Source organism: Furipterus horrens, unplaced genomic scaffold (assembly GCF_987537825.1).
Source record: "Furipterus horrens unplaced genomic scaffold, mFurHor1.1.pri manual_scaffold_7, whole genome shotgun sequence".
NCBI classification, from domain to species: domain Eukaryota; kingdom Metazoa; phylum Chordata; class Mammalia; order Chiroptera; family Furipteridae; genus Furipterus; species Furipterus horrens.
Genome location: NW_028327177.1, coordinates 41,709,091 through 42,862,523, shown reverse-complemented (window position 1 = coordinate 42,862,523; position 1,153,433 = coordinate 41,709,091). Strand labels below are relative to the sequence as shown.

The 1,153,433-nt window shown below is 37.9% G+C and overlaps 6 protein-coding genes, 1 long non-coding RNA gene and 3 other non-coding genes across 18 annotated transcripts; 7 read left to right on the top strand and 3 right to left on the bottom strand.

Annotated features, from left to right (window-relative positions):
• Positions 1-192,927: 192,927 nt before the first annotated feature.
• On the bottom strand, positions 192,928-214,464 carry LOC150004351 (uncharacterized). 2 transcript variants are annotated; one of them, XR_016512285.1, is made up of 2 exons: positions 209,643-209,789; positions 192,928-193,253 (listed from the first exon to the last, which is right to left on the bottom strand). XR_016512285.1 is itself a non-coding variant. In XM_090282833.1 (2 exons), exons 1-2 carry the CDS (start codon positions 214,181-214,183, stop codon positions 193,022-193,024), a joined length of 450 nt encoding a protein of 149 aa, XP_090138959.1. In that variant the 5' UTR covers positions 214,184-214,464; the 3' UTR covers positions 192,928-193,021. The 2 variants fall into 2 exon arrangements, 1 of the variants encoding a protein (XP_090138959.1); XM_090282833.1 differs by lacking the exon at positions 209,643-209,789 and adding an exon at positions 213,966-214,464.
• On the top strand, positions 214,100-818,460 carry NKAIN3 (sodium/potassium transporting ATPase interacting 3). The gene is made up of 7 exons (XM_090282831.1): positions 214,100-214,205; positions 494,945-495,082; positions 502,083-502,163; positions 649,552-649,749; positions 778,526-778,586; positions 807,832-807,901; positions 818,224-818,460. Exons 1-7 carry the CDS (start codon positions 214,152-214,154, stop codon positions 818,231-818,233), a joined length of 612 nt encoding a protein of 203 aa, XP_090138957.1. The 5' UTR covers positions 214,100-214,151; the 3' UTR covers positions 818,234-818,460.
• LOC150004350 (U1 spliceosomal RNA) lies at positions 303,106-303,269 on the top strand. The gene has a single exon (XR_016512552.1). It is a non-coding gene; the product is annotated as a U1 spliceosomal RNA (small nuclear RNA).
• LOC150004349 (U6 spliceosomal RNA) lies at positions 488,898-489,004 on the top strand. Its single transcript, XR_016512589.1, has one exon. It is a non-coding gene; the product is annotated as a U6 spliceosomal RNA (small nuclear RNA).
• A 21,375-nt stretch (positions 818,461-839,835) lies between the features above and the next one.
• On the bottom strand, positions 839,836-868,907 carry GGH (gamma-glutamyl hydrolase). The gene is made up of 9 exons (XM_090283641.1): positions 868,659-868,907; positions 864,783-864,897; positions 860,054-860,104; positions 857,361-857,445; positions 854,478-854,616; positions 852,033-852,139; positions 846,152-846,242; positions 842,274-842,411; positions 839,836-840,199 (listed from the first exon to the last, which is right to left on the bottom strand). The coding sequence occupies exons 1-9, from the start codon at positions 868,765-868,767 to the stop codon at positions 840,078-840,080; spliced, it is 957 nt and encodes a 318-aa protein (XP_090139767.1). The 5' UTR covers positions 868,768-868,907; the 3' UTR covers positions 839,836-840,077.
• LOC150004346 (uncharacterized) lies at positions 868,846-869,805 on the top strand. Its single transcript, XR_016512384.1, has 2 exons — positions 868,846-869,195; positions 869,391-869,805. It is a non-coding gene; the product is annotated as an uncharacterized LOC150004346 (long non-coding RNA).
• An 11,468-nt stretch (positions 869,806-881,273) lies between these two features.
• Positions 881,274-902,989, bottom strand: TTPA (alpha tocopherol transfer protein). 2 transcript variants are annotated; one of them, XM_090282829.1, is made up of 5 exons: positions 902,760-902,989; positions 893,157-893,310; positions 887,218-887,411; positions 886,234-886,344; positions 881,274-883,393 (listed from the first exon to the last, which is right to left on the bottom strand). In XM_090282829.1, the coding sequence occupies exons 1-5, from the start codon at positions 902,967-902,969 to the stop codon at positions 883,223-883,225; spliced, it is 840 nt and encodes a 279-aa protein (XP_090138955.1). In that variant the 5' UTR covers positions 902,970-902,989; the 3' UTR covers positions 881,274-883,222. The 2 variants fall into 2 exon arrangements, with proteins under 2 accessions (XP_090138955.1, XP_090138956.1); XM_090282830.1 differs by lacking the exons at positions 886,234-886,344; positions 887,218-887,411 and having other exon boundaries at positions 883,236-883,393.
• Positions 902,990-942,129: 39,140 nt separating this feature from the next.
• On the top strand, positions 942,130-942,236 carry LOC150004344 (U6 spliceosomal RNA). Its single transcript, XR_016512464.1, has one exon. It is a non-coding gene; the product is annotated as a U6 spliceosomal RNA (small nuclear RNA).
• Positions 942,237-955,272: 13,036 nt separating this feature from the next.
• Positions 955,273-992,745, top strand: YTHDF3 (YTH N6-methyladenosine RNA binding protein F3). Of its 7 annotated transcripts, none has more exons than XM_090283634.1 (7): positions 955,273-955,545; positions 956,099-956,123; positions 959,302-959,446; positions 961,675-961,760; positions 963,387-963,431; positions 970,450-972,048; positions 972,255-973,386. In XM_090283634.1, exons 3-7 carry the CDS (start codon positions 959,389-959,391, stop codon positions 972,306-972,308), a joined length of 1,842 nt encoding a protein of 613 aa, XP_090139760.1. In that variant the 5' UTR covers positions 955,273-955,545; positions 956,099-956,123; positions 959,302-959,388; the 3' UTR covers positions 972,309-973,386. The 7 variants fall into 7 exon arrangements, with proteins under 7 accessions (XP_090139760.1, XP_090139759.1, XP_090139761.1 ...); XM_090283633.1 differs by having other exon boundaries at positions 955,273-955,635; XM_090283636.1 differs by lacking the exon at positions 972,255-973,386 and adding an exon at positions 989,655-992,745 and having other exon boundaries at positions 955,274-955,635.
• Positions 992,746-1,077,040: 84,295 nt separating this feature from the next.
• LOC150004342 (excitatory amino acid transporter 3-like) lies at positions 1,077,041-1,092,262 on the top strand. Its single transcript, XM_090284897.1, has 2 exons — positions 1,077,041-1,077,049; positions 1,090,543-1,092,262. The coding sequence occupies exons 1-2, from the start codon at positions 1,077,041-1,077,043 to the stop codon at positions 1,091,884-1,091,886; spliced, it is 1,353 nt and encodes a 450-aa protein (XP_090141023.1). The 3' UTR covers positions 1,091,887-1,092,262.
• The last annotated feature ends 61,171 nt before the right edge of the window (positions 1,092,263-1,153,433 follow it).

Below are 1,153,433 nucleotides of genomic sequence, written 5' to 3'. Positions count from 1 at the left end.
ATCTATTCATTTACTCCTGCATATCTTTCTAGCTATATCTTTTAGATTTATGAAATCTAGGCTTTAGCCCTGTTGATTTTTCCTTTTCCTCATAGCCCCACGATCTGTTTCATCTCTGAATCTTTACATAAGCTATTTTATTCTCTGCTTGAAACAGTCTTCCCTCTCCTTTCCCCTTTGTTGACTTCTACTCATTCTTCAGGTCTCAGCCTAAATATCACTTCAGGAAGCCCTTCCAAATCTTCCTTTTCTCTTATTCAGGAGGTCCCCTTTTCCGTGTATATCTGCTCTCATTGTTCTTAACCAGAGGGGCTAATTTCCCTTCTCCTTTGTGTGTAGGGGTGGGGTCTCTGTCTACCTTGCTCATCACTGCTTTCCTCAAAACCTGGCACAGTGGCTGACACATAGTATTACTAGAATATATGTTTAAAAACCAAAAACAAAGCCAACATCAAAACCTCACTTAAAAGTTATTTTCTGATAGCATGTCTCCAGAATTTCAGAACACTAATATGAATGAATGGTCTTGATTTTTTTTTTTTTTTTTAGATTATTTTGGACACTCTCCATAAAGAATTAGAGGAGTTGACATCTTCGTGACTTTGAAAATATTCAGCTCTAAGGTAGAATGTGTTATCACCCATTCAGAGAAATAGCACCACTGAGATATACATACAATTACTATTACATATTTCCAAGTTTTTCTGTTTTCTATTTTGAATGCTGGATTTGAAAATATGTAGAGTTGAAAACTAATTATCTTAAAGAAGTTTTTAAGAATGGGTTTTTACAGAGTATCCGAGATAACAAAGGATTAAATGGAAGATACACTAACCTCCTCCCAGGACCAATCTAGAATTACAACTAAATTGTAGAAAAGGCATCCTGAATATCTTACTGAAGAAGAGCTGGAGAGAAGCCTTATAACCAAGGACAGATAGAAGAACCACTTCATCACAACAAGGCTAGTAAAGAGTGCAGGGGAGGCACAAGAGGGCTGGCTGGGCTCCCATGGGTGGCAGCTGAAGTTCTGGAGGGGTATTTCAGTGGACAGGAAGTTCCCCCTGAGAAGTGTGGGGTCTAAACCCCAAGCTGGGCTCCCCAGCCTGTAGCACCAGAGGCAGAAAGGAACCCAGATAACATCCAGCTATGAAAAGCAACAGGGTTTCTGTCTACCAAGGAGAGATGGCTGAAGATGCAGAGAGAGAGCCTCTTAAAAAACCAAGGCACAACATTTTGTTTGCAGCCACTTACCCTGGGTTCTGGCAGAGGAAGGGCAGAGTGGACTAGAGCTGTTTAAGGAACATCTGGGTTTGGTAGCTCTGGGGAGAGAACTGAAGGAACAACCACTAAGATCCCTATATTGAGTCATTCCCCATACTGCAGGAGCTATCTGTCTCAGACAGAATACTCTCCTCCAAGTGGTATCAGCCTGAGGGGAAGCAATAGCCCCACCCATTGTAATTACTCTGCCCCAACTGCTGGAGCTTAAGTTGATTGCAACCTGATTAGTTTAACAACAAATCAACTTAACAAACTGATTAGTTTAACAACTAAGGTAGAAAATACAAAGAAGAAGCTAAAATGGGAAGGCAAGGAAACAGACTAAAAATGAAAGAACCAGAGAATTCTCCAGAAGAACTAGATGAAATGGAAGCAATTTATCAGCTAGAGATTTTAGAGTAATGATTATAAAGATACTCAAAATCATAAAAAAGACATAGAAACCATAAAAAAGGACCAGTCAGAAATAAAAAATGCAATATCTGAAATAAATAATACACTGGAAGGAATAAACAGTAGATTAGATAAAACCAAGGATTGAATCAATGATTTGGAAGACAACATAGGAAAAATTCAACCAGTGAGAGCAGCAAAAAGAAAAAAGAATTTTTAAAACTGAGGAGAGCTTAAGAATCATTTTGGACAACCTGAAGTAAAACAACATCTGTATCGTGGGAATACCAGAAGGAGAAGAGAGTAAGCAAGGGATCGAAAGTCTATTTGAAGAAATAATGACCAAAAACTTTCCTAATCTGGTAAAGAAAAAGGACACACATGTACAGGAAGCTCAGAGAGTCCCAAAGAAGTTGGACCCAAAGAGGCCTGCACTGAGACATATCATAATTAAAATGACAAGTCTTATATTTTTATTTTTATTTTTTTAATTTTATTTTTTGGTTTTTCAATTACAGTTGTCCCATTTTTTTCCCCAGTGCTCCCCCCCACCCAGCCCACCCCTTCTCCTACAATCATATCCCTCCCCGTTGTCCATGTCCATGAGTCATTTATACACATTCCTTGACTAAATCCTTCCCTTACTTATCCCCCTTCTCTCCCCCCCACCCCCTATTGACTGTTATTCTGCCTCTTGTTCTATTTAGTTCATTTGTTTCTGTTGTTCTTTAGTTTCCCGTATTAGGTGATATCATATGGTATTTTTCTTTCTTTGCCTGGCTTATTTAACTAAGCATAATTCTCTCTAGTTCCAAGTCTTAAAGACAAGGAGAGAATCCTAAATGCCACAAGAGAAAAGCAGATAGTTACCTACAAGGGAATAGCAATTAGACTGGCATCTGATTACTCAATCTAAGCATTTTAGGCCAGAAGGGAGTGGTGTGAAATATTCAAGGTGATGAAAAACAAGAGCCTAAAACCAAGGCTATTTTACCCAGCAAGGCTATCACTTAAAACAAAGGGGAAATAAGGAGCTTCCTAGATAAGAAAAAGCTAAGGGAATTTGTTAACACCAAACCATTACTGCAACAAATGTTAAAAGGCTTCCTTTAAGAAAAAGAAAAAGTGAAAGAAAAAAAAAGGAGGAAAATAGTCTAACAATAAAATAGCACTACATATGTATCTATCAATAATCACCTTAAATGCAAATGACTCAGATGTTCCAACCAAAAGACATAGGGTAGTTGAACTGATAAGAAAATAAGACCCATATATATGATGCCTCTAAGAGATTCATCTCAGATTGAAAAATACACAGACTAAAAGTAAAGGGATGGAAAAAGATATTGCATACAAATGGAAAAGAAAAAAAAGCTGGGTAGCAGTTCTTAGATACAACAAAATAGACTTTAAAACCAATACTATAGTAAGAGACAAAGAAAGGCATTGCCTAATGATAAAGGGGAAAATCCAACAAGAGGATATAACCCTACCAAACATTTATGCACCCAACATAGAAACACCTAAATATGTAAAGCAAATCCTGATGGACATAAAAGCAGAGATTGACAGAAATGCAGTCATAGTTGGGGATTTTAAGATCCCATTGACTTAATGGATAGATCTTCCAGGTAGAAAATCAACAAGGAGACAGCAACCTTAAATGATGTGCTAGATCAATTGGATTTAATTGATATCTTCAGAGTATTTCACCCCAAAGTAGCAGAATGCACACGCTTTTCAAGTGCACACGGAACGTTTTTAGGACCATGTTAGGACACAAAACAAATCTCAATAAATTTAAAAGGATTGAAATTATATCAAGCATCTTCTCCAATCACAATGCTGTGAAACTAGAAATGGATCACAAGAAGAACACTGAAAAATACAAAACAACACATGGGAGATGAATATCATGTTATTAAGCAATGAACGGGTCAACAACAAGATAAAGGAAGAAATCAAAATATACCTTAGAACAAATGAAAATGAGGATACAATAATCCAAAATCTGTGGGACACTGGGAAAGCGATCCTAAGAGGGAAATTCATAGCATTGCAGGCCTATCTCAAAAAAACAAGAAAAAGCTCAAATAAACAATCTAATTTCACACTTAAAGGAACTAGAAAAAGAACAACAAACAAAGCCCAAAGTGAGTAGAAGGAAGGATATAATAAATATTAGTGCAGAAATAAACAAAATAGAGTCTAAAAAATGATTCAGAAGATCAATCAATGCAAGAAATGGTTCTTTGAAAAGATAAACAAGATTGACAAACTTTTAACCAGACTCATGAAGAAAAAAAGAGAAAGGATCCAAATAAATAAAATCAGAAATGAAAGAAGAGAAATAACTGACACGAAAGATATACAAGGGATTGTAGGAAAATATTATAAACAACTATATGCAAACAACTGGACAACCAGGGAAAAATGGATAAAGTCCTAGAAACATACAATCTTCCAAACTAAATCAGGAAGAATCAGAGAATCTGAATAAATAAATTATATCTAGTGAAATTGAAACAGCAATAAAAAAACTCCCAAAAAACAAAATCCCTGGACGGGATGGATTCACAGGTGAATTTTACCAAACATTCTGAGAAGAAATAACACCTTTCTTTCTGAAACTATTTCATAAAATTAAAGGAGAGAGAAGGCTCCCAGACTCATCTTATAAGGCTGGCATTATCCTAATTCTCAAAAAACAGATAAAGACACTACAAAGAAAGAAAATTATAGGCCAATATACCTGATGAACATAGACGCTAAAATCCTCCACAAAATATTAGCAAACCAAATACAGCAAAGCATCAAAAAGATCATACACCATGATCAAGTGGGATTTATTCTGGTAATGCAAGGTTGATACAACATTTGAAAATCAATAAATGTGATTCACCACTTAAACAAAGTGAAGGATAAAAAAACCACATGATCAACTCAATAGATACAGAAAAAGCATTTGATAAAATCCAGCACCCATTTATGATGAAAACTTTCAGCAGAGTGGGAATAGAGGGAACATACATAAACATAATAAAAGGCATATATGACAAACTCACTGCCAGCATCATACTCAATGGGAAAAAACTACAAGCGTTCCCCTTAAGATCAGGTACAAGACAGGGATGTCCACTTTCACCTCTTATTCAACATAGTACTGGAAGTTCTAGCCACAGAAATCAGACAAGAAGAAGAAATAAAAGGCATCCAAATTGGAAAGGAAGAAGTAAAACCATCTTTATTTGCAGATGGCATGATATTATACATAGAGAACCCCAAAGATTCCACCAGGTAACTTCTAGAACTGACAAATGAATTCAGCAAAGTAGTAGGATACTAAATTAATATCCAGAAATAAGTTACATTTTTGTGTGTCAATAACAAACTAACAGAAAGGGAAATTAATATAACAATCCCAATTATAGTTACTTCAAAAAGAATAAAATACCTAAGAATAAAACTAACCAAGGATGTGAAAGACATATACACAAAAAATTATAAGACTCTGAAGAAAGAAATTAAAGAAAGATACAAATAAGATACATACTATGTTTATGGATAGGAAGAATTAACATCATTAAAATGTTCATACTATCCAAAGCAATCTCTAGATTCAATACAACTCCTATCAAGTTTCCGATGATATATTTCACAGAACAAGAACAAATATTTCAAAAATTTATATGGAATCACCAAAGGCCCCACATAGCAACAGCAATCCCAGACAGAAGGCCAAAGTTGGAGAAATCATGCTACCTAACATCAAACTATACTATAAGGCCACAGTAAATCAAACAGTATGGTACAGGCATAAAAACAGACACATAGATCAATGGAACAGAATAGAGCCCAGAAATAAACCCACACCTTCATAGTCAATTAATATTTGACAGAGGAAGCAAGCACATACAATGAGCTAAAGATAGTCTATTTAAAAATGGTGTTGGGAAAACTGGACAGATATGTGCAAAAAAATTAAATTAGACCACCTTCTTACACAACACGCAAAAGTAAATCCAAGGCCCTGGCTGCTGTGGCTCAGTGGATTGAGTGTCGGCCTGCGAGTCAAGTGTCACTGGTTCGATTCCTAGCCAGGGCACATGACTAGGTTGCACGTCAGGTCCCCAGTTGGGGGCACAAGTGAGAGGCAACCACACAGTGATGTTTCTCTCCCTCTCTTTCTCCTTTTCCCTCTCTCTAAAAACAAACAAATAAATAATTTAAAAATAAATTAATTAATTAATTAAAAATGGATCAAAGACTTAAATGTTAGACCAAAAACCATAAAACTCCTAGAGAAAAACATAGGCAGCAAAATCTCAGACATTGCTTGTAGCAATTCCTTATTGCATATATCTCTCCAGGCAAGGGAAACAAAAGAAAAAAATATACAAATGAGACTACATCAAACTAAAAAATTTTTGCACAGCAAATGAAAACATCAACAAAATAAAAAGACAACCCACAAAATGGGAGAAGATATTTGCCAATACATCTGATAAGGGGTTAATATCCAGCATTTATGAAGTACTTACAAAACTCAACATCAAAAAACCAAACAACCCAATTTAAAAAATGGGCAAGGGACATGAATAGACACTTCTCCAAAGAGGACATACAGATGACCAAGAGACATATGAAAAGATGCTCACTAGCCATCAGAGAAATGCAAATTAAAACCCCAATGAGCTATCACCTCACAACTGTCAGAGTGGCTATTATCAACAAATAAACAAACAAGTGCTGGCAAGGATGTGGAGAAAGGGGAACCCTTTTGCACTCTTGCTGGGAATGCAGATTGGTGCATCCACTGTGGAAAGCAGTATGGAGACACCTCAAAAAATTAAAACTGGATCTGCCTTTTGATTGAGCAATCCCACTTCTGGGAATATGTCCAAAGGAACCCAAAACAGTAATTCAGAAGAACATAATCACCACTATGTTCATTGCAGCATTATCTACAATTGCCAAGATATGGAAGCAGCTCAGGTGCCCATCAGTTGATAAGTGGATAAAACAACTATGGGACATTTACACAGTGGAATACTACTTAGCCATAAAAAGAAGAAAATTTTACCCTTTGCGACAGTATGGGTGGACCTGGCGAACATTATGCATAGTGAAATAATCCAGTCAGAGAAAGACAAGTACCATATGGTTTCACTCTTATGTGGAATCTAATCAACAAATGGAACTAACAGGTAAAACAGAGACAGACTTGTAGATGGAGAGCAATGACAGCTGGTGGTAGTGGGTAGATTAGGAGGGTGGTGGAATTAACCAAAAAGGAAAAAGGACTCATGGACAACAAACAGTGTGGTGTTTGCTGGGGGCAGAGGTGTATAAGAAGACTAAATGGTAATGGAAAAAAATACAATAAAGATTAATTTTTTAAAAAAGAATAGGTTCCACACCAAGTGAGTAAAGCACTTGGGGTGGTTGCCTGCCAGGGCGTGGGTCCATCCGCCCACCCTGCAGACCATGCGCACGCTGCCAGGAGTCACACTGCGTTCCTATAAGCTTATGTCTCTTAGTGTTAGTAGTCGTTGGTGTGTTTGATCATGCTTCTCTTCGGGTTTTTTAATTTTATGATTGGAACTGAATAGATTTAATCTACTATTGTTCTTCCTGAGAAGTTTTTGAGTGTCATAATTTTTGTTGATCTTGTTTTTGTGCTTCTTTTCTGCTTAATATGAGCACAAGCATTATTTATTTACATTTTGCATTTTGCTGCATTTGCAATTTACCATCCTTTGAACAGAGATTAATGATGGTGATTTATAGGGTTATGAGATGAACTGCAGGTTCATAAAAAGTGAGAATTTTTAAAATGTATTAAATTTCCAAAGATATCAAATGTCATAAAATCTAAGTATGCTGAAATGATACAGTTGTAACAATATACACATTCTAGTATAACTTTAGATTATAACTATTAGAAATACATACATTCACCTTCAGCATGGTGTACAATGGGGGGGACAACATTATATTCCCAGCAAGGAATTTTACATATCTAAGCATATTATCTCCTAGAATTGCTTTCTCTTTTGTATCTAAGCACTGCTGTTGGCAATTTTGGAAGTGAATGGGAAAGAAAAGACCAATGAGACAGATACAAAACCCACTCTATGCACTGTTATGCAGTTTGAAATGTAAATAGGTGTCTTATATATTATGAAGAGAGTTGCTTTCAGTCTCTGAAATTGTCCTCTAAGATTTATTTTATTTATTTCTCTGAATTTAGCTGGGCTGCAGACATTAAACTGTCTAGGAGACATACGACCAAAAAACGATCTGTCAGCCAACAATTTCTACATCTATTTCCCTTCCAGATGAGAAAAACGATTCTGACTCTGAATTTTAGGCCATTGCATGTACAAATAACTCTGTTGATACTGCTTTCTATGAGGAATAACTCAAATGAGTGTCCTCTTCATCTCCCAGATTAATTCCAGCTTCTAGAACATTTCAGTGGCAGTGTCTTCTGCGAGCCTATTCTCTCATCTCCCCTGGCAGATCTGCTCCAGAGAGCTGCTCCTGTGGCTCTTGGAAATGTGGGTCACAGCTTCTCACACCTCTCTGCCCCATTTAGAGTTGGAGTTCTTCAAGGGGACAGGACTGTATTTTGTTCCTCTTTGTAGCCATGGGTCGAGCATAGTGTCAGGCACTTTACAGGTTATGTATATATATATATGATGGTACAGAGAAGGAAAACTCTGACACCAAAAAACCTCCGCTGCCTTGCGGCATACCTCTTCAGGGGAAAGGCTAAGGGAGTAAACCCCGACAGAAAATCCGGAGCCGGAGTCCCTAAGGCGGTTTGATGTTGTAGTCAACACCGGCAACTCCTGCGGCGCACCTGAACCCAAGCTGTATCGACTCCGTCTTTCCCTTGGACCCTTCAGCTGCGAAGAGAGGGGGGGTCTGCTGCATGGGCAACAGCAGACCCTCCGTATTACCCTGCCCAGGCTCTGTAGCTTCAGCTTCACGGGAGAGGACACTCCAGCGTCATCGCAAGATGTCGATTCAACACGGGAGGAGACAGATACCGTGTCACTCCCGAGTCGGACTGCACAGCCATTCTCGGAGGTGCAGATAGACTCTTAAGAAGCTACACCATCGTCTCTCGAGACGAACGGCTGCCGACGATATATGATGGTAGATGATCATTTCAAAAGGCAGTTGACACTATTTACTGGAAAACCAAACACTGAGATCATTAGGGTGCTATAATAACATGTATTTTAAAATATACCCTAATATTAATCCGATTTGCCATTATTTTATCCATGTTATAGTTAGTTTTAATTGTTTGAAATATGTCTAACAGGTAAAATGATTCATTCCTAAAGATCTTTCCATTCATGTCAAAGTAATAATTTTTAAGAATTAATTATGAAACATGGAAAAGCTTTAGAGATCAATAACATCTTGGGAAAAAATAATGTTAATTTACTGGGTATATATAAATTAATTTTTGATAGATGAGAAATGTGATTATTGAAAATCATTTTGGTGTAACTTCACATGTAAAGTCTCAGTTAATGATGATTTGCATCACCAAATTGGTTTTATGGTCCCAAAATAGAAGTGCAGAATGGAAGTTCCAAGCAGACTAGGTGCTCTTGAAAACGCAGAATGAAGACCTTTAAAATTTATACAGAGTTTTTGGAAACTATTTAAAATAAACATCATAAAATCATTCAGAAAAAAAGGATCAATATTTAAAATTGATACATAGCCATTATTTTGCTTTTAGTAATGACTGAGTGTTATTTTCCAAAGTAGTTGCTCTTTCCAAAGCCCTGGCTATGACTCGCTTACTCTTTCAAAGGCCCCAAGAGCTATAAACTTGAACGTCTAGTAACTGGGATAGAATCAGAGAAATTGCCTGTCTGGGAATGCCATTAAGAAGGATTTAGCTGTTAAGTAGCCACATTCCAAACAAGGAAACAAACACAAAATAATTTCATGTCCTACTTGAAGACTGCTAAGCCTCCGTATTCCCTAATAAAGATAATGTTATAAAACATTGACACCTGTATCAATCAAGAGGAAACAGATGGCATACTGAAATTAAGATATGTTAAAAATGTTTCACTGACAAAGGAAATAATTACTAAGGTGGGGGGAGGAGTAGTGAACCACGCAGGTTAATGCAGGAATATGGAAAGCAGTGAACCTGTTGCCCTTGCACAGTATGCAAGAGGGAGAAATGGTTAACATAAGAGAAGAGTCCTGGAGTGAAGGTCAGACTGAGGAGCAGTAACCTTGGGGGCCACTTAGTCAGTGGGTGGTGAACTCATAAGATCTAGGTAGGAAGATAAATCCTCTCTCCTCACTCTACTTCTTCTCTTTGATCTATTGCCGGCTCCCCAGTAATCAAATTTAACCCAAAACCTGAGAACAAGTGGGCTCTTTTCTGTTCTTAAAATTTGAGGTGGATGTTAAAATTATGGGTGGAGAAATGTAGAGTGATCCTGGAAGGTGAATGGAGGATACCCAGCAAAAATGACTAAACAAATTGCTCTTTTTATTACATTAGAACAAAAGAGATCTAGAGACTATCACAACTTTTATGAGAGGAATAGTTCTGTCTTAATATAAGAGCAATCAGGAAAAAAAATTGCATCTTCCCAACAACAGACTTACTTCCCTGTATGCCCTGCACCTATAGTCTCTTCCCTCCCACTTTTCAAATATCCCTGTGCCTGGGTCCAATCCCTCAACTGTGCTTGAGGCTTCATTATACTGTATGGATTTTAAATTAATATATTGAATTCTCTCATACAGTCTTTTGTAGTAGAATTTACATCATGGCATAGTTTCCTTTTATTTAGAAAATCGGTGCATTAAAAAGTGTGTAAGTAAGTATTTCTCTAGTGCTTCTCAACCACACCATTATAAGCACAGTCTAGTGTATGAGAAAGGTCCTGCAGAATTCAATCAGTGTCAGTGAAGTCATGGACACCAACCAAAATGCTGTCCCATTTCCAAGATAGAAGGCCTAGTGCTGATTAGGGAATTTATTTCCCCAAAGTGGCGACAGATAGAGTTGGTAACAGAAACACAGAAGAAAAATCAGAGAATAAGAATAGGAATGTGTATCCTTGGAAATGATTACATTTTTAATTTCTAAAATATCAAAGTAAGAATAACAAAGATTTACTATATAATAAACTTTATCCTTCAAATCATGCTCACAGTAACCCTGTGAAGTATGAACCAATTTTTACAGAAGTGGAAGCCACAGCTCACTGAAGTTAATGACTTGCTCAGTCACCCAGGTAGCAGGCAGCAGAGTGAGGACTTGGAGTCAGGAGTAGCAGGCTCCTCAGCTGTGCTCTGGCCTTGCACGTGGTACCTCCATGCATATCATCCAGGAATCCTCTAGCAGCACCTTGCTCTGCCCCAGCAGCTGAGGGCCATTCTGCCTCAGGTGCTTGGCCTCCCATTGCAGAATGTGATAGAACATTCGTCCACTCACCCATAGGAAAAACCCGAGAGGAGTGCGTTTTAACTGAATTTGAGTAAAATTTCCATTCCAATAAAGGTAGGGATTTATTGTCACTTTCTTAATCCTTCAGGGCCATTGAAGTCGTATCTCATAATTACAGATTTTGCACCGGAATTGTATTAGTGGGTACTTTGCTCTTCAAACCACCTTTCAATCTAGCAGAATATGTTTTCAAACCCACAGAACTAAAAAAAGTAAAGCACTTCCAAATTTACATTGATATACCGGAAAGGAAGATGGTTCAACATTTAATAATGCATTTTGGGGGGACACTCATGTTTCTTAAGAATTCATTGGTAATAGGAACGTCATTAGGAAAAAGTATAATGATGTATTGTACTCTACACACATGTGTGTACAAACATACATATATATGAAATGCAAAAACAACTAAACAAATTTACATTTTAAGAAATTTATATGATGGCTTGTTTTTAAGAAAAGGAGCATCACCTGAAAGACCCTCAGATGAAAACATAACTGAGTGGAAATTATAAGCAGCCTTTCCAGCATTTTCTAAAAGTGGCCCTGTACTGGTCTCTTCAGTGTTCTGTGCTTCCCTATCCATGATTATAGAACTATGTTATATATTTGATGTATAATTTAAAGATGTAATTGTGACCTTATTTGCTGTCTTCTCTATGCCAACCACTTCATATGTCCCAGGATTATAAAGACAAAGAAGGCATTGAATTTGCTTGCAGAGCCCCACAGCTAGTCAGAGATAGTGATTTAACCTGAACTAGAGCAGAGCGACATCAGTGTCCCTGCACCGACAGGACAGAAAAAGTGGTCCTTGAGCAAGGTTTGGAAATATAAGAAATTAGGTATGAAAGACATGCATGTTATCTCTACATAAGCCAGCATTTCCCCTCTAAAAACACTTCTTAAAAGCAGATGATTTAACCAATTACTTACCAAAGTTGTTTGTATAAAGAATTTTAGAATATATGTTATTTCTAATAATTTTAAATATATCTTTTTTAAAAAGGATTAAGAAGGTTTGAGGAAGTGGAAATCTAAGCTTTGTTTGCTATCATTATAGGTGATTGGTACTGCTAAGTTTATTTGGAAAAATGGAATGGCATTTCCAATTGTCATTCCAAAACCATGCTGAGTTTTTACCTAATGTAATGCAAGCATCCTAGTAACATACAACCTGAAATTTGTCACGATAAAAAGCCCAACATGGAAAAATGAAAATGACAGCTGAGACAATTTAGAGCGAATTTGTCAGTCTTCAAAATAGTGTTTTAAAAGAAGACTAAAAATCCTCACTCCATTTATATGCCTTCTGTATTTTTGTTTTGTCTGCCCACTTACCTGGATGTATAATTCATCTCGCACAGTGTAATGTCAACTCTGATGATTTTTAAAAAATTTAATTGAATGTATTGGGGTGACATTGGTTAATAAAATTGCATATATTTCATGTGTACAATTCCATAATCCATCATCTGCATATTGTGTTGTGTGTTCACCACCCCAAGTCAAGTTTCCTTCTAGCACCGTTTATCTCCTTTTTATTCTCTTTTCCCTTCAATTGTTTAACTTGTTAGCATATAGCTGTTCATAATATATATATTTTACAATCTCTTGTATTTCTTTGGAGTCAGTTGTTTATTCCCCTCTTTCACTTTTGATTTATTTATTTGAGTCCCTCTCTCTTTTTTTCTTGATGAGTCTGGTTAAAGGTTTGTTAACCTTATCTTTTCAAAGAACAAGCTCTTGATTTCATCAATTTTTTTGTAGTGTTTTTTAGACTCTATTTCATTTGTTTCTGCTCTGGTCTTTATTATTTTCTTTCTTCTACTCACTATGGACTTTATTTGTTGATTTTTCTAGTTCCTTTAAGTGTACAGTTAGATTGTTTTTTGAGATTGTCTGGTTTCTTGATGCAGGCCGGCAATGATGTGAATTTTCTTCCTAGGACTGTTTTTGTTGCATTCTATAGATTTTGGGTTGTTTTGTTCTCTTTGACACTGGTTTCAAGATATCTTTTGATTTCTTTTTTGACCTTGTTCTTAACCTGTTTATTGTTTAGTAACATGTTATTCAACCTCCATGTCTTTGTGTGGTTTTCAGTGTTTTTTTTGTTTTTTTTTTCCTTGTGGTTGATTTCTAGTGTCATACCATTATGGTCAGAGAAGATGCTTGATGTGATTTTTATCTTCTTCAATTTATTAAGACTTGTTTTGTGTCCTAACATGTGGTCTATCCTAGAAAATGTTCCACATACACTTGAAAAGAATGTATATTCTGCTGGTGTGGAATAAAATGGTCTGAAGATGTCAATTAAATCTATCTGATCAAGTGTATCATTTAAAGCCACTGTCTCCTTCTTGATTTTGTGTCCAGAAGATCTAGATATTAATTTCAATGGGGTGTTAAAATTTCCTACTGTGACTGTCTTATTGTCAATCTCTCTTTTTATGTCCATTAAGATTTACTTTATATATTTAGATGCTTCTATTTTGGTTCCATAAATGTTTACTAGAGTTATATCCTCTTGTTGGATTGATACCTTTAGCATTTGTGTTTTGTTGTGGCCTCTGTTTGAAGTTTATTTTGTCAGATACAAGTATTACTACCCCAGGTTTTTTCTCATTTTCATTGCATGAAACATCTTTTCCTTCCCTTTACTTTTAGTCTGTGTGTATCTTTTGTTCTGAGGTGCGTTTCTTGTAGACAGCATAAGTATGGGTCATGTTTTTTTATTCAGTCAGTTATTTAATGTGTTTTCATCAGAGCTTTAAATTATTTACATTTAAGGTGATTATTGATAAGTATGTATTTATTATCACTTTATTTTTTATTTTTATTGCATTTACTGGAGTTACATTAATTAATAAAATTATATAGGTTTCAAGTGTACAATTCTATATATATTATCTGTATATTATATTGTGTTTACCACCCCAAGTCAAGTCTCCTTCCATCATGAGTCATTTTATTCTTATAACTATTTTCCTCTCTTTCTTCTCCTTCTCCTTTCCCTCCTTCCTCTCCTCCTTCCTCTCTTCTTCTCCTTCTCCTTCTCCTCCTTCTCTTCCTTCTCCTTTTTCTTTTTCTTCTCCTTCTCCTTGCCTTCTTTTTCTTCCTCTTATTTTTCTTAAGGAAGACCCTTTAACATTTCTTGTAATACCAGTTTGGTGGTAATAAACTTTTTTAGCTTTTTCTTATCTGGGAAGCTCTTTATTTTTCCATCAATTTTAAATGATAGTCTTGCTGGTTAAGGTCATCTTGTTTGGAGGCCCTTATTGTTCATTACTTTGAATATTCCATGCCAGTCTCTTCTGGCTTGAAATAGTCTGTTGAGTTATCAGCTAACCATCTTATGGGAGCTCCCTTGTGCTAATTAACTCCCATTGTCTTGCTACTTTTAAGATTCTCTATTTGTCTTTAAACTTTGCCATTTTAACTATGCTGTGTCTTGGTGTGGGCCCCTTTGGGTTCATCTTGCTTGGAACCTCTCTGCTTCACGAACTTGTGTGTCTTTTTCTTTCACCAGGTTAGAGAAGTTTTCAGTCATTACTTCTTCAAATAAGTTATTGCTCCCTTGCTGTATCTCTTCTCATTCTGGTATTCCTATGATGCATATGTTGTTACAGTTTATGTTGTCCCCAAAGTCTCTTGAACTGTTCTCATTTAATGTTTTTCTTTTTGCTTCTCTGATTGGGTTCTCTGCTATTTTGTCTTTCAAATCATTGATTCAATCCTCAGCTTCATTCAACTTACAGTTTATTCCTTCTAGAGTATTCTTCATTTATTACTGGTTATTTTTTGTTTTCTGTGCTTCTTTTTATGCTTTCTTTCCCTTGTTGACATTCTCACTAAGTTCTTTGAACATCCTTGTAACCATTTTTAACTCTATATGAGATAAATTTCTTACCTCCATTTCATTTAGCTATTTTTCTGGAGATTTCTCTTGTTCTTTCACTTGGAGCCTGTTTCTTTGTTTCCCCATGTTGGCTGCCTCTTTGTGCTCTTTTTCTATGTATTAGGTAGATCTGTTATGATTTCCAGTTTTGTTAGGGTTACTTTATGTATAGGTGTCCTGTGGGATTTAGTGATGCAGTCTCCTTGACTGCCTGAGCTGGGTGCTCCAGGAGTGTCCCTGTGTGAGTTATGTGGACCCTTCTGAGTCTTAATTTCTATTGTCCTATTTGTGTGTGAGGTAAACTTTTAGCCTGGCTGACTGTGAAGATCAACCCCAACCACAATGTATGAGCCACTGTGCAGATGTTGACAACATGAAGCAGAATTCACCTCAGCTGAATCTGGTGCCTGCCAAGATCTACATTTTGATACACTGCTTGTGAAGTTAATTAGATCCTTCTCTGATATTGCTTATAGTTGGCCACTGGGTGTGTTGATTCTGGAGACTTTTTGGAGGGATTCTGGTGTTGGCCAATCTCAGATGCTGCCTGTGACTGGCCTTGGGAAAATGGTTTGGAGGTACAAAGTGATCCACAGTGTGTGCCTGCCTCTGCTGTGCCTAGTGTGTGTGTGAGAAGGACCAAGCTGTGCACCAAGGCCAGCTTTTATGAGCACTGGGTCTCATAAAAGTCCCAAGTCACTTCAAGATCCACCACTACTTGCCTCTGTCTGTCAGCTATCTGTAGGTTCTGTCACTGAAAGAGCTTCTGGAGGCACTTGAGCTGCATTAGGTAGGTTCTCAATGAGTCACCAGGTAGGGATGACTGGTGTTCACTAGACTGATACAGTTTCAAACTCCTTGCCAATGCTGAGTCTGAGGCCACTCAGCAAATATCTGAGTGTACACCACATCTAGCTACCTTCTGGGTGCCAGCAGGCCTTTGTGGTGGGGCAAGGTCTCAGGGAGTAGTAAGAGTGAGGCCAGAAGTGTTTATGAGTCCCAAACAGACCAAGATTTGACTATACAATGGGAGGGTTCTGCACCAGTCAGGCCTATGAGGGAAAAATGGTCCTTGTCCTAGAGCCACACAACTCAGTCTGTCCAAGATTCTGCTGGGAGGCCAAGCTCAGCAGGGCCAGGCCTCTGGGAGTCAAGACAGTGGGGCTCTCCTGAGGGGAGGTGCTAGTCAGACTGGGAGAAGGTGAAAGTAGCCCCCAACCCAGAACCACACAACTCAGTCTGCCTCAGATTCTTCCTAGACCTTGGTAGGGTGGGGTTACCAGTATTTGGGAGGTTGAGGTTTCCAGGAGACCAGAGGATGGGCCTAGTGGATCTCCTGTGGGTGATAGGTGCAAGTCAGGTTCATGGGAAAGTGGGAGGAATGACTGCCAACCCAAAGCCACACCACTCAGTCACTGAAACCTGTTGATTCTGCCCAGACTTCTACATTCTGGCCCAAGCAGCTGACTCCTCAGCAGGGCGAAAGATCCACAGGGTTGGGTGAGAGAGAGTTCAGAGAGTGGGGCTATTGCATTCCCTCAGGCTGATGTAGTGTGGAGGGGAGTGCTCTACCCAAGAAAGATGGTGTTCGTGGTGTGGGAGAGGGGCTAAGCACAGGGTCCTGGCAGCTGTCCCTTCAGCTCTTTCCCCAGAGCCACAACCCCAGTCTCTCCTCACATGAGTCTAGTCTGCTCAGCCTTTCCTCTGCTGGAGCCCAAGGTGAGTAGCTGCAAATAAGATTTTGTTTATTGGCCCTTTAAGGGTGCACCTGTGTCTCTAGAAGACTTCTGTCGCTCCCTGGCAGACCGAATTCCTGGCAATTTTCACAGCCAGTTCTTTGTTATATGGGTGCCTCTTTCTGGCTCTGGAGTTCTGGGCCAGGGAGCCCAACTCCTCAGTGGGAACCTTTGCAGCTAACATATCCCTCTGGAATCGCAGCTGCTGCCCCTGGGAGTTGAGTCATCCCTATTTGAGTCTCTGACTTTTCTACAAGTCTCAATGTGGCTTCTTTTGTAAATCCTTGGTTAGAGACTTTTCTTCAGCTAGTCTTAAGATGGTAATTCAGGTTGATTCCTGAATTAGTAGCAATTCCAGTTTGGTCCTGGGAGGATGTGAGTGTAATATCCACCGACTCTGCTGCCGTCTTGGATCTCATCTGATGATTTGTTTTAAACAAATAATTGTGTTGTCTTGCAATAGCAAAAAAAAAAAAAAAGAAAGAAAGAAAGAAAGAAAGAAAGAAAGAAAGAAAGAAAGAAAGAAAGAAAGAAAGAAAGAAAGAAAAATCCTGAGTGAAGTCAGGATAGTGGTCTGATAATCATTTCTATTCATTAAGTACTTGTGTTTGATTTCTACCATCAAATCTATCACTTTACATTCTACTTTTGAAAATTGAGCTCAAAGATAAGAAAAGTAATTTATTAAAGTCTTCATTCTTTTCCCTTTTGATAAAAAATTTACAGGAAGAGAATGTTTGAAATAAATCATCAGAGTTGACACTAAACTGTATAAGACATAAGAAGCTATAAGTATCACCCTTCAGATAAAAGGATATATTTTATTGCTAAACAAAAAGGACATGTTCCCTGTTCTTATGCATAAAACAAAACATCAATTTTATTTTAGCTGATGACTATTGGTATATGCAATTTCAGTGTAGGAATTACAACAAACCTCTGGCTTGCCAGGTTTAAACCTGGGAATGTTAAAGAACTAATAACTTAATGTAAACTTATGTGACAATAATTTAGAAATATATATTAAGTTTATTTTTTCTAAAGCACAGAGGAATGATCAAATACAGACTACACCCTCATTACATTTGAATTATGGATGGAATCCTTGTATCATGAATACTCTTCAAGAAGCCACCATCCATCAGGATATCTTGGAGTTTACAATTTTTATTGAAAATACAGTATTTTTTAAAACTCAAGGAAAATATATATTTCTTTCTAACTTTACTACTGATTAAAATGATATTTAAATAGCTCATACTAATCGAAAACATGTATAGAAGTTCACTGTAGTTCTCAATTACATTAGCTTACTAATGTAAAGAAGTACTACAAACTTCATGGCTTAAAATAACAGAAAACAGTTACCTAATTCTGGAGGCCAACAAGTTCAAAATCCAGGTGTCTGCAGAGCTATGTTCATTCTAAAACCTGAAGGGGAGAAACTTTCTTCTTCCTGCCTCCTGGAAGAGGCTGACCATCCTTGGTGTCCCTTGGTTTGCAGCTGATGTGTGTCATCTTCTTAAAAGGACACCAGTCATATTGGATTAAGGGCTCACACTACTCTATGAGGACTTCATCTCACCTAATTACATCTGAAGGACCCTATTTCCAAGTAAGGTCATATTCTACAGTGCGTTAGGATGTCAACATATCTTTTGGGGAGCACAATGTAACTCAAAGCATCCATTGACCATTTATTCTGCCAAATTTTCTTTATTTTTACTTGTTGCATTGAAATAGTTTAGTATATGCAAATTTTCAAGATAATAGGGAAGATTCCCATACAGTTCCTACTAATATTCATAACTTTCATAACCATGGTACACTTTTCAAAACTAAAAAATTAACATTGGTAAAATTCTATTAATTATGCTAAAGACTTTATTTATTTTATTAATTTTTTCACTAATGCTTGTTTAAATTATTATTTTTTTGTTCCAAGATCCAACAAATGACATTAGTCTTCATTTATTTAACTTAGTCATGTCTTCAGTTTGTGACAGCTTTTTAGTATTCACTTAATTTTTGTGCACTTGACATAAAGAGTTTCGAAGAACACTCAATAAATATTTTGTAGAACATCCTACTTCTATAGAGTTGGTTTTCTGATGTTACTTTATAATTAGATTAGGATTATGAATTTTTAAGAAGGCTATCACAGAAGCAGTGTCCTGTGTATCATATCACACATAGGCAATCATATCAGGGTATATAATGCCAACGTGGCTTATTCTTAGTGATGCTAACCTGGGTTATGGGGTTATGTGCTGCCTGAAAGGATTCTCCACAGTAGTTATCATTTTACTCTTTCATGCTTTTCCTTGGAAGTCATTCGCTAATTACAGCCCACGCTGAAAAGAAGGAAAATAAAGCTTTACCTCCTGGAAGGAAGGGGAATAAAAAATAATTTGTAGATGAAAGTTAGCACCAACAGAGTAATTAGTAAATATTTGGGAGTCAATACTTTGAAGCTATGCAGACAGCCTGTTCCTCCTTAAAGTCTTGCCCATTTATTTTTATCATTCATTAGTGGATCTTGCCTGTAGCAATTATTATTTTGATATCCAAAAGGGAATTTTCTACAAGGCTTATGGCATATTTTTTTGAAAAGCAACTAAAAGGTAAGAATTCTGGTGCAAGATTAAAGTAATTATGTCCATCAGGTTAACTTAGGAATAAATAAAATGTTTTTATAGTGTTTTCTTTGAAATAACATCAGCTCCAAGACATACAGACCACCACCGTGCTTTCTCGGGGACACGTGCATTAGAGCGCTGAGGAATGCAGAGGTGCGATAGTTCCCAGAGAAGGTGCATCGCCCTTCTCTGACAGTGCTCATTTGCATACATGCGTTTAGTCCCGGCAGGATGTGTACACTTAGGGGTCTCCCAGAACATAGATGCAGACATCCTCAGGTAAAAGCAGCTCTTCATAAACTGTACTGCCTCATTTCCAAACTCCAGTTGTCAGTTTACAGCTTTCCAGATTGACATGTTAAATCAAGAAAATGTCACGTGCGCATAGTAACTGGCCTAATCTTTTCTGTAAATTGCTGCTTGTGATTTTGAGAAACCTAGTATACTGCTGGCAATTGACAGTAAGTCTCCCTGCACAGCTAACTTCACTTCTGCACAGTTAACAAATTGGTCTTAAATTATTTATCACATCACCCAGTGCACGGTTCACTACTCAATTAGGGCTTCTGCTGTCCTATGCTGCTCTGAAATAGGAGAGGTTGTTCTCTCTTAATGTTCCCTAATATTTCAGATAAAGAGGAAATCTTCTCTACTAATTTTGTAATTACAAGACACAATAAAATGATTAATTACATTAGAAACTAAAACATCATATGGCCCATTAAGAAATGGTACTATTACACTACTGCACATTTTCCTAGAAAACAAGACTAGATCACCTCACTCACCTCAAACAGCTCAAACAAAATTTTTGTTCATAAAATAAATTTAGGGACATAGTACTTTGTTTTGAAAAGACATCTTAACTTTTTTTTTTAACTCCAGCATTATACTTTCTTAAAACATATTTACCCCTTTTTGAAACTGTTTGAATAAGTATTGGTTCTAAGCTAAATAACACACTTGGGCATGAAGTAGTCTTCTATTTAAGAAGAATATTTGTCCATAATTGCTCAGGGAAGATAACTTCAGGGCACCTTGAAAGAAAACCCAGCAGGAAGGCGTGTCACAGTTGCTCTGATCTGTAAAATTGTAGTTCTGAAGTTGTGTTTAGAGTGTATTTCTACAAGGCCACCTTCTAAGGACAGTAATCCATGCTCTGATCCATGATGGTGTGTAATTTCAGGTACAAACTGCAGGTAAAATAAGAATCTGAAGAGAGAGTATGGGATGAAGATAGACAAATCAACACAAATTTACTGCAGAGGATAGAAATAAAAGCTGCTTTTCTCACATGTAGTCAATCATGAACATTGTCCTCATATCAGCATTAAGTATCAAGGATGTAGTCTCCTGGTTTTTTAATACAGGGTGGGGCAAAGGTAGGTTTACAGTTGTAATACAAATAAATAACACAATAATTCATAAATAATAATACAAGAATAAGCTGGGTTTTGCATACTCACAACTGTCAACCTACCTTTGCCCCACCCTGTACAGTAATGCATAAACCCATCACATTTTTCTTTGGGAGATCTTTGCTTATCCTACTCCATGTACTCAGAATTCTAAGAAAATTCACTTATTATAACACATTCACATTCTATTATTATTATTTATTAAATTGTCTATGTTTCCCATTATATAGAATATTTCATGAGAACAGAAGCTGCCTACCTTGTTTATTCTTCGGTTTCCATTGCCATGCTCATAAGTTCTAAATTAAAACGTGTGTATTGGTGTGTATTAGGTTGGGTTGTATACTACAGAAAAACTCCAAAACAATGGCTTAAAGGTATTCTCTCATATAAAATAGATCCAATACTAGGCAATCCATAGATGATATGACAGCTACACAAACAGACTGCCCCATGCTCTCCTTCTCTTTCTGTTGTGTTATCTGAATCAATAATGACTTATCTGCTCAAGGTGTTCTCATAGTCAAAACTGGCTGTTCAGGCTCCAGCCAATCCTTTTTGCCATCTTTCCCTATATTATTGATTTGATTTCTTCATCACTTCTTATAAACAATGTTCTCAACCATACTCTTTTCAATTGAGGGATCTAGAACTCTTGTGAGCATCCTGTGACTGCTTTACCAGCCAAATAACAGGCCAAATCACAGCAACTTTAGTGCCTCTCATGTTCAAGGCCACTCCATAGCCTTTACCTACAACTTCTCATGGAACAACAATAAACTTTCTCTGTGCAAAGATAAATTTTATTAGACATGCCTATAAGTGTGATTTTGTTTTGTCAAATGAGTTACAGAGGCAAATTTATATTGCAATGCAATTACTTCATTTTCCTTATAACATCTCAGAAAGTAGTATTGCATAATCATATTGTAAGCTCTGTTCTTGCAAGGCTTCTTAGCTAAATAGTCATCATTCACCATCTAATTTTGTGGTAGTATTCTTTGTTATTTTATAAAATTTCTCAAAGGCATAAATTGCTATTCCATTAAGAAAAACAATAAGCGACTTGCAAATAAACATGTTTATCAGTCTCTTTTTTATAATCTTATGAACCATTGTAAATGTCACTTAACATTCTTCATTTGAATTTTCTTCTTGATTGAAGTTTCTCAACCATGACATTGTATCCATTAAATACACAAATTAACTTCAGAGCAAGAGAATCCACAATGTTAATGGCATTTACTGATGTTCTGTTTGTTCTGCACACGTTTGTTCTACAATGATCTTATGTTCGATATTCTCCATCAAGAATTTCACCCATATTGCTTAAATTTTCTTTTAAAAGTTCAACAACACATTATACTAGATGTTATTAGAGTCATTTTCTCTGGAACACTATACTGCTTTCACTGAAATTTGGAGCTACAACCTACTCTCAGTGGTTTATTTTTTTGTAAACAATGGCCTAACTGACTCTCTTATACTGAAATAATTTAAGATTTATTTAAAAAGAAATGTTGCTTTTATGAATGCATGTAGAAGTGGATAAATTTGAAGACAATCACATCAGTAGAGTTCCAGAAATATCAGAGAGCTGAGTGAGAGTAGGATCACCTTCCCATCTCCCTCCAGCTCTGGGCTGACTGGGTAAGATGACCACCTGCTCCACCCTCTCCCTGTCCAAGCAGCAGGGTCTGGAAGAGAGATCATGGGTAGGGAAGGAAACCCTCCAGCCACAAGGCCTCAATATGGTTCTCTTGGCCAGGTAAGAAGATGTGAGACTGAGCTTTAACCACCAAGTTGAATAGCTGAAGTTGGTGCAGAATCTATGCATAGTGTTTTAAGAACTTGGAGAGGAGGATTTGGCTCAGAAGAGTTAGGGAGGGAGTTTTTGGGGAAAATATTATTATTTTATATTTACGTTCTTAAACTAAAACTATGAAATAAACTACAAGAAAATACTTCACTTATATTTAAAAATCATTCATATGTTGATTGGAGGGAGAATATAGTATAAATTAAAATGGCAGAGACTATACATTTCAGTGTGATTATTTAGTTAGATTTGCATAGACCTGTTCAATATAGTGACTTTAACATACAGCAATAAATGAAGCTACTGTAGATTTAAAAAAACCAACTGCTTAAAAACAAAAGAAATGAAACCTACTTGCAACCACTAAAGAGAGGCAGATCACTGCAAGTATTTCTGATGAACAACCACCAGTACAGCACCACTTAAAAGTTTAGATTATTTCTATTTGTTAGAATGTGTAACCTAGCAGTTAATGAAATTTCCCTGTTGTGTCTTCAGAAAATATTCCTAAATCTTTGTATTTGCATTAAATACCATAATAAAATACAATACAATACAGACTTCAACTTGCATACAGCTTTCTTTTATTGTGGAAATAATAGTGTATATCAGATCTACATTAAAAAATTATGATGATCTAAAAGTGTTAATGAATTTTTTAAAATGCCTATTTGACACTAATATTAGAATATTAATGAGAACATAATTCTTTTAGTTCCCAAAGAAAGCATAGCCTTTCTTGGATTTCTAGAATTCCATTTACATAAAGGCCTCTGGATCATTTTCTTGAGATATTATTGTTGAATATAGACATCACCAGCCTTCAGACTTCCAGATAAATTTCAAGATATCTTTTGTTATTTGCCCAAGTTGGGAAAAAAATCATCCACAGGAAAAGATAAAGTAAGTTTAAATTTTATTACTAGATTAAATAAATTGTATCTATTTAAATAAAAATCAAATATACAAAGCAGAGTTGCCTAAGTTTAGTTGACTGAAAAGGAAAAGGAAACTATGAGGCATAAAAACATTTGTAAAGTTTATTAAATACAATATATGGATTTTAGCTACTTGGAGGAAACTAAGATTTTGGTGTCCTGTGTTTAGAACTCTTATTGGCTCTTTAAAACATTTTCAACTCAAAATATTAAGGCAGTAAGAAGAGTCAAGTCTTGAGAGTTAGAAAGAAATTAAGTTTTGAGAAAACAAAATGTTTTCCCAGTCTTGTTTGGAGGCAGAATTTAAATTAGGTAATAAGAAAAACTTGAAAAAGAATTATTTTATTAATTCTACCTGGCTCCTCAAGTGAAATATACAGTTAAAAGTATTTAATAGGAAAAGAGAGCTCTCAAGGGCAATGATGTCCAGTTAGAACAGGATAACAAGGTTCCATTGTTGCCATCTTGAAAGATTGTTTAAGTTTCTTACAGAATCAAAATATTAGTGGATCAGGTCACGATAGAAAGAGATCACAAACATTGTACATAACTAAAAAAGATAAGTACATGCTTAAAAACCCACATTTGATAAAATGTATCGTTTGTGGACTAAATCTGCGTGGATGTCTATGTGATATATGAGGCACACAGATTTTGATTGCAAGATCTGGAAATAAAGCTCCCCTTCCTCACTTATTATATGTGTCTTCTTGGCACCTTCTTAGACGGTTGGACTTAAAGTTCCTCATAGAATAGGGAAAACAGTATTTGCCTCTAGTGGTTGTTGTAAGAATAAAATATAAATGTAAAATGATGTGTACAGGCTAGCAATTGGTAAATGTCAGCCATCTGTCTTACTGTTGCTTTTAAAGCCTTCTTATCAAAGTTCATGCTAACCTAACACAAATCTATAGAATTTCTTCACATTGACTGAATTTGTTTATGTATAATTATACTTTGAGAACATGACACATGGAAATTGTCTAGGATCGCTGAATTCCACACTTCTCAAGAAAAACAAATAAGAAAAGTAGTCCATAATTTTAGTTATCATCAAGATGGTACTACAATGTCAGACTAATTCCTCTGGAAAACACAAGTATGATTTAAATTTTTCTTGGTATCTTAAAAGTGCTAGATAAAATAAGATTCCGTACTTACACCCTCAGTGTATTACTTGGAAAGAAAATTACTCCAAGTTATGTTATTTCCAAGAAAGCAGCAATAACTTAGTTGTGCCCTTGCTGATCTTAAAATGTAGCATGAATAACAAATAGCCTTGGAGACTCCCAAAGATGCCTAAAATACCCCTACGGGGAGCAACACCTAGGGATACCAGGAGAATCTAGCTGCAAATGTGTTTATCAAAAAAGCAATTTGCATTTTAAGAGACAGGATTTAATTAATAGTGTTATAGCTGTGAAGCTAATGTCAATGCCATAATATGCTGTTTATTAGAAACAAGTCAATAAGTCTAGCCAACAATCAAGAGAAAGTGTCAAAGATTTTATGGACATATTTTAAAGTAATCACACTATTTTTTAGGGGATTTAGTAGAAATATATCAGGAGCCTTTAAATATACATTCTGTATAAGTTCATAATTTCAGTTCTGGAATTCTAATAGGTGAAATAAATGTGACTAAAACTAATGATTTTCATGATATCATTATTTATAATAGTAACTTCGGAAGCAACATAAGTGTTGAAAAATAGTGAAGTAATTAAGGAAATTATATATATTTGATTAATATTAGGTAATGATTAAACTAGTTTTAGAATAACAATATAAGAGTTGTTTGCATTATATAAAATGAAAAAATTCAGTATGTAAATTTTATCTACAATGTGATTACAGTAATCTAAGAATCTGATCATGCATGCTTCTGGCCATGCCATGTTAACTGGTATTAGAATTTTTCTCTAATAAAATAACAGTAAAACTAGAAAAATATATGAAGTAACTGTTTTTTGTCATTAAACATCAGGCAGCTCAGAAATGTGATTCTTGAAAAAAGGAAAATACACAATATGATACCCAAAATAGATCACCCTCTTTTTTTTTTTTTACTAGTGCCACTTTTCTGCTATGGACCAGTGTTCTTACTGAATGGAGGAAGAAAATTAAATATTTGAGTTGTTAAAATATTAGCAGTTTATGTAGCAGTACCTGAGAAAAGGGAAGGAGGGTGTGGGGTGGGAGGGAGGACAGAAGTTTCTGTCGGTATTCTCTGCAGATCAGTGGCCAAGAATTACAATGTACATGTGTAAGGCCACTCACCCTGAAATCTCACAGAGATCACCTGCTTTGGGGCTGAGAGAAGTGCTACTAGAGGTCAAGAGGGCCTGGGAGACTTATGGCTCTGATTTAGCCAGGATTAAGAGACTTAACTGGGTATCTTTAACATTCATTTGAAGCTCCAGAAAAAGCATGTCATAGAAGTAGAAAGCATGCCCTAGAGGAGTGATTTTGAACTTTTTTCATCTCATGGCACACATAAACTAATTACCAAAATTCTGCAGCATATCAAAAAATATTATATTTTTTGCCGATCTGACAAAAAAGTAGGTATAATTTTGATTTATTCACACCAGACAGGTATTGCTGTATTGGCTGTTGCCATTTTTAAAATTTGACAGTTGTAGAGAAAAGAGATCAGTGCCCCTGACTAAATAGCCAGATATTGCACATTTAAAAAATCTTTTTCATTTTAATTATGGTTTCTTTAGATGTGCAGAATTTTTTTATTTTTATATAGTCCCACTTGTTTATTTTTCCCCTTATTTCCTTTGCCCAAGGAGATATATTGGCAAAAATGTTTCTACTCAAGATATCTGAAACTTAACTGTCTATGTATCCCACTGTGACTTTTATGGTATCCTGACTTATATTTAAGTGTTTTATCCATTTTGAGTTTATGCTGGTATATGGTATAAGTTGGTGGTCTCGTTTTTTTGTTTGTTTTTTGTTTTGTTTTGTTTTTTGCATGTACCATCTAGTTTCATTTTTTTGCATGTCCCTGTCCAGTTCTTCCAATGCCATTTGTTGAAGGGGCTGTTTTTACTCCATTGTATGCTTGTGCTCCCTAAATCAAATATTAATTGACCATAGAGACCTGGGTTTATTTCTGGGCTCTCTATCCTGTTCCTTGATCTATGTGTCTATTTTTATGTCAGTACCAGACTTTTTTGATTACAGTGGCCTCGTGTATAGTTTGATGTCAGGTATTGTGGTCCCTCCAACTTTGTTCTTCTTACTTGCCAATGATACACTGAACAAGGGTTTAATCTCCAAAATATATAAAGAACTCATATGACTCAACACCAGGAAGACAGACAATCCAATTAAAAATATGGGCAAAGGACCTGAACAGACACTTCCCAAAGAGAACATACTGAAGGCCCATAGGCATATGAGAGGATGCTCAACATCACTAGCCATCAGAGAGTTGCAATTAAAACTACAATGAGATATCACCTCACCCCTGCCAAAATGGCCATCATTAATAAATCAACAAAAAACAAGTGCTGGCGAGGATGTGGAGAAAAGGGAAACTTAGTGCACTGTTGGTGGGAATGCAGACTGGTGCATCTGCTCTGGAAAATGGTATGGAGTTTCCTCAAAAAATTAAAATTGAAACTGTATTTTGACCCAGTGATTCCACTGCTGGGAATATACTCTAAGAATCATGAAACACCAATGTACAAAACTTACGCAAACTATATTTATAGCAGCACTATATATAATAGCCAAGATTTGGAAACAGCCTAACTACCTATAAGTAGATAAGTGTATCAAAAAACTGTGGTACATTTACACAATATAATACAGTGCAACAGAAAAAAAGGAAGAATTCCTGCTTTTTGCAGCAGCATGGATGGAAGTAGAGACTAGTATATTAAGTGAGATAAGTCAGTCAATGAAAGGTAAGTGTCATATAATATCACTTATAAGAGGAATCTAATGAACAAAATAGAACCAGAACCAGGGAATCATGGAATAGATTGACAGCTATAAGAAGGGAGAGAGAAGGAGGGCAATGATTGAAAGAAAGGGAAGACATTAGTCAAAGAACATGCATGAAGGACCCATGGACATGGACAATGGTGAGGGAATTGACTATGAAAGTGGGGACATGCTGGGAGGAGGGCAGAAAAGGGAGAAAAATGTGACATCTGTAATAACATAAATGATAAAACATCACAAATATCCTTGCAGCACACTGGTTGAAAACAACTGGCCTAGATTAAGGCCATGCCCCATGACTAAGATCTGCTCTAGCCAATAATAAAACCAAACTTCACAGAAACAGAAAGATAGGAGGATTTTCCAGCAACTAACTGCCCACCAAAACAAAACTCAGCACCAGGTAAAGAAAGGCAGCATAATCTAAAATCCTTGCAATGTATCATTAAGATTGTTATGCATAATAAAGTTACAAGTTACATAAATAAATGAAAAAATATGACCCACATCAAGAAAAGAAGAACTCAAGGTGACCCTGATGTTACAATTAGCAGACCAGGAATTTGCAATATTATTATGGATATGAAACCAAGTACACACTGAGAAATGCTGAAGGGGCACAACTAAAAAGTCACATACTGAATCCTTTGAAGAAGAAAAAAATTACCAGTGATGGTCAAGAATCACTGATGCCTAATGTTCAAGTCAAGTGCTTACCCATACTGTGCTATTCTGACATCTCTTTCTTTATCACAAGTTTTCAATAAGTTCTGCTGTACACAATAGTCCTGTGGTTGTGGTGTTTGAGAAAGTGAGTAGAAGAGGAACAATATAACTGGAAGTGACAATGAGGAACTTAGTTACAGCAGAAAACTGGGTTAATTATCCCCAGGACATACTTTCTTTAATTGACAATATATCTCAAATCAGGTTAAACAGAAGAAAATTCAAACTACAAGATGCAAAATGGATTGAAATAAAGCATAAAACTTAACTTACATAATTATTTTATTCACAAAATCTGAATTTATTTTATAACCTCTATATGAGGTAAGACAGTTTGGCAATTATTAAAATAGTAACACATTATTAAAGAGAAATATTAGCTTACATGTGTGGATGAAAAAGGGGCCACATACTAAACCTGACAAGCTCAGGGGAAGCCTGCATGGTGGCCTTACAAATTCAGAGACTGAAAGTGACCACATAGGATGGTCTGAACATAAAAATTCCTAGTTAAAAGTGAGTCATAACAGGTAGTCAAGTGCTCTGCCTGTAGCTTCATTGACAAAGATCAAAAGTTTAGGTGAGCCTGTCTATTGTCTTTTTGCATCTAAGATCACACACCTTTGAAATATCAGAGCAATTTTTTTCAGACCCCCAGGGCACACTCTTTAACCAGAGCAGGAGACCACAGAACCCCTCATTGTCTTCTTTTCCCCACATACCATCCTTATGTGCTGTAAATGTTAACTATCCTGTACCCACCCATGTAAAAGAAGCCTGTGTCTCTTCACTTGACTCTGTATCCAACCTCAGCGATTTCCCTGCTTTGCCTCTCCTACCACCCTAATCTACTACCAATGAATTTTATGTAACCTTCTTTATGTCTTGTCCTTTTATCCAAGTGTATAAAATAAGTTGTAAAACTGCCATTCTTCAGAATAGTTTCTCAATCCATTGAGATCTTGCTTCATGGGCATTGTTATCAGTTTAGTTCAAATAAACTCTTATAAGACTTGTTTTTATATCATAATTTTAATGGAATTTATTGGGGTGATATTGGTTAATAAAATTATATAGGACTCAGGGGTACAATTCTATAATACATCATCTGGGTATTGTATTGTGTGTTCACCACCCTAAGTCAAGTCTCCATCCTTCACCATTTATACCCTCTTTGCCCTCATCTACTTCCTCCCATCCCTCTGGTAATCATAATGTCGAGCCATAAGGATTTTTTTTTCTTAATCCCTTCACCATTTTTATCCTGCCCCACTCCCACCCCTCTGACAGCTGTCAGTCTGTTCTCTGTATCTATAAGTCTGTTTCTATTTTCTTTGTCATTTTGTTTTGTTCATTAGATTCCATATATGGTGAGATCATACAATATTTGTCTTTCTCTGACTGGCTTATTTCACTTAGCTTAATAATCTCCAGATCTATCCATGCTGTCACAAAAGGTAAGATTGCCTTCTTTTTTTACAGCTGAGTAGTATTTCATTGTGTAAATGTACCACAGGTTTTTTAATCCACTCATCTACTGATGGACACTTGGGTTGCTTCAAAATCTTGGCTATTATAAATAATGCTGCAATAAACATAAGGGTGCATATATTCTTTTGAGTTAATGTTTCAGGTTTCTTCAAATATACTCCCACGAGTGGAATCTCTGGTGATAAGGCAGGTCCATCTTTAATTTTTTGAGGTAACTCTATACTTTTTTCCATAGTGGCTGCACCAGTCTGCATTCCCACCAACAGTTCAAAAAGGTTCCCATTTCTCCACATCCTCATCAACAGTTATTGTTTTTTGATTTATCAATGATAGCCATTATGATAGGTATGAGGTAACATGTCATTGTGGTTTTAATTTGCATCTCTCTCACATTAGTGATATTGAGCATTTTTTCATATGTCTATAACATTTCTAGGGGGCCAAAGCAGAGCACCACCTAGGCTCTCTCTTGTTGCTTCTTCTACTGTAAGTCCTCTCTTTTTTCACTGACCCCAGCTTTAATAAATAGACTCTCATAGTCACCTGGACTTGTGTTGTGAAATCTTTCCTACCCAAGGTCAAGAAGCCACATACTACAGAGTAGCCTGAGGCAGACCTGTTCTAGACTGGTCCCTGTCTGGTAACACTTTCGGATCCAAATAGGTAAAAAAAATATTTTGGGTGATTCCAAGGGCAGTTCACACTATACACAAAATAAGAACAGAAGAAAATTATGGGGATGAAAGGCATACGTAAGAAACAGATCAATAATAAATATGTCAATAAGTTAAAATCTGGGAAAAATAACAGGGAACATTCGTAAACGTGTGTTATTTTTAAGGTCCTCTAAGATATTTCAAACATCAAAGTCCAGTGGTTTCTACCATTTTCAATACCTGCCAGCAAAATTAAATTTATTTTTAAAGTGCTTTGCTGGCCTGAAAATATAACTTTGTCCTGAATGCTGACTGATTACTATTTTGTGAGTAGATTCCTTTTGGAAATTTTCTGCAAGGCTACCCATAATATCAAAATAAATTATAGTAATAAACTGTCAGGACTAGAGATGGTAAACAACAGCACCTCTATAATTTTAATAGAAAGCTAGTTCAAAAAAGATATTTGGACTTAAGTAAGTAAAGTTTATTTTCTACTTTATAAAATTAGAAAATCTGTTTTCTATGGATCATGTGGTGAAAAATATGAACTAAGAAGGCTGTGGAACTTTAGCAAATTGAATTAGGATGAATAAATTAAAAGTAGATTTTCATATTGAAGGAAAGCCTTCCAATCAAATCCAGCAACCTGTAAATCTGTTGACTTCACAGATTAAGTGGTTTTTATTAATGACTTTTTAAATTCTAACATACTTTAATTAGTAAAGAGCTTTGGTTATCTTAATTTAACTGGTTAGCCCTAAATAGAGACCTTAGAGCTCAGCCAATTTTAGATTCAGATAAAGAAACTAAGTCCAAGAGCACTTAATTATGGAGCTTCTTGGATCACTGAGAATGATAATTTCCTCCTAAAAAGTCAGCATGATAAATACAATAGTTTTCCCACCAATTTTAATTGATCAGAAAAAGTCCATGAATTCTTGATGTCCCTAATTTTCACTATAGACAGGCTACTTATATTGTTTGTTTTCTATCAGTTATAAGAAATGACTTTTAAGTAATATAAAATTATTAAGAATATATTTGTTTTATTATATTTATCTCTTTAAGTTATTTTATAACCCACCTGTTTATAGAATTATGCATTTTGGGCAGTGTCTATTAATAGTCATGGCCATTATTAGAAATCTTATGATGTTTCTGGTGAAAATTAGGTCCTTCCATAAAGTCACAAGAAAAGCATTTTTGGGGACCCAGGCATGGGAGGATGAGGTATAGCAGAAATAAAAGACTGCCCCAGGTTCCTCGTGTCTCATCTCTGTCTGTTCCACTGTGGAAGAAGTCCAGTCTTGTCTTCATTAAGCCCAGAAGAAGAGCCAGGATCCAGAAATTTTGTGCCATTTCTACAGTCCACACCAAGTCTCTTTCTCCATCCAGCTTGCTTAGTCTCTGTTCCCAGCTGCGTTCCTGCTGGTGTTGCATTAATGTACCCATATTCACACTTGGAGCCATGCTTGGAGCCCATGCTTGGGCCTGTGCAGCTGCTCAGCTCACATGGCTGCTACAGAGAGAAAACACGGGAATGAACAGGTGAGCAAATGCATGTTACTGAGACAGAGCCTTCATTAAGTTTTGGTTATATTATCTCAGGCTTTCAAACTAACTAATCTCTTTCCCAATCCTTTGTGGGCTTGTGCTGGGCTCTCTCCCTAACCAACCCATTTCCTAGATATTCTAGGGTTCTGGGTCCCTTATCCAATCCTATCCTTTTCCCAAGCTGGAGACCTCCCTTTTATGGTTACCATCTTGACTCCTACAGCACATGTGCCTAGCAGAGAAATTTTCCCTCATCATCCTCCTGATAACCCACTACTGGGCTGGATGATGTTAAATCCCTTCAGGGGAAAATGTGGTGGTCTCTTGGGGTGTGTAAAGCTGCAGCTTCCTACCTAATTAAGCTTAGCCAGTTTTGCCCCCTTCTCTTTTGTTAATATCTAGCTACTAACGCTAACAATAGGCTCATCATAGTCACAAAATTTAATTTATAATCCACAAGTTTTTTGTCATTTATTTTTTTATGTGTAGGTTCTTAATTGGTTAAGTTTGACATGATATCACTTTTTTGCCTTTGAAGTTGAGGTTTTCCTTGTCCAACTTATTTTTAAGGGGCCATAAAACTATAAAACTGTCCTAGGCTCTTGACTTTGGAGATTTGATGAAGATGGATAATGTAAATAGTTTCAAATAGGTTGAGACAGTTTCCCAGTTCACCTTCTATAAACCAGTAAGGACACTTAAAGAATGATTTTGATGAATTGTTGGAGGATGAGTGTGAACCAGCATGAAAATTCTAAAGGGCAAGAGTTTTAGGGGATTCCCACATTTCCATGGACTTTTCCTCCAGGAAATCCTTGAGGTGGTCGTGTGAAGATCTGTGAATGAGCCCCATGGAGGGTAGGGAGTGGGGAGGAGTAACCACTGTGAAATAGTCCCAGAGCCCTCTCTGTCACAAAGCCTGCTGGAGAACAGGACTTGGAGAGGCCATTTTGGGGAAGAGGATACCTCCTCATTACAGCCCTCTCTCAAGTTCTAGTTTCAACAAAGGGAAAAAAATGAGCAGGATTACAGTTTCAAAAAATAGATAGAAAGGAGGGGAGGGAGTAGGCAATATAGAGAGGTTGGGGTAGACTGTACATCTGGAGAAATACTTGTGAGTCAGTCCTGAGTCACAGGCTCACTAAGAGACTGAAGCTTAATTGGAAGATTCTGAAACACTTCCCCTCCCCCAACACCTTACAGTGGATTATGATCGAAAGAGACACTGACTGTCCGAGATGAAATACAAAGAGGGTCAAGGCAAGAGGGGAGACACAAAGATGCTAAAGGAATTCAAAGTCTCTAGTAACTATAGTTATAACAAAGATTAAAAAGCTCTGCCAGATTAATATAAATCCTCACATCAAAGGTCTATTTACTTCAGTTCCTATTACTGAAAACAACCTGTTTAGCTTTAAAAAAAAAAAAAAATCACAAGGAATGCAACAGTCAAGAAAAACTACTCTCTGAAGAGACGTAGAAATCATCAGAACCAGACTCAGACATGACAAATCGATGTGGGAATTATCAAACAGAAAATACGAATAAAACATCAAAATTGGTGGGATACAGAAAGACCAGTGCTTATGTTACTGTAGGTAGTTAGCCATTGATTAATAAAGGAAGTAAGCAAAGGGAATCAGACATTGTATGTTTGTTTCACCAGGAAGTTAACAGTTTCACACACTTCCCAGAGGATTGCAGCATTGCCCTACAAAGGGGTTTAACAACCCTCCCTTTCCCATTACAGGGAGGAAGGACCAGCCTTTTAATCTCCTTGGTCCATTTGTCCATAATTATGGGTGTGGGGGGGTAAGCACATGTGCAGAGGGAGGTGCTTCACCATAAAGGCCTTTCAGTTTAACCCAAGGAAGGGATCAGTTGGCTACGAGGTGTACCCATCAGAAGCTTGCAAAAGCTTGGGAAATCGATTGGTTATTTTGAAGAAGTGCCTTTTCTGTCCCAAGCCAGAGATAATATAACCCAGTTTAATAAAGAAGTGCCCTCTTTCTCTCTCTGGCCCCATTTGTTAGCGTGTCCTCTCCATGGTAACCATGCAGGTCTGGCAGCCCCAAACCCAGCAGCTGGGCAGACTCTAAATGCAGGCCCCAGGCAGCAGCCTAGATGCAGCAGCACAGCCAGGAGCAGCACTAAGCTACCTGGATGGGGACTGAGGCTGCTTAGCAGTCACCTGTGAGCTCCAAAGGACCAGGTCTTAATATGAAACAGAAACTCTGGACACTGGCTTTTGTTTTGGCCTTGCTGAAGACACGGTTGGACTTTTTTGCACGGTGGGATGGATGGAGATGGGACACATGGACAGCCTTCTATTTCCACCCAAATAAAGCTTGCCACACCACAGTTTCTCGTGAGGGGGTCCACGGAATGCTTTTCTTGAAACCCTGTGAAAAAGCCTTACTTGCACCAGGAACACTTAGAAGGAACTTTATAATATTAAATGTATATATTGGAAAAGAAGAAAGATCTAAACCTAATAATCTAATCTTACCCCTTAGGAAACTAGGAAAAGAAGAATGACCAAAAGCTAAAGGAAACAGAGGAAAGGAAATAATTTTAAAAATACAGGATGAATCAACAAAATTGAAATAAAGGAAAAAAACAGGAAAATCAGTGAAACCAAAAACTGATTCTTTGGAAAGATCAATGCAATCGATTAATTTCTTGTCAGGACTACAATGAAAAAAGAGAAGACAAATTTATCTGCTGTTATCTTGGCATCCCTGGGAGGCTTTCTAACCCTAGTTTAGGTGTCACTGTCACCACTTCTAAGACATCTTTCCACCCAGCTCCTTTCTCCCTCTAGTAGGTCCTCAGTTAAATAAATGAAAACTACCTACTTCATGGCATGTTATAGAATAAAGCTGGTAAAATCTCCCTGACCAGATCCCTTTTGTCTAGTCAAATTATCCCATTGCATAATCATTTTGCACAATGCTCTGCCTTGTGGCCACATGTCATGGTTGCAATTTGACATTTATGGTAATGATTTTTTAGTGGAAGTATGTTCCCTGCCCCTCCCCCACCCTTAGTCTATTTGCCTAACTTAATATTGCCTTCTTTTTTAAAACTCACAATTGTATAGGCTATATAGTGCCTAGCATGTAGCAGGAATTCAATCCATATTTCTGAAATGAATAAATAAGAGAAGGAAGAAAGAGTAGAGGAGAGGAAAGGAGGGATGGGTGGAGGAAGAAGGTAAGGGGAAAGAAGATGGAGAATGTGTGAGAAGAGTTTGGTCATGTAGGTCTGTCAGGAAAGAGTATTGTGGACTTTTTATTTTTTAACTTTATCCTGCTGATAACAAAGAGACGATAACTAATTTTAGGCAAAGGACAGTGTGGTTTAGGAAACAAACAAAAAAAAAGTGGATTGTGGCTGGTAGGGGAGAACTGAGTACAAAGAGGAAATCATAGTCTAGGAAAGAAATTATAGAAACAAAAATCAAGGCAATAGTTGTGTAGATATTGTGAAGGGCTGCTATTTAGAGGGTAAAAGCAATAGGGCTTGAAAACAACACTGTCATATGTGTTCTCTCTCCAATAGAAGCAATTGGTTTCAGGGCCATCTGGCATTTGGTTACTGAGCAGAATACTGGCATCATGAAATAAAGTCACTGAGAAGGAAATGTGCTTTATGTTCCTGATAAACTACAACATATCAGAATTTAATAGTGGTTAGATCTTCCGAAAGGCATCAGCACACCGGCAGCTCTAATACCATGGGACGTCTATTCAGTAGATTATGCTGAATGTTTTAAAATACAGCTTTTGCAGAATTAAAAATAAGACAGGACCTACTTCACCCAGGAAACAAGCCAGTTGATGTCCAAGTCCTCAGTGTGTCCCACGGTGGGCGTTTTGAGCACAGAGACTATTCTGTTGTCCCAGTTATCTTTACCTCTAGGATGTGATAGAGAATAAGGTTTATTTTGAGTTTCAGAGAAGGAAGTTGTTGCTTTGGGAGAATTATTTGTAGCTTTATTTTTCAGAGATACATTTAAATCAACACTAACCACTGACATGTTTGGGGGAGAAAAATTATTCTATAAAACCATTTCAGTGCAGAGGAAAATAGTAATTATATAACTAAATTGAGCACTATATCTTTAAATAGATTTGTTGAGAATTTTGTCTTCACTTAGTTATAGCACTTGCTATTTTACATATTTTTTCACAAGTAATCTTAGATACTCTCTTTATAGAAAAGTTTAGTAAGTACTATAAATAACTTATTAAATGGTGGCTCATAGTATATGTTCTTTACATTGGCCTATGGTGGAGTATGGGTCAATCATATTTGGGAGAATAGAATACAGAGTTTTTGCATTTTCTTTTCCCCCCAAAATTAACCTAATGATTGAAAAAATGTTCAATAATATGTAAGGTTAGATTTATTATAGATGTATCAAAACTAAATTTAGTCTGTATTTATAATTTATTAAAACAATTATAAATTGAATTATATGTTGTTTCCAATCTTCAAATGGGAATAATTTTAATTAAGTTTTCAGGGCTTTGGCTGTTAACACTTATAGTTTACATTCTGATCAACAACATGTTCCTTTCTTTTTGCACAACCAGAATCTGTCCTCTGAGTCTAGTCAGACTCCATTTTAATTCTCTAGGAACAACTTGAACTTGAACATGTACGTTGTCAGACAAATTGGGAAACTTTATGTTTAATGTCCTGTTGTTTTGTTCTCACACAAAAACAATTTAGTATGTGCAATACATTGTCATCCTTCTGGCAATCTTTTCTTAATATTGATGTCTGAATTCGGGAACAATGACTCTGTAACAATAGGTCTAGGTGAATGATAAATTATTTCATTTATGCTCTTATAACAGTTTGATAGTGTTTTTATAAAGAGACAATGTAAGATTAAGATACTTCCAATTACTATGTGTTAAGAACTACCCTGAGTGGTTTTATTTTTTTTAAGTATATTTTATTATGTTGTTACAGTAGTCCCAATTTGTTTCCCCTTTGCTCCCCTCTTCCCAGTACCCCTTTCCCTCCAGCAATCCCACCCCCCTTAGTTCATGTTCATGGGTCGTGCATATAAGTTCTTTGGCTTAACCCTTTTCTATATTATTCTTAACTTCCTCCTGTCTATTTTGTACCAACCGATTATGCTTCTTAGTCCCTGCACCATTTCCCCATCTCTCCCCCTCCCCCCTCCCAACTGATAGCCCTCTAAATGATCCCCATACCTGTGATTCTGTTCCTTTTCTGGTTTGCTTAGTTGGATTTTGTTTTTATATTTTAGATTCAGTTGTTGATCCATGTGAGTTTGTTGTAATTTTAGTGTTCATAGTTTTGATCTTCTTTTTCTTAAGTAAGTCCCTTTGACATTTCATATAATAATGACTTAGTGATGATGACCTCCTTTAGCTTCACCTTGTCTGGGAAGCACTTCATCTGCCTTTCCATTCCAAATGATAGCTCTGCTGGATAGAGAAATCCTGGTTCAGGTTGCCTTTCATCACATTAAATACTGCTTGCCAGTCAATTCCTGCCTGCAAAGTGTCCTCTGAGAAATCAGCTGATAGTCCTATAGGCACCCCCCTGTAGGCAACTCTCTGCCTCTCTCTTTCTGTCCCCAGGACTCTGTCTTTATCTTTCACCTTTGGCATCTCAGTCATGATGAGTCCTAGTGTGGTCCCCTCTGGGTCTAGCTTGCCTGGGACCCTCTGTGCTTCCCAGACCTGTATGCCCATCTCTTTCACAAAATTTGGGAAGTTTTCCTCATTTTTTTCAATTCTTGCTTCCTCATTCTGCACTGGTTGACTGTTTTTTTCTTTCTTATGTTCCAAATCATTGATTTGAATCCCAGTTTCCTTCCCTTCACCATTGGTTTTGTGTGGATTTTCCTTCGTTTCACTTAGTGTAGCCTTCACTTCGTCTCTTATGCATTTACCATACTCAAGCATATCTGTCAAGCCTGTGAACATCTTTATCACCAATGTTTTGAATTCTGCATCTGTTAAGTCGTCTATCTCCTCGTCTATTAGGTTGGCTATCTCCTCATCTGTTAGGTTGGCTACCTCCTTGTCACTTAGTTCTCCCACTGGAACCTTGATTCGTTTCCCCTTTTGAGCCATACTTCTCCGTCTCCTCTTTCTGACAGACTCCTGTGCTTGTTTGCTCAGGTAGAGCTGTTGCTCCTGTTATGTTGTAAAGGGCAGAGCCTTAGGGATTCGTTAGTTCAGGGCAACCTGTTTCACCACGTTGTGATGCTGTATGTGGGGGAGGGGTCCGAGAGGGAACAATGCCACTTTCCCAGCACTCTTCCCCTTTCCGGGCACCTCTCCCACTTCTGCACTGGACTGGCGCCTTTCTTGCTGCTTCCCTGGCCGTCATTCCCAGAGTGGGTGGGTCTGCAGACATTCTAGGACTGTGTGGGCCCTTTAAACAAGCAGACTCTGCTGAGACTGGCAGTTTCTGCCTCTACCCCAACCCCCACTTGTCTGCACAGTCAGAAGCAATGAGGCTTGATTTTCCCTGGTGCTGGGACTCTGAGCTGTGAGGTCAGGTGATAAGTGGGGAACACTTCCCAGGGGTCCCTCTTGACTTTTTTAAATGTGTGACTGTGCTTTCCGCTGGCCCGCTGCTGCTGCCACAGCTGCTGCCACCACACCGAATCCTCTCTGCCCCAGCTCCGCCCCTCCTACCTGTCTGGATGAGTATTTCTTCTTTATATCTTTGTTTGCTGGACTTCCATGTAGTTTTGTTTTTCTGGAAATTCTGGTTGTTTCTAGTTTTGAGGTAGCTGTATTACTTCTTAGTTGTGGAGGGAGACACAGCATGTCTGTCTACACCTCCATCTTGGCTGGAAGTCTGAGCCCCTGAGTGGCTTTAAATAAACACATAAGCAATTATTAAATGTGGAAAATTATCAATAACAGGAGCCCAGTGAAAGTCAAGGAAATCAGAGATATATGTCTCTTAAAGAGGCTGAAAATTTCAATTAAAAAAAACAAACATGATAATCTAGTAGTGTTGAATTATCTGTACTCAACCTATTTTGATATTTCTTTCATAGTTAATGTGGCAGATTATACCTTCCAAAAATGACCACATGATATTTCTTGTCCTACGTGTTCTTCCAGAACCTTGAGACTCTCCCATCAAGAGGTGGAGTCAATTTCCCCTTCCCCTGAAATTAGACAGGGCTGTGGCTGCCTTGACAAGGAGAATGTAACAGAACTGATCCTTTAAAAATGCTGAGGTTAGATCATAGTAAGTTCTGTGACTTCTATCTGGCTCCTTCCAATCTTTGGATGTTTTTCCTTGGACTCAGACACAATGATGTGAAGAAGTCCAGGCCACATGGAAAGGCTGATCATAGGAGTTCTGATTGACAACACCAGCTAGGGTCCAGCCAACAGGTGGCCTCAGCTGCCAGCTGTGTGCGTTAATGAGCCTCCAAATGCCCTATTTTCCAGCCTTTGAGTCTTCCAGCTGAGGCCTCAGACATTATGGAGCAGAAGCAGAGCATCTCCATGGGGTCCTAACTGAATGTCTGACAACCAAATTTGTGAGCATAATAAATGGCTGCTTAAATTTTACAATCATAATAAGTGGAACAGCTAGTGAGGTCTGCATATTCAGTTTTATATTTTGGCATAATAATAATAAATTTTGTTACCAATTTCATATACTCTTTTATGCAACTGTTCTCAGGATGTGCCAAGTAGTTTGTGAAGATTATCATTTGAAATATAAAATAGATGTTTTAGCTACATGGAGAAATATATACTTAAGGCATTGTTCATATTAGCCAAATCTGGGAAGAAATTATTTAAATTTACTATCTTGATAAATATTGGCTCATTATACGTTCTGAACAATAATTTCAAGCTTACAATATCAGAAATAATACTAGGTGGAGAAAAATATTTCACATTATTGTCTCCTTATGTGTAAATACATACTGTCTTTTATTTTCTTTCCCTTAAAACTATGGCAATTTTGATGACAAGTCACCACTCATTAAAAACAAAGCTTCCTTATTACTTACTGTGTCCTCAAGCTCTAGTACAAACTGGAGGAAAGCAATCCTTTTAAAGCACATTTGCAGAGATCTAATCCTTAGGAGAAAATTTCTCTAAAATTAAGTAAAGATCTTTGGGAATAGTCAAATAAAAATGGCAGAGCCATGAGAGCCTTCAGGTATGTCAGTGTTAGTCCATTTTCATTATCTAAGTAACACTGGTAAACAATTGTGATATGTACTAAAATATGTACTTATATAAATTATGAAGATGCAACTGAATTTCATCAAGTTCAATGACTATCAAGATCATTATTATGTATTTTGCATTCTATAATGTTTACAGTCCCACCTTCTGTGTTAAAATACTAGCTGACATAATTCACGCATTTCCCTCCTCCATTAGATTTACATTGATGAAATAATAATTCAGACAAAATGAACCAATAATGAGTTATACTGAAAGACCTGGAAGCAACAGATTAGAAATGAAAATGGCACCTGAAGTGTATTGCTAGATATGCATGGCAGGTTTTTGAGTTGAATAACTGTAAGCTCCTCCTCCAGTAAACTCAGTCTATTATACTTTGGTTAAATGTCACCTTCAGTAAACTGAGGGAGAAGAGAAAAGAGCAAATGCCTGAAGAAGCCACAATAGAACCACATTCATTTGGTGGGTATTTCCTAATTATTAAGTGACTTGTCACCATCTCCTGCACCCATATCCAAAGCTGTATAGAAATGACCAAAGAGCAAAATGATCAGAGTAATGTTGATTAAAGGAAAGCCTTCCAATTCCCTGTGTGTCTCTGTTTGTGACCCTAGTCAGCTGCCAGGAACAACCCACGGGAAGTGCAGCCATTTATTTCTGGACCCATGTGTGGCTTGAAGGTGCACACACGGGTGCTGTGCTCAGAAAGAAAAGATCCCCAAAGAGCTGGGGCTGCAGGCAGTACAGGCAATAACACAGCATTATTTTAAAGCTGTCACATAAGACAAAACATTCAAGGTAAACTTTCAAACACATAAAAACACAATTTTGTGTGTCAGAATATGCATGGGTAAAATTCCATTTTATGTTATTAGACAAAAAATACATAATAAAGAGACTGTAAATAATGACATCTATTAGGATATCTGTCTTTTTTACTGAGGAAGGTTTTTATCTCTCACTCTCTCTTATCCATCAGTTTATTCCATGAATACCTCAAAAATACATCAGAGGTGCTTGTAATAAGAACACATAATAAAAAAGTTATGCATAGAAAGAGGCAAAATAATAAGAAATAAAGGAAGCAAATCATATCAAGAAGAAGCCTCACTGAGGAAAATCTATAAAAAGAGATACTATAAAATCTATTAAAAGGATATTTGGGCACCATATTTTAAGAAGCAAACTACCACCAACAAAAATGAAACAAGATTTTTAAAAAAACCCAAAACCTTTTAAAATCCTTTGGGTCATTTAGTCAAGTAATTTTTTAGCAAAGTTATCTTTATACTTCAAAACCTGTCTAAAGACTCCTTTTCATTTCATTGGAATAAGAAAAAAATCCTATTGCTCTGTTAGCTCAGAGAGAGCTTTAAATATATATTGGAAATATTTTTGTCAAGTGGTTACAATAAAAAGTAAAGTCAATGAGTAAGCTTAATTTACTGTTAAAACTAATTTATCAGCTGATTACATATGATCAATTATTCAATACTGATCTGTTCTATAAATTTCTTAGCAACAAATATTTCCAATGAACATGTATTTTCAAATTCTGACACAATATCACAAGAAAAACACAGAATATAAAAAGATCATAGACTGAAATAAAATGTTGCAAATTTAAAACAACTTAAGCCTACATCATTACTAGTTAAACATATATCTGTATGTACATTTTACATGTATATAAATTTGTATACATATATACATCTGTCTGTACATGTACAAGTCTTACAACCATCGCTGAAAAGAATAATTTCTAAAACCTTGGGACACTAAGGTTCTCCTAACTTTAAATGAATGTATTTCATGGATTTTAAAATTTCTTATGCTAAAAACTAAGATAAATAGTGAAAATCAGAGAAGAAAAGGCAAAGTCTGAAAAAAAAGAATTGAAATAGCTATAAATTTTGTGTCAATAAATACTAGAAGAAAAGTAAAACTCATGCTTTTTTGCAGAATCATTTCTTAGAATCATGAGTATATTTATGCCATGCATATGTAGCCAAACCACTTTTCCTGAGATGCATCTTAGTAAGATTTGGAAACTAACAAAAAACAATGAGGCTGTTAAGAGTGTATTGTTTCTTGCTCAAGAAAAATATAATAATATCCAGATTCTATCACATAAATTAAAGACCACTGATTAGTAACTTCCAGGTGTTTTATCTCTTGAATCCTTGAGATAAAATTGTGTTTGGATTCACAGGAGAGGAGAAATAATTAGGGTTTTGTATTTGAGATACACTGATTCTTTACCTTGATTTCTGCAGTATATTCATTCAAGATTAGTTGATTACAAGACCAGTTCAGAATGAGTTGGATAAAGTTTTAACATTTTGGAATCATCTTAAAAGAGGTGATACATTTGGAGGACAAAATAGGTTTTGTAACTTATTGGCTGTAAATAAGATAACTATAATATTGGCTAATGATGCCAAACATATTGCATAAATTAAAAAGTGTGGGAAACAGGTATTAATATATTGATTATAAGAAAATATGAACTCCAAAGACTTATTCAATCTCAGAAATGCTAATTAGAGTTTCCAGGTTAGTGTTCAAATTGAAAATAAGTATTTGTAAGTGATCCTTCCATGGCATTCTCCAAAACTTAGTATAGGACTTGAAAAGGTATGCTTTGGTAACAATAAAATGGATGATGAGTGCCTATTTCCAGAAGATAAATTTAATTTCATGACTGGAAAACAGAACAGACAGATGATGAGAACTGACTAGAGGAGCCCCAAAGAGTCCCAAATTCAAAATAGCAGGTACCACAGAGGCTGGTCATGAAAAGCCAGGCTGAAAACAGAAGACTAAATTAGCAGCCAGCCAAAGTCCCACGCCTCACCCTGTATGCAGAACCCAGCAGCCAGACCTCCTTTATCTACTTCCCATACTTCTCTCTCTGCGTCTCAAGGTCTTTCTATTTCTCTCTCTCTTTCAAACCTGAATGAGCTTTACGATGGGAACAATAAGGGCCAATGCAGATGATGGCATCTTTGAAGAAAACTCCCCTTGTTCCAAGATTTGAGCCCCTCACAGTAATGGCCATCGCAGTGCACATTCAGCTCTAAGCCCAGTGGGTTAGGTGACACTGCCTACGAGAGCTGAGTTCCCAGTTTATTTCTCAGATGCCCTGTGATGTAGTGGTGAACACACTGTCATGTCTCAATTGTCAACGGAAGAAGGCCTGAAGCACAGCAGAGTAGCAGAGCAGACCAAGTACATGAATAGAAAAATAGCTCTGGAAGCAGCAGAAAGGTCATGGAAGGTCATTTTTTTCCAGTATGTATATATTTTAATATAGTGCTAGAAAGCTATTTCATCCCTATAAGTATAATAGATTGTGTGAAAATGGAGACTTGGAGAATTTAAAAGGACCCAGGCACTAGAAATATAATGAAATAATTCAAAGGTTTGAGATTTAATATTTTGGGAATTATCATAAACACAAATTAACAAGGATTAAAATTTTAAGATAGCTGAGGAAAAACATAAGGCAACAAAGAATTCAATTTTATGCTAGGAGAAGTTCCAAAAAAGTAAAAGAGAAAAATAAAAGAGTAGAAAGCTTCATATGTTTAAAATAAAAAATGTTCTTGGAATATAAGGGACATTAGTCTTTGAATTTAAATATCCTACTGAATGGAGATTAGTCTGAATAAAAATGACCCACATGTAAATACGTCATTGTTTTATTCCAATACTCTTATTGTAAGAAGATTATAAAATTTTCCAAGAGGAGAAAGAAATATATTACACACAAAGACCTAAATTTAGACCAATATTAGACTTCTCTTTAGCACCATAAGCATCAGAATAAAATGGAGCAACATTGTCAGCATTCTGAGGAAAAATTATATTCAATCTAAAATTTGATAATTAGCTAAATTACCAATCAAATGATGAACACAGAATAAAGATATTTCAAATAAGAAAGGAATCAGAAAAAACTCTAATACCTTCTTCTTTGGTTTATTGCTTGAAAATATAGCAAAATAAGGGAGTAAATCAAGAAAGATGAAGATATGAGGTCTAAAAATAGGACAGAATAAAAGTCAGTCACTGACTGATGAATAGTAATTAAACCTAGTACGAAGCAACCAGCTCAGAGTAGAGTAGAAGAATGGAGGGATATTAGCAGGATGGCATTAGGTTTCTTATATATAGAAAATAATGTGATCATTGGCCATATCTGACCCATCGTCATTTTTTAATAAAGTTTTATTGAAAGACAGCCACACTAATTCATTTACATATTACCTATGGATGCTTTTGTGCTATAAATGGCCATGTTGAGTAGTTGCAACAGACTGAATGGCTTATAAAGTCTAAAAGTATTTACTCTTTGCCTTCTTTTCAGAAACAGTTTGCTATCCTTTGATGTGTGCAATTCAATAATTTGAGAATACAATGAAGTATTCCAATAACTTGGAAATTATTTATTTGGAGATGTGATGTCAGTCTAAATCTGGAAATCTGGAGAACCTTTTATGTAAGGGGTACACATAAATTCCATCAGGTACCCAGGTACTCTGGGCTACTTAGATTTTCTTTATATAATAAAGATAGTGATGGTATAAGGACTTTACAGATTCCATGATTTTGTATTCTTTTGCTTTGATTTAACTACAAAAGTTATGTCACTGGAAGACAAATGAAACATTGGGTAAAAGTAAATAAAGTAGATAAAGGGCAAAATAATTTAATGTATTACCTCTTTTTCCTGTTCTGTGACTTTTAGTATTAGCCTCAGTGATATGCTTATGAGTAAGTGAACATATGGAGGAGATAATTTTTTTAAATGCCAAATATAATCATATAGATTATCCTTCAAAAGAGCATTGAAGTAATTATTGTAGTATATTTGAAACAGGGTCCTGTAAGTTTTTTCTAAACCTTGAGTTCACATACCTTAGGGAGTTTTGGCATAGCCTGCTCTTGGAATTTGATCAATGACTCATAACAAATGTGTGAACAACATGCCCCTAGTAACAATTTTGGAACATGGAGAAAAGTTACATGAAGTGTTGCAAATACACTCTCTAAGGAAATAGGAATTGAGAAGCAGTTGTCCCATTGAAAACACATACTTAAATGTAAATTGATAAATTTACGGAGGTTGAAGAGTTTCAAAAGTGCACACAAATGGCATCTACATGCTACAAATGCACTCAGAAGGTTCCTTTAGAGCATGCTGTGAATTGACTCAGCAATCAACTAGTAGTGCAATAATGAAATTGTAGGAAACCGGTGACAACTATTTCACCAAATTCTCGATGTCAAGGAGTAAGCAAAAGTATTTAAGAAATGCTCTAAAGCCTGTAAGAATAGCCATACTATGGATAAGAAATTACTTAACACTTAAATTTTTTTGCATATGCTAATCTCAAATGATGCTAATAAAAATATGGAGTATGTTATGATTCTTATTGGATCTATGAGAAACATGAACAACCAGCTAATTAGTGACAGAGCTAAGAATATAAATTTCATTTTTAATCCTATTTTATTTCTAACATGCCCACTTGAAATCAGTCAGAAAAAGCTTTTGTTTAATGAAAGTAAATTTCAAAATAAAGTCTGTCACCAGAGATAGAAATAACACAAGAAGCATAATGGAGCTTTTCCTCTTTCAATCAATCCTCTCCACTTTCCCTCCCATTAGCACCTCAGTGGGGCAGTGCAAATCTCCCTGTCCTTCACAAGAGTAATATGGCACTTTTTAGAAACTTATCTGTGTAAGTTTGGTCAAGTAATAATCCCAGAGCTTTAGTTCCTTTGTCAAATATATATAACAGTAATCCTCGCCTTGCAGGTAGTTATTAGCAATTGAATCTGTAAAACACAGATGAAAATCAGTAAGGTGAAGATGTTATTTGTTGCCTGCTAAACCTAGAGATCCCTTTTGGATGGTACCAATGAAGATGTATATATGACCATAATCTGGAGGGCAGACTCAGAAAACATCTTTTCCTTAGAAGGCTTACCCCACCACCAGCAAAATCTATATCCTCCCCACTCCTCTCTCAACCCTAAAATATATATATATCTGCATTATTATCTTTTCCAGATTCAGTTGTCACCAAAACAGTCCTGAGTAGACTAACCCTTCACCATCCCTACCTCCACCTAAGACATTCATGTTAAAAGGAATCATTGTTTACTGAAAATTTACTTGATATAGCACTTTTCTGCAACATTTATTATATAGCAATAGTATTAGCATTTGATGTAAACAAATATAGAGCCAACACCACAAAAATATACTGTTTTAACAACATGACTTAAATGAAAGGGAAGATAAGCGTTTCCAGCACTCCATGTCTCTCAGTAATATACTTTTTAAAATGTCAATATTGTGAGTAAATCCTGACCCTTTGCTTAGAGAAAATTGCTTTCATGCCAGTAATGAAGAGAACCATTTGTGATATGCTGAGTAATTTTTAGTGATCAATAACAATACCTAGCACTTAAGTAGTAGTTTTCATCTTCAAACCACTTAACTGGCATTAAACAAATTCAGATGATGTCGTTTTCTCACAAGAAAATCCATGGGATGAAAAGTTGTCATTCCGGATTCCAGGATGTGAATGGCAGAGACACGTATTTCACATAAATCATGTGATGTTGGGTCATTTAAGCAATTAATGGCAATTGTATCAATTATAAACTGTATTGTTTGTATAAAAGTAGAAGATGTTTTTACTGTCAAAAATATGAGAATATGAAGTCTCAAAAGGAAAATAAAAGTCACCTAATTACTCCCAACTCCATTATACATAGACACTATTATTATGTTATAATACAATTTCATTCCATATTTAAATGTATATGTAGTACATATTTATGGCATGTAAGTTTATGGCATGTAGTTTGAATAGTCTTTGTAAATATGACCACAAGTATCCAGTTTGTTGCCTCAATTTTTCACTAATAGGCATAAACATTTAAAATTTTTCAGAAATGATTTTTAATGCTCATATGCATTAAGGTTGTATAAATGCATTAAAATTTACTGTGCCATTTTCACTTAAACATTGAAGTAGTTATCTTTTATTTTTTGCTACTATATATAATAGTAATGAATAGTTTTTCACACATATTTTCTACCTTATTTACTGATAATTTATGAATATCAATGTATCTGTTAGGACATAATTTCTCCTGCTCTCCACAATGTCCTCTTCATTCTGACTTGGGTTCAGTATTAGGAACTGATGGATCATGAATTGCAGTTTAAAGAACACTGGTACTTATACATGATTCTGTAAAGAGAGTTTGGTGGCCAAATGGAGAGTACTGTGGACTTTGTGAGTTTGTGACTTACAGTGCCAGGGAAGAAACTGCTAAAGGCATTTAACTAGGTGATGTCATAATCACAATTGTGCTTTAGAAAACCCACCTACAATAGTTTTGAAGGGTTTTGTTTTATTTTGATGCAGAAGGGTTTGCACTGGAATAGGAAATTGGCTGCATCTATTGTAATCATCCTTTAAAGAAGATGAGGGAATGACTGTACACAGTATCAAACACAGAAACCAATGATGGACATTCTCTATTCCCTGTTTAAGGACAACGGAAGCCTCAGGTGGATGGTCCACATGTGGATCATCACTTTGATAATGCCTCAAAGCTAGATGTTTTGAGCTTGCTCAGTATTAACACTACTTCTCCCCTTCTTTCAATATATTCATAGGAAGTTAAATGCATTTCAATCTCTTGATTGAATACAAATATACATAGAAAGATTTAAATAACTACTCACAAATAGGCATGAAAGATCATATTAGGAAACTTAATATTCAGGTTTAGGATTTAGAATTTTGGATTATGCCATTTCAAGATTATTTTAACCAAACAACATATTAAAGGTCTTTGCACCCTTGTTAAATGTAATTTATGATAACAACAACATTAAAAGAGCATAAACAAAATTAAAAAATACATCTTTATATATTGTGTCCATTAACATAAAGTTATAGTTATTGCTTTTTAAATCAGGTAGGATAATAAAAAAATTACAAACAAAAACATAAAATAATATTGTGGTTTATATTTATCAATGCCATCACTTTTACTGGAGCTTTTTTATTTCTTTGTGTGTTTTGGATTGTTGTGTTGTGGCCTTTCAATTTAGCCTAAAGAAATCTTTTTAACATTTCTTTTAGCCATGTCTGCTACTGAATAACTGTTTCATGCTTTTTATACAGAAATGTCTTAATTTTTCCTCCATCTTTAAAGGATACTTTTGCAGTATATAATTTTTTATTGACATTTTTTTCTACCACTATGAATATGTCTTCCTTCTGGATCCAACAATTTCTGATGGAAAACCAACTATTAATCTTATTGAAAATCTTTTGCATGTGATGAGTTGCTTCTCTTTTGCTGCTTTTAAGATTCTTTCTTCCTTATTGGCTTTCATAGTTTGATTATAATATGTCTTGGTGTATATCTCTTTGAATTTCTCCTGCTTGAAGTTCATTAAACTTTTTTGATATACTTATTAAATTTAGTAAATTTTCAACCATTATTTCTTCAAATAGTCCTTCACTTCTTTCTCTGTCTTCTCTTTCTGGGACACCCATTATGCTTACTTTGGTCTAATAGATGGTGTCCCATGTGTTTCTTATGCTTTATTGATTTTCCTTTATTATTTTCTCTGTTCCTCAGATAAGGTCATTTTAATTGACCTATTTTTAAGTTCACCAATTCATTGTTGTGCCAGTTTAAATATGTTACTGAGTTCCTCTAGTGAATTTCCACTTAGAAAGCCACACCCCTATATCCCAGGTTCACAGAATCTGCCTAAATTCTAGACTGAGCCACAAGACCAAAGAACCTTCACCCTACCCCAGCTATAATCCCAGAATCAAATAATAAGCATCAGCTAAGTATTTTCAAAGAAGTAGCAAGAGCATGGGGAGAACCCTTCTGTAGCATGGTTATCCATGGCCTGCTGAAAACTGAGGTTAGTGTAAGAGCAATAATAAATAACTTCAAGCACCCCCAGCCCCACACTAAGCTTAAGATAATAACTGAAAAAGTTAAAGGTTATGGTTCACTGAAGATAGCAATAGTAACAACAACACTGAAACACAGCTTAATTTTTGACCAAATAGATTCAACTTCTTAAACTAATGGCCTAGAAAAAGAAAAGGAATGTCCAGTTTCAGATGTAAGCATTGTTTACCTAAATCTTTTCTGTTCTTTTATATATTATGTCTATAATTCAATAAAAGTAACAAGACACACACACCAAAAAAGAAAAGAACATGTTGCCAAGACATAAAGCAATCAAAATAATCAGACTCAGATATGCCCCAGATGTTGTAATTATCAGATTTTAAAATAAACCATATATATGCCTGGTGGATCTAGTATATGAACAGATGAGAGATTTTTACAGAGGGATGAAAATGCTAAAAACCACTATTTAGTTCCTTTAACCATAGCTCGGTTGTTCCCCTGCTATAATACTTTATACAATATGCTATTTTACTAAATAATTAAATTGTCTATATGTGGTTGTGAGAAAAGGAACTTAATCTTATTCCTCCTTATATTCCCGTGTGTATACTTGTAGGTATACAAGTAAGTGACTAATAAACATTTGTGAGAACAAATGACTGAATATAAAAGTAATAAATATAATATTTCTTTCATATTACATTTCATTGTTTCAATTCAGATTCAGATATGTATTCCACATAAAATCTGGCTTATAATTATATGAAATCTAATTTCTAAAAGGTATGTAAAGGCAAATGACAAATATTTCAATTTTTTGGAAGAATGATATAGAGCATAAATAAAGAAAATTAAAACAAAAGGCACAGTACAGAATTATAAGAGAATATATTTATATAATTTCATATGACCTGATAGTTTAACCTAGATTATCACATTTTTTTCTACAATTCCAGGCTTCACAGCATCCAGAAACTATAATGACCTTTCTGCAACAAATGGTACAGTTATTTATACATCTGCAAGACCTACTTCGGATTCATATGCTATATACCAAAAACTAGAAGGCAGCCATACAAATGTCTAGGTTGACACATCTTCCCTGCTTTTCCACTAACAAGTTTGTCTTTAAAACCAAGGATGTTGTTTTTACCTTAAAAGTTTTCAGGGCATATCTCGTAGTAATTGACAAAGCACACGAAGACATTCTTCTTCTGGGTCATTGGTTCCAAACTGCATTGCTGCTCTAATTGTGGGTTATAACCCAGCAACATGAGCATCACCTGGGAACTTGTTACAGTTGCAGAATTCTGTACTCTAACTCAGGTTTACTGAATGAGAATCTGCATTTTAACAGGATCCCAGGTGATTTGTATACATATTAAAATTTGAAAAACACCATCATAGAGGACTCCTTTATTTTCATCACATACCACGTTGTATGGCAATTAAGGAAGCAACTCATGATTTTGCATTCTGAAGCCCAGCAGAGCTGAGGCCACGGAAGGATTTTGTCTGCTGATTATCAGAAAAGCAATTTTATTTCCCAACATACTTAAAATGTATTTATTTCAGTTCATGTCATCATTAAGCTCAGGGGCCATTTTAAGTAACCTTCATGGGGATTCCTCATATATTTTAAAACAGAAGTATTAGAATGTTTCTAGTCACTAAGATCAAAGAACATGGTCTTGTATTTGTCCTTATGATTAGATCACCAGACTGAGTTTTCCTTCTTGACTGTGTGTAGACTATGCACTTGAGTAGAAATGAATGAGCAGGCACGGCAAGAAGACCCTGCGAGTCCACTGAAGCCACCGTAAGTTGAAACTTCATTTTTACTAAATGTGAATGATATTCTTTGAACAATATCCTTTTCATTTAATTAGAATATTGCTTTTGAGAAACTCATGAAGAAGAAACATGCATGTGTGTATTCACATATATGTATACATTTATATTTACGTATATATACAAAAGAACACATTTAATATATATTATATGTACCACATGCTACTAGAAAGATGGAAATAGCTTAATCCTTTAATAACTGATCTGAAGGTAGAAATGAAGCTTATAATGAAGATCTCTCTAAGGTCAGGAATTACAACACCATGCTTCCAATATTTAAAAGTCCAGTTATCAATATAGCTCAGATAAAGTGCAGATCTCTAAGGACACTAGAAAGTCATTCAAATGTATTTGATTGTATCAATTGCTGATGTATTTTGGGGCACAGCTATAACTCAGTAACAACCTCACTCTTGTCTGCCTAACTCAAATGAATTCCTCAATCCAGCTTTAGCCCTCAGATAACAATGATGACCAAAGGGTAGCCTGTGACATTTGCTCAGCAGCCCCAGGTCACTACACACCCACATTTTCCCTGGCATCACACATCAGATAATAGAATATTTATTGTTCACGTAGAAGCATGAGCCACGTTGGCATAAATCCCATCATCCAATATTTACAGCTATAGTGGCTCCTGTACAGAATTTTGAGGATGGAATGTTAAGTGTACAGCAAGCCCTCAACATGCTTAAAATTTACACTTAAATAGAAGGAAATTGACAAGTATTTCACTTCAATAAATGCCAAAGAATTCTGGTCTCCGACGGCCACTGACTTGGAATTATGTAACTAGAGAAAAGACACAATTGGTGGACTTGCAGCTCAAGCAAAATCAGGCATAAATAAGTGAAAGCATTTATAGAGCCCAATCCTGCCTGCTTCACTTGCTGCTTCCGAGTTAAGGCATGAGTTCAACTATAAAACTGACTTTGCTTTTTGGAGGCAACCAGGGTTCTCTGCCAGCCTCTTCCAGCCTACCTCTGTTCAGATGCAGTGGCCAGAAAAACCTGGAATTGATTGTGAAGTAAAAGAAATTTCTTGAATATTCATTTGTGAGCTATAAGGTCTCATAGCTAATGTATTAATGGAAGATGTATAGCCAAGACAAGTCCTGGAAGCAATGCATATTGGGGAATGTTATTTTTCAAACACTATCCTTATGTCAGACATCCAGATGGATTTATATTAGAGATCAGCAAAATAGGGCTTATGAGCCTAATCCAATTCACTGTTTTATAAATATCACTTTCTCTGAGCACCACTATTGCCCATTCACTTGTATATTGTCTGTAGCTGCTCTGAGCTATGATGCGAGTTCAGTGCTTGCAACAGAGACTCATGTGTATGCAAATAAAACACTATGAACAACTTCTAAAGATATTATTTGAGCCCACTGATTTATTTAGATTCCTGCTTGAAATCCCACTAAAATAAAAATATTATAGGGATTAATAAAGGCATAAACCCACCAAAACAAAGAAAATATAAGTGAAGCAACCAAACTTTATAAGCAGGAAAGCAGAAGGACAAGCCGGAACTTATGTAACAGATCCAAAGAAACTGGAGTTAAAGCAGTGACTGGAGGAAGACCACAGTAACCTGATTGCATTGCAGAACCTCAGGAAGTGGCCCTCTCAGGTAACTCTGGGGAGGTGGGTTATGGTGGAGCATCAGGATGGTTGCAAAGAACATTGGAGAATCTTTTGACATTACCAAGTTTTGACAAGAATTAGAAGCAAAGGGACATTTATCTACTGCTAATGGAAGGGTACATCAATACTACCACTTTAGAAAAAAAGAGGATGAACATTTAGTAAAGGTACGAACACATATACTTTATGATCCAGAAATTCCATTCCTAAGTATATAACTCAGAAGAATTGTAAAATATACACACCTGAAGATATGAATAGAAATATTTACAGCAGTGCTGTTTATAAAGAAGACAACAACAACAACTGAAATGCCTATCAAGAATGAAGTGGATAAATGCATGGAATATTACACAAAAGGATAATATGAATTAACCAGGAAAAAAAAAGCAAACTAAAATGAAAGCAAGCAGATGCAAGGAAATAAAAGATTGGAGCATAAATAAACAGAATAAGAATAGAAAATTAATTACTCTAAAAAATAATACTGATTAAAGAGTTCCATGTTTAAACAAGAAACAGATATTTTATGTGTATTAGGTATGCATATGCAAGAAAATATAAAGTTCAACCATATAAAATTGCCAGTGGGTAAATAAAAATAGTTAAATGTCATAAATTTCATAAATTGTTTCTTATGGAAAGCAAGAAATGGGAGTAAATGTGGGCAAAAGACTGCTTGTTGTTACCAGCATTGTTAAAATGGTGATTTCTGAGACACATAAATGTTATTCTCTGATAAAAATTTTAGAAATTAATTAAATACCATACACTCCTCAAGAGTATATCATTGCTCCTCTCAAGGTAAAGCTGATTTAACATTTATAAACAGAAAATGCAGCCATTCAGCTATCTTTGCTTGTCTTTATTTTGAATGTGGTTGGCTGACTAAACAGTACATATGGGAATGAATCCTCCTGGGAGAGGTGGGCAGAAACAGTTTGCCCAGACACCATCATGTCATTCAGTCAGAAGACACGCCCATGTTTTATCATTTGTGCAGCATGTATCTCAGATCTTGGTGATTTTCCACAAGAGTCTATGACAGATAGCCAGTTTCATGTTGCAGGGGACCTGAAATAAATCACTACCCATGTTTCTGCTAGTTTTACAGTTCAACTTTTCAGATGTTTAAGGTATATCTGTTTCAATACTAAAATTTTGACTTCCCTGCTTTGATTTGAAATCAAATATCTAATATTTATTTTTTGTAACTCCTGTAAATTTCCCCATGATTATTCAATTATTCAAACAAAAAATTAATCCTCTTAATATTATTTTGTTGTGTGTTGTTGCTAAACTTCCTTCCTATCTAAAAGAACTTGCTGATCATTTAGGAGAGTTCAAAAACCATTGTGAAAATACAACACATATTTACTGTCAAAGAGAGTGTGGAATTAGTGTGTAGAGTGTATCAGCTTAAAAAATCAGGAGAACTAGAAGCCATATCAATATTGCTCACTCCTTCAACAAACATCTCTTAAATGCCTCCTCTGTCCCTAGGACTGCTTTAAGGGCTGGAGAGGAAGATCAAAAATCCCCATTTTAATGGAGGTTATAGTAAGTGCATAGTATTTCAGGTAGAATAAAGTGTAATATGGGGAAGGGAAGAAAGCTATCTTATATTTCATGACCCCTTAAATGAATTTGAATTAAGTTCTTTTTCCTCTCCTCTTTCTCCTTTCTTTCTTATTCTTGGTTCAAATTTTATAAACTAGAAGATGTAGAATTTCACTAGATAACAAAATATTATAAAGATTTTGTACAGAAGAATCTTGATGACAAAGGATAGAGAAATCATTAACTTCAACTGAACACTCAGGGTTAAAATTATATTCAGAGTTATAAATTATTCAAAATTAGTCAGTAGTAGAGACACCTGCTTACAATACCACAATGCAGAAATCCAACAAGAATCACTTCTGTGTCTGAAATGAATGTGAATTTTATGGCAATAACATTCATTCTGAAAATGCTTCTTTTTTGAACATCCGTTCTTACCCAACTTGGGGGTGGTTAAAATAAAAAGGAAAAGAGAAAAATATGCTATTTAACCTTCAGCAAGGACAATTATTGCAAAGTATGGGTTTACAGGTCATGTCAGAACTATTGTTTTCTGATGCTCCACTGGGTTAATTTCCTTCCCCTTCTCTCTGTGCTCAGACACCTGCTTTCTCTCAAGGGAAACAGCTCCTGGCAAAGACACCCGGCTCTGGGGAGGCTGGGCTGTAATCACAGTTGCCATCACTACAAAGTGCAGCACAAGAATAACACAGATCCCCAGATCGACCCTGAACTCAGCTTCTCTGAGGCTGTGTCAAGAAGTGAACATTTACATATTGTTTCACTTATACGTGGAATCTAAAAACAAAACAAATTCATGGAACAGAGAGCAAAATTACCAGAAGGGAGGGGGTGAGAGGATAAATGAAAATGGTAAAGGGTATATTGTAATTATTATTGTGATAAGTTTACACAGTGACGGATGATTAAAATTAGTGTGGTGATTACATTGTAAGGTATAAAAATGTCAAATCACTATATTGTATATCTGAAACTAATATAATCACTAGAAGATTGTATGACAACTATATTTAAATAAAAAAAATTTAAAAGGAGTTATGCTCATTTACAACGTTCACTCTCCTGGATAAGATTCTAAAAGCCCAATGGCAAGCAGAGCATTTGAAATAAGGCGATCTGATTACAGTGGCTCAGAAAAAGTGAGTCAACTTTAAAAGTCACCAGCTTCACTTGTTTGATGAAGCTTTTGTTTCTTTTCCACCAGAATTTATTTTCTGAGATTCCAGAAGAATTTATAATAGCCTCTGTGCAACTGCACATGAAATTTAAAGGGATTACTGATGGAGGGGCTGTTGTAGTAAAGATATAATATAAAAAGAGACAAAGCAACTATGGTTTTACTAAACATAATGAGATTCAATTAGATAGAAGTTGTGGGAGAAAATGAAATTAAACTAAGAAGGACCTTCCTGAGAAGACTGGAGAATTTGTTTCTTATTGGAAACATCGTGTCATCTAAGTTCTGGACAAAATTCTGAGCCTGTTTGTATCTTTTCATTGATACAAAGTGCTAGGAATGAGTGGTTTGGAGGAATCCTCTGTACCCCCAAAACTCTCCATCAATATCCCCAGCTCTCTCTCTCACACACACACACACACAAAATACAGATGACCCTTGCACAATGTGGGGGTCAGGGGCACTGAGCCTTGGGCAGTCAAAAATCTGCATATAACTTTGCTTCCCCCCAAATTAACGGCTAATAGCCTTCTATTGACCAGAAGCCTAAGCAGTCAATTAAATATGTTGTATGTTACATGTATTATAAACTGTATTCTTATAATAAAGTAAGAGTGTAAAAGTTTTAAGAAAATAAGAAAAAGAAAATACAGTATTCCCTCACTTATCACAGGTATTATGTTCTAGATGCCCCCGTGATAGGTGAAGATCTGCGAAGTAGGAACCTTACATTTATTTTAGTATTTATATATATTTTAAGGTTTTTAAACCCTTCCCACACACTTATAAACCATTCCCAGTCCCTTATTAACCTTTCTCACTCCCTTGTTAACCTTTTCCACACTTTTATAAACACTACTTATGTTCTTAAATATATTCTACACTCTTAAACCTATGTAACTTTAACAACACATGTATACAGTACTGCAAAATTCCACAATATAGCGAAAAATCTACGACAAATAATTAAATATAATATTTTTTAAAATCCCGCAATACAGTGAAGCTGCGATAAGTGAACCGCGATATAGAGAGGGACTACTGTACATTACTGTGTCTATCAAAAAGAATCTGCATATTAGTGGACCCACACATAAGTAGACTGAGCAGTTCAACGTGTGTTGTTCAAGAGTCAAATATACATATATATTTTCATACACTTTATATTATATATTATATATAAATATATTTATAGATAAATAATATTCTGTAAAGTATAAATAAAGTATCTTTAGAAAACATTGTAAGTATACTCTAAGTAAAAACAATACATTCATTGGAGAGGTCACTCAGCATTTCCTTGCAAACACATTGTTGTTTTAGGCTACACCCACTGCTGAAAAGACAGCTAATTTACAAAAGCAGCTCTTCTTAACCACTAGGATGTGTTTATATTTTGCAATTATTGGAAGTGTGCCCTTATCTAGATTACATTCTAAAGAAAAGTTAAAGGTAAAAGCCTTTCCTTCTCTTTTCTGAATTACTGTTCAACTTGCCATAAAAATCTAACACTAAATAATGCAGTGAGTATCTATGGGTAATTGTAGGTATCTGTGTTGGTTCCCTGCTCTGAATGTAGCAAAGTTAATAGAGATATTTAGTGATGCTGAGCAGAATTAACAGATCACAAGGTGTCTGCATGAGAGCCTGGTAGGTATCAGAAGTTAAACTAAAAAGTTTTGTTTGCGTTTCAGGTAACAAAAACTCTTGAACTAAGCCCTGATGCTATCATGGCTAACATCAATTTAAAGAAAAGTTGGGCAAGTTGCCTATCTGATATTCAACTGCCTCCTTTACCTAGTGAATACAATTCAGTTGACAAAAGGGAGGAGGTAAAGGGGAGATTAAAAAAAAGAAGAAGAAGAAGAAGAAGTGGGAAATACTGCAAGAGAGCTTGATACATTGTTCTGGAGAATTCTTTATGGCCACAGAAGCTTTTTTGGATACATGTTTTCCAGGCCTCCCTAAGATTGCTTACAGAGCTCCTTAGAAGCCAAAACACTAGGGAGAAAATCCAGGGAAAACAACTCATTGTTTTACTATTGCTACACACAATTTTTACCAAAAAATACAGTCAAAGCAAATATTATCCTGTAAGTTCTTTTTACTAGGTTCCATTGCTCACAATATAGAGATAGCTGTTTGAAAGAAGAAACTGTGTAGAACTATCAGTTTTCAGACAGTGACTGGCAGGACTCTCACACACAGTATTTAATAAATGTTACTGGGTATTATACCACTGATATGTTTTTCTGTAACCAAGACAGAAAGCAGCAATTGTTGCTGTACCTCTCTACTGGGGATAATGGCCTGTCATCATGACAGCTTCTCAGCTCTAATTTTTGAAGGTATTAAAACCAAAACTTTAGCTTTAAATGAGTCTTATCTTTAGAAATTACTTAAGGTTAGTTTTTTTAAATTATAAAAAATCTGTTTCCATGAACTCTAATCCTTGCACAAGAAAACTTAAATACTGAAGGAAAAAAAGGGTAGAGACATCACATGTACTTCAAAGACTTTATGGATTGCTTATTTGTCTACCAATTTGACTACCAATTCTGAATGCAACAGAGAAATCAGTGACTCTCTGAATATTGGTAGTAACTGCATGAAGGGGGTACCGTTTACGATTTTATAAATAATGCTACTTATCAGCAAAGTAGGCACACAAATGAAATGTAAACCTACATGTATATATACTCAGTGTGTGGAGTTGTTTCACTTACCTTAGTTTCACAAGTAGATGTTTATTAACTCTTCCTTTGTAAGCATCTATGTTACTTTTAGTTATTATAAAATCCATAAAGAAAGAAAACAATTGGGATGTTATTTAAAATCTTCCATGAAGAAAAGGGTCTTTTTCTAGTTCAAATATCTGTTTGGAAGGGAGACATAGATGATTGGCAGTCACAATTTGACTCTTGAAAAGATAGAGAATTGCTTCAATCAAAAGTCATTATGTAGAGAATGCTCTGAGTCATCAACAATGCCTTTTGAGGTTAAGGCTTCCTTTCCCATATAGCTCAAATGCTACTTACTCATTGAGGTTTTCATAATTTTTACTCTCATATCCAGTTCTATTCATTGTGACATACTCATCAGCTCCAAGATGTATATTATTTCTGATAATTAAAATTTTAAGTTGTGAAAGCTTGTACTCTAGTAGAGCAAATTCAAGATTATATCTGTGATCATATCCCTGTTTATCACTTGCTTCTATGTACTCTGTGGAGTTCCAGTTGACATGCCAGGGGTTGACTACAGCACGCAAAAGAAAGTGTGTTGCGTATTAAAATAATCTTCCAGGTATATTGATACACAGAAAACGTTGGGAACTGACCTAACTTACAAAAGGTCAATTTACCTAAAGGATCTTAAAATTGGCTATTCATTAAGGTTAAACTGAATGATTAACAAGATTAACTTACTAATAAAGGAGACATGGGTTGAACAAATAACTGAGACAAAAAGCTTTTGCAATGACTTATAAGCCAAATGGCTATAGGAACATTATCACACTTTAAAAGCTTCTGATGTAAATAACTCACACCGACTCAGAGCCTTTTGCTCTGTCCTGAGGAGCAAGAAACTGCTGTACAAAACAGAGGAGACATTGGTGCTTGCCTGTGGACTGCCTTCACAGCTTCACCAGGAGCAAGGAATCCTGCTGTTATCCTTTCCTCTAGTTATAAAACTGCTTCTTGTGCTGCATCCTCCCCCACTTCTGCTACTCCTCTATTATTTTGTAATTTCAATTTTAAAAGGTTATAATTCACCATTAAGTATGCCTCCTTGAATAAGCATCTGGAAAAATGTAATCAGCTCTAATTAGGAGGTTCTGCAGCACAATTCTTGGTACACAACTCCCTGTTAAAGCTAATCTGACTACATTTGATGGCTCATGGCAACAAGAATCAAGTTGTTGCTGATTTTTAAAATTGCATGAGAATTTATTTACTTTTTATTGGTTAATTCCCCCATCCAATCTCATGGGAGGAGCCTCTGCAAAGGATAAGATGACAGAACAATAAGTGATTAAGTGTGGGCTCTTTTCATAGACCCTTCAGTGAGAGTCACTCCTGAAGTGCAATTAATACATCTTTAATATGAGCATATATGTCACCGAATGAGAGACGCTGTTAAACCTGAGTAAATTACTCTTGAGGCCTATATTCATTCTCAAAATGTCAAGATGTACTCAAGTTGTGAGCACAGAATAACTAATCTTCAAATGAATTAGAGTGCTTTTAAGAATAAAGAGTTTAAATAAAAGAGAGTTTAATTATCACAGTACTAATTAAAACATTTGCAAAGAAAACAAACTTGAAAAGTTATTGATAACTAAAGTATGGAAATGTTATTAATTGAAGAATATCATTAAAATTATTAATGTAAAGGGGTAAAAGTGGTGAATTCAAGGCACATAATATTTTTCTTTCATTCCTGTTTGATCATCGATCCAGATTTAGTTATCACTGACGATTTCTCTTTGTGGATGTTTATTTTGTTAAATTAATCTCTAAATGAATCAAATCATTAATTCATAATTAGATCAAGTGATAGCATAAATCTTCATAATAAAAAATCTTGGAGATGACAGTGGAAATACTTAGAAATCAGGAAAAATAACATGTTTGCCTTTCACAGACAAAATACTTTATCCCCAATATAGCATCAGATCTTAATTGCTTTTAAATCATTCTGTGGTGAAAGTAAAGTGACAAGAATTTTATTAGGATAGATGCAGTCTGAGAAATTTCTTTTCTTTTAATTTCTTTTATTATTAATTTTTGGTATAGATGCAAAGGTACTGTTAAAGAATGGTGGGCTTTTCAATATTGCCAATATAAAATGTTTTAATCTGGGAATGTTATGTCAAGTTTATTAAAAAAAAAATAACACCTGTAAACTTAAGTTTAAAATAAGCCTTTAGAACTCTATCATCACTCTTGATTTCAAAGCTACACATGAGAAATTGCTTGAAGTTATTATAACACCTCATGCATGAAATACACAGCCAGATTTCTCTTTAATCTTCCAGTCTAAAGGGTTTGATGGAGTCTCGGTGCTATTGTTGTTAAACTGAAAATTCCTACATCTGGTTTTGTTCCACTCCAGCACATAAACATATAGAGTTAAAGCTACACATAGGGTTAAAAAGGCAAACCAGTTATTGGTACCTAATCTTTTCCCCTCTTCTGACATTCAGAGTCTCCATGTCCTTGAGACTACACAGTACTGTGGCTGGCACTCTGCACAATAAGTATGTGTCCTCACTAAAGTTTGGTTTGGATGTCAACAATGATTATGTCTCTCTCTCTCTCTCTCTCTCTTTCTCTTTCTCTCTCTCTCTCACACACACACACACACACACACACACACACACACACACACACCACCTCAAGAGGGTATGAAAAGATTTATTACTTACATAAGAAGCTTTCTAGCGAGATCAAGGCAGTCTTCTAAAGCTGGTCAGAAAATGGCTTGAGAGGGCAGGGGGGTGATTTTGGTTATTAGGTGGGGCTGATGTGAGGATTCCTGTCTGTGGCTGAGCAAAGACTTTTGGAGTTTTCTTATCAACTTTCCACAGTGGCTATACCAGTTTATATTCCTATCACCAGCATACAAGAGTTCCCTTTTCTTCATATCTTCACCAGATTTCATTATCTCTTATCTTGTTGATAATAGACAGCTTAACAGTTGTGCAGTGACACTTGCTTTGGGTTTGATTTAGATTTCCCTGGTGATTAGTGATGTTGAGCTCCTTTTCCTGTACCTGTTAGCTACTTGTTTGTCTTCTTTGGGAAAATGTCTTTTTAGGTCCTTTTCTTGTTGTTGTGGTTTTTGCTTTCAATGTCAAATCCAAAAATAATGTCAAAGAGTTTAGCCCCAATATACTCTTCTATAAGTTTTATGGATTCAGGCTTCATGTTCAAATCTGTAATTCATTTTGAGTTGATTTTTGTGTAAAATAAAGATAAAGGCATTGTTTCTTCCCTTTGGATATCTGGTTTTCTAACACCAAAGATTGAAGTGACTGTCCTTTCCCTATTGTATTTTTTGGCACAATTACTGAAAATTAATAGAGCATATCTGTATGATCATTTTTACCTTCATTTTCTATTCTGGTCCTTTGATCTATGTGTTATCTATGTGTGTGTATTTTTTGATGTCAATACCTTACTGTTTTGATTCTATAACTTTGTAATGTAGTTTGAAATCAGGAAATATGATAAATTCAACTTTGTTCTTTCTCTCAAGATTGCTTTGTCAATTAGGGGTCGTTTGTGGTTCCATACAAATTTTAGGATTGTTTTTCTTTAATAAATTTCATCTTATTAGTGTGAGCCTTTTGTACTGGTTGCTTATGATTTTTAATAGCTTTATTGAAGATTAATTAACATTGCATATACAAGTCTCTTATTTAAAATGTTCAATTCAATGGCTTTTGGTATATTTGTTATATTCATTGTATACTATATCCATCACCATAATAAATTTTAGAACATTTTCATTATCTTCCAAAGCAACCCCACACCCATTAGCTGTCATTCCAGCTGTAGGCAATCATTAATCTGCTTTCTGTTTCTATAGATTTGTCTTTTCGGATATTCCATATAATTAGAATCATAAAATATGTGGTCCTGTGTGACTGGCTTCTTTCACTTAGCTCATTTTTTTCAAGGCTCATTTGTATTATAAAGGTATTAGTACTTTATGCATTTTCTTCCCCAAGTAATATTTCATTATTCATATATATCACATCAGTGGATTGATATTTGGGTTGTTTTCACGATTTAGCCATTATGAATAATACTGCTATGAACATTTGGGTACAACTTTTTGTATGGGCATAAGTTTTTATTTCTCTTGGGTAATACCTAGAAGTAGAACATGGGAACTCTATGTGCAAACATTTGAGGAAATGCCAGACTGTTTTCCAAAGCAGCTGTGCCATTTTCCATTCCTAGTAACAGTGCATGAGAGTTCCAGTTGCTCCACACCCTTGCTCACTCTTGTTATGATGTTATGAGAGCTGTCCTAATGTGTGTAGAGTGGTATCTTAGTTTGGCTTTGATGTGCATTTCTCTGGTGGCTAACAATGTTGAGAACTTTTCATATGCTTATTGGCCATTTGTATATAGCATTATTATTTTTAAGTAATTTATTCATTGTTTTTTCTATTACAGTTGTCCTACTTTTCCCCCCATTGCTCCCCCCCACCTCACCTACCCCTTCTCCCACAGTCCATCCTGTTCCCCATTACCCTGTTACCCTGTTATTTATGTCCATGAGTCATTTATACTAGTTCCTTGACTAGACCCTTCTCCTTCTTTCCTTCCTTCTCCCCTCCCCCCTACCCCCTGGCCACTGTCAGTCTGCTCCTTGTTTACTTGCCTCTGGATCAATTTTCCTCATTTGTTTGTGTTGTTCATTAGTGTCATGTATTAGGTGAGCTCATATGGTATTTGTCTTTTGTTGCTTAGCTTATTCCGTTAAGCATAATTCTCTCTAGTTCCATCCATGTTGTCACAAATGGTAGGAGTTCTTTCTTTCTGCTGCATAGTATTGACTGTGGTATATTTACACAATGTTTTTCTATATTTGTGAAAAGTGCCATTGAGATTTAAATAGGAATTACATTGAATTTGTAGATTGCTTTGGGTAGTATGGAAATTTTAATAATATTAACTTTTCTAATTCATGAGCATAGAATATCTTCCATTTATTTGTGTCTTCTTTACATTTCTTTCATCAATGTTTTATACCAGCAGTCCCCAACCTTTCTGGCACCAGAGACCGGTTTTGAGGAAGACAATTTTTCCACAGACCAGGGGAATGGGAGGGATGGTTTCAGGATGATTCAAGCACATTATATTCAAGCTCACCTCCTGCTGTGCTGCCGGGTTCCTAACAGGCCCAGACAGTACTTTCACTTCCTTGGTTAAATTTATTCCTAAGTACTTTATTCTTTTGGATGCTATTGTTAATGGGATTGTTTTCTTAATTTCTCTTTATGACATTTTATTATTAGTGTTTAGAAATGCAATAGGTTTTTGTATATTGATTTTATATCTTGCAACTTTATTGAATTTGTTTATTAGTTCTAGTAGTTTTTTCACAGTCTTTAGGGTTTTTTATATATATCATGTCATCTGCAAAGAGAGAAAATTTTACTTCCTTTCTAGTTTGGATTCTTTTTTTCCTCTTGCCTACTTTACTCTGACTAAGACTTCCAGTACTGTGTTGAATAAAACTGGAGAGAATGGTCATCCTAGTCTTGTTCATGATTTTGAGGAAAACTTTCAGCTTTATACTGTTTCAGTTTCTTCTTCAACTCATTAGTTGTTCAGGACCATATTAATTAATCTTCTCATATTTGTGTTTTTCAGTTTCCTACTTGTAAATATAAAATGTAAGAAGTCTAAATTGGTATTTTTGCCTACTTACTCTGTGCTTAGCCAGAGGGTGTATTTACTGAGAATAATTCTGCTTCTGAATAGAACTGCCTCATTGTTTTCCCAAGGACCCATGAATGCTGACCCCATCAGCATCCAGAGTAGATGATTTAGGTGCCAGTCACTCAGATGGTAACTATAACAGCTGGGTTGCTAGAGAAGCTGAAGACTTATTTTGAGGGGGAGGGTGTCAAGCAAGCCCTCTGGCTCTTTTGGGCAGAATTCCACTCAGCTCTAAAATGCAGGCTGATTATAATCTGTACCCTCAGACAGCAGCTGGGAAAGTATGCAGTCACCAGTTTCACTGAATTATAATTCACATATCATATAACGCAACCATCAGAAGTGTACAGTTAAAGCGTTGTACAAGAGCATGTACAGAGTTGTGCAACCATTACCACAATCAATTTTATGTTTTTATCACGTCAATAAAAAAAAGTATACGCTTTAGTTATACCCTCTTATCCTTCCATTCTCCCCATACATAACCACTAATCTACCTTTTGTCTGTATAGATTTGCCTATTCTGAATAGTTTATTTAGTAAATCACAAAATATATATATTTGTGACTAGCTTCTTTCACCAGGCATATAACTTTCAAAAGTTATATTTTGCAACTTAGGTTCTGTTTTTATATAAGCAAATAATGAGTGTTCCATTGTATGAATATATGCATTTTGTTTACCTATTAATCAGTTTATGGACATTTGGATTGTTCCACCTTTTGGTTATCATGAACAATGCTGCTATAAATATTCACACACAAGTTTTTGTGTGGGCATATGTTTTTATTGTTCTTAAATATATTCCTATGAGTGCAATTGCTGGGTCATATTTAATTCTAAGTTTGTGATTTGAAAACTGCCAGACTGTTTTTCAAGGTGGCTGTACTGTTTTACATTCTGACCAACAAGATATGACAGTTCTATTTTCTTCACAATCCCACCAAAATTTGCACTTATCTCTTTTTGATTATAGCCATTCTAGTGTTTGTGATGCTCTATATCATTGTAATTTTGATTTGCATTTTTATTTGTAAGACTTCTTTATATATTTAAGATACAAATCCTTCACCAGATATGTGATTTGCAAGTCTTTTCTTCTATATTGTTGGTTAGTGTCCTTTGAAGCACAAATGTTATAAATTTTGATGAAGTCTAATTTATTTATTTTTTTCTTTTGTTGTTCATGCTTTAGGGCCATATCTAAGTATCTAGTTCCAAATTTGAGATTATGCATATTTCATCCTATGCTTTCTTCTCAGTGATAGTTTTATCTGTTACATTTAGGTATTTAATCCAGTTTAAGTTAATTTTTGTGTATGTGGTTGGGTAAGGATACAACTATAATGGAGAATGAATATACTATATTTAAATAAAGCTATCTACATTAATCTTAGTAAATATTAAACACAGCTTTTTGCTCTAACCTGATTTTTCTCTCAAAACTAGAGTTTCTATGTTAAATGTTTCTTTTCTAAGTATACTTCACTAGAATCAACAGGTTCAGCTCCTGTGTAAACCTAAGAAACAGTCTGACCTCAGAGTCCCGCCAACTCAAGGACGCTGACCGTAAAGAACTATATCAGGACTAGCAAGGACACTGCACATTCACAAACCCCTCCCCTGATCTCTTCTGCTTTCCCTCTCTTCCCTCCTCTTTAAAACCTCTGCATGTATTAAGATGTTAAGTTGTAAATCTCCCAGCTAGTAATCAAAGTTTTGTCAGCCCTCTGCTTCAGTTCTCTTTGCAGCTGCTCCCACAGGTCATAAACCAGGGCTGTCACAGGGAGGGCGGAATGCTAATGCAAATAGAGAGATAACACAGAAAGAAGAGCGTGAGCTTGGAAAGAAGCTGTGCATTCCCCTTTCCATCCACCCTTTTCTTTCTCCCAAGAGAAGTGGCACATTTGTGTTCGCCCTAGGAATTTTCTCTCTCTTGAATTCCCAGCAACTCTCTCTAAGAATCACTGGCTTGAGCAGAGAGGTTAAAGTGAGCTTCGACACATGAGTTTCCCACCTTTCAGGTGGCTGGCATCTGAATAAACCACTTTCCTTTACACCAGCACTGTTGAGTATTGGATTTGGGAGCAGCAGGCAGCCAGACCCATGTTTGGTTACACAACTTCATTATTTTATATGTGGATATTCACTTGTTTCAGGACTATTTATTGAAAAAGTCATAAATCATTATTATATATATATAATAATAAACAGATATGATCTATTAACATTTTGTAATAGAATTTTGCATCTTTGTCCTTGAGAGATACTGTCCATAGTTTTATTTACTTAAAATGTTCAGTGCTTTGATATCACAATAATGCTGTCTCCTTAAAAAGAATGAGTTAAAAAAATTTTTTTTTGAAATATTTTGTGTATAATGTATTATTTCTTTGAAATATTTACCAAAAAAAAAAAAAAAAAAAAGCCCTATCTGGCTTAAAAATTTCTGTATAGAATGTTTCTAATTATGAATTATTTTAAATAAATATTTGGTTATTAATATTTTTCTATTTCTGTTACAGAACCCCTGGGCTGCTCCAGTTGAAAACAAACCCACGGGCTCTTTAGTTAGGGGCCCGATTGCCCGCCGCCAAAATTATAACTCTCAATACCAGAGTTTGGTGAAAAGAAAAAGAATTGTTTATTTAACAGTTATATAGATTTAGTTATTTGCGGATTTCTGTTGTTAAGTCTTATGCTCTTTAAAATACCCACAAACACATATCCTTGTCTCCCCACCTTCCAGACCAGGCTAGTTTTAGGAAAGTCAGAGAAACCGTTTCCCTACTTTCCAAACACAGTTCAGCTTTACCAGCAGCTGCCAATCATTCAATCCTGATTGGGGAGGTCCTTTCTGTGCTGTGGTGCCCTCCAGCTCTCAATGCAGAACCACCTGGATTCTCAGCCTCCTTGCAAACTGCCTTCTTCCTGCAAACCGCGTGGATCTTCTCTCCTTCTCAAAACTGCATGGCGAGAGCCTCTTAAAGCAGCCTGGAGACCCCTTCTCCAAGCCACATGGAGAAGGCCCCTTCACCAAGCCATGTGGAGGGAGCACACAAGAGAGCGAGAGCGAGCGCGCCAGAGAGAGAGTCAGAGCGCCAGAGCGTGAGTGAGAACCCGAGTCAGAGAGGGAGAGAGAGTCAGAGTGAGAGCACTAGCAAGAGCCAGAGAGAGTCCAAGCTAAAATGTCTGCAGCTGCTTATATATCGCTGACTGCGTCATCTGACGCAGTGGGCGTTGCAAACAGTTCTGACCATTCACAGAACCTTACGTAGGCTCTGTGTTCTTTCCATACTCAGGACTCCTCCCATCTGCCTGAGGCTTTGGATGCATTAAAGCCATTTGCATAAGAAAGACAGTAGCCACCAGCCTCAGGCATGTGGAAGCATTTGAAAAGCTGCTTACTTCTCCCCATCCCCCAGCAGCAAACTCTGGGGATTTTTGGACTCCCATGTTTCTGTAACATTTCCACATCAATAAACATGAAAATGTATCTTTCTAATATTTATTTTATTTAAGTTGTTGAACTTAATGAAATAAAGTATAGTTCATAGTATTTTTTTAAATTTTATTTGATTTGAGATTTGTAATGTGTATTAACATCCTTTTTTACTCCTGGTATTAATTTTTTTTTTTTCAGTGTCGGCCTGCGAGCTAAGTGTCGCTGGTTCGATTCCCAGTCAGGGCACATTACTAGGTTGTACTTCAGGTCCCCTGTTGGGGCGCAAGTGAGAGGCAACCACACAGTGATGTTTCTCTCCCTCTCTTTCTCCTTTCCCCTCTCTCTAAAAATAAAATAAATAAACAAACAAAAAAAATATTTTTTTCCCCAGGGGACCTAATTTTAATAAGACCTATATAAGGAACATTGATTATGGACAATGCAGGTTTAAATTTTTTGTTTTATCATATTTTATTATTTATTTATATTTTTATGTGCCCATGTGGAGACCTCAGATTAAGGTAAGCAGCTAAGGCAATCATTGATTTATGCTCTTACTGAGGTCCAAAATTAAAATCTCTTTTCTGATGTAAATGGATCTCATTTACATAACTGGCTTTGTATACAGCACAGTCTCAGAGCTCTAAGAAGCACCTCTACCAACACCATGTTTCCCACCTCTACATGTTTAGCTCTGAAATGAAACACGCTAACATCTGTTAGATTGTACAAACTGGGGAGGGAAGGCCTGTAATGAATTAGACCACAAATTACAATACCTGTATAAGACTAAATTCATTAGCTTATTTTTTTAAAATCCTCACCACAGGACACTTTTTATTGCTTTCAGAGACAGGGAGGGAGAGAGAGCAACATGGAGAGAGAAGCACTGATTGTTTGCCTCCCATATGCCCTGACCAGAGATCAAACCTGAAACCTGCCCTGCCCTGGAATCCAACCTGCAACCTTTCTGTTACAGGAAGACACTTCAACCAACAAAGCCACACTGGGCAGGGCCATTAGCTTCTTTCTTCAGAGTAGGTTTGTGCAGAAGAATAATGAAGTAAAGATAGTAGCAGGGCAAAAGGCCTGGTTGGGGCTGGAGCAAGCCTGGATAAAGGCTAGAAAGTGATGTTACACAAGAGCAGAGAAATGCCATCTAGGGCACAATATTCTAGGACTGTTCCTGCTAGAAAAATGTTAACTATTAACTGTGGTAGGCAGAATAATGGCTGTCTGAAGTTGCTCAAATGCTAATACCCAAAGCCTGGTGAATACGTTATGTTACCTGACAAAGGGGAATTAAGGTTGCTACTCAGCTGACCTCAAGATAGGGATGTTATCTTTGATTGTACACTTGGGCCAAATGTAGTCACAAGGGTCCTTTAAAGTGGAAAAAGTGCAGGAGATCAGAGCAATGCAATGTGATAAAGGCTCAACCCATTGTTGTTGGCTTTGATAATTTTGGAAGAGGGGCATAAGCCAAGTATCATGGCCATTTTCTAGATGTTGAAAAAGGCAAGGAAACAGATTACCCTTAAAGCCTCCAGAAAAAATGTACCGCTACTTACTCCTTGATTTTAGCACAATGAGATCCATTTTGAACTTCTGATATCCAGAACTATTAGATAGTAAGTTTGGTGTTTAAATCAGTAATTTTGTGATTAACTGTTATAGCAAGCAATAGGAAATGAATATACTACCCAAAGTAGTTTAAAATACAGTTGGACTATCATTACTCTACATTTACATAGTTGGTTCTCATCAAAATAACTGTAAACTCATGGTTGTCCTTATTTTAATTATGAACTACCTAAAAACATAGAAAATAGAATGATTTGTTATTTTTTGACTTCTTATTGTAATACTTATTTATTTTTCTTTTTATTAACTTTATTGGAGTGACATTGGTTAAAAGATTATATAGCTTTCAAGTGTACATTTCAATGATACATGATCTTAATATTGTATTGTGTGCCCAACATCAATTTATCTTCCATCACCATGTATTCGACCCCTTTTACCCTCTAGTACCCACATACCCCCCTCCCTCAGGTAATCATCATACTCTTGTCTATGTCTATGAGTTTTTGTTTGTTTGTTTTTCTTATTTATTTCTTGCTTTCAGTTTTAAAATCTATGAGTAAAATCATACAGTTCTTAACATTTTTCTGACTTATTTTCTTTAACATGATATTCTTAAGGTCTATCTATGTTGTCTTAAACGACAGTATTGCATTTTGTCTTATGGCTGTGTAGTACTCTATTGTATATGTGTACACATCTTCTTTACCCAGTCATCTATTGAAGGACACTGCAGTTGTTTCTATGTATTGGCCACCATGAATAATGCTGCAATGAACATAGGGGTGCATATGTCTTTGTGAACAACAGCTCCAACAAGGAGTTAATATCCAAAATATATAAAGAACTCATACAACTCAACATCAAACAAACAATCCAATTAAAAAGTGAGCAGAGGACCTGAACAGACACCTCTCCCAAGAAGACATACAAATGGCAAAAAGACATCTGAAGAGATGTTCAACTTCGCTAGCTGTTAGGAAAATGCAAATGAAAACTACAAGGAGATACCACTTCACATCTGTTAGAATGGTATTATCAACAAGACAAGTAACAACAAGTGTTGGAGAGGTTGTGGGAAAAAAGGAACCCTTATTCAATGCTAGTAGGAATGTAAACTGGTACAACCATTATGGAAAACACTATGGAGGCTCCTCAAAAAATTAAGAATAAAGTTATATGAGCCAACAAACCCCTCTTCTAGGTATCTACCAGAAAAATTAGAATAATTTAATTACTGAGACTATTTTCACTCAGTAACTTTTAAATTTCACTTTTCTCTCTAAGATATGTTATTAAATGCCTATTATGTACGTGTATATTTAAAAATAGAATTCTATCTGTTAATAAATTATTTAATGTTTTTATTTATTTACCTCATGTATTTTATTCTAATCATGTATTTCAATTCCACTGCATCTCTCAATTGAAAGGTGGAATGTGCTGCACAATTAAAGGGATGATTTTATTTAGGTTAATGCAATAAAAAAAATATTCATTAATGCAAAATGTCTCAAAGAAAAAAGAGAAAACTTGGAGTATTATGAAGGCAACTAAATGATGCAGTTATGAAAAGGGGTGGGCAATGAGTCTTACAGAAGTCATAAGGGAGGGTGGAGGTGGGTCCTATCTCTGAATAAAAGAGTGGAAGGTGGTCCGTTGTGGTTAATTTCCAGGAACATAAAGGGGTAAAGAGATTTCTTTACCATTTCTGCTTCTAGGAGCACAGGGCTCAATTCAATACTTCACATACAAGATGGAATATTTCAGAGAACAAGAACTGTAGCATTGTCAATCAGTCGTTGGCAGAGTGTGCCCAATAATACAATCAATATGTTAGAGTAAAAGAAATACAAATGCTACTCATTAGTGCTGTCTGACCTCCTATTTCTATTTTACCTTAATTTACTCCATGGAAATATTTAAGCACAATTAAAAATCACCCTAAGTTATTATTCACAATGAATTAAAATATTCCAGTCAATCAATACTGACCACTTTAATTAATTAAAATTTTGTTAAATTCTTATTTGGAGCCTACGCATATAAAATGCTTAGACATTTTCCCTCCAAGAGCTCATATTTTAATGGATATACCTAACAAAACAATTTAATCTGCTAATAGAGGTGGATCTATGAGACAGAAGGAGATATAAGTAATTAGCATAAATTGAATAGGCCTGATTCTACCTCACCTCAGTATACAAATACATTACTTGAAAGATCTCTGTAGAAAATAACATGTACCTTTAGCTATATTCTAAAAGAGGAAAAGTGGTATCTTAAAAATACAGAAAAGAGAAATGCAAGTGGATGTACTACACCATGTCTTCTAGCCATGAGTGCACTAAAGCTAATTCACTTTAAATGCAAATATACTCTTTTCTTCCCTCTGATTTGATGCTATACAAACTAATGTGAGAGAATGCAATTTTGTAGATGTGTGAAAGAAATCTGCATTACAATTGGTTGCAACAAATTACTTAGTTTTTACTCTTAGGAAGGTATGAGGCATCTATTCACCATAATGCATTGTAATGTTTATACAGGGGTACAGAGGGATGCTCTTGCCCATGTGTACCAATGCTTTGACAAGAAAGGATTATTTTCCCATTAACTGTGTTGGGAAGGAAATATGCTATCCAAATAATTTTATTTAACATTTTGTGTATTTCCCCTAATGGCCTTCATGATGTCAAGAGAGGTCAGTGGTGTTATAAAGTCAGTTTCACACTGATATTTTATATATACCATGCTGCCAAAGCTTTACAAAAATGTACTTATTTCTATAATTCCTGGTAATGTACTAAGGGTTCAGAGAAAGTAAAAATAAAAATGATGATAAATAAAAGTTTTTTGATGAGAAAAAGGAAGTCAGGATAAGGTTATAACCAAGAATTAACTCAGATTTATGGGTGTTTGCACAAGTAGACTGCACAGGTGAGAGTCGCATCTGTAACTGAAGCAGTAGCTCAGATACAAAAGTTATGACTGAATGCACACAGGCTCTTTACTGCAAAGTATAGGTTTTAATGGAGAAACAACTTTGGCCTATTCTTGCAGTGTAACATCTAAACCCATACTACTGCTTAAAAGTGCCATTTTTCTTGTGCTTTCTAGACACAAAAAGTAAACAAGTGTAATAGAGGAATTTCAGAATAATGCGTGAGATTGAGAAGACTAAAAGGTACAAGTAAATACTAGCTTTGTTTCAGTAACCTATTGTTGTAAAACCACTACACAATGTAGTGCCCCTTAAAACAGCACCAAGCTATAATTTGTCATGATTTTACAAGGTGCATCATCTCAGATGTGTAGATCTTCATGTGCTGTAGGATAACATCATTCTTACTGGGAAGCCATCTGAGACAGACAGTCCAAAATGGTCACTCATCCTCCCATCTTCCATGTGGTGACCAATGACTAGTTTATATTAACTCTAATCCCACAAGGAAAATGTTTTTAGAGCCCCTAATCCAGGGAGAGGGACTGTTGCTTGATTAGGGTTAAGTCTGGTTCCTGACATTTGAGTTCCTCAGTTCTTGAATCCTCTTCTGGGCTGTTAAGCCCACTTTCATAATCATCATTCCTTTCCAGGATAAAATGAGCCATATCCTCAGTTAAATAATAATATCAGTGTACTTTCTGTTCTTAGAAATGCCAGGGTTTAGAAGCTTCTTATTATTTTGAACTTCCAACATTCCTTCTAGTTCAATTAGGTAAATTTTCATTAAATGTTTTAAGAAACTGTGGATCAAATCCTTTTAATAAAAAGGTTGGTGTGGTTCAATTGGTTGCACATTGTCCCACAGGGCAAAGGGTCGCCAGTTCAATTCCCCATCAGGGCACAGGCCTCAGTTAGTTGTGGGCCTGGCCTCCATTTGGGGTGAATGCGAGGGGTGACAGATTGATGCTTTCTCCCTCTCTTTCTCGCTACCTTCCCCTCTCTCTAAATAAATAAATAATATCTTTTAAAAAGCCATATACCTTATTCAAAAATTAACTTATAATACATTATAGATTTCAAAATAAGATGTAAAACTAAATATTTTTTTTAAAGAAAATAGGAGAAACTGTTTGAGATCTAGTGCTAAGCAAAATGTTTTGAAACTTGATACCTAAAACACAATTTATAAAAGGAAATATTGATAAAGTGAACTTTGTTGAAATTTGAAAAATATTCTCTGTGAAAGAATTATAGAGAAGATGAAAAGACAAGCTTCAGAATGGGAGAAAATATTTGAAAACTATATATCTGTCAAAGACTCATACCTAGAAAAATAGATACAGATACAAGAAAAAAATGACAAAAAAATCAACATGACCACTAATGGGATATGGAGATAGAAAATGAGAAGAAATTTCTATATGGTTCTAATGATGCTATTAAGGATGTAAAGTTTCAAGAAGAGAAAAAGACATTGGAGATAAGATAATGACACAGAACAGCCCCTACGAATTGAGTGCCACCATTTTTTAGGCAATGTATTAGGCATTTAATTCTCACCATAACTCTGTAAACTTGGGCATCTCCCCCCAAATTATAGCTGCATCATGTACCATGTGCTTTTCTGTTGGCACACAGTGAATAAGTGGCAAAGGCAAAACTTTAAGTCAGGGTTCTCTCAGTTCAAAGACTATGTTCTGTGCATTTTCCTCATCATCTGCTTTCATTATGAACACATTGAATTTAGGGATAAGAACAACATCTCTGTCCAACCAAGGGTTGCAAATATATATGTGGTGCCCAAGAGCAGAGCTAAGCTGGAAATACAAGGTTGGAATTATCTGCAGGGAGGTAGAGGTCAAAAGTGTGGTGGTGGCTGAAGTCACTAGGGTGAACAAGTGAGAAGACCAAGGGCGTGACCTTGAGAAAGTTACACCTACAAGGCAGGTGGAGAAAGAGTGGTCATAGCAGAGGCTAAGTAGTAACATGAGAATGAGGAGTTTAAAAAACAAGAGGCAGAAGGAATGGGTGGTCAGCAACGTCAAATACTGCAGCAGAAAGTTGCATGAGGGTGAGATCCATATCTGAAGGCACCTGGATTTTGCAAATAGGGATCTGTTAGTGGCTCCAAAAAGTGCAGCATCATTAGGGTATCAGAGATTGTTAAACTCAGGAGCAACTCTTCAGAGTATTGAGGGATGAAGAAGCACTATAGAACTGAAGGTTTTTTATTTGTGAATTTTGACAATAATAAAAAAAAAGAGAGGTGGAAAGAGGCTGAGGGTAAGGCACATGGCAATGAAGTTTTTTTTTATTGTTGATTATTTTGATTTTTTTTTCTTTTTTTAGTCACTAAAATGGAGAATTACTGAAGTGTAAAAAGGCAGGGGTGAGCAAAGCTATCAAAAGCAGGAAGGAGAGAGAGCAAGGAGGTGAGGGAAGATGTGACCCTGTGCTCTAACCACATGGCCTCTGATATGGGGGACTGCAGGCAGAGCTGGGTAGCAGTTGAACCACAAACTCAGCAAACTGGAACAACATTAATCCTCTTTACCTTAAACATCGTATCTACTGTAATTAAGTTTTCTGGCATGAAAATGTATCTACTGTGAAAAATGATGTATCCCAGATAAGACTCACCATTTAGTATATTTATAGTATGATAAAATATTAAAGATGTTTCCTCAAGCAGATGATTGCATTATGCACACATATAATAGCACTTATATGGATATCAAAAAGTAGAAATTGGTAGCATATATTGCTAAAGAATTCTCTCTATTTCACCTTTTAAATAAGTGTTCATAAATAACTACCTTGGCATTAGAAAAAGAATTGAGGACCAGAGAGTAAAATATAGTTTGATGTCAAAAGAAGAGCTACTATGACAGTTTGCAGTCAACAGCTTTGAAATCATGAGAAATTAAGAAAATAGAAAAGGAATTGAGTAAATAGGAAGCTTAGTACAATATTTTGTAGGGGAATTGAAAAGCGAATAAAAGACAGCAAAACAAACATGGCATCCCCAAAGAGAAGCCCCAAAGGATGAAAACCATTGTTGCATTCTAAATAAAAGATAGTGAAAGATTCCTAAGGTGAGATTGCTGTTTCACAGGGTCTGTGCTTCACTTCATAAGAAACCACGAAGTGTTTCTGAAGGGCCTGGACCATTTTGTATTCCCACCAGCACTGTGGTAGAGCTCTACTCACTCTGCACCCTCCCTGGTCTTGAAACGTGTAGGATTTTAAAAATGTGGCTATTCTAATATGTGTTCAGTGCATTCAATATTTTTAACAAAATAACATAATACTGGGTGATTTGAAGTTAATGAAAAATAAAGCAGGAATGAAATTCTTCACAATATCAGAATTCTAATCTATTTTAAAATGAAAGAAAACCCACGGCATTCATTCATGGGCATGAGTTAGCAACATAAAAGAACAACTTATATTTTTATCTGGTAGGTTGCTGTTATGTCCATTCCTAATTTTTCCTCAAAATTAAGTGCAATGTTTACCTTCCACTTACTTTATCATTAATTTAGGCATAACACATTATAACTGCTCCCTTGTGAGTCACCTTGATAAATGTCACATCTAGGATGCACATGATGCTCTAGCCATATTCTCTGAACTCATTTTTGTTTAAATTCTAAGTATTAGGAGATAGTAAATAATACCAAATGCAGACTGGGTTCATGAAAAGACACTCATTGTCTCGTCTTTTGTAATAGGTTGAGATATTGGACTACATTCTTCACCTCTCCCTGTCCCCACTCTTTGCCATGTCACTTTGCAGTCTGTCCATAAATATGAATGTCTTCTACTTGGACTTGTCCATGTGACTTACTCAGTATGTTGTGCAATGTGTTGTTTGCAGTTGTGATACAAGCAGAAGCTTGTAATGAGCTAACACAGTGTGGTTTGCTTCCTTGTACTTTTTTTCTGTTTTGTTTTATGAAAAAGATATGCCAGATAGCCTGATGGTCCTAGGGCCAAGATGGGAGAGAGTCAAAAGGACCAGCACTAGTGATCGTGGCCTGAAGTTGTTATTCCTGCAAATCCACTGCCTCAGGAGGGAAAAGCAAATATTTACCCTTGTATGCTTGAAGTTTTAAGGTTTTTGCTATGAAGCAGTAACTGACAGGTTCCATACATGATAAGGATAAGTTTACATGGAAACTACTGACACATTTAGGAAAAGGAATATAATGAAATCAAAAAGCTTTAATGTGCTCTGTGTGTGTGTGTGTGTGTGCATGTGTGTGTTTTGAAGAGTTCAAAATGGGGAAAGAACAGAGGAATTGAGAGCAAGTTGAAAAGTTTATATTTCAAAAGGGAATCTGTGAGGAAACAAAATAGAATGATAGAATACTCTGTTTAAAATGGAGTTGAGTAACATGAGATCAGAAACTACAGGCTTCAGAAATAAAGCATGTTTAAAGAATACTGCAATGCTCAGGAATAAGAATTACAATTCACTATTTTTCCTTTGGCAAATCACAAAGATCTTGCATTATGGCATGTACTCCATGTATGATTCTACAAACAACCTTGACTAAATGTTACTCTCATTCAATTGAATCCAAAGCCTAATAACTAACCAACATCCCTTAATAATGATGGTAGTTACAGTCATCATCATTAATATGTATTTATTAACTAGCACACTGGGTGTCAGCCATCATTCTAAAAACTAAATAAAAGTAACCAAGCAATGATAGAGAATTTAAATTGACCATGCCAAATAGAAGGCATTAGCCATTTACCATGTTAATCACATAACCACTTCAGGCAGTACGTGCCAAGAGTTACAAGGTTAGTATTAAGCCTTTGTAGATAATAACCCCAAACTGACTGAAAAGCTAGGCAGAACAGAAGTCCAAGGATGTCATCACATAGTCCTGAGTCCACAGTGGAGAACAGCTTGACTTAACTCAAATTCAAATTCATTTCTCAGAGTATCTTGATAGGAATGATATTTTACCTGGGTTAGATGTTTAGGATACTCTGCAAATTAGAAAAGGTCTCTTATAATAGGAATATAATTCCTGGACCAGGACTCTCCACTGGAAGTATGCAGGGTCTTAAGAGTTAAGAAGTGACCTTAGGATTAGCACAGGATTTTCCCCATAATGAGAGTCTGTTCTAATCAGGCTGCTGGAAGGGCTAGAGACAGACTCCTGTGATCTCTGTGAGGTTCTTGAGAAGAAATTCAGGGCGATCTTGTGGTGACTTCCCAAGTACCATGCATTCCACTGAGCATAATTTTGAGAAAAATCAATTCAATTATCTTTATTTCTCAAATAAATATAATATGCTATTTCACTACATATTACTAATACTTCAGTAAGAATGGAATACCTATGTTGGTTCACTCTTTAAAAATTGTGACCTTTTCTTCCTCAAATTGCATTTTATTAGTAATTAAAAGATGATTATATACATTAATATGTATCTACAGCATAGTAGATACAGATATATTATCTTATGACTGATATGTGTGGCTGTTTGACAATCATCACACAAACTACCATGTATGTATTTATTTATGTCTAGATATAAACATAGCTTACTATTTCTGTACCATGTATATTATGCTATACCGTACTTAGTATAGTACACACACATGCATACATTCACATACATAGTAGTTTTCTGTGTTAGTCAAACAACATTCCACGTTTTGAACTATTTCAAGGTCAAGAAGAAATAAGAATAAATTAATGTCTTTGAGCCCAAAACTAGAAGAAAAAGACTGCTTGGATTACTAACTCAGATGACAATGTTGTGATTAGGACAGTGTCTTTTTAAAAAAATAAGACTGTGAATGTCATTGCCTTCTTAACTATGAAACTTGTTAAGTATTCAAAAATGACATTATTGTCTAAAGCTCATACCCAATAAGCAGAACAGAGTCATTACACTGCCCTTATTAAGATACTAGGAAATTCTTTCCCGGGTAAGAGGCAAATAAAACATTTCTGGATAGGAAACTACCCAAAACAACGTAGAAAAATAAAGTTTCTGCCTCTAGAAAGAGGAGAAGCTTAAGTTAGTCTAATCTACTCTAATTTTGTTATCCACCATATTTTAACCCTGCTTCTTGGAAAGGGAATCTGATTTTAAATTTCTTTCAAATTTATAGTTGACACACAATACTATGTGAGTTTCATGGACACATCATAGTGATTCAATATTTATAAACCTTACAAAGTGATCAGCACAATAAGTCTAGTAACCATCTGTCACTGTACAGGGTTAGCATGATACCATCGACTGCATTCTCCATGTTGTACATTATATCCCTGTGACTAATTTTGTAACTAGAGGTTTGTATTTCTTAATTCTCCTCTCTCTTATCCACTTGACCCCTCCACCCCATTCTCCTCTAGTAATAATCAGTTTGTCCTCTGTATCTATGAGTTTGTTTCTGTTCTGTTGTTGGTTCATTTGTTTTGTTTTTTATATTCCTCATGTAAGTGAAATCATGTAGTACTAGTAGTCTCTCAAAGCCCTGGCTGGTTTGGCTCAGTGGATTGAGCGTCGGCCTGCGAGCTAAGTGTCGCTGGTTCGATCTTCCAGTCAGGGCACATCAGAGAAGGAAAACTCTGATTCCAAAAAACCTCCGCTGCCTTGCGGCATACCTCTTCAGGGGAAAGGCTAAGGGAGTAAACCCCGACAGAAAATCCGGAGCCGGAGTCCCTAAGGCGGTTTGACCTTGTAGTCAACACCGGCAACTCCTGCGGCGCACCTGAAGCCAAGCTGTATTGACTCCGTCTTTCCCTTGGACCCTTCAGTTGCGAAGAGAGGGGGGGTCTGCTGCATGGGCAACAGCAGACCCTCCATATCACCCTGCCCAGGCTCTGTAGCTTCAGCTTCACTGGAGAGGACACTCCAGCGTCATCGCAAGATGTCGATTCAACACGGGAGGAGACAGATACCGTGTCACTCCCGAGTCGGACTGCACAGCCATTCTCGGCGGTGCAGATAGACTCTTAAGAAGCTACACCATCGTCTCTCGAGACGGACGGCTGCCAACGAGTAGTCTCTCAGAACTCTTCCATATTTCCTGCCACAATCTCAACCTACTAATCATATCAGCTCAATCACGTTAACAAATTGAATACATGCATGCATAAACAAATTAATGACTAGTTCTAGCTTTGCATGTGGAATAAAGAGGCCTCCTGCTGAACTCATTGCAGACATTTTGTGCATTAACCAGAATCAGTGGGTAAGATGACAGGGAATGGCACTCCTTTCCATACAGCTGTGGCTGTGTTTTGCAAGAGCCTGGTCGCTCTCTCATGACCACACAAGGACACTCTGGCCATGCCTCAGTACTTAGTACTCTCAACATGATTTAGATAGAAACATAAAGGAGTTATTAATTGTAATACCATCTGCCCCCACCCCCACCCTAACCTGATTATGCTACAGTAAGAATGTCTGCTGTTTTTCATTCTGATGAGATGCAATTTAGTGATCTAGCTTAAAATAGCTATTTCATTAGGTACAGCTTCATGCTTTTTTGTCATTTCATTTATGTTTATATTTGTAAACAGCATATTATTAAAGCTGTTAAATTAATAGGGCATGATCTTTTTTATTCCCATTTTTTTTCTCTATTATAGTTATCCCATCATTCCCCCATTGCTCTCCCATAATGATGTTATTAAAGGCATGTAATCATATATTGTAGTCTACACATTAGGGCCACCTAAACCCTTCTGCCCAATTCCTGAGCTCCGGATTCCCCCATTAGTTTGTTTCTAAGGCCCAGGCACTGGCTGCCAATGCTGTGGAGTGAGCACCACTGGAAATCAACAGATCTGGGCCTCATTACTGTTAATAAGCACTGCTCTGTGAGCTTGGACAAGTTACCTAACCTTGCCGAATTTCAGTAACCCGATCCATACATTTGGACTCTTATTTAATAGAATTATTGAGAGCATTAAATAAAAGAAGGTACATAAATGTTATAAAACAACAAAATAAGTGATTAATAGATGCTACTAAAATAGTATGGATTAATTGAATCTTTCCATAGTTCAATCTTTTCATTTATAAATGAACAAGTTAGACTGGAAAATAAATTTAAGCTTTTCTACTCCTACAAGTTTATAAATTGGATATACTTCTTACTAGATTGTACACCAAGAATAGAAACAATTTCTACTTCTGTAATTTTATCAGGGATAGTATTGACTGAATTAATTTTATTACAAAGAAATACATAAAAACAAATGTCAATTGTTTACTGTCCAGAATATGTGCCTGTGTGATTCTCCAAACTCTCAGACTCAAATCTTACAAATCCCAAGACAATGATATTTTGAATATGCAGCTCATATTCTGTTGACCTTCATTTTTCTAAATTTCAGCTATACATTTCCCTTTTTTTTCATGGAATTGTGTCCATGTTGCTGTTACTTCATATAGTGACCAGTCTCATATGCTTGTATCATAGTAATTGCCTTTGATCATTTATTTTCAATTATTAATTCAACAAACATTTAATGAAAATTCCAATATCTTAGATGTAAATGGACCCAGGGGAGTGAAAAAGAAAACCCCCAGTATAGCATCAAGCAGACAATTTTAGCTACAGTTGCTATAGCTGGAGGACATTTTATATCAAGAAAGACAGAAAATATGGTAGAGTAAAGGGTTTCTGAGTAATAGGTAAAAGGTGTTTCTCTCTTCCTTCCTAAATTGCTACCAAAAAAGTCAATGAAAGTATTCTCTGTTACTAAGTACAATTTCAAAAGACATAACTGCAGATTAGTGGAACATTCTAATTAGGATATTTTCACAGATCTGTGAATTAACAAATAGGAATATTTGAAAATCTAGAGCAATATAATTATAGGTGGTATGTATTTATTTATTTAGCCTCATTATCAAGCTTAGATGGACCATTGCTGCAGAAATGAGCTGCCAAACTGAGCCCTGATCCAACTGCCACTTTACAGAATCATATTATCTTGTGGGACCTGGAATTAAGCAGCCACCTTGGGAACATGGAGAGGTGGCTGTGAAAGCTGGGTGCACGCCCTGTGAATATAGAGATACAACAGAAATATTCTGGGTCTTTGGTGACATAACTGAGCCACTGGATTACTGAACCTGAACCTGGGCAGTTAGATAAATTGGCTTCAATTGCTTTTTTTTTTTTTTTTTTTTTAATATATTGACATTTTTTTATTCATGTTTCAAAATCACAGAACACACAGGCCAGCTGGTTTGCTTTAGGCCACATGTTAAGGCCTAGACTTTTGGAAGACAGGTTATCTCAATTGACACTGCCACCACTCAGCATTAATTATCATTTGTCTTTACAAAGAGTAATTCCTCAAAAAGAAAGTGACAATAGAGATGCTTTAGCACAAGACAGGAAGGAGTGCAGATGTTTAGTTGTCACAAAACCAAGTGTTTATTATATGAAGAAGAAAGTCTAGTTCTTCCCCAAGTATATAGCTTTATATAAACTAAGCATTTGCATTAACCTTCAAAATTTAATTTTAAATTAAATCAAAGTTATGTTTTTATGCAGGGATCTAATGTATGAAAATAATATACCCTGGAACTACATATGTTTTATCTAGATTCTTTTTTTAATTGACTTTATTTGTGTGACATTGGTTAATAAAATTATAGAGGTTTCAGGTGTACAGTCCTATAATACATCATCTGTGTATTGTATTGTGTGTTCACCACCCCAAGTCAGGTCTCCTTTCATCAACATTTATTTCCTCTATACTCTCTTCATTTTTAAAGTACACGATTATCTTCATGCAAATCTCAATTTGAAAATATCAGTGTATTTTTGTCAAGTTATATCAGATCCATAAAACTCTTCTATCAAAGTTAATGGGTGATGTTTTTGATAGTATTCCTAATATCATAAATGAACTCCAATTAAATTAAGCTCACAAAATACTCTGCTAAAAACATATAAAAGCAAAGTTTTCAGATTTAAAGTGGCTAGTTTGATAGAAAAGAGGGTGTAGAGCTCCCTTTATTCCATTATTTTCTATATATTTTACTTATATCGGTAACTGAAAAGTGGTCAAAGATATAAACAGTAATAATTATGAAGTCTAGATGGTGAAGGATTAGGTCAGCAGATTTATAATATATTGTCCTATGAATTTGAAGAATGTAATATGAAATATTCCTCAGATATTTAACATCTCTCCTTTTTATTGTAACAAAATAGGCAGAGAATGGGTGACAGAAAATGATGAGGTTTCCTAAGAAAATCTGATGATTCCCCTAGTAAGAATAAAATCAATGAGGAAAAGGCTAGTGCACCAAGAAAACCTGGTGCCAACGGATTAACAATTCGCTGTAGAGGGTGCTCACTGTGGGTTAAGTTCTTCACATGCATTATCTCCTTTGATTCTTACAGCCTTCCATAAGACAAATTATTATCCCCAGTTTACTTAAAAAGATGTTAAAACTTGCAAGGACAGACAGCTAATAGTAATTCACAGAAGCAGGATTCCTCCCCAGGCCCATCTGCATGTAAGCCCTGTTCTTCCCATGACGATGTGCCTCCTCTGCACGGACACCAGCATTGTGACTTGATTGGCAGACTGAACCTTCCCTCAGCTTCTAGGATCACCTCATAAACATTTATGAACGTCTGTTATTTAGTGATTAAGCCCAGCACCACACAACTGAACTGCTGACTGTTGCTTATTTTTATTATCTTTCTTCACAGTCCCTCTCACTGTAACTTCTCGGGGCAGTTTCTGTAACTAACCTTTTATCTCATAGTTTTGTCTGGGTTTTTCCATCATTGCTTTCTCTACAAAGAAGAAAGATGTGGTAAAATCTCATTATTATTATTAATTCTTAAAACAATTTCAAGGTGATAGGAAGAAGGTTGATTATCTCCAATTATTAACAGTCTGATGGTGTAAATGTCCAGTCACCAAGCTAGACAACAGAGGAATTGGTCCTCGATCTCATATCTGCTTTTGCCGCCACCTCCTGATGGTGGTCACTGCTTTAATTACTCACTCAAGGCACCAGGTAATATTTATAAAGGGTAATGTTAAAGCTTCAATTTACAGTTTGACTCAGACAATAATTTTGGACCTGTTTTAAATTCAGCAAATTATATCCTCAGTTTATTGATTGCTTTTTGCTATTTCTTTGGTGAAAAGAATACATTTAAAATATACTAACTTCTGATACTTTAAAGAAGACTAAGTGCTTCATATTATTTTTCTTACTTGATATTCCATATAATCTATCTGTGTTATTTTGTTATAGCAGCCAAATGGGGACTAATGCAGTTCCCACATTTAGAAGGTTACTATTATAAGAAAAGCTAATGAGACAGGTTAAAATTTAGCTTTGCTGGTAAGTGGCAAAGCCACAGTATAACAAAAACATTTAATTGACTGAAGGGCTAATGTTCTCAGCCCTACTGGCCTTACTACCTCTCTGATCAATGGCACCTTATGTATATCTCTCTAAAAACTCAAGTCGTACAAAGATTCTGTCTTGCTATGGTAGTCTGCTGTTCTTGCATCTGCTAGTGGCAGTCCTTCCAGCTATTCTTGTATCTTGTATCTATTCCATTCTTCCATGTTAAGATAGGTCTATATTCTAAGAAGTTTTCCCAAAGGCTCTCAATAAATTTCAAAAAGATCACAACTCTTAGTAAATAGCATTCTTATGTCATTAACTCACATATTAAATCATTTATAATAAACATTATTGACTTAATGTGCCACACCCAAGTAAGCACTGAAATTACAGAGATGAGCAAGAAAGAATCTCTACTCTCAAAGAACTTGGTGTCTACTGAGTGTGTGCCGGACAGTTGACAATTATGCACAATGATTAACAAGTGTAATAATCATACACATATGTTAGAGGAGATTGGAGACAGGTGTTAGAGAATAATAATGCTTGAGGCCATCTACAAAAGCTTCTTTCATGGAAAGGTGTCATTTGAGCTTATCCTTATTTTTCATTTAGCTATGACTTTTAATTTATTTTATTTCTTAATTACAGTTCACATTGATTATTTTCATTTCAGATATATAGCATGGTGGTTAGACATTTACATAACCTGCAAAGTGATTTCCCCCAATAAGTCTAGTACGCACCTGACACCATACATAGTTATTACAATGTTATTGACTATAGTCTCCGTGCTGCATTTGAGTGTATCCTTGAAGGATGAAATATAATTAGGCAGGATAATGAAGGGATAACTTCAAATCATATAAAAGAAGATGTATTCTGAACAGTAAGTGCTCTTTGTCTATGAATGAAGGGAATAGTACATGACAAGATTTTTGGATAGCTCAGAGATGATGTCGTTGGACACTGGAGAGGTTGGGCTTACTCATGGATGGGTTGTTGCCAAATACTGAGATCACTGCATTAAATTCCAGCTAAAATGCTTTAAATTTTATAAAGTTTCAATTTAAAGATGCAACACTTATTCATAAAAGTAAAAATGAAAATTATCATGAAACATTACCAAGAATAAAGTAGACCAATAAATCCTTCATTGACCCAGTTATCTTCTTAGAAATCTAATAAGTTACAGAAGTGAAATTCTCACATTTATTAATGTTACCAAGACCCTCCAAAGGTTTACTGTTATTTGTTTGTTTGTTTCTTGTTTGTTTTGTCATTCTCCTGGTTTACCCCCCAGCTTTATCCCAAGAATTATATATGAATTAAGTGAAAACTTTACAGAGAGTGATGTGCTTCACATATCAAGAGCATGTGATTGGTTTACAAGATTTTTGGTAATAATAAATCTGAGAAAGTTATACATAAGAATAGCTTTAAAGTAAGCCATATCTCCCTAGCTTTTTGTAAGTTAGTGAATTATAAATGTATTTGGTAGTTATCACATCTGTAAATACAGATATCCTATCTTCTTTGGAAAAAGTCACCTTTAATGAGGCTAGTACAAAATACTCAAATAGTAATATAGCCACTAAGCCATGTGGAAATTTTACACTGATCCTTCATATTTGCAACAATATTTTAAATTAAAACAGAAAATACTGCTGTATCTTCTAAAAGTAAATGCCATCTTAAAAGTTTTTTTAAAGATGGATTTAGCTAATATAAATGTCCCTTAAGGAAATTAGTAGAACCATTGTACAACATATATGTTGCCTCAATGTGTAGCATCTCATCAAGTCTTCTCCCACCATGTCGTCCCTAAGTGGCCCATTGCTGTTCCTTATCTGTGGGAGTGACCCCCATAGTTCTGAGATTGTGCCATTTAAAAAAGAACCTTAGGCCTTTTCAATTCCTTAGCACAATCTATGTCACCCTGGTAGCTAAATGTATGTATCAGAAATTTCACTCTATAATCTCAAATGCTATAGCCCTGCCTCAATTACAGTACCCACTGTCAAGTGCTTTTCTGAAATGTAGGTACGTCCTCAGTGCAAGGGGAATAACTACTGCCTTTTAAGACATTTTAAATGGTTAAGCTCTTATTATAATTAATTACAGAGAATTCTCTTATCTGGTAGGGCCAGGGAATGGGGTACTATGGGTAATGGTTTAACTGAGAGAAAGAGAAAATAAAAGATGTTAGCACTCCTGAGATTCAGCCGGGTTTGTATGAGATGATTGGATTTTAGCAGAGTGCTCTCCCTCGTCTATTGTAGAAGACCATTATGTTGCACCAGCAGACATCTAAATAGCTCAAAGCATTTTCAGAATTGTTATCAACCCTGGTTTAAATGATGCCACACGTTCTTTCCCTCTTCCAATTTACAACCTTCCCTTAGAGAAAGGATGTGGGAATAAACTTGTTGGCATTCAGCATTTACTGAGCCTTGGGACAACATGAAGCAGTAATAGAAATAGCAGTGGAACTACCTGGGAAGATTAACAATGTCTTTCTCACTTCTCCAGCCATGCAGTCTAGGAAGTTTTCCCTGCATATTTGTCAAGCTGTAATAAGCTATATTGTTTTTTCTTCTCATTGTGTTTGGTCAAGAATTCCATGTCAAAAATCAAATATGTGATCAAGACACCCATTCTGGTTATAGTGAAAGAAGTAAAACTTGCTCCTGAGTTTAATTTGAACTTTATTTCAAGTTTCCTTGCTACCCTGTTCCAAATACCTAACACATTTTTTGATCATCATTTCCTTTTTGATTAAAATATCTACAAAAGTTTTTTAAAATGTAGTTTAAGCCCTGGGTGGTGTGGCTCAGTGGCTTGAGTGCCGGCCTGTGGACCAAAAGGTCGCCAGTTCGATTCCCAGTCAGGGCACATTCCTGGGTGGCAAACCAGGTCCGCAGCTGGGGGCATGTGAGAGGCAACCACACATTGATGTTTTTCTTCCTGTCTTTCTTCCACCCTTCCCCTCTCTCTAAAAATAAATAAATAATTTTTTTAAAAAATGTAATTTAAGAAACATTGTGGCCCTAAGCTAAGATACAATAAATTGCCTTCTTTACACGACTGTGTCATGGATCAAGGTACCAGCTCAGGGAAGCTGGATTTCCTCTTGATCTTGCTATTCACGTCCACTTCTTGAAACTCTTCCTGTAGCCTCCACTGTACCAATCTCACCTACTTGTCTGTCTCTCTGGCTTTCTTAGCCTCCTTCGCTTGTTCATTTTCCTTATCTTGCCTCTTCAATATTGTTGTCCTAAGACTTTGTCCTTAGCTCTTTCTTGTTTATATTCTGCTGTCTACTTGGGAGACATACTCTTTTCATATAGCTTCAATTATTGTATACTAAAAAATTCTCAAATCTAATCTGATTCAGATTTCTGATCTTTCTCCTTAGAGTCCCAAATACAAACACAAAATTTAGCTAAATTGCATAAACGTGAGGTTTTGTCCACTCTACACTCTGCACCTCTGCTTATATTTCATAAATCCATTAATGCATTATAATCATCTGGTCATTCAAGTTAGAAACATCCCCATATACTTCAAAACTGATTTGTTGCTAGTCTTGTCAGATCATCCTCCAAATTCCCTCTCTTACTTTCCAGTAATCATGACCCTAGCTTAAGTTTTGGTTTCTTCACTGTGAATTTTTTTCTAAGTTCTAAAAGCTAAAGCACAAACTCATCTCCCTGATTCCTAACTACTCTCTGGTTCCTATCCACCCTAAATTCTGCTCCCAGGATCATCTTTCTGTTACAAGATATTACTGTGACGGTAACCTGAGTTATTGGTTCTTCAGTCTCACAGAATAAAGTCCAATTTTTTTGGTGCAATATAAAAGGTTTTTAAAAATATGAGCCTAAAATACACACCAATTCTTTATTTCTTCTCTGGTAAAAACAGATTAAAATAACTTAACCCATTTGATATTATTAAGTCATACCTATAAGCTCTGTGAAGCTTCACAATGTCTTCTAAAAAATAAACTTTAAGAGATTGTGATTTAAAGTTAATTTTTGAGTCCTCACTATCACCGTTACCATTAGCTCTCTGCAGGGATTTTGCCATCACTATAAACCTGTGACAACAGAGCAAGCAACACGGAGGTACCTGGGTTGCACATGCTACACAGACAAAAGACGCAACCCAGAAACAGTCACAGCTTTGTCCACCCCTGCGAATTTTACACCCAGTAAAAATATCCTTCAAAGCTGGTGGTAAAATAAAGACATTGTCAGACAGGCAAGATATGAGATAATTGATAGCCCGCAGATCTGTCATGCAAAAAATGCTAAAAGAATATCTTTAGGTTGAAGAGTGATGTTGTATGGTAACCTATATCTCCAGGAAGGAGTAAGGAAAAGAGGAAAGAAGGAATTCAATAAATATAAAAGGTCTATTTGTAATGCCCTAATTTTCTTCATTTTAAAAATAATTTATTTAAAAGATTCACCCCTGCCCCCAAATCACCAATTTGCCAACCATCCACAGATTAGAACAGTTTTATAAGAGCTGTGGGGTCCAGATGAGAAATTACAGCACCGTAGTGGAACATAGAAAGAAGGAAAGATAAGTTGAGAAAGGTAAGAAGAACAGTTTTATTTTACTCACACCACTCCTCCCAGCCCAAAACATCACAGATCTGAGGTGGAGCATCTTGGCCAGAAAGTTCTCCCATGCTTTACACGAAGGGAGGAGAGTTCCTTTTTATTGCAGGGCAGAATTCCACGGTTGGAATGCATCACTGCTTGTTTAACCATTTGCTCTCTGAAGGACCTCAGGGTTCTTTCCAGCTTTGGACTCCCATGAATGAAGCTCCTAGGAACATTTGTGTACAGGTATTTGTGTAAACACATGTTTTCAACTATCATGATAGTTGTATATTAATTTTATAAGAAAGGGCAGCTCCATTTCCCAGGTGGCTGCACTATTTTACATTTCTCTCTACTGTGACGCAGGGCAGTTCATCTGCATCCCTGCCAGCATTTGAGGTTGTCACTACTTTCTTGTGTGTCAGTTCACATAATTACATCGTTTTTCTTTATCCTGCTACTATGATTTATTTTCAAATGTTGAACAATCCTGACATACCTGGAGTAAATTCCATTTGATCATGGTGTATAATTCATTTTATACATTGTGGGATTTATCTCACTGATATTTGTTGAGATTTTTCGTGTCTTACTTTACGAAATATAATGGTCTGTAGTTTTCTTTGTTGGTGGTGGTGAACTATCTTAGTCTTGGTTCGATATCAGATTAATACTTGCCTTATAAGTAAGTTGGGAAGTGCCTGTTCCTTTTTTTTTTTTCAAAAAGATTGTGTAAGGTTAATGTTAATTTTTAAAAAATGTTTTATAAAATTATCCAGTATAATCAGCCTGGCCTGGAGATTTTAGTGGTAACATCTTTCTTCTACTGCTTCTGTTCTGATAGTTCATGCACAAATATTGTCACTGGAATGTTTGCCCTTTTGATTGTATGTTGCAAAAAATACTAAAATTGTATTCTTACTTTCCCAAAACTTTTAATGTTTTCTATTTCTTTGCTGTTTTGTTTATACCTGCTTATTTACAGTTTGATTGATATATAATTCATACACCATACAATCCAACCATTTAAATGGTACAAGTCAATGATTTTTAGTACATTCACAGTATATGTATAACCATCACCACAGTAGATTTTAAAACATTTTTATCATCTCAAAAAGAAGCCCCACACTCTTTACTTATCACTCCATAAGCCTCCACTCTCTCCTGCAGCCCCAAGCATCTTAATCTACTTTTTGTCTCTCTATATTTCCCTATTCTTGACTTTGATATGCTTGAAGTCATGCAGTATGTGGTAGCTCTTTTTACTTAGCATAATGATTTCAAGGTTCATTTGTGTTGTAGCATCTACCTGCACTTCACTCCTTTTAATGATCTAATACTGCTCCATTGTATAAATATATCACAATTTTTCTCCATCTGTCTATTGATGGATATATAAGTTCTTTATATCCTTTCTTGATTATAATGAATAACCCTGCTATAAGTATTTATATATAAGGTTTCATGTGGACATATGTTTTCACTGCTCTTGGGTATAGACCCAGGATTAAAATAGTTGGATCAAATAAATGATAACTATATGTTTAATCTTTTGAGAAAGGCAAAAACTATTTTCTTAAATTAGCTGCACCACTTTATACTTCCACCAGCAACATAAAAGGGCTCCAATTTTTCCACATATTGTCAACACTTGTTATTATCTGACTTTTTGATAGTCTCCATCCTACTGGATATGAACTAATATTTCATTGTGGTTTTGATTTCTGTTTCCCTGAAGACTCATGATGTTGATAAGCTATTTATGTGCTTGTTTACCATTTTCATATTTTCCATGGAGAAATATCTATGATGTGACTTTTTTTCATTAGGATCATTTATTACTGTGGTCTTAGACTGCCCTTTCACTTACTGCCTCTAATATGATGTTATTTTGCATGGTTTTCCCCCTCAAAGATACATAGTTTTTGTGAGCTCTTCCTTCCTCAATCCTGATTCTTACGCAGCTATTTCTCTTGCAGGTCACAAGCGAATTTTAGATACAATAAAATCTTTTCGTCCAAAAAAGCCAGATTATTCTTCATATTTTTGTTATATTGTATTATACACAAACCACACTGAAACATATACTCCCTCTTTTTACCATTTCTTCTTGTCAGTGCTCATATTCCTTCAGTGCTGTAGAGTGCTTAATGCTGGTATTTTATACTTTTCCTGTTTAGACCTTTCTATTAAAATTTTCTTTAATCACATTTTTCTTTTTAGCTCATGAATACTAGTTCATTCCTCTTAACAGGATTCACATTAGGTAAAGAAACTTCAACAATTTTTCTTTGGTAGTAGCTCGGTTCCTGATTTACTAGAGAAGTTTTCTCCTTCTCCAGCTCCTATATGCCATTTCCCTTATCCCCTAATTTTGGACTACCCTCAGTTGGTTTTATAATTTTCTCCCTTTGCATAAATTACATCAGGTGTTACAACTATTCCCGATGCTTCTCACTGCTTTCCTGCATTTATTCATTTATCTCTTGTTCACCAATAGCTTCTGCTTCTTTGTGGTGCTCCCTGGAAGCTCAAGAAACACCCTTCTGGAGCTCTCACTGTTGCATAAGAATTCTACATCCTTGTCTGCATGTAATGCTGCTTCAAAAACCCAAATACTGGAGCTTTGGGAGTGTGGAAGTGACAGCCTGAAACTACCATTCACATTCACACGGAAATTGTTTCCGTGCCTCTGGGCCAATTAGTGAGCAATGGTGCCCTTGGACAGCAAAGAGATTTGTTCAAGGGCTGGTGGCAGGACGAAGTCTGAGGTCTCACTTTCAGGGGCCACAAAGAAGAAAGTCTCAGCACATGATGGGGCAAAGCAAAAGGGAGTTCTCAGGGCACATCCATCAGAGCCTGATTTATGGGAACTTAAAATAACAGCCTGTGCTGCTCTTTCCCTCACTTACCTCTGTGGTGGCCTACACAGAGACAGCCCACAGCTCCCCATTCATCCCATTCACCAGGCTACCTTTGTCACTGCCAGGGGAGCAGGGACATGCTATTGATGCTGTCCTTGTCTTAGAACCCTAAGTGTGAATGCCTCTGTGCAGGTGCATGCGTGCATGCGTGAGAGAGACAGAGACAGAGACAGAGAGAGGAAGAAAAAAGGAAAGAAAGAAAGAGAGAACGAGAGAGAGAGAGAGAGAGAGAGAGAGAGAGAGAGAGAGAGAGAGAGAGAGAGAGAGAGAGAGAGAGAGAGAGAGAGAGAGAGAGAGAGAAAGAAAGAAAGAAAGAAAGAAAGAAAGAAAGAAAGAAAGAAAGAAAGAAAGAAAAAAAGAAAGATAGAAAGAAAAAAGAAAGAAAGAAAGAAAGAGAGAGAGGGAGGGAGGGAGGGAGGGAGGAAGGAAGGAAGGAAGGAAGGAAGGAAGGAAGGAAGGAAGGAAGGAAGGAAGGAAGGAAGGAAGGAAGGAAGAAAATATGTCAATATCTGCCCATCCTTGCCCTCATTCCACTCCTGGCAAGGAGCCTGTATTTTTACCTGGCTCAGCTCCTGTGTATTTCTCCATGTGATTGATACTCTCTAACATTTTAACCAGCTGCTTCATCTGCAGGAACACTTCTTCCACTGAGTTTTCCCTCTGTCCAGGAGATCTGTAATTGTTTCCTCTGATTGTTCTTGAAACTTTCTTATGTTTCACCTCAGTCAAAGCTGCCTCTACATTTGTAGTTAAACCACATATCTTCCTATCCTAAAGTCACAGTGTATTCCCTTGTCTCTCATTCTCTCCTTTACAGCCATATCAATTTAGTTTAAAGTCCCCATGACCCCTGCAGAACGACAGGGAGAAGCTATATATTATTTATGAAAGAGGTGAAAGGAGACAGAGACACCAAAAAGAAAGTAACATATAAATTACCGAAAAGAAAAATGGGGAAATATTTTATGTACTCGTATATATTTTTTAAATTTTTATTTATTGATCTATATGTGACAGACTGAGAAAGAGATGTGTTGTTCCATTTATTTATACATTCATTTGTTGATTCCTTTCTTAAGATTTAATTAATTTATTTTTAGAGAGAAGGGAATGGAGGAAGAAAGAGAGGGAGAGAAACATTGATGTGAGAGAAAAACACTGATCAGTGTCTCTTGCACATACCTCAACCGGGGACCAGGCCCACAACCCACGCATGTGCCCTACCAGGAATCAAACTGGCAACACTTTGTGGAGTCAGGGCCATTGGTTGATTTCTGCATGTGCTCTGACAAGGGATCCAAGTTGCAACCTTGTCGTAGTGGGACAATGCTTTAACCATAAAATAACCAGGGCTATTTTATGTGTTTTTAGAACTACTATACATGCTAAACAACATGCACACTCATAGCCATGTTTAAAGACTAAAAGTACAGGAGTTGTTCAGTTCTTCTACCACACAAGCCTTCAAATGTGCAGACCCCTGTGTTCTAAAACCCATCTGAAAGAAAGGTTAAGTTATTCCCTTGATATTTTCTTATGTTTTCATAAACGTATTTCTCAGTGGCCCAATATTCATATGAAAGAAGTATTGTTGTACTGGTTTTAAACATTTAAGTTTTTTCATTTGCTCCTGGGATAGAGCAGCAAAAGGCTTTAAGTTGGTGCTAGCGAAAGTCAAACTGGTGAATTCATAACTGTAATCTGCAATGATAACAATAACAAATGCCTATGGACTCCCTACCATGTGCCAGGCACACTTCTAAGCACACTCATGTTTTATTTCATTTAAGTATGTCTCAGCTTTGTGAGCATGTACAGTATGTTATAGTTGAGTGACTTGAGGCAGAGAGTTGGAGTAATTTGTCATAGTTCCTCAGTAAAACACAGGGTGGAACCATGATTTGCCTTCAGGGAATCAAACCAGTGAACTATTGTTCTTGACCACACTTTTATGCAAATCTTGATAAAATACACCTACCATGAAATTTTCTACTTAAACCAACCTGAATTTACCCAGGACAAACATGTTGTACAATGCTAAGGAGCACCACACACATCAATACAATTGGAATTGTCACCTAGAAGATGGATGGCAATAGAGCAGCGATTTTTTTTCCTTTTTAAAAAAATTTTTATTAATTTTTTTTAGAGAGAGGAAATGAGAGAGAGGGAGAGTCAGAGAGACATCAACTTGTTGTTCCATTGATTTATGCATTCATTGGTTGTTCCTTGTGTGTGACCTGTCTGGAGATTGAACCCACAACCTTGGCATATTGAGAGGATGCTCTAACCAACTGAGCTACCAGGTCAGGGCTGAGCAGCAATTTTTCAACCAGTGTACTGCAAAAAATTTTAATACATGTAACAACTGACTATTTAGTCTGGGCCACTGACCTCTTTTCCTTTAGATTGTCAAATAAAACAAAGACAATAGCTAGCACAACAATAGCCGTAGGTATGAATCAAAATTATGCCAATTTCTGTCAGATCAGCAAAAATTTATTTTTTGATGCACTGCAGAATTTTAGTAATTACTTTGTATGCCATAAGATGAAAAAAAGGTTGAAAATTGCTGCCATAAGGCCTTCATTGTGGTGTGAAATTTCCATGGAATTATTCTCATTATCATAATACTTCTAAACCTCTAAAGCCTAATAAACAGGTAAAAGAAAACTAAACTTTTGTTAGATGACAAGATTCAGTGCAGTGCTTCTCTGCCACTAGTCAAACATTCAGATTTCTGAGTCCAACTCCCAGTGTTTCATTACAGTGGGAAAGTTAATGACGATTTCTAATACTATGGACACAGGCAGTCCCCTTAATGCATAAAAAACGCCGTGGTTTGTGGAGCAGAAGACAGGAGAGGGGAAAGATAAGCAGTGGTCATTTTGCCATTTCTGGTATTATTTCCCCCTTCCTTACCAATTCCATCATTATGAGGCTTAACAATGTGCCCTACTTTCCACTCTTGCTCTGCCACGGTCACTGGCTGTTGCAGTCTGGGCAGAAAGTAAATCAACAATTTCACCCCCATCAACTTAGCACCAACCAGCCTCCATGTCTGTCTGTTCAGGTCGGCTTCAGGGTTTATCATTAAGTTGGTGTTTCAGGGTTGTTCTCTGTCAAAGGACTGAGCTGTGGTATTTATTTCCTCTGAGTCAGCATTCTTTTATTCTACCCCCAGTACTTTGGGGTCATGACTTAAATTGCAGCCTACACAGAACCCTGACCAGTGGCTAATGGCTGAGGTTCTTATTTCCTGCCACCCTCTCCCCGTCTGCTGCAGAAAACCTCTCTGATGAAGACTGTGCCTAGTGATTTTCTTGCTTCCGTGTTTTGGATTGAGCGTCGGCCTGTGAGCTAAGTGTCGCTGGTTCGATCTTCCAGTCAGGGCACATCAGAGAAGGAAAACTCTGACTCCAAAAAACCTCCGCTGCCTTGCGGCATACCTCTTCAGGGGAAAGGCTAAGGGAGTAAACCCCGACAGAAAATCAGGAGCCGGAGTCCCTAAGGCGGTTTGACGTTGTAGTCAACACCAGCAACTCCTGCGGCGCACCTGAAGCCAAGCTGTATTGACTCCGTCTTTCCCTTGGATCCTTCAGCTGCGAAGAAAGGGGGGGTCTGCTGCATGGGCAACAGCAGACCCTCCATATCACCCTGCCCAGGCTCTGTAGCTTCAGCTTCACTGGAGAGGACACTCCAGCGTCATCACAAGATGTCGATTCAACACGGGAGGAGACAGATACCATGTCACTCCCGAGTCGGACTGCACAGCCATTCTCGGCGGTGCAGATAGACTCTTAAGAAGCTACACCATCGTCTCTCGAGACGGACGGCTGCCGACGACGACTATCCTTTCTAGACACCAGGTCTCCCTCTGATGCCTTGACTTGGTTTTTCTAGAAGATGGTCAGCCTCTAGAGCTAGTGTCTCTACCACCCAAGTGTGCCTAGAAGAGACAACACAGAATTAAAATACAATTTTACTTTATATTCTAATTTGTCATATTTTTTGTATGGATAGATGCAGGTTCCAAGGACATATTAAAGGACTTGGAGAAAAAATCTTTTAAAGACACTGCCTTTTAGAAAATGTTTTCTGACTTTAGAGAGAAAGATGGCTTTTAGAACAAAAAGATTGTTTCTTTATTCATCTATGAGGAATAAAACAGCATATTCCAAAGAGAAGACAAAAACACATGATTTCTAGTCCCAATAAACTGATGAGACTGACTGAGGCTATAACACTAAACTTACTTGAAAATAAGAGGTGACAAGTACAGATGCTGCGCATCACAGGATTTCAAAGAAGCTGGAAAAAACAAAACAGTGAAGTCCCAAAAGGATTTAGAAAGGAGACAAAATTGAGTTGAACTCTGAAGGATGAAAATAATTTGGAAAAAGAATCCCAAGATATTCTATTGCATTGTCATCTAATGAATATTTAGGAAAGTAGAAGAAAAATGATCAGAGAAATCTACCTGCCAAGTTAATAAAACTGTTGAAGCTTGTAAGTGCCAGTATAAATGTAAAAATAATAAACTTAATTTTACTGTCAAAGGACAATAGGAAGGCTTTTTCAGTAAATCCTTAAAATTTGACCCCTTTGAAGTTTTCAGTAGCAGTAAGAATAAATCTTATGCTATAGACCATCCTTAGAGAAGTCCTCCTCAGAGTTTATAGAGCTGTTTGCTTTGGCAATATTCAATTTTCGTTTTCCTTTTTATGCAGCTAAAAGAATGATAGTGAAGCCACCATTAGGAATATGAGAAAACATTTTCTGTTTTCTATCAGATAACTGAACATCTGAGTGGTGTAGGTGTCATGAGTGTAGGTTCGTGATACATGTAGTCTTTCCTATAAGTCAGCCAGGCACTGCTGAGCAGCCTGGCACCAACGAATACACAAGAGTCATACACAGTAACTATGCTATTCACTCAGCATTTATTGAATGCAGGTTCACTCAAAGTAGAACATCCACATACATTAACATCCTACTCACACTCTAACAATCTAAGGGAAATAGCGCGCGCACACACACACACACACACACACACACACACACCCGAGTCCCAGAGTCTCAGCCCTGCAGTTCCAGGAGACAGCACAGTGGGCAACGGAGTTGTCAGCATCTTCCAGGGATGGATCTTCAGAGCCAGGTGGCAGCAGGGCAGACAAAGTTTTCAGTCCAGCAGGGCAGAGCCTCCAGCAGCCAATGCAAAGGGAGAGCAGTGTGGGGTGGAGCAGCACTCTGGTGTGTGGATCTCAGCTGTCTCAGCAGTGGTCTGGATTCTGCCTCAGTTATATCTCAAAAGTGGTACATTCCACTCTTCTGGGTCTTTTGATAAGTGTCTTGGCACTCCTGATACCAAATGTAGAATTTTCCCAGGAGCCTGTCTATGGGTGGTCTTGCTCTTTAGTTATGGCTATTCCGATCACATGTGCAGATATCGTAGGTGTGTCTCCTTGCCAGATGTGTCTGCTCTGACTATGTGGGCAGATATCTTTTCTTTTTAGCTTTTTTAAAAATATGCTTTATTGATTATGCTGTTACAGTTGTCCCAATTTCTTTTCTTTTTGTTCCATTCAACCCAGTGACCCCTCTCCCTCCATTTGTCCCCCCACCTTAGTCCATGCTTATTGGTTGTGCATATAGTTCTTCTCAACATCTTCCTATCTACTCCACTCCCTTCTACTATGCTTCTTAATTCCTGTACCATCTCCCTCCCTTTCTCCCCTCTCCCCTCCTTGCTGACCTCCCCCCATAATGTTCCCCATACCTATAATTCTTTTCCCACTCTCGTTGCCTACTTAGTTTGCCTTTGTTTCAGTTCCCTAGCTTCTGTTGTTGGTTGTTGTGATACAGTTTTCATTTTAATGTTCGTAATTTTGATCCTCTTTCTCCTAAACAAGTCTTTTTAACATTTCATATAACAGTGGTTTGGATCTGATGAACTCCTTCAGTTTTACTTTGTCTTGGAAGCACTTTCTCTGCCCTTCTATTCTCAATGACAGCTTCGCTGGATAGAGTAATCATGGTTGTAGGTTTTTGCTATTCATTACTTTGAATATTTCTTGCCAGTCCCTTCTTGCTTATAGAGTTTCTTTTGAGAAATCAGCTGAGAGTCTTATTGGGACCCCTTTACACGTAATTCTCTTAGTCTCTCTTGCTGCTTTTAAGATTCTGTCTTTATCCTTAATTTTTGACATTTTGATTACAATGTGTCTTGGTGTGGTTCTCCCTGGGTCCAGTTTTTTTGGAACTCCCTGTGCTTCCTGGACCTGTAAGTCTATTTCCTTCCCCAAGTTAGGGAAGTTCTGCTTCATTATTTTTTCACATAATTTTTCAATTTCTAGTTCTTTTTCTTCACCTTCTGGCAACCCTATGATTCAGATGTTGTCCTGCTTATAGCTGTCCCATAGGTTTCTGAGCCCCTCATTTTCTTCACTTTTTGTTTCCTCTTTCTGCACTAGTTGACTGTTGTTCCTTCCCTATGTTCCGATTTGTTAATTTGACCCCTGGTTTTCTTCCCCTCACCACTAGTTCTTTTCCCATCTTGTTTAAGATCTGCTGTTAGGTCTGTAAGCATTCATATAACCAAAGCTCTGAACTGTGCCTCAGAAAGATATTTTATCTGATGCTTCGTTAGATTAGATATTTGCTGTCTGGTCAGCTGGGTCATTGGGATCTCTATCATGACCTGTGCCATCCTGACAGTTCTGTGTTTACCTTTGCTTCCTGGGTGGGGCTGTCACACCTCCTACGCTATGGAGGCGGAGCCCCATGCACTCATCACAACCAGGCGACCTTTCTCACCACGCTGTGGTATTTTCTGCAGGGGTGGGGGTCCAAGATGGATTCCTGCCATTCACCCTCTGCTGAGATACTGAGAACCTCCTCCTCCATCCCCACTCCCTCTGGGCCTCACAGTCCAAGGCAATGGGGGTCTGCCTTCCCCGCCATTGGAATCGCAAGCAGCCAGGAGTGTTCCCTAGGCACTTCTCACCTCCCCTTAAATATGGGTGTCTGTGCTTACTGCCGTCCCACTGCTGTCACCACTGCTGCTGCCACCAGCACAGCTTGACCTCTCCACCCTGGCTTCACCCCTCCTACCTGTCCAGATGAGCATCACTTATTTATAACTTCATACATTGGACTTTCACTTATTTTCTGGAACTTCTGGTTATTTCTGGTTATATGGTAGTTGTTTTCCTTCTTAGTTGTGGAGGGAGATGGAGCATGTCAGTCTAGGCCTTCACCTCAGCCGAAAGTCTCCACGTGGGCAGATATCTTAAGTGTATCTCCTTGCCAGATATGTCTAGAATGGCTTAGGTAGTTTCTCTCTTGAAACAAAGTGTCATGGCTGACTGGTAGTCATTTTGGTTAACATTAGTGACTCCACTTTGTTTTATATACTTTATGCTACCTTGATCAGACCAATGCCATTTTGTTGGTCCTGTTCTCCACAGTAGGGAGTATAATCACTGATGGAAAGATGGTTAAACAACCTGTACTTCAGTACTGATTAGAAATCCTTCTTTCAGTCTTCTCATATTCAGACCTTCCAGGAGTTAATGAACTGCTTTGTCATTGGGGAGATTAGGCAACACCATTCACAGATTTTGAATGGCTACAAGGTATTTAATTTGAACAATAGAAGAATTAAAGAGACGTCCTTAGCAAGAGTATCAGCAGATAGAGTATGCTTCCTAAGTGTTCTTATTCAATTTCAAAATGAATTGCCAGAAGATTTATGATGAGATTTTTTTTTAAATTAAGAGAATCTACATTGCAAATGCCAGCAAAGAAAGCCATTGCACTGTGATTTTGCATTAGAAAAGCTAATTCAGTGTTTCTGAACAGTGACAACACAAGAATGGGGATGAGTGATTTACAGCCACAAGGTAAGAATAGCCAGGTTTTGCTAAGTCTATGCAAGAGGAAGTGGCAATACCAACCAACCTACAAACAATTATCTTTACAAGTTGAAGACTATAGTCAGAATCTATTAATATGCACTAGAGTAGACTTTTTCCTTGCCTCTTCCTACCTTCTGGTGTTTGCTAGCAATCCTTGGCCTTCAGTGACTTGTGGCTGCATCATTCCTACTTCTGCCTCTTATCTTCATGTTCCCACTGTGTGTGGCTCTGTGTATGTCTCTGTGTGTCCTCTTCTCTTTTAAGGACACAAGTCATTGGGTTTAGGATCCATTCTAATCCAGTATGACAATATCTGAATTTAACTAATTAATCTGCAAAGATCAGATTTCCAAATAAGGTCACATGCTGAAGTTCTTGGTAGACATAGATTTAGAGTGATGACCTTCAACTCAACGTAATGTTGTTTAGTTTCTTAACTATGTAAACCTTACTGTTATGTTGTTTTATTCATGGCTTTTTTTAACCTTATAATTAACTTCTCTTAAATGAGGCAATTTGATATATGATGTAAAAATCATTTTCTTGGTGTTCCTAATGCACTTAGAATATGAGATCTTCTTGTTTTAAAGAGCATCACACACCAGTTCTTAGAGTTTGAGATTATTTTGTAAATTATGACATATTTCAAACATATAGAAAAGTATGAGAAAAAATAAAACATACACTTATCACTATCACCACAACTAAATAGATATTATCACTTTTAATTTTTTTATTAGTTTTAGAGAAGAAAAGGTAAGCCTGGCTTTCTTCCCCAAAGGGAACTACCATCCTGAAGCTAAAATAAATCATTCCTATGCACTTTTGTGCCTCTGTTTAATAAAAACTTTATCTATAAAAATTTAGTTATAAAAATTTATATCAACTATTTCTACCATGCCCATTATTTTGCAAATATTTTTCTGATTTTTCCTTGTTGTTGACCCTAGTGAATATAATTGTGCACAATATATGTATAAGAATTTTTACTACAGCACTTTATGTAAGGGCAGAAAATACTGCAAACAAGCTATCATATTTTTTGCACTATAAGATGCACCTGACCATAAGATGTACCTAGGTTTAGAGGAGGAAAACAAACAAACAAAAAATATTCTGAACCAAATGGTGTACTAAAATATGTAATAAAATATAACAGAATAATATTCAACCATGTAAATTGAACAGCAGTCAACAGTGGTATTATGAACCATCATCACTGTCATTAACAAATAAGGAGAGATTTTAAGGTTCAAGTGCTCTTCTAATGTTCTGGGAATCTCATGAACTCATCATCGCTAGTGTCAGAATTTATGGGGGCCTTTAATAACAGGCATTGAGGGAGTTTAAAGGTATCACTAGTTGTTAACAGTTATTGAGACTATCACTATCCTAGTTACAGGTTCTGGGGTACTATCCTCAGTGCCTGTTATGGCTAGTGATTCCCCTTAATCCCCTCAGTGCCTGTATTACTACTAGAATAGTGACCCCACCATAACTGCCTTTATATACTACAAACTTCAGCATTTATGGCTGCTCACCCAGTTACTGCTGGCCTCCTCACACAGAAATCTGGTGTGCACTGGAAACAGTATGGAGGTAGATGAGACAGCTGTAGCATCTAATGGAGCCAGTGGCCAGCCGAGAACATGTTTCTTCAGCTCTATCCATCTGCCTCTCATGATTGGCAGAGCTTAAGACACAGTGATTGGTGGTTGGAGGCAGTTCTACTGACACAGACCCCACCCAGTGTCAAAGACAATTGGCAGTTGGCACTGTACCTCATACCCATTATTAGCCTCAGTTGATTCGACAGGTCAGCAGTTGTAGCTGGGAGTGTCAGGTGGTTCTCTGTACTCTCACAAATCTCAGGTGATAGGTAGAGGTGGACAACAACTGACCAGATGCTCTGAGATTCAGCAGTAAAGTGGGACATTTAAGCATCCCCAGGGGTTTCTTGTGGGTCCACCACTTGCTCTTCTAACAGCTGTTGCCACCACTGACAGGTCAGGTAACACACATCACGGTCTGTGATGCAATATTTGCTCCCTAAGATACACAGATATTTCCCCCCGTTTTTTTTTGGGGGGGGGAGTGCATCTTATGGAGCAAAAAATATGGTAATTACCTGACATTAAGATTAATATAAATAAAATGTTTTATCAACTAAAATTACTATCTAGTAATAAAATAATTGGATAAGATGAACAGAATTTAAATTAAAAAAATAAAAGAGGGATATAAGTAAAATGATTGCTTAAAAATTCTGTTTTAAAATGCCGCTTCCTTAATAATATAAAATATTGTATAACTGTTCAAAAAAATCTCTTGGTGCTATCACTATTTTCTCCATGCAAAGCCTTCAGTTCACATGTAGACTATTCTATTAAAATCTGGTGAAGTATGCAGGATTTCAATATTGCAATAAGGCAACATGCTAGCAAAATCTCATCCAGCCCTTGTCATTGACTCTACCAAGAAAAGTAAAGATAAAATAACTTTTTGATTGTAATTTCCAAGAATTGTTTCCATATGCTACAGTTGCAAATAATAATCAAATAAGGGATGCTTTTTAGAAGCTTGGTCTCTTTCAGTATCTTTATTGATATATCAACTTAGTTCTGTAAAGGCTTTAGATAACTCATCTACATTACCAAATTTTCAGTCCTAGCTATTCCAGCATCTAAATTGCCATACACAAAAACAGTACATTATTTTCCCCATTATCTTCAGACTAGTGGTGTGATAGTAATGCATGTGTGCACATTGCTACTCTCAGTAGGTCCACAATCAATCAAACAACACTGTTTTAATAGAGCAGAGATCTAATAAGGTAATGACAGCTTGAAATACATTAATGAATAAAGATACCATAAATTTCACAAATGGAAGTAAGTACCTGTGTGATTCAGAGAATAAGTCAATGTGGCCTCCAATTCAAGGGATGGGACACTGCAGCCATCCTGAGACCTGCCAGCACAGGCCATGTCTGCCCCATTGCGCACTACTCTCCCTTGACAGAGCACATCACAAGGCAATTACACAGTTATTTGTATGATTACATGGTTAAGTTCTTCTTGCCTATCAGACACTCAGTTGGATGAAGTTAGGGACCATGCTCAAGATTTCCCAAATGTCAGGAAAGGGAAGCAAATGGATTAAATACATTATCTAAAACAATTCAAATCAATGGTGTCCATGAATATGCATAACAGATCAGATTTTTTTTGATATTTGCAAAGAGTTTATAATTGAAGAATAAGAAGTTATGCAAAAAGGCTGAAGACACTTGAAAGAGTCACTGACAACCATAATCTTGTCCAAAAATGGCCAACACATGGCACGTTCACAGCCATTTTCCCATGCTGTGACTACGGTAGGTGATGCTGAGTGATGGGTATTTTGCCATGGTGATCTGAGAGGTGGCCTCTGGCACATCCTCATCACAGTGCATCAGCTGCTTCCAGCCATGGTTTGGCACCCCAGACCTCAAAGAGCAAGACCTCTTTCCCCTAAAAGCTCAGTGGTAACTCTCATCACCACTCTCCCAGTTAGTATTTTGTTCTTTTTTGTGATCCGAATTTCCAGTTCTGTGCTTATTCAGTGAACTTTATATATAGTTAGAAGCATTCTCTAATTTCAGTAAGAGAAACATCAGTATATGACAATGGATGAATATAACAATTTTCCTAAAAGTCACCTAACTAGTTGTTAGTAAATGAAAACTCTAGTTAAATACTAAGGAGCTATGCTTGTGATTGTGAATAAATTAATTATGTAAACAAGTATGACAAAGAATGTGTTGGGTTAGTTGGTTTTTAAATGCCACTAAATTGGAGAAACACATTTGAGCACTGTCTTTTGTTGATGCTAAGAATGTTACTGAACTTAAAGCCTTAGTGCAAGCTACTATGAGCAGCTTTTAAGAGACATCTGGATAGCCCAAATAATTTTTACCAAACTCTTATAAATTTAAAGCAATAAAAATAACAGGTAATTACCATTAAATGCTGATTTTAGTTTCCTGGTTGAATTTGGATGAAATCTATTACAGAAAATTGTGGCTTTAATCAGGCACTTAATTTAAGCATTGACTCAACAAGGACTTGCAACGTTGCAATATTTCTGCACATTAAAATGCTTATAGGGATTCATAGAGGTTATAGTCTTGATTTTATAAGATTTTTATTCATGACTCTTATTATTTGTTATAAACTTGTTAGTCATAACTGCTTCGATTATTTTTCTATAAAAAAGTATGATCTACTGTGGTGCAGTTTCTAGATGTATATTGAAGTTGTACAAAGAGAATGCTGTCTGAATTTTTTGACTGTTTGGGGCTTGTGGATGGGTTGGAGCTGGAGTGAGGGCAGAGAGAAGGTCCTAAGATAAGAGACTTGAGCATATTTTGGAATGAACAATTTTGCCCTGGGCATAGCATTGAACACAGGAGCAGTAGTGTGGTCAGAGAGCCATGGAAGATTGTCCAGGACAAAGCTAAGAATTGGGTTGTTAATATAAATTTATTGGGAAGCCACAGTTGAGTTTTAAGTGGTGAAGTGACATGATATGATTTATCTTTTAAAGTGATTGTATCACTTTTAACTTTGAATTACTCTTATTTTAGTAAATAACTTCCACGCAAACTAGTCAGTAAATACCTCAAGGTCAGGAGGAGGTACTTTTGTTTTCTTTCCAGTTTTCTCTTTTTTCTGCTTTCATGATATATTAGAACTTCTTAATTTCTCTCTAATCTTTAAAATATGCATTATGTGATGAAATACCCAGAATTTACTTTGGTAGTATCTATATTATCTTTTCCTAATGTCATTTCTAAGAACAGACTCTCTGTCTGTTTGTCTTTCTGTCTCTTTCTGGGTGTGTGTTTGACAATTTTTGCCTAGCACCTAACACTGTATCTTAAACAAAAGGACAAAGGATGTTTAATAAGCCCTTTGATGGGGATTTTCAAGACTGGTGCCAAAAATATGTTTACAGTTTATTCTCAGCTTTCATGGAGAGTGAGCACAAATAACACAGAGATGCTTTTGAGATCAAATAAAAGAACTGGAAAAAAAAAGAATCCTTTGGTAGGAAGAGTTTTCTTGAACCAGCAGAACAACAATGAGGTTGATGGGATGGCAATCTCTCTGTCTGACAAACAAAAAATTATTGGGGCAACTAGAAAGAAGAAAAACAAGAGCAAATGATGGGAACAGGTTTTGATCAATCTCTGACTCTTCTACTCATAATTATTTTATGGTGGTTAATTTTATGTGTAAACTTGACTAGGCCACAGGATGCCCAGAAACTTAGCTAAACGTTATTTCCAAGTGTGTCTGTAAGAGTATTTCTGGGTGGGATTAACATTTAAATTGGTGGACTAAGTAAAACAGATTTTCCTACCCAATGTTAGTGAACCTCATCCATTCCACTGAAGGCCTGAACAGACTGAAAGTCTGAGTAAAAAAAACATCTTTCTCTCTGTTAAACTGTCTTTAACATAGGACATTTATTTTCTCCTGCCTTTGGACTCATACTAAGACTGAAACTCACACCATCAGTTCTCCTGGCTCTAGATCTTCAGACTTGGACTGGAACTCTTATCAGTGGCTCTTCTGGATGTGGACTTGGCTTCCATAATCCCATTGGCTAGTTCCACATTTTTACATATACAACACACACACACACACACACACACACACACACACACACACACACTATTACTTCTGTTTCTGTTTTTCTGGAGATCCCTAATACACTACTCATAACAGAATTATGACCAAGAATGAACATTCCTCAAATGTATGACAGAATGAATGGATTACTAAATAAATGAAGGAATATGAGGACAGAATTTGGATAGGACTGAAAACACATATTGGACTAATTCTGGGCACCTCTAAAATATGAATGGAAAAGAACAGGTTTTTATATTAATATGCATTTATGATGTGTTATTGGAGATATAATTAGTCCCTGAAATTATATTTTTCTAGAAATCTGTCTATTTCCTATTTCTTGTGTTAATTGTCTTGTTGATTTGCATGCATTTAAATAGAATAATTTGTTAAGTTACATCTTTACAGAGAGGTTATATTTTTGTAATTATATATTTGTAACATACATTTGTAAAATAAATATGATGATGTTATATAAGTAACAAAGATAGGATGGGGCAATTTAAACTTGGACTATTAAGTACTATTGACTTGAGCTCAAATATTTTCAAAAATAAAAGCTGCGGAATAGTAACTTCTTATTTAAATCTTTGAAATATTATATTTTACCCACCTAAATGTAATTCAAATGATTTTTTAAAACCTCCAAATTTCCTTTAAATGATTAAATTAGTATGTTAAAATATTTTCATTGCATTTCCAAAAGTAAGTAATAGCCTCAGAGAGCGTGTATAAAGGACTCATGGACATGGACAATGGGGAAGGATATGATTATGGGAGAAGGGGTGGGCTGGGTGGGGGGGGGAGAAATGGGGGAAAAATGGGACAACTGTAATTGAAACCCCCCCAAAATAATAATAATAATAGCCTCAGATATTTTTGTAAATTTTAATTTTTACTGTTTAATAATATTACTATAAATAATTACCAAATGTATTTCTGTTACAATGTGGCAATAATGTGTGTATTTAGGCATGAACTGTAGTTAACTACATTTTCCAAAGGTAGTTTCACCACATGCTCTTCTGCATGTGGCCTGGCCATTCCCCATCAAGAAGTAGAATCTATTCCTCCCTTCCCGTGAGCTTGGGCAGCCCTGTGACTGCTTAGACCAAAAGAGTATGAAGGAAGTGGTGCTGTACATCAGAAAAGGGCACTGACTTTTTCTAGCTTGGCAACTTCTGCTTCCTGCCTTTCGGAAGGCTTAGCTTTGGAATCCAGTCTCTTATTTTGAGTAATTTACTCCTTAGTGTTACAGTCTAATGAGTACCAATAGGGAAATAAGGGCAGGAACCTCACCAATGAAGCAAAGGAAGATGTGTCTCATCCACTGACCCAGTAATCCCGAGCCTGGTGATAGGGATGCCAGGTATTCTGAACAACACAAGTAAACTGTGATAGTGCAGGAATGGGGTAGCCCTTCAAAGTCTCTGTGTATCATCTCCACTATCTGGGAAAAGGAAAACCTTGAGACTGTGTATTCATCCCAAGGCCTGAAAGGGGAGAGGAACTACAGTGCTCAAAGAAAAAGCCCCTAAAACAATTTTGGTTAACTGCCCACCTCCCATCATGTATGCAAAATGAACAAATAGTCTAGAGCAAGATAAGAATTTGGGGCAACAGACACCCACTCATACCTACAATTAGGTAGTCGCATCTCCCCAGAAAAGCTGGCACCATCTTTACCCACAAATCAAAATGTAACTTCTTCACCACCACCACCCACCCACCCCCACCCCCACCCCCAACAAGCCAACTATATAAGTCCTCAGAACAAAGGACTCTCTCTTCTCTCTTGGCCCTTTTGCCACACAGGAGGCCCCTGGCCTCTCAGCCTTTGGCCACTTTCTCTCTTCTCTGGCCACCTGGGCTCTGGTCACATGGATGCTGGTCACCCTTTTGCCACCCTTGCTTTTGTCACTCTTGCTCTTGCTCTCCCATTTCCTCATAAACTTTGAGTGCATGTTAATAGGCTGCTGATCTGTAATTCTTTACTGTATCAGGTAGAATAACCAGGGTTTCTCCAGTAACATTAGCACTTATGATTGCCTTACAGATTACATATTTAAGCTATAGTAAGTTCACTTAATGTTTGATTCCCTCCAAAACAATGTAATCCACTTTTTACTGCCAAATCCCTAGTACATGGCAGGTACCAATAAATATTTGTTGAATCAAGAATGAAATGGTTGGAAAGGAAAAACCCCATCTAGGATTTCATGAAATGCCAGTTTACCTAGTCTGAAGGGCCAGACTCAGTGCAGGCTTCAGGCCCAGGTTAAACCACTGATTTCCTGCAGCATGACCCTTCAATAATAGATGAGATTAAGGCTCTCAAAAACCAACTTTCCAGGGGTGGATTCAGTTAGAACTCAACTTCTTTTCCTTTTACATTCAGTAGAGGGAAGGAGCTGAGCAAGGATTTGTTTTTCTCTTTGGCCTGACATCCTGACAGATATAAGCAATGTAACATTAATTAGAGGCAGGACTTGGTCAGTGTCTACAAAAATGTAAGCTTACCTGCAATGGTAACCTGACAATAAGTTCACCACCATTATGGTAATGACCTCTACTTTTTAACTGCATACACAACCTAAAAATATTTTGTATGTACAACAGAAAAGCCAACTTGCATTTTGGCCATGGTGGAGTAACTGGGATCAGACTTACCTTCCCACCCTAAATAACTATCGAGCGCTATTAAATATATAAAGCAACTATTTTCAGTGTTGGCCCACAGGCAGCACAGGACTGAGGCGTGGCAGAGGGGAACCCATGAAGGGAGTGTTCAGCTTTCTGCCTGGGTCTCCTGTGTAGCTCCCAGTGCAGGAAGATGGAAACTGGAGGAAAATGGTCTCACTGAAGTGATGCAGCAGAGATGCAGTTTAGGGGTACCCAGAAGGCTGTAATGTAGGCATTATGTTGGGGAAAGAGGGAGTTGTAGCTTGTTCATGGCCTAGCCTGGGCGTCACTTTCCATGTGATTTCTGCTGTAGTCAGAGGCCCGCCTTGATCTTAGGGAAGGAAACCCAAGATCCACCACTTGGTGGGACAATTGCTAATGCACATTGTAGCAAGAGCTTGTGTGATAAGGGAACCTGGTGTAGCCTTTTGGAAAATACAATTCTCCACCATATTAGAAATTACTTTACATGGATATGAACTAAGTATTTTGTCTTAGGTCTGGTTCCCCAGGAAATTTTACATAAAAATAAAAAAACACTTAATAAACATGTTCTGAATTTAGGACATTAATCTCACCTTTAGAGTTTCTAGAGTTCATTGAAAATAGCAGAAAGTAGCAGAAAATGATGGAGCTTCTCTTCCATAGTCCCAGGTACCCCTTGTGAGTGGGGCCAACAGTACACACTCAACACATGAGACAGACTGTAAGTCTTCATTAAATTGATAAATGCTGGATTTTGCTCTCATATTCTGGCAGCCGTATAAATTAGATTCCTAGGTTTTAAGGTGAAACTGTCAGGATCTAATGTTTTTGCTAACCCAGTTCCTTTTTAGTTGGCGTTTTCTTATTTTATAATTTTTTATTACTATAATTTTAATTTCTTTGTCATAAAGTTGGCTATATTATTCAACAGGACCGATTTTTTGTATACTTTGCCTTTGGATACAGATATCTGAAAGGCAGTATTCTTTCCTTGCCATAGGATTGTCCCCTGTTCTCTTTAATCAGTATACTTAACCTTCAGGCATAGTGCTCTTTAATAATCACACTTAAATCTTCAGAGAGTTGTATTTTTCATGTCCTTGGAGAAAAGTCATGTGAAAGGGAAAGTGCCAGCATTACTTGAGTCATAAAGGGCTTTGTCAATTCATTTGTGCACACTTTCCAATAGAATTTACATTTTCATGAATATTTAACTATAAAGGCCAGAAAGTACAGATATTATAAATATGATAAAGCTATTAGTTTAATATTTAAATAATAATTTTATGACATACAAGAGGACAAGACCAGAGGACGTAAAATTTGGTTTTAGCTTGGCACTTAGTAGTCATGAGACTCTGGGTAGGTCACGCCACCTCCCTGAATGGACAGCTACTTATATGTAAAGGAAGGACTGAAAAATAGAGATACTCATGGTAGGATATAATTGCTACTAAAACACCACATGGACTTAAGAAGTCACCAGGAACGTAAATGCAAAAAATACTGTAATTAAAATTACATTAATTAGGATGTCCCAGATATCCTGTTTTAAAAGACTTTGATACCCATTAATTTCCACTTTCAGATGCACTCAGCCAAAGTCATGTGACTGCATTACTGACATGTGGCAGTCCCAGCATTGAAGGACCATGTGTGCAGTGTTGAAGACTTGCCTTGTGATTCATGAGGAAAATGAGTAACTTTAATGTGGCTCATTAGAAGTTTGAATAAGCATAAATTTAGTTCATTCCCACAACACATCAACGTATAACATCAGCAAGAATTAAATGGGCTTGGAGGTGGGGCTAATGTGAAGGTAATTTTCTAACTTAAATTATAAATGTATTTTCTAGGTGTTTTTAATGCTTAAAAATTACTCAGAACATAATCTGCCACTATAAATCATTGCACATGACCTGAAGGAGAGACAAAAGAAACTTTAATATGTATTAAAGCTTATTGTTACTTTTATGATATAACTATGAAAGAAAGCAGCGCTGTAGCTGCAGCTAACACAAATGGGCAATTCTGACCTAAAACCTGTAGCATAAGGCTGTGTGGAGAAACAGATCATTCTCACAGTTCTAAGTGCTCCGTGGGCATTAAATATTTTATATCCTCCTTATTTCTTAATCTTGCCAGTCAAACACAGATATAAATTTGAGTGTAGCAGGTTAACTGGAGAAATGCTTCAGGAAATCAGACCTGTATTCAATGGACTATAGATAAAGCAAACATCTTCTAAACTGGTTTTCATTCACCTATTTTTCAAATATATTCTTTTTTAAAATAATTTGATAGCTATTGCTTTTTTCAAAATGTATCTTCATTATAGAAATTCAAACATGATAGAAAAATATAAAATACATAAAGTACAAAGTATAAGATTCCTTTGACTAGCCACCCCTTTCTCCCAGCCAGAAAAATTGGTAACAGTTTGGTATATACTGAGTTTTTAAGCATATATTCATATAAATATAAATGTAAAATATATATATATGTATACATATATAAGTAAATTTGTCCATGTACATGTTTTAATAGTAAATTTGTCCATGTACATATTTTAATAGTAGACTTTATTTTTAGAGCAATGTAAAGTTCACAGCAAAATTGAGTGGACGATACAGAGGTTCCCTACCTTCCCCCTGCCTCCACACATGCAGAGCCTCCCCGATTATCAACATCCACCACCAGAGTGCTACATTTGCTGTAATTGATGAGCCTGCATTGACACATAACCATCACCCAGAGCTCATACTTTACATTAGGATTTACTCTTGTTCTACCGTCTGTGGATTTGTACAAACGTATGACGCGTATCCACCATAGCAGTAGCATACACAATAATTTCACTGTCCTAAAAATTCTCCATGCTCTTCCTATCACTCTCTCCCTCCTAGTCCCTGGCAAACACAGATTTTTTAGTCGCCATAGTTTTGCATTTTCCAGAATACCGTATAGTTGGAATCATAAAGTATGTAGCATTTTCAGATTGGTTTCTTTCACTTAGTAATATGCATTTAAGCTTCTTCCATATGTTTTCATGGCTTGATACCTTATTTCTTCTCAACATTAAAAATATCCAATTGTTTGGATGTCCCATGGTTATATATGTGATTTTTTAAAGAATCATATTATGAATTCTACTTTGGAAAAAATTTTAAATTTAATTATCTCTTTATTTAATGTATTATATAGCTTCCTATGTTAGGGCCAAAAGATCTATCTCTAATATATTAAATTTTATTTTGAAATAATTTTAGAATTACATTAAAGTTGCAAATAGCACAGAAACTCCGTGTATAATCCTTTACCCAGTTTCCTCTGTTAATTACTTACATGGTCATAGTCTAATTATCAAAATAATAAATTAATGTTGGTATAATATTATTACTTTGCTATAGGCAACTTTTACATTTAATCCGACTTTTTTCTCCTAATGTCCTTTTTTTTTTTTCTCTTCATGAATCCAATCCAGGATCACAGAATGGATAAAATTGTTGTGTCTCCTTAGTCTTCTCCAGTCTGTTACAGTTCCTCATTCTTTCCTTGTCTTTCATGACTTTGACACTTTCTTATGTTATTGGTCACGTGTTTTATATAATTTTTTCTCAGGTTAGATCTGTCTGATATTTCTCATAATTAGACTGAGGGTTATGTATTTTGTCAGTAATACCACAGAAATGATGTTTTCCCTCTTACTGCATCAGATCAGATGGTTCATAATGTTAATACGACTCAGCTCAGTGATGATGTTGGCCTTAGTCACTTGAAAAAGGAGGTGTCTGCTGGGTTTCTCTACTATAAATTTACTATTTTTTTAACTAATAAATATATGGAGGAATAATTTTCTCTAAATAATTTAACCCCAAGATCCATGTATGGACCTGTTCTGTAAAATCATTACTTTGGTGATTTCTTCATTTTGTATTTTATAATTTTGTACTTTGTTCTTTTCTTCTACATCTATTAATTGGAATTCTTTTGTAAGTAAGAACAGTCTCTTCTCTATCATTCAGTCATTCACTCATTTATATATAACTTTGGACTCATGGATATTGATTTGGTTCTCTTGGTTAATATACAGTGCTATCAATATTTTGTTTATTGGATTCTTCAAATTTTGACAAATGGTAACTCTTTCCATTTGGCTTCTATGTACTTTTCACCTGCCATTATGTTTTCTTAAGTACTTGCTTATTTTTTGGCATCATAAGATGTTCCAGGTTTATCTTGTATTTCTCTGCCCTGGTCCTGGAAGCAATCAGGTCTTCAAGTAGCACAACTTCCTTTCATTGGATAATGGAATTTAGAAACCAAGATCTGGGCAGTTATATGCATTCAGAAGGAGTGGCATTTTTCACAGGCCCTCTCAGTGATCAGAACAAGGGAGTATATGCAAGCATAATAACCTCCATGCATGTGTGCACACCCATAACAATATGTATATGCATATACATGTACTTTATACATGTACTATACACATGTATGTATGTGTGTACACACACATACACAATGATGGAAATGGGAATGTATTTATAAAAATTGTGTATTTATTCTTACATTTTAAACTTCAGTCACCTTCAAAGTACTCTCCATTTGATGCAATACACCTATCGAGACTTTTTTCCACTGCTCCAAACAGTTTTTGAAATTGTTGTTGAGGACTTTTTTCATCCTGGTAAACAGAAGAAGTTGCTCGGAGTGAGATGAGGTGGTTAGGGAGTGTAGGGCATGAGGGTCATGCCATTTTGGATAAAAAACTGCTGAACATTCAGCTCAGTGTGGACAGGCACACTTGTAAATCACCTATCATGAAATGGGCAAACATGTTAAGAGCCTTCAGAAAAAATTGACTGAAGTCAAATGCAGCCTCTCACAACAATGCCAGCTGGTACACTGGTACAGTTGGGTTCCTAGAACACTCACCTTGTGGGGAAGCCTGTACCCCAGGGGACCCGTCCTCCAGAAGATAATTCTCTTTTGGAGGGTGCTCCCCTTAATATATGTATATGAGTGTATGTATATTTGATGAATTGGAGGTTATCGATATTAAGTAATGACCATGTGTGTGTATTAATATAACAATATTGATACCTCTGGTTTAAATCAAATAATGCAAAATTTATTCTAGATTCTTTCCCCGTTCTTTTATTTCTAATTTCTTTGCAACAACCTGGCTCTCATTATCTGTTATATATATTCACTTATGTTTCATGCTAGTAAACAAAGTAGTTACAAAGTTGCTAATAAATACTTCTGTGGTCAGATATTTCAAGTGCAATACTTCTGTACAACTTTTTTTTTTGTCTTTGGCCTCACAAAACCCAATTAAAATACTGTTTTTCAAACTTAAGTAGGTTCATTATTTTCTTTGCCATACTCTTCAGTGTGATTATGGTATTTGTTTCCAAATAAGTGGGTTCATTTGTTACTATTGGTGCTATATAATTTTGTTAGTTATTCTGAAATTTCCTTGAAGAAGGACTGTGCATTTGCATTTTCATTCTTATTGAGTGATAATGCCTGCTCCTCAGAACCTTGCCCTGTTGAATGTGTTGTTCACTTTATAATCTTTGCTAGTCTGATAAGTGAAACTAGCATCACCATGTTGTTTTAACATTTTGGATTTCCCCATATCCTGTTTTATTTAATTAATTATCAGTTTATTTATGGACACATTTTTGTATTTAATTATGGTTGGGTGTATGTGAAACATTACTGTTTCTAATGACTAAACGATACAAAAAGATGTGCTCTGAGAACTGTCATCCTCTTGTCATTTCTACTAATTCATTTTCATTCCCCTTTTCTTTCCTACCCACACTTTTATGCAACCAAGATTTATCCTCCAGGATTTCTTTGGATAAATAAACACACATATTAATATTTTTATTATATATCCATTTCTCTTAGAGAAGGAAAACTCTGACTCCAAAAAACCTCCGCTGCCTTGCGGCATACCTCTTCAGGGGAAAGGCTAAGGGAGTAAACCCCGACAGAAAATCCGGAGCCGGAGTCCCTAAGGCGGTCTGACGTTGTAGTCAACACCGGCAACTCCTGCGGCGCACCTGAAGCCAAGCTGTATTGACTCCGTCTTTCCCTTGGACCCTTCAGCTGCGAAGAGGGGGGGGGTCTGCTGCATGGGCAACAGCAGACCCTCCATATCACCCTGCCCAGGCTCTGTAGCTTCAGCTTCGCTGGAGAGGACACTCCAGCGTCATCGTAAGAGGTCGATTCAACACGGGAGGAGACAGATACCGTTTCACTCCCGAGTCGGACTGCACAACCATTCTCGGCGGTGCAGATAGACTCTTAAGAAGCTACACCATCGTCTCTCGAGACGGACGGCTGCCGACGATCCATTTCTCTTACATGAAAGGTAACATGCTACAGATATTTTTCTCTCACTTGTTCTCATTCGACAAATTATCTAAAAATTAGTCTATATCAGTTAATAGAGATCTTCCTCATTCTTTTTTTATACAACTGCATTGTATTCCAATGGATGTACATATTATAGTTTATTCAACCATTCTAATGTACAAACATTAAGGTTGCTTCTAATATTTTGTATCCACAAAAATGTTGCAATGGATAACATTGTTCTAATATATGTTTATAATAATGGAGAAATATCTTTAGAGAAGATTCCTGCAAGTGGAATTGCTAGATAAAAGGTAATAGCATATGTAATTTTGTTAGGTATTGCCAAATTTCCTTGCAGAAGGATTGTACATTTGCATTACCATGTTGAATATGTTGTCATCGTTTATAATTTTTGCTATAGTTGAAGCTAGTATCTCCGTGTTGTTTTAACTTACATATCTCTAATTATGAGTGAATTTCAACAATTTTATATGCTTAGGGGTATTTTAATGATTTTTTGAATTTCCTTATTATGACTGGTTTAAGACCATTTTTATATCATTTGTTGTGAATTTCTGTTCCCCATTTTTCTATAGGGTTATTGATTCTATATTCTCTAAATTTTAAGAGGTTGTCTTAATATACATTAGCTATAGTAGTCTCTTGTTTCATATATATTGTAAGTAATTCAGCCCAGGTTGTAAGCTATTCTTTGATTACTTAAAAAAATTTATATATCAAATTTATCAATCTTTCTAAAGTTAGTTCTAAATAGTCAGTCTTGGTAAAAAGGTTTTCTTTACTTCAAGGTTAAAGAGGAATTCAGATATTGTTTTCTATTGCTTGAATAGCTTCATTTACCATTAAAGGTGTGCAAATTAAAAATACATGTATATTGGTTCAATAGTATTAACTAAACAATAGATTTTTATATTCAGTTTTTTCATTAATGTCTTTTTTTTCCATTTCAGGATATAATCTGGGTTCTTCATTGTATTTAATCTTCATGTCTCGTTAGTCTATTTTTGACTGACAATTTCTCCATCTTTTTGTCATTATACTTTCTTTTACTTAAAAAAATATACTTCAGTTCTTTAAAAATATTGATAATAGATGTTTAGCAGTCTTTGTCTACTAAATCCAACATCTGAGATCTCTCAAAAACAGTTTCTGCTTAATGCTTCTCCTCTCTTCTCTTCTCCTCTCTTCTCTTCTTTTCTCTTCTTTCTCTTTGCTGTACTTCTTTCTTTCTTTGCCTGTCTCATTTTTTCTTGAGAATCAGACATGAAATATAAATAATGTATTGTGGCAACACTAGGTCTTTCTGATTTCCTACTCCTGTAACTTCACTTACGTTGATTTTGCTTTTTACTTCTTTATTTAAAAACTTGCCTGGACTATAATATGTCTCTATAGTGGTTCTCCACAGAGTTATTTTTATTTTTGTTATTGTGTTAAAGCCTAGATCCCTAGATATTACCCTTGGATTAAATGGCTTAGTGATTAGACAATGATTGATCAAAGTTTTTACTTAAAACATCTTCAATCAGTAAGAATTCCACCCTTTGCTTATGGCTCTGTGTTTGATTAAGGAGCACATTGAAAGTGTAGGCAGTTTACAAGACTGCTCCAACTTTTATGTGTGCTTATACAAGGTCTCATATTCAGTCCATGGTGAGTAGATAGCTGGGTTCTCTTGTCTTTCCTGAGCATGCACTCAGCATTCCTAACCACCAAAAATGTCCTGAAGTTTCTCAAGTCTCACAGTAGCTGTCTGATTTCCCAATTTCCCTATTGCATTTCTGACTGATGTGTCTTTACCTTAACCAAAGTTGAAACTTCAGGCAGCCTTAATGTTGGCCTTCCTCAGTTGTTTGCCATGCAAATTGCTATTGTTTTTGGCAACATTCCTGTGTATGTAGTTTTTCCTCACTCCTTCAAATTAAGCTGGTTCCCTCAACTGCAGAACTGCCATTCTCATAGCCTGTTCCACCAAAGAGCTCAGGAGGACAGGAACTGCCCGGGGCAATCCACCACAGATCTTGTATTATGTACAGAAGTTCAGTTTTTCTTGAATAAACAGTTCTCACATTGTTATATTTCCTTGGCCCTTTTCAGAGCTCTGGTATAGTTGATTTTGACTTTATTTTTATTTATTTTTTATTGGTTTTGTGGGGAGAGAATTTTCAAAGCTCCACACTCTGAAATTCTGTAAATCCTATTTTGGTGGGTTATTAAAAAATTTCTCATTAGCTTTTATTCTCTACAGTCTGATTTCTCAAGGAATGATTTTCTCTTTTTTTGTTGACACTATTACAGATGTCTTCTATTTCCCCCTACTCTTTTCCCTCTTCACCCAGAGGCCCCCACCCCTTACCTTCACCACATTGTTCTCTTTCTCCATTGGCTATGCTTATATGCATATATGTTCTTTGGCTAATCTCCCCTCTGAGATCAGAGACATGGCTTTCTTCATATAGTCTGCATGAGCTTTGCTGAGCTTTTGGGTTATCTGTGCTATTGTCCTTCATCAGTTTTGGCCATTATATTTTTACCTCATTCTTCTGCCCTCTTTTCTAGATCTTCTTTTGGGACTTAAATTTTAAGCATGATAGATCATAAATTTCAAGCATGGTAGATCACATGATATTGTATCACATATTTCTGTTGTTCTGCTATTTTTTGTAGTCATTTGAGTTTTCCTTTTTGCTTCTCTTTTTATGTGTTTCAAAAGTTTGTCTTCAAGTTTATGTTTCTTTTCTATGTCCAATATGTTGTTAAGCTCACAGATAAATTCTTCATCTCAGATATCATCTTTTTCAATGTTGTAATTTTTCTGCTGTAATTTCCATTTATTTAATGTTCTTAGTATAACATTTTTCTTTAACATACTTTGAAGTAGTTACTTTAATGTTTGTTTTTGTTAAAACCAAGATGTGGTTCTATCTTTGTGTAATTCTTTTCCTTAATTTTTAAATATACTTTTCTGATTTTGTGTCTTATTCTGTTTTTGCAATCCATGTAATGCCTTATTGTATTAAAATATTTTTTAATTAAAGACATTAGTTACATGACTATAAAAAATAGTAGGTGAGAAATCAATGATATTTAATTTCTTTATTTAAAAAATAGTAGGCAAAAAATCAGTGATACTTAATTTTAAAGCAAAACATAGCCCTTTCTTTGTGAGAGCTGATCTAAGCCCTTACTGAACTAGATTTGTTATGGGTTGGAGCTTTTGTTCATCTGAGTTTGCTCCTGCTTCAAATACATATTTTGGGGGTAAGATCAAGACTCTGCATCTTGGAAGAACTTGGGACCTAGGGATTGTGAGACTCATGAGATCCTATTATGATTTACAGGCAGCTTTTGGGCTATTCATGAGTTCTCCAACCATATCTTGTCCTGCATGATGCCCTCAGGTGGTGGCACTCTGACTTCTTGTTTTGGTCTCAGTGTTTAACATGTTTCCACATGTGTAGGTCCCCTATTTGGAATCACTTTGTGGATGGCTGAAGAAATACTTTCCTTCTGGCACTTTTTGGAATCTAATCTTTCTTTCCATCCCACATGTTCCATTAGGAATTTGGATGGTTTGTTCTTACCCATGGAACATCCTTTGCCTATGGAGGGTTTTATCCTGTCACTCTACCCGAGGCATAAACATAACCAAGAATTTCTTTTTTCCTAGGAAGTACTCATATCTCTCTGGAGTTTAGTTCATTTAGAATTCTGTACATGTTCGGATTTCTAATGGCTTTTTTAAAAGACAGTGGCTTTTTTAAACATCCAATTTTTAAAATTATTATATTAGGAGTTACAGCCACTTGTAATCCTTTAACTACTAACCAGAAGTAGAAGTTTGATCCCAGCTCTCTTGATGGGAAAAGAGAAGGATAATATGTCATATAGAGAGGAATTGGTGGTATCAAGGGGAAAATTATCTCTCTATATATCTATCTATATATATAGATAGATAGATAGACTTAATCTGATGAACTGAAGAATAGATATATATTAAAGTATGTATTTTATGTATATATAATGTATATGTTTAATCTGAAACACACATATATCAGACTAAACATAAAAATGTTGTCGGAACAAAAGTGTTTTTAGTGCAGGAAAGGAAATATCCTTACTCTAGACAGGTATATTCCCAGATGTCAGTGATAAACAAAATTGTTTCTCTGTTGATTGCACCCCATTTTCAATGGCAATGGTTGCTCTATGCAAATTGACTGAGAAAACTATGACACAAAAATGTTTGATAACATCTGTCTGAAATGTTAGGAGCATTCAAATTGGAATCACTGTGGGTAAGAACAAGGGTAAATATCTGATTTTACTGGAGGAGTGTGGAAACTGCCAGTCTGGCATAGGGTTATAATACTAGGGAGACAATCTGTGTATGGAATGTTCTCTCCCCACCCCCAGGGAGAATGCAGCCTGCAAAGATCTTTGAGAGAAATGTTTGTTAGCCATGCAGTGGTGCTTGTGTTTTAATGTGGACTTTTTATTTTATCTATAAATATTGTTAAGTTTGGTCTTAATAATATTAATGGAGAAGTTGGAACTGCATGTTAATTGTCCGAATAATCTTTCAAAATGTACCACCTCTGTTATTACTAGGTTTATGAATAGTACATTGTACATGTGTGAGTCTTCCCTGTAAAAAGGGAATGCATTTTAGAAAACAGTGGGTCTTGAATAAAAACCTGTATATCCTTTGCCAGCTAGTTGAGTTGAACCATATGCACATTAGAAGAGATCTTAAAATCAAAACCTTTCCAGAGCACCCTATTGAGAATCTTTAACATGTTCCACAAGATTGCATCTCTCTCTCTCCAGTCTAATTTGGGTTACACAACAGCTTAATTTTTATAGCATGGACATATTAGCCTTCTTTCAGTTCCCCAAACTTTAATGCTTCTCTAGCATTTGAATAGTAGAACACCTTGGAAATACCAAGTAGCAACACTTGGAGAACAGACATTGGTCTCACAATGGCCGTGGCCATCTATGGCAGCAGAGGAACTTCTGATACTGGCTTTGTAGAAAACTTAATCAGTGTGAGACACAGAGGAGAGGGAGAGTGTGCAGTGTTGGGCAAAAGTAGGTGTGCACTTGAGAGTACACAAAACACAGTTTATTCTTGCATTATTATTTATTAATTACTGTATTATTTTCCATCCAAACAACTGTGAACCTGCATTTGCCCCACCCGGTGGGTGTTTTGAGGTGACTTTGACTAATATCAGCTTTGGAAGCTCAGAGAATTTCAAATAACTTATGTACTTGTGTACATGGAAAGATACAGATGGGTGCTAATAGAACTGTAACTTGATATAAACATTATCATCAATCTGTTTGAGATCACAAAGGATATTTATTGAATACCAACGTTCCAGGGATGAATGGATTGTTAAAAGTTGAAGTAAAATAAGCCATTGATTCCTGTTCTTACATGTAAAAATACTAGAAGTCATCACTCTGTCTCTACACAAGACAAAGAGGACAAATAATTTTAAATACATATACACCTAACAGCAGAATGTCAAAATACCTGAGGCTACAATTGACAGGACTACAAGAAAAAAATGTATAATTTGACTATTCCAGTTGAAGATTTCAATGCAATCCTTTCTGTATTGATAAGATAAAGCAGACAGGAAATATCTAAGGATATAATTGACCTGAAAAACAATATCAATCAACTGGATCTAATTGGCATTAATATATAATTGCCTTGAAAACAGCAGAATAAACATTTTTTTTAAGCTTAAATGGAACACTTATCAAGATGGGGCTCATTCTTAGCCATGAAAAAACATGTGTAACATTTAAAACAGTAGAAATAATACAAAATATGTTTGAGATCACAACAGAATTAAACTAGAGGTCAATAATGGCAAAACAGGTGGAGCAGCCCCAAATATTTGGAAATTACAAAGTGTACCTAAAACACATGGGTCAAAGAAGTCTCAAGAGTAACTTTAAAATATTTCAAACTAAATAAAAATGAAAATACAACTTGTCAAAATTTGAGTGATGAATTGAAAGCAATGTTTTGAGGGAAATTTACACCATTTTTATTTCATCAATATATTAAAAAAGAAGAAATATGTAAAACCAATAATTATATTATACCTTAGAACACTGGAGAAAGAAAAGTAATTTATATCTAAAGCAAGTAGTAGAAAATAAATGATAAAAATTAGAGCAGAAGTCAATGAAAATGAAAATACGAAAACATTAGAAAAACAAAAATCAATTAACTCAAAGCTGGTTCTTTTAAAAGAAAACTAGAGTCTCTAACTAGATTACCAAGAAAAAATGGAGAATACATTAATAACTAATACCAAAAATGTAAGCGGGTTCATCACTACTGACCCCATTGACATTAAAAGAATAATAAAGGGGTAATATCAAGAACTTTATGCCCACAAATTTAATAACATAAATGAAATGAACTAATGGCTTGAAAGCACACTACCAAAACTCACACAAGGATAAATAGATAATCTGAATAGATTTATTACTGTTAAAGTAAATGAAACAATAATTTAAAACCTTCTAAAAAAAAAAAAAAAGAAGAAGAAGCACCAAGCTCAGATGGTTTTACAGGTAAATTCTACCAAATAGTTAAAAAAGAAGAATTAATACAAATTCTCCACAATCTCATCCAGATAATAGAAGTAATGTGAACATTTCTGAATTTATTCTATCCAGTATTAATCTAATACTAAAACCAGATAACAACATTAAAAGAAGTAAAATTTCAGACCGATATCTTTAATGAATATAGATGCAAAAATCTTCAACAAAACATTGGCTAGTTGATTTCAACAATGTATGAAAATAATTATGTATTATAACCAACTGAGATTTATTCCAATTATGTGAGGCTGATTCAACATTTGAAAATTAATCTATGGAATACACCTATTAACCATCTTAAAAGAAAAATTATATGATTGTATTATTTGATAGAGAAAAAAGATATAACATTTAAAATCTTCTCATGATAAAAGATCTCAGAAAACTAAGATTAGAGGAAAACTTCCTCAATTTGAAAAACTTACAGCTTACATCATATTTTAAAGTGACAACCTGAACATTACCTTTGTACAATCATGGACAAAACAATGATGTTTTCTCTCTGCACTTTCATTCAGCATTGTTCTGGAAGTATAAACTACTTCAATAAGACAAGACAAGTTTTTGGAATGGGAAAAAAGAAATAAAACTGTCTTTATCCACTGATGACATGATTCTTTATTATAAAATCCCCCCAAATAGACAAAAGAAAATTTTCTGGCTCTAAAAGCAAGCATAGAAATATTATTTCTCCAAATATATTTTGGCTTTCCTTTATTTTGGATACTCTAATTAAACATATGTTTGATTCCTTTATATTTTCCCGCAGGTTGTTGAGCCCTTGTTTAATTTTTAAAGGTTTTTTCTCTCTGTGCTTCTTATCTATTTATTGATTTTTGCTATGTTTTCAAGTTTACTGAATAGTTTTATAAATATCTAATAATCTGTTAAGCCTCTAAAAGAATATTTTAATTTCCATATTTATTTTTCTTGTCTAAAAGAAATATTTGGTTTGTTTTTATAAGTTCTATTTCTCTTGCCTTTACATTCTTAAAAAAAAAAACACTCTTAATTATGTTTGAAATTTTGTTAAAGTTCTGTTCTACTGATTCCATTATCTCTGTCATATTTGGTTGTTTCTATGGTATTAATTTTCTTACTATTCAGGGTAACATTTTCCTGCTCTTTTGTATTCTAGTACATTGTAATTGGGTACTGGTTATTCTGCTTGTATTTTTGTCTGGAGTGTTTTGTTATTCTTTAAAAATATTGAAGTTAGTTTTAATAGTCAAGCTATTTGTAGAGCAGCTTAATCTCTTGAGGCTTCTTTTGGAAGCTTTTCAGGTGGGTCTGAACTAGGTTTACTGTAGGTACAGATTAACCTTGGTACTGAGATGTTATCCTCCTGATTCTCTACTGAACATCCGGATTGTTCAGTGAGGCACCTCTGCTATTGCAGGTCATAACTCCAACATATTATAGCTCTGGGTACTCTCTGGGATTGTTTATCTTACAATAAAAAGCATGTCTTTACCTGGCTTCAGGGTATTTATGCTACACAAGTTAACATTCAGCAACAAACTCAAGTGCAATGTATGCAGATTTCTGGAGCTCTGCTCTCTGCATAGCTTCCTCATCTCCGATACTCTCTCCTAGGGCCTCATCAAAACACAACTTCTGTCTCTTCAGTTTCACGAAATCCCCAGAGTCTGCTCTTATACTCTGATTCTGAAAGGGCCTCTATGAGAAATCTCAGGGGATAAGCTTCTTTGTTTGTTTTAATTTTTCAGGGCTGACAGTTCTGCACTGCTTGTTGTACAATGTGTAAAACCAACTGTTTCATATATTGCGCTCAATTGTTTTTCAACTTGTTTATACCATAAAGCAAGATTTGATACTTGTTACTCCAAAATGGCTTACTGTGATTTTACAGCTTTTCTGCTTATTCGCCTTGTTACAATCAGTAAAACAGTCTCCTGAGCCCTTTTGCCTTCTAGCTAGATGTAGAATCAGAAATACAGTATTTGTAAACATTTTTAAAAAGATGTTATTTATTCATTTTTAGAGAGGTGGAAGTAGAGAGGAAAGAAAGGAAGAGAAATATGGATGTGTGAGAAAAACATCGATCAGTTGCCTCTCCCACACACCCCAACCTGGGACCAGCCTGAAACTCAGCCATGTGCGCTGACCAGAAATTGAACCAGCAACTTTTCAATTTGTAGGATGATGCTCAACCAACTGAGCCACACCAGTCAGGGCAATATTTGTAAACTCTGGCAAATACAAAAGGTTTTATTAAGTCATAAATTAAGTATTTTTCCACTTAGGTCTACCATTCTATTGGAAGAATGGTGAGTGGACTCCTGCATGTCTTTGAGTGAAGGGTTTAATTCTTCATCTCAATATGTACCAAGTCATCAAATGAGACTCACAGTATACAGCAGTGGTTAGTACTGACTCCTGATCAAACACAAAAACACTGAAGAGATAAGTGTCCCAAGGAAGTCTAAAATACATTGTAGAATGCTAGATAGCAAGGTTAAGGGACATAATACTCATTACTTCTTAAAGTCATTGCTGCATGCTCACATTGAGACATCGCTAATCTTTGGCAATGATATAAAAAGCATATTCAAATCATATGGTCTAGAACAAGCAGGTAATTTTTTAAGTGCAATACATTTCAGATAAGCAATTCCCTGGGAAAAAAAAAAGCAAAGATGACATGACAAAATATAATATATGATATTCATTTTCTTTTCAACCAAGAAAAGTCATTTGCACAAGTAATGGTTACTGTAGAAATGCACCTCCCCACTCCCCCTGCATCACCAGTTCTAACTTGCAGCTTTCCTATAGTATTGCTTCAGCCCAGAACCTTTCAGCAACACACAGAACACCTTGCTAATGCACATGTCTTTCCCAGTTTACTCTGAAGCAAATGTCCTTAATTCACATCAGTCTCACAGACAGTATTCTGGGTGACAACCCTCTCTTTTTACATAGCCATCTACTAAAATAATTCTGTAGAAGTGGGTAATTAAAAATATACTCCCAATTTTTTTGTTGTTGTTTAAGGATTTCAAAATCCTTTAAAAAATCCTAAGGGTGATAAGTGATGGTGGGAAAAATGCAATAAAAATGTATAAACCTTTACCTAAAAATAAAAACCCTTGACTGAGTTTTTCCTTTACTAGGAAGATAAGACTGAGTTGGAAAATTAAATAAAATGTCTAGAATGATACATATCCAGTAGTTGGTGAAGATTTCAGACTTGCAAACAACCATTATAAAGATCCTGTTTTCCCTGAGCATCTTTGCAAGGTCAGAGACCTTCTCCGCAGTGCAGTGGGTTATTGAAGGCCATTGGCCATCTTCTAAGGAGAAATAATGTAATGGGAAAATAAAGAGAAATTATCAAACTAGAGAACAAACTTAAGGGAACTAAGTAAGGCAATGTAACTGTTTTTCAATGTTTTGTATTTCTTATTTCTTTCTCTTGCATAAATTATCTGTCATATATCAAACAACCTATGGTGAGTTAGCAATATTTTATTTATACTTTAATTGGATGAGTACAGGCCTTGGGACAAGTTAATTAACTTTCCTTTTTTATAAGCCTCTTTCATTTGTTCTCAGAGGATCTGAAAATGATAATTAAGGATCCTCTAAGGCACTTTCACAGTCTTTATTACCACTGATTGCTAATAAGACAGCAGGAAGTAATTCACCTTTTTCTCAGGTGAACAGAATATTTTTTGAAAAGTCCTTGTTATTTTGGGTATGATAAAATCAATTACTACATCAATAATGCTTTCAGATTCAAGCTGAAGTTAGAGCAAACACAGAGAAGCCATTGGTTCTCTTTTCTTATATTTGAATCTATCTGTCAACATGTTATATATAAAGGGTGGGCTAAAAGTAGATTTAAAGCTTATTGTTGTATTATTATTTATTTATTAATTGTCATATTCCAAACTGGATACAACTGTAAACCTACTTTTGTCCCCCCTGTACATGAAATTAAGAGTGTTTCCTCGCCACCATTCACATTTCAGAACTCACAAGTTTAAATACAATACTGGTTATTATAAGTTTTATGTCTTAATATATTCAACACAAATTAGTTCAGCATGAGCTCCAGGCATATAAGAGAATATGGTTGCCACAGGAAAAATAAAAAAGGTGTTATTAATATTTTTATTTTGAGTTATGTACAAGCTACATTTAACTGCAGGAGTGAACTATTTGATTCATTTATATTAATTCACATTCCTATTTTGAATAAGCATTCTAGCTGGTTGAGTAAAAATGTCATCATATTTAGAAGATTTTTTAATAATTAGAAACCCAAAAAAAACCATTTAGAGTGAGTAGAAAATGCCACTTTAGCTGTCTCCAAACCAAATCAAGAAAAGCCTTTAAATTCCCCATTTTTAATTTTTTATTTAACCTGGCAATTCCTATACTTGAATACAACCATGCACTTAGTCATTTAACAGGCACTTGTCTAGAGTAATCTGTCCTTCCCTAGGAATTTTTGATAAAGAAATTTGACACATATCAGGAAACCACTGCCCAGCTTTTAAATGCTGTGCATCAGAAGCAGAAGGTACACTTTTCACCCCAAAGAAGAGAAGTGAAGCAAACAACTCGAGAACTACTTCCCACAAAGTCAGGGTCCTGGTCCATGCTGCTGTAGTGGCTGCATCATGTGCTCCACATCCCAGCTGCTCCTCCGCTTGGCAGGCCTTCATCAGTCTCTCTGCTCCACATTGCATCTGCCTGGTGAGCACATCCATCATTCAAGACTGGGATCAAGCTCTCACCATTCAGTAAATCCTTCCTGAACATCCCTAATCTCAGTGCAGAAAGCCATTCTATTGGTGTTGTTGTTTGATCTGCATAGTAAGAACTTGGACTATGTCTCTGACTAATCAAATAAATTCATATATTTTCATTTATATAAATATACATATGAAACAGAAATATAAATTCCCACTCATCACCACTCTTCATAGTGGTGCAGACATACAAGTTATAATTTCTTTAACTCCATGGTGCCTCCATTTTCCTTTTAGAAATTGGGGGTAATTGCAGTTATTTTAGAAATTGGCGATAGTAGTAGCTATTATAAGGTAACTGTAAACATTAAATTATATAAATATAAAGTACACATGAGCTATTAATACACATGAGCTATTAAGCAAAGAAATTTTGCAGCTCCATGTCCACAGGCAAATTCAGAAAGAGGAAAAGGCAACCCTGGAGAGAAAGTCCTTTGGGACTTGTGTCAGTTGCTTTAAAAAATTAAAGTCTGCCTCAAAACAGATGGGGCAATGGTATCCAAATAGGCTACTTTTTCAAAGAACAAAACCGTGAAACATCAGATTCTTTTCTGGCACCAATGCAGCACAATGTATTTAAAGTTTAATTAAGCAATTGGAATTTGAGAGGGTACCAGGAAACAGATCCACTCATACACATTAAAAAAATTTAAGTTGGTACAAACATTTTTGATAATGGTTTGGCAATATGTGTCACTGTCTTTGAAGATTTGCAAACATACACTTTACCAAGAATTTGCACTTTTAGAACTATACCTTAATAAAAATCATCAATCATGTATGCAAGTATATATAAAAAAATACTAGAGATTTATTTGTATAAAGAAAGAAATAACACTATACAATGTCATACAATAAGGTTAATATGCAAATTTTCCAACAAGAGGGATATTTTGTTTCCATAAAACAGAATATTACATAATCAATACAATTATAATGCAGAATAATTAAAAATAACAAAGATGTTTATAAAATATTATGGCATAGTCATATTTTACATTTATTTCATATACATAAACTAAAAATCTATCTAGATCATAAATTTACATACACTCACATACTTCAAAGGGGTCTGGACAGATCTGTAACAAAAACTACTATTAACAGTGATTATCAGTAGGTAGTGTTATTAGGTTTATCTATATTTTCTATATTTCTTACAATAAATTTATATAACTTTTGTGACAAAAACAATTGAGTAACACTTGGAATATGACCTGTGCTTCCTTTCTTTTCAGTAATGTTGTGTAAGTCATGATCTTAATACTTTTAAAGAGACTCACATCCTTTATTGCTCAACTCTCATTAGGGAGCCATCTTAACTTTGCAAGAGAGGAAATTTAATTTTTTAGAGAGATTCCCATTTGTTTGAGTCCTTTGTGGAGTAGGAGTCAAGGATTCTGAGGGAGTGAGTCTTACAAGAATAGTTATCTCTCCTCTTGCAAATACTAACCTGGCTAAGTAGACGCCAGGTGAATGCTCATAGGCACAAACAAACTGACAACGGCCTGCCTGGGGCCAGGGAGATGGGAGAAAGGTCCACTTTAGAGGAGAGGTAACTCTTAGCTATCTGGCTGCTTTGGGTTATGACCTCTAACTCTCAATGCTAAGTTTGTTAGCCATATAGACAGGGAATTCTTGCTAAGGGCACATTCACTATGATTTAATACTTGTGTTTGCAATCAGAAGTAAATTGTTTTAAGAAAGCATTTAGCTATGGGTATAAACCAAAGAGAATATCAACACTTTTCTGCAAAGGAATAATAGAAAAACTTTCTACTCTAAAAAGTCTCACATCTATAAAACTCTATAGGTAAATAAGACTGAACATATTCATCTAATGAAATAATAAAATTTGCCCTTTGAGTTTTATTCTATAGTCTCTAATCTCTGTGAAACAAAAAAGGTCACTGCACAAAATAATATCCTAGCAAATTTTAATTAAAGACTTCACTGTAAATTATATCAATTATAAAGTAAAACCATGAATGATGAATATAAGATTAACTATCATTTATTGCTTAGCTACTTGTGTCAGATACTTTATATGATATCCATTCATTCATCCTACAGGTATATATTGAGCATCTAATAAGGTGATGCCATTAACAATACAGAAATAACTCCTGCCCTCATAAGCAGACTAATGAGGGGAAGAAACATTAAACAATAATCACCATTAATTAATTTCCATTGTGATCAAAACCATAAAAATAAGTTCAGAGGATAAGTGAAGACTTTGTTGAAGAAGTGGTATTAAAACTGTGAACTATCAAATTTCAGGTGAGGGACAGAGAGATATTCCAGGTAAAGACTATGATACATGGTGCATTGCCCATATCTTTGCATTCCATTCTCTCCATTATGTCAGCCAAGCCTTTGCCTCTCAACATCATTAAAGATAGACCATCCCAGAGTCCAAGTTTTAGTCATATAATTGTGTGAACTTCCAAAATTGCTAGTAAGTGCACCCATATCATTAATTTTAGTCTGATCCACAGTTATATTGCATTATCCTTTTTCTAATACCCTGGTATCAGTTTCCAGGCATATTTTCCCATGGTTTTGCAATGCTTCTGTTGTATTATCTATTTCCTCATGATTTAGACTTTGTACTTGTTCTTCTGGGGCATTCTGAAAAGACACCAGCATCAGCCCAACATGATCCACTGCTTAGTCATAAGGGTCCCAGAATAAAGGTCTCCTCCTCCTGGCTCAGGAACACCTGAATGAGTCTAATAGAGTCAACCCCCCTCTCAGAGGTCTGCGTTTTAGCTTGGTGGGGTTAATTTCCCAAGCTTCTAGCATTTAAGCATTACAACTTTCCCTTCAATTTACCTTTCCCTGTAGCAGTAGATATTTCCTATAGATAAGAATCGATATATAATATACCTAATATCAGATATATTGCCATGATACTTTAATATATTTTTTGTATTTTGTTACCTAAATTTAACAATTCTGTATTCCAAGTTAGCAATTCCTCATGTTAAATTCTCTTTTAAAATAACTACTGTAATTTCTGTTTCCTGAGTAGACCCTGCTAATATAAACGTTTTTATCAGGAGCGGTCCTAGGAAATGGCCCCTCAAAGACGGGGTTTGGGAGTTGGCCTGTTTATGTCTCAGAGCTTGAGCACAATCCCAGATTCCTTTCCTATGGGAAATGGGATGCTAGTTAGTCATAGCATACTGTAGAATTAAGTGTAATCACCTGTGGTTGATTTTGATGCAGTGTCTTCTCAAGCAAGTGTCTTGGGGACCATGGATTTCTACAGTGAATTGTTCAGTAATGTTAATTACAAAAACAGTGACATGAAATTAGTGTTGGGTTGTTAAATGTTTAAAAAATAATTCTCAAAAAAATCTTATTTGTAATCATAACCAGTTTCCTTGGTGTAAATTTTACCACCATGGCCAGCATCAAACTATTAATGTGGTGTCACTGAACATGGAGTTGAGAAGAGATGCACACATCTTTCACTAGCTGGTATGAGCCAGCTGCAACATACGGCTTCATGGGATGGATTTCTCTGAATGCTTTGGGATTCTTACAAAAACTATGACAAATCAAGCCTGTAATCTCTCAGATCAAGTCATGATCAGAGAACCAGTCACAGAAGTAACCCTAGAAGAATTCTTTATTTATAAAGCCATAAGGAAAATTTTTTTGAAGAACAAACACAAGACTTGAGTTGTGAAAGTTGCAGAACTGCAACATAAGCTGGGTTCACAGTCTTGTCAAGCCTTTCATGTAAAACTGAGGGTTATCACTGGGATAGTGTGGGACTGTTACAGAAACAGGGGAGTTCAAAAATCCCCAGAGTTTGCAGCTGGGGAATGGGGAGAAGGAAGCAGCTTTCAGAATGTCTCCACATGCCTGAGGCTGGTGGCTGGTGTCTTTCATTATGCAAAATTGCTTGGATGCTTCCAAGGCCTCAGGTGGATGGGAGGAGTCTTGAACCAGGGGACGGTATGGAAAGCACACAGAGCCTACGTGAGGTTCTGTGAATGGTCAGAACTGTTGGCAACACCCATTGCATCAGAAGACGCAGTCAGGGATATATAGGCAGCTACGAACACTTTAGAGGGAGGGCGCGCTCTGGGGCTGTCTCCCTCGCTGGCGGGTGTTCGCAGGGGTGCTCTGGAGAAGGAGAGGAGATCCACGTGGTTTACAGAAAGAAGACAGTTTGAAAGGAGGCTGAGAATCCCGGTGGTTTTGTATTGAGAGCTGAAGGGCACCACAGCACAGAAAGGACCTCCCCAATCAGATTGAATGATTGACAGCCGCTGGTAAAGCTGAACTGTGTTTGGGAAGTAGGGAAACGGTGTTTCTGACCTTCCTAAAACTGGCTAGGTTTGGTAGGGGGGAGGCAAGGATATGTGTAACTGTTAAATAAACAATTTTCTTTTCACTCAACTGAAGTATTAAGAGTTGTAATTCTGGCGGCGGGATATCAGACCCCTAACTAAAGAGCCCGTGGGTTTGTTTTCAATTGGAGCAGCCCAGGGGTTCTGTAACAGGACCCTGAGACTTAGAACAGGAACATCTGAGTAGACTAGATGGAACTGAGGCCCCCTGGTCACTCGAATTCTCCTTTGCCAGTGAGAATAACTGCTCTCTTGTTTCTGAGAAAATTCTCCTTGTTTGAATATCTTGTCTTAATAAAATAATCATGAATATTATCTCCTTTGTTCTGACTTCCTCCATTATGTTTCTTGAAACATGGTGGTGGTATAACTGAAGTAGTTTCTTTTTCTCCTTAGAAGAAAGAATGTTTTACACAATTATTCTCAAAGTATGTTTGTAGGAACAGCAGCATCTGCATCACCAGAATACTTGTTAGAAATGTGAATTATTGGGTCTCACACTAGGCCTGTTGCATCAGAAACTCTGAGGATGGGTTCAGCAATTTGTTTTAATCTCTTCCAGATATTTTGATTCATGCCAAATTTTAAGAACTACAACTTAAATTCTACCTGAGTAACTTACATTTTTATTTTCTTAGATTAAGAAAAAAAGTTGTTAGCATCAAATAAATGTTAAGTTTTTAAAAAGATATATAGAGTTCTTTTTAGCTCACATACACCGTTCATATATTATAGTAACATGTGATCTTTAGTGAGGAGTATTATTCTCTTTTGTCATTAAAATACATATGAAATTTATTTAAATATTTGCCATATTAATTCAAGAGGTAAATATGGGATACTTAGCATGTACTTAAGTATTAGGTGCCAAGGGACAGAACAGATTTTTTCTAAAAAAGACATCAAAATGACAATTCATTTATCATTTATTGTGATTAAGATAAATCTTTTTAGTTAAACTCCAGCAAGCTCTGTTGATTGATTGAATATCTCACAATCTTATTGAGGAAATGAGGCTTATAAAGTAGAAACAATTAGTAATTCATACAAAATAATTTCCAGTCAAGTGACATCTTGTACGGTATAAATTATCAATGCTTCATTTGTTACAACAGAGAAACTGTTGTGAGTTAAAAGAGTAGGAATGCTTCATTGGAAACACTTGAAATGAGCCTTAAACATGAACAAAACTGTTAGGTAGAAAGAAGAGGTGGGTTTAGCTAAGGAAGAGAATATAAGTATAATGGTATGAAGATGGAGATGAGCATATGCACAAGGGAGCAAGATGGATATTTAGTTGAAGAAATAGTGAGTCAAATAAGGGTTTAATTATGTTAAATATTAATATAATTTAGGTATATTTATATTAGCAATTTAACTGCATTGACTGAAATGATCACATTTGCTAATTACTCTGAGGCTGGTGAAGAGCAGAGGAGTCTGGCTAAGGAATTGGAACAAGACAAAAGAAAATCTTGAGCTCATATTACACAAATGTAGTATTTGAACCTTGATTTGACCAACAAGAGGTAAATCTGAAACATCAGAATAACTTTAGAAAAGAACAAGACAGTATGGCAAACTGCATACTCTGGAACCAGAAAAAAAATCAAATTATCATCATCACATGTATTTTTGCCATTTGACCATCAAGAGTAGGCTAGCCTTCCCTGTTTGGTTTTGTTTTTTCTCTTTACCCATCATATGCATTCTTTTGAATTTTATGTTGCAGATTGAAGATGAGATGGGGGTAGTAAAAAAAAAAAAGGATGGGTGGATTGGAGTAGGGGACAAATTTGGGAATAATAAGCCATGAAGTATAAGAGATTTATATGACTAAGAAAAGGAAGGAAGCTAAGAATATCATCAGTTATGTATACCACAACTAGCAAATGGCATAGGTAGGATTTACCCATAAAACTATCTATTATAGATTTATTGCCCTGAATATTAAAATAAAACTTAACTGATGAACTGCCCATCTTAAAATTCTCAGATATTGCTGGTTGTCAAAATCAAGACTTGCTATTAGCATCTAATGGATTGGGGCCACAGATGTAGCTAAACATTCTCTAAAGCATAGGACCCTCCCCCACAACAACTAATTATCCAGATCAAATATCAATAGTGCCGAGATTTTCCTTGTAATAAAGTAATAGAATCTATTGAATTTATTATTTACTGATTTTTCTCCTTCTTTCACCTTCTGCATTTAAACTAACAGAGGGCTCCAGGATTCTGTTTCCCAAATCAGATCCTGAACCCTACCAATTATCCCTCTGAACCTTAGGCCACGCCATCATAATTTCTGCTTCCATTCTCACTCCTCCTCTCACCTACATTGCATTAGTAGCCCCATAATTTTTCTAAATAAAAACATTGCCCTCCTCTGCTCCAAATCTTCCAGTGGCTCACTTCAGAGCTTATAATCAAATTCAAATTTCAATATGCTGCAGGATTTGCACCATTCTTATTGCCCACAATGCTTTATTTTTCACTAGTTTCCAGGGACACTGGTCCTTACATTGTGCCATGGACCACCCAAGCTTATCCACACCCTAGGGCCCTGCACTTGTATTCCCTCTGACTAGAAAGCTCTTTCTCCTGAGTTTGACATGACTTTTCTTTTTCATTCTTTAGGACCCAGCTTCAAAGAAATTTTCTCCAAGAAGCCTTATCCCTGATCCATGATTGATTTTCCTAATAGTATTTTATCACCTTCTGGAATGATTTTGCATCTTTATGTCTCAATTGTTTATATTAATCACAAGTGTGTAAGCCTCAGATGGAAAGGACTTTGTGTTCCATCGCTATTGCATCTCCCATGTCTAGAAGAATGCTTGACATATAATAGATGATCAATCAATATTTGTTGAATAATTAGTGAATAATTGTAAGAATGAATGAAATCTAAAAGTTAGCAACTTGCTCAATGTCACGGATTTCATAAGTTAAACACAGTACCTATCCTACAATCTTAGGATGCGGCCACTTTTCTCCTCAGGGAACTAATGCGTAAAATGACACTCAAAGGACAAGAAGAAATTATCCAGGTGGAGAGTGAAGCAAAGAGCTTTTCATGTAGATGGACCTGAACCACTGAGGCGCAGAGTTAAGAGCAAGCTGAAGCATTTGAAGGCCCTGAAAAAGGAGCAGCAGGGCTGTTCTGATGACAAGCAGCGAGGAACCAGAGTTGAATCCAGAGAGTGGAAAGGCAGATCGCAGGGCCATGCAGGCTTTGTTAAGAGATAGACTTCATCATGAGGGACTAGAGGATTCTAGAAGGGTTTTAAATCAGTAGATAATGCGATCATATTACATGTTGTTCAAAGAATGGAAACTGAATTAATCAAGACTGCAACTAAGCCACATTTGCATAAACAGTGAGTCATAATTTAGGTAAATAGAAGAGTTGGTGGTGAATGGAAGGCTCCTGCTAAAGTTTATAATCCACCTTTCAGGGCTCACACTTAGTGAATGACAAAATGGCTGTGTGCCAGTCAGAGAAGGTCTGGGTCGAATGAAACTCTCTTCTGCAATATACTGAAAATTTTACTAATTTCAGGAGACATATTTTTTGACTAGTGAGATTACTTTGGTTGCGAACTCTTTCAAAATTTTCCATTTTAAATAAATTGATTTAATTTTTCCTCTTCTGTTCATGTGCAGATATGCTAAATTACAGTTCATGAAGAGAAAAATGATCAGATTCAATCAGACCATTCATTCATACATGCCAGGGATCTCAGTAATTACTTTTTATCTGAGATCATTTTAATTTGCCTTCCATTTACAAAATGAAATCACTTTGTATCACTTTACCAAGATCTCAGGAGGAATATTTTACAATTCAATGTTCAGTGTTTATTAATTGTATATTTTATTTGTTTGACAATATCTATATATTTCCCACTATATGCCAGGTACGGTTGCTGTAGGCACATCAAGCAGCAAGATAATGCTTGTTTGTAAAACATATACTAAATAATGGACTGGCTGGTTTGGCTCAGTGGATTGAGCGTAGGCCTGCGAGCTAAGTGTCGCTGGTTCGATCTTCCAGTCAGGGCACATCAGAGAAGGAAAACTCTGACTCCAAAAAACCTCCGCTGCCTTGCGGCATACCTCTTCAGGGGAAAGGCTAAGGGAGTAAACCCCGACAGAAAATCCGGAGCCGGAGTCCCTAAGGCGGTTTGACGTTGTAGTCAACACCGGCAACTCCTGCGGCGCACCTGAAGCCAAGCTGTATTGACTCCGTCTTTCCCTTGGACCCTTCAGCTGCGAAGAGAGGGGGGGTCTGCTGCATGGGCAACAGCAGACCCTCCATATCACCCTGCCCAGGCTCTGTAGCTTCAGCTTCACTGGAGAGGACACTCCAGCGTCATCGCAAGATGTCGATTCAACACAGGAGGAGACAGATACCGTGTCACTCCCGAGTTGGACTGCACAGCCATTCTCGGCGGTGCAGATAGACTCTTAAGAAGCTACACCATCGTCTCTCGAGACGGACGACTGCCGACGACGACTAAATAATGACTCCGATGTCTGTTGAAAAATAATGCAGATGATTCAGGGTCCAATTTAATTTACGGGAGAAGGTGTAAACAGGTTTGACCACCTTCACAAAATTATTAATAAATAATTGTATGCTCATTGTTTAATTTGTAGGCCAAAATTAATTTAACAATTATTTTGTATGTGTGGTTTTAGAAATGATTTAAACTTAGAACATTTCATTACTGTCACTATAGTTGTTTTATAATCAGACATTGAATCTCACCTTTATCTCTTCTATATCTAGCACAGCGCTGGGCACAGAATAGATGCAAAATATATTTTTTAAATAGAATGGAGTAGAAATAATGTCTTTCCTGCAAGTCATTGGTTGTTAAATTTGATAGTTGAGCTATTTATTTAGATGTCTATGAAATCTCATATTGAAAATTGATTTCACCTTAGTGATGTCCTCATTTCAGTTAGCAACACTTGAGTACTTACAAAACCAAGTGTACTGTCATTTTTTCCCATGGAATTTGTGCCCTATTCAGTCATTTTCATCACATGAAAACCTATCATTCCCCAAAGATTAACTTTGGCAATGGCGTGAATGCTTCGTTTGTATAATTGTATTTTCACATCTTGTTCCATCTATTTTACTGGTGAAATGTGGACAATTTAAGGCATTTCATTGTTAATATTAAAATAATGCTAAGCTAAGATAAAAGTTTGTTTTGCATTAATGAATCCCTTAGGCAAACTATTTTTCTATTGTCAAATTAGTAATGCAGAAATGTAAATATTGTTCTATAAGGATTCATAAACTTGAAAACGAACATATGGCAATGTCAACATTTGGTAGCTGATAAACTTCTGCTGAAAATATGTACTTAACAAATTTTTAAACAATGATGTAAGATTTAGATTTTAGAGTAAACAGATATAAAAAATAAATCAGTCAGATTGAAAGAGAAAATAAAATAAAAACTTCTAAATTTCAAACTCAGCAAAATGCTTATGTATTTTCTTCATTTATTTCTCCAAATAATTGAATAACTAATAACTTATTGGAAGCTATATTTAAAGAATTATAGATATGTATATATAATATATTTATATTATAATATGTTACTATTTAAAATTATTATTGAATTTCATAAACATATTTACAAAAGTAATAAATTGTCAAGTTTCATTTTTCTCAGCATCCATGGGACATGTGCAAAATCAATCATTTATATACAAAGACACATAAGGCAATGATACATATGACTGCATTAAACAAAAAAAAATTCAGTAACTAATTTAGTTGCAAAATGTTAGATTTCTAAAGTGACAACTATCAAGAACATATAAGCACATTCTGATACTTAGGGGTGAAGCTTTTTCTTTCTTCATCATCTAAATATTTCAAATATTTAAATAATTCTTAATATTTAACTCTTATTTAAATACTTTCCTAATACTTAAGTATTTCTTTTTTTTTTCCAATTTGAATTGGTCCCTTACCTGTATTTTCTATTCTCCCTTTCTTTGCCCTTATACACATTTAAAACTTTCTTAAGGCTAGTACTACTCTTTTTTGCCCAAAACTCTGTGTGACTTTAGTGCTAATGAGATGACCCATCCTATCTGTGCCTCCCTGTCCTGACTCTAGAGCAACCACCCAATTTCCTCCTTCTCACCTGGGAAAGCCTAGACATCTGCAGATTACTGTAGCGCCTTCATGTTCGCAGGCTTTAAGTAGAATATTGACATTCCCTGGCAATATTGTTACATTTCCCAGTCCATTCTATATCCACATTCCTATAGTAATTATTCAAGTCACTATCAGCAAAGACCTAATTCACAGAAAAATATAGAACCACAATACAGAAAGTCTCTCAACCAATGGCTGCCAACTGTCACTAATTGTGGTCTGTGCTGTATCCTTTACTCTTGATAGAATTGAAGATTCTTCTTTGTTATCTCTGAATTAATCCACTCTGTCAGAGAAGGAAAACTCTGACTCCAAAAAACCTCCGCTGCCTTGCGGCGTACCTCTTCAGGGGAAAGGCTAAGGGAGTAAACCCCGACAGAAAATCCGGAGCCGGAGTCCCTAAGGCGGTTTGACGTTGTAGTCAACACCGGCAACTCCTGCGGCGCACCTGAAGCCAAGCTGTATTGACTCTGTCTTTCCCTTGGACCCTTCAGCTGCGAAGAGAGGGGGGGTCTGCTGCATGGGCAACAGCAGACCCTCCATATCACCCTGCCCAGGCTCTGTAGCTTCAGCTTCACTGGAGAGGACACTCCAGCGTCATCGCAAGATGTCGATTCAACATGGGAGGAGACAGATACCGTGTCACTCCCGAGTCGGACTGCACAACCATTCTCGGCGGTGCAGATAGACTCTTAAGAAGCTACACCATCGTCTCTCGAGACGGACGGCTGCCGACGAATCCACTCTGCTCCAGGCTGCTTCTTCTCCTGCTTTCTCAGAAGCCTCCCCATCCTTTATCCTTCACTCTTTCCTGGTTATGGATCATATTTTTGTGCCTCCTTGGATGGTTAGTCTTTTTTTACTTAATTACTTAAATTTGAGAATGACATGTTGTTGAAGGTTTGGTCTTCCTTTAAAGAATTTTGGACTTTGTTTTGACAGAGTTACTTATGAGTCTCCTTCGATCATTAAAGCCTGTCTTCTAAACCTTTGTTAGTGTGAATCAGAGTCAGCTTCAGGGGCTGGTTGTTAATGTGGAGAGAGCAAGAGCAGTATCAGTCATTCCACCTTGGCCAGAATGGAAACTCTGACATTGTTTACCACCTTTTACATATGCTAAGGTGTCTCCTATATTGAAAACATTTCTCCTTTTCTACTTACCTAAACATTAACCATCATCTCAGTTCAGTAAAACCATGGGATTAAATATCAGAGATCATTAGTGAAACCTAATAAACTTTCTTTTATCCACTTTGATACTATTACCAGCAACTCCTGTTGAATCTGCTTCCAAACACATTTCTCATTTATCTACTTTCTATCTCAAATCCACTGCCAACTCATTATTATCTCTTATATGACAGTGACCTCCAAACTGGCTTCTGTAGTTTCAACCTTGTCCCATTCTTCACAAACTAGATAGTGCAGCTATTTAATAGATTAGATTAGATCACATCCCTCTAGCTAACACTTTCCAATGGCTTCCTTATCTCATTTAGAATAAAATGCAGATCTTGACCTTACACAATCTCATCTCTGCAACCTCTCTAAATGACTCTATTTATTTTTCCTTTATATAAAGGACACCCTGGCCACAGTGGCCTTCATTCTTTTTTTTTTTTTCAACTTTACTTAAATATAATTAACAAATAGTAATTGTATGTACTTAAGGCATACAACTTAATGTTTGATTACAGCAGTCAAGCTAATTACCATATCCATCACCTCACATTCTGTCCTTCTCTGCACCCCTCTTCTCTTTCTCTCATGAGAACACTAGATTTACCTTCTTTCTGTTCTTCTAACACAGGAGGCACTTTTAGCCCTGGGCTTCTCTTGTTTAGCAGATATTCCTTCGAATCAGCACATGGTGTCCACTAGCAATCATAACAGTTGAATTAATACTATATTTTAATTTTAAAAACCAAAGAAAAATGTAAGAATATGAATTAAGAAAAGAAAATTATGGAATTTCTGGTTTTAGACAAGTATAAGTTTGAATCCATGCTCAGGTACTGTGGTGACAATACCGTCCTTAATCATTCTGAGTTTCAGTTTCCTCAACTATTTGGATATAATCTCTCCTTCACAGGCATAATACATTAAGGACACATTATTGAGGTTTAACATATAGTAGGCAGTTAATGACTGGTAGCTCTTAGTATAATAAAATGAAACAAAACAGCAAGTGTGATTCTACACACACAGATGCGTATACACTTGAATCATTATTTACATTCACATATATGCCATTTGAATTTTAATTACTAACGTTAATCCTTTAAAAGAGTTTAATCTTGGGATCACTTTTTGAACTGTAGAACATGGAGTTTTCTTTCAACATAAGCATTCCTTAGGTCACTACAAGGTTAGCTTATTTTTCCACTAAATATGCAGCCCTTTTAGTGTACATTATTTGTGAAAATATATATGTTAATTAACATACCATTTCATACTTAAATGTAGTGTTGGGATTCTAATTATATAGAGAGGAGCCTAATGAGATTCAGGGTAAGTTCATTCAAATATAACCCCTCCAGCCTCTGGCTTCCTCAAGCTCTTCATTCAGGGACCCCAGTGAGAGGATTCTGAAGACAGAACTGAGAGATTCTGCATAGGAGCCTTTTGTACAGGTATGACAGGTATGGTTACCTGAGCATCCAAGTGATCGTGCCCAGAGAAAGCATCATGACACCTTTGATATCCTTATAATCAGATCTGCTAGATATAACTCTTGAAATGACAAAGTAAATCCTAACAATGGCCTGTGGAAGTACATTTCTGTTTCCTTTCAATAATGGGCACTAGTAACATTTTCACCAAAAGCACAAAGATAGCAAGTGTGCCATTCCACCAGAAAATTAGCCAAATGTATCTAAACTGGGTAATATTATGAAATTTAACTATTTATTTTTTACTGATGTTTCTCACTCCTTGTGACCTTACCATAATTAAAATGAGATCTTAAACTGAGCCTTATTATCTCAGAGGAACTGAAAATATAAAATAAAAAGTGAAAATTTGGCTTTGATCTATAAAATAGGCCTTTAAATTATATCAGATAAAATTTAAAGCATTGATCTTAATAGCTTAATAATTAGGCTTTTCTCAGAAAAATATTTCTGAAACTCCAAAAGCTAAGGACATCAATAAAGGAGAACATACATTTGAGAAGAATGCATGGTGCTATGAGAATGAACTTTCTCCAGAGCTGACACTCAGGGAGGGAGATCAGGAGAGCAAGAGTCAGGGCATCCTTTCCCCTACTCTGGGCAAAGCCCCAATGGATGGGTAACAGAATAAAGGGGCCCTTAGATATATTTTAGAGGTGAACAGGATCTGGATCCCATTTCCTTAGTGAAGTCTAAAGATGCAGTGGGAAGGATGGCAGCAGACAAACAGAAAGGGTGGCAGCTATGGCCACGCCAAAGGGACATATGCCAGGCTCCTCAATCCTCTGAGTTCACCAGAAGTAAAACTATAGTCTAGGGCAGTCTCCAATGATTCTACAGGGATTTAGGTGTGGCACTGACCTAGTGAACTATCTTCAACAATAAGATTGATAAAGGAAAGACCCGTACATGCAAAGTATGCCTTACTGCAGGGCTTCTCAAAGTGTGGTCCCTAACTAGCAGAATCAGCATCAATTGGCACTTTGTGAGGGCAGATCCTTCTCTAGGCATACTGAATCAGGAATGCTGGGTAAAGGAGAGGCAGTCTATATTCTAACAAGCCCCCCAGAAGATTCTGATAGAGATCCCAGATTCAAGTTTGAGGGTCACTGGTAGTGGGTATCTGCAGAGGACTGTTGACCAGGAGCCAAGAATCCAGAGGTGTGGTGTTTGGGCAGAACTTTAAAGTGATTGAGTTTAAAACTGAATTGACTGAGGAATTACTGAATTTGAGAACATCAATCTGTGACATTAATTTCTCTGCCTCATAAAAAAGAGAACTTAAACTTCAGAATAATAAGACAAAATTTTACATTTCTTGCTTACCTTAAGGGTAACATTGGAAACCCATACACACCACACATATAATATCTTTATCTCAATGCCTTACACATACACATACACATTTAAATTTTTTACCACTGTCTCTGTAACACCTGTAAATAGGGAATATCTATACCCATATTTATATGTTATATATGTAATTTATATCTAAGTAATACTTATTTACATATTTATTTCTCTCTCTTTCTCCTCCCTCCCTACTTTCTTTCTTTTCTAAGTTTCCCAAGTTTCTAAAAACTTTTAAAGTTATGTTTCTGTTAAGAATATTGTAAATAACCACTGACTTCTGATTTATTCTCACGTGTGTGTGTGTACGCTTCTGTCTGTGGCTGCGTGCATGTGCTCATGTGTAGGTTTTCTTGGCCACACAGAGACCTCCATGTTCAGCGGTCTGCCAGGTTACTGCGGCATGCATGCCTTATGGCCTCCTGTGATCACTTGTTTTTGTAGGGACTTCCTTTACCAACTTTCCTGATACAAAAATTGGAAATCATAAATTCCACCACTATTATGAAAATTGTAAGATAACATTAGAAAGAAATTTTTTCCTAGCCAAAAATAAAGACAGAAAGACAAAGAGAGAAAGCTAAAAGAAGAAAGAAGGGAGGTAGGAATGTAAGGAAGAAAGGAAGGGAGAAGACCCTCAAACTCAAATTATTCACAGGATAATTTGTCTTAAATTCCATCTGTGAAATATGGAATTATATTTCAGACATTTTGATCCCTCAGAAATCATTAAGAGTGCATTATTTACATGTGTCTTATTTACTAGCTAATATTGTTTTTCGTACAATTTTTCCAAGCACAACCTCTTTGAAGCAGCATATAGGAGTCTGTCTCTACCTTGAAAAATCTGTTTCTATCCTGTTCATTCACTTGAGCTTTTATGCTGATACCCCAGCATCTCTGCACTTGCTATCAGGATGGAGAGGTGTGGAACTTGTATCCTCTAGTGTTGAAGTTCAAGAGACTATAGTGCTGAATATGAAATCATCCATAACTTCAAGTCCTAGAATTTACTGGGTATATGGTTATAAAACATTCATTTAATTTAAGAAAATGGTTTGTCTATTACAGTTGTCCCATTTTTCCCCCTTTGCTCTTTCCTGCTCGCCCACCTCCCCCCTGTCCCACAGTCAGTCCCCATTTAGTTGTCCATGTCCATGGATCATTTATACTAGTTCCTTGGCTAGACCCTTCCCCCTCTTTCCCCACTTTTCCCCCTCCCCTCTATCCTTTCCCCTCTGGCCACTGTCAATCTGTTCCTTTAATTTAATTCTGATCAGCATCATTTAAAGAACACAGCCACACATGAATTTTAATGAATAAAAATGGAAAGGCAATTCCAAAATGCTCTTCTCCATTCACCCTGACAAACAGATGCAGAACTTGACAGTTAATCTCCTTAGGTTTTCTTGTTTTCTTGTCAGTTTTCCACTCTTGTGTCTAACCTAGTCCTGGCTGAACAATTAATTTTCATACCATACTGGATTCTCATTTAATGCTACAATAATTATAATACATTTGTGATTATTTTACATAACAAAATGATCCAATAAGTAAAATAACTTTTTAAGTTAATATGCTCACAAGCTCCCAAAACAATTAAAACATTTCATATTTCCATTAATATTATTATGAAAAGTGCATTCTAAATTCTCTCTGTAAACTAGCACTCTAACTCTAAAAATAAGCTTTAATCCACTGAATGAATCTCCTTGATAATGTATGCACTTTAAAAATTGGTATAAATTTTCACTTATAAAATGCAAAAGGTCTGAGAATTTAATGTATAACATCATAATGATAGTTGATAACACTGTAGTATATAATTGATATTTGCTAAGAGAGTAGAAATAAAATGTTCTCAGCAAAACTAAGGTAAATTTGTGAGGTGATGAATGTATATGTTAACTTGGGGGTGACTCCTTTCCAATGTATACCTCAAATCATCTCATTGTACACTTTAAATATCTTATAATTTTATTTGCCAATTATACCTCAATAAAGCTGTATAAAAGTTTTTAAAAATTATACTGTTGACAATATTCACTTACAATGAGGAAGATATTTATTTCTATGTTTAAATTACATATTTATTTCATTTAAAGTTTAACTATTTGTCATATTTAAAATATTCAGCAAAAACAACATTATTAAATTATAGATGCTCCACAAAGCTTCTCAAAGCTTTCCCCATTAAAAAACTGAAATAGTATGTCAGGTCATGATTATTAAACTTGCTGTTCTTTGTTTCTCCAAAATAATTTTGTAGAGTTTCTCATTCAGTCTATTAAGTGCTTTATTTAAATACAAAGAAAAAGTCATAAATTAATTAGTTATATATGTCTTAGAGCTGTTAGCCAGAATAAGCCAGATAACTATAATAGATAATTTAATGAAAATATATTTGGAACAAATAATTTTCTCACTATATATATATATATTTCCCAATTAACTCTAACATTACTTTTTATCTGAGTTGTACTTTTTAAAATACAGATAATAATCATTTTGCAAGGCTCTTATAATAATCAGAAATCTTGCATGAAATATGCATTGCAGAGTGTTTATTTTTATTTTTTATTGAATTTATTGGGATGATACTGTTTCACAAAACTATACGAGCTCTTAGAGTACAATTCAACAAAGCATCATCTGCACACTGCATCATGCACCCATCGCCCAAAGCAAGTCTCTTTCCATCCTCATTTATGCCCACTTCACACACTCCACCTACCCCCACCCCCCTTTTCCTCTGGCTATCATCACACTGTTGTCTATATACACATATATTCACAAACACACATATGTATACACATATGGTATATGTATATATGTATATGTATACATATGTATATTATATGTACATTTATATTAGGGTTTTTTTTTTGCTTAATTTCTTCATTTTCTTACATCCAGCCACTAAACCCCCCTCTCCTCTGACAGCTGTCACTCTGTTCCATGTATCCATGTCTGTTTCTACTTTATCAATTTTATTAGATTCCTCATATAAGTGAGGTCATATAGAATTTGTCTTTGTCTGACTGGCTTATTTCACTCAACATAATAATCCCTAGGTCCATGCTGTTGCAAAAGGTAAAATCTTCTCTCCCCTTCTCTTTTCTTCTTTTCTTCTTTCCTCGTTTGTGCCTGCCTGCCTTCCTTCCTTCCTTCCTTCCTTCTTTCCTTCCTTCCTTCCTTCCTTCATTCCTTCCTTTTACAGCTAAATATTATTTCATTGTGTAAATCCATCACAGTTTATTTTTTATCCATTGATCTACCAATGGGCACTTCTACTGTTTTCAGATCTTGGCTATTGTAATTAATGCTGCAATGATAATAGGGTGCACATATTCTCTTGAATTAGTATTTGGGATTTCTTTGGATATATTCCCAGAAGTGGGACCCCTGGGTCAAAAGGCAGATCCACTTTTAATTTTTTGAGGAAATTCTATATTGTTTTCCACAGTGGCTGAACCAGTCTGCATTTCTACCAACAATACATGAGAGTTCCCCTTTCTCCACATCCTCGCCAACACTTGCTGTTAGTTGATTTATTGCTAATAGCCCTTCTGACAGGTGTGAAGTGATAGCTCATTGTGGTTTTATTTTTTTTATTTTTATTTTTATTTATTTATTTTTATTTTGGTTTTTCAATTACAGTTGTCCCCTTTTCCCCTAATTTCTCTCCCCCACCCAACCCACCCCCTCTCCCGCAATCATATCCCTCCCCGTTGTCCATGTCCATGAGTCTTTTATACGGGTTCTTTGACTAATCCCTTCCCTTACTTATCCCCCTTCTCTCCCTCTCCCCTCCCCCCTATTGACTACTATTATGCTCTTTGTTCTATTTAGTTCCTTTGTTTGTGTTGTTCTTTAGTTTCCTGTATTAGGTGATATCATATGGTATTTTTCTTTCTTTGCCTGGCTTATTTCACTAAGCATAATTCTCTCTAGTTCCATCCATGTTGTTGCAAATGGCAGGAGTTCCTTCTTTCTTTCTGCTGCATAGTATTCCATTGTGTAAATGTACCACAGTTTTTTGATCCACTCATCTACAGATGGGCACTTAGGTTGTTTCCAGCACTTAGCTATTGTAAACAGTGCTGCAATGAACATAGGGGTGCATAAGTTCTTTTGAATTGGTGTTTCAAGATTCTTCGGGTATAATCCTAGTAGTGGAGTCGCTGGTTCAAAAGGCAGTTCCATTTTTAATCTTTTGAGGTAATTCCATACTGTTCTCCATAGTGGCTGCACCAGTCTGCATTCCCACCAACAGTGCAGTAGGGTTCCCGTTTCTCCACATCCTCGCCAGCACTTGTTGCTTGTTGATTTGTTGATGATGGCCGTTCTGACTGGTGTAAAATGGTATCTCATTGTGGTTTTAATTTGCATCTCTCTGATGATTAGTGACATTGAGCATTTTTTCATATGTCTATTGGCCATCTTTCTATATGTCCTCTTTGGAGAAGTGTCTATTTAGGTCCTTCACCCATTTTTTAATCGGGTTGTTTGTCTTCTTGGTGTTGAGTTGTATAAATTCTTTATGTATTTTGAAAATTAATCTCTTGTCAGATCTATCATTGGCAAATATGTTCTCCTATTTGGTGGGTTTCTTTTTTTGCTAATCATTTCTTTTGCTGTGCAAAACCTTTTTAGTTTGATATAGTCCCACTTTTTTTTTTTTCTCTGTTGCCTTTGCCCTAGGAGATATGTCTGCCAAAATAGTACTATGAGAGACATCCAAAATTTTACTCTCCATGTCTTTTTTTCTAGGATCTTTATGGTTTCACAACTTACATTTAAGTCTTTAGTTCATTTTGAGTTTATTGTGGTATATGGTGTAAGTTGGTTGTCTATTTTCATTTTTGTATGCATCTGTCCAATTTTCCCAACACTATTTACTGAAGAGACTATTTTCACTCCATTGTGTGTTTTTGCCTCCTTTGTCTAATATTACTTGACCATAAAACCGTGGGTTTATATTTGGGCTCTCTATTCTGTTCAATTGACTTATACGCCTGTTCTTTTGCCAATACCATGCTGTTTCGACTACTATAACCTTGTAGTAGTGTGATTTCTCCAACTTTCTTTTTTTTCTCAAGATTACTGAGTCTATTTGGGGTCTTTTGAGGTGCCACATAAAATTTTGGAATATTTTTTCTAGATCTGCATTGAGTCTGTAGACTTCTTTGGGTAGGATGGACATTTTAATTATGTTAATTTTTCCTATCCATGAAGATGGTGTATGCTTCCATTTAATTGTATTTTTACTCATTTTCTTTAATATCTTATAATTTTTCAAGTACAAGTCTTTTACCTCCTTGGTTAAATTTATTCCTAGGTACCTTATTTTTTAGCTTTTGTTGAAATAGTAAATGAGATTATTTTCTTAATTTCTCTATTTGATAGTTCATTATTAGTGTATAAAAACACCACCTGTTTCTGAATATTAATTTTGTATTCTGTTGCTTTGCTAAATTTATTAATTATATCTAGTAGTTTTATGATTAAGTCTTTAGGGTTTTCTATATACATGAAATATGCATTGCAGAGTGTTTAAAAGATATTGTTTTTTATTTGAGTATCCAGATTTTTTTCATTCAGTTTTATTTTAGTTTTATTAATGGGCCACAGATGTTCCCCTATCCCACAAGTACCGGGCTCTCTGACAATCCTGAATTACACTTGCCTCTTTAGATGTAAGTGGAGAAGTCACGGCAGGGTGGACTGCTCTCTGAGAGGGTCACTGCTACGGGAAGGAAGTTTTCTCCTTGAGGACACCATGAAACTGAAAGCCTTTAAAGACTCCTTACCTGATGAAATATCTACTGACACAATGTTTTTTCTCTCATAATCAATTATCTTAAATATATTACTGTGTACTGCCAGTAAAGGTACTTTCAAAATTCTATTTCTTTCTCATTTTATATTCAAAATAATTGTATAAATTAAAGTTCTTTTTCCTTTCATTTATGGGTAGGAAAATAAGCTCCGTATTTGCCTGCATAGATGATTACTTCAACTCATTTCACATATTTCCAGAGCAACCTGTTGTATACCCAGATATACCAGCTTTCTTTCAAAGCTAAGCATCACATGGCAAAGGGTTTGGTTAAAAAAAATGCTTAGGGTTTTAGTAAAGCTAGAGTACTCCTTTGGGGAGTTGTCAATTTGAGACATTGTTTCTCAAATTTCATTCCTTCACTCGCTGTCTCTTTGACTTAGCCCATGTCACATCTAGGGAACACCTTTGATTGATGCTGTCTGTCAGATGGATCAACACAGCTGTGCTGCCTTTAGCCCCCTCTAAGCCTTAGTACTAGTAAATTGTGTATTAGATTCTAGTTACAAATATATAAAACATAAAAGTTAATAGATTTTAAAAGTCTGGTGTGATCAAAAATTAGTTGATGTACCCACAGTGGTCTCTTTATCATCTTTGAGAAAAAACTAGCCACAGTGACAGCATGGCCCACTCCTCCCTCCCATCACAGCTCCTAACCGACCACATATTGGATGGCTCTGGGCATTTGAGCCCAGTATCTTCCTCAGCTTCACAACTGTACTTTCAATGCAGGCCTGACATCTCTGTCTGGTCCAGATTACTTCTGCCCACACACCATACCCAGTCAATCCCTGAAATTTGCTACTGAAGTCACATACCTAGCATTTTATTTATTTTTTAAACTTTAAAGAAATTACAGTTCTTTTCTTTTCCCTCCTTTCTACAATGAAATTTTTGATCCTTATTTCTTACACCTTTTGCAAGAATTTGCCCATTATCTGACTTTCTTTTTCTGGGACAGACACTTCAACATTTGGAAACATTTTCTCTCCAATTACTAAGCTTTCTCACCCATTATACCAATACTCTGAAAAAGTCTGCTGCCTATATAAAAGCTCAAATTGTTCAAAAAAGACCAGTAAGCTATTCCTATTTCACACAATCTAGAAAATTCTAATTTTCTCACTGACTACTTGAATCTATCCTGCTTTGTATAAAAACATTTAACATTTTATATACAAATACCAACATTTTATTCCGTTAAACAATGGATTATAGTCTTTATTCTGTCACATTGTTCAATAATTTCAGACTACAGTTATATGTTTTAAGTTTTCTCATATAAGAAATTTATTAAAATATAATTCACACACTTAAAGTGTGCAATTCAGTGTTTTTGAGTATATTCACGGAATAGTGAAACCATTAACACAATCAATTTCAAAACATTTTCATCACCCTAAAAAGAAACTTTATACCAAATCGCAGTCACTGCCCACTCTTCGCTAAGTACCTGCTCAATGCAGCAACTAATTAACTTCCTTTCTAGATAGATTTTCCTATTCTGGATATTTCATATAAATAAAATAATATATGTGGTCTTTGTGACTGGCTTCTTTCACTTAGCATAATGTTTAAAAAGGTTTATTCATGTTTATCATGTATTGATACTTTATTTTTTTAATTGCTGAATAATATTCTATTGTTGGATATATCACATTTCATTTATCCATTAATCAATTGATAGACATTTTGGTTACTTCCACATTTTAGAATCATGAATAATATTTCTATATATTTTTCTGCACATGTTTTCTTGTTGACCCATGTTTTCATTTATCTTGGATATATATCTAGGAGAGAAATTACTGGGTCATATGGAAACTATTTTTAAACTTTAGAGTTTATTTCTGGATTTTTAATTCTATACCATTGACCTTTATTTATGCCAGTACCACACTGTCTGGACCACTGTAACTTTGTAGTTAGTATTAACACCAAGAATTATGATAGAACTTCTTGATGTGTGAGATCAATTCAGTACAACTTTGTTCTTTTTAAAAATTGTTTTGACTCATCTGAGTCCCTTGCATTTTTATATACATTTTAGGGTCAGCTGGCTGATTTCCACAAAGAAACAATTGTATTTTTGACAAAAGTTGTATTAAATCTCTATATCAGTTTGGGTAGTAATATCATGTTAAGAATATTAAGCTTTTATGTAATCCTTTATATTTTCCACAATATGCTGTAGTTTTCAAGCATAAGTTTTGTAGTGCTTTTGTTAAATTTATCTGTAAGTATTTTATTCTTTTTGTTGCTACTGTAAATGGAATTGTTTTTTAAATATTATTTTTCAACTGTTTATTAAAAGTGTGGCAAACATTGATTTTAGTATATTGATGTTATTTCCTACAACATTGCTGTACTTATGTAGTAGTTCTAATTTTTACCCAGTGGATTCCTTATGATTTTCTGTATACAAGATCATGTCATCTGCAAATAAAGGTTGTTTTATTTCTTCCTTTTCAATATGGGAAATGTGTGGTCAATTAGCACAAAGAAAACTTATGTGGATTTTTTTAACATTAAAACTCTGATTACAATAATTTGAATAGCTCTCTGTTTCTACAACATTGAATAAAAAATAAATAAATAAAAATCCTAAAGTTTTCTGGGCTTCTTTTGTGAATCCTTGCAATATTTTCCTGAGGTAGTTGTAAATAAATACCTTTATTACAGGTGCTCAGACTGTTCACTGTGCTGAATTATATACTGAGAAGCACACATTATATTTCTTGATTGACACATGTGCTCATGTGCCCTGATCTGTGTCAGGATGGTCTTAAGTGAGTGCCTATCTCCTATGGCACAGTGACTGCACTTTCCACAGCCTTTCAGAGCACCTGCCAGTGCTAACCAAACAAATGCTGGTGTAATTAGGCAGTTCTAATGTAAATGTGTAATAGAGGCATGGGATTCTCCTCTGATTACTTTGCTGCTACAGAGAAATAGGACCTAATTTAACAGTAAGCCTGTAATTAGCTGAGTTCTTGTTGGGGTAAACTAAACCCCTTGCATTTTGACAATAGCTTGTGCTTAGAGATTAAATTAAAATAACCTAGATAATGATGGCCCTAATTGAACACACCGACTTTGTCAATCTCATTTAAGCAGCTTTGAACAGCTAAATTCAAAATTACTATTTTCTTTAGTAGATTTTCCTAAAAGCTATTATTTTCTTTATTTATTTTTAGTAACTAGGAATCTCTACTCCTTCCATAATTCGTATTTTTCTTTTTCTTTTCAATGCCTTCGGGGTGCATGTCTGTGTTTTAGAAAGTTTATGGGTTTTAAAGTTCACATTAAAACAGCACAGGTGTAAGTGCTACACATAGTCTTAACACACATCTTATGTTTCAATAGGGGGAGTATTTTGGGCAAGTATGAATTTTCAGTGTCTTAAGAAGTTTAGTCTTGGCTTTTATTGAATAAGTTTCTGTTAGTGACCAGGGCAGCTGATCGCCTTTATATTTGGTGCCACAGATTAGCATATAAGTCAAGGCTGTCATTTGTTCTACAGATATTGATAATGACAAGATCTTGGGTGTGGTTATAAGAGTGAGTGTCTGAGAATAGACTCATTGTAGAAAGGATATCAAGCAACTAAAAGGCAGAGTATAAGAAGGATTAGCTACTTGTATACTGAAATTGCCAAGAATTAGAGTAAGAGAAAGTCTCCTGTTTCATTAAAGAAATGATAGGATCTAGGATCTCGAATCAATAGAAATGAATAAAAATAAGAAAAAAGAGTTATAAAAAGATTATCATATATGAGATTCATAGCTTGATGGGTCTTTAGAAGGAAGGGAAGAATAGTTTGAAAAATAACAAGGAAGAGCAAATCAACCATTTGCCCTCCTTTCTAGGACAACAAAGTGAAAAAAAAATAAAGCTGCCATTTGAGAGGGTGAAGAGGAAAGAAGGTCCTCAAGGGTGAGTCAGGTTTGGTTACACCAAGAACATAAAAGCAACATTTAGAGAAGAGACTGAGAATGCAGGGAGATTTGCTGCTGATAGAAGGTGAGGCCAGAGGGCACATTGGAAGGTTTTCAGAAATTAGAGAGAGATAGAAAAGTGGAAAAGAAAAGGAAAGGACAGAGCCTTTTGGTGATAAAACACTGGTGGAATACTGTCTTGGGCTTCCTGTGACTGAAGACAGAAGTATTAAGTTGACCAAAGTCAGTTCCTATTGGTTCAAAAGAGGAAGTGGTGGAAAGGCTGAGAGTCTGGAGAAAGAAGAGAACTGGCTCCCTGGGTCTCTCTCTTCACCTCTGATAAGGGTACAGAAACTTTAGAAGCAGTACATTGTTATCCCAGCATTCAACCAACTCTGATCCCTGCTGAGAGGGGAGAGGGGGAAATGCTCTTGGAGTATGTGAGCTTTTGTTGCACTTTCATTGATGAAACTGAGAATTCTGAAGAAACCTGTTGTTATACCAATTGAGTAAGCCCAAATTTTACTTATGAAGGTGAAGGCCTAAGGAGGCATGACTTTGGTCTCCATGCCCTGGTCCACTCTAGATAATGTGACACTATTCGGTTTTGCCTTCACCCTCCAGAAAATGGGGAATTCCTCAAATTTTTCAATGGTCTATACTTCAATTTGAAGTATTAAAAAAATCTAAGAAATATTCAAATCTAATCCTCTTCATTTTACAAACGAGAAAGTTGATACTGAAAAGGATTAAGTATCTTGTGTAACACCTTACTGGAAGTTAATGGACAAATCAGAATTACAATTCAGAAATCTTAATTCCCAATATTTCAATTTTAACCTTGAAGAACCTTCTATTGGTTTCTTAATTATTATGGTTTTCATCACTTTTAAATAATATTTTCAGGTAAAAAAATATACAGGTTATTTAATTCATGAACTAAAATTTTTAAAGTGGAGTGTTTTGATATGGGAATATAGAATATATCTATATTTCAAGCATTGTTCACAAAATTCTTAATGCTATTATGTAAGCAATATTAACATGTGGACAAAATGATGTTTTGGGGTACCTAAATGCTTATAAGTGGTGTCAAATTTGGAAAATTGGAGTCATTATAGGAACTGTAGGAAGAAAGTCTTCTGAATTCTCTCTTTAATCTCCCTGGCAGTTAAAAACACATTAGAGAGTCAGCACTCCTGCATTGGAGATTGCATATCTTTAGTAGGGAGGTTTTGAGCTTCTTTTATAAAGGACTTTTCTCATGGCGACATTGGGCACTGATCCATATTTTTAAATGACTAACATAAAGCCCTTGGCTGCTATGTTATCATACAATTGGGGTATCAAGGTGATTACATTGTTAAAGTTCATCATTTGTTATGGTTTCCTTGTTGCAGAAATTCCATAATTTCTGTGATAGGATATTTTGCTTAAAATGCTATATTTTATACTGGTCTTTCTGTGTTTCTTTTTTTTTTTCTTTCTTTCTTTGCTGACAGAATTCAAACATAGAGGGCAAACTGAGTACAGTTTGGAAAAGAATAAAATAATTATGAATTAGGTAGAAGAATGTATGTATATTACATTAATGACCTGTGACTTTTCATTTTTCTATAATAAAAAACAAAAGATACTATTTAGTTTGAATTTTAACCCTAAGTATACAACTCCCAAGATAGAATAGTGTGCAAATTCAATACAACATAACTTTATAGATGATTAAAGCATAAATATACCAGTTCTAATGTCTCCTGAATCTCCTAAGTAATTTTAAGCAGTTAAAAGTCAAAATACCAATACAAAATGAATAAGAAATATCTGATTCATCAGGTTATTACATTGTGAACTTTAAGTATTAAAATATAACTTTTCTGTATTATTAATTTTCTGTAAAGAATTTGTTTCTACAAAAGCAGCTTTTAGAAACTATCTAAACACAAAAATTTAGAGAAACAAGTTAACATTTATATATACTTAAAAATTTCACAGGAAATTAAGGATCTAAAATGGTAAATTGAAGTTAAGAAAGGACTCACTATATTACTCTCAGTTCCTTAAATATTTCTGTTGATGGTCACCTTGCTTCATATCCTTCATATTTTATAAACAAAATTTAAAAAATAAATGATCTATTCTCTCTCTTTCCTCAAAATCCTGTACATTTTTTACTCCAACATACTATATAATTTTTTTTTTAATTTTAGTTAAAGCAAAATAAGTGATTGAGAAAACATTATACTGAAGAGGAACAAAAGATGTACAAGATATTTTTTAAGTTATTTAATGATATCAAAGAGCTGTCAAGCTTATGGGGAATCAAGGGAATAATATCTAACAAAATAAAAACACCTCAAAGGTGATTCTGGATTTTAGGAGGAACGATTTTTTTTTTTTTTTTTTTTTTAGATCCTGATAGTCTAAGAGATTGAAAATATCTTGAATTTGTTCCAAGTGTATGAATAAAAATTGGAATTCAAGGTCCATTAAGGTTCCTAGTAAGTGTCCAGGACTCACTCTGAAAGTCTATACCTTAAAAGACAAGCTCTACTGGAAAAAGATCATTCTTACCAGTGGAAATCATCTCCCTTTCCAATTGGATTGAGATCATGTGGGATTTCTTTTGTCATTAAGCTTCTGTCAGGAATCAATGTAAGTCCTCTTTAGAGAGAGATACACCGTTACAAGCTCCAGTGATCTTTCCAGTTCTGTATTTAGTAGTCAGTAAATATAAATCAGTGCATAAATAGCACTGCATATCGGGAAACATGATCCATAACCAAGAAGTACAGTAAGCAATTGAAACTAATCAATGAGAGATACAGATAATAAAGTTACCAAAGTTACTATTATTTCTATTTACATGGGAAATAAAACAGAAGATTTAGAATTTAGCTGAATAATTATAAAAAAGACCAAATAGGAATTCTAAAATGAAAACATACAATAACTGAAAATAGAAATGTAATTAATAACTTATAAAAACAAATTAGACATGGCCATAGAGAGAATTAATAAACAAAATATTCGTCGTCGTCGGCAGCCGTCCGTCTCGAGAGACGATGGTGTAGCTTCTTAAGAGTCTATCTGCACCGCCGAGAATGGTTGTGCAGTCCGACTCGGGAGTGACACGGTATCTGTCTCCTCCCGTGTTGAATCGACATCTTGCGATGACGCTGGAGTGTCCTCTCCAGTGGAGCTGAAGCTACAGAGCCTGGGCAGGGTGATATGGAGGGTCTGCTGTTGCCCATGCAGCAGACCCCCCCTCTCTTCGCAGCTGAGGGATCCAAGGGAAAGACGGAGTCAATACAGCTTGGCTTCAGGTGCGCCGCAGGAGTTGCCGGTGTTGACTACAACGTCAAACCGCCTTAGGGACTCCGGCTCCGGATTTTCTGTCGGGGTTTACTCCCTTAGCCTTTCCCCTGAAGAGGTATGCCGCAAGGCAGCGGAGGTTTTTTGGAATCAGAGTTTTCCTTCTCTGATGTGCCCTGACTGGAAGATCGAACCAGCGACACTTAGCTCGCAGGCTGACGCTCAATCCACTGAGCCAAACCAGCCAGGGAAACAAAATATTATATCAGAAATATATATATAAAACATAGCATAGTCACAAAATGCATGAAGCAAAAATTTTCATTAAAAAATAAAAATAGACAAATTCACAATTATAATGCATGTGAAATATGTACAAAACTTTGGTATACCTTGGGCAATCTCTCAAATGACTCATATAAACAATTTATTTGACCACATAGAGGTAACCAGAAATTGCCATTATTTGGAACTTAAGTAACATAATCACTAGCTCTTGAACTAAAGAAAAATTACAATGTAGATTAAAAATAATTTGAACTGAATGATATTACATTATGAGAATTGTAGTATGTAGCTAAAGTCATGCTTAGAGAGAGATTTATGGTTGTATATGAATATTCTAGAAATAGTAGGAAGGCTTAAATATATAAGCTAAGTATTGTTCTCAAGAATTTATAAATTCTATTAAAATAAATTTAAAGTTAACTAAATTTAAAATTCAATGAACATGTTAGTAATATTATAGACTAGATATAACTGAAAGAAAATCAATGGGAGATCAGAAAATCAAGACAGATAAGACATTATCATCCAGAATAAAGAATAGAGACAAAATGATGGAAAATAGAAACAAGGTTAAGAAGCTAATAAAAGAGAGGAAGGGCCCTGACCAGGTAGCTCAGTTGATTAGACCATTGTCCCAATACAACAAGGTTGCAGGTTTAATCCTCTGTCAAAGCACATACAAAAATTGACCAATGAATGCATAAATACATGGAACAACAAATGGATGTTTTCTGTCTCTCTCAAATCAATAAATAAAACTTTTTAAAAAGAGAGGAAAGAGAAGGATCTAAACATGAGCTTCTGAAGGGGAGAGAAAAACAAATAAGACAGAAGCAATATTTCAAAGGATAATGGCTTAAAATGTTCCCAAACTAATGAAAGATCTCAATCCTCACATTCAAACTCCCAATAAACCCCAAGAAGCTTAAATAAAAAGAACTACATGCCAAGAATCATTATAGTGAAACTGGAAAATCAAAGAAAAAAGTCCCAGTAGCAGCCTTTAGACTGACAAGTGACTTCTCTAAGGCATAAATGTCAGCTAGAAGACAAAAGAATATCTCTGATTTCCTAAAAGAAAATGATGCCTAATCTTGAATCAAACCAAAATAAGCATTTTTTCAAATAAACAAAACCCAAAAATGTTTACTTTTTAAGGCCTGTTCACTTTTGCATCAATTAAATTGCATAATTAAATTAAGATGGAGAGAAATTATCCTCCTAAATCTTTTACGTTCATGATGGTCACCCTACTTCTTGCTCTTGCACCTAGTGAGATAGAAGACTGAGACTCAAGGTATGTTTCTTGGCTGGGAGAGAGCCCCAGGACCTGCCACTTGACCCTATGTCACCACTGGTTTTCGTTGCTGAGTGGAGCCATCAAGGTAGGGATGCTGACTGCTTATAAAAGTGTTCGTCCAAACTATACACTTAGGAACTGTTAACATAACCATAAAATGGGGTTGAGGTTATGTACTGTTTCTACAGGATAATATGAAAACTCCACTGTTCTGTAGCCCATGAGGTCCATATACAACTGGGGATACAGAGCAGTGTTTTGGGGTTTCAGGAATTAGCTCAGAAAGAACCTGATAATCCTTGAAAGACTTGGGATTTTCATTTCATTGAAAAATTACCCTGGCAAATAGCTTTATGACCCTTTGATTATGGTTAGGAAAAAATTCACAGGATACACATAATAGATATATTGCAAGATTCATTCTGAAGTTCACCTTGCCTTCTTTTATTGAGGAAGCTTTTTTCTGTAAAGTGTTTCAGGTCTGGGAATTGAGAGAGGACCTAAAGTATTTATTATTATGGTTCCAGACAGACTTTTGTTCCCCAGACCTGAATTTTTATTTTCAGTTTTCATTTGCTTTCAGGAAACTCATGTTTGATTGGCCATGGCAATATTGTGAGTTGAGACGTGTTTATTGCGCCAGTGCTGCTGCTGCTTATGAGAACCATGTTTGCCTCTGACACTGCTGCAGCTTGCTGCTCGTTACCCTGTGGTCTGGAAAATCGCTTATTTTTTTTCAGTAGAAGCAGTGCAAGCTCCCAAAACCCTGCCATAAATAGGAATTTGATTTTGGATGAGCACAGGTGTTAGGTTTTTTTTTTTTTAATTGAATTTATTGGGGTCGCATTGGTTAATAAAGTTATATAGGTTTCATGTATACAATTCTATAGTACACCTTCTATATATTGTATTCTGTGTTTACCACCCAAAGTCAAGTTTGCTTCCATCACCGTTTATCCTCCTTTTACCCTCTTCTACCTCTTCCTATCCTCCTTTCCCTCTGGTGGTCACCATACTATACCTATGTCTATGAGGGTTTTTATTTTTTATTTTTGTTTAATCTCTCCATCTTTTTCACCCAGCTCCCCAACCCCAGTCCCCTCTGACAGATGTCAGACTGTTCTTTGTATCTATGAGTCTGTTTCTATATTGTTTGTTAGTTTATTTTATTCATTATTTTCCACTACTTGTCTTTCTCTGACTGACTTATTTCACTTAGCACAATAATCTCCAGATTGTTTCATGATGTTTCAAAAGGTAAGATTTCCTTCATTTTTTACAGCTGAGTAGTATTTAATTGTGTATCACAATTTTTTTGTTCACTCATCTACTGATGGGCACTTGGGGTGCTTCCAAATCTTGGCTATTGTAAATAACACTGCAATGAACATAGGGGTACGTATTCTTTCAAATCAGTGTTTCAGGTTTCTTTGGATAAATTCCCAGAAATGGAATTCCGGGTCATAAGGCAGTTCCATTTTTTATTGGTTGAGGTAACTCCCTACTGCTTTCCACAGTGGCTGCACCAATCTTCATTCCCGCCAACAGTGCAAAAGGGTTCCCTTTTTCGACATCTTTGCTATCACTTGTTGTTTGTGACTTATTGATGATAGCCATTCTGGTCAGTATGAGGTGATATCTCATTGTGGTTTTAATTTGCATTTCTCTGATGATTAGTGAATTGAGCATCTTTTCATACACCTGTTGGCCATCTGTATGTCCTTTTTGAAGAAGTGTTTATTTAGGTAGGTCCTCTGCCCATTTTTAAATTGGGTTTTTTTGTGTGTGTTGAGTTGCATAAGTTCTTTATAAATTTTGGGTATTAACCCCTTATCATTTGTGAATATGTTCTCCCATTCCCTGAGTTATCTTTTCACTTTGTTGATGGTTTCCTTTGCTATACAAAACCTTTTTAGTTTAAGGTACTAGTCCCATTTGCCTAAATTTTCTTTTGTTTCCCTTGCTTGGGGAAATATATCAGAAAAATTATTGCTACAAAAAATGTCTGAGATTGTACTGCTTATGTTTTCTTTTAAGATTTTTATGGTTTTAAGTCTAACATTTTAGTCTTTACTTTATTTTATGTTTATTCCTGTGCATGGTGTTAAAAGGTGGTCTAGTTTCATTTTTGCATATATCTGTCCAATTTCCCAACAGCATTTATTGAATAGACTATCTTTACCTTATTGATTTTCTTGCCTCCTTTGTCAAATATGAATTGACCATAATGGCATGGGTTTATTCTTTGAGTTGTTATTGTTTAATATTTGTTTTTGTTACTTATATCCGAAAACCCTAATTAACCCAGGTTAGTAATAGTATGGGTAACAAGCAGAGCTGGAATTGGTTGTAGACAAAATAGGCAGGCAGCAGAGACAATTCCTATCCATAAACCCAAAGAAGAATGTAGCACTCCGTGAAATAAAGTGGAAAAACTTCTAGAATTCAAATATATATACAGCATGCAACACTGGCAATGGCTCCATTAAAAAATTTGCAAAGTTTTATTGTAATTTTATTTTAACAACATTTCTAAAAGTATTTTTAATCCAAATATTTCCATCTCTACACTAAAAGACAAAGAGAAAGTAAGTAAATGAGAATCGTGCCATTTTAAGACTAATAATAATTGTTACCTCTAAGTATGCCTTATTTAATAAGCTTATAAATATGTCCAAGGTAAGAAACTAAGTGATAATTGAAACATTAGCTACCGTGACTTCTGCTGAAAAATCAACCCAGTAGGATATGTCTTGTCAAGAGTAACAAGTTCCTGGTTTAGGAAGCAAATGTCTTTATTAGTTTGGTAATAAGAATCAAAGTTGAGTTAGTCAAGATCTAAAGCAAGGCAATTACCACTGGGAAAACTTTTATAAACTGACTGTAGTCAGGATCAAAGGAAGTATGACATGCAAAAAAATTTAAAAAGTAATGCAAATTTGGGGTATTAAGACAAAGCATGTAAGGGCAAAGGAAACCAGAAGAGCTAAATGTTCCAGATCTTAAGAAAAGTAAGCAAATAACTTACAATTCTCCTTTATCTGTGAAGAACGTATCACTTGAAATCATGGATAAAAACTGATCTCAGGCGGATAACTTCATATGGTGAGACACTGCTTAAAGCTTCAGAGGGTTTCTGCTACCAGAGAAAAGAGGGAAACACTTGAGTAGGTTGAATTTAATGAGCTATATTTAGAAATGTCTCGTAAATTGCTGATAATTACTAAGAGAGTCTCAGCTGATTGGAGAAAAGTCAGACAACTCTGAAATAGACTGGATTAATAAAGAATAAATTCTTTCTCTGGCCCTTTTTGCTGCACCCTTTGAGTGAGTAAACACAACTTGTCCGCCAACTTCAGAGCAGAGCCCACATCTCAGCAATGACAGCGGCTTAAAAGCCAAAGATGGTCTTCCCGCCTCTGTAAAGTAGACTTGTAGCCAGTGGCATGGTTGCAAAGGCTGAAATTCAGCTGGATAAACTGATTCAGACTAACTCCATGATCCTAAAAGTAGTCTGGCTCAGGTTTTTCTTCTACCAATCTCTGAACTCCTTCTGGACTGATGCTTCTGGGCTCAATATTGACTCACAATAAAGATTATTGTCATGTATTTCTTTTAAAACAATTTATTTTGGTCTAATATTTCAGACTCCATACTTATTTGCTGTTAACACTAGAGGTCAGGCTAAGAATAGTCCTATTTGCTATTGTGAGCCATGTCAGATATTCTAGGTACTTTAGCTATTTAGATTTTTTAAACTACCATCTTCTGAATTTCCATTATACTATACTGATAGATCACTCATTCATACTTTTTCAATAAAAGATAGTAAGAAAGCTAAATAAGAGATTTTTCCTACAGACTAAAAAGATAAGGAATTAAAAAATACTTTTAATGTTTTTAAAGCCTATATTACAAATTGAAGTTCAACAGATGTTTTGAAAGTAAATCTTACAGCCAAATAGTAACAATTAGCAATCTACATTACCTTTACCTAAATTTACCATTTTTAGGTACATTTTTCTAACCCTTCCTTGATTCTTCCTCCTTTTCTTTTTTCTCCCCTGTGGAATTACAAGTACTATGACAAAAACAACAATTTGTCATAAACTCAAAATCACCTTGCAAATCAAACAAATGCGATCATAAAAATGGGCAATTAATAGCATCTACTTAATGTCTTTAAGGCTCAAGTATTCCCAGTGCAACAGGTATATACAGAAATAGTCACAATATAATTTTACATAAAATTCATAAATCATTTTACCTCACACCAGTAATCCAAAATAGAGTAGGGAAGGGAGTGAAGATGTGCTTAAAGCTCAAAAGAGCAGGTTAGAGAACATTAAGCTTCATGGCTATAAAAATAGAACTGGTCTTTAAGAAAATATAAACAGATAAATTGCATTCTATAACCCCTATAGGAAAAAAAAAAATCTGTGTGTGTGTGTGTCTCGTTTGTTCATTTAGTTCATATGTGCCTCAATGATAGCAACCACCTTTTTATTTTTGCTCATATAAGAGCCTGCCTGTGGATCTTTAAGACATTTGTATCCCTTGAAAGAAAAGGTTCTTCAAGAAATTATTCTCTTTTCAAAACAACAAGGTAATCGGCCATCTGTATGGGACAGTTTTCATCTGAAGGGAAGATCTTCCTCAGTGAGGTTCTTGTGGTTGAGACAAGTACACTGAACTCAAGGTAGACGGACTGTTTTCCTCTCAGTCATTCCAAGTGTTCCCTGACCCAGTGTGCTTTGTAACTGCCTCTGCTCTTTCCCAACTCTCAGGGGCTAGAAGCTCTGGCTGCCAGACTGTCTGGATTAATTGACCTTTTATGTGTTTTTATTGTTTTCGCTGCCCTTTAAATTCCCCATCAGTGTTTTGTTCTCTACAGAGCATCTTTTTAGACCTAGATAGGTAGGCTGCTTCTTTCTATACGGAAAATGATGACTTCTCACAGATACAGCTGGGAGGTGAAGGGCTCAGAACAGAACAGACATTCCCTCTCTTGTTCTGATGTTACTGATAAAACAGAAAACCTCTACATTCATCTAATCTTTGTGACAGAATGCCTCTGCCTTCTCTCCTAATGGCAAGGTTAGAAAGGTACCAGAATTTTTTTTTTTAAACTCAAGAGTGCACTTCTCAGAATCACTTCCACTTTCATTTACCAACTGCACCTTAACCAGGTGCGGGCATTTTTCCATTCCCATTGACTTGATCCTGAGCTACCCTTATCCCAGGCTTTCTACACCATGGGATGGTCACACTGTTTTCTCTCAATCTCAACAGCCTGGTCCATCTGGTCCGAGGAAGAGGAGCCACCTTGTGCCCTGACACTTATCATTACCTGGAGAACATCAAATCAGCTTGTGGACATTCATAAATTTTAACATATACAAATACAAGCCAAGGAAGAAGACAAGTTAACTTTAGACTTTACCTATCCCACTCCTGATTATAATTGAGAACATATAATTGGTAACAGATAATAAAATACTTTAGCATGATTTAGGATAGCTGACATTATATATATTCTTTATATGTTTATAAATCTTAATTGCTTTGCTCTCCCTTTTTATATATATAGTCATTAAAAGTCTCGGGAATTACTAATAAAGACAAATGTATTACAGTGACTTACTATTTAAGAAGGTCTTGCTATGGATCTGTTTAGTGAAGTGAACAATCCTTTCTTATTTTTTTATTCTGTGTAATTTGTATCAGTATGTGGGTTTTGATACATTTATATAATAAATTACATAAATACACAGAGTGTTTTGTGTTAATAAGAGAGACAAAGAAAAGAATAAAGGTACAGTTGATTGACTACTGCCGTGTACTGGGTATCAAGCCAAGCATATCATCTCATCTCATTAACTTTTCCCAATAAAGCAAAAAATAAAAGAAAGGTTATTCTATGATCCATACTTTATAGGTAGTAAAACTGATACAGTCACAAACAGTATACTAGGCAGAGCTATGACATGGAAACTATTTCCTCTTGACTCCCATGATTTAAACCTCTGGTCCTTTCTGGTTGAAGAAAGGCCTTTTCAAAATGCTAATGTCAGTTGCTATGTAGAGACTCTCAGTCTTTCGCCTTCATGCTTATCATGATTTCTTTCCTGAAGATTCCTCCATTTAGTTCTTGCTTGGCTCATTCTCTAGAAGATTCTTCAAGGAGAGCTTGAGAGTGCAGTATAATCTGAGTTCTTGCATGTTTAAAACCATTTTTCTATGGCCTTGGTAATTAAATGGCAGTTTTTCTGAGTATAAAACCTTTGATTCATTTTTTCCTTTGGAAATGCTGCTCTATTGTTTTACTTTTTATGTTGCTTTTAAGAAATCTGAGGTCAATCTAATCCTTTTGTCCTTTTAAATTATTGATCTTGTTGTCTATAAGTCAAAAGGATTTGCCTCTAAGTTCTAAAGATTTTTTAATCATTAAAGTCTTGTGGATTTATTAACATACATTGTAGAGTTCAGTGTTGTTGAGGTCCAACCAAGCCAACTCTCTTGACTTTAGAGGTATCATATGTCAAAACCACCTCACCTCACCACAGCCAGTGGGTGCAAGTAATTCAAAGTTTCCTTAGTCAGGCAAGTTCAAAGACAGAGAAGTCCCTTGTCTGGGACATTCCAGCCTACAGGCCCAGGGAGGAAGACCTGAGTTCCTGGTTATATATATACATGTGACAAGAGCTCACGAGGGATTTTTGAATAAGGCTGAGAGTGAACAAATTTCTAGCAGTAGTTTTAGTGTGGGAGAAGGGAGATAAGGAAGTCCAGAAGTACTGTGTAGGCCTGAGGTGTCTGCTGCTCACTCCTGTAGGTATTAGCAATTTAGCTGTCATTTTGCTAGAGTTACTTATTGCTTCCAACTTTATTTCTCCACAGTCATTCCAAGAAAACTTCTCAGTTACTATTGGGTGTCTTCTACATTTAGAAAGAGTCCTTTATTTATTTCCAGGAATTTTTATATTAAAGAATTAAATACTAGTTCTGTTTTCTCACTTTGTTTTCATTGTAAGAGACTCCATATTATATGATTTAAGAATGTGTACTTGTTTGTCTTTAATTTTAAACACTTTTCTCCTAACGCTTTTTAGTCATTGTAATTCATTTCTTTTGGTAAATTTCCCACCTTTCCCCAAAGTCCCTTATTACATTTTTGTTTAAGCCTGTGGTACTTTGTAATTTATTCATTACTGCTGTTATGATTTTCTCCTCATTCTTCTTTGCTGAGTTCAGTTACCTTTCCATTTTTTTTCCTCTTAATATGTACAGTTCTAATTCTGATTGTATGTCCACAATCACGGTCACCTGAAGATATTTAATTCAGTTTGGAATGTTGTCTTGAGAGTTTTCTTCTGTTTTGTGGCGAGTTTCCTGAGAGACCATTTGCACCAGTTAAAAAGTCTTATTCCCACTCTCTATTTCCCCCTGTGGTGGTGGTGTGTAGAGATACAACTTACATCGATGTGATTTGTGGACAGGGTGCTGGTAGGATGGGTTCAAGTCACCATTTTCAAGAATAGGAAATTCTTGGTGTGCTTGGTTTGTTCATTTGGTTACTGTGAGAAGATACTGTATGCCTTGATTTTGTATTTTATTCTCTTTTTTTGTGGCAGAATCATGATTTTCACCTTCTTGCTTCTTTTTTCCCTTCACTTCCTGTCCTCAAATGATGCCACTCTTTCTTGTACCTTCAGCCTTAGAAACATTGCCTCTCAGTCTTGTCACCATGAGCTTCACACACTGTTACGTCTACTTTATGATATGGGAAATATCAAAATATGTTTGTATGTAATAGGAGCAATTTAGTGATTCAAAACACAAAATAAAAATTGTGTGGAAAGTAGGGGATCAAACCCATCTTGCAGGAGAAGTTGGCTTATTGTAGCTATATCATGTACAACTTAAAAACTGATTATAGTTATGTTTCTGATATTTTACTATATATTCTGTTATTTTCTATATTATATACAAGATGATTACTTTAATTAAGGAAATTGCATCCATGTATTGGATAATTTTTACTTTATAAAATAGAATATCTTAATTTTAAAAATAAGAAAATAAAGGTCTTTGCATATATAGAGAGAAAAAACATCCTGTGCTGTGCTCATTAGCTTTCTGTTATGAGGGTAGGCCATGGTACTGTGCTACTAAATCCTAGAATATTATTGCATCATTTAACTCTTTGTGCTTCATTTACTTTTACTCTTGAATCTAGTCTTTTGAATAATATTCATTTTGCATTATTAAAAAAATTATTTATTTATTTTAGAGAAAAGGGAAGGTAGGGAGGAAGAGAGGGTGAGGAATGTTGATGTGAGAGACAAACATCGATCATTTGCTTTTCATATGTGCCATGACTGGGGACCAGACCCTCAAACCCAGGCATGTGCTCTGACCAGGAATGAAACCGGCGACCTCCTGCTTTGCGGGCTGATGCCCAACCAACTGAGCCACACTGGTCAGGGTATCATTTTATATTTTTTATCAGATCATAGTGTTTTCTTTTTTTTTTTAACTGTAAGCATTTGTTAAGTTTTCTAATGTATATTTTCAACATTTGAAATTGTCTTGATATTTTTTTACATTTTATTTCTTGTTTATTTTAGAAAGTTTTAAGTTCTTTTGAATTTTTAAAACTTCTCTTTTATCTTTTTTGTTTTTACTGTTGTCTTTAATTTCTTTAATATTTTTATTATTGTATTTATTTTTAGCTTTCCTTAATTTGGTTAATCAAAAATATGTTAGGAGTATTTCAACAAATGCCCTAGATTGAACCTTTTTATTCCTTCATGTAGCCTTTAATGGAATTTTTGCCCTTTGCAACTCTTTTTGTAACAAAGTACATAATCTAAAAGCCATGGTCTTTGCTTATGCAATCATGAGTCATAAGAGAAGTCATGCAATGTGTGGCTGTTTAACAGAAGACAGAGGTCAACTGGTAATTCTATTCCAGGAAGGTGCCTCCCTCCTCCATTAATTTAACCAAACAATAAATGTTCACAAGATTTGGGCTTGTTTTTTTTTTTTTTTACACTGCTATATACTAAGGAGAGGTTGGTTAAGACCAAAGTTTCTCATTATATAATTTTGTAATGAAGACACTTTCTTCTTTGTGAGATAATTTAATACCCCCATTACTACCACCACCACCCCCTCCAAAAAAGAAAAGGAAGCATGACCTTGTCTAATATTTCAGAGTGAAAAGAATCCTGGTCTCATCTCTTAAACAGCTGTCCTAGAAGAAGGGTAGGTGTCTTCAGAGTTATGCAGTGATTTTAGAAAAAAACAACCTTCTTTTTTTTTTTTTTTTTTTTTTTTTTTTACACAAGACTTCTAAGTCAGCCAGATAGCACGCAGGAGACAGGTCACAGTGACCCAGCATTGATAACACATTATCATCTCAGGCTGGGTCTTAGTCTAAGGGAAATCTCTTTCCCCCAGTCAGTTCTGCCCAGTTTCCTCCCTCATCACAGAATGATATTTTCCACTCTGTCTTACAATATAATTGTACCTCTAAATGCCCCTCTCCTGAAGGACTATAGACTCTTAGTTATCAGCATTCAGTATCAGTCATGCAAGTCTGTGAGCTGTATTTGGTACTTCTCCTCAGCTGATTTCCTTCTCAGTTTGCCATGCACCCTCACATAAAATCTTGTCTAGAGCTATGTTCTTTTTCCACCCAAAGAATTTGATAAATGTGAGATAACTCAACCTGTACTGTGCCTTCCTACTCAGCAATGTCAGCCATAGTTTCATACTTTCACTTTCCAGTTATCTCTAAAGTGAGAGGTTATTTTTATATGAGAGAGACTCTCAGGTTATACTTCCCAGTAACTAACATTATAATACAGTAATCCTTATCTTTTAACTTTCCTCTTTAACCCTAATATTTTTACACCCTAATATGCCTAGATATTAAAAAAGAAATTGTCTTTCTTTAAGGTTTATGGCTCTTTCCTCTTTGGCTAAAAAGGAAAAAATACAGGCGAGATGAGATGCCTGGCAGGTATGTGTGTGTGTGTGGGGGGGGTGTAACAGATTCTCACTGACATTATGGGCTCAGGTCAACATGTTATATTTTTCCCTTTTTGATTCTGACACTCCTGCCAAAATTGTCCAGTATCTTGCATTCACAAAGAAAGCTTCTGTCTGTGGTATCATCTATATTCTGACAACTGGTATAATTATTTCCCAAGATCAGAGCCCCAGACTTGGCAATGGCATTATTAAAGATTTATGATTGTCAGTCTAGACCTGGAAGGTTGTTTCCCATGACCTGCTCACTTCCTGATAGCTTGCAAGGCCATGGGAAACACACCTGACCGGGACCATTGAGTTTAATCATAATGTCAAAGAAAAAACTCATCACTCAGAATCTAAACCAGAAATGTAAATTCGTTGCTTTTTAAAAAAATTAGAAATTGTGGTTTCAGGGTGCAATCTTCCTGAATAAAGCAAACTGATGTTCTTATGTAAGATTCCAAGAAGACTGGAGCTCAGGATGGGTGATGTGCAGAAGTAAAACATTTTAGAGACCCATGATTGTTAGCTGTGGAGGGTTGGTTACTGTAGTGTAGCTATTGCTGACACTTTCAGAAGCATGAGGCTGTCACAAAATGCCTGGCATCCAGAAGTGTGATTTCCAATGCAAATTTGTCATTGATCACATGGGATTGTTTAATACCAGTTCTGGGAGTTAGTTGTTACCATGACCAAAAAACAATCAGGCTTTTTCTGTGAAAATTAAAATGTTTTGTGTTAATAGAATGTTGTTACATATTGTTTGGTACTGTAGTTTATATGCTCATGTTTCAGCTACTTGATTATGGCTTAGCTCGTTGAGGGCTCTTGTCTTATAGTACCCTGCATAGTGTTTTATAGTAGCAAGTCCTCAGTGGATTGAAACATGTTGCATGGCCAACCAACCTCTTCAGGAACCTCGCAGTAGTGCTCTCAGAGCCAGCTGGTTCAAAAAAATATGAATGAGGCAATAAGCCAATTTCAGAGAGAGGTTGCTATGGTCGTATCAGACAATAAATTCCCTAGTATATAGAAAGAAAAGGAAGAGCTAGATGAAGCCAAAAGCAGAACCAAAGACACACTTTCACAGGCCCTTTCATGCCTCTCTGGCTTCTCAAAACTACTTCTTTGTGATCTCACCTGCAAGTCTGGCCCAGCTCCTTAGCCAATACTGACCTCCTCATTTTTTTCTGCCCCACCTCTCCCCAGTTCAGCAATGATTCAACACAATTAAGACCTGAACCCTAGATGAGAACACCTAATCCTAGCCACTAGACAACCTGGGAATAAAACCCAGTTGAGATGTGGTCTTTTCCCGAACACAGGGCTTTCTGTTTTTCTCCACCAGGTGCACAGGACTGAGCACTCTGCTCCCACATCTGCAGTCCTTGAGGCGAGCACACCTCCTCTGCCTACTGATGATCATTTAAAAGATTAGGTGTCTGCCAGGGCTCCAGGCCTATCTACGGGCCCAGAGACTCATCTTAATATTCTAGACTCACCTTGTGCTCCAGAAATAGGCCTGGAATTGTGGGGGCCCCTTGAATATCTTAAGAATGCCCAGTGGTCTGCTCAAAAACCAGATCAGCTCATCTCAGATCTTCAACTCTGGGAGTGCAAACTCTAGGGGTCCCAGGGTTTCTTTCCTCATGCTGACTGTATTTCTGAGCTTCCTTTTTATCTCTACCTCAAACAATCACAAGATATAACTAGTATTTAAATATTTAAAAGTAGGTGAGAAGGATACAAAAGCAGTTTGGGGTGTTAGGAGTCTTGCTATGACAACACAATTTCTAGTACTATGTAACCATGTGAGTATTGCTGTTGGGAACATCAGTTATAAATTCAATAATTAGTAAGATAAGGAATTAATACTATCACTGGTTAATGTTAACATGAAAACACATGGGTAGAAGTCTTAGTAGATACTGTCAAATACTTATTTTCATATAAAATATATAAAGATGATGATATTAATAATCTGATTTGAGACTAGAGTATAAGAAAAGGGCCTAAGTTTTCTTTAGGACCCTCTCATACTTTGTGGCAGATGATGAGTAATGAAAACCAAACCCAAGGTGGATCAGAGCAATAAAACACCATTGGTTACATACTAAGGACCCCTGAGATCCCTCAGAAATTCCAAGCAGTAGGAACACACCAGAGAGGCAGGCAGGATTCCAGCAAGTTTCTAGGGCTCACCTTGATGAATATCTATTTTTCTGATGTACACAAGAATAAATAAATGAAATATATTCTAAGACATGTTTCTTTTTGACAGTGAAAAAAGAATATGCCAAACTGTTGTCATGATGCAGAATAGGTCAATACTAGGGAAGTTTTGCAAGTGGGAGAGAAATTAATAGGGAAAGGTTATTTTGAAGATCCGTAAAAAGATGAGAGAGATAAAATCACTGCAGGTCCATAATTCTAAGAGTTTATAAACCAAACACAGTTGTTTAAGAAATATGGATGAGGGTCTTTGCACTAAGGGTAGAGAGCTTTTAGGAAGCAAAGGCAGGTGTAGTCAAAACAATAATTTTTGCATATAAGCATGTGTCTAAAAATCAGATTTTAGGGGTTTATCTTTACCAATATCTCCACTTATATAATGGATATTTGTTGAGCCATAACTTTATACTAGATCTAAAACCAAAGGAAGGCTATAATGTTTGTGATGGAAAATAAGCATGGAAAGTATAAGGATTTGGCTATAAAATTGGAGAGCCAGAAAATGAATGTGTGTAAAAGCAACTATGATGATAAGGTCAGGGGAAGGTATAGTGAAACAAGATCACTCATTTATCAATGGTGGAAGAGAACAAGTCGTAAGTGTTGCCAGATTTCCTGGCACTATGTAACTGGGGTTCCCTTTCCTTCAGTTCTAGTAATGTGCTTCTCATGAACAACTTCCTCAAGGCTCCTCCAGCTCTGACTACCAGTTTTCTTGAGGCCACTCTAGCTTCTTTCTGCTTGGTCTCAACGTCACTGGCTTCAGATTTTGTTTGGCAGTACCTCATGCGGGGCAACATTACTCTGCAACCAAGTACCCAAACTTGAGGGCTTGAGATAACAACCATTTACTGATCCTTCACAATTTTCTGGATCAGGGATTTGGGCAGGGCTCAGCTAGGTGATTTTTCTGCTCTATGGGGTGCCAACTGGGACCACACAGCAGTATTTAACCATTGGGGAGATTTATCTGGAGGGTCCAAGTTCAGCTTCATTCACATACTGAGAACCTCGGAGGGGATGTTGGGAACATTGGGCTCACTTGATCCCCTCTTCCCCACTACGTGACCTCAGAGCCTCCCCCCACATTTTTAATAGCACAGCCATTAGATTTCTTAATATGGTGGCTTAGGAATTTAAGGTAAAAGGCATAAAGGGCCAGTTTTCTTAAAGGATTACCCCAAATGGTCATAGCATCACTTTAACTTTATTAGTTAAATAGTCGCAGGTGAGCCCAGATTCAAAAGGAAAGGAAATAGAGCTGATGGGAGGATTGTGAAAGATTTTACAACTCCTGATCTTATTCTTCCCCAAATGTTTACTTGCATAATGGGATGTCAAGTGATGAATCAGGCATATGAATTTCCAAAAGGTATGCACCTCAAGGTCCTGGCAGCCTCTATTTTAGAAGTATCCTCATCCAGTATTTTTATGTATAATACGCTTCATGCTGTCTCATGCTCCTCTATCCTGCATAATTAGTCCATCTTTTTTTTTATGTATAAATCATTTTTTTTTCTTCTTCCCAATATACCCTAGCTAACTCAAGAAAATCTATCCAACTGTCTCCCCCTCTTCTCTCTTTTCTGCCTTTGTCTTTTATCTATATGCTAAATAAAATATTCTGCTAAATACTGCTTTCAGGGCCTACACTCCAGCCCCATCCCATGCAACTTCCACTTTTCCCTCTAAATTCCCACCACACCTTTTTATGCCTGGGAGGCCTTTCTACCTAACACATAAATGTGCATTTGAAGCAGTCCCTGTTATGATTATCTCATTACCACGTCTCTTCTAGTATATTGTAAGATCCATGAAGACAAGGGCTTCATCTTCTGGATCACTGCTATGTGCCAGAAGCCAGAGAGTGCCTTATACATATTCATTTAATAAATAAATGGAAATATGAATGCCATGAAACTTAAGTGAAAAATTAGCAATAATGATATATTTATCAACAGGGAAAAATAAGTCAAAGTATTAATGAAATTATAAATGTACCAAGTACCAAAGCCTATGAAAATGCAGAGAAATTCTTTGTGGTATTACTACACAAATATCCTTCAATCTTCTCTAATTTTAATACTCAAGATGAAGAAATGGGACACAATACATCTATTTCCAACTCATTTTTTTTATTATTATTAAGAGTAAATTACCATTACTTTTATTCATTAGGCTAAATAACCCTTTGGAAGCTAAACACATAAATCAATGTTGTTCATCAACAAAAATGCACTCTCACTTCCCAAAGCCCAAATATTTGAGGCACAACCATGCTAAATGGAATACTGCCTAAATTATCTATGAATATGAAAAAAAAATTTAAGTACCATTTTAAAACGGCATAGTACAACCTTTGAGAGTGATTTATACCTTCAGTTTATTTTATAATATGAATGCAGGTACAACATTTGGAAGGTTTCAAACCACACTCCTGTTTACTAAATGTAGACAGTAAATTAATGTATTTTTGGAATACTTTCTGCAATTTTACTACATGAGTTTTAAGTGCTGCATTAAAAACTGTGGATCTCCCCCCACCCAAGATTGTAGTCTGACTGCCATGTTTGCAATCAATGATACTTGGTAAATATCTTCTAAGGCAATTCTATTTGTTTAGTACACTATAAATACTTATTATTGCCTTTAGAATGTTTCATGTTTGCTTTCTTCACACACTAAGATATAATTTTTCTCAACACAGATCATTGATTGTAAAGCATTAATCAAAGTAAAGGACCTTGAGAAGTCATCTATTCCACACCTTTGCTTTCATATAGGCCCACTGTAGCCCACACTGGATAATGTTCATTGATCTCACTTTTAAAGACCTTTTCAGGAAAAGGGTCCTTCAATTGTTTTCTGTAGCACATTTCAGTGTTTAAGAACCCTTAAGGCACTTAGGAAATTCCTCCTTATATCCATCCTAAATAGCCAATGGCACATGGGTTTAGAATCCAATCCTAAGTAACTGGAATAAATTACCTGTGTTATGGAAACAGACATCCATTCTGAATTTGAAAAAGTGATGTCTGTGTGAAATAAACTGAAAACATTACTTTTCAGGGATACAATGAGTAATTTTAAATCAAGTGCTCCCCACCTCCACAAAATGCTGCCATAAGCTGGATGACTGTCATCAAATGGTCTTGCCAAAGCCCTCCAGGATGGATGCCTCTGAGTCTTGTAAGCAGCAGGGCCAAAACTGAAATCGAAAGATGAATCTTTGTGAGAAGGTGTCAGACAAATTGTGGTCAAGCTGTGTGGGTGATGGGTTAAGTACACGAATAGGCATTTCAGGCTGACCTCAGCAAACACACTGTGTCTGAGCAGATAAGAACAAGCTGAGCAGAGTTTCCTGTGCATGTTGGTCTCTTGTGAACAAGAGGGGGCTTCACCAACAGAGACTCTTTACAGGAGTTTGTGATTTTTCTCATAATACTACTGTGTTATTTGTGATTACACAATTTATGTATTTCCAGGTAGTCTTCCTTTTTTGCTTGTCCTCTCAATTCTTTTTGCTTAATGTTTGACCTTGGCATTTCTGCTAAGTTCTGAGGTTGGAAGGTCAAGAGTTTATGTGAACGGGCAGCATATTTTATGGACTGAAGAAAATGGTGGGTTAAAAGGTAGCTACTAGAGTTGGCTAGTTATGGATCAGAGTCCTTATTAGTTGTATAACTTTGAGTAAGTTGCTTAAGCTTTTTAAAGCTAAGTTTTTTCAACAGTAAAATAAAGATAACCATATCTACAAGCCTGCATGAGGATTAAGTGACATATGTAATGAGAAAAGCTTAGTACTTTTAGCTGTTATTGGATGCAAGCATAAATATGCTAACATTAAAGTAATATAATGTTATTTATTTTTAATTAAGTAGCATATACCTATCATCTACATAAGTACAAGACCATGATTCAGACCCTTTGATAGACTCAAGAATAAATTAGAGAAAGTTCCTAATTTTAATTGTTTTAAGACAGAGTGCAAGGCCTGTCTAGCACAATGTAGGTAACCCAGTAAGAATTTATCAACCAACACTGATCTCAAAACATGAAAAAATATATGTATAATAAAATATATTGACAGAGTGACACTGAGAAAAGTAGAGATAAAGGGTCATGTAGTTTTTGGAGAGAAGTAGAAAATTTCCAGATGGGTAGATCACAAAGTTATGATGAAAGTGAGCACTGAAAATTTATGTGGTTTCTGGACTAACACAGATATCATTTGTACTGTTTGTCTTCTGAACAAATCATTAGCACTTCTCAATATCTTATTTTTCTGGTTGAAGCTGTCTACTTAAAAAAAAAAAAGGACACCAAGCCTTTTATGTTGAAACATCTCCACAGATGAGTGGTAGAATCTTGTCTCCTAAGAGGGAGGAGACACTGAAAGTAGCAGCTGTGGCAAGGGCGCCCCCTGGAGGCAGGCATTTTTCCAGGAATGGCCAACACCTAATGAAAGTTTAATCTTCACCAGACACTACTAGGTGTTATGCATTCATTAAATCATTTAATAATTATAACAACATTACAAGATGGGTACAATTATTATTCTTATTTTACCAATGATAAAGTTGAAGAACAAAGAGATTAGGGAACTTGCCCAAGCTAGTAGGTGCCAGAGCTGGGATCTAACCCAAGTTAATCATATTCCAGAACCCATGCTGTCAGTCTCTATGTTGCACTGCCTCTCACACTAAATTAGGGTAGCAAGTATTTTTAATGAAAGTTCTAAATAGTTTCCACTCAAGTCATGGACCTCTGGCCAACAGGATAAGTGGGGGACAGATCAATGTATTCTCATTTATAGTTACTGCCTATAGAATAGTGATGATCAATTCAGTAAAAAATAAATAAATAAAAATAAAAGCAGAAATAATAAAGAGTCATTTTCAATTTGATAGAAAAATAATAACGTCTTGTATTTGTTTATCAATATATGCCATCTCACTTAATTTTTGCAAACATCCTGACATCAAACAGGAATTATTATATCCATTTTAGAGATGAAAAACAAAAACCAAGTTCCTGTGAGGCTGTAATTTGCACAGGGATATTATTTCTATAAAATAAAGGAGAAGTTCTCAACAATAGGTCTTTCATCAAGTCATGTTCTTTCATTCTGCCATGTAGAAAGTTAACATCTGTTGAAAAAATATCAATGAGCTTATATAGAATTTCCTATACCTGAAGTAAATAGCATGACTATGACTAGAAAAGCCATTGGTGACAAGAAATATGGAGGTGACTCCTTCCCAGAGTTGCTTTTCCCTACTTGCTCTCCTGGAACATTTCCCTTGTGGAGCAGTGAAAACTAAACTTTATGATAACAGATAATTTCACTGGCTTCCTGCTTTCCGAAACCTCTGGTCTATAAAAGTTAAAAATAAAAGAAAGTGGGACTCCTAAGTTTCCCTAACCTCTCCTTTTTCTGTCAAAATCCTCTGGCTTTCCTGGAATACATTTATTATCCTGTGATTTCAGGACTGGTATTTAAAATTTCAAATAAGTGGTATGACTCTGGTACCCACACAGTCTGGCTGTGAAACCAGGAGTTACTCCTTCGGTTGTTGGGTCATGGTTGGAAACATACCAGGAATCTGGGGGATGGATGGGATGGAAGGGAGAGCTCCTGAATAGCTTGGGACAATGGACGTTTAATTCTTGGAAAAAATATTTCAATATTTTTAACATTAGCATGGGTCTACCAGTATGAATTAGCTAAATATTAACACTTGTTGGATTCCTTGAGAGTAGAAACTCTGTTCTATTTTTTATTTAACACCACAGGTCCATAAGCCTTTACCTGTAATTCTAAAATCCAAAAATCTGTAAAAAATAAAAATTGTCTCTGTAACTCATTTGGCTTCAAAACCTTATCTATCTTGATGTGAGACTTTTAAACTTCATTATTCCTAAGTAAATAGTCATGTTTTCACTTCTGACACATTAATGTGTTTGATTATAGGAAACTGCTAGGGGTTTGCCTGGGAGTATTTTTTAATAGAACATGAATGCACTGTTTTACTTTCCTAAAATTTTAAAAATCTTGCCTTTGGAATCACATCTGGTCCCAAGGGTTTGAATTAAGGGCTATGTACAGATACCGTCTAGCACAACATATGCTCGGAGACAGAGTGGCATTCAACAACACATTCTACGCTGTTGAATAAATATGTCTATGTGGCTTTCACAATCTTGCTTTGATGAGGAAAAAAAATGGAAAAAAGAGTAGAAAAGCCAGTTTCTGTTCAGACTCAGTTTTGTATACTTCATTCTAAAGGCAAAGGCAATAAGTGGGATTTTAATCACCCACTGTTTTCTCCATGAGGGCAGGACTAATCATTTACATATAGACTATTTCCAAATGCAGATCCTAAACAACAGGTCTACATGACTAAGTCTGCACATACATAATTTCTTGTGGTCACATGTTTAACTCCATGTATAGAAGATATTCACAATACTTTATATTAGTAATAATTTTAAAAGGAACATCAATGTCAGTTTAGACAACAAAACACTTCACTTTGCACAGAACTGTTCCCAGTGTTCAAAATACTCTGACAATACATTGTGAATAGTCAAATTGTCTTTTATACACTTAAAGTGATTAAAAATATATAAAATGTTAGACCTTAAAAGTACCAGAAATTGTCTAATTGGAATAATGTGAAAGAAATATCATTAAAGATTTAAGACAGAGAGAGGAGAAATTCAGAATTTAAAAATTGACATGAATATTTCTGCAAGAGGAATTAGCTTGAATCCACTATAAATGAAGGGTTCTCATCAAATCATAATCACATAATTTGGACAGGAAATAACAAAGTCCAGAATGGTAGGATAACAGAAAAGGCAAAGGAATTCAAACCCAGATGGCCTTGAAATCTAGAGAGAATGGTGGAAGAATGAGGGGCAGAAGATAGTCCCTATAAATGAGGGGTGAGGTGGTAGTGGGGTAGAATGGATCAACAACCCAAATGGCCTGGAAACCCTGGGCAGTGAGAGAGCAGAGTGCAGGCCTGAAGTACTATCTGGGGCATGTGAAGAGCAGATTCAGCTGGAAGGCCATTGCAATAAATCGGGTTAGGTATGGTAAGAAACTGAACCAAAGAAGTGATAGTGAGGATGGAAAAATATAAATATAAATAGGAAATACAGAATAGATTCAATTTCTCATGTTGCCCTTTCTACTTAGATCTTAGGAACACACTAATAACTCTGGGCTGATGGGTTAGAGGCTGATAGATCTCACCTCTTTTAGCATATCTCTGCATTTTTATGAAGAGGGAAAACTGAAGATGAGTATTCATACAGCAATGGTTAGAAATGTTTTGTGAATGTTTCATAGGAACTTTAAACACATAACTGTCCCTGCACAATTGTCATAATCTGATGTATTTTACCATTGTTTTCTGTCATGTTTATGGGGGAAAGGGCAAAAGAAAGGCATTCAGAGCTGCCTTTGGTGAGGTCTGACTATAGCAGGGTGATTTTTTTAAAAGTTCGACATCACTATTCTTCATGATAAACTCAGAGAATAATGGAAACTCCATTGAGGGAGTGAGATTACCATTCTATGAGGTCACTTTTGGCTTTGCTGCAAACAAGTAAAAAATAGCATTTCATAGAAATCATTTGCACTATACCATAATGCATTAGGTTACTAAACATTTCTTTGAGAATAAAATTCTAAGGATATCAATCTTTATAAAATCAAGTTCTTCAGCCTTGAGGAAAGCTGAAAACATTTATCAAGAGGATTTTTATGCTTGTCTTAAGCCTGGAAGAAAAAAACAGCTCAGATTTCTGTCTATCAACTTTTAATTAACAGAATGACTATTATTTTTGAATGAAATGCCAGTTCACTGGGCCTCTCCAAAGCAGCAGGCCCACCCTCCCAGTACCTGGTGCATGGTGCCAGGGTAGCACTGGGACTCACCCCAAAATAGTAACCCACTGGGGTAGCCAGCCCATCCCACAGCACACCCTCCTATAACAGGAGGGTACACACAGCCCACAAAGGGACACTTCTGGAGCACCTGGATCTGCTGACCAGCATGGACTCTACCACTGGGCCCCATAGGACACCTTCTCCAAAAGGCCACTCTTTCAGCATTTCAGAATTACTTACAATAGCCAAGTTATGGAAGCAACCTAAGTTTCCATTAACAGACAAATGGATAAAGAAGAAGTCGATTATATACAATAGACTATTGCTCAGCCATAAACAAAAATGAATCTTTCCATGTTTGAAAATATTGATAAACCTAGAGGGTATTATGCTAAGTTTTAATATGTCAGACAGAGAAAAACAAATACCATATGATTCACTGATATATAGAATCTAAAATCAAGTCAAATAAATAAAAGCCCACAGAAACAGACTCATAGAGGACAAACTGATGGTTGCCAGAGGAGAGGAGGGTGAGATAATGGGTAAAAAAGGTGAAGAGGAATAAGAGGTACAAATATCTAGTTATATAATAAATATGTCAGTCATGGGGATGTAATGTTCAGCACAGGGAACATGATCATTAATAATGTAGTACCTTTGTATGGTGACAGATGGTTACTAGATTTATCATGCTGATCACTTCATAAGGTATATAAATATTGAATAACTATGTTGTACATTTGAAACTAACATGATATTATATGTAGACTATACTTTAATACAAAATATAAAATAAAAAAATAAAAACCTGTTTCTCAATACACTAACAAAATAAATAAATAAATGAAATACCCCTTCAATTAGGTTATTTTATTTATTTTATCTCTTCTAGGAAGTGCTTATTAGAGTTTTTTTCACTTAAATAATTTCATGAAATATCAAGAAGTGCATAAGTAGCTGCCTCTTTATCCCCCTAAAAATTCCCCTTATTATCTGGTATAATGCATTGATATTGAGGTGTTGCTCCATTATGTTTTATAGTGAGTCTTATAAATAACTTGTTTAATATTATTGATGATGTAGAAATAAAAACCATTATTTCTGACATATACTTTGTGAAAAATGAGTGTTCATATTTGAATAGTGGATGAATTTATTGCTTAGAGTAATATGGGAGCTTCATGTTCTGATACTTTGGGCATTTCACTTTATAACTAGGCCTCAATATTTTATGTCAGTAAAGTTAAGAACAAATAACTAAAATATCAATAATAAGTTTTGTTAGGAATACAGAGGTATCCATTTATGATATAGGCAATTAAAATATGTTTTAAAGAGTATTCTTTTATTAATTTTTCTGGGGTTTATCCACAGTAAATTGACTATGTACTACAGTAGTCCCTTTCTATATCACGGTTCACTTATTGCGGTCTCACTGTATTGCAGGATTTTAAAAAATATTATATTTAATTATTTATCATGAATTTTTCACTATATCGCGGGATTTTGAGGTACTGTATACATATGTTGTTAAAGTTACATAGGTTTAAGATTGTAGAATATGTTTAAGAACATAAGTAGTATTTATAAAAGTGTAGAAAAGGTTAATAAGGGAGTGGAAATGGTTAATAAGGGACTGGGAACAGTTTTATAAGTGTGTGGGAAGGGTTTATAAAGCCTTAAAATATACATAAATACTAAAATAAATGAAAGGCTCCTACTTCGCAGATTTTCACCTATTGCAGGGGGTCTACAACGTAATGCCCGTGATAAATGAGGGAATATTGTATTACTTAACTCCCCTTGGACAAGAACAATGAACAAAACCTAAGGAAAAAGTATTAACACAGTGATATCTTTTACAGTTGAGAAATCTAGCATCACAGATACATATATTTTCTAATAAACTAATAAGTGATTCAGGAAATGCAGGCAGATTTTGTTAGGAATTTTTCAGTTTCTATTAGAAATTCCTTTAAGCCTCTGATTCAATGATGAAAATGTGAACTCAAGATTTCACTGTCAACCTTGAATCATGAAATTCTGACCACTGGGCAATTGCTGGAGAAGCTTATCCAAGGGAGAACTAGTTCAGCAATGCACTACAGAAGATGGTCATTACATGTGCTTTGTTACAGTGACTTTACGCACTTTAAGGTGATGGAATTTAAATCAGTCCTTGAAATGCTTCCTTAATATCTTCTATTAATCTTTTGAGATAAAAGAAACTTATGAGGTAGACATGTGTAAAGATAACCACTGCCCTATACTTGTTTCCATTTTAAGTTAGAGAAATCACCGAGATGCTGAGCTTTCTCTGATATGTCTTTTCTTAACTCAAATTGCCACTACTGGGATTTCTTTGAAAAACACAGAATATTAACCCCTAGTCTGCCTATCCATTCTTATTCCTGTAGTATTTTTTGAGCTATATATATATTGTCTTGTCATATAAGCTACTCTTATTTAAGCTCATTTATTTGCCCTTACATATTTGAGGATCCCATTTCATACTTCCTGAAGCATATTTCATTTTTTTAGACCTTAAACATCTTTTTGAGGTCTCTGAATCAAACAACTTTTTGAATTTTCAAGAAATAATATTTTAGTTTCAATATAGGACTACCTTTATCCTGGGTTAGAACCAATTTGATTCAATGTTTATTTAATGAGCATCTTCTCTAAATCCAGTATTGTGTTAGGCTCTTGTATGAGACCAAAAAAAGAAGAAACTTGGGCCTCCTCACAAGTCTCAGTCTGGGGTATATTTTCTCTGCAGCTTCCTTTTGCCCAACTGAGTTCAAAGAAGTCCTCTATCTGTATATTTTCTCTTACCTCAATTCTCAAGTCAAATTTCATATATAGAGCAAAAGTATCAATACCTTCGCAAGGAACATATTCTTACTATTAAACCGTGATACTCAAAAGTCAGATTCAGTAGTCTGATTTCAGTGGGGTCAGGAGTCTGTTCCTTCCCACATGACATCAAATACAGGCTACTACTAATCAGAGGCAAGAACTGGAGCAGAAGTGATACCACCCGTGGTCTTTGAAGCCAAACACCAGCTCCTTCCCAGGAGCTGCCTGGTAAACTACCACATAACTAAATGTCCTGTACCATAACTCCTTTTGTCTTTATCCCTGTACATGGTATAGCTTCTGCTAGATAAGCTCTCATTATCAGTCTTCCATTTGATTTGGAAGGTGTTTGCATTATCCAGGTAACAATCATCTAATTCCAGCCTCCAATGTATTTGACTCATTATGTTGAATCGAGTCACAGGAATTATTTAATTTTGTTCCTGGGGTTCCCAATCATCCCTGGAATCAGATTTTTTGAATACTACTCACTGAGCCATTTTCTGGTTATCAATGGAGATTTATGACTTTAGATTTTTCTATAACATAGGGAGAAAAAATATTTTCCAAATTGAAATCAAACCCACCCAACAGAGCTAATTTCTGAAATGGGGGTGTGATGGTTACCTTTAAAACATTATCTTCGTTTAAAAATCAGTTATCTCTTTCAACAAATGTCACCCTTTAATAACATCATCATTCTTCCAGTCACCCAGAATTCAAAGTCATCTTTGGCTCATCTTATTCTTTCTTGTCATGTACCTACTTTCTGACATCTAATTTTCTATGCTTGTCATTCCCACTGCATAATTATTGTGTAGCTTCCCTCACCTTCCATGTCATATATCATTCTTCTAATTGTTCAGCTAAACTTTGTTTCCTGCTCCAATGTATTCTGCACACTACACTTAGTCTTTATTAAGTATCAATTTAATAATATTAATTTTTGGTTTAGACAATTCCAATGGTTTTATTTTTCCTGAAAATTTTATGATTAAGCTAGTTTTAGATACTGTGACCTTACTGACCACAGTCTCACTCTGTATATTCTCCCTTATTTCTCAGTCATCAACATTACACCTTCTTTTCCTTCGAGCTGGCCTCTTCACTGCCCTAAGAATTTGCTAATTCATTCTCATGAGTCTTCACTCACTGTATTAGGGTCTGTGCATGAAATGGATGGCAAATTCAAATGAGATAATTGGAGAGATTTTAATATAGGAATCTTACCAAAGCATAAACACAATTAAGGAAACCACCAAATAATGTAGTGTCCTAGGGCTAGTTAACAGTGGGAATTGTCACCATCTCTAGATCAAAAGGGTTTAGAGGAAGAAGTAAGTGCTAAAAAGAAGGGGAGATTCGTGGTGATAGAGACGTCCTGGAGAAGGGTGGAAGATCACAGCCAGTATGAGGCAATTCCCAAAATAGGAGCAGGAGAATCAATACCTTGACTTCGCCTTCCTCCCTTCTCTAATCTCATCATGGGGAACCTCAACCACACACAAAACTAATGGTAAGGGAACATGTTGAAGTAGCCTAGAAAGGCCAGCCTGCTGTCTGTCATTCAGAGGGGTGTGCAGAAGTCAGGGTGATTTTTAGCAAAAAACAAGAGATATTCAACATATTTATTTTATTTTTCTTGAATTTTTTAACTTTATACCTTCCTACCCACTTTCTTTATATTTTTTATATTTATATGCAATGCATACACTCTTACTGGTGCAAGGTTTTATGAGTTTTGACAACTGCACAGAGCTGTGCAATTACTATCACAATCAAGATACCCAACATTTCATCAGCCCCCCAAAATTTTCTTATGCATTCACTGTGCAAACAACTCTCACAGAATCCTACCAATTGTAAGAGATTTGAACAAAATATTGGCAATCTAAGACAAGTAGGTAATTGGGATAAAAATTAACAAGTAAGGGCGTATAAGTTTTAACATATAACAAAGGATGAATCTGAATAAATTTTATTAAAATGAAATAATACAACAACATACTCTGATCATGGCACATCAAACTAGAAGTTAATTTTTAAAGAGGGTGGAAATCTTTACAACCGGTATTTTAAAGGTTACTTATCTGTTGAATCAAAGGGAAAAACAAACTAAAATTGAAGAATTTCTTTTAGAAACCATTAAAAATGTACAAAAGGTAATCTGTAGAGTATAATTAAAACAATGTTCAGAGGAAAATTCATGGCCCTTAATATAAATAATAAAAATGGAAAGAGGATCCACATCATAAAGCAAGTAAAAGAACAAAATAAATATGAACAAAGCAGAAATAATAAAGAGAAAAGCAAAACTTAACTAATTAGAAAATAAGAAAATATAACTAACCTAACAGACACACCAGTGGCTAACATAATCAAGAAAAAAAGAAAGAAAGCATGAATACATAAAATAAAAAATGACAGGAAAAATGCCTTTTGAAATTACAAGAATTTTAAAACATTCCTAAGAGCAGATTTTACACAATTCTTTGAAACTTAGATTAAAAAGGTAAATTTCTAGGCGAACAAAATTTCCCCAAGTTGCTCACAAGAAGAAAAGTTTGAATTTCACTGTCAAATAGAGAATTATATCAAAGTGCTATATCCTACAAAGGGATCCACTCATGTGTACCAAAGTACAGACTAACATTGCAGAGATAGATAAAAAGTTATAAATAAATAACTAGCAAATACAATCTAACAATACCATAAAAAAGATGAACCATGACAAAATGGGGTTTATTCCAGGAAAATAAAGACAAAACAACATCACCATCTTAATTAACAAGAAAATATTTTTCCCATTCTTGCTAAAATCATGAACAAGGCAAGAATTACTATAATATCCATTACTACTTATTATGAGATAATCCTTCAGACAAGGTCAATAATTTGAGGCACAACAATTAAAGAGAAGAAAGATTATTTTTATTTGTAGGCTATTATACTATACCTTGAAAACTAAATGCAATCAGTGAAAAAATAATACAAACAATAAGATAATCAGTAATTTATCAAGTTATGAAGTTAAAATGCAAAAATCAATAGCCCTTTTCTAGACCAAAAATAAAAATGTATAAAATATGTTGGAAGGGAGTATCACCATTCATTATAGCAATAACAAGAGCAAAAAAAATCCAGAAATACTTTTAATGAGACACATGCAAAGTCTAAGTAACAAAAACATCTAAATACCACTGAAAAGCAGAGGAGGTAAGCTTAATCAAATGGGCCATCTATGATTTTGAAAAGAATAACTCAATCAAAAGATATCATTATGTCCCAAGTTAATGTATAAGTTTAAAATGATAACACAATCCAACAAATTTTATTCTATTTTCCTGGTCTGGAGCTGTCCAAGCTGATTGTAAAATTAATAAAATTAAAAAATAAGTAAACAAAAACTGTCCAGAAAACCCTAAAAAATGAGAATGATTGAGTTGCAGGAAACTAGCCATTTAAAAACACAATATAAAGTGTCCATAATTAAAAGAATGTAGTAGTAGCTCATAATAGATTCATATGCCAGAAACAGAATGGAGTTTGAAAACAACTAAAATATATGTGGAAAACTTTTAAATTGATAAAGGTGCAATCTCAAGTACCTGACAAGAAGATGGGATTTTTAATCACTAGTTTAGAACTCCTAAAGAGCCATTTAGAATGAGGTAATTTAGAAATTACATTTCACACAACCACTTCAATAAATTAATGACTGGAGATCTCAGTGTAAAAATTTAATCATACAAGTACTAGGGAAAAAAGAGTGAATTATTTTATAACACAGAGTAAAGAATGCTTTTCCAACTAAGACTCGAAATCCAATAAGGGTGAAATAATTAAGTCAGGCATGTGTCACTATATTTTAGAATTTCATGCCAAAACAATAAACCACAAGTGATATAAAAAGACAGATGACAGGCTGGAAAAAAAAATCAAAACACTTGCAACTAATACTGCAGTTAGAAATATCAATTCTGTTATGTGTTAATAGGTCTAAAACGTCAAGAAAAAAGATGAGCTCCAGGAGGGCAGGTGAGGACTGCCACAGACTCATTCTCCAGCTACACAACCATAACTGGTGACTATTAATTTAAGAAAAAAAAGTAAAGCCTCTGGAAATTGTGCTAAGGGTATACAGAAAATTTATGTCACTTGACCACAACCTGCCCCCCTTCTCCCCACTCAGCTCAGACGGAAGCTCCACTCCTCAGGTAAATGTGGTTAAGAATTGGGCTCGTTCTCCTCACAGCTCCTACCAATGGCTATGGTATATTTCCAGAAGGAACAGATGCCAGGATTTCTTATTGTCTCCCAGCTCCATGTTGCAGAGACTGAATTCCAAGTGAGCCTACGATGTTGGGGCTCTTCCTTCTGCAGCAGCAACTTTCAGGGCAGAATCTCTACTCTGGGAAAGGCAGGTCCTAATCACCTTCACCCTAGATCGCTCACACATGGAGGTTCAAAGCTGAATTGAGTGTGGCTATACTCAAGCCTAAGATTGCTTTTAAAAGCAATGGAGGTTTTTGTGGAAAGGTATCAAGATGAGGTTGGTAGGTTCATGAGAAAAGCTAGCTAAATGGCCAGCTACTTTTTCAGAGACTGCCAAAGAAAAAGGAAAAAAAAAAAATCATCTAGACTAGAACAAAACCCATACTGACCTCAAAAAAATATCCCTGCAAAGGCTATCAGACCTTTGAGAAATTTATGTCCCAGGACATTATTGCAAACAGTAGAGCAATCAAGCAGCTATCAGAGCAGCCTCAAAGGAGGGAGGCAGCTTAACAGAGAAATCAGAGAAAGAGATACAGCCAAGGAGAACTCTGCTGACACAACTTCATCCCTGGATGACATGTGTGTGCCCTGGGCTGCACTCTTAGAGGAGCTTTAAATGCGAGGTGTAAGGTGACGATCATGAGAAAGAGGCCAAGGGGACATGCAGACACTGGCTGGGGCATCCCAGCGCTGTTGGAACAAAGCTGGCAGGCACCTACATGCATACTTCTTGAGATGTGAAGAAAACAAATCCCAACTTGAGTATGCTTTTTTAATCAGGCAGCCTACAAGTTGCTACTGACCATGCGGAGATCAGAAGTACAATGTGCAGAATGGTTGTTTCTAGAAACTTCCTAGGACTCAGTTGGTAAGTTACATGCTGATTGAGGGGGGTGGGGAGTGAGTAGAGTTTCTTTAGAAATATAAATACCTGTACTCTACCCTAGAACATTCTGATTCAGTGGTCATGGATGAGGTCCAGAAACCTGTAATTTTAGTAAGCATCCCAGGGATTTTTGAGAAAATGACACTTATGTATCAGTGTTTTTAGTTTCAAATTTTATGGAAACTTCCTCTATATAAATGTACTTTTCTGCTAAATTTTCATTAGAAAATTTTTAAATATTGAGAAAAAATTTTTTCCCTCAGGGCTATAGCTCTGCCTAGAATTTCAGGAATTATGTGTATGTGAAAAGATAATTTTAAATAATTTAATTAATGGCTTCATTTGGTCACATTTCAAAGGAAATTTTGTAATATATAAAAAAATGATTTCCTTACACTCACATTCTGCATAAACTAAAAGCTATTCAACTCAGTAGCATAATAAAGGAACACTAGGGGATTTGGATTACTAGGGGACACGCCAGTGATATCATTTCTACTCACTGCCGCTATCTGTCAATCACCTCTAGTTTGCACCTCCTCTTTTGTCTGTTCAAAATAAGTAAGGATTATTAACTATTCTTTTACTTCTTCAGCAATGTTTTTGTGAGTCTTTGTAACCTCAGTGGTCGATTGAGTGCAACAAAACACCCTTCACACTCCAGAGCTAGAAGCCCAAGCCTTCCATTCAAAGAACTCATTGATGTCCTTTGCTTCTGGAACACAGCAAGAAAGAGCACCCAGACAATGTTAACCTCTTGGGTGACCCATCAGTCCAATTTGAATTCTTCAAACTTAAACAGCCAAACAAAATATTCCTGAACTCAAGAACTACTGAATTCCAGTTTTTATTTTTGACTGTTACATTATTCAGTGTCATTTTTAACCTATTTTGTGTGTGTGTGTGTATGTGTGTAGAAAAATGAGGGTACTATCACATATTTCAAAAACATGATTAGGGGATATATAAGATTTCAGTAAATTATTTGGGACTGGAAACTTCTAAGTGCTAAGTGTTATTTTAACTACTGTGCCTCAGAGAGCATCCATCAGCATTCCCCAGGCTTCACTTTGGGATCTGGGAGTTCAGTGAAGGCTCGTCATCCCATTTAGCTTCTTCATGACTCATTGATCTAAGCTTTTAGACACTGCTTGAACTTCATGTTTCTCAGAAAGTGGTTAGAGCTAGTAGCAGAGTGCTCACCAGGGACAACTTGGAATGCCCCAACACAATATTAATGATAGCTTGAACTGGATATGTAAGGGAATTCGAAAGGTAAAATATTATAGGTCTATAAGGTATACTCCCTCCAATGCTTCCAATTTTGCTCTGGGGTGAATTTTCTCTAAAAATATGTTATCTGAGTCACTTAAAAATTCCAGCAGCAATAATTCATCTGGCTGTGACTGTGGGTTTTCAGCATCTCCACCAAGTTTTATGGTAAGAATCCTGCAAAGCATTAGAAATGTGAAGTCTGGCTCATTCTCCTTTCGGGCTGTAAATAATAAATATTCCTTATCCAATATCCAATCCAGCTATTCTTCCAGCAGGAGTGCACCTATCTTTCCTAAAGCAGAAAACATGAAGTTTTTGGAGACATTTTGTGTATTTTAGTTTGATTTCCCCTGAAAGTAAAGCTTGAGAAGGGGTTTCAGGGCAGGTGACTTGTATGAGAGATGCACTCAGCAAGTGGAAGAGGGGAAGGGGAGAAGACAGAAAGACACAGAAAGAGAAGCCCATATAAATGTGCATTACTATTTCCACTGCTGAAGGTCATTAGATAATTCATTTAGAACCTCCAAGAAATGAACAAAATCTACTTCCCAGAAATCTCCTCATGACAGTCAGTGGGCTGAAGCCTTCATCCACTGCCACACATGTTCCACTGGCTGAAGGTCACTGTCAAGAATATTAGCTTCAGGCCATGCCTACAAGTAGGCCAAGCAAGTTCTTTTGGCATCTCAGAGAGCCCTGGAACATGATGCATTGATTCAGCCCACACTTGTCTGAATACAGCAAGGTAACCCAGAGCTCATATGCCACTATCCACCACAGATGAGTCTCAAAATGGCATCTGCTGTGGTCCAACTACTGCACTCTTCACATTATGTCATAGCTCCAAGTTCACTCTGTCACTACATCTCCAGTATAAAGAGTGAAACCATTTCTGTCGAACAGTTTATACAAGCAGGTCCTCCCTGCTGCAACCACCCTGAAGACCACAACTGAAAGTTAGCATCTTCTTCCACAACCACCCCTTGTAGATTTCCCTCACCCTTGCCCTGAGCTGCTGTAGAATTAAAGTGCTTACCTGAAAGAGTGACACAGACCTTCATCTCAGAGGGATCTGCATTCTTGATTGCCTTGCCCTTTTTGTGCAGTGGTTGCTACAATTGTCTATTCATTCATCGTCAGGCACAGAAGCACCAAAAAACCCCTGGGGACCCCCAAGTCACAGCCATACTCCCTTCTTGGCTCCTGAAGGTAATCAGAGTTACTTACACTAGAAAATACAATAATTCCTCTTTATGCCAAAATAAGCAGTCCAAAATAACCAATCAGAGCTACAGTTTCACAGAAATGGTTCCTTACTGTCCTTTGGTGGAATATGGTGTTTGTTATTGTTTCTCCTAGACATTAACCTAGTGGGGCCTAAGATCTATGTCACACACATGCTGCAGGTGTATTGTGGGAAGTGACAGAGAACCAGGCAATTCTGTTTAGACCTTTGTTGGATGAAGACATTTAACAGTCCTCATCGTAGGCCTCAAGATGTCATTATTTCCTTTAGCAGAGGATACCTTTTAAGGTTATACATTCAGTCTCTATTGTCTGTGTAATCTAATTCTGGGCTGCATTTTTAGCACATTTTGCCCTATGGCTGCAGGAGATATTTAACTGTTGCCATGATTCCCTCTGGTTGCCATGGAGTGCCCTGAGCTGATAGTTGACTAACCTGAGCCTAGATTCTCTTACAAGGCTTCTAAGGCACTTAGCAAAGGTCAGCCAACTCCATAAACTTTGTACTTATCATTGCCCCATACTATTCAAGTGCAGAACTATGGCATAACCCAATGCTTGCCCTTCTCTCCTGTGCCCCATCGCAGTCTCACTGCTCATGTGATTTAGTGATCGCAATGCTAGGCACCTCAGGGATCATTGCCCCTCTCCAATCATCAGAAATGCGGTGATGATCTCTTATAGACCCAATTCCAGAATCCCATCCTGACTCCTCTCTAGGATCGGAAGCAAGAAAATTAAGATGAGGAAAGATGAAAAGTCAATATCAGGACACATTATCTAGGATGCTACTCTAATCAACAGTAGCTCCATTCTGCCATGACTATTAAGAGGCAGAGCGGATGCCCCCAGAATTATCCAATGGCTTTCTTCCACTAATGGAGCTGCTAAATTTTCTGCACTTCTAAGCTGCTTATGAGCATAGGGTGAAATGAGATCCCACTAAGTTGGATAAGGTCTTAATGAGAGAATGGCAAAAAGAGGCAAGATGCTCAATTAGTTGGGATGCTGGCATCATAAAAGCAGGCTGAGCTTCATTGGCATGCTCCACTGCAGTTAAAACTGAAATCGTAAGTAGACCAAGTTGTGAAAGGATCATGTGATGTGTCCACTACAATGTGGCATTTGGGGGAATGAGTAATCTCATCACCTGACCTAACGCACACCCACCCTTTGCTGAACCTTGTTCTGCTAGCCACTCACACCAAATACCTGCCCTCAATGAGGTGTCTTTTAGTCCTTGGAGAGCAGCCAGAGACCCCCAGCATATTCTCCTGCACTTGCAGGGGCCTCCCTGCAGATGATGCCACTGCACATAAAAAAGGCCTACAGGTCTTTTTGCAAACTGGGACCTTGCATTGCATAATGGGTAACCCTGTCTCCCAGGAGTTCTCAAAGTCTGGCTACGGTGAACTTGAAATTCTTCCCTAAAGTCAGGAAGCAGGGGGCTGGGGTTAGCTCAGGGCTTGAGGGTGATAGACCTGTGTTTAGATCCTGGCCCTTAACCAATGATGAATTATTTGTTAAGTTACACTGCTTATGCTTGAGCTACCTTGTCCTCAACAAGGGAAAACCATCTCTTTCACAGATTTATGTGAAGGATGACATTTTGGTTTTATGTGTTTATATACATATAGTATGCAATGTGCTTAATATACTGCCTGGTATATAATAAATGCCCTGGAAGTATCCTAGAGGACCATAGCTTTTAGAGTACAGGGTTTCTGCCTGGGCTTCTCTATCTTCCCTTTGAAATATTCTTTGATGGACTCAGTCAGAGTTAGCTATCATATAATGCACAATAAAATTCAGAGACCAAATGTAGCCTTACACGAGACACTGTCAGAGGCCTTGTGAAAATACAAATGTCTTTTGCATTCCCCTTCCGCCTCGTATTCCTCTAGCAACCATATTAAAAAGAAAATTATTTAAATATTACATGACTTACAGTTAGAAAATCCTTGCTGTATTTCTTTAACTCTAAACATACATTTTGATAAATCCCTCTTGTCTCTTCCATAGGTAGAATCTGTAGTTTTTAGAATGAAAGCCTGGCCATCTATAGTTGGTAGATGCAAGCTTATGGTACTTCAGGTCCTTAAAAGAGCAGTTACCCAGGCAGGGTTAACCACATAGGTGATTTATTGAGGAAATGTCATGAATGGTGAAGAGGGAGAGAATAGGAATAGGAGAAAAGAGCTTTTAGACAGTCGTGCAGGGATGGTACCCGTGAGAGGAGAAGGGAATGAAAGGATTGGGTGGGGAGGACCTTAGACCCCTGTGCAATCCTGAGATAGTGTTACCAGGCTGATAGGATATCCCCAAGCAAAGATCGCCTGTTATAGGAGACCCATATTAGTCACCCGTGGCCTACTCTTGGAGTCCTGCAATGCTCAGTCAATGAGGAAGCAGCTGAAGAACCAGGACCTCAGCATGGGTACCTGTGCCCACTCAGGGTGAGGAGCTGGAGGCTCTTAGTCCTTTCTGTGGTCATCACAAATTTATCTCTTTCAATGCAGCACTATCCCATTTTAAATCTTTGAGCATATATAATTTCTTACCCAAATTCTCTCAATAGCTTGGAGTAAAATTTGTCAAGACCAGCAGATTTGGACTCATTTAGAGCAAAGTGTGTAAGCTTACACATCTAGATCCCATACAAAGTCCTAAATGCTCTGAACAAGGCTTAATCTGCAAAGACATCTGGAGTCAGGCAGGAAGGTATAATTGTTTTGGTATTCAGCACTCAGAATCTTGCTCATGAATGTCATTTGGCTCAACCATTCAGTCTTGCCCTGCCCCAGATATGCAGAAGTTTTAACAGCAGTTAGCTAAGTTTTGGGTATGCTCAATGTTGATCTCTTCTGAGCAGCTGATTGTAGAATTTTATGCTTTGGCATCTAATCAACCCCAGGCAGTTCAGGCTATGTGTTTGACTGATCTGGAGCTTTCTGCCTCATGCAGTGAATCGCTCCTTCATTTTTCCATCCCTCGCACATTTCTTGTTAAGAGATGTTCATGTTAGCTGCAGTTGGCAGGTTGAGTGGAGAGCTTCATACTGCTCTTCTAACAGAGAGCTTTGTCTCTGTCCTGTGGTTTATCAAACAGCTTCACTGGCACTATAATGAGATTTTCAAGCTCATCTTTTGTCTCTATTGATGAGCATTTGGCTGTAATTCTTTTTCCAGGAGAGATTCTTTCTCTGTCTACAGATCAATTTGGATTTGACATTTAAAGCTAAGACTTTAATGACTTTAAGACGTTTTTCCTTCTATTTCTGAGCAGTTTTGTTGATACCACTTTCTACACTCTGTCAGCTCCAATACTATCTATATCTTTTCCAATTTAGCATTAAGAGCGCTGAAGAAAACAAAAACAACCTGGCACTTTTGAGACTTCTGGCACTCTAGTATTAGTCAGTTGCTATTTATCTGTTTGTTCTTTTTGATAACCAAGGAGCCAGGCAGGTTTCCTCTCTCCAACAACCTATACTATGACAAACAGGATGCTATGAGTTTTCTCCTCCAGATGGGGTGACATAGTTAACTAATTTACACTTTTTGGAGTGAGGATGCACAAACGACTCTTGATTCTATCTCTCGAGGGAGAGTCAATGGTGGCAGCTTTGCTCTGATAGTGAGATCAAGTACTCAGTGTCTGAGAGTTGCTGTGAGTAACTCTGCACTGCTTCCCAAGAGATAAGATCCAAATATAAAAACATCATCCCAGTCTAGGCAGCCAAAGTCTCAGAAAGGATGTCACTGGATAAAACCTGCTCACATGGAACAGACTGACAGATCTCAGAGGGGAGGAGGTGGAGGGAACTGGAAGAGATTAGACAAAGAACATATATGTGTATATTCATAGCCCATGACACAGACAACAATGTGGTGAAGGGAGGGGTGCTGGGTGGAGGGGAGCAAAGGTGGGGGAATTAGGGGACATCTGTATTACGATTGGTTTATCCATTCAAAAAATAAACTCTTCAGCTCTCGAAAGAATACTTCCTCCACTGTCCATCATCTGCCTTCTTATTACAATTATTATTTAAAGATACAAGTGCTGCACAAACAGCAGTTAAATCTTTCTCAAATCAATCTGTGAGGTAGAAAAGGAAATGGAAGCTTAAAGGCATAATCTCTGCAAAGTCTGAGGTGGTGATTTAAAGCAATTATTGGTGCACTTCGACTTCCACCAAGTAGTTTGATCATTCTACTTAAAATTTGTCTTCACCTTTCTTTTTATAAACACTTACTTTTAATGAGGTACCAATTGCCTGGTGTATAGAATCAAAGAGAAGTGTTTCACTAACAAAATTATGTGGCTAATAAGCCGCACATTACAGAGTGTCTTCCATTGTGTGTGTACTTTTTTCTGCTGCCTATTTTATTTTACTTTACTTTATTTATGACAAGAGAAAAGAGCTTTCTTTCCTTTTCTTTGTGCAAATTTTATATTTGTTCTATTGCATGTTCTGCCTGCTTTTCCCTGGGATGTCTGCTGTTTTATATCTTTGTTTCTTGTCTTCCATCAGGGTAGCCACTCAGCACACTGGCACATTTCAAGATGGGAAGAAACACAAAAGCGGTCTTTCTCCTCTCTCTGACCTTGAGACCTGATTTTTAAGGGAGCTTCTTGTACTGTGTCCCTGCATGACAACGAAAATGCTCTGAATGCCTCAGAACCACTTTCAATTTCATTAAGGAAAAATTTATGGAAAGTAGTTCCATGGAATTACAGGGACACACTTTTATGATTATTATTATTGATTGCAATAGGCTTCAGTTCCATTCTAAACCTGGTTTCCAGGGTCCATGGTGAGGATGGAGCAGGCACCTGTGACCTATTTGTTGTCATATCATCTGTCCTTGAAGTGAGAGCTGAGGAAAGTCTCTTCTAACTATTTTTATACACTGAAGTGGATTTTAATTTTTCATGGTGGTTTTACTTCCTAAAAATTATACTTTTTAGAATCAATCTTCTTTAGATTATATTCTTAATGCACTAGAGTTTAAACTGGGAGCAGGTTTGAAAGGCACACACTGAATTCGGACATCACAAGTACTGGCTCAGACAAAGAGCTGCAGAGACAACATTTTCAGGCTGAAGGCTTTTATGAAAACATTCCAGAAGAAGAGAGGAAATAATCAGAGTTTATTTATTTCCAGTTTGTGATAGAATAATTCTTTTTCAGATCAAAAACAAAGATTACAATAATGCTTTTGCGAAGACAAACATTCTAAAATGTCATCCCTTGAAGTAGAGTAAAACACTGAATGGGAACAATGAAAAATAATAGCTGATGTCCCACAAGATCCTAAAAGAGGAAAATTAGTGTGGCTAGGCCCTTTAACAGACACATTACACTGGTGAGAACACCTGCGGGCCAGGGGCTACTTGGGTCATCACAATGGTTTCAGTGATGGAAGGTAGAAGAGTGTAGCAGTAACACAGCAGACAATTAGCAGAGGAGGGAAGTGCCAGGCCATGGAGCAGGTTGTCTGGGTTTGCACCTGCTTCAGGGGCAGTTGACAGCTGATGGAAGTGTGGAGGAGCAGGTTCCTGCACTGAGTGACCCTGATAGAGTGGAAAAGAGTATCCTGGCTGGGTTACTGAGCTCATGAAAATGTCAAAATGAAGAAATCACCTCTATTTGCACCATTGTTCTTGTTGCTAGTTGTCTGGGACCTGAGACTGCACTGTGATTCCAGTATAAAGTCAGCCCCATTGCCAGATTCCATATGTTACTTCTTTTGCAGGTGGTACTAGAAGAGAGTTTAGTCAGGGTCCCCTTTGGAAAGTATCGAGACTTGGAGATCTGCACAGGCCAGGCAAAGAAAACAAAGCCTATAAGACCTGACTGGAAAACCAGGAAAGCTGGGTGCATACGTGCCTCAATGCTATAGCCAATGGGCCCCGGTGGGAATCAGGCCATGACAAAATGCTTTATGTCCTTTGGAGCTTGCCCTGCTCTTTTACCTTGCTTGATCGTTTTATCATACCAGCAGCAGAGGTTTTAACTTTAATTCAAAATGAACTTACCTTCCCTATTTTATGGCCATCTGAAGTTTTTATGTCCAAAACACCCTGAGCTGAGGGAGATCTCAATGTTCCTTCAATTGTTATCCCTGAACAATATCTGTTCCCTATAATCAGCACCGTTTATCATTGATTGATGAGCTTTACTTGCATGCTATATGCCCTTAAGCTTACTGCACTCAGTAAAAGACCTTGGAGGAAGACAATTGAGGCATTTGTCTCTCAGACATTTGCCGACCGTCTCTCCCCTAGCACAAGCTGCCTGGGAAGTCTTCATTTAATCCGCAACACCAAGGGATCTCTGCAGGTCAGGGGTCCCCAACAGTGTCACACTTCAAATCCTCTGTCTCTACCCCAAAGTGCACCAGCACCTGCACCTGCATCAGATCTGGTGACTCACCTTTCCTGCTTCCATGACTGTGCACCCCTCACCCATCTATGCACTGCCTTATATTGAGATGGAGAATGAGTGAGAGGACACCAGAAGAGTTCACACTGGGAAATGAAAGAAATGGACAGCGGTGCAGAGAAGTGGCCATGACCCTAAACATAATGAGAGACCACTTTTTCCCCTGCTTCTTGACTTGCAAAAGCCTTTTCATGAGGATATATGTATTGTTTATAATTTTTTAAAATATAATAATGTCTGGGCATCTTAAAAACCTTTCTGGCTCAGAGAGACTGCCTCTCCTGGAGCCTTTGATATGCAGACTAACTAATCCAGAGTCTGACCTCCTCTTTCAGTCATGAATCACAAGTGACTATATACTTCTGCTTTAATCATCCAAAGCCAGTTATCGAGCAGCTAGGGACCACCCTTATAGCTAGAGACCCACCGAAATTATTCCAACTAGACAATCTTAAACTGTCTGCCTACCCTACCCTGCCTTGCTTTTCCATTGGAACCTCCAAAAGAGGATCTAGCTTCAGCTTTCTCTGGATGTCTGCTTTCTGCCTCCTCATTACCTAAGTCTTTGCCAGGTGGCCCTGCCTGGTGTGCTGGGACCTGTGAGCATAATAAATATTTTTGTTCCCAATCTCTCTTGTGCCCCCTGAGCACAGCTAACTGACTTTCACATAAAAGAACACAGAACAATATGAAATATTTTAAGTGTGCTCTGGACTATTTATAAATATCCAGGAATTCAATAACAAGAGATACAAAATGAGGATTTTCTTTGAATATAAGAATCCTCTAACTTTTTTTCCCATTTTATTGGCTCAGATATCAGGCACTGTCCTTGGCCCTGGGGGATAAAATGACAGAGAAGTCAGGGCTCTGTCCCTCCAGGAGGCACAATTAACTGGATCTGATACATAGAAATAAAGAAACATCCTTTGCGTATTTTGTATGAGAGGTGGAAAACTTGGAGACTGAAGAAGGGAGGGGTTGTGTCCCCTTGAATATCAAGGGAAGTTGTCTGGAAGATGAGATCCTTGTTTAGTTGCCAAATACTTTACTTTTTTAACCCATTGTGTAGATGTAGTTTTGATGGAGGTCCAAGACAAGAGATTGTATGTATGAATTTCCAGGAAAAGTCAAGCATTTTGAAGAAGTTTCTTGAAGAAACAATTTCTTAAGCTAAAGGATTTCAGAACTGATGATGCTTGAGTAGTAAACCTGGGTGCTGACTAAAAGGCTTAAAAACTCTAATTTCTCATTAGATATAAAGCTTCAGAAATTCCAGATGTTTAATTACAGATCACTTCTTTAGGTTTTATTCAATTCTTATAGAAAACATTCAGCTTAATGAAGAAAAATAATTACTGTCCTTATCTTTACACAATAATTTCATTCATTTTGGATTCTAATTTCTGATTAATGTTGTGTGGTTAAAAAAGAGAGAGAAAGAAAGAAGTAACAATTGTTAACTATATTATACTGAAAAGTTTCAATAAATATATTTTTGATCATTGAGTCTCTGGTAGTGTCAAGGCATTATTGATCTTGTAATTTTTAGAACATCTAGTACACGCAAAATATAAGACTTTTTTTTATTATTTGATTCATGAAAATGAAGCTCATTGCTTTATAATCCTTTTACATACATAAAGAGTAAGGTAATGAGTCCTTTCTAACTCCATCTCCTCGGAAAGTGCTTTCTGAACTGCATGGACCAGGTGAGGAGGGTGCTGCTGCTTAGCTAAAGTCATGTTGAAAAGAACACAGAATGTGTGTGGCATCTGGAAGGAGAGATGATGCTCAGGCTGGATAAACAGACGCTTCATTTCATTCTCTCCCCTTTTCATCTGTCTGTAACACAACAAAGGAAATTTAAATCAGTGATCGATTGTGTTTGAGTGCATTATCATTGAGACTGAATTCATAAACAATGCACCAAATGAGAAGCTATTCAATCACATTCTTCTCTTCTGTATATCTAGCTCAGTACAGCATGGACCAAGTAACTGACATTTATTTTATTCAAAAGAGGAAAGGAAATTTATTTATTCCTTTTGAGTGTCTCTCTGGTGTTAATAAGACATTCTATTTTCCTTGAAAAAAATGTTTTTATGAAAATATACAAAAATTTCTATTAAATGGAAATCATTATTTTATAACCCCTTTGATAACACAACTATTTCAGTTTTTCACTGAACTGTTAGCAGTTAATTTTAGTTCATAGAAATCTTGGGTATAAATTATTACATTTTAAATATGTTAGGTAATTAATTTTCTTCATTAGAAATGGCAAAAGAATGCTATTCCTTTTATTGAATCAGATTAAACTAGTACACTAACTTTATTCAGGAGTTTGATAATCCTAACATAAACAAAATATTCTGTCAATCTTTAAACATTTTTTTCTGTTAAATTACTTATTTATTTTTAAGGATCATCTCTATATAATAAATTCCATATTTTGTAGTGCATATCTTGTAAATATTCAGTTTTCTGGCTTGCATTTAACATTTTTTTAGGATACCTAGAAATTTTATTTTTCACAGAGTCCAATTTACCATGTTTTTATACTTCATGTTTCCATATATTTGCTTAATAATCCCTTCCTTACAACAAAATCATTAGTTTCCTATATGGTGTCAGTGCTGGGTCTGAGGCCACTCAATGAAAGTCTCAGGGTACACCAAGTTTAGCTGCTGCCTGCTGGGTTCCCTCAGACTTTTGTGGTGGAGCAGGGTCTCAGGAAGTTTTCAGGGTGAGGCCAGAAGAGTTTATAAGGCTCAAGCAGACCAAGATTTGGCAGGATAATTGTACATTTATAGATTGTCATCTTTATCATTCTGTGCCTTTCTATCCATGAATATGGTACACTCATTTTAAATTTAGGTATATATGTGTGTTCATGTCACTCAGTACATTAAATAAAAAGTCTTATACATGTACTCTGTATTAATTCTTAGGTCCATTAATGTTTTATGCTATTATAAATAATATTTTTTTAAAATAATATTTTTAATTGGTTGCTGATATTTTATAACAGTTTTTCACTTTGACACTATATCTAAAAATCTTGCTGATTTAAATAGTGTCATCTATAGACTTTCCTGATTTTACCATAGGTAATTTTAAAATCTCCAAACAATGACACTTTGTGTCTTTTTTTCTGTTTTTAATCTTATAAAATTTGTCTCGTCTTACTACATTGGCCAGGAGCTCCAAGACAATGATAAGTACAACTAGTGCCAGCAGATATCTCTTTCCTTTTTCTACCTTTTATAGAAAATACTGATTGTGTTTCAACATTATATAGGATAGTGTTGATAGTCTTGTTACAAACAGATCAAGATAAGAAAGTTGTCTTCTATTTCTAGTTTGTTAAAGTTTTTAATATACATGATTATTGCATTTATCTTATTTTTTTTCTTGCATCTTCTCAGATAATCCTCCCTCTACGTATTAATTTGGTGAATAACATTGAGACTTTCTATTGTTAAAGCATTTCTGCACGAGTAGATAAAACCGATGTTACAGGGTCTTAATATCTGAGAGGGGGGGATAGTTATTTTTTACAAACCAGGGGTATGGACTTGGGGGGGGATTGCTAGGGGAGGGAGATGCTGGGTGGAGGGGAGTAAAGGGGAGAAAATTGGAACTGTTGTAACAATATAATCAATAAAACACATAAAAAAAAAGAAACTGAAAAAAAAACCAATGTTATAGTTGTGAACTCGTGATGGATTTTTAAATATACTGGTTGGCTTAGTTTTCTAACATTTTTGGGAAAATTTTGTGTCTATACTCTTAAGGAAATTGGCATATCATTTCTATGTATTCTATTTATGGGAGGAATTGATAGAAAATCATACAGCTGGAGAGAGAGGAGAAGTGATATGACTCTCTTTTTGCTTCCAGTTTCTGAAGTTTTCTCCAGTGGTAGCTGCAGCAATAATGATGCAATGGCAACAATTCTGGAAGTATTAAGAACATTGATTTCAGAAGCAGCAGAAGCATTGAGAGATTATCTATGGTGAAGGCAATGGGGCAGCAATAGGAATAATCCAGAAAGTAATGCCAGTATTGATTGCAACTGTAGCCACTGATGTGAGAGCTCTCATGGTGGCAGCTTCATGGACAGCAGTAATGACCTAGCCTGGAAGTGCAACTTCCCAGGCTTCTGCTTAAGACGATGAACTTGGCATCTGAAGCCTTGTGGAACCTGCCACTGACCTCTGGGCAAGATTTTTACCCCTCCAACTTAGAAAAAGTAGAGATTCCTTGCAGTTACTATTTCTTGAACAAGCCAAACTTTTTAACTTTTTCTTCACACATCCTTGTAACTGATGTTTCTATGAGATATGCTAAATATGATGCATTTGTTTTATTAGCCTTTAAAGTGTTTTAATTTTTAAATTAATTGCAATTATGGAAAAATTGGAAGAGATCACACAAAAATCCAGTTTGCAACCTTCTCTTGATAATCTTTAGAGCTGCCAGTGCTGATTCAGCCCCTTACAAGACAACAGTTGACTGATGCTGTGAAATGGCTTCCCCTTGAAACAAGACTGTCCTCTCCAGTTCACCAATTCCCCATCCAGACTGCTTCTACTATCACACCTTCTGCCTGGCCCTACACATGTTTATATTTGCACATCTACTGTAAATGGTCAGCAAACATAACAGAGTTTCAAGAATATTATTTGTTTTCTTCACTTACCAATACATGTTAGATCTTATAAGTTACATAAAGACAATTGATTTATGCTTGAATAGTAACATTGGGAACCACTTATAATATTAAATGAAAAATAAATAGACTAATTGGATAAATACAGTTTTCAAATTAATTGTTTGGAAACATCAGGGGCTTTTGGTTGTTGTTGTCTTTTGCTCTATTGCTTTTTAAGCTTTAAGTAAAATATGACTTTATTTGTGCCAGATTCTCAACTCTTTGTAGCTTTGGATTCTTTTTTTCTTCCACGTATATGAATTCTTTGAAGTCTACCAGGACTGACTGCAGAGAGCCCTTTGCACAATCCAATCGGGCTAATTTCAATTTTAAGAGCAGGAGACCGGCATGCTTTTCATCACCTCCTTTGTGAAGCTATGATGGATTGGCTGGTGTTGAGTTAGTAAGATTTCCAGGAAATGACAGTACAAATGCTGTCCTAAGCAGCTTGCTAATAAATAGACCACCAGTTTTAAAATCTTCCACTTGCTATTTTATTTTATGAGTAAATCTCCCCTATAGTGCAGAATACATTTCATGTTTCATTTTCATTTGAAAAGCTACTTGTATTTACATTCCCACATGATTCTAGTAAGAAGTACAAGTAAGGAATCCCTGTCTAAAATAATACAGGGACTAGGAAGAGCAAGCACTGGCAAGTAAAAGAAGCAGAGTTTCATGTTAATTTCAATATACTCTCCAAACATATTACTATTTTGCCGTACCTGTTTAAAAATGCTTTATAGAAAACTCTTTTCCAAGAATAAGGAATAGAATATAATGAGATAAGCTCTTAAATAACTAAATTATGCTTAAATGATTATTGTGTGTTTGTGTGTGAATTCTTAAGTATAGAAAAATCAAATCATAATTTGAAAAGCATGATTAAGAAAATTAAAGTGTTTCCTAATAGTTTCCTTTAATTTACTTTTTACTGTTTGGAATCTCCCAAAAGAAAGAGAAAAACAAGAGTATAAAATAATGAACAAAACCAAAGAAAAGCCAAAATTGAGTATGCAATTAAATTCAACATCAATTTTCAATTAAAATCAAGAGAATTTTAAAAATTGAAATAATCAAAATAATACCAACCTATTACTGAAGATTCCTTATGAGTCTGGGATAGTTCCTACAGCTTTATATTAATTTACTCACTTAAGTCCCATAATACTTTTGTGTTAATACCTTTGTCATGCTCCTCATTTTACAGAGAAGAAAACAGAAATAATGTAAATTTCTCAACACAATGGAACTAATCCCTGGTAGAGCAGGATTTGAGCTCAGGTTTTTGGGGCCTAGAGATTTTACCACAACATGTCTCTGGCTCTCTTTTGCCAGATACATATGTTTACATATTGATTTACAGTCAAACTCGGCTTATGCTTTCTCCACTAACCATGGACATTAGACATGTCTTTTGGGGGTTTCGGGGCTCATTAGTTCTATCTAATTCCATCTCATTCTGCCCTCCATTTTGTCTTTGGTTTGACCGAATTGCTCTGGGAATATCAGGATGGAAGGAGGAGTTTGGTAAAGTTTGGAGAGAGGAGGAGCACTTGGATAAGACTTTATAGAGCAGTGACATTCAGTTGATGCTTTAATTTGATTATGAAATCTCCAGGTAGAGGTGGAGAGGACGTATGCAATGTGGCCATGTGGAGCTCAGTTTTGGAGGGGAATTTTGTTGGACATTAAATCATGCCAGGAAGGAATAGGAGAGGAAGATGGATAGAAGGAGTTTTTTCAACCATCTGTATCGCCTCACCCCACACCTGGACCACAGTTCAGCCAGCCATGCTGCAACCAAATCTTTCCATGGGCTATGGGACACTTAGGGAAGTCCTATATAGACCAGAACCTGATACCATCTCAGACATACAGTCAATTCTAGCAATAAGGTAATGTTACTATCAAATGTAGTAACCTTTCCTGGCTGGCATAATTCCTTCCATTCTTCTCATCTTAGCAATTCTTGGGCCTGAACCAGAAGTCAGGTCTCTCTGACCACATCTTATGGCTCTATTCTTCCACCCTTTGACATGTTCTCAAATACTGCCTCTCTTTATCCTCACCCATGAGCCCAATGGAAGCTAACATTATTGTGAATGAGTCATATTTTCAGCATCTTCATAGTACTCTCCTATCACATCCTTGCATTCCCAAGAGGATGAAGATTTCCTGAAAGATAGCACTTGCTTCCCTTGACCCATCCCACACCACCATGTTGTTGCTGATTTCTGAACCTGGAGCAATCTGCTCTAAGTCTTTACAGATAATTAGTTTCATTCTTAAATAAAAATGTATTAAAGTCCACAGCATCAGGCTATACTACCACCTTTTGTCCACTTCTATATGATCTTCAGTCTCTGGATAATTTTTCTACACTAAGGAAGAGTTTTAGTGCTTGTTGGTTGCATAGATTTTTTTCCCCATCTCAATTTATGCCATTTTCAGGGAGGCAGAGTTCTCTGACTGCTTGATGTCTATTTTACTTTCAAACAACATTTTTTTCTACTCCCTCCTATAACTGTGATCTGGACCTTCATATTAGCCAGCATTCCTTCATCTTTGAAATCTCAAACTCCTATAAGCTGCCCTCTGAATCTAATGCTTAATGGAAATAGATCTTGTAAAGGATGCTCTCTAGTCTTCTTCAGACTGAAATATTGGCCATTCTGTCTCACTTTGCCAGCAGGTCACTCATTTCTGAAGCCTTTTTTTGGGGACCTCTCTGACTCCATTTCTTGGGGATTGTGGTCTTGTTTTTCATATAGACTCCAGAAAACAGCAATGGGTTTTCATAATGCAATACTAATAGAAATTGCACACCACAGGATAAATACCTTATGAAATTGCCAGTAGGATAATGGCTTAGGATGGTGACATTGTAAAGCATGTACTATGGGAAGTAACAACAGGTGAAAGTTCAGAATGCTTCTCTGGTTAGCCTATATTAATTTTTTAAATTCAAAAATATGTTTATTTTGACTTCTAAGTCAATTGAACATGGAAAGAATTCGAATTGTCTACACAACTCATTATAATCTATCCTTCTGTGCCTAGCTGATAAAAATTTTACTGATGAGGTTTTGTGTTTTCCTTTTTAAACACTTCGTTTAACATATATTGTTGATTCATTAACCATAGTTAACGGCACTATAACTCATGTCTCAACACAGCTTATTTTAACACACACATGCTTCCTCCGTAAGGCACATCACAGCCCTCTGTGCTTAGGAACACTTTAGCACTACACTTTGGGGCCACTTAAAACAGCAAAATCTCCAAGATAAATCATAGAAATGTAGAAAATATGGCAATAAATAGTTTGCAAAAGACAAAAAAAGAAAAAAACTTGTTAATAGTAAGAGAACCTTGCTTGACTTCAGTTGAGAACCTGCCCTTCAGGCACTCAAATTTTTTCTCTGCTCTGCATGTGTCCACCAATGACTGCAAAAGTACTGTGAGTATTGATTGGAGTGTTACAAATAGATTTTAACTAGTAGGTGAATTTGTAAATACAGATTCTGTGAATAATGAGGATTGGCTCTGTATGTGTGTACAAGTACGTGTATGTATATTCATTAGTGTACTCTAGTTTTTTTAGTGATGATACCCAACAAAGCACATGTAGATAGAACTGACCTAGACAACAAAGCTTAAGCTATTCATGCAACATTCCAGAACTTTAATCATCTAGTCTGTTACTACTAATCATCTACTACTACTACTATGTTGTGAGGTTTGCAATTATTTCTTTGCAATCTTATTTCTCCCTTTAGACAGTAAACTCTTTAAGGGCAGGGCAAGATTTTATCCCCAACATCTACTACAGTGCCTGGGTCAATAAAGTCTCAGTAAATCTTGGACCTACTATTGTTTTAATTACCTTGTTTTTATTAAAACTGCATTGGATCATACGAGAAAAGAATGTTCTGACAGGCAGGAGAAGAGAAGAGCATGGGAGCAGTGGATTCAGAAGAAACAGGAACCAAGAAAAACAATAGGATTTGAAGATGGCTGTCACTATCATTCAAGGGGTCCTCACATAGCCAGTCAGTGGAAGAAAGGAATCAAACTCAGATGTGTCTGCAAAGCTCATGATCTTTTCCCTTAAGTCATATCATCTCCATTTCAGAAAGAGGCATGGAAGAAGAGGAAGCTAGATTTGCAATAGCTTTTGGTGTTTTATATTAGAAAGAGTTGTAGTTAAGCTTGGGCAAGTGTCCTGAAAGACCTTGGACTCCAAAGGAGGTCCCTAAGATAATGTTTCTATTACCCTATATAGGGTAGGGAAAGTTCAACCAGGCCTGCTCTGGTGAAACATGTCCCTGGGTTGAGAAGCTCTGTGACAACTTTGGACTAGTGAACAAAAGCCAGGCTCTCTTTAACCAAATGTTTTAGAAATAGACCATCTTCTGGGTAGAGCTACTGGATATCATTAGCCAGGATTTTGCTCTAGGCATTAAAAAATAATTAGGAACATTAAGACTGAGGTCAAGCTTGCACTTAGATCCTAGCTTAGAGTACCCAGAGTTCTCCTTTCTCATTTAAGATCAAAATTAGTATTACTATGTGCTTTCTAATATGAAGATTAAGCATTTCCTTTTTTATGATTCTCTAATGATGTTTAGTCTTAAAGTGATGCTGATGTGCTGTAGAATATTTGTTGTATTTACTTTTATTCTCATCCTATGACTTAGACTCAATGAGAAGAAATTATTTCTGAATTCCTGTGCCTTAGGCCAAGTAATAATGAGCAAAAAAAAAATGACTGTCTTCTTTTGGTTAAGCTCAGAGGATTCACCTCCTTTTTTCTGCAGAATAAGTTAAACTTTACACAGATTAATAGCAGGTTCATATATTAGTTATGATAAGAAGATGGTGCTTCTACTGCACTCTCCTTTTTGCAGAGCATTTAGATAAAATTCTTCCTCGCAGTTTGCTTACAAATACTAAGTGACTTAATCATTTTACATAAACTGCTTCAATTTCAATAAAGAATATTATTTCCTAGCATTAGATACATGAATTTAAAATTAGCTCATCTTTATGTCTGTCTTTTCAAGGATATACTGGAAATAGGACTTGCTAAAAATACCCATGATACTATAAAATATTCAATGGCATCCATTCAAAAGAAAACAACAAAGTCTTCTGAAGCACTTGTATCAGAAACAGGGTCAGCCAGCTTTTGGAAGTGACAAGCTGACCCAGAAGATTTATCTGCATGAGCATCTCAACAAGCCCCAGGCAGTCGGTTGGAGCATGAAACCCTCCTTGGATAGGGACAAAGGTCAAAATTTCTAGTAGCAAGGGCTTGTTTAACCACATGCATAGCTTTGGGGATTAGACTCCTCAATGATTCCCATTTTTGCTCAGCAGAAAACCCCCCACCCCAGCCCCGTCCATCTGCCCATCCATTTATTCAATGAATGTTTATAAAATTAGGAACTACCCTAGGAGCAGAGCAAGCACAAAGAATGACCAGGACTGCTGCCTGTGACAAACTTAGAAGGACTCCTGAAGGGTTCTGACATAAAATGCCTGTCCTTTGGGGTTATAATTCTGTATCTGAAATAAAGGTCATTGTCAACTATCTTTTGAAAGTATTCTAATCTCCCTACCTAATGTGATTCATAGATGTGACAAATTTTCCAGTGTTCTTATGACTGTCCCCTTTTCCTTTTATATTAGAATAGAAGGAAATAAGGCATGATATTTATAGAGTTAAATACATTTGTTCTCCTTACACTTTCCCTACTCTGCCAAAGAAACAGCAATGGTCAAATTCCTTTGTTACTTATTAAACTATAAGATATAAGAACAGCTATCATGGAGTCAGGTTCTTTTATGCCTATTGCATATCCTTAATTCATGAACAGAGACCTTGTATCACTGGAGAAATGATATGTGGTGATATTAGTAGGGCTACAAAAGGGGTATAAAATTAATTTAACATCGTTTTTTATAGTTTACTTTTATTGTTTATTCTATTATAGATGTTCCTGCTTCTCCTCCCTTTCCGCACCCTACCATCTCCCCTTCCTAAGTTAATCCCCATATTGTTTTCCATGTCCATGGGTTACAAATACTCCAAAAATTTATATGGAACCAAAAAAGACCCTGAATAGCCTCAGCAATCTTGTGAAAGGAGAACAAAGCTGGAGGTATCGCAACTCCTAACTATACTATAAGCCACTGTAATAAAAACAGTCTGACACTGGCATAAGAGCAGATGTATAGATCAATGGAACAGAACAGAGAACCCAGGAATCAACCCACACCTATATAATCAATTGATATTTGACAAAGGTGGCAGGAGGATACAATGGAGCAAAGACAGTTTTTTCAATAAATTGGGTGTTGGGAAAACTGGACTGCTACATGCAAAAAATATGAAACTAGACCACCAACTTACACCATACACAAAAATAAACTCAAAATGGATAAAGGACTTAAATGTAAGTTGCAAAACCATTAAAAATCCTAGAAGAAAACATAGGCAGTAAAATCTCAGATATCCCATGTAACAATATTTTTGACGATATACAGTAGTTCCTCTATATCACGGTTCACTTATCATGGCCTCACTGCATCATGAGATTTTTAAAAATATTATATTTAATTATTTATCACGGATTTTTTGCTATATTGCAGGATTTTTAGGTACTGTGTACATATGTTGTTAAAGTTACATAGGTATAAGACTGTAGCATATGTTTAAGAATATAAGTGGTGTTCCTGCTTCAGATTCCCCAAAGGCTGGAGCATTTTCCCCCCACAGACAAGCTGGTGACATTCAGCAGCTTGGCCCCTTTGTCCTGTATTTCGTGCTTGTTGTATTGTTGACCTGGTGGCTTGTAATTCTGAACAAAGTATAATAAATTTTGTATTAATTGGAAAAAAAAAAAGAATATAAGTGATGTTTATAAAAGTGTGGAAAAGGTTAACAAGGGAGTGGGAAAGGTTAATAAGGGACTGGGAACTGTTTATAAGTGTGTGGGAAGGGTTTGTAAAGCCTTAAAGTATATATAAATCTAAAATAAATGTAAGGTTCCTACTTCGCAGATTTTCACCTATCGCGGGGGTGTCTAGAACATAATACCCGCGATAAGTGAGGGAACACTATCTCCTAAGGTGCTTTAATACCTTTAAAAAAATGGCCAACAATAACATCCTACATATCAGACATGTGGGGGGGGGAGTCTTGTAGACATATGAAATAGTGATTATACCTTATCTCTCATTCCTATAGACTATATGCAGAATATAATTATTTTACCTTTAAATTATATTACCTAATGATTAGAGAGAATAAATTGATTGTATAATATTTGGTAATCTGGCTCATTTTAAATATTAATAATGTGATGAAACAATGAATTCTGGTTGAAATAAAAATATTAGACCAACCTGTATCCTAAAGAGGCTTCTATAACACTACCACCCACATTGAGGTTGAAACGGGACATCAGTACTCATGGCCAGGCTTCTTCTGCATCCCAATGCCCCTGCAGCCAGGTTAATGTTCAAATGCCACTGGGGAACTGCTGGGAATCTATCTAAAGTTATGTGCCCTGGAATGTGATTGGGGAAATGGCTGATCTGTGCCATGTGCTTAAACATTAGTTTCCTCCTATCGAGTAGGGGACTAGTGTGTACCATAGTTTCCTTTGGGGTTGGCTGAACATCCACAAAAAAAAAAAAAAAAAAAAAAGTACAGATGTCTAGACCCTGTCCCAACCAATTACAAAATAATCAGGGTGGGCAGGTTTATGAGTCAGCTTTATTTTCAGTAATGCTGTGTAACAAATACTGCTGAAAACCTCAGTGACTTACAAATATTTATTTCTTGTTCACAGGTGTACAAGTCGGTTGTGGCTCAGATAGGCTGGGTTGGGCTTGGGTTCAGGTCTGCTCCTCATGTCTCCATTCTATGCCACAGTAAAGGAATAGCAGCCATCTGGGGCCACTCTTTTCATGGCATATGGCAGAAGCATAAGGTGAACAAAAACACGTGATGCTCCTTAAAATCCCTGTCTCAAACTGACCCATTTTCAGCCCACATTCCATTATTCAAAGCACATCACATGTCCAACCAAGCCCAAGGTCAGTAATATTGGACTGTAGTCTGCCCCAAGGGGAAAGGGAGGAGGCAGGATCATTTGGCAGTTGGTGCTGAGGGACTAGACTAGGTGTAACAAACTTTGCAGGTGATTCTTGTGATGTCAGTCCAGCACCTGTTGGAGGATTGCCATGTTGGTGTCACCAGAGAGTATAAGAGGAAAGATTGGCCCCATCGTTTAGTAGCTCCACAAATAGGTACTGTCATTATTATGCATTATTCAAATATATAAAGTGATAGGAGAGCTTTTGTAACTCAATAACAGAGGATAACTAAGAGTGGAAAGGAAACAAAAAATGAGGGGCATCTTATACAAATTCAGGATGGAAATAAACACATCAAGGGAGACTTCTCAGAGGAAACAACATCTGAGCTCAGCTACCATGATAGATAAATATTATCTAGAGGAGGGAAATGCACAGAGAAGGGAGAGTATTCTAGGTGGAGAACATTACAGGACAAAATGACAAGTTTAGAAGCAGCATATCACATTTGACAGAGTGCCATCCAAATCCTATTTTTCTTCTTGGTCCTAGGCTAGATCACCTTTTGTAGCCTCCTTTGCACTTGGCTATGACCATGTGGAAGAATGTGGGCCAAAGAATAACCCCAGAATGACATGTTGTCTTCAAGTCTGGCCCTTAAAAACCTCCCACATGCAAACCTAAATTATCTCACCTTTTCCTCTTCAAACTACCGAATGGGAGGAAGAAGGAGCTAAGTTGCTGGCTGATCATGTGGAATCTTTTCCCATCAACTAGGAATGCTTTTGTGAGGGAGAGATAAATTTTATTGCATAAAGCCACTAAGATTTAGGATTTTTTTGTTACAGCAGCTAATGTTACTACTTGCCTTAACTAATATAGTTTACATGCATTTTGCTGATGGTAGGCAATGGCTATGGGACAGAAAAAGAGATAACAGTCACTGACTAGCTGAGTGAGTCACTTATTCTAGATACCTCTGTGGTTATTTTTGAAACTAACTGAATTAAAAGCTAAAATTGCAACTTAGAACTATAAATCTGGGCCGAGCATTAATGGTAAGGGGTGGTTTATGCTGCAAAGATGGTCTGCCAACCACAGTCATTTATAGCAGGAATTAATGGCAAAAGGACTGTGGCAGCTTTCTGGTTTCTAATGTGCTTTGATATGTGTTCCCACAGGTTCAAGTTTAACTGTAACTGAGACGAGCCTCTCTCTATGTCTTTCAACCTTGGAAACATCTGTCATTCAAGGAGAGTTAAGGAAGGGAACCCAAGTCATTAATCAGTGTGTCATCACATGACTGGAATTAAACAGTAAAGCAGTAAAAACCTCTGGGTTGACCCGATAGCAAGTATCACAGGTGTCAGTTTCTGTTTCCATTTCAAAGTAAGACACCATCTGGAAATTGTTCTTCCTGCCAAAGGGAGTAGAGATATGAGGGCTCCCCTTTCCTTTTCAAAATGAGGACTCAGACAGAGCACTGGGTTCTGCAAACAGAGAAATGAGCCGTCACTGGCAATACAAGGAGCTGATGAGGGGCTAGCTGGAGAAAACCCTTGTTGGGAGGAATTTTTTCTGAATATAAGAATAACTTTGTACTGAAAATCGATTTTGAGCTACATGTAAGCAGAGACTGAGGGTATTTGACATACAGTGAGAGTAAGGCTCAATGCAGGGGCAGGCCTTCCTCGCTGGAGACCCTCACTAATACAGACTCTTTCCAAGTAAGCGTGGCAGAATCTATCAATGCTGACAAAGAAAGACAGACATGATCAAAACAGACTTAGTTCTACTACCCAACTTTTGCCAGGAGTGTTCCTAATCTTTAGTGAGCAGGAAATGGGAAATTTCACATCAGCCCTCCTACTGTGTTAAATCTCTAATACATAGTGTATTGTAATGTTTGGGTTAGTGGTCATGAATTACATGCAGTTTTGATCCTATGCTGTGGGCTAGGTCATATCTGTTAATCTCTTCATGATCTTTATAAAATCTGGATTTAAAGACTCCTTCAAGTTGTTTTCATGCATAAAAAAATGGGATAAAATCCTACTGATTATTTATTCAAGATGCTGGAACAGACTGGAAGACCAGGTGAGAATAACCCTGTCTTAGTTTGGGCTTTTGTGCAAACATACCCTGAGGCAGGGGTTCGAGGAAGCAGTTGGCTTGGGGGATGACCTGGAAGCTGCAGCAGAGGGGTGTGGCCATGAAAAGAATGAAGGTGAAGGGCCACAAAAAGGTGGATTATGAGACAAGTTACTCTAGTGGCCCACCAAAGCTGTGCACTCTGAAAATGGATGGAATAGGCACCTCTGAGTCATCGTCTTTAGAGTCCAAGCAGCTGAGGCATTTATACAGCAATTCCTTTGAGCCGGGATTCCAGAGTTGCTCTTGGGCTGTGGGTAATTCTTCAGAACTGCAACCTGGCCTGCATGTGAAATGCAGGTGCTGCCAGCAGAAAGGTGGACCCATGTGCACTGAAAAGATACAGGCAATGGGATGTGAATGGGACAGCCGGAGCCTCTACATTTTTAAAAAGATTCCCCCTAAATCACAGGCTCACAAAGGGCTAAAGCTGCTTTGACTGTCCTACGTGTGATGCAGTATAGAAAGTCATCCTGGTCTCTTAGTTTAATAAACACTGACATAACACGGACAAAAACACAGCTTTCTGGAATATTGACTACAAACCCCGTTGGATGCTGTCTTAACAAGGACTTCCCTAGACTGGACGTGCTGCTGGGGAAAGCTACCTCTGTGTGTTTCTCACTGTCTAGGCACCAGTGATGTGGCTACACACCTGAGGGCCTGATGTGGCTACAGCACCTGTTTAGAGGCCCTCAGGGGTGTTTATAACAAAAAGTTGGACTTCTGTGCCTTTTCCTTTTTATTTTAATGAACTTATTTTTAAATGTGACGCATTAAAAAGTGAGCTACATTTACAACTATATTCAGAATCTGTCAGTGCCCTACCACTGTTCACTGTACGCATCCTATGGACACCATATAGACAACCTAAGAGAAAAGGTCATTGCATGACACCATGTGCTCTCCTGTGGTGAGCAGCATCTTTTCCAGGGGAGACCATGGCCTTACCAAGGGCACATTTGGGATCTAGGAAATGCAAAGGGAATCTATGGCTTTTGGCCTCAAGTGCCGCTTCTAATTTTCAAGAGTGCCTCAGGACACTTAGAAATGTGATGCTTAGAAATGACTGCTCATCTTCTCTCACTAGCAATTTCATTTTCTTATTTTCCCATTCAAAAATATAAAGGGAAATTATATGGTTGTACTATCTTTAATGGTTGTTTAAACTCCTGTAGATTTCTGGAATAGATGCATAGGAAAAAGCAGCGGCATGTTCACTGTGAAACGTAAGCTTGTGTCACTAATTTTAAAAATAAAACACATGTATATTTATGCGAGTTGGTATAATTTGGGAAGATTTTCTATGCATATTAAAATACCACTGACAAATAAAAAGTATCCATCATTTATATATGACAAAAAAGTAGTTTACTCCATGTTATCCTGAGCTAATGTACTTTATGTTAGGTTTTACATTTCCTATGGCAGCCTGGTCAGTACTGCATACATTAATTTTAACTACTTATTTTAAAGTAAATTTAAGACTTAAGAAAAGTGCCAAGGTGAATTACAGAGATCCGATATTCCCTCCATATGTTAACATCTTACGTAAGCATTATATAATAATGAAGGACTGATCCATGAGCCAGACAGATGTGAGGAAATCTGATGCAAAAGTACATCATCTAGAGATATTCTCTCTGTGAATGGTACTGTAGTGGATAAAAACTAAAAAAAAAAGAAAAATTTTTTTTGGTTTAAAAATGGGAGAAAAAAAAAGTCTTCTCTTTACTTTGGAACACTTAATGATATTCAATAGTCAGGTACATAGATAGATGGATGCAAAAACCATGTTGGCAGCTTCAGAATTTCCTAAGACTTTGTATTAATTTTTTTTTTCACTTTCAGTCACACTACCTTCTCTCTTTCTCTGTTACTGCCAGTTATTAGGGGTCCAGCCAAGCCATGGGGCAGAGGAGCCTGATCTGATCGTCTGGATTGTTGAGAAAAGCAGAGGGCAGGGGAGCAAATGTGACTGGTGGTAAGGACATATGTGTGTCTCCAATATAAAGACTCTGACATAGGCGGTGTTCAGTAATATTTCTTGCATAAAAATCGCCAATGGTTACTAACACTTGGCAGTAAATTTTGTGGTGAGAAATGCTTGAACTTGTCTGTGTCCGTTGGGGCTGCTTAGTACATGACATTAGAAAAACTCCAAATGCATATCGTTATAATACTAATTATGATAATAGTAACAAAATCAGAGCTGTTAGACCACTGAAGAGTATGATAGGTAACACCAATTAAGGCTTATTTTTACCACAAACAGAAATAAAAATGATGGTGCTTCTTTGAATTTTAAAACTACTTATTATTAACATTTCTTGAAACAGAATATACCAAAGAAATTCTCACATTCTTTCTCTTTTTATAATGGTCACATCCTCCAGGTTTTCCAGTGTCCTTAAAATCCCTTTCACACCACATAGCCATCATCTACTTCTTTCTCACCTTATCTCCCAATAAAACAGCCCTGGGACAGAGGAGTGGTGTTGGTGTCACTTTTAAATGCTATGATATAAAGTGCTTCTAGTAGCAAGAGGTGTCTCTCATAGAGTAAGAAAATATTGAATTATAACTGCCATCTCCTCCCCATGCCCCCAACATTCTGGGACATTTATTGCTAGGAATAACAAATGAATCAGTTCTCACCAGAAGTATGATCTCAACAGGCATTGGGCAGCACACTAATGTACTGCAGCCTTCACACCACGTGTCAAACTCTCCATGTGCATGTCTCCAAATTTTATTCCAGTGGAAACCTTATTTTTGCTCCAGCTTAGCAGCCGTACTGTTATCACAATGTTTGTCAGATAATCATGAAGTTAAGCCAGTTGGAGGGGGAGGTGTAGAGGATTAGAATTTGCTTATTACAAAAAAAAAGGGGGGGGGGTCCTTACATCAAGGCAGTAGCAGAGAAAAAGTACACACTTAATGGCACATTTAGGAAATTTTCTCAATGGGGATGGAAGGATACTTGATCAGTACCCTATTTCACTCAAACAAAAATGCCAAACTGGAATTTTTTTTGTTAAATGACATAATTAAGGAGGAAACTGAATTCTTTCAAGCTGTTGTCGAACTACTAGTGACTCAAAGTCTGCACTTCCGGGTCTGGACTCCAGGTGTGCTGTCTTCCTCCTAGTTATCCTTAGTCTTGGTCTATAGGTCAGCGATTTTCAACCACGAGGCCACAATAATTTTTAAAACATGCAAAACCTGACTATTTAGTCAGAAGTACTGACCTTTTTTCCCTTAGATTGTGAAATAAGAAAAATGGCCGGTTCGATTCCCAGTCAGGGCACATGACTAGGTTGCATGTCAGGTCCCCAGTTGGGGGCACGAGTAAGAGGCAACCAGTGATGTTTCTCTCCTTCTCTTTCTCCATTCCCCTCTCTAAAAATAAATAAACAAACAAACAAACAAATTAATTAATTAATTTAAAAAAAAAAGAAAAATGGCAACAGCAAACACAACAATAGCTATCCAGTGTGAATGCCCTGTGTCCTGAACCATAAATATGTGTCATATAATATAGTTGCATCTTACTGGTCATGTCTTATAATAAGGTTGCATCTGATTGGTTAGTTCTTGGTACCAGAAATCCCTGTATACAAGTATAGGCACCTACTTTTTTAAAAAGTCTCTTTAGAGTAAAAAAAATATATAACTACAATTATTATTATTATTTTGTCAGTCAATCAAAAATAGACCTATATTTTTTGTCAGTTCAGCAGAATATATATTTTTGTTGTGCCACACAATTTTAGTAATTAGTTTATGTGGCCATGAGATGATGAAGGTTGAAAATTGCTGGTACAGATAGTTTGCTTCTCCCTCAACTTTAAGGAAGACAGAATTGGAGTTTCTCAAAAGGAATTTTACCAAGAAACTGGTAAATAAGAAGAGATAAAAGGAAAGCAGCATGGACCTGAATGCCATTAGGGTCCGTGTGCATGTGTGTACATACATACATGCTTAATAATTACTATATACTACATATATGTGTACTCATATATATCAACACTATGTGTGAAGTATTATGCTAAAATATGCACACATCACCATTCTTCATTCAATAAATATTGAGTATGTTAAGTGGGGAGACATGAGATTATAAAGTAAACAAATCAATGTTTTGAATGAAAATACAATAGAATGACTGGAGTCTTTCAGATGTTGTGTCCAGTGAAGGCCTCTATGGCACATGACATGAGGCTGAGACCTGCATGAAGTTAGGGTGCAAGACACATGTAGATCGGGGAAAAAGAACAAATGTTAGGCTTAGTCCTATGGATCAAGTCATATAATCAGATTCACTTCAGTTAATAGAAAAAGGACTCACAGGGAAGCAAAGTGACTTGTCTGAGATTCTACAGCTAGGAAGTGGCATAACCCACCATATATCAGATTGGCTGTTCTACTTAGGTTACTATTTCTTCCTTAAACAACTTTTCCAAACCTTTGCCTGACACCACCCTTTCTGTAATTTTCTACTTTTCCTCCCCTTCTCTCCCCAAGAGACAGGTAATCCTCTTTTAAACCTTCCCTCACCCTCACAGGGAGGTATATCAATGACAATACTTAGTGCCAATCTCTTTTGGAGTTGCTTTTACTTCATTGATGTATCTGGTCTCCCTTCCCACCTCCAAGCCCTTGAAGTGAAGGGAAGAAGTCACTCATTTACCTTTGCAAACCTGGCAACCAGCATAGCCCTTAACATAATAAAGAAATGAAGAAAGTAAGAAATATTTGATGGTGGGATAGAGGGAGGAAGCGAACAAAGAAGCAATGAAGATTTTTAGTTCCAGATGTAGTCTAACTTAGAAAATGAGAATACGAGATTGCAGAAACAAATAAAGGTAGTTTCGTACAATGTCCAGATTTGTTACTAGCATTGCGTTATCTTTGCTTCTTCCCTCTTCCTCGCTCTGAAAGTTAAATGCATTCTCAACCGACTTAAAATTATACAAGGAAGAAACTGCAATCTGAGTCTATCAGTAGAGGGGGCAGTGAGAAAGGGAAGGAGAGCAGAGTACTTTCCTCAATCCCTGAAATCACAACATAGAGTGGCTCTGGAGGAGGGATCAAGGCAAATTACTACCCACTTCCCTTTGGAGCGGTTAGGTGGAGAGCAGGTGTTACTGGTATCCTAAATTGGAGAGGCAGAATGGTGAATGGGTGGATCAAGGAGCCCTTAAGTCAGATTACCTGGCTTTGCATTCCTCTTCACCCATTTAATAGACATTGAATCTCTGTTTCCATTTCCACATCTTTTCACTATCGATGCTCACAACACTCGGTTTATAGGCTCTTGTAGGATTAAATAAAGTGAATATGCATAAAGCACTTAGACTGATGTCTGGCAAAAACCCAATGCATGTTAGCTGCAAAATTTGGTATTCCTTAAGTAAATATATAAAACAATGAAAGAAAAAAATATATCGGGGTAAGCACATATAAAGTAGAGGGAAGGATCATTATGTTCATCATTGTAATTTATCACCAGTTCTGCAGATGAACAGGCTGCACTAATTTTTGGAAGGTGTAGATAGTCTTGTTCATGTCCTCTCCCTCTTCAGCTTTCAGAGGGGTCCATGGCCTGAAACTTTCTGCACTGTCCTTTTCTATATGCTTTTTCCCCCTTTAATTTGTCAGGGTCCATGTTTTCCTATTGCTTTCATCCATCATGAATGGAGATGGTTATGTTCTCAGTGTAGAAGAAGCATGTCCTCATAATCATTGGTCACTGATTCTTTAAAGGCTGGGTTTAAAAAAGAAAAGGCTTCTCCATTTTTTCCTTTCTCCAAAGTAATGAACAGAGGAAGAACCTAAACAATGAATGTTGTTGACCCTTTTATTGACTTAAAGCCTGAGATTATTTGCATCTCTACCAGGATTTCAAATATACCATGCAAGGGTTTTCCCGAGAATTCTGTTTTATGTTATAAACGTAAGTCCTGAAGAAACAATTCAGAAAAAGCTAGTTAATTGCAAAAATAAAATAAAAACAGAACCCCCTTTAATTCCTGAAGAATGGTTTGAGTAGAGTTTCCAGGTATGGAGAGACTGTTTTAAAAACGTAAAGATCTCTCACCTTTTCTTACTAACGTACCACTAAGGACCCAGGAGGGCAGCAGTGGGTTAGAAACGGGGTTTCTGTGCCAAGTTATTAAGAACCCTCTTTTGAGGCAAATGGCCAGGAGACTTGTCCCTGCTCTTCTGGCGTGCTGGAGCTACCTGCTTAGTTCCACCAAGTACAGAAAATGAACCTAGGAAATCTGACATTGAGCCCTGATGAGATGTCATCACTGCAGAGCTCCTCCACTGTTCTTCATTATCTGGGACCAGCTCTTATTTTCAAGATCTTTTTAAACAATTTAATTCCCCTTGGGAAGAAATCGTATTTATCTTCATACCGGAAACATTTTCAAGTCGTAGTGAAAGCCACGAATCCTCTTCTTTCTCGGCTTTTCTTTTTTCACGCCTGGTGTCAATTTCAAAAGGTTCCGTGGGCCGTCCCTGTTTTCCTGCCGCACTCTGAGCCGGCGCATCACTTCGCCCCATCTCCTCTCCAAACCAGCTGGGAACAACTTTCCCTCCCAGACTCCAGCGGGGACGCCCTCTGGGCAGCCGACTGTGGTAGGAGCGACCCTGTCCGCAAGGTCCCAGGGCTGAGCGCCCGGCGCTGGCCGTCCCTCTCAGGCCGCCAGCGCTAGCAGCCCCGCCTGTGCTCCGCCAGCGCTCCACCGCGCTCGCCCACCCGGGGCTGCTAGTCTCTGGGCGCTTAGTCCCCGGACACCAAGCCATCTCAACTCCCAGCCTCTCCAGCAACGGGGCAGCTCACCAAAATCCTGCCCCCTCCTTTGAACACTCCTTCGATCACCCTCCCAACACCCAGAACACCCCAAGCGAGAAAGCTCAGCCCGTCTCCCCAGTTTCGTGGGCCGCCCACGATTGCCATCACCACCAGATGCCCTACTTCACGCTCATTCATATTCATTTCCTTTTTTAAAATTGACTTTATTGGGGTGATATTGGTTAATAAAATTATATAGGTTCAGGTGTACAATTTTATAATACATCATCTGTATACTCTGTTGTGCGCTCACCACCCCAAGTCAAGTCTTCCATCACCATTTATTTCCCCTTTATCCTCTTCTACCCCTTACTCCACCCCCTTTCACTCTGGTGATCACCCTACTGTTGTCTGTGTCTGTGAGGGTTTTTTGTTTTTTTTTCCCCCCTTCTTTCTTCTTAATCCCTTCACTCTCTCTCTCCAGAGACTCTTTACGATACAGACCGATCCTTTTCAGCGGCACTCCTTTCATTCACACACACGCGCGCGCACACACACACTCCCCTATGCAGACAGCCCACTGCACTTTTTCTGACGCCCACCTCCTACATACTCCCCTCCCCTAAACAGACTTCCACCCACTCACCATCTGTAGCCTCCCTTCCGTCCCCCGCCCTGCCCGCCCGGCTCCCCCTCCCCAAGAAGCGGACCCGCACAGTGGGAGGCAGGGACCACAGCCAGACGCTCCGGTCCCACACGCTGTACTGACCTCTGTCCGCCCGGGAAACTAACAAAGGCGCCGAGCGAGCCCAGACCCGAGAGCGGCAAGCGGCGGCCGCGGAAAGGGCGAGCCTGGGCCGGACCGGCGAGCCCCGAGCGGGGGCTGCTCTGGAGTCGGCGGCGCCGGAAGACGCGGATCTCTGGCCGCGCGCGCCACTCGGACGCCGGGGGCATCATGGGCTGCTGCACCGGGCGCTGCTCGCTCATCTGCCTCTGCGCGTTGCAGCTGGTGAGTGCCCCGCGAGCCCCAACCCCTGCCCGCCCTGGCCCTGGGACCGGCCTCCCCGGCTCCTTCCGCGGAGCCGCAGCTCCGGGCGCGGGGCGGGCCGGCTAGCCTGGCGCCCCCGCCGGCTTCCAGCCTCACCGCCGCTCCGACTAGCACTGCCCTCCTGCCGCGGGCACTCACGGGGTCCTGCGTGCCCCGAGGGAGGGCGCGGTTGCCTTTGTGGTCCCGCGCGCTGGGGTTCATCGCGACCCCGCCGGGTGTCGCCACGAAGTCCTGTGGCTGCTGCCGAAGCGCCAGGGGATAAGCGATTTTCCTGCTCCGGGGTTGCACAGCTGGCGTTAGCACCCTCCGCATCCCAGCTGAAGTTTCACGGGGACTCTTGGGCTCTTTCTTCTTGGGATATTCCCAGTAACGTTGTTTAATGGGAAGCTGCCTGGGAATGGCCAGGTTTTGAAGCCACAGAAGCAGTTTCAGCTCTTAATTCAGAATGAGGTGGTTCTTCCCTCATCAGGTTGGAAAGTGGTGCTTGAGGACTCTGATCTCCAAGAAGGAGGTCTGGCTGTGCGTTTTTAAGCAAAGTATTTCAATACCTGCCCTTACAATTTATTTCGCTTTAAATTTTGTTGAAATGCTGCATGTTCAGAGGGAGACAGACTGACGGCTATCACTAGGGAGAGAACCGACTGAAAGGCTCTGGTCGCGAGGGGTGGCTAGTGGAGAGTAAAAAGGGCTTTCAGTGGAAAGTGAATGCTTTTCTTAACAGATGTCCTAGTGGGCCTTAGGCTGGCCCTATGGTCTATTGCATTGTCATTTCAGGTCAAGGCCACAGACCTTTTGTGTCAGACTTTTGTGTGTGAGAGATTAATAGACATTTCCCTATTATTAAACTTAAGACAGACTCTGTAGATGCTCTGCCAAGCTTTCTTCAAAGTGTTGTTTGTTTTTTAATGTCACAAACCTTAACTAGCATATTTTGACTAGCAAGAGGAAAACGCTTTTCAATGAACTTTAATGAGTAATGCCAACCCTTGCAAGACTCATTACCTGAGGGTTAAATTGTGCTCTTTCTTTAATAGTTAGTTCTTGTTCCCATAGATGTTGTAAAGGGTTTCACCTTTCCCTTGCCTCAGTGTTCCATTCTTATGTAAAAACTTCAAATTAGATGTGCTCTTCACTGTTTACTTAATAAGTGCATAATTTATGTATTTATAGATTTGAAATCAATGGCTACTTTTCTTAAAATCTAAAGGACAATTCCTTCTGTCCTGTTAAATAGGACATATTTTATAGTGTTTTCTTGAAAAATAATTTTAAAATTCACTTGAACATCTTTTCTGTAAAAAAAAAAAAAAAAGGCCCAGATGATAATTTATACTTTAGTTATTAGAAATGGACATGGTTTATAAGTTGTAAAAACTGAATATTTAGTCAACCTTTAAATATGGAAGACTGTAGGTAGACACATTGGATTGTATAACCTCTAATGACATAATTCTTTCCATTTTACATGGATGGTAAGCATTTTTGGCACAGGGGATTTATCAATCCAGTCATGATTTCCTTAGTTGGTAATGTAATATTTGTGGTGATAATGTGTTTGGTGTTTCATTTCTCATCCTGAAATGCCCCTGCTTTCTACATACACCTTCTCAGGTGCTACAGATGCATCTTACTCTTCAAAGCTTATTTCAAAATTCCAGTTTATCTATGAAATCTTCCCTGGTGCTCCAGCCAAAATCAATCACTTCTTTTTCTTAAATCGCATAGCATTTTGCTTTTACCTCTGTTGGAACACATTTCACTCCCTTGAATTGTTTTGTTATAGAACATGTATCTCTCATCACTAGTCTGTAAGTACCCTGAGGATAAGGATCAAACATTATTCATCTTTGCAAACCCAGCTAGTCCTTAGGAAAGCTTGTATTAGGAGGTGAAACATATTTGCTGAATATATGTTATTAATTAACATTTGCAATCCATATAAGGTTTTTCCATAAGCACTACTTTATTTTATTCCTAAAATTATCATCTGAGAAGGCCCCCATTTCACTAATTGGCAGATGAGGAAGGTGATACTCATAGTTAAAAACTTTTCAAAATCAATAGTTTTTGTATGGTAGAGACAGTAAACTCTTAATAATTGGATATCAAACAAAACATGTATACATATATTACATTATAATACATAGGATGTATAGCACTCATTTGACAAATAATGATAAAATATGTAATTCTCTTAATTGTAAATCCTATGTAGCCAGTTAATTCTATCAGAATCCTTTTGCTGAATTTGATGAGCTCTTGGTTCTCTAGTTCTGACATGAATGCTCGTTAATACGTTTATTTACTTTGAGGAGTAACAGGGAAGCCAACATTGGAACTTCACTCTATCAATGACATGATGATTGTTTACAACCTTGGGGACTTCCCCTGGTAAAATTTGAAACTGGGCCTCTTCACAGAGGGCAAGGTTACGTGGAAGGCAGAGGCAGACCACTCAGATTGGCGGTGGCAGGTTCACTAAGCAAGGGACCTTCCACAGAAGCTTGTCTTGGGCAGCTGCAAGATGAGTTGGTTTCTCTACCTCCCTTCCCCTGCAGGGATCTAAAGTTTATATAGAGGCCTTAATGGGTTTGAGTCATATATAGCATCCAGATGGTCTCAACAACACATTGCTTTCTCAATGGATTGTCCTTGAAATGGCTCCTACTGTGAAAACAGTGGGCAGAATGTACATTCCAAGGATCGGAGAGGGCAAGGAGCCTCTGATTGTCTGGGTGCTGCTTAGGGGTCAGCTGGAGGTCATGTCCTCCTGATGACCTTCTTCCATACCTGAGCAGATTCTTTGCTGAATTGAGTAAGTTTTCAAATACTGGAAAATTATTTACTCATTTTTTATGTGCTATTGACAATAACAGCATGACACATTTAAGTTTAATATGAATTATTAGAAAAAAATTCTCCATTGCTTTCTTAATTCTAGACTATCAGCAAAACAATGTTACACCTTGATTTTTAGCATTTGCCAGTTTCTTGTTGTAAATACTCCCATGTTGGCCAAGCTGAAGTACACCATTATTCCATTACATACTATTTCCATCATACAGATAGAATAGGCATAAATAATCTCAAAAGCATAAAACACAATAAAATAATCAGAAAAGGATATGCTTTTAATATTTAGTACCTCTGTTTTTAATGTGATTTACTTGTATTTAGGTTTATAATGTTTAAATTTTAATAATGGATGCGTTTATCTACTGGCTTACAAATTCCTACAAATTTAGCTGACTCCCTGAGCCAATAGAGCATGCTCCAGCTTACCACAGGGTAGGGCTCACAGATCTGGTGTTCCTTCTGTTGAAACCAGCAGTCGTTTTTCCCCTTTCATGGTTTTGATGCTCCCACAAACTATTGGAAAAAGGAGGTTATGAAGAAGTAAATAAGTGTGGGTGGTGAGAGAGGAATAGAATTCACAGAACACATTTGCTGAATAGAATACATGCTAAAGACAGGAAATGACTGTTCAGGTCATTAAAAGATGACATATTAGATTCTTCTCAAAGTTAAAGAAACAAACAAAAGGTTTTTATTATCTCATTCACATTTTGTCCAAACCACCCTCCAGAGTGAAACATCAGATTGGCGAATGTAATTGTAGAGAATTTACCAATTTTAGGGTAATGTATCTGGATGAGCTTTGGTTTATAATCTCAATCTTCTTTCCACATTCTTTATTCCACTGCTCTGGCCAACACTACATTTTCTCCATGCTTCTACCCTTAGGCAAATTTGTGTTTCCCAGAGATTTTACATTTGCATTTTTAATTTAAAGAGAAAGTGAAAAAACATGAATGCATGCCCATGGAAAACTGTGCAAAGTAAATCTTTTTGATAAGTATTTCATCACTGTGTAACAGATTCATCAAGTCACCTAAGAACTTCTAAATATGTTTTTGTAGGGATACTTTTGGTTTTACTTGTTTTTGAATAACGTGTATTCAATTATCATATATGTGTAATCTAGAAATAAAAAGTGACACCTGATCATATGCTTTTAGTAAATTAGTTTTAGTTGCCACATTTAAATAAGTTTTGACTACATGTTTTTAAGGCCTCAAATTTACTCCAATGTCATTTAAGACTCATTTTCTTTCAGTGGTCTCAGCGAAGTATTGAACTAAGGTTACTTCCCACAGAACTTTAGACATCTTCTTGACATCACACAGGTCAGACTCCAGGACCCATACAACAAAACTTTGTCCCTGGATATTGTTTTTTCCAGGGAGCTTTATTTAACCTTGCATCACTTCATGGAAAGGTGACAGCCATATTCCTGTTAGCACTAATAATCAGTGAAACAAAATTAAAACCTTTCACTTTGCATTCTATAGTAACAGAAACCTTTAAAGGATTTATAGAAAACAAGCATCTTTTAGTATATTGATGTGCTCTATGTTTTTAGCTGAGAGAACATACTCTCAAATAAAGAAAACTAGTACTAGTTTTCTTCTCACAGGGAAAATCAAGTTGACTCAACTTTCTCTCTATACCATATTCAAGCCATCTTGTGAGCCCCTGTGTTGGGAGGTGAGGGAATGATGGTAGTGTAGTTGTGTTGACATGTTTTTAAACTAAGTTTTATGAAATGTACCATTGACCTGACATAGATATTTGGCAGTGGATACCAAAATACATTTCTCTTACTGTAGATATATTGATACTTTTGCTTCAACGTGTTTTTTTATTTTAATAGCTTTTACCCTTCTCCTGTGCATTATAGTCCTAAATCATTTTGTTTCCATTCTTTTTCTAGTATATTAAAATGCTCTAGTTCATCTCATGAAACTAAGAAAAGGTTAAGGAAATTAAAATTCTGGCTAATAATGAGGCTTAGTTATAATGTAATAGGCATTGAAATCCTTATAATATCCTACAAATCTATTAAGTGTACAGAGTATTGAATTTGCACAGGGATTATTATATTCTTATGGTCTTATTACAGGTTGATTGTGTCCCCTCTCCCCAAATTCTTATGTTGATGTACTAACTGCTACTAACTCAGAATCTGACTTTATTTGGGAAAAGGGTCATTGCAGATATAATTGGTTAGGTTAAGATGAGGTCATATTGGAGTAAGATGGGCCCTTAATTCGGTATGACTGGTGTCCTTATATGAAGGGGAAATTTAGATACACAGGTATGCACACAGAAAAAACATGGTGAGAAGATGAAGGCAGAGATCAAGGCAAACCAAAGATTGCCAGTAAACCACTGGTAGATTGAACAGATTCTCTCTCACAGCCCTAGGAAGGAACCAACCCTGCCAACACTTTGCTGTTAGACTTCCGGTCTCCAGAACCACAAGACGATACATTTCTGTGGTTTAAGCCACTTAATTTGTGGTACATTATTATGATAGCCTTAGTAAGCTAATAAAGATCTTGGATTTTTTATTTTATTTTATAGGACAGTAATCACATACTTCTTTGTGTTTGTGCTACTTATTTCTTTTACTGGATTTTAAGTCCACAAAGGGCAAAGACTCTGATTTGCTCATGGAATCTTCCACTATACCCTGCAAAGGGTAAGCACTTAATGAATAGTAGGAAAATAATGCATAAATTAATAGGTAAACTGGGATTGTTTTTATATGCCAGTCATTGTACTAGGTACTTTAATGTTTATGAAATCAAGTAGTTCTTACTACCTCTCATTTTAGAGATTCAGAAATCAAGGTAAAGAGAGTTTAATATAATGTCTGAGATCATACAGCTGGGAAATGCTGGAACCAAGGTTCAGATTTGTGTCTGTACTCTCTTTACTGTGTTCTGTGATTCCTGTACTTGAAATAAAAAACAACATTCATTAAATATTCACAGAGTCCCTGAACACTGGGTGTATAGGTGTGAACTACTCAGATGCAGACCTGCTCTTACATAGTTTATATCTAAGGGCAGAAGGGCTGTCAATAAATATGTAAACAAAGATTATCTAATTACAAATACTGTTAAGTGCCACTAAAAAGATGAAAGTACAACACACTCAAAAAACTTGGGAGGGATCTTTTTAGATGGGGTGATCAGGAAGACTTTCCAGAAATTGGAAGCTTGGACTGAAAGGACAGCCAGGAGTCAGCATGCAAAGAAAGAAAGGGGCACCATTCTAAGCAAGAGACACCAAATGTGCACAGCTTCCAGTTCTTTTTTATTTAAAGTATATCTTATTGATTATGTTGTTATAGTAGTTCCAATTTTTTTCCTCTTTGCTCCCCTCTGCCAGTACCCCCCCCTCCCTCCAGCAATCCCACCCCCCTTAGTGCATATCCATGAGTCGTGCGTATAGTTCTTTGGCTTCACCTTTTCTTATATTACTCTTAACTTCCACCTGTCTATTTTGAACTAATCAATTATGCTTCTTAATCCCTACACCATTTCCCCATTTCTCCCCCTTCCCACTCCCAGCTGATAACCCTCCAAATGATCCCCATACCTATGATTCTGTTCCTATTCTGGTTTGCTTAGTTGGATTTTGTTTTTATTTATTAGATTCAGTTGTTGATAGTTGTTTGTTGTCATTTTACTATTCATAGTTTTGATCTTCTTTTTCTTAAGTAAGTCCCTTTGACATTTCATATAATATTGTCTTGGTGATGATGAACTCCTTTAGCTTCACCTTGTCTGGGAAGCACTTTATCTGCCCTTCCATTCCAAATGATAACTTTGCTGGATAGAGTAATCCTGGTTGCAGGTTGCCTTTCATCACATTGAATACTGCTTGCCAGTCCCTTCCTGCCTGCAAAGTGTCCTCTGAGAAATCAGCTGATAGTCCTATAGGCACCCCCTGCAGGCAACTCTCTGCCTCTCTTTCTGCCCCCAGGACTGTCTCTTTATCTTTCATCTTTGACATCTCAATCATGATGCATCCTGGTGTTGTCCCCTCTGGGTCCAGCTCGCCCAGGATCCTTCGTCCTTCCCGGACCTGTATGTCCATCTCCTTCGCAAAATTTGGGAAGTTTTCCTCATTTTTTTCAATTCTTGCTTCCTCATTCTGCATTGGTTGACTGTGTTTTTTTTTTTTTTTTTCCTTATGTTCCAAATCATTGATCTGAACACCAGTTTTCTTCCTTTCACCATTGGTTTTGTGTGGATTTTCCTTCGTTTCACTTCTCATAGCCCTCACTTCTTCTCTTATGCATTTGCCATACTCAAGCATATCTGTCAAGCCTGTGAGCATCTTTATCACCAGTGTTTTGAATTCTGCATTTGTTAGGTTGACTATCTCCTCATCTGTTAGGTTGGCTATCTCTTCATTGCTTAGTTTTCCCACTGGAACCTTGATCCGTTCCTCCTTTCTGGCCATACTTCTTTGTCTCCTCATTCTTACAGGCTCCTGTGTTTGTTTGCCTCTGCATCCCAGGTAGAGCTGTTGCTCCTGTTGTGTTATAAGGGGCAGAGCCTTAGGGATTAATCAGTACAGGTGACCTGTTTCACCATGTTGTGGTGCTATATGTTGGGGAGAGGTCTGAGAGGGAACAGTGCCACCTTCCCAGCACTCGCCCCCCTTCCAGGCACCTCTCCCACCTCTGCATTGGACCGGCGCCCCTCTAGCTGCTGCCCTGGCCGTTGTTCCCAGAGTTGGTGGGTCTGCGATACTCCAGGACCATGGGGGCCCTCCAAACAAGGGCACTCTGCTGAGAGACCAGCAGTCCCAACCTCCATTGGTCTGCACAGTCAGAAGCAATGAGGCTTGATTTTCCCCAGTGCTGGTGAGGAGCTGGAAACGCTCCCCAGGTGTCCCTCTTGACTTCAAAATGTGTGACTGCGCTCTCCACCGGCCCACCACCACCACCACTGCCACTACCACACCACATCCTCTCCACCCCGGATCTGCCCCTCCTACCTGTCTGGATGAGTACCTCTTTTTCATATCTTTGTCTGCTAGACTTCCATGCAGTCTGACTCTCTGGAACTTCTGGTTGTCTCCAGCTTTGAGGTAGTTGTATTTCTTCCTAGTTGTGGAGGGAGACGCAGCATGTCCATCCACGCCTCCATCCTGGCGGGAAGAAAAGCTTCCAGTTTTGAGAGAGCTTGGAATGTTCTAGATGTGACAGGAGTCTGGGGTGGCTAACGTGCAGTCTGAGACATACATGCAATGGGATGGCCTCGGACATTTGCAGTGACACCAGATTTTGTTTAAAGAGCAAAGTAAACCCACTTGAACATTTCGAACAGTCATGGCATCATCTGACTTGTGTTTCAAGGTACTGTCATTGCTAAAGAGAATAGATGAGAGGGAAACTAGAGGACATGGGAGACAGGATGCTCTTCTGTTATTATGAACAAGAGATAATACAACTCAGACACATATAATAACAACAAGTAGGAGAAGGGATAAACTTGAGACATGACTAAGGAGCAGAAATCCTAGGACTGGCTCAGAGGTTGACCTACACATCTATAACAGAATGTGATTGTGGTGCTTTTTACTGAAAGTGGAAAAATTGGGTGTTGTGGGTATGGCAGTGGAGCAGGAGTGTTTGTTTGGAGACATGAAGGTTCTGTTTTAGACACTTGAAGATTCTGATACATGTGGCCAAGTTGCTGTCAGGTATATGAGTTTGGAACTCAGAGGACACTTGAACTAAATATTCAGAATTGGGAATCATGAGCAGTATTGGTATTTAAAGCCCTGGATGAGGTAATCTCAAGAGAGAGTATAAAGATAGACAAGAATAGTACTGAAAACAGGACCCAACGTTTTAAATGTCAGTTTTAGAGAGACTATTTGGCAAATGATTGATAAAGTTGATAAAGTGAAAGTGGATCTTCTTTCCAAGGTGCATCAAAAATGCATGCTTTTAACCCCCATCAACACTAATTGGTGTTAATATGTGTAATTTGTCATGAGTTTACAACAGAATATGACATTGACTAAAAGGTAAGATTTTATCAATGATTAGTATTCAAAATGCCAGTTAAATGGGAGTGTAAGCCAATGACACATAACACAAACTGTCCGATTTACATTTATGATTTGATATATTTTGCAAATATACTAAAACAAAATGGGAGATAACACTAAATGCTCTATAAAGGAACATTCTTATCTTAGGGCTAGGTAAAACATTGGAGAACAGATATTTTAAGAAGGGTATATTAAAAATTTCTGGTGAAAGTATTGAATCTTACTCAATGACATCAATTTGGAAAGGTGAAACATTTGAACTAGTCAATTGCTATTCTGTTTGACTTGGCCAGAGAATCACCAGTTCCTTGATTTGGAAGATAAGCATCTGTCTATTGGGAAAGGGAGGCAAAGGCGAAGGCTTGGGCAGCAGAGGCTGGAAGTACTGAGAAGGGCTCCGCTTGTAAAAATTAGATGGTCCATTGTTAAGAAAAGCAAGGGCAAGATCATGGCAATGTTCATGATTTTGTTTTTTTTTCCTAGGCTTTTTGGTCTTTTGCTCTTGGAGAAACACTAGGATGCCTTTCCTGATTAATTATATTCCTGAATTATTAAGTAGAATTAAATGTTTGAATTTCTTTTATCCATTCCTTCAACAGCATTATGAATGCTTTCATATAGATGTCCAGTTCCGTTATTAAGAAGGTATTGAAATAGAATTTTAGCTATCGCTTTCTCATAAGAGGTATGAGCTCAGTGGATGTGATGATAAGTCATAAATATATTTCTGACAGTTTTTCTCTATTCCAGTAATTGGAAACATGGTTATACTTTGGTATTGATTAATATGTAGTATAATAAGTGCCTGTGTGTGGGAAGCCCCAGAGGTTGACTGGTTAACTCAGTTAATTAAGGGACAAAGAAATGCTCTAACTCCAGTTATGTTCCCTGTAGTGGTTGGTAACTAGCTGTAACTAATCATAATGAAGATAATGGCAAATATAAAATTCTCATTGATGACAATTCTTTATCAATTTGCATTTAAAATATAAATCCTTGTTAAGGGAGCACTTTCAAATTATAGCTTATGAAAGGTAACAAAGTTGGGATTTGAGGGGTCCTTGAGAAATTATCTAGACCTGTCTTTAGTGCCATGGCAGGACTTCGTGAATCTTCAATGCCAAAGACCCTCCTGTTGACTCTTAAATACCTCTGAGAATGGAAATTTTCAGTTAGTAAAGTCCCTTATGTTCAAATAAAATGTCTCATGCTTTGATTTTTATCCTACCCTGTATGTATTTGCCTTTTATCTGGGTGATGAGTAGCAGATGGAGGCAGTGATGTACTGGAGCCAGCTCTTACCATCTGGGGAGACTTCACTGTTACATTTACAGAAATTCTATGAGACAGTCCTTAAGCACAGCCTGTATTAAAAATTAATTATATACATTTTAAATTACATTAAGAACAAAGGTAATAAATATCTGAAGCTCAGCCCTTCCTAATCATTTTTACTTCATTGTACTACACTTCATCTACATTCCAGGGGTTATTTTATATCTATTGTGCCTGTATGGTAGAAATTGTATGTAACTGTACTGTTGAGCATCTCTTTCCAACTATGTATCTTGTGACATCACATTTGTAGATAAAACTCTGATAGAGTGGAAGTATTTACATCATTAAAACACAATAACACCACAAATCAGGCCTTTCTCCTACTCCCCTCATAGTCAGTTACTAAACATTTACTAGTGAGACCCTGGTTTTTGGATTCAAAGTTCCAACTTTATTTCTTTTTATTTGTAGCTGTAGGATCTCTCTAAACATAGTAGTTGGTAACTGATTTGTGACTAAATGGTCCAGAATTGATAGTGGTTCATAGGTTTCACTTCTAGGTGATTGATGAGACACTAGAATCCCTCACTGTGAGGGAAAGTCATTTCTTCCTAATGGGTGTTGATTGATTCCCATGAATGAGAGAGGACTTCATCCAATGCCCAGCTCCTGCACCTGTCTACATTATTGGTCCTAATTAGCTCCTTCCACAGGGATGTCAAGTAATCAATGGCAAATAGATCAAAACATCTTCCTACACCATGGCTGGTTCTTCCAGGCTTCCAGGCTTCAATTTTCCATTGTTCCTACATGAAATACTAAATATTCAATCTTTAAGGAAGCTATGAGATTATTTACTTGAGAACACACTAAAAGATATTCGGCTCACAAAATATATTTTCTGAATTTAAAAATGTAACCCTTGTTACAATATGCAATAAAATTCTACAGCACCTCGGTACCCTTGTTGTATTCTTATAACATCTCCATGAGGCAGATGTTAATATATTCCTATTTACAGATGAGAAAACTGAAATGTGGAAAAGTAGACAGTGTATTGAAATCATGTTATGATATGACTTAAGCCCCCAGAATTGGAGAAATGTTGATAACAGAATTTTGTGTGCTACCTTATGACTGGATTAAAAGAGAGTCTTTTTCCTCTGGGCTGAGGCCAAACCAGTTGGAAAGAGTAATTATTTAAGCAAGCAAATCCGCTGTATAAAATGTAATTTTAAAATTATGAGCCAGGTGACTTGAGTAATAAGAAGAGGTATTGTAACTCTGGAACAGCTCTTTTCCTTCCATTTCTGTTAGGAGAAGATAGCTTTCCTCATGATTGATATCTATTTTTAGAGTCCCTCAGGAGGCACCCCAATCTACCCTGAAACAAAAGCATGAAGTGCAAGCATTTTGCAGATCAAATATTCTGCATTTTTGCATGCTCTATTTTCTTCAATAGATGAACCACTTCTGACAGCGCTTTTGCTGTCCATATATAATCTTCTAATACCTGCTCACAAATATCCTCTCTCTCCATAAAACTTTAAACCTCAAATTCTTTTTGCTGTCTAATGGGAACTCTACCTTGGCCTTTGAGTGTATGATTGTTAAAGATCTGAAAATGGCAGCCATACCATTAACTGAGGGCCAATTAGAGGAAAGCATTAGGTGAACCTCTGAACCATTAGGAAGCCTGCAAAGATCCCCTAGCAGTCTTTTCTCCTAAAGGAGAGTTGTGGTTGGAAATACACAGATGTCATTATCCTCATGGCTCTGTCCTTCACACGTGGTTCTCTGGAAGCATTTCACAAGGAGGAGACTTAATGTTTTGTAACATCTCACAGACTACAGCATACAGAGGAGTATTAGCCATCTATTATTAATATGTCTGTTTGACTTTTTAACTCCTTCACTACTGATGATACTTTTATTGGAGGGCAGAGGTTCTGAGGAATTTGACTGGATATATAAGTAATGGCTCAATTTCCTTTCAAGAAAACACGAAGTACAGACTATTGATTTTTGTAGTACATTTTTTTCTCATTGGTGAAAAATTGGTTATCTAGTTGAAAAAATATGCATCTAATTCAAGATGCTTTATTTTTATACTATTATATTGAGGAAATAATATTTTCATATTTTAGAGGACCATACTGAAGTTGAAGGGGTACTTATATTTAAGACACTTAAAGTTTATATTTCTTATATCTTTAGTTATCATAAAATTTAACTTGATTTTGAAATGTTAGTTAATTGCCATTCTACCAATGAAAGGTTTAAAGTACCCTTAGAACAATGGTACTTAAAAGTTTATAAATAGAAATACACTTCTGCAGCCAATATGTCTGTAACATATTTAATTAAGAGGTCATCTGAAATTTAGGTTTGGGTCAAGCATCACCTGCAATGGCAATGTGCTTTTCATGACCTAGGATGAAGGAAAAGTCAGAGAGAACCATTATCCCAGAGGCATCAGAATGAAGCTGATGGATTGTTAGCTGCTGTATAGCCATGGTTTTCTACAAAGTGAGTACTGGAGGCTTACTTCATTGGGGGACTCATGACTAGAAGTCACGGTTAGTGCTATAAAAGAAACATTTCATGTGATATAACTTAAACCAGCATACCAGCAGAAAGTCAGATGAGATTAGTAATAGGTTGCCCAGATTGAAATAAATGTGTGTGAAAAAAGATGGTGCAGGAAATCATAGCAAATTTTATAAGATTCACCTATATGCCTAAGAAATAAGACCATCAAACATTTCTGGGAGTTCCTGGTATATTGAGTTATTTTCTTCTATTACAGTCAAGTGTAGGGGAAAGAATGTTTTGGCAGGATTAAACTACTGATTCCTGTATGAACTACATTATGTGAAATGATAACAATTTGCAGGAAAAAGTCTGGAGATAAAAGATTTGAACAGTAATAAACCACAGACAAAAGATGAATCATCAGTGTCATGTTCTTTAAGTAGTGAATATTGGAATGCATAAATAGAGGCATGATATGTAGTAATCCACTCTTGTCAGCATTGATCAGATATATTCCAACAAAGGAATGTAATAGTTTCATCTTTCTCTTAGTGAAGTATTTTGTGAAATGTACGATCAAACTTAAAGGCAATGCTAATTTGGAAATAGTTCAGAAGGAAAAATTAAGAGATTCAGATTGGTTAGCCTTAATGGTATATTATTAGTATCACAGGAGCTATCTCAGAATGTTGAAAGGAAAATATCCTCCCCTCACCCCCACCCTGCTTCTTTATTCCTAAAATCATGTTCTGGCCCACCCAAGTTACTGAGCCAATACTGACCAAGTCAGGATGGTATATATATCATTATCTGCAGCTCCTCAATTGGTAAGACTTTAAATCAAATACTTAGGAAAGAATTAAAGGCAACAATATATTAAAATGGCTTACTAGATAAACTTGGACACCTTACAAAAGTGGTCCCTTGTGACTCCTTATTCACTCAGTTGCCAAGCTTTCTTGGTGGTTCCCAATGTCTGATAATTGCTGACTCATGATTCTACCCTGTGTTATTGGAGTGGGCCTACCATATGTTTAAGATGCAGTTGATATTAATGTAGCACTATGTTTAGCTACATCTATTACTTGTGCTGCTCACATCAGTCTTTTACTACTGGAAAAGGTGCAGACACAGGTTTATAGACTGATTGCATTATAGAGCACTCTCATCCCGCCAACTCCAGCTGCATCCCGATCTGGTCAGCTGTCCATTGTGGTTGTAAAATTGCAAAATGAAAGTGCCTGTGCTGCAGCTCTTGTAATGGCCACAGTACATCTGTGTCATGCCATGAACTATCTTTGCAGTTGTATTTTTGTGAGTGTGACACTCTTACGGAGACTCTCCAAGACCACCTGGAGCAGTGTGTTTTCTGATCTGGCCTTTTCCACCCATATGGCTGAGGAAGGAGCAATGCAACATTCCCAACACAGCCACTTTCTTGATGTAAGAGAAAAGTGACATCAGAAACCTGCACCAAATGGCAGCACAGGGTGGATGAAACAGGTGCGTAAAAGGGGCCATTACAGAAAATGAGTTCGATGTTAATTTAGGTGTGTCCATCATCAATTCTTAAGTGTTGATTTCTCAAATCATTGTTTGAAATTACTACCTGGAGCTTGAGAGTAGATGCATGTTTCTTTGTACTACTTCATTTTCTTTTTTCTCCATAGTAAACTCGGGCAGTGACTGCTGTATTATTATTCTTTTCTGCAAAATGGTGGGTATGGTCAAATTCCATAAACACTTTGTCTGAACAAGATGTGTTGTGAAGTTTCTAGAAGGTTTTTGAAATTATTGCTATGAAGATTTGAAGAACAGACTAGATCAGGGCTACTTTTGTCTAAAATGATAGATATAGCCTCTATTAACCAGTGTTCTTCAGAGGAACAGAATATGTATCAGGAGATTTATTATAGGAATGGCTTACATGACAATGGAGGCTCAGAAGCCTGACTGTCTGCTGTCTACAAGCTGGAGAACCAGGAGAGCTGGTGGTGTAGTGCAATCTGAGTCTGAGGGTCTATGAACCAGAAGAGGTGATGTCCAAGGGCAGGAGAAGACAAATGCTCCAGCTCAAATAGAAAGAGCAAATTCTCCCTTCCTCTGCCCTTGCATTCTGTTAAGGTCATCCACGGAACGGGTGATGCCACCAGCATTCCTAAAGGTGATCAGTCTGCTGGTCCAAATGCTAAACTCTTCCCAGGGACACCCTCATAGGCATATTGTAATGTTTTATCAACTATCGGGGCATTCCTTGGCCCAGTCAAGTTGACATGTAAAATTAACCATCACACAGCCATCATTGCAGGCAGATAAGTGAACCATACAGCTTTCAGCAAACATTTACAGACATTCATTAGGTACTATACATGCCACTTGTAAACATTTTTGGCATTGGTTTATTTTTAAAACTGTAAATTTGAAATACTGTAATTCAATTTAAATATGATATAAAACATTTTCTATTCTAATCATGTCTTTGAGCCTGTTCCCTTTTCTTTTTAGTCACAGTTTATTTATTTATTTATTTTATCTTCGCCCAAGGACATGATTACTGATTTTAGAGAAGGGGAAGGAAAGGAGAGAGAGAAAGAGAGACAGAGAGAGAAACATCAGTCAGTTGACTCTCCTACACGCTCTGACTGGGGACGGAACCCACAATCTAGGCATATACCCTGACTGGAAATCAAACCTACAAACTTCCAGTTTATGGTACAACACTCCAACCAACTGAGCCACACCAGCCAGGGCCACACTTAAATTTCTGACACCTTAATTTAGAGTCTCTGGGAAGCTGTACATTGGTGAAACTACTTTGATTACATTTTTCCAGTACATATTTTCACTTTATATGTGGCATCAAAACTGTAAGGAGGTGGCTTCAGATTTGGAGGCACGAGGAAGCTTAAAAAAATTACAAAGTTTTAATATTGTAAGATGTTGTCCTCCCAATTTGTTTGGCTTGAGATTTTAAGTACCTGAAAATCAATGGATTTAAATATGTAATGTGATTTTTGCATATATCATTTATGACCACTGTGAAAGTAAATAGGACCCTGGGGACATATTTCACAACATATTTTATGCCCCACGCAACTGATTTAAATTGAGTTTTCTTTCACGTCAAAGGAAACTCATTCTTTCTTTCCCTCCTTTCATCATCCACTCCTCTCTCTTCCTGTCCTTCCTTCTGCCTTTCCTGTCTACCTACCTTCTATTAACTTTGTGTATAGAAAAGTGAGTTTGTGAGGTTAATAATATATTGTATAGTTGCACATGTATTTCCTGAGTGCTGGTTCATTTGAGATACTTGTACCACTTAAAAATAACTCACTTGCACCACCATGATTATTAGTGAGGCTTTTTAAAGCCTCATCTATGGAATTACAACAGAGAATTGTGATTAGATAGTGGTGAACTAAATTTCAGAAACCATTTCTTTCATTCATTCATTTATCCACTCACCCATCCATCTGTTCATTTATCTATGAATTCATTCAGTGGTATTAACTGAGGGCTAATCATGTGCCCTGTACAGTGCCAGACCCTGGCTGAATAGGGTGCACAGTGTGATCTGTATGAAAACAAAATGTAGTTTAGTCACAATAAATCTCTGAAGTACAGTAACTGTTACAGTATATGTCTGAGGGTGTGTGTGTGTGGCTAATGCTAGTAGTAGGATTGTGTTTAATTATTAACATTACCTAACAAAGTGTTTAAAATAATTTTTCTCTGTTACTTTCCATTCTTTATTTATGATTACCTGTGAGATGAATTAAAAAGTATCCTTGTCCTGAGGAGGGTATGGTCTTCTGGCTGGACACAGTTGGGTGAATAAATAATGTCAGTGTAATGTGCTATAACACAGAACTGAGCCTCATAACCTCTGGGGTTCTGAGTGGACATTTAATCCAGCCCAAAAGCAGGGGACTCATGGAGTCTTCCAGGAGGAAGTCATGCTGGAACAAAGTGTGAAGGATGGTGGCCAGTGTCAACCAATTTGGGTATGATTAACTGACCCATATAATCATGAGTAAATAACTTATGCATAGTATCACAGTGAATACAATGGAAGGTTACACCAGCAATATTTAAAATAATGAGAAATGTCAATAAGAAATAGTTTCCTGGTGGTAAAACAATCTACGCCACCTTGTTCAGTAGAGGGAATGACAGATGTGAGCATGACAAAATGTGTCACTGCAGCAATGTGCCCCTGTCACATATGTGATAAGATGTCCTCAGGAGCCAGTGAGTCTGTGCCGCTGGGCTCCTTGGAGGGAGCAACAAGGGAACCCAAACTAGGGCCCTGCACTTCACTCCTGATCCTACTCAGCAGGCAGCGAAGGCTCAGAGCACTTTCAGCAGAACACCCAAGAGTATATGAAGTTTTATCAAACTTCAAACTTATTCAAAGGGGGGGACAAAGCATGAAAATATTAATTTTACTTAGTGTGTCTTTTAAGGGAACTCTTGAGAATTGTAATACGTACATGTCCCATTTAAGAGTTGAAGTAGGCTGCATCCTTCATTGCCATTGCATAATAATTATATTTAAAACAAATATATTTTTTACTCTATTGTATTGTTTTCAAAAGTATAACAACTCTGATTTTTGCATTATAAAAAGAATACGTAAAACTTTATCATTATGTTCCATAGTTGAAATTTTGGGTTATTTAGATGTGCTTCAAAATTGTAGCCATAGAGAAAAATCACTGAAATCAAATTCCTGCTCAGCATTTCTCCTTACATGGAAGACTTACCCATTTGTTTCCTTTTTAATAGATTCCTAAGTCAGTAAGCCCCAGTGAAAGTTCAATGACCCTTCAGTGTTTTTAGGTCAGACATCAGCAATTTTCTTATATGTCAAGATTCTATTGGTGGGTAATATATGACATTAACATGAATTTATTTTTTTAAATCCTCACCCTAAGATATATTTTTATTGATTTTTTTAGAGAGAGAAGAAGGGTGGAAGGAGGAAAGGAGGGAGGGGGAGAGAGAGAGAGGGAGAGAAGTATTGATGATGTTGATGTGAGAGAGAAACATGACATTGATGTGACAGAGAAACATTGATCAGTTGCCTCCCATACATGCGCCAACCAGGGATAAAGCCCACACCCTAGGTATGTTTCCTAACCAGGGATCGAACCCATAGCCTTCTGGTGCAAAGATGATGCTCTAACTAACCGAGCCATCTGGCCAGTGTTATTTTCTGTGACTTATGATTATGTACTAGTGTTCCATATTGTTATTACTTTTTATTTTATATTTGTGTATATTTTCCCTTTATTTTAGGGATGAAAAGGTTCTTGCCTTACTCATTTATGTATTCCCCACAGGGTCTGTACCCTGATTTACACATAGGAGTTGCCCAATAGATATATATTGAATTTTGGATAAATGAGTGATTATGTCCCCTGTATTATTCAGCTGTGTTGGTTGCAAGATGCAAAACACTTAGGTTAAAGTATGTTAAATCAGTGCTATTCAAAATGTGATCCACAGACTGATATCAGTACACAGGTTTATTTCTGCTCTGTAAGGAGCTAAGTAATTAAGTAAACACTTAAAAACATTTATAGCAATTTGACTTCATCCTGACATTCAAGACCATAATATTGGGAATTTGTGTTTGTTGTATTCTACAGACGTTTTTGTCCACAACTTATTGAAAATTTAAAAAAAAACAAAAACAAAAAACAGTTCCTTTATTACAGTGTTTGAGAAGCTCAAGTTCAGACACTAAATGTTTATTAATAAATATCACATAACAAGAAATTGAGAGAAAATAGTTGCTAGGGTTGGATTACAGTCTAACAATATTAGGACTCTAGGTTGGTGTTTGTGGAATTCTGTTGTTCTTTCACCGTAGTTACAATATGCCTTTAGCAGGTCCAAGCCTCATGTTTTCAGATGAAAATATTCAACTCTGGCTCTCTTTTCATCTGGACAGAAAGTCGTTTTCAGATTTCTCCCTATATTCAATTGACCAGTATTGGGTAACCTGTCCTGCCTGGACCCGTCCCTGCAGAACTATCTAGGCCTCGTCCAGCATGACTCATCCTCTGGGCAGGACACCTAAAGGCATGAACAGTGCCAGGGTTCTATTAGCAAGAAGGCCTAGAGAATGGATGTTCTGCACATTTCTCTAACGACCTCAAATTATCAGGAATTGACATTACCACTAAGAAAGATTCAGTAAGTGGGGGCAGGTAAAATAGTAGCTCAATCTCATAGAAAATCTGTTATACTATGGATTTTACATAATGCTTCCTATTTCATACAATTACTCTACACAAAGCCAATGTTACCCCTTACAGACTGGGAAAATGAGACATAGGTGTAGTATCTTGTTCAAGGTCACATCACTGGGCAGTAAAGCAGAGCTGGCTATCTAGACCCAGGATCTCTCTACTATGCTACAAAGACGATTTTTGTTTGATGCCCATTGGGTGACCAGATGGTATACATGATGCCAGAAACCTGGAAAGGTCTGACCCAGGGAGACTGACTTGAGTGATACCCTCTTTTAAATAGTTAATGTGAAATATCTTAACATTTCTAAGTATTGGATTTCTGTCACATGAGTCTTCATGATTATTTGTCTCTGGTCACTAAACTGTGAGCCCTCTCTGCTACTATCTGAAAGGCACCCACTTACACAACATTTTTCACTGTCATCACCACGCCAGTGGAAAAAAACCCATCTCTTATTATTGGGTGGGACCAAATATGTAGACAGATATATTCTCTATAAATCAACAATCTAGAAGACTGTTGTTCAATAAAACCCCTGTGCATGGTGGATAAGTAGAGCTTGAAACTTCACTAATATGGCAATATGTATATCAACAGCACTGTGGCTTATCTTTGCTTTTGTGGGCTTCCCAAAACCCTTTTGAACTAAAAAGAGTGCCAAACCAACTTTCAAACACTTATTTGCATAAGAGCCTTTTGATAAACTGAAAATGCTCAGTTTATGAGCTTCTCTCTTGATTCTGTAGTTTTTCATATTCCAATTCCCAGAAAATTGCTTTTGAAAAAGGTTAGACAATATCTCTTGAGCAGTTCATTTTTTTTTTCGTTCTACTGCTGAGCAGGGAACACATAATTATCTTTGACCATGTTACCTTCTGCAGGTGATAGTGTGTTCTAGTTAATGTATGTAGCATAGCAAAATTTGAAGGGCTATGAAAGTAAGTTTGGGACATTCGTCTTTAATGCCCAGATATGTAAATTTTAGTTTCACAATTCTGGAAATTTTAGCCCTTATCTAGGTCTACTGATGTACCTTAAGATATGTTTTTCCTGTCATAGCCATATATTGTCAGTTATACTCAATTGTACTTCAGGTCAGCAATTTGACCTGTATGGCATTGGATGTTGCTGACATTGCCTTTGGATAGAAAACCCTAGCATGTACCTAATGCATAATCATGCATTCTCATCAGAGTTGCCATTTAATGAAAATTAATTAAAACTTGGTTAGAAACAAGGTCACCTATCTTCTAAAAATTTTCATATACTTTAGGTCAAGTAAAATAAAAGTAATACTTTATGATGAAGTACAAATAATGCAAAACAATATAATAAATCTTATTTTAACTCATGTGGTGGTCTTCATGCTTTTTAAAAAAATCCTCATCCAAGGATATGTTTATTAATCTTATAGAGAAAGGAACGGGGGGAGGGGGGTGGAGAGAGAGAGAAAGAGAAAAGGGGAGAGAAAGAGAAACATCATTGTGAGAGAGAAACATGATCAGTTGCCTCCCATACACACCCTGACTGGGGATCAAACCCACAACCTAGGTATTTGCCCTGACCAGGGATCAAAACCTGCAACCTTTTGGTAGGAAATGATGCTCCAACCAACTGAGTCACCCAGCCAGGGCTATTCCCACCTATTTTCTTGTAACCTAAATATTAAATGTTTACTGGGAGAACATACTGCAGCATAAGTATTACAATATCGATGGATGGCAACATTGAACTTAGGGTGCTTTGTGAAATAATTTATTTTTACTGTTCTTTTGAAAATTTGTGAAAAGATTAAAAACTGGCATTAAAAACATAACTAATATATTTAGATTTCATTCATAAGAGCACACATATTCTATTTTCTTAGCATCAAACATGAAACACATTCAGAGTATTCTCTCTGAAATTTTTCAAAGTATTTAATTTTTCACTTTCCACTACAGTTGACATACTTACATTAATTTCAGGTGTACACCCCAGTGATTAGACATTATATAACTTAAGTGATGAATCTGATAAATTTCATGCCCATCTGACACTATACACAGTTATTAGAATATTAATGACTGTATTCACTATGCTGTACTTCATATCCCCATGACTATTTTGTAAACTACCAATTTGTACTTCTTAATCCTTTCAGCTTTTTAATCCCTCCCTCCCATCTGGCAATCATCAAAATATTCTCTGTATCTATGAGTCTGTTTCTGTTCTGCTGATTAATTAATTTATTTTATTCATTTTAGATTTAATTGTTTATATATATGTATTGCCATTTTATTGTTTATATTTTTTATCTTTTTTTTCTTCTTCATAAAGAAGATGCTTTAGCAATTAGTGTATTACTGGTTTGGTAGTGATGAACTCCTTCAGGTTTTTCTTCTCTGGGAAGCTCTTTTTATGTGCTTCAGTTCTAAGTGATAGCTTTGCTGGGTAGAGTATTCTTGGTTGTAGCTCCTTGCATGTTATCACTTTGAACATTTCCTGCTGCTGCCTTTCGGCCTCCAAAGTTCCTATTGAGAATCAGCTGACAGTCTCATGAGAGATTATAGGTAACTAACTGCTTTTCTCTTGCTGCTTTTAAGATTCCCTCTTTGTCTTTAACCTTTTACATTTTAATTATGATGTATTTCAGTATGGGCCTCTTTGGGTTCATCTTGTTTGGGACTCTGTGCTTCTTGGACTTGTATGTCTGTTTCCTTCACCACATTAGAGAAGTTTTCCATTATTATTTTTTCAAATATGTTTTCAATTTCTTGCTTTCTTTTCCTTCTGGAACCCCCAGGATGTGAATGTTGGAATTCTTGATGTTGTGCCAGAGGCTTCTTCCAGTATCCTCATTTTTTGGAATAATTTTCCTTTTTGCTATTCTGATTGAGTGTTTGTTGCTTCCTTATATTCCAATATGCTGTTTTGATTCTCAGCTTCATGTACTCTGCTGTTGATTCCCTGTACATTATTTTTCATTTCAGTTAGTGTATCCTTTATTCCTGGCTGTTTTCTTCTTCTTTTTTTTAATGGCTTATGTCCTTTTTCATACTGTTGAAGTTCTCTCTCAGAGTTCATCTACTCCTCCAAGTTCATCGAGCATCCTTGTGACCAGCATTTTGAACTCTGCATATAGTAGATTGCTTGTCTCCATTTTGTTTATTTATTTTTCTGGAGTTTTGTTCTGTTCTTTCATTTAGAACATGTTTCTGTGTCTCCTTATTTTGGTAGTCTCCCTGTGTTTGTTTCCATGTACTATGTAGAGTTGTTGCATCTCCCAGGCTTGGAAGAGTAGTCTAATGTTGTATGTGTCCTGTAGGGTCCAATGGCCCAGTCTCCTCGTTCACCTGAGCTGACACTCCAGTTGTGCCCCTCTTGTGTGGGCTGTGTACACCCTCCTAATATAGTTGAGCCTAGATTTCTGTTCACACATCAATAGGAGTGATTTAGCCCCAGGTCAGTCAGTTGCAAGGACTGGCTGTGACCACCATGGAGGATCAGGTGTGCAGGGGTCCACCCTACAAAGCAGGATTTATTTCAATGGGACTGTGGTGCCTGCTGAGTCCACCTTTTGGGCGTGTCACTTGTGGAGGTGGTTGAGTGGTGATGCTTCCGCATGAGCTGAAGATTTCCAACCAGTGTGCTTTCTCTGGGGCCTCCTGGGAAGTGTAGGCCAAGGAGAGCTGCCACCTGTGGCCTACCTGGGATTACCCAACATGAGCTACAAAGTGATCTGAAGATGGCTACTACTTGTGTTAGGCTTGGAGGTAGCTAGGTGAGGCCAAGCTGCAAACCAAGACCAGCTACCCCTAGTGCTGGGCCTGGGGCCAGTTAACAAGAGGTATGGTGCTTGCCAAAAATCAGATGCTGCTTGTTTGAGAGATTTTAGGGAAGTCTGAAGCATGAGCCAAGACAGGGCATTTGTATGGTAAAGCCACTGGAAACAAGTTGAGTGGCTGGCAAGTTGGATTGGTCAGGGCCTCAGAGAATCACCAGAGCAGAGCTAGCAGTGATAGCCAAGTTGATGGAGTCTCAGATATGGTGCCCACCTGCTGGCTCTGAGGGGGAGGGATCAGAAAAGGAACATTGGCCTCTGCCAGCACTTCTGTCTGGGAGGAAGGTGCCCCTCCAGCTCTCACTAGATGCCAGACAGTTCATTCCTCCCTGTTTGTCCCTGCTGCCTTTTCAGCTACTGCCCTTAGTGCTGGACCTCAAAGCGAGTGAGTTGGAATAAGTCTGTGCTTACCCTTTAAGAGGAACTGCCTAGGACTCCAGATGCCTTTTCCCTCCCTCAGCGTCAATCCTTGCTGGTTTTTACAGCCAGAAGGTATGGGGATTTCTCTTCCTGGCACTGGAACTCTGGGCTGGGGGGCCTGGTATAAGGCTGGGACCCATCACTCTTCAGGAGAGACCTCCGCAGCAGAAATATCCTTCCTGATTTTTATCCACCACATGTGTATGTGGGACTAGCCAATTCTGTTTTTCTGTCTCTCCTACCAGTCTCAACATGGCTTCTTCTTTATATCCTTAGTTGTAGGACTTTCATTCTGCTAGGTTTCATGCAGTTCTTAATGATGATGGTTCTATAGCTTAGTTGTAATTTTGATGTGGTTGTGGGAGGATGTGAGTACTGCATTCACCTAAGCCATCTTGACTGGAAGCCCTTTTCAAAGGATTTTTACAGACTGCCTTAGTTTTAGTTAGAAAGAATACAGATGATCAAAGACTGAAATTACAAGTCTAAGTGGATTTTTTTCTGCCATGGTTGAAATGTGGAATGAACTAGATTTACTGTGACGTAAACTTTTAACAGAATAGTTCATGACAGTAAGATAGGGCCACAAATGAGAATTTTTATTTCAATGAACTCTTTCACTCCTCTGTTCTCACTATTGTCTTTAAGCCCTAAATTAGTGGCAGGTCCAGAAATGGGGGATTTTAGAAGGAAAGTTTTACATGCAACTGACTCAGGGAGAGAATTGAGAATAGCTTGGTTTTGTTGCCTGTGATCATGGTGTGCCTAAGAGCTGATGTGTGTGAAATTAAGTATGTAAATAAGGCTGGACTGGCAGTATTAGGAGGTTTACAGGGCAGTGTGAGCTAAGAATTTCAATTATACCGTATCCCAGCCATTAATGTCATGTTTTCTCAATGCTATATATCCCATGTAGTTGAGTTGCCAAGAGTTGTATTTTAATTCTTTCACAATTCTAAGGGTTCCGTTCATGTAATAATGCTGGAAAGGACTTAGGATCTTGTCTGTTTTCATTATGATTTAGAGATCATTACCATAATTCCTTTCTTCATAGGAGAGTGAGAATTGATTTCAGCTCTCCTCTTTCTTCAAAAGGTGAGCTCAATGCTGAAGTCCTGTGGTTCTTCAGCTTTGTTCTCCACAACAGTTAGAAAGTCTACAAGGATCTTCTGTGACGCAGAGGCAGTTTGCTTCCCTGCTGCAGTTAGAGGCAGGCTTGTTGGATGGAAGTGCTTCTCTGCGTGCATAACTCAGCTGAGTGATTCGTAAAAAGAGTGGCGAGTAAGGCAGGAACTGGTGGTTAAACTACAAGGAATTGGAATTTCTGTGTTAAAACTACATGGATTTACTAACTGGCAAATTGGAGATCAGCCCTAATCCTGCCACAGAGGCTGGGAGACAGGGGCCCTATCTTCCAGGTGTTAGATGGAACAAACAGTAAACTCTTTCACAGCCTTGAGTTTTATCAGGCAGGAATTTTAAAGAGGGGGTAGGGTCATCTGAGGGGTGCAGTCTTGAGTTGTTAAAAACTATATTAGTGTTTGTTTAAGTCTTTATAGGCCAAGGGTGATGGGCCTATTCAAGAAGCAGTCTCAGAGGAGCCTGGCTAGTTTTCAAAGAGAAACTCTTTGTCAGTGCCTTTCACTAATCATTAGTGCACTTCGGTACTGTGTGTGATCTGATTCCTATGAGTGAGCTGCGGGCATATAATCCTTTGGAATTCTGCACTATGATAAAATTCAGTTGGACCTGAGATTTCCTCTGAGTTTTTTCTGCTATTTCCCCCCAAGTTGTAAGTCTACTATTACTTCATTGTTTTTAAATTACATAAATCCTGTCTTTTTTTTTTTTTAAAGACCAGTTTAGATGAAGAACTATTAGTAAATTTGAAAGCTGTGAAACACGGTCAGATATAAATTATGTTTAAGGTGCAGGAGAATCTTTTGTAATTTATATTTAAAGTATTTAGTGTGATTTTGTGAATCACAATGTACTTTTTGGTAATACACAATTTTTCTAATATAATTCTATTATCAGAAAATTATTTCTATTAATATTACCTTAATGTGAACATTTTAACAATTTGAGTGCTGAAATGGAGAAACAATAATGAACAATATTCTGAATTTGAAGCTTACCATTCATTTTTTTTCTTGGCACTTCCCATGAATTTTTAGATGCTGAAGAAAGATAAATTATTTGAAGCTATACCTTAGTTGTGCAGAAACTCAGAATGTCCTTTTCTTTGGTTTAAAGAAATCCCAATACTTTTGAAAATGTAGGGAAAAAAATTCATATTTGAGAGCAAGGTGGGTTACTAGTGTAGGTCTATTATACCAGTTCTGATTATTATTTTTGAAATTAGTAATTGGGGAGAAGCATTTTAAAGTGGTGACAAAGCTCTGCATTGCTAGGCAACATCACTGGATTTAAGAAGAGAAATTAGAGAAAACCAATTATTGTGCTTCTAATGACCTCAAGTTCTATCCTAATGACCAGTTATAAAAATGAAAAATTTGAGATAAAATATGCATACACTTCATATTAATTTTGAATTTACCTACACTTTCAGATTTGTCTATTAAAATTACTTTTTCTGGTATTAGCTTGGCAATCCCAACTTATTAGTTCATCTGCTTTTTCAGGCAGTATTCAGTAGAGTGCTAGGAATGGTTAAGATTAAAAGGCCAGGAATTTGTAATTATTAGCCATCATGTTTAAGTTAATGAGGATGGCAATTTTCAAAGCGTTTTTTTTCAGTTGGAATACTTTCAACTTGTGTAAGTCAATCATAATAAAATAATTACTTTGACTCTTTCTAGAATTCAACTAATATTTCTATGCTCTATTTTCAATGGTGAATAAAATGCATATTCTCATTTTTCTGATTTTTCTTTTTCCTAGAATATGCCATACTTTTGTCACATAAGGTTCTATTCTTTTGATCTTTGACTTGTGTAGTTTTTCTTTTGATTTGTATGATTTAATTATTAATAGTACTTAAATTTTATTGATCAAAAAATTTCAATTTTATTAATTGTATATACAGTGCCCTTTTCAGAAAATGCTTAAAAACAAACTACTTTTGAAAGTAACTTTGTTATTAAAGAACAAGTATATGTCAGTAACTTTTTAATCAATCTGTCAAAAGCGTTATTGTATAGAAAAGTATATAAACAAAATACCTCTTTCTTTGGGTATTTTCTGAGTCTGTGTAATTACTAGTTTGTAACTGGATGGAAAGAAGTTGCATTTTAGAGCATCTGGTTTTCTCCACAGTAAACTGGGCAGCTTTGGAGGGGGTACATGGAGCTATAAGTAGACAGGATTTATTGATGACTGCTAATGTCAGTCACTCACAGTCTTGACCCTCTGGAGTGCACAATATTGTAAACTCTCCTGTGTGCTGTGGGCTGTGAGTGATAAAAGACCTTTCATCTGAAAGGAAGATGAATCATTGTCCACTATGAAGCATAGCTTATGTGGTATTAAAGTTTATCACCTTCTCTGAAACTAAGATACAGTCATCTTTAAACTTTACGATGAAATTTATTTATATAAAGCTGTTTTTCCAATTAGAAATCCAAAACAAGGGGATTTTAAAACATTTTGTTTTACAAAAAGGATTAAGATAAATTAACATGGATTTAGGATATGTCTTTAAATAAATTTCACTTTATTTGTTTTTAAAATCTTCCCTTAATTACCTTTACAATTCTGCTTCTGGCAGATGAAGTGACTGGTATTGCATTTACTCTTTTGACATAAAGAGCTCTAATACTGGATGAAATAGATGAGCAGTATTTTCAGGCATGGGACAACAGGCAGTGGAAGTCTATGACCTTGAGAGAAGACACTAAAGTGTGCTTTCTGAATGTGAAGCGGGGGTCCGGAGCGGACCCAGAGACCAGCGGTCTTGCTAATATGAGAAGGCAGGTATTGGAGGTCAGAATTGAAATTTGTTGAGCAAGTAACCGAGAGGGAGTTTCATGGTGGGGAATAAGGAGTTGATGTGGATATATCTCAAGCCATTGGCTGTGACCTGGGACACAGGTGCTCTGAGTGAGACTGTGAAGTCCAGCACAGTGACACTGATGCAGCACTGAAAGATGGACATAGAGATGAAGGTCATGCAGTTCTCGGAGCCATTGGATTTCTGGCGAAGCAGAGTCGAAAAGGCCTCACTGAATACCCAAACAGCCAGTACCAGAAAAAGCCATAGTTATTATCTTGTCATTAGTCCTATATAAGCCCTGGCTGGTTTAGCTCAGTGGATTGAGCGTCGGCCTGTGAGCTAAGTGTCGCTGGTTCGATCTTCCAGTCAGGGTACATCAGAGAAGGAAAACTCTGATTCCAAAAAACCTCCGCTGCCTTGCGGCATACCTCTTCAGGGGAAAGGCTAAGGGAGTAAACCCCGACAGAAAATCCGGAGCCGGAGTCCCTAAGGCGGTTTGACGTTGTAGTCAACACCGGCAACTCCTGCGGCGCACCTGAAGCCAAGCTGTATTGACTCCGTCTTTCCCTTGGACCCTTCAGCTGCGAAGAGAGGGGGGGTCTGCTGCATGGGCAACAGCAGACCCTCCATATCACCCTGCCCAGGCTCTGTAGCTTCAGCGTCATCGCAAGATGTCGATTCAACACGGGAGGAGACAGATACTACCATGTCACTCCCGAGTCGGACTGCACAGCCATTCTCGGCGGTGCAGATGGACTCTTAAGAAGCTACACCATCGTCTCTCAAGACGGACGGCTGCCGACGACGAGTCCTATATAAGAGTCATTGTACCTTAGAGTAAGGGTCAGATGCTAGAATTTAGTAAAACAAAATAGATCTACTATGTAAAGCATAAAACCATGCCTGGCAGAGTATGGAGATACTGCTGCCAGTATAATGGGCTGCTGAAACAAATAAGGATGTTCTTTAAAGGAGGATGATATGTCAGACTCAACATGATTACACTGGGTGATGTCAAGAATAAAATTTAAAATGACTAGATATGCAGAGAACCAGCACATCAAATAAATGAGTGATATTTAATTAAAGGAAATGTAGTCAAGAGAAACAGACTTCAAGATGATCAAGATATTAGGATGAATAGACAGGGTTTTTAAAACCCTATTATAAATATATTCAGGGATTTAAGGAAAATATCTAAATGATGCATGAATAGAGAGGGAAACTCAGTAAGAGAAATTGAAAGCCAAAAAAGAACCAAAGAGAAATTTTAAAACTTAAAATTGCTATATGGAAGTGAAAAATTTTTATAATGGGCTTACCAGAAAATTGAATATTGAAGAAAAAAAAGCCAATGAACTTAAAGACATCAAAAATTTAAAAGAGAGAGCAAACTTTTTTTAAATGAAGAGAATTTCAATGATCTGTGGAGCAATATGAAATGGATGTGTTAAAGAAATAATATTTTAAAAAATAATGGCAGAAAATTTCACAATGTCATGAAGAAAAATCGCCTTATAAATTCAAGAAATTAGTAAACCTGAAGTAAGATAAATACAAAAGAAAAAACACCACACAGTATAATCAAACTGCTGATTACTTAACATAAAGTTTCCAAAGTTGTCAGAAAAAAGACACATCACATATAGCATTTCATAAGTAACAGTGGAGGCCAGAAAGACAATGGATGTTATCTTTAAATTTTTGGAAGGAAAAAAAAGTCATGTGATAGTTTAGCACACTATACCACATTAAAAATATTCCCCATAAGTCATGATACGATAAAGACAATTTTCATATAAAATCTAAAAGAATCTTTTGCTAGCAGAACTACACCTCAATACATGCTAAAGAAAGCTTTTCAAGCTTGATAGAAATGATAATAGAGAGAAAATCAGATTGAAAAATAGCAGGACAAGCACCAGAAATTTAAAATATTTGAATAAATATTTTTTATTTCTTTAAAAGACAATAAAAATAAAATAATAGCATTATATTATGAGTATTATATCACATGTAGATGTAAAATATATGAAAAAGGGATGACATGAATAAATATTGCTGTAAGATTCTTATATTTTTCATGAAGTTGTACAATATTAATTTTCAAGTAGCCTGTGATAAGTAAAGGATGTATATTATAATTCCTATAGAAGGCATTAGACAGTTCAAGGAGGTGCAGCTTTGAAGCCAATTGATAAAATAAAATTAAAAATAATTATAATGATTAAAGGAAACAAGAGAGGAGGGACAATTATATAAAAATCATAACTGACAAATCAGCAAATATACTGTGATGTTGTAGAAAACTCCAAACAAATCAATAATTGCACCAACTATAAATGGATTAAATACTCCAATGAAAAGATGTGTATTGTCAGACTAGATAAAAAAAATCAAAAGTATGATATATACTATTAAAAATAAAAATGGGAATATATATACTATGCCAACAGCAAGCATCAAGAACTAGTGTATTTATGAATGTTAGACAAAATCGAAATGAGAACAAAAGTATTGCAGTTGCCAAAGGGGAAATTATTTTTATCATGATAAAAGGGTCAATTTAAAAAATCCTAATGTGCTCTCAACTATCTTAAAAGTTTCAAAATATGTTAAGCAAAACTGACAGAACTAAAGAGAAAACATAGATAAAATTACACTCAGCAATTTTAACAGCTCTCAGTAAGAAAATCAAACAAACAAAAAAATCTAAGGATGTATAACATTTAAACCAGACTTTAAACCAAATAGACATAACTGATATTTATAAAAGAGTACACTCAAAAACTGCAGAATGTAGAATCAACACAATCCCAATAAGAAATCTTCAAATGTTTTATTTTTTCATAAATTGAGAAGTTATTCTATAATGTATATGGAATTTATAGAACCCAGAATATCCAAAGCAATCTTGGTAAAGAAGAACAAAGTTGGAGAACACATACTACATGATTTCAAGATTTACTATAAACCTTCAATAATCAAGATGATGTGGCTTGGCATAAATATAGACACAGATTAAAGAAACATAAAGAGTGCAGTAATAGACCCACATGTATTTGGTCTATTAATTTTTGACAAAGGCACCAAGACTGTTTAAGGGAATAAAGAAAATCTTTTCAACAGATGGTGCTGGAACACTGGATAGACATATGGGAAAAATATGAAGTTTGACTCCTATTTCATTCCATTAACAAAAGTTAATTTAAGATGTATCATAGGCATAAATATAAAAGCTGGGCTCATAACTCTTTAAAAGAAAACATGGGAGAATAGTATTGCAACCGCGAAACAGGCAAAGACAGTATACAAAAGCACCAACCTTAAAGAAAATAATGATAAACTGTACTTCATGAAATGAAAACCTTGTGTTCATCAACAGCCAAACTTTGCAAGTGAAAAGACAAGACACACATTGCAGAAAATATTGTACAACACTTTTCCTGACAAGGGAGTTGAGTTTAGAATATTTAAAGAACTAATACAAGCCAATAACTAAAAGACAAATAATCTAATTTAAAAAATGGAAAAAGGACTTGAAGAGACACATAAGAATGGATACAGATGACAGTAAGCATATGAAAAATATTCTCACCATTATTGTTCATCAGGAAAATGCAAGTTGAAATCACAATGAAAAATTTTGTCCTACCCTTTAGAATAGCTAACATTGAAAGACTGACAACACACCTAGTGGTGAGGATGTGGAGCAACTGGAACACTTCTACGTTGTTGGTAGAATGCAAAATGATATGAACACTTTGAAAAACTTTTTGGCAGTTTCTCAGAAATTTAAAAATATCCTTAAATCAACAAAAATTCTACTCCCAGATATTTACACAAGAAAAATGAAAATATATGTCAAAGCAAAAACTTGTAGAGAAGTTTTATAGTAGCTTTATTCACACTATCCCCAAACTGGAAGCAACCCAAATGCCCATTAATAGAGGAATAAACAAATTGTGGTTCCACTCACCAAAGAGAAACAATGAACTGCTGATACATGCAATAACATGAATAAGTTTCAAATATTATATTGACAGAAAGAAGCCAACATAAAATTCTACAAGAAAACAGAGAGGTTCTTGCTGTATAATGTATTTATTTGAAGTTTGAGACCTTTTATGTGATAGAAATCAGGATGGTGGTTCCTTATGGATAAGGTGGGAGAGAAGTGAACTGCAAGGTGGCAGATGGGAACTTTCTGGAGCAGTGAAAGTGTTCTGTATCTCCGTGGCATCCTTGACTAAGTGAGCACATGTATTTGTCAAAACTCAGTGAATTGTATAAATAATATCTTGGTATTTCACTGTGTGTAAATGTTTCTTCAGTAAAAAATATTTTAAAGTAGTTAGTTTTAAATTCCCTTTAAATACTCTAAAGGTCTGGAATTTTTTGGTGTTTCATATTTAATAAAAATCATTTTTAAGTATTGCAGAGCTACCTGTTACTTAGCTTTTCTAGTGTCTCATTTTGAAAATGACTACACTCGTTAATTATGCTGTCAGTAGCCCTAAGTCAGTTCTGCATTCTGTACTTTCACTAAGAGGCTCGCTAGTGCAGAGGCCATTTCTTCCATCCTGTTAATTGTGGTGTCCATTCCCTGTAATGACCAACTAGTGGTTAATACATTTCTCACAGGCTCCTGGAAAAAAGGTAATTAGACTATTTTCCTTCCAAGGTCTAATGACCTTTCTTCGTTCTGAGGATTCTGCTCTGAGGGTTTTTGACTATAGGGAACACACATATATACACAGAACCCCTGTCAGAGTTTCAGATAATTTGTTTATTAGGCAGATCATATAACAGAGTAGTCATGGGCTTAGACCTGCTTCGGGATGATGCCTGGGTGCCTACTCGCTGTGCATACTGCAAGGAAGAAAGGAGACTGATAACGGAGCACAGAGCACAGGCGCCGAAACTATACCAAACAGATGCCCTACTGATTAAATACCTCTCTAAAACCAATAATCTGTAATACTTTTGTTTACAGGCATTTTCAAATAAAAAGGACAATATTTATGATTAACACTTGCAAGCTTGGTTGTAAATTAGAAAGTACTTAATTTCAAACATGATTTATAATAGTCGACATCTTAGGTAATACATGAACAAGCACTTTAAAACTTTTGTATTTTACATACTTTAGAAAAAAAATTAACAAGCCCATGAAACTTTTTGATTTTTTTGGCGGTGCATTTATTAATTTTTTTCTAATGTGTTGATTTGATGAGAAATCATACAATAGGCAGCACAAAAGTGACAATGGTTATGAAGGTGATTTGTGAAAATTAAAGTTTGAAACTACTATTCCTGTACATGGAAAAACTGAAATGCTCACGTATCTGCCTACTATGAACTCCTTCTTTCACTTTGTTTTTCTTAGATCTTGCAGCCACACAGCCCAGAATGCAACCTTGTTCCACACAGGACAGGGTATAAGTGGAACATCTCCATGCAGTGCCGTGCACCGATCGTGCTTGCTGGCTCAGAAAATTGTCTGTGGAACTCTAGGAGTTTGGTCATCATAACCCCTGTGACCAGGACTCTGGGGAAGAAAGTGGCAGTCATTCAGTCTTCTTCTCCTTGCTTTGGTGCTGCCTGTTTGTTCTAGTTAAGATGATAGACTCTGATGCTTAGTTCAGAGTGTAGGGCTCATTCAAGGTCCAGCAGTCATGAGCACAGTGGGTAGACTTTCAACAGGAAGAAAGGGGTAAGACATGAATGTGGTATAAATGAGATGCAAAAACAAACTCCAAAAGTAGAAAATTCCACACAGGCAATTGCCTAGATATGAGCCAATAAGAATTCCTAGTTACAGGAAACTAAAGAACAACACAAACAAACGAACTAAGTAGGACAAAGAGCAGAATAGCAGTCAATAGTGGGGAGGGGGAGGGAGAGAAGGGGGATAAGTAGGGGAAGGGTTTAGTCAAAGAACGTGTATAAATGACTCATGGACATGGACAACGGGGAGGGATATGATTGTGGGAGAAGGGGTGGGCTGGGTGGGGGGGAGCAATGGGGAAAAAATGGGACAACTGTAATTGAAAAACCAAAAAAAAAGAAAAAACAAAACAAAACAATTCCTAGTTAAGTGTGATTCAGATGGCCTCAGTGACGTCAGAGTTCAGTGGTTTAGACATGCATCTGTGAGCAAGCTGGTGGGGAAAACTGACCCTTTAGTTTTCAGATTCTTTTTACTGAAAGGCGTTATTGTAAGGTATTGGTCCAGGAATGTACTAAAATGACTATAATTTCAAGTGTATTACTATTTCTGGAAAATAAAGAGCACCATCCTAGGTCCTTCAATACTCATCATAAAACCTCTCCTTTAATCCTTCTCCTGAGATATTCCAGGTTTCACAAATGCCCTCAAAATACAGGTATTCATAATGACTATAAAATCAAGAATGTTTGCCTTCTCTGCCATTGATCTAATGTTGCCAGCTATAAACTCTTTGCAAAATAATTCTCTTGCTGACTTGTATGTTTTATGATGAAGAAAAGTTGAGAGAATACACAGATGTATATTGTGCTCACCTACAAAGATAGCATCTGCTTCCTTTTGGAAATTCTGGCTTTGGTGTATTATCAGGAGCTAAGATGTTCTTTTTAAGGTGTCCATGGCATGAGAATTACAGATAAGAGAATGAACCTAAAACCAACCAAAGCCGGAACAGGTTATATGGAGCTGTGCATCGGAGGTTCCCTGAGCTGGGCTTCATCAGCTACTCTGGCCTCTTCTCTGCTGTTCTTGGTTGACCTCTGCCTTAGGATTTTGGATTCTCCTCAGAGTGCCTCTCAGAGGTCTCTGTGTGGGACACAACTCTTATTGACCCCACTACCCGTTCTTGATGCCACCTTCTGGATTTTGGATGAAACTGGAGACCCAAGGACCTTCATATTTCAATCTCCGCCTAGTGCCTTTTCCTCTGGAGTTGAAAATCTACGGTAACACATATTCCTATGGAAAAATCAGAAAGCCTGCAACACTTGTAGTGTTTCTTTAGGATTTTATATGATTTACTGACTCTTTACTTATATATTGAAAAAAAGGAAAGGCTAAATGGGATGCAACTTCTCTCCTAGAAAATTAAATTTGTGTGTAATGCATGTGGGCATTTTATTTATGATGTACATTCTTCCATTTATTGGACTTGTGGTGGCTCACATATTTTTTTAAAGTGCAAGATAAGAGATTTATATCTGCATCCCAAATATCTAGCCAAGCATTTGGTATATTGTAGATACTCAATAAATATTTGTTATATCCAACTGAGTTTAAAATAGAGCCAAGATTTTTAAAGGAAAGAAGCTTTCATACCAGACATCTGAATGCAACAGAATATCATCGTTTTGCCATTAATTTGACTCAGAGCTTCCTAAATTTAGCACACTATTCCCTTTGTAAACAATTGTTCAGGATCTAGTTTCTGCAAAAAAGCGTATAAACCTTACCTTGAAAGTAAAATAATATAATATTGATCTTAGCAGGCCTCATATAAAAAGGTGATGAGACACAGTGATTAGTATTCTAGACTATGTGTTTTTATTTATAAAAAAGAAGAGGCATAAATATTGTTAAATGAACAGTTATATCTCTACTCTCAGAGGTAGATGGCAAAAACACACTATAATTTCTGTGATGGCACTCTCTATAGACCAGAGATAATACTGTCTAGGAATTCTCTATTTATATTCCAATTTAATATACTACAACTTGTATAATTTAAATGAATGAATTCCTATTTAACTATCAGTTTCAAATATTATTAACAAGTACCAGTCAGTTTGTGATTCTCTAACAAGTACGTGAAGCCCAGCTAATATTTTTTTCTGATTAAAGAAACAATCTGTAGTGAAGAGGCAAAGTTGGAGTTCATTGGTAGGTGGGTTAGGAGCCTAACTTTATTCTTACCTGGACAGAAGCCAGTTTATTTCGGTACAAGATTGACATGCAAGGGAGCATTCATGAAGAAGCTAATGGAAACAGGTCAATGACTGTCTGCAGTTAGACTGTTGATATTTGGAAAGACATTTACTATTGTTTGGTTTCCTTTTAGAAATTTTATTGGGGACTATTTCTAAGTTGTTTGCAGATCTCTTTTCAGAAAAGTGATTATTATTTTTAAAATTAAAAAATTATTCAACTATAGTTGACATATAATATTGTATTAATTTCAGGTGTGCATGATTCAATGTATATACCTTACAATGTAATGCCATGATAATTCTAGTAATCATCTCTCACTGTACAAAGTTATTAAGATATTAGTGACTAAAACATCATTTAAAAGAATGAAAGGGCAGTCTCAATTTATTGTAAGGGGGACACATAAATTCCTGGGTTATTCCCTCCTGACCTGTGTTTTTTTGGTGGGTCTCCATAACTAAAGAGCAAGTGTGCATTATTAGTATAGTCATTCCACAATCTGATTTTACCCTTGCTATCTCTGTCTTCCTCTACCTCCCCTCCCCATCGCCGCTACCTCCCTGCCCACCTCCTGCTGTGAATCACACACTGCACGCTTGCTGTTTGAGATCCTCAACATTGGCTGTCTCAGCCTTGGCATGCCTTGTACTTTCTAGTCTCCATGTGTTCTTTCATTGAATGACTTCCTTCTCTTCTGTCCATCCTTACCTGCCAGTAGCCTATCAAGATCCCCAGTCCCAGTTTATGTACTTCTCTTCAATAAAATCTCTGAGGAAAATAGATCTTTCCACTTGCTTTCTGATTCCACAGTGCTTTTGGCAGTATCATATTCTGCTTTGAGCTGTATATTCCTGTCTATACCCTAGATTATAAGCTCCAAAGAATATTTATTTATTCTACTTTTACTATTCATAGCCCTGTTCCTTGCCCACAGTAGACACTCAGAAAATATTTATTGAGGTGAATTTATTTGAAGAGCTTTAACAGATAGTATCTCTTCTTCATATTCAGCATGTCTTATTGAATTACACAAAATATATTATACTCAAATTTTATGAACATTAAACACCCTGATCATTTGGAGTTTATTAACAGATGTGTCCTTTCTATTCTGAAATTCTCCTATAGAAATTGAGTCAAAGTAATTTATGAATTGCATCAGATTCTACAGAGGACTCAAAGCTTCTGCCCTTCCTAAAACATACAGACATGTACCTCTTAGGTTCTTTTTTTCTTTGAGGTCATGTTCCAATATTTGTGTCATCTTGTTGAGGGTGCATGGATCTTTGGGTCACTTTTCTCTTTTGGAAATCCATTTGACCTCTTTTCCTCCTCAGATTTTAGGAAGCCTAGCAAGGCCAGGTTTGGTTTGAAGGGAAAAGAGACAAAAACTTAAATATGGTTCATCCTTGAATCTTTGTTGTGTCTCATCTAAATATCAATATGGTAGGCCCTTGAAGACCAAACTAGGACATGGATATAGAGCAATATCATCTCATCTGCAACATGGAAGTTGTAGTAGATCTGTGGTTCCTATAGGCTGTCCAAAGGTAAGAGTAAGATTAATCTCCGATGCTTATAAGGTTTAAGTTCTAGTATCCAGTAAAAAAAAAAAAAAAAAAATTAATGAAGCTGATAGGTGTGTCAAACAAATTATCCTAATGATTGTAGGCTCGCTATGACTCTGTGGCAGTGACATGTGCTTTGGAATTAGGTTGACTTAGGTTTAAATCCTGGTTCATTGACTAGCCACACAATAGGACAACACAATGACTTCTGAGCTTCAGCACTGTGATCTATAAAAAACAAGAATATTAACACCTATCTCTGAGGATGTATATGCTTCTAGTTCATAACTTTTTAAAGTCATTCTTGAATGTTTCTTCCATATAAAGTTTAAGATCACTTTATACACTAAGAAAAAACTTGACTAGTAATTTCTAATAAAAACTAGAATAACTTTTGTATTAGTCTTACAACACTTGTGTGTGTATACATATGTGTATTATTAAATCTTTCTGTCCAAGAAAAATTAGGTCTTTTGATTGGTTCCTGTCAATAAGATTTTTTTGCATATAATCCATTTCTTTCTTTTAATATATTTTTAACATTTGTCTCTCTGTTTTTTAACAGTTGAAAATGGAAAATATTCTGATTTGCATTTCAAGTAGATACGGTGAAAAGAGAAAAATTATTTATTTTGATCTTGCATCCCACCATCTTGCCAAAATTGTGTATTAATTCTACCAGTTTTTTTATATTAGAATACATTCTATTTCCTAATCCTGTCAGCAAAAGCGATAACTTTATATTTTCTTTTAAAAAATACTTGTATATATTACTTCATTTCTATGTTTTATTTCATTCTGTAGTTCCTCTAAAAGAATGTGAATAACAATGGAATAGTAGTCATTGCTGTTAAATATCTGATTTCAAATAAGATAAAATATAATATTGAGTTAAATTTGAGTATAATGTATTCTCTTGGTTTTGCCTGATATTCTTTTTCTATTTTATGTAGTAGTTTCATTAGGATTAAATGCTTACTTGTTTTTTTAAGGGCTAAAAAGCATGATGTGACATCTGAGTTTCCCTCCCTAAATTGGTAGGTATAATGGATTTTGGTGGCAGATTTTTTGGCTGTTTACTCAACAGCTGTTCCTTCTTCTACCATTTTCTCCTGCAAACAGAAAATTAATTTATACCTAACTCTCAAAAAGGGCAGCCTCCCCCATTCCCAGAGATGGTACTACCCCTGGAATTTTCATAACTGACATTCTTTTATTTTGTCACTGTTTTCCAAATCTTAGGCATGTGACTTGGTCAAATCAATGAAACTTAAGGAGACTCCTTTTTCCTGGATTGGAAAAAAAAATCTTCAGGAAAAGAAAGCTTTTACTCCTCCACTTTTATTCCTGCTTGGTCTCTTGTGTAAGGACATGATTGCAGGAGGTGTAGCAACCCAATTCCAACTGTGTGGCAACAATTGAGAATGAAGAGTCAGATGGTAGAAAAGGGTAGAAAAAACTTGACAGAGATTCCGAACCACTGAACCTTATGACTTCTTGTTTTGTAAGAAAATGCTCTATTTGTTCAAAATCCCAAATCCTGCATGATCCCGTCCTTGACTTATCTCTCATTGTCACTGTGCTCCAGCAACACCAAGCTTCTTGCTGTTCCTCACACACAGCAAGGACAGCTCCAATTCAGAACATTTACTCTCTTTTCCTTTTGCCTTGTTAAATTTCTCAAGATATGGCTTGCTCCCTCATTCTATTCAGGTCTCTGCTCTGTTGTTGCTTCAGCAGAGTATTTGTAATAGTATCTCCCATCATGTTCTATTTCCTTATTCAATTGTATTTTTTCATACATTTATTACTATATGAATATACATTATGTATATATTTTAATTATATAAACTCCATGAGGACAAACATCTTTGTGGCTTTATTTATTGTATCTTAGAGTACTTGGAAAAGTACCTTGCACACAGTAGGCATTCAATAAATAGTTGTTGAATAAATGAAAATATTTTTATAAAATGATCTTTTCCTTTAAATGCCCTCTTTATGATATCATTCAAATTGCTTTTACTTCTCAAGTTTTCTCTACCCCATATACACCAGCCTTCCTACCCTTAATAATTCTAGAGTTTACTGAAATAGTTTTGTACCTCTAACTCTAGTCTTTATTAAATGATTTTCCCTTATAGGGTGTCTCCTCGATTTCAAGGTTTCTTATCACACCTTTTTATTACAGATTCCCAGTCAGCTTATCTTTAGCCTTTTGTTTTAGGCAAAGTTTGTTGCTCACCACTATTTCCTCTCCTTTTTACCATCAATATCAGTGTCTTTCAGCTGAAGACCAGTGGGTGTACGTACATTTGTAGTTCAGCAAGTTAGGTTTATCACTTGTTTAATGAGGCAGAACACAGACAAAAAGATACCATGGGGTGCCTTAGTAAGAGGGTGTTAGAAAGGACTTATACAATTCTGACTTATGTTCAGTGGTTTGGGAAATGGTTTAAGGAATGGATTGGATGCTTTAAGACAGCAGGTGTAATTATATTATTGGATATTTATCTATCTGTCTATTTTTATATTTTATTTTTCAATTAGAGTTTACATTCAATATTATTTTCTATTAGTTTCAGGTGTATAGCATAGTGGTTAGATAACCATATACTTTACAGAGTGTTCCCCCGATATTTCCAGTACTCACCTGGCTCCATACATAGTTATTAAAATATTATTGACTGTATTCCCTGTGCTGTACCATACACCCCTATGACTTTTTTTGTAGCTTCCAATTGTACTTCTTAATCCCTTCACATTTTTCATAAAATCCCTGACCCTCTCCCCTCTGGCAACCATGAGTCTGTTTCAATTTTGTTTGTTTGTTTTGTTCTTTTGATTCCACATGTAAGTGAAATCACATAGTATTTGTCTTTCTCTGACTTATTTCACTTAGCATAATACATGCTAAGTCCATCCATGTTGTCACAAATGATAAAGTTTCATTCTTGCTGTTGTTGGTATGGCTCATTTGGTTGGATGGAAGGCTTGTGGGTTTCATTCTTGGTCTGGGCACATACCCAGGTTGCAGGTTTGATCCCCAGTTGATGTGCGTATGAGAGGGCACCCAATAAGTGTTTCTCTATCTCTTCCTCCCTCCCTCTCTCGCTCCCTCTCTCTCTCTCTCTCTTCCTCTCTCTCTCTCTCTCTCTCTCTCTCTCTCTCTCTCTCTCTCTCTCTCTCTGCCTCTCTCTCTTTCTCTTTGAAAGCAATGAGAAAAAAAATGCCCTTGGGTGAGGATTAAAAAGTAGATTCCATTCTTTTTAATGCCAAGTAATATTTCATTATATATATGTGCCACTGTTTTCTTAATTTTAATTTTAATTTTTTAAGTATAATTTATTGATTATATTGTTATAATAGTTCTAATTTTTCCCCTTTACTCCCCTCCACCCAGCACCACCCCTCCCCCAGCAATGCCCCCCCAAGTCCATGCCCATGGGTCATACATACAAGCTCTCCCACTTCACCCTTTCATATATTCTTCTTCTTTTTTTAAAATAAATAAATGATTAATTATTTTAACAATAAAAAATAACAATCCCTCCCTCTCAGACTTAAGACCCTTTATAATCTTATAAAGGACAATGGGCAAAGGTCTCGAGCTCCTCTAACTGCTTCAAGCTGGACATGGTCATCGTTTTACCTACCCTTGGGTCCAGAAATCCCTAATAAGAATGGGGGTGTGGAGGGGAGGGTGGCCTTCCCACATGGGGAAGGATCGTGCAGACTCCAGGTCAGTTGGCTGTCCCCGGACAACGATGTGCTTGGTTTAACAGGCTGGCATCCTTGTTGTATTCTGGGGGCAACAGATTTGACAACAGGGTTAAAGGACATCATTCAATCCATAACCACTAGATAACAGAAGGCAGGTATTAATTTTTCAATGTCCCACATTAGGGAAAAGAAGGGCTTCTTTGGAGGAAGGTGTGCCAGGCACATCTCACCTGTCCAAAACCCTTTTGCCCATTATACTTAGTTTGGGCTGAGGGAAATATTTTAGGTTTTCCCCATCTCAGACCTCTGGGCCCCTTCTGTCCAAGCCATTAGGATAAAAAAGAGAAACCGGTTTTGTTAAGTGAACCCCACAGACCACCCCATACTTCACCAACCCAGCCACTTAGTTCAGTCAAACCATTGAGTCTCAGGAGGAAGCGCTGCAGACAGGATTAAGTGAGGCTATACATACAGACAATCACTCAGGTAATGAGATCATAGGCTTATGCCCTTTGAAAACAGAAAACACATGTTAATTTATGTAACATAACCCACAAAGAAGTCTCTAAATCTGTAAGACTGTCTTATTGGAAAGACATCCAGTTGCAAGGCATTTAACATTCTTCTTGCCTGTAAATTAAACATCCTTGATGATACCAGAGACATAGTTAAACTTTCAAATGAAAGCATATTTTAAATGAAAACAAAGTTTAAAGATGGTTAGCTGCACTACTTTATAGTCTACCACTGATCATTGTGATTTTCCTTGAATAACGATTTTTCTCCCTAAGATTACCCTCCTCGTCATTAAAGGGACTGCATTAAGTCCATTTTTAATTTATTCTGTTCATTTGCATAAACACAACAAGAGCAGCAAATGATCACTTATGATCTTTAGTTCTGCTTTGCTGGAACTTGAGCAAGGAACTTTTATGGTGACCTTCAGTCTACCCTTCAAGGCAAAGAAGCTGAGCCACATACCTGGCATTCGGCCTTGCCTGTACACACCTGTTTTTTCCAAGTCCTTCTGGTTTTCCATTGTGCCTTAAAGTCCCTTCTAGCCATCTTTCAGGAAAACAACCTTCATTCCTTCCCTGGAAAGATTGCCATGGACCGCGCATCCATCCAAGGTACCAGGCCTTTTATCTCGTGGGCTTTTATTACCTTTGAAAGTCAGTCTCAGTTCCTCATGGCTTTTTGGTAACAACTAGAGCCCAAGCATGTCTCCTTCAGGCATGACATTCCAGTCAACGTCTTGGTCAAAAAAAACCCTCTATTAACAACTGGTCTTATTAGTTTTATGCAAAAAAAAAACTTACATCATTATTTACTTCTTTTAAATGCCAAACTCTGGTGGGATCAGGTAGAGAGAAAAATATACAGTGTGAAGGAGAATCCTTGTCCTTCTAATATTCACTGAACTGGCATTTCCATTCCTCATATTTTCATTTTTCCCCCACTAAAAACTTTTTTGTTTGTTTTTCCATTACAGTTGTCCCACTTTTTTCACCCTCTTGCTTCCCTGCACCCTGTCCCTCCCTTCCCCCACATTCAGTTCCCACTCAGTTGTCCATGTCCGAGGGTCATTTATACATGTTCTTTGACTAGACCCTTCCCTTTCTTACCCCCTTCTCTCCCTCCCGCCTCCCCCCTTGTTACTGTTAGTCTACTCCTTATTTACATACCCCTGGTTCAATTTTGCTCATTTGTTTGTGTTGTTCATTAGTTTCCTGTAATAGGTGACAGCATAAGGTATTTTATTTTTTTTGTTGCCTGGCTTATTTCGCTAAGCATAATTCTCTCTAGTTCCATCCATGTTGTTGCAAATGGTAGAAGTTCCTTCTTTCTTTCTGCTACATAGTACTCCATTGTGTAAATGTACCACAGTTTTTTGATCCACTCATCTGTAGATGGGCACTGAGGTTGTTTCCAGTACTTGGCTATTGTAAATAGTGCTGCTATGAACATAGGGGTGCAAAGGTTCTTTTGAATTGGTGTTTCAGAATTTTTCGGATATAATCCTAGTAATGGAATTGCTGGTTCAAAAGGCAGTTCCATTTTTAGTTTTCTGAGGAAATTCCAAACTGTTTTCCATAGTGGCTGCACCAGTCTGCATTCCCACCAACAATGCACCAGGGTTCCCATTTCTCCGCATCCTCTCCAGCACTTGTTGTTTGTTGATTTGTTGATGATGGCCATTCTGACTGGTGTGAGGTGTTATCTTATTGTGGTTTTTATTTGCATCTCTCTGATGGCTAGTGATGTTGAGCATTCTTTCATATGTCTATGGACCCTCTGTATGTCCTTTTTGGAGAAGTGCTTGTTCAGGTTCTTTGCCCATTTTTGAATTGGGTTGTCTGTCTTCTAGGTGTTGAGTCATATGAGTTCTTTATATATTTTGGAGATCAATTCCTTGTCTGAGATATTATTGACAAATATATTTCCCCATATGGTTGGTTTCCTTTTCATCCTGCTGATGTTTTCTTTAGCTGAGCAGAAACTTTTTAGTTTGATGTAGTGCTTTTTGTGTATTCTTTTCTTTATTTCCCTTGCCTTAGGAGATATATCAGTGAAAATGTTGCTACGTGGCATATCAGAAATTTTTCTGCCTATTTTTTCCTCTAGGACTGTTATGGTGTCACGGCTTACATTTAAGTCTTTGATCCATTTTGAGTTTATTCTAGTGTGTGCTGTAAGTTGGTGGTCTAGTTTCATTTTTTTTGCATGTCCCTGTCCAGTTCTCCCAACACCATTTGTTGAAGAGGCTCTTTTTACTCCATTTGATATTTATTCTCCCTTTGTCAAATATTAGTTGACCATATAGACCTGGGTTTATTTCTGGGCTCTCTATTCTGCTCCATTGATCTATACGTCTCTTCTTATGCCAGTACCAGACTGTTTTGATTACCGTGGCCTTGTAGTATAGTTTGATATCAGGTATTGTGATTCCTCCTACTGTGTTCTTCTTCCTCAAAATTGCTGTTTCTATTCGGCTCTTTTTTGGTTCCATATACATTTTTGAAGTATTTGTTCTAGGTCTGTGAAAAATATCATTGGTATTTTAATAGGGATTGCCGTGAATCTATAAATTGCTTTGGTTAGTATGGACATTTTAATGATGTTGATTCTTCCCATCCATGAACATGGTATATGTGTCCATTTATTTGTATCTTCCTTAATTTCTTTCTTCAGTGTTATGTAGTTTTCTGAGTACATGTGTTTTACATCCTTGGTTAAGATTATTCCTAGGTACTTTATTTTTCTTGTTGCTATGGTAAATGGAATTTTTCTTTTAGTTTCTATCTCTGAGATTTTATTGTTGGTGTACAGAAAAGCCTTTGATTTCTGCATATTGACTTTGTACCCCGATATTTTGCTGAATTCACTTATTAGGTCGAGTAGTTTTTTTGTGGAGTCTATAGGGTTTTCTATCATCTCATCTGCAAATAATGACAGTTTTACTTCCTCTTTTCCAATTTGGATGCCTTTTATTTCTCTTTCTTGTCTGATTGCTGTGGCTAGAACTTCCAAGACTATGTTGAATAGGAGTGGAGAGAGTGGACATCCTTGTCTTTTTCCTGACCTCAGGCGGAATGCTCTCAGGTTTTGCCCATTGAGTATGATGTTAGCTTCAGGTTTCTCATACATGGCCTTTATTATGTTGAGGTATGCTCCTTTTATTCCCATTATGCTGAGAGTTTTCATCATAAATGGGTGTTGTACTTTATCAAATGCTTTTTCTGGATTATTGATATGATGATGTGGTTTTTGTCTTTCATTTTGTTTATGTGGTGTATTATGTTTATTGATTTGTGACTATTAAACCATCCTTGGATCCCTGGGATGAATCCCACTTTATAATGGTGTATGATCTTTCTAATGTGTTGCTGGGTTCGTTTGCCAATATTTTGTTGAGGATTTTAGTATCTATGTTCATCAGCGATATTGGCCTTTAGTTTTCTCTCTTTGTCGTGTCTTGACCTGGTTTTGGAATTAGGGTAATAATGGCTTCCTAGAATGAGTTTGGGAGTCTTCCCTCTTCTTGGATCTTTTGGAATAGTCTGAGGAGGATAGGAGTTAGTTCTTTCCTAAATGTTTTGTAGAATTCACCTGTGAAGCCATCCGGTCTAGGGCTTTTGTGTGCTGGGAGTTTTTTGATTACTGCTTCAATATCACTACTTGTTATTGGTCTATTCAGGCTTTCTGCTTCTTCTTAATTCAGTTTTGGAAGACTATATGTTTCCAGGAATTCGTCCATTTCCTCTAGGTTGTCAAATTTTTTGCCACACAGTTGTTCGTAATAATTTCTTACAATCCTTTGTATTTCTGTGGTATCGGTTGTGATTTCTCCTCTTTCGTTTCTGATTTTATTCGAGTCCTCTCTCTTTTTTTCTTGATGAGCCTGGTTAAAGGATTGTTAATTTTGTTTATCTTTTCAAAGAACCAGCTCCTACTTATGTTGATCTTTTGAATTGTTAATTTAGTCTCTATGTCATTTAATTGTGCTCTGATCTTGATGATTTTCTTTCTTGTACTTGATCTGGGCTTTGCTTGTTTTTCTTCCTCTAGTTCTTGTAGCTGTAGGTTTAAATTTTTTATTAGAGATTCTTCTGGTTTTTTAGGTAGGCCTGTATTGCTATGAACTTTCCTCCCAGGACTGCTTTCGCTGTATCCCATAGGTTTTGGGTTGTTGTGTGTTCATTACCATTAGTTTCCAGAAACTTTTTGATTTCTTCCTTAATGTCATTGCTAATCCATTTATTATTTGATAGCATGTTATTCATTCTCCATGAGTTTGAGTGTTTTTGAGTTTTTTCCTTGAGGTTGATTTCCAATTTTAAGCCATTGTGATCTGAGAAGATGCTTGATATGATTTCAACTTTCTTGAATTTGTGGAGGCTTGTTTTGTGTCCTACCATGTGGTCTATCTTTGAAAATGTTCCATGTGCACTTGAGAAGAATGTATATTTTGCTTCTTTGGGGTGAAAAGTTCTATATATATCGACTAATTCCATTTGATTTAGAGTGTTGTTCAGTGCCTCAATATCTTTGGTGTTTCTTTGCTTCGAAGATCTGTCCGTTGTTGACAATGGGGTGCTAAAGTTCCCTACTATGTGTGCGTTGCTGTCTATATCTTTCTTGGAGTCTTTCAAAATTTTCCTTACATATTTGGGTGCTCCTAAGTTGGATGAATATATATTTATAAGGGTTAAATCTTCTTGATGGATTTTTCCCTTAAGTATTATGAAATGTCCTTTTTTGTCTCTTTTTATGGCCTTTGCTGTGAAATCTGTTTTGTCTGATATAAGTATTGCTACCCCAGCTTTTTTTCCATGTCCATTTGCTTGAAATACCTTTTTCCACCCCTTCGCTTTCAGTCTGTGTAGATCTTTTGTTCTAAGGTGGATCTCTTGTAGACAGCATATATGTGGGTCATTCTTTCTAATCCATTCAGCTACCCTATGTCTTTTGATTGGAGCACTTAATCCATTTACATTTAAGGTTATTACTGATAAGTACTTATTCATTGTCATTTCCTCCCTTTGTACTCATGTTCCTCTCTGTCTCTCTGTTTCTTCATCTTCTTAAAGCAGACCCTTTAGCATCTCTTGCAATGCTGGTTTGGTGGGGATGTATTCTTTTAGCCTTCTTTTGTCTTGGAAACTCCTTATTTCACCTTCCATTTTGAATGAGAGCCTTGCTGGGTAGAGTATTCTTGGTTGTAGGCCTTTGTTTTTCATTGCTTGGAATATTTTTTGCCATTCCCTTCTGACTTGTAGTGTTTCTGCTGAGAACTCTGATAATAGCCTTATTGGAGCTTCCTTGTATGTTATTAGTTGTTTCTCTCTTGCTGCTTTTAGGATTCTCTCTTTGTCTTTGAATGTTGCCATTTTAATTATGATGTGTCTTGAGGTGGGCCTGTTGGGGTTCATCTTCATTGGGACCCTCTGTGCTTCCTAGACTTGTGTATCTCTTTCTCTCCTCATGTTAGGAAAGTTTTCTGTCATTGGTTTTTCAAGAGGTTTTCTATCATTTTCTCTTCTTCTTCTCCTTCTGGAATTCCTATGATATGGATATTATTACGTTTCATGTTGTCCTGCAGCTGTCTTAGAACCTTTTCAGTCTTGTTCAGTCTTTTTTCATTTTGTTGCACTGTCTGGGAGTTTTTGTCTACATTGTCCTCCAGCTCGCTGATCCGATCTTGTGCTTCCTCTAGCCTGCTTTTAATTCCTTCTACTGTGTTCTTCAATTCAGAGATCATATTCTTCATTTCCTCCTGGCTCTTATTGATATCTTCCATGTCTTTTTTCATGCTGGTGTAATTCTCAGTAAGTTCTTTGTAGTTTTTCTGGAGTTCCTTGTAGTTTCTGCTGAGCTCATTGAGCTTCTCCATCATCCATTTTTTGAATTCCGTATCTGAGAGTTTGCTCCCCTCTATTTCATTTAGTACTCTTTCTGGGGATTCTACCTTTCCTTTCGATGGGGGGTTGTTTCTCTGTCTCCCCATTTTTGTGATTTCTATTGTTTGTTGGTTCTTCTTAGAATGATCTGCACTTCCTGGATCTGCCTCTGGTGGTGTCAGATCATGTACCAGTCTGGGCCTAGGCAGCCTTTTGGAGACTTCCAGGGATCTACTGCCTTTATCTGACTTCTTTAGTTGTTAATCTATTCAATCTGCGATATACCGTCAGGCTTAAAGACCGTGGGTGTGGCAGCTTAATTCCTGTAGGGTGGGCTTTTGCTTCCCCTCGGGCTGACGCCACTTGTAGGGGAATGGTCTGCCAGAAGTACTGGGGATGAGTCAGCACTGGGACCTGGTCAGCTGCTTCCCCAATTCTCCCCTCAAAGCCACCGCGCAAAAATCTCCCCAAGTGTCTCCAGTCCTCTCTGCCTTCCCTCTGCTTGAGCCAAGGGTAAGTGGGAGCCAAAATATTTTTGCATTTGATCCACTTAAGAGCTCTTTTGCTCCCACTGTTTCTCTCTGGCTAGCAAGAAACTCTGTGGCTTTTTGCTTTTCACAGCTGGATACTATTTTACTTTCCACTCTGTCGCTGTAGGCTGGGAAGCCCCTTTGGGGGTTTAGACCCTGCCCTTCTCAGGGGGAACCCCCAGCTGCTGAGCTGTTTCTCAGTCCCTTCAGCTGCTACTTGTGGTAGCCCAGCCAGCCCTTCCCCGTCTCCGCACTCCCTACCGGTCATGTTGTGATGTAGCAGTGTTTTCTGTCTATCCGTGGTTATAAGACTTTTCTCCAGCTAGTGTTCGGTTGGTAATTCCAGATGATTTCTCCAAAATTAAGTTGTAAATCCAGATTGATCCTGTTACAGAAACTCTGGGCTGCTCCAATTGAAAACACACCCACGGGCTCTTTAGTTAGGGGCCTCATTGCCCGCAACCAGAATTATAATTCTTAATACCAGAGTTTAGTGAAAAGAAAAAGAAGTGTTTATTTAACAGTTATATAGATTTATATTATTTGCGGATTTCTGCTCTTAAGTCTTATGTTCTTTAAAACACCCATAAACACATATCCTTGCCTCCCCCCTACCAAACCTGGCCAGTCTTAGGAAGGCCAGAAACACCATTTTCCTACTTTCCAAACATAGTTTAGCTTTACCAGCAGCTGCCAATCACTCAATTCTGATTGGGGAGGTCCTTTCTGTGCTGTGGTGCCCTCCAGCTCTCAATGCAGGACCACCTGGATTCTCAGTCTCCTTGTAAACTGCCTTCTTCCTGCAAACTGCATGGATCTCCTCTCATTCTCAAAACTGCATGGTGAGAGCCTCTTAAAGCGGCCTGGAGACCCTTCTCCAAGCCACATGGAGGGAGCACATGAGAGCAAGAGAGAGCTAAAATGTCCGCAGCTGCTTATATATCCCTGACTGATGCAGTGGGTGTTGCAAATAGTTCTGACCATTCACAGAACCTTACGTAGGCTCTGTCTGCTTTTTCCATACCATCCCCTGGTTCAAGACCTCTCCCATCTACTTGAGGCCTTGGAAACATCCAAGCCATTTTGCATAAGAAAGACACTAGCCACCAGCCTCAGGCATGTGGAGGCATTCTGAAAGCTGCTTCCTTCTTCCCACCCCCCAGCCGCAAAATCTGGGAATTTTTGAACTCCCTTGTTTCTGTAACAGTCCTGGGAGGTTAGTGTAGCTTCCACTTACTCCTCCACCATCTTTGGTCTCTGTTGTGCCACTGTTTTTTAATCTACCTGTTTATTGATGGGCACTTGGGTTGCTTCCATAGCTTGGCTATTGTAAAAAACACTGCAATGAACATAAGGGTGTACATATTGTTTTCAAATTAGTGGTTTGGGTTTCTTCAGGTATATACCCATAAGTGGAATTACTGGTTCATAAAGCAGGTCCATTTTTATTTATTAATTATTTTGAGGAACTTCCGTACTATTTTCCACAGGGGCTATACCAATCTACCTTCTGACTTGACATCTTAATAAATCCTATCTACAGTGAGGGCAGACTAGGGTTAAGCTATAGCTGTAATTGGTAAAGGAGCAGCAGTCACTTTTGTTCACTGGGAGAGAAACAAGTCTGGTATTATGTGGTTTGGACAACATTCGTGTTTTTGTCTGAGGTTGGACATGACCATAGTATGGTCTTGTTTTTGTCTTGACCATCAGAGACAGAGTACCCTTGTCTTATATTGATGTGCTGTGAGGTTGTTTATATTCAATGAGAGAAGGCCAAGGCCAGGAGCTTCTCCCCTTTCTATTCTTCCATCTCTGTATTTTTATTTTCATTAATTTGCTCTTCATTTAAATGAACTTAACATATTTTTCTCTTGGAAAGAACTTGGATGGTGAACTACCTTAATTTTACATGTTCTCAAATTTCTTCCTTCCACTCTTATAGATAAATGGTATAGGATTTTGAGTTTTATTCTTTCTTTTTAGTAGATAGGAGATGATATTCCACTGAGTTCTAGATTATTAGTTGAAACTGAAGATACTTTTGAGGGTCATATTTTGCTCCAAACATACACATTTAGAGAGTTATTTAAGGAAACTTTTCCCCTGCTTTTCTTTTAATTAAATGTAGCTTTATGTAAAATAGAATAGAGCACTATGAAATGAACCCAGAGAGCTAGTGTGCTCAAGCTAAGAGACCAGAAGTCAGTTTAATTGTGAAGCACAAGCATTAAAAAAAATGTTTTGTAATAACCTGAAACATAATTGTATTATTTTAATTCAAAATAGACAAGAAGAGCCCTTTTGAAACAGATGTATAAACAAAATTAAATTATAGGAGAAGCGGCAAATGAAATATTAATCCTACTGATAGACCACTTATTTCTATCTGGAGAACATAATTACATAAAAGTAGGCATGGATCTCAATGAGATAATCCACTCAAAGGGAAAAGCAAATGTAGACTTTAGTAAACAGTTTAATCTTTAATTATAAAAAGATAAAAATAACAGTTTTAACCTAGTAATGCCATCTTTAAAATATATAGTTCTAAAAAGCACTCATAGACAAGGACAACAGTGTGGTGATTGCCGGGGGAAGGGGGATCTAAAGGGGACAAATGGTCATGGAAAAAAATACAATTAAAAATTAATACCAAAAAATTTTTAAAAATACCATTATTACAAGTAAAATTAGCAATGCCTACTAAGTGTTAAAAATATATATTCTAAAGCCCTGGTTGCTGTGACTCAGTGGATTGATCATCAGTCTGCGAGCCAAGTGTCGCTGGTTCGATTCCCAGTCAGGGCACATGACTAGGTTGCACGTCAGGTCCCCAGTTGGGGGCATGAGTGAGAGGCAACCACACAGTGATGTTTCTCTCCCTCTCTTTCTCCTTTCCCCTCCCTCTAAAAATAAATAAATAAACAAATACATAATAATAAAAAATATATATATTCTAGTAATTAAAAATAAATCAGTCATGCATAATATTTCAGGTGGGATAAATAAAGCAGAGTAACTTAAAAATTATCCTATTTAGTTAAAATAATTCTTTACTATAATTTCTAGAGTTTATCTTAAATTTCAGTGTTTGACATATAATGGGAAAAATGAAAAAAACACATTTTAATATAAATAACTTTAAAGGTTTAGAGAAGTCATTGTCAGCTAGCAAAGAAAGAAAAAAAATTGCTGGAGCAGAGTGTGTGAAGTCAGAAAGCACTCTGAGCATTTTTGGTGCATGGAGTCATTTAACATTTTCCTTAAATGTATTTTATTTTCTGCTTAGCTGGATTTTGAAGCTCATTTAATGTAGGCATCATTGTGAAGTATAAATTACAATGAAAAAGAAAGCATATTAAAAGGAAATAAAATATATATTATAGTAGCGATAAACTCAGCAGAAATGGTGTAGGCGTAGCAACAGAAGACTGTCAAATATTATAAAGAATAAAGATTTTAGTACATGAATAAACTGGTCTATTTTGAAAATATTAAATGTATAAAAGTATATATTCCCTGCAATTCAATTCATACATTTAATGAAATTAAATTAAAATTAAGCAGAAAATTTTGAAAATGTAAATAATTTTTTTCTAAAGTTCACTTGAAGTAAACAGTAGTAAAATCAAAAATTTAAAATCTTTAAGGAGACTTTATCTATAGCTACTATATACTTATAAACAAACACATTAATTTAAAACAAGGTTTTCTGGTTTGGGCACAAAAATAGAGCACTAAGACAGAACAAGTTTTCTAGAAATATTTCTTTATATTTGACAACTGAATAAATATTGAAGAAAACATTGCAAAACAATGAAGGTATAGCAGAATTACTGAATAAGTGCAGTAACTTATCAGAAATTTATGGAAAGATGAACATAAAACCTCAGCTTCAGCTGTCAGTTTTTACAGGAGGATGATTCTATATTTTTTAAGATTGAGAAATCATGAAAAGATCTATGATCACATAGAGAGTAAAAAATGTGTAGCAACGCCTTAGGCAAGAAAAAGATTAAAGATATATTTGCAAAAATTTTTATAAGTTCATAAAATTAATAAGAGAATTATTAAAGCCTAACAAATTAATGCCAAAAGCTGTTTGTTATATTCCTAAAAAGTGGAAATAAGACAACTATCCAGCAATAAGAAGGATATTAAAATAAATTATGGAATATCATCTTGAGAGAGAAATAGGAGGCCCTTTAAAATAATGGTAAAGATAATTTGGTAGCCACAAAAAAAAATAAAAAAATGCTTGAGGCACTGTGATAAATGAAAATGTGACACAAATTGTATGCACTGTTATAATGAAGTTAAAAAAGTGTCTGAAAACACAAGGGAATATACACACATTATAAAAGTTGTGTAAAGACAACAGGATGTTTTATTTTTACTTCATATGAAAATCATTGTCATCATTTTATAGTTTAAAAATAAATATTAGTAAAAGTTTATGTACTTTAAAAGTAATAAGCAAAGAAAAAAGTAAAAAATTTATAACTATTTTTATTATAGAAAACTTTATACATAAATACATTTTTCTTTTGAATATTATATTAAATATCAATTATAATAGATATTTTTATTGTGCAAGAAAATACAGGAGATATCTTTAGGAATGGATCGTTAAATTGTTAAATATATATTTAGCACTAAGAGGATAATTACTTTGTGTTTCATTTGAACTAATTTTCTATGGCATTATATGAATGGATTATTTTATTTAGGATTTTCTTGTAAGGTGCCATTGGTGTAAAACCTGGTTATTGTAGGTGTTCGGTGTTCCTACTTGTCTTTTTACAGACCTAGCATGTTCCTCTCAGAGACAGCTCCCGGTGTAGACCCATCTGATTACGCTCTATGTGAGGACCCACCCCACAGTCTGGTTTTGGCTTTCTTGTTCTATGCCCTATATCTTGTGTTGTTCAGCTGGTCTGAACAGGAGAGAATCATAGAACTGAAACCTGGCTGCACCAATTCTATATTTCTTTCCTCTTCTTTATGTTCTTCACATGTCCTGGGGTCCCTCAGGGTGCTGGGTGATAGGTGCTGGTTGGTGTCTACAGGACCAAAAAATTGGGCTGAGCTTCTCTGCAATACAGATTAATCCAGAAACTAAGTAAGGGAGCCAGAGTGGCAAATGAGGGAGAGGCTAAATCCAGGAGGGAGTTTGGGAGGTAGAGAAGACTGACTTCAGTTTAGGGAGCTAGGAATTAAGATTATATAAAAACAGGTTCTAATCAAATGGGAGGATAGGGCTAGAGGGCTCAAGAGGCAGAATAAAGAGTGAAGACATTTGACTTATATTTTTATTTATTTCACAAGTATTTTCTGATTGCCTAGTTTGGACATACCTGCAACAGAATTGGGGATAGCATGATGGCCCTAAAGTGATGGAGTGTGAAAGCTTGAAAAGGATGTGTGCGTTGAATGCACAGGTCGTTAAATGAGCTGCTTCAGATACGATGTGTGCATGTGGTCAATGGGACTGGGCACGTGTGTGGGGGTTAGCTCTCCCTCTCAAGAAAGGTTCAGACCACACTAAAAGTACTCATCATGGCTTCAGGAATGGTGACAAAGATTTCTTTTTCTGTGTGTGGCAGTATTAAAATTATATTTTCAAATGCCACCTGATAAACCATCTCGTAGAATAACATGTACAATATGATATAATCTGTAGTTTCCTCAAATGTTCTATACACACAAGATGTTCAAAAGATACACAATAGCACATATCAATATACAAATCAACTGACACGCTTCCTTCAGGGAGGCATGAAAGGATAGAGAACTTCAGTATTATCCATAATATTTACATTTTTCAAACAGAATATACATATTTGTATTATTTGTAACATTAGAAATTACTGTTTAAAATATCTTTTAATGGTGAAATCTTAGTAATAGTTAAAATATGAAATAAATGATTATACTAGGTAATTTTAAGATCACTTCCATTCTAAGATTAAATAATTTTATATTCTGAGGGGAATTTAAAAAGAATCCAGTTAGTAGAATTAACAAAATTAACTGTTTCTTTTCGTTTGGGAGATATATGTTTGGAATCTATATATATTAATGATATAATTACCATTATTTTCTGATAATGTTCAATGTACTGCAGTGTGTACATTTACATATACATTGTTGCAAATAGACCTTTTCTTTTTTTTTTTTTTTTATCACTGTGTGATTGCCTCTCACTCGTGCCCCCAACTGGGGACCAGAAGTGCAACCTAGTCATGTGCCCTGACTGGGAATCGAACCAGCGACACTTGGCTCGCAGGCCGACGCTCAATCCACTGAGCCACAGCAGCCAGGGCCCAAATAGACCTTTTCAATAGCTAACTTACAAAAAATTGTGTTTCCTTTTCTTTTAATAGACATTTCTCAGGAAAGAAGTGGTGTGTGTCAAAGGTATTTTCCTTTAGTATGTTTTGCAATGAGATATGCTGATCAAATGGCAAGGAGAATTGTGATTCATGATTTTTGGTATCACTTACATCTGTCCTCAGTGACAGATTATCCAAAACAATACAGGCTGAAAGGGAAAATTTGAACTCACAAACTGACATTAGTTTAAAGAGGTGGACTGGATATTGAGATGTATAAAAGTTTTGATGCTCCACATGAGTTAGGCTTGAGTCTATAGGGATATGAAGTTAGGCTACTATTCTTCATTTTTGGTGACTTGGCCACTTGAAATACTCACTGGTGCACTTGGAGAATAATTAAGAATTATAGCTTCTTAAAGTGCTGCTCACTTTGATACTATTCTCCTTGTCCCACTGTAGTTAGTCTGAGCACTTTACCTGACTGCTTAGGATTTATGTTTTTTTTTAAACATGTTAGCTATAACTCTAGGTTCTGACTAATCATAATGACAATGATGATGGTGACAATAATAACTATGACCACATTTCTTCAGAACTTATTTCTCCAGTAGGAGCATTTCAGCTTAAGCCTACCTGTCACTTTCCCACTGAGCGTAGGGGAGGACAGATGGCCTGAGGCTTGCTATTTGGGAACAGTGTGTGAATTGCAGTAGAAATGAGTTTTTATTGCTTGATAGATATTTGGTAAATTCAGAGCTTAACTACCATATCTTCCAGGAAGTAAAAGTGAGGATTAGTCTGTAATGTGAAAATTATCCTTTATGAAAAAAATTTTAACAAGATATAACAAATTAGTAATAACATAGTGGACATATAACAATAAGAGCTTTTATGTGCTTTTTGAGTTTATCTTATTGAGTTCGTTCTTCCAAGTCCTGTGGAGAAGATATAAATGTCTCATAAATTAATTGTTCTAATTGAAGGTGGGGGAACCAAAATGTAGATTGTCTAAGTGACTTTCCTGGCATAGGGAACCAGGCAGAAAGACCTTCATGCAGGGGGCCCCAGGGTAGCATGTGTAAATCATATTAAAGATAAAATACAATAAAACAAAAAAAGAAACTAAAAGAATAAAAAATATCTAGTTTTCAAGTTACTCTCTCAATGTCCCTTTTGTTTCATTAAGTCTGTAATACAAGTCTTGAATACCCATTCTCCAAGGACTAACTGCACTTCCCACGGTCATTTTAGCTCTAACCACATTCTGAGTGTTGCTGGGACCTGTCCAGCCTCTAAAGTCTTGTTCTCTTAAACTTAACTCCCACCACACCTGCCTCTCAACCTCACTGAAATATCCATGACATACCTCTGAGATCTTCTCATCCCTTTCTTCTTTCAATTTATTTACTCATCTTGGAATATTTTTCTTTTCTACATTTTCTGGGAATCCATAGCTCAACTATTTTTTTGTCAGTTATTTCAATGCCTTTTTTATCAATCTACAACAGCTATCCAACAAATTATTAACTCTGAATCAGGATAGATGGAAGGCTCCCTCACCTGATTCTTTCTAGCTGTTAATCTGTTTCCTTAACTCTCTCTCCATTTGCCATCCCTGTTTTCTTCATTCTAATTTACTTTTCAAATAAATGCAATCTTCTTTTACCCTCCACATTCATCCAAAGCTTGTCTTAACAAAGACTTCCATACTGACAACTGCCATACACAGATACTTTTAGATTTCATTTTTCTTTGGGTCTGATTAGAACTTCCCAGACAGATGTGCTGTTCCAGGCGCATGGAACTTAACCTAATGGAATTTATGGTCAAGTGGTGAGAATTGACCCTGGAGAAGTGGAATGTGATTGAGGATGCAGAGAGAGACATCAAAGCTTTGTGAGAATATGTAGGTCTCAGACTGGTTTGGAAGGTTGTAGGGGATGAGGAAGGCTTTCCCATGGAAATGACCTTTATGCTGAGCCCTGAAGGGAGGACAGCAGGGCTGCAATCAATCTACCACACTTTATAAAACTAAAATTATAAATTGTAAGCCTGTTTCCTCTCTGCTGACGAGAGTTCACTGAACATAGACTTGCTTATTCCTTTTTGTATTGCTCATCCCTGGTGCCATGGCTCACCCATGGCATAAGAATAATAAATCAATGAATAACCAAATTAATGCATAAGTGATGCTTATTTTTAATAATATCAGATATATGTAATTCTTGCCTTTTGTATCATGAGCTGTATGAAATTTTGTATGACCCTAATATCTACAAAACACTTTTGAAGACACAAAGGTTGAAAATGTTCATGAACACCACCCTCTAACTATTTTGATGAGATCCATTGAAATCTTTTCTGCATAGCACTTGGCTTTAATTTTCTCCATGTAAAAGTAATTTAGTAGGTCACTGCCCTTTGGCTCTAGAGCCTGGCCATTTGGTCTAGGGCAGTAATCATCCCAAGGGAATAACCTCAGGCCACTGGACAGTGGATACTCAGGCACAAAACATGATTCCCCTGACATATTTCTCCTCCATTGTCCTCAAACATCTTATAAACAACATCCTATACACATTATGTGCCTTCTTTGTACCAGACACTATAAAAGTGTTTTGTTCATGTTATCTATTCTAAAAGCTCAAGTAGTTCTATAAAATAAGCATTTTATAGATTAGTAGAATGAGACACAGAGAAGTTAAGTAAATAATAGCAGACTCATGGCTAGTGGCAGTGGGAAATTTGAGCTAATATGTCTCTGACTCGAGTCTTATCACTCTATCTCTTCAAACTCTGCACTGCTCTTTCCTCTGAGATTTAGCTCAACTTGGCTTTCTAAGGTTTTGTTTACTGTGTGGGACACTAAGTGTTCAGGAGGAGCTCAATATGATTTAATTTTCATTCATCCATTCATTTCACAAAATGTTTTATGTGCATATGTCATGCCATGTATCAAGGTTCTATAAAGATAAGTATCACACAGCCCTCATCTTCCATGAACTCACAAGTGATAGGGAAGAGATGTCAGTAAACAATTTGTTGCATTCAAGGAGATAAGGACCACCACCAAGACACATACAGGGTGAAGTGAAACAGTAGTGAGTGGGACTTCTTCTTGGCAGTAGGCATTTGGTAGGTTCCTTATACTCACTGGCCCATGGACCTGTAATGAGAGCCCCAATGTGCTGGGCCATGCAGCTAGACTTGTCAGACCAAAAGGCAGTTGGCTGAAGTGCCAAGGAGTTACAGTTCCTCCTGCAGTGGTTAGAATTCTTAGGGCCTCACTATATAGATTTGTGATTCTAGCTTCTCCCCCGGTAGGATGAGCAAGGTAGTCAGCATGCTGTAAAGTGCACACTGCTGTTTGTACTCGCTATATCTGCCCTTTTCTCTAGTGTTTGGGCACGTGTCCAACAGCCAGAGCCAACCAAGCTGGGTGTGGCATGAATGCTGTCCTCAGGAGGGGACACACCCCCATCACCTGATGGCTGTGTGGGTACCTTTCCTGGGAAATCTAGGGCTTCGTAAGATTAACGACCTCTCAGTAAGTTCCCATGCCACTGGACCGTGGATACTCAAACACAAACATGTGTCTGAATTGGGATTTAGTCACCTCATTAGAACATATCATGCCCCCTTATATTTGAAATTAGAACTGACACTCTTCAACTTGGTCAGGGACATGGAAGCATACCCAGAGTTTCCTATTTCAAACCAATTCCTCCTCACCTGTCTCTTTCTCATCTTTCATTTCTCTCTCCCTCTTTTGCCCTCCTTCCCTCCCTCTCTCTCCCCATCTACCTCTCACACACACTATACACACACACATTTAAGCTCTGTGGTTGCTAGTGACCTTAATATGGCAAAAACAACAACAAAAAACCCGCTAAAATTAGCTTCCGATTTGAGTCAGTATTTTGGGGTAGCATATAGAAGAACAGTAGAAGTAAATGTGAGCGTTACCTTGCATATAACCAAAGTTGAGATCAAACCAGGGATGTCAATACAGCCTTAAACTTTGGATTTCACCCTGGGAAATTCTTGGTTTTCAGGAGTTAACACCATAGGCTATATTAAAAATAGCCTAAATGCCTCTCCTTACTCAGTCTGGGTGTTCTCACTTCCCTAATTACCCTACAAGGCTTCCAAGATGAATAGAAACATGTTGATCTAGAACTGCCCCCTTGACATGCTCGGAATTCTCAAATGAAGCTATTCATTGAGGCAAGACTTGGCAGTATTTTCCATTTCAGTTTTGCCAAATGGGTAAACCGAGGGCATTCATGTAGGTTACCTATTCATTAGAAAGAAAGCATTTCTCCATTCTGGCTCATTAGTCTCTTCTACTTCCCCAAAGCACTTGAATAAAAGGCATTTTTTTCTTTTTACCTCAGCTGGGTTCCCAGTTGTAGTCCTTTTATCAAAGGGAAATTTACAGGTCAGTATTTCAAAGAGCAGGCATTATTTCTAGGTGCTGTGCAGAAAAATAATTAAAGTTTATTACTCAAAAGCTATTTTCCTTTAGCTTCACTTCAGATTCTGTATCATTAACAAGTGTAAACATTAATTTAAAAATACATTAACTAACCTTATGCTTTGTTAAAGACTAACCCAATTTAGTGACCATAAGAGATGTCACTATGTCCGTTGAAAGTTTGATAGTGATTTCTGGCTTTTGTCATAATGTCAGGGACATAGAAAGTACTCAATGGGTATTTACTGCATAAAGGTGTAAATCTTTTCCCCTCCATTGTTTCAGAGCTGAGAAAAGCTAACAGTAGATTTCTAGACAATATGTTACAGAGTGTATTTCTTCTTAGTTAATAAAGGCTGGTGGAGTTTAATATGATGTTAACAAAATATTATTTAGGACATTTGTGTCGAAAGATTACTGTTTTACGTGGCTCACCATCTCTGGGGTTTCTTTTACAACAGCGATATTACATAGAGGTTTAGGCTATTAACTCCTTCCGTTAGTACCTCCTAAGAATACAGTGGCATCTTGAAAGGTTCACATAGCAGATAACTTGAGCTGCCTGCCTGAACTCTAAATGGGTGAAACGAGTGTAGAATGAAGATGTTTTGTTCCCTGGTCATGGTATTGGGCTCCCTGGGACTCTTAAAGAAAAGGACACAGGATTCAAACAAGGCAAAGGCCATTGGGAAAATGTGTTCTCCAATGGTTGATATACTGTTGACTTTGAAAACAGCTTTGCTCTTTGGTTAATAATTCTGGGAAAATGAAAATGAAATATGTGAACTGATGAGTGATCCTTGGATAAGCCTAATAACCGTGGAAGTGCTCCACTGTATGAGCAAAGCTCCCTGTTCTAATTTGCTGAAGTTATCACAGGACTCTTGAAAAATAGCCAATGACTGAATATCCAATTTTTAATCTACTCATTTCCTACCTTATGTATTTTTTATATGACTTTCCCCCAAAAGGTGTTTGTGATTACCTAACTATACTTTAAGTTACCCAAGTGAGTTTTATCCAGACCAGATAATCCTAATTGCAGACTATATTACCTAAAGGTGAGGACTTTTGGGGAAATTGTATATGGTGAAGGGATTTGCATACATAATTTGGAATCTATGAGAAAATATAGTTGATTTACTAAAGAACAGCACTGATGGACACTCAATTGCTTTCTTTCAAATTGTATATAATACATCTTAAGTAAGAATCAATTATTTTTCAAAAGTTTTAACTGGAAAATAAGATAACTTCAAACTCTAAGTTGTTGGGAGAGCAGAACATTTAAAAAATACTTACTGAAAATATTGCCTGATTAATAAGAGAAATACAGTACCTAAAACTCAAAACCTCATATCTTCATTGTAGTATTATGGAATTATAAATGCATAAATAAAAATAACTAAGATAGATCGCAAATTTGTTACGATTCTATACATTTAATTTCCAAGGAAGTATTTAATAATCTGTTTGTAATTTCCTTTTTTAAAATAGTAAAATGTGATTAGAGCTTTCTTTTTAAGACTTTCCCAGAAACAGGGAAATAGAAAAGGAACAGACTTCCTCTGATCCCTAACCAGCCACGGGATCCTGGGAAAATCACTGTTTCTGTGTTTAAATTGGAAGATCCCAGGCTAGTCATCTACAGAAATACATCCTCGCTGATGGGGGAAACGCATTGCTGAACCAGTATGTATCTGTCCAAATCCTTCTGCTTAAGCATGTTGTTCAGATGGAAGGCAACATCTGAGAAGCTATCAGGGCTCTGCCAGGCCCAATCACTGGGCAGAAGAAGGTGGTGTACTTGATGCAGGTCCAGTTCACTTTGTTCTAGTGCCATGCCTAAGAAGCTGTCTTGAGATGCATAACTCATTCTTCACAGCTGATTTACCTAGCATGGTTGGCACTTAACAAGTATTTGCTGAAATATAAATTTGTGAACAGAATAAAGAAGTAACAAGGAATTGTTGTGAGCCAGCAATTATAAGAGACTAGTCTCATTCTGTTGCTAATTGACCTGTATTCTGGGATAGTTACTTAAACACTCCAAGACTAACATTCTATGATTTAATTGTTTCACATATCATAATTGTAAGCATGGCTGGATGCCATAGAAAAGCATTTCCCTCTGTTCTAACTGGACTAGAGTGACAGCTTCCTGCTGTGACTGTGTCCCTGCATATGGGTGTCCAGGGCAAAATTCATAGGTCAGAAGAAGCTACTCAGAAGCCACAGGAAAATCCATTTTTGGGTGGAACAAACACTTCTTTGAAAGTTGTAGTTAGACTACAAAGAGCAAGAAATGTGGGAGGAAAAAGTGATCAAATGTCAGTTGCAAGCCTCGTTAGCTAGGTGACCTTGGGTCAGTCAGTTCCCTTATCCATGGAGTAAGGAGTTATGGGTTGTTTCAGGGACCAAAGAAAGTATGCAATGAAAATAGCATGTTGTCTGGCAGAGAATTGCTTTTTCATAAACAGGGACTATTCTTCCTCCTATATTTACTGTCACATGTGCATTACCCTTGATGATAGAAAATTGAAAAACGTATTTTCTTATCTTTCAACTCTCAGAGTTACATGATCATTTTAGTTGTTGTTTAAATTGTTGATAACTGTTTTAAAAACAAATATTTTTTATTAAATATGAACTTAAAGTTTTAATGTTTATAGATCATTCAGCAGAAATTAGATTTTAGGAGAAAATACAATTTGACTTAGGGAATTTCATAATGTACACAGATATAATGCTGATAGGAGGATATTGCAAAACTACAATAACCTTAAACACTATCTTAATGTAGAATATGGTTAATAATTTGAATAAACATGTACCAGTAAACTTCTCAAAGTGCCCACTGATGTTTCCCACTGACAAAGGGACTCCTAGAGGCCACTATTTTTTAAAGGGCAAGTCTTGATTTCCTTTCTAGAGACTATCAAAGCCAGTCCTTTTTCCCTGCATGTCCCTTAAAAATGCCTGTACAGCATACTATTGTATACCTGTCCCCAAGGGCTAAGCATGATGGTGTTGGTAGGCCCTTTTTCTTGGTCAGTGGGTACTAACATGTATGTTGTCATGGTTGAAAAGGAATGAAAAGCTGGTCTCTACTGGCCCTGTCCATCTGGGTTCTGAGAATTTATGGTCCTTGAATATATTTTTGGTTTGAGAACCCTGACTCATTCTCACCTGTCAAGTTGGCAAATGGGGAACTTGGCCTCTGAGCCCTGAGCTCTGTCCTCGGCTGTCCCAGCCATTTCCCTGAGTTCTGGAGAAGCTCAGGGAAACACATAGAAATGTGGTGGGGATGGCAACACTCTAACCTAGTGCCTCCAATGTATTTGTCTTTCTTCAACTCATACTGTCCTTTATGGAACTTTGGTTGGTAATCAGATATTTTAATGGAACTTCCTTTTCATTTATTAGTTTTATGTTTCAGTGTTAAAAGATTTGGTTTATATTTACCATTAATTCAATTCTGCCTGTACTTTTTTCTTTGTATTTGTTAAATTTTATATTATTTTAAGTGCTGATAATTGTTTCTTACTATTTGTATTGCTGAATTGTAATATTTGGGGAGAGAACCAAATTTATACGTTTTTGTCAAGGAGTTCCTTTTCGTTGAGATATAATTAACATATACTACTTATTAGTTTCATGTGTACAACATGATCTGATATATGTATTTACTGTGACATGATCACCACAGTAAGTCTAGTTAGCATCCATCACCACACATAGTAACAAATTTGTCTTCCTGTGATGAGATCTTTTAAGATCTACTCTCTTAGCAACTTTCCAATATAGAATACAGTATTAACTATGGTCGCTATGCTCTATCTTACATCCCCAGAACTGATGTACTTTCTAATTGGAAGTTTGTACCTTTTGACCATGTTCAAAGTTCTTGGAGGAATCATTGAAAGGAGAACTTTTTGCCTAACATATATGGTAGATGAGCAATAATTTGGTATCTCCCAAGGATTTAAAATTAAGAGCAATGAAACAGCTCAGAAAGTTAAACTATTAAAGCAGAATGCAATACCTAAGAACAGAGCTTCGAAAACCTTAATGAGAGTTTTTCCCAGCTAGAGAAATACCCGATTGAATATATTCATAAAATAAAGGCTGTACTGGTCACTAGAAGGCAGTGTAGGAGCAGGGAGGGGAGAGGGAGCAAAATTGGTATCCATCAACAATAGAACATAGAAAAGGAAGAGTCAAAGTGTCACATTTTCATGATGATCATTCAACAACTGATAGTTTTAGTGGAGTGACAGGTCTGGCCAAATAACCAGATAATGGAATCTCATATTCAGGATGAATGACCACTGAGCTGATAGACAGAGTAAACCATCCTAGCCTAATGCTATTACCTTTTTAAATCATGTAACGAACTTTCCTGGTTCTGATCCCAGTGCTGACCGAGAAATATTAACTTTAATATTTGACACCCCATGCAGACGTATCCACAGGGAGAATGTGTGCTGGTCATGACCTCATCAGGTCTGAAAACAGTTTTATTTCTTGGTATACATTAAAAGAGTCAAGTTGCATTCCAGTTCCACCGCTTTGATTTTGGTGAGCTTTGTAATTTGAATACACTCCTGAGAACTGGTTCACTTGCTGTAGTGGGCTCACATTTCTGAACCTGTGGCACCAAGGGGGCTGTCATTGTCCATCTGCTGCCAACCTATGAGGCTTTTCCTGGTGACACAATCACCACCTGCATGTGATTCCATTTTAAGTGCCATCTTACCTAATCATTTCAAAAGAAATAAACAGCTCTTTTTTTCCTTATGGTTTAATTCCCTGTCTTCTATTAAAAATGCTGCACAAATAACTTTATTGTTCTGAAATTCAGTGGAGATCCACAAGCCAAAGTCTTACATATAAATATTTTCTCTCTTTTGCCCCTTCCCTTTCCTTCCCTTCCCTTCCCTCCCCTCCCCTCCCCTTCCCTTCCCTTTGTTTTCCTTTCCTTTCCTTTCCTTTTCTTTCCTTTCCTTTTCTTTCTCTCTTTCTTCCTCTCTTATCTTTATAAATTCAACTGTAGAGATATGTATGTATTATGCTTCTCTTATATGAAAGCACTATTTGGGGTTTTGTGGAAGATGCAAAAAGTATAAGGCTTGGCTTCGAGTTACTGTAATATTAAATGTGTAGGAAATGTAAGAAAAACAACTCTAGGCAGAATGTGAAAAATCTTGTGTGAATTGTACAAAGTGTTTTTATAGGCAAGAAGACATAGCACTTCTAGCTGAAATATTCTGGGATAAGGTGAGTGGTATTAGGTTATGCAGCAGGACTATATGAACTGAATTTAAATTGCTCGGAGAGTTAAAGCAGGGAACTGGGCTTAAAGAAGGGCTGTGGGGGAGAGAGCGTAAGCAAATAGAGCTGGTCAGAGCTGTGTGGGGTGCTCAAGCTTAGAGATAACATTTCCTCAAGTGCAGGACAGTGCACACGCCAAGGTCTAGAGGACCTAGCACTGAGTTAAGGGCTGTGGTCTAGAGTGAAATGCTAAGGCTGGCTTGGCTTAGAGCTAGGTTGAAGCCAGAGCCAAAAGCAGTTTCCTCAGGTAGCTATGCAAGAATATAGTTATTCCCAAAATCATCCTAAGAAAATTATACCTTTTTAATTTTCATTTCTTTTCTGGACACAGCCCTGAGGGTCCTAGTCAGCTGTAACTCAGAGTTTGGTTCACTTGATGGAGCCCTCAGCCTTCCAGCTCTCCTCACTTTGCATGCCTGAGGATAATCTGGTAACTTCAGGAGTTGGTATTTGTGAGGAATGGCATGTACTTCATTTAAGCTAGTGCATGGGGTAAGTGTGGTTGTTAAGATTGCAGAGTCAGGGACTAGTGAAAGTTTTAATTCGAGTTAAGGAATTAGAAGTTAATTCATATGACAATGTGAAGAGTTGAAGGTTGGTCAGGGAAGGCCATGATCAAAGCTGTATTGTATAAAGATTATTTTTACAACAGCATATCTGGATACAGGAGAACATTTGGGGGTACGTTGCAACATCTTTGAAGGAGGTATGAGAAAGATCAGCTCGGATAATTGTACTCAGCGTGAAAGGTCATCCTCATGGGTCATGGTGGCAATAAAGCTAACAACTTGGCAATCACTTGACTGTGGACAACAAATGGGAAGCAAGAGGCATGTAATTCAAAGAGCTTGAGTCTAGGCGATAAGTCAACATCTTTTAAGAAAAAATTGAAGGTGCCATTAACAGCAGAGAAATAAGCAAGTGCATGGGAGATTTGGAGATAAAATTTTTAGATCTGAGCAGTCTTGCATTTCACAGCTGAAAGTCAACCTGCATAGCCCATTGGCCAATGGGAGGAATTACTTGCTTTACCTTTATAATAAAATATATGTTATTTTCCCTCACTCTTGGAAAAATGAGTCACCTACTCAACTATATACTGGAATTTGAAAGGAAGTTGTTATTTGCCCCAGGTTATCTTGGAAGTTAGTGAGATTCAGACTAGATAGAAAACATCCTGTGTTTTAGCTAAAAAAAAATGCATAATTTTAAAACTCAAAATACCCATCCATTATGAAGCTGTGCTCAAGCCATATACCAAAAGTTGCTCTGTTTTATAAAAATGGGGTTAATTTTAATTTGGAGTTTGAATTTTAAAAACATAACAGTATTTCCATATCTGTTACACATCCAAATTGAAATGCATGTTTAATTGTGAATTAAGAAGTTACAAGTATAACAATAAAAATATTTAAGTTACTGAAAAAATTTTCATTTTCCTTTTTAAATCATATATTTTTCTAAGAAGCATCTTATGTTTATTGAGAAAAAAAACTGCCCTGCCCAAATACATCCTATTTTGATAATGTATATACAAGTCACATTCAGAGGATTTGAAAAGCAAAGAACTACAGATCCAATAAATCCTAGTCCAAGGCAGAAGATGAAAGCATCCCTCACCTTGTTTGGGGCATGCTTCATGGAGTTGGTAGTTAACAGATTCTACATTATATCTATCTTAACAGAAAAATAAAAGACTTGTTTGCAATATGAATGCTAATCCTGGACCTGTAATCTCCCAAATTCCTTAGTCTGTTACTTACAGAGAATCCAGGCCTGGATCTTGAGACCCTTCTAGTTATGTATTTGCATGATTTTTAACTGAATGTAGATAAGTGTGATCACTCATATTTTTAAGTTTGTCTGAAATAGGAATATGTTCTGCATCATAATTCAGCAGGAAGGCAAAAAACAAAACAAATAAAAAACACTCTTGGTTCTTTGAAGAAGCCTCAGTAGTTTATAATGAAACTTCTGACATATCAGAAGATCTCCAAAAATCCCAAGTAATGCTTAGACTACAAATCCTAACACAGACCACATGGGATATCCCTGAAACTTGTCTGCTTCCCAGCATTCCACTAGGAAGTATATATCTTGGTTTGTGCCTCAATTATAAAATTATTTTATAATTGCTGATACAGGAAGAAAATTCTGAGGTACTATTTTATGAAATAAAAAATGATTAGTGATGCATTGTCAGCTTCATGACCCAGGAGTATAACTTGCTTCTCGTATTCAGGAAATAAAATAGGCTGCACATTTTCAGATGACCTTCTTTATTCTGAGTCTTATAAAATGCTTTAGTGTGAGGGGCAGTTACATGCTAAAAGAAATGGGAAATTTTAAGTGAGAATTTAACTAAAAACAATTATACTTAAAGGCTTAAAGAAGAGAGGAGATGGGGTTGAATTTTTTACCATGTAAATGGAAGCAAATTTTGGTATTGAAACTCAGCATGGTCTCTTAATGTCACTTAATTAGGAACTGAGCTAGAGATCAGGGGAGGGTAGAAGGGGTCAAAGGAAGCAGGGTGTTGTGTGAACTGTGCTAGGCATTTCAACAATGTATTGCCTCACTTAATCCTCACAAAAGGTAGGTGTGATTAGCCTCATCTAAGACCATTCTGATAACAGGTGGCAGGTCTGTGCTTTCAGCTCATGTCTTTCTGACTGCCAACTCCATGATCATTTCAGCACCTGAGACAGCATTCCACGGGGAGGTCAAGAAGTGGGCTAGGAGCACACCACTCCATGAATCTGTCTCGATGACTTATGGGCCAATGGGGCAAGGAGGCGTACATGTAGGAGCCAGGCCTAAAAAGTTGCACTCATCTAGGTTTTTATCTATGGCATTTTTCAGAGAGACTCAAGGCCATGTGAGAGTCTTGGTGCCAGTGAGTTTTTAGCTTTGTGGTTTTCGTATGGGGATGTGTGGCTACCCAGGGCATGTGAAGACCTCCCAAGCTGCATTTGTGCATGAAGACTTTCAGGAGGGTCAGGTTCCAGATCCTCGACTTCCATACAGTCTTCCTTAAAATTGATCTGTGGTTCCCCACATCCCCATTCTCAAATTCCATTCTCCCATTCTGCAAAATAAGGGCTTACGTTACCCACCCCTAATTTTACTGTGGTATGTAATTGTAAGGAGTAAAAACCACTGGCACACCAAAGACTATTATTGATTGAAGAGATAATGGAGACTTCCCTTCAGGAAATCATTTCTGCAGATTTAATGAACTTAACTCACTGCTCTAAATCATTTAAACAATGAAAGTTCTGATATATAGTGATAGAAGATTTGACTTTTAGTGGTAGGTACACAATGATGATGTATCATGGAATTGTACACTTGAAGCCTACATAATTTTATTAACCAATGTCACACCAGTAAAGTTAATTTAAAAATAAAAAATGTTTTTAAGGAAAAAAATATCTACTTAAAAAAAAAAAACAATGAAACTTGTGTCTTTGAAATACCAATACATTATCTTTTTTTTTTTCAGAATTTTATTTAGCATTCTGATGTTTCTTTTCTCTATTCTGAAAGTGGGAAAGAAATGATAGTGCAGGTATTGATAACACAACCAGCATATAGACTTCCCTGTGATGTGAGTTATACTATTTCTTTGGAAAAGCGAGTGCTCAGGGTATAAATGTCAGCAATTTTGAAAAAGCTAGTATTAATTATAAGGATCTCAAGGGGGAATGGTAGCTATTACCGATGGGAATAATAGACTCAAAGGGCTGAATGCATGAAAGGGTTTGGGTCTATCGGGGGGAATTTCTACACATTTCTCTAACAGGTTCCAAAAAGCATAAAAGTCTGTCCTTTCAAAAACTGTGATAAGAATTCCAGCATAAAGCTATTTATGGTTATGAATTCTCATACTTATTTCATTTATTTATTTATCTGTTCACAAAACTGTTATCGAGGATACCATGTACAAAGCACTGGGGACATTGCAGCCAATAAGATAAGCCCCATCCACAGATCACAGGAGAGACATAGCACTCTTTCCAGTTTAATAGAATTGCTATAAAATGTATCTGTGCATTTTTATCAGAATTAATTTAGCTAATTGCCTCTTTATATTAGACCAATTACAAGCATCCTTTAGTGTGTGAATCTATCTTCTGAATAACTGTCTATATCTCAAGTTCCTACCCAGGCACTCAGAATAAGGCCATAATAAGTTAAGGAAAGATTTTAAATATTTTGCATTTCATACAACATTGAATTAGTGTATAATTCATCTAGTTGGATGACAAATGTTAAATTCCTAAATTACCAGGCAAATATTGCCTCTTTTGCCCCTGGCTGGTTTGGCTCAGTGGATTGAGCGTCGGCCTGCGAGCTAAGTGTCGCTGGTTCGATCTTCCAGTCAGGGCACATCAGAGAAGGAAAACTCTGACTCCAAAAAAACCTCCGCTGCCTTGCGGCATACCTCTTCAGGGGAAAGGCTAAGGGAGTAAACCCCGACAGAAAATCCGGAGCCGGAGTCCCTAAGGTGGTTTGACGTTGTAGTCAACACCGGCAACTCCTGCGGCGCACCTGAAGCCAAGCTGTATTGACTCCGTCTTTCCCTTGGACCCTTCAGCTGCGAAGAGAGGGGGGGTCTGCTGCATGGGCAACAGCAGACCCTCCATATCACCCTGCCCAGGCTCTGTAGCTTCAGCTTCACTGGAGAGGACACTCCAGCGTCATCGCAAGATGTCGATTTAACACGGGAGGAGACAGATACCGTGTCACTCCCGAGTCGGACTGCACAGCCATTCTCGGCAGTGCAGATAGACTCTTAAGAAGCTACACCATCGTCTCTCGAGACAGACGGCTGCCGATGATGATTGCCTCTTTCACTATTTAATAGCATCCCAGGTATTATATTCAACTGTCTTTCTGCTGACATAGTGTGGCTGTGGTGGCAGTCAGTGTCACTTGGCTGTGTCACTGTCCAAGCCTCTGGTTGGGTCTTACTCTTTGTTCCCACTGCATTGTACAATTGCAAAGGCCCTCTCTTGCTATAATGAGAGCTTCAAGACTTGTGAAGAAACCACACTCCTGATGTTGACTTTGGGTTGATGGTTCTCTGATAGAGCAGACTTCATTCTATTGATAGGGAGCTGCTCTTTCCACATGAAAGGGATTCTCCATTCAATGACTGTTACCTGGCTCCCATTGCAGTGTCAGCCTGCCCCACAGAGAAGCAGGATCTAAGCATTGAACCCCCTCACTTGTGTTACATTAGGATTTGAAACTTTCTCTGGTAGGCAGTCTTTAGTTGAAGAGAATCTTGTCCATGTGAAGTGCCCTTATGAAAACTATGAATTGACAAATCCCATATTCTCCAATAGTCAAAACCCCGCTTTCTTTGCAGCAGATTGTTTAATATGCACTTTACCCTTTAATTAATGCTAGCAATTGCTTATGTGACAAGGACCTACAGTCATGAACATTGCACACAATTCATTTGTGAAAAAATCTTTATTTCAGTAGGCTAAATCTTGAGAGAGCTCTAATTTGTGTAAGTTGAAGGTGAGATGATTGGCCAACCTCACCTGTTTCACTTGCTGTGTTCAGCTTGTAGGACTTCATTGGGGATAGAATATTGTTGTGTCAGGGTGACCATAGCCAGGATCCTCACCTCCATGTGCATGTACTTTCATTTGCTCAGGTCACCCTTATCTAAAGATAATTTCTTATTATGTAAGTGTTATGCCATCACACAGCTCAGGCTGGCCAGGTGCCACCTTTGTTAACTTTGTGTATATATATACGTGGCCCCTGCTGTTCAAGGGGTGCAGATGAACTTGGCTTCCTAAATCCTTACCGACTGCTGCAGGACAAGAGAGAAGGTGGATGACCCTGTGGCTCCCCTGTTCTCACTCTCCACCACGAGAATGGTAAGGCAAATCCTGTTACTGTCCTTGACTGCAGGAGCGAGATTAAACTAGTATGATTTCCTCCTCCAGTGCTCCACTGTCATTTTTCAGTCTCCACGAATCTAAAGTAAACTTAGCTGGAGTTGAACTCCTGTGATGACACAAATAACCTGTTGTTTGGTGTAAATAGATCACAGAGGAAGACTTAACAGATTTTTAAGACACAGTCATTATATAGGACACATGTCCTGGTTTTCTGACAAGAATGAAAGATTATTTTATCACATGTCATCTCAGTAACAACTGTGGCTTAACTGTATATTACAGTTGTTTAAAAGGACACTAGAAAGGAAAGTACAGTCTAAAATGGAATTCATAGGAAACTCTTACATGCTCAGTTCCCAGAGTTCAAATATACAAATATGAAGTATAATATAAACATAATGCCATGAACAATATCATTTCATAGACTCTTGTTACACTCAGAGGACTTTCAGCCCTGGACCCGTCTATGAAATGTCTTGACCTCAATTTCCAGGGTAGCCTCAAGAATTCTTTAGGATTTTTTGCAGATGCTAAGAATAGGTTATCTTTGATTCCATTGGAGTCACCCAATTGTCCAAAATACTTTAGTGGAATTGATTTAACAAGGGAATTATTTTTAAAATGTTGTTTATCTTGCACAATAGTAATGAGAGGGTAACCCTGCTCCTGATTTCTAAAATGTAAATGTATTTGAAAGAAGCAGGCATGATTAGCTTGGGGAAGGGCATGAGTCAGCACTATGGTCTTCTTGTCCTGGTTATGATGAGTTTTCTTACCTGAAATGCGAGTAACACTTGGTGAAACAAGTGGCAGTCTTGCAAGCTGATTGATATACTTTCATCAAGCTTCCCTTTGGTCTATGCAAACTTAAATATTTTGGGGGGGTATATTAGCATTTATTTTCAATGACTACTACAGAATATTTGAAAATGGGCCTGCACAAAACAAATTAAACACATTTTATTGAGGAGTCACATTAAATGGGCATCTTCAATCACTTGCTGAATAAACACTATGTGAGGGACCTATTTTAAGTTTTAAAGGTTATATAAAGATCAAAAACAAATTAGTTACACAACTAAAAAAGGGTCATATCATACATGGAGAGAAAATATTCACACAAAAATATCACCCGTATTTGATAAAAGATTGATATCCAAAATATACAAAGAACTCTTTAAATTCAATACTAAGAAAGCCAAAGGTCCATTTTAAAAATGGGCAAAAGATTTAAATAGATATTTCACCAAAGATGATATACAGATGACAAATGATCAGTAAGCATATGGAATGTGTTCAACATCATATATATCATCAGGAAATTGCAAATTAAAACTGCATGCCTGTTAAAATGGGCAGTATTCAGAACAATGACAACACAAAATGCTGGTGAGGATGTAGAAGAACCAGAACTGTCATTATTGCTGGAGAGAATGCAAAATAGTATAGATACTTCGGCAGTTTCCTAGAAGACTAAACATACTCTTATTATATAACCCAGCAATCATGCTCCTTGTTATTTACTTGAATGAGTTAAAAACTTATGTCCATACAAAAACTTGCACACAAATGTTTATAGCAGCTTTATTCATAATTAACAAAACTTGGAAGTAACCAAAATGTCTTTGAATAGGTGAATGGATACACAGACTGTGGTACATCTGTACAATGGAATATTATTCAGAATTAAAAAGAAGATCTATCAAGCCACTAAAAGACATGAGGGAACCTTAAATGCATATTGCTAAGTGAAAGAGGCCAATCTGAAAAAGACTGCCAACTATGTGATTCCAACTATGTGACATTTGGACAAGTCAAAATTATGGACACAGTGAAAGATCAGTAGTGGCCGGAGAGTGGGGGGAAGGGATGGGTAAGTGGAGCACAGGGGGATTTCAGGGCAGTGAAACTATTCTGCATGATGCTAAAATGAATGTCATTACACATTTGTCAAAACTTAGATGGCGCAATCCCAAGAGTGAACTCTACTGTAAACTATAGACTTTGGTTAACAAGAAAGTATCACTATAGATTCATCAATTGTAACAAGTGTACTACATTGGTGCAGGAAACTGAGGGGTGGTATCTGTGGGGTACTCTGTAATTTTTGCTCTTATTTCTGTAAATCTAAAACTGCTCCAAAATAGTCTATTTTTTTAAAGGGACCATAAACTTCTATTAAACAGACTCAGCCGGGTCTCTAAATGGAAACTTTCACAATCTAAACTTTTGCTGTCTAAAAAATATACTTGTAAGTAATAAAATTACATTTAAAAACCTTACTGCATAATTTCCTTTTCTCACTAATTTAAACTTACCTTTCTACCAATAATTCAAAACTGAGGTTGATTTGATAATAGTGTGTTGAATTAATAACGTATATATTGGAGTAGTTTATCAATTGTTATATTGTGCATATTTTAAAAAAAAACTCATTACAAAATAGAGATAAAACTGAAGTGCCAGTCTCCTTTAAATGGCCATAAGTTAAAAAAAAAAAAAAAAGAAAATGCCTGAGAAGCATAAAGAAAGCACTAAATTTCCAACAAGTCAACAGAACAGCCAGGCACATTTAAACCATTTTGACTGCTTACCAGTAAAGGAGTGGGATCTCTGAAGATTAACAATTTGATAAGTCACAGCATCCCATCTGGGGAAATGAAATGTAGCTTTCTATTTTGCTGAGAGTCCAAAGTACTAAATTGGTTATTCTCTCTCTTGGCTGCAAGCTTGGGTATCTTGGACCTTTACGTCCTTTACTAGTCCAGAGAAAATGAGACAAAATAAAAAGGAAATGTCCTCTTGCAGTGTTTCTCCCCTGCACCAACCTCCTCATTATTGAAGTATATAGAATATAGTAATGGGTATGTTCAACTTTGTCATTAAAGTGAATTCAGCTGTAGTTGGTTCAAAGAAACTAAATGGATGTACTTTTTAATATTTTGAAAAAGACTGTTGCCACATTGCTCATTCTAAATAATGTAGTATCTAAATAATTTTCCTCTGTAACACTTGTTTATTAAATAAATATAGCATCATAGTGCTATTAATGCACTTACATCTGATAAGATAGTTTGGGAATTTTAGCCTTCACCTTATGATAACTATAATTTGTTTAAAAAATAATGTAAGCTCCATGAGAACCAGTACATTGCAGGTGCTGAAAAAATGCTTGTTGAATGAATGAGTGAAAATTTAATCAGTTATGTGAATAATAACATACAATAAACCTCTAATTTTAACCAGTTTTATGTTCATTTAAATTCTTATTTTGAAATTATTGTAGATTCACATGCAGTTGTAAGAAGTAATACAGAGAGAGCCCATGTGTAGTTTATCCAGTTTCCTCCAATGGTATAATATTAACTTACAAAACTATAGTACAATATCACATTCAGGATATTGACATTGGAAGAGTCAAGATACAGGCACTTCCATAACCACAGAGATCCCACCTGTTGTCTTTCTTTCTAGGTATTTTTAATTTTTTTCCAATTTTTAAAATTATAGTAAAATACACATAAGATTAGCCATCTTAATCAGTTTTAGGTATATAGTTCATTGATATCAAATACATTTATATTGTTGTATAGCCATCACACCATCCATCTCCAGAACTCTTTCATTTTGCAAACCTGAAACTCTGTACCCGTTAAACAGCTACACCCCAGTCCCCTCCCCAGCATTCTACAATTTTTTTCTCTACAATTTTGACTATTCTAGTCAACTCTTATAAGTGGCATAGTATTTGCCTTTTTGTGACTGGCTTAGCATAACGTCTTCAAGGCTTATCCATGTAGTAGCACGTATCAGAGTCTTTCCTTTTAAAGTCTGGTTAATATTCCATTGTATGTATATACCACATTTTGCTCAAATGGACACATGGGTTGCTTCTGTGTTTTCCTGTTGTGAGTAATGCTGCTGTAAACATAGGTGTAGAGATATTCCTTGAAATCTGGCTTTCACTTGTTTGGGGTATATAATGAGAACTGGAATTGCTGGATCATATATAAATATATCTTTAATTTTTTGAAGAATGACTACACTACTTTCCACAGGAGTTATTCCATTTTATATTCCCACCAATAGTCCACAGGTTTTCAATTTCTCCAAATCCTGGACAATGCCTGTTATTTTCTTTGTGGGTTTAAAAAAAATTTTTTTTATAGTAATCATCCTAATGGGTGAGTGATATCTCATTATGGTTTTGATTTGCATTTCCCTAATTATTGGTGAGGTTGAACATATTTTCATGTGCTTATTGGCTTTTGTAGATCTTCTTTGGAGAAATATCTATTTAAATTATTTGTTGAATCTTGAATTGGGTTTGATTTTATTGTTGAGTTTTAGGAGTTCTCTATATATTCTGGACATTAATCCCTTATCAGATATTTGATATGCAAATATTATGTCAGCTATATGGATTACCTTTCACTCTGTTGATAGTGTTCATTTTAAATGTTCCTGAAGCACAATTTTTCTTTTTTCTGGTTTCCAATGTCTTTGGTAACATGTCTAAGAAATCATTGCCAAATCCAATGTCATAAAATGTTGCCTCATGCTTTTCTTCAAAAGTTTTGTAATTTCAGCTTTTACATTTAAATCTTTGATCCATTTTTGAGTTAACTTCTGTATATAATCTTAGGTGAGAGTCCAACTTCATTGTTTTGCGTGTGGATATTGTTTTCCCAGCACCATTTGGAGACTGTCTTTTTCCTCATTCAGTGCTCTTACCTCTCTTATTGAAAATTATTTGACCGTATATGTGAGGGTTTATATTTGGACTCTCTATTTGCTTCTGTTGCATCACAACTGCATCACAGTTTTGATTACTGTAACTTTGTAGTACATTTTGAAATCAGGACATAAGAGCCTTCCAACTTTGTTCTTTTTCATTAATGTTGTTGTTGTTGTTTGGCTATTCAAGGTGCTTTGAGATTCCCTGTAAACTTTAGTGTGGAATTTCTACTTCTGCAAAAAATGTCATTGGGATTTTGGTAAGGGTTGCATTGCTTTGTGTAGGATGGCCATTTTAACAATATTAAGTCTTTCAATCTATGAACATGGGATGCCTTTCCATTTATTTGTCCTTTTTAAATTCTTTCAGCAATGTTACATAGTTTCCCATGTACCACTCTCCTTTTTAAATATTATTATTTTAAAGCAATTACCTTAATAATGATTTTTTTATTGATTCAGTCCTTAGCACATTACCATCACATTACAATGTTGTACTGTATTGATCCATTTATTGTGCCAGTTTTTTATCTATAGGCAGGTAGAGAAATGTTATCAATTTCACCTATAGTCCAAAGATTAATTAAAATAGTTAAATGACATTCAATGCACTATAGTTAGAAAACAATATAGTATAACTAGGAGACCAACCTATTATTAAAATAATTTAGTTTTTGAATTATATCTTATGAAGATCGGCATTACCTCCAACAGAATTCACAAGTCTAATGAAAGGCAAATAGTTTAATATCCTTTGCATTGTTTATGGTTCTCATTTTCTTGCTTAATGGACCTGCTATTTCAGACATTGTTTTCCTTTACCTTTTAATCGCCTTAAATGTATCAAAATACCCATAATGAGACAAGTCCTGTGGCAAGGAAAGCATGAAAATCTATGGGTAGCAATTTATTTTCAAGACATAAAGAGATGTGGATATTATTTCACAGAGCTTTCCTGTCTGCTCAGCCTTCTGGGAATAAATAACCATATGCCATTAAAACAGTTTCACTGTACTGGGTATGCAAAAGAAGACAGTAACATCACAGAGAATATGGTATTCCCTTTTTTAGCAGATCTTTCAAAGAAAGAAAGTTCATCTTTTATATTAGCCCCAAACTTTGCATAAACTTATTTAATTTTTATTCATTCATTTATTCACTCATGGATTAACTCCTTCTAAGATATCTGTTAGTATCACTTACAGGCTAATTGTACTGCTGTGCACTGGGGACTGGGAGATCCAGCCTCCAAGATGGTCCCTGATGATTCCTGCCTCCTGCTGCTCACACTCTTGTGCAGTCCCGTTCCACAGTGCATGTCAGAAGTTATGACATGTCACTTCTGAGGTTAGGTGGTAAAGTTCTGTGGCTTCCATCTTGGGCTTTATATCTCATGGATTCCTCTCTCTGGGGAAACCATGTGGTCTGTGGAGTGGCCATGTAGTGAGGAACTGTTGCCTCCTACCAACATCCGTGTGAAAGCTGGTAAGTGGATCCTGTCCACCCAGCCAGCTTTCATCCTGTCGAACAGCTGCACTGTAGCTTCCTGGGAGGCCTGAAGGCAGCACCAGTGACAGAATCTGCTCCAGGACTTCTGGCTCAGAAGTGGTGAGAAAAGTGTTTTTTCTTTCACCCTATGTTTTTGAAACAATTTTTTTATACTGCGATAGGTAAACTAATACAGAGGCATATAGATGAAGAAAACACTGTCCCTGTCTTCAAGAAGCTTCTAGTTCAAAAAGGATGGTGATTTAGCCCTGACTGGTGTGGCTCAGTGGATTGAGCACCAGCCTGTGAACCAAAGGGTCACTGGTTGGATTCCCAGTCAAGGCACATGTCTGGGTTACAGACCAGGTCCCCAGCTGGGGGCGCACAAAAGGCAACCACACATTGATGTTTCTCTCCTTCTCTTTCTCCCTCCCTTCCTTTGTCTCTAAAAGTAAATAAATAAAATCTTAAAAAAAAAAAAAAGATGATGATTTACTGTAGGGCCAAAAGGACTCATACAATGAGAGCACACAGAAGCAGCACCCGGCAGTGTTGGAGGCCAGGAACAGCTGAAGAAACAGTGCCAAATCTCAGGCTCAAAGCGTGAAGATGAGGAGGTGGCCAGAGGGAAGCTTAGAGCAGGAAAGGCACCATGTGCCAGGTAGAAGGACGAGGGTGAGCTGAGCAAAGACCCAGGGCAGGTAGAAGCAAGCACAACAGTTCCAAGGACAGGGCTCATGTGGGCAGTAGGGAGCACTTGAGAAGGCATGCAGATGTCATGGGAAGAAGTTTGATGTTTGTTCTGAAGTTTAGGACAATAACTGGAGAGCTTTGGGCAGCAACATGGCTACAGTCAGAGCACAGGCAAGTAATACATCCAGAGACAAGGTGGGGCTGGCATTGTGACAGGGAAGAGTGTGGGGAGCTGGATAGATGCGGGAGATGAGAGGAGGGTGTGTTCGAGGCATATTAACAGGTTAGAATTGGCAGAATTTGACACTGACATGTATTATTAGGCACACTCAACTTTCATGTTCTGTAGTAAGAACCCAGGAAAGCTAACTCATCCTGCCCTTTCTCCAGTCCAACCGTATCAGTGACAGACAGTGCTGACAGTGTACTTGCTCAAGGTAGAAACCTGAAACTTGTTGGAAAGAGCCCCCTTTCCTGACAACTGCACCCAATTAGTGACCAGACTGTATTTGCTTCTAAGGCCTTTTTTATAGTTTGTCCTTTCTCTTTCCCCACTAAATTGGTGTAAAGTAGACCCTTTTTACTTCTTCCCTCAGTTATTATTGGCTTCCTAACAGTTCTACTCTTAGTCGTACTTACTGTAATTCTCTGTACTCCTGCTAGGGCTGTAAATATACACACGTGAGCACTCACACCCTGCTCACATATGTTTCTGGTTCCCTGTATCACTGAGTACACAGTCCAGGTTCTGGTTAGGCACAAATCCCTTTGGTCACTTCTCTAACCTCCTCTTGTTCCCCTCTCTATCCCTTTCCAAAGCCTGATGCATAGCTGTATTAAATTTCCAGGGTCATTTATACACCTTCAAACCTGCTCTCTCCTCTGATTGGACCCCACTCTGTCCTTTCCCCAACTCATTCTTTCACATGCCTGTGAAGACTCAGCCTCTGTGTCATGCTTCTTGGACACATAAGTTGGTATCTGATTCCCATCCATACACACTCCCACTTCACTATAAAATAATTTGCAATTCACAGGACAGTCTCTCCTGCAAGTTGGTGAACTCTGTAAAGGCAGCAGCCATCCCTCATGGGCCTGGTACTGTCAGCACAATGTCTGGCATAAAATAGACCATGGGATTTGTGCCCAGTGCAAAAGAGCAGAGTGGCTAGAAGGAACATGGGATTCAAACATCCCACTGTTCTTCTGAAGAATACAATCCAGAGAAGAAAGTCCTGAGCATAAGAAGCCTTTGTTCTCTGAGAGCTGGGAAAGCTTCAGTAATTCTCTCTTATCAGCTGTAGGAAGGAGTCTGATTTTTATCCTGGATGAACTGGAAAATGTATTAATTAACATAAAGGGCAAACATCTCCCAACTGAACTTTTGACAACTAAATTATAGCTCTAGCACCAGTAGGTCATTGTGTGCAGTAGGCCCTACTCATCTGCGTTTTACTTCCCATGGTTTTATGTACCTGAAGTCAACAGTGGTCTAAAAATATTGAAAGGAAAATTCCAGAAATAACAGTTTCTTGTTTTATTTTTTTTTACTTACCTTTTTTTTAAACTTAATCCTCAACCAAGGACAGGTTTACTGAATTTAGAGAGTGAGGAAGGGGGAGAAAGAGAGAGGAAAAGATCAATTAGTTGCCTCCTGTGTATGTCCTGACAAGAGATCGAACCCACAACCTAGCTATGTGCCCTGACCGGGGATCAAACCTGCAGCCTTTTGGTGAATGGGACAATGCTCCAATGGACTGAGCCATGAGACCAGGACAATGATTCTTAAGTTTTATTTTATTAGTTATTTATTTTTTAAATAAATTTTAGTTACAGTTGTCCCAATTTTCCCCTTTGTCCTCCTCCACCCAGTACCCCCATTCCCTTCAGCAATACCCTCCCCTTAGTTCATGTCCATGGGTCATGCATACAAGTTCTTTGGCTACTCCATTTTCTGTACTGCTCTTAACACCCCCCCTGTCTATTGTGTAGCTACCAATTTGAGTTTTTAATCCCTATACCTTTTTCCCTATTCTCCCTCTTCCTCCTCTGAACTGATATCCATCCAAATGATGTCCGTATCTATTATTCTGCTTCTGTTCTGCTTGTTTGCTTGTTTGTTTCTTAGATTCAATTGTTGATTGTTGTGAATTTCTTACTATTTTAATGTTCATAGTCTTGATCTTCTTTTTCTTAAATAAGTCCCTTTAACGTTTCATATAATAATAGCTTGGTGATGATGAACTCCTTTAGCTTTATCTTGTCTGGGAAGCACTTTATCTGCCCTTCCATTCTAAATGATATCTTTGCTAGATAGAGTAATCTAGGTTGTAGGTTCTTGCTTTTCATCACTTTAAATACTTCTTGCCAGTCTCTTCTTGCCTGTAGAGGATCTTTTGAGAAATCAGCTGACAGTCTTATGGGAGCTCCTTTGTAGGTAACTCTCCGCTTTTCTCTCTTTATCTTTAACCTCTGGCTTTTTAATTTTGATGTGTCTTGGTGTGGTCCTCTTTGGGTCCAACTTGTTGGGAATCTGTATGCTTCCTGGACTTGTATGTCTATTTCCTTTACCAAATTAGGGAAGTTTTCTTTCATTAACTTTTCAAATCAGTTTTCAATTTCTTGCTCTTTCTCTTCTCCTTCTGGAACCTTATGATTTAGATGTCAATACATTTGGAGATGTTTCAGAAGCACTTATACTATTCTCATTTTTTTTAAATTCTTTTTTCTTCTTGCTGTTCTGGTTGAATGCTTATTTCTTCCTTATGTTCCAAATTGTTGATATGAATCCTGACTTTATCTCGTCCATTGTTGGTTCCCTGTTGATTTTTATTTCTTTCACTTAGTATAACCTTCATTTCTTCATCAGTCTTTTTTATTTTGAACTCAGTCAGTTCTTTGAGCATCTTGATCATCAGTGTTTTGAACTTTACATGTAGTAGGTTGGTTAGCTCCATTTCATTTAGTTCTTTTTATGGGATTTAGTTCTGTTTTTTTATTTGGGCCATATTTCTTTGTCTCCTCATTTTGGCAGCCTCCCTCTGTTTGTTTCTATGTATTAGTTAGAGCTTCTTTGACTCTCTTAGTATCATAGCCTATTGTAGAAAAGTGCACCTATAAGTTGGATAGGTAATCATCAGGGTGGGACAATCTGTGTGAACCAGTTTGATGGAGTCTCTGATATGGTGTCGCACTCTGTGGCTTTGAGTAGGTGAGGGTTCAAAAAGAGGACAGTGCTGCTGCCTGGCCTCTGAAGTTTTACTTGGGAGGAAGCTGTCCCCCGGCACTTTCCCTGATATCAGATACTTCAGTTTCCCCCTTTATGCTACTAGTGCCTTTTCAGCTGCTGCCCCAGTGCTGGAGCTCAGAGGAAGGGAGTCTGTATAAGTCCTAAGTTCATTGCAGGCCCTTTAAGGGGAGACTCCTGTGAATCTCACAGTTTTTTTCTGCCACCCCAACCCCCACTGGTTTTCACAGCTAGAAGATATGGGTACTTATTTTCCTGGCAGTGGAACCCTGGGCTGGGTGGTCTAGCGTGGGGCTGGCATCCCTCACTCCCGAGGTATCCTTCCCAATTTTTATCCACCACACATGGGTGTGGGACCACCTGTTCTGCATCTCTGGGTGTCTGCGCCTCCTACCTGTTTGGATGAATGTAATTTCTTTAATTCCTTGGTTGTTCAACTACCATATAGCTCAATTTTCTGACGATTCTGGGTGATAGTTGTTTTCTAGTCTATTTGTAATTTTTGTAGTGGTTGTGCAAGGAGGCGAGCCATATTTAACTATATCTCCTTTTTGACCAGACTAAAAGCTTTTCTCAACAATTCTTAAACTTTAAATTGCACACCACTCAGTAGTGAGATGAAACCTTGCTCTCTCCCACTCCAGCTCGTCATGAGTATGAACTGTCCCTTTAGTCCATCATCCCCACACTGTGTATGCTCCCTTCCCATTAGCCGCCACCTGTGAGTCACTTAGTAGCCCTCTTGGTTAAATGATAAGATCAGTTATTAGAGAGACCACATTCATATAACTTTTATTATAGTATTCGAGATCTGTCCTGAAGATATCTAGTAATGTAATATGAAAAATAGAGACATTTATTGAAGAAGATACAAGATACCAGAAACATTGTACATAGGACAATGATGCCTCAGTCCCCTTCAAAGTAGGCACCTTGGGATCTCACACATTTCTCCTAGTCACCATCAGCTGTTCCTCCATATTTTCCTGAATCTCATCAATGGTCTGAAATCTCTCCTCTTTCAAAGATGATTTTAGTTTTGGGAAAATCCAGGAGTCAAAGGGTGTCAAATCTGGGCTTTAGCAGGACTGAGTCACTAGGGTGATTTGATGTTTCACAAAAAAAACTCTGCACAAGATATGGTGCATGAGTTGGCATGTTGTCATGATGAAGCTGCCAATCACCAATTGCCCGTAGCTGTGGCCTTCTGAATCAACTGAATAGTTCCTACAGAGGAATGGTCAAGTTTAACACAAAATCGGTTGCGGATTTGTTGCTCTACTTGCTCAGTCTTTTTTAATGTAACAGCCACACAGTACACATACTCATCTACTGTCCCCACTGACTAGTAGTAAAGTGATCGTTCATATATGCGCATTCTAGTCCACTCTCTTAGTTGCGAGGTTATATCAACGTAGTGCAAACCATTTTTACTATATTATCAATGGCTGTACCTTTTCCAGAATGACCTTCATATTGTTATACGTCGTCAGCAGCCGTCCGTCTCGAGAGACGATGGCGTAGCTTCTTGAGAGTCTATCTGCACCGCCGAGAATGGCTGTGCAGTCCGATTCGGGAGTGACAATCCCTGCCGCACTTGGTACAGGTGAAGGCAGATGGCCGTTGTTGCTGCTGTTGACGCTGCTTCCGCCTCGATCTTTTCTGGACCGCCTCCTCGTTGCGCGCAGCCTCTGCGCGTGACGCACCTTGCCTGACCGCGAGCCTCCAGGCTAGGCAGTCGTCTGCTTGAACTTCCCACGTGTTGAGATTGATGGAGCATTGTGTCATGTCCTTTTTGCAGATGTCTTTGAACCGCAGTTTTGGGCGCCCTGTCATCCTCTTGCCTTCTGCTAGCTCGCCGTAGAGGAGGTCTTTGGGGATACGGCCTGCATCCATTCTTTTGACATGGCCGAGCCACCTGAGGCGTCTCTCGCTAAGAACTGCATGCAAACTGCTCATATTGGCTCGCTTCAGCACCTCGGTGTTGGGGACCTTATCCTGCCAGGCGACATGCAGGACGCGTCGCAGGCACCTCATGTGGAAGCTGTTGAGTTTCCTTTCGTGCCTTGCGTAGGTGGTCCACGTCTCGCTGCCATAGAGGAGAGTGCTGAGTACGCAGGCTTGGTAGATGCGCAGTCTGGTTTTCTCAGTGAGGCTGGAATTGTTCCACGCTCGCCGGTTCAGTCTGGCCATAACTGTGGCTGCCCTGGCGATTCTCCGGTTGACCTCCAAGTCGACTGACAGAGAGCTCGAGATGGTGGACCCGAGGTAAGTGAAGTCGTTGACAACCTCCAGGGTGTATCCATCGATGGTGATGCATGGGGGAGTCCCCTTGCCTTGAGCCATAACATTCGTCTTCGTCAGGCTGATGGCTAGTCCGAACTCCTTGCATGCGTGGGAAAGGCAAGTGACTAGCTGCTGGAGTCCCTCTTCGGAGTGTGATGTCAAAGCTGCGTCGTCGGCGAAGAGCATCTCACGGATGAGCACCTCTTTGACTTTGGTCTTGGCTCGTAGACGGGCCAGGTTGTAGAGCTTGCCATCGGATCTGGTGTGAATGAAGACACCCTCGCTGCAGTCCTTAAAGGCGTATTGGAGGAGCATGGAGAAGAAGATTCCGAACAGCGTAGGCGCGAGGACGCAGCCCTGCTTTACTCCGCTGCTGACTGGGAAGGCCTCAGAGGTTGCGCCGTTGTAGGACACCGTGCTGTGCATGTTGTCGTGAAAGGACATGACCACAGCAAGCAGATGTGGTGGACAGCCAATCTTCCGTAGCAAGCTGAAGAGTCCGCTTCGACTGACCAGATCAAACGCCTTCGTGAGGTCAATAAAGGCGAGGTAGAGTGGTTTATGCTGCTCGTGACACTTCTCCTGCAGCTGGCGTAGGGAGAAGATCATGTCCACTGTTGATCGGCCAGCTCTGAAGCCACACTGGGACTCTGGGTAGACGCGGGAAGCAAGGGTCTGCAGGCGGGCAAGAGCAACCCGGGCGAATACTTTGCCGACGACGCTGAGGAGAGAGATGCCCCGGTAGTTGTTGCAGTCGCTGCGGTCTCCTTTGTTCTTGTACATGGTGATAATGTTGGCATCTCTCATATCCTGGGGGATGTAACCCTCCTTCCAGCAGAGACAGAGTAGATGGTGGAGCCATATTGTTATAATTGTTCCATTTTATTATCAATTATTGTTGTTGATCTCCTACTGTGCCTAATTTATAAATTAAACTTTATCAGAGGTATGTATGTCTAGGGACAAACATAGCATATAGAGGATTCGATACTATCCAAGCTTTCAGACATCCACTGGGGGTGATGGAACATATCCCATATGAATAAGGGTGGGGGGCTACTGTATCTTTGCCTTTGTGAAAGCCCAATTAAATAGTGCTTAGTAAGAGAATGCTTAGAATGATAATTTTTTTTTTTTCATGTTCATCTGTGTCTTCAGATATGATTCAACTGGTGTCTTCTGTGAGGGGAGATTTCTTTGAAATTCAGGGAACTCCCCAGTTGGATGACTGGGGCAGGAACATGCTCTGACTGATCATGATATGAATGTGAAGGAACAATTAAGGCGCTATTTCCATTTTGATTCTACTAGTAAGCCTTTTTACTTGAATGCCTTTTAACCTGTCTATATTCCAGCTGAAACTTCAATGAAGCCTTATGTCAGAGCTGTTAAAAGGTCTTTAAAAAGGGAGCATGTTCAATGATAAATGCTCCAGAAATAAGAAAATGTTTCTTCCATTATATTCTTAACCCCTTGTTTCTGCTTAACAGGCTTTGTTAAAGGTCAGTAAGAATGTTTCAACAGTCTATGCTTTAGTCTTCCAGGTGAAAATATTTTTTCTATTCTAAATATCCAGTGTCAATAAGTGACTGGTTTGGTATATTCTGAGTTTATATTTTGAGCAAAAACAAAAACTCATCATCAGAAAGAATTAAGCATAAACCAAATTGAAACCTAAATTTCAAAGCCTCAAGTTAGAAATAATGCACATGAAAATTTGTAATTTGGGGTTACTTTCCCCATTAGACTAATGAATAACATTGTATCTGCATAACATTCTGTAACTTAAAAGGAAAATTTCTGTACACTTTTCTCATTTTTCATCCTAATGATTTCTTACCATAGGTTATACAATGGTTTAAATCTACATATAAGGAGACAAAAGTCTGGGAAGATTACATGACTTAAGGAACCCCAGTAAGCTGTGAATGAGTGACCATGTGAACTTAGATTACAATCATAAATCTCTGTTCCTTTTATTTGCTATGACACAATGATTGTTTGTGTTTTTGTTATTTTCTTCATAAAAAGTTTTTCTAGCATGATTTACAAGATGGTCTTTGAAAATGCAAGAGCTAATGCTGTCACTGGACAGGGAGCCTGGTGCTGAGCTGCCTGGGGCCAGCCAGCAGTGTGTGGGTTCTCGGCCTCGTGTGGGAAAGATTTCACAATATGAGTCCATAAAGATGAGGGTATGTTTATTAAAGCTGGAGGCAATGAGACAAAGAAGAGCTTAGCATAGAAGAAGCAACAGGAGAGCCTAGGCTGGGCTGCCTTAGCTCACTGGGAAGTGAGAGAAAAGGGGTCCTTGGGGACACGTTGATGGGATTAGCCTGGGACAAGCTCCCAGCTGCCCATTGCCTTAGAATTTAGGAGACCATGCCTGTGGGAAAAGAAGTGGGGGAAGAAGAGGGGAAAGGGAATGGTGTGGACTACTTCCCAGAGGGAGAGAGCTTGCTGAGTCCTTTGTCTTGAGGCTTTTATCTCTTTCTTCCAGACCTAGGAATCTTAGGGGAGGCCTCAGGGGAGGGTTTCAGCAGAATATTCATCAATTCTCCAGGTGTGCCCTTTCAGAGTCTTGGTATCTGCTGATTGGTCAGTGGTGAGGTAGGGGTTCCTTAGTCATTGCAGTTAGTTCTGGCTTCGGCCAACTGGTTTTGCTGCTTTTCTGGGCCTGTAGCTGAAATACTGACTGAGGCCTAGATGTTATCTCTAGAGAGGTAACCTTCTGTATCTGGCTATAAATTTCTTGGCCATTGTGTCAAGCTATTGGCTTGGTTTCTCTATTCAACTTGCCAAGGAGTTTTCCTAGCTTCTTAGTATCTAGGCTCAATAGTGTTAAATATATTTTCAGATTCCCTATTACACTAGTATAGAAATATGTCATTTTACTATCAAATTTCCCCTGAGCAACTAAATTTTTTACTGTATAAAAAAGCTAGAGTTACCTGTTTCAAAAAAATAGTTTTGTCAGGTACTTATTGGCATTTTTGAATTTGTGGTTCATTTCATCTTTTTATGACTCCAGAAATTAAAATGAGTTTGGCTGTACATCAAAAGATTATCATGTAGTTATTATTTATTTTTATAGCTCAGATGAATCTGGTACTAGCTCATTATAGTGCATGTCCCACAGCCAAATGAATACAACCTGGGAATACAAAGTACATTTTAAATAATAATAATGCAATAATGCTGCATTTTGAATAGGGGTACCAGGGGCTACCTAAGTGAGGTTTAATGTCAATTAAGAAATATTGCAATGCTTTTATTGAAATCCTGTGATCATCACATTTATCTGATCTTTTCCTGAATCCAGGTATAAACAACCATTTTAGAAGAGGATTTACTAAGTAGTCACTTGATGTATCATTTTTTTCACCACACATATTATCATATAGTAAAAACAAGCAGCATAGTCTTTTCTTCTGTTTTTAGAGTGATAAGCATTCTGAAGTATTGATACAGACACAGATGCACAACATTAAATGTTTTACTTATGGTTTTGGGCCCAAGTGTCATCATCTGAAAGTATTTAGAGTGAAAAACTAAAAAGCATAGCAAATTTTCAAAAGCCATGTAAGAGAGTAATCACGGTTATCCATCACCACACTGCTGGCAAATAATGGTATTGCCTCATTGGATTTTTATCCCTTTTTACCATTCTGGCCCTTCCTCAGGTGTGGCCCATAAGTCATTAAGTGGATCTGAAGGCCCTGGAGGCATGAAGTCTCAGAATATTCTACCCTCCGGACTTTAAGAATCAGCATGAAAAAGAACACTGGCATAATATGGGGAACCAGCCAAAATATTTAGAATTTGTATGTGTCGGGCCTTGTGAAGATTACTACCCAGTATTCATAATATTCCAAAAGATGTGTTATATATTATCAGTAGTGTCTGTAATAGAAATTCTACTCTACACCATGTCCTGTAGGAGACTATATTAGTCACCTAGGGCTGCAGTAACAAACTATCACAAACCAGGTGTCTAAAAATAACAGATGTTTATTTTCTCACAAGTCTGGAGCTTAGAAGTCCAAAATCAAGCTGTTGGCAGGGCCATGCTCTCCCTGAAGGCTCTAAGGGAGGATTTCTCCTTTGCTTCTGGTGGTTGCAAGCAATCCTTGGCATTCCCTGGTTTAGAGACACATGGCACGAGTCTCTGCCTCCATCTTCACACGGCCTCTCTCCTGTGGGTCTGTGCCCAGATTTCACCCTTCTTATAAGGACACCAGGCGTTGGATTCAGGCCCACCCTAATTTTGTATGATTCACCTAAATTTGATTGCGTCTGCAAAGACCTTACTTCTAAACAAGTTTAGACTCACAAGTTCTGGGAGTTAGGACTTCAACATATATTTTTGGGAGACAATTCAACTCATAACAGAAACTGTACTTTTTAAACTGATTGGCTTTGGAGAATAGACATGTTGAAAATATAATTGTGTATTTTTAGTACCAGTATGAAAATATATGTTTATTACCTATTACTGAATAACAAATCACTCCAAAACCTAGTGTTTTAAATCAACAATCATTTTGTTATTACTTAAGATTTTGTGGGGCAAAACTTGGACAGGGTTTGTCTGGGACATTTTTTTCCATGTGGCATCTGCGATGGAATTTAGCTAGTGGCTCTGCTGGAGTGTCAGAGGTGGCTCCACAAAAGCAAACTGAGATTTGAAAACTGTGGACTCAGAATCTTCACTTGCTCTCTTGAGCAGAGTCATCGGAGATCTAACAGCAGTTCATGGCTCCAAGAGTAAGTAGCCCAAGAGTCAGGAACTAGGAACTTTCAATCTTTTAAGGGCCAGAATAAAAAATCGGTACAGTATAGCTTCCACCAGATTCTATTGGTCAGTATAGACACAGAGCACACATAGGTTTAAGGGGAGACAAATAATTCTCTCTTGGAGGACTGTTGTTCATCTTCTGGCCACAAATTACTTATATTCCTTTCATAGTAAAAAATCTTACTCTGTTGTAATATTGCCTTGAATTGAAAAAGCTGATGATGTAAATCAAGACTATGTATGGAGGAGAGTCCTTGAGTGTGGTTCCTTTCAATCTGAAGATCTGTAAACTATCAGGAAAGTTTCTCTCTCTCCTAACATTTAATGACCAAACAGGGAACAGATTACCTCTTCAAAAGGAGAAAACAGGACTAGCCGTTCCTGTTCTACACCGATTCTGAAGCCCAACCAGATACTTGTCACCAGTTCCCTGATTAGAGTCTAGTCCTGTTCCCTAGACATGCCTGCAGTGTCTCTTGGTTATGCTTCCTGAGTCATCCCTCCTTTTCTATAAAGATCTTTATAGGGTTCCTGTGTATCAATGATAACCCAATTCATTAAGTAAAAGTGACATGTGCATTCGTTTGTGATGTATCCTTTTTTTCGTTTGGGCTGAGATTTGGGTCGTTCTGGGAAAATTATACAAAGAAGACTTTGTCGGGTTGAAAGGGTTTAATTACCAAGCATATTCCAAGATTCATAGAGGCCCTTTTTGCTGGCAGAGAAAGACTAAGATGTACAATCCTTAAGATGCTATTTTTTAAATGTTATTGTTCGGTTACAGTTGTCTCAATTTTTCCCGTTGCTCTCCCTTTTAGAAGCCCTATTAAGCTTGCCCTCAAATCTTTTTGAGATCTCCACAAAGGAATTAAGATTATTTACCCCACAACCAGCTTTACAGGTGCTAGCTCAGATTTAACCTTTGTCCTGGGGCCATTTCTGACATTGCAGGTCTTTTGCTGGGAGAGGCTGGATGACAAAGTTTGATTTTCATACCCACCCTGCTCTGGCTACTTTATATTTCCTGGAAATCCTGCTCAGAAACCCAACAGTCTTTTTCTCTAGTTCATCTCTCTTCTCATATTTTATCCTCAGCAGTGAGAAGCCAGTTGGGGCTTTCTCTCTTTTGTCTGTTAATCCTTTTTTTATTTATTTTTTGCCAGATTCACCCATTCATTAGGTTCCTTTCCATTTTCTTCATTACCACAGGCAACACTAATATCAAATTTTTTTTGCCAATACAGAAAGAGTATGCCACGTTCCCCAGCCTCCAGGAACATATTTTCACTGTCCCTCAAAGCTTCACCAAGAGTCTTTTCAGGTTCTTGCTGCTTTTACTAACAGTCTCTGTTTTTCCACTAACAGTCACCATGAGGCCCTTTGAGCTCCTGTCCGTGCCTGGTTCCAAAGTGCTTGACGCATATCACAGGTTTTATATAATACCACCACACGTCTGGGTAATAAATAACCTTCAGTTTCCTACTGTTGCATAAAAATCTACCCTAAAACAAGTGGCTTAAAACGATGACTATTGTATTATGTGTCACAATTTTTATAGATTAGAAATATAGGCAGAACTTGGATGAGAGATTCTTCTGCTCTATGTATTGTTATCTGTGGTCATTTGGAGGTGTCTGGGATGGTTTAGAAAAGGGGTCACTGACTTTCTTGGTTAAGGGTCAAATCGTAAATATTTCAGACTTCGTGGGACATAGTGTCTATCACTGCTGCTCAGCCCTGCTGTTGTAATGTGAAAAGAACTACTGACAATATGTAAATAAAATAACTGTGGTTATTATTTCCAAAATCAGGCAGCTACCCTGTAGGCCATAGTTTGCCAGTGCCTGGTTTAGGGTTTATAAGACCAAGAAGGCCATCTTTAATCCAACATAACGCTTGACCTTAATTCAATTCATTTATGAGTAAGACATTTTTCTACCCTCAAGGATCTTCCATTATAATTTGAACCAGATATGAAAGCAATGATCTAAAATACAAGGTAGAATGAAATGTATCAAAGACAGGAACAAATAAAATGTGTGAGGACTTTAGGGAAAAAATAAATTCTTGACCTTCTCAGAGTCAGTCTTTGGCTGGTTCTGAAATTAAACTGACAGAGACAGATTAAAAGGAGAAAAACATGCAGATTTATTTAATATGAATTTTATGTGACACATACTTGCCTGGCAGGGGAGATGCCATGATCACAAAGGTGGTTTTCCCAGGGCGAGGCTTATCCATTGCACTCCAGATGTGCTGACCACTGCAATTTCCCCAAATGTGGGAAACTCGGCCGCATAATTTGTGGTTGCGGGAGACTGTGTTTGCGCTCTCCCCTAGGGAAAGAAAAATTTATGTGACACAAGAGCCTTCATAAGGAAATGAAGACCTGAAGAAAGAGTTAGACCTGAGTATTTTTATGCTAGGTGTTATGAAGACTTGACAGTCATTTCAAAATATAATAGGCCAGAAAGTGTGAGGTTGCTGTAGTAAAGGGGGGGAAATTCAGCAAGGCCTGCTTGTTAGGTTAAAGATGCTCCTTTCTTCTGGGTATAAGGAGAGCACCTCTCACATGAAGGTTTTAGGACCCATTTCAGGGGAGAAAAAGGGTGGGGGGAAGGTCAGAGTGACCTTTCTGCTTCTGCTGTGTTTGCAAATTCCTTCAGCTTCATATGCCAAGATGCCACATTTTGGGGCAAAGAATCCTGGACCCCATTAGTACCCTGATAGGGGTATAACAGATCTAGATATATGCACATGTTTTACAAGTAGTTACTAGCTCTTCTTTCTACCTCTTTTACTGTCAAGTTTATGGTTTTCAAGTTATTTTTAACTGAAACCTATGATTTACATTGGGACCCAGGATAAGCGTGCACAACACACACACACACTTTCAAACACATAACTAAAACAAATTTCTTCAAATAGCTGTTGTCCCTGATCTGTGCAATGTACTTTGATATTTCCCATTCTTTTTTCTATTGTATTTAATTTTTAGAATTTCCAGTGATTGTCCACTGAATTGATTTTACAACTGCAGTTTATGACAATAGCCGTCTCTAAGAAGCAGAGAAGAACAAGTCTTGTGGTTCACAGTTCCACAATAATTTATTGTTAAAATGTAATATTTACAGGAAGAGTAGGGAATTGATTTAATAGAGGAATATGAAAGAACTTTTCACACCAACTCTGCCCAGTGGCTTCTTTGACTAAGCATATACCCAGTGCCTTTTGATATATATTTGTTTCTCTGTCAATGATGTGTCTGCTAATTTTGAGCTGCTCTGATATTAGTTTGAAGGAGCCATAAAAATCTTGTTGACATTAGTAGGTTTTGAATATACCATTATGTCCTTTCAGAAGTCATCATATTTTTTCTGATAAGAAAAGTTTATAATTTGTCTCACTTGTTTAGAAATATCATATTCATGCTGAGGATTTTAAATAGGAAATAATATGGGAAAAAGGACCATGAAATTTGATGATAGTGCTACCATGATGATAATAAAATGTACAGTTATTCTTTAGTTATCCACTAAACATGGTCTACTTCAGGCTTGAAATGCAGCAATAAATAAGGCAACACAAATTCGTCATCATGAAACTTACACTGTGCAATGCCAGACAGAAGAAAACAAATGGACAAAATAATTGTGAGTTTTGAGGAATGTTCTGAAAGAAACAAACATGAGCTGAGATACAAAATATTGGAATCAGCTCTTGACCAAGAGTGGTTGGGGAGGGACTTCCTTAATAGGTGGCAGTTGAGATGAAAGAATGAGAAGGAAAAGAGCTGGCCATAATTAGACCAGTGGCAAGAGCAGACCTGAGCATGTGTAGAGGCTCCAAGGTCAGGATGTGGTTGCTGCGTTTAGGGAACTAAAACTCCAGAGTAAGTGAAGCCGAGCAAGTTAGGTTAGAGAGTCATATGAGATGAGGGCGTGGGGAGGTGTGCAGGAAGCCATCTAGCAAGGCCTCAAAGAACACAGGAAAGGAGGTATATTTCTTTTTTCCTTAGCCCCCAAAAAAGCTATTCAGGTGTCTGTTCAGAAGAGGGCATGGCCAAATTTATGTTTTAAGGAGCTCAATTTAACTGCTGTATACGAATAGAACTGGAGTGGAACAAAATTGAAATGAGAACACTAACCTTATTCCTTCCAAACTGTGGGGGAGGATAAATAATTTTTCCTCTACCTTTCCAGGTTCTTGGCGGAGACTCCCTCCACCCCATAATAAAAGGCAGATGAACAGGAGAAAAACAAACAAAAGTTTAATAACATGTATACCTCTTGTACACATGGGAGATACCCAGAAAAATTGAATAACCCCCTGAAATGGCCCAAGCCATCAACATAAATACCATCTTCAGCTAAAGACAAAAGAAAAATGTTGAGGGTGGGGATAGCCAGTTACAGGAAGTTTTCAGGCAAAGCACAGTACAGGCATACCTTGGAGAGATATTAGGGATTCATTTTAGAACATCACAATAGAGCGAATATTGCAATAAAGGGAGTCACACTAATTTTTTGTTTTCCTGGTGCATATAAAATTTATGTTTATACTATACTGTAATCTAAGTATGTAATAGTATGTCTAAAAACATCAATGTACATACCTTAATAAAAATACTTTATTGTTGAACAATATTAACCATCATCTGAGCCTTTAGCGAGTTCTAATCTTTTTGCTGGTGGAAGATCTTGCTTTCAATTTGTAAAAACATGCAATATCTGTATAGTGCAATAAAGCAAAAAATTATGCCTGTAAATGAGAGTATAGTTGATATGCAGATTAAAGTTGCTGTCTTCTCCATTAGTAAGAGGCTCTAGAGATTGTCATCTCCTCTTTCTTGGAGAGAGAGAGAGAGAGACCCTTAAAATTGATATTTCCCTTAAAATGTCTTTTACAAAAGGGTTACATTTCAGTTTTTAGAGCTGTTTCTTAAAAACAACTGAGCTCAAAATAATCAATATGCCAAAGAGGCATAGAGTGGCATATTCTTCTCCTCTTCACTCCCCTTGATTACATCTTTACTTATCTAGAAATTGTAGGGTGTACTTTGGTGCTATTAGATTACCCCTGGAACTACTGTTGGCTACAGAAAGACTTCTGTGCTGTTTATTTTAGTATTCATTAGATATACAGACAACTCAATTAAGCTGAGGCTTTTAAACACAAGGTATAAATGTGGCAGTGAGGACTTTGAAGTATTTGTATTCACTTGTTAATTCAACAGGTATTGTTTTTCAGGTACTGTGGAAGACCCTGTGTCTTACTTGAAGCATATAATTTGTTTTCAAACATACTTATAATGTTAATTTTATTTTATTTTTTAAAAGGTGATGAGAATCCCCACAGTGTGGGCCTGTGGGCTTGGATGGCATGTTAACAACAATAGAAAGTCTAAATGAAATTAATCCTAGAAATAATATTACTTGTAAGTTAGAAGGAACTTTGAAGTTCACTTAATCAAAATCCCTGTTTCACCGACTAAGAGACAAGAGATGTCATGGAGCTACTTGGTGACTCCTTCTGTCAAGGTGAAGTATTAAAGGCAATTAGTTGAACTACGGTGGATTGACTCTCCAAAGAAATTACCTTTGCTCAAGTACAATGCAATACAATACCATCAACTTTTATTCTAGACTTTTGCTTTTTAAGAGGAGTGGTCTACCTTGATGCCTTTTTATTTTATTTATTTATTTATTTTTTCCTCTTTTATTTTTTGATTTTTCAATTACAGTTGTCCCATTTTTCCCCCATTGCTCTCCCCCACCCCGCCCACCCCTTCTCCCACAATCACATCCCTCCTCGTTGTCCATGAGTCAACCATACATGTTCCTTGACTAAACTCCTCCCCCCATCCACCCTCTCTCCCTTCCCCCTCACCCCTATTGGTTGCCATTCTGCTCCTTGTCCTATTTAGTTCATTTGTTTATGTTGTTCTTTAGTTTCCTGTATTAGGTGATATCATATGGTATTTTGCTTTCTTTGCCTGGCTTATTTCACTAAGCCTAATTCTCTCTAGTTCCATCCATGTTGTCACAAATGGCAGGAGTTCCTTCTTTCTTTCTCCTGCATAGTATTCCATTGAGTAAATGTACCTCAGTTTTTTGATCCACTCATCTACAGATGGGCACTTAGGTTGTTTCCAGCACTTAGCTATTGTAAACAGGGCTGCTATGAACATAGCAGTGCATAGGTTCTTTTGAGTTAGGGTTTTAGGATTTTTCTGGTATAATCCTAGCAGTGGAATCGCTGTTCAAAAGGCAGTTCCATTTTTAGTTTTTTGAGGTAATTCCATACTGTTTTCCATAGTGGCTGCACCAGTCTGCATTCCCACCAACAGTGCAGTAGGGTTCCCATTTCTCCACATCCTCGCCAGCACTTGTTTGTTGATTTGTTGATGATGGCCATTCTGACTGGTGTAAAGTGGTATCTCATTGTGGTTTTTATTTGCATCTCTCCGATGGCTAGTAATGTTGAGCATTTTTTCATGTGTCTATGGACCTTCTGTATGTCCTCTTCAGAGAAGTGCTTGTTCAGGTCCTTTGCCCATTTTTTAATTGGGTTGTTTGTTTTCTTGATGTTGAGTCGTATAAGTTCTTTATATATTTTGGAGAAAGACCCACAAGGAAGATATTTTTCTAAAATTTAGAGCCAGGATACAAAACAAAAAACAAACTGTTTGTTTTACTGAGAACTAGTGGATTATCTTTAACAAAAGTGAAGCTTATAAGGTTCATCATCTTTCCCTTTTTCATTTTGTGTTCAGGTTCCTCAGAATTAGGTGAAAGGGGTTAAGGAAATTTTCTCCCTTTTTTACTCTGTATGTTGTTTCTGAGTCTCCCTTTAATTCTCTGATGGTCTTTTCTATGCAAGTTTTTATTGCAAGTCACTCTGTAAACTTCTGAAAGCTATTGAACTACAAACTATTCAGAAATAAGTGAGTAGGGACTAAGTCAACACTATAATTCAAGTCTTCCAACTCTCCATCTAAATTTCAATTCATTCCGTTATTATTGGGAAACCATTTATATCTCTATTTTTCCCATTAGAGAAAGATAGTTGTGGACTTCCGGCCAAGATGGAGGCTTAGACGGACACGCTAGGTCTCCCTCTACAACTACAGTGGAATACAACTACTTCAAAACAAAGGATAACTAGAAATTCCAGAAAATAAAGCTACACGGAAGCCCAACATATGAAGTTATAAACCAGCGGTGCCATTTGGGCAGGTAAGAGTTAAAGAAGGCAAAGCTGTTTGCGGAGCGGCGGGCGGGGCGGCGAAAAATCCTGGAGGCAATCAAGCCCCTGGCGTGCGCGACTCCAATCAAGCCCCTGGCGTGCCCGACTCCGGCGCTGGGGAGCAGCCGCAGCATCGCCTTGAACAGTGAGGCCCAGGGGGGCGGGAGGACGGATCCCGGTCTCCTAGCTGAATAACTGTGTGAATCCATCTTGGACCCCCGCCCCCACAGAAAGCACCACAGGGCTGCGAAATAGGTCGCGGACGGGCAGGCGCCGGCGGTCGCTGATTTGTGACGCGTACGCAGGCACTGCCCCCTGCCCCCGACAGCCGGCCCAGGAAAACAAAACGCATCTGTCAAAATGTGGCAGACAAATATAGAGATCCCGGTAACACAACTCACCAGACAGCAGATAGAGAACCTGACAGATGAACAGATAAGAAACCTGTCAGAGGCTCAGTTCTGGGCCATTGTTATCAGGTGGCTTACAGAATTCACAAAAGAGCAGGAAAAAGATATGAAAGAAGCGAAAAACTTTCATAACGAAAGGAACAAAACCACATACGAGACAGATGGTGAGGAATCCAGAGTCCATTTCAACAAACTGGAATATGGAGAAGGAACAAGCAGTCAACCAATGCAGCGAGAGGAAATGGCAAGCAACAATGAGAGGATCAGAAACCTCTGGGACAGCTATAAAAGGCCCAACATAAGAATCATTGGTTTGCCAGAGAATGAGGAAGATGAACTAGAACTTGAAAAATTGAGTGAAAATATAATAAAGGAGAACTTCCCAGACTTGGGGAAGGGAATAGACTTGCAGGTCCAGGAAGCAAGGAGAGTTCCCAAGAGACTGGACCCAGGGAGAACCACTCCAAGACACATTATAATCAAAATGTCAAAAATTAAAGATAAAGAGAGAATCTTAAAAGCAGCAAGAGAGAAGAAAAGAATTATGTACAAAGGGGTCCCAATTAGACTATCAGCTGACTTCTCAAGGGAAACCCTACAGACAAGAAGGGACTGGCAAGAAATATTCAAAGTAATGAAAATCCAAAACCTACAACCACGAATACTCTATCCAGCGAAATTGTCATTCAGAATAGAAGGACAGAGAAAGTGTTTCCAGGACAAAATAAAACTGAAAGAGTTCATTAGATCCAAACCACTGTTATATGAGAAGTTAAAGGGACTGGTTTAAAAAACAGAAGCTAGGGAGATGAAACAAAGGCAAACGAAACAGGCAACGAGAGTGGAAAAGGAACTGTGGGTAAGGGAAACATAGTGGAGGGAGGCCAACAGGGAGGGGGAGTGGGGAGAGGGAGGGAGATGATATAGGAATTGGGGATCATGGTAGGAGGGAATGGAATAGACGGAGAGAGGTTGGGAGGAACTGTAAGCACAACTAATGGACATAATCTAAAAGGGGGGGACAACTGGAGGGAGGGGGCCACCGGGTGGAGGGGAGCAGAGGGAAGGGAAAGTGGCACAAATGTAATATTTTAATCAATAAAACACATTAAATCTGTAAAAAAAAAAAAAAAAAAAAAGAAAGATAGTTGTTTGCAATACATGGAGTTGTATAAAAGGGGGATATGAAGCAAAAGAAATATCTACAACTCTATAGCTTTGGCTCAGGTTTCAAAACTTAACCATACCTTTCAACTCTTAAATAAAAAAGTTTCCATTTTCCTTGAAAACTTGTACTTATATTATTTTATTGGCACTCAGAACTGTTCACAGTATTATACGAATGCCTGTATATTCACAATGACATTTGAGACAGATTTAGGTATTCTTTTGAATGCAGACTATATCCACAAAGACCAATGCAGTAAAAACCTTTTAAATCAAGCTTTACCTCTGTAACAAAGTGTTTGATTTCTTGCTGCCTGAATATCACCCGGCCACATACTGCTGGGCCTCAGCTTGCCTTCCCAGTGGGGAAGCCTGAGACTTCTGCACGAAGAAACTCTGCACTCTTGATGTTTCTCACCTGGGGACACAGAATTCCAGGCCTGCTCTCTCATTGATGTGCTGAATGGAAGAAGGTTATCACAGCAGCCACAGCCAGTGTGACACAGCTGCCCACACACTTCAGAATGCTTTCTGAAAATAATATATTAATGCTGTCAAAAGTTGGGTTAGACTATCAGTCATAGAAAGAGCTGCCCTTGAAATGTTAAGATTTGCTTTCTTAGAATCTAGTGGGAGTCATGGTAGACCTTGGGGTTACAAACCGAGAATATACTTATTGAAAGCACATCTGATGAGAAGAACTCAGGGTGGAAAATACAAACATAGAATGTAATTTTTTTATTTCTAGCTGTTATATATTACACTTCCTTTGTTGCTATTGCGGAGTATAAGCAAATAACATTAGTTATTATTATTAATGCTTTAGAAAATCACTTTGCAGTCCAACAGGCTACACCCAAATCCTGGAATTGTGACAGAACTGGCCTATCCTGACCAAGTTAACCTCAATTTTCTTCACATCTCCATCTGTAAAATGGGGTTAGTAATAGTGCCTGCTGTATTGGATTGATATGAGCATTGATAAGGCTAATATTTGTAAATCCCACAGAACACTGCCTGGTATAGAGTCAGTACTATTTGAGTAATTATTTTTACATTAATAATCCTGTTCAATCAGGTGACAAATTTTTTTCCTGATAAAATATTATTCTCTCATATATATATAACTACTATCACAAAACTTTTCTTTTTTCTCCTGGGACCCAAGTCCATCCAGCTCTATCCTTTGTCCTGGGAGCGTGGGTAGGAATGAGGACCACCTAGGAATAGACTACAGCCATAATGAGTGGTCAAAAATCTAGTCGCTTGGGTCCTGGCACCTCCCAAAGAATTCTCTCATTGTTACAGAACCCCTGGGCTGTTCCACTTGAAAACAAACCCACGGGCTCTTTAGTTAGGGGTCCGATTGCCCGCCGCCAGAATTACAACTCTGAATATTATAGTTGAGTGAAAAGAAAATTGTTTATTTAACAGTTACATATATCCTTGCCTCCCCTCTACCAAACCTAGCCAGTTTTAGGGAGGTCAGAAACACCGTTTCCCTACTTCCTAGGCACAGTTCAGCTTTACCAGCGGCTGCCAATCATTCAATCTGATTGGGGAGGTCCTTTCTGTGCTGTGGTGCCCTTCAGCTCTCAATGCAGGACCACCTGGATTCTCAGCCTCCTTACAAACTGTCTTCTTTCTGTAAACTGCGTGGATCTCCTCTCCTTCTCCAGAGCACCCCTGCGAACACCCACCAGCGAGGGAGACAGCCCCTGAGCGTGCACCCCCTAAAGTGTTCGCAGCTGCCTATATATCCCTGACTGCATCCTCTGATGCAGTGGTTGTTGCCAATAGTTCTGACCATTCACAGAACCCCACGTAGGCTGTGTGTGCTTTCCATACCGTCCCCTGGTTCAAGACTCCTCCCACCCACCTGAGGCCTTGGAAGCATCCAAGCAATTTTGCATAATGAAAGACACCAGCCACCAGCCTCAGGCGTGTGGAGACATTCTGAAAGCTGCTTCCTTCTCCCCATCCCCCAGCCACAAACTCCGGGGACTTTTGGACTTCCCTGTTTCTGTAACATCATTTTTCTCTTTTACAAAAACCGCTTCCTCTCAGAGGGTAACAGTCTCTCCAGTTATATGCTCATTCCACACCATGTACCAGTTTCTTGGCCTTTTTTGTCCAAGGACTGAATTGACAATTTGTTGAAGCCTACGAGTTGCTTCTCAGAATATTATTTTAAATGCATAGAATAAAACATAATAGATTACAAAGACGAAGTTACTAAAATGCAATTATCAAAATGTTTTTAAAATGTGATATAGGAACATGTGTGCTTCTTTATTAATGTATTAAACAACAAGATTAGAAGGTCTGGTAACTTTTACAATTTCCAAGTCATGATGAGTGTGAACAATATTTGAGATATATGCAATAATTACAATGTGAAATTAAATTACAATATATATGATTAAGTGAAAAGTGCTGCTAATACTACTTTAGTTTGCTGCCAACATTTATTAATTGAAGGTCATGTTAAATTTCAATAACATGTTAGTGAAAATAAAAATATATTATTTCCCCATTTAAGTTGACAGACTCCCAGAACTGCATCCAAACCCTGTAGCGGACTCCTTTCTAATCCCGTATTGACTAGTACTCACCCCTTTCTGGTCTCAGAGAAGGAAGGAAAGAAGGGCTTTCTAAGTCAACATCCTCAACCCAGGCTGCCCCTATTCCTATATCAATGCAAAGTCCTTGAGCTTCATCATCTTAGTATACTTTCTCTGCTTTTCCACTCGAGGTTACTTTTAGAACCTTGGCTTTCTATCATTAGTTTTATTCTGTCTTTCTTTTTTATTTAGACACAACTGACATGAAATTATATAAGTTTAAGGAGTAAAGTGTGTTGATATGAAACACATATATTGCATTATGATTACCACCATAGCATTACCTAACACCTCCATCATGTCACATAATTATTATCCTTTTTCGTGGGGAGAACATTTAAGATCTAGTCTCTTAGCCACTTCCAAGTATATAATACAGGATTGTTGACTACAATCACAGTTAGATCCCCAGAGCTTATTCATCTTCCAACTGCAAGCTGGTGCCCTTTGATCAACATCTTCCTAATTCCCCCATTCTCCAGCCCCTCATAACCACCGTTCTACTCTGTTACTACAAGTTCACTTTTTTTTTTATAGATGCCATATATAAGTAATATCTACAGCATTTATCTTTTGCTCTCTGACTTACCTTGCTTGGCATTTGCCCTCAGGGTCCATCCACATTGTTACAAACATCAGAATTTCCTGCCTTCTCTTGGCTGAATAATATTCCATTGTAGATATATCACATCTTCTTTATTCATTCCCCTTTTGATAGGTTATTTCCATATCTTTTCTAGTGTGAATAATATTGCAATAAACATGGGATTACAGATACCTTTTTTGATATCCTGTTTTTATTTTCTTTGGATATATACTGAGAAGTTAGATGGCTGTATCATGTGTAATTCCAATTTAAATTTTTTGAAGAACAACCATACTATTTTCCCTAGTGGCTGCATTGATTTACATTCCCACCAACAGTGCACAAGGGGTTCCTTTTTCTGCACATTCTTATTAACACTTGTTATCTCTTGTCTTCTTAATCATAGCATTCTAACAGGTATGGAGTAGATATCTCATTGTGGTTTTGATTTGCATTCTCTGGTGATCAGCGATGTTGAACATCTTTTCATGTACCTGTTGGCCATTTGGATGTCTTCTTTGAGAAAATGTGTATTCAATTGCTCTGCTCATTTTAAAACCAGTTCAAAGAGTTTTTTCCCTATGTTTATTCCAGGAGCTTTATGGTTTCAGGTCTTATGTTTAAATCTGTAATGCAATTTGAGTTAATTTTTTTAACTTGTGTAAACTGGGTTACAAATTTTATTCTTTTTTCATATGAATATTCAGTTGCCCAACATCATTTATTGAAGAGACTAGCCTTTCCCCATGGAGTATTTACAGGTCCCTTGTAAAGTATTAGTTGAATGTGTATGTGAGGGTATATTTTTGAGCTCTTAATTCTATTCCATTGATTCTGTTTTTATGCCAGTACCATACTCTTTTGATCACTATAGTTTTGCAATATAGTTTGAAATCAAGAAAAATATGCCTTCAGCTTTGTTCTTTTTCTAGGATTGCTTTGGCTACTTGGATTCTTTTGTGTTTCCATACAGATTTTAGAATAGTTATTTTATTTCTATAAATAAGGCCATTAGAATTTTGATAGGGTTTGTTTTGAATCTATAGATAGCTTTGTATAGCATTTTAGAAATATTAATTCTTCTGATTCATAAATATAAGATTTCTTTCCATTTGTTTGTGTCTTCTTCAACTTCTTGCATCAAATCTTATAGATTTTTAACCTCCTTGGTTAAATTTCTTCTCAAGTATTTTATTGTTTTTACTCCAGTTTTGTTGTTATAGTTAATATATAACAGTATTTCATTGTTCATGATGATATTGTAAATGGTATTGTTTTATTTCCTTTCAGATATTCTGTTCTTAGTGTATAGAACTATAAGTGATTTCTACATGTTGATTAGTGAATTCATTTGCTACTTCTAACAGTTTTTTTTTTTTTGTTTTGTTTTGTTTTTTTGCTGGTCTTTAAGATCTTCTTTACATAAGATCATATCATGTGCAAAGAGAGACAATTTTGTTTCCAATTCAGATGGCCTCTATTTTTCTTGTCTAATTGTTCCAGCTAGCCTCCAGTACTAGGTTAAATAAGAATGATGATAGTAGGTACACTTGTCTTATTCCTACTCTTAAAGGAAAAGCTTTCAACCTTTCACGGCTGGGTATGATGTTAGCTGTGAACTTATCATACATGTCCTTTATTATGTTGAAGTACATTCCTCTATAGAGGATTTGTTGAGGGCTTTTACCATGAAAGGATGTTTAATTTTATCAAATGTCTTTCTCTGCCTCAACTGAGATTACCATATAATTTTTATCTTTCATTCTATTAATGTGGTGTATCACATTGATTGATTTGAGCATCCTTGCATCCCAGGCACTTGATCATGGTGTATGATCCTTTTAATGTGCTTTTGAATTTAATTTAATGGTATCTGTTGAGAATTTTTGCATCTATATTCATCAGGGATTTTGGCTGGCAGTTATCTTTTCTTGTAGTATCCTTATCTGGTTTCATACCAGGGTAATGCTAGTCTCATAAAAAGAGTTTGGGGATATCTTATCAATCATTTTCAATTTTTTGGAAGAGTCTGAGAAGCATTAATTCTTTAAATGTTTCATCAAATTCCCCTGTGAATCCATCTGGACCCAGGCTTGTCCATGTTGGAGGTTTTTGATTACTAATTCAATCTCTTTACTTAGTATTTATCTGTCCAGATTTTCTATTTTTTCATGATTCAGTATTGTTAAATTGTATGTTTTTAGGAATTTTTTAATTCTTCTAGGTTGTCCAGTTTGTTGGCATATAATTGTTTGTAGTAGTCTCTTTTAATCTTTTATGATATCAATTGTAATATGTCTCCTCTTTAATATCTAATTTTATTTGAGACTGCTTTCTTTTTTTCTTAGCTAGTCTAGCTACAGGTTAGTCAATTTTATTTATCTTTCCAAATAACCAGCTCTTAATTTTGTCGACGCTTTTGTTGTTTTTCTGGTCTTTATTTCTGATTTTTGTTGTTTTCTTTCTTCTGATAACTTTCTGATTAGTTTGTTACTCTTTTTTCTAGTTCCTTGAGGTAAAGAGTTAGGTTGTTCATTTCAGATATTTTTTTTCTTATTATAGTCATGTACCACATAACAATGTTTTGGTCAAAAATGGACTGCATATATATATATGTGATAGTGGTATATCATATAGCCTAGACGTGTAGTAGGCTATACCATCAAGATTTGTGTAAGTACACTATGTCATGTTGACAGAATGACAAAATTACCTAATGCTACATTTCTCAGAACATATTCTAGTCATTAAATGGCACATGTGTTTATCACTACAAACTTTTCTTTATGAACTGCTTTTGCAATATCCCATACATTTGGTATGTTGTATTTCCAATTTCATTTGTTTCACAAAGTTTTTAATTTTCATTTTGATTTCTTTTTTTTTTACCTAATGATTGTTTGAGAGTGTATTGTTTAGTTTCCATATATTTACACATTTTCCAGCTTTCCTCTTCTTAATTTTTAGTTTCATACCATTGTGGTCAGTAAAGATTTTTGGTGTGATTTTAACCCTAAATTTGTTAAGACTTGTTTTGTGGCCTGTCACATGATCTATCTTATGGAATATTCCATATGGACTTGAGAAGAATTTGTGTTCTGTTGCTGTTGATTGAAATGTCCTATATATGTCTGTTAGGTTCATTTGATATAAAGTATGTTTCAAATCCAAAAATAACAGTCTTGTTATTTTTCTATCTGGATCATCTATTCCATGCCAAAGTTCCAAACTGTTGTGTTTTTGTTGATTTTTCCCTTTAGATCTCCCAGTATTTTGCTTAACATATTTAGGTGCTTGAATGCGGTGTGTATATATTTTTACAGTAGTTATATTTGCTTGATGAATTGATGCTTTTTTTACTATATAATGACCTTTTCTCATGTTACCTTTTTTGGCTTAAAGTCTTTTTAGTCTAATATAACTGTAGCCACCCCCTCCCACTCTCTTTGGTTTTCCACTTGCATGGAATCTTTTTTCATCCCTTTACTTTGAGCATATGCATGTCTTTAAAGATTAAGTGAGTCTCTTATAGACAATACATAGTTGGATGTTTTATTTATTTTTTTCATTCAGCCACTCTGTGACCTTTGATTGGAGAATTCATCCCAATTTACACTTAGACTAATCACTGATATGTGAGGACTTACTGATGCCATGTTCTTAATTGCTTTCTGGCTGCTTTGTAGTTTCATTTTTACTTTTCTTTTCTCTTGTTGCATACCATTGTGGGTTTGGTGATTTTCCATGGTCTGATTCCCCTTTTATTTTTTCATAAAACTTCTATAATTACTTCTGGTATCAATTGAACATTCCCATTCCCTTTTTAATTTTTAAACAAATGCTTTAAAACCTATATTTAGTGTGCTATTTACAAGAACTAGCTTTTTGAAAGTGAATGCAGAATTGCTGTAATATAGACGCCACATTTTGATTCTTTATAGATGATCATGGGAGTCATTGTAGTCAATGTATAATTAGTATCCAAGTGTGGCTTAATATTTTTTAAGTTAATATTATTAATTTGGGGAATTCTAAAAAAAAGTTTAAGGAAAAAAAACTTATAAAGGCTTTTCCCTTTGACATAAAAGTATGGATTTATTTTTGAAATTCAGAAATACATTTGACAGCCAGGCTGGTGGGCAGAGTCTGTAGTAATGGCTTCTGGGGCATCATTGTTCTTGAGCTAGGATTTGATGGATTCCTCGAAAAACCAAATAAATAAAGCATGTTTTGAGGTGAGTTAGAGGAACATTAAATATCAAGTAACCCAGTCTCTATGACTTCTATTTAAAACAGTCGATGTAAATGGCAGATCTACTGTTCATAAGCACCTTATGTACTTAAGCACATTATGTACATGTATGACATAAGATGCATGTGTGTACTATATTTTTAGATGTATATATTTTGAATTATTGTTATCACAACAGTACTCATGTTTGGGACATTTCAAAGTTGTATTCATAATGAGGAAGAGTCATTAAAAAACATTTTAAAATGAGAACATTAGCTTGTCCTCAGCTTTAGAAATTTTTTCAAACAGAAAGTTTAACATTTATATGTAGGTTTTTCAATTGAGAATGGTGCATTATATTTTATCTTTACATTTTGCTTTTCTTTATGAGTTGGCAGTTGGAATGCATGAACTGGATGATCTAATGAGCATTTTATAACTTTAATGGCTACATTTTTTATCCTACAACTCAGTTACCTGTATGTGTTGACTGAAGTCAGTTTTCCAGTTTGCTAAACAGGTGGTATACTAAGAAATTTGGAATTGTGTAGTATATGATATTAGGCAATAAAATATGAAGTTTTAATGATTTGTAAATGTAATTCAACTATTAAACTAAGCAAGTCCTATTTTATTTAATTAAAATGGTCTTGAAAATAATCATGTGTACATTACAAAGGCTTTAAAATTATACACATAAAGAAGTGAGTGATTCTTGTGTGAAGGGGATGATTAGCCCTCTTATTTTGAAGGTCTGAAATCAGTCCCTATCACTTTAAAAAGTAAGGAAATGGCAAGACTTGGCTATTGCTGAGTCTGCCAGAGGCTTCTACTTTAATGTTACATGTTCTACATGCCACAGAGAGGGTGATTTGAATCATGTTGTGCTACATTGGCAGTTCACTATGGACTCATCAGGACCAGTGTAGACCATGAGACTTAGACTGAGTTCTCCATGACTCAGGGGAATAACCGGGTACAGTACTTCAGTGACCAGCCACACAGTATTTCACATGGGCACAATAATTGTTCATAGCCTTATTCCAGGAGCAAATGAATGATATACAATAATATCCCATTTTATTGTGGTCCAGCTAAAAATTCTAACAATGAGGGATAACATAAACTAGGAGAACAAAGGACATTGAGACAAGTGACAATTGCACCCATTCTTGAGCCAAATAATATCTGCTGTGGAGACATGTACTTACAACTGATGCTTTCCATAATGAATGCTAAGTTGGTTCTGGAAGATAAGGTAGTAATTGAGGATTTTTATGTGAAGACATATACAGTAAATTAAGTTCTCTAAAAGCAGAGTACTTGGCTTATCTATGTCCTGCATAACTTTTTTTTAAGTATATTTTATTGATTATGTTGTTACAGTAGTTCCAATTTTTTTCCCCTTTGCTCCCCTCTGCCCAGTACCCCCCTTCCCTACAGCAATCCCCCCCCCCTTAGTTCATGTCCATGGGTCATGCATATAAGTTCTTTGGCTTCACCCTTTCCTATATTATTCTTAACTTCCCCCTGTCTATTTTGTACCAACCAATTATGCTTCTTAATCCCTGCACCATTTTCCCATTTCTCCCCCTCCACCCTCCCAACTGATAGCCCTCCAAATGATCCCCATACCTATGATTCTGTTCCTATTCTGGTTTGCTTAGTTGGATTTTGTTTTTATTTTTTAGATTCAGCTGTTGATCCATGTGATTTTGTTGTCATTTTAGTGTTCATAGTTTTGATCTTCTTTTTCTTAAGTAAGTCCCTTTGACATATCATATAATATTGTCTTGGTGATGATGAGCTCCTTTAGCTTTACCTTGTCTGGGAAGCACTTCATCTGCCCTTCCATTCCAAATGATAGCTTTGCTGGATAGAGTGATACTGGTTGCAGGTTGCCTTTCATCACATTGAATACTGCTTGCCAGTCCCTTACTGCCTGCAAAGTTTCTTTTGAAAAATCAGCTGATAGTCCTATAGGCACTCCCCTGTAGGCAACTCTCCGCCTCTCTCTTGCTGCCCCCAGTACTCTCTCTTTATCTTTCACCTTTGGCATCTCAGTCATGATATGTCCTGGTGTTGTCCCCTCTGAGTCCAGCTTGCCCGGGATCTTCCGTGCTTCCCAGACCTGTATATCCATCTCCTTCGCAAAATTTGTGAAGTTTTCCTCATTTTTTTCAATTCTTACTTCCTCATTCTGCACTCGTTGAATGTTTTTTTTCTTCCTTATGTTCCAAATCATTGATTTGAACCCCAGTTTCCTTCCCTTCACCATTGGTTTTGTGTGGATTTTCCTTCATTTCACTTAGCATAGCCTTCACTTCCCTTATGCATTTGCCTTATTCAAGCATATCTGTCAAGCCTGTGAGCATCTTTATCACCAGTGTTTTGAATTCTGCATCTGTTAGGTTGTCTCTCTCCTAGTCACTTAGTTCTCCCACTGGAACCTTGATCCATTCTCCCTTTTGGGCTATACTTCTCTGTCTCCTCATTCTGACAGGCTCCTGTATTTGTTTGCCTCCTCATCCCAGGTAGAGCTGTCACTCCTGTTATGTTGTAAGGGACGGAGCCTTAGGGATTCATCAGTACAGGGCGAACTGTTTCACCATGTTGTGGTGCTGTATGTGGGGGAGGGATTTGAGAGGGAACAATGCTTCTTGCCCAGCACTCGCCCCTTTTCCAGGTACTTCTCCCACTTCTGTATGGGACTGGCACCTCTCTAGCTGTTGCCGTGGCCATTGTTCCCAGAGTGGATGGGTCCATGGATGCTCCAGGACTGTGGGGGCCCTTTAAACAAGTGGACTCTGCTGAGAGACCAGCAGTTTCTGTCTCCACCCCATCCCCCCCCCCCCTGGTCTGCACAATTAGAAGCAATGAGGCTTGATTTTCCCCAGTGCTGGGACCATGAGCTGCTAGATCAGGTGAGGACCTGGTAACATTCCCCAGGTGTCCCTCCTGACTTTTTAAAACGTGTGACTGTGCTTTCTGCTGGCCTGCCGCTGCCGCCACCACACCACATCCTCTCCGCCTCGGCTCCTCTCCTTCTTCCTGTCTGGATGAGTATTTCTTCTTTATATTTTTTGTTTGTTGGACTTCCATGCAGTTTGATTTTCTGGAACTTCTGGTTGTTTCTAGTTTTGAGGTAGTTGTATTCCTTCTTAGTTGTGGAGGGAGGCACAGCATGTTTGTCTATGCCTTCATCTTGGCTGGAAGTCTCTGTCTTGCATAACTTAAAATGACATTCCTATGAAGGAAGATAAGAGCTTTTGTTGAATTGGTTATTTAAAGAGGAAAATACATTGGTGACTTAGATCTTGTGGGATGGTTAGGAGTTTCTGATGCTATCAACCTGGAAGTCATACTTGAAAGAAAACGCAAATTCTGGGCATCTCCAGATGAGTCCTGGCTCTTTTAAATAACACAACAGCAAAATTTAGAAAATACAGATTTATTTTTATGTTCAAAGATTCTAAAAAGAGAGGTTATCTGAGAATGGTTAGGAAACTTTCAAAAAACAAATCCTGACTAATTACAAATGATTCCAATAAAGATCAAAAAGTAAAAGTTTTGTGGGAATACAAGTATATTTCTAATAAATCAACCTTTTGAAAAGAGATGTGTATAAAAAGATCAAAGGAAAGATGCATAACTAAGGATTCAGAGAAAATAATAAACATATATAAATAATGGCAGTCTAATACCTAGAACAGGGTGATGTTTTGAAAAATGCTACAAGGTTTAAGAAGTATTTTTGCAAAGCTAGTTGGAGCAAGAATAACAAAGTTGTGATAAGCTCATTTCTGGAATAGATAAGCATGAGCTTACAAACAAGAACCTCCTCTTTATTTCTCCTATTTTATTAAACTTTAAATTGGAAGGAGGAGACTCTTTCTCATTCACCCAGGGTTTAGACAGTGAGAAAGCACTTGTTTGTTTGTTTATTTGTTTTTAATTGAATTTATGGGGGTTACATTGGTTAATAAAATTATATAGGTTTTAAGTGTACAATTCTATAGCACATCATCAGTATATCGTTTTGTGTGCTCATCACCACAAGTCAAGTCTTCTTCCATCACCATTTAGCCCCCTCTATACCCTCTTCTCCCTCCTCCCACACCTTTCCCTCTGGTACTCACCATGCTGTTGTCTGTATCTATGAGTTTTTTTTTTAATCCCTTCTTATTTCACTCAGTTCCCAATCCCCATCCCCTCTAACTGCTGTCAGTCTGTTATCTGTATCTATGAGTCTGTTTCTATTTGTTTGATTATTTATTTTGCTCATTAGAGTACACATATAAGTGAAATCATATGTTAGTTGTCTTTCTCTGACTGACTTATTTCACTTAGCATAATAATTTCCAGGTCCATGATGTTGCAAAAGGTAAGATTTCCTTCTTTTTTACAACTAAGTAGTATGCTATTGTATAAATGTACCACAGCTTTTTTATCCATTCATACTGATGTGTACTTAGACTGCTTCCAAATCATGGCTATTATAAATATCACTGCAATGAACATAGCACTTGCTTGTTTAAATCAGTCAAATCTCTATCAGAAGAATTTTTAAGTCTTAAACAAGTTCGAGGATATTTTAGATTTGTTGTCAGTATTTGTTTTAGAAATCTCATTGCCCATGAACATACTAGGCTGTTAGAGACAGGAGATCTTGATCCTAATTTCCAAAACTGAGAAAAAAATAAATTTAAGCAACTATAGTTATTATAGTTTTAATCTCCACCAAAGGGCTACTAAACAGGGAACATAAAATGAATGCTTTGTAAAGAATGTAGTAATCACTAGAACACCTCACTATGTTTACTAAAAAAAGAGCGATCCAACTTAAATGATTTTCTCTCTTTTAGGGTTACTAACCTCCGAAAGTATGCTTGCCATGTTTGTATATTATACGGCCTTTTAGGCACTGCAGGTACATTTAATGACATTAACAAAATTGAAGAATATTTCTGTTGGCATGCATAATGGAAAGAAGCAGAGAAGATGATATATTTTTAAGTCAACCTCCCAAGCACAGGATGAGAGAATTATACATTTATGAACATTAACGTACAAATAGCCAAACATATTAACTGCTCACAGTTTGTATGAGGGCCACTGTGTCCTGGGTCCTAAAGACAGCAAACACAATCTTAGTTCGCTCTGTAGGCATGCAGTGTTTAACTTACCAGAACTGCCCACTGAGCAGTCCTCATCTGGAAGACATAGCTTGCTGTGGGCCGTGTATTTCAAGATAGACCCTAATAAACTAGAATTTCTTCATCTGAGGAGACTGAAAACTATGTTTGAGAAACTTGAAATAGTTGGAGATATTAGTCTCGAAATAGTGAAGTATGATGATTGTATTCAAATACATGAAAAATGACTTGGTTTACTTATTGCTCATCCAAAAAGTAGAACTGACCAAGAAATATCAGCCAAAACCCATTTGTCCCATTCAACGTACTTTTAGATAATTCCTCTCTATTTTCAGATTTTCTATTTTAGTTTAGTAGAAGTGATGTCCTCTTCTACTTTGGAGGCTATGTAGTCCTTGAATGGGCTATGACTCAAACACACCTAACCTAGAATGTATATAATTCTAGCAATAATCATTTTATAAGTAACTCCATAGGGACAAAGTTGGGGTCTGAGTATTCCCTGAGCCTCATATTATTTCTCATTTTATCTCTCAAAATTCAACATTATCGTATTTCTTTTGCCATACTTAATTGTGCATCTGAAACTGTGTGTACAAGGTGGGTCTAAGTGCTTTGATATAGAAGGGCAGCAATGGGGTTGTAAAAAAAGACTTTATTTCATTAGTGTTGGAGCAGGCTTCCCTGCTTAGACAGACAGGAAATCAAGACTTGGGGAACTGGAACAGGGAATGGGTTCAGGAAAGGTAATGCCGAGGTTTGGGCAAAAACCTAACCAGTTAAGTAAAGATTACAACTGAGCACAGATGTCAGAGAAGACAGACTACAGTTTGTTCAACTGGTAGAAATCAGTGCACATTTAGTGAATAAAGCTGACTCTAAACATAGATTTAGGAGAGGCTGAGAAAAAGAGGAAACTTTAGGAAAAATGTGATTGGAAAAGCAGAGGCTGAAACTTGGTGTGGGCACAAACACTAAAAAGCTAAATATGTGATTGGCAGGGTCCCAGCAGGATCAAACAAAGGGAAACTGGGTAAGGTTTACCTAGGAGAGAAAGCAGACTCAGTGACCGGTTTATTGAAGTCCCTGCCATTCTTCTGAGCAGGAGCTGAAGGGAATGTGGCTCTCAGAAGACGACTGTTCAACCCATCCCAGTCTCAAAGAGTGAAGCCAGATCTATCAGGACCCTTTCCAGGTGACTCTATATCCCATGCCTACCTGCCACTTCTCCCAGGACCTGAAGAGACGCTAGCCCTCAATGTTCTTACTCCCTTGAGGTTTGCAGCTGTGTTCTCATATAAAAACAACTTTTCTTGACACATTAATATTCACATTTAATTTGGTGTGGCCAAAATATGTTGACTTATAGAACTCCTGATCAGAGCTAGTGGATATGTAAAATAGTCTAGCCACAGTGGAAAACAATATGGCACTTATTCAAAAAATGTAAAGACTGCATTGCTATATAGCAATTCCACTTCTGGATATATAGCAAAAGAATTGAAAGCATGATATTAAAGAGATATTTATACACCTATGTTCATAGCAACATTATTCACAATAGTCAAAAGATCAAAACAACCCAAAACTCATAAACAAATGTGACATATGAATACAATGGAATATTATTAAATATTTTTTAAAGAAGAAAGAAATTCTAACAAATGCTACAACATGGGTGAATCTTGAAATGTTAAATACATTATATGCAAAAGGAAAAAAATCATATGATTTAACTTATATAAGATACTTAGAGTAATCAAATTCACAGAGACAGAAAAGGAAGTAGAATGTTGGTTTCCAGGAATTGAGTAGAGAGGGGAGAATTTTAAGTTATTGTTCAGTGGGTACAGAGTTTCTGTTTGGAAAAATGCAAACATTCTGGAGATGGACAGCGATGATAATTGCACAATTGAATGTACTTAATGACACTTAGTTGCACACTTTAAAATGCTAAATTTTATGTCTGTGTCAATTTTGTGTTATTTAAAGACTATTTTTAGGGAGCAGTTTTAGATTTACAACAAAATTAAGAGGAGAATATAGAAATTTCCCATATGTCCCTTGCCCCCACACAAGCATAGATAGCCTCACCCATTATCAACATTACTTATCAGAATGGTGGATTTTTCTTTTTACCAAGGATAAACCTACATTGTCACATCATTATCACCCAAAGTCTATAGTTTACCTTAGGGTTCACTCTTGGTGTTATATATTCTATGGGCTTGGATAAATGTATAATGACACGTGTTCATTATTATAATGTACAGAGTATTTATGCTCCAAAAATCATATCTGCTCTGAATATTCATCTCTCCACTCCCCACTGTGGGAAACCACTAAATCTTTTTATTGACTCCATAGTTTTGCCTTTTCCAGAATGTCATATAGTTGGAATCATGTATCAGGCCTTTTCAGATTGACTTTTTTTTTTTTTTTTCACTTACCAATATGCATTTAAGATTTCTCCATGTCTTTTTATGGCTTGGTAGCTCATTTCTTTCTAGCACTGCATATATAATGGATATTTTAATCATAATAAAAGTATCAAAATGTTGTTTTAGAAAATAGCAAGCTTTTCATCACTGACAGTCATCAAGCAGAAACAAGATATATAGATATATAGATATGCAGATATGTAGATAGAGGCAAATTTAGTGGCAGATAGAGGTTTTTGAGAAATACCTTTTATCTAGAGAGACTAGAAGTGGAATCCTGGCTCAGTCACTTGCTAGCTTTATGACTTTGGGCAAGTTATAACTTCTCCTCCTGAGGTATCTGATTTATGAAATATAAACTATAGTTCCTAAACTGAAAAGATGTTAGAACAACCAAATTATATGGTAAATATGAAATTTCCCAGATTAGTTTGTGTGTTTTACAAAATACATATTAAATATCCATTTCTATTGTACTTAACATAGTAGAAAGTACCTTTCAACTCTTCAGAATTTCTGGTTTTAAGAGAAGGTAGCATCATCAAAAAGTAATGACATGTTTCTTGTGAGATATTATGTGGATAGTGTGGACGCTATGGAAGAAGCAGGGTTGCAGAAGTCATGTGTCAGGATGGAGACAGAGATATCCCTCCTGGGCTGGGTCAGTACATGTAATGGGTGAATAATTAAGTATAAAGTTGGTGGGTTGGTCAAAGACACCTACCTGACAGGGAGATGGACTGAAACTACAGAATAACCTACAAATTAGAGAAAGGCCATATTAGGAAGAAAGAATTATGCTACTGGGACAAGTCAGACTTGATATCAGAGCAGGGATGTTTAAGGAAGTCAAGTAAGGGTGGGGCCTAGGTGCAGAGATACCTCTATTTCACACCTTTGTGCTGCCAAGCTTTAGCTCCTGTTTCTCATCTCCTCATCAGCATCCACTCTTCTCTCATTGTTCTAATCAAGATCTTCTCTAAGGCCTTTCCAATGGCCCCTGAGAGAAATGTCACCTCCCTTCAGCAACCTACACACATTTCTCTCATAACATTAGACCATTTATGCACTTATGCTGATTCTGACTTGTTTATCAAACTAGAAGGGCTTCATAGGAAGAAGCAACATCTTTGCCTCCCCAGGAGTTAGGGAGTAAATGAATGCACTAACAAGGACGAGCAGGAAAAGAGGCTGAGAAATGGGTGAGCCAGTCAGATGCTCTGGAGGAGTCTCTGAGGGAAAAATGTTAAGGTGAACATCATCCTCTTCAATGGCCTTAACCCTCACCCCCACCCCAAATGTTAAACATACTGGCATTTGATCTAGGTCTTGAAGAAGCAGATAGGAAACAGTTGCTTCTTCTCTCACACTGTCTAAATCTTAACTAAACTCCTAGCTGCCATGAGGACATCGCATGCCATGGTCCTAGTGACGATGCCTTTCTCCCTTCTGCACATAGGCACATTCCTCAGGCCCACAAGGGTCTGCATTTCCACCACTTCCCTTCTAAGGCAGTGGCACCTGTAGTGTAGGCACCATGTTAGTAACTGTAGACAGACTCAATTAATGATGAAAATCTCAAGGATTTAGACCCTTACCAAGACCCAGTGTGTAATAATAACTCTATTCTAGCTTCAAGGACCCAGACTTCCCATCCTCAGGACAGCGAGGCAGATTGATAATTTGGAGGTCTGTACCATAAGAAAGAACAAGAGTCCATCTGTTTTCTTATGACTTGATCAGCATTCAAATCAGATCAATAGCCTAATCCCTGGATGGAGTATAGTCTGTGTCTTTGGGATCAAAACCACAAAGTCACCTCCGTGTGCAGTCCAGTCCAGGCAGGCCTGTGGCATCAGTCTAGGAGACCTTGGGCAAGGGTTAATCATGCATTGGCATAGATCCTTGGGTGAATGCCTGCTCTGAAAAAGGGGGGCGGGGGGACGTCAGTCCTATGACAGGGTTAGTTTAAATATAGTTTAATAGTTTCTATGTGCATCCTTAGTAAGAAGTAATAGCCCAGGGATTTTAATGCAATTAGAATTTAAATTCTACTTTCTGCAGAGAAATGAGTTTTCATTAGCACTACTGATCTGAAATGGTTTCAGAAATCCCCAGGCTGCCAAGGCATATATTTGATGCACAGCCTGGATTCTTCACAGCTTGCAGACTTGTATTTATTCATTTAATATCCACGTATTCATTCATTCAACTGTTATTCAAAAAGTTTTGTTAATGTCTGAATGGTATATCTTCTGTTTTCTAAGAAAGTTAAGGCTATAGGGTATATAACACTATATTATAGACTCCTCTATTTTATTGGGCACTTTCTGAAGGCAATAGTCATGTTTTATTAATTTTTATATTATAACATTGTGACAGTTTCTGGAACATAGTAGCAATTCAATAAATACTTATTAATGAATGAATAAATTTCCTACTCTTATAAAGGAAATTTTGTCAAATGTGAGTGAATGCTTTTTCTTCTCAAAAGTGGAGAGTAACATTTTATTGTGTCTAACATCATCAGAGTAGAAGCAGCCACAAAAACAACATTTAGATATACAAGTAGACCAACTGGTTTATGGTTTCATAGGAATGGTGTTAATAGGCATTTTCAGATGCTATGAGAAACCTCAAAACTAAAGCTACAATTAAATGACTTCTTAAAGGAAGTGAGTGTGCATGAAGGATTTGAGAGATTGATTACAGCCCAATCCAATATACTGAAGAGCTGAAGTTTTAACTGAATAAAGCCAGTTGTCCAGGTCCTTGTTTTTGTTTTTGTTTTTGGGTGAGGAAACAAAATTCAAAGCATTTGATGTGAAATTCTTGTGGAAAAACAACTAAGAATTTTTAAATAATCAAAACATAAAACATAAGCACCATTTTCCCAAGGCTTTTCATAACCCTATTATAATTTATATGTACTCATCAAGCCAGAAAGAGAACGAATGATCATTTATCCCCCCAGCTCTTTTATTCTAGACAAGTAAAGGAGGGAATGCAGAAAGTTTCAGGGATTCTGATAAGTTTGAGATTTCACCCTACTTACAAATGAGCAGGTTAGCTTCTCACAGCGTCATTGATACTGGTAGAAGACCCAGGCTCCTGGGTAAGAAGTTAAAGACAGTGTATTACACACAAGAATGACAGTAGCCAATATGTTAGCATCTGCGCACCCAACCCCCAGGCTCAGTTCCCAGCAGGGAACACAGAGACCGCTGTCAAACACATACACATGCAGTGGGATGCATTACAGGCAAAATTGCAGGAGAGGAGCCAGAGCTTAGGGACTCTGTATCTTCTCCAATGGGCAAAAAGCACACCTGACCTTCCCTCTGCAAGGAAATTCATCTTTATTATACTGGGGAGTAAATATACCTACCCTTTTCTCTGGAGAGAGGCACCGTCTCCATCTTCCAAGGTTATTTGCTATCAAACATCTTTGAAGACACAGTCGAGAATAAGTGGCAGTCAGTACCTCACTGCCAAGGTGTATAGAAATGCGAGAGACCCATGAAGAATTCTCTCCCAACAGGGACAAGTCTCTTGTAGAAAACCACGCAGTTCTTGTCAAGCCTGTGGCTCTTTTCACACTGCCACACTATTTCTCTACAAACACCCCAGGCCGCAGCAGCATTTTTATGACATATAGCTTTTCATTTTCTGGAAACCTTGTTCCTCCTGATTGAAGAAGCCGAGTTTGAATCCTTCATGATAAGATTTAGAATCAGATTGTATATGTCATTCCTAATTCCACTGCCTCCCTTGCTTCCAAGGTCGTCCTTGGCTTCCCAATTTCAGCTTTGAGAGGATTTGATCAGTCATCTCCTGAGTCAATGAAAACAGTGGTGGCAACGAAAAATGGGACTGGATCCAGACATCAAAAAAAGCCTGAATAGAAGGAAACTTGGCATGAAGGATAATTCTCTCACTTTCTCAATAAGAAGAACTACTATTTTGGCCAGTCTACACATGTAACTTAGAGATGTAGGTGAAAGTCTAAAGCTTATTCATAATACCAGTTTATAATTGTAATTACTCATGCATATTTCAAATCACATATGCAATTATATAGTATATTAGTAAAACTGCTTTTTCTCAGATTTCACGAAACAATTTAATTCAAGTATTATATGTTCAACATCTAGAGCCATTTTGGGGTTATCCAATGCAGTTTTTTAGAACTGTTATTTGTACATTCAAGTAAGTTCTTTAAAATTCAGTAGTTTTTCTTTTTGTGTATGATGTTGCTACTACAAATTTTATCTTAAGTCATAAATATATAAGGAAAGTTCCTTCTAAAACTTTGAGAACATTAACTTCTAACAGTGGCAGGTATATAGACCTAAGAATTAATCCTAAATCCTGGTTATATTTCTTGGCCCTTCTTTCTATCAATTCATTCAATGGAGCTCCAGAAGCCTCTCAACTAGAATTCGTTGAGAACATTTCAACCTTATTGGAATTTCTTCAAAAGGACAGTTATAGAGTTCCTGAACCATGAGAGATTTTCTAAGAACTTGAATATAGGAAAATTACCTTTTTACTGAGAGTGATTTGAGAGGTGGAGGGGAATCTTCACATTATTATACATGTGGTATTACTTGAGTAATTTAAAATCCTGATCGCATTCTTCTCATCATTAAAATAAGAAAAAATATGTACTTTGCTTATGTTTTAAAGTTGCTATCAGTTTTGGATAAAATAATGAGTGTGAAAGAACTTCATAAGCTGTAACTTACATGTGTTTGTATATTTGTTTATAATTTCTTTTTCCCATTATTCTCTATCCTGCTATTCTCTATCTTGTTGGCACATATATTCACCCAGTCACCTAAACTTCAAATTTGGGAGGTAGATTGATCTATTCACTTATCACAATAATTGCTAAATCCTGCCAAATCTTTCTCTTAGATGTAAAATCTTTCTACCTCTCTTTTCCTGACTTCAATTGCCCCATTCTGGCCTTAATCGTCTTGTCTGGATAGACTCCAGGATAACTAAGCCTCTTTCGCACAGCCTCTAGAGTAATCTATCTTACATGCAATCAAACCATATCACACCTAAGATTGAAATCTCTAAATATCTTCCATTTGCCTAAGCATGCTTAAAGTATTTAATACATTTTGTGACACCAAGTTCTATAAATAAATGTTCTCTTAAAAAAGCATTTGATAGTAAAAAAAAAAAAAGAGAAAGAGAAATTCTGTAGAATATATTCAAAATTATTGGTGCTGAAAAATACTCACTTGCATATTAAAGGCTCTTAGAAGTCCTAGAATACAGACATCTCTGTTTTTCCAAGTAATATTATATTCCCAAATTATTCGATAATAAAATTCTTTTTTTCCATCAAGCTATTCAGTGCAATGTTTTTTATTAATTATTTTTTTGTTCTATTACATTGTCCCAATTTTTTCACCATTGCTCTCCATTGCCACCCCCTACCATTCCCAGTCAGTCCCCACCCTGTTGTTCATGTCCATGGGTCATTTACGTTAGTTCCTTGACTAGACCCTTCCCCTTCTTTCCCCCTTTTCCCCTTCCCCCCCGTCCCCTTGGTCACTGTCAGTATATTCCTTGTTTCCATGCCTCTGGTTCTATTTTGCTCATTTGTTTGTTTTGTTGATTAGGTTCCTATATTAGGTGAGATCACATGGTATTTGCCTTTCACCATTTGGCTTAATTATAAAATTCTTTTGATTGGCAAAACATTTTTTACTGCTCCAAGAAAGGCACATAAGACAATACAAGCCTGTAAAATAAAGTCCAAACCCCTAAACATGGTACAGGGCCTCCTCTGTTTTCTCCATCCTCACCTCTCACCTGTCCTGGACCCCTTGTGCCTGCCCCCCGAACTCTAGTAATTGTCAGCAGAGTTTACAAGAAAAAGAGAGGGGTTTGATTTCCTCAGAAATTGAAGTACAGTCTACACTCTTAAAATGCTAATAAGTGTATTATTTGTTAGTTCTGTGTAGTTACACCTATTTGTAGATGATAACATCACCCACTATTTTTCTTTGATATGTTCAGATGTCATCAGACATTTGTTCATTGAAGGTAGCACACATATTTTAAAGGACTGGTTAAATACTAGGTTTCTAATATTTGTTGTTGTTCTAAGAGTAAACATATTGAAATACATTGTGGATTTATACTATGAAGATAACAAATGAAAAAGCAACCAAAGTATATCCAACTTTTTAAGCCTAGATATTAACATCGCAGGCTCACATATGGAGGAAAGGCTGGAATATGTCATTGCTAGTTTTGCAAGAAAAGTACATAAGTTTATAAGATTGAGAGTTGAAGCTTATTAATATTCTTTGCCTTTTTTTTTAAATACTCAAAGGACTTTAAGTTAGTAGTTTGATAATTAGGCTGTCATTTATTTTCAGACAGAAATTAGACATGATTAGGAATGCTGAAGTACTGGGCAGGTCAATTGTGCATCATTATTATAGACACTTAATGCATTTTAATGGTCGTTGATAAGGTACAAAATGCTATGTAAGCCAGAAGAAGGAGTTTTATTCCATTTTACATTACACATAGATATAAATGAGTTCACATTTGCATTTTTATGCATTAACTCAAAACATTAAGCATTTTCTTTTAGATATGAGTACTGGAATATATAATTTGTGAGAGATGAGCACTGCTGAGGCCAGCACCTCTTCCCCAGTGCACCTGAGGATCCGCAGATACAAATTGTCCTTCAACTGAAAACTGAGAAAAAAAATGTCAGCAGCATTTGTGCTGCTGAAGAATCATGCTTTAAAGTATAAGATTGGTTGCTGGTATAAAAGTTCATTTCACTCATCGTCTTGCATTTATTAGTAAATATAAAATAATTTACATGTTATTATAATATTTACATCAGGCTTACAGATTTCATTGATGCATATAGGTTAAAAAAAATGTTCATTACAGCATTATTTACAGTTGCGAAGATATGGAAGTAGTCCAAATATCCATAGTTGATGAGTGGATAAAACAGCTATGGGACATTTATACAGTGGAGTACTACTCACCATAAAAAAGAAGAAAATTTTATCCTTTGCGACATTATGGGTGGACCTGGAGAACATTATGCGTAGTGAAATAAGCCAGTCAGAGAAAGACAAATACCATATGATTTCACTCATATATGCAATCTAATGAACAAACTGAACTAACTAGGAAAATAGAGACAAACTCATATAGAGAGAGCAGAATGACGGTTAGAGGACAGGGGGAGGTTAGAGGGTGGAAGGCCTGAGCAAAAAGGGAAAAGGACTCGTGGACATGGACGACAGTGTGGTGATTGTGGTGGCATGAGGAGTATAAAAGGACTAAATGGTAATGGGAAAAGTACAATGAAAAAAGGAACATAAAAAAAAAAAAAACTATCCAAAAAAATAGTGCTAAGACAATTCCTATGGGAGATTAAATTTGCTAGTTCCCATATATTTTAGATAAGATTTTTAAACTACTTAATAAAAGAAAGAACTAAGTGTTGGGATTGGAGGAGATGAATAAATATCATCCTTTTTATCTTTTCTATTTATTTGGTTTAGAAACAATTGAGACATAGGCATAGATAGATGGAGATCAAAATAGCGCTTTTTGTTTTTTAACTGATAGAGAGAAGGTTATTAGAGCATGTAGGTTATATCTGTCAGCCAGTTAAGTGAGCATACCAATGCTTCCTGATCCCCAGGCTAGACCATGGGCCACTGTATCAGAGGGAAAACTTGGATCGGCAAAGCTGAGACACACCCCAGACTTGCTGCCTCCCTTTGGTTGAGGGAAGAAGGACATACAGAGAAAAGATTCTCCATGCTCCACCAAATCAAGAGGACCAATGACTGTCATGTGCCAACTGCTCCCTCCACAACTTCCATGCTACGGAGGGTAGTAAGGATGAGGCAAGGGCCCAAACAAGTCTTCCATGGAACATCTGTGTGTCTGCACATGGCAACTCCACAGGGACAGACTTGTTACTAGTGGAAGTTCCCAAGCAGCTTGTGCTTAACCCCCTGTTCATTTCATGTCAAAGAAAATTGCTGTCAGGAGAAAACCAGGAAAGACTGTTTAAAAGAAAACCAGCATTTTACAATTGGGAGCAGGAAATAGCTCTTTCATGATAGCTATTGTTAGAGTAGGAAGGCAGAAATAGTTTATAAACCTCATGATAGTTCTGAACATCAAGGGTCTTCACTGTTCTCTTAATAGATTATAATGCAGATGCTAACATGTTTAGAATGGATAAGGCACTGCTCTAAGAGCTTAACATGAATTGACTCATTTAACATGAATTAACATATTGTTCCTCAAAACAACACAATAAGTTTGTTTCAACATTATTATCATTTATACCTTCATATTATAAACAAAAGAATGCAATTCTTGTAAGGTTAAATAACCTGCTGAAACCCATCCAGTTAGAAAATGGCAGAACAAGGATTAGAGCCAGGATCTACACCTGCGCAGAACCCCTATAAGAAGCTACTTCTCACCGATGTACTATAATCATTTGTCATCCATAATAAATTGTGTCCAACTGTAGCAAATGAATCTGTGACTTGTGTTTATTTAGTATGTTGTAAAGAAAACATAACTAATGCCATTTATTAGAAAGAAGTTTTAGTGTTTGGTTCAATTTCTACAGCATTTTTAGTAAATGAACTTTTTTATGTGACTTGATCTTAGGTTATGGATCATTTGCTCAGCTTTGCCTTTAATGGTGATATTTGGAGTGCTTCATGATTTATTTAGTTGTTCACTTGTTTAAGTGTTGGTTTTTTCTTTCCTCTATCACATAGTAAGCATCATCAGAGAAGTCTTAGCAATAGTAGGAACTCATTAAATATTTGCACAATAGTCAAATGAATGAAAGAAGTTAAAAAGTTATTCATTTAACCTACAGTGGCACATTTTCTTTCTCACTACTCTTTTAAACAGAGAATAACTGTTAATAACTCAAAATTTTTAGGGAAATGAGATACATGAATTATCAAAAATCCTTGAAGGACCATGATCTTATTAAATGTTGTACTTAATGACTCATATTCTTAATAGAAGTGTGTGCTTAATGATTTGTATTCTTAAAATAAGTATGTACTTATTATTTTTAATTGGTGTAAAGTGGAGTGAGCAGTGAAGAGTTAAGTGTTTTAAAATAAAATTTCTCTTTCCATTCCATGCTAAAACACACAGGCAGTCTCGTGCATGTTTCTTTCTACCTCTACACTTTGTATGTGTGGTTTTCTGTACTTGTATTGTTTACTTCCTACCCTTTAACCTTGTTAACTCCTAGTCTTCTTTTATGTCTTAGCTTCCCTGTCTCTTCCTCTAGGAGGCATTCCTAGGCCCTCCAAGATTGGTCAAGTACACATTCTCTACTATCCTCTCAGGCCCCTTTCATAATGTGCTATACCTTATTCATTGTTTGGTCTGTTTTCCCAAATTAGGCCATCTAGTTCTTGATGATTGAGATTCTCTCTAGCAGCTAGTGTAAGGTCTGATAGAGCAAATAATTTCAAAAATATTGAGTGAGTGAATGAATGAGTGAATGAATGAGTGAATGAATGAGCACCAAGGGCTAAGCAAGACGGCATGCTATAAGAATTACTCTCAAGTAATAGGACATTAATTAGCTTGGCAAATAGAATCAAAGCACGAGGCAGGAATCAGAGGGACAGACTCAGATTGTTCAACTTAACTCAAATATCTGTTATGGTTCCTGGCTTTTAAAGAGCTGGGCATGTATCTATCAACTCATGCCAGATAATTCCCAGCCGTCTATGTTAATTGCAGAAGCTAGGAGAATGGAGCAGAGCACCAGGAAAAATGAGCACAGACAACACATGGTGAGGAACAGCAGCTACAGAGAGAGCCTTGTATGTCTCCCTCAGGAACAGCCTCCCAGTTGGAAGAAAAAGCCCAGGAGGCATTGGAAACACCAGAATGGCAGGCAGGAGAAACTGCACAACTAAAGAGAAACTGTACAGTACAGAAAAAGAAGAAGTGAAGGACGCCATAAGGTACAGTTGGTTAGAGGAACAGTGTAGGAAGAGGGCAGGAATGAAAGAGTATGAATAAAGATACAGAGAGAGGGCAGTAAAGCTTGGAAAGAAACAGTCCTAACTGAACTCTTTTTCTGAAGACAGGGAAGTGATCGGCAGCTTGTGTTTGGTGGCACTACCCATACATCTCTTGTGATGCCTCTGTGCACACCTGAGGCGTCTTTTGGGACTTTCAATTCTCTTGACTGTGAATCAGCATGATAATGACCAGGGTCTTACTTCTGGAGGTCACTTTCTTAAATGTGCTTTCTCTGGCTTTGTTACCCACTGTTCTGAGTTCCTCTTGCCAGAGCCCTTTTATAGTGGGAATAGTGGGCAGCCAACTAACTGCCCTTCACCAGGAACATTCAGTGTTTTTCCTTAACACAGGGGGCCCTAATATTGTGTTGTAGCTGTTCTTATCCCTGAAAAGTTGGGTGAAGCTGCAGTACTGCCTCATCAAAGGAACATGTCATCAGCTAACAATATTCTAAAGTACTACTCAAATGTTAATGATTGTTAGTGAGGTAGAGAAAATATATTATTCAGATATTACAATACAAAACTGTATGTTGCAAGTGCCTTAACTTGTCAGAGATAGAAGAACTCATTTATGCCTGGAATGATCAAAGGAAAATGCCAGGGATTAAAGAAAATTATTTTGTGTTTGTCCCACAATCTCAGCCCTGGGCAAGCCCACATTTATCAAAAATTCTTTTGATAAATGTATGGTCTCAAAAACTAGTTCTTTTTGAAAGAAAGAGATGGTTTCTTTTTCAAGCAGAAGGAATGAATTGCTAGTTTGAAATTAGAGAGGTGTTTAATCAGTTCTCATTCTCTTTCTATTTTCAGTGCAGATTAATAATAATAATAATAATAATAAAAACCTATGGAGAAATATACATTGAACCATAATGGGGACAAGTTACCCAGAGGATATTTCTCATTGCTTTTCTTTCTCTGTAGAGGTTTGTGTGAGAATAAAATTGTTCATGTATCCTTTTCTTTAAAACCCACTGGAGTAGAAAGAAAAGTGGATGTTTATTAAGCATGTTAATGAGGGGATGAATAGTTTTCTATATGTGCTCTGTTGTAGTTCCATTATATGAAAGCACTAAAACACATTAAGACATTACTTAATGCATATGTTAATAGATTCAAGCCTATTAACATACAAAAAGTCATTAGCAAATTAAGACTTATAGCAATATCTTAAAGGTGATTGTAAAACTTGTATAAAAGATTTTTCTCAACTCATTCAACTTCTGTCACTTAACAAACTTTATAAAATTATGGAATATATCAAGAAGACTTTAGCAAAGCCAGTGGTCTTCTTTACTGTATTAATCTGTCCTAAACCTAGGCCCTTGTAATTTTAGAGACTGAATGGAATCCTGTGTTTGGATTTTATTTATTTTTAAAGGCAGAAGCTTTCATGACAGACTCCATTTTCACACAGTGGTTTCTCTCTTCCTTGGAATCTCAAAATCACTACAGAAAATTCTGTGCTTCCATTCTTTCCATTCTAATCAGTTTTATTATCTATGGGACATTTAAATTACAGAATTCACTTAAGTTTTTCTTGCTTCAATCAAGTAAAATATACATGTGTTAAAAACCTTTATTTGCAGAATCATTATCTAGGCTGACCTTCAAGACAAATCTGTAGAGCTTAAAGGTGATTTGTTAAAAGATCACATCTAACAAAGAACTGATTTGCAACACTCTATATAAAGGTATCAGAGAGTGAAGAATTAAATAGATGGCTCCTAAAAATTGGTCAACATCTAGAAATTTTGTTTTTCAAACCACCTTCCTTCATTTTATAATTGAAAGCATTGTTTAAATTAAAAATATGTGATTTTATGGTAGTGCATTGTTATTATTTTGATATATTCCAAGCATAGAGAAGAGTGTAGGGGAAAAAAACCCAAACACTTGTGTTTCTCTTGTCCATCCCTTTCCCTTGTGTCCTCCACATGGCAGCCTTTGGTGTTTATTTTCCCCAATAATCATTTATTACATTATATTTATGGACCCATAAGCAATATAGTATTGCTTTGTATGTTTAAGCTTTATTTAAATATTAGTACATAAAATTTAAATATATGCAGTACAAACTATTATTGCTCTTTCTGCTGACGACAGTAATTTTGAGATTTATCGATTCTGACACGTGAAGTTCTGGTTCACTTTTTATATGGTATTTTATATAGAAGAATGGACATTTATATTGTTTCCAACTTTATTCTTACAAGTTCTGTTCACAGTGAGCCATTATATATATATATATCCTTGTACACATGCTATAAGAATTTCTCTAAGTCTATAGGAGTTAAGTGGATAAATTATAGCATAAATACAAATTGTCAGCTTTAACAAGTCCCAATGTCACAATTTGCATTCCTTCCTCCAGGAAACCAGAGTGCATGTTGCTATACCATCACTCTACTTTCTGGCTATAGGTTTTTGCCTGTCTTTTGAATATGAAGTGGTATCTTATTGTTGATTTAACTTGCACTTATCTGAGTTGTATGAGCTTGAGCATCTGGATTTTTGCTTTATGTATTTTTCAAGAATATTTAATTAAAATATACTCACTTAAAAATTAGTAGAAGAGGACTTCCGGCCAAGATGGAGGCTTAGACTGACTTGCTCAGTCTCCCTCTACAAGAAAGAAATACAACTACCTCAAAACAAAAGATAACTAGAAATTCCAGAAAATAAAACTACACAGAAGCCCAACATATGAAGTTATAAACCAGCAGTGCTCATCGGACAGGTAGGAAGAGCGGAAATCAGGTGGTGCTGTTTGCGGTCGCACCAGGGACGGCGGCAAGGAGAGCAATCCCAGCTGCAGTCGACTCCCGGCAGCTCCCAACCCCAATGCTGGGAAAGGCAGTACCCACATTGCCTCCGAGGGCGAGACCCAGAGGGCAGGAGGATGGATCCTGGTCTCCCAACAGAGAATAATGGCAGGAATCCATCTTGGACCCCTGCCCCCACACAAAGCTCCACAGCTCCGCGAAAAAAAGTTGTGGATCACCACTGGGTCACTGAGTAGTGATGACAAAGCGCCACAGCGTGGCAAAAAAGGTTGCGGATTGCCTCCGGTCACCAGGTTGTGACAAGGACACAGGCTCCGCCCCCTATAGCCTGCTCAAGAAGCAAAGCAAAACACAGATCTGTCAAAATGAGGCAGACAACTATAGAAATCCCAGTGACGCAGCTCACCAGGCAACAGATGAAGAGTTTGACAGACAAACAAATAAACCTTTCAGAGGCTCAATTCAGAGCTATAGTCATTAGGCGGCTTACAGAATTAACAAAAGATCTGGAACAAGACGAGAAAGGATTGAAAGCCACTCATACTGAAAAGAACGAAAACACATACAAGACAAATGGTGAGGAAATAAAACCCAGAGATCAAATCAACAAACTGGAACAGAGGGAAGGAACAAACAGTCAACCAGTGGGGAAAGAGGGAACATAAAGCAAGGAAAGTGAGGTGAGGATCAGAAACCTCTGGGACAGCTATAAGAGATCGAACATACAGATTATAGGATCACCAGAAGGTGAAGAAGAAGAACTAGAAATTGAAAAAATATGTCAAAAAGTAATGAAGCAGAACTTCCCAAACTTGGGGAAGGAAGTAGACTTACAGGTCCAGGAAGCACAGAGTGTTCCAGAAAAATTGGATCAGGGAGAAACACTCCAAGACATATTATAATCAAATTGTCAAAAATTAAAGATAAAGAGAGAATCTTAAAAGCAGCAAGAGAGAAGAAAAGAATCATGTACAAAGGGCTCCCAATTAGACTATCAGCTGACTTCTCAAGGGAGATCCTGCAGGCAAGAAAGGATTGGCAAGAAATATTCAAAGTAATGAAAACCCAAAACCTACAGCCACGAATACTCTATCCAGTGAGATTGTCATTCAGAATAGAAGGGCAGAGAAAGTGCTTCCAGGACAAAATAAAACTGAAAGAGTTCATTAGATCCAAACCACTGTTATATGAGATGTTAAAGGGAATGGTTTAGAGAAAGGAGGATCAAAACTATGAACATTAAAATGACAATTGCATCACAAGAACCAACAACAGAAGCTAGGGAATTGAAACAAAGGCAAACTAAATAGGCAATGAGAGTGGAAAAAGAACTATAGGTATGGGGAACATACTGGGGGGAGGTCAGCGGGGAGGGGGAAGAGAGAGAGTACAAGAATTAAGAAGCATAGTAGGAGGGAATGGAATAGACAGCAAGAGGTCAAGAAGAACTATATACACAACCAATGAACATGTACTAAAAGGGGGGGACAACTGGAGGGAAGGGGGCCACCGGGTGGAGGGGAGAAGAGGGAAGGGAAATTGGGACAACTGTAACAGTATAATCAGTAAAACATATTTTTAAAAATTGGTAGAAGAAAACTCAGGAAGGAAAAGATAGCCTGTAGGTTTAATATTTATAAATAACTGCTCTTAGTATTTTGCATTTTAATGATTTTCTTGCTATCTTACTTTTCTTTGAATACCATTATTCATGTTTATGACTACATATCATATATTGATTTTAAACAGAATTAATTCAGTAACATTCACATGTTCTATATGGAAGATAAGAAGTTACAAAATATTTGTTTTAGGATGAATTATTATTCCTCATATAAAAGAAAAATGACATATGCCATTCAATAGGCTTCAGATTTGAACACAAATTATTTCTTAAGTACTGACAGTGATTACTGTAACAATTTGGCTCTTATAAAAGGAAAAGAATAGGCAGCTTTTTGATTAGCAATTCCCCTAGCACCTTGTCCAGTATTGTTTAGTTAAGGAACATTACCAAGACTGGAACATCCAACACTACCTATTGTATTAAACAATAATTAAAAGTACAAAACATTCTATTTCAACAATGGGCAAGAATGTATTTAAGAAACTCATTTCCTGGAAGTGGGTGAGGAGCAGGTCCAGGAGAGAAGCTGCGGGAATTCTGCAAAGACCAGCCACCCCTGGCTGCACAAAACACTACCGAGTCCCTTCCTGTGAGATTTAAACCCAGTAAAGGTAGATTCACCAATCTAGTCTTGTCTGAGCCCTGAGTAGTGAATTTACTTCTATTCAGGATTGGCTGTACTAAACCTTAAAGAACATTTGTAAACATGAGCACATACATGTGGTATGTCCTGAGCCACAGCATACCTTGGGCTTACCCTTGTGTTGCTTTAACACGCCAGTGACAATGGCACAGACATCTCACATGCCATCTTATCCGCCAAAGACCTGTCAACATTATGCTTCTGTCCTCTTGATTTTAATGCCCCAGGAAAGCCAAATCCAGATAACAATTTTGTTGTTGTTCTTGTTATTTTGAAGGCAGCCTGTTTTTTAGTTCTCTTCCTCCTTCCCTTCCTCTTCCTCTCTCTCCTTCCCTCCTCTTCCTGTTGTCTTTCTTTGTATTTTATTTACTTCCTTTTACTTTGCTTGTCATTTAAAAATCCATCTACATATAGTTGACATTCTTCTGTTTTTCAACTGGAATGAAATTAGTACTTTTACACATAGTCAGAACATTTAAAAATTCCTTAAATATAAATTTAGTTTCATTTTCTTTTATTATGACTTCTCCTTCAGTTAATGCTTTTTCTTCAGGGACAATGCAACACCACAGGTCAGCTGACTCTGTTCTGCCCTTCATATTTATCATGAGTTCCTTGTTTTAATTACCTTCAGCTTCTCTTCCAAATTCTGGGAGAGCTTTCCATGTGCTCCAGGCTCTTGATTTTATTTTCTGCAATGTAAATTCTGCAACTTGACTTTTTGTTCTCCAATGTGGATTTTAATTTTCCTTCTGCATTTTGTAGTAACTTTAACACTTGAATTCATTTCTTATGTCACAGATCTCCATTTTATTGCTTGCTGTTGTCTTTAACTTCAGCCTCTTCATCTTTCTCGGCAACCAGTAAGAATGCTAAAGAAGTTTGGGACATTTCCTCCTGATCTTTATGGTGAATCATCTTCAGTGATTTACCTCTACTTTCTTTCTTGCAGACCAGGTGTTATCAAAATGTCATTGCTTTTCTGTTTTACTTTTTCCCCATTCTAGTGTCTGATGCCAGAAACATGTATCAGTGGTATAATTTAGTTTTAATTTAACCAATCATCATAAAATGGCTTACCTTTAATTAGATTTTCTTGAATTGAAAAATATCATATTGATTAGCTGTGGGACCCAGGGGATTATAACAAGGAATTTATGAAGACTGTAGATACACACATAAGTCTTTTGCCTCTATGTATATGAGCATTTGCTTAAAGAAGAAAAAGAAAAAAAGAATTTTAGGTTATACACATATATTTACTTAAACTAATATTTAGTTATATACAGAAGACACATTATTAATTTTTACTCTTATTTCTCTGAAAACATATGAGTAGCATATTGTTTTCTCTTAATGGTGTTCTTTTTTAATGGGTAGAGGATTAGTTCATTATTTTCTCTCAACTTTGTGCTACTGTATTTCCATTTCATATTTCAACAAAATACATGGTTTTCTGCTTGAAGGAGGAGAAAGCTGTTGTCAGCTGAATATCTTTAGACATTTATCTGGGTTTCACATCACACATTTTGTTTCAATATTAAGTAGTTGAAGCAATAGGTGTTGTTAGGAATGTACTTTCTTATAGTTTTTATAGATATAAATTGTTTTATATTATTATTTTTATATCATTTGTTTAAAAATATAAACATTCTTATACCTGCCATAGAGCAAGTGAATTCTAGAAAGCAGTTTAGCAAAACATTTATTAAAAACTGCAGAATTCATGTACTTCCTTTGACTAAGAAATTCTGCTTCTAGAAAATTAAGAAAATAACTCTGGCTTGTTCTAAAATATCACTAGAAAGAGAGCCAGATTGAAACTATTTATGACAGTTCAACACCAAGATTTGTGTGAGGTGCTGAGTGTCATCCCAAATATTATCCATTTTTGGTCCATAAAAATAGAGATTACTGTAAGAGACTATCATATTTTAGATGATTTTTGAAAAATAAAAATAAAGTTTTATGTTGAATAATGTAATATGGTTTGAAAATTTTCTTGGCCAGATTTCCTCTTAAGATTTCTATACAAAATTCTCCTATTTTTATTTTAAAAGTCAATGTGATTTTGTGAGAGTTCATAGAATTCTTAGAGTAAATATTAGAAATCTTGCCTACCTACCAATATTTTTGGGTCCCCTTATTCCCATTGAGAAGAGAGATCATCCTAAATTGCTTTGCTCCCATCTATCACTTTGTTCTGCCAGTTTGAAAACTTAGAACCCTTCTAGACCAAGTCTTTTGAATACATTATTTCAGATTTACAGTTTAGTTTCCAGGCAGCCCTTTACAGTTTTGAAATAATGGTTCATTTTATGTAAGGTTGCAAGGCAACCAAAGCAAATAAAAAAACTTACGTGAAGATTTAAGTTATTGTATATTGTATTGCACTGAGGAAATGAGATGTCATTAATTGCAACCTTCCAGCTACAAAGTCACTTTCTTATCACAGAGGTGTCCATTGTCACTTCAATAATTTGTAGACTTGACTCTTCCTGCCCTCTGTAGAAATTATACTTCTTGACCTAAGAAAGCCAACCTTAAAATACAGTACTCTATTATTGATCATCTTTGGAATAAAATTATGTTTGGCTAGTGCTATTCACAAATATTCCACCTAAAATATATTCATTACTAGACCACAGACCATCTGCAGAGTCTGAGTATAATACATTAGTATTGACAATTGCAGCCTAACTCTAGTTAGCCTAAATTGACAGATAAAGTTGAATTGTGCTCTGGTTTCCCCAGGAGTAGGGCAATATCTCTGGTGCCTGAGAATTCAGGATTTCAGGCTAAAAAGGATTGTTTATCAGTGTTAAGCGAAATCAAGGATGTTCTTTCCCACCCCCAGGCAGATTGCTGATAGTTTTTCACTGTGAGTTGGAACTATGGATGGAAGACTTCTTAGTGGCAAGTTACACACTGATGCAGTCAGCTTCCAAGGTTTTACTTTATAGCTTCAGTTTCAGCTCATGAGGAAAATTTTGACAAATTAAACAATCCTAGAGGTGGGGGTGGGTGTAGATTGGAGAGTTGAAGGGAATCTGGCAAAGCCTGAGTTACTGGACCCTCAAGCAAATGTGTGCGAAAATTAAAAGTTTTAACCTATCTTTAGTCAGTGATGTTACAGCATTACTATCTGTTTAATGATTTATCTGGAGTGACTGGATTATTTGAACACAGGACATTGACCATCAGGAGAGATAATCACCACCAGCACCTACATGCTCATAAAGAGAGATGCATAGTTTTGTGGCAGCATTTATACAATTTTTGCTTCCTTTCTGTGGGTTATTAATCCTATGAGTATTCCATTTTCAGTGTTTCTTATGTGTAAATACTCTGTTCTCCACACCCCATTTTAAATAATCCATGCTCCTTTAACTGACACATTATTTGAAACAATTGATGATTCTCCATGTTGACTTCAAAGTCAATCTTATATGTTTTAAATGAACCAAACTGGCTTTTTCACCCACCAGCTGCTTGATCAGAAGCAAGTCATTTCAGCTCTGATATTTAAATCACTCACCGGTAAAATCGGAGCAATGTGGTCAGGCCTATGTTCCTCAGACATTGTGAAGATCAATTATATCAGGTCTATGAACACTATGAAGTACAGTACAAATGCTGTATGTAAGTACTGCTAAGTGCTGCTGCTTTTTCCTTTGAAAACACGTTTGAAACCCACAGCTGGGACGCCCTGAAAATGAGCAGGTGTGAACTGCACGCCATCACAATGACTCCAGGCAGCATGATGTGGAGAGAGCTCGGACTTGGGGTCAGAGTGAGTCAGACATTGTCCAGGCGACTGAGCAGCCTTGAGCCCACAAGTCATTTATTCTGCCATTCTGAACTTCAGTTATTTTTTGATCCTTAGAATATATAACAGTGTTCTGTTCAGGACTGTTAAAAGTCAATCCTACTACCTGATTTACAGATTAAAGAGCCCAAGGGTAGAATTTTATAAGCAAAGTCCATTCAGAACATATTCAACTGCCTGGACAAGCACTTGGAGTATAGACCAACAGTTTTAGAAAGAGTTTTTAATAATGTTATAATGCTTAATTCACATGCTGTCTTAAAAATGCCAAAGAGAAAACAATATTTAATAACGACAAATTCTCAGCATTTGTTTTTATCTTAGTGCTGCTATCTGTGTCATTTTTGTATGCAGCAGTCCTGATCTACCCTCTCTTTGACATCATATTTGCGTAAGTCCATGCACCAAGTTCCTGCTTCGTGTGGAGCACGTTAGGTGCTGCGAACAAAGCAAAGAGCAACAGACGCAATGCCTGCCCTCGTGGCGCTGACATTCAACCACTAATAAAACTCACTTAAATAAAATGCAAACATCACTCCCAAAGAACCACAGTCGTGTGGAGAGCTGTGGAGGAGCAGGACACTGGGCATTGAGAACTTCCCTGACAAAGAAGAAGTGACAGAAGCAGGCAGTGCTGTCACTTCATTCTTGAATACAAATATCTGCTCTAGGTTCATAGACACTCGATGCATGTGAAATACAGTGGGGTATAAATGGGATTTTAACAACTAACTCTAACGTGGAATTTAGAAAACATCCATCTCTGTAGAAAGGCCTAACTCCTTTAGTCTTTTTGTTGTGAACACATCTTTTTAATGGGGGCTCCCTAAAAGTTCAGGCCTGACTTGTACATCTGCATCTAGTTCACTCCTGGCTTGTCACGCCTTAATGCTGCCTCTAGTCCATCTGTGTTCCCAGATGCAGCAGGTCCTCAAAGAATGTCATTCTGTTATAACATTGATGAGATGCCCTAGGAACTTATCAATTGTTTAAATCAATTAGCTTATGGGAAAATTATTTCATTATAGGTCCTCTCACTTGAAATCACTGAACCTATCAAGGGCGTTAAGTGAGGATTTACTGTACTAGAATCTCCACCCTTGCAAACCAGGTTTTCTGTGATAGAGACTCCCAAGTAATAATTTTCTTAAAATTTGCAGGTGCCTGCTATTGTCCGAGCGCCCTACCCCCTCCCCGCCCTGCGTCTTGACCCATCTGTGATGCCCCCATGTTTTCCCTGCAGACTGAGCTAGGTGCAGACCCATGTTTAAAATGAAAAGCTGCATAACTGCCTCTTAAGTCTTGCTCCTATACTTGTGTCCAGCCTAGGATTCCCGTGGACAGACTAACGGAAGGATTCCGATGTAGTGTTGTACTGCTAACCCAGACCTGGTAGTGACAGTTCCTTCATGAAGAGTCAGTACAGTCAGTGGACATGTTGGAGAGGCTCAGATGGTCACCTGCATGAGGGAGCTGGTATTTGAGTTCATCCTTAAAAACAGATTGAATTGAAATGGGCAAAGAAAAAGTTTGACAAAATCTTCAGAGCATAAATGTTGGAGGTGAAAGACCCCAGTTGTACTGGAAGATAATGAATAACCCTGTGTGACCTGTTTGGTTCTCGACATATTTATCAAGTAGCAACCATGAACCAAGCTCTTGCTAGGTGTTGGAAATATAAGGATGACTAAAATTCTTAATTCTTCAGAAGCCGAAAGGCAGGTCAAATTATATATGAAAGGATAAGAGAGACCATATTATGGTGCTTTTAAAAGCTAATATGTTTAGATTTTATTTTTTAGGTTAAGGAGCTTTTTTTTAATGAGGTTCTAGGATAATTTACATAGAAAATGTAAAACATTTATCTTTAGATACTGGTAAATTTACATCTAGTCTTAGTCTCTTAACTAGACTGGTATCTTTATGGAAGTTACTCAGATACTTAAGTCACAGTAGCTACTTTTGTACTTAATTATTTTATTTTATGCATATTTGAATTTTGTATAGAGCACAAAATAATAACTCTGTAGAAAGACCTACATTTTATGTAGATAAAGCATTCTAAACTGTTTTCATGAAGTTTTATCATTCAAAAACTTTAGTGTATAAACATAAGTTTTGATGAGAAGGTTAATGTAATGGAAAATTAACAGTAAAATAAAACCATATTTTACTACCAAATGAGCATTTAATTAGGACGGAATTTTTATTTTTATCATTGAAAAATATTGATTGCCGAAAACCTGCACACTCTTCTTTAAAAAAAAAAAAACAAAACTTCTCTTTGTCTGTCTCTTCATCTCTCATGCCAGCCCTTTACACACAGATGCATAGTTTCCTACTCAGAAACATTTTCTCTACTCTTTATTCTCCCTTCAAAATGACCCTTCCAAATTCCCTTTGTTATGCTTTTAAAAATTATTAAAGACTTATTTTTTAATGCTTTGTTTCTCAGAATCATCTTCAGAGTAACAGCTGTTTCCTTTAAAATTTCTGTTCAATTATTAAACACATCCTAGTTTTAATTTTTAATGGGCTCTGACATACATATGCAATAGAAGGGATCAGAAAGGAAAAGCTGAAAATGGCGGCATTTTCAAGCCCATGCTGGCTACTCTGTACTACTGCCTTTGTGGAGTAGGAAATATAAAGTAATGGTCTCTGACCACATCATGGGTAGAGATAACCTGTATTTCTCTACTAGGAACTCTTATATGGGTTATATCTTCCAGCAGACAACCCCATGTTACAGATGGAGGTAGTTAGATGCAGACTGGGCTCATTAGTTGATTTAGTCTATATTGCTAGGACTTGAGTCTGTATAGATCTCCCAGCCATTATATCTCACTGTGTGAGGCAATTGATTATATTTAGGAAAAAAAAATGCTTGGCAGCTAAGGTTGTTAAATAGTAATAGGAATTGGTAAAGCAATGTGGTAACTAGCATCTTAACATGGTTTAAAGACACAATAAAATATTTTTATTTGAAAAATTAGGTAGACTTCTGTCTGAAAAATGAAAAACAGACAATATAATCTTTAATATGAGCTAGGATGTTATGAGATTTTAAATTAATAAATATTTTGCATTTTCAAAAGATAATAATGAACTCAGTCTCATGCCTCAAGGGGTTAACCAGGTTGGCCACTTGAACCTCTAGACTTTCTTTTTTGCCCTAAGTCTAGTTGTTTCTATTTCTCTTGGTTACCACTTTCAATAATGAGCTTTTTCATTTCTTCCTCCTATCCGATGACAATGGGAATATGGGCCAGAACATTCTAGGGGTGTCAGCATCTTCTGACTTATCAGACAGTCCAGCAGGTGGATGCCCCACTTGCCAGCACTAGTCTTCAGCATCCAAGGCACTCACAACCCCAGCTGCAGAGCATGAGTCTGTGTTGGGGCTCGGACAGAGGTGACAGTGTGCAGGGCTGAGTAGCTCCTGTGCTAGTTCTTAGCAAAGCCTTGTCACAAGAAATGGGTAGGAAAAGCAGTCTGAAATCCTGTGAGATAAGCAAGCTTCCACTATCAACCTCAGCATTTCCAAATCTGAGTAAATTCTGTTTGATGTTCAAGTGAGATGAAGTGAGAGCAAAACAAAGGGAAAGCTCCCTCAGTTATTTTAAAACATTGCAAAAGCCGTAGTTTTGGCAGTCTATAGCTGCTACTGAGAATGTGGACACTTAAACAGATCACAACAGGTGAGCTCAATCAGATGTTCATGTGTGAAACATAAGCTCAGCTGTAAGGTGTTCTGAAGAACTATTATGCTAATAAAGAGCGAAGGAGAATGAACTTTTCTTTTTCCTATAAGGCACCAATGGGAGCTTTATAATTTACTGCTTATGAAGCCAATTCAAAAACCTATTGTGATCTACTCTTGAGTATCCCTGTATTTTAAAATATCAATTACTTACTTTTGCAATTAAAAACATAAATTATGCTTTATTTCATATTACATTTTCTAGAATCATAAAGGTGAATGGAGTACTATTTCCATATTTTCTAAGACCCCTGATTATTTCTGAATATTTAGAACTTTAATTAGTTTGCTTTTTCTTCCTGTTGGCATTGACAATTATTCCTGTGGTTAAAATTTTTACCTACTTTTTCTTTGTATGAGAACCTTTAAGCATACTGAGAATCAGGTATTTTCCCCCCATTCATGAAGACATTTTTATCTTGCCAGTCAAATTCAAGCAAGATTTTGCTCTTTACCTAAAGTTTCAAGATGTGGGAGACCACGTTACACAAGAATACTCTTTTACTATTTCATTCTCTACCCCCAGGAGTCAAATACAGAATCTTTTAAGTTTAGAAAGGGCTGTTTTACTAGGATGGCATTTTATTTATATTTAAAAAACATTATAAATAGAACAAGAAAAATGGTGTCATTTTCCAATATAAAGGTATGTTGTTCCTCTTTGACTGCCCCAAAGTAGGTAAAATGGCACTTATATAAATAGCTGAATAAAATGGACTCACTCCAGCCTAGGGCTCTTATAATATAGGGAAACGAGACTTTGATCTACCACCAGGAATAGAGCTCAGTTCTCCTGAATCCTAGCTTAGTGCTCTTTCTAATATATTTGGTTAATGTAAATGAATATATATACACACACACACACACATAATAATGAGTTCTCTCTAAATCATGAATATTTTTACAAAATTTTTACCAACTGCACGTGCAGGTTGTTGATCTTTACCTCTTCAGATTTCTGGTTAAAATTTATCAATTCTAATCTAAATAGCTCTTCTGTTAGAGAGGATGCAGAAGTTGGAGATCCCTTCTTGCCCTCACCAGTGAAGGAGTTCCCTCTATCTCTAGGGACTATACTGCCTTCAGGGATGACTCAGCCATGCTAAGTATTTTGATCATTAATCATTTAATGGTAGATGGTTTTTCTGATTCTAAGGATTTGATGTAGACAAGGAAACCAAAATGAAATAAATAGCTTTCACTAAAGTGTCATAATTAGAAATGCAAAGACTACAGAATTCCACAAAGCTTTAAGGCTCAGAAGTTAAAGATCCCAAAGTATAATCTCAGAGGCAACCAGTAGGGTTACAAGGGAATGTCCTACATCAAGGATGAGATAGAGATCTATAAAATATCATTGTAATTTGTTATAAGAGACTTTTAGAAATTATAAATGCAGATGGAAGCCTCTGTTGAAAATCTCCATGGGATATAGAGTCTTATAGGAGGATATAGGACAGTGTGTATTTAGAATCAGACCTCTGAGAATCCTACTGGTTTTCTAGAGGCATAAATTCTCCCCAAATAGTGCTCCTCTAATGGAGATCTTTACTTTCATCATCATTTTAGTGATCATTAGCATGAGCATCTCACCATCACCATTTCCCTTTATTGAGTACTTACTTTGTGCCAGTCCCTCTACAGACATTATCTCATTTGACTCTCAGCCATACCTCTGGAGAGTATTACTGCTTCATTTCGTGGCTGAAACATGGAAGTCTAAGATGGGTATTATTATTTCCACTTATGTGTTATATAAATCAAGGCTTAGAGACATGATATTTGCTTAAATCACTCAGATAATAAATGCAGATCCAGAACCTAAATAATGCCGGCCCTTCTAACTTTAATTCCACCAATTCAGCAGTTAACAAGGAGGAGGTGGTGGTGTTTTTAAAATTTTGTTTTAGTTTACATGCAATAAAATTCACCCACTTTTGTTTACAGTTCTGTGAATTTTGACAAATGCATGTCTCATATTGCCAAAACCACAATAAATATACAGCATAATTCCATTATTCCCTCAAATCCCTCTTGTGGTTTCTTTGTTGTCAAACCTTTTCCTACCCTAACCTCTGCAAACAACTGGTATGTTCTCTGTCTCTGTACCCTTTTCTAGAATGGCTTATAAATGGAATTTATAGCATGGAGCATTTTGGGTCTGGCTTCTTTCACTTAGCATAATACATTTGAGACTCATACATGTTGCTATGTGTATCAACATGGATGAAATACATTTGTACATTTACTATAGTTTGTTTATCCATTCAATAGTCCAGGATGACCTTGTCCTAGGACTAGCAGTTACAGGTTATGGGCCAATGGGCCTCAGTTCTCTTCCAGATGACTCTCCAGCAGTAGCTTGGACTCATTCATATGAAGGTCTCAGTGATCCAAATAGTGCTTGTGCACTGGGACTTCCTTTCTCTTGTTTGAGTAACCATTTTTCCATCTTCTTCTGACATCTAATTTGCTACAGTTCTATGGACCAAAGAAAGTCACTTGGCCAAGCCCAAGACTTATAGGTACAAAGAGATAAATTCTATTATACTTAAGGGTGCATGACAAAGTCATGTTGAAAATTGCATAAAGTTGGATAACTTGCTTATTACTCATCCCAAATCTCAGTTTACTCATTTGTAAGGTAATTGTAATAATGGTTATCTCATGGGATTATTTTTTGAAAATTAAAAAAAAATCTTTTTAAATGGAAATCTCCTAATAAAGCACTATCAATGATAAATAGTAGTTATGATTACACATTGGGTATCTGGAAAGGTTACTGATAGGCAAAAAACACAAAAATGTAAAAATACATGATCTCTCCTAATAAGCAATTTCAGTTCTGATTATTCTACCACATCATAGTGGGATTTTTAAGTGAATTGCTTGATTTGTCTAACTTTTAAATAAATGATAAATGCAATAATAAAAATGTTAAATAGATGAATGAATTTACAATATGTTAATTCTTGCTTTCTAACCAAACATGGTGATTGGGGCAACAAGTTAAAAGCATTACTAGGGTGTACAGTGCAGAATGGCTAATGTGGTAGGGCAGGCTGGTATAGTCTAAAAGTTCAAATCCTATTGGCTCTCACTGTGGGCTTTATTTGGATGAAGAGACTGAAGACTCTCAAGGCAGTAAGTGATGTATTGGGTTGGCCAAAATGTCCATATTTTTTCCATAAAATAGACACATTTTTCATTTTCACCAATAACTTTATCGATTTGGGTATTTTGAATATGCCAGCTATCTCCCATAGTATAACGTTGATTGTACTCAGTTAATGTCTTGCTTTGATCACTATCAACTTCCAACTGGTCTACCCAACTGTGGAGCATCTTCCAGAAAGAAATCTCCAGCACAAAACTTCACAAACCACTTTTGACACATTTGATCAGTCACAGTGCCTTCTCCATACCCTGCACAAATCTTTTTTTTTTTACGTTTTAGTTGCATTTTTTACCTTTCTTGAAATAATAAATCATAATAAGCCAAAAATATTTTCTCCCATCTTAAGTATTAAAACGGGTCCCCAAAAATTCACCAATTTTGATATTTGTTTTTTTTAAATGCGCATGCTATGACAGCTGTCACAATACAATCTAACAAAATTGTTTCAAGTGAAGTTAAAGACCACTAAGTACTACCAGAGCCATCTTATGGAAACAAACAAACTTCTTGGCCAACCTAGTATCTGAGTGAAATTACAACATCTCTGATTTCATGTACTCTCCATATCTAGAGTGCAAGCATTTTGAACTGATCAACTAATGCACACACTTTCACACAGAACATGAAATAATATCACTACAGATTAATCTCATTTCTACTAAAAAGTTCCTTGTGATTTCTACAGTCTATTCTGACTATGTTAGCCTTACCTACCTGTCTGTTCTGCAAGAATCTAAGACAAATTTTTTGTTTACTCCCGGAACAAGATCCTCATTTCTTTTGCCCCTGTGACTTTTCTTGTGTTGATTACCATTGGGAAAATTTTCCCATCTATACTTCAGAGAACCTTCTTAATGTGACTTTGTTTCCTGAACACCAGGTTGCAGTGACTTCCTTTGGCATTTGCTGTGCTGGGTGACAGTGATGCTTAAACTGCTTTAACCTCAGTTTATCATCCTGGAGAGAAGAGGGAGTCCTTGAACAGGAAGTGATAGTTTTTTGCCATGTGAACATGTGCACAACAGATGTTTACCAAATAGTTTGTATATTGTGATATTTGGGATATTCTAGGCTCAGAAATGACATTTCTGTTATCAGAAGTGTCCTTCACAGTCTTTAACATTTTGAAGTTTCACAGAGATGCCATTGACCTTGGTGCTCTAAAAATCCTGATCCTTGCTACTACCATTCTGATATTTGATTAGAGTAGAAAAGAAACCTTATCATCTCATCTGTGTCTTTAACCACTTATTTCCTTAAAAAAAAAAAAAAAAAAAAAAAAAAGCCTTACGCTTCTAAAATTCACATTTCGCTGTTTTGCAGAATGATGATATGATAGTATTGGAGTTGTTTATTTTGTTTAAATTACAGTGTTTTTAACTTGAAGTGTGGACTTTTTTCCTCAGGAGTGCAAACTATTCTACAGGCAATAACTCATTTAGATCTTCAAATTCTGTGAGGGGTTGTAGGTGATAAGCAGTGTATCCAATTTACAGGGAGGACAATTGAAACAGAGTGATGTGGCGAATTGCTCTGAGTCACGAGCACAGCTGTAATGGAACTCAGAATGGAATCAGGGTCTCTTGACTCCCAATTAGTTCTCCACCCACAAGGACATGCCACCCGCCCCATCAGTTCTTGGCAAATAAATGATAAATTTTATATGAAGCTAACTCTCAGTTACCTACAATTTATAATGTGCATCTACAGATCCTGGTTTACAGTCATATCATTACTCTCTAGTTGGTTATGAGGTGTCCACCAGCATTCTTCATGTCACCTGTCTCGTTGTGGCTATGGCAAAGGCAGAATGAATGGCAAACAGGAAGACAGTGATGGAAAGAAAAGGATCTTGTGTGTGAGAAATAAATAACCTGGAAAGTTTTCGGAATCAGAATTATAGTCACTGAGTTGGATGGAAAAGAGGACACTGTCCTCTTTTTGTGCAGATGGATGGCAATTGATATGACATTCCTTCTTTCTCTGTCATTTTCACATATAAACATGGAAATTGAGTAAACAATGGGCAAATGTAAACTGCAACATAAGCAAGGACTGTTTGAAGCCAGAGCTCTCACAATTCCACACGGTTACAATGCACAGGCAGATTTCATGTAAATCATTGAATCTCTGATACCAGGTCATGAGAGCACTGAGGGTATATGATAGTAATTGATTGTTTGCTAATCAGGAATGGTGGCAGTTAGAACAGATATATCACAGGATTCAACAGGGGGATCATTTTAAATTCTTAAATTTTATATGAGTATTGGTTTGGTCATGGTGCCTTGGAAGAATAAAACTGAAGCATGTTCCCAGTGAGCAGAATGAAATGTTTCCATGCTGTCTTCTTTATTATTATCTTTATTTTGATTTCTCAATGATTTCTAACATATCTTCTTAAAGATTAGAGTTGGTTGTGCTGTTTAATATAAGAAATTGTAGTCAAGTTATATGGGATAAAGCTACTCAACTTTATTGTTTGTCCCTCTTGTCTGGAAATATTTCAATTGTTTTTTCAGAAGATAAGATGAACTTATGATATGATATATTCATTTATAAGATTTATTAGGCAACTGATAATTGTATGAAAAATGATACTGGAGAATTTAGTATGTCTTGAAGAAAATTTAAATGACTTCTGGGATCTCTGAAAGAGATTTCTCCTAATATTCTAGATGACTGGGAATGTGTTCTCATTACAATATTCCAGCATCTGGAACAGGGCCTCATGCATAGTCAGCTGTCAGTCAGATTTCACTGACTTGCAGAATGCAAGGGGGATGAAAAAATAGAAAAAGTAAGAATAGAAACATTATTTAATGTGTTTCAAGTACAAAGAACTGTCTCTTAGATGCAAGGCCTATTTTAGCATTGTTACAAGCTGAGAAAAAGGGTCTAACAGAGCAGAGCCAGTGGATGATAGCAGAGGGAGAGAGGATATCAAGAAGAACAAGGTTCTTGAATAGGTCAAAAGGGATGGGACCCGAAGCAGATGTAGCAGGATAGTCTTGGATGAAAGGAGCAAGATTCATTCTGTTCACTCATGAATGAAGGGAAAAGGTGGGGTGATAATTAAGACTGGTCAGTCAAGAAAATTCCTGTATGGTGGATGCAATATTTTCTGTAAATTAGCTATTCTGTGGAAAGTGATTAGAAGTATTAAGGGTAGAGATGTGGAGAAAGCATGGATAAGAGGAGTGTGATGTAATAGGCAAGGAAGAGAACAATGGAGTCCACTTGAAGAAGTAATGCATGAGTTCATGGGACAGAATCAGCAGAGATGGGGATTACCATCTGCCATTACAGTGGGAGGGGCCTGGGAGTAGAGAAGGAGATGAAGAGGTCAGTCCAGAAATGGTCCATGGAACCACAACATCAAGTGAGCCATTCCACAGTCACTGAAGCCATCCAGGTGATGGTGATGCAGGGCTGGAGACTTCTGGGAAGAGCCCAGTCAGCCATTCCGTGTCTTTATGTGGGCTTTCAGTTTCCAATAATTGCATCGGGGATTGTGTCTTTTAGTCTCCTAGTGTATTACATGAATGTATAATGAGGCTAGGGTAGTCAAAAGGTGAAATTCGTCACCATGTGGCACTGGAGCTGGTCTTCCGCCAGTTCTAAGCTGTAAATCCATTAAGGGTTGGTTGGTCTTATTATCTCCTCAACAGTCCCTGTAGCCCCTGTTGGTTGTAGCTGTTTGGCAAATGCCCTATCTCAATGGCATGGCTTGGGTGAAGAGGAGGACTGGAAGCCGGAGCAGAGTCTTCAATGAATGAAGAAAATGACAGGGAGGGTACATAAAGATAAGGACAGTGGCATAGCCATGTAGCATAAATTGCATCCAGACTCAAACTAGTTAAATATTCAGACAAGATGAGATTACGAACTAATAAAAACATTAACTAAGCTGACAACTGTAATAAACCTGGTTTTATATTGTCTTGATTATAGATGTTTGTCATGTTAGTCCAGTGCTGCATGTGTAAAGACAGATATATGAGAAAAAATACCACAGATTTATCAAGGGTACAACAGTATGCTCTCAGCTTAGAAAGAGGATCTAAGCTAGTTATTTGCACAAATTCAAAGTAAAGTTTTAAGAGTATACATTGGTTAATGTAAGCAGTAATTACATTTCTGTTTATGTTCTATTTATACGAAAAAAATTCTTTTACATATGCACCCTGAGTATTGTGCCAGAATCCACATTTCATTACATATCTAAAGCCCTTCGTGAAATGCAATAATAAATCTTGTTATTTTGGTTACTCTCTTCTTAATAACCCTAGAATATTATCTTTGTAAATAAAGCTTCAACTTGGTTATTTCTTTTTCAATTATTTAGGGAAGTAAAAGAAGAAAAATTTATTTATATTTTCTATATATTCAAGTGTGATTTAATTAATTTTCACAGCTGCTTAACCAGGAACAGAATGATTACTTTAAAGTTTATAAATCTGCTGGGTCAGTATATTTAACAAAAGTTTCACAGGAGTCCCAGAAATGGTACCTATACTATAGTGAATGCAAGTTCTTGAATCCTTGAATCTGGTTCTTTAACCAGATTTGCATTTCTGCATTGCTGATTTTGTTAATGTGAAAATACTTTGCATTGATTAGGATTTTTATTAATGCAAAATAGACTTCTGCCCTAGTTTTACATTACTTTAACATTAATTACTATATGCCTAAGATTATGCCAAACTTCTATGTCTGTAAAATTGGTGGGTGCAACAGAATGTGAATAAATTGTTCACATACAAATAGAACATTATTGTTTTACAAAAATTGGTCATTGGATTATCACAGGTACCTGTGAGATAAACACGAGCTCAAAAGGATACGTCTGCAAAGGAACAAGGACACAAAAGTTGACTTGGCATGTATTACACATTGCTGACTTGTATGTGGGGGTATCTTTAATATGGAACCCATTTGCAATGGTAAATTTCATCAACATTTAAATAAATAAATTACAAATAGTAAAGTCTAACAGCCAAATGCCAGATTTTATCCCCCTGTATTCTATTCAGTAAATGTTCACTCAATGCCTACTCTATGCCAGGCACTGGGCAAAGTGCTGATATTACAAATGAGTGTGAGACCCAGCTGCTGGCTGCAATGTTGAGATTACAAGTCTCTGCTCCCTAACACACACACACACACACACACACACACACACACACACACACACACACACACATTATATCTCAGTACATTTGGTTTACAAAATTAAACATGAAGAATCAAATTGCTTAAGTAGTATACTTGTAAACATGGGCAAAAGTGATTGTAAACACTTTCCAAAAAAATATGAGTTACCAGGATCAATTGTTTACAGATTCTCAAGTCTTAGTTTTGATTTTATTCTGAAATAACAGTGATCTCCCTGCTTGATATGCCTATGACCACAACACTGTACATGGTAAGATTTCCCTGAGTACCTGTAAAAGAATCAGGAAAAAAGTGAGTGAACAAACATTATATATTTGTATTTTATAATGTTCATTTCAGAGAAATACATGCAAAGAGAAGATAAAGTTAAAAATAATCTAAGCAGATAAGAAAACCCAGGAATAAAATATCACTCATGCATACCCTGGCTGGAAGGAATGGGTAGTCTGGCAGAACCATGCCAGGGTTCTCTCCTGAAATACAATTTAGCATGTCTGAATTATATCCCCCCTAATAAAACGGGGAAAGTAATACTCAGCCCTTTTAATAGATGCAGAATATAACATTTGGGACTAATTCATAACCAAACTAGTCTTTAACACAAAAAAGTACTTCCGAGCTTTGTGAAAAGAAGATAAAAAATATATACACACACAGGGTTGGACAGAAGTAGGTTTACAGTTGTTTGTATGGAAACAACTAATAAATAATAATGCAAGAATAAATTGTGTTTTGCATACTCACAACTGTAAACCTACTTTTTCCCCACACTGTATATGTAAAGAATGATCACCACTGGACTCGCCACTCAGCTCCCTGACTAGCATTGAGTCATGGTGTCAATCATTCAGGGGAGTGATAATACTGTGAGTCTTGAACATAGTATTTTGCATATTCATAGGAATCTGCCACTCACCACTAACTCTTCTTACCCTAATTCATAGCACTACTCCCATGAGATTATATTTTTAATTTTTATTAAAATGTAGCTTAGCTGTAGTTGGCTGGGTTCAGGTTCCAATCTTTATCACTTTTCTATTTAAAACCTGTCTGGAGTTCTCTATTTCCTCATAAGAAAGTCCATACTCTTAACAAGAATTGTATGGCTGGTGGTCTACCCTCCAGCCTCAACTCTGTCCCCAGAACAGTCAATCAGCTGCTTCAAACAGGCTCTGCTCCCACTTGAGTCTGGACCTTAGTGTCTCTTGTCCATCTTTGTGGAAAACTTTATTCCACACTCTCCTCCTGGCTGACTTCTGCCTGTGCTTCACACTTCAGTTTATACTTTATTCTCTGACGGAGAAATTAAGTAGATCCTGGGATTTGAGAACAGATATTGTGTCTTCTTATTTCCTCCTGAATCCCAGCCACTGACTCTGTTACTGTCCTGTATTATACATTCATTCATTCATTCATTCATTCATTCACTAACCTTGTCAACAATTATTTATTGAGCATCAATATAATATGCATTGCTTTAAGAGTGAACAGTACAGTAGTAAATTAAAGTCCCTTCCTAATAATGTCATAAGGAAGATTGACAGTCAAGACAAAAGATATTTTCAAAAAGCGATAAATGCTGTCAAGAAAATAAATCAAGAATGGGGTAGGATAAACACAGATTTTAATTTGAGCTGATAATATAAAGGAGATAGCCATGTGATGCTCTAAAGATAGAGCATTCCAGTCAATGGTAATTCCATGTGCAAAGTCTGAGACAAATGAGCTAAGCATAGTCAAAGGACAAAAACAAGCCACTGAGGCTGGAGCAGAGGGACCAAAGTGTGGAATGATATAGGTCATGAGGACTGACAGTGGGCAGGAGACAGATCAGTGGACTATTGTAGATCATGGTGTACAGTGTTTCAATTCCATGTGAATTGCTTTCAGAAACGCTTGGAGAATTTTGAGCATGATCTGATTTATGCTTTAATAAAATGACTTGTTATTACTTAAAGAATGAAAAATAGGGAAGTAAAAAAGGAAGCAGAGAAGGTGGGAAGAAGGCTGTTAACAACAGTCCAGGCAAGAGGTGGTGAGGCTTGGACTAGGATTTAGCAATGAGAAATTATTGGATTCAGGATCTCTTTGGGGAGATAAAGTTGCCGCACTTACTAATAATCAACTGACAGTAAATTATGATAGAAGAAAGGATTCTATGAGCTCTTTGTTTAACTAAATTTTGCTGTTTAAATGGAAGTATCATGCCAAAAGAAAAATTTTAGTTTTAGAACTTTGCAAAGGTATATCACTTATAATAATTGTTTGCATTCATTATAAGGGAGATGTTAATACTTGAAACTTTCAGGTACACATTATATAAATTTCTCATAAAACTTACTAATGTACAGCTCTTCCTGTGGGAAATCTCTCTAGAATCATCTTCAGTCTATTAATATTTATTACTATTTGTTAAGAACAAGGACTCTCTAATTAAACTGCCTAGGTTTGTATCCTGGCTCTACCCTTTGTAGTTTTGTCAGCTTAGGCAAATTATATAACATTTCTTTGCCTTTTTTCCTCATCTGTAAAATGTAGATAATGGCAGAAACTTTTTTCTTATGTTATTGTGAGAATCAAATAAGTTCCTACATGCACATCACTAGGAATCCTGGCATATAATTAGCATTTAAAATGTTAGTTATTTTATTATTATCTACCTTGGGCAGAACTCTGCTGAACTGTAGTAAGATGTTTTGTGACCTTTATAAAATCAAGATCTATACTTACAAAACGTTGGTACCATAAGAGCCGGTTTCATTACCATTCTTTTATGTCAGGATCTATCAGTCACTGGTAGGATGTTTTTTTTCTCAGTAGCTTCTCCATCCTGTCTCCTAATGAGGGGAACTTGTCTGCATAGCCTCATTCCCCTTCCCTTTTCAACATGGAAATAGCCCTGCAATGGAGTGGGATGAGAAAGAAACTTAAGAGCGGCTACAAATACATTCTAGGGGAAGATGGAAATTCTGTGCAAGTCTTCAGTGATTAGGGTTTTGAAGAAACCAGTGACAATGATTATAATGCCTTAACTTTACTTCTGGCAAATACCACAGTGAAAACTAGAGGATGTGTCCTTTTACCTTACCGATGTCATAAGCCACATGGCCCTGTGCCAAACAAGTGCTTCTGATGAAATTACACAATCCCACCGCCACTTAGAGAATGACAAAATAATGTCTTTTAAATTATATATTCCTTTTCTTTCTTATCTGAGTTCCTCTGACAGTGTACCTCACATCTCTCCCCCTTCTTCCTTCCCCCCACAAATAACCTCTTTTCCAATCCATTTCTATATGGTTCTTGTTCTTCATTCTGTCCTTCTTTCTTCTTGATTCTGAATACAAACTCCAATAGAATAATTCCAATAATGGTAACTTTTCCCAGAAGTTAGGAAAGAAGAAGAAACTAAAGCCATGTTCCTCTTCAATAGACAAGAAGAGGGAAACAAAAATGTAAGAACTTTCCAAACAACCTTTTTCTTCCTTTCTTCCCTAAAGTTATTCCCAAATCTTAGATCTGGCTTTCTTTGTTTATTGCCGATGCTATTGCCTTGGTTATTTCTCTAAGTCAGTTTCATTTCTCTGGTCAGGTTACCTATGACTTTTCCCACCCCCAGGTGAATTTCTTCATGGCTGCATCCAGATCACATTTGCATATTCCCTCTGGATTCTAAAGTAATAATGTAGATTAGATTGCTTATATATTTAGCTAAAATGTGCTAATAAAATACACTACTCTTGTTATAACTTTCATATGTTATTCTAAGTTATGGAGCACCCAAATTTACCTTTCTTCCGCATGTCCTGGCCATCCCATCTCCATGCCATTTTTTTTGTTGTTGTTCTTACCTATAACCCTGTCCTTCTCTCACTACCTTAATCTTGCTTGTGTTTAAAATTGAAGTTCAAGTGTTCTTCATGGGTCTTTTTCCCTTCATAAGCTCACTAATTTTTCTGGTCTCTTAGCTAATAAAGTATAATACTGATTATTTACACCATGCAAGTTATCACTTGACTGTAAATTATTTTGAACCAGTATCCAATTGTGCGAAATTTATGAGCCTCTTTTCTCCAATAAATTCTTTGATCAATATTGCTCACTACAGTATAACCAAGGGTAATTTATCTTAGTCACCACAAGTGTTTAATGAAATATTGTTTGAAAGTCTTTCTTGGGAAAGTCACTCATACCTTATATTTAGTCTCTATCCTCAGTACCTAATACATGACTGAGTAGATACAAGATATGCAATAAATACTTGTTGACTTGTTATGGGAAATGATTAAGTATTTAAGGCATATAAATAATTTCATTAAATATATTTTAACCATCATAAAATAGAGAAGGCTGAACCTCACTAAGAATTAGTGTCTGCTGTAATACATGAACCATGTGTGTGAGCTCTTAAAATAAACCCTAGATAGATTTAAGAAATACATAAAATTTTTATGATGCCTAAGATTTGTTTTCCAAACACAGGAAAATAAGATTCTAACTTGCTCAGGATATAAAGTATAAAGCAAAACTTCTCTCAGAAAAATAAAATTGGGATACTAGTCTCTCTTACCATAAAATAATATTAATTTACATTCTAAAGCTGTTGTTCTCTAATTTCTGGGCTGTAAACTTGGCTTGAACACTGGCCCTGTGATAAAACCTTTAATTATAATGTTAAAGCATTTACTTAACAATATATTTTTACACATTGAGATACCATTTTAATAAAAAGCTTCTGCACAGCAAAAGAAACCATTAACAAAATGAAAAAGGAATCCACTGACTTGGAAAACATATTCAACAATGATATATCTGATAAAGGGTTAATTTCCAAAATATATAAATAACTTATACAACTCAACCCTAGGAAGACAAGCAATCCAATTAAAAAATGGGCAAAGGACCTGAATAGACACTTCTCCAAAGAGGACATACAGATGGCCATTAGATATATGAAAAAATACTCCACATCAGTAGCCATCAGGGAGATGCAAAATAAAACCACAATGAGTTACCTTTAACAACTCCCCCACTAAAAAACAAACCAAAAAAAAAAAAAAATCCTTTGGAAAAATTAACAGAGGTACTAATGTGTATTTCACAGAAGAAACTATATAAATGTGTGAAAAAATATCAACCACAGCAGTAATAAAACACATTGCAAATTTAAGATCCTCTGCATAGCAGAGTGAGATAGACCTTTTCCCAAAATTATTTTCTAGTTTTTGTTTTGTTTTTTTAGTTGGTCTAGAATGGACCAGAATAAATACTGTCTCTTCCAATTCTCTAACAATGAGGTTTGGTCAGGTGATTAAGTTCTGATTAATGGGATATGTACAGAAGTTTTATAAGCCAACTCTACATCGTGCCATTAACTCTGCATGTTCTTTTCACTTGCCTCTGTTATGCTGTTGGAAGACCGTAGTCATGGTGATGTGCTATCTCAAACCAAGTAGGTGGGAACAAAATGCTGTGTTGGAGAAACACGATTACAGCAGCAACTGTCTTTGGACAACACTGTGGAGAAGAGCACTCCTACCTGACATGAACCTGTTTTGCTTACATCTGGACCAATAAATAAAAAATATCAACTTCTATCTTCACTAAACCACAGGGTTTGGTGGGGATTTTTTTTGAGACTCTGACAATGCAACTAAAACTTAACTAATGCTCAATGAGAAAACATGTTTATTTCCATCTTTTGTTGTGTCAGTGATTCTAAAAGTGATTATATTTAATATTAGTGACAATAAATGAGATGGCTTAGCTCTTACTATACAGGTGGGAGGAATCACTAGTTTAGTCATGTAATTTGTACACTGCACAACTCCAGAGATCATTATTAACACATGTGCACAAATATAGTTATTGGCTCTGGATAGATGCATAAACTTGTGCAACCTTTAAAAATATATTTTGAAAGTGCTGATCGAGAGTCTTAGGAGATCGTGCTTGCACTGCAGAAATCTGCTGTGTTGAATAATGTGACAAATATCTAGAGCTATATTCAAAATCTTGTGTCCGAAGTTTTATTATGTATGTAAAAATGGTAATAAAATATCTAAAAATATCATAAACTATGGTACATAAATATAAGACTATAATGTAGCCACTACACTTTACATTTTTTAAAACTATGTCATATAATAAATTCAATGCAATGTTAATTATTTTAAAAAAGAACTCTTTATGTAGCATGATTCCTATCTTTTTCCAGATATATCAGAAAAAATATTTCTATGTGAGATATCTGAAATTTTACTAAATTCTCCTCTAAGATTTTGTGGTATAATGATTAATATTTAAGTCCTTTATACATTTTGACTTTCTTCTGATGTATTGTGTAATATGATGGCCTAGTTTCTTTTTTTCTTTTTTTTTTGCATCTATCAGTCCAGTTCTTCCAACACCATTTATTGAAGATACTATACTGTGTTTACTCCATTGTATGCTTGTGCCTCCTTTGTCAAATATTAATTTACCATAAAGACATAGGATTATTTCTGGGCTCTTTATTCTCTTCCATTGATCTGTGTGTCTGTTCTTATGCCAGTACCAGGCTGATTCAATTACAGCAGTTTGATATCAGGTACTGTATTGTGATTCCTCCAACATTGTTCTTCTTTCTCAAGATTGCTGTGGCTATATGGAGTCTTTTGTGGTTCCATGTAAATTTTTGAAATATTTGTTCTAGATCTGTGAAATATGCCATTGGTATCTTAGTAGGAATTTTGTTGAATCTATAGATTGCTTTGGGTAGTATGGACATTTTAATGATGTTAATTCTTTTACTCTATGAACATAATATATGCTTCCATTTATTTATATCTTAATTTCTTCAGTGTCCTGTAGTTTTCTGAGTACAGGTCTTTTACCTTCTTGGTTAAGTTTATTTCTAGGTACTTTTTTGTTGTTGTTGTTGCAATAGTAAATGGGATTGTTTTCTTAGTTTATCTTTCTGATAGTTCCTTATTGGTATATATGATAAAAAATGCCATCAATTTTTGCATATTGACTTTGAATCCCGCTAGGTTGCTGAATTCATTTTTTTTGGATGCATAGTTTTTTGGTGGAGCCTGTAGGGTTTTCTTTGTACACTATTATGTCATCTGAGAATAATGACAGTTTTACTTCCTCTTTTCCAGTTTTGATGCCTTTAATTTCTTCTTCTTGTCTGATCGCTGTGGCTAGAACTTGCAGTACTATGTTGAGTAAGAGTGGTGAAAGTGGACACCCCTGTCTTGTTCCTGATCTTAAGAGAAATGCTTTTAATTTTTGTCCATTGAGTATGATGTTGGCAAATTTTTCATGTATGGCCTTTATTATGTTAAAGTATGCTCCCTCTAGTCCCACTTTGGTGAGTTTTTTTTTTTTATGATAAATGCATGCTGGATTTTATCAAATGCTTTTTCTGCATCTATTGATATGATCATGTGATTTTTGTCTTTCATTTTGTTTATGGGATGTGTCACATTTATTGATTTGAAGATATTGTACCATTGTTGTGTCCCTGGAATAACAAATGAGATTTACTCCAGAGATTCAAGGATGGTCAAACTTTTAAACAGCAAATTTACTTTTGATTAAGATTACATTAAAATGTTAAGCTAACTTGGAAGAATTGGTTGATTTGTAAAATTGAACCTTTTTATTTATGAGCGAGGGTCTATATTCTATTAAAATATTCTTTAATGTCTTAGTAAAGTCTTATGGTTCTTTAAGTGTAAATAATGAACATTTATTTTATAGTAATTTTTAGTATTTTATATTTTTGTTACTTTAGGGAATCAAATGTTTCTTCAAATATAACTCTAGCTAGAAATGCTATTGGTCAGTATGTGTTCATTTTTTACCTGACACATTACTGAAACATCCTATTAATTAAAATAGTTTCTCAATCAATTATCTTGATTACACATTTTATCTTTTCTTTAAAAGAAACTTGATCTCTTATTTCTGTTACATGCTTTAAATCTTTGGCCAGAACTTCCAGAAAGGTGATAAATAATAGTGGCAATACCATCTTGCAAATTTGTTCATAGTTTTAATGGGAATCCCTCTAATATTTTACAGATTGCTGGACACCATCCCCAGAGTTCTGATTCAGTAGATTTTGTGTGTATACAAAGGTGGTAAAAAGAAACTAGATAATGTAGAAAGGAAAAAATCCATTGGATTGATTAATCACTCTAATTCACTAACTAGTGTTTATAAATCTAAAAAGAATGTTTTTGCAATTTTGGAACAAAGGTTTCCAATTTGCTGTCAACAAAAGCCTTGAAAGTTTTCAAAATAATTTTATTTTACAATGCAAGGCAAGAAGAATGAGAAGTTTTGATAAGCTGTATTAAATATTAAAAATGTATTTAATGTTTGGAATTAGAATTTACAAGGTGGATATATTCCAGATTCATGCAAATTGATAAGCAGTTAGTTTCACTCAAAGGATGTTGTTCATATACATAGTCTTCAAAACAAGGAAAATATGGTGTGAAAATAGCTTTTTTTATGTTTAAATTCATAAATGTTCCAATAATGTAGTGTTTTAATAACCCTCTGTTCTTATTTTTAAAAATTAGTCATGTAAAGATTTAAAATATTAAAAAATAAAAATGTCCTTGACTGCCTTTTCTGGTTATACTGAGAGTTATAAAATATACAGCTATTTCTCAGTCTTAAGTGTATGAGCATTTTTCAAATATAGAGTGTTCACTGATTAATTAATTCTAAAGCATCATTTTAAAATGATGTTCCACCAATTAACTTGTAGTCAACATAAGCTAAACAAATTGAAACTAATGTTAAAAGTTGGTTTTTAAAAAATATCTAAACACATTAAAGGAGAAAATTGAAGTATAAATTTTAAATCAAGACTTTAAGGAGTTTGGGCTATGTTTATTTTTCTTGATGAAATAAAATATGTAGCTATCTCAGAGTAAATGTACATTTTATTAAATGAAAATATGCCATAGTATAGGAATCATTTTCTATTACTTTAGTATAGTACTTACTTTAAATAAATGCTAAAACAGGAGATGGTATAATATCTTATGCATTATTAATAATTTACAACTTGTTATTCTAATAAACTTAGAAATCACTAGTTTTGTTGATAGAGATGTATACAGAAAACCTTATGTATTTTTGTTCTTATTCTTTTCTTCAACAATATTAGACATAATAGGAATTTATGTATGTCATCATATATAGGTGGTAAATTATTGATTTGTCATTGAGTAAATAAATCAGTAATGAGCAAAAACTCAAGAAATATTCATACGTTTTAGAAGTATCTTTTTATACTTAAATTAGTATATAGATGTCTCTGATTTGGGACCTTATAAAATTAAGCCAACTGAATACCATTTAAGATAAATAGACATTGCATTTTCCTGATCCCCTTTTCCCCACATTTCCTGACTTCAGCGCAGACCATATTCAAAATATATTGCTTTATTTTAAACTACAGCATGGTTTCCTTTTTTAAATATATTACTTCTGTTTTAATAGACTTTTCTGCATACTGCTTAAGCAGAGCAAGTTGCATTGTCAATGAAGCAAATACAATACATCATTGTCAAGGTATTTTAAATGAAGCGTCGATTTATTTTCCAGATGTTTTGCTACTTAAATTGAGAAATGGGGAGGGTGGGAAAATTATTCAGTGCTATTGCTCTTATGATGCTTTGTTCCAGGGTATAATCACTTCTCAAAATGTGTGATACAGCTATTAGCACAATTCTACGTTCATGACAGGAACTCTGAAGATTTGATAAGAGCAATCAAAGAAACATGAACAATAATTCAACTCCTCTAGTCATTTTCACCAAACTGGATTCAATTAAGCATAATAAATACGTCTTTAAATGGTCTTACAAAGCCTTCACAGGATGTGGACATGGCTGAAAAGAACTGTTATTTCCTTGTTTAGTGGTATTCCATACTTTTCTCTCCTGTTTCCTTTTTTCTTTCTTTTTTTTTTTTTTTTAATGTTTCAGTTTTAGGGTTTTTATGTGTGGTTATCATGAAGTTTATGAAAAAATAGTTTCATATATACAGTAATTCTTTATCTTTTGAATGCATTTATCTCCTTCCCCCTTTGCAAATTCAGATCTCTACCTCTCCTCTTTTATGTTTTTGTTGTCACAAATTATCCCTATTTACACTGAGTTTGTTGGTGATTTTACTCTTAGTTTTGTGACCTTTTGGTATTCCAGTAGAATAACTCCCTTGAGTAAGAACTGTTATTTCCTTAAATCTCTGATTGTTCATTTTGGTTGAGGACCTTAGCCAGCAGAGGCATTAACTGCTTTCAGTTACAGGTAGTATGAAAAAGCTGGGATGTTAGGAAACAGATTCTAGACAGATAGTATTTTTAGCATTAATGACTTGTAACTGTAATCAGAGTGGAAATTTGCAGACTGACAAGAGTGTTTACGAGAACATTTTCAGGTCAACTATGTGGTGTGTAGTGCTTATATGAGGTATAGCGGTGAGGATCCAATGTTCTACATCTCACAGATTTTGACTTGAATCTCCTCTAATGTCTCTAGATCACTCTGCTGTGAGTTAGAAATTATTTAGAAATATTACCTACTTCTACTTCTTTGGCTTGTAAAACTTGAGATAATAGATGAGCATGTGTGTGTGTGTGTGTGTGAGAGAGAGAGAGAGAGAGAATGAAAGAGGGAGAAAGAAGGAGAATTATTAGAAATGTCTGGATCATAAGAACTCAAAACAAATGGTATTTCTTTATTTTTATCATCAACATCATCATCATCAACTTTATACAGTCATAAGGGAACTGAACCCCTTGGCCAGGCATGTTTTTATTTTGTAACATAGTGATTGATGATACACAGAAAGATGATAACAATAGTCTAATATAAACTATATCTAGAGCCTACTCTTAAAACTCCTTTCATTTTTTATTATAGTTTATATTACAGATGATTCACACCTCATTTTGTGTTGAGGCATTTGTTGATGTTTAAGTTTGTTCCTCAAGGACTTTTCTGATTATAATCTATAAACTATAGAAACACCCGTTTTTGTTTGGCTAGTATAAACAGGGGGAAGTCTTTTTAGAAAAAGGCAGAGGGGAAAGAATCATGGAATGCATGGAAGTCCACATGGATATTGAATAATTGATGGGGTTCTTGTTGATGGGGCAAGCCCCGCAGGTTTAGGGCACGAAATGAGTTTACACGGCTTCATGAAGCTGGTTTACTGAGAAATGACACAGCAACATGATTTAGGAGAAAAAAAATGTGTAAGGAAGATAGTGAGACAAGCACTCTTAACATTTTACAAATATGTTTGTGACTTTGCATTTTCTATTAATGTCCCTTGGAAACCATTCTCCTTTCCATTAGATGAGCCTTCTTATGTCACATCCAAAGACAATCTGAATCAAAGAGTGATTCCTGGTTTTGTACTTTAATTCTAGCCATTCATCAGGCTGTAGTCTTTAAAATGGGGGTTCTAAAAAATGAAAACTAAAATTTTTAAAGTATTTTAAAAAACATAAAAACTAAGATGCAACTGATAAATTGTTCAGCTACAGCTCTACTTTTTTAGTTAAACTAGCTTATATTCAAAATAAACATATGAATAATATTTTGGTTCTGTGTTCCTGTTTTTTATTTGCCTAGTGCTCTGCCAGAATTGATTTGTATTAAATTGATTAAGATACATGACCTACAATAAACCAATATTATATTTGAAATTGTTAATTCAGGAAGGTGAATGGTAGACAATGATAATTTCAGGTGAAAATTTCTTTTAACAAATGAACTAAATTATTTTAAAGTGAAACAGATTACATCTTTGTGTTTGTTCTTACCTAATGCTTGTACCTGAGAAGGATTATTACTATAGAAATTGATTTTCTTGTATTCTAAAATAACAAAGCATTTTTTTAAATGTTTTCAGGTGACCTAAAAAAAGGGTGACTTATTTTCTGCTAAGTCTTGTTAGCAATCAATGGTAACAAGGACTGTAAAAGTGCCTTGGAGAATGCTTAATTATCTGCCTGAGATACTCTAAGACTAACCAAAAGAAAGGCATATAAAAAGGAAAAAGTTAATTAACTTGCTCTAACAACTATAGCCACCAAATTAAACTATAACTGTCCTATATTTGTTCCATATCATAACCCTTTAGATATTTTAAGTACATGAGAGAGAATAATTTTAACAACAGAAATAAAATGAGTAATAGGAAAGTAATGGAGAACCAAAAAGTTGACCACATGGGTTTTTCCTCAGAAAGCTTCTCATTTGATTTCATTCCTCTTTATATCTTCTCAATTTGCTCATCCCTAAAAGATAGCCAATTTACTCAAAATAACCCATAGGAATGCACAAAGAAGGTCTCTGATGTAAAAATGCTAAGGGAAAATGGGATATTATGCTGTTTCTTTGCAAGTCTGAAATCACCAGAGATTGGAAATCCTGGAAGAAGTGGTTTTATTTAATTTCCCAGTGGCACTCTGCCTTTCCAGTCAAGAATGGACTTAGCCTAAGAGCACTTTTATCACTTGGAGGAACTTCAAGAAATAGGAAAATTATTTCCTGACAACTAGACAATCATTTTAATGAACTACTTCAATATTAGAACTGAGGACTGCAGAACCCTTTTAGATTTGTGACCCAGAAAACCCTCTCTGATATTGATGTAACCTAAGGGCTTATGCATCAAACTAATCTGTGACAAAAATGGTACCTTAGCATGATATTCGATGTCTGTCATAACATTGCACATTATCTTTTTTCATGCTGTCTTTGATCTTTTATGAGGACTGTGTCAAGGGAAATAGCATATCAGAGGAATAATGAGCTATTGAAGAGAGAATGCATCCCAGATTAAACCCCTTTGCCTGGACCATGTAAATTGAATTGTGAACATAGATTTCATATTTGCTCCAAGCATTTGCTTATCTCTCAACCTACAGTCATGAGTCTAAGAACCAGACTGTTTTGTCCCTTGGTTTTTGACTTGCCATTAAGAAAATCACAATGCATTTCATACTACCTTCGTTCTATTGATCCCAAAGCAGTGCTTTTATATTTGATTTGCACTCAGCAGTATCAGTTATGCCCGAGGTCTGCTGTGACTTGGTACATTTTAAACCAAGACATGAATCTGTCTCAAACTGAGTCATGTGATAACCCACTAACCAACCAGAGTAGTCTGTTGCTCTCTCAATCCCAAATAGAATAACCCTTAATTAATTACTTTGACAGAGTATTTTGTATCTGTGAAAGTTTAGCAAATGCTGTGGCCCCTTTGAAAGTAAGTAATTTAACTATGCTGACACTTACATTCAAATAAAATTTTAATGATTTCAGTTCAATACAATTGAAAATGTAGTGTCATTAAAGGGCATTTCCTGTTAAATTTCAAATCACAAATTTTGGGCTATCTTTGAGCAGAAGCATCAATTCCTACTAAATACTCAGTTTATTAAGTCAGGTTATTGACAATCTCTTGGTAGGCAGTGAGAAACAATAATGATCATCTCATAGAATTTAGTTAAGAAAGGGGAAAATTAAGTTTATCAGTTGTAACAAATGTCTCAGTCTGATAGGGCAGGAGTCTCCAGCCTCCAGGCTGTGGACCCTGGCTTTCGGAACCAGGCCTCACAGCAGGAGGTGATTTTGAAGCTAATCAGCTTGAATCATTCCAAAACCATCCCCCACCCTGCCCCAGTACATGGAAAAATTATTTCCACAAAACCAGCCCCTGGTGCAAAAAAGGTTGGGGACCACTGTGAAAGGGTATGTTGACAATGGGAGAAGCTATGCAAGTGTGGGGGCAGGGACATATGTGAACTCTGCACCTTCCTCTCAATTTTTGCTGCCCTAAAAAAAATAAAATCTTTAAACAATGCAAGTGACCAAGTAGTTACAGACATTAGTAAAATTAACTACAACCCCAAATACCCATCTCTCAAATTCCTAGAAAAAAAAATATCAGCAAAGTTACAGCAAATACAATCTTCAAATATTTGTTTAACTTTATTTGCATTTTATAGTGATTTCTTAAACCTTATCTCCAAGTGAAACCATTTTTAAAAAGCTCTATGAGAAATGGAAATTTAGATATCTATTATAAATGTTTTTTTTAAAGAGGATAGGGATTTTTTTCTAAGCAAGTCCTAAATTTCTGGGTTATTGCTTTAAATTTCATTTGAGATTGAATTTGATTAATTAAATTAATTGAATTAATAGGAGTTAAAAAGCTTCCTTGGCAGAAATATCTATAGCTTCTCCCTTTTGTGGCTTTTAAACTAAGTCTTTAATGAATATGAAAGTCAGGCAAGCGCACGGAGTCATTGTCTTTAGTCTATTATCATCCTTGCCCCTGGCTGGTTTGGCTCAGTGGATTGAGCGTCGGCCTGCGAGCTAAGTGTCGCTGGTTCGATCTTCCAGTCAGGGCACATCAGAGAAGGAGAACTCTGACTCCAAAAAACCTCCGCTGCCTTGCGGCATACCTCTTCAGGGGAAAGGCTAAGGGAGTAAACCCCGACAGAAAATCCGGAGCCGGAGTCCCTAAGGCGGTTTGACGTTGTAGTCAACACCGGCAACTCCTGCGGCGCACCTGAAGCCAAGCTGTATTGACTCCGTCTTTCCCTTGGATCCTTCAGCTGCGAAGAGAGGGGGGGGTGTGCTGCATGGGCAACAGCAGACCCTCCATATCACCCTGCCCAGGCTCTGTAGCTTCAGCTTCACTGGAGAGGACACTCCAGCGTCATCGCAAGATGTCGATTCAACACGGGAGGAGACAGATACCGTGTCACTCCCGAGTCGGACTGCACAGCCATTCTCGGCTGTGCAGATAGACTCTTAAGAAGCTACACTATCGTCTCTCGAGACGGACGGCTGCCGACGATTATCATCCTGTTGTGTCTCTGATTTTCATCCCTCAGTTCATGCATGCAGCATATCTTTATTAAGGACTCACCACTTGTGGGACTCTCTGCAGAGTCCAGAGAATACAAGTAAGAGCAGGACAGATGGATGCACTGTCTGTTCTCAGGGAGCTTATAGTCTGTGTGAGCGTGATGCTGAGCATACAATGTGAATAGGACAAGATCTAGTGAAGAAAATGCACATAAATAATTACAGCCTGGGACAAGTACTCTGTTACAGATTCAGGTTGACATTATAGGAGAAGAGCTTTACTCTTTCTTAAGGAAGTCAGAGAAGTTGTCCTTCAGCAGATGACATTAGAGCTGAGTCTCACAATGGGGCAGGAGTTTTTGACCCTGTTGCTATCATCGAATCATGGATGTCTCAACTCTATTTCCTCTTATATTTTATTCATTCAATAATACTCATGAGGAATGAAAGACATAAAAGACATTTTACAGGATGCTGTGGGTGCTACAGCGGCGAGTCAGTCAAGGATTCTGTTCTCAAACCTCAGGGTGAGAGAGAGTATGGTGAAACCAGGAAAAAAGTGATGGGCAATATGTGGGAGGAAAATGCAAAAGATTGGGATGCTGCTTCCCTGGGGAGCAATCAGGGAAACAATTGCTGGGTGCAGTGACATTGGAGGTAGCTAGCAATGTGGCTACTAGCTTTTCAGTCCTGAGTAGGTCTTACTAGTTAGTAAGAGTGCTCTGCTCTATCAGAACCAGAATTTTCCTTAGGATAAAGACCCAGTGATGCACATTTGAGGAAAATTTTAGGATAAGACCACTTCTGCCATAAGTCTCTGCCCCTGCACCTGATACAGGTAATGAAAAAAATACATAAAATATATCACAATCAAATCATATATTTATATAATATTCAAACTCTACCTAAAAGGAAGTACTACTAGACTTAGGGTAGGATATTGAAAGATGTCTTTAGAAAGCATGAGTCCTGGATATTTTTTGTGATTAAAAGATTTCAAGATGATTAAATTAGAGAAGGATTCAGTCTATACACCTCTCTTGGAAATTAACTATATTGTACACATGTATATTAACAAGCTTAGAAATCCTGTGGTTGAAAAATCAGTGAGCTGACCATCAAACATCTCTCTTCCCTGATTTTTATAGAACTTCTTTTAACAGTGAAGGAGCTTTAAGGTAAACATTCTTATGCATAAAGATAGGCTCCTTTTCCAATGGCATATCTTAGCCAGGAGAGTGCTTGAAGGCACTGAGCTCTGAGCGGTAGATGGGAGGATGGAGGATGGGGACAGGGAGGGAGAGGGAACAAGAGGAAAAGTAATGAGAATAAAGTGGCAATTTTTGATAAAATGACAAAATTCTGGACATCCCTAATACCTCTAGCTGCTGAGGAAGATAATTCAGGCTTTGGCATACTGCCTTACGCTTTGTTGTCCTTTGTGGCCACAGTCAGCTATTGAAAGTGTGTGGACGTTATTGGACCTCAGGGCAAGGATTCCTGATAGTTAAAGGGAACTTCTCCTGGGGGCCTAATAACTTAGTTTCTGATTCACAGACATCAGAGTCTGAAACTAAAGGTTGCAGACAAAATAAAATCTCCGCAACACAAGTTTTCTTTATTTGTACCCTTACCAAAAACCACCTGCTGACAGACTTACGATGTCAGGGCCATGGGATTAGATTGCTGGGCAAATGAATCACATAAAAAATAAAAATAGTCAACTTGAGTAGACATATAAAGTCAAAAATAATTTTAATCCCTTACAAACTCTATTAAAAAGGAGTTGATAAAAACAACTATGCTAATTTTTAATTAGTAGTGTCCATGTATTTAAATACATGTAAGTGGCTAAAAGGTAAAGTGTACTTTTTTAACCCCTTAAAATGCTTAGAAATCAGTATATGTTGTTACAAAATTAAAAAGTAATACATGTTCATTAGAGGTGCTGAAAATATTAAAACTGTCAAAACCCACCTTTTTGGTCTTAATTAATGATATTTGATGTGTAGCATTTCAGGAGTTCTAAGATATACATCTAAGCAATACAAGTTTTCAAAACATTATACAACAAAATTGTTTTGTAGGTCTTTTTTACTTAAAAATGTAATGATATTACTTTCCTTGGTTATTAAATATTCTACATAGTATACCTTTATATGAACATAGTGTAATTAATATATATAATAGTCTTCTATTTTATTCCCAATATTTTAATATCATAATGAAATATTGAAATAAATATATTTAGATGTAAATCTTTTTGCTTCTCTTTTCATAAATGCAAATGACTGGGTGAGAATATATGAACAGTTTTTAAACTATAATATAACAGATTGTTAAATTGCCCATCAGATATTATGTATCTCACAGGTCCACCAGAAGAACTAGTATCTCCTATCCAAATTAATAAATCCAGATTTTAAAGTGCCAAAGAGTTTTTAATGCCTTTTTCACTCATGTTTTACCTCAGGTCTTACTGGCTGTACTATAATAAGACAATCAGGTGAAGTTTTTCTTGCTTGAGGGCTGAGAATTTTACAATGAGGTATTTTCTGAGTCTAAACTTTTATTTATTTAAACAGTATTTAATGTGGAGTTTTCAAATGAGGTATAATAAAGCCATTACATTCCTTCTTGTCAGATTAAGTGGTTATAAAACAGCTGTGAGCACCAGCTTAATGAATATAGAAATTTTACTTAACTCTCAAAAGATTTCAATCTTTACCCTTTTCATTATTAGGTGTTAAATGCACAATATAGCAGTTATTAACACACAGAAATTGAAGACAGTCTTCTTTTTCAGAATTCTAAGTTTTGTTCACTTAATTAGGAGTTCTCACATGTTGACCAGTTTCTTAAAATAACAATGATATAAATGTTAAGGAGCTTTTCATAAACATAGGGTAGAATCAGAATTCTGCCTTGTTGTGGAGCGAATGGTGAGGTCACAGCAGACATCGTTTGACTTGGCAGTCAGCATTTCTCACGCATCTCAGAAGTACCAGACTTTGTGCAAGAAGAAGTAAGGGACTAAGATCCCTGCAAAGTGAAAAAAATAATGTAAGTTTGATGGGTAGAACACATCAAAAAGAGGGATGATTATTAAGATCAATTAATAATTTTTTTTAAATCTAAATAAAATGTGCCAAAGTCAATGAACCATTATGTTAGATTCTTCTCTATATTGCTTTTCTAATCATGTTATTTCGTTCCATGAGGTTAAAATAGAGGCAAATGAGTTAGAAAGGAAAGATGTATAATTACAAATTGCTATTATTATATGTGAAATTTTCAAAATTATTAGCATGGACAAAAGTAGAGTAGGTTTCTTTTGGCATAGAGAGGCCTCAGGCATTTGAAAAACCTTGAGACCTTAAATGTCTATAGTATCACACAACATAACCATAGAGACAAGAAAATAGGTATGACCAACTTGTCTGAACTCTCCTCAAGGAGTCATCATAAAATTTCTCTTGAGCGGGAACTAAGCTTTAACACGCTTAGTTAAAAGGAAGAACAGTTAAATTTGCTTTGCTAAATAAACTCCCCCAGGCTTACAGATATACACAGACTGCAGAGTATTGAGATGTTTTACTTAGCCACAGTCTGCATTTTAGCTGTGAAGGTGGACGTCCTGAAGCATTGACTGATGACTGGGAAGTGATTTTCTGTCACATGTAGCAGTGGCTTCAAATGACTATGTATGTTGCAGGGTAAGTCCTTCTGTCTCCTCGCAGGTAAGGAAGGGGCTGTGAAATTCTAAGTTATGGGGGCCCTGGAGAACATTAAAGACAGCATTTTGGAAGTCCTCAGGTGGTGCTTACAACATGAACTCAGAAATATAGAATGGCAAAAATGATTGTCACACTGAGGATCTGTACATAGCAAAAATTGGAAGGTAATTTAATATCTATCTAAATTTGGAACTTACATAATTATATGATGGCCCATCTTCCCAATGGAATCAATATAGTTATTTAAATTGAACTCTAGTTAAAAATCATGATAGCTTGGGAAACTGATGTGAAAGGAGTAAATTGTCAACTATGTGAAAACCTAAAAGTAATTCTAAAAGCTACATCTCTCAAAAAGGCTGAAAGAAGACACAGCACGGATTTAACATTACTTTATTTGCTCTGCTTGGACCGTGGGTGATTCTTTATTATCTTTCTATATTTCTAATTTTCCAAATGTTCTCTAAACATATACTAATTATTTTATAATATAACACTACCTTGTTTGAAAATAGTATATTGTGAATCGCACAAGCAGGTGTGTTGTGGGGGGAAGATTCGGTGCCTCTCACATGAGCCTGAGCTGCGTTTGGCTGCCTGCTCCTTCCTTCTGTTGCTCTGTCCTCTCGAGGCCACCCCCTCCCTCCCTTTCAGCTCCCTTCTCTGTGCTACTTTCAGCAAGTTTCACATACCCCGACTTACAGTGGGGGTATGTACTGATAAGTCCATCGTAGGTTAAAAATATCCAAAGTCGAAAATGCGTTAACTACGCCTAACCCTCCGAGATCATATAGCCTAGCCGAGCCTACCAAAAACATGCTCAGAGCACTTACATTAGCCTTCTGTTGGGCAATTATCTTGAATTTCCTCTTGACCGTACTTGCTGTCCTCTTCTTCTTACCAGAAGCAGGAGACACATATGGGTGTTTTGTAGACACAATATTCAAAAACTGCTGGCAGTACAGTATACTGTATAGTTTCGGCTATTTATTCCCGTGATCGTGTGGCCGACAGGGAGCTGTGGCTGCCTCGTGTCATGAGAGTATCACATTACATATCACTAGCCTGGGAAAAGATCAACAATCAGCATCCCAAAGCATGATTTCTACTGAACGCATACCTCTTTTCCACCATTGTAAAGTCAAAAAATCGTAAGTCAAACCATCATAAGTTGGGGACTGTCTGTATCTATTTCCACAAGTAATGGTCTCATCCTTATTTGAAGAAAAGAATAAAATCAGTTTTTGTTTTCACTTCCTCTTACTATACTTTGTATGGGTAATCAGTGTGCTAAAATTAAAGGCAAGCTGTGTTTACGAATGGGGTATTGTTTACATTATGCTCAGTTACAATTGTTGTGAGCCCCTCTGCCCCCTCTCTGGGGCTCACAGTGAGTCTCTTATCTTCTAGATCAGTCTGTCACCCAGGATCACCTCAGGTTACCTAGCATATTACTATCTCCTTGGCTCCCACTTACAAAAGGTGCTCTTGAGACCAGTGTCAGAAGTGCCACCATTAAAATGTCAGTACTGCCCTGGCTAGTGTGGCTCAGTGCACTGAACCAAAGGGTAGCTGGTTTGATTCCCAGTCAGAGCACATGCCTGGGTTATGGGCCAGGTCTCCAGTTGGGGGTGTGCGAGAGGCAACCGCACATTGATGTTTCTCTCCCTCTCTTTCTCCCTCACTTCCTGTCTCTCTATAAATAAACAAATAAGTAAATGAATAAATCTTTTAAAAAATATATCAGTACAGTATTTGCATTCAGGGGTGTTGATATCCCCAAATTTGCTGACGCTTTGGTGCTAGAGCAATGCTGGTATTGAGAATGACAGACCTGGGTGGCAGAGCTAAACAGCAAGCAAGGGCATGGCACAGGTTGAGACTGGAGAGAGAGGTGGGGCCAGTCACGTAGAATTTCAGATGCTAAACTACTTAAGGATGTTAGGGTGTATCCAAGGGCAGCGGGTAGCTCTGTTTTAGCAGGAGAGTAGGATGTGATCTGATGTGACAAATAAATGATGATTCTGGCCCTGGTCCACGTTTGCACAGCTGATGGGTGATGCTCCAGTGTGAGAGCCCAGGTCCTCAGGATATGAAACATAGACCCTTTCCACACTGCAAAGAAGGATCTGTTGACTGCAACTGGTAGTTCACAAACTGTAAGGGAGCTACCACATTTTGGGAGACTGTTAGAACAATTGCCAAGCATCCCCAGCTTATCTGTTAGAGTAATTTTGATCCCAGCCAATTCTTTAGATCAACTTAGCAAGTACTTGAGGCTAGAAGCGAGAAAGCAAATTAAATATACCAGCATCATTTTGGCATTATCCTGAGGGGGAAAAAAAAGTTAAAACAAAAAGTATGCAAACTATGCAACACACAGATTGTTTCTCTAGGTGTCAAACTTGGCGATCTTAATACTCCAATCTAATGCCAAATCATTAACATTAGCCACATGGATTCAAATGCCTAGTGTTCGGAACATTTGCAGACAGATGTTATCAAAGATGTTCGCTTTTCACAGTTTCCTTAGTTCATTTGCATAGAAGAGCCATTGCCATGGAACATGAGGTGCAGTAAACACAGAAGCATTTTTGTTTATTTGCTGTTATATGAGCATGTGCTTATATACAGGAAGCATTTTACTTTCTTGCATCAAATTTACTTTTGTTCCAATTATGGTTTGTTGTTGTTTTACTTATCTGTTGGGGAGCAGATATTAATATTAAGATAAATGCTTTTTTTGCTTGCATTTCGGTGTTTACTTTAATGGAAAGACATTCAGGATCCACTTTTTTTTATTGAATTCTGTCTTCTTCTTTTTAACCAAGTTTGGATGCCCTCCCCTTACTAAAAATGTGCGTTTAATGTACTCCTTTATACATTTCCAAGGTCAGGGCAGTTCTTGAATTAGGAAAACATCATTATCTCTAATATTGATTTGTCAGACTCTTTTTATTTACCTTCCATAGTGAACACTCAAAGGACCCAGAAGACAAATACTGGAAGAAAATCCAACCCAAACAAAAAGTGCCCTTCAGGTGTGAATTTTATGACTTCTTTGGTCTTGTTCAGAAATTGATGCCAATAAATGATCCTTGTCCAACCTTCACTGGGGATGAAAAGTTGTCGAGATTCAGACAAAATTTGCAGTTGTCAAGGCAGCAATTTTGTCAGTAGATATGGAAGGAATCAATTTAGCCAATATATTGACAAGTGTGTCACTTTCATTCAGCCTTTCTTAGCATGTTTCCCCCTCCTGCTCTAGGGCATCCTCCGTAACGCTGCTCTTCATCCAGTCATTTTCCATCTTTTCTTTGCCATTGTCTTCTTCATCTGCAAACTTCTCTGCTGACCTGCAACCTAAATGCAGGTTCATGCTCAAGTTTTTGTTATATTTATTTTTTAAAAATCTCTCCTACTATTCAGTAATAATGACTATACTCTTTCCTCCTCTCCTTTTTTTTTTTTTTTTCCTCTTTTATGAAGAGTGAGCAAAGGACTGTGAAATAAAGATGGTAGTGAAAGAGCTTTACCCTCAGGTGTTTTTATTATTCTAATGTGCAGTGCTCCAGAAAATTAATCTTTCCATGGGGAGCCAGAGGCAGGCAGGTCAGTTTTGTGGCTATTGCAAGAGTTTATTAAGTGTATGGTGATAAATGTTTATGCAAAACTTCTGTTTCCAGTATCCTGACTTATTTCAAAACTCCCATGACTTTTTCAAATTTACTTTCAAAATCATCCTCAGTGCTGAGCCTGTTTCATGCTGCCTGATCTCCTCCTCTATTTTCTAAGGCTTCATCTAGTGGTGATGTCAACACTCAACACACAAAACTTGGCTTGTTTCCTATTCTGTTTCTACTCTGTATTGAACCTCTTGCTTGTCATTATATTTACAGATTTGAGTACAGATATTCTCTAGGTTTAGATGTCACTGATTCAAGCAAAGTACTAAGCTTTTTATTATTTTTTTAAAGAAGTCTCATAATAATGTTAATGATTTGGGGAGATAATTCAGCCTGAATTTTTTAATACTACAGCTGTGATATTATGTTTTGTTTTATTATTGTTTTCTTTATTTATTTTGGTGTGTCTGATTAGTGACTCACTTCCCCCAAGTCTTCGTGATAAATGTGTTTGAGAAGAATTAACATCTTTACAATGCTATCTATCAATGAACAGAGTGTAATTCTCCATTTAGTCAGGACTTTATCTCTGATTTTAAGGTCTTAATATCTAAAACTTTCTAATGTCTTATTCTTTTAGGTGTCTAAATTGATAGACATATGGATACACAAAATATTATTTTAAGCTGACATATGCGGAGATATTTCTCATCTTACATTGTATAATTTGTTTACTTACACCTTTTCACCTCCCATCTACATTAAAAAAAAAGTACTAAAAGAAGTTTGTCTAACTTTTGATGTTTTCAAATAATCAATTTTGGTTTGTTCATCTTTTTGAATTGTTAGTGTTTCTTTTTATTTCACCAATTATTCCCTTTAATTTTATTTCCTTTTTATTTTTACTTGGTTATGTTTTCCTTTTCTTGTTTCTTCTCTAATTTGTTTTTAGTTTCCCTTGTTTTCCAATACATACATTTAAAGCTGTAATTTTTATATAGACCCCTGTTAGCTGAGTCCCACAATTATTAATATATAGTTTTTAAAATTGTCATTCAGCTCTAAACTCTTCCTATTACCATTCTATTGCCATTTTATTTAGTCATAAGTCTTTTAGTTTACAGATATATGCACTTTGGTTATCCTTTTTATTGATTTCAGGTTATTTTGCATATGGTCAGTGAACATGATACATATGATATTGATTCTTTGACATTTATTGCAGTTTCCTTTGACAGTTAATTCATCCTTGACTTTTGTATATGTTCCTTGTATATTTACAATGTCTATTTTGTTTGTTGTAAAATTATGTCTGTATCTATTAACTTAAGTAATCCTATTCAAAAGTTTTAGATGTTTTCTTATTCTTTCATCTTTATGTATCAGTTTTTGAAAGCATTGCTTAATAAATCTTAATCACAATTATTCATTAATCTATTTTTAATAAATTGGTAGTTGCTGTATTTTTAATTTCAAGTATAGATAAGATGGCATTCATATTTATAATTATTGTGACTTTTCACTTGTTATTCTTTTTAGTACTATATGTTGTCTTTCACTGTTGCTTTGATTTACTTTTTGTCTCATAATATATTTTGTGTGGTATTTCAGGTACGATGAAAATTGTCAATTAAGGTATTTTCTTATTTTCGCAGTTTTTCTCCTCTCATCACTGAATTTTACATTTTTGCATCTCTTGTCATAATTATCTCTCAAAAGTAATATAAAATTGCTGAATCAATTTTTGAACATCCTAAGAGTCACTATTAGTTTATCCATTTATATTTATTGCAAATAGAGTTATAATTTTTTTCTGCCATCTTATATCAGATTTTTACTTTATGGAAAATTATTTTTCTTTTATTACCTGAGAGAGAATAGGTATTTTGATAGTAGAAATAATATATTTGACTTTCACTTATCTGTTAATTAGCCTAAATATAATACACTTACAGTTTTTTAAATGATCTCCTGAATAAGATATGTACCCTGAAACATTGTCATCTTCTTCTGTTCACCCTGCTGTCCCTAATCACCATGTTGCATATCATCTGTAACAACATTGTTAAACAGAACTTTCTGTGGTGATGAAAACATTCTATAGTTCTGATATCCAGGAATCAGTCCCCACTAGCCACACATCTGTTGAACGCTTAAAGTGTGGCCACTGTGACTGAGGAAACTGTTCTTTAATTTAAATTAATTTTAATTTTAATATCCAAATGTGCCAGTGGCTATGGTATTGGATAACATAAAATAACATATTTATTTTGGTGTATTTGTGGATATAATTTTCTTCTTTGATGGATGGAGCAAATTTTTATTTAGACAACAATGAACTTTAGTTATTCAGTCATTCTTACTTTCCATATTTTGTAGTACCTTTTAAAATGCATTTCCCTTCTTGTTGGCTTACCTTCTTCGAGAGTGTTTTCAAAGGATATCGTGTGGGAGAAATGCTCAGATTTGGTACACGTGAGAATGACTCCTTTTAACCCCATAGGTTTTATGCTTAAGTTCCATTATCATAGAAATCAGAAAAACTTGTCTAATTTGAGTTTTGCCAGTTATTAGCAGGATATATGACTTCAATCTCTCTGAACATTAGTGCATAGGAATAGTGCTTGTCCAGTGTCTCTATATTAATCTCACATAAGTAAACCTCAGATAAGATAATATCCAATTATTGCATTTTCAAAACTACAAAAACATTCAAAGGTAAGGAGTTAGTGGATCTTATTGCAAATAGGGCTTATCACAACACTCTAAAAAAAGATTGGTTATTGGTATCTTTTTTACCACCTATTTAATCATGGAATCATATGTCTACTAGGTCACATCTGAACTCTCAACAACACATGTCTTAATTATCTATGTCATAGTACTTAAAGCTCATGGAAGAGCTTACTAAAATTTTGTTTTATTAGAGATCCCATTTCTCAACCAAAGTGCTTAGGGTGAGATGTGTTTCTAAAATTTTCAGGGTTTAGAAATATCGTCGGCAGCCGTCCATCTCGAGAGACGATGGTGTAGCTTCTTAAGAGTCTATCTGCACCGCCGAGAATGGCTGTGCAGTCCAACTCGGGAGTGACACGGTATATGTCTCCTCCCGTGTTGAATCGACATCTTGCGATGACGCTGGAGTGTCCTCTCCAGTGAAGCTGAAGCTACAGAGCCTGGGCAGGGTGATATGGAGGGTCTGCTGTTGCCCATGCAGCACACCCCCCCTCTCTTCGCAGCTGAAGGGTCCAAGGGAAAGACGGAGTCAATACAGCTTGGCTTCAGGTGCGCCGCAGGAGTTGCCGGTGTTGACTACAACGTCAAACCGCCTTAGGGACTCCGGCTCCGGATTTTCTGTCGGGGTTTACTCCCTTAGCCTTTCCCCTGAAGAGGTATGCCGCAAGGCAGCGAAGGTTTTTTGGAATCAGAGTTTTCCTTCTCTGATGTGCCCTGACTGGAAGATCGAACCAGCGACACTTAGCTCGCAGGCCGACGCTCAATCCACTGAGCCAAACCAGCCAGGGTTACAATCAAATACCATTCTGAAAATAAGTAGTTATTGACAGGGAATAATTAAATCAAAGGAAAGAAAAATGACCATCATACTCCATCTAAAACATCGGTGCAAAAATAATGTCCAAAACTTACGAAATAACTAGAATGTATCCTATCAAGAAGCTCAGTGAAAAAAAGTTCAAATCTCAAACATACAGGAAAAGGATTAAATCCGGACATAGAAAGCATACTTCCAAAGCATAGAAAAGGAAGCCATTCACTAGTGTACAACTCAATGAAACCATTCTACATTTTGCCAAAGTACAGATTATTAAAATAATAATTGCACTGAAGGAATAAAATTTTACATCAAAATTAAAAATCAACACAAAAGATTCTGTGAAAGTAAGTCAAATTTCTACCTTAGGCCACTTGGGATTGAGAAGTCGAGCCTTGATTGCATCATCCAGGGCCTTGTCATATTGCTGGATTTTCATATAAGCTGCCGATCTATTGCTGTACAGGATGCAATTCTGAGGGTCAACAGCCAGAGCTTCATTGTACAGGACAATAGCTGTATGGAAATCTCCATCATGGCAGGCCTGGTTACTCTGACGAACTTTTTCAACAAATTCAGCTTTGCTCAGCACTGGACCATCAGGACTTCTCTGGCCAATAGCCTTAGCACCAAAGAGAGGAATTTAAGGGTAGTTCTGTGCAAGGCAGTTACAGACATGAGCGGAGCAAGGACGATGGGCCAGGTACAGAAGGTCACCAGGGTGGAAAGCGAAAGGATCAGTAGTGTAACTTCAGGCAAATTCCTCTCTGCCTCCGTTTTCTCACCAGCCATTCGAGGTTTAGAAATATAACATGATGCATACACTATAAGTGTTATAAAAACCCCAGTGGAGTCTGGGACAGAACTCCATCATCAAGGCTCATTAATGTCCCTGTAGAGGAACAGGACAGAAGTCCCCCAGGGAAGAGGAGGGCTGGCCACAGTTTCTTGCCACATCAGGTCAAATTATTCTGCCAAGTGAAAGAATATTAAAATTATGAAAACACTCTGTTTTCAGAGATTTTTGGTTTCACATATGTAGATAAAAGTAATATTGATACATTTTAGAAGTTTTAGAAAATGCAGAAGAATACGAAGAAGAAAAGCCACTCACATTTGAGAGAATGTCTTCCATCTTGTCTGTGTCTGTGCTTTTGCACAACTGAGATTGCATGATGCAGATAGATGGTCTTGTGTGTTATTCTCTTACTGTCGTGAATATTCTCAAGGGTACTTTTGTTACAAACACATTAGAACAACTGAAGAAAAAAGATAGCGGAGCTAAAAGAGGCAGCACTGCCAGTCACTGACAAGATATGGAAGGCGATTTTTATAAGAATCTCTATTTTTGTAAAGAATAGCCATTGAACTTCAGTCTAGGTCAGTTTCTAAGGTTATAAAGGATATGATGTAGTATGGCTTTTTTAAATGCACAGAAAATTCTTGAATGCCAATTTAATCAGTCTTTCTAGCTTCCTTCTCCTTTGATGCTGTGGCCAATGAGAATACAGTTTCTAGTTTTTGTCATCTTAACCAATGCCTATTAAAAAGGTGGAGGTTATTTTAAGACGTACAGACTTGTTTATCTTTTCTTCTTTTATAGAGTTTATGTTTGCTAATTCAGTGGCTTGTTATGCAAAGATGTTTGTAATGTGACCTTTGAAAGAAATTCTTAATATTTAAAGAACACCAGAAATCTCAACAGGCTTTTCTTCTCTGGAGTTAAACAGCTTCATTTAAGTGAAAAACACCCAGTCTGTAGAAGTGATGCTTAAAACGTTATGGGGCCCACGATTAAGGGAACTTTTCCTGGGTTGCACAGTGTTGTGGTTACAAATACTTCCTGAGATTCTAAGTAAATGAAAACAAACTTAATTTTCAAAGCCAAACTCATTCTATCTATAGTCTATTACATCTGTGTCCGACCTCTGAACCGATAACTTGTGTATTCCACTCTAAATCTGGATTTGACTGGGAGCGTTGACAAATGGGGAAGGCATAAAATATTTAGAACATATGAAGCACTCAGGACTGTCAAAGTGATCTATTTCTTACATGGCCTTATGCTGGGGATTTTAGGGCAGATTTGTCCATTGATGTAAAATATAGCTACAGTTGCTGCTCTCCTGGAATTCATTGAGTTCTATCATAAAAGTAACAATAAACTTTGAAATACGCTTGAAGTTCTGTTTCTTTTTCTTTCTCTTCCAGCCTTTGGGTCATGCACACGTGATTGAGAGAGGTAGAATATGTCTTCAGAATGAGTGAGTTTTAGATTAAAAACTGAAAGGCATGTTTATGGTTTAGAAAGAGAATAACTCCCTAGGGTCCCCCGCCTCTTCCTTGTACTTTTTGTTAAGTTTATGCCTTATTGAGTTGTCAGGAAGTTTGCCTTTATTGAAATTTAATAAGGCACTTTAAAGCATGACATGGCACAGACCACAAGGGACATTGCCACTTGTTGTCCTTCCTCACTCTGTTTTCTATCAGTAGTGGATGTAAATGCCTTTGACTGAAGTGAATCTTAGCAAGAAGGTAAATATGTATTCACTCTATCAATGGCCTGAGCCTGAAGGAGAAGCAAATAATGTGTTTTAAATTTCAATGTTCTTTGTATTCGGGTGACTAGTGAGTTTTAATGCTTATCTATTGTTCCCTATAACTTTGCAGAGGCTAATTATTTTGTGCCTTTGGTGACTGACTTGTGCTCAGTCTTTTATTCAGTCATTTGTAGCCCTCCACCTGGCCATCCTTTGTTAAACCATAATGTTATCACCTTACAAATCAAAAACTGATGCTAAAATGTACTTTAGTGTATCAAATTGTACTTTGAAAACTCCACTAAATCTGCAAAGTCACTGTCTTCATAAATTGGATAACCGAGGTATATTGTTATTATCAATTCCACTGTAGTCCTTAGTTTGAATCAAGTTCTTTTTACTGCTATTATGACTGAGAGAGCTGATGAAAGTTTAGCTTGCCTTCGCTATTTTCTAGAACCTTATTTAAGGACTGGGAAAAGTACAAGAAGAAAAGAAAATCATTTAGATTTATTAAAGTCATCAGAATGATGTTTGACTTAACATGAATCTTAATCTCCAACATTCAAAAGAGTCAGCTACTTATTTTTTATGTGGTCTTAACATCTACATTGTTTCAAAAAGTTTCACTAATGGGGACTGAGTATATCTTGTGTCAGGGCACAAGTAGGGTAGGCAAGGAGGAGAAGGGCAAAAGTATGACTTTCACAGACCCAGAAGAAGAGGAGGGACAAGTGCTGGAATTCGGCTTCCATTACACTTCACAACTGTTCAATATTTTACAAGGGGGACAATAGTTGCCTTAGGCCTGATGCCCCGAAACAAATGCCTCATAATCAATATAATGATAATACTTGCTATGTATATAAGGGCTTGCTATATGCAGGCATTTCATTAAGCACTTTCAGTAATGATCCATTTAACTTTTAAAACAGACCAATGAGGAAATGATGTTATTATCCACACTTCACAGGTAAAGAACTGAGGTTCAGAAAGATTAAGTAACCTGTCCAGGTAGGAGATGGAGCCCAGGCATTGCGGCTGCAGTCTTGGCTACTTTTACCTCTGCCAACTTTCTTCTCATATATCCACAACATAGCTCATGATTAGAAACTAGAACCTTGAATCCCTGCAGAAGGAATTTTGATCCAATTCTTAAATAAGTAAAGCTATTTGGAAGAATGTATTATATTATTTGGGTGTTATATACTTTGAAAGCATATAACTACAACTTGTATTAAGAATGAGGTAGAAGGCCCTGGCTGCTGTGGCTCAGTGGATTGAGCATTATTCTGTGAACCAAGGGTCACTGGTTTGATTCCCAGTCAGGGCACATGACTAGGTTGCACGTCAGGTCCCTAGTTGGGGGTGCATGAGAGGCAACCACACAGTGATGTTTCTCTCCCTCTCTTTCTCCTTTCCCCTCTCTCTAAAAATAAATAAATAAATAAATAGTTAAAATATTTTTTAAAAAAAGAAGAAAGAAATGCAAAACTGTCATTAAAAAAAAAAAAATGAGATAGAGATGATCAGTCCACTCTGTAGATGAGGAAATAGGAAACAGTGAAAGATACAGTCATTTCCCCAAAGGTTGTATAAATGGTATTTCTACAATGTAGAGTGGCTAAGTTATATTTTGACAGCAGTTTTGAAAATATTATATGAAACTATGATTATATATTTCTTTAAGTTATCTTGGGTTGCATTTTTGGAAGGGAAAAGCTCTGTCATTCATGTGATTTCAATAATTTAAAGGCCTTACGAGCTTAAAAATCTCCTGGCCAATCAAACACTGATATCAAAGTAAGTAATGTGGTGAGCCTCAGAGGATTCTTCAAGTCAATCTGTAACTATTTAGATGATTATCCAAAGCATGCATAGTGTATGATTATAGATTTATAGATTAGATAGATATATAGATAATTTGCATAGAAATTAGTCAAATTCTCGGGACATGTTTTCTTATGAGATTTTTAGAAAACAAGCAAATCAAAATTTGCAATACATTTTCTAAATAACATATTCTACTAGTGTCTGAGGGAAATTAATGTTTCTAAATGGTGTTTGAGAGAGACATTGAGTTCTCTGTATTTCCCTCACCAATCTCATCCTGAGTTATATATTCATACACATTATAAATACATTCTCGCTCATATGTATGTATGTATATGTGTGTGTGTGCATATGAATGACCTTAGCAATTTCCTTTTTTTCCAAAGTGGTAGGTATTCCACTGACCTTGGCCAGGTAGGTCACTACTTATATCTGATAACTTGCAAAGAAAAGTAAAAGTACTGAGGCTAGCAATGAAGCTAAGTAGAAGTTACTGAGTGTGCAAAACAAAATTGGGTTCAAACAAATGTCGAAGTAATGTATGATGAAGCCCCAATGTTCATGCTATCTGCTATTTTTCTGCATTATTGTTACTCTCAGGGCATTTTGAGCAACAGTTAACTTAGCTGTCTGGACAGCTGCTCATCCAGAAAAGTAATCAGTGCCATGTGAGCAAACTGTTCTAGACTCATGCTATTTGGTGGATATTTAATGGAAAGATATCTGCTCAAATCTACTATAAAAACATTTTGTAGAATTCTAAGAACTGAATGTTTCAAACAGTGAAAATAGATTACTTAACATCATTCATAGTCAAGTACTCTTTAGGCTTTAAAAATATTATAGTTTATATTTTGATTAGTCTCCTAATTACCCAAAGGTTCTTTTCCATACTTTGTGGAAAGGGCGATAGGAAATTAATCTAAACTTAATTAAACAGTATTCAGATTGATAGGACATTAAAGCTGGAAGCAACCCAAATCTTCAGAATAGACCTCTCATTTGCTCAGCAAAATATTTGAGTTCAGAAAAGCTACCATGAAGGTTATACAGCTGCTTAGTAGAACCCTACCTGTTATGCATACTATATCTTGCCTACTTTATTTTTTAGGATACCTTAATTAGTAGTTAAGAATGTTTAAACTCCACAGTATGGTCCACTCTATAGAATAATGCAGCCCATTCATCATGCTCAGGGAAGTACAGCAAAAACACACAAAAGATGAGGTCTCTGTCTGGGCAGGTTGAAGTTGGGAGAGAGTTGGAAGAAATTCTGGGGGATGTCACTAGGGAATATGATTATACTTGGCAGAAATCTTCATGTTGATTTAAAATTGCTAGCTTGTTAGCAGCAAATAGTTTAATTCGCAGATTTTATTTTGGCTGTTCTACATTGTTTTTAATATATGGAGAATCTAAAGAACTGGCAGTGGAGCTAACCTTTCCCTGTCTGTGTGAGGGCCCTGTTCCTGATGGGCCCCTTGGTCATCTGATCTGGGTGCTAACTAATTGAACAAGAGGCTTCCTTTGGAATTTCCTTAGGATAGTTTGTGCTGTCACCTGGGGCAGCATGGTATAGTTACAGGAGTCAGAGGTTGCTGTAAACTGTATATCCAGTTTTGGGGTTAGCTCAATCTTAGTATGAGTATTTTCAGCTCTGTGTCATGATTTCTGAATTATCGTAATCTTGACCAAATTAAAAGGATCATAGGTTAACCAGGTGATCAATTATCCTAATGCACCTTGGCTTCATTGAAACACTTCCTGGAGTTTTACATACAGATCTAGGCACTTTGTAAGAACTGGATAGTGCCCATGACCTTGCCTTTCATAGCAATTGCTGCATTTTTAATTATCTTGCTTAAAACACTTGCCTTTTTCTTAGTAGACCCTAAGCTCCATGAGTGCAGGTGCTGTGTTGTCCTATCCATCAGCATATCCTATGCTTGGCATGTAGTGGGTTCTCAGTTAACATATATTAAATGAATAAATACGGAACCCAAAATGATGAAAGTTGGGGAAATCATGCACATGACTGAATTGGGACTGATTATGAAGACAGGACTACATTAGGAAGAGTTGGAAAGTCATTTTCAAATATTTGGAAGGTTTTTGAATGGAACAGGTACTTTTTAAATTTTGTGTTATTCCAATGGGCAATATGGAGATCTGGTGCTGAGTTAAAGGTACAGATTAAATTAAAATAGAATGTTCACACCTGAGCAGAGAGAGCTGCCTTGCAAAGTAACAAGTTCTCTGCTGCTACTAGTGTTCAGAGTTGAGATAATCCATGTGCAGTAATGGATGATTGAGTAGATTCTTTCTATCTGTGGGGAGGTGGGCATGCTACTTTGAAGTCCTCTTCAACTGTTATTATGACTTTTTGGTGGTGTGGGATGGTGTATCTGAAATTCCTTTCTTATTTCAGCTTTATTGAGGATGTGATTGTCTGGCTTTAATGTAATTAAGCACACAGCGATTTCCACTTGTGGTTTGTAACTTATTTTTCTTTTTAAGACACTTCGTAATTTCGTGTGGAAATCTATTTTCTCATTTTTTATCTGTAAGTTCTTTTTTCTAGGTATATAATGACTAATTTAAAATATTGAGTAAAACATTATTTAAGCACAATTTACCATTGATTCAGATTTATACCAACAGTTCTTAGTGTATTAAATTCTTTCTGATTAGTGTAATCAAAAACAATTTGGGTCTGTTATGTATCATAAACTGCTTTTTCTTACCATGGTCATTTATACCTGCTTATACTCAATTAATTTTCATTCATGGAGGATTTTCCAGTCTTTTTCAGGTGGATAAAATAGGCATGTGGACAAATTACTGAAGCCACTACACTAGGATAGGCTCAGTATGGATTACTTACAGATTTTCTGTCTCTTTGTTTGGATTGTGTCTATATGTAGGTCCCAGGCAGAATGGTTAGTGTATTAGTCCAGTTTGACCTGGTAATCAAATGCTCTAGTTTTACATGAAACAAAAATAACTGCCCTATAATAGATGCCTCAAAATGTATCATCTTCTTGTCCAAGTGTCTGCAAATCTGTCAGAATTAATCTCTCTTTGTTCTTCAGCTTTTTGTTGAGGCTCTGTTTCTGAAAGAGCCCACTTCTTAAATTCAACCCTTTGACTTTATTGATTACTCCTAGTGCTATGGCTACAAAGACTTCTTTGCCAAACCTAAGGGGTAAGAAAAATTATAGCGAGGGCTTGTAAGTGATTATGTTAAGTGAATTAATATTTATACAAAAAAGAATAAGGCATTTAAAAAAATACAAACATGTCAAAACATACCTGCCCAAAGAAACCAGACTGGGGCATGATGTGTGGTTGGGTTTGGAGGTCATCGACCCAACCCTTTGACCATGTGAATAATGGCTGTTGGTGCCTGAGTTCTAGACCCCGAAGCAGCTGACACTGTGAAGGATGAGAAAAAAGCATGTCCTGCTGGTCATCTTGATTTGGAAAAGCAGCTGAGGCAGACAGTTTTCCAAGTCTTTCCCTTTGTAGAACAATATTGTTTGTCAGATGGAAGGTCTTTCTGATATTTCTAAGCCATTAACTATACATCTGACAACTTGCCTCATCACAGGGCATATGCAGTACATATGCTAGATTTGCAAACCTTGGGTCATACCATTTTCTTTTTATAGAATGACCTTCTCTCATATCCCTGAGTGCCCAAAACATTCCCGTCAGTCACTCCCGTATTCTAAATGCTGCTTCTTCCAGGCACATGTGTTCTCAGGGTTCCTCCCCTACCCCCATTTTTTGGCTCGAATCTTGTAGCACTTCTCATATTCAGCTTTTTATTAAATCTTCTTTGTTCTTCCTTTCTGTCTCTCATTTTAGTTGAGCTCATTAAAGGGCGAGCTGGAATTTTTTTTCATCTTTATACTTCTACCCAGAGCTAGTAAATGTTTCAGTATAAGAAGGAACAACAAAATGTGCAATGAAAGTAAGTTTGTCCATTAAAATTCTGTTTTCCAGTAATCCAGCAAATTTTGAATTTATTTTAGGCATAGTACAAAGCTTATTAGCAATTAGCATTGATGTTGCCTTGAAAAATGTTGAAAATCAATGCAATTTACCTTGCAACCCTAGCTTCTTTGCAGAAATTCAAAATCCCTATTATGTTCTATATTATAATATTGTTAATACAGTGCTTTTAAAGTCCTGTAAGGCAAGATAGCAGACATGTTCTAAATGCACCTACGGTCTGCTGAATGCAACTTTGCTGTTAAAACTTGTGCCCTCGGACTGAATTTTGTGGTATCTAAAAACTATGTCACAACTGGACAACTGTATTAACTCTTAATATATTATTTGCTCATTATCTTTGCCTCTAAAGCTGAATCTTTGTCCCTAAATGCTTTCATTTTTAGGTAATCTCTCCCTTGTTTTGTGTGTTAGTCTGTCTATCTATCCATCTATCATTTGCCTATCTATTTTCATATCCCAGAACAAAGAGTAAGATGTTAACTTCGAGGGAAACTGAGTGAGGGGTATGAGAGGACTCACTTTACTGCTTTTGTAACCTTTTTGTAAGTCTTCAATTATTCCAAAATACATTTTATACAAAAATAAATAAATGAAAGGTGCAAGTGTTTCAGAGAATATTCTCAAAACTCAGGAAACTGGTATGTCCTGCAACTTTTCTTAGATTATGAAGTCTGAAAAATTACTTTTGATAATGGCATATTTTATTAAGTAATTATTAATGTATAATCTCTCTAGGCATTCCTATACATGTATGTGTGTATTTGGATTCACATAGAAGGAACATAAAAAGAGTAATATTATTTGATTTATAAAATTATATTTTTAAAAATTATCCTTTTTATTGTTTTTTTAGCAACATTTTAATGCTTGTTAGAGCTCTAATGCTAAAAATTATGTCTTAAACACTAGTTACAGTGTTCTATTTGATGATGTTCACAGGTATATTCTAATGATTATGTACATCTTCTAATATAAGGAAAGTGTCCCACTATGGGTCAAGAGGATCTTCAAGTATAACTATTTTTGAAATACAAAATAGTTGTTTATTGTCAACTAAACATTCCAGTTATTGCTGACTCTGAAAAGTGTCAGAAGTGGAATCTTTTTTGAAATCAATGACATTTTACATGCATAAATATATAATTTAGTTATTTGCAACTTGAAACAGGGATATATCTGTGAATTACCTATCGTATGGCTATTTAACAGTGCAACTTACAATTTTTTTGCAAAAATACATGGGGCTATAATTCATATGTGATGATGGAATGGGTATTTCAATATACTGAGTTTAGTACATAGAATGAATTTCTGTTTTATAAAGCAGTTTCTTAAATGGCTTTCTGCCTATTTAGAAAACAATTTTAAAAACCAATACAATATAGCATTTTTAACTATAAAATGGGTAGGTATCAATTTACAGCTTTCTTTTTCTAGAATATTTAAACTCAAACATTTTTGTAGGCTAATTGCTTAAGTCAATAGTATCCAGAATTCTAAGTTTACATCTTTCTTAAACTGCCATTATCATATGCATTGCAAGTAATATACCATCATCAGATTTATACTTTAATTGTAAATTGCAAATGTATAATTACTAGAATTTAACCTCTCCAAATTGATGTAATTCAACCTAATTACCCTAGCTATATAAATGCATGCTATTCAACAAGAAAAGACTTAAATAAAGCAAGAATGTTAGCACAACAACAACTACAGAATAAACAAACTTTTAAAGGAGGAAAAAATTCAAGGACTAATTATATCTCCAACAATAAATCTTAAAGGGATGCTATATTAAAGTCTTTTTCCTGTCCACTCAGGCTTTGATATGGCCAGAATTGTTTTATTTACCCTGTGTTTTTAACTCTATCCAGTCCTTTTCCTATATTCATTTCTTCATTCAATAAGCCATAAAATCTTATTTATTTAGTAAACATTTATCCTCATCCTGTTAGGAATGGACAATGTGCAGGTGTCAGAGATCTATCAGAATGAGTCCCTGTCCTGAGTCTACTTAAGTTATACTTCAGTAACACTAATTCAAAGAAAAAAAGATAACCACTTTTAAAGGTTAATCAGATCATGCATTTGCCTGCCTAAATCCCTCGAATGACTTCCCATGGTGCTTAAATTCAAATCCAACTCCTAACCATAATCTACAAAAACCTGCATGACCTGGCTCTGCTCTCTCCCCTAGATCACTTCCCTGCTCTCCAGGTCTACTCTGCAGCAACCATAGAGGTGCATCTTTATTCCTAAAAGGTGCCACACTGCTTCCTGCCACGGACTCCTTCTGTCTGGAAATCTGACTCTTGCTCCCTCAACGCACCCTGCCCAGCCTTAAGGAAGTCAAAGATTCTAGGCAGCACCTTCTTCATATGACTTCTTTGTATGTCTTAAGAACTATATCAAAATAAATAGATCATACACTTCCATAGGAAAAAGAAGAGAGAGAATTCCTAACCAAGAAATCACAGCCATGATCAGCAATCTTACAAAAATAAAAGTACAAACACTCTAAAAACCTCTGTAACCAGTTTAAATTATCCTGAAACCTTACAAATTTGGTGCTTCTTTCTGATCAGTGTATGTAGTAAGTACTTGATACAAAGTACAATTGTCTCTGCCATAAATTCAGCTGAAGTCAGTATGGAAGCATTAAGTAGTAAAGCATTGCTCATTTCATTAACTATTACTTCTGTTTAGAATGTACAATAGTTTGGATGGTCCAGATCTCTCTCTCAGAGGCTACAAAAGGAGCTTGTGTTTACATCTTCTTTGTATCTCCATGACTTTCTTTACATCAAGGAGAGTCACCATAATGCTCGAGTATTATGTCCCTTCCATTGAAAGGAGGTGTATTTTTTGTTTGTTTGTTTGTTTTTTTGTTTAGTCAACATTTTCCCATTCATTTTTTTTTTTACATGGTCAAGGGATTCAGCCCCAAGTACCTAGTATTTGCCCAGAGTCCTGAGTCTATGAACAAGTAGTCATGTTACTTCAAGAATGTTCATTTTGCCAAAATGTATTTTGTGTAACAGTGATGTTCATTGAGTAGAAATATAAATGAAATTGAGAACCAGGAAAAGGGAAGGAGATATCATCAGGCCAAGTGCAATAGGGGGCTCTGAGCTTTGAAGAAGAAGGTGGATTCATTTCAGAGGCCTCAGTTTCCAAATTTAAATACTAAGGGGTTAACCTGGATCATAGAAGGCAAGTACGTCCTCTCTTTTGTGCCAAATGAGTTTGGTTAGATGAGGCTGCTGTGTGCACTGTAGTAAGGAGTATCTTAATTCCATATGTGGGCTCACTAGGGAAGAATGCAGAGATTATTCCTTGAGGTTGGTCAAGGGCATGGAATTTAGAAATGGCAGCACACATGCCATGTATTGGCAATTACTGAACAGTATTCCAGTTGTCAGTGATTCTTTTTAAGTTTTTTCACTCTTTTTGCACAATTTCTTGCTCTGTGATGATAACTATTTGCCAAATATGAAAAATAACCTAAATCTACTATTTATCCACATTGATTCCTATTTTGTTGTGGTTTAATTGCAATAAATCTATACTAACATGAGGCCACTACTACCCTTCCCTGATGTCCTTAATAGTTCTGCTTAATGTCATATTTATGGCTTTGGATAAGCCTTTCTATAGTAATTGCCACCACCAGAATGAATTTCCCAACTCCTCACTTGCTTCCTCTCTCATTACCAGTTTCTCAAAATTGGACCACCTAATTCTGAGTAAACTAGCCCTAATCCCAAGACCTAGTGTAGATCTGTTGAATTTCTTCTTTTTTCCCAATTATCAAGCTAATCCTCATTAAACACAGTGTTCTGTTGCTTTTCTTCAAACCCAAAGGCCTAGAACTTCATCACCCTCTACCAGCCCATCATTACGGTGTTGGCCTGGACCATAAATCTGGGTCATTTTCTGAAATATACTAGTGATTTCATCTGGAACTTCACATCTCTGAGACTGGAATCCCGTTCTAAACCAGTACCAAGCTTACTTCTTATCAACCTTCATTCCTTAGGAATGGATTCTAATCTCGATTAATAATGGTAATAATAGAAAACATGTTTTCAACAAGTACTATATGCTAAGCAATATCTGGATTATTTCATTCTTAAGAACAGTTTATGAAACTATTATCCATCTCCTAAGAGATACCTAACTCATTTCTGCCTCAGAGAATGAGGGATGGGAAAATGGAGACTTAGGAAAGTTAAGTAGCTTGCTCAAAGTTACACAGCAAGTGAATAATGCAGTGGACTATGAACCAAGTGTTCTATTGCTTCCCTGGAATTACTTACAGCCCCTGATGGATGTGATCACAGGTGGGTGGAGACACAGAGAAGGCTTGCCTTGTCATGACTGGTATCCAATAAAACCTTTACATTGACACTCTCTCCCTCATGTCCCTTTAACTATTTTTCACTATTATTAAATTTGTTCAAGGAGTTTTGTTTGGGAATGGGGATATGTAACAGAGAAGACAGGCACTGTCCCTTCCATTGAGCTTAGTGTCTGGCAGAGGAAAGAAGCCTAATCACATAATTTTATAAAAATTACATATTAAGTGTGATGAGCTCACTACGGAAGATTGCAGAGTACAAGAAAAGCCTGCAGCAGGATGACTTGACCTATTCTGGTGGGTAGGAGAATTGCTGCTTCATCTCACCAACTTGGTTGAATGGCTCAGTACTCTCTATCTCATTCACACACTTTCCTTCCAGGTTCAACCACAATAAAGTTCAGCAGAATTCCAGCTCTGAGCAGTATAAGTCCCAGCATGCTTTGCAGTTCTCCCAGTTCACAACTGCCTCATCTTCAGTAATAGAGGTTTTACTAAATGTATTTATTAGCATATTTCAGGCTACCATTACGTTATCAGACCTCTGCTTTGCTGGAATACTAAGCAATATAGTTTTATTGATTGGGTACCTACTGACAGTAGCAATATGCACATATACATTATTCTCATACCACTATAGCTTTAATAGGCTGGAGGTAATATTGAAAGTAATTTACTGTCATCTATATATGGCAGTTAGAATGCTGTGGTAGTTAGAACTGCCAATTTGGAAATTCTGATCTGCATACAAATGAGTTATCTAAAGTCTTTTTCAGCACTAACTTGATAAACTAGATACCAAGAGAGGCCACACCTCTGAAAAACATCACTGATCTGATTGCCTTACACAAATATAGTAAATGGGAATGATTTCTGAAGAATGGAAGATAGACATATCTTCCTTTATGTCTATCTTCCTTTATCTTGTGTTTTTTAATCAAGTTAATGACAGGGACTGAATGGGTGTTGGTTAATACATTGACTTAATTTAGTGTCAAAATTCTACACATCTTTTATCTGCATTGCAGGAATGAACATGTGAGCTGATGATAGAGCAGAGGTTGAGATAAAGAAAATACTAAAACACAGGCTTTTTTTTTTTCCACCAGTGATAACTCTAAGAATTTTTCTGTCCTAAATCATTTAATATTTTTATTATCAAGGGATCAATCTTAAAAAGCCGCAAACAAAAACCTGCTATTGTAAAAACTCACTTTATATTCATTGCTTTCCTGGGCTTAAATGCATTTTTTAAGAAAAGCAACTTAAGTTCTATAAATATGTGTGGATGTTGTTGATCCATTTTAACTGCTGGATGGCATGGGCAGCATTCCATTACATAAATCACGTTTATGTAAACATTGCACAGCAGAGGAACAATTAGGTTGTTTTCATGTTTTGTTTTACTAGAATACAGTGATTCAATGAAAATCTTTGTACATACTTCCTTGAGCTCATCTCATTTCTTTAGGCTAGACACTCATAAAAAGTAAAAGAAAAACAAGTTGTAAAAAGGTATGTGTAGTAGGATTCCAATTATATAAATCTTTAAAACTCACAACCGTATTGTTTATGGATGTATTTATTAGTATTCCAGAAATTCAAAAACATACATGGAAATTATCCATACCACCTGCAAAGGAGTAGATACTTCTAGAAAGGAAGAGGTAAGGGGTAGAATTAGCATTTTAACAATATCTTTAACATTATAGTTCTTTAAAAATGATCTGGTGCAAATGACAATATGTTAGCATCTGTTCAATCTTGGTTACAATTTTGCAGATGTATTCTGATACTTTTAAATACACGTGGAATGTTTCATAAGTTCTGTTAAAATTAAGGTCTATGAGAAGTTGAAGGATATTATTTAGGAGAAAAATCTTGTGTGTACTGTGAAAGCATTAGAGTTATTGGTAAAAAATCTTATACGCATGTACTCAGCTGCCTCCTGTGGGAAGAGGTACATGAGTTGCAAAACTGGCTGTGAAAAATATTCAAACCCCACATAGCAGAAGGATTCATGTGGCAATGAACCTAAATAGCACTTTCTTCTTTAACTCATTGCGGGTGAGGGTTGAAGCTAGGGGAGCTCCTCAAAATCTTGGGCAGTCGGGAATCTGACCCATACATGACCTGATAAGGACTACTCAACTTCATGCCTGGGGTGGAGTGGACTTAGTTACAGAAAGGACTCAACCACATCCCCCGACTATTTTGTAACCACCGATTTGTGCTTCTTGGTTCCTTCACCTCTTTCACCCAAGTCCATAGGGAATAGAATCAGTAATGCCGTGATAACTGTGTGTGGTGCCAGGTGGGTACGGGAGAGAATGAGGTCAACACTATGTGAAGTTGTAATTGTATAACCACTAAGCTGTATACCTGAAACCAATACAAAATAAAATTGGGGAAAAAAACTCTGAGGGACAATGTCTTTTTAAAAAAGTTTTGCAGAAGATTCAGAAATGTTCTCCATGTGGTTGTTTCTCATTCTTCAATAGCCATATTAATAAAATAAATAATAACCAAGAAATGAATTTTAAAAAAATAAAAAGAGAAAGAAAAGAAATGACTCAACCTTTGGGTGGGAAGGAAGTTATAAGGGCCCTTAATGTCAGAATTGAATTAAGGATAAGCTACAAAGAAAACCAGAGCTGAAGAATCTTAAAGCAAGGTCGTGGGGTGATAACTGTGTGCTAGGGTGAGAGAAAGCCCACGAAGTTAGAGGCAGCCCTCCTGAATCTGAATGATGAGCAAGATCGTAAAGCTTTTCGAGATTTAGTTTCTTTATCTTAAAAATAGGAGTAATCCTACTGTGATGATATTCTTTGTAATAATTAACGAAATAACACATGAAAGTTCCTAGCACCTCAAGTTTTCTTTCCTCCCCACTCATCATGTGTAATCGGGGTTGAATAGGGAGGAGATAGAAGCAGGCAGGAGACGGCAGCTGAAGTTACCTGAAGTGCTCTCTCAGAAGGGATCTAAGAAAAAAAATCCCGTCTCTGCTGCCACTTCAGAAACACCTGGGAGTAGGATTGGGATGAGGCTTAGACTGCACAGAAAACAGTTGTTAAGAACGGAGTCGTTCAGAAGGCCATCAAGACATAGTGAGCAGAAAGAAAGTTTATTGGAAGGGAGCCGTGCTGCGCGTGGCTCCGACTCCGAACTCCTAGGAGTTGCGGGGAGGGAGTTGCTTTATAGGGGGAAGAAAACAGGACCTATTGAGTTCAGTTTATTTCGCAGCTTTAAGTCTGACGGGCTGATCAAGGCCAAACGCGGTTCGGTTTGATGCACCCAGCTATTGCAGGAAACTCGCGACCTAAAACATCGCTATCTCCCAGACAGCGGCAAGCGGGGGGTGGAGGTGGGGGTGGGGCATGGGAACCGAGGCTGTCAAGTTGCAAATCAATGATGGGGGGGGGGGGTGTACTTATTAGACTGCAGGTGTATTCAATATATTTCTCAAATTAGGATGCAGCAGTCATTTGATACAGTTACACATGTTACAGGAATCTGGCTGTCCTGACCATGATGTTAAGCACTGAGGATCCTTGTTCATTTTCATGTTCATGGTCAGAGGTACAGGGAAGGTGCTTAGAGAGGAAAGGTCAATCTCTGCTGGGAAAGCTGCACCAACACAAACTCACATTCACGGCTCACATCACACTGTCTGCCATGCAAGGCTGTCTTAACACTAAAACGTTCACCCCAATAATAAATTTCCAGTGGATGATTTTGAAATCAACTAGGAATCTTTAATACGGGCACTCTGTATCTGCTACCACTCTTGCTCACTGCTGCTTTTTAATTCTCCTTTTATTCACATTAAATACCTTACAGTCTTTCAGAAATTCTGCCTTCTGTTGCCACATCTTTCCACTATCAGAGCAGTTAATTAGCTCTTGGCAGGTCTGAGATTCTGAAGAGCTTGAAAGGATGATTTGTAATTGTGCACTGAAGTACAGCAAGTTGCTTCACATAAACATGGTTAAGAGTCTGTTTGGCATTTGTCGATTTCTGCACAATCTAGATTTTCATTTATTTGGCACAAATAGAAAATCTTATTTGTTTCACGTTCCTGAAGGCAGAGCCATCATCATTTCTTACACCTGAACAAAGCAAGACTGTAAATGCCTACGCAAAAGCATAAAAAGGAAAATGGGATCTTATTGAAGCAAAAAGCCCTTTAAAATCTGAAAAGGGCTTTGCTATAGAGGACCCATACCATAAAATTGATTCTCATTGCTACTGTTACCTTTAAAGAGGTCAAAAATGAGAGACGTCCAATGAATCTTTCTTATTCATCTTTGCCAGCAAAATAGAGTCCATTCTTCTTACACTGGCATTCAGAATTCTCAGGGGTTTTGAACTTGACACATTTCTCTGATCCTTTCTCCTACTACTTATCTGCATACACATTGTGTGGTGGTTTTTGAACATCTCAGCCCTCCTTAACAACCTGATTCATTTTTTTCCTGCTTCCAGAGCCTTTTCCTCACTAGTGCACCCTTCCTTCTAGTGACAAATTTATGAAAAATATAGGGTGTCCAGTTAAATTTGAATATCAGATCAAGGAGCGATATTTTCCAATATAATGCTATCCCATGGAACATTTAGGATATACTTTTACTAAAACATATATTCCTCGTATATCTGAAATTCAAGATCAGTTGGATGTCCTGGATCATGTCTGGCAACTCTATCTCCTCCTCTGAACTTTTAGGAGATTGACTGTCCTTATGCTTTACTCCATCATCTGCCATTTCCATGCTAGTTCTGTTGTGTTTTCAGTCAGATTTTAAGCTCCTTGGAAACAGAGGAGTTCCACTTTCACTTTGGCTACAGAAGGACGTGCAAGACCTCCATTCATGTGATAAAAATCAGAAATCGCCTGGCAAATATACAAAGGAAAACCATTGTAATTTTCTTAAAGGCATTGAAAAATGGTGGGCACAAAGACTTTTTAGAGAAATAACACCAAAGGGAGAAGCTAATGGAGGTGAGACCAGTTCTGAGGCTATGGTCACAGACGGTGAAGAAAGCCAGCAGCCAGAGAAGCACTGTCTTTGCTCTGACCAGCAGAAGCCTGCAAATCCTGGGCAAATTTGTTGCCTGGAACATTATGATGGATCTGATGGAAGCCCCAAACATAGGCAATCCTCTCTGCCTAGTAATTTCCTCTCCTAGTAATTTCCCTAAGTAAGCAGAGGCTGGGAGCTGGATGGAAGGTGGAAAAAGACCTTATGGTCTCGCTGCTGCAGGGGAATAATAATAAGTATGATATTACAAGAAACAATGGAAAGAAAGGGAAGACTTAGCTAGAGGGTGTAGTGAGAGTACTTGAATCTCTAAGTCTCTTTGTTATAGGAACACGCAATAGTGCACCCATCTTTTATTTTTATCACAACTTCTTAAAGAAAAATATTCACTTTTTTAATTTTAAATACTGAGGGCTTGATATTGTCCAATGATAAATTCTTTAGAGATAGATGGCTCATCACCCTATGGCATTTCTAGGTCAAATAAATACATTTCTCCAAGCCTTTACTTTCTCTTGGTGAAAAGAAAAAGTGATACCTAGTATGAATAGTCCACAGGAGTGAGTGCTTTCCTTTGTTTCAAAATAACCTCTCACTATAGCATGATTATTGTGCAAAAAGGCATACTAAGAGAGAATTGTTTTGAAAATCACAGTTCCTAAGAGTAAGGCTGTTCATTTCAGAAGGGAAATTTAAAGTAGTGTAGGTCATTGATTCTATCAAGAAAAGTGAAGGTATGAAAAAATAAATGGAAATATGTTATTAGTATTTATTTTGAAGAAACTTTAGACATTGTTGGCTATAAAGAAATATTTAACATTTTTCCTTAGGTAAGAAGATTGTTATTGAAGGTCTTATTTGACTTTTATTTATTTTGCTTTAAACATATCGTCTAAGTATATTTATTCTAGTTTGTAATTTGGTGGTAGCCATATTATTGAATTACATAACTTTAGCAAAGGTAGCAAAATTAGAAAACATTTTGCACTTTGTGATTTTAAGTAGGAATCTGTTTCAGCAATCAAAATGCAGAAAACTTAATTTTAACCACCTTTATCTAAAGACTGGGCTGATTGATTTTCACTAAGACCAAGTTTACTCTTTATCATTTCTCTACTCCTCATGTGGTTTTATCACACTTTACAAGATGGAAAAATATGGGGTTTGAAATAATCATAGATATATTATATGTCTTTTCCTTGGATATAAACCCCCTTAAATCATCTCACAGAATGAGTTCTGTATATTTTAATCTAATTTTTATATCTTAGTTACCTGAAAATGTATAAAATTTAACAATAAGCTATCTTTTATTAACCATTAAAAATTTAAAAAGAAACAATGTAGACAAAAAGAAAATAGAAAAAATCTTTGAAATACTAAAACACAAAAAGTAAACAATACTGTCAACTGTAGAATTCTTTATATGGTAAAAATGTATTTCAAAAATTACGTTTATTGGAATTATTGTAACAATATAACCAATAAAATATAATTTTAAAACTTTCATTTGACAACAAAAAAAATTACATTTAAATAAAAATATTTCCAGGTACACAAAAGATAACAGAAATGGTTGCCAGCAGGTTCACATTAAAAAATGCTAAAGAGAGTTTTTAGCCTGAAGGGAGAGTAGCAGATGAAAATTTATATCTACAATAAAGAACTTTCATAAGGGTAAATATATGATTATTTTCTCTTAAATTTTTTAAAAGTCAGTTTAAAATGCCTTACATTATATATAAAAACATTAATTCATGGTTGATCAGAGTATATTAACAATACTTATTTTAATCATAGAGCCAATTTATACTATGTATTATTAAAATAGTAAGAGGCATAACTAAAAAGCCAGTAGAAGAGACAGATGAAAACATTCTCATTTACACAGCCCGCTCCAGAAAATGAAGTACAAAATGGAAGGAAGGAAAAAGGAATAGAAAGGACCAGGAAGAGAAGGGACAACATACTCCCTCTGTAGATCTCTATCTTATCGTAAGCTAGAGAAAGGATCTGCTCCAGCTCCAGCCATGCCATCTGGGAGGCCTCCTGGAAGTCTGTTGTCAGAGGGACTTGCTGGCAAGGCTGTGCCTCTGTGGTTGTTTTTGCTCATAACGTTTTTTCAGCAGCCTTATTTGAGATACAATCATACTCCAGATAACTCACCCATTTAAAGGATACAATTCAATGCTTTTTAGTTTATTTGAAGAATTTTGCAAGCATCACAATTACCTAATTTAAACTATTGCATCAGCCTCCCCAAAATCGTGTACCTATCAGCCCTTTTCTTTTATCCACTCTGTCTGTTAAATGTTGAAACCAGTGTGTGCTGATATACTCAGATACCCACATGTGTAACAAGCTCCTACAGGTGACTTCAGAGAGCACTAGAGTTTGACAGCCACACCAGTAACCATTCTCTCTTCTAGCCAAATCTATTTTGCTTTGCCTCTTTATTAAATATATGAAATTCACAAAGGCTTCATTATTGGATGGTGAGCATAACCTCATAGAAATGAATAGTTTGCCCAGGGTTCTGGCCTTGCTCAACTCCAGAGGCCACCTTACCTTGCATTGTTTATGATGGGCTCCCAGGAGCGGTGCAATCTAAGAGCCCTATGAAAATTCACAGTGGTTTAAAATGAACAATTCTTGCTAAAGAACATGAACAAACATTTTAATGAATTAATATAAAGCATTATAGACAGTAGTGGTTAAGAACGAGAACACTAAAGCGTGACCAGGTCAACTCCTGGGTTTCTATCTTTGAGAACTTGAGCAAGTTACTCAAACTCACAGAACCTCAAGTCCCCTCTGTAATAAACATTCTTCATGTGGTTGTGATGAGAATAAAATGAAACAAAAGAAGTCAATTATTGGAAACAGTGCCTGGTACATGGTGTGTGACTTAAGAATTTCAGGTTAGGTTTGTACGAGGGCATTTGAAGCATTTGGCTGCTCTATTTCACAGTCAAGTCAGAGACTTAGAATTTTATAACTGTGGCACTTATTTCCTGGGAATGTTGTCATGGAGAAATAGAGATCTGCAAACACAGAGGGAAGTGGCAGGGTAATAAATTGCTCATTTTATTCTGATGGAATTTAGGAAAGTTGAGTTTTTCAAGGTTCTTTATTCTTTATTGTAGATCTGAATTTCCATCTGCTACTCTCCCTTCAGCCTAAAAATTCTTTAGTATTTTTTAGTGTGAATCTTCTGGCAACCATTACTCTCATCTTTTGTGTAGCTGAAAATATTTTTATTTAACCATAATTTTTAAAATATGTTGGAAACTATTACTATGGAAGCATAAACTACCACCTGGTATTGTTCACTGGTAAAGGATTCCTAGAATCACATACATGTTGTATAGTTAGTATCTGTTTGTTTCTTTAGTAATTCAAAAACCATTCACCCCCCCCCCCCACACACACACACATATGCATTTTTGGGGTACATTTTAAAAAATTTGTTTATCCCTTTGTCTTGTTTTATACATAATATAGTGTTTTTTCTCTAACACTCTAAAGCACTCACAGGAATTTTAAAATAGATTGCTACATCAAGACAAAGGGAAACAAGAGAAGAGGGAGCATAGTGACTCGACTGTAAATGTAGAAGCAGCTTTGATTGGGGGAAACATAGGAAAGATACAAGAGCAATCAGAGGAAACTGGTACAGATCTCCTGGGCAGAGAGGTAAAAGTCAGTGCAGGACATATTCATGTGGGGAGGAAACAGCAGGTTAAAAATGTTAAAAATGTTGAGTATCAATCATGTGAGGAAATACACATGGAGCTGAGCAGCATGAGAACACAGTCTCCTTCAGGACTGTAATGAGGGCAAGGAAGGCCTAATATTTACACACACACACACACACACACACACACACACATGCTTCAGCATCTTTTGGAGTTCTTGGCCAAGGACAGTGACAATAGCACATCCTTTTCCAGGGTCCGTGAGAAACGCGTGCCTGGTGATGGGATTCATGGGGAGTCGTGGGCTCTCTAAGAGCAGCAGCACAGCTCTTATTTTTCATTGATGTCCTGGTTCTCAGACAGCACCGCTGCTCTTTCCTCCCAACCTGGCTGCAGTGCCAAGTAACAGTTCCCCTCACAGGATGTTCTTACGGCTCTCCCCTTTATACTTAGATATATGGAACTTCCTGGGGTGAGAGAAATAGTATTTCTAGGAGATAGAGGTGCTTACTTCTCGTGTGAAGTGGGCTTCTGGGAGGTATATATTTTAGGAGCTAGAAAGTTTCACAGAGAAAGAATATGGAAAAGAGGGATTCAGCAGTAAAACAAACAACAGTTGTGATTCCCTTTGAAATATAATCAATAAAGCAAGAACTCATGTGGGCGCAGGCTTGAAGTTGAGGGAAAGAGGAACAACTGTGAGAACTGAGGCCGCAGAACAGGCCTAACGGCGGACTAAGGAAATACTAGAAAAAAGATATATTAAGTAGTTTTCAGAACCTATTTTGTACCTAGGAAACTAACTCCTATGAGCTAAAATTAATACATGAATTATAGATTGTTTTTATAACAGAAACATCTAAGAAGGAAAACTCTAAAAAGCAATCAGCCTTATACATTTTATTGCACCAACAAAATCTGAAAATTGATCAGCAGAAAAGGTAAATTGTGAATGTCATGTGTTCTGTTGTACTTTGTGGGTAATATAATAAGAAAAAGGATGGGAAATAACCAGGGTTTTGTGATCATCCTACTTTATACCTAAGGTGCTCATGAGACTTGAAACAAAAATTGTTCCATAGAAAAAAGATTGGTAAAAAAGAAAAGAAAAAAAAAAAAGCATCATAAAATGAATCCATATACTGTGTGCTTTGGGGGAAGCAAAAAAATGCCTACATAAAAAGTGAAGTCCAACAGGGACAGTGGGTGAAAGGACAGCAAACATCAGAGTAAGTTACCACAAGGGAAAGGAAATGCCACTTCAAATAAACGACAGAAAAAGTACTGAGGAGTTTGAAAAGAGAGTTCCAGATTCATTCCCGTAAGTAATCCAATTAAAGATGCAAACATGGCAGAGCCAGATATTTGCAATTTTTGAGAGTATCATGTACAGGAAAATATAACCTGAAAACAGAACAAATTAAAGACATCAAGATTACAGAAATGTTGAGTTTCTGAGTGTGTACCTTTATAATACTATAGCACTATATGATACCAAATTCAGTAGGATAAAATCTGTTCACGGTGTTTGATTATGGTGTGGAGGGGAGTGTTTTTTATTTTTCTTTTTCATGATAAGCAGGCAGTTTTTTGGCCTATAAATAATAATTCATAAATGAAAGCAGGATAAAACTAAGAAAAATGGATTACTGGTCCAAGATTTCCAGTTCTGACAGACCCTATCTTAATCAAAGGATATCTTCACTAAATTAACTCTCATTATTGTGAAAATTATGAAATCAAGGCTGGGGGCAGGGGCAGGTAACCTAATTCTCTAGAGAATTATGAACTCTAAAGCTCTCAGATATAGGAGAAATCATCTGGAATAACCAACCAAACACCAGCTGGAGAGAAGTCTTATAACCACGGAGAGACAGAAAAGGCCGCTACATCACAACGTGACCGGTAGGGAGTGAGGAGATGCGGAAGGGCTGGCTGGGCTCACACGGGTGGCAGCTGAAGGGACTGAGAAACAGCTCAGCAGCCGGGGATTCCCCCTGAGAAGGGCAGGGTCTAAACCCCCAGCTGGGCTTCCCAGCCTACAGCAATAGAGTGGAAAGTAAAATAGTATCCAGCTGAGAAAAGCAAAAAGCCACAGGGTTTCTTGCTAGCCGGAGAGAAACAGCTGGAAAAAAAGAGCTCTTAAGCGGATCACATACAAAAATATTTTGGCCCCCACTTACCCTGGGCACAAGCAGAGGGAAGACAGAGAGGACTGGAAATGCTTGGGGAGAGTTTGGTGTGGTGGCTTTGAGGGGAGAGCTGGGGAAGCGGCCGGCTGGGTCCCAGTGCTGACTCATCCCCACACTGCAGGTAGACCATTCCCGGCCAAGTGGCATCAGCCTGAGGGGAAACAAAGTCCCTGCCTACAGGAATTAAGCTGCCACACCCATGGTCCTTAAGCCTGACAGCTAATCACAGATTGAATAGATTAACAAGAAGCCAGACAAAGGCAATAGATCCCTGAAAGTCTCCAACAGGCTGCCTAGGCCCAGACTGGTACAGGATCTGACGCCACCAGGGGCAGATCCAGGAAGTGCAGATCATTCTAAGAAGTACCAACAAACAATAGGAGTCACAAAAATGGGGAGACAGAGAAACAACCCCCCATCAAAAGGAAAGATAGAGTCCCCAGAAAGAATGCTAAATGAAATAGAGGGGAGCCAACTATCAGATATGGAATTGAAAGCATGTATTATGGAGAAGCTCAATGAGCTCAGCGGAAACTACAAAGAACTCCAGAAAAACCACAGTGAACTCCAGAAGAACTATAAGGAACTTACTGAGAATTATACCAGCATCAAAAAGGACATGGAAGCTATCAATAAGAGCCAGGAGGAAATGAAGAATACGATCTCTGAATTGAAGAACACAGTAGAAGGAATTAAAAACAGGCTAGAGGAAGCAGAAAATCAGATCAGCGAGCTGGAGGACAATGTAGACAAAAACTCACAGACAGTGCAACAAAATGAAAAAAGGCTGAACAAGACTGAAGAGGCTCTAAGACAGCTGCAGGACAACATGAAACGTAATAATATCCATATCATAGGAATTCCAGAAGGAGAAGAAGAAGAGCAAGGAATAGAAAACCTCTTTGAAAAACTAATGACAGAAAACTTCCCTAACATGAAGAGAGAAAGAATCATGCAAGTCCAGGAAGCACAGAGGGTCCCAATGAAGATGAACCCCAACAGGCCCACTTCAAGACACATCATAATTAAAATGCCAACATTCAAAGACAAAGAGAGAATCCTAAAAGCAGCAAGAGAGAAACAACTAACAACATACAAGGGAGCTCCAATAAGGCTATCATCAGATTTCTCAGCAGAAACACTACAAGCCAGAAGGGAATGGCAAAATATATTCCAAGTAATGAAAAACAAAGGCCTACAACCAAGAATACTCTACCCAGCAAGACTCTCATTCAAAATGGAAGGTGAAATAAGGAGTTTCCAAGACAAAAGAAGGCTAAAAGAATACATCTCCACCAAACCAGTATTGCAAGAGATGCTAAAGGGTCTGCTTTAAGAAGATGAAGAAACAGAGAGAGACAGAGAGGAACATGAGTACGAAGGGGGAAAATGACAATGAATAAGTACTGAAAGAAAGAAGGAACTTCTACCATTTGCAACAACATGATTGGAACTAGAGAGAATTACGCTTAGCGAAATAAGCCAGGCAACAAAAGAAAATTACCTTATGATATCACCTGTTAAAGGAAACTAATGAACAACACAAACAAATGAGCAAAATAGAACCAGAGGTATGTAAACGAGGAATACACTAACAGTAACAAAAGGGGAGATGGGAGGGAGAGAAGTGGTAAGAAGGGGAAGGGTCTAGTCAAAGAACATGTATAAATGACCCATCGACATGGACAACTGGGTGGGGACTGAATGTGGGAGAAGGGAGGGACAGGGTGCAGAGAAGCAAGAGGGGGAAAAAAGTGAGACAACTGTAATGGAAAAACAAACAAACAGAAAAAATTTTAGTGGGGGGAAAAAATAAAAATAAAAAGAATAGAAATGCAAGTTCAGTGAATATTAGAAGGACAAGGATTTTCCTTCACACTGTATATATTTTCTCCCTGTCTGATCCCTCCAGAATTTGGCATTCTAAAGAAGTAAGTAATGACCTAAGTTTCTTTGCATGAAACTAATAAGACCAGTTGTTAATAACGATTTTTTTGACTAAGACTTTGACTGGAATGTCATGCCTAAAGGAGACATGCTTGGGCTTTGGTTGTTACCAAAAAGCCCTGAGCAACTGGGACTGACCTTCAAAGGTAATAAAAGTCCATGAGATAAAAGGCCTGGTACCTTGGATGGATGAGCGGTCCATAGCAATCTTTCCAGGGAAGGAACGAAGGTTGTTTTCCTGAAAGATGGCTAGAAGGGACCTTTAAGGCACAATGGAAAACCAGAAGGACCTGGAAAAGACAGGTGTTTACAGGCAAGGCTGAATGCCAGGTATGTGGCTCAGCTTCTGTGCCCTCAAGGGCAGACTGAAGGTCACCCTAAATGTTCCTTGCGTAAGTTCCAGCAAAGCAGAACTAAAGATCATAAGTGATCATTTTCTGCTCTTGTTGTGTTTATGCAAATGAACAGGATAAATTAAAAATGAACTTAATGCAGTCCCCTTAATGACAAGGAGGGTAATCTTAGGGAGAAAAATCAAGATTCAAGGAAGAACACAATGCCCAGTGGTAGACTATAAAGTAGTGCAGCTAACCGTCTTTAAAGTTTCTTTTCATTTAAAATTTGTTTTCATTTGAAAGTTAAACTATGTCTGTGGCATTATCAAAGATGTTTAATTTACAGGCAAGAAGAATGTCAAATGCCTTGCAACTGGATGTCTTTCCAATAAGACAATCCTACAGATCTATAAACTTGTGTGTGGGTTATGTTACATAAATTAACATGTGTTTTCTGTTTTCAAAGGGCATAAGCCTACGATCTCATTACCTGAGTGATTGTCTGTACGTATAGGCCTCACTTAATCCTGTCTGCATTGCTGCCTCCTGAGACTCAATGGTTTGGCTGAACTAAGTGGCTGGGTTGGTGAAGAATGGGGTGGTCTGTGGGCTTCACTTTAAAACTGGTTTCTCTTTTCTATCCTAATGGCTTGGACAGAAAGAGCCCAGAGGCCTGAGAGGGGGGATACCTAAAATATTTCCCTCAGTCCAAACTAAGTATAATGGGCAAAAGGGTTTTGGACAGGTGAGATGTACCTGCCATACCTTCCTCCAAAGAAACCCTTCTTTTCCCTAATGTGGGACATTAAAATATTAATACCTGTCTTTTGTCATCTAGTGGTTACGGATTGAATGATTTCCTTTAACCCTGTTGCCCCCAGAATACAACAAGGATGCCAGCCTGTTAAACCAAGCATGCCGTTGTCCAGAGACAGCCAACCAACCTGGAGTCTGCACGATCCTTCCCCTTGTGGGAAGGCCACCCTCCCCTCCACACCCCCACTCTTATTAGAGATTTCTTGACCCAAGGGTAGGTAGGATGATGACCATGCTCAGCTTGAAGCAGCTAGAGGAGCTCGAGACCTTCGTCCATTGTCCTTTATAAGATTGTAAAGGGTCTCAAGTCTGAGAGGGAGGGATTGTTTTTTTAATTGTTAAAATATTTAACTAATTAATTAATTATTTTTTTAAAAAAAAGAAGAAGAATATATGAAAGGGTGAGCCATGGGCATGGACTTGGGGAGGAGCTTGTCGGGGAAGGGGGGTGCTGGGCGGAGGGGAGCAAAGGGGAAAAAATTGGAACTATTGTAACAATATAATCAATAAAATATACTTAAAAAAATAAATAAATAAAGCTCTCAGATATAAAAAGGTAAATGAAAACTGCATTAGATTAATTAGAAGACAAGTAAAATATATAGTTAGTTTGTCACTAAAACTTCCAAAACCAGGTTTGGTTTGGTTTTTTAAAGAGGGAGCCAAGGCCATATTTTTCTTGTTTGTCTATTACTTCCATTCTTGGGTTGCTCTCCAGTAGAGGAGTATCTATTTTTAATACTGGTTTCATCTTCACTATGATTAAAAAGTCATATTCTTGTTAGTTTTCCATTCTATGGATTTTCCCACAGTGTTTTTACTCTTGACAGAAAAAGCACATGTGGTCCTTTTACCCTAAGGTTTTTTAAAAATGTGTTTTTACTTTTTCTTTCATTCTTTGTTCATAAGCTTACATATTCTGACACAATAATAACCATAGAATAGATTAAAAATATATATATCCTACCTACAGCCTGGGTCCTGACGTTCTAGATTTACTGTCGTTGCATAGATGTCTTCACACTCAGCCCCTGCAGCGCCCTCCACCCTGTCTAGCAAAACAGGATTTCCATCCGATGCCTTCTTTACTCTCTTAAGTGTTTTCCATCTCATTTCCTCTTCAAATTTAAAGAAACTTTAAAATACCTCCTTTTCTCTCTTTCTTTATAATTAAAATATTATTATTAAAAATTATTCTGGACTATATTCTACTTTCTGAATGTTCTTTATGTGGGTATTAATGCCACTTTTGGAAGGACCATTTTCCCTCGAGTGGAACATGATATAACCTTGGTTTTCACCCACTGCATATGAGTTGGGCTCCCTCTTTCCTTGTGACAAATAAAAATGTCCACATACATTCCAAAATTCTATTTAGAAGATAGTACCACCCCCACTGAGAGCAACTAATACATGTAATTCACTCTTTGTGCTAAAGATTCAGAGTCAAATTGCCACCAACATAGCATGATCTAAGAAATACAAAGACTGTCTGGAAAAAGTCCAGCCATTGTTAATATTATGAGAACAGTTTGTGAGACATTGGTATAACCTGGCAGCCAACAAGAATGGATGGGAATGCTCATATGTGAACAATGATGACTTCACTATACTAGTCAATGGGGGCAACAGATGCTGTTGAGTGAGCATGTGTGCTATGTGGCCGTTGCATTCAAAATGACTGAGCGGGTAGAGCTATGAATCTGCATCAAATTATGCATTAAGCTTGAACATTCCTTCACAGAAACTATTCGAATGATTCAGAAGGCCACAGCTATAGGCAACTGGTGATTGACAGCTTCATCATGACAACACGCCCACTCATGCATCACATCCAAGCAAAAGTTTTTGGTGAAACATCAAATACCCAGGTGACTCAGTTACCCTACAGCCCAGATTTGGCACTCTGCAACTTCTGACTTTTCCCAAAACTAATATCACCTTTGAAAGGGGAGGTATTTCAGACCATTGCTGAGAGTCAGGAAAATACAATGGGGCAGCTGATGCCTACTTTGAAGGGGACTGAGGTGTCATAGTCCCATGTACAATATTTCTTGTATCTTGTATCTTCTTCAATAAATATCTTTATTTTTCATATTACATGGCTGGATACCTTCTGAACAGACCTCATATGGCAAAGAGCTGACAATCTGAAAGTGTCTCCCTGACAGGCTTTCATGATTCCCAAATTCCCACCATTGTTCATTGCCTCAATTAGGTATATAATAATAACAAATACTTAATATAGCTCTTACCATTTGCCAAACTGTTCTAAGCAATATATATGAGGAACCTAAGGAACAAAATAATAAAGTAAATGGTAACTGGTACAGTCAGGCATTCATCTGGTTAGTGGTAGGGCCAATATTTGAGCCAAGACTATCTAGGTCCAGAGTCCCTGCATGCTTTTAACCACTCTTCTATGATGCCTTTATACAAATCCAAGGCCACTGCTAAAATAACTGTGCATTCACTTGGAAGAAAGTAAAGTCATGCACTATGCTCATACCCTAAGGATGGCCCATCAAATATAAAATTAACACAAGTGACATCTGTGATACTAATTAAAATTATAAGCATGGAGTTGGATTTGGGAAAATTGTAACAGTGGGAGATTGTAACCCACCCCATCATTCTTATGACATTGTTTCTGTAAGTGCTGGTCCTGACTAATGTAGCTTGTAGATAAACAGCGTAAGACTCCTAGGAACTAGCTTCAAAAGATACAGACTCTGGCCTTCAAGCATCCCAGCTCTAGGAGATTTGCTAACCTTCAACCATGAAACGAGGATGATGTGAAATCAGGGTGAGGTGAAGCCAGGATGACTAAACCAGGATGATGCACACAGGACCACCGCTTGTCTTATTGAAATGGACTGTGCTAGTCTGCACAGAGAGAACTTTGCAATCCCCTTCCTTGATCTCTTTGTTCTGTTTCCCTCTCCTTCCATATAAAAACCTCTGCTTCCACTGAGATGTGGAAATAGGCTTTGAGATACAGGTTCTCTATATTCTCAGGAGATGGGCTTTGTGACATGGGTCCCCCATCTTCCATATGGCCAGCATCTGCAAATAAACCACTTTCCTTTACATCAGCACCTACCTCTTGAGTATTGGCTTTCATAGTGACAGTCAGCCAGACATAGGGGTTCAGTTGCAAAGTCATTCAGACCCAGATTCCTATTCTGAATCTACCACCTACGAGTTTTGTGGCCATGCACTTAGCACAGTAAATAGCACAAAATAAACCTGTAATACATATTGGTACTGGTGTTATCATCATCATTGTTAATTATCTTTATTGTTAATATAAGTCAGTAGTACTGTCCCACAGTGCTTCTCAACCCGGTAATCATTTAAAATTGACCAGAAATGACTTATTTGCTGGGCATACCAAATAAACCAGAATGTCAGGAGTGGAGGAGCGAGCATGGGGTTGCTCGTCGGTATTTTTGTAAAGTTCACAAATAATTTCAAAGTGCAACCAGAATTAAGACTAGAGTTGGCCATCTAATATGCATGTGCCCTCCAAGGACGTGGCGTGCGCTGGATGTGGGGTGTGCTCGGCACCAGGGAGGTTCTCAGGGAGCTGAGATATACTACATGGGCTTGCATCAGGCAGGTCTCAGACAGGGCCCTTCATCGTCTAGACTTCCATGTCTGTTTTCTCACTGTGTATCTTGTGTAGTCTGCAGGTGTTGTTCGTTGGGGTCATAAGAGACCATAAGACATGTTGGACTTGATGTGTTACTTGGGCTAATTACTCACTGAAACAGAGCAGTCCAATAATTACTTACAACATGTGAGTGTTTTAGCAGAAAGTGACTTCACTCTTTTTTGGATTAATTTTGTTATTATTACCATTCTTATTTGGACTATGATTTATTAATAATTTATTCCATTCCAGATTCTATAAACATATATTGTCTCACTTAATTCTCAAAACAACCCTGCAGGACAGGTTTTATTATCCAAATTCTGCAGGTAAAGAGAGTGATGCAGAAAGAAATCAAATTGCCCAAATTTATGCATCTTCAAAGTGGTGAAGTCTGCATTTGAACCCAGATCCTCACTCCAAAGTCCCCACTCTCTGCACCATGTTGCTACTGTCTTAGCTGCAACTGCATGAGCCACCGTTATGGCTAGCAGCGTCCTCAAGTCTGGACTCCAAATTTCCCTTAGTCTTGAGAATGCTAGATTAATTTTAGTTCCTAAGGGGAGGGGAGTGCCAGGTAGGGGCTGAGATGGTTCTGGAAACACAATGTATTCAACAGAAACCTCATTCAAATGTGAGGGAGGAAACAAAATGTGTCGACTGTCTCTTTGATGCTGAGGTTTATGACTTTTAGGAGAAGAGATAAGATAATGAAAATTCTATTCCTTAGGGGCCCAGAGTATATTTTCAGATAAACACAAACCTTAGAAATCTTATTTAACAAGCTTCATTTGGTGCAGTTTTGATCAGCGCATTTCTGTCCCTCTTACCCCCAGTGGAATTCTAAATAATAAGGAAACAAGGGAGAAAAATAAAGGAAAAAGGAATGAAGAAAGACAACGAAGAAGACCCTGGCATCTTCCCAGAATGTTCTAATATTTAGCTTGATTTTTTTGAATCACAGGGGGTTTTTGTTTGTTTGTTTGTTTGTTTAAAGCAACACTTGTTTTTTTATAACGTATCTCCTTTCAGAGGAATTCAATTACATAGTTTGCATGGTATAGTTCTTGTTTTCAGTGCAAAGTTTGAGAAAGAGTAATTAAATTATCATTCCTGTTTGGATATAAAAATTAGAGGGCATAGAGTTGGGATTTTCCAAAGACTCCAAAAGAGAGAAAAGGTCAGCACAAGACACTTTCAAAATGTTCCCAGGGGAGGGAAGCCTCGGGATTGTTAAGAAAAGCCCTCGGCTTCTCTTTAAAGGATAGCCTGAACTGTATCCTAAAAATAATTTCTTGAATAATTTTGGACCTTTCTTTGAAGCTACACACCAAAATTGTATTTATGGAAGCCACTGAATACTGAGAGCTAATAGACCTCAGTAGGGGAAGAAATGAGGGCTAGCAAGGCTTCTTCTCAGTGTGTATAGGGTGGAGAATTTACAGAGGCAAATTGAAAAGTGATCAGAATGGAATGATTCCCCAGGGATCTGAAAAGAGGCAGGAGGGAGGATCCAGACAGGGACGTTACTAATCCTGAGAAAATCTAAACAGTCCCACCTTCCTGGACTGGCAGTTACTATAAGATCTGGATGAATGAGCATAATCATGTAAAAACCCAACATCTTTCATGCTCTTCATATTTATAATCATGATGTCATTGTCATTTCAAAGTCATTGATGTATTTGGTGACAGGTAAGGTTAAACTCTCCCTTGATTTAGATATTCATGTTCAGTTTTAATTTCTTCTTACTGATTGATTTAATAATTGTGCAAAACATCCTCCACTGCCTTTCCTCCTCTCATACTCAATGGTCCAGCAACACCTAATTGCTTGTAATTCCTTGCATATAAGGCACTTGCTACTTCTGCACCCCCTCCCCCGTGCTCTGTTTCCCTACTCCCTTTGTCTAGCCACCCCTTACTCATCCATTACACCACTTCCAAGGTGACTCTTTCTCTAAGAAGGCCCCAGTTCGGGTGATGTATCTGTCCCATATATACATAAATATTCCTGTGCATGACTTTGTCATTGGGCTTAACCCATTAATTATCTATTTATTTCTGTCACCCCAACTTGAACTGTGAACTGCTTCTTGAGAGCCATGATAGGTCTTGCCCATTTATCCTTCACCTTGCAGACAAAGCCACTAGAAAGCAAACCTGTTAATGGACACACAAAGTGAAGGGATGGTACAGGAACAGAAAGAGAAAATGGCAAGGACAGAGTCCTAGAGGGACATCAACATTTAATGGGCAAAATAAAATGAGCCAACAAAGGGGACTGAGAAAGTCAGATAAGTAGGGAATTAGATAAGACTGATAGATGTATAGCAGGAGAGAAGTTTCAAGAAGAGGAGAACTTTGAACTCAAGAAGAAAGGGGAACTCAGTAAGTCTGCATCTATTTCAAAGATAAAAAGTTGAATAAGAACTTAATTCATTGCATGCTTAGTCCATGGTCAGGGATTCTTTTTCCTCTTTCCCTTCTTCCTCCTTCATCCTCTGTTTCTTCTTCTTAATTTTCTTTGTGTAATTCTTTCATCTGAATATTTGGTGCTCAAACAGTTAATGTATTAGATATTTGGGACATTTCCTCAAGGTAATTTGAAATGCCACTCAGATTAAACATGAGGGCAAGTTCCTTTATTACAGCTTCACAGTCACACAGAGAGAAAACTTCTGATGCACACCATGGATTGGAAAAGTGAGAAAGATATTATTAATCTTCCCAGAGCAATTCTGCTGTTATTACTCCTTGTGATCATCTTAAGGCTCAATAAATGGTGACGGGCAACTTCATTCCCTGTCCTTTTTCTGAGGAAAGGCTGTAAAGAAGAATGAGAAGAGTGGGGAGGGGGAGCATTTACAATAGGGCAGATAACAGCTTTGGAAGTTTCCTAGCTGCTGTTTAGAAACACAATGGTACAAAGATAAGGAGGCAAGCAGGCTGATGAAATCACTCATCTCGTGCAAAGTCAGCCTGAATTGTACCAGCATCATTTTCACACCTTTACTTCCTCTCTCTCTCTCCGTTGGGCCATTATTAACTAGAACAGCTGATGCTCAGAGCATGCCAGATCAGAGAGTTCACCATAAACAAAATAACAGGCTAACCATTGGAAATATCACAGACTGTACTAACTAGCCTCTGAGGTTCCCACACAGTTCAGACTGTCAGTTGGTCATGGTCATTGATGAGCTTGAGAAGGCGGAGTTGGGCATTTGTCTGTTTGCTTGCTTTTTTTCCATAGGGTTGTTCCTTCATAGGAAGGACAATCAGAAAAAAATTTTATTTATATAAAACTTACAAAAAATCTTAATCTCTTTTGCACATGGGGAATATTGGCAGTCTGATGAACCTCAGGATTGTTTTTAAATGCATAAAATAAAATACATATGATGACAAAGAAAACTGATAGAATTGAAACACAATTATCAAAATATTTTCAAAAAATTTGTGATACAGACTATATGTGCTTCTTTAACATTATATGAAATAAGATCTAGTGACAGTTCTAATAACTTGGTTAATTTCAAAGACAAGGTAAGCATAAACAGTGTTTTGAGATTTCTGCAACTATCATGTCATATGAAAATAACCCTGATTTTTATTGCAGACAATGTCATGGGTGCTACTGTCACTGCATTTACAATGGACAGAAATGTTAAATTTCAAGTAGATGCTAATCAAAGTAGGGGTACAATTTTTTTCTGGTCTCAGGTGAAGAACTGAACATAGATTGTACTTAGTATTAACTTTATGATTAACCTTTTCAGAGTGGGTTTTTGACATGCTGGATTTAGTTTCCAAAATGGCACAGGTTGTGCTAATTAATTGAAAGAATATATGCTTCTATCGTAATCATCACAAACCCAGGATTATGGGGGTTGCTCAGTGGCAGAAGGATAGCAGTGTGCTGCTCATGGACCCGGAATTTGGCAAAGCCCCAAAGGAGTATTGATACTACATGCAGGCAGACAGGTACGGGGAATGTGGACATGGGCATTTTTTAGGGGGTAGAGAATTGATTTCTAAAAGAAAAACTCACTCTGCCTTTTTTATATGAATCTCAGGGAAATGGTTTATTTTTAGAGGTGAAGACGGTATTTCCTGCTGTAATTCCAATAGTGATGCTGTCATGAAGAGACAGGAATGGATTTTCATGTTGGCTCTGGCTACTTTACTACCTCAATGTTTTAGTGATATTTTCATTTGAAATTGTATTTTTTCCAAGAGCTTTGAATATCTGCATTGTCACATATGATCACAAAATACATGTGACAACTCAACCAGTTATGACTAGGTAAAAGAGGATTATTCTGAAGCTATTAATAGTAGTGTCAGTCAATCCCATTATCACTGCACATCTTGTAAACCTGTCACATTCTCTTGAAATATGCCCTTTGTCATTTCTTGTAACAGCTGCAGTTACACAAGCTCCATTGTCAGCTACCAATTACATGTGAGAACAGAGTTAGGGGGAGTACTCCAGAAAAATGACAAATGTCTGTAAATTTCTTGAGGTGTCAGAATGTCAATAAATGTGAGAACTTCACTTTTGTAGTTTATTCGATTTCTAAGAAGGCAACTGGACCACTGTGGGATCTATTGGTCCATTTCATGTTGCAATGTTTTATCTTAAGTTCAATTTTTTATGAGCTTAAGTATAGCATTTTAAACTGAAATTTGTGAAGTTACAGTTCTTTGGCTGAATGATGTCCAGCGCTGCAATAAATTTGGCAATAACCCAACCAAGTTTTACCCCAGCCTCCTTATATCCCAAAGACATTGCCTCTGTAACTGCTTTCTCTTGCTCACCCACAGAGAACATCTTCATGGTCTGGAAACCTTTCAGATTCTGCTTTATCTTGCTGTACTGTACATACTGCTCTATGTGTACTGAAGGCATCCCTGCTTTCCTCTTCCTAATTCTCACCTGTCCTCCAAGGATGAGCTAGGTGTTAACTTCCCTGTGATTTCACAGCACCCAGATGCCTCTTTATCATGATGCTTGACTGATCATTTTATGTAATTGTTACATTGCCCATCCCAACAGACGAGTCCTTTAAGAGCAGAAATGTTTTTATTTTTCTCCTCTACCATTGCATACCTGAATGGGTAGTGAAGTAATGACTAATGATGTTATTACATACTGGGAGTCCTTTTCTATTCATTTTATGGAAGGCTTGTGGTAAAAGTTAGCAGTGTGTAGGCTTCTTATTAGCCTGGAGTAATGGGGTCAGGAGGAGGAGCCTGGGATACCTGCAGGAGCTGCTACTAATAGGAAAAAAAAAAAAAACAATAGGCTAGTGAGAGCCACATGACATTTTTGTAAAGCTTGAGATTTTGAGGAATATCTATGTGTAAGTTTTATTAATAAGAGAGGTAGTTAGCTAGTGGGGCTAAGAACTGAGGGCCTGGAGTTAGAATGGTTCAAACTGTGGCTCTGCCATTATCAGCTGTGTATCCTTAAACTCTCTTGTAACTATAGCTGCCACCAAAGTTTACTGGGAGGATTAAGTGATATTGTATAATAAAATATTTTAGCAAAATGGCAGACATGCTAATAGTTCAATAAATACTAGCTACTGTTATTATATTGATCACATGACTTAATCATCAGTTTATTTGATTTGAAATTTGAAAGATGAAATAATCATTTGTATAAGTTTAAATTGAATTATGACTTCATAGCATTAAATTAAAATAGATCCTGAAATCTTTAAAATTATGTAAACCCTTAAAATATTAAAACATAACCTCATCAATTATTTGTTATATGTTATATAGGAAGGTGTCTGAGAGTGAATGAAAACATGAAAGAGCTCTGAGAGTCTACGTAGGTTCCTCTGTGTCTTGCTTTTAATATCTGAATAACAGAGATTTGTAAAAAATCAAACTCTACTATAGGTAGGCTCTAAGAAATAACAAGCTTGAAAATTAATATAAAACATTTAGCATAATCAAAAGAGCTGGAAGTTTACATTTTATTTTATTATGTTCTTTGCTAATAACAGGTGCCAGTGTGGAAAGCAATAAACCAAGTACATGATACACTAAATTTAAAATAATTTATAAGTGTTGTATGAAACAAAACTTTCCTACCCTGCTAACATTGTCTGTTTCCTCTGGTGAATAATTGGAATAGTGATCAACATCAAGGTGTACCAAGAGTAGCCCATGACACCAAAGGCTGGCTTCAGGTTCTACATTGTTTTCTCATGTGTGACCCTAGAAAAATTAAAGTTATCAGAGCCTCACTTTTCTCTTTTATAATTTGGACACAATAAACCCTGATCCAGTTTTCTCAAAGTTGTTTTGATGATCACATGATAAATAGCTTGAAAACATGTAAAGTACAATAGTATAATAAGTATTATTTATTCATATTAAAAGTACTAATAGTAGCTATGATTGTCTTTCAATGGATCTAGTCCCTAGTTACTCAAATACTGACCTTGGTATTACTGGGATAGTGTTTTGTAGATGTAATTAGTCCATAATCAGCTGACTTTAAGTAAGAGAGAGTATCTTAGATAATCTGATTGAGCCTGATTCAATCAGTTGAAGGGTCTTAGAAGCATAACTAGGCTTCCCTGAGAAGAAATTCTACTTGTGCCCTGCTCATGGGTTCTAAGCTGTCCTCTTCTATGGCCTGTCCTATGAATTTCAGATTTGCTTATCTGGCCTCACAATTGTATAGGCCAATTATTTCTACTAAGTCTCTTAATATATATCTCCTACTGGTTCAACTTCTCTGGTTGATATAGTAGCAATTTACATGCCTAACCTCTTTGAGAAGAAGGAATGGTAGGAAATAAAGGAGATAATCAGAAATGAAGCAATCATATTATATACCTCAAGAATTCATAATGATAATAAAAACCTTCTTTAGAAGGCCATGTGGGAAGGTGGACCATCGAAGTAATAAGTATTCATTCAGAAGTTTAATAACCATTAACTCACTAAAACACAGAAATCCATGAATGTTTAAGTGCTTCATGGGTACAAAAGGAAGCCCATCGATCAAATCACAATGCTGTTATCAATGGAGAGGCAGTATATCGAGACAGAGTGGAAAGAACAAGGGCTTTGGAGTCAAACAGACTGGGAATAAAATCATACCTTGCTGAATCATTGCTAGTTGCCTGACCTGGACTAGTTATTTAACCTCTATGAAGTTCACTTATATTACTTTTTAATGTAAATGTGGGACAATAATACCTTTATCTGAGGGATTTTATAAAAACCAAGAGATAATGCATAGGTAGGGCCAGCATAAAATAAACAATGAATAGTAGCTAATAGCATCCCCTTGAGAGTCTCTGTCCTTTCTCATTTCCTGAACTTTATACTAAGAACTAACACTGATGAACAAGCACCTCTAGTGGGTAATTTTTTACTGTTTAAGAGCATTTAGATATTCCCTACTTATTGTGCCACAAGGGGGAATCACTAGTAAATATCCAAAGAAAAGTCATCAGATCATGCTTCCAAAATCATGTATAAAGATTTATTATAAATTTCACTGTACTTTCTTCTAAGAAATTGAACCTTGAGCATATGTACTCGCAACGCATGGTTTCCTCCACATCATTACCAGACAATTAAAACTGTAGGCTCACCACAGACATATCCTACAGGCCATTGTCAACTTTTGTTCTAGCTTTTGACCATGCAGTCTCTCCTTTGTTATTATGCCTAGATCACTATTTTATTCTACATGTTTATACATTAGATGTTTTGGAAGTAGCTGAGTATAGGAGCTTCCCTTGCTCTCACAAATTAACTGCCACATATGAATTGTCTTTTGAAAGACACATTCTAGAGTTTTCTTATTTTCTATGGGGCAAAACACAAATAATGGCCTCTAGATATTTAATGAAACAGGCTAATATTAGCAGTTTACGATAGCCTAGACAAAAATATTTGAAAAGCATTGAAATCATATAAGTATAGGAGAAAGAGCAGGTGTCATGTGTGGGAGGATGGGGATGGTGGAGATAATTCCATCTTGGACATCGAATCCTATTTGAGTGACTATGGGAAATAGAAGTCTAGGCTAATGAGAACAATATGAGCATTATCACCATACCCTTCATTAGTTAGGAAAAGCATCTAGAGTGACAATAGAAGGGGATTGAGACTAGAACCCTGAAGAATACCAAATATTAAGCTGCAGGAAGAGAAAGAGAAATCCAGGGAGGACAAAAGAAGAGAAAAAGAACGTGATGTTTTAAAGAGGGTGTAGTCAGTGATGTCAGTTACCTTTGAAGGGAGAAGCCAAGAAAATTTGGCACTAAAAGCACTCATTAGATTTATTCATTAAGGGGGTCCTGATGACCTTAATGAGGACAATTTAATTAGAGTTGTGAATGCAGAAGCTGAATTACAGTAGCTTGAGTCAAAAATGATAGATGAAGAGAGCAGACAGAAAATTTTAGAAAGCTTCTCAAGAAGTCCAGCTAGGAAGGAAGGAGTGAAGAGGTCGTGTCAGAGATTTTATTAGATCTTAGTGGTCTATGATAGTGTTCAACAAAAAAATGTGATGCAGTTTCTTCTCTCCAGGAGTAAATAGTATAGTACTTGTTAAGTAAGTATAATGTTGGGATTTGGTGCCATTTGATCTTGCTGCTATACCTGAATTATCTGTGGAACTGTTAATATAGATGCCCAATCCCCACCCCAGGTCCATAAACCAATATCTCAGGGATTAAGTTAGTCTTCTTGGAGCATAGTTTTCTTCTTATCTGACCAGGTACTGTATATATGACCCATGCGCTACCATATTGGATTCTCTCCTTTATATTAGAGCTAACATACCCATTTCACATTGTTTCCCAACTCTATCTGCAGTTATTCAAATTTTAGTCATGGCACATACCTTTCAACTGTTATTCTATTACAGTAGCTAATTCAAATGTTCTGTCTTCTTACTTCACAAACCTGTGAAAATATCACAAGTAAAATTTTTTACCAAGTTAGAAATTAACACTTTTTGAAGTTGCATGTGGGTAACAGAAAATGCTATCAGTAATTTAATTGGTAGCAATTTTGGAGGGAAAGAGCAATGTCTGGTCTAGGAGATACCTGGAAATCTCTCCACCCATTATCAGAAACTCTTTCCACTACGGTTACTTCCTATCGCTCTCTATGCAGTATCTTATTGTACAATGGCAGCTGGAGTCAAAACTCTTTTCTTGCTGCACTGCAGTTTTGCTGTAATCATTTCATGCCCAATTACATGTAGGTTATGTAAATCCTTATTAAATATTTTTGAATTGAAAATTAAGAATAGATTTCAATGAGACATTGAAATTAATAGAACAAGAGTGTGGTTATATAGTCAGAAAAATAGGCACTATTCCAGCAAATGGAAATTAAATTTATAGCTGAGAACTAAAGATAGGGAGATAGACAGATAGATAGATAGATAAATAGATTCAGAATATGAAATAAAAGTTAAAAACTGGTGCTATGTTTGAGAATTACTTGGGTATATTTCTTTAGTGCTAAAAAGAATTTAAAATGAATTAATTTGACAATGATACAAGTGTTATAGAGTATACAAAAGAAGAACTGACGTCTGCTCTTTGGGAACAATTAAACAGAGAACATAAAATATATTAAAATATATTCTTATGGGATAAGGGGTCTGGTTTTAGTTTTTTTTAATAAATGAGAAAAAGAAAGAAAACTGAACTATAGAGAGTTAGCTGAAGCACTCAAAATAGATATTTTTTAGCTATCATTTCTGTTGTACTCTGCTAAACTATTTACACTTATTATCTAATTTAATATCTCAACAGCTCTGTAAACTAAGAATCCTAACTTATGGATAAGAGAACAGAGAATCATAAGAGTTAGGTGATTTGTCTAAGGTCACAGCTAATAATCTAAGCCAAGGGCTAACTTCCAAGCCTGCCCTTGGCCTTTGGAAAGCTCTTTAGTGATGGAGCCCCAGCTGTGCTGACTTCCAGCCCAGGGTTCACTCCACAGCACAGTTCATTTAAAACTTGCCCATTAAATTGGTCTAAGGAAGGAATTTTGAGTCTAATAACTGGGCACTGAGTTTGGAGATACCTTTTATTTTTAAGTATAATTAGTGATTATATGTTTTTATTAAAATCATCATACCCTATTAATTAAACATCTTTTAATCAGGTACTTACTGCTAGTAATATGTAGACATAAAAGGAAAAGCAGAGACTTGTAAATACACACAAGAAGAAGTAAGCTACTATAAACTTGACTACTTTTTATATTGCCTCCCAATTGGCATTTAGAAACCTGTTATAACCACCATTCTTACCATAGCTTCATTCACCATATGGGGAAAGTTCATGTTTTAATAACTCCAATGACTTTCTCATCTTTACCCAAGTTCTGTCTAAATGGTATTGAAAGCTCTGAGTACCCAGGTTTATCCACAGTGTCTTTGATGGGTGATCAGAGAATGATAGAGCTACTATAGAGAAAGGAATTCTGTAGATCACCATCTTGCCCACTGATTCTGGTTGACACATAAAATAGCCTGAATAAGTGTAAAGGAAATCACTCTAGAGTTGCCTGTTCAAAGCTTTTATTCATCTCTTCATTCATTTATTTCGCATATGCATTTGTTCAACAGTCCTCATGATAGAGGTAACATGAAGAATAGATTTCAATCATGTCAGAGAATATGGGAAGAGTTCTGAATGGCTACTAGAAACCCCTCTACAAGTAGAACTGCAATGGGTATGTGACATGATTAGAGTAGGTTGCACTGACTTTAACTCCTCTTTGGGGAGCAGAAGTTTCATTTGCTTTCTATTGCTTAGGTAATTAGGTTCTTAGTGGAAATGTTTTAATTTCGGTTGGTGGCCCCCTATTTTCCTGCCTCCTTACTGGTGCAGTGAGTCCTGGTACCTAAATAACTACTGTGGGTGTGCTTTGCTTAATGGGTATGAGCTTTAGCAAATAATGTCATTTCTGAACACTTAATGAGTTTCACAATTAAGAAAGCATTGATGTTCAGGGTTTTAAAAGAAAGACATTTTCCTAATGATACAGCTGCCAACTAAAAACTGGATAATCGACAAGAGGGATTGTTTTTCTGCTTTTTTTTTTTTATGTTTGTTTTTCAATTACAGTTGTCCCCTTTTCCCCCAATTTCTCTCTCCCACCCAACCCACCCCCTCTCCCGCAATCATATCCCTCCCCGTTGTCCATGTCCGTGAGTCATTTATATATGTTCTTTGACTAAACCCTTCCCTTACTTATCCCCCTTCTCTCCCTGTCCCCTCTCCTCTATTGACTGCTATTCTGCTCTTTGTTCTATTTAGTTCCTTTGTTTGTGTTGTTCTTTAGTTTCCTGTATTAGGTGATATCATATGGTATTTTTCTTTCTTTGCCTGGCTTATTCCACTAAGCATAATTCTCTCTAGTTCCATCCATGTTGTTGCAAATGGCAGGAGTTCCTTCTTTCTTTCTGCTACATAGTATTCCATTGTGTAAATGTACCTCAGTTTTTTGATCCACTCATCTACAGATGGGCACTTAGGTTGTTTCCAGCACTTAGCTATTGTAAACAGTGCTGCAGTGAACATAGGGGTGCATAAGTTCTTTTGAATTGGTGTTTCAAGATTCTTCGGGTATAATCCTAGTAGTGGAGTCGCTGGTTCAAAAGGCAGTTCCATTTTTAATCTTTTGAGGTAATTCCATACTGTTCTCCATAGTGGCTGCACCAGTCTGTATTCCCACCAACAGTGCAGTAGGGTTCCCGTTTCTCCACATCCTCGCCAGCACTTGTTGTTTGTTGATTTGTTGATGATGGCCATTCTGACTGGTGTAAAATGGTATCTCATTGTGGTTTTTATTTGCATCTCCCTGATGGCTAATGTTGTTGAGCATTTTTTCATGGGTCTATGGACCTTCTGTATGTCCTCTTCGGAGAAGTGTTTGTTCAGGTCCTTTGCCCATTTTTTAATTGGGTTGTTTGTTTTCTTGATGTTGAGTCATATCAGCTCTTTATATATTTTGGAAATCAGTCCCCTGTCTGTGATGTCATTGGCAAATATGTTTTCCCATATGGTTGGTTTCCTTTTCATCTTGCTGATGTTTTCTTTTGCTGAGCAGAAACTCTTTAGTTTGATGTAATCCCATTTATTTATTTTTTCCTTTATTTCTCTTGCTTTAGGAGATGTATCCATGAAGAGATTGTTACATGAGATATCTGATATTTTCTTGTCTATGTTTTCCTCTAGGACTTTTATGGTGTCACGGCTTACATTTAAGTCTTTGATCCATCTTGAGTTTATTCTCGTGTGTGGTGTAAGTTGGTGGTCTAGTTTCATTTTTTTGCAGGTCCCTATCCAGTTCTCCCAGCACCATTTGTTAAAGAGGCTCTTCTCACTCCATTTTATGTTCCTTCATCCTTTATCAAATATTAGTTGACCATAGAGGCCTGGGTTTATTTCTGGACTCTCTATTCTGTTCCACTGATTTATATGTCTGTTCTTATGCCAGTACCAGACTGTTTTGATTATAGTGGCTTTGTAGTATTGTTTGAAATCTGGTGTTGTGATTCCTCCTGCTGTGTTCTTCTGTCTCAAGATTGCTTTTGCTGTTCGGGGGTCTTTTTTCGTTCCATATGAATTTATGGAGTATTTGTTCTAGGTCTGTGAAATATGTCATTGGTATTTTAATAGGGATTGCATTGAATCTGTAAATTGCTTTGGGTAGTATGGCCATTTTGATGATGTTGATTCTTCCCATCCAAGAACATGGTATTTGCTTCCATTTATTTGTATCTTAATTTCTCTCTTCAATGTTATGTAATTTTCAGAGTACAGGTCTTTTATCTCTTTGGTTAAGTTTACTCCTAGGTACTTTATTTTTCTTGTTGCTATAGTAAATGGTATTATCTTTTTTGTCTCTGTCTCTGTTATTTTATTGTTGGTGTACAGAAATGCCTTATATTTTTGTATATTTATTTTGTACCCTGCGCTTTTGCCAAATTCACTTATTATATCGAGTAGTCTTTTAGTGGAGTTTATAGGATTATCTAGGTATACTATCATGTCATCTGCATATAATGAAAGTTTTACTTCCTCTTTCCCAATTTGGATGCCTTTTATTTCTTTTTCTTGTCTGATTGCTGTGGCTAGGACTTCCAACACTATGTTGAAAAGGAGTGGAGAGAGTGGACAACCTTGTCTAGTTCCTGAATTCAGGGGGAATGCTTTCAGTTTTTGTCCATTGAGTATGATGTTGGCCTCAGGCTTCTCATATATAGCTATTCCCATTTTGCTGAGTGTTTTCATCATAAATGGGTGTTGTACTTTATCAAATGCTTTTTCTGCATCTATTGATATGATCATGTGATTTTTGTCTTTCATTCTGTTTAGGTGATATATTATATTTATTGATTTGCGAATATTAAACCATCGTTGCATCCCTGGAATGAAGCCCACTTGATCATGATGTATGATCTTTTTGATGTATTGCTGGATCCTGTTTGCCAATATTTTGTTGAGGATTTTAGCATCTATGTTCATCAGTGATATTGACCTGTAGTTTTCTTTCTTTGTTGTTTCTTGACCTGGTTTGGGGATTAGGATAATACTGGCTTCATAGAAAGAGTTTGCGATTTTCCCGTCTTCTTGGATTTTTTGGAACAGTTTGAGGAGGATAGGAGTTAGTTCTTCCCTGAATGTTTTGTAGAATTCGTCTGTGAAGCCATCCGATCCAGGGCTTTTGTGTGCAGGGAGATTGTGGATTACTGTTTCAATTTCCTTCTTTGTTATTGGTCTGTTGAGACTTTCCACTTCTTCTTGATTCAGTTTTGGAAGGTTGTATGTTTCTAGAAATTTGTCCATTTGTTCTAGATTGTCAAGTTTCTTGTCATACAGTTGTCTGTAGTAATTTCTAACTATCATTTGTATTTCTAAGGTATCAGTCGTGATTTCTCCTCTTTCATTTCTGATTTTGTTTATTTGGGTCTTGTCTCTTTTTTTCTTGATTAGACTGGCTAGAGGCTTGTCGATTTTGTTTATTTTTTCAAAGAACCAGCTCCTAGTTTTGTTGATCTTTTGGATTGTTTGTTTAGTCTCTATGTCATTTAGTTCTGCTCTGATCTTGATGATTTCGTTCCTTCTTCTTGCCCTAAGCTTTGTTTGTTGTTGTTGTTCTAGTTCTTGTAGCTTTATGGTTAGGTTTTTTATTTGAGATTCTTCTATCCTTTTCAGATATGCCTGTATTGCTATGAACTTCCCTCTCAGGACTGCTTTTGCTGTGTCCCACAGGTTTTGGGTTGTTGTGTGCTCATTATCATTAGTTTCTAGAAATTTCTTGATTTCTTCTTTCATGTCATTGTTAACCCATTCATTATTTAATAGCATGTTATTCAATCTCCATGAGTTTGGGTGTCTTTGATTTTTTTCTCTGAGGTTGATTTCTAGTTTCAAGGTATTGTGATCTGAAAAGATGCTTGATATGATTTCAATGTTCTTGAATTTGTTGAGGCTTGTTTTGTGTCCTATCATGTGGTCTATCTTTGAAAATGTCCCATGTGCATTTGAAAATAATGTATATTTTGCTTCTTTGGGGTGGAAAGTTCTGTATATATCAGTTAGGTCCATGTGGTTTAGTGTGTTGTTCAATGCCTGTATATCCTTGGTGTTTCTTTGCTTTGATGATCTGTCTATTGTTGATAATGGAGTGTTGAAGTCCCCTACTATCAGTGTGTTGTTGTTGATATCCTTCTTGCAGTCTTCTAGTATTTGCTTTATGTATTTGGGTGCTCCTATGTTGGGTGCATATATGTTTATCAGTGTTATATCTTCTTGATGGATTGTTCCTTTAAGTATTATGAAATGTCCTTCTTTGTCTCTTTTTATTGCCCTTGCTTTGAAATCCGTTTTGTCTGATATGAGGACTACTACCCCGGCTTTTTTTTCCAGTCCGTTTGCTTGGAATATTTTTTTTATATCCCTTTACTTTCAGTCTATTTAAATCTTTTGTTTTGAGGTGTGTTTCTTCTAGACAGCAAATATGTGGGTCCTGTTTTCTTATCCATTCCGTTACCCTGTGTCTTTTAATGGGAGCATTTAATCCATTTACATTTAAGTTTATTATTGACGTGTATTTACTCATTGCCCTTTGTACCTCTGTTCCTCTCCTCTCTTGTTCTTTTCTCCTTTTTTCTTAGAACATTCCCTTTAGCATCTCTTGCAATGCTGGTTTGGTGGAGATGTATTCTTTTAGTCTTCCTTTGTCTGAGAAACTCCTTATTTCACCTTCTATTTTGAATGAGAGCCTTGCTGGGTAGAGTATTCTTGGTTGTAGGCCTTTGTTTTTCATTGCTTGAAATATTTTTGACCATTCCCTTCTGGCTTGTAATGTTTCTGTTGAGAAATCAGTTGATAGCCTTATCGGAGCTCCCTTGTATGTTATTTGCTGTTTTTCTATTGCTGCTTTTAGGATTCTCTCTTTGTCTTGGAATGTTGCCATTTTAATTATGATGTGCCTTGGAGTGGGTTTTGGGGTTTCCTCTTCATTGGAACTCTCTGTGCTTCCTGAACTTGTATAACTTTTTCTCTTGTCAGGTTTGGAAATTTTTCTGTCACTATTTCTCCTATCAGTTTTTCAATTCCATGCTCCTTTTCTTCTCCCTCTCTAATTCCAATGGTCCTGGTATTATTTCTTCTCATGCTATCCTGTAATTCCCTTACATCTTGTTCATATTTTTTCAATCTTTTTTCATCTTGCTGTATTGTCTGGGAGTTTTTCTCTACATTATCTTCTAACTCACTAATCCGATCCTCTGCTTCATTTAGTCTGCTTTTGACTGATTCTACTGTGTTTTTCAGTTCAGAGATTGAATTCTTCAGTTCTTCCTGGTTCTTGTTAACAGTTTCTATGTCTTTTTTTATGCTGGTGTAGTTCTCTGCAAGTTCCCTGTAATTCTCTTGGAGCTGCTGGTAACTTCCTTGGAGGTTGTCATAGCTGATTTTAAGGATGTCGAGTATATTGAGCTTCTTTACTGCCATTGTTTTGAATTCCATGTCTGACATTTGGGCTATGTCTATTTCATCTATCTCTCTTTCTGAGGATTCCTCTTTTCTCTTCATTGAGGGGTTATTTTTGCGTCTTACCATGTTGGATTCTTTTTGTTTTTATTTATTTGTTTATTTGTTTGTTTGTTTTTGGGGGGTGGTCTTCTTTGACTTCCCTTCTTTGTGGTGTGAGATTCTTTATCAGAGATCTGGGGGTTTCAGTGGTGCAGTCTCTTTGATATCCTGAGCCTGATGTTCTTGAGTTACCCTTTATGTCGTTTGTTTATGCTGTTTGGTTATATTTCAGATGTTCTTTGGTAGGCTCTTCCTTCTGGCTAGTTGGTTAAGAGTCACTCTATCCACTTTGTCTTGCGTTCTTTTGTGGATATGCTGTTAAAAATATAAACACACAGCCCAGGCAGGAGACCCACACCCTCAAAAAGTATCCCCCACTCTCCATCCCACTATCGTCAGCCAACGAGCCTGTATTAATGTAAATGTAAAGAGATTAGAGCTTTTATACTATAAGAAGAATAAATAAGAGTTGTTCTGGGGGAGGAAAAATATAATTTTTGATAGAGGGGGTGATAGATTAATAATAGTTGAGACTGTGCAAGCCAGTAGGTAATATTTACATTCTATGTTAATAAAAATAGAAGAAAAGGATGGAAAAATGCATAATATAGTAAGAAAGTGGGATTGTATTGTATTTGGTTTATATAGTAATTATATTCTATTATTTAGAGTGATAGGGGGGCTAAACTAGACACACAAACAAATAAACAACGATTAAAGAGAAAGGATGAGAAGGAGAGGTTATATGCAACACGTTAGAGATGAAGTTTGTTGTTCTTTTTGGAAGGGGAGAAACCCCCCCCCCAAAAAAAATAAAACCCAAGAAAAGAGAAGAAAGAAAAGAAGAAAGGAAAGAAAGAAGAGAGAAAAAAATTGAAAAAAGAACCAAAAAATACCCAAGAAAAGAAAAGAAAGAAAGAAAGAAGAAAGAAGAAAGAAAGAAGAAAGAAAAAAATTGAAAAAACAAACAAACAAAAAATACCCAAGAAAAGAGAAGAAAGAAAAGAATAAAGAAAGAAAGAAAGAAAAGAAAGAGTAAAGAAGAAAGAAAGAAAGAAGAAAGAGAGAAAAAGAATTGAAAAAAAAAAAAAACGCCATGTTTTTACTCCGTTTTAGCCTTGGTGAGTCGCCTTCTTTTTCTGTGTCCGCAGCTGGTCTAGTGTGGCGGTTCAGAGGTTCTTGTTCCTTGCAGCACTGGTGTTCACCCACGGTTGCTGGCACGGTGCTCTCCCTTGCTGCCCGCTGGAGCCAGTTGAGGTGTCCTTGCGCGCGCGCCCCTGCACGCGCGCGGGTAGCCCGAGAACTTGCCCAGCGATTGTCACCTATTGTCCCCGGGCTGAGGCGTTTTCATGCTTGCATGCCCGTGTCCTTAGTCCCGCTGAGCCGAGCTCCGGGAGTTGGTCTCTTGCCTCTTAGGGCAGGGCCGCGGACACTTGTGCTCAGTGGAAGTGAGTGTCTGTGAGTCGCTGCTGCCCCCTGTTCCAGCACCGCAGCAGACTGCCTTCCCTCACCTGGCCAGCACAAACAGAGCCTGAGCTAGTGGTCTGCTTTCCGGCCTGGGGCCCGACGCCCACGGGAGCTGGCTAGGGGTATCTGCGCACGGTCCTCTGTGTGTTCGGTGGGCCTTTCCTGTGCCCGTTGGGGCACTGATCTTATGTCCATTGGGGAGTGTCCGGGGGACGCCTGGACTCACGGCCCTGTGCACCTAGGCCAGTGAGTGAGAGCACTTCCCTATGCGCGCCCCCGGGACCCAAGGGTAGGTTTGGGGAGTGGATGAGCGCGCCACTGCGCCTGCGCTCCTCAAGAATGGCCTACCACCCCCAAACATTCCTCCCCTCTCCACCATCCACTAGAGAAAAATATAAAGGAGAATTATGTTCTCACTTGCCCAGCAGCATGCTGTCTCCTGTCCTTCAGCGCCAATGCCACTTGGTCGAGTCCCGTCTCTGCCAGTGGGCAGAGATCCGCTCTCCTCCCAACTCCTCTCTGGGGCAGCCTGTGGTCACCAAAAAGCCTTTGTGTACTTCCAGCCGCAGCTCGGGCAGCCACTCCAGTCAGGAATCCTGTTTCATCCCCTTTTCCTCCGCTATCCTCACTAAACAGGTTGTTCCCAGATGGATTTTCTCTAATCCAGCAGTGCATGGCTCGACTCCTGCCAGTGTCCAGCTGCTCACTGAGATGTTCTGTCTGCAATTAGCCCAAACTGCAGATGGGTCTCGGGAGCCTGAAACCGCAGCCTCTCCTCACTCCTCCACCATCTTGAGAATCTAGACCTCTTTTTCTGCTTTAAGGCTAAAATAAATTCTATATTTCTTACCTTGACAAAATTCAAAGTGTTTAAAATGGTTTTTGACTACTTTTACAAAAAGAAAAATAAACTATCAAAATGCATAATTCAATAGTTTTTATTTATAAAAATTAGGATTTGAGAACAATAAAGAAAATAACAAATTATAGAAAAATGCACTACTAAACATAAAATGCCTGTCCCAACTGTGGAGTTGAAAATTAAGTAATAGTGAAATAGGATATATATTCTGTTTTAGCAATAAAAACAGAATGATAATTGAAGCAATGTTTGATATAGTATGAGACAGGTGGACAGTAACTTCTAGATATATTCTGAATTTTCTATCAAGGTCCTCATAGAAGATGTAAAGGTGTCCATTGCCTTGCAGGCAGTTTAACTTAGAATAAATTCTTGCTATGGGAATAGAAAATGATCTGCTAATCCTACCATTCACTTCCTACCTATAAATCCCTGCTTGGGTTCAGACCTATTCCCAATGGAGACATGCCAGAGACTTTCATGCTGTTTCAGAGAGACCAATTAGTAGAGGACACCTAAATATCTAGTAAAGGCCCCAAATATGCTGGATACAATGCACTGAGAGCCAAATATGAACTTGATGTTGAAGTCCAGAAGACTTGTGCTGGGCAACTGGGGCTCTGATTTTAATGCCTTTGGACATTTATTTTTCTCTGGGTTCCGAGCCTCAGGGAACTTAGTTTATTAATTTTTGCAGCCCAATTTTCTGGCATTGCCAGCTTGGGCTTATTATCTACAAAAATCTTAGGATTAATATCAGTAAGCCTTCTGGCACTCCCAATAAACTGGCTGAGTGACTACAGGCACGGTAGCAAAGCCACTTTACTTGACATTCATGAATTCAAATCCTCTTGTTGCTTAGTTTCTTCTTTTTGGTTTTTTAAAACATTGCCAAATGTGTGTGTGTGTGTGTGTGTGTGTGTGTGTGTGTGTGTGTGGCATACATTGATTCTGACCATCACAGTAAGGAAGGTTGGTAATCATCAAGCCTTTGGATTGGATCGAGAATAATATTTACCCATAGTTATTATCCAGCACATTGTAAAACAAGGTTCCCGGCTGCTTTGTCAAAGAATGTGACTAAGTAGCAGAGTGCAGCCCTTGCCACTGAGCAAGGCAGAATTGCTCTACAGAATGCTTTATTTTCTAGTCTCTAGTTTCTGATTAATTTACTCAACTGCATTATAAACATTTTATACTATAATTGCTTTTCAGATTCCCTGTTGAAATGAAAACTTTTACAGCTGATTAAAAAGACTGTCCCTCAACTGCTCTCTCGTCATTTCATTCCTACCTCCAAATCCACTAACACATACAGCATTATACTGCTTCAACTTTGCTGTGTTACTCTGCCAACTACCTCTTCATCTCCCGCACTCATATGCACCCTGCTGAGTATTCCTTGTGGTGTTGGCAGAAGCATAGGGACAAGGCAAGCACATTTCAGGCTTCTGCTTAGAACACATCCCCTATAACTTCATTGGCCAAAGCAAATCACGTGGCTTGGGCTGCCATAACAAAATACTATAGACTGCGTGGCTTAAGTGACAGACACTTATTTCTCACAGTCCTAGATGCTAGGAAGTCTAAGGATCAAGGTGCAGGCAAATTTGATTCCTGGGGAGAGCTGCCTTCTCACTGTGTGCTCAAGTGGCCTTTTCTCCATGCTATGCCTTTTCCTATAAGGGCACTAGGCCCATCATGAGGGTCTCATCTCCACGACATAATCTAAACTAATTGCCTACCAAAGACCCCACTTTCAAATACCATCACATTGAGGGTTCAGGTATCTACATATGAGTTTGGCAAAAGGCACAAACATTCAGTTTATAACAGAGTGGTAAAGAACACTGTACCGTTTTAGGGAGAAACTGAAAAATCACATGTATTTTCCTTCATTCAACTTATATTACTGTATAGTGGGAGTTGGAGTGGTAGCTGTGAGTAAGACAGTCTCAGAGTTGATGGATTTTACCTTGCAGTGTGGATGACTGACATGGAGCCATATTTAACTTTGCATTACTCACAGTATCTTAAACTTATTCAGAGGTGTTTTACTTAAAGTCTCCAAGCAAATTTAAATTTTATTTATGTTAATTAGAAAATATGATGTTGAAGGTACCAGTGTGGAGGAGAAATAAAGCGGTGAAGGAATACAGCATCACATGTTCCAAGGGGTTAAAAATAATTAGAAATACAAGCTTTTAGTTAATGACAAGGTTAAGTCTTACACATTTCTCTTTAACAATTTAGGCTTTATATTTTTAAGAATGCAAGCTGGCTAGCCCACTAATAAAGCCTTGAAACCTAAGACAAACGAGGACTGCAAAAAATGCAGTGGACAGGATTTCTTTTCTGTGTATGGGTGTGTGTGTGTGTGTGTGTGTGTGTGTGTGTGTGTGTGTGTGTGTCCTTGTCACTGCAAGGATTTTTCAGTTCACCAATTAATCTTCTTTTTTATTATGTCTTGTCATGGTTGAAGCATCTTCAAAGAACTGATCACAGGAGGGGAGACGTGATGATTTATTTCAAGAGGTAGATGAAACCTAACATTTTAAGGTTGACACCAACTTCTGAGAACACTTCACATAAATGTGTTTGAATGGGTCTGAGTGTGTGTGTCACCTGTCAATGAGCAAGTTCACAGGGTCTTAGATTGCAGAGTGCCAGAGAACTCTATCATCTGTAACCCCGTATTCTGTCTATGAAAAACCTGAAGCCCAGTGAAGTTCTTGTGTTTTAGAAAGTACTGTGAATCGGTGTCAGAGTCTGGATTTGAACCCAAATATTCTGTCTCTAATCCTGTGCTCTTGGAATCTTGTCAGCTTTCTTGAAGATTTATTTCAGCAGTTGAAAGCTTTAGATAATGGCATTTATCATGTCTGCCTTAACCAAGGACAAAAGCCACATGGGTTTAAAACCCAGGAGAAAATTGTCAGACTTTATTATAAAAAGGAAGAAATGACCAGAAAACAATTAGATGTTACCTCTGTGGTACAATGTACCAGTGGGAAGTACTGAAAAGAGGGGCACAGCGGGAGGGAGAAGCTGGTAAAGGAAATGATACTGTTGCAAGACTTTGACCAGGAAGGGAACATGGCAGGCTCATCATTCATCCTGGGCTGAGTGAGGATGACTCATTGACTCATAGGTCATCATAAGGGAAGACCTGGGGTTTGCTGTGCCAAATGTGATTGATCAACAAAAGCAAAACTGTCCAGTTTCTCAGATAATCTGACAATATACCAATCATTCTTTGTTATGCTAATATGTCCATATTCTTACACATATTGCTTTTTACTAGTTATTCCATGTATATAAAACTTTCCAACTAGGTTGAGTTGAGACTTTGGGGAAGGCAAAGAAATTTTATAACATATTTGCATTATCCCCAAATATCCTAGTGTTATTCTATGAATACAGTCTGAAAACATTGAATTTATGAAAGAACAGGACATTAAGGCCAGAACCATACCCTGACTCTCCATGAGAAGTGGCCGTTGGAGGTCTTATCCCCATCTCCACTCTACAATCCTAGTAAATCTTCCCATGTCTCTTTTCTCTTTTTAAAATCATTTTTCTAGTACAGAGTAATCTAGGAGGCAATGTTGATTTTGTTCCTTTGGGGCTTCCTCTTTAGGGCTGGCATGCTTCTTCTTTTTTTTTTTTTTTCTATTACAGTTGTTCCATTTGTTCCCCCATTGCTCTCCCCTGTTCCCTCTCCCACAGTCAATCCCACCTTGTTGTCCATATCCATGGGTCATTTATACTAGTTCCTTGATTAGATCTTTCCCCTTTCCCCTTTTTTTCCCCCTCCCCTCTGGTCACTGTCAGTCTGCCCCTTGTTCCCATGCCTCTGGTCCTATTTTGCTCATTTGTTTGTTTTGTTCATTAGTTTCCTGTATTAGATGAGATCATACAGTATTTGTCTTTCTCTGCCTGGCTTATTTCTCTAAGCACATTGCTACCTTTCATTTGTCAATTCCCTCCAAGTTATAAAACTTTTCATTTACTCATGTCTTCTCCAAGTTTCCTCATTTCGCATGTTTATTGCTATTCCAAAGCTTCTATTGCTCTTGTAGCTTCCATTTTGGAGTCAAACTCTGTTCTGTTCTCTCCTCCCTTAATGTCTAGCCATTACGCAAGGTGTACTTTATTGTGCTATTGTGTATTCTATACAACATGGGCTAGACCTCTGCAGATATTCTTCCTATATTACTCTGAATGTTTGTTCTATGCTTACCCACTTAAAAGATGAAATTGATTTCTATAGCAAACATAAACCACTGGACTCATATATTTACTGTTTGTAAGTATTCTAATCACTGCAACTATATATATGCAAAATGAAATCATAAACTTGAGTGACTGTCCTTGGTATTTACTAACATTATAGCTATGCTAAGTGATGAGTCATGTCTAGGGTACAGCATTTTCCTCAGTGGATGCATTTTAAATACCAATATACTTTAGCTGGATATGATGTTTCAGTTAAAGAGGGAATGGTCCCAGTTTTCTAGGTGTGCCATGGAGCTGCCCACAGCTCTGCAGCCATCCTTTAACAAGCCATGCAGTCACAACAGATGGCCCTCAAAGGGATGTGGCCCTTGCACTGACACCAAATAATCTACCAAGACAGTGACAAAAATCTTTGTCACATATTCATATTCTTTTCTCTGCACTGCCTTCTTATTCCCAAGCAGGCCTTTTATAGACATTAAAATATATTTTTTAAAACTTTACTTTTTTCTTGTCTTTACATCCTCTGTCCTATCTTTAGTCTTGCCATCATTGCTAAATATCATGAGGAACAGACTTCATTTCTTCACTATTCCTTACCACCCAACACTATGCTCTTGCTTCTGGGCTCTATGAATACCTGATGGTTGAAATGATGCTGCCTTTTTAGAATCCCAAACAGATTTTCTAAATTTTTTGAATTTTCAAAATCCAGAGGCCTTCCTGGTTCTCACTCTTATGAAATTTTTCCAGTTTATTTCAACTGACCGCCATTCCTTCTTGACAAGCCCCCTCTTCACTTTGGTGGCACTGTGCTCTCCTTCATTTCTTACTTCTTCTACTTCATCTCAGCTTCCCTTTCTGACCTTTCAGTGTAACATTCTTGGTCTTCTCTGTTCCCACGTGTCCCCCCTCAATTATCTCAGACACTTCCCCAGCCACCATCTACCTTCAGATAACCTGAAATCTGTGTACACCAGTTACATTTCTTGACACCACATGCACATTTACAACAGCTTGCTGGGCATGGCTGGTCTTCTGGTTTTCCACATTCAATGTGTCCAACATGAAACTGGACTGTGAGGAATAGCATAAAGAGCATGACCTTGTACTTGAGCAGACCAGGGTTAGATTTCTGGCTTTTAATTGCTAAAGGACCTTGGAGAAGATATTGAAATTTTTTGTACAGCTATAAGATGAAGGTTATAAAATCTGCTTTGCAGAACAGCTATGAATATAAGATATATGAAACAAAACGTGGCAAATGGTTGTCATTCAATACATAAGGGATATTCTACATTATTACCTTCTCTTCAATGCCTCCTTCTACTGTATTCCTATTGCTTTTAATAAAAATGTCATATTATCATAGTCATTTCCTCTTCCTTCCTATTCCAGTCCTCATCCAATCACATGTCATGTCATGTTGATTCTAATTCTATAGGTCCTCTTGAATTCATCCCCAACTGTCTATGTTTTGATCCTTATTATTTGTTCCCTGGATTATTTCAATAACATTCAAATTGATGTCTCTGCTTTCAGTTTTTCATTCCTCCAAACCATCATTATATTGTCCTCAGCATTTAGTTTTGTCTTATTTTCCTGACACACTGCAATAAAATTTTAGTCTTCTCAAAACTCTTTTGTAGTTAAACTCTATTTTGTTCAGTAGCTCTTTGTTGTGTATTATCTAATGTTGTCAGTCCTTAGTTGATCTATCATTGTCCTACTATCTTTCCCAGATATTTCTCCCACTACCTGATGCTCTAGCAACACTAGATTATTCAATGTCCTCAAGCAGGTCATCAGGGTTAATGACATCCATCAACTTTGGAATGTCCTTTTTCCCTGAACAAAAGTCAGTTACTTTTAGCCCTTTTTACTTTTGGTTCCTGTAACATTTTCAGTATCTGGTTAATGACTTTTTATTCTATTGTAATTAGCATGCAAGTGTTCTCTTTTCCCACAAGCTGAGTTCTTTGAGAACACGAAAGACAAATACAATAACACTAGAAAAAAGAAATTAAAAATGGTAAAGGAAGAACCAAGAAGAGCAATGCCTATAATAAAATCAATATAACAATAAAGGCAATTACTGTAGCTGTGCACAAAACCTTGCTCTTAACCACTTATCAACCAAGCTTTAGTCATAAATTTATTCAGTTCACAAATAATTGTGGGTGAATCCCTTATGCCCAGCACTAAGTTTTGAAAGACAACTAATAACAAGAGAGATCTGGCTTCTACTCACAAAGAATTGCTAGGAATAAATTGCATACTTGAAATATTCATCATAAGGAACAAAATATCTCCTGGTTTTAAACTTTAAGAGAATTTTTAAAGATTGTATTTGTTTATTTTTAGAGAGAGGGGAAGGGAGGGAGAAAGAGAGAGAGAAACATCAATGGTGAGAGAAACATTGGTTGGTTGCCTCTCACATGCTCCCAACCAGGGACCTGGCTGGTAACCTGGGCATGTGCTCTGGTGAGGAATCTAACTGGTGACCTTTTGGTCTGCAGGACGTTGCCCAACCCACTGAGCCACACCAGTAAGGGCCAAGAGAAATTTTTCATTTGGGACATTACATAGCATGTATTGAATGCAATAATGGTTAAGACCCTCAATAATGGTTTCATAATCCTTAACAGCCATGGGTATGACTGTTAATTAAGGCATAATATTGAAAATCAATTAATATCTCCTAGTATATAGTCCTAAGTGGTTGTTAAACTCAGTGTTATCTGATTTTGTCAGTTCTTTTACCAAATATTGCCACACCATATTAATAGTATCATTGACATCTTAGTCAAAATAGTTCTGTGTATTTATTTGAGATATTGCTACCAAAAACCTTTATCTGCCAACCCTCATGTATTAGTTTCCTATTGTTGCTGTAAGAAACTACAACAAAATAAGTGGCTTAAAACAACCAAATTTACTGCCTTACAGTTAGGGAGGTTGAAAGTCCCCAAGAGTTCTCACTGGACTACAGTCAAGGCTGTGACAGGGCTGGGTTTCTTTGAGACTCTAGGGTAGAATCTGTTCCATTATCTTTTCCAGCTTTCAGAGGGCACCCCCCCATTCCTTGGCTTGTGCCCCACATCTTTAAACCCAGTGACATTTCATCTCTCTGGTCATTATTACAGAATCATGTCTCCCTCTGACTACACCTGAAAAAGATCCCATATGCCTTTCAGGACCCATGTGATTAGATTGGGCATACCTGGATAATATAAAATAAGCTCCTCATTTTAAGGTCTTTAATTTAATCACATCCATAAAGTCACTTTCGTCATATAAGGTAATATATCCAACGAATTTTAAGGATGATGACATTTTTGGGGAAGGGGGGATTATTCTGCTTGCTATACCATTTTACCTGCATATTCTAATTTGCAATGGAGATTGTGATGTCCCAACCACCTGTTAGAAGGAGCAAATTGCATGATGTGATTCTGCACCTTTCCCTAAAACAACAACAAACGTTACATTTCCTTAGAATTCATGAATAATTCTGTAAAGATGTATGTGCTTCTGTGATTTAGGACAAGGCTAGAAATTAGAAGAGGGTTTCTGAATCTGTTTCCTTTACAAGGAACGTTGGAGGTGCCCCCCTTCCCCCACATCTCTTTCCAAATCTTTGCATTTCCCTACTCTACACCTGATGTAGAACTGATAATGTTAAGGTTAAAAAGCATCTATTCAATTTCTTTGATAGAAACAAAATGAAGCAATAAAAATATCTACCAACCCTGAAAAGCTCTTGCAGAAGTGATTGGTGTTTATTGCTAATGTAAAATGTTTTTGATTGTGAATATGTTGCTTATGTGATCTTCTGAATAAAGATAATTTTGCACTACATGAATAATTTCCCATTGTTTTCTAAAATGTGTGAGTGGCTAGAAAAAATAGTTCTATTTTATGTTTGTCAGTTGCACTTTACAATCTTGGATATTGTGGATACAACCAGATGGAAGAAGATTTCTGATTTGAATCTGGAATGTGAACAAAGCATAAAATGCTGCTGTGGACTCTGTGAGTAACTACCTGGGATTTATCTAAAACCAAAGAAATCAGTACCTTAACAACTCCCTAGTTCTGCACACAGTAGACACTCAATAAATACTTATTATTTAAATATGAGAATCATATTCCACTTTCTGTCTACCCCCAGTCAATAGTTGATTGTCTTCTTCCCAGTCAATCTGATTTGAACCAGGTAGAAAAGACTGACATGACTCTCAGATTAGTGCCTCATTATACAGTGTCCACGCCATGCATCAATTTGATGTTCACTCTCAAGTCCTTATAAGACTTTCTGCTGAATGCTATGACCTTCCCAAAAATGTTAAAATTATATTCTACTACTTGAGAACCACAGAACTGTCATAATTTTTTCTGTCTTTTTATAAAATAGTGTCCCAAGATGGATTGAGGAGACATTATTAATATGAATATTTCTGTTACAAACCTGCTTCCACATCCCACAGTTGGAACAAATTATTCAGAAGATTAAAAGCTGTTCTGTGTGGTATCTGTACCAGGCTGCCCAATGGCAAGGGCCAGTGGGAGAGTAAGGGCTTTCAGAAAGGACACATAAAAAGAGATGGGGGCTAAATGATCTCAGGTTACCTTTGGAGAGATTCCACTACCTCATGCATTGGTGCCTGAAAGTAACATGTTTTAGTTCCACAATATAAAGTGCTAAAAATCATCTTGGTGTGTTGTCTTTCCAGCTTGGCTGAGATAGACCTGTGGCATAACTTAGTGATTGGGCTTCTATAGGAAGGTGGTACGTTATTGCTTCTAGGAAATAAATCCGTATGTGCCTTGTTCCCTAGATAGTCACTGAAAGTCTTGCGCGGGGGCAGGGGAGAAAGCAGGTCTGTGAAAACCTAGGGATGTTTTGATTGAAGAGCAGTGAGGCCTCCCCACAAATGCAAAGGGAAGCACAGGGAAAGGGAAGGTAATCTGTCAGAGGAACCAGAACAGTTCCAGGCCGTGCCTTCTCAACCCAAGGACATTTTTTTGCTCCATTATAGCACACTCCCTGTTTTCAACCCTTTGCTTTAGACTCACTTTTGCCCGTCCTCCCTCCATCTTGGGCATCACTTTTTGGATCTTCCTTTACTTTCTAGCTCACTCAAGGCAAGTCACAACCACCAGTTTTCCTTTGCTGTACATCATGAATATCCTGTCACTGACACATTAGGCTGTGGTTCCTGCAACAACAGCAGAGCCACACACTAGGACCCTCATTTGATGGGAACCAGTTAGACATGACTACTTCCTGAGTTTGGGGAGGGGCCCAGAAAAAAATAACGTGTTTCAAAATGATTGGCCAGCTCCAAAGCGTGCTTCCAAGATGACAGAGTCAATATTTTATGATGGTGATAATTGAGTCCCTCACTGTCTCTCCTCTCAGCCAGACTTGTGTTCATGTGAGTTTTATTTGGGGTTGTCTTTCAGAATGAAGCTATTTCAGCACAACTTTTTCAGTATGTTTTCTCTAAGTTAAAAGTTTATTGTGGTATAACATATATACAGAAATATACACTCATTGTGCATGTATAATGAAATGAATGTTCACAAAGTAAACACACTCATGTAATTAACACCCAGTAAAAGAGAGACAGCATTATCATTATTGGTCCCCCAATGTCCCCCTCATGCCCCTTCATAATTCAATAGGTTTTTAAAGAATGGTCTTTTTGGAATGTATTCACTTCCTTTCTCCAGAATCATATGTGGTTCCCTCAGCATATGCACAGTTCTGTACTGTCTTTAGGGGGTCTAGCTTTTAACCTTGTCGGGAGAGCAAAAATACATAGAACAAGGGCAGGACAACTAAAGGATTCTGCTGAAATGTGCACTAGGTCAGCATAACTGCATCTGTGAGGACTAAGACATCAATCAAAGGGAGAGGGGAGGGGTGTGCACTGGGATTTTTGTCAAGGAAAGCTTTGTCAAAGGCTGAGAAAGGCATTTATAGACACATCTCTTTTTCTTGTCCTCCTCATATCTACCACAGACCCTATTTTACTGTCTCAGAATAACTGACCAACCCACTATGCCACCTGTCCAGGTGAAGAGCCCCATCCAATAAGATTTGTGGCCCATGTTCTTTACATCCTTTCTCTGTCACTTTCACTTATGTCTGTACTCTATATACTCCCTTCTTTTATTGCCAATATTGTGTGTCCCTGCCATAACAAAAACAGCCTTGGGTTTGGTATTCCTGATCTATGGGCTCTTAATGAAATGCAGCAGTGGTTGCTTTCTTATCTCTAAGCACCATAAGCCTCCAAGTGCCAGAGTATACTATGATCACTAAATTGCTATGAGATGCAAGCCCACAATTTCAATAATATGTCATTTGCAATGAAGCTGTGTCTGAAATTGCTATTAACTGTTTTCCCTGACTCTGATTATCCCACTAGAAATTTTCTTTCTGATCATAACTCTCCAAAATATTGCATTGTCCACACACTTCAATTACTAGCTTCATTTATTGTAAGAATTTTTAAACATTTTATTATTCGGGATCTACTGTGGATAAAACATTGTATTAAGTGCTGGGAGGTTAAATTAGTTTGGGCTGGGATCTTGCGTTGAGCAAATTAAGGTATAGCAAGGAACATAGTACCTGTGCATTAATATCTATATTTTAAGTGTCAAAGAAATTTCGCAGAAGGGCAATAGATGGTTGAGGGATGGAAATGGGGGAGTAATTCCTTAGGACTAGGAAAAAAAAGGGAAAACCATGTGATGGAAAAGGATTTGAGAGTAGTTTTGGTTTGGGATAGATGAAGATTTGATAAAGAATCTCCTGACAGAAGAACCAGAAGGAGTAAAGGAAAAGCGTACACAAAATGGAGTTTGCAGAAGGGAATAAGTGGGCGTTCTATCTGTTAGAAATGCTTTCACATGGAAGGGGCACCAACAAGGGCACAGCTAAACCTGAGCCAACTGGAAGGACATGAGTGGCATTCTACCAGAAGCCTGGAGGTAGTCAGTCCCGGGATCCATTCAGGGACAGCTGTGTCACAAGGACCTGGCCTCCTCTTCTCTCGCTCCATCACCTTCAGCACATTGCCTCTTTCATCCAGGTTCCCCTGACAACTCCTGTTAGTACCAGTCTCACATCCATCTCTAGGCCAGTCTCACACACACACACACACACACACACAATGGATTGGCTGTGATTGTCTTAGACCAGTTTTGTCCCTTACAAAGACAAGGCTTGATAGCAAAGAGGAGGAGGGAGAAAAGGGGAGGAGGAGATGGAAGAGAAGAAGAAAAAGAAAAACGAGAATGAGGAAGAGAGAGAAAAACGGCTTTATTAGAAGTTGAGTTTTAGTAGCATAGTGAGAGATCAGTTTGGGAAATATTTGCATCCATCTTATAGATATAATCCCATGTTGCTAAAATTCATAGTCAGTGCTTAGTTTTCTTACTCGAGCCCTTCCTTCTTGGCATTTGACTTTTGACTCGCCCTCCATCTCTGTGTCACACTTTCTCCTGGGTGTTCATCATACAGCTCTGGCTGCTTGCTGTCAGTGCAGTTTCCAGGTACCCACTGCCTGTTGACCACATCAGCAGCAATGCTCCAAGGTTTCTGTTCAGTTTCTCTCGTCACGCCTCTAAAGCAACCCACGTCAACTTGCCAGCTTTACACTTAGTGCTTGCAAACCTCCAGCACAATCTTTTGACTGTTCTTTTTCCCCTTAGTCTGGCTCCCCACACACACCCCAGCCTGTGTCTCCCCTCGTGCTTTCCACATGCCCTGGAATACCATATCCTCACTTAAGTTTTATTCAACAAAGAATTTCTTGCTTATGACTTCACTTAAGAGACATTGCTTTCTGGACACTTTGCTCCAGTCTAATTCCCATGACACTCCTTTGGGTTCCTATTCCCTCCACCCACATTCTACAGTGTTCTTCTTACTATATTTAGTCATTGATTCAGTGACATGCATTTCTGCATCTCAGCAGGCCACCATCAGCTCCCACCCATGTCCCTGGAAAAGTTGTACCTGTTTGTTCTCCAAACCATGTTTTAGGCTGCGGCAAAATGACTCTTCCCAAATAAAAATAGTATGCTGACTATTATCTTGTTATTCTCAGCAGATAGACAAAGGTCCTTACATTTCATAGGAAGCCCTACAAGGGGCCTCTCTCTTCTACCTGATGCATATTATCTCCCTCTTGCTTCCTTTACCAAAACTCCAGTGGTTCTCCCTCATTTACTCAAAAATGCCGTCATCACCTTCCTTCAAAGAACCCTTACAAGTGTTCTTTCCTTTGCTTGGAATGTGATCTTCTCCAGCTTAACCAAACTAACTTCTGCTCAAGAACTACTTCCCTGAGGAACCCTTTCTTAATATTCGGGTCCATGTGTTTTGAGAGCCTTGTTTCACTCTTTCATTGAGCTTAACTTTACTTATGACCATGGAATTGTTTTTATGATTATTTAATTAGTACCTCTTTCCCTGTCTTACTAGCTATTTCTATGAAAGTATCAGTTGGGTCTATTTTGCTCATGCCTATGTTCCCAGTGGTACCTAGCATGTAGTAGATAATATCATTCTTTTAGCAAAAATGAATGGGTGAATTGACATGCTGTTTTATAACATGAAATTCTGGAGAACTGAGACAATCATGATTTAACATGATATTTCCAGGACCTTAAAGAGTTCTTATCCATGAACGTTACTAAAGTCATTGATGAATAATTTAGTAAATGATAAATGAACGATTGTGAATATCAGGCTAAAGAATCTGTGGCTTTGTGAGGAGTTTGTTGCCCTAGTCAGCAAATCCCTGCTATTCCCAACTAGCACTTTTCTCTAATGCTCCTAAACCACGACATTTTTTCCCCCAAACTTCTTTTAAAATAAATAACCAGGGCCTGGAAACACGCTCTCATCTCTTCTGCCTGTTGTGATCAGACTAAAAAAACAAAACCCTTCCAATATATGACCATGTTTTCCCTGGTTTTAAAGGATTTGGTGTTAGATCCCTCTGACTTCTTTTCCAACTTTAGTCAGTTCTGTTTCGGAGTGGTATTTATCTTGCTTTTTAATCCTCTGAACAGCTTCCTTGAACTCAAATTCCACTCTTATACTTGCTCATCTTTTTATCTAGAAGCTCCATTGAGGAAACAGGCACTTCGCAGGACTCCCACAGACCTGGGTCCTAGAGGGCCATGTTCATACCACAGTCACTGACCCTGGGGAATCTCCTTCATTTACAATGAACAAACTGCATCTTAGGCTGTTTGTATCTGAGCTGCTGCCACAAATAAAACTATGCCTCTCACCTGGGGAGTCCATTATGTAACTGTGTATTTAAATCCTCAGTTTCAGCCTCATCTTGGCTTTCCTTTCTGATCAGGAAAACTTATTTATCACGTTGTTCATTTTCTCTGAACAGATGGTACATTACCGGCAAGTGAAAAATAACTATCTTCCCAACAAGTATTTAGAAACAAATGAAATTAACCACAAAAATATATGGCAGCAGGGGCTGTGAGAAACTCACTAAATAAATGAGTTTATCACACTATTTGCTTTCCTACTGGCATCATAAGATCCATTTTCGGAAAAAAAAATATATTGTCAGAAGAAACTGTATTGGACAGCTCAGTTAGCATCATGTACATTTCCCTTGCAACACAGTTATTAGGAAAAATAAATAATCTCTTGTCAAAGCATTTGTATTTCTAGAAGACAGAGGTCTTGTTTAGTCTCATGATGTAAATAGTGGAAATGCATTATAATAAATAGATGCCTTATACCTTGCTAGGAAAAAAATAACTAACGCCAATTACTTCCGTGAAATGTAATGCGGGATTCAGGCAACACATTTGCAATTCTGCATTCTATCACATCAGCTCACGCTTGGCATCAGACTCTTCCCTCTGATTTTCTAGAGGTAAGGCCAGGTAGTTATGGAAGGTACAGCAGTACACAGCCATTTATGTTTCTTTATTCTAAATTTATACGTATTGCTTGTCTAACCCAAATTTCCCTGTTGGAATATAGCTATGCTACAGATAGGTTTCTTTATTATTTCATCAGTAATTGTGTTTGTGCAGTGAGGGCTACGCATATAGACTCGGATATGCTCCATTGGATTAAGTATAACAAATTATATGCCAGTTCAGAGATTTACTAGTAATAGTGGCTTGATTCTTTTTTTTTATTTTTTATTTTTACATAGAATATCCTTGAATTGTGTCCTGGAATACGAACATACCATTGCAATATTGTTTTTATCTGTGCATGTTTTCAAGAAAACAAAATTATACTAAATTTATAAAAAACAAAATTGTGCCAAAGGGCCATTCTGATTCTTAACATTCTTTTAATTCAACACTGTTTTGAAAATTGATGCAAGTTATTATATGTGCCCCAATATATTTCTAAGTTCCATAGCATATACCTTCTCCTAAATTGCCTCTATCTCTCCCATGCTATGAACAAACAATGTTGTGATGAGTATTTCTATGCATATTCCCTTTTGTCATGAGAGAAATGTGTGCATATATATACTCTCCATCAGAAGGAGTGGTTCTGTTGTGTAATAGGTAACATGAATAATCAATTGTAGCAGACTGTTTTCCAGAAAGGGTATGTTAATTTATACACTCGCCAACACTCCACATGGGTTTCCTTTTCCCCACATCTTCAACAACATTCTATATTATATTATTTGGGCTTTAAGATGTTTGTCAGTCAGATAGAAATAAAATCATGCCTTGTTTTAATTTGCATTTATTAGACTGCCAATGAAATTGAACAGTTCTTTGTGTACATATTAGCTGTTTGGATTACACTATGAATTGCCTATTTATATCATTTCCTTGCTTTTCTATTTAGTTAGCTATCTTGTTGATTTATAGAAATTTCCTTATATTTTAAGGATATTACCCCTTATTTATTTGAGACATTGTACATCTTTCCCAGTCTATGAACTGTCTGTCAACTTTGTCTAAGGTACATCCTGTTGAGCAAAAAAAGTCAAAATGTAGATGTACTGAGGTCCTTCAATACTTTGGGCATATAGTTTGTATATTTGGGAGTCTCAAAATGTTCGTCTATATATTCCTGTGTTAACCTTATTGTTCCACCTTCACAACCCATTTCTAATCATAGTCATCTTTCTAATTCATTTTAATCCCCCCTCTGTGTGGTATAAGGTTAGGATTCAGAGTGTTGTTTTTTTTTTTCTTTAATTGGTAAGCAAGTTTTCTCCCCAAACCTTCTACTAAACATCCCACCATTTCCCCACTGACTAATGGTGCCGGCATGATTGTACATGAGGTTAACATAGTTAAGCAGTGTTTTTGGAGCTCTCTATCTTGCATCATCACCATACATCTGTTTATTACTAGAAATTTGAAACATCTTCATATATGACAAAGCAAGATCTTTGTTTTTTCTCTTCTTTTCCAAATAACCTAAGCTTTGCATTACTTTCAAATAAGTTTTCCAAGGCCCTCAAAAAGCCTTTTCTGCAAATTTAATTAACATTGTATCAAATTTACAGATAAACTTGAGTAAAATAAAGATCTTTAAAGTGTAAAACCATCCAGCCATTAACAAAGTATATTTCTCTTTTATTTACATATGGTAACATCCCCTGACAGAGTTTTAAAAATACACTCTGTAACAATCTATGGGCTCTTGATTCAGTTAATTCATATATACTTACTAATTTTATTGCTATTATTAATCTATATCAGTGTCCAAATCTTTCTTCTTTCTTTTGAGAATCTTCCCTGTATATGTACCAAACTGCCAACTTGATATTTCCATTTTGAAATCTCTTATTATCTAAAATTTTATGTGTGCCTGCCTGAGAATTTGATCCCCACCTCACACCCAAAATACTTCCAGCCTCAGTCTACATTTTAGTGGTTGGCGGCACTCTCAGCTCCTTCCAAACATCTAGTCATAAATTCTTTACTGGTCTCTTACATACACTATTGTCCTCCTCATCTTATTTAATTCATCATCAAGGTTTATTTTAATGACAAAATTATGAGTATTGTTTTTCAAGATGAGTACATAAATATTGATTGAATAAATGAGTCAATTGTTGTCATTTCTTTCCTCTGATTACACAGTTTGCTTATGGCTTTTAGATCATGGCAGTAATCTTTTTCTTGCTTAAGCACAGAATAAAATAATGCTCTGTTCCAAGAACAATTGTTTTTTTTAATAAGCTTATACTTGAAAACTACAGTGGGTATTAATTAAGAATAATCTAAGGTACACTGTAGTAAAAAATATTCCCAAATTCTGAAGGTTTATTTCTCATTAAGCAAAGTCTGCTAATCTGGGACAGTGGTTCTCTATCTAGTTTGTGGTGCTACAGAAAAATGGAGTCTTCACTGTCCTATAGCCACATAATCTGAAACTCACAGCTTTTGATTAACATTGAAGGGGCAGAGAATATTGCATTGGCCTTTTATCAGTAATCAGAAGCTTTGGGTAGAAGTCAGTCATCGACCATTGTCCAGAATTGGTACCTGACTACAAAGAGGCAGGGAAGTTTAATCCCCCATGAGGAATGGGATGTAGGCAATATATAACCAGGAAAGTAAAGGCAAATATCCTCACCCATGACCTAATATTCTTCATGTTTGCTTCCAGCATTAGCATCTTGTGATGTTTACCCTTTGTACTCTCAGGACCATGGATTTTCAGTTCTGTGGTCAACGGGTCAACAGTTTGTTTACAATGGGTCTATTCCTTTAATTCTGGCTTTGCAAAATTTCACTAGAAAAAAGCACCATCCAGGAAAACTATATCTATTATCTATATCTATATATGTCTATGTCTCCCACTTCAAATGGCCTGAGGGTCAAAACATGAGCTCACCTGATTGATTGGTCATATTCAGCCAAATGAGCTGATTGGGAGAGCAGGTGTTGAAGACTTAAATATAACTCAGCACCTGTGGATGCCCAATAGATTCCATCATTGCAAGAGATTCATGTTTTACTTTGGGCTGATAAGGTAGCCTCTCTGTGTATCAGTTTCCTCATTGACTCCTGGGAGGAGTCACTGCGATCATGCATGTCAAGTATTTGCCACAGTTTCTGCTCTCTCGGTGATGCTGGGCATTAGGACATATGAATTCACTGTGTATTAAACATTTGGTTATAATTTTTGGCATTAAGAACATTAGACATCAAAATAGTTTAAATTTTTTTTTCTAAAAGCACAGTAAAAATTACTTTTTTTGTACCATGATTCTTTGAAGTTAAAAGGAGACCAAAAAGTAGATTTCAAAATATTCTGTCTGTGGATTTGAGTTGTTCATAAATGTCCACCTAAATAATCTTGTTGTTGCTAGGACAGTATAAAGGAGGAAATCTTTTTGTGACCTGGATTCTAGCTGCAGTTTCCTGCTAACAAGCTACCGGATTTAGAAGTGACATTAATGCCTGGGTCCTAGCCTCATCAGTTTTACAATGAAGAGATTTACTAGGCAATCTCTGAGAGTTGTTTTAGCATTCAAATTTAGTAACAGCGTTAACAATGTGTGAGCTGTACATATTTTTCCTAAGGGGGGGGGGGGCACACCATAGCTCATGGAGACATTTTTTTTAAATTTATGAATCATTACAAAAGTATTTTATTTTTCAATTACAGTTGACGTTAATATTATTTTATATTAGTTTTAGGTGTACAGCATTGTGGTTCAACATTTATATAGTTTACAAAGTAATTTTTCCAATCTGTCTAGTACCCCCCGGCACCATACATAACTGTTACAATATTGACTATATTCCCTATACTGTGCTTTATACCCACATGACTATTCTGTTACTACCAATCTGTATGTCTCAGTTACATAGACCTTTGCACCAGATTGCACACACAGCAAGATTTAAGACACACCAAAGAAGTTGGTAACACAGCCCTTGCCCTCCGCATGCTTCTAATATCAGTGTGGTCACATCGCCGGCAGTGTTAGCATGTTAAAAACAGATGAAATAACAAAAGGTTAGTATTTCAAAGTGTCAAGGAAAAGTTGGAGGGAAAAGTCGATTTGCTAAAGTTCTCATGAAGATTCATTAAACGTTCAAGAAGCAGAAATCTCATGCCTTCTGTTTTAATCCTCCTGGGTGCTTCCTGTCAGAACAGGCCAGATTCACTTTCCTGACCCTTAAAACAGTGCTGTCATGAGTTCACATCACATCAGAGAAAAGCTGTGATCATTTCACGTTTTACTTTCTTAGATTAAAATCCATGAGAACATATACAATATTAATACCTGCAATCACATGGGTACACACATCACGTGTTCTTTTGATACCATTCAAAGGCACCTGAAGGAGGTTCAAAGAGGACATAAAAAGCTGCTTTTAACTTAAGGTGACAGCAATGAACAGCGACCCCGCAGATCAGCATTCTGTGGGTATCTCTGCATGATCATTTCTCCTCCTGGACAACTGGAACTGGCCAAGGCCTCTTTTCTCAGTTCTAACCCATGAAGTACCACTTTAAAAATTTATTTCCAAGTCATACTGCTGCTAATATTTTCTTAGCCAGTTGCATTCAAAATAGCTTTCTAATTTTTCAAATTGCTAGGACCTCTGACCTCTGCAGATTTGTCCTTAGACTACAAGTCTCAAGCCACAAGCTAGTTCACAGACATCACACCACATGTAGCGCAGCCCACCCCTCTGCAGAAGGGCTCGTCTGAGAACTTCCCAACCAGCCAGACGTACTGAGGACATGTAAAATTCCTTTGTCTGCATTTTTCCTTAGGTTGTTTTTGCAGACTTCCACTTCACATCTATCATATGCAAAACTTGAAACAAACAAAAACAAAAAACCCTTAAAATTAACTTGTATACCTTAGGTTCATATCCCTGCGCCATAGATTTGTAACTAGCAAATCCTCTTCCTTGAGCAGCTTATGATCATTACCTTGTGACACAACATTTCAAACCCCACTGCTCTGACTTCCTTCATTTCCTGTATCAGCCTTTTAATGCTCTGTCAGAATTATGATGCTTATGAGGGGAAATATTTATAATAAGAGATAGAATTTCCATTACAGGATTCTTTTTTAGGATTGTGATTATTTACATTAAACATAGTAAAAAAGGAAAGTTAATTTTGGTATCATGTCTTACTTAACCCCGTGTCTCAGTCAGCTCTGTGTCATAACAAAATACTGTGTACTGCGTGGCTTAAACAACAGACATTTATTTCTCACAGTTTTGGAGGCTGGGAATTCCCAGGACAGGGTGCCAGCATGGTCTTCCTGGTGACAACCCCACCCTCATGACCTAATTACCCCTCAAAGGTCTCACATCCAAATATTATTAGGGCTTCAACATGTGAATTGGAAGTGGGGGGGCAGGACACAAACCTTCATTCCATAGCATCCAGTGTATACAAAATATTATAAGTTCAATGTGTAATCAATATAAAATATTGAGATACTTAAATTTTTCTTTTTATATTAAGCCTTCAACATCCTCTGTGTATTATAAACTGAAATACATATCAAAGTGTGTGCTAAGTTTCATCAGCAACACTCGAACATTATATGTCATAAAATTTACATTTGAATATATAAATTCACAAACCCAGGCTGCCCTAAACATACTTAAAATCCCCCAAACACTATAGCAAACACCAATCTATAGATCTAAACTTGAATAAAATTAAATCAAATTTAAAATTCAGTTTCTCAGTCACACTAGCCACATCACAAGTACACCTGTGGCCAGTGGCTGCCGTACTGGGCAGCACGGAGACTTTTTTACTTTATTCTAATCTGGTTAGAGTTTACTGGATTCTTACATCTGGATTTAAGAGCTAAGAATAGACTGTAACAAATGTTATTTTAATATTTTTAAAGTTTCGGGGAAATCTGATCCACAAGGAAGGAGGCAACTTTCATTTTCGTTCGTGTGGAGGGTGTGATACGGAATTGTTAGAAGCCCTTTCCCATCACCAACAACAGTTGATATGATGGATAGACTTCAGCTCCAAATGGAGACATTGCTCAGCTGTAAGAAAGGCTTTCTCTCTGTTCAGAATAGGAAGTCATGAGAGCTCTGTCCATGGAGCTTATTAAAATTGGGGCAAATGTGGGATGATCAAGTTGCAGGCTTCCTGAAGAACTGGGGGATTACATCAGTGTTCTCTCTTCCTGCTATGGTTCTACGATCCTGGGCTAACCTGCGGATAGAAAGGCTACCTGCAGCTGTTTTCAGATGCCGTTGTTGGAAGAGCAATTGATCTTTGGATTCCATGACTGGTTCTACACAGTAGTCTTACCTTTTTTTTCCTTTCCTGGGAGTGTGTTGATAACTGAGCACGTGCTTAGTTATGAAAGCAGGGAAGTTCTGGAGTGGTGGAGGAACCCCTTCTGTGGCCATGGGTGTGATCATGGTCAATGCACAGGAAATCCCACATACATCCCATGTAAATTGTCTGCGGAAGATTGCAGAGGCCAGGCATATGAATCCATGTTGAATTCAAATCAGGGAGACAGCCTGCTGGCCCTACTTGCAGATGACCTTGGGTTGCTTTAATTGTTGACAATGTAGCTGAGTCATGGGCAAAAAAGAGCATCTTGGGCCTGGATCTGAATTGTAGCCTCCAGTTTTCCATATTGTCAGTTCTAATTTATCTCAGAAGACTCATTAATGCAGAACACTCAAGTGTTGTCAATTCAAGAAAGAATGTGTCTAGAAACTGGAAAACATCTCTTTTGCTGCCATCAAAATCTTTTTTCCTGGATAAGATTTAGTTAAGATTTTCCTAAATTGCTTTACTTCTTATTCTGGCGAAGTCTGAATTCTTAAATGTTATAATTGCTTTTAAACCATTTTGAATGTGAGACTAGAAGTTCTCAAGGTTTTAACTGAGTTTGGGCATGGTTCTTGGGACCAGCTAGTTGTTAGGGAGCAGTGGTAGCATTGACACACCGGTGACATGGCTACCCTAGTCCTCCTGTGAGCCTGAGAGTGAATAAAAAGCAAAGAGCCTAAAAAGACAGCAGTCTAGGATTTTCTCTCAGGTTAGATTTCATCATATTCACACATGAAACATGTACTCATTTAAATACTGTGTTTGGTGAGAGAGCACTGGGGAACATTGGTTCTTGGATCACAAAAACGCAGTGACCACGTTTCTCAGTATTGACCGTGTTCCTCAGTAGTCATTAGACTTACCTAAACAGATATGCTAAGGCAGTTTGGTGAGAAGGGAAGAGCTGGGCACACTAGTATCCCCTGGTGCATGCCAGAAATCAAAATGTGAGGGGCTGGGAAATATTTTCCTAGTATAGGGGAAGGGAGGTGGAAAGGTCCACAGTGTAGGTGTACAGCTTTCCCGTGAGCTAGCCCAGTGGGGGAGTCACTGGGTTTTCTTATGACTACAAAGGTATCAGGCTTCTGAGTATTAGAAGACTGTAAGGACTTAATACATCACGACCAGGTTTGTTTCACACTCAGCTGTACTTAGGAGTGTGCAGTGGAGCAGGATAAGAAGAAGCAATGAGTTCTGACTCTGATGCCAGTAGCCACACACTGAAGGCCAGGACTTCTTCAAGCTGCCCAGCGGAGAGGATGAATTAGAAATCCAGCTGGTTTATCCAGCCTGATTATTTTATAGTCCATTATTTTGTAGAGTTTTAGCATAGCCACAAGGAATTTCTCCTGTGTGGTTTGGTCCTCAAGCATAGTTGTATGGCCTTACAGTAACAAGCATTGCCTTCATATCATAATCCCCGTAACACAGAGCTGACGATAAGGCTTTTTATGTCAGTGACATTAATAAATCCACTACTTTGGAACAGTCAATGTGAATGTTGATAAAAAGCAAGAATGAACAAAATAAGAATTAAGTTCATCACATTAAGCCCATCAAAAAAATCTAGCTAATATATCTTGAACAAGATTTTAAGCCAATTAGTTTTAAGAATAATAAACATGCTATAGCTCTGGTTTGTCTATAGATTCATATTGTAATTTTCAAAGTTTTCCAGTACAGAGATTTATGCTGTCAATGGATCTAATTATAAATTAGCGATTGATTCATTTAGGGAATAAGTCAACCAAATGGCAGAGAGTTGAAAAATGAGCAGGCTCTGAAGGGACACATTGGCAGCAATAACTAATTCTGTTTGCTTATGGGAATCGGCATTGGCTACTCAGAAAAGGGCCCTGGACAAAACAAATTATTCACCTTCAATCAACAGTGAGTGGTTTCCTCAGCCTTGCACTATGACATCAATTAACCCTCATGGCATTCTTCAATTATTTGAAATCTCCAGGCACACCCAATCCTTCAAGGTAGCTATCCAGAACTTTTCTAATTTGTTTTGCCTTTTTCTTTCTTTCTTTCTTTCTTTCTTTTTCTTTTTCTTTCTTTCTTTTTTTTTTTTTTTTTTTGCAAAGATTTTAAATTGAGTGTTGTGTTATTTTCACTCTTTATTCTTATGGGTACTCTGTCCATCTCATGTTGGTTATTTGTTTACTCTCACTAATGAGTATATCTTGAGATTTTATAAAATGAATGCAGGCCTTCAAAGAATTCCTGAGATACTCTGGTTTAATACCTCATTAGTTTGGTGATGGTTATGGTCATATTAAAGATGTATTAATTACACATAAGGATTGATTTTCCTGAAGGTCCATAGAAAAGAGCCCACACAGAACCATCTAATGCTCTGCCTCTGCATATCCTTTGCAGAGGCTATGCCTGTGGGTATTGGTGTGGGGAGACCCTCAAAGGGTAAATGATTTCATATAAATTTCTTCAATTAGCAGCAGCTTTATAACTCCTGCTGTGAGCCATCAACTGCACTCAGATTAGCCACAGAACCCCCTAATGAGAGCTGATTACAAATTTTTGAAATGCTTACTCAGGGATGCATCCTTAAGAGTGAATTGTAACCTTTTCAAAATTGACATTTCAGAAGAAACAAATATTGAGCAGAAGGAGGAGGCGGAGGCAGTAGAAGAGGCAATTTCATAGCTAGAGAAAAGGATAACATCAGAAGGAGCCCCTGTTCCTGGTAAACCTGCCAAGGCTTTCCATGGGCCCATCCCCTCCTTCTCTTGTTTTGTACAGCTTCTTGTTCCTCTTTGAAATGAGTGAGGATTTAGTGCTAATCAGAGGGGTTTACATCAGAACTTCCATTGGAAGAATTCCTAGAGTTCCTCTTGTCTTTGACTTTATAAATAATTAAGTTATATTTAATTGAATTTATTTTTCCAGCCCTTATTTTCTCTATTAAAAATGTAATTACTTACCTTACCATTAAACTTAACCTGAGTGAATGTTTTCAAGACTCTTCAAGTAAGTGCTTCTATTTAAGTTAGGTCAGTTTTTAACGTTTTCTCCATGGATTACGCAAGGAAGATGGTTTACCATGGTTCGAATTCTCTTGCTAAGGGTGTGACCACACTGATCATAATCACCAATCTTCTCTGTCTTTGTCTCAAATAGCAACCTAGTGAGGTTCCTTTTATTTGCCAGGGCTAGTTTGCCAAAGCACATATTATCTGTATTGACATGGGGGTCAGGAAGAATGAATGAGCACATCTTACTCAGAGCTGGGAAGGAGGAATGAAGGGGAGGTAAATGAAAGTAGATTCATTGCCCATGGTGCAGTGGGGGAATGTAGGGATAACCAGAACCTGGGGCTTCTTCATTCTCTCTGCAGCAGGAGATGTAGTCCTCCCCTGAATGGGGACGATGGATTGTGGGAGAGGCTCCTGTGGGGAGCAGGAGAGGTAATAGCTGAACTGGTGCTTGTGGATGGCCCCCAGACAGCCTTATGGATAAGGTGGGGAGGTAGAGCTGTGTGAAGCAGGAGACAGCTGTCCAAGAGGTATTTAGAGAATATTAATCTGGCAGCAGTGGGCAGCAAGGATGATGACAGGATTGGGAGATACGATTAGAAGAATCGATGAAGAAGAGATCACAGTGGTCTAAGAATGGGATGAAAGAACTGTAAGAAACAGTGGTTGTACGAGAATGGAAGACAGGTCCCACAAAACAATGCAAAAGAAGAATCAATTTTACTGGTAACAAAATATGTAGGGTGAGGTGGTGAAAGAATCAAAGATGATTGTTTAAACTTCTTAGAGGGCAGGGATTGTGCCCTCATTTTGTAGTCTAGCATTGAACATAGGGTGTGTATCACATCTAGATACATACGATGTATGCTAAATAATCAATTCACATTTGAAATGAGATTGAGAAAAACTTCATATTTCTATATTAAAAATAATGTTTTATGGGTGAGAGTGAGAGAAGACAGATGGGGGTTATGAAGGTGGAATTCCCCCTTCTCCACCATCTTATCACTAATAATAATGTGTATAATTATCTTTATCGTGAAAAATAACCAATAAAACTTTCTGATGTGATATCAGGAAGAGGCTATTTTGTGAGGAAGATATTGGGTTTTATTTTAGAGTTTGAGTCAGCTATAGGTTAGTTATTGGAAATGTGCAGAAGGTAGTTTAAACAAGACCAGAGCTTCTGATAGAGACTGTACTCAAAGATGGTGATAAAGATATATTTAGCTGCTCGCTTTTTCTTTGTTTCATTCATCGTTTTATTCTTACACATTTCATTTCATTTCAAAAGAAATTTGAATTGAGACAGCTCATAAAAATACTAATATTATTGCTGTTACGAAACAGCAGTTGGGATTTCAGAGGCTAAGGTTTGGTAATAAAAGGAGTCTTTATTCAAAAGCAGTCACTTAAGCCTATCAAGTCACAGTTTTAATCACTTAAACCTATCAATTAAGGCTAAACTCTAACACCTGGGTTCTCCTAACATTTCCCCCCCCAACCCCATTAATTTTAATTATCTTATTTCTATAGGATTAGTTTACAAACTAAAACAACACAAGATGCAAAAGCTACACAATTTTGGAAAAATGGCAGGCTCCTGCCTCAGAGCCCGTCCCCTCTAGACCACTCGAAGAATAAACCAGCCACCCTGTGTCAGGCTAGCCCAGTCCTAGGCTGTGCCCGGAGTTCCTTCCCATCCAAAATGCATCCATTGGGAAATGCAGGCAGCTGTAGCATGATCATCCAGGCATCCTCAGGGAAGAAGAAAGCCCAAGAGCCTAAGCGAGCCTCTTATATTTCAAATCTTCTAGCCTATAATTCCATGTGCTCTGGAGGCATGCAGGTTCTCAGCCAATCCTGCCCTAGACGGTTTACCATTGCCTCCTCCTGCAGCTCCTCCCTTCCTCTCCTCCCCAGTAATCTGATCAGATCTCTCTGTATCATCTTCTTTACATGAAGTAAATTCATTGGAATATTTGGTTGAAAAGAGGACATGAGCAGGAAAAGAAAACAGTGTGAAGCTCAAGTTTATTGTGCTGTTCTGTTTTGCATTGTTGTCAAGGGTGGATCACATATTTCGTTGTGTGGTCAAAGCTTCCAGTGGTCAAAGCAAAGGGAAAATATCAATAGTTATAAAATGCACAGAGTATGGAGGATAAAATAAAACCAGATGATAAGAAGTACAGTTTTCTACAGTCACCACAAATGAATTTTTCCCATAGCATCTACCAAGGAGCCATTATGTAATAATAAAATGGACACTAAATACAAGAGCATTTCTTCCTGTACTAACTATAGTGGAAAGTGTCATAAAACCTTTTCTTATAATGTTCCTCGGAGCATACATTTGACCAAATAGTACCTTAGAGTTTGAACTTATCTTTTTAAAGTATTTTTTATTTATCTCTTTAAACTAGCCCATAGGTTTTATTGGACATATTAGGCATTTTAATTTTTGTTCAACAAAAGGAAAAATTAGTCTTATCTTCATATAGAACAGTATTTTTTTCTTCTTGAACATAAATGTAATATTTGGAGAGCAATTTGGAAATACCTTGAGAGCAGAATACATGTGTACAGCCTTACTTCACAATTCCACTTTGAAGAGCAGACCCTATGAAGACTGTCATATACCTAGGAGATATATATATATATATATATATATATATATATATATATATATATATATACACACACACATATAAAGTTTCTTACTGCAGCATTGGCTGGTAAACACTCAACTGACCTTTTCATAAGAAGTTTGCTAATTAAACTGGATGATTATTTAGAGATTTACCAGATACAGCAAAATGAATGAGCTAGATATACATGTATCAATGTAAATAAAACTAGAAATAATCCTGAATGAGAAAAAAAGTTGCAGAAAGATACATATAGCATGATACCATTTATATAAATGTTTAAAACTTTAAAATAGAATTATTTATGGCTTTCATATACATGAATATAGAGTAAAAATATAAAATACACATAGGAATGATGGACACCAACTTCACATAGTGTTTACCTTCCAGAGGACAAATAGAGATGGGACTGTGAAGGAGACATTAGCTGAATCCACAATGCTTTGTGCCTCAAAAATATAAGTAAATAAAATGAATTCTGGTGCAAATATAGCAGTGAGTGCATTATATATATTTGAAATAACTCATAAGTAAAGCAAAAATAGAAAAAGCAAGATGAGATCATTTAGATATTAATAACTTTTCTCCAAATATTCACTTTAGATTTCATCACATGGTCTCATAAAGGTTAAATCAACTGTATAAAGCTTATGAAGCAATTAAAATCTACAAATATTAAAACAGTTCTAGGTGTTCATAAGATTATTTCTCTTGATCTTATCTAGTTTCAAAATTCTGAGTCAATTATTCGACAGAACCCCAATTAGGTGGTCTTTTCTATGAATTCAGAGATATCTAAGGAATCTAACTCTGGTCTGACAGAGGGAAAAGGCATGCTGCTTATCTATAATTAGTGAAATGTATATGTCTTATATTAAACTTTTGAATAGGAAGCAAACAGCAGTTCACATTAAATAACGGGGGATTTTAATAGATCTCAAGTTACAGTGTGACTTTTAAAAGACATAACATTGCCTAGTTTAGTGCTCAGTTGTAGGTCATACCCAGGTTTATGAGGCCTTACCCCATCTGGAAGATTGTGTCTGGCACATTTTATGAGAGGCATTGATCATTTACAGTGGATCAGAGGGAGCAACCTGCAGGATGAAAGGCTTGAGAACTGTGGAATGAGAGAAGGGCTAAAGGAATAAGAATTAGAACGAATGACAAGGGAATGGCTAGGAGGGACATAACAGTAACCTAATGCAATGTACAATACAAATATAAATATGAGAAGCTTTACTACAAAGAACAGTTGAGGAAAAAAGTTTGAATTTAACAAACCAAAGTTCAACTCAAATACATAAGTACCTTCTAACTTAGAGTGCTCCAAAATTGGAATAGGCCCCTATAGCAAATTTGCCATCATAGTAAGAAGCTGACTATTGCTTAATCAAGAGCATTAAAAAAAGAATGGATCAATTTGATTATCTCTGAACATTACATATCTATTCACATATAGGGTAATACTTGATTCTTCGTTATACTTAATATACACTCCTCAGAAACCAGATCAATTTCTAAGATTTTTTTTAAGTGTTTAGTGTTGTAAGAAACCTCAAAACCTTACTTGATGAGGGAAACCAAAACACCCTGATCCTGTGTACCTATAGAACCAAGGAACATCGATCTAAAATATTTGAGTTCATTTCGGAAATGAGAAGCAAAGCTCAGATTTTTTCAGCCTTTCCCTAAACTTTAGGGTTAGTATCAGGCAGAGCACTGCCTTTGATTACCACTCTTTGTTTGTCTCCACCCACTTGGTTGAGATTCAGCTCACAGTTACCTGTGGTTCAACAACCATAACAACAATGAAAGTTCCGATGCCACCCTCCTGCACTCACCCACAACCCACGCTATCTCTGACATGCACCCTCTAGATGAAACAGCACTGGGAGTCCTGCATCTGCATCAAACATTAATCCCCAGTTTTTCCTCCATCCACATTGCCCCTTCTGGCCTTTCCATGTGTGTCTCCAAGAGGTAAACCTCAGTGTTTTCAGTCCCCAGGCTGAAATCCCATTATGGTCCCCAATCCAGAGAGAGGGGAGCTCATGACTGGCTACCTGACAATCCTGTCCAACCAGACTCCCATCCCGGGCTGAGGTGAAAACCAGAATCTCCCATCCCAGTTTCAGCCAATGACTCAGCAGCCAAATGACTCAGTAGCCAGCTGACGCAGCAGCCAGACGACTGAGCAGTCAGATGACTGGAGCCTTGATTGTAGTTAACCAATGAAGCAGTTAGATCCACTTCCTTGAGTATTACCATGAGGGTTACTGTTTCTTCTGTTGTTGAAAATGACAAAAGTTATCTTACTTAGAGTCTAAGTTTGACATATATTAACTCATCATTAACTAAAATTGAGTCTATCAAAACTTCTTCATCAATAAAAACAAACCAGGAACCATATCTTTACAAAATAACAATGAGGATAAAGCATTTAATCTGAAACAGCAAGCTAAGATTTTTGAATTTGTGACTATTTTAAAAGTTAAGGACACAGAATTCTTATATAATTAGCAGACCATTTACTATACTCATATATTTGGGAGTTAATTCACTGCACCTCAGTTTTTTCCTATATTTCAGGTGTGAAAAGTATTGGCTTTTTAATAAATATTATGACCAGATGAAGAATTAATGTTTTAGAAAATTTGTTAGTATGTCTGCCTCTCCAGTGTGAAACATTGATCAGAAGTGTTCATCACGCTTTATGCATAAAACTGTTTCCGAAATGTCAACAATGTAATGGATCCTCATGATTCTTGATAGGTCTGATTTTTAACTTGATAATATCAATATGAAGTTGGTTGCCCATGAGGGACTTTCTTTTTCCTTTTTAAGTATATTTTATTGATTATGCTGTTATAATTGTCCCAATTTTTTCTCCTTTTGCCCCCACTCCCTTCCCTCCATTCATCCCTCCCCACTTAGTTCATGACCATGGCTTGTGCATGTGTGTTCTTTGGCTTCACTCTTTCCTATACTCTTCTTAACATCCCCCTGTCTATTTTGTTCCCACCAATTATGCTTCTTGACCCCTGTACCTTTTCTCCTTTTCTCCCCCTTCCACCTCCCAGCTGACAACCGTACAACTGATCCCCATAACTATGATTCTGTTCTTGTTCTGGTAGTTTGCTTGTTTTTTTTTGTTGTTGTTTGTTTGTTTTTTTAATTTTTAGATTCAGCTGCTGATAGTTGTGAGTTTGTTATCATTTTAATGTTCATAGTTTTGGTCCTCTTTTTCTTAAATAAGTCCCTTTAACATTTCATATAATAATGGCTTGGTGATGATGTACTTCTTTAACTTTGCCTTGTCTGGGGAGCACTTTATCTGCCTTTCCATTCTAAATGATAGCTTTGCTGGATAGAGTAATCTTGGTTGTAGGTCCTTGCTTTTCATCACTTTGAATATTTCTTGTCAGCCCCTTCTTGCCTGCAAAGTTTCTTTTGAGAAATAAGCTGATAGTCTTATGGGAATTCCTTTGTAGGTAACTCTCTTCTTTTCTCTTGCTGCTTTTAAGATTCTCTCTTTATCTTTCACCTTTGGCATTTTAATTATGATGTGTCTTGGTGTGGTCCTCTTTGGGTCCAACTTGTTTGTGATTCTCTGTGCTTCCTGGACTTGTATGTCTATTTCCTTCACCAAATTATGGAAGTTTTCTTTCATTATTTTTTCAAATCAGTTTTCAGTTTCTTGTTCTTCCTCTTCTCCTTCTGGCACCACTATGAGTCAGATGTAGGTACATTTAAAGTTGTCCCAGCAGTTCCTAATTCTCTCCTTGTTTTTTTTTTTTTTTTTTTCAATTCTCGCATCTCCTTTCTGTTCCAGGTGAATGTTTATTTCTTCCTTTTGTTCCAAATTATTGATTTGAATCCCAGCTTCCTTCCCATGACTGTTGGTTTCCTGTATATTTTTCTTTATTTCACTTTGTATAACCTTCTCTAACTCCTTTATTTTCTGGCTGTATTCAGTCACTTCTCTGAGCATCCTGATCACCAGTGTTTTGAACTCTGCATCTTATAGGTTGGCTATCTCAATTTCATTTAGTTATTTTTATCTTGGCCATATTTCTTTATTCCTCATTTGGGCAGCCTCCCTGTGTTTGTTTCTGTGTAGAGCTGCTTTGACTCTGTGTCTTGGTGGTGTGGTCGAATGTAGTAGATGTCCTGTAGGGTCCAGTGGCACAGCCACCTCTATCACCAAGGCTGGGTACTGGAAGTGTGTCCTTTATGTGGGCTGAGTACACCCTCCTCTTGTGAGCCTTAATTGCTGTCGACAGATCAATGGGAATGATTTTCCTAGTCCAGTCAGCTGCAAGGACTGGCTGTGACCACTGACTATCACCCTCCACCCTCCATGAAGGATCAGCTGTATGAGGACAAAGTAGTGGTGATCCAACATGGTCTGTAGCTATCCACTGTGTGTGCTGGCCCAGGGGTGTCCCAGGTGGTGCAGATGAAGGTCTGCCCCCACCTATGTTTTGTCCAGGGCGCACTACCTGAGCTATAAAGCAATGTGAGATGACTACTACTTGTGCTGGGCTTGGAGATTCCCAGGCGAAGCCAAGCTGTAAATCTACAGTGTCTGCTGGTAGTACTGGGCTTGGAGCTTACTGAGGCCAGCTGTTGCTTATTTGAAGCATGAACCAAGATGAACCATTCATATATATGGAAAAGCAGCTTAGGCAGGCCCATAAGGTGGGAGGGTCAAACAGTGTTAGCCAGGTTGATGGAGTCTCAGATATGGCACCAGCTTGCCAGCTCTGTGGGAGGCAGGTTTAGAAAAGAGACAATGGTCTCTGATCACCTCGATGCCAGACACATCAGTTCCTCCCTGTATACCACTGGTGCCTTTCAAGGTGCTACCACAGTGCTGGAGCTAAAAAGGAGTGATCTGAGTGGGTGAGTCCACATGTGGGTTCTTTAAGAGGAACTTCTTGGGGATCCAGCAGCTTCTTCCACCAATTCAATTCTGGCTGGGTTTTGCAGCCAGAAGTTGTGGGGACTTAACTTCCTGGCACTGAAACCCAGGGCTGAGGGGCCTCGTGTGGGGCTAGGACTCCTAGCTCCAGAGATATTCCTCCCAAATTTTTATCCACCACATGTGGGTAAGGGACCAGCCCATTCTGTATCTATGCCCCTCCTACCTGTCTCAATGGATGTGGTTTCTTTAATTTCATAGTTGTCAGACTTCTGTTCAACTCGATTTCTAGTGGTTCTGCATAATGATTGTCCTACATTTTAGTTGTAATTTTAGTGTGGTTGTGCAAATAGGTGAGATACCATGTCTGCCTATGCTGCCATCTTGACTGGATCCCCCTGGCCACTCTCATGAGGGATTTAATAAAGGGATTTTTGGTGTTGTCTTTAGTGTGTATGTGTTGATGGGGTAAATATATATAGCTCTTTCTTGGCCATTGCATCTATCTGTGTGATTCTGTGAAAGAATAAAACTACTGGATGCATTCTAAAGAGAAGATAAGTACTATCCTTGACTACCAGACTCCCAGTTCAAGAGGTATGGGACTGTGTCAGAATGTGTAGACCTTGATCTATGTTTTTCCCTCTATCTCCTCATAGTAAAATCTTCTCTCCTAATATACAGAGGACCCCCAATTTAGGATGGGTTGACTTATGATTTTCAGATTGTATGATGGTGTGAAAGCAATCTGCATAATAAATTATATGAGAGTCAATACTTTATTATAAAACAGATTTTGTATTAGATGATTCACCCAACTGTAGGCTTAACGTAAGTGTTCTTAGCATGTTTAAGGTAGGCTAGGCCAAGCTATGATGTTTGGTAGGTTAGATGTATTAAATGCATTTTTGATTTACAGTATTTTCAACTTATGAGGGGCTTATTAGCATGTAATCTCATTGTAAGTTGAGAAGCATCTATGTATACGTTGGTGGTGAAATAGCACGAAGTGTTAGACCTCACTTCAGCAAACTCAGTCCTTGAGTTCTGACTATAAAAAAATTCAGAACCAAGAGTCCTTGGTTATACAGGCATGAGCAGAGCGTCACCAGGGCAGAAGCCCTGGGTGCCTAGCAATGGGCAAAACTACAAGCCCTTGCATGACCAATCCCTTAAGCATTAATCCCTGGAGATGACATCTGGGCTTCAGGTGTGTTTCTACTCCAAACCCAGAGGAGGAAAAAATCAGGTGGAGAGACACAATGGCTGACATCAGAACCAGCTGCCTTGACTAGTAACCTCCCTCCCTGATATTCACAAGTCAGTGGGGACAATGACCCTGAGGGGGCACACCTGGAAAGCTGATGAATAGTCTGTTGAGTTCCTCCCCTGAGACTTCCAGATAAAAGCCCTTAAGACAGAGACCCTGCTTGTGCTGGCTCTCTCTTTTTTCAGAGCACACCCTCACCTTTCCTCCCTTTTTTGTATCTCAAGTGTGTATCTCTCTTTCCTAAGCTCCAAGAGTCCTTCTTTTGCCTTCTTAACTAGTTTTCTGAGCCCATTTTTCTATGGTTCACTTCCTCTGCCCCTGTGACTTTCTAAATAAGAGAAAGCTCTTATAATCTGAGTCTTGGGCCTGAATTTTTTCTTAGCCAGAACTCAAGTACTGAAGTTACTGAACCAAATTCTAACACCTGGTGCCATTTTGCTGCTATATATATGAAACTTTCATGTGTATAAGTTTTGTGAAATGTTACTTTTTGTATTTTTTATAATAAATGTAATATAAAATGTTTCACAGGACTTTAAATGCCAATTTGCCACTGCAGTGGACTTTGTGTTTGCCTTCCTAGCATCTGATCTACAGCATACTCTCCCTTTGTGTAGCATTCATACTGTTTGAGTGACATTGACTCTCTCTTGCTCTCTCTCGCTCACTGTCTTTCTTTCTCTCCTGTGATCTAGTCTCCAGTAAATGACAACACCTCTGAATCTTGACCTACATAATTTTTCATTTATATAGCCAGAACATTCCATGTGGTCTCTGCCAGCTTGAGTTGATTTTTCTGTTATCTGCAAGCTAAAGCTTCCTAACTTGTATAGTAAGTATTCGGAACACCTGGGGAAGGAAGAACTAAGTCATATATTGAGTATTTATACTTTATGTCATTTTATCCCACTAAATGGTAGGTACCATTTTTCTACTTTTACACATCAGAAAACCAAGGTGCATAGAATCTAAGTAACTTGACCAAAGTCATAATGGAAAAAGCAGAATTATAATCAGGACCATCTGACACAAACACCCATTTTCATTCTGCTAGACCAGCAATTTCAATCAATTTCCCCTTTATTATACATAGCATGAGGAACACATCCTAACACACTCCCATGCTCATACCTAAAGTTGAATGCACTTCTTGGCCTCTTCCCATAATTTAACCTTTTTCTCTGCTATTCAGGAAAGCAAATCAGGTTTGATTCCCAGTTGCAGTGCATACCTAGGTTATGGTTTCAACTCCTGGTCAGGTTTTCATACCAGTAGGCAACCAATTGATATTTCTCTCTGACATCAATGTCTCTCTCTCCTTCTCTTTCCTCTTCCTCCAAAATCAATAAACATATTTTTAAAAAATAAAGCAAATCAGGATGCAAGTCAGAGTAGCATTCTTATAGTCTTGTAATGTCTTTAATTTAAGAAGGGAAAAAATTACTGGAAACCCACTGAGGTTTAGTGTAATTTAACTTTGAATTATTCTCATTGAATTTTGCTGACTGATTGCTCCTTCCTTTCTCCCACCATTCTTAAAAAGTAAATGTGCCCTCTTGCATGCTGGTGGCGATGAGTTATGAACCATGTGTACAATGAGTTCTGGAGGTTAGAAGTGTCAGGCTGAGCACCTGATATCTTTATACAGAGCAAAAACATCCCACAATATCTTTGATAGTGGTGCTGGAGGCTTCCTGACTATGTCCAGCACCAGCCAATTCACATTTCATTTGGTTTGGCTGTCTGTACTGCTCTGTTGACATTGCACTAATGAGTTTGTTTTTATTAAATGTGTTTACTCACCACATTCAAAAAGGCTTGAGACAGCTTATCATAAAGTCATAGAACTTGTCATTGAAAAAAAATGGAATAATAATAGGAAGTTAAGAATTGAGGTATGAAGTAGGGGAAGGAATAATTATGCACCTTGAAGAGAGTCCTTTACAGTCAGGACAGAAGGTGACTCTCAAATGTGACTCAAATACTAGAGTCATTTTCTGGTTCCACCTCACAGTCTCAAACTTTAGCAAGTTACTGTAGTAAATATATTTCATACACAATCTCCATTAAACATGCTGGAGCACCAAGCCTCCATCACAACTCATGCTTAAATAACTTTAAAATTAGGTCTTTATCCTATGACTTTAAGAACTGATATATTGGCTCTGGATGTGGCTCAGTCAGTTGGACTGTCATCTGGGTTTGATTTCTGGTCATGGAATCTACCTAGGTTGTGGGTTCAATCCCTGCTTTGGCCACATATGGGAGGCAACTGATCAATGTTTCTCACATCAATGTTTCTCTCTTTCTCTCTCTCTTAAAAAAAAAATCAATAAACATATCCTCAGGTAAGGATTTTTTTTAAAGAGCTGATATTATCTTGGCAGTTGTCTGGAGACCCATGTGAATTCAGACTGGAATATGATATTCATTGATTCTACCACTGTTAGTGCTTAAAAGTGCTCATTGAAGCAACTTAGAAAATTGTTTTCCTCTGCAAATAACTTCACATGTAAGTGAATGCAAAAAATATTGCATTCTGCTTTCTTCCCAATTCTTCATTTTATGGTTTTGAGTTTTTGTTTAAATTCAATCTTTCACTACCTAAGAGCAATCCGTTCATTTTATTAAGGAACTGCACTTCAGGGATCCAGGTTGGCATCCCCTTCACATGTTCTCTGTCTCATCAGCCTTCCTCACTGATGGTGTAGTTATAAATATTGGAGTCAGGAGGACAAAGACAAGAAGTTCCTGAACCTAAAAGAGAATGTGGATCACTCTGTGGGATGCAGTAACAAATACACCTGGCCACATCCACAGCTCCCCAGAGCCCAGATGCCACCTCGCGCCTTTTTAGGCAATCATCAATATTAGGTGATTATGAACATTAGCAGCCTCTTGTTTTCATTCTCTTCCAGCTGTATACAGCAGACCACAGTCTACTGAGTCCTCATCTAACTTGTCTCATAGGCTGGTACTAGCTTATCTACCCTTAAATCATCAGCTAAATTCTGCCTATGTTTCCTAAGTTATTTCCTTCTAATCATAGATTGTATTTGTTGTTCCCTCCATGTACTCCCAGCTCACTGGGTTTTTGTTACTTTGTTTTGATCTGTTTTTATCACAATGACAACACTCTCACTTTGCTTTGTAAGGATTGAATCACATGTCTCTGTTCCCAGCTAGGCTGGGCTCTTCAAGCACAGGGATCATGACCTCTTGTATCTCCAGCCCACTGTCCAGTGCAGAGTAGATGACCTATTTTTTCTGAGTAAAGGAGTGAAGGAATAAGTTGACTCACAATGTAATTTAAGATGCATCAACATAGAGGTGATCTACAATAAGTAACTGGCTGGTGGGTGTTTTCTCCCAGCCCCCTGCTCAATGGTGCCTGCTCCGACTGGAGAAGAATAGACAGATGGAAGAGCAATCACCAGACTCTGTGCAGCTGCACAGCAACTCTGCCTGCCTTCCTGGGGTGAATGTCACTCTCAGCTGCACAAAATCACGCGCCTTCCTGGGGAAGGAGAAGTCTGGATCATCCCATATGTCCAGCTGCCTGCCAAGTGTTATCATGACCATTCAGTTTCCTCAGCTGACAGTAATGAAGTCGGGACTTAATACTCCTTCCTTCAGTGTGTCTGGGGAAACACGTTGTCATTTAGAATCTCCTTGTGAGCCCCAACAGACCTGTTCTTTTGACTAATGTGGGCATCTGTTCTTTGGTTAAAGCTCCTGGTTTGATGCTTTCTTGAACGCAGCTCTGTTTAGCCAGGTGCTCTATCAAACTATTGTTTATCAGTGGTATTCATGAGAAATGAGATGTACATCCAAATGTGCCATATCATCACACTGATCATGACTGTTAGCTGAAGGTTAAGGCCAGCCCTATGGTAACAGGAGACAGCATCAGAGCCTGGCAGAGATACAAAGTCCCTCGTCCATTGGGTCCCACTGAGCAAGCCCTGCTCAACCCCCAAACTGTAGCTTTGTGCTTTCATGATCCAATCCAAAATATAACATCTCTATTTGTACTGAAGCCCCAAGAGGGGGAAGAACTGCATTATAATGAATGTGTACTTTGCTAGCTACAGCATAATAAACATGATGCTATAATTATCTATGTTGTCACAGAGTTAGGAAGCTAATCTCCTTAAGAATTAGTGTCCCTAGCAGACAGGCTCAGCATTTTGTGTCTGTTTTGTGATGATGCACAGCTTTGTAGTGTGTTTGTTTGTGTCAGCATTTCAGCCGTATCTGGATGAAGACCCTATTGGAAATAATTTTGTATGTGAGTGGGATTAGAAGTCAGGATCATAAGGTAGTTCCATTTTTAATTTTTTTAGATATCTCCATACTGCTTTCCACAGTGGCTGCACCAGTCTGCATTCCCACCAACAGTGCAGGAGGGTTCCTTCTTCTCCACATCCTCACCAGTACTTGTTGTTTGTTGATTTGTTGATGATAACTATTCAGACCAGTGTAAGATGATATCTCATTGTGGTTTTAATTTGCATTTCTCTGATGAGTAGTGATGTTGAGCATCTTTTAATATATCTATTGGCCGTTTGTATGTCCTCTTTGGAGAAGTGTCTATTCAGGCCCTTTGCCCATTTTTTAATTGGACTGTTTGGGTTTTTTTGGTGTTGAGTTTTATAAATTCTTTGTAAATTTTGGATACTAACTCCTTATCAGATGTTTCAGTGAATATGTTCTCCCATTCATTGGGTTGTCTTTACTTCTTTGATGGATGACTTTGTGGAAATTTATGCAAAAAAATTTGAAACACTAATTCAAAAGAACATAAACACCCATGTGTTCATTGCAGTGTTGTTTACAATCACCGAGATATGGAAGCAACCCAAGTGTCCATCAGCAAATGAGTGAATAAAACAGCTGTGATACATTTACACAATGGAATACTACATAGCCATAAAAAAGAAGCAAAATTTAGCCTTTACAACAGCATGGATGGGCCTGAAGAACATTATGCTAAGTGAAATAAGCCAGTCAGAGAAAGGCAAATACCATATGATTTCATTCATATGTAGAATCTAATTAACAAACTGAACTAATAAGCAAAATAGAAACAGATTCATAGGTAGAAAGCAGACTGACAGCCCTGGGGGGAGCTGGTTACGGGGTGACGGGATTGAGCAAAAAGGAAAAGGACTCATTGACATGGACAACAGTGTGGTGATTGGGCATTGGGGGTAAGGTATAAGGGGGATAAATGGTAATGAAAAAGTACAATAAAAAATATATATATATATATTTTAAAAGTCAGTATGGTTATAATCTCTTTGTGATGTGGCTCTGCTATGAGGAAGTTTATTAAGGTAACTGAAGACAATCATATAACTCTGCCCCACAGCTTCTGGTGTCCTTCCCATTCTAGGTAAAGTGTGGAAACTGATTGAAGTAGTAAGATTTGAGACTTTTTGGACAAATTCTACTCCATGTCCCATATCATTGTTGGGTTTGATGCATTACATTGCAGCATCGGTGAGTCAATTTTGGATCTAGAAGTTACTATCTCCCAGAATTTCATTCATTTGACAAACCTTTCAGAGTCTCAGCTGTATCACTCACTTTTGTGGGCTCTAAGGATACAACAGTTGGTCAAACAAAAATCTCTGACAGAGACCAAAAATAAATCAAATAAATGCATAGAATGTATAATTTTAGAATGACAATATGTACCATAGAGGAGAAAGAAAAGAGTAAATAAAGAGAGAGATTGAGAAAGGAGCTGTAATTTATAGTTTGATCAGGAAAGTAACTGTTAAAGTATGATTATCTCAAGTGAAAAAAGATATAAAGATGGAATTTTAGCAGTAATGACTAAAACTGCTAACAGTTGATACCTTCTAGGAAATTACCTTACAACATGGCTCAACTGAAGTTTAACAAGTTGGAGAAATTAGATTGGGACTCCATAAGGTGACATCATAAAGAATTCTCCTATTTTATAATTTGTCTTGGAGTGCTCTTGGCCCCAAGTCTGTGGGGCCCGTATGGGGTCACCTTCTGATTCCACCTCCCTGACCAGTGTCTTGGGAGGCTCGGATGGGCAGAATCATTCTTTGAAGATCATTAATTACATTTGGGGGGCAGAATTTCTCCATTTTGAAAGCCAGTAAAGATTTCCCTCTTATCTCTACTTCTCCTTTCCTTTGTAGATGGTTTTTAGAAGTTTTCTTTGTTTTGTTGATCATTAGATGCACAGAGAGAAAAATATCCATGTGTATAAATGGGTAGTTCATGTTGTTATATTCACAGAAATGGTAATTACGCCTAGACTTTGTTAAGTCTCTCTGGACTCTGAGTAGATAGAACTCCCCTACCACAGAATTATAGAAAGCGAAGTTATGACAATAGTTATTCTGCAATGTCATCTAAACTTGCAAATTGTTAGACATGAAAGAAAGGCAGTAGATTGAAATGACCTGGAGCACACTGGATAATGTGGAGTCCACAGAGGGACCTACACATCCTTATGGGGGATGAGAGCTGGAGGGGTGATTATCCTTGACTTCGGGTGCATCATCATCCCCATGCCAACATCATGAAAATGAGAAGAGTGAGCTGAGCTTTGTCCAGCTACTGAGTTTTCTGAGGCTGTCTGTATTCGCTGATGATTTTCTCTCCTTGCATCTGCCATTCTTTATTAAGTACCGTGATCATGAAGTGAAAGTTTTTCCCCTGAGTAGCTCGTACTGATGGGTGTGCACAGCAAATCTGACTGAGATGAACAGAAAACTCATAGGGGAAGAGTTGAAGGTTAGTGAGAACCAGGCTAAGTGTGATGCAACACCTAGATGTGTCTGAAGGTAATACCAGCCAACAGGGGTCCTTAATAGACAACCTCATTTCTGGGCTGACTCTGGTATGTGATTTCTCTTAGGCAGTGCTGATACTACTGAAGTAGAAAACACCCTAACCCACAGTTCATTTGGTAGTTGGAAATTATATAACTTTGATCATAGTTAAATGTATTTTTTACCCCAAAACACCAACATAAGCTGAGTCTCACATGTGACCTATAAAAGTTAGCAGCTATTTTTTAAATTACTGACAGTCTAACACCAAAACTCAGTGCTGCTCCCCCCACCCCACCCCCCACAACTCTTCTATAAAGCTGTGATGAGGCCCAGGAGTGTGTTTCTAATGTCATTGAGAAGAATTTGCATTTATTGATGCTGCTGCTCGTGGACCACACTTTGAGAACCACTCCCTGTCAGGCAAATGCTTTTTTCTTCATTGCTGAAATGTAACAACATTTCATTTATTGTTTTTTTTTTTCTCTTTGTATATTTTCTGAGTTTCCGAGATGGTCTGAAATGTTCCCAAAGGAAGTGTTCATAAGCAGCTCCTTGTGAAACACAGCTATACAAATATCACTATACCCAATTATAGATGTACATTGAAATTCAAATCATTGAGTGTGTATGCTTTGTTTATGAGTAGAATTATTTATAAAACTGGAAATTGGGCTCTCTTTATGGAGTCATTACCACCATTTAGTTCACTTAGCAGTGATTCCTCTTAGCATCCAAAATTAATAGAGCTAACAGATGAGCACTGAGTTAAATGCATATAATCTTCATCTCATTAAAATACTAGCAGCATATTTCACAGTGCATGTGCTGCCTCAGTCATATACATGTACACACCATATGATATATGTCATATGTGTATGTACATATACAAAAGACACACACATATGTATCTTATAATGCAAGTCCCCTTGGACATGAATTAAAAATTTCAAGAAAATGTCTCTAAGTATTTTTGGAGTATTACTATCAGTGAAGAAATCTCTTGAGACATAGATAAATAATTTTTAATAACATTTTAGGAGTAAAATTCATTTAAAAATAAATGTGTCATAATAATGCCTTCAGAAAACAAGGCTGCAAACTTCAATGATGCTAGCCCTCTGGCTGAAGAAGAAAAAGTTGCTTTCTCTATTAGATCAGGAAAAAAATATTTTTAGGGCATAAGCAGACAGAAGTTATTAAATGCCTAAATACCTATAATGTGCATGTCAGTCATTAATTTAACAGTGATGTTAACATGTCTTTTTTCTCTAGGGAGATAGAATCTACTCAATTGATTTACTGAATTGCATTTGCTCTTAGTAAAGTCTCTGCAGAAATGGGGTGGGGGAACAGTAGAACAGTGGGGTTTATTTCCAGGGTGTGCCAAGTGATGGGTCCACATATCTAGGAAGGCCTGGAGAAACGGGACAGGAACAGGTGCTCTGACAATGTAACTCTCTGGAAGAACCTATGAAACCCTCTTGAACAGTTGCTACTTTTTTTTTCTCTCCTGGATTAAATACTTTTGACAAAGGAAGCAGTTAGAGTTTAAAGAGATTTCTTGCTCAAATTCTCTTAAATTGTATTGAAATTTTGGCAATAAACCTCCATTCATTTCTTCTAAACTGAAATGCATTTTTCTCTAGTCCAGAGCATCTTCAGCCTAAGTTTCAGCAATACCCAACACTCAGGAAGAGAGAATGGTGATCTCATTTCAGTGTTTTCCCATCAGGAGAGAGACCATCCCAAAGACAGCAGTAATCATCAGAACCAAGGCCCATCTCATTAGGTAGCAAGGACACTCATACGTGGACCACATACTACTCATGTGCTGTTTTTTGCCATGAGCACTATCTCATTTCAGGAAAGAGAAAGAAAGGTGAATAGTTATTTCATGCCTTTACTTTGGAATATATTCTGGGTAGGGCACTTTTCAAATGAGGACAAAGTGTTGATGTGTCCTGGCAATCAGACTTAGGAAGAACTCTTGGAATTGGTGGTTTAACCAAGCAGGATTAAACACTGTATTGGTGGGGCTCAGGGACAACAATCTAGTTGGAAGGAATTGCTAAGGTACTTGTTTTGAAGCTGTTTGACAAGCAAGTGCACTGGTATTACTTAGGAAATACCAGCAAAGTTTTTAAAAAGATGAATTTATTTTTATTTTATGTAATTCTTTTCTTCTTATTTATTTCTCCATTTATGGTGATTGGAGAGTTTCGAAACAAATCAGTTATTGCAGTGCTACAGCATTTGACTCTAGTCCTGGCTGGGTGGCACAGTAGGAGTGTCATCATGTACACCAAAAGGTTTCAGGTGTGATCCCCTATCAGGGCACATACCTCCGTTGTGGCTTTGATCCCCAGTCGGGGCATGTATGGGAGGCAACCAATCAATATTTCCCACATCAGAGTCTATCTCTCTTTCCCTTCTTCTCTCTAAAAATCAGTAAACATCACATGTCCTTGGGTGATTATATATATATATATATATATATATATATATATATATATATAATTTTTTAAAATAAATAATAAAACATCTCACCCTTGGCACGGCCACTATTGTAAAGCGATCAGCATCTTTTTAAGATGCCACAGTGATAAAAATGTCTTCGGTTAGAAACAAATTTTTCTCTAGTGTCACTTCTCAGAAGATTCTCCTTTTCTTAGTGTGAGTTCCTTACTACTGGCCACAGCTCCCTAATTGCACCTTGTTATATCTACCAGTGCTCTAATTGATTTCCCTCTTCTGTCTTTATATTTTTCATCCAACAGCTCTCAATCAGGAATGCCTCTGAGCATTAAAGCCTAACTTTCTTAGAGACCAATTTGACTTCCTTAGGATTCTCAGAAAGTAAATGCTGTCTGAGAATGTGCAGGAGCCTAGTCATGCACAAAGTGGAGCTGGCAAATTTTAAACTTGACTTTCACTTTCTAGGGCACTTTAATCAGGTCATTTGTGAAAGATACATCTGCTCATCACTACCTTTATAGAACCTTGCACAGGTTGATGTTGGCTTTGTGACACAGCCCTAGAGAAGCCGAGGTCAAGGACCATGCTGTGTCATCTTTGTGCTGTTCCTTGTAGGGGCTGCAACTGTGATTACAGCACAGCCTCCAAGAGTCCAGCGTCTATGCTGGGAGTTGCTCCCTGACAGAGAGCAGGTGTCCAGCACAGGGAGCAAGGACAGGGAAACAGGGGGCATGGGGACCTTTGGGAAATTACAGGTCTGGTTTGATCTTTAAACATATCTTTTGGGAAGGTAGTTCTTATTACAAAGTAGCATTTTAGTTGTCTATTTTCCCCTACAAGAGAAATCTCAAACAGAGTTCCAGAAGAAAGTAGTTTCGGGGTGTTTATGGCCATAAAATTCACATCACCTATTTTCAGCCACAAAACTGATTCTGTTGCAGTTTATATTATAGGAGGATTTTTCTACTGCTGACAAATTTCTGATATTCCATAGCACTGAATATACTCTCAGCCCCTGTGGTGTCAGTTAAAATTACTGTTGATTTCTGTATTCTCGTGCCATTGACTGTTCCTCTGCATTACAGAGCTCTGAGTTTGTCCTACTACCTTAAATCCTAGTGGGTCTCTACTCACACTGATTTTGAGAACTTGAACTGATACAAGTTCATTTACGTAGATAATGAAACAGTAACATCCCCCTTATTGCTTTATCCCCTTACCCTCTTTCATTTTCCTCTGTGCTGTCATACTTATTAAATGCTTGTTTGTCTGGGTTTTGTTTGTTTGTTTGTTTGTTTCTCTATTGCCACAATCTTCCAAGCACCTAGAACAGTGCAGGGCCCGTGAGAGGATGTGTGGGCTCTTGGTTGGGGAAGAGTCTCTTTTATCTGGAAACTTCTGTTCCTGAGTTCTGAAAAATTGTGTTAAATTACTTTTCTTTTTTTCCTTTTTTATTTTTATTTTTTCCTGTTGCTTCTTTGGGAACTCCAGTTATTTAGATATTGCATCTCTCATCCTCTTATTCCTATTGTCCTCTTTTTAATTCTATTTTCTAAGATATTTTATCAAATTTATCCTACTAAATGAGTTTTCTATTACTGCTATATGTTTAAATTTCCAAATTTTTTTTTTGTTTGTTTCTAGCTTTTCCTCCTTATAGCATCCTATTCTTACTTTATACATGTGATCTTACATTATGTCTTTAAGGATATAAATGACAGTTTGGGGGTTGTTTCATATTCTTGCTGTGGATTTTTCTTCTCTCTGCACAGCCTTTCTTCTGGGCTGCTTTTAAAATATCTTGGATGGCTTTTATGTTATAGGTATGTTAGGTCCTTGACTGCCTGCTCACATTTAAGGATGAGCTAACATGAAGTTCCATGCCTGTGGGCAGCGCTTGCTACCTGTGGGTGTTACTGTGAATTAATCTGGTTGCTGCCCTGAGAGAAGACCCAGTTGGCTTTTTCCCAGAGAATAAAGGCCCGCTTCCCAGGGTTCTCAGCCCCTACTTAGGAGGGGAACTGGGGAAGTAGTTGTTTGTAATATCAAGTTTGTAGATTTGCAGGCCACCCTCTGGCTTTCTTTATAGGAGCCTTGCCCCTAATCAGGCTTTGCATTGCTCAGCCTCAGCTTTCTCTGTATCACCATCTCCACTGCGTAAACATTTCATCTTCTGCCATAATTAAGGAGAAGCAGTCACTCTGCTGCTTGGAGTGAGTTAGAGGATCCAGGATCTAACTGCTCTAACTTGTAGTTATTATCACAATATTTAAAGCTCATGGAAATGTGTTAAAAATGACATTGTGTATACCCATATACCCACTACCAAACTTTAGAAAGAACTTTCGATGCCCCGTAAAATGTTCCTCATGTGTACTTCCGTGATCATTTATGCTTTTCTATTTATTTTTACTACATGTGTATACACCTGAGCCACATATAACATTTTGCATGTTGTTAAACATGCAAGTATTTTTTATCGATGTTCACAGTCTCTCTGTGAGCTGACTCGTACTTGAAGCGGTGATCTCTTGAGCAAAGACACACATCAGAGGATAGTGCGTTTACGTATGGCTGTCGGCCTACTTGCTTCTGTGAGTGAGCTGTCCTTGCCTGAGACTGCTGGTGATGCTGCGAGTTCCACACCGGCATCGTTCTTCGGGACCAGTTTGTCACCCACTGCTTTTCCTGGTATTCCGGGCTGCGAGGCTTCCTTTGCTTTGTCCTGATATTAGATGCCCCATGCGGTTTCTATGTGAGTAGTGGTGCACGCGCGGCACTGGGTTGCTCAATAGCTTCAATGTAACCTCTGCGAGGGCCCCATAGTAGACATAGTCAGTCTCATTGCAGAACCCCAGCAGGATTAGTGGAAGCATAGAAGGAATTGGAGTATGGATGCCCTCAGATGCCCTGAATTGTCTAGAATGTGCGAGCTCTTGGGCACCATACTCTTAGCTCCCAGAAAAATGCTAATCTCTTATCTGCTATAACACAGCCTCATTAATTGTTGGATAGTTTGGCAAAATCCTTGCCAATATCTTTTAGGTGCTTGGTAATATGTAACTTTTTAACATACATCTCTTAAGGTTTATAAGATTTTCATGTATTTTTTGTTTTTATTTTGTTATCTGTGCAAAAGTATAACTTCTAGAAAACAATTTAAATGCAATGAATTGAAGAAACACCAGAGTGTCATTAACCCAAGGAAAACAATGTTAATATTTGTGTAATTTTTTCAAGTTATTTTTCTTCCTCACTAGGATGATAGAAACAAAATTGGCATGCTAAATTTAAAATACTATTTTTGTGATTACAATGGTAATATGTGTTCTCTGTAGAAAATTTAGAAAATGCAGAAATGTGTTAGAAATTTAAATGCAGAATCTGACCATTCAGATATAACCACTTTAAACTATATAATTATATACTTCTTTAAGTCTTAAGTTTTTATTTTTAATCTAAAAGTACTGTTTATATAGAACTATAGATAACATAGTTATCATCGTCGGCAGCCGTCCGTCTCGAGAGACGATGGTGTAGCTTCTTAAGAGTCTATCTGCACCGCCGAGAATGGCTGTGCAGTCCGACTCGGGAGTGACACGGTATCTGTCTCCTCCCGTGTTGAATCGACATCTTGCGATGACGCTGGAGTGTCCTCTCCAGTGAAGCTGAAGCTACAGAGCCTGGGCAGGGTGATATGGAGGGTCTGCTGTTGCCCATGCAGCACACCCCCCCCTCTCTTCGCAGCTGAAGGATCCAAGGGAAAGACGGAGTCAATACAGCTTGGCTTCAGGTGCGCCGCAGGAGTTGCCGGTGTTGACTACAACGTCAAACCGCCTTAGGGACTCCGGCTCTGGATTTTCTGTCGGGGTTTACTCCCTTAGCCTTTCCCCTGAAGAGGTAAGCCGCAAGGCAGTGGAGGTTTTTTGGAATCAGAGTTTTCCTTCTCTGATGTGCCCTGACTGGAAGATCAAACCAGCGACACTTAGCTCGCAGGCCGACGCTCAATCCACTGAGCCAAACCAGCCAGGGGTATAACATAGTTATAGAGCATAAATAATTAGGTTTCACTTTTCAGCTTCATTTTGCCTTAAAATTCTTTAAAGTTTAGCTTCTTTCAAGTTTGTTGTATATTTTCCCAGACCACTGCCTGTGCATTTATGTCACTTAAAATATTTATATAAATTATACATTTTCTAAGATCCAAGGATACAATGTATACTATACACACTTACATAAATAAGTATACACATCACCTCTAAGGTTTCTCACATAAAATTATAACATACTATTTCTCAACTTGCTTTTTAAATTGCTCATTTACAATGAGCACAACTTCTGTATCAGTGAATATAGATCTATCTTATTCTTTCTAATGACCTCATGAGATTGATATAAAATAATTTATGTAAAAACTCTCCAGACACTTAACATTGTTTCTAGGTTTTTACTATTACGACCACACTGTTGTGCATATTTTTGTACATAAACCATTTTGCATATTTGTGCAAAATACCTTTTTAGTCAGACAAATTTCTAGACGTAGAATTATTCAATCAAAGGCTATATGAAGATTCACTATTAATGGAAAATCCAGTTGCCTTCCAAAAAGGCAGTATAAGTTACACTAAAAACATATAAACATGCCTATTTCTTCACACCCTAACCAACGCTGATTATGTCAATCTTTAAATATTTTACCAATATGAACAATATAAAATTACTAATTTTTATACTGGTATATATTTACTTGAGTTTGAGCATTCATCTAAACATGTTTGTTTGCAAGTAGATAGGCTGTTTGCTTCTGGCTGCCTAACAGTCTATGTAGAAAAACTACATTCCCCGGGATGCATTGCTTCCAAGGGGCGCCCTGTTCCTACTTCTCTGTACAATAGGTTAATGCATTAACCTATTGCATGCCCATATCCCATCTCAGAATTAAAGGATAAAATTATCAGACTGCTTATATTGCACTCCTAGTCATTTTCAGGATATCATAGCTTGAATGAATGTAGGAAAAAGCATTTATGAGGGCAAAATTGAGGCTTTAGGTTTGTTACCTAAAAAAAGCAGAAGCTAGTTTCAGGGTTGCTGTGAATCTTGCGTTTCTGATCTCTGAAGTACACAATGAGATACTGAAGTGATGGGAGGCATGGCATCTATCTATAAGCACAAACTGAAACTAGTTGTGCATTCTGGTCCAGTTATGTTAGTGCTTATTTCTCCCAGATTCTGCATTGGCCCTTTGTGTTGCACTGCTCTAAATTTTCTGTTTTGATTTCTTCATCATTATCACTGTGAGAATTTGGGAAGGCCATGTCACAGGAATGAGCCAGACACTATGTTATTATTTTTTAAATCCTCACCCAAGAACATGTTTATTGATTTTAGAATGAGAGGAACAGGGAGGGGTGAGAGAGAGAGGAAGAGGGAGAGAGAGGAAGACATTGATCAGTTACCTCCTGTATCCATCCTGACCAGGGATCGAACCTGAAACATTTTGGTGCATGGGACGACACTCCAACCAAATGAGCCAGTCAGCCAGGGCCAGACACTATTTTAAATTAGAAGTCTCTGCATTGCCTTTGGATGAAATGTTTTATATAATTTTACTCTATTTCAACATGAGCTTATGAAATGTTGGAAAATGTAACAAAAGGAAAGGCAATAGTAGATGTTTAAGTCTTGCCATTATACTTAGCATGCCATCCCTAGGATTCTGACAGAGGGTGTCAGAGGACCCACCACGTCTTTAAATATTGAACGATGGGATTTGTGCCAAAGCAGCATATGGTTTTATGTGAATGATGAATATTCTATTATCTGATGCCTGATGCCAGAGAGAAAAGTGGATCTGTGAAGACCTGGTGCAGCTGAGGCTACATCAGAGACAACCCTTTTCATCAATAGTGTCTATGGTCTAAAGATGGATTGAGGGACTCACTTAAAGAAGTCAGACAAAGGTGAAGTTATTAATGAGTTACAGCTGTGCCCAAAAACATCACCAGCAATTGCTACAATCAAATACATTTTGAATGACTTGACAGTGTCCCTAGTGATCTGCATTTCATCCAAGCTGCCTGAATTTCCTTGCATCAGTAGCATTTTAATTTCATCCCTGTTCTTAGAGAGGCCTCCATTGCTACATCTCTCTCATATAATTTCAAGGTCATTACTTAAAATGTCCTCTGGTGACCAGCTCAGTGATAGTCTAAACATGTGATAAAACTGCTCCAATCACAAGCAAAAAAGTACAGTATAAAGGGTCAGCTTTTACTGGGCTTCAAGCTGTGAGGAGAGTCCAGGTTGACTGCTTGTATTGCCACATGGACCATCACACACCATGGCACGCAGTCATGGTAAGGCTGTCCTCTAAGGCACTGCTTCTCAAACTCGACTGCACATTCATGTCCCCTGGAAATGATGTTCAAGTGTCATTTCAAATTCTGTAGGTCTCTGTGGGGGCCCAGGATTCTGCATTTCTCACAAGGTCCCAAGTGTTCCTCATGAAATAATAGTTGTGACAATTATAACGTGAAAGTTTTGTCATATGCAAAGTGAAAAAAAGTTGACTGTAACAGTACATTTTTGTGTGTTTACAATTTTCTTATATAAAATAATGAACAAATAATGAAAAGGAATATGGGAAAATAAGACAGAAGGCTAGTCAAGATATAGATTATGAATGATTTAACTTCCTCTTAAAAATATTCCTGTTTCATATTACAGTTTTCAATGAATTATCATCATGAGTATTGTTTTACTATCATTAGATATCATTCTTGCTTCCCTTGATCTAGTTAATTACAAAAGCCCACTCTACCTAAGACTCCCTTTAGAGAAATTAAAGACAGATTTTGAAAACATTTAATTAATTTAAAAGGTGAATAAATTGTTATAGATTGTGTTAATGCTTTTATTTTTTAAGTCTTTATAGGATTCCCTAAAATTTTATGAAACTCACAGGGCCCTTAAGGGAGGTCTCTTGACCTGTTCATTTCATTCTTTCCTCATCCAGACGTTAGTAAAATGAAAAATAGGCTGCTAGGCATTCACATTATCAAATGGAATAGCAAAACTCTCATATCTTTAAACCTGATTACGTAGCATTTTTCCAACTACACTGCTTTTCTTTTGGCCACTGTACTACTAAGGTGATTTTTTTTTTCTGATTTAAAATTGTCTTTGTTTTCATCTAGCGTAAAATTTCACTTTAGTAACAAATAAGTCCCTTCATCTTTCTGCCTACAACTTTTAAATTTGAAAATGATATTATTAGGTAAAACCAGCTACAGGCTAATAAGGCCACTTTAACTTTTTGTATTTTTACCTGAGTAGTAAACAAAATCTGCTTAGAAATTTGGCAATATAAATCCTGTTGATATAGTTTGACTAATAGCAGAAGACAGATTCTCTTTTTCTTAGACTAGTCTACTGATTCCTTTCTCTGATCCAGATGAACACCCTTCTTGTCAGTCTTTCCGATGCTCTGCCTACCAGCTCCCCCCCCCCCCCGCCCACTCTCTCCTTTAAATGATTATCTGGACTTTTAGGTAAATGTCTTAGAATTAATTTTTATTGAACCATTTGAGAGGTTATATTTACATGTACAAATGGATACATACACTCACACTGTACACACCTGCCATGGTCCTCTTATGCTTGTAGAGATGCAACATTCGTGAGAAAAAAAAGTGAATCTTCCTCTGCTCACTACTGCTCACTTTGTACCTCTAGAGCCTAGCAGATCACTCAATATGTTTACAGTATTCCCTCACTTATTGCTGGTATTACGTTCTAGACCCCCCCCCCCAGCAAAGTAGGAACCTTATATTTATTCTACATTCTTAAACCTACGTAACTTTAACAACATACAGGTACAGGACTGCAAAATCCCGCGATATAGCAAAAAATCAAGACGCTATAGTTCCATCTCCTCCTCTGAAGTAGGACAGCAGTTGGTTTACACCTCCCTTTGGTCATTTATCTCATTCTGCTTTGTTGTTTGGGAACTTGACTTATTACTTCTATTACATTTTAAAGTCCTTTTAGGAAAATAATTATTTCTTTCCATTAAAAAAAAAATTCTGATATTGCCAAGACTGGTTTCTAGAACACCATTTACATTGGCTGAGTTGAACTTAGAATTTGGGAGGTTCTCAAGGAAAAAGTCATATTTATTAAAATTTTCTGAGGCAAAACTGAACCGTTGCATTTTCTAAAAATAAAAAGACTTTGGTGCTTTTAGTATGTTCCTATAAAATTAGATGTGCTTCACAATGTAAGGGATTTTTACAGATTCTCAGAAAAGGCTTTCCTTGGTATAGGAGATAGGAGGGAAGTAACTGTGTGCACAATTATGTCCTTGGTGCAAGGAGAACTATGTAAACTTTTTTATTTAATTCATAAATCCTGACTCCGTTGTCCCAGAAGCATGTTGAATCTACCCATTACCTGCCAGAGGTCCCAATGCTATCTCTGCCACTCTCTTACTCCTGCCTTTCTCTGGTCCACAGTATTTTATGATTGCTTTATTTGCCCATCTCCTCAATTTGACTGCGAGCTTTGGGTGAACGCTGGCCTCATACTCAGTCCTTGATACAGAGGAGAGGACTAAGCATCTCTATACTGATTATTTATGAAAACTCTGTAGTTAATAATGATTAGAAGAAAACGCCTGTCAGTGGCTATTCTGGAATGTATGGATATAATTTCATCATCTGTCTTAGTATTTTTTAGATGGTGTTCTTTCCTAGTGAATAGGGTGAATGGTGTGGGGAGTGGAAGGAAAGGGCAGAGGTTGAGTCTTTGGGCTCCTGAACTTCACCTTTTATTATCCCTTTGTTATGATGTCTGTAACTTGAACAGGGAGTTATGTGACCGTATCACTTTTGTTTCTTTTTTCTTTTTTAACTACTGCCTAGTTTGAAATAGTGCAACTGGGCAATGGAAACATGATGAAGAGGGAAATCAAAGGAGCTGTGGGAATGATGCCTATCTGTGTCTCAGTAATTATTCTAAAAAAGAAAAATAAAGAAGAATCTTAAAAACTAAGAGTACTTAGTATAGCATTGTTTGGGTGTTTGATGTTGGGATAGACCTTGCTCCTGACTTATAAACTTTTAACTCAGTCCACAAAGGTGAGAGAGGAAGAAAAGCTATTATGTTTGAACAGGTGTTTGGAGACCTTTGGAAGATGAGTTTGTAATTTGAGTTTGTAATTCAGGGACAACAGGGGTATATCATTGAAAATTATACTGGTCACATTGCTTCAACAAGAAAACTTTTGGATGCAGAAGTCAGAGAGGAAATAGTTAAAACATGCTTATTTTTCAAATATTGGTTGATAGATCTTGATAGCACCGATATTGCCGGTCACGTACATTTTATTTAATTCTGTATTTTTTTGGCTTGAACAAGCTCTCTTGGAGATACTTACTATATCTTTACTGTACTGGGGTGGAAAAACTATTGTTTTGATCACATTTCTTTGTAAATGGTTTTGATCAAGTCTTACTACACGCAAAATACCGAAGTAGTTGATGCACTTGGTCTTTCTATTGAGTTTCTTATGTGTTGTTCCAGGATGTAATTTATTTACTCAACATACCACTATTGAATTCAACATGTACTAAATATTGTAGTGCAACAGAAATATAATTGTTGAGGAAATATGGAGGGAGGACCTTTTTGAACATTGAGCTACATTTCTAATATTTCCTATGTTTTACTTTCTAAATGTTGCTTTGATCTCTCATTTATTTGGAGACTTATTCTGATAAACTTAGTAGTTATTAGAATAAAAATAGTATGCTGATAGTATATCTCCACTGAAAAAAAATCAGTTCATAATTTTGCCAAATGTTTACAACATGAATCTGATAATGTTATTAAAAAACATTTTTGTATTTTTTCCATTACCATTTAGTCCCCTTATCTTGTTGGAGAGTTTAAGGATATCTTTGTATCGGCAATCTGTCATAATGAAATACCTGCAAGTTCTTCTTTGTTGGACCATGAAGACAAAAGAAAGCCCAATCTTGACAAGCAATTCATTCACATTTTCAGTTGCTGTGGATTTCACTACTGAATGACTGAAGAAGCATCCAGTTCTCATTAAACTGTATCCTGAATGACACTATGTGGAGCAAGTGAAAAAGAACTATGCCATTCTTTGACCTTGATACCAGCTCCCCTGCCTCTCTTTTGTCTGGTTTGATATTTTGAAATCTCAGTTAATGCTGCTTACAACTATGTACACTTTCAGTTGCCAGCCAGGTCTTGACGTTCACAAAAGAACTGCTGGAGAAGTTTTGGCCCTGAGACAGCTACTAGGGTAAAAGGCTCCTTTCACTAAAAAATTCCACCTCTTCCCTTTGTGTGGTGTGCCCTAAAATGTAGCAACACAGCCACTGGAAGGTGGCTCTGTAAGCAAGGTAAAAAAAAATTGCAGGATACATGGTTGGCAGTACAGGGTTACATAAAGTTGGCCATACAATTGCAATCACACTGGGAAATCAATAACGTGCTGCCTTGGTGAAATGACTAAAAGGGGAAAAGCAGATGGTGGCACTTGTGTTGGACACAAAGAAATAAACGCTCCAAATCTCCTTCTGTGTAAAGTTATATAGAATTCAACAATTCAGGAAAGAATGTTATGTGTATACTTAGAAGGCTTATTACCATTTTTACCACATTAATGCAAAAATATACCATTAAAGTCGTCACATTACCTACTGAATTCTCAGGTCAGGAGTTACCTCGCCCACTTCACTTGTCAAACCATTTCTCTTATTCTGTTCAACTCATGTAAGTACTCACTTTTTACTAAATCACTTGTGATTTAAAGCCAGATTGCCCACCAAATATTGTCACTGCAAGTTCCCTCTCTCTCAAAAAAAATTATTCTCTTTCCCTAAAGAAGAGTGAATGTTACTTGACAAATATGTATTGTACAGTCACAGTAAGTATAACACTGCTATATTCCTTGTATGTATGCTATCTGATAAAATATAAGCTGACCCAGGTCCTGGTTTATTAAAGCTTTATTATCTTACGCCGCAAGCAGTTTGTCCTCTATTGTTTATATGGTGAGAATTGAACCTGCAGTATTTCTTCTACTTCCACAGTCTGTTCCATGAGGTTCTAAAACTGCATAGCTTGTGAAAACTTCACATAGCTTTGAAACTTCAAGAACAAAATTTTAAAATCTGTTGAGAGGGGCAGCGTATGACACAGTGCTTTGGGAGGAAATGATTAAAAAATAGCTCAATTCTTACTAGAGCCATTGGAATTCAGGACATTTTTTTTTAATGTGCAGAAAGTAAAATATGCTTAATGGAAAATGTTTTTAGTATTTGAGAGATACTTTCAAGTGAAGAATAATGGAAAGTGTTTGCCACCAACAGGCTCTCGTTTAACAAATTTGAATAAATATTCATTAGAAAGAATGGAGTTTTCACAGAGAAAAAGTCTGAAAGACAAAAAGAAATGATGAGGAAGAAGGTGGTTAAATCAGATACAGACATTGACTGAATAAAAAATAACGATGTCAGGATATAAAACTGTACAGAAAAAATACCTTTTGGAAATAATAAGATACTAAAGTCATTGTATTGTTTGGGAAGAAGGAAAAGATAATTATTAACTTTATTAATAACTTATGTACAGACTAACAAATCTAAGGCAATTGTTTAAATAAAAGAAGTAACGCCTATATACTTGAAACTAATAAAAGGAAAACATGGAAAGGGAAAAGCTGATCATTTCAAAAGAAGGAAGATAGAAAAAAAAAGCCTAGAAATGGCAAGAAAAAGAAATCTAAAACTAGGATAATAGAAACAAATTCAAACATATCGTTAATCACAATAAATATTAGTGGACAAAATACTTGATTTAAAAGACAGAGATTCTCAGGCTGAAATGAAAAAGAAAAATTCCAGTCATATTCTTATGTTATTTATATGAAGGAAGTTTCTCATAGACAGCATACATACTAGTTATATTTTTAAATCCACTCTGCCAGTTTCTGTCTTGGATGTACTTAAACCATTTACATGTAATGTGCTTGATATAGTAATGATTAAAATTCTAACATTTTGTTTTGTATTTTCTATTTGTTCTCAATTTTCTTCCATTTTTTTCCCTGCCTTCCTGTGGGTTACTTGAACGTTTTTCAGAATTATATTTGATTTATCCATAGTGTTTTTGAGTATATCTCAATATATAGTTTTTAGTGGTTTCTCTTGTAGTGACAAAACATCACAGTCTATTGGTGTCATCATTTTACCAATTAGAGTGCACTATAGAAACCTGACCTCACTTTAGGTCCTTTTACCTTACCCCTTATATAATATAATTGTTTTAAGTATTTCTTTCACATGTATATGGAACCACAACACATAGTGTTATAAATTTTGCTTCAACCATCAAATATAATTTAGAAAGCTTGAGAGAAGAAAGCCTACTGTATCTACTGACTTTTTTGCTTCCATGTTATTTCTTCTATCCTGATGTTCCAGGACTCCTTAATTGGTCATTTCCTTTCTGTTTAGAGAGCTCTCTTTAGTCTTTTTTTTTTTTTTTTTTTTTTTTTTTTAGGGTAAGTCTGCTGGTGACAAATTTTCTCACTTTTTCTTTATCTGAGAATATCTTTGTTTCCACAGATTCTTGACGGATATTTGTTTTAGGTATGAGATTCTCAATGGACAGTTCTTTTTCTTTGACTGCTTGAAAAGCATGATGCCACTTTGTTCTGGTCCATGGTTTCTGGTGATGAATTACTTATTAAAATTATTTTCCCCTATAACTAAGGTGTTATTTTTTCTGGCTATTGTCAAGATAATTTGTCTTTAGTTTAAAAAAATTCAATTATGATGCATTTTGTCACTCAAACTGAGGTTCACTCAACCTGTTCAGTCTGTAAGTTTCTTTTGTCAAATTTGGGAAATTTCCAGCCATATTTTTCAAGTTCTTTTCTTGGTTGCACTTTCTTTCTCCTTTCCTCCCAGAATGATAAAAATATTAGATATTTTGTTATAGCCTCACAGGTTCTTGAGTCTCTGTTCACATTTTTTTCCAATCTATTTTCTCTATGTTATTCAGATTGGGTAATATTTATTGTTCTATCCTTTGCTTTCCTATTTTTTCCTCTGTTTCCTCCTTTCTGTTGTTGAGCCTATCCACTGAACTTTTTGTTCTGATTATTGTATTTTGACTCCTAAAGTTTTCATTTGGTTCTTTACAACTCCCATTTCTTTGTAGAGACTTTTTATTCTTTGCTGAGACTTTCTAATTATTCAGTTCATTTCAAGTATTCTTGTAATTGTTTGTTGAATCATTTGTATCACTGATGCTTTAAAATCTTTAACAGATAATTTTAACATCTCTTTCCTCCTAGTTTTGGCATCTATTGCTTGTCTTTATCATTCATTTGGAGATCTTTTTGGTTCTTGGTAAGACAAGTGATTTTGATTGAAACCTAAACATTTTTTGCTTCATGTTTTGAGACTCTGGATCTCATTTAAACCTTCCGCTTTTACTGTATTTTTTCTGACACTAATCCAGCAGGGGAAGGGGATGAGTCACCTTGCTACTGGCAGGTGGAGGTAGAAGTACTGATGCCCCATTTATACTCCACTGATACCTGAGGTAGGAGGCACCTCATTATTTACTGCTGGGTGACAATGGGAGTTTCATGTCTCCACATGGCCTCCAATGACACAATGGTGGGAAGAACCTCATTAACTCTAGGTGATGGTAAAAGTCTTAACTCTCTATGTCTTCATCTTACCCCACCTTAGTGGTGAAAGGGAGTGATGCCTCATTACTGCCAGGTGAGAGTGGAAGGTCAGCCTCCCCACGTGGTCTCTGCAGTCACTACTGGGGAGAAGGGGACTCATTATTGGCTGGCAGAGATGAAAACCTCAGCTCACTATTCAGACTTCTCTGACAGCACTCTTGCCTTGTGACATCCTCACTGGGGTAGATGGAATTCAGGCCTCCCCTTTGTCCTTTCATTGCATTAGTAAGGGGATGTTTCCTCCCCCACCCACCTGCCAAGGTATTTGACTGGAGTAGAGTGATTATTGCCTAAAAGTTTTTCTCTTGCTAGGCTGCCTTTTTCTAGTCCTCTAGCTAGACAGGATGGGTTTGGGGGGGCTCTTTTTTTTTTTTTGTCTGCACCAATGGGCATTTCCGAGTTACCAGTTTTATCACTTTCAAGTCTGGAGTATAGCCAGCAAAAAAAAAGAAAAAGAAAAAAGAAAAGAAAAGAAAGAAAGAAAAGGAAAGAAAACCTAGGGAAATAACCACCTCCTCATTCCTCAGGTTGCTAGCTGCTCTGGCCTCTTCTCTCCACCTTTCAGATTCTTCTTGTGTTTGTTTTACATTTTGTTGTCCAAGGTTTTTAGATGTACTTAGCAGGAAAAATAGAAAAAAAGTTGTTTCCATCTTCCTGCAGGTAAATGTCCTCTCTGTAATTTATTGAATTTATTCCTATAACCATAGGTCAGGAAATAAACTCAAGAATGAGGCACACATGTGAAGATGTCTATAAAGCACTATACAAACTGTACATATATTTTAATGAAATATTTAAGCAATTAGGAATTAATCTAAACCTACTATGGTATAAGAAATTGACTTATGGAGCTTGACTGAGCTAGGTTCTGATGCTGGTTCTAACACTCACTAGCTATGTTTCTTGATTGTGCTGGGTGCCTTTTAAACCTCTGTTAAATGAGGATAAAAATACCCACTGTGTAGGGTTTTTTAATTAAAATTTAATTAGAGTCTATATGTAATACATGCCACACAATAGGTAATGAGCAAATATCAGCTCCCTGTTCTTCCCCTGAATTTATAAGAAATGGAAAAATATTTGGAAAAAACATTAGTCTTTTTTTTTTTTTTTTACTTTAAAATATGAGGCTCTCTGAAATGTAGGTCAAAACATCATAAATATGTTCTTCTGTGATACTAACAGTATTTTAGACTGCCATATTGAACAGTAAGTGTACTTACTACACATGAAAATATGGGGAAAAGCATTATCCCTATAAAGAAATGTACAAATATCGACCCTCACTAGAAGCAAGGGAATGAGTGTGCCTGAGAGAAAAGCTTAGGGTGTTGACAGTATATCTCATTATGAAGGGAGTAGCTGTATCAGAGTTCATAAAAATTGACACTTCTTCAACCCCTGTCACTAGAAGAGAGTGCAGAAGACAGATCATATGATAGGCACTGCTTTATTTGGTCTGTTTGTACACTGAGAGTCCAAAAACCTGGAAACTAAGAGGCTGATTGAACTTCATTGGTCATTTGAGAAACATTTTAATGTCCAAAAAGTAGTAGCATGATTAAAAAGTGGTTAATTCAATTTCTTCCTTGAGACCCTGAAGATTGAAGATATTCATATCAAGCAGATGAAGACCATTTCACCAAATTAGGCCATAGCCATTTGTTAGTGATAAATGAAGAAGAAAATAAAGTGCAAGTTTAGACTAGAAATACCCAATCTTTGTCGAAGGCTTTCACTAGCCCTACTGTCAGGGGCATGTTCCAGAGCCAGAGGTTTGCTATGTGGCCCTTCCCAGGGCATGGACAGCTACAGGCTACTCAAGTGACTGCTACATAGTGGACTTAAGGTAGCAAGAGGAAGATAAAAATAATCATCAAAAGAAAAATACCCTACTTTAGCATCATCAATTGTTAATTACTTAAGACTTTAAGTTTTAGTCTGTATTATTTTCTAAAGTAGAAGCATTTACTTCCTTTTCCAAATGAAACAAAAGTCTAGTTCTTGCTGAATATGTATATTTTAAAGGAATTCTTTAAAGAAGGAATTCTTGCAGGTAGTCTCAATGACAAATAAAAAATAAAGAAACTTTCGGTCCATAATCCTCTCTTTTCTCTTCTCTTGCTGGGTTGCCATTAAGTCAAATCTCCATGGGAGTCTTAAATGCCACGGCAGGCATGTTCCTGCCAGCTGTTTGTGGAATTGTATAGGTCACCCAGCCTCAGGGTTCAGCTTTAGTGTTCTTGGATCAGTTATGGCTCCACTGGAGGGTTGAAATTCAATCTTCAATCACTGTTCTGTAACAAATTGCTACTTTGGGCTTTTGCTAAAATTGTTGCCTTATTCCTGGCTTAAGCCATTCATGGATGGTAGGTGCATTTTTTAAGGTTGGCTTCTGCTTGGCAACGTGGGAGGAGCTGGGTCGTGGAATCATTTCTGGCAGGGGAAGGAGATTTAGAAGCCAAATCGTAGGATGAAATCACCCTGTTTAGAGACCAAGGGACATCCTCAAACAAATACTAACAGACCCTTTACTTCTGCCTAACTTTTGTGAAATGCTTACCCAGAGTAACACTGACCTAGTATGAAAGAAGGAAAGAGTATTCACCACCACCCCCACCCCTAGTTTCTGTAGGGCATTTTTTTAAACGTTTACTTTGATGTTTGTAGTGCTAGAAAACAAATGTGAAAACCCCTTCTTGACAAAACCTATTGGTAAATTATAAGTTTGCTTAAAAATGTTTGCTGCCGTGCTCGCTTCGGCAGCACATATACTAAAATTGGAACGATACAGAGAAGATTAGCATGGCCCCTGCGCAAGGATGACACGCAAATTCGTGAAGCGTTCCATATTTTTCTTCTTACAAAGAAGCCTTTTTTTTTTTTTCCTAATATGGAACATTGAAAAATTAATCCCTGACTTATGTCATCTAGTAGTTATGGATTGAATGATGTCTTTTAACCCTTTTCGCCAAATCTGTTGCCCTCAGAACACAACAAGGACACCAGCCTGTTAAACCAAGCACACCGTTGACCGGAGACAGCCAACTGACCTGGAGTCTGCACGACCCTTCCCCATGTGGGAAGGCCACCCTCCCCTCCACACCCCCACTCTTATTAGGGTTTTCTGGACCCAAGGGTAGGTAGGACGATGACCATGTCCAGCTTGAAGCAGCTAGAGGAGCTTGAGACCTTCGCCCATTGTCCTTTACAAGATTACAAAGGGTCCTAATATTTGAGGGGGGGGGGATAGTTAATTTTTATGAACCAGGGGTATGGACTTGGGGGGATTGCTGGGGGAGGGGGGTGCTGGGTGGAGGGGAACAAGGGGGAGAAAATTGGAACTGTTGTAACAATATAATCAATAAAAAACATTAAAAAAATGATAAAATAGTAAAAAAAAAAAAAAATGTTTGCTGCCAAAGGAAATATTTTAAAAGTTTACTTAATTATAAGAACTTCATTTCCCCTGATTAAACCCCACAGCTGGAAACTTTGCATATTGAGTTAAGCTGAGTTGATATGAGAAGAGTAATGATTAAAATAATTCCTAACAGTGAATAAACTAAAAGTATTTTTAGTCAGTTTTAGGTTTGCCCATAGCATGTTTTGTGCTCAGTTCTTACCTATTATTTCAGTTATCCTAATTATATTTGGCTTAACCTGACTTGAAAATCACTTGACTTTGTGTGTACATGTTGACAGAAAAAGAGGAGTGGGTCTCTTTAACTGTATTGAGTTCAACAGAGATGCTCACAGATCCTTACTTCGAGACATTAGCAAGGCACACAGTCCAGAGGTGTCCACACTAGGTTTTAACTTGCATTTTTATGAAAAGGATAGGGAAAGCCCACAATTGGAATAGAGAATCTGATGGTGTGTCAGATCTATAAGGAATTCCAACACGTTAGCTTCAAAACTAATTTTCCTCCTCACTTTCAACAATTTTAACAGTACCCATCCAGCAACTTTACTTTGGTCAGAGTGAAAATTTAAGCCAAAATGACCTGGTTTATCCTTCACCTCTCACATATAATTGACCCTTCAATTTTGGTTCTTGAATATTTCCTCATGGTCCCTTTTCTAAATTCTCTCAGCCACTGTGTTAAATCAGGTTCCCATCCTCTCTCCCCTGATGATTGCGAAAGCTTCCAACATGTGCCCCACCTGCAGCCCCGCCTTACCTTCCTACTCCCATTACAAACCCAGATCAAAACACTCCCAGGCCTGTGGCTGAGGGGTTTTCTAAGCTCTAAAGCATGGTGCTGAGTATGAAACTTCTTTATGCATGAGATAAAGCTTTAATGGCCTCCCAACACTGCACAGGAAATCCCAAACCCTTTAACCAGACACACCTTGCTCTCCTCGTCCCCGATGGGACACCTCCCAAAGCATCTGCTCTACACCAGTGTTTTGCAAACTATAATTGTTGATCCACTGGAAGGCTGGAAATTAGTATAGCTGATCTAGACCAGCACTATTAATGATATAGAATAGAACAGAACAGTGATTTTCAACCAGTGTGCTGCAAGAATTTTTAAAACATGCAATAATTGACTATTTCGTCAGGTGCCCTGACCTCTTTTCACTTAGGTTGTCAAATTAAAAAAATGACAACAGCCAACACAACCATAGCCATCCAGTGTGAATGAATCAAAATTCTATCTGTTTTTTGTCAGATAAGCAAAAAAAAAATTTTTTTGTGTGTGTGCCACAGAATTTTAGTAATTAGGTTTTGTGTGCCATGAGATGAAAAAGGTTGAAATCACTAGACTAGACTGTGGCACATATAAGACAACTAACCATTATCTGCGAGATTAGTTATTACAGTAAGTGAAGAAACTGAAGCCTGGCTAAGCCAGCAAAGCTGGTTAGTTTCTGAAATGTACAGCTTGCCTCTTCTGAAGAGCAGAGGAAGGGGTTTGCCTCATAGAAATGGGTGGGACAGGAGGAAAGAGGACTAATCCACTATGCTTCTTGTGTTTCTTGTGACATAGCTTACTCCAGAATTTAACCTCATTAAACAATGCATGTTTTATGGGCGATTTCAGAGTAGTATGGAATAAAGAGTAGAGGATCAGGACATAAACATTCTAGTCTCATCTCTGATATTAATTAGCTGATTATTCTGAGTTTTCTTTATTTATATAATAGGGGCAGTAATACTTATACTATTTTGTTAGCATCAAATTAGATTAATTGATATTAAAGTGTTAAATAGTGTCATACCATTAGTATTACTGCCCATTCAAGCTTTAGAGCACTTTTTAAATACATTGTTTCTGAAATATTGAGAAATTAGTGAAAGAGATATCACTCTACCAATTGATGTGCTAAGCTAGTGCACAAAATATACTGAATAACTTTCCTGAGTGAATCTGTGGTACGTAAGTGCCCTCCATGTGCATTCTTTTGACTCATCATCCTCCATAAATCTATTTGCAGTGTAACATCTCTTTATCTTTTAACAGGAAACTTTCTTTGATATGTTACCCATGACCTTATTTCTTCTTGACCCTACAGTAAGAATTGTTAAAACTCACTCCTCTCCCCTTGCCATATAGCCACAGGACATTCAGCTTCTCTCAACCTGAGTTAGATACATTGTACTTTATACAGTCAAATGACACTTTACATTTTGTTCATAATGATAATGAAGACTTTGAAGCTTTCTGCGATTTGATTCTGAAAGTTACAATCCAATAAGCAACATTTACAGCATAGCAAGTGCGGCATATTGGGCTCGATCCCCACTCAGGGCACAAACTAGGTTGTGACAATGTATCTCTCTCTCTCTCTCTCTCTCTCTCTCTCTCTCTCTCTCTCTCTCTCTCTCTCTCTCTCTCCCCCTCTCCCTCTACCTCTCCCTTTCATCAATAAACATATCCTCGGGTCAGGATTTAAAAAAAAAAGAAGAAATGATTTTATACTTACGTCACTGCTTCTTATTTTAAACTGGTGATTGGTTGGTTTTGCTTTCTCTGGGATGTCTTGTTATCTTTATATTTTCTTGAATTCTCTACTTTATTTAAACTTCAAGTTCCTCAAATGTCTCATCCATTCTTTTCTTTGCTATGGCATCTGTGCAGCTACCCTCTCTGATCCCTCCACCCGTCCACTCTGGTTGACTGGTTGCCTTTCTTCAGTGCTGTAGTATGTGTTTGATCATTTCCTCTCACTGCTCTCCTGTCTCAGAACCACTGTTTTTCAGATACCATATTCAGTGGTATGGAGTAAATGTATAGCTCTCATAACACACAAAAAAAACCCTTATTTTTAGCCTTTCCCAATGCCCATATTATAAATATGCCCATAGTAGCTGATGTCAGGTTCCCAACTTGAGGTCACTGACCTTGGAGTTGGGAAGAGATGCATGTGGATCCACGGTCCCAGGCTGTGCCATCAGCTTCAGCACACCATTGATGAGAACCATTTTGAGAGATTTCTAAAATATATTCATACTTCTTCTGAGTTAAAAAAAACAATCAGGATATCACTTAATGTCATTTAGTGGCTCTGGGCCATTATTATTAATGCCAAGCTCTAAGGCAAAAACTGGTGTCTCTAGGGTTATAATATTTAGAGAAAAGATATTTGCTTATAAACTAAATGTCTAAATAGCTTAACATAAAATTTAGATTAAAAATTAAGTAAAAATTGCAGTGGTTTTTGTTTCTTTTTGAAGGGCTTTTTGTTGTTGTCATTAGTTGACTTTTTAAAATACAATACTCAGCCATGGCTAGGTGGCTCAGTTTGTTGGAGTGTTGTGCCATACACCAAAAGGTTGTGGGTTCAATTCCCAGACAGGGCACATACATAGGTTGCAGGCTTGATCCCCCGTCAAGACACATATTGGAGACAACCAATCTGTTTCTCTCTCACATTGATGTTTCTCTCTCTCTCTCTCCCCTCCCTCCCTCCATCCCTTACTCTCTCTTTAAAGTCAATAAACATCCTCAGGTGAAGATTTTTAAAAATAAGTAAATAAAAAATAAAATACAATATTCAAATCTAATATTCATGGTTTATATAGTTGTTATAGCTGCCTCTCACCTGATCCTTGATATGATCCCCCCATTTGATTTTCTTAATGGGCTTGTCTTTGTGCCCTTATTTAAAGCCACCATAAGTCCATTTTTAAGTAAGTTATCAGAGAGAAAACATTAATAAACAGACATAGTCCCTTCAATAAATAATGTAGATTTTCTGATAACTGGCTTATTTCTGTTAATTTGGCTTATATCTCATCATGCATGCTTTCTTTACTATCATAAAAGAGAATTCTATTCATAAATTTTCTGACAGAAAATAAAAAAAGGATTTTTCTCTCTTTGAAAAGTTCACTTGAAAGGTTTTTGTGATGCACAACAGCTTTAAAATAGGGTTGTTTTTGAAAACAAATTGCCTGCAGCCACTGCTGCATTTTAGGGAAAGGTTCCTGGGACCAAATTAGAGTCACAAGCAGAGACAGACGAGATTGAAAACACAATGGGTGCTGCTCCTTCTCATGCTCTGAGTATTGTCTTTAGCCATTCCTGTGCGTCTTCCCGTTTGTGAAGGCAGGGATGGTGACAAATCACTTGACGATCAGGAAATATCCATGAAATGAATGTGGTTCTGGTTGGCTGTCTGTAACATTTGCTCTTTTCTCTTCTCTTCCACAGCTTACTGAAGGTGAATCTTAACCCAGGTAGATTCAGCTTACTGGATAGTGGACATATTTTTATGTCCAAGGAAATTAAAGCTGTTCAGGCATACACCTGCCACATAACTACCAAAATACCTAGGGTACCATTTTCATTTAAAATCTGCAGTTCCTAGTGCCATAGTATGGCTAATGGATGGATCATTTTATTAGGATTACCATTGTATCAAAGTAAATCTAGGAAAATGCTTGAAATGTGTAAGATTAGTGTCCAAATGCAGCAGGTGGGATCATAAATTTTTTGATATAAAATACGATAAGCATCATGTGTACATGATAATGACATTGTTGGCATTCACTGGACTATACAAAATTCACTTCTTCCATCATAGGTGCTTTCAGTGTGTATTTTAAATACATTTTGGAATTATTTAAAAATTTAGTTGTGTATCATGCAAATACAATAAACTGTGACATGTCTAAAATTGTTATGGCCCCATAATATTTTTTTGGATATTCAAAAATGATTTTACCTAATCTCAGATGAATTTTCATGAAGGCATCCGATCTCCAAAAAATATGATTCAAAGGGATTCTTTCATTTTTTCATGAGGGCCTTGAGCTCAGAGTAAAAAACTAAATAAGCTTCATTTTGAAAAAATAGTCATGTCATTGTCATTGATGACAGTCTAATGAAAGGAAAAAGACAGAGGAAGGCAGGGATGATAAGGATGTTTTTCTTTTTTTAATACTATTTTTAGCACTGCCAGTCTGGAATTATTGTTTTAAATATGTTACACTAAGCCAATCATTTTACTAAAAATAATGATGAATTACTATCATAAAATATAGTATAATAAAATATCTGTCTAGATTTTGTACTATAAAAAGTGATTTAAGAAATAAAGCTCTCCAGCTATGTTTAAAATCCATTTATACTTGAAGTCATAACGCCCAAAGTTATCTTAGTATATTTTTGGAGAAAAGCTGTATAAAACAGTACCTGAAATAGGTATCACAACTCTAGTGATAATGCTGTCCATTACAATGATTGAAAAAGGACATGCAGACTCCTCTAACTGTAAAATGAAGATGAAAATGGAATGAGATGCTTGGGTGAAATGCTCACGGCCTCCTCTTGCTTTGTTTTAGCTTTCAGCCTTGGAAAGGCAGATCTTTGACTTCCTTGGCTTCCAGTGGGCGCCTATTCTTGGAAATTTTCTACATATAATAGTTGTCATATTGGGTTTGTTCGGAACGATTCAGTACAGACCCCGATACATCGTGGTGGTAAGTCTTACTTTTATCACATCCTTTCTTATAAATACTACAAAACTGCTATGAGGAGGTGAATAACTGAAGTTGCTCCCTCAGCTATGATGCAGCATTGCTGTTCTAGACCTCACATACTGAATTCTGTTAAGAGATGGTTGTCTGTGGAAAAGATGACACTGAATGTTTACAATTACAGCAAAGCAGCATGACTGTAAATTTGAGACTCGCAGTGTTAACTAAATTCAAGTATCACAAGGAATTATTTTTTTAATTTGAAGTGGGGTTTGGGTAGATAGAGGAAAAGGTTCATTGAGGTCTTGATGTTATAATGAGATGTAAATATACATTAACTGTCACTCCAATTGACATGTATCACCCTACAAAGTTAATCTACCTAGCTGTAACTGTTTGCTAACTGAAAACAATAATGTAATATAATTTTAATTGATCTAGTACATTACAAATGCATGTACTAAAGGTTATTTAGTACACACCTCTGATGTATTTTTATGGTGTATTATTGAACATTTCTCCGTTTTGTGAAGAGAAATTTAGAACATGAATCCATACTCCAAACTACGTCAGACAGGGTTAGCACACTCTCCTTTGTAAGACAGTTGAACAAGGTGTAAGTGGTGATCCACAGTAAAATGGAAGTTATTCACAGTAATTAGTTTTTTATAAAAGGAAGGTAATATTTTAGGCTACATGTATAACAAGGTTGTAAGAAACAACAAGCATCAATAAATAATTGTAAATAGAAGTGACATGCTCTAAAATGCTCAGTGAGCCTGAATTAATATACAGTATTCAATAGAATTACTAAATCTTTCCTTGTAATATAGTAATATTGCCTCATTAGAAGAAAACCTAGACTTTAAAATATGCCATCTTTCCATTTTGACTTAATCCAATCACATTTATAGGAAAGAATAAAGTTAAAAATTGTTCTGTAAATGCATTAGTTCTGTATTTTGAATCTCAAAATTGGCTTTTTGGTATCTTCCATCATGTCCCAGAGGTGAGGTCGGTGGCCCACAGCATGGACTCTGTACTCAAAATGGCTGCCCTGGGGTGCAAGGCAGTGACTGATGTCACTCAGCTGGCAGGAGCTAACAATGCTTGCTCTAGATTTCTTATCTGGGTGGTAGACTCTGATAAGCCATGGTATAATATCTAGAAAGGTGTTTCATGGAGTTGGACTTGCAATATAAGATGCTTTGCTATGCACAATATCAAATATTATCGGATTTTATGTTCTTGTTTGTTGCTATGAACACAGAGCACTCTTACTATTATGAACTTTTTATTTTATGGTGTTGGTGTTCTGCTGAAGCACAAAATGCCAGTTGGCTATGAAGCTGATGGCTTCTATGGAATGAAGTTGTTGGTATACATTAGTGACATTAACTAGTCCTATTGCTTTTACCCTCTAAACCTTAGTTCCTCATACTCTTCACACAACTGTCTATGCTGAGGCATCTACATGCTCTTTCCTACATATGGACTTCTTGCTTCCATTCAACCTTCCTCCCTTCCAATGTGTCCTTTGCACTTTTCCCGAGCTATTGGCTTAAGCCTTCACTAACTCTCAACAGGATAAAATATAAGAAAAACCCCGGTTGACCAGCCTGACCAAACTCAGGTCTCACAATCAGGTTTTCCTCCTTCCTCCTTTATTCTTTTATTCCTTTCTTCTCCCTTTCCTCTCATCCTTCTTCCCTTTTTTCTTTAATTTCCCTCCTTTCTTTTTATTTATCTATTCATGTAAATCTTATACGTTGAGTTTTTGCTATGTATTTGGCATTGTTTTAGGTGTGGGGTATATTGGTGAGCAAACACAAACAAATATTCTGTCTTCCTGGGTTCTTAAGTCGAGTGTGGGGAAGTGGGCCTTTATCAAATAATCATCCACATAAATGATAAATTATAACTGGGACAAGGAGCACATGTGCCATAAGATGTATAATGTGAACATCCATCTGACCCTGCAGAAGTGAATGCAGTATGAGTTTAAGTTCTCCAAGGAAGAAGGGACTGGAGGGATTCTGGGCAGGGAGGACTACAAGGCACATAGTAGGATGTCAATGGCACTAGTTCCCATTCATTCATTAAGCATTTATTGAGAACCTACTATGCTTTGATAGGGTTGGATAAATAGAAAAGAATGTAAATTATAGCATCCCTGCTCTCCAGGAGCTTATTAAGAATAACCTCAGCATTCTGGACCCTCCATTTCTACCTGCTCTCCAGCCTCTCACATGTGTAGCCTTTCTGGGTGTTTGTGCCCAGCTCTAGCAACATTTTTTCCTTCACATGCACACTTCTTCCCACACACTACCTCGTGCCAACCACACTGAATGATTTGTGCTTTCCTGAGACCATAAGCTGTTGTTCGCCTTCTCAGTTTGTACATGCCTGGAACGCCATATGCTCCTTACCTACTTGGGCAGTGGGATAAGTGTCCCTTCCTCTCTGCTTCTTTAGATCCTGCTGACTCTTTCTGTCCTAGCTCTCTATACAGTCCCCATCCTTGCCTCCAGCCCATCTCACCCCATTCAACAGTGTTCTCGCGCCACACAGAACATGCCTATCTATTGCTCTATTCCATGTCTATCCCAGTATGCTTAAGAGTTGATTGAACAAATAACAAATGAATTAAAAGTTATTGGATGAAGTGATTTTTCAGGGTGAACTAGTAAGTGATTTCCAATTCAAGAACATGCCTGAGTTCAACAAGAAAAACTGACCTTCCTGCCTTGCTTATCTCAATCTGATTGTGGATTCAGATGAAAAAATAATATGTGCTACTCTGCCTGCACATATCTCAACTTACTTTTTTCCAAACATTATAAGATCTTAGGCTCCTGCCACTGTAATTAAGGAGGTCCCACAGTACAAACTTATCAGAAAAACTCACCTAAATTACAAAATGAAAGAGTAATAATGCCCCTTAAATACCATAACTACTGAAAAGGTATAATTTACTAGTTCTATATGTATTTTTAGAATGCACAAAAAAGTTTGTTTTATAGTACTCTTTTACTGATTAAAATTTATTTTAGCTATGATGCAAGGTAGGATATATACATGAGGGAATACTAAGTTTAATTGAAGAGTTTGAATGCACCTTTTGTGTTTCTTTAGCTAGAGACAAAATGAAACCTATTTAGCAGTCATAATTTACTGTTCTAGACTCAGCCGTTTACTCCTATGTCAGATATTTGAAAATAGTACTTATTATTTCCAAAATATTTAAATAAATATTATTTCATGGGCAATAAATTAATTCAATCAAGCAGTTTTAGATCAATTTAAATGTAGAAACTTAGCTAATTTAACATTTTTTTAAATAAAGATTAACTTTGAAGTTAAAACTAACTGAAAATTGCCTTTAAAATTTTAAAGAGAGCCAAGTAAATTTTCTAGGACCACCATTGATTTATTTGGACTTCTATGCCAATGTTCATGTGCAAAGGATAGCAACTGGCTTTAATTTAAATTGTTATGGAGGAAAATTTCCCTACTATGTCATTATACATCTTCTTCCTGAGCTACTGCTCAATATAATAGTTATGAGTGTTAGGTTCCCATTTAATTGGTGCCAGATTTAAATCCTCCTCCACCAATTATTGGCTTTGGATACTTGGAACATTTGTTTGCTTTCTTTGTACAATAGTTTATTTGTAAAAACCTGATTCATAGCTGTTTTTAAGAATTATGTAAAGTTTGTGACTTGCTTAGCATAACCTAATAAAGTAAGTGCTTAATAAATAATTGAGCTGTTTAATGTTTAATGTCTTCTTTTCTTTCTAACCTATTGTACATAGTATTTTATCTGATTGATATACATATGAATGAATGAATGGGCTTTCTGGTAATTGGAAAGCAAACAAGGTCAGGAAGTAAAAATAAATCATGTTATAGACTAATTGCTTGTTGACAAAGAAGCAGACCGCAAGACTTCTAAAGTTCATTTCAATTTTTAAGATGCAAAAAAAATCCTCATAAAACTGGGAAGTATTTACAAAGCCACATAGAACATATGAACTTAAAAAATCTTTATAGTTTTTGTCTGTGTGAATTAGGATTTAAATTATGTATGCTAAACTTAAAGTAGGATAAGTAAATAGGTAGATAAATGATAGATAATTATAGAGTGACTTTGCTTTTGTTTTCTGTGTTTGTCTTTTACATTGAGAAGTTAAGTGCTCTATCCTGCAAGTGCATTTATCTAGATATACGATATGTAGGCATGCCCCATGCTAATCAAAGAGTACTTGTTAGAAATAGAGCTTTGTCTCTTTTTGTATTCTTCTTTCAATTGGATTATAAATAAAATAACCCACATCAAAAAAGAATATATATGTTGTCCTAACACTTCTTGCCTAAGTAAAAATATTTATGGATGTGTTTGTATTGCTAAGGATTTCTTTCTCTTTACTCCATGTAAAGACTTGTGTCTCAGGTGCACAGTGAGGTATATAGTTTTCATCTCATGACAATCCAGAAGTTAATCATACAAATTATCTTTGTATTAGGAGAAAGAAACTTACATTGTTGCTTTAAAAATTGATGTTCATATCATGCAAACACATTAATCACAAAATACAAAAGAAACCTTCATTCCCAAAACATTGACAGTTATAGAATACATGTGAATGAAGTCAATTTTTGGTAAGCTAGCAATTGAGTGAATTGATCATTTGATAAATTGCAAAATTTGGTGAAGTGTTAACTCTCAAACTAATCTAGAGTCCTTTTCTTAACATTCTTAAAAATAAAGCCTACCATGCAATCCTTAAGCACCCCAGCTCTGGAGTCAAACTGTTCAAGTTTCTCTCCCAATGGTGACATGAAGTAATAAAGTGATCCCCTCTCTACCTCCGTTTTAATATGATGACTGAATGGATTGATCTATGTGAAGTGCTTAGCACAGTACCAGGAACACAGAAAGCATCATAGTATTCACTCTTGTTACTAACAATTTAGCAGCTGGTAGTTGAAATATGTTCACACTGGGACTTTTATCTCTGAAAGTTCAGAAGTGGCATCAATAGTACAGCTGGTGAGAGATCCTACACTTCAATCACTACACTGGTGCTCTGATTTTTAAATATAGTTTTATAATGCAATTGTTATAACTATGAGTTGATTGACATTCCTAAAAATATACTTACAGGTTAGGTTTGTAGTCCTAAAAATTAAAGATCATATGACTTTGCAATTAATTCAGTTTATTTCTTCCTTTAGTCTTGATTTAGTTTATGTCCTTTCTTAACTTTATTAGTGGCTTTTTTTATTATTTAGTGGTGTGCAATCTCTTTCATTCTAATATACTCATAATTAGATTTATTTAGAATGAAAAATATCAGATACCAGATCCCATCTTATTAGCAACAGTTTTAAAATGGTTATGGTTACTGTGACTTGATCAGTTTGCAGAGTATCCATTGCAGAAGTAATTTAGCTATTTTCAATATTCATGGGAACATTTTTTAGTTCAAAAAAGTGTTTCAATACAGTTGGCACATTTTTAAAATGTCTAAGTTCACTCATACTAAGAAGATACTACTAATAGAAGATATCAACAGAGAATCAATATTCTGCAAATACTAAAAGCTTCAATATATTGTTTAACTTATTTTAACTTTTTAACATATTTTCAACTTCTCTAAATTTCCAGTGATTTTGAGACCTTAACTCATTATTTTAATTGCATTATTTAAAAAGAAAACAAGTAAAACTTGTTCTCCATAAAGAAAGTAGATGAGATATCAAATGTACACAATTATAGAACTATACAACTACATGTGATTATTTTGAAAGCCTTTTAAAAATCATAAATAACAGAAAGACTCAATGTGTAAATTAAATTCTATAAATAGCTTAAAGCCTCTGACAAGATTTATAATTGGAACATGGCTATTTTATACAGGGTTTAAAATTTATAATTATATTATTTGACACAGCATAGAATAAGCTAATGAAATTATTTCTATATTTATTTTAATTTGACATACCATGTGATGATTATAATCACTGATAGGAAGCAATAATTTAATTAGTATGCTCCTTTAAGAAATTAAGAATTGATAGATTTTTGTGGTCAATTAAAATGAATGAGCAAACCATTGTATCTGATCTGTTAATAGTGTTCCCATGGTAAGGACCATTCTCAGTCATCTAAGCTGACTTATATGTCAGTTTTCTGGGCCTTAGTTTCTCCATCTACATACATAAATGACTGGATGAATAGAGCCCTTTGACCTCTTCCATTAATTAAAACTGACTAATATACTCAAGGATGGCATTTCCTAGTATATACTACATTAACAAAACTAATTAATCAGTAAGGCTAGCATATTTAGAGTTTGTTCGTTGTGATTATTATTAAATCTGTTATTCATTTGCTCATTTTTAATCCTATTTATTATTTCTGTGCTTTTAAAAGATATTTTACATGATTATATTATATTGTAAGATTATATTAGAGGTATACATTTCACTCTTAATAAAATATCATAGTATAACAGGTGAAAGTTTGTTAATTTTACTCCACACATCCATTTTCAAACATGAGTCTCATTTAAGGAGATGGAAGTGATAGATTTTGCCTAATATTTCTAAAATCTTGACAATTTAATATTATAACTAAAAACTGGATGAATAGACAGCCACCAAAACTTTGCATATTTGCATTTCCTGGAAAAACTATTACCCAGAAAACAAAAATCAAGTCAATGCTTGGATTTAACCTGTATCTGCAAGCCAGCAAAACACTTTAAAAATAAATCTAGCTTTATTGGCATCTACTAAAAGCAGTAGAAACTATTGGATTTTTAATTTCTAGAGATCTTAGGGGACCTCATAAGGAGCACTCTTTTCTGAGCATGCCCTGTTTCTTCCCAGAAGACAGACTTATTGACATTTTGTTACTGATTTATTTAGTATACATGCCTTTCATCTCCGCATTTTTCTTCTTTTTTCCCCCACCCTCTCGCTCTCTCTCTAGTATACAGTATGGACTGCCCTCTGGGTCACCTGGAATGTGTTCATTATCTGCTTTTATTTGGAAGTAGGTGGGCTCTCTAAGGTAAGTTTATCATGCTTTTAAAATACACTTTAGAAAGAGTACACTAATAAATAATTATCATGACTATGTATTATTATATATATAAGTAGAATAATCTAAGTAACATTACACATGGAATAATAATAATAAATGAGTCTGGATACCATTCAGGAAGGAGTGATCTTGGGAGAGTGTTAATATAATGGAACTCCCAAACAATGGCCTGATGTTTAGTTTGGTAAGCTGTAGTGGAACTCAGCCTCCAACATATCCTCATGTCTACTTTAAAAGGCCTAGCATGGCAATGTCCACAGCACCAAATGTTAAGTGAAAAAATGGTTTTGAATATTCTTCTTTTTGAACTTGGAAAATAAATTAAGACATCAATGTAACAAATATGAATAGCAAGGCTCTACCTTTGCTTCAATACTAATTCTAAAAAAAAAAAAAAAAAACTGTGACAAAGAATGACATCTATAGATATTTAAGTGGAGCATGCATTAACTAACAAATGTGGTGATCCCTATTTTGAAACACTGATCAAACAGAAGAGTTGTCTTAAAGATCATGATATGAATATTATTTCTGTCTGTCTCGAACCAATAGCAGCAGACCACACAATTTTTATTATGACTCTGCACAACTGTCTTTAGATTGCCACCCAAACGTAAAGCGTCTTGGAGTGTTTCTAGTTTTGTTTCTTAAGCATATTTCTCACAAACCAGAACAATTTTCACTTGTAGGAATTGAAGAAGCTCAGCAGTATAACAACAAAAGAATAAGAAAGCTATAATTATTTTTTTAGATTTTTCTTATCAACTCTATTTATGCTCATTCTATAGTCTCAACTTTTCTAAGTAACACAATGGTCTTCTACTAGCATTTGTGGTTTCGAGCTTAGAATATCTGCCTTGCCCAACACAGATGTCTTTAGAATTGTTAGGCTCTGTTGAAGTCCATGTGGAAACAAAGAATTTTTTATTGAGCCAAGCAGCAAAAATCCCTAAAGGATTTTCTCCAGAACCTCCAAAGGTGGTTACCCTTTGTTCTACATTATAATAACTTTATAATTAGAACTTGTCATCATTTTCTCATATTGGAAAATGTACCAGGAACCAGAAATGACATTTCTAATACTGAGTTCATACAAATTCCTAATTCTACCTTAAATATTTATGCCATTAATCACCTTTCACAACTAATTTCTAAGACAGAAAAAAAAAACTTAAATCAATGCCCAGTTATCATCCATAACATGCAGATTAGAAAGCAATTTTTAAATGCAAATCTTATGAATAATATAATTATAAATAATAAGCATAGCATTTTCAACACATAGCATTTTGTATCTTGTGATTGGAATAGTCATTTTCAATCATAATTCATTTCACTGCATAGAAATTCTCTTTTATTTTCTTCCATATAAATCAATTTAGAATATATTAGAGGAATTTTTATCCTGTGGCATTGGCATCATAATGTGTTGAAAGAAGACTGAATTTCAAATCATAAGTCTTGTTCAAATCTTGTCATTAGCCCTTATTAACTATGGGCCCTTAGGCAAATCACTTAACCCCACTGAGTCTCTGTGAAATGTAAAAACAGGACCAGCTTTGCCAATAGTGGTAGTAAATATAATTGTTGGATTTTTAGCATTATTTTAAGTGTTTCACATGTGGTAACTCAGGTAAGCTTCCAAACAACCCTGTGACGTTATAAAAAATAATAATAATAATAATGACATTCATTTGCTCCACACAAGTCTGATTTTTTCCTCTTCTCCAAATTACTTTCAGAAACTTTTTCTAATATCAGTGTGCATGTGAGGGTTTTTTTTTCATATTTCTTTGGGTACAAAATTATTAAAAATGGATGTAACAGTATTGGTTACTTGTTTTATTACCTATTAAAATACTGTTAAGCCATCAGTCAAGTATGCCAGGCATTAAAAGGAAAGATAACTCCAAAAGGAGCATCGTAAAGATTTTCTGTTGGTCTCTTTACCACCTCAAAGGCTGGTGACATTTCCTTGGTTAGCCAGTTTAGCCTCAATTCCAATTTGTAGGAAGTCTATTCTGGAAAACAGAGCAAAGTTAAGGGCTGCAGACCCTCTGCCAGGTTGGGCTTCATAAGAAATTCCTCATCCATATGTGCTGGTTCATCTAACTTTTCAGAGCTCGCCATCTCCTGTTTGTTCATGAAGACATTTCTTGTAACTACCCACTTGGATATATTAATAGAAGCCTCCTTATACCTTGATTTTGGCCCAAAATATTTATTCAAAAATAGTGAATCTTCCTCCAAACACTGGATTCAGATTAATTTCCATAAAAATTCATTTGGGTGTTACTCCAATGACAAGCATTACCAAACCCTTCTTATTAACTAGAAGTATACATTCCTGTGGGCACGAGCAGTCATACATCTGGCCTGTTGTGGGGATTCTTGAGCATAGTCTCCAGATTTTCCCTTTGTTGTTATCTCACCTGCCAGCCAGCTCTTCATTGTGTTTGTTCCTGTGATCTTGGGGGAAATGATTCATTTTCAGAACTTGAAGAAAATAAGTGTAATATTATTTTCAGAAATATGTACATGTTTGGCGGGGTCAGGATGACTATGGGTAGCTAACCAAAGATTCCTGACATAATCTACTGGGGCCTCAGTTTCCTTTTCTGCAAAAGGAGAAAAACCACAGCACTAATTTTACTGAATTGATGAAAGAATTACATAACTCATACAAGTGACTTCAGATCTTGGCATATTGTGAGGTTTCAGTAAATGGTAGTTCTTATAATTACCATCAACATCATCATCTTTATTATTAATGAAAAAATTAACAGGCTTCATCCTGAAGTCCTTTGAGACATATGTTAATTCGCAAGAGCTGTAAAAGGAGATAATGTGGGACTGAGTGACTTGCTTAAAAAATAAGTAACAGCCCCTTGTGATAGCACCTCAGATCTTCATATTAACTTCACAACTGTAACACTATTAATTAAATCTTTTCTTTCAACATGTAAATAGCTTTTTTGAAATACTTCTAAAGCTAGATTCCCCTAGTGTCCCGACTGCTCTCCCTGGGAGAACTTTATGCATCTTTAGAAGTCTCCAAGGCTGTTTTTCTCGCCACACTTGAAGATCACCAAGGGCACAATTAATAAGTTATTGCTGCTTCTTTGGAAGTTGCAAGACTTGAAATCATTTTTTCTTCTCCCTAGGAATACATTCAGAATGTAAATATATGAAAACCCAACTCATTGGCTACGTTTAAAGATACTGAAAAGTAAGTTATGTTGAGAATTCAAGTTGTACTTTTTAATTCCAAAGAACTTAGTCTGTTGCCTTATGGCATCTTTTATTTTTCTCCAAATTGTAAAAACTTGAGGCTAATATTTCTCCTAATTGATTTTTGTGGAAAGATGTGTTGATCTTACACATTAGTGATCCTACAGAATATTCAGTATGTCACATACACATAGAATTCAGCATGTGTATAGCCGTACATGAGCATAACTGAGACATAAAAAAAAATGTAAAGAAATCCTAGGAAGATTTATCTTATATTAATCATGAACTTTGATTAAAGGCCTTCTAACAACTCACAGGCAGGGAACAGGGAAGGAGATGGACTCTTACTGACTTCCTACTCTGTCCAGCTGCTTTACCTTGCCTTCACACAAAAGGAAAACCTACCTACATTTGTTTCTCTTTGTCATGTTTTAACGATTGTATTTTTTCCATACTGACCTGATTTGTGGGTATTTTGACTCTTAAATAGAGTTAAACCATTTCCCCCAAATGGCAATAATATGTCTTCTTTTGGCTCACATTGACACCATTGTTCATGAGGGTGCTCTTCTCTTGCAAGAATCTTCAGTTGACTATTACACCTGCAAAGCCAGACAGGGCGAGATTATTTTTGCAAGGTTTATTCTTATTATCTAGCCAGAATTATTCCTCTATACTTACTGGGAAAATTCTCTTCCCTGATCAACAGTCATCTTCCTTCAAGGTTAGATTCTTCCACCATCTTTGGCTTTGGGCATTTCCTTTCAAGTAGGAAAATTTCAGACCGTCAATTCAGTTCTCTACAGAACAATTGCATAGGAAGCAGAACTCTCAGGTCCCCTGAGCTGTGCACTATCCATCTATTATTTTTATAAACATTCTAACTAGTTTTGTGTCTCAAAAATTCTTTTTCTGATGGCAGTTTCAAACAAAATCAATGATGTATAGTATATTTCTTTTATTTAAATAAAACTTGCTGAATCTAGTAATGAGTTTTAAACTTAAATTTATCTCTTTCTTTGGATGATTTCTTCCTGTATGGATGTTTTTCAAAAGGAACCTTGAAATTTGATGTTTAGAGAGGGCTGAAGCTATGTGCAAAGCACCTTTATTCAAGAATAATGTATCAGCAAATGACTGAGAAATAGCATCCTAGAAACCCAGCAGAAGTATGCCTACATTCAAAACTCAAGAATGATATCCTATTTACTATATCATGAAGTAAATGGCATATTTATATCAATGAGACACTTTGGAAAATGCATAAATTCTCTCAGTTTACTAGAATAACAAAATACTACAGATTCTGAACATATTAGTACATATTTATCCTTTTATCCAGAATGAATGTTTTTGTAACATTGACTGAGGGGTGGTGGAGGTGGGAGTGGTATCTATTCAGTTACTAATGATTTGTAAAGGAGGGACCATCATTATCTGCTTCCAGGTCTTAAATCTAAATGAGACCCCAAAACTTATAAAAATGTATGTTTGGGAGTGGCAGGGGGAGGTGGGCACAGGTGGGGGGGGGGGGAGACCAGGACATCTTTAATAGTGTAAACAATAAACTTTAAAAAATTATGTTTGGTTCCTACACAATTCTTTTCCAAAATGATGCAATTTTGGTCTTTAAAAAAATAACAGGGCAGCATAAATATGGTTATGCATTTCTTACTCCAAACAACAAGTTATACCTTTCCTTTGGCATGGGCTACATGAACACAATTTATGAAAATAGTATCCTCAGTAACCTTTCCTGAATGTGAGACCTTTGTTTTCCCCTGTAGCTTCTATTCCATAGCAACAAAAATTACAAGCAAGTTTAAATTTAGTGTTATGTTTCTCATAAATTTCATCAAATATATTTTGAACACCTTTGCTCCAAAAATATAATTTGCTGCTTCATTACAGTCCAATGACACATAGAAACCACAGTATACCACTAAGTAAGTGCTGCAATGTAGGTGGCATTAGGAAAGTTTTAATCAGAAATTAGTGATAATCTTACAGCTTTCTGTAGGGATTCAAATAGTTTTCAAAAGAGCCTATAGATATATTACTCTGTCAACAATAAGACCTGCCTATGCACATATAATTGAATAGAGAGAGAAACATTGTTGCTATTGATATTTTATAGTTTACTTCTTTAATGAAAACATGCCTGATTTCTTTTTTGCCTTCCAACACATTTAAAATTGATATACATCATATAAAGCTTATGTCACTTCCACCTCATAAGGTGAACCACTTTCCACTCCAGGTCCCCTTCTATGCCCTAGTGGGGTGGGTGTGCATGCGACCATCACACCTGCATACTGTGAAATTGCTGCCCGTACAGCAAAGCTTCCAGGAGCCCCTGCACCTTGCCACAGAAGCTCTGCAGTGCACGGCCTGTCCTTGTAATTCCTCCACCTCCTGCTCCAGGGCAGAGGACCTCTCTGGGACACCTCTCTGCTCAGGGCCTAGGCCTCCTCCGGAACTTGCTCCCTGTCCCCACTTCCTGTAATCTCGTGCCCTGTCCAGAGAGGCCTGGTCCTCGGGCAAGTTCTTCAGTACATGTCCTTCCCGTGATGCCAAGTTAACAAGCAGATTTTCAACATTTGATATTCTTCTTCAAATACTGAGTGAATCCTTTAGTTTGGACACTTCTTTAGAGAGTTTTTGTTCCATTCCCTGCTTATGTTAAAATATATTTTTGTAAATTTAAGCTCTGTCAAATTCTGTCAAAGCTTTATCTATGAGTTTAATTTCTATGGACAGCTCTTCCAACTTCTAGTCATTCTACTATTCTAAGGCACAGCGTCCTTTGCTCCCTCTGAGAGAACCCTCCAGAAGAAAAAGGCTCCCCAAGTAACATGCCACCAGGACATCAGGCTAAAGTTGGCCCAAGGCCAAAGGTCTTCAGGCCATGGCCCCACCAGCAACTTGGCACAGTGACTCATCAAAGGGGACTGTGCTCTGAATGTCTCCAATCACTGGCAAGGCCCCAGCACCAGGCTACGAACCTCTGACATTTCGGAGCCCACCTCTGACAGAGGGAGCAACCTCAACCTTCACAGACAGCCCCTGGCCTGGCCCCTGTACTGGAAGACAGATTTCCACTGGGCTTGTGGCCTCAGCTTTCTCAAGTCTACATCAAGATGCCCCCTCCTCCTTTTGGGTTGAGGCTGTTCTTCCTGCCCTGTTTCCTGGTAAGGTGAAAAGGGCCACCAGGACTGGTTCTTCCCTTTCTGGCAGTCGGGACACCACCTGGGAGCCAGGGACATGGCCAGGAACAAGGCTTCTAGGAGTCATTGGGGGCTTGTGAGGTCATTCTTCTCACTCTTTGCAACTTCTGGGTTCAGATTCTCTGAGGACGCCCTGGTAATGAGGGTTGGTATGAGATATTTTGCTTCTACCAGGTAGCAACCTCTTCCAGTCACCTCACCTCATGCCCATAGGCAGATGACAAGTCAGGGATCGTCTGGGGACATCTTGGGCCTGGACACCTGGTATGCATATAGGTGGAGTCCTGGAGGTCTGGGAGGGTCCTTTGCTGCTTGGAAGTTCAGAGCTGCAGAGCGTGGATAAAGGGTCTTTGCAGGGGCATGGAAATGCATGTGGCTCTCCCTATGGGTTAGAGGTTTCCCTTGGCTGAGCAAGGAATCCAGTTTCGAAATCACGGAATGAGAGAATAAAGGTGGGCCAGCATACAAGGCTCTCTGAAGGCAGGCTGGGGATTTCTCCTTATGGAATGTGCAGTCAGGTGCAGGAATCTGGCATGGAAAGTGTGCAGGTACACATGGGGGTATGGGGCTCAAATGACCACACTGATTTGACTCTTTTTTCAGAGGTGATATTACTGGGGAGATCTGGGATAGAGAGTGTGCAGGCAGACTGCAAGGGCATGGAAGGGAGGTTCTGACTGGAGATTGGCTGTTGCTGTCTCCTGACAGGGGGATCAACAGCAGAGACCCTGCCTTTAGTGTCCACAGGTAACAGGGGTTTGTGGGCCTCTGATTGCTGGTCCTAGGCTTCCCTTGGCTGAGTGAAGACTTGTCTGTAGACAGCTTGGATGGATGCAGGTTGGTGTCCCAGGTACTCTGCCAGAGGCTGCCCTTTGCCAAGTGGAGAGACCAAAGCAGAGCCCTTGGATTTCAGTTCTGCAAGTTGAGAGACAGCCAGGGTGCTGGTGGATGGTAGTCACTTTGCTCAGTAGGGCATCCAAGGTGAGTAGCTTGGATGAAGGACCCACAGTTGTGTGGACAACCATGAGATACTGATTGTTAGCTGGTGCCTGCTCTTTTTTTAGAGTAGATTCAAGTGCAATAAGATTAAATGTAGGGTCCCCAGTCTGGGCTGGAGCCACAGGAATCTCAGCATGACTGTTCCCTGCTTAAAGTACAAGGGTTAGATCTTGGTTTTAAGGACCCTAGGTAAACCAGAGCACTAGGTACACTGGCTACTGGTCTGTGGTTGCCCTTGACTATGTAGAGTCTATTGAGAGCTTGTATGGAGGTGGGCAGAGGTCGAGGGCACTCTCTGTGTAAGTCAGTAGCTGCCCTCTGTGGAGCAAGTAGTCCAAGGTGGAGACCTCGGGTCTGGGGTCCAGCAGTGGTCCAAGGTTGCCAGGTGTCTGAGTAGGGGCTGGCGGCTGCCCTCTTCTGAACGGGGAGCTAGAGGCAGGACCCTGGGTCAGAGGTCTCAAGGTTGACTGGGTGTCCAGGGACTCTGCCAACCTAGGCGGAACCAGGTTGTGATGCCGAGGTCTGCTTGGGGCCCCTCCCTGGCTGGGTGAGGGTCCCTTGAGCTTGGATTGTGGGTTTCCGACTGCCCCTGGAGAGTGGGCTGAGCAGCCCAGCCAGCCTGACTGCAGGGTGCTGTTGCAGAAGGCAGCAGGTGTCTGTGCACGGACTGGAGAAACAGCAGAGGAGCGTGGAGGCGGACGCCCACACAAAGGTGGCACGCAGGCCCTGGTTGAAGGTCCCAGGGCAGGGTAGAGGGCCACAGGTACTACAAGCACAAGCAAGAAAAGAAGAATGCAAGGCACCGCGGCCCAGCAAGAGTTTCCAAAGGAAAGCCATCTCTCTGCTAAATACTGTTCCTGGACAGCAGCTGGCTTTTATCACCAGCCAGTGTCCAACGGCCTGTAGCAACTAACCGCCCTCTCACACCTCACCCCAGAGCCGCTAGCCAGTCACCAGGCGGCTCTCACTGGGGCCTCTGGACGTCACCAACAATGCTCTCTCTTGTCCCCTACTTGGTGAACGCTGCCCATGCCTTGCCCCTTACAGAGCCTGGCTCCCTCTCCCCTGGCACTGTACCTTTATTTCACAGGCATTAACAACTGGTGTGGGAGGGGGTTCCTGAGAGCAGGCTGTTCCTCACTGGTGTGGGTCGTCCCTAAGGCCCCGCCCCTTTCCAAAGCTCCCCACGGGGAATTCCCTGAGTAGCCTATGATAACCTGACCCTGACGCTTTAAGTGCCCCTTTGCTGCCAGCTTTTCCCATCTGATAGCTGGTTCTATGGGCTGGACCTCAGGGAGAGAGATCAAATGCAAGGTGGGCAGGCTACAAGTGGCCTGGGGCAAGGACAGTGGAGGTAAAACTGCAAGAAGAGGAAGGGTCATCACACCCGAAGGTCCTGAGCAACAGAGAGAGTAGGCTGCCCATCTGAAAACATGGAAGTGCTGTACCTAGACAGCACCCATCCCTTCTATGCAAGTGTCTGCCTCTGCCCCGTGACTGTGGTCATCACTGAAGATTTTAATCCTGCTCACTGCTGTCACCATCCTGTCATCATCCCTGTTGTCATTTTTAATAACTTCTGCATCCCTTCTATACCTGAACTTTCGGTCCTTGACCTCCTTGAGTCCTGTTGCAAACATTGTTGGTATTTTCCCCAGCAGCAATTTTTTAAAATGACAGCTGACATACAATATTATATTAGTTTCAAGTGTACATCATAGTGATTAGATATTTACATAACTTACAAAATGATCATCCTTGATAAATCTAGTACCTATCTGACACCATACGTAGTTATTAAAATATTATTGACTATATTCCTTATGCTGTACTTTACATTCCTATGACTATTTTTATAGCTGGCAATTTGTACTCCCTAATCTCTTCACCCTTTGCACTTGTCCTACCAACCCCCCCCCCATTTGGCAACTATCAGTTTGTTCTTTGTATCTCTGAGTTTGTTTGTTTTGTTTGTTCATTTATTTTGTTTTTTTAGATTCTATATTTACTTTACTTAACATAGTTCCTTTCTTTTTCTCTTGCTCTCTTGTATGTTTATGATTCTCTATAGTGTTGTATTTGGATTTCTTTCTCATTATTTCTTATATATCTCTTGCAGTTTGGTTTGTGGTTGCCATGTACTTCATATATACCAACCTATGGTAATAGTAGTCTACTTTAAGTTGATGGTTGCTTAAGTTTGAACACATTCTAAAATCACTACAATTTTTATTTACAACCTCCATATTTGGTGTTTTATTTTTTATTACTTCTTTTGTATGTGCATCCTTTCATTTATATTTGTAATTACACATGATATTTCTACTTTTTTAACCTTTGTACTAGTTTTATAGTTGGTTGAACCACTGCTTTTACTAAATGTTTGCCTTTGTCATGGAACACTTTTCTTTTCCTGTATTTTCTTTATCATAGTTTTTTATCTTTTTTTTTTAAAGAAGTACCTTTAACATTTCTTGTAATACTGCTTTAGAAGAGGTGAATGCCTTTAGCTAGTCTAGGAAACTCTTTATCTGTCCTTAGCTTCTCAACGATAGCCTTTCTGGACAGAGTAATCCTGGTTTGTAGGTCCTTGCTTTTTATCACTTTGAATATTTTGTCCCAATCCTTCTGGCCTGCAAAGTTACTGTGGAGAAATCAGATGACAGTCTTTGGGGAGTTCCCTTGTACATAACTAACTACTTTTTTTTCTTATTGCTTTTAAGATTCTCCCTTTTTTTTAACCTTTGACATTTTAATTATGATGTGCTTTGGTGTGGGCCTCTTTGGGTTCATCTTGTTTGAGACTGTGCACTTCCTGGATGTGTATGTCTAATTCCATCACCATGTTAGGAAAGTTTTTACTCATTATTTCTTCAAATAGATTTCAATCCCTTACTCTCGCTGTTCTTCTGATAACCCTGAGATATAAATGCTGTTATACTTGACATTGTTCCCAAGGTTCCTTAAACTATCCTCAATTTTTTAATTCTTTTTCTTTTTGCTGTTCCTATGGGTGTTTTCCACTACCTGTCTACAGATAGCTGATGTGATTCTCTGTTTCATCTAATTTGTTGTTGATTCCCTCTAATATAGTCTTTATTTCAGTTACTGTATTCTTAATTTCTGACTGGTTCTTTTTAAGTTACCTCTTTGTTGAAGTTCTCACAAAATTCATTGAGCATCCTTATAACCAGTGTTTTGTACTCTGTATCTTGTAGATTGCTTATCTTCATTTTGTCTTGTTCTTTTTCTGGAGTTTTATTCTGTTTTTGTCATTTGGCACCTGTTTTGTTTTGTTTTTGTTTTTTTGGTCTAACTTTGGCCACATCTCTGTACTTGTTTCTCTGTACTAGGTAGATCTGCTACATATTCCAATATTGGCAGAGTGGCCTATAGGGCCTAGTGGTATAATCTCCCTGGTCACCTGAGGCAGGTGCCAGAGGGGTGTTTGTTGTGTAAGTTGTGTGTGCCCTCCTGTGTAGTTGAACCTTGATTGCCATTGTTACATCAGTAGGTGGGATTGACCTTCCGGCTGCCTGGGTGTGAGGACTGACTGTGACTACAGCGAATGATTTTTTGTGTAGGAGCTGATCCTACAGAGGGAGAGTCACTTTAGTGGGAATCTAGTACTAACTGAGTCCAACCTTCAGGTGTGTCATTTGTTGAGCTGGGTAAGTGATGATCTGGTGTGGACTGAAGTTGGTCACCAGGTGTGTCAGTTCAGGTACCACTTGGGAAAGACTCTCATGCATGCCAAGATCAGTTGCCATTTGTGCCCAGCTTGGAGCTACAAAATGATCTGGAGTTGGTTGCTGCCGTGCTGGGCTTAGAGACACTTGAGAGAAGCTATACTGTGGACCAAGGTAAGTTTACACTAATGTTGGGCTTGGGACCCACTGTGGGTATCACGGTGTGAGCTGAGGGCAGCTGCCACTTGTGTCAGGATTGTGGCCACTTAGTGAAAGGTACATTTCAAGACAAGACTGCCGCTTATGCCAGGTTTAGGTTGGGAATTATAGTGCAAGTTGAGATGACCAGTTGCTGCTTGTGCTAGACTTGGGGCAACTTAGCAAGAGGAACAAGGCATGCTGAAGCCAGTTGCTGCTTGTCTGGTGTTTTCAGACCTTTGAGAGATTTTAGGAAAGTCTGAAGCATGAGGTGAGAGAGGCCGCTTAAGTGAAAAAGCCACTGGAAGATGTTCAGACTGGGTGTGCCAGAAGGGGGACTAGGGCAGGGTCTCAGGAAACCACCAGGGTAGGGTGAAGAGGGTTAGTGAGGTTAAAGGTGAGCACAACTTTGGTGGCTACGTGCACCTGCCAGTTGGGTGGGAAGAAAGTTTAACAAAGGAACAATGGCATCTGTCAGTACTTCTGTCCTGGAGAGAGGTGTCCCTTCAGCCCTTACCCTGAAGCTAGTTAATTTAGTTCTTCCCCATATATTTCTGGCACTTTTTGTGCTGCTATGCCTGTGCTGGAGCATAGAATGAATGAGTGTGAGCAAGTGAATGTATGCTTGGGGCCTTTAAGACGATGCATCAGTGTCCAGCAGCCTTCTGCCTCACTCAGATGCAATCCTGTTGGTTTTCACAGCTAGATGTTATAGGGACTTTTCCTTCTACCACTGGTGCCCTGAGCTAGGGAGTCAGATGTGGCTTCTTCTTGATTTCCTTAGTTATAAGACTTTGTCCAGCTAGTCCTCAGGTAGTTTTCAGTAATGATTGTACTATAATTTAGTTTTAATGTGGCTGTGGGAGGAGCCCAGCACAGTTTGCCTACCCCACCATCTTGACTGAAAGTCTTTCCTGAGATCAATTTTTAGAGAAAAGTAAACATTTAACTTATATATCTAATTTATTGTCTCAGTTCATTAGAATGAATTTTATTACTCTGAATAATCTTTCTTCTAACTATTTTGTCTCAAACCCTCTACCCATTTGCTATTGCATTGTGTACAGATTCGGTAACACCTTTGGTCATTAAAAATTAGTCTTAGGTCTGATTCAAATCTGTTCCTCCTCACCAAATCTGACCATAGTTAAGAACTTTACATGCCTCTCTAGCCTCCCTTCTCCACTCCTCTGGGAAAGGAAACAGGAATCAATCAGCTTCTCACATAGCCAGTCTTAAGCTGATGGTGGAGGTAACAAGGATCATGAACTCATGTTGACCTTGGTCTTTTCCAGCTACTACTGGTAGCCTCTGCTGATGTAACAATCTCCAACTATGGCTAATTCTTTCACTAAATTTGATATAACAGTATTTATTTTCATTAGTTCAATAGATGGAAGTTTGTGAAGCCACTGCTTACATAAATTAAGCCTTTCAGAGCTGCTGTATTTCTATGTAAGCATTAATTTCAATAAAATTTTGTTGTTGCAGAGGATCCACACTTTTATAGAGTTTATTCTAATGCTTTGCAATATTTTTAAAGACAATTGAAACATGCTACTAAAGAATTTTTAATGCAGTCAGTTAACATAAGATCATTTCAGAAGAACAATGTGTATGTAGAACAAATTGAACATGAGTAGATGCCATTAAGATTTTGGATTTTCTTGTGATGTTAATTATTTTCTTCTAAAGATACAATGTCTTTGTCGTGAAACATCAATTAAGAGTTCAATCTTGGTGATGAAGAATCTCAATGACATTTGCAATGGTTCTCAGATTGTAAAAGAACCTAGTAAACATGTTTAATTGCATTATTTTAAAACTGGAATAGCAACATATAGCACTGTGTAGCCTTATAAAACAAAATGACATCAAATTATAATGGATGAAGGGCCCTGCAGGAACAGAGGAGTCTGCAATAACAATTATTCAACAACACTGTCAGATAGAAGCAAGCACAACTCATTTAAATGCTTTGTATCAAAATTTCCTATGTAGCCTGTGGGAGGGGGATCACAAATAACAATAATCATATCTTAAAGTTCGCCTTGCAGAGAAGATTTCTTTCTGAGCCCCACCATGTTTTCACAGTGTGAAAAACTATGGGCCTGAGACTTTTGACTGATGTAGTTTAAAGTCTTGAATGTAGGCGGCCCTTTGTATCCAATTGTGATTTGGTTCATTACTGCAGCCACTAGATGCCAAGTGTTGTAATATTAGTTTCGTTAGCATAAGAATTCTGGATCTCTGGCTCAGGGTAAGCTCAAGAAAGCAGGGCAAGCAGAATGATAAGGAAATCAAGTGAGATTTATAAGGAAAGATGTGAAAATTGAAAATGATTAAACTGAAGTTGAATGTCAAAGGTGAGAGGTGGGAAGGGGGATATGTTTTGCTTTCTCTTGATGCAGGGAGGTGCTAACAGAATGACATTTCTGAACTCTTCATGGTGAGATGCCCTTTGGAATGAAATTTTTTATAAGTCATGTCTACCCACGAGCAGGGCTGTCTAGGACCTGAATGTTGACAGAGAGGAAAACACAGAAAAAGTGCCTGGGGCAAAGATTGCCCAGAAGATGGGGCAGAACTGGTTGGTGCCAACATAGATCACAGCAGAGGTGACAGAATGAAAAAGGAAAGAGGCATGGAATAACCATGTGTCTGGTCAAGGATGAGCTTGTATTTCCTCTGCCCTTGGAAGCCCTCAGCATTGACCCCCCTTAACCTGTTTTCTGACTCAGGAATAACAAGAGAAGTACAGTATTCAGTTGTGTTTAAAGGAATAACCAGTTTACTTACATGTTAAAATCAGAACATTGAAACATCCAGCTGTTTAGACTCCATGAAAGGTTGGCTTCTTTTTCTGGAAAATTTTAATCTGCTGCAGAAACCAGATGTGATATCTCACAATCAAATAACAAGTAAAACTGAAGAAGGAAATGAAAGCATTGAAAAAATAATTCTACTTTTATTCTTATAGTAGCTGGTTTGACCCAAGTTCTCTGAGATGTAATTTATGGAATCTGATTATTAGTAGGTCTTAATTTCCTAAAAGTATAAACTCTTTAAAAGCATAAGTTTCCAAAGTTAAAATTAGATTGATAGGGACAAAAGTGGAATGAAATTTAACTAACTTAAAAGAAAAAGGGAGGATATTCATGTGCTAAATTAATTTACAAATGGGAAATATCACTTTCTGTATAACTTTTCTAATTTTCTAGGTGCTCAATTACATACATCTAATCATTCTTTTATTAAACAAGTGGTGACAGAAGTTTATGGTTATCTATTCCCCCTTTCTCTGGTCAAGAGTCATGGAAAACCCTGCTTTTATTTGATGTGTAAGTGCTAAAAAGTTATATTCTTTTGCCTCTATATGAGTAGGTATGATCATCTAAGGTCTAGTCATTGAAAGACAAGCAGAAGAATCGTGAAGGACTTCTGGAAAGGCTGCTTAAAAGCTACTTCAGTTTAGAAGCAGGCCCAAACTTAGTGACTTAAAGAATATACTTCATCTGTAAGTCAGAAATCAAGCCTCAGTGGACTAAAATTAAAGTGCTAGCTACTATGGGAAAAAATATAGAGGTTCCTCAAAATATTAAAAATAGAACTACCATATGATCTAGTATTTATGTGAAAGAAATGAAACCACTATCTTGAAAAGATATCTGTACCCCCATGTTCATTGCAGCATTATTTATAATAGCCAAGACATGGAAACAATCTGAGTGTCCACTGACAGATGAAAGGATAAATAAAATGTACATGTATATAATGAAACATTATTCAGCCATTAAAAAGAAGGGAATCCTGCCATTCACGACAACATGGATGGAACTTGAGGACATTAGGCTAAGCAAAGTTAATCAGAGAAAGGCAAATACTGTGTGATAGCGCTTAATATGAGTAAATAAAAAATAACTCATAGATACAGAGAACATACTGGTGGTTGCCAGAGATGGGGTCACAGATAGAGGGCAAGGCAGGTGAAGAAGGTAAAAAGGTACAAACTTCCAGTTATAAAATGAACAAGTCCTGGGGATGTAATGTACAGCATGTTAACATATGATCTTGTATATTTGAAAGTTTCTGAGAGAGAAGATATTAAATGTTCTCATCACAAGAGAAAAAGATTTGTAACTGTGAAGTGATGAATGGTAGCTAAACTTATTGTGGTGATTTTCACAGTGCATACATGAATGAAATCATCATGTTGTGCACCTAAATATTATACAATGTTATATGTCAGTTATAACTCAATAACTGAAAAAATGAAATAAATTAAAATACAATCAAACTGTTCTATTCTGGAGGATCTAAAGGAAAATCTGTTTTCTTCCCTTTTCCAGCTTCTAGAGACCAGCCATATTCCTTTCTCCATTTACAAATCCATCAATGTCAGGCAAATCCTTTTCATACCATCATCCCAAGAAAGGCTCTCTGCTCTAAGGACTTATGTGATTCGATTAGGCCCACTTGCATTATACCAGTTAATCTCAGCATATCAAGATCCTTCACTTTAATCACATCTATAAAGTCCCTTTTGCCAAGTAAACTGGTATATTTACAGATTCTGAGGATTAGGGCATGAACATCTTCAGAACCATAATTTTGCTACCAGAGTGGTGCAGCGATCTTTGACAATGAAGTGGCCTTCAGGATGTGAAATTGCATGAGAAGACTAGAGGAAAAGAAAAAAGGAGACTGGTACCCTCATATGCCTGTGGAGCTTTCATATCAGCCCTGAGCTGCCCACAACAAATTTATTTTATATTTGGAAATATTTTTAAGCCACTGTTTGGGGTTCAAGTATGTAGCTGAAAATAATGCCTAACTACTCATACATAATTCTATAGACAATTTTACTTAGCATTTACTTGGTTCAAAGCACTGTGCCAGGCACTAAGGCTGTATTCACTTCCTGAACTCATAAAATGCTCTGTATCATATGAAAGAAAGACAGCAATGACTAATGACAAGAACATGTGATCAGTTGCATGATGATGAAGAAAAAGGAACTCTAGTACCACAGAGCAGGGAACATAGTCTGCACTGGAATCAAGAAGATAGGATAAGGAGTAACTAAATAACCATGCTGACCTTCACAAACACAGATGCTATTACTGACCTGCCAGCAGTGAGAAAAAAGTGCTTTGAATGGGTACATTTAAAGAAATTTCTATAATGAATTTGCATTGATCCACCCACCTCCATCCCATTCTCTTCCCAGACACTCTTCTGGCTGGCATACAGCACAGAGGGCACTCCTTGGGTTTACATGCATCAGAGCCAAGGTCACTACCCTTGGCAGGTGGTCCTGTAGTGACAATCTCTATATAGGGAGCTATCAAGTTACAGACCATGACTACCAGTGGCCTAGAAATATCTGTTCAGACACAAGAGAAAATGACAGAATACTGAGCATCCTTTGGAAGTAATCCGGAGTTAATTTTCCTGAACATATATAGACAAATGTGCTTCTTAACGATAAGACTGTCTTACTGCACATCTTAAAGCTAGTACTGATTCAAAAGGTATTTCAAAGAAGAATAAATATTCTTCCTGAAAAATCCCATGTATGCTGCTGAAAGAAAAATGGTGATCAGAAGTCCTTTCAGAACAAACACTCTAAACTCAACACTTACTTTAGCAACAAAAACTGAACTTGGTTGAGCTATCTTGTGAGTTGATTTGACCCTGTTTCTAGAACAATGAGCAATGGTTTGATAGTGTAATTTCTAAATGGGCCATCTGGTGTTATAATTTGTACATATAATTCATCATTTTATTCTTGTCCTGTAATTACAGAATTAATAGAGAAAACATTTCCTCTGTAAATTTTAAGTGTCAGGGGGCATTAAGGCTGTTTTAGGTATTTAGCATAAGAGAACAGAAGCACTGATCATGTAATAAGTTGTTCTCACCATTAACTGAGATACTGAGACAAAGAGCATAGGTATTATTTTTTGCATACAATTAATCTTGCATGCTGAGAGCATGATACAAATTTACCTTAGTATACCATGCTAGCAGGCTACTGGTCCCTGAAATCAATGACAGTCAGAAGAGCCTAGACATTGGGTGATGTGATGAATAATTTAAGACCAATTTGTTAACTGTGCAGAAGTGAAGTTAGCCATGCAGGGAGACACATTGTCAATTGCCAGTAATTTACTATGATTTTGAAAACCACCAGCAGCAATTTACAGAAAAGATTAGGCCAGTTACTGTACACGTGTGTCATTTTTTTGATTTAAGGTGTCGTCCTGAAAGCTGTTAACTGACAACTGGATTTCAGAATGAGGTTGTAAGGTTTAGCAAAGAACTGCTTTTACCTGAGGATGTCTGCATTTCTGCTTGGGGGAGACCCCTGAGTGTGTACCTCCTGCTGGGAATAAATGCATGCATGCAAATGAGCACTGTCAGAGAAGGGTGATGCACCTTCTCTGGGAACCATTAACACCTCTGCATTACTCAGTGCTCTAATGCATGTGTCCATAAGAAAGCATGGTGACAGCTTGTATTTCCTGCAGAAGGAATCATTGTCCATGTGTCTTTAGTCCTTTGCCAGATTGGAGGTGGGGAAAGCGGTGGTAATCTCTTTTATCCTGCAGGAGTTTACTTTACAGTTCTTCATAAGAAGCTGATTAAAGGAAAATCCCATTTTTATTAGTGTAATTTCTTTCCAGTTCTTTCTCTATTGGTATTAAGTCAGTAACAATAATTTTTTCATTTTTGAATTTGTGAAAAACTGAAATGAAGATAGTCTGAACCCCCAGTGGAATTGCAACTCTAAGCTATCCTGAAGGATGACCTCTATAGAGCATCTCATAATTTAAACACAATAAAATATAACCTATGATTGATCATTTTTGCAGCTCTACCAAAAAAAAGGGCTTTTGATATATTTTGAAATTTATTTTTAATACTTCCATTAATTTATGAACTTCTTCAAGGAGCCCTACCAAGCTTAAACCTTGCAAATCAAAGTTGTAATTTTAATTCCTATTCTGGACTCACATATGCCAGTAATAATTTTTTTAATGAGTATATAGCTTTCCATCTGAGAAACAAGACTTCCTATGTGTGTCATTGTTAGTAATAAAATTAATCTGCAAACTAAGACAAATACCTTCTTTTTTCTTTTCACTCTTTTTCTATTTACCCATCTTTCTGGGTCTGTAAGCTCCTCTTTATAAATTGATGGTGGATCTTGCATTTTAGTTCAATAATTTTTTGCCTGAAAATCAGAAAAACAAAGATGACAGTCTGATAAATTAATTTCTTAGCTGCTATGTCAAATATTAAAGGCAAAATACAAAATGCTATAAATATATCATAAGAGCCAAAAATCGACCTGTTTAATAGATAGGAATTCATATTAGACCATAATTCTGGCTTTAACCAGAGGTTTTAGGGTTTTTCTAATATTAAAAAATTAATAAAATGGAAGTGCACGAGTGAACTACTTTTAAAACATTACGTTGAAGACTGACACAGCTCTAAAGTGGCTCAGTAGACTCATTGTTTTGCCATGTAAGGAAGAAGAAAAACACTCTCCACAATACATGTTATTTTACCTGATAGTTTTAGAAACATGGTTTTGGAATGGCAATAGACAATTTCATTCAACTCTCTCTTTTATGTAGTACCAGTATCTATAATAAAGCATGTAAACTTAGAATGTAATTTCCTTAAACCTTCTTATAGTAAAAGTAATGTATATTCATAATTATTACAGAAAGAAAGTTCTAATTACACAATCTTGGTTTTCGGTGGATCTGACCTATTAACTCATATAGTTTTATTGTTCATTCTTTGTCTATGGTATTTTTAATGTAAAATAAAAAAAGACATACTTCCAGAAGGGAAAAAAAATGTTGGCTTATTTAGAGATAGCTGTATTATAGACAATAAAATCAAGGTTTTATCTGTTTCAGTAAAGATTAGATTGGGGCATAATAATGGTGGCAATCTAACAGAATGCTTGAATATAGGAGGCTTTCATCTTTGCTGAAAACATTAGAAAGTGAATTTCTAAGGCCTAAATTGTGATAAGTGTACACACTAAGGCCCCTTGCCGTTTGGATCAGACTATAATGACTATGACTTGATTTATTTCTTTACCTTTAGAAACTCCCTACTTTATTTTTCACCGAACCATCGGAAGCCCCATGTACTTTATTATAAAAGGTGGTTTGTGATTAGTTTGCATTTATATTGTATTTTCCTCCAAGTAGCTCTAGGGGCTTTATAAAACATGACATCAGTCATCAACACACTTTGTCAGGTGTGTATGGCAAGAAATAATTCTGGTATAAATGTGACAAAGGCATGGCACTTACTGCAAAATGTTCATTCTACATATTTTTAGAGATAATTTTTAGAGATTATTTTCAAACTAAGTTCTAACAGTTGTAACCATTTTCTTTTATCAGCTTTGGTTTCATACACATTTACTCAACAAATTCATTGGGTATCTACTTTGTGCTAAGGTATTGCAGGATTATGAAAAGAACTTGTTCTCTTGAAGCTTTTATTCTAATAGGAAAGATATATATAAATAAATACATGATATAATATCATGTTGTGTTAAGTGATGTCAAGATAAAGGAATACAGAGTGACTTCATGGGAATGGATTTAGCTAAGAGGCCAAGTGGCAGAAGGGAGCCATGCAAGGAAATGGGGGACTGCCAGGCCCCCAAGATCAGAGCATGCTGGCATGCACAAAAACAGCAGGGATGCTGTATTTTGTCCCCACCATGTCATGAACAGGGTGAGGTGGGCAGGCCATGAGTCTGGAGAGCTGAGCTATTGCAACATTCTGTAGGAACCTCTGGTAGGCCATGGTCAGAATTTGAGTTTTGGTCAAAATGTAATGGGAACCCAATGGAAGGTTAAGCACGGGAGAGTAACAGGATCAAAAATTGGTGGGACTGTTGTAAGGAACAAGACTGGAAGCAAGAGGACCCATAGAGAGATGATTGTGCTGGTTCAGGTGAGAAATAAAGGTGACTTTGACTATAGTGGTGGTAGTGGCTGAGGGGAGAGTAATCAGATTTGAAATGTAGTCCCCTTATCCACAGTTTTGCTTTCTGTGGTTTTAGTTATGCACAATCAACTGCAGTCCAAAAATATTAAATGGAAAATTGCAGAAATAAACATTTCATACGTTGCACACCATTCTAACTTCATACCATACTTCTTGCTCCTGCCCTGGATGTGAATCATCCCTTAGTCCAGCATTCCCACGCTGTAGACACTCCCCACCCTCCAGCCACTTAGTAGTCTCTGGGTTGTCAGATCAACTGTCTTGGTATTACAGTGCTTGTGTTCAAGTAATTCTTATTTCACACACTAATGGCCCCAAAATCATGCACATAACTTTTATTACAATATATTGTTATCATTGTTCTATTTTATTATCTGTTCTTGTTGCTAATCTCTTATAGTGCCTAATTTATAAGCTAAAATTTATCATAGGCATGTATGTATAGGAAAATACACAGTATATTATACTGTCCACAGTTTCAGGCATCCACTGGGGTCCTAGAAAATATCCCCCATGAATAAGGGAGGCTACTGTATAGTTAGAAGGCAGAACTGGCAGAATTTAGTAATGGATGAGAGGTGGTGTTTGAAAGAGCTGTCTCCGCTACATGTGCTGTTGTCTGGGAGCTGTAGTTTTCTCACCTGTAATAGAGCAACAATTACATCAGAGTGTAGCAGAGAAGATTGACGCCTCCTTTGAAAGCACACTTTCCATGCTTTCAAAGAGCCTCCTTTCCCCTCCCCAACTAGCCCTTCTTTCTTATTTTATGTTCTCTTTTCCTTCACATCCTTACTCCTCTTCCTTTCATTTCTTGCTTCTCCTTTATTGTATTGAATATTATCCTTCTTCACCAACTGTCTTATTCAGGATGCCAAGCTTTTGCCAGCTGGTCTATCTTCCATCAATAAGGAGTCTATTCAAGTGAGAAGTCCTGAAACTAGCTTTCTTAGTTTCATGGTGAATCCACTCTGCATTTTTAATACTCTAGTCAAAATCTTTGCCTTAATAGTTGATGTACTTCTAATAGATATGTCTGAAACTTCTGTGGAGAAAAATGAACACACAAGATGTGGCATATTTGTTTACTCTCTTTTTCTTTTCTTTTTCTTACTAAGTCATTTTTTATTGTTATTTGGTGAAAAACAAATACCATATGAACCCACCCATAAGAGGAATCTAATGAACAAAATAAACTAGCAAACAAAATAGAATCACAGGCATGGAAAACATGGAAAAGACTGACAGCTGTCAGAGGGGAGAGGTGAGGGGGATAATGGGGAAAGAAGGGAAAGGACTAGACAAAGACCTTGTATGTTTCCTCTCTTTCAACAAAGACAGACTTCAGTACTGAAAGCAAAAAAGGAAATGCTTTTGAAACTGAGAATCAATTAGAAAGTAGTTTGTTCTACCAAGTTGTATATGTTTACCTTGAAATCTATTTTCAATGGAAATTCGTCATATTTAAATGCACATTTTGGTCCTTTGGGCAGTTCTATTTTTTCTGACACTAATTAATTATTTCATTTTCTAACACCAACTGCATGTCTAATTATTCAGTTCAATTCTGACACTAACTACCCAGAGTCATCACAGACCCTACATGTCAAGGGCTCAATCCCACAGACGGCCCCCATTTTACACACCAGCTGTAAATGGGATTTCCAGGTTACTTCCAATTATGAGCAGACTACTACAAATTCAGCAGTGTCTATAACTCCCCCTCAGTTTTAATAGCTCATAGAATTCAGGGAAGCACTGTAATTAAGATTATTGGTTTATATAAAAGATACAGATGGAACAGCCAAGGGGAAGAGGTGAATAGGGCAAAGTATGGAGCTGGAACAGGGGACATAGAGCCTTCATGCCCTCTCCAGATGTGCCGCCCTCCCTGCATTTTGATGTGTTGCCATGTTTACCAACCTAGAAGCACTTCCTGAGCCTGGATGCTCAGGTGTATTTAAGGAAGTTTTTTATTATGTAGGCATGGTTGATTAAATCATCAGCCATAGATGACTGAACTCAACTTTTAGCCCCTCTCTAGATATAGTGGGGCTGAAAGTTCCAGCCCTCTATTCATGTGTTTGGTTCCTCTAGCAACCAGCTCCCATCAGAAAGCTATATAGAGTCCTGTGCCCTTAAGAGTCATATAAACTCAGATAAGGTGATTAAGGGCTTCTTATAAATAGCAAAAGTCTCTCCTATCACTGAAGAAATGCCAAAGGTTTTAGAAGCTCTGCGCCAGGAGCTGACAAACACAAAACACAATTTTTTTATTATACCACATTAATCATGGCCTCTTTAATTACTATCACACTGAGGAAAGATGATCTTGAAGGACGGTGACACTAGGTGCCAAAGTTTGACTACAAGGAGAAAAACACTGTCTCTGAGTAGAAAGGGTATAAAGCTGATAAAACAGAGGAAGGGTCTGAAAGTCAGTGGGTTATCAGAGAAGTTCACAGAGGCAGCTCATTTCACCCTGACATCAGTCTTTCAGAGAAAGTGGCCTTTCCCCTTACATACATAAGAAAATGGGAGGTTTACATTTATACAGTGGAATACTACACAAATGTAAAAAAGAAGGAAATCTTACCTTTTGCAACAGCATGGACGGACCTGGAGAGTATCATGCTAAGTGAAATAAGCCAGTCAAAGAAAGACAAATACCTTACTTATATGTGAAATCTAATGAACAAAATAAACTGATGAATAAAATGGAAACAGAGACATGGATACATGGAATAGACTGACAGCTGTCAGAGGGAAGTGGGGAGAAGGGGACCAGATGAAAGAAGGTGAAATGATGAGCCAAAGAACATGTATGCATAACTCATAGACACAGACAACAGTGTGGTGATGACCAGAGGGAAGAGGTGATAGGGGTTGGGTGGAGGTGGGCAAAAGAGGGGAAAATGGGGACACCTGGCATAGTGCCAACAATAAAAATATAGTTTAAAAATTTTTCAAAATATATATTTTAAAAAAGAAAGGAAACAGGAGGTTCATAGATGGTAAATAATTTACCCTTGATCAGGCAACTGATATCTGGCAAATGTGGTTTTTAATCCTGGACTGCTGTCTCCAAGACTAAGAGCATATATCCATTATTGACAGTTGCCTTGGGTATATAAGAGAACAGACAATGGAAGAAAAAAAGGAAAACCAGAGCAAACATATTACTGTATTCATACCTTCTTCTCCTTCCCTACCACTAAGGAGTGTTCTCTCTTATCTAAGCAGCCTGAGAGCCTGCACATGGGAGGTTTATGAATAAAAGAAACTGTCTGAATAGCTGACACCAGAGCTACCTAACAGAAAATGATAAGAAGACTTAGCAAAGTAATCTTGTGAATTTAGTCATCAAAGATTATAAATTAAAATTTGTATTTTCAGCTTTCTTAAAGGTTTTGGCTCTGAATAATCTGAGAAATAATATTCTCACAGATCAATAATTAGGATCTGGAATGTGGCCACCCCACTTGCTGCCTTTCTTGGTTATTCTCATCGGAACATCTGCTATGGAAATTGGTGATTTATAGCAGCTCTACCTGCTTCGTTTAGTCCTGCCCATACCCTTCATCTCGTTCTGCAGATGAAAATATCATTTCTCTGAAAAGTTACAATCTCTAGTGAATACACATGAAAGGAGTGGCTAAACGGAGAGTCAAATTGAGAACATCAGGCACAATCCATGGATGTTTTCAGGGATGTGATTCAGGTTTGGGGCTGGGAACATCTAACTGATTTATCAGTAACATCCAGTAGCAGCCTCCGCAGTCCAGTGGTGAGCTGAGCCATGAGCCAGCTGAGGAGGGTATATGTGAAAGTTGAGAACATTCAAAGCCACTGTCTCCTCCACCATGTCTACAAACAGGTGTAGTTCCTTAGGAATGCTTCCCTTGCAGTGGATAATCAGTTGTGGTGGCTTTGCTTTTCTGTTTTTCCCACTTTACTTTATAATCCTTCTCACTTCATAAAAAAAAATAAGAAATAAAATTAAAATCCTATGCTTTTTTCTACAGTGGTGGGTGCTGGTGAGCTAATAAATTAAGCAGGAAAATGTAACCAATGACTTCATGTACAGATGATGCTGTGGAGGACAGATGTACAGACTCATCCTTACCTCTCTGTCACAGTGCACTCATATGATGCAGGCATTTACAGTATTTCCCTTAGCTGAATTCAACCTGACAATTCCCATACCAGGTCACTTATTTTGTCAGTGGAATGGAGGCATTCAAGTCTGAAACAGCCAATACCTGTTGGTCAAACCTACTGACAGAACATACCAATTGTTTTGAGAGGGGTCTTCCTCACTATTGACAAATTATGAAATGCTTGTTTAAAATATGCCAAAAACACAGTCAACAACTTCCTGGGAAGGAAAAATAATTAATGAAGGGCTAGCCTAAAAGGAAGAGTTACAGGGATATGTTATATACAAAGATGTGTCAGCAATGTCCTTCCTGGACAATTTAAAGGATGCCAGTGTGATTTTGGAATATATTAGAATTGACTTGATTTAAACCCAGATCTTCCCATAAGAGGCAACTGCATTTTGCCTGAAAGTGTCAGTTCTTGGAAACCTGCTAGCCATCATTTTTGCTACATTGAATTCAAGAAGAAAGGTAGTGAGGGAAGATCTCCAAATCTCTCCTAGAAATAAGGAGAGTTTTATTCATTCACCCCCAGCTTCCTACCCCTTTTTCAATTACGTGTTTTTTTCAGCAAAAGAAGATGTTAATGGTCTTATTAACATATTGAACAATAGCATAGGAAAGGCTGACATTTCCCAAAGCTTTTGGTCAATGACAAAAGTAATGGAAGTTGCCAGTTATTCCGGCCAAGCCTATAAAGGCCTTAAATTCACTCACTGCCTGAAAGGTCAGATAAATTAAAGGAAAATATAGGGCTGGCCTTGAAGGCTCTACATGCGATGATCTAAGTGCTTTTAAAAGCGGCTGAAACTGAGAGGCCTGGCATTAATTCTAGCCAGCTTCCTGGTATTGATTAAGAAGTAATCGCCAAGTGCTCATCTGTGGGCAAATTAAGAGGCAAGTCCTTTTCAGAAGGTCATTTACATGTCTTCTTTTTAATTAATATTACTGACTTGAAGATATGCAGTTAAATTATCCCATTAATTATAAAAGTCATCAGTTTGGAGAGTAGGAACAGATCATTTGTTGAATATCAGATTCATGTTTTCAATAAATCACCATTTCTCCTGACACCCTAGTGGAAAAGGTCTGAACTTTTGAAGGATGAGTCATAAGGGTGGTCATGGCCTCAGATGTTTTGTGTTGTGGTTCCTGATTATAAGTTTAATACATTAACATTTTTAGAAAACTGAAAAATATATTAAATTATAATGAAGAAAAAGGTTTTACCTTCCCTCCCTCTACCACTCATTGTATTTTAACATTCCTATTTGTTAAAGAGTGCCATACACGCATATTTATAGATTGTGTGTCGTGTGCACATGTAGAGAGAGTTTATACATAGGTCAGCATATATAAATAGATATATACACTCTTTAAGGTTGTCATTAATTAAAATATATTTTCACATTTTGCTTTTATACATGTTATAATAAGAGTATTTTCCTGTGCAATAAATATCCTTTGAAAACCATGTGTTTTTTAAAAAGTATATTTTATTGATTATGTTGTTATAGTAGTTTCAATTTTTCCCCCTTTTTTCCCCTCTGCCCAGTACCCCCCTTCCCTCCAGCAATCCCACCCCTCTTAGTTCATGTCCATAGGTCGTGCATGTAAGTTCTTTGGCTTCACCCTTTCCTATATTATTCTTAACTTCCTCTTGTCTATTTTGTACCAACCAGTTATGCTTCTTAGTCCCTGTACCATTTCCCCATTTCTCCCCTTCCCACCTGATAACCCTCCAAATGATCCCCCTACCTATGATTCTGTTCCTATTCTGGTTTGCTTCGTTGGATTTTGTTTTTATTTTTTAGATTCAGTTGTTGATCCATGTGAGTTTGTTTTCATTTCAGTGTTCATAGTTTTGATCTTTTTCTTAAGTAAGTCCCTTTGACATTTCATATAATAATGACTTAGTGATGATGAACTCCTTCAGCTTCACCTTGTCTGGGAAGCATTTCATCTGCCCTTCCATTCCCAATGATAGCCTTGCTGGATAGAGCAATCCTGGTTGCAGGTTGCCTTTCATCACACTGAATACTGCTTGCCAGACCCTTCCTGCCTGCAAAGTGTCTTCTGAGAATCAGCTGATAGTCCTATAAGCACCTCCTGTAGGCAACTCTCCGCCTCTCTCTTGCTGTCCCCAGGACTCTCTCTTTATCTTTCACCTTTGGCATCTCTCTCATGATGCATCCTGGTGTGGTCCCCTCTGGGTACAGCTCACCCAGGACCCTCCATGCTTCCCGAACCTGTATGGCCATCTCCTTCACAAAATTTGGGAAGTTTTCCTCATTTTTAAAATTCTTGCTTCCTCATTCTGCACTGGTTGACTGTTTTTTCTTCCTAACGTTCCAAATCATTGGTCTGCACCCCGGTTTCCTTCCCTTCACCATTGGTTTTGTGTGGATTTTCCTTTATTTCACTTAGCACAGCTTTCACTTCCTCTCTTATGTGTTTGCATATCTGTCAAGCCTGTGAGCATCTTTATCACCAGTGTTTTGAATTCTGCATCTGTTAGGTTGTCTATCTCTTCATCTGTAAGGTTGACTATCTCTTTGTCACTTAGTTCTCCCACTGGAACCTTAATCTGTTTCCTGTTTGGGGCCATACTTCTCTGTCTCCTCATTCTGACAGACTCCTGTGTTTATTTGCCTTCACGTCCCAGATATAGCTGCCGCTCCTGTTATGTTGTAAGGGGCGGAGCCTTAGGGATTCGTCAGTACAGAGCGACCTGTTTCACTATGTTGTGGCACTGTGTGGGGGGGAGGGGTCCAAGAGGGAACAATGATGTCTCCCCAGCACTTGCCCCTTTTCTAAGCACCTCTCCCACTTCTGCACCAGACTGGCATACCTCTAGCTGCTGCCCTGGCTGTCGTTCCCAGAGTGGGTGGGTCTGCGGATGCCCTAGGACCATGGGGTCCCTTAAAAAAAGTGGACTCTGCTGAGACTGGCAGTTTCTGCCTCCACTCCAACCCCCACTGGTCTGCACAGTCAAAAGCAATGAGGCTTGATTTTGCCCACTGCTGGGACTGTGAGCCGCAAGGTTCGGTGAGGAGCTGGTAATGCTCCCCACATGTCCCTCCTGACATTTTAAAACATGTGACTGCACTTTCTGCCTGCCTGCCACTACCACTGCTGTCGCCGCCACTATACCGCATCCTCTCCGCACTGGCTCTGTCCCTCCTACCTATCTGGATGAGTATTTCTTCTTTATATCTTTGTTTGCTGGACTTCCATGCAGTTTGATTTTCTGGAAATTCTGGTTCTTTCTAGTTTTGAGGTAGTTTTATTCCTTCTTAGTTGTGGAGGGAGATTCAGCATGTCTGTGCACACCTCCATCTTGGCCGGAAGTCTGAAGACCATGTTTTAATTAAATCTTATTTAACTAAATTCAATTGTAGATTCACATGCAGTTGTAAGAAACAATGCAGAGATAGCCTGTATTTCCTTTGTTCAATTTCCCACAATGGTACCATCTTGCAAAACTATAATAAAATATCACAATCAGGATATTTACATTGATACACTCAAGATATGGAACATCTCCATCACCACCGGATTCCTTGTTTTACCCTTTTGTAGACAAACATAGTTCCCTCTTGTACTTAATCTCTAGAAACCATTCTCCTTTCTTCATATTTATAATGTTCCCATTTTAAGAGTGTTATGTAAATTTAATCATAACCTTTAGAGTTTAGTACTTTTCATTTAGCATGATTCTCTGGAGATTCATTCAAGTTATTACATGTATCAATAATTCATTCCTTTTTATTATAGAATATTCATTCTATGATAAGGATGTGCCACAGTTTGTTTAAGTATTCACCCATTGAAGGATATCTGCTTTTTTATAACTCTTGGCTACTGTAAATGTAGCTGCTATGAACATTTTTATACAGAATTTGTGGGAATAGAAGTTGTCTTTTCTCTGAGATAAATGCCCAAGTGTGTGATTGCTGGATCCTTTGGTAGTTGCATGTTTAGTTTCATAGAAAACTATTAAAATGTTTTCTAGAATCACTGGACCACTTTACATCACCCCTATTGATATATGAATGCTCTATTTTCTCTGCATCCTCACCAGCATTTGGTCTCATCACTGTTACTTATTTTTGCCATTCTGATATATATATATATATTTAGCAATATCTCATTGTGATATTTTTTTAATTTTATTTTTTGGTTTTTCAATTATAGTTGTCCCATTTTTCCCCATTGCTCCCCCCCACCCAGCCCACCCCTTCTCCCACAATCATATCCCTCCCCGTTGTCCATGTCCGTGAGTCATTTATACACGTTCCTTGACTAAACCCTTCCCTTACTTATCCCCCTTCTCTCCCTCCCCCCTCCCCACTATTGACTGTTATTCTGCTCCTTGTTCTATTTAGTTCATTTGTTTCTGTTGTTCTTTAGTCTCCTGTATTAGGTAATATCATATTGTATTTTTCTTTCTTTGCCTTTTTAATTTGCATTTTCTTAATGGCTAATGATGTTGAATATCTGTCCATGAGCTTATTTGCCATTGGTGAAATGTCTCTTCCTGTTAAGTTTGAGACTTCTTTATATATTCTAGATACTAGTACTTTGTCAGATATGCAGTTTGCAAATATTTTATCCTAGTGCGTACCTTGTCTTTTCATCTTCTTAACATACTCTGTAACAGAGCAAAAATTTTTAATTTTGGTGAAATCCAATTTATCAATTTTTCTTTTTTATGAATAATACTTTTGGTGTGAAGTCTAAGAACACTTCGCCTAGCCCTAGATCCTGAAGATTGTCTTACTTTTAATGTTTCATAGTGTTATGTTTTATAGTTAAGTCTGTGGTCCATTTTTAATTTATTGATTTAGCTCTGATTATATTACTTATATAGAACTGAATTAATTAATATTTTCACACTGGAAGAACATCTTTTTTTTTTTTTTTTGAGTGATAACTCAAGAAATTCCTGGATAAAGTGAGGCTAAGAAAATATAATAAATGAATATTAACTGAGTATAAGCTCAGCCCATTTGAACTAGCTTAAGACAAGAAATCGTAAATTGATGCCCTTTCCCAGCATCCTGTTTTTTCCAAGCCTCTAAAGTCTAGTCCAGAATTCGAATGTACCTCCTCTTCCCTCATTCCTACTTCGGAGCTATTGAGATCTTTGATCCACTAAACACGCTTGACTTCCCCCTTTTTCTTTCTTTCTCCTTGTTATTTCTCTTTCTGGTTATAAGGAATATCAATTTAATGCAACTATTGCTGGCTGCATTCAAATATCAAGTGACCTGCAATGAGAAATCCCTTCCCTATAAATAAAATTTGTATATATAACCACTATGGCATTTTTCTCCCTAATTAAATAGAAGACAGGCTTAAGTAAAACAGTATTTGTATATTTGTTTATAAACCAGATATATTTAACATAGATGTATAGATTAGGAGGGAGATAGTCTCTAAGAATGTCATTTAGGTTACCAAGCTATGAACCAGGAACAAAAGGCTCAAGATAGAAAAGTGTCAGAGAAGAGAAACGGGGAAAATTCATGGATCTGGGTTCACAGGACTTATAAGCACACTCCTTTTTATTACTGACCTCAAAATTGTTATTATCAATGTGATATGGGGCTAATGGAATTTTCTCAGAGTCAATATTTCTTTTTTTTTAACTTAACATATTTAACAGAATGATTAAAATTGAGGAAACATATTTGTTGTCTGCAAGCTATGCAAAGGGTCAAAGGGCTCCAGCAGAGAAAGAGAAAGAAAAGGTGTCTTTCTGGAGACAGAGAGATAGAAGAAAGAGAAAGTCAAGTACCTAAGGCCTTTAGCTTTAGAAAAAGAAAAGTTCCATATTTCTGTCTGGATAATAGCCATGGAATGTCCCTCAAAACTACCAACAATGAGGAAACCTCTGGGCAGGAACCAAGTCATAAGGTGTTCATTTTGTCACAGGCCTGGCAGGTGATTTAAGAGGTTCTTATTCTCCTATGAGATTGATGATCCCAGAAGAAAAGTTATACCACTTTATATGGATGGACAACATGTGCCAAATGATGGGGCACTTATTTGAAGAACAATAGTCATAATAAAAATGTTATGGAGTATAAATAGTTGATAGAAGATTTTTCAGTAAAGTAATGAATAGGTATTCTAGATAATGTAACTATAAATGGATATTAGGGAAAAAGATCCATGCATTTGTACAGACATTGTTAAGTACCTAGAAATGTTAATCAGTATAGCCATTTATAAAGTTTATAGCAATGTCTAACATATATTTGTATGATTTCTTCTAGGTTCATTACTTTATGCTTAGACTGTCCAGTAGAGAACATACTTATGTTAAAATAACAGTACTAACCATTGTCTGAACAACTGATGTATAACACTGCTTTGATGTGATATTTCAAAGCATAATGTTCTCAGACCAACTTAATTCTTCATGTCTTATTTGTCTATTTGTTCATCCATCCATCAGTACCCATGATATGCTGGACATTATGCTAGAGATACAAAGCTGGTATCAAGGTCTAATAGTGGTAAATAATTTTAATAAAAGATTCAATTAAGGTCCTACTTGTTCTCTGTAAGTGCTATTTCATTTAATTCCCACAAGAGCCCCAAGAGATAGATACCATTATTCACATCAGGAAACTAGAATTTTCCCAAGGTCTTATGGCTAATAAATGGGGAAACCTTGACTCCCACTCAGATTTTTCTGACTCAAAAACTAATTAATTACTACATTGCTACATTTAATTATGTAAAACTAATGACTTATGTGGGCTGCATTCGAATCGTGTCTCCACCACCTACCACCTTAGTGGCTCAGGAAGATTGTTTACATCAAACCTCAGTTTTCTTATCTGAAAATGAGGACAATAATACACTGTATCCTGAAACTTGTCATTAATTCATTCCAACAAGTGGTGAGCAAATGCTGAGAGCTGAAACATTTTTCTCAAAATGTGATGAGTACCAGGTTTGACGAGTTCTGAAGCTAATGAGTACCAATGTATGACTGTAGTTCCTGACTCATTGGGCTGTGAAAAATGTGACACCCAATGTTTCATGCTCTCGGCTGAAAAATTTCCATGAATAGGAAGGGTGAATTCAGATCAATGAAGTCCCAGAGACTGATCTTACTGAGCAAACACATCACGTGGACTTGGGCACAGATGCTGAGAAAGCATTAGAAGCATGAGGTCATGGCTGTCTTCAGTCTATCTGGACACAGCTGCCAGTAGACTCATTCAACACCAACCTCTGCAGGACTCTCAAGGATGAAGGGGGAAGACTTATGAGGGGGCACCAGGTCTAAAGTCAGGAGTTCTGTGGTCACACTTTCTGTGCTTGCTAGCTCTTAGGCAAGTTACCTAGCTATGCCTCAGGGTTCTCATCTCTAAAATGCATGTAGTAATAGCAAGTTCATCTTAGTGTGATCATATGTATTCAATGACAGTGTGTGTGAAGTGCCAAAAAGAGGGCCCACCACATGTTGAATGAAACAATAAAAAAAAAAACTGCACTTTTGCTGAAAGCATCTTTCCATAGGTCATAAGCAGCAATTTCAGACAGTAAGCCATCCAGTCTTGCCTCAACATTGTCAAATTTAATTATTAACTCTGTTTAGTGAAATAGAGTAGCACGTTTTCGAAGGTGTGGGCCAAATCGCTGACAGCATGATTTGTACCTATTGAGACTCAAAGAAAGGATGCTGGTGGCCAGAACTAGGACAGAGCCAAGGGAGAAATTTATCCTCTTCAAAGGAAACCAGTGTCCCTGAGCAGCCTTGAGAGATAATGCACCGAACATGCAATCACGAATGAGAGGTTCTGCCTTCAGGTTGTGGCTCTGCCACTTAGCAGCAAAATGACTCTGCCAATTGCAATCTCTAAAATTTAGTTTTCCTATTAGATAGATATGGATAACAGCATCTCAAAGAATTAAATATGCTCTAAATGTCTTTGTGAGAGACGGTGCTCTGTGCAAATGTAGTTATTATTACTACATTGGTTCAGTGATGAAAATGCCTGTGTCCGAGGAGGGCTGGGTTGATCTAGTAGTTATTTGGAGGCTATTGTGAATTACTTCAAGAGGCAATCAGTCTGCTTTTCCTTAGACGTGGCTGGGATCAGGGATTCTGGATGACATCCACTTTCCCTGTGCCGAGGAGAAGGTAATGGGAAAAGCAATATTTCCTGGAGCATGGAGCACTCAGGAGATAAGGTAGAAGGGGTGCAGAGAGAAAGATGGTAGAATTCTACAAGTTTCACATGCTTTGAACTGAAGCTGCTTCAGACTTCCCATCTAGATCATGACATGGCAGTGAAAGCAGTGATTATAATAATCTGCCTTTTCACAGCCCTTTCCAAGTTTAAAAAGCTCCTTATCTCATGAAAAAATCACAACTCTATGACAAAATAGAAGACTGGAAAGAGTGTGTCTTTTGTCATCTTTAGGTTGCCAGTTTCATGGAGGTTTGAAGGAAAGACCAATTTGCAGGATGTAACAGGGCCCAGAGGACCGAACGGGGACTCTGGAGGCAGAAGGGTCATTCCTGGTTCAACCTTTATTTGACAAGCTCCTGAATACCATATTAAGAACAGTAACATCTGGGGGATATAAAGTACAACATAGGAAATACAGTCAATAATATTTTAATAACTATGTATGGTTTTGGGTGGGTACTGGAAATTTTGAGGGGAATACTTTGTAGATTACATAATTGTCTAACCACTATACTGTACACCTGAAACTAATGCAAAATAATATTGAATGTAAACTGTAATTGAACAAGAAAGAAAAAGAACAATAACACAATGATCTTCTGGGCTGTAATATGATAAAATAAGACCTTGCAAGCCCTGATCGGTGTGGTTCAGTTGGTTGGACATTGTCTACAAACCAAAATGTCACTGGTTCCATTCCTGCACAGGGCACATGCATGGGTGGTGGGTTAGGTCCCCGTTGGAAGGCGTGTTCAGAAGGCAACCAGTTGATGTTTCTCTCTAGTAGTGATGTTTCTCTCCCTTTCTTCCTCCCTTCCTTCCCCTCTCATAAATAAATAAATAAATAAATAAATAGATAGATAGATAGATAGATAAATAAATAAATAAATAAGAGCCCATGAACAACACACCTTCCACAGGGCACTCAGTAAACAGGGTCCATCATTATCACAGCCTCGGGCATCTGTAAAAGCATCTTGCACTCTGAAATACAGTGCAATATCTATGAATGCTAGTTATTGTCCCCTTCACTGTGAGTTAGATCATTACCCTGCTTCACAGATGGGGATGCTAAAGCCCACAAAGGTCAAAGGGCCTAATCAAAACTATCAAGCTATCTCAAGCATCAGCTTTGGGAAACATCTCACGAATCACAGGGCCTATAAAGAAGACTGGGCCTAAATCCAAGCTTATGTCAGTGAGATGTTAAAATGTCATTATCTGAAGGCAGAATTAAGTGCTTGTATATGTTGCTGCACAACAAAATACATTATTGATGTGCTAATGTTTTCCCACTGGGTTTATGCGTGGTTTGCATAGCAAATTTCACACATTTTGTCATCACTTCTATTTGAAAATAACATGTTTCTTGATGAATTAGTCCATTATCTAACCAATTTTATTATTACCTGTTTTTTCATTTCCAATCTAAATATTTCATATTTGGATTGTATAATGTTACTTCTTATTCTAAAATGCTAAAAAGTTTAAAGTAAGTGTTCTAGTCCAATTCAGTTGTTCTGTTTTAAATATTACTAAGTAGTTATCCTTTCATCTGTGTTACTTATCTCCAATCTATACATATGCTATGTTCTTAATGTTTTTACATAAATCATAACTTTGATCACTGCAGTTTGTGTTTCAGTTTATCCAGAAGTTTTTACAGATTTCACATGCATAACTCATGGGTTTAAACAACTTCCTATTCAAGACTATAAAAAGACAAGACATATATTGGTGTCCCTCTCCTTCTCTAGAATGACAGCTTCTATGAGGACAGGGATTGTCTTTTTTTGTTTGTCTTCAACACTTTATTCCAAACATCTATCAGCATAATGAATATTGAATATGTGACTTAAATTCATTTTACTGTTATGAAAGCAAATAATTCATTAAGCTCTCAAAAACATCTGTTTGAAAACATTTTCTTCACTCAACATATTGGTGTACTACTTAATTTATGTAAGACACTGGCCCAGGGACTGGTGGTAGAGGAATGAATGAGGCCTTGCTTGATCAGGAGGGGAAGACATGAAAGTGAAGAGAGAATACTAGTTAATGTTGACACGTAACCTGGACAGTGTTACTGTGTGCCAGGCTCTGTTCTAACAATTCACATATATGAATACATTTCATCCTCCACTACCTTATTTTAAGTACTTTCTTATAGTTGCTCATTTAATTTGCATTCCAGCCTATGGAGTAAGCCAAGTTATTTAGCGTCTTTATGATTCAGCTTTCTTATCTGTCAAATGGAGTTTTATTTATTGAACAAATATATTTTGCATGCATGCCTACTGTGTGCCAGACACTGTTGTAGGAAGTAGGGATATAGCAGCAGACACAATGATAAAATATCCTTGCCCTCATGGTCTTGCATTGATAAAAGTATTTACCTCACAGGGTCGCTAGGATTCTTAAATGAGATGTTAAGAGTAAAATCACCTAGGAAAAATTCTGTCACACAGAAGGCTTTCAATAATTATTAGACATTATCATGACACATTAGATAAATGTTTACCATTGATTAAGAGGAAATTGAGAAAGAAAAAATAATTCAGTATAAACTCATCATCACTAAAAAAAAATATATCAAGTGTTGAATGGTGATAGATCCAGGAATTTTGGAGTAATATATGATGATCTTTTGGACTGGAAAATAATAATTAAAGTATTTCAAGTTTACTCCTTTTTAGTAGACATATGAGTTTATGAAGTTTATATATGAATCTGTACCCAAGAGTTGGATTCATTTTGGATTTTTTAAAGGATATGTACTAATAATTTTAATGTAATTACTTTTAAAAATTGCTTAAGCAAAGGATAGAATCTGAACTATAAAAACATACCGTAAAATGGAGCCTTTCTTCCATCTGAATATAAATAATATTCTACAGTAAAATGAGATATAAGCCATACAGCAGACAATTATAATGGGGCTTAATCTAATTAGAGAGCTGAGACTCCTCATTAAAAGTAGCACTTCACAATCAAGTAATCATGAAGCTTTGGTTCTTAAAGGCTGATGGGAGATTGACCCCCATCCCCACAACAAAAAATGTTTCTAGATTCTCCAAATATATTCAGCAAGTCAACCAAAATTGTATCCAAACCATGATGAGGTGTATTCAGGGCACCACACATCTTCCATCCCAGGCTTCTATCTCTGTTACTTTGCTCAAGTTACTGGCAGGACCCTCATCACCACCCAGCTTTGCAGATGACACTGCTTGTTATTTCAGAACAAAATAGAGGCAAACAGTTGTGACTTCCCTCCACTTACCTTCTTTCTTTCTGTAAGCGCTTCTCTGTGACTCAGAGAAATAGATGCACTGCCACCTTTAAAACCTATTCTTTTAGAAATGACATCTTTTTTTTTTTTTATTCTACCCCCTGCTGGATCTTTCTTTTCACCATATAAACAAGCTCAGGCCTCCCCTTCAATACTAAGAAAAAGGTAACTTTCATCTAGATCCTGCCCTGTAGTACTCTTTACACAGCCAAGTCACTAGAAATTATGCAAGCATTCCAGGGATCCAGGAACTCAGGGTTCGCAACCCACTGTTTGTTTTGGCTTCATGCAGGAAAGAATTCAAAGACAAGCCAGCATAGAGTTTAAAGTGAAAGTGAGTTTATTAGTGAAGCAGTGAGGCAGAGAGTGGGCTACTCCATGGACAGGTTCATTTAATCAGTGTGAGGGCAGAGTATTCAGTAAAGGGAAGAGTCAAGATCTTCCAAAGGAGAGAATAGAGATTTTTTCAGAAGAGATCCATCAGCCATTTTGTGTCCTTATATGGACTTTCTGTTTCCAGTCATGACAGCCTGGAGTGTATCACTTAGCATGCTAATGTATTACAGTGATTGTATAATGAGACTAAGGGTTACTGTTAGGTGAAATTAGTCACCATGTTGGTTTTAAGCCATAAATCTGGTGGGGGTGGTCTTACTTCTTTGGCGATTGTTCTTGTAGCTTTTACTGATTGCAGCAGTTTTGCCACATACCCTGTCTCAGAAGGACAAATATGCCTTATGGTCTCCACTTAAAAACCTCCCATTTACTCCCTTGCCTTTCCAATGAAACTGCTCTCTAAGAGGACACAAATGACCTCTCCTTGCAAATTCACATCGGTATCTATCGGGTCCCTTTTTGCTAGAATTTTCTGTAGCATTGGAAACTTTTCACAACACTCTGTTCAAATCTCTTTAAAATCTATGGCCCCAAAGGGACCTCTTTCCTGACCCACACAGATACCCCTCGCCCTGCCTGGGCATTTCCTCCTCAATGGCAGCTCTATGATGTGTCACATGTTAGAAGTTGACCTTGCATACCCCAAGGAGTGTCACCCTTCACCCAAACCTAATCCACAGACATGGAAATTATGCTATACTCTCCTCATTCTTCCATGCCAACAATGTCCTGGTGCCAGAATAATCTGTTATTTGTAACTTTTCAGTGTCTCCCCCCCCCCACAGCTTTTAGAATGCCAAAACATTAAAGAAGATGCTCTTGAGTCCCTCTTGAACTAACCTTTGCTAAATTTTCCACTTTTTCCTCTTGACCTTCTTCCACAAGTATTTTTCACTACATTTATTCCAAACTAATTTGTTAGTGGCCAGAGACTTCTCTGTCCTCTCACATCTCTTAAAACAATCATAATCCCTTTGATGCCTACCTTACCCCTGATCCTCAAAATCTACCTCCCTTGGAAACCTTTCTGCTGAAGATTTCTCTCCTTCAAGCTCCCAGTCCCCTCTTCTACTGTCTTAACACCTGTTAAGATCACATGGCTGGTTTGAACATCTCTCTAACTAGGTTTTAAATCACCTAAGGGTGAGTATAATGTCTTATCTATGTTTTCACCATGGTGCCTATCTCAATGTCTAGTTAGGCATCAGATGCTATTATATACTGAAATTGTAATACAATGGCAATGACTGGGTGAATACTGAAAAGACAAACATGATGCCACTTGTAAATACTGCGAAAGTACTGATGTGTAACACCCAGGAGGACCCTGGTGCTAGCCTGGGGTGGGGGTGCAGGTGTCTCAGTGGCTGACTCCTTTTCTTAGCTATGACTCTCCTTTTCTTACTTTAGTTCATCACACAAATAAGAGAAACCATTTACACTCACTTACCAGTTTCTTACATATATATTTTATTTTTCAATATAACATATATTCTCAATATAATATGCTAATGTGATATTTTTAATTTATTTTTATTTTTTAAAGCTTTAATTTATTTTTTTTAGAGAGAGGGAAAGGGAGGTAGAAAGAGAGGGAGAGAAACATTGATGTGAGAGGGAAATATTGATTGGTTGCCTCTCTTATGTGCCCCAACTGGGAACCAAACATGTAACCCAGGCATGTACCAAACCGGGAATCAAACAGGTGACCTTTCAGTTTGCAGGATGACGCTCAAATCACTGAGCTACACCAGTCAGGGCCTGACTGTTTTTTTAACTAAAGCACCTATTAACCCTCAGGAATGTATTTGAGGAGTCCTAGACCAGGATATGAAATGAAAATACCAAGATACCTGTTATAAATATCAACAGGAACTTTAAATTATTTTCTCCTTCCACTTCTAGGCAGGAAACTGAAAGATTTAGTGTGGGTGAAGTAGAAAATATGTTTGAATAATATGCTGTACAACAGTTGATATTCAAGTATCTTTAAGTAGGAGTTATATTTATATGCCTCAAACAGATATTTTCTCCCAAGGGGCAGTGCTCCACTTCCACCTTATTTTGCAGTGGTTGCCCCAGGAATGGAGGCATAACTGCCCTCTCTCTGCACAGCACATATGGGTAGATTTATATTTGGAAATAGTCTAGGAAAATAGCATCACATTCTCACATCATAATCTTTCAGTGATAATATGTTAGCAGAAGCCATACTGTTATTTGGGAAAATACAATAAAAATTATGTGAGAGATGACAGTCCTATTTACAGAATATAGGCCAGCACCCAAGTGATCTGCAAACACAAGGTGTCTGCACCACGACCAGAATCAAGCCGTGTGGTTAGAAACTCAAATCAAAGTGGTACAAGTTGGAGATGATTCTAGATGGCAATAAAAAATAAGACATACTTATGACTGATTTTATTCCTTTTTACACTTCCAGAAATAGATTTAAAATGAGAGTTGTGGTTGGGAAAGCCAAATTCCCAATCCTATTAGTAATTCACTTATCTACAGTAGTCATTTTCTAATCTGTGTTGCAGCAATTCTCAAAATAGTCGATATCAAAGTCTCATGATTCAAGAAGCAGAAATTTTCACTTTTGCAGCTTCTAGAAATTATGGAAATGGCTTAACCTGTGAAGACACACACACACACATACACATCATGTACAGCAATAGCTCCTGTCCTAATTTTTCTAGCTCATTTTATTCAGAACAGTTTGAAATGGACACTAAGTAAGCTTCTCCTTGTACTCTCAAAAGATGAAATCTACCATAGTAAATAGCATATTTTAAAATATGAATCTCTGAGCAATGTTAAACTTGAAAATTCATATTTGTGGCAGTTCCAAGAAAAAGAAGTTTCAGTCTGAACATGAAGTTCTCTACTTTGAGGCTAATCATAAGCATGAATTGCAACTATGTCTATGATAACGTATTAGTGGGTGGGCATACTTTCACTGATGAAACTTTTATCTCTCTTTAGGACTTTTCCTAATAATTAGAGAACTGAATTGATTATATTGATATCCTAAACAAAAGGAAACCATGTCACTAGTATAAAATTTTGCTACAAAGGTCCTCATTAGAGTACTCAGAAATCTCCATTAATCTTATATTCATGCACTATAATGAGTGTAATTACCTATGATAAATTGATTTTTGAAAATACAGCATAGTTAGCAGTTCTCGTTTCATCATGATGAACTTTCAACTGTACTCTTCTGCTTATAATTTTTTTGAAGTTGAATTTTTTGTTTATTTGTAGTGAATTAATGTCCATATTTTACCTAAAAAATATATATTTTAATTTTGTTCACATATCAATAGCTATCAGTATTCTCTAAAAAATAAGACGTTAGTATGTCTTAGAAAGTATGGTTTCAAGTTTATGACTCTAGTACAGACATTTTTAAATGGCAAGGCATGAAACAACTGTTTTTCTCTAATTAATACAGTTCGATATTTATCTGAAAGACCCTTTCTTCCTTTTCATTGCCTGGAGTCTTTGCAGAGCACCCCTGAGGCTGCTCAGAGTTCACAGCAGTATTCCTTTGTTACAGCAACCAGGGAAGCTGTGGAAGAAACACAGCACCTGTGCAGTCAGATGTACATGCAGATAAGCTCCCCATCTCTGCAGATCCTGCTGGACCAGGGGGTTTCTGCACATCTCTTGCCCCACAGGGAAACTCCAGTATGCAGACACTAATCAGATTACTTCTGAGAAATGAGAAGCTCTCTCAGCCTGGGGTTTCCTGCGCAGATTAAAAAATAAATAAATAAAACCAAGCAATTAGCAGTCTTCTCCAGGGAATAGTTTCTGCATTTAGTGCTCCATTGCAAGGAATCCTCAGCCCTTCGGAACCACTGTTCGATGAGCCTAAATGGACTTCCAGGCCAGCTCTGTCCTGCAGAGGGGAAGCTCTGTAAGTCTGGGCATTTGTCATTAATTTATTCTAGAGAAGCAAGATGCATCAAGACAGTGCAAACAGACCTCCCAGCAGTTGGCTGGGTGCTTCCAGTGTCAGCGGTCTGGAGGTGAGTCCCTTCTGTTTTGCCCAAGAGAGTAAGGACCAATAAGGGGGGATGAGGAACAAGAAAACACAGGAAAATGTAAGGTCAGGTTTCCATGATGTGAAATATGCCACTTGTTTTATGTTGACTCCATCCTAGAAAGGTATGGAAATGTAACTATGGCAATTACTTCTTCAGTCCAAAAGGAACAGCTAGTAGAATCATTAACTTTGGGGTTTCAATTAGTATTCTAAAGTTAGGATAGCTCACAGTATACTAATATCATGTTCTACTTAATGGACATATGTAAAAATCTTGGAAATATAGCTTTGTCAAAATATGAGTATTCCTAAAGTGTTGACTCCTAGTCAAAGACCCTACAGAAAGGTGAATGACTAACCCATCCTAATGAGTTCTGCAACCTCCTTATTCAAACTTTTATTTAAAAAGTGGTGGTTCAGAAAGATTGATTTTGAATAAAAACTCATCTTCGTATTCTTTTTACAGTTATAATTTAAAAATTCTTCATTCTTTATTCTTCCTATTAAACCTTGGCCACAGACCAGATCTTCCACATTTGAAAGTTACATGATATACAGGTGCTGGTGGTGGGGAGCACTGTGTAATGGGAAATGAGAGACTCAGAGTAGCAAGTAAATCTAGAGACCGGCTATGATGTGTATCAGCAACACATGAATTACATCCACCTTTCCAGATCTTCTGTAGCCATGTTAGCCATCCTCTAAGTTGCCAAGATGACTTTATGATCTGGAGGTCTATGGGCCCTTGAAGGAGTAGATTTGGCAAAATAAAAGCCATGTTAGTGGGCAGAGCAAAATGAAGTTCCCAGGACTTAAAAGGGAGGAATCTCACACAGTAGGTGGACTAGGAGAAGGTGAAAAGGGAATGACTCACTTCAAAAAGTTATACTGAAGGTGCGCTGGAAAATGAGGCAGTGATCAGAAAAAGAACATTTGGTATCAATGGAGTTTTTGTTTTTGTTTTTTGTTTTTTGAATCTAGGTAATATTAAGGTATATTTGCAAGTCAGTGTTAATGGTACAATCCTATTTGAAATGAAGGAAATGGCCTCACAAAGGAGAGAGGGGATATTGAAAATATGCTTGAGTGGATTAGAGGTCATAACAGTTGCAAGTAGCAAGGTTGGGCCCAGGTAGGGGCAGGTCTGTGCACAGAGAGGAAAGATGGGGAATACGGGAGCAGGGAGAGTACATTTGAGTTGATTTGGTGATAGGGAAGTGAATTGATTCTTTTCTGATTAATTTTCTTTTTATCAATAAAAAATGAGGGAGATCATAGCTGAGAATGAAAGAAAGGGCTTTGGACCTGGTGGAAAAAAAAAACCTAAGTCAATAATCATCTCAGAGAATTTAAGCACAAATGCACTAGGTAATTACAGTAGTATTCCTTGGCTTCACTGAGTAGCCATTTAAATTTGTAGTCATAACTTTGACCTTTTTCTCTAATTTGGCATTTAGCATATATTGCATTACATTATTATTAACTATGTCGCATGTGAAAATCATATTCATTTTCCCAAATTTCATACAAGTTTTTCAAAAGAGTAATTCCAAGGTTATAGTATAAGACTTGTTATCTTCTTCAGGGCACACTTTAGTGTCCTGGCAAGTAGGTAACCTTGTAAACATTTGTGGAATTTAAGATTGAATTAGCTGGAGAAAACACTTCAGGGAATGTTTCTAGTACTTCTTCCTTCCTTTGCCCTGTACCTTAACAGGTGTTTATATAAATCTTGCACACACTGAGCCTTGGCAAACACAGACTCTGGCTTAACCCTCATATCTCTGAAGGTATCCAAGGGAACCCCCTCTGACCACCCCAGAGTGGGTCCAATTCCACAGATTTAGATATGTCCTCTGCTCATCAATCTGGTTTGGAGCTGGAGGAAACACCAGTGTAAAATGTCTGCTACTAGTTTCTTTCTTTGCAGTTGGAATCTAGGGCCAGACCCTTTGAGTCACATTCTGGTGCTCAAATTCTTTAATCGCAACAATGTCTGACCCTCAGCATAAGGTAGCAAAAGTCACAGACTGTGCCTTAGGAATAAAAAAGAAATACCTCATTTATTTTATTTATTTTTTTTTATTTTGCTTTTTCAATTACAGTTGTCCCCTTTTCCCCCAATTTCTCTCCCCCACCCAGCCCACCCCCTCTCCCGCAATCATATCCCTCCCCGTTGTCTATGTCCATGAGTCTTTTATACAGGCTCTTTAATTAAACCCTTCCCTTACTTATCCCCCTTCTCTCCCTCTCCCTTCCCCCCTATTGACTGCTATTCTGCTCTTTGTTCTATTTAGTTCCTTTGTTTGTGTTGTTCTTTAGTTTCCTGTATTAGGTGATATCATATGGTATTTTTCTTTCTTTGCCTGGCTTATTTCACTAAGCATAATTCTCTCTAGTTCCATCCATGTTGTTGCAAATGGTAGGAGTTCCTTCTTTCTTTCTGCTACATAGTATTCCATTGTGTAAATTTACCACAGTTTTTTGATCCACTCATCTACAGATGGGCACTTAGGTTGTTTCCAGCACTTAGCTATTGTAAACAGTGCTGCTATGAACATAGGAGTGCATAAGTTCTTTTGAATTGGTGTTTCAAGATTCTTCGGGTATAATCCTAGTAGTGGAGTCGCTGGTTCAAAAGGCAGTTCCATTTTTAATCTTTTGAGGTAATTCCATACTGTTCTCCATAGTGGCTGCACCAGTCTGCATTCCCACCAACAGTGCAGTAGGGTTCCCGTTTCTCCACATCCTCGCCAGCACTTGTTGCTTGTTGATTTGTTGATGATGGCCATTCTGACTGGTGTAAGGTGGTATCTCATTGTGGTTTTTATTTGCATCTCCCTGATGGCTAATGATGTTGAGCATTTTTTCATGTGTCTATGGACCTTCTGTATGTCCTCTTCGGAGAAGTGTTTGTTCAGGTCCCTTGCCCATTTTTTAATTGGGTTGTTTGTTTTCTTGATGTTGAGTCGTATCAGCTCTTTATATATTTTGGAAATCAGTCCCCTGTCTGTGATGTCATTGGCAAATATGTTTTCCCATATGGTTGGTTTCCTTTTCATTTTGCTGATGTTTTCTTTTGCTGAGCAGAAACTCTTCAGTTTGATGTAATCCCATTTATTTATTTTTTCCTTTATTTCTCTTGCTTTAGGAGATGTATCCGTGAAGAGATTGTTACGTGAGATATCTGCTATTTTCTTGCCTATATTTTCCTCTAGGACTTTTATGGTGTCACGGCTTACATTTAAGACTTTGATCCATCTTGAGTTTATTCTCGTGTGTGGTGTAAGTTGGTGGTCTAGTTTCATTTTTTGGCAGGTCCCTATCCAGTTCTCCCAGCACCATTTGTTAAAGAGGCTCTTCTCACTCCATTTTATGTTCCTTCCTCCTTTATCAAAGATTAGTTGACCATAGAGGCCTGGGTTTATTTCTGGACTCTCTATTCTGTTCCACTGATCTATATGTCTGTTCTTATGCCAGTACCATATTGTTTTGATTACAGTGGCTTTGTAGTATTGTTTGATATCTGGTGTTGTGATTCCTCCTGCTGTGTTCTTCTGTCTCAAGATTGCTTTTGCTATTCGGGGTCTTTTTTGGTTCCATATGAATTTATGGAGTATTTGTTCTAGGTCTGTGAAATATGTCATTGGTATTTTAATAGGGATTGCATTGAATTTGTAAATTGCTTTGGGTAGTATGGCCATTTTGATGATGTTGATTCTTCCCATCCAAGAACATGGTATTTGCTTCCATTTATTTGTTTCTTCCTTAATTTCTTTCTTCAATGTTATGTAATTTTCAGAGTACAGGTCTTTTATCTCTTTGGTTAAGTTTACTCCTAGGTACTTTATTTTTCTTGTTGCTATAGTAAATGGTATTTTCTTTTTTGTCTCTGTCTCTGCTATTTTATTGTTGGTGTACAGAAATGCCTTAGATTTCTGTATATTTATTTTGTACCCTGCGATTTTGCCAAATTCACTTATTATATTGAGTAGTCTTTTAGTGGAGTTTATAGGATTTTCTAGGTATACTATCATATCATCTGCATATAATGAAAGTTTCACTTCCTCTTTCCCAATTTGGATTCCTTTTATTTCTTTTTCTTGTCTGATTGCTGTGGCTAGGACTTCCAACACTATGTTGAAAAGGAGTGGAGAGAGTGGACAACCTTGTCTCGTTCCTGAGTTCAGGGGGAATGCTTTCAGTTTTTGTCCATTGAGTATGATGTTTGCCTCAGGCTTCTCATATATAGCCTTAACTATGTTAAGATATGCTCCCTTTATTCCCATTTTGCTGAGTGTTTTCATCATAAATGGGTGTTGAACTTTATCAAATGCTTTTTCTGCATCTATTGATATGATCATGTGATTTTTGTCTTTCATTCTGTTTAGGTGATGTATTATATTTATTGATTTGCGAATATTAAACCATCCTTGCATCCCTGGAATGAAGCCCACTTGATCATGATGTATGATCTTTTTGATGTGTTGCTGGATCCTGTTTGCCAATATTTTATTGAGGATTTTAGCATCGATGTTCATCAGTGATATTGGCCTGTAGTTTTCTTTCTTTGTTGTGTCTTGACCTGGTTTGGGGATTAGGATAATACTGGCTTCATAGAAAGAGTTTGGGATTTTCCCTTCTTCTTGGATTTTTTGGAACAGTTTGAGGAGGATAGGAGTTAGTTCTTCCCTGAATGTTTTGTAGAATTCGCCTGTGAAGCCATCCGGTCCAGGGCTTTTGTGTGCCGGGAGATTTTGGATTACTGTTTCAATTTCCTTCTTTGTTATTGGTCTGTTGAGACTTTCCACTTCTTCTTGATTCAGTTTTGGAAGGTTGTATGTTTCTAGAAATTTGTCCATTTCTTCTAGATTGTCAAATTTCTTGTCATACAGTTGTCTGAAGTAATTTCTAACTATCATTTGTATTTCTGAGGTATCAGTCGTGATTTCTCCTCTTTCATTTCTGATTTTGTTTATTTGTGTCTTCTCTCTTTTTTTCTTGATTAGACTGGCTAGAGGCTTGTCGATTTTGTTGATTTTTTCGAAGAACCAGCTCCTAGTTTCGTTGATCTTTTGGATTGTTTGTTTAGTCTCTATGTCATTTAGTTCTGCTCTGATCTTGATGATTTCGTTCCTTCTTCTTGCCCTAGGCTTTGTTTGTTGTTGTTGTTCTAGTTCTTGTAGCATTGTGGTTAGGTTTTTTATTTGAGATTCTTCTAGCCTTTTCAGATATGCCTGTATTGCTATAAACTTCCCTCTCAGGACTGCTTTTGCTGTGTCCCACAGGTTTTGGGTTGTTGTGTGCTCATTATCATTAGTTTCTAGAAATTTCTTGATTGCTTCTTTGATGTCATTGTTAACCCATTCATGAGTTTGGGTGTCTTTGATTTTTTCCTCTGAGGTTGATTTCTAGTTTCAAGGCATTGTGATCTGAAAAGATGCTTGATATGATTTCAATTTTCTTGAATTTGTTGAGGCTTGTTTTGTGACCTATCATGTGGTCTATCTTTGAAAATGTCCCATGTGCACTTGAAAAGAATGTATATTTTGCTTCTTTGGGGTGAAGAGTTCTATATATATCAGTTAGATCCATGTGGTTTAGTGTGTTGTTCAATGCCTGTATATCCTTGGTGTTTCTTTGCTTTGATGATCTGTCTATTGTTGATAATGGAGTGTTGAAGTCCCCTACTATGAGTGTGTTGTTGTTGATATCCTTTTTGTGGTCTTCTAGTATTTGCTTTATGTATTTGGGTGCTCCTATGTTGGGTGCATATATGTTTATCAAAGTCATATCTTCTTGATGGATTGTTCCTTTAAGTATTATGAAATGTCCTTCTTTGTCTCTTTTTATTGTCCTTGCTTTGAAATCCATTTTGTCTGATATGAGAACTGCTACCCCGGCTTTTTTTTCCGGTCCGTTTGCTTGGAATATTTTTTTATATCCTTTTACTTTCAGTCTGTGTAAATCTTTTGTTTTGAGGTGTGTTTCTTGTAGACAGCAAATATGTGGGTCCTGTTTTCTTATCCATTCCGTTACCCTATGTCTTTTAATTGGAGCATTTAATCCATTTACATTTAAGGTTATTATTGACGTGTATTTATTCATTTCCCTTTGTACCTCTGTTCCTCTCCTCTCTTGTTTTTTCCTTCTTTTTTCTTAGAACAGTCCCTTTAGCATCTCCTGCAATGCTGGTTTGGTGGAGATGTATTCTTTCAGTCTTCCTTTGTCTGAGAAACTCCTTATTTCACCTTCTATTTTGAATGAGAGCCTTGCTGGGTAGAGTATTCTTGGTTGTAGGCCTTTGTTTTTCATTGCTTGAAATATTTTTGACCATTCCCTTCTGGCTTGTAATGTTTCTGTTGAGAAATCAGTTGATAGCCTTATCGGAGCTCCCTTGTATGTTATTTGCTGCTTTTCTCTTGCTGCTTTTAGGATTCTCTCTTTGTCTTGGAATGTTGCCATTTTAACTATGATGTGCCTTGGAGTGGGTTTTTGGGGGTTCCTCTTGATTGGAACTCTCAGTGCTTCTTGGACTTGCATAGCTTTTCCTCTCATCAGGTTCGGAAAATTTTCTGTCACTATTTCTCCTATCAGATTTTCAATTCCATGTTCCTTTTCTTCTTCCTCTCGTATTCCGATGATCCTTAAATTATTTTTCCTAATGCTATCCTGTAATTCCCTTACATCTTGTTCATATTTTTTCAATCGTTTTTCATTTTGCTGTATTGTCTGGGAGTTTTTCTCTACATTATCTTCTAACTCACTAATCTGATCCTCTGCTTCGTTTAGTCTGCTTTTGACTGATTCTACTGTGTTTTTCAGTTCAGAGATTGTATTCTTAAGTTCTTCCTGGTTCTTGTTAACGATTTCTATGTCTTTTTTTATGCTGGTGTAGTTCTCTGCAAGTTCCCTGTAATTTTCTTGGAGCTGCTGGTAACTTCCTTGAAGGTTGTCATAGTTGATTTTAAGGATGTCGAGTATATTGAGCTTCTTTACCACCATTGTTTTGAATTCCATGTCTGACATTTGGGCTATGTCTATTTCGTCTATCTCTCTTTCTGAGGATTCCTCTTTTCTTTTCATTGAGGGGTTATTTTTGCGTCTTACCATGTTGGATTCTTTTTGTTTTTATTTATTTATTTATTTATTTATTTATTTATTTGTTGGGGTGGGTAGTCTGCTTTGACTTCCCTCCTTTGTGGTGTAATATTCTTTATCGAAGGTCTGGGAGTTTCAGTGGTGCAGTCTCTTTGATATCCTGAGCCTGATGGTCTTGAGTTACCCTTTATGTCGTTTGTTTATGCTGTCTGGTTATATTTCAGAAGTTCTTTGATAGGATCTTCCTTCTGGCTACTTGGTTGAGAGTCACTCTATCTGCTTTGTCTTGAGTTCTTTTGTGGATATGCTGTTAAAGACATAAACACACAGCCCAGGCAGGAGACCCACACCCTCAGAAAGTATCCCCCACTCTATCCTGCTATCGTTAGCCAACTAGCCCGTATTAATATAAATGTAAAGAGATTTGAGCTTTTATACTATAAGAAGAATAGATACGAGTTGTTTTTGGGGAGGAAAAATATAATTTTTGATAGAGGGGTTGATAGATTAATAATAGTTGAGACTGTGCAAGCCAGTTAGTAATATTTACATTGTATGTTAAGAAAAATAGAAGAAAAGGATAGAAAAATACTTAGTATAGTAAGAAAGTGGGATTGTATTGTATTTGGGTTTATATAGTAATTATATTGTATTATTTAAAGTAATAGGGGGGCTAAGCTAGACACACAAACGAATAAACCACTATTAAAGAGAAAGGATGAGAAGGAGAGGTTATATGCAACACGTTAGAGATAAAGTTTGTTATTATTGGAAGAGGTGGAGGAAAAACACCCCCCAAAAAAATCCCCAAGAAAATAGAAGAAAGAAAAGAAGAAAGAGAGAAAGAGAAGAAAATAAAAAATTTACCACAACCCCCCCAAAAAACCCCAAAAGGTAAGCAAGAAAGGAGCAAAGAAAGATAGAAAAGAAAGAATACAGAAGAAAGAAAGAAAAAAGAGAGAGAAAAAAAAAATTGAACCAAAAAAAAACATATATATATATATATACATATATATATACCCCCCAAAAATCCCCCCAAAAAAACCCCAGGAAAAGAATAAAGAAAGAAGGAAAGAAAAGAAATTATTAAGAAGAAAGAAAGAACAAGGGAGAAAAAATTTGGAAAGAAAAAAAAAAAAACGATGTTTTTACTCCGTTTTAGCCTTGGTGTGTTGCCTTCTTTTTCTGGGTCCGCAGCTGGTCTAGTGTGGCAGGTCAGAGGTTCTTGTTCTTTTGCCGGACTGGTGTGCGCACCCGGTTGCCGCTATGGTGCGCGCCCGCGGTTGCCGGCACAGCGCTACCTTGCTGCCCCCTGCAGCCAGTTGAGGTGCCCTTGCGCGCAAGCCCCTGCGCGCTCGGACAGCCCGAGAGTTTGCCCCGCGGTTGGAGCCCACTGCTGCCGGGCCGCGGTGGTTCCCCGTTCGTGCCAAGGTGTCTCTGTCCGCGTGGGCGGCCCGAGCGCTTTCCCCGGGTTTGGCTCCTGCTTTCGCTGGGCCGTGGGGGTTCCCCTTTCGCGCCGAGGTGACCCTGCCCGCGAGGGCGGCCCGATCGCTTTTCCCGGGATTGGCTCCTGCTTTCGCTGGGCCGTGGGGGTTCCCCTTTCGCGCCGAGGTGACCCTGCCCGCGCGGGCGGCCCGAGCGCTTTCCCCGGGATTGGCTCCTGCTTTCGCTGGGCCGTGGGGGTTCCCCTTTCGCGCCGAGGTGACCCTGCCCGCGCGGGCGGCCCGAGCGCTTTCCCCGGGATTGGCTCCTGCTTTCGCTGGGCCGCGGCGGTTCCCCGTTTGCGCCAAGGTGACCCTGCCCGCACAGGCGGCCCGAGAGCTCCCACTGACCCCGGGCTGAGGTGCTTTCGCGCTCGCGCGCTGCCCCGTGCCCTCAGTCCCGCTGAGCCGAGCTCCGGGAGTTGGTCTCTCGCCTCTTAGGGCAGGGCCAGGGACACTTGTGCTCAGTGGAATCGAGCGTCCGTGGGTCGCCGCCTCTCGCTGTTCCCGTGCTGCAGCCGCCCCGTTCCCTCACCCATCTGGGTGGGCACAAACAGAGCCTGCGCTAGTGGTCTGCTTTCCGGCCTAGGGCCCTGCGCCCACGGGAGCTGTCTAGGGGTGTCTGTGCACAGTCCTCTGCGTGTTCAGTGGGCCCTCCCTGTGCCCGTTGGGGCACTGATCTTATGTCCGTTGGGGAGTGTCTGAGGGACGCCTGGACTCACGGCCCCGCGCACCTGGGCCAGTGAATGAGAGCACTTCCCTATGTGCGCCCCCGCGACCCAATGGTAGGGTTGAGGAGTGGATTAGCGCGCCCCTGCGCCTGGGCTCCTCCAGAACGGCCTACCACACCCAAACTTTCCTCCCGTCTCCACCATCCACTAGAGAAAAATATAAAGGAGAATTATGTTCTCACTTGCCCGGCAGCACGCTGTCTCCTGTCCTTCAGCGCCAATGCCACTTGGTCGAGTCCCGTCTCTGCCAGCGGGCAGAGATCCGCTCTCCGCCTGACTCCTCTCTGGGGTAGCCTGTGGTCGCCAAAAATCCTTTGTGTGCTTCCCGCCACAGCTCGGGCAGCCGCCCCAGTCAGGAATCCCGTTTTGTCCCCTTTTTCTCCGCTATCCTCACTAAACAGGTTGTTCCCAGATGGATTTTCTCTAATCCAGCAGTGCCTTGGCTCAACTCCCGCCAATGTCCAGCTGCTCACTGAGATGTTCTGTCTGCAATTAGACCAAACTGCAGACGGGTCTCCGGAGCCTAAAACCGCAACCTCTCCTCACTCCTCCGCCATCTTACCTCTATTTATTTTTTTAAATACTCACTTCTCTAAGTGTGATCCTCACACTAGCAGCATCATTATCTGAGAGCTTATTAGAAATGCAGAGTCTTGGGGGTCAGCCCAAACCTACTGAATTGGAATCTGCACTTTAACAAGGAACTCAGGTGATTCCTCAGCCACCAAAGTTTGATTAATATTCTTCTGCTGAGAAGCTCCCAAACAAGGTTGTATAATTGTGCTAACAGAAAGCTTTGCAAAATATATGAAAATTTTTTAAATCGCAGGGATTTTGGTTCATAAATAAGGTACACAATACTGCTCTATTTCTGTGGGTAGATAAGGAACAGGAAGGTTTTCTGATCATTGTTGGGAAAGCAGAACTCTGTTTAATATAGGCTGACTCTTCTATGTAAAATGCAGCTAAGAAATTGGACATGAAATACCTAATCACAATAACAAAAATCCTCTCAATAATCTATTTTTACTTTGTAGCACATTCAGTCATTAGGCTTTAGGTAAGTGACAGGGAGGACAACTGGCATCAGGACAGCTGCATCCATGTTATTCAAAAGCCTAATCCTAATCAGGCTTTAAATTCCTGCAGAAGGCAAATGTTTGTTGGGCAGTAAAATACTACTTAGCAAGTTCAATACTTCATTGATAAAGAAAGATGCAAGTCCAGGAAGCGGTTAATTACCTGCATCTCCTACTGTTGAATATGGAAACCACAGAATTATTTTCAGGAAAAGGTGTAAGAGGACAAATAATTGGAATTTTTAGATACAGCCTTCTTTTATGCTGCAAATCTTAGAAGTGTTTTCAGAGTCTTCTCTCTACAGAGTTATTTTCCACTTAATTCTCTTGTGCATCTGGCTTAGATAAATTTGAAAAATTCTATCTATATTTTTAATCCCATGTGGAAATGAATAGTAGACATAGTGGAAGTTGTTAATGAATGTCCAGAAGAAAGGCCAGTATCAGGTAATGTGTTCTGAGGGTGTTAGGAGGAAGCCTGCCAGGAGAGATGTGGATGAAGCAAATCAGACCAGTAGCCACATTGTTCTTGGTTGGTGTGGGGCGCCATGATACCTTTGTTGTAATAAAGATAATACATGTTGATTATTGCAAATTTGAGAGTTTTGAAAATAAACAATTATTTATACACCCACCCATATACCCTTAAATAACCACTTCCAACCTGTTGAAATAGAAACCAGTTTTCTTATACTCGTCTGGAAAAAGTCCAGCCAATGTTAATGTAATGAGATGACTTGCACAACATTGATATAACCAAGCAGTCAAGGAGAGTGGACTGGAATGCACATATGTGAACAATGACAACTTCACTGTACTAGTCAGTGGGGCGGTAGATACCATACAGTAAGCATGTGTACTATGTGGCTGTTGCATTCAAAATGACTGCAAGAGCAGAGCAATGAATCTGCATCAAATTTTGTGTTAAGCTTGAATATTCCTCCATGGAAACTATTCAGATAATTCAGAAGGCTTTTGGGGATGATGTAATGAATGAAGTGCAAATAAAGGAGTGGCACAAATGCTTCAAAGATGGTCAAGAATCTGTCATAAGTGATCAATGTTCTGGAAGGCCTCCAAAAAGCAGGACTCCTAATAATGTTGAACATGTATGGGTTGCAATCAACAAAGATCAGCGACTGACAGAATGAGAACTAGAAGCTGATGTGGGAATTCCAAAACCTGTGTCCAAGATTTTGATGCAGGATCTTGGCATAAAATGTGTCATGGTAAAATTCATTCCACAGCTTCTGCTACCAGAGCAGAAGGAACATCATACTGCAGTTGCTAATGACTTGATTCAAACCTCTACTGATGAATTACATTTCCTCAGGAAGGTCAGAACTTTGAAGGGGACTGAGGCATCATAGTCCTATGTACAATGTTTCTTGAATCTTATATCTTCTTCAATAAATGTCTCTATTTTTCACAGTACATGGCTGGATACTTTTTGGACAGACTTCATCATATTTGTTTGTATACCTATATCCCAGATTCCCTAGAAGTTCAGAATTATGACTTTTAGGAACCTTTTAAAAATTAATTGAATCAATTTCACATAATGAAATCTGGAAGGGACAGCTATAGATCAGCTATTTTGGGTTATGACTGAAAGTTAAGTAATGGCTGGGTATTGATTATAAGTATTGATTTTGGCATTTTCTTTCTGAATATTTTTGGCCTTTAAAGTGGTTCCTCAGAAATTAAAATGCATTCGGAAGGTCTTTATTCTAATCATCCACAGCACTGAGCACAAAACAGAGAAGTACTAACTGATTGCTGATTAATTTGTTTGCAAAATTAATTGTTTATGTAGTTATCTGCATTCAGCTGTGAGTTTTGCATGCAGTCGGCCATCCATAGCTATATTATTGCTGGGAAATATGAATGTTGTTGCATTTTGCACTAGGTAGGTTAAAAGAGCACCCAGAGGGGGATTGTGTAACAAATATTATTTGTTGGAAAGGTCTTCAACTTTGCCTGATGAGGCTATCGTTCACATAGGCAAATCATAGCAGTCTCTTGATGGCTGATTCCAGTGGTAATTAGCACTCCAGGCAGGTAGCGTGGGTGACTACTAAACAGTGAGCAGCTTCTCAGTGGTTTCAGGTCACAGAGTTGGATAGCACACAAATCAGGACAATTCTGAGGTGAAGCTGAATCTGCAGTTCTTTAAAGATTTTACATGTTTATAGTTTTGGCAAATTTAACTACTTGTCTAAAATTTTTGTTCTGTAGTTTTTCAGTTTTTAAGGAGAGAAAAATCCTACTAGGTGATAATATATGAATGACAGTATTTATTTATCTCCTTGTAACAAATGTAATGAAATCATACTATTTTTGGAAAGGAGTAACAACAGGGAGAGTACTTTATTTTTCCAAGGTTTTATTTAAATATGAATGAGGATAAATATCCTTAAAATAATCAAGAGGTAAAGAGATGGTCTACACAACCCCAAACACACAAAAAATTTTAAATGCCCTCCTTTTTAAATCAAATATCACATTAGATTGAAGATGAAAGAATGTACCAAATTGATATGAAGAGATGGATTCTCTGAATGCTCAAAGACCCACATTTCTAAAGTAGCATTTTTCTGGGTTTTGATGTAAAAGGTATCATTACTGCTGAGCACCAGCTTTGCTTCAGACAATTAGAGATATTCTGCTCTTGTCATTAGTGTGATTTTGTGATGCAAATCACCTGAGGCTCAAGTTCTTAATTGTTCAGCCCCCAAAACAATTTTCAAAAGTATTTCCTAGTCAATCTGAGGACCCATTTACATGAAAAACATTCTACTTCCCTAAAACAGTACAGGTCCCTAAAGCTGTTCTCTGTTTTATAATTAAATCTGGAAACTTATTGCTTTGAAAAACATACCAAAAGCTTCTGAAATGATGCATCTGAGATAGATAGATGATAGATAGAAAGATGATAGATAATAGATTGACCAGTCAGTTGCAATGCCTAAAGATCAAAGGATATTTTTTCCAATCTGTTATGAAAGTAGATGAAGACATGTTGGCTGAAAAGGCGCTGTTGGTCACACAACTACCAAACAGCTTTATTTTCCCAACCCCCATACTGAACTTAATTCATAGGTTTAAATAAAATAAGGCTTAGAGTGTGATTTTTTAGAGACCCAATCCTCCTACTAATAATGTGTGAGCCATTCACTTATAAACAAAACTGCAGAACAGTGCAGTGTCAGGTTTTGAATCTGTGTTTGTGGAGCCTTTTCATTCACTCACCCAACTCCAAATAAATAAATTAAGATACTGAAGAAAACTAGTGTAGAAGATAATATGCTTAGACATAAAAATGTCCTTATTGAGCCTATAATAGCTTGTTCTGAACATAAAACTTAAATGTGGAGGTTAATTTCTATGTCCCTAATGTTTATAATAAGCCATTGTATTTATCCATTTTGAACAGGCTTAGCTTTTACATAACATTGATTTCTTTGGAAATCTATTTCATTTTAAAATTCCATTTATAATATGAACCCATATTATATTTTATAACCCTAAAAACTGCCATCAGCAACTTCTGTTCAGCAGATAATAAACTGCAAACAGAACAAAAAGCAATGCACATGTGCCTGAAAAGTAGCAGAGAATAAAATAAAAACACACACAAGTAAAACATATGAAAAAAATATTTAAAGGTACAATAGATTAAGACAGTCACAAAAACTCCAAGATAGAGAGCCAGGGGTGAAAAACAGCAATGACTTTTAACTCAAAAATAAATGAATAGAAAGGTGACGTTGCCCCAGCTCCCGGCACATGGTACCTGACAAGCAGTGCCCATGATGTTTAATTTATTCACTTGCTAGGAAATCTATTCTTAAAGACTGTTTTTTTTTTTAACTCTGTAAGACAGAAAAGGGATAAATATTGAAATACACAATAACAATTTTATTCACATCTATGAGGTATTATTTCTTAGAACTAGTCAATGGCATCTTCTACCTTAGAGCACATGTGCTAAAATTCTTTCTAAAACCATGACTTGGGATTCTGTAAGGAAAGCTGTTAAAAGAGCCTCTAAAGGCAAGACTGAACACAACAGTTGTCTAAAATTCTGAGGAGAAAACATTGGCTGTTCTGCAGCTTGACACAAAATAAAAAGAAAGGTGACATTCCCTCACTTATCGCAGGTATTACGTTCTAGACTCCCCTCCCCCATGAAGTAGGAACCTTAGATTTATTCTACACTCTTAAACCTACATAACTTTAACAACATAAGTATACAGTACCTCAAATTCCCATGATATAGTGAAAAATCCATGATAAATCCTTAAATATAATATTTTTTAAAATCCCACGATACAGTGAGGCCGCAATAACTGAACCGTGATATAGAGAGGGACTACATACCTGTAACATTATTTATACATTAGGAGTATTAACTTAGTCACTGGGCCAGGTTCTGAGGAAAGCAATTCTGAGCAAGGCTGACCCAGCCCTGTAAGTGCTAGGGGAGCACACGTGCAGCTGCATTGGGACCTTTGGCAGTAGGCACAGACCTAGACTGGGAACAAGGGTGGAGATCAAGAAGGGCTTCCTGGAAGAAGTGATATCTCAGCTGAGATCTGAGGATGAGTAGAAGTTAGCTAGATGAAGAGGAGACTTAAGACTGTTCTAAGCAGAGAAAATGATTTATGTGAAGACTCAGATGTGAGAGAGAACATGGAATCATGAGAAGATAAAAATTCAATAGGACTGAAGACTAAATCCCCTAGATTGCTGAGAGGCAAAAAATGAACCTGGAGAAAAGGGGAGGATATAGGGCATAACAGTGAGAATAAGCTTCAATAAGGAAGCTTTACCTAAAATAACAGAAAGCCTTTGAAATCAGTGTTTTAAAGGGACTCAGAGGCTACTTGTATTCATCTTATAACTAGAAGTTTGTGCTTTGACCAACATCTTCCAATTTCCTCCACCCCTAGCCCCAGTAATCACTCTGTAATATATAAGGGTATCAAATCAACACATTGTGCACCTTAAACTCACACAATGTTATATGTCAACTATGTCTCGATAAAATTGGAAAAAAATAAAATATAAAAAAACATACTCTGTAGAAAGGGGCTGGGGGGTTCCAGACAAGGTAGGAAAATGGCTCAGAGAGGTTACGTGTGATAATGTAGATGGAATAAAGTTGGTGACATTGAAGTATGTATAAAAGAAAACTGTCAGTAGTGAGTAGTAAGAGAGAGGGAGACATCAAGGTGATTCCAGGTTTCTGATTTAGGCAACTGTGTTCGTTGCAGTGACATTCACTAAGAAAGGAAACAAGGGTGCAGCAGTTTGGGTTCTGCACATGGATCAGTGTGGAGCATGCTGAGTTGGAAATCCCTGTGGGCCTTCCAAGCAGGGATGCCCAGTAGGAGCTGGAATTTGGGAGAGGAGTCTGGGATTGAGATGGAGATCTAGGAGTCATCAGATTATAAACAGAGATTGAAACAGTGGGAGTGGGGTATTTCACCAGAAGAATGTGTGATAAGAAGAGAAGTGACCTAGGAAGAACCCTAAGGAGCACCATCAATGTACATTGATCAGAGAAAGACAGTCCTGTGTCCTAGCCATGCTTCCCTAAAAAGCAAAGCCCAAAGTAAAGCTACATGCTAATCCTTTACTGGGGGAGACGGTGCCACAGAAGGGCAGTAGGAATAAGAAAAATAGCAGTGAACCAAGGAAGGCAGGAAAGCAAAGACATGGTAGTGCTTTACCTAGTTAGCAGCAGAAGCAACAGCCTAGCTCTCAGTCATGGGAGACATCTCCAGAGAGACATCCGGAGTTACTCCCCTCCCTATGAGTTTATAAGGCTAAGAAAGAGCAAGCCACTTGTCTTTTAGCCCCTTCCATTTCTTGTGTCTCATTGATCAAGATTTGCCTCTTAGAATACTACATTCCCCAGCATTTCTAGGCAACCCCTGGGAAAGCCAGAATCTCCATGAGCCTAATGCAATCAAGCTTCAATGCCAGAGCTTATGGTGCTTTCCCAGAAATGGACAACACAATGGAGCTTGGCCACAGCTTATTCACTACCCCTTGGAGAGACTGAGACAGGGAGTATTCCTAGGAAAGGAAGCCATGGCCTTAGCAGTGGCAATTTTGTGCATGATAGAATGGCATGAGTGCATTCTCTTCAGTTGGGAACCAGAGCAAACAACCGATGGCCTGAAACAATTTGATATGGTACATAACCTGAGTCAGGTATATCCTGTGAAGAAGCCTGAGAAGGAGTAATAGAAGTGAAAGAAAACAAAGTCAAAAATAACAAGAAAAGGCCTTATTCTAGAATGGGTCATCAGTGTCAAATGTTTCTGTCAAGTCAAATAAAATAAATGCTAAAGTGGAAATGTGTGAATTGTCTGTGTCTCTGGTAATGTACTTTAGTTTCCCTGTGGGAACCATGCCTCTCCTACTGTTGATTCATTTGGTTTGGGTTTTGTGAGCCCACCAAATGGTTCCCCAGTGCAAAGAGTCCGTGTGTAACCTCTCTGAGCACAGGGAGGGCCTCTGAGCTGACCAGGCCAATGGGACTTCATGCTGGGAATTCACTGGGACAACTTTTAAATTTTGTGAGAAATAAATGCTTTTTTTATGTCAGTCTGAGTTGCTTTTCTGCCATTTTTAACCAAAAGACATTGGATTACTAAGGAAGCAGAAAAGTATCCATTAGATTTAATGACAAAGGTTGTTGGTGCCTTCAGTGGGAATGGTTTCAGTGTAGTGGTGCTGGCAGACATTGGGGACATGCTTACTGCCTCTTTATCCTCTTCCCTCTGTCCTTAAAATGCAGTTTCACTTACTTGTGAAAGGACAGAGACAGTTAAGCTAGATGTTCAGAGAATCAGTGGGAGAAAGCAGAAATGACACCTGCAAACAATATTGGCACTTTGGAGCCATGATGCTCTGTACTTCATCTCTAGGGAACAGGTAGGTATGCTGCATCACGTGGGCTCCTCAGTGTGCTGGAATCTGGATAAACCTTCATCCATGTAAAGAATTATCAAGTCTCCATGATAATAAATAGATTTGATCTTGATTTTCTGTCTTTCCCAAATACTTAACCTTGTATCAGCTACATAGTGGACTTTTATTAAGTATAGGCCCATTGAGGATGCCCAACCTACCTGAGCAAGGAACAGCCCACAGGGATCATTCAGTCTGGAGTTTTACAGGAGACAGTGTCCTGTCGTTCTGATAGCTGAATAAAATTACAGCATTATTTCAATGCCTGGTCATCCTGGTGACTATAAAATGGAAAGTATTTATATAAATTTTATATAATTCTTCACTGCACCAGTCTTATTTTTCCAAGGACTTGTAACGAATCTGTCAACCCAGTCTCAATTTTCTTTCACAACATTTCCCATATCCCCTCTTTTTTCCTATTCAAAATATATTACAAAGTTCAGATGCTCACTACCTCTGGCTTAGAACAGAATAACAACACCCTAATTGATTTTGTGCCTTCAGTCACTGTTTACTCCAATCCATCATCATATATCCAACCACCAGGTGAATAAACCCTAAATTAATCAAATGTCCCACTGTCAGTTAAATTCATACATTAAAAGACCACATCCCTAAATATCTGTAGAGAATTTTATTTATGTATTTTTAAGAGACTACATGCTCTTAAAAATGCCAATCTTATATTTTCTACATCTCTAAAATATGTTTAAAACAGAGTCATCAGGACTGACATTGATTTCCATGAAATAAGAAGAATAAGCAAAGCATCTGACCATAGTTCATGGTTAATGTCTACACACCGTACTTTAGTCTTTAATTGGTGATAATTGGAAACACAGAACTCAATACCGCATGCTGTACATTGGTGTGCAATTAGTTACAGAGAATTTATTTTCATTTAATTTATGTTACCCATGAGATGAGACCTGCTGAAAACATCCCAACCTCAAGGAATTAATAATAAAATCAGGAAGAATATGAGATAAAAAGCAGAAATGTATTCAATCGATAGTAACCAGGCAGCACAATGCCTCCAGCTTTATTCTATTTTCTCAAGATTGCCTTGGCTATTTGGATCTTTTGTGGTTCCATATACATTTTAGGATTATATGTTTTAATATTGAGAAGAATGCCACTGGTATTTTGATAGGTATGTCATTGAGTCTGTAGGTTGCTTTGTGTAGTAGGGACATTTTAATGATATTAACAATTCCAATACATGAACATGCTATATCTTTCCATTTATTTGTATCATCTTTCAATTTCTTTCATCACTCTCTTATATTTTTTAGTGTACAAGTATTTCATCTCCTTGTTTAAATTTATTACTAGGTATTTTTTTAAATTCAGTTGTAAATGGCATTGTTTTCTTAAGTACTCTTTCTGATATTTTGTTGTTAGTGTTTAAAAACACGCACTTGTTCTTGTATATTTGTATATTGATTTTGTATACTACAAATTAACAGAATGCATTTATTATTTCTAAAAGATTCTTGGGAGAGTGTTTAGGGATTTCTATACATAAACTCATGTCATCTACAAATAGTGATAGTTTTACTACTATCTTTCCAATTCAGATATATTTTATTTCTTTTTCTTCCTTGTTGCTCTGACTGTAACTTTCAATACTAGGTTGACTAAAAGTGGGAAAAGCAATCATTCTTGTCTTATTCCTGATCTTAGGGGAAACACTTTCATCTTTTCGCTATTATGATGTTAGTTGTGAGTTTGTCATATATGGCATATATTGTGTTGAGGTACATCCCCTTTACATTCACTTTGTTGAGAGTTTTTATCATAAATGATGATGAATTTTGTCAATGTCTTTTCTGTATCTATTGAGATGATCAATTATTTTCATACTTTATTGTATTAATGTGGTATATTACATTGATTGATTGATTTGTGGATGTTGAACCATCCTTGCATCCCTGGAATAAATCCCATTTTATTTTAGTGTATGATCCTTTTAATGTGTTGAATTTGATTGGCTAATGTTGAGGATTTTTTGCATCTATGTTTATCAGGGATATTGGCCTGTAATTTTATTTTCTTGCAATGCCCTTGTCTGATTCTAGTATCAGAGTAATGTTGGCTTGTATAATCTTAATTTTTGGAAAAATTTGAAAATGAGTGCTATGGATTTTCTTAAATATTTGGTAGAATTTACCAGTGAAGCTACCTGGTCCTAACAAAAATGTTTTTGTTTTACTTTTTGAAAGTTCTTAGCTAAACTTTTCAAACTGTTTTTACAAATTCAAAGAATACCTAAAAGATGTGTATTTTTGGTTAACCTTCACTTGAATATAGTTCTGATTTCCCAAAAGTGCTTGCAAAGAGGAAAACATCATTTTGAAAGGAAAAGAGAATGTATTTGCAAGATTATTCCCCCCTGAGAAAGTGATTTTTTTTTTCAGAGTACCTCTGATACATTTTCTTTTACTTCAACTCATAATTTAATTTTTATTCACATTTCATGTTCATATTTGCATGATAAAAAGGTGCCACGTCTTCTCTTTAAGACCCAAGGAATCCAAGAGGAGTAACCATTTTCAAGTCTCATAATGAAGCAATTTGCATAATTCTAACATTCATCTCATTAAGTCTCATTGGCAAATGATTGCCTCCCTTATGGAAGGTTTGAGATGAATATTACTCAGCAACTTTGGTGGCAGCTCAGTAATATCATTCAATACTTTATATGGAATTATCTCCATCTAGAAATTTTGGCCTTCAATATTAAAGAAATTGTCCAAAAAGTCTCTTAAGAGAAGTTAGAATTTAGATCAATTAACATACTACCCAATGGCTCTCTTCACATTAGCTGTCCTGAAGCTTAGCAGAAACACTGCAGGCAAATGGTGCAAATCATTTGTTCTCAGAAGAAATATAACATTTTTTAGAAGAATAAGGAAAGATTCTCATTCTCCAAATGTTAGGCAAAAACAAAGCATGAAAAATATCCAGTCTCCTTTTCAGTTAGACAATTAGCAAAAATGTTTCTGATGATGTTCTAAAGAGGCTGATTATTTGGGTAAATCAGGAATAGTCTCATATATGCCAAGTCACGGATCATTGGTTAAAATTCTTATGACATGTTGGTTGAGTATTACAAGTACCATTTTTTTTTAGAAAATAATTTCTGCCAGAGCTCTTATAAGCAATGGGTCTTTAATTCTCCAAACAACTCTTTGAAGTAGACACAATTATTTAACATCTTTTATAGAAAAGGAAACAGCCACAGATAAATTATGAATGTACTCATAGTCCTACCACTCATAAATGTCTGAGTCGGGTCTGATACAGAAACCATGCTCTGAACTACTGTGCATTTATAAAGAGATGCTATAGAAACACAACACAGGAAAGCAGGAATGTGATATTCTTCTTTTGGCCACATTGAACCAAATTCCCTGCTGCCATTATGAATTTTTACCTAAGGCAGTAGCCCCATCTGGGTTTATTCAGGACTGTTATGGGACTCTTTGTTTTGTTAGGTACCCTATTATTCATCTCAGTCTGCCATAACAAAGTACCACATACTGGGGTGGGTTAATCAACAGAACTTTATTTTCTCACAGTTCTGGAAGCTGGTAGCCTGAGATCCTGGTGCCAACATGGTTGATTATAATGAAAGCTCTCATTCTGACTTACAGATGGCCTTTTTGTGCTGATCTCACATGACAGAGAGGGAGAGAACAAGCTCTCTGGGGCCTATTCTTACAAATGCACAAATCCCACAATGGAGCCCCCATCTCATGATCACATCTATACCAAATATCTCCTGAAGGCCCCATGTCTAAATACCACCACATTGAGGGTCAGAGCTTTAATGCATGATCTTTGGAGGAGATACAATTCGATCCAGAGCTGGTACTAATTCAAGTTTGGGGGTTTAAAATTTTAAAAAGACCTGGCTCTTTCAAGAAATAAAAATTGAAGGGGATATTTAAGCAAGTTATTACAACCTGATAGGTTCTAAATAAAGAACTCTACCAGGTGAACAGAAAGCACCAAGGAGGATGCAATTAATTGTGTCTGGGTCTGAGAGTCTGGTTGGCATCAGAGCAGGTTTACAAAGAAGAGACTTTGCATTGAATCTGGAAGTATGAGTGTGGTTAGTAGTGCAGAGAGTTCCCTCAGCCCTGCTGTTCCATTGGAATAGGATAGAATTTGATTTGTTGACTATATGATCAGGACATACACTTAGTTCAGTGTGGGTTTTTGTTGTTTTTTGTTGTTGTTGTTGTTTTTTTTTTTAGAAAAGAAACCTTATGATATTCTGGGTTTAGAACACATACACACCAAATCACCTTAAAGAGAAGCTCAAAAATTGAAATGGACTCAGTGGTTCCAATCATTGTTTTAATCTCTCACTCATAATCATGAACAGATATCCAAGAGATTGCAGTTACCTAAAGAAAGCTTTAAAGTGAGGAATAGTGACCAACACAAAGCAGAAATAAAACAACCTTAGAGAAACATAGACTATGCAAAAAGAGGGGATCTATTATTAACATCCTAAGATAAATAAGGAAAAATTTGTAAAATCAAAACAAGAACAAGATACTTAAAATATTGCAAAAAGCAAACCTGAGTTTTTGGAAATTAAAAAGATTATAGCAGAAATAAAGAGCCCAATAAGAGTTTATAAAATTTCCCATAAAGAAGAATTGAAAGCAAAAGAAAAGGAAAATATATAAGATGAAGTTAGAAAAATAATTAAGGAAGTCCAATTCCAAAACCCAAATAATAGAAGTTCTACAAAAAAGGGGAGGGGCATCAATGAAATAATTCAAGAAAATTTCCTAGAATAGAAGGACGTGAGTTTTCAGACTGAAAAGCAACAATGAACTTAATACATTCACAGTAAGTCACATCACTAAAATTTCAGAGCAATTGTGACAATTAGAAGATGCTGCAAGATTCTAGAGAAAGAAAAGCACAGGTCAAATACAAAAGATCAAAGATTGGAATGACTTTATATTACTTTAGGCACAGGAAGCTAGAGGACAAAGGAGAAAAAAGCTCCTGAAATTAAAAATTAGAGGGAAAATTTTACCCTATTTAAAATATAGACTAAGCTGAACTACCAACAGAGTGAAGGTATAATAAAGACATTTTTAGACAAGCAAGATATGCAAATGTGTATCACACTTATACACACATTCACTTTTCCTCATGAAACATTGGCATCTTTGTTTCAACAAACAAGAAAACAAACAAAAAGCAAGCAAATGAAAAAAAGGAACTCATAAGAAATAGGAGATCTCTAACAGGAGAAAGTTAATGGGATTCCCAAGCTATGAAGGGAGATCCCAGGATTATTGCTACTCATAGTCCAGATTGAAGCAAGGGTGAAAGCTTATGACCATGGACAGCTATATTCTATACTCTATTCATAGTTACACTTTTCTTCAAAGTTCAGATATGGCACAAACACACTTGGAAATGCAGGTGCTAGTGGTAGGGAGAGATGATAAGAATCAGTATGAAGAGATAAACAGAAGACTGTAAGGTTATGATGACAAGTCAGCTGTTTTCAAACTCTGTGGTGTGTGTCAGGAGGGGAGGGAAGCCTGAGCCACAACAGGATTCACCTCCAATGCTTCAGCCAAAACAAGTCCACTTCCACCTCCTGAATATACTTTACATATGGAAGAATGAAATTTGCTGGCAAAAATATTGAAGATCATGACTCTATCATAGGTCATCATTGAAGTGTTCTGGGCAGAAGGGTGATATAATGAGATCTCATTTTAGAAATAGAACTTTGGCTTCAGTATGGAGGGAACTAAGTTGAGGAGAGGAAACTATTCACAAGGCTGCAGTAGTACAAGCAAGGTATTTAAAATAGTGACAGTAAGGGTGGACAAAGAGAACAGAATATATCCATATAAAAACTAAGTAGAATCAATATAGAATTTGGTGAGTCGAGGTGAGAGAGAATGATCATAGCTCCCAGATTCATGGTTTCGACAATTGTGTTGATGGTAATCTGTCTGCCAAAGTGCAAAGGAGATGCAGGAGAAATCATTAATTGGTGGTGGAAGATGGAAATGTCCATTTTGGACATGAAGCATCCAGGTGCAGGTGTCCATCCTGTAGGCAGTAGGGTATATGGTTTGGAGTACTGTAGGGAGACAGGGGTGTTTATTTTGGATTCCTAAACAATAGGTCATTATAAACATGGATATGAAAAGAATACATAAAGTTAAAGAACAAAGGGACATAGAATTGTGGCAGATCATGAGCAAATATTGGGTGTGTGAAGTGAGAAACACTGAAATAATTGCTATCTTCGAAAGATTGTGCTGTGAATAAAACAAGCGTCATTTCCTTTGAATCTACAACTAAAAGAAAAAGTATTTGCTCTGGCCAAACTTCAGACCCTGTCTCCCAGAGACACCAGAAGAAACGCTTCAGGAAGAGGACCTCAGGGAGAAGGTTGCAGGTGAGAGAATACCCAATGAGGCTGCCTTCCGTAATGGTGGCCTCACCATCATAAAAAGCAGGAGCACCTATGTGGAGCTGACTTTGCAGTCTCTGAACCATGGCCGCAATTGATTCCCCATCACATTCCCTGGTTTCCAATTTAGAAAATCTGGTTCAGCAACTGGTTCTGGCCTCAGCCTTGAAAATCAGGGCATAGATATATTAAGCTTGACATTATTTTTGTGGCTTGCAGAATTTCAGCAGCTATTATTTCATACACCAGGAAATGCTGAGCAAATTGTGGAAACAAAATAAGTGAGGTGGATAGAATTACAGAATCCTAGGTTTGGGTTGTTCTGTGGCTTACATCAACCAGACTCATAAATTAGAGCTTCATTTGGTAAATTGTATTTATACTTAAAAATAAAAAATAAAAATCATACTTCACAAAAGCATGAGTTGTTTTAGGCTTTGAATTTGTGAATTGGAATAAGAGTGTTTTTCATGGTTACTCTAAATGTCTAATCCCAATTATTCCCCTAATCCTCAAACTATCAGCTCTATTGTAACCACAGCCCCCACAGCTTGTCTTATTTTAAAGAGAAGTCTATAATGGTGTTCTGTATTTCTGAGGTTGCCTCCAGCTAAGACTGTTCAGGGCAGATAAACCTACAGAAAAGGAAAGACAATGGAAGTGACAAACAAATCAACAGGTTACCAAATCATTGAAGATTTTATTAAAAACCTGACTTGTTTTTGAATAAAAGGGTTTTCTTTGTGTTTCCTATATTCAAGCATTAGGGGGAAAAAGGACCATTTATAAAGCTATATTGCAGTTAATTCTGTTTATAACTTTTATTGTTTTGGCTATTTTGTCCAGGCTAGAAACAGTATCTAAAACATTTCAAGTTTCATAGGCAGTTTAAAAGGTCTGCCTATATATGGAATTCTTTTTTTCAAAATAGCTACCTAAGCATGTCTGAAATTTGCTATTATTTATCAGCTACTCAGACAGTTTTGTAAATATTTCATAGGTGTACAATGAAACCTCTTAAGTTGTCAGAATCCATTTTGGAAACTGAAATAATGTAGTATTACATATATTCAATAATATTCACTTTAATAGACTGGCTGGTCAATATTGTACATTTAATTATATTCATTTGAGTTCATTTTACATATGCATTATGCAAGAAGCAAAGCATATCACATGGTGTGCTCACAGCTAAATCTCAGTAACAGGAAACCAAGACTCTCACAAATAAGCAAGTATACTCTTTTTATCATCTTTTGTGTTCAAAATCTGTACCCTAATTGTTGATTTCTCCTATGGCTATAAAGTGGAAAGAAGAAAAAGAACAAACCTTTGTGGTTTACACGTTGTATTATCAATCCCTTCCTATCGCAGAGACAGGAACTTTTTGTTGCCCATCATTCTATCTGCAGTACCTAAAATAGCCCCATGCACACAATGAGGGATGATGCCAACCATTGGTGCATTCTGTGAAAATGCCATAGAGACGGCAATAAAAAGAGCCCTGCATGGGGAAACAGGAGCGCTCAAATCTGCTGTTTTCTGGGGTGACCTTAGCCAAGTCTGTATCTCAGAGTTTGAGGTTCCTCATTTCAGGAATGGGGATAAAGCTATCTAATCTGCCCTGTTTGTCAGCAGGCATTCGGGGGAACAAACAAGCAGAGAAAGTTCTGCAAACATCCCAACAACCAAAAGAACAAAAGAAAACAGAATGACTGAAGAGAATGCAGATCTCTTGGTTTATCTCTGCAGTCCAGTGTCCCTCTGTTTACAGTCAGCTTTTAATTATTTGCATTAATGAAGGGCAGCCAAGGCATGAATAGTAATCCTAAGCACTATGTTTGGCTTTGGAGTTAAATTTGAATTTAATTGCTTTGTGTAATATACCAAAAGTAAATTCCCCCAAAATCATGAAATCACAGTCTCAAGATCCAGTTCCATGACAATGGCTTGGGGAAAATGTATGACAATCTAGCTTCTTGTGCATTAAAAGATGCTGATTAGAAGCCCAGCCCCAAGACAGCTGTGAGGTAAGCATCATAAACAACACACACCATCCTTTGGCAAAACTGAGTTTGGCAGGGAGGATACAATATTCTTCAGTGGACTTTGGAAACAGTTGTTCTGCTTATTTGATTGCTTTATCCAAATAAATTAGTTGAGTTTATCATTAGGGAATTGAGGCAGTAGATGTTCAGCATTCTAATTTATCACTGCTTGGCATATTATATGTAAATGAGGCTTACCCAGTCAGATAAGTTGGCAGTGCACTTTTGAATAAATGAATATATCACACCATGAAGATATTGAGTACAGGATGCATAGCTCCCCTTCCATTCAGTGATTTATCATTGAGGAAACATAGGATTTTGGAAGACTGTTGACATAATTTATTTGTTTTCTAGTCTATGCATTTGGGATTTGGTTAGGAATTGTATCCTTGTACCGCTATTGGCTGGTAAACAGTTCCTTGGAACTTCAGGAAGTGAAGTATTACCTATTCATTTCTGTCCCCCATGCTCCCAAGCTACACTGTAATTTTAACCTGTCCTACTTGGCTCTGAACATATTTTTAAGTGTCAGAATCTTCTACACATTTACAATGGAGTGTATTCTGGAATGCAGGGGTTATTCGAAGCTCTTAAAATGGAGCAGAGATGAGGAAAAGAGTGATAAAATGTGCGAGGCCCAAATCACTTGAAATACATGCTCCTGTAACCTTCTTCTTTATGGAATTCATGATTTTCCACCCTCCAGTTATTTTTTCATTCAGAAATTATGTGTATCTCTGTGGCATCACTTTGACACTGGGCTTGACTATGCCAAGGTCACAAAGTTAAATTAGTGCTACAGCCAACAGGTAACACAGAGGACATTAATTCCAATCCATCTCCTGGTCCCACTGAGCTGGCTTCAGAGATGACTTACTTGGCTTTTTCTCCCTTGTTCCCATCAGTAGCCATGACCCGTCCTTTAAGGACTCACCTTCATGCTGCCTTCTGCTCTAAAGTGGAGGCTGACGTTAGTCTGGAGTTCAGATCCTGGCTCTGGCACTTACAGGTAATGTTAGGGTTATTTTATGCACCTCTTGACCTTTTGTAAGGGTTAAATGGGATGACACATGAGAAACACCTTAGGACAGTGGTCTCCAACCTTTTTGGCACCAGGGACCAGTTTCGTGGAAGACAGTTTTTCTAAGGACTGAGGTGGGGAGTGGCTGTGGATTTAGGAAGACTCAAGTGCATTACATTTATTATGCACTTTATTTCTATTATTATTACATTGTAATGTATAATGAAATAATTATACAAATCATCATAATGCAGAATCAGTGGGAGCCCTGAGTTTGTTTTACTGCAACTAGATGGTCCCATGTGGGGATGATGGGACACAGTGACACCCAAGGTGTGTTGCTTATGTCCAGTCTACTCCATAATCTCGTTCTGGTTACTGTCACTGCAGAAATCCCTGCTTCAGTGCTTTCGTGGCAATCTCAGGATATACGGAGATTTGAAGTTGTCTCAAACATACTTTTAAAGCCACTGTCATTTGCAGTCTCGAGCAGTTGATCCTCTTCTAACACAGACTAAGTCGATTCACCTGGCTTATTCACATATGGGTCATGGATCCATTCCTTCCCCAATCGGGGGTCTTTTGTGGTTGGGAAGGAATGCTGAAACTCTTCTGAAAGCTGAGACAGGTGATCATGCACCAGCTGGGAGAAAGAAGGCCCTGGCTCAGTTCTTTCAAAATCTCTACTAATGTTACAAGTGTGTCAAAAATTCCAATGTTCACATGTCACCCCCAGAATTCCAGTTTGGCTTTGAATGCAGCCACTTTATATGCTGACTTGAATGCAGCTGTCATTCTCCCCTGAAGTGACAGATTGAGTTCATTGAGCAGGTTGAATATGTCACACAAGTAAGCAAGTTTTGCCACCCATTCTATGTCACTGAAATGTGCTGCCAGTGGTGACTCTTTTTCTAAAAGAAATCCCTAGAGCAGCTCTCATAACTCAAAAACTCTGACCAGTTACCTACCTTCAGAAAGCCATCTCTCTTCTGTGTATAAGAGAAGGTGTGTGTGCTCTGTGTCCTCCTCACAGAGCTGCACAGTCATGCGTTAAGGGCATGTACTTTAACGTGGTAGATAATTTTAATCACATTCTGCAAAATGTTGTTAAGTTCAGGTAACATTTTTCAGCTAGCCAGTGTTTCTCTATGTGTGATAGTACATAGACTCACATTCAGAAGGAACCTCTTTGACCCAAGTAGTGAAATCAGAAAGCTGTTCAGTCATGGCAGACGCTCTGTCTGTACATATACTAACACAAAATGACCAATTCAGTTTTCCTGATATGTAATCATTCAAAGACTTGAATAGTTCTGCAGTTGTAGTGTTGGTTGGCAACAAAAGTGTACTTAACATATCCTCATGCACATCCTTCTGAAAAACATATTGCACAAAACCAAGTACTGTTGTCTTGTTGTCAACATCAGTAGATGCATCAACCTGGATTGCCTACCATGGGGCTCACTAATCCTCTCTAAAATTTGTGCCTCAGTACCCTCTGCTATTTCATCAATTCATCTAGTTATGGTGCGAGCCAAAAGAGGAACACATGCCACATTTTGAACTGCAGCCTCTCCTAAAAGTTCATGACAAATATCCTTAGCAGCAGGCAAGATCAACTCTTCATCAATAGTAAAGGGCCTCTTAGCTTTAGCAATGTGGTTAGCCACTAAGAATGATACACTCAGTACAGACACATTTAATGAAGTGGTGGCCTTCAATAATTGCTTCTGTTCTTTGTGTTCACATTTTTTTCTTTTGAAAAACTATGAAGGCTTGTCTTTTAACATGTTGCATTCAGATGGCGAGAATTCTCGTCATTTGATCGTGTAATTTTAAACAATTAAGTAAGATTATTTAGACATGCAGTAGTAATTTTTTATTTGCTTTTTTTATTAATTAAGGATAGTAGTAGCTTAATTGTTAATTTCGTGAAGTCATTTCATTAATATTAGCCATATAACCATATTTAAATCTTAAAACTTGCCGGAACAGAGGATTAAAAGGCATTTAAATACCCCGGTACGCAACGTGTTAATGCAGGGTGCTTGGTCTCCATGTGTCGAAGCAGTTTTGAAGAGTTCTTGGCTTCATTGGCTAGCTGATCACCATGTATTATACAAATGTGAATCACCTGTTGGAATGAACCCATAATTTAAGTAGGACTTTTGGTATTTTCTTTTAAATGCCATTTTCTTTTTGTTGGCAGTCTTAGGGTCTTCTGCTGTCTCATTATTGGTTCTTTCCCCCTGTGCAAAGAAGCTCTCCAGTGATGTTTGCTTTTTACTCACTTTGGCCAGGTTTAGCTTGTGGGCTTACCAAAACTGTAACTGAAACAAGTGTGCAGTGCAGGAAATGGGCATGGACAGAAGTGGTAAATAAAATAATGGGTGGGCTACGCATGGACTAAAATAAGTGTTGGATTCTGACTTAAAGCCTGCTACTAGATGCAGCTATACAACTGAAGTACATCAACTCACTTGCCACTATAAAGCCTGCCACAAGATGCAGCTTGATTATCACTGTTAGGGTTTTGATATGAGTCTGCAAGCAATTGATTTATTATGGTCTCTGTGCAGTCAAATCTCTCTGCTAATGATAATCTGTGTTTACAGCCCCAGTGCTAGCATCACCTCCTCAGCTCCCCCTCAGATCATCAGGCATTGGATTCCCATTCTAAATCCCTCACATGCTCAGTCCACAGTAGGGTTCTCATTCCCATCAGAATCTAATGCCACTGCTGATCTGGCAGAAGGCGGAGCTCAGACAGTAATGTGAGCAATGAGGAGCAGCTATAAATACAGATGAAGCTTCTCTCCCTTGTGCACTATTCATTTCCTTCTGTGTGACCCGGGCATTGGGGACCCCTGCCTTAGGGCCTTATACATATTAAATTCTGAATTTTTAATAGATTTATGTGACTAACAGGTATATTACACCTCTGCTTGTGCTGTCATTGTGACACAAAGGGTTTATAAGACCAAGGAGCTCCAGCATGCACTGTCACACTGGATGGAGATGGGATGGTGCTTCTTTGCTGTCCTGTGATCTATGCAGTCTGTGCAGCTTTCTGATAGGTTAGGAGTAGATTTAGCCATGCGGTGGGCTGCCTCCTCTCTGGCTAGCTGAATGCCTCATGGGGAGGTCTGCCTGCTTAGCCCAACTGGAGTCACTGCTGAGGCAGTGTCATGGGTTGGGGGCAACAGGTTTCCTAGACTGAACGTGGGAGCAAGAATCATAAGACCTGGGCTTTAGGTCGGGTCCCTGTGCAAATTTGCTTGGGCAAACCACTTCTCATTTTGTCTTTCTATTAAAGGGAAATAATCAATCTTTTTGGCCTCACAAAGTTGTAGTAAAGATTAGGTTAGAATATCTGGAGCAAATAAGAGGGAAGCACCACAGAACACAGAATTAGTTTTATATCTATAATTAAGTATATGGATAGTGAGAAATTATCCACATGGAAATTATACATTTAAGAACTAGACCTTGCTTTTTTTTCTTTTTAGGAAAAGTAAAGAATCCAATAATGGTTGGTCTTACATTAATAGAGATGATGACCTGGAAAACTCCACAGATTGCATTATGGACGTTTAAACTGCATCAGGTGACTATGATACCAAAGCTGTTAGTGGAATTATCAAAGGTAGATCAGATAGTCCAGGATGAAAGGAAAAATATGATCAATGGTTCCTGTTTTACTGAGAAAATAAATTTATCAAAGGTAGTTTGAGATTAAAGAATTAGGGTCCTGATCCAGTTCTTGATGTGGTCATGTTATGGACAATGCCCTGGCTGGTTTAGTTCAGTGGATTGAGCGTCGGCCTGCGAGCTAAGTGTCGCTGGTTCGATCTTCCAGTCAGGGCACATCAGAGAAGGAAAACTCTGACTCCAAAAAACCTCCGCTGCCTTGCGGCATACCTCTTCAGGGGAAAGGCTAAGGGAGTAAACCCCGACAGAAAATCCGGAGCCGGAGTCCCTAAGGCGGTTTGACGTTGTAGTCAACACCGGCAACTCCTGCGGCGCACCTGAAGCCAAGCTGTATTGACTCCGTCTTTCCCTTGGACCCTTCAGCTGCGAAGAGAGGGGGGGTCTGCTGCATGGGCAACAGCAGACCCTCCATATCACCCTGCCCAGGCTCTGTAGCTTCAGCGTCATCGCAAGATGTCGATTCAACACGGGAGGAGACAGATACCGTGTCACTCCCGAGTCGGACTGCACAGCCATTCTCGGCGGTGCAGATAGACTCTTAAGAAGCTACACCATCGTCTCTCGAGACGGACGGCTGCCGACGACGACGACGACGATGACGACGACATGTTATGGACAGTAGTGGCCATTCAAACACTCTACAGAACTGTCTCTTAAAGTTTTCTTCCATGGCCTCCATGTCTACATTCCTTAGCCAAAGGAAGAAGCGGGGTGACTGACAGAGTGAGAACAGCTGCCTGGCTGGTCAGCTAGGGTGGGGAGCTGCCAGCTGGGCCCCTCTGGGCATCAAGAGACTACTCCCTGCTCTGTGAACTCTCCCCACCACATTCTACCAATAGAACACCCTTGCTCTACACTTAAGAATGGCAGTATTTCTACCACTTCCCAGCATGTCTCTAGATATTCAGCTCAAGCACGTTAGAAAAGTTAGAGCTCCAAATTTTAGAATTTTCACAGAAACACCCTTACATTAGGCAGTTAGTTGAAAGCAGATTTAAAGTACACATACCATTCTTCCAGGTCGGTTAGCTTTATACTCTGGGTCAGCAAGCTCATACTGTGTCTGGATATTCTTCAGGTCCAGACGGGCCTGGCCTCCACGTCTTCCCAGTCAGTCATTGGCCGTCATGACTGTTGAGGACTGGAGGTCCTTTTCTCTCTGAGCCACAGGCCACCACTTGTTTTCTGGCTAAAGGATCTTCTCATAGCCCCTTCATCTCCAAGTTGACAGATTGCAATTTAGCACTCTGGGTTCATAAAAACGAATAAAATGGCAACTTTTCATTTTTTCTGGCTGATCTCCTCTTCACCAGCCTCCACTTTCTTGGGCTGGGGCCAAAAGTGTGGAGGATGAACATGTAACAGACCCACAGTCTATTGTTTCAGTGAGACCATGCCTGTCGTGCAAATAGTGCATAGATGTCATCCTAGCAGAAATATTTCTCCTCACTTTCCCTGCCTCTTCCCCAGATGGCTGCTGGCAGAAGGGGAAGCTTCCTGTCCTCCGTCCTGATGGCAGGATGGGGGAAGGGCCTGTACCAGCTTTTTGGCCCTGGCTGTCCTCTGGCTGGTCTTTGCTGAGATGAGATGGAACGTGTCTTAACTATGGGGTCCCACCTGTGTGTTCTTTTCAGCCCTGGCTGGTGTAATTCCCAGTACATTCACTCAATCAGAGCAGACTCCTGGGGAGCCCAGCACCCCACTACTGAGCACGCTCCTATCCAGCTCTGACTTGTATATTTTGCCTGCAGCCCTTGGACTCAGGGTCATTTAGCCTGTGCCAAAACTAGCCTTGTAAGGCTCCCCAGCCCTCATAACTGTCCCTTCCCTCACAGGAAACAGAATTTCTATTCCTTTCTATGCTACACAAGAGCCCAGACTGGCTAAAGAGTGCAAATCCAGCCCCTCCCTGCCCAGGCTCATGGAGCTGCCACAGTTACTTGCTGTGGTTTCTACAGATCACAGCCTTGCCTCTCAGTCGCTCCAGACAATCCAAAACAAGGGTGAGCAAAAACATCTCAGCTTAAATCTTCTGTCAACATTCTCATCATGCGCTTCTCCCAGGGATGATGTCACAGCATCTTTCTCAGCTTCTTTTGAATGTGTATTTCTCCTGACTGACCCAACCATTGCTAATCCAGCTATGACAGACTCCACAATTCTACTGTTTTCTACTCTTTTTGTTTGGAAGTTATTCTTGTTTTATTATTTTCCCCTTAACCATCAGATGGGCCCAATATATATTGATCCTTAGACTCATTTGAATTATTTATACAAGTTTTTGTTTACTTGAGCTTTGTTCTTGATTCTGGGAATAAAAATTAATAGAAGGTTCTGCCCTTGCAGCACTTACAATTTGGTGAATATCCAAAAATTGTTTTTATTCCACTTTTTATGAAATACTTAATAGATTAGTACATTGAAGCATTCATGCAAAATTCTTTGGACACCTACTACGTTCAAAGCACTTTGGGAGACATTGTATAAATGTGTTTGGGAGACTATTCAGTGATGAATAAACTGTTCCTCTCTGAAAAGAAATGATAACCAAGTATGGCAAATGAACATAGAAAGCATATATCTGCTACATAAGACATTAATAAGTACTGTAATGGTTGCATAAGTGAATTTTTATGGAGATGTAGAAAAAAAGAATAATTCATTATGACATGAAATATTCCAGGAGGCTTTCCCAGGAATATAGAGTTTTTGATGAATCTTTGAAGTGATTTGAAAGGCCAAGATAAGTACTATATTTCAGACTTGAAAAACAGAGTAGGAGAAGTGAAAAAGACAGGAAGTGCATAAGAAGGCACAAGAAAGGTCATGAGGGGAAAGCAGCCCTGTATGGTTCCAGCAAAGGGTGACTTGATGGATGGAAGAAGGAATGAAGTTGAAATGTCAGAGATGGAGGCTCCAAATATCATCTTCAGTTCAGGCTTTCTTTAAATGGCAGCTTTCAAGAAGAAGAGTGGCAGACTTGGCCTGTGATTTAGGGAACAGAGTAAGGAGTGGTTGGGAGCAGCAGAGAGACCAATTAACTGCCTATTGTAGCAATTCAGGCAATGAATTCTAAGAGGCTAAGATGTAGAGATAGGTATAGAAATGAAAATGAGGGTTCAGGGGCAAGAGCCATTAAGAGAATTTCAAATGATGGTGTGGGATTGGCTAGTTTATTGAGCAGCTTAAGGAGGGGTCAGGATTGTCTATAATTTTCCCAACCAGACTGTCTGGGAGTTAGATGGTGCTGGGACAAGGGAGATTATGAAACATATGACTACCTCAAAATATCCCATTTACAGAATATCATATACAGCTAACAATTCAAGGGTTATTCACCCATACAGGAAAGGGTTTGCTACAATTCTACATTGATACTAGAACTCAGGCTCCCATAGGGTCTTCTATGTGATATTATCTGCTCACTCTTTTCCAATAAACTCACAAAATAGCTTCAGTTAGTGTGATGGAACATTCATAGAAAAGAAAAAAAAAGGCTCTCTGGATAAATCCAGTCAACCACGTGAGAATCTCTGTAGTTGTATGGAGCTGCATGCATGGCCCTAAGGAGTATGGCAGAGGGTGGGAAAACGAGGTTTTGGTGAGGACACCTGCCCTTGGCTGATATTTTTACTGTTCTCTCCATGTGTCTGGGCCTTAAACCTAAGCCCATGTGTTCTACTTCCCTGTTGCATGTTCCACGCTCTTCTGTAAGGCCAGCTCCTCTGTCTCCTGGTAGATCCCATTCCTTTTATCCTAGCAGAAGCTTTTACTTTTAAGATTGTCACTTGTTTGCTTCAGAATCCTCAATTTTTCCTCTGACTAGATCATTTTGTTGAGCATACAAAATAAAGCTACAAGAGCTCTTATATTTTAACAAGAAATTTTCCCAACCCCTTCTTGTTTGGGGTACAGCTGAAACCCATTTCTTTACTCTATAAGAGTGTTTATACCCAGCATCCAAACATCCTTACATTCTATTCTTTCCTGAACCCACTCATCTCAAACCTTCTATCTCCCTCTCTGAAACTGCTCTTGTCAAGGTCAACACAAGCTGTCTTGTGGGAGTACAGGACAGTTATTCAGTAGTCTGCCCTCATTTGATTTGATATCTTAACTTTTCTTATACTTGAGCACTCGTTAACTTTTGATACATTTTTCTTACTGGGTTTCCATGAAGTCAGTCTCCTGACATTACTCTAACTTCTCAGCAAGTCAATCTCAGTCTACTGTGATGAATCATTTCTCCTTTTCCTATACTTTAAGTCAGCTTTTCTCAACCAGAGCACAAAGCCCTGATGGTCAAAGGCATCCACTGAGGCTGCATCTCCCTTACACATCTATGGTAGAATGGATTAGTGAGGTGCATCCTTGGGATGGAGAAAATAACCATTGAGATCCTCTTCGGTGTTCTGTGGGTTAGATGAGGAACTCCAGTTGAGAAAAGCTGCTCTAAATGTCAATGGGCCCTCAAGTCCAGTTCCAGGCCCTTTTCTCATCTCTGACTGCCCTGACCACTAAGATGATATCATGCTGACGACACCCCAAATCTCTATCTTTAAACCCCAGCGCTTTGTTTCATTTTAAAGACTTGAGATCACCATTTGAACTACTACTAAGTTCTTATGACTCAAAATGTGAACTTAAGGCATGAGGAAAACTTAGGAACTTGTTAGAAATGCAGAACCTTGGGTTTTGCTACAGAAATATTCGGTCAAATAATGACTCTTGACTAAGAGAGGATTTACCTATTCCTCTTTTCCTCTTTATTGAAAGGGGAAAAGAAGCTTAATTGCAAGGATCCCCTCACTGCACAGGCCTCTTCTAAGGGGCTGGTCTTGGCAATGTGTTCACAGGATGTTTTAGTAAAATTTGCCAAAGTGTTTGTTCAAATTGTTTAATACAACTGTCTAGTTTTACTTCCAATTTGGTCAAACTCCTGGGTGACAAGAGGGTATTGAAGTAGACGTGGGCATTTTGGTCATTTGGCTATAGAAAAATTAAGTTGAGAATACATTATTTTAATTTAATGGAGTATATTTATGTGTTGCATAGATCATTCTTTGTGTAGCCTTCCCAGTGTAGGAATGGCTCGCAAGGATGCTTGGCTGGGTCACTGTGTCTTTTCCCCCAACATCTTAACCTAACACAGAGGGGCAGGGCCAGGGCTGTATCATGACACAAAGGTATCTCTGTGCCCAACACTAAATGAGTACAAGCAGAGGATGAATAATAGTGTTTGAATTGTACAGAGCCCAAAGCTAGTCTTCTGAAATTGTTTCAATCATTAAAACAGGATTTTTTATAAAAAATGGCATGAAATAGAATTAATCAGAATTCTGTGTTTGTAGGGCATAATTTTCACAAGAGTGAATACATCTGTGTGAGAAGATACATGTTCTGTGCATCCCAAGTATAAACTTTTATCATCCATGTCAGAGTAAAAACAATTATCTTTCTATACCCTATATTTTAAAATGATGTACTTTTTGTTTTGTGTTAATGAAATCAAAGTCTATATACAACCTAACAAAATGTAGGGAAAATTATTACAGAGTGGTGGCAGGCGATCAATTTATTTTAAAATATTGTTATCTGTGTATATTTTGTGATGTTTGGGGTTTTATCAGCTTTAAATATTTACCATTTTGTGAACCTTTGTCTCATACTAAATAACTTCTTATTCTAATTTTGCTATTAGTAATCATTTGTCCCTTACCTTGAAGAAGGCCTCCTAAGTTTTTTAAGCTTCAGGTCACAAGAAAGCTGGTTGTCTTTCAAGGTTATTGTTCTGTTGCAAGTCCCACCACTCTCTCCATTTGCCTTTCTCAGAAAAGCGACTTTTACATTATGATGTCAAATAGGACTTGTAATGCTACCAAGTTCCTTGAGAAACCCTTATCTAAAGATTATGTGAACTCATGCTGTTATATTATACCAAAGAATAGGAAGGAACTTACTTCCTCATTAAACCCACACAAAAAGCACCATTGGATTTAATTTGATGTCCTCGCTGCCAATCATTTTCATCCTAAGAGGGGTTATTGGGAAGATCAGAAAGCCCCTCCTCTGATGTAAATGCTGAATTATGGTCTAAATCCCCCGTGTCCATCTCTCCAAAAAGGGATCCAGTCAAATACATAAAAAATTTAATTTGTATGAAGAGTCTATTGCTGTGTTGTTAATGAGTAAAGAATAAAGTAGTGAGTGAAAAATAAAGGACAGCATACCCCTTTCAATGTCCTGAAATTTCCACTCATTGTGTATGTTCATAGAACCAAAAAATTAAGCCTAGCCCACAGAAGGCAATCACCCTTGATTTTTGTCAAATTCTTGGTACCATATTTGAGCTCCACACTTAAGCAATAGCTCTGGTTAGAAGTCATTCCTGATCCCTCTCTTATCCTCACACCCAACATCCAATCCATCAACAATTCAAGACAACTCTACCTTCAAAGGGCATTCTGAAGCAGACCACCTGCTACTTCTAATACCTAACCCTCCTTCATTGCTCACCCAGGCTAATGTGTTATCTTCTGGCTTCCATTCTCACCACCCTATTGGTACTTTCCCCTCAGAGGCCAGAGTGATCTATGCAAAAGCTACATCAGATCAACTCATCCTGCCTAAAAGCATTTGGGACTTCCCTTCAAGATGAGAATGAAATTCTAAGAAATTCCTTACCTTGTCTTTACCTTTTTCAAGATCTGCCTTTCCTACCCCACCTCACCTCCCTAACTCTTTCACAGCTCATTCCTACCCTAGAGTTTTAGTCTTGCTGTTGTTTCTGTCTGTCCCTTACATGTAATCTGCATTTGTGCTCCAACATTTTGGTTAGAAGAAGATGGTCTTGACCACCCTGTGTAAAATTTTTATGTCAGGACTTCCACCCCTCACACACATGTGCACAGTCATCCTGCATTCTCTGTCCCCTTAGTGTGCTCCATCTTTGCTCACACACACACACACACACACACATATATATATCACATATTATATTTGTGTTTCCTTGATGACTGTTTGTTTCTACAACTAGAGCATAAACTCCAAGAGGATACAAACTTTGTTTTGTTTCCCCAAGGCCTTGGACTGTTCCTAGCATGGATTCTGCACTCAGTACTTATTTGTTGAATGACTGGAAGGATATCCTCACAGACTTTTAAAAATTTTGACATTGTCTGTTATAATACTGATAAGATAAAACCCAAAATGGAATTATTAGTAGAAAGTAAATTGTTTTTTGGAAGTTAGGATTTAAGTATTAAGTGGCCATAGAGAAGAATTAAAGACCAGAGCTCAAATCTTCTCACTTCCGGCCAGTGTTACCTTTATTACACTATACATGCTGTATTCCTAGATGATATTGTAGGTAAAAATACATTTATTCAAGATTTCACACATTAGTTTAATAATCTGTAATAAGATATCTAAAACAAAACTACTAAATCAATACCAGAGAGCACTGACTATTGATATACTTAAGCAATTTACTTAAAAATAAACCTGTGAAAGGGCAGGTAAGGAAAGGAGAGATTATCAGGTTATACGTTTTAATTTCTTATTTATTTGTATTCCTTGATTCTTAAAAAATGTTTGCCATTGGCTGAGTATTTGTGTCCTTCCACCTCCACAATTCATGTGTTGAAGCCTAAATCCCCAATGTGATGGTTGGGAGGTAGGGCTTTTAGGAGGTAATTAGGTCATGAGAAAGGATCCTCATGAATGGGATTTGCACTCTTATAAGAAGAGACATGAGAGAGGTGATCTTTCTGCTCTTTGCCATTGTGAGGATACAACAAGAAGACAGCCAACTACCGACCAGGAAGAGCATCCTCACCAGACATAGGACCTGCTGGTACCTCGAACTTGTACTTCCCAGTCTCCAGAACTATGAGAATTACATGTTTGTTGTTTGAGGCACCAAGTCTACTACATTCTGTTACAGCAGCCCAAATGATGACAATGTTTTTGTCACTTTTTTATTGGTTTACAACAAATCCTAAATGCTTTCCTTTAATAGACTAATTGTTATAATTAAATGTTATGTCTTCACTCCCTCTGCCTACAAATTTAGGAGTGAGCTCCTGATAGTAGTTATAAAAATGGCAAAGTAAATAGATGACACATTCTTTAACTTTAATCCCTGGAACTAAAGCTGTACCTAATTCAAGACTAACCATTTCCTATTCATGGCAGTCAGAATGGTCTACCACTTGGAATTCCCTTCAAGAAGGCACCTGCTGTTTATCTGCAAGAAGTACTGTTAGCTAACAGTCCTCTGCAAGATTTGCTTCATCTTTAGGGCCAAGTTCTCACTCACCCTCACCCCAGAAGCCTCCTGCCAATTAATGAGCATGATTGGAATAATAACAATGGTATTTTCTCCCCTGTGCAGAGCACAGTAGATAAGTCTTGCTTCAGAACTCCCTGTTTGGTTGACCTGGGCTTTATGAGTTCTGCATTTCATCCTGAAGGTTTTCCCCGCTAACTCCTCCTTCCTCTCTCTTTTATCTCCACAGACATTAACTCCTAATAAACTTCTTGCCCCCTTAACATTGTTTTAGAATCTATTTCCAAGAGGACCAAAATGATACATTTTTTAAATTCCTTTTTCCTTCTATTTTAGGGAAGTGTATTTCTTTTTTTTTAAGTATATTTTATTGATTATATTGTTACAATAGTTCCAATTTTCCCCTTTACTCCCCTCCACCCAACACCCCTCTCCCCCAGCAATCCCCCCCTCAAGTCCATGCCCATGGTTTGTACATACAAGCTCTCCCGCTTCACTCTTTCATATATTCTTCTTTTTTTTATAATAAATACATGATTAATTATTTTAACAATAAAAAATAAAAACCCCTCCCTCTCAGATATTAAGACCCTTTATAATCTTATAAAGGACAATGGGCGAAGGTCTCAAGCTCCTCTAGCTGCTTCAAGCTGGACATGGTCATTGTTCTACCTACCCTTGGGTCCAGAAATCCCTAATAAGAGTGGGGGTGTGGAGGGGAGGGTGGCCTTCCCACATGGGGAAGGATCGTGCAGACTCCAGGTCAGTTGGCTGTCCCCAGACAACGATGTGCTTGGTTTAACAGGCTGGCATCCTTGTTGTATTCTGGGGGCAACAGATTTGGCAACAGGGTTAAAAGACATCATTCAATCCATAACTACTAGATGACAAAAGGCAGGGATTAATGTTTCAATGTCCCACATTAGGGGGAAAAAGGGGGCTTCTTTGGAGGAAGGTGTGCCAGGAACATCTCACCTATCCAAAACCCTTTTGCCCATTATACTTAGTTTGGGCCGAGGGAAATATTTTAGGCTTTCCCCCTCCCAGACTTCTGGGCCCTTTCAGTCCAAGCCATTAGGATAGAAAAGAGAAACCTGTTTTAAAGTGAAGCCCACAGACCACCCCATTCTTCACCAACCCAGCCACTTAGTTTAGCCAAACTGTTGAGTCTCAGGAGGCAGCGCTGCAGACAGGATTAAGTGATGCCGATACATACAGACAATCACTCAGGTAATAAAATCACAGGCTTATGCCCTTTGAAAACAGAAAACACATGTTAATTTATGTAACATAACCCACAAACAAGTCTCTAAATCTGTAAGACTGTCTTATTGGAAAGACAGCCAGTTGCAAGACATTTGACATTCTTCTTGCCTGTAAATTAAACATCTTTGATGATACCACAGACATAGTTTAACTTTCAAGTGAAAACATATTTTAAATAAAAAGAAACTTTAAAGATGGTTACCTGTACTACTTTATAATCTACCACTGATCGTTGTGATTTTCCTTGAATCATGATTTTTCTCCCTAAGATTACCCTCCTTGTCATTAAAGGGACTGCATTAAGTCCATTTTTAATTTATCCTGTTCATTTGCATAAACACAACAAGAGCAGCAAATGATCACTTATAATCTTTAGTTCTGCTTTGCTGAAACTTACGCAAGGAACATTTAGGGTGACCTTCAGTCTGCCCTTCAGGGCACAGAAGCTGATCCACATACCTGGCATTCAGCCTTGCCTGTAAATACCTGTCTTTTCTAAGTCCTTCTGGTTTTCCATTGTGCCTTAAGGTTCCTTCTAGCCATCTTTCAGGAAAACAACCTTCATTCCTTCCCAGGAGAGATTGCTGTGGACCGCACAACCAACCATGGTACCAGGCCTTTTATCTCATGGGCTTTTATTACCTTCGAAAGTCATTCCCAGTTCCTCAGGGCTTTTTGGTAACAACCAGAGCCCAAGCATGTCTCCTTTAGGCATGACATTCCAGTCAATGTCTTGGTCAACAAAACCTCTATTAACAACTGGTCTTACTAGTTTTATGCAAAGAACCTTATGTCATTACTTACTTCTTTAGAATGCCAAACTCTGGAGGGATCAGATAGGGAGAAAAATATACAGTGTGAAGGAAAATCCTTGTCCTTCTAATATTCACTGAACTGGCATTTCCATTCTTCATGTTTTCGTTTTTTTCCCCCACTAAAAATTTTTTTGTTTGTTTTTCCATTACAGTTGTCTCACTTTTTTTCCCTCTCTTGCTTCCCTGCACCCTGTCCCCTCCTTCTCCAACATTTAGTCCCCACTCAGTTGTCCATGTCCGTGGGTCATTTATACATGTTCTTTGACTAGACCCTTCCCCTTCTTACCCCCTTCTCTCCCTCCTGCCTCCCCTCTTGTTACTGTTAGTTTATTCCTTGTTTACATACCTCTGGTTCAATTTTGCTCATTTGTTTGTATTGTTCATCAGATGAAGTTACACATAGTGTATAATCATGCTGGCATGTACAGTCATGGCTACAGAACAAAGGGAAAGGAGAACAAACAGCACATACTGCAAAGTCATATCAGAGGATTTAAGTGGTTTCACCATCTATTCACCTTTCCTTCTCTTTGGCTCATTAGAATGGCTGTGCATTGGTGACACAGTGAGAGTTGGATTGTGATGGATGGGACTGTCAGAAACTCAGAGTATTTAGATACGGCATTAATGCCTTACATTTACAAATAGCTACATTAAAGGAGTGTGTGATTGCCTCTTCCTCTTTGTACTCTTCTGCATAAAAGAAAATCAGCCACTGGAGAGTCACTTCACAAAAAAAAAAAAGGTGTTATATGTTCCTTTCCTCATTGTATTACCAGTTTTGTGCGGCTCAACTATAATGGAAATAAACTCCCAGTGCTTTTGTTCACAAAAGTTTTAATCTAAATAAAATCTTTGTTTTTCATCTAGCCTTAAATAACCCAAACTAGCAAAAACAACACAACTAGAATCAGATTCTCTACTATACATAGAAAAAACAAACTACCTTTGCTGAGGACAGACAAAGAGAAAGAAGACTTGCAAAAACACTCTACCCAATTTCTTGCTCAGGATTAAAAAAGTCAGGCCATCTCTTTTAGGAGAGCCATTCTTTATGATGTGTGTGTAATTTTAGGGGCTCAGTCTTTTTAAAGGACTTCCACAGGCATTTTCCTCCATCCACAAAAGAAAGAACATCTCACATAGACATTTCCCATGAGGAATTGCTTCTGTTTAATCTTTGCACCTTGATGAGTGTTGTCATTTTGTCATCAAGATATATATTACTAGACCCAATCCTTTAGAATTCTAGCACAAAGCACTTACTATGCTATTAACTACTTCAGCGTTCTATGTCTGAGGCTGGAATTTGCCTCAAGATCCCTATATTTGTAGATGCTGCAGTAAAAATGTGTGCTGCATTCGTTGGCCATGAGTTAATGACTTCCTAACAATGCCCCAATTTTCTTTCAGAAATGAATCTTTCTGACATTGTGTATGGTCCTCTTAGGAGGGCGATTGCAGGAGCTCACCACTCGCTAGCAAGTGTGTGACCAAAGGAATTCTCTCTTCACAAGCAAGTGAAGCCTTAACAGAGGGGATGCAGATATTCTAGTCCCAGTGGTGGGGGCCTGGACAGATTAAAATATAGGAACTGTAGTTCCTGCTCCCTGGGTTTTGTCCCTCCATAGCTCCCTTTGTTTCCCATTTCTAAAACTGGTCCCTAGTCTCCAGCCATTTCTGTGAGGCCCCATGTCTGTTCATGCACATACATATCCTAATATCCTTCCAAATAAATCTTTTTTACTCAAGTAGCTAGAGTTGCTTTCTCATGCTTATCACCAAGAATCTTAATTATGGTGATACCATGATTCTTAATCTCATGTTTTTTTAAAAATGTAGATAAGCAAAACTCTGGTGAGGTATGTATTTGTCTCAGTTCCTAAATGTTGAACAGTTACAATTATTTGTGTGAAGAGTGGCATAATAGATGTTTTCATGAAAAAGGGAGCTATATTTAGTGACTTTCAATAATTCATGTTGTTTTCTTCTAGACTTTCATCTCTCTTAGAATGTTTTCATACGCCGCCTCATTCTCACACACTTGAAACTTTTAAGTCTGTGTGGGAGAAGGGTCACCCAGGAGGACACTGATGAGAATGCTTCTTACATCTCTTATGACTTGAGATTTTTGAGGGCCTATTTGGCAACTTTTTCTTAAATACATATTCAGGTCCAAGAACATTCTATTATATCCTTCAAGTTCTCTTGACAATAGTTTAAGACTTAGCTGCTGAAAACTGAAAATTCAGTGCCAAGATTTTATTGGCTTTGGAATATAAATAAGTCCCTGAAACATCTCTTCTTAATGGCATCAGAAAGTCACTTAAGAATGGAAGAATCATTTGAAATCAAGAAAATATTAATTTTTCTGTGAAATATTAATACCAAGAAGTTATTTGGTTTATTATTTTATGTATTCTTTCCAGAATTTTTATTTTAATAATTGAGAAAATACAAATTACTTATGATGGTCAGGGATTCTGAGATTTCAACATGAGCTAGAAAGGCAATGAACTGGGGCAGTAGCTTTTATCCCCTCCCTTGCTCATCAAAGTGTACATCTGAACCTTAAGATCACAAAGCAAAAATGTGCTGCTAGGGCAGGAAGTATCACTGGCCTGATCGGAAGTTCCCATGGAAGCCAGGGGACATGTCATCTTAGGCTCATCGAATCCTCCTGCCATGGTACATAGACCATACTAAAGTCAACCATGTCTTGTGGTGTTAACATATGGACTCTGTTATTTTGAGTTTATTTTTAAGTTAGAAAAGAGAGGATTTATTTGGTATTGCTTTTCCTATTAGTCTGTATATTAGCTTTATTTACTTAAGGTACCTACCCACAAAGAATGCATTTCCTGCTATTCTATTGCAATTTTTCTTTAAAGAAGACTACAAGTGAGAGAGGAAGTTTTCAGATACTATCCTCATGGGAACAGAAAGAGGAACTAACATTCATAAATTGCCTTTTCCATGGCTGCCATAACACTAGGTTTATACATGGAGGGTATTAATTTAGTGGTCACCAATATTCTTGTGAGGTAGGTAGGTAACATGATTCCTACTTTACAGAAGCTCTTAAGAGACTAAGTCACTTGTGCAAGGCTTTATCATTAGTAAGAGGACAGGAATTTATACCCAGGTCTGTCTTACTGCAATGAACATGCCTGTTAGATTAGAATAGAATAGATACTTAAACATATACAATCTTGTGGGCCCGATGAGGTTATCAAAAGGTTTTAAAAGCTGGTAATATCTCTAACTTTATGACAGAGTTGCACATGGTTTATACATCTATAACCCAATTATGGGGTAATTCAGTGTATAATGGCCTTTAAGTATGGTGCACAGCTGACAAGTACTGTAGCTGTTATATTTTTGGCTTTCTGGTTCATTGGTTTGTTTGTTTCTTATTTTTCAAATATTCAATAAGTAGGATTCCCCAGGAAACATCTCTGAGATGGATGTTATGAGATGGAGGACTGCTCTTGGAATGTGTAAAAAGGGCAAGAAGCAGGCCTTGCAGAGGGATATTCAGAGGAGATACAGGTGCAATAGAGGCCTTGCAGCATTCAGAGTGGAAAGCTCCTGGGAGAGGGACAAAATGAGAGCCATCTGGCTCAGCAAAGACAAGTTCACCCCAGTTACTAAGGAGGACCTGGGCAGCACACTGAAGCATGTATGATGGTCCCCTCTTGTGGGACTAGTGTTTTCCATACAAGTACCTAGGAGCCTGGAAATATTATACTAAACCCACAAATACTACTTCAGAAGTGTCTTTCTGATGCATAAAAAATGATGATGAATCATTCAATAAAACTGTATGAAGACACCAACATTATTTCTTACATTTTTAGTTTTATTCATTCATTCATTCATTTTGGGATGAGTGCTTAGAACATGCGGGACACTGTCCTAGATAATGAGGTTTCATGTTGAAAAAAATTAAACAAGGTTTCTCAAATAAAGACTACTTTCTAGTGTCAGAAGATTCATTTAATCATCTTGGCAACCAACTAGAAAATATCAAATTGTAAATGAACATCCTGTGGAGAAATAAAACAGGGAGGCACCAAATGATAATACTGCATTTATTAAACCATTACTGGTCATTTATTAAGCAACCATCATGAGGATGTAAAATGAAAAAAATTACACACTCTTCCTCCAAGGAGCGCAGAAGCTAGTATTAACTGTGTTGTGAGACAGTGTGTAATGGATCTAGGAAAAATACAGAAAAAGTTAAAATGATCAAATGTAAACAAAAAATGACTTCCAGGTAGGAGGAAAAGGTAAGTAGTCTAGCTGGGTGGGAAGAGAGGGCTTGCAAAGATAACTGGGGGGCAATACAGGAGGACGGTGGGTTTAACAGCCAGGGTAAGGATCAGACTATTCAGGAAATACTAAATAGTTCTGACGCGGTGAGTGACAGGTTCTGACGCGGTGAGTGACAGGTTCGGAGCTGTGCTATGAGGAGTGTAAGTGGCAGTCGGGAGTTTTAGAAAGGTAAACACTAAAGACAAGATGCCACCTGGGAGGTTATTACAATGACACAGGCATAAGGAAAGGGTGCTTATCTGGGATGATGATGGTGGGAAAGGAAGATGAGAATGGCCAACATTTTGTTTTCTACTATTGGTGGATAAAATTTCATGAGTGCATGTGCGCAGGGTGGGGAGGGGAGAAGAGAAGGTCGATAAGACTAGGTAATAGAAACCAGGATGAGAATGACTAGTTGACAGAGACTTAAATGACAGAGGTTAAAGCTATAACATGAGAACTCTCATGTCTCTGTGCCTAGGTTTTCATTTCTTCATTTGATAGACAACTGCTGGTTTCACCTTCCTGCTGAGTCCAAATGTATCAAGATTCAAATCAAATGAGAGGTTCAATACAGTCAATAATATTTATTAAATGCCTATCCTCGGCTAGGTACTATATGTGTTTCTCAATGGTAGTCATTTTTTCTCTTCTAAGTATCTTTAATGCTTCATCTGTGCCTTTGCAAGGATCTTTATTACTTTCTACCTTGAATTCCAGGAACTAAAGTACTTGCTACTTTCTCTAATAGGCTGTAAGTGCCTTGAGGAAAGAATCCATGTCTGTCTCATTTGTATTGCAGTGAAATGCACTCAGTAGACATAAAATAAATATTTGTAATTTGAGCTGATGAAGTCATGTAATATTTGAAATAGCCAAGTAATAGTTTTTATAGTAACCTCTCAATTCTACCCAATACCCACGGTTAGATCCCAAGTGCATAATAACCAATTACCAAGTAGCTTATTAGATTACTACAATATTAATACAGTTCATTTAGTTAAAAGACTAAAATTACCAGGATGAATATTTTATAGCCCTGTCATATCAGGCATATTAACCATATCAGTGTAACTACATCATAATTCAATAATTATCAAAAATGTCTAGAAAATAATTAACCCAGGCTGTATAAATGTTTTTTTATTAAGCTAGGTATATAGATTTTTTAAAATAATTTTATTTGTGTTGTGATTTACCACATAACACATGGGTACTAGCTCAAGCCATAACTAATAAATGCATCATATTTCTAGTGAATAAATGCTGGAACACTACATTTTAGTAACATTTCATATCTCATGATAGCTATTAGTAAATTTTAAAAAAAGGGAGCAACAGTGCTCATGGTTAAGGATGAGTAACTCAGGTAAGAACCAGAGAAATTATGGAAAGACTTGAGACCTTCCAAAAAGATATATTTGGAAATCCCAATGGGATTGACAACTTTGGAAGCCATGCTGACCAGTCAGGACCAGTCACAGGACATAGAAAATCAGATATTACAACATCCAGGCAAAGACCAGGAAAGAGATTACTTGTCAGAATTGAAGGAGCAGGATAAAGCTGGCAGAAGACTAGATTTGAGGACTCAGGAAGAATGGGGATCTCGGAAACAGGCCAAGTCTGAGAAGAATTACTGTATGCTTCCTATACAGAAGTAAGTTAGGGGATACATCCAGAGTGTGTATGTGGATACTTCTGGTAGGAGTGAGGCATGCATAGTAGGATTGAGCTATGGCCAACTCTTAATAGGAAAGTCAGCAGACTAGAACCAAAAGATGTCCAGACCATAATTTTAATTTTTAAGACCTGTAAATATATTACCTTACATAGTAATAGGGATTTTGCAGATGTAATAAAGGTTAAAGGCCTTAAAATAGGTTGATTATCCTGGTGGGCCTTAGTTAACCACATGAGCCCTTAAAAGCTGAGGGCTGTCTTCAACTGGGAAGAGAGGTCAATAAAATAAGACAGAAGGGGAGGTCAGAGAGATTCAAAGCATGGGAAGGACTTGATTCCCCATTGCTGACTTGGAAGATGAAGGAGACCACAAGCCAGAGGATATAGCAGCTTCTATAAGGTGAGAATCACTCCAGGCCATCAACCAGCAAGGAAACCTGGACCTCAGTCCTACCACCACATGGAACTGAATTTGGCCACCAACTTGAATGAGTTTGGAAGTGGATTCTTCTCAGAACCTCTGATAAGGAGTGCAGCCCTAATGATACTTTAATATCCGCCTTGTCAATCTCTAAGCTGAGTTCCCAGCTGAGTCCATCTGCTCTTCTGACCTACAAAGTTGTGAGACAATAAGTTTGTGTTGTTTTAAGCCACTCAAATTATAGTAATTTGTTATGGGAGACATAGGAAACTAATACAGATATCAAAAGACACCCTATAATTGTCAAGAGACAAATGATTTGGAAAGATTTTGGCTATTTTTTTTCCTTCACTTCCATATGGAGACAAAAAATAATAATAATAATAAAATTCTCAAGATGCTGGTGAATTCAGCATATCCAATACCTGAGGTGGGTCAAATGTGATTTTATTATTTCATTGGGCATGTTCTGTAGGACTCTGTTATTTTGTGATAGGATTTTCTGATCTCTTGAATCCTGAAATTCAGTAAAGTAACATATAATGTGTGATTTGAACTAAAATTTGTGATGGCTGCATTTTTTGCATGTCTTACTGTCTCTTTGCGAAAATGCTTCACCATACAGGGTGGGGCAAAGTAGGTATACAATTGTTTGTATGGAAAATAATACAATAATTAATAAATAATAATACAAGAATAAACTATGTTTCACATACTCACAACTGTAAACCTACTTTTGCCCCATCCTGTATTTTAATATCAAATTATTCCACGTAAATAATGATCCACTTAATTATGTAAATTTTTCTTGCTATTTTTCACTGTACTATAACTAATTTTGGTCTCCAATTATAGTAATTAGGACTTTAGAGAAAACTTAGAAAGTCAAGTAAATGTTTTTAATGAGTTGAATAATACCATATATATGGTAGATATATCCTAAGCTTTTTTTGAAACTGTAGTAATTTAACATGAACTTATCAAATACAAAGTTAGAATTAGAATGATTTCAATAAAGAAGAAAAGCTTTTCTTTCTTTTTTTAATATGCTTTATTGTTTATGCTATTACAGTTGTCCCAATTTCTTTTCCCTTTGTTCCCCTCCACCCAGTGACTCCCCTACTTTCAGTTGCCCCCCCTTAGTCCATGCCCATTGGTTGTGCATATAATTCTTCTCAACATCTTTCTATCTACTCCACTCCCTTCTACTATGCTTCTTAATTCCTGTACGATCTCCCTCCCTTTCCTCCCTTCCCCCTTCCCACTGACCTCCCCCCAAAATGTTCCCCATACCTATAATTCTTTTCTCACTCTCGTTGCCTACTTGGTCTGCCTTTGTTTCAGTTCCCTAGCTTCTGTTGTTTGTTGTGATACATTTTTCATTTTAATGTTCATAGTTTTGATCCACCTTCTCCTAAACAAGTCCCTTTAACATTTCATATAACAATAGTTTGGATCTGATGAACTCCTTCAGTTTTACTTTGTCCTGGGAGCACTTTTTCTTCCCTTCTATTCTGAATGACAGCTTTGCTGGATGGAGTAATCGTGGTTGTAGGTTTTTGCTTTTCATTACTTTGAATATTTCTTGCCAGTCCCTTCTTGCTTGCAGAGTTTCTTTTGAGAAATCAGCTGAGAGTCTTATTGGGACCCCTTTGTATGTAATTCTCTTCTCTTTCTTGCTGCTTTTAAGATTCTCTCTTTATCCTGAATTTTTGACATTTTGATTATAATGTGTCTTGGTGTGGTTATCTCTGGGTCCAGTTTATTTGGAACTCTCTGTGCTTCCTGGACCTATAAGTCTATTTCCTTCCCCAGGTTAGGGAAGTTCTGCTTCATTATTTTTTCACATAATTTTTCAATTTCCAGTTCTTCTTCACTTTCTGTCAGCCCTATGATTCAGATGTTGACCCGTTTATAGCTGTTCGATAAGTTTCTGAGCCTCTCCTTATTTTCCTCACTTCTCGTTTCCTCTTTCTGCACTGGTTGACTGTTTGTTCCTTCCCTATGTTCTGATTTGTTGATTTGATCCCTAGTTTTCTTGCCCTCACCACTAGTTTTGTATGTGTTTTCATTCATTTTAGCAGGACTAGCCTTGATTCCTTCCCCATCTTGTTTAAGATCTGCTGTTAGGTCTGTAAGCATTTTTATAACCAAAGCTCTGAATTGAGCCTCAGAAAGATTTTCTATCTGCTGAACCGTTAGATTAGATATTTGCTTTCTGGTCAGTTGCATCACCAGGATCTCTATCATGATCTGTGCCATCTTGAACAGTTTTGTGTTTACCTTTGCTTCCTGGGCAGGGCTGTCAAACCTCCCATGCTATAGGGGGTGGAGCCCTGTGTACTCGTCACAACCGGTGACCCATCTCACCATGTGGTGTTTTCTGCAGGGGTGGGGGTCCAAGATAGATTCCTGTTGTTCACTCTCTACTGAGAGACCAGGACCCTCCTCCTCTGTCCCCACCCTCTCCAGGCCTCACAGTCCAAGGCAATGGAGGTCTGGCTTCCCTGGCTTTGGAATCGCAAGCTGATGGGTCTGGTCTGCAGCCGAGGGTGCTTCCCAGCCGCTTCTCACCTCCCCTTCAACATGGGTGTCTGTGCTTACCACTGTCCTGCCTCTGTTGCTGCTGCTGCCGAAGACAGCATAGCTTGAACTCTCCTCCCCGACTTCACCCCTCCTACCTGTTTAGACGAACACCACTTCTTTATAACTTCATACACTGGACTTCCATTTATTTTCTGAAACTTCTGGTTATTTCTGGTTTTGCAGTAGTTGTATTCTTTCTTAGTTGTGGAGGAAGATGGAGCATGTCAGTCTAGGCCTCCATCTTGGCTGTAAGTCTCCTGTGTGTGTCAGAGAAAAGCTTTTCTGATGACTATGTACCCCCTGGCTGGTTTGGCTCAGTGGATTGAGCGTCGGCCTGCGAGCTAAGTGTCGCTGGTTCGATCTTCCAGTCAGGGCACATCAGAGAAGGAAAACTCTGACTCCAAAAAACCTCCGCTGCCTTGCGGCATACCTCTTCAGGGGAAAGGCTAAGGGAGTAAACCCCGACAGAAAATCCGGAGCCGGAGTCCCTAAAGCGGTTTGATGTTGTAGTCAACACCGGCAACTCCTGCGGCACACCTGAAGCCAAGCTGTATTGACTCCGTCTTTCCTTGGACACTTCAGCTGCGAAGAGAGGGGGGGGTCTGCTGCATGGGCAACAGCAGACCCTCCATATCACCCTGCCCAGGCTCTGTAGCTTCAGCTTCACTGGAGAGGACACTCCAGCGTCATCGCAAGATGTCGATTCAACACGGGAGGAGACAGATACCGTGTCACTCCCGAGTCGGACTGCACAGCCATTCTCGGCGGTGCAGATAGACTCTTAAGAAGCTACACCATCGTCTCTCGAGACGGACGGCTGCTGACGGTCTTGAAACATGACATGCTACACTTGAATCATCTTGCTTGGCAAGAACAGTTGTTCAAGATACTCAATGCAGACCCTTTCCCAATGAGCCATACTTTCTCTGAATGCCCATTTAAAAAGTGAACAAAATGCTGATGCCTTCAAAATTGCATTTTCTTTTTTGATTTAATCTTTACTGTATTTTTTTTTCCATTACCAGTATTACTAAATGATGTTTCAACTGGATCAGCTGTATTTTGAGAAGAACTTTCAGATTCCCCTTCCCTTACCAAGGAAAAAGTTTGAATTCATGTAGTTGGACTTCCTTTAAGGTCTATGGTCTCCTGTAAGATGGTCTAGACATAGAATTTATATTCATTTAATTTATCTTTGATTTATATAGCCATGGATTTTCATTTTAATTTCTTTCACCTTTCCAGTAGTGTTTTGTAATTAAAACTATTTTGGAATAATGTAAAGAAAAATAGATTATATGTAAAACAACTTTTTGTTTCTATTTTTCACTGTAAGTAATGAGGAGAGTTGAAGTTGGAGAAAATAAGCTTTCAAAAAACAGTATTAGAACATCTATCTTTACATATTTGTTCTATAAATAAGTTTACTCTTGTAAGATACCAAAGGGAAGATCAAAGATTCTTCTATATCATTAGAATATGATTTTAAGTCACTTTCTGGATGACATGTTTGAATTATGGTTATATGGCTTAATAATTCTATGATCTTGAAAAATTGTTTAAATTTATCTTGGTCTTTATAATGAAGAACATCAACCCACTTCATGGTTTGTTGTGAGGATTAAAAGAAATAATGTTAGATAAGGTACTGAAGGATTCGGACTGTAGTTAGCTCCTCAAAAAATATTAGCAATTTTTATTAAAAATGGCAATTAATAAGGAGAAGAAAAGCAAACAAACATTAGGAATCCACACAAGAAAATGCTGGGTTATGTAGAAGTTTGCAGAGAAGAAGGGAGAATTTCTGTCCCCACTGGGAGTGATGGAAAACCACTAAGCAGTACATTTGATTCCCCAAGGATAACCTCAAGACATAGATGGTGGTGCTTACAAATATTCTCCCAATTGCTTTGTTGTGGCTGAAGTTTTTTCCAACCACTTTTATATGGTAGCAGTACCATGGAGAGTCTTCTTAGGTTTAGCTGAGCAGTTAGACTCAAGATCCTCATAGATCACACTGGGCAATAGCACTCAGAAGGATGTGGACAGGAACCAGAGTTTGCCAACAGGGCAGCACCAGGCATTTTTCCTCCTTGAGGTTTTGAAACAATCCATACAGCAGGTCAGGTCTTAGATGAGTTTTACATCAGACAAATCCAGGAGGTGCACATACATCAAAGAGCCTACATCTTTTTAGCACCCCCACAGGCATAGCTTCTAGAATCTCCAAAAAGAATATGGTACTTACTCAGAAAAGATAAAAATCATGGATTCTTATCAGCATTTACAATAGATAATGACTATCCAGAGGTACTTTTCCAATCATGGGTCACTTTTTATCATACTCAGTGTGGCTTTATAATATAGTTTGTATATATGATCTTTACCAAGTTACCAGGATAACACACACACAGAGAGAGAGAGAGAGAGAGAGAGAGAGAGTTGGCAAAGGTCATATTCTCATGCAACAGGACAATTAGTATCATTAACCCTTAATCTACAATGAGTAACTAGTTCATTAAGAAATAATGTGTTGGGGTATAAAAATAAACTGATATTTGTCAGTAACTGTTCCAAGTAGGCTCTACTGAATCTTCCTTTTGTTACTTACTGGTCAAGCTTTCATAATAAAATCATAGCTAGAATCCTTAACTTTTCACTTTTATTCACTAATTAAATATCACTTAGAATTCTTAAAAGCCAGAGTCTCATGAATATTTCATAACTATTTTATCCATTCTGTCCTGCCCTCCAGAACATGAAGGGGATAGGATTTTTGTCTGGCTCTCACAAGACTCTCTCCTGTATGTATTACATAGGTGCTGACATAGGGAGAAGAGATGCAGCAAAAAGGGCTTATTTTGGATCGTCACACTGCTGACATTGCTTGTGCATGGTTTTTGACAAGGATGGATGGTGTGTTACCAGCTGGCCTCACTGATAAGAGTCTCACTCATTAGTGGCTCCCCTCAGCATTGAACATGTGAGATGTGGCCACATCTCCTGACCAACCCCCACAGGCAACCTTACTCTATGTTCCTCTTTAATACAGTAGGTAATCCCCAATCTCATCTACCATCTATTATCAACATTAGGCCCACAGGAATGTTCAGGATCTATTTGGATTTTCAAGAACTAGAGACTCAAGGGTGGTCAAGGGGCAAGAGGAAGAAGGAGGATCATGGTCCGGGACCCATCTCCCCTTACAGGACCTACCTGCCTTCTCTCCCCAGTGTTTTTAGCAAAGAAAGAATGTTTAATCTTGTCTTCTTCTAGGCACATTCATCTTTAATGAGCTATTTCCTTGAAACTTTCCTTTCTTAAATTTAGGAAAGCAAAGTACCCCCTTTCCCACCTCTCCCAATTCTGCTCTCCTAAAAAAGTAATTATTCTTTCTCCATTTCATCTTATTAATATGGGTATGGGGGAGGCACAGTTAGTGGTAGAAGTATAAAGCTAATGCTGAGGATCCAGCACCTTTCAGCAAAACTGGATGGGGGTAGCTGGTCCCACAGCAAGCAGTTCTATGTAGAGCTACCTGTCAACATCTTTGTTCTCAGGTGTGGGTCAGGAAGACAACATCCTGCTCTGCCTTTAACATGCTCATGTTCAAATGTTCTAGAAAGACTGTGTGGTAGGTGGAGCAGTAAGTGGAAGCTACACTAACCTCCTCCCATGACCAATTTGGAATTACAAGTAAATTGTAGAGAAATCATCTTGAAAAACCAGTTGAGCACTAGTTGGAGAGAAGAATTATAACCATGGACAAACAGAAGAAATCACTTCACCACAGTGAGACTGGCCCAGCAGAGGGAGCCACACACTGTGGATTGCCAATAATTCCAAACAAATACCAACAGCCAAAATGGGAAGTCAAAGAAAAGGACCACAAATGAAAGGACAAGAGAATTCTCCAGAAGAGGAGCTAGATAAAATGGAGGCAAGCAATTTATCAGGTAGAGAGTTTAGAGTAATTATTATAAGGATACTCAACACAATGAAAAAAGACATAGAGACCATAAAAAAGGACCAGTCAGAAATAAAGAATGTAATATCTGAAATAAGTAATATACTGGGAGGAATAAAAAGTAAGTTAGATGAAGCATAAAATTGAATCAGTAATTTGGAAGACAAGGTAGAAAAAACACCCAGGCAGAGTAGCAAAAATAAAAAAGAATTATAAAAAATGAGGAGAGCTTAAGAAACATTTTGGACAACATAAAGCATAACAACACCTGCATCATGGGAATACCAGAAGGAGAAGAGAACAAGCAACAAATCAAGAATCTATTTGAAGAAATAATGACCAAAAGCTTCCCTAATCTAGTGAAGGGAAAAAACACCCAAGTCCAGCAAGCTCAGAGAGTTCCAAACAAGATGGACCTAAAGAGACCTACACCAAGACACATTATAATTAAAATGACAAGGCTTAAATATAAGGAGAGAATTCTAAAAGCTGCAAGAGAAAAGGAGGTAGTTACATACAAGGGAGCACCAATTAGACTGCCATCTGATTTCTCAACAGGAACATTTTAAGCCAAAGGGAGTGGCATGAAATACAACCAAGGCTACTTTACCCAGCAAAGCTATCATTTAAAATGGAAGGAGAAATAAGGAACTTTCCAGACAAGAAAAAGCTAAAGGAGTTTGTTAACAACAAACCAGTACTAAAACAAATGTTAAAGGACTTGTTTTAAGAAGAAGAAAAAGAGAAAGAAAAAATAAAAAAACAGAAGAAAATAATCTAACAATAAAATGACACTAAATACTTATCAATAACCACTTTAAATGCAGATGGCTTAAATGCTGAATTGATAAGAAAACAAGAACCATATATATGCTGCCTCCAACTGACACACATTGGATCAAAAGATACACGCAGACTAAAAGTAAAGGGATGGGGAAAGATATTTCATGCAAATGGGAAGGAACAAAAAGGCTGGGGTAGCAGTACTTATATCTGACAAAATAGACTTTAAAACCAAGGCTATATAAGGGAAGGGCAAAGGTGGACACCACATAATGATAAAGGGAATAATCCAACAAGAGGATATAACTCTAGTAAACATTTATGCACCCAACATAGGAACACCTAAATATGGGATGCAAATCTTGATGGACAGAAAGGGAGAGGCTGACAGAAATACAGTCATAGTTGGGGATTTCAACACCCCATTGACTTCAATGTACAGATTTTTCAGGCAGAAAATCAACAATTAGACAGCAGCTTTAAATGGCACACTAGATCAAATGGATTTAATTGATATTTTCAGAGCATTTCACCCCAAAGCAGCAGAATACACATTCTTCTCAAGTGCACATAGAATGTTTCCTAGGATAGACCACATGTTAGGACACAAAACAAACCTCAATAAAATTAAGAAGACTGAAACTATATCAGGCATCTTCTCTGACCACAATACAATGGAAGTAGAAATCAATCACAAGAAGAACACTGAAAAAAATGCAAAGACATGGAAGCTAAGTTACATGTTATTAAATAATGAAAAGTCAACAACAAGATCAAGGAAGAAATCAAAAGATACTTTGAAACAAATGATAATGAGGACACTACAACCCAAAATCTGTGGGACACTAGGAAAGCAATCCTAAGAGGGAAATTCATAGCATTATAGGCCTATCTCAAAAAAAAAAAGAAAGAAAGAAAGAAAGAAAAAGCTCAAATAAACAACAACAAACTAAGTCCAAAGTGAATAGAAGGAAGGAAATAATAAAGATCAGAGCAGAAATAAGCAAAACAGAGTCTAAAGAAATAATACCAAATGTCAATGAAACCAAAAGCTGATTGTTTGAAAAGATAAACAAGACTGACAAATCTTTAACCAGACACATCAAGAAAAAAGAGAGAGGACTCCAATAAATAAAATCAGAATTTAAAGAGGAGAAATAATAACTGACACCAAAGAGATACAAAGGAGGGTAAGAAAATATTATGAACAACAATATAGCAACATACTGGACAACCTGGATAAAGTGGACAAATTCTTAGAAACATATAATCTTCCAAAACTAAATCAGGAAGAATCAGAGAATTTGAATAGACAGATTACACCTAATGAAATTGAAACAGTAATAAAAAATACTTCAAACAAACAAAAGCCTGTACTGGATGACTTCACAGGTGAATTTTACCAAATATTCCAAGACGAACTAGCACCTCTCCTTCTCAAACTATTTTATGAAATTCACAATGAGGGAAGGCTTCCAAACTCATTTTATAAGGCCAGTATTACCCTAATTCCAAAACCAAATAAAGACACTATAAAGAAAGAAAAACATAAGCCAATATCCCTGATGAACATAGATGCTAAAATCATCAACAAAATAACAAACCAAATACAATAATGCATCAAAAAATCATACACCATGATCAAGTGAGATTTATTCTGGGAATGCAAGGTTGGTACAACTTTTGAAAATCAATAAATGTGATTCGCCACATGAACAAAATGAAGAATAAAAACCACATGATGATATAAATAAATGAAGGAAAATGCATTTGATAAAATATAGCACCCATTTATGATAAAAACTCTCAACAATGTGGGATTAGAAGGAACATACCTAAACATAACAAAGGCAATATATGAGCAACCCACTGCCAGCATTGTATTCAATGGGCAAAAACTACAAGTGTTCTCCATCAGATCAAGATAGGGATATCCACTTTCACCTTTCTTATTCAACATAATATGGAAATTCCTAGCCACAGCAGTCAGACAAGAAGAAGAAATAAAAGGCATCCAAATTGGAAAGGAAGAAGTAAAATGGCCTTATTTGCAGACAATATGATACTGTACATAGAACCCCAAAGATTCCACCAAGAAACTACTAGAACTGATTGTTGAATCCAGCAAAGTAGCAGGATACAAAATTAATATCCAGAAATCAGTTACATTTTGTATGTTAGTTAAGAACTAACATACAAACTAAGAAAGGGAAATCAAGAAAACAATCCCATTCATATTTGCTAAAAACAAAGAATAAAACACCTAGGAATAAACTGAACCAATGAAGTAAAAGATCTGTACTTGGAAAATTATAAGACACTGAAGAGAGAAATTGAAGAAGATACAAATAAGTGGAAGCACATACCATGTTCATTGATAGGAAGAGAAAACATCATTAAAATGTCTATACCACCCAAAGCAATCTATAGATTCAACAAAATTCCTATAAGATTCCAGTGACATATTTCACAGAACTAGAACAAATATTTCAAAAGTTTATATGGAACCACAAAAGACCCTGCATAGCAACAGCAGTCCTGAGAAAGAAGAATGAAGCTGGAAGAATCATACTACCTAATATTAAAATATACTGTAAGGCCATAGTAATCAAAACAGTATGGTATTGGCATAAAAAAAACAGACACATAGATCATTGGAACAGAATAGAGAGCCCAGAAATAAACCCACACCTTAATAGTCAATTAATATTTGAGAGAGGAGGCAAGCACATACAATGGGCTAAAGATAGTTTATTCAATAAATGGTGTTGGGAAAACTGGACAGATATGAGCAGAAAAATGAAACTAGACCACCTTCTTACACCACACACAAGAATAAATTCAAAATGGATCAAAGGCTTAAATGTTAGACCCAAAACCATAAGCATCCTAGAAGAAAACATAGACAGCAATATCTCAGACATTGCTTGTACCAATATTTTTAGCAGATATAGCTCTTCTGGCAAGGGAAACAAAAGAAAAACAAATAAATAGGACTACATCACACTAAAAAGTTTTTGCACAGCAAAGGAACTCATCAACAAAATAAAAAGACAACCCATAGATACATCTGATAAGGAGTTAATATCCAAAATTTATAAAGAACTTACAAAACTCAACACTAAAAACAACCAAAAAACCCAATTAAAAAGTGGACAAAACTCCTGAATAGACACTTATCTGAAGAGGACACACAGATGGCCAATAGATATATGAAATGATGCTCAACATCACTAATGATCAGAGAAATGCAAATTAAAACCACAATGAGATGTCATCTCACACCTGTCAGAATAACTGTCATCAATAAATCAAAAAACACTGGCGAGGATGTGGAGGAAGGGGAACCCTTTTGCACTGTTGGTGGGAATGCAGACTGGTGCAGCCACTGTGGAAAGCAGTATGGAAATACCTCAGAAAGTTAAAAATGGATCTACCTTTTGATCCAGCTATCCCACTTCTGGGAATATATCCAGAGGAACCAAAAACACTAATTCAAAAGAATATAAGCATCCCTGTGTTCATTGCAGCATCATTTATAATCACCAAAATATGGAAGCAGCCCAAGTGTCGTAGATGAGTGGATAAAACAAGTATGGGACATTTAACAGTGGAATACTACTTGGCTGTAAAAAAAGAAGAAAATTTTAGCCTTGGTGACAGCATGGATGGACCTGGAGAATATTATGCTAAGTGAAATAAGCCAGTCAGAGAAAGACAAATACCATATGATTTCACTCATGTGTGGAATCTAATGAACAAACTGTACTAACAAGGAAAATGGGGACAGACTCATAGATGGAGAGCAGATGACAGCTTGGTGAAGGAGGTTGGGGGTGGCGGGATTGAGCAAAAAGGAAAAAGAACTCATGGAAATGGACAACTGTGTGGTGATTGCTGGGGAGGGGAGTATAAGGGAACTAAATGGTAATGGAAAAAAATACAATAAAAGTTAAATTTAAAAAAAAGAGACTGTGTGGTGAGCTATTGTAAAGACTTTTGCCTCCAGTGATGGTCTTCCTTCCAGGCAGGCTTAGGTCGATCACTGGTAAGATTTAGGACAAGACAACAGGTGAGAAAGGTTTTTTATATCCTGTCTGTCTGGGGAATATGTGGCTTCCAATCAGCAAAGCTCAAGGAAGCAAACTGGACTCACAAAGACTGGGAAACACGTGAGAGTTTCTAGCCAGTCTCTATTATTATGCTGTTTGGTTTAGACAAAAATCATATTAAAAGTCTTCAGTCCTCATTTACTGTCACTGACTTGTACAGCACTCTCCTTTTTATTCAGTTTCATTAACTTTTTGCTCCTTATAACTGAGGAAATTGAATTTAATAAGCTATAATTCTTTACTTCGAAAGCACTTCCTTGGCTCATTCACTTTTGAAAATTAATAACAATTATTTTAAGTAAATCACTAAGATTTCATCTTTCCTTTTAGCTAAGCAAGTTTAAGGGCATTAATTTTTCTTTGTTTATTTTTTGAATCAAATGGAGAATTTGATATTTTCTAAGCTTCATTGCTAATTATGATCAGAGTGGCATTCAAACACGTGCCCCGAGAGGTTTAATTGGGATGCTAAAAGTCTCTATATGAAGGATGTCTGAAAACTGTATATGTGAAGTTTTAAGGTCCCCTATCTAGTGAAGAGAGGAGGATGACTCACTCCCACAGTGTGACTGTTCAACCTTTAAAATAAAGTGTTCTCAGGTGATTGGTTGGTCATTTAGGCCAAGCATTTCTTGTCTATACCATAACCCATCACCTTTTCTATATTTTTCTCTCCAATGTTCTCCCACGAACCTCTTCCATATCCATATTCATACAATTCTAAAAATAAATTACATTCTAAAATATGAACAGTGGTGATTGTGGGAGCCATAGTGGTGTGCCTCTCAGATCTCCTTTCAAGACAAAGTCCACTTTAAAAAAAATAAATTCTTACCCAAGGGTATGTTTTTATTGATTTCAGGGAGAAAGGGAGAGAGAAATAAACAAACAGACAGAGAGACCGAGATAGAGAGGAGCATTGATGTGAGAGAGAAACAGTGGTTGGCTCCACCCTCCTATATGCATCCTGACCAGGGATTGAACCAAAACCTAGGTATGTGCCTGGTCCAGGCATAAACCTGCACCCTTTTAGTGTACAGGTCAACACTTCAACCAACTGAGCCACCCAGCCAAGGCAAGAGAAAGTCTACTTTAAATAAGCCAGTTAGCTGACAGCTTCCAGATGTCCACTAGGGTCCACCATGGCTCTCTGGTCAAGACCACACTCTCCTGAGGCTGCTCCCAGCTGCTCACTAAGCACAGAGAGGTACTGGAGCTGAGCCGTTTCTGCCAAAGTACTGCTTTAACAGCCTTCAGTTTGGGGCTCCTTCTCAGCCTCTATTGAGAACTGCACTGTAACATGCATTGTGGACTGAAAGCTCATCCTGCCTATTCCTGCTCTCTCTTCACCTTATCCTTCACAAGTATGCCCCCATTAAGTCTCTGGCACTTTGGGTGTCTTCCATGAAGGACCCTGACTGACAGGACAAACTCTGTACAACCTACATAAAAAATGTGTTATTCAAGAAAGGAATAGAGATGTTATCTACCACCTCTCCTACTTCACAGAACATTATCTCTGCTAGAAAGCAGAACAGTGTGATTTTATATAAGGCTCTAAACCTAGAGAGTGTATATGTTCTATTTACTATATGGATAGTAAATATAACATATCCTCTTTGGATTTTATATATTAGATATATATCTTTATTACATATATCTACATAAGACTAGGAGAACTAATGGAAAATCTATGAAAACAGTCTCTCAAACACAGTAACGCTGTTAAAGTGTGAATTCCATCACAAAATCGCATTTGAATTATTCAGAACACACATTAAACTTCTCATTGGAAGGATGTGTGTGTGTGTGTTTCATTTCAGCTAGGTAAATGCAGGAGAAAAACACAGGAATGACAAGGGATTCAAAAGAAATCTTCAGTCTTTGGTTTGGTAAGTCTTTGGGGTTCAGAGCAAATCCTTAGGCCCCCTACTCTGCTGTCCTTGTTCCTGTAAAGTTCCTTTCCCAGAGCAGTTGCTGAGCTTGGGGACTCTCCTGTAGGACCAAGGCCCTGGGTCAATCGTGTTCCTTTCATTCTGGAGTCACTTGGTGCTCTCACTGGCTATATATGCCTAGTACCCCTTTCAGACAACACCTGCCTGGGTTCTTCTATCTCCCGAGGGTTTTACCTGAAAACAGGTATGGTCTATTGTGTTCTCAAGCTCCTCACACCCTTTCTGGGGTAGTTCTACTCTCACCTGGCTCTACCCAAAAAGGGTACTTAAGGGTATCTCTTTCTTTGAAGCATTAGCACCTTGATTATCATTAAGTGCTCTATACTTCATCTAATTTCAGTTCACCAATTTAGATTATCTCTTTCAAACAGGTAGGGAACCATGTTCTCCTTTTTGATCTTTTTCTCAAACATTTTGTCTGTGCCCCTGAGCTCTCAGCTTCCCCTGAGCTCTCAGCTTCCCCTGAAGATTTAGGTTTCTGAAACAGAACAGCCAAAAGACAGTGGACTTCTGACTGTTTTTCTGTGCATTCTCCTCCTGGGGCAACAGGCCCAATAGCAACCATCTGCTTGAAGAGGAAAAGAGAAAGGAGGAAGTACCCAGAGAGGGAAGGAACCTTATTCTGCCAGCTTCTGCATATGGCTAGACAGTAAATTAAAGTTTTAGCATTAAAAGGAACATTAGAGGTTTTCTAATTCATCCTTCTTTCCCATCTTCTCTATTTATGTTCCTGTTATGGTCAAGCAGACTCCATAATTCCAGTGATAGATAATTTAGTTCCTCACAAGACAGTGCATTCCCAAATGTCAGACTTCTTAGGAAGTCGATCTTATACTGAGTTGGCATCTGATTCCACAATGGGCAGCAGGGAATGGCCATCACTGTCCAGAAAACTGTGGCCGTGAACCTAAACAAACAGAGATGGTACAGATAGTCTCTGTGAGCTTCAGCTGCTTCATCTGTGGAGTGGAGCTGGTTAAATCTATCAGAGTTACAGGGACGATTAAATGAAATAAATACCTGGTATAGTATTTGTCATTATAAATGTTTGCTTTTTCTTTTTTCATTCATTCATTCACTCATGAAATATTGATTTAGCATTTATCTTGTTCCAAATCTTGAAATAAACCCTGGTGATCTAGTAGAGAATGAAACAAATGCGTGCCTTGTCTTAAGGAGATGCAGTGAATCCAAAAGGAGCGTTGAATTACAAATATTAGAAGTGCTATGAAAGATAACACCAGGGTCCTCAGAGAGCTCATATAAAGGGAATCATAAAGACAAGTCCACTTTCTGTCACACATGCACACACACACAAACAAGCATATGTGCACATGTGCGCTAAGCACAATGTAATCATCTCTCCCTACAAAGTCTCCTTATCTCAAGAATAAACATTCCTATGCTTTCATGCTTTCTTCAGATAGTATGGTTATGGATGCCTTAGTTTTCCCTGTTAAAATATGGAATATTGAAGAGATTTAAGTAACTTCTAGGTTAATAATAAAGAGTTTACATTACTTAAAATTCTTTTTCATGTCTTTAAGTTCCTTTCAACATGTAAAATAACTGCAAGTGTGCATTCCTTTTATAGTTCAAACATTCTATGTACGAATGTTAATTTGCTATTATATTTGCTTATGTAATAATGAGAGGAAAATAAGTCTTAACAGAAACTACAATCCATTTCCTTCTGGGAACTTATTTAAAGTTACTTATAAGATAGCTAGATAGAGTTTCTAAATTTGTACTTGTCCCTAGACCTACTGTTATTGTGAATTAACCAAAAGTGTGTATCTTTATCTTGTAAGAAGATGCCTGAAGTAAAGCTGTTAGTCTCATGGATATTCTGTCTAGCTGACCTGGTACTTCTGATCATAAAACACAGTACCCAGAAACCAGTTCCCTTTTGTCCTTCCTCCCATACACTCCAGTATTTAATTCATCAGTCTGACTTCATCTCACATCATTCATTTTCTTCTGGTTTTAAGGAGAATTTACACTTGGACATTGCCTGTACATTTTGCTTTTTGGGCAAGCATGGATTTGACCCCATTAGAAGTTCCTAAACAATTACTTCAGTCCATTTTCCCTGTTAAGGTACATTCAACAACCAGTGTCGTCCCAATAAATCTGGTTTTAGAATCTTCCAAGATTATGTGCTTGTTTGTAAAAGACTCTTTCTCTGTCTTTATAAAAGGGACCTCTTTGGAGCTCACGATACCTTTATATCAGAAGAGCACATTTTGAAGAGCATTCAGCTGTTTCTAGCAACCCCTCAGGTGGCCAGAACTCCTATGCCCCTATGAGAATGTCCTTTGTGTGTTTATGTCTCTTTGAACCTGAAATTATATGTTTGAATATAGATGTGAGATTTGATCATGAAGTAGGATGACTAACCCAGTAAAGAGATTGAGTTCCACAGTATCTATATACCCCCCAAGGAAAATTACAATACATTATATTTCAATTTCCTCCTACCAAAAGAAGCTCATTAGCATCTGGCTACCTGGCCACCACACTGAAAAACAAACAAGCAAATAAAAACAGAAAAAGAAAAACAGGCACTCCGAGTTGTTGAGAGAGATAGAAGTGAAACAAGCTCTTTGACCTTGCTGCATGAATCCCGTGGTCTCCCGTCCAGACCTGCCCACCCAGCCTAAGCAGCCTCTTTTGAAGGAGCTGGCAGGGCTGTGGCACCGATCCCGGGGCTCCCCTCAGCAGGGCTTGTGCACCAAGTGGGCACTTCCTGACTCCACACATTCACCAGCAGCTACAATGATGGGGGCAGAGCATAACAAGGCAGACACTTGTCCCTGAAAGAAGGAAGAAATGTCACTGTCCCTCTGTGAATAGAAGTGGTTGTTCTCCCTGTCTCCTTTGAAAGCCTCATTCTCTGAAGTACAAGCTATTATGCTAAGGCAGATGTACAGTCTGGGATGTTTTCCAAATTTGTCACTGAAAAGCACGAGGTATTCAGCCTCAGTGCCTCCACGGAAGCTTCTGTCTCTGTCTCCGTCTGCCTGGCTGGCAGCCCTGAAGAGTAGACAGTTGTCCAGATGCTGGGTGGGTAGGAAGCTGAGCATGGTGACGGAGGACTCTCGGCCAGTTTCTCAGTTTGCAAAGCTGATAAGGTTTCCCCTGACAGATGCACACATTTCAGACAAGCAAAATGTTCCACTGATGAGGCAGCAGCCTGAGTTTGTCTAAATAAGCTACACTCTGGGTGATGTGCAAAGTCATGAACCGCATTGCACAGCATCTAAGGGGGAAGATGTAAAAGCAATTATTGTTGTTATTGCTTCGCACAGGTGGAAGGAGACACTGTTTGTTAACTACTTCACCAGTTTCCATTGTCTTCCCTGATACTTTGGATCCTAACAAAAAGCCATGAAATATATTACAAAGATAACAATTTGTTGCCCTGTTGTCATGCAGGAGCCTATCAGACTCCTGATCCTTGCCATCCATAATATAGGATCAAGTTGTTCAACTCCCAGAGGCCTTTAAAAACGCTCACATCTCTTAGAGCTCCACAGTTTCCAGTAACTAGTTCAATGTTGTTTTTTTTATAACAAGTGCTTGAAGCTAAGTAGCAACCTGTGCTTTCTCATCTCCCATTACCCATTATCTCCTCCTCCGTTGAAGTGCTTTCCAAAGCAGGTGCTATTGTACAGAGGCTGACTCGGATGAACCTGGGAGGGTCTTAAGGGCCTCCATTCTGGAATGTGACCTGAGAAAGAGTCATTCCATTGTCTCTGATTCTAAGTGCTGTTCAAGATGCGTGGCTTATGTGACAAGAAGAGTGGCACTAGCTGAGGCAGAGTACAATGGTGGGTGTTCTCTCAGTGTGCTGCCCAAGTTAAAGCAAACTAAGGGCTCTAGAATGTTTTCACATAGATTTCCAATTGTCCCTGGATTTCAGAACGTTGCAACTTTAAACATAATTTTTAAAAATCTCCAAGGGAGAAAAAATGTGGTACATTTGAGACTGTTAAATTTAAAGTCCTCAACACCCTGCCTGTTCTGGGTCCTGTGCTTTTCTCTATTGCCTCATCTTAGACCACTCACCTCTACAAAAGGGAAGAGACTACTTTGCATTGTTTCTTATTTTGTTTTCCTAGCAAGATTCATCAAGGCAGAGTTCATGGAATCTGATGAGCTATGAGTTAGACTTCTGAATCAGCTAGCTTTGCTGCATAACAGGCCACATGAGTCTAAAAGTCAATTATTATTTCCTAATATGTTACTAGTACTGAATATGTCATTAGAATGCTCCATTTATTTGCTGTGGCTGTGGTTCCTTGGGTTCTTTGAGTTACGTAAGAAGGACAGAGATAATTCAGCTCACCTAATTTTTTAAAAATATATTTTATTGATTATGCTCTTACAGTTGTCCCAATTTCTTTTCCCTTTGTTCCCCTCCACCCAGTGACCCCCTCCCTCCAGTTGTCTCCACCCCCCTTACTCCATGCCCATTGGTTGTGCATATAGTTCTTCTCAACATCTTCCTGTCTACATCACTCCCTCCTACTATGCTTCTTAATTCCTGTACCATCTCCCTCCCTTTCCCCCCTTCCCCGCTGACCTTCCCCCCAATGTTCCCCATACCTATAATTCTTTTCCCACTCTCGTTGCCTACTTGATCTGCCTTTGTTTCAGTTCCCTAGCTTCTGTTGTTGTTTGTTGTGATACATTTTTCATTTTAATGTTCATAGTTTTGATCCGCCTTCTCCTAAACAAGTCCCTTTAACATTTCATATAACAATGGTTTGGATCTGATGAACTCCTTCAGTTTTACTTTGTCCTGGGAGCACTTTTTCTTCCCTTCTATTCTGAATGACAGCTTTGCTGGATGGAGTAATCGTGGTTGTAGGTTTTTGCTTTTCATTACTTTGAATATTTCTTGCCAGTCCCTTCTTGCTTGCAGAGTTTCTTTTGAGAAATCAGCTGAGAGTCTTATTGGGACCCCTTTGTATGTAATTCTCTTCTCTCTCTTGCTGCTTTTAAGATTTTTGACATTTTGATTATAATGTGTCTTGGTGTGGTTATCCCTGGGTCCAGTTTATTTGGAACTCTCTGTGCTTCCTGGACCTATAAGTCTATTTCCTTCCCCAAGTTAAGGAAGTTCTGCTTCATTATTTTTTCACATGATTTTTCAATTTCCAGTTCTTCTTCACCTTCTGGCGGCCCTGTGATTCGGATGTTGGCCCGCTTATAGCTGTCCGATAAATTTCTGAGCCTCTCCTCATTTTCCTCACTTTTCATTTCCTCTTTTTTCAATGGTTGACTGTTTGTTCCTTCCCTATGTTCTGATTTGTTGATTTGATCCCTAGTTTTCTTGCCCTCACCACTAGTTTCGTATGTGTTTTTGTTCATTTCAGCAGGACTAGACTTCATTCCTTCCCCATCTTGTTTAAGATCTGATGTTAGATCTGTAAGCATTTTTATAACCAAAGCTCTGAACTGAGACTCAGAAAGATTTCCTAACTGCTGCTTCGTTAGATTAGATATTTGTTGTCTGGTCAGTTGCGTCACAGGGATCTCTATCATGATCTGTGCCATCCTGACAGTTTTGTGTTTACCATTGCTTCCTGGGAGAGGCTGTTGCACTTCCTACACTATAGGAGGTGGAGTCCCATGCCCTTGTTCCTACTCAGCGCCCCTTCTCACCATGCTGTGGCATTTTCTGTGGGGGTGGACATCCAAGATGGATTCCTGCCACTCACTCTCTGCTGAGAGACTGGGAGCCTCCTCCTCCATCCCCACCTGCTCAGTGTTCACAGTGCAGGGCAATGAGGGTATGCCTTCCCCAGCATTGGAATCGCAAGCTGACAGGTCCAGTCTGCAGCTGGGGGTGCTTCCCAGGTACTTCTTGCCTCCCCTTAAATACGGGTGTCTCTGCTTACTGCCATCCCACTGCCATCACCACTGCTGCCACCACCATCACCCTTCCTACCCATCCAGATGAGCACCACTTCTTTATAAATTCATACGTTGGACTTCCATTTATTTTCTGGAACTTTGGTTATTTCTTGTTTTGCAGTAATTGTATTCCTTCTTAGTTGGGGAGGGAAATGGAGTGTGTCAGTCTGGGCCTCCATCTTGGCCAGAAATCCAAGCTCACCAAATTTTAACTGAAAGATGATTTCACTGATATCATAATGGTATCTTGACCAAGTCATATTTAAGTAAAACATTTTATATCTCCATGAAGCATCCTATAATATGTTCCCCACAACCTAAGAATTTGTGCCCATTAAAAGAGGCAGTTTTCTTACCTGGAACCATTGGAAAGAGGAAGTTGTTCAATGTGACTTTTAACCTTTATATACCGTTGGCCCTAGAAATGTCATCATCATGTTACTTGCAGTCATATGACATATAGTATTACTCCATGGTCATAGTAAAGGCTCAGACCAGCCTTTGTCTACATGTTGGCATAAAATGGATTGGGCTGTTCCTCCAAGTCTGATGTCAATACTAAGTGAATACTAAAATGCATATGACTTACCCACTTCCTTGAGTGAAAATTGTTTGAACATCTTTCTTCAGACAAAATCTTATGTGGAACCTCACACAAATAAAACAAAAACAGAACTGGATTGGTTGAAGTATGGGGTGGAGGTATGAGAAATTGCCCTTTGCTCTCCCATCCATTCTTTCAAAGCACCTCTTGTAAGAACCCTGAATCACCCCCAAGCTATTCTTAAGGCCCTGAAGAACCCAATTTAAAAGTGATGATCCAAGGGGAAGCATGGGACATAAATAACCTAGGAAAAGAGCATCTCTCATTTACAAGGAAATACACAATGACCTGGGCCATATCTGATCAATCCTAGAAAACAAAAAAGAAAAAGTTGCATTAATTAAACTTTGACCAAGTAAATGAAGAAACAGAAGAGCGACCTCAATTCCAAAAAAGCCTCCATGTTACAGACTCTAGAATGGGGCCATCCCTTGCCATTTTCCCCCTGACCTGGACTGACTTAACCATTTCTTCCCTGGACTCCTGCAAGACTAATTGGTCTCCTTTCTGACCCTTCCTCACACATCCAGTAAATGAGTAGAACACTTTCTAGAGCCAACTTCCCAAAACCAGATATTATTCGATTACCCATTATCTATGTAATATGGAATACAGTCGCATAGTCTTCCACATGAAACTCACCCTGAAGTCTCTGTTTTCAATTCTCCTTATTTTTTTAAATGCACATTCTATGCGTTAGCATTACTGGAAAAGTTAGAGCTCTTCAAACTTACTCTATTTCATATCGCCATGTCTCTGCAAATATTGTTCTCTCTGCTTAGAATTAGCATTTCCCTAGTGTCTGCCTGGCGGAACCCCACCTGTCCCTCAACACACATTTCATATCACCTTCTCCTATCCAAGACTTTCCTAATCACCTAAGGCAGTCTTGATCCTTTCCTCCTTTGGCCATGGCACTTTGTACATGCTCATAATGATTCACTAATTATACTGGATTATAATCGTTTAATTGCATGTCTCTCTGTCAAGCTTAATTGCAATTTCCACAAGTGAAAGGGCCAAGTCTTACATGCCTCCCCATCGCCAGCACCTAACACAGTCCATGCATCTGGCTGTGTTCTGTGATACTTGATAAACAAACAGTAGGAGTAAAGCTTTAGGGAAATAAGGACAGGAACAATATGGAGAATGAATTAGAGAGGAAAGCCTATGCAAGAAACGGCCAGTTAGGAGGGTACTGGGATTATCTAGATCTAGGCTGGTGATAATAATAATAAAATAAAGCAAGAAATTGTCAGTGGACGTAGAACAAAGGAGAATATTGGACATCTCTGAAAATAGAATGCACAGTACTCAATGAGGGCTTGAAAGGGCAGAGGAGTAATGGACAATAAATACAAAATTGAGCCTGGAGCTAAGAATGAATGGTTTTAATAACAAGCCTGGGGAATAAAGGAGCAAAGATGAAGAACTCCGTTTACATATGGTCAACACATGGACCCGATGTTGTACACAGTGTTAGCCATTGTTGATGTGTGTGGTTTGGGGTTTTTTTTTTTTTACTTTTCTCAGTTTCAAAACCTGAACTCAGTGGACAGCGAGCGCTTAGGGATTGCTGACTGTATGACCCTGTCTAGGACACAGAATGATCATGGTCAATGCTGCCATTTCTGCCATCACTCCTCTGAAATTGAGACCACATGAGATTTGAATTTTCAAAAATTACGTAGTTTGTTTCTTAGCTCCCAATGCACACACACTTGCATCATGTTTAAACTGGGGAACTAAGCTATTAATTTTGAATTTTTAATGGTCCTCAAGTAAATTTTCTATCAGATAAATATGTAATTTTAACACTATAATTTAATACCTGAAGTATATTTTACAAGGGAATTTATGTTAGCTATATTGAACTGTTCTGTTAAACTTTTTAAAAATTACTGTCATGATTTTTTCTTTATAGATCACTCATTGTAATAGATTAAGAATGGATCTAAATCTGGATTAAAAGCTTTTGATGAATTCTGGGTGTTTTTTTCCCTTGACTCAGAGTTAATGACTTAATGCTTCCTGAGGAGTTCATATCTATAGGCAAGATACACCATCTTGCTGAGTTAAAATCCTAGTAAGGGTTTGGATTAATTCTTCATTTCTAATGACAAGAGCATAATACCAACAATGATTCTAATTATATCTTGGACTTACAGAGTTCATTCTTCCTAGAAGCTAAAAGAAGGGTCTGCATCTGTTCCTTTAATTCATACATAGAGATGAAATGATGTGACAAAGATTACACAGGACGCCAGTGTGATTAGAATACCATGTGATTAGAAATCTGGAGTTTAGATTCTACATTTGATATTCTTTGTTCTAAGTTTCCATTTAAATAAATAAACTAAAGAAGAATAAATTGTAATTTAGAGAATGAAAAATTCCAATAGAGACATCTGTGAAGCATTGGAGTTTGGATTATAAGGAGCTGTTAAATTTATTTTACCAAAAGTGTTCTAACATAAAACAGATTCATATATGTCTGAAATCACTTATTGGAATACTACCTGACTGAAGCAAGGTGGGATAGATTATTTCTCAAAGTTTCTTCCAGGAATATATTTCAATGATTTCTCTGTGATATGCCCTGTTACATTTTTTCTTAGTAAAACTAATAAAGTATATAATAAATAGAAAATGATACTGTTAAATGGCTTCCTTTTTACTTTACCATGGAATAAAAGGATGAGACTTGACTTGAATGTCTTTACACTTGCCCCTCTGCAGTGTATTTTTAAAACTATAGCAAGAGTGATGTTTTTAAAACATAGGGAAGACCATAGCAGCCCCCTGTTTAATACTCTGCATGGGTCCTTATTACACTTGGAGTAAAAGCCAAGTTTTACAGCAGCCTACAAGCACTACATGATCTATAGAAACATTCCTCCCAACTTCCCTATTACCACTTTATCCTCATCCTCTATTCTACTATTTGCCTACCCGGCTTTGGCCACACTAGCCTCCTTCTGCTGGAAAAATGGCTGCCTCAGGGGCTTTGCATATGCTGTTTCCTCTGCTTGGTATTCTCTTCCATGACTTATTCTCATGGCTCTCTGCCTCATCTTCTTTAAGACTTTTCTCATTTATCACTTTCTCAAAAAGTCTATCCTTGTTACCCCTATTTAAAATTGCAAACTTCCTGCACTTCTAATGAACTCTGTTATATTGTCTCTTTTTAAAACAGAATCTGTCACCTTCTAACATACTTAATAATTTACTTATTTATTATATTAACTTTTTGTTGTTTGTCTCTCCCCTCCTCCCAACCTCTAGCACCTCCCACATACTAGAACATATGGTCCTTAAGGGCAAGGATCCTTGTCTGTTTTGTTCACTGATTCATCTCAACACCCAAAATCATGTAATAAAACTAATGATAATTTGGATCTAAAAACAGATCAAGTCAATGAAAACTGCGTAATGCAAAGAAAATGGAAAGGACAAAGTAAAAATGGTGCAAAAAAAGTTTTCATTTTCCACAGATGGAGTCAATAGAATATATATTGTTTTGGTGTGATGATGTCTACATTTACTTACTTGTACATAAACCTTGCTTCTAAATAATAGGCTTAAAATGCTTGAAAATTGTTTTCATGCTCCATTCAAGTGCTTGGCCTATTTTGAAAGGGTGAATACTGAGTTGTTGCACATATGGCATAGTTTGAACTTGCCCATCATCTGAGTGCCTTCTACCTCCTCCTGAGAGGAATACCCAGAATTGATTGGTCCCTGCAGCACAAGGCAGAGCGCAACCACCCTCTCACTTCCAGATATTTTGCTTTTATTAATTCAGCCTAAGGTGTTTCTTTTTTAAAGACTATATTAATAATTCATGTGGAGTTTCTATTAAATTTAATTCCAAAACTAGTAGGCTACATATTCCCCACCATATACAACCAAGTGTGGGACCTTATAGTTTTCCAGTTAAACTGCAATTTGGTAGATTTTAGCCCATGACTACATCGTGTCAAGATAGTTTTGATTTCAGCATATTTATTAATCATACAGTGAATTACTAATCAAGAGAGTATGCATTTTATTTCTTTATTTAAGAAATGTAAGTCATTGGAAAAATACTGAAGAGGACAGATGAAGAGATAGACTCTGAACCTCTTCCTTGTGACAGATATCAACTTGTTAGTAAGCACCATTGAGGTACAGTTTTGTAAGTAGTTAGTAAGTCAGTTATCTGTCATTCAAACTTTGTATTTTGCTACCTTAAGGATATTGCCTAAGTTTTTGCCAATTTAAGAACTAGTCCTGAATGACTATTTCTCTGCATCCGCTATCTGCTAACCCAACCCTACCATAGAAATAAATATTGTATGTTATTGTCATTAGACACACGCTGGATTCCTTGGGACCTTCCTCAGGATAGTTATACATCATTTCTTATTAATTTATACTGAAATCTATTTCAAGGTACTACCAATCATATGCATCATTTCACTTTCTACTTTTTGAGAATGAAATAATTAATTTGATATTATAACCCCCCCAAAAAAAAGCTGTTTTAAAAAGGTGAAACTTCTAGGGCAAGGGAAATACAGGAAAGAATAAACAAATGGGACTACAACAAAATAAAAAGCTTCTGCATGGCTAAAGAAAACATTATCAAAATGAAAAGGGAACCAATCATACAGGAAATCTATTTGCCAATGATATCCCAGACAAGGATTTTATCTCCAAAATATATAAATAACTCATACGACTCAACACCAATAAGTCAAACAATCCAATTAAAAATGGGCAAAGGACCTGAACAGACACTTCTCCAAGGAGGATATACAGAGAGTCCATAGGCATATGAAAGAATGTTCAACATTACTAGCCATCAGAGAGATGCAAATAAAAACCACACAATGAGATACCACTTTACACCTGTCAGGATGGCCATCATCAACAAATCAACAAACAATAGGTGCTAGCGAGGATGTGGAGAAACGGGAACCCTACTGCACTGTTGTTGGGAATGCAGACTGGTGCAGCCACTGTAGAAACAGGATGGAATTTCCTAAAAAACTAAAATGGAACTGCCTTTTGATCCAGCAATTCCACTGCTGTGAGTATACCCTAAAATTCCTGAAACACCAATTCAAAAGAATCTATGCACCCCTATGTTCATAGTAGTGTTACTTACAATAGCCAAGTGCTGGAAACAGCCGATGTGCCCATCAGTAATGAGTGGGAATACTATGCAGCAGAAAGAAAGAAGGAAGTCCTACCTTCCAGGAAAACATGGATGGAACTAGGGATTATTATGCTAAGTGAAATAAGCCAGGCAGTGTAAGACAAATACCATATAATTCCACCTAATACAGGAACCTAATGAATAAAACAAATGAGTAAAATAGAACAAGAGGCATGGAAACAAAGAACAGACTGACAGTGGCCAGACGGGAGAGGGAAGAGGATAAGGGGTGGGGAAAGAAGGGGATAAAGGGGAAAAGAAGGTGAAGGGTCTAGTCAAGGAACTGGTATGAATGACCCAATAGACATGGACAGCAGGGTGGGGACTGACTGTGGGAGGGGGGATGGTTGGCAGGGCAGGGAAGAGCAATGGAGGGAAAATTGGGACAACTGTCAAGAGTACAGCAATAAAAAAAGAAAAAGAAATAGAAAAGAAAAGAAGTTCAAACAAGTTCAAGGAAATTAGAATGACATGCTGCATTATTATAAAGCACATTGCTAGGTTTCTCTATAAATATACTTCTAATTCTAAATCTGTTACATTGAGAATCTATATTAAATTATGAATGATGAACAGTTAAAAACATCTTTAATTGGTATTGCCCTTCAAAATGCAATTGGTGCTAATGAAATAAACTGCTTTTAATTTGTGGAAATTCTGATTAAATTATTGCCGCTGTAACAAATTAGAAAACTCTATATTGAATGCTTCTAAATATCTGCTTTTCTTCCTTCTTCTCTACACTTTGTGAGAGGGGGCAGGGAACAGGGAGAGGAGGTATCTGTTAGTTGAACATAAGATCTTCAGAAGCCTCACCTTCCTTTTCCATGATTTAGTCATCCTTTTCCTGTCATTTGCTGTTGCTAAAGGAAGGTCTTTAAACTGTTCTCTGTGATTAACTTTCCTGAAATTATGGTTAGTTAGTCAGGAACTGTGGTCCTTGTGGTAGAATACCACAGAAAGCTAACTCACAGTACTTTATGCTCCTCACACTTACCCACCATGCAGAGTGGGAAAATAGATAACCTATGAATTATTACTTAGACTCTTAATATTTTTAGAATAAGATTGGTTTTAAATGAAGTCATTTAATTTCTTGGTGATGACTTTGAAATGCAGAAAGACTTTAGGTTAGTTCAGGATACTTCTCTACAAAAACAATCAACTTGAGGAAGTTGAGGGAAAGAAGAAGAAATCTCTGAAGCAAAATTTTTGGTTTGAATTTCCTTAATAATTTAGAGAAGCTGCACAGGGAAGCTTCACCAGTAAGGGAACCTGAACACCAAGCTGATCCCAGGTCTACAGCTGAAGCGCTGGTGCTATGGGTCAGCTTGTCACAACCCTGCATTGCAGGTTTCTAAGCTGACAAATGGAGAAATGGTATTTTCCAGCATTGCCCCAGGATAATTTCACTCAAATGTGAGAGTGTTTTATGAACTATGAAATACTGCACAGATGTCCAGAAAAAAAGTATCTTTTCCTCTTCATCCCCTAATTCAATCAGGGTGGTCAATTGAATGGACATGTATTATTTAAACCTTGAGTCACTTATTAATCATCACATTTGGCAAAGACACTGGAGGTGCAAAGATAATGAGTTCTATATAAAAAGCTCAAATACATGATCTGAGGCATATTTTTTGTTTACCCAGTTTTTTTCTAAATAAATATATCGTAGCACATTTTTCAAACAGTACAATCAATTAAATTTTTGTGTTGTTTAGTTGATTTTCAATAAATATAGTTTGAAAATGGTACACTCTGAGTCATAGACAAAATAAATCATCATCAGATCATATTATTTAAACTGAAGAAAATATTACATTTTTATACCACTGTCTCTCATCCATTTACTTTATAGACTCTAACAGTTCCATGGTGTCCTTGGCCAGGAACAATTTATTTCTAAATATTAACATTTGCATGTTGATCCTGTATCTTAGCTGTAAAATTATACACAGCTAGTCTTTTCTCCTATAAACCCATCTGTGGTTGCTAAAAAGTAAAATATTTCATTAAAAGTCAGTATTAAATCCAGCCAGATTTACCTTTTATTAATCCCCATGTGTTGCTTAGATTGTAAACTTTTCATCCCTGTACTAGAACCACTTTTTGGTCCCAGAATCTTTTCTCTCAATTGCCACACGGTGCAGAGATGTTCAAATTTGGCCATGAGGGCATTTGAAAACATGGCCTTAGACTAGTGGAGTCTCAGTTTGGTGCAGTGTCTGATGTCCACCTCTTTATTATATAGCCAGCCATTTGTCAAAAATGCACAGCCTGTATCCAACAGTTTATTGGGGCCACGTATGCTTCAGTCACACTTTCTAACTTTCAGTTAGAAAAATCTCAAATTTAGTCATTACATGTTTTATGGCTTGTGGAAACACAGGGGGTCCTTCAAATGGACAGACAGCTGAAAAACCTGGAGGGCAGTTAAATGCCGATCAAGTGATACTCCCCACAGGTCAGTGATTTTCTATCATGTCTGTGCTCAGTCTCTGTTGGAAGAAAAGTGAAATCCTATTTTCAGCATTGAGGCAATGGGGGACGCTAAACTTGCTGAGTCACAGGCAGCAGGGTCCTGTGTGGGAAATTGACATGAAAGTTACAATCACCTTAGCTGTTCAAGTTACCTTTCTTCAAAATGAGTCTCTGGATCCTTGTTTCATCATTTGGAAATGGGCCAGAATGAAAAACAGACCATACTTTCCAGGCACCTCTACTCACTTAGATGCTGTTCAGTCTTCCAAATCCAAAATACCACCTCTTCCTGGAAGCCTTCCTGGAAGCTTGCCCATTTGGAACTGAATTTTCTGTTGCAGTTCCAAAGCACTAGCTTACAACTTGTCCCTGTGCACAGGGTACACAGAGCTGCAGCCATCCACAGGTGCATCTTTTTCTTCAGCTTCCACTAAGGCACCCAATGGGCTAACAGTGGCCAAGGATGCTCGTGGGTCTGGTGAGCACGTTCTTCATTTCTGTGTTTGATTATCTGGTTCTTTATATACCTGCCCTCAGGTCTAGATTATCAGCCATCTTCAGGTCAGTGGCCATATCTTACTTTTCTGGGTGGTCCTCACAATGTCTTTGCACTTGAAGCCTTACCACGGAGAATGTTGAAAGTCGAGTGAATGTAGAATATCCAGTAAAACTATGCAATTTTCAGTTCTGCCATGGCTACATATGCTCACTTTACATTTAAAAATGTCAACTATGTATTATATTTGACATAAAAATAAAATTAAACCAATATTAATAGTATCATTCCATTCAGAAACTATTCAGTTTAAGACATTAGAGTATACAGATATAATGTATTTTTAAAATGACGAGTGTCAAATGCATTGGGAAAATATTTTAATATGGAAATTATGGAGGTTCATTAAATTTTTTTTGTTGTTATGATCTTGAAAGTTAAATTCTATTTTTAATTTTATTATTTAATTTGTTGTGGTGACATTGGTTAATAAAATTATATAGGTTTCAGGTGTAATATTCTATAATGCATCATTTGTATATTGCATCATGTGTTCACCACCCCAAGTCAACTCTCCTTCCATCACCATTTATCCCCCTTTACCCTCTCCTGCGTCCTCTGGCCTCATTCGCCTCTGGTAATCAAAATACTATTTGTGTATATAGGTTTTGATTCTTTCTTTCTTTTTTTTGGGGGGGGGCTTAATCCATTCACCTTTTTCACCCAGCCCCCCAAACCACTCGCCTCTGACATCTGTCAGTCTGTTCTCTGTATCTATGAGTCTGTTTCTATTTTGTTTTTTAGTTTATTATGTTTATTATATTTCACATATAAGTGAAGTCATACGGTATTTGTCTTACTCTGAATGACTTATTTCACTTAGCCTAATATTTGGCAGGTCCATCGATGCTGTTGCAAAAGGTAAGATTTCCTGCAAGTACCACAGTTTTTTATCCACTCATTTATTCTTGGGCACTTGGGCTGCTTCCAGATCTTGGCTATTGTAAATAACACTCCAATGAACATAGGGGAGCACATATTCTTTCAAATTAGTGTTTTGGATTTCTTGGGATATATTTCCATAAGTGGAATTGCTGGGCCATAAGGTAATTCCATTTTTTAATTTTTAGGTAACTGTACACTGTTTTCCACAGTGGCTGCACCAGTCTGCATTCCCATCAACTATGCACGAGGGGTCCCTTTTCTCCACATCCTCAGAAACACTTATTTTTTGTTAATTTATTGATGACAGACATTCTGACAGGCATCAGGTGATATCTAAATGTGGTTTTAATTTGCATTTCTCTCATGATTAGTGACATTGAGCATCTTTTAATATGTCTATTGGCCATCTGTGTGTTCTCTTTGGAAAAAGACCTACTCATGTTCTTTGCCCTTTTTTTTTTAATTGAATTGTTTGTTTCTTTGGTATTGAGTTGTATAAGTTCTTCATAAACTTTGGATATAATCACTGGCTAATATGTTCTCCCATTAAGGGCATTTTCTTTTCATTTGTTGGTTTCTTTTGCTGTACAAAACTTTTTTAGTTTGATATAGTCCCCTTTCTTTACTTTTTCTTTTGTTTCCCTTGCTCAGGGTGATATATCAAATATATATATATGTATTTCTGAGAAATGTCTGAGATTTTACCATCTTTGTTTTTTTCTAGGATTGTTATGGTTTTGAATCTAACATTTAAATTTTTAATTCATTTTAAGTTCATTCATGTGTATGGTCTAAGAAGATGGTCTAGTTTCATTTTTTGCATATATCTGTCCAATTTCCCCAACACCATTTATGAATAGACTGTCTTTACCTTGTTGATATATTTGCCTCCTTTTTCAAATATTAATTAACCATAAAGATATGAGTTTATTTCTTGGCTCTCTATTCTGTTCCATTGATCTATATGTCTGATTTTATGCCAGTACCATGATGTTTTGATTAATATGGCTTTATAGTATAGTTTGATATTAGGTAGCATAATTCTTCCAACTTTGTTCTTCTTTCTCAAGATTACTGTGACTATTTGGGGTCTTTTGTAGTCCTATATAAATTTTTGGAATATTGGTTCTAGTTCTGTAAAATATGCCATTGGTATCTTGATAGGAACTGCATTGAATCTATAGATTACTTTGGGTAGTATGAACATTTTAATGATGTTAATTATTCCAATCCATGGAACATGGTATATTCTTCCACTTGTTTGTATCTTCCTCAGTTTCTTTCTTCAGAGTCTTATAGTTTTCCAAGTACCTCTTTTGTTATATTTATTCCTTGGAACCTTTATTTTTTCTTGCAATAGTAAATAGGATTGTTTTCTTATTTTCTCTTTCTGATATTTCATTATTGGTGTATAAAAATGGCACCAATTTCTGCTATTAATTTTGTATCCTGCTACTTTGACAAATTCATTTATTAGTTCTAGTAGTTTTTTGGTGGAGTCTTTAGTGTTTTCTATGTGCAATATCAGGTCATCTGTGATTAATGACAGTTTTACTTACTCCTTTCCCATTTGGATGCATTTTATTTCTTCTTTTCTTATCACTGTGTCTAGGACTTCCAGTACTATGTTGAGTAAGAGTGGTGAAAGCGGACATCCTATCTTGTTCCTGATCTTAAGAAAAATACTTTTAGTTTTTGTCCACTGAGAATGATGTCAGCTGTAGATTTGTCATATGTGAGTGGCCTTCATTGTGTTGAGATTTTCTACCTGGAAGATATATCCATTAATGTCAATAGTGTGTTAAAATCCACTGTGACTGTATTACTGTCACTTTCTTGCATTATGTTCATCAAGATTTGCTTTACATACTTAGGTGCTCCTATGTCAGGTGCATAAATGTTTACAAGGGTTACATCCTCTTGTTGGATAGTTCCCTTTATCATTATTAGTGTCCCTCTTTGTGTCTTACTATAGCCTTTGTTTTAAAGTCTATTTTGTCAAATATTAGTTTGCTACCACAGCTTTTTTTTTCCATTTCTATTTGCATGACATATCTTTTTCCATCCCTTTATTTTTAGTCTGGGCATATCTTTTTCTCCTGAGGTAGGTCTCTTGTAGACTGCATTTATATGGGTCTTCTGTTTTTATCCATTTAGCTACCCTATGCCTTTTGATTCAGGTATTGAAGCAATTTATATTTAAAGTTATTATTGATAGGTACACATTTATTGACATTTTATTCTTTTAACTATGTTCCTCTGTTTTTCTCCCTCCTCCTGCTCCTCCTCTGCCTCCTCCTCCATGTTCTTATGGTTTTTTAACCTTTTTTAATGCTTATTATCTCTTTATTGAAGTTCTCACTAAGTTCCTTGAGCACCATTATAATCTTTTTTTTTTTTTTACTCTATATCTGGTAAATTGCTTGCCTCCATTTCATTTAGCATTATTTTCTTGAGATATCTCCTGTTTTGTTTTTGTTTTTGTTTTTGTTTTTCAACTTGGGGCATGTTTTTTGTCTTCCCATTTTGGCCCCCTCTTTATGTTCGTTTCTGTATATTAAGTAGATCTTCCATGATTCCCAGTCTTTGTAGGGTTGCTTTATATAGTGGGTGTCCTGTAGGACCCAGTGTCTCAGTCTCTTTGATCACCTGAGCTGGGTGCTCCATGAATGCCTCTTGTGTTATGTGGACCATCCTATTGTAATTGAGTGTTGATATCTATTAAATCATTCATCTATGGGGTTGATGCTCAAGCTGGCTGACTGTGAGGATCAGCCTGTACCACGGTGTAAAAGCTGCTGTGCAGGTGCTGACCACACAAAATGGAATTCACCTCACCAGGATCTGGTGCCTGCCAAGATCTACCTTTGGATATGCCACTTGTGAAGCTAACTTAATCATGTTCTGATATTGTCTGAAGCTGGTCACTTATTGTGTTGATTTTGAGGTTCCTTGGGAGGGACTCCAGTGAAGACCAATGTCAGAAGCTGCTGTGACTGGTCCTGGACAAGCTCTCTGGAGCTCAAAGTGATCTACCATTTTTTGCTGACTCTGCTGGGCCTGGATATGCATGGCAAAGGCCAAGCTGTGCACCAAGGCGGGCTTTTACAAGCACTGGGCCCAGGGGCAAGTCAGCAAAAGTTCCAAGGCATGCTGAGATCTACTACTGCCTGCTTCCACCTACAGGCTACCTGTTAAGTTCAGTCACTGAAAGAGCCCTGGTGGTACTCAAGTTTCATGAAGTAGGATCTCAGTGAGTCAGCAGGTAGAGGCAAGTATTGTTTATCAGATTGATACATGTTTAAACTCCTTGCCAATGCTGAGTCTAAGGCTACTCAGCAAATGTTCCAGGGTATACAAAGTCTTGCTGCCACCCACTGGGTGCCCACACATCTTTGTGGTGGGGTGGGGTCTCATAGAATAGTCAGGGTAAGGCCAGCAGAGTTTTCATGCACAAGCAGACCAGGATTGACCATGCAAAGGGTGAGCTCTACACCATCAGTCATGCGAAAGAAAATTGGCCCCCATCCTAGAGACACATAACTCAGCCTGTCCCAGATTTTGTCAGGAGACTGATCTCAGAAGGGCATGACCACCAGGATTTGGAAGGATAGGGCTAGTGTATCTCCTGTGAGGGGGAAGTGCTATCAGGCTGAGGGAAGGTGGGAGGAGTGGCTTCCACCCCAGAATCTCACAAATCAGTCTGTCTGGGATTCTGCCCAAACCTTGACAGGGTGCGGCCACCAGAAGTCAGGAGGACAGGATTGTCTGGAGCCTGGAGAGTGGGGCAAGCTGATCTCCCATAAGGAAGAGGCACCAGTCAGATTCACAGAAAAGTAGGGAAAATGGCCACTACCCCAACACCACACAACTCAGGCATTGACACCTGCTGAGTCTGCCCAGACCTCTGCACCGTCGGCGGCGGCGGCGGCAGCAGCCGTCCGTCTCGAGAGACGATGGCGTAGCTTCTTGAGAGTCTATCTGCACCGCCGAGAATGGCTGTGCAGTCCGACTCGGGAGTGACAATCCCTGCCGCACTTGTTACAGGTGAAGGCAGATGGCTGTTGTTGCTGCTGTTGACGCTGCTTCCGCCTCGATCTTTTCTGGACCGCCTCCTCGTTGCAAGCTGATCTCCCATAAGGAAGAGGCACCAGTCAGATTCACAGAAAAGTAGGGAAAATGGCCACTACCCCAACACCACACAACTCAGGCATTGACACCTGCTGAGTCTCCCCAGACCTCTGCACCTCAGCTCAGGTATCTGACTTCCTAGCAGGGTACATGCTGGCTCCCCTGGCTTGGACAAGAGGGAGTCCAAAGGGTGAAGCTATAGCATTTCTTCAGGCTGATACCTTATGGAGGGGTGTGCTCCACCCAAGAAAGATGGCATTGGCAGTGTGGGAAAGAGAATCAGCACAGGAATCCTGGTAGCTGTCCCTTTAGCTTTCTTCCCAGAGCAATAAACCCCAGTCTCTTCTTGCATGACTCTAGTCCGCTCCACCCTCCTTCTGCTGGAGCCCAGGGTAAATAGCTGTGAATGAGATTTTTGTACATTGACCCTTTAAGAGGGTCCTTATATTGCTAACAGACTCCTGTCTCTCCCTGCTGGGCAGAATCCCTCCTGATTTTCATAGCCAGATATTATGTGGGCATCTCTTCCTGGCTCTGGCACTTTGGGCAGGGGACACCAGCATGGAGTTGGGACCCCACACTCCTCAGGAAGAACCTTTGTAGCTAAGATATCTCTGGAATCCCAGTCTCCCAATGGGAGCAGAAGCCAGCCCTCTTTGTGTCTCTGCCCTTCCTACCAGTCTTGATATAGCTTCTTTGTAAGTTCTTGCTTATGACACTTCTCTCTAGCTAGACTTCAGTTTGTTATTCAGGCTGATTGTCTATATTTCAGCTGTAATTAAAGTTTGGTCCTGGGTAGAGGTAAGTATAACATCTACCTACTTTGATTTTAAATTTATCTCTTAAATAGTTCTGTCATTTGAGAAGCTACCTAGCAATATTTAAGACTTTTTTTCCACAATTTTGTTCTGGGAAATTTTGGCTAGTTGTTTTATTTTTCTTCCTAAATCCCATTTAAGACAAATTAAGACCCCACAACATATCAATGTAAACTTCAGTGGAGTCATATAATAGCGGAAGAATTAAAAAATAAAAAAGCACAGGGAATCATACTGCACTGAATCAAATTGTCAGCATTAATGATTGCCTCCATATTCACCAATGTTTCATTCTGTAGCATCGTGGCAATGAGCACCATTAGGATAATATATTCCACAGGAGCTCATTATTTCCGGGGCCTAGAGCACAGGAGTATTGTTCCATGACAGAGCTACTAAGTTTAATTGCCTCTACCTTGCAAGCAGTGCATACATTCATTGCCTTAATTTGTTAAAAATATATTACCTGAAATCACAGTTAACCAAGTCATACAATTGCTTAATCTCATAATATCCACCATTTTAGTCGTTTTTCACTAGGTAGTCTCTGAAGCAAGTTCTTATTTTCATTTTAATATCATTTTATAATTTGGCTTTTTAAGATCAACAGACCATTTCAACAAAAGAAACATTCAATTATAGGATTCTACATCTATTCTTGCAAATTAACACGATGAATTTTGTTATATTTTACCTTAATTTACTCTTATTATTCAATGTTTACTTTATAATGACTATAAAAATGGTATTAATAGCTAAGAGTTGGTAAAGTGCAGATACTTTTTCTTTCCAGAGCAACTTTTAAACTTCTTTAGTGTTTCTGATTGTCTTTGGTTGCTGAATTTTCCTTGTGTTTACTATTAAATTATTCCCAAACTCTTCTCAAATTGTCTGAATAACATTTCAACATATGTAGAAACATTAGCTATTTAACCCATTTTTACTCAACCACTAATTGATTAATTAGAAAATAATTCTCAATTTTATTTCCTCAGAATCTTCTCCTCTAATCTTTGGGTGTAATTCAATCTGGATATGTTAACTATGCCCAGTTCTTCATGATAGGACTTCCCTTCAAAAGTATGTTTCAGATTGCCTTAGGTTCTCTTTTGTGAAACCCTCATCTCCCTCTCTTTCTTCTTTCACTCTCTCATTTCAGTGAGATGAGCACATTTTGATTAGCACATCTACAAGTATATTGAGTAAATGTGTACAGAACTCTCTTTTCTGAAATATCTTATTCAAATTTTGCATTTGATCTATGATTTGTCTGGATATAAAATTCTAGAGAGGAAATTACATTTCTTTTATATTCTTTCCCATGTTCTTCATCACACAGTTGCTGATGAGAAGGCCAAAGCCATTTTTTATCACAATCTTTTTATTTGACTGGTCTCTTCACCCTGGAAGTCTGTAGCATCTTCTGTTTGTTCATAAATTCTGAAGTCTGGATTTGATTTAATACTGGTCCTTTTTCATGCACTTTGCTCGATACTTGGTAGACTCCTTCAATATGGAAGCTCATGTTCTTCCATTTGAGAAATGTTCTTACATGAATTTGTTTTTCATTTGCCATTAATTCTCCTCAACTGTATTTCAGGAACACTGATATTTGGGCACCCATCTTACTGATTGGGTCTCTAATTTCCTTATCTTTTCCTAACTTTCACTTTTAAAAATATGTCTTTTGGAAGATTTCTTTATTTTTTAACATTTCTAAATGAGTCTTTTGTTTACACCATAATATTTTAATACCTCAAAGATTATTTCCTCCCGATTTTCCCTTTTTATGAAATCTTAATCTTACTTCATAGTTTCAATATTTTCTTTTTGTTTTCTGTATATGTGAATGATAGTAGAGTTGTCTTTGACATTGGGTATCTGTTTCTTCCTTTGTTTTTCTCTGATTGCTGTGGTTTCTGTCCCCCATCTTAGTGGCTTGGTTCAAATACCTAATAAGTCTTATTTGTAGGCTCATATTTAATAGGTAGAGCATGTGATTTCTCACACACTCCTTCCTTCCTCTCAGGGTGATAGATAAGTCTTGGCTCTCCAGCTGTCAGATTTCCCAGAAAGAGTGTTCAACTTCCCACCTAAAAGGCAAAGCCTGGCTTCACCTTGCACATTTACACACTTTTCTTAGAACTCTTCCTGATATTTTAATGAGATTCAGAAAGGAAACTAAAATATATATGTTTGTTTAAATGACCATCTTGATCAAGAATTTATTTCTCTACCATATTAAGAGCTAAAGCGTAACTTGCATTAGTAGGCATTAATTGATTGTTGAATTGTTGAATAAATGGATGATAAATGGAAAGAAGTTAAACAGTGATTATCCTGGCTCCTCTTTTTTAATGTTTTGTTTAGGAAAGATTATATTTTGAGTTCAAAGTTAAAGGATCTGAAAGTCTAAAGAACTTGTTCTCTGGCTCACTTGTTGCTGAGAACAATGATTTGGTCAAATAGAATAAAAGGCTTTAAGAATTATTTATTTTTCATTGGCAACACCTGGTGTAATTCAGAACCATGAAAAACCTTTTTTTTTTTTTTAATAGAAGTTAATAACCCAGGAGGATGATGAATGTTCTAAAGGTTGTATAAATATGACATTATGGTCAAATACCCCCTCCTGCTTTTTATAATGCTTATTAAATATGATACTCTCTAGGGAGTTTTCTTATACTGAATTATTATTTTTAATTAAACTATCATCCAGAGTTCCAGAGTTTTTCATATTTAAAGGCACTGAGTTAAATAATGCTCTAGCTTGAGAGATACTAAGAGCCCTTTTGGGTGTCACAGAACCAACAATGGATGAGCTCTGGGAAACATGAGCAGACCTCTCCTTCTGGTAACTTAAGACTTATATTCTGGGGAAATGTTCCTGAAATATTTGTCGATTTTCTCCCCTCCACATTCTGTGTTTTCCATTTTTTTGTGGGAAAATTCCATTCTCAATCATTGGGTGTTCTGGACTAGTCTTCTAAGGTTCTTAACCTTTCTCTATTTTCTATTTCTTTGTCTATTTTTTTATCCTACTTCTAGGAAAATTTCTTACAACTTTATCTTTAAACCTTCCTATTGAATTTTCATGTGTGTTATTATGTTTTTAATTTCAAATGCCGTTTTTTTTCTTTTTTAAGTGTTCTGCATTAATAGCATACTATTTTAGGTCTGTAGATGTTCTTAATAGTTTGGGTTTTTGTCTTTCAAGTTTTTATCCTCCCTGTATAATCTGTCTCCTTGAATTTTTAATTTTTTTTCTACATGTCAGTTTGCATCTTTATCTGTGAACCTTTCCTCAAATTTTCCTCATCTTTGGCTTTCTGTACATGATTGTGAATGAGGGCATTAAAACTGGACTGACCCTGCTGAGCACATCATGGGGTTTTTCAACTATGAATTAACCCATGTGGACAATTTGTTGGGGAATTCCAAGTGTCAGGTGTCTTTGACTTTTCTGCTTTCGTGTAAGTTAAATCCCCAGAAAATAATCTTCCAATTTCTACTGGGGGTGCCAAGGGTGGATCTGGGAGCCAGCATGCTGAGAACCATTTAGGGGCAGAGATGGGGGTCTTTGCATTCATTATTTGGTATGCATCGGTCATTTATTCCCATGTTGTCAGCACAGTGCATACCACCTCAGCTGAGTACAGCATTTGCCAGCTCAGGTCCTCTGTTTTCTCACTCTAATGTGTACATCTTCAGACTTTTGGGGAAGCGGGGAACATAGTAGTGAGGAGTCAAAGGTATCAGAGATCTGATTTGTTCTCAGACAGATTCTACTTAGGATACCTAATTTTAGAACCACCCTTATCACCTCCATTTCAGAAGCAACTAATGCTTTTTATGATTCTGAAAATGTAATTTGGGTCTGTCCCCCTTTCCCTAACTGACATCTATTCTCTCTCATCCATTTACTTTCATCTTTCAAAATTGAGTGCCTTTTCCTCCTCTCATTTTTTTGTGTGTTATGTCTTTAAATTTATATACCTTTGTATAGTTTTTGTAAATGTGTTTTTAGTACCCTATCTTAATAAGAAACTAAAATAGTATAATTTACATCTTGACCCTCTCATAACATAAAACAATGGCTTGTTAAACTGGTATTTGTAAAATTGAATATATGAATACTTTAAACAATCCAAAACAAAAGTACTAAAGAATTTTCACATAGTACAGATTTAGGTATTTGAAAAATTAATAAAACTAAATATCTCTTCTCCCCTCCAATAATGCAATATATATAAAACCCTATAAGTAAAAAATCTACATTTGAACAAGTTAACAAAACTTTGAATGGGCACTTTATTTACTCCTGTATTTTATCTCTTTTTTGATTTATTGATTTGGGAGAGACAGACACACAGACAGAGAGAAATAGAGAGAGACACATTTGTTACTTCACTTATTTATGCATTCATTGGTTCATTTTTGTAGCTGCCCTAACCGGGGATTGAACCCACAACCTTGGTATATCAGGACAATACTCTAATCAACTGAGCTACATGGCCAGGGCCTAAGTTTTATCTATTTTAAAAATATTTATTGAGAAGCCACAATGTCACTAGTATTCACTGAGATTAATGTTTGCATTTTGTTACATAGCATGTCTATTACAAGTGGGACACCATTTAACTAGTAGAAATGTCCTCCAAATGAATTTCTATAGGTTAAAATTTGTTAACCACCAAATCAAATATTTACTCCCAAATATTGGAGTAAATATTTCAATGATTTGTGTTAATAAATATAATTTTGATATATAGAAGCCCTCATTCTATTACTAAGTTTAATAATGCAAATGGAGATTTAGTTTATTACTTCTATATAAAGCTCCAGCCCATTCTGAGAGGGTTGGAAAACTAATTGTAAATGTATTTAGAAGTTTTTTGGAGTCAGGTTGCTTTTATTAATATTTCCTTCAACCAGAATTATACTTAAATCACTAGACTTGGAAAGATCAGTGTTTTAGTTTATCCAGATAGTACAATATTTTCTTATGGGTATAGGATTAGATGTTTAATTTTTGAACTTGGATATTTGATCTATACAAGTTTATGGATCAGCAAGCAATATAATTTGCCAGACATGTCTCCATTTTTTATTTTAGAAATACTAGTGCATTAGTATGGACTCTCTTGTGTAACAGTTTGCACAGACTGTAATTGATTTTCATTTATAAGCAGAAAAAATTGAAGTTTGTATTCAAACTGGTTTATTGAGGAGTAAATCTTTACATAGAAGATGACAGTACTATTTTTTAATGTGTAGGATTTTTTTAAAGGAAAATCACATATTAAGATAGCTTTAACTCAAAATAGAAAGAACTGATTTTCTTTGGTTATAGCCTGTAGCATTTATTTTACCTTTTACATCATATGTAGATTATCTCAATTGAAATAAAAATTAATTAGAAAGAATATATGAAATATCTATTGAATATTTTCTATATGTCAGGTAATGTGCTAAATGCTTTATATAGCTTTTATTTAATCCTCATAATCATACAAGTTTATTGTAATCACACTTTATAGATTAGAAAAAAATACCAAAACTTGATCATAAAATATAATAAAATAATAATAGTATTGGTAATTAAAAAATCACTAATATTCACTAAATATTAGTGAGTACAAGCTATACTCACTAATGATTTCTGCCTATTAATACTGATATCATTTCTTAAGGTATATAAATATCTACTCACTATGTTGTACATCTGACACTCTTTTAAGAGTTTTGTGTGTATTATATCATCTGACTCATCACAGATATGAAGTGGGTGCCATTGTCATTCCTGTTTTACAAATGAAAAAGTAATTGACCTCAAATCATGAGGCCAAAACTCAAAACAAGTAGTCAAATCCATAGATGGTACTAAAACATGACTCTAGAATAACGGGGAATTTTATGCTGCAGTGAAAGAACTGACTCCAAGTACTGCAGACATTAAGGACACTTAGAATCTCACATCACAAAGCTAAAAGCAGGTTTCAAGGTTGCTTGATGCAGTGATGTCATCAAGGACCCAAGTCATTACCATGTCTCTATTTTGCCACATCAGCCTGGTTTCTAAAATCAGATATACTCCTATTGGCTATTGATTAAAACAAGTTACTTAACTTCTCTCGGCACAGGTATATTCAATGTGACTGAGAATGACACCTCACAGTGTGGACTTAGGAGTGGGAGCAGGAAGATTGCAGCTTCATGTATCAGTACCCACTTCCTCATCTACAAGCCAGGAGAATGATAACCTCTACTCCAGGGGTGGTTGCAAGGACAAAGGCAGTTAAAACACATACAGTGCTAAGAATCATGGCTGGCACATTGTAAGTGCTACATATGTGTTAGATACCATTGTTGTTTCTCTTGTTATGCAGTTGTGACAATGCCCAGAATAAGAAATTATGGTGCCATCTTAGATATGAAAATATTTAGTCCTTTCAGCACGTTTTCTTACATACTTGCTCTGTGGGAGTTGGGTTTGAGGCCCTTTCCTGAAACAACCACCAGATAACATAGCAGGTTTACCCTTCAACTAATAGTCAGGACAGCCTGGAACTGAGGGCACAGGGCCATGCCAGGATGGAGATAGGGGAACAAGCCTCAATAACCGCTTTCATCTACCATGAAGGTGACGTAGAAGCTGTCAGCATTGGGAGACCTAAAGAACTTGGCAGAAGCCATAATGGAAAAGGCAAAGAGCTGCCCTGGTCAGGTGGCTTTGTTGGTTGGAGCATTGCCCCATACACCAAAAGGTTTGGGGTCTGATTCCTGGTCAGGGGACATACCCTAGGTTGCTGGTTCAATATCCAGTTGGGGCATATGGGAAGCAACCAACTGATATTTTCTCTCTCACATTAATATTTCCCTCTATCTCTCTCTCTCTCTTTCCACCCTCCTTCCTCACTCTCTCTAAAGAAATCAATAAAAATATCTTTGGGTGAGGATTAATTTTAAAAAGAAATGAAAAGAAAAGGAGCAAAGTAGCCTGAGTTTACTTCCTTCCTCTGCCACATAAATGCCTTTTGATCAAAACACTCACTTCTCCCCCCAAAATCCCGAGTAGGTCACCAGGGCCATTTTGACTAACTGGGTATCAGTTCTCTTCCTCCCTCATGGCCCAGAAAGGTGCACAGTTGACTTTCCCAATAGGATACTTCCTCCCACAGCCTTTTTGGTCAATAATACACAAGATCCTGTGCTTCCTGCCAGGCCCTTCAAACAAATGAGAATAGTACAAATACTCCTGACTTTAGAGTATGGTTTTAAAAATTAAATATGATAGTGTGTGAAAATGCTCTGTAAATCTGCAATAAAGGATGGGGGTTAATTTACCCCTACAGGACTTCTGATCCATTTGCTAAGGTGATAGATTAGTCCCTTCCTGATAATGGATTAATGGCAGATGTACAGCATTAGAAGCTATGTGGCTCATTAACCCATGACACTAGAATCTTAGTTATAAAAGTGAACAACTTTATAGAACACATATTAGCAAGAACATTAACAAAATGATCAGGATTTAATGTTTCCTAATGGGCCATTATATCCTTTTTGTTCTTGAAGTAGATTTTAAAAAACACATGAATCTGTGACATAGAGATTAATATCATTCTAAAGAACTGGCATCAGAACACTAGTAAACATGTGGGGATTTGCTCCCTTGGGCCTAGAAACTGGAATTCCCAGGGGAAAAACACAAACAAACAAAAACTTAGAGAATGGCAGTTTTTAGGAGCCCAAGCAAAATTTACCTGGAAATTAACACCTGCTACTGGAGCTATAGCTGATACACAAAATTAACAAGGAGGCTATACCCACAGTTAAGTTATCATCGTTTCAATTCTACTTTAAAAATTGCCTAGCAAAAGGATATTTGATCAAGAGAGAGCCCTGAACTTTACTATAAATGGGGGTTTGACTATAGCTGAGAGTAGTTTCATACCCAGAACGTGAAAGGTGAAGACACCACAGTTCATTCATCCTGTGCCTTGTATTGCTAAACGGTCTTACTTATGTATGGAAAGAATATTCATTTTCTAGCTGAAGTATTTTATTACACTTTGTATACACTTCACTCAGTCTTTTTCCTAGAGCAATAGAATATTCTATAACACATTAAACTTCTCAAACTTGGAAGCTGATTTTTTTAAATATATATCTGCCTATGCTTTACTCTTTGCTTCATCAATTAATGATTTCTGCCTATTAATACTAATATCAGTTCTTTTTTTTTTTTGTTTGTTTGTTTTTTTTTGTTTTTGTTTTTGTGTTTTTTTTAATGTGTTTTATTGATTATAATATTACATTTGTGCCAATTTCCCTTCCCTCTGCTCCCCTCCACCCGGTGGCCCCCCTCCCTCCAGTTGTCCCCCCCTTTTAGATCATGTCCATTAGTTGTGCATACAGTTCTTCTCAACCTCTCTCTGTCTATTCCATTCCCTCCTACCATGATCCTTAATTCCTATATCGTCTCCCTCCCTCTCCCCATTCCCCCTCCCTGTTGACCTCCCCCCAATATGTTCCCCGTACCTATAGTTCTTTTTCCACTCTCGTTGCCTGTTTAGTTTTGCCTTTGTTTCAATTCCCTAGCTTCTGTTGTTTCTTGTGATGCAGTTTTCATTTTAGATTTCATTGTCTTGATCCTCCTTTTTCTAAACCAGTCCCTTTAACATCTCATATAACAGTGGTTTGGATCTAATGAACTCTTTCAGTTTTATTTTGTCCTGGAAACACTTTCTCTGTCCTTCTATTCTGAATGACAATTTCGCTGGATAGAGTATTCGTGGTTGTAGGTTTTGGATTTTCATTACTTTGAATATTTCTTGGCAGTCCCTTCTTGCCTGCAGGGTCTCCCTTGAGAAGTCAGCTGATAGTCTAATTGGGACCCCTTTGTACATAATTCTTTTCTTCTCTCTTGCTGCTTTTAAGATTCTCTCTTTATCTTTAATTTTTGACATTTTGATTATAATGTGTCTTGGAGTGGTTCTCCCTGGGTCCAGTTTTTTTGGAACTCTCTGTGCTTCCTGGACCTGTAAGTCTATTTCCTTCCCCAAGTCTGGGAAGTTCTCCTTTATTATATTTTCACTCAATTTTTCAAGTTCTAGTTCATCTTCCTCGCTCTCTGGCAAACCAATGATTCTTATGTTGGGCCTTTTATAGCTGTCCCAGAGGTTTCTGATCCTCTCATCGTTGCTTCCCATTTCCTCTCTCTGCATTGGTTGACTTCTTGTTCCTTCTCCATATTCCAGTTTGTTGAAATGAACTCTGGATTTTTTTTCCTCACCATCTGTCTCGTATGTGGTTTTGTTCCTTTCGTTATGAGTGTTTTTCGCTTCTTTCTCATCTTTTTCCAGATCTTTTGTGAATTCTGTAAGCCACCTGATAACAATGGCCCAGAACTGAGCATCTGACAGGTTTCTTATCTGTTCATCTGTCAGGTTTTCCATCTGTTGCCTGGTGAGCTGTGCCACCGGGATTTCTATAGTTGTCTGCCTCATTTTGACAGATGCGTTTTGTTTTCTTGGGCCGGCTGTAGGGGGCAGTGCCTGTGTACTCGTAATGACCCAGCGACTGGCGCCGTTCGGCAACCTTTCTTGCTGTGCCGTGGTGCTTTGTCGTCACAATCCAGTGACCGGTGCCTGTCCGCGACCTATTTCGCAGCCCTGTGGCGCTTTCTTTGGGGGCGGGAGTCCAAGATGGATTCACACAGTTATTCCGCTAGGAGACCGGGATCCGTCCTCCCGCCCCCCTGGGCCTCACTATTCAAGGCGATGTGGTGGCTGCTTTCCCCAGCGTTGGGGTCGCGAGCTGCCGGGGGTTCGACTGCAGCCGGGATTGTTCTCCCCGCCGCTGTCCCAGGTGCGACCGCAAACAGCGCCGCCCCCTTTCACTCTTACCTGCCCAAAAGGCGCCGCTGGTTTATAACTTCATATGTTGGGCTTCCGTGTAGTTTTATTTTCTGGAATTTCTAGTTATCCTTTGTTTTGAAGTAGTTGTATTCCTCTCTAGTTGTAGAGGGAGACCTAGCGCGTCCGTCTAAGCCTCCATCTTGGCCGAAAGTCCCACTAATATCATTTCTTAAGGTATATAAATATCTACTCACTATGTTTTACATCTGAAACTAATATAATATTGTGTCAACTGCAATTTAAAAATAACTTTAAAATACTGTCATTGTAATGCAAGTCTTTTAATAAGACCAAAATTGTGGGGGGGGGGGGGGTTTCTTGTTGTTGTTACATGCTTTATTATAATTCACATTGTATCTTTACAATATCAAATAATGAAAAATCATCATCCAGCTGATCCGATCAAGTGCTAAGTTGATCAAATTACTTTTAAGTGTCCAATGTTTATATACATAGATTGATATTCTTATTAAAGAATAAAGAGTTTTGGTAATTTGTGATAAGTTTACATTTGTGTATAAGAAGTTTTGTGAGTGAAATTTCAAACCTTTTAAATTTACTAGAGAAATAATTATTAACTTCCCTGCCCCCAATTTTTTTTTTTTTTTTTTTTTTTGTGATGGTGAATCAGATGGCAATAATTCTAGGTGTAAGAATAAAGTTTATGACATTTTCAGAACATGACCTTTTCTGATTTTTTCTTAGGCTTCTTAACTTAAATTGTGGAATTTCTTAGTCAGTATGGACATAATGCTTGTAAAACAATCTCAGCCAAAAAGGCTGTGGTAAATAGAAGGGTTATTATTTGTGATATCCTTTGTGGAGTTGTAAAATTGTACATATTTTAAAACTAAGCAATTCCTTAGTATATTAATTCTGGCATCACACATAAGGGACTCCAGGTTGATTGACTAAACTCTGAAAAATACAGTCAAACCAATTATTCATCAATATATTTTTAAAGGACATTTTAATACATCTTGTTTAATTCATGTAGCATTTTCCTTAATAAATTAAACCAATTCATCTTTGCAAACACTGTTATTTACATGAACATTGTTCATTACATTTGGTTGACAATATTCAATTGTGATAAAAATCATTTTTCAGAGTAGCTTAGCATAGTGTAGTAGGAGGCAGTCAACTCTTTATTTCAATACTAATTCTCCTTCTCATTAGCTGTCATTTAGAACAAATTTATCATGTCTATTACAACCATTTTCTTTGTTTTCTTTCTTTACTATTTCTGTTTATATAGAACCTCCTGATGCTAATATAAATGTTTTGTTGCCTCTAATTCTTTTATAATCTATGTTACATTTAATTCTTTAATACATTTGGAACTGACCATTTGATTTTAAAGTGGGCATGCTATTTTATATTAAAAGCAATAATTCATTTGATAAACATTACATACCCACTATATGTTTGGCTCTGTGCTGGGCACTGTGTACACAGAATAAATCCATGCCAGCTCTTGAGAAAAATAAATTTAGTGGCAAGACAAGTTGTAAAAAGATATGGTACGCCACAGGGTAGAAAGGGCCAAAGAATTAAAGGTGACAGCTATGTCAATAGTGGTAGTTTCTCCGTTGACTAGATTTCTGCTCCTTGTTGCACAGGATGCTGAGTTCATGGGGTACTCTCATTACAAAGCTGGCATCACATTAGTAGAAAAAAAGCAGATGTACTATTGACTATGGACTGACTCAGTCTAAGGCTGGACAAAGACAGTAGACAAATGTAATTGGGTAAGCGCTGCTGCTGCTACTCCTATCTCATTAGTCCAGAAAGATCAGAATATAATGAGTGATATTCAGGTAAACATTAGGTGTAGAATGGCCCTCAACATTTTTGCAACGCTGTGATTACCCTGTGTATGATGTGGAAATTTAGATCAGAGAAGGCTTGTTTGGAATCCTTCTCTCCTTCCTCTTTTCTACATAAGTTGAGCTCCTTACAATCTTCTCCACATCATTCTTCTCGTTCTAGTTGTGGGACAAGAGGCAAGTGTGGATGGTGGTTGGAGTGGGGAGCATGGATGAGGAAGAGATTCTCAGAAGGCCTGCCATCACTTCATTAAGAATCTAAAAACAGCGGAAGCAAATAGCCTACTAAGCATGGATCACATTCTTGATCCTAAAGTTCTTAAATTCTGTTCATTGTCAACTCCTTTCATTGACTATGAGCCTGGTGAAATTCTCTTGGGAACCAGCCTTTAAGACATTAGTTCACAATGAGAAGCTATAAAAATTTTTAGGATGAGCTAGTCCTATGAATCATTGTCCTACAGTTAGCTGAAATTCTTTTCTCCTCTGAGCATCTGGCTTTGTTCTCAATTGATTCTCAGCCAAATGTCCACAAATCTATTTGTCTTATGTTTTGGCTGAGAAATTAAGTTTGAGCATCATTAACACTGTGCTGTAGGTTGGTTGACATTCTCTCTAATCCTCTGCATACATTTCTATCAGATGCAAGAACTGACCTGGCAAAAAGTTACAGTTCACACAGAACAATAAACCAAAGGCTTTGTTTTATGTATAATTATGACCAGATTGAGTATTTACCAGACGAAGAAGCTGTATTTATATATCCCCAAAGTACAACTTTTTTTCAATACTGAGAATCATATAAATGACCTAGCATGTTTTCCAGAACAATCCCTGGTATTTTATGATGAGACAATAGCCCTAACATATTTATGCATTTACATTAAATTACAGGCACATCTTTATTTCTAAATGTTAATAAATAAATATGCAGTATGCATTGTGTGTGATAGCTATCTGAAATTGAGAACAGTACTCACAGTTGTGAGAAAAATAAATGACCAAAGAACACCGTGAATTATTACATAGCAATAAAAATTCTCAATGGAATTATTACTTGTAATTTAAATTCTACCTTTAATTAATTGTACATAATTTAATGGATCTGACCTGTACATTCCACGCTAACTGAATGTCCCCATAAAATTCTCTTTTCTCCTGGGCCCAGGCAGTCAATTTTTCTCTGACAATGGCAGCCTTCATTTCACATCACAGTTATGTGATACCAATCCATCCTTACCCTAAATGCATTAGTATACACTATGCATCTATCTTACCCCTTCTCTTCTTCATGGACCTTTACTTAGCACCATGTAATAGCACATACTGGTCTTTGATACAATGAGATTATAGGGAGGGAGGATCAGGAAGATGTCTGCCCTCATAGAATTTATTTCACACATATTCTCCAATTCCAGTGCCTTTCTGCATGGCCTCATCTGTCCTGGAGTAATATTCCTCTTCTAAGAATCACATCTAAAAACTGGAAATTTAAATATAACTTTCCCCAAAAGAGGTAGATGTACCAGATAGCATAATCTTTTGCTGAAGAATGTTTAAATTTTAAAACACCAGAGAACTGCCTGGACTTCTAAATTGAAACTTAAATCTTATATAATTTACCTAAAGTATGACAGTACTGCCAGTTGGCACATGGCCTAAAATTGGAGAATGTTAATCAAGTAAGTGAAAATAAACTCCTTAAGAATATGGGAGAGTGCCAGTGCCAGGTCCACTATTTCATTTCTCATTTAATTAAAGGTTTTAAAAAAAATCAGCCAATAGCCTACCCAAATTGAGATTTTTTTTTCTTAACAGTGAGACTATGATTAGAATCTGAGGCAAACTGCACATTTTCAGCCTGATTTACCAGGCTCTGCTGCAGCTACTGCTTTTCAGGGCTACAGGTTCTTCTTCCTCAGCCATACAGGACCCTGAAAAACATAGCCTTTCACTGAAAAAAAAAATAGATCTTTCAAAGAATAAAAGTTTTAAGAAGAGGGAAAAATCCCAAAATCTTCCTATGAAGCCAGTAGTACCCTAATCTCAAAACCAGGTCAAGACACAACAAAAAAAGAAAATTGTAGGCCAATATCACTGATGAACATAGATACTAAAATCCTCAACAAAATATTGGCAAACAGGATCCAGCAATACATCAAAAAGATCATACACCACGATCAAGTGGGATTCATCCCAAGAATGCAAGGATGGCTTAATATTTGCAAATCAATAAATATAATACATCACCTAAACAAAATGAAAGACAAAAATCACACGATCATATCAGTAGATGCAGAAAAAGCATTTGATAAAGTAAAACACCCATTTATGATGAAAACACTCAGCAAAATGGGAGTGGAGGGAGTATACCTTAATATAATTAAGCCTATATATGAGAAGCCTGAAGCCAACATCATACTCAATGGACAAAAACTAAAAGCATTCCCCCTGAAATCAGGAACTAGACCAGGCTGTCCACTCTCTCCACTCCTATTCAACGTAGTGTTGGAAGTCCTAGCCACAGCAATCAGACAAGAAAAAGAAATAAAAGGCATCCAAATTAGGAAAGAAGAAGTAAAACTACCATTATATGCAGATGACATGATAGTAAAGCTAGAAAACCCTATAAACTTCACTAAAAGACTACTCAATATAATAAGTGAATTTGGCAAAATAGCAGGGTACAAAATAAATATACAGAAATCTAAGGCATTTCTGTACACCAACAATAAAATATCAGAGACAGAGACAAAAAGGAAAATATCATTTACTATAGCAAAAAGAAAAATAAAGTACCTAGGAGTAAACTTAACCAAAGAGATAAAAGACCTGCACTCTGAAAATTACATAACATTGAAGAAAGAAATTAAGGAAGATAAAATAAATGGAAGCAAATACCATGTTCTTGGATGGGAAGAATCAATATCATCAAAATGGCCATACTACCCAAAGCAATTTACAGATTCAGTGCAATCCCTTTTAAAATACCAATGACACATTTCACAGACCTAGAACAAATACTCCAAAAATTCATATGGAACCAAAAAAGACCCCCGAACAGCAAAAGCAATCTTGAGACAGAAGAACACAGCAGGAGGAATCACAACACCAGATATCAAACAATACTACAAAGCCACTGTGATCAAAACAGTCTGGTACTGGCATAAGAACAGACATATAAATCAGTGGAACAGAATAGAGAGTCCAGAAATAAACCCAGGCCTCTATGGTCAACTAATCTTTGATAAAGGAGGAAGGAACATAAAATGGAGTGAGAAGAGCCTCTTTAACAAATGGTGCTGGGAGAACTGGACAGGGATGTGCAAAAAAATGAAACTAGACCACCAACTTACACCACACACAAGAATAAACTCAAGGTGGATCAAAGACTTAAATGTAAGCCGTGATACCATAAAAGTCCTAGAGGAAAACACAGGCAGGAAAATATCAGATATCTCACGTAACAATTTCTTCATGGATACATCTCCTAAAGCAAGAGAAATAAATGAAAAAATAAACAAATGGGATTACATCAAACTAAAGAGTTTCTGCTCAGCAAAAGAAAACATCAGCAAGATGAAAAGGAAACCAACCATATGGGAAAACATATTTGCCAATGACATCACAGACAGGGGACTGATTTCCAAAATATATAAAGAGCTGATATGACTCAACATCAAGAAAACAAACAACCCAGTTAAAAAATGGGCAAAGGACCTGAACAAACACTTCTCCGAAGAGGACATACAGAAGGTCCATAGACACATGAAAAAATGCTCAACATCATTAGCCATCAGGGAGATGCAAATAAAAACCACAATGAGATTCCATTTTACACCAGTCAGAATGTCCATCATCAACAAATCAACAAACAACAAGTGCTGGCGAGGGTGTGGAGAAACAGGAACCCTACTGCACTGTTGGTGGGAATGCAGACTGGTGCAGCCACCATGGAGAACAGTATGGAATTACCTCAAAAGATTAAAAACGGAACTGCCTTTTGAACCAGTGACTCCACTACTAGGATTATACCCGAAGAATCTTGAAACACCAATTCAAAAGAACTTATGCACCCCTATGTTCACTGCAGCACTGTTTACAATAGCTAAGTGCTGGAAACAACCTAAGTGCCCATCTGTAGATGAGTGGATCAAAAAACTGTGGTACATTTACAAAATGGAATACTATGTAGCAGAAAGAAAGAACTCCTGCCATTTACAACAACATGGATGGAACTAGAGAGAATTATGCTTAGTGAAATAAGCCAGGGAAAGAAAGAAAAATACCATATGATATCACCTAATACAGGAAACTAAAGAACAACACAAACAAATGAACTAAATAGGACAAAGAGCAGAATAGCAGTCAATAGGGGGGAGGGGGAGGGAAAGAAGGGGGATAAGTAAGGGAAGGGTTTAGTCAAAGGACGTGTATAAATGACTCATGGACATGGACAACGGAGAGGGATATGATTGTGGGAGAAGGGGTGGGCTGGGTGGGAGAGAGCAATGGGGGAAAAATGGGACAACTGTAATTGAAAAACCAAAAAATAAAAATAAAAATAAATAATTTTTAAAAAATGAAAGTTTTGACAATAAAAGGAAAAAATCATCTTCTGCTTGATCTATTTCTGGAAAGTCTCTAGACTAACAAATAAAGTGCTAGACTTCCTCAAAAACTGTATATTTCATTCCCAGACTCAGAGAGAAAGAGTTGGACCCATGACTAGTGAGATGTGGTATCATATTCTGGTTACTGACTGAACCACCCTCCACTTCGCCTACATTTGGCCCACACACACACCAGGTTTTTGAGTGTGCACAGAGCTCCTGGTGAACAATATTAGTTTCAAATAAAAATAAAATGCCACCAGACCTCATCGCTGGTTAACAAGATGTTCAGAGCATCACTCTTATAGGAAAACTATATCAGACTGTATGAGTCACTTTCTATGTAGAATGTAAATGACTCTGAATTAAAGTAGTTCTAAATACCTTTGTTCTTCATTCACCATTATATTTCAATCTATATATACTACAGATTTTTAGGTTATAAAGCACTAATTAAGAAATTAAAAACTTTTACTGTGATGAATAGAGAATAATGACTGTAAACAGTTTTCCTATTAAAAAGATGAGCAAGAAAAAACTTATGCACTCATTTTCAGAAACAAATTGGCACCTAATAAGATTTTTTAATTTATAATGATCTCAATGTATAGTGAGATTATTCTATTCATAAGGAGGAAACCTGTACTGTTTGGGTACTCCTTTGTTTAGACAGAAGGAAAATAGGACAGAACATAGATAGGCACTTGTGCCTTCATCCTGCCACCACTCAGACACTGCAAAGATGTAGCTATAAGAAACTACCCAATGTCCCTTGAAGGTTCCAGCAAGCAAAATCTCCACATCAAAATAGTTGCAGCTCATGGTGGGGGGATTGTTTGGAGGCTAGAGGTGGATCTGTGAAAGTGAGGGTTTTTTCCACCTTGTATAATAGTATCTATTCATCTAGGAGCTTATGGAAAGTCTAGCTATGCGTGCTTTTGGACAAGTTGGGTGTTTTGATTTAAGAGTAGCCACTGACCAATGATCCATGAAAAGAAATGGGATCTTCATGAGTTGCCAATTGAAAAGGATTCAGGTATTGTTTAGAAAATTTCAAATTCAACTTTAATCGAGGAAGAGATAAAAGTGGCCTTTACTTCACTAAGGGAAATTAAAATTATTTGCATTAATCATTCCTAATAAGAATAAAATCATTTAATTTCTAATATGAATTACTTTATAGCTTAGAAGCTCCCTGAGCTCCTTACAACACTATGAAAGATAACCCCATGACTCAGCCATAGGAGTTAAAAAAAAAAAAAAAAAGAAAATGACCCTCACTATCATTCTCCAAAAATAAAATTAAATAGTAATCAAATAAAACAATGTTCATTGTTAGGTAATTCCTTCATGGCCCCTGGACTTCACACACTATGAAATAGCTGGCTAGTGATAACTTAATTTTGTTTAGAGGAAGAGTATAGAGCAATATTTGCAAAAAGCATTGACAAATTTGGTATGATTACTTATAGTCATATCATGGGATCCTCAAAGAGAGACAATAGTCTCAAAGTGAATACAGATAGCTACCCTGGGCAGATGTGGGCTCGTATTTTCAGATCAGCTCCTCCTTACAGCAAAATGAATAGCACCCACATACACACTTATATATACATGCTGAAATTTGTATAGAACCCTAGAGACACTAATGAGGAGTCAATCAATGAGAATGAGCTAATACACACCCCACTGCTATGATGAAAATCCACCCAGAGAGTTGTATTTGAGTCATCGTCTCTGAAACTTCCAGATCCCAAGATGCTGCCTCCTGAAAGCCATCCAATTTGAGATTGATGGTGATACATGAGAACCTCCCAGAGAGGTTTTGCCCACATCCAAGTCTGCAGTTAATCAGACCTCTTTCCAGCCTTCACAATTATTTTAGCAAAGGAAGCAATTAAGAACAATAGTCTTCTTCTGCAGTGTTAAACCACCCCAGCAGCCACATCCATAGGTCAAAAAGACCAGCATTGCTTTATTTATCCAATTACCTTTCAGAAAAGGAACAGCTAAAAGAATTATATGGCTTTTCCTTTTTCGTAAAGCATTATATCCTGTTAAAACCAATTTTTTTTGGTCAAACAAGGAATCTTTTTCTACCAAAACTGGGGGCAAAAGAGTCAAGGTAATTCCTTCCAAGTGGTAAACTTAGCAAAAAAATAAATAGATAAAGATAAAAAACAGACAATAGAACATTTTCTGTTGTGCAAATGAAGTAAAATGTGTGCTTACATGCATATGCATGCATGACTTATGAATACACCAAACTATAAATACAACCCATTAGTGCCAGTAAGAAGCACAAAGGTAGCATATTTTTATGGTCTCAAAATTCTAATTAGCATAAAAGGCATAACATTGTAATTAAATAATTATTGATTAACACAAAGACAGAGAAGCCAGATGTGTTGAATGGGCTTGGTAATTAACTAAGTAAACTACAGGTGTTTAAAATGCATAGAATACAAATGAAATGTATACTAATTTTTTAAAAATCATCTGTAGGCAAATCTTAGTGTATTCAGGTACTGTGTACCATAAATGTCAATATCTGTGAATGTACGTTATACTTTCACAAATAATATTTGAGGTGTCACTGGCATGAAATGATTTCAATGCTCAAACACTCAGCATTTAGAAGCCTGTTGTCCCAGGTACATTTCTGATTCTGCCCTTTGAACCTGATAAACATCAAAAGGAGACAGACCAGCATAAAAAGAGGCATGGCTAATGAATGGACAACTGAAAAATAAATACAGATAAGAGAAGGGAAGCTTGTCCTGTACAAGAAAAAAACGTTTTTCTAGATATTGAAGGTTTTTGTTAACTTCTCACTGCGCTTGCTTTCTCCATCCACCTTCAAGGTGGCCCTTCAGCAAAAGTGGGCTTCATTTACATTGTTGGCTTTAATGGGACTAAGCATTTCTCTAGAGCCATTATTAGGAAGCTGGGAATTTTTGTTTGGTTCCTTCCAACAGGTGTTTTAAAAAATGCACAAGTGATATTAAGATTTGATTTCCTAACTGGACTTTGAGTAAAATCCAGACTCTTTTTTTTTTTTTTAAATAATTTATTAATTTGTTTGTTTTATTTTTAGAGAAAGGGGAAAGGAGAAATAGAGGGAGAGAAACATCACTGTGTGGTTGCCTCTCACTCATGCCCGCAACTGGGGACCTGACATGCAACCTAGGCATGTGCCCTGACTGGGAATCGAACCAGCGACACTTGGCTCACAGGCTGATGCTCAATCCACTGAGCCACAGCAGCCAGGGCTTAAAATCCAGACTCTTTAGTGTGCCTTGTTTCCCATGTCTCCAACGTGTTTTTACATGACTCCTGCCCTCACTTCAGTCAGCTTCACTTCGCTTTATGGACCTTCAGTCATTCCCTGGAATATATAGACCTATGTGCTGTCTCATGATCTTTCTTCTTGTAGTGTGTTTGCACGTAACCTTTTTTTCCCTAGTCTTCATATGTCTACTTCTTGCTCATCTAACAGGTCTCAGCCATTAGAGAAGGCTTCTTTGACCACTCTTCATCACCTCATTTTCTTTATGTTAGTTTTTGCAATGTATAATTATTTTTTTCTTTTTACTTCATTACCTGTCTTCTCCACTAGAATACATGTTTCGTGAGGGATGGGTTAATATTTTATGTTCATTCTTAAATCCCAATGCATAGCTCATATCAGAAACTCCATAAGTATCTGTTGAATAGATAGATGAGACTTTGTTCCTTTTTTGAAGTGGTACAATGTAGGGAATTAAGCCCCAGAATGAAGATAAAAAGCTTGATTATTTTTAGCTCTGCCTCTGGCCTATGATCAATGGTAGAAGATTGAAAAATCCCAGCAAGATCTAGTCGTAAAGATGAAAAACAAGAAACCAAAATCGTAAGTGGCCACTCCTCCCTCAGGCTGCTCTCTATTTGTAGGAACTTTCATGGCCTTAAGAAAGCAAAAGCAAATGACAAATGCTTCCTAGTGGAAGCTTGTCTTCCTTTTATGCTTATCTGTAAATGCTGCTTTTAATGTAGGAAAATAACATTAAATTGTTGATATATTTGAACCAGTGCTAAATCTTTGTATTATGGGTTCTAAACACTTAAACCTCATTATGAAGTATTGTGTTTGTCCTTCAGTATATAAATCTGCAATGTTTTCTGAAATGTTTAGTGAAAGAAAACAATTAGAAATGTAAGAAGGTTGTTTTAACTTTTCTGATTCATATTCTGAGATAGCCAAGTATTTCAAAAGAAGTTTAAACTGGCATAAATTCTATTGTATAAATATAAACCCAAAGCTAACTCTAAAATTAAGCAAAATCTATTTTCTTAAATACCTGTGGACTTCTCTTCACAGTCACATTTTCACTTCCAGGTGGGCTGGCTTATGATAAAAGAGAGTGATAAGACAAAGGAAGTAGATAATCGTATAAAAGCAAATTCAAGTTTTTGAGCCAAACTAAAAAGAAAGGAAAAAGGTGAATATTATGGATAGGTAGTACTCCACTTCTAGAAGTAAGAAGGATTAGCTAAAGTTAAATTAGGTACATACCCCAAAATGCAGATGATTAAAATAACAACAACAAAAAGAATAAGACAGTAGCTTCTTGATTAATGATGAATTATATAGTGGTATACTATAAAAGAACTGAATATTCAAATTTTTAAAGATGTGAGCTGATTCCAATACCGTGGCTGCTCCCTATGAGTAGAATATGGGCAGGCATGTCTACATAGATAGTCAATGAACAGCATTTCAAAAAATTCTGGAAATTCTTGTTTTTAAGTTCAAACATTTAAATAAAATAGGAACAAGTTTGTGACTTATACTAATGAGACGGAAGAACACTTATACACTTACTATTTACTGGAATAGATATTAGGAGCAAAGCAGATATGCTGGAATAATTTTTTGTTAAGTCCGAGCTTGGTGAATGTGAGCAGACATAGCCAACATCTGCTTCTCCATGTGCTGACTCTTGTTCTCCTTGACCACCCTGGAAGCCACCCTCCTGTGTTCTCACTATGTTGACTCCAAAAGTTCATGAAAAAACTATCCTGTCTTCTGTTTCCTCAATTTCTTATAATCCAGTTTTTCATTCCCAATACTCTCCTGACAGTGCATTTTGTGAGGTCCTTCTCCCCTACTGATCAGCAAATTCAATGGTCTTTTATTGGAGGCTTTGAGTCTATGGCATTACTATCCTCCCTGAAATTCTTCTGTTGGCCTTGACATGCTCTCTCTCTCTCCAGGCTGCCCTCACACCTCTAAATCCTTCTGCTTTTGTTTCGTGCTTCTCTTCTCTCTCCTTGCTTTCTTCTTCCTTCTTCTACAAACTGTTCCCTTAGTAATTGCATATGCTTGCATAAGTACAAATTCCATTGTTTATATCACTTAAATTGTAAAGGAAATGGCAGGGACAGCAGTTGTCAATTCCTTCACCATGGCATGCTTGAATCATCTTATAATAGTCTAATTCCAAGAAGTGTAAGAGAAATGACATTTGAGCTACCCAAAATTATTTTAAGCTTATTTTGTTGATTTATGGTTAAATGTTAACCTATATATTTCCAAACTACCTGCTTTTATCTGGTAATGAAAAGCTCCCACAAAATAAGTAATCTGTATTTGTTTTCTTTATAAAAATTGGTTGTAGTTTTCTGCGTTGCATTTCCTCTGATGTGCCTCATATATGAAACTCAGTTATCATATGTCAAGGTTTGTTTTTTTTAATGTTTGAAGGGGATAGAAATGAGACCCAAATTTATGATATAATTACATGACAAATTTAAGTGAGATGATTGAACTTTAAGTAAACTGGATGCTATTGCAGGGATGGGAAAATCCTCCCCACCACCACCACCCACAACCCCTGCTTGGTTCTTTTGGCTGATCTAATCAAACTGACACAAGACAGATGAACAGGACTGAAGAAAAGAATTTTAATTCATACATATGGAGGCCTCACAGAAATGGGACCTAAATAAGTCCCCAAAGCAGGCATCTTTTATACTTTTTAGATAAGAAACAATAAATTTATGAGGAACTGATAGGGCAAAGAAACTTAGGCTGAAGTGCTTAACTAGTGTAGTATCTAAGCAGAGTTTGAGCTTAAGGTACTAAGTTAGTAAAGAAGAGCCAGGTTTGTTTACATAGGCTCTGGGCCCTTGATTCCCAATCTCTGGTGATAAGAAAGTCTCTGTACCTCCTGGTACATGGGGTAGGGTTCCTTTCACATGGCGGGTTTATGTCCTGCATTCAGGGGACAGAGAGAAAGGTCAGAGTGTTCTTCTTGCACTAATTGTTACTCAAGTAACTTTAATTCAATTTTGCCACTTTGTCATATTTTTGGGTGGCCTGCCCTTAACCCCAACATAATATTGTTCTAATTCAAATTTTTATAGAATCATTGCAAAAAATAGTGCAGTTAACAAATATGTTATAGTGCCAACAAATTAAGTGAGAACCACACTGAGAGATTTTATGAGTGTAACAAATACATATTATTAGTTCACAAATTTCACTTTTGTTTTATTTGCATAATTTAAATTTTCATCCAAGTCATGTTGAAAAGAACTTAAAGTTCTGAAGTAGAAATTATTATAAATTTTGAGATTATACTAGTTCATCCTGAACCTAATGAATTCTATTATAACAGTTCTTCGGCAGTCATCAAGACTAACTGTAAGATTAAACTTGATGGCCAGGAAAGGGAGCAGTCAGTGTACAGTTTGCCTGCAGGTAAATTGCCTTGTGTTAAACTTAACTCACTAACTAAAGCAATTATTTTTCTATAATATTTTCCCTTTAGAGGGTTCCTACAAATGACTCATGTAGCAAGCCAACAACCAAAAAAATGATGTAGAATATTTTACTACTAATAAAGTGCTGTAATTGTGAAGGTAACTGAATGACATGTATAGCAAACCAACAATCAAAAAAAAATAAAGTAAGAAAGAAAGAGGTAAAGTTTTTTATTATTGATGTAATTGAGGCATAATGATCTTTTGAATCCCTGAGTTGAGAGAAATCTAAAACTGTAGAGTAACTGCTACTGGCGTGAACTGGAAATATCTCTAACCTCGTGATTCATGTCCATATAAAGCAGAGAATGACAGGAGAGGGTTTCCCCACTGTCCTTGCTCAGAGAATTCTCATTCTGGTTGTTTTCGGTCCTGGCAGAAAACTTGTAAGTTCAAGGGCTTTGCATTTCATACCAGCTTCCCCTATGTTTTCAGAGTTTCAAACTCAATTCTGGCACTTAGAAGCATCCTATGCACTGGGATCGAGACAGCCCTCTCCCTACTGAGGTGCATAAGCATCATTTGCATTGCACTATCATTGGGCAGCCCCTGGGCCTCTCAGCAAAAACCATACATGGTGCCCACTCCAGCATGTCCCTCTGGCACTAGTGACAACAGAGCATGCTTGAAGTGGTGGCTGGGAAATCAACGTAAGCGGACCCTGCCCCTGTGTTCACAGTCTCCCTGCAGGTCCAGTGTCCTGGTTCTCGGGTCTCCTTGCTTTGTCTCCATCATCACATCGCCTCCTCATGCTCTACACAAGCTTCAGGGAGCAGTAATCTTTAGTTTATTTGGGAGGCTAGAGCCTAGTTGCATATCTATTCTTTTCAGTCAATTATTGTGACAAAATCATTATGATCTCAGTCTTTCATAGCTGACACTCCACAAATACTAAAGGCCATCTCTTAAGGATGGACTGTTGTCTCTGCTAAGAACTCTGAAAGGTTATTTTGATATGTATACATACATGTTGAGGATCGCCTTCTTCATTCTCTTGCTGTGGCTATGATGGAATTTTCTGGCAACAACTAAGGAGGAAAGATCTAACTCCCTTCAGAGTATGAAGAATTGTAAGGGTTTGGGGGAGTACACAGTAAGCAATGGGGGAGTACCAGGTTATACCAAAACGTACAGACTGCATAGGCTCAAGTTCTGGGCCAGTCACTAAACAAGCAATTTATTTAATTATTCATTAACTAAATTGGGCACTTTATTTTTACCTTTTTGTGACTTAGTTTTCTCATATGGATTAATTTCTTATGACTTCTCTATAACAAATCACCACAAACCTGATGTCTTAACAGAGATTTATTTTCTCACAGTTCTGGGGGCCAGAAGTCTGAAATCAATTTCACTGGCTGAGATCAAAGTGTTGGTAGGGCCACGCTCCCTCTAGAGCTTTAGGGGAGAATCCTTTCTTATCTTTTCCAGCTTCTCGTGACTGCCAACATTCCTGGACTTGCGGCTGTATCAGTCTACACTGCCTTCTCCTCTTCTTTCTTGTATCTAATCTCCCTCTTGTAAGGGTAGATGTGATTTCATTTAGGCCCTACTCAGATAACCCAAAATAATCCCCTCATGTCATGATCTTTAAAACTCAATGACAAAGGACTCATGGACATGGACAACAGTGTGGTGATTGCAAGGGAAAGGTGGACATAAGGGGGTTAAATGGTAATTGAAAAATGCAATTTAAAAAAACCCTCAACATCTGCAAAGTACTCCCATAGGAGGTAAAATTTATAGGCTCCAGGGAGTAGGACTTACATGCCTATTGGGAGAACATAAAAGTTAAAGAATATAATATATGAAAAATGCTTAGAAAAATGTCTACATACAATAAAACACTAAATAAATGTTAGCATATGATAGTGATATTGAAAATGAAACAACAAAATGCAAACAAAAAGCTTCAAATGAATAAATAATTTTTTAAATGAACATATGTAGAGGGGTGTCATCTCTGGATTGTTGATGTCTACTAACTTTAAACTGTTATTATTCAAAACGTTGTATTTCTACATTGAACAGTTATCACCCCAGTTTAGGCATATGATACATATAGCCATTTCTTGTTTTGTCTTTGTTACTTTTTACTTGAAATTTAAATTATCTTTTCAACTGTTTCATCCATCCTGAATTCTCCCGAAGGTAAAAATCAAAGATATGATGTGACATGATTGCTTTCTTTTGATTTCTTGTCTCCTGCCCACCTAGGATACAGATCTAATGACATTCAACATTTCTGTACACCGGTCATGGTGGCGAGAACACGGGCCCGGTTGTGTCCGAAGAGTTCTGCCTCCATCAGCCCATGGCATGATGGACGATTACACGTACGTCTCCGTCACAGGCTGCATCGTCGACTTCCAGTACCTGGAGGTCATCCACAGTGCCATCCAGATACTGCTTTCTGTAAGTGTCACATTTGTGTCATTGTCTGATCAGGAATCTCCATTACTGGCCTTTTATGACTAAACCTTCTGTCACCAACCACCTGGTGGATGATGCTATCAATAAGCACAGAGAACATCCTTTAAGCAATGGAAATAGCAGCAATTATGCTAAAACTAGTTACACTTAATGGCAGGTGACATCTTTTCTAATTGGTATCCAGACACTTTGTCTTTAGAACCAGTTAGTTGCTGTAGTTTCTCACTTGAGATACAATCCCGCCACTCCATGAAACAGTATCACTGTTTCCCAGGAGTGGTGTGTTAGCCACCCACTGCCTCAGGCTTTTCTACTTCTGCTCTACTACAGCTACTCCTTCTTATGCATTCTTTTACTAATGCACATTAGTTCCGGAAAAAGATGATGGAAACACACCCAATGGTTTGTTCAGTCTAATCGTATTTTCTAAAAAAAATTTTCCTTAAGAAAACAAATTCTTCCAGAGACTCTTACACATTGTAGTTCCTAACTTTTGGGGTTAAGATGAAATTTCATGTAGAGCAACACAGAAAGGAAATGGCTTGATTGGACTCCAGAAGAATAATGTGCTTGAAATTTCTTAATTTTTTTCTACCATACCATCCCACCCACTGTTTGATCACAGTGTGGAGTGAAATTAATTTAAGATACATACCATCATCAAGAATGCTATTTCTTTGAAATCCAGCAAGTACTTGGCATTTTGTTTATGTCAATACACTATAAAGCCATTCTTAACTATACTTTTCACATAAACTAACCGCCTCAATCCTGTCCATCTGGTTACAGTCAGAATGAACAATATAGGCTCAATAATAAATTAATAGATAACATAAATATAGGAGGTATATATCAGTGAAGAATGTATCTTGGAATTATTTCTGGAAAGAATTTCGAAAAATCCTTGATATCATTTAATGTATTTGCTATCTACTGCTGTGTAACAAAACACTCCAAAATGTAACTGCTTAAAACAAACCAGTTTATTTCTTAAAGTCCTATGGTCATGAAATTGGGCAAGGCTCAGAGAAGTAGTTCTGTTCTATATGATATTGGCTAGTGTCACTCATGTGAACCTTTCGACCAGAAGCTCTTCTGGAATAGAGCATCCAAAAAGACCTCGCTTGGATGTTTGGTGCTGGCTACTGGAAAAATTCTCTTCCACGTGGCTTCTCTTTTTGTAGAAAATTTGACAGGCTTTCTTATTGCAAGGCACCTGAGTTCTGAGAGTAGCCCAGCATGCAAGCATTTTTCAAGTCTCTACAGACATATCTCATTTTATTGCACTCCACTTTATTGTATTTTGCAGGTATCTTATTTGACTCATTGAAAGTTGTGGCAGTCTTGCATCGAGCAAATCTATTGGCATCCTTTTTCCAGAAGGCTCAAATATTAGTTAGCATTTTTTAATAGTAAAATATTTTAATTAAGGTATATACATTGTCTTTTTAAACAGAATTCTATTGCGTGCCTAATAGATAACAATATAGTGTAAAGATAACTTTTGTAAGTACTAGGAAACCAAAAATTATGTGACTTGCTTTATTGTAGTATTTGCTTTGTTGCAGTGGTCTGGGCTGAATCCCCAGTATCTCTGATGTATGTCTATATCTGAGTAATGCTAATTATTATCATTTAGCTACAAGCCCTCATGTGATTGATATGACCAAGCCCAGAGTCATTTTGGAAGGGGGTTATGGAAAGGTGAGACTATTAGGAAACATGATTCATTTGGAGTCACCTTTGTAGTGGTCTTACCTCATTTATTTACTCTATTAAGTGTTGTTTTATAACTTGCATGTATCAAGTTTTCAGATAGTGTTTTTAGAACACATTTTAATTAGAATTTTTTTGGAAAGACTAACAATTCAAATTTTTTAAAAAATTAAAGCCCTTTTAGTGTTTTTGTTCAATAAAAACCAAATTTGACTCTGAATTCAAACAAAGAGGTTGTACCTCACTGCTAACAAATTTTCATTCAGACCTATAACAGGAAATCTTCTTATTCTTAGTTTCTATAGTCATTTTAAAAATATAATGTACTGTCACTTGTCAATATATGTTTATCAATTTTTTTTCCTATTCTCTGGTCTTTCTTTAATCCTAGATAGATAGATTGGGCAAAAGCAGGTTTACAATTGTTCATATGGAAAAAGACATGCAGGTTATGATTATTACAATAGTTTTATTAACTCACAATGGTAAACCTACCTTTGCCCACCTTGTGTGTGTGTGTGTGTGTGTGTGTGTGTAATATATAGTATTTTTAAATGTGGAGGCAAATTTTTTCTTAAATTTTTAGTCTATTTTATGGTAAAAGAGCACTCTATTATCATATGCTAAATTCTAAAGGTTCTTATAGAAGCATTTTTCTAGAATCTTTCATATGTAGACAGGTCCTCCTACTTTTAAAAATTATCCATATTAAATTGCTAAACCATTTCAAGGAATGATGGCATGATGTCTAAATCTTTATAATGCAGCAGACTACTGTGATATCAAAAAGTCATTTACCCATAGTAACTCCAATTCACTTGAATAGCAAGGTGGACGTATTTATTTGATAAGGAGCTCAACTGTCACATAAAAACCTATACTAGAGAAATACCAAATTAAGTGTATGTTGCCACCTAAAAGTTCTTGTCAACACTCAAAACTGTCTACCTATATACATAGCCAGGATTATGTTGTTCAGCTTTCTGACCAGAAAAGGATTTGTTGCTAAGGTCTGACTTTTCTTGTGTAATATACCTACTAGACAAGATGTCCAATACATTTTTATATTAAAATTAAACATATCCTGAATGTCTGACAACTTCCAAATGATGTGTTGTCTTTGATTTTATATGGTTTCTTATATTTTCCACTTATTTCATATGAATATATTTACAATTATTAGAATTGTGTTTTTTAAATCTTATAAGGGAATACTTCGTGTATGAGTTGCCTTATATGGGATGAGATGTCAACTTTATTACTGAAAAACATGGATGATGATTGCAATAGTTAACAGTCTGTGCTGCATGGGAAACAACTTAGCAAATAGACAAAGGGCTTTGAGATAGGCAGGTCCCAGGTGCCATGCTGCACCAGCGGGGTGCCCTTCATTGCTAGAGGACCAGGGATATCCAGATCATAAAGAAGGGAGCGAAGGATGTGGCCAGGATAGTTAGTGGAGGGGGCCCCTCCGGGTTTCAGGGCAGCAGTTGTCTAGCACAAGAAGAGAAGTGTTTGAGGGACTTGCCGCGGATGCAGCTGTGCTGGTGAATACCGCCTGTACAGTTGTCCCGGATTAGAGGAAAGCTGGAACTTGAACTGAAAGAAACGTAACCCCGTTACAGGCCTTCTATAGGAACTGTGTACAAGCCTGATGGAAATGGGGGAGGGGACAGAACTCAGAAAGGAGACGATGGGTCCCACTCAATGCGCTCCAGCACAGGAGCCCTGGCCTCCTCCCAGAGCACCCATTCCTGCCCAGTAGCAATATGTCTTGAGCTTCCTTCACAGAAGCTCATGCTGAGAGAGAGTGGAATGCAGAGAAGGTTCCTGTTGCCTTCATTGTCAGCAGTTGGTTTTTGTTGGCCTGAAAATTGTCATCAACACTCAGTTGAAGATCAGAATGGAATCCAAAAGAAAGGCTGTGGACTGAGGGGACGAAGAAAATTTAACCCAAGGATATGAGAAGTCATAGACGGCAGCCAGTAGTAAGCTGTGGGATGATATCAGGAGGAGGCGGTCCAGAAAAGATCGAGGCGGAAGCAGCGTCAGCAGCAGCAACAACAGCCATCTGCCTTCACCTGTACCAAGTGCGGCAGGGATTGTCACTCCCGAATCGGACTGCACAGCCATTCTCGGCGGTGCAGATAGACTCTCAGGAAGCTACGCCATCGTCTCTCGAGACGGACGGCTGCCGACGACGATATCAGGACCTCCTCTCATCCTCAGCTGCTCATTTCTCACCAGAAGGATGGCCAATAATCTCCTAACCAGTCTTCCCCGCCCCAGCTCTGCAGGCACTTGCTCCTTGGGGCGATGATTACAAAGTGCACAGCTGATCTCCCCCTTTCCTCTCATCACTCTTCCGTGGTTCCCATCACCTTCAAGTTGAAATCCAAATTCATCACGTGAGGCCCTCATGAACTGCTCCCTGCCTGACTCCCCACCCTCATCTCCTGACACTGCTCCATATGAGTCCATCCGCGGACCCCACAGAACATGGCATGTTCCAGAAGCACGCCAGGTGTTCCAATCTCTATGCTTGGAATGGGTTCTCAGATTCACCTCTTCTCCAGCTTCGCCGTTCTCAGTTCTTCATCCACCTGGCTATTATTCTCTTAGGAACTTTCAAATATTTAATACAGTATTGTTAACCATAGTCACCATACTTACATTATAACTGGAAGTTTGTCCTTTTTGACCCCTTTTATCCATTTCATCATCAACTGTGCTCCAGCTCCAAACCACCAATCTGTCTCTATCTCTTAGCTTCGTTTTGGTTTTTTGTCTGTTTGTTTGTCTGTTTGTATTTGTTTGTTTTTAGATTTCACACATAAGTGAGATCATACAATATTTGTCTTTCTCTGTCTGACCTATTTCAGCTAACATAATGCCCTCAGTGTCCATCCATGTCACAAATAACAAGATTTCACTGTTTATGGCTGAATAATATTAACTGTTAAATAGATAATATGTTCACCTAGTTCAAAAACATAAAAAAAGTATTGAGTGAAAATTTCCCACCCACCCTTGCATGTGATTCCCTCATCTCTGAGCCCCAGAAGGCAACCAGTTTAGCTTTGTTTGTCCATCAGTGTTACATGTATGACTACAAAGTATCCTCATGCTAATACAAGAAAATATGACTCTATTGTTATTTGCCCCAACAAAAGATAGCATATAATATACACATATCTAAAAACTTCCTTTCTTACTTATATATTTTGGAACTATTTTCCTATCAGTATCTCAAGGTTTCATTGTTTATTAATGACCCCTTATTGATGAATATTTGGACTGTTAGCACCATCCAAATATAACAATGACTTTGCGTGTGTGTGTGTTGTATAACATAATCTATAACACATAATGTAATATGATATTGTATCAATTATGTAGTATAATTATATATTATATACTATTATGCACAACATTTAATCATTGAGCCTCTGTTCTATCTACCAGAATGAAATCTCCTTGAAGGCTGGAACTGTTTTGTTATCGTGGTGGTTATTTGTTCATTTCTGTAGCCTCAGTAACTAGCACATAAAATTTGTTGAATGAATAAATGACCAGGAAACAAGGGATTCCAAAGTCTGAAGTGGATAAAAACAAAAGAACAAATCCATTGATCAAGAACTAGCAGGAGTAGATGCACAGACCAACCAGAGAGAAAATACCCTTCGTCTGGGAAATAAAGAGACTGTAGGTAAAAGTTCTGCACAATGTGCAGCACAGAAACACTCAATAGCTGTGTATTGCTAGTATAATAGTAGTTCTTTATCCGTGGTTTTACTTCTATGGTTTCAGTTACCTGCAGCCAACCAAAGTCTGAAAATATTAAATGGATAATTCCAGAAATAAGTAATTCATAAGTTTTACATTGCACACCATTCTGAGTAACATGATGAAATCTCTTTCCACCTGGCTTGAGATATGAATCATCCCTTAGTCCAGTGTTCCCATGCTGTAGACACTCACCATCTCCCATCACTTAGTAACCATCTGGGTTGTCAGATTGACTGCCTGGGTGTCACACTGCTTATGTTAAAGCCACCCTTATTTTATTTACCAGTGGCACCAAAGTGCAAGAGAAGTGATGCTGCCAATAACATGCCAAAGAAAAGCTGCAGATTGCTTCCTTTAAGTGAAAAAGTGAAAGTTTTTGACTTAATAAGGAAATAAATTTATTGTATGATGAGGTTGCTAAGATCTATGGTAAGAACAAATCCTGTGTATGTGAAATTGTGAAGAAGAAGAGATTTGTGCTAGTTTTGCTGTTGCACCTCAAAGAACAAAAGTTAGGGCACCAGTGCATTGATAAATGCTTAGTTAAGATGAAAAGACATTAATTTGAGGGTGGAAGATTTTAACAAAAAGCATGATCCGATTGACCACACATGTGTCACCTGAAAGCATTGAGCCTATAGAAGAATTCAGCAGGGATCCCCTGAAAGAAGTGACACCAAGCCATTCACTGCAAGTTAGAGATGGTGACACAGATTTAGGTATGATTTGGCATTTTGTCATCTCACATCATCACAAAAAGGGAAAGTACAGTACAATAAAATATTTTGAGTGACAGAGAACATATTTACATAAGTTGTATTACAGTATATTTCCCCTGGCTGGTTTGGCTCAGTGGATTGAGCGTCGGCCTGCGAGCTAAGTGTCGCTGGTTCGATCTTCCAGTCAGGGCACATCAGAGAAGGAAAACTCTGACTCCAAAAAACCTCCGCTGCCTTGCGGCATACCTCTTCAGGGGAAAGGCTAAGGGAGTAAACCCCGACAGAAAATCCGGAGCCGGAGTCCCTAAGGCGGTTCGACGTTGTAGTCAACACCGGCAACTCCTGCGGCGCACCTGAAGCCAAGCTGTATTGACTCCGTCTTTCCCTTGGACACTTCGGCTGCGAAGAGGGGGGGGGGGGGGGTCTGCTGCATGGGCAACAGCAGACCCTCCATATCACCCTGCCCAGGCTCTGTAGCTTCAGCTTCACTGGAGAGGACACTCCAGCGTCATCACAAGATGTCGATTCAACACGGGAGGAGACAGATACCGTGTCACTCCCGAGTTGGACTGCACAGCCATTCTCGGCGGTGCAGATAGACTCTTAAGAAGCTACACCATCGTCTCTCGAGACGGATGGCTGCCGACGATTACAGTATATTATTATACTTTTTATATTTTATTATGAGTTGTTAATCTCTTACTGTGTCTAATTTATAAACTAAATTTTGTCATAGGCATGTGTAGGAAAAAAACACAGTATAAATAGGATCTGCTACTATTCGCTGTTTCAGGCATCCACTGGGGATCTTGGAACACATCCCCTGAGAATAAGGAGGGACTACTGTACTGTTGTTATTACTACAACTGCTCTCTGCCTGTCTCTCCTCCTGGGCTTGTCCTTCTTCAAAGGCCAAAGGGCTCCATCAAGGTGGCACTCCATCTAGTGAGCTCTTAGTATTTAATAAGGCACCCAACACCCACTTCCTGAATGAAAAATACAATTTTATGATCTTCATAGGACATGTAATCATAAATCTCTATTCTGAAAGCCTAACTTTTATTTAATATGTATCTATTTTTCTCATTCTGGCTTACTAGAATTCTTTCCTATATTTGCCTTTCAAGCACATTCAACTAACTGAATATATTTTATATTTTCATGAAAATGTGCAGAATTACTACATGGAAACAAGGATTGAAGTAGCTGGTTAAAAGCCAGTAGGAAACTACTGAGGGCTATGACTAGGAATTCTATTTACCCCTTGTCCCCACTGCCAAGGGCTGTGCTTAACTCAGAGTGGCCACTCACTCAGAGCTTTTGAGTAAATTGCTGTGTAAATTTTCTGGATTTTAGATTTACAAACACAAAGAGCATAATTTTTAAATGCTGCATGTAATTTTATAAGACTCTGAATTGATTTTGTTTCATACCCTTTGGTAAAGACAACCTATCTAGAGTACATGCTTCCAAATTATTTCTGGTGCAGATGCTGTTTCTTTGAATCAGTGAGGGTACCCAGGTGCAGGGAAAAGGAAAGTCAGTCTTCTTTAAGATTTCCACTCTATCTCTGAATTTCTTCTTGCATATCCATAGAGTGTTTATTTTGAGAATGACCCCACAAGTTTATCTTAATTGCTAAGACTTGCTCCCATTATGGGAAGTATTAAAGCAGTTTCTGGTAAAAATGTAAAACTATTGTCCACTTAAATTCCAAGCACTATGCTGAACATATTTTCAAATCAAATACTTACTCTGGAAATTTAACACCACAGATTTAAAGAAACATATGTTGAAATAAATGCTACAACCCGAAGTAGAGCATGTTCTTATTCTATAGATTGTGTGAATTAAATATTTCTAATGCAAAGAATCTCTTTGTCTTTTAATCTCATCCTACTTTCCTATATTTTACTCATTTAATTCCCAAACATCTGAACGTGAAATCTTACAAAACTAAAATAAGTCACTAAAAGTTGTATTAACATCAAATATTGCAGACAAATACTCATTATCCATAACACATGATAAAATCATTTAAGTAAATAATAACATGAAAATTTGATAATTAAATCAATGAAAAATATGAACAAATGTAATCACATAAGAGAAAATCCAAATTGTAAACAAAGGTATGAAAGATGATTATCCTTGACAGTAACTTGATATGTGCACATTAAACATAAAAAAATATTTTTATTAATTGAACAACTTTTTAAATAATAGGAAACAAACAAATCAACAAACAACAAGTGCTGACAAGGATGTGGAGAAAAGGGAACTGTTGGTGGGAATGCAGACTGGTGCAGCCACTGCAGAAAACAGTACGGAATTTCCTCAAAAAACTAAAAATGGAACTGCCTTTTGAACCACCAATTCCATTGCTAGGACTATACCTGAAGAATCCTGAAACACCAATTCAAAAGAACCTATGCACCCCTATGTTCATAGCAGCATTAGTTACAATAGCCAAGTGCTGGAAACAACCTAAGTGCCCATCTGTAGATGAGTGGATCAAAAAACTGTGGTACGTTTATACAATGAAATACTTATGCAGCAGAAAGCAAGAAGAAACTCCTACCTTTTGCAACAACATGGATGGAACTGGAGAGTGTTATGCTAAGTGAAATAAGGCAGGCAATAAAAGACAAATACCACATGATCTCACCTAATACAGGAACCTAATGAATTAAACAAACAAATAAGCAAAACAGAACCAGAGGCATGGAAACAAGGAACGGACTGACAGTGACAAGGGGAAAAGTAGGGAAAGAAGGGGAAGGGTCTAGTCAAGGAACTAGTATAAATGACCCATGGACATGGACAACAGTGTGGGGATTGACAGTGGGGGGGGGGGGCGGGGACAGGGAAGAGCAATGGGAAAATAGGACAACTGTAATAGAACAACAAAAGAGAAATTTAAAAAATAATAGCAAATAACATTGATAGTAAATTGTTACTAAGTTATTGGTAAAAAGCATTCTTTATTGCAAGGACCATTCAAAATGTTTGTACCTTGTGGTCCTGTAACCCTACTCAGTGGAATATCTCCCAAGAAAATGTTTCACTAGGAACAAAGAACTACATGAATGATGTTCATGTTTATTATAATAGCAAACCTAACTATATTTAAAACATCCTATTAAACACATGGTATAACAATTTATAATATACCAACATGATCCTTATTAGATAGCAATAACTGTTAATTTTTAAGACCATATATAAAACATAGAAAGCAATTTAATTTAAAGAAGCACTCAAGAAAGAGAGATAAAATGCCAAAAGGTGTAGAATTATGTGTACATGTTTTTCCCAAAAAAAGGTTTTTAAATATTATATCACATTTTAATAATACCATTTAATCATCATATGATTTGTATAGAAGAGTGGAAGAGATGTTATCATTGTTTTTCTTAGATTATTATACATTCCCAAATTTCATAATATTTATTTGATCATTGGAGGCACTCTTTTTTTTTTTTTTTTTTTTTTTTTTTTAAGATTTAATGTGTTTTATTGATTAAAATATTACATTTGTGCCACTTTCCCTTCCCTCTGCTCCCCTCCACCCGGTGGCCCCCTCCCTCCAGTTGTCCCCCCCTTTTAGATTATGTCCATTAGTTGTGCTTACAGTTTCTCCCAACCTCTCTCCGTCTTTTCCATTCCCTCCTACCATGATCTCCAATTCCTATATCATCTCCCTCCCTCTCCCCACTCTCCCTCCCTGTTGACCTCCCCCCACTATATTTCCCTTACCCACAGTTCCTTTTCCACTCTCGTTGCCTGTTTCGTTTGCCTTTGTTTCAATTCCCTAGCTTCTGTTTTTTAAACCAGTCCCTTTAACTTCTCATATAACAGTGGTTTGGATCTAATGAACTCTTTCAGTTTTATTTTGTCCTGGAAACACTTTCTCTGTCCTTCTATTCTGAATGACAATTTCGCTGGATAGAGTATTCGTGGTTGTAGGTTTTGGATTTTCATTACTTTGAATATTTCTTGCCAGTTCCTTCTTGTCTGTAGGGTTTCCCTTGAGAAGTCAGCTGATAGTCTAATTGGGACCCCTTTGTACATAATTCTTTTCTTCTCTCTTGCTGCTTTTAAGATTCTCTCTTTATCTTTAATTTTTGACATTTTGATTATAATGTGTCTTGGAGTGGTTCTCCCTGGGTCCAGTCTCTTGGGAACTCTCCTTGCTTCTTGGACCTGCAAGTCTATTCCCTTCCCCAAGTCTGGGAAGTTCTCCTTTATTATATTTTCACTCAATTTTTCAAGTTCTAGTTCATCTTCCTCATTCTCTGGCAAACCAATGATTCTTATGTTGGGCCTTTTATAGCTGTCCCAGAGGTTTCTGATCCTCTCATTGTTGCTTGCCATTTCCTCTCGCTGCATTGGTTGACTGCTAGTTCCTTCTCCATATTCCAGTTTGTTGAAATGGACTCTGGATTCCTCACCATCTGTCTCATATGTGGTTTTGTTCCTTTCGTTATGAAAGTTTTTCGCTTCTTTCATATCTTTTTCCTGCTCTTTTGTGAATTCTGTAAGCCACCTGATAACAATGGCCCAGAACTGAGCCTCTGACAGGTTTCTTATCTGTTCATCTGTCAGGTTCTCTATCTGCTGTCTGGTGAGCTGCACCACCGGGATCTCTATATTTGTCTGCCACATTTTGACAGATGCGTTTTGTTTTCCTGGGCTGGCTGTCGGGAGCAGGGGGCAGTGCCTGCGTACGCGTCACAAATCAGCGACCGGCAGGCGCGCGACCTATTTCGCAGCCCTGTGGTGCTTTCTGTGGGGGCGGGGGTCCAAGATGGATTCACACAGTTATTCAGCTAGGAGACCGGGATCCGTCCTCCCGCCTCCCTGGGCCTCACTGTTCAAGGCGATGCTGCGGCTGCTCCCCAGCGCCGGAGTCGCGCAGGAGTCGCGCAGGCCAGGGGCTTGATTGGAGTCGCGCACGCCAGGGGCTTGAATGCCTCCAGGATTTTTCGCCGCCCCGCCCCGCCGCTCCGCCCCGCCGCTCCGCAAGCAGCTTTGCCTTCTTTAACTCTTACCTGCCCAAATGGCACCGCTGGTTTATAACTTCATATGTTGGGCTTCCGTGTAGCTTTATTTTCTGGAATTTCTAGTTATCCTTTGTTTTGAAGTAGTTGTATTCCATTATAGTTGTAGAGGGAGACCTAGCGTGTCCGTCTAAGCCTCCATCTTGGCCGGAAGCTCCATTGGAGGCACTCTTAAATCTTAGTTATTACTAGATATTCCATTTTAGTGGACTGCCAGTTCTGAGATTAATAGGTAAATAATGAATAGGTATTTTATGGCCCTTTTTAATTTTTCAGGATTAGCTATTTGTGGGTAAACAGATCCATATTCTCATGTTAACTGTTAAACAACATACATATATTTTAAAGGAACTCATTTTTATAACTAGCTGACAAATTCTAGTCTCTAAACCTGGAAGAGACCTTTACAACTCATTTTACCTGTTTTGGAGCTAATTTTACATATATATTATCTTGAATCCTCACTGTCAAGTTACTCTCCTTCATATCTGATAGGTGACAAGTCTTATTTAATGTCTTTGGAGGTTGTCATCATAGTCAGAGCTGAAAATCAGAGCACTCAGAGAATTAGTTTCCTCTCATCCCATATTTTTTGAATTTCATTTATCTAGTCACATCAATATTCACTGATTTTGTTTTCTCTCTTTCGTATCAGACACATTCAACTTAAAGATAAATTAAATCTCATCAGAAAAGGGTGAAAAGTAACATTAGAGCTCAAGGTATCCTGTGGAATCTTTATCCAAAATGGGTATCTGTTCATTTGTTTATGGGAGCAGATAATACTACTGCTGATTAAGTAACAGATGCTCACACAGTGTAAGAATGCAAGTCAAAGGTAAGATTTTAAAATAAATTCTAATGTTATCAATTGTACCCCTCCAAAAATGTAAATATAATTAAAAGTGGTGTTTAGGAAGAGTTGATTTTTGTGTAAATATTTGCATTTATTTAACAAACTATTAGTATGTGCTTGCAGCCACTCTGAGTGCTTTGCAAATACGAACTCATTTAATCCTCAGAATGATCCAAGAAGTAGGAATTATTTTATTTATTATATTATAAATGTGAAAACTAGGACACACAGAAAGGTGAAATAATTTGCCCAAGGTCTCACAGCTTGTGAGTGAATGAAGCTGGATCTCAAAGCTAGGCAGATGGACTCCAGAGGACATGATCTTAAGCACTTCATTGAATTTCCTTTTGACGTCAGAAAGAGAACCTCTGGTCTCTTTGCAGCTCTTTGCTGAAATCAGTGATAAACCCTCTCAGAACTGTAAAACTGCCAATCTACCACTGTGTTGATGGGGCTTATTTGGCAGCTCCAGTTTTGAAAGTCATAGAGAGCAGTTGATAGTTTAAAGATCGGTGGAGTGAACAGTTCAAAGTATTTTCTTCCACCCTTGAAAAATGCCCTAACCACCTTTTAGTTGTTAAAACAGAGATTTCAACACTTGTAAAGTGCTGAGTTTATCAAATTTATTTATTTTTCTTGCTTGTTTACTGGCGATTTCTAGTTGCTAGTAAGAGGAAAGAATCATGGTCAACCACACTTCCCCTAAATTCTTCCCCGTATCATCATTTTCCCAGAGAATTGATATATGAAATAGATTATTTCTCCCTACACCCAATTTTGAGAGATTTCTAAGTACTACTTAGGAGTCTTAAGTATTTAGATCAGTTACTTCATATAAACCATCTTTGGTCTCTGTATTCAATTCCATCATAAGAAAACTGATCAACAGATTATCTCAGGTTCCATAAAAGAATCATTTATTAAACCATCAAAATATTCAGATGAGACTGTGGTTGTGGGGGAAGAATTGCCATGTCAATAATATTGCTAAGCCTTTGGCACAGATATTTGTGTTCAGGAACCAAAGCATACCTGGTCAGTACAATTGTTTGGGTTTGAAAGTGTTTGGTGAACTCTGATTTTAAGTCATTTCTTCCTCCAGTCATGTCTATGCAGTGTGCTCTTTCTTTGAAACGTGCATACATTTTTAAAGGCTTCATTGAGACACAATTCAGACACCATATAATTCATCCAGTTAAAGTGTACAATTCGATAGTTTTCAGTATATTCACAGATATGTACAACCATTACCACAGTCAATTTCAGAATCTATTCTTCACCTTAAAAAGCAACTTAAACCCTTTAGCTATCATTACTTAACCCCCTTCCTCCCCAACCTAAGCAACAACTAATCTGCTTTCTGTCTCTATAGAATTGCCTATTCTGGACATTCCATAAAGAAGAAGTCATAGAATATGTAGGATTTTTGTATCTGGCTTTTTTTATTTAGCATGTTTTAAAGGTTCACTCATGTAGCATGTATCAGGATTGTGTTCTTCTTTATGACTAACATTTTATCATATATGTACTTTTAATACTTTTGTGTGTTATAGATACATATACAAAATGTAGGAAGAATTTTAGGACTACAATTCAAATGTATAAAGCCCTTAGCCACTAATAAAACCCTAAGTGGAACTTAGATAATCCACTATATATTTTCTCTATATATAGATCCATGTTTTGGGAACATGAGTTATGGATAGCAATTCTCAGCTCTTATATAGGTCTTTGGTCTTATGCAAATGTGGTACTAATGTATGTCACTTGTACACAGCATCTATGGGTTTTAATAACTTAAAGCATCTGTGCATTTAAAATTCATATTCCTCTTATACCATAACATTCTCTTTAATAGTATGTATATCAATGAATTATATTCTGTACATTAATTAGTTATCATAGACATTTGTGTCTCAAACTACAAATTTCATACCATTTCCAAACAACAGAATTAAGTCTTCTAAGGCCTAAATGCTCATAATCATCCCACACATGTTTGCAAGTCTTCACAAATTATTGCTGCCCTGCTAGTTTAAAATAATCTTCTAAACATTGACTATGTGATGCAAAAGTGAGGTATGACATTTGGTAGACATAAATACAATTTCATCAGAGAAAAGCAAAGCTTAATTTGAAATCATATCTAACACAAAAACTATTAATATAGAAAATATAAGAAATGTTTACTAATTAATCAAGACAAACATTGTGACTGTAGGCTTATGAAGATATTAAAAGCAAGAAAGTTTAAATTAACGTTCAATAAATTTTGATGCTTTATTTAGAGTAATTTAAAGTCATTCAGATGCTGGCAGACATTTTATCTTTAACCCTAGGTAGGAATAATTATTAGTTTGGAAAAATAGTAGTTTTTATAACAACAAGAATTAATTCAAAAACATTTACACTCTCCCTTTGACCAAATTCTGTATAAATTCCATAAAGAAAATCTTATGTCATTTCCGTGTTCTTGTTAAATGAAAACAAGCAGATTATTATTCATTCAGAAAAACATACTCAGTAAGTCCCCACTGTGTACAAAGCATTGTGCTAGGAGCTTTTGGGATGAGAGGATGGAATTAATCTAAACAAAGTTGAATTTGACTGATCCACCCCATGGTTTCTTTCAGTCTACTAGGAGAGATAAGACAGGCCATCAAAGTGCCACAGGATGGACAGGAAATGAGAGTTCCATAATTAAAATTCCAGTGCCTGTGAGGCTCACAGGAGAATGTAGGATTCACAGAAGCTGTGATGTTTAACCTAGGCCAAAAGAGTTTACTCTGGAAAGTGTACTTCTTGTTAAAGGACCAAACTTTAACATTTCAAGGACATCCCGAATGAGTTACTGGTGGGATTATAGAAGCTTACATTCATGCTGGTACAATGAGAATGAAGAATTCTATAAGTCAAAGCACTTACCTCTTTAGGTATATAAATACAATATATTAAAGTATATCACAAAAGGCAAAAAAAGAAGGCATTCAGCAGAGCAAAAATAAGCAACAGGATGATTGTCCTAACAACAGGACAGAGAAATTCTTTCTGGATGGAGTTCACTGTCCCAGAAAAAAAGAGCTGCTTTGGCCATAAAGAAGTCCAGACATGGGTTTTGATAAGACTCATACAACTAGTCAAAGACAAGCTCAAAGAAAATTGAGGTTCAAATTTCCCATGGCTGCAACTGGATCTTGTAACAAAGAGAACCTTTGGTTACTTCTCACATGTGTTCCATACAGAAATAACAGCCCAAGCAGAGAAACAAAAATAAACCAGGGAAGAGTGAGCAGTTCACATTGGCTTAAGCAAAGAATATATGCAAAGACATAGTGATTGAAGATGGAAAGAAAGGTAATGGAAGCACTTGAATGCCAAGTTAAGGCTTTGGGCCTTTACCCTCAAGGAAATAAAGGCCTATTTTCAGTTTATAAGCAAGAAGATGGCATGCACAGAATTCTAAATTCAGGAGCCTATTCTGATTGGTGTGTGCAAGATGGATCAGATAAGGAAGAAATGCTATCAGGATATTCTTATAATAGTCTGGGCTCTATGCCCCAGAGTGTCCTCGGAATGCCTATCCTACAAATTAAACCTCAAGAAGGATTCCATGGTGGCATAAGTTTGACTGATGTCATGTTATATTCACCCCTTGGAGTTTCCGCATGTGAATTAGCATATTAAAGTTTCTGAAAAATCTCACTGTTAAAAAAAATCTAACCAAAAATAAAGACCGAGGGACTCATTCAGATTAAAGGAGACTGAAAAAATATGACAACTAAATGAAACACATAATACTGGACCAAAGAAAACAGGCAATTATGGAATAGTTGTTGAAAACTGAATAAAGTCTATGGACTAGATAACATTATTGTACCAATGTTAATTTCCTGGGTTTTATCATTGTACTGTGGCAATGTAAGGTGCTAACATTTCAGGAAACTGTATGAAAGATATACAAGAATTTTTCAAACTATTTTTTTCAAATTTTCTGTAAGTCTGAAGTTATTTCAAAATGAAACTTTAAAAAATATTTTCAATGGAAAAGTAATTTCAGCATTAAGAATGTAAAGCAGAGAATAGACCCCCCCCCCCCAAAAAAAAAGCATTACTGAGATTTGACTGTGAGGGGAGGTGACGGAGGTAAGAGTTCCCTTCAGCCCACAGGCCAAGGAGGGCAGAGGGGTCTATTGTCTATATCCATACAACTGCTAAGGGAAAGACCTGGGTGGACAGAGAGACAAAAATGAGTTTAGATTCGGACCCATAATGAGTCTTGACTCCATTATTGCTCTTACATTTTTTAGTTGCATATTATTTTTTAAACCTAATTACCTGTTTGTGATGAAGAACTATCCTCTTTTGCTCTTTTAATCAGTATAGCCTCCCCAGTGCAATAACCAGATGAGAAAGGGAAGTTTGAGACAAAATTAATGTAAATAGCTCTTTCATTTAAAATTTGTTTACATAAAATTCCACCAAATCCTTGCAAAAAAAGCAGGAAGTCATGCAGATAATGAAACATGAATAAATAAAGTGTCTAGGATATATAAAAACTTTTCATTAGTTGGCTAAAGTAATCCAAATAAATAGAAAACTTTGTTGTAAGGATTGGCTGTAAATGACTTTAGAGCCAATGATAATAATTTTTAATATTATAATTCACATTTACTGGGTGTAGACTATATGGCCAGCATGTTCCTTTAAAGTCCTTAATGAAGGCTAGGCTTTATTAATCTAATACATATATGAAGAAGCTGGAACATAAAGTAAATATCTTGTCCAAGGTCCTGTCGTCAATGATCAGGAAGGGGCATCAAACTTGGTCTGCTGGATGGATCCCAAAACTACTGTGCCTATTGAGGATACTTTGTTAACGCATAGACAAAAAGTGAGATAGATATAAATGTGCCTTTTTGTGTATGTTTTGGAAAGATATTGGAGTTTAAGGAGTCAATTTGCAAATTTTATTCCATGTAAATCAAAATCTTCAAATGTGAGATTTCTGTGTCCCACATGAACCGAACAGGGGAAACAAATTCTATTCCAAATTATTCCCATAAATGGAGTGAATCATCAGAACAAATCCAAATTTCTAGATAATTATTTTAGGCAGGGTTTTAGAAGAACTTTCTATGATCACACATGAACGTGAAACTATGCCAGGGCTGGGACTGCATGAAAACAAATAGGGAAATCAGAGAATGAGGATTCAGTTTATAGAAAGACTTCAATCTCTTCACTTGGAACCCTTCTCAAGCCGCCACACAGATTTCAAGATTAAAGTTCTTGATGCCTGTTTTTTACAATAAAATAAAATTCAAATATTTCAAGATAAAAAGTCATTGTTTAAAAATTATTATTGTCAGTGATTTTAACATATTCAAAGTATTTTTATTGAAAAGATGTGGGAAACCTTGGTAAATTGTCATTTTAATTGAAATTTCTTTTAATTCAGGATGTTGACACTTTTGAAAACAAAAACATTATCTATCTGTCCAAAACTGACACTTTTTATATTTCTTATTGTTTCATCATTAAACTCTAGAATCCACATTTTAGTCTAGTGATTGATTAGAAATTTTTCTTGTCTAGGGAAAGTTAAGTAAGACAAGGTAATGCCAAGCAGTAATTAGAGCAATCAGATCTGTGGACACAATAATATGCCCTGATTATCCAGACAGTAATAAATTTAATAAGTAATAAATTGTGTGATGATGAAATGTAATTCCAAATATCAATAAATGCTAAGGCATTTCAGTGCCCTTTAAGTTTCCATATTTGTCCTGTTTCAGTTCCTATGAGTATCCACATGATGCCCAAAACATTCTGTCTACATGATGCCTAAAATATTCAGTTAGTTCAATTTACTCAACCCAGCTAATCCAAGTTAAAAAAAAAAAATCACCAACAAATTGAAAAGCTAATTTTTCCAAAATAATTAGTCAAAACAGTTCAGCCTAAGAAAGTTTTATAAATAATCTAAAAAGCCAGTGCTTCCATCTTATCTCATGTTTCCTTCAGTAAGTTGTTGTATTGCTTTCTTCCACTTAAAAAACAATCACCTTCAGCATCCTATAGTTTCCCTCTTACCCTGGTGCAATGAATCTTATCTATGTCATCAAATCCAAATTTCTAAAATATTATTGTCTCCAGCCAAGTGAATTAAAGAGTTTAAGTCATTCTTCTAAAAAATTTAGAGATCAGTCATCCTCTAAAAATCCTACTAATTTACACCACAAAGCCAGTAAGCACAGGTCCCCAGTGACCTTTCTTTATGTGATAGATAAATCCTAAGGAACTCCCTATAATTCTTTTCCTCTAGTATTTATGCTCTTACATAATTCCCTCCCCTTGAGTATGGGCAACACTGGGACCTGCTTCTAACAACGAAACATGACAAAGATGATGAGATGTCAGTTTTGTGATACATTATATTCTATAACAAAAGTGATGAAATGTCACTCCTGTGGTTATTTTATGTTACATAAAACCAGGTGGCTGCACATGTGCAGGAGAGAATCAAGGTGCACAAGCTCTCTAAACATCCCTGGCTGGCTAGGTGGCTTCACATATTTGAAGGGGAAGATCGGAGGGCACAGAAGAAAGTAAAAGTCTGGAAAAATTTGAAAATTGCCTGAATTTTGAATGGACTCCACAATTCATACACAGATGCATCAACAGAGGGTAGAAGTTTACTAGTGTAAAGTACTTAAGGAAACGTCTAGCTAATCATTGACCGACCACTAGGCTATGCATATGTAGTGGGGTACTCTAGGATCCCAGAACAAGAAATAAAACAGAATTTTAAAAGCTGAGCAGAGGCTTTAAAAGCCACATATTCAGATTAATTTCAGACAAGTTAGTTAAAACAAACAAACAAACAAAAAACCCTCAGGTGGAAATAAGAGTGTCTATGATATATCATGTAAAATGTCCAGTTTTCAAAAAAATAAAAAATTAAGAAATTCAAAGAAACAGAAAAATGTGACCCAAACTCCAGGGGAAATTGTCTCCGAGTGGGTTCAGATGTACTTTGCAGTCAAAGACGTCAAAGCACTAATTGAAAAAATGTTCAAAATTAAAATAAATCATGTTCATATCATTAAAAAAGATATGGTGGCAATAATTCAACAAGAAGAACGTTCAAGGAAACAGATTATAAGAAGAATTAAATAATTATTCAATAATTGAAAATTACAATAATGAATTAAAAATTCACTAAATGTGCTTAATCAGAGATTTGCAATGTCAGAGGAAGGAATAATTAAGCTTGAATAAACAAATAGCAATCATCCAATCTGATGAACAGAGGGGGCAAATTTGGAGAAAAATGGGCAGAACTGCCGAGATCCAGACATAACATAACAATATAAATGTTACTAGAGAGTCCTAAAAGGAAAAATGAGAGAAATAGTGGCAAAACTTTTTTTGAAAAAATTATGACCCACAACTTCTCAAGTTAAATTTTAAAACTTGATCTACAGATTCAAGAAGCTGAACAAACTGCCAGTAGGATAAGCAATAAACATAAGAAGATCCACACCTAGATGCATCATAGTCAAACTGCTGAAGTTCAAAGACAAAGTCCTGAAAGCAGTAAAAGAGAAACAACTCATCACATACAAAGAAATAAATAAAAAATTAACAGCTGACCTCCCATCAGAAGCAATGGAAGCTAGAAGGCAATGTTTAAAGTGCTAAAAGAGCTATGACCATCATGGATCAGTTTGTTGGGTGTCATCCCACAAAGCAATAGATCACCCATGTGATTCCTGGTCAGGGCATATGCCTGAATTGCGAGTTTGGTTCCTAATCCAGGGTGTGTACAAGAGGCAACCGATCTATATTTCTCTTTCACATTGATATTCCTCTTCTTCTGTTTCTCCCTACCTTCCCCTCTCTCTAAAAATTAAATAAATAAAAGGTTGTTTTAAAAAATAAAGTGCTAAAAGAAAAAAATGTCAACTAAGAATTCTATTTCCAACAAAATGAAGGTGAAAATGAAAATGAAAGAAAGGCATTCTCAAATAAAGACTAAGAAAATTTGTTGCTAGCAGACATGCCTTACAAGAGATACTGAAGAAAATTCTTCAGACTGAAAGAAAATAACACCAGAAAGTAACTTGAATTTAAAGGAAGAAATGAAGAGCACTGGAAATGATAAATATGTGGATAAATGTAAAAGACTGCCTAAGTGTATTTCTTCTTTTTTCTCCTCCTAATTTATTTTCAAAAACATAAGATTGAATAAAATAATTATTATAATATTATATTATCAGGTGTCTAAGATATGTCCATGTATAATGTATGATAATAATAGCAGAAAAGAGGAAAAAGGAAAGAAAGCTATATGGGAGCAAAGTTTCTATAGTTTACCAGAATTAAGCCAAAATTAACCTAAAGGCTAATAAATAAATATGAACATTGTAATTCTTAAAAAAAAACACAAACACAATTACTTTCAAAGCATAGTCAAAAAGTCAACAGAAAAAATTTGGATAATACAACAACTATGAACAAAGAAAGTATTTGTTTAAGACAGAAGGAGTTCATAAGCAGGAAAAAAGAAACAAAATCACATTAAAAATATGAAAAAATGGGAAAATTGGATATGTAAATCCAAATATGTGAATAATTATAGTAAATGCTAATGGGCAAAACACCAATCAGTCTGATCAATAGAGTAAGTTTTTTCATAAAGGAACAAGATTCAACTGTATGCTATCTTGGACACACTTCAGATAAAAGACAAATTAGTTGAAAGTAATAAGAGAAAATGATAGTTCATACAAATAGTAACAATAATAGAGCTATAATTAATATCAGAAAGGAAAAGACTTTAAGAAATGCAGTTAGTATGAAGGGATTTCATAATAATAAAGAGATCGCTAAATCAAGACAACATATGCACATCTAACAATAGAATGCAAAAGACATATGTAAAAACAAAGAATTGAAAAGATAAATAGAAAATCTGAAAACAAAATTGGATATTTTAATACCTTATTCAAAACTAATTGTCAAACAAATAAACAGAGAATTAGCAAGTGTCTAGAAGACCAGCACAACTTTACCTAATTGACATTTATAGAGCACTCCACCTAACAGCAGTATACACATTCTTTTTAAGAGAGCATGAAACATTTTTCAGGACAGACCATATGCTAGACCATAAAACAAATCTCAATTGAAATTTTTCTAAGTGTGTTCTCTGATCTTCAGATAATTTAACTAAATGGAAACAAATATATTACAAATCATAAATTATAGTACACAGCCAACAGTTTTTAGAGGGAAGTTTATAGCTACAAATGGACACATCAAAAAATTAAGAATATTTTTAAACAAATAATTTAAGTGTTCACCTTAAGAAACTAGAAAAGGAAGAGAAAACAACCCCAAAGCAAGCAAAAGTAAGGCAATAACAAAGAGCAAAGCATAAAAGAAGAAAAACTAATAGAAAAACAATAGAGAAAATCAATATAACCCAAGGTTGGTACTTCAAAAAAATCTACAAAATTGATAAACCATTAGCTATATTGACTAAGAAAAAAAATAAAAGAATGTGTAAATTACCAAAATCAGAAATTAAAAAAAAAAAGAGCGATATCCCTTTTGACCTTAAACTAAAAGGATTGAAAGAGAACACTATGAGTAACTTTATGGAACCAATTTAGATAACTTACATAAAATGTACAAAATACCAAAACTGACTCAAGAAGAAATATAAAATCTGAACAGACCAACCAAGAAGGAATTTTTAAAAAATTAGTAATTAAAAATCTCCAATCTGGGATTAGGCCTAGACAGCCTCACTGGTAAATTCTATCAAATATTTTTTTAATATATAATACCAATCTTCAAAAATTTTTTCAGAAAATAGAACAAGAAAGAGCACCCCCTTTCCTGTTCTATTACTTTATTACTACAACACCAAAACCACACAAAGATATCATAAAAAAAAAAAAAAAAAAAAGACTGGTGACCAATATCTCCTGTGAACAGTCACATAAATCCTTAATTAGATATTGGCATGCTGAATCCAGCAACATATAAAAGTATTATTTTCAAGTGAAAAGCACAATGAGATATGCACTTCACATCTAATGTGGTTATATGATTACTTTAAAAGACACAATAATAAACATTGGTGAAGATGTGAAGAAACTGGAACCCTCATACGTGCTGGTAGAAATGCAAATGGTGCAGCTGCTTGAAAATTAGTCAGATAGTTTCTCATACAATAAAATATAAAGATTCTATATAAGCCTACAATTTTCATTTTAGGTATATATCCAAAAATAATACATACATCCACATAAAACTTGTACACAAATGTTCATAGCAGCTTACTTATAAAAGCCGAAGAGTAGAAACAACTATAATATCCACCAACTGATGAATTTTATACAATACAGTGGAATGTTATTCAGCCATAAAAAGGAATGAAGTAATGGCACATGCTACAATGTGGACAAATCTCAAAAACATTATGCTAAGTTTAAGAAGCAAGTCACAAAAGATCATATATTATATGATTTTATTTATATAAATTGTCCATCATAGACAGAATTAAAGAGATAGAAAGTAGATTAGTGGTCAGTTAGGCTATGGGAGGATGAAAAGAGAAGGAGTGGAAGTGATTATTAATGAAATAAAGTGAATATTCTAAAATTAGATTGTGGTGATGTTTGCACAGCTCCGTAGTCACATACTAAAAATCACTGAATTGTACACTTTAAATGGGGGAGTTTTATGCTATGTGAATTATGTCTCAATACAGCCATTTTTTTATTAAAAGTAGTATGTTATACTATAACCAAGCTGGGTTTATCCCAAGAATGCAAAGTTAGTTAATATTCAAAAATTTACTCTTTCCCCACTTTTTTCTGCTAGAATTATCTACAATAGAGATAATATCATTTTAGACAATTCTTGAGAGACAATACATTATTTCCCTCCTTCCTTTTTGAATTTAAAATCAAACAAGAAAATGATACAGAAAACAGATGAATGCAAATCAGAATGGAAGATTCACTTTTATAAATCCATACGAATTAACTCAAAATTCACAAGATGTATAGAACCCCCCCTCAGAAAAGTGCTACATAAATGTAGACATTACATATAATATTATTATACATGTATCATCAAAGGCACTGCCTGTCCCTGGCAACAAAAATAATAATAATTAGCTACAGATTTTAAAGAAAATATTTCCTTTTATATTAAAAATATCAGGAGATTAACAGAATAATGTATGTCCCAGTACTTATGAATAGCTAACATATTTTTCCAAGCAAATGTTTGCAAAAGTTAAAAAAAAAAAAAAAAAAAACAGCATCATGGGTGATCCAGGGAACAGTAATGGAAGAGCACAATAAAGTGAATTGGTTGTGTGATTTCATTGTGTCCAGCAGTTAGATAAGCAGCCAGCAGTTTTGCATTAGAATGCATTTGGTTATTCCATTTACAATGGACTGGTAATCCTATAAATATTTATTGCCAAACTAAAGAAAGCAGCACAGGCTCTTACCCTTTGAGAAAGGTCTGTAACCCAATGAAGAATGATACCCTGATGATTTGGTTACTTCTTAATATGTTAAAGATAGACTGCCCTTGGCATATGGGCATACTGAATGCAGTTCAGTCCGGAGACACGCTCCCAGAGGGCAATTGTGAACATATGCTTCAGGCAGCAAGCTTTCAGTCCCACAGCTGCTCTCTACCCCAACCTGAGGCAGGACAATGTGAAAGCCACGGGTTAGCAGATTTAACCTGGAACTGTTGGGAGTAAAGATCAATCCCCTATGAATAGACCGAACCTAAGAACAAAAGAAGAAAGAAGCGGGGATGGGGCCCTTTGCTTGAAATGATTCTGTATGTCTGTTCATTACATATTGTTAATCCTCCACTGTGGCTTGAAGGAAGTAAACTGACACTTTCTTTGAAAGGGACAGCATCATTTATGCAATAAATTAATTTTATTTCTAATTCTATATGCTGTAATTGTTGAATAAACAGAAATAAAAATATATCACTGATGGGTTTGCAGATCTCTTTATATCCTGTCTACGCCCCAGAAAATTTAGGCTTCTAATAATAAAGCACAAAAATAAAAAGACCAAATCTATGATAACTAAACATGATAATTATGAACTTCTTTTGCAACCAGAGCAAAGAGGAAAACCCATGAATAGATATTACTGCCCTCTTATTTTAAAAAGTTATGGTACCCTCTTAGAACTGAAGGTCAATACACCATTTGTTTCTCTTGCCCTGTTTGGTGGAATGAGTACCAACAGACAGTGAAAATGAGTTCACTGTCCTCATGTGTGTGTGAGCATGTGTAGTGTGTATATGTGTAGTATATGAATAATTTTATTAACAGTTGAAGTGAAAACTCGGAAGCTACTTATGAATTTGAAGATTGAGATTTTTAATGAAGGAATTCTATAAAAGGGAAATAATTCTCTCTTAAACATCTGCTCTATGTCTGGTACCTTTCCAGACACTGAGGATACTCAGAGAATAAGACACAAGCTATTGTGAAAGTCATAGTTTTGAAGAAGTAATTGCAACTCTGATGAATGTTACCTAACATGATGGATGCATAGTCCTGTCACCAAGGGCAAAGAGATTCTACCTGTCCCTGGTTAACCAGAACATTGATTTCTGCCTAAGTGTGTTGTAGTTAAGAGAGCAGGTTCTGTATCAAAATGCCTGGGTTTGAATCCTAGGCAACAATTAGCCTATATGACCAATAGTTAGCTCTATAGCCTCAGCCAAGTTACTTAGCTCTCTATGTTCCAGGTTCCTCATCATTAAAGTAGGGATAATAGTACCTACCTCCTAAGTTGTTGGCAGCCGTCCGTCTCGAGAGACGATGGTGTAGCTTCTTAAGAGTCTATCTGCACCGCCGAGAATGGCTGTGCAGTCCAACTCGGGAGTGACACGGTATCTGTCTCCTCCCGTGTTGAATCGACATCTTGCGATGACGCTGGAGTGTCCTCTCCAGTGAAGCTGAAGCTACAGAGCCTGGGCAGGGTGATATGGAGGGTCTGCTGTTGCCCATGCAGCAGACCCCCCCTCTCTTCGCAGCTGAAGGGTCCAAGGGAAAGACGGAGTCAATACAGCTTGGCTTCAGGTGCGCCGCAGGAGTTGCCGGTGTTGACTACAACGTCGAACCGCCTTAGGGACTCCGGCTCCGGATTTTCTGTCGGGGTTTACTCCCTTAGCCTTTCCCCTGAAGAGGTATGCCGCAAGGCAGCGGAGGTTTTTTGGAGTCAGAGTTTTCCTTCTCTGATGTGCCCTGACTGGAAGATCGAACCAGCGACACTTAGCTCGCAGGCCGACGCTCAATCCACTGAGCCAAACCAGCCAGGGCCAGAACAGAAAGAACACACACATGTTTATTCACACAACACAATTTACAAACCAATTTCTAAATTTGCAAGATTGTCTTATTGGGAAGACATCCAGTTGCAAGGCATTTGATATTCTTCTTGCCTGTAAATTAAGCATTGTTGATATCACAGACCTGGTTTAACTTTTGAATGAAAACAAACTTTTAATTAAAATAAACTTTATAGACACAGCTGCACTAGTTTATAGTCTACCACTGATCATTGTGATTTTCCTCAAATCACGATTTTTCTCCCTAAGATTACCCTCCTTGTTATTAAAGGGACTGCATTACGTCCAGTTTTAATTTAGCCTGTTCATTTGCATAAATACAACAAGAGCAGCCATTGATAGCATAAATCTTTTAAGTCTGCTTTGCTGGAACTTACACAAGGAACCTTCAGGATTACCTTTAGTCTGCCCTCTGGGCACAGAAGCTGAGCCACATACCTGCCATCTGGCCTTGCCTGTAAAACCCATGCTTTTTACAAATTCTTCAAGCTTTCCATTGTGCCTTAAGTTTCTTCCTAGCCATTTATTAGGGAAGCAATCTTCGTTTTTTTCCCTAGAAAGATTGCCATGGACCGCACAACCAGCCAAGGTGCCAGGCCTTTCCCTCATGGGCTTTCATTAGCCTAAGCATGCCTCCTTCAGGCATGACATTGCAGTCAAAGCCTCGGCTGACATAACCACCATTAACAACTGTCTTTTTAGTTTTATGCAAAGAAACCTAATGTAATTACTTACCTCTTTAAATTGCCAAGTTCTGGAGGGATCAGGTAGGGAGAAAAATATACAGTGTGAAGGAAAATTCTTGTCCTTCTAATATTTCCTAAAATTGCATTTCCATGCCTTATACTTTCTTTTGTTCACTTTCCTACATGTGAAGTTTTTTTAATTTTCTCTGGGAAACCTCAATTTTCCTTTTAGATTATATGGCCAGTACCAATACAGAGAATTCCAAACCCTTCCTAGGCCTTAGGGAATTCTAGGTCTCCAACAGCTAAATGCCAAACCAATACAGGGAATTCCAAATGACCTTTCATAGGTCCCCAATGGCTTAATGCCAATACAGAGGTACAGTAACCATACAATTAGACCACAAGTAGTTGAGGTTTCCCTTTTCCCAGGTTTAAAAACTTTCACAACCTTTCTATACATTTTTATGACTTTCCACAGACTTTCTGCAACATTCACAAACTTTCTAAATACCCTTTACTGCTTTAGATTTAACCATAACATGCTTCCAATCCTTGTTCTTTTCCACACGGTGAAGGACAGTACTCAAACTCAGTATTTGGCAGCTAAAAGTTCCTAGATTTGTAGATATTCTGCAGTTTTCTGAATCTTAGACCTTGCAAACACCTGTCATGCAGCAATGACTTGAATGTTTAGACATATACCATTTTGCAAACAAAGCACATCACCTTAAGAGCATATTTAACCCACCATTTTGCCCACTTCAAAGATGGCGGCAGCATTACATGCAGCATCTTTGAAGACGGTGGCACCCATAAGTACCACCCACAAGATGGTGGCAAACCCACGTGACTTATCCACCATGGTGGAGCACTCACGTGGCTTACCCTAAATGTCAGTATACCTATGAGGCTTAGTGTCCAAATCACAACCTTCATGCAGGCTCTGGAGGGAGAGACCCATTTCTCCTCCTGCAGAGGTGGAGTCATTGGCTTTGCAGTCACTTCAGAGGCCATAACCAAAAGGCGTGCTGAGAGGGAAGTCCCTTGAATCTGCAGACAGGTGGGCACTGCAGAAGCCACGCTCACCTGCAGAGGGGGCTGCGCCCCAGGAGCCTCCGATGCTGCCGCGGGAACCGCCCCCACCTGGGGAAAGGGCTGTGCCGCGGGAGACGCCCCTACCTGCGGAAGGGGTGGTGCCATGGGAGGCGCCTTTACCTGGGCGCAGTTTGGCGCCAAAACAGTTCCTTTGTCTCCCGCATTTAGAGAGTTAAAGAGGGCTACTTCCTCATTCTTCTCCTCTCTTCTAACATACACTTTCTGAGCTTCCCTGAAGAGTTTTTCAGTTGCTTTAATTGGCCCATTCACTTACTTTTTGCAATTTCTTACAAATATTTGGCCAGTTTCTGTTACAATGGTGACTTTTAAGAGTCCCTGTCCCACAGCATTCTCTGGATTTAGACCAGAATACTTCATTTTGTCCCTGAGCTTCTGCAGGGATCTGATGGAGCTGTATTTCGAATGCCTTGGAGACATTCTGTGCATGGGGAATGGACGGACAGTACAGACAGAAGAGGCCAGGAACACCTAGCAGATACCCCACCAGTATCCGCCCCCATGACACCTACGGCGCTGGTGGCAACTTATCTAAATTAAGAAAGGAATTGAAACAATGTAAGCAAGACCTAAAGAACTTCCCCATTCCCTCAGAGCAGCCGGTTTCCCCTTAGGGAAGTCTCCAGGGGTCCAGGACATATTAGATATGTCAAATGCTCCTTCAACAAGCACTGAAGTTAGAAACTTAAAATGCAATATGAAGCGCTTGGTAAAGGACCCCCTTGGACTGGCAGAATAATTAGATCAGTTCCCTGGACCCAGCATATACATGTGGACAGAATTAATGTCTATACTAGACATCTTCAGTGGGGAAGAGAAGGGAGTAATCAGATGGGCTGCTATGAGGATATGGGAAAGGGAACATCCCCCCGGTCAGGAAATTGTCCCGGCCTAACAGAAGTTTACCAGTATAGACCCTGATTGGGATAACAAGCCAGAGGCTAGGGCTCAAATGAAAGACCTTAGGAGCTTCATCATCAGGGAAATCAAGGAGACCTCCTAAGTAATTATGCTATTATGAGGATTAAAATGGGGATTCTTCTCAAAGCAGTCACATGCTAGCAAAAACTGTAAGGTCTCTTGAGTCCTACTCTTAGAAACTTTTGACACTTCACTTCTGCAGCATTCCACTGATCAAAGCTGGTCACAACAACAAACCAGAGCCAAGGGATGGAGAAATAGATTCCACTTCTCAATAAAAAGAGATGCAAAGTACTGTGGCCATTTTTACAAATTTCCACATAATAGACGGGGTGAAAAGACCACTTAGAATGTAGAATGAATAGATCTAAGTGTTTGTTTGCATGTAGGAAAGGAAAAACAGAAAGGAACCAACAGTGACACTGGATTTTCTGTCCTCAGCCACTAGCTGGATATTTTTGCAAATCACTTGGTACTTAATTGAGAATCAGCCCACAATTTCTACTGTAGTCTTAAAAGTGCAGGATTTTTCAAAGGTATTAACCAAAGACTCAAGTTGTTTTGAGAACCATAATCCTTGATGTTATTTAAATATTGTCAAATTTGCTTTGACTCTGTACCTCAGGGCTAAAACAATATTCTTCAGTGTGCAGACTAAGACCTATTATTTGTACTAGGTCCATTAGAATGAGCCTCACATGTACCCTGATTTATACCAATTATTTTTGTTGTTTATGAACAAAACATGAATGTTTGATTTTCTAGAAATAGATACAACAAAACTATATCTAAATGAATGATTTTTAGTACTCTCCATATGTCCCCAGTTTCCTAGAAATTGCAGTGGAAAAATCTGTTGACATCTTCTCTTAATGGAGCACCCCTAACAGTGTAAAGAGCGCATTCCTCTTGTGTGAGAATTATCTCATTCTAAGTAGGTGTTCTAAATTCCACTTATATAAGGATTGACAGATTCTCTGTGAAAAAACTGATGTCCATACTCATAACACAAATTCAAAAAAATATTAAGATCATTACCTTATCAAATGGCTTAGAAAGTAAATATTATTGAATATATATATCTATGTAAAAATTTGGTGGCTTTACTGTAACTATTTCTAAATATCTCTCACTGTCTGCCTTTCTCCATCTTCACAGCCACTGACTTAATTTAGACTCTGAACAGTTTCTTAACAGGCCTTCCTGCCAATAGTGTCTCCCTCTGGGCTATTCTCTACATGTTTTTAATGCAAATTGTATTATTAATTTCTCAACTTGAAAAATGTCACTGTCTCTACAGAGTCCACAGTGTCCATTTCAAACCAATATTTTCAATAGATTTCAGATTAAATTAACAAGTTAATTTATTTTTATTTTTATTAAAGTATAGTTGACAAACAATATCATATTAGTACAATATAGTGATTCAAGATCATATTTGTGGCCTTGGCCAGGTGGCTCAGTTGGTTGGAGCACTGTCCCATATACCAAGAAGGTTGCGGGTTGGATTCCTGGTCAGGGCAGATACCTAGGTTACACATTTTATCCCCAGTTGGGGCACATGCAGGAGTCAACTGATTGATGTTTCTCTCTCACAGCAATATTTCTCTCTCTCCCCTTTCTTGTCCCTCTAAAAAATTAATAAAAACATATCCTTGGATGATAATTAAAGTAAAAAATGATAATAAAAAATTTTAAATAGGGACTTCCGGCCAAGATGGAGGCTTAGACGGACACGCTAGGTCTCCCTCTACAACTAGAGAGAAATACAACTACTTCAAAACAAAGGATAACTAGAAATTCCAGAAAATAAAACTACACGGAAGTCCAACATATGAAGTTATAAACCAGCGGTGCCATTTGGGCAGGTAAGAGTTAAAGAGGGCAGTGCTGTTTGCGGTCGCACCCGGAGCGGCGGGCAGCGAGGAATCCTGGCTGCGCAAGCCCCTGGCGGTGCCCGACCCCGGCGAGGAGTCCCGGCTGCGGCCAAGCCCCTGCCGGTGCGCGACTCCGGCGCTGGGGAGAGCGGCCGCCGCATCGCCTTGAACAGTGAGACCCAGGGGGGCGGGAGGATGGATCCCGGTCTCCTAGCTGAATAACTGTGTGAATCCATTTTGGACCCCCGCCCCCAAAGAAAGCACCACAGGGCTGCGAAATAGGTCGCGGACAGGCAGGCGCCGGCCGGTCGCTGATTTGTGACGCGTACACAGGCACTGCCCCCGACAGCCAGCCCAAGAAAACAAAACGCATCTGTCAAAATGAGGCAGACAACTATAGAAATCCTGGTGGCGCAGCTCACCAGACAGCAGATAGAGAACCTGACAGATGAACAGATAAGAAACCTGTCAGAGGCTCAGTTCTGGGCCATTGTTATCAGGTGGCTTACAGAATTCACAAAAGAGCAGGAAAAAGATATGAAAGAAGCAAAAAACTTTCATAACGAAAGGAACAAAACCGCATACGAGACAGAAGGAAAGGAAATAAAATCCAGAGTTCATTTCAACAAACTGGAATATGGAGAAGGAACAAGCAGTCAACCAATGCAGTGAGAGGAAATGGGAAGCAACAATGAGAGGATCAGAAACCTCTGGGACAGCTATAAAAGGCCCAACATAAGAATCATTGGTTTGCCAGAGAATGAGGAAGATGAACTAGAACTTGAAAAATTGAGTGAAAATATAATAAAGGAGAACTTCCCAGACTTGGGGAAGGGAATAGACTTGCAGGTCCAGGAAGCAAGGAGAGTTCCCAAGAGACTGGACCCAGGGAGAACCACTCCAAGACACATTATAATCAAAATGTCAAAAATTAAAGATAAAGAGAGAATCTTAAAAGCAGCAAGAGAGAAGAAAAGAATTATGTACAAAGGGGTCCCAATTAGACTATCAGCTGACTTCTCAAGGGAAACCCTACAGGCAAGAAGAGACTGGCAAGAAATATTCAAAGTAATGAAAATCCAAAACCTACAACCACGAATACTCTACCCAGCGAAATTGTCATTCAGAATAGAAGGACAGAGAAAGTGTTTCCAGGACAAAATAAAACTGAAAGAGTTCATTAGATCCAAACCACTGTTATATGAGATGTTAAAGGGACTGGTTTAAAAAAAAACAGAAGCTAGGGAGATGAAACAAAGGCAAACTAAATAGGCAACGAGAGTGGAAAAGGAACTGTGGGTACGGGAAGCATATTGGGGGGAGGTCAACAGAGAGGGGGAATGGGGAAAGGGAGGGAGATGATATAGGAATTGGGGATCAAGGTAGGAGGGAATGGAATAGACGGAGAGAGGTTGGGAGGAACTGTATGCACAACTAATGGACATAATCTAAAAGGGGGGGACAACTGGAGGGAGGGGGGCCACTGGGTGGAGGGGAGCAGAGGGAAGGGAAATTGGCACAAATGTAATATTTTAATCAATAAAACACATTAAATCTGAAAAAAAAATTTTTTTAATAGTTTTAAAAAATTATATTCCTTTCAATGTGTTTACCAAAATAAATGACTATTGACTATTTTCCCTATGCTATATATTATATCCCTGTGACTTATTTATTTTAAAAATAACAGATACTAACCCTATAAGAGGAACCTAATGAACAAAAGAAACAAATGAGTTAAATAGAAACAGAGACATGGAAACAAGGAACAGATTGACAGTGACCAGAAGGGAGGGGGAGGGGATAAGTGAGGGAAAAAGAGAAAGGCTGTAGTCAAGGAATATGTATAAATGATCCATGGACATGGACTAGAGGGTGGGGATTGACTTGCGGGGGGGCAGGACATGGGAGAGCAATGGGGAGAAATTGGGACAACTGTAAAAGAACAACAATAAAATAAATAAAATTAACCATCAATCAATCAATCAATCACTAGAATTAACAGATTAATTTAAACTATTTGGAGTAGAAGGAAGGATACATTTAAAAGAAAACTGAGTTTTACTCCAAAGGCCAATCTATTCATTTTCTTGGCTATAATTTAAGCAGCATATTCAACAACTATCTGAGTGGAAGTATTGGATATAGGTTGTGTTTAGTGTCTTAAATTTCAAAGTACTGGGGTTTTCTATATTTTTTCTGAGCTATTTCATTCCATATGTAAGTGGTGGGTAATAATATATGTGATGTTACCACATGATGAGTGTCTTTCAAATTTTGAATTTTTGCAGTGTTTGGGATCATATTCTAAAATTCAAGGTATCTTAGATTAATTAAAAGCAAACATCCACCAGAGATGGAGAGAATTAAAACCATGGTCCTTGCTCTCAAGGACCTCATGGCATTCAGGTAGCCTTTTAGACAGACATTAACAAGTAAGAGTAACTTAGTGTGGTACATGCTAAAATAAAGTAAGAGGATTATATAGCAAAGAAACTTGGAATGAAGAGGCTACTGGTTGAATCTGGTGAAATCAGGGAACATTTCACAAATGAGCTCTCATTTGAAATAAATCTTGAAAAATAAATAGAAATTTAGATAGGTAAGTTAGGGACTAGCACCCTGGTCAGAGAGAAGAGCATACAGGATTTTAGGGAGACATGAAACAGCAGGCTTTAGGGAAATATAATGATACAGCTAAGCTTTTTATTTGGTTACTTTTGAATAATCTTATAAAATGTATGCTATATTTTCATTATAAATTTCAATAATCTGTATGTATTACCTTAAATAATGTTAGTTTGCCTTATTTACTGCTAATTTGGAAAAATACAATTCAACAGGGAAAATGGCAATGGTGAGGAACCAAACGGTGGTGGCCCCCGAGTCCATGCACACCCCTGATGGCACACACAGGGCACAGTAGCAGGTTGAACCACAGGAAACTGATATTTCTGTAGATCAAAAGAACCAAATTGTGGAATTTCAGAGATTCAAACTACTAAAATTCATCTGTGGATTTTTTTTTAATAATCTTATTTCTTTATTTTAAGTATATTTTATTGATTATATTGTTACAATAGTTCCAATTTTTTCCCCTTTGCTCCCCTTCTCCCAGCACCCCCCTCAGCAATAACACCCCCAAGTCCATGCCCATGGGTCATACATACAAGCTCTCCTGCTTCATACTTTCATATATTCTTCTTCTTCTTCTCTTTTTTTTAAAATAATTAATTAATTAATTAATTAATTAATTTAACAATAAAAAATAACAAATCCCTCCCTCTCAGACTGAAGACATTTTATAATCTTATAAAGGGCAATGGGCGAAGGTCTCCAGCTCCTCTAGCTGCTTCAAGCTGGACATGGTCGTCATCCTACCTACCCTTGGGTCCAGAAATCCCTAATAAGAGTGGGGGTGTGGAGGGGAGGGTGGCCTTCCCACATGGGGAAGGATCGTGCAGACTCCAGGTCAGCTAGCTGTCCCCAGACAATAGCATGCTTGGTTTAACAGGCTGGCATCCTTATCATATTCTGGGGAAAACAGATTTGGCAACAGGGTTAAAAGGCATCATTCAATCTATAACCACTAGGTGAAAAAAGGCAGGTATTAATTTTTCAATGTCCCACATTAGGGAAAAAGAGGGGCTTCTTTGGAGGAAGGTGTGCCAGGTACATCTCACCTGTCCTAAACCCTTTTGCCCATTATACTTAGTTTGGGCTGAGGGAAATAGTTTAGGTTTCCCCCCTCTCAGACCTCTGGGTCCTTTCTGTCCAAGCCATTAGGATAGAAAAGAGAAACCAGTTTTAACGTGAACCCCACAGACCACCCCATACTTCACCAACCCAGCCACTTAGTTCAGCCAAACTGTTGAGTCTCAGGAGGCAGCGCTGCAGACAGGATTAAGTGAGGCCTATACATCCAGATATTACCCTGGCTGGTTTGGCTCAGTGGATTGAGCGTCAGCCTGCGAGCTAAGTGTCGCTGGTTCGATCTTCCAGTCAGGGCACATCAGAGAAGGAAAACTCTGACTCCAAAAAACCTCCACTGCCTTGCGGCATACCTCTTCAGGGGAAAGGCTAAGGGAGTAAACCCCGACAGAAAATCCGGAGCCGGAGTCCCTAAGGCGGTTTGACGTTGTTGTCAACACCGGCAACTCCTGCGGCGCACCTGAAACCAAGCTGTATTGACTCCGTCTTTCCCTTGGATCCTTCAGCTGCGAAGAGAGGGGGGGTCTGCTGCATGGGCAACAGCAGACCCTCCATATCACCCTGCCCAGGCTCTATAGCTTCAGCTTCACTGGAGAGGACACTCCAGCGTCATCGCAAGATGTCGATTCAACACGGGAGGAGACAGATACCGTGTCACTCCCGAGTCGGACTGCACAGCCATTCTCGGCGGTGCAGATAGACTCTTAAGAAGCTACACCATCGTCTCTCGAGACGGACGGCTGCCGACGATGAGGGGATACATCCAGATAATCACTCAGGTAATGAGATCATAGGCTTATGCCCGTTGAAAACAGAAAACACATCTTAATTTCTGTAACATAACCCACAAACAAGTCTCTAAATCTGTAGGACTGTCTTATCAGAAAGACATCCAGTTGCAAGGCATTTGACATTCTTCTTGCCTGTAAATTAAACATCTTGGATGATACCACAGTCATAGTTTTACTTTCAAATGAAAACAAATTTTAAATGAAAAGAAACTTTAAAGATGGTTAGCTGCAGTACCTTATAATCTATCACTGAATGTTGTGATTTTCCTTGAATCATGATTTTCCTCCCTAAGATTACCTTCCTTGTCATTAAAGGGACTGCATTAAGTCCATTTTTAACTTATCCTGTTCATTTGCATAAACAGAAAAAGAGCAGCAAATGATCACTTATAATCTTTAGTTCTGCTTTGCTGGAACTTACACAAGGAACATTTAGGGTGACCTTCAGTCTGCCCTTGAGGGCACAGAAGCTGAGCCACATACCTGGCATTCAGCCTTGCCTATAAACACCTGTCTTTTCTAAGTCCTTCTGATTTTCCATTGTGCCTTAAGGTTCCTTCTAGCCATCTTTCAGGAAAACAACCTTCATTCCTTCCCTAGAAAGATTGCCGTGGACTGCACAACCAATCAAGGTACCAGGCCTTTTATATCATGGGCTTTTATTACCTTCAAAAGTCATTCCCAGTTCCTCAGGGCTTTTTGGTAACAACCAGACCCCAAGCATGTCTCCTTTAGGCATGACATTTCAGTCAAAGTCTTGGTCAAAAAAAAAACCTCTATTAACAACTGGTCTTATTAGTTTTATGCAAAGAACCTTATGTCATTACTTATTTCTTTAGAATGCCAAACTCTGGAGGGATCAGATAGGGAGAAAAATATACAGTGTGAGGGAAAATGTTTGTCCTTCTAATATTCACTAAACTTGCATTTCCATTCTTTATATTTTCATTTTTTCCCCCACTAAAAACTTTTTGGTTGTTTTTCCATTACAGTTGTCCCACTTTTTTCCCCCTCTTGCTTCCCCGCACCCTGCCCCCACTTCTCCCACAGTCAGTCCCCACTCAGTTGTCCATGTCCATGGGTCATTTATACATGTTCTTTGACTAGACCCTACCCCTTCTTACTCCCTTCTCTCCCTCCTGCCTCCCCTCTTGTTACTGTTAGTTTATTCCTTGTTTACATACCTCTGGTTCAATTTTGCTCATTTGTTTGTGTTGTTCATTAGTTTCCTGTAATGGGTGATAGCATAAGGTATTTTTTTTGTTGTTGCCTGGCTTATTTCACTAAGCATAATTCTCTCTAGTTCCATCCATGTTGTTGCAAATGGCAGGAGTTCCTTCTTTCTTTCTGCTACATAGTACTCCATTGTGTAAATGTATCACAGTTTTTTGATCCACTCATCTACGGATGGGCACTTAGGTTGTTTCCAGCACTTTGCTATTGTAAATAGTGCTGCTATGAACATAGAGGTGCATAGGTTCTTTTGAATTGGTATTTCAGGATTCTTCGGATATAATCCTCGCAATGGAATTGCTGATTCAAAAGGTAGTTCCATTTTTAGTTTTCTGAGGTAATTCCATACTGTTTTCCATAGTGGCTGTACCAGTCTGCACTCCCACAAGCAATGCACCAGGGTTCCCATTTCTCCTCATCCTCGCCCGCACAAGTTGTTTGTTCATTTGTTGATGATGGCCATTCTGACTGGTGTGAGGTGGTATCTCATTGTGGTTTTTATTTGCATCTCTCTGATGGCTAGTGATGTTGAGCATTCTTTCATATGTCTATGGGCCCTCTGTATGTCTTCTTTGGAGAAGTGTTTGTTCAGGTCCTTTGCCCATTTTTTAATTGGGTTGTCTGTCTTCTTGGTGTTGAGTCGTATAAGTTCTTTATATACTTTGGAGATCAATCCCTTGTCTGAGGTATCATTGGCAAATATATTTTCCCATATGGTTGGTTCCCTTTTCATCTTGCTGATGTTTTCTTTTGCTGAACAGAAACTCTTTAGTTTGATGTAGTCCCATTTGTTTATTCTTTCCTTTATTTCCCTTGCCTTAGGAGATATAGCAGTGAAAATGTTGCTATGTGGGATATCTGAAATTTTCCTGCCTATGTTTTCCTCTAAGACTTTTATGGTGCCACAGCTTACATTTAAGTCTTTGATCCATCTTGAGTTTATTCTGGTGTATGGTGTAAGTTGGTGGTCTAGTTTCATTTTTTTGCATGTTCCTGTCCAGTTCTCCCAACACCATTTGTTGAAGAGGCTCTTTTCACTCCATTTGATGTTCTTTCTCCCTTTGTCAAATATTAGTTGACCATATAGACCTGGGTTTATTTCTGGACTCTCTATTCTGTTCCATTGATCTATATGTCTGTTCTTATGCCAGTACCAGACTGTTTTGATTACTGTGGCCTTGTAATATAGTTTGATATCAGGTATTGTGATTCCCCCTACTGCGTTCTTCCTCAAAATTGCTATGCCTTTTCGGGCTCTTTTTTGGTTCCATATAAATTTTTGAAGTATTTGTTCTAGGTCTGTGAAATATGTCATTGGTATTTTGATAGGGATTTCATTGAATCTATAAATTGTTTTGGGTAGTATGGACATTTTAATGATGTTGATTCTTCCCATCCATGAACATGGTATATGCTTCCATTTATTTTTATCTTCCTTAATTTCTTTCTTCTGTGTTATGTAGTTTTCTGAGTACAGGTCTTTTACCTCCTTGGTTAAGTTTATTCCTAGGTACTTTATTTTCCTTGTTGCTATGGTAAATGGAATTTTTCTTTTAATTTCTATCTCTGAGATTTTATTGTTGGTGTACAAAAATGCCTTCAATTTCTGAATATTGACTTTGTACCCTGATATTTTGCCGAATTCACTTATTAGGTGGAGTAGTTTTTTTGTGAAGTCTATAGGGTTTTCTGTGTACACTATCATGTCATCTGCAAATAATCACAGTTTTACTTCCTCTTTTCCAATTTGGATGCCTTTCATTTCTCTTTCTTGTCTGATTGCGGTGGCTAGAACTTCCAAGACTATGTTGAATAGGAGTGGAGAGAGTGGACATCCTTGTCTTGTTCCTGATCTTAGGGAGAATGTTTTCAGTTTTTGCCCATTGAGTATGATGTTGGCTTCAGGTTTCTCATATATGGCCTTTATTATGTTGAGGTATGCTTTCTCTATTCCCATTTTGCTGAGAGTTTTCATCATAAATGGGTGTTGTACTTTATCAAATGCTTTTTCTGCATCTATTGATATGATCATGTGGTTTTTGTCTTTCATTTTGTTTATGTGGTGTATTACGTTTATTGATTTATGAATATTAAATCATCCTTGCATCCCTGGGATGAATCCCACTTGATTGTGGTATATGATCTTTCTAAAGTGTTGGTGGATCCGGTTTGCCAATATTTTGTTGAGGATTTTAGCATCTATGTTCATCAGCAATATTGGCCTATAGTTTTCTTTCTTTGTTGTGTCTTGACCTGGTTTTGGAATTAGGGTAATACTGGCTTCATAGAATGAGTTTGGGAGTCTTCCCTATTCTTGAATTTTTTGGAATAGTCTGAGGAGGATAGGAGTTAGTTCTTTCCTAAATGTTTTGTAGAATTCACCTGTGAAGCCATCCGGTCCAGGGCTTTTGTGTGCCGGGAGTTTTTTGATTACTGCTTCAATTTCACTAGTTGTTATTGGTCTATTCAGGCTTTCTGCTTCTTCTTGATTCAGTTTTGGAAGATTATATATTTCCAGAAATTTGTCCATTTCCTCTAGGTTGTCAAATTTCTTGCCATACAGTTGTTCGTAATAATTTCTTACAATTCTTTGTATTTCTGTAGTATCAGTTGTGATTCCCCCTCTTTCATTTCTGATTTTATTTATTTGGGTCCTCTTTTTTTCTTGATGAGTCTGGTTAAAGCCTTGTCAATTTTCTTTATCTTTTCAACATCTGTGGATTCTTAAGCTAACTTCAGCTCTGGCATTTTGAAGTGAGTTTGTCTAACCTGACATATTTGCTTGGGAGAAAAAGAAGCCTGCCTAACATTTTTCAGATAAAGGATGGTTTACTGAAGGCAAATGAAAATAGCTCTCCCATTAGTCCAAGAGCGAGATCTGGACCCAGCTGAACATAATGGACAGTAAATAGAAATGGGCTCCACTCTGCCCTCACCATGGCATTTTTTCTGTTGATCTATTCCACTTCTCCCTTTCTATTGGTTGACTTCCTTGCCTTCCTCATGTTATCTGCTCCTTCACGCCTTCAACTTACTACAGATAAGGCATCCCCAGCCCTTTTCCAAAACATGATCCTTTGGCCTCAGCTTTCTCCATCAACTGAGAATGTGCATACCTGTCTTGAAATCCTATAATGGTCAATCTTATTGGCCCAGCTCATCTTTGGGTGCTAGGCTGTAGGTCACAGACCAGTTTATAAGCTGATCATCTCTCTTTGGGTGCACTATTCACCACCAGGTCGGTTATCTGTGATATAGGAATAGCATGGCTACTTAGTGGTGAGAAGTGTGGGTGAGGCCACTTCCATCAGAAGGTGTGGCAGGCAGGCTCTCACCCCCCAGTAAGGTTAGGAAAAGAGCCTCTGAGTGGGTTCTGGAGGTCTGAGAGATCCTAATCTATAACATTTCATGTTCAGCTCTAAGATCATCTAAGAAATGTGTGCTTAATATCATCACCCAGAATACCCATAATCCTCACCAAACCTGACATTTCTGATTTAAGTAATTCCTATCATTGCTCGACTTTGAATCCAAAGGAGGGGGGGGAAAGTCACTAATTAGCTAGCAACAGCATGATACCCTGTCTTACTATATGTATCCATATGGGGCATACTCAAATACCTGCTTTTGGGTTTGTAAAATAAAAAGTCTCTCTTACAATGCCAGTAGCTACTAGAAAAACAAGTGAGCTGCAGAGCTGGCAGTAGCTTTTCCTTATTATCTTTATGTCACTTTTTGCCACCATTAGTAGCCTTTGCACACGAAGCATTTTATTTCTCTACAGGATGTAAGGTGGCTTGACTAGCAGTAAGTGGCCTCGTAATGAAGTGATTATGTTAACATGTGTAGATTCTAGTCTGGCTCCAATAACTCTCAAATAGAGCATGAGACAAATGTCATAGCAAATTTTTTTCACTTCCTATATGGTGTATAAGTACAAGAAAAATCCATTCAACAGTCACTAATAAATGCTCTTAATAAATGAAATGTCATCAAGCAAAATCGGAACTTGGTATCAGTTTTTACAAAGTAGTCCTCAAGCCTGGAGCTACTCTCAGAAAAATCTAGTCTCCTCCCTTGCCAATGCTACCTAAAATACCATTCTTACATCTATTAAATTGTTCTTTGAACTGAGGAGCTGGGAAAGGAAGTTGGAAGGTAGAGAGGAGAACTGGAGGTCTCTTAGCCTCATTTTCTTTCCTCTTCATGTGAGACTTCCTGACAGTTGCATACATCCCTAAGATATTGTATATAATGTGTCTCTCCAGCCTTAAAGAAGAGTCTAATTTTGTGGAAATGCAGACTAGGTCCCAAATACAGTGGTGTCTGACCTTCAGAATATAGCTGAGGCCAGAAGTTCCACTCATTGTCTCTTAGCACCTGCTTCTTTTTTCTGTCCTTTTCCTTCTATTTCATTCATTCAAGTATCTATCCATCCATCATCCATCCCATTCAGAGCACTTATTGTGTACCTTCTGTGTGTATATCATGGTGCAGAAGACAAGAATTCCTAGAGAGCAAAGTTCAGGAATTTGTATATTTAGCAAACTCAAAGATATTTCTAAGTCTTTGACATGTATGAGTACACCTTACTTAGAGGTTACAAATATGTATAACCTGGATTCCTACCACCAAGGATATCATCCATTTCCTTTTCCCTATTCACTATTTAAATCTTACCCCTATTCTCTTACCTCAAAGTGTAAAACCAAACCAAAACAAGAGACAATACTTCTAAGGTTTATTTCTAACATTTATAATTATAATGCTATAATTCAGTTAAGGGTTAATGAAAAGAATGATGTAATATTGCCAGTCTGTTCATGGACTCCTGAACTCCATCCACAAGCCCTGTGGTTATATTAGTACCTCATATTGAAAAGACCTGTAAGCATGGGCTTTAAAACAGTGCTATGTAATGGAAAAGGCACCTAACCATTTTATAATCAAACTGTGTTAAGTTGGGATCTCACTCCAGAATCCAATAGCTTTAGAACCCTCAGCTAGAAGTTTCTTAACTCCTCTAAGTCTTAGTTTTTTTCAGCTCTCAAAATCATTTAAAATGTAATTAATAATTTATAATAGTAGTTCAAGCTTTTAAAATTTAATTAGATAACATAGACAGTCTGGGACATTGCAGATATTCAAAATATGTTCAGTGTATATTTGTCAACCTGCCCAATGTTTTAGGTGGTTACCTAAAACATCCTGAGGCCCAAAAAATATACTATATGAGCTCATTTTAACCACATCAGCAAGTCCTGAGTTTGGTTGAAATTTATGTTTATTAGTTGCATTTTAAAATATGTGTGCATGCTATGTGTGTGTATGAGCCCAACCCTGAAATGCATGATTCTTTATAAATCCACCAAATGTCCAGTTCTCAAGCAAGTCTCCCAATTCTTCAAAGACCATTTCAAAAGTGTATTAATCTGAGCAACAAGATGGCAGTCTTTAATTCTTCACCTTTAGCTTGAGGCTCACCAAATTAGAAGTTCCTGGTGATTTTAAAGTCAGCAGTGGATGACAGATACTGCCTCCATTTCCTGCAAAGAGGAAAGAACTGCGTGATTTGACTAGGTTTCACTGTACAAACACACAGGATGCTTGGCATTTATCGAACAGCAGACAGCCCATCTGAATTCCTCACATGGAAGCTAATGATGCCTAATGTATCCAGGGGTCTGGACTTGCAGAGAATGTTTTCTCTTACCACTTGTAAATCTCAAAAGGTTAGTTGAACCAGGGCCCCAGCCCCGGTCTATCTTGTACTGTGCAGAGAAACCAATATGTTTAGGTTACTGAGCACTATGTAATTTAATTTAGTAGAAAGGAAGCATAATTTTTATGAGTGAAAATTAGTTCTTTTTTCACACATATATATGCATGCATGCACATGCACACACTAGCACACACACTGAACCTAACAAAAACAAAAAGACATTGCTCTGGAGAGGCTGTCGTTCTGAAAGCAATCCATTAGCACTTTAAGTGTCACTTTATCCTGACATGCTGGTCCTCCCAATGAAGAATTTACCTCAAAAGTTCACTTAAGTTTCTTTAAAAAAAGAATACAGTACTCTCCAATGCAATTTGTTTAGAGAGAGGAAGCTCCACACTGGTGTAATGGGAGTTGAATGAAAATATCTTCTACCTATTATTTTTTCTATATTTTTCATTTGACTTCCTTTTTAACTTATTATCTAGAATAGGCACAATGTTTTCTTTCACAGAATACCTCCTCAGGAGGCTTAAAACTCTTTCCTTTTCAAAAGTCACTTTCATAGCCAACAATAGCATGCTAAAATTCTAAATGGATTTTCTAGGCCCCAAAACTTAAATGAATAAGCCCTCTTGTCAGGAAAATACAGTTTACAAATAACAAATGGTGAAATCAGTATAATAGACTCCTTGGTCAAAAGTAAATTTAGTAACAGGCACTTTAAAGACATTTGTAGACATGTAAGTTAGATGACAAATGGTTCTATCAAAATCTAGCAGGTTATGACCAGTTAAAACAGTTGGGCAAAGGACCTGAATAGACAATTCTCCAAAGAGAACACACAGATAGCCAACAGACATATGAAAAGATGCTCAACATCACTAATCATCAGAGAAATACAAATTACAACCACAGTGAGGTATCATCTCCACCTGTCTGAATGGCCACCATCAACAAATCAACAAACAGTAAGTGCTGGCAAGAATGTGGAGAAAGGAGAATCCTTTGCACTATTGGTGGGAATGTAGATTGGTATAGTCACTGTGGAAAGCAGTATGGAGATACCTCAAAAAATTAAAAATGGAACTGCTTTCTGACCTAGCAATTCCACTTCTGGGAATTTATCCAAAGCACCCCTATGTTCATTGAAGCATTATTTGTAATTGCCAAGATTTGGAAGCCGCCCAAGTGTCCATCAGTAGGTGAGTGGATAAAACATCTATGGGACATTTACACAGTGGAATACTACTCAGCCATAAAAAAGAAGAAGACAATTTTAGCAGTTGTGACAGTGTGAATGGGCCTGGAGAACATTATGTTACGTGAAATAAGCCAGTCAGAGAAAGATAAATACCATATGATTTCATTCACATGTGGAATCTAATGAACAAACTGAACTAACAAGCAAATAGACAGACTCATAGATAGAGAGCAAGCAGATAGCTCTGGTGGGGAGATTAGGGGGTGGAGGGATCGAGCAAAAAGGAAAAAGGCCCCACGGACATGGACAACAGGGGAGGAAGGGGAGAATAAGGGGGATAAATGGTAATGGAAAATAATACAATTAAAAAATGAAATAAAATAAGTAAAACCCAAGAAAAAGAAAGATAAAGAGAAGAAAACAAAGGCTATGAATATAGGTGAAACATGCAAGAACTGCTTGAGGAATCTAACAAGAAACAATAATCAATACTCAAAATGGGGACCGCAATACACGTCCAGTAGGAATAAATCACCCCTGCTCTTTAACTACCATTGCACTCAGCAGCTGTATCTCACTTCTGAATCTTTGCCTAACCCATCCCTGTGCAAGAATAGTCTCCCTTCTCCATTAGAATGTGAGACTTCTTTGTTACTCAATTTTGGCTTCAAGTTCTTTTGTCCTAAATCATCTTCATTAATCAACCATATCAGTCTAATGTTTGACCAAATCTCTTTAACAATAAAATAATTTTGCAATTATTTTTTTTTTAATTCTTGGTAAAACAGGGTCATCCTTTTTAAATTCCCAATGGAGAATCCAAACTGAGCTCATCTGTGGTTCACCTGCACCTCCTGACAACAGTGAGTTTCTTCATTCTCGTTGCCTGGTTTCTTCTAATGCCTGGCAGAGTGTCTGACATATGATTAGCTTTCAATAAATATCCATCGAGTGAATAAATAAAAGATGAATTTTAAAAGTTTTAAATGAGTAACAGTGTCCCAACAGTTAAAGAAGCCATAGTGCTACGAGTTGAGCTGTGTCCTCCAAAACTTCATGTTGAAATCCTAACCTCCAGGACCTCAGAATGTGACCTTATTTGGAAAGAGGGCCATGCAGATATAATTAGTTATAATGAGGTAAAACTGGAGTAACATGAGCCTGTGACATCATATAACTGGTGTTATTATTAAAAAGGGGGAAATTTGGAGTCAGACCAGTACATAAGAAGAACGTCACATGAAGAATGGAGTCCCACAAACCAAGGACCTAGCAGAAGGTAGGAGAGCTCTACAACAGAATCTTCCCAAGTACCTTTGGAGGGAGCATGGCCCTATAGTCCCCTTGATCTCAGACTTCTAGCCTCCAGAACTTAGAGACAATAAATTGTCCCAGCCATTCAGATTGTGGTACTTTGTTACAGCCGCCCTAGGAAGCTAATACACATAGCTGTTGAAAAATGGAAGTAAGAAGAGTCCCAAGAGTGTTAAAAGAAAACATCAAGAAGACATGTCTACCAGAGAGAGTGCCCCAACCACTAACTGGGGTAAAGAACTGAACTCTAATGCCTTGGAAGAGATGGGCAGGACCCCTGGCCTAGGAGACAAGGCTGGGGACCAGATGGGAACTCAGGAAGAAGACCAGGCAGCTGCCAATGGTGGCTGGAGATCCAGCAGAACATGAGGGCCTAGTTAGCAGAACTGCTTCAAGATCAAAGTTAGAGCTGATGAAATTTTGCTTTTATCAAGTTTAACTTGGTGTGGGGACAGGGTGGGGCAGAACCAATGTAAGGATCTAGAGGACAGGATATGGTATGGAGGAGGAATGCAATAACAGAATACTGGTGGACCCAAATAATGTCAGTCTGTGGCATGCTTTCTACTTAAGTTAAATTGACTATGCATATAACTAGATTAGTATTTGGTATACACCAGTAATTGATTTTTGCAATTACACATCTGCATACAGGAGGGAAGTTGTGTGAGGTCCTCTGCTAGGTTCTATTTGTAATATGCAGGAGTCTAGTCCAGTGGTTAAAATAGCTAGGTCTATGAAATAAGATCAAACTTCACTCAACAAAGACTAAGCCTATGATCCTGCCACTGAAGCAGTGTGATAGATTTCTACTTTAGTGTCAAATTTTATTGTATAATCTCAGGTCTGTTCCTTAAAAAATTCCTAGTAAACTGAAGTGAAAATTATGAGTTCAATCAAAAGACATGTAGTGTTGGGCCTTCCAAGGATTTTCTCCACCATCAATTCACTCTAGAGAATTCCTGGAAAAGTGTCCTAATTCTTTCAGAAATCACCAGAAACCAATGTCTTGCTTATTTCCAATTGTCCGTGCTGGACCAAACAGAAGTTGCTCTGGGGGCTACTGCCTGGCCTCTGAAAGATGAGGGAATGATGCAGAATGGAGGGTTGGTGATAAGCAAAATGGCACAGATTATGCTATGTGAACTTACCACTAGAACTTCCCCCAAAGCACCTATTCTACTTTCACTCTTCTATAATTCTAGTATTTATTTTGTTTAACTTTTTTACAACAAAGAAGAGATTTTCTTTTTGTTAATTTGTACACACATGGCCTTATGAACATTTACAGTTTTTGGATTTTTAGTCATATATTTCAAATTAACAGAAAAAAATATAACAGATACCCTTGTATCAAGATAGGACAAATCGATTACAGTTTGATTTTATTTTCTAAGATTTTTTTATTGTTTTTTTCTCAGTTTCTAGCTTATTGCCATGTATTCCAAACAAACTGTCAATTTTTTCCTATTCAAATTTCAGATTAAATGCGCAACAGTTCTCAAAACTTGTTTAATGAAGGTCATTAAAAACTGAGTAGTAACATTGAAAAAAAGATAGGACAAATCAACATTTTGTCATTTTTGTTACAGGTATTTTTTTTAAATATTTTTATTTATTTTTAGAGAGAGGGGAAGGGAGGGAGAAAGAGAGGAACAGAAACATCAATCAGTTGCCTCTTGCACACCCCCAGCTGGGACCTGGCCTGCAACCCAGGCATGTGCCCTGACAAGAAAATGAACCATTAACCTTTTCATTTGTGGGATGACGCCCAACTCACTAAGCCACACCAGTCAGTGCATCAGGTATTTTTAAAGAAAACTTTATTGACATCACTAAAACACCCTTGCACCATGCTTTCTTCATCCTTCCTCAGAAGTGGTCATTATCCTAATGTTGATAAGCATCCTTTCCCTCATGTCCTTATCTAATCAATGAATATGGAATTACAACATAAAGATGATAGATTTTTTTAATTTCTTCTACTTACCACAATTTTCCTTTCTTACCATCTTCTCCTTATCTGCTTTCTGTGAAATTCATTCATTTTCTTTATTCTCTTTATTTTCCTTCTGCTAGTAAAGGATTATGTATCTATTTCTGGTCTTTTAGTAGTTACCCTTAAAGTTTTATATATGTACTTGATTTTTAAAATCCAAACCTCATTTAGATTTTTATCTTTCTTTCAGACACAAAAAGGTCATAAAGTCCTTTACACTTTAATTAAAATCATTCCTTTCCCATTTTCCATATAATTTTGTCTAATATTTTAAGTCCACTTTTTTTATAATGACCACAACTTAGTAACTAGTATTTTTTTTTTTAGCAACTGTTTATTTTGATAACCTACTTATCATTTTTTGTTTTGTTTTGTTTTGTTTTCCCACTATTGATTCTTGCATAGCACTCACTTGGTTCAATTACCTGTTTTTGAAGCGTATGCTTTAGTAGGTCTTTCATGGTCTTCCATGGAACTTCTGCACAATGAACTCTGTGTTTGTTGATTTGAATGTGTATTTCTTTTTGTTTGTTTGTTGTTAATTGACACCTGAGTATATGTTATTTGATTTTGAGAAAGAGAGACAGAGAAAGACATTGATGTGACAGAGAAATATCAATCACTTGCCTCTCATCATACACACCCTGACCACGACCATGGATAAAAGCTACCACCTTGTGATGTACGTGGACAACAATGTTCTAACCAACTGAACTACCTGGCCAGGGCCTGAATGTCTTTATTTCTTCTCATTCTATAGTAGTAGTACTTTGGTTTGACAGTTATTCTAGGTCAACAGCTCTTTTGCTCAGCATATCATCTCCTGGCATCTATTAAAACTGTCAGATGTTATTAATCACACTAATTAGGTAAGCATTCCCAGAAACATGTACCTGCAAAGAAAAACACTTGACTTGATATTTTCATGGGAAAATGATTTTATAGTAATCAAGTAGTTCCACTACTGCTACATTTATCTTTTCAAAATAATACAAATTAAAAATTTTTTATGTATTAAATGCTTATTGAAGGTCACAGGCTTTCACATCTCATTGAATCTCACAGTCTTAGAAAATTTTAATAGCTCCACATTTTACAGATAAAGAAATAATTTCCTCTTGAATGCACAGCTAAGAAATGGCAATTATGGGATACAAACCTTGGTCTTCTGATGCCAAACCTGTCTAGTTGCCTCTGGAATTAATTATATTTATTTATATCTCTTCATTTATTGTTAAGACAGTGAAAGAAACTGAATACAGACATACCTTGGAGATATTGAGAGTGTGGTCCCAGACCACCACATTAAAGTGAATATCACAATAAAGCAAGTCACACGAATTTTTTGGTTTCCCAATGTTTATAAAAATTATGTTTACACTATACTTAGTCTATTAAGTGTGCAATAGCATTATGTATTTTTTTTTAAAGTACATACCTTAATTCAACAACACCTTATTACTGAAAACTACTAACCATTGTATAAACCATAAATCTGCTGTAATCCTTTTACTGGTGGGGGACCCTGCCTTGAGGTTGAGGGCTGCTGACGGACCAGGGTAGTGGTTGATGAAAAGTATTGAGGCTGGGGCAATTTCTTATAAGACAACAGTGAAGATGGCTGCAATTGACTCTTTCATGAAAAATTTCTCAAAAATCAATGAGCACAGATCACCATAACAAAAATCATAATAATGAAAACGTTTGAAATAGTTCAATTACCAAAACGTGACACAGAGACATGAAAAAGCAATTTCTGAAGTACAATAAAATGAGGTATGCCTATTATACTAATTAAAATGCAGGTCCCTTGGTCACTCTTATTTAATGATCACATAATTTATGATGTTGTTGTCCTCTTCAGGGATCCAAGGTGGAAGTCAGTTCTAGGATCAGACACCACCAGCCTGCCCCTGAGGGTTGGAGAAGCCACTTTGCTTTAGAAGGCTGAAAGTCAGGAACTTTCTGCTTGCTTGAGTAATCATGGACCAGTTTTAGATTCAGGATAGGTTCCCTCCGCCACATGTTAAGAAATTGAAAAGTGGCAAAATTGAAAAATAAATGACCTTTGAAATACTGAAGAGCCTTTACTCTAGAGAAAAATGTAATTCTATTTTCAGGCACATTTCACTTCTTTTATGATTTGAGGATATCACAAGTCATGCCAGTGAGTCTACTGGGATATATCTGGTGGAGTAGTTCATTTCTGGAGTAAAATGTTTTGTTTTTTCTTTTATTTACAATATGTGAGCATGGGAATTAGGGGGACTGGGTTTCAGTCTGAACCCTGGATCCAATTTGCTTTAGAACACCCACCAGCCATTTAGGCTCTGTGAGCTTCAGTTTTCTCCTTTATAAAATGTGAAATATGAAGTAGCTGTCTGTCTGTCCTTTAATATGTGAGCTGAATACATTTCTATTTATTGGGAAAACTTTGATTTTTGATTTTATATTTTTATTCACCATAGTATGTGTGTATGCATGTATGTATGTAGATGTGTATATATATATGAAGGCAGGCATTTGTTTTTGCTTTCTTTTTTCCTGACTTCCATTAAATTGATAAAATTTTAAATATTCTTGGTCATATACATGTATTTACTGCTTACTTGGAAATTGCACATATATTTTCTTCTATTAAATATTACCATTGGGATTTCTTCAACTTTTTTAATTAAACTTTTTATTTTAAGATAAGTATAGGTTTACATACATTTATAAGAAATCATAAAGAGAGAACCTATATAACTTTACCAGTTTTCCCCAATGGTAACAATATCTTGCAAAACTATATAGCACAGAATCTCAACCAGGATATTGACATTGTTACAATCAAGATACAGAGCAATTCCATCACTATAAGGATGCCTTCTATTGCTCTTTTATAAACCACACCCACTTTCCTCTCCCCATATCCCTCTCCCCTACCTCATCCCTGATCTCTGACAATCACTAATCTGTTCTCCATTTACATAATGTTGTTATTTCGAAATGTTCTATAAACAGACTCATGTAGTATGTAAAGGTTTGGGACTGACTTCCTTTTACTGGGCATAATTTCCCATACTTGGCATCATCCAGTATTTGTTTAACCATTTACTTGTGGAAGAACATGTGGGTTGTTTGCAGTTTTGGGCTATTACAAATAAAGCTATTATGAACATTTGTACAGTTTTTTATAACTTTATTTTTATTGTTGACACTATTACAGATGTCCCATCCCCCCCCCTCATTTGTCCACCTCCACCAACCCCCATCCTCCTTCCCTCTGGTACCACCACACTGTCTGTGTCTATGGGGTGGACATATGTGTTCTTTGGCTAATCCCTTCACCTTCTTTGATCCAGTCCCCCACCCCCTCCACTCTGACAGCTGTCAGTCTGTTCCATGTATCCATGCTTCTGTTTCTATTTTGTTCATCAGTTTATTTTGTTCATTAGCTTCCACATATAAGTGAGATCATATGGTATTTATCTTTTTCTGACTGGCTTATTTCACTTAGCATGGTAATCTTCAGGTCCATCCATGCTGTCACGAAAGTTGAGTTTCTTTTTCTTATGGCCAAGTAGTATTCTATAGTGTAAATGTACCACAGCTGTTTTATCTGCTCATCTACTGATGAGCACTTAGGCTATTTCCAAATCTTAGCTACTGTAAATAGCACTGTTATGAACATAGTGGTGCATATATTCTTTCAAATTGGTGTTTCAGGATTCTTAGGATATATTCCCAGAAGTGGGATTGCTGGGTCAAAAGGAAGTTCTATTTTCAAATTTTTAAGGAAAATTTACTGTTTTCCACAGTGGCTACACCAATCTGCATTCCCACCAAGAATGCATGAGGATTCCCTTTTCTCCACACCCTCACCAGCACTTGTTGTTTGTTGATTTATTGATGACAGCAATTCTGACAGATGTAAGATGATACTTCGTTACGGTTTCAATTTGCATCTGTCTGGTGATTAGTGACATTAAGTATCTTTTCATATGTGTATTAGCCATGCATATGCCCTCTATGGAAAGATGTCTATTCATGTCCTTTGCCCATTTTTTAATTGGATTGTCTTCTAACTGTTGAGTTGTATAAGTTCTTTATATATTTTGGAAATTAACCCATTATCAGATGTATCATTGACAAATATGGGTTCCCTTTTCTTCTTTTTTTATAATTTTTTTGTTTTTTGTTTTAGTCCTGTTTGTTTATTTTTTCCTTTGTTTCCCTTGCCCTAGGAGGTATATGGGCAAAAACATTGCTACAAGAGATGTCTGAGATTTTACTGCCTATGTTTTATTCTAGGATTTTTATGGTTTCACGACTTACATTTAAGTCAATTATCCATTTTGAGTTTTTCTTGTGTATAGTGTAAGTTGCTGGTCTAGTTTCATTTTTTTGCTTGTACCCGTCCAATTTTCCCAGCACCATTTGTTGAAGACTCTATTCCATTGCATACTCTTGCCTCCTTTGTTAAATATGAATTGACCATAAAGGCATGCATTTATTTCTGGGCTCTCTGTTCTGTTCCATTAATTTATATGCCTGTACTTATGCCAGTACCAGGCTGTTTTGATTACAGTGGACTTGTGGTATAGTCTGATATCAGGTATTGTGATCCCTCCTACTGTGTTCTTCTGTCTCAAGATTGCTGAGGCTATTCAGGGTTATTTCTGATTCCATATAAATTTTTGGAATATTTGTTCTAGATCTGTGAAATGTGTCATTGGTATCTTAATAGAAATGGCACTGAAGCTATAGATTGCTTTGGGTAGTATTGACATTTTGATGATGTTAATTCCTCTAATACATGAATACCGTATATGCTTCCATTTATTTGTGTCTTCCTCAATTTCTTTCTTCAATGTCCTATAGTTTTCAAAATATTGATACAGGTCTTTTACCTCCTTGGTTAAATTTATTCCTAGGTACCTTATTTTTTTATTGCAGTAGAAAATAAGATTGTTTTATTAGTTTCTCTTTTTGATAGTTTTTTATTGGTGTATAAAAATGCAACCAATTTATGAATATTAATTTTGTATACTAATACTTGCCAAATTTATTTATTCTAGTAGTTTTTTGGTGGAGTCCTCAGGGTTTTTTATGTACAATATCACATCATCTGTGAGTAACAACAGTTTTGCTTCCTCCTTTCCAATTTGGGTGCCTTTTATTTCTTCTTGTCTGATCGCTATGAGAACATCCAGTACTATGTTGATTAAGAGTGGTAAAAGTGAACATCCCTGTCTTTTTCTGATCTTAAGGGAAACACTTTTAGTTTTTGCACATTTTGAGTATAATGTTGGCTGTCGGCTTTTCATATATGACCTTCATTATGTTAAGGTATGATTCCTCTATTCTCATTTTGCTGAAAGTTTTTATCATGAATCGGTGCTAGATTTTATCAAATGATTTTTCTGCATCTGTTGATATGATCATGTGATTTTTATCCTTCATTTTGTTTATGTGGTGTATCACATTATCAATTTGCAAATATTGTACCAACTTTGCATCCCCAGAATAATTCCCTATTGATTATGTTGTATGATTTTTTTAATATAGTTCTGGATCCAGTTTGCTAAATTTTTGTTGAGAATTTTAGCATCTATGTTCATCAGGGGTATTGGCCTATAATTTTCTTTCTTTGTAGAGTCGTTATCTGATTTTAGAGTTAGGATAATGCTGGCCTCATAAAAAGAGCTTGGAAGTCTTCCCCCCTCTTGAACTTTTTGGAATTGTTTGAGGAGGAGAGATGTTATTTTTTCTTTGAATGTTTGGTAAAATTTGCTTGTGAAGCTATCCAGTCCAGGACTTTAGTTTGCTGAGATTTTTTCTTATTACTGCTTCAATTTTATTAGTTGTATACAGTATCTTCGGGTTTTCTGATTCTTCCTGATTGAGATTTGGAAAATTGTATGTTATAAGAAGTTGTTAATTTCACCCAGTTTGTCCAATTTATTGGAGCATAGTTGTTCATAGTTTGTTTTTTACAATCCTTTATATTTCTGTGATGTTAGTTGTTACTTCTCTTTCATTTCTGATTTTATGTATTTGGGTTCTCTAGCTAGCTAGCTATTTTTTCTTGATGAGTCCATCTAAGGGTTGTCAATCTTTGTTATCTTTTCAAATAATCTGCTGTTGATTTCATTGATCTTTTGTGTTGCTTTTTAATCTCTATGTCATTTATTCTGCTCTGATCTTTATTATTTCCTTCTTTCTACTTACTCTGGGCTTTGCTTGTTCTTTTTTCTAGTTCTTTTAAGTGCAGTTCTAGATTGTTTATTTGAGATTTTTCTTGCTTCTTAAGGTAGGCTTGTAATGCTATAAACTTCTCTCTCAGGACTGCTTTCACTGTTTGCCATAGATTTTTGGTTGTTGTGTGTTGATTTTTATTTGTCTCCATATAATTTTTTATTTCTTCCTTGATCTCATTGTTAACTCATTCACTGTTTAATAAAATGCTATTTAGTTTCCATGTATTCAACTGTTTTTATTTTATTTTTTATTGTTCAATTATAGCTGTCCCAATTTTTCTCCTGTTGCTCTCCCTTGCCTCACACTGTTTGAATACTTTTGAGGGTTTTTTTTTTTTAAATTATAGTTGATGTCTAGTTTCATGTAAAGGTTTTTATATAAACATAGTTTTTATTTCTCTGGGATAATTGCTCAACAGTGTAATTGCTGGGTGTGTGGCAGTTTCATATATGGTATTAAATGAAACTACCCAACTGTTTTCCAGATTGACTAAACCATTGTACCTTCCCACCAGCAATGTATGCATGATCTATTTTCTCTGCATCCTCACCAGCATTTGGTGTGATCACTATTTTTTATTTTACCATTCTTATTGTGGTTTTAGTTTGCATGTGCCCCATGACAAACGATGTTGAATAGTTTTTGTGGGTGCATTTGCCATCAACATATCTTCTGCAATGAAATGTCTGTTCTTGTCTTTTTTCCTTTTTTTAACTGGATTGTTTGCTTTTTTTAACTGTTGAATTTTGATAGTTCTTTATATATTCTAGATACAGTTTCTTTGTTGAATATTTAGCTTGCAAATATTTTCTCCAAGTCTTGTCGTTGTCGGCAGCCGTCCGTCTCGAGAGACGATGGTGTAGCTTCTTCAGAGTCTATCTGCACCGCCAAGAATGGCTGTGCAGTCCGACTCGGGAGTGACATGGTATCTGTCTCCTCCCGTGTTGAATCGACATCTTGCGATGACGCTGAAGCTACAGAGCCTGGGCAGGGTAATATGGAGGGTCTGCTGTTGCCCATGCAGCAGACCCCCCCTCTCTTCGCAGCTGAAGGGTCCAAGGGAAAGACGGAGTCGATACAGCTTGGGTTCAGGTGCGCCGCAGGAGTTGCCGGTGTTGACTACAACGTCAAACCGCCTTAGGGACTCCGGCTCCGGATTTTCTGTCGGGGTTTACTCCCTTAGCCTTTCCCCTGAAGAGGTATGCCGCAAGGCAGCGGAGGTTTTTTGGAGTCAGAGTTTTCCTTCTCTGATGTACCCTGACTGGAAGATCGAACCAGCGACACTTAGCTCGCAGGCCGACGCTCAATCCACTGAGCTAAACCAGCCAGGGCTTCTCCAAGTCTATAACTTACCTTTTCATTGTCTTAACATGGTCTTTCACAGAGCAAAGCTGTTGATGTTCATAAGATTCAGTTTATCAATTTTTCCTATTATGAATCATGCATTTGATGTCAAGTCTAAGAAGTATTTGCCTAACTGTAAATTCCAAAGATATTTTCCTGTGCTTTTTTTCTAAAAGTTTTACATTTTACATTAGAGTTCATGATCCACGTTGAGTCAATTTTTGAATGAGGTATAAGATTTAGGTCAAAGTTCATTTTTTTCCCTATGAATGTTCAATAATAGCTCTAGCAACATTTGTACAAAGGCTGTCTTTCTCCATTGAATTGATTTCAAACCTTTGCCAAAAATCACTTGAGCATATGAGTGTGGGCCTATTTCTGGATTATTTAATCTTTTTCACTGATCTATGTAACAATCTCTCCACCAGTAACTACCACACTGTCTTGATTACTATAGCTACATATAACTTAACACAGTGATTCTTCTCTTTGGGGGATTATTTTACCTGTTCTGGGGCCTGTGTATTTCTGTATAAATTTTAGTGTAAGTTGTCTATCTGAAGAATAATTGCTAGGATCTTTTTAGGAATTACATTAAATTTACATGTCAATTTAGGGAAAAATATCTTAGTTGAATCTTCCAATGGTGTATATGTATAAACATGGTATGTGTCTTCATTTATTTAGTTTCTTTGACTTCTTTCCTCAGCATCTTTAATTTGCTGCATACAGATCACTGTGCTTGTTTTGTTAAGTTTATACTGAAGTATTTTATTTTCCTTGCGATGCTTATACACACACACAGACACATAAATACATATATCTATATATATATGTGTGTGTATATGTGTGTATATATATATATTATATATATTATATATATATATATAGTGCTTTCAAATTTTGGTTTTCACATGTTCATTATTAGTATATAAAAACATGATTGATTTTTGTGCATAGTATCTGAACTTGCTGCTCCCTTGTTAGTTCTAAGAGGAGTTATTTATTTTTGTTTTCTTTTGTGATACATTCACTGGGATGTTTTTAATGTAGACAAGTATGTGAATTGCAGATGGAGGCAGCTTTATTTCTTCCTTTCTAATCCATATGCTTTTGATTACCCTTAATTTTTGATATATACATATGTATAACTTTGCATTTTTAACAGTCCTAGTTTATTTAATATATCCATTCTTCTCATGCAAGAATTAGGTAGTTTGGGGAAGAAACAAATGATACACCCTATAAAGAATGGAAAGTATTAACTAAATTTTACTTCATCTCTTTTCCTAGTGATTGTATTTCTATGCCAACTTTTCTTTCCAAGTTTGACCTATCTTCTCTATTATTTAATTTACTAATTCAGTAAGTAAAAATTTATGAAGCACCATTTATGTGCCATGTATGAATTTAAGCCCTGAGAATACAAAATGAATAAGCTAGCATTCCTGTCTTCAAGGGTCATCTAATCTGTTGGAAAATAAAGGCCTGTAAACAACCATAAAAGAACCTGATTATATCATTAACTAAATGCAGCAGGGACACAGCAATGGAAAAATTTTGTCTTTGGGGATCAGTGACAGCATTTTGGAGTGAACATATAAGCTCAATTTTAAAAAATAAGTAGAGATTTTTCAGAATGTAGAAAATTCCATAGGATAAATGGCCTAATTTCTTCAACCAATAGATGGTATAAACAGAAAGGGAATTGGGTGAATTGTTATAAGTTAAAAGATACCAAATAAAATATATCAGACCTCATTTGAATAGAACAACTGTAAAAATATGTATGAGATAATCAAAGAAATTTGAAAACAGATTGTATGGGATAGAAAGGAATTGCTGTTAATGATTTAATAATAAATGGATATGGATAAAGATATAATGTATTAATAATAATGGTAGCTAAGGAATTGTTGTTAATTTTGTTTGGTAATATAATGATATTGTTATTAAGCTGAAAATAATTCTTTATTTCAGAGTTACAATCTGAATGAAGTATTCACAAATAAAATGGTGTAATTAGTGGGATTTGCCTTAACATACTTCAGAAAAATAAAATTGTGAGTGATAGATGACAGATGATTGACAAAAACATACTAATTGTTGAAGCTGATTGATGGGTGAATGGGAATTCATTTATACTATTCTCTCTATACAGATTCTATACCTGATAACCCCCATAATAAAAAGTAAAATATATTTCTTAATTATCAAAAATTTACCTGACAGCTTCAGAACGTTTAACACCAAATCTTTATTTAATTTATTCTGAATTATAGCAAGCACTAATTAATAGTTAGTCATATTAGTAATATTTTCTTTTTCTGAGTCATAGTCTTCTGTATTCTAATTCGGTACCAGCCATGGCACCGGGGAGAAAAAGAATTTATTGGAGCTATTTATGTTTCCTCTGTGAACTGGATGAAGATAGAAGTTTTTCTGAGAGAAAAATACTGGGGGAAAGATCTCTTTGTCTCCATTAATATTGTACTTACAAATTATTTTTATCAGTTCTGAAATTGTAAGTCCACACTTTTGACTCTGAAAATAAGCACATAGGGTTCTACCAAAAAGCTTACAAAAGTAAAGCATAATTTATATAATAAACTTCAAATAGTCTTAGTAAACAAATTTTATTCTTAAAAGCTGCTAAATAAAGGAAGAAAAGAAAGTCATACAAGAATAGTATTAAGGAAGAAAAAAAAAAGCTTATGTTTAAGAAATATTGGCTGGACCCAAGAGTAGGCTGGAATCGGAAGTGAGTGGGGATATGAAGCTGAAAAATAGTAACAAGTTTTTCCTAACCTACAAACTTTTATTTAATCCTATAGACAAAAAAAGAACCAATGCAGGTATGAAATGGGAAAAGAACAGAATTGTATCTGTTTTCCAGGCATCTCAGATAGTGACATAGAATATGGATAAAGGGGGAATGATCTGGCAACAGGAATATCAAAACAAAGAAGCTTCTGAAATGGTCCAGTCAAGAGATGATGAGAGCCTGCTCTGAACTGTAATGTTGGGAATGGAAGGAAATTCTCTGAGACAGACTTAAGACTTGGAAGCTCAGTGGAAGAAAAGGAAGAACAATTCCATTCATATTCACATCATTAGCCAATGTTGAGAATACAACACTTAGAGCAGGTTTGGGGAAGACAGACATAATGAATACATTATGGCATGTTCAGTTTGATGGTCCACGGAAATCCAGGCAGAGCAGTAGATGACAATTTAGGATTAGAGTTTAATGCTCCTTTATTGAAGTAAAAGGTATTGACCAGGGAAAACATTGTAAACAAGAGGACAAGATCAAATGCAGAACTCTGGTAAAACCACCAACTAATATGTTAATAAAGGAGGTACTGGTTAAAGAGCCATGGACACATGAAGAGAGCATTCAGGACATATTACCAACTTCTAAAAAGCTTCTGAGAATAGTTGAAATTTGCAGAAATACTTGATTATGGAAGAATACCATATTGGGGAGCTATAACAATCCATGAGGAAGAAACTCTAAGTAAACAAACATAAATATAAATGTGCATATTTAGCTAAATAATTGAAGCAATCTGAGTCTACAAATCCTTTATTTTTTTTTGTTTAATTATATTTGCAGTATTTGTTTTATAGTAGTTTTTGTTCTCCTGAACTCATCATAGGCATGATTATAAGCAGGAGTATGTTAATTAATGTAGATTGCATTTTTACCTGAGACACCTGCAAAATTCAAAGGCTAAATTATCTTTTGTAATAATGAGCTACAGATTTGGAGCTTTGATTTCTATAAAAATGATACTTGAGGTAGGAATGATGACAATTATTGCCTAGTAGAATATCTGTCCCCTCTTTAATGACAGGAAATGTTTCCTTTTATTTTGTACTGGCAGAGTCAGCTCTCTGGTATCTAACTGCCAAACAGGTGATAATCTGAGGCAGTTTTACACTTTACAGTCAATTAGGATAGAGACAGGGCAGTGGTGATTATTATTTTCTCTTTTGCTTATTTTTTGTTTATTTCCTCCTTTACTATGCCAAGATTAAGGTCTAGTCTCCATACCAAAGTTCAACTTTAATACTCAATTAAATGTCTTTCTCATCACTAGAAAAGTTTCTGTCCAGAAAGATTGTAACCTTAGAGGGAAAAGGAGCAGGTGATTACTAACTTTGACTTCCATCAATGTAATAGGTAATTTCAAGTGGAATAAGGACTTTTGGGGCAAGAAACAGAATTGGAGAGATAATACTGCTTCCTATCTCATTTTGAAGCATGTCATTATGTTTGAAGTGGTCATGCATTTCTAAATCATATATTAAAGTGAAGGACACATACCTATGTCCTGACCCACATCCTCAGCACATAAACTTAAATGTTAGTTGAGATTATAAAAGATAATATATTACTCCTGAGCTCCCATATTCATTTCCTTTGGAGGACACCACATGTGCCCATAAAGGTGTTTTACTATGTGACACGATGTCATTGAAAAGGGAAAGCTGGGATATTACTAAAATTCTTATTTGTTGCACATTAGAAAAGGAACCCACAGAAGCTCTACTTTTTGATACAATATATCTATAGCTGGGCTATTGAAAAGCCATTATACAGAGGCTGATGGCCAAAGGAACAGATTAGGGCTGGAAAAAAATTCCCTCCAGGATGCAACTGTGAAAACCCCAGTTTCTCATTACTAGTTTATGACCCTCTGTGAAGTTTTAAATTGGGTTGAGCAAGGTGGCTAAATTCTTCTGTTATCAAAATGAAGCATATTGTCGAAAGAAAAAGGTTCCAACTGATCTATAGTGGTTGTCCTATTGCTGATATTATCTTGTGGATTGTAGGGCATTTTTATTTCCTCACACTGGAGTGGGATATTTGAAACATTCTGGGTAAAAGGCATCAAAGAGAATATTCTATTAATAAAAGCACAAAATTAGAAAACATTTAAAAGATTTTTAATATGATAGATGTTCAATAAAAGCATTAATATAGGGTAAAGTCTATGCTAATCAATCTTTAAAGCATGTGTCCTTAATACTTGACTTGTGGGTGCATAACATACATACTAGTTTTGTGTGGTTTAATATTATAAGAAAAGGCTCACAAATGCCTATATGCTGAAATTAACACATCTAGGGAAATCTAAGGAAGATGTGTTAGAACCAAATTTGAGAAATGATTCTCAACTATCATTTTCTTTTTTCTTTTTTGCCTTTTTTTATTGTTGTTCTTTTACAGTTGTCCCAGTTTTCCCCTCATTGTTCTCCCCTGCTCCACCCCACCCCCACTCCAACAGTTCATCCCCACCCTGTTGTCCATGTCCCTGGGTCATTTATACATGTTCCTTGACTAGACTCATCATTTTCTGCACAAACATGGGTGGGTGCTGGTGTTATATTACACTTGCCACCCTTGGGCTAATTGTTCAACTTACATACAATGTAATATATAGCCTGAGAAGTCCCATAGACCATATTTAGGACACTTTACCTTCTGCTAAAGATAATTTTATGAACAAATAAAGATGAAAAATCATAGATTATTCTCTTCCCGTTGACACTGTGATGCTAAATATAGATAAACTGCATATAACACTAAACAGGAAATTCACAGGGATATAATCCAAGGGTGTTAGGGAGTTGAAGCCTGAAAGCAAAGCACATATAGCATCTATGGAAAGAATCATTTCTTAAGTTTGATTTAAATCTAATATCGCACTAAGGCCATTGAACTTCCACAAAAATGAGAGTGCAGCTTTTGAAAGATAAAATCCTCAGATTGATTAGTAAAGCCCTTCCTAACCTAACACAGATCTACCTTTCCACATTAGGTTGCCATTTTCCATCATATAGCTCAATTGCTAAGCACTGCTCAACTGGGAAAGTGCCTTCCACCTCTAGAATCATTGTAGGTTTGTATATTTTGGACAATAATACTCTTAACAGATGAGTAAGGTCAACTTCTTCTAATTCCCATCAAGGTGTCAGTTGGGCTCAAGGCCAAGCTTGTTTCAACCTTCACCTCTATTGTGTCCAAAATTAAACTCCCACACCAGCTGTCTTAGATTGGATTTTGCAAGAAACTGACTCTGAAGTGGAAATTTAAATACCAGAATTGTATGCCCTTCAGATAAACACCAGGAAGAAGTGAAGGAAGTGGGATTGAGCAAAGGAGAGAGTGAAGTGCAATGCACACTCAGCGAAGATATTAAGCTATTCCACATGGAGCACTTGAGCTGGGATAGCTCTTCCAAACTGTTTGCATTGAGGGAAAAAGATTTAGAGTCTATACTCCTGTACTGACTAGACATTGGATATAGACCCCTCCTGGGTAGGGAACCTGACCTAAGGTGAGATAGCTTTCTTTAGCCAAGAGCCATCGCCAGAAAGTGACTAAGTAGAAAGCCATCAATCATCAACACTCCCTATAGCTGAAGGGGTGTGGACTTGGTCCCTCATGGGTGACTTGAGTGAAGTGCCACTACATTTACTGCACCAGCCTGACCTCCCCTGTATTCTCATTGTTTCCCTTATCCATTAGTGAAAGAGGTATTTATTAGGTACTTAGTCTCCTGGATACAAGATATCTGCTAGGTCTTGGCAACATAAAGGTAAATGGGAAATTATCCTGCAGTCAGTCTAAGAGTGAAAAAACATGGGGGAAAAATAGTATTAAGTGCCATAATTTAATGGCCACTGCAACGTGCTTTGGGAATACAGAAGAGGAAGTTTTACTTTATGGGGAGATTCAGTCTGTCTTTTGTGGGGGGTGTAAAGCTTGGCCTAATGCATGTGTATTCTAACTTCCATACTTATCTCTTGCCGAGAAAGCCCCCTTCATTTCTTTTCCCCATTTAAATTCCCTTCTTTATGGCCCAGTTCTAACTTTACCACTAGGTCATTCTCTATAAACCCACCCTGTGTATGATCTTAGAGACTTCTGCTCTGCACTATACCAGCTAGTTCCTATGCCACAAGTCATTTACCATTTCATGGAGTCGTCCTGTCACCTACCTATTTGTTAAACGCCAATAAGAAAGTGGCCAACACATACTAGCAGCTACTTTGTAGATGATTATCATCATAGAACAGAGAACCCAAAGGGACATTAGAGACTATCTTGACCAAGCATCCTAAATGGTGGCAGTGGGGGACAAGAAAGGAAATTGTGACTTTCTTGAGATCTCACAGCTTTCAAGGCAAAGACAGTGGACTTCTATCTCCTCTCTTACACTGAATAAAACAATTCATGAGTCTCAATCTTAGCAAACTTAAGGAAACTTTGAAGTACACATTAAGAAGTAAGTTTTTCCCCAAAATAATAGGCACAATTTATCAAGCTTTGTGATCCTACTTATAATTCCTATGCCTCATTCACTTTTACTAGATGTAAGTGTCTTTTATTATAGATTCAAAAGAGGGTTGGAGAAAATCCATAATAACATTGTGCATATCCAATTGAGCTGTTATGGTGAAATAGGAATATTTTTATCTCTCCGATATCTGCAGTCTGCCTCCAAAAGTGCCCAGGTGCTATGCTAGCATGAAATAAAAGCCACTAGATTAAACTCCCAGCCAAGATGGAGGCATAGGTAGACAGACTACATCTCCCTCCACAACTAAGAAGGAATACAACTACGTCAAAACTAGAGACAACCAGAAGTTCCAGAAAATCAAGCTGCATGGAAGTCCAACAAACAAAGATATAAAGAAGAAATACTCATCCAGACAGGTAGGAGGGGCAGAGCCAGGGTGGAGAGGACGTGGTGTAGTGGTGGCAGAAGCAGTGGCAGTGGCTGGCCAGCATAAAGCACAGTCACATGTTTTTAAAAGTGGGGAGGGACACCCAGAAAGCACTCCCAGCACCAGACCAGATGACACAGCTCATGGTTTCAGCACTGGGGAAAATAAAGCCTCATTGTTTCTGGCTGTCCAAACCAGTGGGGGTTGGGGCAGAGGAAGAAACTTCTGGTCTCTCAGTAAAGTCCACTTTTTTTAAGGGCCCCCACAGTCCTAGAACATCTGCAGATCCTCCCACTCTGGGAATGACGGCCAGGGCAACAGCTAGAGGGGTACCAGTCCCATATGGAAGTTGGAGAAGTGCCTGGAAAAGGTGAAAGTGCTGAGAAAGCAGCATTATTCCCTCTCAGACCCCTACCCAACATACAGCACCACAACATGGTGAAACAGGTCACCCTGTACTGATGAATACCTAAGGCTGCGCCCCTTATAACATAACAGGTGAGACAGCTTTACCTAAGACACAGAAGCAAACAAACACAGGAGCCTGTGAAGATGAGACAGAGAGGTATGGCCCAAAAGAGGGAAAGGATCAAGGTTCCAGTGGGAGAACTAAGCGATGAGGAGATAGCCAACCTAACAAACCTAGAGTTCAAAACACTGATGATAAAGATGCTCACAGGCTTGACAGATATGCTTAAGTACAGCAAAGGCATAAGGGAAAGAAGTGAAGACTATGCTAAATGAAACGAAGGAAAATCCATACAAAACCAATGGTGAAAGGAAGGAAACCAGTGTTCAAATCAATGATTTGAAACATAAGGAAGAAATAAATAGTCAACCAGTACAGAATGAGGAAACAAGAATTGAAAAAAATGAGAAGAAGCTTAGGAACCTCTGGGACAACTTTAAACATACCAACAGCCAAATCATAGGGGTGCCAGAAGGAGAAGAGGAAGAGCAAGAAATTGAAAGCTTATGTGAAAAAATAATGAAGGAAAACTTCCCAAATTTGGTGAAGGAAATAGACATACAAGTCCAGGAAGCACAGAGTCCCAAACAAACTAGACCCAAGAAGGACCACATTAAGACACATCATCATTAAAATGCCAAAGGTTGAAGATAAAGAGAGAATCTTAAAAGCAGCAAGAGAAAAGCAGAGTTACCTACAAAGGGGTGCCTATAAGACTATAAGCTGATTTCTCAAAAGAAACTTTGCAGGCAAGAAGAGACAGACAAGGAGTATTTAATGAGATGAAAACCAAGATTACTCTTATCCAGCAAAGCTATCATTTAAAATGGAAGGACAGATGAAGTGCTTCTCAGACAAGGTAAAGCTAAAGGAGTTCATCATCACCAAGCCATTATTATATGAAATGTCAAAGGGACTTACTTAAGAAAAAGATCAAAATTTTGAACATTAAAATGACAACAAACTCACACCTATCAACAGCTCAATCTAAAAAATAAAAACAAAACCCAACTAAACAAACCAGTATAGGAACAGAATCATAGGTATAGGGATCATTTGGAGGGTTATCAGCTGGGAGGGGGAGGGGGAGAAATGGGGATATGGGGCAGGGATTAAGAAGCATAATTGGTTGGTACAAAATAGACAGGGGGGAGTTAAGAATAATATAAGAAAGGGTGAAGCCAAAGAATTTATATGCACTACCCATGGACAATAACTAAGGGGGGTGGGATTGCTGGGGGGAAGGGGGTACTAGGCAGAGGGGAGCAAAGGGGAAAAAATTGGGACTACTATAGCAACATAATCAATAAAATATACTTTAAAAAAAACACTAGATTAAGTGTGTGTGTGTGTGCATGTATGTGTACATTCCTCTATTAGACTCAGTTAAACCAACTGAGTAAAACACTGGGCTGACACTCAGAATTACTCTGGGATGTTGTTAAGGAGTCCTGAGTCCCACTGTCTGGAGATCTTCAGTGCCTGGTTATGCAATAGGTTCAGAGAGCTACCTATGAAAAGGTCCCCAGGTAATCCTCATGTGCAGCCAGGTTTGGAAACCATATTGCAAAATGTGAGGTGATGGAGCTCGGTCACTCCATGATACTAGCACAGAGGATAATGTGCCTACAGGCTAGAGTCTGGCCCCTGACTGCCGGTCGGTTTCAGGCAGCCCCATCAGTCACAGAGAGGCCTGGAGTAAAAGAATGGAGGACAAGCCAGCAGCCATGCTTCAAAAAACAGCAAGAAACACATTTTTCATGCCAGATCATTGACCTTACTGAGGGTGAGTTATAACAAATGCTTTACCCTATATATTAATAAATACTGCTCTTGGTTTGGGCGTCGCCCTCCCCGGTCATCACCATGCCACCAACTCAAACCCCTCCTCTGTTCATCTCTTATCATCAGGCTAAAATTACCTAGATACTGCATGTCAGTGATCTATGTTACTTTAGCCTCATTTCCTAACTTAAGAATACAATAAATCTTGAAGGTGACCTGAGGCCACAAGGGCATAAATAAAATAGGTATTGCAGTAAGAGTTTATTTATCTCTAACAAGTGTGTGTGTGTGTGTGTGTGTATGTGTATGAACTCAAAAATCCAGTTTAAGAATACAGTGAATAAACTTTTATTAATTTAAACTTGCTTGAGTAAGACTCAATATTTATGACAACAGCAGACAAAGACATACTCAGAAATGTGATCAGCATTTCTACTGACTTCTCTATTCTATTTATTCAGAATTATTAAGTTCTCTAAGGCAGTACACATTTAAATTTCCTTAGAGCAAGTGTCCTTTCCCTCTAACTTTGTTACATAAGATTTCCTGTGTAGAAGAATTCTATCCATTCCATAGTAACAAGGTTGATTTTAAATGGATGGACCCAGAGAAATTGAGTTCCATTCCCTAAGCACTCCATAATTGCCAAGTAACATGAACTGATTGCTCCAAGGCAAAAACCCGATCTCATTAGTACCTGCTGTTCTGGGAGACAGAAGACAATTATATGTGAAGGGTTCTATGCATTTGGAAATGCTAATTAATTATACATTATTTATTGGAACTACAATGCTCTTCTTGTACTGTAGCTAGGAAAATAGAGGAAGTGAGAACTTAAATAGCTGAGACATGCTAAATTGTAATGAACTAGAGTCATTTGTTTCAAATCTGGTTCCTGGATGGCTTGGAGACACCTTTATATTCCAAAACTCAGTCTTCCCTCTTTACCTCTGATGGACCATCAAGATCCAGGAGTGTAGAAGGGAAAGAACTCTGTCATCTGGCAGGTTTAAGCCAAGATAAGCTGGTCTGGGTGGCTTAATTTTTCTTTTACAGAGGTTAGGTAATAAATAAATAACAGTAAATAGTAAATAAATAATTTTCCAACCCAAACCAAGGAGCCAGTGACAATAAGGACGTAGCAAGTTGTCATTTGCTGTTTTCATTAGTTCACAATTGTACCCACAATGAAGCTATTAACCATTGTTTTTCTACGATTTGCTGATGTTGGTAACAAAAGGCTAAGAAGAAAAAGGACCTTTTCCACACAAGGCAAGGAGAGTGAGGACATGCAGCTCTCACGAGCTCTTGATAAATGCCACAATATAGGTGAACCTCGAAAACATTGTAAGAATCCAGTCTCAAAAGGTAACATACTCTGTAGTTCCATTTATTTGACATTCTCAGAAAGAGGAAACTATTGTCATGGAAAATCAATCTGTGTTTGTCATGAGTTATGGGCCAAGTAAGGGTGTGATTATAAAGGGACTGCACAAGAGATGCTTTTTGAGGTGCTAACTGTTCTGTATCCCAGTTGCAGCTGGGACTATGCTATAGGCCTGACCCTTCAGTCATTGCTTTACTGAAGAGTTTTTTAATGTGTCAACCTTGAAACCTCATCAGAATGGTCTGAAGTGTCGTGACCCCTTGCCAAAGCTAATGAGTAAAAATCTCTTGAAGTGGGGATTCAGAAACCCACCTATTAACAAGCTACCCATGTAATTCTTGTGTATCCCAAGCTTTGACCCCCAGGATTTAACTGAAAGGTTAATTGGAAACAGCTGAACCACGGACTCTGCAAGACAGTCTCATCAGGTGCACCTATAGGGAGTGCACCCTCCAATCATGCCCGTGGGGGTGTTCTGGACCACCTGCATGAAGATGGGTGCTGCCAGCCTCCTGGCCATGTTCGCCAGGTTAAAGTGCATAGGTACCACCAGCAGAACCTGAAAACATCTGACACTCCACCAAAGCCTGGAGAACACAAAATTGAGCTTCTGGGTCTCTGAGCAGGTGGCTCAGTTGGTTTGAGCATTTTCTGTAACCAAAAGTTTGCAGGTTTGATCTCAGGTCAGGGCACGTAACTAGATTGCAGGTCAATCCCCAATCAAAACACATACCTAAGGCAACCGATTGATCTCTCTCTCTCTCTCTCTCTCTCTCTCTCTCTCTCTCTCTCTCTCTCTCTCTCTTTCTCTCTCTCCCTCCTTCCCTCCCCTCCTCTCTCTCTCTCAAGTCAATAAATATATCCTCATGTGAGGATTTAAAAAAAACAAAAAAAACAGAACTTGGGGAATGAACTGGAAACAGCACAAACCTCACATTTCTCATCAGTAGGTACCTCAAAATACAACTCTGTTTATAATATTATGTCTTAAATATATAGTTTTGAAATGTATTGAGTCAAATTACCTATCCTAAGCACCTGATATAGTGCTAACTACAAGAGGCGATGATCAATAGACTTTAACTGATGCATTGAGACTTATTTATTGTTTGATAAATGTGTCAGTGTTTATGTCATCAGCTTCTTAAATGTGGTGTGATAGTTATTTAGTTGTTAATATTGTGTGAGATAGAGTATTTGCAATGATTCCTGCCCTTCTTGACTGTTTCTCTGAATAAGCTTGACTATAATAGAAAATGGGAGCTGTAGATTAACTATAATAAAAGTGACATAAAAAAAGAAAGAAAGAAAATAGCTAGATTAGGGAGGTGATGTCAAATGCCACTTATTAGAAAAGATAAAGAAATTCATGAAGAAAAAAATGCTCCAAGCAAACCAGGTAGAGAGAGGTTTCTGGAGTAAGCTTGTTCTACAAGAGAAAATAGAGTACTGTAGAGCACGGATTCCAAATGCACATAAAATCAAATGGTGATAACCCCAGGTGTATTGCAGAGAACGGGTAGGAACACTGACATTTATCACATAGTTGTGTCATGTTCATAGGGTATTTAAAGCCTATAGTTGTATGATTTTTGACAAATTAAGAATGACTTAACATGGCAAAGTAACAAGACTAATTTTTTTTTGTTCTTTGTTCTATAGTTTAGTGTTTACACATAGGTAATATATTAAAAACATTATATAACACGGGAACAATTTTTAACATAATTCCTGTTGAGTTTGATTTTTCAGCTGTTTTAGACTTAAATAGGCATGCTGATTTCAAAACTGCCGTTAAGTTTTCTTCTATCATGTCAAGTTTTTTCTGTATAGTTTATCTTAATGTGACCACTCTAGGCTGGATTGAGCCTGGATCGAGGGAAGCACTAGTGCTCTCCTACTGGCTGAGAGCAAACCTCCATTGAGTGGCGAGGGGGAGGGGATAACCTTGGAGACCAGCGACAGGTTCATACTTGTCTATGCTATTCAGTTACACATGAGACAGAGTGGTGAGATGTTGTGTGCCGCTCTATATAGTGAATCATATTCCAAAGTGTAGTCTGAGTTCTTGTCTGTATACAAGGAGTTAGCAGAATTTATTTTTTTATTTACATATGTACTCATTTCCTTTCCTTCAGATCATGTCTGCCTCTGCTATTTCTCACCATAAGTGCCTAAAAAACCCTGATTTGTTTTGTTATATCTGTGGTAGTTTCACCATTCCCAGTCAAAGGACAAACATCAGTGCATTTGTCAGGCAAGCCTATTTTGCATATTTTAAAGTAAAACTTGGTAATCAAGATAAGTCTTGGGCCCCTCACAAGGTGTGCAAGCAGTGTGTCAAGAGTTTACAGATGTGGACGAAGGGAACACGTGATAAATTGTCATTTGGTATAACTATGGTTTGGCGAGAGCCCAGAGATCATTCAAGTGACTGTTACTTTTGTATAGTGAAAACATCAGGATATAACAAGAAAAATAAATGTAAAATAGAGTATCCTAGTCTATCATTAGCTATACACCCAGTGCCTCATTCAGCTGAAATCCCAGTGCCAGTTTTCATTGAACTACCCTCTTTCAAAAAACAGTAGTATGGTGAAGAATTAAGTGACAGCAATGATGAAGATTTTGAAATTGAAGATGACTCAGTTCATAAAGGATTTTATCAGCATGAGTTGAATGATTTGGCATGAGATTTGGGATGGCCCAAGAAGGTTTCAGAACTCCTAGCATCAAGACTGCACAAGAAAAACTTGCTCGAAAAAGGAGCAAAGGTATCCTACTTTTGATCAAGAGAAAGTGCATTTCTGCAATACTTTCAAAGTTATGGTGGCTTTGTATATTGCCATAACATACATGGTTTAATGGAGGAATTGGGAATTGCAATCTATAACACAACTGAATGGTGACTGTTCATTGATAGCTCAAAGTGGAGCTTAAAGTGTGTCCTTCTCCACAATGGCAATTTATTTAGTGCAGTTCCAGTTGGCCATTCGGTTCATTTTCATGAAGAATATAAAGACATAAAGTGAGTCATTAATCTGTTGCAATATCACAGGCACAATTAGATCATCTGTGCTGACCTTAAAATGGTCTGCTTCCTTCTTGGTCAGCAACGTGAATACACCAAGTATCCCTGTTTTCTGTGTATGTGGGACAGCAGAGCTTGTGAGAAGCATTGGGTGGAGTCGAATTGGCCTCCAATATCTGACCTCAAACCTGGTGATTCAAACATTCTACACGAGCCACTTGTTGACAGAAAGAACATTATATTCTCACCTCTGCACATAAAACTGGGTCTCATGAAGCAATTTGTTAAAGCTTTGCCAACTGAAGGAGACTGTTTCAAGTATCTCATTCTGGCATTTCCTAATCTGTCGTTTGAACAGATAAAATACCTTAATATATATGTTTGGTAGCAGAACTTTATTACTTGTACACAATTTGACTTACAGTAACAATCGTCGTCAGCAGCCGTCCGCCTCGAGAGACGATGGTGTAGCTTCTTAAGAGTCTATCTGCACCGCCGAGAATGGCTGTGCAGTCCGACTCGGGAGTGACACGGTATCTGTCTCCTCCCGTGTTGAATCGACATCTTGCGATGACGCTGGAGTGTCCTCTCCAGTGAAGCTGAAGCTACAGAGCCTGGGCAGGGTGATATGGAGGGTCTGCTGTTGCCCATGCAGCAGACCCCCCCTCTCTTCGCAGCTGAAGGGTCCAAGGGAAAGACGGAGTCAATACAGCTTGGCTTCAGGTGCGCCGCAGGAGTTGCCGGTGTTGACTACAACGTCAAACCGCCTTAGGGACTCCGGCTCCGGATTTTCTGTCGGGGTTTACTCCCTTAGCCTTTCCCCTGAAGAGGTATGCCGCAAGGCAGCGGAGGTTTTTTGGAGTCAGAGTTTTCCTTCTCTGATGTGCCCTGACTGGAAGATCGAACCAGCGACACTTAGCTCACAGGCCGACGCTCAATCCACTGAGCCAAACCAGCCAGGGGTAACAGTAACAATATATAGACTTTATATGAATAAAATAACTCTAAGCAGTTTATTTAGGTATTTTTTTCTTTATTTTCCTTTGTATGTACATTTTGTTTGATTTTTTAGACAAAGGGAGGGTATCCTGTACCTTAAAAAACTGACATGATAGAGAAAAACTGGGTCATTTTTTGATTCAGATGCCAAAAGTTAGTCAAAACCAAGTGTCAGATCTAACTCAACGAAAATTGTGTTTCCCAGTATAATTTATGTATTTATAAGTTATAACCAGCTGTGACTGGTATGGCTCAGTGGGTTGGGCATCATTCCTCAAACCAAAAGGTTGCTAGTTCGATTTCCAGTCAGGGCACATGTCTGGGTTGTTGGCTAGGTCCCTGTGTGGGGACATGTGACAGGCAACTGATCGATGTTTTTCTCACACATCAATGTTTCCCTTCCTCTCTTTATCTCTCTCTCTTCCCCTGTCTCTAAAAATAAATAAATAAAATTTTTTTATAAAACAAAACTGAAAACTTTAACCACCTTAGTTTATTTTGCAAATAGTAATTTCTCGTTGATTCAAGCTATTTGTACCAAAAGTAAACTTCTAGAAGATATGCTTCCCACTTTCAATCATAAAACGAAAGCTAGAGACAGAGATTTTTTAAATTGCTACATCTGCTTCAAATTGGCTTTCGAAATGAGGTGAAAAATGAACGAATTGAGGAAATTGTCATTGTGTTCCAATTAAAGCAAAGCATCTATCAAAGAAGGAGCCAGATTTTTATTGCAGGCATATATTTCAACTTCAAGATACTCAAAGTCAGTTTCAACAGACCGAATTGGAATGGATCTAAGATTCATGACAGAGAAGATCTAAAGATAAATTTATAAACCAGTATTTTTCTTGTTTTCTGTTTTTGCATTTATTTATTCGGTTATCTATTAATTGATTGATTGCCATGGCTATAACTTACCTAGCATAACATTTTCAGTAGCTGAATGACCTTTTGGCTACTCCTTATCAGGTAGCATCTAAGATTCATATTTATTACTCATTTCTCCCATGAAGAAATAAATAAATCCAAAATTTTCCTCTGTACTTAATAAATTAAAATCTGTATACTAGAATTCAATCTGAGTTTTAGTATTAAACTCTAGGGTTAATGTAAACAGTAAATAGCATTAACCAAGATATCGTATAATCAAAAAGTAATGTGACCACGCTCAATATAATAAAACCTTGATTAATTAATTTGCCTTAAATCCTTCTAAAGTTAATTATTTTTGCTTATTACAGTCTCCATTATTAATTTTTTCTGATTTTTTAATGTAACTTCACCTTCATAGCTTAATACAACCATAAAAGTAACAGTACATACAACTATAAAAGTATTGCTGAAAATATTGTGCTAGAAAAATAAAACATAAAATTTCTACTCAATCCCCATCTCTAAAATAAATGTTTTAATATCACATATTCTTTTGCTTTAGATTTCTAAGATAATACATAATGCCCTGGATGGTAAAATATAAGAAATATGTAGCAAATTTAAGTATCATACTATCTTTCACCCATAAGTGTCAGAACTTTGAGCCATATAATGTAAGTGTGGCCTTCTCTGACTCTTTCCAAGATTCCCTTTTGGTAAAATGAAAATACAAAGCAGCAGCTGCTTTTGTCAAATACCTAGAATTCCATTGATTTTTCTGACAGCAATGAGAGCAGAGAGCAAAGTCCCCAGCATGGATCCAGGACAGCGCAACAGGCAGACCATGCTCACAGATGGAGTGGGCAGGACCTCTCCCTGTGTCCCCCTCCTATTCTTTAGCTGTGATAGCTTCCAGATCTCCATGGTAACGTCCCTGTTGAAGAAGATTGGCAGGAGGCAGTGTCCAGAGGTCATTAAGAAACAGAACTCAGAGGGTAGCATAGGAACTTAAATAGCATTTAGTCAGTTCAAGGAGTTAAAGACACAAATACCTGTATGAGGAGTCAAGCAGAAAGTGAAATCTAAACCTTTTAACAAAAAAATAAGTTTCCCTGGAAAGTTAAAATGTGGTAGGTACATTTATCACTAAGGGGAGTAAATGTGATTTCTATTAAATTCATTCACAGAGAAGTCTAGACTCATAGTCTTGCCTCTGTTTGAAATTCGTGCAAGATTCCACTCTTTGTTTTCTAAGAAAATATTAACAAGGAGTAACCAGCTGGCCCAGTGTAAGGACCTTGTAAATGATGTTATATATAATGAACTGACATTTATTTTTAATGAATGTTATCTTCTTTCTGTCTTCATAAACTTGTAATTTATTGAGATATTTGAAGTCAATTGAGTCTATACATCTTTATCATGTAGAAAAGAAAACACCATCTCAATTTAAGGTTAAAACATCACTTAATAATATTTTACAATCAGAGATTAATAATGTAATAATGATCGCAACTGCTGAACTAAGCACTGGAAATGCAGTCACACAATTGCAGAAAAAAGATCCTCACAATTAGTGTCAGACAATAAAAAGAATCCCCTCCTTGTGACTGAAAATGCCAATAAGATTTTAGAGTTATGTTAAAGTGATATTTAATTATTCCGTGGAGAATTTTTAATTCTGGGTATGAAAATGGTGTATGTGGCTTTGTATTATAATAGTCAGACATAACCGGTGTTTTTAGTGGCCAAAGAATTATATTTCTGTTTCAGCGCGATAGCTCAGGATTGTGCCCCTGCCATCCTTCTACTGATTTGTAACAGAATAACTTTTGGGGTAGGTGGATTTGACAGGCTGATGCACTATCAAATAATATTCATACTAGGTTTCTAAATTCAATATGCTTTGAGGTTAATGAGAAACAAAAGACACTGAGCTAGTTCACTTTTTCTTTTGAGCCAAAAACAATTTGAAATCATAAAAGCAATTTACCTTACACAGGAACCAATATGTCCTCCCACCAGATGGAATCGTGTTATGGGGACCTGCATGATGCTTGGAGGGTTGATGTCAGTAGAGACCTTGAACTTAGATTTTTAAAAAGTGGTTTGGCTATGTACTCTGAGTGTTTATTAAATGTCTACTATTTGTAAAGTATACAATAAGAGCTAATGAGAGCAATAAAAGTGACAATAAATTATCTTGATTCTTAAAATTTTGTTAGGAAAATAAAATGTATATGGAAGAAATAGTTAAACTCTAGTTTTTCAAATGTGTGATGATATCAAAATGTGCGGAAGGCACTGCTGAGAATGCTTCTCTGAACACCAGAGGAGACAGCTGGGACATTTAGAAAGAGACTTGTATATCTGATGAAAAATTAGTAAGAAACGTAAGATGCAATCAAGTAAAGTTATGTAGCTAAAATATCCCTCCAGTTATTCCATAATTGTCATATTAGGTGTTTAAATGTTATTTTGCCCCCAAGTAGGGTCTGCATAAGTTTTAACCAGAGAAAATCCATCTTTCAGATCCAGCAGATGGGGTTATTGGTTGGTGGGGGAGCTATTGACTATATATACAGAAGATTTTGCATTTATTAGATACAATCAGGTATGAGAACTGGAAGCGCCATCTCATATTTATTTTAATTACACGAATAATCAGGACCATATCCATGAGAATAAGCTTCTTAGCATTTGAGATACCAGTTTCTAATCATTTGAGTAAAATGTAAATATACATTTTAAGTCCTTCAAATACAAATGCTATTTGTGTTCCTGGGGTTACCAGGACAACTTGGACTCTTCTAATGGGAAAGAGACAAGTGATTTTTATTAACATCCTCAAGTTTGGATAACTAGGGGAGAGATTTCAATGTGCACTGGGGGCATCTTTTTGCTCCTGACTGCAAAGGGTATACAGATTTGGCTTCACACCTGAGCACCACACAATGTAGATGTTTCTGACATAATTTCACCTCCTTCTAAAGCATATTCACACCCATCTTTCTAACAGGCAGAAACCCAACAGTGAAACATTTCTGTATCACATGGTTTTTCAACTCCACTTCTTTCCTCCTCCTGAATGCTTAACAACAGGAATTCTTCATCTATCATTAACTTTATCTCCCTTAGTTATGCACACTCAATTTCCCTTTTTTAACTAACCTAAAATATGCTAAGCCTGACAGCCTATCTTATTTAAAGATTTTAGGGTTCTTTGCCTCTATTAAAAAAATAAACTTTCACACCACCACAGCGTGATATATATGGTCTTACAGCTCTATCAAATGGTTTTGGCTTTCCTGAAAAATCTCTTGCAAATTAGTAGAAAAAAACAAAAGATATTTGTATCCAAAGTGGTGATGTTTTAGGCTATTAAGATTATAAATAAAAGGAAATAAATATTTTTAGAGACTTCCTTTTTATGTCTTGGTATGGACCAGATAAATGAAATCAGAAGTAGGTTTCAAACTGTAGGAGAGCAAAAACATGAAATGTCTTCACTGCACCCAGGACTCAAGTGACAGTATAATCTTGCTAGATTGTAACCTAGATAGAAGATGGGGTGGATTTTATTTTCACACTCATATACTCACAACCACATACATCCTCCTCCCTCACAGCATTGCTCTTAGTATGCATTTAATAAGTATTTTTGAATGAATGAATGGCTTTTATAAATGTAAGCCAAGCATTACTTTTATGATAGGATGGGGGTGGGGCAGGACTGTTTCTGGCATACAGCTTCCCTAAGTCACATTATCCTTCACTTGCTCATTCCATATGAAAAAAAGAGATTTCAAAGGAATGTTGACTTATTTAGTGGCCTGGTTATATGCTTAAAGTTTATAATGCATATACTACTGTTTCATATAATCTGTTCAGTTCTGCCATAGACATATTCATCAGGCTCTCTAAGAAATTAATTTTTCATTGTGAAACATAGTTTTACCTTGTCTCTAGGGCTTGCTTTATTGAAATCTGGAGGGTCATGAAAAAAAGCAGTCAAAGAGAAAGTAAGATTTTCTTTCCTCTGGCTCTTGTCCTTTTACCCTGCTCTCTGCATTTTTTAGTGTAAAAAAAAAGAAAAAAAGTGTTTCTGTGCTAATGCCTCCAAAAGGCCAGGTTGTCTGAGCAGGTCAAATGGATGGTAGTTTTACTGCCCTAACCAATGCTGATTGAGTTTCCAGGATGAAAGAAGTTCCACCAATGAACTGCACAATTCTAAGCAAGGGAAATACTACCAGAGAGAGTTCTTCAACCATATTGGAGTTAACAATATTACATACTTTTTCAGTCCTCAGTTGGGAAGTCGACCGACATAGAGGACAAATATAACTGACAAAAGAAGGAAAGAAAAAAAGTCTGTGGTGAATGTATGTTAGTGAGGATATTTGAGAAAGAAAAATCACCTGAACAGGTATGAACAGCAGCATCTCATTATCATAGCACTTGGGGGAATGCTCTGCATGTGCTTTCTTGGGTTCCACTCCTGCATTTATTTCTCCCAGGGATCTTCAAACCAAAGAGGCAGCCAGAGAGTTCAGATGTTGCTGCAGCCAGGTGTTTGTGGAAAGGAACATCATGGCTCCCCCAGTTGTGCATGCCCTAATCCCAGCATCCTGCTAATATGGTACCTCACATGGCACAAGGGGTTTTGCAGATGCCTATAAGATTAAGGACCTGGTGATGAGGAGATTGTCCTGGATTATGCAGCTAAGCCCAATATAAAAGAAGGGTAGAAGAGAGGAACAGAAGAATGACCCAGAAATATGAGCTGTAAGAATTCAGCTCATCGTTAATGGCTTTGAACATGGAAGGGAGCTCCGAGTCAAGGAATATGAGCAGCTTGAAGCTGGAAAAGGTGAGAAAGTGAATTTTCCCCTAGAGCCTCCAGAAAGAAGTGCAGCTAACACTGGGGTTAACCCAGGAGACTCATCTTGGACTTTTGACTTCCAGAACGGTAGAATAATAAATGTGTGTGGCTTTAAGTGACAGACTATGAGAATTTGCTGCAGCAGCAATAGGGGACTAATAGAGTATTTTTCAGGATTTTTTCTGACCTGTGTCTTCTGAAACAGCCTGGGCTGCAAAGGAGCAGTCAGCACCATGACCTCCCCTCTCCTTTGCTGCTGTTGACTCTTAATTCACAACCTTTCGGACCGAAGGAAATGCTAAGCAAGAAGTGAGGAAGCTTGGAACCATCTCATTACTTGTTAGGGGTCTAAACCTTTATGGAAAAGGCTCTAAAACCTATAACTAAGAAGTGGTTTGAGGCATGATGCAACTTCATAATAAAAGACTATTTGTATGCTAAATTAATAGTGTCCAGCAGGAACTTCCAGGGCAAAGGCTGAAAAATGAGCGTCAGTGCCCCAAATTTGCTGATCATTGGCCTGGCGGATATTCCAGTAGGTCTAAGACCTGAAAAACTTTTTTTTTTTTGCAACTCAACTTATTTACATTATTTATAGACGGTGTGATAGGGGAGCTTTCCAGGGTTACTGATTGTAAACTTGTGTAGAAAGTGAGTGCATCCACAGAATGAAATAGCTCCTTAGAAACTGTCAGTTCTCATGTCCAAGAAGGATCATTTATTTCTGGGGATAGTAAGGATTTCAGATTCCTTTCAGAAAACCTACATTTGGGAGACTTACTTAAGTGCTAGGTTAGTACTTACAACAAAATGTGAAATCAAGGTGAAGGAAAGTTTAATTTTTAATCCATGAATAAAGTACAGGACCTTTCACTTCATAAGAAGCTCCTCAAACCATTGCACTCGCCAGATACTGTTTTAATTCCCTTTGACTTCAGTATTATCAGGCATGCATAGTTGAGCCTTAATGGGAACACTTTGTTTTCTTGTTCTATGTTAGTGTTATCAATACTAAATGCTGGTGCATTAGAATTGAATGTGGTCTTCTTGAAGCCCAAGTTAAAGAGAGATTTTTTTTTTTAAAGGACAAGAATGAGAAAGAACTACCAGTGAAAGGTCCCTGCCTGGTCTGTCAGGAGACAGAAGCATTGGGCTGGGAAGTTGATGAATTACAGTGGCCCTGACATGCTCCAAGTCACCCTACCATTAACCCACCAAGTGACATGATACAAAAAGGTTGTGTGGTGCTCTACATCTTTCAGGGCAGGGCCACTTACTTTCATGTTCCACATCTGAAAGGAATTTTGGATAAAATAAGGCCAGCTTTATCCACAAAGTACATTGTACATAACCATAAATCATCCAAGAACAGCTGTTCAGACCTAGAACATGTTTGGATCTGATTAGAAATTTTAAAGAAAAATTGTTATGTGCTGGAGTTTTTAAGAATTAATATAAAGGCAGATGTTCAACATTAGGGATGCCTTCTGTGCTTACATGTTTTTAATTCTCTTTTCCCCACACTGGTTACATGTTTTACAAATCCTCATAATACAGATTTGTAGACCTGCTGCTTAAGTGATAAATACAATCCTATACCTAATAGAGCTGACTTATTGTCCTATATTTATTTACTTCCTCTACCCCAAGCCCTATCACTCTCCCCCCCACCCCCAATAAGAAGTCCAACAAGAGAGATTCAGGGATTCTTTAGATTCCCATCCCACGAGGCCTGAATCTGAGTCCCGCCCGGAAGAAATGAAGCACTGGACAGGGACACAGTGAATAATAGGATAAAAAACTTTCTAAGTAAATTATGTGGCATTTATATTTAATGCCTTTGCTTATCATGGTTATCCCAGAAGATGAGGAATAAAGTCAGATAAAAGGATGTTTTAAACAGACATTCACATAATAAGCCACACAGATGTGTGTACTGGTTGGGCACAATATCTTTGCAGGTAGGCTTGGAAGTAAGAGGAAACTGGGATGATTTTAAAAAGAATTGGACAATATGTTTTTTTTTTAAAGTCACCCAGGGAAAACACAGGTTTTGTTTACTATACATCTAACATGCAACCAGATTCAATTTAATTTTTCTAAATACAATTTTCACCCTGTTTTCTGTACTGAATTATTTTATTTAATGAAAATACACCTGCTTTGTGATTCTTATCAACACACAATTCACCAGAGCCTCCAGTCCTTTCAGAAGATATAGGGTGAATTCAGAATGTCAAAATTTTAAGGCTTGATTGTAACACAAAAGCTAGAAAAATCTCACTCAGTACCAGAGTATTTAAAAATCTATACATAATCAATCACACAGCTATCAAAGAAGAATAAAGATCAGAAACACTAAAGTGATGTATAAAGGGCAAGGAGAGACTGTGTGTTTTCAGTCTAGTAAATGATGAATGTGTAAGAGAGGCATGAACTAAAACAGCTTTGACAAATGAATGTTCTTAGAAATCAATAACTAGACAACCAGGGCAAGATTAACCAAAGCATAAGTGACAAGTGGTTCAGCTTTTTTATTTGTAAAAATGAAGAGTTGATTTAATTCACGTTACATTCACATTTTTAAAAATAGTATCAGTCGTAACACCATTTCTTTAGTACTCATGGTACAATTTAATAATGTTTTAGTGTGCATAGTTTAGGAAATAATGGCACCAATGATAAAGTGCAAATTTCATATTAAAAAAATAAAACATTATTTGCTTGCTTTTTCCTAGGTTAAATGGAAATTTAGTTCCCTTTTAAAGTAGCAAGATTTTCTCATTCCAGTTAACTTTTACATATTCTTGCTTCAAGTAAAATAATACTTAATGGGAGGAATCTAGTTATACTTAACCAAAATCAACTAAATATATCCATATAAGTTTAAACTGTTTTCTAAGATAATGAGCTCTTGTTTCCCTATTCCTGCCCCAATCTTTATAAATAATAACACAGGATTTACTAGATCTCGCCTACAAACCCCTGCTACTAAACAGGCTATTTATGGGTCTCACTCTGGTTGGATTCACGTGTACACAGGCAGTGCTGTGTCGCAGGTAGTGGAAGTACATGCTGCTTTGGATCGTGTAATTTCAGGAGTAAGGAGGCTACAGCCAGTAAATGGAAGGGCAGAAGAGAATGAAATTTTTAATAGTTTTGCTCTCTTGATGCTTTGTCTGAAAAAAAAATCACTGTTGCACTTGACATTTGTTGCCATTTTGCTTTTTCATTTTGAATCACGGAGCCATACTCGTCTGTCTGTTGAAGGGAGGAAGAAAGTGGACCTCAGAAATGTCAGAATTATTATGAACAGCAGGTTATAAGTTTGGACAGGTGGATGATAGTGTTTCATCAGTCTGTTCTAACTCTGGGTGGGGACCTGAGACAATAAGAAGTTTTTAAATTTTGCAAGAAACAAAAGATGTGGTTCCTTTTCCAGCATAGGCCATGTGGTGTGGCAACAGGTGCCACATGAAATATGGAGGAACGCCGGACAGACCTAAATGTGATCTCATGTCCCCCTTCCCATAATGACCTCAGACAGGGTACACAGTCCCTCTAAGCTCAATTTTTTGTCATTTTTAAAATAAAATCACACCACCTACCTCATAGGGCCATTGAGACTTACTCAAGCTCTAATATAGGCAAAGCAAATAGGTTTCATGTTGCGTGACAACTCATCTAGTGGTAGTGACTGCCTAGCAGCTGTGCAAGGACTTCCAAAGCATCTTTTGAGCTCAGCATAAACATGTATTTTGGTCACTGAGGACGTCTGCGTGGATACTGGAGAGGGTTGTTGGGGCACACATGTCAGAGTTGGAAACCATGACCTGGGAACCCTCAAAATGCTTCTTTTGTGCAATATGGTCATAGACTATTATTCAACAGATGGCCATATCCACACACACACAACACTGTCATGACTGAATCATTCATGCTCGAGTAATTCAATCATGACAGTGATATCTCTGTGAACCCAACATCCAAAGACAGTCTCAGTCTATGGTCAGTCCTGGAAGCGGTTCCAAACCCACTATAATTTTGAATATCACCAAGGATATGCATTCCTAGATACTACCTGATCCCTCACAACCTTTAATCCCAGGGATGCAGGGGCTTATCCAGAATCACATAAAATCACCAAAAGCCAAGGTTAGCTTCACCATCACTTTCAGCAGCTTCCTTCAGCAAGCATACAGACTGGAGTACAAAAGAAAACGAAATGTACCATTTCTAACACAGAAATCAAAGGTCTCTAAAATATATTCAGGTGTTCCAAAATCCTGCATGCCTTCTATTCCTCTGCTTGATCTATTGATCTACAGCCAGGCACATGCATTCTTGATCAATCAATGATGGCATCCCATGGAGAATTTATTGAAAGCTATCTCCAGAAAGGTCCCATCTGTCCATCTTGTGGCTCTCCTGCTCATCAAGAGGAGAAGCGAGGATGCACATATGTGCAGTGAGCACCAGGTGTTAAATAAAACCATTACATAGAGTCAATGCTTTCCCATTGACTCCTGGCTTATTGCATTAGCACAGGTGAACCACAGCTTATACCAAACAGGGATTGCTGAGAACATATAATGAGTTCTAATCATGAAAAAAAAATTAAAGCCTTTATTTGACTTATTATGGCCATTTTGAATATTCATTAAAGCCAGGGAACAAACACTTATGGATGATGCAAACAGACTAACAGTGAATGGTAGGGAAGTCCTTGAGAAAGGACACTAGATGTGGTTGTTCATTTCACGTCTATGTTGGACTACCTGGCTACAAAACTGGTAGGAGGTCAACTTCATCAAACTTTCAAGGGTTTTCAAAAATTGTCTATCTAAATACAAAATCCAGCTGCCAGGTAACCTCGCAGTCCCCTTCAGGTATTCTATGTCTTCTTTTGTAGCACAGAAGTGCATATAGAGCTTTCCACTCAATCCACATAAACAACACAGAGAAGGCAGGTTATTTGGGGCTCTGAAGAATAGCATAGATTGTTATGTTATCCAATGTAGCATGCACACACACACACACACACACACACACACACACACACCTCACCCTGCCATGGAAGGCCCAAATAACATAACCTAGTCACAGACACAGACACAAAGATGACAGCATATCCCTGACACTGCGGAACTAGATCAACTCTGATAGATACTAGGGTAGGTTCAGTTGGGTCAATCTTTGGGATGCCTCCAAAGAGGAGAAACTTGCTTTAGATCTTGTTCTGAGCTTCATTCTCTCTCACAGCTTACCTTGGACTTCAGCCCTCTTGCATCCTTATCCTTCCTCCTTTGCTGGACCAAAGCTAATGTCCCAGCTTCTTCTTTGCTGGAGCTTTGTACTCTGCTCTGGCCCCCAACAGTGTAGACTGTATCTTACCCTCTACCCTTGCCAGAAACTCTCTCTCCCCACTATATCTTATTGATTCTGTCAAAGCTCCATTTTAACAATCAGTCTATTGGAATTCAGTTCCCCTTGCCTCACTATAGACTCAAATCCCTTGCCCTTCTACTCCACCTCAAACTGTACCTGCCTTGGTAAGATCAGATGAACCAGCAGTAAGAGCACAGAAAGGGGCATTCCCCTTTGTTATCACCCCACAAGAAGTTTACCCATGTCTGTTAGCATAAGAACAACCTCATACAAGCTTTCAATTTACATCATTTTCAAAATATTGTAAGAATTTATTGTTTATTTAGAAGGGGTTGACTTAGTACCTCAGAAAAATATAGTATATTTATTCTTTCCAACTAGTATAATTTTAATGCTATTTTGTAATTTTTATTATATTAGGGTATTAGCATATTTGTTACTTACAAACTATATTGCTATTTTTATTAGTAGTTCAGCATTTAATCAATTTTTGATATTGTGAATGATTTTAGGATTATACCATGGACAGGTATGAATAAGCAGCCTTATTTTTATGTTCTAAAATAACTTCAAATGAATGAAAGAATAAAGAAGGTGGATTCATCTCAATGCAATGCAAAGGAGCTGACACGGGAGTTCCTTCATCTTTCCCTGGTATTACTTGTGAAACAAATTGACTCTCTTGATACCCACATGGTGTGTTTAGGAATCTAGCGGTTTTCTTGCCTTATAAGGTTGTGTTTGTCTTAATGATAGTATACATTTACCATATTATATTTATTACAATCTATTTAATTTGCCGTTCAGTTTGTCTATTGATATTGATTGTGCAAAAGTGAATTTACCACCAGGAATTCAATTACAAAAACAATATTAATAAAACTAGACAGCTGCCCTCCTATATTTTAAAGCAGTAAAAATGATTTGACTTCCAATTTATAAGGCAGATCCGATGCATCATGTAAAATATAGTCAAAGGGAAGAAGAAACTGCTCATGTAGGTGACAGGGTATAAAGCAGTTCCTTTTCAGAAGGAAAGTAGTGAGTAATTTGGAAATAAAACATATAATATGGAACTAATGAATACAATCATAAAGGCACATAGAAAATCATGATTCTTTGTAGTTAAGAAAAAATTAAAATATTTAATGTTAAAGTTAGAGAGATTAAAGAGAACTGATCTAATGAACAAAATGAACTAACAAGCAAAATATAGACAGACTCATAGAACAGGTGGGCAGCTCTGGGGTGGAGGGGCGGGGGGTGAAGGGACTGAGCAAAAAGGAAAAAGGATTCATGGACATGGACAACAACGGGGTGATTGCGGGGACTAAGGGACATAAAGGGGATAAGTGGTAATGGAAATAATACAATTTAAAATTTAATTTAATTTAAAAAGAAAAAACTAGTTAATTGAAAAAAGCATCAGATATTAAAAACCTGAAATAAAAGATGCAATTAAAAAAATAATTTAAAACATTTTTAAAGAAAAAAGAAGGAAATTTTTTTTATTTATTATAATATTTGAGTTTCCTTTTTTCATACAAAAGGGTACTGAAAATTATGAAAAATTCTTAGTTCTAAATAAAATTCACTCAAGATTTATAAAGGTCAATGAAAATAATTTTGGAATTAGAGAAAATAGTATTGGTGATTTATAGCTCTTGGGAGAGAAAAGATACAAGTCAATGTCTTGAAGAAATAGAAAGAGTAAAGACACAGAAATAACACAGAGGCCAGAATATTCCAAGAGAGTTAGATAATACAAGTGCAGCTTTGGGGTCTCAGAGCAGGCAGAAAGGCAGTTATTCTTTTCCATAAACTGTAAAAAGAGATTTAAAGTGGTTTACTTTTCCATCCCACAATGCAGGAGTAATAAATCTGGTTCTAAGTGTCTGTTTTGTGTGTATGTGCATGGGGGGGGCATGTGTTTTGCACATGTGTGTAGATGTGTGTCCACAGGTGTGCCTGCAAGCAAATGCTCGTGTATGCATGTATATGTATATGTATGCAAGACCCTGCCAAATCCAGATACTTCAATCCTTCATAGCATACAGCTCTGAAGTTAAGGAAGGGGTGAAGCAAAGAAAGAGTAAATAACAAAGCCTTTTTTGTTGTTTGCTTACTTAGAAAGGAGGGAGAAGAGTCTGATGGTTAAAAACATGACCTTCTCAGAGACCAGGAGTAGGAGCTGCCATAATAAATTTTATACAAAAGCGCACTACCTGGGAGCAATGGAGGGAAAATGGGACAACTGTAATTGAAAAACCAAAAAAGAAAATTTAAAAAAGAAAGAAAGAAATATTAGTTGAGGATGATGAATCCAATACCCTAGCTTATAATTTAGATATTTAAAGTAGCTTGTTACCTCCTTTTAGTAACTGCTCACTAGCAGTCTAAAAACACAATAAAATCCTCCCTTTGAGCCACTTCCCAAAATAAAATACAACATTTGGTTTTTTATATATGAGTATATTTACACTGAAAATATATACATATATTCACAAACGTGTGCACAGAGAAATGTAGTACATCCAGCTGTGTAAGAATAAGATGGCTTTAAGACATAGCAAACCAGGAACTAAATCATCTAACTGACAAGAAACCATGTACACAATTTTAATGTTATTCAGAAATGAATATACTGGATCTGACAGGAATGCATTAAGAGGCCAGGGTGTCTGGAGTTTGAAAAACATCTTTAAATGAAAAACAAGAGAAGTATGATTGTCAGAAAAGGAAGCAGATGTTCTCACTAGAATAAAAAAACTGAATTAACAAACACTTGAGCTTTATAACCATTTTAAATAACCCTCTATGGTGCAGCATAAGAATTTTAAACTTTAATGAAACCAAAAAATCATTTTATCATACTAATGATACAGTATTTTACTTTTTATGTTTCCTTTACATTCTTTCTTGGTTGATTTTCATTTTTCCTCATGACCTGGTATTTGCTTCTATTATAAGCTAAGACTATACTAGCAAAGGAAACTGGAACAAGGAGGCCTTTATCTCAATAACTCAGGCAGAAATGATTTATACCTGAAGTAGTGAGATGTTTTAGATAGAAGAGAATTTTTGCTTGGATTAACTCCAGACCTGGTTTTATGTCAGACATAAAATCATGTATTAATGATAGCACAGGGCTGTAACTTTGATCCATTCTATGCACTGAGTCCTACCTATGCTTTGGGACCCTTTTGTGATAATGGTGGTGTTATCATTTCTGTGAATGTTTACTTGTGAACACAAATACTCAACTCTTATATTCTGAAAAAAGTAAAGGAAACTATATGCATTCAACATGTATAAAGGCTGATAAGCTCAGCTTCCAAATACTTGAGTGAGTGTTGAATAGGAAGGCTGTCATCGGATGTGCTGCCTTATGATAACATCGTGTGTAACATTTCTATAACCTGCCAGTGGACTTCAAGCAATGGATCTACACCTGGATAAAGACATCACCTGTGTTAGTATTCAGACCTTTCCCACTGTTGCTCACAGAAGAGACAAGGGAGAAAAGTAAATAGAATGAAGCAAAAAAGTAAAAAGAACTAAAAGATTAGATCAGCCTTTGTCCCAGTTGTATTCTGACAACAGACTTTATTGATGAGAATGGAGCGTGAGAAAGAAATGAGTGAGGACAAGAGAAGTAAAAAGCTGATCATGGAAACATGGAGGGGAGAGTGGTGTATCTCTGTCTTCATGGCCTCTGAAATGGCCTTGGCTAAAAATATGGAAAAGGGATGTCAGTTCTAAGGAGAAGACATGTTTAACTTCTTATTAAAATATTTTAGATGAAATATCAGAGGAAAAAATTATTAGTTTGTGGTGTTTCCCCACTGAGAAAATTAATTTTGAAGGAAGATTAATGATAACTGTACTGAGGAATAAACTAAGAATTCATTGATGGAACTGAAATTAAACAGAATCCTTTGGATTTAAAAGGGATAAAGGAAAAGTGGTGAATTTTATTTTAAGATAATAAGGTAACAGTGATGCAAAATTTAAATAGGATTTTAAAAAGAAGTCACTGTTCACTTGAGATCAGAAAGAATAGAAATCACTGGATGATACCATCTACTGTTTCTGTTTAGCTTTGGAAAAGAGGTTACAGGAATAGGTTGGTTTTTAGATATAACTTCTGTAGGACAACAAAAATCATACTGGAAAAACTGGAGTCAAAGACTGGCTTTCATTTTGAACAGTCATCCACAAAGAGAATATCCCCAGTATAGCTCTCTGCTTTGGAATGATTTTATACACAGGCAACAGAAGACACTTTACCTGACTGGCATGCTATCTACTTTGTCTCTTTCAAGCGGAGTTCAGCAAATAAACATAATTAGATGGAGAAATGTCTTTCCCCAGACCTCATGGTAAAAGGAATGCACAGACTGGGGCAGGGCTACTCTGTTGGCGCTGCTGGAGTAAGGACATGGGCTGTCCTTTCCAGGACCAAGCCCTGGAGAAAGTATGCCTGGAGAGCTGCAGGGCTATTGGAAGAAAGCAGGATGTGGGAATGGCTGGAAGGCTCAGGATAGGACCTTTCCCTGTAACTCTTCATGCCTTCAGTAAAATGATCATTTTCACCAGTTTCCTTGTGGAAAATAATGAGGAATCAGAGATCTGCATCTATCATCTATCTAGAATACTTCTGCTGTGCTTTATCCAAGAGGCAAATTATTTTAGAAGGGAAATTAATAACATCTAACTAGAAAAATATAAGTAGAACACACTTAGGGATTTGAAATAGAGCAAAAATTGTACCTGCCAGCACAGGACAGAGAGCTCTGAGTGTGAAATGTAGGCCAAGGAATATATGTCAATCACACAAGGACTTCGGGCTTGGAGTGGCTTTGAGCCTAGTATCCTGAATCTCTGAGAGGCAAAGAGACCCCAGTAACTGCTGGGATATATGAGGCACAACAACCCAGGGTCTCTTCACACCAGCATGGCTGAAAATGAAAACATAGGAACGTCCAGATGACACTCAGGTTCAGGTCCCCTTCCTGCCCAAGCTTTAGAAGTAGACCTGACAGCTAGGTTTGAACATGTGCAATCACATTGTGTGTGTTTGTTTCTTAAGTGGGTAAGAAAGGAATAACCCTGCCAAATGGCGTTATGAACAGAAGGCATTTCTCCGAGGGAAAGGGGTGAACACTATGAGTCCATATGTGCTCCCTGTCAAGAAACAATGAGAGCTGAGCAGCCAGGTGTCCAAGTGGTAGATTAGACAAGGAGCCAAAATGAAAGTAACAGTCAAGACTTTATTCAGTTACTGTGATGGTACAAACTAGAGTCCAGAAAGAAGGTGCTGGCTCCTCCAGTGTTCCATTTTATCAATTATTTATCTTTGATGTTGTATCAAAAGAGATATTACCATATCCACAGTCACCCAGATTTTCTTCTATGTTATCTTCTAGGATAATAATTTTGTATTTTACACTGAGGTCTATGATCTATTTTGAGTTAATTTTTGTGAAAGATGCATTAATTCTTTTGCATGTGGTTGGCTGGTTATTCCAGCACCATTTTGAAAATATTATTGTTGGTCCATCGTGTCACCTTTGCTTCTTTGTCAAAGATCAGTTGAGGACATTGGTCAAGATGGAGGCATAGGTAAACATGCTTCACCTCCTCACACAACTACAGAAAAAAGTTACAGCTAGAGCTCAAAACAAATATTATCCAGAACCATTAGAAAATCAAGCTGTATGGAAGTCCGACAACGAAGGATTTAAAGAAGCCACATTCATCCAGACAGGTACGAGGAGCAGAGACATGGAAATGAGCAGAGAGGCCTAGAGAAGCAGAGGAATGGGTGGTCCCACATTCATGTGTGGTGGAGAAGAATTGGGAAGGATACCTCAGGAGCAAGGGATCCCAGCCCTGGGCCAGACCACATAGCCCAGGGTTCCAGCACTAGGAAGATAAATTCCCATAACTTCTGACTATAAAAACCAGTGAGAGTTAGAGCAGTGGAAGAAACTGCCAGATTTTCAGAACACTTCTCTTAAGGATCCCACAAAGGGCTTAGAACTTATGCAGATATACCCCTCTATGGGACTCAGCACCAGGGCAACAACTGAAAGGGCACCAGTTGCATATAGGGAGAAAATGAATTGACTAGAAATAAGGCAAGTACCAGCAAACCTCCAGAAGACAGGCAGCAGCATTGTCCCCACTCGAAACCCTCCCCCAACACAGAGCCACAAAGTGGTGAAGCAGGTTCCCCCCCACTGGCAATTCCCTAAGGCTCTGCCCCACAGAATTTACAGATGTCTTTTCTACAGTAGATGATGCTACTAAGACACGGAGTCAAAGCATCTCTACCTAATATACAGAAACAAACATGGTGAGGCTGCTAAACTGAGGAGACAAATATGGCCCAAAGGAATGAACAGAAAAAAAAAAAAAGAAAAAGAACTAAACAAAATGGAGAGAACTAACCTATCAAATGCAGAGTTTGAAACAATGGTGGCCAGGATGCTCAAAGAACTCACTGAGTATGACAACAGTATAAAAAAGACCCAGGACTACTGTCCAAGATGGAGGCATAGACAGACACACTGCCTCTCCCTCCACAACTAAGAAGAAATACAACTACCTCAAAACTATAAACAACCAGAAGTTCCAGAAAATCAAACTGCATGGAAGTCCAGCAAATAAAGATATAAAGAAGAAATACTCATCCAGATAGGTAGGAGGGGCGGAGCTGGGGTGGAAAGGATGCATGTGGTAGCGGCAGTGGCAGGCCAGCAGAAAATGTAGTCACACATTTTAAAAAGTCAGGAGGGATACCTGGGAAGCATTCCAAGCTCCTCACTAGACCTCACAGCTCATGGTCCCAGCACCGGGGAAAATCAAGCCTCATTGCTTCTGACTGTGAAGATTAGTGGGGGTTGGTTGGAGGCAGAAACTGCCAGTCTCTCAGCAGAGTCTGCTTGTTTAAAGGGCCCCCACAGTCCTAGAACATCCGCAGACCCACCCACTCTGGGAATGATGGCCAGGGCAGCAACTAGAGAGGTGCCAGTCTGGTGCGGAAGTGGGAGAGGTGCCTGGAAAAGGGGCGAGTGCTGGGCAGGTGGCATTGTTCCCTCTCGGACCCCTCCCCCACATATAGCACCACAACGTGGTGAAACAGGTCGCCCTGTACTGACAGATCCCTAAGACTCCACCCCTTACAACATAACAGGAGCGACAGCTCTACCTGGGACGCAGAGGCAAACAAAAACAGGAGACTGTCAGAATGAGGAAACAGAGAAGTATGGCCCAAAACGGGAAATGGATCAAGGTTCCAATGGGAAAACTAAGTGACGAGGAGATAGCCAACCTAACAGATGAGGAGACAGACAAACTAACAGATGCAGAATTCAAAACACTAGTGATAAAGATGCTCACAGTCTTGACAGATATGCTTGAATATGGCAAATGCATAAGAGAAGAAGTGAGGGCTATGCTTAGTGAAACGAAGGAAAAGCCACGCAAAACCAATGGTGAAGGGAAGGAAACCAGTGTTCAAATCAATGATTTGGAACATAAGGAAGAAAAAAAACAGTCAACCAGTGCAGAATGAGGAAGCAAGAATTGGAAAAAATGAGGAAAACTTCCCAAATTTTGTGAAGGAGATGGACATACAGGTCCAGGAAGCATGGAGTGTCCCGGGCGAGCTGGATTCAGAGGGGACCACACCAGGACGCATCATGACTGAGATGCCAAAGGTGAAAGATAAAGAGAGAGTCCTGGGGGCAGCAAGAAAGAGGGGAAGAGTTGCCTACAGGGGGCTGCCTATAGGACTATCAGCTGATTTCTTAGAGGACACTTTGCAGGCAGGAAGGTACTGGCAAGCAGTATTCAATGTGATGAAAAGCAACCTACAACCAAGATTACTCTGTCCAGCAAAGCTATCATTTGGAATGGAAGGGCAGATGAAATGCTTCCCAGACAAGGTGAAGCTAAAGGAGTTCATCATCACTGTTATGGAGCCTTTATGAGCAAAGAGGACACGAGGCAATTTAGAAACAAATTTATGGTGTTTATTTACCTGGCCAGGGACGGTTCTTCCCACTTTCAGAAGCAGAAAATGGGAGAGCCGCCCCGCCTTACAGTATAAAAGGTTTTTAAAGGCAAAAAACTGTACCCATGTCCTTGCAGCTGCCAGATAATAGCAGCAGGTGGGAAAAACTACACAGGCGGGAGAAACTACACATAAACACACACACTCTCTATTTTAAGAGGGGCTTCAGCTGATAAACACTTGGCGCACCTGGGGTTGAGATAACAGCCAGGGTGAGCTAGCAAAGGGGGACTCACGTTTGCTGGAATGAGTGAGCAAAAAAAATAACCTGCCACTGGAGTAAAAAGCAAAAATGGCAAAAATAGCAAAAAGAATTAAAAAATGACCTATCACATTTCCCACTGGTTTTTGTGGCTAATTCAAATCCTTGAATCGTGAGTATTTAATCTATCGTACTGGCTATGGAGAACTAGTAGCTTCACTGCTTGAATTCTTCGTTTGATATACTTTACTGGGCAGTTAATAATGCAAGGTCCCACTGTTAACGTTAAAAGGAGAAGGGCAAGTGGTCCAGTTAAGGCTGTTAAAAGAGTTGTTGCCCAAAGGAACATAGAGAACAATCGTTCATACCAATTTTCATTTCTTTTCCTGGCCTCTTCCCTATCCTGTAGCCTCTTACGAAGTTGGCTAAGGCTGTCTTTTATAACTCCAGAGTGGTTAGTATAAAAACAGCAAGTTTCTCCAAGAGCTAAGCATAATCCTCCCTGTTTAAGAAAAAGCAGGTTTAGACCTCTTCTATTCTGTAACACTACTTCTGCTAGAGAACTGAGTGAATCTTCTAACTTACTGACACTTTCTTCTAACATCCCTAAATCCTGATCTATTTGAGTACTTAAATCCTTAAAGTTCTTGTCTCCAGCTAGTAAGGCCGAGGTTCCTATGGCAGCAGATCCTGCTATTCCAAGGCCAATGAGCACCGGGACTAGTACTGGAGCTCTCTTATATCGGTGTAAACCCTCTAACCTTAGGTGCTCTCGACCTTGACTCCCAGAATAATAGTATACTTGGGGAAGGATATGAGCTAAAATACATAATTCAGGAAAACTGGGGTCTAGTGCAGAGGAAGAAATGCAGGGAGTTAATCCACTTGTACATGCAAACCAGGTACCTGAAGGAGCAACTAAGACAAATTCGGCTGCACCTCTGGGGGGTAGGGTAGTCATATGGGCGCAGGAGCTACTGTACGGGGAAGTGGTGAGGGCAAAACTGGAGGAGAGAACACAAGCTCCTTGGCCTTCAAAAGACCCTAAAGTTAGTTTAGGAGCATGCCCCCACCAGCAGTCTTGGGGTCTTTTGGCTAACTGGGATAGAGTTAAGTTCTGTATATTCTCATTCTGGTTACCAAAACTGCGGTTGGCACCTATGCCAATGTAATATGGAGGCTCTGGGTTAAGGCACAGCCAGCAGTCTTTAGTCATGTTAGGCTGCGTCTTGTTTAGATATTGAAAGACAGTGCTCAGGGTCCTGAATATAGGCTGGGTCTCCGGCTTCGAGGTAGTAAGTGAAACTGGTCTGAGGGTGACTGCCCTAGTGCTTCGGGGGCCGGGTTTCCTAGAAGGGGACGGTGAAGCTCTGGGCGGGGGGGGCACCTTGGGCTTCGCAGGTAACCCAAAACCTGCAAGGGGACTGACTGGGAGGCTAGGCTGGGGGATACGACGCTTCTGGATGGTAAGGAGAATTCCAGGATCCCGACCAACTGCAACAAGTCTCAGCCCCCAGGTTTTTCCACTCTCCCACTGCTTGTCCCAGGGTTCAAGAGGCCACATTGAGACAGGATTACAGGTGCGCAAGGTTTCACATGTCACTGGACCCTTAGGCCGGCTCTTGGAGAGGGATGTATCAGAGCTGGCTTGCTGGCTTATAGTAACGCAAGACCATTGGGGACAGTAAAACTCTGTGGGTTTGTTACACGGTGGGGATTCTGAGAGGGGGCACATATAAAATTGAATAGATTGTAGCTGTTTTTCTCCTGGTAGGGTACCGCACCCAGGCCCAGTTAAAGCCTTATTAAAGGCCCCAGTACCTAGCTGGGTGCCTAATGGCCCTGGAGGGCGTCTTGGGGTCCACTCTTGTCCCCATCCTCCAGGGTAAAAATGATTACCGAGAAGGGCACAAAGGTCAAAAGTAAAGACTGGGGCTCCAGGAGTGCTAACCTGGCTGACGATCTTTCCGTCTCCAGTTCGGGAGAGATGCCAGGTGTAATTAATCAAGCGGTGGGGGTTTTCTGCAACTATAGCTAGGAGGGGGAAGGGGGAGAGGAAGAGGAAGAGTGCCGCCACAGCCGCACCCACAGGGGGTGCTCTGTTCACTCGACTGTCCATTTCTCAAGGTCCTTGTCCGATAGTTCTGCCGGCTTGACCTGGGAGCAGTGGATCCAGTACCTTTTCCTGGCGACTTTAACTGCAGTGGGGGTACTGAAGATCACCTGGTGTGGTCCAGTCCACCTCGGTCCGAGCTTGTTCAGATTCCACTTCTTTAGCCACACGAGGTCTCCCAGTTCCGCCAGTGGTTGTCCGGAGTTGTCACTTGGAGTGGGCCGGTACTCTCAGACATAGGCGTGCAGTTCTCGGGTGCTTGCTGAAAAAGCCTGCAGGGCCTTAAGAAGTTCTTGATTAGTTATAACAGCTGTAAAATCGGCCCTGAGCTTGGGGAGGAAGGGCGGTGGCCTCCCAAACATGATTTCATAGGGGGTATACTTCTGAAAATAAGGAGTACAGTGGGCTCTTAACAGGGCAAAGGGAAGGAGGCTTAGCCAGTCATCGCCAGTTTCTAGCTTTAATTTAGTCAAAGTCTCTTTTAGGGTTCTAGTCATTCTTTCTACCTGACCTGAACTCTGGGGTCTATATATGCAGTGGAGTTTCCACTTGGTGCCTAAAGCTTTGCTTAATTGTTGGGTTATTCGGCTAATGAAAGCCGGGCCATTGTCGGACCCCATAGCTAGGGGGAGGCCAAATCGAGGGATGATATCCTGTAACAACTTTTTAGCTACTATTAGGGCCATTTCTGACCGAGTGGGGAAAGCCTCAACCCAGCCCGAGAAGGTATCTACAAGGACTAGAAGGTATTTGAAACCACCTCGAGCCGCGGGCATCTCTGTGAAGTCAACTTCCCATAGTTCTCCTGGTGTGAATCCACACTTACGGTGATGAGCTGCTAATGGGTCTTTGGAAACTGGAGCTGGGTTAACAGCAGCACACTGGGGGCACCAGCGACTAACACTCTTTGCCTCTTGCTTTAGTCCCAGGATATAATAGGCTGTCTGCAGGAGTTCTGCTAATCTCGTTCCCCCTAAGTGTGTGCTTTGATGTACTTGCCTGATGAGCTCCCTCCCTAAAGCCTCTGGAACTAAGAGGCGGCCGTCCTTGAGGCACTTCCATCCATCCTGGGTCTCCTGGGCTTTTAGTCTGATAGCTAAGCGCCTGATCTTTCTCTGAGTATACAGGAGGCTCTTGGAGAACTGGAGGCGGGATAAGCGGCAAAAGAGTGAGCGGTTCCACTGGTTGCAGGGCAACCTTCCGGGCCTCCTGATCGGCAAAGGCATTCCCTTGGGCCTCTGGTGTCTGGATAGCCTGATGCCCTTTACAGTGAATTACAGCAACCTGCTTTGGGAGCCAGATAGCGGCAAGGAGTTAGGATTTCCTGAACATTTTTTATATGCTTTCCTTCTGATGTTAAGAGTCCCCTTTCCTAGGAACAAAACCACATACGAGACAGATGGTGAGGAATCCAGAGTTCATTTCAACAAACTGGAATATGGAGAAGGAACAAGCAGTCAACCAATGCAGCGAGAGGAAATAGGAAGCAACAATGAGAGGATCAGAAACCTCTGGGACAGCTATAAAAGGCCCAACATAAGAATCATTGGTTTGCCAGAGAATGAGGAAGATGAACTAGAACTTGAAAAATTGAGTGAAAATATAATAAAGGAGAACTTCCCAGACTTGGGGAAGGGAATAGACATGCAGGTCCAGGAAGCAAGGAGAGTTCCCAAGAGACTGGACCCAGGGAGAACCACTCCAAGACACATTATAATCAAAATGTCAAAAATTAAAGATAAAGAGAGAATCTTAAAAGCAGCAAGAGAGAAGAAAAGAATTATGTACAAAGGGGTCCCAATTAGACTATCAGCTGACTTCTCAAGGGAAACACTACAGGCAAGAAGGGACTGGCAAGAAATATTCAAAGTAATGAAAATCCAAAACCTACAACCATGAATACTCTATCCAGCGAAATTGTCATTCAGAATAGAAGGACAGAGAAAGTGTTTCCAGGACAAAATAAAACTGAAAGAGTTCATTAGATCCAAACCACTGTTATATGAGATGTTAAAGGGACTGGTTTAAAAAACAGAAGCTAGGGAGATGAAACAAAGGCAAACGAAACAGGCAACGAGAGTGGAAAAGGAACTGTGGGTAAGGGAAGCATAGTGGGGGGAGGTCAACAGGGAGGGGGAGTGGGGAGAGGGAGGGAGATGATATAGGAATTGGGGATCATGGTAGGAGGGAATGGAATAGACGGAGAGAGATTGGGAGGAACTGTAAGTACAACTAATGGACATAATCTAAAAGGGGGGGACAACTGGAGGGAGGGGGGCCACCGGGTGGAGGGGAGCAGAGGGAAGGGAAATTGGCACAAATGTAATATTTTAATCAATAAAACACATTAAATCTGAAAAAAAAAAAAAAACATATCTGAGCAGGGGATAAAAAAAAAAAAAAAAAAAAAAAGAGTCCCCTTTCCTGATAGATGCTACCATGAACATGTACAGTAGCGAAAGCATACCGACTATCTATATAGATGTTTACCTGCTTCCCCTTTGACCAGCGCAGTGCTTGTATCAAGGCTATCAGTTCCGCCTTCTGGGCGGATGACCCAGGTCCTAAAGTCTGCGCCCAGATGACAGTGTCCATGGTTACAACAGCTGCCCCAGCATACCAGATCCCTTCCTTGACAAAGCTGCTGCCATCGGTGTACAGGACGGCATCAGGATCTGTCAGGGAAATATCTGTTAGGTCTTCCTGGTAATTGGTGAGGGCGGTGAGCACACTGAGACAGTCATGAAGTGGCTGGCTGGGATCATCGTCCAGGAGGAGAATAGCTGGATTGAGGGCTGCAGACTGGAGAAACTTTTCACGGTCTGGATCTAGAAGTAAAACTTGATACTGTACAATACGTGCATTGGAGAGCCATCTATGGGGGGGGGCTCTTAGCAGAGTCTCTACTGCATGGGCAGTGATAACTTGTAGTTCTTGATCGAAAGTTAACTTTGTGGCTTCCTTCACTAGTTGTGCAGTAGCAGCTATAGCTCGCAAGCAGTTCAGCCATCCTGCAGCAATGGGATCTAATCGCTTTGATAGATATGCTACGGGCCTCCTCCAGGGACCTAGTTGTTGTGTGAGCTCCCACTTGGCGATTCCTTTGTTTTCTGCTACATAAAGTTGAAAGGGCCTATCAAGTTTGGGTAGGGCTAAGGTGGGGGCAGTTACTAAAGCCTTCTTAAGTGCCTGGAATGCCTCCTCCTCTGTTTCAGTCCATTTTAGTGCCCCCCCCCCCCCCCGCAGGCATAGAGAGGCTTAGCTAGTTCTACAAATCCCAAGATCCATAAGCGACAATAACCAATCGCCCGAGGAATTCTCGGACTTGGCGTCTGGTGGTGGGAGCTGGGATTTGCAAGATAGCCTGAATTCTTCTTTGAGACAGCATCCGGTTGCCTCCCTTCAAATTGTATCCTAAGTAAGTGACTTCCTCCCTGCATAGCTGGGCCTTTTTTGCTGACACCCGATATCCTAAACGGCTAGTAGTTGCAACAGTGTCTCAGTAACTTCCTTGCAACTGTCTAAGTCTTTGGCCGCTAGCAGGATGTCATCTACATACTGTAGGTTAGTGACACCAGGGTAATCCGCTCAGAAAGGGGCAAGGTCCCGGCTGAGTGCCTCATCGAAAAGAGTTGGGAGTTCTTAAATCCCTGGGGCAACCGGGTCCACGTTAGTTGCCCTGACTCCCAGTATCTGGGTCTGTCGATTCAAAGGCAAAAATAAGCTGACTGGTGCCAACGGTATGGAGAATAAGGCGTCCTTCAACTCCAATACTGAATACGCCGTATGATCAGGAGGCAAGAGACTGAGAAGAGTGTAGGGATTGGGCACCGTAGGGTGAATGGTCTCAACCCTCTTATTCACCTCTCTTAAGTCCTGTACTGGGCAGTAGTCCTCCATGCCTGGTTTTTGAACTGGGAGGAGAGGAGTGTTCCATGCTGATTTGCAAGCCCGTAAAATACCGGCCTCTCGCAGATGCTGGATATGGACTGCGATCCCTCGCTGAGCTTTCAGGGGCATAGGATATTGTCTCTGTTGGCATGGAACTGCATTGCTCAAGAGAGTAACAACCACAGGAGGTACGTGGGAAGCAATGCCAGGAGGGTTGTTTTCAGCCCAAACAGTTGGGATGGCTGGTTGTCATTGAACCAGAAGGTCAGAAAGCTGAGTGGTGGTTGAATCTGCTAGGAGGAGGTATTCTTCCTCAAGCGGGCAAGCGATAAACACCATGGCAGGTGCTAATCTCAAGGACACTTCTGGTTCCTCCTGGCGGAATGAGATTGTTGCCCCCAACTTATGGAGAAGATCTCGACCCAGGAGAGGAAACTGGCAGTCAGGCATGACTAAAAAGGAATGCGTGACTGTGCAGCCACCAAGGTCTGTGATTCTGGCCTCAGTCCAGGGGTACAACTTAGCCTTGCCTATAGCCCCTTGTGTAAGAGTCTTTTCCTGGCTGATTGGCCCACGGGCTTCCTGAAGAACTGAGAAAGTTGCGCCTGTGTCCACTAAGAAATTGATAGGTTGGCCCCCCACTTGGAGACAGACCCTGGGCTCTTTGGGGGCATAAAGTAGAGAACCCCGGCCCCATCAGTCCCGAGCTTCCTGTACCAAGACTGGCTGACAGGGCATATGAGCCTTGTGCCTGGGGCACTCATTTTTCCAATGTCCTTCCTGTTTACAGTAAGCGCACTGGTTTCTGCCAAGGGGGTTCTTTTCCTGTCTCATATTCCTTGGTCCTTTAAGCAGTCATTTGTCCCTCCGTGGGGGATCTCCTGCCATAGTTAGAAGAACTCGAGCCATTTTCTTATTCAAGTTCCTAGGATCCTCTCGGTTGTTAAAGACGCGCTGGGCGATCTCTACCAACTCGGTCAGGGGCTTTCCCTCAAAGCCCTCTAGTTTCTGCAACTTCTTTCTAATATCAGGGGCTGACTGGGATGCAAAGCTATATTTAGAGCCCTCTGGTTCTTGGGTGCTTCAGGATCAATGGGAGTATAAAGGTGATAAGCCTCCTGCATTCACTCAAGAAACACGGCTGGCGACTCATCAGGGCCCTGACTTACCTCAGTGACCTTTGACAGATTAGTTGGTTGGCGAGCCGCAGCGTGGAGGGCGCGGAGGAGAATCTGGTGATACCGATCTAATGCCTCCCACCTCGTTCGCTGCTCAGGTCCCAAGTTGGGCGCGTTAAGGGGAAGACAGGCTCTTTTCTCACCAGGTCCGCAGGCGGTTGCCCGTCTGGCCCGAGGACGAGCTTCTGCCCTTCCCCTCTTATGCACTCTCGCTCCTCCAAAGTGAAGAGGGTATGGAGCAACTGCTGACAGTCATCCCAGGTTGGCTGGTGAGTAAAGAAAATAGACTCTAAAAGGGAGATAAGTCCAGTGGGATTCGGTGAAAAAAAAACGGGTTCTGATTCTTTCAGCTCTATAAGTCGCTTGTAGAGAAAGGGACATACACCATAAAGGGTCAACCTGAGGGCTCAGCGGGGGCTGAGGCCTCTCACAGCGGGAGAAGGGGAGCTGGCTCTATGGTCAAGTCAGGGGGAATGTAATCCTGGCCTGAACAGGTGTGGGAAGGACTGAAAGGAGGATTGCAGCCTGCTGCATCCCCCTCATCAGAAGGCTCCAAAACTGGTCGGATGTAGGGAGGGGGTCTCACAGGAAGGGGACTTTCCTGTGAGGCTGGGAGGACCGGAGGGGTACCCTTAAAAGGGCTACCCTTCGGTTTAGATGTAAGCAAAATAGTTGCATTTTTCTTCTGACATTTTTGTAGCCATTTGGGCTTTTCTTCCAAAATTTCAATCCAAATTTGAATATAAGGAATTTGGTCGGGGTGGCCAGGCTTCCCGGCCCAGACCCGGCAGACCCCCTAGGCCGTCTGAAGGTCAAAAGACCCCTCAGATGGCCAGGAGGCCTCTGAGAATGTAGGCCATTCCAATTCACAGAGAGTCCCTAGTCGTCTAGGGGACACCTTCTCCCCAAAGAGGCTATAAGCCTTTCGTTTAAAATCAGAAAAAATCTTGAGAAAACATTCCAAAGGAGAACAAGATGAACATGAAGAGGACTGGCCTATTTCAGCGAAAAACAGACCAAGACTGAGACAGACAGCAAACAGAACAGTAAACAGAAAACCTGAGGTTTGAACCCACTGTCGTGCAGTTCGACCTAGTCCAGGGAGTAAGACTGCGTCCAGTCCTCCACCGGATGTCATGTGGTTCGACCTAGTCCGGGGAGTAAGACTGTGTCCAGTCCTCCACCGGACCCCCTGGGTGCACCGATTCCAGACCAGTCCAAATACACCTTTCCCTCGGTGTATTTGGCAATACCTGATGGGGGAACGCCAAACAGTCGATCAAGAATACGATAGTGGTATGGCTTGGACTGCAGAGTCGGGGCCGAGAAAAATTTCTCGGAGATCTCACCCTTACTCTCGTCCGGTGGCCATCCAGCCTGAACCTCCTTTCCCAACAAAGGTTGGGGATCTCGCTGGGGCCTCCAAATGTTATGGAGCATTTACGAGCAAAGAGAACACGAGGCAATTTAGAAACAAATTTATGGCGTTTATTTACCTGGCCAGGGACGGTTCTTCCCACTTTCAGAAGCAGAAAATGGGAGAGCCGCCCGCCTTACAGTATAAAAGGTTCTTAAAGGCAAAAAACTGTACCCATGTCCTTGCAGCTGCCAGATAATAGCGGCAAGTGGGAAAAAACTACACAGGCGGGAGAAACTACACATACACACACACTTTCTATTTTAAGAGGGGCTTCAGCTGATAAACACTTGGCACACCTGAGGTTGAGATAACAGCCAGGGTGAGCTAGCAAAGGGGGCCTCATGGTTGCTGGAATGAGTGAGCAAAAAAAAATAACCTGCCACTGGAGTAAAAAGCGAAAATGGCAAAAATAGCAAAAAGGGTTAAAAAATGACCTATCACAATCACCAAGCCACTATTATATGAAATGTCAAAGGGACTTACTTAAGAAAAAGATAAAAACTATAAACACTGAAATTACAGCAAACTCACAACTATCAACAACTGAATCTAAAAAATAAAAAAAAAAATTCAACTAAACAAACCAGAATAGGAACTGAATCATAGGTATGGGGATCATTTGGAGGGCTATCAGCTGGGAGGGGGGAGGGGGAGAGATGGGGAAATGGTGCAGGGATTAAGAAGCATAATCGGTTGGTACAAAATAGACAGGGGGAAGTTAAGAATGATATAGGAAAGGGTGAAGACAAAGAACTTATATGCATGACCCATGGACATGAACTAAGGGGGGTGAGATTGCTGGATGGAAGCGGGATACTGGGCAGAGGGGAGAAAAGGGGGGGGAAATGGAACTACTGTAACAACATAATCAATAAAATATACTTTTTAAAAAAAGACCCAGGAAGCAATGAAGCTTATACTAAGTGAAATAAAAGAAAATCTACAGGGAATCAACAGTGAAGGGAAGGAAGCCAGGATTCAAATCAACAATTTGTAACATAAGGAAGAAATAAGCATTCAAGCAGAACAGCAAGAAGAAAAAGAATTAAAAAAATAAGGATAGAATAAGGAGCCTCTGGGACATCTCCAAACTTACCAACATCCGAATCATAGGGATGCCAGAAGAAGAGGAAGAACAAGAAATTGAAAACTTATTTGAAAAAATAATGAAAGAATACTTCCCTAATTTGGTGAAGGAAATAAACACACAAGTCCAGGAAGCACAGAAAGTTTCAAACAAGTTGGACACAAGGAGGACCACACCAAGATACATCATAATTGAAATGCCTACGGTAAAAGATAAAGAGAGACTCTTAAAAGCAGCAAGAGAAAAGAAGAGAGTTACCTACAAAGGTGTTCCCATAAGATTGTCAGTTGATTTCTCAAAAGAAACTGTTACAGAGCCCCTGGGCTGCTCCAATTGAAAACAAGCCCACGGGCTCTTTAGTTAGGGGTCCGGTTGCCCACCGCCAGAATTATAACTCTCAATACCAGAGTTTAGTGAAAAGGAAAAGAATTGTTTATTTAACAGTTATATAGATTTAGTTATTTGCGGATTCCTGTTGTTAAGTCTTATATTCTTTAAAACACCCATAAACACATATCCTTGCCTCCCCCCTACCAAACCAGGCTAGTCTTAGAAAAGTTAGAGAAACCGTTTCCCTACTTCCCAAACACAGTTCAGCTTTACCAGTAGCTGCCAATCATTCAATTCTGATTGGGGAGACCTCGTCTGTGTTATGGGGTCCACCAGCTTTTAATCCAGAACCTCGTGGATTCTCAGCCTCCGTGTAAACCATATGGTTAGTCCTTTGTAATCCACATAGTCAGTCTGTTCCTTTTCAAAGCAGCAAGGTATGTCCCATCCTTAAAACTGCATCATCAGTCCCCAGTTAAATCCGCACAGTCAGCCTCAGCCTCAGTTAAAATGCCGCTTATTTTTAAATCCCTGACTACATCCTCTGATGCAGTGGGTGTGGTAACCAGTTCTGACTATTCACAGAACCTCACGCAGGCTCTGTCTGCTTTCTCCATACAATCCTCTGGTCCAAGACCCCTCCCATCTACCTGAGGCTTTGGATGCATTAAAGCCATTTTGCATAAGAAAGACACTAGCCACCAGCCTCAGGCATGTGGAAGCATTCTGAAAGCTGCTTCCTTCTCCCCATCCCCCAGCCACAAACTCTGGGGTTTTTTAGAACACCCCTGTTTCTGTAACAAAACTGCAGTCAAGAAGGGAATGGCAAAAGTATTCAAGGTGATGAAAAGCAAGGATCTGCAACCTAGATTACTCTATCCAGCAAAGCTGTCATTTAGAATGGAAGGACAGATAAAGTGCTTCCCAGACAATGTAAAGATGAAGGAGTTCATCATCACTAAGCCATTTTTACATGAAATGGTAAAGGGACTTATTTAAGAAAAAGAAGAGCAGAACTATGAACTTTAAATGGCAACCAGTTCACAACTATCAACAACTCAATCTAAAAAACAAACAATGCAACAACCAGAACAGGAACAGAATCATAGATATGGAAATCATTTGGAGGGTTATCGGCTGGAAGGGGGGAGGGAAAGAATGGGGGGAAAGGTGCAGGGATTAACAGCATAAATTGGTAGATACAAAATATACAGGGACATATTAAGAATAGTATAGAAAATAGAGAAGCCAAAGAACTTATATGCACTACCCATGGACATGAAGTAAGTGGGGATTACTGGAGGGAATGGAGTACTGGGCAGAAGGGGCAAAGGGAAAAATTGGGACAACTGTAATAGCATAATCAATAAAATATATATTTTTGAAAGATCAATTAACTATTGCCCCGGTTGTGTATCTTTGTTGGAGCATCATCCCATAGACCAAAAGGTTGTGAGTTCAGTATCCTGTCAGGACATTATGGGAGGCAACCAATCAAAGTTTCTCTCTCACATCAAAGTTTCTCTTTCTTTCTCTCTTTCTCCCTTCCTCTCTCTAAAATCTCTAAAGTCCAGGTGAGAATTAAAGAAAAATCAATTGACTATATTTCTATGGGTCTATTTCTAGGCCCTCTATCTGTTCCATTGGTCTAGTTGTCTATTCTTTTATCTACTCTTCTAAGTGGTTTTTAAAACTACATTCAATTTTTTAGCATGAGTTTGTTAAACAAATGCTGTCTAGGCCCAATATTACCAAGAAAAATTTTTTAAAAAGAAGTGACTGTAAAATAAAAAAATTAAAATCCTTTGAATTTTAGAAGCAATCCTTCAAAAGACCACCATAATAATGCAGTGGCAATAAACTAGGGAGCAAAACAGTAAATCCTGTGGTTCTATCTAGGAAAAAGCCGTTACTTTTTACTGATAAAAAAATTTCTAACCATTATTGAACTCTGTTATGCATTAATGTGTAAATATCCTTTTTATGATTAAAAAGGAAGCAAAGAAGAGATGGAATTTGTTCTGGTTCCTGAACATTAAGAAAAACAAAAAAGGTGATATGTCATTTAGAGACTGTGATATTGTGATTTATAAAATATATATATGCTCTCCATCTCCATTGCTGGCACAGAGTTCTTAACCCCTGGAACTTCCTAGTGGTGAAAAAGATTAAAGTATCTTTTGTTATATAAGTGGGTGACTTTTAGGCCTCACCTAAGGATGAGGGCTGGTTGCTAGGGGAGCCAACCATATGACTAGGGGGGGTTGGGACTTTCAGTCCTACCTCTGCACCTCCTACTTATTGACCAATCATTTAATCAAATGTGCTTATACAATGAAGCCTTCATAAAACCTTAAAATAATGGAGTTTGAAGAGCTTTCAGGTTTTGAACATGTAGAGATTGAAGAGAGTGGTGCGCTCTGAAAGGGTCTGGAACCTCTGCCCCCTTCCCCCACCCCTTGCCCCATGCACCTCTTCCATCCAGCTGTACCTGGGTTATATCCTTTTATATTAATCCAGTAATCTAGGAGGCAAAATGTTTCTCTGAGTTCTGTGAGCCACTGTAGCAAATTAACCTGGACTTGCAATTGACATCTAAAGGGAAGGTGGGGGCACTCTTTGGGGACTGGACCCTTAATGTGTGGGGTCTAATGCTGTTTCCAGGTAGAGATGTCAGAGTTGGGTTGAATTGTAAGACGCCCAGCTTGTGTCATATAATTGCTTGGTGGTGTGGGAGAAAACCTCCACATATTGGAATTGGTACCAGAATTCTTAGAGACAAAACAGACATGACATGGAATTTCAGGGAAGTCCAAAGTGGGTTTAGTGCCTTCTTCCAGCAGAGCAGTTGGGATAGACCTTGAGCAATGACCAGAATTCAGAGAGGAGAAGTTGATGAGCAAAGACCTGGCATTGCTATGAGTATGGTGTGATTTTTTTAATTGGGTTTTGATTTGAAAAGAGAGAAAAATGCATCTTATTAATATTTCTAGTTTTGTGCTGAGAAACCACAATGGAGTAGCATAATGAAAATTCAAGTAAACATAGTTTCTTTCAGTAGGACTTTGGTTGAAAATTAGTATTAATATGCAATATATATTCGCCTTCCCAATTAAAGTGTGGTATGTTTCAGTGACTATGAGAATAACTTATTTTAAACATGTTCTTCAGTTGAATAGGTCTTTCAGCTTAGCCGACAGTTCCAGCCATTGTAATCCACATTACCCTTCTTGAGACAGTTGGTCTGAAGCAGCATTAAAATGTTTTAATAAGGCACTTTGGAAAGATAGCAGGCCCACAGTTACTAAACTTTTAAAAACACTGCCCTTCAGAGGGGATTACTGAAACACTTTAATGCTCTTACAGCAAATAAGTATACTGACCACCAAACAGATCTTTGGCAAATGAGCATTGATAGTTGTGTCTTTGTTCCTAAATTTCTTTTTGTTAGCTTATTTGAACAACGATGAAAGAATATGTCATGTAGGTGGTTTCCTCATTCAAACCCTATATGGATGAGGCAGGTAAAAACTTACTATTTAGGCCAGCTAGTTCCATGAGCCATTTTCTAATTTATTGAAAGGTAATTTGTCTGCCCACAGATAAAGTATTTAATCTCTCATATGCCCCTTGTACAATAGTATAGAAGAAACAACCAGGTATAAAATATACTCAAACATGAATAATTATCATTCCAAACTCATTAGTTGAGTTTATTCTTTTACTCTAACTGGAGTGCCCTCTGGGGTCTGTGCTCTCAGCATGTATGGGCTTGCACACTCATCTACATCCTCTCACCAACAAGTGAGACAGGATTCGGGGTTTCCCTCCCAGAAGGAGAGTGGGTGCCACCTTCTTTGGGTGTGCTGCCTGTCATTCACACCACTTCTGTAATCACTAGATAAAGTTCTTCCCCACTCATTAGTTCACGTGCCATATCACAACCTCCATTCCTTTAAGAGGGCTTTATCCTTTCAATATTTTATCCTTTGAAGACTACCAGGTGGCTGTGATTTTACTCTTTAATGCCAATGAGACCTCTGAGAATGTCTAAAAGGAGCAATATGGAGGAATAAGGCAACATGGACCCCTCTGGAGGACAATAAGCAGAGGAGAGAGTGGAGTGAGGGAGAAACAGTGCCAGTTCGACTTCACCATTAGCTATTGAAACACTATTCCTAATTAGCCTTTGAGCAGAGACAAAATTTATTCCTTCTTTAGCAATTTATATGATGACCATTCTTTCTAAAATGCAGATAAAATTCTTACAAAGCCCTGTGATATGGTTCCAACCTTAAGCATATGACTAGCTCTCTCTTTCTCTAGATCTCGCTCTTCCTCATCTCCTTCCTCTTCCTCTTCCTCTTCCTCTTCTTCTTCCTCTTCCTTCCCTCTCCCTTCCCCTTCCATTTCACACACATAAATATTATTAACTGAATGAAATGAGCAGAGAAAGAACGTCAGGAAAGTCCCTGCTGAAAATTATTTGAGATAATCAGTAAGTGGAATAAACTTTAAATTTCTTCTCTTCACAGGATTAAAACTGGTAGCAAAAACAAAAAATAGCAAGGCCAAGACTGATGAATATGTATGAGATCAAGGTTACAATAGATTTCATAGGTTGCTGTACCCATTATAGCAAGGATTAACTGTATTTTAATAGTTTTTTGTTACACAATCATTTAATTACTTGTTTTTTGAGAAAAGACATCTGTAGATATCATGTGAGGTAAAACCTTTCAAAAACTTTTTTTTTTAAAGAAAGGAAACTGCACAGTACTCAAGATAACATTATCATAGTCAAAGCCTGACATGGAAAGGTTAACAGTCCAAATGACATCTGCTAAATCTTTTTTCTAAATCTGCTTCCAGACTAGTCTTACATTAATTTCACTTCACATTAACACCATGGGGGGAAAAGGCAGATATTTTTAAGAATCTCATAATATTAACTGGATGTGAAAAAATGTTTCTTAACCTAATGAAGTGTGAATAAGATTTATCTTTACACTTTCCAGACTGTGTTTATTAGCCTCTCTAGTGAAATGCTCAAATTGTATGTTTGAAAATATAGATACAAATGTACTGCCAAAGAAAATAAATAAACAAAATTTGTCCATCACTGTAATTCAAGTGAAAATAAGTGCAAATATAAAGAGAAAGAAATCTTAAGTATAAAGATTGAGATGTGAGCTTTTGCATAGACACCTGCGTACACACAATGATATATACCGCCAGGGAAGTTAAAAAGGCAAGCAGTCATCCAAACACTAGAAAGATCCATGATCAAGTGTTGGAATGATGAGAAAGTATGAAATTTGGGGGTGAAAAAGGTGGAATTTTTCCTAGCTAGAGGAGAAAGAAGACTGAATTTATAGTAAAACAAAGCCTTGAAGGCAAGTGGGGATGTTTGTGTAAGTGAAAAATTCTTAAACAATGTTGATTAACTGCATTTTGATCAGACATAATGATATATGCCACTTAGGTTATTTGCCATAAATGGCACTACCAATGAAAAGTTAACATCTCATTAAATAGATTAAATTGTATCAGGCCCAACAAACAAAGACACGTATTCCAAAAGACGTTTTTTTCTTAGCCACTTACTCATTATCAATTATAAATATGAATTTAAAATATTGAAAATCTGATTTCAGTGGTGAAAATGCTGGTGTTTTAATTATTTGGATAGCTATCCTGATGTAAAATTCTGCAAAAGGCAAGGTAGAAAATCAGAGTTGAGTTAAATGTCAATTATGCATGCTAATTCCATTTATGTACAAATATCTGATGAAATTCATTCAATGCAGCTGGATCCATTTTCATCTTTAATGAAAAGAAAAGATCACTCAAAGGATGGGAAAACAGGGATTGAAAATTATAGTAGTTTTTTTCCATGAACACTCAGAAGAACACAAGGTTTTCATAATACTATTGTTTCTGTTTCACTTGTTTGCTTTTTTTGTTTCTGTTTTTGTTGTTTGTTTTTATTGTCACTTGTGACTGTTGTGACTCTTAGATTGGAACTCCAAAAAGGACAGGACGAAATACTATAAAATTTAAATTTGCTTCCTAGTCCCCAAACCAAGGTATATTATCAGCTCCTCTCCCCAAAGGCAACAGCTGACATCAGTTCAGCAGATAAACTCCCCAAAATATTATGTGCATATAATACTAGTTAGTAATTGAATTTAGCTACATAGTATAAAACAATTAGCAGTTATTTAGAAGGTGGAAATTTAGTTTGCTCTCATCTAGGAGGGATCTGGAGGCAGGCACTGCAGACCTATAATGGTGACTCCATGGTCATCAGAGACTCAGGCTCTTTTAAGCTTTCTTCCTCATTAGTCTTGGGACACAGTTTTCATTCTTAAAGTCACTTTGTGATCATAATATGGTAGCTAGATTGAAATCTATGACATCAACATTCCAGCCAAGAAGAAAGAGAAACAAAAGTGTGTGCCTCCCAGAAGTGAGCTCCCTTTGAAGAGCTTTCCTGAAAGCCCCATACCACATCGACTTGGCTAGCCCTCTATAAGGGGATAAACTTTAAGATGGGTAGTTTGCCACTCCCAAACACAGGGCTTTTGTTGGTTAAAAAAAATTAAAAAGGAAGAATGGATGATGAATAGACAACTAGGCAACTAGCAATCTGGTACAACATACTTGTATGTGTGTTCCTTTCCCCACATACTGAAACAAATGGTGGCATACTAAACATAGTCATATTTCTTTTGACTCTATTCACCACATTCATTAAATTGTATTAGGACCAAAGCCCAAGGACCAAACCTTAGGCTGATTTCTCTAAAACATAAGTTCCTCCCTACTCCAGGTGCTAATTGCTACCTGAACACCTTGCTGCTCAAAAAGCAGCACCAGCCATTTCACTGGGAACTTGCTAGAAATGCAGAATCCAGACCCCACATGAAATCTATTTAATCAGAATGTTCACTTTAACAAGGTCCCAGATAATGAGCATGTGCATTTGAATTTGAGAAGCAGTGCACCCTCAGCCCTTCTAAGGTCCCAGCTTAGTGACAGCCACACCTGGTATTGTATTTGGAGCCATCTCTCAACTAGCTATTAGGGTGGGGAAGTATTTCCGTGACATAGATGGGTTCTGTGAGAAACCTGGTGTGAACAAGGGCCAGTGTGAGCATCAAGCTGTATAGTCACTAATCTATTCCTAGTTGTACCATCAGTCAGCAGTTCTGGTCCTTTTGCCCTAATTTCTTAGGCTGCATTTCTTCCTCTTATCCCCATGCCCTTTCTCCTAAGCTGGAAGGAGGGTAGGTAGCTTTCCACTTCAGCTGTCTCTGTCCCTGATTTCTATACCACCTTAACTCACAGAGCTGTCCTTGCCTCCAGTTTCCTTAACTCTTCTTAAATGGGCCCCCCTTCTTAAATAATCTTTAAAACCAGGAACTCTGAGAATGTATCACTATCTTAAAGTCTGGAACTGGCTTTCTTTGCTTTCATGAGTCAGGAAAACCTGACCACAGCCAGGATCAGAACTGACTTGAATACTCTCCTAGGGTTTGTTTTGGAATTGGTCCTTACTCTGAAGATCCCAGGCAGATCTTTCCCACTCTAAGTTTGTGCCAAGCCTGGATTGTCCTTGCTTGTTCTCTTTTACTCAGATAGAAATCAATATAATGCCAACATAAGACGATGCTGCTCATGTCAAAAAGAGACTTATTGAGCCCCAACATTGACCTATAGTCTTTCAGTCCACTGTAACCATAGCAAGATTCACTTCTAGGTGCTGGGACCAGGCTGACGCACAGAAATAGAATAAGTGGCCTGAGAGGGATGGACAGGTGGGAGCCTGGCAGAACCTAACATGGTCTAGTTAGAATGTAATGTCAATACTGTGTGAATTTAGATGGATAAAATGGCCATTACATTTGACAAAATGCAGGCTGTTAACCTTTAAAAGAGCAATCTCAGCAGAAAAGTAGAGCCAGAAGCCAATTTGCCATGAATTAAAGAAGGAATGAAAAGCAGAGGAAAGGAGGCAGCTGATAACAACATTATTTCAGACATTTGTGAGCAGAAGGAAGAAGCTGTGAGACATAACAGAATTCAGTGACATCTTTGTAAGTTAAGGGAGAATTAAACATTTTGGAAAGCAGAGAAAAAAGAGTCTGAAAATTTAGAGACAGACTCAAAAGAGCAAAAGAAAGATCTTTGAAAATCAAGATAAGAAAAAACATTGAAGAGAGAGGGATTATCTTTAAAAAGGAAAGACTCCTTACCTCAGACACATCAAGAAAGAATGAAGAAATAAATGTAGAAAGAAAATACAGTTAAGTATTCTGTGTATATATATTTGGTTCACAATAGTCTTACAGAGAATAAAGTAATAGGTAAGGATAAGGAATGTGTTGTTTTGGGTTTGGGACTTCCATAGTCAAAGCTTTGTTTTTCTTTAAGAATATTTTACTGATTATGTTGTTACAGTGGTCCCAATATTTTCCCTTTGCTCCCCTCTGTCCAGTATCCCCTTTCCCCCATCAATCCCATCCCCCTTAGTTCAAGTCCATGGGTTGTGCATATAAGTTCTTTGTCTTCACCCTTTCCTATATTACAGTATTCTTAACTTCCCCCTGTCTATTTTGTACCAACCAATTATGCTTCTTAATCCCTGAACCATTTCCCCATTTCCCCCCTTTTCCCCTCCCAGTTGATAACCCTCCAAATGATCCCTATACCTATCATTCTGTTCCTATTCTGGTTTTCTTAGTTGGATTTTGTTTTTATTTTTTAGATTCAGTTGTTGATAGTTGTGAGTTTGTTGTCATTTTAGTGTTCATAGTTTTGATCTTCTTTTGCTTAAATAAGTCTCTTTAACATTTCATATAGTAATGGCTTGGTGATAATGAACTTTTTTAGCTTTACCTTGTCTGGGAAGCATTTCATCTGCCCTTCCATTCTAAATGATAGCTTTGCTGGATAAGAGTAATCTTGGTTGTAGGTCCTTGCTTTTCATCGCATTGAATATTTCTTGCCACTCTCTTCTTGCCTGCGAAGTTTCTTTTGAGAAATCAGTGATAGTCTTATAGGCACCCCTTTGTAGGTAACTCTCTGCTTTTCTCTTGCTGCTTTTAAGATTCTCTCTTTATCTTCAAACTTTGGCACTTTAATTATGATCTGTCTTGGTGTGGTCCTCTTTGGGTCTAGCTTGTTTGGGACTCTCTGTGCTTCCTGGACTTGTATGTCTACTTCCTTTGCCAAATTTGGGAAGTTTTCCTTCATTATTTTTTCACATAAGCTTTAATTTCTTGCTCTTCCTCTTCTCCTTCTAGCACCCCTATGATTCGGATGTTGAAATGTTTAAAGTTGTCCCAGAGGTTCCTAAGCCTCTCCTAATTTTTTTCAATTCTTGTTTCCTCATTCTGTACTGGTTGACTGTTTTTTTTTTCTTCTTTATATTCCAAATCATTGATTTGAACACTGGTTTCCTTCCTTTCACCACTGGTTTTGTGTGGATTTTCCTTCCTTTCAATTAGCATAGCCTTCACTTCTTCCCTTATGCCTCTGCTGTACTCAAGCATATCTATCAAGCCTGTGAGCATTTTTGTCACCATTGTTTTGAATTCTGTGTCTGTTAGGTTGGCTATCTCCTCATCGCTTAATTCTCCCACTGAAATTTTGATCCATTTCCCCTTTTGGGCCATACTTCTCTGTGTCCTCATCTTGACAGGCTCCTGTGTTTGTTTGCTTCTGTGTCTTAGGTAGAACTGTTACACCTGTTGTAAGGGGTGGAGCCTTAGGGATTCATCAGTACAGGGCGAACGATTTTATACCTTGTGGCACTGTATGTGGGGGAGGAGTCAGAAAGGGAACAAAGCCGCTTGCTCAGCACTTGCTTCTTTTCCAGGCACTTCTCCCACTTTCGTATGGGACTAGTGCCTCTCTAGCTGTTGCCCAGAGTGGATGGGTCTGTGGATGTTTTAGGACCACTTAAACTAGTGGACTCTGCTGAGAGACTGGCAATTTCTTCCCCCACCCCAACCCCCACTGATTTGCAGAGTCAGAAGCAATGAAGCTTGATTTTCCCTGGCGCTGAGACCGTGAGCTGCGCGGTCTGGTCAGGAGCTGGGAACACTCCCCAAGTGTCCCTCCCCACTTTTTAAAACGTGTGACTGTGCTTTCTGCTGGCCTGCCGCTGCTGCCGCTGCCACTGCTGCCACTGCCACCACCACCACACTGTGTCCTCTCTGCCTGGGCTCCACACCTCCTACATGTCTGGATGAGTATTTCCTTTTTATATTTTTGTTTGTTTGGACTTCCATGCAGCTTGATTTTCTGGAACTTCTGGTTGTCTCTAGGTTTGAGGTAGTTGTATTCCTTCTTAGTTGTAGAGGGAGACACAGTGTGTCTGTCTAGGACTCCATCTTGGCCAGAAGTGAGATTGAGTCAAAGATTTTTATTGTAGGAAAGGCTTATAAAAATAACCTATTAATATATTCTCTTCACTTGAAGAGATGTCAAATGGTGAATGAATGAGGTAGTCTGATTTGCCAAGATGGGTTTAAAGGAATCCAGTGGCTGTCAGGACTTGATACTATCTAGAAGAATCCCTGAAGATCATAACTGAGACATTAAGACAGAATTTTCCAAGTATCAGAAATGAAGCTAAAGCAAAGGTTGAGGCCAATGGTAAGCTTGAGAATAGAGACAAAGGCCAACATTGAAAATAAAAAAGTTAAATTTAATTTGGTGTTTGTAGAGCCTGAGAATTATATTTCTACTCTACCTTATGACCCAAGAGCAGGGGCAAATAAATGAGAAGCAGGAGTGATACAGGGTTGGGCCCATCAATGAGCAAGAATAAATGGGAGCCTAGGGCTGTAGAGAGGGCATGATGCCTCAGTCAATGGGACATCTCTAATATAACCAACTTCTTACCTTCTTAGATCCTGCCCAGTGAATGTAGAGACAGTTTGAAGTGTGTCTAAGTCATAGATCTTTGTAAACTAAATATTTATGGTTGAGTCCTCATTCCACTACTAACTAGCTATGTAATCAGAAACAAGTTAATCTGACCCTTGGTTTCCTCACCCATGAGAGAGGTAATACTCATTTCACAAATATGTTGTGAAAAGTAAAGTGCCCAGAATTTAGCACTAAGTAACTAGCCTGACATAAATATTCAAAATATAGCTGCAAATGGTTATATACATAGGTCTCTTTTTCTCATGAGATATAAATATACATCATAATGTATAAGGAGATATAATCTGTCTCAAAGTATCAGATTATTACTATAAAAAATAGAAGTTTAATATGTGCTCATTAAGACCTTCTCTAAATTTTCTATAATGAATCAGAGTATTCTCTCAACTCAGCTCCCACCATGTAGAAACGTAGAAAATTATCAGACTTGAAAAGCAACAGATCCTTTCTGTCAATGATTCTGAGGTGAAAAGCCTTGAATACCATTTTTAGATGCCATATTTTTAAAGTTCATTGAACACCGTTCTCTCCTACTGAGTTTACATGGCACCAGAACATCTTCCCTCACAGTTTCCACCTCCCAGAGCAGAGCAGGAAGACCCAGCTCCAACTAACACTGAGCCAGCCCTCTTGCCTTTCTTCTGCATTGTCCAGACAACAGAACAGTTTGAGTCTAATTACCTATAAATTGGAACTGAAACAAGAAACTAATAGTCAGACCATTGTCAGTTTTTCTCATTTTTAAAGACCTGAATTAGAAGCAGAGGTGACATTTATTTTTACTCACACTAGATAAAAAATAACCTATTATTTAGGATTTGTATGGGTCAAGGATATCTACAAAGATTTTTTAATTAAAGTATAAGTTAGATCTTTAAGATGTCTGTAACTTTCACTGGTTCCTGAAGTAAAATATTTAACCCAAAAAAATTAATTGAAAAAAAAGTTTTTAAACTTCTTCTCATCAACCTGACCCTCCTTAACCATCTTGGATATCTTTTCTGAGTAAGGCTTCAACCCCCAAATTCCTTCTGGAGTACATTTCTGAAATTTCATCAGATGTGAACATTCTTCACTTTGATGGACATTGGCAACTGGGCCTGTGATGTCTACCTTGAAAGGGCTACCTTGAGACAACCAAGGTTGCTGAGAGCAGGCTCTGGCACTCAGAAACCAAGCTGATTCTGCACTGAAGTACTTGGCTCTATTTGAGATTTTTAGATTGTAACAGTGTTGTTTTGACTTGTACAACCCAGAGCTCATCCCTGTCTTTCATGAGTCATACAACTTGCTACCAAGGTGGTTCCTTCAGTTTCTTTCCTGGACCTGGGCAACTGTCCCCATTTTTCCAAACTATCGAGCAGCAAACAACACTATCCCTCCACCATCCCAAAATATAATTGATTATTAAACACATTATATAAGGACTCTAAGTAACAAATATGATAGAACCCCTGGAGGTCAACATAGACTCTAAGAATAAGTCATAGCAAATTAACCTCACTTTATTTTTGGTCATGATTACTAGACTATGTGTAGATCCAAATACATGGTGCACTTGAATTTCAACAAAGCCTTTAGCAATCATTTAAACTCCAATAATAATGAATTTTTCTGGACCCAGAAAGGCACTAGTATTTGAAAGGAAATATCACAGCCATAAAGTTCTGGCATCATTCCAAAGACATGTTGAAAGGGAGCACTCAGTTTGGGTATCATTAGTGAAAACTCCTCCTTTTACTGATTGCAATGTATTATTAGGAATAATGATGCTTGTTGCCCATTGGATTGAAAAATTATCCAATAAAATCAAAGGTAAAATATAAAAACTACAGAGTATTAGACACAAGCATTCTGGAGCTATTTCATGTTTTTGACTCAAATTTTGTACTTTTCACGCTATTAAAATGTTAAACCATTATTTTGAAAGTATGCAGTATGTGGTGAGTCATGCATTCAGTGGATAGGTGAATAGCACTTAATTCTGTGTAAAGATTACTATGAAAAATTATACTATCTTCTTGGGAAATTATAATAAAGGAGTTCAAAATTGTTTTGTGAAGTAAATGCAATTGTAGAATAACTACATATGGAGTGGCAGTAAAGAGATAGGTTAACATGATAGAATAAAGAGCAAGAGTGTCAATTCCTACCTAAATGATTTGGGGACAAGTTAATTAAACTCTGTGTCTCAATTTCTCACCCATAGAACTTAGCTCTAGCAATATAATGACTAGAGGAATTAATGGATGTACAGTGCCAGAATACTGACCAGCAAAGCCCTGTGCTAAGCACTAGATATTTATTATCTCAGTGATCCTCACAATGATCAATGAAGTAATATGATCATTTTCTCCATTTTACAGATGAGGCTCAGAGATTAAATACTTTGCTCAAGGTCACTTAGATAGTGTTGGCAAATCCAAAATTTGAACTGAAATCTCCATGCATGAAGCTGGACTCTTGACCACCATAACAATTAGCTGTAAGGTAGGCACTGGATTCCAGAAAGAAAGCTGGCACCATTCTGAGACCTGTGTACATCAGAGCAATGCTAGCAGCAAGAGTGGCCTCATGTTGCTTCCCCGGGTGTTAGATGGAACTCCTTGAATATCTGATGCTGTGAACATCATTGGTCCCCAGGACCAAAGTGAAGTTGTTTCATCAGTCGGAAGAGCAGAGATATAGAGGCTCATAATCAAGGAGCAGACAGGAACACCACACAGACAAAGCGGTGCTGCTTAGTATTGATTTTACCTTGACCTTAACGAAAGGTCAGGTGGTCCCTGACTTGATATCCTCCCACCCTTAAGTGTGAGGGAGGGTCAGTGATCTGCTGCAGCAATGATAAAATATTGACAGGTCTCAGGCTATGTATCTGGCTTCACTCAAAGGTCCATTAGTTATAAAGGGCTGGAACACTTTGTTACTGTGGCCAGTTTTTCACGTAGAATCCCCCAGGTTCTTCTCAGACCTGGGTCACAGTATCATCATTCTCATTCTGATTCTTGTTTAATCAGTGGAGTTAGGTGGAATTGACTTCATCTGCTAATCCAACCAAGATTATAGCATCTGCCATATTTCACTAGGTGTCAAATGCAACCCCCAAACAAATTAAGAGTCCTGTGAAAACCCTGTTTAACTACAGAGAAGATTTCTACTCATATATTACAAAATACATCCTCTCAAATTCCAAGGCATATGTGAGCAGAGGAATGCCTCTTTCTCTTGAGTTCTCCTAAGATCTACAACCTCTATGTATCCACATACAATTCCATCTGCAACAAAGGGCTGAGCAGTCTACTAAGGTTACATGACTGTCACTGGGTAGCAGGAGCAAGGTCCATAATAGTCAGGACTCCAGACATTGCCATTTGTAATTGTCCCCTCAATAGCTCCACTACTGGCTGAGCCAGCTCCTCAGTGACAAGCAGACAGGCATTGGATAGTCAGATGGATTCATATGACCTTGGTGCAGTGCCTGACTGCCTAAGTATGGAGCTTGGAGCACAGCTGTTCTGCCACCCACTGCCTTGCAAAGGGTTCTTTGGGATGTCAGTTCTAGCACATAAAATTTGGAGATGAACATTGCACTGTTGCATCACATGGCTCAGTGGCGAGCTGGATTTGCAGGCATACTGGCAGAAATGTCTCTCCTGCGACTCTGAATGTGCCCAACATGGAAGAGTCACAAAGGGTCAATCTGCTATAGTATGCCAGAGAGAAGATTCCAAAATGAGCCATAAAAATAAGAGGTGTGAGCTTCCAGAGAGTGAAGTGGACACCTCAAGGTGGGAAAAAGGAAGTCTGAGGCCAGCCTGACTGGACACAGGCAGAGAGCTCCTGACCAAGTCCAGCTTTCACTCCAGTTCCCTGGGCCTGACTCCACTTACAGGGTCAGGTGTGGAAGAGGCAGAGCTCTGTATAATCTGACTCATTTACAGTTCTCCATGTATGCAAAACAGGCATGTTCATCCAAGATCTCACCCATCACATCCTGACACTACGTATCATAAAAACAGCTCTTTATTCCCAAACTCTCGTCGTCGTCGTCGTCGTCGGCAGCCGTCCGTCTCGAGAGACGATGGTGTAGCTTCTTAAGTGTCTATCTGCACCGCCGAGAATGGCTGTGCAGTCCGACTCGGGAGTGACACGGTATCTGTCTCCTCCCGTGTTGAATCGACATCTTGCGATGATGCTGGAGTGTCCTCTCCAGTGAAGCTGAAGCTACAGAGCCTGGGCAGGGTGATATGGAGGGTCTGCTGTTGCCCATGCAGCAGACCCCCCCTCTCTTCGCAGCTGAAGGGTCCAAGGGAAAGACGGAGTCAATACAGCTTGGCTTCAGGTGCGCCGCAGGAGTTGCCGGTGTTGACTACAATGTCAAACCGCCTTAGGGACTCCGGCTCCGGATTTTCTGTCGGGGTTTACTCCCTTAGCCTTTCCCCTGAAGAGGTATGCCACAAGGCAGCGGAGGTTTTTTGGAGTCAGAGTTTTCCTTCTCTGATGTGCCCTGACTGGAAGATCGAACCAGCGACACTTAGCTCGCAGGCCGACGCTCAATCCACTGAGCCAAACCAGCCAGGGTTAGATAGAAATGTAACTATAACAATAAAGGGAAAAGAAGATTTAGAAAAGGCAGTAAGAAATAGAAAAGGAGATCATTATAATTAGGGTAAGGAAATTCAGAATTTAAATCTTGCATTTAGAAAATTCCCAAATGGTGAGGAAGGCTTAAGTGTTTTCCATGGGTAATGGAACACCCTTAATCTACTTCTTGACCAGATTAATTCTTTTGTGCTGATCTCAGCCTATCACTAACCAAGATTGTAGCTGGACTAGCCCTTGTGGTTCTTATTATGGTTGCAGGGCACTCTTAAACAATTATCATCAGAAAAGGCACAAATTTATTACTTAAGGGACCTGGAAATTTCATCAGGAGTCACATAGTGAGGTCACTGGTAGAGAGAGACAATGAATGGAATTGGGGTTCTGCTTTTGTTGGGGTCAAGGGTGGGTGTCCAGGATTTTATCAGCTCACTTTTTATTCAAAACATAAGAGATAGAATCTAAAACTCAGGAAGAGAAAGAAAGCAAGTAGTGCAAATGGTCAGTGACTGATATCAACCGAGATTTCTAAGACAAAGTGCCTCAGGCCTGGCTCTATCCAGGTGTGCTGCTGGCAATGTGTTTGAGATAGCATTGTTTGTAAAGCAATTCCTCTTTGAAATGGATATCTCCTCAATCAAAGCTTAGGTCAGTTACTTTCATTACAGAGAAGAAAAAATAAAGTTAGGTTTTACACTCTCCCCATCTTTTTTGTGATATATAACAACTGGTGCCCAGAACACAGTAAACACTTGGAACTCTTAACTTTGCTACACAGCAGGCTTATTCAGAATGATGTTGTTCCCACAGTTGAATTATATGCTTGCTGTCAGTTGTATTTTGTTTAAAATCTCACTTATAACAATTATTAATGCATTAATTGTTTAATTAAATAAATCAAAATATCCATTCTTATAAAAAGTCATTAAAATGAAAGGAATCACTGAAGAGCTTTATTGTTGAATTAGATATGAATAAAACAAGTATAAGTTATTGGGAAAATATTAAAAAATTGAAAATCCAGTGTACTTCTAAATGTCTTAAATTGTGCTAATTTGAAAAACCTGAAACTAGAAATGGTAGATGCTTTTAGTCAGGGCTTATGCAACAATATTAATCAAATTCAAACCAGCTGATTCATATTTAAAAAGATGATAGTTCTACAATATAAATTAGGTAAATAAATGCATATTTATGTATATTTATAAGCTTTAAGATGCCTAAAATATGTACTTATTATCAATCTTACTGCCTCCACATTTAAATGATTTTTATAACCAAGTAACAATGTGTCCACATTATGCTAGATAAGAAATTCTGCTAGTAACTGTCAAATATAAGGAAAGAAAGTGGGATAGGTCAGTCATTTTTGCCCTAAAGTCACTTTGATAAATGCTGAATAATATAGCACATGCCCTGTACAAAATTGTAATTAATAAATATTTGCTGAATAAAAAAAATACAGAGTTAAGAATTTAACTTATAGGCAATGGCAAAATATTAATGAGTTTTTGCATGTTAGATTGTATTTAAATGGATTATTCTGTTTATTTATAGAGTGGATAATACATTTAAGGTATGACAAGGCAGGTGGCAGGAAATGGAGGGGACTATTGCAATATCCATGTGAGATCCAATTAAGGCCAAAGACCAGTTAAATCATCACCAAGCCCTTAGTATATAAAATGTTAAAGGAACTTATTTAAGAAAAAGATCAAAACTATGAACATTAAAATGACAACAAACTCACAACTATCAACAACAGAATCTAAAAAAGCATCATAGGTATGGGGATCATTCAGAAGGTTATCAGCTGGGAGGGGAAAGGGGGAGAAATGGGGGAATGGTGCAGGGACTAAGAAGCATAATTGATTGGTACAAAATAGACAGGGGGATGTTAAGAATGGTACAGGAAAGGGGAAGCCAAAGAATTTATATGCACAACCATGGACATGAACTAGGAGGGTGGGATTACTGAAGGGAAGGGGAGTACTGAGTGGAGGGTAAAAAAGGGAAAAGAAATTGGAACCACTGTACACAGCATAATCAATAAAACATACTTAAAAAAACATAATAGAGGTTTATCTCACATATTATATACTTAACTAATAGTTGTTGTACAACTACAATTTGCCAGAATTTAGATTAGGTGTTTAGGGTTTATTTATGTCAGACAGCATGGGCCATGAATTTATATAGTTTTAATCCCAGTATAAATTACAGCTAAAAGTTAGCTACCGTTGTTATGCTAACAAGTGCTGTGATGGAGGAGGTATAGTGTGCTTTGGATACTCATTGTAGGATAATCTGATGGAGTAACACAGGTCTAGGAAGGCTTCCTAGAGGAAGTGAGTTTTATAATCAAGTTTAAAGAAGGAATCTTATTTAACCCAGCGAAAGAAATGTAGGAAAATGGGTTTTTAAGGCAATGGCTGTGTGAAAACTCAACCAAAGAAAAAAAGATAAAAACAGCAGAATGAAATGTGTGAGTTATCAATGGGCAAGGAAAGAAGTAACAAGAGGTGAATATGAGTTTACAAACAGATACCGAAAGGTAAAATTAGCTCTGTTAGGTGTTAGGGCTCTATACTGAGAAACATCAGGAGCTATAGAAGTGTTTAAAATAAGTATGTGATGTGGTTAATTTCAGGTTATAAAGTTCATTCTGGCTGTAAAGAAAACAATGGGTTAAAAAGTAGCAAAAGTACATGGCAAGCAGTTTAGAAAGTATCCTCACAATCTGGGTAACTGGAGATTGTGTCTAGAGCTGAAATATCATCAGTAAGGTAAAGGAGCGCTATAACAATGGCTAACATTCACTGGGCATTTATCATATACCAAGGAATAGGTTAAGCACTTTTAGACATTTTAAACAGTTTTTGAAATAATCATGTAGTCATTGCTATTATTTTCATTTTATAGGTAATGATACTGAGATTTAAAGAGAGTAACTTTCCCAAGGTCACATAGTAAGAGTTAAAGAATACTATTATAGGTATGTTAAAGATATTCCCAAACTACATTTATACTAACCTTATACATTTACAAGTTCTGTTTTAGCTTACATTTAGGATTGTAAAATAGGTAAAAGCTATTGGGAAAATGTTTAAGAAAAAACATTTTTCTTCAAATTATCTCATAACATTCAGGTACTATGACCCTACCAAGCTATTCAAATGATACCATTGAAAAATTATTCAATTTGCCAGTGTACACTTAGAAAAGTCCCAGATAAAATGATCTACTTAAATAGCCATCTTAATTTTTTTTTTTGAACAATGGTCTTATTTCTCAAAGCATTGCCACCAGAAATGCATTATCTGAGAACAATGCTGTTTGTGAGTTAGAGTAACATTTGTGTCCCCTGTGATATTGCTGAGCTGGCTCGTGCGGAATGTCTGCATCACAAAAGCATGTCATTACAAAGCTTATCTTCCTTGGTAGAAGCCAAAAACTATTCATTTTCTGTTTTGACTGTGTACACAAGTGCTTCCCATACACGTAAGGGCAATAAATCCCCAAAGCCTGGCTAAATGTGATGGTGTTGCTCTTGTGCATTTTTATGGTCACTGGGGAGAAAACAACTTATTTCCATATTCATTGATTCATTTGCAGCCTAGGGTACCAGTGGGACTCTTAAGAGATTGATCCAAATGTCTTCAAATAATTTCAGGCTTCACTTGGCAAAGGACACTTCCATAAACAGACAAAACTCTAATTCTGGATTCCAGAAGGAGAAGTATGAGCTGCTTGATTAAAAACAACTAGATTAGGGCTAACTAGGATTCACACACTTCCCAAGGTGATCCAAATAAATAAAAGGCCAATTCCTCTTAGGATTTCTTCCCCTGAGGGTCCTAAGTTCCTAGACTTCTGTTTGGCTGGGCATACAAGAGAAAACAGATGGGCATGGGTGACAGTTGCATAAAAAGGCCCTCCTGAGAGCCATAGGAAAAGAAATGTGTTCACACAGCCCTGTGAGATGAGACTGTCCACCTGCTGCCTGTTCTTCAGTCTCAGTTTTCAATAACTTCCAAGGGAGGTTTGCCTGATGTCCAATCCAAAACTGAGTGTGAGCCATTGCACAAAGCTGAACCACCCCCCCACCTCCCCATTCTAGAAGAAACAGTCAGAAGAATCTCAAATTACTGACCATGTGTTATGTGTCTGGACATTTGTTGTCTATTATCCTGACATAACAAAAGGGCATGCTAAATTCAGACTTGCAGAGAGAGTAGGAAGACCACTATTTCTTATTTTCAAAACAACTACAATATCATTTCAATAAAGTGGCTGAAAATTCTTACTCTATCGTATTATTTTTCTTCTTCCCAGCAGAGGAAGGAGAGTGTGTTTGGGTATACATGTAGCTATTTTTAATGCATTTCAAATGTTTGGTTTCATGTAAACTCAACCAATAGTTACTGCATAAGTAAAAATAGCCCAATATCCCTTTTCTTCCTACATGTTTTTGTTTCCCCCTTCTGTCTAAGAGGGTACAGTCATTGGCTTGTTCTCATGTTTATCGCATGACACAGACAGTATCAAAGCAAAGCAGAAAAATCTATCAAGCTTATCAAATCAAGACAGTAGTTATCACTGCACACAAGCAGAGCTGACTTTTACTTTGACTGAGTGATACAGTGACCCATGTAGGAATTTCAGGATTGCTAACATGCTGGAGTTCTGAAATTCATCCACTTTATCCTAGTCATACTGGTTTCCCTCCCACACTTTGCTTTGAAATGCAGTACTTCTCATCATTTATTCCTTCAAAAGCATTTAATGAGTACCTTCTTTGTACCAGGCAAAGTGCTGAGAGTCAGAAATGCAAAGTTGAGTTGAAAGGTCTCACCTTGAAGAGTTTGGTGGTAGAGACAGAGATATAAATAAATGGATATAATCATGTGAAATGTGCCTTAACAAAGAATATGAGGCTGTGCCAAAGTCGGGGAAAGAGCAGATCCTCGTCTTGAAGGAACCAGGACAGGACTCTCAGAGAACAGGGCTTTTCTATTTACTCTCTCACAGGTCCCTACCTTTAGGGACCTACCTGGAGATAGCAAATGCACACATAGCTACGATACCAACCAATACTGGGAAATGCCATTAGAGATATAAGGACAAAGTGCTGAGCCAGTTCAGACTAGAGGTACAGCCACTGGAGAGATCAAAGGAAGTGGCATTTACAACAGGGCATAAAGGATAAGAAGGTTTGTGCAAGCAGAGACGTGCGAATGTGTTAGCAGGTCTTGGGCAGGCACAGAATAGGATGAGCTCAGGGAGCTGGGGTGTAGGCTCCTGTCAGAGAAGGCGGAATACACCTTGAAAGCCAGGCTGAGGCAGGATTATAGAGGGCTTAGAAGTAGATAAAAATTTCATATGTGATTGGACAGACAAAATAATCTGTCCTCCATGACCCCAAATCATGAATCATGGCTTAAGGAAGAGCTTATTTTCATCAGAATACAAACATGTTGTAGTAATGCCCACCTTAAATAAAAACAAGAACAAACAAACAAAAACAACCTCAATGTCCTCACATCCTTTTCCAGTTACTATGCCTTTCTCTACTCTCTTTTCCTGAAAATCTCCTTGAAAGAATTGTTGAAATCCTACTTTCTCTTGAACCCACCTTGATCAGATTTTGGCTCCACCTTCCACTAAAACAGCTCCCATCAAGGCCACGCAAGTCGCCCCGTTACCCAATCCAATGCTCATCGTCCTTGACCTTTCAGAGACCTTGGTCACAGCTGATTTCTTGCTCTTTCTTATATCACTATACCTCTATGGTAAGTCCTTTTCAGCCTTTTTTGCTGGTTTCTTTACTTCTCTTTAACCCCTAAATGTCACAGTGTTTCAGAACATCATCTCTGGGTCCCTTCTCTGACTTCATTCATTTCCTTAGTGATCAAATCCAGTCATAGGACTTTAAATACCACCTATAGATACATTGATAACCTCCAAATTTATAATTACTCTCTACCTGAGTGATTTCTCAGGGTTGTATTTTTAGCAAACAAATTTTAGGAATGAGGTAACTTCTCCCCTCCCATCCACCCCTGGCACAGAGTGGGCTTGCCTTCCCTGCTATAATTGTTGCTTCGCACTCCTTCCTGCAACACAGCCCAGTGTGTGCAGGGGTCCATCGTGGTCCCAAGGGGGTGGGGAACACAGCACAGACATGAAGCTCTTGCTGGCTGCTGTGTTTTAACAGTCTTATGTCTCTGACCCAGCACCCTTAAGCAACAATAGGATAACTTGTTAGCTTAGAAAAGTAAAATCCCAAACCATGCCCAGTTCTTGACAGTTAAGTACTATGCTCTCTTTTTTAAGGTACTTAACATCTTATCCAAACAGATCACCTACTGAAGCTTTTTACTCACAAATGTTCAACTTAATGATTTTCACAGGAATAAAGCTTTACACAGAACAAAGTGTGTCCTCCTCTGCCTGCCTCCCACAGGCAGCTTTTGCCAAGGATTTTTATGGTCATTTTGAATTTGAAGAAAAATCGACTAAAAGAGCATTTTAGAAGCTGTGTGTTAAACAGAGAAAGTTCTGTCATTCCTTATGGGTTGTCTTTAGCTTTAGGGTTTAAATGTTGGTGTGGCTCAGTTGGAATGTCATCTCATAACTGAAAGGTTGTAAGTTTGATTCTTGGTCAGGGAACATGCCTGGATTGTAGGTTCCATCCCTGGTGCAGGTGCTACTGGAGGCAAATGATCGATGCTTCTCTCTCACATCAATCTTTCTCTCTCTCCCTTTCTATCTCTCTAAAACACAATGGAAAAATGTCCTTGGGTGAGAATTTTAAAAGTTAAGTAAATGAACGAATGAATGAATGAATGAATAAGTAAATACATACATGTTGCTGTGAATGTGGGGAAATTTAGGAAGGTAGATAAGAAGTTGTTTTTGTTTAAAAATCCTTTAGGCTTCCCTCACACTCAGCAATTGTCTCACCTAAAGCTAGACCTGAATAAGCTTTTCTCTCTGAGTTCCCTGGAAGAGCTTTTCTCAACACAGGTTTCACCTAAAAGTGATCCCTTAAGACACTTGTGATGACTCATTCCTTTGATTCGTTCCTACTAACATCCACAATTAGCAGGATGCAACACAGCCAGTGGTCCTCATCCTTAACATGTGTAAAACCTAAGCCTGAAAATTCTCGCATGAGGCTTGCAGGCCAAAACAAATCAATCTCTTATACGAATCCTACTTGCAAAAGCTAATCAATCCCTTACACAAAAATGGTGTTGTAATCTACTGTGTCATTTGCATTCATTTACTTTATCAAAAAGATGAAATTTATGCAGTCAGAATTTATAATACAGAGGAAAATAATTAAATATTATAACTGCAGAGATGGATGGCTTTAATGAAAGAGAAAAAGTGTCTTCAAAATAAATTACTTTCAAACCTTTATTAAAAGAAGAAATAATCAAGATTATTATCCTGGTGTTATTTATTATTTTGTGTGTCTTTGCTATTAGCAAGAATGCATTATATTACACTTATTGAAGGGAAACAGAAAACCTCAGGGACTATTTCCACTTGTATTATAGGAAACCAAGGACACAACACAACAGTCAGCCATCTATAGAGTGTTGATTAACATGATGTCTAGACAGGTTCTTATGAGAAGAGCATTATTAATTAACAACAGTTTGGTTAATCATGGTAGCCAAAGTAATTTGGGGAATAAGTATTTTATTAGTGTGTCCATCAATAAAACAAAGTAAAAGGATATATTTTAATTAATTTGTTTGTTATATTATTGAGATTATGGCTGGCAAATTTTGTTTGAAGACTTAGAGTGATCTAATATTTCTACTATATCAGATTTTTATCTTACTGTTTCCAGCTAATGATACCATATATTTCAATTACCTGGCCAAAATTCCTTTCTTGTCATCTATCAAGAGATTTTTAAGGCCCATTAATGAACAACTGGATCTGATAAATTTTCTGTTGCTATGCATTGTTCTGTTCTTTTAAAACTGGGTGTTCTCACATTTCATTTTAAAAAATCATTGAATAAAGAACGATAGTGTGCTGGCATTACACTCAAGAACTTGATCTTACTTTTTGTCAGTCAAAAGAATTGTTTGGGAAAGGAAAAATAAATTTGTTGACCAGTTCTCCTCAGTACATAGATGACGAATCCTTTCAGAAAACACAGTGACTCAATATTTTTAAGACAATCATGACCCTAAAACTACAGAGAAGAAATAAGTAACATAAGTAATAACATATTTCTAAAAAACATTTAAAGGAGTTTTCTCTCCTTTGCTTTTATAAAAGGATTGATACTTCTAAGATCATCATCTTATGCAACACTTCTAACTTGCTCAATGTCTTGTCCTAACCCTCCCACTGCATTTACTCAAACAGTGAAATCAGGATTTCGATTTGCTTTTCATTGTAAGCCAACTGGTGAACCTCTTTCTGTTTAGCCTAGAAAGGAACTTGCATTGGGATTGTTAAGAACTTTCCTTAAAAAGTAAAAATTTAGCCTGGGCTGGTGTGGCTCAGATGATTGAGCACCGGCCTACAAACCAAAGTGTGACCAGTTCAATTCCCAGTCAGGGCGCATGCCTGGGTTGCAGGCCGGGTCCCCAGTTGGGGGGCATGTGAAAGGCAAGCACACACTGATGTTTCTCTCCCTCTCTTTCTTTCTCTCTCCCTTCCCCACTCTCTAAAATAAATAAATAAGTAAATAATAAAAAAAATATTTTATAAAGATTTCTTAGAGTGTTCTTAGATTTGTTTCCTTAAGTGTATAAATATGCAACAAAGCAATTTATAGTATGCCCATTAGCAGTTAATATTTTCTAGGCCTCTTATAAGAACTGAAAGGCAAACCAGAGGTCGGTGGGGTGGATTTTGTTTTAGGTCAAAATTTTTTTATCAAGATGAAATTTTTTCAACCCCATCAAATCAACTCTACATATTGACATGTGAAAACAGCGTTTCAGCATTAAATTCACTGCATTGGCTCTCAAGGGGCCTTCTCATCAATCCTCTGGCCTTTCTTCCAGTAAATGCCAATGAACCAACCAGTAAATGCTGATGGGCCAAGCATGCCAAATAGAATGAGCTAATGTTAGAAGACACTGAAATACAGTCTCTATCAAAGAGGCTAATAAGATATTAATATATATGTTAGGTATCATTGTCATCTAAAAAGATATCAGTGAAGACAAAATAATTTAGCTTACATAAATCAACATAAAAGTGTAGGTAGAAGTGTTATATTTTTGTTCTAAAGAAGTATACTCTGTAAGGAAAGTAAAAAAAATAATATTCATTACAGTATTGAGTTATCATGAAAGATTTAGCTTTATATTAGAAAAGTCCTAGAACACTCAATCAAAATACTTGATTTACCATTACTTACCTCCCACCAATACAAATGAAAAAAATAATGGTTTGCAAAATTTTACTTACCTGAGATTTCAGTAAAAAAACAAAAACAAAAAAACTATTGAGATACAAAAGCTATAGAGTAACCATGGGCTAAACTATTCGATAAGCAACTTCCAAGATAAAGTAAGAAGTACAGAACCTAAATTTCAATCAGTAACCAAAGTAACAAAGCTAGTTCAGAAATTGTTCTATTATAACATTATCCATCCATTCTGATACTACCCTTCCCTTTGCAAAGCAGCTAGAAGAGACCCATGATATCTGTCATCTTAGTCACACTGGAGAGAAGACCTTGATCTGTTTGGTTGTCACTTGGTCTAGCTCTATATGGTTCAAAAGATATCTGATTTGTCTATGTTTATATTGCTAGAACTCATGTTATCTGAACTCATTGAACTATTTTTTAATCAAAAGGGTCATCTTCAAAGTAAGTTCTCTAAAGGATGGCATACGCATGCAAAGAAGTGCATAAAATATTCCAAAATGAAACACATGTATGGAAAGGAGTGAACAAGATGATCCATGGGAGCATGGGGAGACAATATTATCTCTATACCTATTTCTTTTTATTTAGAAACCTAAATAAAAGGACTTTAACAATATCTAGCATGTGGTTTAACACTGGTAGCTGCACTAAAACTACAAGTAAGAAAGTCACATGTGTGACTGAGTTTCTAGACTATCCTGTGAGGGGCAGTAGCTCCACTGAATGATGAGATTGATGGGGACAGGCATGATGAGTATATTGAGATGATTTACAACTTTTGTGTGCTAAGTTAAATAGGTTTACACACTATATGTGTATTTTGGAGAAACTAATGCTCATAAAATGATCATGTGGCTTATAACTTTTCTGGCAAGACTCCACAGATTAAAGATAAAACTAGTTATGGACAGATGAATGTAAAACATTTTAAAAAACAGCTCTGACATGTGTCCTCAGCCTAGTATAAGTTCTCTGTCAGCTATAATATAAAATAAAAAACAACGGTACTCTAATGAAATTAAAAGGCAATATTTTCAAAATTTAAGTTGTCAAGAAAACTACTAGAAATAAATACTATTTAAACTAATTATGTTCTGTTTGTAGATACATATTTATAGTAAAGGTGTGAAAATTGACATCAGATGTACAAACACCAAATTGATGGTGGTAGTTGTTTCCCCAATATTAAAATATGGTATTTCCTGAGAGGAATGAATTGATATGCAAAATGGCTTCTCAAAGTTTCTTCTCAAGTTTTTTTAAATAAAGATATAATTTTGCTTCATGTATTAAAACTTAAGTAATTGCACCAGTATCAGTTCTTCCCCACTGTAGCCCACTGTGCAGCACTACTGAGAACTTAAAATATAAGTTCACAGATGTGGCAGGCAAAATGATGGCCCCTCAAAGATGTCCATGTACTAATCTCCAAAAAAGGATGAACTATGGTTACAGATGGAATTAAGGTGGCTAACCAGGTGACCTTAAATGAGGATATTATCCTGGATTATCCAGGTGGGTCCAGTGGAATCACACAGGTCCTTAAAAGTGGAACAGGGTGGCAGAAGAGGGACAACCAGGGACATGGCAGCAAAGAAGAAGTCAGTTCAAGGTTGCTGGCCTTAAAGATGAAAAAATGGGGCCACAAGCCAAGGAATGGGGGCACCTCTAGGAGCTGAAAAAGGCTGGGGAAAAGATTTTGCCAGATTTTCCAGAAGGAGTGAAGCCAGAGAGAGACCCATTTCAGACTTCTGAGCTCCAGAATTGTAGGATAATAAAGTGGTGTTGTGTTAACCCACACATTTGTGCTAATTTGAATAGCACCAATTGAAAATTAATACAAGAAATTTCTTGAGTTACATGTAAACACATACAAACACAAACACACACCTAAGAGAAAGCCCACCAAGAAAACAGAAAATTATTTGTTGGCAGATGCCTTCCAGTATATTGTTTACTAAGAAAATATTCCACAATTATGAAGCTATCATATCACCTGTGGACATAAAGGAAAAAATGCAATAAATATAACAAAAGCTTGTATATATGCACCATAAGATCTCATACAAATTAATGAAAATAACAGCAAGTTAATAAATGAGTAAAGGACTTTTGCAAATAATTTGCAAAAGAAAAATATATATGTCTAATAAAATATGAAAATGTTTTAGATGAAATAAAACTATTGCAAATTAAATAAATTAAAAGATGCCACTTTGTCTATTATACTGGCATATATTTTTAAGGATGTGACAAAGCAAGCATTTCCATTCACTGCTGTAGTAAGATGAAATGTGTCATTTATGGCACTTCTGGGAATCAGATAACCCAAAACATAGAGAAAGCATTAATATTCTCTATAATTGTATTTATAATTTGAAAACAATGTTCAATAATAGGAGATTGCTTAAATAAATTACAGTATGTTTAAATATGCAAATTTATGTAGTAATTAATAATTAAGCTTATGATAAATATTGACACGGGTCTTAAGAATATAACCATGGCATATAGCACCTATGAGAAAGAAGGACTAGAAGAAATCCATTAGGGAGTATTTAGTAATAAAATACAATTAAAGGCATTTTGTTCTCTCTCCCACTGCCCCTTCAAGTATATTTTGTGACCTCAGTCTATCTCACCCTTTGTATCACACTTCAGGCAGAACTTATAGCTCTTTGGGTTCCTCAAGGATATTAAAAACTTCATCCCATAATGTCAAAAAGATAAAAAATAAAAAATGTTGCAGAGGTTATGGAGAAAAGGGAACTCTCATACACTGTTGGTGGAAGTATAAATTGGTACAGGCACTATGAAAAACAATATAGAGATTTCTCCAAAAAGTAAAACTAGAACTATCAAGTGATTCAGCTATTTCACTTCTGGGTATTTATACAAAAAATATGATAGCACTAATTTGAAAATATATATCCACCCTCATATTCACTGTAGCATCATTTACAATAGCCAAGATATGGATATAGCCTAACTGTCCATAGATGGATGAATGGATAAAAAACCCGTGAATATATATCTATATATATACATATATCTATATATATACATATATATATGGAATACTACTCAGTCACCAAAAAAAAGAATAAAACTTTGCCATTTGCAAGAACATGGATAGGCTGTGAGGGTATTATGCTATGTGAAATAAGTCAGATGGAGAAAGACAAATATCTTATGATTTTTTAAATTCATATGTAGAATCTAAGAAACAGAAACAAACTTGGAGACACAGAGAACAGACTGGTGGTTACCAGAGGGGAGAGGTTCAGGAGGGTGAAGTGGGTAAAGGGGTCATTGTATGGTGATGGGTGGTGACTGGACTTTTGGTGCTGATCACTTGTAATGTATACATGTGTAGAAGTATAATAATGTACACCTAAAACTTATACAATACTTTATACCAATTTTACCTCAATTAAAAAAAAAAGAAGTCCAGCCCAGGCCAGTGCAAACTTTCTTCTATTTAAATTTTTTCCTCAGCCTGGGTCTGACTTCAACTTGCAGACTGCAGTCGGAAAGGGACCCATCACTGCTTTCCTCTCTTCTCACTCCACTTCTCTCTTTTGGGTTAGTCCAGGGATGAAGTGAAAGGAGGACTCATGGCAGAAGAGATAAGGAACAAGGTCTTACATGGCTGGATCAATTGTAATCGAGTGGGAGGTATTCTCTGGGTGTAACAGATTCCAATTGCAACTCTTTCTTTTGTGGGTGCTTTTGTGAGTTCTTCAAAAACCCACCCCAACTGTCTTTCAGGACCCTCTCAGCTGTTTCTCTGGATGATCAGCCTCACTGACTGGTGCCTTGACACTCCTACACATCTTCTATACATCAAGTAGCAGCATCACATCTCTCTTCTGAGGCTACCTGTCCCCAGCAGGAAGTCCTCTAAGTAGGGTTCCACTCCAGAACAGCACAGCCAGTTCTCTGAAAAGGCTTTACCTGCCAGTCTAAGGGGCCCCATACACCTGTCTGCCATGCCTGCTCAGCCCTGTCTCTCCATACTCTGTCACCAAAAGCCCATATAGCCACAGCCCCCAATTTTTAACTTCTCCAAATGCGAGTTGAGGTGCCAAGCACCTGTGCTTTCCCATGTTTCTGGTTCCCTGAAATACCCTATCATTTGGTTTGAGATGAGAAGAGGTACCCTGTGGAAATGAGGGGGTCTTTCTGTATTCTGGAAACTCTCTCTATATATGTCCTTCTCACCATCTGAGGGACTTCTTGGCCTTAGTGTAGATAGTCTAAAGGAAGGTTTTGAGTTCAGAGTCCCAATGTACCTGGGCAGTCACAACACCATATATATTATTCTCTGCATTCAGCCTTTGACACTTGGACTATGAGAAATGTTTCCTTCCCAAGTTATTTTATAAGAGGGAAGGAAGGACAGACTTAAACAATGGAAGGAAAGGCAAGAAGACAGACTCTGTAACAGCTACTGAGGAACCTCTTTTTCATCAAAGTACTTATCAGAGTAGTTTTAGACTAAGCTAGATTCAATGGCAATTTTGTCCTCCAGGAATTACCATGTCACTGATTCCACAGAATAAAAATTGTCTTCTCAGTACAATAAGTGAAGAAAAAAAAATGTGAAAAGCTAGAAAGCCTAAAAGTACCTGCATTTATTCTTTTAACCACTAGTATCCAAAATATAAATAATCTCATCTATTTTATTTTATGACTAATACCTGAAAGTTAATGCATTTTATTGTGATATAATTAACAAAACAACATGGTATTTAAATAGAATTTACATTCTCTGAGCATTTTAAATAAGTAAATGATTGGTGTTTAATTTGTAATATATGTTGATTCCTTGCAGCTATGAATTGCCCTATAAATAGTCAAAACTTAAAAATTTATGTTCTGAATAATCTGTGATCTTAAAATGTAAGATCTGTATTTCCCAAGTCAAAATTTAAGTAAAACATCTAGAAACTGGTTTTTCCCCACTCTTGTATACTTTTTTAGAAAGTTATTAACATTGAGTAGAAATGAAAAACGTCCTTAAAAATTACAGCTATTATTCAAAAACAAGATTTTTTTCTATTACAAAGTTATAGTTGTTAATGTAATATATTTTTGATCTATTGGATTATATATGCTCTTTAATGATGGACATTTGGCAAAGATTCTTAAAATATGTTTTTTTTCCCTCTCCTTTGCAGTTGGTTGGTTTTGTGTATGCCTGTTATGTGATCAGTATTTTCATGGAAGAAGAGGACACCTGTGAGTATTGCTATATCTCCCTGTAGGTTGATTTTTGGCTGAGATATAGTTCCCAAAACTAATCATTAGAGGGCTATGAAATCATTAATATTTGGGATTTAAAATGATCAAACTCACCATAGTAAAGTTACAATCAAACATTTACAAACCAAACTGCACTCAAATAAAATGGCACTGAGTATTGAAACTCAAAATCCAAGTTGTGTGGGAAGCCTCCCAGAGACACAGAATCCTATGGATTGCTGTCATATCATGTCTTAGTGACTTCTCATCAGAGACCTAAACAGTATGCTGAGTAGAAAATTCAGGGTTGCTTTATCCATCACGACTGTGAGTATGATAGCTGCAGAATTTTGAAATCTGACTAATAGCAATAATATCAATACAACAATACATATTATAGCAAGACCTATATGTATATATGTATATACATAAACTATATAAAATGCTCTGAGAAAACTGAAAATGAACAACCTTCAAGGCAAGATGTAAAAAGCAAAGAGAGAGAGATGCTGGAAAAAGTTAAGTAATCACATTCTAATAGAACATTCAAAAAAAGACATATACATGATTGCAGGGGGGAGAGGGATATAAAGGGGTTAAATGGTAATTGAAAAAAATACAATTAAAAAAGTTAAATAAGAAAACAATGAATAAAGACATATATGACCTGAAGTTATATAGATAGAGATTTTGTAACACAGGTCAGCAATTGACATTTATTAAGCACCTATCTGCTAATGCACAAGGCACTTCTTGGCACAACTCTATTACAAGCTCATGTATTGCAAAGGAAATTTTAACTTATTTTAAAGTGACAATATTAGGCAAACAAATCACACCCAACCATATCAGAGATTTAGTTAGATCATTGCACTTACTGTCTGAGTTGTAAATTCGACTCACGAAATGAGTGTAAGTTTCTAGCTAGCCATTATAACTTTCTAGAGCACAACTCCAGAGGGGTCTGATGAATGTCTCCTTCTAAACAGATGTAATGTATGATATATAAGTTGGAATCCAGTTGACAATAAGCTCTCATCTCAATTTATTTGACCAAGTGGAATAAATATTAGACCCTGAGATGAAACTCATAAGGCAGTGAAAACATGCAGACCGACTGCATCATATCTCTTATGCTTGCTTGAAGGTATTTTTTTTTTAATGCTAGATGAGCCAGAAAGTTTCTGACATTTCAAAAGTGCAGCTGTAATGACATACTTCCCACTATGAGGTTAACATTAAAAAGTCTATTTTCAAGAGTTCCATTAGTATGTTCCACAATCTGACAGTGTTAATGTACAAAAAGTCAGCAGCCTGCCTCCGACCCATGGCTAAAACAGGCTGTACAGCCAAAAACAGTTGACTGAGTATGAACAATTTTAACTGGAATTGGGATGGAATGGAAATGATTAGAATTGGGAATGAATAAATACTTCAAAAAAATTGTAACAATGAATGATAAATCTCAATGAAGTCCTGTATGGTACTTTTGAGGAAGTACCAAAAGAATCCTCTTTTTTCCTCCTCACTGGATTGCTTGGGGACTCTCAAATGATTGAATTCTCCTTCCTGCCTTATTGTGTGAGAAAAGACAGGATAATCAATACTCTTCTTTATCTATTACCATAAGTATAGAAAGGAATTTTCTTAGAGACCTGTAATTTTAAGCAAAACTGGGAAATGCAAAATGACATGCAAAATAAAAGGCTCATCTAAATTAGGTAAATGTTTTTTGACCTTCTACTGGCCTTCTTTTAGAGTATTAATGTCAGTGCATATGGGTTGTATTCTACTGGCAGATATTATAGTTCCACTGACTTTGGTGTCTTTAATTAGCTTATGCTTCTCTATAGAAATCTCTGAATCAGCTATTTTAATGCCCATCTAACTGGGATTGAAGTTGCTGCTAGCAGCCTATTCCATTAACAGTTTAGTTCTAGTGTTTGTTATTGGGGCCATACATTAAGTTACCAAGAGACATCTGGATACAGTAGTTGCATTACCATCAATTCAAATAATACTTAGAGTCAGAAAGAGTCTTGGGTGCTCACAACAAAGTAAGTATGCCCTAGACCAACCTGACATGATAATCTGCTGGAAGAGAGATGACAGTGAAAAGCAATCACAAACCTTTTAGTCTGATAGTTCTCAAGCAAGGGTCATTTTATATTTTTTATTGATAGAAGTAGGAATCAAAAGTGCACTTGTAATTGAACGGTCCCAGAGTCTTCAGAAGGCAGATGTGAGCAAAAAGAAATCTATGAAACCAATTGCAATGATCTCATAGATTAGTACAATTTGTGCCAACACTTTGCTTTTAGGTGCAATAACGAACTGCCCTTTGGATATGCCATTACCAACCCATAGCCAAGACAATGTGTCTCTTGAATTGTTTTTCCAAAAGTAGAACATAAAATAAGCAAACAATACTGCTAGCTTTCTATTTTGTCTAGGTATAGTTCTGGAAAGCTTATTCTCAAAGGTAACTGCAAATATATAATGTAATGTCACAGCATTTTGGCAAACAATGTATCATTTATCATTTGGATCCCTATTCTCACTAATGAAAATCTCTACATTATTCAGAATGCAAAGTTAAGCCTTGCTCTTGGACTGAAAGCTGTCAGCCAGCCTTAACATTTAATAACAGCTACCTGCTTTTCTCCTCTGCACTGCTAAGTGGTTCTATGAGACTAACATTTCATGATGGACATTTCAGAAGGGTACTAAGTGCTTGAGGAAACATTTATTTCTAGCCACCCAGCTTCTTAGTTACTTCTCAGCCTCTTTTGCTCACTACTTCCTATAAAGACCATGATTGCAGGTCAGAGACAATGAAATAAAAAGCTCACAAAAGAAAGAATGCTGATAGCTGGGGGTCAATACTTTCTATCTTCATTCTGATGAAAAAGCTTATTTATGTCTCTTTGTTTCTCTTTAAAATATCTGCCAATCTCTATGAGCTCTTTTGTGAGACCAGGATACTTAGAATGTATAATCATAAGAACCTGTCAACATCTTGTCTGTGAATAATCTACTGTTGAAAATGAATTTGTGGACTTGTTACTATCTTGTTAAATTTACTAAAAAGAATAATTTAAGTCAGGGAAGTGTGGAGGTGAGGCAAAAGATGCTGAAAACAGTATTGACTTATATAAATATTGCCAGACTCTTCCAGAGGACCTGTTGCTACCACTACTTCTGGTATTAGTTTACCTAATCTGTTTGGACTTCCAAAGGCCAGTCTGGGTTGTATATGTTGAATGGTGGGATAAAAGTATATTAAAGACCCTAAGGATTTTAAAAAGCAAATGAACCCCCCAAATGTGGGTTCAATATTTTATGCTGAACAGCTCAAAGTAGCTCTTTGTGCAGCCATCTGACCCTTGATAGTACACTTTTTGGGAACTCTTTAATGGAAGGAAGCATGACTGTTGGAAAAAGATTCCACATATCTACTGTTTCTTGAGGCTTCCTACAGGCTAGTATTCATATATTTGCCTGTCTGCCCATGAGTTCCTTTTTAAAGGATAAGGTGACATTGCCATAGAAATGATGTGGATTGGAAATAAAAATAACTCCAATCTCCTCCTAATAATTTAGCTTTGTAATGTATAGAGAAGACATAAAGAGGTAGAGTGACCGAAAGATCTGGCAGGAGGGGAATGAGTAAAAGCAGCAAAGGTGTAGATAATCCTCAGAATAGAAAATGGGGTTGGTTGTCTTGTGAGCCTTTCAGTATTTGCATATTTAAGAGTGAAGGGACAGAAGAATTTTGTGAGTCAAAGATGGAGAAATTCATGTGACTCAGGTAAGAGTGATTCTGTAGTCATAGTCAACACTTCAAAGGAGTCATAGTATTTGTCCAATGAGCCATTAAAAACCTGGTTCTCAGAGAGTATTTCTTTTGGTAACTATCTGATGAGTTGCATGTAACTATCCTCACCACAGTGTAGATTTAGAGCCTGTAGCATTTCCTCTAATTTACCTAGATGACTACCAAATAGCTACAGAATCACTAGCTATTAGAGTAGAAAATCTATGAGGACAGAATCTTTATTTTGTTCCCTGATGTAACCATAGAGTCTAGAAAAATGCCCAGCACCCAGGGACCAAATGTTTGCTGAGTTTATATGTTAAATGCATTCTCTTGGCCCAGCAACTTATTTTTCAAAACGTATTTCAAGATGCCAAGATTTTCAAATATGAGGAAATGATTATGCCTTATGTTTAAAATGTAGTGATGTGCCCGATGCATTTACAGAATTTGTGTTTGGCAAATGGAGGTCCTATATCTCTTTAATATAATTGGGTGGTTTAGCTCAGTGGATTGAGCGTCGGCCTGCGAGCTAAGTGTCGCTGGTTCAATCTTCCAGTCAGGGTACATCAGAGAAGGAAAACTCTGACTCCAAAAAACCTCCGCTGCCTTGCGGCATACCTCTTAAGGGGAAAGGCTAAGGGAGTAAACCCCGACAGAAAATCCGGAGCCGGAGTCCCTAAGGCGGTTTGACGTTGTAGTCAACACCGGCAACTCCTGTGGCGCACCTGAAGCCAAGCTGTATTGACTCCGTCTTTCCCTTGGACCCTTCAGCTGCGAAGAGAGGGGGGGTCTACTGCATGGGCAACAGCAGACCCTCCATATTACCCTGCCCAGGCTCTGTAGCTTCAGCGTCATCGCAAGATGTCAATTCAACACGGGAGGAGACAGATACCGTGTCACTCCCGAGTCGGACTGCACAACCATTCTCGGCGGTGCAGATAGACTCTTAAGAAGCTACACCTTCGTCTCTCGAGACGGACGGCTGCTGACGACGATAATTGGGTGGAATTTTTGTAATTTAGAAGGTCAAGATATAGGGAGATGGATTAAACCTCCACTATACCACATCAGAGCAAGAGCTTGAGTTTGTTGATTCCTGAACAAGACATCTCAGGGGAACAGGGACTTAGAAGCTAGATGCACCCACAGAGTGAATCCAAGTACAAAGTGTGGCCAAGAAGACAGACCCACTGTCAAAGAATCATATCCAGCAAGGTGGCAATTCTGGCCAGCACACACGGGAAGGTTGGGCATCACAGAATAGAATCCAGCTACAATGTTAAGATTCAGAGATAGAATTCCAGTCCTTTGGTAGGTTACCAAGACTGTCTCTCAAGAAGAATATTATAAACACCCAAGTACTCAAAACAGTGAACCCAGGGGGGACTCTCCACAGCAGCAAGTTAGAGAGCCTTTTTACCAGAACCAGCTCCAAAGTCAGTGCTAAACTCAGTTGCCTGGAGCCTAGACTAATGCCTATCTCACTGAACCAGGATTCCTGTAATTTAGCCTGACCAGGACTATCTACAGCCATATTTTCTACTCTCCTTGCTTCCTCATCTCATGCCACATCTGTTTTCCTAAGTCCATGAAGCTCTTCCACAGTTCCTCATACCACGCTCTTTCAGAGAGGCCTTCTCTCTCTGTTGACTCACTAACTTTATACATCTTTCAGATCTTAGCTTAACTATCCCTTTCCAAATTTGACCACTTCCTTTTCACCTTCTCCAGGCCAGATGAGGGCAGCTATGATATATTATTATATGCTTCCATTGCACACTTGGGAACATTTAACACAATGTACGTAATTCTCTTCTCTCTTGCTGCTTTTAAGATTCTCTCTTTATCTTTAACATTTGGCATTTTGATTATAATGTGTCTTGGTGTGATCCTCCTTGGGTCCAGTTTTTTTGGAACTCTCTGTGCTTCCTGGACCTGTAAGTCTATTTCCTTCCCCAAGTTAATGAAGTTCTGCTTCATTATTTTTTCACATCATTTTTCAATTTCTAGTTCTTCTTCACCTTGTGGTAACCCTATGATTTGGATGTTGGCCTGCTTATAACTGTCCCATAGGTTTCTGAGCCTCTCCTCATTTTCCTCACTTTTTGTTTTCTCTTTCTGCACTAGTTGACTGTTTGTTCCTTCCCTATGTTCCAGTTTGTTGATTTGATTCCTGGTTTTCTTTCCCTCACCACTGGCTTCATATGTATTTTTGTTCAGTTCAGCAGAACTAGCCTTCATTCCTTCCCTGTCTTGTTTCAGATTTGCTGTCAGATCTGTAAGCATTTTTATAACCAAAGCTCTGAACTTTGCCTCAGAAAGATTTTCTATCTGCTGATCTGTTAGATCAGATATTTGCTGACTGGTCAGCTGCATCACCAGGATATCATGGTCTGTGCCATCCTGACAGTTTTGTGTTTACCTTTGCTCCCTGAGCGGGTCTATCATACCTCCTATGCTATAGGGGGTGGAGCCCTGTGCACTTGTCACTACCGGGCGACCCTTCTCACTACACTGTAGCATTTTGTGTGGAGGCAGGGGTCCAAGATGGATTCTTGCCATTCACTCTCTGCTGAGAGACCCAGAGCTTCTTCCTCTGTCCCCACCCCCTCCGGCCTTCACAGTCCGAGGCAATGTGGGTCTGCCTTCCTCGGCATTGGAATTGCAAGCTGACAGGTATGGTCTGCAGCTGGGGGTGCTCCCCAGGAGTTTCTTGCCTCCCCTTAAATATGAGTGTCTGTGCTTAGCACCATCCTGCCACCATTGCCACAGCTGCCGCTACTAGCACAGCTTGACCTCTCTGCCCCAGCTTCACCCCTCCTACCAGTCCAGAAAATCACCACTTCTTTGTAATTTCATATGTTGGACTTTCATGCAGCTTTATTTTCTGGAACTTCTGGTTATTTCTGGTTTTGCAGTAGATGTATTCCTTCTTAGTTGTGGAGGGAGATGGAGCATGTCATTCTAGGCCTCCATCTTGGCTGGAAGTCAACACAACTGTAATTTTAAAAGGCATGGTCTCCCCAGGGCTCAGCCCATTTCCTGTCACAATGGTCACTCTATGCAATAGGTGCATGAGCACTGGATGAGTAACTGTATGAACAAATGGACTGCGAAGTATGGTTAAGATTTCCCTTGGTAGAGATGGGGAAGAAGGTTCTTCCTTTTCTATTCTCTATCTCCATTTATATGAATGACCATGCCTCACACAAGGTAGAACCGTGGGCATATTCCTTGACTCTTCCCTCATCTAGTCAGTCACCAAACAAGATGACTTCACCTCCCTTCAAGTCACTAACAGGTTCTTTATGCTCTTTAACAGCCTTCTTGAGGACACCTCATCCTCATGGCTCAGCAGGCCTAAACATGTCTCCAAACCTGTGCTCAACTTATTTCTTAATTAACAGGGTATCTCACCTGTAGAGGATGGGGATCATGTCTCGCCCTAGGATCCCAGAACCTGATTCAGTAGGTGGTACATCATAGGAAATCAATGAATATTTACTGTACAAAATACATAGTAAGGGAAATGCTCCCATGTCTTTACAATTGCCCACATCTCTTTCCTCACACTTGGTGAAAATTTTAATTTTCTATTCCCTGCACTGTAGAAAAATCTGATTAATTCATAATAAAGCATAAATGGTTTGTGCACTTATATTTCCTGGAAATTTTCATTGGATACAAAGCGAGGCCTATTTTGACAGAAAATTGACACCAACAAGCAGAGAGCATCTACACCCCAAAGAGGGGGTTTAATTTTCTAGGGTTCCACTTGAAATTTGAAATGAGGGTGGTCGATATCTAGCTCTGTGCCCATTAACAAGAGACAGCACCTGTTAGGGGATCCCAAAGGCACTCAGCTCTACAGATGACGCCCTGTGGCTGGCCGGTTATCTCAAAGTTCAAATGCCTCATATTTTCTTCTTCATTCATTTACAAATGGTAAATATTGGCAGCTGTTTTAAAACACCCTGATCTCTCTGCTCCATATTAATAGTCCATGGAGTATGTTGCCTTGCCTCACTCCTAAATCAAGTTCTCTTCACGGATGCCTGCCTGGCTCTCTCTACACCCCTGCTACAGGCAGGTGGGAGCTCCCAGTTCTCACTGTGACCAACAGCCCCAAGCTGTGTGACATGTCCTTCAGTGGAGAAGGAAGAATGAAGGGTCAGCCATCCAGATGGCACAGAATGGAAGATGAGGGACTTGGGAACCAGATGTGATTACGAGGGAGAACAGTAACAAATTTTAAAATGTGCACCCCATGCCACCTGCAATGCACAGTGAGAAAACATGGGCTGATGGATTTTATGTGGATCCTGTGCAGTGGTTTTACTCTGGGTTATTAGTGGGAAGATTTAGGAGCCCAGCAGGCAGAGCAGCTGACAGTGTTCTGACAGAGTCCCCTGTGATGCCATTTTAATTCTAAATTCAATATCTTTATCCCCACCCCACCCCGACCCTGCTCAGTCCTCCCACAGGGCTATTTCTGCCACCTGGGGCAGGTACCTTGACCACTCATTCTCTGCATCTGTCCCTGCACTGCTCATTGTCACAGAGAGAAGCACATGCCTACCTCCCCTGCCCCTGAGGCAACTTCACACTGTGACAGGTAAGCCGGCCACCTGTCCTTCCATCCTCTCACTAGGTCCTCTTCAGCAACTCCTTCAGGTCCCTTAAAACTGCAGGCTTACTCTTTAAACCCAAGAGCTGGGGGCATGTGTCCTTGCTTTCCTTGGGAAAGTAGGATATCATCCCTCTGGGACACCGCAGGAAGGCACTATGGGCTGCAAGGGGCCCAGGAGAACCACAGTGCAGTGGCAGCTCCCCCACAGCTCTGGGGAAAATGTTAGTGCATCTGCATCCAGTAGAGCAGCCCCTGAAGCCCCAAGCAGTGTCCTGGGGCTTCCATGCCTGGGGAACAAGGGCCCTTGCTCCCTCTCCCAACTCTAGGTGGCCCCCTCACTGCCCTGGTTTATTCTGATGTGTGAAGACCCCACTCAGGTTATACTGTGACCCAATAACATCCTAAGATACTGTGATCCCATTATGGATATGAAAGAGCCTATTAAAAAAAAAAAAAAAAACCCTGCCGTCTTAGTGTCTCCTACTCTCATTTCAAAGACTTAGGAGCCTTAATCCTCATTGTAGGGACATGAAAATGAAGCCCAGAGTGGTGATGAGATTCTTGGTACTCTTTTCCCCCTCCACCTAAGACTCTTCACAAAGCAAATGGAAGCCAGTGGGCATGAAGTCTCACAGGTTCCCAGGGTCTCTCTGCCATTGGAACTACCTTATTGTACCCACAATGGGTTTTCTCCTCACATAGAAAAAGAGGCCTTTGTTCTGCCTGGGGCTTTTGTGGTTGTTTTGTCTGTCCCTCCCACATATTCAGCACCTTGCTCCATTAACTATTCTCTCTCTCTGTCTCTCCTCTCCCTGCCCAGCATCTTCCTCCTACTGGATCCTTTGCCTCAGCTTATTAATAAGTCACAGAATAAAAGAAATTACCCTGACTCCCCTCCTGGAATGCATTTAACTTTCCTGTCTCTTATGCTTTTCTTCCCTCCACATCCAGACTTAATCTCTTTTTTAAACTTTTTTTCATTACAGTTAGCATACAATGTTGTATTACTTTCAGGTGTAGAGCATAGTGATTAGACATTTATGTACCTTACAAAGTGATCTCCCCAGGAGGTCTAGTATCTACTGACTCCATATACAATTACAATATTCTTGACTATATTCCCTGTGCTGTACTTGACATCCCAGTGACTATTTTAATAACTGCCAATTTGTACTTCTTAATCCCTTCACCTTTCTACAAAGTAGTCCAGACTTGGTGTTCACTTTCTCACTCCCAGTCACTGTTAGCCTGCTGCTGTCTGGCCTCCTGTCCTATATTACTGCTGAAAACGCTCTCTCAGTGGCCAGCAATGACCTTTTAATTGTCAAAATCACTTAGATATTATTGAGCTTCATTATAATTGATGGCTTTGGTCACTGATGACTGCTCCCTCTTTGAAAAATTTTTCTTCTGGTTTCCAGGCAATCCCATCCCTCTGAGTTTTGCCAGGCAATCCCATCTCTTGAACAGCATTTGTTTTAACAATTAAAAATTATTTCTAATATCCTTATTCAAATTAAGCAGATTTCTGATGCAGCTACTAGTAACGAATTTTGAATTCTTGCCCTGGCTACTTTTGGAATGATGATTTTTTATTAGTCCTTAAAATGTTAACTTGCCCTCCTTAGTATATAGCTTATACTCACAGTGTTATCAATGAAGCATTTTAAGTAAAATCAGACAATAAAACAGATGTTGATCCCTTTTAGATAAACAAATGACATATAATACTCTCAAGAGCTATATTCTTAGATCATATATTTAATAGAAATCTGACTTTATAATTCCTTTAATAAATATCAAGTAAGTAACCAACAATAAAAAGTGTATATGGAATGCTCATCTTCATGTGTTTTATAGTAAGTACTTTATTAACCAAGAAAAAAAATTTAGTCTTGTTTCTGGAAACAATAATTGAGACTGGAATCTAAGTGAGGTATCTGGGAGTGCTCACTTAACTTGAATGCCAACATTGCCAACCTAGAAATAAAGTTGGGGAGAAGTAAAAAGTATTTCTCTCCTTCTAAGTTGGATGAGGCACAAAGTAAATTAATTCTAAATTATACCTAATGGCCTTTCCATCTTGTCCACATTTTTCCTCATGGCAGGGTCTCTCTCTCTCTCTCTCTCTCTCTCTCTCTCTCTCTCTCTCTCTCTCTCTCTCTCTCTCTCTCTCTCTCCCTATCTCTCTTTCTCTCTCTCATTCTTCCTTTCTCTTGTTATTTCTTTTACTATAAGACCAGAAAGTCTACATTGCAGCTCATGCTGTATCCCAAAGACAAGTTTCTTTGTTACATACAGTTCAATCAATTGCAAAACTTGTAATGCTTCCCAGGCCTTATGCATTAATACCACCTACACAAATTTTGTATTAGCTATGTATCACCTGTGTCAGAGACTAGCCAGCTCTAAACCCACTTGTTCATCCTTCTCCTAACACAACTCCCATGAAACGGCGCTCTAGATCGTGTCAATGAGCAGAAATCATGTGCGTACTGCCAGGCCTGATCCTTAAATAACTTCCACATGTGCTTCTCCATGTTCTTCCCCTTTCTACCTATTGGAATACAGATGAACATAGAAGCTTTGGCAGCCATGTGCTGAAAATGGTGGAACCACAATATTGAAGGGACCTTGGTCACCAAGCCATTGCTTGGAGGAGAGTTGACCACATACCTTGGGAACACAATAATAAATGCCTTTGAGGTGCAAGGCGATAAGGCGCACCCCAGAGTGTGTGCCAAGGCCCTCCTAGAGGTGGAGCCCCTGCAGCAGAAACTGGCAGGGTTCTCCTACCCCTGAAGGGGGTAGAGCATCTCCAGCCTTCCACAAATACACAAGTGACTCCTGGGTGCCTGGGAAGGGCTCAGAGGAGAGGCACTAAAGCTGAGATGGAGAGGACAGGAGACCCTGTGTGGTGAGTGGCAGGAGGAGAGCATTCCTGACCAAAGGAGCAGCCAGGGTATAGGGAGTCACTTCCGACCAAACAAAGGCTTTGACTTCAGGAGCATCTTCCTACTGGGTGCTCTGGAGGGTCAAAGGTAACCTGGACTTTCCTGGCCTGTTGACTCTCACAAGAGTGGTGAATAAAAAGGCAGATTGTACCTGGGACTTAAATTTAACCCCTATGTTCACCAAAAAGGCTATGTGAAAATGATGAAAAATATACCATTTTTTTACACGTTGTGAGAAGAAGTGCATAGCTTAGACTTAAAGATTGTTTTCTTTTCCTTGTTCTATATGTGCCTCCTTTTCTATTCATTCACCTACATGTTTATTTGGAGAAGTAAATTAAATGTTTCTTTTTGATGTAAGGGAAACAGAGACTCTTGGTTACTAGTCCTACCATTAAAGCCAGGGTATCACACTGACTGTGTTTTCCTCCTAATGGAGACGACAAAGACACGAGAAAACAGGTGAAGGCTCAAGTTTCTTTTGGACGTTGTCGCTGCACATTTTTTGTTGTTCATAGTTTGAAGGCAAAGTCAGGCTTTAATGATCAGTTTTCTGTTCTTGGTATTTTTTTCAAGCAAAGGCCATGTTTTTGTAAGATACTACATTTCAATGGGATATTCTTTCATCTGCAGCAAACATTCCTGAGTAGTAGGCATTAGGATGCATTCTAATATATTGCTTCTGGCGTCCAATAACCTTGGAATGAGAATCTGTCTTCCTGCCCTGAAGGCCATGTTATTTCAGAAAGTTACAGCTCTTAAAAATGTTCTCTAATAAAAGCAAGGGCCACTAATTCTAAGCCAAGTGAGCTTTCAAAATAAGACCAGCTGTGAATGTTGAAGAAGGAGAAGGAGGAGGAAGGGAAGGGGAATGGGAAGGGGAAGGGGAAAGGAGAAAGAGAAAGAAAAAGGAGGAGACAGAAAGGGCAAACTGTATGCTGATAAACTTTTTCAGGTGTCACTGCATATTTTCCGATGCCCATGAAAGAAACTTTTCTGCACAAAAAAATTCTATTTATACCTATTCAGGGTTTAAATCACTATACAATTTCTTAAAGTGATAAATTTTTTAAAACCTGTGTTTTCTTAAGCCTTAAGTACTAAGTAGGACTTTCAGTACTCCATTTAAAAATCTAGTAAGTGTTAATAATCACTTTTTTGGAATTCTTGTTTCTTTTTATTGTGGTGAAATATACTTAATGTAAAATTCATCATTTGAACATTTTTAAGTGTGCAGTTAAGTAACATTAAATACACTCAAAATGTTGTACGACTGTCAGCACTATCCATTTTCATCATCCCATACAAAAGCTCAGCAACCACAAACAACTTCTCATCCCCCTCTCCCCACCCCTTCAGTCCCTGCTAACCTCTATGTATTTACCTGTTCTAGGTACCGCATATAAATGAAGTCATATAGTATTTGTCCTTTTGTTCATGACTTATTTCACTTACTATAATGTTTTCAAAGTACATCTATATTGTAGCATGTATCACAGTTTCATTTCTTGATAAGGCTGAACAATATTCCATTGAAATTTCAGTGAGTTTTTGACCTATTTAAATTTAATAGTCTAAATATTTTATTAAATATTATACAACTTAAATTTCTCTATGTCTTTCAACTTAAAAATCACAAGTGCAAATTTAATTACTCAATTCAAATTTTGAATTGATTTTATAAGGTGAATCTGCCAGATCTAATATAACCTTTCTGATTATGTTAAGAATCAGAAAGTTTTCACATACCACGTAAACACAGACTATCCCAATGATTACAAAATCCTAATTTGTACTTTGTAAAAAGTATTAAAATTGTGGAATTGGCTTACTTTGTTCTCTCTATAATCAATTCCCTGTGTTGAAAATGCATTCTCCAATAAATAAGCATCTCAAACAATCTGAGGTTGCTACATGTTTAGGATTTTCAGTTGGGAGGCAGAACCTAAACTTTAAGGGGATTCTAATTTTTACTATTTTAACAAATTTAACAGCTTTTTTGAATAGTTGGTGGAACAAGAAGTGATCTCATTCTATGCCCTTTAAATGTGACTAATTCAGCAGCCCACAACACAAGGACTTAGATGACATATTTAGCAAAGCCATCATTTAGAACTGAAGAACAGATAAAGAGCTTCCCAGACAAGAAAAAGCTAAAGGAGTTTATCACCACCAAACCAGTATTATATGAAATATATTACCTGAAATGTTAAAGGGTTTTCTTTACAAAGAAGAAGATTGAAAATATGAACAATAAAATGGCAATAAATGCATATTTTTCAACAATTGATTTTAAAAAAACAAAATAAACAAGCAGAACAGGAGCCGAATTATAGATACAGAGAGCATTTTGATGGTTGCCAGGTGGGAGAAGGGTCAGGAGGATGGGTAAAAAAGGTGAAAGGATTAACAAGTACAAATTGGTAGTTACAGAATAGTCATGGGGATATAAAGTCGTCGTTGGCAGCCGTCCGTCTCGAGAGACGATGGTGTAGCTTCTTAAGAGTCTATCTGCACCGCCGAGAATGGCTGTGCAGTCCGACTCGGGAGTGACACGGTATCTGTCTCCTCCCGTGTTGAATCGACATCTTGCGATGACGCTGGAGTGTCCTCTCCAGTGAAGCTGAAGCTACAGAGCCTGGGAATATAAAGTACAGCATAAGAAATAGAGTAACCAAAGAACGTATATGCATGACCCATGGACATGGACAACAGTATGTAGATTGGCTGACAGAGTTGGGAGGGGGTGTTGGGTAGAAAGGGACAAAGTGGGAAAACTGGGATAACTGTAATAGCATAAACATTAAAATATAATTTAAATAAATAAAATCAATAAACATATTCTTGGGTGAGGATTTTTTAAAGTATTTGAGTAGAAAGAAGAATTTATTCGTATTAAGAGTTTCTTTTTGGTTGGTTTTACACTTGTAACTCTTTAAAACATTTTAATATCCTCCCATGTGCCTCAAAGGCACTTATCATCCTACTTTTCAACATTTTGTTGACATTCTATTTGCTTCTTTAAACCACATTGCCTCAGAATTCTGTATTCTTTCTATATTCTAGGTATGTTGCCAATCCTTATAGATGTTTAAATGTTTGATTGGATTCTGCATTTCTCTCATATCTCTTCTTCTGAAGTCAATGACCTGGTCAGATCCAAAAGTATTTACAGTCCAGATCTAGCATAGTGGCATTTAATTTTAGAGCTTTAAACAAGCTTAAGTAGCCAATCTTTTATTGATTCATTAATTAATTCTTTCAAGGAACAGTTATTTAAAAACTTTTGTGTGTTAGACGACAAGGATACAGACAAAATAAGACTTGGTCCCTTTCCCAGAAGATCTTACATTCTATTCAGTAAGCCAGGCATGTAATGAATGAAATGAAGAATGAAATGCAGATACTGACCTGTACAAAGTGAATCGGATGCACAGGAAAAATAAGTAGAGGCAACTATAACTCAGAGTACCAAGCATGGTTGCTCAGAGCATGTGAACATGGTCATATATGAAGAACATTAAATCACTAAGAAAAGAACAAAGAAAATGCATTTTAAATCGTGGGAAACAATATGTCAAAAGAGCTTGGGGAAACCATGGAATATTCAGAAGGCCTGAGAGAAATGTGGATTACACAGGAAGTGATGAGTAGTGGAGCATGTTCAGTTCACTAAATGAGTGGAGAAATCAGACTTTCAAGGACCTTGGATTCTGTCTTACAACAGTGATTCCCAACCTACTTAATATCTTGGCACTCACAGAGAAAGTCAACATTTATAAGGCACTCTGTGGTAAATAAATTACTCTTCTCCTAGCAATAACTGACTGGCTCAGAGGGCTAGCTACCCTAAGCCTTACTCAGTGAACACATTCACATAGACACACACACATCCCCCAATAAAAACACACAAACACCAGGGAATAAGGGACTCAAAAGCTTGTTGCATCTGTACCTACTCAGGTTACATTAGTTGGGATGCTTTGCTCGATAATGTGGAGTCAATGAATGGATTTAATTTTGGGAAGAATATGGTAGATTCAATTTTCTTTGAATAGTAATTCATAGGAGGGGAAAAGTATTTAAAATAGAGATCTCAGAAGAAATGGCATTTTTTTGGATGAACACTATACTAGGAAAAAGAAAGCCAAAAGTAATAATAGAAGCCATTAAAAATCAAATAATAGTCAAAGGGGAAATATCCAAAATCATAGAGGCAAACAGAAAATAAAGGAAATGTTTGTCACTTGATTTATAGAGCAAAGTAAAACATTGGCTATATTTAAGTGAGAATGATAAAAATATATTGGGGAATACAACTAGATAATCAAGAAAAATATGTTACATAGAGAAAAATTATAACTATTGAGATAAATTCATACAACTTGTTTTAGCCATTACCTTTCTGAGCATAATTTTCCTCTCAGTCATTGTATTCTGTTTTATTAACTCCAAAGAGATTTTATAAATATATTATTCCATTATTTAAGTGTTATCCACTCTTAGAAAATTGTAAGTGGGAAGAAACTGTCAGCACTGATTATGGGAACATTTGATTCCAGAGATCTGAACCCACGAGAGGAACAAAAGCTGGAAATGCAGCCAAATGAAAATGAAAAGGGAGCTCCAAAAATGGAAAGGGAGTTATGTTCATCATTTCTTTTAAATCTTGTTTTCTCTAGAATAAAATGTTGTTCCTAATAAGCCCAAAAGTTGTGACAAAATGGCCTTCAGCCACCAGTGATTCTGAACAGACTAATTGAAAAATTATAAAAAGGCAAACTGTAGTTGACAAGAGCCATTCCATCCAATCACTAATGAGGATTAACTGAAGGGTTAATCTTCCACTTTAGGAAAATAAAGCACAATTTGTATGGGTTTACAATAGCTGAGTAACTTTAAAGAGAATAGAAAATGTACTATTGAAGATGACCAAAGTAAGAAAGGCATGTGGCAGGGGGTGGGGAAGAGAACTAGCTGCTTTCTTACCAAATATGAGAAAATAGAAACAAAGAAGTGTATGCATGTTGAAGAGGTAGGATGGTGGGAACCAATATGCTACAGACATCCTTATAAATGTGATATGGCTTGCAACTCAGAGCAAGGAAAGAAGTCACAGAAGTAGTTGCTTATTATGAAAGCACTCTGTAGGGACACAGTATATACTAACCAGCTTCCCTCCATACAAGAATCAAAGACAAAATACTAAAGATAGTCCAGGGGATCCTTGCAAAGTAACTAGAATTACCATATCACTGCATCCAAAGGAAGAACACTGAAAACATTAGGGGAAAAGTGCACAAAGAGGATATATTACCTACAAAGAATCCTATGTAGTAATTGAAAGACCAGGAGAAATAGAGATCTCCCCTCAGTGTTTGTGCTATTGTAGGGGAAAAGGAGCAGGGAATAAAAGCAATGCTGTTCAAAGCTAAGCAAGTGGGGATGAGAGTGCCCCACATGCACACAGACAGGTCATGTGTGTACTGGGTGAGTCACTTGCCCTGACTTGAGCACACGGATGGAATACCCAACACCAGCCCTGGACAGAGGGTGAGCCTTGCTTCTACTTGACACTTAACCCCACGAATTCTGCTTCCACTGAGCTTTATTTTTTTCTTGTGCTCATAGATGATGAAATCTCAGGTTTTGAAATGTGACACACTAATCAATTTCCCCTCCTCCAAAGTAGCTCCTCTTTCCAAATATGAGAAAATCAAACTAGACACAAATTCAATACAGCTTTCTCAAGGACAGACAGTCTTCTGGGAACTAGGGGGAAGGAAATGTAGGAATTCTGGAAAATCATTGTTATCCTCAGCTAAACAAAGCTTTTGAAAATTTTGAAATCAATAGGCCATGGGAATGTGTTGCCAGAATAAGATAAACGTGTCAATAATGTCAATAACAGCCTGCTGTTTGCTGTACGCTTTGTGTCTTCCCACTTCAGGGTCCTTGTCTCATCTAGGGCAGCCACACCCTGCTAGGCAGTCATTGTCCTCATTTTAGAGACAGTACCCTGACGTTTTTCCAGCTCATGTAGCCTGTAAGAAGTGCAACTAATATGGGATCCAGCTTTGTCAGGTACCAAAGGCCAACATGCTTTCCAACACAGAGTTGTGCCTTTCTTTCCAACAAGAAGAATTCTCGTCGTCGGCAGCCATCCGTCTCGAGAGACAATGGTGTAGCTTCTTAAAATGGTTGTGCAGTCCAACTCGGGAGTGACACGGTATCTGTCTCCTCCCGTGTTGAATCGACATCTTGCGATGACGCTGGAGTGTCCTCTCCAGTGAAGCTGAAGCTACAGAGCCTGGGCAGGGTGATATGGAGGGTCTGCTGTTGCCCATGCAGCAGACCCCCCCTCTCTTCGCAGCTGAAGGGTCCAAGGGAAAGACGGAGTCAATACAGCTTGGCTTCAGGTGCGCCGCAGGAGTTGCCGGTGTTGACTACAACGTCAAACCGCCTTAGGGACTCCGGCTCCGGATTTTCTGTCGGGGTTTACTCCCTTAGCCTTTCCCCTGAAGAGGTATGCCACAAGGCAGCGGAGGTTTTTTGGAGTCAGAGTTTTCCTTCTCTGAACAAGAAGAATTACATTCTTTATAAAAGATAAAGGAAAAGATACTGGTCACTCACTAGATTAAAACCAGAACATTCGTATTTAAGTATTGGGTGAGAGTATAAATGACTTGCACAATGTGGAGAAAAATAATGGGCTAGCCCACTGAAATTTAAGTGGATATGGGGAGTAACGTGTAATGTAATACACCCAATGATTTTGCTCCAAATCAATCATCTTGTTTTAGCACAGAACACTAAATATGCAAAGTTTATCATTAGGATAATAGAACCAGTCTCAGGATCCAATTCAAATACCACAAAACTTTGAACAAACTGTTTAATTTTAATAACTGTAAAATTCTGTATGACTGTCCATACAATAAAATTGGAAGGATCCACCATTATAAAAGTCTCACTCAATAAAATGTAAGAGAATTTGATATAAGACAAATGTCATGGATATGATTATAAAAAAACAAAAATGTAACTTCCCTTATTTTCACAAAACCAGATTAGCATTTCTTCCTCATGGTTGTCACTTCCAGGAAAACCCACCATTTCAGGAATTTCTCAGCCACATAAGGTGTTCAGTTCAGGAGGGTTATCCTTTCCCAGCACTGCTTCTGACATCAAAATTGATGCCATGATGCAGGATGTGAGGAGCGGGCTGGACACCCGCATTTCCTCCCATGTCTCCCACTGGCATCCCCTGAGCTGTAGAGTGGTCCCTCTGTAGTCTGTCAGGCATGTCTTGCTCTTGGCTGTCAGCTCTCCATTTTCAAGCTGCAGTAGAGCCTGGGACTCCAGACCAACTTCTGAACACAGAAACTCTGCTTCACATCTGTCTTCCATACCACACAAATGACTCTTGTGCCAACCCTAACTCAGAACCACATAGAGAGGGGGATTCAGGAAACATAATTCCAGCTGAGATAAACTGACACATGACAAAATCACTATAATATTTAATAATAAAACTGAATCATTACTCATTTGAATGTATCCCATGGAATCTAAATGCCATAGTAATTTAATACCCATTATCATCCATTTAAAAAGCTTTAATAAACAGTTAGAACCTTAAATTGTTTTATTTTCTTTTTGAACTTATACCTTCATTATACTTCATCCATAAAACTGTTTTCTAATGTAATATGTTTATTCTTAAAAGTTTTTAATTTATCATACATTTCTTCAATGCAAAATTATTTATGTTAGAAGTTCATTCTTTTTTTAAAAAATGTATTTCATTCTTAATGTTACCTTTTAATAAATAAAGCTTCTTAATATATATAAAATCCAGTTATCAATCTTAAATATTAAGTTAGAAACTCTCATGGTTTACTCTTCTTCAAGACTGTCTTAATTAATCTTGAGCCTTTGCATTAAAATCAGCACTTTGATTAAACTGCTGAAATTTTATGGGGATTGCTTTGAATCCATAGATTAATTGATCTACAGATCAAATTATATCTTTATAATATTGAGTTTCACAATCTATGAATGTTTTATATTCTTCAATTTGCTTAAGACATCTTTAATTTCTCTAAATATATTTTATTATATTCAGTTTAGAAGACTAGCAAATATCTTTATTTAGTTTTTTGAGTAAAAACTTAGTTTTCTTCCTGTGACCAGATTTTAAGTGTTAAAGTTTTTCTTTGGATGGATTTATATTTAATGTTGGGCTTTGAACCCCCTGCACAGTTAAAAATCTACTTATAACTCTTGACCCCCTGAAAACTTAATTACTAATAGCCTATTGTTCACCAGAAGTTCTACACAAATAGTCAATTAATATATTTTACATGTTATATGTATTATAAACAGTATTCTTACAATAAAGTAAGTTAGAGGAAATATAATATTATTAAGAAAATCAGAAGGAAAAAAATCAGCGTATAAGTGCACTTGCACAGTTCACACCCTTGTTGCTCAAGGGACAACTGAATAATTATTGACTATCAACATGACTGAGTAAACATAAATATATTTATTGATACATGTAATATAGTTATGTTTGCTCAAACATGTTGATAGTCAATAACTATAATAATAACCCCATCCAAAGAACAACTTAAACAGAAAATGAAATATTTGTAGGAAAAGCACCTTTTAATGAAATTGAGAGTTTTGTTTCAATTATCTCACGTATTCATGGATGAATATTAGTTATTTCTAGAATGAGATAGGCTACCTAAGGTACTTTCAAATATCTGGCCCTAATGTTGTTTTTACAGAACCCTTGTTCACAGGGGGGAAAAATATGAAAATGAGAGGAACTTTGTTACAGCAGTCTCACTCAATTATTATAATTCCTTCTTTTCCCAATAAGTTTTGAGGGCCCATGTTGTACCCAGCACTATTCCAGCAGAGAAAAAAATCAGGCAAGATCAAACAAAACTTCTTACGTGACAAAGTTTAAATTGTAGTAAAGGAGTCAGACAACAAATAAGATTTTTAAAGTAAAATGTATAGTGTGCCAAATAGTAGTAAGTAGAAAATAGAAAAACAAAGCAGGGAAGGAGAAAGGACAAGGAGGAAGAGTGAAATTACAGATAAAGTGGCTGATATTTATGTTAAAGCATAGATAGTCATCTATTAGTTAAAAATTATTTTTAAAGTACTACAGCTAATGAGTCAGTTAGGTGCTCCAATTATTTTGGAAGCAAAAATTTAGAAACGAGCTACCTTGTCATGAGTAGCTATTATTTTGTGATCACAGAAAATTAAAATTGCCACACTGTTTGGTGCTCTGGAGGATGTTCCCCCGGGGTGGTGCACCGGGATGAGATTCCTGGGTGGCTGAGATAAATGCTTTCCTTGTAAAGTGGGGAGAATACGAATGTGGAAGAGAATGAGAAAACCTGGAACCAGAAGGGCCACACGTGCTTTCTAAGGACACAGAAATTATGGAATTAAGGCCCTAGGAATTGACTCCTTTAAACTATGCACACCTACACACCATTTGGGAAGTTTGGGCACGCCTTCCCCATGTTGAAGACTACTGGTCACTTATGGCCTCCTCTCTCTTTTCCCAGCACAAGGAGTCCTGGGGTTGCTTTCAGACCCTCCAGTGACAATTTTCAGTGTTTTCCAAACCAAACTGTCATCAGGGACAACTGAACCCTATCATTTCTCATTGTCAGTACCTGGGACTGAGGGGAACAGAACAGAAGTGAGAGAGGCCATTTTGCATGGATGTTACCAAGCAGAAGAGGTAAAAATGTTAGAAAGCTGTGATCTGGACAACTCAGTCAATGGGACTGCATACTCTGCCCTTCCGCCTGGGGATGACTTATCCTGGAGCATCTCCTTGTTCCCACGTGCTTTCTTTCTTCAGTTTCCCATGCTTTTTCACAAATGGAGGAAATCTTAAACTTTCGGCATCATAAAGAGAACAGCAATGAATAGCCATAGAGCTTGCACTTGGATATCATGCTCCGTATGAACAGCTCTTGGAGCTCATAAAGTTCTCCCGGGGAAGTGGCAGGCTAGCCCCAATCATCCACTCTGGGCAACAAGGGTATTTCAGGGCATTGTGAAGTTCACTGTGCCCGGCAGACCCATCATTGTGCCTCTGGGAGCATCTCATCTGTGGCCTGTGTCTTGCCCTCTGAAAGCCAGATTCTTCCAATCGAGTAGCTCATTCCCTAGTAACACGGACAGAGTTTAGTTGCCAGCCACCTCTGTAATAAAGGGTCTCTCCTAAAGCACTCATTACCTGTGGGGTGCTGCAAAATCCTTTCTCTAGGCTTTTAAGGGTCTCTCTGCAGGAACTCAGTTGGTATTGAGCTTCCACCCTGATTTTACTCTTAGGAAATCGTAACACAGAACAAGCAAATCACAATGTAATAGCTCCAATATATGAGTTCTTTAAGGCTTGAGCAGTGCTTCTGTAAGACATTCTTGCTGGCAACTTGCAACATAAATGCTTATTAGAACAGTCCTAATAACTACAGAGACCCCTGGCTGGTTTGGCTCAGTGGATTGAGCGTCGGCCTGCGAGCTAAGTGTCGCTGGTTCGATCTTCCAGTCAGGGCACATCAGAGAAGGAAAACTCTGACTCCAAAAAACCTCCGCTGCCTTGCGGCATACCTCTTCAGGGGAAAGGCTAAGGGAGTAAACCCCGACAGAAAATCCGGAGCCGGAGTCCCTAAGGCGGTTTGACGTTGTAGTCAACACTGGCAACTCCTGCGGCGCACCTGAAGCCAAGCTGTATTGACTCCGTCTTTCCCTTGGACCCTTCAGCTGCGAAGAGAGGGGGGGTCTACTGCATGGGCAACAGCAGACCCTCCATATCACCCTGCCCAGGCTCTGTAGCTTCAGCTTCACTGGAGAGGACACTCCAGCGTCATCGCAAGATGTCGATTCAACACGGGAGGAGACAGATACTGTGTCACTCCCGAGTCGGACTGCACAGCCATTCTCGGCGGTGCAGATAGACTCTTAAGAAGCTACACCATCGTCTCTCGAGACGGAGGGCTGCCCACGAATAACTACAGAACAGGAACAATGAAAGACAAATTCAGAATAAGTATGTTAATTGGTCCCCATTGTTCTAGGTCTTTTCATTATTTTGAGCTGAAGGCAATGTTAGAGAAACTCAGTGTTCCTCAATTCAGTGACAAGGCATCATGCAACACAGCTGGATCAGAAACAAAACACCTACATCCTGCTTAGTTATTCAGTGAATACTCTACAGTGAAACTTGGGAGAGAAGTGACTGCTTGAGTGCTCACTTCACTGGGCAGGGCCCTCAGCTATTGCTTTAGGTGTATTAAGTCAGCCAGGTTTGCAATATCTGAGTACAAAATTGGGCCACTCGCACTGAGTTATCTATTGGAAATTTTATTTATGACGGAAAAGTTTCCTGTAGTCTACTGGAATAGCCACAATTGCTTGTGTAACTTTTACAACTGAAAAACAAGCCTGTATTTGTATGGTAGATGTTGCTTTAAATCTCAAGTAGCTTTGCGATTAATCCTTTCAGGTCAGTGAGAATTCTTGTCAGGATATTAGGTAACAAGTAACAAATTTTTTCCAAGAAGTTGCTTGGCTGAGCTGTTGGAAATTGTCACAAGAAACACATTTGAAAGGATTGCAAACAACGGGTTTCCTGGCTACAGGCCCTCCCTGTAGGATCTTTTATAGTCACATAGTTTCCAAGAATGAGTAAAGAGTAATGTTCTGTGTAACTGGCTTTTCTGAACAATTGATGTCAACTCTTAATTGAGCTAAATTTTTGTCCTAAATTTCAAGACTTTTTAAAGTTTTATTTTTCAATTGCAGTTGACATATAATATTATATTTGTTTCAGGTGTACAACATAGTGATTAGACATTTATGTAACTTATACAGTGATCATCCCAATAAGTCTAGCACCCACCTGGCACCATACACAGTTATTATTGACTATATTCCCTATGCTGTGCTTCACATCCCCGTGGCTATTTTTATAACTGGAATTTTGTTCTTCTTAATCCCCTTCACATTTTTGCTCATTTCCCACCCCTCTGCCACCTAGCAACAATCAAGATTTTAATAACCAGAAAATATGAAATTCAACTTGATTGTCCTGCAGGTCACCCAACAAGCTGTCCCCACAACCCCCACTGCACTCTGCCCAGGCTTTCTTCTGTTTTCCAACTTTTTCCATTGCCATTCTGTGCCTCAGCTCCGTTATGTGGTGGATGTTTCCTTTCTAACCATCCTTCCTGAGTGTCGCAGGTGGGCACAGTAACCAGATTCTTGGTGATTGCGAGAGCCCAGATTTATTAAGCAAGAGTACACTCCACAGAACATGGGAGCGGATCAACTCTGAGCAGAGATTGACCTCAGGGGCTGGAGGGATTCTATTCTTATAGGGCGGGTATTTCCTAGCTAGTTTTGGCAGGCTTTTTTATTGCACATGTACAAGAAGTTATATTACTTTTAAGCTACCGCTCAGGTGGTGTCCCATAATTTTCCTTGCTTGGCCACTGGGGAAGGCAGTCCCTCTACGCTAATTTATTATAACACTATTATAATGAAGCAGGGGTCATGTAGTATCTTCTGTACAAGTGCAGTCATGATTCACCATGATTCATCGCTTTTCCAGAAAGTGGGGAAAACCGGTATTAGAACAGGGTCTCTGTCTGATATTCCTGTTCTTTGTCTTAGCCCTGGGGTGCCACCAGAGTTTCCTCCTTCCTAACTATCTTAGGCCTCATGACTACCTCTGAAACCTATCCATGCTTTCTCTATTTCTTTTTGTGACTAATGGAATTCATGTCCTTATTCTACTACTGGAGAAATTACTTAATTCAGCATTTTAGCATCTCATATTTTTCTTGTTGAAGTGAATTTTAGAATGCATAGTTGCTTTACTTTCTTAACGGTAAAGTAGGACTACCTTTCTGCAAACTTAAAAGCTGAAGGACTTTCCTACTGAGTTGTTTTGAAGTCTTTTGTTAAGTCATCTTTTTTAAAAAATTCTTCAATTTTTCTTTAAAGCATTTGACATCATTAAAAAGAAAAGCTTTCAGAATCTGTAAACTTGCCCTTCATTTACACTTCAATTCACCCCTTTACTTGAACTGTCTTCTCACTCTGGCAAATGTAAAGTGTTGGCATATGAATTAAAAAACCTCTTTTTTTAGTATGGAAATATCATTATCTCATTGACTTGTAGGTTTTTGTTGCCAAAAAAGCCACATTGTTGTGTCCCAGCCATAAAAGGTTCTTAATGTTCTCAGTTTCTTAATTATCTACTTTTCAATGATTCCTCTTTAACAGCTACATATTTTTTTATAGTCTTGTCCAGTTCCGGAAGCTTGATCACTTAACGTTTACCAATATGTAATCTTTTATTTTTAAGTTTTTGCAAATTTTATGTCACACTAGGATTCGTACATGCATAGAAAATGTAGCTCATTCACAGTGCCGTCCGCAGGGGTGACCATACATCCTGGTTTGGTTGAAACAGTCTCTGTTTACACAAGGTGCCCTGGCATCCTATCTGGGATGCCTAGATTTTGGCCTAGATTATTTAGTTTACAGATTAAACTTTATTAGTAGTAGTTATATTAAGATGATCCAGGTAAATTGACTGTACTTCAGGCTTCTGCACTAGTTTCCTCAAGGTGTGCAAGATGTAAATGCAATGATAGAATTCTCTTTTTAACACATGATTAAATCTGGAAGACCAATACCACCACCCACTTCTTCCCAAATCTTTAAATGAGCAAGGTAATTAGCACCTTCCTTTCAAGCAGTGTGGAGGTCAATGGATTAAAAAGAGAGAAGCTGGACAGGGGTGGCAGAGATGACTAATTCTTTCCTGTGCTCAATGAAAGTAGGGGAAATATTACTGAGCAAACTGGGGCTTGGTCACACGGTGCCTTAGTGTATGACCCAACAATTAGTGTCGAGAAAAACAGGTCTTTATTTACAATAGTCCAACCTTGGGGGAGCTGGGAGCACTCCTGCTCAGAGCCCTGTTCTCCCCCGAGACCCAGCACTTCCCTTGCTCCCCAAAACGCTATAAACCAAAACCAAGCCAAATAGTTCCCCATCCCTTATCTGTCAGCTCTCTCTTTCAGGACCTGGCGGGTATGTTGTCTTCAGCCTCTGTACAATAGTCCAGGAAGGCAGGAAGGCATATGCTGTGTTACTCTGGGTCATGGTAAAGCCTAAGAAAGGCACAAGTTCTAAGAGAGTGTCCTCTCTGTGTACCCTGAGTTCCAAGAGTCCAGATAGAGTCCAGGTCTGCAAGGTGGAGTCCTTGGTGACTTCAGAGTCAGTTGGAGCAGGAACAATCAAAGCAGCAACATGCCTGCTTTCTTACTAGCCCAGGCCACATGGCCAACTCCTGACTGTAAACTGCATAGCTGCTTGCTGCTTCTCACATGGCACCCACTTCCATTATGCTTCTCCCTCCCAACATTTCCTGCCCTTCTTTTTAAAGCCTGAAAGTCAGTATACCTTTTACCCCTGGGCTGTAGCACAGCTATTATCTAGCTATCAGCTGGCCATAGATATGCAAAGTACCTTAAATGCTGTATTATCTCCTTCCCCTAGCTCCAAACCCTGGGCTGTGGGGAAGAAATGTACCCCATTTCAGAAGTGCTGGAAGTTTGGCTCCTACAAGCAGCTTGGTGCCCCAGACCAGAGCTGGTAGATGGCATCAGTGGAGAGAACTGGGCCGCCTCCTGGAGTGGGAGAGAACTTCCCACAGAACTCTGGGAAAGCACCAGTATTTTATCAGTTCATCAGATGCTTTCAGCAGAAAACCAATTAACTTTACAAATATGGTTTCATTTTTTAATCCAATTCATAGAATCAAAGTAAAACTTAATAGACATTCATTCTATCTAAGCTAACACATCTAATTTTATTTTAAATGGTGTGCTAATTCAGTTAAGAAGTAAATCCTAAAGATAAAATTATTTATTTTGTGGTAATAATACAAATTTTGGTGGAGCACAATATTATAGATTTAAAAAACATAGACATCTTATTAAATTAAGAAATTTGTGAAACAAAAATGTATTTGTAATTCAGGTGCACAGGTCATCTATAATTGCTTCCCAATAAAGCTGTATGCAATATTCTAACAACGAAAATAGAAACTCGAGTTTTCAAAATGTATATCTATCTATACACACATGCACACGCACACACACACACACACACGTTAAGGTAAATAAACTGGATTTTTTTCACCTTTTGGCCATAATGAATAATGCTACTATAACACTGTGAACAAATTTTTTGTGTGGACATATGCTTTCATATCTCTTGGATATATACCTAGGAGTGGTATGTATAACTGGGTCATATGGTAACTATGTTTAACCATAGAAACTGCCTGTTTTCCATTCCCACCAGCAATGTGTGAGGGTTCCAATTTCTCCACATCCTCATCAACATTTGTTGTTATCTAATTTTTTTTTAATTCTGGCTTTGTGGGTATAAAGTAGCGCCATACTGTGGTTCTTATTTGCATTTTCCTGAGAATATTTTTGTAATGAGGTTGATATTGAAAACAAACAAAAAGAACAGGATAGCAAAACACACTTTCTCTCTTTGCATCTCTCCTTCAGTCAGAGTTAGGAACACTTAAGCCTTTAAAGAACTACTTTGTAAATTAATCTAAGTTCTCACAATGGTTGCGAGCATTTTTATAAATGAGACTTCTACATATTAGTTGCTTGATATTCAAGATCACTTGGAATATTTAAATTGAATCATTCAACAAATGAAGCATCTCCAAAATCATCTTTTAAAGCTTTTAATAAATGGCAATAACTGAAAGCTTATTAAAAGGAGAACTTTGAAATTTATGCACACAAAAGCAAGAGAACTGAACAAATTAAATAATGAGAGCTCAAATGTTGTACAAGATTTCATTTGAAATTTTATAATTTCCTTTTGAAATATTTATCTCAACTTGAGACAAGATTCTATTCTGCATCAGAATAGAAAGAAGCTAAATTGTGAGAAAGTCTAAAAATTTGCATCTATATTTGGTGAAAAGAATAATAAATAGATACAATTTATGTTTTGTCTTGTAAAATATTTGGCAAAGAAAGATACACTGAATGTAAGTAAAATAACAGTGCCTGGGAAAGTATTTGGGCTAAACTACATTATATACATATACATATCTCCAGAAAAGTCTAGCCATTGTTAATATAACCAAAAAGGTTTGTGTGACATCGATGTAACCTGGCAGCCAAGGAGAGTGGACTGGAATGCACATGTGTGAACAATGATGACTTCACTTTACTTAGTGGGGACAATAGATGCCATTCTGTGAGTATGTGTACTATGTGGCTATCACACTAAAAATGACTGAGCGAGTAGAGCAATGAGTCTGCATAAACTTTTGCATTAAGCTTGAACATTCCTCTGTGGAAACTATTCAGATGATTGAGAAGTCCGCAGCTATGGGCTACCAACAATTGGCAGCTTCATCACAACATTGCATCCACTCATGCATCACATCTTGTACAGAATTTGTTGGTGAAACATCAAATCACCCAAATGACCCAGGCGACCTTGGTCTAATCTGATTCCTTAAATGGCCCCTTTAGGTACTGCTTATTCTTCCTGGGAAAATCTCTTCAATGCCTCAGATTCACTCCCATCTCACTTTCTCCTAAGGTAGTGTCCAGGGAACTTACACAACTTGGTAAGAAAAAAGAAAATCTTCAGGCTTCTCTGGTTTCCCTGGGGTTGATCTGGAGATGGTTCTTTTGACCTGGTTGTTATATACCCCATGGGACTCCAAGGCTTCTGTCTACACAGTGATCTAGTGAAGCATTGATTGACCCAGTCTTATCTCAGCTTCTCCAATGGAGGCAAAAGATAAAGCAGGTCAGGGACAGATAAGAGTGGCTAGAGCTTAAGTGGGTCATGGATTCAATAAAGCTTCTAGGCTAAGTCATCTCTCCCTAGATCAATGTTCACTGAAATACCTGTCTTGAACTGAGGATATAATATAATATCTTTCTCATGCCGTAAATCTATACACACATATACACACACAGTTCAGTGTCCCTATATGCCTATGAACTGGCTAATATTAAAGTGCTATAAAAAACAAAAGCTTGGTATAAAGTAATTAATGTTTTAATGGGCTAAAAATAAAACAGGAAAAATGAACTAAGATTAGCCATGGACAATAGGATTGGAAAAGAAAGACAGAGGCTGTGATCAAGACAGGAAAAACTTAGAATGATTATTACCCAGAACAGTGATTCTATACACATTGTGGGGCAAGTACTGTGCTACCAGAGAGGAGATGAAACCTTCTTTGCAAAAGACAGATGCCTATTCATCAAGGATGGTCTGAGGACAGAAAGCATGGACACAGATTATGTGACTCTCAAAGGTCTTTCTAATGATGCAATAAATATTCTTAAGGATAAAAATGGATTCTGGCAACAAAATGAGAAGCTATATCTTTTGATATATTGAAGGAGAGGGTATAGCTGTATGCCTAAGGACAAACACATTATTTTAAATCTAATGGTATTTAATGTGACTTCATTTTTCACTAAAAACAATAGCAACCGGATTTTTAGTCCCTAAGATGCCAACTTTGTATTTCTTAAATTTTCCCCATTTTTTGACCATTGATAATGTTTTGAACTGTTCTTTATATTAAACACATGTTTTTCCATTTTGTGATAGGTATTTTTGTTAGTATTATTTGTATGTGTTCTATTTTAAACACCTACTAAGATGTGTGTTTTTATTTACACATTTATTCATATTGGGCTATATTTTCAGTTGATTTCATAGGTGGACTTGATGCACACTCCTACTACCAGGATCATGTTGAGTTAAAGCCTGTTAACCTGTAAGTAAAGGTGTCATGAGATGGAAAAATATTAATCCTTCTAACGTGGTCAAAACTAACAAAAACTGAAATAATTTGGACCTGCTACTACTAATCATTGGTTTAATTTTCCACTCATATTTAAAACACACCTTTTACATGTAACCCAACATCATCATTATTATTCATTCTAAAAAGGATTTGAAATGGGTAACATGATTTATGTTTCTAAAATGACATTTTTTTAAATCAGTAGTTGATTGCCAAATAGGAAAAAAAAGCAATTATTTAGTCCACAGAAGAGAGACTAAATATATATCTTGGGTGCACCGTGGCAGAGGGAAAAGGGAAAAAGGCTAGGTTAGAATCCAGTCTCCATGTGTGTGGTCTCAGGGGCCTTCCTTGACATCTCTGAGATTTGGTTCTCTTACCTGTAATGTGGTTTTGTTACCCAAGAGGCAAAATCCCCCTTTCCAGGACCCCAAGCAGGTTCTTTCTCCATTAGGTGTTGCAAAATCAAATATAAAACCAAAGGTGAGCACAAGCTTTATTTAGTAGCTCAATGGCCAGAGAATGGAGAAGTGGGAGCTCTCAGATCAATCTCTCATGGGCCTGGGGCCAAAAGTTGCAGTTATAGGAGAAGAGAAATAAAGGGTGGTCTACGCAAGTAAGAGGAAATGGGTGGTGGTCCTCTCAGAACCAGGGTTGTGCTTCTTCTTTTTTTTTTTTCTCCTTCTATGGTCCCTTCTAGTCATCATCATAGTGATGGTCAACTGTCCTGGTGCTGGTGGGTGTGTCATTTAATAATAGATTATAAAGAGGTTCAAGGTCTTCTGAAAGGCCAATCCCATGGCCATCTTGGTCTAGGCCACTTTTAACTGGGTCCTTCTGGGAAGGGGCCTATTAACCCAGGCCAAACTCTTTCTTAGAGATAAACAGAGTCAAGCCAAGGTAGGGCTCCAGCTAGGTCACATAGATGCACTGTGGGATAACTGTTTCATAGGGGAGGACAGAGGATCGATTAAATGGGATAAAGCATGTATAGTATATGGAAAGCTCCCTAGATTGTGTCTAGTACTCAAATATCTTACTGACCATCACTAGAGGACATGGAAAGATGTCAACAACTACAACAAAAGCCACTTCAAACTGGACAGATTTCAGCTGAGTATAAGGAAGAAATTATAGTCGCCTAGTTGACAACATGCTAGAAAACAAGAAAATAGATACAGTGACTCCATTCCTAGAAAATTCTAAGTAGCAAATAGACAATTGTATAAAATAATAGCTATCATGTCTTAAGGCTTTAGATATCTTATCTCTCACATAATCCTTTAGCCCTGGCTGGTTTGGCTCAGTGGACTGAGTGTCGGCCTGCGAGCTAAGTGTCGCTGGTTCGATCTCCCAGTCAGGGCACATCAGAGAAGGAAAACTCTGACTCCAAAAAACCTCCGCTGCCTTGCGGCATACCTCTTCAGGGGAAAGGCTAAGGGAGTAAACCCCGACAGAAAATCCGGAGCCGGAGTCCCTAAGGTGGTTTGACGTTGTAGTCAACACCGGCAACTCCTGCGGCGCACCTGAAGCCAAGCTGTATTGACTCCGTCTTTCCCTTGGACCCTTCAGCTGCGAAGAGAGGGGGGGTGTCTGCTGCATGGGCAACAGCAGACCCTCCATATCACCCTGCCCAGGCTCTGTAGCTTCAGCTTCACTGGAGAGGACACTCCAGCGTCATCGCAAGATGTCGATTCAACACGGGAGGAGACAGATACCGTGTCACTCCCGAGTTGGACTGCACAGCCATTCTCGGCGGTGCAGATAGACTCTTAAGAAGCTACACCATCGTCTCTCGAGACGGACGGCTGCCGACGACATAATCCTCATGAAAATACACTAATGAATAGCCCTTCTTCACAAAGAAGGAAACTGAGGTTCATAGACATTAGGCAACTTTCCCAAGGTCCCATTAGTAGTAAGTGGTGGAACTGAAATCTTTCCTGGATTAAACTATCACCGTGCCTGATATTGTGGACTTGCTCCAATGACCTTCTTGTTCTGTCAGCCCAATGTTCCATAATTCCATGGCAATAGAAGAAATTATGTAGAACAGTCCCTGGTGTAAGAAACATATGTGAAAGATTACATTTGCTGCCTCTTTGCCATGGTGGTTCTGCCCAAATCTGCAGCCCTTGCCTGTCTTTTTTGGGACTGCAGCCCTGGGAAGCCCACACTGGCTCCTCCACCTCTCCAGGTTGAATTCATTTTCTCCTGGCAGAATGACCTGAATGAAACATAAAGAAAACATAATGTATAAATCAGCACTGTGCTTTTCACATGATAGGTGTTGAAATAAATGTTGGGTTGTTTTTTTTTTTTAAGCAAATTCAATTTGGAAAAATATCCACCCTGCATAACACTCTGGGACTAAGCAGTCACCACCTCATTACTCATGCTACCTAGTGCTCATAAATGGTGCTCTCCAAAAGTTGATGTTTGTGGATCTGGGGAACTTGGTCAGGATGGAGACAATAATAAAAATGATCTGTGCATTGGAAGGGAAAACAGAACTGAAACAATGCCTAGTGCTGATGAGGAGAGTCTTGTATATACTTGTTATGCGGGAAGAAGGTGATGAATGATTTCTTTCATCTCCACTGTGAAAAATGTAACTCAGCAGAGAAACTGCAGTATGAAAAATGTCGGTTAGATGTAAGAAAATCTTTCTATTAAGGAAGGTTATTAAAAACTGCAATTGATTAATGTGGATATGGAATCTTCTTACTTGAATGACACATGTGCCTCTGTGTAGCTCAGAGTGTTCTCTGTCATGGCCCAGAGGCAAGCGACTTCCATCTAAGTTCCCTAAGGTCCCTGCCATCCCTGTGCATCAAGAACACATAAAATATCCTGTAAAGATTAGCTAAAAGGCTTTGATCGACTCTACTACCTCCTCAAAGTGTTTTCTCAACCACACTGTTCACTGCTGAACCCTCCCACTTTTGAGCTGAATGTAGCATAAACTACAGGCTGCATAAAATAATGGAACAAGTTTCTGCTTTGACAGATTATGCATATTATTATGTCAGATGAATAGGGAATGCCTTTCAACCATGAAGAGAGCAGAAATCTGAAAGATCAAACTAAACCTGAATTAAAAATCATGGTGCATGAAACAATTTAAAAGGTCAGTGTGTGTGTTCCCCACAGGGACGCAAATAGCGCACGGTTTATCCAGTTGGCATCAGTCAGCTGCTTGATTTCTTTTAATAAGGCCTTTACACTGGATTCTGTTGTACCCAGTTCAGTGATGCCATATCACCACCCAGCAACAGATTAGAGAAAAAGCCAGTCCTCTGCACTAAATTGTTAGAGAGGGGAATGAATGCTGGTTTGTAATTTTCTTTAAAGTCTGTAATCTCTGTGGAGTACAAAACCAGGTTTTATGAGGAGGCTACTTTATTAAGGGGATCAGCAGAATCTTTAGCATATTCCCAGGCACGTGTGTGTGTGGATGGATAACTTGCAACTCTAGGTGGGTAGGAACAGACAGACAGTCCATTCGCAGGTAATGCTGCAGACTTATACAGGAAGTCTTCATTCTCCTGTTTGATTGTGTCACTGCTCATAGTCATAAAGTGTCTTTCCAGGACCCACAGTCAGATTGTGTGTATGGGGTTTGGGGGGGGGTGATAGGATAGGGGTGAGGCTGTTCATGTATCAATTTAGTTTTCATGTTTTCTCTCTCTTTATAGTAATGGTATCAAGCTATCAAGGCCCACTGATTAAGTAAATTGATTTAGTTCCATTTACAACTATTTATTGATTATTTACAAAGTGCACATTTGACTCTGTGCTGGGTGCTATAGACATAAAAATGAGTAATACTTGAGCTTTGACCTCCAGTGCCTGATGATTTAGAAGGAGAGACCTAGATAGAATAGGTAGATACAGAACAATGTCCCCAATGCAATCTTTTGCAGAAGGGTGAATATTTACCTCTCCCTTGGGGAGAGAAGGCTTTACTGGGAGACGATGGCTGTGCTGACTTTGGGAAGATGATGAGGAGTTTATCAAAAGCAGAACACAATGGGTATCTTCTGCATGGAGGCTAATTTGCTTGGACATTCTGCAAAGGATAATGTTGAAATTTGTGACCCTTCAATCTGGCGTTTGCCACAGATCTCACATAAACTGAGCAAACTTATGAGGAAGTGGATGTTTAAGCAGCACCAGAATCTTGAAGACTCTGGGTAGGGTGGCCCTGAGATCCTCAGCAGCCATTGCATCTCCATCTAAAGAGGGTCAGTCTTTTTGCCTAAAGCTATACAGATGCTTTCAGTGACTGTCTTCCGGGTCTGGCTTGGGGATATGTGACACACAGGTCAAGGGTAACCTGTGCCGGGGGCCATCACCTTGCAACCGCCACTGGTGAGAGGCTGTGACTCTCAACATAGCTACAGCCTGGGTCTTCCCAGCATCTCCTCCATTTTGCTGCTACCTTACACTGATACCAACTTTAAGAGGAAGGAGCTGGAAAGCAAGGGCTACTCATTAGAGTTGTCCTTAGAGCATACAGTCATGTGGCCAGTGGTGGCTTTGAAAGGGACTCCTACACCACAACTAGCTTGTGGTGGAAGCAGCAGTGGGGGAGGGCTAACAAAAACAGATTTACCTCTCAGGATGAACAATAGCTTGGCACAAACCCATGCAGCGAGGAAAGAGATTTGAACATCAGGGAGCATCATTGTGAGCAACTAAATTACTTTAAAGTTTGTCAAAATCAGCAAACTGGTTAGCAACTGGCTAGTGGGAAAACTAAGCTTCATATAGCAGTAATTGTTCACCTAGGAATAATTAGGCCCAGGCAGCTTATCAAAGAAAGACAGCTGTGGAGTTTTGGAATCGAGTTCCCCAGTAGAGGCAGAGAGATCTGGCAATGTTAGAAATGTCTATGAGGACGGTGCCCGACTACACTGCAGAAAGATCTGATGAGAAAAGCTTCTGCCATCACTGTTAGCCTACCTTTTTCTAAGGTTTCCAAATAGCCACTTGACTTTTTTCTGGTATCTGGACTTATCTCATTGCCTTTGCTGGAGGATAATTTTTCTACACACACACATAAAAAAAAATTACATGTTCTGTGGCCACCGCTGAGTAAGTGTCTGCTATTGCATCTAAGTACTAGGAGGCAAGAAAGGCTAGCCCTCATTCCAGGCGGCTCTGCAGTCAGCTCCCACCCGGACCTTCACTGCCGGTCCTCCACTCCAATAGTCCAGGCCCAGAGGAGAATGACCTCCAACGACCAGCTGCTGGATAAAGCCAGAGGTCATCCCGTCCATCTGTGCTTTCCTGGGAACAGCTGTTTTGTAGCGGGGTCCCTGTAAATTGGTGCCAGGCCATTTTGCATTTACAGCATCTAGAGTAAAAACCAGGAGGACAAATTGTGTGTGTGTGTGTGTCTGTGTGTGTGTGTGTGTGTAGAAGGCAAGGAGGTGAGAATGATGTGCTTTCCAACCCTGCTTTAAAAACCAGTAACCATCAGCAATGGATGAGCAAAAGCCCAGCTGAAGGAACCTGTGCTCTGCCTCTTCCCCATCACTCCTCCATTTCCTGACCAAGTACCTAAAGACTAATAAAATGATAGGTCTCTGTCTTTACCCTGTTTCTGTTTGCCTTGACTGGCTGTCACACTTCCACATTTGTCCTCCTGTGCTGTCTGTCCCCTGTAACATGCAGAGTAATCTGCTCACAGCCAAGGCTGGCTCACTTTTCCTATCACTGAGGGTAGTTCTGTTGCCTGGGGTCTTGCATCAGTCCCTGGAAATGCAGGCATTTATGAGGCATTAACTCCCTGGGCTGTCTCAGGGGTGCAGAACGTGGTGACTGTAATGCACTCAGCACCCCCTTCATTGTCCCAAAGGGAGAGGGGCCTCCCTGTATGCGGCCTTACTTAGCACAGAGTGGGCAGCTCTTAGGGCTCGTGTTTGCCTAGCTTTGGTGTACTTTCCCTTTGTCACTGGTATTAGTGACTTTTTGATCCATCATAGGAAATGATTGTACCATGTTGGGGACTATGTAAGAATGCACCCTGAAGTGTAGCCATTTGACCAAGTAGCAATGAAATGGCTGTGTTTATATGGCTCGTGCAGTTTAGACTCGTCACTACACTAGTAGTTCAGGCACCACTGTCCTTCCTAGGAAGGAATGATGCCACCAGAAGTACAGCCAGCCACATGCAAGAGGGTCTGCCATGACCAATGGTCACTGGAACCCAGAGACCTCAGTTGACACATGACCTCACACACTGCCCCTAGAACCTTTGTCTGACCTGGTTTTCATGCTGCCATATGAAGCCCACGAAACCTTTTCCAAAGTGAGAAACCTGTGTCTGAATGATGTTCTCCAGGGAAGTGGTGATTCCAGTCTTTTCCAGAATTCTCTAGATTCTTCTCAGCACTTGTCACTGATGTTAATGACAAGAAGCTAGATATATGTAGTGGTGTGCTGACAGAGAGTACCTCCCCCCCAAAAAATTAATTGACAGAAGTAAAAACTTCATTTTCCCCTGTTTCTAAGGAAATTATTCTCTGGCCTTAAAATTTAAGGCAGTGAACATAAACCAAATTTTATGTTGTATACATATTTTTAAATTTTATATTCATATCAAAAAATGTTTATATGATCCATGTTATGACAGATTCTGGAAAGAAACAAGACATAAGAAAGAACATAAAAATCACAGAGAAAAGCACATACACACACTCACACACACATCAAAAGTGACACAGAGAGACTTGGAAAAGCAATAGAAAATAAGACAATGACAGGCCTATCAGAAGACACACTCTGAAATAATGTCACTGTCTCATCATTTGATTCATTTTCCCTTGAGGGTAGGTATCCTCAGGTAACTGCTAACATATCTACAAACATCTGTAAAAAGAAAAAAGAAAAAAATGGTCTGAAGGATCCAAAAACTCATATTCTTCTATTCAGACTCATTGATCAATCACAGCATCATTAAGAGTGACAACTTGATACCATGTGTCTCTGGGTGTGGCACAATAAGAAGACACAGCACCACCTATGAAGTATCATGCCACAAAGTCAAGCCTGACCTTGAATTGGAAGTGTAGAAAATACAAGAATAACAGAATAAGTTAAATCTCACCACAGAGAAGTGATCAGCCAAATCTAGAATGTGGGAAATAGTACAGAGCAGGTGAAAAAAGGAAGGGAGAACATTACTGATTAAAAGAGATTTAAGAGACATATTAGTCAAACACAATATGTATACCTTATTGGATTCTGATTTCAACAAGCCAGCTAATTGGATGTTTTTAGGTAATTGGAGAAATGTAAATATGGACTAGATAGTAAAAGATATTAAGAAATTATTATCTATTTTGATAAGTATGCTAGTGAATGGGTAATAAAAGAAAAAAATTCTCATCACTTGAGCAGTGTTTCTCAAACTCAGCTCTATTAACCCTGGACCAGATTATTCTTTGTAGTAGGGGATGTCCTGTACATGTAGGAATATTTAACAGCATCATTGCCTTCTACCCACTAGAAACCAGTAGCACTCCACCATCCCCCCGCACACACAGCCGACCAAATTATGATAACCAGTTGGTCAGTGTCCCCTGGTTAAGAATCACTGAGTTAAAAAATCATAGAGATCTGTTGATAAATTAAGTGACATAATCTCTAGGACTTGCTTTTAAATGCTCTAGCAAAAAAAAAAAAAAATGTTGTGGTGAATACTGAAAACTTGATTAGCCTAATTTTTATTTCAGTTGAAGCTGGATGGTGAGTACATAGGGATTCATAATACCATTCTCTCTACTTCTGTGTATGTTTGATTTTTAAATATCAAGCTGTTACTAAAACCTAAGGCAGGATTGCCAATAGCCTTTCCTTTTGATACCTTCTCTCAAAGTTCCTTCACTGTCTTCTTGTGAAATTCCTTACAGACATATTTCCCAATGTCTGGAGTATACTCCAGAATTCCTGCCTGGCATCATAGCAACACACCCAGTCTATTTTGCTGCTTCACCAATCCATGTTGCTAAAGCCCAAAAGCATAAAATGTTATCTATAAACAGAGTTAATGTTAAAAATATATGCAGTGGCTACCTAGAAGTTCCCCCGAATCCTCACCAATACTATTACTACCAAAGAGGAATACCTTTACCTACTGCCTTATCACCATTCTAGAAGAGGTTCACTTGGTGGATGAATAAGTAAACTTAAGGACCTTGAATCTCCCTTCTAACTAGAGGGTTATATAAAAGTACAAAAAATTCCGCCACTCTAATCTCATCTTTTTTTATTTTAGTTCAAACCTGTTAATGGTGGTTGCCAGAGGGGAGGGGGGTTAGGGAACTGGGTAGAAAAGGTGAAGAGCTTAAGAAGTACAAATTGGTAGTTACAGAATAGTCATGGGTATAACTAAGTATAGCATAGGAAATATAGTCAATAATATTATAATAACTATGTATGGTGTCAGATGGGTACTGGTCTAATCAGGATGATCACCTAGTAAGTTATATAATGTTCAATCCCTGGATATACACCTGAATCTAATATAATATTGTGTGTCAACAGTAACTGAAAAATAAAAATTATTTTTAAAAAGGTGGTGCAGATAAATTGCAAAATTTAAAAAAGGTAAAAGGAATTCCTGTTAAACTACAATGAGCTAAAAGGGATGGACATTGGGCTACATCTTCCAAAATATAGATAAATAAAAGTGAGGAGGATGGACAAGAACACAAGGAGAGACCTGAGGGACCCCTGCTCCTGAGGCATGAAGGAGGGAATGTAATTTACAGGGAAAGAAACTACCAAACTACCCACAGTGAAACTGGAAAGCTGGAAATGTTCTCACCTACTTCAAGTTATGACTGAAAAGTCCATTCTACACCATAGAGAGTCATTGAACTGAGTTAATGGAAGACAATTGCTAGGTGGGGATGTAATGTAAGTGTAAAACACAGTCTCTGCTGGTATGAGGCTCCAAATGTAGCAGAAGCAAGAAAACTTACATCTCTGAGTGAGACAATCAGAGCACAATTAATTGTGAAGCTGCGTGCCATTAGCTCCACATGGGGTTCCACTGTTGGGTAAGAGTTGCTATTAGCAGGATGAGAAAGCAAAGCCGCTGAGGTAGAAGCCAAAGTTTTGACAGAGGAGAAGAAATTTCAATTGAACCTCAAAGATGAATAAGATTTAGATCAGCTAAGACTTTTCTCATGAGAGAAAAAAAAACAAGAGCAGACATATTCAATAAATATTTATTAAGTGCCAGCCATGTGGCAGACACAGTGTTGAGGTTAATATTGTGCCTGGTATAAAATCAGGAACATGCAGATTCTTTGTCAAACATGTGGGGACAAGAATGACTGGGGATGACAGTGTATTCCAGAGAAACAGAACCTGTAGATGTGTATCTAGATGTAGATATTTATATCTAGATCTATATCTACAGAGAAAGTGAGGAAGGGAGGGAGAAAGACAGACAGTCAGGTAGACAGACAGATGGTGATTGTGAAGACTGGCAAGACTGAAATCTGTAGGGAAAGTCAGTAGACTAGAGACCCATGGAAGCATTGATGTTGCTGTCTTGAGTACAAAGGCAGAATTCTGGAGGCAGAATTCCTTCTTCCTCAAGGGACCTCAGTCTTTGTTCTGAAGACCCTCAACTGATTAAACAAAACCCACCCACATTATGGCGGAAATCTGCGTTATTCAAAGTCTACTGATATAAAAGTGAATCTTATCAAAAAAAAAAAAAATATATATATATATATCTCCTCACAGCAACATCTAGACTGATGTTTGACCAAACAGCTGGGTACTGTGGTCCAACCAAGTTGACACATAAAATTAACCATCACAGGATAGGATGTATATAAGGGACCAATAGTTAGATGGTATGAAAGCCAGACCAGGACCATTCTTGAGCAGTCGACCAACAAGATGCTGTGGGAAGATTAGGCTAGGGCTGTATCTAGTAGATTGGAGATATACTCCTGCCCTCTCATCTTTACCTCACAGCAACCAAAGGCAATACCTTTACAACACTCCTCAATTGTTAAGTGGTTGGCACTTTTAACCCAAGAAACCTGTCCTTCACTCTGATGCTCTTATCTGTGTGCCATGCCCTAAGGTGAGATGCAGGAAGCCCAGGTTTTCAGCTTCTTGTTGCTATAGCTGAATACACAGACAGTACAAGGCACTCCCAAAAGCTGTTTTGCATTTTGAGAAGGCCTGATCATTAGAAAGGAAATTTAGTTTTCAGTTTTGAAGTTCTTTAAAGCAATACCTCTTCTCTGTTTTAGGTCGAAATAAGTAATGACATTGATTCAGAAACGTGGCTGCTGAACTTGACTTAGGAAGCAAAGCACCACTGACAGAAAGCTCCTCTCCGCATCACGTCTTACTTTCTTCCAGAGGACGGGCTGCGCGCCCCTGCTTTCCCACAGATCACAGACTTCTTCAGTCACCGCCTATGTGTTATTAGCATTGTGTGCTAGATGAGTTGTAGGTGCTTGAGTGGGTATTTTTTTAGTAATTTTCTTCTTATATGAATACTTGTAAATTGTAAAAAGATGGTTTTTAATTTTTTAACACTATTTAACATGAGGCATGCAGAATGAGAAAAAAAAAATGCTGTGAAAACCTACAGACAATTCTATGAGAAATACAGGTCTGCATTGCTGAGGTGTTAAGGCAGGGCTGCTGACAGCGGCAGTTATCCGAGGCCTGATGGAGTTGGCGTTAGCAGACATTACTTGGGGTCAGTAGACAGGAAGTTAGATGCTGTGACAGCCAAAACATGGGTACAAATAGTGGGTCCGGCTTTCAGAATGAGTGTGTATTTTTTTCAGCATCACAAGACAAGCATGGAGTTCCCCTTTGTTCTCGACTTCCCAAAATCCAGAATATTATTAAGGCAATTGAAAATTTCAGATTCTTGCATGATATCTTGTTCTTCCTCTGTTCTGAAAAGTATATATCATGAGTGCGTGGAAGAGTGAAATGATAGTAAGACACCTTTCCCCTTTTGAGGAAATATGGGTCTCTCTGAGGGCCACATTTGCTACTTTTTATCCCAGTCATGACACTGGTGTCAGACCGACACCTACAGCTTGTGGGCATGTGAGACATAAATCACAACCAGAACTCTGTAATCAGTCATATTGCTCTGATAATATTTAAAAAGAGCGTTAAAATGACGTGGAATTGTCTATACATACCTCTCAAGATGATTTCTTCTGAACCAACTTTGCTTTCTCCTACCCGACCCCAATAACAGAGAAATTAGTCTCAGAAACCTAATGTTCCATGGAAAAAAACATGTCTTGAAAATACATCACTTTTTTTTTCTATTCAATTACTACTTTTTCTTTCAATTACTACTTCCCATGTCAAAATAAGTTTTTCTCACTTTGTATGAATACTAAGATGAGGCCTCCTATAGGCTCCCAATTGGGGTATATGTGCACTATTTAATTCAGAAGTTGTTAACTTGGTCCATACATTTCTAAGACAGTCTATATACAATCTAAAATTGTATACAAATTTTTTCATGTGTAGAGGTTCCTTCTTTTTCTTTTTTTCTTTTTTTTTTTTTGTGGAGTCCATATATTTTATGTGACTTTGTTAAGGATCAGAACTTATGGAACAATTTCTTCCCTGGTTCCTCCAAATTCATGACAGCCATGGTGGGCTTTCTGGAGGCCTCTGGATTGTGCCCCTTCAGTCAGCTGACACCCATAGAAGCCCATCACTTCTCATCCTACTGAATAAACTCAAAGTGAAGAGGAACAAGCGGGGATCTGAGAGATGGTCAAATCTAAGTTGTCATGTGCAGTTGAGGAAGCTGAAGCCTAGGGGACTTTAGAGACTTGTCCAAAGTTCTTCATATACAGAGAAACCAGAGCTATGGCCAAAGGAAAGAGAACTTGGAAGACACAAGGTAGGCTTTGGGCCCCAGGTCCTCCACTGTGGCCTTGGGCAGTGTTGAACATCTCAGCCATAGAGTTTTCCTCATCTGTAAAGTGAAACTACAATGCCTACCTCCCAAGGGTGAGGTGAGGGTTAGATGAAAAGGTAAAAACTGCCCTGTAGACTGCAAAGCGCTCCACAGCTGAAAGAGGCAGTTGTTACTGTAATGCAGTAAGTTGGACCCTGCCTGGAGCTCTGGTTACACACGCACGGACTGTGCAAGGCTCGCGGAAACACCAAACTCTTCTGTTTTCTAAAACGTAGCTTGGAAAAACTGCCCATGTTTAAGTGATTAGAAATAGCACAGAGTACAAATGGCACTTCTTAATTAAAAAATAACTTTGATATTCAAATTCCAAGACTAATACATATTATTATGGAGAAAGCTAATAGAACATCAAGAACAGAAAATCAGTCAGAAGAATAAAATTAATATTTAAATACCTTAAACTGTCATTTTATTATGCCCCACATGCACAAACAAGACCTAGTTAACATTTCACAAATTAGTACCATATAAATTTTATTGCTGTTTAATCTTCATGTAAACTCGGACATTCCTCTGAGATGCACAGCAGAGTCATAGAGCTTGTGTCACTGCAGGGAAGAGATCTGAGAAGGCATCCTTACATTTGTGATTTTCCTATGGAAATTCAACACAGGCCACTATTTAATATGGTATGTGTGTTTTGGTTTTTATTATTTCTTCATTTAAATAATTAAGTTATAACTGCTTCAATCCCCAGTTTCAGGAGTCCATTATGGTCATTCTGAAGTTCAAAAAAATTGGCCACTTACCAGAAACAAGTCAGATAGACCTCCCACCTCCTCTCTGGATCCCCCTTCTCCTCCACATCTCTCCTCTTCCAGGCTACTCTTCAGAGCCCTGCTTACTTAAGACAAAGGAATGAAAAGAGTGTAGAATTGTGCAGTCACACTCCACAGGTCCCAAAGTCTGGGGGATTCTGACCCAGTACTGTCTCATGTCACCTGTTGCTCCAGAGTGAGTGTTCCCAGTTCTTGCCGCTTTTCCCTCTGTTTCAGGGAACCCACTCTGCACTGTGTATTGTGCAATAGAGCTTTCAACAAAGACGTGTTCACTGTATCCACGTTCTCGCCACATGGAAGTGTGCATGTGGTCAGAGGAAGAGAAAATGAACATGTCTCCTAGCCTGTATTGGTTTGTCAGAACCTCTCAGCCTCCTGAGATGGGCAGCTCTATAATCAAGTGCCTTCCTCAGACATGGTTCTGGTAAAGCTGAAGAAAGGACAAGCACTGCTCATGAGCCCCTAGAGCTGACAAGTGCAGAAGGGGAAAATTAAAAGTAATGCTTTCTTTGCTCTTTGAACCTCCTTGGCTATGTGTTTTATAAAACCTTGGCCAACTCTGCCCCAGACTGTGTCTTCTATCTTGTGTCAATGACCTATCCTTTCTTAAGTGTCTCCTGCAGACACTAAGTGAAGCCACAGGCAGCTGGGATGCTCTCCAGTTTACCTTATGTCTATTTCCACTTCCAGTCATGTTTTAAAGCAGCAAAAGTAAAGCAAGAGAGTCATGGGGAAAGGGGGTTGGCTAGATAATGCCCAGGAGTCATGGGACGGGTTATAGTCTACATCAGAGAAATCTCAAACATCTGTTTTAGGAAAAACTCTTAAGTTAGCATGTCCTCCAAGTATATTAGCCTTCCACCTGCCATGTAATGTGAGCGTATGTGTCCCAAAACAAAAGCATGTGTTCATACCACTCCAAATCCGAGAACCTGTTGGTTCACTTGTTTTGAAGATAACGACATCTTGCCCTAGCAAAATATTGACTTCTTTCTTTTTTTACTTCAGAAAAATAAGCCCTGCTATTTTCTAAATAACGGAGGCAGCCAGCTTCAAGAGACTGGGTTTAACAAAATATAGCAAGGCTGCCATCTGTCTCACTTAATGAATGGGACACTCGTGATTGAGAGGAATTTGTCTTCATTAGAATCAGCTAAAATGTATGTTGCAAAGCCAAGGAAAACTATCATGACTCTGCTGAATTGATTATCAAATAGAGAGCAAAATTGTTCTTTTCAATCTTTGCAAATTAGAAAGGAATCTTGCCAAGAATTAAAACATCTTCATTTCAGACCTAATTAAAAAATATATAGTATCCCAAAATGTGGACTCACTATGAAATAAAAATTCTGGCTAATTATTTCTTAAAGCAAACACTCATTTATCATTTCTGATTTACCTTAGTAAGTAACTGGGAGAACTCTTACAGTTGATTAGAATGTAAATGTTCTAACTTGACACTTTAGCCCAAGGTAGTAGTAGCTGAATTAAGTAAGAAAAATACAAATAACTGATCTTTTTATACTTAGAAACTTTGAATATCAATTTTTTTTTTTACATTGACTTCCCATGGAAAAGTCATCTGTATCTTCTGCTGGATAGAAGGTCTGTGGAAGTGTCTACAAACCCTTGCAGATATTCATGATGAACAGGCCCAAACACAAGAGTGTTATGCTCAAAAAGGAAAACTAACGAAGGAAATTGCTGCTCGTGTGACTGCACACTGTGTGATGACAGAAAGAGAGCAGATCTATTTTAAATATTAGAAGGATGTATTTATTGGAAGGAATGCTCCATAAAACAGTATTCTCAAAAATTTACAATTTGTGGGTAACATCTCTCTTTACATCCTGAAAAAGCCTTATTTCTTTATTGTGGGCTAAGAAAAAAATGGCATTTTTGTAGATGGATAAAACTGACCAAAAAAAAGAAGAGAAAAGAGAAGAAAAGAAAAATGGCAGTGGCTTAATAAGATAGAGGTCTGTATCTCTTCGTATTTCAAAATTCTGGAAATGGTCAGCAAAGAGCTGAACTTAGGCTCCTTAGAGACCAGGACCCAGGCTCCTTCCCTCTTGTTCCTTCATTATGTGTCCTGACATTCTCAAAATCATAGCATGAGTCAACATGGCTGCCAAAGTTCCAGCCATTGCTTTTGTATTCCGAGCAAAAAGGAATGAAAAGGCACAGAAAGACCCTTCTTTCATATAAGGCCATGTCTCAGAAGTTGTATGCACTACTTCTGCTTATATTCCATGAGCCCAAACTTGGTCCATCTCAAATTTAGCTTCAAGGAGAGCTGAGAATTACAGTCTTCATTTTTGGTGGCATTATGCCCATCTAAAAATTTGGGGCTTCATTTCTTAGTAATAATGGGAAATGTAGATTTTAAAATGCTGAGCGGTTTCTGCCACACAATTCAAACTAGTTAACATGATTTTTGGAATGTTTTCACCTACTTTAATTATAATGTATTATAGACAAATACATATATTCTTTAATACTGTGAGGACTTCATCATGCACCTTATGAAACTAGAATTTCTACCCTTTTTTTTTAGAAAGAAAAAAATTTATGACGCAAGGTCCTTCTGTGTTTCTGTAATTCTGCAGAGCATATTTTAGCTTTCTTTTACTTAAAATTGAATTTTAAATTTGAGAGCCAATCAAATGGATTTATTGGTTCTCACTGCTCTGCTACAAAAATAAATTTCTCTATTGTCATAGCTCTTTAACTATTTTATCTTGGCAGCACCTTTTTTTCTGAACTGATAAGTAGTGTCATTATTTTCTTTTTATTCAAGTCAATAAATATGCAATGAATACCACTGCTTAGGAAGGTGAGGAGGCCAGATCAGTGAAAAGTATGTGATCCTGCCTTTCTGTTTTCTCTCAGTAAAAGTCGGGCCTGTGTTTCCCATCACCTGGTTTTCTTCAAAAACATAATGTTGTTGATAAGAATGGAATGAGTATTTTAAACTACTGATATATAGTCTGTCTCTCTAAGAAAAAATTCATTTGAGGGAAATCATAAAATATTTCTGTAATCAGATTTTATCATATATTCTTCCTAGGTTCTCTCTCTCTCTCTCTCTCTCTCTCTCTCTCTCTCTCTCTCTCTCTCTCTCTCTCTCTCTGTGTGTGTGTGTGTGTGTGTGTGTGTGTGGCAGTGAGAGAGATAGAGACAGAGGGAGACAGAGACACAGAGAGACAGACAGAGAAACAAAGAAATCTTGAAATCTTCCAGGTACTACTTACTTAAAACCATGAAGTGATTTCCATCATCACCTTGTCCCTGCAAGTCTGGCAGCTGTCACTGATGACTGAGATAAGATTGATTGACTTACTCATGTTGTGTACACACATATACACAAACTTCAACACTTGAATATGCCCTTATTAAACAATCACTTTGTTAAAATGTGCCATATGCCCATTTCTCTAAATAATAAATAATGTAAGATTATTTTAGGGAATGAAAGTTAAAAGAAATAAGATGACTAGTGCCATGTGCTACTCCTCTGCTGGATAAAAATGTAGAGTTGAAAAGGACCTCAGCAATTCATTTGCTTAATTTACAGAGAACACTGAGCTGGTAGCTGCAGTGGCTTGTCCCATGTCCCCTAAGGTCTGCTATGCAAGCCTTCAGTCCAGCCTTCTTTCCTTACATCAGCTGTCACAAGTCCCAACTGAACCAGGTGTTGCTTGTTGACTGCAGTCTGATGCCTTTTTCACCTGGGGTCCGGACCCTGGTTCTCAAGGCTCAGAACCCTTGAGGGAGACACCTGCAGTTGGCTCCTCCCCTTCACCCTTCCTCCCCTTGGATCTGAACATCAGATGGTCAGATACTCCTCTTCCAGTGGGCAAATAAGACATCCCAGACCTCTGATGACTGCTCTTTGCTTCCTTCCCAAAAGACAAAACAGCTCAGCCCTGCCTGCCTTCCTCTCTTCACTCATGGTTTAAACATTATCCATCTGCCCAGCTCAAGCCTTCTCGTGATTCTTTGTCAACCAGCAGAGACGGTTTACTTTCAACTGCTGGATGCCAGTCTTTCTAAAGACCTTTGTTCCTGAGGAAGTGATCTGGCAAATAATTACTTTTTAACTGCCTCACATAGTTTCATTTCTTTGAAATCTCTTTTTGAAAGGGAATTTTTCTCTCCTCCCCTTCTGGCTTTTTAAATCTATTTTAAATCTTAAGCTGCAGTCATTGAATGCAGTTTTAGAAAATAATTTATTTGGATCCCTATGTAATATGAAACCAATAGCCTAATCAATGCAGTGATTCCTATTACATTCAGATAATGATGATACAAATGTAGTATTATATGTGAATGTCAATTAGTTTTCTAATTTCTTCCTCAGAACTTATGCAACCTTTGTTTTCCCCGTTCAGGCTTGTTATTGGTATAAAATGTCACATTGAACCTATTTATTTAAGCAATACCTATAAATATATATTTAGGTTATTCTGTGGTTTTTCATTTTTACCACATTCTAAATAAGAAAAATAGTTTCCTGTGCAAGACATTTTTAGGCTAAGTATAATGTATAGAGTACCAAGTTAAATACCTTTAAAGAATAAAATTTTGGGCAATTCATGTGGCACGCTTAACTTGTTTTTATAGGGCAAACATATTCATTAAGTACATTTTATTTATTATTTTCATACCACTTGTTTAGCGTGGTGAATTTTTTTAAAAATCAGTTGATTGATCTTTGGGTTTTTTAACATAATGGGGAAGGCCGTTCGTTACAAAACTCAAATATCTAAAGTTCATCCAGAAATCGAAATTGCTTGTCCGTCTGTGAAGTTCACTTTGTGCTCCTCGGCCTGCAAAGTCTTTGCCCCAAAGTCTCTGAACTTGAGTCATATCGTTCCCATTAATCTTTGTCAAGAAGGAAGTTCAGGGGGAGGGTTGAGAAGGTGAACTCCTGATCCTGTTTTATTCTTTCCTTAGTTTTGGAGCCCATGGCCATCAACTCGCCTTGATTTCATTCTGCCCGGGCTTCACATTTCCATATCTAGAAATATGGGATCGCATGATAATTACAACTGCTTAAGAAAATGGAGTTTTCATTAAAGGTTCCCTGAAAAATCTAAGATGCCATGTGACACATGCTGGCAGCACAGAATATTATGAGCATCAATGAAAACTGCAATAAGACTCATTTCCTTTAAAAGAGATAGATATCCCAATTTTATCCTGTATAACTCAGAGGGAATTTGGTGTTAACATTTCAAAATACTTTTAAGTCCTTAGGGGGAAATCTGAAGTGAAAGGTATTAATTTTCAAATCAGTTCCTAAAGCAAAATGCCTCCCTCAGAATGACAAAGTTATTTCTCAGCCTCTGGTAGAAATACGAAGGTGAAAATGCCCACAGAGACCTTCTGATCTGAAAACACTAAGGAATCTCTGCCATTGTGAGTAAAAAAGACACACACAAAAAGGTCTTTTAGTTGTGCTTACCTTTCCAATTTTTCTGAGACTTCCTGTATGTGACAAGAGCTCTGCTACCTGCCACCCCATCTATCCACAGCAGAACCAAGCCACAAAACAGGTCTCTGACTGTCCCAATCAATTTTATAAAATCCACACTTAAACTCCTAAGTTTTTTTCCATAGAAAAGCTTTTCAATCCTTGATTTTAGTCCTATTTACTCTTCATTTATTCACAATTCTAATTATCTTAATAACATAATTTCTATCACATGACACATTACAAGCAGAAAATTAGAAAAGTAAGTAATGTTTTACTATACGCAGAATTACAGATGGTAATTTAACATACTCGAACTAAAAGAACAGAAATAGAAAAAACTAACATAAAAATCTATAGCACAGTTGTCCAGGGACATTTAAGATGAGAATGAATATACTTAGAATCTGTGGGCAACATTGTATATTGCTTCAGAGAAAAGCATTTTATTCATATTATGGTGAATCCAGATTATCAATAAAAACATCTATTGTAAATTAGGAACATGAAATCCCTTACTCAAGATACTTTTCTTTCATCTGTCCTAAAATTATATTAATTCTTGATTTTTATTTAAATAAGATGCTTTACTGTTATCTGCAGGAAATGTTTTCAAATAACCCTATGGACCTTCAGTGTCTACAAGTTGAATGGGAACCCTTTTAATGTGGTACAACGTTATGGTGGCCCTGTGATCAATGTGGAAATCTCTCCATCCAAAATCGTTAAAATAAGGATGCGTAGATATTTAAAAGGTTAAAGTATCAATAATACCAAAGATATCCCCTGTATGTTCTGAATAGGAGATGTGTTTTAGTGAGAAACTATCTCTGGAAGAAATGAGACTTTCAAGACTGAGGGCCTTGTTATTTGTTCTCTGGAATTTTCCCCTATGACAAATTCTCCTCCACTTTTTTGTTGCTATATTTTCTCTTCTAGTAGAATGCCCTGATTTTTTTTTCAGTTGCAAAGACATTGAAGACCTGGGATATTTCTCAGCAAAGGGAAGCCTTTGCAGAAAGTGTGAGCATGACATGCCTTTTCCATGGGAAGTAGTTAGCTTCCTGCCTACGCTTACCAAAATAAACTTGTTTCCTGGTGAATTCTTGGCCTATTATTAGTGTATAAAGGGAAATCTCTCTTGATAGTTGCAGCTTATATCACATTGTGATATGTAGTTTTTTCTTCACTTGTGGATAGGTCTGATTTGCTATTTGGTATGTAAAACTGACAATACCCAGAAGATGCTACTAGCCTTGAAGTCTCTCTGAAGCTAGTTACCATACTATCATTGGTAAACGAGCTACATGGATGAGATAGGATTAGACAACTTCCTTCAAGCCACACCATGTGCCAGTATCCATTGCTTGCAGACTATGGCTGCTGCTTCTTTTTTGAAAATGCCCCTGCTGAGCACCTACCATGTGTGAGGCACTGTGCAGGCACTAGAGCTGCAAAGCAAAATCATAAGAGAGTTTGTCCACACAAAGCTCACAATCCATTTATGAAGAGGAATATTAACCTCCTGCTCCTGAGCCAATGCCTGTGAGTGCTCTGCACAGCTGGGCCCTGATGGGAGATGCTGGGCTTTCTTCTTCCAACTTCTGAGTCCCAGCAATCCGTAGAGGATAAAGAGTCCATTCACAACTCCCTCCATCTCCTATGCACTCAACAAACACTTAGTGAGCATCTACTTTGTGCAAGAAAGCCAGAGGAGTGCCAAAAACATCAAATACACATCTTTGCCTTCAGAAATTTACAAAAGCAATCCTAGTAGCTTTCAAGTGGTCAATAAGTCACTTTTCTTAGGATACTATACCTGTTCCCTTTATAATACTGAAGTCTCACTAGGTCATAGACTACAATGTCCTTCTGGGCAGACGTGCACCATATTTCTGTTGAGACTGTATGAAAGAGAAAATTGAGCAAATGAGCCCCCTGTCACTCAGGAGCTGAATAATAGATGCCAGAACGGTAGTCATCCATGAAAAACAAACCAAAATGCAAGGCCGAAGGACCACTGATAGGCATTAAAAATAGCAAGTCTAAACTCCTAATAGTCAAAAGCAGCCATGGCCACTATGTGCTTCAGCGATACCAACAGATATTTTCTGGTTATATCTGTGGCGATCTGAGAATGGTGCCATAGGGCCTGGTTAGATGGATCAGTGTTTAAACACAACCCAGAGCAGACAGGTAAGGGGACTGACTAAAGGGGCAAAAGCAATGCTAAAAGCTGTCCTCACACAATTTATGGTGTAATCGCAAGGGTTTATGCAACACATAATTGTTTCTTGATATTGTTTCTAACAAACTAGATATTATTATGTATTATTATTGAAAGCACACTAGCAATATTTAAATGGAGAGAATGACTTTAAGTCTCTTGCTGTGACCAACAGAATGGAAGTCAGTTTGCGCTCACGTTTGTAATACCAACTCTGCCATCTGATGGAAAATATTGGAAGTACCAATAGCATTTCAATCTATTTCAATGGCAAGGATCTGCGGGTAAGGACAGAAAGACAAGGACATTGCACCTCCTGTCATTTTCTACATGTTTTTAATCTTTAACATTTTACAAGCAGAAGTCATTAAAGATACTTTCGATCTTGAACAGTTCTTAGATTGCTTGCCAACCAAGAAGCATCTCAATCTTGATACTGCAACTTAATGTAAAAATTTTGAATATTTTGTACCACTATGAATTTCTACTTCCCCCTAACACTGTGTAGCAACTTCACTGTATATTAACTTATTTTCTACAGACTTTTTGAGCTACAGGTGAATTAATTTAAAAAGTCAAATCCTGTTAGGAACCATCCTATACAATATTGGTAGCCTGTGAAAATGAAAGCCTTTTTTCTTATACAAACTGTTAACAGACTTGTTTCCAAAATTCCTTTTTACATTTTGTGCATATAGTAACTGTATATTATACTCATTCTAAAGTGACCAGAAGGTGTTATTTAATAGAAACTACACATTTTTTATGTCACTATGGACCCTTTGATTCTGGGTGCATTTACAATGAGTTAGCAGTATAATATTCTTTTCAATTATGAATAAAAACGTTCATTGGAGTAAAACATGACTACTGTTTTTAATAAGTTTTCCACATTACAGTATGCATTTATTATATTAAACTTGGAAAAGGCATGCATCTTGAAGCTCCCTTTATTCTTCAGATGTCAAGAGATTACCCCTGTATTTCGTACACAAATAAAAGTTAGGTCTCAGGCTACGTGTCTAGAGAAAGCCCAGGGTTTTCCTCACGAATTTCTGAGCATCCCTGAGGAGTTAGCTCAGAGACTCCACAGGTGTTGCCTGGGTAGGCAATGACTCATTCTCATCATTGCTTCTTTTCCTTGCACACCTCTCCGGGCAACCTCTTCCCAAAGCAGGGATTTGGACTCCATTACCCAAACAGGACTGAAACATACTTTTGGAACGAATACATTTTACTAAGGTTTGATGATCAATAAAAGGATTACATCCTAGAAAGAAAAGCTTGAAAGTACCCCTCACATATTGTACCAGTGGGCTTGAGGTCATTCTAACTTCACCCTCACAGGTGGTATGTCAGCCCTCTTCTTACTCCGCTGCCCCGCCCTACGACCTTACCACAGCTACACCACTACTAGATGAAAGAAATTTCTCAGATCCATTTTATACAGTCCGTCATTGAATGAAATGTCATTTTGTAGTGCGTGACTGTAATGAGGGCGGAAGAGAGGTGCAGGAAAGGTTAGGAAGTGGAGATAGGAAGTAATAGATGCAGGGTGTTGTTAAGTCAATGCAAGTTGAGACTTTATTCAATGGGACACCGCCAGAGGGCGTTACGCCCTGATTGTCAGTGGATAGGTCAAATCACCTCCACAAAACCCAGCAAATTCCAGGAACCCGGTGAATCTTTGAAAACCAAAACTGCCGGCAAAGAACAACGGTACTGAACTATTCCTCCTACTTAAGCATGAATTCAATTTTCTTCTCCCTGCCTTTGCCATATTAGTCCTTTAGAGAATACACCTACGCCAACGCAGAGCAAAGTAGGTGCTTGCTCAGCTCACTGTCAACACATAATAACCCCTGACATTAGTCAATATATTGAAAATGAAAATTCAGTCACAAAAAACATTTCTGCCTCCAGATTATACAGAAATGACTTCATTAAGTTTGCTTTCAAAAAATATTTTCCCCCAAAGCTGATGTCTCCCTAAATGCTATGTTCAAGGGATCTAATGAAGACCTACATGGACTGAAACATCAACTCATGATGCCTAGTGCTGTCTTTGTCACCTTTGGGATGAGAAATATAAAGAGACTGGATATATGCACGTAATGCAATCTTTTTAGATTCTTTAATTGAACAATTTCTTAAAGGACAAAGGGTCCTCGGGAATAAAAGCAGCTGAAGCAGTTTCCTAGAGTTGCAGGCACTGTTGCAGAGCAAACGTTTTCGGAGGAAAGAGGAGTGAATATAGTTGGAGAGGAGGTGCTCCTTAAGGTAACACCAGGTGTCAAATTTCAGCCACTGTTCCCCTCCCCTCTCCTTCTCTGACTTTCCTTCCTCACATTAGTTTCTCAGAGCCTGATTTTCCTTATCCATAAAACAAGGATATCTATCCCACTGGTTGGTGAGAAAATATCAATACATGTAAGGCAGATAACACGGGCCCTGAAATATTAGTAAGTCCCCTACAAATGTTAGTCTTCTTCATTCATCTGCCAACCCCTTTCAACCCTCGTTTTTTCTTTTCCCCCAGCCAGTGTGAAAGGCCAACAAGTTCTTATAGCCATGGCTCACTTTGGCTGTCACCTTGGCGTCCAAGGTCTGGATGCCACCGGCATAGAGTTTAATGCACTTAAAAGTACCTTCTAGCATGCAGAGTAAACTTCCATTTTATTTTTTATTTCAAAGTTTCACAAAGAATCGTCTGACCTAATTAAGGGCAAGATTTTTATTTAAAGTTGAGGGAAGCTATCTAGTGAAGTTGAACCCTATATCTTCTTACCCAGAAGCATGTAAGTAGCTGGGCATTAATGAAACCTGCCAGCAGAGACCACTCGAGGAGAGAACTAACATCCAATGAAAGCATTGAATTTAGACCCTTCTGTGATGCTCTCCTCAAGCAGAATTCACGGCCCAGCCTTATGCTGTGTTCTGGTTTGACCTAAGGCCTTGGAGTCTCTGCCTCCAGCTGTACAGAGAAAGGAAGAAGAAGTAATTTCATGGGGAGGTTGTTAGGAGCCAAGCCTGGAAATGGTGCTTGTGGGGGGTCTTTATTTCCTCCATCCCCATGTAGAGAGTCCTTTGCAGGTGCCAGATTAGGAGATTCTAGGTTTTCTTTTTAATAGGGAAAGTGGAATTTTCTTTCATGGACAATCGAACTCTGTTTTCATATAGTTTCTTCAGCTTGACTGAAGCTCAGGAAAGTAAATAGCAAAAACAGATGAGCCATAAAATTAAGCCCACATCATTGGGGTGTTAACTAAAGCCATTAAATCTGTCATTTGGGATCTAATGATGATACTGTAAAATTGTTCCTAAAATACATTGATCCAGAATAATAATGCAGCAAACAGCATGATTGAAAAATATGAAAAACTGCTCAAGCTTTCCAATTGGTATTTATATTAGTGCATTCTTTTCCTTAATGGCCTAAATAAAAAGAACATGAAAGACTTTTGGCCAAGATGGAGGTGTAGACAGACACGCAGCGCCTCCCTCCACAATTAAGAAGAAACACAACTACCTCAAAACTAGAAACAACCAGAAGTTCCAGAAAATAAAATTGCATGGAAGTCCAACAAACAAAGATAAAAAGAAAAAATACTCATCCAGACAGGTAGAAGGGGCAGAGCTGGGGCAGAGAGGATGCGATGTGGTGATAGCATCAGTGACGGCAGTGAAAGGCCAGTGGAAAGCACGGTTACACATTTTAAAAAGTCAGGAGGGACACCTGAGGAGCACTCCCAGCTCCTCACCAGACCACGCAGCTCATGGTCCCAGAACCAGGGAAAATCAAGCCTCATTGCTTCTGACTGTGCAAACCAGTGGGGGTTGGCATGGGGGCAGAAACTGCCAGTCTCTCAGCAGAGTCCACTTGTTTAAAGAGCCCCCACTGTCCTAGAACATCCACAGACCCACCCACTCTGGGAACGGTGGACAGGGCAATAGCTGGAGGGGCTCAAGTCCCATACAGAAGTGGGAGAAATGCCTGGAAAAGGGGCGAGTGCTGGGCAAGTGGCATTGTTCCCTCTCACACCCCTCCCCCACATACAGCGCCACAATGTGGTGAAACGGGTCACCCTGTACTGACAAATCCCTAAGGCTCTGTCTCTTACAATGTAACAGGAGCAACAGCTCTACCTAAGACACAGAGGCAAAAAATCACAGGAGCCTGTCAAGATGAGGAGACAGAGAAGCATGGCCCAAAAGAGGAATCGGATCAAGTTTCCAGTGGGAGAACTAAGTGACAATAACCAACCTAACAGATACAGAGTTCAAAACACTGGTGATAAAGTTGCTCACAGGCTTGACAGATATGCTTGCATATGGCAAACACATAAGAGAATAAGTGAAGGCTACGCTAAGTGAAACAAAGAAAAACCCACACAAAACCAATGGCAAGAGGAAGGAAACCAGGGTTCAAATCAATGATTTGGAACATAAGGAAGAAAAAAACAGTCAACCAGTACAGAATGAGGAGACAAGAATTGAAAAAAATGAGGAGCAGTTTGGGAACCTCTGGAACAACTTTAAACATGCCAACATCTGAATCATGGGGGTTCCAAAAGGAGAAAAAAAAAGAGCAAGAAACTGAAAGCTTACATGAAAAAATAATGAAGGAAAACTTCCCAAATTTGGTGAAGGAAATAGACATACAAGTTCAGGAAGCACGAAGAGTCCCAGGCGAGCTGGACCCATCAGGGACCCACCAAGACACATCATGATTAAAATGCCGAAAGTGAAAGATAAAGAGAGAATCCTAAAAGCAACAAAAGTAGAAAGTTGCATACAAAGGGGTGCCTATAAGACTATCAGCTGATTTCTCAAAAGACACTTTGCAAGCAAGAAGAGACTGGCAAGCAGTTTCAATGTGATGAAAAGCAAGGACCTACAACCAAGATTACTCTATCCAGCAAAGCTATCATTTAGAGTAGAAGGGCAGATGAAATGCTTCCCAGACAAGGTAAAGCTAAAAGAGTTCATTATCACCAAGCCATTATTATATGAAATGTCAAAGGGACTTACTTAAGAAAAAGAAGATCAAAACTATGAACACTAAAATGACAACGAACTCACAACTATCAACAACTGAATCTAAAAAATAAAAATAAAAATCCAACTAAGCAAACCAGAAGAGGAACAGAATCATAGGTATGGGGATCATTGGAGGGTTATCAGCTGGGAGGGGGAAGGGGGAGAAATGCGGAAATGGTGTGGGATTAAGAAGTATAATTAGTTGGTACAAAATAGACAGGGAAATGTTAAGAATAATATAGGAAAGGGTGAAGCCAAAGACCTTATACGCATGACCCATGGACATGAACTAAGGGGGACGGGATTGCTGGGGGAAGAGGGGTACTGGGCAGAGGGAAGCAAAGGGGAAAAAAATTGGGACTACTGTAACAACATAGTCAATAAAATATACTTTAGAAAAGATAAGCTGTAGAGAAAAACTTGATGTGATAGAAAACTAACTGCAGTTTTGAAGTCAGCATGCCTATTTAAGACTAAAACAGCTGAAAAATCAAACTCAACAGGAACTATGTTAAAAATTTTTCCCCTGTGTGATCATCAAACTTGCTAAGAAACTAGAACTTAATTATTCCAAATGATTATTATGTACCATGATAGAAGTACTAATTATTGTTACAATGGCAACCATATTTCAATATATAAATGTATCAAGTTAACATGCTGTACACCTTAAATTTATATGTCAAGCATACTTTAATAAAGATTTTAAAAAAACATTGCAGATGCTCAATGCAACAGGACTCAATGAATCTAGAGGAGAAGCAGCTGGCTTATGTAGGTCTGAGACCATTTTAATAGTAAACAAATTAACTACAATTAGATGGGTGTAGCATGCTTCATCATGGGAAATAGGTATTTCAGATGTGTGTCCTCTATACTCTTCAGCTCATTCAATGGTGGCACATGCTGCAGGGCAGGAGCCGGGGGAAAGAAACACAGCTGAGAAGCTGGACAGAAGAGGATGTCACACATGTGGCACAGATGAGTGCTTCCGAGGAGGGAGGCTGCTCAGCTTGTGCCTGAGAGGGAAAGGAAGACTTCATGGACACTTCCCAGCCTTGTTGTGCAGAATGTGGAAGCAGGGCTGTTGCCCAACAAAAAAGCCAAGGAAAGAAAGCTACACTGTTCTACATTAGAAATGTCGTGAGCTGCATGGAAGAAAGAAAACTGGGGAAATGGGAGAGAAGAAGGAGGAAGGCAAGGTTAGGTGAGAGCCTGGAAAGGAAGAAAGGAAAGGAGATCAAAGTGACTGAGGAATTTACAAATGAACAATGTCTACAGAGTGCAGTGGGAAATCTTGGTGTATCTGTGACAATGCAATCTCTCCCTCCCCCACAACCTCATGCAAAAATAAAATCAAAACTTCAACTCAATACCTATTTTATTCTTCAGTGCTTCTGGGAGTTATGTTTTTATTTTTCTGTGTATGATGTTTAGCTGAGAAGGGTCTTGAGTTGGAAGCAAGAAAGCCTCATGTTATTTGGGTTGAATTATTAAAATTGAAATGGTGATCCCAGTACATTCTTTTCAGTATATTTGATGTTAGAAGTCATTGACATCAGCACTTATTATTGTGGTCACAGGCTTTAAAGACCTTCAAGTTGCCAGGTTTTTGTTAGTTATTTCATGAAAGTGGCCTCACAGGCACCAACTTCTACATTAGGGTCAAATCTGACTCAGGGAATTAACTTGTAAAGTGAGTGCATAAAGCAAAAGTTAAGGGTAGTCAAAATTTCCATTAAAAATACTGTAATTTATCCCTCAAATACAGTACTGAATTGTATACTCAAATTCAGCCAGTCAGGAATTTCTTGGTCTTAAGCACACAGCTCCCAGCAGGTACGTAAGTGGCAGTAGCCACACAGGCAGGCCAAAGTCAAGTCTCTGCCTCCACATGAATTATGCTACCGTTAGGAGGAAGATAATAATTACATTAGCAAGTAAATACATTTACATCGGATAGTGTTCTGCGCAGTGGAGACCAAGGAGGCAAAGGGCAAAGGCAGAGAACTGGGTGAGCATCATGAAGATCACAGGCATGTGCAAACAAGGTGTCTGCCAGCAGTGGGGCATCTGAATCCTGACCTACAGAAAAGATGTTAAAGTGACATGGTAAGTTTCTGAAGAATGTCTATATCATGAATCAGACTGGCTTGGAGTTGCCTTTTGACAAATTATGAGATTATAATAAATATCAGAGAATTGAAGTCTAAAAGCATGTTGAATTTATGTAAAAGTGAATACATACTCAATAGGAAAACCCATGATTAAAGACTTCCCTTAAATTTGAAAGGGAAACCCTGACAAGACTTAGAGTACATTCTGTAGAGAAACTTGATTCTACCGGGGAAAATATCCAACAAGGTGAACGTTTGTTTAGAGAACTTCTACCTGTGCCTTGCTTACAGTAGATGTCCTTGATTGAGTGCCCTCCCTTTGGGTCTCCCCAGAGCATCTCGCATTATATGAGGCTCTGGTTCTTTATTCATCCAGAAAAATGATCCTCTAGCCTAGAAGTTACCCAGTTAAGCAGCAGGGAAAAAGGGATTGGAATTTTGTACGCAGTCCACAAATGTATGTACATAAAAGTACCTGGCCCTTAACAGATGATTAAAATTATTTGTCTCCTTTTTTTAAATCAAGTCCTCAAGGTCTTCCTCATAGATCAGAACAGAAAACATCTAGTATTAGGTATAAATCTATGTTTATACAACCATTAATATCTTGTGATTGAGATATAATTGATATAAATTAGCTTCTGGTGTACAACATAATGATTCAGTATACCATTAGTATTTAAATAAATATAGTAATTGTACTATCAGATGTCCTTTAGGTTTCTGGCAACCTCCTGAAATCTACTGTTTAAAAAGTTTGAATGTAAACGCAACCTGTTAAACATTGAGTTAGCTGGTTCTCTCCTGACATCTAGTGATCCTGATTCATTACTGCAAAAGAACTTCATTTTAAACCATTATTAGTATGAAAAATGTTATATGGAATAAAAGCTTAATTTACTTTAGAAAGTTAAGTGGAGTAAAATTACAAGCTAAATAACAACAAAGCTTCTGTTTCTAAGGAGCAAAAGACCCATTTTTCATAATTCTTCCCATGAGCAAAGGGGTGTATTTTCTTGCTATTCTGATACGTAACACAGCATGTATGTCGGGCTGTTCCACTGTTGTGGAGGAGGGAGGGAAAGTGAAGGGAGGGACACTCACTGAGGACCTACTATGTGCCAAGTTCAGGCCTGAATACTTTACTGTGACCTATCACTGTGCTTTTAGAAGCTACAGGACCACCCTAACCCCATCCCAACCATGGAAACTCAGCCTAATAAGCTACTGAGACTTTCCTGCTCTGCAGTGTGGAAATGGACACAGCCCACATCCCTTCATAAAACATCTTCTACCATACCAGTCATGTACACTTGCGGGCACTCAGAAATATCTGGCTGAATAGAAATGGGTGACAGGTCCAACATTCCCATTCCATTTGAGATGTTCCACGTATGTAAGAGAACAGGCAACGCTGAAGGGAAGGACTTGCACAGCTGTTCTCCAAAACCCCTTAGACAGGAAACCAGCTGCAGGCTGGGAAGGATTCACATTAGCTGTCTCTTCCGTGTAGAAGGAAGCCCCACCCTGACCCAGTCCTTCTTCCTCTTGTTCTTTCTTCCTTTTCCTCCTCCTATTCCACATGTTCCCTCCATTGGACTGTCTTCCAGATTCTGCTGCTGTCCTGCTGACAAAGTCTGCTTCCTGACACTCAGTGTGGCCTGCCAGCCGGTGGCATCAACACCCCCTGGGAGCTGGTTACATGTGTGGACCTCAGGCCCCACCCAGACCTGCTGAATCGGAATCTCCATTTTAACAAGATCCTAGGTGATTCCTATGCTCGTAAGTTGTTAAAGCATCACTCTAGATCAGAGGTGGGAGAGAATTAAGTTTCAGCTGACAAGCCAACTGCAGTAACAAGAGAAGCTGACTGGAGCCATGAACTGTCTCAATGCAAGAGTCCTGGGATTGTAAGGGACATCTTCTATGAGCATGGCACCCATACTTTGTACTCAGAAACAAACCTTCTAATACCACTTAAGTGTTTCCTTCTCTACACAGCAGTTGTCACTGGGTCCCTACTGAGCTAGGCAGTATGCCACCCTTAGACTCAGGAAAGTGGAGCCCCTGCTCGAAATCTTCCCCATCAGGGGTCTCCGCATGGTGGAGTACCTTCCTCAAAGTTCTCTGAGGCCTGGGACTGAGACGGGCCAGAAGTGCAACTGTGTTAGGTACACCATGCCTGGACCTCGTCCTGTGTGGGTCCTGGTCACATGGGAATTGAGGGACATCTAGTGTTCCTGATTCATTACTGCAAAATAACTTCATTTTAAACCATTATTAGTATGAAAAATGTTATATGGAATAAAAACTTACCTTCAACATTTCATTAGTCCTCCATCCTCAACCCCGGTGGTGACAAGCCAACTATGGCAGAGCTGTATGGGCACAGCATTCTGAGCCCAGCCAGACCAGCATGGGCCCTGATTCACACATCTCTTCAAGGTCAACAAGATGCCCTGAGCAGCTCTGAGATTCATGCCTATGGGATTGTGCCAAGTCCTGGGGCCAGACTCTAGTTCCAGAAAACCTCCTGGCAAGCACAGTATTTCTTTCATGGGATTGCATGAGATCAGGCAGCCAGAATGGTGTTGATAGGTTGATTTTAAGTGACTTTCATGGTGGACACAGACAAGTACAGGAATCTAGGCTATTGGAGACCTACCATTAACCCCTAGCTTGAGCAACATACATAGGCCCATGTGTTAGTTCTCACTCAACTCCCAACTACAGTGTCACCTCTGGTTTACAGCAAAGGCAGCAGTGTGGCAACATCCATCTTTTCACCTCCAGGCCACCATCCACTAGCACCCAAGGCAGTGACTCCACTCTTGCCAAAGGCTCCACATGATGTGTCAGGCAGTCCTTCCAGGGGTGGCCATCACTGCCTCCTGGGGCTTAGTAACATAAGCAAGCACCTCTAGTCCATGCCCTCTCTTGCCTCCATTGATGTAGCAATGTCAGGCTGCCTTGGGTCAGTCTTAAGCCAAGCTAGACAAGGGACAGAAGGACAGAGGGACAGACATTCCTTGTCTGAATGGGACTTCTCATCTCACCCTCAGGCCTCTTGCTTAGCATTCCTGCAGGTGGTGGTGTGTGGGAGGTAGGGGGGTTGCCAACTCTGAAAGATTCCATTCTTAGAATAGAGATCCCAGCATAAAGACTTCAAAAATATACACGGTAGGAAAAATTGAAAAATTAACATGAGTAAAAAACAAATGATGGTCTGCATTTTCTTGCATGTGTGGTCATCACCAATGAAGCACACTGAGAACCTTTGGGAGCAATTAGAAGCCAGTATTCCTGGGCAGAAGAATGGGTAATATAGCTTCATGAATGATGATCTAGTCAGGATTGTATGTCATTAGAAACTTCAGAGATAAGCAGATCTGTAGTATCTCAAAACAGTGTGGGTAAAAATAGTGTTGTTACTTTTTCCTAGTGGAGAGAGCCATGAAACTAGCCAGAAATGGCATGTTTGACAATAAATTTGTCATGCTTATAGAAAAAAAACTAAATGCACCACACTTTTACCAAAGTCTTTTAGCTGAATGTGTTAATCCTTTTTGATTTCTATGTTCTGCCCATCTGATTGTCGAAAGTTTATGGTTTATCTCAGTATCTTTATCGTTCTTACCTTTTTGTACATAAAAACATTCCTAATCTCCTCCAACCTCCTGCCTAATCACTCTATTGCTTATGTTCCCACCTCTCCAGCAGCAGCTGTGAAGGACCAAGAACAGGTGCATAAACACTGCCTATCAGAAGCAGCTCCAAAAATTCTCTCTCTTCCAATTGCTTGGTTGTCCCAAAGGAATTCCTAAATTTCAGAATTTGTGAGAGTATACGGGATGGTCAGCAGTGGGAGAGGGAAGCACAGATTGACAGAGTTATTAAAATGTACCCAAATACATGTATGACAGACTTCAAACTATTTTCCATGGAAAAAAAGTTCATTCATAGATAGCCACAAGGACTTACTGAGGGCCCACTGTGCTGGACATTGTGGGAGATAAAAAGGTTCAAGACAAAGACTCTGCTTTCACTGTGGAGCTAAAACAGCAGAAAGGGAGAGATACGTGTATGTTTAGCCACACACACTCAACACACACACTGCACTGACAGACTCAAAGAAGACAGATATCACAGTGAGTGAACTACGGGGAGGATTTAAAGAATCTTCAGCAAGAATGGTTCGGCTGGGCAGAGGGTGGTCTTTATTTCTAGAATCAATCAAAAAAATATATATATATTTGTATTTTCAATAGATTTATTTTTTTCTAATCTTGAGATAAAAGCTTTTACATGAAATACACTGCCTCACTGGTTATCAAATGTGATATAAATAGTCAAATATATTGAATAAAGATTCAGAGCCAGTAACATCACAGAAAAGAAATCTCTGCGGCTTTCTATTATTGCTATGAGTATCAAGTTATTAAAACAATTTCAACATGGAATTATTCAAAATTTCTGTTAATATATGGAAAGCTTTCAATTAAACATATAACTTTGTTGAAATGAAGAAATATTTCCAGTAAATACTGGATGGAACTGATAAATCAGTGCTTTATTCTCTTCAACATCAGATTCAAAATGATGACTGTTCTTCTGAGCTGCAAGAAAAAGAAAATGTGAATTTTTTTTTAAAGATTGGATATACAAGGGGGGGGGACATGAAATTATCTTTTGGAGGGTGGGCCCCTTATAATACAGGCTTCCCCTACTAGGTGAATGTTCTAGGAACCATCTGTATCAGTGCACCAGCTGGCGTTGTTGTGAGAGGCTGCATTATACTTCAGTGAATTTTTTTTGAAGACCCTCAAAGCATCTGCCTATTTCATGATGGATCACCTACAAGTGTACTTGCCCACACTACATTGAGTGTTCAGCAGTTTTTGACCAAAAACCTAATGCCCCACTCTCCCTATTCACCCAATCTCATCCCAAGTAACATTTTTTGTTTCTCTGGATGAAAAAGTCCTCAAAGGGAAACAGTTTGCTGATGTGGAAGAGGTGGAAAAAAAGAAAAAACCAGCAGAAGCACTAAAAGGCATCAAAATCAACACGTTCAAAAACTGTTTTGAGTAGTTGGAAAAAAGGCTCTATAAGTGTTGCATCAATGGAGAATACTTGAAGGTGACTAAAGTTTAAACATCTAAATAAATACACAATGTTTTATAAATAAGTTCTGGTTTTTTGCCCCCCCACTCCCCGTAATTTTCAAAACCCTCTTTATAACATCTTGTCCTATTTTTGGCATTAAGGGGGAAAATACCACCAACAAAGAGGCATGCCTTACAGAAGAACTTCCCCCAGATAAAGCAGCACCTGAAGTAGAGGGGTTACCTTCCACCGCAGCAGCTGCATCTGCCTGTCCCTGGTCTGACGGGGTGCTGCTTGCGCCCCACTCATCAAACACTTACTAAGTAATTACTGCATATAGGAATTGATGCAGAGCCCGGGGATGGAAATACTCGAATAAACAGGGCAAGGTCCTAATGCTCAAGTCTAGTCCACCTACCATGCAGGATCATTGATAGGAAAGTTTTTATAATCTATCTTCATCGAGATGCTTCAAGATAAAGAGGATGGAAAAACTGGCAAAGTTGAGGCAGATAGAAAAGTGAGGCAATTCCCACAGATCAGGCAGAAATCGGAAAAGTATGAAGAAGTGGAAGTGGGTCAAGTTTGGATGTAAGAAGGCTAAGGCTCAGATTTTATCCAAAGGTCAAAATAAAGTATAGGCTTTTACAGCATGTTTAAAAAGAAGGATATTGGCCAATAAAGACCAAATAATGGCCTTGCTAAGGGCTAATAGTGCAGCACACTGCTCTACCCTGTTCTCATTTACTCCAACACATGGCATGAAAATGATTCTTGGGACTAATACTACACTTGGGAGAACTTTTTTCTGTTTAATTTGGGGTTTTTGTCATAAAGCTACCCATTCATCAAGCATAATTCTAAACCAGATTGAACTCAGGAAGAAGTATTGTGCTTCACTTGCCAGTGTGGTGGGAGAGTTGCTAAAACCTTAAGCCAAACATGGAGGTAGACGCCAACAGGGTTCGCTGACGTTTCCAATGGCCCTGCCTGGCCAGAGTGATGCCCGACCTTTGCAAGTTGTGTTTGTAGCTCTATCTTATCTCGGTATCACTCAACTAAAACATAAACATCTACAACTAAGTTCTCAATTTTACCCACAAACGGCATGAAATGTCTGTTTTCGCCATGAAAAAAACAAGCAAAGCTTATTAACTTTCTCCAATGTGCCAATGCCTACAGGTAGGCAGCCTTAAAATCACAAAAGCATGATTATATATTCAATTTATATCACTGCCTTGAAAAAAATATCTAATTCTCAGAAAATGTTATAATTAAAGCATTATTCCTAAAAAGAAGACTAGTGTGGGAGAATGTTACAAAGAAAGTATTGAAGAAAGAAAAAAAAAACTTTATGTTATTGTTGAAGAATTCAGCCATCTTTAGAGTATACAATACTATTAATTAAAATCACTGTCCTGGTTTTACTTGAATGCCTAATAGCTCAATTTCAGTACTTTCACATGATTCTTTTTAAGTTAAAAACAGAGCACTTACAGAGCAAGAGTATATAAACATTCAGATAAAAGCATTTCCTTCAAAACTGCACTAATAGAGTAATAAAAATATATACCCACATATTACCTTCAGAAACCAAGAATGCTGCAAAATAAAATGCAACCTTCACAGCATTAGGTGCATGGGAAATGCCATTAAATTTCCCCCACTCATAAGGAGGTTTCTCTGGATGCCACTGGACGCCATACACTGGATATTTGTATCCTGCATGAAAAACACAAACTAGTTGGTAATAAGTAGTAAGAATGTCTACAATGTTACCTCCGTTTTCTTTCCTATTTAAAATATACTGTAACTATATTAGACAAAATAAAATTGTGCGTACTCTTCAACATAAAAAAATTTCAGTTTGCAGTCAATGTGAGAATTCATACTATAGTTCTTCATTGATTTTCAACCTTTTACAATTTGCAACATTATTCACTTTACTAGATAATCAGAGTAGAGTAAAATAGTTGAGCCTCTGAATATATCCTAGTTCAACAGACAAGTGTACATTTGATGAGTGACAGTTTCTTCCATGATGGGTGTCTTTCCCCGCTACTTCATGCCACATTTTCACACCTCCCCCTCCACAATAATGATTATTCCTATGAAAATAAGCTATGATATCATTTCTGGTGTCCTTTTATGTAAGCCAGCTCGTCTCAGCCTAAACTGTGTCTTTCTCTCAGACTGTGGGAATGCTTCATGATTTCATGGTGCCAATGTTTAAAATCGTTTTAAAAAGTTTAAATTTGGTATGAAAGATTTTTGGTGATATAGTTCAATTATTTTTAGAACTCTTAAATACCTTTATATATAAAAATGATGATTCCCTAGGATTTACTTCAAAAAAATAATCTAGAATGAGTAAAAAGTAGATATGAAACAAGAATGGCCATATAAGTGTTAACAGTCACTGAAACCTAAGATATGTACCTGGAGGGGTTCATTATATTACTGGCTTTACTTTTATGTATGTCTTAAAAAGTCTATAATTTTTTAAAAATATGAGTATGGATATTTACCTTCTGAAAAATGTATATACTCATCTCTTCTTCACATATTTCTTTCCTCATTTTAATTGGAAAAAAATTTTTCCATCTATTATTTCTGCTTTGAAATTATAGCTACGACAACCATGGGAAAGTACTTAAAGAAATGAATTAGCTGAAAGAAGAAATACCCAGGAAAAAGAGCACGTCCTCTCACATCTGCAAGGTTCTGCCACTGGAGATCATGGCACAAGAAGGAAACATATTTTATCATTGCCTTCTTGGGGTTCACGAGAGAAAACAACATACCAGCAAGCAGCTCTGGTCCCTCTAACCTACCCCTTGCCCATCTCTCTACCTCCTCGTGACTGCGCTTTCTTTCTCTCCTGTCGAGGCCTGCAGGTGAAGCTACCCACAGGAGTCCCACAGGCAAGAATAGAAAATTAATGGTTACACACAGTTAACTAGAAGAAGATCATGGAACATATTTCTTTGAGACATAAAATGTATTATTTAGAATAAGAAATGTCTTAAGTAGTAAATTGTAACAAGGATTTATCAGGCAGACAGGCAGACAGCCAAATGAGTGGGTGAGTGACTACAGATAAACACTGACACTCAAAAGAAGTGAGATTCCCTCTTTAGTAAACTGCATTATTAAAAGAACAATGTAGGTTCCTGAAAACTGTAGGAATCATGCCCTACCACATTAATTTAGAACAGAAGTGTAAAGAATGAAAAGAAAATATGCAAATAGAGCACCTCAGGTGTTCCCATCTAGCAGGTGTTGGAAAATTTTTCAGATGATACAATTTCCAAATGAGCTTGCTCCGATGACATAGCCAGGAGTAGAACCAACATGGAACTGGATTCCCTAACTTCCAACCCAATACTCTCATTTAAATAATTAGCCATTCACGCAACATCTATTGCGGTTTACAAAGAATAATAAAACACAGTTCAAGCTCTCAATGAGCTTTTGGTCTCCAGGGAAAGATAGAACATGAGCAAATAAATGCAAAAACAGATATTCCTAGGTAGTACAGAGCAAGTAGAAAGGAGGGGGGACTGAACATGTGGAGAGGAAGAATAATGGGTATGAGAGGTCTCTAGGAGATAAACCAGACCTGAGTCTTCAAGGATAGCTAAGAGATAATCAGGAGAAGGGAGTAGGGAGGCAGGGAAGCTTTTCAGAGGATAGAACCTAAGTAAAAGCACAGGGGCAGGAAACGTTGCTATGTGGAGGGCTGTGCACTAAACAGGAACATAGGCTAGTGATGCAGGCAGGGAGGCATCATGGAGTAAAAGACCTGGAAAATCTAGACTTTATCCTCTAAATGCTGAAGAGCCACTGCAGAGTGTTCCTCAAGCAACACATTCAGATGGGCAATTCGGAGGGATCAGCAGCAGCTCGATGGAAGGCAGAATTGTGGAAGTTAGTAAAGAGGCCACTACGACAATCCAGGTGGAAGGTGGTTAATGCTGAAGTTGGACAGGTAGACCAGATTACAGAGGCAGTCACACATTCAAGAATTTGGGAAATGGAAGATGTCATGAATTTCCTAGATGTGGGGAATGCGGGCAGAAGTCAAAGATAGCTCCCAGGTTTCTAATTTGGGATGATTTGGTGAATCGCAATGCTATTGATTGAAACAAAAAATATAGGAGGGAAACAGGGTTTAAGAGAAGATAATAAGCTCAAATGTTAAATCCACTTCAGACTGGACTGATAAACTTGCTCCAGAATTCCCTGGATACTGTTTCTAAATCCTAGGGATTTAATCATCCCACACTAGCGAGCCAGCAATATGGCCAGTCTTTGAAACTCAAGCTCCTTCCACTTTATTCTAGTTGTTCCACTCCAGTACCCTGGCCTCTCAGTAGCACTAAACAGCCTCACCAACTCAAAGACTGCATGCCTATTGTTTCTGCAAATTCTCATTCCTTTATGATTTTCTGGCAATAAATTGCTCATTTTCCTCAAAACCTCATAATATGGAAATTCCTTAAAGTCTGAGATAAACCTAAGTTCCCTCATAAGTTATTTATTATTTGCTTCAGCCATGCATGTGGGAGGGGCAGGGTCACTATCAATCTGAGAAACAAAATTTTTGAGTTGAAATTTCCCAAACTTTCCAGTTAGTACAATGCAGGCCACACTCGAGCCTGTCGTTAAGAATGCTTACGATTTATTAACCAGCCCACTCCTTCAGTGCCAGGTTTCTGTGGTATAGTGGTCATCTTGCTGGCCAAACACACAAGAGCTCCTTGGTTCAAACTAAGCAGAGACATTTGGTGCTCTTTGCCTTCCATGTTCCAGGAGAAATCCTCCCACCTAAATATTCCACTTAGCTCTTGGGAGGTTTGGGCCTGAGTATTCTTAATTTCTTGCCATTTCACCAATGTACTTAGGAAGATGTTTTTCTGTACATTACTTACATCTTTTGTTGTTTGGAGAAGAATCTGTCAAGGTGCTTAATCCACAATATTACTGGGTAAAAAGGTGAAGGGATTAAGAAAATCTCATAGACACAGACAACAGTAAGGTGATTATCAGAGGGAAAGGGGGTGGGGAGGTAAAAGAGGGGGAAAGGGGATAAAGGGTGATGAAATAAGACTTGAATTTGGGTGATGAATACATAATACAGTATACAGATGATGTACTATACAGAATTGTACACCTGGAACCTATATAATTTTATTAACTAATGGCATTCCAAAAAAGTCAATAAAAATAAAAGAATGAGAAGCCACATTCTCCATTTATTTCTTCATCACTCTCTTTACTTCACTTCTTCACCACCCCATACTAGAAAATGACTCAGGTAAACCACCACTGCTTTGGAACATGGAAACATCTTAAGGCCCCAAAGTGAACATGGTTTCATTCACAAAACAGAACACTATAAAATCAAAATTAATATAAACATAATATGTGAAAAAGTGAACATGTAGAGTGATATATACCTTCCATTGTTGAAATAAACTCAATATTCTCATAAGTATTTGTAGTTAATACGTTGAAAAACTTCTTTAATTTTTCATTCATCGTAAAATTCTGGAGGATAAAAATAAAACAAAATTACTCCTTTAATTAATGTAAGTGCATTAATATCTTTTTTAACTTAATCTTTATTGTATGTTTACCTTACCTTTTAGTCCCCTTATCCCCACCTCTCCCCAGCAATCACCATGTCCATGAGTTCTTTTTCCTTTTGCTCAATCCCTCCAACTCCCTACCTGCCCCCCGACCACTGGCTGTCATCCTGTTCTCCATCTATGAGTCTGTCCCCATTTGTTCATTAGATTCCACATATGAGTGAATTCATATATCTATCTTTCTCTGACTGGTTTATTTCACTTAGCATAATGTTCTCCAGGTCCATCCATACTGTTGCAAAGGGTAAATTTTTTTCTTTTTTACAACTGAGTAGTATTCCATTGTGTAAATGTCCCTTAGTTGTTTTATCCACTCATCTATTGATGGACATTTGGACTGCTTGCAGAGCTTGGCAATTGTAAATAATGCTGCAATGAATATAGGGGTGTTATGTTCTTTAGAATTAGTGTTTTGGGTTCCTTCGGATATATTCCCAGAGGTGGGATCGCTGGGTCAAAAGGCAGATACATTTTTAATTTATCAGGTATCTCCATACTGCTTTCCACAGTGGCTGCACCAGTCGGCATTCCTACCAACAGTGCAAGAGTTCCTCTTTCTTCACATCCTTGCCAGCATTTGTTTGTTGATTTAATGAAGATAGTCATTCTAACACATGTGATATAGTATCTCGTTGTGGTTTTAATTTGCATTTCTCTGATAATTAGTGATGCTGAACATCACGTCATATGTCTATTGGCCATCTGTATGACCTCTTTGATGAAGTGTCTACTCAGGTCCTTTGCCCATTTTTTAATGGGGTTGTTTTTGGAGGGTTGAGTTTTGTAACTTCTTTGTATATTTTGGATATTAAGCCCTTAGCAGATGTATCATCGAATATGTTATCTCATTCTGTGGATTTTTTTTTTTTTTTTTTTAGATGATTTCCTTTGCTGTGCAAAAACTTTAGTTTGACATGGTCCCATTTGTTTATTTTTTCTTTTGTTTCCCTTACCTGGAGAGATACAGCCAAAACAAACAAAAAAACTACTACAGGCAATGTCCAAAATTTTGCTGACTGTTTTCTACTAGGATTTTTATGGTTTCAGGTATAACATTTAAGTCTTTGATCCATTTTGAATTTGTTCATGTGTGTGGTATAAGAAGGTGGTCTAGTTTCATTTTTCTGCACATATCTGACCAATTTTCCCTATATCATTTATTGAATAAACTGTCTTAGCCCAATGTATGTGCTTGCTTCCTCTGTCGAATATTAATTGACTATAAATGTGTGGATTTATTTCTAGGCTCTTTATTCTGTTCCACTGACATTTGTGTCTGTTTTTATGTCATTATCATGCTGTTTTTATTACTATGGCCTTATAGTACAGTTTGATATTAGGTGGCATGTTTCCTCCAGCTTTGTTCTTTCTCAGGATCACTTTTGCTATATGGTGCCTTTTGTGGTTCCATATAAATTTCTGAAATATTTGTTCTAGTTCTGTGAAATATGGTATTGTAATCTTGATAGGAATTGTATTGAATCTATAGATTGCTCTGGGTAGTACGGACATTTTAATGATGTTAATTCTTCCTATCCATGAACATGGTATGTGCTTCCACTTATTTGTATCTTCTTCAACTTCTTTCTTCAGTGTCTTATAATTTTCCAAATATAGGTCTTTTACATCATTGGTTAGGTCTATTCCTAGGAATTTTATTCTTTTTGAAGCAATTGTGAATGGGATGTTTTCTTGATTTCCCTTTGTTAGTTTATTATTGCCGTATAAAATGCAAATGATGACTTCTGAATATTAATTTTGTATTCTACTACTTTGCTGAATTCATGTGTCAGTTCTAGTACTTTCCTGGTGGAATATTTAGGGTTCTCTATGTACAGGATAATGTCATCTGCAGATAAAGACAGTTTTACTACTTTTTTTCCAACTGGGATGCCTTTTATTTCTTCTTCTTGTCTGATTGCCATGGCTAGGACTTCCAGTGCTATGTTCAATAATGAAGGTAAAAGTGGATATCCCTGGTCTTGTTCCCAGTCTTAAGGGGAATGCTTATTTTTTTGCCCATTAAGTATGATGTTGGCAGTGGGTTTGTAATATATGGTCTTATTTATGTTTAGGTATGTTCCCTCTATTGCTACTATGCTGAGAGGTTTTTTAATAAATGGGTGTTGGATTTTATCAAATGCTTTTTCTACATCTACTGATAATGATAACATGGTTTTTATCCTTCATTATGTTTAGGTGGTGAATCACATTTATTGATTTATGAATGTTCTACCAGCCTTGCATTCCTGGAATAAATCCCGCTTGATAATGATGCATGATCTTCTTGATGCATTGCTGTATTTGGTTTGCTGATATTTTGTTGAGGATTTTAGTGTCTATGTTCATCAGGTATATTGGCCTATAACTTTGTTTCTTTGTAGTGTCTTTAACTGGTTTTGGAATTAGGATAATGCTGACCTCATGAAATGATTTTGGGAACCTTCCCTCTTCTAAAATTTTTTGAAAGAGTTTGAGGATCAGAGGTGTTAGTTCTACTCGGAATGTTTGGTAAAATTCCCATAAAGCCATGTGGTACAGGGCTTTTCTTTGGTGGGAGTTTTTTGATTACTGCTTCAATTTCACTAGGTGTAATCTGTCTATTCAAATTCTCTGATTCTTCCTGATTTAGTTTTGGAAGATTATATGTTGCTAGCAATTTATCCATTTCATCCAGGTTGTCCAGTTTATTGGCATATAGAGTTAATATTTTCTTAAATCCTTTGTATTGCTTTGGTGTCAGTTGTTATTTCTCCTCTTTCCTTTCTGAATTTATTTATTTGGGACCTTTCTCTTTTTTTCTTGATGAGTTTGGTTAAAGGTGTGTCAATTTTGTTTATCTTCTCAAAAAACCAGCTCTTGGAGTCACTGATCTTTTGTATTATTTTTTTAGACTCTATTTCATTTATTTCTGCTCTGATTTTTATTATTTCCTTCCTCTACTAACTTTGGGCTTCGTTTGTTGTTCTTTTTTCAAGTTCCTTTAAGTTTAAAGTAAGACTTTTTATTTTATCTTTTTCTTGTTATTTTGAGATAGGCCTGTAATGCTATGAATTTCCCTACAGGATTGCCATCCCAGTGTTCCACAGATTTTGGTTTGCTATGTCCTCATTTTCATTCATTTCAAGGTATCTTTTAATTTCTTCCTTGATCTCATTGTCACCCATTCATTGTTTAATAACATGTTATTTAGCTTCCATGTCTTTGGATGTTTTTCAGTATTATTCTTATAATTGCTTTCTAGTTTAATAACACTGTGGTCAAAGAAGATGCTTGATATAATTTCAATCTTCTTAAACTTATTGAGACTTGTTTTATGTCCTAACATGTGGTCTATCCTGGAAAACATTCCGTGTGCACTTGAAAAGTATGTATATTCTACTGCTTTGGGGTAAAATGCTCTGAAGATATCAATTAAATCCATTTGATATAGTGTGTCATTTAAGGCCTCTTTCTCCTTGTTGATTGACTGGAAGACCTATCCATTGAAGTCAATGGTGTGTTAAAATCCCTAACTATGACTGTACTTCTGTCCATCTCTCCCTTTATGTCCATCAAGATTTGCTTTACATGTTTAGGTGCTCCTATGTTGGGTGTATAAATGTTTACTAGAGTTATATCATCTTGTTGCATTGTTCCCTTTATCATTATGTAGTGTCCTTCTTTGTCTCTTACTACAGCCTTGGTTTTAAAGTCTATTATGTTGGATATAAGTACTGCTCCCCAGCATTTTTTTCTTTTCCATTTGCATGAAACATCTTTTTCCATCCCTTTACTTTTAGTCTGTGTGTATCTTTTGATCTGAGATGGGTCTCTTGGAGGCAGCATATATATTGGTCTTGTTTTCTTACCCATTCAGCAACCCTATGTCTTTCAGTTGGAGCATTTAAGCCATTTACATTTAAGGTGATTATTGATAGATACATATGTAGTGCCATTTTATTGTTAGACTGCTTCTCTCTTTCTCTCTCTCTCTCTCTCTCTCTCTCTCTCTCTCCTCTCTCTCTCTCTCTTTTCTTCTTCCTTTTTGTTTTTGTTTTTTTCTCTTTTCTTCTTTCTAAAGCGAGCACTTTAACATTTGTTGCAGTACTGGTTTGGTATTAACAAACTCCTTTCGGCTTTTCTTGTCTGGGAAGCTCCTGATTTTTTCTTCCATTAAAATGATAGCCTTGCTGGGTAAAGTAGCCTTGGTTATAGGTCCTTGCATTTCACCACCTTGGATATTTCATGCCACTCCCTTCTGGCCTGAAGTGTTTCTGATGAGTAATCAGATGACAGTCTAATTGGTGCTCCCTTGTAGGTAATATCTGCTTTTCTCTTGTGGCTTTAGGATTCTCTTCTTGCCTTTAAGCCTTGTCATTTTAATTATGATGTGTCTCTGTACAGGCCTCTTTGGATCCAATTTTTGGGGGACTTTCTGAGTTTCCTGGACTTGTGTGTCTTTTTCCTTCACCAGATTAAGGATGTTTTCAATCATAGGTTCTTGATCCCTTGCTCACTTTCTTCTCTTTCTGGTATTCCCATGATGCAGATGTTGTTCCACTTCATGTTGTCCAAAATGTTTCTTAAGCTCTCCTCATTTTTAAAATTTTTTCTTCTTTTTGTTATTCTGCCTGTGTTTTTTTCTACCTTGTCTTCCAAATCACTAATGCGACTCTCTGCTTCATCTAACCTACTGTTCATTCCTTCCAGTGTATTATTTATTTCCAGTATTGCATTCTTTATTTTTGATTGGTCCTTTTTTGTGGTGTCAATGTCTTTTTCCATACTTTTGAATACCTTTAGAATCATTATTCTAAAATGTCTACCTGATAAATTGCTTGCCTCCATTCCATCTAGTTGTTCTGCTGGAGAATTCTGATTCTTCTGTTTCTTTGTTTTCCTATTTTGGCTGCTTCTTTGTATTTTCTGCCTTAGTTGTTAAACTAATCAGTTGTTAAACTAATCAAGCTATAATCAGCAGCCCAGCTTAAGCACCACAGGATAGGGCAGGATAATTCCTGTGAGAGGGGCTATTGCTTTCCCTCAGACTGATGTCACTTGGAGAGGAGAGCTCTGCCTAAAAAAGATGGCTCCTGCAGTATGGGAAATGACTCAGCACAGGGATCCTGGCAGCTGTTCCTGCAGTTCTCTCGCCAGAGCCACAGCCCCAGATTCTACTCAAGTGTCTCTAGGTGACTCTGCCCTCCCTCTGCTGGAGCCCTGGATAAGTGACTACAAATGAAATTTTGTGCATTGGCCCTCAAGAGGCTCTCTGAGTTTCTAGCCATCTCTCCCTGGCAGACAAGACACCCTACTGCTTTTCACATCTAGATGTTATCTGGGTTTCTTTCCGGACCTGGTGCTGTAGGCTGGGGAGCCCAGCTTGGGGTTTAGACCCCACACTTGTCAGTGGGAACCTCCAGCCACTGAAATATCCCTCTGGATCTTCAGCTGCTGCCCACAGGAGCCCAGCCAGCCCTCTAGCATCTCCACACACCCTACCACATTGTGGTGAAGAGGTTTCTCTGTCTGTCTGTGGTTATAAAGCTTCTCTCCAGCTAGTATCCAGCTGGTTATTCAGGATGCTTTCTCTACCACTTAGCTGTAATTCCAGATTGGTCTTGGGAAGAGATTAGTGTAGCTTCAACTTACTCCTCCACTATCTTGGGTCCTCTGCACTAATTTAATTATGTAATTAATGTGATACCTTCACGGAGAGGCTCCAGTTGTGGAAATTTGCAGTCAGAGGCTCTTTCGCTAACGACTGCAACAAGTCAGCAGGAAAATTCTGGAACATTCTGCTCTGTGATATACCTAAAATAATTTAAGTACAAGGGAAATAATTTAAACAGAAAAAAATTATATCCGCTGAAGTCACTAATTGCCAAAGAAAGGGCATTATTAAGACATAATCAAGATGACTAAGCAAAACACATCGTTTCCACAGAAGTATTCCAATTATAAAATTAATTAGCATACAAATCCAAATATGCTCCATATTTAAGCACTTTTCTCCCACAACTTCAACATTAATAACTAAAATTCTTTTGATATGCTAAACAGCAGCCTAGCCATAGAGTAAGCAAGAAAATCCCAAGTTTTCTAGACAGCACTGAAAACCAGGTAAGATTTTCCACACTTGTATATATTTGTTTTCCTAAGAAATGATCCAGAACTTTCAACATATTTTTAAAGGTATCTGGGACTTAAAAGGTTAAATATACCAATAATGAAAAAATCATCAACCAGGCCAAGAAGTTTCTATTCAGTAAATAGATCAGAAAAAGCAATATACCTCTCTGAAGCCTCTGGAGACTGACACACAGATGCAAATACCATCAAAGGGATAAAAAAATTCCTGATGTTGTTGAAGGCCCTGAAGCCAGCTGTCCCTGAATGAGGCACTCATTCAGGAAGCTAATGGCTTCCATCAGAATCCTAATAATGAAAGTACCTCACTTCAGTGAAATTTATCCCTTTTTCTGTATTATATGGGTTTTTACCATATACAACCAAAATTGACTAACTTAATACATATACTTCCCACAGTATTCTTGCAATAATTTAAGTGAGATGATGTGAAGAGGAACTTTGAAAAGTATAGAGCATTCTATGGGTTCCATGTATTAATACTACAACTTTCCATCCAAAATACTTATCAGAACAGAATAGCTGGAGTATTCAATTCTGAGGATTCAGAGTTCAAGTAACCTACAAGAATCATTATCTTTTTACAGTGTGGTATAATAAAGAATTTGTTTGGTCTCTCAAGTTCCTGACAGGGAGCTTCTAGAACACTTGGACTTTCCTGAGGGATAGCAGTGTCTGTAATGCTAATGTGGTGACTCACAGTAAGGCCCTGAGAGTGTCAGATAGAGGCTCCGCATCAGAAAGACTAACCACAAGATTAAAAAAGGTTAGGACTCTGTGCCAGGGATGGAAGGGACACTAGAGACTGAGTTCAATCCCACAGCCAATGATTTAATCAATCATGCCTTTGCAATGAAACACGAATGAAAACTTAACACGGACGCTCACTGAGATGAGCTTCCCAGTTAGTGAAATATTGATATGCCAGGAGGGTGATGGGTGCTGACTCAATGGGGAGAGGGCAAGGAAGCTCTGCATTCTCTCCCACACCTCCTCCTAAGTATATCCTTCATAATGAAACTTATTGTAAAAACAGTGCTTTTCTGAGTTCTATGAGTCATTCTAATGAATTAGAGAACCTAAGGGGGTTCCTGGGAACCCTCAAATTTGTGGCCAGTTGATCAGAAGTGTGGGTTGTCTAGGAGCATAAATTGAGGCTAGTGTCTGAAATAAGGGCAGTTTAATTGGCGAGATGGCTTTTAACTGTGGAGTCTGCACTAACTTCAGGTGGTTAGTGCCAGAACTGAACTGCAGTACACCCTAGTTGGGGCTGAATAAAAGTACACAGCCAAGGGGAAAATGTTGTACTATATTAATAATAGCTAACACTTATGAGAATTGTATTTAAATTGTTTAGCACAGTACCTGGAAAATATAATCTTATTTAATCCTAAAAAAAGAAAAAAAAATAAAATACCTAACAGGTAAACCTTTTTACACATTATGAAATTAAAGTTAAGATTGGTTAAATGGTTCCCCACAGCAACAGTAACAAAACTAGGATTCAAAACCAGGTCCAATTTTAGAGTTTTAGTAATGCATGGTCCTGATAACACTAGAAACAATGAGTTTTCAAAATTCAAAGTTCCTTAAGCCACCCTCATAACTTGAGTACAAAAGTGACCATTCATATCTTCAGTATATGTAAATAGTTTAAAAGTTAATAAGTGTTATGAGCACTTTTTTAAATCCTCAACCGAAGATATGTTTATTGACTTTAGAGAGAGAGGAAGGGCGAGAGATAGAGAAAAACACTGATGTAAGAGAAACATCGATCAGTTATCTCCCAAATGCACCCCAAACAGGGATCAAACAAACAACCTATGTATGTGCCCTGACCAGGAATCAAACCAGCAATCTTTATGGTGTACAAATGGGATGACACTCCAACCAACTGAGCCACCTGGCCAGAGCATAAGCATGAGCATTTTTTACTTGACATTTACTACTTACTAATCCTGCCCCGTTAATATTTTTAAAGGACCAAAAAGAGAATTCTTACCTTCAGTGAAGTTCAGTGGCATTGCAATTCCATCAGTATTTGTGTGGATTAGTAAGTACTCTCCACTGATCAGATATGAAAGCTCTTGGAATCCAAGACATGTACCCCACACAGGAAAATAGTCTCCACCATCAAAACTCTTTGAAAGAGAAAATCATCTTAGTCAAGCTTTTTAAAACAAAAATAATACATTTGGTATGTCCTTACAAGGGAGGCACCTGAGATATATATGGATTTCTAAAGAATTTTCCAGGTTCCATGAGTACGCTATCACTTAATCTCTCTTCAGACCATGTTCCCACATAATATCCAATCTCAGTTCTGCTGGGAAAGGCACTGATTTCTGCCAGTCAACTACCAAATAATGCAAGTAACAATTAGGGACTATAAATATCAAAGACAATTCTTGATAAATGCCTATTTTTAAATCTTCCATAAATCTTGTTGCTTGGGTAATTATCTGGTTTTAAACACACTCCTTTCTCCATTATCTCAGAATATATATTCATAGTTGTATTATACCCCCTTCAGCTAATTAATTTAAATTAGGTGAAATCCATGATCTGGAAGGTAAAGGAACAATCAGTAAAAAAATAGGCTAAATAGAAGTAAAAAAGATTTTTACAGAGTAAAAGTTGTCAACTAAAAAAAGTGCAAAGGTACTGGGTTTCTTCAAAGAGGTCACAACAACTAGCATGACAGGGAAGAAGTATACCAGTGACTGAGTTTTCTGGTTAACCATGGATTAAAACCATATTCGCTGATAATTACAAAAATGAGTTCTGAAACTTTTCTAAAAACAGCTATTTTTCTGCATAGACTGTAAAATACAACCTAACAATAACTCATTTTAAATGAGGAAATTGTTGGGGTTTTCTTTTCTGTTCCTCACTGAGAAAAATAGAGAATTACATTAATTCCTATACTTTCTATTCCAAGGTATGATTTTTTTTTTTTTTAATCCTAACTTAAGGATATGTTTTTTGGGTTTCTTCTTTTGGGGTGGGAGGATTCTTTGCTTGTTTTGAAAGAAAGGAAGGAGAGAAGAGAGAGAAACATGGATGTGAGAGAGAAACATCGATCTGTACTACATGCCCTGACAGGGATGAAACCTGCAACCTAGCTACGTGCCCTGACCAGGAATTGAACCTACAACCTCTTGGTGTATGGGATGATGCTCCAACCAACTGAGCCACTCAACCAGGGCCTCAAGGTACGATTTTCAACATTTTATCTACAGGTCTGGAAATTTTTATTTTTAGAAGTTAAAATTATATATGTTAAGTCATTGAAGGGTCTTACTGAATTTACTTATAATAAACACAAAAGAGGGTTTAACTGTTCTGTTTCCATATATACCAAATATAATTTCTCAAGTAAATATAAAGTCTCTGTTTGCTCAAACCACATCCTTTATTTGCCATGATTCTCTACACAGCCTAGCAGAGCAGAGGACGCAGAGGGGAACTGAATAGATCTAACGGACTACTCACTTCCCAGGGCTTCTTCAGTGAGGGCCTGGTGGACTCCCGTGACTAGAGCTAAACAAGAAGTGCAGTGTTGCTAAGCTTTTTCCTTTGTTTTGAAATCTTCAAGTAGCTGATTATATTTTTTAAAATAGATCTTTGGGTCTTATGGGTTATGAGGGTTTTTTTTGTTTGTTTGTTTGTTTTTTAATTGAGCCAACTAGTTACATGAGTCTCTAGAAGGAAAATGAAGAATGACTAGTTTATAAAGTTCGTATATATTTCTCAAATTCATTTTAAATCACATTATAAAATTCCCATTTTGTTCTCTTTTTTTTAATCCTGAGCAAGCACTAAGCACATGGAACCCTACAATATGAACTGAGGAACATCTCAGAGGGTGTCAGAACCATGAGATCACATGAAACACTAACAGCTAACTTCAAGGTACTCTGTCTTCTGAACTAAGATCACAGACCCAGTCACAGTACAGAGTTTGAGCCAAATAAATGTTTGAACAATTCTACAACAAAATACTCTAAAAGCAAAGAGGGAGTGGGACGCTGCTGCAGCTAGACGAGGCAGAGAAATCTCTATAGAAGAACAGAGCCTTAGCCTTGAGAGCCAGTGGAGATGTAAATCGGGGATGGAGTAGAAAGAAACTGACGGACAAGGTTTAAAAATATTGTAGGAGGCAAGGAGTCTGTGCTGAAAATACCAACCTGGCTTCAATTCCTTGCAGAAGAAAAGGCTGAGAAAGGTGGGCTGTGGACACTCCATACATCCTCACCAAAAGGCTATGAAAGACTACCAGTAATTTAGTCTAGCCATTAAAAAGTTTTCAAACAAGTATTTCATATGCTAAATGCAGTTCTTTAGGGAAATGTTTATGGGGGACGCAGGAGATACTAGGTCCAGCATTGTTAATTAGAAAATTGCTGTTAATAGTTCACAGAAGTAGTAAGGGTCTGAGCTATGGTGCAAAGGTGAGACATTACAAAGGAGGCAAGAGGCTCTGCTTGGTAACTGAAGGTAAAGTTAAGGTAAGTGTGAAGGAACTTCAACTAGGCTGGAATGAGTCCAGAGAAAGAGTAGCTTTCAAGAGGAGATGAAAATTCGTAACATATAAACAATGCCCCGTGCATAATAAAAACAGCTTATTAAGCCACCATGAGGACCTGGTTAACGTTAGTGAGCACAACAAGTAGAGAGGGCCTGCCATCAGGCCCGGAATTCAATTAAGCAGAAAATGAGCGATGGCCGCCACTGGCTGCTCAAGGGCAGGCCCCTCAAAGGAAGAGGGGTGCCGAGGCTACGGTACCTGTGAAGGAAGTACCACCGTCACTTGAAAAAGGAATCATCCCCATGGAAAATTACAAAAACCCATCTGAAATAATGAGAAACAACTGCTATTTACCTGTATGGAAAGGTCATAAAATGTTTTGGCTGCGCGGGCATACCCTGACTTCCTGAGGTCAGCACCTCCTCCAGGGAAAAGAACCCTGAAACAACACCAAACAGAGGTGCATTTCAGTCCCTCCCCCACAGAAACCAGACAATCTTAATTTTAAAAGAATTTTTTCCTTATTACATAGCAGCAAGATCATTACAGAAAATGAAAAAACTATGGCAAAAAGTGAAATATTTCTAATTCTACCCATTTGTAAATTATTGCGGTTAAGAAAACTTTTGTGCATATTCTTCCAAAACTTCTTTGATTAACAAGCTTATTTTTCATACAGATAACATAAAGGTAAATAAATGGGGTCAGGGGAGAGAGTACACAGAGTTAAAAATCAAGTAGAGATAAAATTCCAAAGACAGGAAGGTTAAATTAAGGTGATCCATGATGCCAAAATCAATCAATTAAAGTCCATAATCATGAATCACTTTTGGCTCACAAAGAATTTTTTCCTAACCATAAAGAACAAACCGATCATAAAAATATATGTAGGCTAGAATTAAATATCCATGGGAATTTAATATTTTATTACCACCCTGAAATCTCTTCAGAAATAAGCATTAGAAAATTTTGAAAAGAACAAAATCACAATTCTAGAAAAAGTCTGGGGGACAAAAGGGGTGAGAAACAAACATTTGATTTGATTTTACTTATGAAGGTAAGATACAGAAAATTATTTACTATGTTTTTATATCAACTTTTAAAATTAACTCTAAATGTTAAATATTATTATAGGTCTTAAAATAAGGATAGTCAAAAGAGATTATAAAAGTTAGATTAAGTGTATTAACATTTTGAAAATACTTAAATATGAATTCGAGATGTGAAATAATGCTTTTGAGATTGTTGGTTCTACTATATTCAACTTCCTGCATGAGCCAGACTCAGTATGAGCCTGGAGGGCCAAAGATGAGTAATTTTTGCTGTTAGTAAGATCATAGTCTAATAGAAAACTATTAGTCTTATAAACTATGAGGTGGAACACCTGCCACAAAACCACACAGAAAACCCTACAATTCCAAGTGGATTATTGAAGACTCATTTAGCAGTTCTCCCTTTTCATTGACTCACTACTTAAAAAGCTGCCTCTGATCAAATTGAATATGTTTAACCACACAGTCCTTTCATAAAGTAAAACTTGACTGTCCCTCCCAGTTGATAAACTCCTTTAAAGCCAGGCTCTGCCTATTCATTTTCGTGCAGCCCCACAACAGGACGAGGTCTGCTGCATCTCAGGGCTCAGTAAGGGTGCTTCTGAAGCTGCATAGAGTACTGCTCACTTACTGGTGTACATGTTGAGATTCTATCACATGTTCTAGCCTGGACATATTTATCTTTGTGCCAAAGGACACTGCATGCAATGGGCATTTTTAATGTTTTACTAAGTTTAACTGATTTTATAGTAAATATTTACTGAACCAAATTGAACTGAAGACTGAAGGCAAATGATTGTTTTGAACACAGCCTTTTCAAAAAGATTGTAATAAATAAACAGCTTTAAAAAGTATTTGTAAAGCTCTTTTTAAAAGAACTTTACAGTAAATTAGACTTCCTCCACCCCACTCCCAATCAAAAACAATCACTGCTAAAATCTGTTGTGTTGACCTAAAAGATATGTTACACATACCTCCTTACCACTACCTTAAGGACCAAAGTAAACGGGAGTATACTATACACACTATTAACGTACCTTGCTTTTTGTGTGTAACAATATCACATTGTTCAGGTAACAACAGTGGTCTGAAAAAGCATCTACAGATATCTTCATTTTTAATCTGTCTTAACATTCTATCATACATAGATAGTCTCCTTTAACTACCCAACTCCCAACTGATAAATTAATGAGTGGCTTGGAAATTGAGTGTATTTCGAATAATACTACAATGCATATGTTTGGCCCCAACTCTTCACATCTGGTGGTGGGGGGATATATTTGTAAAATAAAATTATTTCAAAGGACTTCCTAGCTCAAAGAGTACACGCATTTTTAATTTCAATAGATATTGCCAAAACTGCCTCTCAAAAGACTATAACTTACACATTCATAAGTATGAGAATACTTGTTTCTTCACACTTTCACATTACAATATTAGCAAATTTTCTGGTCTTTCCAATATAATAGTTTTTAAAAATGGTTTTTAATTGCTGTAATTAGCTTTCTTTCAATTAGGAGTAATGATGAGCATTTTTTCATACTATTAAAAGTATTTTTTCTATGAGCTAACCAATCATATCTTTTGTGGTAATGTCAGAGAATAGAAAACATTTTTCCGAGTTCTAAGCAAATTACCTTCTGAAAGAAAACCAATTAATATCCTTAAGTTTAGGAAGCAGTATGCCATGCCATTCAAAGTCGCTCCAAAATATTTAATAAGACAGGCATTAAAAGAAGAAAAGACTATGTCACACACATTTTTAAAAATCACATCTATCTACATTGTAACATTTGTTTCTTGCCCTTCCTTCTCTGTAGAACTTTTTCATCTCCCTCTCAACAAAATAATTCTTATAAAAAGAACTCAGGAAACCAATGGTATACCACTATAAGACAATTACATAGAAACACATGGAATATTTACATGTACTTTTCTGCAAGAGCAGACTACATAGACCTCACACACTGTATCAAGCCAGTGCTGCCAACTTACCCATTAATAGATTGGAAAAGCTTTTCATACTCTTCATTTGTAAGATCAGGCCTGAAAACAAGAAAAATTGTAATAAAACACTTATTTCCCAAACCTAAGAAAACAGTCAGGCTCTAAAGGAAATCACTGCATTAATTTTTTAAGAGTCAGATGAGACATAATTCTTAAATTCTTTTCAAACTACATGAAAGCCAAATAATCACATCCTTGTTTTGCTAATCAGACAAACATGTTTTTCTGTGGTCCAATATAATTTAATACTGTTAAGTTCATGTTCATATGCAAAATATGAAAGGCCATGAGATTTGGAGATACAGGGATATTTTAACGGTTGCCAAATGAGAGAGGGTTGGGAGGCTGGGTGATAAAAGTGATAGGATTAAGAAGTACAAATTGCCATACATAAGAAGTCACAGGGATGTAAAGGACAGCATAGGGAATACAGTCAATAACATTGTAATAACTATGTGTGGTGTCAGATGGGTACTAACTAGACTTATCAGGGATCACTTCTAAGTTATATAAATGCTTAATCACTATGTTATACACCTGAAACTAATATAATATTGTATATATCAACAGTAGTTTAAAAATGAAAAATTACTTTTAAAAAAACATGAGATTTAAGCATTGGTAATTTCTCTGCTAGCCAATTAGTATTTTTATGTAAAGTCTAAATAAAGAGATTTATTGACGTGCCTATCTGAACTACAGGCAGCTTTGGCAGATAAAAACAATACATGGTGGGGGGGGTGCTGGGTGGAGGGGAGCAAAGGGGAAAAAATTGGAATTATTGTAACAATATAACCAATAAAATATAATTTAAAAAAAATAAAAAACAATACATAGAAAAGCCATGTCCCTGATTCATCCCATCCTTACCACCAACTGCAAAGGTCTGGGGACTACTGTGTATTCAAAAGTCAGAAGAGCTGAGACTGGCCTAATCTGCCCAGGCAATTATTTTGAGGCACCTGGGAAGACCTAACCAATTACTATGTTACCGATGATTTTATCCCCTTCTCCAGAAAAGACGGATGGGATTAATCTGTGACAATTGGTTACAACCTTTAACTAAGTCACAGCAAGGTGGATTTGCTCTTCCAGAAGTTCAACATATTGCAAGAATGAGGGAAGAGAGCATCCTATTCATGAAATCTCTCCATTTGGCAATCTTACGGTTCTGTGAAAGAATCACAAGGTATAATTCCCTCTCAGCCTGCCACAAAAGAAGTAGGTTGATGATCAAATATCATCTACAGTCCCTTCCAGCCCCAGGAAACTTTTAGGGGGAGTTAAAGCACCTCATGGCATTTTTAAGTAGACACTTCTGATGCTACCCTGGCTGGTTTGGCTCAGTGGATTGAGCGTCGGCCTGCGAGCTAAGTGTCGCTGGTTCGATCTTCCAGTCAGGGCACATAGAGAAGGAAAACTCTGATTCCAAAAAACCTCCGCTGCCTTGCGGTATACCTCTTCAGGGGAAAGGCTAAGGGAGTAAACCCCGACAGAAAATCCGGAGCCGGAGTCCCTAAGGCGGTTTGACGTTGTAGTCAACACCGGCAACTCCTGCGGCGCACCTGAAGCCAAGCTGTATTGACTCCGTCTTTCCCTTGGATCCTTCAGCTGCGAAGAGAGGGGGGGTCTGCTGCATGGGCAACAGCAGACCCTCCATATCACCCTGCCCAGGCTCTGTAGCTTCAGCTTCACTGGAGAGGACACTCCAGCGTCATCGCAAGATGTCGATTCAACACGGGAGGAGACAGATACCGTGTCTCTCCCGAGTCGGACTGCACAACCATTCTCGGCGGTGCCGATAGACTCTTAAGAAGCTACACCATCGTCTCTCGAGACGGACAGCTGCCAACCTTCTGATGCCCTGAATTTGGCTGTGCTAAACCAGCAAACCCCTCTGGGCTCTCCTCAAAGTCCAAATGAGCTTTTCAAGCTCAGTTCTGCTTGGAATTTATAATAATCCTTTTGGCAGAGAGCCACAAAGCAGTGGGTAACACCGCAATGATCACTCCCTTACATGGAGGGAAGATGGGCAGAGGCCCAGACTTGGGAAGAAGTGTGAGTCTGCATGCTTCCAATATTCTGCCAGTCCAATCTGCCCAAACTGTGCCAACAAAAAAAGGAACCTTTCAGGACCCGGAATCTTACCCATGGATATTTAAACCAGGATGGACAACCACCACCATCAGGCAACAACAGATTTAGATCACTCAGCTCCGCTCCAGGGACTAGTTTCACTCCTTTAATTAATTCTAAAGAAATGGCTCCCCCGTTGTCCATGACTGAATTTCTAATCCCTGCTTATCACTATTAAGGGCCTTCGTTGTTGAATGTTAGGGGAGGAGATTGTCACAAACTCAAGTGACTCAGAGACCTGCCAGGGAAAACCGCCCAGGTCATATACTTCAAATGCAGATGTGAATAGCATGTTGTCAGACTTTCTTGAAGCAAAAAAACTTCTCGATGATTCACTCTCTCTTTAAAAGAACGCAGTTGAAGCCTAGTAACGATGACAAATGACGCAGCTTGAAAAGGAGTAACAGCCCCGGTTGGTATGTTTCAGTGGATTGAGCACCGACATGCAAACCAAAGGGTGGCTGGTTCGATTCCCACTCAGGGCACATGGTTTGGTTGTGAGTCAGGTCCTCAGGGGCCCACAAGAAGCAACCACACATTGATGTTTCCCTCCCTCTCTTTCTCCCTCCCTTACCCTCTCTCTAAAAAGAAATAAAATCTTTAAAACAAACAAACAAAAAGGAGTGACAGGCATTGCTGTGAGTGGAGAGTACTTGCTCCATTTCAAATCAGCTCCAGATAACTTTCTTTGAGAGAGAGAGAGAGAGAGGGAGAGAGACCAGAAATTCAGACTTCTGTGAAGTCTTCTGATTTGTAAATGTTTTAAAATGCTGTGTGAACAAAACACATTTGTGAACCAAAAGCAGTCCATGGGGTGCCACATGCTACCTCTCAGGAGGAGGATGTTGTGTGGGTCCCACTAGTCCCACTGGAGGAATTTATGATAGCCTAAGAGCACCAGGCACCTGAGAGAGGTAGCAGAAAGAAGGCAGAAGGAGATCAGAGACAAACTTCCTTACTTATTCCAGAATTTTGCCTATGTCTCCCATCCTCCTCCTTTTCCCTTTTAAACTGCAAAAGTTGGCTCCCAGCATCCAAAATGCAGAAGTGAACCCAACACTATCAGTGTGACCCTGTCTCTTTCCACATTAGGTAATCCTTTGCAGGTTACTCTGGGGATTCAGCTGCCATGTATTATATGGTTTTTATAGGATTGTATGATTCTAACTTCTAGCAATTAACTTAAAATAAACTTTGGGAACCCATGCTGAAAATTAACCTCTATGTTGACAGCCACATTTTCAGTGTCTCTGTCATACATGCCAGTATTTGGTGAATCATCAGTTTCAAAACTCCCCCAGTTTCAAAACTTCTGTCTTTCTTGTGTATTCCTCCCTGTGCCCTTTTTCAATTAGTCATCAACTAGTGATTTTTTTAAAATAACTTTTGCCTATCAATCCTACAGCCACTGATCTAAGACAAGCCCTCATCACTTCACAGTTGACCTACTGCAACAGTCTCTGAACTGGTGCACCTGTCTCCTGTCTCTCCTCCTTCCCATCCATGCTATTGGTACTAATGTCCTACAAAGATAGCTTGCAGAAAATGTTTCCGTGATCAAACACTGAAACGTTGTTCTGAAGAATCTCTGGAGCCTCTGCCTCAGCTCTAAAACTCTGATGTTATCTCAGTCCCACGTAAGATTTCATTTGAAAAATCAGATCTGCTACCAAAGAATTAAAGACTAACATCAAAAGCAAATGTTCATCTTGGGATAGAGACAATTAAAATGTAAAAGCAGCAGCAAGAAGACAATCCTTACGAAGCGAGACATAAAACCGCTTCGTGGTATAATTCTCTGAAGTGTAATATCTGCATTTTGATTATTCCATTTGAACAGTATTTTTGGTTATAGTTTTCTTAATGCACAATTATGTATAAAAGCATGTTGTCCAGAGCGAAAAGTTGCATTTTGTGTGTGAAATCACCTATCCCAGATTAGATGGTGGTGCTGGAAGCTTCTAAAATACAGTAATTTTGGATGATATTATTAATATGTATAAGGTTTTGTTTGTTAAAAAACTTCAACTCTTTCCAAATCAACATATGACACCAATCATTTTATTCTTACTAGGCCATTGTATTACAAAACCGATATGGCTCTTTTAAAACTGCAATGCTTGTGACTGATACTGAGGCAACACTCTGTATTAGTCATTTATAGATTTTTTTAAGTAGAATGTGTAGGTATTTCAAAAGTCATCTTCTAAGCTCCTTTGTGCCCTCAGTGTGCCCTTATCCTGATATTATATAATAAAGCTGGTAAAATTGTAGATTCTTTTTACTCCATTACTTCTATGATGTCTAATGAGGACCACCTTTTGGGGGGTAAAGGACACTACCATTTCTTCTCTATCTAATACATATGACATACCTCTAATGATGTTATAAACATAAATTCATACTTTAAACAATTTGTGACAGACTTAACACATCAGATCTGTGGCAAAAACCATGTACGATGTTACCACACTTAAATGATGCAATCAAAAGAGAAAGCATTAATTTTAGAGATAAAATCTTATTTTAAAAGTAAAACAGCAGTTTTTACTTATATAGTGTAAAAAATATCAAATCATACCTTATTGGTACAACTCTTGCACCTGCAGACTCCAGATACTTTACATAGGATGCAGCAATATAGTATTTTCCCAAGTTTCTCATTGCCTCACTACGGCACTGTTGCATTAATACGCCTAAGTTACAAAAAAAAAGAAAAAAGAGAGGTTTTAGTTTCAATCAATTTCCCTTTTTTCTGCTCAGAAACTGAAAGATACCACAGTAAGAATATCACTACAGTTGTTATCTCTTATCCAAGGTTTAACTTTGTGAGGTTTTAGCTACCCATGGTCACCCATGGTCTGAAAATATTACATGGAAAATTCTAGAAACAAACAATTCATAAGCTATATACTGCACACCGTTCTGAGAAGTGTGATGAAATCTTGAGCTGTCCTACTTCATCCCACCCCAGACATGAATCCACCCTTTTATCCAGCACCTCCATGCTGTAGATGCTCCCCAACCATTTAGTCACTTAGCAACTGTCTCAATCAGTAGAACGACTGCACAGTATTGCAGTGCTTGTGTTCAAGTAGCCCTTATTTTACCTAAAAATGACCCCAAGGTGCAAGAACAGTGCTGGAAATTCAAACATGGCAAAGAGAAGCTTTGAAGTGCTTCCTAAGTAAAAAAACATAGCTGAGAGGAGTACAATATGATATTCTGAGATACACCACATTCACATAACTTTTATTACAGCATACAGTGGATTCTTGAACATGGATTTGAACTGCATGGTCCACTTATATATGGATTTTTTTCAATAAATATACATTCAGCCTTCTGTATCCCCATATTCACAGATTCAACCAACCATGGATCAAAAACTATTTTTAATCCAGGGTTGGGAATCCACAGATGCAGAGGGCTGATGTAAGTTATTCGACTGCACAGGACAACTGTATTGTTTATAACTGTTCTATTTTATTCTGAGTTATTATTGTTAATCTCTTACTGGGCCTAATTTGTAAATTAAACTTTATCATAGGTATAAAATGTATAGGAAAAAACATAGTATATGTAAGGTTTAGTATTATCCATGGTTTCAGGTATCCACTGGGGGGTCTTGGAATGTATCTCCCACAGATACAGGGGGACTACTGTGCTTTATTCATCTAATTCCCAGAATTAAATATGAAACTTCTCCTCCAAGTACACCCATTGACTTTAGAAAAGAAGGCTGATCTGAGTTTTAAGTAGCCTCCTCTCTCTACCCTCATCAAGGAGGCCAAATAAGCCCTCAAAGCAGGTTTACAATAATAGCACCAGTCTCCTTCACACAGCTTTAGACCTAAAACAGATCTCAGAGTACATATACAGATCCTTAAATCAAGTAGGAGGCCCCTTCCTTCCCCCTCACACTCAAAGACACACTGTTTCCTTGGCAACAAAGCAAGACTGGAAATTATCTTCTATCCACATCTCTCCAACATCACCAAAACTACCTCAGTCCAAGCAGCCGACATCTTACCTCCCTCCAGGCTATTACAATAGCCTCTTAAAAAGTCTCGCTACATCCTTTTTTAAATAACACCCACCATCTCCGACCAGTTCTCAACATGGAAAGATATTTGATCATATCAGCATTCATTCAACATTCATCCATTCATTCATTTATTCACTTGGTATATGTTACTGAATCATACTATTTACCAGGCACTGAACTAGGTGCTGCAGAAATGTATGTGAATAAAACAAAAATCACTGCCCTATTGCCTTTAATTTTAGTGGGGGGTGGGGGAGAGCAGAGAGAAAATGAATAAACAAACTAAAAAGGTAAAATATAGTGTGTTGGCTGGTGGTAAGTGCTAGGGAGAAAAGTAAAGCAGAGGAAAAAGGTGTGTGTCTGCTGGGGGTGGGGGTGTCCCCTCTATAGGCAGGAAGACAGTTTCTTAAATATGCTTGCCAGGCATTTCCTCCCTGAGAAGGCGGAACAAGACATTTGATCCAGGACTTCAGAGTGGTGAGGGAGCTAGCCATATGCAAATATCTGGAGCAAGAGACCCAGAGTGAGGGAACAGCAAGTGCAAAGACTCTGAGTCAGCTGTGTGCCTGTCGCATTGCAAGGAGTCCATAAGACAAGAGCCAGCCCTGTGTGAGCAAGGGAAGAAAGCAATACAAAATGAGATCACAGAAAATGAGAGATAACTAATCAGCAGGGTGTACCTCCTTGCTTAAGCACTTCAATGGGATCTGAAACTTTCATAAACATTGCAAGACCCTGTATGCGCTGCCCCACCTATTTCCTTGGCTGCCTCTTAACAACTGAAACCTCAGCCCCAGCAGAGTACTCAGTCACATCAAGACATGTCTATCCTGAGAGTACACCTGTGACCATACCAACCCATTTGGAACTACTCCACCATTTGGTAGACTTTCAATGACTCTGTAGGCCATGTGACACATCACTTCCGTATTCTCAGTTTTTTATTACAACTGGCATTTTATCAGGCACTCAGTTAACATATACCAAATGCCAAAATATGTTCAGTAAGACTGTTTTTCTCCCCATGGATAGGCAGGACCATCTTGACTGAGGAAAATGAAAATTGGTAGGGGAAGATTTAAGGAGTGTCAGGAAATGGAGCAATACAGGGCGGCAAGGGTCAAGGGCCACAAAGGAGGCTTGGGACATGTGAACACAAGGTACCAAAAAGAAGAAAAGTATACACATGAGAGACCACAAGTAAGTTCCACCAACTTATCCCCCTCCCATTGCCTCACATATACTCACTTTTCCCATCTTGGGAAAGGAGCTCAGGTTATATTCCCAGCCCCTCAAAATATGACCAAAATTTCACCCATACTTTAAAGACATATCATAGCTTTTGTTTTTGAATCATTTGCACTTCCTACCTCAATGCTTTGCACATAGTAGGTGTTAACTATTTTGTCTTAATTGATCAGGGTGCCCAAAAGCATACTCAGTTTTTCTGTATTTGACCCTGGACTACCACTGTTTCTAGGAAATGGAAAAGAAAGTCCCTTCTCTTATTTCCTCCTCCCTGAATCCACATTTCTCAGCACACTACAGAGAATTATATTTTGAGTTAATTCTCCTTGGAGAACCTAACTTCTATTTTAAATAGCTATGAAATAAGGCATTCCGATTTCCAAATATTGATTCTCATTCCATTTGAAAACAGGGCACAATCAATATAAGTGGGAAAAAAAAGGCTCATCTACTTTGTATTTAGTTACAAAATACAGTGCAGCTCTTAGTGGAAGAAAAGAAAACAGTATAAGTGGCATAATATTAAAGCTAAAATAAAACCAATCTTAACTGTCAACATAAATTCCTTCTGGCAAATTTTAATTCCAGGCTCACTTCCCCTGGATAGCTTTCCCCTGCCCTCTCTCAAATGTCTGTTATGGCAACGTAAATGGATTTTACTCTTTTTAAAACATAATTTTGTTGGAAATGAAAAATCACATGCTTCATTTTAACACCAAACAGAACTGACATTAGGATCTTACTGGCCACTGCTGCCCTCCACTGCTCAAGATGACAAAGTCCAAGGCACATAGGACAATTTCTTGAGTATCTGGTCAACTCGATTTTTATACGTACAGTGCATTGTATCTTGAAATACCGCTTTAACCAGTGAAATCTAATAAATATAATGCATGCACAGAATTTAATTAGTAGAAATTCCTCGCTGTGTACAAAGAACAAATCCTCAAGGTCCTTCTGAGACCCCTCCTCCCAACTTTAAAACCATGTGAAATCACTGAGGCATCAGCTGTTTCAGGGCGACCCAAACCGTGGCTCGGCGCGGTTCTTGTGCTGAGCATGTAGGCACACATCGTACCCTCGTTCTTGGGTGCTTCCCAGACCGGACACAGCAGCAAGAGGCCTCAAAGGCGGACAGCAACTCCCGCCCCTCTTTCTTACCGATGATGGGCTTCTCGGTGTTGGAGGCACGGGAAGCGGACAGCCGAGGTCTCGCCGCCACGCACAGCAGCAGGCCCAGCAAGTACAGCAGGCGGCCGAGGTTCGCCATAGCGCTGACTGCCTCCCGCCTCCTTTCAAAGGCACTGCGGGCGGGTCGCCGACAGCTGCGGCCACAGGTCCCCGGGGCCGCTCGAGGCCGTCGGGCAGGGGGTGGCGCCCCACCGCGGGGCCCTATGGGAAATGCAGTCCCGGCGCGCGTGCACGATGGCCGTGGGAAGGGGTCGGGCGGCTCCGGAGGTGCCTTGGCCGCGCCCGCCGAGTTGCTCAGCGGAGTTCCCGTGACCTAGCGACCGTCACGCCCGCTTGGCAGCCCTTCTGGAGGCTCTGAACGCGGCTGGGTGGGCACGGGTGATCTCCGCGCCCTCGGATCTTCCCTTTCAACTGTTAATCGATATGACAAGGTCCCTCGCACCTAAGCTGGGGCGCCCTGGCCAGGCCCTCGAAGAGGATCCCTGAGCCCCAGCCAGACCCTGTCCGGTAACCAGGCAGCAGAGGAGGCTGCAGAGAAATTCCACAAAGCGCCTGAGGCCTTTGCGCCAGCGGTAGCTCCAGTCCAAAAGGCCAGAGCTTTGTCGTTAGGAATGCTGACAGCCTTGTGGACACTCCAGCATTGGATACAAGGATAGGCAGTGACTTCGAAGGTGATTTCAACATCTTGCTATTTCTTTTCAGAATCGAGGCACCTGGAGGAAGGAAGCGCCGAGAAAGGGATGGTAGATGGCCGTGCTCACGTTCCAAGGCACATCGCCTCACTTCAGCCTGGGTCAAGAAGGGACCAGCTCCTGGCATCTCCTGCAAAGTGGCGAGTCCACGACAAGCCCTCAAAGGATGCTTAGTGATGTCACTGTTAGCGCCAACCACAGACTTTGCCCTATAAACGGGAGGCTTTGGTTCCTGTTAATTAAAAGCATTTTGAGGGTTCTTTTTAAAATTTTAAAAGAGGGTTGGAATCACTTCTCACGGGGAGTAGGAAACTTTTTCTCACTGTGTGTGAAAACCTAAATGTAATAAAGATATGGGTAGTATTTGGGGGAAGTTTCCACCTATAAGGCCCAAATTAAATTCAGAATAAAATTGAAGAAGTGAATTTGAAAATCTACTCAATCACTGCTAACTATTGAAGATGCAAAAATGAATTGGACAATGTCTTTTTCACAAGAAGTTTACAGTTCACTAATGAAAAAAGACAGAAAGAGAACATGAGTAAGGGAAAGAATAACAGCATAATTTTGTCATATTTCAAAAAGAGTGAATGCAATAAGTAGTCTGGTTTGACAAGAAAATAATGCTTCTGTAGAGGGTGTGGTGAGAGACAAAGCCAAAGGATCTGTTAGAGATATTGTGAAAGGCCTTACCTAATCAGCTTGTTTTGAACATAAATGAACAGACAAGGAACCTTTGTAAATATGAATTTGTGATTATGGAGCTCAAATCCACATAGGAAAAAATTAAATTATTACCTGGTATCATACACAAAAATAAACTCCAGGTGAGTAACGATGTAAATGTGAAAGGCAAAATAATATGTTTTGATAAGAAAATACAGAAGTGTATATTCATGACTTTGGTGATCAAAGGATTAAAAATACAGATGTTAATGGGGAAAAGTGATAGATTTAATAACAATTTTAAGACTTCTATATAACTAAGCAAATTAAAGTAAGGCACAAACTTGGAAAATATGTTTACAAAATATAGAATTTCAAAAGTGCTCATTTCTAGACTATACAAAGAACTAAATAAAAAAAAACAATCCAATATAAAAATGGGAAAAGAATATGAAAAGATGAAACAAACCTTCATTAGTCATCAGGAAGATACACATTAAGATAAGATAATATGTCACACCCATCAGATTGACAAAAATGTAAATCTTGATTATAACAAGGGTATAAAAAAATGACAACTCTCAACTCTTCTGGTAGAATTGTAAATTATTACAACCATTTTGACAACAATTAGGCAACTTCTGGTAAAGGTGAAGATGCACATATCATGTAACCCAGCACTTTTTGGTATATGTAGGTGTTACCCTAGAGAAATGCTTGCATTAGTGAGGAAATTTATACAGGAATATTCTTTGCAGAATTTTTTATAATAATGAAATGCTAAATGCAATATAAGTGACCATCAATAAGAGAATGACTAAATAAATTGTATAATTAATAGACTACTAGAAAGCATGAAAATGAGTGAATTGGAGCTGCTTATCAACAGAGATAAGTTTCTATTAATAAGAGATAACAGAGGTTAATTATGTTTGCGTCTAGAAGATAATGTCAACTGCCTAAAATAGAATCTCTCCACACATCTTCAAAAAACCATTAGATGTAAAAGGAGTACAAATGAAATTGCACATGATCCATCCTTTAGCAATAATAGGAGACAGGGGATACCACAAACATCAGATTACTAGAAAATTGATAAATACCAAATTGCAGCAAATATTTCTCCACTGCTAGAAGACTGGATACTGAGAGCTGGGGAGGCAAGTCTTCAGAGAATCTTTGATAAAGAGAAAAGGAGAGTGGAAGATATAGACAAAGCAAGGGCAAAATCAAACCTTAAAGAAAAATTTCAAACACTAAGTGCTAAAATACTGAACTAGGTTATAGTACTAATAATAGGAAAGAGGCTTTGAAAGTGATTGGGACCAGAACTGACAGCTTCAGATAAGTATTGCTTCTAAGGAAGAATCAGCTTCATTGACAAGGGAGTAGTGTCTCTTAAAGATATGGCACTGAAGGGAAAGAAGGATACAAGGGGAAAATTAAGAATCTTTAAGAAACAAAAAAGTCATGCCAGCCATCCCTCCTCATCCCCATATATACACCACTACCACTACAAAAACATCTCAAGAAATTGCACTTCACTATACTTACAGAATAAAACACACTCCAACCAGGTAGGTATCCACAAAAGGCCTATTCTGAAAAAAAATCAAATCAACACAATAACAAAACTATTTCAAGAAGAAAAATGACAAAATGAATTATAACATTTTATCTAGTGGAAATTCTTCCTCAAAAAGACAATACAAAATATTCCAAATTAAAATTAAATAGCCTCAAAAGCATAGGATAAATATGTATGTGTTTACCTACCAAATATAGATCAGAAGTTCAAAACCTAAGAACAGAAAAGGACAAAAAGAAGGAATGCCAGAGATGTTGATCAAATCAGAAAAAATGTTTCTAAGACTTTAGAAATGAAGGCTAAATTACCACTGTCTGTCCAAGGCAGAAAATATTCAAGTGGAATATTGATAAAAATCACTAAATAAGGGAATGAAACAATCAAAGAAATGAAAATTACATAAAGAAGTAAAACAGGTCAAGAAAGAAAGGGCTTAAAATGGAAAAGAAACAGAAAAGATTCAACACACGTCTTATTAGAGTCCTGGAAAAAGGAAGAAAAAAAAAAGTAGTGAAACAGGACCAGTTTTTATAACTACAATCCAAGTATTTTGTGTAAATAAATGAAAAATGTTAAAAATTGATCTGAAGTGATCAACTAGGTAAAATTATTAGACATTCTGGAAAAATAAAAAATAATTAAGGCCATCAGGCAAATAATCAATTTACTTAATAAGGTAAGAATACTTCAAGAGCTACATACAAATTAAGGCAACAATGGAACATCATTTCAAGAAAAATTCAAGTAAATTCTTAGTCAAGGATTCTGTATGTGGTTGGGCTATACTTCAAGTATGAGGGCTATAGAAACATGCTGTACCTGAGGGATTACTGTTCTCACATGCCCTTCCTGGAAAACCAACTAGAAAATTAACTCCATCTAAACAAGCAATGTCTGGGAAGTTTTATCAAAATAACTGATGGTGAGCATTTGATGGTAGAGATAAGACTAAAATAAGGGTAGGGACATGGGTCAAAGAATAAATATAAACATCATATGTTCTGCCAAGTAGAAAGAATACAAGTTTAAAAATGAGAGAAACATGGAGAGAGTAAGGGAAAATTACAAGATCATTAACTGTGTATAGGAAATAAGTGAGAGTCAAAAAATACCATTGAAAAACTAAACAACCAGATAAAAAAAGTTGAGAAAAGAGAAATAGAGGGCATGAAATAATGTATAAATATCTATACCTATATACATAGATATTAGATAGGTAAATAGATAGAGATATATCCTAGCTCAAAGAGAGATACTACTGTGGAAAAAATAAATCAGTGAAGCTTTTTGCATTGTAATTATGTAAGACTGTCAAAAGAAATTGAGAAACATAAAGTACATGGTTCAGTTGCCCCATGACACATGTGCTGAGTTCTAGCACGGCACTAGGAGGCTGGGGGAAGCTGATTAGGAAAGACAGACTGAAACATTCAATTGTCTTGCAGAGCTTTGGAACTCAAATTCCATTAGAAGAGAGCCTGCAACAAACATAGCAGTTATTCTCTTCAAAACATTCATCAGATTTTGAACTTGCAGAGGGTAGGAACTCACTAATATCAGGAAGAACATTCAAGGCAGAGGAAAAAAAAGAATGTTTGGGACATCAAAAACCCAAACAAACCAGACATAAACTGAATCTTATAAATTAGTATCCAAGCTCAAGACCTGATTAAATTGAATAGCCTTTCATTCTCTATGACAAAGGATGGGAAGAATTAATCACTGATGAAAGATATTACCTGGAACCTCCACAGTTGAATATAATGTCCAATATACAATAAAATGTTATATCTGAATTTCTTGAGCCAATGCGTTACTTAAGAGTCTGGCCAGAGTTTTCAAAACTGGCCACCTTTATATTCATTATTGCCTATAGAGAAACACATCAGCAACAATATTGACTCCACATGCTTGCAGGCCAGTTGTTGTTGGAAGCATCGCCAACTGTCATGCACGCAGAGTCCTGGATGCCATTTCTTCCAAATGTTATAACTTACAGGTCTCCGTTCATCAACTGCTTGCAGATCACTCATGGCTTAACTAACAAAAGGGTGGCTAGGTGCACCCTAGGATTTGCCTAGCCTCCTCAACTGCTCTGTTTTGACACTTACTCCCCCTTTTCTGCCCATGTTCTTCGTAAGCCTTAACACCCAGAACAGTAGTGGTGGTATGGAAAAGAATATTTGAGCAATAGTCCTTGGATAGGACTAGGAAATAGCAAAGGGCTCTGTCATTTTAACTGCTCTGATCTCTGGTCTGAAGAAAGTTTGAGAGGATTTCAGATGACTCATCTCTTCAAAGGGAGGCAGCAATCCAATTAGACCCCACTTAGGAATTCAACAGGCCACTAGAGGAAGAGGAGGAGGAGGAGATAGCTGAATAAAGGTAGGATAACTGAATACATGTGACAAACATCCAAAAATTCAATCAAGTCACTCTTTAGACCTCTATTTCCATTTAATGGAACCAGTTAGTTTAGTGAAACAGGACATTCATTTCTGGGGGCAGGCAGTGGCTTATTAATCACAAAAGAAAGGGTTCGTCTCTTGTATTTTCCCAGGCAGGGCTGTGTTTACTAAAAGAGAGCCCAAAGACTTTGGAGAACCACCGATCAGAGGAACAACTTCAGCATTCCTTAGCTGAACCCTGTTCCAGCTATTTCTCCTTTGTTCACAGCAGGGAGGAGGGCAGCTGGTAGAAGCAAACCTCAAAGGTTTTCTCTCATGACCCTACTGGGAAGGTGAAATAAACCATCCTAGAGCTTAATAAAATGACAGCAAGGGAAGTGAATGGAATTTGATTAGAGTCTCTACTCTGTCACTTCCTATGAACCTGTACTGGAATGTTTGAAACTACGTAGTCCCTCACTGAAGTCCAGAGGAAGCAATTCTTTGAAAGTCCTTCACTTAGTATGACATTCCATAGATGGCATAAAATTAATATAGCTTGCCCAGAACCCAGTGGGACTATATGTAAAGGAACAAAAGAGTTTAAAGTAATTGAAAAATGAAAAACAAGATTTTAATTTGAAATTCTATAATGTTTAATACAAATTAAAATAAATAAAAATAAGGAGTAATACGAGCTAAACTGTCCTGAATTTTTAATAAAGTATAAGAGTAGAACTAAAACAAAAAACAAAGTAGTTATCAATCCATCCCACCCTATTTCTATAATTTTTAAGGAAGGTGGATTCTGGAAGAGATCTTTTGTTTTGCTAAGGCAGGAGGGTTGTTACCCATCTAGAGACACCCCAAAGGAACCCTGAATTGGGATATAATGAGGGCAGAGAGAAAGAGAAGAAAGGAGGAGGGGACAGAATGAACTTGGGCAAAAGTCAAAGACTGTTAAAGGTTACATTGAGGTTTTGCTGGGTGGTCTGCAATTTAGCCCTGTCAGGTCATGTACACCTGGACTTTGGTAATCAACCTGGCCCTGGACTTAGCAGTTCCCAAAAGATATGTTAATGGACTGAAACTTTCCCAAAGGAAATGCTAATGGACTTAGCCCGATATGTTAACTAAGCTGGTGTGGGAGGAGGAAAGCAATGAATGTAAATTACCTACTGAATATGTCAATAAGCAAACTCCCCCTTACCGAAAGGTGTATAAAAAAAGGTGCCTGCAGAAGTGCTGGTGGCAATTCCTACGGGCCCACGAGGAGGACCGGAAATCACCCTTCCCCTATTCCCTTGCTCCTATGGGCCCACAAGGAGGACCAGGAGCTACTCCCAACCCCTCCACCGCTGTTTCCCTTGCTCCTACTGGCCCGGCCTTGGAGTCAGTCCCAGGAATTGCCTCTCCAGTTAACCCCTTTCCCCCTTCCTTTGGCCCCTCAATAAACCAGTTATCTGTTCCCACAGTAGTCTCTGGGCAATTTCTCAGGGCAGAGCTACCCTGACAAGCCCTCTTTCCATTTCTACATGAAATCTTTACTAGAAGTCTACATTATTTATTGATGTTTTATTGTGTATATGTGTATACTGTATGTGTGTGCCAGATGTGAAGTTTGTCTCAGCACAGTAACTGGGTAAGGGCAGAATCAGCTAAAAGAGGCCCAGTTACACATGTGTATCTATATAAAACATTTTTGTAACAAGGGACTGAATAAAGCTGAGGTTAAGTGGTAGCTCACAACCTTTCCCAGAAATCCTCTGTTGATTCCAGACAGATCACCTGCCTAACTGTCAGAGAATAATTGAGTGGCTTCTATCAAAGACAAAAACTAGACAAGCGAAGAGGTGATGTTATTCTGGCTGTTGCAATATGGAAATTAGCCCAGATCTGAATACCAGAGTTTCTCAATAGGGTGGTTTTGCCTTAGAGTCTTGTAGAGAGGAATGAACATGTAGCATATTAGGAATTTAGAGAAGGGGTTGTTTTGCAAGCAGAAGATGTCTCAATCAGATATCTGAACAGGAAACATTTTTCTCTGTAGTTAGCAAGTTTCAGGAAGGCAAAGAGTTCTAATCTTAGCTAATAAATCATGAAAAACAGTTCCAATCTTATCTAATCAATAATGAGGTAAAGAGTGGGAAATTGGAGAGTCTCTGCCTGGGTTTGTCAGCAGGTTCGAGTAAAAGAGCAAGTTCTGTGTTGGTCTTTTTAAACAAATGTAATTTGGTCTTAGAACAATCTTTGAGATTAGACTAATTTCTGTGGAATTTTGTTGAAGGTTCCTTAAGAATCCACAAAGTGGGCATTTCTGTTTGATGCTGTTCTGGGAGAAATGGCTGAATTGAGAAAAGTTCTGGACAAGGCATATAATCAGGGGGATACATACAAGAACAAGCAGCAGAATGATTATTAGAGATTGTAATAAGGACTAAAACCTAAACTTGAGGCCATACAGCAACCAGTTTAGTGGAGCCCAGGAAATTAGTATGAAAAAAGTTCCTTCAATAATGGAGTTATAAATACAGGGTGATTTTCCTTGTTAGCAACTTGGATGTTCCTGTTTATATGTAGAGGTCAGAGAAATTTGGGGGAACAAATATGCAGCAGTTGCTTCCAAACACAGCACATGTTCCCCCTCTGGGCTCCAAGGTAAGAGAGTGTCAGTCAGTTGAGCATTTTGTGTTAAGTCTTTTGAAGTTCTTGGGTAAGAAGGTTCTTTTTATTACATCATTTGCAGCAGCAATTTTTAACCTTTTTCATCTCATGGTGTTACTGTAGACCATCAGTCAATGGGGAGGCGGGGGTGAGGTCCCTGTGGAGGTTGCACAGAGGACACAGGCCTGCCAGGATCTAATAGTGCCCCACGAATTCCAACCAGCTTCCCAGATGTGTGGGCACATGTCCAGCATTGGGAGGTGAGCTGAGGGCTACAGCATCTCCAGGCAGTCCCCCTTCCCACTGACCCTGATGTCATAGACAGGCAGTACTTGGGAGTCTCCCCCATTGGACAGGATGGTGCAGCGAGAGGTTCTTACACTGAGTGCGCCAAAGGCTGGAAATGAATGGACAGGATACACACACACACACACACACACACTCCAAAAGCTAGCAACGTAATTGGATAGGAAAAAAAGCTCTCCACTCCCTATCTCCGTAAGAACCACAGACTTGAGCCGGAAGGGGAGGTGGTCTTTGAGATAGGAGTCCACCATTCTCCCAGGTGGGCTCCTGAATAAACCTCTTTCCTTTTGCACATCTACCTGCCTCACAAGTTTGACTTTCTCTGGCTCATACAGCCAAAACCACTTGTTTGATTTCAATGGCACAGATAAACAAATTATTTTAAGTTCTGCGGCACACCAAAACATATATTTTTTGCTGATCTGACCAAAAAGAAAAATAGGTATAATTTTGATTCATCTACACAAGATGGCTATTGTTGTGTTGGTTGTTGTCATTTTTAACTTGACAATCTGAAGGAAAAGAGGTCAGTGCCCCTGACTAAACAGTCAGGTGTTGCATGTTTTAAAAATTCTTGCAGCACACTGGTTGAAAATCACTGCTTTACTGTAATGGTCATTTCCTGAAAAATGTGAGAGTTTCAACTCATTCTTGAGTAGCCCATACTTCTAGGTGCTACAGGCAAAAAAGGTGGCTCAGATGTGATCGGAGGTAGCAATCAAGTCCTTAAAGTCTCCTACCAAGTTCTCAACTTCCCTTTAAGGGTGCCATCAGGTCCAGTGAAAGGAAGAATGCAGTAACATTTTGGTATCGGTCTCCACATGTTCAGGGTAGAGTTACTAATAGACTGTCCAGACCAATGATAGGCATTGGAAAGGTCAGAGAAGAATTTAAATAGTTTAAGAAACTAGTTGGGCTACATACCTGATTAGAACTGACAGGATGATTAGGCGTTGATTGGATAGTGATAATACTAAGATGAAAAAGATAGTGTCTGCATTTAAGAGCACTTTTCAGCAGGGAGACCAGACTAACTGGTAAATAGCACTCAATTCTGTGTCATAAAGGCTGACCTGCACCAGAGGACCACACAAGTGGGAGCAAGTAACTCTCACGGGGTGGGGGCAGGTCAGAGAAGGTTTTACGGAGGTGACAGAGTGATCAGACTTTGAAGGTGAACAAATAAAGCAGCAAAGGGCCTGGGGTACAAAATTCACACATCTCATGTCTCTTCCCCATCACTCCTCCGTGCTACCGATTCTGAGATGTCCTGTGCAGAAGAGGCAATAGTTTTCAAAGTGGTGAAATGCTGGTGTGCCTAGAGTGTAGGTGGGGTTAGGAATCCTCAATGTGAGGATGGAAAAACAGGTTGGGCCTGGTTGTGAAAGGCCTCAGGTGACAATGAGCAATTTACCCTGCACACAGGGTTGTTCTCTCGAAGTTCCAGGAATAAAATCATGCAGATAGATGACTACACAGCAGTGCAAGAGGCATGTACAGATAGACATGATGAGAACAATGAGAAACTGGTAGTCCGTTAAGGCGGCTACAGCAGCAGGTTAGATGAGAGATGCTTAGCCTTAGAAATGGGTCAGGATCAGGCTTTTCCAAGTAGGACTGATAGAATCTGCTGGCCACCAATCCCCATGGTCTGTGAAACTGGGTCTCTTGGGAGCATGATGGTGTTGGTGTTATGGAGCAGGTGGACTTTACAGCCTGGCCTGCCAAGTTCAGTCTGACCCTGGCACTTACTAGCTTCGTGATTCTGAGCAAGGAATGGACGTTTCTTGAGTTCAGTTCTCATGTGTAAAAATAGGCATAATGTTACCTTTTTTGTGTGTGTAAAGACTGAATAACAATGTATGTGAATTTAGTGTAGTGTCTGGCACAAAACAAGTAATCCATACATTTGAGCACCCTTCAGCTAGCGTTCAAGGCCTCCCTTATTTTGTTTCACCAGATCTTTCTAGGCAAGGGGCCCACTCTCCTGTACTCATACTTTTTCTCCAAAAATATAGGACTCTATTCTACCATAGGTAGGTAGATAGTTATCAATAAGAAAGAGAGCAAAGAGAATTGGACATTGAGCTTAATAAACTGGGGAGCAGAAACTTCTTTGCTTAGCCAGGAAACTACAGCTTCACACACTCCAGGGGATTACAATATTTCTCCACCAAGAGGATTTACACTCTTCCCTCCTCCACTTTGGTACTGGATTGTTCAGAGGCACAAGGGGAGGTTAGCACATGCACAACAGAAGTCAAAATGGAGCAGAGGGAGGTGCTTGACCATAAAAGCCTGGGAAGTTAATTGGTTATTTTGAAAAAGTTCCTGCTTAATAACTGCAGGGGAACAAATAAGCACTAGCTCTCTCTCTCTCTCTCTCTCTCTCTCTCTCTTCCCCCTCTCTCTCTGTGATCCGCACTCACATCATTTGTTCTTGCGTGTTCTCTCTCTCGTTTGGGAACACACACAGCCATGTGGGTCTGCCAGTCATGTGGGCCTGCGGCAGATGTGCAGGCTCCAAAGGACTAGGCTATAATACTAAACAGAAACTCTGCACACTGGCCTTTTCTTTTGCCTTGCTGAGGACACGATTGGACTTTCTCCATGACAGGACAGATGGAGATGGGACATGGGGCAGATTTTTACCTGAATACACTTTGCCACACCACAATCTCCCATGCATGGGTCTTTGGAATACTTCCCTCGTGATCCTGTGGAAGAGCCTGATTTCCACTGGCCATACATTTACTATTTATCATCTCTAAGTCTTTGTTCATGCTGTTTCTTTCCTTGGATGGACTATCCTTCCTCTCCTTGGTTCTCATTGCCTTCTAGGGAAGTCAGTTCTCCTTGCAGGCTCTGCTTCAGATTGTACTTCCTCAAAAGACACATCCTCCTTTTTCCCAATGGAAACGAGCTTCCCTTCTGTCACCTGCCCAAACACTTCATTGGACCCATCCTAATGAACCTTACCAGTCCCTTTTGGATATTGTGAACAGAGTTTGCCAAAGTGGAGTCATTTGATTCCAAGGAACTACCATGGTGCTTGGAAACCATGAAGAAGTTTGTCTGGCATTCCAACCAGCAAGTTTTTCTGTGAACTTTTGCACTTTTCAGCTGTGCCCAGATTTGATCTCCTCCTCAATACAATAACCACCAGATCATCTGTTTCTTACTTTGAAACGTGCAACTTCTTTTGCCAATCAGCATCCTTCATTTGTCTACAGGGGTAAGTCAACCCTTATTAACTCCACTAGGATCCTTTCTTTATATCAAGAGGCCAGCAGTGCAGCCTGACTCTGTAGAAGCCCTGCCTTTCTTTGTTTGGGCTGGACCACAATTTAGGTTGCTACCTCAGACTGTGCCCTGGATTGTAATCCCTCCCTTGCTCGCATAAATGCTTTTTATTTTTTATTACAGCCTAAATATATTTTTAACATTAAAATTTTTTTCTCTCTTCAAAGTAGCATCAGGTTAATTTTTCTAGTCACTATAGTACTTACTTCAATGTACAGTGCTATCAAAAGTAGATATTTAAAAGTCAGACTAATGTAATTGCCTCGGATCGAGAAGAGCAGTTAATGGAGTGCTCAGTGTGGGGCGTGAGGAGGATGGTCTGCATCCTTGCTAACCAGAGAAGTAGCGGGATGTACTGCTGTCAACCCTAAGTGTATTCAATCCTTTCTAGCTCTGTCTTTGTAACTCATGCTTCCTCCAGAGCACCTAAATGTAGCAAAATTCGACATATAGAGGTCAGTAAGAAGTGTTTCAGACAACACCACCTTGCTAGTTTCCTAAGTTTCTGGTATTTTTGTATATTTGTTTGACTTGTTTTGTTGCTTAATTTAGAGGAATGGCAAAGATGATATTTGCTCTAGGATTTCAGTGTTATTCAATGTGAGAAACATCTAGTCTGACAAACAAAATCATAATCTAGGCTAACAGCAAATTATTTCAAAATCAAATTATCTGAATAAGTGGCACACTCTGGCTTTTTTTCACTAGTAGCTTTAATTTAGTAAGTAAGCATGGTTTAGTTTTATAAAATTACTATGTGGTCCTTTTAAGCACAGAAAAAGACAGAGGAAGGTATTGTTGAATGAACTAAGCAGTTGGGGAAACCAGCCTGCAATGAAAACTTATAAAGAAAAACACTGGAGTTTGTGTAATGGACAACTAGATGTGGTAGGTTTTTCTTAAACTCTTCTGTCAGGAAAGGCAGTTTTTGAAAAAAAGAATGCCTAATATTCATATTTTAAAATAAAAAAGAAACAGCTACGGTTTATGTAAAGGATCTTTATTGTCTTTTGAACAATATTAAAACATAAATTATTGTGCAGTTCAGTAACACAATAAGTAAGTGCTAGAGGTAATCTTTAAAAGGCATTTCTGGTGCAATTACAATTAAGTAATATAGGTAATTCAATAGCTATTTATCTTGCCACCTTATAAAATTGCCTGCTCATTTCACATTGTTCTTCAAATGTTCTTCAGCGAATTGCTGCATTTTGTAAAAATTTCAAGGTCCCACTATAAAATGTCCTTCTATTGATTGATTGATTTTATTTCTATTTACTGTTAATAACATCACTAATGAATCACATTTAAAAGACATTTTTAAATGTTATCTATTATTCATGTGCTAACATAATCATTCTTTTACAGAGCCATGTGGAAGTGTTTTAAGTACCCAACTGTAAATGAAAAGATACTTTGCTATGTGAACCTCCTTCTAGGAATAAACGTTGAATAAACCAAAGCTGTTTGTTGTTATTATTTGCTCTTTTTAAATGGTTTTATTGTAAAGAATAACTTTTTCCTTTAGAAAACAGGCACCATCTAATTTTTTAAATTATGATGTAAAATTAGCTTTCCAAGCTAAATCAAAATAAAACACATTCTCTAAAGAACATTCACAATTGCTCTCAATTTTATCATAGATATATGTACAGAAAATAAGTATCAGTTCACCTGCTTAGAATAATTTTCTTATAAAGAAAAACACCCTTCACATACTCTTTCACAAATATACTGTTGTATGATTTATGTAGAAACCCAACTAAGCTGAACAAATGTCTAACAAATTTTTCAGTGTTCTTAAATTTTTGAGTTTAAAATAAAATTTATAATTATAAAACACTATAAAAACTGTCATAAATTGAAAGCCATATATTTATGTCTTTTTCAATAACTGAAATATTCTTTGTTATAAGTTACAGTACAAACATCACATTTCAACTGCTGTTTTTTTAAAAGTAAATGTGAATTGTATGATTTGGCTTACATATTCTGAGACAATAATAAAACTAAATTATTTCATGGATAATCCCAAAAATTGCAGATGTACTTGACAGAGATTTAAAAAATGTAAACATGTCATTTTTCTTTTGTTGTATTATTGTTCCATTATAAAGAGAGTCTATGTATACAACAACTAAATATTATTCCATCTCTAAGTATCTGTCAATCATGATAAGAATAACCAAAAACAGAAGTCAAAATTACATTCTTGATTTGTTTAAAAATGCAGACACCATATTAAGAAGTCATTACCTCTGCCTGAAACATTTTTTAAATTATTTCCAAAAGTTTATCAACATGAGTCATTTCATAGAGGCCCATCGATGTTACATACAATAATTTATTATATATTGACTCAACAATCAAGAGTTTCTATTGGGCAAATATACTAAAAGAGAGTTTCCCTGAGATGAACTATCTTGCTGGCCCACAGGAAAGTAAACATAACAAAGCTATATCCAGATTTTAAACTGAATTATAACCTAATCCGACACCTACCCAAAATGAGTGTTAATAGATTTTTATCATCAGTTGATTTGTGCTGATAATTCCATTTAGCGGACTATTTATACATTTGTTTCTAAACAAATATACTGAGAACTTGCTTAAAGTGTTACTTTCTGGAAACATACAAAGGCACACATGAATAGCAACTTTACAGATAACTTTCAAGTGTAAAAATCAGGAAATCTCTTCTATGCTTTTAAGAATACTAACATTTAATTACTTCAAAGGTAAAGAAAATGCTTTTAAAAAGTAGTTTCCTAAATACCTATGTTGCTCATACCAGAAGATTTTTACAAAAGATTGATCAGACAAGTATTAATTCGTTCAAAAGACTTTTCTTCTTTCACTCATGTAACTAGGTAGGACCTCATTTATGTATTTTTAATTTGGAAGACACTCACATTAAATAATTTCTCATTAAATGGTCTGTGAAATACTGCTGAGATAATTTTCAGACTTCATTATAAAATCTGTCCACTCTTGACAAATGTCCTCCATGGAGAATCCTTCACCACCATATTCCAGAGGAAGAATGCCTGGGAAATGCTGAAGTAAGCTTTGTTTGTAATTGCTTCCATGCATATGAATCTGAAATAGTCAAAATGTTTTAGGAGGTTTGCCTTCTGCCTTTTGATACATTAGATGAATTTTCAATGAAAAATCAACACCATAGAATAAGTTACTCTAAAAACTTGCAAGATAGGAAAGCATGTATAGGTAGTACATCCTTTATTCCTCTGCTTATGAAGCTAAGAATTCTACTTGTTTAGATTGTGCTGCTTGTGAATCTGATCATCTTACTATTTTCTTATATTTGCATCCTTATAACTGAACAAGGTTTATAAAAAAAATTCTTTTCCTCTTTCACAAGTAGATTTTTAAATATCTAAATAAAGTATTTTATACATTCTATTTTCTGATGTACAAGTGATACTTAGCAAAATATCAGCTATCCTGGGACTACTTGTAGGTCATAAAAATGACCTGGTATTTTTTCATATGAAATAAAAGCTTATATCTATGCACAAAATTAGGTATACAGGAAATAATTTATATGGTTCACTTGGTGAATATTCTTGGCTAGTACAAAATTAGGAAACAATCATGTTGTTTAAGAACCTTAAACTGTCAAATATTTTAAACTATAACTAACAATCATATAAAGATTTAGAATCTTAAATCAAAAGCATATCTTGTTAAAATATAAATATTAAAAAATAAACTTTGTCTGCTAGGGGAAAATGTTTTTTGATACATTCAACCATCATTTAATAAGCACCTACATGTGCTAGGACACCAGTTTTCAACCATTTCCATCTCATGGCACACACAAACTAATTACTCAAATTTTGCAGCATACCAAAAATGTATATGTTTTGCCAATCTGACAAAAAATAGGTATAATTTTGACTAATTTACAAAAAAATAGTAACATTATTTACCCTTTTGCTCCAAAGTGACTTTTAAAAAATCAGGTGCTTGTACATAGGGATTTCTGGTAACAAGAATTAACCAATCAGATGCAACTTTATTATATGATGTGACCAATAGGATGCAAGTCTATTATATGACCTATATATTTATGACTATATAAATATATAGGTCACATAGGACAGGACATTCACACTGGCCAGCTATTGCTGTGTTGGCTGTTGTCATTATTTTATTTGACCATCTAAGGAAAAAGTGGTCAGTGTCCCTGACTATAGTCAGATAGTGCATGTTTTAAAACTTCTTGCAGTTGAAAATCACTAGGCTTAGGATATGAGGATTGAAAAATGAATGAAACAAGTTTCCTGTACTCAGGAACCTCACACTCCTCAATCCTGAATTTTTTTCTTAAATGTTTAAAATATTATCAGCTAAAAGAGAAAAAGTCTACTATCTCCTCAGGAAGGGGAAAATAAGAACATTCATAAGGTATTGTCAAAATATTGAAAAGGAGAAAATGGCTGGATAGGAATCCTCCCCACCCCTGGCCTTTTGGCAAATCTGTTTAATATCAATTGATTCTCACCTTTAAACGTCTCAATTTTTTATTTTTCTTTCTTTCTTGTTCATATTCTCCTATTTATTAGGTTCAGTTTATTATTGCTTTTGTTTTTATTTGTTGAGAGTATAACCCAAAATATAAATACCTAATTTTAGATCTTTCTGAATTAAAAAGCAGGTAGCTAGCTATTATCAAGCTACATTGAAGAGATTTAAAAACTGAACAAGAGAATTGACTTTTATAAAAATACTAGAATGAAAAGAGGCCATCTTTGGAAATGTGGTTCTTCTTGAAGACAGATAGAAATACTTACTGAATAACCTCAAAAGAATCTCTAGGTCACAGTTTTCTGAACAGATGCAAGATGTTATATTGTGATATGAAAGACTATACTTCCTAAAATTCCAAATATACTATTATAACTCATACAATAACCATTTGTATTTAAATAATGTTTGAGATTTAAATTGTCAAAGCTTTTAAAAACTTTTTCTTTCAGGCATCAGATGTTGCCAATGTTTGTCTCGATAAGTGCTTTAAAAATTCTCTTTTAAAGATTAGTGAATATTCTAAGAGATATTAGATATTCACCTGAGATTAGGCTCAACAGGGTAAGTTTAAAAAAAAAGAAATCAAACCTCTCTCTTTTCTTTAACTAACATGATGTTAAGTCATATAACTCAGGTAATGTGGTTTTCAGTTAAAATGTATATTAAAATATTTATTTTTTATTTGCATAGATAATACATTCACAAGGCTAGAATAAAAACAAGATAAAAGACACACCCTGAGATATCTAGCTCCCAACCTTATCCTCGTCCACCCTAACCACTCCTCTATTCTAAATAGATAATCACTTAGGTTGCTTTCTTGTTAATCCTTTTAATGAACTTTTAATGCAAATATACTACAGATTCTGATTTCTTCCCTTTTTATACAAAATGTAGCATACCATAAGCTCTTCTGCTTTTTGCTTATATTACTTTACAATAAATCCTGCAAATCTTGTATTCTATTGTGTCAATCTCTCACAGTTCATTTAACCAGTCTCCTGATGATGAACACTTAGTGCTTTCCAATCTTTTGCTGCAACAAATCTTTTGGTATATGCAATTTTTTTTATGAGTGAATAGGATAGTTCCCAGAAGCACACAGGCTGTAATTTTGATAACTATTACTACACTGACCTCTATAGGGCATATACTACACTGCACTCTGACCAGTAGTGTGCAGGAGGCCCAGTTACCCCATAGAATCACTAACTTGATGTTTCAAAATTAAAAAGAAAATTTAATTTATAAGAGTAGTTGGCTTGTTTGATAAATATGAAAAATATTACTTCAATAGTAGGGGTGCTTAATAAAGCAGTTTTTAAATGAGAAAGGATTGGAACATTTGGTAGAGAGGAATAGTTACTTGAATATGCTTCACTCACCCGCTCCTTAATTTTTTCAGTCAGGAATGGTTTAATCATGGAAAAGACAGCATGGAAAATTATTGGTGCATTTATCAAATGGATACCACGAACTTTTAATGGAAAGGAATCCTTTTGAAAATAATGAAAAATCTTATTAGCAACAAAGCATAAATAAATATATATTACTATTGACAAATAAACTGTTTCTAATTTGATTCTATAAGAACTGATGCTAGCACCTATCTTTATGTTAAGGAGGCAATGATGGTGTAAGCACAGCTTTTAATTCAGATGGTCTAGACTGGAATTTTTGCTTCACTGCTGACAAAACGTATATACTTGGGCATTGTTATCATCTCTCTGCCATAGTTAATTAATCTGTAGAGTGGGAAAATAATAGTCATATAACATAGGATTGTGTGGACATTAAATGGTAATTCACTTGAAACACTTAGCCAAGTACCTGGTATACAAGAATTGTTATTATATTCAAGGTCTTCACTATATTTACTATTATATACAAGGTCTTTACTATTATTCCTTGGCTACATTCCCCAAAGTAGGATTACTGGGTCAAAAATCAAAAAGCTTTTGATTTCTAAAAAAATAAAAAATAAAAATATAAAACTATCAATTTATACCTACCAAACTTATGTGACATTTTGTTGTAGCATTGCTATAAATACTGTTTTTCATTCAATTTTTTAATTTAGAAAGAGAATTTTAATGACAGAAAGATAAAGTCACCAAACACATCATTGTTTAAATGTATAAATTCTTTGATTACTACTCTTGAACCTATTTTCACAATTTGTTGCACCTTTCTTTCCTTTATTAATTAAAAACCCTTTACTTTCTCTTAGCATTATTGAATTCTATGTATTATTTCTAAAATTTTATTTGATTTTCTAATAAATGTACTGTCCTTTCTCTTTATATAACATATAACTAAATTAAAATCTATTGGAAGTATTATCCCAAAAAGTTAAACTATTCACTTACTGTAAGAACAGCCGCAATCTTCTTGGCTACAGATGGGGTAATTTGAAAAGCATGAGAAAAATGCCAGCCTTCCAGATCAAAGACAACCTTGATTCCATTCCGTTGGGTTTCTACCTCCTGTACAATAAGCTCGGATGTGATTAGACTTAAACGGAATACATCATAAGCTGTAAAAACTTTAGGGTCCCAGTATGCTAAAAATAAAAAATAAAAAATATCGTATCTCAGCATTGTGTAAAAAATCAGAAAGCAAAAGGAAACTAATTCTTTTTAGTCTTAATCAATAAAAATAAAAATATATACAAAGATCATGAATTAAATAACAGATCTAACCAGTAACCCACAAACATGTACCTGCTTCTCCCTAGTGAAGAACAGATTTTTAAGAACATGTGCTTTAAAAAAAAAAAGAAGAAGTACAGGCTGGAATTGATTGACACATGAAACTACAGCCCAAATCATGCAGGAGACTGCCATGGCTAAAGGTGGGAATGCCTGTGGGTGTGCTCCAAGATGGGAGATACTGCACATGGGAGAAGAATCGCCTGGATTATGAAGACTGACCAGGGCCAGAGAGGTTGCAAAAGAAAACCCTTGAGGAGTAGGACAGGTTGGCTGACGTCTCTGACACCACTTAATGACAAGCAGCATGTAGTGGACTCATGTCCTGACAGGCTAGGACAGTAAGTGTGGGCTTTGGAAAGCAGAGTCAGAAAAGCACTCACGCAGCTGCCCATACCTCGGAAAAATAGAGAACATCTGTGCTACGAAGAGAGATTAATGACATTCTTCTGCTCTCCCCTCCCCCACCATTCCTGGGACAGGCCATGGCATACAGAAAGGACAGTAATGGGCAGGCAAGCAGGTCATCTTAAAAAAACAGGCATCCACTAAGAATTGTAATATATTTTAAAACACAGATGCACAAAGAAGAGAGGAACCAAATTAAGAGACATGCAGTTAGATCATGAGGTTTTCAAAATCCAACTAATTAGTTCTGGGAAGCAATATTACAGAGAATATGACACAGAGGAGAGAGGAAGAATAACAGTAGGGAAAATTTTCCCAAAGCTGAAAAAAAATATGTAAGTCTTCAGATTGAAGGGTGCACAGAGTGCCTAACAGGGAGGGAAAAAAAAGAGGGGAAAAAATTCATAACTAACTAGTGGTAAAATTTTAAAATACCAAATGTCTGGCTTGGACAACGGTCGGATGGTGGTACTATTTACTGAGATAGGAAACGATGGGAAAAAATATATTTTGGTTGGAAAAGATGATAAGTCATTTTGGACATGTTAAATTGGTGGTTGTGAGATGTCCAACTGCATATGGCTGGATTGGGGAGTTGGTTGTATAAATCCTTGGGAACAAGAGGTAATGGGGGTATTACATATCAGGGCGTTGTGTGTGTTTAACTGAGAGCCTATAACAGGCATTATCTTAGGTCTATGTTTAACTTCGTTACCGTAGAAAGATAAAGTAGCCTGAGAAAAAGAGTTTGAGTCCAATGTCCTAAGGAACTTTAGAATTTAAAGGGTGAGTAGAATAAGTGTTGCTAGCAAAGGAGACTATGAGGAAGGAGCCAGTTAAATCAGAGAAAAACACCAGGAGAATGTGGCATCAAAGAAGCCATGAGAGGAGGGTATCTCAAGAAAGAGAAAGTGCTTAACCAACATAAATTATATAAAGTGAGGGCTTGCTGAGGAATGATCTAGAAAATAGTTATTGGTGTATATGTAGTAGCCATTCTTCTAAAACATATAATAGTTGTGACTGCAATAATTTTAAGAATATAAATTAACATTTTTACAGCACATTTTAAAATTTGAATAAAATCTAAGTAATAATTATTTCTTAAACAAAAATAAATCTACTACTACCAGTAGCTTTCTTTCAATTTCCATAATTATTAATTCTTTTTTCTCATAAAAGTCTTTACTCCTCTTGGGATTATAATCAACAAAACTTTACCATATTTGTTCTAATATTAATGTAACAATGTAGTTACAATGTAGTATTCCCAAAACAAAAGATTCAGGTAAAACAATCTTAAAACATCCATTGTCCATTTAAATCAGAGTAAGAAATTTCACACTTTTATGTTATTACACATCTATTTTACAATTCAAATAGAAGTGCTAGACTTTTAAATTAGAGACATTACTGAAATTATTCCAGGGATTATAATAATATTATTCTTTTGATGCCTGAGTATAAACATATCTTCTTTTTTTAATAAGTTGTCTCTCCTCATTTTTCTCCCTCTATTTTAAATTACTAAATTACTTCCCTTGAAATAAAATATATTTTCTGAAAAGAGAGAGAGAGCGGAAGTAGCTCACTGTGTTGATGTGTTAAAAGGTCAAGTAAGTCAGGATGCCCATTTAATGTCCATTAGATTTGGTGAAAAGAAGGTCACTGACAATTTGTTGAGGTCATTTCAGCAGAGAGGTGGTAGTGAAACCCATGAAACCAGGGTCAGGTCCATTGAGGGGAACTGTGAGAAAATGCGGATGGTGAACATCACTAACTTAAGACATTCGGCTGAGAGTGATGGGAGTGGGGAGATGGTTGGGGAGGAAGCTGGAAAGTCTTGAAGGACTGATGACTTTCTGTTTTGTTTTGGATGGCTGACCCTAAACAGATTTAAATGTCAGTGGTAGGGTCTAGTAACAAGGAAAAATGTGATGATGTAGAAAGAGCAGGGACAATCAGAAATATTCCTACGAAGACAAAATGGGATTGCCCCTTGTTTTAAATGCCTGGATTCCTGGTAAGAATTTGTGTAATCAGTCCAGCTTATATATACTATACTACCTCAGACATTGACTGAAAACTACAGTGGTGAAAAATATAAACAATAACTGAAAGTCTGAAGTTCAGAAAATAGTTATAGTCCTACATTTCTCATCCAACCAGCATGTTAAGACCTGTGCTGTCCAATATGGCAGCCATTAATTGCATGTGACTATTTGACTTTATATTAGTTAACATTAAATAAAATAAAAAATTCAGTTTCTTTTCTTAATTATTTTTTATTGTTATTCTATTACAGGTGTCCCAATTTTCCCCCCTTTGTCCTCCTCTGCCCATCCCACTCCCTGCTCCCACGGTCAATTCCCACATTATTGTCCATGTCTATGGGTCATTCATACATGTTCTTTGTATAGTCCCTTCCCCTATTCAGTTTCTCAGTTGCAATAGCCACATTTCAAGTATTTAACAGGTATATGCGGCTAGCGGCTACTGCAGCAAAATTTCATCATCATAGTTACATTGATTTGGACTTAGTTCTGACTTGGACTTGAATCTTTTTTAAGGCAAAAGAAAAACATGCCTTGAATTTTTAATTCCCTCTCTAACATGTATCTAAAATTTATTGAGTCATTATTGTATACCAGGTAATGTTTTAATTATGTTTTACATATATTGGAAGATTTAATGCTCACAGTAATTTTATGAGATAGGTTTTTACTATGCTATTTGAGAGATGAGAAGATGGAGTTACAGCTATCCAGCTCTGCATGTAGCTAGAACATAGCAGAGCTAAGATTCCAACGAGGCAACATATTCCTAAGAACCTGCATTTCTAAGAATTAAGTCAAGTCAAAACTTAATACTTAATATTAAATTTTACTTTTGCTTCTTTGGTATAGTAATGAGTCTCAAAAGGCTTATAATTACAGCTGACCCTTGAACAACACAGGGGCTAGGGGTAGTGAGTATAACTTCTCCCTTTCCCAAAACTTAATTACTAATAGCCCACTATTGACTGGATGCCTTACTGATAGCATAAACAGTCCATTAACACACGTTGTGTATGTTATATGTATTACATATTGTTTTCTTACAAAGTAAGGTAGAGGAAAGGAAATGTTCCTAAGAAAATCATAAGGAAAACAAAACATATTTACAGTATTGTACATATTTGTTGGGAAAAAAATCCATGTATAAGTGGCTCCATGTAATTCAAATCTGTGTTGTTCCAGGGTCAACTGTGTATCCTCTGGCTTGTATGCTAATAATGTCAAAAACTTAGTCTTGGGGTGCCCTGCCAAACCAGGGAAAAGGCTCTGTGCATTTTTTCATGCTTTTACTGCATAGATTGTACCTAGGAAAGTGGTTAAGCTAATGTTCTATCAAAAAGCCCTACCATAGATTTCCTTTTTTAGTTTCTCCCATTAATTCAATTAAATTTAGAAAACTTAGAAATCTTTATTTTATCCTTTCATTTTATTCATAAAACTCTTCTCGATTTTTTCTTTTCTCCTTAGAATAACATGTCATTCTATATAACACACAGGAGATTTGCTGCAATACCCTCTTCTGACCACCAATATACCTACATGTTTTTCTTGATTTTAAAATCTCTTGGAGTTAAACAGTACACTTATAAATGAATATACCATAAGAGACCCTCACTAAACAATAAAAGACTTGATTCAGTTTTAAGGTATTTATGATCAAAGGAGCACATTTGCTTTTTCATTATTAAGGTGTCATTTTTACTATTTAATTTACCCCCATTAGTTTATGAACAAACTAGGAAAACGTTAGCCCGGCCGAGCAGAGGCAGAATACTGCAGAAAGAATCACCTGTAGATATCAGTTTTACGTTCCTGGAATCCCTGTGCAGGGTTACCAGATACAATATAAGGTGGCCAGTTAAAGTTGAATGTCAGATAAATAGAATATATTTTTCTTAGTGTAAGTATGCCTCATGCATATAAAAAATTATTTGTTTATCTGAAATTCAAATGTAAATGCCCACTTTATATTTTCATAAAATATAGGTTTACTTGCTACATAAAACATAAGTACTATGCTAAATCTGGCAATCCTGCCTCAAGGAACTCAAAGAACTTTATTCAACATCCCATAAAACTGCTGGAGCAATAAGACAGCAATGTCTATTATTGTGTATAAACAGATGTGCAGTTTATAGAGAATGACTTCATGACTACCTCAGCTGTATTTGACACATAAGCTGGAGCAAAAAACAAAAACAAAAAAAACAGAATCATTCTACTCAGTTTTCTGACACTTTTTCAAGAATTAAATGCAATGTTTTCTTGCAAGAAAGAAAACAGCTGAATAACAGGCAACCATCTTATCTATAAGCAGTCAGGAAAAGCAAATTTGTACATATTTTAAAGTTTCCGAAAATATTTAAAGATGTAAAAGTTTCTGGAAGATTATAATTCATAATATTCTGCTCATAAAAGTTTGTGCCATAAGAACATGCCACAGGTGGTAGGCGTCCTTCTCCTTTGAATGCCATTTTTCATCCCACCAGGTCTAAGGAAGGGACAGGAGTTACAGGTTGCCAACCTGCAAGAAACACTGGGAAGACCTAATGGTGAAGAGGGGAAGCAGTGAAAAGCAGGAGGAGCACATGGAATACGGTGTCTTCAGCACTTCCTGGGTTTCCTGCTTTCCCACTGCGCCTTCCTCCATCCAGAGGAATGAGTATCTTCCTCCGTGCAGCTTGGGTGCTATCCAACTAGCCATTCACTCACTCCCTCCAAAATATTTAATAAACACCTACCACATGCCCTGGTTCAGTGCATGATATACATCAATGAACAGAGCAGACAGCTTCTCTGTATTAATGTAGTTCAGAACCCTTATTTGTATTTCCTACTAAGTATTTTTACAACATTCTACCTTGATCTTTTTCATACCCCCCCCCCCCATTTCTCTTCTCTGTTTTCTTTTTCTCTTATTTTACACAGGTGACTGTGTGGGAAAATGAAAGTAGAATTTTCACTGGTTTTTGTTAATTTTCTCACAACTGCCAGTTTTATTATACTTGGGGATGCTAAAATATAAATTAAGCCTAAGTTAAAACCTGAAACCCTAAATGCTAAAATATGGACTCATTGCAGCCTTCTGTATGGCAGTCAAGAAAAATCAGACAAGACGCTGGTCTGACTTACTGATTCTGTAGATGAGAACTCTACTGCCGGTAGAATCCCTGGCTCTCAGTACTCCAAGGTAGCCAGACCTCAGAAGGCCAAGAACGCTTCCAGGGTGTAGGTCTGCACTTATTTCTGGACATTCTTCTCTCCACTTATAATAGTTTTTTAGTAACTGAAAAACAACATAAAAATTGTTTTCAGACAGCATGCATGGTAAGCATTTTGTAGAAATGGTGGAAAAGTCTTGGCATTCCATATGGCCCTTGCCACCTGTCATGTCAAGATTTTAATCTTCGGTATCCTTTCAGCCTAAAAAATAAATGTTTCCTTCATCAAAGACCTCAGGTGATAGGAATTCATCAGAAATTGAGAATTGAGTAATTCTTATTTGTTTCCTGCAATGGACTGCCTCCAAAGATAGCTGCCGACAACCCCTCTGCCCTGGGGCACACGTGACATCAAGAGGTGGAATCTCCCCTGGCTGGTGTGGCTCAGTGGATTGAGTGCTAGCCTGCAAACCAACAGGTTGCCAGTTCAACTCCCAGTCAGGGCACATGCCTGGGCTGAGGGCCAGGTCCCCAACTGGGGGCACGTGAGAGGCAATCACACATTGATGTTTCTCTCCCTTGCTTCCTACCTCCCTTCCCTTCTGTCTAAAAATAAATAAATAAAATCTTTAAAAAATAAAAATAAAAAAGAATCCATTTAATTCCTTCCCCTTGAATCGAGGCTGGCCTTACATTTTGCTTTGTCTAATAGAATTTGGCAGAAGCGACACCATGCTAGGTATTTGAAAAGACTGGGACTTTCTGTTTTTGCTTTCCAGGATCTAGATGCCATGTAAGATAATGCAATGAAAAATCTATGCAGAGAGGCCCTGGAGAATGAGAGGCTGTCTTACTTAGACACAACGTGGAGCCAAGATGAACATCCCTACTCAGCCTTGCCCAAACTGGAAAATCGCAAACAAAGCTGTGCCACTAAATTTTGGGGTGACTTGTTACCTGGCAATAGGTAACTGAAACACCCACCTTTATGTTGCCTTTTTGAAGCAAAGAATAGAAATAAATCAAATGAATTAACTATGAATATGTTTGGAGTATCTACAATGTTCCACATACTGTGTTTGGCACTTGAGTTAAAGCAGCAACCACAATATACCCCTAATCTCACTGGACGTGACATATTGGTGACAACTGGATCATACAGGCCATGCTGTATGGTGAAAAGTTCAGTTCCTGGGCTGTCTCTTCAGTAAAATCTTAGTGTCGCCACTTATTACGTATGTGATCTTGAGTAACTAACTCTGTTGAGTCCTACTTTCTCAATATCTGCCTTCTAGGGTTGTGTGTGAAGCTTACGTGGGCAGAATGAGTGGTGGTTAATACTGTCATAATGAGGAAAGGCATTTGGGTTAATTGGCTCATCCAAGTAGTTAGTGCAGGTTTACATTAAAGATAACTGGAATTTTTTGGTTTTTATTTTCTTTCCCACAAAAAAAATAAAAATAAAAAGGTAAATCAAAGATACAAAAGGAACATCTCTGTACAACTGCTATACTGTCAACTAATAGACAACAAGAAAAACTGATTTCGTTTATAGTAGTATATATTCAGAGAGACTATGAAACACTATGCCTGGATATTAGGTCTTGACAAAATATGGTTTGAAAGAATCCCATTTTCTGTTTTATTTTTCCCCAAAAGACCCACCAATAATCATTACTCTACATTTACAAATAATACAAACATTGCTAACGTGTTGTGAGAATACTAAAATAAAATTACACATTTATTTATTTTTTATATATTTTTATTGTTGTTCAATTACAGCTGTCCCGATTTTTTCCCCCGTTGCTCTCCTCTGCCCTGCCCATCCCCACCCCCAGTCAATTCACATTCTATTGTCCATGTCCATGGGTCATTTATCCTTGTTCCCTGAATAGACCCTTCCCCTTCTTCCCCCCATTATCCCTGCTCCCTCACCTCTAGTCACTTTCAGTTTGTTCCTTATTTCCATACTTATTATATTTTATTTTTCTTCCTTATGATTTTCAGCCTTTTCAATTTTTCTAGAATGGCAATACATTTGAATTTAAAGAGGTCTATTAGAAATGTGGAACTGAAGTTCAGATGAAAGGAAAGGACAATTTTTTTATTTCAGTGTCTTTGAGAGTCACTGGAATAAACATTATATCTGTACTTACAAAGTAGCAAGTGATCAAGAGGAGAAATTACACATATACACTATAAAAAACAAGTAGAGGGTGAAAGTCTGAGCCATGGGAAATGTCACAGGGAATGGCTGGAAGAAGAAGAGAGAAACTGGTTGGAGTTTAGGAGAAACATCACTATGGTGCACAGAAGGGAGGAAAAACTCATCTGTGTTTCTGTCTCTGTCTCTGTCTCTCTCTCCCTTTCCCTTACTGTCTCTCTGATATTGTCTCTCTTTTTCTCCCTCTTTCACTTCTACATTTAATAAACTTTTCTTAACTGTTTTTTAAAGAGGGTGTTTTTAAGAGTTAAATGCAACAGGGAGGTAAGAAAAAAAATGTCAGTAAATTTGCCAATCAAGAAATATTGGTGACCTAAATAGCAGTTTCAAAAAGCAGTAAGAACAAAAGGTACATTGTAGATGATTGTGATATATTCATCCTAGTCTATAAGATGAATTCTCTTCTTCCTCCTTCCTTAATGGGATTCAGAATAAGTGTTACTAGCATTTTACAATGCTCATTACATTTTTCATAGTTCCCACAGGCATAAAAATAGTTCTTTTAATTTTGATGTAAGCAAAATGCTAGAAGGAGCATATTAGCTCATCTATAGAAATAACAATTTTATTTTCCTATAAAATGATAAAAGTTGTGGTTTCACTGAAAGGAATCTTTTAGGTAATAAAGGCAGGAGGGTGTGTTCAAGTCCCAAAGCCATTTAATAGCTTTAATTACAGTATATCATTATAATTATTCTATTTTATTAGTAGTTATTTTTGTTAATCTCTCATTGTGCCTAATTTAAAATTTAACTTTATCATAGGTATGTGTGCATAGGGAAAAAATATGTACTATATCTAGGGTTTGGCACAATCCAAAGTTTCAGGCATCCCCTGGGTTCTTCAGAGGTATTCCCCAAATATAATACTGTTACTGCATGAGTAAACCAGCTGGATCCGTACGCTTGAGAAAATGGTTTTTGTAAAGATGCACAATTAAATTTCATGCCTTTGACATTTAATTTTTGCAATATTGAAATATTTAAACCTGGATCTTTGATTATTACTTTTCCACTGATAAATAAATTCAAATATCCACTTGAATAAACAAATTATGTAAATGGTAAAATGCTACTGAGCAATTCTCAAACAAATGACCTGAAGTTTACAACAGAAAAAATGGGTGCAAGTGAATATCATTGAAAGGCACCTGTTTTGTACCACAATTAGAAATAAATAAATGTAAAAAGATATTGTTTATTTTAACTATGCTTTATAATAGAGTAGCTTTCTTCCTACATTTTCATGCATTTTCACACAAATAACAACCATATTTGGGCAGCTTTCATAGCCTTTAATGGCACCATTTCCAATTTGTCCTCACAAACAACCTGAGAGGTAACTATTGTTACCCCATTTTATGGATAAAAAGACTAAAGTTCAGGGAAGTCACACATTTGTTTAAGGGCAATAACTACAGGAGCAGAATGGAAACTGAAACTCACATGATTTGATAAATTTTACAAAAAAAGCTACATTTAGTGGGAAATTAGCAGGGAGAGTCAATGGTATTTTGAAAGCTTCCAAGTCTTTGAGAAAACCATAAAACTAATTAAAGGATAAAGAACTAACCACACAGAGCAAAAATATAAGAAACTGGACTATTCACTTGTGAAGACAGAAACTCACAAGAATATGCAGAACAGACAAAAGTTAATAGTTGGATTTTATTTTTTTAAAGAATTTACTTATTTATTTTTAGTGAAAGGGGAAGCTAAGGAGAAAGAGAGAAAGAAAAACACCAATCAGTTGCCCCTTACACACCCCCAAACTGGGGACCTGGCCTGCAATCCAGTCATGTGCCCTGACTGGGAATCAAACCTGCAAACTTCCAGTTCACAGGTCAGCACTAAATCCACTAAGCCACTTCAGCCAGGGCTAGTTGAATGTTGTTATGTTCATTCTTTTAAACAGACACAGCAAGTGTGGTATACTTGAGAGCACAGTCTTCCCTGAATTTAACACAAGTTCAAATTCTTGCTCTACCACTTAATCATGATTTCAGAGAAGTCACTTAACTCTTTACATCTCAGCTTCTTCTAAAATGAAAAAATAATGAGATAATCCTAGCAAACATTACTTACAAAGTAACCAGCACTCTAAAAGCTATTAAAGTTCTAAAAACCTCATTAACTCATTATCACTTCAAATGTAAAAACCAGAATAAATGAGAAATTTTATTATTGAGCTTTCTTTATACAGTAAAACTATAGGGCTTTTATATTAGAAGTAAGGGAATTTGAGTTGAATTAACTATCTTTGTAAAGGAAAATAAATAGTTTGATGCTTTAAATCTTTCCCTTTCATTTCCAGTTGGCAGAAAAATAAGGTAGAGTTCACAGACAGAAACTTGATCCCTGTTCAGTAGATTTAGACACAGTCTTACAAGCAAATTCTTCAAGGAAATGATGCAACAAAAACAATTCAGGAACATAAAGAATATATATGTATATGAAACACAAAGTCTGGAGGTAAATTTTATTCTATTTTATTGTTGTTTTTGTGTTTTTTATCTATAACATTTATTGGAGTGACATTGGTTCATAACATTGTATAAGTTTCAAGTGTACAATTCTATAATTGTACATCATCTGTACATTGCATTGTGTGTGCTCACCACCAAAAATCTAGTCCACCTCTGTCACCATAAATTTGACCCCCTTTACCCTCTTCGGTCTCCCCTCCCCACTGTTTTGCCTCTGGTACCACACTTGTTGTCTGTGTCTATAGACATTACTCTTAAAAAGCAAACAAAATGAAATCAACAACAAATCATACACTTTCTGTGGTTGGTTACCTCTACAACATCTATAAGGGGGACCCAAAAGAAGCTGGAATTATTATCTTCTGGAGAGCTGGCCCCTTGTGGTACAGGCTTCCTCCAGTAAGTGAGTGTTCTAGGAACCCATCTGTATCTGTACCAGCTGGCGTTGTTATGAGAGGCTGCATTCAGCTTCAGTGAATTTTTTTGAAGACTCTTTCAATGTGTTTACCCATTTCATGATGGGTGATTTACAAGCACACCTGCCACACTGTGCTGAGGGTACCACAGTTTTTGACCAAAAATGACATGACTCCCATGTCATTTCCTCCCATTCACTCAATCTCACTTGGAGCAACTTTTTTTTTGTTTCCCCAAATGAAATGAAGTCCTCAAAGGAAAATGTTTTACCAACGTAGAAGAGGTGAAACAAAAAATGGCAGAAGCATTACAAAGCATCAAAATCGACAAATTCAAAAACTGTGCAGTGGAAAAGATGTCTTGATAGGTGTATTGCATCAAATGAAGAGTACTTTGAAAGTGATTGAAATTTAAACATGTAAGAATAAATACACATTTTTTTAATAAATAAATTCTGGGTTTTTTGGGTCCCCCCTCATATATGTTTAATGCCTCACTTAAACTCCACTCTCTCTAGTACCCAAGACTGTGTCTCCATATTTAGCATCTGTTGAGTAATTATTAGTTTATTGCTCATGATGTTGGTACACCTGTGTAGCAATTTTGTTACAGAAACAGGAGTCCAAAAGTCTCCGGAGTTTGTGGCTGGGGGATGGGGAGAAGGAAGCAGCTTTCAGAGTGCCTCCACATGCCTGAGGCTAATGGCCGGTGTCTTTTATTATGTAAATTGCTTTAAAGCATCCAAAGCCTCAGGTGGATGGGAGGAGTCTTGAACCAGGTGATGGTATGGAAAGCACACAGAGCCTACGTGGGGTTCTGTGAATGGTCAGAACTATTGGCAACACCCACTGCGTCATAGGACGCAGTCAGGGATATAGGCAGCTGCGAACACTTTAGGGGGGGGGCACGCTCGGGGGCATGCTCTGGGGCTGTCTCCCTACTGGTCGCAGAGGTGCTCTGGAGAAGGAGAGGAGATCCACGCGGTTTACAGAAAGAAGACAGTTCGCAAGGAGGCTGAGAATCCAGGTGGTCCTGCATTGAGAGCTGGAAGACACCACAGCACAGAAAGGACCTCGCCAATCAGATTGAGTGATTGGCAGCTGCTGGTAAAGCTGAACTGTGCCTAGGAAGTAGGGAAACGGTGTTTCTGACCTCCCTAAAACTGGTTAGGTTTGGTAGAGGGGAGGCAAGGATATGTGTAACTGTTAAATAAACTATTTTTCTTTTCACTCAAATATAATATTCAGAGTTGTAATTTGGGCGGCGGGCAATCGGACCCCTAATTAAAGAGCCCATGGGTTTGTTTTCAATTGGAGCAGCCCAGGGGTTCTGTAACAATTTGACAAAATGAAAACAAATAAGGTCAGATTTCTAGTTCATTCTTAACAACAAAGAAATCCTAGTAGAGCAACAAGCCCAACATCAAAAATGAGAAGTAATAAATTACTTAAGAAAATTTTGGAACGAAGAGCTTATAAAACCCAGAAGTAATCAGAGTACAATCACATCAATATATTTGTTACATAAAAACTTAAAATCCTTCACAGAAAGAAAATAGCATTACCAATGCCAACACAACAAACTAGGACAATGGCCTATTTGCTTTAATACATGAAGATGTTTTATGAATAAAAATATATGTAGTATGTATATCATATTTTATGTAAACAAGCTGGAAGAAAGTAAACAAATAGCAAAAACAAGCAATTACTGAGAAAAGGATTTTAAAATGTTAAATATATGGAAGATAATTAACCCACTTGTAATTAAATACATGCATACTATAATAATGAGAACCAGTTTCTCATCTAGCAGGTTGACACACAGATCATAAAGTTAGCTAATGCAGCATTGTGGTTATACGCAGAAAAAGTCACCATTGTGCAACACAGAATTGACAAAATTAGTGGCAGTACACATCTCCCTTCATCTGGCAATTCTGCATGTTGAACTTGTCCTATAAGGATATATTCCTATTTTTGCACAAAGACAAATGTACAAAGACAGACTAGAATATCCAGTTGGTGATGGAAGACATTCCATTTGTCCTGTTTACTGCATTTTGTATACTGCCAGGTAAATTGTAGACATTCGAAAAATAATCATTGAGTGAGGAATGAAGAGCACACATGGCAGCACTGCCCTTGTCTGATGACAAGTCCATGTCCAACAACAGGGATTGCTCAATATCTTCACACTGTGAATGGCTCAAGGTCCACAAAAGAATGAGATGTATGTATACACCATGAAATACGATGATCTCTACAATACATTAGGTTTAAAGAAGGCAAAATGTAAAATACATACATACGCTTGTGTGAAGGTAGACTACCTGGAAAGTAGGCCGCCTGGCAAACTAAGGACTGAGGTAGAGAACTTTTTTCCTTTAGAAAGTTACTTTTAGAAACTTACTTTGCACTCTTTATTATTTATGGATTATTTTTACCACCCATAGTCTTTACCCTTTCAATTAAAAATTAGTTATCAATAACCAAAAGCCCTAACACTGAGACACGTTGAGATTCTGTACTATTATACTTCCCTTGCAGTTCAAGTCGCCACTGCACGACATTGAAAAGCAACTTGGAGAAAGGGCTAGCTCAGGTTCAATTGCTGAGTGCTTACTCTGTGCCAAGCTCTGTGCTGGGCACGTCTTATTCTGTGAAACTGGTTAATGGTCAGCCGTGGAAAGGAGTCAATGAGGTAGGCGCTCTCACCATTATTTAACAGATGCGGATGATGAATCCGAAATGACAAAACTAAAGGTCGCATCCCTCTCTTTGATTCCTGTCCTCCCACCACCCCTTCTCTCAGCCAACCTGGAAACACAAAGGAACAGCCTCATAATATACTGGACTATTTTACTGTCTTGACACTTAAGGTTACTATTAATAATACTATTTCACTAGAATTTGGCTTAGACTTTCCATCTTACTGGCAATTTCGTTCTCCCCCTCCATACGTGGAGTTACCTGCTAAGATGCAATAAAATCTAGGCTTCCAACTTCTCAGCTGTTTTTTTGTTTTTTGTTTTTTGTTTTTAAACACCACCAGCTTTCTGCTAGGGAAGAGGAAAGGCATTTCCCCCAACTTTACAAGTTCCGGAGACTCTTCAGGGACAGGGTTTTGTTACAGAACCCCTGGGCTGCTCCAGTTGAAAACGAACCCACGGGCTCTTTAGTTAGGGGCCCGATTGCCCGCCGCCAAAATTATAACTCTCAATACCAGAGTTTGGTGAAAAGAAAAAGAATTGTTTATTTAACAGTTATATAGATTTAGTTATTTGCAGATTTCTGTTGTTAAGTCTTATGCTCTTTAAAATACCCACAAACACATATCCTTGCCTCCCCCACTTCCAAACCAGGCTAGTTTTAGAAAAGTTAGAGAAACCGCTTCCCTACTTTCCAAACACAGTTCAGCTTTACCAGCAGCTGCCAATCACTCAATTCTGATTGGGGAGGTCCTTTCTGTGCTGTGGTGCCCTCCAGCTCTCAATGCAGGACCGCCTGGATTCTCAGCCTCCTTGCAAACTGCCTTCTTCCTGCAAATCGCATGGATCTCCTCTCCTCAAAACCGCATGGCAAGAGCCTCTTAAAGCAGCCTGGAGACCCCTTCTCCGAGTCACATGGAGAAGGCCTCTTTACCAAGCCACGTGGAGGGAGCACACAAGAGAGCGAGAGAGCGAGAGCCCCAGACCGAGCGCATGAGCGTGAGAGAGAGCCCGAGTCAGAGCGCCAGAGTGAGAGCCAGAGTGCCAGTGAGAGCCAGAGCCCGAACGAGAGCTTGAGAGAGTCCCAGAGTGAGAGCACAAGCGAGAGTCAGAGTGCCAGAGCCAGAGCCAGAGTGCCAGTGAGAGCCAGAGCCGGAACGAGAGCTTGAGAGACCCCGCTAAAATGTCTGCAGCTGCTTATATATCCCTGACTGCGTCATCTGACGCAGTGGGCGTTGCAAACAGTTCTGACCATTCACAGACCCTTACGTAGGCTCTGTGTGCTTTCCATACCATCCCCTGGTTCAAGACTCCTCCCATCTGCCTGAGGCTTTGGATGCATTAAAGCCATTTGCATAAGAAAGACAGTAGCCACCAGCCTCAGGCATGTGGAAGCATTTGAAAAGCTGCTTACTTCTCCCCATCCCCCAGCAGCAAACTCTGGGGATTTTTGGACTCCCCTGTTTCTGTAACAGTTTCAGTGTCAAATGGATCATCACCCTGGAGCGTTCCAACTTAGTCTAGGTTTTCTGTTTCCAAGACACAGACAAACGCAATGGGCCGGAGCTGGGTTTCTCCGAACCCTCGCAGCGACAGCGCCCGCGCCCAGTGCGCCAGGGGCGCATTTCCACCAAGGTCCCTCTCGAAACTTTGGCTTTCGTGGGGATCAAGGCAGCACACCCCGGGGTACCCAGCCCTGTCCTCAGGGTGGAGCGCAGCGGCGGGGCACGCTTACCCTCCAGGCCAGATCGATGTCGAAGTCCCGGGCGCGGAGGAAGCGCAGCAAGAACAAGTCGGTGAGCCGCAGCTTCGCGAGCGGAGAGCCCACTGCCCGCGCCCGGCGTCGCAATTCCGCCAGGCTCGGCTGTAACAGCGGCGAGTGGTCGGGTAGCGCGCTCAGCTGCAGCCCGGTCGCTGTCGCCGGCTCCGGGCGCGCCTCTGCCATTCCCGCAGCCTCCGCTCTGGCTGTGGGGAAAACTGTTGGGCTGAGCGCCACCCTCCAGCCCCTCCTCCGGTGGCCTCTGCCCAGCACATGCCCACCCTCCTGCCCCGCCCGGCCGCGGCGGGCAGGGCACTGCCTCCCCAAAGGAAACCACGTGGTGTCCCCACCGGTGCTAATAGTTTTGAAAGCTCTAGATAGTAACTCGAACCTTTTCCCAGAGAGAAGTCATTGGTGGTCAACGCCAAGGGAAGAAGTCAAAAAGTTTGTTTGCCTACGTTGATTGGCATGTTTCAAATAAATCCAAATCTGCTGGGGAACTTTTTTTTTTCTCTCCCTTTTCCTCTGTCCCCTCCCCCTTCCCCTGATAACACCTACAGTGATGATAGAATAAACACCTGAAAGAGAAAGCTGGCTCCAGGACACCTGAGATATTGTTAGAAACAAGGTCATAGTGACTCCCAAACCAGTAGCAAAGTCATTGGTAACAAAGGGCAAATGTAATTAAAGGGTCTTAAGGGCAAATGTAATTAAAGGATCTCTGAGAAGGGAGTGGACAGCATTAGCATATTCACAAATCACAATAGGGGCATTTAGATGAACGCGTTAGATTGTATCTCCCGGAGTATCCGGTCATGGAGAAATGGGGAAGAAGGAGAGGGGAGGGGAAACTAGTTGCGTTAGGGCGGGGAAGCTAATCGCTCTCACTTTAGAATGGCAATTTTAGGGTGGAGGAAATAATCACTTTAGGGTGACAATTTCAGGGTGGGGAAGCTGAGACTATAAAACCAGGTTCCTTTGTCTATTTGGGGCGCACATTCTCCTGGCTATGAGGGTGCGCCTGGCTCTGCAGACTCGTGAATAAAGGCCTCGCTTTACTGCTCAAGTCCTGTGTCCCAGTTTTTATTGTGAGCGTTTCTCACAATATCAGGGCCCTGTTCTGGGGCATCTAGGAAGCCAGTAGAATACGTAATCAGAATCCGAAGAGAAAGCTATTGCAAATGAGGGGAAGAGAGAGCTTTGATCTTTACTTGGAATGATGTGGAAAGCTATTGGGGTAAAGATCTACAATTCAACGTGAAAACTGTATGAAGGAGGTATGAAGAAAGTGTTGCGAGAGCACAGAGGAAGCCTGACTGCTTAGGTAAGATATCTGGAAGGCTTCACAGAGATAACATCTGCTTGGCCTTAAGGGATACACTGGGGAAGTTTACCAGGTGAAAGAGAAGGAAGCCAGTCTTCTCTAGTAGTTTAAAGTGTTCAGAAGTAAATTAACACGAGAGCGTGTGTATATACCATATTTTCTTTTCTTTCTCATTTTTTTTTCCAACATATTCTTCTACTTGCTCTTAGCAGTTAGCATCTGATTTTTTTTGAAATTGTACAGAAATTTCAGTGAGAGCTCATTGACACCGCTGTAGTATCAGTTACAGTAGCCTTTTATGGAAGTGAGTTATATGTGCACAAAGAGTCCAGATTTGTTATTCTGCATTTATGAAAGTTATAAACACAAAAGAATGTTTATTGATTGATTGAGCTAATTGCCATTAAACTCGATGAAAATGGAACCAACATGGAGCCTAGACTGCCATGAGAGATGGCTCCTAAATTCACAAGTGGTGGCAGCGGATATCTGTAACAAAAAATATGAAGCAATTCCAATGTCTGCAGTTAGTGGCATTGAAGAAAAGAGTGATCACTTTTTGTTAAATAATGCAGACCATGCTTGTATGTTTCAACAATGTATCTTGGATCTACATATATATAATTTTTAGAATTCTTGGCATGAGTTTTCAGGAGATGTTACTCTATTTTTGTTTTATAGTGTTTTCAGTTTTGCTATGCCCATGTTTTAGTCTGTTGAATTCTCATGCTTACTGAAAATGCATCCAGGCCTCTAGTACAAAGATTACAAAAGCGTTTCTGGAACTAATGGTATGAAGAAATAAAAACAAAGATGGAGGGAGAAGTTCATATTTGTACAACTAGCCCACAATTTCGTTGTCGTCGGCAGCCGTCCGTCTCGAGAGACGATGGTGTAGCTTCCCAAGAGTCTATCTGCACCGCCGAGAATGGCTGTGCAGTCCGACTTGGGAGTGACACAGTATCTGTCTCCTCCCGTGTTGAATCGACATCTTGCGATGATGCTGGAGTGTCCTCTCCAGTGAAGCTGAAGCTACAGAGCCTGGGCAGGGTGATATGGAGGGTCTGCTGTTGCCCATGCAGCAGACCCAAGCCCACAATTTATGCTGAAATTATTTAACAATTATTCATTAGCGCATAATAATTCATAAGTATACCAGTTAACTTACTTTTAGCTTCACAAGAAAGGCAAAAATGCTATTTGTTATTGTTAAGAGATTACTTTTAAAAGGGGTAAAATTAGGACTCACACAAATATGAAAATTAAAGTGTTAAAGATTTTATTTATCTTGTAAGCAAGGAACCAGGCACATGTCATAAGAGAGTCAAAGAAGAAATCAAAGTAGCACACATTTACATGGAGCAAAAGATGTTGAAATAAGTTTATAAATAGTGGCCAAAGGAAATTCTGCAGGTAGAGTAGGAGGTCAAATGAAACTCTACTAAGTAGGACAGAATTTGTATGCTCTTAAACAAGAATTATTTGCCATTGCTACCAGTGAAGCACAAACTCTATATTACATCACTAAGAAACCTTATTTTAAACATTTTAAAGTCATATGTATCATGAACATTTTAAAACATACAGAGAGAATAATAATGAAAACTAAAATACAGCTTGCTTCAGCAATCAATGGTATTTTGCCAGTCTTATTTATCTGCCTCTCCCACTTCTTTAATAAGCTAAAATTTTTTAAAAATACCTATACATCATATCATTTTTCTGGTAAATACTTTAATGTACTTTTTCTTTTTTTAACATTACCACAATACCATTTTTTACACCTAAAAATATAAGCAACAATTTTCTAATATCCTTTATTACCCAGTCTATATTCAAATTTCCCTGATTTCCTCAAAAATACTTCTTTTAAGTTATTCAAAGTAAGATTCATATTAATCCATACATTGTATCTGGGCAGTAAGCCTAAGTGCTAAGAATAGCCCCCTCTTTTTTTATTTTTTAATATCATTAATTTGTTGGAGGAACCAGGTCAATTTTCCTTAGGATTTACCACATTCTAGATTTGGCTGATCACTTCTTTGTGGTATCATTAAATCTTCCCCTTTGCTCCTGTATTTTCTATAAATGACAGATTTCGGAGTTTGATTAGCTTTAGGTTCAATCTTTGGCAAGAATATTTCATGAGGTAACTTCTTTGTAAACCACATGAGGACATACATAATATCTGTGTTCTCCCCACTTCATATGCTAATATTAACTGCTTTAAATGCTGCTGCCCTAATCTATCTACCCTTACACCCAATGGTTTTAGCATTTCCCAATGATAATCTTTGTGTAGGCCCATGATTTTACTAGGGATTGCAAAATGGTCATATTCTAACTTATCATTCTCTGCTCATTTAATTAGAAGGAGTTTTTTCTATAAATAGGAACTTTCGTTTTTGAACTATTTTGTTAATCTGAAACTCAATTTTTATAGAAAAGGTAATATAAATGCTTGATTGTTTTCATTAACTGGTTGGCAGTATTTATTAAAGCTGCAAACATTCATGCCTATGACCAGCAGTGTCTCTTACATATATGAACATAATTTCATGTATGATGTGTGTACAACAAATATGTGTGCATGTGTGTATAGCATATGTTCTACCAAATGTTGTATATGTTCAATAAAATACATTAAAAAATAGGAGCTTTATGTGTTATTTTTCAAAATGGAAACAGTGAAATAGTCCATCAACTGTAGAATGGATAAATTGATTATGGTATATCAATACAGTCAAGTAATGTAAGCAATGAGAATGAAAAAACTAAAAATGCTTACAACAACATGGATGCATCTCATAAACATAAGGTCAAGTTAAAGAAGACAGGCACAAAAGAATTTGAACTGTATTGCTCCCTTGATAACAAGCTGACAGAACTGTTGTGTGTTAAAAATGTAGATAGTGGGTACCTGTGAGGGTGAGTAGTGATTGGAAAGCGCAAAGGGACTCCCATGCTTGCTCATTTCTGCTGTGTTGCCCTAGTTGCTAGGTGTTTTTAGTGGAGAGAACTAAAAAATGCTTTTTTAAGCAGAAAATATGTTCTGGGTTCATACTAAATTTTCCTAATCAAATTAGAATTTCCATGTTATTACTAATTTTTGTTGATTTTGTACTTGTATCTGATTTCTTACACTGAAAATCTTACCACCTATTCATATTAACATAATCACTTATTTGTTTCAATCACATAATTTTTATCTAAAAATTTAAAGTTGGCAGTATCACTAATACTACTAAAAATAAGATTATTGAAGGATGTTAAAGATGTCTTTGTGATATTTTTTTACCTTAAGATGTATGCATAGGGAAATAAAACTTTCCTGGATTGCTCAGCATTGCTATGAAAAGTCCCAGACCTCCAGAAACATCTTTATATACCATGAGAATTAGATATGAAGCCATGTGTCTAGTTAATTGCCCTGACCTGAAAGACTAGTAAAACTCTTCTTATCTCCTGGAGAGAGTCAAATGACTACATCTCAGTTCCTAAGTTAAGCCCTACACTGTGCTAGCGAGACTGGAACATCCTCCTAGAAATTTATATTTTCAAGGAGGAGAGGCCTGGGAACTAGGATATATCTATGTATGAAATATGTAATTTTTCTATGAGGACACATACCTGCCCTTTCCTGAAGGAAGAGGTTCCAAGTAATCAATGGGTCAGTAGCTGAATCTCTAAATAGTGAAAGCTGAGAGGGAGAGAGACTAGTGAGACTAGTGGATCTATTTGGCTCCTCGAGAGCTTTAAAAAAAATGTTTTTTATCCTCACCCGAGGACATCTTTTTAAGTTGCTTTTAGATAGAGAGGAAAGGGAAGGGAGGGAGAGAAAGAGTGAGAGAGAGAGGAGAGAGAGAGAGGCATCGATGTGTGTGTGAGAGAGAGAAACATTGATTGGTTGCCTTCTTATTAGGTACCCCACCCAGGGACTGAACCCTAAGCCTGGGTATGTGCCCTGACCAGGAATTGAACCCTGTGAAATTTAGGCCTACGGGACAACACTTCAACCAACTGAACCACACTGACCAGGGCAGACAGCTTTTATTTACATACCTAAGTATGGAGGTAGGTAAGAAGGACAGCTGCATTTTTCCCTTTTGTATAAAGAGAAAAATTATTTTTCCTCAATACTCTCCAATGGGGGAGTTTGGCCTCTCATGTAAGAGAATTTCCCTTGATCTCACATGAGTTATCCTGGAGTTAAAGCCTGGGGCACTAACCCACTTATTATTTACTGTAAATTATTTAGTAAGACTAGGCCTCTGAGCCAAAACACCTTGTGTGAAGTTATTGTCATCAAAGGGAATTTATATTTAAAGTCTGTACCCATCTCAAGACGTATATATCCACATTATCTTTCCAGTGGACTGATGGCTGGTTCTCCAGTAGTTCTTTGCAAGTCCCTTTGCCACTTCTCATTAATCAAAGTAGATGCATATTTCAGTCCCTCTCCTCCAGCATAAGGTAGACAACCAGATGTGCCACAAGAAGTTCTGCCCTCTGAGAAGATTTCCTTTACCACTGTCGTTCAAGGGTAAACCCGCCATTGTGAAGCAGTCGTCCGTGTCCCACTGGCGCCCTCCGAGGCTCAGCCCACTCAAATTAAGCCATGCTTTCCTTCCTCTATTAACTGGTTCTAGGGAGTCTCCATTAAGACCACAGATGTGAGTTCCAGGAAAGGTGGCAAAGCAGTAGGGCAGGTACTATGGGAGTTTAGGCTACAAGCTTATGAAATCTACCTGTGCTTCCTGACCCGCAAGGGCCCAACTTTGAATATGTTCTTTCCACCTAACGACAGAATGCTGAAGAACACATCCAAGTTTATAATTCAGTAGGTCAAATAACACAGTTGACAATGGGTAATTCAAGTTACATAATTACTTGGTATTCCATGGTCAGCCACTGAATCTATCCAGGTCCAATAGCAAACCAGGAGCTACTTTCTGAATGAAAAACTGTTGCGAGCAGAACAAGGCATTGCCTAACAAAAAAAACTCTAGAGGTCTGCACTGTGATTCTCTAATGGGGCATTGCGCTCTACTGCAGACATTTCCAGACCCTGTGTAGGCATAAGGCCCAAATGTCAGGACAGTTGGCGATGTAGCCTGGACCTACTGCCAGGGCTTTTCTTACTTCAAGCCCCATTCAACACCAGCCTCCTGACAGCCGAATGCTAAACGAATTGGAGTAGCATACTCAAATAGAGTAACACCTAGCCTCCAAAATCCAAAGGGCCAATTAAATTGTGTGCCTCTTTCTTTGCAGTGGGAAAGAGCAGGTACAGTAACTTGTCTCTCACTTAAAAAGGAACTATCTCAGGGTGCCCCAGACAAGAAATGTCATCCATGTGGCAGCGCCTGAAGTAATCTGGGGTTTTTCTCCTCTCCTCTGGGGCGCAGCATTCTAATGAAAGCGTTTGCTGACTCTGTTCTCTCACCAGGCCCAATGAACACCTAATAATGTAATAGACTAGTGTACTGGAAATTTTCCATTTCACCCCAGATTTATCCTCCACTCTTGTATCTCATTCTGTGTGCCATGAGCTTAATGGATCAATTTCCTCAATATGCTCCTTGCCCTCTGGCTCCCAGTTGTATTTGGTCATTGGGGTGCAGTGGCCAGACATGAGGATTGTTATAGGTCAAAGTTATATTTCCCTGGCTCCCTTCCCATGGGGTTGCAGCAGATTGGCCATACCCCACTACTGAAGGCTACAGTGTTTACCAGGCAGCCCTTCCTTACAGCCACAGCTGTTCTCTCTGGGTTTCCATAACTACCTTGTCCATTCAGGTCTGTGTTAGTTTTCTGGGGCTGCTGTAACAAAGTACCACAACGAGGTGGATTAAACAATAGAAATTTATTCTCACAGTTCTGAGAGTAGAAGTCAAAACCAAAATATAGGAAGGATTAATTCCTTTGCTGGAGGCTCCAAGGGAAAACCTGCTCCATGCCTGTTCCTAGCTCCAGACCTCTGTCAGCAACCCTTGGCCTTCCTTGGTTTGCAGCTGCATCACTCCGATCTCTGCCTCCATCATCCCATGGAGTTCTCCCTGTGTATCTGTGCTGTGTACCCATCTTTTTCTTCTTATAAGGACACCATTCACATTGGATTAAGACCGCCCTAATCAAGTATGACCTCACCTTAACTTGATTACCTCTATAAAGCCCCTATTTCAAAATAAGGTCGCATTCTGAGGTTCTGGGAAGGACATGAATTCTAGAGGAATATCATTCAACCCAGTACATCTAAGGATGGTAATGATCCTGTGTTTCCAATCCCTTCACTGTAAACAGTCCTTCTATTAAGCTAGCCTAAATTAGCCAATATGAGTATTTTTCTGGTCAGGACCCTGTCTGGCCAACCATTGTGGCCTATGAAGTGGTCATGGTCTCTGGGGTACATTATATCAGAAAGCGGAGGTCAGATAGTGATCTCTGCAGCATGAAGGCAACATGCTTCTGGTTATCATGACTACTAGAAACTAGTGAGTCTTAATTAGGTCAATAGCACAGTGTTTATTTACTCCAGTCAGAAAACAACATCTAGAGCCTTAGCTATAATTAACATCACCACATGATTAAATTTATAAAAATTCAGTTATATTCTATGACCAGTCTGGCTTTTGCCAACCAAAGAGGCAAGTGAAATAGCCCCAATCTCTGCAGTTATCTAGAAATGTGGTACTTGTTTTGGTTTACTATCTGGAAGATAGTAGTGGCATAGCTGTGGAGGGACAGGAGAAGCAGGGTGGTCAGTTTCTAGGGCTTCTATTTGGTTCTTCCTATCAAAATAGAATTTACTTAATGGGTTAGGAAACCAATATGGGGATTCTGCCAGATACTAAATATGTTTATTCCTATATTTGGTGAGTAAAGAAATGACCACAGGATCAGACTTCCATCCAACCAGATCCACTGTTAACTAAACTCAGGTCAAGACTCTACCTATCACTTGATCTCCATAAACCCCATTCTGACTGGAGGCCATGGTGATATTTGGAGGCTTTGGAGGTTAGGTCCATAATATCTGGTAACTCTCAGAAGCTTTCCCTATTGCTCTGTTACTCTGATAACAGTCATGTTATTAGCAACGGATGTAAGGTTTTTTGGCTATTGAAGTTACCCTAGAGCTCATTTCGTCGAATAAACCTATAAGAAAATATCTGCAAACCAAAATGGGTTAAAGGTACCATCAAGTTGCTTAAGAATGCTGGCTTAACCCTGGCTGGTGTGGCTCAGTGGATTGAGCATCGGCCTGTAAACCAAGTGTCATTGGTTCAATTCCCAGTCAGGGCACATGACTAGGTTGCACACCAGATCCCCAGTTGGGGGCGCGAGTGAGAGGCAACCACAGTGATGTTTCTCTCCCTCTCTTTCTCCTTTCCCCTATCTCTAAAAATAAATAAATAAAAACAAACAAACAAATACAAATATATTTTTTAAAGTCTATGAGGAAAACAGATATTTAAAAAAAATAAAAAAAAAGAATGCTGGCTAATAACCTTGGCCCACATAGCTCCATTTCTTAGTAAAGACACCAATTTCAGGTGCAAATTATAATCATGGTAAATAATATAGATTATAAAAGGGTGGCTAACACTGAGATCCTAATTTCAACCAATCTTCTTGAGAAATCTTTTTATACAAGGGAAGGCAAAACCTGTGTTACAGTCATTATCTCACATCAGATGAAGAATAGGAAAAGTGCCAATTTGTCTTGTTTTATAGATAAATATTAATATATAATTATTTTGTTATATAGAAATCATTTATATGTATTGTCTTATTTTGGGAATAAGAGTAAATGCCTGTATATAAAGTTTTTAGAAGGAATGAGGCAATCAGGCACCTGCTGTTTACTCAAAGGTGGCCTTGAGTACATTACCCAGTGTTGTACATATCCAAAGACCAAATCTGGCATGTGTTTACTTATTCTTGCCCTTTGAGTGAGTTCTGGAGCTTGGTAATGAAAACCGAGTTCAAATATTACTTTAAAATAGTATTTGCGAGTTTGTACTACATAAAATTTGTAATATATAAATTTTCATAATTTAAATGTTTCCAAAATGCATTTCTATAAAACCTGATATTCGTGCACTTTTAAGAAGCTTGCATAATTGACAAAGAAATAAAATAATGAAATACCATTTTTATTACATCAGATTGAAATTAGGCAGAAAGAAAAGTCTAAATGATTGCTGATAAAGGTATTAGAAAGTCAATAATGTTACACACAGATGGTGGGAGTGTAAAATGGTTTGGCAATCTACATTCAAATGCTCTAGGGAAAAAAGGGGAGAGGGGCATGCCATTAGATCCAGAGATTTATCCTGGGGAAATAACTGGTTGAGAATGCAAGGAGCTACATATAAGAATATTTCTTGCAGGAGCGGGAGATGAACTCAAAGATTTCACAGTAAATATTCATAGAAGAGTTGAGGCCTGAGGTCTCTCCTGTGGGATCCCCATTACTGAGTATAACAAGTGGGAGCAGAGGCATCCTCCTGGCCCCAGCTCCAAGAGAGCTGGCCACGCTATGTTGTCCATGAGAAGGCTGGGTAGAACCTTGGCCATAAAGAATGTCCTGGGTGCAACACTGCTGTGGAAATAGACGCTCAGAAAGAGTAGTTGACGCTGCAGTGGTTGTCTGGTTTGAACTAATAGAGATGCAGTGAGGGCAACCTCCTGGGATCTGTGAATGTGAGTAATGCCTACCTTGTGTTTAATACAGACTATAAAAACAAAAACAGGAGTTTAGAGGACAGAGTTTAACTAGAGAAAAATACATCATCTATGTCAGTGGTTTCTTAACCAGGAATGATTTTGTACCTCTGGGGACATTTGGTACTGTCTGAAGATTTTTTTAGTTGTCACAACAAGGTGTGAGTCATGCGTTATTGGCTTTGTGGGTAGATTCCAGTTATGTTGTAAATATTCTCCATCCTTCAATGCACAGGACAACAAATGACTATCTGACCCAAAATATCAAGAGTGCTGAAGCTGAGAAACCCTGGTAAGAGGGAGAAGCCCTGGAGTAAGAGGGAAAGAGTCAAAATATATATGCCAAAATAATGACTGTGAGATGGTCTCACAACTGTGAATATCCCAACACACTAAAAACATTGTATCCTTTAAATGGGTGATTATATGTAAATTATATCTCAATAAACCTGTTATAAAACAATGGGCATTGCAACATTATAGAAATAAATTTATGATAGAAAATTTTTAACATATGTACACAATGTATTGAATAGCAAGGCTCAAGGAAGATAATCAAAAGGAAACTTTATTTCTCTGTCCCATTGTGACTTTACAATGTCCATTGCAAGAAATTCTTCCTCAACTTCTGGAAGAATTTTTGATCATTCTCAGATAGTAAAACTCCTATGATCACTTAAATTCACCAAAACAATGTCAATTTATAAATTACAATGTTTAGTCTTATGTAATAATCAAACCTATGAATTTGATTAAAAAAAAAACCCAATTGGGGCTTTCTGCAGGTAGGGAGATGGGACTAAACTGACAATTTCACCCACCCAGCACCATCTTCTTCATAGCCCAGAGTTAAAGGAGACCAGAAAGAGAGGAGGACTGAAGGGTGAGATAAGGAAGGCAGAAAAATTCTCACTGGATTGGTACTGATACGATGTCATGTTTATATATTAAATATGATGTAAATCATGTTTACATCATATCAGTGGATTGGTATTAATACAATGTCATATTTATATCTAATTAACTTTTGAGCAACTACAAGACTGTTTTCAATGGTGGGTGCAACATTTTATACTCTCACCAGCAAGGCATAAGTATTCCAATGTCTCTTTATCCTCACCAACATGGATTATATAACTTCTAATTATAACCATCCTAATGGGTGTGAAACGGTGTCTCATAATTTTAATTTTCATTTCCTTGATGACTATGTTGAATATATTTTCATGTGCTTATTAGTCATTTGTACCTCTTCTTTGGGAAAATGTCTATGCAGATCCTTAGTCCATTTTTAAACTGAGTTATTTGTCTTTTCATTAGTGAGTTGTAAGAGTTCTTTATACATTCTAGACGTAAGTCTCTCACCAGATACAGGATTTACAAATATTTTGTCCCATTCTCTGGTGTCTCTTCACTTTCTTGATAGTGTCATTTGAAGCACAAAAGTTTTTAATGAATTTTGATGAAATTCAATTTACTTTTTTATTTTGGCATTTGTGCTTTTGGTGTCATATTTCAGGTGGCTTTAGCTAGCGCAAGATCATGAAGTTTTACTCCCATTTTTTTCCCTAAGGATTATAATATTTCTAGCTCTTTTATTTAGGCCTATGGTCCATTTTGAGTTAATTTTGTGTATGGTGTAAGAAAGGAGTGAAATATCTTTCTTTTGCATGTGGATATCCAGTTGTCTCAGCACCATTTGTTGGAAGATTACTCTTTTTCCCATTGAATCATCTTTGCACCATTGTTGAAAATCCATTGACCATAAATTAAAGGGTTTATTTCTGGACTCTTAACTTTATTCCATTGATCTCTATGTCTAACCTTATGCTATTACCACACTGTCCTGACCACTGTAGCTCTGTATTACATTTTAAAATTTGGAAGCATGAGTCCTCCAACTTTGTTCTTTTTTCAGACTGTTTTGACTATTCTTGGTTCCTTACACTTCCCTATGAATTTTAAATTAATATTATTTGTAATTTCTACAAAAAAATGCTGTTAAGATTTTCATAACGATTGCATTGACTCTGTAGACCAATTTGGAGAATATTACCCTCTTAATGACATAAGTCTTTGGATCCATAATCATAGACTGTCTTTCCATTTGCTTTGGTCTTTAGTTCCTTTGAAAGATGTTTTGTAATTTTTCAAATCAGCTTTATTGAGTTATAATAGATAAATAAAATTATAAGATATTTAAAGTGTACATTGTAATGATTTTGTTAGAAACAAGGACATAGTGACTCCCAAACCAGTAAAAAGTCATTAGTAACAAAGGGCAAATGTAATTAAAGGGTCTTAAGGGCAAATGTAATTAGAGGGTCTCTGAGAAGGGAGCTGACAGCACTGGCATATCTACAAACCACAGAAGGGGCATTTAGATAACCGTGTTAGATTGTAACTCCGGAGTAACCAGTAATGGAGAAACGGGGAAGGAGAGGGGAGGGGGAGCTAATTGCGTTAGGGCGGGGAAGCTAATCGCTCTCACTTTAGGGCAAGGAAGATAATCACTTTAGGGTGGAGAAGATAATCACTGTAGGGTGGCAATTTCAGGTTGGAAAAGATAATCACTGTAGGGTGGCAATTTCAGGGTGGAAAAGATAATCACTTTAGGGTGGCAATTTCAGGGTGGGGAAGTTAAGACTATAAAACCAGTTTCCTTTGTCTACTTGGCGCGCACATTCTCCTGGCTGTGAGGGTGCGCCCGGCTCTGCAGACTCGTGAATAAAGGCCTCGTTTTACTGCTCAAGTCCTGTGTCCCAGTTTTTATTGTGAGCGTTTCTCACAATTTGGGGGCTCGTCCGGGATCCTCCGCCTGTGTGCCAGAAGGGCTCTGAGCCAAGGCGGGGAGACGCGTCCTACCCGCTTTTGGGTGGCCCGCTTGACCCAGGGCCCACCCGCCTCAGTGTCTGGAAACGACCCGAGACTTCTTGTTTGGACAGCAGTGGATCGATGCAGGGGGAAACAAAAGCAAACACCGCGGCAACCAGGCAACCTCGTGCACGGGCCAAGGTAGGAAAATTGGACTTAAGTACTGCCTTGGTGGTTGGGCATCCTCGGGAAGCTGATTGTGCGTGTGGCTGGTACGAGTTGTGCGTGTGGCTGGTACGAGTTGTGTGTGTGGCTGGTACGAGTTGTGTGTGTGGCTGGTACAAGTTGTGGAGTCCCTCTCCGCTGGGTCCGCTGTCCCGTGAGGGAGACGGCCGGAGTGCACCTCCGCTGGGTCCGTTGTCCCGTGAGGGAAACGGCCGGAGTGCATCTCCGCTGGGTCCGTCCTCCCGTGAGGGAAACGGCCGGAGTGCTCCTCCGCTGGGTCCGTTCTCCCGTTAGGGAATGGCCGGAATGCACGTCCGCTGGGTCCGTTGTCCCGTGAGGGAAATGGCCGGAGTGCACCTCCGCTGGGTCCGATCTCCTGTGAGGGAACGGCCGGAGTGCTCCTCCGCTGGGTCCGTTGTCCTGTGAGGAAATGGCCGGAGTGCACCTCCGCTGGGTCTGTTCTCCCATGAGGGAACGGCCGGAGTGCACCTCCGCTGGGTCTGTTCTCCCATGAGGGAACGGCCGGAGTGCACCTCCGCTGGGTCCATTGTCCTGTGAGGGAAGCGGCCGGAGATGAACGAAGCATCTCGGTCTGTGTGCAAGTAAGCGAGTGTGGAGTGCCCCTCTGTTGGGTCCGTTAGGTTGAGAACACAGCCGGATTCAGCCACGGGAATCAGCTGAGGATGGGAAATGGAAATTTTAGGCCTAGGGGTGGGGACCAAAAGTAAGGAAAAACAGACAATGGTAAATTATTGTTGTTTCCTTTGGCCAAAGAAACCCATTTAGGGGAAATCTGTCTTCTAGCCCCGATTTGGGTCTGATGAATGTTGGGTTTGTTAAGCCCTGGTCTTATATGTGTGTTCAGCTTTTTTTGGATTGTTTGTTTGTTTTTGGAGAAAGAAGAGAGGGGCATCGCTGTGTGGTTGCCTCTCGCTCGTGCCCCCAGTTGGGGACCTGGCGTGTGGCCTGGTCGTGTGCCCTGACTGGGAGTTGAACCGGTGACACTTGGTTCGCAGGCTGGTGCTTGGTCCACTGGGTCACAACAGCCAGGGCCAGGCATCAGCCTTTAAGGAAGAGAGGGAATATACTCTCTGCTGATCACCACCTACCAGCAGATCCGCAGGTCTCTTCCCTGTAAAAAAGAAAAAGATAAGGCCTGGGACCCTCTGTCCTGTCTCCCATTGCCTTATAGCCCTGGCCAGCCGGCAGCCAACTGGGCAGAGGCACCGTGGATGGACAGTACAGACGGAAGAGGCCAGGAACACCTAGCAGATACCCCACCAGTATCCGCCCCCATGACACCTATGGCGCTGGTGGCAACTTATCTAAATTAAGAAAGGAATTGAAACAATGTAATCAAGACCTAAAGAACTTCCCCGTTCCCTCCCCTTAGGGAGGTCTCCATGGGTCCAGGACATATTAGATATTTCAAATGCTCCTTCAACAAGCACTGAAGTTAGAAACTTCAAACGCAATATGAAGCGCTTGGTAAAGGACCCCCTTGGACTGGCAGAATAATTAGATCAGTTCCCCGGACCCAGCATATACATGTGGACAGAATTAATGTCTATACTAGACATCTTCAGTGGGGAAGAGAAGGGAGTGATCAGACGGGCTGCTATGAGGATATGGGAAAGGGAACATCCCCCCGGTCAGGAAATTGTCCCGGCCTAACAGAAGTTTCCCAGTATAGACCCTGATTGGGATAACAGGCCGGAGGCTAGGGCTCAAATGAAAGACCTTAGGAGCTTCGTCATCAGGGAAATCAAGGAGTCCGTTCCCCATGCACAGAATGTCTCCAAGGCATTCGAAATACAGCTCCATCAGATCCCTGCAGAAGCTCAGGGACAAAATGAGGAAGTATTCTGGTCTAAATCCAGAGAATGCTGGGGGACAGGGACTCTTAAAAGTCACCATTGTAACAGAAACTGGCCAAATATTTGTAAGAAATTGCAAAAAGTAAATGAATGGGCCAAATAAAGCAACTGAAAAACTCCTTAGGAAAGCTCAGAAAGCGTATGTTAGAAGAGAGGAGGAGAAGCAGGAACTTCAAAAAGCTGCAGAATATCTCTGCAAATCTAAGAACTTTTAGCTGCCAGATACTGAGTTTAAGTACAGTTCTTCGCCGTGTGGAAAAGAACAAGGATTGGAAGCATGTTATGGTTAAATCTAAAGCAGTAAAGGGTATTTAGAAAGTTTGTGAATGTTGCAGAAGGTCTGAGGAAAGTTGTAATTATAAAAAAGAAAGAAAGTTATGGAAGCTTTAAACCTGGGAAAAGAAAACCTCAGCTGCTTGTGTTCTGTTTATGCTCTGAAAGGAAAAATTGAGGTTTCCCAGGGAAATTTTAAAACTTCACATGAAAGAAAGGGAACCAAAAGAAGTGTAAAGCATGTAAATGAAAAATTTGTTAGAAATTTATAAAGGTTTTGAGAAGAAATTGTATGGTTTTAGTAATAGAAGGTATAATGCATGGAAATGCAGTTTTGAAGGACAAGGATTTTCCTTCACGCCTTTATATTTTTCTCCCTACCGGAACCCTCCAGTATTTGGCATTGTAAAGAAGTAAGAAGTGACATAAGGTTCCTTTGCATAAAACTAATAAGACCAGTTGCTAATGGTGGTTTTTGTCAGCCGAGGCTTTGACTGGAATGTCATGCCTGAAGGAGGCATGCCTAGGCTAATGCAAGCCCATGAGGGAAAGGCCTAGCACCTTGGTTGGTTGTGCGGTCCATGGCACTCTTTCTAGGGAAGAAACAAAGGTTGCTTCCCTGATAAATGGCTAGGAGGAAACTTTAGGCACAATGGAAAGCTTGAAGAATTTGTAAAAAGCATGGGTTTTACAGGCAAGGCCAGATGGCAGGTATGTGGCTCAGCTTCTGTGCCCAGAGGGCAGACTAAAGGTAATCCTGAAGGTTCCTTGTGTAAGTTCCAGCAAAGCAGACTTAAAAGATTTATGCTATCAATGGCTGCTCTTGTTGTATTTATGCAAATGAACAGGCTAAATTAAAACTGGACTTAATGCAGTCCCTTTAATAACAAGGAGGGTAATCTTAGGGAGAAAAATCGTGATTTGAGGAAAATCACAATGATCAGTGGTAGACAATAAACTAGTGCAGCTGTGTCTATAAAGTTTATTTTAATTAAAAGTTTGTTTTCATTCAAAAGTTAAACCAGGTCTGTGACATTATCAATAATGCTTAATTTACAGGCAAGAAGAATATCAAATGCCTTGCAACTGGATATCTTCCCAATAAGACAGTCTTGCAAATTTAAAGACTGGTTTGTGAATTGTGTTGTGTGAATTAACATGTGTGTGTCTTTCTGTTTTCATAGGGCATAAGCCTATGATCTAATTTCCTGAGTGGTTGTCTGTACATACAAGCCGCACTTAAGAAGCCCATTTGCATTGCTGCCTCCTGAGACTCAACAGTTTGGCTGAACTAAGTGGTTGGGTTGGCGAAGTATGGGTTGGTCAATGGGCTTCATTTTAAAACTGGTCTCCTTTGCCTAAAATAACTTTAAGCAAAGAAGCTCCTCCCCCAAACTGCCAGCCTCTCCAGTGCAACCCTCTTCTTCTAACACTTAACCAGCCACAGGCCTTAAGTCAGAAACCCCATGTGGCTACCAGAGTTTATAGCTTAGGAGTGGATGTATCTGGCATAGATCCAGTAGGATGGCTAGGTCTTCACTTAGTGACAACTCCTCCTTCCCTAGAAAATCTAACTTCTCTCAGCTAGATCTCAGAAACACCTCAGAAAATACCCCAGAATAATCCAGCCAAGGTAAAAGTTTTTAAGGTATTAAACCTCAGACAGACCTTAGAGATAGAGACTGGATACGGGGATGCAAATGCTTGGGTAGAATGGGTCAAATTTACCGTTAAATCCCTGAATAAAAGCAACTGTTATGCTTGTACCACAGGAAGACCTCAGGCACAGGTTGTACCATTTCCACTAGGCTGGGACTCTGACCCCTCGGGAATGGCCTGTATGCTCGCTCTCTACCAGGATGAGAATGCACGGGGAAATGAGACTTGCAGAAGCTTGTCTCTCCTCTTTCCCTCTATAAGGAGTAATGGAACTCAGTCACTCCCTTCATACTCAGTGGGGCCCATGAATTACTCTTCTTGCCTCTCTAGGTGGGAAGTGAATTTGGGTACCCCTGTGGAAGAACTCCTAATATGCACTCATACCAGAAATGCGAGACAGCTTTACAGTGGGGCCGGAAACTATATTCCCCTCCGAATCCCCAGAACAGATGTCTGGTGGTATTGTGGGCAGAGGAGTCTCTGGAAAATCCTGCCTAACAGGTGGAGTAGAACCTGTGCCCTGTTCAATTGGCTATCCCATTTACCCTAGCATTTCCAAAACCGATCCAGACTGCCCCTGTTAGGAAAAAAAAAAAAGGTCAGTGGCGCCTGGTGAATCCTATAATCCTCATATCTATAGTGACACCACTGGAGTCCCCAGAGGAGTTCCAGATGAGTTTAAACCTAGAAATCAGATAGCAGCAGGGTTTGAGTCAGTGCTCTTCTGTTGATTAGATAAACTATATTTATTATAACCAACAGAGGTTTATCAATTATACTAGGAATACTATAGAAGGAATCGCTCAACAATTAGATGCCACCAGTTGAGTGGCTTGGGAGAACAGGATGGCACTGGATATGATGCTGGCAGAAAAGGGAGGTGTATGTGTAATGCTTGGGGGGCAGTGTTGCACCTTTATCCCTAATAATACAGCCCCTGATGGATCTATCACTAAGGCCCTGCAGGGACTTAAGTACCTTAGCAAATGAGCTGGCGGAAAACTCAGGTATTGACAATCCCATAACAGGATGGTTAGAAAACTGGTTTGGCAACTGGAAAGGAATGATCTCATCAGCTCTGGTGTCCCTCATAGTGGTAGCAGGTGTCCTAACAGCTTTAGGCTGCTGTATTATTCCATGCGTCAGAGGTTTGGTTCAAAGGCTGATTGAGACTGCACTAACTAAACTAATGCCAACAACTCTTCATAATCTCCTCCTCTGAGAGACCAAAGGGAATCCTAACTATGAGGAAGAAAGTCAAGAAATCCTCCTTAAATTTGAAGGGATAAATAGAATGGTTTGAGTAGTCAATTTTCCAAAAGAGACAGGGGGGAATTGTTAGAAACAAGGACATAGTGACTCCCAAACCAGTAAAAAGTCATTAGTAACAAAGGGCAAATGTAATTAAAGGGTCTTGGGTCTGCTGCATGGGCAACAGCAGACCCTCCATATCATCCTGCCCAGGCTCTGTAGCTTCAGCTTCACTGGAGAGGACACTCCAGCGTCATCACAAGATGTCGATTCAACACGGGAGGAGACAGATACCGTGTCACTCCCGAGTTGGACTGCACAGCCATTCTCGGTGGTGCAGATAGACTCTTAAGAAGCTACACCATCGTCTCTCGAGACGTACGGCTGCCGACAACGAATTAAAGGGTCTTAAGGGCAAATGTAATTAGAGGGTCTCTGAGAAGGGAGCTGACAGCACTGGCATATCTACAAACCACAGAAGGGGCATTTAGATAACCGTGTTAGATTGTAACTCCGGAGTAACCAGTAATGGAGAAACGGGGAAGGAGAGGGGAGGGGGAGCTAATTGCGTTAGGGCGGGGAAGCTAATCGCTCTCACTTTAGGGCAAGGAAGATAATCACTGTAGGGTGGCAATTTCAGGGTGGAAAAGATAATCACTGTAGGGTGGCAATTTCAGGGTGGAAAAGATAATCACTTTAGGGTGGCAATTTCAGGGTGGGGAAGTTAAGACTATAAAACCAGTTTCCTTTGTCTACTTGGCGCGCACATTCTCCTGGCTGTGAGGGTGCGCCCGGCTCTGCAGACTCGTGAATAAAGGCCTCGTTTTACTGCTCAAGTCCTGTGTCCCAGTTTTTATTGTGAGCGTTTCTCACAATTTGGTACACAAACACGTTGTGAAAGGATTCCTCCTATCTAGTGAATTAACACATTCATCACTATTATATTCATTATTGAAAAGGGTAGTTTATTTTCTCTTTTGTTTTTCTATTTTACTATTATTTCCTATAATCTTTATTATTTCCTTGTAATGTCCATTCTTGTATTGAGGTCCCACCATGTAATTGTGTGTCACAGAGTATGAACGTTTTGAAATATCTTGTTACATGTTACTAAACCTTCTTTCAGAAAAACTGAATGAGTTAATAAATACACCAGAAGTAGCAAATATTTTTCCAATGAGTTACAATGTCCTTAACACAGTAAAATAGATAAGGTAGAATTCCAAAACAGGTGCAGCAATGAGTGCTAGGTTAATAGGGGTAGGTAACTAGCAAGAATCAGATCTGGAACTATGTTAGTTTCCTAGTACCATTTTAACAAACTGCCACAAATTTAGTGGCATAGAACACCACAAATTTATTCAGTTACAGTTCTGGAGGCCAGAAGTTCAAAATCAGTTTTACTACGCTAAAGTCAGTGTTTATAGGGCTACTTTATTCTAGATGCTGTTAAAGAGAATTTATTTCCTTGCATTTTTCAACTTCTAGCCTGTATTCTTTGGCTTGTGACCTCTTCCTTAATCTTCAAAGCACATCACTCTGATGATCTCTGCTTCCATCAGCACATTGACTTCTCTTCTGACCTTGACTCCTCCTGTGCACCTATTATAATGACTGTTGTGATTACATCAAGCCTACCTAGATAATCCAGCCTAGTATTCAATCTCAAAATCTTTAATTTAATCACAGCTGCAAGGTCCCTTTTGTCATATAAGATAACATTCATGGATTCTAGGGACTTGGACATGGATGCTTGGAGGTCATTATTCAGCCTACCACCTCAAACTTTTATAGACACTACATAAATATATTCACAGGTAATCAACTCTGACATGTTTTTTAGTTGCTAAATCTATCTAAAGGCACAATACTGCAATTGATGGAATTAAAGTTCGCTTGCATTTATTGACAGCATTACCAGAAAAAAAAGCTGAAAAGCATATATTAGAATGAGATAATTTTATGATATTGGAAGCCACGAACCAGAGAGATGACTGGGGATAAATGTGCTGCGAAGGAGGAAACTTACTGAGACTCATCAATAAATGGTCTCTGGGCAAGAACAGTGATGATTTTTACACAGACTGCTCTAAATGCCATATGTAATAATATGATTGTAATCATCAGTGTACCATACTTTTGGATTACTGTAGCCAAATATCTGCAAGTTGAGAACCACTGGTAATTGGAAAATTACTGAACCGAATTTCTTAAAATACTATTATATATTGTAAATTAGTGGTTCAAAAAGCATGATCCAGTTACCTCCAGTTATCTCTAAGGATCTCACAGTTGTCAGGGTGGGATGTATATCTACTTCATGTTTACAATAGATCCTTGTTTATATTATCACTTAGCATAAATGAATTAATTTTCTATCACTTAATAGATCTCAGTTTTTAAATATTGCACTAAATCAGCACTAGAGTTGCAGTGAGGTGATCTGTTTTTGTTAATTCATGTACACACAATGAAGAGATTGACTGGGAGGAATGAATGACACCTTGAACTACAAAATAGGTTCAAAAGTTCGAGAACTAGTGGATGTAAAAACAAAACAAAACATATCAACAATTAATTCCACTTTGACTCCACCTAGTGGAACTTTAGAAGAAATCCATTCATTTTTCTATCAGTCCTGAAAACAAATAAGAAAAATGAACCAGGATTCATTTAAAAGTAACCTCAATATAAATTCCACTTTCTAAAGTGATCAAGGAGACTGATACACTCCATTTAAAAGAAGCAACTTTATATTTGTTTTTAAAAAATTCAATTTTTTTCAGTTATGAATTGAGGTATTTATTTTATGTACAGAAATCCCCCATATAACACAGTACTTATATAACATGGTTTCGCTCTAATACAATATGACTGTAGAAGATATCCAAGAATTGCTGGTAGAAGAAGAAACTGATGAAGCAATTTTGGTGGAAATGACACCTGGAATGTGCCAGGATAACTTAGGGGACAATAGCACTGATGAAAATGAAGAAGTGAAACGGTTTACTCTAAAAAGTGTAAAGAAAGGCCTAGATTAGCCAAACAGTCATACTTCTTAAATGAAGAGCCTTGCACTGAAAAGAGCACAAAGTTAGAGAATTTCAAAAGTGCTTAGCACCGTATAACAAAACTTATAAAGATCTCCCAGCTAAAAGCAAGCAATCTAAAATAACAATTTTTTGCAGAAAATAGAGCATAGAAGTCAAGATAATGTTGAAGAAAGTTCAGAGGATGAGGATATCTTGCCAAAAAGAAAACGCATTCGGTTAATGGAGCTTAGTAGTGACGATGAAGAAAAATTACTTAATTCATATTAATATGTAATACTTTTGATGAAAATTGCTTTAATAAAGATATTTATCTTAATTATAAAAATATAATAGTATGTGTTTTTAATTTTTGGAAACTAACTCCCCTTTTTGTACTAGTTCTTTGTTTCATATAACATGAATTCACATAACACGGCATTTGTTAGGAATCTAACAACTGTGTTATACGGGAGTTATCTGTATTTTACAAAATAAGAAAAGGTATACTAGGATAAAAGTCATTCATAAGTCTACTATATCAAAAATGTATATCATTTAAAACATTTTTTCTGTGTTCATGCACATATTTTATGTTCATTATATTTTATGGAGTATATGTTGTAGCCCTGTTTTCACTTAACACTTCTTTGGTTACACCAAGCTATTACATATATATATATATATATATATATATATATATATACTGGTAATTCTGGTTACCAATTCCGATGTGTGACATTTTTTCCCCAGCTGGGTGTCCCTACAATTCAACTCAATTCTGACTCAAACTACCTGGAGATAGAACCAGGTTTCACAGCTTAGAGGCTCAGTCCAACAAGACTGTCCCCACTTCAGATGCTTATTGCATGCCCAATTTGTTATCTGAGCTTCTGACCAATTGGCTATTCAGTCATATCTCAGTACTCATTGGCTTCAGAACTCATCTAACCCTGTACTTGTTCCATTTTGACAAGAAAAAAAATGTTTCAGCACTCAGCTCTTGCTTGGGACTCATCACACTTGCTAGAACTTGCATTAGTCATCATGCCACCCCACAAGAGAAATGCTTCAGCACTCATCACAAGTTCTGGAATGAATTAACGATGAGTACTGAAGTACCACTTTAAGTAAGAGGTTACAGCGACCCCCTCCTTGGGTTCCATTAATTTGTGAGAGCAGTTCACAGAATTCAGGAAACTAGTTTACTCACTAGATTACTGGCTTATATGTGATTTCAGGAACTGATAACAAGAGACCAAATATTATACTGAAAGATGCCCACAAAGCTCTTATCACTCAGGAAATTCAAACAGTTTTGGAAACTGTGAACTGAGAACTGTGAACAAAGATGAAAATATACATTTACTATAAATCACAGCATCACAATCTATAACAATATTTCATGAATGAATCCACTAAAAATACATATAAATTGAACACATACTTTGAAAAATTAGCAATAGCAAAAAATTTGAAAAAGGCAGCCTTCAGTTTGAGTCTAAACAATTCCATGAACTAGTTATTCAACTTCATGCTAGTACCAAAATTTAAATAAATTTTTCTCAATAAAATGAGAATAAAGTTGACTTCATAGTGTTACAGAACCCCATAGGCTGTTCTGTTATGAGGGGCCCGATTTCCCATTGCTGGAATCATAACTCTCAACACCAGAGTTTGGTGAAAAGAAAAAGGATTGTTTATTTAAAGATTATTCTGATTTAGATCTGTGGAGTTCCCAGCTTCCTTGCAAAGAAAGCATGGATTTCTCCTCTACCTCTCTGCAATACCGCATGATTCTCTTTCTCTCCCTTTCTCTTTGTAAACCGCCTAATTCTCCTCTGCCAGCTATGTGGAACTCTCTTCTTTCCTTCCTCTCCTCTTTTCTTCCTCCCCAAATGTCTGCCGCCCTCTCCTTAAATCCCTGACTGTGGCCTGTGATGCAGTAGGCACGGTAACTGGTTCTGACTATTCACAAGACCTTCCACAGGCCTTGCTTATTTACTGCTCATTATTCCTTGGAGCTGTGGAAGAACCGAAGCAATTTACATAATTAAGACCCTAGCTACCAGCCATAGAAAGCTGTTTCCCTTCCTCCATCCTCCAAACCATAGGCTCTGGGGTTTTCTGGGGGACTCCACTCTGTAACAATAATGTTGATAGCAATAAATTACACATAGTGCAAATAAAATAACTAGTATGGAGAGGTGATCAATAAATAATGACGATGTAACTGAAGAACCAGTTCAAAATGGTCTTATTCTGTTTAACAAGACACTGAGTTGCTTTTCAGAGATAAGAGACCAAATATGTAAGTCATGCAGCCAAAGCATTTGCAGAGGAGATAACTTTGACCATCAGCTGCACCTGGAACAAGTTTTAACAGTATCCCTCCCACCTGAGCATGGAACCAAAGGACCAGGATACAACCAGAACCCTTTCAGAAGCCGAAGATTCAATTCCCTAGAAGATCTGGTGTTGATGCCCCTTTACCATAAATTGTCAAGTACCAAAATCTCTAATTAAAACTTGCCCTACCAGTACTTCTGCATGCTTTTTCCCCACTGACCTTTAAAAACTCTAACCTAGTTCAGTGAACAAGGCAGATTTGAGGTACTATTAGGTCTCCTATCTTTTTGGTTGATGCATTCTCCATCAATAAACTTTCTCTTACTCAAAACTGATATTTTGGGGTTTTGCCTTACAAAGCTTCAGGCAAACAAACTTGGGTTCAGTAACAATTATAAGTTTGTTATGCAAACTAAATAAATATATAAGTCATTTAGTTATGCTGGAAATTCATTTTACGGTTATTAGAATTAACCTGGCTATCACAGCTAAGACTTAAAACTCCTTTATTACAAATAACATCAGTAGAACTTGTTTAAAAATTATATTATATAGACTTCCAGCCAAGATGGAGGCCTAGACTGACACACTCCATCTCCCTCCACAACTAAGAAGGAGTCGGAATATGTCGGCAGCCGTCCATCTCGAGAGACGATGGTGTAGCTTCTTAAGAGTCTATCTGCACCGCCGAGAATGGCTGTGCAGTCCGACTCGGGAGTGACACGGTATCTGTCTCCTCCTGTGTTGAATCGACATCTTGCGATGTCGCTGGAGTGTCCTCTCCAGTGAAGCTGAAGCTACAGAGCCTGGGCAGGGTGATATGGAGGGTCTGCTGTTGCCCATGCAGCAGACCCCCCCCTTTTCGCAGCTGAAGGGTCCAAGGGAAAGACGGAGTCAATACAGCTTGGCTTCAGGTGCGCCGCAGGAGTTGCCGGTGTTGACTACAACGTCAAACCGCCTTAGGGACTCCGGCTCCGGATTTTCTGTCGGGGTTTACTCCCTTAGCCTTTCCCCTGAAGAGGTATGCCGCAAGGCAGTGGAGGTTTTTTGGAGTCAGAGTTTCCTTCTCTGATGTGCCCTGACTGGAAGATCGAACCAGCGACACTTAGCTCGCAGGCCGACGCTCAATCCACTGAGCCAAACCAGCCAGGACTTAAGAAGGAGTACAACTACTGCAAAACCAGAAATAACCAGAAGTTCCAGAAAATAAAATTACATGGAAGTCCAACGTATGAAGTTATAAACAAGTGGTGTATGTCTGGATGGGTAAGAGGGGCAAAGCCGGGGTGGAGAGGTCAAGCTGTTCTGGTGGTGGCAGCTGCAGCTATGGTAGGGTGGGAGGGCGGTAAGCAGAGACACCTGTATTTAAAAAGAGGTGAGAAACACCTGGGGAGCATCCCTGGCTACAGACAAGACCCGTCAGTATACAATTCCAACACCAGGGAAGGCAGACCCCCACTGCCTTGGATGTGAAGGCTGGAGGGGATGGTGATGGAGGAAGAAGCTCCCGGTCTCTCAGCAGAGAGTAAACAGCAAGAATCTATCTTAGATCCCTGCACCCCACATACAAAACACCACATTGTGGTGAGAAGGGTCACCCAGTAGTGATGAGTGCACAGGGCTCTGCCCCCTATAGTGTAGGAGGTGTAACAGCCCCACTCAGGAAGCAAAAGTAAACACAAAACTGTCAGGATGGCACAGATCATGATAAAGATCCCAATCACACAGCTGTCCAGACAGCAAATATATGATCTAATGGACCAGCAGATAGGAAATCTTTCTGAGGCACAGTTCAGAGCTCTGGTGATAAGAAAGCTTACAGACCTAACAGCAGATCTTAAATAAGACCGGGAAGAAATGAAGGCTAGTCCTGCTGAAATGAACAAAAACACATACGAAACTAGTGGTGAGGGAAGAAAAACCAGGGATCAAATCAACAAATCAGAACATAGGGAAGGAAAAAACAGTCAACCAGTGCAGAAAGAGGAAACAAAAAGTGAGGAATATGAGGAGAGGCTCAGAAACCTCTGGGACAGATATAAGCAAGCCAACATCCAAATGATAAGGTTGCCAGAAGGTGAAGAAGAACTAGAAACTGAAAAATTATGTGAAAACATAATGAAGCAGAACTTCCCTAACTTGGGGAAGGAAATAGACTTACAGGTCCAGGAAACACAGAGAGTTCCAAAAAAACTGGACCCAGGGAGGACCACACCAAGACACATTATAATCAAAATGTCAAAAATTAAGGATAAAGAGAGAATCTTAAAAGCAGTAAGAGAGAAGAAGATAATTATGTACAAAGGGGCCCCAATAAGACTATCAGCTGATTTCTCAAAAGAAACTCTTCAGGCAAGAAGGACTGGCAAGAAATATTCAAAGTAATGAAAATCAAAAACCTACAACCATGATTACTCTATCCAGAGAAGCTGTCATTCAGAATAGAAGGGCAGAGAAAGTGCTTCCAGGACAACGTAAAACTGAAGGAGTTCATCAGATCCAAACCACAGTTCTATGAAATGTTAAAGCGACTTGTTTAGGAGAAAGAGGATCAAAGCTATGAACATTAAAATGAAAACTGTATCACAACCACCAACAACGGAAGCTAGTGAATCAAAACAAAAGCAAACTAAGTAGGTAATGAGAGTGGGAAAAGAATTATAGGTAGGGAGAACATATTGCGGGAAGGTCAGCAGGTAGGGGGAAGGGGGGGAAGGAAGGGAGATGGTACAGGAATTAAGAAGCATAGTAGGAAGGAGTGGAGTAGATAGGAAGTTGTTGAGAACTATATACACAACCAATGGGCATGGACTAAGGCGGAGGGACAACTGGAGGGAGAGGGGTCACTGGGTAGAGGGGAACAAAGGGAAAATAAATTAGGAGAACTATAACAGCATAATCAATAAAGCATATTAAAAATAAAAATAAAGATTATATTATATAAATTCAATAAAATGTTAAGGTTTTTGTAATGCTTCTGAGATTTTTTTATTATGCAAGAGTGTGTGAAAGCATTATTTCTTTTTTCTTCATTTTTTAAATTATATTTTATTGACTTTGTTATTAAGTTGCCCTATTTTTTCCCCTTGGCTCACCTCCACCCAGCACCTCCCACTCCCCCAGGCAATCCCCACACCATTGTTCTTGCCCACGGGTCATACATATAAATTCTTTGGTTTCTCCATTTCTTATACTGTTCTTTACATCCCCATGGCTATTCCATAACTGACTACTAATTTGTGCTTTTAATCCCTTCCCATTTTCATCTATTCCCCCAACCCCTCACTCATCTGGCTGCCATCATAACTGTTCTTCATATCTATGATTCTGTTTCTGTTCTGCTGGTTTGGTTTTTAGATTCAATTGTTGATAGTTATACATTTATTGCCATCTTATTGCTCATAGTTTTGATCTTCTTTTTCTTAAATAAATCCCTTTAAAATTTTATATAATAATGGTTTGGTGATGATGAACTCCTTTAGCTTTTTCTTGTACAGGAAGCACTTTATCTGCCCTTCCATTCTAAATGATAGCTTTGCTGGATAGAGTATCTTGGTTGTGGGTCCTTGCTTTTTATCAGTTTGAATACTTCTTGCCAGTCCCTTATTGCCTGCAAAGTTTCTTTTGAGAAATCAGCTGACAGTCTTATGGAAACTCCCTTGTACATAACTGTTTTTTCTCGCTGCTTTTAAGATTCTCTCTTTATCTTTAACCTTTAGCATTTTAATTATGCTATGCCTTGGTGTGAGCTTCTTTGTGTTCATCTTGTTTGGAAGTCCCTGTGCTTCCTAGGCTTGCATGTCTATATCCTTTGTCAAATTAGGGAAGTTTTCTTTCATCATTTTTTCAAATAGATTTCCAATTTCTTGCTCTTTCTTTTCTTCTTCTGGCACCCCTATGATGCAAATGTTAGAATGCTTTAAGTCATCCCAGATACTCCTTACACTATCCTCATTTTTTGGATATTTTTTTCTTCTTGCTTTTCTAATTGGTTTTTTTTTTTTTTTTTTGCTTTATTGCATTCCAAACATTAATTTTATTCTCAGCTTCATCCACTTTATTATTGATTTCCTATAAATTGCTCTTTATTTCAATTAGTGTATCCTTCATTTCTGACTGAATCTTTTTATGCTGCTGAGGTTCTAAGTTCCTTGAGCATCCTCTAACCAGTGTTTTGAACTCTGCATCTAAAAGATTGTTTATCTCCATTTTGTTTGGTTATTTTTCTGGAGTTTTGATCTGTTGTTTAATTTGGGCCATGTTTCTTTATCTGCTCATTTTGGCAGCCTCCCTGTGTTTGTTTCTATGCATTAGGTAGAGCTGCTTTGACTCTGTGTCTTGGTAGTGTGGCCAAATGTAGTAGGTGTCCTGTAGGGTCCAGTAACACAATATCTCTTATCACCCAAGCTGGGTACTCAAGGTGCAACCTTCATGTGGGCTGAGTACACCCTCCTCTTGTAGTTGAAACTTGATTGATGTTGGCGGGTCAATGGGAGGGATTTACTAAGGCCAGTCAGCTGCAAGGACTGGCTGTGACCACTTACCACTAACTTCCACCCTCTGTGGAGGATCAGCTGTGCAGGGGCCCACTCTAAAAAACAAGCAGGGCTCTGGTGCCCACTTGAGTTCTGTCTGGGGCCACATGGCATAAGCTATAAAGCGATCTACAGCTGGCTGCTTCTTGTGCTGGACTTGGAGGTGCCCTAGCAAGACCAGGTTGTGAACCAAGGTCAGCTGTTGCTAGTGCATGGCCTGGCCACTTAGCAAGGTATGGGGGTTCACTGAGGCCAGCTGCTCCTTTCTTGAAAGGATTTAGAAATATCAGAAGCATGTCCCAAGACAAGTCATTCAAATGGGAATGCCACTGTTAACCACTTGCATGGGCCAATAAGTTGGCTGGGGCAGTCTCAGGGAATGACCAGGGCAGGGTAAACAGTGTGAGCCAAGTTGACAGCACCTCAGATATGGTGCCCACTGCACTCTGTGACTCTGTGGGAGGAGGGCTCAGAAGAGGAACAATGGCTTCTGCCAGCAATTCTGTCTTGGAGAAAGCTGTCCTCCAGCTTTTGCTCTGATGCCAGATGCTTCAGTTCCTCCCTATATGCCATTGATGTATTTCAAACCGCTACCCTCATGCTGGAGCTTAGTGGAATTGAACCTGAGTAAGTCCTTGTGCAGCGCCTTTAATAGGAACTGCCTGGACATCCAGCAGTTTCTTCCACCAACTCAATCGCCATTGGTTTTTACAGCCAGAAGCCACAGGGATTTATCTTCCTGCACTGAAACCCTGGGCTGGGGGTCCTGGCATGGGGCTGGCAATCCTCACTCCTGACATATCCCTCCCACTTTTTATCCACTACATGTGGGTGTGGGACCAGTGTGTTATGTGTCTCTGTGTCTCCGCATCTCTATCCCTCCTACCATTCTGGATGGATGTGGTTTTTTCTTTGATTCTGTGGTTGCATGACCTCCATTCAACTCGACTTCTGCTGGTTCTGAGTGATAGTTGTTCTATAGTTTAGTTGTAGTTTTGATGTGGTTGTTCAAGGAAGTGAGCCGTGTTTAACTAGCCTGCGATCTTGGAGGGCTCCATTTTCTATTAGAATGTTAAATTTTAATATACACTTTATGAGAATCTTCCTTAAATTAAATTTTAAAAAGTCGAGTATATATAATTTTATGGAGCTGTAGGATGATGTGGCTTCAACTTTCACCTCTAGGTAGGTAATCACTATCATTAAATACAAAACCAAAGGCCTCAAATCGTGTCACTCATGTTGCAAGCCCATGATACCAAACCTAGATTTAATATCTGATCTAATTGCAGTTTCAGCCTCTCCCAGACATATAATCTTCATCAACCAGATCGGAATTTTCTGGCGAAGCATCAGTAATCTATCACATGGGTCTTCTCCATCCCCATAGAAAGAAAAGGCAACCTGCATGATACAAACCCTTCCCAATCTCTTCTCCCCCCCAAAAAAGTCTCCTGGCCCCCAAATAATCCTTTCTTTTATTTTGCTAGTAGTTCCCTCGCCCCATCCTGCTTCCTCTAAAAACCTTCCTGAGAAGACTCCTGGCTTCCCTTAAGAGAAGGTGACCTGGTCTGAAGCAATTCACTCTTTTTACTTCTTAGTCCCGTCCTCTTTCTGCCTATAAAAATCTTCCACTTTGTACAACCTCTCGAGCTCCCTTCTAGTTCTTGAATGGAATGCTACCTGTCATGAATCACTTAATTAAAGTCAATTAAACATTCAAATCTACTTGGTTGAATTTTGTTTTTTAACACTATATAGTAGTTCCCCCTTCTTTGAGATTTCCCTTTATGCAGTTGCAGGTGGTTACCTGCAGTCAACCACCACCTAAAAATATTAATCGGAAGATTCCAAAAATAAATAATTATTCATAAGTTTTTAAGTGCATGCTATCTTGAGTAACATGATGAAGTCCCAGTCTATCGTGCTGGGAACAGGAAGCCATGCTGTATCTGTTTCCCACCCTTTAGTCCAAGATGGCGAAATTTTCCCATTTCTTTCTTTGTTCTTCTGAATGGTTTAATAATTCAAATATCATAAAGCAGATTAACAAGAGAAAATACAGTTTTAATACATGTGCATGGGGAATTCATATGAACATAAAAATTCCAAAGACAGTAAGGCAAAATGAGGTATAAATGTCATTCAGAACTAAAGAGGGGGAACTAGGGCAAAGTACAGGGAAATGAAAAGAGTTAATGTTTAGTAAACAAATGTATATTGGGCCATGTTGCAACAGTGGTACACAGAAAGGACTTTGGTCAAATGAGCTTTCCTAGCTTCCTCCCTGTCAATTACACATAAAATATAGTCATCTATGATGATGTCCAATATTAACTTACTGAAAACTCTACCTGTCTTATGATCTAACTAGACCCAAGAATCGAGTTGACAATATCAGAGAGATTATTGTTGATATGTGAAAGAATATTTGGAGTATGTCTTAGTCCATATTCTCTGAGGTGGTGATCTGCATGCTGGAGGTTTATGAGGGGTGCCAGAGAAGTAAAATTGGGCATCAGTTGAATGTAACACAAGCTGTGGAGAAGACGTCAATCAATCCCAGATCCAGTTCTGGAAATGGACCACCCTTCAGAGATGAGGGGAGTAGACTAGACCTGTGCCCCACCTCTACCAGTAACCAGAAGCGAGCCATATGTGGGAAGGTGGTGTAACCTTAGGCAAGGCAGCTATTACTGAGGGCAATTCTGGGAAAGGGACTATGAGCCATCAATAGCAGTGAGTGTGGACAGCTAGGAAAATGAGTACCTGGGCAGTAGACCACAGCATCCACTACATAGCATAACTTCTCTGGTCTTCCAAAAACATTTCTTCTCTCAGCTAAGACATTGATAACATCTCAACAATCAGTTAATATTTTGTGCTTCAACATTACCTCAGCTACAAGGTTTTGTGTAATCATTTAAATATAGATTCATATGTGTTATCAAACAATCCAGAAGTCTGATGTGCTCTGTGAAAACCGAGAAGCCTAACAAAAAAATTGCTTCTGAATGAAGGCCACTATCTCTCTAAGGAGATAGATGGATCCAAGGAAGTACACAGAAGGTTCAGATTCTCCTTAGAATTTTTTTTTTTTTTTTAAATTTCTTTCCAAAGTGTAAGAGGGAGCTTTAGGCCCTGGAATTCTATTATTCAAAAATTTCAACCTGCAAAAAGAGGAGGTATTTCTAGGATTCTAAGTTTTATTTGGTTAGAATAGCAGATAGCCATGAAAGACATATTAATGATCAGTATTATATATGTAAGAAACAAGGACACAGTGACTCCCAAGCCAGTAGAAAGTCATTAGTAATAAAGGGCAAATGTAATTAAAGGGTCTTAAGGGCAAATGTAATTAGAGGGTCTCTGAGAAGGGAGCTGACATCACTGGCATATCTACAAACCACAGAAGGGGCATTTAGATAACCGTGTTAGATTGTAACTCCGGAGTAACCAGTAATGGAGAAACGGGGAAGAAGGAGCGGGGAGGGGGAGCTAATTGCGTTAGGGTGGGGAAGCTAATCGCTCTCACTTTAGGGCAAGGAAGATAATCACTTTAGGGTGGCAATTTCAGGGTTGGGAAGCTAAGACTATAAAACCAGTTTCCTTTGTCTACTTGGCGCGCACATTCTCCTGGCTATGAGGGTGCACCTGGCTCTGCAGACTCGTGAATAAAGGCCTCGCTTTACTGCTCAAGTCCTGTGTCCCAGTTTTTATTGTGAGCGTTTCTCACATATACAGGAGACTAGAAAATTAACTCATTAATACCAAGAGTCATGGAGCTTTCATGAAGTGAAATGAAGTTTCTTCATCATTGTTTTGTTCCTTAATTTCTCCTATAGATTTCAAATGGAGTTGGACAAATTCTGCTATTTCCTCTGTTTTTGTTTTTTTTTTTCCCTTTAACAGGATCTATCACTCTGAATTCCTAGGGCATGCTTTAGGATCCCAAACAAAATTCAATTTTGTTTGTTAAAATACACATGACTAACTTTATATTCTGTACTGATATACCTAAGATTCTGCACCTTTGCTGCTTTTCAATATTTATCTGGTGCTTTCTCAACTTCTCATGATATGTTGGGATTACTGTGTTAATGAATACTGGCTGGCTGGTTTAAGGAGACATATTTTTCTCTGGAAATGAGTTATATCATTTTAATCTACAAAAAATTATCTTTTTCATTTCATGTAGTCATTATTACTTCCTGCAATTGTTAGCTCTTCTCAGCACCTGCCTGGCCCACCTGTTATGTCAACTCAGCCTGCTATGCTCCCACCAGGCTTCCTGCTTCCTCTCTCCCTTAGGTTCTCACTTCCATAAGCTACAGCACATGTCACAGCTTCCAAGTACCTTCTAAGTACAGTCAAGTCTATTGTATAAAAGAGAAGAACCATTTCTCCAAAGAAGCAACATAATTATGGCTAAAGCCTATCCTGATATTAAAAATTATTATTTTAACTTTACACTTCTTAAATTATTTATGAGGTTGAGCATATTTCATGTTTATTGGTCATTTGAGTGTCTTCTTTGGTGAATTCCTGGCTGTTATCTTTGCCCGTTTTTCTATCGGAAATATATTTTTCTTACTATTGATTTGTATATTATCTGTATTTGTGAGGAATATTAACTTATTTTCCCCTAATCCATGATTTATTTTTAAATAAAGATGTAGAGAAAAATCATAACTGGATGTACCAAAATTACTTCAAATTCAACCGTTGCAACTGAGCTCAACATTTTTTTATAACAAACTGGTATGTTTTTAATATATCCATAAATCTATCTATAATATCACCCTTCTCCTAATCTCAAAAGCTAGAGTCTTCTAAACTCTTTTTCTCTTCTCTCTACTAAATTCCTTATATACCAACCTATCAGCAGATTCTATGATTTCTTTCTTCAAAATAAATTCCTGTCATTCCCACATCTGTTTTTTATTCCCCAATGTCTTAACTAAATCCCTCTTCTCATTACTCAGTCATAGTGGTAACACCAACCTGGTCTCCAGTATGAAAAAAATTTATTTTTACCTCAAAGGATACTTGCATAACTTTGAGATTGATGTCAGGCAGGGGGAATATGAGCCGTCTGAACTATAAAGAAAATGCATGTTTTACATGTTTTTTAAAACATGTGACAAAAACCCTATGATAGTATCTTTTTTAAAAATGTAGAAATGCAAGACAAAAAACAAAAACAAAAAAAAAATACTCCAGGCATTGAATTACAAAATCAAAGAATTTTCAAGCAAGTTGAACAGATTACATAATAAAAACCATACATTTTAAAAATGAGAATACAGGAACCCAGAAAGATTAAGTAATATGTTGAAGGATATATCCAATTATTATATATTTATATGCTTATAAATTATGTTTATTATAGAATATAGACAAGCATTTTATATATAGATGAAATAAATAATTTAAAAATTATTTTATTTTGTTAATGAAACAAAAATCCTTTTTACTTCTACTATTAATAATATTTTGAGTGTATAATTTTTTTAAATCAGGTTATCACTTTTTAATACAGCAATCCAAAGGTTAACTTGTAAGTTCAGCTTACTTAGAAATTTGGTTAAAAAAAATAATTCACAAAGATATGTAGAACCAATATTCATTTTTCAACTCCATCCACATATTTAAAGTTTTTATTGAAAATTCATAAATTTCCAATAAATACACCTTTCAACTGTTAATTGTTCTTGACAAGTAATTGGAAGGTGCTATACTCTCAAATTTTTTTTAAAAGGTTGAATCCCACTGGAGTGCTTCATTTTAGTGATAACTAAAGTAAGTTAGAAAAAATCTGTCTCCAAACGTGGAGATATAAATGTTATAGATGATATATTTGTTTTAAAAATAAAATTAAATGATTATTCCCAAACTTTTTGCAAAATATATTTCCATTTTTTAAAAAACCTGCTTTTTAATTTATTGTTAAAATGTCATTATATGAACTGACAGACTAAATGTGTGTTTTTAACTATCCACTAGGTGGAGTAATTCTAATAGTCACTTATCAAAATAAATGTCAACGTAGTTGGAACTTTCTAAAAAATTTTTATTGAAGATTAATACATACACCTTCTACAAATAATTAACTTCAAAAGGATAATAGATCTAATTATAGAACTAAAGCTATAAAATTTCTAAGCAAAAACACAGGAAACGGTCTTTGTGACCTTGGTTTAAGTAAATATTTCTTAAGACACAATAAGCATGAACCATAATAGACAAAATTAATAAATGAGACAATAAGAAAATGGAAATTTATTGTCTCTGAAAGATACTACCATGAAAAGCAAAAGAAAAGCCACAGACTAAGAAAAAATATTTCCAAGCCACATATCTGATTAAAGACTTGTATGCTGAGTTTATAAGGAACCCTAACAAGTCAATAATAAGAAAACAGACAATCTAAAAAGGGGCAGGGTACAGGCATAAAAGATTTGCACACATCACTAAAGGAGAAATAAAGATGGCACATAAACACCGCCTGTCATAACCAGCATAAGGAATAAGATAATCTAAAATGCTGGTATTGAAGACATTCATTTCCTTTAAGGTCTAATCTGCTATTCCAAAGTGAGTGCAGATATCTAAAATGTGCCACTCAGAGGACCAGTGTCTGCACTTCTAGTTAGAGTAGTTCTGCTTGTATTCCGAGGGCATTATAGAGGACCTTGCCTCTTACCACAGGTGGGTCTCTTATCTATGCCAAGTACAAAATTGTACACTGCTCCAAGCCCAGGAAAATTTCTCATGGCCTACTCAACAAAGACTATTATGCCTGAAAGTAAACAACTATATACCGACACCTCACAAACTCAGTGGGGAAGATGTATGTCTTAACTTCCCCCATGATCGGCACAGTGGCTTTTGTAAAATTTGCGCATAACAGGTAAACAAAGACGAGAAGCATTTCTTTCAGACCCATGGCCACTTCTGAAAACAGAAAAGGGAAACAAAAAAATTACTATATGCTATTAAACAAAATTTGTTAAATAACTATGTGTTTCCCAGACAAGGTAAAGCTAAAGGAGTTCATCATCACCAGGTCACTATTATATGAAATGTTAAAGGGACTTACTTAAGAAAAAGAAGGTCAAAACTACAAACAGTAAAATGACAACAAACTCATAACTTTCAACAAATGAATCTAAAAAAAAAAAACAAACTAAGCAAACAACTAGAACAGGAACAGAAGCATAGATATGGAGATCATAGATATGGGTTGTCAGTGGGTAGGGGTAAGAGGGAGGATGAGGGAAAAGGTGCCAGGATCAAGAAGCATAACTGGTAGGTACAAAATAAACAGGGGGATGTTAAGAATATTATATAGGAAATGGAGAAGCCAAAGAACTTATATGTATGACCCCTGGACATGAACTAGAGAGGGTGGGGGGGGGATTGCTGGTGGCGAAGTGGGTGTAAGAAATGTTCACAATAATACATAGGGACACAGGACTGGAGCAGCAAAGCGAAGCATTTATTCACGACTCTGCAGAGTCGGGCACACTGCCAGCCAGGAGCATGTGCACGCGAAGTAGACAAAGAAAACTGGTTTTATAGTAATGCGATCAGCTTCCCCTCCCTAACACAATTAGTTCCACCTCCCCTCTCGTTCTTCCCCTTTCTCCATTACTGGTTAATCTGGGTTCACAATCTAATGCGATTAACTACTTAACTCAGGGTGTGATTAACTAAGGGTAATCTAGTTATAGGTCTATCTCCAACTTATTTGCAAAGTTATCTAGCTACATCTTCCCATTTCTCTGTGTTTGGTAACAACAATCTTCCTCCTTTTGATCCCAGAAATAGGTGTGAGGAGCTGCGGAATGTCATTTCCTCACCCCTTTTCCATGATTCATCTGTTTATCTCCTACTGGTTTGAGAGCCACTGGCTTCTTTACATGGGGTACTGGGCAGAGGGGGACAAAGGGGGAAAAAGTAGGACAACTTATAGCATAATCAGTAAAATAAAAAAAATAACTATGTGCTGAGTAACATGTTAGACAATGGAGATAACATGTTAGACAACGGAGACAAAAAGTTGAGTATAATATAGCCTCTGACCTGAAGGAGCTTAAAATACAGTTCTGGGAATGATACAAAAGTAACACCGCATATTTGCACAATACTTTTCAGTTTACAAAGTATTGTCACATGTTGCAAATTTACTGCTCTGTCCCGTTTCCACACTACCAGGATATAGAGGACATTAGCAAAATACAATGTGCTGTGGAGGTTCAAAGGGAAGAAGTTTCTCGTAGTTGGGTGGTAGGGATGGTGGTAGGAAAGACTTCATGAAGAAGGAAGCATTTCAGATGAGCTTTGAAAGGTGGACATATTTCAATAGATAATGCCTGGTAGTGTTACAGAGCAGGTCCCCCCAAATCCCCAGAGCCTGCGGTTGGGGGATGGGGGAAGGGGAAAGGGGACAGCTTTCAAGATACCTTTGCATATCTATGGCTGATAGCTAGTGTCTTAATTATGCAAATGGTTTTGGTTCTTCCAAAGCCCCAAGGAGATGGGAGGAGTTCTGACTATGGAATGGTGAGGAAAGAGCATACAGGGCTTGTGCAAGGTTCTGTGAATGGTCAGAACCGGTTACCCTGCCCATTGCATCACAGGCCATGGTCAGGGATCTAAAAATAACGTGGCAGCCATTTTTGCAGAGCATAGAAGGAACTCCATGCGGTTTACAGGGAGATAGAAGGAGAGCATCATATGGTTTCAGAAAGAAAGAGATCCATTCGGCTTTGAAAGGGCAGAGAGAGATCCATGTGTGATCCAGTGCAACATGGCACATGCCTTCCCGAACTGTTATATAGAGGCTGATGGCATCATACCCCAGATCCTGAAAGAGAGAGCTGTCAGATAAGGGATGGGGAACTTCTGGGAATGTTTTCAACTTCTATTTTTTGGGGACCAAGGAAAGTGCTAGGTTCTGTGAGAGAACGGGGCTCTGAGCTGAAGTGCTCACTGCCCTCCCCAGTGTTAGAAACAAGGTCATAGAGACTCCCAAACCAGCAGCAAAGTCATTGGTAACAAAGGGCACATGTAATTAAAGGGTCTTAAGGGCAAATGTAATTAAAGGATCTCTGAGAAGGGAGTGGACAACATTAGCATATTCACAAATCACAATAGGGGCATTTAGATGAACGCGTTAGATTGTACCTCCCGGAGTATCCTGTCATGGAGAAACGGGGAAGAAGGAGAGGGGAGGGGAAACTAGTTGCGTTAGGGCGGGGAAGCTAATTGCTCTCACTTTAGAATGGCAATTTTAGGGTGGAGGAAATAATCACTTTAGGGTGGCAATTTCAGGGTGGGGAAGCTGAGACTATAAAACCAGGTTCCTTTGTCTATTTGGGGTGCACATTCTCCTGGCTATGAGGGTGCGCCCGGCTCTGCAGACTCGTGAATAAAGGCCTCGCTTTACTGCTCAAGTCCTGTGTCCCAGTTTTTATTGTGAGCGTTTCTCACACCAGGCTGGAATATTATAAATAAAGACCTGTTTTCCTCAACGCTAATTGTTGAGTTTTACACTAAGGTGCCATGTGAAAGAACCCCCTTTCACTCTGTAGCAGTAGCATTTGTTATAATAAACAACTTGTGCATAGATAGATACAACCCTGGCTGGTTTGGCTCAGTGGATTGAGCATCGGCCTGCGAACTAAGTGTCGCTGGTTCGATCTTCCAGTCAGGGCACATCAGAGAAGGAAAACTCTGATTCCAAAAAACCTCCGCTGCCTTGCGGCATACCTCTTCAGGGGAAAGGCTAAGGGAGTAAACCCCGACAGAAAATCCGGAGCCGGAGTCCCTAAGGCGGTTTGACGTAGTCAACACCGGCAACTCCTGCGGCGCACCTGAAGCCAAGCTGTATTGACTCCGTCTTTCCCTTGGACCCTTCAGCTGCGAAGAGAGGGGGGGTCTGCTGCATGGGCAACAGCAGACCCTCCATATCACCCTGCCCAGGCTCTGTAGCTTCAGCTTCACTGGAGAGGACACTCCAGCGTCATCGCAAGATGTCGATTCAACACGGGAGGAGACAGATACCGTGTCACTCCCGAGTTGGACTGCACAGCCATTCTCGGCGGTGCAGATAGACTCTTAAGAAGCTACACCATTGTCTCTCGAGATGGACGGCTGCCGCCGCCGCCGCATAGATATAAAGTCAATAGAATGTTAGACATTTAAGGGAAAACATCAAAAGCACAGTTGGGTTGCAATAGAGCAGTAGAAAAAAATAAAGCTGGAAATAAAGTCTTAGCAATATATGTTTAATTTATGCCAATTTTGGACTAGCAAACTAAATACACTGCACTTTAATTTGAGGCTTAATTTGAGTTTACCTACTTCAAAAGGATTCCTCATTTATTTCAAGCTAACTCTATGTCTCCCTCCAAAGATCTTATCAAGACCACCTTTTTCCTAATCAGCCACTAATCAACTCATATACATTTCTCCTTTCCTCCCATTCTCTCCCACACAGAAGTTGTCCAGGATGGTGAAATTTTGACTGTTCTTTTATTTATTTCCCTATTTGTGGTTTCTGATTTTTTGTAATGAGAAGAAAGTGTTTTAATAATACAAACCTATTTGTGTAATAAAATCTTTATAGATACCTTAGATTAAATCCTCCAAGATTCTTTTACATAACACTTGTTTTTTTTCTACAATCTAATATCGTGGATACTCTTTTTCAATTTACCAATTATTGGACATCTAGGTTATACCAAATTTTTGAAGTGATGAGTAATACAGAGCAGTTAAAATCAGATGAAAATAAATTAGTATAAAGCAAATACAATCCTGTCTGGGGGGGGTGGGTGGGATGGGCATCAATTCTTAAAGATGTATAAAACTTTACAAACCCACCCACATGTCGAAAATGACATGTTGTCCAGCGTCCTTTCCACCAAACTACCTTTAGTTATATTATTTTCAGCAGAATAGTAATGTTACACCATGTGCTGGGTACTTTGCTAGGCAACAATTCATATAAAAATGAAATACCTGATCCTTATTCTCAAGGAGCTTAAAGACTAGTAAGGGACATAGGCAACATAAAGGATGCCCCAGTTGTATGGGAAAACAGAGAAAGGTATCTGACCCTTAGAGAAGTCAGGAAAATATCCTTGAGGACAGTAATTTAAGTGAGCCCTGGAGGATGAGTATGAGTTATGCAAAGAAAGGGGGAGAGTAAAAGAACTTCCAGGCAGAAGCGACAACCTGTTCAAAGATACAGAGTCAAGAATGAGTTTGGTGCTCGCTTCGGCAGCACATATACTAAAATTGGAATGATACAGAGAAGATTAGCATGACTCCTTCGCAAGGATGACACGCAAATTCGTGAAGCGTTCCATATTAAAAAAAAAAAAATGAGTTTGGTCCATTGAGAGACTTCTAAGTGATATAGTGAGGCTAGAAAGTAGGGTCATATGCACTGTACATGGGATTTGGAAGGAAGAATATGGGAAGATAGTGGTCTATAAAGTGAGTGTGCTCAATATGGTACTCTGAGTGTAAAAAATTGTAATTTATATGTTTATTTTATATTTTAAAATTTCTTCTTATGAAATAACTTATGTTAGAACTAGTATTAGTACAATAATACAAATCATAAATTGTAAAAAATAAAAATGTCTGGATTGGAGGTGATGCCCAGGTGATGCTTTTCTGGTTAAGAATATGACTTCAAGGATATTTGATGACAACTGCGCTAGGTGAAGAGAAACTGAAGGGCTTTATGGAGTCAAATATTGTTACAGAACCCCTGGGCTGCTCCAGTTGAAAACAAACCCATGGGCTCTTTAGTTAGGGGCCCGATTGCCCGCCGCCAAAATTATAACTCTCAATACCAGAGTTTGGTGAAAAGAAAAAGAATTGTTTATTTAACAGTTATATAGATTTGTTATTTGCGGATTTCTGTTATTAAGTCTTATGCTCTTTAAAACACCCACAAACACATATCCTTGCCTCCCCCCCTTCCAAACCAGGCTAATTTTAGGAAAGTCACAGAAACCATTTCCCTACTTTCCAAACACAGTTTAGCTTTACCAGCAGCTGCCAATCATTCAATCCTGATTGGGGAGGTCCTTTCTGTGCTGTGGTGCCCTCCAGCTCCCAATGCAGGACCGCCTGGATTCTCAGCCTCCTTGCAAACTGCCTTCTTCCTGCAAACCACGTGGATCTTCTCTCCTTCTCAGAACTGCATGGCGAGAGCCTCTTAACGCAGCCTGGAGACCCCTTCTCCAAGCCACAGGGAGAAGGCCCCTTCACCAAGCCACGTGGAGGGAGCACACGAGAGAGCGAGAGCGAGCGCGAGCGCGCGAGTGAGAGAGTCAGAGCGCCAGAGCCAGAGCGTGAGTGAGAGCCCGAGTCAGAGAGCGAGAGTCTCAGAGTGAGAGCATGAGCGAGAGCCAGAGAGAGTCCCAGAGTGCCAGAGCGAGAGCCAGAGCGCCAGTGAGAGCCAGAGCCCAAATGAGAGCTTGAGAGAGTCTGAGCTAAAATGTCTGCAGCTGCTCATATATCCCTGAGTGCGTCATCTGACGCAGTGGGCGTTGCAAACAGTTCTGACCATTCACAGAACCTTACGTAGGCTCTGTGTGCTTTCCATACCGTCCCCTGGTTCAAGACTCCTCCCATCTGCCTGAGGCTTTGGATGCATTAAAGCCATTTGCATAAGAAAGACAGTAGCCACCAGCCTCAGGCATGTGGAAGCATTTGAAAAGCTGCTTACTTCTCCCCATCCCCCAGCAGCAAACTCTGGGGATTTTTGGACTCCCCTGTTTCTGTAACAATATGGCAATATGATCTAACCTTTGGCAGCAGAGTGGAGGACGGTTGATGGGAGAGATCATGCAAGCAGTTCAGAGGCATTAGTCAAAGTGAGAAATGGGAAGAGGGTGGACTAAGGAGTGGCTATGGGAATGGTAAGGAAAGGATATTTAGAAGGTAAAATAGATAGGGCTTGGCGAACTGACAGTTTGTGCAGTCCAGAGAAAAAATCAATAGAAATAAGAGGACGCAAGCAGAAAGAAGATCAATGCCTTGTGAAGCAAGACCAGCAGGTGAACAAAATCAAGTCAAATACAGAATAAATACTGAATAAATGTATATCCCTGTGTAAACCACTGTTTAGAACATTGATTTAATGCAAGAATGCATTTTCAGTTCCAATTGTCCAGCAAACCCATATATAACACAGTAAATATGTAGTTGGAGACTGCCAAACCAGAAATAAAGCAATTTATCATAATATTCTGATCAAAAGAACACTTGAAATATAGTGAGCTCCAATAGAATTGGGTTTCTACGGGAAAACATAATTGTCAATGATACCTAAGACAAGGGACTGATCTCCAAAATATATAAAGAACTTATGAGACTCAACATCAAGAAAGCAGACAATCCAATTGAAGAATGGGCAAAGGACCTGAACAAACACTTCTCCAAAGAGGACATACAGAAGGTCCATAGACACATGAAAAAATGCTCAACATCATTAGCCATCAGGGAGATGCAAATAAAAACCACAATGAGATACCACTTTACACCTGTCAGAATGGCCATCCTCAACAAATCAACAAACAACAAGTGCTGGCGAGGATGTGGAGAAATGGGAATGCAGACTGGTGCAGCCAGTAGGAAAACTGTATGGAATTACCTCAAAAAACTAAAAATGGAACTGCCTTTTGAACCAGTGATACCACTGCTAGGATTATACCCGAAAACTCCTAAAACCCTAATTCAAAAGAACTTATGCATCCCTATGTTCATTGCAGCACTGTTTACAATAGCTAAGTGCTGGAAACAACCTAAGTGCCCATCTGTAGATGAGTGGATCAAAAAGCTGTGGTACATTTACACAATGGAATACTATGTAGCAGAAAGAAAGAAGGAACTCCTGCCATTTGCGACAACATGGATGGAACTAGAAAGAATTATGCTTAGTGAAATAAGCCAGGCAAAGAAAGCAAAATACCATATGATATCACCTAATACAGGAAACTAAAGAACAACACAAACGAATGGACTAAATAGAACAAGGAACAGAATAACAGTTATTAGGGAGGAGGGGGGAGAAGGGGGATAAGTAAGGGAAGGGTTTAGTCAAGGAACGTGTATAAATGACTCATGGACATGGACAACAGGGAGGGATATGTTTGTGGGAGAAGGGGTGGGCTGGGTGGGGGAGAGAAATGGGGGAAAAATGGGACAACTGTAATTGAAAAACAAAATAAAAATTCTATATTAAAAAAAGAATTGGGTTTCTAAAACTATATATAGTTGACTAATAAAAGCGACTTAAAGTTTTGAATTCATTTATACTTGTAAACATCATAAAATGCTGTGAGAGATAGTAATATGGTTTTAAGAGTACTTTAGCTCTTAAATGTTAAGTACACTACCATCTGGACACAATATAAAGCTATGTACAGATAATGTCTAGAATTAGGCACAAAGTGTAGGAGTGAAAATATTTTCACTCAGACTGTCAGTCATTGAAAGTTAATTTGGAAAATTGTGATAAAATGTTATTTTAAATAGACTTCACCTCCTGCCCCTGGTTTTAGACCTAAATATGCTACATTATCTTATTTTCCAGCCAATTTACCAACCATAATAACATTTTTTAAAAAGTCTAAAAAGTTTTTCAAGTCCTAGGCACTAATATTCTTGCCCTCTATGCTCTAATTGTATTGGATTTCACTGTCAATTCTCAACACACTCTTTCCCCCTTTTCTCTCTTCTACTCTTCTCCTAGTTACATTTTGTTGTGGTGTATTCTTTCTTATTTTTCATAATTTTTTCAAGGAGGCATTTGAACTTAAACATAAGTTTCTCAAGGAGGCATTTACAACACCACTATATGTATAAATATTTTTGTTATATGATCCCATGTACTTCTCATTTGGTAACATTTATTTGACTTACAATTATTTTTTAGTACTCACTATCTCATGGACAGTAGACACCGTGTGGGCAAGAACACTGTCACTTGATTGACACTCAATACATATTAATTGGATTACATTGAACTTTTTAGGCCAAACCCATAAATCAGGTATATTAGGTTAGAATTTCCATCTATTAACTTATATGTAAGAAATACAATTTAACTTGTAAAATTCAATTTTATTTCAAGACATCAGTCTACCAGGATGGAAAAAACTTTTGTCTTGGTCAATTTAGTATCCTCTCCTCTTTTTTTTTTTCCTAATATTTACCTAAAGCCAAGATACTGAGATGCAGCTCATTTATCCCCAGTGTTATGTGTCCCCTTAGTCACTTCATACAGAATATTTATAAAGCATTTAAGAGTTTTATAAAGTATCCTTTGGATGTGATTTCTCATTCAACTTTCAAAACAAATATCTTTGTATCTACTTTAAAAATTCAGAGATTGGAATTAAGAGTTTCAAATATTTGTTCAAGACATGCTTTCTGAAGAGGCAGACTTGGGCCAGAAACCCAGATTTTCTTAGTAAAATTCTGGAGCTTTGGACATACATGTTGGTGTATCTTAACACTTACTTGATGATGAAAATGATGATAATAACTGCTAATTTTTATTGAGTATTTACTATTTTCCAAGGAGAGTGCCGACTACTGCACATAATTATCCCTCCCTTAATCTTTCCAAGAACTCTAAGAGGCAAGTACAGCACAAAAGAGAAAGATGGTGATGAAGGAGCCCAAGCTCACAAAGCTAGTGAATGATAAAGCCAGGATGCACACTCAGGTGGTCCTACTGTAAGAAACAAGGACATAGTGACTCCCAAATCAGTAGAAAGTCATTAGTAACAAAGGGCAAATGTAATTAGAGGGTCTTAAGGGACATCCTGAAGGGGAAAAGATAGTCATCACCAGACAAAGGGAAATTGGGAGAAGGGAGTTGACAGTAGTAACATATTTACAAATCACGATAGGGGCATTTAGATAATCTGTTAGATTGTAACTCCAGAGTAACAAGTAATGGAGAAATGGGGAGAAGGAGAGGGGAGGGGGAGCTAATCACATTACTATAAAACCAGATTTCTTCATCTACTTGGGGCGCACATTCTCCTGACTGAGGGTGCACCCGATCCTGCAGACTAGTGAATAAACACCTCGCTTTGCTGCTCAAGTCCTGTGTCCCAGTTTTTATTGTGAGCGTTTCTCACACTACACTGGAGCCTGCCCTCCTAACTATTAAATATGGCCTTTCATGTTCTGTTTATTGAATCTTTGGACCTTTGCACTGGGCCAAACCAATATTGTCTAGCACTTATTTTGTGAAGCAAGCAGGAAAGCAGATGTTCTGACCACAAGGACTGATGGTTATGGATTCTATCTGAAGACAGGATCAGTAACCAATCATGCAGAGCTGAAGAGAAACTCAGTTTGTCAGCACCAGTAAGAATTCATTCTTCTTTCTGTGTAATTATTTCTTTCCTTTTCTCATAAAAACTAATGCCTTTACCCTGTATTTGGTCACTATTCAGGTTTCTGCCTGGATCTGTGCTTCCCAAATTGCAATTTTTTGATACCAAACACTTATTGCCTCTCATTTGGGCTTTTTAATTTTAGGTTAACAATCTCAATAAACTTAATTTAATCACAACTGCAAAGACCCATATGCCATGGAAGGTAACACATTCACAAATTCTGAAGATTTGCATGTGGTTATCATGGTCAGGCCATTATACAGCCAATCACAAGTTGTCATTTCCTTGGGATAAACAGCCAAGAGTATAACTTTAACAGAGCAGGGACCCCCTCCCCAAAGTCTCCAGAGCTGGAGGTTTTGGAGAGGCAGAAAGGAGACAGTACTGCTTTTAAGGTACTTTGCATATCTATGGCAAGCTGGTGCTGTGCTGCAGCCCAGGGCTAAAGGGCAGATGATAGGCTTAAGATACTAGCCTTTCCTGAAAGGAAGCTATGCTGCCCCTAGGTAAAAGGGTGGATAATAGGCTTAAGATACTTTTCATAATAATGATGTATGGTGCCCTGGGCCAACATTTAAAATTAGGGAGAGCCAAGAGGATAAAAGAAGAGAATCTATGCAGTCTGACAGGTTGTAGGCTAGAGTCTAGGAGAGTGGTTCTCAACCTTCCTAATGTGAGAAACGCTCACAATAAAAACCGGGACACAGGACTTGAGCAGTAAAGCGAGGCCTTTATTCACGAGTCTGCAGAGCCGGGCGCACCCTCATAGCCAGGAGAATGTGGCGCCAAGTAGACAAAGGAAACTGGTTTTATAGTCTTAGCTTCCCCACCCTGAAATTGCCACCCTAAAGTGATTATCTTCCTTGCCCTAAAGTGAGAGCGATTAGCTTCCCCGCCCTAACGCAATTAGCTCCCCCTCCCCGCTCCTTCTTCCCCGTTTCTCCATTACTGGTTACTCCGGAGTTACAATCTAACACGGTTATCTAAATGCCCCTTCTGTGGTTTGTAGATATGCCAGTGCTGTCAGCTCCCTTCTCAGAGATCCTCTAATTACATTTGCCCTTTGTTACTAATGACTTTTTACTGGTTTGGGAGTCACTATGTCCTTGTTTCTAACACTAATGCTGCGACCCTTAAATACAGTTTCTCATGTTTGTGGTGACCCCCAACCATAAAATTATTTTCATTGCTACTTCATAATTGTAATTTTGCTACTGTTATGAATCGTAGTGTAAATATCTGATATGCAGGATGTATTTCCACTGTTACAAATTGAACATAATTAAAGCATAGTGATTAATCACAGAAACAATATGTAATTACGTATATGTTTTCTGATGGTCCTAGGCAACCCCTGTGAAAGGGTCGTTCGACCCCCGAAGGGGTCACGACCCACAGGTTGAGAACCACTGGTCTAGGAGGTCTGGTGTAAGAAGAGAGATATGATGTGGCAGCTAGGCAGCTTTGTAGGAGAGCTGGTGTGCCAGGGAGAGGGCCATGTGGGCAGAGCGAGTGTAGAAGAGAAGAGGAGTAGCTATGAGGAAGGAGCCTTGAGCCAGCAGGGGATTCAGCCATACTGCCTGTAGAGAAGCAGCAGCTATGCAGTTTGTAGTCAGGATTCGGCCACGCAGCCTGGGCTAGTAGGAGAGTAGGCATGCTGCTGCTTTGATCTTGCCTGCTCCAGCTGACTCCAAAAGCAATCAAGGACTCTTGCTTGCAGTCCCGAACTATTTTGGACTCTTGGAACATGGGGTCTATGAAGAGGACACTCTCTTAGGACTTGTGCTTTCCTGGATCTCACCATGACCCAGCGTAACACGGCACATGCTTTTCTGGACTATTAAATGGAGGCTGATGACAACATACCCCAGATCCTGAAGGAGAGAGCTGACAGATAAGAGATGGGGAACTACTGGGCTTGGTCTTGGTTTATAGCTTTTTGCGGAGAAAGGGAGTGCTGGGTCTCGGGAGAACAGGGCTCTGAGCTGAAGTGCTTCCAACCCTCCCACCCCCAGGGTTGGAATATTGTAAATAAAGACCTGTTTTTCTCAACACTAATTGTTGGGTCATACACCAAGGTGCTACATGAACAAGCCCTGCTTTGCTTGGTAACATAACTACCATTGGTAGTGTTACAGAACCCCTGGGCTGCTCCAGTTGAAAACAAACCCATGGGCTCTTTAGCTATGGGCCCGATTGCCCGCCGCCAAAATTATAACTCTCAATACCAGAGTTTGGTGAAAAGAAAAAGAATTGTTTATTTAACAGTTATATAGATTTAGTTATTTGCGGATTTCTGTTGTTAAGTCTTATGCTCTTTAAAATACCCACAAACACATATCCTTGCCTCCCCCCTTCCAAACCAGGCTAGTTTTAGGAAAGTCACAGAAACCATTTCCCTACTTTCCAAACACAGTTTAGCTTTACCAGCAGCTGCCAATCATTCAATCCTGATTGGGGAGGTCCTTTCTGTGCTGTGGTGCCCTCCAGCTCCCAATGCAGGACCGCCTGGATTCTCAGCCTCCTTGCAAACTGCCTTCTTCCTGCAAACTGCGTGGATCTTCTCTCCTTCTCAGAACTGCATGGCGAGAGCCTCTTAACGCAGCCTGGAGACCCCTTCTCCAAGCCACAGGGAGAAGGCCCCTTCACCAAGCCACGTGGAGGGAGCACACGAGAGAGCGAGAGCGAGCGCGAGCGCGCGAGTGAGAGAGTCAGAGCGCCAGAGCCAGAGCGTGAGTGAGAGCCCGAGTCAGAGAGCGAGAGTCTCAGAGTGAGAGCATGAGCGAGAGCCAGAGAGAGTCCCAGAGTGCCAGAGCGAGAGCCAGAGCGCCAGTGAGAGCCAGAGCCCAAATGAGAGCTTGAGAGAGTCTGAGCTAAAATGTCTGCAGCTGCTCATATATCCCTGAGTGCGTCATCTGACGCAGTGGGCGTTGCAAACAGTTCTGACCATTCACAGAACCTTACGTAGGCTCTGTGTGCTTTCCATACCGTCCCCTGGTTCAAGACTCCTCCCATCTGCCTGAGGCTTTGGATGCATTAAAGCCATTTGCATAAGAAAGACAGTAGCCACCAGCCTCAGGCATGTGGAAGCATTTGAAAAGCTGCTTACTTCTCCCCATCCCCCCGCAGCAAACTCTGGGGATTTTTGGACTCCCCTGTTTCTGTAACAGTAGTAGCATATTTAAGTTGGTAGGAACTTGTTCAACAGTTTTCCAAATGGCTGTACTAGTTTACAGTCCAACCAGCAATGTATCAGTGATGCAGTTTCTCTTCCACTTCATCAGCATTTGGTGCTGTCACATTATTTTAGCTATTCTAATACGTATGTAGGAATATCTCATTGTGGCTTTAATTCCCATTTCCTTAATCACTAAAGATATTGAACATCTTTTCATGTGTTTATCTGCCACCTGTATATCTTGGTGAAATATCTGTACATGTCTTGTCTGCTCTACTTTCTTTTTTTGTGGAAAAGGAAAGGGGGTTTATTTAAAAGTTTTACAGATTCAGAATAACAGTGGGTTTCCACCATTATATCCTACTCTCTTTAAAACACCCAAGAACACTTAGTACTGTCTCCCCCTGCCAAACCAGGCCAGTTTCAGAACACACTAGCCAGAGGTACTGCCTTTCAGAAAAGCAGAATTCCATGGCTCAGTATTCATGCTCACAGTTGAGCATTTCAGGCATCTCCAGCTGACTAATTGTGTTTCGTTAGGCAGGTCCCCACAATTCCAGCCTCATCAGCCATGCCACCATGCTCTGCAGGTAGATTTCCCAGTGGGTCTCCTCTTCCTTACTCCAGACCTTGTGGCAGACTCTCTCTCCAAACCACACGACTCCTCCCTTACATCGCAGACCTACTAGCTGACTCCCATCTACACCCTTGTTACTGTCTTTGTCTGCTTTACTTTTAATGCAAATAACCAGTTCTTCAGGAACACCTTCATTAAGACTAATGAGAATTTATGGGTTGAGTAGATTTTTGAACTGCATCTTTGAGGAAAAGTAAATACATGGGGGTTCTAAAATGTTAGTGTGCATCAGATAAAACACCAGTTTCTGTTACAGAATGGGGATGTTCAAAAATCCCCAGAGCCTGCGGGTTGGGGGATGGGAAAAGGAAACAGCTTTTAAGATGCCTTCACATGCCTGTGGCTAGTGGCTAGTGTCTTTGTTACACAAATGGTTTTGATACTTCCAAGGCCCCAAGAAGATGGGAGGGGTTTTTGGACCATGGAATGGTACAGAGAGCACACAGAGCCTGTACAAGGTTCTGTGAATGGTCAGAACTGGTTACCATGCCCACTGCATCACAGGACGAAGTCAGGGGTTTAAAAATAGGTGGCAGACATTTTAGATAAGGTTCTCCATGCGGCTTTGGAAAGGAATGGGAGGACATCATGCAGCTTTGAAATGGCAAAGGGAGAACCATGTGTGATTCAGTGCAACATGGCATGTTTTCCTGGACTGCTATACGGAGGCTGATGACATCATACCCCAGATCCTGAAGGAGACAGCTGACAGATAAGGGATGGGGAACTTTTGGGCATGTGTTTGGCTTCTAGCCTTCTGGGGAGCAAGGGAGGTGCTGGGTCCTGTGGGAGAACAGGGCTCTGAGCTAAAGTGCTCACTGTCCTCTCCAGGTTGGAATATTGTAAATAAAGACCTGTTTTCCTCAACACTAGTTGTTGGGTTTTACACCAATGCGCCAGGTGAAAGAACCCCTTTTCACTCTGTAACATTTCCAATTTTGTGACTATAGTTTGGGGCCCAAGATAATTTACATTTCTAACGAACTCCCAGGCAGCCCTGATGCTCTCTTCCCAAGACCACACTTTGATATACATTACTTTAGGGAAACCTTAGAGGTATTTGATGTTTTCTGCTGCCTTTTCCCTGTCTTTGTAAATTTCACTGGAGTAAACATGAAAATGAACTAAATGTTGTGCTCCAAAGTGGGGTGCTGAAAATAAACAACAATGGGGGCAGTCAAAGGGACAAAAAAATAACCTGATCTCCAGATAGCCGAAGCCTGGAACAATCTGAGCAATAATGACAGTATTGGATTATATAACCCAAAGAATAATACAAATATGGGAGAAAGGACAAATCTTTGCACGTGAATTCCAAAAATCATAGCTACTCTAGGAAGTGTAGTGTTAATTCCCTCCTTGACTGTGGGCTTGATTTAATGACTCTCTTCCTTAAGACTAGCTTATGAAAAGTGGAAAATAGTAACTTTGCCATGGAGAAACCTGGCAGACACTCCCTTAACCAAATGCCCCAATAGGATGCGATGAGAAAGGTACCCCACCTGTGCCTTTTCAAAATCCATAACCCCAATCTAAGTCATGAGAAAACGTCAGTTTAATATTTATCTCTCACTATACATCTTCCCAGTGTTCCTTAGTGGTAAACTTTCTGATTTTTAGCCGAGGACATGATAACCTAGAATATACCAGGATATATTTTTCAAGTTTCCTTTAACTGTTTTCTTAAAATTGTGTTCTAGTTAGTAGGAGGTTGGCAGAAGCAGGAAATTCAATTTCTATGAAATGTCCTTAAAGGGAAGCGATGTGCCCTTCTTCACCTTACTTTTTGAAGGTTGGAATGTGATTATGATGGCTGGAAGGTGGGAAGTCACCTTGTACTGGGGTAAGTGAAGACAGTGGAGCAAGAGGCTAGAAGCCACCTGATAATGCGATAGCAGCCCAAGCCCTAGACTGACTACCTCCAGACTTCTGCATGAGAAAAGACTTCTATCTTAAGCTCCTATTATTTTGGATTTGATGTGACCTGCAGCTGAACCTAATTTGAACTGATACAAGGGCCATTATGTAGAGCTGTGTAGAGTGTAACTTCATTGGATAAAGGCACCAAGGTGGTTGATGGGTAAATGGGGGCTGAAATCCAGCCTGCCCTCTCCTTTCCAAGCTTTGAACAGTGCTGTGCTCACCAGGAGGCTAATACATCGGTGGCACTCTAAGAGTGAAACTTTGGACTCTAGATCAGCACTTTCCAAAATATTACTTGCATATTTCTGGAGGCAGCATAGAGATTTTAGGTAGTTCCCAAATGTACTTTGAAAAAGTATTTAATATTAAATTAAATGAGTTTATATCTCATGGCAGTCAGCACTCTAATGTGCAAGTTCAGACCTCAATGCTAGGAAGGACAGTAAGAAAGGAGTTTGATGAGGGGCAGGAATGAAAGCAAACAGGAACTCATCAGAATATCATGCCATTAGGCAGCACTGTGTTGTGTAGAGTACAAGGTCTGGAGTCAGCCCGCCTGTGTTCAAATCCTGGCTTTCACAGCAACTAACTGTGTTATTTGGGGCATATTTCTTAACTTCCCTGTATTTCAGGGTTTTTTTTGTTTATTTGTTTTTGTTTTTTAATAGCACTTAACACACAAGGGTGCTGTGAGGACTTGTGCCTAACATATAATAACCCTGAATGAATGCAAGCTATTACCACCTTTCTGGAAATTATTTAGCAAAGGAACCAGAAACTAGCCCCGTACAGCCACTGCTGGTTGAAAGCTTACTCTGTGCCAGAAATTATACATATCTGACCTTATTTTACTCATGAGCAAACTAAGGCTTAGAAAACTTCAGTGCCTTTTCCAAGGTTTTACAATTACTTTTATCCAAGTCAGAATTCAAACTTATAGATTGGTTGGATTCCAAAGCCACGTTTTTTAACTTAGATATTAGATAATTAAGGATCAAAGTCAAGGCCTGGAAAGTTTCACAAGCTTCCTTTCTCAATTTCCCAACTCATAACGGGTAGTAGCAAATTCTGTCAAAGTAAAAAGGTCTGTATGGGAGTGGAAGAGGGTAGACTGGAAAGATTAAGACAACTGGGAGGGTGGAGGAGTCTTGGGAAATGGCAAGAGAGCTCACTGAACTGAAAATCAGTGAATCCCTGAGACATATGGCAAAATGGGAATGCATGGGAAGCTGACCAGACCTGAAAAATGTCCCTTGGTAATAGATATGAAATAGCGTCCTCTTAAGATAAGTTCCAGTTCTATTATTCACTGCTTCTAAAATCTTGCTGCATTGAACACTGCAAAACTAATCCTACAATTCAGCAGCTCTATTCTTTATAAAATCACCACCTATTTGATGAATCTGTAAGAATTTGGTCATTTAAATTATTGCTTTATATAGAATCCACATCAAGCCTGTTAGGCAAGGAATCTTTTGCCCTTACTGGAAACGTTATTTCAACAAATTTCAAAATGTTGCATATCTGCGCTTTCGTTTTGCCTATTTGCAGAAAAGTAACTTTCCCAGTTACTTTAAGCATGTCCTCTTACGGCTGAAAAAACCGTCCTGCAACTACGCTTATCTTTCCCAAAATTAATTTTATTCCTTCATCAATTTCAACAACATCTCAGGAGGGGAACACAAGTCCATGAATTAACTGGGTGGTAAAGTCTGCTCCACAGGTTATGGCTGGATCCGTGAAATATTCATCACGTTGCTGGCATTTGGAGAGAAGAACCCTGGCCGGCTCACCTCCTACTTGCTTTTAGAGGTCCGTGCCCAGAGCTCCAACCCAATCACTTTCGCTGCACGTGCTCGCCGGTGTGGACGTCCCAGCAAGTCTGTCCAGCGGGCGAGGGTGGCTGAATCACCACGCCGCGCACGTGGCTTTGGGCCGGCAGGTGGGCGCTGCCGGCCCGGCTCTACTACAATTCCCGGCAGCCGCGCCTCCCGCCCAGGCCCACTTCCTGCCTAGAATGCCCTGGAACCCAGCTGTAGCCCAGGTTCCCGATACCGCGCCACTGCGAGGTCAGCAGCCCAGGTGCTGGAACGGAAGAAAGGTACCGGCGCGACCCTGAACGTCGGCGCTCGCACCCACCGGCGCTCTCCTTACTCGACGCACGCGCCCAGGGGCGGCCGCGCGGCTCCCGTCTTCGGTGACGTGGCGTGCGGGGGCGGAGCCCATGCCGGTGGCGGGAGGGTAGGGGAGGAAGAGCGAGGTGAGCTCGGACGTCAGAGTGGAGAGCGGAAGGTCAGGGAGGCTCCGAGCGGAAGTGAGACTAAGGAGTCTGTCCGCCATTGTGGACCCGAGGAGCGGAGAGGAAGAGGGGAAGACGAACGTGCAAGCGGAAGAGACGGGCCCCCTCCACCGGCTCCCGAGCGCGAGGCCCTCTTTCTGGCTTCCCAGCGAGCGGCGGCAGCGGCGGCGGCTGGAACAGTCAACTCGGCCGAGGGCGGCTTCCAACTGCTGTGAGTGCACGGGGAGAGGCCCAGGCGGCAGCGGCGGCGGCGGCACCTCTCGGGTTGCGGTGAAGAATGTCAGCCACTAGCGTGGATCAGGTGAGGGAGCCGAGGCCTCAGGCTCGGCAAAGGCCCGAGCCCCGGAGCTCCACCCTCGCGTGGGGCTTCGGCTCCTCCCCGTCGCCGCCGCTGCCGGCCCCATAACGGTGCCCCCGGCGCAAGTTGCTGCGGTCCTGCCGCCCGGGCCGGGGCGTGCGCCCTGGCCCAGTCTGCGGTGGAGGCGGGGGTGGGGGAAGGACTGCTCTCGGGCCTCAGGGCGCATCCCGAGGGCGGCAGACGCGGGGCTGAGCCCAGGCGAGCTCGGCAGACGGACCCCGAGTGGCGGTAGGAGGTTTAAAGACTGGGGGTGGTTGGGAAATCGCTGGCTATGGAGGATGTGGTGGCTTTTACTCCTACGCGGATTGTTTAAAATAACTTGTCTTTGATAATGCGTTTTATTAACACACTTTCTCTCTTTTCTTTTTCTTTTCTCGTTAACGACACTTTTCGTCTTGCAACACAGAGACCTAAAGGGCAAGGAAATAAAGGTCAGTTTGGATAATTTTATCGAATTCACCGATGTTGATTTGATGTTACTTGTTTAACTAGGAAGGTCTTTCTGTTTTTGTTTTTTGCTCCTTTTTTTTTAAAGGGTAGGATTGGAGAAAATTCATCAAGGCTAAGACAGCCAAATACTATCCACAACTTTAGTAGTTCCTTGCTCTGATGCCACTTTTAAAGAAAGCACAGTGGTGCAAGAAACAGTTTTCTACTTAGTTGTAGTTAAGTTCAGGAGCTATTATGAATGCAGTGACATTTCTTTAATTTTGCAATTTAACTATTATGTAACTTCTGCCACAAGGAATTTTTATGTAGTAAGTGGATATTTTGTTGACATGTCTGGGTTACATTGGGACATGCAATTCCATAGTATTCCATGTCACACTAGTGCAAATTGTACAATTAATCACTGAAGCTGTTGAAGTCATTTCCGTTAGAGATCAAAACCGAACAAGCATGATCAAAACAGAACATATGCAGTTCTGATTGCAAGGTGAGATTCAATTTGGTTTTTTAGAAAGGACTAATTTCCTTTCAGTATTATGAGATTTACTATTTAGTAAAAAACAAAACAATAAAGTTCTACAGGAAGTAAGGCATTTTTAAAAATAAATGTATTTTGTACTTACTACTATGAAATAATACAGTCAGCTGACTGAAAGTTGACATTGATCATGTGACATGAGTGAGCATAGAACAATAAGTTTTCTTGGGACAGTGCCAACAGAATAATATTACAGTGAATTACATATTTATAACAGTTAAATAGGGATTGAAATTAAACTAAATAGAGGTATGCTTCCTGTTTTTTATTTCAGTAGCAAAATATTATTTCTTCAGGTTTTTATTTACTATAAGCAAATTTGAAAGGAATAGGTACTTATACACAGCTTAATTTTCTTTGAGTTGTAGTACGATTTATTTGAGAATTTGTACATACCAGATATATGGCATTGTATTAAGCAGCATAAATTTATCACTTTGATTAAAAATGTATTTTCTTGGAGTATGCACACATTTAGAAATTTTTAAATTCTGGAATTTAATTTTGAGAGTTAAATGTTTAATTTTAGAATCATTTTTTTATGTTGTGAGCATAAACCTCTGAATATGGCATTGCTGATTTATTTTAACTGAGTTTTTAAAACCTTATTTGTAAATTCAAAAAGAATAATCTATTTCTTTTTTGCTCATTTATTAGGAAGTATATAGACTTTGAGATATGTGAAATTTGTGCTCATTATTGCCTAGCAAAAATTATTTTATCCTAGATCTGTGGGGAGGTGGCACTTTGCAAGGCTATTTGAAATGCTAGGTGTTTTATGTTATCTGCTTTAAGGTAAGTATACAAGTTCTATGAAGTACATGTTTGACAAAACAGAGCATCTATTTATTTAGTAAGCCATTAATATAAGCTTGGTGCTTGGTTTAGGACATAGTCTCTGATATAGATATAAGTTATATATAAATAGTACTGCATATTGACTATAAATAAGTATTTTTTGGTCATTAAAATTGTTTTAATTTATCAGTATCACCTTTGTTTTGTTAGATGTATTTAGATACACATACAAAGTATTTATTTGGATGGTTCTTTGTTACAAATTCTCTTTCTCCCTTATTGTTCAGTTCATAATCTCATTCATGGATAGAATGATGGACTGGGATTCCTAGGTGATCTGTATTTTAACACTACTTGTGGCCACTAACTTACCAAGTGAGCTTGATCACAGTGCATCCTTTGATCAGAATTTCCCCCATCTACAAAATAAAGTAATAATTTGAGTTATAAATCCTATTCTGTGTTACAAGGATTGTTGTAATTACAGTAGTCCACTGCTCTAGGTGTCATTATGTTTTCTGGGTTATCACTTTCCTCGCCTCATCTATTTTTTTTTTTTCACCTCATCTATTTTTAGGATGCAGAAAGACTATTGCCTAAGATATGGTGGGAGGGAAAAATGTGACTGCCCTAAAAGTATCTGTTGTCATTTAAGATGCTTTAAAATGATTGATAGTACAAGTGCACAAATAACACAAATATGTAACTTGTCTTTGTATGCCTCTGCAGGGAGAATTACAAGGACAAGGCAATACATCCAGTGAACTGATAAAAGTAGCTATGTGTATGTTCGAGAAAAATACTCTGCCTTAGCTGACTTGGTTTTCAAGCTCGTGAAATTTTTTTACAGTTATTCTGTTTACTTTTAAGAAGCAGAAAGCAAAGTTATTTTTCTTGAACTTCAGCCTCAGTATTCTAAGAACATAAGTATTAAACTTGAATTCAGAACTTCTCAAACTTAAGAAAAATACATGTCCTTGAGGAGCCCTGAGGAGCTGTCAAGAGTTTTGAAAGCAGGATTCTTTTCGGTTAATATAAATTCAGAGATGTTGTGTTTCTTCCCCGAATTATCATTAGTTGGCAGTGTTGGCTTTACTGTCTTTGATTTTCTACATTAATAACAAATTCACTAAAGGAACTAAAATTTAAAGGGAATTCTATAGCATATCTTTGAAGAGTAAAAGTGCTTTTGAAATAGAAATAGTCCTAGGTTTTCTTCTTTATAAGTTTGAATTCTTTTAAATTCATCTGTTGTCTCTAAGTTAAATATTAGAATTGTTTTTATTATTGTTGGCCAAAGTAGTACTGAAGGGTAGTGGAGGTTTAAGGATAATTATTTACCTGTTGGTTCATAATTTAAAACTGACTTCATATCACTCTTATTTATTAACAAGAATTTTTGCTTGCTGGAATCAAAGTGTATTTTTTCCTTTTCCTGCAGGCACCATAGAGAAAAGTGTCAGATCTTATACTCCTAGTAACCTTAGGTCTTGCTGCTTGCTTCCTTCTATCCCTTAAATTTATAAATAGATAAATATATGGAAAGGATTTATCTTTTTGCTCCTCTCTCCCCTCCCCTCCCAACATTGGTACAATTGCAATTTCAAAGAATTAGCTTAAATTTGTCTATCTTTCAGTGTTTCAGAAAAGCAGTTGAACATGCCTTGTATTTTGGCAATATTCTTTTGTAACCTCTCCCCGCCTCCCCTCTGGAAATTATTGCAAATCACTTAACTGTAATTTTAGGCTTTATTTTATTATTAATCCTCAAAACATTCCTGTAAGGAGATAGAGGGTATATGGTATTGTCGCTGTTTTTGTAGGTGGGAAAACATGATGCACAGATCTGTTGACTTTCCTAACTTGATGTAGTCAGACCAGAGCAAAGAATCATCTGGCTCCTAAGGCCCATGTTCTATCTTGATTTGACTCTGCTTCATAGAGCAGAGGAAACAGGCGAAGAATCATGTAAGTCATCTGTTCTTTTTTCCCTGAAGAACTTGTACAGACTATGGAACTGGCTTGGATTTCATTACTGTTTAATGGCTCTCAGTCTCCAAGACATTAGATTGTCATTAAGTGATGTTCAAAAACTCAAGTCTTTAAGACAGTTGAGTTTCTTAAATGTATGCTTCTGAAACTCAAGAGCTAGCTTCTTATTCAGATTTTAATTGAATGCAAATTACCTGTCAGTATGCATAAAATACTTCTAATTAAACATTTCCTTAGATTGGCATACTCCTTGAATAATTATTTAGGAGTTCTTAGACATGTATGCATCACTTATAAATGACTGTAGGCTATTAACTTAGTGTGTGAATGTTTTGTTCATAGTCTCAGCCTCTTACAAGAAGGGAAAGGATAGAACAGGAAATAAGAGTAGCAGTGTAATAGGCATTTAAGTAAATTTTAAGCAATATAGATTAAATTTGTGAAAATCTTAAATACAAGAAATAGTGTTGTGATTTTGAAATGGGTAGCTGTTTCAAATATGTACTAATATGTACTAGTGTAATAATTCAAAAGTGTAGTGAAGAATTATTTTTAAAGAGGTAAAAGACTAGGCATACCTGCCTTTCATAAAGGAGTGGTAAACCCAGTGGTAAAGGAGGACAGGTATATTAGAATCTCTTGAGCTGACACGATTAGCCCACCAGAAATAACTTAAGGTACCCACTTCTTTATTTTCTTTTCTAGTGGCTATTAACATTTAAATTCTAGGGAGCACATTAAGTTCAGTCTTGGCTGTGATGCTATCTTTATCATATAGAGCTAAACCACTTCAGATTAGGTTGACCATGAGGTTTCTCTTGTAGTCTTTAAGGTTTATTTTGAAGGCTTTGCAATCTAGCATCATTTCTTTGAGAGATCTTGTTATTGAACTAAGGGATATCACCTATTTGCTCTCCCAAGTCATTGTCAACTCAGTATCATGTTGTAGGTGATTTAAAGTCAAATTAGGGAAAATAAAAATGGTATGCTATTATAAATGAACTTAAATCCATTGCCCCCAATCTTAATTTATAATATTTCATGACACTATTTTTAAGTAATAAATCCCAGATAGTAAAGGGTTTTTGTTGTTTTTAAGAGCTTAGTCAACATTCATCAGAAAGGTCCAATTTTTTACATCTCACATGTGTTTCAAAAGTAGTATAGAAGAGTATATTTACATAGACAATGCCAGCACATGAAGTTTTATCTGGGTAAAACTTGTGGTCCTGAAGTTATTCTTAGTCCTATTTGGATCTTGTAATAGTTTATGTAATAATATTGGAGATTATTGCATGTTGTCATTGAATACTCAGGTGAGGTAGGTAGGTACTATTAATATTCTCCTTGAACAGAGAAGTAGTTACAAAGGCTAAGTCACTAACTTAGAGATGGCTCACCCAGCTTCTCATTGTTGGACTTACGTTTCAAACCCAAGACCTTCTTACCTGAAGTCTGCTCAAAGCACACTGAGACAGTGTCAAGAGAGTAAAAACTATAGAGCATTTATGGAAATTACCTCTGAACAAGTGTGGCATAAATTACTGTGATTGATTTTCTTGTGTGTTGCAAAAGTAATCATGGTTATCTTTAGTGTTTGAATTTTATTTTTCTTCCATGTGAAAGTCTTCATAATTTTTTGTTTTAGAATTAAGGCCCTTTTTATTTAGATTTTTTTCATAATTATATTTATTGTGATATTGCTTCTAGTTAATTTTAGCCTAACAAGACATTTCAGGTTTATTGTAACAAAAAAGTTCATTCTTTATTTACCTCTACTGGACTAAGTAATAGATTTAACAAAGTTAGAGAAAATACAGAAATCTGTCTACAACACTATTTAAGTGGTATTTTATATTCAGATATAGCATTATTGAACCCTTCAAACATTTTTATTTAACTCTGTGTACTACAGTGTTGAAATTGGGATATTTACCTTATGTTTTTGGTAATGGGAAGTGTATATATAATTTGTATTTCTCTAATCTTGGGCATATCTATACAAGATTTGCAAGTTTTGGGTGGCGCATAATTATTTGTATCCAAAATTAAGTTAATTTTTAAAAAAGATTTTTTAAATGGAGAGAATAAAGAGCTCAGGATAACCTTTTGTGACTTGGTTTGAAGAATATTGAAAATGTTACGTGGTTCTGTGATTCTGATAATGATAATTACACCACATCTTATACAAACATATTTTTTAGTTTCAGTACAAAACGGTTCCATTCATCAAAAAGATGCTGTAAATGATGATGATTTTGAGCCATACTTAAGCAGCCAGACAAATCAGGTAAGTTTGATGGTTCCGTATTTAGGAAATTAAGCTTATCTTAGTATTAATTGGTTTTTCAAATAGATATTTTCATCAAATAAGACTAACCATAACATGAATAAGTCTAGTGTACCTGCATAATAGTGAATAGCAGTTCCAGGTTTATGGCACAGGAGAGTTCTTAAAAATTATAGAGAGCTGAAACTAGATTATGAAATGTAAAGATCTGAAGATGAACGTTATTGTAGTTTTTTTTTTAATGTTGAAAGAATTTAATCTTTTCATGTCACTCATATCTTCATAGCCGAAGCAAATTACAAGTTTTTATTAGCTAGATATTTGTGGGGGAGGACTACTTTGTGTCTGAAATTTTTGGTTAAATTTAGTGGTTTCTTTATAAGGCATTCCAAATTGAATTTCACTGTTAAAAGTTTTTTTTAATATAACCTGGTAATGTAGAGAATAGATAGATAGATAAACGAAATAAAGACTTCATAAACACCTGATTATATATTGTAGCCATGGAGACTTTCATCAAATAATTGGTGGTTTTTGAAGTTCTTGTGTGTTTGGATTTTTTATAAATCTTGTGAATTTGTACAGGAATAATTTAGATTTAAATACTAAAAATATAGTATTCTTTGGTCTCTACCATTTCTGTTTGCATCCATTTGTTAATAAGAATGTTGCTAATAGAAATAAAGTAAAAAAATAAACTTTCATTATTAACCAGTTTCTTTAGGTAGAGAACATTCTGGAATGAAGCTGCTTTTGTTATTTTGCTTAAAAAAAGATACTGGAAAAAAAAGTACCTTGAAATCTTAACCTCTAGTTATTTTTAAACTATAAAGTACAAGAAACCAAATGTTGTTACACAACTTTACAGTTTTAGAGCAAATATGAAGAAAAAGTAGCTTCTGGTTTGTGGGATGTAGAATTATTTTTAGGATGGTGGAGAGCCATGGTTATGTTCAGCCTGTTCAACCTCTTTGTAATTTCTTCAAACTCCTCCTTCTATCTGTTGATCTACATTCCTAGCATATGTTGGGAGGGACTAAACACATGAGAAGGAAGAAGAATGAGTGATAAGATCTGTAAAAGTTTGGCTGTTCTTAAGAATGAAAAATTCATTTGGTATTTATATAATTTACTTTATGATCTCAGTAAATTTACTCTCCACCTGAAGATGGTGAAAGAATAATGTCATTGGAAAATAGGGAAGATCGTTTGTGGTGTAATCTTATATACAAGTTTTAAAAGAAACACACAGTATTCTATTTGGGTTCATACAGTGACCTCAGTTAGTATCTCTTATGGCAATGTTTTCTAACTTTTTTGAGAAATTCTGGTATTATGAGGTATAGTAGATATTTCCCCCCACAAGGTCTTTATGATCAGATGAGTTGAAGAAGTTATTTGGTCTGAATAATTGAATTGGGTTTTGGGGATTTTATTTATCTACTTGATCTCATACTTCATTAAAATGTAAAACGAATTTCTAAGACAAGAATATAGTATGCAGATCTGTCTTAATTGTTCAAACTGTTTTCAGGGAATTTTAGTGGATTGTAAATGTTTGAAAATTGTTACATAAGAATCCTCATTTTACTTGGTAACAGATATTTTATAATTCATTTGTCACAGGGGCATAGAAGATTGGTTATTTGGCATTCCACAGAGGTGCTTCAGGTCTGCCTAGGGGAGACTGCGGGAGGGTACCCTTGATCCCACCCTTGTGACAACCAGAGCTGTGCTCTGCTTTTTATCTGGTTTTGATTTTGTTTTTTTTTAATTGGAATTTTGCATAGAATTTCACTTGTAAAAAATTTTTAACTGTTGGAAGTTATTTTTTAAGAATATAAATGCATTTACCTTAAGCCAGTTTTTAAATTGTATTATAAAAGCTTCGTTATGTTGTCAGGAATATCTATAAAGGACTTGATTTAATTTCAGCTTTAAATGCAAGGTCTTATGTTTTATATTAATAATTACGTTCATGATATTTGAATCAGTATATCCATGATCTAAAGAGAGGTTTTAAAATGGGTGCCAGTCAGGCTGTGTTACTTCTCTCTTCTTGCTAGTACTAACCAATAGGTTTTCAGCAGTTACCTTTCTATAATACTAAAATAATTATGTGTAGTCAGCGTACATACTTTGTAAAGAGCACTACAATTATAAAATACTGAAAACTGGGTCTGTTGGAGAGAAAAATGGAAAATTATCTGAAATCTGAAAGTAAATTGTGTAAGAGTTTTAAGTTACTTATAATCACTTAGCTGAAATAGAACAGTTTATAAAAATTGACCTTTTAAAGCAGATTAGTGAAACTGCATTTATTGGTGAGATAAGATATATCAAGTAATTATTTTCAGACTTAAATTTCTGCAGGTAGTTATAGGTCCTTGGACTGACATAGTTGAAGTAATTGCTTAATTTTTAAAAATTTCTATTGAATACACATTGTGACCTTAAAATTAAATCCTATCACCTGATTTTAATATTATAAATAAGAAAAATGAATCCTTTGTCTGAAAGGATAGTTAATGTTTCTAGTTAATTTAAATTGCTTTGTATACTTATATTTAATTCACATCAAACTCAGGGATACTTTAAACCCGACTATTGACTTTCTGTGGCAGCACGTTTCTTCTGTTTTCTACTGTTCACTTCCCTAGGAAATAATTTTTATAGTAACTTACATGTGAGTGTCCTTCAGGTCTGATAATTAGTTCTCTGTTATGTATATGTATATATATTAGGTACAGCCAAATTGGATGTTTCTGTTTGGCAGGGAAGGTAGGATTTTTGAAACTTAGGCCTTAACCAGTAAGTTGGAAGACAAGACCAATTGAAGCTTTATGAAGTGTGTGTTTTGTTGCTTCTGTTAATTCTGTCTTGGGTTTATTGTGTCATTCTTTAATGATTTTTAAAATTTAGTGTTTAAAATTAAGTTTGTTTTGCTTAATTATGAAGTAGATGTACATGTTTACATTTATATAAAATATTTGCTGTGTGAAGTTATTTTCTTAAAAGATCACTATATTTAAGTAAAAATAAAGGTCAGCAATAAAAAAGAATAGTTCTCTATAATTCCTCAGAATAATCGGGCAATTAAGTGGATCAGGAAATTCACGTTTAATTGGTACTATTAAAGGTGCCATATAAATTTGAAAAATAAATTGGATAAATGAAGTTTGCGTTTGTTTGCTTGTATATATATGGGGAAATAAATTCCTGGCCATGTTTATCAGGGAAGAGGTATAGAGAACTAAGAAAGTAATATAATATTTTGAGTTTCGTTATTTTCTGTCCCTGCCCTTAGTTAAGGTTTTCATTATCTCTCCCTGTTCGAATAATTTCCTAATTGGTAATTCTATATTCAGGAGTCTCCTCAAAGTCGAAATTTGGTTGTACCATTGCTATATTAAAGAATTTACCTCAGCTTCACAACACATCCCTTCCTGCCTCAGCTTTGGTCACCTTTCTCTAACTTAGGGAAATAGGGCTTATTATTATTTTCTGAAAATATAAATATTTTCATGATCTCAGTATGTATGATTTACACAGACACATTCACATGTCTATTATTTTGAAGTTTTTTACTGATTTCACAGTTACTTGCACCTTTCTCTTTGTGCTAGTGTTTGTTTTGCTTTGTTTGTACTTCCATTACAGTACTTATCAAATTGTAAGGTAAATATATGTTCCCCACTAGACCTGTGAAGTCCTCTGGGTCAGAGTCCATGTATTTCATCATTTTGTCTGCAATGACTGGCACTTGACTCTGACACGTAGTAGGCATTCATTAAGTACTTATTGAATGAATGCATTAGGTTATCTTCTAGAATTAGGGATGAAGAATTATGGTAGATGAAATACTGTGTTAATTGAATGGGATATATAATACATTTTTCTTACAACATTCTTATGATTAGATATGAATAAATCATATTTTTTAAAAGTACAATAATATATTTTAAATATTAGAGGAAAATACAAATAAACATTGAAAGTAGACTACACTTCACATTTTGTTAATTCTGAAGTGAGTTCTGGAGAATGCCGGACCTCAGATTCTTGAGGGAAAGCAGTTTTATTTTTCTCTGTGCAGAAGTGGTGTTATTGGTGGATAATGCCTCAGTCTTTTTATTGAACTGAAACATTGTAGAATATTATTTCTTGAAAGTTGGATATTTATGAAGGAAAAATGGATATTAAGTACCTTAATTGGAAGACTCAGTTATAATTGATTTGAATTAAAATGCCCTCAGGTTAGAACAGTGATCATAAACTTTTTCTTATTCAAGTTTTCTTTGAGATATAGAAAAACAATTGATCTATGAGTTAAGGGATAACAATTATAAATGATTTCAAAATTTTAAGGAAGAGCTTTCAACCTTCTGCATTTTAGTTTCCAAATAAGAAAAAAATTAAGGTAAATGCCTAACTCTGTATTTCCATGTAGCACTTGGCCATTTTTAAAAAATTTTTTACAATTAATTAGAGCAACAGGTATTATTCCCAGTTTACCAGTGAAGTAACAGAGTTAGAGAAATTAAATGATATGAGATCACTGCCATAGAAAGTGAGAGTACAGAACTGAGCCCAGTCCTTGCCTACTGCATCACATCCTAACTTTATACTTTTAAGATCTGGACTGGCTTTGAAATTATTCATATGTGTCTTATGATTAATTTACATTTAAAAAAGGCAGGTTAAATTGTATTAATAAATATATTGTCAATCGAATACTTACTGTGTCCTAGGCAATATATCTTAATTTCCTTTTAATAGAGAAAACAGTTCAGAGTAGTAACTTGGCTATTTTCACCTAGCTGATAAGTGCATGGGCTAGGATGAGAATTTATTTGCTGAATGGTTTCACTTCAATCTTACATTAATGGCCTCTTCAGGTGTATTTCTAAGTGTATGCTGTGGGGAAATGATCTGTGCATCTGTTTTCACCTGTATGTTTATTATACCATTGATTATTATATAATTTTATATGTATATATTATTTTCCTTTTCAATTCATTTTTTGAATGTGAAGGAAATAACAAAAAATTTACATCACTTTGTTTAAAAGGTATAGATCTTTAAAGAATATAGTAAGATCTATTACCGACCACTTTCCGAATTATGAATGAACTCTTTTTAAGCAATTATGTTACATAGACTGAAATTCATTATGTCTCATTATAACCAGTTTTTAAGTAAAAGGTGAAAGTAAGTTTTGAGTTATTTTCCATTATCAGTAGGTGGAAATTTTGTTTTCTCCACTACCAAGGTGAATTCCTCTAATTGATATTCCACTTAGCCAGCAATTAAAAACTTAGCAAAACATTTAAAAATATTTTCAATTATAATCAACACTCTATTATAAATTCAAAATATGTTGATCATATCTTTTTTTTAAACTTTAAAGAGTTTCCTACTATTTTGTTTTTACCAGAATCCAAACTGAAGTCTTGTCTTTTGCAAGAAAATTGCTTAAGTTACTTTTATAGAGCTGAGGAAAAAAATACCACATTCAGCTAAAACTACTGAGAGAATTGGGAAATAAATAATTAGCGTTTGATAAGCTGGAGAAAGCAGGCCATTTTATCCACTATACTCAAGGGCTCTCGGTGGTAGTCCTGTGGACAGCTGTGTTGTCCCACAGGTACAGGGATGCATCTCTTATTAGCTTGAGCCATCTGTCTGATAGGCAGGTGTGACCAGTGGAGCACATTTTAAAGTAATTTAAACTTTCTTTTGACAAAACCACTAATGTAGGGGGAAGTAGTAAAAATTATGATTTTTAAAAATAATTGTAAAGGTCACTATTCAAAGCCTTCACACCCAAGAGGGTTTGGGCGTATTCTAGCCACAGAGGAGACAGAATAGGCAAAAATTTGTTCCTCATTAATCTAATAGTAGAGATTGGGAACTTGTTTTTAAGAATTGGTACAGATTACAGAATCAATTAAAACAGAGTTCGTAATCTGTAGGCCAGGGACCAAAAAAAAAAAAAAAAGATTGGCAGCAACCAAGAGACTTTGGCTTACAAGCTTAAAATACAGCAGTAGGCGAAAGTAGGTTTATAGTTGTTACTACATAAAGTACAGAATTAATAAAGCTGTTGTAATAATCATAACCTGCATGTCTTTTTTTTCCATATGAACAACTGTAAACCTACTTTTGCCCACCCCGTATTTGTTTTTGGCCTTTCGTTGGCTGACCCCTAAATTACACAATGGGTATAGATAAATTAGGAACCTGATGTGTAACAGTTGTGCAAAATTCAGCATTTGTGATGGTGAAATAAGAATATTCAAAATAAGTTAAGAGTATAATTTTGTAAACACTTTATTATGAGAAATGAACTTTAAAACTTTCTACCTGGTCTACTTTTCTCCTCCCACATCCAGATTAGGAATTATTGAGTCTAGATTTCATTGCCAACATTCTAAATTAAATCTTTGAAACACATTACCCCCATATTTAGCCCTGCTCTCCTACTCTTTCCTTAGGTGGAATCAATCTGCTTTCCTGTGTTATGTCTTTAGATATAGGTTTTCTTTTAGAATGATTATCTTACATCAGTGTTTTTCACAATAAGTATTAGGTTAAAATACATATATACATACATACATGCTTTAATAACTTTAAACTTAAAAATAATTTTTAAAATCTTTTAATCTGTTGTATATATTCACTTATACTGCCTGGACTTCTGTTCATTTTTTTAAAGCTTTTTAGAGTTTTATATCGCAGTGATTTCCTTGTCAGGATGAAACACTTATGAGTAATTTTCTTTTTATCAAATAATTTAGTGACTGGATTATATTTGTGTGTGTATGTGAATCTTCATGACTAGTAAAAGTTTACTCATAAATTTCTTCAGTAATTTTTTTTGTTGTTGGAAACAACATTGTTGATTTTGAACTTCTCTCAAGCTCTTGTATTTGTCTTTAAATATAACAGTTAATATACTGTCATCTGTAATGGTGGCACTACTGTGGTTGTTTCAGAGATACTCTTCTTTTATACTAATATATTTTCAAATATAGTTAATAATTATCCAATATAGTTAAAAAATATGTTCAACTAAATTAGTAAACAGTAACACTAGTATTTCCAGTTTTGAGTACAGTAAAATGTACTTATTAATATAAAGTGTATTTAAAGTCTTTTATTTTTCTTTAGTACGAAGCGTTGCTTAAGTCCAAGCTTTACTGGAAATACTCCGTAATACAATGTCGTAATTATTACTTTAAATGCAGCTGTTATTTGATTCTCTTAAGTTATTTTTATTTTAGTTTTATCAAAATCATTTCAAAATACAATATTAGCTTTCTCATAGACAGTGGACAGTTGTAACAGTTGCGAGGTGTGTCACAAGAAACTTATTAGTAACAATAAAGCAAATCAGTTTTCAGTGATTGGCCTTTAAAAAATAATTTAAATTTCAGGTAGTGTGGCTATGACGTTTGTCACACATTTATATTAATGTACTTTTCTTGAGTGGGAAAGCAGTGTTAGAATAGTCCTAAGAGAGTAATGGCAAAAAAGAGAAAAGGAAAAAGTGGGTTACATACTTTTGATCTGGGGAACTTAGAATATTGATAGACATTAAGTGCATAATTAGCCTTCAAAATTTGACCCTTGCAAAGGGAATACTAGCTGTTCTAACTGTATATTAGCTTAATTTTTTCACCCTGCTTATTCTATAAATTCTAAAGCTTTTGTCTGAGGCTTTAAAAATCATACCTACATCAAAGAGTGAAAAATCTGTCAGACCTGTTTTTGACATAAGAAATCCATTTCCCAAAGAAATCTTTAAAATATTTTGATTTTCACGTTGTGTAGTAACAAATTGAGTTTTTAAAATAGAATTTGGTGCCTTGGTTTCCGGCAGATCACTAAATGAATGATTAGTTAATATTTAAAATAAAAGTTGATATAATTGCAGTAATTCAGCAAAAAAAAACCCCAAAACAGGAACTTGTTTTCTTAATGAAAATTCTGATCAGGAATGTGATAAGTTTGTTGTGTAAAATTTGGAAAATCTAGTACAAAGAAGAGGCACTTTGTTATCTTGCCATTAAGAAACCGTAGCAAGGATTTGGCTTTTGTTTCTTTTCCAAAATGAACAAGGTAAAACAACCAGATTTGGATCATGCTCTAGGTATAATCTTGAGTGTTTTTTTCTCAGAGTGTATTTCTTAATTTTTTTCTTAATTAAAGTAGAAAATTTAATTGTTGAAGTAGATTCCATAATATAAGTATAATTTAATTGCTCTATTAATGGCATGGTTTCCACGTTTGTTTAATTTTTGCTTATAAATTTTTAGATACATCAGTTGCTTAAAATAAAGCTGGCTGTAAGTGATTCATTTATGTTTGCAAAATATATAAATCAACTTTGTAGAAATTACAGTATTTTTAAATTGTAGTACAGGACCAGACTCTTTAAACAAAAATAATCACCTCAGCCCCAACCTCTGCCCTGAAATGAAAACCCTTCAATTTTATATATAATATTTTTTTAAGAAATAGCCTATTTTTTGTTGATAAAATTAGATGTGAAATTTTAATTTAGCTGTCTGGAACAGGTGGTTTTGTTTTTCATTTACTTAAAACTATTTAATATTTCAGATGTCTTTTTCCCCCTACCCTTCAAAGGAAATTTTGCTCTTGATTATGATCTTTTCTTTTCCAGAGTAACAGCTATCCACCAATGTCAGATCCATACATGCCTAGTTACTATGCTCCATCCATTGGATTTCCATATTCTCTTGGGGAAGCAGCATGGTCCACGGCAGGAGACCAGCCTATGCCATATCTGACAACCTATGGACAAATGAGTAATGGAGAACATCATTATATACCAGATGGTGTGTTTAGTCAACCTGGGGCATTAGGAAATACCCCTCCATTTCTTGGTCAGCATGGATTTAACTTTTTTCCTGGTAATGCTGATTTCTCTACGTGGGGAACAAGTGGATCTCAGGGACAATCAACGCAAAGTTCTGCTTATAGTAGCAGTTATGGCTATCCACCTAGTTCTCTTGGGAGAGCTATTACTGATGGACAGGCTGGATTTGGCAATGATACTTTGAGTAAGGTGCCCGGCATTAGCAGTATTGAGCAAGGCATGACCGGACTGAAAATTGGTGGTGACCTGACAGCTGCAGTGACAAAAACTGTAGGTACAGCCTTGAGCAGCAGTGGTATGACAAGCATTGCAACCAATAGTGTGCCCCCAGTTAGCAGTGCAGCACCTAAACCAACCTCCTGGGCCGCCATTGCCAGAAAGCCTGCCAAACCTCAACCGAAACTTAAACCCAAGGGCAATGTGGGAATCGGGGGTTCTGCTGTGCCACCACCTCCTATAAAACACAACATGAATATTGGAACTTGGGATGAAAAGGGGTCTGTGGTAAAGGCTCCACCAACCCAACCAGTTCTGCCTCCTCAAACTATAATCCAGCAGCCTCAGCCATTAATTCAACCACCACCATTGGTGCAAAGCCAACTGCCTCAACAGCAGCCTCAGCCACCACAACCACAGCAGCAACAAGGACCTCAGCCACAGGCCCAGCCTCACCAAGTGCAGCCCCAGCAGCAGCAGCTGCAGAACCGCTGGGTAGCTCCTCGGAATAGGGGAGCTGGCTTCAACCAGAACAATGGAGCGGGAGGTGAAAACTTTGGTTTAGGTGTTGTTCCTGTCAGCGCTTCACCTTCTAGTGTAGAAGTGCATCCAGTGCTGGAAAAGCTAAAGGCCATAAACAACTATAATCCCAAAGACTTTGACTGGAACCTGAAGAATGGACGTGTGTTTATAATTAAAAGCTATTCTGAGGATGACATTCATCGTTCCATTAAGTACTCTATCTGGTGTAGTACTGAGCATGGTAATAAGCGTTTGGATGCAGCTTACCGATCCCTGAATGGGAAAGGCCCACTCTATTTACTCTTCAGTGTGAATGGCAGTGGACATTTTTGTGGAGTGGCTGAAATGAAGTCTGTTGTGGACTATAATGCATATGCTGGTGTCTGGTCTCAGGATAAGTGGAAGGGCAAATTTGAAGTTAAGTGGATCTTTGTCAAAGATGTGCCCAATAACCAATTACGGCATATTCGCTTAGAAAATAATGACAACAAACCAGTTACCAATTCAAGGGACACTCAAGAGGTACCCCTAGAAAAAGCTAAGCAAGTGCTTAAAATAATTGCTACTTTCAAGCATACCACCTCAATCTTTGATGACTTTGCACATTATGAAAAGCGTCAAGAAGAGGAGGAAGCCATGCGTAGGGTAAGAGTACAGTAATTTTTGTGTGTAGGGTCTTTATTGGGGTACTGTGCATGGATGGGTATTCTTTAATGCCTTCTAATATTACATTCTGAGTTTAAGAACTTTACTCTGAAGGAAATCAACACTTAGCTTAAAAAACAACTTTACAAACATCTTTGAAAGCTTGTGATGCCATGTTTGAAACATTTCCTCTTTTCCTTCCCAAGGGTAACCCTTACTCTGAATTTGCTTCCTGCCTATTCTTCATACTCCTCAGGTGATAAAGATCATTGAGTCGAGTTCATCAAAGCTCAGTGAATTCTGCATTTGTAATTAAGCAGGCTTAAGAACTGGCAAGGGACTTCTAATCTCAAAAGTTAATTTTATGACAAAATGTGTCTGGAGTTTGAAACAGCTTTTAAATCGATGTTTGAACATTATTCATTTTGTATTTATGAGAAATAAAATATTTTTTCCTAAAACTCCTGAAGCATTTTTATAATTGTGTAGTTAGATCACTTGTACAAAATATAGTAAAGATTTGACTTTAGGGAGGCAGCCAAGAGTTAGAAAGACATGGGCTTTAGATTTAGACTGTGGAATTTGATTTCTAATTCTCTTAACTCTGAGACTTGAAGGGAGAGTTTCCAAGAAGTTACTTACTCTTCATGCTTGCATCATATTGGCCAGATTTGATCATAAAGCACACAAGACAGGCTTGGGAATGTTTTCTGTTTCAAACTAAAAAAGGAAAGTGGTATGTGGGGGAGGGTGCTATTTTTAGGATAAAAAGAATGGATTGAGTAGGTTACTAGTAGATTTTCCATAGACAATACATTTAAAGTTCAAATGAATCAGGGATAAAGTTTATAGAAGCTTCTCAATAAATTATGGTGGGTACCATGAAAAGCTTGTACATAGAAGTTAAAACAGGAACTTAAGTAGATTTCTATGTGTGTGTGAACATAAACATCTTGTGGCTTCTTGATCTTGGCAGAAGAGGGAACTATTTCAATTAATATTTCTTACTCGTGAGTAATGTTGAAATATAATGATCCTAGAGCAGTAATTCCCAAATTTTAGGGCACATAAAATATCATTCCGGGTGCTTCTTGAACATGCAGATTCTTGAGACCCACCCTAGGAGGAGAATCTGATATATTTGATAAGGTAGAGTACATTTTTAATCAAGCACCTTGGTGATTTTGCTGCTAATGATGCCTGAACTGAATTGTTAGAAAATTTGCTTTGGGAAAAACAAATGACTGTTTGATATTTAAGGCCCTACTCAAACTTGCAACTGCCATTACAAATAGTGGGTCAGGGAAAATGATTTGGGATACGAAAGGTAGGATACAGATAAAGATGGTCCTTTAGGATATCCTGATTTTAAAATGCCTTTGAGAAATACAGACAGTGAAATCTGATTAGGCAGTTAGATGTGGGAATCACAGATTGGGAGCTTCTTAAACAGATGATTCTGTGGAAGTGGGATGAGATTACTTAGTCTCGGAGAAAGATGCAAAACAGGGAAATATTTATCAACTTTTTTTTTCTCACCATTAGGGAGAGGTCATCCTTTCATGTTTTCCCACATTTCTTCTCAATGTAAAAATTTAATCCTAGTTTAACTTTTTTATTATGTAATTGTCTTAGGAATTATGACCATTACATTCTGTTTTGTAATCATACATTCAACAGTGATTTAAACTTCAAAACTTGATATTTAAATTGTTTCATTGTTTTCTGCCAGTCTTTTTAATATCTAATTAATTTTGACATATTTATATCTTATTTAATTAAAAAAGTTTTTTAGAAAGTAATTTGATAATATATTTATTAAGCCCTTCAAAATGCTAAAAGGTCTTTCTTTAGCCATGATATGTGAACAATAGTTTACATGGATATAGAATTTTGGAGTCACAGTCTTTATTTAGGCTTTGCTTTATAGTTTTATATTATGAAGATGTCTGAGACCAGCCTGAATTTTCTTTCTTTGGAAATAGCTATATCTGTTTATTTGCATAAAAGATTTTTCTTTATTCTTGCAATGTAGACCTTATGTAGAATGTGTCCAATATGAGTATTAAAATTTTCTTTAATTCTTTGTCTATAGGCCAGGTTTTTATTTTTATTTTCTCTAATAATGTCAAAATATGTTGAATCTTTGTCCTTCAGTGTCATTGTTTTTTATTATTATTATTTTTTCCTGCATTTGGAGAATTTCTTAAATTTGAATTTCCATGGTATTGATATGATTTGCTTTGTGTTGATTTTGTGATTTGTGATGTTTTTAATTCTTCAGTGACATGTTTGCTTATATTATCAATCTGGCTCCTATTTACATCTGTTGATTATTTTCTTAATTGAATCCCTTGATCCAGAGTCCATTTGATTTTGGAGGGCACAAAGATGACTATTCACAGCTTGTTTTTGCTTCCTATAATCATTTTTAGAAATGTCTTTCTCTTTCATGTTCTTTTTAACTTGTTTCTTTTATTAAATTTACATGCAGTAAAATTGTAAATTTCCTTTTGCTGCTGCTTTGTAGTCAAGCGCTTCCCTTTCCCCTAATTCACTGATGTGTTTTGTCTCTAGAAGGCATTTTCCATAATGTTAGATAAGTGAAATTACAGTGTGTAATCTTTTAAGACTGGCTTTTCCCTCAGCATGATATCTTTTCAACTTGTTTTTTTTTTTGTTTGTATGTCAAGTCTTTGTTCCCTTTAATTATTAATAAGTACTATTTCATTGTATGGATTTACCAGTTCATTCATCTGTTCTTTGAAGGACACCTGGATTGTTTCCAGTTTTTGAGAAATGTAAATAAAGCTTCTATAAATACTTGTATATAATTTCTTTAAAAAAATTTTAAATAATACAGTAAAATTTTTTTGGTATGTACAGTTCTGTGAATTAAACACATTTGTATTGTTTATGTAATCACCACAATTAGGGTACAGAATAGTCCCTGTACAGTTCTATGAATTTAACACATTGATATAATTGTGTAACCACCACAGTCAGTATACAGAATAGTTCCATTATTCCTTCAAAACTATCTTGTACTATTCCTTTGTGTTTACATTCTTCCCCCAAATCTAGTATCTGGCAGCCATCATCTGGACTCATTTTAGTTTTGTTAGTATCCTTTTGACTCATTCTGACTTTTTTCCCCCTGTCATCATTGAACAAAGAAGAGGATTGATCATCCAAGTCAGGTATTTGCCCCCAAATAGCGCGTGTTTTGTTGTTGTTGTTGTTGTTGTTGTTGTTGTTATTGGTCTTGGTGTTTGTTTTGCATTTTAATGCTTGGTGTTAGTTGCATGAGATGGGAGAGGCATGATACGATGTAAATTGACTTTACCAGGTAAGCAATTCATCAGCCTGTGAAGGGAGAACCAGTACAGTGGATAAGCTACAAGGTGAAATTTGATTTTCCTTTGAGTTTGAAACCTCCATGTCAGGAAAGTTTTTCCTGCATATTAACTGTTTAACACTTGTGTTGTCATGTGTCCTTGCCCAGATTTCTTCCTGGTGTTGTTACCTCTTGTCCAGGTAGAATTTGTAGATTTTCCTCTTAGATGTACTTATACTTTGCACTTTGGCTTTCTAGCAAAACTGCTTTCCAAATACTCTTGATATCCCAGTGATGAAGGAAGGATGTGTGTTCTAGGTTCTCCCCAGCACTATCCAAAGGACAAATTAATGGTGTTTTGGTGGGATTCTCTTTACTTGTTATGCTTTTTAATCTTTTAAATTAAAGGAGTTTTTCTTTAGCCTTCTCTTTTAACATGACCCCGTCTGTCTTATATTTAGCTCAAATTCCTCAAGGCTTCTGATATGTGAAGATTACATTCTCCCAGATGCATATCCTTCAGATTTTGGGTAAAGAAGGGTTTCTTAAACAAGGCAAAACACTAATTATAAAAGAAAAGATTAATAAAATTTGACTATATTAAAATCTCATCAAAAGATGCTTTAAAGAAACCAGAAAGACATATTAGGAACTGGGAAAAATTTGAACACAACTGACCAAAGATTGGTATCAGGAATAAAAAGAATGAAGAACTCCTTTGAGTCAGTTTAAGAAAAAGATAAATAATTTAGTAGAAAAGTGGGCCAAGAGATGTATGGATAGTCATTTCATGAGAAGAAATAGAAATGGCTGATAAGTATATAAAAAGATATTCAGTCTTAATAATAAATAGGAAAATACAAATCAAGACTTATGAGAAAATATTTCATATTCATTTGTTTGCAAAATTAAGAAATTTGATTCAACTATTTGAAAGACTGTAGATAAACAAAATCTCTTATAAAATCGCAGATGGGAACATTAAATTGATAAAGCCCTGTGCAGAGGCAGTTTTGCATATTCTTATGAAGCTGAGCATTACATATACCTTATAATTCAGCAGTTTTCCTTTAGGTTACATACCTATGAAAAACTTTTCACATGCCCCAGAAGACACAAGAATGTTCTTAGGGGCACAGGCAATAATAGTAAGAAAAAAAAAACAGGGAACAATCCAAATGTCTGTCAGCAGGAAAATGACCAAGACACATTGGTGGTAGAGTAATGTGGAATGATTAAACTTGCTGCTACATGCAGCAGTATGAGTGAATCTTTTTTTTTCCATCTTTTTATCTGGATATATTTGTAAGAATAAGGATAGTATGTATAACACTTGTATGCCTTTTATCCAGATTTACATGTTAACATTCTTCCTTGTTTGCTTTATTATTATTTTTTAACAATTTGAGAGTAAGTTTTATACATCATGGTTCTTTACCTGTAAAAAGTATAGTGTATGTTTCCTAGCATAACTACAGGACTCTGTTAGTTGATCCACAGTCTCTTGTAAGCCTTTAAAAAAATTTTTTTTTTAGTGTAAGTTCCAGGCTAAGATCAGGTATAGACCCTAGTATAGCCAAAACAGTTTTGAATAATAACAATTTTAGACAGCTATACTAATCCGACTTTAAATCGTTGCTCTCCTCAAATTTAAGAAGATTTTTTTCCTATGCTTTTTCATAGAAGTTTTTGTACTTAAAAATGTTACAATAGGTCTTTGTACTTAAATATGTTACTGTAGCTTTCTCACATTTCTCTTATTATGTTCATGTTTTTCTTTAAATTCTTGAGCCTGTTGACTTTTTTTTTTTTGGTTATTTTGTCAATAGAGGAATTCCCCAGCTTGCCATTCCTGAGGAGGGTATCCTGTCTTGTTATATCGAACTTACAAAGTCAGGCTAAAACTGTAGGAGAAATCAATACCAGATATTGTAGTATTTGAGTGGTTCTTCATACTTAGATTTGAACACAGATGTTTGATAAAAGGACATATCAAGCTTGTTGAAGGAACAACCAAGACGAACCCACAAAAGTACTTCATTCAGACAGCAGAAGATAATTTAAAATACAAAACAAAATTTGATTTGATGTTAGGCGGGTTTCACATGTAAAAAGATAAGAAAACCACAAAATGTTCTTGGAAATGAGAAATGTGATACTCAAAATAAGCAGTGAACAAGCAGATTAATAAGATATTTATGCTTTAGATCCACTTGATGATCCAGGATTTTGAATCAATGAAACTTCCAAATGTGGAGCAATAGAGATGAAAAATACAAAGTGTGAAAGATACGGTGGAAGGAGAAGAGATCCACTATCTCTCTTAAAGAAGTGTTTAAAAGAGTACAGGAAAAAATAATGAATGATTGAAGGAAAAATTTCCATACTGAAAGATACATGTTTTCAGAAGGATGTGCTCACTGGGTGACCAACAAGGTTATTTAAAATTTTAAAAGAAAAAGGTTAAAAAGATATTAAAAGTTTTCCAAGCAAAAGACAAATTACAAAGAAAGGAAAATCAGACTGTCATGGGAATTCTTTTCTACAGCTTTGGATACTCAATACATATAAACTTTTTGGAGTAGAGGAGATGCAGTATATTATGTTTTTAAGATGAGTGTTAAATTCTGTCATTGAGGGCATTGCAAAATAAAAGATTTCAGGCGTATGAGAGCTTAGCTAGATGCCCTTCATGAGAAAGTTACTTGAGCTATTTCAAGAGAGTGAAAAAGAAATTCAAGAAGGATAGTAAGACCTGGTAGCTGATTATACTAGAACAAATAAATCTCTCAGTGACAACTCAAGATGCATTTTGCATCAGACTGGTCTTCATTGTATATATAATATGTATCAGTACTGGAAGCCTGACCAATGAAATGAGCCCCCACTTGGGAACTGCTGACCTTGGAGATATGAAGGAAGCTACAAAGGAAAAATCTCTAGCAAATCTTTGTTCTCATTGGACCATAAGCTAGCTCTGTGAGAGAAGGACTTGCATTTTTCTCTGCTGAAGCCCTAGCACCTAATGCTTGGCACATAGTAGGTGTTTCATAAACATGTTAACTGAATAAATGCTTAGAAAAATATTTTTTTGGGGGGGAGTTTGAATGTCGTAGAACTTTATTAGTTTAATTATTGTACTTTATTTAGGAACCGTACTTGATCATTCAAGTTAAATGGTTTTTTCGTTTGTAGAAATGGATAATGGTATGTAAGAAATTAATTATAGGTAGACCATGTTATGGAGCAGGAAGGAAGGAAAGATTTGAGGAAGGGTATGATTCACTAACTTCCTCATCTTTCTGAAGGTAACATAATTGTTTACAGAGATTATATATCTTATAGATATAAGCAATTGTGCCTTAAGCATATTATTTAAAGTCATAAGAACAGTCATTAGAACTAAAAATGGTATGGCTTCTAATGTAGAGAGGGGGAAGAGAAGGGGAGAGTAAAACATTTAACTGTGATAAATTACTCATTGTATGCAGTGGGAATTGATAGTGTCTGAATTGTTAAATCAAGAAATTTCTGTATTTGCTACTTAAAGTATTAGTGGCAACCCCTCAGAGGAACTTAAAATAGAAGGGGTTAGAGGAGGTTAGGGGGGATTTTTTAAACCTCAACTTGATGTTTATATTGTATTATTTTTAATGATAGAGCTGGTTTAATTGGAAAAAGAAGGGAAAACAAAGACTTGATAATGTCCTGGGTATATTTGTCCTGTATAAATTCAAGTAATCTAAATAGCTTTAGAGTCTACTTTTGACTAATAATCCTTTCATTGAAATTTTACTTTTGTTGTACTGAATGTGTCATTTAGATCCTACTCTATTCTTTGATTCTCATGAATCCTTATTAATCAAAAATCAAAATCTGAGGTGAAATTTTTAGTTCTTCTAATTTCATATAGGAATAATTAAGAGTTGTCACTTGCCTGTAACTTTGAGATGAACTTCCAAAATATGGCATTTACCTATTCTCTCAGAAAGAGGTCTAGCTCAAACTTACCAAGTTGTGTTGATATACAAGAAATCACTTCCAACAATAATTACACCTCTGCCAACACTTCTATATGTACAGATGCTTCTTCACTTACAATGGGGTTTCATCCTAGTAAACCTATAGTAAGTTGAAAATACTGTAAGTTGCAAATGCATTTAATATACTTAAGCTACAGAACATCATAGCCTACCTTAAATGTGCTCAGAACACCTAGCCTAGAGTTTGGCAAAATCATCTAACACAAAGCCTATTTTATAATAATATTACTTAGTGGAATTTACTGTGTGTATTGCTTTTGCACCTTTGTAAATTCAAAAAATAGTAATTCGAACCACTGTCAGTCAGAGGCCATCTTTACTTTCTTTTTCTCAAGTAGAGCATGTAGTTTAATGTTGTCCTCTTAATCATATTGTAGTTCTTAGGTTGAAGTCTTTATTCGATTGCCTTTTGGTAAACTTCTGTGGTTGTAGTTCTTAGTTAATGAATTTATTATGATTTATAGAAACAAATTCAGTATATAAAATATTGCTTTTCTTTTGATCTTTACTGTAAAATTTGAAGAATGTTTCTTTCGAAAATAGGTTTTGGAACAGGATGTATCATACTTGATACCATAAACTTTTGTATTACATATTAAGTGAGTTTTAATAAAACTGATATTTTGAATAGTCAAGATGATTTTGTTTTTATTGCAGTAATACTCTATCCTGAATTTGGTAAATATTTTTGATAAGCCAGATGTGGGAAAGGAAGAGGTGCTTCAATAAACATTTTATAATACTTTTCTTTTCCCTCAGATTAATTTTATTGCCCCATAAGAGAGTTAATGGTGTCTGTTATGTTTCAATGTTGATAGAGTTTTACGAGGTTTTTTTTTAGTAAATGAACTTCCAGTAGTTTACTGGATTAATTGTATACAGTAGTCCCTCTCTATATCGTGGTTCACTTATCGCAGCCTCACTGTGTCACGGGATTTTAAAATATTTATCGTGGATTTTTTGCTATATCGCGGGGTTTTGCGGTACTGTATATGTATGTTGTTAAAGTTACGTAGGTTTAAGAGTATAAATGTAAGGTTCCTACTTCACGGTGTGGGGGGGGAGGTCTAGAACATAATACCCACGATAAGTGAGGGAATACTGTATACCTTTGGGAGGTATTTGTTTCATAGCTATTATGGTATGAACAGTCATCATTAAGCAGAATGGTGTTTCAATTATTTCATTTATTTTTCTTCAGCAGCAAATACTTGAGTACTTCAGGAACATACGTATATATTTAACTGTAAGTAATATGAAATAGTTTTGTTTCAGGAAGTAACTTACATTATTGAATTCTTTCCTGTTAATAGTATATTTTAGAAGTTTTCTTAATTTAGAACATTTACTAACTTCAGTCATGTGTAGCATAATGATGTTTTGATCAACAGTGGACTGCATATATAGCAGTGGTATCATGAGATTATAATAGCGCTGAATTTCCTGTTGGTAGTGTGGAGCCAGCCTGTCCTTGTACTTAGTATTTTCAGACTGTAATGATGTAAAGCATAGATACTTAAACATCTGTTTAATTCTAGAGAAACCCCTTTGTGCCAGAAAGTGAATGGAACCAGAAACAAATTTCCAAAGTCAAACTATGAATTCTTAATTCTACACCCTTTCCATGTTAAGACACCTTCTCCCCTCTTATGAATACCACAAAGTTTGTTCCTTAATCTGACTGTTGATCCAGCACGCAATAACCAGAACCACATTGCCATGGCAATCCTCTGTGTTCCTTCATCTCTCCATCTTGATTTCTTATTAACCCTCAGGCCACCTTTCACTACCTCATGATGGTCACTATTATGGTAACGCATGTGCAAGCCCATTTCTGGGTACTACCAATCAGTCCAGCCCATATCCCCTGTTCAGGGAGCAGCACAGACAGAGCTTCGGTGTTTTATTTCTGGCCCTGTCAGAAGGAAGCAGGGGAGGGCTTGGGGGACAGTGTTCATAGTGTCTCCAGGTGTGTATAGTAATACCCTAGACCTTTACATTCACTTACTGGTCACTCAGTGACTCACCCAGAGCAAGCTCCAGTCCTGCAAGTTCCATTCATAGTAAGTGCCCTATACAGGTGCACCACTTTTTCATCTTTTACATCAAATACCTTTTCTTTGTTTAAATATACAAATATATATACCATTGTGTAATAATTGCCTGCACTATTCAGTACAGTAACCTGGACAGGTTTGTAGCCTAGGAGCAGTAGGCTGGCTGTACCATCTAGGTTTGTATAAATGCACTCTTGATATTCTCACCATGACAAGATCACCTAACGACATTCTCAGAATATATCCCCATCATTAGGTGAAATGGGTTTATATATTGCACTCTTAATTTCTGAGTGAAACTACTTCACTGTCTCTTGGCAGAAAACTTTACAGGTGTTTTAACTCTAGTATCTTAACACATTTGACAATCAATATTGAAATAACATAAAGGAATGGAAAAAAGATTATCAGATATATAATAAAAGAACCAGGGTATAAAAAGCTACTAGTGGACAGTTTCAGTTGTGAACAGCAATCTGGAATTAATCATTCTATCATTTTCATTTTATTGTGAAGAGTCCAAAATCTGGCTTTAAAATAGAATTACGTATGGAGTCCTTTGCTTTGGCTCCAGGCACCTCTGTTACCAGATCCCAGATCAATTTTTGTTTCCTGAGAATTCTAGCACACATCTAGTAAACCTGTAGCGCCATATATATTGTTCCCTTTTCATTCACAAGATAAATATTAAAAGTTACTAAAGATAAATAGCCCCCTACCTTTTTAAAACTAAGTCTGCTTGGAGAGACAAAAGATCCTCTCATTTTTGTAGTTTTCGCTGTTGAGGACCAGCATGTCTCTTGCTGAATTTATTGCTGAGTATTTTATATTTTTATTGTTATTGTAATTGCATTTTCAGTTTTTACTTCCCAGTTGGTTTATAGAAATGTCCTGGTATCCTGTGACCTTATTAGGTCTAGTAGTCCTGATAGAACGTGTAGAATTTTCTGCTTGACTATCATGTTGTCTGCAAATAGAGGCCATTTTATTTCTTTTTGATTTTTATGCTTTTCTTTTTTTCTTGCAATTTTAATTTTAATATAGTATTACTTAAACATGAAAATAAGTGTAAACTCTAAAACCAGAATAAGAGTACACATTTAAAAAAATTAGTGTGTTAAGTGATACTATTTTGCAGAAACTAAATCATAGCTCAAAACATGAATTAGTCCTAAGTCTTAGAACCATATTCTTCCTCTCATTTGGACCACTTAAACTAATGGATACCATTTTCACCATTTGAACTTCTTCCCAGCTCTCCCACTTTGTAGTACACTTTGAGGCCATTTGATCTTTGGTCGATAGTATGTATTATTAGATTACATCTGTTTTCTCAAACTTGAAATAATACTTTATAAATGCACATTTATACACTAGAATCTTTTAAAGCAGCTCTATTACAGTGTGCTCATGCTGAGGATCAAGAATGTGACACTCAATTAAATGGAAGCATAAATTCAAAGTTCGAAGAGTTGACTTCCAAAAACAACCTCCAAAGCATAATCGTTGTCCTTTCCCTGGATTATCTTTTGGTTTAAATTTTGCAGTGCAAATTGGTCTGTTTTCTGTACAATTTTTGTCCTTTGCTCTCTTAATACAAAAGGATTCATCATGATGTTGGGACAGTGCATGTCATGCTTATCTCGGTATTATAGCACTTCAATGGCTCTGGACAAATGTACAGGCTTTTGAACAGCGAGGGGTTTTATCTGTCTGTTACTACTCTTGTTCTGCTCTGTGGCATGAATTTTTCCAATCCTGTCAGCCAACCTATTCAGATTTCATTTCTGGTGATTAATTTTTCAGAAGAATTTAATTATGTATTTTAACTTTGGTCATTTGTTCATCTATAAACTTAGTCTTTTTTTGAAATATACACACCTTTTTCTTTTAAACTTTAAAAATATAATCTGATACTTCACTGGTTTTAACTTGGGCAGAATTTAACACATATCATGAACAATAAAAAGAAGCAGGGCAGCCATTAAAATAATACCCTGTAGAACATAAATATTTTTCATATTTCTGCAGCAATATATTTAGGAGTTGTATTTTTCTAACTTTTCATTACAGTTTTTTAAAACTATTAAATAATTTTGTAGCAAGTTTCTATATGTCCTATATTTAGTTTTCCCTAATATTAACATGTTACGTAGTCAATAGTACATTTATCCAAACTAAGAAATTACCTTTGGTACAGTGTTTAAACTACAGACTTAAAACAGTTTTCTAGTTGACATACATTATATTAGTTTCAGGTGTACGACATAGTGATTAGACATTTATGTAACTGAAGAAGTTAGGTAAATGTTCCAAGATTTGGAACAGCAGCTTTGCATTTAGTTGTCATGTCTTATTAAGGCTATGACAGTTTCTCCGTCTTTCCTAGATTAGACTGAGGTTAGAGGCTTTAGGGGAGACTACCACATAAGTGATGTGTCCTCATCTGATCATATGTAACTTACTGGTTCAGGTTGTGTCTGTTAGGATTCTTCAAAGTGAATGTCTTTTTTTCCCTCTTTGCACACACTATTCTTTGAAGCAAGTCAGTATGTCCAGCCCACACTCTAGAGGAGGAAAATTATGCCCCACTTTTTGCAGGGAGGAGTATCAAAGCCTTTGAGAGTTTCTTATTTAACTGTTCCATTTGTTCTTTTACTTACTCCTAGAATATTCATTCTCTGTTGGATCTGTTCTTCGTGTGTGTGATCTTCAGGTGTGCGTGCGTGCGTGCGTGTGTGATCTTGCACCTAATATTCTGCTTTCCACATGAGGCCGTGACCATTTCCCCCTTCATCTACTGCAATCTTAAATTTGAAAATCAGATTTCTAAAGAAGCTAAGGTCTTTGTTTTTGTGGCATTTGGATCTCAAGTGCCTGTTTGCCAGCTTTTGCTCCCCCCACCCTGTATTCGTTTCCTTCCTCAGCAGTTCTATTTTATTGTTCTAAGTGCTTATTCTCTTTCTTCCTGGGTGGTTTGTTTTCTTAGAAACACAGTTACTTTTTCCTTTTGTGCTCAGATCTGGTTAATGAAAACTGAAATATTGCCAATGGTGATGAGCCTACTGCTGATTAAAGGAATATGTTACTTTTACGTGTAATGTTAAGGGCAAGCTGAGGAAATTTTTGTTATCTGGCTCTTATTTCCTCATATGTTAATAAGCTCTGTCAAAAAACAAAACAAAAACAACAAAAAGAAAACCAACATGGGTTGGCAAGTGAACTTCCTTCTGGAGTTTACCTCCACAGGCCAATTTCTGGGTCTTAGCCTTGGGATCATATGTTGGTCTCCAGTGCCTTTGCTTATTATCTCAGGGTGAGGAAGAAGCACTATGTGAGAAATTCAAAAGCACTCGTTGAGGCCTAGCTCTGTTAATGAAAAGTGATCCCGCCACAGATTGTGTTTTGAGTTGTCAGTCATTATTAAAAGTAAAAATTGAGTTCTGTGAATTACTTTGGGAACTTTGTATCCTAAAGAGTTGCACATGTATTTTGAATCATCACCAGAGGCTCAGTCCCTCACCAGGTGTACGGGACTGTCAGGGTAGCCCTGCTCTTGAGAAATCGCCCAGAGACTGCTGTGGTAACAGATAACTGGTTTATTGAGGGAACAAAGGAAGGGGGAAGGTGGTTAAGGGGAAAGGCGATTTCCCGGACTGACTCAACGGCGCATAGGAGCAAGTGAAATGGCGGCGGAGGGGGTGGGGGTAGCTTCCGGTCCTCCTTGTGGGCCTGTAGGAGCAAGGGAATAGGGGAAGGGTGATTCCCAGTCCTCGTGGGCACGTAGGAATCGCCACCGACACTTCTGCAGGCACCTCTTTTATACACCTTTCGGTAAGGGGGAGTTTGCATATTGACACATTCAGTAGGTCATTTACATCTTTCCCTCTCCCACACCAGCTTAGTTAACATATCGGTCTAAGCCTATTAGCATTTCCTCTGGGAAAGTTTCAGTCCATCAACATCTTTTGGGAACTGCTAAGTCCAGGGCCAGGTTGATTACCAAAGTCCAGGTTTACATGATCTGACAGGGACTAAGGCTCCTTTTGTGTAATTCAGCTTTGCTTTCTCCCTGTGTTTACCTTCCAGTGACACAGCAGTAGGTGTAATTATGAAGTTGACTGTGTAATATACTTGTTTGGAAGCAGTGGTATTGCCCTAGCTGATGTGGCTCCGTTGGAGCGTTGTCCTGTAGACAGAAAGGCTGTGGGCTTGATTTCTGGTCAGGGCACATACCCAGGTTCGATCCTGGGTTGAGAACACAACCAGTCGATGTCTCTCACACCAGTATTTCTCTCTCTCCCCTTCTTTTAAAAGCAGTGAAAATATGCCTTTGGGTGAGGATTGGAAAAAATAAATAAATAAAAGCAGTGCTATTGACCATAGATTTGAGAAGGACTTGAGGTTTATTGTTGGAAATTTTTATGTACTGCAGACTTATCAGATTTGTATGCCCATCCTGGACCTTTCCTCTTACCTCCAGATTTATGTATCCAGTTACCTACTTGGTGTTCATGTAAGTGTCTAATAAGCATCATAAATTCAATAGAGCTAATTTCTTTGCCTGCCCCAGGTTGTCTCCATCGTGTGTGTAGAGGGCATCACTGTTCCTTCAGTTGTTGAGGCCAAGACTGCTGGACTCATTATTCATTCATTCTTGATATATTTTTTCTTACCCATATCTAACCAGTCAAGGTTTGTTGACTGCTTTCAAAATGTATCCAAATTCCAAGCATTTTTCACCCCAGTCTAGGGGTTGTTATTATTGTGCTAGCCTTCTTACTGGCCTTGCTCCCACCTATGCTCTTCCACACTCTTTTATCAACAAAACGGCCCTTAAGAGATCCTTGGTGACAGGTGAGACTGGACTGTTTAGTATCAAAGTATTGCTAACCTCAAAATATAACAGGAAATGGTTGCTCTTTTTCAATTTCTGGAACCAGGTGTAAGTTTAGAATTAATTATCAATTCTGGGACAATTAATCAGATGCACCTGTAATGCCATATGAGCCTGGTGGCTTTTTTGCTTGGGGTAGATTTTTAATTGCTGATTAAACTTCTTTAGTTATTGTAATCTTATTATTAAGTTTGTTTTGATAAGTTGTAGTTTTAGGAAGTTGTCCATTTTGTTTTAAACATTTTTGCATATTGGCATATTGACAATAATATTTTTATTTTAGTTGTCTTTTTACATGTTCACTTTATTTTTATTTTGTTTTTTTTTAATCCTCACCTGAGGATATATTTATTGATTTTAGAGAGAGAGAGAGAGAAACATTGATCAGTTGCCACCCATATGCTCTCTGAACAGGGATCAAACCCGGAACCTAGGTATGTGCCCTGATCGGGGATTGAACCCACAACCTTTTGGTATATGAGACAGTGCTCCAATCAACTGAGCTACCTGGCCAGGACAATAGTACTTTTATTTCAGTTGTATCTGTCTTCATGATACTTACGCTTAATTTTTTAACTCATTTTTTCAGAGGTTTATTTCTGTTGTTGAGTTTGTTTTCCCCCTACACCAGCTTTCAGTTTTAGTCCTTTGGTTCTCTCTTATTTTTTTCTGTTTTATCTTTTTCTGCTGCAGTTTCTTTCATTCCTCCTACTTTGAGGGGCTTAATACATTTTCTAACATTGAGTTGGGTGATGAGCTCATTCCTTTTTAGTTTTTTTAAAAAGTTCTACACATACAGATATTTAAGTATTTTGGTGGGGGGACTTAGATGTAGCATTTTTATTATGGTACTGATGTAAAATGTTCTTGGATTTCTCATGATTGTGGGGGGACACTATGAGGAGTGTGTTTTAGAATTTCCAAATGTGGGTAAGGTTTTTTGGTTGGGATTATCTGTTTTGCTTCTAAAACTTATGTTAGAAAATGTGATCTGTATGATATTGATCTAGCATATAGTTACTTTTTGTGGTGATTTAATGTGTACTGTCATTATTTGGCTGTTTCCTGTATTCTATATATTTAATCTGTGTTTTTGCTAATCTGTATGCACTAACAATTACTAAGAGAAATGTGTTAAATTCTCTTGTCATAATTCTGAAAACTTTTAATATATGTAAAGTTGTAATTTTAGTTTAACATTGTTGTAGCTTTAAAAAACATGTTTCTTATTCTCAGTATGTGGTGATTATTTTATCTCCAGCAATGGTTTTCACCTTGAAATCCATTTGTCTTATAGTAATATAGTGGTATCAGTCTTTGGTTTGCTTTTATTACTTTTAACTCTTTTGTGTTATGTTTTAAATTTATTTCTTGTAAATCACGTGTAACTGGATTTAAATTTTCTTAAAAATATCAGCTGTTATTTTGTGTTTTCATTGATGAATCTATGTATTTTGATTGCTTGATGTAAATTATATTTTTGCCGTCTTATTTTGTGCTTTCTAATTAATCTAGATCTTTCAAACTCTTCTCCACTTTTTATGTCTTTTTTTGTTTGAAGTTTCTTTTTATTTTCCTCTTTTCCTGTTCCCTGAGTTAGAGGTTATGTATTACATATATAGATATCTTACATATTTTATAATCTGTATATTATTGATTGTTAGAATGTGTAGTTGATAATATTTCAAACTGAAACATCTCTTATTTAAATAACACATGTTCCTTATTTATATAATTGATCTTCTCCCTGGAATTAAACCTCTCTCCTTGTCTAATTTATCCTGAAGTGGTATTGTCTTTGTTTCTGTAATTTTGAGGCTCTTGTGGAATTAATGAATTTCTCTAGTTTCGATGAGTCATTGTATGGGGAGGTATGAGCAGTGTCCTATTACATCCTCTTGTTTCATCTATAATCCTGTCCTATGATATACCTAGCTACTTAAAGCAGGCATTTGGTATTTCTCATACAAATCTGTTTTCTTCCTTCTGAAAACTAAACTATGTTTAGGCTGGTTTTTAAAAAGCTTTCGGGCCTTTGTAAACTTAGACTAAGTTGTCTGGTACCAATTATTTATTTTATGTTTTTATTCTTGGCCTTTTATGTAGTTGGATATTTTATTTTGCTTATTCTTTTGAAACAGGATTAATTGCTAGCTCTGTCTTTTTTGTGTGTGTGGTGTTTTTTATTTTCAGGATATCTCTGATAATTATGTGTCTGAAATAATTTTATTTGTAGTCATCATATAATAGAGCATTTAGTTACTAGCTTTTTGTATTAAACATTATTAAGTTCTAGGATTATATTAAAATGAAAAAAAAGGAATTTATTTAGTAACAACTTCTAATTTTCTGATGGTGTCACAGAGTACAAGAAACTAATTTGATCATTTTTAAAGTGTATTCTTATTTATTATGGAACATGAAAAATGGGAGTAGTGAAAACAAAGAGTCTTATAATGTGTTAAACACCAGTGGTTTTTGGACTGGTTCTTGGACTGGCATTATTAGGATCACCTGTGAACTTGTTAGAACTGCAAACTCATAGGTTCAGCTTCCTATTTGGGGGACCCAGTAGTGTTTTCACAAGCCATCTAGGTGTTTCTGAATGTTGCTGAAGTTTGAGGACCACTGAATTACACATTAAAACAAGATGGTACAAACACTATAGGATGCATTCAATTAAAAGACAGAAGTTCTCTAGGTAAATATGACTTAGTTTAACTTTTGTTCAAGGAATTTCTACTTTCTTACAAGGAATTGTTAATAAATATTGTTTCTTGATGTGGGAAGTTATGCTGAATGTGAGAACATGATATGGAGAAAGTTTGTGACTCAAAGAATTTTTTTTTTAATTAACAACTGACAGTTATCCTTTTTATCCTAACCCACCTGAGCCAACAGTTTTGAGATTGCTACAGAGTTTCCGCTATGGAGTCTCCTATTAAGTCTTTGATAACTTACTATCAAAAAGTCATTGAAAGAGCTAAAAAGACATTATTGTAATATTCTTACCTTAACCAAAATGCTGTGTGAAAAGAGGGCTGTCGAGAGGGCCTTTATTCTCCAGAAATGTTTGGAGTTTTGTATTTTGAAATGTTTTGTGGTAATGATCTCACTCGGTTGTGTATCGGTAATAGTAAATCAGTTTTAACTAAGAACTTGAATTAGTATTTGAAGAACTTTTTTATGGAAAGGGTTTATATTATATGTGAATATAATTTATATGTTTATATAATGATGGTATTTTGTTAAATTTTTTGTTTTTCTTTCAGGAGCGAAATAGAAACAAACAATAACCATATGAAGATGTCCTGTTAGAATTACAACACTAATGATGTAGACTCTGGAAATGCCTAATAAGTCAAAGAAGACGTTATTAAAGCTTTTTTTCTGCTTAAGGTGACATCCTTGAACTCTTTAACACAGAATTGACTCTTGTAATGGTTTTCATCAGCGCATCTGCCCTTACACTCTCACCAAACACACTTGAGAACTGTAACTTCGTCAAGCACTTTCTGTCCTGAAGCTTTTACCAGTATCTGCTGTCTTTTGTAATTATGCATCCTAGCTAAGGCACAGAAGACTGAATGAATGCAAGGATTCATTAACTCTTTGAATTTGTTAAATACTAACAGTTAACCATTAGAAGTGGTTCAATGATGTAAGTCACACTGCTTCAACTTTTCTTTGTTGTAGTTTTTAAATTGTCGATTTTTAGCTATTTGACAGATTAAAAGCAAAATAATCATGCCATATTTAGTCCTGGAGTTCAAGTCTAAATGTTTATGTGAATTATTGTAGTAAACTTTTAATATGGCAAAGCAACCTTAAGCTCTATTTTAGCCAAATGAAACATAATCAGATTATATTAGAACATTTCCCTTGTCTTTAAATTGTTTGGTGTAACAGAATGTTGATATGCAGCTTGGTGGATTTCACCACTTAATGCACATTCTTCTCCCCTCCTTGCCCCAATAATATGTATACTGAAAAATGTGCATTTGTCTGAGGAATTATTTTATTTGCTACCACTTAATGAATCTCAAAATTTTGAGTAAATGTACCTCAGTCTAATCAGACTTTTTATGACCTTTATAACTACATTTAAAACCCTTAATTCCTATTTCTGGGTGTTTGCGAGCCTGATTGCTATCATGAAGTAAAAATTTATTACTCTAGGTATTCACTAGCTAAATAAACATAGTTCTTGTTTAGCAAGCATATACTGTTCCTCCACTCTTCTCCAGCTTTTGCAGTGTCCTGGCATCCTTAAAATACTTTGAAAATATGGCCTTGATCCATTGATTAAATCAGTATCTAAGTGAATGTGTTGATGTTTTATTGATCAGATCTATATAAATGGGAATACAGCATATATCTGGGTATTCTTATAGTTTTTTTTTTAACATTTTTTCATTAATTACATATCAACATTAATTTTGTATCTTGAAGCAAATTGATTTTGTATAAATTAAATGTGTCAAGCATCTGTATTAAATGACTTGGTGGTATATGGTTATGAAGATAATGTACTGTCCCTTATGTTATTCCAAAAGGAGAGAGCTATGTCAAAATATATGAGAAGGGTGAAAATAGCAATACAGTAGATTTGAATACCGTGGTGTTTTGCATTACTCCGTTTATGTTTACATCATGTTTAGAAACCTTTGCATTTACATTTACATCTTTGATCACTTCAATTCAAAAATTTAGTGACTTATTTCTTTGAGGCTTCCATTTATATAATTTTTTTGTACAATATTTTCTTAAAATATGCAGATGCTGTATTCAAATGAAATAAAATACAGTATTTGTAGATAATCGTAGCTATTTCACAGGTCTTTGGTAGTTCCATTGTAGTTATATCAGTGTTTACTGAAGGGAACATTAAAATATTAATGTTATATTATAAAATAAAGACTTTCTTAAAGGAAAGTTGCACCTATTTTACCTTTTTAAGAGTAAGCCATGAAATCTTATCTAGTAAATGTCTCTTAACTATTTATAATAAAAATTGGCATTTGGGTATAGTAACCACAGCAATGTTCTACATCCCTAAGATTATATAGGTAGGACATGTCAAAGATGACCGTTGTCACTCTGGGGGTCCTATTAGAGAAAACTGTAAAGGGGTGACCTCATAGAAAGGATCTGAGTCCTGGCCTCTGAGGTTCTCTTTTTTCTTGGTGCTTTATTAGCAACTCTGAATATTTTTATAAAACTAGTTACATTATAAATGGATTGAAACTTGTTTGATTTACCTTTGGTTTCTATGTAAGAAGTGTCACAGAAACACTCAGCAAGCAGTCTGATTGCAACAGCAGACTCAGAAATGTCAAATGTAATTGAGTAGTCTGTTCATGGTGAGGAGTACATCCCAGTGCCTTTAACCTGGATTTCTAATATTAAGTGAAATGGGTGCAGCATTCCTTTGGAAATAAAAACTTTACCTTTACAATCGGTAATTTTTTTTCATTTACGGTTTTTTCAAAGCACCTACTTTCTCTTCCTCCTTCGTCTGTCAATACGTATATTACAAAATATTTTTCCTCTTAAGTGAAATTAATCACAGGTTGTCTCAATAGCACAGCTAACTGAATGTTCCTTAACTGTAGGGACCGAAAGGGAGAGAACCTGGGCTCTACAGCAGGAAACACTTAATCAAATGTTTGAATAATCACAAATTAAGACAGGATTGGCCCAGTAAATTTTTTGCTTAGTGTTTTTCCAAGATGTGGTTTGAATTTTTCTTGTTAAAGTTATCTTATGTGGGTATGTTATTTTGAAAGGTATAATAGTTTGTATATTTAACAATAAGGGGAAAAATGTAACCAAAATTAGTATTCTTTCTCTATACTTACTGGTACTTGAAGATTCCTTTCAAAAGAAACCCAGCCTTTTCCTAATTTCAATACTTAATTCCTCATGTTAACTTAAGTGATCTTTCTAATTCAAAAACTGTTCTTTTTGAATACCATGCATGGAGGTTAAGCTGATGTTAAAACAGTTTGCAATAAAAAAATCAGCTTAAGTCATTTAATCATTTCAAGTGCGTTCTGCATCCTATAAAAGTAAGTTTGAGAAATTTAATACGAGAATTGTGTTTTCATTAAGTTTAGCATATCTTTTGTTATGCCATGTAAATTCCCTTTTTCATATGATTACAGAAAGGTTATGATAAAATGATTAGTTAATTTACATTCACTTGTAGCAATTACATGAGAATTTGGATTTTGTCGTGTTTGGGTTTGTTCATTCCTGTGAATGATGGTACAGTTGGGTGAGATTTTTCTGTTATGGTACCCAAACTCACCATTTGGTCCTCTATAATCTTTGAGGGTTTCAATAAAAATTCTTCACTCATATCTGTGTTCTTTCCATTTTATCTTTATAAATACGTATTATTTGCTAGAAAGCATTTGTGTCAAGACTATTCTGGATTTCTTGACTGAAATATCTTTCAGGCATGGATAGATTATATCACTTGTTTTAGTTGGCCATTTAAATTAAGTTGGGAAATTAAAAGAGAGGATAAAAGCTTATCCTAATCTTAATCGATTTTATTGAATTATATCCTCTTAATACTAAACTTGGAGCCGAAGAGAATGAGGCCTGTATATTTTCATGTAATAGGAGGAAGTAGTGTTACAGGCTGTCTGATAAACCTGATCCCCCATTCTTTATACCAAGGAATGCTTTTCTAGCCATCTGCACATTGTCCTTTGGGATAGAGCTTTTGTAGATAGGATCGTGGTGGCTGGATGATACATTGATTATTTCTGGGTTTTCTAAGTAGTTGTTCAGAGGTGGGAAAACCAAAGATTTTAGTTTTTGATGTCAAAATCTGCCAGACGCATGCACACACTGTTGCCCTGTGACTGAGGCAGAGTTTTACAGAATCACCCGTGTTCCACTGCATACCATCAGAAGCTGCCTTGTCACTGGTCAAATAATGAAAGGGTTTGCATTTCATCAGCACACTTATATTTGTAGTTGGAACTCTGCTCCTTACTGACTTGGCTTACCTTGATTAGGGATACTGAATTTAGTAATTCTAGTTTAGGAACTAAAATATTCTTGCAGTCACAACTTAACTGACCAAGGTTTGCTTTCAAATCAGTACGTGCCATTGCCTAATCTAGATGTGTTTGTATTCTCAGTCTTTTTGGTGCAGCAGTGAGAAGCAGAATTTGCCTAGGTATTGCCTAGTAGTGGCCATTTAAATAGTTTGTTTATAAATAGTGCACTAAATTCATAGTTTGCCTACTCTGACTTGTTACCTGTACAGCATTGGAACTAAATGTAAATATAAGTTGTTTTTATAAAACTTAGTATGCCAGGAAGATAGGTGCAAAGTTTATAACACTTGGTGAGTTCCCCAAGCCTTCTAGCTACCCCACTTCCAAAGAATACCCCTTGCATAGGATACACTTAGAAGTTTATATATTCAAATGCCATTTTAAAACATGGAATATTTTTGACAAACCAGTGACCAGAATGGAATTACCGTGTAAGGGAAGATCTTAGAAATGGGAGTAGAAAAACCAGACTTTGATTTCCAACTGGTAGAATGATACCAGACAGATCATTTCCTTTATTGTTAGTGCTCTTAGTACATTGCAGGAGATTGGTGTAGAATGCATCTAAGCTGCTTTGAAGTTTTGAAAAGCTATGACTTTAGCAATGGCAAATGTTCTTTTAAAATAAGATTGGAAACCAATATAACTTGTAATATTCATCCTTTGTTTATTTTCAGAATGCAGGTACTGAATACTTCAAATTATATTTTATTCATTCAATCTGATAAAATACAACCACTACTTCCCTTAAGTTAAATTTGAAGTCCAGTATACAAAATCTCATCTTTTCCACAGTTCTGGTGAAAAGAAGCAAGAAAATGGGTGTCCCAAAGAAATCTAAGCTTTTTTTCTGTTCTGCCATTTTACATTATACTTTTTTCTTTTTTTTTAATGGTCTTTATTTTTTTAGAACAGGCCTACAGAAAAATTGGGGAGGCAATACAGAAGTTCCCATACACCTTGACCCACCTTTCCCTGTTGTTAGTATTTTACATTAGTAGGGTGGTTGCATTTGTTACAATTAATGGCCCAATATTGATACTTTATCATCACTTTTAAAGTCTTTAATGTTCTTTTTTTTCTGGTCCAGGCTGCTGTAAAGGATGTCACACTACTTTTAGTTGTTATGTCTCTTTGGGCTCCCCTTGGCTATGATGATTTCTCAGACTTTTTTTGATGACTGACAGTATTGAGGGATACAATTTAGGTATTTTATAGAATGCTGCTCCTTTGGAATTTATCTTGTTTTTCTTGTGATTAGACTGTCCTTATGAGTTTTTGAGAGGAAGACCACATCAGTTAAGTGCCATTTCCATCACATTATCAAGGTTATATACCCCCTTGTTGTTCCTGTTGATACTGACCTTGATCCCCTGACTGAGATAGTGTCTTTTCCTCCATTCTAAAGTTAACTTTCTTTTTCCCCTCTTCATACTCTCTCTACTCTTTGGAAGGATGGATGTACAGTTCACCCATGAGTGGATAATTATGCTCCCACTTATCCTGTGTTTTTAAAGGGGGATACAGGACTCTTTTACTACTACTTAGCCTCATCTCAACAGGCTTATGTATGAATACATTTATTTTCCTGTTATGTCTTCTTAGAACTCCCACCCTCTTTCCCCTTGTTTTTCAACAGAATAATTGTATATTGGAAGAATTCTAATGGATACTCATATCTACTCTGAATTATAATTGTGTGCATAGTGGAGCAACGATTTTAATAAAGATTTATTGAAGAGAAGATTTAGATTATGTCAGAATAGCTTGCTCTTAATGTGTAGAGGTAAGGATGGGTAGTCATTTAGGCTGCTGTGTAATCTGGTCAAGAGCATACCTCTATCATATTTATTTATTATTTGCGGGGGCGGGGAAGGAGGGGAGAAACATTGATGTGTTGTTCCACTTATTGGTGTGTTCATTGGTTGATTCTTGTATGTGCCCAGAATGGGGGTTGAACCCACAACCTTGGCATACCGGGACGACATTCTAACCAACTAAGCCACTCAGCTAGGGCAAGAGCATAGGTTTTGGAGTCTGATAGACCTGTTCTAGAACCTTGGGTCCACTAAACTAGCTCCAGGCTAGATTTCCTTATGGATTAAAAGAAATGAAAATATTATAAAACATTTCAGAAAGATTGAATGAATTAATATAAAGTGCTTATTAGCACAACCCTGGGCCTGTGGCAAGCAAACCCTCCAGTGTTTACTGTATTCAGATGTTAACTATCTTGTTTTTATGGAGAATTTAGAACTTATTGATAGCCATTGAATATTTCATAGGGTAATATTTACTACTTTGATCAGTTTTAAAGGTTGTAGAAAGTTGATTACTTTCAGTTCATATTATATTGAGATCCTGAGACTAGTCACTGCCTGAATAAAGCTTAGTTAAATTATTTATACTTGTTTTTGCAACTTGTGGTTTCCAGGATTTTTAGTGACTTGTCAGCCATGCTTTGATTAAGTAAAATACAACAACGTGGAGTTAGTTTGTCCTGCTAGAACAGAGCAGATGGCAGAACCAAAGACAAAGTAGACCAAAACGAAAGCAAAAATAGAATAACAAGAAAACCTATAAACAATGGAGGACAAACCAAAAATGAAAATTAGATCAAGAAAAATTTTTTCTTTTGCTTGTTACAAATACCCGTTGATAATTATTTTAAGTTTATTATGATGGTAAATTGTAACAGCTTCATTATAAATATTTAGTAACAATTCAAAATGGAAACCTTAATGTGGATGTTACCTTCATATATCATTGGTGATACTGTGCAGCTTTAGAAAAAGGTATTTGACGTAAAATAAGATGGCTGTTCCAACTTTTCTAGTATATATTCAAAAGGAAGATTATATCTTGAAGTAAAAAGTTTACGGATAAAGCTTCAACAATATTGTTGCATGCTAACATTAAAGTTAATGTTAAGCTTATTATTTCTGCTTTGGCTTGCTGTATTAACTGGGGTTCCTTTGTAAAGCACTCATTGCTGAGAGCACAATTTGTCTTGCATCTCATAGCTATTTTCTAGTTTGCACATGTTTGTATGCCTGCCAAGATTCACTGTGCTTTCTAAACTTGTTTATTCCAATTCTACTTGTTTCTCTTATGAGATTTAAATATGTAAACTGATAAAATGTGGCAGAGTTGTTTCTACGAAAATTAAATTAACTGCTTTGGAAATACCTGATGAGTTTTCTAAATAGGTATAAGTCATAACTAAAAATATGGCAGGAAAATCATAATATAGAAATTTGCACATTGTTTACAAGTATATTTTCAGTGCTCTGGAAATTCAGACGATGCATTAGAAGTGAGGTGTGGTTTATAAAAGACATTGGGAACTCAAATAGCAGATTTCTATTAAAGTCTTGGATTTACCTCAAATAATTGGTGAATTAAAAGTATATATATAGTTTCTAATTAAATGTTTAAAGTTTGAATCACTTTCTATTAGTTACTCCTTAACAACTACATTATTTAACATTTATTTTCAAGATTTTTACCTAAATTATTTTTTCTTAAATCCAAAACCTTTTCCCTCTTCATTAGAGGTTAACCATTTTCTTCCTGCATGTGGCTGCATGTGCACATATGTAATTATAAGCTCTTATGCTTTTTTTGCAAATAAATATAATAAAGAGAAGTATTCATACCACTGTCAGGGAGGAAATAGCCTCTACCCTTCGAGTTCTTCTGGCTGTACTAATAATCAAATTAATGCATGACAGAGTAGCAGGAGAAAAATTAAATTTTAATAACATGCATACCTCCCATATACATGGGAGAGACCCAGGAGGACAGAGTAATTCACCAAAGTGGTGGAAGCCATCACCTTAAATACATCCTTCAGCTAAAGATTGGGGTGGAGAGTCACTTGTGGGAGGTCACCAGGAAAAGAACAGTGAACAAAGGAAAGTTATGTGATACAAATTCTTGCTTTTTCCATTGATCATGAAAGCAGGCCAGGCACATTGAAGGAAATACCTCACAAATGGGGATTTCCCTTACAAATGTAAATGCCCTGTACAAATGATAGCTTGGTTTTCAGAACTTCTCCTGGGTCTGCTGTTTTTAACCTAAAACTATACCAAAGCATATTTTGGGGTGGCAACCCCTCCATTTTGCTTCTTAGAAAACACAAAATGGCATTTACGTATTTATTTCAGATATCTAAACTTTTGTAAGACGTTATTTTCTGTATAAAATGTTGGAGAGAAGAAAGGTACCCAGCAACAATTCCTGGTTTCTAAATGTAAAACCGCTGAAACCATGTCAAGTCAGGAATTGCCTTGAGTAAACCATTTATTACTCTTTTGGACAGGCACGTGTCTCATTTCTCAGAGCTTATATAAACTGGTGTCGTCACCGCCCCCTCCCCATTACTCCCTTTGATAAGGAAAAAAACGCAGTAGGAAGAAGTTAGCCATTCAATACCTATCTTGGAATTATGTAGCCTAGGTTTACAGATAGGTTTGTTTTTGGTGTTTTTTTTTTTAGTGTGTTTTTTGTTTTTTTTTTAATTTTCTGCTTTCCAGGCAATATTTGAAAGGTCACATTAAAAATGAATGAAAACCCAGTGGAATGCATGCTAAGAAATAATGTAGAAATGAACTGCATCAGTATTTCAACTGGACTTTTAAAAGATTTCACAGAAGACATTTTGAACAGCTTTCTAACAAAGGCTCAAAATAATTTTAAAGATAATATCAAATTTTATGTGTTACCGAATCAAAATTCATGTGCCTGACGCTTTGAAAGGCCAAAACTCAAAATGTCAGAGTTGGGAGTAAGGAAAGGTTTATTGATAAAGAGCACTAACCGAGAAGATGGGAGACTTAGAGGTGCCTCAGGTCCATCTTGCTGGACTAAGTTAAGGCCTTTTATTTTATTTTTTTTGAAAGGGGAAAGGAGGGAGAAAGAAGCATTGATGGATGTGTGAGAGGAACACCGATTAGCTGCCTTTTGCATATCTCCCACCTTGGTCCTGTGCTCTGCCCAGGAATCAAACTGGTGACCTTTTGGTTTGTGGGAGGACGCCCAACCCCCTGAGCCACATCAGTCAGGGCGGTTAAGGATTTTTAAGGGGTTGGGAGAGGTGGGGGCAAGTATGCAGAAGTACTGGTGTGTCAGCTTCTAACTCGAGGACCCTAGAATTTGGCCATTTACGGTAAAATGTGTCAACACTGGATCTTCCTGGGTAATGGACCCTTGGCTTCTGAAAGGCTTCCAGAGTTCAAAGTCCAGTTACTTCCTGGTCCTTTGGTTGAGGGTGGGGTAGGAGGTGGGGATCACACTGGTTTCATGTGCAGCTGGAGTCAAAGTTCTATCCTGTGCCTTCTTCAGTTGCATGATGTTAGGTCTTGGACCATTTTGAGCTGGTTTTGCGGTTACGGAGCCTCACCTTCCCCTTTAGTTAATATTTATAGATACACGAGGAATCTATTTCATTCACAAAGAAGATGAAGTTGCAGCTTGCACTCTTTCCAAGGAAAGTTTTAGATGTTTCCTTGTATATGTTTTTTTACACCATTTAGGATGGGCACCAAAGATAGACAAATTACTGTCAGGAGTGATTCTTGAATGGTTTTGATATTTAGATCTGTCCCAAGTTTCTAGTTTTAATAGACTCCTAATTTATTAATAATGAAATTACTGCTAGTAAATGTCATATTTATAGTATTTACATATTTGTAATTATACATATGTTCATATGTAATATTAATCTCAAATATATTAGGTTGGGCAGTACTTGAGCTTTTAACTCTCAGGAGCCAGTTACACAGAAACCCAAACAGCTTTTGCTCGTGAGGGTTATGTCTATATTTACCATGTTGGAAACTAAAAATTTTGAAGCTCTTAGTTTTATGTAATAGTTGGATTTCATCTTTCTTTTTCAGTCTGTTGCAATGTCACTTGTCAGGTAATTTTCTCTGGAAAGTCAGACGGTACCTTCAAGAGAGAATGAGGGTGAAGAGCCTTGGTGTGACTATGAATATGAATTTGACATTGCAGACTGCCTTTGGGAAACACTCTGGAACACATATCGTTAATGGGCTAATTGGTGTTCATAGTACTCTGTATAAATGATCTTCCTTAAGAATATCTTCTGAACCACTTTTTGAGCAGTCAGTCCTGTTTGGCTACTCTCCCCTATACAGTCACACCTCGGTACGCATCAGCTCTAGAACTTATCAAACCCTGTACTTGTTGCATTTTGACTAGAAAAAAAATACTTCAGCACTCAGCGCTTGCTTAGGACTCGTTGCACTTTTTCTAGAATTTGTATGAGTCACGATACCTCGCAAGAGAAAATACTTAATCGTCACGAGTTCCTGAACAAATTTATGATGAGTACTGAGGTACCATATTGCATATACATGGCCCCCTCACCTTCCCGCAGACCACACCAATCCTTGATCTATTAACATAAAGTCAAATACACACCTGAATCAACATATTCACTACAAGGGATCTATTGATTCAAAGCTAAATATCACTGAACTTTTTAAAAGTTCATTTCCTTACCCTGTCTGGTGCTTTATTGCCTATAAAAATAAGAACATGAATGGTTTAACACTAAAAATTAATTCTGATTTGTAATTGTGAGATGTTTTCGTAGATAACGTGCGTCTGAAGGGAAATGTTTGTTTTTAGCCTTGGTCTTCCATGTCTGTCCTAATCCCCACTCTCCCGGTCAGCTTTCTCTCACTTTTTCTCTGCTTGTAACCCCTTAGAAACTTTCTTTAATATGACCTTTTCTCCTTTTGACTCAAACTAGCCTCATCCAGCTCCCTGACTCACCTGCCTGCTCCTTAAGCATTAAGCCCTCGGGGCAATGAGGTTATGGTCAGCGTTAAATAACCTTAGGAACAAAGTCTCGGGTCTGTTGACCACAGAGACACAGTTTCAGGCAAACTAGAGATAACATCTGGGCCTGTGTGTTTCAGCCCAGAAAAGCAGCGAAACCAGGTGAAGTGGTGCCATGGCTGACATCAGGACCAGATGGCAATGATCAGCCACCTCCTACCCTAGCACCAACTAGTCAGTAGAGACCATGACCCTCACACTCTTGGTCACCATGATTAATGATTTTCCCCTCATATAACCCATCCCCTGGAAGCCACAGGAGAGCCAGGTCTTTAAGCATTAGTTCATTTGTGTCTCCCGCCATGGGCCACCTCCTAAAAATAAACCCTTCCTTTTTTTGCTACAAGCTCATTTTCATGTCTTACTGGGCTTTGATTGCACACAGGCAAACAGACCCCTTTAGTCTGATAACATGCACTTCTTTTAGTATCTCTAAAGCAACTTACCAAAATCCAAGCAAAGGTAGTGCTAACAAAGGCAGAGGAAAATTGTCAAGTAATCAGTGACTCCTCTTTTCCACTGTCCTGGGCTATTGCCCCTGTCCAGTGCAGTGCTCTTCATGCCCAGTGTTGGCCAGCCCTACTGCTCCGCTCTCAGCTCACACCTTCTTCCTGCCTTGCTGCTGAACTGCAGCCACACTGGGTTTCCTGTTTCCCCTCACACTTCACTTTCACTCCCACCTCCCGGTTCTGTCCAGTCTGCCTGCCCCAGGTATTTGCTCTCTTGTGCATCACTCTACTAAAATAACTTTCTCAGAGAGTCACCATATCTAAATAATTACTCTCACTTTTTATTCATGATGCGGGAGTGATGGTTCCAATTTTACATAAAGTGGGAAGGATTTTATCAATTGACTATATGCTACCCAGCTTCATGTGATTCCTTACTGAATAATTACAAAATAAAACAAACAAATGAAATAAAATTTAAAAGTCACATGGAAAATTTGGGACAACTGTAATTGAACAACAAAATAAAATGAAAAAAGAACAATGGCATCAGAGTTAAAGTAATAATTAAACAGAATCATTATTTAACACAATAATAAAAATAAAAATTGCACCAACTGACAGCAGAGGGCGCTATTGAGATTTGAGTATATTTTCCAGTGCCCTGGTTGAGGTTTTTACCTTTGTTTTTCTTTTAAACTGCAATATTTTGACTTAGACTTTTTTATCTCAATTATTGATATTCAGGAAAAGTTTTATGATATTGGAGAATATATATTTTGGGGGATTGCAAAAAAAGAGGCACATTTTCTATCAGCCTCCCTTCAATTCCCTTATCATTCCAACATTGCTATAAAAGTTGTTAGTATAAGAAAAGTAATGACAACTTCACAGTTGTAATTTTAGAAACGAGATGAGTCCATTAGAGCAAGTCTGGGTCACTGGGGTCAGTTGTGCTACAGGTCATAGCCCCAAAATGTGTTTTTGTCAGGCTTCTTGGAGGCCTCTGTTGGGCTTCAGAAGGCTAACAGAGCTTGCTGTATGATCTCTATCACTTAGTTATATATGGTGGAATAGGAGACCTGAAAGGGTTAAAATTCATAACATTAAATGAAAACCTTTGTTAGAAGTTGGGGGGGCATTGAACTTGGACTAGATCTGGTATGTGCATGGGTGACTGCAGGTGTGTGTATAGCATGTAGGTGGGTGGTGGTGAGGGAATGGAAGTGGAAAAGTTTGTTTCAAGCTTTCTCCACAATTGTCTTTAGGTCCCTTCCACATGTATAATCTACTTCTGCTCTTGACATCTTTGTCGCTCCCTACCCTACATGCTGACCCTGTGCCTGCTAACTGGGCCCTTAGCCTTGGAGTTCTCCCTACTCCAAGCCCATTCTCCACACTTCAGCTGTGGTCTTAGTTCTTGGAATTTCCCCTTCTGTAATAGCCGATTAGAAAATGGAAATGAACCTGTTGCTGTGAAAAATAAATTGTGGAATGTTTTACATTGAAGTACTATATAGCATTAATGCCAATTGTAGGAATATGTTGATGTCTTTTCCTAAATTAAAAAACTCATGGCTTATATGGTCTATATCATTGTTACAGAAACAGGGGAGTCCAAAAATCCCCGGAGTTTGCGGCTGGGAGGATGGGGAGAAGGAAGCAGCTTTCAGAATGTCTCCACATGCCTGAGGCTGGTGGCTGGTGTCTTTCATTATGCAAAATTGCTTGGATGCTTCCAAGGCCTCAGGTGGATGGGAGGAATCTTGAACCAGGGGACGGTATGGAAAGCACACAGAGCCTATGTGGGGTTCTGTGAATGGTCAGAACTGTTGGCAACACCCACTGCATCAGAGGACGCAGTCAGGGATATATAGGCAGCTGCGAACACTTTAGGGGGGTGCGCGCTCTGGGGCTGTCTCCCTCGCTGACGGGTGTTCACAGGGATGCTCTGGAGAAGGAGAGGAGATCCATGCGGTTTACAGAAAGAAGATAGTTTGCAAGGAGGCTGAGAATCCCGGTGGTTTTGTATTGAGAGCTGAAGGGCACCACAGCACAGAAAGGACCTCCCCAATCAGATTGAATGATTGGCAGCCGCTGGTAAAGCTGTACTGTGTTTGGGAAGTAGGGAAACGGTGTTTCTGACTTTCCTAAAACTGGCTAGGTTTGGTAGGGGGGAGGCAAGGATATGTGTAACTGTTAAATAAACAATTTTCTTTTCACTCAACTGAAGTATTAAGAGTTGTAATTCTGGTGGCGGGCAATTGGACCCCTAACTAAAGAGCCTGTGGGTTTGTTTTCAGTTGGAGCAGCCCAGGGGTTCTGTATCATCATGAATTTTTAAATTTAACATATAATTGAAATAGAAGACACACATAATTTTAATACATAATTTAAAGCAGTTTTTAAAGGATTTTGTAGATAAAGTTTCTGGAAATATACACAAGACATTCGTAACCATGGCTATTTCTGAAAAAATGGTGTTAGACTTGTTGGGTATGGGAAGAGGAAAGAGGAGAGATTTTACTCATTGCCTTATGTCTTTCTTCATTTTGAGCTGTCTACAAAGAGCTTATAATTAAGTAATTTAAATTTAAATGAATAAGATTTTATTTACTTATTTTTAGAGAGAGGGCAAGGGAGAGAGGGAGAGAAACATCGTTGTGAAAGAGAAACATGGTTTGGTTGCCTTCGGTCTGCACCCTGACTGGGACCGGACTGCAACCCAGGCATGTGTTGTGACCGGAGTCAAACCGCCAACCTTTCGTTTTGTAGGACGACGCCCCACCAACAGAGCCACAATAAATCTACTGATCTTCCAGGATTGAATCCCAGCATCTGAGTCTCCCTAAAGCCTTCATACACCCTTAGTCTAATTTAGAGAGTGATTCTTCATGGTCAATGAATTATAATCCTTTCTCTTCTGGAGACAGCTTCATGAGTAGAACCAGTTAAGGGCTTTGACATCAGGCATAACTGGGTAAAAATCCCAACTCAGCCTTTACCTGCTGGGTGATATTGAGTAAGAAATTTAGCCTGCTTTAGCTTGAGTTTCTTCACCATAAGAGTGGGAATATTGGTGCTATTCTTGGAAGATTGTTTTGAGTGACAGTGAATTTATACAAAGGCTCATAGAATCGTATGATGACCTTCAGATGTGGGTACCCCATGAGAGATATCAGATGTTTTTGTGAGAGTGGAGATAGCTGTCTCCATTCTTCTAGCTTTGACACTTTGTTGAATAAATGCACTTAATGCTTTTATACCAGGTGTTTCTTCTGTGGCATTACATCATTTCCCCAGATTTCTGTGTCAAATTGTACCTGTACTGTGTCTCATTCATTTCAAGCTGTGATCTCAGCAAGCTATTCGGATAAACAATCTTGACTGTGGCCAAATACCAAAGCCTGCTGACACGTTTCTAACAGGCCTCGAATGGCTTATCTCAGAGGGGAACCTAATGGTGACATTCAGTCACCTCTTTAGGAACAGCAGTTATAGAAAATTCAGAAAGAAAACTTGGCATTCTCAAGTCAACTATATAGGTAGTTTCTACCACTGGTGGTGTGTCTTGTCCGGTCCGCGTGGGGCAGAGAAGAGCAGTCAGGTTAGTGCTGCTCCTGAGGGTGTCACCAACCCATGTCAGAGGCAGTGTAATCTTAATGTCACCCTCTCTTGGGAATTAGATATTTTTAAAGACTCCCACACTGCTTTTTATTTAGCTTTATTTTGAAATTGTAAGCAGCATTTGTCCTGTAGCAGTCTTGTTAACATAAAATTTTGAATGAACCTATGATTTTTGCCCAAGTCTGATAATATCTCCAAGCATCTGATTTTATGTCATTTCGTTTAATGAGTTATAATCAAACGTTTCCTTCTGCTTCTCGAGAAACATTTAGATGGCAAGAACCTCTGATCAACTTGATTTTTCCATAAAGGTATAAATGCTAGCAGAGTTCAGTTGTTCAGAAGGTGCTTCTGGAACCTGCTACTGCATTAATATGGTAAAGTGATGTATCCAGGCAAGTGCAATATGTGTCAGAAATAGATCCTATAAAAATTCAGTACTTCCTGTTGCCTTTATTTTAGTTCCCTTTAGCAACAAGCTGGAACGTACTTGGTTTTAGCTTTTCTTTCTTTTGACACTTCACTTTTTATCAGCAACAACAGATGTGTTGTTTTATCTTCTGTTTTTAATCTGTTTTAAACCTTGCCCCCAACACCCATGCCAAGAAGAAATTAAAGGTCTATTTTTCTTGAAAGCTAAGATTGTTATCCCAGGAAACGCGTCAGGGAAAATGTGTCTGCATAAAATAGCAGCAGCAGCATCTGTTCTTAATGAAATGCATTGTTCTAGCAAGAGCCCTGTGCTAGCAAACAGCTCAGATGATTCTCCCAGATCACCATGCCAAAATCCTTGCCAGTCAAGTCCACATGCCAAGTTATATACCTGGGAGGAAATGCTCCCTTAAGTACATCTTCAGTATGTCTATTTGGAGTGGATAAAACATGGCTGATTGGGAGGTAGAGTTTATCTTCCCTTAGAGTTCAGTGGTAGAGTTTATCTCCCCCGCCGAAATTGGGAGGTAAAGTTTATAGTCCCCTAGGATCTGGCTTGCCCTGTGACTGCTTAACCAACTGAAGGCTGTGCTAGTGACCCTTTCCTCAGGGGTTCTAAGCCTAAGAATGTCTGGAAGCTTCTGGCTTTACATTTTTGGGAACCCTGAGTAATCATATAAAAATCTGGCTACCCTGTTGGAGACACCACCTGACACCCCATAGAGAGAAAGACCAATTCATGCCAGGAAAGCCTCTGAACGACTTCAGTCTCATCCCCTCCTGAATACAAACTTGTGAGGGACCTGCCACAAAATCCTGTAACATATGGGTTTGACTTCGGGATGTGTAGAAGATGGAAAGAGCTCAAGGCCATTGTTAGTGAGGCCGGAAAGGACGCCTACAATATCATTTGTAGACAGGGTCTCCCTACTCCACTGGGTAAGGTGAGAAAGTCAGCATGCCCACAGTGCCCTGTACCTGCCGTTTCCTTCAGCTCCCCAGCTGCAGCCAGGGGAATCAAGATTTCCACATAATCAAGGTTTGTAGTGCATGTTCTGTCCCAAATGAAAAATGTTACATTTGGTAGTATAACTTTTTTGTGAAGCTATTTTCTTCCTTTGTTCCCTTCTTACACTCAAGGACTATCTTTTTTTTCTTGTTGATAATAAAAGTTTATACTTGATTTATCCATGTGACTAAAATCTTCAAGATTTTAATAGCATATGTGGTTACATGAAATTTGCTTTTTCTTGAGGACAATATCCTCAGAGACCTCTGGCTTCCTGTTTTAATTTGGGTTGATTGCTTTCTTGATCCTGCTGCTCATTGAGCTTCTGAGATTTATTGTCATTGCACTCCTAGTTTAATTCCATTGATTCTTGGCTCTGCCATTTCTCTTTTCTGAATTCCTTTTTTTTCATTCTGCTGGATGATATAATCAAGTAAGTATTTTTTATATGTTTCCAAGTAAATATTTTTTCATAAAGGGTAAGTACACAGTAATTTTCTGTCTTTGCATGTGGAAGAAGTATAATGTTCCTGTCACACTAGTTGATAGTTTAGAAGGATGTATAATTTTAGATAGAAAATTATTTTTCTCAGAAAGTTGAACATTAATTTGCTGTGTTCCTAGATTTAGTTGTTAAGAATTTTAACACTAACCTGAAACTTCTTCCTTTGCATATAAGTTATTTTAATTTTCCCTCATAGTATGTTCTTTTTGCTTTAGTATTCTGAGTTCCACAAATCTGTCTACATATGAATTTTTTATTTCATATAGAGTTCTGGACACTTCTAAACAGAATTAATGCCATTCTTTAGTTTTGTAATATTTTCTTTTTGTATTTATTTGATTGTCTTCTTGCCTTATTTTACCTATTCTCTCTTATTAGAATTTATACTAGATGATTTGAGCTTTCTGAAATGAACCTCCATGCCTTTCACTTTTTTTTAATCAAAGTTTTATTCTCTTTGTTTTTAAGTTCTACATTTTGAGAGATTTCTTCACCCAGTACTTCTATGAAATGTTTTCCTCCAATATCTGTTGACCTTTGGTTGTTCATTGCGGTTTATGAATGACAGACTAGGTGGCCTATTATAGGCAGTTGATATGGCTTTTCTTTGCTGTTGAGCCTCTTCCATGAATGCAACAGTTGAGTTGGAGGGGGCAGAGAGGAAATAATTGGAACAAGTGTAAAACAAACAAACAAAAAAACCTTTAGTGCCACTTTAGTAGAGTTTACTGACATGCTTAAAAACAGATACTAATGATTGACTTCTGAAAAAAAAAGTTGAGTGGAAACTGTTTCATTGCTTATTTATTTATTTATTTATTTATTTATTTATTTATTCAGCACATATGTAATAAACAAACACCTTTCGATTCTTCTGGGAAATGCTGAGGTAATTATGGTGAGCAAAGTAAACATGATTCTTGCTTTCATGGACCTTCCTGTTTAGAGGAGGAAGCACGATTGAAATACATTTAAATAATTGAATCATAACACCAATATATAAGGATAGGACTATAGTTATATGAAAGCATATAATACAATAAACTGATATATTAGGACACTTCAGGCTGCTGGTGACAGAAAACCAACTGAAACTGAACTGAAGAGATGATCATTTAGTGAGAGTCCAGGCCTCAAGTGGTATTATTGTTATGAGTCTCTTTTCCTCACTCACCTTCTTTTTCTCTGTGCTGTCTTCTTTCTTTAGTTATGCACAAGTGGTTACAACGATGGCCACCACAGCTAACAGCCTACAAGCCTAGCAACTGTAGCCCAATCATCAAGCAACTCACAACAATGAACTTGACTGTCTCCTATATTTAAGCAAACTTGACCAAAAGATACCTTTCTCGGAGATTTCATAATGGTCCCAGGGTTATGTTCCATTGACCTGGCTGGTATCATCTGTCCTTCTCTGAATCTATTACTCTACCTGAGAGTATAAGTTACTCTGATTGGGTAGGTATCTGTGAATACCTAGTTGGGGGATGGAGTCAGCCATAAAGCCTTATTGAATGATGTTAATTCCACAAAGAAAAATGAATCAAGAGTGAATTGGAAAGTGCATAAAATTTGATTTTTAGATGGATTTGTGTTTAAACCCCACATTTGTTGTTCCATGCTAATGTGATCAGGGGCAAATTAATGATCTCTCTGGGCATTTCCTTTCCCTTTGCATGGTTTTGAATATATGGCATAATGGATAAAATGTGTCCTGCGTAGGGGACTGGAGAGGCACAGAGATGCAGTGTGGCAGGGGGAGATGGTGGTGGCAGAATGAGAAATCCTACATTTATGTGTGATGGATAAAAATTGGGAGGGATACCTTGGGAGCAACTGATACCAGCCCCAGGCCAGACCACACAGCCCAGCGTTCGAGCACCAGGGAGATAAATCCCCATAATTTCAGACTGTATAAATAAGTGGGGGTTGGGACAGCAGAAGAAACTGTGGATTTTCAAGAGACTCCACTTAAAAGACCTACACAGACTTAGAATGGATGCAGACCCACCCCCCTTCTGGGATTCAGCAACAGAGCAATGACTGGAAGGGCACCAGTCACATACAGGGAGTAAGTGAAGTGACTGGAAACAGGATGAGTGCTAGGCAAACCTCCAAAAGCCAGGCAGTGGCATTGTCTCTTTCAGGGCCCTCCCACTACACAGAGCCACAAAGTGGTGAAGCAGGTTGCCCCTCCCTGGCAATTATCTAAAACACCACCTCTCACAATTTATAGGTGCCTTTTCTGCAATAGACCATGCTATTCAGACAGGGAGTCAAAACAGCTCTACCTAATATGCAGAAACAAACACAGGAAGGCTGCCAAACTGAGGAGACAAAGAAATAAGACCCAAATAAAAGAACAGAGCAAAACCTCAGAAAAAGAACTTAAATAAAATGGAGATAGCCAACCTATCAGATGCAGAGTTCAAAACACTGGTGATCAGGATGCTCAACTCATTGAGTACAGCAGCAACATAAAAAATACGTGGGGGGAAATGAAGCTTACACTAAGTGAAATAAAGAAAAATCTACAGGGAACCAATGGTGGAGGGGAATAAGCTGGGATTCACATCAATAATTCGGAACATAAGGAAAAAAATAAGCATTCAACCAGAACAGCGAGAAGAAAAAAGAATTCAAAAAATGAGGATAGTATAAGGAGCCTCTGGGACATCTCCAAACATACCAACATCTGAATCATATTGATGCCAGAAGGAGAAGAGGAAGAGCAAGAAATCAAAAACTTATTTGAAAAAAATAAAGAAAACTTCCTTATTTTGGTGAAGGAAATAGACATACAGGAAGCACAAAGAATCCCAAACAAGTTGGACCCAAAGAGGACCATACCAAAACACATTATAATTGAAATGCCAAAGGTGAAAGATAAAGAGAGAATCTTAAAAGCAGCAAGAGAGAAGCAGAGTTACCTACAAAGATATCCCCATAATACTATCAGCGGATTTCTCCGAAGAAACTGCAGGCAAGAATAGTAAGAAATATTCAAAGTGATGAAAAGCAAGGACCTACCACCAAGATTACTCTATCCAGCAAAGATACCATTTAGAATTGAAGGGCAGATAAAGTGCTTCCCAGACAAGGTAAAAGCTAAAGAAGAACAAAACTATGAACACTAAAATGACAACAAATTCACAACTATCAACAACTGAATCTAAAATAACTAAGCAAACAACCAGAACAGGAACAGTCATAGATATAGAGATCATTTGGAGAGCTATCAGCTGGGAGGGGGAAGGGGGAAAATGGGGAAAAAGATGCAGGGATTGAGAAGCATAATTGGTAGATATAAAGCAGACAGGTGGATGTTAAGAATAGTATAGGAAGTGGAGAAGCCAAATAACTTATATGTATGACCCGTGGACATGAACTAAGTGGGGGTATTGCTGGAGGGAATAGGGGTACAAGTAGAGGGAGCCAAGGGGGAAAAATTGAGACAACTGTAATAGCCTAATCAATAAAATATACCTTTAAAAAAAGTGTCCTGCATAGAGTAGCTGCTCAATAAATAACAGCACTACTTTAGAATAAGAATGTAACAAACACTCAAGAATGTAATAACTTGGCTGAAAAAGAAAACATCACCACTTTGGGTAAAAAAGGGGTCACACACCTGGCTTGGTGGCTCAGTTGGTTGAACCAAAAGGTTGTGGGTTTGAACCCAGTTCAGGGCACATACCTAGGCTGTGGATTTGATCCCTGGTTGGAGTGGGTACAAGAGGCAACTGATCAATGTTTCTCTCTCACATTGATGTTTCTCTCTCCTTCTTTCTCTCTCTGTAAAATCAATGAACATATCCTCAGGTGAGGATTAAAAAAGGGGGGCCACATACTAAACCTGACAAGCTCAGCAGAGGCTTGCGTGGTGTCCTAACAAACTTGGAGGGTGTAAGTGAGCACGTAAGACGGTCTGAAATTACAACTTCTAACTAAAAGAGAGTTACGGTGGGTAGTCACATCCTAGGCCTGGAGCTTCCTTGACAAAGGTCAATCTTTTCCTTAAGTGAGCCTTCTATTGTCTTTTTGCATTTAAGATAACATACCTTTGAAATGTCACAATAATCTTTTTCAGACCCCTCAAGTCACCAAAACTGGAGACCACAGAACCCCTTATCGTTAGCTTGTACTTTGCATACCATCTCCATTTGCTGTAAATGTATACTCCCCTGTACCCACCAATGTAAAAAAAGTATGTGTCTCTCCAATTTTATTTTTATCCAGTCTCAGAGATTTGCTTTCTCCCTCCCCCTTAATCTACCACCACTAGATTCTATGTAACCCTCCTCATGGTGCCTCCTTCTTTTTAATGTATGAAATAAGCTGTAAAGCTGCCATTCTCTGGAGCATTTTTAAACTATGTTTTATTGATTATGCTGTTACAGTTGTCCCAATTTCTATTCCCTTCCCTCACCTCCACCCAGCAACGCCCCTCCCACCAGCAGAAGCCCCCTATCCTTGGTCCATGGCCATGGGTTGTGCATATAAGCTCTTCTCAGCATCCCCCTGTCCATTATGCACCCTCCTACTATGCTTAATTCCTGCACCATTTCCCTCCTTCTCCCCCTTCCCCTTCCCAGCTGCCCTCCCCCCACATGCTCCCAATACCTATGATTCTGTTCTCACTCTAGTCGTCTGCTTAGTTTGCCTTTGTTTCCATTCCCTCGCTTCTGTTGTTGATAGTTATGATACTGTTTTCATTTTAAAGTCCATAGTTTTGATCTTTTTCTTAACTAAGTCCCTTTAACATTTCATATAGTAATGGCTTGGTGATGATGAACTCTTTTAGCTTTACTTTGTCTGGGAAGCGCTTTCTCTGCCCTTCCATTCTGAATGATAGCTTTGCTGGATAGAGTAATCATGGTGGTAGGTTTTTGCTTTTCATCACTTTGAATATTTCCTGCCAGTCCCTTCTGGCCTGCAAAGTTTCTTTTGAGAAATCAGCTGATAGTCTTATAGGTACCCCTTTGTAGATAATTCTTTTCTTCTCTCTTACTGCTTTTAAATTATCTCTTTATCCTTAACCTTTGGCATTTTGATTATGATGTGTCTTGGTGTGATCCTGCCTGGGTCTAGTTTGGGACTCTGTGCTTCCTGGACCCATATATCCATTTCCTTCCCCAAATTAGGGAACTTTTCCTTCATTTTTTTTCCACATAATTTTTCAATTTCTTGCTCTCCCTCTTCACTTCTGGCAACACTATGATTTGGATGTTGGCATGTTTAAAGCTATCCCAGAGGTTTTTAAGCCTCTCATCCTTTTTTTCAATTCTCATTTCCTCCTTCTGTACTGGTTGACTGTTTATTTCTCCCTTATGCTCCAATTTGTTGATTTGAACCCTGGTTTCCTTTCCTTCACCACTTGTTTCATGTGGATTTTCCCTCATTTCACCCAGGTTAGCCTTCATTCTTTCCCCATCCTGTTTAATATTTTCTGTCAAGGCTGTGAGCATCTTAATCGCCAATGCCATAAACTGCATTTGTTAGATCTGCTATCTCTTTATCTGTTAGTTTCAGTATGTGCTCGTTGCTTAGTTGTGTCACTAGGAACTTGATCTGCCCCTGCTTCTGGGCAATATTTCTCTGTCTCCTCATCTTGACAGTTTTCTGCTTTTGTCTCTGTGATTTGGGTATGGCTTTCACACCTTTTACATCATAGGAGGTGGAACCTTAGGTATTCGTTAGTGCTGGCGACTTGTTTCATTGCGTTTTTGCCCTGTGTGTGTGTGTGGGGGGGGGATGCTGAGAGGGGAAAATGCCGGTTGCTGCCACTTTTCCAGGCACTTCTCTCCCTTCTGGTATTAAGCAAGCTGCCTCTTTTTTTAGACTGGTAGCTTCTTTCTCTGCCCCAACCCCCACTGGCTTTCACAGTCAGAAGCAATGAAGCTTTATTTTCCCTGGTGCTGGAACTGCAAGTTACCCAGTCTGGTCTGGGGCTGGGATCCGTCTGGTCTGGGGCTGGGATCCATCTGGTCTGGGGCTGGGCTCCGTCTGGTTTGGGGCTGGGATCTCTTCTCAGATTTAAGCTGTATGACTGTTTTTCGCCACAGCTACAGTTGCTGTGCTGCTAGCCCTGCTGCCAGCTGCACCCGCCAGCCATGTGCCCCTCCAGCTGCATGCCTGCCAAGCACCACCGCTGCAGCTGCTGTTCCATTCCTCTTTCTCTCCATCCTAGGTCTCCCCCTCCTACCTTTCTGGCTGATTATTTCTTCTTTATTTCTTTGCTGGATTTCCCTGTAGTTTCGATTTTCTGGATTTTGTTTTTTTTTTGTTGTTGTTTTTTGTTTTAGTTTTGAAGTGGTTGTGAATTTCTTCTTAGTTGTGAGGAGATGCAGTGTGTGTATTTACACCTCCATCTTGACCGCCTGGAGCATTTTATCAATCTGTTGAGATTTTGTTTCCCTGAAGTTGTCATGAATTTGGATCAAATAAACTCGTAAAAATTCTCTACTGGTTAGGATATTTCTTATGTCAACACCAATATATACAATTCCCTCTGTGTTCTCTTCCCTTATATATCCTCCCATCTGTTTCTAATAGGACATCACTGTTCTGAATTTAATTTTTCTCATTGTTAGTATTGTTTTGCATTTTGGTAAATTTATATAAATATCATTATACTGCATTTTTTTCTTCTGTAGCTTGTTTTTTTGAGGTTCAACATTGTATTGGTGAGATTCATTCATATTGATACATAGAGGGTGTTGCAAAAATATTTATCCACAACTTTAATGATTTTAAAGTCTGTATTTATTACCATACAGTTCCCTTTCAATGTTCACAATAAACTATATAAATGTACTTTTTTATCCTTAGCACCTGTTTTCAAACTGATTACCATTCTGATCTAGATATTGCTGGCAATGGGACGCAATGAAATCACAAACATCAAGAATCATTTCATTTGGTATTTGGGCACATTCTCTTTCAATGGCTGCTCGTGATTCATCAATGGTTTCGGGTTTTTTAGCATAAATGTTATTCTTGAGAAATCCTCAAAGGAAAAATTCTAGTGGTGTGAGGTCTGAGGAATGCGCAGGGTAATCTACAGGACCTCTTTGCCTGTTTGGCAGGTTCTCATTAAGACAGGCCCTTACATCACGATGGTAATACGGAGGGGCTCCATCTTGTTGGAAATAAAAGTCCTCATCATGAAAATCTTCATGAGTAAGTGGCATGACTGATTTCTGCAGTAAGTTCATGTAAGTGGTACCAGTTACAGCACCTGCAAGAAAGAAAGGGCCAATTAATCCACGTACGGATAAGCCCCACCAGACCGTCAGTCCTGTCTTTGCACTTCTACCACATTTCTGTACTTCCGGTAGCACTTCAAAATAAACTTTCTTTGTTCAAAACTTAGTCTGTTTCAGCCATTATTTCTCAATTGTTAAATCTAAAACACACACACACAAAACTTCAGCAAGTTACAGCTATTAATGTATGGATACATTTTTCTTGCGACACAGCTGTAGTCCACTGACTTTTACATAATATTCTGGTAGAGGACTATATTGTAATTTTTAAAACCCATTATCTTCTTAATGGTTATTTACGTTGTTTATTTTATTTTGTTATGAGATATAAGATTGCTTTGAACATTTGCATGCATGTCTCTATGTAGATGTGAAAGAGTTTTCCCTAGAGCACATATGTAGGAATGGCTTACTGGGTTTTAGGGTATGAACTTTTTCAGCTTCATTAGATTTTGTCAGATTGTTTTTAGAGGTTGTTGTAATTGTTTATATTCCTACCAGCAGTGTTTAAAAACTCCTGGTGTTATTGCAAAATGGATGAAGGAATCAATTAAACATTTTCCAAAGAAGGTGTACAAATTGCCAGCAGGTACATCAAAAGGTGCACAACATCACTAACCATTAGGGAAATGCAAATCAACACCACAATGCAATATTATTTCACACTTCTTAGAATGGCTGTTACCAAATAGATAGCTGATACCAAGTGTTGGTGAGGATATGAAGAAAAGGGAATCCTTGTATAATGTTGGTGGGAATGTAAGTTGGTACAGCCACTATTGAAAACAGTACAGAGATTCCTCAAAAAAAAAGGCCCTAGCTGGTGTGGCTCAGTGGATTGAGCACTGGCCTGTGAACCAAAGGGTCATCAGTTCAATTCTCAGTCAGGGCACATGCCTGGGTTGTGGGCCAGGTCTCTGGGTGGGGACATGTGAGAGGCAACCACACATTGATGTTTCTCTCCCTCTCTTGCTCCCTCTCTTCCCCTCTCCCTAAAAATAAATAAATAAAAATCTTAAAAAATATAGAAATAGCATATGATATAGCAATTTTACCCTGGGTAGATATCTGAAGAAAATGAAATCACTATCTTGAAGAGATATCTGTACTCCTATGTTCATTGCAGCATTAGTTAAAATAACCAAAGCATGGAAACAATCTAGTTGTCCATTGATGAATGAATGAGTAAAGAAGATGTGGCATATATATATACAACATAATTTTATTCAGCCATAAAAAAAGAGGGAAATTCTGCCATTTGTGACAACATGGATGGAGTTTGAAGGCATTATGCTAAGTAAAATCAGTCAGACAGAAAGAGAAATACTGTATAATCTCACTTATATGTGGAATTAAAAAAATTAACTCATAGAAACAGACAATAGATTGGTAGTTGCCATAGGCAGGGAGTTGGGGTACTGAGTAAATGTACAAGCTTCCAGTTATAAGTTCTGTGTATATAAATGGTAACTACAGTTAACAATATAATATTGTATATTTAGAAGTTGCTAAGAGAGTAGATTTAAAAGTTCTCACCATAGGAAAAAAATTGTAACTAAACAATATTAATGAAACTTATTGTGGTGATCATATTGTAATATGTACATATATCAAAATTGTTATGTTGTACATCTTAAATGAATGTAATGTTATATGTCAATTATTTCTCAATAAAAGTAGAAAGACAATTTCCATTGTTCTTCATCATGTGAAAACATTTTTACCATCTTAGAGTGTTGACAGAAGATTGAAATTAAAAAAAATACAATAGAGTAGGTTGCAATTTGTACAGTGGGAAAACAAAAGAAATATAACAGAGATCCTCTGTATCTAGAGGCATAAAAAGTACAAGGAAAGAAGGGACAGTTGGGAGCATTTTCTCTTTGAAACAATGCAGGTGAAATCAGTTAGGGTCAAGTTGCTAAGCCAACGCTTGGCAGTTTCCTGGTGTTTCTTCCACAATTCATAAAGTGCAAAAAGGGCACATCTTTTCCCCTACAAATTACCCATTATGTGCCCATTTGGAAAAGGAATCACTCTCAGATAACTTTGTTCATAACACTCAAGTAAGTTCTACTAATCCTACAGACCAGATTCTCTTTGGTAGCCTGGATCTCTGCTAATCATGAAATACTATGTAGAAAAAAGATTTAAAATTATATATTTGGAGTTATCAGGAATTTTAATTTGACATTATGTGGTTTCTCTCTCTGTCTATATATATCCACACACACATACACACATATATATAATCACATAAGATAATATATAACTATATTTCTGGACAATTTTTTTAAACAACTAGGCCAAGAGCTGTTACTGGAAGGTGGTGTGACCAAAGTCAACCTAAGTTTTAATACTTCCCTAAATCCAAAGAAAAAAATTTAAATCTTACAAGCAGCAGGAGAAGAAATGAATGTTTAATTTTGCTTATAAGCAACTAAAACTAGAGAACAGAAATGTAACATTTATATGTGTTACTGGAGTAGGCTTAAGTTCCCATATTTGAGGGAACAAGGTAAATTAGGATAACTTAGATATTAAATTAGCCATAATTTTTTATTTTATTTTTTAACCTGGGTAGGGAGGTTAGGAACAATTTCTTGAAGAAGCATGTAGAAACATTTGTGATTGCTCTCATTAGAAATGTTAGCAAGTTTCTCAAAGGAGATAGAGTGAATAACTGATTTTCCCATTATGTCAGGCCTCCTCAGTCTCTGAATTGAAATGATCTTCTGGCTTACATTGGTATGTCTTCCTGTATTCATGAAGTGTTACAAAAATTTTTGATAATGGTGGCAATAATCTGTTTTATGCCTCTGACTCTGAAAGTTGAATTTATATTAAATGGAAAAATATTTAAAGTTTGCAGCAGCAGCAATAGTTTGGTGGCAATGATAAATAAAGCAAATTGAAACAAACCACTGAGTAGTTCAGATTGTGTGCCCTTGTGTAAACTTCCAAACAAATGACTCTAAAGATGCTTTTTCATATCTTCCATGTCAAGAGTAAATGAGTTTAGTTTGTCTGCAAAGTTGCAAATAGAGCAGTTTAAGCACATATAGTTGACCCTTGAACATCAGAATTTGAACTGCACTGGTTCACTCATATGCGGATTAAAAAAAATAAAAACAGGAGGCCCTTCTTATCCTTGAATTTGGCATCTGCTGATTCAACCAGCCAGAAATCGAAAACTATTTTTGCATTCCTAACCACACATTCCCAACTGAGGATGGAAAATACTGTGTCCTAATCTTGGTTTGTTGAATCTGTGGATGCCAAGGAGAGACTAGAATCAAAGGTTGTACACGGATTTTCAGCTGCCCCGGGGGTTGGCTCCCTTCACCGCCACTCTGCTCAAGAGTCAGCTGTATAACAAGAAAGATGAAGTAGGTGATCTCTGTTCAAAATCTGTATCAGGCCAATCAGCTATGACAGCTGAACTCTAAAATCAACGAGGGGAAGGGCAATGGAAGAGATGATGGAGGCCACATGAAATGGGAGCCTTATGTCCTGGAGTTGTGCAAGTCAGAGAGACAGAATGGGGGAGAGGCTGGGGGAGACAGAGACTAGAGAGAGAGACATCAACATCTCCTGCCCTAGGACATCAGTGCTCCTGGTTCTCAGGCTGGTATTTACATCCTCAACCCTCCACCAGTTCTCAAGCTTGAGGGTTGGACTGGGGGCTCTCCCATGGGCTTTTCTGGGTCTCCAGCTTGCAGACTGCAGATTGTGGAACTCCCCCTCATAATGTATCTTTCTACGTATCTTTATATGTAGAACCCTGACTAATACCATCTCTATTTACTATTTGCAAAAGCTCTGTTGAATGCCCTGTATTATTCAAAGATTTCAGACAATGCTGTCATTTCAAATATTCCTTTCATTTCCCAATACTTCTCATACCAGGTGTCTCTACTTGTCTTCACTTTCTTAGCCTCCATTTACTCTTTGGTCTACTCAGATCTTACTGCAGTCCATACCATTGCATGAAAACTTCCTATGCCAAGATCATTGGCACCCCTTCCTGCTGACTGTGAAGGACAGTTCTCACGGTTTAAGTCTGCAGTGTTTGATACCATTCCCTATTACTTAAAATGCTCTCCTTTCCTGCATTCCCTGACACTGCTGTCCTGGCTTTCCACCACCTGGGTTTCCCCCTGTTTAATTTCTTTTGCTAATTCCTCTACCTCCTCCTCTTTCTCCTCGTCCTCTTGCACTACTCACCCTTTAAATGACTCAGTATTGCAGGATTTGCTCCAGGGCATTCTTTTCTTCTCCATCTGTCCCAGGTATCCCATCTACTCTCAAGGTTTGGAATACCACCTATTTGCTGATTACATTAGAATTGATATTTCCAGCCAAATTTTGTCCCTTGAGCTAGAACCTTGTAAATCTTACTGATGACATCTCCACCTGGATGAGTAATAGGTATCTCAAATTGAACATGTTTTAAATAGAGCTCCCTACCCCCATAAGCTACTCTCCCTGTTCTGTTCAAGACTCTGTTCTGCTCAGTTTCAGTAAATGCTCAGACCCCGACCTGGGAATCAGCTGACTCTGCCTCATTCCCGTCTAACCCCTCAAATATATTTTTTGAAATCACTCATTTATTTCCAGCTCCACTGTCACAAGTCTTGTCCGAGTCTCTATCTTCTGGCACCTGTCCCTCTGTGACAGCTTTCTCACTGGTCCTGACACTTCAAACCCTGTTCATTTGCCACACGGCCACCAGGGAGATTTAAAAAATATATATGTAAATCGGTTTATATCACTTCCATACTGAAATCTAAAATCCCTTCTCTGACCCAGAAGGCTGTGCATGATTGGGCCTCTGCCTACCTCTTTGAGCTTATAGTGTCTCCCTCTTTGTCATCATGCGCCAGGCACAGTCTCTTCTGTTTCTTAGTCACTCAAACTCTGTGCTACAGAGGGTCTTTGCACTTACCTTTCCCTCTGCTTGGAATACCTTTTCCTAGCTCTTTGGAAGTTTAATTGACTGTCATTTAGGTCAGATATCACCTTCTCAAAAAGCCCTTTCTTGATCATCCTCTTTCTGTTATATCATAATCATGTTGATGTCCTTCTTAGCATTTCTCATGATCTGTAGTGATATGACTTATTTGTTTACATACTTATTATCTAGCTCTCCCAATGCAGAGTAAGTCCTTTCAGGGCAGGATTTTTTCCCCCCCTTATTAACCACTATATTCCCAGTGTCTTGTGGAGTTTCTGGCACATGATAGGCGTTTAACAAATATTTGTTGAATTCATATTTGTTTAATATATCATCTAAATATTGGTCCTGGAAGGGTGCTGTGAGTAGATAGGAACGTGTCATATAAAATTCTATTACTGCTGCCATATCTGTACTTAGTTGTATCAGGGTTAAATCTTTTAGAATGTGAACTGCTAGAATGTAAGACCCTTACATGTGGATATTTACAGTGAGCATAACTGAATGCTTAGTAAGTACTCTTTCACCATGAAAATAGTGCTTTGTAATCAATTACATTGGATAGCTATAAATAAAGAATGTTTAATCAATCTTTGAGAAAGAATTTATGTGTGCATGGCTGAGCAATATATATTATTAATTTAGGAATTAGATTAGATTTACTCAAAACATTTCATAATCTGTTTCAAATGGTTGAACTTGTCTAACTTGAAGAAGATTTTGTGATTGGTAGCCAATGACCGATTGTAAAGCATTTTTTTATAATTAGTTTTGTGTTCACTCCACAAAGCCAATTGTTATCTAACCAGAACAACACATTTAGATTTCTAATAGGGCTTTAAAAACAATTATAATTTCATAAATTAATTTCATATTCTTAAGGGAAAAGAAATGGAACTGAACAGCAAAGGCAATGTGGCAAATAACTTCTGACAGGGCTTATAATGATCCCACCTCCTGGTATTCTTGTCCTTGTGGAATCTCCCTCCCTTAGGTGTGACTTGCTTCTAATGGACTTGGTGACTTGCTTCTAATGAGTATAATATGGCAGCGGTGAGGAACTTAACTTCCAAACTTAGGTTGTAGAAGACCATGACCCCTGTCTTGTTTGCTCTCTCTTTGACTCATCTCGTGCACTTGCTCTGATGAAACAAGCTGGGGAGGCATCTGTAGGAAGGGATTGACAGCAGCCTCCTGCCAGTCATGATAAAGGAGTTGAGGCCCCCAGTCCAACAGTCCCTGAGGAACTAAGCTCTGCCAACAATCATCTCAGTGAGTTCGGAGGAAGATCTGTACCCAGCTGAGCCTTCAGATGAGGCCATGGCACTAGATGGCACTTAAATTGAAGCCCTGTGAGACACTCTATCATGGAAGATGCAGTTAGGCTGTGCCTGGATTCCTGATAAGCAGAAACTGTGAGACAGGAACACATGTTGTTTTAAGTCACTAAGTTTTGGCATAATTTGATACACAGCAATAGATAACTAATATAGCAAACTTTTATAACAATATTAAGGGAACCGAGTAAAATATTAATTGACAGTATATTTTGTGCTACACCTTTACCTCTATTATCTCATTATTTTTTAGATCAACCCTGTTGTTCACTTTTGACTGGGAATTCATAGACTTTAACACAATTAGCACAAGCAGTTATTGCACCCTGAAGTTTCCATTCAGGCTTTGTGCCAGTTATCAATTCATTTCCTGTCAGCTCCAAATTCATCTTTCAATACATACTCTGCAATAATGGAGAGGATAACTAAACATTTCTCCTCTACGGTGAGCATGTCATTAAGCTTTCTTGTAGAGGATGCTTAAGGACATTGCGGGAGGAAGGGGTTTTTGTGTTGGTGCTGGTTGCCACACTGTCCATCAGCAGTAGGCATGGGAGGACTTCACAGGTGCTCTGTGCAGGCCATGAGTCAAGAATGCATGGCGCTTTGGTGACCTTGCAGCATGGTCTGGACTGATGATCACAGACACTCTGGACTCTTGGCCCCCTGCCCACACTGGCACCCCAATTCCCTCTGCTTACCTGCTCCCTCCATCCCAGGTTGTCTCCTGAAACTCTCCCAATGCAGACATTGAGTCTCCCAGAACTCTTACCTACAATGATGCCCCTCTTGCTTTGCACAACTGTGTACCTGCCCATTAGTCACAACCACAGAGGGTTGATTCCTGCTTTCCCTCTGACCGTGGACCAGCAAACTTCTTTGCTCTCCAGTGGGCTGCAACTATACCTTTTCCATTGAGATCTGGACCCCAGCCATAAGGAGGGGACCGTCTCCTGTGTTTGTCTTTCCTTGGTTACTCTCCTTAGCGCTAGGTTACCACATACAGTTTTCTTATGTATTAGATTTGCTCCTAACTCATAGTATAGTAATTATTGGTACTATACTTTTCCTGTGTCAGTCACTGTGTAGATTTTGTCTCCTGATTGGACCCAGACCAACTTGGGCCTCCTGAGAAGCACAGGCTGCTCTGTAGTATCTTGACACCAGCATAATGTGACCCCTCTCCCCAGTGATTCATAAAAGAGGCATGATGGGGAGAAAAACACAGGGCAGGGACTCAGGGAACCAAAGGACTGTAACAGCTCAGGCAGGCCATTCACTTCTTCAGGAGAATCTGTTTTGTTCTTTCCATGGTGCTGAATGCAGGAACTTCTACTATGAATAAGACAACATCCTTATTCCCCTTCAAGGAACTCAGTGCCCAGGGGAAAGGGGAGACAGATGTGGAACAAAGTATTATAGTATAACGTGGATATTCCTACAATTGATATACAGTAAGTCCTCACTTACTGCTGTTGATAGAGTCTTAGAACTATGGCAAAACTACATAAAACAAGAACAATTTGCCATAGGCTAATTGATATAGACAACAATTACGTTTATATGGCATCTCATGAACTTTATAGTGAAACAATGTTGAACAAGACAGATGTTATTGGAGGACCTGCTGTAGGTACAAAGAGAGCCCAGAGGAGGGGAAGGAAGCCAGTATCTGCTCCTGGGAAAAGAAGGGAAAGCTTTACTGAGGGGGTGATATTTTAAGTCCTGAAGAACGAATAAGCTGGGGAAAGGTATTTCAGCATGTATGAAGGTGGAGAGGTGAGATGAGGAAATAAAAATACTAATAATAGCTAATAAACTTACAGAGAATTTACTATTTAGCATTTACTAGGCTAAAAGTTTTATGTGGAATTTAAACTTCACTAATCAGTTGAGGTTGACTAAAAAGTTCCTGATACTGTAGAATCTCAATAAAAATGTGCTGAAGAACCAAAACTTGAACTATCCTTATTTTGAAAATGAGGACATGGATGTGACTGCAGGAGCATTAAACCATTTGTCCATTGCATTTAGCTGCTCTGCTCTGGGAGGTGTGCTGTAATTGGGACAAGGACGATGGCAGGGGGGCATGAGAGGAGGCTGGAAAGGTAGGCGGGGCCACATTATGAAAGATCTTAGTGTCTCCTCTTTGAGCCCAGTTTTGTCAGCTGCAAAAAATGAACGCGCTGGCCTAGTGGCCTCCAGCTCATAGACTCTCTGAGCGCTTCAGCCCATGATGTTCAGGAATAAGATTCTGGAACCTTATTTTAATGAGCTATTAGTCTTTAAAATTCTTCCCATATTATTTTCTCAGTTTAGAAAGACAAAATGTGTATATTTCCTGAGAAAAAAGATATGGGTTTGAGTCATGACTAATTTCCTGAAGTCACTTGCCTATGCTGGCTGGTTTGGCTCAGTGGATTGAGCGTCGGCCTGCGAGCTAAGTGTCGCTGGTTCGATCTTCCAGTCAGGGCACATCAGAGAAGGAAAACTCTGACTCCAAAAAACCTCCGCTGCCTTGCGGCATACCTCTTCAGGAGAAAGGCTAAGGGAGTAAACCCCGACAGAAAATCCGGAGCCGGAGTCCCTAAGGCGGTTTGACGTTGTAGTCAACACCGGCAACTCCTGCGGCGCACCTGAAGCCAAGCTGTATTGACTCCGTCTTTCCCTTGGATCCTTCAGCTGCGAAGAGAGGGGGGGGGGGGGTCTGCTGCATGGGCAACAGCAGACCCTCCATATCACCCTGCCCAGGCTCTGTAGCTTCAGCTTCACTGGAGAGGACACTCCAGCGTCATCGCAGGATGTCGATTCAACACGGGAGGAGACAGATACCGTGTCACTCCCGAGTCGGACTGCACAGCCATTCTCGGCGGTGCAGATAGACTCTTAAGAAGCTACACCATCGTCTCTCGAGAGGGACGGCTGCCGACGACTTGCCTATGAGTCCTGGGAGTCTGGGATGTTGCTGGTGGCCGGTTAGGGGTGGGACATGCACTGATTGGGGCAGATGGCTGACTGACCTCCCACTAGATGAATGTATAAGGAAGATCAGCTGGTGAGGGTGGGTGGGTAGTCACATCTTCTGATCCACCCCACAGACATTGAATTAACAACAATAGTGGCCTTGTATGAAAAATACTGGGTCAGTGACTGTAAGCTAGAATGGCTATGGACATGGTAGGTTCTCTGTGTTAGGCTGCCTCCAGGACAGGCCTGACTTAACAAGAGACCCAAAGCAGTGGAGCAGAAAAGCACAGGTTTTTGAGTTAACCATGGCTCTGAGTCCTGCTCTGACATTTACTAGCTGTTTGACCTTGGTCATAGTCATTGTAATTCTCCAAGCCTCAGTCTCTTCATCTTAAAGTGGTGAAATAAATACTTATTCTATAACATTGCTGTTATGCTTAAATGAGATAGAATATAAAGAGTGCTTCTTATGAAACAGGGACTCAACAAAGAAAAGTTGAGATTATTATTAATCGAGGTACTTCAGGGTCAGTCCTCTGTTCTTGCTAAAACAGAGAGTAGATGAGGGAGGCAGGTTAAATGAATGACTAGATGAAGGTTCAATATAAAACTTTAATGGACATAGATTATTTGAATGATACTAACCTGACTTCAGTTTTATATTAATTTTACTCTGCAGACTTGATGTGGGTATTACAATCTCTTTCCCTGGTTTTCATATTCCTCATCCATTGTTCTCTAAATCGATAATACTGTCATTATTCTTAATTCCTCAGTGACATCTTATGCTAACCCATAGCCTCAAAGTATGTCCATTGTAATTATTTTCCCAAGATATTTGGTGACAAGTTTGATCTCATTATAAATTGTTGAATGATCGCTGAAACCAGTTTTATAACCTTGATCTTTTGAGAAATGGATACCCTTCTTTGTTTTCTGCTTGACTTCATGGTTCTAACAATTACTGAGATTTATTAAGCTGCTTCAGAAATTGTGTCTTCTGTGTTGGAAACAGTCTCTAGTCTTTTACTACTTAGAAAACATAGATGCGTTTGTTGTTGTTTTGCAAAAGCCAACTTTTCTTGGACTTAGTTTTGCTTTCAGGAGAAGCCTCTCACCTAATAGATTATGTGAGACTTCATACATGCTATGAAATGCTTAGAAAGTCAGTTTGTAGAATATCAGTTTGATAGATATCCATGCAGTCAACTAAAATTCTGAGCCATGGAGGTGACATTCAACATTGGCAATATGTTTTTACTGTTTTTAAAGGAAGGAGAGGTGGGAGGGTAGGAAAAAGAAAAAAAATTACAAAAACTAAAAATGCCCTCACATTTTGGATTCAACTTGTTTAAGTTTGTGATATTGTTGAAAGCTATCAAGGGTAAGTGTTAAGTCACTAGCAGATGAAGGAGTTAGTGAATGTGATGTGACTGTGTCGTGATCACCAGTGATTCCCTGCTGTTATCTCCATGTCTTTCCCTCTCACTCTCTTCTCCAACCCTGTTCTTCTCCCCTCTCCCTCCTTTCCTTTCTCACTAATTTTTTAAATTAAAAATTATCTTGATATATATGCCAACATACATATATATGCATACATATAGTTTTACACAAATGGGATAATATCATAATTTGTTTTAGGACTATAATTTCTCTTCTTTGTTTGGTTCCTCTTGACTTCCCCTTTTCCTCCTCCCCAAGTCAGGAGAACTTACCCTTTATGAATGTTTGGCTTCATGCTCTATAGTTATAAACAAACTATAGACAGTCACACTCATATATGCACAAGTACACAAAGAGAAGGCAATTTTTCAGTTGTTTTTTTAAAAATAGCATTATATTATTTTTACTTTTCTGCATTTTCTCAAGAAAACTTCAAGGTACTCTTCCCAAGGATGTCTATAATTCTAACTCATTCTTTTAAGTAATGCAAAATATTTCATGATGTAAATTAATCCCAATATGTTCAACCACTCTCCAAATTGATGGACATCCACTATGCTTGTTTATGCTTATTTTTATCCTAATAAAAATATCATCTTGTCAAATCTATCTTCTTTCCCTCACTCCTTCACTCCCTGACTCCCTTCCTTCCTAATTTTGTTTCTCTCAGCTTTTTGTTTTTCTTATTTGGTTAGTAACTTTTCTTCTGTATCTAGATTATAGTATATGCAGCTTTCACATTTTCTTCTAACATTTTAATCTATTTTATTTCATTTTATTAATTTATACAATTAGCTCTTGTAATCATCTGGAGATGGTTTTGTATATAGTACAAATAGAGACCCACCCAACTTTATTTTCTACTTATATAGCACTGGCTATGACATTATGCTTTTTAAAGTAATCAATTCATTACTCATGAAATTAATGTATCCCTTTGCTACATATACTCTGGGATCTATGTCTGGATTGTCTATTTTATTCCTTTGATTGACTATTTTCATGCCAATGCCATACTGATTTTATTACAAGTGGCTTTATAGTACATCTTCCATTGTCATTAGATTTTTAAAATAGTCTTCTTGGCTATTCTGGATATTTATTCTTTCATATAAAATTAAAGATAACCCAATTTAGATAAAAGGTTTATGTGGGATACTAATTATAATTACATTGATTCACATATTACTTTTGGGAGCATTGACATTTTTATTATTGTCTCCCCATTCAACAATGTTATATCTTTGTATTTGTTCCAATTTAGTTTTATGTCTTTTAGTAATATTGGTGCTGTTCTTCCTACATATGCTGTTCTTGTAGCTGCTTTATAGCTTTTGTCAGTTCTGCAAATGGAATATTTTCCACTTGCATTTGTAGGTGCTATTATTACTGCAGAGAAAAGCTATTGATTTAGAAGCATTCACCTTGTACCCAGCAGATGGATTTTTTTCAGTTGGTTTTTTCAGTAAGTATATTGGGCATACCTGCCATTCATTCAACAACTACACCTACCTCTTTTCTTTTCTGAATCACATGCTTTCAGAGTGTAGGTGCTCTGAGACAGGTGTTTTAAGTTACGAAGGTGGGATGTGTCACAAATTCCTGAGCTGCCATTTGGAACTCTAGAAGAAAGGTAATAGGCAACAGTACTGTTACTTCTCTAACCCTTTCTAGAAAACAGTTAGTTAATTACTGTGTCACTTTCAGTTCCATAATTCACATAGCTATAAACTTTTCCTCACCAACCAATGTTGAGTGTTTTGTTAAAGTATAAATAGATGATCATTACTTTGGTACTCCTATGTATTTACTCAATTATGCCAAAAGACGTGGTGTGGTCAGATATAGTTCAGGCTCTTATAAATATGTACTGATAACTTGCCTACATCTCCTTTCCAAGATAGACAAAATTAATATCTTTGTTGTATTTTCAAATACTTTTTGAGATACCAAGATACACATCATTTTGGTGATTAACAATCGACCCCATCTCTTCTGGACTTTGATGTCACTTTGTATAGCTCTGGAATATGTAACTCCTTTGTTCACTCTAATAAATCAAAGATATCTTTTTCAATAATTTGCTGCCTCATAATCCTGATAAGATTGTTAATCTTTATTATTGTGTGTCTAGACTCTCACATCTAGGGGTTGATTATGACAACCTTGAATTGTACATTAATCTCTCTCTAGTTTGTTTTCAACCTTATTAACTGATATTTATAAACCAATTTCTGCTTATATGCCCCTAGAACAAGATTATTCTGCTGGATTTTTTCAGAGGCTCCATCTACATAGTGACTGGCGACTAATAAAAGATTCTTTAAGTGACTTAGCTATTAAACTTTTAGGGGGGCACAGATATAGACTAGGGATGAGCTTCATAGCAGACAGACATATTCTAAGTGCCTGATAATCATGCTTACTGTGGGTGACAGACACTCAAAGATTATATTCATGTCAGGTTACTCTGATCTCTTCCTCCTTCACATTGCAAAAAACCATGTGCCCTCTCTGCATTATAGTCATGCAATTTCTTAGTGTTTCTCTTGTCACTATTCAGTTCTCCCAGGTAGACATTATGCTACTTAAAAATAAGGATAATGTCTTTAGTTTATTGATTTTTGACCAGTATTTATCACCCAGCACTGTGACTCACCCGGACATACTTGTACATATGATACTTAATACATATTATTGATTTGTAGGTTTGGAGGCTTAAGTCTGACCTGGCTGTCCTGGGAAGGGTTAAGCATTCACTGGAGAGGGCCACATCAAGAAGATAAAACCTTTCGTGCTGTTTTCCTGCTACCACAACATCTTAATGCAGAAATTACAACTGGGGGGTCAACACCTGAGTCAAGTCCTTTGGGAAACCAGAGTGTATGAAACAATTTCTGATGAGTCAATATTAGCTCCTGGGTCTCAAATTACCTCTGTTAGGACATAGCAGAGGGGAGCAGCTGGCTATCCAGATGACACCCACTTCTGTTTCGAGTTCTCAGACAGGTGGAGAATTAGCAGAATCAGAATGCTTCTCTTACCTGGCTCACTGGGAGAAAGACTTTTGGGCTGAGAACCTTGTGCTTTAAGGACGCAGTTCAAAGGTGTAGGTTGAACTCAGTGGATGTTTCCCATTTAACCCACCTTGCTTGCAGGTGGATTCCTTATATTCTTGGTTATTTGGAAAACATCAAGAGCTTTTTTGCCTTTCAACAGACAAAACTGCTATAAAAACAGTACAGTAGTTACAAAGAATCCTCCTATGTGTTTATATGAGAAGGGTAGAAAGTGGGTGATTGATTTGTACTTTAGGTTCAGGGTGATTGCAAAGTCAGGGTTAGAGTCAAGGCAAGAACTGTGCATTCTCCTTGAGTCTGGACTATGTTGCTGTTCAAGACAGAAATGATAATTGCTATCGTTAATTATATGCTTACTATGTATCATTTTACACACATCCACAGTTAATCCTCACAACAAATCCAAAAGATAAGTGTAATTATCCCCATTTTTCAGATGAGGAATGAGGTATAGAGCATATAGAGCAGTTAGATTATTTACCAAAAGTCACTTAGCTAACAATAGTAGCACCGTATGTGGGTTGGACCATGAATTGATAAACTACTATACTAACAAAATAACATGAAATTGGCTTAGCAAAGACTATTCCTCATTCTTCTGGGATTATATTAATTAGGCAGGGACCTTTCCCTACACAGTAATTATAAGCTACTATAGAACATGTTTGAGTAGAAATTCCTTAAGCAAATTGCTAATATAAATGTGCATTTTACAGGTAATTATGTAATTCTCTACTTGCATTTACTTTATGGCAATATATTTAAAAATTTTCATCAGCATGCACACATTGGTAGAGTTCATATTCCTATATGCAGATACTATATATATTTACAGATTAAAATTTAAGATTATAGTATAGAACTACAATTGACCACCAGATGGCAGCAATGTAGGCTTTTGAACGCCTTTCAAATAAAATCTCTTCCCAGAGACCATATACTTAAATTTCATTAATTCAGCTTGTGCCCTACTGAAATATATCTTTACATTATCTGGGAAGAAAGGTTTATTTCATTTTGGCAGAGATAAAATGAACTTAAATTCTGACTTATTGGAAGGCTGGATTAATGAAGTTTTAATATATAGACATGTTTATAATAATAACAGGATAATTTCAAGGAATCTAGCACATTAATTATAGCATGTAAATGTATAATTTGAAGTAAAAATATTTTTTATCTTGAAGAAAAAAACTGTATTTGGTTGCACTCTCTTGGCTGTAGGTTAAAGTTAGACTTTGGACTTCCCGATAATAATACTATCTTTTAATAACACAATGTATGATTTAGACTATTTTCTCCCAGTTAGTCTAAATCAATGTTTATTTTATTGTATGTTTCAACACCACATTCAAATATGGTAATAATAACGATAATAATAATATATACTATTAAAGGTGCTCTGAAGAGTTGACCAAGCATTTTCCTATATTTTATTTCATTTGTGACTAATAGTTGGTAGACTTATTTACATATAAATTCTGTAAGATATTAGAATATTACAGAGAAGGAAAACTCTGACTCCAAAAAACCTCCGCTGCCTTGCGGCATACCTCTTCAGGGGAAAGGCTAAGGGAGTAAACCCCGACAGAAAATCCGGAGCCGGAGTCCCTAAGGCGGTTTGACGTTGTAGTCAACACCGGCAACTCCTGCGGTGCACCTGAAGCCAAGCTGTATTGACTCCGTCTTTCCCTTGGACCCTTCAGCTGCGAAGAGAGGGGGGGTCTGCTGCATGGGCAACAGCAGACCCTCCATATCACCCTGCCCAGGCTCTGTAGCTTCAGCTTCACTGGAGAGGACACTCCAGCGCCATCGCAAGATGTCGATTTAACACAGGAGGAGACAGATACCGTGTCACTCCCGAGTCGGACTGCACAGCCATTCTCGGTGGTGCAGATAGACTCTTAAGAAGCTACACCATCGTCTCTCGAGACGGACGGCTGCCGACGACGACGATTAGAATATTAGTTCAGAAAATACTCCCTTAACTTTTTCTTACTTTCCTAGATAATTATTTGGGGGGAAATGTCATTGTACACAATTAAGAAATTGCTGATTTATGAAGGAAAGCATTTTATTACTACTACATGTGACAGGACAACCTATAAGATGATAGATTGTGATAATTGTCTTAAGGGGGCCCTTAAATCCCAGAACTGTCTAGTGATGACACAAATGGATCCCAGACCAAGATCCTCAGGGCCTGGATTTTCATCCTGAATTTGTTACTTGACTAGTAGTTAGACTGCGACATGCCTATTTCTTTGCCCTCTAAACAAAGATATTGGACTAGTCAAGCTTCCTTTTTACCTCCCCGAACCTTATGACCTTTCAATGTGGCCCCAATGACAAAAATAAACAGCTCAGTTTCAAGTACATGCGTGATTCATGGAAGATCATCTTTGTCCTAAACTCTCAGACGATCGATCCCACAGGGAATCCCTTTGGTAGGAGTTAATATGTTCCTCATGTGCAGCCATTAGTGAGGTTTTGTAAAATGACAGACACCGTTCTTGGATTATATTCAATTTAAAATTAGAATTAAAAAAAATTAAAAATCACTTAACTCCATATCTAATGTCAAACCCAGGACTTAACAGAGTTACAACACATCTGAGAATTCATTAGTGTTCCTTTTTCTTTGTTCTTTGACTTCTTGTGACTTCATGCTCAGTGTACTGATTCTTTCTCAGCCACGAAGAAGATCTAAAAGTATCTATCTCTAATACTTATTTTTAAATGCAGAACAATTCTTATCCCCAGGCTAGTGTTAATTATCATGTCAGGATGCAGTGGTAGAGTGAGCTCAGTTAAAAAGAGAGAAAGAGAAAGAAAAAAGCTCTCGATAACTTGAGGCAAAGTTCTGAGGTTGAGAATACAGCAGAAATGCTTGGAGGACAGGGAATTAAATTTGCCTGTGACCCTCTTTATGGATGTGTGTGCACATGTGGTGGTCAGTGATTTAGTGAGTTAAGGATAATAATTATTTGTTTGGCTCCATAGCTAAGGCTGTTTAACTGGTTTCTATCTCAGAAGAATGTCCTTGTCTGTCCTTAGAGGATATATAGGACAGACTTACCCCTAATTCTTTGTTTGGGGCTCCTATACAGTGTGTCGTAAGACCTAGCCGTCAATTCCACTATCTCTAAAAACCAGCACTAATCAGGGATGTCTGTTTTGTCTTCACTGCTGCAGGGGGTCTCCATTCCACCTCCAACTGGGGGCTCTCTGAAGCTCAGTTTCATCATCAGTAACAGGGAGGTGTTAACATCTACATATGGTAATATATGCAAATGTATACAAGGCCCTCACATAATGCCCGGGACCTTTCTAAAACCCTTTGCTCTTTTCTGTTCTTTTTAACTCTCCTCAAATTCTTCCAAGAGTTAACAGCAGTGAACATGTTGAGGGCTGATAGTCACAAAATCTTCCTGCTTTTGTATTCTTTCTCTGAATATTGTTTTTTTAAAAAAACATTATTGAGCTATATAGCATTATATTAGTTTTAGGTGTGTACATTGTCTTACTATGATTCCCAGATTTTCTGATTGGTGGACTTGTAAAATTTAAAGAAAGTTTTGAGGGCTGATACAGCATTGCAAACATTTCATTTAGCCAAGTATGTTAAAAACACCTTATACTTGTCATTACCATTTTGTAGAAGACATGATAATTTAACACCTAAAAGTCCAGGAGGTTGTGATTTTGAAATAAAGGGGAGTCTTTAAATGTCATCTATCTAGCATGACAAGAAGAAAAGCAAAGGGGCTGCCTGGTTCAGTGAGGAAGGAGTCTGTGTCATGTACAAGTAAAAGGCCAGGACTTCTGTCCTATGCTTTGGGGTGACAGATAAAGCATCTCTCTCCCAAAATACACAAAAACACACTCACACACAGACTGAAGAAGGTCCAGAGGTTGTGGGGAGGTATATTTGAGAAGTTAGTGAGCCACTGGCAAGAAAAAAAAAGAAATACATAAAGGGTGAAGGAGCAAAGTAGATTAGAAAACAAATTGAGCTTAAGAGGAGGAATCTTGAGGAGCAAGGCTGTTGGGGAGAATAATGAGAGATGGGAAAAGAGAACTTTAAAAAGTTTTGATATCTTTTCCCCCAGAAACTGAAGTAAAAAAGTAAATTATTTTTCAACTCTTTAGGATAATATCAGTAGAATGATTTTTGTTTTGAAAGAATCTTCAAGTAGAAGCAAGTGGTCTTGGCTTTGTGCAGTTCACATTCACTCTGTGCAAATATCGCTACATATGGTCACTCTTCTTGTTTGCCACAGATGGATCTGGGCATGAGTGTGCAGGAAAACCGCCCAGCATGCTGCCCGTGGGTGGGCACATATGTTGGCCAGGCTCCCTCAAGCTACAGCCCTCCCTGGCTCCTTGCTCTTTCCCTGGCAGGCCCCTGGGTGGCTATCTTTTTCTTGGTGACTGTTAAATGACTACTGTTGCCATCAGCGCCATTCTTTTTTAAGTATATTTTATCAATTATGTTGTTATAGTAGTTCCAATTTTTTTCCCTTTGCTCCCCTCTGCCCAGTACCCTCCTTCCCCCAGCAATCCCACCTTCCTTAGTTCATGTTCATGAGTTGTGCATATAAGTTCTTTGGCTTCATCCTTTCCTATATTATTCTTAACTTCCCCCTGTCTATTTTGTACCAACCGATCATGCTTCCTAGTCCCTGCACCATTTCCCCATTTATCCCCCTTCCCTCTTCCAGCTGATAACCCTCCAAATGATCCTCATACCTATGATTCTATTCCTATTCTGGTTTGCTTAGCTGGATTTTGTTTTTATTTTTTAGATTCAGTTGTTGATAGTTGTGAGTTTGTTGTCATTTTAGTGTTCACAGTTTTGATCTTATTCTTAAATAAGTCCCTTTAACATTTCATATAATAATGGCTTGGTGATAATTAACTCTTTTAGCTTTATATTGTCTCGGAAGCACTATCTGCCCTTCCATTCTAAATGATAGCTTTGCTGGATGGAGTAATCTTGGTTGTAGGTCCTTGCTTTTCATCACATTGAATACTGCTTGCCAGTCCCTTCTTTCCTGCAAAATTTCTTTTGAGAAATCAGCTGATAGTCTTATAGGCACCCCTTTGTAGGTAACTCTGCTTTTCTCTTGCTGCTTTTAAGATTCTCTCTTTATCTTTCACCTTTGGCATTTTAATTATGATGTATCTTGGTGTGGTCCTCTTTGGGTCTAGCTTGCTTGGGACTCTCCATGCTTCCTGGACTTGTATGTCTATTTTAACCCTTTATCATTTTTTCACATAAGTTTTCAATTTCTTGCTCTTCCTCCTCTCCTTCTGGCACCCCCATGATTCAGATGTTGGCACATTTAAAGTTGTCCCAGACGTTCCTAAGACTCTTCTCATTTTTTTCAATTCTTGTTTCCTCATTCTGTACTGGTTGACTGTTTTTTTTCTTTCTTATGTTCCAAGTCATTGATTTAAACCCTGGTTTTCTTCCCTTCACCATTGGTTTTGTGTGGATTTTCCTTCGTTTCACTTAGCATAGCCTTCACTTCTTCCTTCATGCATTTGCCATACTCAAGCATATCTGTCAAGCCTGTGAGCATCTTTATCACCAGTGTTTTGAACTCTTCATATGTTAGGTCGGCTATCTCCTTGTCTGTTAGGTTGGCTGTCCACTTGTCTGTTAGGTTGGCTATCTCCTTATCACTTAATTCTCTCACTGGAACCTTGATCTGTTTCCCCTTTTGGGCCATACTTCTCTGTATCCTTATCTTGACAGGTTTCTGTGTTTGTTTGCCTCTGTGTATTAGGTAGAGCTGTCACACCTGTTATGTTGTAAGGGGCAGAGCCTTAGGTATTTGACAGCATGAGTGACCCATTTTACCACGTTGTGGTGCTGTGTGTGGGGAAGGGGTCTGAGAGGGAACAATGCTGCTTGCTCACCACTCAACCCTTTTTCAGGCACTTCTCCCACTTTTGTATGGGACTGGTGCCTCTGTAGCTGCTGCCCTGGCCGCCTTTCCCAGAGTGGGTGGGTCTGCGGATGTTCTAGGACTGTGGGGGCCCTTTAAACAACCAGACTCTACTGAGAGACCAGCAGTTCCTTCTTCCGCCCCAACCCACACTGGTCTGCACAGTCAGAAGCAATGAGGCTTGATTTTCCCTGGCTCTGGGATTGTGAGATGCACGGTCTGGTCAGCAGCTGGGAATGCTCTCCAAGTGTCCCTCCCCACTTTTTAAAACATGTGACTGCGCTTTCTGCCAGCCTGGCACTGCTGCCGCTGCTGCCGCTGCCCCTGCCACCGCCACCACATCACGCCCTCTCTGCCTGAGCTCCACCCCTCCTACTTGTCTGGATGAGTATTTCTTCTTTATATCTTTGTTTGTTGGACTTCTATACAGCTTGATTTTCTGGAACTTCTGGTTGTCTCTAGTTTTGAGGTAGTTGTATTCCTTCTTAGTTGTGGAGGGAGATGCAGCATGTCTGTCTAGGCCTCCATCTTGGCCAGAAGTCCTACAGATCTTCAGCGCCACTTTTAACTGGAGATTTGTGGCTCCATCCAGCACCAGGTGGGGGCAGATTCTCTCTTTCACTTTCCATATATATATATATTTTTAAATTGAGACACAATTGGCATATAACATTGTATTAGATTAGAGAACACACCATAATGATTTGAGATATGTATATATTGCAGAATGATCACCACAATAGGTCTACTTAACATCCGTCACCACACACAGCTGCACACTTTTTTCCCTTGTGATGAGAACTCTCTTAGACAATTTCAAATATTATTGACTATAGTTGCCATGCTGCACGTTACGTCCTTGGGCCTTTATTTTATAACTGGAAGTTTGTACCCTTTTGACCACCTTCACCCATACACATTTTGTATTAGGTTCTGTAAAGAGCTGCTGGGTGTTTCAGTTTTAAGTCTCCAGAGAATGGTCCAGGGTGCACTTGAAAAATACCACTTAGAAGTGCTTTTTGTGTTTCCTAAATGCTCAGAGACAGAATAAGAGCTAATTTATTCCTAACTCCTGTTTGCCTGCTTTTCTTTCTCATTTGAGATAAACATCTCAAATGTTGGTAACCTAGTTGGGGTTTCCTAGGAAACAGACTCTGGGATGAAGGTTTGGGTGTAGGAGATTTCCTGGGGAGAACCCGCAGGATCAGTCCCTGTGGTGAATGAAGAAGCAGGTTTGGGCTTGAGGTGTTGAGCCCAGGCTCCCCCAATTCCAGGCTCTCTGGCACAGGGATGGCCCTTTGGCTTTTAGAGCCACACTTGCCAGTCCTGGGATGCAGCCTGCCCCAGGAAGGGTGTGACCTCAGCAGCATGATTCTCTCTGACCAAGGGCAGTTCCTTAAGTGGGTGGGAACTGAGTGCCCCCTGCCCCAAGGCCCTCAGCAGGGGGATGTCAGTGTTTCAGGCTTAAGGAGGGCATCTGGGTGGCCTTCACCATGGTACCTACTACTTCTTTTTAGGGATTTAGAGATTTGCAATGCATGGACACTTACATTTCCAGAACTGGCCGCAGATCCCAAAGTCCTTGTCACCATTAAAAAAATTATTTTTTACTTAATTATTTTTAGAGAGGAAGGGAGGGAGAAAGAGGAAGAGAAACATCGATGTGAGAGAGAAACATTGACTGGTTGCCTCTCCGAGGACCGAACTTGCAACCCAGGCCCTTGTACTACTGGAAATCGAACTGGCAAGCTTTTGCTCTGTGGGATGACGCCAAACAACTGGGCCACACTAGTCAGGGCACCAATTCTTTTTCTTTTCTTTCCTTTTTTTTTTACGGCAGTCTAGATGGACTTATGCAAAAAAGAATTTTAGGAAGTCTCAGGGGAATTCCTGAGAGGTGCCTGGTTGGGTTTACCATCCCTGTTAGTTATCTTAATACTTACCTAAACCTCTGTGAAGGGTGTGGAGTTCCTGTAGCTTTAATTATATTCTCTCTTTTGTGTTTTCATAGGTAAGGTTAAACAACTTGCCCAAAGTTGCATAACTAGTGTTAGAATCAAAATAATAACTCTGAGACCATATTGTCTTCACTCTCCTGGTCAGTCTTTTCTCCATCTACCTCCTGGGCCTCTGTCTCAGAAACTGCTTGGACCCTAGAAACTGCTGGAATCTTATTGTGGCAAATCCAAAGGACAGTTTCCAGTCCTGTCCTTACTTGATTTCTCTACAGTACTTAACTATTGATCTGTTCCTTTCAAAGTTTTTTCTTCCTTTGTCTTCTGTAAAACTGCATTCTCTGGGTTTTCTCCTCCTTTTCTGGCTCATCTTTCTCTGTCTGTCCATTAAATATTTCTGTTCCTTGAAGTTTAATTTGTGCCATCTTATCTTTTCAGTTGGTGTCTTCTCTCCAGATGATCTCATTTACTTTCATGAAGTAGTCACCGTTTGGGCTATTGACTCCTAAACTGATACTTCTATCCCAGATCCCAGTTTTGAAGCTCGTAGGCAGTCCCACTGGCCCCACTGGTCAACAGCAGCATTGTTCAGCACTCTTTGTACGCAAATTAACAGAAATTAACATTTGAACTTCCTTACCCAAAATGGGGAATTCACCTGATTATATGACCAAGTCCTGGGCACCTGGAATCAGGGACTCCAGTGCATTGGCCTTGCCCCAATCCCTCGTCTTGGCTTCTCTTGCTCTATTGGTTTTATTCCAGCCAAACATTTCCTGGCCTTTTCAATATAATTGCTGGCAGCTATTAGATTCCTGTCTCAGAGCATCACACCAGGAAAGGAAAAGGGCTCTTCAGCTGCATTTAAACAACACCCTGCTGGTCCATCCTATATATGCCCATTCTAAGAACTGATCATTGTGGCATAATAATAGTAATAATAATAATAATAATAATAATAATAATAATAATTTTATTATTATTTTGAAGTATATTTTATTGATTATGTTGTTACAGTAGTTCCAATTTTTTTCCCCTTTGCTCCCCTCTACCCAGTACCCCCCTTCCCTCCAGCAATCCCACCCCCTTAGTTCATGTCCATGGGTCGTGCGTATAAGTTCTTTGGCTTCACCCTTTCCTACACTATTCTTAACAACCCCCTCCCCCCACCTATTTTGTACCGATTATGCTTCTTAATCCCTGCACCATTTCCCCCACTCACCCCTCCCAGCTGATAACCCTCCAAATGATCCCCATACCTATGATTCTGTTCCTATTCTGGTTTGCTTAGTTGGATTTTGTTTTTATTTTTTAGATTCAGTTGTTGATAGTTGTGAGTTTGTTGTAATTTTAGTGTTCATAGTTTTGATCTTCTTTTTCTTAAGTAAGTCCCTTTGACATTTCATATAATAATGGCTTGGTGATGATGAACTACTTTAGCTTTACCTTGTCTGGGAAGCACTTTATCTGCCCTTCCATTCCAAATGATAGCTTTGCTGGATAGAGTAATCTTGGTTGTATGTTGCTTTTCATCACATTGAATACTGCTTGCCAGTCCCTTCCTGCCTGCAAAGTGTTCTCTGGGAAATCAGCTGATAGTCCTATAGGCACCCCCCTGTAGGCAACTCTCCACCTTCTCTTGATGCCCCCAGGACTCTGTCTTTATCCTTCACCTTTGGCATCTCAATCATGATGCATCCTGGTGTGGTCCCCTCTGGGTTCAGCTCATCCAGGACCCTCCGTGCTTCCCGGACCTTAATTTCCATCTCCTTCGCAAAATTTGGGAAATTTTCCTCATTTTTTTCAATTCTTGCTCCCTCATTCTGCACTGGTTGGCTGTTTTTTTCTTCCTTATGTTCCAAATCATTAATTTGAACCCTGGTTTCCTTCCCTTCACCACTGGTTTTGTGTGGATTTTCTTTTGTTTCACTTAGCATAGCCTTGACTTCTTCTCTTATGCGTTTGCCATACTCAAGCATATCTATCAAGCCTGTGAGCATCTTTATCACCAGTGTTTTGAATTCTGTGTCTGTTAGGTTGCCTATCTCCTCATCTGTTAGGTTGGCTATCTCCTCCTCGATTAGTTCTCCCACTGGAACCTTGATCTGTTTCCCCTTTGGGGTCATACTTCTCTGTCTCCTCATTCTGAAAGGCTCCTGTGTTTGTTTGCCTCCACGTCCCAGGTAGAGTTGTTGCTCTTGTTATGTTGTAAGGGGTAGAGACTTAGGGATTTGTCAGTACAGGGCAACCTGTTTCACCACGTTGTGGTGCTGTATGTGGGGGAGGGGTTCGAGAGGGAACAATGCCGCCTGCCCAGCACTTGCCCCTTTTCCAGGCACCTCTCCCACTTCTGCACTGGACTGTTGCCTCTGTAGCTGCTGCCCTGGCTGCCTTTTCCAGAGTGGGTGGGTCTGCAGATGTTCTAGGACCATGGGGGCCCTTTAAACAAGCAGACTCTTCTGAGACTAGCACTTTCTACCCTTACCCCAACACCCACTGGTCTGCACAGTCATAAGCAATGAGGCCTGATTTTCCCCTGATCTGGGACCATGAGCTGTGAGGTCTGGTGAGGAGCTGGGAAAGCTCCCCAGGTGTCCCTCCTGACTTTTTAAAACGTGTGACTGCGCTTTCTGCTGGCCTGCTGCTGCCACTGCTGCCGCTGCCACCACACCGTGTCCTTTCTGCCCCAGCCCCGTCCCTCCCACTCGTCTGGATGAGTGTTTCTTCTTTATATCTTTGTTTGCTGGACTTCCATACAGTTTGATTTTCTGGAACTTCTGGTTGTCTCTAGTTTTGAGGTAGTTGTATTCCTTCTTAGTTGTGGAGAGAGATGCAGCGCATCTGTCTATGCCTTCATCTTGGTTGGAAGTCTATTATTATTATTATTATTATTATTATTATTATTATTAAAAGAATAGCTGACATCATTAAACACATTTTATGTGGCAGGCACTGTGCTTAACCATATGACTGATATTATTTCACATGCTCTTTGCAATAGTTCCTTATTAAGGCACTATTATTATTACCATTCTACAAATGAAGACTGAGTTTGAAAGGTGAAGTAACTTATGCAAAGCCACATATCTAGTAAGAGGAGGATCCATGATTTAAATCCAGGCAATTAGACTCCAGTGCTTGCATTAACCACTAGAGTTCTCCTCCTCCCTTCAAAGGTGGGACTAGTGCTCTTCAATGGACAAAGAGGAGGTATCAGTACTTCATTCCTTTCTTTCTAAATAAATTGTGGTAAAATATGTATAGCATAGATTTACCAATTTAGAGTGACATTAAGTACATTTACAATGTGCTATCTAGTTCCAAAATGTTTTCATCACTGCAAATGGCAACCCTGTATATATTAAGAAGTCACTCCCCATTTCTCCCTCCCCACTCTCCCTGGCAACCATGAAGCTGCTTTCTGTCTTGACAGATTTTCCTATGTTAGAGATTCCACATAAATGGAAACATGCAATATGTTGCCTTTTGTATCTGGTCTCTTTCATTTAGCATAATGTTTTCAAGGTTCATACATGTTGTAGCACATGTCAGTATTTCATTTCTTTTCATAGCTGCATAATATTTCATTGTATGGATATACCACAATTTGCCCATTCATCAGTTGATAGACATTTGGCTGTTTCCATTATTGCCTATTATGAGTAATGATGACATGAACATTTGTGTATGGCAGACACAAAAGATCACATATTGTATGTGATTTTATTTATGTGGGGAGTGACGGTTTAATGGATATGGGGTTTCTCTTTTGAGGTAATGAAAATGTTCTGGAATTAGACAGTGGTGATGATTACACAATATTGTGAATATACAGAAAGCCATTGAATTGTATGGCTTCAGATAGTTAAAATGGTGAGTTTAAAAAAAAAGAGAGGGGGCAGGGAAAATCAACTGAGAAATGTTCACTGCCCACTCAGGCTGAAACTGTCCTCAAATATATCCAACTTCTTCTATCACCCTCAAACCTATTTCTTTCCCCAGGTCCTCATCTCAGTGACTACCACAACTGAGCATTTAATTGCCCAGGTGAGGAAACGCATGCCATCCTTGATTTCTCCTTCATTCTCATCTTCCACAGCTAAACAATTGTGAGTGGTAGATATTCTCCTCATCCTAAATGTATCTTAATCCATTCTTTTTTGCCATCACATTATTATTAGTGTTATTAATAATAAGTATCATTTATTGAGCATTTCCTATGTATCAGCCACTATGCTAAGGCCTTTAATCCAGACCACTTTTGTTTTTCACACAGATTTTGACTTGTCTCCTAACTGCAATAGGTCATAATTTTCACTTCATTTCACTTCTATTCTTCTTATCTGCAGAGTGATATTTCTAAGTTGTTAACTTGCTTATGTGACTCCCATTCTTAAAACTTTTAGATAGTTTACCATCACCCTTAGACCAAAGACAACACTCCTTAATTAGAATTACAAGACATTATATATATATATATTTTTTATTATTTGCCATCTTCTCTGTTCTCAGTTCTCACTTTCTTCTTCCTTCTGGTTCCTCTCCCCAAGCATCCTGAATCACTTACTGTTTGTCAAAAGCTCCATGCTGTCTCGCTGGCCTTTGCCAGAAACACACTTCCTGTTGATCCTCTCTTCACCTGGATACCTCCCATTCAATCTTTAGGTCTCAGTGTGGGTGGCACTTCTTTTGGGAACCTTCTCTTAGCCCTCTTATGAACCCCTCTTATGGGCTCCCACAGAGCCTCATACTTAATTTTATTGTTACACGTACTACACTACATTGCAGAGGCCAGCTCAATGGACTGCAAGTTCCTTGGAACTTGTATCCTTCACAGGCCTTCCCCACCACCTGGCATGACATAGACTCACGTAGATCTGATTGAATGTGTTATAGGACTGGAACCTGACTTGTAGGAAGCTGAATCCGACACTGTGGGTGACAGCAGGGTACCATCAGAGCAAGGGCTCATGCAGAGGCCACATTGCCCTGGTGTGCCTCAGAGTCTCCATGTGTCAGTGGCAACAAAGATGAGTGTTTATGGCATAGGTCTCCCAACCCATAGTGTGACTCAGGCCAGTAATAGGAATCCTACAGAAACTGGACAAAAATAAATGATAATGTTGCAAGCATTTTTTTTTTTTTAATGGCTATGGAGTCCCTGTCACTAATGATGTTCAAGGCCTTTTTATAGCCTGCCTTTAGTTTTCCCAAAATACTGCCTCCTTCTCCTCATCATCACCCCATTGTAGATCTCTAATATTTCCCCTTCACTGAAAGTAAGTCACTTCAAAGGCATCCATTTCATGGACAATTATTACATATTATACTGATGCAGAGCACATTTAATGACAAGAAATAAAAAGGATTGACTGCTACTGCAGACTTGTCACATTTGATAGTCTAGAGAATTTTATTTCCCTGTTGTGTAGAGAAGACAGCACAGTGTCTGAAATGTGAGCCCCATGTTCATTACCTATCCAATTCTTCCCTCCATTTGTTTCCCCCATTGAATTTTGAGGGCATGTCAAGGTATGGAAGAGCTTTCTTCAGAAACAAAAACAACCTACAACTATTTATTTTTGCTCTGGTAATGAAAACTACAAATCCTCTACTTATAAAAGAAAAGTAGGAATATTCTCTGGCAGAAAAAAGGAAATATATATTGAATGTTCACGCTCATTTATCTTACACCCTTCTATATGATTTAAAGGAAATAATGTACTGTCACTTTTCTTCTCATGGCTTCTTGTGGGCCAAGGAGGCTGAGGAGGGGCCAGAGTAGAGAGCTTTTATCTAATCAGAAAACAGGTGCTTCATCTTTGACCAGTGAAGCTGCACTTGCTAAGGTTATGACTGGCACTTTGCTTGTCCTGGTAACCTCTGATTGTTACAGTCAGAAGTGCTGGCCTGGAATCTTGTAACAAAGCAGCAGAAGCTGTAGTGGGTGGTGCTAGCCAGTGGCCAGCAGCTGTACCTTCAACAACATCCTGAGGGACAGCATGGTGTAGTGGAAAGATCACAGGTGCCAGAGCCTGCCAGACCTGGCTTTACATTGCAGCAGCCACACTTCCTTGCTGTTACTAGAAATTCCTGAGACTCAGTTTCCTCACTTGTAAAATAGGCTCAGTAATTTCTACCTTGAAGGTTTATTGTGAGGAATAAATAATAATAAAATAACTAACATACATTGAGATCTTGCTCTGGGCCAGGCTCTGTGCTGTGTCTTTTATGATTACGTGATGTGAACAAATGAACTAGCATGTCATCCTCCTGACAAGCTGTGAAGTCATTTGTTACTATTTCCATGTTACAAGTGAAGTGACAGGTTTAGAGGCATTGAATAACTTAGTTGACATCAAATAGCTAGTAAAAGCCAAAGCCCGGGGGAACCCAGGCTGGTATGTCCCAAAGTTGTAGCCATAAAATTGACATAAGGTTTTCTCAAGCTTAAGGAAGGTACTAAACCCTTTAATGAGCGTAAGGTGGGGGAGAGAGGATTCTCAGATCCCTATGATGGATGTAAATTATTTTTGTTAAATGTCGCTAAATTTTCATAAGCTGATAATTAAATATATGTTTGATAATATATGAGAGATGTTGTTGCTTTACTTATTACCGTGGGACCATGGTGATGAGTGCTAAAGGAATAAGAGCTTTTGAGATCAGCATCACTTTTCTGCCAGTGCCCTGTGAGAGTTCAATTCACCTGCCACTTTTCCCCATAGGACCTGCAGTCAGGTTGTTGTCTTGCAGCTCCGATGCCATTTGGCTGAAAGACAGGATTTCCATCTTAAGTTCACTTTTGTTGATTTTACATTAATCTTTGATGCAGAGCAACTTGGTGCCAACACATTTATAAAAACAAATGCTTTGGCAACCGTTTTACTGATATTCTCAAATTTTAGTAATGGACAAACCCTTTTAAAAGAAAAGTTGTTTCATAAAAGGAAAAAGTGATATGAATAGGGTTGCTATTCATATAATTGAAAATATGTTTTCTAAAAGATTATTAGTTTAATGAGACACAAAATTTAAATATTCTGCTGGGAATCCCCATGCTATTAAGAATATAGCTGAGCAAGGATATGGAGAAAAGGGAACCTTTGTACACTGTTGGTGGGAATGTGAACTAGTTCAGCTCCTATTTAAAACAGTGTGGAGTTTCCTCAAAAAATTAAAAATAGAATTATCATATTATCCAGCAATTTCACTTCTGGGTATATATCCAAAAAAACAAGATCACTGTCTTCAAGAGTTATGTGCATCCACATGTTGATTGTAGTATTATTCAGAACAGCAAAGGTAAGATTAAGCTAATTGACAGGAATAAGAAGATGAATGGAATAAGAAGATGTGGCATATATATATGCGTGTGTATATATATATATATGTATATATATATATATGAAGTAGAATAATATTCAGCTATAAAAAGGAAGAAAATCCTGCCATTTGTGACAACATGGATAGAACTAGAACTTGGGGGTATTATGCTAGGTGACATAATAGTTATTATTATAAAAATTATAATGATAAATCACATGTAACATATATGAAATATATAAATTATAAAAATTACAAAATACTTTGAAATTAGAAAAAATATTATAAAAATGTCAGAGAATGATAAATACTGTATGATATCATTTATATGTGGGATATTTAAAAAAACCCAAACTATAGAAACAGAATAGAATGGTGGTTGCCAGGGATTGGGGTGAGGAGAAAACAGGAGACTTTGAGCAAAGGGTACCAACTCCCAGTTATAAGATGAATAAGCTGGGGATTTAGTGTATAGAATTAGTGACAATAATTAACAATACTGTATTGTGTGCTTTGATGTTGCTAGGGAAGTAGATCTGAAATGTTCTCAGCACACACAAAAAATGGTGACTGTGAAGCAAAGGGTGTGTTAACTAACCTTATTTTGGTTATCATGTCAGAAGATATACGTATAGCAAAGTATCACATTATCCACCTGTTGTGCCAACCTGAATGCAGATTCCCTTTTGTCTGGCAATTGGATGAAATATATGCGAGACAAGGGTGGAATCTCTGAAAGTTCCTTTATTGCAGACAGTACAGCATCTCGCTTGCACCCCCTCCCTCTTACTCTCTTGGCGCTTGGTGCCACTCCTCCGTTCACTCACTGCTCCAACACTTGCCTTTTGCCGCACCCGCTCACAAGCGCTCTCGTGGAGGTTATGTATAAACAAAGGCAGCCGCTAGCCAAAATATGACCTCACTGCTTATATAACTGCGAGTGCACTGTGCAAGCCTATCTCATGTTATCTCTAGGAGCCCACGCCGGGGCATCCGGGGTGAGAAAGCCTGACTAGATCCCATTGTCCTCACACCACCTTAAACTTACACAATGGTATATGTCAATTATATTTCAGTAAAGCTGGGAGGGAGAATATGAACACAGCTGAGGACTCCTAGGGGCCCATGGGCTCCATCTCGGGAACACCTGACCTTATAACATCGCTCCAACAGTGAGGGTGCCCACAAAGTGTCTGGCTCCAGTGTTGTGAAATAATGAAATCTTTACTCCATTACACTTTTAACTACAAATTTTGAATAGATAATATATGGTCCAAAACTTTAAAAGTATAAAAAGGAGATGCGGTGTTTAAATGAACGGATTTATACACAGTGCAAGGAATTGGTTACTAATCTTAATGTTTTCATTCATTCATTATCTGCCAAGCAAAAATGTGAATAACCTTAGAAAGGTATGTAAAGCATGCAGGTGACATTTTTGTGTCTGTGTTTCTGGCCACAGCTGACTTCAAGATTGCCAGTGAGGCAAATTTTTAGAAGCATTAAGTAACTTTAATATAATACACATCTACATAGACTTCCTTACATTCTCCCTTGATAGCAGAAACCAGGTTTTGGATAGAAGACTCCCAATATTGACAAGACAACACAGGATCTGTTGGATTGCATGGACTGTCAGTAAGTCAGAGGCATGTTGCGCGTTGCATAGCATAACAGTTCAAGATATTGAATCCAGGAATTAGATTTGCATTACTGGGAAGGCTCTGAGAGAACAGATGTGAAATGCTAAGCCAAATGAGCATGTGAGTTTTTCACATCTGTCCTTTTAATTTTCTGTATTTTTGCTTCATTATCTGTGTCATTGGAATGCTGTATCTGTCATATGCCAACAGATGGCAATATTATAAGATCATTTTTTCAGGCTGGTTAAAATGAATGACATTCTCTGCTGCTCCCAGATTAGTCAGATAGAAGAAACAAGATCTTTATTAATTGTCTCTTAGGTATTACAAAATCTTGTTTTTCTAAATTTTTCATAAAACATTAGCAACATTTTTTTTACCTCCTGCTGTCCCATCTTGACTAGTTTTCTTTTTCCTCTTTAACTTCATATCTAAATCCACCTCTGCTGTATTCTATGTGCAAACCTTGATATATCTGCTAATAATAAAAGCCAAATTTATAACTATTGGTATAACTATTATTTATTAAGTACTACTAGGCATATAAAATATTTAAGTTAAATCAAATTTCTTTGTGTTTTTTGAGAACAAAATATAAACAGACCACACTCATATTAGTCCTCTTCTAAAAATTTTATTAAATTTATAGTGGTGACATTGGTAAATCCTCATTTTTTAAGCTAATTTTTAGAATGGTAGAAGTGTTTTTTATTTTAGAACCATGTGCTTGTTTAAAATTTGTAAATACTTCAAGAAAGTAAATGTTGTATTGTGGATACTAAACTGCTTTTCTCAATAGTGTAGAAAAGGAAAAGTTAAGAATCCTGTAAAATCTGACCCTACAATATGATAGATAGAACCCTTAAAGACATTTAAGGAGCTCTGAGTTCTGGCTGTTGGGATAAGCTTTGAACAAAAGATGGCAGAGAAATGATTCTGCTTGTATGAAATTTTTAAATAGGCAAAACTAATCTATGGTAATGAAAATCTATGGGGTGGGCATGGGAGTGGGTAGGGGTGCAGGTACAGGCTGGAGGGGTCCCTGTAAGAAAATTATGGGTTCTGGAAGTACTCTATGCTCTCCCCACTCATGTTCACACTCACTGAATCATTATGATCCTGTAGTTTGAATGGCCCTCACTGCCTTTCTTTCTTCTGTTCCCATCGAGCATCCTTTCTCCCCTCTGGGACAGGGGTGCTGTTATTCCAGGACTGTGCTCCTTCTTCCTTCTGGACCACCTTCTGTGTGGTCAATTCTTCTTACATTTTTGCAGTCAGGGTAGATAGATGTCACTTGCAACTAAAATTGAGCTCAGAACTCAGTCTTGCACTCTCTGTGTTTGGTGTTTACTCCATTTATTACTTACGACACTGTGCAGTAGTGGCCTGTGATGCATATGACTTCCCACTGGACTGTTCTTTCCTCGAGGGCAATGTCTTGATCATGGCTGGAGCTCAAGTACACAGATGACATTAAAGAATCAGTTCAAAGCATTCTAATAAATCTTTCTGCTTCCTGTCTCATTTTCAACGTTTAGTCTTATTCTCAATCCAGGTCCTTTCTGAAATTCCTGTCTTGTTACGTTGATTACTCTTCCTATCAACAGCCCCCTGAACTTTTAGAATGGAGGCCAGAACTCTTCACCTGTCACTCAAGTGTAATCGAACACAATGGATTCCTGTTCAGAGTGTCTGAGCCAAAGGAACACAAGTCTTGTTGGAAGAAAAAGTTTTTATTTTTACTTGTGACAAATAAAGGAGGCAGGGGAATAGTTTTCAAAGGTCTGCCTCTCCAAAAAGAGGCTTAGCCATTGCTATATATACTATTTGGTTAACTACACATCGATTTCTTCTTTGTAATTGGCTAAACTTATCCAGGTGTATTCAGGTCAAGCTCATCCAGTTGCAACTTCATCTGCAAATTGCTGCACTACGTTTTAAGTTTTATGAGTTTGTAAAAATAGCATTAGTAAGACCCACCCAGACCTTCAGACCCTTGTCCTGTCTAACACAAGGACTCTACCCAACAAGCTGTGTTTCCCACCCACCTCTCTCTCAATTGTCCTCTGTCTGGGGACCAAGCCCCTCACCAATCTCAAACTTAGGCTCTTCAAGGCCCAATTCAAACTCTCATCCACCCTACAAATACAGTTTACTTTCTACTAATTGCCAAGGACTATTATATGCACTGAGATACAGAGGTTAGCAAGACATATAATTTCCCTGCTCTCATGGAGCCTATGTTTTAGCACAATGGAAGCAACAGTAATAATTAAATAAGTAAGATAATAATTTCTGAAAAATATTTTGAAGCAAGTGATTTTATATGTTAAACACTAACTTTGTTGAGTATTCTTTAAAATTGTGCAGTCAATGGCAGCTCTTTTAATTGAAATCATCTTATTGGCATCATTGCGCTTTCAGGTTAAATTCTGGAATCTCCCACATCAATATCTCTGTGTCTTTTACATGTCGATTCCTTCAATGGCTTAAAAATATCCCATGACATTTCTTAATAAAGCTTTTACAAACTTTTGAGTAAGGGGAAGCACAAATGAACCAGACTTCAGGTAAGAGAGGTTAGCTATACTAAGTATTGCTATGTAGCTTTTAGGATTTTTAATCATCCACCTTGAAGTAGGAAATCAAAGGCCTGGTGTGATGTATACAAAGAGCAGTGGTAGTTTCAGAATTTTTAGTCTCCTTCTGTTAGTTAACTATGTGACCTTGAATAAATCACATAACTTATTGTATTCATTTATAACTGAAAATCTCTAAATTCTTTTCCTATGTTAAAATTTAATTATCAATGGCAGCAAGCAGGAATAGATAGAACTACCCCTCATATAGTTTACTTAAAAAGAAAAAGCCTCATTTAAACAACAAATAGATTTTTTAAAATTAAATTTTGACTATCTTTATAAAAGGTTTACAATATTTCTCTTAGCCTACTGTTTTTATAGTGTTATTGTATTACCAATCTCAACATTGCCAACTCCACCCACAGATTCCCAGATATCACCTAATTTAACTTACCAATGACATTTAACCAGTTGACTATTTCCTCCTCCTTGCTGACGCTTTTGTCGCCAGTCTCTTTGTTCTCCTTTTGCTTCACTATCTCCACTAACTCAGTCTCCTTACCTTTTCCTCTTTCTCTTCCTGCCTTCTAAGCAGTAGTCTGCCCAGGGCCAGGAGGTATTGGGATACTCTAAGCACATCCTTAACAAATATATAGACAACTGCTTAAGATGACACCCATTTTTACCTTGTAGTTTGTACTATTAGGTCAATCTATTCATGTAGATTCATCTACTGATGCACATACCTCCATAATCTCAGCTTTTCCCCATACCTCCAAACTACCAAGTATTCCTTTGCTCATCTGTGTGACTAGAAGCAGAAAAGATTGAGAAGATGTAATGGAATTGTTCCATTCTATTATATGATTAAGCTTCATGATAGCAACAGGATTGGCCTTAGGCCAAGTCTTATAACTAATTGCCTTGTGGCAATTAGGAGGAATATAACAACGTGTGTTATTAAATGGTGTCACGTTAGGTTTAATGGCTGTGAGAGTGGGGTTACCTCTAATAACAATCCTTGAATCTTTAACAGTCACAGTCATTACAGGGGTCTGACTGGAGAGAAGCCTGCCCCTGCCCACCTTGACTTTGCACAGCCATCCAGGGGGAGGAGCATCTACTACTTTCTCCTCGTCATGAGGTCCTTCAGGTAATTTAAGTTTTGACATGCTGTCTGCTTTTCTTGCTTCTCTCTCTCCAAACAGATGGATAGATGATGTGGACCAATCCAGCCTGTTCATAAATCCATTTTCCTTAATTTTTTTTCCATAAGGTTCTTATGCATAGTTAAAGCTGAAAATCGGCACTTGGGTAAAGCAGGGGACACATTTGCTACTTTGAATTTAGGTCTTCATTTTATCAATTAACACACTCCCCCTCTCTCCTCCAAAGCAGCTTGGAAGCTGCTCCCTAGAATCTGTATTTATTGCAAAAATATAGAGCTGTGGTCCAGATTTAAATTCTATAAACTTTCCTATGCAATGGATGCTCAAAAGAGAAATGTTGATGAGGTTTATATATAAAAGTTAGAAATTTGGAGGCAAATATTTTCTAAGACATAGCTGCTTCTCTAATGTCCTTTCTCCAGGGCTTTAGCTATTAATTTAGATCTGAGGCCCACTTTGTGTGTTCCATTTGCCCATGTGGTTTATTTATAAACAGTTTGTTTATGGCAGCTAAATGTCTTGTTTTTAAATAAGATTGTGATATTATTACTGCTCACAGCCATCTCCAGTCTAATTTAATAATTCACCTGATACAGTTTCTCTAATTGAATTGTATGAGTTATAGACTGTGAGGAGGGACTCAAAGCTACCTGTTGTCCCAGAGCTCTGCTCATTCCCTCTGAGCAGGAAGCTGAAGTTTACAGAGGAATTGCTTGGTAAACAAGAATTTAAACAAACACACATGGAGACCAAGGGGGACTCTTAAGAGCTTGGGTAATGTAATAATGTTACCCATAGCTCTGGGTGTACAAACTGCAGATTTATGCAAGTGATTAATAGTGTCTTGCCAAGAGAGTCTGTAGGCTTTTCAAAAGGAATCTTTCTTTGTGTCTTTTGATATTTAAAGAGCTGTAATTACAATGGCAGAGCTTTGAGTTCTATTTTTTTCCGTCCTCTTATACACATTAATTTATGGACCAATCCAACATTACAGACAAGCTAAAGAAAGAACCACACACTCCCTTTATAATTTTTTTTTACAGTTTCATCGTGTGGATGAATGTAAAGTAGTTAATGCTATAAATAAGTATAATGATGTATCTCTTCTCTCAATTGCCAGTTGTTGATGCTGTAGTCTCACACAATAGAAAAAAAGAATTGAATTTAAATCTCTACCCATCTCGTTTTATTTTTCTCTCTTGTGCTCCAGTTAAGAAATTCAAATGTGTGCCATTATGAGGTGGTTTTATTTTTTAAGAAAAGAGTCAAACTGGATTTTTCCTCCTCTCTTTATTTTCAGAGTTATGGAAGACTCAGGGAAAAAATTATATAACTTCAGCAGTCAGCTTAGGCTTTGCCAGGCTCAAGATTTAGCTCCTCAGTGATAATTCCTCTTTTTACCCCAATTTTATTGAGGTACAATTGATAAATAAAAATTTTACATATTAATATTTAAGGGATAAAATGTGATGGCTTACTATATGTAGCCATTATAAAATCATTACCACTATCAAGTTGATTCGTACATCCCTCACCTGACATAGTTACCTTTTCTTTTTTCTGTGTGTGTGTGTGGTGAGAACTCCTAAGATATACTCTCTTAGCAAATTTCAAGTATACAATTCAGTATTATTAATTATAGTCACCATGCCATACATGAAATCTCCAGAACTTCTTCCTCTGATAACTGAAATGGTGTACCCTGTGAGCAAAGTCTCTTCATTTCCCCATCCCTAGCCCCTAGCAACTACCATTCTCCTCTCTAGTTCTATCATTTGGACGTTCTTAGATTCCAACACAAGTGAGATCACACAGCATTTGTCTGTCTGTGTCAGGCTTATTTCACTTGGCATAATAATCTCTTTCACCCTGGCCAGGGTTGGGGGAAAGCCCCTGTGATTAGAGCATGTAGGTCCCTGGTGTTCTGTGCTCCATACCACGTGGGACACACTGACAGCGAACCTTCGTATGTTCACAAAAACAGTTCAGCTTCTGGTGGGAGAGCCTTGACCACGAAGCATGATTGTATGTATTCCCTCAGCTTTTTGGGTGTTCCTTTTAAAGAGTCTGAATGATGTTTGCTTGTTCTACAAACAAGCCATTTTATTTGCAACTTAATTTAAGGCATAAAGCTTATTAGGACATTTTACCTAAATAGCCTCTGGAGTACAAGACCAAGGCCAGGTTCATGACATTTACATAACTGGAGTACAAAATATGAGCCACAATCATATTATTTTTATAGAAGTGCTAGAGCCAAGACACTTCCAATCCTTTCTCCATGCAGCAATTCATTCACAATTTCTAAACAAGGCACATTGTGTTGCACTTAGTTCTTGGGACTTAATGGCATGTTCCATAATACCAACATCAAGAATGCTAATTCTCCTCTATTTATTGTATGCATTTCTTCCATGAACTTAGACCTTGAAGGGACCTCTGTACTGTCTAATCCAAATTTCATTTTTTTTCACAGATGAGACAACTGAGACCCAGAAATAGGAGGTGGTGTGCTGGGGTCCAACAGATAGCTGATGACAGAGCTGAGAGTGTCCCTTATTCATGGACAGTCCATCCTTCTGAGTAATACTACCTATCAGTTTCATGGGGTCAGAGTGTTCACAGTCACTTTGCTGATTTCTCAGTTTGTTGCCCCTTTTAAACTGGAATTCCCTTGAAAGCAAAGACCACATGTGCTTCAATTGCTCCTTAAGGTACCTAGGAGAACTTTATAAAAATTGAGTGTATAATGTGCACTATACTCCAGCAGCAACACAGCATAATTAAAAACAAAAAACTTGGGGTACCAAAATCCTGACACTGTAACTGTTTTGGTAAATCATCTGGTTCAGTTTAAAAATTCTAGAATGGTGCCATTAAATGTGAATCATATAAACGGCAGTAAGAGGACTTCTTGAGAAAAATAGAACCCACACAATTGATACAACTTAACATATATTTAATTTAAATATAATTTTGTAGACAGCAAATTAAAATAAAATATAAAGGATAGGCTAAGGGCATTGGCTCTGTGTTGGTCCTATCAAGGTCACATGTTTAGTGGTTTTTTTGGAGGGAGGGAATGTTATTTACTGATCTGTTATGAAATTTCACACTTGTGTTCATGGGCTTTGGAAAGTTCTCATATGGAAACTCTTGTACTAATTGCAAAGAATTGCCATAGTTTGTCTGCATTTGTTTAAGGTCCAAACTCTAAGTACTGGGTGATTATTAACTATATTTTCATAGTAATTGTCACTGTTATTTCTAATTGCTACTGATAAGATCAACACTAGGAGGAAGAAAATAGCCTATGATCTGTTTCTCTCCCTTTATGAGGAGATGCAGGTGCTTGCTACTAAACAACTATTCTTGACACTTATGAGAGACAGTAAGGCAGACTTTATCCAAGGGGCTGCTACCGTGGGGTTTTGTAGCAGGGGAGAGCAATCAGGCTCAACTCTAAACAGAGGAAAAGTAGAAAGAGACAGCCAAGAAGCAGGTGGGGTCAGTGGATGGAAAACTACTGAGAGGAAACATCAGGAGTCAGGGGATATTCTGGCTAAAATGATCTAACAAGATTCTTAGTGAAAGCAGGCCAGGGTGATCAGATATCCCTGGGTGATGGCAGGGGAGGAGGATCCAATTAGATATCAAGGGTGATCAGATATGGTGGATAGAGGGTGGGGGGATTCTGGTTAAATTGACTTATCAGGAGCCTTGCTAAAATTGAACAGTTCAGAGGTAAATGCAGAAGTCCAGAAGTTGAGGCCTAGTCAAAAAAGAGCTGGAAAGAGACTGATTAGTGTTTCGTCAATTGTCTTTGTCAATGCCCAGGAAAGAGAGAAGACTGTGATGAGATATAATATCCAGGTAAAAATGCTAATAACCAACCTAATCAGTGGTATTTTATAGAAGAGGAATTCTTATCTGTGGGATGTTTTAGTAAGATGCCCTTGATTTAGAATACTTATGGTGAACAAACCTAGAATCTAGGCATCTATGGAACATGGCTTCTTAGAAAATGCCACAGATAAAACTTTCTGGATATTATTCAGAGATTTTTTTCTAACCTGAATTTCTCCCTTCCAGGAGAGAAAACCATACTTCACCTGGAGAACTGATCCATTGCTTTCAGGCAGAAGGTTCAACAGATGCAAAAAGTAGGGACCTGAAGGGCTGAACTTGGCATTTCAGACCTCACTTTGCTGTGCCTGTGCCTCTTAGCTACTTGTATTCTTATGATTATTAGTAAAGTTTGGTACTGGCTAGGACTCTTGATTCCTGTGAGTGATTTGGCCACCTGATCCTTTAGGTTAGCTTATCTATGATGCAAAAATATAAGAATATTGACTTTTCTTCAATGTTCTTTCTCAGTGAAGCCCACTTGTAGTAGTGACACCAGAAGTTTTCCCCCTGCGGATCATTACTCTCTCTGTCCTGTAATGGAGAAGGCTAGACTATGAAAATCTCTTCTTTTTTTTTTTTTAGGGTAGAAGGGACCAACTTCTAGACTGAACATTATCTGAAAAATTCTCTTCAACTGTGAGGAAAACATCAACTCTTTGGGATTCCCACTTTTGAATTCTCCAAAAATTCTCTCTTACAACAGTTACCCAAATATTTAAAAATGTTTTACTATTTTATGAACACTGTTTGTGAGGTATGGGTAGATGGCAAATAGAGGTAGCAATGCTGATGTCTCTTTGTGTCAACTGACATTGTCTGTTCTTTATATTCTTCTTGAGAGAACAATGCTTTTTCTAGTCATGGACTGAGCACTAGACTAAAAGTCAGATAATTATTTTTCTGCATTTGAATGTGTAGTTATTTTCTGGTCTTCACGCCCTTAAAAAATAGAATTAAATATTTTCCTTTTGTGGTAAAAGTTTGCAAACTATTTATGTTTGTGCCTGTGTATTCATACATGTGTGTATGTGATAGAGACAGACAGTAAAATCTTGTTGCCCTTGGTTCCATAATACCAGGCAGTTAATGCAATAAGCACAAATTTTGTAATTAGTTTTTAGATAACAGTACAGCATAGTTTATGAGTATTTAAGCTCAAGTATTCAATATACGCTCAATAAAATAATAATGCCTTTAGATTGATTGACAGACATAGTTCTGAAACACAATGTAAGTAAACCAAATCCATTATCAATTGTATCAATCTTTATGACTGTCCTTTATTAAATTATAGCTTTAGAGAAAGTGACCTCATATTTCCATATTTTTTTGTTCATTGGAAAATAAACTTTTTAAGGTTGGAAAAACCTTGTGCTAGAAATTCTAAGGTCAGAAAAAATCAATTCATTGATTTATATAGAAGTACAAAATTGAACTGAACTAAGTTAAAACAAAAACTTATCATTTTTAACTCTAGTTTTTATTTATACCTATCTTTTTTTCCCTAGTGTAGCTGAAAGAAGTCTTTAGAATATGTATATGACAAAAATCAAGAATTATAATTTTAAAAGTATAATTTTAAAAAGACAGAATTACCAAAAAAGTTATTTAATACCATTTTGGCTATTTAAAATGTGTTTGAATTTACATCAATGATCATTTATTGAGCACTGCTGGGTGTAGTCATTGGTACTAGAGATAGACCAGTAAACAAAGCAGATAATCCCTGTCCTCATGGAGCCGGCATCCTAGTGGGCAAGAAGGAGAATGAATAAACTCAACATGTCACTTAGAAAATATATATTGAAACTGACAAGTGCTAAAGGAGAAAAAAGAGAGGAAGAAGACTAAGGAGTTGTGGAATAGGAGGCTATTGTAATTTTAAATGCAGTGACCAGGACAGTCTCTTATGGTGAAATATGAGCAAAGAAGATGAAGAAATGTGTCTTGTCACTGTGCGAGGGAGGACCAAAAGGAACAGCCAGGGAAAAGCCTCCTGTGGCTGGAGTATGTCCTGAATGTTTGAGACTCAATCTAGTGGCCATTCCAGATATGAGCAGAACAAGAAAGAAAAGGAGTAGTAGAAGTTAACATCAGAGAAGTAATGGTGTGTGTGTGTGTGTGTGTCTACATGTGTCTGCATGTACATGTAGATTATGTGAGGCCCTATGGACCATTGTAAGGTACAACTTACTCTGAGTGAGCTCAGAAGTTATTGGGGGGCTGTAAGCAGTGGTGTATCATAATATGACTCAAGTGAATTTGAAGTATTCACTCTGAGAATAACATAGGAATCTTATTGGTAGATAATACTTGAGTTATAAATTAATGAGCCTAGATAAAAGTAAAAGGATCATTTGGTTGCAGTGTTGAGTATAGGTAGGGAAGCAAAGAGAGTAGTTTGGAATATATTGCAATAATCCAGACACAGTTGATGGTGACTTGGACCTGCATGGTGGAAGGGGTTGAATTCTGCATATTGAGAAGGTAGACAGAATTTGCTGACAGATGGTTATGGAATATTAGTGAAAGAGGAGCTAGAGACAATTCCAAGGTCTTTTCCTTATATCTAGAAGGGTGAAATTGCCAATAACTGAGATTGGGATAATTTTAGAAGAAGAAGAAGGTTTTGAGGCTCATTCTGTGTATGTCAGATTTGAGATGTCTCTTAGCTATTCAAATGGAGATATCAAGTTCAGTATATGAGCCTGAAATCCAGGAAAGAGTTCTGGGCTGGAGGTATAAATTTGGAATATCCAGCAAACAGATGCTATTTAAAGCTATGCACTTGGATGGGATCAATGAAGTAACAACTGGAGAAGAGAAGCAGCCCAGGAAAGAGTCCTGAGAAACTTCAATGTTAGAAAGTTGAGAAGTTGAGGAAGGACCAGGAAGAGGCACTGAGAGGGAACCTCCTGGGCAGCAGGAACAAGCAAGTGGGTGCGGTGTTTGGAGGACAAGTGAGGACAGTGTTTCAAGGGGGAGAGTTGTTGACTGTTTTGGAATATGATCTATTGAGATTATATCTTGAGCATTTAGAGATTCTCCAATATTTGTGATTTAATATATTAACAAAGAGGAAAATGACTATAGCATAAACAGTATTTGAAATTGTAGGAGAGCAGGATTTTGATACCTGAAAGTATGTCCCTTTGGCATGAGGATTACTATAGGCTGATTTTAAGAAATAAAGGGCTCAGGAAGAGCTTTTTACCTCCCCCTCAACTGTCTAAAATAATTTAGGTAAAGGGCCTGGTCCAGGAGCAGCACTATCACCAGAGATATCTCCAAAAAAATATGAAGCTAGAGTTGCGGGGGTTGAAGACACTCAGCGGGGCATGGAGACCAGAGTCATGTCTGTGTCCCATTTTCTCTGCAAGGCTTGGTAAGCATTTGTTTATCAACATTTGTTTTTTCTATCTCTATGTGAATTGCCTTTCTTCCCTTTGAAGTCCCTGGCTCCTATCTCCTTTTCTTCATTCAGAATGGTGTATAAGCCCCAATTGCCTGACCACCTGTGGGCCCTCACATTCTTATGGAGCCCCCCTACCCATAAAATTAAATTAAATTTTCTTTTTAGTTTGTATCTTGTCAATTTAATTCTTAAGCCATCCAGAAGAACTTGGAAAAAAAGAAGAGAAATATTTTCTCCCAGTAAAATCAAGCATTTTTCTTCTAAGAAGGGAGTGAGATATACTTTTTTTTATTTTTTATTATTTTTTGGGAGAAAATCAGAGTGAACTGTCATTATTAGTTTGTACCTTTTACATGATGGACTATATGGTAGCTTGAAACAATTTGGATGCAAACAGTATTTACAATATGTAATAATAAATCCTGACATATATTTTTTTACTTAAGTTCCAATGCAGTATTTAAAGTTAAATAATTGACTCAGAGCATTAAAAAAAAGAAATCTGATGAAAATACGAGTGTTTTTTTCCATCTGCATGCTAGATGTAGAGGATACTTGCTGTTCATACATACCCAATCAAGCCCTTCTGGTTCTTCAAGGTTATTTTTGTGTGTGCGTGCCTTCTTGTACATTTAAAAAAAGAATTACTCATTTCCAAGTGTGTGAAACTCATGAAGGCAAATGGAACATTGTATTAGATGATCTCTAAAGCCTCACCCAGTTCAAAGATTCTAAGAATAATGCTTTTACCAGTGGTCTGTATTAAGCCAAGTTGGATGGGTGTTGGGAGTTAGCAGCCCTTTAAATAAGCTGGATTAACCCCACTGCCATTTCTCTTAGGGAAAAGGCAGCTCAGCTGTTTAAAGCATATAGGTCATCAGTAAAAGTTAGATTATAAAAGTCTTCAAGTCACAGTCATTCCATAGAGTAATAGAATTGAATGTGATTTAGGCTTAAGAGTGAGGGAAATGAATTTTTACTTAAGAGCCATGAAAATCAGCACTATTTTATATAGTTTAAATAGACTGCTATTCTTGGTTCAATATAGAAATTCATTTAGTTCAGTTTCCTCGAGTTCAGAGGTAATAAAAAGATACACATTTTTCTTCAAATTCAATCAATTTTGGAAGGGCCTATAATTTTAAACCTATTTTTTTGTTTAAATTGCATAACTACTAATTTTTCATTGCCAATTCCAAAGAGAGATAATATAATCCAACCCTTTTATATCTGTTTTAAGACTCCATGGAGAAAGCGTGAGATAATATGATGCCAGAGAAGTCCTTTCACTTTTCAAGCGTTGTCTAATGTTTCAAAGAAATTTAAAAATTGGGCAGAATCTCTCTGAGAATTTTAGATTGGAAATTTCTTAACAATGAGTCCTTTGATATTAGCATATTGTAAACGGCAACCTTTTGAGGGGGAATGTTCCAGAAACTTGCCTCAGTAATGGAATGTATTCTCAGTTGAAACTAGTGGTGGATTAAGTTTATCAAAATTGTCTGAGGAGAAAGCCAATTTTATGGTTAAAATGGTGTAACTTTGAAGTGACCACCGTTGGAGCCAGATAGAAGGTGGACAGGTGGATACTTGAGGCCCAGATTAGCATGCCAGAGTAGTTACCACCTGTTACTGGAAGGAAATCCACAGGCTTATTTTCCACCTTGGTTTTTGGAAGCAAGATGTTGGGTCTGCACATGACATGATGAGCACCAGGTGTGATACCTGTTTAATAAGACCCAATGTTATATGAGTGTGTGAATTAGCAGCAAGAGTTAAGCTGAAACTGTCCCCTGTGCGTGTGTCCCTGAAATGTGGCAGCTGTGTAGGCCTTCAGTCTGCACAAATCCTTTGTCTAGTTTCATCCTCTCCACTCTCAAGTTAGCCATGAAACTATCTTGTATTTGAGTTTTGCTCTATCTGTGGATATGTTGTTTAAGAACGTGTTGTTAGATGTTCACATGTTTGACGGGGGAGCCTGGGGTTCCTGCTGGGTGATGGGGATGGCTGGAGCTGTGGTGGCAGCAGAGGAGTTCGGTCTGCATATAGAAGCTAACAGCTACCTTGGTGGGTAGCCAGAGGCACTGTTCAGCTTGTCTTGAGGTCCCAAGGGAACTAATACATTCAGTGGGTGTTCATGATTTTTCTTCTGGAGATCCTCTGACCAGAATCCAGCAGTGCCCAGAGTAGAAGTGGGCTTGGGAGCAGGGTGAAGACCAAGGGCACAGTCTTCCACCAGGCCTGTGGCTTCCAGGACCAACCCCTCCTTCTCCTAAGATGATTTAGCAGGCACTGGATAGGAAGTCAGGGCTGGTGAGAGCTGTGCCATCAGGTTCACATTTCTGATACTTCTTCACCCACAGTCAGGATGAAACTATGTAAAATTAAAAAAAAAATTTTTGTAGAGAATTTAGAAAAAGGAGTATGCACCAAGAAGCAATTAAAATATCCCTCAACTCCACTCATGTTAACTATTCGATGTATTTCTTTCAAGTCTTTTCTCAATGTCTGTACATAGATAACTAACTCTTCTCTTCCTATTCCTCTCTCAGAAGCTGCCCACGTCGCATCCTTCACAGAAATCATGAGGCCCCTGGGCCTGGATTTCTCGCACAAAGACTTCCACGTTTGCCTGCATCTCTGTGAACCTCCCTTCCTCCAGTCTCAGGAGAAGATGTCGATCTTTTTCTCAAGGCTAATCATTCCCTCATGCTCCTGATGCCAGCCCTTTGGTGGCCTCTAGACACTGCTCTGCCCCATCAATCCAATCTCCTGTTTGTCTGGGTGTTCAGTGTCTCTCTCATCGTGGCCTTCATGGTTGCTTAGAGGCATGAGCAAGGACAGTCACAACTGTACGGACAATGGCCTCCATCATGCTTTGCCCTCTGGTGCTCACCATAAGTATGGTCTTTCCACCATAGCAGACCTACAGAGTTATTGACTTTATTTTCTCACCTCGCATTCACTCCTTTTCTTCCTTTTATGACTAGTTTTATTTTTAATTAAAGAAGGAATATATACATATGGTAAAATTTAAACAATGCAGAGGGTATAAAGGAAAACTAACCCTCCCTCTCCCTCCAATACTCTTAGTTACTTAGTGTCTCCCACAAGAGGCAGCTATACTATGAAGATCTTGTTTTTTCAGAAATGCTTGCTAATGCACAGAGTATTTCTCCACCCTCATCGTCCGTGTTAACAAAGGAAATAATGGAAACATGCTAGACCCACTGTTCTGCATCTTGTCACACCTGGGACCTGGAGTCTGGGTTCAGGCGTGTTCCCTCCTCAGCCTCCCTGCCTCACCCAGGAACTCTGGGCTCCACACTTCCTGCTCCTGGCCTCCCCAACTGGTGCTGTTTTTGGTGGCTTCATCATGGCTGTCCTTTACTGGGGCTGGCAGCACCACAGCACATTTGGCCAGTGACTAGATGCAGGTGAGCCTCTCCCTGACCCTCTGGGTACCAAGTGTCTGTGTGGAGGTTGAATACCTTGGAGGTCATCAGTTTGCCTTTGGTCGGTATGGGCATGTGGGAAGGGGTCTCGGTCCAGAGGCTGCTGGGGGAGTCAAACCCAGTAGTTGGTGGGCCACACACACACATACAGATGCACTGAGTCATGGGGCAGCGTCCTTGGGCCCGGTGAGGGTCTGCACTCCTCCAGAGAGTATCCCATGCCTGAATGAGTGTGGCATTCAAGAGCAAATAAAAACACCATGCTGGGCCAAGAAAGAGACTGTGAAAGAAAGGAAATAAGTTGTATACTGCAGTATCTTTGGTAGTCTTTTTTTCTGCTTTTTCAACAAGGCACACCATGTTTTCTTGTGCACTTGGCTACGCAAACTCCATAGCTGGCTTTGATTGCAACCATGTAAGTTCACGGTTCCCAACCTCAGTTGCTTCCCTACATAGCCAGCCCACCAACCCTATACATTTCTCTAGCCAGCTCTCTCTCCAGTGTTCACAATGGCTACCCACATTCTCCTCTTCTCAAATGTATGCTCCTTCCCCCCACCCCACCTTCACCTCAGCAAATAGTGCTATCTCTTACTTCAGAGCAAAAGAAATAGAAGTCACCAGATGAAACTCTCCATATGATCTGAACCTGTGTTTGTTTAGCTCTTGTATTCCCCTCACCTGCACCCTGCATTCCACCCCTTCCTGCCTTCCCAGACCTGAGTCTTTCCCTCCCTCTCTGTAGAGTTAGCACTGGAGACATCGTCTGGAGACATTGTCTAGAGACATTGCCTGGAACTAGATCCCAGCTTTGTCACTTAGTACTTGTGTAACCTTGGGCAAGTCTCTTAAATCCCCGTGCCTCAGTTTCTCTATCTGACAATTGAGATAATAACAGTACTTATTTAACTTGGCTGTTATAAAGATTAAATAAGTTAATATTGGTAAAATGATTTGAAGATGGTTGGCACATATTAGGGGCTATAGAAATGTTTATTTAATAAAATCAAAGAAAAATATCTGCTCCTTCCTCTTCAAACTTTTACATGTTTGACTCCTTTTAACATACCCAGTTCTTTCCCATCTTAAAAATGATCCTTCTTTGACCCCCAAATTCCTTCCAGCTATAGCTCCAGTTCTTTTCTCCCTCTATTGTTAAATTTCCTTGGTGTGATTTATATACAGTCTCTTTATCCTAATTGCCCATCCCCTCCTTGGCACATATCATGATGTCCATCTGAGTATCCATGGAAATTGATCTCATCATGAAAATGCATATATTTATGCCACCAAACCATATATGTATTTTAAGATCTTTCATTGAATACTAACCTTTGCTTTCTTTCATTTGCATACTAAATGTCGGACTACAGATGGCTTTATGCTATTACAGCTGCTGAGTCAACTTACGGTAGCTGCAGAATTCTACTGCCCTTGCTGCAGAAAATGACCTTGAAGTATTGAAGAATTCACTGGGCTTGTTTGAGAAGACAGTAAGTAGCAAAAGCAGGATTGTTTCAAATGATGGGTTCTATATTTTAAGGTCCTTCAGATAATTCCAAGGGTAACTAGAAATCTTTTTTAAAGTCTGAATTTAGATTTAGAAGCTCTACACATCCCTTATTCTCCCTTTTATGCTGTCATTTTATTTTTAAGCACTACCAGCTTCTTTTCTATTTGTGATTAGGTTGCTTAACATTTTGTGGTCTCTTCTTTTCTCCTCTGCTTTCCACACTTCCATTTTTAATAAAGGAAGATAAAAGAAAGAATGCTTTTTCTACCCATTAAAATAATTTTACCTTTGCATCAGCATGTTTCTCACTTTTTATAATTTGTGAAAATGTAACTATTATAACAGAAGTGCACAGCAGCATGTCTGGAAGTCTGTCTGCAATCACAGAATCCCTTTTCATGTTTAGGCAATCCCAAAAGGCCGATGAAAAGTGCTGAATGCATCAAATAAGAGCTTGTGAGGAAAAGTTAAATGGATTGGGATTATTCGATCTGTATAATAAGGGAGTTTGCTAAAAATAATATTAATTTGTCTCAGACAATGTGATCTATTAAAAAGAGAAACTATAACATCTTTTTAAAAAACCTCCTTGTCTGTGAATCTTTCAAAGGTATCTGGTTTTAAGGTCATCTCGGGGTCAACTGGGAAAGGAAAACGAACCACATAGAAATTTGAACAGGGAAAATTTAATGTAAAGAATCATTAGTTATAACAGGGAATTGGAATTACAAAGGATTGACTAGCTAGAAGCAAGAGAACGTCAAACAATACAGGAATAGCGGGTTTAAAGAGCAGCCATTACTTCTAGGGCGGCTGAGGGTAGGGGACCCAAGGAAGAGATCCTCTTCCTGACCCCCAGGTGAGGAATCAGTCCTTGTTGGATAAGGCATGACTGAGGTTCAGTGATTGACAGAGAACTCACTGAGGTGTTGCTCTGGTAGAAGTTGCTGGGAGTGGATCCCCTAGAACTTGCTGGAAATTCACCCTCTAGGATACCAGGGAACTGTTGATGGGAGGTACCTCATTGGAGGCACTGTGCTACAAAACCTCCTGGATAAGGGGTGCCGAGGGGAACTGCTGGCTGCTGGGTACCTGTAAATGCTGCATGAGCTGGCACCTGAGGGCGCTGTAGGCACTACAGGGTGCAGGAGAAATCACCTGAGCTATAGGAGCCTGCGGAGAAAGCATACACCTGATAGGAAAGACCTTCCTCCTGCAGTGTCTCTCCAGCGCCCTCTACTGGTGAAGTTTAATATCATGCCCCCTGCCATAGAAAAACTAAAGAATCCAGATCAATTTTTTTGCTGAGCAAGTAATGGAGAGAGATTTTGCAGATAAGGCAGGCAATAAACTTGTGACCAGGGATATTTTTGAGACAGTGACAGGAAAGTTGTCTGTAGGCTAAGGGAAGAATCCTGGCTTTGGTGTAACTGTGTGATCTCTCAGACTGCAGCCTGGAGGTTGGACTATATAACCTAGATCCTGTTCAATTCCTAACAGTCTGTCTTATTCTGTCAGTGGTTTTCTATGGAGTGAATGGCCTTTGCAACAGCTTATTAGCCTCTTGGGCTAGATTTTTTTTTTTTTTTAGTTTTGAGAGGTACTGAGAAAGTCTTTTTTTTTTTTATAAAGATTTTATTTATTTTTTAGAGAGGGGGAAGGCAGAATGGAAGAGAGGGAGAGAAACATCAAGGTGTGGCTGTCTCACTCATCTCCCAAATTCAGAACAGGCCTGCAACCCAGGTATGTGTCCTGACTAGGAATTGAACCGGGGACCGTTGGGTTCACAGGCCAGTGCTCAATCTACTGAACCACACCAACCAGGGCCTGAGGAAATCTTTTTATTATTGTTATCATTGCCAATCTGAGAAAAAAATACTTCTTATTGTAGATTAACTTAGATTTGGTGAGTAACCCACTTCTGGATCTTTCCTTACCTAATGTTCAGTAAAAGAAGCCTTGCTTTTGCTTTGTCTACATGGGTTTTTGGTTATTTGTGGGGATCATTGCAACCTCTGGAACTTGGGAACTTACAATTAAAAATACTATTTACATATTACTCCACAGCTGGGGAATGAAACATTTTTTTCTCTCCAACTTACTGGTGCCAAAATAGTATTTTTGTTATCTTCATAAGTAAAAGAATAATAGACCTTATAAAGTCACTCAATAAGTCTTGTGAATACTTTTTGGAGTAGGTCCCAGAAATTGAGAATAATTATGGTTGATTGGGTAAAAATCCTATTGCCATTCAGATGGTTTTTAATTCTTTGCTTTCTACAGAATTGGAGACACTCAGTAGCTTTTTAGTTGATGGATCATTAAAAAAGACTTCAAATAATATATCACTTCATGATATTTTTGTAGAATAATTTAGAAGTAGTTTAAAAATTTTATTTACATTGCTACAAGAATTCCTTTATTATCATTTACTTATTTATGTGGACAAAGTTTCTCAGCACTTGCATATTTGAAAATGAAAAAAATAGAAATGCAGTGTTTGTTGAGCATATCTCATCCTACTGGTAATAGTCATCCACAAACACACAGACTAATTAAAAGAAGTCTCATGTATCTCAGTAGATGTTTGTCTAATGAGAAGATACCATGGTAGGCAGAATTCTTAAGATGAGCTCCCAAGATTTCTGACCCTTGGTTAATTAATCAAGCACTAATCTAGATTCTACTGTGAAGGGACTTTGCAGAATTAAATTTACTAATCAGTTGGCCTTAAAACAGGGCAAGTTATTCTGGATTATCTGGTGGACTCAATGTAATCACATGAAACCTTAATAGTAGAAGAGGCAAGTAGAAGCATCAGTCGGAGAGAAGCAACATAGAAGAGAAGGTGACGTGGAGAGGGGCTGAAATACTGCTCAGTTGCTGATTCTGAAAGGTAGGGAACTGCCGCGAGGACCGGAGAAAAGCCTTCTGGAGTTGAGGGTGGGCTAAGGGTGGTTCCCACTTACAGTAAGGAAGTAGGACCTCTGTTCTATATGCCCCCAGAAGTGTATAGACCTTGTTTAAATTACACAACAACCCAATGAGGTAGTTCTTTTTTACAAAAATTATTTATTTATTTGTTTATTTATTTTTAGAGAGTGGGAAAAGGAGAAAGCGAGGGAGAGAAACATCACTGCGTGGTTGCCTTTCACTCACGCCCCCAACTGGGGACCTGACGTACAACCTAGTTACGTGTCCTGACTGGGAATCAAACCAGCGACACTTGGCTCGAAGGCCGATGCTCAATCCACTGAGCCACACCAGCCAGGGCTCGATAAGGTAGTTCTTATTACTTCTCTTTTCCAGGTTGGGAAGCTTAACTCAGAGATAGTGAATAATTTGCCTCATCTGGTAAATGGGTGGACCAGGATCCAGAGCTGAGGAACTTGACTCCAGCAGGAATTCAGGGGACTGCTATATTTTGGAATCAAATGGACCATCAGTTTATAAGAGAAGGAGGCAGCTACTCAACCCCTTCTGTAAAAAGAGGGTAATACCTATTGGCAGCATTCTTGTGAAAAATAGAAAAAACATTGAAAAGAAACTGCTGAGTCCTTAATAAATAAAGCCCAGCTCCTTCAAGCCTTAAATTCGGAAAACGTGCTGAGACAGACACATACGATCCTAGCCTCCTCTCCTGACAATCCAACTCATGTTTCCAGGATCCCCTCGCCTTGGGAACTGCTAGCAGGCTTCCAGCAGGGGGCACCACTCTCCAGGTTTTACACTAAGGCTCAAGCATATACTGTACGAGTGATTTTTCCCTTTAATACCCCATAGTACAGTTAGGCTGGAAAACTTCACTAAAGGCCGGGAAACAATGGAAATAAAACCAACATGAAGAGTAATATAAAACTAGATCATTTGGACTGAGCAATACGGATTGTTTGAAGTTACCGAGACATGGTCCAGAGCAACTAACTAGTATGTGATCTTGGCTGGCTTCTGAGGTTGGGGCTACTCATCTGTAGTTGTAGGAACGATGATGTCTATTTGGTAGAACTTTTGTGAGAATTACATTTGTTCATTTAACATGCATTTACTGAGCCCTAAACTACGCCTTCAGTGATAACAAATATTTAAATAGTTTTTGCTAAGTGGTTTGCAGTCTTCAAAGTGCTAATTACATTAGCTCACTTAATCCCCACAGGGAAGAGGTTGCTACTTTTATTCCCATTTTATATATGGTAAGAGTAAGGTCCAAAGATGTTAAAGTTGCGCACAGTTCACACAGCTGGTGATTGACACATCTAGGACTGGAACCCAGGCAACCTGGTTCTGGAGGACAGACATCCTGTCATCACGGAGCTTACAATTTAGCATGTGACACATGCAGGGAAACAAGGGAGTGCATACTTTCAATGAAAATAGATGCTATGAAGGACATGAATAGGGTGTGTGTCAGAGAGCAATGGGGAAAGGCTGTTGGAGATCCTTCACAGGGTGATCAGAAAGTTTACTTTGAGGAAAGTGACAGTTAAGCTTGTATTAAATTAGATAATGTGTTTGTTAAAGGGAAGTCTGGGTGCCCCGACAATAAGTTTTTTCCTTCATTTCTCCCATATATTGAAATAAAATTTTGCATACATTTTCTTGACTCTGCATGACCTCTCACTGCTTTAGGCCACCCCGAGAGGCAGGCAGCTGAGGAAGTGGGCACAGCCCTCATTAAGCAGGGGACCTGTTTTACTTGTTCAAATGCTTGAACAATTGGCATATAGATGCTTAAACAGCACTTTGTTTGCACATGAACTCTTTTCTTAGATAATTGAGAACACCTAGATGTTTACAGGTGTTGTCACTTTTGTGCCTTTAACAATTTGAATTTCAAAAGCATCAACTTAGTTCTGCTGTTCACACTGGCTTTGAAAAGGTGTTAAGACTTCTGGAAATTCATTGAGGGTGAGCGGTATCTTTGCCTATGCTTTTTTATTTTGAAATAATAGCTGATTTCTCTGGCAAACCCATCATTTCTCATTTAATGGGTAGTACTTCAGTAATTGAACTCGCTTTTCGAAACCTACAGTGGCAGCTAAGGAAATCATAATAGGTTACTAAAATAAGATAAATGGGGAAAAGGACACATTACCTCTTTTTGCACATCTGGTTGTTATTATTGTTAATAATAGTAAAATTCCAGAAATTGACATAACTGTCCTTTTTATCATCATTTAAAATATCCTTGGGAATGTCACATAAAATAGCAGCCGTAGCAGTGCAATGTGAATTATAGTATAGTAAAAAAAATTGGCCATGGTGGGTTCTGCCTGACAATTGCTGCCTGATATTTTGAAAGCAAAATAGTCACTTAAATATTTTTACAGCATTTTTTGAAAAAGAAAGAAAAAGGAACCCATACTTCTCAGTGAGCTTTACCCTTTATCCTCCTCCTTAGATGGTGGTGTATTTATATGTAGGGAATGACGGTTATAGTATGGCAGGAAGAGTCTCAGGTGACCCCCATTTTCTCTGCCTTCTTGTGTTCATGTCCTATGTCTCATGAGCGTGAGCTAGACTTACTCCCTTCTAACATATAGGATATGCAGGAATTATAGGATGCCACTTTTGAGGTTCGGTTGTCAAAGATCATGACTGCTCCCTGGATGGTCTCTCTTGCTCTCTCTCATATGTCTCGCCTGGGGAACAGCTGCCATGTGTGAGCAGCCCCACATGAGAAGGGACTGAGGCTTGCTAACAGCCCTGTGAACAAAGTGGGAAGCAGTTCTCCTCCCCAGCCCCTCCCCACCCAGCTGAGCTTCCAGATGAGATGATGGCCTGGCCAACAGCTTGATCTTCTCCTCATGAGGGACCTGAAGCCAGAATCACATGGCTAAGTGGTACTCAGATTTCTGACTTACAGAAACTGTGAGATAATCATACGTATTGGTTTAAACTATGAAATTTGAGGGTTTACTGGTTGTGCAGCAGAAGAGAACTAATATACATAGGAGTACAATAGGAATGAGAAATTCTGGAGTGGGCCGTAGGTCTCTGAACACAGGGAGTTAGAATGACATGATCCCAAGGCACAACTGTAGCTTGGTGCTGAGAGCTCATGCCAAGGTTTGTCTTATCTCTTTATTTTTCTAGACTGAGGCTAAATTTCTGCCTTCAAAAAAGCAATGGAAATGTAATCTAAAATGAAAGCAAAAACAAATTTATTGGAAAGATATCCAGGGTGTAGTGGTCTTTAGTGGGGCAGGCTATAGAAACAATGGGAAGCTTTGAGGCCAGGTTTGGGGATAGGCAAGGGACCCACAGGATTCTGGGGCTAGGAAGAAGTATGGCAACTTTCTCCTAGCAGCAACTTGGTTCAGCACACAGGGCAATATATGACCTCTGAGGTTATTTTCTATCCTTGCCGTACTCACTCAAGATTTAAAACCCTGGAAGAGAGCATTCAGTTGGCCACGCTTCATTACATGCTCAACTCCTGAATGCTTTGCTGCTGGGAAAGGAAGGAAGGGCCCTCTGGCTTTCCTAGTGGAAGGCAGGCCCCAGGGATTCACCCTTCGAGGTAGAGACTGTAACCCTTTCCCCATTGTCTGCTTTCCTCTTTGGTTTTAGTCATAAAAGTGTTAGCTGGGCTAAAGCCTACTTTTCCCCAGCCTCCTTTATACAAAAGTATGTATCTTAATTCTACTCAGTGGGACCACAGGAGCAAAAAGGGTGCGACTTCTGAATTGTACCCTTAAAAGCAAAGGTACTGTGCTCCCTTTTTCTCATTCCTTCTTTTTATAGCTGAATGCAAAAATTGCAGGAAGTCATCTTTGCCCTCATGGACAAGGACCATACCCTAGGAATGGCAAAGCAAAAAATGAAAGGAGCCTGTGTGCTCAGCACTCACAAGCTGCCACTCAGGCCTGGGCCATCATTTCAAATGCTGTCAGAACTTCTGTGTTACATATGTTATATAAGAAAGAACTCTTGTGCTGTATGTGTTATAGAAGAAAGAATTCCTGTACTATATATGTTATAGAAGAAAGAACTCCTGTGCTATATATGTTGTATGAGAAAGAACTTCTCTGCTATATACGTCATAAAGAAAAAAACTTTATGTTATAAGATAGAAATACATTTCTATCTTCTTTAAACAAGCTCTCATGGAAGCAGCCCAGCCTGTATTCTGAGGCTAGAGCCATTGGGGGAAAGATAAGGCCACCCAAATAAGGTGCCATGAGGGTGGGAAACGTGCTGGGTGGCCAAATGTCAAACGTCCTCTATGGCTAATGCCATCGCATTGCTTATGATGAGGTTCATATTAGTCTGTGAATTAAAGACTTCCTCCGTTTTTGATGATTGTACTAATGTATTGGAAAATTGGAATTCCTACTTTGGACTTATACCCTGGCAATGAATTTCATGCTTACCAGTTCCCCTGTCAACCAGTGTGCCTGCACCAGTTTTCACGTCCTTCATCTTTTCCCTATCTGTGGACACTTTTTAATGGAAGAGAACTCTTTGTACCATGGACTTTTTTGAGCTGGAAGGTACTTCAGTGAGCAAACAGCCAGTCCAGGGGATCCCCAATCCGCCCGCGTGGTCCAGTCTGCAGAGAAGTCTGCTGTACAACACTCCCACACTGGCCTCACCCACTCGGAAGGGTGGCATTTTCAGTAGTAGTTGCTCTTTGATGGCAAGGAAGTTAAAGAAGTCCCCGCTGCTCACACGGGGCTTGTGACGGAGTCTCTTGGAGGAGAAGGGGCCATTTTCCCTCCCAGTCAATGGTGCCGCCGCCGGCATTGATCCTTCCCTACGTCACGTCTCCACGTGGAACAATAAGGCTTGCTTTCCTACTTGCTGAGGCCAGTCTGAGTCCTTTCGAAGTGAAGAGCTTCTGAGGAATGCACGAACCCCAGACATTGCCTAACTTTGTCAGGCCCTGAGGCTTATTACCGAGTCCTTCCTAACCTGCTCAGGAGGTTTGGGTTTTGGACAAGCTCCGTCAGAACTGCCCAGGCCTGGTAGCTGGGTGCAAACGGTCACCTTCCACTCTCCAGGACTCTGCATCTAATGACCACCCAGGGTGGATTCCCAGGCTTCCCCGTCTTACCCTCGGGGCACAAACGTCCCCATACCCTCCCATCTAAAGAGGTCCGTGCTGGTTCCCTTCAAAGCCTAAACCACAAAAGCTGGTAACTTGGCAGTAAAGAGATCACGAAGCACATACTGAAGCGCCCCCAGGGGGTGGTTAGGTAGTAACTAGAGGTGAACAGCGAATGGGGAGTGTCTTGGTGACCCCACCTAAAGGGGCAGCTACTACTGTGTGTTGCTAATCTCCTGCGGAATCAAACGCCCAGTGTTGTCCATACTTATGATTTTCCACAAGAAGCTGAAAATCTGGATTTAAAAAATGTGAACTATCTCTATTTTAAAATATTTGCAACTAATATTTGAAAAAAGAAATCATACTATGGGTTTTATATTTCAAAGCCATATTTGCAATGTAAGCCACTGATTTATGATCTCTGACTAAAATTTAACAATACAGGTCCTGGTGGAGAAAGAGGGACAAATCCCTTTATTTTTGTTGCAAGGAATATAAAGCAAGGGGAGAAACAAATAAGAGAGCTATTACTTTCTCAATAACTTATCTTCTAATATAACTTATTAAGTTGCAAAGTTCAAGCAACAAAATGAATACTGATACTATACAAAGCACAGTATCTGACACGTGTTAAATGATTAAACAATGTGTAACTTTTAGTTTATAACCTTGAGACAATTTCTGTTCTATTCTACTTGCTCATTTCTGCCCTAGAACAAACTCTATTATTGTGGCTTCATACGGTATTTGGTAGCACAAAACTTAGAATGGCACAGGATTTTATTGAAGTAACATATTTAAACTTACATGCATGCACATGTTTAAACAGATGAAATCAGAAGCATCCAGTTTTTTCACTGGAAGAGATCTTAGAGTTTATCTAGCACTTCATGAATGAGCAAACGAAAGCCTGGAAAGATTAAGTGGCTTGCTTCAAGTTTTCCAACTAGTTGGCAATTTGTCAGATTATTACTAAAAAAAAAAATTTTTTTTTTATCCTCTCCTGAATACATTTTTTTTTTTGTTGCTTTTAGAGAGAGGAAGAGGGGAGAGGGAGAGAAAGAGAGAAAGGAAGAGAGGGAGAAAAAGACATCAATAGGAGAGAAACATCAATGTGAGAAACATCAGTTGGTTGCCTCCCTCATGCTCGCCCCAACCAGGGATCAAACCTGCAACCCAGGTATGTGCCCTGACTGGGAATCAAAACCTCAACATTTTGGTGTACGAGATGACAGTCCAGCCATCTGAGCCACATTGGCCAGGGCAGTGACTGTTAGATCAGAAGTAATGTGTTTTAACTTCTCGTCCAAGTCGTCTGTCTATGCTGAGCTTCCGTAACTCCCTGTATCCTTTTGGTATGGTTGATAATTCCACCCTCCAAGCTACTGCTCATGATTAAGGCATTGGGCAAAGAGGATCTGCATGCATGCCACCTTGCAGACTAATATGTTAACATGTTAGCTCACGTTAGATTCCTCAAGTTACACTGGGGTGGGGAGTGGGTGCCAGGCCCAGATGAGCTGAGCCAGGGTGCCAGTAGTTGCACTACTGGGAAGATGTGGAGACAAACTTCACTAACTTCTTGACTTTTCCTCTAATCTGCTTAACACAACAGTAAAAGCAGGTTATACAAGAAGAAAATTCTGCGGGGTAAAGGCAACGTGGTGGATGCTTTAAGGCAACAACATGAACATAATTAAATATCAATAGTAATCATAGGCTGTATTTCTATTTAAATAGATCAAAGCAAATTCAAAGTTGATTTTAAAAAACTATTTGCTTCCCCTTTTACCAAGTCAAGTAAAATCCTAAGTATTTGTGCAATGTAGGCTTCCAGTTGGAGCTTACTGTTCTTCATTGGGGAACCTTAGAAACTTGTGGCTATGGCTGTGACTCATACTAATGTCTCATACTTGGTCTTTATAAGGAGGGGTTGGGTTACTGTAAATACTGCCCAGACTTTTTAGTGCACTTTCATGGGGCCCTTTTGGGGGAAAATGTGTATGTATCTCATACTAATAATATCATCATCATCATGTAACAGTTAACAAACTTAGTAGAGGAATACATGTAAAATCATCTTTCTATAACTAAAATTAAGTTTTCATATTGTGTGCTAGTTAGTTGGGGTTTGTAAAAACATTATTTCAACCTATTGGGGTTTTTCCTTTTCCCTATAGTTCCATCATATTTCTGGGGACTTACATGCCAAGGAACTAGAAAGAGGGGAGGCATCTGGTCCTCAGCTATCATCTGTCCATATTTGTATCCACTGAGACATCTGTTAACCTACCTGGCCCTGACTGATGGTCCAGGAAGGTCACTTCCTGCCCTAAAGGCCTGTGCAGGTTCCAACTGTTGCTTCTGTTCCTTCAACATCACTCTTGAGGTCACAGAATCATCAGATTTCAAGCCACTCCAGTGCTCTGGCTGGGTAGTGAGACTAGGCCAGTGGATGTCACAAAAACCTATGGGTTCAAATACCTACTTACCTGGAAAAGTGGTGTGCAGTCTTAGCTCTAAGATGTTGTCTTCTCTCTGCCTTTTTTTTTTTTTCTTTTTTTTTGACTCTGCTGAGTCCTTCTTTTCTACCACGAGAACACCTTCCTGGGAGAGCTAGGAGGTGACACTGTGAGGCCAGAATGTTGCCACTGAGGCTTCTCAAGTCACCCTTAGACAGCTAGGGGCAAAGAACTCCAATGCCCTAGATTACAGTAACTTTTTTTTTTTTTTTTTTTTTTGCTAGGATACGAAGGGATAAATATAATAAGATTATATTTTTGGACTATTACTTAATGTCTTCACTTCTCCCACTATTAAGCTAGATCATTTTGAGTTTGTTGCCTTTGGGATATCAAAAGGAAGTCAGAAGGAATCAGAAGGAAAAAAAATGAAAGAAAATCAGTTCTTAGTTTTTGAGCCCCAATAGCCAAACCTGTCCTGTTTGATATGTTAGTCCCTAGTCCACAGCTGTGTAGTTATTTAAATGTAAATTAATTAAAATTAAATAAAATTAAGCAACCAGTTTCTTATTTGCACATTCTGGCTAGTTCAGAATTACAGATCATTTCTTCCATGGCTAACATTGGACAGTTCCGAGCTAGATCATAACTCACAGTAAGCAAAAGCAAAACTTTTAGCTTCTGGGACATGAACAGATTTCCCTGGCATTAGAAAGAAAAGAGGGAGGTTGGCCAGTCACAGGGGTGGGTCCACATCTGTAGGTGCTCAGTATCCATTGCGGAATGCTGTCCGCTGCTGACATCAGGGAGTTTGTGGGAGCCGACTCAGTGTCCAAAGACCATCTGGTCTGCATTCAAGGTTTCACCTCACACAGCCTGCCCTGAGGAGTGGTGTCAGGTGTTTCTCCCAGTGGTATGAGTCACAGGAGGATTGCTGGCCCACCTCTGGCTTCAAGGCACTGACAAGATTAATTTGAAGTGTGATGCTGTGGGTATTACAGATGACACAAAGCATAATAGTGTAAATTAAGAGGGTAGAATTTACTTAGAGCTGTTTTTGCAAAAAATCTGAACAAAGCCATGGCCAACTCCAGAAGATGTGTAAGGTCACAAGTAGGAATCCTCCTTCAGAGGTTCCCAGAAGGGTCTCTTCTAGCTGATTATCCCTTATTGTACCTGAGGGTTGTGGGAACAGAAAGTGAAGATGCCAAGTGGTGGATGGATGTAACGCTGGGAGGGTGTGCGCTGAAGCTCTGCCTCAGTCAGTTCTCTTGAGTTGGAAAGCTCCTGGATTGCAATGTGCAGATCAAAACTGATCTCAAGTTATTCCTGGAGACTTCTGCTCTGCCTAACCCACATTTATCTGTCTTTTTATTCATATGTTCCTGTAGGTAAGAAGATAATTCTCCCATCAAAATATATATTCATAATCCCTTATGAATTAGCTTTGATACTGTTAGATTATAATCTCCATGAAGCCAGGGACTGCTCTTTGTCTGACTGCCATTTAGCTCAGTGCCATACATTGTGTTCAGGGGACAAGAGGGCAGATGCAGAAAGGATGTAGATGGGAAAGAGCTGATTATCAGCCTGGGCCAGTTCACTAAGGACAAGATAAGCAAATAAGCAATAAACTAAAAACCATTTGCACATAAATGGAAAGGTTGACTATAACAGTTCTGAATGATTTCAGATCAAAATTATTATGGCCTTAGCTTGTCATTCACCTTTAAGACTGACCCCAAATTGCTTTTTGTGATGAATTTGACCTTTGACTATGGTCCTCCTTTGCATGAGATCATTTTGAAAGTAATGCTCTTTTATTTAGGAGCTTGTCTCCTTTAAGCTCTTCAACTTTGACCTGAGGATGTCACTGCAGTGACTGTTAAAGAGCAAAGGTCTGGGCATTAATCAGGAACATGTAATTTCTGCATTCAGACTTAACACATCACCATGTGGGTCAAAACCTCATTAAAGAAATTAGTATTTCTAGAGACTCTCTGAAGGCTATGAGCCATCTAGTCCTCTTCAACGTATAGACTAAAAAAATCTATCCTAAATGTTCAATTAACCTATTTTTAGGTCAAGCAACAGAAAGCTACTCTGGCTAACAATGAAAAGCAGGATTTATTTATATAATACTTGGGGGGAACTCACACAATTAGAGAAGCAACTGAAAAATCAAGCTACAGGAAGGGCAGGAACCAGGGAAGCTCATGGGACTTCAGCAGCAGAAGCAGTTGGAATTTCTCTCTGGGTGCTGCTGTATGATGATTCAGTTCCTGTGCCCCGAAGACTCTGTTTCTGTTCAAGATTGAAATTTGGGGAGGGTACATTTTGGCTTGCTGGAGTCAAGTATCTCTGTCCTTGGATCAGTGAGCCATGGCTGGTGAACAGGGAGAGGTGTGTGTAGATGGGCATAGTCAATGGCGGGATGTGGGCCACTGCCCAGCTGGTGTCCAATACACTGATACCAATGAGCTGGCCATTCTCTCCTCGCTCCTCTAGATCTGTTTTCCAGTCTTTCACAGGGACCCCATCAGTAGAGACCCCATCACCTACTCATCTTTCCTGACTCTTCCAGCACCAATAGGAAAATAGGGCCTGGGAGAAGAGACATCGGGTATTCCCCACCCCCTCTTTCTGCTTCCTTTAGGGCTGCTTCTTAGGAGCAAGCACTTTCCCCAAACTACAGCTCTTGCTGGGTGCCTCCAACCCCACGGCCCCACTGGCAAATTCATGGCCGTGCTGCTCCAGGAATTTAACAGCTTCCCAATGCTGCTGTATTCTGGGCGCCTCAACACCTCTTACATGTGTCTGTACCAAAGTTCACATCTTCATAAGTCCCTTCTTTCTTTTTTTTAATTAAACAATTTAAACTTATAGTTTGCATTCAATATTACTTTATATTAATTTCAGGTGTACAGGGTGGTGGTTAGACATTGATATAATTAATGAAGTGATTCCCCTCATAAGTCTAGTACCCACCTGGCAATATTATTGACTGTACTCCCTGTGCTGTAGTTTATATCCCCATGACTAGTCTGTAACTACCAATTTGTACTTCTTAATCCCCTCACCTCTTCACCCATTTCCCCAACCCCCCTCCTCCCGGCAACCATCAGTTTGTTTTCTGTATCTATGAGTCTGTTTCTGTTTTTCTTGTTCATTTATTTTGTTCTTTAGATTCCACATGTAATTGAAGCTTGTTTATTTAAACCATCTGAATGGATTCTCGTTTGTTCCAGAAACCTGACATAGACAACTCAAATAAGCCATACCAACAGGGAGGTGTGTGCCTGGCTAACACTCTACTGACCTTGATAGAATTGTAGAGCTTTAGTGTGAGATATTAACCCCTTTAAGGGAAATGGATAAGACACAACCTTATTAAATAAATACTTAACCATTTTTCTAGAAGTGTATTGTTGGGATGTATGATGTATAGGGAACATGCTTTTGCCTGGTCGGAATCCCCTTAAGGAACCACCCATTCAATAGCCCGCCCCTACCTCTGCCCCCAGGAGACAGAAAGAGCTCACCTGGACCACATGTTATGTTCAGAGGTAGACATGTGACCATAGCTGGGACCACCAGAATCAGTCTGAGGACTTCTGCTATATCAATTGGGCAAGAGGGGCCTACTCCTCTTGAAGATGCTAATCTGGTGGAATAGAAATCTGGGGGCCATTATTGCTTCTCAGTAGGGAGCATCTTCTTGAAAATAAAACTGCATGAAGGAAGGCACAGTAGGTCTGAGATCTGGGAAGCGAGTCCTTACAGCATTACTTGAGCACCCGAGTCTGGCAATGACTGAAACCACAGATTAACCTCTTGGATTTTTAGTTATGCTAGTCAGTAAATTCACTTTTCTGCTTTAGCTATTTTGAGTTGGGCTTTCTAGCACTTGCAATGGAAAGAATTCTGACTAATTAAAAATGTTAATAATTGTTACCTCCTTTTTTGAGAGTTCTCAGGAGAAAATTTGGGGGGATCTTGGATCCAGGAAAGGCTGTTTCCCTTCTGAGTAAGTGTTAGATGAACACTGTGTATCATGTAAGCAATTCTGCTTTGGGCAGAAAGTTCAGAACCAAATTTTGGATTTACTTCCAGTCAGTGTCCAGGGCTTTATCACATTTTCTTAAGTGTACCAACGTTATTCATGGCCCTATCTTATTTTTTCTACTTTTATGATTCTTTTGCTTTGATTCCATCACCTATTTTTACTTCATCTTGTTTTATTTTATTTCTGTAAACATGCCTAATTAATTTTTTTTATCAAAGGCAGTATAGAAGTAAATAAATAGACCAAATGAGGAGAAAATTCTGTAAGGTTCTGCTTGCATTTATATTGTCAACCAAGAACATCTGTTTATTTTGAGAAGATATCTCCTTAGTGTATTACAAACATCACTGCCTGCCTGTAAGAGATAATGTGTATAATCTTGCATTTTTTAGTAGGCTTGTGGCTTTACTTAATCTCTTTGCCAAAAAATTATTGTTTTGAGGGGAGAGCACAGAATGTTATTTGGGTGCTTATATAATTTCTTCTCACAACAAAAAAGTAAACAGGACACGAATGCATGGATTCAATAGAAGTGGGCCACCATGTAGGGGACATCAGCCTAAATTACTGGGTTTGGCATTTATTCTGTAACAATTGAAAGTGTTTTTATATATTACTTCATAAACATAAGATTCTATGGTCATTCTTTCTTTGTAAGGCTTCTCTAACACTGCTTGAGCCAGGTCCCTTATCCTCTTGTGCCTCAGTTTGTATGAAGTCCACTGAATCGGCCACTGTTGCTCAGCTCTGCCTTCCGCAGGATGCTCTACCCATTGTTACCAAAGCAATACTCTTAAGCACTTGGACAGGTATGCTATGGCCTGTTTAGGTCCCTACTGTGGTTTTCTAGCTGACTCTGATTTCAGAATCACTGCTAATGGGGTCACGTGATCTGTCTGCCTACTTCCACGATTCCCACTACCAAGTCTCTTATCAGTCACACCCGGCCTCCTTGTTGTGTTCAGAACAGAATGTTGTTCCTGCTTCTCTCCCATCTCAAATGTCATGTCTGAAGAGTCCTCCCTCTTTTTCTATTCATTCACATCCTACTCAAGTTTAATCTCAGTGAAATTCTTCCCAGCTGTTACACCTTGCACAATTCTTTCTTATTTATAAATCTTCCTGGAGTATATTCTGATTCTAGCATTGCATTATGTGCAATGGAATATAATCCTCTAAATAATAATTACATATATGTGTTCTTTTTATGTAAATACATTGTTTCTTAAGAATAAATAAAAGCTAATTGAAGGGAAGTACTAGGCCTTTATTTCTTATTTCCAAAATATTTAGCACAATGCCACATGCACGGTATGTATTTTAGAAAAGTGAGCTCAAATTTAGTTGCAAGTTATTTTATTTCATTTTATTTTACTTTACTTTTCTGTTAGCTGACTTTGGTCTATTCAAAAGTTTATGTTTTGAGGCCTCTAATTTCTTATTTAAAATAGGAAAAAAATGGAAAACAACATACTGGCAGCCAAAAAAATACATGTGAACAGATAAGGGTATCCTAGTGATGATTCAAAGGAAGCTTAGATTGGATGTGTAATCCCCAATATCTGTATTCTACTTCTGGGTACATACCTGTATTAAAACTTTAGGCTCTCTTCTAGTTAAATGTGGCCACAAAACTGAGTTCTGGCCAATGGAATGTGAGGGTCATGTGTTTCATTGACAGACTAGCTGATAAAATTCTCTTACATTTTCTTTGCCCATTCCCTGTGTTCTGGTGGAGTGCAGAGAACTTTGTGGACCGGTGTGGGTGGGGAGAGGCAGAGGCTGCTTCCCTCTTCTTGGGCACACAGCTAGCTTACATTTCCTAGAGTTCTGGACAATAGGACGGGATAGACGTCATGTTCCCAAATTCCCGGCCTGAGCTATTAAATCCTCTCACTCGCTTTACTCACTGAATGGATGAAAACTCCAAGGAGCTGGACGAGGGTGGAGCCACAAGATGAAAGTAGCCTAGATCCCTAGGAACCTCATGGAACAAAGCCCCCTCACCTGTCCCCACAGCGAGGTAAATTGGGAACTGTGATCTCAGGGTTTGCTTATTTTTCATAACAGCTAGCATTATTTACCCTAATAAGTACATGTTTTATGGACTAAGTAGAACACCAAGTGACCATGAGGCAGGTATGAATTTTCCTGGTCCACTTTGTATCTGTGTTGAGTTGTAGATACATAGGGGCTAAGAATTACTTTAAAGATGTTATCATGACCAACTGGGAACTCTAACTTTGTTGACTCAAAGTGAGAAATATTAATGTAAATGGAAACTATTTTTTAAATGTTAAATAATTTTTACAAATAATAGCACTCAGAACTGAAATAAGAACCCACAGTATTATTTGGTCTCCTTGGAATAAAGTAGTAGTATAAAGGAAAGATAGTCACACACACAAAAATACTACTTCCATGACTACTTTAGCTGTTGTAAAGCCGCTGTTCTGGGGTGAAGAGTGATAAGCAAATAGCACCTCCTCAGTAGGGAAAGGGAGGCTGTGGGCCACCTTCACAGTAATTTAATTTTGTAAAATTTCCAGCTGGGGCTTGGTTACTATATAGGATATTGGTTTTTAAGTAACTGCATGGCCCTCATTTTGTCCTTCAGAGATTGAACTTGAAGTACAGTTTGCTGAGATACTTCACACCTGGTCCTTAGTTCACTAAGCTATGTTTGCGGTGGTTTCCATGGCAATAACAGTAGAAACAGTGCTATGTTAGAATTGCCAGCTAAGCTCTGAGAAGAGCTGCTTTCCTCCTTGACACCCAGAGCCAGTCATCAGCATGGAAAGAATTATAGGATGCTACAACCTTTGGCCAGGTCCCCAAAGCTGCAGTTATTCAGATGACTGAGGAAATCTGTCATTTTGGCTAACAGTTACAGTAATTAATTGAAAAGCTTTTACAGAAACTAAATTACTTAAATTGGATATCTTCTTTGGACTCCAGTTAATTGTATTAACACTTCAATTTAATTTAGACTCATATCTCTGATGTAGTAGTCGGTGCATGGCTTTTATAAATATGAATTTGTGAGAGTGCTAAAAATTCTTCACTATTTTATTTAGGGAAAAAGAAAACCTCAATATTCTGTATCTTAAGAGTATTCAATGGGAAATATATTCTCAAGTATTTCATGATACATTGGGAATATGTGTATTTATTTTATTTATTTTTTATTTTTTAATATGCTTTATTGTTTATGCTATTACAGTTGTCCCAATTTTTTTCCCTTTGTTCCCCTCCACCCAGTGGTCCCCCTCCCTCCAGTTGTCCCCCTCCTTAGTCCATGCCCATTGGTTGTGAATATAGTTCTTCTCAACATTTTCCTGTCTACTCCACTCCCTCTGTGTATTTTTATTAAACTTTGTAACTGTGTTAAGATTCTGCTCTAAATTGCAGAATCTAAATTGCTAAGCTACCTATCTCTTGTTGCTTTAGTTTCCCATTTTATTATACCAAGTTTCAATAAAGTGGGGGTAATGAAGAATGAGATCTATACAGACAGAAATGGTTATAAAGTTTTTAAAGAGGGTGGATATTTATTAAAATGTTTTAACACATAATGTAATTAACATTTATTGAGCAGCTACTATGAGTGCCACAAATAGGGCTGTTCTGAAAAAACAAATATTCTACATTATTTATTGTTGACATAGTCTATATATGACATCAATTTTAAAATAATTTGATATAATATGATAGATTTTAAAGCTGTTCTATACAGAAGTTAATCTTTGGTAATGCAGAAGTCACTATTTGATTGTTTAATGTGCATACTATATTATAAAAATCAAATTTCAGGGTATAGTACTATAAACATTAAAAATGGGAGATAATTCAAATATATGCCAACACCTCCTGAAGGAAGGTAATATTCAGAGACAGTTCTGATCAAATAGCTTAGAGAAATTTCTGGAATCTTTGCATTGGAAGTTTCCTTATTAATGAATGTCTGACTTAAATCTAACCAAAAACCGTGATGTTATTCTTTGTACATTTTCATTATATAGTGTTAACAAGCTTAGTTGCAAACAAATAAAATACTTAAGCTATTTGTTGAAAAAAAATGGGAGAGATTGGATGGTCATTTCTCCTAATTAGTTAAAATTATTAATTTAATTTTAAAAATTATTATTTCACAATTTTATCTTTACCATAAAAATAGAGCTCAGAAAAATTATTCTGGTTATTTGTCTGTTCCACTGGTTTAGACCATGACTAAAAAAGAAATTAATGAGTTATAAAAAAGTGAATATGATTATATATAGCTAAATCTGACAGGTGAGAAAAAGACAAAAGATTTACCAAGTGTACTTGGAGGAAAAACACCTGTTCTGATTTAATGGTTAAAATGTGTGTATATGAATGAAAACTGGAAAGAATCTAGTCTACATTCACAGAAGAGTAAACATGTATGTTAATTAAAGCTAGGGAAATCACCAAGGGCAGAATATGATCACATTATCATCTTTAAAAACAGGAAATAAGATATTTTGAGTAGATTTAAGGTTTATTATAGAATATAAAAATTCAGATGAGGAACACAGTAAAGTTCATTGATATTTCCCATGCCTTTTGATTATCTTACCCTTCATGTGATGCCAGTTCACTTGTTTTTATTCCCGTGTTAGCAATTATTTTTTATATTCAAGTCACAGTACTCAGGATATTACAGCTTTTGGTATTTGAATTTAATATCCTTATAGGACAACTGCTGAATCTATTAGTTAGCCATCTGGTTGAGGGTAGCTTGCCTGCTATTTCTTTAGGCTTTCAAATTCTTGAAATGTTTTGTACTTACAATCATTTGCATTTTAAATGTGTGCATGCATGTTCATGTATATGCTGACATCTTGCTGTAATATTTCACTCTTTTAGAACTGACTGAAATGAAAGAATGACTTCCAAGAAGAGTTAGTAATTGAAATGCCAAAGTGATCTTATTACAAAGTTTTGTCCCTCAAGTGTATTGGTTTCTCTGTAACAAATTACCACAAACTTGGTAGCTTACCCACCTGGAGGTCAGAAGTTTGAAATTAGTTTCACTGAACTTGAGTCAATGTGTTGGCAGGGTGGTGCTTCCTCTGAAGGTTCTGGAAGGGATGCTTTTTTCCTTGCTTGTTTTAGTTGCATCCTTTGCATTACTTGGCTGGTGGCCCCTTCCTCTCTCTCCAAAGCCAGCACCTTAGCATCTGGCTTCAGTCTTCATCTTGCCCCCCTCTCTCACTATAGTTAAATCTACCTCTTCCTCTAGCTTATAAAAATCCTTGGGACTACATTTAGGACCCTCACAGATAATCAGGGATATTCTCTACATCTTGAGATCAACTGAATCGTATTTGCCACGTTCCTTTTGCTATATAGGATAACATCTACAGGGAGGGGGCATTATTCATCTGTTCAGGAAAGGGTCCAAGTTGCTCAAATCCTGAAATTCCCAAGATCTTCAGTGGTCCTTGGTCTGACCTCTGAGAGATGACCTCTGCATCCTTGGAGTATCCTGCTTGGTAATTTTCTTTGTATTACTGAGGTCTTGGGCCATGTGAGATAATTTATCTTAGCAATATGACTTATAGTGAACCCTTGTTTCTGTATGCCTGAGGCTTTAAGCCACATTATTAGTTTGAGCTCTTACAGGAGCAGGGCTTGAGGCTGTGTAGCTAAGGTCAGTCACACAGGTGCTGTGTACCTATGTGACTGACCCCTAATAAAATCCCTGGACATGAAGACTCAGGTGAGATTATTTGGTTGGCAACACTTAGCACTCAGAAGAGTGTTTCACTTGAGAATATTAGTGAAAGATGGGTAGAAAGGCAGAAGCAGAAAAACTGTGATATCTTTTTTCTTCTTACCCATCATACTCTTACCAATTTTATTTTATTTTTTCACACAGCTCTGCAGAATCTCACTTTCTCTCATATGGTCCCTCCAGACTTCTTAACACTTACAGAACACTTGTAAGACTAAAAATTTTTCTGTCTAAACCATGCATTAACATTTTTTTCCACAGGTAAGAATAAAAGCATTCTCATTAATTTTAATGAGTATTTAATATATCATAGAGTTTCAGAGATTTTTTTAAAACACAGATTTTAAATAATTGTTAAATGTTATCCTTGGTATTTTCTCTGCTTTACTCAGCTTTTTAGAACTGTTTTACAGGGTGAGAGAAGTGAAATGTGTTGTTGTTGTTGTTGTTTTTACCACTTTGTTCTAAAAATAGAATGACCAATTGATCAAGTAAAAAAGAAATCAAAATGGAAAATCATCTGTGAATAATCATGCTAAAAAGAAACCCACTAAAACCAATAAAACACCAAAAAAATCTTTTGACAAATTTTGCACCAAAAATAAAAAAGGAAAGAAAGAAGAAAAAAAAGATACAGGAGACTTAGTAAGAAATTATTCATTTTGTTAAAACAGCAACACTGACCTTACTACCCGGTTTTCTCTTTGTTCCCGAGACTGTTTTTAAAGGAAGTGGAAACAGCTTGAAGAGACATGGCAGTTCAGTTTTAGCTGGGGTCACAAATTCATCCCAAAGAGCCATTATATGTAATGGTGGTCATAACTGATGGTAAAAGTTCTCTCTCTCTCTCTTCTCTCTCTCTTTGACATTCACCTAGGTGCCTTTTCCCATTATTTCAATATCTTCCTTAAAATATTTCAACAAAGAAAATTTGCAAAATACAGGGAAATAGAAAGAAGAGTATACTCAATCCTTCACAGATCCACCATCCAGATTTAGTAATTTATTCATATTTATTAATATTTTGTTATATTCATTCCATGTTTTGAATCCATACAAATTTACTACTCCTAGGTTTTAAGGTTTTTATTTTTCATTGAGGTATAATTTATATACAGTAAGATTCTTCAATGTTAGGTGAATAATTTAATGAGATTTGACAAACGTATACAGTCATGTGACAACCATCAGAAATGTGATCCAGAACATTCCATCACCCTAAAATATTATGTCCATTTACAGTCAGTTCCCTTCCTCCCCAAAGCTCTAGTGAATCACTGACTTCCTTCCTTTCTCTGTAGTTTTGTCTTTTTTAGAGTTTCATACAAATGGAATCATAAAGTAGGTAGTATTTTGTGTCTGCCTTCTTGCACTTCTTGCACTTCGCATAATGCTCTTGAGATTCAACCATGGTATTGAACATATCAGTATTTATTTTTTCCTTTTTATTTCTCACTAGTGTTTCATTATATGGATATACACTAAAATTTTCTATTCTGTAGCTGACAGATGTTTTGGTTGTTTCCAGTTTTTTGGCTAATCTGCATAAAGGTGTTATGAACATTTGGGTACATGTCTTGGTGTGGACATTTAAAAAAAAAATTTCTCTTGGCTAACTACCTAGAAGTGGGATTTTGGGTCCTATGTTAGAGTTTAATTAATTTTATAAAAATTACAAAACTATTCCAAAGTGACACAACCATTTTGCATTCCCACTAGCTGTGGATGAGAGTACCAGTTACTTCATATCCTCACTCATACTTTGTCATGTTAGTCTTTCAATTTTAGATATTCTGGTGAGTATGTAGCAGTATCTTAATTTGCATCACTCTAATTACTTATTATATTGAACATCTTTTTACATGCTTATTTGAAATTTGCCTGCCATCTTTTGTGAAATGTTTGTCTAAATCGTTGCAGATTAAAAAAAAAGGGTTGTTTGTCTTCTTGTTATGGAATTTTAAAGGTTTTTTAAAAAGATGATTCTGGAGACACATTCTTTATTGGATATGTATTTTGTAAATATTTTCTCTCAGTCTGTGGCTTCTGTTGTCATTTTTTTCACTGTGGATTTTGAGGAGCAGAAGTTTTAAATTATTATGGATCCCAAATTATCAATTTCTTTTTATAGTTGATGTTTTCTGATAGTAAAGAAGTTTTGGCTAAGCCAAGATCAGCAAGATTTTTCTCTTATGTGTTCTTTAAGAAGTTTTATGGTGTTCCATTTAAAGTTATGTATATGATATTAGGTGAAGATCCAAAAAGTTTTTGTATTTGCATTTAATTATCAAATTCTTGCAGCTGTGTTTACTGGAAAATCATTATTTCCCCATAAAATTATTTTGGTATCTTTGCCAAAATCAACTCATTACCTATATGTGTGATGATTATGGACTCTCTATTCTGTTCCACGGATCTTTATACTGTCTTTATTCCAATACTACACCTGTTATGATTACTATAGTCCTGTAGTGAATCTTGAATAATGGATTCCTCAGTGTTTCTCTTCCTCTTAAAAAATTACTTGGCTACTCCAAGTCTTTTATAGATCCATATTAATTTTTAGAATTACCTTGTTAATTTCTACAAAAAAGATCTGATGGAATTTTCATTGATAGTGTGTTGATCAATTTGGATAGATTTGACATTTTAACATTATTTAGCCTTGGCTACTGTAAACAATGCTGCAGTGAACATAAGGGTGCATATATTCTTTCAAATTAATGTTTTAGGTTTCTTCAGATAAATTCTTGGAGGTGGAATTCCTGGGTCATAAGACAGTTCCCTTTTAATTTTCCAAGGTAACTTCATACTACTTCCCACACTGGCTGCACCAGTCTGCATTCCCACCAACAGTGTATGAGGGTTCATTTTTTTTTCCACATCCTTGCTAAACTTGTTGTTTGTAGATTTAGTGATGATGACCATTTTGATGAGTTTGAGGTGATACCTCATCATAGCTTTAATTTGCATTTCTCTAATGATTAGTGATGTTGAGCATCTTTTCATGTATCTATTGGTCATCTGTATGTATTCAGGTCTTCTGCCCATTTTTTAATGAGATTACTTATTTTTTGGTGTTGAATTTTATGTTTTTAATAAATTTTGAATATTAATCCCTTATTAGATGCATTGGCAAATATGGTCTTCCATTCAGTGGTATTTTGTTGATGGCTTCCTTTTCTGTGCAAAACTTTTTTGTTTGATGTAGTCCCATTTGTTTATTTTTTCTTTTGTTTCCCTTGCCTGAAGAGCTATATCAGAAAAAATATCACTGCAAGAAATGTTTGAGATTTTACTGCCAATGTTTTCTTCTAGTATTTTTATGGTTTCTTGTCTAATGTTTAAGTCTTTAATTCATTTTGAATTGAGTTTATTCTTGTGTATGAGGTAAGAAGGTGGTCTAGTTTCATTTTTTGCATGTATCTACCCAATATTCCCAACAACACTTACTGAATAGACTATCTTTACCCCATTGCCTTTTTTGGTCAAATATTAATTGACTATAAGAACATGGACTTATTTCTGGGCTCTCTACTCTGTTCCATTGATCTATATGTCTGTTTTTATGCCAGTGCCATGCTGTTTTGATTACTATGGCCTTCTAGTATAGTTTGATATCAGGTAGCATGATTCCTCCAACTTTGTTTTGCTTTCTCAAGATTGCTAAAGTTATTTGAGTCTTTTGTGTGTCAATATATATTTTGGGAATATTTGTTTAGTTCTGTGAAATATAAACTCTGGTATCATGATAGAAATTGTGTTGAATCTATAGATTGCTTTGGGTAGTATGGTCATTTTAATGATGTTAATTCTTCCTATCCAAGAATATGGTATGTGCTTCCACTTATTTGTACCTTCAATTTCTTTCTTCAGTGTCTTATAATTTTCTGGATTCAGATCTTTTACACTCTAGGTTAAATTTATTCCTAGCTATTATATATTTCTTTGAAGTCATTGTGAATGGGATTGTTTTCTTAGTTCCCCTTTCTGATAGCTCATTATTGGTGTATAAAAATGCAACTGATTTCTGGATATTTATTTTGTACCCATCTACTTTACTAAATCTATTTATCAGTTCTAGTAGTTTTTTGGTGGGATCTTTAGGGTTCTCTCTATATAGTACTTTGTCATCTACAAATAGTGACAGTTTTATTACTTCCTTTCCAGTTTGAATGCATTTTATTTCTTTTTCTTCTCTGAGTGCTATTGCTAAGACTTCCAGTACTATATTGAATAAGAATGGCGAGAGTGGACATCACTGTCTTGTTCTGATTGTAAGGGCAAACTTTGTAGTTTTTGCCCATTGAGTATGGTGCTGGCAGTAGGTTTTTCACATATGGCTTTTATTATGTTTATGTATATTCCCCTGGTTTGCTGATAGTTTTTATCATAAATGGGTGCTGGATTTCATCAAATGCTCTTTCTGTATCTATTGCTATAGTCATGTGTTTTTTGTGCTTCATTTTATTTTTGTGGTGTATCATGTTTATTGATTTGCAGATATTGCACCAACCTTGAATTCCTGGAATAAATCTCACTTGATCATGGTGTGTAATACTTTTAATATATTGCTGGATTTGGTTTGTTAATATTTTGTTAATATTTCTATGTTCATCAGGGATATTGGCCTATAACTTTCTTTCTTTATAGCGTCTTGTTTGGAATTAAGATAATACTGGACTTATAAAATGAGTCTGGGAATCTTCATTCCTCTTGAATCTTTTGGAATAGTTTTAAAAGGATAGGTGTTAATTCTTCATTGAGTGTTTGGTAAAATTCACCTGTGATGCCATCTGGCCCATGGCTTTTGTTTGTTGGGATTTTTTTTTATTACTGCTTCAATTTTACTAATTGTAATCTATCTATTAAGATTCTCTGATTCTTTCTGATTTAGTTTTGGAAGATTGAATGTTTATAGGAACTTATCCATTTCATTCAGATTGTCCAATTTGTTGGCATATAATTGTTCATAATATTTTCTTCCAATCCTTTGTTTTTCTTTGGTGTCGGTTGTTACTTCTCTTTCATTTCTGATTTTATTTTTTGGGGTCTTCTTTCATTTTTCTTCATAAATCTGGTTAAAGGTTTGAAAAACTTGTTTATTTTTTCAAACAACCAACTCTTGGTTTCACTGATTTTTGTATTGTTTCCTTAAACTCTATTTTGCTTATTTCTGCTCTGATCTTTATTATTGCCTTCCTCCTACTCACTTTGGCTTTGTTTATCGTTCCTCAAGTTCCTTTAGGTGAAAAATTAGATTGTTTATTTGATATTTTTCTTGTTTTTTGAGATAGGCCTGTAATGCTATGAATTTTCCCTCTTGTGACTGCTTTTGCTTTGTCCCATAGATTTTGGGTTGTTGTGTTCTCCCTTGTTTCAAGGTATCTTTTGATTTCTTCCTTGATCTTGTTGTTAACCCACTCATTGTTTAGTAACATGTTATTTAACCTTCATGTCTTTGTGAGTTTTTCTATTTTTATCTTGTTAATTTTTATTGTCATATCATTATGATCAGAGAAGATGCTTGATATGATTTTAATCTTCTTAAATTTATTGAGACTTGTTTTGTGTTTTAACATGTGGACCATCCTAGAAAATGTTCCATGTGCACTTGAAAAGAATGTATATGTGGCTGCTTTGGGGTGAAATGCTCTGAAGATATCAATTAAATCTATATGGCCTAGTGTGTCATTTAAGATTGCCATGTCTGTTGATTTTCTGTATGGAAGACATATCCATTTATATCAGTGGGGTGTTAAAACCCCCTACTATGACTGTATTACTGTCAATATCTCCTTTTATGTCCATCAAGATTTGCTTACACGTTTAGGTGCTATTATGTTGGGTGCATAAGTGTTTACAAGGGTTAAATCCTGTTGTTGGATTGTTCCCTCTTTCATTATGAAGTGTCTTAGTCTCTGATTAGAACCTTTATTTTAACGTCTATTTTGTCAGATATAAGCATTGTTACCCCAGCTTTTTTTTTTTAATTTTCATTTTCATGGAATATCTTTTTCTATCCCTTTATTTTTAGTCTGTGTGTATCTTTTGTTCTAAGGTGAGTCTTTTGTAGAGAGCATATATATATCAGTCTTGTTTTATTATCCATTCAGCTATCCTATGTATTTTGATTGGAGCACTTAAAACATTTATATTTAAAGTGATTTTTGATAGGCATGGATTTATTGCCATTTTATTCTTTAATCTATACTCCTATCTTCTTCATAGCCTCCTCTTTTCCTCCTCCTCCTTCTTCTCTTTCTCCTCCTCCTTCTTCTCCTCCTCCTCTTCCTTGTCTTTTTTCTAGCAGTCCCTTTAACATTTCTTGAAATTCTAATTTGGTGATAACAAACTCCTGTAACTTTTTCTTGTCTGGAAAGCTCTTTATTTCTCCTTCAATTTTCAATGATATCCTTACTGAGTAAAATAGTCTTGGTTGTAGGTTCTTGCTTTTCAACAGTTTGAATATTACATGATAATCCTTTCTCTTTTTTTGAAGACTTTATTTGTTTATTTTTAGAGAGTGGGGAAGGGAGGGAGAAAGAGAGGCAGAGAAACATTGATATGTGAGAGAAACATAAATCAGCTGACTCTCACACACCCCCAACTGGGGACCTGGCCCACAACTCAGACATGTGCCCTGACTGGGAATTGAACAGGTGAACTTTTGGTTGTAAGATGATGCTCAATTCACTGAGCCACACAGTCAGGGCTATTCTAATCCTTTCTTGCCTGAAATGTTTCTGTTAAAAATTTAGCTGACAATCTTATTGGAGCTCTCTTGTAAGTAATTGTCTTTCTCTTGCAACTTTTAAGATTCTCTCTTTGTCTTTAACCTTTATCAGTTTAATTATGATGTGTTTTGGTGTGAGCCTTTTGGGGTCCATCTTGTTTGGGACTCTGAGCTTCCTGGCCTTGTGTGCCTTTCTCCTTTACTAGGTTAGGGAAGGTTTTAGTCAGTATTTCTTTAAATAGGTTCTCAATCCCTTTGTCTATCTTTCTTCTCCTTCTTCTGGTATCCCTATAATGTGGATATTGTTACACTTCATGTTATTCCAAAGGTCCCTTAAACGATCCTCATTTAAAAAATCCTTTTATGTTTTTGCCATTCTTATTGGGTATTTTTTCTATCTTGTCTTCCAAATCTCTGGTTTGATCTTCTGCTTCATCCAGCCCACTGCTTATTTCTTTCAGTGTATTCTTCATTTCAGATATTGTATTGTTCATTTCTCACTGGCCCCTGTTTTATAGTTTCTATGTTCTTTTTCATTTTCTTGAGCATCCTTATAACCATTACTTTGAATTCTATATCTGATAAATTGCTTGCCTCCATTTCATTTAGCTCTTTTTTGGGAGATTTCTTCTGTTCTTTCATCTGGGGTCTGTTTCTCTGTTTCCCCATTTTGGCTGCCTCATTGTGTTTGTTTCTATGTATTAAATAAATTTACTGTGATTCCCAGTCCTTGTAGGATGGCTTTATGTAGTAGGTGTCCTGTGGGGTTCAGTGGTACAGTCTTCTTGATTATATGAGCAGGGTGCTGCAGGAATGTCCCTTGTGTGGGTTATGTAGGCCCTCCTGTTGTAATTGAATCTTGATTGCCGTCAGCCTATTTTTGCATGGGATCAACCTTCAGGCTGGTTGACTGCGAGGTTCAACCCTGACCACAGCGTACAAGCTGCTGTGCAGGTGCTGACCACATGAAGCTAAATTCACTTTATTGGGGTTTGGTATTTGTTGAGATCTCCCTCTGGACATACTGCTTGTGAAACTTACTAAATTCTGCTCTAAGGTTGTCTGAAGCTGGCTACTGTCTGTGTTGCTTCTGGGACTCTTGGGAGGGACTCTGGTGAAGGCCAATGTCAGACACCACCTGTGACTTGCCTTTGTCAATCTGTTTGAAGAGATAAGCAATCCATAGTTTGTGGTGACCTCTCCTGGGCCTGGGTGCACGTAGGAAGAACCAAGCTATGCATCAAGGGTGGATTTTACCACAGAGGCCTGGGGGCAGGTCAGTAAAAATCCCAAGGCACCTCAAGATCTGCCTCTGCTTGCTGGCTGCCTATTCAATCCAGTCACTGAAAGAGCCTCTGGTTGTACTCTTCATCAGGAAATAAGCTCTACAAGGTAGGGTATGAGGGAGCCCAGAAGGTGGGACTACTGCTTTCCCACATGAGGGGAGTGTTCCACTCAAGAAAGATGTCATTTGTGGTATGGGAGAGTGACTCAGCACAGGGATGCTGGTGGCTGTCTCTTCAGCTGTCTTCCCAGAGCCACAAATTTGAGAATCTCCTCACACCACTGTCGTCTGCTCTACCCTCCTTCTCCTGAAGCCAAGAGTGAGTGCCTGTGAATAGAATTCTGTGCATTGGTCCTTTAAGAGGGTGCCTGCATCCCTAGCTGTCTCCTATCCCTCTCTAGTAGACAGAGCCTCTGCTTTTCTCATAGGCAGATGTTATGTGGATGCCTCTTCTTGGCTCTGGTTCTCTTCACTGGGGAACACAGCTTGGGGTTTAGACACCACACTTTTTAGGGGGATCCCCCTGCCTAGAGACATCCCTCTCAACCTCTGCTACCACCATTGGGAGCAGGGCCAGTGCTATCCCATCTCTACCCTTCCTATCAATATCGATGTGGCTTTTTCAGCAAGTCCTTGGTTATAAGACTTTTCTTCACCTAGTCTTCAGTTAGTTATTCAGGATGATTGTTCTATAATTTAGTTGTAATTCCAGTTTGGTCATGGGAAAAGGTTATTGTAACTTCTACCTACCCTGCTGCTATCATGGATCTCCCACGGACTCTTTTTGTTTTATCTTCTAAGTCTATTTTATTTGAAATTTTCTTCTCCACTTCTTTTTTCAATGACATTGACTAATTGAGGGAAAAAAAGATTAGTTTTTCTGTGGAGTGTCCCACATTCTGAATTTGTGTCATGTTGTTTAACTTTGTTTTTTAACTAGAACTAAAGGCTTGATTAAAATGAACTTAAACATCCTTGGCAAAATATATCACTGGTGATGTCATATACTTCATAATTCATATTATTAGGACACACATAGTATCTGATTACTCTATTGTTAAGGTATATTAGTGGGTTCAAGTGATCTTCAGTCTTCTTCCTTCCAGATTCTTTTTTTAGGAGATGACTTGATTATCCAACTTGAGAATCACTATCCCACCTAGATCCAATATATTTATATTAGAATCATATTTCTACCATCCAACTCTTAATTTATGTTACAGTAGTCCCTCTCTATATTGCAGTTCACTTATTGTGGCCTCACTGTATCACGGGGTTTTTTAAAATATTATATTTAATCAGTTATCACAGATTTTTCTCTATATCGTGGGGTTTTGCAGTACTGTATACATATGTTGTTAAAGTTATGTAGGTTTAAGAGTGTAGAATATGGAGACTTCTGGCCAAGATGGAGGCATAGACAGACATGCTGTGTCTCCCTCTACAATTGAGAGGGAATACAACTACCTCAAAACTAGAAACAACCAGAAGTTCCAGAAAACCAAAGTACATGGAAGTCCAGCAAACAAAGATATAAAATAGAAATACTCATCCAGACAGGTAAGACAGGCGGAGCCGGGGCAGAGAGGACACGGTGTGGTGGTGGCAGCAGTGGCAATAGCAGCAGGCTGGTGGAAAGCACAGTTACATGTTTTAAAAAGTCAGGAGGGGGGGCTTTTGCTTCCCCTCGGGCTGAGGCCACTTGGAGGGAATGGTCTGCCTCTAGTACTGGGGATGAGTCAGCACTGAGACCCTGCCGGCCACTTCCCCAGTTCTCCCCTCAAAGCCACCACACCAAACTCTCCCCAAATGTCTCCAGTCCTCTCTGCCTTCCCTCTGCTTGAGCCCAGGGTGTTGCTGCACTGGATTCCAACGTATCTGGAAAAATTGGTCTGCGTGCTGTCATGTATTATTTCTGTACCACTCTCATTGCTGTCATTCTAGGTATTGTACTGGTGGTGAGCATCAAGCCTGGCGTCACCCAGAAAGTGGATGAAATTGACAGGACAGGGAGCAGCCCTGACGTCAGTACAGTGGATGCCATGTTAGACCTGATCAGGAATATGTTCCCTGAGAACCTTGTCCAAGCCTGTTTTCAGCAGTATAAAACCATGCGTAAAGAAGTGAAACCTTCCACTGAGCCAGGGATGAATATGACGGAAGCATCTGTCACAGCCATCATGACTACTGCTGTTTCCAAGAATGAAACAAAGGAATACAAAGTCATAGGCATGTATTCAGATGGTATAAATGTCCTGGGTCTGATTGTCTTTTGCCTTGTCTTTGGACTTGTCATTGGAAAAATGGGAGAAAAGGGACAGATTCTGGTGGATTTCTTCAATGCTCTGAGCGACGCAACCATGAAAATTGTTCAGATCATTATGTGTTACATGCCTTTAGGTATTTTATTCCTGATTGCTGGGAAGATCATAGAAGTTGAAGACTGGGAAATATTCCGCAAGTTGGACCTCTACATGGCCACCGTCCTGACTGGGCTTGCAATCCACTCCATTATAATTCTCCCACTGATATATTTCATAGTCGTAAGAAAGAACCCTTTCCAATTCGCCATGGGAATGGCCCAGGCTCTCCTGACAGCCCTCATGATCTCTTCCAGTTCGGCAACACTGCCTGTCACTTTCCGCTGTGCTGAAGAAAAGAACCAAGTGGACAAAAGGATCACTAGATTTGTGTTACCCGTTGGTGCTACAATCAACATGGATGGGACTGCACTCTATGAAGCAGTGGCAGCTGTGTTCATTGCACAGTTGAATGGCTTGGACCTGGGCATTGGGCAGATCATCACTATCAGTGTTACGGCCACAGCTGCCAGCATCGGAGCTGCTGGTGTGCCCCAGGCGGGCCTGGTGACCATGGTGATCGTGCTGAGTGCTGTGGGCCTGCCCACTGAGGATGTCACCCTGATCATCGCTGTCGACTGGTTCCTGGACCGGTTCAGGACCATGGTGAACGTCCTCGGTGATGCATTTGGGACAGGCATTGTGGAGAAGCTCTCCAAGAAGGAGCTGGAGCAAATGAGTGTTTCACCTGAAGTCAATTTCGTGAACCCCTTTGCTGTGGAAACCACGACACTTGATAATGAAGACTCAGACACCAAGAAGTCCTATGTCAATGGAGGCTTTGCCATAGACAAATCTGATACAATCTCGTTCACCCAGACCTCACAGTTCTAGAGCCCCTGGCTTCAGATGACTGGGAATAATGAAGGACATCCTTAGCAAATTCAAACATTGAGGAAAAGAAAAACAATTGTGCATTTGACCTGATATACAGACCTCAGGTTATTTTCTATATTTGGATTCAGAGCTTTCGCTCTCCAGGTTCTGGGATTTTGGGGTGGAATAAGATAAAAGGAAATTGATTAAAAGGAAAGCTGTATTATCTGGAGTTTCAAAATTCTATGGGAGACAAAGTTTGGAAGCATATAAAATAGCAGCTGTTGGAATTAGGTAACAAATGTGAAAGAGAAATTGCTTTCTCATGCACAGACCAGTGTTTTGGGTTTTTTAAAAAAATACTCTGTCATTGACTACAAATTTTTACTCAGGCTTTCTACTGGCATGGATTTCCTTTGAGGTCTCATGTTTTTATAAATTATAATACATCTAAACCATACCCCTCCCCCAATTAATGTGCCAAATTGTCCATTTTTAACTTATCTCCAGCCAATTTCAAAGCAACTGCTTTGAAAGCAAACAGACCAGCACAGCTCTGCAATAACAGTTTTAAGATGGGCATTGGGTTTGGGAGGAAGGGAGATTCTCTTTTCAAGGTACTGTATTGGGACAGTGGTAACTATTAACCCAGTGTTTAGTATAGAGCTAGATATACATATCTGTGTAAATATTATTTTCATATAATCTGTCAGACAGAGATCAGAATTGAACTGTCAATGTGAAATAAAGAGCTCTCCTTATACTTGAATGATAAAAAAAAAAAAAAAGAAAAAAAAAAAAAAAAAAGTCAGGAGGGACACCTAAAGTTCCAGAAAATAAATGGAAGTCCAACGTATGAAGTTATAAAGAAGTAGTGCTCATCCAGACAGGTAGAAGGGATAAAGCCGGGGAGGAGAGTTCAAGCTGTGCTGTCCATGGCAGCAGTGGCGATGGAGGCAGGACAGCGGTAAGCACAGATGCCCATATTTAAGGAGAGGTGAGAAGCACCTGGGGAGCACCCCTAGCTGCATACAGACCCATCAGCTTGCGATTCCAAAGCTGGGGAAAGGAGACCTCCATTGCCTTGGACTGTGAGGGCTGGAGGGTGTGGAGATAGAGGAGGAGGCTCCTGGTCTCTCAGCAGAGTGAATGGCAGGAATCTATCTTGGACCCCTACACCCCGCAGAAAATGCCACAGCATGCTGAGATGAGTTGCCCGATTGTGACGAGTGCACGGGGCTCTACCCTGTATAGTATAGGAGGTATGACAGCCCTGCCCAGGAAGCAAAGGTAAACACAAAACTGTCAGGATGGCACAGATCATGATAGAGATCTTGGTGATGCAGCTGACCAGACAGCAAATATCTAATCTAACGAAGCAGCAGAAGGTAAATATTTCTGAGGCACAGTTCAGAGCTTTGGTTATAAAAATGCTTACAGACATAACAGCAGATCTTGAACAAGACAGGGAAGAAATGAAGACTAGTCCTGCTGAAATGAATGAAAACACATACGTGACTAGTGGTGTGGGCAAGAAAACTAGGGATCATATCAACAAATCAGAACATAGGGAAAGAACAGTCAACCAGTGCAGAAAGAGGAAACAAAAAGTGAGGAAAGTGAGGAGAGGCTCAGAAACCTATGGGACAGCTCTAAGCGGGCCAACATCTGAATCATAGAGTTGTCAGAAGGTGAAGAAGAACTAGAAATTGAAAAGTTATGTGAAAAAATAATGAAGCAGAACTTCCCTCACTTGGGGAAGGAAATAGATCTACAGGTCCTGGAAGCACAGAGAGCTCCAAAAAAACTGGAGCCAGGGAGAACCACACCAAGACACATTATAATCAAAATGTCAAAAATTCAGGATAAAGAGAGAATCTTAAAAGCAGCAAGAGAGAAGAAGAGAATTACATGCAAAGGGGTCCCAATAAGACTATCAGCTGATTTCTCAAAAGAAACTCTGCAGGCAAGAAGGGACTGGCAAGAAATATTCAAAGTAATGCAAAGCAAAAACCTACAGCCACAATTACTCTATCCAGCGAAGCTGTCATTCAGAATAGAAGGGCAGAGAAAGTGCTTCCAGGACAAAGTAAAACTGAAGGAGTTCATCAGATCCAAACCACTGTTCTATGAAATGTTAAAGGGACTTGTTTAGGAGAAAGAGGATCAAAACTATGAACATTGAAATGAAAATTATCACAAAAACCAACAACAGAAACTAGAGAATTGAAACAAAGGCAGACTAAGTAGGCAACAAGAGTGGGAAAAGAATTATAGGTATGGGGAACTTTTAGGGAGGAAGTCAGTGGGGAGGAGGAAGGGGGAAATGGGAGGGAGATGGTACAGGAATTAAGAAGCATAGTAGGAGGGAGTGGAGTAGATAGGAAGATGTTGAGAAGAACTATATGCACAACCAATGGGCATGGACTAAGGGAGGGGGGACAGTTGGAGGGAGGGGGGTCACTGGGTGGAGGGAAACAAAGGAAAAGAAATTGGGACAACTGTAATAACATAAACAGTAAGACATATTTAAAAAAAGTACCAGTGAAAAATTTATTTAAAAAAATGTGTAGACTATGTTTAAGAACATAAGTAGTGTTTATAAAAGTGTGGAAAAGGTTAATAAGGGAGTGGGAAAGGTTAATAAGGGACTGGGAATGGTTTATAAGTGTGTGGGAAGGGTTTATAAAGCTTTAAAATATATATAAATACTAAAATAAATCTAAGGTTCCTACTTCGTGGATTTTCACCTATCGCGGGGGAGTCTAGAAAGTCATACCCGTGATAAGTGAGGAAATATTGTATTGCCAAAATGAGAAATGATCCTTCAGTTCTTTCTGGCTCTGACTGAATCTACCAAAATAAAAAACACCTGAATAGTATTACATTATCTCAGTCAGTTTCCTAAGGTGTGTACAGTATCTATACACTCTCAAGTATTCTTGGCTATTTATATGTCTGTCTCTTCTGTAGTTATGCGTTGTAAGTCTGTCACTTCTAAAAAATATAGCCATTATCATTCTGATAATTTATAATTTTTTATTTGATTAATATAAATAGCTGCAGTTAAAAAAATTCAAGACAATTTAAATTACCCATTTAGGACTGGAGTTACTGATTTTGATTCTGTTGACCTAGTATTCATTGTGTTCAATTCTTGAATCACAGAAAACTTATTTTTTATAGTATGCAGCTCAAGTCAGTTCTTATATATTAGATTATATCAACCTGATTAAATTTCCTTTTATGTATCTCAACTGGCAGTCATTTCCATGGGCAAAATAATGACCTTTGAATTATCTTCTTATTTGATTAGGACATGCTGTATTTTTTTAACCTCTTTCTCTTTTCTAAATCAAGATTTAGTCATGTTAATTAGAACTGGTAGACCCTACAGCTAAATTTTAAATCAAACCAATGGTCTCATTTTTTGAAATAGCAGTGGGCATTTGTATGGGAAAATCTTCTTTTATTACCATTTACTATGGTGGAAGGAAGCCGAGCAATTACTACTGCAGAGTAATTTAATACTGTTTTATTAACATGGTCTTTCATCGTGGAAGGAGTTCTGGGATTCACAAGGATGTCCATTTTCTGTGAAATATTATCCTATTTAAATAGATTAATTCACGATCTACAGTTATAAAAACATAAAACAATAAAGATGAACTAAAATCTGTATAGAGAATAAAATGTAAAAATCAATTAACTTGCATCTTTAAAAAAAATTATTACCTTTAATAATTAGATACACTTTTTCTATTTCTTACCTGAGCGATTCTTCTTTTTTATGTCAGGTACTTGATGTGTTAGAGTAGAGAAGAGAAATCAAAACTTGATTAATGGTCCCAAGTAATTTAGAATTTAAATCATTCAGATAATATAAATTGTATAAATGGATGCTTGTTTTCAAGTAGTGGATAGCTCTTTTAGCAAACATTATTTGGTTTTTACATTACAGTTAGCTTTTTCTACCTAGTCAGTTTCTTGACATAATGGCATTGTGGATGTTTTAGAGAACTTATATGAAAGAAACATTTTTATGTAATGCTTTCTGTGCAAAAGGGCCATAGAAACAAACTTTCCTTAATTCTTCCTTCTTTTAACAGCAACTATTATTTCTCCCAAAGGGAAGTGAAAATTAAATCACAGAAATAACAGGATTGTCTTTTAAAACCAGGTAGTGTTTAATTCAGTTAAATATTAATTTTGTCCTTCATACTTGAGTAGTCCTTTATTTTTCCAGAGAATTTATGTTGTTTTCTCTATGTATTTTGCATTTATTTATATGTCTATATTTTCATATGTATGAAATAAATTTGCCTCATGGCATTTAAGGCATTTTTTTAAAGCCACATTTATTTAATTTTTTGATTTTCAAATAAAATTTGGTTCAGGTCCCATTTAACTGTAATGTTTTTAATTCTAAGAATTATATTCTTTCTCCCAGCCTCTCAGGTCCCCACTTCAAAAGGAGGTAGATCTCAACTTCTGTTTGAGAGTCCCACTTTAATACTTTCCTGGCTACATGCAGTGGATTATTAACATGCAGGGTAGAGGGGTAGCCCTTAGGACTGTGATCAATTCCACCATGACCTGGCGTTCATTACCACATGGACATTTAGGCTTGTTTTCTTTCCCTCCACCCAGGAATCCTTGATCTCTGTGGTAACAATGGAAATTAGTGTCAGGAAACCTTTTTGTTTCAGATCAGGAGAGCCTCTCTTCCAGAGTCCTCTTGTATTTTCAAGACCCTTAAACTATACTTTAGATCTCAGATCACCTGGGGTGGATTATTTTCATGGATACTATGATACTGTGATTTATACTAAGAAACGTATATTTGGTCATAGATCCCATTTCTGGCACAGAACTCTTAAAAGCCTTGGAATTTCCTAAGTGAAGAGAGTATCAAAGGTCTTTTGTTATATTAATGAGGTAATGATTGGACTGCCCCAAGGATAGGGCAGGTTGCTGGGAGAGCCAACCTTGTGATTAGAGGTTTGAAATGCTCAGTGGCACCCCCCACCCCCAAAACCCCTTGGAGGGCTGGGTATTGAGTTCAATTACCAATGGCTAATGATTTAATCAATCATGCCTATGTAATAAAACCTCTATCAAACCCCAAAAGGATGGGGTTTGGAGAGTTTCCGAGTTGGTGAATGTGTGGAGGTTTGGGGAGAGTGGTGCTCCTGGAGACCACATGGAATCTCCTTGCTCTTTCCTCATCCCTTGCACTATACATCTCTTCAGTATGTCTGTTTCTGAGTTATATCCTTTTATCATAAACTGGTGACCGGGTGAGTAAATGGGGTTCATGAGTTCTGTGATCCATTTTAGCAGGTTAATTGAATCCAAAGAAGGGGTTTGGGGAACCTCTGATTTATAGACGAGTAGGTCAGAAGTATAACTAACAATCTAAATCTGCAACTGGCATCCTGAGTTAAAGGGGCTCATTGGAACTTCCAGTTTGTAGCCAGGCGGTCAAAAGCACAGGTGATAACATGGCTTTGTGACTGACATCTGAGGTGGAGGGCAATTTTGTGGGACTGAGCCCTTTACCTGTGGACTCTGATGTTATTTCTGGGTAGCTAGGTGTCAGAATTGAGATAAATTTTAGGACACCCAGCTCACGTCCTGGAGAATTGCTTGGTGGTGTGTGGGGAATCCTCCTTCCCCATACATTGGATTGGTCTAGAACCCCTTTAGGTACCATGAAAAGTCTGCCAAGACATGTTCATCTTTTTCACAATCATAACAAAAAGGTTGGTTGGTATCTGAAATATGCTCCTGCTGTACCTGAGCAAAGCAAAGGCCTTTTTTCACTTTCCTGCAGGTTTAAAGCCATGCAGCTCGGTCATGATTTCTGCACGTGGTTGGCCTGCCAAGGAACAAACCCAAGTGGTCTAGTCCTTTCACTCAGCAACCGGTTCTGAGCATTCTTCAAAGTGCAGAATAGACATGATTATTTTCTCAAAATCATTTTGCCCCAGCTTTAGACGCTATAATACATGTTGGGGAACATTATGCTTAGAAAGATTCCTAGCAATATGGAAAGAGATTCCCATTGTGCAATATAATACACTTGCTCCTGTTGATGAAATAACATCCAGCCTAAGAAAAAGTCTTGTAAGAGTTTACGTGAACCAAGCTGATGACAGTTGCTGCTGGAAAGCAAAATCTCAATGAATTGAGAAAATGCACCAGAGACTAGCAGTTTTGCAGCTTATTTTGTACATTAGAATCAAGGAGGAGATGTAAGGAGGGTCACATGAAATTCACTGGCGGTACATTAAGGAGGCTGGAGAAAGCAAGGTGGGAAAATCTCTGAGACTAGATACAGTGTAAAATGGAGAGACACATACGTCTTTTACATTGGGGTACAGTATAGTTAACATTTGCAGAACATAGAGATGGTATGTGGGCAACAAGATAACAACAATGTGGTCTGTACTCTTGTGCCAGGGGTTGTGCCTTCCAGATGTCTGGAAAATAAGATCACTCTGACATTTTAAAGGTTGTTATCTTAGATGCACAACAAGAGATCATTTCAAGGGTAAAGACCGATCTTTGTCAAGGAACCTACAGGACTAAGACATGACTACCCACCATGACCTGCATTAAGTTAGGAATTTTTATATTCAGACCCCACTATATGATTACTGTTGGTCTCTGAGTTTGTAAAGCCCGCCATGTGGGCCTCCCCAAGTTTGTCAGGTTTGTAGCCACTTTTCCATCCACACACCAAACATGTTACACCTTAATTTTTTTTTTTAAAGCACACGTGGCTTGATGTTAACTCATCAAGGTTATCATCAAATTGAATGTTGGTCATTGGGGGACTTTTTTTCCTATTCTCTTGGGATGATGTACGGCCCACAGAACGTACTTGATCTAGAGCAGTTTCTCAATACTGGTATCATTGACATGTTGTATCAGATCACTCTTTGTTTGTGAGGGCCTGTCCTGTGCAATGTAGGGTGCTTAGCCTCAGTCTCTACCCATAAGATACCAGAAGTACAATCTGGGTGCTCATTGGGAAAATTAGAACTATGTATTCCCTCCTCCCCCATCTGTCCTCCTTCAACTGGGACAACTAAAACTGTCTCCAGGCATGGTCAAGTATCCCACTGAGGGCTAGTCATGCTGGTTGAGAACACTGGTCTAGAATCATTGGGAAGGGGCCTAGTTTCAGTCCTAGTTTTCATGGCTGCTACTGGCCTTTGTCTCCGACAATGATTGCCTGTCCTTGTCTAAAGGCTTGTGGCTTCACTTACCCTTCTCTGAGTCCTAAGGATCTTTGCCAAGGCTCCAAAGTGTCATACTTACTGTTTAGACTCTTTAGGTTCACATGCAATGAGCCTTCTTAGAGTTGTAAGCCTCAGAGGTGCTGTGTTCACAGGGCAGTGTCCCTTGGTGACTCTGTCCTCCACTGTTCAGGAATCCAGTTGTTTCTGAGTTCAGATCTTTTCTATCTCATTCTTTTTCTTTTTTTTTTTTTTTTAGCTCTTCTCTTCTTATAAAATTCTGTCCAAAGCTGTTAAATTAGTTCTGAGAACAGTTCTTAATTGTCTGCGAAAAGTAGAACTATACTTCCAGGACACAAAGCCCTGGTTTTCTCGTCAATTCTCAGCATAAGAAAAATGTAATTCGCCAACCTTCCTTTCTTGCTTATTTTTTAATTGATGTTACTATTCTCTATTAGCTCTCCCTTCCTGTATTCTCTATCATTTTCTTCTCAACTCCCTGAACTCCCTGTCTGTGTCTTCTCCAAGAAAAGCAGTTATGTGCACAGCAGATCTATATATATGAGAAGTAAAAGGAACCTTATCTCTCCTCCATCTCTGTTGACTCAGAAGAGGCAGAGATTGGGAGTTATGTCCTTTTTTTTCCCCAGGAGGAAAGAAGTCATATGTGTTTAGATTGGACACCAAAAAGTACTTAGTGTAAGATATAATATATAATTACAAAATTTACAATGCCAATACAATGATCTGCCCCCTCCTTTTTCAAATTTATTTTGTTTCTATTTTTTAGCTTGTAGCAAACAATGGCTGAACCTTGAAATCAAGAGCTTTGACTTATCCCCACAGGGAAGGGAGCAGGCCAGGGAGAGCCACACATACCTTAGTGGAAAGATTTTGCAATGGGAGGAGTGGCTACTATCATTTCTTAGAACATTAAAAAAACATTTTCAATCAAAGTGAAGGCTGGGGGAGGACTGAGATTCATTCATAGATTGGGATGGAAAAATTCCTGGCAGAGTTTCCAAGGCTGGGAATTTCCTTTTTCTTATCCACAAAAGGTCAGGGAGCTTACCGGTCCTTGGATCACATAGTGACTCTATTCTCAGACATTTCACAAGTGTGAATATCTTCCAGGTCACTGTTTCTGCACTGTTCTCCAAATGCCCCCAGCCCCACACCCAGGGCTCTGGAGGGCGTTGATGAGGTCATACTAGCCTGCCTTCTGCCTGCCCTCTCCTCTCCACGGTCCCTGAGGGGCTTCTGTTTGCTGTCAGTGTGGGCACTTCAGAACTAATTTTCTCAAGAGCATGCCCTAAGATGAAGTCAGGCTGGATGAAAAAGGTTATAGGTTCTGAGCCAGGCTCTACCTGTCAACTTGGCAATTGTCCAGCCATTTCACATGGTCTGCCTTGGGGTGCGATGTTTCCATAGTTCTTGATTTTTGTTCAATTTATTAGAATCCCTCTTAGGTAGTTACATCACACACTTCACAGACAAGTCCTAGGTATTTTTACCCTACTGTGTGCTTCCAAATACTTGAATCTGGCTTAATAGAAGTCTCTGGCTTTCTTACCACCCTGATCGGCACTACAAAGTAACTGAAGGACAGTTTGATTTCTGTCCCCAGGTACATTGCTTATAGTTGTCTAGACTTGTGTTAATTGGTGCTAAACAGACTGCCAGCACTGTATTTTAGAAATATAATTTGTACCCACATTCATAAGCCTATACTATCCCAGATGATGTTGTTACATGCAATAAGATTTTAAAAATTGACTTTAATTTTTTAAGAGCATTTTTAGGTTCACAGCAAATTTGAATAGAAGGTACAGAGGTTTTCTATATTTTATACTCCTTGCACCCACACATGCATAGCTTCTCCCATTATCAACTTCCCCCACCAGAGCGGTACATTTGCTATAGTTGGTGAACCTGTGTTGACACATCACTGTTCCCCAGAGCTCATAGTTTACATTAGGGTATAAGAGCATATTAAGTTAGCTCATATGATACTTAGATATGCAAAGAAAATGTAGCTACTTAATAATTTTTAGCAAAATAGTACAGATATGTTGTAATAAAAGTATAAAATGATAATATAATAAACATCAGAAAACCTAAGAAATTAAAGCTGCCCTTTTCTCTGGCCCCTGTACTTGGCCCCATTGCATTGTTCTCGCTGACCTCATAGGTAAACTCTTATTCTGAATTTTCATTTTACCATTGCATGTGATTCTTTATATTTTAACTTCATATTAATAGGGTGTGAGAGACATTCAAGCATAGAAGTTAACAGCATGGATTCTGGAATCAAACTACTTGGATTTGAATCCTGGGGCCCATATTTACTAGCTAAGCTGCCTGTAAAAGTTACTTCTTTATATATACATCTCAGCTTTCCTATCTGTAGAATGGGGATAGTAATACAATGGGAAACTTTTAAGACTGTGAAGAGTAACTCATTTAGTATATGTAGTCTTAGAACAATGCCTCATACATAGAAAATTCCATAATAAATGTTTGCAATTATTGTTATCTTAAATCAATAACCTTGCATGTTTTTAAACTGTACATAAATGTTATACTGTTTCATATGTATAGATATCTTTTTGCAATTTTAATTATTTTCTTAATATTATGTTTGTGACATAATACTCATCCATGTTGATATATATAACTTTCTTTTATAGTATATCATTATGTGATTTATCCCAATTTATTTACTCTTCTGTTGAAGGACATTTAGATTATTCTCAGTTTCTATGAATATTTTTGTATGTGTTGCTTTATACTCAGGAGAAAAATGTTCCTTAAGATTTATATACAGCAATAGAATTTCTGGGTCTTGAGTTTTATTTTAATTAAATAAGTGAATAAATTTCTTCACAATTCAGTCTTCTATTCCACACCCTTACCAGGAAGCACATTGATCTCTTTTAAGCTTTCTGATTAAGGATAAATCAGTTCCTTTGGTTTAAATGAATGACTCCTATCTTAAGGTAGATGCTAAGTTTTTATATTTTACTTCCTTCCCCTGTTCTTTGGTAAGATGGTCTCTGGGTTTATAGGATGAGTAGGACTTAATGATCTTGTGGCAGTAAGGGGAGGTGAGGGGGCCAGATCTTCACTTTCCTAAGGAAACTTGCTGACTGCCTGGCCTTCTCTTTGGTCTGCCATTCACTACAGAAGATTATAGTCCTGATTGTTTTTAACTGGTCTTCAAATGGCCACATACTGAAATTGTTTTCTTTTTTTAAAGTCATTTAAAAATTTATTTTATTTTTAATTAAAAAATTTTTCAATTACAGTTTACATTCAATATTATTTTGTATTAGTTTCTGATGTATAGCATAGTGGTTAGATAACCATCTACTTTGCAAAGTGTCCCCCTGATATTTCCAGTACCCAACTGGCACCACACATAGTTCTTACAATATTATTGACTGTTATTTCCTATGCTGTACTTCACATCCGCATGACTATTTTGTAATTACCAATCTATGTTGAAGCTCTTTTATCTTAATCATAGGCCTCTGGTGTTTCCCCAGCATGTCCAGTAACTGCACCCACCCAGTCAAGGCAAATGGAGACTTTCAGGCTTTTGCACAAACTGGACAGGCTGTGGGGGGCCAGGAGAGCTGCCTCCAGCTCATATAAACAGCAGGTCTCCTTCCATGAGGTAATACTGCATCTGCATTGGGCTGGTGCTGGCCACACACACGTGGAATTTCCTGGGCACCCCTCCCCTAACACATGAGATAGATACAGGTATTTGATGTCCTCTGGTTTCTTCTAATGATCTGGATGCTTCTATTATGCCTTTTTTGGGGGTTCTATCTCAAGAGGGGGAAGTTTGAAGGCTTATATTTGATTTCTCAACTTGATCTCTTTTTCTCACCCAAGACATTCAAGTGGGCAAGAAAGGTCATGGTTTCCCACCACTCCCCCCTTTGGAAAGGACTTTCCCTACAGTCTATCTTTGGGATGTACATTTGCTTCACCCTCTTCTCTTTTGCCCAAATGGCTGGCTGGGTGCCGGGAAGGAGAAACCCATTTAAGAACCTGGATTCTGATGAGAAATCAGAAGATGCTGTTGGCATGGTTTTTATTCTTTGTGAGAGAGACAGAGACTGCATTTGAAAGAGAACTTGCTGGTGTTGTGGAGTAATGTTATGTGCGACCACGCTGTGCCAGAGCTTACCCGAGGCAATGGAAGGGTGGTGTCACCAACTTGCAGTGGCAGATAAAGGAAACTGGTGCACCATAGAGCCAAGGACTGGGTCCATCATCCGTGTGGCCAGCAGAGTGGTGTGCCTTCACGAACCCCTCAGACTCGGCCTGTGTGATCCAGTTGGAACTCTGTTCTGATCTCTGTAGAAATGATTTAGATGCCTCTGAGAAGGCATTGCATGTCTTTTGCTTCATAATAGTAGGTTTAAAGAATTGAGGGACAGGGGAGAAGTCAAGGTGACCACTTCAGACGTTCATTACCTTGCTCAGAAAAGAACCCTATAAATTTGCCAGTATTATTACAGGCTAGTAGTTTAAGCCATCACTGCATTTCAGGGGTGCCTGGGGTGAAGGGCTCTTTTTATTCCCTCTCTTTCATACCCTTATGTGACCGTTCTCATAGAGCAATGATGACGATGACTTAATTCAGGTATGATGAATGAGAAGGAAATTCAAAGTATTCCATGGCAGAAGCAATTTCACTGGACAAGAACAGAGAGCTCATTTAGGAAGCTCTGTTTTTTTGTGAAAGTCCTCTCTTTAGATAATATAGGAAGAGGAGTTAGAATCTAACATTCAGGAATGAAAGAGTCTAGTTGCTTGCAGAAAAGGTGCAGGTTAATTAAAGATTCAACATTTTCACCCCTGTGTGCAGGATAATGTTAGCTAACCGGGAGCAATTTCATAGACTGAGCTTAATGATTTGATGACGAGCCATCCTGGGGTTTTACCAGCTATGAGATGACAGAAGAGGGGAAATAAAGTTAGATGGAATGGAAGAAGACAAAGGCTGACTCTCTCTGAAGACATTTTAACTCACTCTCATTCTCTAATAAGATTACATGAATTTCTAGAAATGGGCAGATGTTGGTGGTAGTCAAAGGTCTTATGAAAGTTTATATAAATATACATGTAAATATGTATGATATAAAAAGGTGTAGCTAAAATACATGTTCAAATAGTTTTAAAAGGGCAGGAAGGGGAGAAAAGAGAAAAATATGATCAAGAACAAAAAGAAAAATAGCAGATCTAAATCCCAACATCACACACACAAACACATGTACTCATGCACACACATGCACATGTGGTATGGTTTCTGGTGTTAATTTGGCAAGTCATTTTAGTCCCCTTTCTTTAGCTTATAGTATTCCATTTCCATATCTAAAAGCCAAGTTCATATTGCTGTCTCTTTATGAACTGAGGGGCTAAGAGGGTTAATAGAATCTTACATTGGTCCTGAATATCAACCTTTCAAAGTGCAGAACCAAGCTCTATAAAAATCTACTCAGTGAAGGAGTGGATAAGCACACTGAGTTTTCTTTCTCTGGCACTCTCACAATTCACCCATGACATTCAGCTCTGATGCTGCAGTTCCTCTCCTTAGCCTTAACTCTTCTGTTTTCTAAAAATTAAATTGGACTTTGGACTGGGACTAAAGCATATTCCATTAGTTGGTGTTGACAGATTTTTGTTTATATTGAGACCAGAGAATTTAGCAGCAAGCCTGGGAGAGAGCAGGCCAGAAAGAGCAAGAAGAATGTGTTGGAGTCTAAGACAGTAAAGCCTTCTCTGGAATACAAAATGTGCAGAAGCAAGATAGGACCCAGGAGCAATATTGTACAAAATAACACAATTCTCTGGTGAGAAATCCAAATCCAAATTAGCATCAGTAGGACTAAGAAAAATGACCTTTAAAAGGGAGAGGTTGCTTGCAATTTCCCATTGTTTTGTTATGAGTTCCCTGCTGATCCATTATCGGTTTTCTTTTCCTGGGTCTGGTGGGTTCAGGGACAGTTGTTTTTGGCAGACACTTCTCTTCCACGCAATGGTACTAAAGGGTTACAGTTATTAGCAGCAGACTCTTTCTGGGGAAGAGCTACATAATTTTCAAGAGGACCTGAAATAATTTAGTTCAGCAAAATACCACTGTGATCGGCCAGCGCAAAAAGGGGCGGCTGAGCCGGCAATAATTCATCTGCCTCCTTTAACAGCTACCATTTAAATTGCATTTGAGCACTGAAAACAAATACACTTTCATTATATGTCTGAAATCTTTAATACGGCTTCAGAGTTCCAAAGGAAAATACCGCATTGCAGCAATCCGGGTTTTGCAGACACTTTCTGTTGGCCTGTGGCGGGCAGAGGAGGACTGTACAAAGGAAACCTGTTTTCAGCTCAAGTCAGCAGATCCCCGAGCTCCAGAATATAATGAGAAAAGCGTCCTCAGCTAGCTTGGGGGCAAAGAGACTGGGGAGAGAAGGCTAGGTACACAGGTACTAATTAGATCAGGTCTGATTATCCTCATTTACTCATTTAAAAATTATTGGGTGTTTACCAGACAATACATTTTCTTCAAATAATCAGATTTGTTTTTGCTTGTTTGTTTTCTGGAGAATTTATGAAAGAGGTCCAAGATGCCATTCCCATAGGCTCTGCTTAATCATAGCAGATGGACATTTCATGTCTTGGCCATTAGCGGACTGGCCAGAGAAAGGCTCACTGCAAGCTAAGCAAAATTTGGTGAAACATTTATGAGATAATGATGTCTGTGCATGCATTCTCCATGTGGTTACTGAATATCCCCACCATAGTCTAGGCACTGGAAATACAGATAAACAAGCCCCAGATTATCCACTGAACAGTTGCTTCTCAGTCCTCACCAAACTGCAGTTCTCCTGGGTGTCTCCAAGTCCCCACAAGCTCTCTTTTCCTTTGCTCCCCAGAGCCCAGGGCCAGCTCCAGTGCAGGTCTGTGCTGTCGCCTGGGCAGTGATGATTCATGCCACTTGTCTACATTTTGCCTGCTAAATTCCATTTGTTGAGGAGTGGAACACACACAAGACACACACATCTCTCTTGCTAACACTGATGGTGATTTAGGTACTATTATTATCCTCTTTCTGCAAAAGGGGACCACGAAGTAAAGAGACTTGCCAAAGGACATTCGGCTAGTGAGATTTTAACTCAGGTCTGTGGATTCCCGCCAGAGTCCTTCACCACTGTGCCTCCTGTCCCCAGGGGGTCTAATGATAATCTGGTTCCCTTAGGTTTGGGGACAGTGGAACCAAAACTGTTGGGTCCTAAAAACACATCAGAGGTCCATTAGAGATGGTTTATTTTACTCTCTGACCTTCTTTATGAAAGAACCCCTTTGGTCTAATCCCAGCAGTGATTTAGCTCACAGGGTGTGTTTCTATAAAGAACTAGCCCGCCCCACATTTGCTCTCTCTTCCTCTTTCTTCCCTTCAGTGACTAGTGTTCCCAGATGCCCTAACTAGGGTGTTGTCTACTTACAGTGGTTCTGATGACTCCCTTCTGAAATGCAGCCATCTAAAATTCTGCTTTAAGCAACCCCGTGAGTGCATCTTTCCTTTAACAGTATAAAAAATCTATTGTAGTGTTTTTTCACAATATGCATCTTCTAAAAATCATGCCTTGAGTTTACACAGAGAAGCCTTGGCTGTTACTGAAAAAGCAGGTTTATCTGGGAGAAAGAATGTTTTTTCAGCTGAAAGCAGTTTGAAAGAGACTTTTGGTGAGCTTTTGTTCTTGTCTAACAGCTTCAGGTTTAGAGAAGCCTATGTGTGTTCACCTTTTGCATTTGGGTCCAAAACTGAATTCGTTAAAGCTCTCTCTTGAGCCTGCCCTGAATTTCAGTGCTCCTAGGAGGACGCTCCAGGCTCACTTAACCAGTTTGAAATCTCATGGCCTCAGGCTCTGCCGTCTTTATTTGGAGGAGGATGGGAGTCTGGGGAATTAGTTCAAAAGCCACAACCACCTCCCCCCTTCCCTCTCTAATTTCTGTTGTTCAGCATTGGTTCCACGCCATTTGCAATAATTTAAGAACCATTCCAGAGGACTTAGGTCAGAGCAGTTAGAATTAATATCACTCTATCGCTTTTTCTATTATTTTTCATGTGTGCACCTATGTAACCCATATGTATGCGATTTGAAAATTTGGAGGATGAAAAAATACTACAGACCTTCTCACTAGCCCCAATTGGAAGTTGTATTATTTGTTTCTGTCTGTGGTTTTGTGCGCGCGCACGTATGCATGTAAGTGCGTGCGTGCATGTGTATATGTGTGTGTGTGTGTGTGTGTGTGTGTGTGTGTGTGTGTGTGTGTGTTTGTGTGTTGGGAGTGGTGGGGGGAAGGAGAGAGAATATAGAACACAGAGTGAGGGAGGACTTCGATTTCTGACAGCCAGATGTGGAGAGGATATATGTATTCTCCGAAGAAGGGGGTTTGGGAGGTAAGAAACAGGATGCATCCAGGGAAGATGATGTCTGTGGTTTCCAACCTGCTCGAAAGTACTTTCCCCCCCAAATTAAATCACAGGCTATGTATCTATCATGCCTGCCCATGAAGCAGAGCAGGACCAATGGAGTTTAAGCCCCACTCTGAGCAGGTGTAGAGAGGGGCTGCTCATACTGAAACCTGTTACTGTCTTTTGATGTGAAACAAGGATTAGTTAATTCGGCTAAATGGAACAAGAACAGATAGAAGGAGGTGGCCTAGGAAGTGACCGATGCTGCAGTCCTGGGGCTGAAGTGTGGAACTCTGGACAGGAGGTGTGGAGGGCAGGCAGCTGCAGGTGCAGGGCACGACTTTGAAACACTCTCTGGGCTCCAGTGCCAATTCTGTGCCATGGATAATGGTGGGACTTTGATTACTTAACTCTTCAGCATCAGGACCCTCATTTATAAGATAGTAATAATAATAATAATAATAATAATAATAATAATAATAATAATACTTAGTTCTTGGGTTTTTACAGAGGATTAGTGAAGTAATAAGTTTAAAATGCTTGGCACAGGGACTGGTATTTAGTACTGGTTGAATAAAAATTGGGTTATTATTTCTCTTCAGTGACTAGATGTGCCAAAGACTAGCTAGTTTTCTCCAATCCCACTTTTTTTTCTTCCTGGGCTCACGGCTACTGCATGTCCCAGCTTCCACTATATTAGGTGAGGCCATTTACTGGACAACAGGAAATGGCTTGTGGACAGAAGCAAGCATGCTCCTTCCAAACCTGACCCATAAAAGCCTCATGTGCAGTCTCCATAATCTCTTTCTTCCTCTTTCTGCCTTTATCTGCTGGACACCAAGACACAGTGGAAAACCTAAAGCATCCAAGAAGAGTGGGGTGCCACGTGGAAGAAGCCTGAGTTCCTGGATAACTGTCTGGAAATGAGCACCTCTTCCTTTCTGCCTCTGTCATCATTTGAACCTAAGCGAGAAATAAATTTGTGTGAAGCCATGGAGATTTCTGAGTTAATGTGTTCAGTGACTACTGAGTTTCACCTTATGATACAGGACCTCATGTATGTGTCAGAGGACATGGTATAATCTGGAAATCCATGTATAAAAAGTTCCTACTTGAAATTTGAGGCAAAGCTGTCTGTGGATTAATAAATCAATAAATTACCATGTGGTAAAACAGATGAAAGAAAAATGATGTACTATCATTATCAGATGGAAATAATCAGAATCAGGACTAATCTAGGACTAAGACAGAGACATTTACAAAAACCACATTAGGAGCTTTGAAAAAATTGCTGGTCATTGGTGGTACAAGGGTGTTCTATGCAGCTAATGCTATAAGGGCTGTTTCTCCTCCTGGAGTGTGTGAGTAAGTCTTTTACTAATATCAAAGGCAAAAGCAAAAGATACCAGATGCCCCCTTTCTTTTTAAACTTACTTCTTGATATAATTCCTCTTGTGAACTAGATCCAACAAAACAAAAGAAAGCCCCCCCCCCCAACGTCTTCAAAACAGTGGAGCTAATATTTAGCCTGTTTAGCCTAAGACTGGGCATAATATTTTAAAACCATGTGAATGGATTATTATTAAAAATATCAAGGAAGAAATAAGGAAGAAGCTAAATTAGCATAGGGAAGACTTGGCCTCTGGGAGCATTATATTGATCTGCTTCTCTCCATAGTTAAAGCAATTATTCTGCCCTGTTCACCTCGGCCTTCCAGGCTTGCTGCACATGGCAAAATGGAACTCAGAATACCAGTATTTCCAGACAAGAAATTGGGCAGGTTGGGAGACAGTGTTTTGAAAGTAGAAAGAGAGAAGAAATGGAATCCCTTAGACAGAGCTTGAACACATGGAGGGGAAGGGTGCTGGGAAGCGAGCAGCTCATCATCCCCCGTCTCCAGAGCACCTGAACCCTGGTGAGGGGTTTGAACAGGCACTCGGAGGCTTCTCTCCCCGGCACTCTCAGGTCACTTATGTAACTCAAGAGTTTTCAGATTCCAAAGTGCCTGATTTTTATATTGTTACCAGCATGACTCAAGCTCTTCACTGACTTTAATGGGCATTTTAAGCACCTTAATTTATTTCCAACCATCAAAATTGTTTTCAAACCTCTTGTTTTGTTCAGCGATTACTCCCCCACTTCAAATTTGCTTCAGACTAAAGGCTAGAGAAGTAACATTGGTTAACTTGAGTCTGATGCTCTGAGGGAGGGAGTCTGAGCTGTGGTTATGAACAATCTGCTTGTGGCTGAGATGGGAATACTTTGGTTTATGTGTCTAGTATTTGGAAAGCAGAGATGGCTCTGTGTTAGTGGTCAAACTTAGCAATTACTTCTGAAACCAAGTAAATGGAGTCTTGAAATTGCAAATTAGACCCAATGCACACAATTCAGCATTAAAGAGGGAGTTTTTCAGCTGAGTCTACTGAGCTCTCTGTAAGTTAACTCTAATTTCTATACTCAGGTTTTCTCATATCTTCTGGCCTAAATTTCTTCACGGCTTCATCTCTTTATTCACTCTTCCATTCATCCATCCGTCCATTTACTTAGTGACTTATTTATTTATTTATCCTCACTAGAGGATATGTTTATTGATGAGGAGAGAGAGAGAGAGAGAGAGAGAGAGAGAGAGAGAGAGAGAGAGAGAGAGAGAGAGATTGGTTGCTTCCCACATGTGCCCCTACCAAGGATCAAACCTGCAACCTTTTGGTGCTCAGATGACACTCCAACCAACTAAGCCACCCAGTCAGGGTTACTTAGTGACTTTATTGAGCTCCTGTTATGAGTCAGGCACTGCCTAGGTGCTGGGTGTATTGGGAATGCTGTAATAAAGCTGGCAGATTCTTGCAGCTGTCTCCAGTTTGTACTTCTTCCATCCTTTTATTTCCTGTTCCAGCCCCTTTCCTGGCTTACTTCTGTATTGTCCCCTTTAAAACTTGTCTCTTAGTATCAGGTTAGCAATTTCTTTCTAGTTCCCACAATTTGACATTTATAATTGCTACATCCCATTCCACCAAGCACCAGTTTTTTAGAGTGGCAATAGAATAGAATTTAACTACTGGAGAAGTAGCAGGTGATGGAACATAATTTCGTATTTGTGGTGGGCACCAAGGCTTAGGATGTACCCCCATAATATCATATAAAATATCACAACTGGGCTAAGACACAGAGGCAAACACACACAGGAGACTTCCGGCCAAGATGGAGGCCTAGACTGACATGCTCCATCTCCCTCCATAACTAAGAAGGAATACAACTACCGCAAAACCAGAAATAACTAGAAGTTCCAGGAAAAAATGGAAGTCCAACGTCTGAAGTTATAAAGAAGTGGTGCTCATCTGGACAGGTGGGAGGAGTGAAGCCAGGGCAAAGAGGTCAAGCTATACTGGTGGTGGCAGCAGTGGCGATGGTGGTGGGTCAGCAGTAAGCATAGACACCTGTATTTAAGGGGAGGCAAGAAGTTCCTGGGGAGCACCTCCCACTGCAGTCCAGACCTGTCAGCTTGTGATTCCAATGCTGGGGAAGGCAGGCCCCCATTGCTTTGGACTGTGAGGCCCAGAAGGGGTGGAGTTGGAGGAGGAGGCTCCTGGTCTCTCAGTGGAGAGTGAATGGCAGGAATCCATATTGGACCTCCACCCCCACAGAAAACACCACAGCATGTTGAGAAGAGTTGCCAGTTGTGATGAGTGCACAGGGCTCCACTCCGTATAGCATAGGAGGTATGACAGCCCTGTCCAGGAAGCAAAGGTAAACACAAGACTGTCAGGATGGCACAGATCATGATAGAGATCCCAGTGACATAGCTGACCAGAGAGCAAATATCTAATCTAATGAAGCAGCAGATAGGAAATCTTTCTGAGGCTCAGTTCAGAGCTTTGGTTATAAAAATGCTTACAGACATAACAGCAGATCTTGAACAAGACAGGGAAGAAATGAAGACTAGTCCTGCTGAAATGAATGAAAACACATACGTGACTAGTGGTGTGGGCAAGAAAACTAGGGATCATATCAACAAATCAGAACATAGGGAAGGAACAAACAGTCAACCAGTGCAAAAAGAGGAAACAAAAAGTGAGAAAAATGAGGAGAGGCTCAGAAACCTATGGGACAGCTCTAAGCGGGCCAACATCTGAATCATAGAGTTGTCAGAAGGCGAAGAAGAAGAAGAACTAGAAATTGAAAAGTTATGTGAAAAAATAATGAAGCAGACCTTCCCTCACTTGGGGAAGGAAATAGACCTACAGGTCCTGGAAGCACAGAGAGTTCCAAGAAAACTGGACCCAGGGAGAACCACACCAAGACACATTATAATCAAAATGTCAAAAATTAAGGATAAAGAGAGAATCTTAAAAGCACCAAGAGAGAAGAAGAGAATTACATGCAAAGGGGTCCCAATAAGACTATCAGCTGATTTCTCAAAAGAAACTCTGCAGGCAAGAAGGGACTGGCAAGAAATACTCAAAGTAATGCAAAGCAAAAACCTACAGCCACGATTACTCTATCCAGCGAAGCTGTCATTCAGAATAGAAGGGCAGAGAAAGTGCTTCCAGGACAAAGTAAAACTGAAGGAGTTCATCAGATCCAAACCACTGTTCTATGAAATGTTAAAGGGACTTGTTTAGGAGAAAGAGGATCAAAACTATGAACATTAAAATGAAAACTGTATCACAAAAACCAACAACAGAAGCTAGGGAACTGAAACAAAGGCAGACTAAGTAGGCAACAAGAGTGGGAAAAGAATTATAGGTATGGGAAACATTTTGGGGGGAGGTCAGTGGGGAGGGGAAGGGGGAAAGGGAGGGAGATGGTACAGGAATTAAGAAGCATAGTAGGAGGGAGTGGAGTAGACAGGAAGATGTTGAGAAGACCTATATTCACAACCAATGGGCATGGACTAAGGGGTGGGGGACAACTGGAGGGAGGGGTCAGGTGGAGAGGAACAAAGGGAAAATAAATTGGGACAACTGTAACAGCATAATCAATAAGGCATATTAAAAAATATATCACAGTTGGAAAGAGCCTAATAGGTTATTTCATCCAGTTTCCTGGGAGTCAGAAATCTTCTCTACTATGTCTACTCCAGATCAAGGTTCAGCCTCCTTCTTTAATGTTTCCAGAGACAGCATGTTCATTCAGCAGCACACTCATGGGTTTCTCGAACTATGATCAAGTTCTACCATGCATTCTCACTGCTATCTGCTTTTTTAAATAACCTCAACACATTGGTCCTTGTTTAATCTCCCTATGGAAATAGAAAGACTGTTTTCCATGCATTAATGTGGATGTTTTCATCTGTAAATAATCCAAACCAAATATTAATGAGCCTAAGGAAAAAAATTAATAAGAAGAATGTAGGGTTTTCCTATGGGATCCAAGGACAGATATGCACAAACACATTAAGCTTCAGAAATGATCTTGAATCAGAGACTCAAGAACATCACTCTATTTCTCCCATCTGTGCTTTAGCCTGTTCTTTCTTTCTCTCCCATAATTCCTGGAGAACACAGTGATTGCTCTAGTTGGATCAAGATTCACCCCTGAACAAATCTATGTTTGCTGGTTGTGTTATGTAGGAAACATGATCATTTCTGCTGCAATCATGCAGAAAAAGGGAAGGAAAAGAGCCAATTTCTAGAAAAACAGCACAAGATGGGTAATTCTATGTATTCAACAAACATGATACAAATGGTTACATGCAGAAATATTTGCAAATATTTGTCCTAAATTTTATCACCAGACTATATTTCTCTAACTTCTCCATCCTTTTCTCAGATGACCCAATTTCCATGAAGACATCTTATCTATTTAGTTTTCTTTATTCTTTGAAATTTTACCCTAAAAGTGTGGCTTTTTAGAATTCACTACAACAGATGTATTTGATCAACAAAGAGCTAAGGAATTCATCAAAAGTTGAAGGTCTCATAGGATATCCCTTCCTTTAGAATTTATCACTTCACCTGACCTAGAAGGTTTTATTATTGGTAGGAGTTATGATCCCAAAGAAATTTTTCTGAATAGAGAATTCAAGATGAAAGACTGGATAATGACCTTGGCCAAGGACAATCTGAATCCAAGCAAAGTGAAATCTTATTAATAATATAACTGGAAAAGTCTTCCCTGAGAACACTGGGCCATTAGTTATACCAAGCTTCTAGAGACATATTGTTTTCTTTAGTAGTTAAAATTCATGAGCTACAAATGGTGAATACATACAGCAAATATTTTATATTTATATACTATCTATTTCACATGTAGTGATACTTAAAAGTTACCTTAAAATTACTTTATGTTTTGTAATCATTTTAAGTTCCATTATTTTCTAAAATAACAAAATTACCTTCACCATGGTTTTATTTATTTTAATCTAACAAATCCTTTATCAAGAACCAACTAAAAGCACATATAAAAGATATTATGCTAGCTACTGGGGTTGTGGAAGTGAATATGAATTTTGAATTCCAAGAGCTCATAATCCAGTGATGCACACGCACAAAGAGCAACGAAAGATGTATGTTCAGCTCACCGAGGGCTGCTACAAAAATAAGAAGACAACAAATACAAATAGAGGGCAACACAACAGTATGGTGAGCTGTGTAGTGTTCTGGGGTTAGATAGACTTTCTCTTCAATACAGTCTCTGTCATTTATTCTCTATGTTACTTTAACAGGTTAAATATCCTCTTTGAGTCTCACTTTCTTCCTTCATGGACTAGGAAGAATAATATTTATCCAACAGAGTTTGTGTGAGAATTAAGTAATATCATAAAAGTACACAAAGTACTATTCCATTTTTTTAAATCCCACAAACATCTAGAAGCTTTAATATGTTAGAGGATTCAGATAAAGGAGCACCCAGTCACAATGCGATGTCATCAGTGATGCAACAAAAGACTAGAGTTAAGAGTTTGGACTTTTTTTGTTTTTTGAAATTAGAAGTCATTGACAAGTTGCAGGCAAAATCTTACACTTTCAAATGTCCATTTTTGAGAAATAACTCTGGTTGTAATATAATGAATGCATTCAAGGAGACAGACTGGAGGGCAAAAGACCTGTTCATAGGCAATGCGGGAGTCACAGGCGGGTGGGGAGGAACAAAGGCAGGGGAGCAGGACTAAAGAGGAGGGTCCAGGCTTAGAGTTTACCAAGCAGGTGGTTTCCTGATGGACTGGATGTAGAAAAGAAGAGGGGAAGAGAAAAGACCAGCATGACTCTGAGACTTAGGTGTCAATGAATACAAGAAAATAAGTGGGTTTTGGGTAAAGGATAATGAATTATTTTCTGGACTTGCTGAAGTTGAGAATTTGAGGTGCCTGTGGCTCATCTAGATGGATATCTTTAAGCATGTTTTTGGATCTTGAAGAGAAGAGCTAGACAGAGAAGGCTAAGTCAGCGCATGGCTTTAGGCTCTGTGTATTCACTAAGTGCAGTAATCCTCTCAATTGCTATGCATCAGAATCCATTCCCAGGACTGCCGTGAGCAGGAGGCACTGGGATTGAACACTGGACACCTATAATCAGTTTGGTGAGGTGGCAGATATTGCCTTTTACTAGTATGAATATACCAAGATGTTTTCTTATTTACCAGAAAAATCACTCACCCAACCATTGCTGTCTAGGACGAAACAATTAGCAACAGATTGTACCGAGGTAATAGACATAGAGACCAGTTAGTCAAAATGGTCACATTGGTTCCCATTCATAAAAGCAGTTGGAAGAAAGTCTGTGCTACAAAAACTGTCATAGAGACACTACAACAAGAACAAAATTGTGGTTTAAAAATTTATTGTTGAGAGAGAGAAATTTCATAAAAAATTCCAGGAACTCAAAAGCTTCCAGTAATGTGTGAGTCACAGGGAAGGAATTCTTCATATTCTGGCCAAAGGTTGAGTAATGATGAAAGTCACCTTTGCCTCCTCTCTGCTGGCCTCTCCCATCCAGTCAGTTGGCAAGGGTTAGCAATTTGACCTCACAGATGATTCTCCTCTCTCTGTCTCCTCCTTTTAACTGCTTGCCCTGGCACTCATTTTCTCAACTGAAGCTTTCACATTAGCTTCTGTCCCTACCTTCCAAACCATTCTATACAGTATGCCACGTTTACCTTAACTCACTGAGTGCAGTCCCAGGTAGCGCCCAGGTTCCTCAACAGTGAACCCCTAATGTGGCTTTCCTACTTCATCCATTCAACGAACACAATGAGTAGGATTGAGAAGCTAGGACTCTTCTGAACACATCTTCATTCCCTTCTTTCTGCAGTTTTGCTCTTATTGTTTCTTCTGGCATATCCTTTCTCCCTCTTCTGCCTCATCCACCACCTCCCCCATTGAGCTCTTACCTGCCTTTAACAACCAGCCTAAACACCTCTTTTCTTGGAATGTACAACCCTTAGCACACTAGGTAGAAATCCATCTTTTTAAAAAGAAACCAAAATCACCACAATACATTGAATTAAAAAATTTAAAAAGAGGTATAAAAGAAAGTTCATGCACAATAAATGATAGGTATTTTAATATGTAAAAAAATAAATAAATAAGAGAAACAGTATTTTCCAGGATTTATTATAAGCTTCTTTTAGTGAGTTATGTATTTTTTTTCTACTCAAGTATGTTCTCTTAGGACAGGCAAATGTTATTTTGTTTAATTTTTGTATCCTGTTCGGTGCCTTTCACACAGTAGGCACTTACTAAATGACTGTTGAATAAAGAGCTGAGGGCATAGGTCACAAACCTTTCTTATTTAAAAATTTTCCATTTTAGCATTCCTCAGAGCCATTTCTACCTCCTCCCAGAAACAAAGTTTTGGCCGGGGGATTTTTTCTGACAAGTGTTATGTTACAGGTGTGTCTTAACCTTTGTTTAAGCAAAGGAATTCAGTCATTCAGGGAGCATTTACTGAGAGATTATTCAGCCTCAGACACTGACAAACTCTGAGGTCACAGACCTAAACCAGAGGTGGTTGTCCTTGCCCCTGAGCGCTCTGGCATTAACAGTGCTCTAACAAAGGCATGTTTGCAATGCTGAGGGAATCCCGAGGAGGGAGCTCTAACCTTGCCCGGGGAGGTTGGAAAACCTTCGCTACATCACTGTATAACATTTCATTCGTCTCTGCTGCTGTTTCCTTAACATTCACTCAGCAGAATTTACTGAAGATCCAGCTCTGTGTTTGCACTCTGCCAGTCGCTCAAATACGTTACTTTTTACACAATTGATAAACATTTCCACAAGATTCAAGAATCTTTAGCTTATTGTATCAGTCATTATTCTAAGCATTCTAAAGACAATGTCATTTAATCCTCATGAAAATGTTACAGAATCTGTACTATTTATATCTATTTAACAAGTTAAAACAAACCAACCAACCTGCCCTTGGCAGTAGAAGCACAAGTTAATTGTTTTGTGGATGAAAAGGGGCCACATACTAAACCTGACATGCTCAGGGGAGGCCTGCATGGCAGCCTTACAGACTCAGAAACCTAAAGTAGCCACATCGGATGGTCTGAAATTAAGACTTTTTAACTAAAAGCAGGTCATGGCGGGAGTTGATGTCTTAAGCTAGGATCTTCCCTGACAAAAGTCAATCTTTATCTTAATTGCTTCTATTGTCTTTTTTGTGTCTATGACAACATACCTCCGGAATGTCAAATTTCCCTTTTCCAGAGCCTTCAAAGCACAAGCGTGGCACCAGAGACCACAGATCCCCTCATTGTGCTGTTATCGTGTTAAGTGGGGACTGGTAACTCTCCTATGCCCACCTGTGTAAAAGAAGTATGTGTCTATCATTTTACTTTCTATCCAATCCCAGAGGTTGCCCCCTCCTTTACTTGCTCACGCCTCCCTAATCTATCAACAACTGATTTCATGTAACCTACTTACGTCTTCTCTTTTGATTGTAATCTATAAAATAAGGTGCAAAACTGCCATTTTTCCAGAGCATTTTCTCAATCCCTTGAGATTTTGCTTCCCAGCAATTGTCAGTTTGGCTCAAATAAAATCACAAAAATTCTTACAGGTTTGGACGTTTCTTACATTGACAGTTTATATAATTGGCAGGACTGGGGTTTAGCAGTCATTCCAATTCCATAACTCATTTTCTTACCCATCATATTACACATTCAAAATAAGTTTGGAAGGCTATAAAATTTGGAAAAATTACAAAAAAAGTCCTACCAATAGTTTGACATTTAAATGTTTTAAAATGATTAAAGCATGACTAAATAGGCAGGTATTCTTTTTCTTTTCTTTTAGGATGAAAAGCAATTCAGGTATATTTAATGTACAAACAATCAGTAAACTAAACGCTCTCTACAGAATTGTAGGTTTGTGAAAATGAGATTCTTATGAATATGAGGGGAGAGAAGCATCTTATATTGTTCTGAAAATGGTCACTTCTTGATTGTCATATAAATAACCATTGCTTAGACTGCTTAGGAATAGGGTATCTGCTTTCGCAAAAGCTTCAAAAATCGTCATGATTTTTGCCTCCCCCCTAAGGTGCACTTTTGGTGGGAAGGAAGTCTTCAATTATTACCATAGTTGCTCTAATTTGAGTTCTTACAGCTCAAATCCCCCTTTTATCTTCTGAAAATAAAAGTTCAGAACAGGGCTTGGTTCTTAACACTGTGGATTTTGAAATTTGATTTTATTATTTTATCAGATATAGGGGGCTTTGATTTTTATTGTTGCCTCTCACCTCAGAACTTGAATTTCTTTTCTTTTTTTTTGCCAAGAAAAGGAGCTGTAGGTGGTTCAAAATATCCGTATTGTCTGTTCATTGTTTTGTCTTCATAAGAGTAAGCTGGTTTTACAAATGAACTTAGGAATCAGCAAATTATTTGGTAGGTTACTGAATAGTGTATGTTACAAAGAACTATATATTTAGATTAATTTAGAAAATCAGTCTATGAGTTTCACACTGAATTGTTAACAGTGGTTACAGCTGGAGGTAGGATTATAAATAAGTGGACTTCCACTTTCCTTATGTTGGACTTTTAAAAAAGATCAGATAATCAGAAAAACAGGAACAGGAACAAAAAACATTTCAATACAAACCCTTACATTTTGAAAAAAATTTCCCATTGACTATAATCAGAATAAAGAGATCTGGATGTCCTTAATCGGGAGGGTCATTCAGCACTGGCCTATCTAGTCTGCCCCTTCCAAACGAACCAGGTTAATTGTACGCAACCAGACTACACTTTTCTTTGGTTATATTTGGTGTTTCTTTGTCATATGGATGCACCTCAACTCTCCCTTTGGGATACTTTTTATTGGTACTGAAATTTTTATTCTTAAATGCATTGGTTGGCTATCATCAAAAGACAGATATCAAGTGTTGGCAACAATGTGGAGAAAAGGGAACCCTCGTGCACTGCTGGTGGGAATGTAAATTTGTATAGTCGCTATAGAAACCAGTATGGAGTTTCATCAAATATTAAAACTAGAACTATTATATAATCTGGTAATCTTACTTCTGGGCATATATTTAAAGGAAACAAACAAACAAACAAAAACCCAGGATATTAAAGATATATGTATACTCCCATATTAATTACAGCATTAGTCACAATAGCCAAGATGTAATAACTACTTAATGTTCATTAACACAGATAGACCTTGAGGGTATTATACTAAGTGAAATAAACCAGACAAGGACAAATACTTCATGATATCACTTACATGTGGAGTAAAAAATAAATAAATGCATAGAAACAGAGTAGAAAATTGGTTGCCAAGGACTGGGGGTGAAGGTGGAGATAGGGTAAATAAGGAGGTGTTGATAAAAGAGTACATACTTTCAGCTATAAGATGAATCAAGTATGAAGATCTAATGTATAACATGGTGACTATAGTTGATAACACTGTATTGTGTAATTACAATTTGCTAAGAGAGTAGAACATAAATGTTCTTACAGAAAAAGTGTGTGAAATGATGGCTATGTTAATTAACTAGGTGAATCAGGTTTGTTAAGCCACGCAGATACTCTAGGTGTTTTGATTGGAGAATTCAATCTATTTACATTTAGAGTATTTATGAGTAGTAAGAACTTACTAATGCCATCTTATTTTTTGCCTGTCTTGTAGTTCTCTTGCTTCTTCCTTCCTCTATTTTGTCTTTCTTTGTGAATTGATTATTTTTTTATAGTGATATGTTTCAGGTTCTTTCTCTTTATATTTTGTGTATCTAGTATCAGTTTTTTCTGTGAGGCTTACATAAAATATCATACAGACTTAATAGTTTATTTTAAGCTGACAACAAATTAACTTTGATTGCATGCAAAGACTCTACAATTTCAATAACTATGTGTGGTGTCAGATGGTGTGATCACTTCCTAAATTATATATATGTCTAATCGCTATGTTGTATACCTGAATCTAATATAGTATTGTATGCCAATTATAATTGAAAAAATATAAACCTCTACTTTCATGCTCCTCCCCATAAATTTGTGTTTTTAATGTTGCAACTTACTTTTTATGTTGTATAACCATTGACAAATTATTATACTTATAGTTATTTTAAAACTTTAATCCATTAACCTTTATACTAGAGTTAAGTGATTATTACACCACCATATTATAGTATTAGAGTAATCTGAACTTGATTATATATTTATCTTTGCTACTATGGTTTATGTTTTGATATTTTCTCATGTTACTAATTAGTGTCCTTTCATTTCAGTTTGAAGAAATCTTTTCAGAATTTCTTGGAAAGGCAGGTGTAGTTGTAATGAACTGCCTTAGCTTTTGCTTTCATTAGTTCTAAAAGACAACTTCGTAGTGTTAATTATTGTTTGCATACCATTTTTTTCTATTAGCACTTAATTTTTTTTTTTGTCTTTTTTTAAAAGGTTTTATTTCTTTATTTTTAGAGAGAGGGGAAGGGAATGAGAAAGAGAGAGAGAGAAACATGAATGTGTGGTTGCCTCTTGCATGCCCCCAGCTGGGGACCTGGCTTGCAACCCAGGCATGTGCCCTGACTGGGAATCAAACCAGCAACCCTTTGGTTTGCAGGCTGGCACTCAATCCACTGAGGCACACCAGCCAGGGCTATTTTTTTAAAGTATATTTTATTGATTATATTGTTACAATAGTTCCAATTTTTTCCTCCTTGCTCTCTTCCACCCAGCACCCCCACCCACCCCCAGCAATCCCGCCCCAAGTCCATGCCCATGGGTTGTACATACAAGCTCTCCCGCTTCACCCTTTCATATATTCTTGTTCTTTTTTAAATAAATAAATGATTAATTATTTTAACAATAAAAAATAACAATCCCTCCCTCTCAGACTTAAGACCCTTTATAATCTTACAAAGGACAATGGGCGAAGGTCTCGAGCTCCTCTAGCTGCTTCAAGCTGGACATGGTCATCATCCTACCTACCCTTGGGTCCAGAAATCCCCAATAAGAGTGGGGGTGTGGAGGGGAGGGTGGCCTTCCCACATGGGGAAGGATCGTGCAGACTCCAGGTCAGTTGGCTGTCCCCAGATAACAGTGTGCCTGGTTTAACAGGCTGGCATCCTTGTTGTATTCTGGGGGCAACAGATTTGGCAACAGGGTTAAAAGACATTCAGTCCATAACCACTAGATAACAGAAGGCAGGGATTAATTTTTCAATGTCCCACATTAGGGAAAAGAAGGGCTTCTTTGGAGGAAGGTGTGCCAAGTACATCTCACCTGTCCAAAACCCTTTTCCCCATTATACTTAGTTTGGGCTGAGGGAAATATTTTTGGTTTTTCCCCCTCTCAGACCTCTGGGCCCTTTCTGTCCAAGCCATTAGTATAGAAAAGAGAAACCAGTTTTAAAGTGAAGCCCACAGACCACCCCATTCTTCACCAACCCAGCCACTCAGTTCAGACAAACCGTTGAGTCTCAGGAGGCAGCACTGCAGACAGGATTAAGTGAGGCCTATACATACAGACAATCACTCGGATAGTGAGATCATAGGCTTATGCCCTTTGAAAACAGAAAACACAGGTTAATTTATGTAACATAACCCACAAACAAGTCTCTAAATCTGTAAAACTGTCTTATTGGAAAGACATCCAGTTGCAAGGTATTTGACATTCTTCTTGCCTGTAAATTAAACATCTTTGATGATATCACAGACATAGTTTAACTTTCAAATGAAAACATATTTTAAATGAAAAGAAACTTTAAAGATGGTTAGCTGCACTACTTTATAGTCTGCCACTGATCATTGTGATTTTCCTTGAATAACGATTTTTCTCCCTAAGATTACCCTTCTTGTCATTAAAGGGACTGCATTAAGTCCATTTTTCATTTATCCTGTTCATTTGCATAAACACAACAAGAGCAGCAAATGATCACTTATGATCTTTAGTTCTGCTTTGCTGGAACTTATGCAAGGAACATTTAGGGTGAACTTCAGTCTACACTTGAGGGCACAGAAGCTGAGATACATACCTGGCATTCAGCCTTGCCTGTACACACCTGTCTTTTCCAAGTCCTTCTGGTTTTCCATTGTGCCTCAAGGTCCCTTCTAGCCATCTTTCAGGAAAACAACCTTCATTCCTTCCCTGGAAAGATTGCTGTGAACCGCGCAACCAACCGTGGTATCAGGTACCATGTCTTTTATCTCGTGGGCTTTTATTACCTTCGAAAGTCATTCCCAGTTCCTCAGGGTTTTTTGGTAACAACCTGAGCCCAAGCATGTCTCCTTTAGGCATGACATTCCAGTCAACGTCTTGGTCAAAAAAAAACCTCTGTCAACAACTGGTCTTACTAGTTTTATGCAAAGAAACTTAAGTCGTTACTTACTTCTTTAGAATGCCAAACTCTGGAGGGATCAGGTAGGGGGAAAAAATATACAGTGTGAAGGAAAATCTTTGTCCTTCTAATATTCACTGAACTGGCATTTCCATTCTTCATATTTTCATTTTTCCCCCACTAAAATTTTTTTTTCCATTACAGTTGTCCCTCTTTTTTCCCCCCTCTTGCTTCCCTGCACCCTGCCCCCCCTCTCCCACATTCAGTCCCCACTCAGTTGTCCATATCTGTGGGTCATTTATACATGTTCTTTGACTAGTCCCTTCCCCTACTTACCCCCTTCTCTCCCTCCCTCCTCCCTCCTTGTTACTGTTAGTCTACTCCTTTGTGACTCCTATTGTTTGTTGGTGCTTCTTAGAATGATCTACACTTCCTGGATCTGCCCCTGGTGGCATCAGATCATGTACCAGTCTGGCCCTAGGCAGCCTGTTGGAGACTTCCAGGGATCTACTGCCTTTGTCTGACTTCTTTAGTTGTTAATCTATTCAATCTGTGATTAGTCGTCAGGCTTAAGGACCATGGGTGTGGCAGCTAAATTCCTATAGGCAGGGCTTTTGCTTCTCCTCATGCTGATGCCACTTGGAGGGAAATGGTCTGCCTGCAGTACTGGGGATGAGTCAGCACTGGGACCTGGTCGGCTGCTCCCCCAGTTCTCCTCCCAAAGCCACCACGCCAAACTCTCCCCAAGGGTCTCCAGTCCTCCCCGCCCTCCCTCTGCCTGAGCCCAGGGCAAGTGGGGCCAAAATATTTTTGTATGTGATCCACTTAAGAGCTCTTTTCCTCCCGCTGTTTCTCTCTGGTTAGCAAGAAACCCTGTGGCTTTTCACTTTTCACAGCTCGATACTATTTTACTTTCCACTCTGTTGCTGTAGGCTGGGAGGCCCAGCTGGGGATTTAGACCCTGCCCTTCTCAGGGGGAGCCCCCGGCTGCTGAGCTGTTTCTCAGTCCCTTCAGCTGCCACCTGTGGGAGCCCAGCCAGCCCCTTCCACGTCTCTGCACTCCCTACCAGTCACGTTGTGATGTAGCGGCCTTTTCTGTCTCTCTGTGGTTATAAGACTCCTCTCCAGCTAGTGTTCAGCTGGTTATTCCAGGTGATTTCTCCAAAATTAAGTTGTAAATCCAGACTGGTCATGTTACAGAAACAGGGGAGTCCAAAAACAAACCCCAGAGTTTGCGGCTGGGGGATGGGGAGAAGGAAGCAGCTTTCAGAATGCCTCCACACGCCTGAGGCTGATGGCTGGTGTCTTTCATTATGCAAAATTGCTTGGATGCTTCCAAGGCCTCAGGTGGATGGGAGGATTCTTGAACCAGGGGACGGTATGGAAAGCACACAGAGCCTACGTGAGGTTCTGTGAATGGTCAGAACTGTTGGCAACACCCACTGCGTCAGAGGACGCAGTCAGGGATATATAGGCAGCTGTGAACACTTTAGGTACAGCGCGCTCTGGGGCTGTCTCCCTCGCTGGTGGGTGTTCGAAGGGGTGCTCTGGAGAAGGAGAGGAGATCCACACGGTTTACAGAAAGAAGACAGTTTCAAAGGAGGCTGAGAATCCCAGCGGTTTTGTATTGAGACCTGAAGGGCACCACAGCACAGAAAGGAACTCCCCAATCAGATTGAATGATTGGCAGCTGCTGGTAAAGCTGAACTGTGTTTGGGAAGTAGGGAAATGGTGTTTCTGACCTTCCTAAAACTGGCTAGGTTTGGTAGGGGGGAGGCAAGGATATGTGTAACTGTTAAATAAATAATTTTCTTTTCACTCAACTAAACTGTTAAGAGTTGTAATTCTGGCAGCGGGCAATCGGACCCCTAACTAAAGAGCCCGTGGGTTTGTTTTCAATTGGAGCAGCCCAGGGGTTCTGTAACAGTCCTGGGAGGAGGTTAATGTAACTTCCACTTACTCCTCTGCCATCTTTGAAGCCAGAGCTATTTTTTCTGTCTTTTTTTATTTTTCTTTTACGGTTGTTTCAACCCCCCCCCCCCCCCGTTCCTCTCTCCTGCTCTGCCTCCCCCCACTTGCTCCCAGAGTCAATCCCCAGCCTGTTCTCCATGTCCATGGATCCTTTATGGATGTTCCTTGACTTAAATATATCATCTCGTTCTTTCCTAGCCCGTAAGACTTCTGGAGAAATCCATTGATAACCTTATGGAAATGCCTTATTGAAGAATTTTTTCTCTTGCTGCTTTAAAATCCTCTCTTTGTTTTTTTATTTTAAACAGTTTTATTTTAACATGTCTTGGAGAGGATCATTTTGGGCTGAAATTTTTGGGTGACCAATTAGCTTCATGAATTGGATATCAAAATATTTCTACAAATTTGGGTAGTTCTCAGCCATTACTTCCTAAATAAGCTTTCTGCTTTTTTTCCTTCTCTTTGCCTTCTGAAACTTTAATAATGTGTAGAATTTTTTCTTCTTTTAGTCGTTGGCAGCCGTCCGTCTCGAGAGACGATGGCGTAGCTTCTTGAGAGTCTATCTGCACAGCCGAGAATGGCTGTGCAGTCCGACTCGGGAGTGACAATCCCTGCCGCACTTGTTACAGGTGAAGGCAGATGGCTGTTGTTGCTGCTGTTGACGCTGCTTCCGCCTCGATCTTTTCTGGACCGCCTCCTCGTTGCGCGCAGCCTCTGCGCGTGACGTACCTTGCCTGACCGCGAGCCTCCAGGCTAGGCGGTCGTCTGCTTGAACTTCCCATGTGTTGAGATTGATGGAGCATTGTGTCATATCCTTTTTGCAGATGTCTTTGAACCGCAGTTTTGGGCACCCTGTCATCCTCTGGCCTTCTGCTAGCTCGCCGTAGAGGAGGTCTTTGGGAATACGGCCTGCATCCATTCTTTTGACATGGTCGAGCCACCTGAGGCGTCTCTCACTAAGAACTGCATGCAAACTGCTCATGTTGGCTCGCTTCAGCACCTCGGTGTTGGGGACCTTATCCTGCCAGGCGACATGCAGGACGCGTCGCAGGCACCTCATGTGGAAGCTGTTGAGTTTCCTTTCGTGCCTTGCGTAGGTGGTCCACGTCTCGCTGCCATAGAGGAGAGTGCTGAGTACGCAGGCTTGGTAGATGCGCAGTCTGGTTTTCTCAGTGAGGCTGGAATTGTTCCACGCTCGCCGGTTCAATTTGGCCATAACTGTGGCTGCCCTGGCGATTCTCCGATTGACCTCCAAGTCGACTGACAGAGAGCTCGAGATGGTGGACCCGAGGTAAGTGAAGTCGTTGACAACCTCCAGGGTGTATCCGTCGATGGTGATGCATGGGGGAGTCCCCGTGCCTTGAGCCATAACGTTCGTCTTCGTCAGGCTGATGGCTAGTCCGAACTCCTTGCATGCGTGGGAAAGGCAAGTGACTAACTGCTGGAGTCCCTCTTCGGAGTGTGATGTCAAGGCTGCGTCGTCGGCGAAGAGCATCTCACGGATGAGCACCTCTTTGACTTTGGTCTTGGCTCATAGACGGGCCAGGTTGTAGAGCTTGCCATCGGATCTGCTGTGAATGAAGACACCCTCGCTGCAGTCCTTAAAGGCGTATTGGAGGAGCATGGAGAAGAAGATTCCGAACAGCATAGGCGCGAGGACGCAGCCCTGCTTTACTTCGCTGCTGACTGGGAAGGCCTCAGAGGTTGTGCCGTTGTAGGACACCGTGCTGTGCATGTTGTCGTGAAAGGACATGACCACAGCAAGCAGATGTGGTGGACAGCCAATCTTCTGTAGCAAGCTGAAGAGTCCGCTTCGACTGACCAGATCAAACGCCTTCGTGAGGTCGATAAAGGCGAGGTAGAGTGGTTTATGCTGCTCGTGACACTTCTCCTGCAGCTGGCGTAGGGAGAAGATCATGTCCACTGTTGATCGGCCAGCTCTGAAGCCACACTGGGACTCTGGGTAGACGCGGGAAGCAAGGGTCTGCAGGCGGGCAAGAGCGACCCGGGCGAATACTTTGCCGACGACGCTGAGGAGAGAGATGCCCCGGTAGTTGTTGCAGTCGCTGCGGTCTCCTTTGTTCTTGTACATGGTGATAATGTTGGCGTCTCTCATATCCTGGGGGATGTAACCCTCCTTCCAGCAGAGACAGACTAGATGGTGGAGCGGCTGTAGCAGGACTGGTTTCCCGCTCTTTAGGATTTCTGGAGGGATTCCGTCGCTTCCTGGTGCTTTCCCGCAAGCGAGGCTGTCGATGGCTTTGCCGAGCTCTGCCGCAGTAGGTGGGGTGTCTAGCTCCTCCATGACTGGTAGGTCTGGGATGGCGTTAAGAACAGTGTCTGTTACGGTGTTCCTCATTGCGTACAGCTCGAGGTAGTGCTCGGCCCACCGCCGCATTTGCTGTTCCTGGTCAGTGATGACCTCACCTGTCTTGGACTTAAGGGGGGTGATCTTGGAGGGGATTGGGCCTGTTGCCTTCTTGATACCCTCATACATTCCTCGTGCGTTGCCTATATCGGCGGCTTCCTGGATGCTTCTGCACAGGTTTATCCAATAGGTGTTGGCACAGTGGCGGGCGGTCTTCTGGACTTTGTTCCTGGCAGCCCGTAGAGCTTGAAGTGTACTGGGAGTGGGCGTGGCCTTGTAAGCCAGTAGGGCCTTCCTCTTAGCCTCGATCACGGGTTCCATTTCTTCCCAGTGAGCCTCGTACCAGTCAGCGTTCTTCCGCTCTTTCTTCCCGTAAGCAATAATGGCGGAGTTGTATATGGCGTCGCGGAGACGTGGCCAATTGGATTCGATAATGTCGTTTGCCGCCATTCCCTCGCCGAGTGCATCTTCCATCCTGTTGATGAATTGCTGGGTCTTAACTGGGTTGCTGGCACAACTGGTGTTGATGCGTGGGCGACACTTCATCTTGGAGTGGTGCAACCTCTTCGATGTTATGCACACCTTGCTTACCACGAGGGCATGGTCCGTGTTGCAGTCTGCACTGTGGTAGCTGCGGGTGAGGAGGGTGCTGCCAATATCTGTTCTTTTGGTGATGACGAGGTGAAGCTGGTGCCAGTGGTGGGAGCGGGGGTGCCTCCATGACACCTGGTGGATCTCTTTGCACTTGAAGAATGTGTTTGTCATGCACAGGCCGTGGTGACACGAAAGCTCAAGCAGTCGCTGACCATTCTCATTGATCTTTCCTCTCCCAAAGTTTCCGAGGCAGGTGGGCCAGGCCATGTGGTCGGCTCCTACTCTTGCGTTGAAGTCTCCAAGGAGATAAAGAGCGTTACTTCTGGGGATCTTGGATAACGCTTCGTCCAGTGCATGGTAGAACTGTTCTTTCTCTTCGGTGGTGGCGCAGAGGGTTGGGGCGTACGCGCTAAGAATGCTGACTGGGCCGAAAGTTGTTGACAATCGGAGGGTAAGTAATCTCTCTGTGCCTCCTGTGGGTGGCTCTATGGAGTTAACAAGCGTGTTCTTCACAGCGAACCCAACACCGTGCTGTTTTGGTTGGTCCGGAGACTTCCCTTGCCAGTAGAAGGTGTAGTTGGTTTCTCTGATAGTTCCGTTGTCGGCCAACCGGGTCTCCTGTAGAGCCGCAATGTTGATGTTTAGTCGTGCCAGTTCCCTGTCGATGACGGCGGTTTTCCTGGCATCATTGATCCACGGAAGGTCTGCAGTAAGTCCGGGACACATGGTCCTGATGTTCCAGCTAGCGAGGCGAAGAGCTGGAGGCTTCTTTCTTGTTTTTTGCTTGGAATTGCCTGGTGCGAGTGTTTTGTGGCCCACTTTTTGAGAGACGCCTCTCTGATCCCCACGCACCCAGTGGGGCAGGCGAGCCATGGCGAGACGGCACCTAATTGGCTGGGGGCTGCCCAGCTTGAGGCGGGCGGTAGCTGTCCAGTGAGGTACGATGACCTCTCCCACCGTCAGAGGAGACCCCTGGTGCTCGTTTCCTTCACCAATCAGATGAGCTTATAACCGGTATCTGTCTCCTCCCGTGTTGAGTCGACATCTTGCGATGACGTTGGAGTGTCCTCTCCAGTGAAGCTACAAAGCCTGGGCAGAGTGATATGGAGGGCCAGCTGTTGCCCATGCAGCAGACCCCCCCTCTCTTCGCAGCTGAAGGATCCAAGGGGAAAGACAGAGTCAATACAGCTTGGCTTCAGGTGTGCCGCAGGAGTTGCCGGTGTTGACTACAACGTCAAACCGCCTTAGGGACTCCGGCTCCGGATTTTCTGTCGGGGTTTACTCCCTTAGCCTTTCCCCTGAAGAGGTATGCCGCAAGGCAGCGGAGGTTTTTTGGAATCAGAGTTTTCCTTCTCTGATGTGCCCTGACTGGAAGATTGAACCAGCGACACCTTCTTTTAGTGGTATCCTATAATTCATGTAGTATTTCTTTACTCTTTTTCATTCTGGGTTATTAGGACCCCATCAAGACCCTGGTGCCATGTGAGCCAGCCAGCATGATGTGATCTGGGACCCTGGGTTTGCTGGACTCCCCTGGGAGCCTGGTGTCTGGGAGGCACCCAGTGCCTGGGTGGATTGGGAGTCTGGGTGTGTTGGTGCTACCTGGGGTTATGGGAACTGGCCGCAGCTGGGGTAGGCCAGGGGCCTGGGCTTGTGAGAACCTGGGGGGAACCTGGTGCCTTGGAAGCTGCCTGAGGCTGCAAAAGCTTTCTGTGGCTGCTGGATCTGGCAGACACCAGGGCAAACTGGGGACCTGGGGTGGCAGGAGGTCATTGGGAGCCTGATGACATAGAAGTTGCCTTGGGCCACAAGAGATTTCTGGGGCCACTGGAGCCAATGGGTGCTGGGGGGAGCCAGAGCCTTGGTTTGCAGGAGCCCACTGGGAGCCACCTGGTGCTGAGGCCGGCCAATGCTGGGGCCTGTGGTCAAGTCAGGTGCTCACTTTGCTCTCCTTCTCTCATGGGCCAGATACATTTCTTCATGCTGGGCTGCCCAGGCTTGGTGGAGAGCTTAGAAGGGCATGTGAATCTATCTTTCCTACCCTCTTCAATGTATCTTTTCTTTTTCTTTCTTTTTTTTTAAATGTATCTTTTCTTATTCCTGTATTTTACCCAGGTGCCATAATCCCTTACCTGGAATCCTTCACTCTGGTGAAGATTTCTTCATGCACAGACAGTTGTTCCAATTGATGTTTCCATGAAGATACAAGTGCTAAAAATTCTCATACTGCCATTTTGCTGACCACACATTTTTAGAAAACATTTTTTAAAGTATATTTTATTGATTATGCCATTAGAGTTATCCCAATTTTTTTCCCCTTTGCTCTCCTCAGCCCAGTACCTCCCTTCCCTCCAGCAATCCCCTTTCTCTTAGTTCATGTCCATGGGTCATGCTTATAGGTTCTTTGGATTCTCCACTTACTTTACTATTCTTAATGTCCTGCTGTCTATTTTGTACCTACCAGTTATGCTTCTTGATCTCTTCACCTTTTCCCTCATCCTCCCCTTCCCCCTCCCCACTGATAACCCTCCATATGTTCTCCATATTCATGATTCTGTTCCTGTTTTAGTTGTTTGCTTAATTTGTTTTCATTTTTTAGATTCACTTGTTGATAGTTGTGAGTTGGTTGTCATTTTACTGTTTATAGTTTTGTTCTTCTTTTTCTTAAATGTCCCTTTAACATTTTATATAATAAGGGCTTGGTGATGATGAACTCCTTTAGCTTTACCTTGTCTGGGAAGCACTTTATCTGCCCTTCCATTCTAAATGATAGCTTTGCTGGATAGAGTAGTCTTGGTTGTAGGTCCTTGCTTTTCATCACCTTGAATACTTCCTGCCAGCCCCTTTTTGCCTGTAAGGTTTCTTTTGAGAAATCAGCTGACAGTCTTATGGGAACTCCTTTGTAGGTAACTATCTGCTTTTCTCTTGCTACTTTTAAGATTCTCTCTTTATCTTTAACCTTTGGCAATTTAATTATGATGTGTCTTGCTGTGGTCCTGTTTAAGTCTAGCTTGTTTGGGACTGTGCTTCCTAGACTTCTCTGTCTATTTTCTTCACCAAATAGAGAACTTTTCCTTCATTATTTTTTCAACTAAGTTTTCAATTTCTTGCTCTTCCTCTTCTCTTTCTGGCACCCATATTATTTAGATGTTGGTATGTTTAAAGTTGTCCCAGAAGCTCCTAAGCTTTTCCTCTTTTATTTCTTCTTCTTCAATTCTTATTTCTTCATTTTGTACTGTGTGACTGTTTATTTCTTCCTTTTGTTTCAAACCATTGATTTGAACCCTGGCTTCCTTCCCTTCATCATTGGTTTCATGTAGATTTTTCTTCATTTCATTTAGTATAGCCTTCACTTCTTCTCTAGTGCATTTGCTGTACTCAGTCATTTCTGTGAGCATCATTATCACCAGTGTTTTGAATTCTTCATCTGTTAGGTTGCTATCTCCTCATCACTTAGTTCTCCCTCTGGAGCCTTGATCTGCTCCCTCTTTTGGGCCATACTTCTCTGCCTCCTCAACTTGACAGCCTTCTGTGTTTGCCCCTGTGTATTAGGTAGAGCTGTTGCATCCATTACATTGTAACAGGCGAAGCCTTAGGTATTCGTCATGCAGGGTGACCCATTTTATCACATTGTGGTGCTGTATGTGGGGGAAGGGTTAGAGAGGGAACAATGTCACTTGTTCAGCACTTGCCCCTTTTCAAGTCACTTCATTTGTTTCCTGTATGTGATTAGCATCCCTCTAGTTGCTGCCCTGGTGATGGTTCCCAGAGTGGGTGGTCTGTGGACATTCTAGGACCATGGGGGTCCTCTGAATGGACTCTCCTGAGAGTCTGGCAGTTTCTTTCACCACCCCAACTCCCACTTGTTTCACAGCCAGAAGTAATGAGGCTTTATTTTCCCAGTGCTGAAACTGTGAACTGTGAAGTCTGGCCTGGAACTGGGATCACTCTCCAGGTGTCCCTCCTGGCTTTTATAGCGTGTGACTGCTCTTTCTGCTGGCCAGCCACAGCCACTGCCTTGCTACAGCACTGCATCCTCTCCTCCCCAGCTCCGTGTCTCAGTCCCTCCTACCCATCTGCTTGAGTATTACTTCTTTATATATTTGTTTGTTGGACTTCCATGCAATTTGATTTTCTAGTTGTTCTGGTTGTTTTTGTTCTCAGGTAGATCTAGTCCTTCTTATGGTTGTGGAAAGAGGCAAAGCATGTCTAACTATGCCTCCATCTTGGCCAGAAGTTCCACACATTCTTAAATTAGTTAATTTTTCTGCCTTTATCCCACTTCTTATCATCACATATGAGGCAGTTGTAAGGCTAAGAGGGCAGCAATAGGGCCAGTAATTAGAAAGCATACACATAATATGATAGTATCATAGAATAATAACCACTGCTTATTGTATTAGTCAGTTTGGCTGTGTTACAATCTCAGAACTTTAGTGTTCCACAAAATATACATTCATTTCTCTCTTGCTACATAAAAGCTGTGACTTGGTTATAAATCTGCTCACCTGCAATTCTACTCCCTGTGTCTTCTGATTTCTGAATCCAGGCTGAAGAATCAGCCTCGATCTGGGACATAGTGTTCTCATGACAGAACAAGAGCACAAGAGGCTGGGCTGGCAGACTTCAAGCTTTGGTGGTCATTGACATAAGCAGGACACATCCTGCCTCCTGCAAAGGCATCACCAGGATAGAGGTGTAATCAGCTCGCATCCCTGGAAAAGAATAATTTAAACAGCAATAAGAGGTACCACATTAATAATTAGCTAAACCTTGGTTTTATGGTACTAGTCTTTGGGGTGCTGGGGTGTCATGGGAAGGAAAGAAGTTTTTTATTACAGCTGTGGCAAAGAAAGGATAAGAAAATCTCCCATGTCCATCCATTTCTAATTATATCCTATCATTGTACCCTAGAATTAAAAATGAATTCAGTATTTAAAAATGCAAATATAATTAGAAATGCACAGAATATAGCAAGATTAAAAATGCAAAGAGATGCAAATATAAATTATGTAATTTATCTTTTTGACATATCTTGTCTGCAGAGATTTGTGCTAACATAATTTTATCTTGTTTAGTTTGCAGATTAAAAGATATTCCCCAATACCATGTAAGATATATTATGGAAACCTCTTCTAAACCATAATATGGGAAAAAAGTATAGCTAAGTATAGCTGGGCTCCTTACCCTATCAACCAAGTATTAAAGGAGATAGGAAAAAACCTCACAGTGTTACCCACCCAGGTCTTTCAGCCGATGAGTTAGAAATTTTCCTCTCAACATAATTTTCTTTGGATTGCTTACTTAACATCTTAAAGATGACAGGTAGCAGTTGTCCCTTGCTTATAGTAACTACCCTCTGACCAGCTTCCCACTGCCTGGGATTGGAAAGTCTAAGGTATTAAGGTCTGAAAATTGAGGTTTTGAATGGAAGGAAAACCACCTTAATTTTAACTGCAATTCAGGACTTTGCCTTTTTAACATAGTTCTATAGGCATCTTTAGGAGAATTCTTTTTAAATTTGAGGTTACTTTCACTTTAGTTCTTTCAGTAATTGAAATAAGAATACTAATCTTAAAGTGCCATTAAGGTTGATATGACTATGAATGCATATTTTGAAAGTGTAATCATTTTTTATTGGATGTCTTGTACCACCAATATGAGATTAATGATACCCTGTTAGGCATTTGTGTTGATTGCTGTGTTTGGGAATTACGTCACTTTTTCATTTTATCATCCTTTGTTGAAATGAAACTCAAATCCAGCTCTCATTTAAGAGGCCTTCTCCTTCTCCCATCACTCAAGTCCTCAGTGAACTCTCTAAACTGTGATGTTATCTTTTATCCTTCCCACAAAATCTGTCATATATTCTCCCAGATCACACAATTCCTGGGCCATGGCCCTATATTTGCCCTTCTTCTAGCTTCCAGGACAGGTTTGGCAGGTAGTTGGTTCTTAACCTATATTAGTTGAAGGAATGAATGTGTTGATTTGCATTATCATCTGAGTACATATGTGTTTCTGTCATCATAGGACTATTAAGTTCCTTGAAGTCAAGAGTCATGTTGTATTCTTATTTAATTCCCAGAGCACCTCACAAAGTGCTGGCTGGGCATACAGGGGCATTTATGTGATATTTGTTGAAATGATTCTTAAAGTTCAGTTATGTTTGAGTCTTTTATGACACCACTTTTAAAGATGTCGAATTTAGTTCTTTTCTATGATACAGCTATGAATACTTCTAGCTAAGGACTGTATTGTATTCATATACATTTGTTGAGTGCCTCACACCATACCCTGCACCCTGGATGTAAATTATAGAAATTAACTGAACTCACATTTTAACCATGATTTAGCATTGCCTAGCTATGTTGACAAAGTCTCTAAATGCTTACAACCTAAACGAAATATCACACAGTTAATGGGACAAAGAAAAAAAATGGAATAAAGGAATAGTTGAGTAAAAGTAACAATCGATGCTCAAAGAATATCATATTTGAATCATGGGCTCTTCAAAGTAGGCAAAGGTCTTTGAGGGTTTTTCCATACATCTAGGGTGTTACTGGGGAGATAGCCAACACATTATGTATGGACTCTGCAGCCAGACGACTTTGCTTCCAGCCCTAGTTCCTCCACATGTGCATCCATTTCCATTTATTTAATTTCTCTTTGCCTCAAATTATTTATCTCTAAAATGGTGATAATAGTGACATTTACCTCACAAGACTGTTGTGAGGATGATAGGTAGAGTAACTGCCTAGTAAGGTAAGTTATTATATCATCGCTCTTGTTATTTGTTGAATGCCTTTGGTTTTCTAGGAGCTGTGGGGAAGCTGCAATGAATAAGGCATGGTTTCAGGAGTTCATCGATACTTCTGTCAATCATTTTTAAAAATGAACATTTGGTGAGCACTTAATGTGATTAGACACTATGTAAAATATTGAATCCATTAGCTCAATACTCAAACAACTCTTTTATAGGTATGGAAATTGAGACTTAGGAAGGCCAAATAGGTACTTGGTGAGTCAAGAGTATGCTGGTTGAATTCTGCAACTTATGCTGCCCCTAAGGAAATACCTCCAACAGTGATGGAATGAGAGAACCACAGCAGAACTGCCTCAGAGCAGGTCTCTTCAGGAAGGGCAGATCCCATCAGGGTAGAGACGACTGTGGAGGACTCCATGAATAAAAGGACATTGGATGAACAGAATTTTAAAGAGAGAGAAATAGGGAGAACTTTAGTTTAAACTGTATGAACTAAAAGAAGTCAAATATGGTTAATTTTATATCATTCAACCTAGAATAACTTGTGACCATGGTAATGACAGGGGCAAAGTTTTGAAAATGGGGAGTTTCAATCTTTTCCCAGGCTCCCTGTTTTCAAATGAAGGATTGTGAATGTCAGAGAGAAAGGAGAAAATCAGAAACGTGAATAGATTAGATTGCAGGGATTCTGGAAAAAAGAGAATTTATCTCTAATGGAATGAAAGGTCAAGAATAAATTGCTAATGCCATGGTTGTTAATGTATAAGAATTTAAAATAGTTTTTAACATCTTTTTATTTTTAGGCAATTTACATAAAATATAAATGACTGATTTAATTAAAGGTATAAGACACAGTTAGGGGAATGAAGATCTTTCCACAGAGTCTTTACGTTTTCTGTGAAAAATTATAGGAGTCATCTGAAAACACAGCGTTTACTATTTCAAGAAGGGACCTGTATCAGACACAACTAACGTCTCAAAAATCCCTCTGCTTCAGATTTACCACTAGTGGACTGTCCTTGACACACAAGTCTCAGAATTCTACCCACATATTAGAAAAGACAGTTTTGTACTTTTCTGATTGGATATGTAAGGACTGTAAATACCTCTATGTCTAGAACTATCTTACGTGCTCTGCTGCCCCAGAGCAATTGCTGAGCTGCAGAGCGAACACAGCTGCACTGCCCTCTGTTCTGAATAGACAGCCTCTAATGCAGGGACAATGCTTCAGGAGGAAGTGAAGTTGGCGTTATTCACGCGGATCCCAAGTACAGGGCTCTTTCTTCCGTGACCATGCCAGTCTCCCTGGGCTCTTTTAAACTCTCCCAAAGAAGCTGTATTTTATTTCTACAGATTCCTGGAGATGAGGAAAGGACATTGATATCTACTGATTTGTTATATACTTGGCACTATACCAGGTTCTTTACATACTTTGTTTCATTTACTCTCTCAACAACCTTATTGTCATTATTATAACTACTGTTAAATTATTATTGTTGTTATTTTTACATCTGTCAACACTGAGCAAGGAAAAAGAAAGAGGCCTCACTCAAGCCATGTCGTTTAATCTGAGCCCCCCGTGTCACTGACTCCCAAGCTCATGCCTCTGCTTCACCTCACAGTACCCTGTGGTCAGATGTCTTCTGTCTCATCTCCATTCATCCATTGTGATATTTAACAACTTGGCTACCAGCACCATCCCCATAAAGCAGGGTTCTCCGCTGGGGGTGCTCTTGCCCACAGAGGACATTTGGCAAAGTCTGGAGGTCACAGTTGAGTCCATGCTACTGGCATCTAGTGGGTAAACACCAGGAACACTGCTGTGCACCCCTGCCGCATGCATGCAGGCCACCCCACAAAAGACGGTCCAGTTCCCATAATCAAGAGCGTCAAGGTCGAGGAGCCCCGTCCTAAATCCTCTGTGCTTTCTAATCCCTTTACTCTGCCCCATGTCTCCTTGTTCTGGAAATTTTTGTCTAGCTTCTGACAACCCATTTTTATTTCTAGACAATTAGAAAACCTGAATGATGAATTTAATTTTCCCATTATCAAACTTTCATTAATATCTATTTGTAGAGGTGATTAGCTAGACACTCACTGCACAGTGAGCTAGATCTTGCTTCTTTCTGTTGGCAGCTTATAACCTCAGGCAGTCTTTGTTCCTAAGCCAGAAGAGACACCAGCAGGAATATAACACCGCTAAATGTATGTGCATCAATAAGGAAGGCTTCCCATTCTCAGAAGTTAACGGGGCAGGAAAATAGGTTTTTCAGGTGAAGAAATGGGGAAGGCAGTGCCTGCCCCTCTGGGGGAGCTGAAGAAAGTCGTCACTTCCTCCCTGCTCAGGGCAGTACAGCCATGTAGAGGATGCTGGACTTTAGAACCAGACCAGCAGTTGGAGAGGTTTGTTCAGGGTGCTGTGAGGGGCACACACTAAACATGTATAATGTCAAAACACACACCGTACGTACATAGCTATTTCTTCTACAGTTTGGTTTTGCCTTAACCGGTGAATAATCCTGCAACTGGTCTCAACTCCCTCTTGTTCTTTGCTTTGCCCATGTAAGCACAGCGACGAGCAAACCATTTGTTCTCTTCTTTGTACTTTCAACCTCCCGAAATGTTATACATTCTTTAAGCAAAATCTCATTATTTGCTTTTCCTTGCAAAACAGCTTTAGTTGGGACGTACCATGACAGTCCTTTTAGGAAGAAAAGCTCTATACGTTTCCACAAGGCGCATGGCAAACTAGTTTATGGAAAGACAAGCTACCGAAATCGAATTCTTAGACTGCAAATTGCCTAAATGTGGTTTCAATGTCCAAGGCCTTATCTGGCTGCATTACCCCAGAGTTGCCACCAGAGGGCGTATGAAGAACACGATCCTCTTTGGAAGTGGGATAATAGAGACCATTTCGTTTATTGCTGAGCAGTAGGCAGGGTCTGCTGATTCTTGTGTTCCGAGCAGATGAAATGGACCCTTCGAACAATCATGACACATCTTTTTCACATGCTGTCTACACAGAAGGAGGAGAAAGGGGAGGTTCTGTGAAATTTTCTATCCTGCGTTTCCAAACCATGTCGGGGAGAGGTTCCGCCAAACCAGCTCTTGCAGGCATTGTGCTCTATTTCCCTTAGCTGAACTTTCCCCATAGCCGGCAATGGACAAGGCCACTGGGTGAACGATTTTTTCCACAGTAATTCATTTCTGTCAAAAAGGAACTTGGTGATTTAGTCTGACATTGGCATTTTCGAAAGAGGAATCATCATTCTCCCCTTTTCTTCCCAAAATAGATAAAAATAAGAAGTAATTCCCCGGCTCCTCCACCCCGGTTTATGTGTTACTGACTCAGCTGAGTGACCTGCAGAATGAGGAGCGCTCAGATACTTCAAAGGTCCCAGCCAGTCACTGTCAGGGTGCCCTGGAGAAGAGGACATGGATCCAATAAGGAGTCCCCCACAGGGTGTGGATTCTCACACACGTTCACACACAGACTTTGGGGCCCGACTATGAGATTCTGATTCAGGAGGTCTAATATTTTACATTTGTAACAAGTCCTAGGTGAACCTGATGCTGCTGGTTGGGGCACAACCCTGATGAGATTCCCTGTGTTGGGAATATTCTAAGATTCCTAGATTTCTCCCTGACCTCTGAGGTTGGACCTGAGTGTCTGCAGCCTATTGGTCCTAATAATGAAAGATTCCCAGCCTGGCTTCTTAGACCCTGACCCTGTTCCTCACCCAGACCTCCCTGCAGACTCGAATGTCCTATGAAAGCCAGACTTCTGAATAGAATAGAACCCTCAGGCTGCTTCTCCTCTTCCTCAGATTACCTCAGACTACCCAGTTAGAAAGAGTTTCACAATTCTGTGGTAGCTGTGGCCTCTCTGTCTAAATCCAAAAGTGAGGGGAAGTGTGGGCAAATGCTTTCTCTACCATATAGACACCATTGGCCGAAGTGCACAGATCGACTCCATCTCTGGGTGACCCGGCAAGGTATAACCTCTGCCTTCATCCTTTCCTCATCTATAAGGTGAAAACAATAGCTGTACCTATGTGCAGAGTGGTTGTGTGGGTTAAATGAGTTCATATCTGAACAGTGCTTAGAACAGTGTCTCGCACTTTCTTCTGAATAAATGTTAACTATTGCTGTCGTCCCTCACCTTAACTTCTCCAATCCATTTCCTTATAGGGAGACCTGAACTAAGAAGCCTCCCACTTCTAGGAGTGTGTGCTGTCCTGGGTTGTTGGGAGGCCAGGTGTGTAATGGTCTTACCTTTAACCCTCTCACCGGGTGGGATAACATGGCCTGACTACAGTGCAGAGGCCAGAGATCAGGTATAAATCTCAATTATAATTTCTAAGTGGTAAAGGTATTTAAACCATATTGCTGGCTCAAGGTTGATTAGTTTTGAACAATCTGTTATGCTAACTATTGCCTTTGCAACAGATCAGACCATCCTGTGGAAACCCCGTTCTTTGAGTTCTTCAATATGAACAAGCAGAAAATGGCAGGAGGAGAAAGAGGAAACATCTTCCTTGTCGGATGGAAGTATTCAGTACACTGCTACGTGATTCGGCTGAATCGCTTCACGTGCCTGCGTCTGTTCCACAAGTGATAACATGGGTGAAATGATTTAATCCTGCCTCAGGATTATCAATTTTGTACGTTTCCAAATATGATCCATAACTAACCAATATTTAATTATCGATGCTTGTAAACCACAAAAATATTTTTGATGTAAATATTTAATTTTTACCTTTTTATTTTAAGAATATTTCACTAAATAGGTAATATATTTTCGTGATGTGAAATTCAAAGGGTTGAGAAGGTAAACAAGGAAAAATAAACCTCCCTCCCATACCTATCACCTATCTACACAGTGCCCGTCCACTGAGATTTAAATTAAAAAAAAAGACTTTATTTTTTTGAGCAGTCTTAGGTCCACAGTAAAATTAAGTGGGAGCTCTGGCTGGTGTGGCTCAGTGGGTTGAGCACCAGCCTGCAAACGGAAGGGTTGCTGGTTTGATTCCCAGTCAGGGCACATGCCTGGGTTGCAGGCCAGGTCTCCAGTTGGGGGTGTGCGAGAGGCGACCACACCTTGATGTTTCTCTTCCTCTCTTTCTCCCTCCCTTCTCCTCTCTTTAAAAATAAATAAATAAAATCTTAAATTGAGTGGGAAAGTACAGAATGCCCATATACCCCTTCCCCAGACACAGCCCCCACCCACTGTCAACAGCCCCCACCCGCATGGTGCATTTGTTATAGGCAGTGAACCAGCATGGATGCATCATTACCATCCAAAGCCCACAGTTTACATTAAGGTTCACTCTTGGTGTTCTATGTTTTATGAGTTTTGACAAATATATAAAGACATGTATCCATAATTATAGTATCATACAGAATAATTTGACTGTCTTAAAAATAATCTTTGTCCCAATTTATTCATCCCTCTCTCTCTCCCTCTTTCCCTCCAAAGTCTTGGCAGCCACTGATCTCTTTACTGTCTTTACAGTTTTCCCTTTTCCTGAATGTCATCTTGTTGAAATTACATAGTATATAGTCTTCTTAGATTGGCTTCTTCCTCTTGGTAATATGCATTTAAGGTTCTTCCATGTCTTTGTCTGTTCCTATTGACATTCCTCTATTTGTATTCACTTATGACAGGACATGTTGGTGGCTCGCAAGTTTTGGCCATCGTGAATAAAACTGTTATAAACCCGTGCAAGTTTTTGCATAGGCATCAATTTTTAGGCTGAGATTTTTAAAACAACAACTCTGAGATGTAAAGAAATCTTAACCACCTGGGATCTAGGACTACCTTGTATTTCTTACCTGCATCTGGTATCAAGCAGCGAGGATGAGTGTGGTCACAGAGCTTTGAACAGAAACATTTGCTGAAACATGTTGACATTGCTTGTTGACATTGGTTAGGATGTTCTCCAGACCAGGAGGCTGGGTGGAATTCAGATGTTTCCTTTTTGATCCTTTTTCTCTTTTGTCTCCTTCTGGGCTTCTGTCCTGCCCCTAGATCCAGACAAAGCTCGAAACTGTTGACATGACTCTCAGTCCACTGTTCTGAACTGAATCACTCTCAGTCTGGCTTTTTTCTATCTCCAGCTCCTATGCTGGTATGTACATCTATGTCTGTGTCCATCTACAACCATACCTATTTCCTGTATGACAAAATGTACTACCATCTTCTTTTCCTACCTCCAGGATGTTATACAATGATTTGCCTGTATGAGAAGTTTAGAAAACATTTGTTTCTAGCAGTTAAGAACTATTTGACTAATCAGATCTGTGTTCAGATCTGTGTCCCATAGCATGAAAGATGAAGACTCCTAACAGGCACTTCTCTAAGAGTAACAATAGCTAACATATTTTATTACTTAGTGTGTATTAGGTACAGTGCTAAGCATAAATTTCACATAAATTATCTTACTTATTTTCATAAAACTCCCCACTTGTTATTATTACTCCCATTTTAGATGTAGGAAAAATGAACCTTAGACAAATTAAACAACTTGCTTTAGGACCTATGTCAATGAGTCACGTGCTATAGGAATTCCAAGATTGCACATCAAGGCCCATGGATTATGAAAAACAAACACACAAACAAATTTTAATTTAACTTATCTGTCATATGGAAGTGAATTATGTAATATGAGTTCTCCTCAATATCAATCTGTATGTTCGTGTTTATTTATTAGTGTCTGTCTTCCCCTAAAGACTATAAGCTCTCTGAGAATAAGGAGTGTTTGACTCCATATATCTCCAGTCCCTAGCAATTTGCTTAGTCCAATTTTGACTTTCTAATCTATGAATGATTTCAACCTTCCTGTGGGTAGCAAGTTCATTTCCTAGTATATCAATCCTGCTGTACGAATAAGACATTTTGGAAGCTGAATGTGAGTAATCATCATGAAGAATGCATTGTGACCATCTCCTAGGGCAATGGTGCCCACCTTTACATTTCATCCTTCAGATTAATTACAGACCTAGATCTTTAGAGAAAAAGATGTATTACTATACCAAAGAGGGGATAATTGGGCCCAGAAAAACACCTTTTCTAAATATTATGTATAACCTTAACAAATATCTAAAAATTTACTCTTGAAAGTCTGACCACCTTTAGGGCATGTTTGCAGCTAGGATTATGTGACTGTGTCTACCTGTGAGTTATCTATCAGTAATAACTCAAGAAGGGAGAGTTTATGTCCTCATTTTACTGTGAACCCAAAATTGGTGTTAGAGATTTGGGTGCTCTCAGTGGAAACCAAAACAGATTGGATCATCTTTCAAAGTCATTGTGCTTTTGCTCTTGATTTGCTATTGCTTAAAGTTCCCAGTTTTAACTCCTCAGCCTGGTATTCAAGAAATTCCATTTTATGACCCTCATTTATATGTTTGCCTTCATATAATAGTCCTCAATATGGACTGTGGTCCACTGGAATAAATTCTATTGTTTCTTTCAGGGTCATATGTCAGGGTTGCTTTGATCTTGTCTTTGTTCAGACAGTATGACCTTCTCACTTCTCTATCCACACTTTCTTCAATTCCTTGAAACTGGGCTTAAATGTGACTTTCTGTTTTTCCTAATGACTTCAATATGTTCTGTGATCGTGACCCTAGTTGATTTGTGTGGCTAAGGGCTCTAATTCTGAAATAAGGTTTAGGTTGATGTCAGGTTTCATTATTTAGCATTTAGGTAATCTTGAGGGAGTTATTAACTTCTCCAAACCTGGTTTCCTCATCTGCAACACATGAATAGGTAAAATTACCTTATAGAATTGTTATGCGAGTTAATGAATCTTTGCATATAAAATGTTTCATTTTGAATAATCACAACTAGATGATTAATAAGTCATTTAAACCCAATTTAATTGGAGGACAACCTAAGTTAAAGAAAGAAATAACAGCTTGGGTATATGGTAGTTGTGCCTGCATGATGCTTCAGTTCATCGCTGTGAAGAATGGGAGAGGAGGACTGCTGTGTTATGGGTGGTGATAAAGTAAACATTTTGTGTTCAATTTTAGAAAATTGAAGTTGACAAAAGTTGAGGACATTAAGAAGCAAGTAGGGAGTAGGATTCACAGGTCTGGCAGTCAAGGGGAGAGCTGAGCTGGAGATATCAATATCCAAATTACCTATGTCTAGGAGGAAATTGAAACCATGGGTATTATGATATTACCTAGGAGGATAGTATAGAGTGAAGAAAGAAGAGGATCCCTGAGCAAGGATTATAGACTTGCTTATGGGCCGTACAGACAAAAATTGGTTTGCAAGGAAGAGGGAAAAGAAGTAGGAAGATAAAGCAAAATAATGGTGCTAGGTGCCCAGGGGGTGAGGGGAGAATATTTCAAGAAGGTGTGAATGTTTGGTGCTGTCAGATGCTTCTACAGGGCTGAATAAACTGAGGACTAAAATAACCGTTGTGTTATCTATAGGAGGTCACTGTTGATCTTTGTGGGAGGTATTGGAGATTTATTTGGAATGGATCAAGGAGAGAATGGGAAATTAAAAAAACAGAGACATATGGTAAAGAAAACAAGTTTTTTTAATGACCCTTAAGAGGCTAAATACAGGGCAAAATTTAGAATAAAGTGTGGACTCTATTTTTTTTAAGAGTACAATATTATGAGTATTTAAAAAAATATATCTTTAATTATAGTTAACATAATTCTGTTGAATTTTTTTAAGGGAGTAGATTTAAGCATATTAAAAAGCAAAAAGAAAGGGTGTAGATCTGTCATGGGTTGAATTAATCTCTGCAAAACTCATATATTGTATCTCAGAATGTGACCTTATTTGGAAATAGATTAATTGCAAATGTAATTACTTAAGATGAGGTCATACTGGAGTAGGGTGGGCTTAATCCCATATGACTTGTGCCCTTATGAAAAGTGGAGATTTGGACCCAGAGCTGTGCACATACACAGGGAGGGCATTATGTGAAGATGAAGACAGAAATTGGACTGATGCTTCTACAAGCCAAGGAGAGCCTGAGATTGCCAGTATATGTGTGTCTTATTTTAAGCTGTGTATGTGTGTCTTATTTTAAGAAAGGTGGTTAAGAATGCACTTCTTGACAAGGTGATATTTGAACAGAGACTCAAATCAGGTGAGAAAGCAAGCTATGTGTCTATCTGGAAGAACCTTTCAGAAAAGGAGAATGGCCAAGTGAAAAGGCCCTGAAGCCATATAATTACAAGATTTCCCATACTTCCTTGATATAGATGGATCTCCTTCAATGTGTTTCTGGGGTTTCTCTGAGTTTCCTCACAGGTGTTCTCACAGGTGTCCTCAGAGGTGTTCCCTAACAGGTGTGCACGTGCTTCTGCACTGACCTGCCCCTCCTGCTGCCATAGTGCTCTCTCTGCTGCCAAGCACACAGGTGCTCTGTGCTCTGTTGGGCACAACTGTTCCCTGTGGTGCTTTTAGATGGTCTGCTGGCCTCAGAGAGGAGACATTTCTCATCTCAGGTCCAGAGTGTCTGGGTCCTTGCTCTTGCCCTTCCCCTCCCTGTGCAGCTAAAGGACCTGATAACTGCTGTCCCAATGGCAGCCTCCCTCCCAATCAACACCCACTTCTCTGCATGGCTGATATTGTCACCTCTAACTATGGGCAACAGCAGAGGCTCCTGTCTACCTCCAGATGGAGGTTAGAGGCAGGTGGTGCCCATTGCAAGAAACAAAATGCCTTTCCAGCTACAGTTGAAGCCTGCAGCCAAGTTCCCTCTCATTTCCACTCTGACCACGACCACTGGTGGATTGATTGCCATTGCTCTGTCCAGGAGAGAACAGGGTGTGGTTTTATTATGACTACAAAGAAAAAAGTCATGAGAGTCTGACATTGGATCATTTCTCAAAGTCTAGGTTATTAGATCGCAGTTACTTTTTTACCTGTAGGAAAAAATTCAAATGTGTTTAGCTATTTTTAAAGGACTATAATCAGTTACATAGGTAATTGAGATTTTACTGTATATTTCACATCATAAAAGGCTGGTGCTGTGCTGAAGGGGATGTAGTTGAGGGAGAGCATCTTATATAAATTGATGTTTATGAATTCATCATTTTATAAAAACTCATCATAGAAATTCAGTCTTTAAAAGAGCTCCCATAATAGATAATTTTACAAGTCACTAGATACCCCTTAATTTATTTGCTAGGTGAATCTGTGTTTTTCATATACCAGGTGTGGCAAAAGTAAGTTTATAGTTGTGAGTATGAAAAACATAGTTTTATTATTAACTATTGAATTACTTTCCATATGTACAACTGTAAACCTACTTTTGTCACACCCTGTATTTATACACACATGAACACTTTCAGGGATCCACTGGATTAAGTTTAGTGGGAAACTTGCCCAAGGAATAAATTATAGTTACTACAAATAGTATGAGTTAGGGAAATGAGGTGAATTTATTTCTGAATATCAAGAGGAAAAAAATAGGGGCTAGTTGAATTCACTTTCCAGAAGATAACTTGATTTTGTTTTTGAGAGGTTAAATATTTTAAAAATGTTTTAACTACCCTAATCTTTATAACTAAGCTGACATTTTTTGTAAGTAACCAGGAAAATAGACTGACTCTGCAGTGACCAAAATTTAAAACGTGCATCATTCTACAGCTGCAGCTGAAATTCCCTCCCAGAAGCAGCTAGTGAGAAATAGGTCCTGGGACACATCGCGGCATCCTCCATGTAAATGGGCAGTGGTGGTCTTTGCCCACTGAGTGGACTGATGTTTCTGGTCTAGAAGTTTCTGTTTTCAGGGCTCTCAGTGCTCAGCTGTATCAGAAATTAACTTTTTTAAACCTTCTGCTCATCTTTGATCCATACTCTTCTGTCCCCTCTCTTGCAACTTAATTCATTTCAGGATTTGGAGACCACAAAGCCCAGTAAGTTTTTCTTCTTCATAACCTGCCACCCAAAGACATTTCTGATGCTCAAATGATTTCATACTGTTTACAACATCAGAAGTGTCCTCCAAATAATTTTCCCTCTTAACTTCTATAGTACCATTTTTATTTTTCATCTGACTTGATAGCTAAATAAATCAAGAGACAGGAGAAAGAGAAAGAGAACCTCTTTTATTGTAGTTTCTTTCATTTTTGTATTTTTTAGGGGTTATTTGCTAAAGTGCGGTCTTCAGTATGTTCTTTCATATTTTCACATTTGTTTTTACAACTGAAATTTGTGAGTTTTCTCCACTTAGTTCTCTTTTGAAAACTCTTTTATAATTCCGTGGAAAACATTATTGAAAACTGTTTTAATTCTCTGACAGATTTCTTCTGTCATGAAACCTGCTTTTATAAACTCTTGAGAAGATATATATGTTTCTCAAAAAATAGATATGTACAGCATTAAATATACCTCACGAAGGCGTTTGATCTGGTCAGTCGAAGCGGACTCTTCAGCTTGCTACAGAAGATTGGCTGTCCACCACATCTGCTTGCTGTGGTCATGTCCTTTCACGACAACATGCACAGCACGGTGTCCTACAACGGCGCAACCTCTGAGGCCTTCGCAGTCAGCAGCGGAGTAAAGCAGGGCTGCGTCCTCGCGCCTACGCTGTTCGGAATCTTCTTCTCCATGCTCCTCCAATACGCCTTTAAGGACTGTAGCGAGGGTGTCTTCATTCACAGCAGATCCGATGGCAAGCTCTACAACCTGGCCCGTCTATGAGCCAAGACCAAAGTCAAAGAGGTGCTCATCCGTGAGATGCTCTTCGCCGACGACGCAGCCTTGACATCACACTCCGAAGAGGGACTCCAGCAGTTAGTCACTTGCCTTTCCCACGCATGCAAGGAGTTCGGACTAGCCATCAGCCTGACGAAGACGAACGTTATGGCTCAAGGCACGGGGACTCCCCCATGCATCACCATCGACGGATACACCCTGGAGGTTGTCAATGACTTCACTTACCTCGGGTCCACCATCTCGAGCTCTCTGTCAGTTGACTTGGAGGTCAACCGGAGAATCGCCAGGGCAGCCACAGTTATGGCCAAACTGAACCGGCGAGCGTGGAACAATTCCAGCCTCACTGAGAAAACCAGACTGCGCATCTACCAAGCCTGCGTACTCAGCACTCTCCTCTATGGCAGCGAGACGTGGACCACCTACGCAAGGCACGAAAGGAAACTCAACAGCTTCCACATGAGGTGCCTGCGACGCGTCCTGCATGTCGCCTGGCAGGATAAGGTTCCCAACACCGAGGTGCTGAAGCGAGCCAACATGAGCAGTTTGCATGCAGTTCTTAGTGAGAGACGCCTCAGGTGGCTCGGCCATGTCAAAAGAATGGATGCAGGCCGTTTTCCCAAAGACCTCCTCTACGGCGAGCTAGCAGAAGGCAAGAGGATGACAGGGCGCCCAAAACTGCGGTTCAAAGACATCTGCAAAAAGGACATGACACAATGCTCCATCAATCTCAACACATGGGAAGTTCAAGCAGACGACCGCCTAGCCTGGAGGCTCGCGGTCAGGCAAGGTACGTCACGCGCAGAGGCTGCGCGCAACGAGGAGGCGGTCCAGAAAAGATCGAGGTGGAAGCAGCGTCAACAGCAGCAACAACAGCCATCTGCCTTCACCTGTAACAAGTGCGGCAGGGATTGTCACTCCCGAGTCGGACTGCACAGCCATTCTCGGCGGTGCAGATAGACTTTCAAGAAGCTACGCCATCGTCTCTCGAGACGGACGGCTGCCGATGACAGCATTAAATATAGAGGAACCCTCCAGAGAGTTTGTTTTTCGTGGATTTGAATGGACAATGATTTGGTCATTTCCCCAAGTTATGGGTCTTCTATATGTTAGCAAGGACACATTTAGTGTCAGCTTTGGAACTCAAACTGGCTTAACAATGAGGAAGTTTATTCTCCTCTGTAACAGGAAGTTCAGGAACAGGGCAGGATCCAGGGAAAAAGGATGTTATGCCCTTTTCTGTATACAGGCTCTGAGCATCAAGGTGACAGCAGTTTCAGATATGACAATTTCCAGGGGACAAAGAAAGAACTGTCTCTCCTTATATGTCCATTTGGGACCAAGAAACACTTTCCTCAAAGCCTTCACACAGTTTTCCTTCACTGCAATTGACTAGTATTAGGTCACATATCCATCCCTGAACCAGTCATTGGCAAGGGGAATTTGAATGCCATTGCTGAGTTAGGCTAATTATTTGAGGGGCTTTGACCCTGTCTCCAGGCTCCTCATTTCACTTGCCCCCAGTCAGGCTAATCATTTGGGCTGGCGACATTAACTACTACGATACACAAAAATTGCAGAGTAACATGGTATTCTAAGATGACTATTTATTTCATGCTCTAATGTCAGATACATTAAGGAATCATCTGTATTCATTGAACAGCCTACACTGGTACCAAGCAAAGTTCACGGGAGGAGGGGAGGTGAAGCTTCTTTGGGACATGATCAACTCTGAGAGTTACACTATCAGACACATTTAATAATGCATGTTCATTGTCTAGAGAAGAAAGTGCTCCATCAATGATTGCCATTCTCCCTTGCATTTGATTCAGTATGAGTCAGAGCATCCCATAAAGCAGTCTTTTGGATTACTGATATGAAACTCTATTAGCACTTCACTACTGTAAGGTAATTATTTGTAAGAGAGTTTCTCCACATAAGACCAAAAAACATTGAACAGATTTTATTTCTCATGAAACCAGTTCCTCCCCAAGCTTTCTCATCCCTATTTACTTAATTGCCTGAGCCAGAAACATGGGCATTATCCTTGATTTGTCCCTATTTATAATTCTGCAGTTCCAATTCATCAGTGAGATCATACGTTCTGATCCAAATGAACCAAAATTCTTCCACTTCCTCCCAACTACATTCCACCTTCCTTGTGTCCACTCCCAAGTGGCTTATTTGAGTGGCTACCTAATGACCTCACCTTTTTCCCCAGGTTCTGTCTGTTACTGCTCAATCCTCCAACCCATTCCTAAAAGTGTCCAGCACAATCTTACAAAATGTAAATTGCACACCACTTCTTAAAATCTTTTAAAGGCTTCTTGCTGTATCAAGAGTAACCTACATACTCTTGGCCATGACGTACAATGTCCTCTAAGTTGTCACCCCCCTTGCCTCTGCATCTCATCTAGTGTCATCCTGCCTTCACTCCAGCCACACGGGTGACTCCTGCTACTTGAACACAGTTAAACTCTTCCCAGTGTGGGGTCTTCACTTATATGGTGCTTTGACCATCCTTTCCTCTGTTCTTTCTGTGCTAGGTGGGCTGCTGTCTTGGTTTCACCCTAGTCTTTACTTGTTCATGATGGCTTTCTCTACCCACCCTATTTACACAGAACTCATCTGGAGGAGAAGGGAGGTTGTAATTTTAACCTGTTTTTTTGCCTTCATAAGGCTTTTCTCAGTTTGTAAATACATGCTTGTTTGTTTGTTCTCCTATTATCTGTATCCCTCATTAGACCTGATACTCCATGAGGACAGGGTCTAGGTTGATTTCATTCAACCCTGTACACTATTACCAAGGACAGGCCTGGCTCCCAGGAGGTACCCTACTTATAGGAATGCAATGAACAGATCCCCTGTATAATGGTGATTCCTTTGAGTAAAGGCAGCGTGTCTGTATTCCTAGCACCTAGCGTGTACTATGTCCTAGTACATGTTTATTATTGAGTGAATGGACTTTTTTTATTAGAGCAATAAAAATTAGCACTTGACTATAGGATCAGGAAGTGAGAGAATAGATCTCTCATTATTTGGAGAAATTCTACTGCATCATTAATAGGATTTGTGATATTTTCAGGTAAGTTTAGTATTATTCCTGCAAAATAGTACATAATTGTTTATTTAATGAGAAAAGATAGCACTTGAAGAGCCAGAAAGTCAGAAGAAAATAATTGTAAACAAGAAGAGTGGGAGAATCATCTCATCCATATTTAACTTAATCATATAAAACATCCTAATAGACTCCTGGAAGGTTGAAAACAGCTGTAAGTAAACTTCTTTGGTGACATATAATCAAAGATAAGCCTTATCTCTCTTAGGGTCTCACTTTAGACTATGCCATGGCTAGTTAAACATTGCTATCCCTACTAATAACTGTTAGCACTTATACAGTATTTACTACATGGAAAGCACTGTTCTAGAGCATTAACACATTTAATACTCCTACAGCCCTACCAGATATGTTCTATTGTTATGCTTTTTTTATTGAAGCATAGAGAGGTTAAGTGACTTACCAGAAATCACACAGCTAGCCAGTGGCAGAGCTGAATTTCATAAATAGGCCTGTAATTTTCATAGAGCAGAAGACTCCCTTAGAGTCACCACAACCAAGAAACTGAAGATAAATGTGAACTAGAGTTATACAAATTAATAATCACTGTATTTTTAATGGTCATAGTTCATTGGATCTCACAGAAAGTACTTTAGGCAAGCACAGTATAATGCATAAACATATGAGTGTACAAATATAACATGAAATGACTATTTGTGTTATAAAAATTATTGCACTTATCTTTAGAATAGAATCCTAGTAGTATTATTTGATAGCTGGTCACTGGTTGATTAATAGTGGAGAGAGGTGAAGAGAAAGGTCACTTTAGGGGAGCTGGCCAGGCTGAAGACACCTGGGTCTATGATGCCTCTCTTAGCTCTGTGACTTACTTCTCTGGGTCTCAGATTCTTTAGTAGATTAAGGGCACTTGGTTAGATGACATGTAAGACTAGCCAACTCAAACCGTGAATAATTTTATACAAAGCTATGAACGTATGGTTGAAAAATAAAAGTCGCATTAACTATCCTTTCATTTCAGATCTAGGTTTTCAGGATGTCACCTTAATTCTTTAAGGTCTAACACCATAACATTTCTGGATGAAACAATTGCCTTCATTCATAACTTCCACCAAATTCATTTTTTATGCTGCTACCCAAGATTTTTTGGAAATAAAATTATTGGTTTTGTCATTCCCCTGCTTAAGAAACTTCAATAGCTGCTCTCTCACCAATACAAGATGCCCATGATCAGAATTGTTCTTGTGTTCTACCTTGGACTTTATGCTTTTATACACCAAACGCCATATAGTTCATTGAATACTGCAAGCTATTTCACATTTCCATGGATTTGCTCTGGTTGTGCCCTCTGCCTGGAAAGCTACCTCTCTCTGTCCGTTATTGGATGCTGGACACTTTCAAGACTTAGGAAAATGTCAGCTTCTCTGTCTGAACCTTTACTTTCTAGACCTGCATGCAGCCCTCTACCCTGCCCCAAATAGAATTGACTGTTCCTTCTTTGGTGGCTCCACTGTCCCCTGACCCAGATTCCGTACCTGAGACACTTTAACACTATTGTCTATTTACTCCTCCTAACACTGTTGACAGTAAAGACTATGTTTCCTCCATCTTTGCGTCTCTTGTGTTTAGCACTATGCCCAATATGTGGTAGCAGATCATAAATGTGAGTGGAAGAATACAAACACAAATAGAATGAACGAGAAAGCATCAATTGTCTAGAAAGCACACCTTGCTTTTAAATTCTCAAGTTTTTAGCTGACTGCATTCAGAGATGGGGACAGATGAGAAAAAAATGTATGTGAAGAACAGAATAAATTTTGTAGGGAGGAGGTCTTTAATTCCATTGCCATATTGTTTTCAATTGCTGGTGATTTTATTCTCTCTTCTGGCTCTTGTAAATAAAACTTTTTAGAATTTTCTGGTATCTGATGTAGTATCAGAACTCCAGTATGTCTTTTGAAAATATGCTTATTTCATTTGGACAGAAAAGCAGAAATGCTGGTTAACACTGCATATGCTGCATGGGAAATTAATTGGAGAGAATAATGGCTCAGAATTCAATAATTATTTTAGTCGACCTTTTCAAATTCAAGGGACCAGATCCTTATATGATTTTCTAATATCACAGCAAATGGACCAAAGCACAGATTTCTATGTGTGAAAGATAGATTTTATACACATGCTTACATTTTTGATTAATTTATTCATGATCCAGCTGACATTCATTGAACACCTTCTTCTGCTGAGCAGCACACTAGAAGCTTTGGAGAAAAATAGGTGGATTGGAGGACCGCGCTGTGGTTATTCTGGGCAAAGTTCTTGATGCTTGGAGACTTTTTACATATAATGTGGGCACATGAGCTGCCCAGGAGCCCTGTCTCCTGCTGCATGTCTTGCTCTCTTCATCATATTTACACAAGACCTCTGCCAGTTTCCCAAACACACCATATTTGCTCCCACCTTTGGGCCTTCAAATAGGCCTTTTCTCTGCTTGAGTCCCTCTTATCAGAGAGCTCCCTTTCCCTTTCAAGATTCATGTTGTCAGTTACTCTGGGAGGAGTTCCCTGATCTTGCGATCAGGTCAGCTCCCCGGGTTGCTGCTGTGCTTCACACACCTCACTGCAGTCAGTTAGTTAATGATGCCTGCAGTTGTTTCATATCTGCTCTTCTCGCTGGAAGTTAAAGCCTATGAGGGGACCATCTGGCTGCCTCTTCCCCATGTACTACATACAGTGTAGCACTGTGCTGTGGTATGCAATGACCTTTACTAAACAGTTGCTGAATGAATGAATGCAATAATAATGACAAATTTGCTACAATGGACTACTTCATCCTTGCCATCTTATAGTTCATACACCACCCTTCCTTTTCCGTACAGAAATTCTTGGTGATGTAATGACACTCAGTGAGACTCAGAAAGTGATCCCTTTTCTTGAAGAGCTTTGTTGCTATTCGAGCTCAATGTGTCAGACCCTGTGGCTGCTGGTGACACTCTGGCCCCTCTGTGCTGGGTCCTTCTCACATAAAGAATGGAAAGGAGGGCATAACTGTTTGCCCTTCCCCGTTCAACATAATCTTAGAGAAATAGCAAAAGATATGCTTTGGGTATAAAGATAGCAATCTGTTTTCCTGCATGGAAGATAGAATCAAGTTGCTCATTTATGGTTAAAATAGGACTTTAAAAATAGCCAATCTAGCAAAGGCAGCGAGAATCAGGAGCAGAGATGAGAACATGTAACAATTTATTTTATAAAAATGTCCTATAAACTGATCACATAGTTGGGACTTAAAAGCCCCCAGATACAATCATGTTCTGTAGAGGCTTTGAGATTGACTCTGGCACAGGCGAGATCCTGAGCAATATTGCCCAGGCAGGAAGAGGAATGGGGCATCCATCACAATGTCATGTCTGTCCTCTTCTCAAATTACAAAGTCAGACGCAGGCCAGAGTTGAGGAATAGTATCCTTATTCTGCTACTGTCTACCCTACATGGGCTATAAATGTCTCCTGGGCAAAACCCCCTCGGTCTTGGTTTTAGAGAACCTTAACTTTTTTTTTTTTCATCTCAGCATCCCTTCCTCCTGGCCAGAGAGAGAAATTGCCTGTGAAATCTCTTCTTGGTTGCTTCTCGTTGCTCTGCATTAAGGTAGATCTAAATATTAGACTGTCCTAAAATCCCTGGTTTTCCGTTTAGCAGGGGTTTGGCAGTCTTACCAAGCACACTTGCGGGACACAGCATTCTCCTCCCTCTACAGAGATGTACAAGTTCAGTAGGACATATTTTAGCTGAAGCCATCCGTGTCTGCGTACATGACTTTTGGAAATCTTATTATAGTAAGTATCCAGGACACTGTATTTTATGAGTCTAACAAAATCAGAATTGCACCTGTTCTTGTAAGTCGTTCTCTTGGATTCCCTAAGGACTCCAAGGGTCCATGTTCCTTAGGCTGGGTTTTCCTACTTTGCAAACTAAGGCCTTTTGATTTATCTATACCAACAGCATCAGTGTCATTTAGGGAAACTGAAAATTCTTGGGCACCATCCCAGACCTATTAAATCATAAACTCTGGTAGAGGGCCCAGCGGTGTGTGTTTTAACAGATTACATAGATAAGCTTGTCTGAAGTTTACCTTTGAGTTGGTTGAAAAAACCAAAACCAAAACTGAGCTTTCTAAACAAACTAATAGTTAAAAAATATCACGAGGCAATGGTTTATCTTTCCAAGGACAAAACGGAATAACACTATTTAAAGCAGCCTTATTTACATATTAATAATAAATGGCTAACCATAAGTGGTTTTATTAAATGGGATAATATGTATAAAATATTCAGAATAGCATCTGACATATAAAAATGAGCAATTGTTTGCCAGTAATAAAAGTATTATTATTTGGTCTCACAAATTATTCATTAATTAAATATGATTTCCCCTCTTTTCCTAGAGAATATTTATAAGGTCTTAACACAGATACAAACCAAACAATAATTAATAAATTTGAGAGAGTAAAAAATCACATTAAATATTAAGTTTCAAGGCATGCCATAGAATACTCATAACTGACTCTTCTAGTTAGAAATTTTCATCTAATCTGTATTCCTGTGTATACCTAAGATAATTGAGACTG

Excerpts from the sequence above, each read along its gene's own strand:
- GGH (XM_090283641.1), bottom strand. The coding sequence starts at position 868,767 with ATGGCGAACCTCGGCCGCCTGCTGTACTTGCTGGGCCTGCTGCTGTGC. Across the intron at positions 860,105-864,782 it reads GCAAGAGTTGTACCAATAAG|GCCTGATCTTACAAATGAAG; the intron begins GTATGATTTGAT and ends TCTTGTTTTCAG. Across the intron at positions 857,446-860,053 it reads CTTTTCCAATCTATTAATGG|GGTTCTTTTCCCTGGAGGAG; the intron begins GTAAGTTGGCAG and ends GTGTTGTTTCAG.
- TTPA (XM_090282829.1), bottom strand. The coding sequence starts at position 902,969 with ATGGCAGAGGCGCGCCCGGAGCCGGCGACAGCGACCGGGCTGCAGCTG. Across the intron at positions 893,311-902,759 it reads ACATCGATCTGGCCTGGAGG|TTACTAAAAAACTATTATAA; the intron begins GTAAGCGTGCCC and ends GTTGTTTTTCAG. Across the intron at positions 883,394-886,233 it reads CTGAAAAAATTAAGGAGCGG|ATTCATATGCATGGAAGCAA; the intron begins GTGAGTGAAGCA and ends TGACTATTTCAG.
- LOC150004351 (XM_090282833.1), bottom strand. The coding sequence starts at position 214,183 with ATGAGCGAGCAGCGCCCGGTGCAGCAGCCCATGATGCCCCCGGCGTCC. Across the intron at positions 193,254-213,965 it reads AGTTTCCCGGGCGGACAGAG|ACAGATGAAAAGGGGAGAGA; the intron begins GTCAGTACAGCG and ends GTTGTGTTACAG.
- NKAIN3 (XM_090282831.1), top strand. The coding sequence starts at position 214,152 with ATGGGCTGCTGCACCGGGCGCTGCTCGCTCATCTGCCTCTGCGCGTTG. Across the intron at positions 502,164-649,551 it reads AAGTAGGTGGGCTCTCTAAG|GATACAGATCTAATGACATT; the intron begins GTAAGTTTATCA and ends CTGCCCACCTAG. Across the intron at positions 778,587-807,831 it reads CATGGAAGAAGAGGACACCT|TTGATTTCATAGGTGGACTT; the intron begins GTGAGTATTGCT and ends CTATATTTTCAG.
- YTHDF3 (XM_090283634.1), top strand. The coding sequence starts at position 959,389 with ATGTTCTATCTTGATTTGACTCTGCTTCATAGAGCAGAGGAAACAGGC. Across the intron at positions 959,447-961,674 it reads GGAAACAGGCGAAGAATCAT|TTTCAGTACAAAACGGTTCC; the intron begins GTAAGTCATCTG and ends CATATTTTTTAG. Across the intron at positions 963,432-970,449 it reads ATTCCACAGAGGTGCTTCAG|AGTAACAGCTATCCACCAAT; the intron begins GTCTGCCTAGGG and ends TTTCTTTTCCAG.